This window comes from Apteryx mantelli, chromosome 7, assembly GCF_036417845.1.
Source record: "Apteryx mantelli isolate bAptMan1 chromosome 7, bAptMan1.hap1, whole genome shotgun sequence".
NCBI classification, from domain to species: domain Eukaryota; kingdom Metazoa; phylum Chordata; class Aves; order Apterygiformes; family Apterygidae; genus Apteryx; species Apteryx mantelli.
This window is the reverse complement of record NC_089984.1, coordinates 29,734,183-30,795,742: the sequence shown is the minus strand read 5'-3', so window position 1 is coordinate 30,795,742 and position 1,061,560 is coordinate 29,734,183. Positions and strand designations below refer to the sequence as shown.

Sequence of the window (1,061,560 nt, the reverse complement as noted above, 5' to 3'; positions counted from 1 at the left end):
TTATATAATGCCTGAAAAGTTTAATTGCTATTTTTCCCATGTCTCCCCTTTCAGAAGACTTTCTCATACCAGCAGCAGTAATACATTTTTGTTAGCTGTCCTTCCCTGTTGGAGGAAATTCCTGTTAATCGTCTTAGCTCTTCTGCCTTGCAATGGCTGCGTGTAGTCACATGTGTCAGTCTTTTGCAAGCCAGACTCTTCAAGATAAAAGATAGGATGGGCACGTGCCAGATTATTTAGCTGATGTGTTGACAAGAAGCTTTTAAATCACGGTGTACCATAATAGCAAATACACAGTAATGAAGGATTGAAATTGGCTCATGGTTAAACTCCTATAAATTGAATTTCACATCTGCACTGGTGTAGCTAAAAATGATTTTGGCCCTTGTGGATATGCACCCCAAAGACTCCTTCCATTCTGATGCTATAAAGTATTGACGAAGGCATTATATAATTGTTTTCATCACTTTCAGATCTTAATGAATCGTATTTTATTGTAATATATATCCATTGCTTTCCTCAGTTAAAAAGAAAGTTACTGCTTTTATCTTATATGAAAAACAAGGGAATTTGATAAAGCATTCATTATTTTCATATTACTAGTATTAACAGAATAGAACTAGTACTATTTAATTTTAGATCTTCATAGGTAGCTTGTTAATAATTCATATTTCCCTGTGTTGTATCCTACTAATTTTTTCTGTTTTTCTTCCCAAATACTCTGCATTCTTAAGGGAAAAAAAGAAATCCAATGAGTGGATAAGTGCAATATTCATAGAATAAACAGGCCCCTCATCCAGGACTTGGAGTGGAACATGCAGTGTGAACTGTTTGCAATTTTCTATTCATGCACTCTTAGGGGAAGGGGAAAGGCAGGGGAGAGGGGCAGCTGGAGGAGAACAGGGCCCCTGGGTAGATAGGGACTGCTAGCTGGGATGGTTTGGGGTAGAATGGCTACTTTTCATAAGAAAGCATCACCTGTGAGTAAAAATGTAAAGATTATGCAGCATGTTGCCAGGATTGTGTACAGAATGTGCATTAACATCCTTGTTGATAGAGGCTTTCTGAGCTATGCTTTAAATACTTTTGCCATCCATGCATGATACTGTCTTCTGGTTTGTTGGTTATGTCCTTTGTTTTTCTCTTCTGAAGTTGTCATCAGTTCTGAAACGTGTCACTTCTGGTGCAGCCCCAAGTCTTGATACTCTAGTGTTACTTGTATTTGTTGCAAGAGCTATGGACGTATTTTTACAGTTCCTCATTTCTTTTTCTTCCCTTGGTGTTAACCTAAGGGAAAAAAGCCCCAATTTGGGTTATTTCTCACCTGCAGAATTTCACAGCCGATTTGGTTTTTGCTGTCATATTTTTTTGGCTTGCAAAGGCTGATCTCTCAGGTCTAAAATAAAGTTGGGCAGGAACTCTGCTCTTCAAAAGAGAAGTTTTGTCTTAAATTCTATTTTGAATGCAAGGAGAACTTCCATCTACCTAAAATAATGCTGACTTCTAGGTAGCAGCAAAAGCTACCTTTGCAAAACTGGACTATTTTTGTAAAAATTCAGAAGAAATGTGAAAGTCAGAGCATTTGATACTCTGAGCTCCTAGGAGTACCTTTTCCTCTTGCCCTGGTCCATGTCCCTGGAAGGGAGGTGTACCTCAGCTTTCTACTCCTTAGCTGTTGTCCTGCTGTTCTTAAATTTGTGTCAGAACGCCTTAATATTGTTAGAAGAGACCTTTGCATTAAAATAAAAAAAACTGAATTCTGCAGATATTTTCCAAAATCACCTAACTGTTCCTATTTCAGTGCATCTAGTAGCTTTACAAACAAATCTAGTTTGGAGGAGCCGACCTCATCCTCCTTTCTACACGTTCTCCTCTAAACTGGTGAGCAGCCCGCCGGCATCTGCAGAGTTGCACTGAGAGATAACCCGCAGCAGGGCGGGAGCGTGGCCCCCTAACCTGCCGGCGCTCACGTACCACGATCCGCTTCCCTGCAGGCCACGCAGCTTGTTGAAGCCCATGGGAGCTTTGCTGCTATCTGCCGGTGTCGTTTCGACGCTCACGGCTCAGTCTCTGGCACTTCCAGGTGCCATTTACATTCACCCATGTAGGGAAGTGCTGTGTGTAATTCAGTGTTTGGTAGGTACCAATATGATGGTGTGAGAGCAAATGTTTAAGCTTGCTTGTTTGTTTGCTTGTTTTTTTTCCCCTCCTCCCCTTGCTTTCAGCTACTCGGTAGGAGCGGAGCCCGCCGAGGTGGCGATGCATGGAGAACGCGCCTGCACACTTGAACTGTTTCGTGGCCTCGACTGGCTGTGCCCAGTGCTCGTATTTCTCTCGCGCTCCCTCTGCGCTGCTCAGCGGTCACTTCCGTTGCGTGTGTTCGTAATTCTCAAAGTACTGTACGCAGGGCCAGATCCGGAGTCCCCTGCAGTTTGCCTCGGGGCTGGGACCTGGGTCGCTGGTGCTGCTTCTCCTCCTCAGTCTTAAGCCCGACCTGGAGCAGAGCGCAGGTTCCTGTGAGAAGTCGTCCGTGACTCTCCCGGGAGAGACCTCGTCCCTGCGGGGCATCAGTGTCGCAGGGGTCCCGGGGTCTCTCCTGGCCAGTGTCCCCACGTCCAGGCCGGGCACTGTGGGTCTCCCCAGCGAAACCGCGCTGCAGCTTTCCTCCCGGTGCAGCAGCCTCACCGGCGCAGGCAGAACAAATTAGTTTCTCCCGTTTTATAATGTCAGGGCTGGGCTGGTCCCATTCACAATGTTTTTCATTTGTTCTTGCATCGAGGTAGTGTCAATTCTAGTTGGAGAGTGCAATTTTTTTGTTTTGTGTTTGTTTTTTTAATAAATAAATTTGGTTTAAAGCTTCACACTGGCGTTTTACAGACCTGTTATTGTCAGCATAAGCCACTACTGTCCTGAGTTGAGACTCCTGTTTGTTACTGAATCAAAAGAATGGGAATTATATAAACAATCTGGTAAGAAATAAGAAGTAGCTATATTGGCAGGGGAGGGATAGATAAAGATAAAATATGAGAAAAAGATGTTTCTTTTAAGGCCATAAATTATTGGGTCAAACACTGCAGGTGTTTTCTCTGTATAGATGGTTTTAATACATCACTGCTCTGTGTTAGCATTTTTCATTATTGAGAAATGCCGAGTTTTGTGCTCCATAATGTACTATGACAATCTGTATCCTGAAGCCAATGATCCACCAAAGTACAACAAACATGCGTTATGTGTTGGTGTAATTGAGGCATTTTGTGTGTCTGAGAGTTTGCATGCACTGGGGTTCAGCTAACAGTCAGAGCTGGCAAGGAAGTCTATTCCAGATCTGCCTGTGTTGGCCCTCTGTGAAATAACCATGTGTTAGTGGCATTACAAGGAAAATATTTTGTCTTAGGTTATAGTGATCTTTCCCCGATACTGAGGGTTACTTGGTTACAAAGGCACCTTCCTTTCTTGGTCCTTGCTTGGTGAAGAGAAGCAGAGGGGAGGAGAAGCACTTGGCCCTGCAGGAGAACTTCTTTTTAATTTAACTTTTAAATACTTCAGGCTTCTCCAGATATTCCACTTCAGATCTATGTTACTGACTCTGTATTTGACTGATGTCTGAAATGTAAGCAAAGTGAAAGGCCTTTGCTGTGCAAACAGTTCTGTTCTTGTTTGAGAGCTTGTCTTGAACTGCTTCTGGGTCACTGGGGAAGTAATAAAAGGGGAAAAAAAAAATTGTTTCATCACCCCTGGGGTTTAGATTGGGGGACATCAAATTCTGTTCTGGATCTGGATCCCCCTGAGCATTCAGGTTCAATTTGTTTCTATTCCATAGGAACAGGACTAGAAGCAAATATTGAAATCCCTGGAACTTACCCTGTGACAACTAGTAAACTGGAGCAAATAAAAAGGGAATAAAAAACAAACCTTTTAAAAATGAAATATTTTAGTAATAGCTGACTTAACTATTTCCTGTCTTGGTTTTTCAAGAGAGAAAAAAAGTTATAATTGTTTCCAGTCTCAAGGAGAAATTTTTTTTGCAGTGTGCTGAATAGGCTTGCTGAAAAGACTCGCTCATTACTCATGGTGAGTTCAAACCTGGAGTACTGCAAAAGCTGAGTACCTGTGCCATTACAATGACTGTTTTGTACCGAGGGCCCAAACTGAGTATTGTGGGGTCAATAGTGTACAGAGGAGGTGTGTTTCTGTTGTCTGGTTAACTTCATGTTGCGTCAGGGGCGTTCCTTTATTGCAGCTTTAATTGCAGACAGCAGTGTTCATTACTCTGGTTGCAATGTTTGGGGAGAACCAAACAGATGAACCTTCTCATGTGAAGGCTTGATATCAAATTTCATGTCAGGAGAAGTCTTGCCAGCGGTTTGATCGATTGCTGCTTAGGCTGGAGTTCAGGCTTGGATAGCCTACGGTGGGTGTTGAAAGCAACTCGGTTGGGCATGTGCATCTGTAGCAATTTCCAGAACCATTAGCTAGCCCAAATTTTCTTGGAAACAGGGCAGTCAGTTGTAAGGAGCCTAAACCTCTTGCTGAATTAAGGCTGAAATCTGTTGGAGCAGCTGTGCTCCCTGCAGTTAGGAGAGCACTTGTTTTCTTGTATCTGGACCAGAAGCCGCTATTGGTTTTACTGTCCCAAATGTATATTTAACAGAAGATCAATCTAGGCCTGGTCTAAATGAGGCTTTGCAGTGGGTTTCCTGGATCATAGGTGTTCTTAATGTGACTTTGTGTTTTTGATGCTGTTGTGATTTCTGTGTTGGTGTAGCAGTCCGTTTGCAAGCAGATAGGTGGTGGGAATGTACCTGGTGAGGAGCTTGGGAGAGTATGTCGGTGACCAGAGATAGAGAAATGTGTGGCTGGTCTTAGTGTGTGTGGTCAAGTTGGTGACACGTTTTTTGTCTTTTTTTGATGTGGGTACCATTTTGTCTGCCCTGCTTGGGAAAAGGTCTAGAAGTTGATGCAGTTTCTGTTGCAGCATATTTAGAGATGGAAGGATTGAGGGTTTTTTCCTTTTTAAGAGAGTTTATAGGCGGGAGTCCATTCAGTTTGTTTTAGGATGCGAGTTAAAGCTGTGAAGGTATTTTCTGATCACTGCCAAGAGAGGACGAAAATGAGTTTAGGGAAACTTTTCTTTTTGGTAACAGATTTGGACCATATTTGCTTGTGGCCTCTGATCCAGCTCCATTGAAGGCAGTGGAGAGACTATTCATTGTGCAACCTTTGGCCAAGTGCTGATTCTTTTAGAGCTGACGCATATTTTGCAACTTGCTGGAAGCAACATGGCCCATTAATGTACCTATAACAAATGTGGAGCTAGAGACAGAAATAGTAACTGCAGGGTCATAGTTCGTCTGGTTTTTGTTTAATGAACTGGAGATGGTGACCAGTTGAATAAAACTGTTTGTACAGTGAACAGCTCCTGCAAGGGTCCAAATGTATTTTGGCCTTTAATATGTTTTTCTAGAAAATCACATCAGATGCATGATAGAAAATATTGCCCTTCTCAGCCTCCCAACCTAAACTTAAATCCAGAGAAATGACACTTCTGCACATAACAGTATTTTTTACCATTGGTGGCAAGAGTTACTGTTAATGGGCTAGGGTGAAATGCCCCGGTCTGTTTGAACTGGCACAAAACTGAAGAAAGATATTTTTAGGACCAATCCCCAAGTCTGCTGTGCAAGAATAGCAGATTTGATGCAGATTAGAGTTCTGGTTAGCAGAGGCGAGTAATTTCTTTATGGGCCAACACAAGTGCATCTGCAGTGGGGAAAAAATAACTCTCCTTTTTGCCAAGTAACCCTCTAGAAATGCCCCTTGTGCTTTAGCACAAGTTAGTTGGGGACCTCTGTAATTATATACCTAATATATATGGTGCTGTGGGCCTGATTCTGTGACTGGGGCAACTGAAGTGGATCTCAGTCCTAGTAAGATCTATATCACAATGTCTTTATTGCTCCAGGTTTGCCAGTGGGGGAAATAGAGTTGGGCAAAACACTGCCTTCCTGCTAATCCAGACTTGCAGACTTTACCTGACTTGAGCATTTGGTTCAGAATTGGTTTCAGAGCTGTCGTAGAGGTTAGATTGTAGACCAAGTGCAGTAAATGAGGGTTTAAATATTGCTTAGATACAACCTGCTTCTGCTCATGTCGCAGGCATGGGTGCTGCAGTAGCCGGTTCTGCTGGCATGTGCGAGACAGGCTCCATATGCGGTGCTGCCCTCTTTTCTATGTTGATGATGTTGATGACATGATGACCACATGCCATACCCAAATGCTTGCTCAAAAAGAACTGCGATATGATGTAAAGCAAATTAGGCTGGGTTTTTCCCCCTAGAACTGTGTTCAGAAGCAGTCAAGTAAAGTGAACATTTGTGGGGGTGGGGGGTTAACCATGCCTGTCTCTGCAAAGGTGAAAGTTCTGCATGGGTCACTCAATGGAGAATGAGGAGAAGGAAAAAAGGTGTCTTGAACAATTGTGCATGTGAAAAGCAGAGCCAAAATTTCGGATTGCTGTGGCTAAAAGTAGGTCTTAGCATCTATTTTTAGGCATCTAATAGAGCTGATTGGATCTCAGAGGTGAACAGCATTTAATAATTGTTAAATAGGACTACTCAACAACTTTTGGAGGAAAAGAAAGACCACCTCAAGTTGAGGTCCTGGACATATTTAGGGAAGGGAGTTGCCATAAATGTAAAATATTGCCAGGAACTTTATGGGTTTAAATCTTTTTCCTAGGATTGTCATAGATGTTCATGACTGCATTCTGGCCCATACTAGTGGGTGTTGACATCTTTCTGCAAAAATGCATAACCATACACTTCTGTGATGTGCATGTGTTGTATTGAAAAAGGTTAGCCTAATAAGGGTCTGGGATAAATTATGCTCAATAAAAGGGCTCCTGATTTGCATGTTTCAGACATACTGAAATACCTGGGATGAATCTTGTGTTCAGGTAACCTTAGCTCCTTTCCAGGCATCTGCCATCGTGCACCCTGACAACACGCAGATGCACCAGCCTGAGGTTTTGGAGCGTAGCAGATGCTAGTGGAAAAGGCAGTTCGGGGCACACACTGCCACTCTGCCCTTCCTGTGCTTCAACCTTGCCAAATTCCAGAGCTCTGCTATGGCAAAGCAGAATCAGGCCCTTGGCATAATGTGTCTGTACCGTCCTACAGGGCCATGCACCACTGTGCCAGGCACTTGGAGCTGTTTGCTGGCTGTGCTGGCTCTGGGGTGATGCAGCTCGCCTCTCCAGGTCCCCAGGACCAGCAGAGGGGGCGAGGGATGGCCAGAGTTTGAGGGCTGTTTTCTCAGAGTTATTACAAGTTCTTTGCAATGTGAAACTCTAATGTTTTTAAAGACTCAGGCGGAAAGGACTTGCTAAATAGACTGTACCTGTCATCTCCCAGTTCATTGATCGCTTGGACCAAAGGTGGTGCTAAATCTGATCTTTGTTTGTAATATTTGTTTTGTTGGACTTTTTTTGGAAGTGTTTTATCAAGCAGATGCAGTGTCGTTACATGAGAAACAGTCCTGGCTTGGGACTTGGCAAAACCCACTGGACCTTCAGGGTTCAGGATCGTTGCTTATTAAGATTGGAGCAGGCTTGCAGTGTTCTGGGGGGAGGTGGGAAAAGGGTACTCTATCTTCAAATGCTTGCAGACTGTAAGAATTGACTTGTGATTTTTTTTGTATTTTGTTTACATTGCCTCTTATGCCCTAAGGAAAAATAAATTTTTGACCTTTTTAATTGTGATCCAGTTGGCTTATTTTATTTTTTTCAACTTTCTTAGTGCTGTTTTAATCCCACTTGTGTTCATTTAAAACAAAAAAACCCAACAACAACAACAAAAAAACCCACTGATTTCAGCTTTCCCAGAATTACTTATCACTTATGTGTACATGAAATGGCAAATTCCAGCTCAGGCTTAAATGGAGAAAGGAGCTTCTCTCTTCCCCTGCCTGCCTGCCCTAAATTATTACTTTATACTGTATTTTTCTCTACTTTCTAATCCATGAAGTTTCATGGACTGCTAAGCTCTGCACTCAAAAATGAAGTTGTTTTCTGTATTGAGCAAGATCTTGAAGTTTAAAATACTCTAGATGCTTTTTAGAGAGCAGTGTGGCATCAGATCCAAAATATAAGAGGGAAATGTCTTTTTTTCATGGGTGGCCCTTTGGTTCTGTGATACAAGGCCTGCTGTGCAAGCTCGGATGAGCCCTTAACACCTGCTTGTAGGCTGCAGAGCAGGCTGTGCTCACACATGGGGTGTTAAGGTCTGATTCTGTAAGGGGCAAGGGTGCTGGGCTTCACCACTTCCTTCTCACTGGCTTTGAGGGCTGGAAGCCCCAGGTAAGAAGAAACATTTACTTGTTGGACTATGTGAAGGAGCAGCTGGGCATGTAAAAGTAAGAGTTTCTAATGGCTCCTTGTGGTTGCAGATGCAGGGGGCGGCACTGACTTGGGTGGTAAGTTGGGTTGTTCTCTAGCACTTCAATCTAGCACATCAGCTATGGGAGCTCTCTGTGAAGTGCTGGCTGATTCCTCCTTTCCTGTTGTCTGCTAGCAGTTTGTAAATCTGTAGGAGGAAAAGGGTCATTCCTCGTGCCTTGTTTTCACCCCTTCTAAAGCAGAACTGGAGGTGGGTTAGCCCTCCACAGCTCCAGGTTGCCGCAGCAGAGAATGATGTTGCATGAAGGCATCCCTCACAAGCCATGGAGGAGGCTTGTGCATGAGGAATCCCACAGCCTTTGGGAGGCAGAGGAAAGATGCAGAGAATTAGATCCTAAGTAGCACATAGTCCTGTATGTTTTAAGGCACAGACTTAGTGAAGACTGTGTTTGGGAAATGTACTTTTTTCACATGGTTGTCACAAGCCAATTTAGGGTTGAACTGTTTTTTCTGGAGCTATACCATCACAATATACTAACACAACCCATTCACTGTTAATTCCCCATTTTTGAGATCCACCCCCAGACTAAATTTCCCTGGTCCCACTTGTGTTAAAACGAGTCTTTGTGAAAAGGAGTAAAATCAGCTCTTAAGAGAGGGAGGAAAAAAATCCTGCTAGAGGATGTGTGTGCCATTGCAGGCGCGGATCAGCAGGTGGCGATGTCGGAGCACCTTTGCCGTGCCTGGACCACTTCAGGTGCATCCCTCCTTCCTCCTGCTCCTCCTCCTCTTCCTCCCCCTCCCTGGGAGGCTAGTGGCCTCCAGCCTTGCAGGCTAGCAGTGTTGCGGCTAGTTGCAGACCTGAGCTCTACTGGGGAAGCCCTGGGAAGTGCCTTAAAAGCTGGGAGAGGGCTGTAGGTACTTTCCAGCAGCAGGACCCCTTGTTGTTGGGGAAGGTTTCATCTTGGCAGAGGAACATGCAGCAGAAATAGCCTATGTATGATGGTGAACCTGCAGCCCTGGTTTGGTATTTGGTGAGCTAAGGATGGTGGCCTGGAGAGGAGGCTCAGGGCAGAATGACTCCAGCAAATGTGCTCAAACTGGTGCACAAAGCTTACTGGAGACATTGCACAAGGCAATGCAGGGAGGGGAAAAACCAAGCCCAGGCTGCATTTGGGGGCACTGGGCACACCTGCCCTGTCCCTTTTCTCTCATTGCGGGAGACAGGAGAGTGTGAGCTTGGCCCAACACCTTAGCATTTCGCTTGACCTAGTACACTATGGCACTCAGGCTCAGCATGTCTCCAGGCTGCCTGGCTGTGGGATTGTTTTCGGTTTCTAAAGGCAGTCTGCATTGTGCAGCTCTCCTGCTTGCTCCAGATGGGATGAGGAGGCTTCCTGCACCCAGGAGTGCTCCAGCCAGGCAGCCACACTGCTAGCAGGAGAAGGCTATCCAAACCCACTAGAGGTCCTCCTGGTTCTGGGAAAGCAGGACCTGGGCATGGCTCTGCTCATACAAGCACAAGTATATGCAAGCTTGGCTCGCCCCAACAGCCAAGCACTCTTCAGGCTGCTGTTGGGGAAGGCTGGGGTGCAGAAGTGGCCTAGCTTCACCAAGCTTGGAAAGCATGAAGTGTCTCTTCCTCCTGTTGGGGGGGGAACAGCTTCAGTTGGAAAGGTTGAGGCCACCTCTCATGAGCAGTCCCTATCCCTTAGCAGATGGAGCACCCACATGGAGGGAGAAGATGCCAACTCAAATATGTCCTGTGCCAGGAGCAATTCAGCCAGCATCTCTCATCTGGTGACCTGTTAAACAAAAGGATGGGAGGGAAAACTCATGTAACTAGGATGTAGGTGTGCTCCTGAGCAGAGCCCTGCAGCCAGCTCCCCCCCCTCCCCCCCAAATCCCTCCCATCCTCCAGCACTGGAGAAAAGCCTGAACCCTCTCCACCTGGCTGCCTCCCTCTACCCCTCCAAGGGGCCCGTGTCACTGTTCGTTCTTCAGTCTCTCTAAATTGTGCTGCCCATCATCTTTTGGCTACTCTTGTGCAAGCAGCGAGTACTCATTTGCTCATGCTGTTGCGGGATACCTAAATCAACTTTATTCACAATCACAGTTATCCAATTTTTCACAATGAGTTATTCTTCTCTTTAAACAGAACACAAAACATCTTAAAGTAAAGCAATGAAATGCAAATGACACAAGAACACGGAGGTACTTGGGAAACCTACACGAGTGAAACAAAACATAATGTTAGGATTTTCATCATTGTTGTTACTGCTGTTGCTGTTTTTCTCCCTGGAGAGAGCCTTGCTCCTCTCCTGCCTGCTTGTACCCTGAGGCCAGCTGTGCTTTGGGGGCTGGTGCAGTCAGCTGAGGCCAGGAGCAGGACTTGAATCCCAATTCTTGAGCTTGGATGCTGGGGGAGGTTTCAGCTGCTGCTAACTGCTAGAGTTTGGTCCACAGTAAAACAAACACGGTTATATATTAGAACACTCTGAATTCAAAAGGTGAAAAGGGAATTCACACCACTGCACTGGTACCCATGGACGGAGTTTCTTGAAAAATAAAATGTACCCATTGGCTTGCCCTGCACAGAAGGAAACCGATCCCATTGGCTTGATGGAGGCTCGGGAGGCTGCTTATTGCACATTTTCCCACATCCGCTATTTCATGTTTCTACCCCTTGGGTTTCTCTGCTCCCAAGTCTTTGCACTGGAGTTTTAACAGCTACTGATACAGGCTCCTCGCTGCTACCTGTCCTTGGGCGAGCTGGAGGTTGGGTTTGCGCCCGACCAGCTCGGCCGCGCTCCCGGCACGGGCGCAGAGACTGCTCTGGGCTTGCGCTAAGTTTGGTGGCCAGCCTCCCGAGCGGCGCGCTGAGGAGGCGTCCTGGGTCCGCCGGGAAGGTCCAGGGCTTTCGACAAGCTGCCGCGTGCCAGCCCGGCGTGCTGGGCTTGGGCCCTGGCCGTAAGTGTGTGCTTGAGAGGTAAGCAAAAAAAAAAAAAAAAAAAAAAACACACGCACACACACACACAAAATCCCTGTAACCAGATTATCAGCTTTCAAGTTAAGTATTCCCCATGGCAGGTGGGGAATAACCACAGACCCCTGCTGTAGGACAGAGTGAGAATAGCGCCGCCGGCGAAAGGCTCTGCAGGGCCACCTCCGGCTAGAAGCATCTTTAGCATCTTTTTTTTTTTCTTTTTCCCCCCGTTGCGGGGCTGGGGAGGGTGGTTTCCAGGCGCGGAGGCTGCATCTCCACTGCCGGGAGCACTGCTGCGTGCAAAATGGCGGCAACTGACGCTGCTGCTGCTGCTGCGCCATGGCCCTCGCCGCCCTGGGCCTGTGGCGCCGCCTCTTCCTCCTGCCCGGCCTCTGGAGGCAGCGGGCGGCCGCCCGGGGCTGGAGGGGAGCTGGCTGGGGACACCCCGAAGGCCCAGCAGCCTGGGCCAGGCCCAAGCAGAGCCAGCATGGCGGCCGTTACCACGGCAACGGTGGGGCCACCATTACAGGCCCAAGAGCCCCGCCATGGCGGCAGCGGGGCGCCCAGTTGGGGCTGGAGAGGGGGGGTATTTAAATAAACCAAAGCAAACAAAGCTCCTCAAGCTACATAAATTTTTTTTTTCCCTCCTTTTTTTTCCCTTTGTAACATGTAAGGACAGCCATGTCCTGCCGGCAGGCTGGCTGTGGAGGGCGAAGTACCACCTGGCTATTTTCATTTTTAAAGCACAGTGATAAAGTTACCAATAAATGAGACCCGCAGACATGTGGGTTTATACATTCTTCCCCAGTGGGGCTTTTTTTTTTTTTTTTTTTTCCTCCTTTTCATTTTTTTTGGTCTCCCTCAGAAGCAGACGGTTTGGGGGAGGGAGCTGCGGCTCCCTCTGCCACAGGCCCAGGCGAGCAGAAACGCCGCTGAACTCCTTGTGCCGCGTGGAGACCGCTAGGGACAAGCAATAGGAAATTTGGGGTGGTGGGGTGGGGTGGGGAGAAGGGTTGCTAGTCATGCAATGGGCCGGGCTGGGGGCAGCCCGTGAGACGTCACCGGGGGCTGCTCAGTTCGATTTCTAGGTTTTCATCTGCACCTGCCCCCCTGTCCTTGTCCTTTAGCTTTGAACACCTTCTCTGCGCTTTTCTCCCTGGTTCAAAGCTCGCCTCGCTCTGGCCATTCGGGGGGTTTCCTACGGTCGGGCAAGCTGCACGCAGAAACGTGCTGCTTGTTTCTCCTCTTCTGCTAAGCTGGCCGCTGCACGCTGCGGCTATTCGGCAGCAGACGTGCCGCGTCGGACCGCTTCCCGCTTTGTGTCCCTGCTAGGCACTGAAGCCTCCCTGCCTCTGTGCGTGGTGTAGAAAAGGGACGATTGCTCCAGCTATTTTTTTTTTTTTTTTTTTTGAGATAAAATTTTAAAATCCAAGGGGGAGAGCAGTCCATGATGACTTCCCTGATGCATGGGCATTCAGCCCCAGGGCTTGCTTGGAGGGCAGAAAAGCAGCTGCTAAGCTGGTCTTGTCTGTTGTCCGTGGAAGAGGGGATCGGGGCAGTGGGCGGTAGTGGCTGTTGAATTGCCCAGGTGATGAATAGAGACCAGGACCTGTGTCATTTCACAGCCTTGTCGCCGCCTCCCTGGTCCCACAGCAGCATCTGCTGTTGCTCTAAGTGCTGCGGTACGTTTTGATGATGTCTTTGATGGCCCGTCTGCAAATGGGGCAGCAAGCATTGGCCATCTTCTTGAGCTTCAGCCCACATGAGTAGCAGAGACACATGTGTCCACAGGAGTAAATGACCGTGTCTACCATGTTCTCATAGCAGATGGTGCATTCGTCTCCCCAGGGCCCTGAGACGGACGGGGAGATGGGTGACTCAGGCAAGCTGACTGGAGAGTTGGGCGCCGTGCCTGAAATGCAAGGAACAGGGTCAGTCATGCTGCATAAAAGGTAACTGCTGACCCAGCACCAGCTGCATGGTGCCTTGGCCGATATGGATGCTCCAGGACCAGGGTCCTGCCGCTCACCCACTCAGGTACAAGCCCATGTTCACATGCCAAGGTGCAGGGCAGCAGAGCGGCCGTGTCCGCCAGGATCTGCCGCCCACATAGAGCAAATCAAGACACAGCTGTTCCCGGCAGCAAGGACAAAGAGCAGTTTCGCTTTTTTCATACTGCTGTCTAAACATTAATGAAGGAGGACAAATTAGAAGGGGTGGTGAGAGCTGTCTGCTTTGACAAGGCAGAGGCCGGGCAGCACATGGCAGCAGCAGCTGATGAGATGATCAGTGCTTCATCTCTAGGGCCACCCCAGGGACGTGGGCCCACTGTGCTCTTCTGCAAACCACCCCACGTGGCTCCTTCAGGACGGGAGTGGGGTGGTACCACATGGACAGCACCTAGCACATAGTGGGCACATTGCTACCAGAGCTACAAGGGACTGCAGTAATTAGGCGCGTCCCACACCTATGACTAGGTTTCCCAATGAAGCCAGATGAGGTAGCAAGATAATGAAAGAATTTTTTTTTTTTCCCCCAAAAGCCATTAAAAATCTGAATGTTTGCTTGTCACCAGTTATTAGATCTGACACCGAGAGGTACCTTCAGAGAAAAACAACTTTGGTGTGGACAGCAGTGACAAGGACTTGGTAAGTTATACGTCCCACCGTCAATGCCTTAGGATCACACAGGTCCTTGGGGTTTTAAAAACGCTGCAGTGTACCTTATCATTTTTTATTGCATGTACATTTATTTAGAGCTCACTGGACTTCGTCAGGGTATTAGAAATATCGATACTGACTTTTTCTGAGGGAGGTACTGTAGGTGTGTGGAGAGCAAAAATGGGGGGAGAATTAGGCATATTCCTAGCTCTAGCCTAAGCTAATGTGCATCATGTCACTGCTACACAGCTCTCCAGAGGGAGCTGTGCGTCACAGGGCCATGCACATAACACAAAAACTTTGCTGCTTCCTCTGGGACCTTTCATGAGGAAAGCGGTTGGAGAAATATTGCTGTCTAGGCATCTAAGCAGCTTCCACGTAAAACAGACAGAAAATAGATTTTTGCAGAGGCTCTCTCTTCCTCCCCAGGGGAGCTGACAGGAGCCTCCATCCATCACTGTGCTTTTAGAGCCCTTCTGGGAGATAAGCGTAAGACTGTGAAGTGAGGCAGTGCAAGAGTGGGCAAGGGAAGGCAAATGAAAGGAGCCCGGGGGGGGGGGGGTGTGTGGAAATCCAACCAAACTTACCACTGATGGAGCTGCAGAGTGGGCCAGAGCCACATGTAGATAATATGGGGTCAGAGACGCCACTACAAAGGACGGTGGGTGAATTTGGTGCTGATGTGGGCGAGCTCGGTGTGGACAGCCCCAGCCGCTCAGCTAATATGGTGGAACCTGCATCGCGAGAAAAGAAACCCAGTTATTTTTTTAAATAGAGTTTGCCCAAGGCAGTGGGGGTAAGCCACAGGGTGCAGCTCTCAGTGCTTGTCAGGATTCATGTCTCATGAGCCTTAAATCTAGGGAAGAGAGAAAGAAAAAAAACTCACACACCTTTCCAAATGCTACTAGTTGGCCCAGAAGAGTCATCGGGCTTTCACAGCCCCTGAAATTAGCTGGAGTTTCTTTAGCCCTCATAACCCTTTGCTTCTGCCCTTTGAAGTATCACAAGTCATTAAATGCAGTTACCTCCTTTATGGTTTCATCCTGATGTGCACCCTTAGCACTATAGCCAGCGATGGGCCTGTAGCCAGTGGGAGACACAGCCTGCAGTGGGCTGGGCTGGACTCCAACCCAATTACATATCACCTTGTTGAAGCACTCTCTACTAACCCAGAGCAAAATACATCCCAGGCTCCAACAGATTCACACAAAGGGCTTCCCAGAGATGAACGCGAGGGCATGGCAGTCAGGAAAACCTGAGGTCTACTCACTGCTCTGCCTCTTGTGTATGGTGGCCTCAAAGGAGAGAATAGCAGGTGAGGACAGAAATCTGGGTAGACACCTCTTCAGGCCAAGAGAAAAGTGACCAAAATGCATTTGGCTCTGGGCTGAACAAGGATGCTTCCCTCGCCCCCGAAATCAGCAACATTTCTTCTGCTCCCTGTATGCCTGGATGTGACTGCTCAAGGGTGCAGAACCCCTGAAGCTCTTTTCTAGGAGTTCCCAGCTCCACTGCCTCCTGCTCACAGTGCCCACCATCAGCTCTGTGTTAGTGCACTGTTTGCCAGAGAAATCAGTTCTGCTCCAGAGCCTGCCTTGCATCCTCCCTCCATCTCAACCTGTTTCTTCTACTGCTGTTACAATAACAAGCAACTTAAATCCGCTTCCAGAAGGAAAGCTCAGGGGGGGGTGTTTACAATTCTGGCTGCTGCAAAGGTTTTGCAAAGGGATTTCATTGCTAACCATGCAGTCTGGACTTCAGTAAAAACATAGTGGTGAGGCAGTAGCACACAAGTGCATGAACTAAGGTATAGGTTCTTGGTGGTAAGAACTAGTTTGTCCACAGTTTTAAAGTTTCTCATTCCCCAGCTGGGGAAAAAAAAAGTGGGGTAGCTCCAAATTGGAGCTAAAATGCTTAGACTTCTTCATTGTTACCATATAAGGAACAGAGAGACACAGAGGGTTTGATTCCACAGTGTCCTTGATGAGTCTGAGGCTACTCTCCAGAGGATAAAAGCAGTCGGAGGACAGGAAAAGGTGCATGAACCAGAACAGGTCCTTCAGTTCCTATTTACAGAGAGGCAAATGAGGACCAAATCCAGGAAGCTGGGACTCCAAGTGCCAACTTCAGATGGAGCAAAAACCAAAAGCAGAGCAGCAGCAAATGCCAGAATTTCCTGCCCTTTTTAGCAGAACAAGACTGAGTGGTTAAAGTGCAGCACAGGGACCTGGGGAGACCGTATTTGGGTCTAAATCTGCGCTGAGGACCGCATATGGGACAACAGGCAAATCACTTCAACCTTCAGTCCCTCAGTTTCATTACTGTTCAAACGAGGAGTGCTTTCCTCAGGGGTGCAGTCTGAGGTTGACTTAGCCTCTGTAAAGGGCTTCAGGGCCCTCACACGAGATGCTGTAGAAAGCAGCCTTGTTTATCGCCCAGACGGGAGCAGAGGCTAGAGTTTGGCTCACTAAGTATGCACAGAGAACAGTGCAGCCTCTAATGACAGCCACTAGCAATGGCCCTTCCTTTCCAATCTGACAGATGACCCTAGCAGAAAACTTGCCCTGTGGGTAACACATACTGTAAACAGACCCAGCAGGGGCACAGATTTCAGCTCGGTCACTGCACACATACCAAATGTGTACACTGAACAGCTGAACATGTTTTCAAGCCTTCCCTCTCCTCCCTGCAGCCTGGAGATGTTGCTTCCATTCAGCTTGCACGCAGCATGTTGCATTTCTAATACCAGCCCGGTCACTTTAAATGCAAAATAAAGCCTATTAAGAGCTTTTTTTTTTTTTTTTCCCTAGGCTAATAGGAGAATTTGGAGATGCCCCAAGTGTCATAGAGTATGAACTGATGAACAACACTGGCAGTAGTACAAAGGATCTTTCCACAGTGCAAGGAGAGCTCACTGGTGAAGGAAACACAATCTTCTCTGGCTCAGCGGCTGGTCTGAGTCCCAAAACAGCCTTACTGAAGACCAAGGACCAGCCACCTTCCCAATTCCTTCTCCTAGTGCAGAGCACACTTTTTGACTTTCTCCAGCAGAAGTATGGAGCTTTGTTTAAAACAATCTGAACTCCCTACCAGAGAAGACAAACTTCTCCCTTAGTGACAAAATAATCAGCATATGACACGTTACTCACACTGTTAATATATTGCCGGATGGTGTGCAGATACCATGACAAGGAACGTGGAATGAGATCATGGGCAGGGTGGAATGAGTGTGGCCAGCTTGGCTTAACTAAAACCAGACACATGTGCTGAAGGCCAAACATGCTCATTGTGTGCACAGAGCTCCCACCAAGAACTAGCTTTCAAACCATGATTTTAAAAAGTAAATAATTCTAAATAAATCAATTTAAATACTAATTTAGAAACATTCTTCCTCTCTGTAAAGGCTCCAGATAACTTGTCTCTGCTGCTAGATCTTGATCTCAAACATGCTGAACATACTGGGATCGCCTTTAAATGGATTTTCAATCAATTCTATTTGCTATTTTATCTTTGTAGCACTAACAAAATCCAGCATGGATTGACTGTTTCTCTGCACTTCTGTATCATCACTATTGGAGAGATGCAAACAAATGAACCTATACATCCACGCACAAAAGGAAAGAGAATATTATATTTTCAGTAAAAGAGAGTATGATTATCAAATGTGCTGACAACATCATGCTGGGAAAGACTGTTAGTATGGTGGAGGAAACATTTATAATGCAAAATGATCTTGCCAAACTGGAAATTGGGTCAGAAATAAATGGGAGGCTATTCAATAGGATCAAACGCAAAATATTACTTAGGCAGAGATGATCAGCTACTGAAGTACAGGACAGGGAATTGGACCATTCAATTAGAAATACAGCTGTCTTACAGAGAAAGGTCTGGAGATTCCTGGAGGTCAGTAGATGATCATAAATCAACAGTGCTGTCCTGTTATAAGAAGGCTACACCAATCCAGAGTCATACGAGGGTCTAGAAGCACCAGAACCGGGGCCATGAGACACTGTGGTATCTCTGTCCCTGGAGATACTCAAAGTCTGCCCGGACAGGATCCAGAGCTAACTTGGAAGTTAGCCCTGTTCTGAGCAGGAGGTTGGACAAGGTGACTCCCAGGGGGTCCCTTCCAAACAAAACTGTTGTATGATTATAAGATGATAACAGTTTTCACAGGCTGTTAAAATGAGGGAGGAAACAATCTCTCCTCTGTGAAAGTTTTGGACAGGACAAGAAATCATGGGCTCAGACACCTAGGACATTCACATTAGACATTACGCAGATAGTGAAGCACTGAAAAGCAGTCAGGCTGCTCAAGAGACTGTGGCATCTCTGTGATTAGAGCTCTAGAAGAACAGGAATGTGTTGTAGGTCATCTCTTGGGATCCCATCCAGCATCTATGACTTTTATGAGAGTAGTTCTCTGTATCCATAACCGCCTCTTTACAGAAAGTCCTAATTGTGAGCAAAGCACAGCAGCTGTGGCCCACAGAGATGCTTTTGGCTCTCGTGTCTATTGTGGACAGGCTGGTTTCCCAGAAAACTGCAATCCACTCTCCTTAGGCCATCCCAGCTTTTAAGCAAACATCTTTTCCCTCATCACTCTTACTGGCAGCTGTCTGGGGAGAACTGTGCTGCTGAAGGATCTCAGTTGGGAAACAGGCCAGATAAAATGGCAATGCTCCCTAAAAATACAGGAAATTAGTCAATTAACTCCCCCCCTTAACTCTTTTTCATTTATAAAAATAGTATTTCTACATTTCTTTCTCATAGCAAAGTGATTATGTTGACTTATTTACTACTGCACAGGCCCCAGAGAAAGAATCAGAAAACTACCACAACAAAACCAGGTGGGTAAGAGCAATGTGCAGTTTGCACTCTCCTTCTGAACATGCTCAGAGGCATTTGTTAACATGCAAGTAAATCCCTGGGGGACCTCTGTGGCCTAGAGCAGGGGGCAGTGGAGTAGCTGCCATGAATCTGAAGCAGCTATCCCCAACACATTACTAGCAGTATGTTAGGAGTCCCAGACTCAAGCTACAGCTGGGAAAGAGAGAAAAGTATAGTACTGTCAAAGAGCATGTTGCTTCCTTATTATTGTTTTCTTTGGATCAAAGGAGGTTGGAAGACTGCCAATTTATGGTGTTCATAATGCATTTCTTACTCTGGTATCTATTCCTGAAAGAGGTGATAGAGATGTAGAGCCATTCCTGGGACTGGAATAATGACAACTGGATTAATGGATTTAACCTTATCTACTACAGATCTTTGGTTTTATAATGACCCCTAGTATATGATTACCTTCATAAATAACCAGGTGGAAGAATCTAGTAGTACTGGCACCTGAATTTTGGCTCTTCTTGTTTTTTGCTAGAAAATCTTCTATATACATCCTATTTTTCTACTCATTGATGTAACTGGTATAGAACATTCCCACTTTATTTTTTCCTTATTCATCCTCCCATTACAGAAAAAGGTAGAGATATAATTTTAACTTCAGAGAATGCAGACTTTGGTAGAAGTAGGTCACTTAGGTCTTACCTTTTGAATATATCACACTAAAACAAAGGAACAAAGCACCTGTAGCTGTCTGGGTACATGGTGGTTAAAAGTCAACAATAATGTTAGGGAAGGATGTAATCATATCCATCACTTCTGTATGCTACAAAACATGTGTATTTACACAGCAAGTTGTTACGTTCCCACGGTGATGAGAACAATACTGCATTGACCAGAAAACAGAGCTTCCTTCCCCTTGAGCTCAGCATTTGTGGCCAGCCATGCTGGCAGCCTGGCCTCTGGGCTGCAGCTCATCTCTGCCTCTCAGGTGACTGACATCAGTTGATAATCCATGGGGCTTTTTGCATTCAAATATTTCCTGGGGCTTTTACAACTGTTTTGAACAGAACAATATTACATTTTGTTCTTTACAAGACTGTGAAAACATATAGGATTTTGCATTATGCTACACAAATGTCCAGAAATAAGTCAAAAAGCAGCCTGGAAGATTTTGCATGCAAAACCAAAAGGCCTGTATTTGCAGAAGGGTGTCAGACTTAACCTCTGTTTAGGGAAGTAAAAGTTGGATCCAATTCACGAGATCAACAGTTTACAGTTTCAGGTGGACCAGACAAGGAGTGTGCTTTAGGGCTTCACTGGAGCATTGCTGTCCACTGTGCTAAGAAGGGTAGCATGGCACCAGCAGGTCTATTACTCTGCTGCAGTAATATGCATACTGCAGTTAAGCTGAGGGAATATTAAAGCACCAGCAACTCCAGACACTTGCAGGAGCTCTTGATCTTTCAGCACTCACAGGCCAAGCTCAGTGAGCTGTCTGAAGGCAAAGAGCACAGGACAAATCTGCAAGTGAGTTGGTATCTTTCTTGGCCTGAAAGGTGAAGTTCAGCATTTACTCAGCACTTCATCCTGCAAAATCCTGAGGGCAAAGACACCGTGCAATAAGCATCTAGCTGAACTTAAGTGAAAGAGTGGCCAGCATAGTTATAAAGGTGTGGTAATATCTTCTCGCAGTCCTCATGTCCCTCTCAGCAGAAAAGCTTAACCTTCCTCACCTTCCCAATAGGGCTCCATGTCACAGTTGGAGAAACATTAGACCAACAAAACACCCAGATGGATGCTTAGGTCTACCAATGGTAAAAAAAGAGCCAGGATTAAGTAGCTGAACCACATGAAAAGCAAGAGTCGGAGTTTTCATCTTGTTTAAGAACAACATAACAAAAAGCCCTCTAAAAGATCACAAGTATTAATTACCCTGACCAAAAATGCATCTGTCCAAAAGCAATGACTTTTTCCACCCCATCTCAAAAAGGCTATTTGGCTCAGAGTGGTTGGGAGACCACAGCAAACATGGTTCTGTGAGCAAAAGGAAAACCACTGCCTAACCCAGCACTTCCAAGCTCAGTGCTCCTCCAGCAGGGATATGTATAAATAGGGTGGCAGATGCATACAGGAAACAAACAGTTTATCTTTTTCCTGCCAGCACTGCTCTGAATTTCTATGGGACTTTCTGTTGGATGAAAAGGCATCTGACAAAGGAAAAGAAAGTGTTTAGCCTGTTTTGTTGCTCTCACAGTAGCCAGGATAACTAACTCATGCCAGAGTTAGTTCAAAGAATATGCGGATATTATCTCTCCTGACAGATGAGGTGTAATTCAAAGAGGTTGGTAAATGATCCTGTAACCTGTATATTCACTGTAGCCAGGCAAAGGCGTTATGGGATAAGGCAGATCTATATATCATTTATTATGAACTTCTCACTGCATCCAGGGATTATTAATTATTATTCTCATGGAGGGGAGTGTGCAGAGGGAGAGACATTTGCAGACATCTGCGGAGAGTTAATGTGCAGGCCACATCCCGTGGCTGTCACTTAGAGATCAGTGTGCTTTACCCAGTCATGGTGGAAAGTAGCTTTGCTCCCAAAAACACTCCCGGAGAGGCTGGTGCATTTGCAGACACAAGGACTGTCTACAGTACCTAGGCACAGAAGTTCAGCCACAGGACTGAGGTCTCCAAGAAGGGGGGACTCCTGGTTTGCAGCTTCAGCAAGCAGAGCCTGCCAATCCACACCAAATACTGGAAGAGAGCCATTAATATCTCACCTTGAGGGCTTCACTTTCCAGATGCTGGCTAACACCTCAGTATTCAGGTTAGGCTAAAAATGCTCATTTACTTACCCATGGCAAGAGTGGGTTAATTATGTGTCATGTGTGATGAGATCTTTAGCAGGATGCACACAGGTGCCATGAGCAGGTATTAACTCTGACATTGCTGGCACTTCCCACAAGAAATAACTATTTGACCGCATCCAGCTCACTGCAACTGTGCAGTTTTCCAAGATGTAAATTGTAAAGCACCCTGTCCTCAGAACAGCTTTCTCTTTCAAATTCTCTCTCAAAACACTGAATATAAACCAGGAGGGTGAATAGAGAGCTATATGCAGTGCTAGAATCAAGCCCAGTAAGTTACAGAAGCTGGCATACTCTTGTGTATCTCTTACAACTTAACATCAGTAATGTGTACATTATTTCCAAAGAAAGATAAAACCAAGCATGATCGGAGGGTTTATAAAGAGGGGGTGGCTTAATACAAGTTAATTTCTTTCCAAGAGGCACTAAATATTAACCCCCTTGCCGCCCCCCACCCTCTAAAGCCATAAAACACCAACTCCAGGCAGTTAAGTGCCACATAACACAGGCCTGTTTAATCCCTATCAGTTTAATGAGTCCATTTTCCATACATAAAACAAAAAAAATGGACTATAAAACTCTGGGGCACTTCTAAGTGAACGCCTGTTAAAGGAAGAGACTCATTATATACATTTCTGTGCAAAATGCTATGCATTTATCAGGCTTCTCTTGTGCTGTATTTATTTTAACTCATTGACTACTGGCAATTTCCACATCACTGGAATGAACTAAGACAGAGAAGGATCAAGATCCCAAATGGGGCTGCACCCGGCATCTGAGATGAGGGGTGTGATTCACTACTACAAAGAGCTATCTTGTCTCAAATGGGAGGAGTTTATGACTCTAAAGCTGGAGAACCAAAATCCTGGATTCTCCCTGCATGTGTGAGATATTTTTCCACTGCCTGCTGTCTGCACCATGGGCACCATGTATAATGACGGTACGCACCGATAATCATTTAAGTATTCTGCATGCTCAATGCTGGAGTCCCAGGACAGTCAGGGAGCAATCACAGGACCTGCAGTAGTGCTAAGAAAATTGTTTCCACAGGAACAGGCAAAAGTCTGGGAAGAGAGGGGGGAAGACGGGCTCAGCTTCCAAAAAACCCTGCAGACTCTTAGGAGAATCAGGCCAGACAATTGCCTCAGCAGAGACCCAAGAGGAGAGGAGACAACCCCTCTCTAAGTTAATTTGGAGAGAGCAGCTGCAGGATATACATTAGCAAGGTAAATGAGGGGCTCATGAAACTGTGACTCCTTCCAGCCTGTTCCTCAGGACAAGGGCTGCATCGCAACGTGGGAAACACCTCCGGGGAACAGGCCTTGGCTGCTAAGCTGGGCTGCCAGGAAGAGGCCTAACGGGTACAGCTTCAGTTAAGCTTGCCTGTAATGGGACAAACCCCAGCCAGTCTCTGCACATCGCTGCTGCAGGCAGCTGAGGCCAAATGTCAGTGTTGACTTAAGAGCCCCTTTGCCAGCACCTTTGCCCTGCGGTGCCCTCCTGAACTGCCCTAGCCCCGTGTTGAGCATTTGCCCAGCTGCTGTAGCGGGGGCTCCCAAGAACCAGGGCTTTGTAGCTGTGCTGTCTTGAGTCCCCGGCCAGCTCCTGCACTCCCCTCCCCACCCCCAATAAATTTTGAGCCATTGACCAATTTCAAGAGAATCTGGAAGCTTCAGCAACAATTAATTCCTAAATATCTTGCAATCAGCGGCTGAGTAAGAGCGCCAGCTCACTGCCCATGGTTAAGGAGGCAGGCGAGTTTAGCCTATATGCATTCCGCATTCACCCATTGCGGGTGTGAATCCAGACTACCCACACCAGATGCTGGCTCTCAGCTGTCCAGCAGGCTAAAAAAAAAATTAGGAGACATCCAGGGAGCTGCAACAATGTGCAGCTGCTCTGGGGGGCCTGGAGTTATTCCAGTGGGTGGACAGAAAGGAGACAGACATGGAAGAAACTGAGCTTCATTAGTACAACTGCTGACGGAACAAGTTATTTCATTGCTTAAAAGGAAATATCAATATTAATGGAAAGGCTGTAATTCACAAGGGAAACCACATCAAAAAAAACAAAATAAAAGAGAAGAAGGAAGATGTTTTACATGCTGGTAATTCATTTTGAGATACAAGAAAATGAAAGAATATCTCCAACCATTTGGCTTCCCAAATACTAAATATATAAACTTGTTGCTGTGATAGTTCCTCCAGACATGAGTCATACATTTCAAAACCTTATGGGGTCAATCAATTTAAATTTTATAAATGGATTACAACACCAAAACCAGACCAATATATCCAGACTGGCTCATTTCAATCTTTCAGAGCTGTTAATAAAACCATGTGCAAACTGAAATGCTTACAAGTAAAAGCTGAAAGCAATAAATCAATTTTAACAGTCTGGTCATGTCTACCATACAGGAATGATGCCTGAAAAAACCCACAAGCCTGGAACAATGGAAGTCCTAAAGCACTTGCAAACCCCACTTTTTTCACTTCTATGCAGTCTCCTAACGATTTGGCTTTCTTTTTTGGTTGTCCTATGTGCACAACCCATAGAAGTTCAGAATTAAGAGCAGCACCTTATGTATAAAATATTCAGAAAGGCTTCCAATCTTGACAAGAAGATCTATTGCCTCCCTCAATAGCTGGTTCCCATAGTTAATTACCCTCACTTATGTCTAGTTTGACTCTGTGTACCTTCATTTTCCAGCAGCTTGATATTTTCATGCTAATATCTGCTACAGTGAAGTGCCCTCTACTTTCATTTATCTTCCCTCCATGTGGTCAAGTTGCCTCTCAATCTTTTCCTTGGTAAGTGAAACAAATTGACGTCCTTCCACCTCTCACTACAGATGACTGTAGTCTCTCACTGCACTGTAGAGGCGCTTGGCCTGCAATTATTTTCCCTTTGCTGAGTGACAAAAAGAAATATAAAGTGTTTCCAACCTCACCTTTATTTTCTGCTTTTTTACTTTCCCCTACAGTAAATGTAGTGCCAGTCTACAACACCAGATTGATAAGACTGAAGCAGAAGTCAGAATTCCCTACTGTCATACCAATCCCACACTGTCCCATCTCTTAGAGAGCTCTGTAAGACCATCAGCCCAGGTAAACATGGTCTCCTCTAATATTTAAATTAGGAGATAAAAGTTGCATTTCCAATACTGTGTAACAGCTGCTGTTAGCAAGTGTCAGCTTCCACTGTCAGGCCACTATCCAGGAGAGACCCGAGCTTGGTCCTGCTCTGGGTCAGGACCAAATAACTAATCTCAAGGTCTGAAATGCAGCAGCCAGTGATGAAAACCCTGAGCCATCCAGTTTCCTGAGTCAAAAGTAAAACTTCTCTAGTTGCAAGAGTGGCATTGCTGCTCTCCACCTTCTCCATCCTCCAAAAGAAGCAGAAAAACTGGAGAGAAAGTAGAAACAGCAACTTTCATTTCCTATATTGTATAGTTTGCTGTAGCTTTGACGTTCCTTTAACACTGCATAATAGTGCTTTGATTAATCTAATAATGGCAAAAGAGATGCCCCAGAAATAGAATGACATCTGCTATATAAGATAGGTTTGCTATCATTATGCCTCTTTCAGTATTTGTGTCTCATTTGTTTCAAGGATATGGAACTTCACATTTTCCACTAAAGCTAGAAAAGATGACTATAAACATGTCTTCTCCTGTGATATAAAGCTCAAACTACAAAAGATGGATCATATAAAATTACTCTTGTTTGCATTCTGAAGAAGGAGCTTGTCATTAGATAGAAGACAAACACTTTATACTCTTCTTACATTTTCTAATATTATAATGACAGATATTATGGCAAGTGCCATAAGCTGTTCCACTGCAGTGCAAACAGTGCACATCACTGTTTACACTGTAATTGTATTGCAAAAGCCAGAGATGAGAGTTCATTACGTACGGCTGATCTGTATAATTACTGCAGTTACAGAGTTGTGCTGTGCTGGAGACAGCATCATAGCTGTTTTCTGGGCAGTTGCACTGTACCACAGTACTGCAAACACAGGTCTGAAAAGCCATATTTATATTTCAGCACCTGTTAAAGATCATAGGCAAGCTCTAATCTCATAGCTTTTCACTGGGCAATGGCAGCTTGCGCCCAAGCTGACATTACTAGAGCTGCACCCCCAGCGGGGTCCTCTCCTGTCCTCAAGTGAGGCTACATCAGCATGTTCAGATCTCTTCATTTATATCTCACTTGAGACACAAGAGCCCATTTTCCGCTTGTTCTCCAGTGACTGAGGCCAGGAAAATCTTGTTGCACAAATATAGGTAGCGAGGAGTCTTCCAACTGAGCAGATTTTCAGTGGAAAACATGGATTTATCTAAAATGTCCACTGGGAAGGTACCAGTTTGGGTTGAACTTGTGAACAGGTAGGGAAGACATACGCAGAGACGCAGTAATATCTTGCTCAGCAGGAGGTTTGCCCAGGTTGTGGGAGGCCAATGTTCAGGTCTGTGCTCTCCTGAATTCTGCAAGAGGATGCGAGTGTGATCCTCTGGTGAGAAATATCTTCTCTGCTCCATTTTAGGACCTCTGGCAAAGAGGCTATTTGCTCTGTGCAGAACTGGCAAAATTAGTGATCTCATAGGAAAGGAAGTAATGGTCTGATGACTTAGTCTTACCAGCAGCTAAATGGCCTGAGGATATTTTCCTTCTTACATATACATGAGCATTTAATCTTCCTACTTTGACTGGGATCTGTTTGACTTCATCTACCTTTATCAAAATGATGTGTTGGCTGAGAGCAGCGCTAGCCATGGATTATGTACAATATGCACAAGAAATGTAATCAAGTGGAACTATCGGGATTTGATTCTTGCGTTCCTGGAGATAAATTATAGTATTATATTTGTCATCTATGAGCCTTTAATAGCCACAAAATATTCACAGCATAGACCTATGGTCCACTTTAAGCAAATCGTTTAGGACACTTAAGACTGTGATAAAGGTGGATTGGACCCTGCAGACAGAGGTGTGCGTTCATCACAATTTATCTTCAAAGACTATCTACCCATCCTAAAAAAGGAGCTGTTAGTTGTTGAGATTTTTTTTTTCTGTTGAGTAAAAGGAGCATTTTAATAGTGAGAATTTGAAACAATAAAGGAATATAGATATATTTAAAGATATGTGAATATAACAACATAAGCAATAAAAGAACATTTTCAAATCATCTAAGTGTACCGGTAAGCCCCATTTATTATCATCTGCATGAGTTATGCATGCAAATTGCATACACAAACAAGCTTATTTATAAATGTAAAATCAGGCACCAAAAAAGGGTGATTTCTTTACTCTGAGACTGCCCCATCTGTGGGTCACAGACGTCTCAGTGGGGACATCTCCCTGAGATGTCTCAGTAGGGAAAACAATCCGTCTAACTAGACAGCTCCACTTGAGATACAGAGATGAATCCACTGGGCTGCTAGTGCCTGGTACAACTCATCTGTTATTAAATGTTTTTGGCTTAAATGCACACAGTGAAAAAATATAAAGAGAGGTGGCTTTCACTAGAGGGAACAGGCCCCTGCTGGGTTACAAATTCGCCCCTGAAAGACGGCTGACGCTATACCCAGATTTGGAGGGAGACGGCACAGCTGGAGGAGCAAGAGAAGGGAAAGGCCAGGCTGGTGCCTGATATGAACCAGTGAAAGGCAGGATAGTGAAGCAGTAGCAAACCTGCCATGCTAGAGATACTAGACGAGGCAGAAGCCCTTTTTAACAATTCAGCTTCCAGTATTTGAAGTATTTGGAGAGAGACATTTGACTCAGTTTCACCCAAATTCTGGTGTTTGGCTTCAGCTAAATACTTCCTTAAAGCCAAATCTCTGAGTGGCCTTAATTTAAACTGGTTTGTCTCCACTGCAGCAGTGGTGATGTTAATTAGAAAGGTCTAATTAATTTTTTGTAATTTCCCCTATTAAGAATGTAAATGCTCATAACATTACTACAGATTTTCCCCTGATATGGCAGAACTTTCTTTACCATGAGACATCCTCCCCAAGCCAATAATCAGATTAGTTCTTAGGTAGATACTCTAACTATCTCTTAAACAAATGTGTCGACTCTTATTTGTAAATCAGTTAGAGGAGGATAAGGAATTAGATAGCATTCTCAGAGACCATCATTTAGTTTCTGACGCTGACATGGCCCAGATTCAAGCCCAAATACATCCCACATTTGTGACTATGTGAAGATGACACCTGTCCAATATCCACACACAAAAAAAGTCAGTTTGATCCTGAGCAAATGCCATTTCAGAGTTTTTTCCTCCACACTTTCAAAACATGACTTTCAGCATTTAAAGTCCATTGGTGAACAGAGCTTAAGAACAGAGCAAAACTAGCGAGAGAAAGAGGCCAGCTTTGCAAAGGTTCATCTAACTGCATGAGCTACACTGTCCTGCATAGGGCTGGAGGAGCAGGAGACCTCTCTGGCGTTGTGCTGGTGGGTGCTATACTTTGCGCAGCTCCGCGATCACGAGGCACCAGGTCCTTCCATGCTGTTTGCTAGTCTGCTACTCACACACGAGCCTGGGAGAAGCACGGAGACTGCTCCTTTCGGGAATCAGTGCTGTCAGATAGTTAATACACAGGGAAGCAAATCTCATTTTCCTTCCTAGCCATGCCCTAGGTTAGTTCAGCCCAAAGCACCTCTCCTCTTCCTCTTTGCTTCTCCTAGGTTAAGGGTGACTAATCTGTACTTCAAAGGAGGACTCTGAGGCTTCATCCATTTGAAAAGAGCTTTGAGATCCTCAAATGAAAGATGCTAGAGAAGTGTAAAGAGGTAAGTCTTGTAACTGATACCCATGTGCTATGTACAGGTCTTTGTAAATTAGCATTTTTTCCTCTTTCAAAATAAAGTTTGTAACTGATTCTAGAACAGGGAGGGAACCACTAGCACTTTCATTCCTTCCCTTCCCCTGCAACATAACCCTCCTTGGTGCTTTGTGTGCGAGACTGTGAAAAGGGGGATGAGACATACCTAGCACGCGAATCTGCATGACTGCGCCATGTAAACCAAAGAACATCCAGAGGGGCTGGGAACAGTCCACGCAGACCTGCATGCCAGTGCTGGCACCGTTGTGACTCAAGTGTAGCTCGCCGTCCGAATTCACCATAAATCCCAAGATGTCTCCACTCTGGAGGGGCACCAGGACTCGGCAGACAGCCCAGAACTCCTTCCGGTCAACCAAAGACTCGGGGTTATAGGGAAGGTCGCTGGGCCGCAGGGTGCTGGGATCGCAGGACGTCACCCCGTAGGACAGCGTCCCGGTGCGCGCGGCGTTGGACTTGTTAATTTTGACGAAAATGGTTTCGTTGATCCTAAGGGGTCTGCTGGTGAAAACCAAAGTCCTCTCTTCCCGGGCGTGCTCCAGCCGGGCCACAGTTTGGTCGTCCAGGATTTTAATGTGGGCTCCCCTGAGCTGGTGGAAGCGGAGGTCGCTCTCGAGCTGGGAGGGGAGGAGGTGGGAGTGCTGGGAGTTGAGGGAGTTCTGCGGGATGGGGCACGTGGTGGCCGTCACGTGGAAGGTCTCCTCCTGGAGGTTGAGGTCACAGAGGCTGACGGAGAGGCGCGTGTCCTCCGTCTCCCGCCGCAGTGAGGGCCGGCGGATGGCAGTGAAGGACCGGGGCCGCAGGCAGTCGGGAGGAATGATTTCGCTGTCTGCAAGGAGAGAGGGGGCGAGAGAAAAAAACAAAAAGATCACTTGAGAGAGAATGAAAACGTCCAAGAGTTTATGAATCGCTACGGGTTTGAACTGTATGTTTAAAAGAGAAAATCAGGCTGCCATTAACACATTTTCCCCTTTAAAATACAGAAAATCATAAACTATATTTGCAATCGATTGCTGTTCTTGTGCTTGGCCAACCAGCATCACCATTTTCAGCTTCAGAGTAGGCAGACTCAAAATCGATGGAAAGAATCGACCATGGGGGGAATCTCCTTGGAGAAGGGAAGCAGAGGGTAAGTAACTGAAATACACCCTGAACATACCAATCAATAACTACGCAGGCTCTGAGTTTGTGTGCCCTGTTCATTGTTTACAGTAATTCTCATAGGTCTATGAAATGAATACCTAAGTAGATGTTCTTATTTTAAAAGCAACGTTATGTTCAGTTCTAGTTTATTTATCATCAGATGAAATTCAATTAGTACTCCTGAATATAATTAATTGTGCTCTGGTGCCTACTGCAGACGGGTGCAGATAGGCATTTCACAGTTTGGAATTTGGGAATGTGCGGTTTTCTATAAATAAAGTACAATCATTCATTATCTCCAAGACAAATAATTAAAAATCAAACCCATGCATATATAAAAAAGAACATTCAAATTCACCAGTGGAAACAGTTGCACCTTATCCTCTGTGCTAGTCTCACCTGCTGTTTCAGAAGCTACTCATCAATTTATTTAATTCTTTTTTTTAAAGAACACAAGCACATGCTTTTAATGCCTTTGAATCGACCTGGTCACCTGCCCTCCTGGGGCTTGCACAGAGAAGAGCTTCTCCCCGCTTTGGAGGGACCTGCACCGTCCATGCGCAGCTACCAGCCCCCCCACAGCAAGGCTCCCCTCCACGGCCGCTTGCCCAGCACAGCCGGGCTGCCCGCTCTCTGCCACTGCAAACCCACCAGTTGGCTCCAGTACGGCCCTGCCACAGGTCTCCTGCGGATTTTCTTTTACGAGAACAAAAGAGCAGGAACTCAGGTTATCTGTGATTTTCCCACTGGGGTGCACCCTCTCTTAGCATACCAGAGGAGTGGCTCTGTACTGGTGTGGCAAGGAAAAATGCCAGCTACTGAATAACCACCACCATCTCCTGTGATATATGAGGTCTGACTATAAGCCTCTGCCGCCCTCCTCTTCTGGGATCCCTGACAAGAGCACACCCACACGCAGTTTGGCTTTGGTAAAGCTCTTTGCTTTGCTTAAACTGGATTATTCCAGGCTTCTCTTTAAATAATCTGCTATCACAAGAGAAACACAGTCTCAAAATAAAAATGGGCTACGTTTCTCATATTTGATTTTCCCCATACTGATATTGCAGCTTCTCTTCCCAGAAGTTAATTAAAGAAAAGGAGGCCTAACTAAAACCAGAAATTACCCCAAGTAATTTAGAAGCTGGTTGCATTAATGCTTTGTAATATATGGGCTAGCATTTGCATTGCAAGTGCCCCTGCTGGATAGAATTAGGCTTATTTTACCCTCCTTTGGCTGGAAACCCACACAGGAAAACAAATTAATACTGGCAGCTGACGAGGATCCTTTGGTGTAGGTGAAGGGGTAGAGACCTTTCTGAATAGGAGCAGAAGGTCCTCTCTATTTTATTCCCTGTAACTATACATGTGCAGCCTGGCTGACAACTGTGATGTGTGGGTAGCTTGCAGCCAAGGTTTTGAAACAGCTTGTTTTCCACCAGGATGCTTGCATTTCCCTTTGGCTGCTGGACAAAATATCTTTTTCCAACTGAAAAGAGGTTAAGAGAGCTGGAGTTCTGCTGCAGCCAAGACACATGGCAGTGATAGCAAACCAGGGTTATACTTCCAACTGTTTTACCTAAATCGATCAGTAACTCAGATGCCTGGCCACATAAGGGATAAGTTCCCTATAGCATATGGGATTGACTGTGAGGCTTAGTTCATTAATGTTTGTAAATATCTTTGGAAGAGAGGATTGCAGTTTATTGGTACCTGAGGTGGATTTGTGCAAATTGAGAGAGCTGGGTCTCTAACAGATGTTGGCTCTACTTTTTCATAAATCACAACCTATCCAGCCAAAGAAGAAAAAAACAATCCCACTGAATATAAATTAAAACAATAGCATTTTAATTTCATCTTTTGCGCTGGTTACAAGAGGTGTGGAACGCCATTTATCCCCAGTAACAGCTAATGGCCCAGAGCTATCAAAGAACAATTCAAGACTGTTCTGGAGAAATGTGAAACAAATGAGGTGACTTTGAGCCGTTTCCTTCATCAGAAGAATCCCAGGAACGAGCTGTTTTCTTCCACCAAAGCTTCATTCATCACTTTGCTAATACAGAGCAAGCTGCTCATACCACCCTGGCCCATAATGCAGCCTTGCTCCGGCAGCACATTTACCACGGACCTTTAATGCTTATGAAGGAGGGATGCTGTGTAAGAGTGCTCAGGCACACTTACGTTTGCAGAGACAAACCTGGAGCACACATCAGAAAGACATGACGACTTTAAGTGATGAGACCGTAAAATATGAAAGTGCTACTTTTCCCCCAAGCATGACGCTTCATGTGGTAGAACAGCCCATTCCCGAAGAGATCATCTGGCTTGAGCCTGAAGAATTTAGAAATCCTGCCCTTTCATTAAGTAATCAAAGTTAGAAATTTGCCTATATAAGGACAAAGTAAACACGCATGAGGAATTTAGGGTCTGAACCTACGTTAATGCTCCATCCGCCACTGAAATAGAGCCCCACTGAACTCAGGACGTGCAAACGGAGACTTGTTCCCCTGCCGCCACTACCAAATGCAGAGCACGAAACAGCTTCTGCCCTCCAACGTGATGTCTATAGCCCAGCCACAGCTACGCTGGCACCTCGCAGAGTTTCTTTGGGTTAAGTCAACTGGTGGGAGATCTCCTTGTGTGGGAACAGACAGACTCGTGAGTCAAGACCGCAGCTCATACTGAGTCACCAGAGCGAGTTTTATCCCGGCTAGGTTGGGTCTCGCTCGCGAGCCAGCCGTGGCCACACACAGCTCGGCGCTACCCACGTGCTTTGCAGGAAGGTTTTGCGGAGCTCTGCCTCGCTGCAGTCATGAGGCCAGCAGCCGAATTAGCGACTCCCAGGCCTATGGGAGCAATATAGACACAGCCAATGTGGAAATGATTTCCACCAAACGCAACCTTCCTGCTCCTCAGTTGGAGAATCTGGTACATCATTGAATTTCTGTAAAGGAGGCCCAGCTTCACAAACCCCTCTGCATCTTTTTCTGGTCTTGTTTAAGTAAAAAAAGCGAGTAGGAATAATTCACTTAGCAAAGAAGAGATGGAGGACATTTGAACGGTTCAGTAGTCTTCTGTTTTTCCTCCCTCTTTAGTGGGGTTTATCTGCAAAATTTATGCTCGCAGCAGCTGGCTTCTTATGCACAACATTAACTTGCAATATCTTTCTCAGACCAGAGGCTTCAAAGCTCCCGTTTCCCGCTCAGATGGCCTGGAAAAGCCTCCTTCTTCATGCAGGAGCTAAGTGACTGCAAAAACACTTTAAAACAACTGTTACGAGGAGCTGGTGAGCAGCCAGATGCAGCTGGAAACACTGTATCCAGATCAGAAACAATTTAGTACCACCTTTTTCTGAACTGCTGGCAATTGTTGACTTCTTAAGACCATTTATTTCCGTAAACATGTATAATGTATATAATACATATTTATTATAGATAGCATACAGATGCATATATAATATAGTTACATGCACATTCAAACACAAACACACTTGTAACTACCAGCATGCACAGATAATCTCAGACCTACCCCAAATGCAAGGGGATGAATTAATGTCAGACTGTGAAATCATTATATCCTTCACCTTTTCCTTTTTCAGTATTGTCTATTAGTTGCCTAAAGGCTTGACTATCCAAGGTAATGAGCAGCCAGAATTCACATACCTGTACAAGGTCTGAGAAAGCACAACAAACTCAGCGCACACACACACACACACACACACACACACAAGAAACTTGCAGAATCAAGTATTTAACTGAAAGCTCCAGAGACCTGGACAGCTCTACAGACCCAAAGAAATTATATTTCTCCAGAGCAAGAGGGCTGTCCTGCTCTCAAGAACGAGATAAGGAAGGAAGACCTAATATAAACAGACCAAACTTGAGACTTATGACTGTGAAAAATAGCTTAAGACTTCAGGAATCAAACTCATAACCTAAGAGGAAAGAACCTATCCCATTTTTAATGAGTACTGGTGCTCACTGTATAATTTCCATGACCAAGGAACCTCACAGGTGCTAATCTATCAAAGGATGTCTTGAAGTCAGTGGCACCCACAAGAAATTTCTTTGTAAATGTACATCTGCAAAAGACCTATACTGTATTATTGCCGCCATGCCAGAGGGACACCACTCCTACTCGGGAATGCAGATGAAGGCTCCTATTCCCTCCTCAAGGCTACATGTCACGAGTGGTGACGCACGGATGCTAACTGGGATTGCAACCCTTAAACTGCCGCACTATCGCCTCCACGGTCTATAGCAGAGTTGTGCAGCTAACAGGCCATTTGGCAAGACTCTGACACTGTGGGAAGAAGTGTTTGAAATATGAGGCAGATGTACCAGGGCATAAATAACATTGCACTTAAAGACAACCAGGAAGAGCAACCAGTGCTAAGACAAGAAGTAAACTTGCGTTCCTGGAAATCTGTCACACACAGCCCCATATTCCCCATCGTAAGAGTAAGGGTATTAATCTTAACTGAGCTCCAGCTCTGCTGCCTGCTTTGCTAACTGTGCCCATGTCACGCTGTGGAGGTCTTTGCTCCCTTGCCAACTCAGTTGTGCAGAGCTGATGTGTACTACTGGAAAACCGCCGCACTTCAGAAGTAGCCAGAACTATTTCTGGACACTCAATTTATTACGTGCTTTGAGGTGACTGAGGATAGAAAATTCAGTAAAATGAAATGAGCTATATTCTCATTTATCCCTCCTAAAAGAAGGATGAAGATCATTGTGGCTGGAGGCAAGGTGCAATATCAGCTCCTAAATCCTTTAGACTACCAGCATATGTCTGGCACCAAATCCACAGCACCACCTCCACTGGAAAGAAGAGGAGCCTTGACTGGATCTGGAATGAGGAGGATGGCTGCGTGGCCCTCGATTCAAAATTCACCCAAATTAAAGGGTGATTGGAAGTAGGTCCTCACACAGCTTACTGCACTCACAGTGTTCAAGACATCCTTACAACCATGGGATGCTCTTCTCAAGGCTCTCTCCGGCTCTGCCATGGGTGCCTTGCTGTTTTAGTGTACTGGCAGGAGCTAAGCAAACAGGAAAGTGAAAAGTGCCCTTATTTAAAATAAACACAGGAGAAAAATTGAGACATGGAGAGAGAAATGGAAGGAGGAGAACACCGAGGCCACGCTCGCAGTCAATAACAGACCAAGCTCCACTTGCAAAGAATGTCAGAGTGCTCTTGCCTGCTGGCAACGTGTCAGAGTAGACACTTAAAAAGCTATTTGTTTTTCTGAAAACTTGTGTTCTCCATGGGAGGTCTGGAGAGGAGGTTGAGTCCTGGCGTGGTCAGTGTAAGGCTGCAGAGACCCGCACTCCCAAATGGGTGCTTCTGCTGTGATGTGCACACAGGTTTCCCCCTCCCCTCCCTGCTTGCTACCTTTAAATCTGAGTTTATATGATCTGAAACCACTCCATTGTGTTTACTTCTCATAAATAACCAGGCGCCAGAATACAGCCTCTCAGATCGTACAGCGAAGCCACTTTCAGAGCATTATTTGCATGTGGGAGGCAAATGTTTAAAATCCCTCAAAGGAATGATTCAGACTAAAAACCTCCTTTGCCATATACTTAGGAATTCAGTTCTACAAAGTACATTTCCCTTTATGAGCAGCTGAGAAATAAAACTGCCTGAGTTATTATCTCAGATCAACCATTCCTTCTCCTTGCGAAAATCCCCATCACATCAAGGACATCAGTTAAATAAATATCTACTTACACAACACCTGTATGTGCGCATGTATTTCTTTCATTTAAAGTCACAATATCTCGTTTCAAACAAAGCTGTTGCCCCCTGCTCTCCTTGCTCCAGCTCCTCTCTTTTTGCACACTTACAGGAATACATGCAAAACTACAGCCAACAGACAATTTCACTTGTGAGAGAGCTGTACCTGCTGTAAATGCAAGATGCCCAGGCTGCTCCTTAAAAGACAGTAAAATCTGCTCTGGGGCAAACAGCATGTGAGATCAGGATCCAGCTGCTGCGCACTGCAGCAAAAGACTGTCCCTCACCACATAAGCAGAAAGGATATATGAACAGTGAGTGGGAGGCAGGATGAATTAATGTTCTTATTTTATAGGCTGGAAGCTGTGGGATGGGGTAAGCTGTCCAAGGGGATACACGACTCCTCCGGCAGCGCTCTCAGTTGAAACCACTCGGGGTTCAGCCCAGTGCATACCGAAACCAGCCCGTTCTCCCCGGTCCTCCCTCGCACGTCCCCACTGCCTCTAGCCCAAACGCACGACTAAGCCTCCGCAGCCCTTTCTCAGCAACTTCCTCCATATATCATCCCACGTCAACAAGAGCCTCCCTGCCCCAATTCTTCTATGATCCCATCCTCTCGTCCTTTGAGTCACACATAAAAGCACCCATCCTGTAAGTCACTTCCAAGCAGCACTAACTAATGCTGGCAAGGAAGAGAGGATTTAAAATAGGTAATGGCAGAAAGCAGTCAGCCATACACTACCACAATTCTTATCTCCACTCGGTGCTTTATTCTCTACCTGCTGCTCCCCTACTTACATCTACTTGCTTCTTGCGCCTGAAAACTCAACCTACTCGGGACTCCTCTTCCATTATGGGATCCCAGCCATCAGTAGGGAAACGGCTGTTCAGGAATTCCTCCTTCACAGACATATCAGCTTGGTATCTGCACAGTCAATGGAGGGCAAACAGATTTTTAATGTGCATTCACACAGTTAAAATCAAAGTTACTGGTTACATGTAAATGTTGGCTTCCAGCTCGTTGCAATCTGGAAGCCAAGTTAACTGGTATTTCATAACTCCCATTTTCATTACAGCAATACAGATATTTAAATCAATTTCTTTGCCTATGACCAACACAGTCCAAATTTGCTTTCTGGCAAGATATTCAGATGTCTTTTCAATATTGGTGAAAGCATCCCAAAGAATTTCTGCTATAACCAAGGCTCAGAAGCCAAAGTCCAAGCCAATGGGTAAAAAAGCCCAAAGCTGGAGTTTGTCTGTGGTAGGGCACTGTGAGAAGAAATCATTCATGTTTACTCCAAAAATTCTCACCAGATTTTAAAACTGGGTTACAAAAGAAGTCAGACCATGGGCTCTGTGGTACCAACTGCAAGGCCACAAACATCTTCCAGTTTAACAGAAATGAGTAGAAATCAACAGTGCTTAATTAGCACCTCACTGGACTGGCATTTGCTTTGTGTTTGCATTTGTTTGGATAGAATCAGCATTTCTTTCCATGCATTTTCGCAGAGACTGAATGTAAAAGCTATTTGGTTTGCATGATCCAATTTTGGAGGGATGATAAAAAAAGGGGCTGGAAGAGAAAATGCAGCCATTCAGTTGTTATTGACTGCTAGAAGTTTGTTAAAATTACTGTGCAATTCTGGTGACTTTCTGCGGCCATTTAACACCAAATGCTGCTCTCAAAGGAATGGGGTGTTTGTACCATTAGGCATAAAAGGCACCTGGTGTCCTGCAAGGTGAATTTCAAGAAACCCTGGGGATCTGTTCAGAACACTTTTTTAAGGGTGTATAAGTATCCTTCCTTTGCTTACTAGGATGATCACAGATTTCTTGTCATGGATTGTCAACGTTGTACCAATAGTACAGATAAAATACCACAGCAAAACAAATCAGAAACAAACAAAAAAAACAGAGATTCTAAAAGAGGGGAAGAAATGTGGCCCATGTCCCACTAGCTTCCAAGTTGAAATATTCAGAAAGAAGAAATACAAAACCCCGAGCGTAAAAGAATTGCAAATGTTTTTAAGCCAGACTGAACAATTGCAGTTTCCAGGCCAGCTTAGTAATTGAATTGATTATCTACATATTTTTCAATAAAACCTAAGGAATGAAAGCACACAAATTCATACATAAATAAGAATACACAAACATAAATAAGAATACAGTTTAAGGTAAAAAGGGTGAGTACTGCCTGATATATTGTAGTTTGGGGACAAATGTTATACAATGAAATACTCTAAACCTGTCCAGTTCATAATAAACTTTCATATAATTCTGCTCAATATTTTTAAGCATGTCCAATTGATTTAATTACATGAAATGGCACAAAGAGCACAACTAGCTTCATAAAATAAAAAGAAATCACTGTTTTCCTCACCAAATATGACTGTTTTGGAAGAGCACAACAGTAGATTACACAGAAGAAACTTCCATAGGCCTGTTATAGTTGTGGATTTGTTCACTTTTCCAAAAAAACCTGATGCTTTGCAAGAGTCTGCAGGGTGCTGGCAACCTCTGTGTCACAGACACGTTTTGGTTTTAGTTCAGGAAGGCTTTCCATTCTGCATGAAGTCGTTCTCCGTGGCCAGCAAAGTCACGCAGACTGACGGATGTCCTTCAGGTTAAGAATGTGCCTAACTACGGTCACAGCCACCTTCGGGTGCTGTCACTTCCTTGTCTGATTTCCTTGATCATGTTCACAGGTTTTCCATTTGACATTTCCTAACTCTCCGCAAAGTCAGAGAAACATGGTTTGGTCAAATACACAGAAGCAGAAATCAAATACTTTGGTTTTTATGGAGATCATCTAATCCATTATTCTATTCTTACTCTGTCTCCCAAACAAACACATGAAAGTCTCTGAATTTTACTCTCATCCCTAATGCAGTAATTTACACCTCCCTTCCCTCGTGCTTGCTAGACTCCGTGATGAGTATTACTGCTCCTATTGAAAACTATAGCAAAACGATTGTCACTTTTAGGTTCACAACTACATTACTATTAATCTCAGTCCTTGCCCCTCTCCATTTAGTGTCCCACTTTTCCTTCCATGTCCTCTTTTTCTTTCTATGTCTGGAAAGTCTTTTACTTTTTGTTTTAATTACCTGTGCAAGACCTAACACTCCCTGGAGACTGACAGTTCTAATTTATCTGATGCTTCCTGATCTTTAAGATGTAAATTCCTTTGTAGAAAAACTCATCTTGCTTTCTTTTCTCCATGGGAAATTAAAGCAATTAACGACTGTTCCTTGTAGTCTAATAACTTTATAGATCTCTATCTTCCTACCCAGTCTGACTCTGAGTGACTCCACTGCTTACTCCTGGCACTATCATCCCTTTTATCCTCCTTTCCACCAAGAAATGCTGACTCTCTTTTATCTTACCTATTCAGGTAAGACGCTAGTTCATCACTGCACAGAGTGCTAATCCCCCAACTTTGCCTTCATTTATTGTGTTGCAGATCACTATGGGCCCTCCAGCACCTCTGCTTCTAATGCTCTGTGTATTACTGCGCAGATGTCTCCACAGCATCCCAGTGCTCACAGCCAATTCCCAAGCTACATTAAACATATCCCTTCACTTTATGAGGGTTTTCAAGCCAGCTGCTCAGGGAGAACTCAACACACTAACAACCACCTTGTCCCTGCCATTGCCTGCCCGTGGTCCAGCATCTTACCAGCTTATTGACCACTGCATATTGACCTAATTGCAATTAGGCTGTCCCACCTTCCCCCTTTCCCTTAGGAACAACCAGAAGTTTTGGAGATCACCTGAACCTGCACCGCTGGGAGCCTCTTCCTGGGCTCACCACACTCCTGGCTTGTTTTGACAGAGCTGGGTGAATGCGCTGGTAAATGAGAAATTGGCTGGATATCACTAGGATTTTGCCTCTCCTCAGTTACCTCACTTGATAACTAACCTGAACTAAGAGTATGACATTTTCTAGTGAAGATGCAACCTGTGAAGGGCACTGATAATATAAAATATTTCAGTCCACTTCCTGAAGAAAAAAATAAACTGAAAAGGTAAAGTATTTCAGGCTAACCTGAAACAAACTGCTCAGTGTATCTTACTTCAAGTTGATTTTCTAGAAAAGCAAATGAATACCGAGCTAAGAGCTTCTTCTCCAGTTGATTTTTGGGGCTTATTTGGAAATCACTGTTGCAATTTTGGAGTTTAAAATGTTTTTTCAAGACTCAAAATGGAAATATATCAGTTTGAAAATAGTGAAAGAAAACAGCTGGAGTTTGCCAAAATTGTTTCAATTTTTCAGCCCTGACTAATTAAATTTACAAATCATCTCTCCTCCTCCAAACTAGTTCCCTACCTAAAGCTCCAGCAATTACATTTCTGAAAGAATGCACACAATGTTATTTGTCCAGGATATTTTCTTTGTTTTATTTCCTAATATCCCCTACTTAGAGAATTTCTTCTCCAGAATCCGGCATGAACAAGCTCTCAAAAGCTTTCTGACATATTTTCCACATGTATAAAATGGCAGTGCAACTATTATACCCCATCCACTCTGCTTATATTCTGCAGTTGGTGTGGTCTGCAAGATGCATCTCCGAATTATGGACACAAACAGTAAATCAAGCCTTCTTTTGATGAGCTCGTTTTAAAATAGCACAACTATTGCAGTAGGCACCAATTCAGAAAAGTTCAGCGTGTGTTTAGGTCTGTTCCTTTTCACGACAGCACTTAAACATCCACTTCATCTAAACAAGTATTTATATCTCATTGAAGGCAGTGGGAAATCCATGCGAGCATATCAGTAGCCCCAAATCAGGACACTTTTCTGCACAGGGGCTGTACAGGGTAAGGTTTAAAAACTGCATTCTGTGTCCAAAAAGAAGTTCTCATGCCAAACCACTCTTCACCACTCTCCCGTTGCATCTTGCCAGGGGAGTGAACAGCAAAGGAGATTTCCTAAAATAGTAACCCTACATCAGTCATCCGAGCTGTCGCGGCTGGACAGAATTAGGAGGGAGTCCAAGAGAGAGGCTACATTCATTTCTGCCAAGGTACGCAATTGAAAAGTTCATCTCTTCCATAAATTCTTTACATATTCTGCCCTGGCAAATGCCCATTAGGCTCTGGCGTGATCTCCTCCAGAATTATTTTGAAACCCTGAAATAAAGGAACTAAAGGGCTGACTCTTGTTACCGGCGCCTCGGCTAACTTCTTAACACGCAAAAAGACAAACTCTGCTCTCATTCACCACAGGGAAAGCTCGAACACCTCGGCTATCAGCGAAGCCAATCTAAACGCACAGATCACAGGACGTGGCCTGAGAAGGTTTAGACAGATAGACAGGAGGCTCTTCTGAAGATGCAAATTGGAAGTATAAATAAGAATAAGCCAGAGGGCTGCAGCTCTGCTGTCAGTCAGGGCAGGGCAACCTTACTGAAGTCCATGGGCATCACACAGAGACCATGGTCCGGTGGGCACTGACTGGCACTAAACGTGGCTGCAGCCACGGTGGACAAACCTTCCTCAGCTGCCCCCCGAGGACGGGCAGCCTCGGCTCAGCTCCCGAAGGATCCTGCTCTCCCCACGCGAGGTGGACTATTTACTGCCTCGGCCCCAGGCTCTCCTCCATTTCCGCAGGGTGGTTTTGCCCTTTTTTTTTTGACCTCTTGTTAAACTCCAGTGACAGGTATCTTCCTCTGCCGCTTCTCCTCAGCTTGCTTCTGCTACATGATGCCTGTTCTCTGTCAATGCATTTTCACTAGGATTTAACATTTCAGCTTATGCCAAAAGTCAGTCTCTCTGACACATGCTTTAAACCTCTTCCTCACCTGCTGGTAAGGACAGGTCACCAGTATTTTGTATTGTTTTTACAACTATTTGGCTAGGAATGCGTACAAGTGTTCATTCATCCATCTGTCTGGTTTCAATCTGTTAAACGCCTATGTATTTATTTTGCCCCTCTATTTCTGTTAGCCCATGATGCTACACTTTTCTAATTTTGGAAACAGCTAATCTGTTAGCTAATAGCTAAAAGCTAATAATGCTTTTTGAAGGTCTGGAAAAGGCAAAGCTTAGACCCAGAATGTAATGAACAATCTTATTTTCGGAGATTAGGCTGATCCAGGTACAATCAGCAACAAAAGAGCTGATACAGCAATACTATGGGCAAGAACCTTGCTGAGATCTATATGGGCTAGAGAGATGGTAATCAACATAGCAGTGACTCTCCCAAATGCAAGGATTTCTTGCCTCATTAACAGACTCATTTGTCTTCAATTTCTGCCTCCGCTAGTGTCAAACTTCAAAGAAACATTTGGTGACAATGTTCTTGCGAACTTTTCTACACATACTCTGAACTGTCCTATGGAATTATTAAATCCTTGCTGTATAATAATACAAATTGCTGGGCTTATGTGAATTGAAATGTCATCATGAGCACCAGTGATGTCTTGCTCGATCTAAGGGATCTTGGACTGATCCTAGATGTGTCTGGGATCTCACTGTCAGGGTAAAGCAGTCCCTCCGCTCTGCTCAGTGCAGTCCAACCACTCTTGGTGCTATAACAGCCTTGAATTAAAAAATACATGCTTTTTTCTTTCATTTTCAACTGGGAAAATGTTCTTTGTTTCCTCATTCTTGCCTGCCACAAGATGGTACTGAGAAGTGGCATAGATAAAAAACACACATTTCAAACCCAGCAAAAAGCCAGAAGAGAAGAAAAAGCAGGTGATGTGCCAAAGGCTGACGTTATCCTATTACCTAAAGCAGAGAAGAGCGGGTTACTGCTGGCTGCATTTCTGTTCCGTGGCTCTTTTTCATATCAGAATAACCAAAAAAAATCCCAAACCGGGAGTGCAGATGACTTATTTTCGGGAGGAAGCCGGCAGACGCGTGCAGAAAAGGCGCAGCAAAGCCGCACGCGTCCTGCTCGAGTTCAGAGCGACGCTACGTTAGCAGCCCTTTCAGCTATTTGCCGATAGCAGACAAAAACCACACAGACAGCTGTTGCCATAGCTACCTCTTTACGTCCTCGCGTCAGGTTCCCCTGTGCACAGAATTGTTATTTATAAGGTGGCTTAGGTGTGCCTTGTGCCTGGTAGTTAAAAATGACAGGTCCCAGCCCGGAGGAGCTCAGGGTCCAAATTAGACATAACACAGCAGGAGGGTACAGTAAACAAAGGCCAGAGAAAAGCGGGGCCGGCAGGGATGGCGAGATGCTGCACATACGCCCTGTCAGCTCTTTTATTCCTCCTGTTAAACACTGGAACAGATCTGCACCCCCCTTACGTTTTTACAAGTGTCAGGCCGGCGCGTTAAGCTACGGCCACTTGGCGATCACACAGCCTTGGCCGGGACGGACCCCGCATCCTCCCGAAGAGAAAGCTGAACCCTTCGGCGCACTTGGTCTGAACCGCCCTCCTGAAGAGCTGCCGGCACCATCGGGCCTCGGGAATCCCGCCTGTCCAAGTGCGATTCTCTCCACTAGGTTGCAGTGGTGCACAGACACCATCCTGCTCCGCACACCGGCTTAGCGCCTGCAAGGACAGTGGACATTGGGCACACAGCTGGAGCTCCCGCTTCCAACACGGGCTTTCACTTAGGGGCATATAGGGGCAACATTTAGTCCCTGAACTGGCATAGAGAAATTGTGGTGCTCAGAAGGGCTGCTGCCATCCTGGGGTAGGCAGGAACTCACCCTGAGAGCAACAGGACTTACAGTGAAGAGAAACCTAAGAGCCACACAGCTGCAAGTTACTGCAGCCTTCGCCTCCCCTTCTCCTTACACCCAACATACTGTAAAGACTTTAATAGCAGTGGGACCAGATCAACAGACTAAAGACATTTCTCCATCTATTGGCACGCGGCTGTCAGCATACCTCATCCCAACCGCCTTGTACCCCACCTGGGAGAGAAGAGGTTCATTCAACCTGCTCTGACGGCTCTGCCCCATCGGTGGCGATCACCACTGTGGCGTCAAACTGCAGGAACCACGATAAACGCCAACCTTGCTGTCCGCCGTGTTTCACTGCTTCATGCTGCCAGAAGCGTTTTGCTAAGGAGCGTCACAGCCACTGCCATCACTCATGTTTCCCAGGCACGTGTGATGCAAATTCCCTCCGGAGTGGAGTTTGCAGCACTCTGAAAATTCTTATTTATGGGCAATATAAAGTGAACTGAATTTACCAAGGCAACTAATAACAGGATGGCTGCTGGGTTTGTTTTCATGTCTGCTGCAATCAGTCAATCAGTTGTGTCTGCAGTCTTTTTACTTTGGGTGAAACTGCTGTAGAATTAAGTGTGTCTGGTCGGGAGTCCAGGGGCCTTACTGCAGAGTCCGGCTGGCTGCAAACCATGGGCTGTTATCAGTATGAGCCACCACCGCCACATTGCGCGCGATGCCACTCGGAAGGGGTGGTACGGCTCACGTTCCCGCGCTGTGCCGTCCACTCGTATGTCAGGACTATGAGAAGTCCCCCGTAGGCTGCTGATTAGAAGGCATGATCCCCAAATCTGTCCCAAGGAGGACATGGTAACCCCTAAATTTAAGCCCTCCTGCTGGTTGCTGCTCACTCCCAAGCACCCAGTTTTGCAAGATGAGGCCCAGCTGCAACAGGGCATCCAAGTGGCCCTTCCTGAAGACAAGAGGGCTGCAAAATGCTTCACAGCACATCTGCCATCAGCCATCCCAAGTTACCTTCAGAGTCTATTTCATCCACCCCTGAGCCCTCTGGGAAACTTCTTCTCGCCAGAAATTTGACATTTCTTAACCTCAGCCTGTTTTCTAGGCAGTAGTCTCATTCCCCAGGACTTCCAGTCTCTCGGCACTGGTGTTTCGAGCGCTCTCATGACCTCTGTGTCTTTGCCCCTCCTGCCAAGCGCTTCCGCACAGCAAACAACGGGAGGCAGAGCCTGGCGCAGCCCGCTCCCTCGACGGCGGCTAGAGCTCGCTGGCACCGTACCTGCCAAACCGCGCCAAATCCATCGCCAGCGCCTGTACCGCCAGCCCCACGGATCGGCAGGAGGGGAACGATTCAAGGGAGAGACACAGGTGAGTCGGGATGAGTCACCAAGCCCCGCAGCCTTCCTCCCCTCACCTTCCTCGCAGCCTCGGTGCTGCACCCGCTGCTGCTCAGCCCTTCCTGGCTGTGTGACCGAGCCGTCCCCGCTCCGCTGGCGATTACAGACGTGCCGCTAAGTTCAAGGCCTGGGCAACTCGGCGCGGGCGCAGCCTAGGAAAGAAGTGCGGATGGTGCAAGACAGCCCATGCTGCAAAAAGTGACACAGCTGGAACAAGAGCACCCAAATCCCAGCCGGCCAGATGTGGGGCAGAGGCACGCTGGAACTCACCGCTATCTCAAAACCGCACCGACGAGTTATTTTGCCCTAAACTAACTGTACTGCACTGGCAAGGTAGCACCATCAGCCTGGGCAAACCTCGCTGTGTCAGGGCATCTCATTCTGGCCTGCTGGAGACACGGGGCGGTCTCCTGCCCCCAGAACAACGCGTTTCTTGATGGGCTTCCAGGGTAATAAAAACGGATACTCTTCCCCCACAAAGAGCAATGACTGCCTGCACCTAAACACTCCCTACGTTTCAACTCCAGGCTGGAAGCTTAGCTTACGCTCCAGTTTAAAGCAAGGAACATTTCTGCCTCATAGCAGTTTAGCAGCAGCATCGGATTTCTCGCGTGCACATGGGGTGAAGGCGCTTATAACTATTCAGCTGGTTCTGCGGTTTTACACTGAAAATATGTTGCTATGGAGAGGCCAGTGCGGGAATGTGCCATGACTAGAATGCACTAGGGTGCAGGCAGCCCACAGCTCCTGCTGATATTTGCAGGCCCTCCACTTCCATCCTCACGAACGCTGAAAACAGATCTAAAGCTCAAACGAAGCATCTGTAATACTTCATTTCTTCCCGTCCCTCCCTGAGGCACAGAGACTTTTTGCAAAAATCATACCAAGCATCCCACATATACCCTGACGTCACGCCACTGATTTCTAATTCCCAACTGCGCACATGCCTTGAAAAGGAAATTCCTTATAGCTCCATTTAATTCTATGTCCTATTTTTGTCTGCGAAGCAGGTTTCCCTCCCCACTCATCCTTCTGCTAGTAATCACAGGTGCCGCTCAGTCCGTATTATCTTTTAGCCACAACATAAAGCAAATTTCTTGTGCTGGTCCATCTAATTGCCTTGCTGACTCTGGAGGATCTGATTTCCGTCATTTAAGGCTGACCTTAGCAAAGGTCATTCAGCAGCAGAAAGTGATCTGCAAATTCAGAATTATATCCAGGGTTATATTCAGCACAGGGGCAGGCCTGTCCATACCATTAAGTCCCAGCCTTCGCACTCTCCAAAATGCAGGGGCTGGGTCCCAAACGGTGCTGAGCCCCTTCTGGTCTCCCTGACTTGATGAGACTTGAGCGAGCTCAGCAAAACCAGTACAGACGTGAGCCTGTAGCACTGCGACTGGGGGACGTCTTTGGGTTTTTGCAGTCCTATGAATTTTTAAAATATCTGAAATACTGTTTGTTTTCTTTCTCATATGCTGGAGGAATCGATAAATCCTCAACTGCAGCATAAACATGCAGCCATCAGCCTTTGATTTCTAAAAATGTATTTGTATTAAGCTAAGAAATTATTTACAGTGACCATAAACATCCTCCCAGCATCTGGCGGCTGGGAGAGGGACTTGGAACTCACTAATTTACTTACATTGTAAACCACTTTGTAATAAATAAATAAGCTCTTAATATCTCACCCGCAAAAAGAGGCACATTGCGTACAACGCTATATTTAGGGGTCCTTTTGAGGTCAAGGATTCAGCTGCTGCGCTTCTCGGAGGATGTTTCCTTCGAGAGTGTATGTGTGTGTCCAAATTAATCGCTAGCGAACCTCTTTATTTTGAAACGGGCTTCAAATTCTACGACTGGTTTGAATGCTACAGAAGAGCTGGGGCCAGGCGCTGCTTGGCTCTTGTTTTGCCTGAACTAGGGTCAAATTCTGATCTCAGAGGCAGAAGAGGGCATTTGAACAAACCACGTAAGCGCTCACTGACCCTATACTAGGACTGCAGTGAAATCTGGTCCCCTGTTCCCCTGCAAGGCTCCAAGCAATAGGAGTCACAAGCGAGCCAAAGCACGCCTCTCGAATACAGAACAAGCCATAACACACAACTTTTATGTTACGTTACCTTTCGTTTAGCCTCAGAATAAGGACAGAAGGGACAACAACGACGACAAGGCAAACCCAGCTTGCAGCGCTCCCTGGTGAGGTGCTCCACCAGCGGCTCCCAGGCTCCGGTGCTGCCGGGGCGAGGACGCTCCCAGGCACCGGGCACCTACTGGGCCAGCAGGACAAGAGTGATGGCCGGGGGGCCCTGGCCACGGCTGCTTCACCAAGCGCTACGCAAAGACCCAGATGGTCTCTCCGTGCCTGAATTAGTGATGCACAGCACACTGGACCTGCAGCCCCGCAAGTACAGAGCAGTCCCAGCAGCGCTGGAGCCAGCAGCCGGAGCATCCCACACACCCCGTCTGCTGCTGTGCTAGGGACTACCCATGTAAGAGCCCGCAACGAATGCTGAGGATATTTAAACTGATACAGACACGATTTTAAACTTCTGTGAAATCCAGCACGGTGCCCTTGAGGATAAATGATGATGAGTGGCTGACTCAAAGCAATCTTTGACTAAAACCAACATTGCCAGATCAGACTTGGTCCACAAGGTGCATTTCATAAATAATAGCAATAGCCTTTTACAAAACCTACAGGAAACGCAAACAGTTTCCACATACTGTTTCACTTCAGTGACAACAAAAAATCAAATCCTCTCGCAATTCCAACCAGTGCTGGTCAACTAGCAAACGGGAGAAAAATTTCTCATTCATTCGCCCTGCCCCAGACTTGGAGGAGAGGGAGGAATGAATCAATTTTTAATATCATTTTTGTTTTAATCATGTTAGGTTATATTTGCAGACAGCTAAAGAACTGAATGAAGAACTTCAAAATATGAGCCCCGATGTAACCAGGTCCTACCACATCACCACAGCTCTGTGGACAAGCACTGTATGAGGGTTTCCCCCATTCATCTATAACTGGAAACTGCCTCAGAGACCTCCAACAAATTGCAAAGCTCCCACTCCTATCCCCTGCATCCCCCACATGCTCCATTGGGAAGGATGAAGCTGATGATACACAATTGCACCAAAAATAACCCCCCTGGAAAGCCCCCACCTTGGCTGGCGAGGATGCTGTCGGCAACCCAAGTAACACCAGGTTGCTTCTCCCTTCCCAGTCACAAATGACAAGCAGTGAGGACAACAAAAGGGAAGTTCCTCGGCGCCCAAAGGTTCCCTGGGGTCGGGACAGACATCCTTAGCTGTACTGTGTCACAGACTCGCTGGCAATAAAGACATAGCCAGAATGCAAAATAGCTTTGTGAGACACCCCCTGCTCCTGCGAGTTGTCTCCCGCTGCCATGCTCCCAGTCTGGTCAGCCCAGCAGCTCTGCAAGAACCCTCCTCAGATACAGGGAGCTAGGTCCTGCAATAATTTTTTTGTATAGTTAGTGATTTCCAGCTGGTAGGGGACTATTCCAGTAAAACCAGGCAGAATCTGCTCTGCTCTCTTAAGAAAGATAAACAAAAGGCAAATGCAATGTGCCTGTGGTGTTTTTCAACACAAAATCATGTGATCTTGCATGCAATTACTTCAATATTTGAAGCAGCACAGACTGCTTTCTGTTGATCAAACAGATCTTGGCGGTCTGAATGAAAGACCTGCTCTGTGCTTTCAGGAGCAATGGTCTAAGTTCACTCCTCTTCTAACACTGCTACACTCCGTCCAATTTAGCCCTACAGTTTTGAAACCATGCATGAATGGCATGAATAAATCTCATCACTGAGAGTTTCCTACTATTCCTACTGAATATCCAGTCCTATTAGTCAACGTCAGGCCTTGAGTAGCATGAAAAATTGCAGAAATCCATCCTGGCTGTCACTGGAAATCGAAGGTCAATCTCAAAAACTGAAAGACTTCTTCGAGCTTTGGGAGTCATTCGCGTTTTAAGACTATAAAGTGCAATTGTCAAAGCGCTGCATGTTCATACAAAACAGGAAGGAAAAATAAGACCCTGGCACCACTATGGGACAATGGGATCCAGGAGGAGCGGTGGAGGAATAGGGCTTTTCCCAGGAAGCCATTCACCAAAAGGTTAAAATAGAATCTATTTACACAATAGGTTAGAAAATGTTAACAGCCAAAAACATGTTAGACAACATGACCTCAGTTTAGAAACACTGGGCTGCTTGTCCCATGAGTTCGTTCTGAAGTAATTCATGCATTCTCCAAACTGAGCAAAATGGGCGTTTTCTGTACTGACCCTTTTTGGTGGGGTTTCTACCTCTGCTCCACCATTAAGGTTCCCCTCTCTCCAGTACCTATCCTCTCCTTGCCCACGACGAGGCAGCCTTAGAGATTTTAAATAAATCTCTTGTAGACTGTAGTATCCAGGGATAGTGGTTTGTATTCCACACTGTCCTTGCTGTTACCACTACACCTTTCAGCAGCCTTCTGGTGGCTGAGCATGAAGTGCTTTTAACATAACTGTGAGCCTTCCCAAGGCTGCAAAGGACTATTTTGAAGTGCTCTTCCTTCCTACTTTGGGAGGAAACCAAGCTTTGACATCTCCACAATGCCCAAATTTGTCTTCTTCATCCAGCATCTATGCAACATCATCAAAGGCTTAATGTCAGTTTTCTGACGACTCAAACGTTCAGATACGAGTCTCTGCTTTTAGCAGGCACGGAGCTATCTCCTGGATCTCCCAAGAGAAACACAAGGCACAGGTTGGCCAAAGTACTGGCTTAAATACATTTCAGCTCAGTTAAGATGATGCTGACAGACTAACGGGAGAGACCTGGCATAACCTTAAGTGCTTCCTCACTGAGGGCATCTACCAAACTACAGCACAATGCTGCCGAAGTGCTTCCCAACGTGCAGCTCTGCCCAGGCCCTCCACTGTGCCGCAATACTTGTGTGTTCCCTGGTACATCACTTTGCAATAGGTGACGTACTTCATGCTGCTGGACGGACACAGCTAGACAGATAGGCAGACAGATACAGCTGTGTCCTCTGCCCCTGTGAAAATTAAACAAGCTAGCTACAAAACTCGAGGATGCCTAAAATTCAAACACGTCACTCATTGCTCCGATTTTTATTCCCAATATTGCACATGTTCAACTGAAATGGTTTAGTCCCAAGCCCAAAGACCCCACAAGGGAGCAGGGCGAGGAGAGGACATTCTCTGTAAGGAGACGTTTATCTTTGGAGCTTGCTCCTGCTGTAAGAGCCATCTGGGTGGGAGATCGGAGTATTTTAGCATGGACCCAGCTCTGCCTGCCTGGTCTCCAAGGTGCCTGGGGATGTAGGAGAACAGGATGGAAAGAATGACAAGAACATGCATGCCACGTATGTCCAAGGCCCTGCACCAGACACTATACACCAATACCATGAAATAGAAGTTAAAATTGCTATATCTGGGCTAGTGACAAAATTCGTAAAAAGAAAGGGAGTTAGCGGTTGGACTGTTTAACTCTCCAGCTACCAGTAGCTACCTCTTCTCTTCTTAATCACAAGCACTGTCTTTCTAGCATTGCCTCCTGTTAACGGCTTGCTGACAAATACAGCCTTCAACTGAAAGCAAGACAAAGACACAGCTCTTTCCTGAATAAGCCAGGAACCACATAGATTTTTGACATTTTTAGAAAGAAAAATACTCCTCCAGCCATTTCAGCTGTTCTAACTTGCCTTGGTGAAAAATAAATTCTTGCTCACCAAAAAACCCACAAAACTGCTCTGTAATAAAACCATGATCTTATGTCCCCCATGACATTTTATGTCTACTCATTTGCTCCCAAGACCAGTGGGAAGGAGCTCTATCTTTGGGTTTGCTTTGTACAATGCCATAAGCTGTTTTCAGGCTTAAGACACAGCAAGAGGGGACAGGTTTTTTGTATGCATTTCGTTTACCACGATCCTACTTCACCCCACCCAGAAAAATCTAGAGACATTTCAGTGTACTTGGAGCATTGCTTTCTGAAACACACCTGTCCCGTATCTTAACAAAAGCACGTTTAGGGAAACTGTTCTGGTAACAAGGACAAACAAAGCTCTTTTGTATCTGTCAAGACTATTTGTTAGTGTATAGGGTATAAAGCGAAATTTAGCTTTAAGCTCAGCTCTGCTCCATAAACCAGTCAGTATAACCCCTCCTGGGCTGGAGACCAGATGTAGAGGAGTAGACTGAGCAGTAATAAGCCAATACAAAATATGCCTGCAGAGTAGCTCTGCATTCTGTAATTTAACTAAAATGACTAGAAGAAACAAGAGGAAGTCCGTTTTTCAAGCGAATTGCCACACTTCCCCTACCCCAACGTTGCATCTTGTGCCTGTTGTGCAACGCTGCGACGCAGCGGGCCAGAAGAACAATCCCATGACAACAGAAACAACAGCAAGTTCAATCTTCTCCTTTTTTCAGATCCTTAAAGTATGGTAAATATTTAACCTGTGAGAGCTAAACCCCTTCCTTTGCAGCGCTTCCAACATGCGCAACTCTCTGGTTTTTAGGAGGGTGCAGATGAGACCCATTCCCCTGCGTTATCTGCATTTACTGGATGCGCTGAGGGCTGCGGAGAGGTCTCAGCTGGGCTCCTCCTCGCTCTCCCGGCGCGGGGCCGAGGACGGCACGGGGAAGAGGGCGGCCGACAGCCACTTTTAGCCGAAGCACCTCTTCCTAGAGGCAGCGCCCAGGTGGGCAGAGGGCTTCGCTGCCTGCTGTCGGCGCTCACCCAAACCGCTCAGCGATCTCTCCCTGCCATTCGCGCACGGGCCGCGTCCCGGCCGAACTCCTTTTTCAGCTAGACGCACTGTGTTATTCCAGCACAGCACTGTCTAGACAACTAGAAAAAAGTGTGAACGCTCTAATGAATTACTTTCCCCTCACTTTTCATGAAGCCGTTGAAACTCTGGAAGATTTCTGGTCCCGTGCAGTGTTTGTTTTGGGGGTTTTTTTGTTTGTTTTGCTTTGGTATCCAGACATGTAAATATTTACACAGAGAGCTTCTAACAAACCACTATTATTTTGTTAGTGAGAGGGCTTTGTCCCACCATCGAGATTTCAACAAGATTCGGCAGTTTATCTTTATTCAGGCTGTTCTGCGAATAAAATGGTCGCTGTCCTGCTAGACAGAAAACAGAGACGATCCTGCCTCCCCTTGCAGAGCAACTGGCACTTCTCTGAAGCAAACAGCAGCAGTTATTAAACGCAAGAGAACTGTCCCGTTCACCCTGCTGAACCCAATCCAACCTCAACATTTCCTAAAATTGAAAAAAAGATGACACTGCAAAATGTCTTACATAAATTTTGCTGTCCCAGGAGCCTCCGCAGCCAATCCAAAGGGTCAAAGTACTTAAAGAAACCAGATTCTTACGGGATTTCAAGCTCCCACTCCAGATCGCGGCGATTAAACTGAAGGTAGCCAGCTTCACCCTTGACAGGTCCCCACCTCGCTCCTCTGCCGCGAGCCAAACCTCCACGTCCGTTGGGGTGCCTGAGCCTTTCTTACGAACCCTGCAATTTCTGTATAACAGGAGTTTCTAAAGAAATTTGTCTGGATAGAAAAAAGCCAGTCAACAGTGAGAGCATGACAGCAATTGTAATTTATTCTTCTATTAATTCTCTTTTTTTAAAGAACATAAACAAATTCCTAGCATTTTCCCACTGAAAACTGGGTGGTTTAAGTAAACAAAACTGCTAGATGTCTGTGTGAAGATATGTGGATAAGAGCAGAAATCCATGTGCACCAGCGAGGCTTGAAGCCACTGGCAAACTCGTGTCTTCAGGCCCAATGCAAGACTTGGCTCAGAGCTGGCCAGGGGTTTTCAGTTCAGCATGAACCATTCCAAGAAATATTTAAAGAAGTTTTCCCCCAATACTTGGCAGCGCAGTATATTAGTTATCTACACTTAGACAATAAATATAGAATTAACTTCCCCAGCTGCATTCAAACCCCAAAGGTGCTTTTGAGAGGTCACTGTGCTGCCTTGCGATGCCTGGATACCGGGGGACACCATAAGCAACGGGCAGCACCGCTGCTGCCATGGGGGGGTCATCTGGTAAGCGCCCAAGTATGCGGACGCTTATCTCATCTGCATCGGTGTCAAGTCAGGGATAGAAACTCCAGAAGTGCAGGCTTTCTGCTGATATTTCTGCTTCTCCCCACTTCCATCAGGGCCAGGAACAACACGAGAGCCAACCCTCCTCCAGCCTCTCTGCCAGTACTGGACATGGCCAATGTCACAAAGAGCACGGGGCTGATGAAAGCGCTTGAGTTACCGGAGCAAATGTTTTTTGACACCTCTGGACGTTCCAAGTTAAGCTCGGGAGGGAAAGAGCTGCACTTAGCTTGCGTGTTATCCAAACTAGTCCATCAGTGCCTAATCCTGATGAATAGCTGGGTAGCTATTAAAATTGTTTGCTTTGAATAGCTAAATGGAAATGTGAGGGCTTGACGCTTGAGTTAGCATTTAAAATGGGCTCAGGTAATCAAAACACCAGATTTGCGAGCGTTGGGGGTTTTGGAGGAGCTGAGATTCAGTTCAACTTTGTACCTTCAGTTTGTCACAGCAAACAATTCCCATCACCAATAAATGAAATTAGCCACCACTCCCGACGGGGACTGGATGTACCTCATCACAAAGGTTCACACTAGCTGCTTACTCTCCACGGCACCTTTTTGGCCAGCAGTGCTTTTTGTGCAACCTAACACCATCTGTCATGTCACCTTGTGGTCACAGCTCAGGAAGCAACACGTCACTGGCCATCTCTTGCTGAAGATATCTGAGATGCCAGCATCCTGGATCACAGTCTCCTCTCCATCCAGGCAGCAAACACCCAGAACAAATTTAAAAAAAACAAACAGCATGAAGGCAACTCAGGTACCTGCAAATTATTTTCCTGCTTTCACACCCAAGTTGTTAACCATTATCAGAAAACATCTGGTAAATATGACATTCTCTGTAAGTGATATATGTAGCTTTTAACTGTGTCACACAGAAACAGCAGAGATGCACAGCAAGGGGGTGGACGGCATACCATAACAGATTAGATATAGGAAATTTTCCTACTGTGCTAATGCATACTTGCTCCAGTCCCTCTGGCATGGGTGAAGGTGGAAAAGTCAGCCAAGAGATGGTGACAAGATGCTGAAAAAGTAAATGGTTTAAGAGGCACTGCTACGCACAGCCAGGACTGGTGGAAGGTCCTTGGGTCCGTGTCTGCTGCTCTCCGTTCCCACCCCTTGGGCAGAGTGGGGACAGGCCCATAAAGACGGAGCCCAGTGACCATGAAAAAATGGGGGGATGAGAGGGGAGAAGACAGTCCCAGAGGAAATTATTTGTTCAGCGTGGCAGAGCCACGTGGCTCCCCAAGCAGGCTTTCTGCTGGAATACAACCCCGTTGGACTGCAGCACTGAAGGCAGCAGCGGCGGTAGGAAAGCCAGCTCAAACAAGCAAGTGGGCGTCCAAGCAATACGTCCAGAAATGCTGCCGCCAGAAAAACCAGTCTTATTATATCTGAGCAGATGAATATTTCATGAGGAAGGGAAACATAATTTGGGCATTTCAAGCAAGTAAACTGGACTGTATATTCATATACATGGAGGCAGGCACGCTACGTGAAGAAAGCCATCAGATGGTAAGCCTTACTGATCCAGTTTCCTGAGCAGGCCAACAGCAAACTATTAGGGACCCTTCTCTGAGCCATGTCCCTACACAGAAGCCTACCTTAAAAAAATGTGGTACCAAGTCTGCCTCCTGCTAACAGTCACACTTTTATGGTTTCTATAAAAAATAATACAGTAATAGCAGTTTTAAATGCCCAGAATGTATACATTTCAGATAACCTGCTACTGCAGAATATGAAGGTATCAGTAGCACTGCAGGGGCCCGGACAACAGGTAATGAATGCATAAACTAACTAAGAGCAAAGGGATATCTGCCTTTACGGGGCTGAGCCACGCCAGGAAGAACTGCCAATAATATTTGCATAGACCTGATATCCTTTGGCTTGCTGCATGTGAGCCATGACTCAGACTTCACCTAGGGACCAAAGATGATGCAAAGATGCATTAAATACTTCTTGTTTCCCCTTGTTTTACCCTCGTCAGCTGAATCCAGGCAGTGCAAACCGGCTAAGGGTGTTCAGCGCACCCAGAGGAGGCAAAGTCAAAGCACCGCGCAAGCTCCTGGGGATGCGTTAGGAAAACAGGAGGCTGCGGAGCGTTTCCCACAAGGCTGCGGAGGATCAGGGCAGAGGCCTTGGCTGCTGGATGCCAGCTTTGGGGAAGCAGCTCCTCTCCTGCCAAGTGGTGGGAGGCGAAATGAGACACTCAATGTCTTGGGGAGAGCCCCCAAAAGTCACAGGAGCTCCCCCAGGATGTGCCTGGTCAGGCAAAGAGAGGAGAGCGCTGGAGGAGTTTTCTAGCTCTCCCTGCTCTGATCATTCATAGAGCTGAAATGGAAATTCACAGACCTGGCTCTGAAATGTCATGGGGAGTGGAGGGTCCAGGTAGCTCACGGCACCTCCTGTAACTGCAAAGTCCTCGTGCTTGGCATGATGCCTCTCGGACCTAGCAGGAGAGATGAAAGCCGGGAAGGAGATGGCTCACACGGACAGGAGGGTTGGAGGATGCACCGGGGCTTGCGGGAGGAGGCTCGGGAAGAGCCGCCGTCACTTGGGGGCACATGTCCGGCGCAGCGGCAAAGCCGTGCCGCCGCACGGCGCGCGCTCGACAAGCCGTAGCTGCGGGAGAATGTACGGCGCAAGCCAACCGTGGAGCCTCACGTTCAAGGAGACTTGAGAGGTCCGACCGAGCTCTGCGCTCGCAGAACGCGCCCGGGGCCCCACGGCCGGCGACAGCACCTCAACTCTGCCTGGTCCCGGCACGCTCGGGGCACGTGGGCTTCAGCATTTGGCTCTTCTCACAGCGGGCTGGCCGGGATCCAGCGGCGAGAGCATCATCAGCGCGTTGCTGGCTCGCGGTGCACTTTTACCCTGTGCGGGGGGCGGCAGGGGGGCCGTGCGCCTACAGCCGTCCTTCACTTGTCACCTCCGGGCTTAGGTCGCTTCTTTCTTCACAATCATCTAAAGGTGAGGAGGAGCTGAAAAACACGACACTGACAGCGCTGTAGGAGTCGCGGATATAGGGCCTTCCGCTACGCGCCAAGCAAACCCGCTGGAATGGCTTGGACACGATAGGTAAACAGTGTCGGGCTCGCTCAGCAGGGAGACATTTGTATTTAGATGTTATAGATAAGTGGTGCATATTTGAGACATCTGAAAGTTATTATTCCAGGCAGTTTCTAAACAGAGAATCGCAGTTGTGTAGCCCCTTAACTCCAAGCTGACAGGCAGGATAATGATTTAAATTATTGTTAAATATAGGCTCTGTTTTAAGTGGATGGAATTCAACATCATGGTAGGTTTGGGGGAATAAGGGTGTATTGCAAAACACAACGTTTCCAATTGCTGCAAATCTGATTTGCAGGAGCTTCTCTGCCAACACCAAGCATCACTTTTCACACTATGAAAATGGCAGCTGTAGACATCCTCAAAAGGCAACATCATCCCACTATCTTCTGGATCTTTCTCACTCCATCTAATTGCAATAACTTTGATTAAGAGAACTGATTTTTTGAAAAACAAATCATAAAAGGTTTTCAGAAACTTACAGAGTTCAACGGTGAACCATAATCATTTTTATAATGCTTTAGAATTACAAGTAATCTATGCTTCCTTTAGTTTAATTAGGTTCTGTTTATTATGCTATGTTATCACTTTGTTTTTTAGGAAGAGTATATTTATTCATTCTTCATTTTAAGTCATTTGAAGTACAACTATTGTAATATATTAAATCAGAGTATCACATTTGTTTCATCTGTGAAGTTTGCTTTCCAGCATTTTAATGTGGTGTTGATACCTCCACACTCCACTCCTCCCGGAACCTGTCCACGCTGCAAGCAACTTCAGCAGGTACTACGATCAGAGGAGCCTTTTTGCCCCTACCATAAGCTGGTTTTCAATATGCCAAAGGTGAAGTGTGACCACACACTGGCTCCATGCTGCAGCCTTTACACAGGCAAAACTTCAGCAAAAACAAACAGGTCTCTTATGCGGAAGGGAAAAAGGGGAAGGAAGAATTAACGCCTTGCTTATTCAGCATCTGACTGTCTCTTTGTGCCATGGAGCAAGCTCCCAGGCAGTACCTCCAACCTACAGCATTCTCATTTCCCAAATGGGTAATTTACAATAACGTGAGCTAGAGGTTCTCGTCTCTGCTCAGAGCACGAAGATGTAATTGGGTCTAAAAAAAGCAATCGCGCCTTGTCACTTAAGGGAAATTACATGGATGATTAATAATAGATGAGTCTCGCAAAGGCCACCCATTCCGCTCAGTGTACCAGCCTCTTATCCCAATTATCCTCATCAATAATGCCAAGAATTGCTTTGGAAGTTTTAAGGAAAATTGAGTTCACTTACCTATGTTTTAATAACTTCTGTGTCTAGCAGGATAGGAGCATCACAGCAGAGCCTTTGACATACCTAACATGCTATAATATCAAATCACGAAACGATAACTCAAGTCTCTGCCATAAATACTCACGCTCTAAAGGCGCAAACGTAAGGCACTTTGGTTGGTTCAGTAGCTTGGCTGGCCCACTTTAGCATGTGATGGATCCAATAACCCAGAGGAGACGATGCCCACAGTCCCCTGTGAGGAAGGAAAGCAATATCCCTATCCCACAGAAAGCAGGCACTTAGGTGACTTGTCTCAGGAAGACAAGAAATTTGGGCTTGAATCAGGAGCTGAATCCTAACTTCATGTCTTGTCCTCTGCCTCCCCTCTCTGACCACGAAAATTAACCTTCAAACACTGACTGGCCACAGAGCAGCTCAACGCAGAATCGACAGACTAAAATCACCCCAGGTTCCTTCCCGACCCTTTCAGTGGGCAGCCAACATGGTTCTGGCATCCAGATATAATATTTGAGAGACAAACATATATTGGAGAGAATAAATGAATTGTAAGGGCACCAAGCAGAGTACTTCCCATATATTTCTCATTCTGGTCCGCTTTTAGTAACTCTAACTAAGCTATTCATTTAAGGAGTTGGACCCCAAAGGATTCAAAACCTATCTGAAAGTGTTTCAAAACAGCACATTTCGGCAGATGATCTCAGCACAGCGCAGCTGGTTTGAAAACCCGTCATTACTAAATTCTCACGTCCTGGCATGAGCTGATAAAGGCACCATGTTCCTTCCCCACCTGTGACAAGATTTCTTAGCCTCCAGAGAAATAAATCCTGAGAGTTTTTGTAGCCATCTTCATGCTACAGAGCGTGGACTCAGCTACCTGATAATGGGAAAGTGCAACACTAAAACTGGCCTGAGATATTCTTTTGTGTCATCCCGTTTTTCACTTGTGACACCGAAAGACAGAAGAGTGGACAGGTCTCAAAACAAAACTGCAGCAGCCTCGACTGTTTGGCTCCACCAGAGTCAGAAAAAGGATATTAAATATGGAGACAGGGTTGCAATCAGCCTTTCCGAGAAAATAATAATCTGGGAAATTCTGATTCATGCTGATTTGTGATCAAGGACTGTGACTGAGATACCAAAAAAAGAAACTGAATCAGATTTTCAAGGCTGTGTCAAAATGAATTAATTCTCATCATATAACTGGAAAAGATTTAATATCACAGAAGCATTTTTAGAATGACAGCAGGATATGGAGGCTGTGGTAAAGAAAAAAAAAACATGATTATTGGACTGGGGAGATTGACAGTAAGGAAAGATTAAAGAGAACTAAATATACCATAAAATAATAGCTTGGTCAAATAGCTGCCAAAAGGAACACCCTGAGGAGGCGACAGCAGCCATCAGCATCTGGGACCCGGGGAGGCACGAGAAACAAGTGGTGACCACAAATACGCACCGGAAAACGCTTACGCTAGAATGATCAGTAATGAAAGTTTCCAGTAATGATACTGAAGTTATCTTTATACCTACCCAGAGCACTCTGAGAAGCTGTTATCATTAGCTAGTTCGTTTTCACCCTTCAGCTAAGGACAGGAACGACTTGCTCCCCAGGTTTGTCCCGTGGCTGGACACCCTGCTTACCTTCAGTCACTGCTTATGCTGCAGGAAGGGTGACCTGTGCCAGCCAAGAACAACAGAGACGCAGCAAAGTCTGCCAGAAGCTCTCCTACCAGCAAAGCAGCACCACCTCCCTGGCGGTCATTTACCCGCGTGCCTATCGCAGAGGGGGGCTAAGGCTTTTTTTTTCTCGCTTCTGTTGTTGCCAGCAAAACTTTTAAAGCAGATCAAATATCAGTTGAATTCACTTTGAATCTAGCTGAATCAAAGTCAGGCCATTTGAGTTCTAAATGCTTGGCCATAAAAGTGATCCTGGGAGGCATAGCTAGTTCTTTTTAAAAAATGTTTGTAATTAATTTACATTAATTTTCTAGACTGTCTGTCACATATAAACCCTCTGCTGGAAAATGCTACACTCAGTTCATATTTTAAAGATTTTTTTTTTCTACCAAGCAGGCTAGAAATGCTACTAAGTGGAATATTAGACTCTAAAGGGCAACTCAACAGATGGGAGTTATCTGGCAGCAAATTCCACAGATACAGATTGAGGGGTGTGAAACCCCCATTGCAAACTACTGACAAACAGAAGAGTATCTACTCTCTCCTCACCCTCAACCAAAGCATCCTTTTGATAGATCTGGCAGTGGTATTAGCAGAAGACTTCTATAAGAAATTCACTATATCATAGAAAGTGCCTTTGCTCAAAGAGGGATAGGTGTTATCAAGAGCAGAATGAAAAGCCACCAATCTAATTTGGGATGTAAGAAACACATCTGACTTAGGTATTTCTCCATGGAGTGTTTTTCTCCTGCATATTCATAAACTCTTTGCTAGAGACAGTGTCAGTGGTATGTACTTGACCTGAAAAAAGAGCTGGCTTCTCAGCAAGGAACACACCAGGCGTCCAGAGTGACCCATGCCGTCCTGAGCTACTTGACTCCACTCTCCTCCAAATCCACTACTAAAACAGTCTTTGTTTCTCAGGCCAGAAGAACCACTGAGCATAGAGCCTAATACCTGCACAGCCATCGATTACTGATTAACCACAGACCACAGGTTTTGACCTAGCAAACCCTGCACAGAACCCAGTAACTAGCAGATGGAGAAGAAAACAGTGGAGCAGGGAACTTAAGCACATACCTCTCTTCAGGAATGTGAATTAACAGACTTACTCAAGCATACACCTAGTTTCTGGCACACAGGATACAACCACATATGCATATGAAGTTGGTAAGTATTTAACTGTCTTGTTGAATTCATCTCCTGGAGCCTAAATAGTCTTTTCCAAGCAACTGAAAACGTGACCCCAACCCTGGGTAATCAGTCCAGCTGGGAACTACACACATTTGAAAACCAGTATCTTACTTCCAGTTTGAATTTCTCCTAAATCAGCTTTCATCCATTTGCCTACCAAAATAGACTGCTTTTTGCCTTACCCTTAGTAGTTATTTAGACTGTAGGCTCTTTGAAACTTATTCATTTTTTATAGAGCATTGGTCTTTTAGGTCTCACATCTAGAACTGAAGCACTAGAAATTATAATATGAATAGTCATAATAGTAAGTATGGCCTATGACCAAATTATTTATATACTTGAGTGAGCTAATTAGGTTGAGCTGACATTGCCAGTCCCCGCAGCTCTGCAGTGAAATTCTCCATCAGTTCAGTTTTCTGTTCAGTTGTTTCTTGCACTGACCTTCAATGTAAGGCCAATTTCCTTCCACCTGCCTGAGCAGCATTAGAGTCAAGATCTGGAGACCCTACCAAAGTGGTCTGCTGATGCCTGTGAAAGGTTCGGGAGGGTGATGCGGTTTCCAGACACTGAAGAGGACAAACAAAAATAGCCAGGAAAACAGCACTGCAGAAGGAGGATGAAGAAATGTAATTGCCTTTGGAAACACTTTGATCAAATTGTCATCAGTCTCCTTGGTTCAAGTAGCCATCTACACAGCTCTGCAGTGCTGCAGTCCTCCCCACTCCGGGGCTGCAGAGAAAGGGGGATGTTCTGCATTAAAGATGTTAAAGGCATCCGTTCTTTCCATAAAAGTGACGCAGTGCTTACTGGCACGGTACTGACATGGGAATAGGATTATTGGATTCTAAAGGCTTTTTCCCTGGAACGGTCTTTATCCTCTTAAAGGAAGATAGAGCAATTAAGGATTTTTTTTTTCCCCATAAGAGAATTAATTTTCTGTGAAGGGTCACAGTGGTAGCCAGGTGCATCACAGGAAATTTTCATCCTAGTCAGTGGTACAAGGTTTGAGTCCGTGGTCAGCAATCTCATCTATCAATCTTTTATCCCTAGTTACAGCAGCCAATCTGATGCAGGTAGAAGTATCTCGGAGAACAGAAGTTGCAGCTAAACATGACCAAACATGAAAGGCAAAGGAAAATAACACTCGCACTTACAAAAACTTTTTCCAGGCAAGACCTAGAGGTGCTGGCCATTGTCAGAGACAGGGGATTGGATTCAGTAGACCTTCAGTGCGGCACCATGGCAGTCCTTTCGTGATATGCCAGGCCAAGTATGCATCCAGACACACAAGAACAGAAGTTTGGAAGGACTGACACAGCTAAAAGCAGCAAATGGACTTGAAATGCAACTGGAAGGATGAAAACATCTTACACTGTTCTGTGGAAGCCAACTTTGGGATTCTTGGGGTACACAGCCTGCACCTTAGTAAAGTTAACGGCAAAACTCTCCTGGAGCAGTACTGGGCCCCAAGACGATATCATCAGGCTAAAGCTGTAAAAGGCTGCAGCAAGTTGAGGACAGGAGGAGAGCAGTGTGGCGTGAGACCCAAGGCCCACCTGTCCCCGGGCTCTGCCTTCAGCAGCCGGTAAAGTCAATTCCTGGGGAGGAGCACAGGCATGGGGCAAGCAGAGATACCTCCTCCATGCATGCTCCCAGCTATCCTGACCCAGGTCCAGAGCACTGGTGATGCCTTGCATTTGACTGCCCTTGAAGTATCACTGAAAATTACTTTTAAGAAATTATTTGACTCAGTACATTTTCTATCTAGACAACCCTGAAGCTGCACAGTGTTGTTTGCACAGAGACCCAGTCGTATGGATTGCATACCTTACAGGTCAGAAGAGTCACATACAGCTAATGAACAGAGGGGCTGCTGCTGCCTACGAAATCCTAGCTTGGATTGGCACAGGTTCCCTCAGTCAAAACTGTTTTGTCTCTTTGGGACAGCCAAGCAAAGCCTGGAGCAGGAGCTTCCAGTGCTCGGGGTTTCACCAGAGAAGTAATGAAGGAGTAAAAACCAGGGACAAGATTCTGCTCACATTGCAAAACCAAAGCGACTCCACAGGTGGTTGCAAGTTTAGGCTGGTATAACTGAAAATAGAGCAGGGCTGTAAGTAAGGATTTCTAGACTGAGCAGTTCTGCTTACAATGCTTGGAAAAACAAATGGGGACTTTGGAGTTCAAAGCAATCTCATTTTTAGCTCTGTTGCTGATACGGATGTTAAAGCCAATTTAATTTTGTTAAAGGTGTCTAACTTTTTTAATAACCCAGAGGCCTACAGGGATAACGAAATCATGTCCTCTGTATGGTAAACTGCATATTCAGCAGCTGTGATACCAATTAGATGTTGAAATGACAAAGTGCTATCTCACGCCAGCAGAGACATACTGTACAGAGCCTGTGTTTAGTTTTATCATATGAGCAATGTTTAGCTGTCATCTGTCATATAGGCTTAGGAGAACAGGCCTTCCTCAGCTGGAACAGCTGGAATTGCAAGATTAGAGCAATAAACACTCATTCTTCTACCAGATTAGCTTTTTGCATCCCAAACTCACCTCCAGTTCAACTGTCTTACACTGGGGTAAATCCACTCTTTGTCAAGCTATGTTTATGAATGGAGTTAGCTTTCAGCATTACGACATAAGGTTTTGTAGAGTTTAAATGATTTTGCTGAATATTTTTAAGGAAGGTATGAGGAAAGCTGCAAAGTTTAACTCCCTACTCTAATATATTCTCTCCACTTTTTTTCTGAAGACTTCTGTTACTTACAGATTTATAATAGGAACCCCAATAGACAAACTAAGGAAAATACAACTCTATGCTACATAAGCATCAGTTAGGAGAATATATTTTTCAAAGAACAACGTAGCTATCTTATCCTAATAGTCGTGAAAATCCAATAGTTCTAACCAAAATACCAAATTCTCTTCTAACACAAGTAGTTCTTTGAAAGTTTTCCTCAAAAGAACATACTGCTCCATTAGCAGTGTCTGTTCTTATGCTCTAAGGCCCTGTCTATACCAGAAACTTCTGTAACTAATTATAGCTCTTTAATCAATTCAGTATATATCCAATTATTCCAGTAGTTTTTGCCTTTAGAAGAAGTAAAATTAGGTTCAAAGTATAATACCTTTGAATTGAAATCACTGTTTCCAGACTAAAAGTTCCCTGCTTTTGCTAAAAAATAGTAACACTTAGCAAAAGCAGGGTAAACTTCTTAGTGCAAACCAGCAATACTTACTTCTTCAAAGCAACCACTAAATCAATAATCAGAAGATATTTAACAAGAAATTGTCTTTTTTTTTAAATACAGGGGCCTACCTTTGCATTGTCTGTGTCTAGACTACAGCATTCACATACCAATATATTATACAGCACCTACAATTGTCAGAATTGCCATGTTTCCTTGTGCTTTTATGGGTAACATGGAAAATATTATTTTATAGCTTTTCTTGTCTGTGTTAGGAACAATATTGCAGCTTGCCAGAACTAATGGAACTTTATAAAGCACAGAATTTATTTTTCCATTGATTATCCTGTGTTGTTAAAGTCTTCGTTTTTCTCAGTCTGGACAATACGAGCCAGAATAATCACTGTCGAGTTTCTTTCTACCCAGGTTTGCTTGCGTGTTCTCCTGACGCTGACGGGGACACAGCTTTGGATGATGTACATAGCAACAATAACACATCACGCGCCAGATTTTGTCGCGGCAGTTCACGGTTAGTGATGCCAAGGCTCCAAGGGCAGCCAGCTCAGGTGAGAGCAACGGGTAGACACACCTAAGAGCAACAGTGGTAAAATATATGGAACAACTTTTGGACACAAGGAGCTGCCTCGGGGCTGCAGGCTAACTCTTGGGTCCCTATCACATTTGGAAAAATATGTCCCTCCTATGTGCTAAGGCAAAGCAGGGATTGATTAAAATGGCAACAGATGAGTTATTTATTAAACTGTTTTCACATTTCTAGTTATGTTAGAGAGCTTCCTGCAGCTGCAGAGACAACAGCTACAGACAATAAAACTTCATGAGCATTTGAAATTCTCTCTCCCCTTAGGAGATGCGGAAAAACAATGACAAGTGACCGTTTGCAGGTGGCATATATCTTCCCTTCATTAAGGAGGACTCTGTTTAAACACATACTATTCTTTTGCATCAGCTCGTCACAAACTTTCACAGGGAGCGCAAATAGTTTATAGCTTCCACTTTCACGCAGTATACTATAAATGTGCACTGCAGTCGTGTTTGATTATCCAATTTTAGTTAGCGCGAAGCAGTCTCGGAAGATGAGCGTGCTCATTGGCGTGGGTCAGGGTAGCAACAGAAATGATTTCCTGCGGGCAATGGAAAATGAAGCTTTTGCTCATGAAAACCAAAATAGTAGTAACCACGTGGTAAAACTGAAGATGCATGCAATAAGTTACATTTTTCAGTCTTACACCATTCACATCTGAAATTTGCCCATAAATCCACCTCATTTGGGGCTTATTTAATGTTGCTTCTAAAGGTACCCTTGAGTCAGAGATTCAATTTACCCAAGAACTGACATGGGTAAAGAAAGAAAAACACTTCCTTCCTTCCCTACAAAACGTGCAATTTCCTTGTCAAATTTACACTAGCTTGAATCTCAGGAAGGGTAAATCTCCCTCCATGATCAGTTCATATTTCAACTTTTGATACTTTGCAAACATGAGGTGACAAAAAGCTAGAAAGTGAATCTGGAGAAAGAAGATTCCCCAAATATCTTGTGTAATATACAGCTCTTCCAGTTAATTCTAGTCGAATCTGTATATACCCTTATGCTTGATGTATGTATTCATACAGTTTCTACTTCTGCAAAATTTAATGTACGTACATTTAAAATTTTTCTGCTTTGTAAGGTTTTACTAGCTTTTCACGTATTTTATATTACAAGAAGTTGGTGAAGCTTTGCTTTCAACAGGTGCCCTTTGGTGGGCCAACGTAAATATAATTATACTTGGTTTTCCAATTTTTTACTAGCAAAAGTACCAAGACTACTGTGTAATACTGGCTGAATAAAAATACAGATGGATGGCAGAAGAGTGTGAATAGAATAATTAACAGTAAAGGTGTTTGGATTTTGACCATACTAGTAACGAATGGGACTAAGAGGAAAACCAACAGGCTGTTCCTTATGTGCTCTCTCATTGGAAACAGAGCGGGGGGGATGTGTGCTGAAATCAGAATTTCTTGCAGTCCCATTTTTCCATATTTTTAGAACGCATCTGTTGTAGTTTGGAAGAAAACATACTAGATACTTGGACTAGATGATTGCCAGAGGTCTCTTCCAACTTCAGCTATTCTGTAATTCTGTGATACAATATTTACTACCAATAAAATAGGGCAATTTTCAACAAGGTACCATACAGTGGGAAAACCTGGAATCCCACCCCAAAAGACACAGGAATATGCCCAAAACATGCATTCCTCTGTCTTACACACCCGTAAGAAAAGCTGCCACCCTTGCTGTCCTGCAGGGAATCCACAGAGAGACTATATTAACATTTCTTAGTCGACGCCAGTCTCACTAGCCGAGTGCTTGGCACAAGCCAGTTAATGTGAGACACCACCATTTGGTTCCCTTGCGCTGCCATCCTCACTGCAAGGATCTGACGGCCCCAGGAGTTAAACAGCTGGTCCTCTCCTTTTCTTTTTTTTTTAATGCTTTATTATAGCAGGGAGGCAGCAGACTGCTTATATTCCGTTTTTCTCGGACTCTTTCTGAAGTGTGAATGAGCATGTGTGTATGTTGAAGTGATAACATAAGGCTAAACCACATTTGTAGTAAATATTACTTCAAATTACCCCATGTCATCCTGGAATGTAAAAGTGCACTTGTGCAAAACTAGCTGCCCAAAAAGGGAAGCAGAGCTGTAAACCATTCTGCCTACAAGTTGAGCATGTCAGCAGGAGAGTCACTGTATAAGGGTATGTTTACAGGTCACTTAAGCCTGCATCTATGCTGAAACTCATGCCCTGAATCACCCAACATCCATGCAGTCACTTGCAACAACCTTGCCTAAACGGGGCCTTTACATCGCGGCAGGAAACCAGCTGAGGCCATGCGCTCAGGGCACAAGCTCGTGGTGTGAATTTGAGCTTTTTCATCTATATAGTGTGGGTGGAGGCAAGGAGAGCAAGGAGCATTACTGTTACTGACCACGGGAGCACTGCAGTTCATTTTAGTGTGAACCGGTGCACTTTCAAGGAAGATTTAGACCAAGCTCTTTTGTTCACTCACCAGTGACAGCCGAAAGGTGGTCAAAACTCAGTTCCTGACCTCCCTTTGGCCAAGAGTCAGTGGACTATGCAAGGATTTTTTACCTGTCTCAGTAGCAAATGAAGCAGGCAAAGAAGCTGCATAAAATCCTCTGCTTCTGACCATAGAGCAAGGCCATTCACACCCAGGAACTCCTGCAACAGCCACACGTATGCCTATGTATCAACAGCAGTAATTACACGTGAGTAATTATCAGTAGGGCTGATGCTATGGGTAAAGCCGTAAGCACAAGGAAATGATCTTTGCTTTCATCTGCAGGCACAATTTGGTGATACCAGCGTGCTGCACTCTGCAACCCCAACACATACCCTATGAGTTTCACTGCAGAGATGGGAACTTGCACTGACAGAAGACTTATTGCTGCATGTCTTTGCTTCGGGAAGCGTGAGTTTGGAAGGGAAGTTCCATTCTTGGGAGTCAGAGGGGAATATTTCCAAGAAAGATGGAAGGACAACCACTAGAAATGGCAAAGCTCAGACCTTTGGGTGAAGCACACACAAAATCAAAAAAAGGCAGTGCATTAACCATTAGCAAAATAATGAAGCTCAAGAACAAGGAGCCTCTTTAGGGGGAAAAAAAGAAATAATTGAACTGCCATGTAAAATACTAGGCTCTTCCGTTCAACATACCACGCCAGCATCCCCTCCATCAGATGCCCTGCATGCCATACCAGGCTGAATTTGACCATATGTTTGTAGCTAAGCTATGAAATTCATTTGTCAAGTCCCTGGAGTTTTTGGCAAGATGTCCTGTACTATATGTGTGGTCTGCTATACTAAAACGGGCATGCAGAGCTTTGCAGTGGGTATGGCTATACGATCCAGAGGCAACATAGCTGATGCTTTCAATGCTCAGATTTTTAGTGCTGTGTAATAATGAATGGAGATAGAGAGGACTCGAGTCAAAGATGTTTCGGCACAGTTGCTAGGATTAAAACCTGCTGAAGGCTGTTGGAACATGCTATAAATACGTATCTGAGCTCCACGCCAACTGTGTAAACTCAGAAGCTGCTTGCTTCATTCAGAGAGTTTATACCAACCAGAGCCGCAATTAGAATCTGGAACCTGTTAAATTAGAGGCTAATCAGTGGCTGGTAACAGTCACATTTTCCTTGTGAAAAGGGACGTGGAAGATGCTGGAACAATGCAGGAGCAGATGAGGGATAGGAAATCATTTCTTGAGTGTTTTGAAAGGAAGCACATAAGCCAGAGTTATGGGCCTTCATTAATCAGGCATAGGAATCATGAGGTGCCAAATCTCGCAACAGCCCGGGAGACTCTGAGTCATTTGCAAGCTCTTCCTAACTGAATCCTGAACATGACACATCACCAAACTCAAGATCTCAATTCAAATATCACCTTCTTGGCCTAGGAACAGTTGCCTAGTGGCTCTGACTCAAGTTGATTCACAACGAAAGATAAATCTTTCTACTACTAAAAAAAGGCAAAAAGCTGCTGAGAAATCCTTTAATTCCTTCCTCTGCATTGTGCAATCTTGAGCCAGTAGTTTTTGCAGTGAGGTCAGTGCCATTTCTCTACCCCCTGAACCAAGATTCTTCTTCCCTGCTGTGCAGGTTGCTATAGGCAGTCCCGCCACCATATCTTTTAATACAGCAAACAGTGCAGGAAGGAGGCAGAACTGTCTGAAAGAGGCTTCATTAAAGCTTTCAATACTTAACATGAAAATGAGAAGGTTTGTTGTTTTAACAGAATTAGCTGGCTAAAATACAGGAAAAAGCCAGAATCTCCCTCAATCTAGCAGGATCATCTCATCTCCATTAGGAAGTTCAGTTAACAGGTACCACCTAACTTCCCATGGTGAAAACAAGACCCATGAAACTACTGTTACCTGGAAAAGTGCTATTACTTGTCCCCCAGCAACACTGAGAAGCCAACTCTAGGTCTGCACGCTGACATCTCTGGTTCCCCACTAACCTAGCTGCCCACTGAGCTGGATCCTCAGCAACTCTTTTCAGTTGGTATAAGATCTATAAGCTCAGACACCCCGAACCTTGACAGTGCACATCTGGAGCCAGACTGACTCCTCAGGAGTGCCAAACTACTTCAGTTTCAAGTGGGGATGGCAGAAGACGTGGGCACTCTGCACTCCTCATACTCTAACCCCAACTGCATTTCCGATCTTCAGGCTCCAGAGGATGAATCAAACTCCTCTGCACAAGTCCTGCCCTGTGAAAGCAACATCCCAACAAAACCAGCAGCGGCTTCTCACAGGTTATTTGGAATAGATCCATATTATAAATCTGTCCACTAACCCAGCCAGAAAATCATAACAGTGCCATCTAGGAAGGAATTATCCATAAAATTAAAATGCATTTCCCCACTTTGGCTTGGGGAAAGCAGCAAGTAAGATAAAAAGGAAGTTTTACAAAGTACATTCCATGCTCCAGAATGTGCTCCAATATAGTTTAGTTAGCACACGATCTCTCAGCAGAAATCTATTTATTTATAGATGGCTTCTAGTGATATATCGTAGTGGTTGTTTCCCACCCTCCCACTTGCATGATATTTAAGTGCTAAACTCTAAACACCAGTTAATCTCGGCTCAGACTGTGAGATGCTCTGAGAAGGAATAACATCCTTTTCCCTTCCTCTGTCCCACCTCAGACTCAGCGCAGCGAGTGGAACGGACCGCGTCAGGCTGGTCCATCACAGGGGATGGGACAGCATCATTCCTGCAGCCTAGGACTTGGGCATGATCCCCACATCATGTGACCGTACCCCCTGAAATGCACTCACCTAAGAGCTGCACGCCGCGGGTGAGTCCGTAGACATCAATCAAAGCCCAGAGGGGTTCTGCGGTCCTCACCCCACTGAAGAACAGCATCGCAGCGGAGTCGTTCACCCGATAGAAAACCCGTCCTTTCTTGTCCACCCAGAACGCTATGATGTTTCCTTCGTTCGCAAACTCTTCTGGCAGAGCCTTGGCCCAGAAACCACTTTGGGAAACCAAGTCGGGGCACGCATACTTCGGCAGGGTGTCAGGGTTAATCCTGGACGGATCCTTGGAAGTAAACCCAAGCCGGAGAGCTCCACTCCAGCAGCATTGTTTTTTAGTGATCTGCAAAGATAACAGCAGCAATAACAGCATTTGGCACTCGAGTGTGTATTTACACACTACAGGCTCCATGCCATCGAGCACTGAAGGTCACCGCATAGCTCTGTGAGTGCTTAGCTCCCAAAGGATGAGTCCACTAGATTCAAGAAACATTCTACCCACCACCAAAACACTGTTGCGGCTATTTTAAATGCAAGTAGCAATGCTGCACAGTTAAGAGACAAAGCTCATATTAAAAAAAAAAAAAATCAAATGAAATCTATGGGGAGAGATGAAATGTAATTACAGCTGCATTATGACTCATTTCTATTTCTAGGGTAATTCCTTTTGGCCTAAGAACTGTCCTCTTGCAAAAAGTGCCAAGAAACGGCCACAGGATCTTATATCTCAGCTGAGAGAGCACCTACAGCAGCATAGCCCTCCCCACCATAGTGCTCGCACAGCGGGGTTTCTCATGACCTGAGGGAAAAGCACTGACTCCAGAATCACAGTCACCACCATAGGGTTTTCTAGGTTTCCCAGCCAACTAAAAGACAATCTTGCCCCTGTTTAGCTTGTCAGATTGCATGAAATCACAACTTTGCCATAGATAACTTGTATGCGGAAAAGCACAACTTGAAGTATTTAATTATATTAAATACACAATTAGAAGACAACGGTAGATGTTGTCTTATGTCTGGGAAACACCTACTCACTTCAAGTCTGATTGCTGTTTTTCAGGATATGCTGTGCATGTCTGTGGAAAACCTGTTCACTTCAGCTATAAGTGTTGTTTTTCAGGATATGTTGTACACATCTGTACTCCACCTGTCAGCATACGGTATGTCAGCACAGATCCAGCCAGGATCTGGGTCCAGGATAGCTACTTTGTGTCACTTGACACATAATAGGTGTTTTTGTTCATGCACTGAACCTGCAGCAAACATACGATTGAAATATCCAAAGGTTGAAGAACCAACAGGAGACCACACCACTGCAACAAGAGCTGTCTAAAGAGGGGTTTTTGAAAAGCTAAATTCATCTCTCATCACTGGAGTGACTTTTTTCAACAAATTTGGTGACAACCTCTATTAACTTCAACCTAGAAGCCTCCTTGAACTGAAAAATGAATAACGTACCCAAAAATCAATGGACAAGACCCCATGAGGAAAAAGCCTTATGGCCTAAATTTTTGGCCGTGTTGACCATTTGTCATTACAGTGAGGACCTAGAAGAGCAGGCAGTAAAACCTGCAGAAGCATAACCTCTAGCGGAGAGGCCTCGCTGCCGACCAGCTATGAAAGACAACATGAGATGCTGTCATGCAGAGTAGGACAGCAGTCCAGGATGGCTCACATGTGCCTCTGAAGCCTTGAGAGGGAGGACAACACTTATAAAAGGGACAGAGCATACAATGAAGTGCGGTCAGTACCGAGTGTGGAAAGGTGGGATTTGTCAGGAGTCCAGCCCCAAGGGGAACAGCAGACCTTTGGCCACAGCACGGACACAGGGTTGTCAGCTCTGACACCCACCACAACTGTCGGTCTCAGGCCGCAGTAAGGAGGGTTGCACAGGAGTCTGTCCTCCCAACTGGGATAGAATTGCCCATATGATAATTTTTCAGGCAAATGACATCTTCAGGCACCTCTGTGAGTGCTAGACGACAGCTTCTTGGACTTGGAAACCTCTCTAGATGTGGAAAAAACCAAAGGCACAACTATCTTATAAGAGGATCCAACTAAAGTGGAATGAGGTGTTTTCCGAACATGATCTGGGAGGAATTGCAGGAATGGACTTTGTCCACAAAAGCCTGGTTGCAGCTCATGTCCCAGTCTGGAAGCCGGAAGCACAGGATTTTCTACAACGGATTCTTTGAGACATGCTTCTTTGGACTTCTGAATTCTCTTCTAATAACATTTATAAATATTGCATTATTCTTTCACATGTTCCTCTCCAAGGCAAATCCGGAACGCATGCCCTTGTGGGCATAACAGTCTCACAACAAAGACATTGTTCAAAGCCTAGAGATTTCTGCTTTATAATTAAAGTATCAGAGAAATCACCTCAGGGCTTCAAAAAAAAGAAAAAAAAAGATCAACGGACAGATAGTTCTGCAGTTAAACAAGAGTTGCTCTTTATCCCTATTCAACCTAGTCAAACATCTAAACTATTTACATCAATCAGCATGAAACACTTCAGAACTGACCTCAGTCCCAGGAATCCTGAGAAGCTCCAGCTTGTGGGATGGACACTGGGGTGGCAATAAAGAGGACCGAAGCAGATTTGCTGTTTCACATCTCTGGACAGGATAGGATGGGATCATTCACCTTCCCCCAGTGGAAGGGGGGTGGATGGGGCGTGCATGTGCCAAAATGGGGTATATACACGCACTCCAAGAAGAAGCCTGGATTATTTATTGTAGCAAATATACTGCAAACCCTAAAAGCTCTTGGGACCGAGATTAATACGGCCTCATTGTTATTCGTACAATTTACTCTTTCACAGTCTCTTGCCAATACTTTACAGCAATCACAGGCTGCATGAAGTAAATATTCATATGGTAATCTAGGCTGCACATGTTCCATGTATTAATCAGCACCTATAAACAAACAGTTCTCAACACAGTTTGACCACAGGCAAACTAATATCCAAATTAAAATTGAGTGTAATGCCTGCCAAGAATTAGACACAGCTGGACAAAGGATACACAGCTTTGCTAAAAAAGGCAATGGTTAATGATGGGCCAAATTCTCTATTCAGCAACCACTGCTAGCAGAAAAGCTTGGGAGGTCCACTGGGTACCGGAAGGGGAGGAACAGATGCATTCCACATCCAAACTGGCAAACCATGGCTGATTACAGAGATTCAGACTCCTGCATTCAAAGCCTTGTGTTACCTTTGACAAACTCTCACCCCACCCCGAGCAGTGCCCCAAATCACATGGAAGAAACCACGCTGTTACCAACATCTCTGAGGCAAAGAAAGAAGAGCTCTGGCTGCTTGATGGGATACCCAAAGCAGCAAAGAAATCTCAGAATAAACCCAAAATACAACAAATAATAATCCAAATGAAATCTCATGACTTCTTTCCTCTAGTTTTTGAAGTGAGTTTAGACTTTATAGAACCTGGATGATTGGGTTCATGGTTAGTCTTTAGATGGTGAGAAACACAAAAGATTTAATACGCCATTTTATACAGGCACAAACAATAATAAGGCATTTGGAGGAGGGACTCAGCAGAAAAGCAAAGGCGTTTCCGTCCATCCCTAGAGTACAGGTTCTGCTGAAGCCTGTTGATTATTCGCATGAGAACTCCCCTTTAGATTCAGCAGGAGCTCTGCTTGTAAATCCCTTGTGCACAGATGAAAGATCTGCATGCATATTCTTCACATATGTTATGCAAGTTAAAATCCTAAAATATACAGTGATAAACAAGTGTGAATTTTCCTGAGATAGTTGCATTGTTTCAGCATGAGGAAGAAATAATCCAGAACCTTTGTCTACAACACTAAACCCACGCAAACCTCTGATGGCATTTTCAAAAACAAAATGCTGCTTTCATCACCTCTCAAATCATTTTTCCACAGTTGTTTGTCCAAACTGCTGGCCAATGTGGAAAAAATCCCATTAGACTATGTGAGTCCTGCTGGGTTCCTAGCCTGGAGAGAGGCAGTAAGAACTCTACAGGCAATGTAATTCAACCCATAGGAGGGATTTTCCACTTATGGGTCTGATCCTGAAATCACTGAAATCTCAGTGCATTTCCAAAAGAAGAGACATTAGGGGAGCTGTGCTGGAACAAGTGCTCAGTCTCATACAGCCAGCAGCCATGAGGCAGAGCAGAGGGAGCTGATCTAAAGAGGCTGAGACAAGCCACCAACACCATCACAGGTGAGATGTGCTGAATAAGAGAGCCTGTAGCAAATAAAATAAACCTCAGTGGGTTAATTTCCCCATCTTTTGCTTCAGTTCACTTTTTCTTTTTCTTTTTTTTAATTCATCTTTCTTTCCCTTTTCAGTCTGCACTCTTCCCTTGTACTCTTTGGAGCCCTTTTCCTTACTTCCACTTTCCTGCAGTCCCTCTGCACTGTGTGTTCTTCTTTCCATCTCCTCCGTGTCCTCCATTAATGCCCTGCTATTCCCTGCTACCTCTCCCAGACTTAATTCTTTTTTCAGGAGGCTAAAGCTGTTGGTGGCCTCATCTTCCTCCTTTCTTGCTCTAGTTGCTGGCTACAAGAGAAGAGGCAGAGAAGGCTGGTACGCTGCCCTAGCTCCTAGTGCTCTGGGGTTTTGAGTGATGGGCAACAGGAGGATCAATCAGAGTCAGCTGCTACGTGTGGACAAACCTCCTGGAAAACTCTTGTACATAAATGAAGGATTTGCAGGCAGATCTTTTGTGCGTGCCACAAACTAAAGACTGCTAAAGAAGAATACCCACGTTCTGCCAATGAAAGGAATGGAATCAGCTTAGAGTGTCAAAATGCAGTCCTGCAAACACTGGGGCACAAAGATTAGAAAATATCTCTGGATGAAATGCAAAGGGCTCCAAGCTCCTTTAATGTGCCGAGAGCCTAAAAGGTGGTCCAATTCCTAAGGAGACTGATGAATTTCTTCTTCATCTGGAAGTAGCTCCCAGCACACACCTCCGAGTGTACATCCTGCCTTCAGAGGAGTTGAACTTCCCATGGAAACTGGAGCACAAAGGGGTACCACCTCCATCCTCTTGGTTGTAACACACCCACAAACGAAGTGAAATCAGTTGAGGTCTGCGAGAAAAACACGATGCCTGCAATGTTCTTTCCTTTGACCTGAATGCTATTGGGAGACTGATTCAACAAAGCAGTCAGCAAACTGCTGAAAAGACCCTTTTCTTAGAAGGCAACTGTGACCCCGCTGATTGCTCCTTTCATCCTTTCAGCCTTTTATCTTCCGTGCTTGCACGCGAGCTGCTCACCTTCACCTTCAAGTCATTTTCACCTACTTCTCTCTTATCCATTTGCTGCGGAGAGGCTGACTCCCAGCTCCATGAGTCCAGCCCTCACTGCTGTCTTGTTTACAGGAAGAAAAGTCCTTGTCACGGATTTGAACCCTCCTTCAGCCAGCCCAGACCACTGAAACTCCTTAGCACAATGTATGCAAAGTCTAGAGGACACATGGCTAGTGATAACTGAGGCTGCTGCCTCTCAGGCTGACCAATATGGCTCTTTTTCTTGCTGTTTTCCAATCAACCTCAGCTTAATCTACTGTTCCTTCTCTATTATCTAGGTAAGCTCTTCTGAATTACAGTTCACCCCTTTCTTCCCAGTTTCTACATGGGTTTGTACTGAAGGTTCCAAGCACTATGGTGATGAAAGCAGAAGCACCAAAGATTGCAGATCTTTAAGGCTAAGATCCAACTACTGTGTTTTTCAAGGAAGGGAGAAAGATCTGGTGCAAGCACCAAAGCCTGATACACCCCAACATTCATTCACAGCAGCTACCATTTCAATAGGGGAAAGCATCATTTACTCACCTTAAGCCTGACTTGTTCATAAATAACGATGGGCCTGTTGCTGAAGGTAATGGCATTGCAGAAGCTAGCCTGGCGCTTCACTGCCTTCTGTGTCATGTCCATGATGATCTGGGATCCCTTTGTGTGGGGATGGAAAAGCAGAGGGCTGATGGACAGAGCTCCACACTGTGGGATAGGGAGACAGTGCTTCTGCTTGTGGTGGCATCGGTGAGAGGAAGCTGGAAACGAGCCACCTATAGAATCTGAAAGCAGAATGGGGAAAAAAAGGGACTTAAAATCTGCTGTGAATAATAAGTAAAAAACTCTCAATGCAAAAAAATAGGGATACTTTGGAGGGAAACTGCAGAGCGAAATAAAAGTTTGACAAATCTGTAAATCTGTAAATCACTAAGTGTTTCTAGAGCATCTTAAGCAATAAAAGGCTATCACGACACAGAAGGCTCCCATCTGGACAGCCTGACACTACAGAGCAGTCATGGGGAACACAGCTCAGCACCTGAAATCACAGCCCATTCTGAGGCCACACGGCAAAACAGAAACCAACAATCAGTTCTGAAAAACGGAACAAAGCACGTGTGAAGATGGTGTATCAAAGCTGTCACATTTAGGTGAAATCTTCCATTTCTGGAAGGTTGCACCACCCAAGCCATAGGTACACTGACTTGACCGTTCTCCTTGTTCCTCCTTTGCAACAGCAGCTCCACCAGTGCTTGCCTCTATTTGCCTTTGGATGCTCTGTATCCACCCTCACTAGAGGCCAGCTCAAACACGTGCATTGCTAACTTGTACTCAAGCATGACTCAGTGATAACTCAGGATTCCTCCACCAACCAGTAATCATTCCTCCTCGCTCCTCCAGTGATGGGAACCTCAGCTGAGGTCCCACTTTTCATAAAGTCATTGATCAGCACGCTAGGATTAGGACGGGGAAAGTGGAGAGGGAGAAAAGGACTCGAAGCAGGGAGGAGATTACATCTTTGTCTAACCAAGGCTCTATACAAACAGTCAACACACTATCAACACAGTCACGACAGCAGCTTTGCTCATGAATGACTGGATTCACGGCTTTCTTTTCAACCGGGCACCTGCAGCAACTTAAACAAAAAACAATCATTATTCTGAATGCAAGTCATCTGCTTCCTTTTCCTCAGGTACACATACACACCATATTATCCACATATGTTTGGGAGGAGTTACTCATAGATCTGGAGACAGAGTATCAACAGAATAAAGGATTATTTCGTGATAGACTAAGGGATGCAATAAAAACAAATGCGACCTTAACAATGTGTCAGTTTGCTCTGTAAAGATGCATGACTAAACAGCATGTTTAAAACTCTATTGCTCGAATGCACAAATTATATAGACTAACTTCTGTTAGTTTTTATAACACATACATAAACACGTAGTTTACATATTCTTTATTCAAATTAATTGCTGACAGTTATGTCTTTATATAGCTACTATAGAATAATGCATACACCTCTAATGTAATTCTTGGAGGTAAAAATATAAAGCCTGGACCCTCTTCCTCCCAACCTTTCAGGTAGTTTAAGTCTGTAGCTATACAAGGTTGCACGATCGATCATCAGAGTGAGCTTGAACAAAAACCAACAAAAGCTAAACGCCTGTTTTCTGATGGGAATATTTTAATTCAGCTTCAACACCAGATATCAATGCTTTCTCCTCTCACCCCTTTACTGTTTTATTTTTCATGCTTTCCTGAGTGACAGAGTTCTCCCTTCAGAACAGAGCAGGGAGGCCAGACAAATCGGGCTGCTACCTTTAAGAACATTCATTAATGCTTTAAGGGAGAGATGAACCAACTGAGATGGATCTGATGTTAAAAAATCATGTGGAATATAGGTCACCTTCCTTCTCCTGTTCCTCATGTGAGTGGGTGAGGGAGAAGGTTTCACAGCCATAGGGCACAGGACACCAGGAGAAAAGCAAGGCTGGCTGGAGCGGGCAGGGCCGTGATGGGGACCTTCAGGACTAGCAGATTGCAGGGGAGGGACGGGCTTGACACGGGCAAGGACCGGGTGCAGCGGCCACCACGAGCCTGGCCTTTCCCCCTCCAGCAGGCTACTGCCGCAGGGCAGCTCTCCTGCCCCCTCCCGCAGCCCACACGGGGCGGTTCGGAAGATAACCCAGAAAACTCTGCTGTGGGCTCTTAGGAAGAACTTTCTGAGGTCATCTATGACTTATTTTATTAGAGGCTGCCTAAGGCCCTGAAGAACAGAAGGTCACATCCCTTCCCGTATTGCTGTCTTTTTGCCAAACCAGGATAACCGCAGCTACGTTCACTGTGACAGCCCTGCTGGAACCCTGCTAAGCCCCTGGCGTTAGCGATATCTTGTGCTGACGAGTTCCTCGGGCTTAATGGTGTTTTGCAAAGGAGTTTCTCCTTTATCACTGCAAGCGGGATGCCGCTCATTATCACAGATGGTTACGAGCCAGAGCCGGCACAAGTGCCCGACTTAACTCCCTCCACTGCACCATCCCAGGCGGTTTCCCTCTGGCCTTTCGGGACAAGACAGCTGACAGGGCTCTGTCAGAGCAAACCATCTCAGTCTGCCTTTGGCAGAAATGTCCCAGGTCACTAGCTCTCTCCATGGCTCATTTCTTAGCTGCCTCGCTGTTTTGGCTCCATCCTTTTTTATAGGGAGAATGATTAAATGCAAACGTCCAGGGGAAAAACTTCCATTCCTAACTTTTCCAACTCCTCTAAAATATATATGAAATCAACCACCATTTCTGATATGTCACATATTGATGGGATATAATCAATTATTTTTGACAATTTAAAGTCAAAGAATCCATAGTGAAGTAGGAAAAACTCTTATCTGACAATTTCTAATTTTGTTTTTTCATCTGCCTCTCTCCCATAGTTTTCAAGGGTGCATCTATGTGAAAGAGAAGCTAACAGGGAATATACATTAATTTCATGCTATCTATCCTGTCTGCCAGAAACAGTCTATTTTAATTTCAGTGCCTGACTTCAAAAAATCAGGGCTGCGTGGAGGCAGAGAGATCCAGCTTGGCAGAACCGGTTGTGTGAAAAACAACACACAAAACCAAATAAAACCCCAAATCCAGCGAACGCCACTGCCAGCTCCCACGCAGCCCACTCTCTAATGGGACTCAGCTCGCCTTCAGCTCCACGCTGGGGACAAGGGCTGTTCTCATCTATTGCTAGACCAGGTTCACACCTGGAAATCACCCTCCTTGCTTTGTCCTGGGTTTACCTTTGGTAATTTTGGCAAAGCTACTCTTGCTAAAATTGAGTTTAGTAGCACAGTCACACACAAACTGGTAAAATGGAAATACTCGCCTCTCTAGGAGATGGCAGCACTGGCAGAAACCTAAGACGCACATGCTTAGATTAGCTGAAGTGGCAAAGAAACAGTTATCAGGAGATAAAAGCAACGTAGCGGTGGTAGTGATCCCCAGCGGAGGTGGTGGCAGAGCTGTCACCACCGCTGCTCAGCAGAACGAAGAGCAAGGGAACGGAAAACGTGCCGAATGCAAGGGGCGAGCGCAAGCCAAGCAGCCTTCTTCCAGCTACTTCCAGCTGCTGTCTAACATTGAGTGTCATATTCCAGGGAACGCTACCACCATGTTTAACCGCAAACCTCAAACAGATTCTAATACTTTATGTGAAAAATCTTTAGTTTTCCATAGAAACACTGCAGCTGATAACAGCAGCCAGGCCAAAAGCTTCAGTGTGAACCCTAAGTGATATGTATAAATGGAAAGATTTCAGTTATAAACATGCTGGAACAATCGTATGGCCTAAAAGCCAAAGGAAAATAAAGTGGACTCTCTTTCGGACCTACTTTGAACCTGAGGTTTTAGGCCAAAGCCACAAAAATTCTGAGTTTTCATGATCTCTCCTCCATGTTTGCAAGCTACACCTTTTGATCCAGATCTGACTTTTGCAGCTCAAACCTTTTGCTAGCAGTAATCACCCAGTCAAACTTCTGTGGCATGGAAACGCGCACATTTTAACTTGCCTGCCTACCTCAGTGCTTTAATTTTCCTGAATACCTTGGCTGTGACCATAACAAGTGCCACACCTCTCCACAGGACTACACGACTGTGCACCGCCGAGCGAGACTCAGGACAAACCCGTCCCAGAGCGCTGCCTGCAGGACGGCGCAGCTGAAATGCAGGGTGCTTCCACCATGCGCTCCGTGCGGATGGAAGAAACCGGCTCCGGAAGAGCTTCCCAAGCTGACAGCACAGGCAGGCAAGAGGTGCCCTCCCTGCTCCCCAAATCGTCTTGCTTCGCAGCGACGCCCGTACAATGCACACACTTGGGCAAGGGCTGGAAAAGGTCTTCGTTTGAAAAAAAAAAAAAGTGCAACTAAATATGAAAAAAGGTTATGTGCCTTACAAATACCCCGGAGGAGTTACAAAGCAATGGGACGACCATGAAGGCTGTTACTCAGCTCTTGCAGGGCAGAGCTCTTGCACCCACTCCGGGAGGCGGAAACGCTGCGCAACTCAAGAACGGCGGCACAAATGCCTACGGCTGGACTTCAGCAAGGAGAGGGACACTTCAGAAACACAAGCTCGTGCGCTACATCACTGACCTGGCTTGGCCAGCTAAAAATAAAATAAATCCTCTGCTTACAGACTTTGCACACTGAGGCTTGACCTAGACTCCAGTCCCTTACTCCATTCCCTTATTTAAATTACTGAAAATTTTGACATTCTCAGTCTTTGCCACCCGTAACACTGGTATGATGCATTTGGGGCTCTTGCAGTAGGTTTACAAATATTTTTCTTTATATAAAAGAGTTGAGCAAAACTCACAAACTCAGATTTTCAGTTGGCAAAACAGAAAAGTCCTCTGATTTCAGGGGAACCATGCAAGACTGCATTAACAGGGAGTCTCTCCCAGACACTCTCTCCCACAACCTGACTTATCAGTCACCTGCAAAGGAGAAGGAAAGCAACCGCTCAGAAATAAAATTTGCAAACAAACAAGCATTTGAAAGAAGGCTGAAATCTGAGAGCTTGCTCAAGGGCACTGCAGGTTTCCCACTCCACAACATGGCTGTAAAACCAGCCGGGCAAAAACACTTCCCCCCTGGCAAGCAGGAGTTGCTTCAACCTGCCAGGACCATGCAAACAACCAGTATCTCCCCATGGTCTCTCGCAAAAGTCACAAGAAGACGACAGCCACAGAGATATCCCTCTGTGCCAAATTTGGAGAAATACCACAAACTTCCATATGGCTGGGTTTACGCTATGGTCCCAAAGAACAGCATCTGCTCACTCTCATGGTTTTAAAGATTAAATAGACTTCCATTCTCAATTCACACCCTATAATAGATGCTGTTTGAACCATCTGGTTTGGTACGGGGTTTGAACCTGGAATGCAACCCACCCCCTATTACCACAACCCCCAAGGAGGACAACATTGTCACTGTCCTACCTGCTCCCCCAGTCACAGGCACACGGGCTGGATCCTCTGAAATAGTTAGTAGGCCAAAGAGAAGGGGATGTTACGTGAACCACAACACGGAGCACTCTGAACCTCTCTGTCTTCAGTGTCCCACTCCCAAGCACATCCTTTTTGCAGCCCTGATTGTTCAAGAAAGAAGAATTTTGCCCCCAAAATGGCACACTTCTCCTTTCACCTATGTTATCTGTCCCTGTTCTCCTGGATCTCGAGGCCTGAGCATGATCAGAGTGCTTTATAAAAGACAGCATGGGAGCACTGGACGTTCTCAGCTTAGCAAAATGCATCCCAAAGCCTGTTAGGGGTTTTCATCAGAAGCGTTCATGCTCTGTGAAAATTAGACATAATCTTCAAGGCTTGAGATTTCTTAAATGCTGCAGAAAGTGATTGGATTTCACTTTCAAAAAAAAGACACTTTTTCCAGTTGAAGAAATCTTGATAGGCAACCTGTCAGAATCCAGTCAAAACTCATTTCAGACTGAAAACTAACTGCAAGGTATTGAAGATAAACTTCATAGAGCGTGTGAAACAAGTGGCATTCAGAATTGAATGCAATAGAGAAGACGACTTCAAAATAGAGTCCAGGGACAGTCATGCAGTGAGCAAGTGGGAAGGAGAAACCCACCTCTATCTGGGGCGGAAGAGAGGAGAGCGTCTGGGTGTTGGTGGTAGAGGTGAGTCCTGCAGGCAAATTACAGTGAGAAGAATGGACGGGACAAAGCTTCACACTGTGAAAGGTGAAAGGGCTTTCAAAACACTCTGCTGCGACTGTTAGGACTGTTACGTTATCAAAAGAAGCTGACAAAGAGCACTTTATCTATCAGGTGACCCTACTGTAAATGCATTTAAAAGCACTCTGGGAAGGAAGGAAAAGAAACCATTCCTGCATGTGGAGAACGCAAGGGAAGCCCTGCCCTGGGGATATGCACATGGTGTTTAGAAAAGCTCTAGCCCTGAAAAAGCATATACGCATCTGTTTGAAAACTAGATGGTTACTAGTAGCACAAGGAGAAAAAAAATCAACTGTGAGATGAATCCTCATAAGCTTGCCTGCTTTTTGAGTTGGTCCCATATTTTGGGGAATTACGACAGTGAGATACAGAAAGGATTGGTGTAACTAATTACACTGATCCTTTTAATTTACTAATAAAGTTCAAAAGGAGAAAACTACAACAAATTCTACACAAACAATTCTACCACAACAAACACTAGGCTTTGCAAAGGAATTCTTAAAAGCACATTTCAAGATACAGTTTTCTAAAAATAACTGTTAGCTTAACACCAATGGAAACACTAAAGGGGTTCCAACTCCCACTTTCTCACATGCAGCCTGACCCAGGGCACTGTGCACAGGAGAGAGAGAACTGCAAATCAGTGCAAATGAAAAACAAGGTCTTTTTCATTGTTTTTGCAGACATGTTTGCTGTTCTTGAAGGAATAAGTAATCATGTATCTCCAGTCTATACCCAACCCTCCCTCCATCTATTACTATGATAACGGCACTACTTAGATCACTGCCACCATCAACTACCAATCTTCTCCTTACAAGGTGGCCGGGACACAAAGCTGTGCTCTTCCACAATGAAAGACTATAGCTTTGCAGGTGTAAGGGTGTGCTGCGATAGAAATGTAAGGGGGTAATTCTGGAGCATTAAATCCCCACTACCTGAAATTATGGAGCATCTTGGGTTAAACTTTAGTCAATTAGGGACTTATCTACAAGGTGGAGCTGAGCCAGCAGGTCAGATCTAGCACTCCCATCCAAGACTCCAAAACAAGTCAATGCCAAAATGTAACTTATTTTCATCTGTGCTATTTTAGCACTGAGGAGATGTATCAAGAGAGTAGGTTCGCACATAGTGTAAGATTTTCCACTTAAATTGCAAACTCAGAGACAAGAGACAGGTGCAGACCACATGTACATGAAAGGAGATAATACTAGCCGGGGTGGGGTTGGGATTTTTTTTTTTTAAGATAGAAGTGTTTAAAGGAACAGATTTGAAAAACAACAAGGTGGCTTCAAAGACATCTATGAGAAGGCCTTCCCAATGTAAAAAGTGGGCATCAGAAGCCGAGTTGATTGCAGGATGAGCCAAAATGGATCCATCTTTCAACACTGAATGATGGACAGTAGGGCATGGTTTGGTTGTGAGGAGCCTTGAAAGTGAAGGAGCTTCTTTTTGATTTCACAGAGCAAATAAAACCAATAAAAGAGGTGCAAAAAGTGGCAGTAAGAACAGAGGGCAGGAAAACAAGTACAAGAGGAGAAATTTGGAATAAATGCAAGCAAGGTAAGACTTTGCCAATAGCAGAAGAGATGGAAATTTGAGGTTTGCAGATGGTCGGGAAAGGCTAAGTCCTGTAGACGGGATGCGGGCAGAATCCGCAAGACTGAGGACGCTGATGTTTGCAAGTGGATTTAGCAGGATGGGCTGAAATAGCAAGAGACTCCCATTTCCACCGTTGTCTTTTTGCTGTACTGGGATGCGCATTTGCTCTCCAGCCTGTGCAGCGCAGGAGCTGCGGAGCAGATCTCCATCCTGCTCAGCCACTCCTTGTGCAGACACAATAACCTCTGGAAGAGGGCCAGGCAATTAGCAGGGTGTGGAGGGCCCTTTTTTTTTTTTTTTTTCCAGCAACCTCAGCTGAATCCAGGGAGTTACAAGTCCTTGGTTACAATCTGGATGCAAGACTTTATGAGGACTCACTTGAAGATAATGCTGAAGTTATGAGTAATTATTAGTTATGATTATTATTAGTAAGAGGGCAGGAGGGTGGTGATTTTTATACAAGGCAAAAAAGGAGGTAAAAGAGCATAGGAGAGACAGCAGAATAAGGACTCTGCAGTTATATTAAGCCTGACTTCTTAGTAATGCTCTATCAAAAAAAAAAAAGAAAGAAAGAAACCAGAACAAAAATTTAGTTGGGCCAAAAACAACTAAAGCACTGTAGAGGAGAGCTGAATCCGTGAGTTGTCTGCAGGGAGGTTATGGCTGAATTTGTGTTTCTGGCTGAAATTACCCAGAAACAAGGTGCAGAGAGAAATGAGAAGAGGATGCTGGGCAGAGCCCAGTGGAGCCTCTGCCGGAAGCGAGAAGGAAGGCGAGGAAGACCCTCGAAAGGCTGCAGAGGTAAGAGGAGAGGAGAGCAGGGCAGGGCTGCGCTCGGGAAGCATCCCCTCACGCACACACCAGTGCCAACAAGTGCAGCACAACCTACTGCACCAGAAGCACTTAAAATACCACGCGCAGCGAGGATGGATTATTATGCTCTTTCTCTGTGAAGAAAATACGGTATCAGAAGAGAGAGGTGTGAATACATATATGTTTCTATAGGCATACAAAGATAAAATGAACGCTTAGGAGAAAATCCTTCCCTTTATAAATTAATTTTTAAACTCGACCTCTCTGGTGATGATACCATGTAATCATTGACCATCTCCTGCCCACCGATGAGGCACCGTTCACCCAGGATCTCTCAGGCATTCGCTGCAATTCAGCCAACAACGTGGCACGCTGTGGCCGGCAGCCGCCGTCCTTGGCGGGAGGGGAGGCCGCGAGCGCAGCCCTCCCGCAGCAGGATCCCTCCTTCGCCTCTCCCAAGCGAATCCCCCATCGTCCGCTCCCGGGGCGGGCGCAGATCCCACCCTACCATAAGTGCACTAAGTATATAAGGACAGCAAGCGCATAAGGAAGTGGCCATAGGGTCCCATCCGCTGTGCGAGGAGAGGGGGGACTGGCAGGAGCGGGATGAGCTGCCCGGGAACCGCGGCCCCCAGGGTCCAACCAGGTCCTGGGGCCCATGGAAAAGAGACCGGCAGCGCAGGCTGTGCAGACCCGTCCGGCAGCAGCAGCCGCCTCTCCCCACGCTGCTTTCTGGCAGCTCCCCTGAGCCGTGCAGGCTGCAGGCAGGGGGGACTTGCATGTGCCATGCACTTATTTATTTTTGAGAGCCGCAAGGCACTTATCTCTTCTCTTTAGATCCTGGCGATTCTTTATTATCAGCAGCAAGGCATTGTAAGTTAGGTGCAGGGAGTAGGCAATAAGAAGGTCAAAGGAAAAGAATTGTGCACTGAAAGCATCCAAGATCTCTTTCTTGATCTAGAGCATTTTTGCTTTGCTATGATCAGGTCACGTCTGTCAGCAGTCTAATGAGAGATGTGAAAATGTATTTATGTTTCTAACAAAAAAAAAACAAGATTAAGTCCAGTTCAGTTTAAGATCTATGGATGTTTTAAAAATTCTGTTTATCCTTCTCTTGTGGCTGCATAGCACATTCATACTTTATAGGACTACTGGTGCCTCAGCTCAGGAATCTCATCCTTTGCTAATATCTGATGCTTCAGGAGGAGGAAGAACAATTTGCAAAGGATGAACGGCTAATCTGTCAGTGCTGTGGATGGAGGGAAAGAAGGAAGGAAAAATAAACTTTCCATGCTACCTCCTCAGTCCCCAAAGTCTGAGATTTGATAATCCTTATCTTCTGAAAGGTAAGCAGATACACTACTGGCCATAAGATTACGTATACTTTATAAAATAAGCTCAGAGTTATCTTTGCTTCTCTGACCTGCTCCGTTAATGAATTGCAGAGGCTGATCTGCAATCATCTATATATAACAGTACTTCCCCTTATTTGTCCCAACTTTTCAGATTGAGAGTTTCACAGGGGGTGAGACCTTGTTCGCTTTATCAGTTACCTTCCATAGCTTCTTTTCCGGGAATTGGTCATGTATCATAGTGTACCAGGGACAATCCAGTGAAATGTCCCATCTATCATAATTCCAGTTACTCATTTTCTTTGTATAGATCAGAACTACGCATGGGACACGAATCACTTTTTACACGTGTTATTACCACGTTCCTCCCAACTTATAATAATGTAAATTAAGCCTAATTAGATATCACAGATACTTAACTAAAAACAGGGCTGCCAAGATTAGGGCCAATGGCATCGCTCTCTAGGCTTTCTAAGAGCACCCATCCTCTAACGAACAGGGTAAGAGCAGCTTCTGCTCTCATCCACATCCTCTTTTGCAACTGTCAGCAAAAGACAGGAAGCACAACAACAGCTCCTCATGTGCTGTCCCAAATAGCACGTCCTTCAGCCACTGCCCCACAGGGGCCCGGGCTGGAGGGACCACCGGCCCGACCCAGGGGACATTGCTCACGCTGTTCTGGTTGAAAGAAGGGTATGAGCCACATACCTGATCACCAGCAACGTCTCAGCAATTGCAGAGATGCTGTACAAATTCCCTAGGAGTCATGTTACATGGTTCACGTAGCCAAAAGACACCTTTTTTTCCCAAGTACAAACATCGCATCGGTTTTGGACCAAAGTTTCATCTCCACAAGTCTAGTGTTTTCACTGCAGTGTTAATTGCACATTGTTTTTTCTCTTCCTCTCCTGCAATGCTGGGCACACTTGTGATGAACGGCAAAACTGCTGCCCCAGAGGTAGCTGCATTTCATTACCCAGTCAGCATTCAGCAGAGCAGTCGCTCTCAGAGGGTTAATGACAGTTCACGCTGCAAAAAGTAGCTACATAAAAGCAGAACCCGACTGCAAATATTTTATGGCCACGTAGTATTTCCATGGACTACAAATCAACGTAAAAGATGTTTTCTTCAAGGGGCCTCATATAGACTGTGTTTTTAAAATGCATTCCCTCTGCTAAATATAAATCAGTAAGAGTTTTTGTTCTTCCAAAAGATTAACTAGTCTCAGTATTTTGGGATCTAATTCTGGAATACTTGTAGATGTGCCAGCATTCTCTTCCAATTTAAATACAGTTTAATGGAAAGTCTATCCTGGGCACATTTTCCATGTACGGTGTAATAGTTTGGAAGTCAAAATATTGAGAGTTCACCAAAAACAGGAGTAACCTATCAATAAAGTAACCTATCAAGGATAAACTTTAGATATTTGTCAGGAAGAGAAGGAAGGTGGAAGCAATGGAGACCAGGGGAAAAAAAAGCAAAACAAACATGGCAGACACATGAAAACGGACATGTAGAACCAAATTCCAAGATATGGTAGGGAATGGTGTAATATGCACACTAAGCTGCGGAAAGAAAATGCAAGATAGAAGCTGGTGTTCCAAACTCAGGCCTCTGAGTTAATTCTGAATTATACCTCTGTAAAATCAAAGATTTGCCTCTAGGCTCAAGATGCTGAATTAAGCCTGCAGCAGGCTACTGACACTGCATATTTACAATATAATGAGCTAAATTAGGATGCTATTCCTTAAAACCCCCCTCTACCACCAGTGGAAAGAGAGAGGGTTTTAAGAGGATGCTGAGGAGCACCTTGGAATTATGCTTCTCCTCCGAATCAACTGGAGAACCCTCTCCCACTTGCTGCTCTTCCCAGTGTGTAAGAACATACATTAGGGAAGCAGAATGCGGTGGCCCAAAATCTCCTGTTGTTTCTCACCTCAAAAATCCCAGGTGTCTTGTTCAGCACAGCTCCCTAGTCAGAGACCACTCCTTTCAGGGAAGGACACAAGTCCCAGACCACAGACACCTTCCTGCATTGCTCTCTCTATACGTTTTGGCTCTGCCGAGTGTCTCTCCAGCAAGGAAAGTGAGCAATAACACACTGGAGTAACACAGGCTCCCCAACATGGGAGAGAAAGCAGGAGTATCTCTGCAGACACAAAATTTGCAGGAATGTAGTACGGATACTGAGCTCACGTTTGTAGTCCTAGGGCAGAGAACAGAGGCTGCTGGAGTGATGCCTTTATAAAGAGCCTGAAAAATGCCCCAAGAGAGGAATGGCACCAACTCAACTCAGAGCCCAGCAAATGGTACAGTTGCACTAGCTGCAATATCCCTAAGATTATAGTGATTTAACTGTCAAATACCATCAGTTCCTCAAGGCCACAAAAGGTTTAGAGACCAACCTGCTAGGTGATCTTCAGATGACACCAAACAGCAATTCCTTCCTCAAAGAGCTCACTGGCTCAAACATGTGGGGAATTCACCATTCGAATGGGCTTGGTGCCATCTCACTGTGCTGAGAGGCCTCAGTTATCCGTCTCTGTGCCCGGCACAGATATGCCAGCACAGCCCCGATATGCTCCTGCCTTACAGCAGAAGATGTTAGTAAGACACAATATTCCTCTTTCAATTCAGAAATATCTGTGACAACTTCGGACTGAAGATGTGAAATCTCAGGAGGCTTCATAGCCTTTTTTTGCATTTTGCTGTTTGAATTTATTGCCAGAGTCATGTGCGGATGCCCTCACTGTAATTTAGCAACCTGATGGGCCAGAATAAATATCCCAGAGCCTGTTCTTTTACTTCTCCTCTTACCCACATGTACAGCGTAGATTACGTTTATCATTCAACACCACATACCATGAAGTTTTAAACTGTAATGCCATTTCTGAAGAATCTCAGGAAAGAATTTTTTTTCCTCTGTCATATAAGACAGTTGCACTTGGAGTGCTCCTTTTTCCCTCTTATAAACCATCCATTTAGAGTCACTTTGAGGTGCTGTGAAGATGGGTCCTTTTGTGTGTTAGTCTTGTTTAAAATGTAGCGCTTGGGTCATATTTATTGCATGCTCTTCCTCCTGAAGTTTCTATTTGCAGGGTCTCTTGAGAGCATGCCTACTCGAAGCAGCTCCTTACCCCATCCGTATTTAAAACTTACTGCGCACTTCTAAGATGTTGTGATTATTTTTCCAGGGCCCAAGCAGTGTTTCACATGGAGGTTCCCATTCCACTGCTTTCGGTGGTTTACGCGCTCCTCCTAAGCTGCTGCCTGCCCGCAAGCATTCGAGAAAGCGTTTGCATCCAAAACCAAGAGCCAGAGCTCCTCTTCGTGCAGAGCAGCGCCCGGCGGCGGCAGGGGACACCGCGAGGCGACGGGGCGGCAGAAGGACAGTGCCCAGCCTGCCGAGGCTTCCCGCGACGGAGATCCTCAACCCCTCAGAGGAGACACCAACAATGCCGCGACGCCCGTTCTGCAACTGCATTTCTCTCATCAATCACAGCTCAGGGTCATCCTGCCTTATCCCCCAGAAGCCGCCTGAGCAAGCACTTAATCGTGTCTGCCCAAGAATAATGTTGATTAGCTACGTGAACGGGCCTGAGAGTCTTTTGCAAAAACCTTCCGGTGTTGATGGCTTAATATTCAGATCATTGTCTTTTGCTTTCTACAGCTCGGTGAAAAGACAGACTGTCATGCAGTATGTATTTTATGGCTTTAATGTCTTTTTTGGCCTCAGTTTTCTTTCCTTTCTGATCAACTGAAAACTCCCTTCTTCAGCACAAGAAAATTGCACCATTCATGTGGTTGTTAGTCACTATAGCCTCAAAACTTTACATCCAGACTGGTTCCACAAATATCCAAGAGATTTTCATCCGATATAAAGTTCAAAACAATCCTAAAGGGAGGTCCTTTAAACATATAAGGCTAAGGCTTAGCACACAAAGAAAAAATGCACCTGAATTTTTGAAGTTTTGCTACAGTGTGTAGCACTGACTTCGATTCCAATGGCTTTTTTCCTGACTATGTGGGCAACAAATAAATACTTAAAGTATGGGGTTATTACAGTTAACAACTTAGTGGGTACATGAAAATGTGCCTTTATTATTTGGCCATGTTTAACATCCTCTTAAATGTTTCAGGATTACAGGAACAATGTACTCCCTTAAAGTCCTCATTCACAATTCATAATTCAAATCCTCCTTTCTTCTGTCTCTCACCTCTCCCTCTGTCCATGAGCTCATCCGATTTTCCTTTAAGAAAATGCACAGAATACATGACCTTCCCCTTTGCTTGGTTTGCCATCCCTTTCTCTCCAAACTATCGTTATCATCCTCCCTCGTCACAAGCATTAAAGTTTCTCAGGCACTTCCCTCACCTTATCCCAGCATTAGATCTCTCTCACTTAATTTTACTCCTTTTTTAATTTCTTAAGCTCAAAATAGCCATGCTTCATTTCTTCTCATTTGAAAAAAAAAAGAAGAAAGAAAAACACTCCCTCCTCAAATGTAACAGGTCCTGGTGAATAACCGAGGCTCCTCAGCATCATGAAGTTATAAGCAGATGGTTGTATTTTGGTGGCATCTGCTAGTTAATCTGTAAAGCACTCCCATAAAGTAACTTGTGCTGGGTACTAAGTGACTAAGTGAATTTGATCAAGGTTAGTCACCACAAATGGCATTTTTGAGACGAGTCACTTCAGGTACGTAGCTGAGATTAAAAACACAGGAGCTCCACCTCTGACTCCCCCAGTCTAGCTATTAAACTTCCAGACTGTCTGGTAGAGCTGGAAAGAGAGCAGAGAAATAAAACTGCCAACAGGACGCAAACCCTGCCATCCAGCAACATCCTGCTATACAAACAGAAATGCTAAAAGAGAACTTTTGTCCAGACCAGATAGCTCTCCAATAGCACTAAAAGTGTTAACCCACCACAAATGATTAAAATATTACTTCTTTCAGGCAACTGATTTAAGTACTACTGAGACAAAACCAGGAGAATGGGCAACATTGCTCCCTTTGCACCAACGGATGGCCAAATTCTTGTGTATTCTTTCATTAATCTGTACTAAAATCATAAATGGTATTTAAATTACTAATGTTCCCCTCTCGTCTGCAGCATGTAACTTACCCCAGTTTAGACACCCTCTACCAGTGCTTAGCCCTCTTTACTTTGCAAATCACCATCTAAATCTGGCCCACTCAGTTCAAACATTAAGTTTAAGCAGGGAATTCCCACACAGTGAATAAAATTGCAGGGGGAAAGGAGATTTGTGTGTTTAGCTTAGCTCAAAATCTAAGTGGCACAAACAAATCTTGTAACGAAGACAAACAGCATCCCCGGCAGTTATTCCAAAGAAAAAGCGTCAGTGCTATTCCATCATTCTTCCTAGCAACTCCGATGCCAGACCCACAAAGTTATTACTTAATGTTTTGCTATAAATAGCTGCTGGAGTAGTCCATGCAGGAACTTGTTTTCCTGAGCATTTTCTACAACAGGTCATCCAGTAAACGATCAAGGGTGTTGAAACCTTATTGCCTGAGGACAAAGAGCATGTAAGATGTTTTATTTCTTTAAAAGCGATCCTACCTGCTAGACACCCCCCGTGAGCTAAAGCTCACAAACACAGAAAGAGATGGTTCTTGCCCCAAACTGTTTACAACCTGCATATAAGAAAAGAAACAACAAATAAGGGGAGCAGAAGAGCAGGAAGAGAGGACTTTGGGGAAAGAGGAAGAAAGGTTTATAAGCAAGACTAAGTTTTATCTCAATTTCAGCTGCTTTGAAAGAATCTGTGAGGATATGTGCCGTTCAAGACGCACAGCCCACCCAATTCCTTGCAGCAGAGGGCATTGGGAGGTGACTCCGAATCCATGCACTTCTCCCAGCACATGAAACCGCTCCAGTCCCCTGTGATTTGCACAGGCAAAAACATACTTCAAACTAGAAGCTCAAAATTCTTTCATTAAAAGCCCTCAGAAAACACCCATAAACTTTCATTTTCTTATGACTTGGGTAACAGAGTCAACCTCTCAAGTCTTTGTAGAGAAGGTTACCCCAGTATTTCTTGGGGGAGGGTGTCAGGGAAGCCTTAGCTTGAAAACTGTGTTAACAACAATGTGAGCAAGGTCTGCAGAAGAAAGCTTCCCAGTGCCTAAATCTTCAGCAGTCTCATATTGCTGCTGCAAACTTACTCACATGACTGTTCCTTACTCAGATGACCGATTAGCATTTACTCAGTTGGGTAACTTATAGCAGGTGACTTGGGATGCAAATCATGAAGATAGACAGCCACATTTCTAACTAGCTAAAGAAAGGGAAAAGGAAGCCAGTTTGGAATAGGAGCAACACCCTATTCATGCAAAAATTCATGCAAAAGGACATTTTTACATATTACGGTATTGATAAGAGTGGAAAGAGGAAGAAATGCATTGTCATGCGCTTCAGAGCATTGTTCCAGATATAGCCACATTCGTGACTTGACTGTCTTAAAGGACTCGGGTGAATAGGAAACAAATCTGAAATGCTTAGGGGGGTTAATCTCTTGGTGGTTATCATCTCTTCAGAAGAGAAAGGAGCATTTAGTGTGGAGCCCAAATCATTCATCCATTTTTCCTCGCTCTTTGTAAAGCTAAAAATTGTGGAAAATCCTTTAGTTCCTGTCCAGATAAGATGCATTTCTTCTGACAACAAAGACCACTGATTATTTTTTTAGTACATAGTTGTACCTTTTTTATAAGCCACAACTCTGAACTGAAGTCGCATAAATTCAAAACTGCTCTCAATCTTTATTTTTTCCAAGCGTATGCACTGCATGCTGAAGTTATTCTCAAGGTATTTTGCTCCCATTTACATTCTGTTACAGCTACCCTCATGATACTATACACCCACTCCTGGACCAACTGAACGAGTAGCGCCAGGCATGCACGTGCCAGAAAACTATTTCTGCCACACACAAAAGACCAAGCGGATGAAGTCTGCCCATGAGGGTTCAAACACAGATTTCCAGAAGTGCAGGATTAAGAGAAGATGCAGAGTGTGTAGTGTTATGTACATATAGCTACTGAATCTGAAAAGATTACAGTTATCATATGCTGAATAACTTCTCAGTCTCCTTCAGGTAATTGCCTGAACACTGCAAAGTTTGAAGCCATGATCAGCTCAGGATGGGGCGCGACCTCCGAGTCCCCAGCGAGCAGCAACTGCAGTGCTTTGCTGACGGAGAAGCCAGATCAGGAAAGTCTCAAACTGTGAAATACCTCATAAACGGGTAAAGAGAGCTCCGGGCAGTCGCATTACAGATAATGGTATACATACATCTTCCAGCGAAATGGCTGAGGTTACTTGAGCTCTGGTGAAAAGCATTTTAAGAACTACAGTCATCTCTTGCCGACATGCTGAGTGACTTTAGCACCCTTTCAAATCCATCTGCAGAACATTTGGAGGATATTTCTGTATATCATCCTTTCTACCATGGGAACAGATAGCCTGAATACTTTGTCCTTTGTATGTTAAATGCCAACGCACATCTCTTGTCCCCCAGAGTGGAGGGACACCTCTCTCCCTAGGGAGGATACAGGGAGCTGGCGTTGCTGGATCTCCATAATCACTTCCAGCAGGGAATGGGAGGTGTCCTTTAGATCACTTTATACAGGTAGAAAACCACCTTATGTGGGGGCGTGGTGGTCTGCCATTAGGGCTTTCAGATCTTCTTGCTGAAGTGATAACTACTCAAAGCACCATCTTAATTACTAAATTTAGCAGGAATTGCACCTTTCTCTGTGCCAGGTAGGGAACTCATGAGAGGCACTGAACCTAGATGAAGGTCTCATAGCAGCATCAAAGACAGAAAGGAGACAAAGATTATCCAGGAGCCTTGCCTCAGTCATGCCACTTGATCAAGGTCTCTTTGGCCAATTTTGCAAAACTTCTGAGGAACAGAGGGATTGAAATTAGAAGGACAGCAACTCCTACCATGTAGGATCTTGTACAACGCTACCACGTAGCAACTCCTACCATGCAAGATGGACCAGTGTCCATCAGGACTCCTGCAATTGCACTCCCTTTAAATATATAACTTCACTCAGAACAGGAAAATAAAATGCAGCACGAATGATAGTATGTATAATGATCTCCTTCCCTTGGGAGCTGAACAAGGAGACAGCAGCTTCGAACTTGTTTAGGATAACCAGAAAATAAATTGAGCAAATTTCCTTTTCCAAGTTGCATGAAATTTACAGCATCAATCATGCCTTTGTAAAAGAAATTAGATTCTTAAGGCTCTATTTTATATTTGATAATGTCTTTCTATTTGATGCACAAAAGCAGAAGTCATTTTGATCTTGGATGCTTCAGCATGTTGTGGGCACCTATATATTTCTATTTTCTAGACAGCCTTTTTTTTTTTCTTTCAACTTTTCTTAATTTCAGTCTCTTTGTAAGCTGGCATCTTTTAACCTTTGAAAACGTCAGTTCTTAACAATCTTAATGTCTTCAATCAGTCTCCCAACAGCCCTAAAGAAAAGTAAGGGTTTTTTTTAAAGTACTTTCAGTCGAGTCAGTGAATATTTAAGGTGGACAGATCAGAGCTGAAATAGTGGCTTCCAAAAATAGCCCCCAAAAGCTCTTCCCTTCTGTCTCTTTATCCCCAAAAGCAAAGCTAAAGCCAATAGCATACTTCTGCATTTCCTCTGACCTGAAAGCCTGACCTGTGCCACAGAAACTGAAGTCCAGGGTTCATTTCAATCCATAAGCTGTACCCCCAATGCCCATTCAACCTAGTTGCCATTTGGCCAGTTTTTAAACATTTAGGTTTTCCAAACAAGAAAAAGTAAAATCATGGAGACATTTTTCTTAAGCAAAGGAGTCTTCTTACTTTAAAGCAGCAACCAAGCCACTGCCCGTATCACATGTACGTCAGAGTTGGGATGAATGCCTGTTGAGCTGCAGCACACCAGCCGCTTGCATTTTAAAAAGGAGATTGTCAAGCAATGTTAATTATTTGGGAGGTTTACGCTCCTAGAAACATAAACATTTCTTTTTTATACTGATCACATACTTTTTTTTCCATGTGGTGCTTCCAGCAGAGGCTGAAATTAAAACGGCTTCTTTATGCGTCACAGTGTTGTTTATGGCTTAACTGCCCCTTTACGCTTGCAAGCAGAAGGTAGCATCACGCTGGGGCTCTGCACAGCATTTTTCCCCATCCTGGCTTTGCGGTGCTCTCCCGGAAACCTCCTCTCTCTGGGTGGGGTAGCTCTTTCGGGCTCAACCCCCCTCCTTGAGCCTTGGCTGATAACACAGGTCTAGGACTCATTAAAGCCTGAGGATCACTTGAACTTCGTAAAGCAAGCAAAGAGCTCGGTTGCTAGGAGGCACCGCGGGGAAGAGAAGAAGAATAGGCTCCTGCAGGAGTCCGGGTTGAAGAAAACAACCCCGCTAAGGTGCTCCTCAGACCCGGGGCGCACGCTGCCCTCGGCTGCCCCCAGCCTCCACGGACGCCACTTCTGAGTTTGCAGCCTTGACTTCTTAGCTCTGCCTAAGCTTTACAGTTCCCGGAAAAACCCGTGTCAGGTCTAGTCAGGTATCTCACAACAGGTTCTGTTTTCACTTGCAAGTCTATTGACCAAAAACTTCTAATGTCGCATTGACACGGTGCCACTTGGCTGCGATGTCAAGGTGTATCAGAAAGAAAATATGCAGCCGTCGTGCCTGTTTCTCCAGCGGGAAACCCCCTGGCTGAGGAGATAAGTCGGTTTGCTCAAGAAGACACAGGGCAGCAGGCAGGGGCGTGCCAGCCCACTGGGTCACGTTGCCAACGACCAGCCCCAGAGAGCCAGCAGAAAACAGCAACATCCTCTTTCGGTTCACAGAAACGGCTGCTTCGCAGTGAGAAACAAAACTAAACTGTGCCAAGGGTGATTTCTTTTGAACGGTACCCAGGGACGGTGTCAGCAAGAGAAGGTTTCATGCAACCATAGCAAAGCAACCAAAGGCTTTGTCTGCAGTGACACTAAGGCTGGCGTTTTTAGAAGCCACATTTAGCGCTCTGCACGTTGGCTCTGTGTGCTTTCTCGTCAAGGCTCTGTGCGCTTTGCTCCCTAAGAGTTTCTCTCCAGAGGCAGTCAAAGAAAGGAACAGTCCCTGCTATCCAGGCAATTTTTATAAGGAGCTCACTGCACGTCTGGCTGGGTCAGGTTGGGGGGGGGGGGGGTCCTTTTTTCTGCTCCAGCCTTCGTCTACAAAGTCTACTGTGAGCAACTTCTTGAGCCCCGGGGGCTCAAGCGCACTGAGGAGGCCTCTTCATCAAAGCACACAGAAGCAGTACTTCTAGCACAGCAGCATGTAAAACAGCATGCCTAGGAAGGTCTCGCCTGCCTGGACCAGCCTCACCCAGCCAGGCTATGCGCAACCGCTTTATTATGAACAACGTGACTTGTAAGGTGGGACAGATTCAGGCCTTAGGGACTTAGCATTACTTGACCTCTGACGTTTCCCCTCTGCATGAAGGTCCACTCACTAGTGTAGGCAGAAAAAGATGTAAATTGTCCCACAAAAAGAAGCTGACTTTTATAGCAAGGGACCTTGGTTTATCCTGAAAGACTTCTGTTACAAAAGTGGTTTTAATGTGTAGGAAAGAGGGCCAGAACTCCAGATTTCTGCTGACACAGGCTGTTTGGAGGGAAAGCAAACAGGATCACACAATTTATGAGCTAATGAATATGCTTTGACCTTTTTATTACTTTCCTTTTTTCCTTAAAATAAAAGCACTGTCAACGTTTTCAGGGGGAAAAAGGATGTTCCTGCATCTGATCAATTATGTCCCTCTCTGAGCCCACTCCTCTTTGCTGTGCTACCAGACACATGGTAGACTAGCTCAGATAAACCAAAGAAGCCCCATCAACTGCAGTCATCTTGAATGCTATTTTCAATGACAACGAATTACAGTGTCCCTTCCAGAGGCAATCAAGGGTAGAGTCACAGAACAGAAACACCAGTGAGACTAACTTGACAAGAGCTACAGAGAAGGCGGCTCTGACTCATCTCGGACCAGCTTCTCTCAAATAAATTTTGCTTTCAAAGCCAACGCTGTGATTTGGAGTAGGAGAAAAACAAATGGACAGCGACACTAATGGAGATCAACCCTAGAGCAAAACACAGTTATAGGCAGGACTGCAGCATATGCTCAGATCACAGGTGCACGTATCATGAGGCTCGCGGCTGGCAGGCGCTCCGTTCATTTAGCCGCTATCGGTCAGGACTGAGCCTAGGAGACAAGATCTCTCTTGACCTTCAGCTCCACATCCTGCTGTGCAATCAGCAACACGTGCTGGTTCCCTAGGGCAGTCAACCAAGATCGATTCTTTGCTTTGCTTTCACTTTCCAAGAAACTCCCCTTTCTTTATGACTAATCTTTTTTTAGACTGATCTCAATTCTGCCCTCAGTACGTATGGACTTCATTAATGTAAAATTTTTTACTAAAATGAAAGCAGGCCTATCAATTTTGAGATTATACCTCTAGAGATCTTCTCCCTGAATTCCTGCTACATACCACCAATGGTAAAAGTATTTGTTTCACAGATTTGATTTTATGTCATTAATGACATGAATCTTCTGCTCTGGGAGTAGCTTTGATTAAGCATGCAAATGCCTCCCTAGGATACATCAGGCGACCCTCGAAACCCTCCTGAAGAGACACCTGCTACCCTTAGATTAATGGAATGACAGCAAAATATATCATCAATAATTCTTAACAAAATAGGAATCAAGTAAGAAGCAGGTATCGGAAAGATCACTTTCATGTAGAGGAGAGGAGACCGAGTCGAAGAGGACACAAGTCAGACAATAAAATCTGAACAACAACATTCAGTCCCTAGGTCCCATCAGAACAGAGTATCAAATGGACATGGAAAACATAATTGTGAGAGTGCCATGAAAGCAAAGGACAAAATTAGAAGAGAGATGCTCTTTGCTCTCACCACTTACAGGAAGACCCTTCCAGTCAAATATTGCCACACCTAATGAACCAAACCCGCTTGTTTTTCAAAATAAATACTCAGTTTCAAATATAAATGTCTTACCCATAAGGGCTATATACACATGGAGGTACTACACACATTTTCAAAAGTATTGTCAGCAGCCAACAGTTTACCACCAGCCACCTCAGGACATCTGAATGAGATCCACAGGTCAGAGGCATGAACTGAAATAATCTCTGGGACTTTTAGCAAATGCCAACACTGCTTTGGCACTATGCCCAGGGTCTTCTGCACCAGTTAATCCAACCCTGAGCAGGATTAGGGTCACACACACACTCACTCTTCAGGGCTATTACCAACCCTGCTGAAAGGAGGGAGAGTTTAGAAAGAGCCTTTTCTCCCCAGTCACATACTGGGTCTCAATGAGCAACCGTGTGGCAGAACATGGGAAAAGCTATATTCCTCCCCCAGTGAAGCTGATCTAACTATCAGTCACTCCATCAAATGTGGAAGCCAGGTAAGTTACCCCAAAATCTTGACGATGATTTAGAGATACACAAATACAAAATCATATTAATCCGTAAAGAAATCTCACTAACAATTGGTGTTGTCTTCATTTACTAAATTACTAAACTTGAAGGTGTGTATAATAGTGTGCACTGGAGCATAATTCTGTTAAGTGGTAATAAGTGCAAGGGTGAACTGCAGTAGTCAGAACGGTTACTGTACTATAGGCAATGAATATACAGAGTGGAAAACAAAGCATGGGGCTGGCTGCTGCACTTGCATATAGGCACACCATTCACTATGCCACAAGGAATTAAGAGAAAGATAAAAATAGAGCTCTATTGTGCAAAGCAAGAATAAATGAAGTTGCATACTGTAGCTGTTTTACATTAGGGAAACAGCCCCCGCCCTCTCCTGTTCCCCAAAGCCCAGCAGCAGCAGCAGCTCAGCAGCTCTGGCCGGGGCCGGGACCTTCCCCACAACACCCGAGTATCCTGCACCCCTCGGGCAGCACGGGCGAGCGAGGCCCCCAAACTGCTCCCCGTGAAACCCAAATGCGGACGAAGGACCATGCCCGCCTTTCACGCCTGTTTCGCATAGGCATAAATGACCAGCCAGGTGCAGGCAAAACTATGGAAAAACAAGATCCTGAGGACACGGGAAATGCATCCAGACCGCTACCCGAAACTCTTTACTATCCCGCAGCGTCGATGGGGCGCTGCTACACAAAACCTCTGGCTTCCTGCTCCCTTTACACAGCACAACCACGGCTGTACTGCCCACCGGGACTTACGTACGAGCGGCAAGGGGAAACCTGGCCACGCACCGTGTCTGTGCGCAGCTGTATACCCGAGCCATGGTTGATACTGCACCCACAACTTACAGGGCACCTTTCACCGCAAGAAGCTTAAGATCTCACCCACTCAAACCGAAAATTGTATCTGTCGATCACTACTGCTTCCCAGGCTAAAGAGCCAATGCACGCTCCCTGGGGACTTCTTTGCAATTACATCAACGCCATACAATTACAGTTCGGAAAACGTGCCACAAGGTCCCTTTTTTTCTTGCTCCTTGTAGAAATTATGCCATCGTATAACACTGATAAATGCCTGTGACATGTGAGTAATTAAACAAAAATAAAACAAAGCCCTGCAATGAGGGACCGATTAGTGATTACGACTCGTAAGTGGAAAGGCATTGAGCAAATGCGCAGGCATGCACAGGCACACACATCCCCTGCACATGATTTGATCTACTGTGGACATTCAGAGTGCTTTTGGCTAGCTAGAAGAGATGCGTACACGTTAATCACTAACCTCTGCACGTATGCATACACTGAATTCCTCTCTCAGCACAGCACCGTGTGGTAGCTTCCTTGGCTAAAGCGTGACTTTTTGTTAGTGTTATTGTGAATAACAGAGAGAAAAAAAAATTGACAGAGTTTTGGAGTGTTTTTCCTGGACAAGAACTCCTGGATTTGGCCCCTAAAATTAAGAAATCAGCACATAGCATTTCACTCATAGCCAAAAGGAGGAATTAAAAAGGAAAACAGCAAGTAACAGTTGGACCAAGTACATAACAAGAACATACTTATTATGAGATAGGCATCTATGAAAGATATGTTTCACGCATGATTAGTTAGCAAGTCCTGTTCGATGTGAGTTTTCAGTACGTTCTGCGTGTTACGGGAACACCATAGTTTGCAGTCATTCCTGAAGAAGCTAGCCTCAGTGAGCCACACGCCAAATCTCCCATCATATTAACATTTCCTGTTTAAAATATTGTTAAGATAAACACCACATGTATAGATGTGACTTTTTATGCCACATGTAAACATCCTGTCTATCATCACGGCTGTGCTACCTTTGAACTTCCTACTTCAACTTTCCTTCCCTTCGCCCAGAGGGAACTGGAAAGCACACCAAGGACTTGCGTGCATGGGGGTTGGAGAGGGAAAGGGGAAGAGAAACGGAGACCGCGGGAGCGCGCAGGGCGCCGGACGGAGGCTGCACGCAGACGCCTGGGCAACGCACGACATCATTGCGCAGAGAAGCGCAGTGACCAGCTCGCAGGTCCCCATGTACGAAGCCATCAGGGGTCTCCTGGCAAAATGCAGGCGCCTGCCTTTCGCAGCACAAGCACTTTGGGATTCGTTTGCTAGTGAGGAACCGTGTCAGACGTCTCTTCTGGGGAGCTCGCGCTACTCCTGCTTTGCTGCCTCCAGCTTACAGCCCCTTCTCCTCCAGGTCCCACCGGGCAGGAAGCTTCCCACCAGGAGACCCTGGGCACCGGTCGGCGCCGGTCAGCCCCGGCCAACCAGGTCGCTGGGACACGCTAGCACGGCTCTCCTCCTGCCCTGTCAACACATCAGTGCGAAAGCAGCATTTTCAGCCAAAATCCTCCCTAGCCTCCCAGGAGGAGCCTGCGCACACCAGCATGCATGCATCTTCCCAAGCCACTCAAATACTGTATCCGCAGTATCTCTCTGCCCGGTCTCACAGCAGAAGGACCAGCAGCGCAGTGCCGGGATATTCCTCTTCCCTCGGCTGCAGACAGAGCGCCCTCGAGCGCGACACCCTCCCGGCCTCGGCTTTTCCCAGCGCACAGCGGGACACTACGGCCCCTCTGCCCCGCTGCCGAACGTGCCGGTGCTGCCTTTATGCTTTTTGGAAGGGCTCCTCCATCATCAGCCTGTCCAGAAGCTTTTATCTCAATCTACTTTTTGCACCCGGCCAAGGTCAGCATCGGCTGCATGTCCCCGATCGCGCCCCGTTGCCAGCCCTGGGACAGGACACGGGGACTCAGGCGCCGCGGGGAGACGCGCCCCAGCGTTACCCGGGGTGGCCGATTCCCCGCACCAGCTCAGCAAAAGCAACAAGGGCACAAGCCAATACCGTTCCCCCCCCCACCGCCTTTTAAGATAATTTTCAGTGAGGTTAAATTATTGAGGCGTTTCTGAAAATCCCAGCCCAGCCCTTCAGCACAGAGAGGACGCTGGAAATGCCAGGCTGGAGGAAACTCGTTTGTGCTTTACCTGCGCTTTCCGCAAACAAAGGACGCCGGCGCCCAGGGCTGCCAGCACAGCTCCCTTCATTATCATCGCATCCATTCTCAATTATCCTTCAGTGAAATGGATAAGGTTTCAGTTCTCTTCTCCCAGTTATTTCGGGACACATCCGAAATAGAAGTATGCAACAGAAAGATGGAACTAAAAGAACGGTAGCCACAGAAAAACCACAAGCGCAGATGCAGTCTATTTTTGTTAAGAGTTATTGGTTGCACAACTTTTTATTATTTATTTTTAAATATAATGCTTGCCCATTCTTTTTAAAGCATTGTTGTGCTAAACACAGCAGCGTTATCACCTTTGATTATAGCACCGCCTGTAGCCCTAGCTCTATATGAAGAGGTAAATTTGACAGAGTTAATTACTCACATCTCCTCATTAGTTTCCATCTCCTAACAAAATAGAATTAAGAAGAATTGCGTGCACTGGAGTAGAATCGCAGAAAGGCAGAAGTTGCAGGACTACGGCACAGCGCGGGGCTGGCTGCAGACAGCAGAAATGCACAGCAGGAGTGCCAAGTCCCTGGCACGTACAGGAAACACACACAGCTAATATTTTTTCCCACCCAGGTTTTTCAAATTCATTCAGAGAACGCTCGACCGAAGAAGAAGTTCAAAGGGAAAAGGGCACCTACAAGGACAAGGCAACAGCCAAAACGTCTCTTTCTGATGCTGAACCGAGAGGGTTGTTATTCCGCATATTGCACTTGTATTGTGAGATTAGCAAAGAAATAATAAGGTCAGTCCACGGGTGAAACTTCAGAATATGAATGATGAACAAATAAAGATCTCTGTAGAGACATCCTTGCTACATGCAGTTAGGGAGAAATTCACCTAAATATATCTACTCCTTATGTCCATTTGTCCCTTAAATTGCTGGGTTTGGACTTGGTGAAAAAGATGACAAAAAGCAGGAACACACAAGCGTTTGCAGCCGAAGCGTGTACCTCATACACCTCTATTCAAAGAAAGCATGTGAGATCACATGATGCTTTATCTGCATATTTTATATCCATGTTTACTGTGGCAACAAGGAAGTGTCTCTGAAATTACATTCAAGCTGCACTGAACATGCAGAACATTTACTCCGTCCAAAGCTAAACAGACCATTTCCGAGCAATAGGCAAGTTCAATGAGTGCAATATTCTCACAGAAGTATTTGTGGCTTGAGGTTTAGGCACATGCGGACACGGCTCATTTTATATATTATCTATAGACCCAAATTTTGCTTTAACGTTGATCTGGGCAAGATTTTCCAGTGTCTTTCCAGCTCCCACACACACACCTTTAACATTACCCGGCAAAGACACACAGCACGCTGTACCTAACGGATTTAGCGTAGTCTAAAAATCTGTCAGCTCAAACCAACACTCATTTCAAACCGCATCAATTTAAAACAAAATAAAACAGAATTTACGTTAAGAAAAAAATGATGCTAGAAAGGAAAAAATATACATAATAACAAGGCGATTGTTCTGAAGCCTTAGGAAGTTCCCCCGCACTAAAGCCTTTATCAGCGTTTATCAGCTTTTTCCTGGCAGAAGCTGCCGGCCGTACGCGCGCAGGCAGCTACTTTCTTTTTGCCCGTGACATCCCCGAGCGCGGACTAGCGCTTGTGCCTCGCTCCGGGCGACCCAGCGAGGCGGCAGACGGCGTTTAAGAGCGGAGCAGCGCAGCCGCGACCTTCAGGACCATCTCTCGAAACCAGGTTTTTGCAAGGAATCAAGGAGAAAAAAAACAACAAAAAATAACAAAACGATAAAAAAAAAAAATCATAAAAAAAAGCCAAATGCGAGCGGAGCCTGCAGTGCCCGGCGCTGCGCCCAGCTCAGCTCCCCGCGCCGCCCCGGCCGCCCCCTTACCGTGCCGCGCGCTCCTCGCCACCTGCCCGCCCATGGCGCCCACGCGCGCCGGCGCCCACGCGCGGCCCCGCGCGGCGCGGGCACGCGGCGCCCCCCGGCAAAGCGCAGCGCAGCGCAGCGCGCGCACACGCGTCCACGCGGCGCCCCGCGCGGGAGCCGCTGCCCCGCGGGAGCCGCCGCCGCCCGCTCCGCCCGCTCCGCCGCGGCAGCAGCAGCAGCAGCAGCAGCAGCAGCAGCGGGATCTGTCATGTTTATTTACATAAGAAGGAGGAGACTTCGCGTGGGCCCGAAATAGCTCGCAACGCCTTAGAGATGCCCCCCCCCCCCCCGCATGCACTTCCCGCAACGCCGGGCTGCAGCCTGGAGCAACGCAGCCCCGCAGTGCAAAACGCAGGGCACAAAGAATTTCATTATTAATAATAGTAATTATTATTATTATTTCAGCGGCACGTCTTTTTAGCGCTGGAGCAGCAGTTCTGCCGTAGACAAATCTCCGGGCAGCGCGTGCAGCGCTCCGGTGGCTTTGTGCGGATGGAGGTGGCTGCTTGCCTAGTTGTAAACCCAGCGGTACCCTGCTTCCAGGCAACCTTCAGAACAAAGCACGAGGTATTGCCAACTTCGCTGCAAATTGCACGAACTTATTTAGAAATCAGACGGCTTTGGCCATGGCAAACTTTGGCTGCACAGCGCTTTGGTCTCCTAGGGCAAAGCCCTGGAATAAATGGGAATGGCAAAAAAAAAAAAAAAGTGGAGAAAAAAAAAGGGGGGGGGAGAAAAAAAATTATTACCAGACATTGCTGCACCAGCGTCTTCCAACGGCCTCTGCTGGTTAATTATTAATTATTTAATAGCAAAGAAGTAGTGCTTGAAATGCAGAGTGGTTCGCCCCGGACTGTAATAATAAAAACGTTACCCCCCGTAAACTCTTTTGTGAGCGGCTCGCCTGCGCGGCTCGGCTACAATGTTTCCTGCTCTCCCGCCCATCACCTCGGCTGATGGATGAGGGCGAGCGCGGGGATGCGGAGGGCCCCCCTCGGCCGGCCCGCTCCACTCCGTGCCTCGCCTCGCCCGGGTGCGCTCCCTTCTCGCCGTGCCCACCGCCGCGCGCCCCTGCCCGCGCCGCACCTCCCTGCCCGCTGCTCTAAGGGTGAATTAACTCGCGCCGGGGGCATCCCGCCTGGCTGGCACGCAACTCGTTCGTGCAGCTTTACGCTCCGCCGCAGCCGCTCCGCGGAGGAGCGGGAGTCAAGCTCATCCAGCCTCAAAGCCCAGCTCTGCCGCCCAACTCTTACCATGGCGCTGGGCAATTCCTGCCATCTCACTGCCTCGCTTCTCTCACCTGGAAAGCGGCAAGCAAGGTTTCTCTCACCAGTGGTGTGAGGGTTATTGCTTAGGAGGGCTGGGCGCTGAGGGAGCTCAGCACTTCTGGAGGAGGAGGAAAAAAAAAAAAACACAAAAACCCAAAACACACACAACAGCAAAAAAAGCCCCAAACCAAAAAAGCACGGTCAGTATGTTTGTACTACAGCTGTGAAAATGAGAAACGCTGTGCCCCGAGTGTTTCGCGCTTGCTAGAAGAGCGCCTCCCAAGCCTACGGATTGGTAGCCAGGCGCCACCGCAGATGTTCTCCGTTAGCAGAGGCCCCGCTCGCGCCCGGGCTCCTCTGCCCATCCGAGGCGAGACTCACACCCGGGCCCCGGCGCCAAAAAAGAAGCTTTTCCCTAGATAAGCAGCACGCCGGCAGCGCTGAGCTCCTCCCTGCTCAAAGTCACACTCTGCAGATCTTATGGCAGCTTCTTGGCAGAAGAATCCTTTTTTTCTTCTTCTTTTTTTTCCTCCTTTCCCTCCCAGCCGATGCTGCATTTCTGGCAGCAGCGGGGCCGCGCTGGAGCGGACGGGCGCGAGGGCGCTCGACGCGGGCGCTGCACCGCGCCGGCTCGTCGCGGCACCCAACCCTGCCCCAAACGCTTGGGGGCCTACAACACCCGCAAGGACGTTTCTGGTTCAGCTCCTCACCGCTTGGGCTGACGGCAAAGGCACCACGTTCTCACCCCATGAACACATTCACGCCGAGGAATGAAGCTTTTTGTAGGCATTCAACCTGCAATTTTCTCCCTCACCTTCTCATCTCAATTCTGCTTTCCATCCTTACCTTAATCTTGCTACAGCTCTGTGAATAATTGACTTGTTGATTCACTGCCTCAACCAAGAGATTGCTAGGGAAAGAAATACAGCATTTCGTGTTGCCCAAAATGAACGTTTTTGTGTGCCTCACTGCACAAAATGTTTCTTTAACTTAAAATGAAGCATTTTATTTTCAGAGTTATTTTTACCTCTTTTTTTCAATCCAGCCCTGAAGTGACATCTCCCAAAAAAAAAAAAAATTAAGCACTTTGTTTTGAATATACTGAGAGGAAATTTTTGAATTTTTATTTTTTTAGATTATTTTATTGTTTGTAACTTATTGGCTCTGTTTGTTTGTTTGAGGGGGAGGACGGAGAGGGCAGATTGCCAGAATGAGTCATCCAGCCTGGCAGGAAATCGTAAACAATTTCAGTTCATTTAAAAATTGCGTTTTGGGGGAGAAAAATCTAGCACCCCCGAAACTTCACTCAGTAAAGTGGAATAACTCCCGAGGGACGCACCCCCGAGGAGCCACAGTAGTTAAATCGCCTGTCTGCCCCCTTCTGTGATAATTCCTCAAGGATCGTTTGACATACGGCAAATCTTTCCATACAACCACGTCACGCTGGAGCTTCTTTCTGATTTGCTCTTATCACCTTCAAGTCTCTTTTGGATGTTGCCGTTTTCCAAATTTCTCTTCAGCCTTTGTGTTTCTGATTCTCTAGACACAGAGAAAAACCTATCTCATAACTGTCTATGCCGATACCCTCCAGGTCCCCTTGGATTATTTCTCCATCCTTGCTGATACTGGCAAGGCCCATTTTGGCATCAAGTATAAACGTCAATAATATCACCATTTGCTCTTCCTTCTAAATTATTGATGAAGGTATTAAGGCTGGCCCCAACAGAAACCCAGCCCCTAAATCCATATCCATCCGGCAACAGCATCCAGCAGCCTCTCAGGCCGAGCGGCAACGTTGCTCTCCGAGCAGATATGAATCTGCTGCAGGAGTATTTTGAGACAATGTCCTATCTTGCTAAATATATTTTTTAACCGCAAGATTAGGTTGGTGCGGCTGCAGACAAGCGCTGGAGGAAAAACGGTCCTGGGGCTGCTGTGTTAGACTAAACCCCGGGAGCTCTCGTCTCTTCCAGGCTTTCGGCAGCGTTGCGCGGCCCAGGTCCGTCCCGCCGGCACGGACACGGCTCCGACACCGAGCAGGCTCGGCTGCCCCGCGGGGAGTCCCGCTGCCCGCGGCATTACCTACAGCGAAAGGGAGGCAGCACGGTCCGAGGCAACGTTCCTTGTGCAGGAGCAAAGCAGAAAGGGACACAGAGGCGGGAAAGGAGGGGCGACGAGCAAGCCACCCCAGGCAGATGGCAGATAAGATTATACATAGGCCAGGGCAGGAAAACACAATTCCAGTCCATGCGAGTTGCGCACAACTAAAACTCTTTGGGCGTTGGATTTGGCTCTATGGAAACCAGAAGTTTACTCTTCCCAAACAAGCAATAAAACCTCCCTCGATGGGGGTTTAGCCCAGTTTAATGGTGCTGCACGTGGAGACGTCTCTACAAGAGGTGGCCTAAAAGGTCTCCCTGAACATCAGTACGGGGAGAGGAGGGAATGGCTGAACTTAATCTGATATTTGCCAGGGACAGGGAGTTTTCCCTTAATGATTTTTATGTTTAAAAAGGTGCCAGCAACTTCCCTATTCTCACTTGCATTGACTTCATGGTGAGAAACAGCTTGACTAAAAATTGTCCCTTTTCTCTCAACACAGTAGCTCTGTGCAAGCAGCTGGAGATCATCTAGGAAGCTGGGAGAATTTGGGCAAATATATTCTCAGGTCTTTTTTTTCCCCAACACAACTCTTACTGCGATTAGGGAATAAACCTCACCTGTACAGAAAGCAGGCTTCCTCCAGGAAACGCTGCCACTGTAACCGTAGACGGAAAACCATGTCCTCAACAGGAAAGGATCAAACAGAAAACTTCTCGTTAGCCTGTGCTAGTGCACAGAGTGCAGGGACCAGAGGTGGGAAATCTTATATTCTAAGCACCCTTTTAACATTAATTTCTTGTCGTTAATGGAGGCGGCTTAGACCAAAGATGCCTGTCTGCTTTTGTTTCTTTATGTCACACAAAGATACAGATACTGCCCTAACCTAACAAAAAAAATTCTCTTTTCAATTGATGTTTATGCAGCCACTTGAGAATACAATGAGTTACATAATTATTAAATATTATTATAAAGCTGCAGTTCTGGATGAAAGCCTAGTCTCGATGTGTAAATCAAGTATACTTAAAATCCTGGCTGAAATGCTTAAAAATAAAAAGTTCTCTCTTGTACCTACAAACTACAGCAGCGCAGCTGTCAGCCTAGCTGCTCACGTACCACAGTACGGAGCTCTGCACCCAGCAGGATGGGGACTTCAAGGATGGGGAGATCTTTGCGCCGAGCGTGCTCCTCACCTTGGGACTGGACGTGAGCGAGACATCAGTCTCGCTTGCCTCTGTGGCAGGAGCCGCGGCGGCTCAGCAGTGCACGCCGCCTCTCCGCAGCAGCGCGATGAAGACATCGGCGAGGTATTTTAATGTGCGCCCAGGAGGCGGACTTCACGTAACGGCGAGTTCAGCGGGATCGGAGGGCGGTTTCGACAGCCCGGCGGTACGCAGCACAGTACGCGTTACCGTGTTTAGGCTGTTCTCACCCCTGCTTCTCAGGGCAGCAGCTCCCCACGCGGGGCGGTGGTCGCCCGCACCAGCCCCGTGCCGGGGGGCGCCCGGCTCACGCGAAGCCGGAGCTGCAACGAGCCTCCACCAGCGACTCAAAATACGGAAGGTATCAGAAAAGAAATTAATGCCACAAAAGCGCCCCCTCCTCCTCGAATGGTTTTGCACCATCGGGGCTGATGCGGTTAAGAAAAAAACCCCACGGAACAACACAAGGCAGCAGAGCCCGGAAACGGTAACATTCAACATAACAAACGCCTTGTACTACAGCATTGCGTGGGGCTAACCAGTTCTTCCGAAAAATAATTTTTAAACCGTACAGAAAACCTGTGTATGGTCTGGGGCAAATATCACCCAGAATTTGCCAAAAGCTCACTCCTCAAGCAAAAATACCTTGCTGTACGTGATACCTACTCTGCCTCCAAATGCCTCTAGTTCTCACTTTTTTTTTAATATAAACTAAATGAACATTAATTTGTTAGCCTCTCACTGTCATTTCCAAATACCTTTTCAAGACCAACACTTAAAAAGAAACTTAGACCTATCCAAGTGTAACAAGAAAATGAAGATAAAGGCAAGCAAATCATCAGAAGAAACGCCATAATTTAAAAAACAAAGAAATGGTGATTTATAACATTCACCTAATGAAGCTGACTTTTGCTTTGAGAGCAAACATAAGAAACTTTAGTCTCCTTTGTGGTTCTATATTCAAGCAAAGCTTTTCTTAAATAAGTCGCATTTGAATATCCTCATTTTGGCTCTGATTATGGACATGGCATAATGACAGCATGGCAGGACTGAGAAATCTGCTAATAGCCACAGAACTGGGCCCAAAATAGCTGTTTTGAAACTTAGGACAGTATCATTCCTTGTGATACTGCATATGATAATCTTTAGTGGCACGAACATGTAATATTTTTTCAAGTAGAGCTACAGGGAATATTTGTATAATATATAAATATATTGCATAAAGTAGCTCATTTACAGGAGACATCCAAATCTGCACGGAAAAATTAAATCACCACCTGAAATTATCACCTGAAGTTATCAGCACTTTTATGGTGCTTTCATTTTAATATGTGAATGTTGGGCAAACAGTACATTTGTTTCCACAACATTCCTGTAAAGGGTGGTATCTCCATCTGAGCTAGAGCAGCAGATTTCACTTTTTTTTTTTTTTTTTTTTTTGCAAAGAATTAAACACAGATCTTGCGCACAACAGGTTAATTCACTGTAGCAATCCTAAAGCGATGCCCTGGCTGGCTGGAAAGAGCCCAGGCAGGATCTCCGTGGGAAAAGGTGCAAGGGGTAAATCGGGCCATCGGAAAGCAGCGGCACTCGGGTGCAAATGCAGGTTAGGCAGCCACCTCCGGCTCTGGCAGCTGCCGACTTTCGAGAGCTTGGCATCGGAAGCTCAGTAGTGTTCTCCTGCTGTACATATGTAATTTCTAAAGGATTTTCCCAGCAAACACTGCGACGGGAGAGAATAACCTCTGTGCTTTCTGTTCCACCCTTTCCGAGAAAAGCCTCTTGCTTGCACGCACCGATGTTTGTGACCGAACCAAAGCACCAGCTGTTTGTGGTGTCAATATTAGCCCAGCACAGAAACAGTATTACCTGCAGCCCTCACCCTGCCAAAAGCCCTTCAGCGAGGGAGGCGAAGGGCAGCCGGCTCCCAAAGAAACTTCCCGCGCTGGAGAGACGGGCGAGCAGGGCCACGTTTCCACAGGACATCGTCGTTCCCCCCCTCACCGTGCACATCCCGGCCCAAATTCGCAGTTCGGCCTCGGAAGCGTTCCCGGGGCCGCAGCGGGCAATGAGTTTTGGATCTTCAGCTTAGCAACATAGGATTTAATCAGGACAAAACCAGAGCTTTACCTCCTCTAAATGCCACTTGTTCAGGACCTAATTCAGCAAAGCACTAAGCAGATGAACATGTAAATACTCTGCTGAGCAGAGCAATGGTTGCGTCCCCCCAGCCACTCCTCCATCTGACATCCCAATTTCCAATAGGAGGGATCAGAACTCAGTAGGACAAACTTCACAAAATTACCAGATGCATAAAAATATCTGTCTGCATTCACCACTACAGCATCTAGACTGTCTCTGACCTACCACAGCTTCTTCTGATCTGCAAACTTCTGCAAACCAAAACAGCTCCGACTCTGCCATTACATTCTCTTCCTCCCATGTACCATGCCTTCAATCCAAAGGTCTTTTTCTTTCTCTTTTTTCCCTTCCCCGCAATCTTTGTCTCAGCATCCTCTTCTGTGCCACCCACACACTTGGAGAGAAAAGAGCAGACCAATCTGGCAGGCTCAAATAATAATAAAATATAAGAAAAAAATTCATTTTCTGGCCTAAAAGACTCCTTTGTATTTTTATCTGGAGAGAGCAATCAAATCTCTTTTCCCTTCCCCAAGAACCCAGTGGAAGGGAGATATCTCCCAAGGTCTTGTGCTCTCACAAATCAGCCCAGACAAGAAGGACGGGGAAGGGCAACAGGAGCACTGAACTTGTTTTGAATAGTGCCTTCTTCTAGCACCAAGCGCCAGTTGAAAATACTCATTTTACAAGGTGGGGTTTGAGGAGTCAGTTTTCTTGTTTGCTTTTCTCGGAAAGGGCTGAGGAGAAGCTCTGCTGCCTCGAGGCTCATTAACCAGCCAGGCGGTTGGTGGTGCCCGAGGGCCGGCTGCTCCGGCCAGGCACGCAGCCGCTGCGGGAAACGGCATCGCAAGAAGTGACACAAGAAGGGCGGCCGGATGGGTCTGCACGTCCGCGGGCAACACGCACCTCTGCGACGCCAAAACCACGTTCGTGGCAGCTACCCAGTAGGGTCCCGATCCTGCAAGCTCATTGGCATGCACAAAAATCCGCTCTGACGTAGAGCATCTCGTGACACTGATGGCACACAGCACGGTGATACAGTCCAGGCATGTGGAAATAATCACCGGCCCGGAACCCAGGGTGACTGACTTTTTCCCATTCAACATATGTTTTGCTTAGATGCCTGCTTCTTCCCACTCTTCTTTCTCTCCATCTCCCAAACTATTATTTGTTCTTGGTGGAAAACAGGAAGATATCTTTAATACAGGCACGTTAGAGGTTAAAGCAAACCTACTTGGGCAACTAAAAATGGTTAGCCAGGATATAAACAGATTTTATTAAATTCACATATTCCTAACAAGAGCCAGAATCTGACCCCTCCACAATTAGTAACTAAATAGATAAAATACATCTGAACTCTCTTCAGCCTGGGATGCAAAAAATAACATTTGAGATTCCTACATAAAATTAGAACCGAGGAAGTTGAGTTTCAATTAAGGTATAAACATCGTTTGTTGGGACCAAAGTATGCTCCACAGGATGATTCAGAGCCTCTATAGCTATTTGCCTCCTTAGGTGAGCTGAGAGCCATATCCCAGACTAGTAAAATTAGCAATAACTTCAGCAGAGTTGCAACATCAACCTAACCAGCGTCTCTCCTTCTGTGCCAAGTGACCTTAACTGTGCTGTTCTTGTGATCTGGAGATGTTTCAGGCCTTATCTGCACAAAAGCATTTTACCTGTACAGCTACATCTGTATGGAACTCAAAAACACCACGCTTCATCTGGCACAGCTACACCAGCAAAAAAATCTTTGATAAAAATCACAGCTACAAAATGATGATTTTTGTCACTGTGGCTTTGAAAGCCAAGGTAGCCACACAGACAAAATGGCTATTTTCAAAGGTTTTATTAACACAGTTACAGCAACAGAGACACCATAATGCAAATGAAGTTTTTAGCTAAGCTTAGACCAAGTATCCAACTGACAGCTCTGTTGAAAGCAAATATTCACGTTTCTCTTTAGAAGCAGGAAATCAGCCATGCTCTTTGCCACGTTTCTGACCTATCAGAGACACAAGTGGAAGCTTTCATGACTCCTTTTGCCTCATTACTTCAGGAGCCAGTACAAAATCCTTGGTGGCAGCAGCATGCCCTTACCCTGGGGAGACCGTTGCTCTTCCCCAACGTAATCCCCATTTAGCTCTTACCCAGCCTTCACATCTGAAGAAAAAACCTTTGACACTGACAGCTGACGCTCACTGTTCTCCTTCATCAAATTACGCTGTGACTCACTCCTGATTCACATACAATGTACTGACATTTCCAAGACCTCATGAGAAGTATAATTGTGGTCTCACTCCCACTTTGGAGACTATTTCCCCTGTGGCCAACGGAGTTTGTCTGGAGCACAGGAGAACAGAACATTGTTCATTAATACCTAGCAGCCTAGAAGTATAAATCTTATTCCTTGTTTCTAAATTAAGATAGGAACATTAGACATGGGGCATGAAAAGATTAGTATCCCTGCATGTTTAATGTTAACTGGGTAGGTCTGTACGTTACATGGATGTGATGCTATTTCAGATGATGGCCCTTTTAACAGGTAGAAGTCTACTCAACATCCATATGTTATGCAGTTTATGATCTCCTCAGATAGAAGTTTTTGCTTCCAGTTTGACCCCACTGAAATCTGTCAAGGCAGAGGTTTATTTAACAATATATATGAGATTTGGGCAACCAATATCAAAATGGCCCAAACGATCACCCTCTCAGTCAGCTGTTCTTGTGGTGGGGAGCAGTCTGGCTCCAAGACTACAGGGTTTCTTTCCTGGACCTTCTTTCTCAGTATAGTTGAGGCAAACCCAAAAATCAGTAGCCTGTGCTTCTTTCCATGCAACCCTTACAGCATAATGTTGGTCCCCTTTAGCTATCTGCTGCTTTGCAAGTTTGGGAAATGTATAACTTCCTAACCTCGAAACTCAAGCAACAAGGAAAGGCATCTTCATTTAATACCTCATTTCAGATTCTAGCAAACAGAAGCAATGTCTCTACCACACAGCTGGGATACGGTCTTACACTTACGTGAGTAAGACCATAGTCTGGGCCAATGCTTGTCTGGATTTAGACAACTTGAGTTGAGAAAGGAGACTTGGAAGACATTGAAAAAAAAAAGTGAGTGGGACAGTTGTGCAGAGACGTACTGAAATATTTAAGAGAGATGGGCATAATAAAGAGCAAAAAGACATTTTTGCTGGCTCATGAAAATGAAACATATGTAGGGCTTAATCTGCTATGAGTGAAATCAATGAGAATTTTGCCAGTGAAGCAAAAGCAGAAATGGAAACAACATCTGACAATTGCTACGTTAGACCCATACAAATTGCTTTAGTTAATAGCCTGTGCACTGGGTAGATAATATACCATACGCAGTGGATGATTTTAAGCTTCTGTTTTCACACTATGAGGGTGTCATGATCTGGGGAGTTTTGAAGCTTGTAAAGGCTGCTTATGCAGAGTCATAGTTGGAAAAAGATTTTCCATTTAGATAGTCATGGTAAATCTATAAAGACACCAAATAAAAGAACATGAGAGGAAAAAAGATAAAAATACAACATAGAGATTAAGTTATATGCTCAAGAACAGAAAAGAATTTGGATAAAGTTTTTTGTAAATAATTTATTGTTCAAGTAGCCCTCATAAACTTAAGTTGTTGGAATGTAAATGAAAAGTATTTCTGCAAATTATTAATATTGGGAACTGACTATATAAATCCCAGAGGCCAGTTGCTTAGTTGGTATAAATCAAAGCATCTGGCCTTGTATCTTTGAGATCATAATGAGATGGCTGCAGAGCAGTCAATATGGAAAGCATGGTATTTAGAAACTAATATCTCTCTGGGTACAGAACACAATGAAGATAAGACAGAACAGCAAAACAGGACTTGACTGTCATATCCAAATCCAGGGATACTCAGTGGATTAGTTGTGCAGGCTGCAGACCCACTCTGGGAGACAGCAGCAGAACAGCGTAATGCAGAGAGAAATCTGTGTAGCAGCCCAGAAACAAGAAGGGGAGCAAGAAATAAAACAAGAAGTAAAACAAGAAATAAAGGGGTGGGGGCACATTTCAGAAAGCTCTCAGCTCCCATTTAGCTGGCAACCAAAGAGGTCAGATTTTCTAAAGAGCTCAACAAGTCAGGCACCAACCTTTTTCCCAGGTAGATGTACAGATATTGAACTCCTGGAAGCATGGCAGATCCTTGGAAACATGGCCCTCCATGCCCCACTCCCACCAAGGATACTCTTTAGAAATCAAAGATTTTGCTCAATGGATTTTAAGCACAGATTCCTACTGAGCAAGGCTTTGTGCATCTTTATTTTTAAAGGACCCTCATTCTAATGAATCTGAGTTTGAACTAGTCTGCATCTTGCTATAGGTTTTTCCAGCCTTTCACATTTTACCGTTGGCAGCAATGGTGATTCATCTGGCACATACACAGACCAAGCTCTGGGCCAAAGAGGCTGTCAGACGCACCACCCCAAGGGCTGCAGTTTCGCAGATGCATGGGAAACACCTAACGACCACAGAAGGAAAGAGCCTGTACAAGTCCTCATCTCTCTCACCAGCCGATATTTTAGAAGCCTCCAGTGGCAGGACTGAGAAGATACTCAGCAATGTGTTAGTCCCTAGACATATCTATTTTGTCATTATTCAAAGTTCAATTTAGAAGTTTCAAAACTGAGAATTGCACAACTGTATACTCATTGATATTCTTAAAAATGATGCGCTGTATCTTTCCTGAGTTTTCACTTACCAGGAGATTTAGCTGACTCTGAAGGCCACACAACTACCGCTTACACTAGCGTGAAGGCTGACAGAAACATTTAACAAACAGAGGTAACCTCATGGCAAAAGAAGATGCCGTATTGCTGAGACATGAAGATATCATCATATGCTCAGCACAAACTCAGCATATCTCCAATAATAATGAGCACAGGCAAACAAAGCTTCCGTTTCAGCCAGCAGCGCAGGATCTACTCATGCAGCTTCTCTCCCTGGGGGCTGTGGCAGGGAGGCAACTGCAGACAAGTCTCTACTGATAACAGGGGCAACCCATCAAGTTCAACTCCCCAGCCAGGAGGAGGAAGACAAGCTTCAAAACAAAGAGTATTTTCCAAGATTCACATAGCAAAGACAGGTAATTCAAAAGGAAGCAAAGAACCGGGATAATAGGAAAGGTGTGTCACCTTCCAAGGTCACTCATATGCTGCCACTAAAATGACATCTGATAACCTTTATCCATGTGGCATTTATATCATCACAACGCAATTCCACCACAGTGAAATCTCTACAGAGCTGCAAAGATCAAATGGACCAAGAAAACAAAATTATGTAATTGCTACACCACTACTTTCTCCACAATAAAATTCCAGACTGTTTGGCAGACTGCATTGCTCTCCACTTGCTGTCCTTTCAGATGTCTGCACTGTATAGGTTCACTGAGGTCTTCAAGGCTGGATTATCCTCCACTCACCCTGAACAACTAACCTGTGGGCAAGCAGCAGAGCAATATCAAGCCACAGCAGCTAGATTCAGGTCTAGAAATTCAGGGCAGCCAAATCTGAGGTTAGGTCCTGCTCTGGGAACTGCATGTGTTATAGGTGTTGCCACAGTTTACAACACTTGGATGCAACAGGCTCAGATATCATCATTTTCTAAATCTGCCTAGCAGATGTTGTGTATGTGCACAACCCTCAAGCCTCTGCCATCTGTTTCCTACCTAATAAGTCAGGTGTTCATGTTTTTTTATTCAAAAGAATAAAACATGTGTGGGGGAGGTTATCTTCAGTTAGTTTCTGTACTCTTACTATCTCAGTGCAAAATATTAGAAATTTCCCCCCAAAATTTCTGAAGCAGTAAGTGGAATGATTTCCCCTTACTCATGTCTGAAAAATTACACAGTAGTGATAAGAGGGTGAATTGGCAGCACATACCATGGAGACTGACACCACGTGACTTTTTTCTTCTTAAAAGGAACGTGAAAAGTCACAACTGAGAGGCAGAAAGCTCGACACCAGGAGGGGTGTGGAGGAGGGAGCAGTAATGCTGGGTGAATACTGACATCTGAACAAGGCTTGCAAAGCCGGGCACGTGGCAGACGGGTCTGAGCCTGTGCCTTTGAGGACCTCAGAGAGCCATCCCTGACAGCGCACTGCCAAGAAGCAAACAACATGTTAATGGACCATCGCTGGTGACAGACCAGCTGTGCCTTTTGGCAAGTTCCTCATTGCCAGCCTCAGAGAAAGGACAGTCGCTGCAAATCTCATGTGATCCAGCTCAGCATCTTTCCTGAATACTGTGCATGTCCTGGAAGTTTCCCTGCTGCAGCAGATTCTTTTGCAATTTCTTCACATTAAAATAGTATTTGTAGCATTTAAAGTTTTTTTAAGTATGGTTTTAAAACTATCTTAAAGTTAAGATGCAAAAATCGAACAGCCTGTATTCCTCTCTTCATTGACCAAGCCATACAACACGGCCACGACACTGCAATTCTCCCTCAACCAGACCATAGTAAATAGCTTTGCAGTGCCTTCAAATATTCAGAGAAACATTACTGATAACATAAACCCACCATACTTGGAATTCAGTTTTATTCACCACTGATAGATGCTCAGACAGGCAAAACTGTGCTAATAGGAATGTTTGGAGAAAGTATATTACCCATCCAAAAACAGGCAGCTACAATCATCCAACCAGTAAGTAAAAACAATATCCTGAAGAGATCTGTCACACGCCTGGGGAGGCGAGCAGCAAATGAATACTCATGACTAACAGGTCAGAAGCAGTTAATTGTTTACCAGGAGCATCCAAACAGCTTCAGATAACAAACATGTACATAAACATCTCAGATTGCTCATAGGCAATTACGAAACAGAAAATGGGATAACTCAGACAAATAAACTGTTTACTGCAAACAATTCATCCAGTTAGAGCTGCAGTTGCAAGGCACAGGGAAACCTGTCGTGTTTCCCAAGCTGGGGTAACCTTCTGCAAGGCTGTCAGCATCCCTGGCTTCTCTGCTCATGCTCTTAGTGAAATGACAACTTCAAGGGTGACTTATCTGTGATGTGAAAATGGAACTGGATCAAGAGGACCTCTTTTCCTAGGAGTCACCCACACAGCAACTTTAGCCAACACATGCCATCTCCAGCACCCAGGGGAACTCTGAAGGATGAGCAACTGTCAGCAGCAATGAACTCTTCCAAACACAGCTGTAAGCCCTGGTAAGAGTTACAAGGCTTGCTCCGTGCCCAGCCCACAGAAGATGCACAGTTGCTACAGCACCAACTCGAACAGCACCTCACACTTTTCACTGTGCTCCCACCATCACCTGCTGGCAAATATGACTAACATACTCTCTTGCTTTGAAGCTTAAGAAAAGAGCTCTTTCAGGATAGACCATGCTCTGGTGGATACCAAGCCAGACCAGGGCTGTGGAGGGAGGCTGGGATCTCACAGGTCATTCATCGCTCCTCTCTCCCCATAGAGCAGAGTCCCCCCACATGCCCACATTCCCCAAAGCCAGGAGCCTGCCTTCCTTCTCTGTCTCCAAACCAGCCTTTCTCCACTGCTCTGTTGCTCTGAGGGTTGGACAGAGATGCACAAGGTCATTCCTACCACTAGTCTATCCAAGAAGGAGTCAAAGAAAAGCCCTGGAGAGAAGGGCTTTCTCCTCCTAACGTTAGGAGGGTTGGCAGTGGGACAGCAGCTGCTGTCAGAGCACTTGCAGCTCGTTACATGTTCCCTCCTTCTTCTCTCCTGAGTCAACTGCCTTTTTCCATTTGTGAAGCAGAGCACTGCTTGCTAGGTCATAAAAAAGGGAGACAAGGAAACTATAAACACACCACGAAACTGATGCATCAGCCCAGGTGGGTTTGAGTTGCATGGGTCTGTGCTTCAGTCTGCTCTGCACTTTTATGCAACACTCTGCCAAGGCTCAATAAATAACTAATAGCATAACAGATCCCTCATTCAGCTGCCCATCAGTAGAGGGAGATTGCTGTAAACCACACCAGACCGTCTCTCAAGGGGCCATGCCTGTCATAGACACCTGGGAGGACAACATATAGTCAAAAGTTTTCTTGGCTCAAACTGGTGAGAAGAGCAAGCTATTCCGCTCAAGTCAAGAACAATCAGTTTGCTCTCTGAGCACAACAGCCTTGCAAAGTCCCACTAGATCTGCTTCAAAATGCAAGGAAGCATTCTAGGTGTTACCAAGGAAAATGCTATCAGTTTCAGGGGGAACATCAGGAAAAAGAAAAAAAATCAGAAGGAGAAAATTGAGGACACAGAGCTGTTTGCATCCAATCTGCAGATGCTACACTGCTGCCATTTCTGTAATTGCCTGCAGATCAAAGGAATGGTGGTGGCCATGACAACTCTTCACCTCCCTTCTGTCCACCCTCCCAAGAAAGTTTATGAAAAATCACAAATGGCTTGTCTCACAGAGGGAGGAAAAGGGGCCACACAGAGCATTGACCTGTGGGGAGATGGCACATGGGACACAGAGCCCTGGGCAAGCGGAGAAAAGGGACACACATTCCCTGTGTTAAGCCAAGGGATGCAAGGAGCTTCCGAAACACAGGATGCAAGGGTGGATCTTTGTGGGAGGAATAAAAGGAGAGAGATAACTGCTGTGTATGCAAGGCTCTTTGTCTACGTGTGCACAGCACTCCAGTATAGAAACGTAAAGACCAAACAGGTGTTGGGCTGTTTAACATGCTTCCTTTTGCTGTTAACGTTGCTACAATCGGTTCCAACGACTCTTCAGGCCTTTGGGAGCAGCACCAGGGACAGAAACCTTTCACCGCCCAGTCTGCCAAGCACAGGGTAGCATTTGCAAGCAAAGACCACAAGAAATAGCTAGCTGCTTAAGTGCAAGATACAGGAAGGCCAGCATGAGGGTTGTCTACCCTCAGCACCGCCCAGCCTAGACTTTTTTTCTTTTTTTTTTTCTTTTTTTTTAAATCTATCTTATACACAGCTGGATTCAATGAACATCTTTCAGAGGGTCAAGTTCAGGTTTCCCAAATTCACAGCAGCATAAAACCATATGAGTAATCCTTGTTTCCAACAGCCCCTGGATGACACTGCAAGACAACAGCACACCATGCTGAGCCTACTTCCAGGCACACGTTTCTGACTTGGGCTCTTTCCACTTCCTCCCGCAAACAACAGGGTAGGTGGTTTAGTGATATTATTCATAAGCAGATCTGCCTTGAGGTGATAAAAACAAAAACAAACAAACAAAAAAAATCCCCCAAACCACATATGCAGCACAGCCCTTCCTTTGCTCTAGTGGCTTGTAAGAGGTGGGCACACTACCAGCAGTGGTTATGTGAGGGAACTTAAGTGACAGCAAAAATGGCATGGCAAGACCTGGGGGGGGAGGGCAAGCTGCAGGGTGATGCCCTGGTGTTCCCAAGATGCCACCTCTCCTTGAGCATCAAAACCTGTGGGTGCTGAACACTACAGAGCAGTGACATTTAGATGAAAGGTTTAAAAACCTCACTGCAAGGGAAAAAAACATTTTTTTTTAACCTTGCTTTTCAGGCAAGTGAGTTTAGCGGTTAGTCTCAGCGAGGTTACTTTCTACACCTCTGCAGTGTGTACTTCCATTACAGATAGCCAAAGAACCCCAAGACCTACAGCTTCATTTGGGAAATGAGCAATAAGAAGCAAGAGGGGCAGACCCAAGAGATACAAAACCTATGGAAAATGCCTGCCCTGTTTTCACAGCCAGAATAGACCGGGGCCAACCTCTGAGCTCTGAACTCAGAGATGTTTCTCACACTTTCATACAACTGAAAACACTGTGTGCCAGAGAAAGAACAGCCATATGTTTTGTTAGATCCCACAGGTGCTGAATATTTTACAGCTTAAGAGACGAAGGTACTCAGTACCTTAAAAATACATAAATGCTTCTACAGCTGAAAGTAATCAAGACAAAAATCTGCAGTTATAACACTGAATATACAGCTCATTCTAGCTTCGTCCTAAACTTGCTTGCTGCCTGCCTTGAGACAAACCAGGCTGCAGAATCACAGAAGAAAGAAGCTAAACAGATACATAAAGATGCTACTCGATCCGACTGAAGCAGGATCAGAGAGGGAAGGGACTGTTACTGCTCGACACCTTGTGCCTTGAACACCTTCCTCCTGATCTGCTAAAATCTCTGCCACATCTTTCACCTAGGTGACTTTAGCCTTCCAAAGCCCTCAAGATGCTTGCACATCTATCAGGTGACCTGAGTCCTTGAAAAGGACATAAGCAATAAACTTCTTTGATGAAATTCTGCTGTTAAGCTGCAAAACACTCATTAAAGGTGGGACAGTGAACAGCATCAGTTCTCAATCAACATAAAGGCTTTCAACTGTCCGGATGATATAGAATGACTTTGTTTGGTTTCCAGTTTGTTTATAAGCTTTAAATAGAAGGAGTATGAAACCTGGTCACTGTTGGTTGTGCTCCTGGCACTACCCAGACAATCACCAGGCACATGCATAACAAGGAAAATCAAAGGGAATTCGAGAAGTGTTTAACCTCTAGGTCACGAATCTGACCTGTGCATTTGTCATTGGAGTTAAGCAAAGAAAGTTTCAAAGCATTCTACTTCAATCTGGATGATCCGATGGGATATAGGATTTTTCACTTTGACTCTTACTGTGCTCTGTATTAGTACTTTTCCTGAGTAGGCTGAAAAAAACAGAACCTAAAAAAAACCCACAAACAAACAGAACCTGAAAGTAAGACTTTAAAGATAACTGTGAGTTATCTTTAAACCAACAGCAGTGCTGGGACACCTTGCAGCAGAACACAGTGGACACCTTCACTTTGCTTTAGATTCTAGCAAAGCTTTCAGGAATTGTCATCATCTCGTTTCAGCAGTAGCTTGCACAAAAGGTCTTCAGGATTCAATTAACTTCCTGTTTCAGAATTAGGGAAGATACATTCCCAGTGCTGTCACAGACAAAAAGAAAGGTGAAGTCTCTTTCAGGCTCCCAGCAGTTCTCAGAGTGGCTGGACACATCTTTCCCCTGATGCATGTTCAAAACAAGGATTTTTAAAGTTGCCTGTTATGTCAATGTCACAAGGAAGGTTTTTTTTCATACTATTCCATAAAACCAGAGAGCACAGTCTCCAACCAGATCAGGGCATTCTCCATTTCAGAGCAGAGACGCTCATTTTAACAAAGGGAGCCCATTAACTTGTTGTCCCTACACCTACCAGCCTAAATGCTGGAGCCAACGTGGAAGAGGAGACCATGAACACGTTATTTCTTTGTGCCATGATATCAATGTCCAGTAACAGCAAGGGCTAAAAAAGGCTGAGGATTCAAATGACTTCGGATCTAAGTGAATTCACTGGAAATACTTTCAACTTTTTTCCCTAACAGATAGCCTGGAGATATGATGAGACTGGGAAGTGCATTCAAGACCCTGAATCTGACGTTGCTGTCTTTTTATGTCAGAGCAATTTCCAAATCAAAATACTGAAGCAAATGGTCTTCCCCAGGCAACAGTTATTTGAAATGCAGTGATGGGCATCAGTCTAAGAACATAGATACAACTGAAATATTTTCATTATTTCAAGGCTTCAGTCACCTCTAGCAGAGATGAGCTGTGATTCGCATAAGGCAGATGACTCCCCAAGAGACAAGGATGAAAAATTCCCTTTCCTCCATTAGTGGACTAGTGGAATTTAGGAGTATGTCTTCCCCAGTGAGACTGCCTTGCACAGCAAGCCAGCATCTAGTATTTTTAAAAGAAGTAATAATGTTTTCCAAGCCAGCTGCATACAGAAGACAAAGTCCCTCCAGCTCTTCTGCACAAAGAACTATTTTTCTCATATTTTTTTGGTTCCAAATTAGGCTTGCAAGTGCTTCCCTACTTCCTGACACTGAGTGAGACAGTTTGTGTGAATGACTTGAGAAAGCAAAAAAATATGTAGCAGGTTCACCGGGTGCTGCAACATGTGAGGATTTCCCCTTTGCCTGTTACAAGTTCACTGCCTTTTCCATCTAAAAATACATTCTTTACTATTCACATTTCAACAACATCTTGGTTCAAGGCGGGATGTAGACCCCATGTTGCCAGGCTCTGTATGAAGTCACTGGCAGACGGTCCTCATTTCTGGGGATCCAGCTGTATAGCTGACGCCACACGCCTGGATAAAGGTGGGAACGTAAACCCAGCTCTTGCTATCATATGCCTTGGCATTATTAAATTTCACAAGTGTTTACTGCCACTGTGTGTAAAGCAATGTTTTAGCTTACGTTGTATAAGCAGCTTTTATTTACCCATGCAAGATAACAATATAAAGACCATGGCTGCCTAGCAACTTAACTTCAACAGGAGATAGGTTAAGATTAATAATTGCAGTTTTAAGAACTGTTTTCCTTTCCCCCACACGTGATCTTGTTAACGACAAGATGAGAAACCATGACTCAAGAGAGCTGGGTTCTATTTCCAGCCCTGGCAATGGTTCTCTGACCTTGAGCCTGTTTCTAGTTTCTAAATTTACAAAATAGCAATGATAAATTTCCTCTACTTTGGACAGATTTGGAGATCTTCAAATGACAAGTGCTATATAAAAGAGTACAGGTTTCTGCCAGCATACTACTTAATAGATGGCCTCTTAGATAGCAAAGCAACAGCCAGAGTAAGCAGTGCTTGAGTGTGTCATATGCCTTCTTCAACCAACAGCTAAGGAGAACTTATCTTGTAGATGAAGTCAAGGGTCCTGGGGTCTTAGGGAGCATGTTACCTATTCCAGCTTTTTTCACCTCAAAGTTTTGGCCAGTGGGGGTCCATTAGTAACTATTTTGTTCAGAGGTATTGATCATTACAGTGTTACCCTTGATGCTCTGACTCAGCCCTGCCCTTGTATTTTCTTCACTGTCCTTCTGAAACTAAGATAGCAACCAGTTTGCCAGTAAGTTGTCTCTGCAACCAAATCTTCACCACCTTTTCAGCAATACTGACTTAACTGTTGTGTCTACAGCAGAACCCAGTCTGTACTTATGCCATAAATGAAAGGGGTCTATAAACTGAAACTGGTCTCAAGGCTTTAAGTTACATGTAAATACTCACCAAGGTTATAAAAGGGCCCCGTGAATATGAAACAGAGATAGCGAACAAATCCTGGGATAAGCTTTTAAAAGAGAGGAATCCAGGCCAAATGGAAACACACTAAGTATAATTTATAATGAGCAATGTGTAAAAAGCTATCCAAATCATGTAATGTAGCTCACAATGAGAATAAACAGTGATCTTCCAATAGGGACAAGCTCAGATAAGCTAAGTATCTGCTAAAAGGCTGAACTTTGGGTAACCTTTGTTGAATGAGTTAGTAACACCCAAAGTCACCACTGCATTTCACTAACAGCTGAAAAGGACTGTAGCAAAAATAGTGCTTATTTCAATATGCCTAACCTGGAATGCAGTACCTGTCCTCATGTACAATGGGAAATGGTTGTTGCTGTGTGATAAATGTCAAAAACGCAGACATACGAACCACTTCTTTTGCCCACAGGGAGCACAGACAATCTTGTAAGGTAACCGATTCGGATGACAAGACGAAAGAACACCTGCACCATTGAACTATTGCTATAAAGAACATATAAATGCACGAAAAAGCCAAACTTCATTTTGAGCACAAATCATGCAATTCATCCCCATCTTGAGATCTGCACAGGCATCAGAGGTGGTCAACGTGATTGCTTTGAAATGTGTGTAAATACCTGAGAGAGTGCTGCCTGCAACAGAAAACAATAGAGAATGCCTATTTCTTGTATTTTTATGCTCTTGGAAGTGTTTTGCAATTGTTAGAGATCTTTGACAGGCCACTTTGCCAATAACTGGTGGAAACAAAAATCAAGCGCAGACCCACGCTATTTAGCTATCATGATGAAAAGCGCAGTGAGACTCTCAGAGCGCTGTCAGATGCCAACGGAGAGAGCAGTCTGGGTGGTTTGAGGAACTGCAAACCCTGAGTGCGGTTGGGACCCCCGGGTGCAGTGAACAGCTGGGGGACAAATTCCTCAACCATCATGGTTATCTTCAGAGTAATGACTGCCTTTCAGTAGTTGCTACTCAGTCTCAGAGCATGATTTGCCCAGGACACAGGTTTACTTCTTAACTAGGTAGTCCCCTAAAATATATACATAAAGTGACAATTTTAATATGGAATCCTTTTCTGCACCCCACACATGCCCTTTTCCCCAAAGCTCTGGGAATAAGAAACAGCATCCTGCCTTTTTTTTTTTTTTTTTTTAAAACCTTCAGCGCAGTGAGTCATTCACCAAGTTTATGACAACGTCTGAACAGCGAGCAACCATTACCCTGCTACAGGAACGAGCAAATGCACAAGCAAACTAGAAATACGACCATGTGTCACACTGGCATCGATCGTCTCCCAGCAAAGAGAGCAGTCAGCACTAGAGAATGAACCATCCAGGGCAACAGAGCTCCTTCCTTGGTCTGTTAGTCCATGTTGCTTTTCCCAAGCCTCCTAGCAGAAAACAAAAGGTGAACCCTAGACAGTCAAAGAAACATGAGGTCACACAACTGCCCAGCACTATCACTAAGCACAGCAGCAAAACTTGGCAGGCTTAATGAGTATCTAGAGTGTCTCTTGCCAGGTACTTGAGCTTCCAACAGAGATGCTGCGGTTTCTTCCAAAAATGTTGCCTTCTTAAACAAACTGGACAGATTGTTGTGGAGATGCTAAGAGAATGTCAATCTGCTAAATGTCAGAAAGATTTTTGACTAAACTAGGAAGAAAAATAGCTGAGAATTGCAGCTATATAATTAGTAACAAATCTTTAAATCTACATGTTTGGATAGCAAGACTGATTTAAAAATCAATTGCTGAAGTGAAGCAGCCAAGAGGCCAGATTCAGATCTTCTTTACATCAGTGAAAAGAGAGAGTAGCTCCCCTGAAGCCAAAGGAGTACATAATGCTGTAACCGTCCTAGACCATCCTTTCAAGTTTGTTAAAAGCCAAAAGCTTACAGTAATTTTAATGTTATACTACAAATATGAAGGTGGCATATGGTATTCATACATGGCCTTCAGCGCTCCTCATAACGGTTAATAAGAGGATGGGTTGGGGAGAAATGTTTAAGATGCAGATTTTGGTGGCTGGGTACAGTGCAAGGGGATGGGGGAGGGAAGAGGGTTTCAGACACTGAAAAATAGAAAGCAATGGGACCCAAAGCTTGGGTTTTGGCTTCAGTTGAGGGCACTTTTTATTAAACCATGAAATAACGGGCAAAAATGGTTTCTGAAGTGTCACTACTGGCTTGTACCATAAATATCAACTGAGCCAAATGGGGGAATGTTCCAATTTCCAAACTCTTTTTTCAGGCTGCCTATGAAGTTGGGAAAGCAGCAAGTTTTCTTATGCCTGATGGGCTCCATTCCTGTAGTGTCTGTGCATCTTAGTGGCCTGGATGTATGCATCTTCAGTGCACCTTTCCTAAGGAGGGCAACGCTATTCTGTCCATTTTTATAGACAGGGAACTGAAGCACAGTGGCTGACTATTTGCTAAATCCAGTGGCACTTCCAGGTTCCCAGATCTGAATGTGTCCCAGATGCTCCATTTCCAGGCAACATCCAAAGACACCTAAGCCCCATCCCTTGATTTCCACAGAAGGACCCCAAACAGGGACCAGCCAGGGCAGCCAGGGAGCTCCAGCAGGTTTCCAGCCAGACGAGAGGGACAGCCAGGCCCTGAAGGGTGCTGTGCCAGGCTCCAAGAGACAGCATTAGAAAAGCCGAGATCTTCACAGATTATAAGGCACCTTGCACGCTCCAGGACAAATATTTTGTCCAAGGTCATGTCAAAAGTCTATGACAGGGCAAGGAAGCGATGCCAGGTGTCCACCACCTCCCAGCCTCCCCCCCCGAACACTCTCCTTCACCGTGCTATTCACAATCCATCCATGTGCAAAGACCTTTCTTTGCAACTGTGCAGGCAAGAAGAAATGAAAGGGGTGGATTTCCCCAGAGAAAAGCAAAAGGAGCTGCAAAATATTCCTTGTATCCTGTCAATTCACACCACATTAACCATAAGGTTTCCTATACTATCCCTTTCCCTCCCTCACCACCATCCCCACACCCGTTCCTCTCCCCATTTTACTACCTTTTACTTAGTTAACCGCTAGGAAAGGCGCTTGTTATTTCTGTAACAAACATCCACAGACACCGAGGCCCTAAAAGCACACAAGACTGCTGAGCTGTATTCAGCAAAAGGTCTCACTTTACATTACTGCTGGCTGTTACCAGAGCTCTTCCCCGGGCACCTGGCAGCTCTGTTGTTTTTATGGTGGCTTTTCGTACCAGCCCGGAGAGTTTCCAGGAGCAAAGCAGCTCACGAAGCAGGTGACAGGGGCTGAGGTACCGGCCACCTGTCCCAGAGCCGCGCGTAAGGCCACAAAGGGGATTTAACTTAGGCTGTTTTTAAGAGGATTTGGGAATCATCGACTTGCAGAAAACCACAGTCCCATCTGCTGCTCCAGTGCAAGTCTTTTAGCTGTTCTCATAAAGCTCATTTCTGTTAAAGTCTCACTTATTCTCCTCTTACAGGATCCTGCTGCATAACACAGATGCTCGAAGACATGAGTTTAGGTGCTGGTGGAGGAGAACAACAAACGAGATGTTTTCAGAAGTCAATTAGCTTCATATATCACATGATACTGTAAATAGCATCATTGGAGTAAATAAACAAATAGGCCTGATTTTCAGAGCCAAATAGTCACGAGAGACCAGACATTGTGGAGCAGTCAAGCTCCTGGGGCTTCAGCTAGGATTTAGGAGGGTTGTGGTGTGCTCAGAGTTTTTGGAAGTTTGACCCATTATTCAGCAGTTTAAATATGGAGTTAAGAGCTGAGCTTCAAGGTTTAAGTGATATTCCCACTATACTTCCTAGTTCAGAGACAGAAACTCTCCGTTACGTCATACATACAAAGGTACAAAATGAAACAGAGTCATGCAACAAAGCTACATCTAAAAGGGAGAGAAAGGGAAAACAAATTCACTAGGACAAACCAAAACCTGCTTGTTTTCTTAGCTACTTGAACACTAAGATATATACAGTCCAGCCATCTTCTTCCTCCCCTGTTTTCCATTGGCAAGAGAAGATCAACAAGCTTCCTGTAAATTGCTTTTATAGATTTTATAGATAGCTGTTTTTTGCTTTTTAGATTTTATAGATAGCTGGGTTTTTGCTTTTTAGATTTTATAGACAGATTTACAATTTAGACTTCAGCTGCAGCTTCTTAAAAGAAATCCAGGATTGCCTGTTTGGACCTTAAATAAATCAGTCCTGATCCTATAACATAAGGCTCTTCCACAGGATTGACTGCCCTTTCACCCTCGAGGTGGTTCCCATCAGGTCAGGATTAAATGGCAGTACTCTTGCTGGTACCATCCGTGTCACTGCAATATACGTGCCGTATGGATTAGCAAAGGACTTTCTCTGTCAGGACTCGGTCTGTCCTCTTTCACGGGCCCTGGTCTTGGTGTAAAACGTGTGCAGGAATGGACGAGAGGAAACGGGGACACAGAGCAAGCTGCACCACACACGCAGCACAGGATACAGCGAGGAGCTGAACCTCAAATAACTGCGCTGAATAGCTCATAAAATGGGAGTCTCTGTCCTGTTTGCACTGCGCCAACGTCGCATGGAAGCAAACAGAAGTCGTTACCCAAATAAGAGCTGACAAATCTCAGAAATCACAGCGAGTTAGGGGTGCCAGGGACCCGCGACAGGGAACATCTGTCAAAGCAGTCCTAGCGGATATTGTCTAACTTGATATTAAAACCTCCAGTGAAATAGATTTCTCCTGCAGTAACCACACCTAGTGCTTATCTGTCCTTACCTTTAGGAGATTTTCCTAATATTTAACTAAAACGCTCCACCTAAGCCCATTGCCACTTTCCTGCTTCTGAAGAGAAAACCAGCAGATTGCTCTGCTCTTTCTCATAACCTTCTTAAAGAAAGGCTTTACCTCTCTTCACCTTCCTAAAGGAAATTAATCCATTTTTTTCCCCAACATTTTCTCATTGGAAACAGCTCCCACTGCCTCACTGTTCTTGTTGTTCTTCTCCAGGCGCTATTAAATGCTCCTACATCTTTCTCAAAGCGCACTGGCCAAAACGGGACATGCTATTCCAGCTCAGCTCCCATCGGCGTGAGGGCAACGACTGCACCAGTCTAGTTATGGGGCTTCTGCTACTGCACTTGAGGATAAGATTTCATTCTTTTACAGCAGGATTATACCACCTCTCACTGAGTTTACCTCCCACATCCCAGTCACAATATTTCTCTGCGCCCGTAATGCCTTCTCTCCAAGAACAATATTTTGCTCATGTCTTTACTGAGTTGCATCTGCTCATTCCAAATTATTTCTCTAATTTTATCAAGATGGTCTTGAATTCCTAGTGAGTAAAAGTCATCCGGGCTCGGTCCACTAAATACTGCACTTAGCTTTCTGCCGATTTGGCTCGAATAAAATTACTCCCTTCGAACAACTGTATCAACTTGAATTTGCCTCAGACATTAAGCCACTGAAAGAAAACAGGCAGGCATTTTTCAGAAAAATCTTCTTTCCGTATATGGCTATTAATACAGTTGCTAATTATTGATCTTTAAGGGCATTGAAAAAAATCAGTCTTCTTAAAAATCACCTCACTCAAATCTCCAGTAGTTGTACCTCATATCTTTGTTTTAGAGCACGGCTGTTCAGAGTGAGATTGCTACATCAGGCAAAAGGGTTGCTGCAGGCATCTCTCAATTGATCAGATTTTTCTCTTACCAATTCATTGCTTTTAAAGTGATTTATTGCACCTCAAATAAGAGGAGCAAACATTCCTTCCGTGTCGCTCTTGACACTAATTCTAGGGACTGCTCTTAGCCGCTCTCTTAGATAAACACTAACGAAAAAGAAGCCACCTTTTGGATTGGATTGAATCCAAGATCTGAACAAAGTTTCATAAAGGAATTGGGAATTGCTTTGCTAGGTTAGACCATTGATCCAGTTAATGGATTGAAGACATGGGCACATAACTAATTACCCCCCAGCAAGTGAGCCACACTAACCGATGATGTACAAGCTCTCAGCCTGCTGAAACGTGCAGTCAGACACTGCAGCTTCCATCATCACGAAGGTGAATCTATTCTTAAGGGAGGATTTGTTCGCAATATTTCAGAAACATCACAGCATCAAGATCCTGCCCTAAGTAGCACCTTAATTACCATACAAAGGATAATCAATACAAATAGATCATGACAGGCAGGTTACTTTGCCAAACGACTTGAGCGTTTTAAGACTCTCCAGGACAAAAGGCACAACATAAATGAAGGTTATTTCTTACTAGCTATTTCAGAGCTCCTCTGATGTTGTCAAAAGCAGCACTGCGTTTTTCTTACTTTCTGTACTCCTGGTGCGAGAGTGAGGAAAAGAAGCCGAGTGCTTGGCTCTTCGGATTCACAGTGAGCATCTTTGATGCTATCAGCCTGGAAAGTCATTTGGCGGGGAAGACAGAGAGAACAGGTTTGCAGCAGAGATTGCAGTAAGGAAGACATGGAGGGCCCAGCTGGGGAAGGTGCCCCTGCCGACCGCTGCTCCGCAAACTGAGGAGCCGTAGCAGCAAGTGGGCGATCCAACGTGCCATCAGCAAAAAGTTCCTGTACGTGTCTCAAAAGGTTCAAGTGTTTAATTGAAGCTAAGTTCTCGTTTGAACATTTACTTTCCGAGATCTCCAACAAGGGGAGAAATTAGATCTCTTCTTAACAGAGAAAGAGGAGTTAAAGAATAAAAATAGTAGCAGCCAGGTGCTTCATTTCCTTAACTTGATTACACTCTGCATGTGAAACATAATGAGTTCAAAACAGTAATTACAGAATAATACATGCGATAAGACAGACCACGCTCACAAAAAAAATGAAAGCAATTATGAGTGAAATTAGGTGGGAAAGAAAATTAATGGAAAAATGACTGATGGAGATATTTTACCAGATGTCAGAAAAGCAACAATTAAAAAAAGACTGCTAAAAACAAAAAAAGAAAAAAGCACCTGATTTAGAAAATAAGGAAAATCAGCCAAAACCCAAAGTTATATTGAAAAGTGGGGAAGAGGAATTTAATAGAATTATTAAATAAATTAGAAAGTCAGGAATTATTTTTTAGAAAGCTGATAGATACTAATCCACATCCCATCGGCCAAGTCCATTAATAGACAGAAGCCGTTGCACTGACAGCAAGAAACCAGCCTTAGCAGAGATATCATGATGTTTTGGGGCAATTATACTCTACAGAACAGAGATCTCTACGTTTTGGAGCAAGCAAGCTGAGGTACACATATGATGACTTGATGGACAGACGCGTATCCAGTCACACCACCATGAAAGGGCCACAGCCACTGAGCATGAGTGAAACGGGAGAACATACTAGTTCGGAAATGTTATCACCAGTAAGAATAAATAAATAAGCAAGAGGAGCCTTTGGAGCGCTGGGAAGGCTGGCAGAAAACAGCAGAGGGAGAGCAGACTCCAAGGCTTCAAACTTGGTACACCCTGCCCAGCTAAGGGATCTCCCACCCAAGATGAAGTCCTGTCAGGCCACACATCTGCTGCCAGCTTCCACGGTTCTGGGATTAAAGACAGACATTTTCCAACTTGGTGAATATTTTAGCTTCTCGCTGGTCTTTGCTCTTGAAAAATTACAGAAACGCCTGCTAGAAAACAGTATCGCTGCTATTGGAATTCACGAGCCATTAAGCTGAAGCATCATTTTCTGGCTGCATTTTGATTGCTACGCAGAAAACATTCTGGGTGCAGATTTAAATACTAACAGCCTTTTAAAATGTATTCAGACAGTGAATTATTACAAGCAAGCAATGATTTTAAAAGCGTATTACAAACATTAAAAGACAAAATGCAGAGCCCCATTGCAGACAGATGACTGCCACACAGAAAAAAAAAAGCTCGTCAGTAGGAACTGCACCTTATCTTCTCTTTAACATTTAATTTAATGAACAGTGTGTGAGCAGTGTGCCATGTTAACAGAACAACAGCTACTATTCACAAAACTATTTTAAACACCTTCACCCTGAATACAGATAAGCTCAGATATCCAGAAGAAGCTCCTCTGCACAGTATCTAATGGCAGTACAAACTTCCTACTATTTACCTACTCTGTAGGACCCAACCTTGATAGAAAGGGAAGAGCTCCAAAATGACAGATAACAGATTACCTTCACTGCCTGCTATACTGAATCTACAATACAAATTGAGGTCATCTGGATAAATTCAGGAGATAGATCCCCGAAGAAGCTAGTTGAGAACACAAACTCATTTCATAGACGATCAGTATTCTCCACTTGATCACGCTGAAGCTTAGTTTTAAGCACTAACCGTACCTTAGCATCTTCCATTATTCTGAAAAACAGGCAGCAAATGAGAACAAGTGACTATGGCTACTTGTATGTCTAATTTTCAGTGAAAATGACAGCAATTACTGCGTGTTAGCTCAAAAGAATAAAAATACCTACAAGAATGGAAACCAACTGTAGCTTGTCAAATCACTGTCTGCTGCAGCAATAAGAAAATCATAGAAGTGGGAAATGGGAGAAGAGAGAAGAATATAAAAACTATAGCAAATCCTTATCTGTCACTACAGGGAAAAAAGTGTTACAAAAATATCTGTATTAGATAAGAATCAATAGAAGTAATTCTTATATCACAAAGCCTCCTACCTACAGCAGCATCCCATTTCTGTAGGGAAGCAAACACTCCAGGCTTAAGTTAGAAATACATGATATTTAGGAAAAAGTTTCTTCCCCACTAATTTAAGGTTGAGAAGAATATCCAGAGGAGCTTAGGGGTCAAGCATTCAATAACTAGGTAGGCAAAAAACAAAGCCAGGCAGCACACATCCACATTATCTAAAATTAGTTGGGATAGCACCCATTTTACTTGTAAAAATAAAACACTTTGATGACAAAAAAAGAAAAAAAGGTGCAAAAGAACTAAATCCCTTCTTTCCTGCAAAGGAAGCAACTTTTCCAGCCAAGTCCTGTCCTGGCTGAATTCAGTGACACGACTTCCACTGATTTATATGAGCCCTGGACTGGACCTTCCTATGCTGTGGGTCTGCAGGGAGGAGCCCAACCAGATCATGAACTACTCTTTCAATGTCGCATAGGCAACAACTTTAGCAAAAGCTCCTGGGTACATTTATAGCATTGGCATGAACCATTTTTTCAGAGGGACCCTGGACTTCTGCATTTCTCAAGCAATACAATAGCTATTGGAAGTGTCACTGCTGACGCTGAACGTTGCAAGGCAGCAGCACTGCGCGCTGAACTCGGACGACCAGGGAAAAGATGCCCAAGAGTCTGCACAGGCTGGGAAAGGAGAGATATCTGCAAGTGCGGGCAGCCAGGGCTGGGGAAGGAGGAGAGCTGGCCGGGAAGGGGGACGCAGAACAGCCAGCAGCAGCAGCCAGCAGGCACTGGGGAAGGTGAGGAGCCGGGAGGAAGAGCCAGCAGGGATTTGGGAATGAGCAGAGCCAGCTGCACGCAGCGAGCCAAGAAGAGTGGCCAGCAGGGACCGGGTTACGAGGGCTCGGGGAAGGAGGGCAGCCAGCTTCCTGGCCCGTCCTTCCTCGGAGCATGCTTTTCCTTTGTATTCTTTAGCGTTTCTCCACGTGGCTATCACAGCCTTTAACACCCGTTAGCCTATCCAGAGCTGGCACCGAATTTCCTGGTTGCCCTGTAAGCCTGGGCAAGCCGGTCACAAGCCTGCGATTCCTGCCGCGTCTCCGTGCTGAGCCTCTCCCTGTGGCCGCAGCACTTAGCGAGGGGAAACGGGCTCCGCAGGCTGCTACGGCACGGGAACAACGGCAGAGACGGCACCGCAGCCATTCCTCATGCGGGAGGCAGACCCGGGAGTCGCATCACACGCGACAGATGGGGCGACCGTGCCCAGCTTAACCATGAAATACCGAAAACCGATTCCTAATCCTCTCCCTCGCAGGCTGCATGCTCTGCCTGGGCAGATTAACTCTCTTTGCATGCTCCAGCACAGCAGCAGCACAGACACGTCGTGGATGATGGGCTGGGCAAACTGAAGCTTCCCTCCGCTTACAGTTTCCAGCTAAACACTGGATGCTTTGCACCCATGGCATGATGCTTTCTGCACATCAATGCAACAGTTGTCAAAGATGTCAAAAAGAAAAAGGGCATGTTCTGTCTTCTTTTACCTTCTGCCCTTTCCTTCCCGTGCCTTTGACCTGGTTGTCTCATGGTTAAATGCAAACACTAAAAAAAAATACCTTAGCAGCTGCACAACTATATTAATAAATATCACCGCTGAGCACACACTGTCCATACCGCACCTGACTATGCACCGCTCTCCTGCCATTCAGTGAGCTTGTTAGGTAAATGTAAAACACAGGAGTACACAGGGGTAATTTTTCTTCTGCTTTATGAACTCCAAGCAGTTTGAATACAATTGCAGTGAGTCTGATTATTCTTCTGTTTATACTGTGCTGGCCTGTCCCAGCATAGAAATTAAACAATTACTGATAAAAAATGAAGCCAGTCTTAGCCAGGAAATACATACCTTCTGGGTGCTGGTCAAAGGCACAGCTTTTGTGCACCTAAAATACATGTCCCTGATTGCTGAACGTGCAGGGATTGCGCAGCTCCCATTCCATTTCAGCAGGGACCACGAGTCCTCTCAAAGTCAGGTCTCCAATCACCCCGCCGGCTGCCTAACTTAAGTACCTGCAACATTTAACGCTTCTGGCCACAGCGAACAACATATTTACTTGCCATCTCAAAATCTTTGTGCCGTGGCCCATTTTCAGTCTTGTTTATTCAAAACCAAATCAGGATTACTCCAAAGAAGTCGATGGTATTTTAGGCAGGCATCAAAATCGCATGTGCCAAACAAGCACCTTCCAAAAAAGGCAGAGTCCCCATGAGAAGCTACGGCCCCACCACGCACCGGGGGCAGGCGCCAGCCCAGAGCCGATGGCCGGTGCTTCGGGGCCAGCCTGCTCCGGCCGGGGCGGCTCTGCCCTCCGCGGCTTCCCCAGCGCTCTCCGCTGCTCCAGCGAGCCAACAGTGCTCCTTACGGCAGCTGACCACAAAAATTCATCGTTGCCAATTCCTCAGTTGCTGGAATTCATACACAGAAAATGCTAAGCTGCCCTGCTCTGCACCAGAGGGGAATCTGCCTGTCAGTGACTATGTGGATCTTGTGTAAACAGAGAGTAATACCTCTCCACAAAGCGTGTTTGAAAGCACCAAGCATTTCTGCAGTTGAGGAAGCAGTGGTGCACTTGAACATCCATTCTGTGAATGCAAATACCTCTTCTCTCTCGTGTTTTTTTTCTTTTTTCCTTTTTTTTTTTTTTTATGAATGTGCAGTTTGCTTTCCTGCATGTACTTGGGGAGAAAAGGGATGGAGAGCAACGCAGGCCCGAGGGAGCATGAAACTCTAGCGGAGGGGCAATGACACGTGATTGGGAGGGTAGCTCCTGGGCTGAGAAAAGGAGGCCTGCCTGCAACCTTGATCTGCGCAGGATGGCAATAACGTACGTACTGTGTCTCCTAGCAGACAACAGGAAGCCAAGCGCATAGGTACCCAAGGGTCGTTCCAGGCAGAAGCCATAGGAGCGCACCAGGAGCTCCGCGTACAGCACTGAAAAGCCCTTCTGCACTGTCTCATATGGTATTGCATCGTGGCATTGCAAGAAATCCTCCCTTTTCCGGCAGAAGAGATACAAACCCAAAGATACCCAAGTAGGACGAGTCCCCAGTATTCCTTGGCGCTCCTACAGCGATGCTGAGGACGGCCCGGATGCCTGCGCAGCCCAGCACCCCGCGCTGCCGCTCACCCGGGGACATCGCTGTCCCCTAACTGCGGAGCCGCTGCCGCGCACTGCTCTGCGAGCGGCTGCTACCCCTCAGTGAAATACAAAGCGAAATATTTTCGCGGATATGTGAAGTCTACCGAGATCACCGAGGCTTCTAGTGAAGGAGGATGCGGAAAAATATCTGTTAAACACAATGATAAAAAAAAAGACGAAATATCTCATAATACCTTATTATCTCCTGTGAGAAATTACGGTGTGCTGCTCTACTACGAAAAAAGATTGCATTAGCATTGCAATAGGCAGCGTTACAGATAACGCCACTGCACTCCAGAAGAGTCACCCAGTCGCAGGCTTTACAACGAGTACATGCCCCGAAGGCTGACAGCAACTGCGCTTGCTAGAATCGAAATCTGTCAACCAAAAACATCATATGATAAACTAGAAATAAACACATTATTCAGACAATGCTGGGTTCACTTACCATACTGCATATACAAAATAGCTTCTCATTTGCACTGGATTATTTTAAAAGAGTGGCTGTCCCCCCGCAGCTCTACAACCCATGTGACAGCTAGGCTGACTCCTTCCCACTCACTTAGAGCTGGCCTGCAACATCTGCAGTCACGATGTTTACATGACTTGGCCCATGAAAGTCATGGGGGCAGCTTGCTGCATACATATAATACACCATATAATAAGCTTTACAGAATCTGCCCCTCAAATTTATATACTCATTTCTTGCTAATGACCCAGCTCCCTGAACACCCTGGAAAGCAGCGCCACAGCGAATGCAGCAGCATTCTGGAGGACCAGGAGCATTAAAGGATGGTGACAGAAGAAAGCTGGAAACTAGATTAAGAGCATTTAACTATTCCCACTGCATAATTTTAAGACCTGTGCCACAAAAACCATTTTCTGAGGACTGCTTAGGCTCTTTACACTCTGGCAAAGTCATTTTTAATAGACCCAATGAGCATCCTCAAAAGGTGTTGAATATCTGCCCAGTGACTAACCATCCTGCCTCTTCAGGGTGGAGAGCAAAAGCTGGTGGCCAGACCTGTACCTAGCTGTAAGGGAGCCCAGCGCCAGGTCCCTGGATCGGGCACAGCAGGGGCCATGCAAAGCACAGCTCTGCTGAGTACAAGCCTTCTGCACACGCGATCTTACAAACCAACAAGATGGGGATTGCCGACAGTAACGTGCAAAGCTACAGCCTAACCTGAGCAGCTGCAAAACACTATCTGATGCAGTTTGTATTCACCTCCTGAAGGCCCTGGGGATCCTAGAAGATAACATGTCTCAAAAGGACAACGTTTGAGAGCTTCACAACTCCGCACATCTATGCATTTCTGACTCCCCGAACAATATATATATATATATGGTAGATATCACACACTGTATCATGCTCGGAGAATGTATTCCCACTGCAGCGCTGGCTGCTCTCTAGTCAGAATTGCTTTTCTGAAGTCACTTTTACATACCAAAAACATTTTTTGTGTATGATTCAGAAACATGCTATAGTAATAGAGGGGAGACAGGGAGTCTGCCCAGCTCTGTTCAGTTTTATCTCTACCAGCTGCTGTACAAAGCACAAGCAATTCAGGAATCATGGCAAAAACATTTTTCTGAACGGTCCTATGGTCTACTGAGAGGGACGGAAGTTTATTACCATCAATGACTCACTCCCTGCTGAAGCTTTTTTCCTGGACGAACTGCATTCTGTGCTATTATGTTCCAGTAACAATAAATTAATAGTAGGCAAGGGAATTCATAGCTCCCCTCACAAAAATGTAACCAAAGCAAGGAAATTATGGACTATGCTATAGAGATTAAGTGAAATATTTCATTCCCTTCCCCTTCAACATGTGAGAACTGTAGCCCCTCATAACATATTTGTATTTCTTTGTCACAAGACATGTATGAACATTAAGCACTGGAAAAGAATTGTTTATACTAAATGTAACTTTAAAACATTTTTTTCCCCTCTGTCAGTTCCTGTATAAATGTAGTAAGTGCAAAAAACATGCTTGCCCCAACACAGCCTAAAAGCTAAAAGGGAAGTTAGGATACCTGGGATCGATTCCTGCTGATCTTCCTCTGTAATCCCAAACAAGTCATTACACCTCTTTTTCTGTTCCCCAACCTGTAAGTCAGCAACAACACTTCCACCTCACCAGAAGGCGGTGAGAGTATCCTCTGGTAATGATTTTAGGGCCACATTTAGACATAGGGAGGAAGGAAATGCCAAACGACAAAAAACCCAAACCACCACAGGTTCACTCTCCCTGTCTCTATGTCATTGGCTGTCTTTGAATTTCATGTTATACATCAGAATTTCCTCACTATACTTTTTTTTTTTAAGCAATACTGCAATGTGGGAAACCCTGCAAAGAGCATCTCCCAGTTGCTATAAGTAGAAGCAATTTTAACACCTGGCTCATACTGAGCCAACCTGGAAACTATAGAGTTTCATACTGCGCTAGGAAGGAATTTCTGTTTAGAAATAAAGAAAGGAAAAGAGAAAAGCTTCTAAATCTGGAAAAGAGACTTTGTTTCGTGCCCACCCACAGCTGAGTCTACCAGAAACAACTCTTCCCCCAAAACTGACTTGATCCTCCACTCCAACAGCATTTCGTCTCTCCCATCTACATTGTTTTTCCAGCCTACGGATCCAAACATCAAACCAATATAGCCATGCGTGTGCGCACGCGCTCCCCCTCCTCTGGGGACAGCCCTGCTTCACGGGTTGTGCCGTGGGGGCGTCCGTCCTCCAGCGTGGGGCCACCACCGCATGGGAGAAGGGAAGGTCTCCCTTTCAGCGGGTACGGGAAAGGCTACGTCTGCGTGCTGCCACTGAGGTACGGCACGCACGCAGCCTATTAGCGGCGACGATCAAGATTCAATCAAGAGACTTCAAAATATGCCAGATGTCAGGCTCTGCACTTACAGAGCGAGCAGAGCAGCCCAAAGGCAGCCGTAATTACTGCTCCCGCTGCAAGCGGCAGCATTAAAGGGAAAAGTGGGCGTAAAGGGGGAAACAAGCTCCCGCAGTTCCGACTGTCAATTAAGAGCAAGCATTGGCATGAAAAGATAAAAAAAGGACCCGATTTGCAAGAGCTCATCCCACCCGTCTGGCTGCCACCGGCGGGTGATGCCCCGCGCAGCCCCGATGGGAGCGAGGAGCGCCCCCGAAGCCGCGAGGACCCTGGCGCTGCCCCACGCCACCCGCGCAGGGCATTGGAGAGGCGCAGTCCTGCCAAACCCGCTGATTTAGCGAACGCTACCCCGAACGTCTCGGGTGAGCTCTGCCCCCCAGCCCAGGCCTCTTTTAATTCATTCAAGAAGAATTACTGGGGGTGGAAACGGGGCCGCAGCCCTGGGAGGGCAGCTGCGGCGCTGCCACGAGGTGCTCGGAGATGCCACCGCTGGTTCAGGAGGCTGCAGGTAGGTTCTCCTGGGCTTCCTCCCCGCTTCGGCCGTGTGAACTTGGACGAGCTCTCCCGTCGTGGGTGGAATTTAAGTGTGTACTTAATGCTCTGTTAAACAGGGATGGATTGCTGAACTAGGTCCAAAGTTTATAAAGCACCTTGAGTAGGAATATAAGATATTATAATACCTACTCTAAAAAAAAAAAAAAAAAAGCACTGTGTGGAAAGGCAATATTTCTTCATGGCAATGCAGATTTCCTTTGTCTTAGGATCATCATTAGTTCTTGAAAATGGTCTGTGAAAAATTTTATATGGCATGGAAGTAATTTAGACAGTGCTTAAAGCTCCATTTATGGAAATACAGTTCGATGACTCTGAAATGATAAGCACCTCCCTATCAAAGCAAATATACCTCCCAGATTTATGAGCAAATTCTAAAAAAGACCAGCTGCATTAAGAGTAAGTGTATTGATACTGCAAGAAGTCTTGGGAGGACTGCACAGAACTCATCTTGGATCTGAACGTGCCATTAGCTTTTTTGCAAACAAATGCGTATCTGAGTATTACCATATTTTAATTGTGCTTAGCATCCATCATACAAAATACTGGAGTGCAACGCAGTTCCAACAAACAGAACTACACAATATTTTAACTTTAGAGCCATATATAGAAGTGAACTACACACATCTGAGGTTTTTTCTGCTTCTGTCAAAGGTAATAGTAACTGGACCTCAAAAATAAGAAACATGCCACAGTTCAAACCAAGCCCAGCTCACCAAAAGCTGCTTCCCAGCGGCACACATTATAGCAGCAGCTCTGAGAGCTCACTTCCCCCTTTTGCAGAGGGAAGTCATTTCACATCAAAGAAAGTTGCAAATAGGAAAAGCTTAATGCTTCACACCATTAGCAAGTTACTGAAAATCTTTGGATGCTGATAGAGAGCCCATGAAGGACGATACAACATGCAAAACTTAATCAAAAAAAAAAAAATCAGAAGAAAAAAAATTGAACCACAAAAACCTGGGAATTCTGGGTGGTTAGAAACATGGGGGAAAAAAAAGAAAAAAAACCCACAACTTTGCAACCCACCTAATCACTGCCTTGCACTTCAGCATTGTCCGAGCAGGCGGACGGCAGGGCCGTGCTGTGCTCCCTTTGCACGACCAAGATCCCCACAAGCAGCAGGGCCAGCGGTCGGGGCGAGAGGCAGAGGACGGAAGCACCACAGGCAGCGCGGGGAGGTGCTGGGCAGACCCGCAGCAGCTGAGGCCGCCCAGCCGCTGCTGCACCAGTCTGTCTGCTCAGTGGGGCCACGATGGGACACTCTCAGATCCAAGGCGACACTTGCCCAAAAGTGACCAACCTGCAAGGGGCAGCAGCTCTTCCTGCAAGAGCTTGCGAGAAGCTGTTTTGTCCTAGAGAAGTGGAAAATCACAACCACTTTCTTTCACATTTAGAAGTTTTCCCCACACGTTGAGACCTGACACTACCAGAAAGGCAACGCACGTGTTGGACTGTGCCCAAACAGTACAAAACTTTTCTCCGGACAGAGGCAGAGTCCACGTTCAAAGCCTCCCCCAAGCAAAGAAGACAGATCTAGGTTGGCATAAACACTCCGAGATTGTATCAAAATTTTGGCTCCTCATAAATTTTAGTTTCTTTCGCATTTCTTTTTTCTGGGCTGCATTCACACCACACTCCGCTCCAACAAACCGGGTGCAACCTGCAGGCACAGCGCAGGGCAGAGCCCGTCCCACCGCGTCCCCACAGACGTGTCCATCACCAGGTCAGTCACCCCGATCCAGCCCTCCAGCAAGATCCCCCGAGCCTCGCGCAGGGGAGCCAGAGTCCCACGGCATCCACATTAAAACAATGACTCTTATTCCAAATAAGGGAACTTGTTGCAAACTTCCCTCAAGCTGCCTTGTTCTGGCTGGTTTATGTTACGGAGACAAGACTAAACAGACCTTCATATTTTCAGAATTAACCACTAAAAATGAAAAATTGGTTGTTTGTTTCCAGAGCACAGATGAAGGAAAGTTCTACAGCCAGCGGCCTCTTTTGGAACCAACACCATGACAAACCCAGCACTGGGTTATCTAGTTTTGCTTAAAAGTCTTCGGGACAGATCCAGTGAGGAGTAAACAAATGCAAGTCCCAGGGAAGAGCTAGTCCCAGTCACACTGTGGCAAAGCCACATGAACTCACTTAAGTTTCTCTGGATTTACACCAGGGTTAACATGTGCCCCCATGACAGATTGTTTTTCTGTTTATTTCCCCACTATTTCTGCTGGTGCAGAAGTCAGACTTTTTTTTTTTAAGCACTTAATCCATTAAATGTCAAATCAGGGGAAGTCTCACTACTTTGCAGCAAACTTACACCACCTGCCCTGTATCTAACTGTGGTAATGAGCTGAGAGCAGAGCAGGCCACTTCCCCCCCCACCCCAATCCCCTTTTTTAAACTGCTTAAGTTGTCTTTGCATCTGGCCTGCTACTTAGTGCAACAAGACTTGAATTAGCTATTTTTATGCTGTACTTCATGGGCAAGTGCAGCCTTACTCTGTCTGCTCTAAGCCCCCTGGAAGCTGTATGACTACTTAGTACAGTGCTGAGCTCTACCTAATACATAACCTGCATCTCAGCAGAGCTTATTCACTCAGGTTCAGCCTAGACAAGCTGAACTCGTGCCTGCCTGCCATGTGGACACATGCTCATACCCAAACTAATGGTATTTGGATATCATTTGGTTAACCCTTCTTTTGCTTTTACCATCTCTGCAGTGCCAGAGGCTGTTCACTCAAACCTGGTAAACAAGACCAAGCCTCAGCATAGCAAAAAATCCGGAAAATAGACAGAGCGCCAGGACTGTGACATTTATTTAGCAGGAATTTTAATGCAGTACCTGTAGTTAAACAAAAAGAGGAGGACAGAAAAGAAACAAGAGCTTCCCGATACCCAAAGGGGAAGGTATGATAAAACCAAGCAGTGCACAGACCCATTCATGCATCAACACTTCGAGAAACCCCGGCCCCAGCTACCCCAGCCCAAAGCAAGGCCAAGCCCCATCCGTCCTGTGACGGGGACGTTCCACCATAATTAAACGAAGCCTCGTTCTTCCCAGCGCCTGTCGTAACTAGAAAAGCAAGGAGACATCACAGCTAAAGACAGAATTTCGCTGTTACAGCCGTGCAGGGAGCACCACCACTAGCCTGCGTTATTGCCGGCTCCCTGGAGGTCTACACAGAAATCACCGCATCAGCGTAAAGCGATTAAAAATAGACTGGAGGAGCTGCCGTGCAGCAGAGCCCCGCTGGATGCGGGAAAGGCTGAGGAGAGCCCTGAAAGAACAAAATCGCTTATCAGCCTCCTTCCACGTCTTCACGTTCGATGATGAAATACCCAGTTTTCAAAGTACACAACAGGACGCCTCGTCTCTGAATGTGTTTATTTGAACTGCACACGCAGAAACATTATTAGAGAAACAAATGGCCTGTTTGATCATAACTTGCCATTTTTGCATTCAAAAGCCCCATGTATAAATACACAATTACATTAACGATGCAGGCAGGACTACAAGCACAGCTACTTACCTGGCCGAAAACCAGGCCTCTGCACTGTCAGATTAAAAGCAGAAATGCAGATGGGAAAGATGCCTTTTTCTTGTTAGCCGCACAGCCACCTAGCACAGAAGTGGTCTTACTGATGCATTGGGTGGATACAAAAGAAGAAACCCGTTTTAAACTCAACTGACTTCTTCCCAAGAGACTTTTCATGTAGTTTCTAGCTATATACGGCCACACGTTCCCACAAATTCTTCCCCTTTGTAGTCAGTGCTTCCAATCTGGTCAGGAATTGAGAAAACTATTGGAAAAAAAATCAGTTTGCTATTCTTCACACTTGCTTCATGGAAGACATTACTGACACAAAAACACAGGTTGTTGCTTATAAACAGAAAACAAAGTGCATGAACAAAAAGCAGGGGCTGGGATTATCCATCTGTCTCTTTGCCAGTAGCTCACTTTCTCTTCTGAATTATATTTGTATGAGGCGGGATGTAATCTAAATGGAGAAGTTTGTCGAGGCTGGTGTTTGCTTTTACTGGAATTAAATTTTAGAGGCCAAATTCTGCTCTTCGCTCTAAGTCCAGAGTAGCATCACTGACTGATGGCATGGTTTCCAGTCTGCATTTGCATCTCTCACAGCAGAATCTGATCCAATAGGTAAGGTGACCTTAAGGTCCACCAAAGTCCAAAATTAGGTCACGCTTAAAAGCATTCTTCAGCTGCTGCATAATCTCCACAAAGTAAATTAAGAGTTAATTTAAATAAGTGAGCTGACTCAGTCTACTCAAGTATCAAGTTCTGGGATATTTGGACTCAAGTAAAACGTGCTTACAGTATAGGCATATGGTCTCCTAAAACATGGCGTGAATATGTTGAGCTAGTTCCAGGCTCACCTTGCCTCCAGCTGATCACTACCAATTGAATTTTGTGTTCATCAGCTCAGGCAGGAAGAGTGCAGTCCCTTGAATAGATGGTAACTGCTGCTACAAGTGGTTTTAGAGCCGCTCTTAGCAAGAGCGCAGAGGAATGCCTCCATCTCTGATCTTTTTCCCATTGGGGAGGTCAAACTCTGGCACTTCCAATTTGCAAGCACAAACAATTCTTATTTCTTCATCTAAACCAGGGAAATACATGCAGGATACAAGGTGGAAGAAGTTAGTACATGTATATATTTATAAGAGCATGTGGATATGTGTGTATCCACATATCACACATAGGCACGCATTTTGATTTAAGTGGGTACTTTCTACCATACATTTATGTGGCTTTCAAATCTGGTACGTTACTTGGCTCTCCCTTAAGTACAGCTATTGTTCGGGGTGTACCTGCCCCACATATTACGGGTAGCTGGGGGCTCACTCTCCCAAATTCAGGGGCAATGCAGGAGAAGAGAGAAGGGCTGGAAGGGCACTGTCACTGAGAAAGCCTGCTAGATCCTACTGTGACCCTTCCTAGCTTACTGTTACATTTTTCTCATTTTTACAAATCATTGTTTAATCAGAGAAGCAGTTAGAGGGAATTTGAGACCTGTAACAACCAAAAAAATCTCTAAAAAGGCTAGACCTGAAAGCAGGAAATGTATGTGTATATATTTTTAGCACATACAGTGCTCTTACAGAGTCTTTTAATAGACAATAAAGTTCAGGCGTCAGGACCAGGTTGTTGAGACCAGGCTAAATATTCTCTTACACTGAGAATGAGCCAAACAACCTCAGCTCGTTGGGGTGGCAAGCATCTTCCTATACATTTCCCAGTGCCTAGCCCAAGGGGCCCCAACCCAGCCTGGACGCAAGTCAGTGTTTAAAGGACCAGGATCAGCTGTAAATCACAGCCAGACAAAATGCATCAGCCGCTAGATGTGTGTGCAGCAACAGTGACAGCTGGCGGTCACGGGAAGGAAAATCCCACGTGCCGACTGTCCACTGCCACACACACACCCCACACAAACTCCATTTCTTCCATTTAGTCTAAATTAAAAGCAAAGAGCCTTGGAGCAAGGAGCTATATTACTCCAAATATACCTTGCCTGCACAAATTGCTACTTCCTTTGAACAGAAAGATCTCAGGACAGAGCCTTCCTAGTCTTGCTCCTTCTGCTGGTAAATGCACGAGGGCTAAAGCGCTGCCTGAACCACCAGGGCTATTCACCCTCTCCCTTACGAGATTTTGGACACTTTTCATATGCAGCAGAGAACAGGAGTTCAAAGACGGTATTAGCATATCCACAGCATGATTTACTGCCTTGCAGTTTGCTTGACACCCTCTTCCACTGCATGTAGCACTTGCCTGCATATACAGATTTTGGGAAGGAAAATGGGCTGCTTAAGGCACAAAGTCTGGCTCTGACTAAACTTGAAGTTACTGGCAATGCCCTCCCATTATAGAGGAGAAAGTGAGATGGGGTGAGCCACGTCCAGGTTCATGCCAAGAAAGTCACTGGCAGTGAGGGACACAAGTCCTGGGGCTTGCAAAACCCCACAAAGGCCACGAGCACCTCTGTAAGCGGTCGGCTGAGGGATCAGCACAGCCACAACGCCCGCGTGGGCTGCCATCGTTCACCCCGAGACGCTGAAGTGGAGTCTTAAACCTGCTGCTTCTTCTGGGGAGAAAACAGCTATTTGAAAGTGTCCATTATTTCCTCTCTCACACCAAGCAGGGAACTGACTGTACGTTTTGCTTCCGATTCACAAATATTAAAGCCCCCTCTGCCCACTATTGGTGACTCACAAAAGTGACTCATTCACCTCCAGATAGTTTTATTCCCCCTCCACACACACACGTATCTGAAATAAAAGATTCCCCTACACTGACCCCTTGGAGGGAAAGGAAGGGGAATGGACAACAACAACAAAAACACACCCACAAACCAGACTTTTCTTCTATTCATCAGCCTCTGCTTATAACACAGAGTTCATCCCAGACTCCAGACACTAACTCACCCCTTTGGCTGGTCTAAAATGTCAGCAGCAGCAGGAAGGAAGGAATCGTGCCCCGTTTTAGATGTATTACTCTCCCCGCTAGAGGCTGCTAAAAGAAAAGCAACATGACAGCTCAGCTCCGCGCAGGGCTGGCCCTGGGCTTCCCAGCACACCTGCAAGCAAAGAGTTGTAGAAATAAAATTAGGAAGAAGGGGGAAAGAAGGATTTTTTATTTTTTTTTTGGTACAGGAAGCATTGGAAAGCTATGAAGGCTGTTAACAAGGGGAATTACAAGAGATGCTTTGCAGTGAGTCACAGCTTCGGCGCAGCTCTGTGGCCTAGCAGTAGGATGGCAGAGGGAGGGAGGAGAGGGCACGGACACACTTGCATTCCTACAGTCGTGTGGGAAGAGAGGGGGAAAGATTGGGCCATCCCTCAGGAGGGTAGGGCGTTTTCTCCTGCCCATAGCAGCTTCATCGTCCCATCAACCGAAGGGCAGAGAATGGGGTTTACACCGAAACGAACAGCAGGCACTGAAAGGAGAGAGATGGCTGGGCAGGAATTCAGGGAGAAGGATAACAGCGAACCTCTCCGGAGTCCCAGACGAGTGGTATCCGAGTACCTGGACTTCCTGACTATGTCTGTTCAGGCTGGAAGGACCTTGGGAGGAGGTGGCACACCATTTCCCACGCTAACCACAGCCAAGAAAGCTGGGCTCAGCACGGGTAAGAACAGCATGGTCCCTCTACTCTCAGCAAAAAAATGGGGAAATTTATAGATTGTGACATGATCTCAGGAATATAGAATCACAAATCAAGTGGGGGGAGAGGGGAGAGAAAACAAGCAAAGACAGACAAACAGGAAAACCCCACACACCTCCACCCAACCCAGGAGCCTCTTTGCCAGTGCAATAAACCCATGGCGCACACTGTCAGCGAGGTCCAAAAACAGATGTTTCAGTATTGCACCAAACACCATCATCAGGACTGCAAGCAATAATTGCTCTACAAATCTTGAGCAAACTATATCAGAAACAGAGAAGCAAGAAATACTCTACAACTGCGACCCCAACATGCTTGCCCTTTTTGCTCCAAGAAGTGGAGGCCAATTCTGAGCCTACTCAACTCAGAGAGAGTTTTGCCACTAAATCTGTAGTAAGCAAGGTCAGGTCCTGTAAAACCTGGCTCTGTTCATTGTCAGTGGCTTGTCAGATCCCCAGTACTTCCTGGCTGGGAAAAATGAACCATGAGCTGTTAGAAGGGATTAGTAACGGACCTCAGCAGAAATCGCAGGAGAAAGCAAAGGTGTTTGTAACAGAGCAACAGGGGACATGCTAAAGTACAGCAGCACACACCAACCTCCCTGGATAATTATGCAGTGCTTTTAGGCCACTGATGTCAGGCTTGTTCACCCATCAACCAGGAAAGCCCAACCCCCCAGAGGGCTAGTATCAGTCCCCCCAGCTGTACGACAGGTCCCACCACCACTGAGATCTCAGGGAGGTCAGGGTGGAGAAGACTTATTGCACCATTTAATTCATCCAGACAGAGACCAGAATACACAGAGTAATTCCTTCAGGTCCAAATCTATTAACTTATCTACTAGAGAAGGATTGTTCCTTGACTAAGTTTATTACCTGAGAACTAAATCAATAAGGGTCTGATGTTACAAGGCCTGTGACTTCTATAGCACAGTGCATGTCTTAAAGTTTTCCTGCTGATCACATCAAGTCTTCCTTTTGGCTCATCCTTGTTAAAACCCAGTGAACACTTTAAATAAGTCTTCCTCCCTCATGTTTGCACCATCAAATAGGGTGCAAACATATCTTCTTATTAGTCTTTGCTTGGCAAAATCACCCATATCCAGCTCTTTTAATCTTTGCTCTTAAATCAGTATTTTCAGTTCCACTGATAACTGTATACTCGACTTCTCTGAATTCCTTCTATCTTAGTCAATCTTTCCAGTAAGCAGGTGCCCAGAAGCCAATGCAAAGGACTATGAGCAATCAGTCTCAAAAGAGCATCAAGTCATTGTACAAGAAATAAAGGATGTGCCAAGCCGCTGCATCTGACCCATGTGCCACACGACGAACACAAGGAAGCAGGTGACACTTAACTATAGCACTGTACACACAACCTTGTCAAGTCAGCCTTTGTGTCTAGAGCTTTATCCTCCTCTCCATAACATCACCCACCCAGCTCTCATTAACATTAAACACTCATGCAAGTTGAACAAAGGATCCATTTTTTGGATGTACAGCATGCCCTCAAGGGATGCTTATATTTAACAATTATCATTGCTAGTTAAGATGACAAAGAAAAAACCCACACACATCAGTTATGTGCCTTTAGCAGAGGGAGGAGCAATTTATTTTGCTGGCAGGAGACTTAGGGGAGTCAGAGCAAGCATAGTCTTCAGCTAGCGGGTTTCTAAACTCTCTGAATCTCACAATCTCTGAATGTCTTTAGCAAGGCAATTCTTCAGGTCACACGTCAGAATATCTGAAGATGAACCTGAGCCACAACTCCAGACACAAAGCTCCAGCCACGATTATACAGGGTTTTTTTTTTCATTCAAGGATCTCATTCACTGCTGAACTGAAGAAACATAACACCCTCAGGGCTAACATCAGCTATTTTTATTTCCCAAGCATAGGTTACACTTGGGGTTTTATTATTCCAACCCCCCTTTTATGCTGCAGATCTCCCCTCGAGTTAAGCATCAGAACAAGCCTATGTTTACTAGTACTCTTGCACTGTGGTTAGGTACAAAAAGATGAATTTTCCAGTAACACACACCTGGTTAATAGTGACTCAGAAAAAAAATCCCCACTTAATAACAGGTACCACTTTCTTTGGTATCCTAAATTCAGAAATTGATTTTTATCACCCAAGACCATGTGATTTATTAGCAGAGTTGGTACAGTTCATACTGCACGCCAGGGCACTTGGCACTCCAGGAAAACTCAAGAGCTAAATCCAAACTCAGGGGCTGAGCCTCATTTCTACTTACAAACTTGGATGAAAGCCCAGCCAAAGAGACAATATAGCAGCAGGCATCAACAGACAAGCTCCAAGCAGACTTGTACCAGAGAATTAGCCTTCAGAGAGTCTTAGCGAGGTTCATCCTGTGTTATCACAGCATAAGCCCCATTCCAGGGCTCGGGAAAAGTGAAAGAACAGTTTAATACCAAAATGTCATTAAAATTAAGTGTGACCAACTGCTTCGTTCTCCAGAAGCTTGAGTTTAAGGCTGAGATTTTCATGATTTCAGATTTAATGAGGACATAAGAAGCCTGTGATACAGCATTGGTTACTACCAGGTTCCAAAAAAGCTGCCAGACAGCATTATTTTTAATGCACTCTAGCACAGGGATAGAGTTTCCTAGGAAGCTGCCAAATATAGTGAAGGTTTGCATTTTCCCCTTCCAACACTTTCTTAGAAAGCTGGATATAACATTACCTTACCTATGTGGCTATTCTAATTAAGTTTTGTTTTAAGAAACTGTTCTTAAAACAAAAAGAAAGAAGAGTGAACTTGAACTCCTGGGCACTTAAACTACTTCTTTTGATACAGAGATTTGAAAAAAAGTTTGACAGACAAGTCATACAGACCTCCAGAAGGCCCTTTTAAGAAGGGTAAGTTTTTCTTCTAAGCAAAGCCTGTGCTCTCCTGGGTGTTCCTCACTGTACCAGACCACATGAACCATAATCCTAGACAGGGCCTTTGACTTATTGTTATATAAGTTGTAACAACACAGGTTATTACTACTTTGAAAGCCAGATCCTGTTACCATCCAAGTAACTGACAGCAGAGCTAGTCTCTATGTCCTCTTATTGGTCCTGAGGAAGATTAATTAAAAATATAGCTGACAATTCATCTGAGCTACAGGCCAGAAACTGCACATTTACAATTAAAAGCAGAGCTCCTAGGATCTCCATATTTCTTCATGCAGATCTTCCCTCTGGAGCTACTCAGACAACAGCATCAGTATCTATCTGGGAAAGAAAGATGTAAAGTACCTTGGCTGCAACCAGAAGAGCTGAATGTAAAGCAAACCTTTTAGCAGGAGGCAGCGTTTCCTACCAGGCAACTCTCCCAGCTCTGCCACAGACACTTCCAGCAAGTCCTCTCATCCCTCTGCTTCCAGATGGGAGAAGAAGGGAAAAAGATGTAAGGTGGCATTGATATGCAGATTGGAAGAGATGACTCAGCAGCTCATTCCAATTAGTCCCAATTAATTCCACCCAAAGCAAATAACTTTTAACGCTACAAGGTAGGCCAGGAGAAGAGCAGGAATGCCCAGCGAGGAAGCCACCATACCTGCTCAGATGCAAGTCCTTTCATTCAGCACTCGATGCTTAGCCAAGTTTATCACCTATCTCTGGCTCTTCTCAGTCTTTAAATAAGAAAAACATACAATCCCTATTGCTGCCCAGGGCTGCAGAGGTCTCTTAACACTAATAAATGCTATCAGTGTAGTAAAGGAGAAACAGACTGCTCGGGTTCCTATTTCACTCTTTCCTGGTTGTTAGAAGAAACAATCATCACACTAAATTTGGGAAGGAGGCATCTATCTTCCATAGCACAGAGGTTCAGGACATAGGAACAGTTTTGTGGGTTTTTTTAAGAGGGCTTAAAACAGACCCAAAGTTTTGTGCTGGTCGCTTGCACAGGCCTGAATGTCACCCAGTGACAACATCTGCAAACCTGACAAATGGCAGAAAGGAACTTTCCGTGCTGTCCCATTTTTCTCTTCAAGACAGATACTATCATTACATTAGTCAAGCTAGAGCTGAACTGTCAGAGTTTTTTTATTATTATTTACCAGAAGGTTTATAAGCCAAACTTATACTATTAAATTCCTGTATCACAGAGTTGCTCTAATACCCAGGAAATGCAGTATGATAGGAGCACTGTTATTCCCCAGCTTGCTTTTGCTTATCACTTTTATGAAGCTCCTTCTGTGCTTACTGCATGGCAGGAGACTACAAAATTCAAGTTTTACCCCGGGGTCACATCCTGCAGGCTTCGGGGGGCTGCTGGGTCTCACAGCACTTTACAGGAGTTGAGTCCACTCTGTGCTCTCCTGATCCAGGCCCCATCATTTTAAACCAATGTATTTTCCTGAACCTAATCAATTCAATGCAGAGTATATGGAAAAAAATGTTTAATTTTTCTAGCAGCCAATTTATTTTCTACAATAGCTCACACACTAGTCCTTTGAGCAGCCTCAATGAAGAAAGTGCTTCAATTTTCTTTGCAGAATACTGATATGGTCTTAGGAAGCAAGTTCCTTGACTGAAGCTTACAGAGGCGACACAATCAGGCCTCTGTGGTGAAGCTCAGAGTTGATGAAGAGGCCAGTGTACTGCGTCTTGCAAGGAGCCAGATATTCCAAAAACTGAACCGTGTAGCCTGGCCTCTGTGTACGACCCGCATGGGGATGCAGGTGGATGATGCATGGATGGAAGCAGTACAACAAGACCTCCTTGTTGACTTTATCTGCTGAATTCACAATATACAGTTGGACTTTTGGTTCAGAAAAACACAAAAATCACAGCCCTGGGAAACTGGCCTTCAGGAGATTGCAAGGGACAGCCTTGCGAACCAGTGCAAATCCCTGTGAGTGTGCTACTTGCACAGGGGTGTCACTGAGAGTACAAGAGGTGTCAGCAGGAGGAGGATCTCCCCTAAACTACACAAGAGTTCATCAACTCAAGCCAACAAGCTGGTCAAATGGCAAACCACACTCTGAGTTCAAACATGCCTACAATCTTCAAAATGATCCCTCCAATGAAGTTTGATTTTGAACAAAGTCACGTGAGAGGATCCATGTAGGGATGTGATCTGGCTCCTTCCCCTGGCCAACCCATCCCACCTCATCCCTTGCCTCAGGATACGTCCCATGGCAGAGCAAGCTGGTTCAGGGACCTGGTCGGTCAAAAACTAAACTTTCAGGATAGGAGCTGGGGAGAAGAGTAATTGCTTTTTGGCCAAGAGCATCCTCTTGGCTGGATTCTCTCATGTGGTGGTGGTGGAAATGGGGGGACCGCAGCAGATCCAGCAGAGATCAGCTCAACCTGCCTGTGAACTCACCCTGAGGCAGGAGCTTGGGTCTAAATGATGGCAGCAGGAACCCAGAACGGCCTGCTGTTTCCTGCCACTCTGCTCTGATTAGAATTAGACTGTAATAATAATGCAGCTCTATGTCTCTCCTTCCTTTATTCATTGGCACAGTGAGGCACAGAGAGGTGAAATGCCTTGGTATTTGCATGGGAGAGCTGCGAACATCAAGTAGAGGGATTTATCTCCGCTAAGTCATGCTGTGACTAGTAGACCATGCTGTCTTCCATTAACAAGTAGATTTCTGCAGTGTTTAATTTATATTCTCCTGTAGAGACTGCTGCAAAGGAGACTGTGGGCACAGAAATTGCTTTGCACTCTCTAGGACCTCCCCACCACCACACACACCAGTGGGTCTGGCTTCCTCAGAAAACCAGATCAAAACAGCAAGAAAACTGCCTGAGACCCCACTCCTCCTTTTAGCTGAAGAGATACTGAGGGTGCCGGTGGTAGAGGCATAGCTGTTAGCCAAAATGATTGCTTAATTTAATTTTTATTTCCAGCCGCCAGAGACTTTGTGAAGTTAGATGCTGGTTAATCAAGCCATAGAGCAGTCATTCAGCACCTGCTGCCCCACAAAGTTTAAAAGCTTAGAAAAGAGTGACTTGCACGAAAGTAATACTGCAAACTTTATGCTTCCAAAACCACTTCCCATGTTTTCTTTTTTTCCTTTCTGGTACATCATCACCCCCATAAAAGCCGAAAAGAGCATCTGAGTGTGGTCCCTGGTTAAACAGAGGTAGCCCATCACAGCAGCAGTTCAGAAGCTTGTTCCATAATCCAGCAAAACTTTTAATGCAGAAGTGTCACTATTAATTTGATTTATATATCCACCTATCCCAAAGGCCCCCATATCCACTACAGCAGCACCTGCATGAAGTGCACTAGAAGAGCTTTGCTGCTGGAAGTCCCTGGTGCACCAGCTGGAGTTATTATGCCCAACTGCACAGTGTAAAGGCTGTAGGAAGCAATTTCCTTTGGGTCCCATTAGGCTTTAACAGGTTGGTCTTTTTACATGCAGGAACATCCTAGGGAATATTTGTGGACAACAATTTGAATACATCACTAAAAACATTATCTGAACTATAGATTTGTAGTTACAGGCACAGGCGTTCGTCCACCTTGCCACAGCCCACGGTGTATTTCCATCAGCAGAGCAGCCACGTACACTTTTACGCCTCCGAAAGGTTTCCACTAGGCAAGCCCAAAGCGAACATGTCAGCGCGATCCTGGCTCCACAACACCTCCCCTGCACGTCTGCCACCGCGCGAGTCAGCCAGGCGCTCCCTGCGAGCCTGCGCGCCAGGACCACGGGGACAGGAGTGCCACCTCCAGGAGCGCGTGGCTCGCCAGGGCAGCGGGGGGACGGAAACGCCGCAAAATGAGGGCGCCGCAACAGAGGCTTAGAGGAATAAGCAGATGGCAGGTGGGGGGAGGACGAAAGCACAAGGGGAAGGGAAAGACAGCACCCGGGCAGTCGTGCGAGGGAGCACTGCATTGCTCCAGGTCTGTCCTGAAGGCCGTCTGCAGAGCCGGCAGTGCTCAGCTGCAACCCCGCAGCCACATCCCACTGAAGCAGAAGTCTCCTCACACGTTCGGGGGCATTTTGTTTTTCTGGTGGAACTAAAACGAAGCAAACACATGAAGCCACATATATGAAGCTGGACGTGGCCTGCTGGGTATCGAAAAAGGATGCAACCTGGAAAGCGTCTCGCCCCAGGGCCGCCAAGCAGCAAGCCAACGCGCAGCCCTGCCCGGGAAGGCAAACAGGGCTCACCGTTCACTGCTTTCCGAATAATCCCTGGAAGCTAGCACGAGGCTGGGGAAGGACTCAAAGGCAGAACCTCTTCTGCTGGAAAACCAGCCCTGCTTTGCGTGGTGCTTTGCAGTTTGCCTCCCAGGAAGAGTACTGGCCCGTCCTGACCTAGCAAGAAAGCTTAGAGGCCATAGCGCAAACGGCCCAGCTACAGGGCCTTAATATGTTGATTTAGAGCAACCCTGCACAGAAAATGGCTTAAGTCTAATGATCCACCACAAGAGAGTTTGATTTTTTAAAAGGATAATTCACTGTATCTGTTCTAGTTAAACAGAAAACTCTGTGTCATAATAAAGCTGTCATGATGTTCTGGAAATAATGGTCTCACTGGAGGAACACACTGTAATTTTATATCCAGCTATTTAAGAAGATGAGGCCAAGCCCTGAGTGGCAAACACTTTGATGAAACAACACATGAATTAAACATAATTATAGCAGAAAAACAGTAAAACAGAACTAATCATCAAGGCCTGTGTTGTACCGCGAGCGATGACATTTGCATTGGCACAGGGCATTCCCATCCAGAGAGCTCCAAGTCCTCCATGAATATCAGTAATTAAATAGTCGGCTAGGCAGCCTGAGGGAGGCGAGTTTCGCTCCCCCCCTTTACAGAAAGCGAGGTCAGCAGCCGCAGCGGATCGGCGGCGGAGGCTGCCGGGACCTACGGGGACGCCGGCTCCCTGCCGGACCCCACGCGCGCCCTCCCACCCACCCACGTAGGCGGAGGCGTTCGAGCCTTTCAACACGCAGGTCCCAAAGCTTTTCTCCTCCTTCTCAGGACTGCAAATGAAGCCGGGGGAGAGAAGGAGCCCCAGGCTCCGGGCGGCAAAGCCTAGGAGAGGCAGTAGGCAACCTCCCGGGCTCGCCCAGCGGATAGACCTGCTACCAGGGCCGAGCTCGCCGCGTCGATCCGGGACGCCTCCCGGCAAGGCTGCCTCCTCTCCTGCTCTCTCGCCTCCTCCTCCTGATGATCCCTGCTCAGCCTCGTTCCTCCCCACCTCCCCTTGCCCTTTGCTCTTTAAGACGACTATCCCGCCCTTCATTTTATCAGGCTTTTCCCAGCGGTAAAGACACTACACGTTACAGGCAGGTGATTCATAAAATGTGCCTCTCCCCATGAGTTTTACAAACGTTAACTAACGCTTAAAATACCCCATGGAAGTGATTCCATTTTTGCAGGTGGGAAAACTGAGATAAACCAGCCAAGGCCCGAAGCACGACGACGTTTATTTCTCAAGGCCAGCGAACTTAGCTTTAATACAGCTGGGCAGAGAAATGAGGGCTCCGTGTTTGCCAGGCCGAGGTGGGATTTAGCCGATACATGCTCAAAGAAACCACTCGCACACTCAGAGCTAGGCCCATTCTTATGCATTTTTAATTGTTCCGAACTTAACCCTCTACTCTTAATGAGCAGCAGCAGGAGTCCACCAGGCGCCTGGGTATGTTTATTTTCTATGGAGCACGCTCCAAGGCTAGCAGCGGCATCAACCAAGTCAGTCCCATGTTGTTACTACAGCTTAGTTGCCCAGTCTACCCATCCCACGCTATTAACACAGGGCCTAATTGCCCTCCCATCAGCAGGTTTTTTTCTAATTACAGCAGCGTGAGCTGGACTCAGGCTTACGATACATAGTCTTAGTCTCACTAGGAAGGACTCAATGTATTTCCTCTCTGTAAAATTAAGATGCAGTTTTATATGGGCCTATTTGCTGTAAACCTATCTCTATATGCAGTCTTCTCCCTTTGCATATTTAATCTAGAAAAGAGAATACAACTGGGTTTAGGAAGCCTACTTTTTTCTAGGTTTCCATTCAAGCTGGATCTCAAAACCCTTCTTTATGTCAACAGCAGACAACTGTTTCATAGACTTCATCTAACAGGGTTGGTAACTAACCTAAAAATGGCAGATGGGAGCATTAAATATTTATTGGACTGGAGCATATTGATTTCTGAAATTAACACTTTGCAAATTACTTCTGTGTAAACAGTAATTAAACAGTCAGGCACAGTCCAGTCCAGGTTCTGAGTAAGCCGCAACTCTTTTTGTAAAACATATGTATGCATAAAAAATAATAAAGCGAGATGAACTAACACTTCTCTGCTGATTTCCATCTGCACACTGAATTGCTCTGCAATCATGAATTAAAATTAATTAAAACTTTGGAATGATTTTCCACATAAAATTGGATGTAGGGAGCCCTTGTGACTGGCATTCAGGCATCATGCCAATGAAACTTGCACTGAACAGGATTAGATAATACATTGCTTTAAAATATCAAGGACTCCGGTGACTTAGTGTCACTAACACTGGGTTTGAACTGGTGATAAGAGAAGGACTGAACCGGTGGTTGTGCCGGGGGAAACCACAGCAGAAGCACAACTGATACAGACAGAAGCCTTATAGGCTCCATGTTTTTTCCAGGAGCTGCAATCATAAACAGCAGAAAGCTGCTATTCGCTGTTTACCCCGCCAGTGTATGTGGTAATAATTTGCTCAAGAGATACTGCATTTTTATTCCCTTAAACAGAACATTAATCTTCCACTTGGGCTATTGTACTAATAGTACTGAGAGTCATGCAGCCTTCTCCTGAATACATCTTTTTAAAAAGAAAATTTATTTTAGCTTTGCTTTAAAAATAGCTGACTTTTCCAAAACTACTAGTCTTCCTTTCAAACGCTGTCCAACGTCCTTTCCAGGCCTCTTTTCACATTCACTGTACCTACGCAGGCAGGATCGCGTGAAGGGAAGCTTTCCTATTCAATAAAGCAGCAGCGAAAGCCTCATTGAAGTTAATGGCTGAAGGTATGTTAGTGAATTGGAAGCTCTGAATAACGTCCTGCAACCCTTAATTCTTTTGCGCAGGCTGCTATACACTATATTTCATTGCTTTAGCTGGATTTTTTCCACGTTCTGAGTAAATCACAGCTTTTTCACTTTCTCCCTTCCCCCAAAACATATGCACTTAAAAACCCAACAGAAATGAACAAACCCACCTACACGGGGATGAACAGTGGGCAAATCAGACTCTGAACTGGTCGGGCGACTGTGGTTACGAAAGGGCACAGGACCCCTTCAGACTGCGCTCTGCAACAAGCGGCTTATCCTGATTTTCCAGGTGGCGGCGGGCTTCGGTCCGGGCAGGGGCTCGAGCAGGGCAGGGCGAGGGGGAAGCTCTGTCCCCGGCCCGGAGGAGCTATTCCGACCCCGCCGTGAGGCGATGCCGACGGCACCAGGCGCCCGACCGCTTTGGCCGTGCCTGGCCCGGCTCCATCGCCCAGGCGAGGACACGGCTATTACAGACGCAGGAGAAGGGTGATCTTCTGCGCCGATGCAGTTAGCAGCTCGGATGGGGTGCGGATGCTGCGCTCATCTAGCTGTGTGCGCACGCAGACAGGCGCGTTGGGTCTGGTCTCCCCCTCTTCCTCCCCGTACAAGGCGCAGATTGGTGTCGTGTCCCCGAGAGCTCCGAGGAGGTTGCGAGCGAGTTTACAGAGGAAGATGAAGAGAACAAGGCTGCCAGGGGACGTCAGCGAGAACTACTGTTCTCCTGGTGCAGTTAAGAGTCACATAATGAAACAGGGGCTGGTTTGTTTGTTTTTTAATGAGCTCTATTTATATTTGACTTTAACTATCCTCATTCATTTTCTCTGAATCAAACCTCTACTGCTGAAATCTTGTGCATCAGAGTTAATGAAGGGTGGCTATAATGTGATTTACTGCATACTTCCAAACGCTAACGTACTTGTAGGAGGGGCTAATTTACAGCTGCAGTGTTTAAAGCTGAAGAATTGATAGCAAAATTGAGCACCAGTTCTCAGCTGCATCACAGAAAGCTAAAGTAATCCTGCAGGCTTCTCTGGAGACATTTTTCTTCCATGTTGTTAGAACACCAAGAGGTTAAGGCTGCTGCTAAAGCTAGTTTTATGGTTCGCAAACTGGAAGCTGGTAAAAAACAGGTGTCTCTTACCCTTCCTCTTCTTTCTGGCTGTTAGGGATGCCTGAGCTTCAAGAGGTTAAAGAAAGAGAAAAAACACCATGTGAACCAACCCAAGGAATGCGAGATCCTCAAGATTTTTCCTTCAATAACTCAGAGTACAATAAACCAAAGTGTTTTGCACCTCATCCCCTTAGTAGAGGATGAAAACAAAAATCAGCTATACAATTCTCTTTACTTCTTCCTCTCCTTAAAAAAGAAGAACCGCTGTCTACAACATAGCTAGAAATCAGAAATGGAGGTTTTCTTCTTGGATAAAGAAATTTAGCCCCTAGCTCCACATTTAAGCATTTAAAACAAACACAGCTTCATTCCTAGAGGAGCAGCTGTGTAATTAAGACAATTTTTGGATGAAAGTGTGATTCAAGAGCCAAACACTATCTTAATTATATACATTAATATTCTGCTAAGAAGATGCTCATCAAAAAGATAACTCATGCTATTGCACAAGGAAGATCACTAAAAATATAAAAATAACGGATAGGGGTGTCAGTGGTGCCTGCGTGAGACGCTGCGGATAACTGCATGGGGGTGAAAGCAGCTCCCAGCTGCAGAGGAAGCGGATGGAAAGTGATAATAAACGCATCTGAGCGAAAAGAGAATCGCAGAAAGTAATCCGCCGTCCGAGGGGAATACTGAACGAGAGAGACGTCTGTGTCGAAGCGAGAGTCGCCCCACGGCTGCCCAGGTTGCTTGGGAAGGATTTTTGGCTGCAGTCTCTTCTGTTTGCTTTTCTGCAAACAAAGGAGCGTATTCACAGGCCAGGCGGCAAAATCGGACCTGGAGGTCAGGAGCGGGGTGCAGAGAGAGGAGACGGGAATCTTGCGTGCTGGCTCGGGAGCCAGGATGTCTTCCTACAGAGGGGAGCGCAGGGGGTCACCGCGGTCTCACGTGGAGACTGCCAGACCGCAGGGGAAGGACGGACGGACAGCGTCCGACCCTGGGGGATCCCCCTCCCGCGCGGGCAGGAGAGCGTGGGTGGGAGCCGCATCCCCGCCGGCGCGCAGGGGAGAGGAGCCGTGCCGCAAGGAGCTGGGAAGCGAAGGGCAGCGCCTTGCCCAGGGACCGAGCAGCCCTCGTCAGAGCCTACGGCCAGGGCCACGCTGCTTCCGTTGAAACCCTCGTTTAAGGGGCATTTGGAATTGCGCAAAAGCCGGAGCTCGCTCGTCGCAGGTGCATGAGCTGAAACCTGGGGGATCTTTGGCTTACGGCCTCGCGGCAGGGGCCTGTGCTCCCATTTGCCCTCAGAGCTAGGCTGGCTCCATGTGTGACCAGGAGGTCTCCAAGGAAGACCCAGGTGCTGCAGGAAGTGGAGCTGGTAAGGCGAAAGCGGTTGCTCTTTCTGCTGAACTGGCGCCAAACCAACGTCACACAACGGTGCTCTTCTGGTCGAGCCTCCGCAGCGCAAGTGCCCTCTGGGCAGAAACACTGAGAACCCAAAGCACCGTGAAAGGGCACGCAGAAAAACCTCCCTTATCCCACGTGCCCTTTGACTCTCCCCAAAAGACATGAGCTCCGCTCCATCTCTCTGCAACAGCCACGCGCAAGGATTATATCAGGGAGAAGGATCATTTAGAGCAGCTATCCCAAGCTGCTCTAGAAGATGATGCCCACAAATGTTTAAGAATTCAGCATCCAGATGACAGGCGGCAGAAAGGCAGCAGCTCGGCTGTCCTGGGGACACACGACAGAAATGCTCTACTCTGCATACAGCAGAACGGGAGGGAAGTTTGAGGGCTGAGCTGCCGTTTAGCAAAGTCATGCGTCCAAATTCCCATGTCCCACTAAGCCACAGGGCATGCTGGTGAGGAACAGCTGCTCCGTGACTCTGCTGCCGAACACGTGGCACCGCTGGGACAAACCTCACCTCCAAGCAGTCCCCAGACCCGCTGCATGAAGCCCGTTATGCTGCACAGTGACGGCAGCAGCAGCTTGCCTTAGGGCTGGAACTGCATCCCGGGATCCAGTGACTCCAGTGTCTCCCTTGCAATGCAGAAAACTCGCCAGTGCCTCCCAGCGATACCCCAGGAGCTCAGCACAGGGATGGGATGGAGGCAGTTCAGTAAGGGGACCCCGGACCTTCTATTTTAATCTCTAGAAGCCCTAGGAAACGCTTCTCTCACCCACAGCAGGAGAGCTTCACCTGCATGCGTTTGACATTGCAGAGGTGAAGCCTCTTGCGGCTTGTCACGCGCAAGGCTAACAGTCCCCTGGCTTCCCCGGGGAAGGTGGAGATGTACCGGCTCCCATCGCACAAACAAACGTTTGATTGTAACTCACCTTAAATACACGGAGGGCCAAGGACCCATGTTAATTAGCGCTGACATTTACAGCAGAAGCCATGAGATAAGAGCGATATGAAGATGGATGAAAGCCAAGAGGATCTGGGAGGGAAAAAGGGCTGTGGGGGAGGGTTGGGTTTTTTTGGTGAGTTCTCCTTGAAAAGAGAGACCATTGGCCTTTGAACTCAGTGTTTGAATTAGAACAGGAGAAAACTGCAGTCACTGGGACTGTCTTTTGCCACGTGTCCAAATTGCAGGGTGCTGCACGCTGCTGAGATGACAGAGGGACCACTGGACTGGACAGTCCCAAGTCACTAGCCTTATATGTGGGCCCGAACGTCACATTCAGGCACTGCTGGCTGCAAGGGTCTGGCTTAGCTTTGGTTCAGAGGATTTCTGAAAAAAACACAGAAGTCCACCAACTGCCTCTTTCCGCCGAAGCAGGGTCAAGCTTATGATAAAATAAAACCATCTGCTCTTTCAAACTTTCATCCCAAACCAGAATAAACTTCTTCTGATGCCCTTGGGGACTTGGCTCCTTCCATCACTCTCTTTCATGTGTCCAGTTGACATTATCAGGCATTCAGACTCCATGCATGAGATCCACAGGCATAACCCAGAGGGACTGAAATACAGATCAGTTTAAAACAAAAGCAGTGGTAGTTCTTTTGTTTGCCTTCTGATTTTTGAGCCATTAGGTCATATTCTTTTTATACCTTTTAGCTTTTCTCAGTGACAGAGAAGTGTACAAAACTGAGGAGTTTTTAAACAAAAGCTAGTATGTTTGTGTAACCCCTTCAGTCCAACACCTGAGGCTTTTGGAAAAAATCAGTTTTCCTAAGTGCTGGAAAAGCTGCCTCCATTCATGACTCTCTGTATGACAACGCCAACAGCAGAAACAACTGCCCTGTTTCTGAGCATTAAGTAACCCCACTTCCCACCTTCATCCCTACTGTGCTGCTACCTCAAGGGAAAGAGTCTCCAAAATTCTGCAAATAAGCCCAAATTTCACTCTGGAGAGCAAAGATACAGAGCAGGGGAAATGTCTTGGCAGGAAAGGGAACGGAGCCGGCACTTGACGGCAGCCCAGAGGCAGGTCCGGCACCTCCAGCCCTCGGCACCCTCGAGCGAAGGTGGCGGGGCCGCGCTCGCGCTGGGCTCTCGTTCGTAACCTGTCGACGTAAAGCTCGCCGAGAGGCGGGTATGCCGTTACGGAGGAGGGCAGGGGGCTGCCGTCCGCCTGCCCCGGAGAGGAGGGAGGACAGCTGTGCAGACACGCGGGTCCGCGAGCAGGGACGGTGCCCTCCCTTCGCGTACGCGACCCAAGTCAGACGCCCCGGTCTCCGCAGGTGTGCTCTTCCAAAGCACAAAATGCAAAACGCTAACAAGAGCGACGGTCCTCAAAGCATCTTTTCTCTCTCCTTTCACCATGCTGCTAATCATGATGTCTGGGGCTATAAAAAGACACCGTGCAAGAGCCTGTCTCTCATTCTGATCTGCTTCCATGTTTATAACCATCGCTTATCTAATGACACTTAGGAAGTGTTACCAAGGAGACTATTTGCATCCTGCATGGTGTTGCTAAAGCAACACTGCTAAATCAGATGCAGAGCTCTTAGCCTTTATGTACCGTATTTGCATTGCTATGGAAATGAAATAGTCACAGGCTTAAACTATATTTGGGTCATTCACTCATCTAAACACCTGAAAATAGTCCCATGGCAGCAGCTATGGAGTTCCCCCTGAAAACTAGCGTATCTAGGTCTCTATGTCTTACACGTATTTCTAGTTTGCCTGTCAATGTGACCTACAGATAAAGACAGACAGCTTTTCTTTTATACAATAACCTTCCTATACAGAATATGTTTTTCCTATACATTTGGCTTTTATTTGAATACTTCAGGGCATTTTAACTGTCATGAATAATTACAGCATCTTACTATTTTGTGGAGCACAGAAGGCCATTTATAAGTAGCAGTTACTAACATCAGTTTTGAGCTCAGAGGCACTGGAAGTGAGGTAACTTACCTGAAGCTTATGGATCAACAGTTCAGCCTCATCCTGAGTCTTGGTTTGGCTGTAAGTAATCACCATTCAAGGGCTTCAAGATGGCCCACGGAAATTTTAAAAGGCTAAATTATGTCTAATATGGGTAAAATACTGATTAAGGAGGTGATGAGAAAATAGAATAAAAAAAAAACCTATAAAGAACTATAAATGAGCTATAAACAAAAATAAATGTCAGGGGCTATTTAAGGTGAAGTTACAGAATAAATTAAACAAGAAACACAACAGACTACTGGTAGGAGGAAGAGAGAGCAAAATGAACCAAGAGGTGTGTTTGGGATGGTTTCCAAGGCAAGTAACAGCTTTTCTAGGGGTTTGGCCACTTATCAATATGCTAAAAGACATATTTAAAATTAAACACCCCCTCCATCATGTTAATGTACAATTATGGATAACTTTACAGCAAAAATTGCAATTGCTTGCATAACAATAAATTATATCCAATTGTACATATATAATAAATATAACTTAATTATATTTAATTGTAAAAATACAATGGCAAAAGATGAAAATTGTGGACTGCAGAGACCTTGAATGAAACAGACGTTACTTTGCTTGCAAAGTTTCCCTTTTCCCTGAACATTCCCAGAGCCACGTTGCCATGAACCGGAGGCAATGGAGCAGCTCCGTTTTGTAATCGCTGGCCTCTCTGGTCTAGAGCTGTGGCTCTGCATTTGGCTGGATCCTTCAAGATACCAATGAATGTCACAAGCAAAGACATTAAGCTCTCTGAACTCAGCGCAAGTATTTCCGTGTAAATCTAGAGCAATGTATTATCCCTACAGCTTTCTATTCTGATGGTCTGAGCAGTACACTTTGGACAACCACATACAATAATAAAATACTATCCAATACCTAGCTGGAACTCACCATCACTATTTCATGTGTTTATTCCAAAAATAACTCCTGCTTTTAACCCTTTCTAATTTAACGGATAAACTCATGCAAGAACTTAAATACTTGGCATCCATCACTGAATTCAATCAGCCCCCCGAATCAGAGCAAAAGCACCCTGCTCTGCTTCAGTACATAATACGGTTTGGGAGCCTCTCACTAATAAAACCTTATTTCAGTCCAGAAGCACTACTAAAAAGTATTTCTGGGAGCATTTTACCATATATAAAACCTCTGTTGCAACAGCAAATCTGATTTTGCTGCTGAACCTAATCAAGAGAAAGTAACTCTCCTTTGTGGTGAATAGGTTTGAGCTTGAGAGAGCCAACGTCCAGAGAGCGTTTCAGCTGCCAACACCTCCGACTGCTTATACCTGGGAATTTAACCTGGAAATATCAGAAAGCAGGGGACAGGACTAAAGAATCTCGTAGCCGTATCAGGCCCCGGTTCGGCCAGGCAGAGTCGGGGATGTCCTTTGGCTCTTTTGCTTTTAATAGCATTGAAGGATGTTTTTCAGGGGGCTGGAAGAGGCAGAAGCACCTCACCTTACAGCGAAGTCCTGGCAGCTGGGGACGGTCGCCTGCTCTCAGGCCGGAGCTGTGGATGCTTTCCCGAGCAGGGAGAGGGTGCCGTGGGTGCCCGGAGGTCAGCGCTGGCCCAGCGGCCTCGGCACGCTGGGAACACGGGGGCGGCCTGCAGCCCCAGCCCTTCCCTGGGAGGCAAAATGGGGTCCTGAGCCTGGATCAGGCCAACTCTGCGGGAATTCAGGGATGCAGGACCGCGGTGCGGAACAGATGAACTTTCTGCTGCCGAGTTGTCGTGCAAAAAATAAATAAATCATTTAACCTCCCTAGACATCAGTCTATTTTAGGACAAGGGGATGGCACAAGCTCTCTTCTCTGCCTCCTGGCAACAGCTGCCATAAGAGGTTTCTCAAATTCTCAAATTCAGTTCCTCAAATTTTACCAGTTTCTAAGGTCCTCCACCAGAAGGTGTGCCAGAGACACAGAAGAGGATTTCAGTACTTGACCATTTTCTAGGGTCTTTCTGCTGGTTTTGGATCAGGTCCTAAATCTGGATGGACAGGGTCCGTACTGCATTACGCATCTCAGCTACTCATCAGGCAACCAGTTCTCTCTGCAGGCCAGCATTTAAAGCACCTCATTAAAATATGCCCCGCTCCGTATCCGACACAACACATTCGGCATAAAAAAGTTCTCACCACACCCTGAAAAGCGTTGCTAGACTGTGAATTATCGTGACTTCCCGCATCGCAGTTCCTACATGGCCTTATCTAAACTGTGTCATAAATCTTCAGGGTTCCATCTGAACTCTCCTCCTCCTGGTGACACTCTGTACTTCTGAATAACGTTGTCTCCATATGAATTGCAAGAGGCACAGCAATAACGCTCCAGCAGAAGCACGGGAAGCAGTGGGAAAACAGCTAAAAGCTACGCTGAACTGTTTTCCTACTTGTAATCTTCTGTCATATTCCGAGTTGGAAGATTAGATAGCAAGACCATTCACAGTAGCATTGCAGGCTGTGTATCACAAAACCTTTGTTGTAAGACCACGGCAAGTATAAAATTTTAAATTTTCCTGACGCTTACCTCTGTCACAACTTCATTTGAAGCCTTTTTTTTTTTTTTAATTTTGCATTGGGGTTATTCATAAGGGATGTAGTATTAACATTCCCAATTGGGAGTTTACCCTCAGTCTCTCTTCCCACTCATCCCTTGGCAATTTTTCCTCCTGGGCTTCAGGTTGGACTGACAGCTGGAGACTGACATTAGCTGCTGAGCCACCAAATACACAGAGCATGGGCAAGAGCTACCAGAGCTTGCTCCATTCATTGCTGCACTTCCCACCTGCAGGACCACCTCTTTTCCAGTTGAAACCTCAAGCTGATTTCTAATCTCTCTGCTAAGGCCGCCAATGAATGCCAATACTGGCTGAGAACACCCGTCTAAAGGAAATGCACTCAACACCAGATTATCTATATAGGCCATTAGGCATCCAGCAGGTGGTAAGAACTTTCTGCCACAACTAATGCAGGACAGATTTCAACTGGAGGAATAAGGCTCTCGGCTGTCAGGACTTATCACTTGGCATCCCAGCCCTGAACTTGCGAGAGGTCTTTAAAAAAAGGTATTCATAGATTTAAATAGGGGGAATTTTTTGCATCTTTACAGGTAAATTTTATCCCTGAAAGGCATGTAATTGTTGAAGGGATGAAATGCTAAAGCAGGTATATTAAATGATACACAGAAAGTTGATGGGAATGTAGAAATCCAGCACTGTATGTCAGAGGTTACCCAGATTCTTTATAATGTGTTCACTGCATTTGTATAGACAAATCATCCCCACTACTTCTCCTTTTCCCGTATTTCCATATTGAAATGCTGCAACATAATAGATTAGTGAGGCACAAATTTCTTCTCCTTTTTCTATCACATCTGTTGAAATGACTCACTCAGATTCTGTTGGCAACTTTTAAAGTTATTTGTATCCTGCTTTCTAAAGCTATGCAACATTTCTATATGAAACCACCTCATCCCTTCCTACCAAGTAAATACTTCCTAAGTATAAAAACCAAGTATTTATCACAGACCAAAATGATCCTGCAGGATACATATAAAAATGCAATGGCACTAGGTGCTCAAATAAAAGAAATCCAGATTAATATCAATACAATTAAACACAAAATTAAACAGATATCACTGAAGGAGATTTGAACTGACCTTCTGAGGAAGAGTTGGAATCTGGGTTGCAAATAAGCTCTGGATCTACGGCTGCTCGGCTTATCTGGCAGAAGCCTATCCAGTAGCAAGTTAAGACTCTATTGCTAATTTTTACATTAGATGGTGTTGATGAGCAGCAGAGCACAAAACACAGGCACGTCTCCATCCAAGCAGCAGTTAAAGGGAACTCAAGCAGAGCTTATGCCTAACAGAGGGTAAAAGATGATCAGCAGGGTTTTTAAATCATATGTTGACATATGGGAAGTCAATGTAAATTAGAATGAATCAAGTATAATATGATTACATTTCTTCTGACCAGGTCAGGGTCAGGGTGTGAGCTCCAGCTTTCAAGGATGCTGAAGCCGGAAGGATGTCCAGACAAGCACGCCGGGGCTGCTCGCAAAGGGGGAAATGGGAGATTGAAACTCCAGCAACCTGCATCCCACTGCCACCCATCCTTTGCTCCTCTGCTCCTCCATCTGCGAAGGGGAGCAATGCCCCGTGTGAAAGTCCATCAGATGGAGGCCACGGGGGGCCAGGCTTTCAGACCAGCCCCGTACCATACCCAGGTCAGACTTTCACGCTCCCATTAGGGTCCCTAAGGAAGAAACCGATACCCCAGAAGTGCCCCTCGTTATTTCCACTGGGACAAGAGTCCAGATTTCTGACTCTGCTCAGCATCCTGAGCGCTGTCTCCTTCTTTGGTGCCCCAGTAAGATCTTCTCTTCCCAGTAAGATCTCTTCTCAAAGGGTAACCCTAAAAGCCCGTGCAGGCATATTGGAAAATTCTGGCCCTGCCATGCTTTGACCTATTTGCCTTTTAGCAAATTCTTTGCTCACATACAGTACTTTCAGGGACTATAAATATGTTTTGCAGTTAGGAGTTCTTTTTACTTCCTTGACAAAACATTATAAAACTTGGTGAACGAAAGCACTGAGATCCCTCTTACAAAGAGGGATCCAAAATCAATACCACCACTAAAAATAAAAATGCCATTTCAGGAAAGATATGACTGTTTCTGAGAAGAAACATGTTGGCATCACCCTTCCCTCACTTTTGGGAAAGGCACCTATAATGCCTTCTGAATCCCCTCTATGAAAAGTGTGTGAAAATGCTTAAAACCTGCCAAAGCTGGCCCAGCTGCCACTACCATCCACCAAGCTTTTATTTGAAAGCAAACAGAACTTTTGCTTTGACCCAACATGAATATTTTTTTAACATACCCCAAAAAATAGAAACGTTTCCACTCAGTCAATGGAATTCTTCATCAACTTTATTCCTCTTCAATTATTCATGCCATTGCTTCCCAGAATATTCCCCTCGCCTGGCTAGGAAAGCACTCGGTAGTGGTTTCTGAAGTCACATGTGAAGTTTTCATTACACCTGATGCATTGCACTCAGTCACCCTCCGTGGCACAAGCCAAAGGGAGCATAAAGGGGAAAGTGCGAACAAGTAAGCAGCCCAAGCCAAAGGCAGACCTGCACACATTTACAGAGAGCCCTACGTCTAATCCGCAGGCTTGTTTCACCAGCAGCTGCACTTGTTCACATTAACTAGTCACAGAGCTCCCCAGACATCGCTTCGCTGAAAGGACTGCAATGCAACTGGAAAATAACCTGGAAGCTGCTAATCCTTTCAAGTCCCGATGCTAGACATACTGCGTGTCCTGGCCATATCATAAAAATGGTGAGATCACCTCCGAAAGACAGTCAATAGGGAATCCCTGCATATGTCCATGCACATGCGTGTAAGTCCACACATGCAGGAATGTCTGGAAGTGTCCGTGTTACCAGCATGAAACCACAAATATTGAATATGAAGGAACAAAGAGAGGGAAGAGACGTCACAAGCAATGCCAGTAGCTTTAGAATTTATTCTGTCTAAAAGTCTATTACCAGTTTTCTAAAAAATGTTTACACTTTACGCATTGAATGTCTTTTAATGAAAGAAAACTTGCATGGCATTTTATCTCTGAGGCTGGTCAAGAACTATTAAGATTTGCATTTCAGACTTTTGCATAAAATAGACCTGAGGTTTAACCTGACAGTTTTCTGAGAACTAAGAATCCTTCCCTACACTTCAGCAAAGAGTTTAACTAAGGTGCACTAACAGAGAATTACATAAATATAACATCACCACGGCATCCTCTGCCCTACAATTTTAAAATACTATCCTATTTGACTTCAGTAACTAAAAGGCTAAATAACAAGTAATATATGCATGCTGGTAAAACTGGAATCTTACATGCAACTCACTTGTACCAGCTAGAGAGCCTCAGGAATGAACGGAGAGGAAAATCCACCCCAGCTCAATTTTAACTACACAGTTGCATCAGCACATATCTTAGTATGAGTAATTATCCAAGGGTCTACCCCACTTCCTAGCTACACAGCTAGCAACACCCAAGTTAGCTAGGTTAAAAGCTAGCTCAGGTTTATGTGTACATGCTGCAGTCACAGCAGAAACTTTAGCCATTGCCAGACTAATTTTCAGTTAAAATTCAGCTCTTGCCCTCCAAACTACTTTGGGATTTGCCAGTTTGCCGCACAGAACCGAGCACATGCACAGTGCTGCGACTAAAGTCCGCCTTAGATCAACCACATCCGGAAGGAGACAATCCTGGAACAGATGTGTTGCCAACCCCACTCCTCAGGACAGGTCAGGACCAGATTGCTCAGATGTCTTAAAATTTCAAGGCAGACTAAGCCAGAGCACATGTGGATCCCCAGCTTGAAATGAGTAGCCACCATGAAGTTCTGCACCGTAAGTAAAACAACATGTACTTATGCACTTGCCACGGGCAGCAATCACAGCGATGCAGAAGTAGCTGGTTCCTGCAATTATCCTAGCAGCAGCAGGTAAGAAAAACGGCTGCCAAATCTGAAATCTTCCAAGCCTCTGTACTAAAAACCTTCCCAGGTACAGGGATACCCACAGAAGCTTCTATTTCGGCAGCCTCGGAAACAAAATGAAGCAGTGGCCACTCAGGCCCTTGTCACTCAGGAGTTCAAAGCAAGCAAAGAGAAACTGCCTTCTCTTACTCCGAAAAGCCCATGAATGCAACAGCACCTTTACCAGTCAAAACCACACAGCGCAGGAGACACAGCTGCTCTGTCTTGTCCAAGAAAGATGTGGTGGGAGTTTGCACAGGGACTGCATCACAATCCCTGCTGTCTCCCAGATAAACCCAGGATGTTCTATGGGTGACTCTGAGGCTGCCATGGCAATGAACCACTCTGTGACAACCTGGGCAGGGATGTTCAAGAAAAAGAGGATGGATCCAGCTAGAGACCAGCCAACATCAGAGCAGGCTGGAGGAATGGCCTCCATCCATCACTGCAGTGTCTGAACACCCCAGCTCCATCTGCCACTGGTGTGGAGAAGTTTTGAGTTCTCACCTCAACATTATCCTTACCTGCTGAACAAGAGTGGACTTAGGAAAGATGCCTTTGGGAAGCTCATAAGAGCAGGGCAAGTGTGTGGTCTCTGTGTGTAGTAAGCTTCAAAGGATTCCCCTTTCATGACATTATCCAATCTCCCCTAAAACGGGACCCATTTTAGCATTCATAACGTCCACTGGCAATAAGCTCTACAGAGCTACTAGCCACTGTAGATGGCTACAACCTCCATTTGTTCAAAAGGACCGGGAATCTACTAACTTCATTTGATGTCCTCCTAGTTCTTGTATTGGAAGAGACAGTGAACAGTGGAGCTCTGCCCCTTTCTACGTGCCAGTCAGGATTTTGTAGATCTCTATCATTTCCCACCCTAATAGTCTCTTTGTCCAAAGGTAAAGAGTCCTAGCTGATTCAATCATTCTTTATAAGAAATTATTCCAGACCTTTAATCATCCTTGAGGCCCACCTCTGAACCTTTTCCAGTTCTCCTATATCCTTTTTGGTATGGGGGAAGCGGAAGAATCACAACTACACACAACGTTCACATTCATACAACAATGTAGTCATGGCCTCTATTTTCTTCTGCTTTGCTTTGTTATAATTCTAAACTTCATTTATTTTTTTGACTGCTACTGAGCCTTGGATGAACATTTTCAGCTCAATCCCTCCACTGCTCTTTTGGTTCCTAGTGGTTTTCAACAGCAGCCTTTCTTGCCCCGGGGCAAAATACACAGCATCACCTGTTGACAAAGCAGCAAATGACTTCTGGGAAATTTCTGTCAAACTGCACCAATACCTGCTTCATCAACAGGCTTCAGGGCCTTACAAAAAGCAATATGGGAAATGAGAAGTAAGCTTAGTAAATTACTGTGTTTGGAGTACCGGGCAATTATAGGCAGTTAAGTGCAATAAATCGAAGTTCAGTAGCTTGAGAAAAAAAAGCTAGTGCAAGAGAGAAGGTCATATAAACCTGAAAACCTTAGGAAGAAAAAAGCTTGTACCTACACCCCAGATGCACTGACAGGTCAGAGGGAAACAAGCACAGTCCAGGAGAGAACGAAAGCAGAAGGGTGAATCTGAATGAATATCCTGACACTGTAAGGCCAGAAGAAGATGAAATGAGACTTCAAAGAAGAACCAATTATGACAGCAACACGAGCTGAAGTTATTTATTTTTTTCTGTGAGATGATGACCGATCTCCATGCAGCACTACTGGCACCCCTGTCCAGGGTCACCACTTGCACCCCCACTTCTAAACCCCATGTTCATCAGCCCCTAATGTCCTTTTACTCCCAACACAGTTTTATCTAGCAAGTACACAAAATGGAGCTGGCAGCAGGATATTCTTTCCTGTCAACAGCATACAATTACTGAAATGCCTACACCGGCCAAATTAGCATTTTTGCATTCATTTCAGACACTCGTAAAACACCAGTGGAAGGAGAAAAGAAGTCTGACATATTTGCGTGTCAATGGGACATATAATGCTTGGAATAGCAACTGCTAAAACACAGGTAAAGATCATATAACCGTGACTGGTAATCCTCATGCACAAGGAAAAGAAGCAAAGTCCCTGCCGCCTTGGTAATTTGCTTCACGAGTTGCGTTTTCTGGGGGCTTGGTGCCAGAAGGGCAGAGTCACATCCTTCAGCAAACGATTGCTGACTCTGACTTGAGGTTTCCTAGGCATAAGAAGGGACTAAGAACTGTCCTGCCAAGGTACTATCAGCCTGTTTCACATGGTACTTTGGAGCTATAAGCCCAGACTCATCCCATAGAAATCACCCACCCACATGAGTAAAGGTTATTTGTATAAAAGAGCAGTAAATATCGTACGCTCTTTAGGCATAGACCATGCCAGCACATGACTCAGATGTTGATGGGAGTCCCCAGATGCCACTGTAATATCAATAATAAAAAATAACCCATTAGTAATCAACCACTGCTGAAAAGGGAATCTCCAACTGATTTGGGCTGGCTCTGTAATACAGCACATGCTTTCTTTTGCATAAATATCATAGATGCATTTACCTGTGAGAAAACTTACAAGAAGAAATCCTGCTAGCTACCACTCGCCACGGAAAGCTGTCTTCCAAAGCAAGAGGATGTTCAGGGAAGATCAGGAAAACTGACTAGGAAGCTGGAGGAAAGGATTTAAAACGGGAGACAGTAATACTTCTTAGCTTTTACAATGTACCATTGATCTGCTGTCCACAGAAATGGCTAAGCCTTCTTGCAGCTGAGGACACAGAGACAAGGGAGGATAAAGAGCAACTTGCCTGAAGAGCCCAGGACATGGCATTCAGGTCCCAGGCCCTCATCTCTGACCCAGGGGATGGCAAAAACTGCTTTTCTAACATCCTGGACCAGCAAATCTGGGAACTGAACAGCAGCCCTAAAAGGGCACACAGCCCACAAATCACAGTAGGAAGAGTTAAATATATCTAGCAAGGCTGGGCAATAGCTACGAAAAGAATGCAATAGGTAGAGAGATTTGGAAGTTGTAACCCTAGATGAGGAGGATAGCTCATGGAGCTACACCAGGATTAAAAAGGAGAATTAAGAGAGGAAATTGAATAAATTATCTTGGAAGAACCACAGGACACTGAGATGGGCTGAACTGGGGATATGTGCCTTGGGAAATGCTGGAGGCGCCTTCAACTGGAACAGTTCAGGCCAGGCTGCCCTGGTACTAGTAATTAAACAGTACAGAGCCACTTATGCAAAGGAACTGACTGCTTGGTCTTTTTCATCTCAGAAGCTAGGAGATCAGCTATGGCTGGAGTTTTCCACTCAGTTCCACTTCAAACAGCCACACGCATCTTGTGTGATAGTTATCACGAACCACATTTCAGAGAGGGTGGACAGCCCAAGCCTCCTGGAGTTTATCTGACCATGTCATAAGCAGATTGCTACCAGATAATTGCAATCTTTTGCTCAGCATTAGGGAAGGACACAGTGGATCACCTTCCGCCTTTCCAGAGAAAAAGCCACATCTGGGTTACAGGAAGTGAAAAACTCATAGGAATGCTGAAAATAATCTCACCTCAACCTCCTCGTCATGATATTGCAGCCTCCTCCTGACCACTGGCCATGACTCTAAGATTAACAACCACATCAAGATTGTGGCATCTGGTCTGCTGAGGTCCTATAGGATTGATTTGCACTGACTTTAGCTTCCACTATCTCCAAAATGACCAAAGCCTGCAGGCACAACTGCGACACCAATATCTGTATTAACCATACCATACCCAGGTGTGACATACTGCCCTAGCATATGTAATTTCAAGGTGTAGGTGTCTAGCGGTTTCTAGTGAATAGCAGCATGAAGTCCTTCTATAAAGGGCTGGGCAGATAAGATTTTAAAGGGTTGTCCTACTCGGAAAGCAACTCTGAGGTCAGCCTGGGGTTCCAGATTTATTGCTCCAAGCACCTTCAAAAAAGACCTGCCTTTTCCAGCTACCAGCTTTTCCAGTTTATAAATTGAAGCTGAAATCTGAGAATGAGGGTGGGCACTTTCCTTCTTATGCATGACCACCAGAAGCAAGCAAATATTCTGCCAGTCATGCCAGACATCAGTGATACTTCTGTATTATGCCTTAAACATCACCAAAGTATCTCATGGTCTTCAGAAGGTCTGCTTTAGTAAAGATGATGGGACAACTGGTGTGTTGTTCTGTGGATGGTCTAATAGAAGCTCTGCTGGTTTTTGCAGGACTAATAAGAACAGAAAGGACTAAAAACTTAGTGTCAATGCATGTAGGAAGCAGATCTATTATGTATGGAGATCTTATTTCTTGTGTAGCAGAGATGTAAAGGTTCAGGAACGGACTTCAGAGACCACCATAGAAAATTTAATGCCCTCATGGCTTCTGCTTTAGCAAGAATAAGCCAGAATTATCCCTGGCACCAGGTCAGGAGGAGGTCGTCTGCAGCAGGAGAGTGCTAGATGGTGGCCGAAGGCTTCCAGTGATTACCAAAGCAACCAGTTCTTTTTGTCCCTAACACTGAGTCAGAGACTAAAGGAAGAAGAACAGTGGACCTTCAATTAAAATACACTTCACAAAATGTTAAATGGCAGATATGTAACAAAATTGTGTGACATTCATACTTTTGCTGCTATGCCTCCAGACCATTTTACAGGAACCTGTCAGATTTGATCACACTTGTTTATTCTGCATTTAAATGTAGGACCTGAGGCAGTCTGGTTTCAAAAAAAGACAGAAAAGGCACATATTGTGCCTGGCAGTTGCTTGGTTTTTACAACATTGACAGTGCCTTGTTAACTCTTTACTCAAAATCAAAATGATTTCAGGGTTCTGCTACATGACAATGTGAAAACAATTCTGCTTGTTGCCTCAGCATGGGTAGCAATTTAATTGAAATAGAATTTAAAGGAAGAAAGAAACAAAAGTGCCAAAAGAAAAGACAAAACCAGGTGATTCATAGATGGCATCTTGGAAATCTCACGTAAGTCAGTGATAAGGGATTAAGTGGCACGTCCCTTCTGGCTCCAGTCTATAAATTCTTATCTGCTTACGGTTGCTCCAGCAAGATTTCCAGCTGACAGCATGGTTCTTAAAGATAAATCCTCCCTGGCAGTTTACAATTGCATACCAACTACTACAGCGTCGCGTGTGCCTTCACGTTCGCGTTGACGGAGGGTGATGGTTCGCTGTTTCGGGCGCAGCACCCCCCCTCCCTTGCAAGGCTCACTGTAAACACGACCACTGCGTGGGCTGAGTTTCCGACTGACCCTGTCCACGACGGGGCAGGAGGCGATCTTAAACGTCTTCTTGCACAGCCATTAAAACAGCCATGATATAATCACCTTCAGTTGGTGCAACTGTTCCAAGCCATCCAATGCAGGGGGAACGGGGCAGAGGAGCGGAACGGAAGGATAACGCAAATATCCGAAAATTCCTCGGCACAGCGCTAGCTGTCCTCCCCGTCGTTAATCCCTTCCACTCCCCTGGACCGTGCCAAGGAAGCAGCCGAGAGCTCAGCGAGGATGAGGGCGAACAGCAGCATCCCTGTTTTAACGCGCTGCCCGCAAATTCTGCAGCACGCGGGGGAAGCCGCAACAAGTTTTGCTCACGCGAAACGGCCGTGGAAAGAGCCGCTGCCCTCGCTCCTTGCTTAGGGACGGGGTCTCCCCACCTCGCTCCGCGAGGCGAAGCGCGCTCGGCCAAGAGGTGCCCCGGTACCCCCGAACATCCCCCGCGCCCCCCCAAGCCGGCTGCGAGCGGGGGTGCTGCGGGCGCCGGCGGCGCATCCCCCCGTGGGGGGCCCGTGGGGACCGCGTCCCGCGTGGGGTGCCCGCCCCGCCGCGCCGCGCCGCGCCGTACCTTTGAGGTGGTGGTGGCGGGCGCGGTGCAGGCGGCCCTGGCCGCCGCGGGGCAGCGCGGGGATGCTCGAGAAGCTGCTCCCCATGGCGGCATCCGCGCCGCGCCGCGCCGAGCCGAACGGGGCCGAGCCGCGCTCTCCCCCCGGGGGCTGCGGCGGCGCGGAGCGGAGCGGGGAGCGGGGGGGGGCTCAGCGCTGCCCCCCGCGCTCGCTGGGGCGCCGAGACGCCGCTGCGCCGCGCCGCCGGGCGGCCCCCATGCTCCGCGCTGCCCCGCGCTGCCGCTGCTCCGCTCCGCTCCGCTCCGCTCGGCCCGGCTCGGCTCGGCTCGGCTCGGCTCGGCGCGGCGGGAGGGGCGGGCGCGGCGGCGGCGGCGGCCCCGGTCCCCTCCCCCCCCCGCGCCGCCCGTCGCTATGGAGACCGCTGTCTGCTCACGCGGGGTCGCCCGGGGCGCGCCGAGCCGCGCCGCGCCGCCCAGATGTGCCGCCGCCGCCGCCCAGATGTGCCGCCGCCGCCGCCCCGCCCACGCGCGCGGCAGGTGCCGCGACCGGTGGGTCCCTCTCGCCGGGTGCCGGGAGGCAGCGGGAAGGGCGCAGGGGGAAGGGGGCTGCGGGGCTCCCGCGTGCCGTTGAATCGGAAGAAGGGCGTCCGGCACGGCGGAGCGCGAGGGGCGGCCGTGGGGTCGCCCCCCTCCCCGCCGAGCCCCCCGCGGCGCACGCGGAGCCGTTGGGGCTCCCCGGTGGGCAGCGCACTCCTCCGCGATGCTCCCCGGGCGCTCGGCGCTCTCCCGCTGTGGAAATTCGTAGCTGGCCCCACCAAGGAGCTGCGTCACGCAGGAACAGCCACCCAAGGAGATGTATGTGGCAATAAACCCCGCTCAGCAGCTCTCGTATTTGCATGCTTATACGTGAACTACCCACAATAATCACCATCCGAGTGGATTTCGGGAGCGCAGTGCCTCAAAGCACCAAAGGCCTGCTGAAAGCACGGCGTCCCCGAGGAACAAGCAGGCCAGGCCCTGGGGACGGGGTTACCGTCTTTCCTCTGTTCTCCAGCTGATTTCCACCAAAGCCTTGCTCCTGACCTAGAGCGGGCCACGCCGCCCCAAGAGGTGGCCATCCAACAACACTTAGGACTTTCATGTTGGAGTGGTGCCGTGGTTGCCACCCAAGGGAAGGTGAAGCAGATGGAGAAGCAGCTTCTTCTCCAGTGCTCCTGGCTGGTGGAGAGGAAGGCACAAGCATCTCAGAGGTGGGCAGGCCCTGGAGCTACCCTTGCAAGGCAGGTGCCTGCCCATGCTGCCTTCTTACCCCAAAACAGTGAGGAGCTCCAGATAAGCTCAGGGGAGTGGGATAGGGTGGAAATGGGGCTGCACCTCATGGATTGCTTCACAGGTCTCCTGCGAAAAGCTCGGAAGCTGTTACTGCTTGTATTCGTAAAGCAGCTAGCGCAGGGGCACTGGCTGCATGTCCGGCTTCCGAAAGCTATTGCAATATAAACACATCACACACAAACCGGCTGGACGCCCTTTGCTTTTGGAGCCTGCTGCGTGGTGGGGACGAGCTTCTGCAGGGCTGCCTCTTCACTCGCGCCCGTCCTGCAGGTGTGAAACCTGCTCGCACGTGCCCACCATAAGAGGAGGCCAGGTGTTAACACCACACTTGTCCATCAAGCACAGGGCCCTTCTCTCCCGTGCCTGCTGTGGATCCACCTGGGTCACCAAATTAGCTCCATGAAGGCAGTGGGGACTGACCGAGGTGGCGAGCTTCCCCTTGTCCTTACCCCAACAGCACCAAAGTCATCCAGGGATTTTTGCTGTCATGACCATGGCCTGAGACCTGGAGGAGTTCAGGAGGTACCTCATTAAAATAAATCAGATATACTACATATTTACTTTTTTTTTTTTTAAGAGGAGTTGTAGGTTCTGGAGGTCTCTCTTCCTTGTCAGGGGAATGGCACGCAAGGCCAGCAGGTTGCCACTGTCATTACAGTGACCAAGCTTAGAGCACACGAATCTGGGACTGGAAGGGACCTTTGGGGTCAATGACTATCTCCCCTGCCACTGCAACAACTGTGTCACAGCGTGTTGTTCATTCAAACCTGCAAGCTTCACCTTGAGTTTCAGAAGGCTCAGAACAGTTTCAGTTCGACTACATGGAGGCTGCAAAAGGTCTGATCCCTTCTTCCTATTGAATGAAATTCTTAACGTACAGCTTCTTTTCGAAAGGTAATATTGTCCATCCATCCACTCACCTTCCACTCCCGCCCCTCTCTCTTCCTAGTAAACTTAAGAAAATCCTTTCCTGGTCAGGTAGAACACATACATGAATATTTTCATCATGTTTTTGCCACACTTTTGCCAGCCAGAGGTCTAAAAGGCCCACTGTTCTCTGAAACTGGTCAAGTAAATAGAAGGGGAAGCCCTTCTGAGCTTAAATAATAAGACTTAACAAAAAACTTTCAAAACCTATGACCGAAATCTCATGCTGAAATCAGGATGAGGATTTTTTGGTGGTCCATGTGATGCAGGAGGTTAGGCTGAGGAATCATAATGGTCCTACTCACTCTTGGATATGGATGTGAGCCAGCATGTATAAGAGGTGCATCGCGTTTGTACATGCTTTCTCATTTTCTAACAAGCTAAAAGGGATGGCTAGGCAGGCCAGAGGGCTACCCCGAGAGCTCAGGACTTGAGGTCCTGCTCAGCCATGAGCACCTCGGTGCTGAACGCTGCCCATGTATCGGGTCCTGCCCCGGCCCCATATTGAGTGAGCCAGCTGCCTCTGCAGGCAGGAAGCTCATGGGCAGAGGTGGGACAGAGATTAAGACTGAGTCACATCTTTGTTTATATCCTTTACAAACATTTTATTTCCAGCCAGCTCATTACAGTGAGCTCACAAAGGAACAGAGAACTGGAATGGCCCTTGGGTGGCCTTCAGCTCCTGACTGCTGCAGATACCTCATCATACAATACTTTCCCTCCTGCCGAATCTAATTGTCAGCAACTAACAAGAAAATCCCTGTTTTTTTTCTTGTTTCCTTTTGTCTAATCTCTGTCTGTGTCTGTCCTTGAATTATAAGATGTCTTGAGTAAGGACTGATCCTTTTCCTATTTCTGGGAAGCTTTGTGTTTATGTGGTGGAAGGGGGTGTTATCATAAGGCAAATAGCAGTGGAAAGATGCTCCTTTTCATTGGATAAATGAGGTCATGAAAAAGGAAAGGTGCCAGAATTTTGGACTGGAGGCATGGGGGAAATCCATATAATAGCACAGGGAACATTTCTGTGCAGTTGTCCATTAAATTACAGGCACTCACACATGCATTATGAACGCTGCTAGCTGTGCTTTCTGCATGCTATACCACTGCCTGGTGGGCCCACCCCCAGAAGGTACCGAGGGCCTTCCACTTCAAATTCAATCCAAGTTTAAGATATCAGGCACCAAAAAGTTTAATCTTTGTACCAGCTGATAGTGTGAATATTAAGTTATACCACACGTGACTGATAGATTATGTCCTCAACCAGGTCCCTTTTTGCTTTGGAGATCCAAGGTAAAGCACAGTTATATCAGTAAAAATAGGAAGCTGTATGGATCTGCCTTAGCAACATGTTCAGCTTCTGTGAGAGATGAGCTTCGCTTTGCCCCACACTGCTGTCAGCACTGTGGGGAGGAATGCAAAGAGCATCAGGGTTTTGCTGTGATCGTATCTTGGTTCACTTTATAAAAGAGTCTTTGAAATTGCTCATGGCAGTGGTTGGATAAGGAATGAAGAGGAGGGGTTTTTTGCTGTTCTTGCCAACTTATGTCAGCTCTTTGCACAGAAAATGTTGAGCAAGGTGAGAAATATGCTCTGTGATCACAGAGGCCCTTGATAGACCAAACAGGATCCTACTGATTCTGCTTTACTGCCTTTATCTTGTGCTTGAGCAACAGGGAGTATTGAAACAGCTTGCCAGATCTGCAGGACTTTCATGCCAGTAATTCAGGAAATTCAGTGTTTCTTAGTATAAGTGATACCGTTTGAATTGGCTAATTAGGAACATGCAATTTCTCGGTACCAGTCCTGTCAGGTAGTGGGCATCTGGTGGAGAGAGGCTGCTGCGTGGTAGAGCGAGCTATGCTTATCCTGAATTATAATTCCCCTCCACCTTCCGTATTTGCGTGGGGGCAGCTGGACACCTTTTTGTAACTTGTGCTGAAGAGTCAATCCAGACGACGCAATCAGTCCACTGCACTTTATTCCAAATAAGCATCAGCAGCGGGAAAGGTGCAAACATCCCCATTATCACTATGAACGAGCACGAGGAGAAAGTCGGCACGCAGTCACGGCTGGCTGATGGAACAACGTCTGGTGCCTCAAGCCACGAGGACATCCATGAACTCTCTGCCCAAAAGCTGGACGTATGGATGGGCTCCAGTTTTTCAGCTCAGGCTTGTGTCAAAGAGGAGAGAGACTGGGTGTGGGGGAGGATTTCTGAGACGGCCTGAGGGAAACAGCTACTGTCACATGCAAGAAGATCTCACTAGAGAAGGATGACGGGACAGACTGCCGGATTGGGTACGCTGGGGCATGCTCTCAAACTATGAAGGGGGCCAGATCAGATGAGAGCATTTCTGTCTAAAGACTCTGAATATTTTGCAGAGATCTCTAACTCCCAAGTGTTATGCAGCAATGAAGCAAGCATAGTTTAAAATTCCCTTTGCAAAGCCTATGTTTGTGCCTTCTAGGTACAGCATTCCTCAGTGAATTACACAAGAAACCAAGCGAGCACAAACAAGGCGTAATTATGAGGAATAATAAGAACAAAAGTGCTCGGGAAGCCTGAGCCATCATTGCCAAGGACTTGGGCAGACACGTATCAGAGTTTATGCCCCAAGAGGATGCTCAGGGTAGGAGACCTGACCCAGGGAATGAGCATCACAGAATAAAATTTAGGAGCAGTGAGTGGACTCTGCCCAGGTCCTGTTGGCTTAGAAGTGCATGGGATCCAGGAGCCCAGACCACTCACTAGCACACATGTACCTATACAAGGGAAGTGCTAAAAAGTTGGACCTATAATGGCCTGACCACCTTTCACGCGCACTGGAAATATTGCTCCCAACAACAATCCAAAGGAATGAATGTTTTCCTCATTTTGGAGATAGAGAAGCTGAGGCAACAAGCTGCTCAACTGACTTGGCAGATGTGGCAATGGGGGCCGTGGCTGGAGATAAGCTATACCTCCCTTCCAGACCAGGGCTTGTTCCACTGGGCTCTGCTGATTTCACACACCCCTTAATTAAATTCCTTCCCTTATATACAGAGAAGAATCTACAGAAAAAATCAGCTGCTGCTTAATTGGCCCTAATTAAATGCCTGGAATCAGAATTTCCACAGAAGTGGGAGAAAAAGCCACACACAGCCATGAAATGTACAGATCTGCACGCCACAGGGAGAAAAAGATCATTTGGGAGATATTCAGTGCACCTAATTGCTGAGCTAATCTCCACATTTTTTCTTTTAAATTGCCTGAATGATAACTGGAGACTGACATGCTTGATGTGGTCCAGAATTCATACCATTGCTCCCTTTTTCTCTTTGCCCAAAAAGAGAGTATCATGAATATTGAGGTTTGATACCTAGGTATACTTTGTTCGTCTTTTGACAATGGTTGACTTTACTTGGAAAAAAAGCATTTCACTAGTTTTCCTGGAGTTGTATAACTGTAGACGCTGGGTAAGCCATTCATCATCTTGCTTCATGCAGTAAACATACTTTGATGCTTTTCTTGCTGCATTTACTGCCCTAGGCTGCAAATCTCCCTGCACTGAAACCAGGACTCTGCTCATTGCCAGATCAAGGCACGCATCACCCTAAAACAAAATGCACTGCAGCCTTTATGTCAGGAAAGTTTCCTCCTGTTGCTGTCACCTTTGAAATTTGTGCAGGATTGGATGTCAGAGTAAGATGGGACAGGAGCAATTCCAGCATTATGAATTAAGATAAGACAGAATGACAAGAGGCTGCTCTCAGTCACAGGTGAATACCTTCTTGCCTACAGATTTCCCTGTCAGATACCACATCAGCATCCAGCACTTCTCAGAACTGAGTCTTAGAAGATATGTCTACAAATATCGGCTTAATGTGAAGAGGGGGAACAGATCTGAAGACGAAAGAAATCAACATTTCTAAAATGCTCAGCTTCAGCCAGCAGTCAACAAAAGGTCATCATGACAGGTGATCTTCTAATTCAGTGCTCCTTCCCCAAAAAAGCTAAATCCTAGGTCACCTCTGTTGTAAGAAATGTAGATACTTGTTTTGTATAAGTGGGATAGCAAAGAAGTTTCCATCTTTTATGAGACACTGGCTCCACTGTGCACAGACTTGGAAAACATGCTTTGTACAGCCAGCTTGATGCTTTAGATCAATTCTGTTTATTTTCTGACCTTTACATTAGCAGTTCTCCCATTCATCACCACAGGACCTGCACAAGAGCAGAAGCTGCTGCCCGACCTTGAAGGCAGGATGCAGAACCACACGTACCACTTATATGACACTTTGGTGCCGCATATACACACAGACATCCATCCTGGAGGCTGCGAGAAAAATCGTTCGCCTGGATTGATGCTTCAGCCATGTTTCCACTGCTTTGTGCAGCCCCTCAGGCTCCTTTTCCTGATGGCATCAAGATCTGCTTTTCAAGGCTTTTCAGAGTCCCAGCTTCATCCTCCAGAACCACAAGGCTGACTCCTGCCTTTAGCCGTGGATGCCAGTGTCCATCAACCTTTCACTGTGCGCCCTTCTCCTTTTCTGTAGAAATTAGCCCAAATTTGTATGCATACTCCATCCAGCCCTCTCCTATATCCTCAATCTTGGGCTGTTTCAGACTCTGCACCCCATAGAATGCCATTCGTATGGTTTCTTGCCCTGCAAGCCCTGACGAAGCATGTCCTAGCCCTGCTTGGCTGTCATCCCCACCGGTTCAAAGTCAACATTATATTTCACATGTCTGCTAGAGTGGGAGAACTTGCAGAAGAGGGAGAGAGGCACGAAGAGGTGGAACAACGCTCTGCCTCCTTCTTCACCCCGGGGAATATCTTCTTAAAGCGGCTGCTTACTCATAGCTTTAAGATCTCAATTTAAATCTTATGCCATGGAGGTAAAATACTGTTTAAATGCAAGAGCCTAACAAGTCTGAGCTCTCACCCATTGCACCAGGGATCCTGCACCTTGCCAAGGACAACGAATACTGAATTTGCATGAGACAGGCTGGTCGGTTTTCTAGAGTTTAGCGGCTGTGTTAGCCATATCTAGTAAACAGCTACAAGAGACATCTCAGCTGATCCCTTTCTTTGGGCAAATGAAGTTCCATTTCATGAACAACATCAGTCTGTTGATGGGACAGAAGTAATAGTAACGGTCTGATCGCTGTGCTGACAAGCAGAGGCTGATGATCTTTTACATTTTTTAACAACCATTTTGCAAAGCATTGTTTTTGCATTTGTTATGAACTGCACAGAAAGTTAATAATAACAAGGGAGAACAAGGAGGATAGTTAGAAAACGTGAATTTCTCCCACACACATGGGTTACATTTTTCAGGCTTTGACATGCAAATCTGAGATAAACTCTTTGCTATACTTAAGTAAGGAGTGTTTAAGTCCTTTTTAATTCAAGCTCACTGTGCTCCTCATACTGGGGAACTTTGCAGGGCCTGCTGAGCCCCAGCGTATGTTAGAGCAACCCCAAGGCTGCTTCCTTGTACGTCGGAAAGCTCCAAGAAGCAGCAAATGCTGATACTGCAGCATGCTTGTGCCATATCCCAAAGGCCCAGATCTTACCATGATGCTGGGGCTTACATGAAAAGCCAATACTGAGCAGAGGATATTTCCAGGGGAATCAACTCCTCCCTCTTTAAAAGGTCCTTTGATCTTCAGGAGAAATCTAACAGGATTTTAGCACAGCTAGTAAGCAAGCTTTTGATCTTCCTTTGGGAGTTTCACTGCCTGTTAGCCAGACTGAACCCCTACTTCCAGCAATGCGAACCACAGATTCCTCCCTAGCACCTTAAGGTGCTTTACCAGCTCCATAGATTTATGAGCTTCATGGGGTTTTTTGGTTCCCATTCACTTAACTTTTGGTTAATTTCTTCATCGAAACATTTCCGTGGATAACGGAGCTTCCCTTCAGTGTCACTTTGACATCTGAGTCAAGATGGTGAATATTTCTGCTGAAAAGGCAGACAGATCATTGTGGCAGAACATGACAGTTTGAGTGATATTTCCCTTTTAAAGGGGATTCTACATTCTTTATAAATCTAAATGGGTTTCTATTAAGGCAGGAACAATGAACGAATCAAGACTTCGGTGGCAGATGGTTGGCCAGTGCCAACCACATATCCCATTCCTATTCCTCCATCCAAATATTTGTTTTTAATTAGAGTTGCTGAAATTAACAGTGGAGGTGCCCAGATTTCTAATTGGGTCATCGCAAGCCAACTTTACGTCATGCTGAGAAGCCAGCCTCCTCGGGGAATATTGCACAAAGCAAGCATTTAATAAATGCAGTCAGTCGCAGAAAGAGGAGGTGTGTTAAGGGCTGCTAGTCTGTACCTCTAAACGTGCCTGACACCGTGTTTCTAAAACGGTGGCTTAGATACTCAAAGAAAAGGCACCCAAAAGCTTTGGTACACCCCTCAACAGTCAACTGTCACAGGGCAGCAGTTTCAAAGTATTAAGCGTGTCTTGATCCTACATGTTGTTTTGCCCACAGATGGACTTCTTTTATGGTTGCACTTCCCAAGCATATTGCACTTGAGGGCTAACAATGTTTCAACGACTTTTTGTGTCCAGATCCTCCCCCAGCACGTTCCTCACTCGGGTGGCTGCTGGCACCTCCTCACCTGGCAGCTCCCATCCCAGCTGGCCACCCCTGTGCATTCCTGGCGCTAAGCGCCACCTCCGGAGGTCCCGGAGGGGGCCGACCGGGCTGCTCATTAATTCCCTCCTGGCCTTGGTGGGGATTCCCCGGCAGGTCGCACTGGCCTGGGCTGGAGCAGAAAGGGGTGACCTAGATGTAGCAGCAGTCACCTTCTCGACCCGGTCCACAGCATCGCACGGGTGGCATTGGACGTGCAGCCTGATAGGTGTCTCCAGTGTCACAGTTTCTCTTTCTTGTGCTTTGACTCAAATGGTGGTAGTGAGCCAGAAACACAGAAATGTCAAGTTTGGTAACATAAAGCCCCTTTGATTCCCAAAGACAGTTTGGAGTGCGTTCATGATGGGAAGCACTTTTCACCAGGAGAATATCAGGCACTGCTGAACTGAGCAAAGCAGGTACAACTCCCTCTGTTTGCAGGGGTACGATCCTGTCCCAGTGTTGAAGACTGGCCCCCACAGGCAAATGTCAGCCTTAATTCTGGTTTGACAGCTAGTATGCATTTCAAAACTGTAATCTTGAAATGCACAACTACAGCAGGGAGGAACAGAGGAGAGCACAAGTCCCCAAAAGGGCTTATTTGAATAATCTCGCTGACAGATCTGTTCTTTTTTCAAAATTTCTCGTCCGCACAACGGATCACAATATGAAATCAGATACTGTCACTGGGTTCTGATAAATGTGAACATAAGGACTAAACATTCCCTTTCAGTATGAATAAATACTCAGTTCTAACTGCACAACTCGCATTGTTCATGCTGACACTAAAATCCTGCAGGCGGCATTATAGCCTAGTAACTGAGCATCACCCATCATTACTCATTTCACGAATAGATTTAGATTTTCTGCTCTCATTTACCGATGAACTTATTTCTGACATTATCATCTCTTCCATATGCCTCTGCATCAGTTATGTCTACTGAATTCAAAGGCAATTTTTTTCTCTGCCTAAAAATTATTGCTGAGATTTTCAATGTCTCTAGTACATTTAGAAAACAAATTCCCTTTTACTTTTAAGACTGCAAGTAAAGGAGAAGCTACCACACTATTAGGTTAATTTTTGCAAATTTTAAATGTCTCTCTGTTAAAAACTTGAAACTCACTTCCAGTCTGAATTCTCTGAGTTGCAAGTTCCAGGTCAGTGGAGCTCATTATATATTTTTCTGTTTGAACCAGCAGCCAAAGTAGATATTTATAAGTTGTGGTTCCATCATTCGACCTTCTTTTCCACAGATTGAACAGGTTAAAGCCCTAGGCTCTTACTGCAAAGACAAGGGTCTTGTCTTTATATAATTTTTGCAGTTCTTACCCTCACCTTCTCTATCTTTGCAGTAGTCAAAATCCTTTAGGGTGGAATCCAGCCTGAGTTTGGGAAGCAAATCAAGAGCAATAGCTGGGTTTGAAACGGTTATCTCTGTCCAGAGCGTACTTGCAGCTAAAAGAGGTCACAGGCAATAAAACAACAGTTATGCCAGATGCAGAGATTGGGAGTTTGATAACCTGAAATAATCCAAAATAAAACCAATGCCTTGGACTTATATGGCTAACTGTTCTGCTCAGCTGCGCAGGTCAGTAAGCAGCAGCCCAAAGCCAGCAAACAGCGCGGCGGAGTCAGCTCAGGGCGCTGCCTGCGACTAGCATCAGGGAGGCCAGTTTGTGGTTGCTTTGTGGCCACTGCTTGCTGGCTTGGTTTCCCCCCAGATCAACTTAAGCCGCACAGAGATGATTTACTCCTAATGAGCAAGGGTAGTTCTTGCCAGCGAATGCCGGAGACCAGGCGGAAAGAGCAAGCGAGGAAAGGGGAGGCAAACACCAAGGCAGTATCGCGGCACTGAGCAGCCTACGCTGAAGGTGCTGCTTCGGGGCCCTGAAATTAGCTGCAAGAAATTTGTCCAGCCCTGAGCTGCCCAGCTGCTGTCAAAACCAGTGTCTTGACTTCCCAATCTCTTCCGCTGATCACCCAGTTATACCACTCCAGATACTGGCCCCTCTTGGTAGTGCCACCGTTTGGTTGAGTAAGGGGACAGGAGTATCTCTGCCTACTTTCAAAACCTGTCGGAGTGAGTTTCTGGTGGGAGAAGGACGGCCATGGGGCAGCCAGGCCCCCAAGACGGCTCAGCCTGCGGACACGGTGCTCAGCCTCGGACACGTGTCTAATCTCCGAAACTCAGCCTGGGTAGGCAGGGAGGGAGTCCTCACAGCCCCACCACCTCACCAGGCTCCTCAGCTAAAATTAGAATCTACCCTTTAGGCATCGAAACAGATTTTTTTGACTCAGATGTCAAATAATTTCTGTAGCGGCTCTCACAGTCCCTGTGGTGTGATATTTTGCAGAGGGGGACTGCCATCAGCTAAAGAGAAAGGCAAATTTAATGGAGTTTAAAGACAAGAAGTGTCTCAAAGGGACATATTCCCTCTAAAAAGAAGAGGGGGGAAGGTCCTACCCGTGAAAGGTCTTGATGACAGAACAGGGATTAGTTTCCAACAGCGCATTTAATGCCACATATGGTACTGAAGTCAAGACACCAAGTTCCCCAGGAGGTTTAACACCGACTGAACAATTCGGGTGCATTCAGAGCTCTCAGGAGAGGCCCATACTCAGAGCACTGTTGAGGCAGATGAAACCTGAAGGAGCAGAGAGGCGGCTATTACGAAGCCACAGGATCCTCTCAGCCCACAGGAGGTGATTCTAGCTATTTGCTTAAAAGCAGGAGTGTTTTGTCAGAGACTGGGATGTTACCAAAGGCAGAGGTGATGAGGTTTAACCCCCTGTGGGACACAGGACACAGCAGGTAATTACTGCCTCTGGGACTGCAAGGGTTTAGCTTGGGACAGAGAACATGGGAAATTGCAGTATGCCCTAAAAGGCCGTTTCTCTGCTGAGTCCATGATCGCTAGTGTTCAGTAGAGTTACAAATTGTAGTCCATAATCTTGCCTTGCAAAGCTATTTTGTTGTCTGAGGACCAGGACCAGGAGGGCAGAGTATGCTTTGTGAAGAACCAGCTGTCCCTGATGGTGGCGTGTTTTTGTCCTTAAAGGTCTGTGAGAGCTTGTTGAGGGGGTGGATTTGATTGTTTGGTTTTACCATACAGTTTCCTTCAGATTACCTGATGGTTTGGATGAAGTTTATTACTTTCTTGGGACTGCCTTTTCTAAAAACATGCATAAATTTGTTCTTGTAATTACGTACCTGGGGACAGTGAACAGGAACATGATGGAGGCCAGCAATTCAGCAGCAGACCCACAGCAACCTCACAGTCACTTCTTCTTCCTCCCATCCTCCCTCCGATACGACATCAGAGCTCGGGCTCTGAAGCTTTTAAGTGCAGAGTCAAGCTCCAAGGCTCCAGAAGTGTGAGAGAGAGAAGAAAGAAGTGTTGGGCAGAGTGAGAGAAGCTGTGCCTTCAACTATAAACACCTTGAACTTTCTAGGACTTGTTGATTTCTCAGTTACCATGGCCAAGCACAGATGAAATTTGCCATGATGATCATTCACAAGTCACTTATCACAGAGAATATCTGCTGCTTGTGAACGGAGGAGACTGCCTCGAGATGGTTAAGGCAGGCTGTTATTTTCCTGAGAAAGACAGATTTGCCATAATCAGATAATTGCATTTGTGTTCACAATGTCCTGGAGACACCCAGCACTATATAAATACTGTAAAAATACGCAGAGAAGATTAATGATGTGAGAATGTGCGTTATATACACAGATAAAGTCAAGAACCATATCACAAGACAACCTGGTGAAACAGGACACTAATTTTGCCAGAAGATGAATTGCAGCTACTGTGAAGCCACAGTTCTGAGTGATTCAGAGCTATGGGGTTCAGCTTAGATGACTCTAGCTTCAGTGGGTGAATGAAATGGTATTTATATATAGGAACATGGATTTTACTGAGGATCAGAAGTTTTCTGCTACTACTCTGCAGAGGAACTGATGAGCAGACAGCACTTTGTGTGTGTTTGTGTGCACGCGTACATACCCTGGGTAGCAGATCTCACAAGTCCCATGACATTTAAGCTGTTACCTGAGCCCCAGATACTTGGAAAGGCTCCTTAGTTTCAACAGGTAAGGAGAAGAGCTAGGAGGGAAAATTATGATATTTACTTGGATGACTAAGATGTTCCCTTCAGTTTCTAAACAACCCTGTTTTTTGTACTTCTTAACAAAATGACCAAAAGATAGCTGTTCTTCCATAGAGCTAGTCCTAAACAAAGGCATCTGTTATACAAGACAGATTCTTATTTGGAAGAAAAGGCTTTTTAAAAAAGAAGTAGCAGTTATGGGTAGAAAGGTGTCAGAGGTGCTTAGCCCTTCCGGCGGCGCCCTCCCTCCAGCGACAGCTGCCGGCGCTTCTCCGCAAGCGGAGGAGCTTCCTCCATGCGACAGCTCTGCCGGGGCTTGACGAAGGGCGTTGTCAAAAGCTGTGACGGAGGTTTCTGATGAGAAAGAGCCATTGCTCATCTCCACCGAGAAATGCCCCAAGGAACTGGGTTCCTCTCTCCGACGTGCTCTGAGACAGGGATGCAGTCAGCGCTGGGGCCTGAAGGAAACCTGAGACGTGGGGGGGGATCCCAACCCTGGCCAGATTTACTGCTGCTTTATGTGGTGGTTTGCACCTTTGCAACGCACACATCAAACCTCATTGCATGCAAATCCTCCTCTCGCGAAGGCCGATTTATATAATCATCCCTCCATACAAGAGTGAATAACTGCACAGCGTGCTGGAGGAATAAATCTCCCACTATGCAGGACCAAAGAACATGGAGAAAAGATGAATTTTAACCCCTGTGGAGAAGAATCAGGTTTTCTCATAGCAAGAAAACACCTGTAGTGTTTCGGTCATGATGTCTTAATGCATACCTAGCCATTCTTGGGAAACTCTGCTTCCAGTGTCCCAGTTCCCAACAGAGGAGTGGAGACCACAGCCCTCATAAACCAGCCCTGCCGGTGGTGTTGCTCCAGTTTCAATTACCAGTGCAATGCCACAGCTTGTTTGTGGTGCATAATAAATAGTTGACATCGCCCTATCACACTCCTAGCCCAGAAAATGCCTGATGTCTTTTATAAGCTTAATAAATATTTGTCCTCGAGATACATACATGAGGCAAGCCCCTGGTTTACCAGGCTGCCCTCAAAGATCAAGTATCCTGAATGAGAACCGTGCTTGTGCTTTAGCACCCAATATCTGTAACACCGAACCGCAACGCTACAGGGGCAGCACCTCCTGCCTGGCACCGCTTTGCAGAGGCGCCGAGTGCTGCTCACCTCGAGGGATGCTTTGCACTGCTCAAAAAATCCCCCTCTCGCCCCTGAGGATGGTCCGACAGACCTTGCAGCGCGCGGCGGCCGCGGTGGGAAGCGGCCGACGCACCGGCGGGCGCCTGCAGCACCGCTCCGCTGCTCTGGGCCCTGCACGTTTCCCCGTGCAAGCGGCCGGAGCTCCCCGTTAGCCCCGTTCCCGTTTAAACCCCCTGCTCTTCTGTGCCCGAGTGCACAGCGGTGACACTGGGGTGTATCTTCATAGTGCTATGTCTGACTCGAAAACACAGTAGGTTTTTTTAAAGGCTGCCAACTAAAAAAAAATACTTGCAAAAAAAAAGTCTGTGAAACTTCCTAACAAATTTTTCTTTCTATCTTTACAACCTCCTTCCGTTCCTGACAGGTAAATTATGGAAATCTAAGATTACTCCTTGCAAAAGATCTATGAGATTATTTGGGTTGTCTCTAGGGAACTCACACATTATTGTTTATGGGTCCCAGAAGTAATAAATTCAATCCTAATCCCAGTATAGGTAGATCCATGTTATAGCAACCTGTCTGTAGCCAAGGGAGAATTTTAAGAAATTTGTGCTATGAATTACATGTGGAAAATTTGAGAGCCCTTATCTAGTAACCCAAATGGCTACTACCTGAATTGCTGGTAATAGATGATAAAAAGCAGTAGCTCTTATACGACATGTTATCTTGATTGCCGATGTGGAACTCCTTCTAATGAGATATGGAACATGATCAAGAGTTTATTTTGCAAAGCAGTATTCTCTATGGTTAAACAAAGCAAGCTTCTATTATCTGACGCTCATTTAAACCTGCGCTTTTAACATAACGGCCCAGAGAGGAATGTCGGTAATCCAACACGTGCCTTGTATCTGAGCACTGGCAGCCAAAATCTGCTCATAGAGAGATCTTGCACCTGCCAACCAAGAGTTGCTCTGGCTGGTAGAAGAGAATATAGTGGCAGAATCAGCTTTTAGCTGTGATTTACCTGAGGGTCTTTGGTGAAATAATTACACAGCACAGGCATAAATTCTGGCTTAAATGGCTCCGGCTACAGAAGGACTTCCTGCCTCCCAAAGCAGTGACGCAGGACTAGGACCCTCTGTGCCAGCCCCGAACCCGCCGTGGATGCTCAGGCCTGGGGTCACTGCACGGAGACACGCTCCATCACCAGAGGTCTTCTTCTTTTTAAACACCCAAATAATTTCTATGACATCTCTGCAAACCGAAGACCAACTGATCTTTCAAGAAAAGTTTATCAGTGGTTTTCAGCTTGTAAACTGTGGACTCCCCAGGGATGAAGCCTGATTTTGAGAGAGTGGGAGAAATAATAAGAAAAGCTAGCTAAATGTCAGCAGCTTTAAATCTGCTATCCAGGGCCTGCACCTCCATTGGAAGATGCGTGAGTTTTAGCAAATCAGAAGACTGAAATTCACTGAGCCAGGATATTAGGAGATCAGCCTGATTCCCTAATTCTCTGTCTTATTCCCGAATTCACTCTTGAGATGAGAAGAGACTCCATCTAGGACTATCTCGCTGCAGCATCAGTTCGAAGCCACGCAGATAAATGGCCTTGCAGAAAGCTCTCTCAGTCAGAAATTGCGTGAATTAGGTCAAGGCTGGGATAATGCAGAGATCAGGAAACAGGGCTTTCAGGTAAGCCAAAAAACTAAGCTCTAATGGCCAGGACAATAGTATATAATGAGGTCTTAAGAAGACCAACATACAACTAAGTCATATATTTAGTCGCTGACAGTCAGCCGCACGTTGGTGCTTTAATGAAGTTACGCGGCCGCACACAGGAGTATCTCATCTCCTGGGAGCCCTATTAGTGAAGACAAACAACACCTCACAATGCTGCTATTATTTTCCTAGCATCTCATTAATCATTCAGTGGTCATTACTCATTATTTGCTTAGCCTGGGCAGTGTGCTCAGCTCTGCGAAAACATGCAGATTCAGGTGGTCCCTGCCCCAAGGAGCTAAGGGTGCTCCAGTTTGTCTCTGCTGCCGGTGACCGTTCGGGGTCTGCACAGTATCCGGAGGGAGGAACTGCTGCCCCTGTCCTCCTTCGTGGGCAGTGGGAATGGAAGGTGATTTCCACTGCAATAAATCGAAGATGCTGAAGCTTTCCAGGCACCGAGGGGTAAAATCCTCTGCCAGCTTTGCAGCTGTTTTGTTCCACCAGAGAACGAAGGCAAAGATGCCTGCTCCGTTTTCCTCAGACACCGCTGGGACATCGCTTCCCAAGCGGTCTGGAACAAAGGTAATAAAATCAATGCTCAGTTGCAACCTGCTAATCAAATACAGGCAGGCTCTCCGGGGCGTTTACCTGTGTGCTGCAGGGGCGAGCAGCAGGACCACCCGAATTACAGAGAAACAAGGAGATACTGGTCTGCAGGCGTTTCTGCCAGTAAAGGCGATGTATGCTTTCAACGTCCTTCACTTAAATGCAAGGTGAGAGATTTTCTTTAAGCCTTGCAGGAACGTTTACCCTCGTCCTCTGATAAACATGGGCAGCTTGAAGGAATTTTCCAATTCAACAGGTGAGAGGTGCTGGAAGGACAGAGCAGCCCCTACGCCGGGGACATGCAGCATTTACAAGGGAATTAGTTAATCCCCCCAACATCCTGGCGTGGCAGGTTAAGTGTGGATACACACATATCCCCATATCGTGGAGGGAAACTGAGGCAAGGAACGCAAGTCGCAGGTTGCCCAACGTTCATCTTTAAACCCTTATCCCAGACCCTGCATCCTCTTCCGGACTGAAACCCTCCCGCCTGGGCAGGCTCTCGCTGCCGGACGCGGCACGCTGGAGCGCGCTCAGCTCCCCGCTCTCGCACGGCACACGTTCTAACCCAGCACCGTACGGAGCTGGCATTCCCATTGGGGCTGATGAGGAGCCAAGACATTGGGAAGGAAGAGACATTCGGAGCTGAATTAATTTCACAGCCATCTTCTGCTGGGCCTGGTTGTGAATTCCCAAGCTCTCCTGGGTGACTCCCGGTGAGCAGCGGTATCGCAAGGGGGAGCGAGGCGAGAAGTCACTGCTGTGCTGGTGGGAAGGGACCTCCCGAGGTCTCTGCTCTGGCCGCCCACCAAAGCAGGAGGGTCACCAGCTGCGGGCTGGGCCAGCTGTGGCTTTGGTTGATCGAGCTTTGGGTTATTAAAAGGATATTGCCAGTGGCATGTTCTTATTTGTTGGCCCCCGGTACCAACATAGTTCTCCTGTTCCACTTGTAGTCTCTTCCAGAGCTGACTGTCTCCTAAATTAAATTGCCAGAGCTGATTAAAACTCCTGCTGCCGCCCATGCCAGACACGCGGCACAGTAAGAGACGCGCAGACTTTGCCCAGGCTGGTGCAGAAGCTCCCCATGCAGACGTCCACTTTGCGCTGACTCTGATCATTTGTGTATTTAGTTATTTAACTTCATCCGAAAGGAAGGCAATAGTCTGGGAGAAAAATCTCACACAGGACTTGGGGAAATATTTGAGCTGTAATGGGAGAAATCTGTCTTACCGGGACTCTACATAGGTCATGCAAGCAAATTCTTCATTTCAGTGCATTTCTCCAGGACAGGAAAGGCACAAGCTGACACAACCCCCCGTTTTTAACAGGGGAAGAGAAGCCCCTTTTTTGCCCTTAGATCCTTCTCAAAAGCAGCTGACCAATCTGCGTAGCGGTTTCCTGAAAACATTTAGCCTGAGGCAGATGTTGAGGACAGAAAATTTCAGCCTGGATAATTAATGTGGCGAGGATGCTGCCGGGGATGTAGCACCGGCTCCCCTCGTTGGAGGAGAGGGGATGCACAATTTTAGTCCTTTTTTTTTCCCCTTGCTTTCACTCTAATGAAGAACAAGCTGGATTTTAAAAAAAAGTGCTTATCTTTGCAACTCGTTTTGAACATTTGCCGGCGTCTAGCAATTTGCATACCTCAGGGGTCCTTCCTCTCTCGCCCCATCGAGCTCCCTATGGCTTTTGCCACAAATTAAGGAACGTTTCCTTCTTTCTGTAACTCACCAGCTCCACCGCTCGGCTCTGAGTTACAGTAAGACCTCAGATGATGACAGCCGGCAATAACTACCACGAAGCAACCTTCAAAGACCCCAAATGTCCAGTCCAGGCGACTGTGTTTTGGAGAGCTAAAATTCCCTTGTAGCTTGTCCTGTACAGAGGGTGGTTCCCACTTTTTTTACACCTTATTTTGCTGAGTTGTGAGGAACTATTTAGCCTTTACTACGTTTTTCCCAGGAGAGCTGGAAGGCAAACGATTTGTCTGGAGTGACTGCTCCGCTGAGAGCTCACAAAACTTTCTGAACCCACGTCAGCATAGAAATTCGAGACGTTAAATGAGAAGCCCAGCTAGCGTTACGGCCGTTTGGGAGCTGGCAGGCCTGCAGAGTTTGGCAAGGCGTCCCAGCGCTGCGCGAAACAGCGAGATGGAAAGGGCGGCTGATTAGCTGCGGGCTTTTACTGCTGATGGGCGCGCTTTTAACAGCCATCGCCATTCACCAGCAAAAGACAACACAGATCTCGTGGCTGGTGCAATTGCATTTCATTAAAGCAATCGTGCGTGTTGCTGTATAGATCGGAGGAGATGACTTTGTCAGCACGCGTCACATACCCAGCGTATGTATGTATATGTGCCTGTGAGCAGCGATACAGACCCTTTCCCTCCCTGTCCGTACGATCCTGGCAAACCAGCCAGGCCAGTAAAAGGAGCAGGCGCCTGCCTGTAGCAGGCAGCGTGTGTCTGCTGCGGTGGGGTGAGAAACCTTAGTATTGAAAGTGAGTGGACTTTGGTGGAGACGGTTCCTCTCTTTTTTAACAAAACAGGCAAATGAAACACTTTTTTTTTTCCCCCCGAACACATGTGGAAATCTGAGTTGTGAAGAAGCGTGCAAATGCTTTCGAATGAAAGCAGAGAATGGGAATAGAGGATGGGAATGATGGGGATGGAGGATGGGAATGACGAGAATGAATGATTCAACAGGGATATTGAATACGTCAGAAAAAAACTGAGATCTCTTCTGTGTCAATGAGCTGTATTTATCCGTAAAACAAGCTTTTGAGAGGAAAGGCAAGATTGCCTTTGGGATATTTAAAATGACCATGGGTTATAATGCAGTCCCACAGGAGAGAAACCCACTCACTGAGAGCTTTCTAAGTGTTTTTTCCACGCAAGCGGCTGTGATTGCGCTGTGGTCTCCGACGGGGAGCAAGACGCCTGCCGTGGGGCTCGGGGCGCACGCAGGCTGCGTACCCGAGCGCGACGTCTGCCACGAAGCGATTCTCCCAGCCGGAGGGCTGGGCCTTTCGGCCCGCTTTTATAGGGAAACCTGAGCTGGAGGCGACCAAAGCCGTGTGCGTGTGCTCCTCCCGCCCCTGCCCCGCTCCCGGCCGGGGACCGGTGTCGCCGGAGCCAGCCCTTCGGCAGGGAAGGAGCCGGGAGGCAGCGGGGACACGAATGAGCTCATTTGCCTGGCCCGGCTTCTCGCAGCCGCCGAGCCGCTCGGCAGCCCGCGCTCGGAGAGCGGGAGGCAGCTCCCGGAGCGGCCAGGCTTTCCCTCCGCTGGGAAAGGGGGCAGCCGGCGGCTGGCACCCGGGACCCGGCGGCTGCGTGCATCCGCTTGCCTCGAAAAGCCGCCGAGCGCTGAATCCTCTCCCTGGAAGAGAAGCGTCCGGCTGGAGAGCGACCTGCTTCGCTTGTGCGCCGGTGGCCACGGGAAGGTTTGCACGCAGCCGCCGCAGCCCTGCTTCCCTCTGCTCCTGCCCCAGCCGCCCCAAGGCTGCAGTGAGGGCCGCGAAGCTCGGCAGCTTCCCAGGAAGATCAGCCCTTGCCGAAAACGCCCGATGGACCGTTTCCGGATGATCTTCCAGTACTTCCAGTCCAACCCGGAGTCTGTGATGAACGGGGTCTGCGGGCTGCTAGCCCTGGCTAGCGTAAAGATGTACGCTTGCTTTGACTTCAGCTGCCCCTGCCTGCCGCGCTACAACGAGGCGTACGGCCTGGGGGTCCTGCTCGTGCCCCCCGCCGCCCTGCTGCTCTGCGGCCTCCTGCTCACCCGGCAGCCCGCGGCGGTGCTGGAGGAGTGGAGGAGGCCGCGGGGCCGCAGGAGGAAGGACCCGGCCGTTGTCAGGTGGGTATCGCCCCGCGCCGAGCTGCCTCCCCGGCGGGTCTCGGCTCTCCCTGTTCCTTCGTTTTCCTCTAAACTCGGCTTCCGCGACCTGGCCCCTGCAAGCGGCCGGTCCCCATTCCCGGCGAAGCGGGCAGGAGGGTGCACGTGTGCTGCGATGCTGGGAAACCGCACACACAGGTTTTGCCCAGTGGCTTAAATGCACAAAAGGATGCGACGAGGGGCGTTTTTGTCCCCGTCGTTCCTTACTGGCAGCGCCGTGACTCCCCTGCCATCAGCGGAGCTACTACCCCTTTACACTGGTCAAAGAGAGGAGACTCAGCTCCACTATATTGCATGCAAGCTCCTACCCCCTGCACAGGACAGAAGCCGTTCAAAGTCAGCTCAGACACAGAGCAGCGCTTGCCTGCCTCATCTGGTTTGGGCTCGGCAGGGTCTGCAAGCCTTTGGGGGTTTCCAGCAGCCAGAGGCTGTCTCTGGGAAACTGGTTCCCGGAGAGGTGTCTTGCCTTCCCTGCTTCCCAGGAGGATGCTCACAACATGCTGCTTTTTTCCAGATATAAGCAGGATTAAGCAGATTTAGCATGTTTTCTCTTCCAGCTGAAATGACAGGACCATGCACTGCAGCAGGTTTAGACAGTACGCAAAGTGCTACCGTGCACCGGAGCAGGTTTGCGGTGGGAGGCAGCACCAGCAAAGAGACCCAGAGCAGAAAAGACATTAGCTGGAGCAAGGCTGGGGAAAGTCCTGTGAATCAGTCAGCTCAGGAAGGGGCTGCTGAGCACCAGGGCAGTCCATGTCCGTCCAGCCCCACGGACAAGGAGAAAGCTTGCAGCACGTACCTGCTCACAGGTGTCTCTCCTGCCCCAGGTACATGTGTTCCTCCGTCCTGCAGCGAGCCATGATTGCCCCTGTCGTCTGGATCATAGTCACCCTCCTGGATGGGAAATGCTTTGTCTGTGCTTTCAGCGGCTCTGTGGATCCCGAGAAGTTTGCAGGCTTTGCCAACGCCAGCCCGGCGCAAGTGCAGCAGCTGCTCGCCAAGGTGCCCTGCAAAGATGACGAGCTCATGAGGAACAACACATCCCGAAAGGCAGTGTCGAGGTACCTGCGGTGCTGGTCCCAGGTGAGTCCCTGCTGCGGCTCCCCGGTGCCACCGGAGACGCTCGGGGGAGTCTCAGCTGCTCCTACTCATCCTTGAGTCAGCAAGAGCTTTGCCATGGCCAGGCGAGGAGCAAGACTGCTCTTTGCTTCTTCATGCCCCCAAGGGTGACCCCCTCAGTGATAATCTCCAGGGGAGTCACTCAGATAGGGAAAGGGAAGGAAATAAAACATAGTTTAATTAACAGAACTTTGTTTCTAGAAAAAAGCAGTAACTTCTAAACCCACACAGTAAAAAACAAGTTGCAAGGAAAATCTGGGTCTCCTAAGGCCCTTTCCGTTTAGGATGAGAAGACTTTTCCACCTGCAAACCTCCCAGCTCTCCTGGGAGGTAGGACCTGCTGCTTTAAGGACAGTGAAAGCTGAGAGACCAGAAGTGGCTTGCTCAGGACTGACATGGGAACGGGACCTGGCTGGCAGCGAAACGCTGGCCCTCTGTACCCTGCTCCCAGTCGAGGACCGTGCCAGGTCAGGGATAGGGCTGCTGGGAGGGCACTGAAAATAGGCACTACTTCCTGCTAAGGGGAGTTGCGTACAGTCTAGACAGCCTTCACCTCACTGCTGAAGCCTGTGTAGGTGGCACACAAACGTTCCCAGTGTAGCTGTTTATTTCTTATCATCCAGGCACTTGGCTGGAGCATTTTGTTGATCCTGATCATAGCAGCTTTCCTCGCCCGTTGGCTGACACCTTGCTTCAGCCCAGCCGCCCTCCTGCAGACACGTTACTGGAGCAACTACATTGACATCGAGCAGAAGATTTTTGAAGAAACCTGCTGCGAGCACAGCCGGCACTTTGCTCACCAATGCATCCTCCACTTCTTTGAAAGCATGCGGAAAGAGATCAAATTGCACAGCTTCAACTTGCACAGGGAGGAGGAGGAGGCTGAAGGAGAGGAAGACCTTCTCCGGGGCATCACAGACCAGGATCAGGTGAACAAACTCCTGCAAACGTGGTACTACGAGAAACCGCCCTTGGATGTGAGCCAGGTGACCCAGCGGCATCCTCTGGGGAGAGAGCGATCGCCGGCGCCCTGGGCCGACAGCCCCAGCAGCCAGCCCAAACCCCCCCAGCACACTGATGTCTAGAGGGGACTCTGCACCCAAGGGGCACTGTCGTGTCTCTGCAGAAAGCAATGACCAGTGGGTAGATGATAGCGTCTTCTTTCCAACCTCCTGCTCCAAAGGCAAGGATCACAGGATGTGCTGAGTACCGGCAGCCTGGGGTGCAGGCAGGACTCTTGCAGCAGCAGCGCTGGGTTCAAGCGCTGCCCGTAAAGCAAGCACTGCCTGTCCCGTAAAGCTGTCCTCTCCTGGGGCAGCGAGGGCTGGCTGGGGGGATAAGCTGCTCCAGCCTTGCCAGCAAAATCTCCAAGCTGAACCAGAGAGCTCCTTACGATCCAGGGGACTCAGTTGCCGTTAATGACATTTCTTGTCCAAGCGCTCTGCATAGCTCCTTTGCCATAATAAAGAGTTGGCAGCTCTTAAAGCTGTGATAAAACCCTTCTGGCTCCAGGAGAAATTTAACCAAGGCAGCAACATCTGGCTGTGTGTGCAAACACACTGAAACGGCAGCTTAAAGGAGGTGTGAGTAGCTCCTGCCCGTTTCAGTGAAATCTGATTAGGACAGTTAGCATTGCCGACACTGAAGTGATTTAATTGGCAACTCTTTTAATACCGTGGCAACATGTTTACTCAAAAACGCAAACCCACCTCCTACATCTTCCCATCTGCTGAGAGCTCTGGCTGCCCCCAGCCCAGCTGCCAAACTGTTCAGCTTCCCTCCAAGAACCCATCAATACGTCTATGCATTTTCAAAACAAAATATGGCAACACACTGGAATTTATGGAGGCACAAAACACTAATTGAAGGTACTCTCAGATCAGCACCAGGTGTCCCTGGATTGGGTTGGGTTTGCAGAACGACGGGGAGATGGAGGCTTTTCTTAACATACTCAGAGCCACATGACTGTGCTCAGGTTCAGCTGGCCGCTGTAAGCGTGGGCGTTTGGCCATGGAAAGGACAGCAGACACATGGACTCTGCCAGAAAAGTCTGAATCCAGATTTTAAACACTACCCTGCAAGATTCGAGTTCAAAACCCTCTATCTGGAGGACTGTCCTTGCATTACTTAGTCGGGCATTTCCATCCTTGGTTTCAATACTGTTTAAATATAACCTTACCTCTGAGCTTGTAACACTAGTTACTTTCTTACTTGCCTTTTTCCAGGCCCTGCTGTAGATATCTAGTCTCAGGCACCCTGCCAGCTTGACTAATGTTTCTGTCTGGCATTGCTGCTTGGATATATTAAACTTTTTTACCCCAAGTAATCCAGTGCAGACTGATGTATCGCTCCAGGCTGAGGCTCACATGGACACTCAGCTGGTCCCTGGGAGCGAGGGGCATGAGAAGAGTGGATGGGTGGCAAACAAGAAGTCTCCTCAGCTACGCAAAGCTGGATGAGGGCAAGCCGGGCCTCCAGGAGGAAACCAGAAGGTGGGAGAAAGGACAAAGAAACCTGCCACCGCCTTGTGACCAAATACAAAACAAGGGGGAGAACTGAAAACAGACATTAATGCCCAGAATTAGCTCGAAGGGCTGCTAGGAGGGGGCGGTGGACCACCTCCTCCCTCAGGATGCATGTGCATGAGGGTGGGGAAGGGGGAGACGCTTGGCAAAACTCAGGGAGGCCCAATAACTCTGCCACCCACCTGTGAGCGAATGCACTCCCGCGGCACCCTCCCCGCTCGCCCCGCAGCCCCAAGGAGCCTGGCTGGGCCGGCGTTGCCCCTCGTGCCCTGATCCCCGTCCTCCCCATGGGGGAGGACCGGTGGCAGTGTGAGGCCAGTGGTGGAGAGGGAGCCAGGGCTCGGCAGGGAGGACACTTGTTGCACATGCCCAAGCTTTTGCTCTGCAGAGAGGAAGGCTAGAAATCGATGTTGGAAATAAGTAGATGAATGAAATTGCTGACTGCTCTTCTGACCCACACCCGGGGCTTTAACCATGGCATGCTCTGCGGGCAGCGCTCTCCTTTCTGCACCCATCCCACTTTGCAGGCTGGTCCTGCAGCACTCGCTGTGCACCCAAACGGGAGCTTGCACAGAGGCCGAGGTCCCTCAGGGCTCGGTGCCCCTAGGAGGCATCACATCTCCACATCTCCATCCCACCGTGCACAACGCAGTTGCTCTTGCCTGGCCCTGCTCCACTCCTCATCGCTCCACCTCATTGCAGCTTTTCTTATTTTTATAGCAAAACCACCCGACTGCAGTGCCCTGGCTGAATCCCTGAGTTCCCCCTGGATATGCTCAGAGAGCGCACAGAGCTCTTTTCACAAAATCTGTCATCATTCCCTTTCATCACTGCCTGTTCCAGGCCCCCCAAAATGCATTTTTCTGCATTTGCTCCCTCACATCAGATTGTCACAGGCCCATTTTTCCTGGACCACCTTAGAGATGCACTGAGGTGTGTACAGAGGTCTGCACCTGGCAGCTCATGCTCCTGGCACCAGTTCTGGCCCATGGCAGTTGGGAAAAATACAGCAGTCTTCACACTCTTTTTAGCCAAGCCTCTTTTGAAATAGGCATTGCACTTTGAATTTCAACTCGAAATAGTATCCAAAGTTTCCTGGCCTACTTTCCTGAAAAAATGAGGTAGATGACTTTGCATGGGCTATCTGTCCTTGCTCCTAATCACGTTGAACTCACTGGCTGGTTTCAATCAAATTTAAGTGAAGGTAAAAAAATTCCAAGGTAATTATGTTCCAACACATTCTGTGCAAGTGGGTTAAGAAGAGGAGCAGAAATCTGCACCTGCGCTGGGAGCGATAGGTGCTGGCTGGCAGCAGCCTGCTGGCTAGTGAGCACTTGCCCTCCTAGTGCCTCCTCAAAGCGTGCACAGGATGAACGTGCTGCAGGGAGCAAGGGTCTGTCCTGGTTTGCTTTTTTCAGATGCGACACTGCAAATCTCAGACTGAGACTCTGCTCAGCCTCACCCCTCTGCACTAGCCAAATCAGTTATTTTCCTAACCCAGCTCAGAGCAGAGGTCCGCAGCTCCCTTTTGCATACTGCTTTTCATGTTCTCAGGTTTTAAGTCATTCCAGAGTGGCCACAAAATACAAAATGCAAAAAGAGGGAGAGGAGCTTGGTCATTTGTATTGGAAGGGAGAAAAACAGGGGCATTAAGGGTGTTGCCATAGACCTTTCTGCAGGCCTGCAAAGGCTCGCACACTGATGGGGCAGTCACACCACTGACCTTAGGATTATCAGGTAACTCCAGTTGGAAGGGACCTCGGGAGGTCGCCTGGCCCAACCTCCTGGAGTCCCGCGCCACGATCCCCTTTGACGCCAGGCCTTTCCCCAGGCATTTGCAGCGCAGCACTATGGCACGCTGTGGCCAGCAGCTCCAGAGAGGTTGCTACCGTCCTCCACGCGGTGCTGGGGAGGCTGTGCCCAGAGCCATGTCCAGTCCTGGGCCTCTCACGTCAAGAAAGATCCTGGGCAGCCTGCTCCAGCTGGCCCAGCTTTGAGCAGGCGTGCTGGACTAGAGGCCTCCAGAGGTGCCTTCCCACCAGCTCCACTGGGAGTCTGTGTTCTCCTATGGAAGTGGGAAGGGAGGAGGCTATTCATAAACTTTATCATCTCTTCATCTCACAGGGCTGTTCTGACGCTTAGTTTATAGATGTGTCTGAAGTGCTCAGGGATCCTCATCCACCAAGAGGGAGTGAAACAGCAGGGCTGACTGCAAAGGCAACGTTCCCAGTCTTGGACTGTTGTGGTTATATTGGAACCATGACACGCTGGGATGGACTCGAGCCCGTGCCATGTGTCCCAGGGCCTGTTTCCAAAGCATGAGCAGAAGGGATCCTGGGAGGAAGCACTGGCTCTGCCTTCCCTTGCAAACCGTTTGGAGCTGGCTTTCTGCGGGCAGGATTGCCGAGACAAGGCCCCAGCTAACAAAGCAGCAAGGGAAGAAAGACCAAGGCATTGGCTTTGATGGGCTCTGTTTCGAATCCCACTGACTTATTGCTGACTTCAGTGAGAGCTGCCAGCGCTGTACCCCATACGGGCTCAGGGCCCGCATTCGTGTTTCATGAAAGGCAGGGTTTTCCTGGGGATCAAAAAACCTCTCTGTTTTTCAGGGGTTGATTCCTTCAGGCTTTGATGTGAACTGCCCTTCAAAAAGTCACTTGTCAGGTGAGCAGGGAAGCCAGTTTGAGCTCTTAGCTGGCAATGCAGTAAGCCTCATCTATATTCATGCAGCCAAATCTCCTCCCGTCTGATGAGACAGTGCAATTAACCTCTTCACCGCAGGCAGCACTCAGTCTGCCCAGGTAATACCAATGTGCTTTGGACTCAGCGTTCACCGAAAAGCCCCACAGAGGTGGCATCTCAGGGAGGACGCTGCCCCACTGAGCCCCAGGGTCAGCTGGGGGGTTGACTAGTGGTCAAAAGGCCTGGCCTGGCTTCCTACCTCTGCTACTGGCCTGCTGCAAAATGCTCAAGGCTTGCACAAGCAAGGTGCCTCACGCCTTCACCAGATGCCCAGATGGACCTCGATGCCATGTCAGCAATGCAGGGGGAGCCGGGGCCGGAGCGACTGAACGTCTTGATGGGATTCACACTGAGAGTCTGCACTGACACAGTCTTTTTTACTGCCACTTGTAGCCCAAATATTCCCCCGTCTTTTGGGCGGCTTGAGGGAGCAACCTAGTGCTTCAAAGCTGCTTTGTGACCTGGGAACATAGATGCAGAACAGCAACAGCAAATCCACTTCTTTTTGATTTGTGCTATGGGAGCTAAAAGTTTGGCCCAACCACAACTATCAATCACATATCATTAATGTTTTTGTCTCATTTCTGGGCATCTTGGGAGGGATCTGTCTAGTTGGCTTTGTGTTAACAAATGCATACAGGATCTCTTCATGTGCTCTGCACCAGAAAGCCCCCAGGTCTGAAAAGCTGGCAGTGACGAGACAAATTGAGCCATGTCTGTGCAAAAGGGAAGAGGGATGGAAGTGACAGGGAAGCTTTGCACCCCAGCGGTGACACCAAAGGGACATGGGACGTGTCCACTGGCCGCTGGAGCTGGCTCTGCCCGCGCTGCTCCTGGTACACGAAGAGCAGGGAGAGCAGTGCAGGCATTCAGGTCTGCTGGGTCTGAAGCACTTGACATTGCTACTGAATTAATAAGCCCTGTTAAAACCAAATTGCCAGTAAATCCGTGCCGTAGGGACCTACCAACCCGGAGCCCAGCTAGCTCAGGGTTCCCCGCACCACACACTGTTTGCGTGGGAAATGTGCCCTCGGGGACCCTAACCGCAGGCCAAGGCGTATGGCCAAACCCCGGCCCCAGCCCCTCCTGTTCAATCAATGCACGCGCCTGGCTCAGGTGGTCCTTGCTCTGCCCTTCCCCACAGCAGCACGGGCCCTCAGGGCGCAGCAGCTCCCTGTCAGGCTGGGGAGGACAACGGTAGCATTCACCCATCCTGTCATATTCCAAACCCCCAAACATCCCAAATTTATGGGGAGACCAGGATTACACCCATAAGAGGCAGCTGCAAGAAAATCATTCAACCTCCATCGCTCAGGAGCATCTCGCTCAGAGCAAATTGCGCTCAGACACTTCAGAAATGCTTATTGGAAGCAGGTGAAAGGAACAAATCTCAGGGAAAAAAACCGAATTTCAAAGCTCTGCAGGGTAGGGAGCACCGCTTGAGATAGCGGAGGTGCCCAGGGAGTGAACGCTTTCGGGAGGACCAGCCTGCAGACTGGGGCACGCTGGGGCTGGAGCCCAGGGCGCTCAGCGTTCTCTGCACTTCTGTCCCTGCACTCCTCTTTCCTTTCTCCAGGAAAAGCACGGTGTGTGCCTGTGGGTGTTGCAAGACTGTGTGAGACAGGGTTTGCAGGGTATTTTAGCAAGCCCCGAGGGCGCAGGGCTGTGAAAACCAAGGTGCTGTAAGTGTGTCATGTTGCGAGTCTGGCTGAAATGTGCATCTTGGCCGGATGGCAGGGAGACGATAAGAGACCTCGGCTGCACCAATACAAATAGCCCCGAGCACCAGAACGGCTTTTCTCCTTCCTCCTTCCTTTCCCTGTGCAGAATAAAACAGAAAAAAAGCCATTTCCCAGCGAGGCAGAAGCAGCAGACCAGGGGGCTGGGAGGCCCCCGGGGCGCTCGGAGCAGCCGCGGGAAGCGGTGCCACGGGGCGGCCCTTGCTGCCCGGGGAGGAGCGCCCGTGCCTGCACCCACCACATTTGCAAACGGGCTCCAGGCGGCCGAGCAGCCGGCACCCGGCGTGCCGCGGGAAGCACCGCCGCGGTGGCACCTGCGCCCGCCAGCCGAGGGGGCCGATGGCCAGGACGCTGCAGGAATGGGGACGCGGCTAAGAGCGACAGCGGGTTTAGGAAACGAGCCGAGCCCCGGGGACGCAGGAGAGCAGGAGGGAGAAGCGAATCCTGAAACTTTTGCAAGCAGCCAAATGAGCAGAAAAAAAATGGCCGAGTCCCCTGCTTTAAATATTGGGGTGTGAGACTGCGCAGGCGAAGCAGCCGGCTGCAGAGGGACTTGCTGGCGCCCGTCTTTGCAGAGGGGCCTGAACGAATGAAGTAAACCGAGGTCTCGGCGTGGGTCCCGGCGAGAGCAGGGGGGCGTAAGGGGAAGATGGACAAATTCCGGATGATCTTCCAGTTCCTCCAGTCCAACCAGGAGTCGTTCATGAACGGCATCTGCGGGATCATGGCGCTGGCCAGCGCCCAGATGTACGCAGCCTTCGACTTCAGCTGCCCCTGCCTGCCGCGGTACAACCTGGCCTACGGGCTGGGCGTCCTCCTGGTGCCCCCGCTCGTCCTCTTCCTGCTGGGCTTCGTGATGAACAACAACGTGTCCGTGCTGGCGGAGGAGTGGACGCGGCCGCGGGGCCGGAGGGGCAAGGACCCGGCGGTGCTGCGCTACATGTTCTGCTCCATGGCGCAGCGGGCCCTGGTCGCCCCGGCGGTCTGGGTCTCGGTGACGCTGCTGGACGGCAAGTGCGTCCTGTGCGCCTTCTGCACCGCGCTGCCCGTGGAGGCGCTGGGCAACGGCAGCCGCCCCGGCCTCTCCGACAGGGAGGTCCGGCGCATCCTGGCCCGCATCCCCTGCCGGGAGCTCTACGACGGGCAGGAGCTCGTCGCCGGCGAAGTGGCGGTCAGGTACCTGCGCTGCATCTCGCAGGTGAGGGGCGAGCGGCCCCGCGGCCGCCGCGCGAGGCCGGGCGCTCTCGGCCGTAGCTCTTCCCGCGGGGGGAAATCCTGGCTGCAGTCACGCCGCGGGAAGCGAGACGGGCGGTTTGGCAGGGGCACGAGGCGTTCAAAGGGAGCGTCGCGCCTCCAGCGCGGTGCCGGGACCGAAGCCGCAACTCGTCCCCGCAGTTCGGTCCTCCCTCTTGGCCCCTGACGCTGTGCCCAGGCAGTTGAGTTATACAGGGAGTTACGCAGCCCCGCGACCGCAGCGGCCCGTGGGCCCGGGGTTCGCGTGGGTGCTATCACGCAGCTGGCAGTCTGCCGTCCCCTCTCGTCACCGGTCACCAGTGGTTGCTCCGGCTGCTTATTACAACATGCACAAGTGATGCACTCGCCCCTCGCACGGAAACAGCCGGCGCTCGTTTATTAACCCTAACAGTCAGCCACAAACAAGGCAGCGTCACTGACTGCTTGGCCCCTACTTAGTCCTCCGCATGCCTTCTGCTTTTGGCCACTGTTGGTGACAGGATGGTCTGACCCGGTGCAGTCACTCATGTACATTATTATTTAAATGCACAGCCTAGATATTAAATATCTTAGCATGGAGACGGGATATTCAGCAGTTCAACCCCATCCCGTCCTGCGCTCCTTAAGGCAGGTAAGAATTATTGTCCCCTATTTAAGAGGAGAAGCTGAGGCACAGTGACTTCCCCAAGGGTACCCAGCAGATCCTCCTGTGCAGACAGGAGGAGACCGGAGCGCTGCCTGCTGCCACTGCTCACCAAAGATGTGTGGTACCAACATCTCGGCAAAAAATGTTAGACAGCTGCCTGAACGAGGAGGGTATCCGCAGTGACGTCCACTGGGTAGTTGAAGGCACGGTGCCTCCTGGCTCCCCCGCGAAACGTGTCCGGGCTCAGGTGACCCACGGAGGCAGGGCCGCGGGCCGGGTGCTCCGCGCGGGCCGGCATTATTTATGGTGCAAAACACAGCCCAAAAGCAGTGGGGTGCTGCGGCTGGGCGTGCACCCGGCGAAATTTCACACGCCGCCGCGGTGCTCCTGCGTTTGCAATGCAATGCAATGCATTGCAATGCAAACGCAGCCAGACGTCCCAAGCGGGGTCACGCGCCCCGGCGGGCGTCTTCCTGCACCCCTGCCGCCCGTGACGCCCACCTGGGTCCCCCCTCGCCCCTGCAGGCGCTGGGCTGGTGCTTCGTGCTGCTGGTGACGCTGCTGGCTTTCCTGGTCAGATCGCTGCGGCCCTGCTTCACCCAGGCGGCCTTCCTGAAGAGCAAGTACTGGTCCCACTACAGCGACATCGAGCGGCGGCTCTTCGACGAGACCTGCCGGGAGCACGCCCGCACCTTCGCCCGCGTCTGCATCCAGCAGTTCTTCGCGGGCGTGAGCGAGGAGCTGGCGGCGGGGGCCACGACAGCCCCCGCCGGCGACGCCGAGGCGGCCGAGAAGCTCTTGGGCATCACGGACCGGGGCGCCGTGGACGCCGCCCTGCGGAGCTGGCACGAGCGCAAGCCGCCGCTGCGCCTGCGCCCGGACGCCGAGCCGAGCGCCCGCGGCACGGCCGGGGCCGGGGCGCCCCGGAGGGAGACGGCCGCCTACTGCAGCCACGTGTGACGGACACCCGGAGGGCGCCAGCCGGGCTCCTCTCCCAGCGAAGCCCCTCCGCTCCCGCGCCCGTATTCGAGGCAGCGGGCCAAGTCTCCCCATGTTCATCACGTGCCCGCGCCGGATGGTATTAAAAACCCCCCGGTGGGGAAACAAGCTGGGGGGCGGGGGATGTTCAAGCGCTGCGCTTAGACACACGGGCTCATAAAAGCTGTTTACAAAAGCTGTCGAGGTTTCTGTATCGGATACGGCGGAAGGAGCGGTGGGGCCCCGCGAGCGCCCCGTCCCCCAGCCGCACCAGCTGGACGCTCTTCTCCATAAAATCCACCCGGGATCCAGGTCCTCAAGGCGACCGTGGAAAGCTCGGCCGGGAGCAGCGTTCCCTGACGGCTGCAGCTTCGCTAGAAACACGCGGAAGGGAAAAACCTTCCCGAAACACGAGTTTCGCCCCTGCCGCGTGCTCGGCCTCCCGACATTTTCGCTGCCGCGTACTTTTATAAACCAACCCCTTACGGCTCGCGAGCAGCCGAGGCGACTGTCGCTCACGTAAACCCTCATTAGCGGCGCGTAGCTCCGCAGAGGCGGCGGGAGGGAAGAACAAAGGGCAGAAACGACAGCGAAGTTCTCCGAGCTGCTCGGGGAGGGCCCGGCCGAGCTCCCCGCCCAGGGCGGGATGAAGGCGGCTGACTCCCCGGAGAAAGCGGCGTGACACAGATGTAGCAGTCATCTGCACGCCCCAAACTTTAATTAAGGCACCTGCGCAAAAATTAATAGGCACAAAACTCGATTTACAAAGCGAAGGAGATTAAAAGATAAAGGCAGTTTCCACTGCTATTACTTGCGGCTCAGCAGTGTCGGTGGTTCACCGAGAAAGGTGGCTATTAACGCGCAGGGCTGGCAGGCTCCACGGCAGATCCATCAAGATGCCAGAGAGCCAGCGCGCCTTTGCAAAGAGGCGCTTTCGCGCTTTTTAATTTAGATTTTTTTAGGATCAGAGCTTTGCCCCGGAGCAGCAATTTTAGCAGAAGCGAGGAGGCCGTGCAGAGCTCCCCGCCTCTGCGAGCAGTCGGCCACAGCCCCCGACCCGCTCCTCCAATGCAAAGGTCCCGGCTGAGCTGCGGACGTTGCACTTAGCGTAGTTTTGCCCCGGGGTTAAGGCAACGTGGGTGTTGCCGAAGATTTGCCTGCCGAGAAGACGCCCTCCGGGGAGGGCTGAGTTTCACCCCAGGGTCACGGCGATGGGGAGCCAGGGAAGGGGGACGGGCCGGCTGAGCAGGCGCCGCCAGCCCGCCGCGGCTGCGGGACGGGGGAGAGACGCGGGCGGAAAGGGAGGCCGCCGCCGCCGCCGCTGCCTCGCAGGCGTCCGTCTGCAGAGGAAGCGGAAAGCCGAGTCGGGCAGGAATGTGCTGCTCTCGCCAAAGCGCTCGCTGCACCCCAGCGCCGCGCGCCTGGCTCCCCCCGGCCCCGGGCTCTGCCCGCACACGGCTCCTGTCCCATCCCATCCCATCCCATCCCATCCCATCCCATCCCGTCCCATCGCTCCGGCCCGCCGCAGCGAGGTCCCGTGAAACTCATCCCAAACAACTCCAGAAGCCCCCCTAGAGACTCGCCTCTCCCCCAGCTCCCGCGCACAGCAGCGGGTTTCTCCCGCGCCGCCTCCTCCCGCACGAGCGTCGCAGCCCGGGGCCCCGGCACAGCGCGCGGCGGGAGCTGCAGCTGCGGGCCACGCTGGCCCCCTCGGCCTGCCTTTGCACGGCTGCCTGGCGGATTTGAGAGGGGACGATGTGTTTTTTCCACTGACTCACTCTCAGCCTTCCTTTTTTTTTTTTTCTTCTTTTTTTTTTTTGTTAAAGGCGCAACCGTGGGCAGGCACCCGGCAGAAGCGGGGTGCCTGCTCCCCGCCCCATCCAGGCACCGCTGACGAGAGCAATCTCCTCCCTCCGCCAAAAAAGCTGACAGCCGAGGACGCTCTACAAGCTGAAAAAAGGAAGCTGCCAAACTCCGCCGCTGTTTTTATCAGCTTTCGCTTTGCCCCTCAGCCGGGTCTCGGGGGGATCCCCGCGTCCGGGCGCGCGTCTGCTCCAGGGAAACCCACCGCACCTGGAGCCCCCTCGGAGACCGCACGAGACGCTGAGGAGGCTCCAGCACTGGCTTAAAGCAACCTTTCAAGTGAGTGACTTCATTTTTTCTTGCTTTTAGTTTTGTTTCAGGGAAGGAGTTTAACAGAGGCTGCTAAAAAGCTAAGTGGTGCAAACACCCTTTCCCCGGCCCTCCAACCCCCCTGAACAGGCCCCATAACCCCCAAGCGGAGGAAGAGCAAAACTCCCCCAAATGGCACGCTCCCGTTTGCCAGCGCCTCTGATTTTTGCTTTCGCTGTGGCCAGGCTCTGGGAGGGAGGTCGCGGGGCTGTGTTTTATCGGTAGCATTCGCTGCTCCCTCTAATAACAGGGTTTCGAACCGCAGGCGCTGGAGCAAGCTTGCAGGTTCAGCGTCTGCTGCGAGCGGCGGCAGCCCGGGCTCTGGGCCTGACTCGCCGCCATGCGGCTCCAGTTTGAAGCTGGTCTGTCTCCTTTGCCGAGTGAGTTTTGCATATGGAAAGCTGGGGAGATGCAGGAAGACGCTATGGGCCTTGGTTGCCTGGGTTTGAACTCGGTGCTATGACTCGCTGTTAACTTTAATGCAAGGACCATGGGTTGGAAACGCAGGGAACAGGCTGGTCTCTCTCTGCCCCCCAGCTGCCCCCTAGAGCAGCGGACTAAAACAGGGCTCAGTGGGGCAGAAGATGAGCCAAAGCACAACAGCAATTTAAAGCAGGAAGGTGAGGCCACTTTCCCAAGGGCCGCTTATCCCGTGCAAGGCAGGAGCAAGCCTTTTAGGAGACCACAATAAGGATTAGGGTCCTGTTGTCTCGTTGGCATGAACGCTGACGGCCCCATGAGCTTTTCCCTGGCGCTGGGGTTGGCACGAGGAAACCCTCCTGTGCTGCACGCCAGCGGGGAGACGTAGGCGCCTCGAGATGGGACAGTCCCAGCTGTGGTCGGAGACTCGGGAGAGGTGGGCGGACACTGGGGGCTTGCCGAGTGTCCGGCCCGGCCGCCCAGCCCACCTCCCTGTTGGCAAGAGGCAGCAGAGCAGATGGAGGCACATCGGTGTCATCTTAAACCATGCAAGAGATGTGCCTCCAATGCTGCTGGCCCTGCACAAGCCACCAGAGGCGGTTAGTCAGGTGCCTGGGCCTTCCTGTGTCCAGCAAACCAAGGAAACAGCAGTTCCCCTGAGGCCAGCGGATTTTGTCACATGAGTGGGGGTTCCCAGAGCCTGTGAGGAGTTTGGGGCTTTCTGAGACAAAAACACTGGTGTGTTGCAGGGTCCATACACTGCAAAGGAGGAAATGAATTAAGTGCGTCCCGTGGCTTGTGTGCCCACCTTGCCCAGGAAAGCAGCACTACGCCGAGGCGGGCTTGCTCCACAGCTCCCCTCGCCGGGAGGGCTCCACCGGCCAGGGTGCAACCCAGGCGAGCCCTGCCAGGCAAGGGGTGTCCCTGCATAGCCAGCACTGTCCCGAGGAAGCTGCACGGCCACACGGCAGTGTGCGGCTGGCGCCGAGGCGCACTGCTTGCAGGTCTCAAATGCAGCCGGGCCAGAAGAGGCTGGCCCAGGCCTCTGGACCATGCTGTCAAGTACAGTTATGCCAGTCAATGCAGGAGAGAAAAAGATGGCCCTACCTCCCCCAGTCTTAGCAAAAACTCTGATGTAATTGCTGGCCCAGCTCTCTCGGCACAATCATCATTTTTGGTGTTCATATCTTGTGTCATCAAGGGAAATGGCTTCACTTTTCCAGAAAGTAACTTCTCTTGCTGGTATCAACAGCTTTGTGAGTATCCTCTTGCCTTCTGTTGCATCGTGCATCCTAAGGAGATGGGCACAGGCTGCCAATGGGGATCTGAGGCTGCGCTAGCACAGGGTCCCTAGTAGGTGACCTGTGCCAGCTGGCTGCAGGACAGAGGAAGGCACACACACAGTGTCCAGCTCTGGCCCATCCCATGGCAAGAGTGACCCCTCGGCCAGCCTGGCCTCAGCTTCTCCTGACTCAGTGCTCTGGAGACATGGCCAGCCAGCACCAGCCTTGTGCTCAGCGAGCACAGCTTGGCTGCACAAACCGCATCCCACCAACTGGGAAACATTCCTGCACCCAAACCTCCTGGGCAAACTCAAGCCACCAAGTGGGCCCACCTCTTGCTATTTCCTTCACATACCTGTGCCTATTACTAAATATTAACTCATCAGGTCTAAAGGAGGAGGTAAATCCCACAGCGCCTGCAAGCTGGTCACCAGCGAGCAAGTGCCATTCGTGTCAGGGCTGGAGAGTGAGTCAACAGCAGAGTTGGGGACACATCTCAAACCCCAGTGCTCTGGTCCAGTTGCTCAATAAGGCTGCGTCCTTCTTTGTTGCAGGCTTGGAAGATGGCAACGCTCACGGTAATTGCCCATGTGGTAGGTGACTAAAGGCAAACAGAAGGAAAGAAGAGCGTGCAAATGACAGGGGCAGAAACAACTCCTTCAGCTGTCCTGTTAGCAACCTTCGCTGCAGATACTCTTCTGGAGAGTTCAGTGGGAAACTGAAAAGACAGAGCTTTTCCTTGTTGCTTAGGCCAAATCCCTCTTTGGTCTCTTTTCAAATATCCCAGGCATTGGCAATCAGCACTGTTCATCCTCCGAAGGGACACCTGGGACGCAAGGCAGGAGGTGGCAGAAGAGGTGCTGCGCTCCGAGAGCAGCTCCTTGGACATTAGCAGACCCGAGGATATTTCATCCCCTGGCTGTGTTACCCTAGGTGCTACGAGGTGGGCCAGCACGGCCTCTGACTGCAGTACCTGCCTCCTCTCCCCCCCGCCCCAGGGACGAGATGGCTGCCCTCGTTGCTGAAAACTTCCGCTTCCTTTCCCTGTTCTTCAAGAGCAAAGACGTGATGATTTTTAATGGCCTGGTGGCCCTGGGTACGGTGGGCAGCGAGGAGCTTTTCTCAGTTGTGGCCTTCCACTGCCCCTGCTCCCCAGCCCGCAATTACATCTACGGCCTGGCCGCCATCGGTGTCCCAGCCCTGGCGCTCTTCCTCATCGGCGTCATCTGGAACAACCACACCTGGAACCTGGTGGCCGAGTGCCACAAGCGGGGCACCAAGAACTTCTCCACCGCAGCCACCTTCCTCCTCTTCGGCTCCATCATGGGCCGGGCCACCGTGGCGCCCATCACCTGGTCGGTCATCTCACTGCTCCGCGGGGAGGCCTACATCTGCGCCCTCAGCGAGTTCGTCAAGCCCTCCTCCCTGGATAAGTTTCCGGCTGAGTATGGGGCCGAGACCCTGGCCAAGTTCCCCTGTAAAGACATCCCAGCGAACCTGACCAAGTTTAGGGACGAAGTGACCAGGAGGCTGAGATACGAGTCCCAGGTTGGTACCCTGGGGCAAAGGCTGTAGGCAGTAGGCACTGACGACCGGCAGAGGCTCGTTAGCAGCCGTTGAGGTCCTGGTCCTGGCTCAAGGGGGTGGGTTTGCAGCTGGGGGCAAAAGCACAGAGAGGAGAGGACCAGCGGCCACGAGCCTCTCCCTGCTCTGGAGATGAGGCTGCATTACAGCCTTTCACATCCCCCCCAGCAGGGCTGATGGATGGGGGAGGACACCTGGGGTTTACCCCACAGCCGTGCTGTGTCCTGGGCAGCCCCAGTGCCCGATCACTCTCCTCTCTCCAAAGCAGCTAGTAATTCCCACTGCCGGTGAAGGCGCAAAACCCATGGGGTCCCCCAAGCTGGGAAGGTGTGGGGAAGGGGAAGGCCATCTCACCATGTCGTAATGCAGCCTCTCTCTCTCAGCTCTTCGGCTGGCTGCTCATCGGGATAGTCGCAGTCCTGATTTTCCTCACCAAGTGCCTGAAGCATTGCTGCTCCCCACTGAGCTACCGGCAGGAGGCCTACTGGGACCAGTACCGCTCCAACGAGGACAAGCTCTTCCGCCGCACGGCCGAGGTCCACTCCAGGGTCCTGGCGGCCAACAATGTGAAGCACTTCTTTGGCTTCGTGGCGCTGGACAAGGAGGAGAAGGAGCTGGTGCAGGAGTTCCCCGTGGAGGGCGTCCAGCCAAGCCCCCAGTGGAATGCCATCACTGGAGTCTATATCTACAGGGAAAACAAGGGCTTCCCTCTCTACAGCCGGCTCCATAAATGGGCCAAAGGGGTGGAAGGCAATGGGCCAAGCCCCGAAGCCCATGAAATGCTCTTTTTGGCTTCCTAAGACAGGCGGGTGCTGGGACCAGTTCCCTAGACCACCTGACTGGCCTATCAGTATCGGTGTGTGGCTGACTGTTTCATTAGGAGTATTCCTCCCAGCAGGATTATTTCCCTCTGCAGGTGAAAAGGGATCAACAGCCTCAAGGTGGAGACTGATAAGCAATTCACTAAGCTGGGGAACCCCTCCCTCAGAGACAACCATCTTGCTGCTTCTCTCGGAGAGATGATTGGAGCAAAGAGCAGACGTGCACCTTACCTCCAGGCTGCCGGTGCACCCTGCTGTCTACAGCACCAGCAGAAGCCTCGGGGGAGTGAAAGGTGGGCACGATTTGTTTTTAACTATGACTGCTGCAAGTCCCACTCGTCTCCTCCAAAGCGGACTTAGCACCAGCTCATCCCACACACCTGCTTGTTTACTGACACCAGTATCTTCTTACACAATTTTGCAGTGCCTGTTATGCAGAGCACTTTACAGACTGCATGATGCAGGGAGAGAGGGAGGCAGTGGCAACTGGGATGCAACTGCACCTGGGAAGGAATGGGTCAGTAACACACCAGCACACCGAATATCTGAGAGACTAAGGCAGGAGGAACCACTGAAATTCCCGGTATTTAGAGAGACGCTCTGTAATTACCAAGTTGGAATTTGGGTAGGACACCAAACTCCCTTTGTTCTTGCTGGAAGTGCCTTGGAATTTGAAATGAGTCCAAATGGTCACAACTATGAGTTTATAAACCTGGAAGACAGCACCATCAGCAGAATAGCTCTCAGCTGAGCTAGCTGGTGGAGGCTCAGAGGGAACAGTACTTGGAGTGAGCCACACCGTTGTCTGTAGCTCACTGAATTTCTCATCCAACCATTGACGAGGTCCCAGTTGGGTTGCGAGCTGTAGCAAGATCCCAACCAGATTCAGCTATATACATATAACTATACCATATAAGCATTGGCCATACGAATGAAGCATCTTTTTCCCAAGGAACGAGAACAGAAAGTTGCTAGCCAAAAGACATTACGCACACCTCTGCTATGCAGAGACTGCAACCCTGCAGTGACAAGGATCAGTGGGAAGGGAATGGGATGGGGAGGAGAAGCCCTCTGCCTAGCCCTCCACCGCTGAACTTTTTTAAACTCTTTCCATTGCCTTAAGCGGTCCCTGCAGCAGACAGTCTGTTTTAGGGACTCAGCTGTATTCTGAAAATGAGGCCAGATAGGTGTAAAACTACTACCCCCACTGGGCCACTATGCTGACTAGGCCTCAAGGCTGTTCTTGTGGCACTGCAGTCTCCTGCCCCTAGGGTCGGCCCTGCATTACCAATACACTTTTAAGAGTTAGCAGAACGATGGAGTTTGGTTTCCCTATTTGTACTGGTTCATTATAGATAAAGCTTCCTTTAGTTTTATATTGTGCCTTTTACTGAAAAGCCTTAAATTGTTCAAAAAGCATGACTCAACCCCACTGAACTCAAACAGGCTTAAACACAAGGAGATTTGAAATAAATTATTAAATGAGAAACCTTTTTCATTACCTTTCAGTTTTTTTTCAGGGGGAGCACAGAAGGCATATGTTAATGAACACAAGGACTAGGAACTTACTTTTTCTTTCCATTAAACATTCAGATCCTCTCTTATTCGGATGACTTCAGGACCTGAAGTTTTAAAGCATCACCACATATTACAAGTTAGTAACAATGCTTTTTAGTCATTCTTGCAATAAGGAGTGCAGATTTATATGATAAGTCAAGGTACATGCTTGCAGCAAAGGAAGGAAAATTTTTTATAAACCTGTTTACAAATATGTCCCTTTGCAAGAAAGAGTTGGAGGGTACTCCCTCTCTGTAAAGAGGTGCCTACACTGCTTAACAGGGATCCTGGGGTTTCTTGCCCATTAGGCTTCTTCACAGATTTGCCTCGCATTTGTGGGGAAGCTTGGCTCCCAGCAGCACTATTGACTAATCTGCAGGAATGATCAGATATGAGTTAAACAAAATTGCATTAACTTGAGATGAAAGAGTTGATTTGCATTTCTTCTCGCTGGCCCTCAGGTGTGAACATGCATACCACCCCCGCACGTAGGTCAGCAGATGCAAGGTAACTTGCTGACACACAGTAGCATGAAGATATGCCTGTGCCTCTTACTTCCTTTATTTCTCCTGTCTCCCTTATTGATACTCCTAGCTGTTTCTTTGAACCACCTCCATAGCCAGTTCCTTCTCTTCCCTCCTTTGAAGGAAAGGGGCATGACACGTAATGCTTGGGAAAGAATTTGTTTATCTTAAGAATAAACCATGAGGACAACCCAGCTTTTGCTCTGTTTGGCTTTTTTGCATCCAGACACCAGTTGAATTAAGGAAGCAGACTAGTGGTTTTTATGAACTTGTCCTTAGTGTCAGGGTCACTTACTCTCCTTTCTCTGCTGCAGCCTGCTCTCACCTGGTTGTTCATTTCTCTCTTCTGCATTAACTCCAGCAGCTTTCTCTTTCCTGGGGTGGGCCAGAGTCTTGTCCTGCTCATCCATTTTCCCTCCTCCTTGTTTGTGAGGCATGTTTTGGTGGACAGCTGACAGTGAGGAGTGGAGCAAGCTACTGCAATCAGAAATGTTTGCAACTGTTGGGATTTTTCTCTCCCCTCCTCTGCAGCCCTAGGCTTCTGACTCCCCTAGCCCATCAGCAGGCTCCCAAATACCCCTGTCAACAGTCACTCATCCTTCCCCAGCGAGGGCAGCACAAGGGAGAAAGTACGGAGACAGGAAAGGAGTCAGAGCAAGGGCTACAGAGGTGTGGGAAAGGCTGGAGGCAAAGAGGAAAACAAGGAAGGGAGGGAAGGAGTCCAGATTTGATTAACTTTTGCAAAAATACTGAAAGTAGGATGTTAAGCCACACATGGCTTTTTACCCCAGTGTAAGCAAGTGGACTAGGTCTCCCACTGAAGTGCCAAGAGGGAAGTTCAGCTGCCTGTCTTCCCGGCATGCCACATCATGCATGCTGTGAGCTCGCACACTCTCTGCTCTTCCTATGGAGGCTGAAAGCAGCCCCATCACAGAGTAGTTGACAGCTTGTTCATCAGGGCACTTTTCCCAGCAGCAAGATAGGTTTAAACCAGGCTCCTCCAGCAGAGAGAATTACACACAGCTCTCTCATTTGCCCTGCTGACTATTGTAGAGACTATAATAACCCCAGTAGCTGTAAAGAAATAATACCTCAAAGGGATTTTGTTTTCTATTGCAATGCTTATGTATTCCATCCTGCAACAAATTCACCTAAAAAAAAACAACCACCATCTCTCCAGCTATGTTTTAAAAGAAAGCAGCTGCTACTGGATGTCGCAAGCAACCTCCTCCCATACGAGCGCATTAGGCAAACTCTGACAATACGTACAGTACCCACCTCTCCCTTGGGGTAAGCAGTGAAATGACTTGTTTCTGGATCGCAGCGGATGTGCGAATGAATTAAAGGCTGAATCATTCAGTCCTACTAACACTGGGTATCCACAGAGGCAGAGCAGTTGGTCCTTTGGAGCTCTGGTTTTGAGGTCAGAGTCCCTACAGTAAGACTTTAAAGGTTGGATATTTTGAAGCAGGGCACCCACAAGCTAGACTCCTCACTGGATAATCACGTGTGTTTGCATACCCAGCTTCTCCCCTTTCCTTCAGTTCCTCATCTGTAAAACAGATGATCACATCCCGCATCCTACCAGAAAGTTACAAGAATAAGGATCATAAGGCTCTGACACCAGTGATAAAGCCTACGTAAATGCCCAAGATGCTTAGCTATTTTCAAGTGGAAGGTTAGACTGGAATCAGTTATTTTTCAGCACAGGAAAAAACTTTCTTCTCTGACTTTATTGATCTCTGTCAAGAGACAATTGCTACTGAAAATCACTATTTTTTGTCATCCATCAGTGGCAATTTATCAGAGATGGCTGAGATCATGGGATCCATCATAACTGGATGCTGTTGGCTTTAAGGGCATGAGCCCTTGTGGCTAAAAAGGCCAACAGCATCCTGGGCTGCATTAGGAAGAGCATTGCCAGCAGGCTGAGGAAGGTGATCCTTCCCCTCTAACTCAGCACAGCTGAGGCCACACCTGGACTTCTGGTTCCAGTGCTGGACTCCCCAGTACAAGACAGACATGGACATACTGGGGTAGGTCCGGCAAAGGGCCACACAGATGATTAAAAGATTGGAGCAGCTGACATACAAGGAGAGGGACTGTTTAGCCTCAAGAAGAGAAAGCTCAGGGGGATCCTATCAATGTGTATGTGTATATACACCCCACCAGATGGGAGGGTGTAAAGAAGACAGAGCCAGGCTCTTCTCAGTGGTATCCAGTCAAAGAAAAAGAAGCAACGGGCACAAACTGAAACACAGGAAGTTCTGTTTAAACATAAGAAAAAACTTTACTGTAAGGGTGACTGAACACTGGAACAGGTTGCCCAGAGAGGCTGTGGCATCTCCATCCCTGGAGATATTCAAAACCCAACAGGACATGGTCCTGGGCAACCTGCTCTAGTTGGCCCTGTTTTGAGCAGAGGAATGGGAATAGATCTCTAGAGGTACCTTCCAACCTCGACCATTCTGTGATTCAATGTTGTTCTGCCAACTGCTGGCAGCACAAAGGCACTTGAGACAAATCTTTTGAAATGTTAATTTCAGGCAAAAGGCAAGAATCTTCTCTGCCACTTGACGGAGAGAGAAATGAATTTATAGGATATCACTGTAGTTAAAAATAGGGGGCCATAACTGTACCATTTCCATAGGAAAGCAGAACAGGTAGGGCTGATGCTCGAATTGATTATAAAATAGTCTATATTTAAATAACTGGCTTCAAAGCCATCAACAGACTAGGCTAATTTGTAACAGCTGGACAAAGCTGCAAGCATTTATCGGATCTTTTCTTTAGATGATTTGTTTCTCCAGTTTGGTTTGGTCCTACACCAATACGCTCAGGAAACTTGCTGTCCATGGACACCCACAGTTGAACTTCACACCTCTTGATGAGTCTCTCTGGTTTTACTTGCTCAGTATTTAGCTCTCAGCAAGGGAACTCTTGGCCTCCACGTACTCTAATGCTGCTGTTTTAACAGCCAGGACAGTTTCTGTTGTACCATATTTCTTCTCATAATCCAGGTAGCGTTTAAAGAAGAATTTCATCCTCTTGGGCGCCAAGCTCAGGTGTATGACCCTCTGAAAAATGTCCCTGCAAGAAACCAAAGGCCATTCAGATCATTGTGTTGGTGACAGCACTCAACACAAGCTCTATATCCTGCCTCTGAATAAAGAGCAAATTCAGGGGACACATTCAACCTGCTGCAAAGTGCTGGTGCTTGAAGCAAGATATTACTAAGAACTGGCCAATACCTCAAAGCAGAGGGCTTCTATCTGCTCGCAGAGCTCAAAGGTTGCTGGTCAACTTGTGCAAATATCCAGACACTTTATTTGACCCTCTGTTCATGAAGAGCCACAGCTAGATCCACAGTGTGGGAAGCTGGACTTCCTTTTGTCAAAACTCTCAGCAAAAAGAGAGTGACCAATCTCTCCATTTTTATGTTACGAAATATGCCAGAAAGCAATGCTTAATTCCACTCCTAAGATACAACAGGGTAATGCTGTCCATAGGGACAGCTCAGCCTGGGAGATCAGTATGCTCAGAGACTGTGCAGAGTTAGTACCAGCAGCATTAAACAAACAGCATGACAGCAGCTATGACAGCATTGAAGTTGTCAAGGCACCTGAATTTCAGAGCAGCTTGGCAGAATCACACTACAGATCCTGACAAACTAAGGAGAGACCACTACCAACCTAGCAGTCCCACTAAGTGCAGTATTGACCTCGCTGATGCCCTCAATTCAAGTCACCTTGTTTTTATCATGCAGGTCACCCCTTACGAATCAGCCCCTCTCTGCCCTGTGGATCTCCCTGTAGTCTCCTTTGTCCTGGCAAGGATAAGCCCTTCCACACATGCTAGCTTTCCTTCTCCAGGTGATAAAAGTTCTCCTTTGCTCTAGGAGGCCCTCAACAGCCACACACTGCAGAGTATCTGCTCTTTGCAAGTGTTACTCCAAGTGCTGGACTTGCCCCTCCCCACCTGCTGTGGCAGGACTCACCGTACTTCCTTCTGGCTGCCATGTTTGATCATGATGTCCATGTAGATGGACCAGATGTCCGTACGCTTCGGGTAGCTGCTGAGTGTGCTCTCAAAAAGGGCCTTAGCATGTTCTGGGTCCCCAAAGCGGAACTCGAGCTGTGCAAACTTTGAAATGACATCCACATCTGGAACAAGTAACGACACATTAAGGTATCATAGCAGCGCTCTCCCCTATGAACAAATACAGGTGAGCAGCAATTACACAGAACAGAGGCAGGCACAAGGAGAGCACCATCTCTACCCAGAGACAAAAACCCTGCTGTTAAGAGGTTTGGGACTGAAGTGGGATTGGGAGAGGGGAAGGGGAGGTGTCATGGTTCACTTTCCATCTCAGCTCTCTGCTGGAGAGAGGTTTGTTCTTACACTCAAACGGCACCATGCAGGGGACAGGCCCAGCTCCACAAACCCGGAACCAGAACAACTGAGCTTTTATAGAGTGAAGACCCAAAGTCATCCTCACTTTGGGTGCTTTGCTTTTGCCCATCACAGCAAATTTAATTGCAAGAGGGTTTAAAATTGATACCAGGCTGAAATTTCCCCTTCTCTTATAGACAAGGGCAGTAGGTTCAGCTGGTTGCAATTTGCATCTCCTACAAACACTGTCACAGGAAGATAGAGATATCAGAGAGCAGCTAATTTACCAGACCTGTCAGACAGACTGCATCATGGATGGGGAGGGGAGTGCTTACGTTCTTTGGTGGGCAAAGCCTTGAGAGCACGCTCCAGAAGCCTGTGTGTAGCCTCAGTTTGGCCTTGTTTCAGGAGGAAGGAGGCATACTTCAGCCACACAGATTTCTCCTGACGGAAACGCTTCAGCATGGTGTGGTACAGTTCTTCTGCTTGCTGGAAGGGCAGAGGGAGACTGGATTAGATCACGCAGATTCATGATAAAGCTTTATAGCTCTAAGAAACTCTTTGTCTTGCCCAGGTATCTTCAAACATTTGTGAGAGCAGAAAGTATCAACAGTGCCTCGCCTGCTGTCCATCAAAACTGTTAGTTCCAGCTAGGGATAGGATAGATATAATGTCTGACAAATGGAAGCTTACAAAGCCAGGATTGGTGGTTTACTGGCATGACTGGATGGGATACTTGCCTGCAACCTGCCTGCACTACCTCTAATCACTGCTCCTCATTCCAAACCTTTTCAAGAGCAAACGTACAGAAGGAATCATACCCATTACTGAGAGATTCTCCAAGGGCGCAACTAGTGTAACAAGCTATGGCACGGGGGAGCACAAGCAGACCCAGGCAGAAAACGAGTTCTCCTCCTCCCCTTTCCCCAAGGTATTTCAGGCCTGTCCCAGAGCACTCAAGCCCATGCTGCTTGAAACACAAAACCAGGGGATACCTCACCTTGTACTTCTCAGAATTGGCATAGATGTCACACAGATGCTGGAAGACTTTCTGAGGCTCATTGTATTGAACAGCTCTCTCAAAAACCTTCATCAGTGTCTCCTCAGTGCCATACATGTTCTCCAGGTTCAGCAGAGCTACCCAGACATTTAGTTTCTCCTGCTCTTCCCTTAAAGCAGATGCAAACAAGAATGTTTAGCTTTTTACCAGCCTTCATCAGGTTTTTGCAAAGCACCCTACAAAGACTCACTGATGCACAGCATGTCTCCGAGACATAGGAAGGGGGCATACCCCATCACTGAAACACCACTCCTGGGACAGAGCACAATAGTTGTTTCATGCTGCAAGTTTTAATCACTGTTGTTTGTAATTTAAAACTACAGGGATGATTCAAGAAAACACAACACATTTAATCAGGCTGTGTAGATATTTCAATACCCAAGGCCCTATGGAAGGGGCCACAGGAGTTTCACAGTTTGTTTTGATCTAAGGAGGACATCACTGACAGCACTATGCCCTCCAAACCCTTCTGACTGCTCAGAGGTATGACTGCATGCTCAGTGGTACCTTGGGGAGTCAGCGTGCTCACAGGCTGCAGCAGGCCAAGCGTGGTGACTCAGCTTAGACCTTCACAAGGCCAGCTGGCAACTGCAGCCGCGTAGTCCCTTTGCGCTCACTGAAACAGCCCTTCCCAGTCTACACACGCAAGCACGCACTGATGGCGCTCCCAGTGCTCCTTTCCCATCACCATCCCCCAGCATAACTTACTATTGGGGATAAAGAAAAGGCAAAACCCCGTAATTACCTGAAGGAAATGGTTTTAAGCGCTCTCTCTGCCACTGCTCTGGCCTTCTCAATCTCAGTGGCCTGGAGGTGGAAGGCCATGTACTGCAGCCAGAGGATGGAGCTGTTGGGACTGCTCAGCACAAGGCGGTCAAAATCATCTGCTGTCTGGGGCTGTCGACTGGGGTCCATCAGGGCAGCCTCTAATTTGCAGAGCTCCTTCTCCATCTTCTCTTTCTCCAGCTCCTTCTCCTTCTTTGTTTGTTTCTTCAGCTGAAAGAGCAAAGAGGAGGACTGCTGAAAAGCAGGCGCTTAACATGCAAACAGACAGGTGCAGCTGTAGCAGAGCCAGACCCCAGTATGTTCAAAGTGGGGCAGCTTCCATAAGATGAAATGGGGTCAATTATTTTGGAGAGGAAGCAAACAAACCCCTTGCCTCCCACCCCCCCACCACACACACAAAGAGAGTTCACACCTCTGAGAAGAGCAGAGTTGAAAGAAATATGGTTTCCTTTAACGAAATACATTGATAGACCAAAGTACTTTGCTAGTCCTGCACACCAATTGCATATTCACACTTCTCATTCCTCCCTCTCTACCTTCCAGGCCAGTGCTCACCCCTACCACCCATTCCACAAAAAAAAAAACTCAGGCTATGCGGGGAGAAATGCTGTAAGACTGGGCATGTTGCCGGATCACTAGGGTGACTCAGGACTAAATCAGGAACACAGGGCAGTTTAGTTCTCTGCACCAGGGAGCCATGCATTGGCATCCCGACCATCCAAGGCTCCCTTTACAGAGGTAAGTTATGGGGGCAGGGGAAAGCCCAAAGAACATATATCAAAGTGTTTCATGAGCTTGTTTCTGATTTTGCTGGATTGCTCACACTGGAGAGCTTCTCTAAAAATCTCAGCATAAAAGAATTATTTTATTTTGGTATTTTTCTAAATAAAAGGGCTTTTATGTGAAAAGGCTTTTCATCTCCAGGATTTCCTTTAAATGTACAAAACATTCAGCAGCCAAAACAGGGCTGAAATCAAAGAGAAAATTTTAGTTTCATTAAAAACAAAAAAAGTTTCACCCTAAATAATGTTGCTGGGTTTTTTTGGATGCCAACATGAGCAGCCCCCATTCTTCATGCATCCATGCTAGCATGGGGGCCTTCTCTCCCCTGCTTCAGAGATACCTGCTGATAACCCTAATACTCAAAGTAGTTAAAGAAAGTTCTATATTAGCTGGCAAAGATGGTCTCTTGGGTTAAAAGGCTTTGATATATGGCAAATGTTGCCACACAGACACACATGCAGGTATCAAGACAACACATTAGAGCCCCCATGTGGTGCCTCCTATGCAGACAGTGCTAGTACACAGTACCTTAGACTGCAGATCCTCCTCCTCCTCTTCGCTCTCTGAACTCTCCTTCTGACTCGGCACCGGCACATCCACTGTGTTCATGTCCTCGTCCCAGGTGAAACCAGTGGAAACCTGCAGCCTGGGAACCTCGCTGCGTTTCTTTATCTGCTTGGAGAAAGACAGCGAATGCCACAGGTTTTAATCTGAAAGTTTTGCACTGAGACTGGACACAGCTGCTGCCTGCTTGTGGCTTCTCTCTGGCCAGTGCTATAGACTTCCCATGCTCACAAACAGCCCACCAACCAAAACATCTAACTCAGGTCACCCCTACTGCAATTTAAAGCCAATGCTTCTCACATTATTCATAGCTGACATGAAGACCAGTCTGTGCTGTTGGAAAGTCATTTCTCCTACCAGTTGTCCCTGATCAGCAACCTTGGTAACCCTTGACTAAATATGAACATATTCTCTTCCCACCCCCATGCTCAGGTTCTCCGAACTTCTCACCTTAGATTTCTTTTTAGCTGCCTCCTCTTCTTCCTGGTCATCCTCCTCCTCCTCCCGGCAATACACCTCAATTCCACTATCATTTTCATCTGCTGGGCGGATCTTCCTTTTTTTTGGCTTTGCCTCCTGCAACAAAGGGGAAACAAGTGGATGTTGAAAGGGACCCACTGGGATGAATCTTACCAACAATTCTGACCGCAAAGAAATGATCCTGACTGCGCAAAGAGCGAAGTGCCCCAGCACAGCATCCCCCACTCTTCTCCCATCTAATGGAAACAACAGATCACAAGCCATGCTTACCAACACACTGTCAAGACCAACAGGATGGGCCACTCAAGCAACACAATCAGGCTGTTAATTCAGTTAATTTTTACTCAAATGGAGCAGAGTTTCTGATCTTTGCTTGTCTCCAGCATGGTTTAATTCCCCCCTTCCCTCCCCGTCCCCCACTCTGTATAATTCCTCACTTCTTTCCCAGCCTGATGCCAGTGGATCTTCCTAGTCCCTTGTGGTGTCAGGGCCAGCCAACCCCTGAGCAAGTCCTGTACAATCACATCCATACCTGCTCACTTTCAGAGTTCCCTCTCTTCCGTTTTGTCTTCAGCTTCTTGAGCTCTTCTCTCTTCTCCCTCTCTTCTGCCTCTTTTTTCTCCTCCTCTGCATCATAGCGTGGTAGGCCTAGGGACTCAGGCAAGATGCTTGGCATCCCAGTGTCCTCAGGCAGGAGAGAAAGCTCAACATGGTTTTCTTCTCTATTTACACTGTAGTGCATTGCCACGAGCAGGGAAGGGAGAAGAGGAGAGAAAAAAAATAAAAATAGAAAACAACATTTACAATGCCTGTAGGGACCTGAATTTGTTCCAAAATCTTCCTACCTTTTACTCTCCCTCTTTCCACCCCTTCCCCTATCTCCTTTCTGCTAATTCATGGTTCCTTTTCAAGAACTTGGGACCTACCCAAGGACCTTGGCAGTAAGCAGCTTTCCTTCAGGAAGGTATTTCTCATATAAGGAGTGTTTCTGTACAAAGTAAGGGGAAACATTCTGGAACAGGATTCGACCCAGAAGAGAAGTGGACAGGCTGAGGAGAGGAGAAAAAAGAAAAGTTAGCAATCCATGGCAAAACAAAACAAAACACAATCAGAAAAAATGCTCTGCATTTCTCTGTGGCACAGCAAGTTCTATATAGTGTCACAAACATTCCTTACTTTAATTTCAGAAGCTCAAGAAAACTAGCAACAAAATCTTGAATTCCAGGATGAAATTCATTCTGCAACATCACATTACACCAACAGAGACTCCACCAAACAGAATTCCAGTCACAAATCCCAAACAAGACAGTTCACCAAGACCCATCACATCCCAGTGCAGTCTTCTGATCTTATGCTACTCACCCAAAGAATACACCTGATGGAGTGACTGATTTGACATAGCCCCTCACTAGCTGGCCTTTTTTAACATCCTTAATGCATGTTATTTCAACATCTTCCACTTTGTTGCTGCTCTTTGGATTTAGCCTAGAAGAGGAAGGTTTAAAAAACAAAACAAAACACATTCATCTGAATAATCCATATTCTGCCCTGGATACCAAAAAAGAAATCAGCTAGCACTTTCTGAAAAATATCCTGTATCAGAAACACCCTTCACTTCATTCAACTGTACTAATGGACTATCTGCATCTTTGCCCAGCCATACATACGCACACACCTTTAGAGAACACACATGCTGCCACAAACAAAGCCAAACAAAACAGATTGGTCTGGTTTCCTCTGACACTGAGAAAATGAGAGGTGAATGAAATGTCTGAAATTGAGAAACATTGGCCTGGTTTTTTCCACTTGTTTCTAAGATACCTCATTCCACAGAATTTATATACATTTGTTACACAAAGACAAAGCAAGAGGCTTGGTTTTAACACACATTTAAGACTAGGGCTGCTCTTTACTCTAAACAGTTAAAAATGCAGCTTGAAAATTAAAAGCAACTTGCTTATACTGCAAATGCAACACAGGAACTTTTTCTTTATTCCCAAATTAAAAAGTTAAGTCAGGTCTAGAATGATGATAAATAAAAGTGATGAAATCTGCACCCACTTGTTCAGCTCTACATTAAATGCCAGACATCCCATGTTTGCTGATACACAAGAAAACCTTTATGCAGCAGGAACAAATTTCACGCCTTAAAAAAATCTAGACTTTGTCCTTTGAACACTTTGCATTGATCTGTCCAAACCAACAGGGTATCAGGGCAGACCAGCTGTTAGCTACTGGATTATCACTAATTCTTATCACTGGTAGGAGATCCACGGTCTGGAAGAAAGATGCCTACCTGGACTGCCGGAGAGATAACTGGATTTTGCCATTCTCATTGGAAAGAATGTAACACCTGCATGGCAGAGTAAGGGGAGAGAACAGAAAGCTTTACCTGATTTAAAAAAAGAAAAAAAAAAAAAACTATAGGCAGAAAATAGATAATATTTGCATTAACAGAATGAAGCTCTGGAGGAGACAAACTGCTCTGTCTCTTGGAACACTTAGTGTCTAACACAAACCAGCATGACAGAAGGGTTCATGAAACCAGCTGAAGGGCTGTTTGAAACAAATTTACTTGCTTTACCCAGTCTCTATTACTGGTACAAAGAATTTGAAGATTGTTACAGCTGAATCACTTGGCTTGTTGCAACCTCCAGCATTCCCAACAAGCGTATGTAGCAGGAAAATGCAATTACTCATGTTACAGATGTGGTGTAAAGACACCTGACTTGCCAAATGGCCCTCAAAACCATGGCTAAGTTGGGATAACTGAGCTCCCTCAGTCCTGTTCAGTACCTTAGCTATGAGAGTATCTTCTCCCAAAGCAGAATCCAAAAACGCAGCTAAAGAGAGGCGTCTTGATACATGGAAAGTACAAGACCGTTTCAGGCACATGCATGTATAAGGTTATAATCTTCTCTTCTACACAGGCCTAGCAACCATACATGTTAGTGCTTATAAGCCTCAGTGTCTTTTAAAGTGTTGTCAAAAAAGCTGAGATTGAAACACACCTGACGCAAGAAGTCAGCATCACTTCTTAGTTAAAGACTGAACCCTATGTGTCCGGTGCCATCTTACAGCAGAGAAAAGCCAGTCAAAGGGGGAGATTTCTAAACCTCCCTATTTGAAGGAACAGGAAGAAGAATTACTGACCTGACAATCTTGCCAATTCTGAAGTCACCCAGAGGCTTCTCTGTGTATGTATCACTCAGGTGAAAGATACTGACTTTGCCAGTCTTCCCTCCAGGCAGTGTGATGGTCAAGCCAACATGTGGAGTCACCTTTGCTACCATGCCTACAGTGATGATGCCCTGCTCCAGCGACTGGATTCCTGGGAAGAGCAAAGAAAGAAGGGGGTTTCATAATACTCCAAATGCGCACAGCCAAAATAATAGGGCTAATGAGTTAGCAAGGCTGATATCAGTTCCCTAGTCACATATCAAACCCATCGACTTTTGGTGAGGTGCAGTCTGTACACTCTGTCAGTTCACAGCAACGTGTTTGCCTTGATACCCTAGACACAGTTCCCTAATTGCATAGTTCCAGGGCCCAGAAAAACTAAAAAACGGTTTCTCTGACATCTCATGTCTGAGACCAGAAGGAAACATTTTCATAAGAGGTCAGAGAAAGGCTTCAGTCTGAGATGCATCTGAGAATGATTCTTTAGTCTAAAGGTCTGATCCTTTTTCACCTTACATGCTGCTACAACATCTGGATCAGGGACCCAGGTATTAATTCTTCCCTACAGGGAGGTACAGTTTGCTTGGGAGCATAATATCTTCACCTGGGGGGGATCAGTGCAAGCCCACCTCTGAGAAGAGCATCATAGGCAGTGGGGTCCTGCTGTTAAGGCTCCACTATACCTGTAAGCGACAAGCAGAGGTTGGTTTCAGTGACATCTGTTCCAGTCACTGTAGCACATAATGCCTGGCCATTTTTGAAGTTCTTTTCTGGATGCTTTAAAACCTGAAAAGAAAAACAGACTTCCACTTATTAGCAGAAAAGGACCTTTGCAATTCCAGCTCTGACTGCTGTACTCTCCTATGAAGCTTTACACTTTCAAAATGCGCCTTTGACACATACATTTGATGAAGAGCTCAGTGCTGCTTCAAGGGCTCCGTTACCTTGGGCTAAACTAACAACAGACATAGTACTTGCTTGTCAGTGAGAGGCAGCAATCTGGAATGGGCAGACCACTGGACACCCACATGAGTTCACATGGATAACTGAAAAGTGTCTGTGGCTGTTGCTTGCAGCCTCAGGCACAGAAAGTTTTTGTGTAGCTTATCTGTAATAGTCTCTTACCTTGGTGTTGAGAGACAGCAGTAGATGAGGAACTCTTCCTCGAATGTCAGGTGTGACTTCTACCTCCAGCCAATTTTTGAGGGTGTTATACTGAGAAGACACCAAACAGCCAGAGAAGAGAGCATGAGACCTTGAAAAAAACCCTTCGCTAGTGGATTCCTTGATTTTTAAGGCCAAAAAGGACCACTCCAGCCTGGGCTCTTGCATCACACAAAAATGGTGATTTCACTTCTACTCATATTATAGGCATAACACCGCTGTGATTCACGTATAAGTGTACAGAGGCATTCGGCAGTGTGTGTATTTTGTGCAGGTGGCATAGGCAGTTTCTCAAAGGTATTTTTGCTAGAGTACAGGGTGGAAAACATGAGCTGGCAACAGACAGACACGTCAGTGAGGATCAGTTAGCTCTGCTCTTGGAGGTACAGAAAATGTTCTTTCTCCTCCTGGTCCTATAAGACACTGCACTTTGCATGGGCCACCCTCACGACTAATGAAGAACACAGTAGTGTCAGTCTACAGGTTTGAGCTAAACCCCCCCCCCGAGGTCACCTTACTTGCTGCTTCCCCAGTACATCTCTTAGAAAGCCTCTGACCTTACCTTTTTAACAAAACAGGTCACTGTCTGCCCAACTTTGTAGAGTCCAAGTTTCTTGAGGGCACAATCTCCTTTATGGTTCAGCATTGTTGTGACTTTCCCTTCTATTTCACTGTTTGCACACAAACAGAAAGGACATCAGTTACAGAGTTTTGATCCTAGTGATGAAGATCAGAGTTAGAAATATAAGAGATTATGGTGAGCCAATATTACTGTAACATTCACCCCTATCCTTTCCCTTGCTGCATCCTTCTGCAGGGAATTAGTTCTTGCCAGTGCTTGAGAGGGTATCATTCCAACATGAAGGAATCTTAGAGTCCAAGCTGGCAACACCTGATGCCAAAGGATATTCAAAGGAAATTATATGCTAGAAGAGCACCAGGAGCTTTAACACAGCTCTCAGATCTGAGATGGGGTGAAAGTGGGAGTAATGGGCCTTGCCACACTGCATTCACATAAACTCCTTGTTCATGTCCATATCCTTCACAAATGGGAAGACAAGGGAGGGAAGCCACACGTATACAAGGTTTGTGAATTATCTGCAGAGAGCACAGAAACCAATACTTACCTTGGTCGAATGCTGAGCTCCGGAATGGACCGTGTGAAGTGCGGATGGGTGATGGGTAGGTACCTGAAGAACAGGAAAAGGATCAAACAATTTCTCACAACCTCCCCAGGCTCCAGTCACCTGTATTTCCTCTGCATTGACAAAAAACAGGTGTAAAGTGCTCTTCTAAAACTACCAAAGTCTTCTAGTTCAAGCACTTCCCAGTACTATTTCAGTGGCAACTTAGGTACCCAAAAGTACTTTCACAAATCTAGCCCCTGGAGGCGAACCTGCTTGCAGATTTGCAGAGACGTTGCATTTAAGGCTTCCACTGGACCTTAACAAGAGTTTAGACATCCTTTTTTCTTGCAATCTATACCCAAGATAGATACAGTAACACAGGTAAAAAGTACTAATTCACTGAAACTTTGATCCAGGATGGAATGTGGTGACAGATTCCCTCAGCACCTCAACAAATCCAGCAAGGGTAGCTGTAACAGGGTTTGGTGACAGAGGGAATAGCCCAGATCATCTGAATTAAGTAAATGTCCCATCCATAGCGCTTCCCAAGAAGTGGTATTAAGTGCATATTTTCCTACCTGTGAGTATTCACGTCTCTGCCTCCAATGACCCGGGCAGTCACCTTCTGTCCAGCTTTCAGAGTATATGTTGGAAAAGAGTCTATAGGCACTTCATCCAAGATCCGGGACGCATGGATTGAACCCGTCAGTTTGTCATCAATAGTGACTGTGACATGGGTAGGTTTGACAGACTTAACAGTACCAGTAACAATATCCCCCAGGGAAAGCGAGTGTTTCACAGCAGTAAGTGTCTCTTCTAATGCAGTCTCAGACTCTTTCCGGACCCTTACAAAAACATTCTTCTTTGCTGGGTCTTGTACTGCTAACAAGACTCCATGGTCATTCCCCTTCACCGTTTTTAAGGTCACAGAGACTGTCTGTCCCACCTTCAGTTTTTCTGAGTCAAAACGGAAGGTGTCATTGAAGTGAGAGGCTATGGGGATAGCAGCCAGCTGGCCTGTTTCCAACAAAGAGACGACGGCAAACTCTTCTGCTATGTGCTGCACGATGGCAGAGTGCAGGGAGTTCTCTGTGAGCCGCTAGACAGAAATAGAGATAATGACTTTCCCTGCTGGGATTTGATTCCCTTCACTCTACTTCCCGCAGCTCCAAAGGATTAAACAGCCCTCCCCACCCCCAATTAATTAACCAGCTAGAGTTTGGTAGAAGGACAGAAACACACAAGCCTAAAAATTGAACACATACTTGCTTGGCTCTTTGTTTTAACAGTTCTTCTCGAAGGGAAACATACACCATGGATGTGAGGGCATCCACATGAAGAAGCAATCCTTTTGCTTTCTCACCAGGAACAATACTTTTGTCTACAAATGAGAACAGAGACATTATCTCCTGCCAGAATGAAAAATTTCGACCAACCGAGTCAGTGGCACATGACAGATTGGAAAAGCTGCCTGTGGTTCAGTTGAATTCCTAAAGACTGTAATGCTAAGAAGACTGCTCTAGTGATTAAATAAAGCTGCTTGCTTGGGGAAATTCATAACGATAATACAGTTACAGCTAGTACCAGATGTATAACATGTCTCTTTGACAGAAGGACAGATTCCTCCAACATTAATGGCAAGGAAAAAAAAAATGCACTTCCTTTATCTGGAAAAAGAATCTGATACTTCCATGGAAGAACTAAATTGATTTTATTAGATAGTGCAGACAAGATTGACTAAACACAAATTTAAGGCAATGTAGGTTTTGAATATGATTATGCTAACTTTGTACAAAAAGGTCATCAGTCTATCTATTGCTGATGTAACAAAAACCCTTCTGAATACAGAAGGGCTGGGATATTATTCCTGCTGAAATTAACAGTACATATTCGCTTGATTCATTTACTCATCTCAACATGTACTTTCTTGATTCTGCTTTAACTTTTTAATAGCACTTTTCTGCTTTATTTTTTGAATTGCAAAGTACTGAAATTGCAGTTCTGTTTTACAGTTACATTGATTTAAAAGAAAAATTAACAGCAATTTCAGATAGAGCATGCTCCAAGGAACACATTTCCAGAGGAAGAAGAAAAAGGCAGGTAAGCTGGAGCTTGTATTAATACTTTGTCTATATACAGCATGCTTCATCTGAGGACCTCAAAGTACTAACTAAACCTCACAAGATGCCCGAGAGATGAGGCAGAATTAGGTCTGTTTTACAGATGGGGTAACAGAGGCACAGGTAGGCTTAAGCGGTATGTTCCGAATCATGCAAATGGATCGGCAACACATCAGGAAACTAAACTACTCTCCAAGCTCATCCCTGCTCTGATCAGACTCATACCATGTTGGTTCCTCAGCAGGAGAATTCACTTAAGTATAGAGGTTTGAAAGTATCAGAGCGAAAACCAAAGCAGTCCAGGAAAAGACCCTCACCTCCCAAATGGTAGCGAGTGGCTGTTACAGTCAAGCCTGTGACACCGCTGCTGCTGAACAGTGCTGAGCCATCCTCCTTCACATCCTGCACGACCAGCTGCAGCTCTTTCCCAGGCATCAATTCACAAAGGCTTCGGGCCATGCTGGACTCCCCTAAATAAAGGGAGAAGAAAGTGGGGAGTTAATTTTACCTATGCTGTATCTTTGCAAAAGGAAGACAGTTTTCATGTTTCCTCAACAGAGCATGAACAAGCATTTATGTTCACCTTTATAAAGGAAAACAATCAGCTGTTTAGGCTCCTGACTCTCTAAAAATGCAAAGTAGTAAATTCTAAGATTAATCAAAGTAGAAAATTCTGTAACATTAAGGATCTGACCATTGCTTAATTGCAGAGAACATTCTCCAGTTCCACAGAAACACTGGCACATAGCATTGCATGTAGGAAAAGGTAGAGGGACTAATGGAATGACACAATTACAGGAAACAAAACATTAAAAATTATTGAATATAAAAAGAACCAAAAAAGGCAGAGCCAGAATTTGATAAAAATAAACTGCAAGACCTCCAATATTCCTAACACTAGTAAAACAACATGTGAGAAAAACTTTCCTGGAGGATCCCTTCAGGGAACATGTTATACCAGGAGGCAAATAATTTGCACAAACTCATCCTCATAGGAGTACTAGGTTTGGGTCCTCACAAGCACTGGAGTGCCAGCCTAATTATCCTTGCACTGAAGCTAGGAGAGGCACTGAAATAGATTCTACTAGAGCAGATCCTGGCCAAAGCAGAGCAGTTGAAAGATCCCTCTGTGAAAATCAGGCATCTATAACAAACAACTTGATTACAGCATGCACAAATGTGAATTTCTATACCATAAGAATACTAGAAGCAGTTAAGAACATCTAATAAAAAAAACCTTGCCAAGGCTCTTCACTGTAAAGTCCAGTTAAAAAGCATTGTTAGATGAAGGTAGATATGATACTTTCAGATCAGTTATAAATTACCAGCAAATAAAGTAAGTGTAGAAATGATATATCATTATTGTTGTCAATGATTCCTTCAAATTTTGAGGGACAAAGCTAGCTCTATTTGCTTAATGCAATAAAAGACACTACAGGCAGCAGGCAGAGGCAATAAAGGAAATTATTCTCAAACTGAAGTCTTGCCTTTTATTGTTCTAACTCTCCAAGAGCATCGGTCATTTTAAACAGTTTGTCACTGAAAAAGAATCAGGGCTTTACCACCACAGGTGCTTAACTTGCCCAGCCTTTCTAGAGGCGCAGCACATGATATCAATGCACTCAGGCCACTTCCAGTTATCTCCTATCCTTGCACCACTTGTGACTACAGAGCAGAATTCACATGATGTCTACTCTGATTTTTATGTGCCTATCACCCTAGTATCCAGACACCAGGGCTGCTTTTCCTAAATCAAGCAATTAGCAGTGCCTGTTTCTAATACTTGAGTCTGCATGCAGCAAGAGCCTGACGTATTGCTGTTCACTTCTCAGGCGTTTGAGGAATTCAGGTCTGGGCAGTGGGCAGCCCGTTCTGCTCCACTGGTGCTCTGTGGCAATTCACTCAGGCACACAGAAATAAACTTCTTCCAGGCTTCCAAGAATGACTTTTCCATTGAAAATGAACAATCCAGGTAATCATACCTCTATTTGCACATTAGATACGCCAAGCTGCGAAACCTCATATTTCTTATACACTTCAGCTCTATGGAGTTTAATGCCTGCTTACTGAACAGAGAAATTAGGCCTGCAGACTAAGGCTCTTATAATACTAGAACCATGGAGTATTAAACAAAAAGTTATCCAGTGCCAGACTGAAAATAAACAAAGAGAGGTAATTCTTCACTGGACACATAATTAAACTGTGAAACTACTGTCACAACATGTCTTGGTTGCCTAAATTTTAGATTGGTTCAAAAAGCATGCAGACAAATTCAGACCAAAAAAATAACTCATTGAAGGTTTTAAAATATAAAACCTGCCACCTTTGGCTCAGCCGGTCCCCGAGCTAGAAGTTGTTGGAGGCCAAGCAGGTATAAAAGGGAAGCATCATTAAATGCCTGGCCAATGCTGGAGATGGGCGTTGATCCAAAGAGCATCCAATCTCACACTGGCCTCTCTCATTTTCACCTTAACAGGTACTTCAAGAAATCTATTTTTTTGTCCCATTCTATCTCCCTTCCTCCTTTGATATAATGACCTCACAGCTCATTATCTCTTTGCCTTCTTATTCTTAAGCCCCAAGTTTCAACCTGCTCTCACCAAAATCAGTGCAAGAAGCGTAGCAGACCTCAGTGAGAACAGCAGAATCTTTGGTTTGTTCCAGCAGTAATTCCAAAAAGCTTTCTTGTCAGTGCCAGACACTACACAGACATCTTTCTTCTAATATGCTTCCCTCAACAGCCATGTCTTCGCCTGAAATGAGCTTTCTTTTGTTTAAAAGAAAGTGGTTTTGCTTTACTATTCCTCTACAGCCACTTTTTGTAACCTGATCCCCTTTATGAGAACATGTACAATCTTTACCTCTTCTTCTCAACAAATTCCTGATTTCTTTCATCTCCTTGAAGTACTGGCTCAGTAGAGCAAAGCTCTCCACAGCAGAATTGCCCGAGCTGCACTCTGACACCTTCAGATTGAGGAGCACACGCTGCTTCTCCTCATCAATGCTCATCACCTTCGCGATCACAGTCTGTCCCACCACAAAGTGGTCCTTGGTGTCCGTCACGAACTTGTCACTCATGCTCTGTGCAGATGAAACAAAGGGGCTAAGGGTTACTGAGCTTAACTGTGGGTTACCACAACTGCTAAACCACCAAGCACCTGCAGTGCTGTTCAGGAGAAGGGTTTTAGAGTTAGACTTCATGAAAATGCACAAAAAGCAGCTAGCCAAGATCAAGGAAAAGTTGTCAGTTTAAATGGGTAAATGAAATCACATTAAATCCCCGCTTGAACCTTAAGCTCATCTGAATGAAGTCCTTTATCTCATTTTGGAAGGGAATTAAAACACAAACCTAACAGCAGCTTTTAACCTATTGGGGGAGGCAGTGTGAAAGCAGGATCTACAGCCCTGCTGTTCCTTCCAGCCCTGCTTAAAGCCATGTTTCAAGCTTGCCTGATTACATGCATGCTGTTTTTGAAGTCAAGTGAACGCATGATTTACCATTTTGGGTGCCAATCCTGTCAGGCCAAAAGGGAACTCCACAAACACTCCAAAAGGCATCACATTCCTCACATAACCAGTCAAAAGCATCCCAGGCTGGATTTCAGAGAAGCTTCTCACCACTTGCTCCTCCTGTACAGCAGAAATCACTGCAGACTTTCTGCTCAAGATCTGAACAACCAGTTAGGGAAAATGGGAAAAGAGGAATGAAAGGAGCCAAGCAAATCTCTTGGCGTTGCTAACCACTGGGCTGTAACAGTCTTTGCTGGCAAGGCAGTACAGGAGCCCAAAATCACACTTTTAATTACCATCTTGATTTCTCTACACTAAATTTTAGCAACCAATGTCTCAAAAGCTGTTCAGTGTTAAAGATGCATACTTTACACTAACTGAAATGTAAACTTCCTAATATTACCAAAAAGGCAGAACTGAAAAAACCTGCAGAATTTTTGCTAAAGTTGTGATCTTATCAACACTGATGCCCAGAAGCTGGTTGGAAAGGTCAGTCAATTCACAAACAAGTCCTGGTTCTGATGGGATTCTAGCAGCAGCTGAGCCTTACTTCTAGAATAAGCAGATTATAACAGCTCTTTGAAGCATCACTAGCCTGACAGGCAATTCCACTTCAACAAACTAGCTAGCCTACCTTCTGTTTCTTGCAGATACCCTGGATTTCTTACAGATATCTCCTTTTTCTTTTTAACTCCATTCAACTGGTTGAGATGCCAAAGGATACAATATGCTCTCCCTTGTCACTTAGGCACATAACTCTGGGCAGGACATCTCCCTCTTGAAGGCAATGCCACAGGAGCTTGCAGTTAGCAACAAAGTCCGAGAGGTACACTGTGGGAAGCGAGGCAATCACTTTGCCTTCATCTTCCAAGATGGAAACTTCTAGTCCATTCTCTTTCTTCTTCAAGACTTTCACATCAACCATCTAAAGAAAGAATAAATACAGTGATTAAAAAATTCCAAGTGCCTTTGAAGTCATCTCTTTTGATGCACAGGGTACCAAATGCTGTGCTGGAGGGGCTCTGACATGACCTCCCAGCTATATATGAGAAACAGTCTCACACCAACAGAGCTGAGCTTCAAAAGCATGGCAACACTGATAATAAATCTCAGCTCCCAGAGAAATCAAGGGCTAGAAACATTGTCTTAGTTTTGACTTTCTATTTAAAAGATGACGGGAACCATTTAAAGAAAATTAGAACTGCCCCTTGCCTGCACCAGTAATATCTGCAGAGTGTTGGAAGCATTTTTCAATCCAAAGACAACAGTGAAGCATTTCAAAACAGTTCACTGAAGTTAGTTTTTTTCCAAAAAGGAAAAGCAGCTGCTTCTGGAGTGAGAACATCAGCAGCATCCAGGAGAGGACTTCACCCAGGAGTAGGAGCACTAACTTTTGCACCTCCTGGAAGAGTGCCCCAGGACTTCTTTATCCTGTCCTCTGATACGAGATCAAATCCTTCTTGCCTTTGACCAGGAGGCAAACCACACAATAAGACATACACATTTAATGCCATTTCTTGACCTCTAACAGATTTTCTTGAAGCAAAGTTGTTCAAAGTGATATCAAATTGTTTCCCTGCAATAATGGGTTGGGAAGATAGCAAGAAAGGGAGCAGTCATTGAATTTGATACCTCTCCTATTTCATATTTCACTTGCTGGTTCTTCTTTGGCGTATGTTCCCTTTTACCCTCAGGGACAGGCTTGCTTGTTAACTTGAAGGAGAGCAGCAGTCTTTCCTGCTGGGGTTCACATTTTAAGACCACTACTTTGACAACCTGTGGTAAAAAAAGATAAAACAAGGTTTAACTGGGTTCATTTTCCTCCTCAGTGTACTACCACCTATATATGAGACAGGGAAATAAATACACAATACATTTTTCTGCCACACCTAAGTTAAAATCAGTGGCCTGCTATCCTTAAGATCCACCAGAGACAAATGTTCTCCTGATCTCACAGATGGAAAATATAAGTATATCAAATGACTTTCATTAAGTCATGAAATGACTTTTTGACAGGTCTGTAGCAGAGTTGAGAATAAAATTCAGATCTTCAGACCTGCAGTCATAAATCCTGACCAGAAAATTATTGTTCTCCTTAGCTAACCAACAAACAGCAAGATTAAAGACAAGAGAGAGCACCAGAAAAACAGTGAATAGGGCTGAGCCTGCCCACAACACAGTTCCCAGAGTACCTGGTTAGGGATGCACAAGACTTGGAAAAAAAAAAAAAAAAAACAGGAAAACCAGGACAATACAAAGGCAGGAAACCTCTTTCTCTTGATTCTTTAAAAGCTTTAGTTTCCTTAAAAGAAGCTGCGGTTCAGAACCCCAAACCGCTGCTAAGATCTCCATAGCCCCTATATCACACAGCACAGTACCTGTTGCACTCCAGAAAAGAGTCTAGAAACAAATTAAACAAACAAAAAAAAGCTCTGGGAAGTACTCTAGAAGAAGCTGTCTCCCACACAACGTAATCTGTTTAAACAGACCACTGCTATTACCTGATGTGAAAGGACATGAACATCTCTTGGTGTAGCCAGGTCCTCTGGGGAAAACCCATGCCAGAGCCAACTACGCTGCAGCATTCTCTTTGGCATTCATTCACAAGGCATATAGGGTTAAGTACATGAATTACCTGGCCTTCATGAAAGACTTCCTCTGGACAAGATACAGGCTCTGAGCTCAGCTCATTCTTGGGTACCAGACCTTTGACATCGTTGTAGAACTTCACAATGCAGCCAAACTCCCTTGCGCACACCACAAAGCCGTGTGTGATCAGACCTGGTTTTGCCTCTTCATAATTAGAAAGGACTGGAAGCTTTGACTGGACAAGAGTTTTCTTCAGAGTAAGGATTAGCTTCCTTTCTGCAGGTCTGCACTCTAGCACCTAGAAGAATAGCGTAGAAAAAAGTTCAAAAAGCATGTCTGCCATTGTCTGATCAATCCAGCTGCTATATAACTAAAGTGAAAGAGTCCAGCTTAAAGCAGCTGAAGACCCTGTCTGGCAGCTCTCACCCGACACCTGACTTCATCTCCCATGTTGTACTTCTTCTCAGGCTGCTTCAGGATCATATCAGCAAGATGCATGGAGGGCACAAGCCCTTTAATCCCATCAGTCACTTTCACCTGCATCCCAATGGGTTTCAGAGCTAACACTTTACCCTAGAGCCCAAAAGAGGGAAAAGGGTCTGTAATTTCAGCATGGTAAGCAGAGTATGCACAGGTAGAAAACAGCTGACACATCACACCACCTATTGCCACCAAATCTAACTACCCTCCAAAAAGTACACTCCACTCCACCCAACCAATCTGACCCATTAGCTTTTATGTTAAACAAGGCTGTTACTATCTCATTTTTGAGCATAGGATACTTCTGCAAAATTATTGACTCTGTCAGACTGCAAATGTTTCCAGATATATCCAACAGGCATACGTGGGTCAGACACGTAACTAACTGTTTCTGCCCAACAGTTGATTGTGATGGTCCATATGTGCACTTCTAGTTCACCAAGTACAAGGTGAGTTTTAGAAAGGCTGAGTGAAAGAAGCTAAAAATTTGTTCAGGGACTTAAACACATGACTGGATGTGGCTGAAATGTGATTACCTTAGAGGCACCATGAAAAAAACCTGAACAATATTTTGTGAAAGAAAAGTATCAGATTCCATTAAGCAAGTCCTGCAAGGAGAGGTTTTTCTCCTCACTTTCATATCATTAGTCTGGATCAGAAGTTGAAAACAAGCATTAAGCAAAAGAAATGTGAATTAGCTAGATCACTTCTGCAAGTACAACTGCTCCACAGTACTGTGTCAACCCTTCAGGATCTCACCTTCACCACATCCCCAGTGTGGACATCTTGATATTGCAGAAACTGAGCTTCGATAATTTGACTAGGAAAGAGACACAGCAAGAGATGACCAATCAGTCAACTTGAGGAAATCTGGGATAAGAGAAACAATCCCCTCTTTGTCTTGTCCTAAAATCTTCCAAAATCCCTCCCCCCATTCTCCTGTGCTGCACAGCTCTGGGGTTGTATTTTACTCCAGCTGACCCACCTCCCACTGCGCTTTGGACATCAAGTTCAGACAGGTTCACCAGGCTCCATTCCAGGTGACAACTACAAAGCAATGGCCACCAGCCACGGCCCCACGAAAGGGGAACCCATCACCTGCACTGCTTAAAGCCACACAGACAGAAATAAGGAGGGAGGAGGGAAATGGCCTAGGAGTTGGAAGACCAAGATCCAACTCCCTGTTCAACCACAGGCTTCCAACGTGATCTTGGCAAAAGACATTTAGCCTCCCTGTGGCCCACCAGTTAAACAGATGGTACCCCACCTTCCCATGGTTTTGGGAGGATACATGAGATGCGCAGACACCCTGATTTGAAACAAGACAGATACAAGCCAGAAACTCCAAACAGCAGGTTCCAGTTCAACAAAGCAATGCAGTATCTTCCACTCTCGACCAAACCCTTCTAATCCTTCAACCAATTTTCTGGAAGCCTGTGAAACTTACTACTTCAGGGATAAAATACACATCTCATCCATCAGGCTGTAGTCAATTATCCGGCATTTGTGTTTGCATCCTGTCTTAAATGCTGCAGGTTTAAAGGACTTTCTGGTTTTTGAAAGGTGTTTCAGCTAGAAAAAACAAAGGATGATTTAGTGTTTGGAAAGAGGAAGCACTGACTTGAAGCTTAGGTTAAAGTGGCAGCATCTCACAAAACCCTTCCTCTAATATACTCCCTTTGTGCAACAGGTTGCACCAGTTCTTTCACAATAACCCTCCTCCATTACAAACCTGGACAGTGGGGAGCGTGATTTAGCAAACATCTTCCACTTTGTCCTAATTTTGTTGCATTTTTCCTCACAAAGAACATAAAAAACAAAATAAAACATCCTCCTAAATTTCTTCCTCAAGAAGCCAGGAGAGCTACGGAGGAGTTCTCTCACTGCTCATTCAGTCCCTGGTACTTACCCGTGCAAACGCAAGGCTGCCATCATCAAGCTCAAAAATGGCACCAAACTGCTTGAAGAAGGCCTTCACCGTTGACTCCTCCACCACTGCCCCCATGCGATCACTGGAGAGCTGGTTCGGGGATCCTCCAGGGTGGAGGAAGGCCTGCCGTAGAGTAAGTCGCACCACCTTGGAGGTGGGGTGAATGGAGAGGATGCAAGCTTTCACCTGGGATGAGGAGAAGACAGAATGCTTGTTAAACACCGACTTATAAACAGAAGCAGAGAAAGCCACCTCACCCGTGTTTTTAGACGTTATCTTTGGTACCTGAACTCTTTGCCCATGTACAAGCACTTTCCAATATTGCTACTAAGACATCATTTCAGTTCTAACAGCTTCACAGATCTGGGATTTTTGCTTTTATCCATTGTTCAAGTTGTATGGGCTAATCTGGTACCAGTGTGGCGAGAGGAACATGACTGCTAAAGTCATTTCCCATCCTTCACAAGTCTCATGCCTCCCACACAAGTCTTCCATTACCCCAAGAATGGCTTTGCTCTTTACCGCTCTAAAGCGGCCATCATCAGAATTCAAATACGAGAGGCCATCATCAGTAAGATTTCACAGATGATTCCATTGAAAAAAAAATTCTTCACCAAAATGCTGCTGAAGAAGATAAGAGATGCTCTAAGTAACATTACCAACTCCAGCTGTGCCTCACCCTCTCCTTACCACTTGATTTGGAGAATAGTTCAGGGATTTCTTTGGGTCCATGTGCATGAAATCCACAAGGCCAGTGAAGGAAGACAGAAAGCTCAGAGTGATCCCCAATGGGGCCACCTAGAAAGGGGAAGGAAATTATGCGAGATACCAAATAAAATTTGTGCTCAGTTTCTCAGTTTCAAAGAATAATGGACACATTTCATAAAAAGTCACTCTCGGTGCAAAACAACAAGTACCTCAAAAGAGAGAGACAAACTGCTAACAGTTCTGCTTTTTACATCTTTTTACATTGCTTTGTAAAAATGGTCTTTCAGGTTTTTTTCTAAAACTGTGCTTACTCTGAAGTCTACTGCTAAACTGTTGAATACTTTTCCTAGGCAATGGCCAGAGAAGCATAAACTGGATTCTGTTCTGTTTCAAGGTTCATCACCATCTCCAGCCCGAAACCTTTATACTCACATCATCACAACCAGGGCAGAGATTGGACCTTAGGTGAATGCGATGGGAATATTTTTAATGAAAATTGTATTTGTTTTTCTAAAGTAATGGAGCACAAACACAAAATTTTCCAGGGCATAAATTTCCATCTCCATTTCACCTGCACCCCCACATTCAGGAACACTCAAAAAAACAGTGCTAACCTTCTGCACTCGAGCTTTTACCACCAGTCCTGGCAGTAAGTTAGAGAGCGTCCAGTTCTGTCGTTCTGTTGCAAGGGACGCAGCAACTTCTGACCGATCAATGGACAAACGGACAATTCTTCCCTCGTTCTTCACTTCCTCAATGACACAGTTCAGGTTCTGGCCTATCTTCAAATCAGGCCCTACAAAGGCAAGACACACAGCATAAAACCTCCATCAGGAGCACTCAGGGGTTCCCTTCTGCCTATAGCCCTATCCCAAGCCTTTTCAGAGTTCCCTCTCTTCAAGTTTGAACTTCTTCCCATCAAACTGAAGTCTACTGCAAGCAGGGATGGAAGGTCTTGGAATGAGAACATGGTCTATCAGAAAACAGGGTGAAACCTAGCGGCCTGTTCCACGCCAGCCACAAAGCCACTGCTTTCAGCAACTCACAAAGACCCCACTTTGACTCAATCTCACTGAGGTGTACTAGTACCACAGATACAAAAGGCTCTGATCATTGCCATTTTCCACCTCCATTTCTACCCCAGCGTTTTTCTCTCTGATTACTTCTTACCTTTCTTGACTAATTTGATGTAACTTTGGGCTTTCTGACGAGGCAGGAATGCATTAGTCCCACTGACTCCAATATCAATGAGGTAGCCATGGTCTTCCACACTAGACACTAGGCCGGAGAGCAGCTGTTGGGAGAAAAACACTGCAATTCAGTAATGTGAAGAAATGGCTGAGTCTGCAGAGAGTGCAGTAGTCTGCTGTTTCATGAGAACAGAGTACTGAGTTTGTCAGAGCAGCAGAAAGAACATTATGTTCTTTCCTACTACAGAGCTCATCTGGCAGTGGGGTCTCAACTCTCCCCTTGTCCAGCCATGTATGTATGGAGTCCACAAACCAGTAGGGAAAAAAATTGGGATGCTCAGAAATAGCAGGTGCTCTAATTGCATGTGCCTGCAACCATAAAGCTGGAAACAAAAACTAAACAAAAAAGCACCCCTACAAGGCAGGTTGTGCAAGGGGCACCTCCAAAGCCTAGGGAGGCCACGGCAGACCCAGAATACGTACCATGCCTGATGCTAGTGCTGAAGCGTTCAGACCCTTATTGACCTTTTTGGGATTGATCGACAATTTGATACTCTGACGTCCATCAGCACTTTTCTCAACACTGGTCACGATGCATCTGACCAATGTCCCTGGAGAATACATGTCCGAGAGAGAGTTCAAGTCCTGCCCAGCAAGATGATCAAGAGAGTAAAAAAACAATATTAAATAATTCAAGAGGATCAGAGTTTGTTACTGAAGCAGCTTTTGAAATCAAAACCCCCTAAGAAAGTTCTATTTCCCTGTCAACAGTACAATAAAAGGCAAGAAATACCACAAACATCGGTCTTTCAGTATAGAGGCAAGGATGAAATTACATGACGTTAGCAAGTCTGGCAGGTTTTGCTTAAAAAGGAAAAGCAATACTGTGGGGACCGGGGTCAGGAGCTTGTAGCTGAGGATCAAAGCACAACTACAGAGCCAAGAGTGACCCTCATCTCAGCTTCCTCTTTAGCAGAGGGAAACACCACCAACAAAAGATTACTACCTTGCACAGATCCCACATTCCACATCACCTTTTTTAGCAAAATTTAAGGATCACTGACGCTGGAGAGATGGGCTAACATATTACTCCCTCCTCTTTTTTTCAAGCAATCAACATTGTCATGAAATTATAAAGGCTGCTTGGAAAAGCATGGTCCAAACCAAGGTCAGTCTACAACAGCACTGCCTAACAGCACGTTGCACAGTACATCACACAAGGAAATTTCAAGGACTGTACTACTCCCCAAGCCCCACTGAGAGACCTTTCCATCCTCACATCATCTTCCACGCACTTCCTTAACTTCCTCCCTTCGTTGCACACAGCCAGGGATCAGTATTTAGCTACAGCAGCAAACAGAGAGCACAAATTTCTTCATGTTCAACGGACTGTCTACGAAGTTCATGGACCATTTAGCTAAGGGTGAGCCACTGCAGGCAAACTGAAGTCTGCTGTGAGACACCAGAAGCCAGTTTCCTCAGCAAGACCTTTGGGTTGATCTTATTAATTAATACTCCCCAGCTCCCTGCTACAAATCACAGCCCAGATCCAAGGTCTCACCTCCAGGAGTTCTCCTTTGGCCACCTGTTCACTCAGCATCTTGCTGTAGGCATCGCTGATCTGTGTCACTGGGACAAACCCAGAAAGCCCGTTGGGCAAGCTGATGACTAATTCGAAGTCATTGACCTCTTTTATACAACCAAGAAGCAGCATCCCCTCACAGAGCGCCTGGGAAAGCAGAAAGATCAGCATTTGGTGGATATTTTGGCAAGTGAATGATAACAGTGTGATAGATATGTTTTCCTCTTGAATCACTGCTTTATTTACAGGTTTAATGAGAAAGCATATGCAATGTCTACCATGCCACCCCCCAAAATGGCTGAAATAATACTTGTACCCAGTACTTTATAATGCGTTCTGTACAGATCAGAATTCCTCCCCATTTTGCTAGGGGAAAACAGATAAAGTAACATATCCAGCAGGTCAGTGACAGGGCTAGAACAGACTCATGTCTCCAAAGTTCCAGTCCCATGCTCCATTTTTGATGTCACACCAAAACCAAAAAGGAGCTCACCAGCATTTAGCACCTTAACTCACACCATAATCAAAATGGATCCACCAGTTACATAAGTACTTAATAATCGGAAGTGACAGGAGTCAACAAAAAAGGCCTTATTCTAGAACCTCTATAAATACTGAGAAGAAATCCACAAAACAGCCTGGAAAACAACCTGTCAGTGTATGGGAAGAGACTGGAAAATATCTCTATCTTGTCACGGGGACAGGAATGACTGGTGGGCTCACTATGCTCAAGAGAAACGTCTACAGTTGTAGAAACCATGCATCAGTTCTCAGTCATTTGACCCACAAAATTCATGGTGCACTTCTGAAATAAGATTTTCTTTCCAAAGCAGACATGGAGTTCTCACACTGGCACACATGCCAGGTCTTTCCACACTAGAATCCAACCTGGGATTGACAAGAAGTTTTTGTTCCCTTGAAAGATTTAAGAATCACTAGAAACTCCAACTGATGCATTACAACATGCCCATCACATACATCTCACTCTGGGCTCTAGCGCACACTGACCTAGACCCTAAAAACACAAAGATTAGTACCTCTTCCAAGCTATCATTAACTAACTACCAAGGTTGCTATTATAAAAGAAATATTTCCCCCTTTTTTAAGCCTCATGCAGATCCTGGCTCACCATCTTCTTGTAAACAACAGATGCACACAAAACCAAATACTTATTCACAAACCTCAACCGTGAGTGGTTCAAAATTCATAGCATTGTCTTTAGAAGTGGCTTTTTTGTCCGGCTTGAACTTCTTCCTCTGCTTTCCTTGATCTCCTTGACTCCTTTTTCTTTTCTGTGTTTGTTCTTCATGATGGATCTAAAGGAGATTAAAATCAGTCAAGAAAATAATAAAAGTAAGTAAAGAGGTGACCACTACGCTAAGGAAGAACTCCACTGCTAGAAATAAAATTAGAGGAAAATACTAGGATTGTAGAGAAAAGGGAATGCCCTTGCTAATCACTGTGTGTCTACATGCAAGTCTTTCAAGATATCTCCTTTTGGGCTGAGGCTGACCAGCCCATCTGTAAAACTGTAAAACTTGGAGTGGGAGAAAAAACACAATTCCTGTTCAGAAGTACGTGGCAAAAGTGATCTGCAACATCTACTACTAAACAGAAAGACTAACAAACTTGGTCTACGTCCACTGGCTTTAGCATCACTGTACAAATTGGTCCAATCCAGCCATGCAGAAGCAAGTAACTCAGGATCCGATGCTTGTGGAATGTTAAAATGCTGAAGCCTGATCAGTAATTTTGATTGAACTTTTTGTCATCACATTCACCATGTATCAGATATGCAAGACCTTTAAAAGGTCACAAGACAGGTGGATGTCAGCAGACATCTCTTTCCTGAAGTCCCAATAACACAAACTATATCAGAAAAATCTAGAGAAGTCAGGGATAGGAAGGATTTCAGGCCATATTTTGACAGTGGAAGAGCTCTGAGAAGAGTTAATTGAGAACATGTAAACAACATACATCAAACAAATTGTCCTGCTCTATCTTTGGCTTGGCTGTTTTTCCCTCTGTGTGTTTTTTCTGGGTGCCACCTCGAGGAAAGTTTTCTTCCATGGATGCCATGTTTGCACTTCTATGGGGCAAACAACAAAACAGATTAAATATACAGTTGTTATGACTGCTCCTCACCAACACTGAAAAAAGTCAAAAGAGTGAATTACCCAAAAACTAAACAAGAATTCAGAAGGCTACTTTACAATTCATCAGCGACAAAACCTAAACTCTTACCCAAATGTATCTAACATTTGACTAGACTGAAGTGTTGTGAGGGTCCATCTAAACACATGTATCCCTAACATTTTTTATTATTGTCCAATTCTACTTGACTAAAGTATCAAATTTCTAAGGCAATTAAAGCACTGTACACATATTCAGGAAAGTGTTTTAGCAATATATATTCCCTGAATAGGCCTCTATTGCACTAAATGGACAAGCTGAAATTACCAGCTTTAGTCATTAAGCAGAAAATCTTGATTTAAACAATAAGTAAGCTTGGTCTGCATTTTGACTTTCAAGGTGTTGCCCTTAAAAATTGATATAACTTCACACTTTGTTGTGCAAACTAGAAGTATAGGCTTATAGGTATTTAATTTACCAGTTATACTTAACCTTACTTTGCTTCAAGTACTAAATAAAGCCTTATTTTATTAGGTCATGGTTCACTTTCTATTTATTACTTATGACTACAGCATTTACACGGAAAATTGGTATTAGCATGCTAGTTTGAGAGCCCTTTAAATGGTGTATTAGTCATTTAAAACAGGATTTTAAATAGAAGAGTACATAATAAAATTAAAGTTCATCAGAACATGCTTAATCAAAAGACCCATTCAACAGCAAGACATTTTCCACCGCTGATAACTGAAACGGGTGCATTGGACTATCCAGTCACCGAGGTCTCAAGAGTGAAGCCGGGTTCCACCTTGCCACACCTCACTTCTCACAGCGGGAAGGGACAGAAGCTGCACCCAGCTCCCAAGACAGTCTCAACTTTGGATTAAACACTCTTAAAAAAAAACTAAGTTAACAGCCAGAAGAGATTTCCCGTGTTCTCAGCGCAGACGCCGCTCTTACCAGAGCGCGGTAACCCGGCACCGCCCGGGCCTTCCCGCAGCGACCCGCGGCCGCGCAACCAGCCGCCCCGAGGGGCTCCCTCACCTCCCGGGGGCTCCCGGCGCTCCGGGGCCCGCGGTCCCTCCCTCGCTGCCGCCGGGCCGGGAGCGGGGCCGGAGCCGCCCGCGCCGCCCTCCCTCGGCTGCACGTGCGGCCGCTGCGCCGCCCGGAAACAACGCGCGCGGGGGCAAAGGGCAAGCGGAAGTAGCAGGTGCGCCCCGCGGCCAACCAGAGGGGAAAGGGGCGGGGAGGACCGCCCCCTCGGCGGCGCAGCCAATCCGCGCCTCCCGCGCGCGGCCCAGTGGGCGCCGGCGGCCGCCATTTTGTGGGAGGGCGCTGGCGAAGGGCAGAGCGTAGCGGCGGCGGTTAGAGAGCGGCTGCAGTCCAGGTACCTGGGGGCGCCCCGCGGGCAGCGGTGACCCGTCCCGAGGGGGTGTCGGGGCCACGGCCTCCTGCGCCGGCGAGCCGGGCCCGGCCCTCGGCGCGGGGCTGGGGCGAGCGGGTGGCGGCGGCGCCGGTCAAGGGCACCGGGCCGCCCCGAGGGAGAAGGGCCGCGTTTGGGGGTCCCGGCTCTGCCCCGGGCCCTCCGCGTCGCTGCGGCGATGACCTCGCCTTCCCGCGCCGCCCGGGGCCGCTGTTCAGGGGTTTTACTTACCTGATGTTCTCGGGTGGTGTATGATCGGCCCTGCCGCAGGGCTGTTGGCCCGGTAATGCCCGGGAGCTACGCGGTAGGTCAGGCTGCTGTAGCAGTTGCGTCGATGAGCGAGGAGCCTGCTGAGGAGGGTCCTCGTAGCCCTCTCCTGCAAGCGTGCTGGCGGTGTCGCACCGCTGCCTGCTTCTGGTTCGGTGGATGACCCTACGGCGCCTGTGCCGCTTCTGCGCTGGGTTACCACATAACAAATATTTATCCTAAATATAAGAAAAAAATCCTTAAGCATAAGCAAAATGTATCCTCAAGCATGAGAAAAAACCTCTTTGGCTGTGAGGGTGGTTGAACGCAGGTTGCCCGGGGAGACTGTGAAGCCTCCAACCTTGGGGGTATTCAGAACCCTTCTGGACACGATCCTGGGAATCCTGCTCTAGCTGACCCTGCTGAGAGCAGGGGGTTGGGCTCAGTAATTTCCAGAGGTTCCTTCCAACCCCAGCTGTTGTGTGATTCTAAATGTATATTATTGCCATGCCAGTCTGCATACTTTCATGTTAACTAACTTCTTACAGTAGGTCTAGAACTTTGGTCTAGACACAGACAAAACTCAAAAGTGTGTTCCCAGTACTTGGTGTTTTTGTTGTACCTGTGAAAGCACTTCACAGTGCTGTGTAATGCTGTGAAGCTTAGTCAACTCACTGATCTAGCTGAAAACTAACTAGGAAAACACACACACACACACACACACACTTTTTTTTTTTTTTTTAAAGCCAGATCTATGAGTGCGCAGGGTGGGCACATAAGATGCAGTGGATATGGAATCACAAAATAGAGGAGTGGTCTAGACCCAAGCTTGCTAACCAGTTTTTGATATGGAATTGAGACAATGTCATAGCTGAACTAGTGAAGTTTTATCTTGATTAGGTATTGCAAATTCTTAAACAACTGGTAGAAGGTTGCCTCTTTTGAATGGTTGTAGGCAGGACTGGCAGTTTGCTCTTTTGTAAGTATTTTAAAGAATTTTCCCTTGCATCTTCATCATACTGATTTTTTTTTTTTTCTCATGATTTAACTCAGTCAAATGAATTCTGAAAATCATGAATGTTCTTCCTGTCCAGAACCCCTAATTTCCTTATCTCCATTCATGTCACTTGTGTAGCATTGTATTTTAAGATAAAATGCTCTGAATATGCCTACTCCTTATGTATATTCACTGTCTGTTGAATGTGCTGAGGCAGACTTAATATTTGATGATGGAAGTATTAAGCTCAGTGTAGAGTTTAATATGATTATCTATTCATCCTGTCCCAACTTACTGTAAAACTCATTAACTTTACTGCTTGTTAGGACAAGTGACCATGGCAGGCCATGACTCGGGATCTCAACACCAGTTCACTGGATTTCAGAAATACTTCAATTCCTATACCATCACAGGCAGGAGGAATGTATGTATTATGTAAATTAACTTCTGTGGTATAGCATAATGGTGTTTTGGGGGCTTTAGACTGAAACTAACCTTTTATATTTTTCAGTATGTAATAGCGACATATACAAGCATTGCAATGATCATCTTATACTTCAAGCTTAGGCCTAAAAAGAAAACTCCTGCTGTGGCAGAAAAGTAAATGGTAAGTGGCTGGTGTTCTTCCAGGACCAAAATGATTCCATGCCAGTTCAAGAAGAAAGAGTGACAAAGCATAAGTTGCTAACAAAATATGATTAGAGATAGAAGCGTAGGCATGTGAACTTCATAGTTCAGTTGAGGTTTAAAATGGTAAATACAAAGTCAGTTTGCTTTGGGGTATTTTGAAAGAAGTAGGTTGCTAATGGGGGATGTAGAAACTATGGGTTACCAGGATTGTTACTCTTCTGGAATGGTGAAGAGGATTAGAGACCTTATAGAGGGGAGGAAGAGGAAGCAAGAAAGGGGGAATTGAAGGGTGTTGCAGCTAGGTGTGTCAAGTTTTTGCCTAAAACTGTTAGGTGCCTCTAGCCTGACTTTTTGCTGTAAAATGGGGCTAACCTGTCACTTCATAGGGTATAGAAATAATAAAGTAATATTTGAGGCCCCATTTGTTAGTAGTATTAGAGAATTCCAAGAAGAGATTAATGCATTCTCTTCAAACCTTGCTTTAAACAGTAAAGAAGCACCATACAAAGAAACTATATACCCTGCACACCTGATTATGGAAGGGTCCTATAGAAGAGTGCTTAGACTAATATAGTGAATCTTTGCAAGGGTGAACTAAGCCCGTATGGGTGGCTGGTTTTCTATTTCTTAAGCATTTGACTTGTGAGTTAGAGCACGTTAAAAGGAAGGTCCATGTGGCCAAATCTGATATAGCTTAGTAGCCTTTTATGTTCTGGTATAGCAACAAACAAGTGTTGCAAAATTCTGGCAAATACTCGAGTCTGCTTTCAAATACAAAATTCCCACTGAAATGGCATTTTGAAAAAAAAAATTGTGGACTGTCCTTATCTGCAGTAATAGGAAAACAATAAGCTTAGCATGTTAAAAGAATATCATTTTTTGTCTTGGGTATGGTCAAGTTTGCTCTTAACTAAAATTGTTTGGGCTTAAGGGAGAGGGATACTTGGTTACCAGTATCACTGTGCAAGACTTGCTATGGTTGATCTCTCTTCTGTTGGCAGGTTGCTGGCATGACTGAACCTCCCATCTGTGTCACTGTAACAGAAGCTGATGTCCTGTTATGGCTAGTCTAATAAAATCTATACAATGACTTGTTTTATCTATAATATGAAATGGTGCAACAGAGCAGAATTGTGACACTTAGCTTTTTTTTTCCCCCCTCTGTCAAAAATACTTATCTGTAGTGCAGTAGCTGATTGTTGTCATGACTAGCCTGACTTAACTCTTTTGCTGTTATGACACATCATCCTAAAATGTCCTGAGTACCAGTAGCAACTTGGTTGTGAAAGACCTCAGCAGCATGAATGTCCTACGAAGCACAGAGCTTGCAGCTGATAAAAGCATCTCCACACTTCCAAATGACTTACTGGATGACAGTAAGCTTACATGGTTTGCAGTTAACTAATTGTCCTGGTTGCTCTCGTCTTTTGGATTCTTAGTTTTTTAAAAGCTTAAATAGAAACCATGGCTCTTTCACTCATAGCGGTTTGATGCAGATTAACAGGATTTGCTTCTGCCTCAGTTGTCTGTATTGTGCAACTTATCATTACAGAACCTGTTTGCTTTGGATGGAAAACTTCCCAACATCGACTGATCAAATCTAGTGTGCATGCCCTCTTTTCCCAAGGAGGACAAAAGATTGCTTATATGGAGGTGCTTGTTTTCTTTTGCTTATCACTTAGATAACATTGAGATTAGGAAGCTATTGTCTAGTGCAGTGTCTCCTGAGCATTCAGCTGAGAGTCTTTTGCCTTGGGCTGCTTTAGTCACCTTAGTTGAGAGATTGGGGATGGGGGAGTTAAGAGGACCAAAACAATGAACTGCAGAGCTTGGTGCTGGAGCCCAACTATTAAATATGGTATTTAAGCTTTTTTTCTGTTACGAGCCTCTCTTGCAGAGGTAACTGCCAGAAAGAAAATGGCTTGCTTACTTGCTGATATTAAATCCTTATAATGGATTGTGTGTTACCTGTTCAACCTGGAATGTACTGTGCTGCATCAGGGCTAAGTGTTTTGCACCTTTCTGGAGACTGTGAAGGATAAATACTATTGAAGTTGGATGACTAACACAATTAGAGTGGGGGAAGCTTCCTGGCTAAGATCAAAACAAGTACTAAACAGTCAGCTTGTAGCCAACAGGAGCAAAGCTGAGTCTTCCCCTTCAGCACAAACATGGGCAAACTTATATGAGTGTTCCACATAGTGTTTAAAGGCCCTTATTCCTATTCAGCCCTGACCATCTTATGGGGTGAAGGGATATGGCTCAATTCATCAAAAGATTCATTTCAGCTGGGGGCTATAATGTTGTGCATTGCAGTCAGAGGCTGTGGGATCACAGGAGATGGAAAGTAGGCTACAATCACCTTAGAGATTTAATGGAGCTTAAATTCCTGTAACAAGACTCCTGTAACAAGAGTCCTGAGCACTAACCAGCTTTCTGCAAGACATAGCTGTTATTGCCCACTTAAAACATTGCAGAAAGCCACTATGTGGTAGACTTGTTATATCTCTAGAACTTGCTAGAGAATAGTACAGGGGGAGATCTGTGGCTAGTTACCTGGCCTCACCCTGCATATTCACAGACAGAGACTCTAGTAGATCAGTGATTCTTTTTCCTAGATGAGGTATTCTTACTGCAACTAGATGCATGTAACTGCTCCCTGCCCACCACTGAAGTAAAACTTGTGGTTTGTCTTCCATGTTTTCCACCCACTGCCTTTCTACTTCTCAGTTAAAATCTAGTGTTTTCCTTAGATTTCATGTTAGAGCTGACATGTGAATGTGATTAAACAACACCATGCTTCTTGGAAGGCTGCCAGCAGCAGGGGTTAAACCTGGGACTTTTGATGAAGCATACAAGCATACTTCCTGAGCTGAGGGCAGCAGCAGATGGACATGAGCTGTTACAGGTTAGTGGAGAAAGAGTGCAGTTCAAAGAAATTCTCTCCCCCCTATCAGTTTGTTTGCATAGCAGGCCTCCACTACATACAGTCTTTCAGGTGAATGGTTGCTGCAACAATATAATGCACCTAATTAACTAGAACCCATCACCCACTGTTAGAACTAAATTGCATTAAATAGTTAAACATAAGTTATCAATTACCCATTTCTAAATTACTGTTTCCCTTAGCAGTGCTCACACTTACCAGCAGTGGTCTTGCTTCCATTGCAACTATCAAGGGAAGAAAATGTCTTCCTGTAACATAGTCTATAAACACAAACTAAGTGGTTTTAGTATTTATTATAATATCAAAAGTATAAAACTGTACAAAATACAAAGGCAGAATGTGGCAGGTTTTTTTTAAGCTCTCAAAACTGTACATGTTTGTTTTAGGTAACTTGTTTGATTTACCATAACTGTACTAAAATCCAACTGCTCATATCGAGTGCTAGGAAGTTTTGTTGAGGTACCAGTACTAACAACTCAGCCATAACACACAAAAAAAAAACCCTCCATAATAATTTAATTTTAACCTTTTTTTCCTTAAAGAGAGGATTTCAAGGTGAGCTTCCTAATGGATTTTCCACCCTTTATTTTGACATGCAATGTACCTTTACTCCAAGGGTTAGAGGCAGAGAAAGGGTGAGATGGGAGGTAGTTCTCTGTTCACTTTACCTTAGAAATGTCAAGTCTCACTTTTCTTATTTTCTCTAGAGAGCCAGCAGATTGTACAGGTGTCCAAGCTCTTACTGGAAGTAGTGAGGAATGCAAAACAGATTTCCCCCCGTATAGCTTGTAAAAGATTTGAAAGAAATGGGGCCTGTCCTTTGGTGCTGTTACTTCTATTAAAAGACATAGAAAGAAGTTAAACCTTCCATTGTTTTGCATGTTTTGATTTTCCTTAGAAATCAAGTTCTGAGCTTTACTGATTTTCCAGGAAGACTTACTGGGGTGCTGGAATAACGTGTTTTGGTGGGTGGAAATTGTCACCTCAGCAGACAAGCTGACCTTTGAAAAGCTTCAAAAGCAAACTGATTCTACACTTAGGACTGATTAATCTTTTTGCTCTGCAATGTTTCATTTTCTTGGCTCTTCACTACAGTTTGATACATTAAATCTTATGCAGAAAGGAAGCAGGTTTTTAAAGCTCTTTAGATCTTTTCTAATATACCGCAAAAGGGGGCAAGTCCACTGTTTTTAAGAGTGGGTAAAGTATTTCAGTTGTGGCTCAATCCCTTCTTTTCATACAAGAAAGTGTTCAGGTTTCACTTCTGGTTGCGTATCACACAAAACATTTAGGCTACCTCTGAAAACAGAATGACAAGATCTGCATTTCTGACATCTCAAATGAGCACAGGAGCTTGAAATCTTTTCAGGACTTAATACTTGGATACATAAAAGCTATACCTCTAACTTCCTTGTAGTTCCCCACAAGCCTCTGCCTGCTGGGCCTACTTTTTCAATGCCCTATTTGTTGCAGTGTTACTCTCACCATACCTGTTGCCCAGCCCAGGCTATGGTGAATTCCACTACAGTCATCTTTTCTGAATGTATCTGAACAGTTTTTGACTATGTTTGAGATTGAGTAAACATTTGCCAACCGTAAATTAAGTGCTTTAAAAAACTGTTTGAGAACACATATGGAGGCTGTTAACTTTCCAAAAGTTTCAGTAGAGCTCAAAACCATCTCTGAGGGGAGACAGCCATTTTCATATACATATATATATATATCAAAAGCACCATGAAACAATTCCTTCCCTTAAAGCCACGATGTCTTGTGAATCTCCAGTATTTTCAAATTGTGGATAAATATGAAATGCAGAACTCAGAAGATGCTGCTTGCATTAGCTTACATTGTTTTGTTTTTCCTGGAACAAACTAGTGGGGTCCACCTGTACAAGACATTCCTCCTTGTCTCAAATCCTGAGGTCACTACTGCAATGACTTGGCACAGTCAGTCTTATAGCTTCATAGTTTACTGTGAACTATAGGCTCCTGCAGCTAGCAGCAAGTTTCTGCGTGTAAAATGGAGGTGTACAACCGGGGTTGATTTGGTCATGTATGTACCTAGTAACAAGTCCTGTGAGTTTTCAGGCAAGTTTATATGTCCAGTGGCAGTAGTAAAATCATCAGTTTCTAAATCTTCAAATGCTTTCACAGCATCCCACAGCCGAACTGTGTTATCCATTGAACCTAAGAAGAAAATGAAGAACAACAGTTTAAGGTCTTACACTTTACAAAAAGTTATTGGGGATCAAGTTAGCAAAAAATAAAGCTCACAGAGCTAGGTTTGCTCGTAACAGTGATTACTTATGCCCTCTTCCTGCAAACAAACAGATTTTAACAAGCCTCTAACATAAATGAACACACATTAAAGTCCTCAGGATTGCAGCCCTCAGGTAACCTAAAACGAAAGCTGTGGATAAAGCACAAAGAACTTCCTTCTCCAAGTATATGGGTTTGGATTACATCGATCAGCATCGAGAAGACAGGACTATCCTGGGGGCTAGATGCCGATTTCAGGGCATGTTTATGATCCCATCACAAATGACAGTTTCTTTGTTCCATACAGGGAAGACAGCAGCATATTACAGGCCCAGTGACCTGTTTTCACTAGAGCATTAACAGATAAATTGAAGGAACGAGCCTGTGGGCTGGATCAAACCCATACCCCGTCTTAGCTTTCACTCCTGTGGTCGTGGCTCACTGAGGATTCTCACTGCACTTCAGTTAGGAACATGCTACAAAACCAATCTAGACTATTTTTAGCCCTTCCTAAGGAAGTTATCCTGATGTGATTGCAGTGTCCATGCATTGCTTTTTCTATCAGTACCTTGAATGTGTTGGCTAATTTCAACCAGTTTACAGAACAGAGTAACAGTTTAAAATTAATAAATTCCTACAGATTTTATGAAAACATCTGACTAAAATTGGAGAGACTAAATTTAGTGCTTCCTCCTGGAGAAGGAGCTCTGCTATATTATACAGCAGAGAACTCATGTAGACAAGCTGGAAAAACAAGCAGACCTCAGAAGTACCACTGCTTATAGGGCTGACTATTGTTACATGCATATTTCTATGTGTGTGTGTATATATATATGCAATATTACATGCATATTTCTATATCAAAAATCTAGCATAAAGAAATACTAAGGTACTGGATAACTCATCCCTTCCTCTCTTCTTACAAGTCCTGTTGCTTGTCCCCCTCCCATTCCAATATCCCATCCCTCTCTTACTACAGCCACTTCTCTTCAGCCTGAGAGTTATTTCTAATTTCTGCTTCCACCCCCGCCACTACTGTACACAGATCCTGAACTTCACTGCACGATCTTTTAATGGCGTAACACTTTTCCTTCAGTTCCCAGGGTAGCGAGGGCTCACACTCAGCAGTCCTGTACGCACTCAACTTGTACCAGTTTAATCTGCTACTTTTGCTAGGCAAGTGATTCTAATTTGCCTTCCTCAGTTTAAAGAATCCATTATATTGTTCTGCTTCAGACTGACGGAGCGCAATGGAAACTTCACTGTTTCCAGCGAGTTTTACCTGATGCTAAAATCTCCCCATCTCTACTGAATCTGAGTGCGTAGATAGTGTCAGTGTGCCCTTTCAGTTCTCCCACCATCAAGCCATGTCCAATGTCCCAGAGCAGAACTCTTCCATCTGTTGCTCCAGTAGCCAGAAATCGTCCATTGGGAGAAAATGCCAGTGAATGAATTGGTCCCTGGAACACACATGTGGGCAGAATTAGTTAATGAGGTCTACTCACCTTCAGTCAAGCTGTATTTGTTCTGAACACTGCTCTTCAACATCTCACCCCAGAATTAAGGTCACTTTCATGCTGCGAGTGATATGCCTTTACCTTGTGTCCAGTGAATATTCTTACACAGTTCCCATTCAAAACATCCCAGAGCCGTACAGTCCTGTCTGCTGAGCCCGTAGCAATATAGTTAGAGTTGGGATGAAATCGGGTACACGTCACATCAGCAAGATGGCCAGCAAATATCCGTAAAGGCTGGTAGTGATCTGTTGCCCATAGGCTTGAAAGAAAAACTTTTATTAATAAAGAAAAGCCTAATGAAGTTCAAGGTCTGTTGTACACTGAGGAATACAGGAAGTAATTAGGCAGTGGTTTCTTACTGGTCAGTTTACTAAATTAGCATGGATTGCTTTGGAAAAGTATGTATTTCAGAAGATGGAAAGAAAGAATATCCTGTCATGGTCATTAAACAATAGAAAGAGAATACTTATGATTAGATAGACACATAAGAGCGCACCATCGCATTTGTTTTCAGATAATTTAATGTGTTGAAATGCAAATAAAACTACATCAAAATATATGTTTTTTAATTCATGTGAAATAAAATTCATTCCTAGTAGGAGACTGAGCTAGAAAATATCAGCTAGTCGCTTTCAAGGTGCATCCACCACAAAGTTACAAGTAAAAAAGTCATCCAGTTTCTTACCGAGCCACTCTATCATGTCCCCCTGACACAAAGTAATATCCATAAGGAGAGAACTGCGTATCCCATACTGGATAGTTGTGTCCTTTATATCCCACCAAACATGTGAATGTTTGTAGACTCCATAATCTGACAGTGCCATCCTCAGAACAGGACAACAGATAGTTTCTGTCACAGGAGAAAGTAGAGCATGTTATGTATGGAACTTACACATAGACTGTATATCCACTACACAAATACTATAAGAATTCTATGATAAGAGAAATTGTCCATTGACCAGCAGTTGTTTAGCTTGTCACATATAAATGAACGCTTTCGGCGAGGTAAGCACAAAAACCAATTCAAGAGGAATCATATTTAGGTCCTTATGCAAAAAAAAAGGGACAGTTTGGGATGTTGATGACACTAATTCTGATGACATGGCAATACTGGGGGGTGGGGGGGGAACAGCTCGTCTTTAGTCAGGAATTCCAGTTATATGAAAAGAATGACCAGTAAATTGTTACACTATCACTTAAAACAAGAAGAACATGCTAAACAAAATGTCAAGATTCCATACAAAGTTTGCTTCCCAGCTGTGTTTCTGCTATGGCTGTTTCTCGTGTAGCCATGTGCGTGCGAGCAATACTTTAGCTGTTTAAATGTACTTTCTACTCTCCAGAGTCTCATAATTACAAAATGTTTTTAAATCTCCTATTTTAAAGATACCATGCTATACATTTTGAAAATAAAGGCTTCTAGGACATGAGGGAAACTTGAGCAAGTGCAGAGAGAAGCTATGTTCAATCCATTTTTATGTTTTGCATTATCACAAGTGAAATCAATGCTGCAGCAGTTTCCCTCTCTACAATTCACTTGGTTAAAACCCAGCTTAAACTACAGTTTGCCATTAAGATGGTCTATTTTGCCATTTAAGTCCTGAATCTCAAGAAAAGTGCTGGGCATCCTCAACTTCTCATTGATTTCAGTAAAAGCTGACAACGCCCAACAGCCTGGGCTTAATGAGCACTTACACTCATACACAGCAGTTCCTTAGGACCTGCGTACACAAGAATCGCTTTAACCTTCTGGAAAAAGCTGCATTAACATGTTCACATCCAGTAGCATACGATCAAGACTCGAGACAAGCTATCTAGGGAACTCATAAACTTATTTTACCTATCAGGACTGAAGCTGGTGCCATAGACAGGTCCACTGTGACCATATAAAATCTTCAACTCACTTGCTGTTTTCTCATCCATGATCCTCTCCAAGACATCGTCTGATTCTTTGTCGATGAGACTGAGGTCTGTAACATTTCAAAGTTCATGCATAACAACTGTCAGAAGTTCAACAAAGACAAATGCCATGAACAGCAAAACAGACAGTATTCTTTTTAAGAGGCAAGTATGAAGTGAACAAGACATAGCACCTGGGAATTGGTAATTCTGAAATTCAAAATGGCATTTAGAAGTGTTTTTACCACTGTAAGAGGTGAAAACAATGCTTTACATAAATAACCACTTTTTCTCTAGTCTTCACTAAGAGCTAAAATAAATTAAACCTGGTATATATATATATATTTTTTTTAAGACGTACCATCCAGTCTCTAAACAAACTAAAAGCTTCTTGATAGAGATGCCAGATTTTCATGTCTTTTCCCAGAAAGTTAATACGCCATAAACACATTCTTCAGGCATCAATGTGTTTTGACAGCTACACACTACGCACAACTTAAAATAACTTTTAGTCTGTAGGCTCCTGTTTGCTGAATACCACAACCACATCCCAGTTAAATACAAAGATTAAGAAATGTTGGTTTGGTATTTAGCTTCAAACATAACACGCTGTTTCATAAACAGCGGAATTAAAGAAGCCTGGTTTCCACAAATTTGTGTAGGTGTTGAGATACTTGACATTTTCCTCCATCCTCCTCCTCCTCAAAGTTCCCCCTTTTGATCTACCCCAAGATACTTTTAGTCTCTCCCCTAAATCCCCTATACCCAGCTGTCTCCTACACCCTATAGCTACCATCCGCTCAAGAAGCAAGACGCACTCTGGCTAATTCCAAGCACTGCATGCTGACATGCACAACAGGTAACTACTGAGCTCTCCGGAGCTTTTCCAGCACTGTTTCTGGCTAAAGAGAAGAAAATTACTGTTACTGAATTATTATTTTCAGGAAAGCTGTAGGAATACAGTCATCTCCAAGACTTCCGCTTGTCAAATTTGGCTGAAAATGGTGAATGGGCTCAAAAGTTAATCAGAGGAGGAACAGGCTGATAGAACCAGATGCCTAAGACTTATCTCATTAGGAAGTCAGGCTAAACATACCATCAACCACACAGCCCAGTGTTCTGGGCAATCCAAACTCTGATTTTCCGTAAGTCTAAATATAAGTCTAAATATAACCTATCAGTCGACAAAAGATATATATGCTTATGGATTATGCCCAACTGGGGACCAGAGCAAAGCTACAACACTTCTTTTCAGCGACAAAAAAAGGATTTCCCCTCTATCTGGCACTGAAAGTTCCCTTTAAAAACATTGCTAACTATAATACACAATATGCAATCACACATCTGTGCACGTTGCTTCTTCCAAAATTAATGAAGTGACAACAACCGCTGAAGACAATTCTCCTGACACAGACATCTTTCTCTGTTCACACAAAGCATAGCTGTCATAAGACCATAATATTTAAGATGAGCATGCATTATTTAATTACCTGCTGCTGTTTTCACACTACGTAGCTTTTTCGGAGTCACAGACCACACTCTGACAGTAGAGTCAGCAAAGCCTCCTACAATCATGCTAGAGTCATCTGTAATATCCACTGCAGTTAGACCCTACACACAAAATAGCCATTTATATTAAGTTTGTATCTTTTACGATGCATTTTGAATACTAGAAAATCCTAAATACTAGTAAGAAAATTAACTAGACTGATTTACAAAAAAAAAAAGTAAATTATTCTAAAATAGACTGGATGAAAGTATACATGTACTTGAAATGAACACACACACATCCTTATGCCATGAAGAATAAAGATATATGAACGAAGCCTGGTTAATAACAATACGACAGTACTGTTTTCCAGTATTTCAGGGCAAATTATCTACTGTATTCAAGTGTATTCTACAAAATACACTTAGGGTCCCACATGAAAAGCGAAAGAAAGAATTACAGCAAAACCAGAGTAAAAACATATAAATTAAATAGTTTAAGGAAGTCTTTAAACATTATTTTAAAGAGTTAGGATGCTCATTCCAAATACTCCAGTAAGCCTTGCCAACTCTGTTAAGAAAAGAAAAGAAAAAAGGAAAGTAGTGAGCTAAATGGCACAAAATTTCTCAAAACTGTGGATAAACATCAGATTTTGCTATCCTGAGTATTAGGGGCCAGAGTCTGGCTGCTCCTGGCGCAGGAAGCAGAGGAGCCATTAACTGCACCTTGCTGCTGCTGCTGGGAGAGTGGCCAGGGTGCAGGAAATGAGTGTTTCTGCTCAGAGGGCCCCCTCGCAGCAGTGGCAGCTGCTCTTTCCTGCAGTGGCGGCTGCTCTTTCCTGCAGCGGCGGGAAGAGCTGCCAGTTTGGCTTTCCAATGTTTAACTCTGTAAGGTGAAGGCACTGGGGCCATGGAGATTTTGTCCCTTCAAGCACTCTGCTAATTTAAGTAACTGCCATGCTTGCTTATGCCCAGAGCCAGTTTCACTTCATGTATCAGGTTTGTCCCAGGATTTAAGTGCTTACAAACTTATGACCTCAATATTTACCAAGAAAGTCTTAGACAGAGCAGAATCACTATTTAACAGTCAATCCAGCTATCTCAGTCTACAAACCTAGACAGAATCACACATCAGAGCTTCCTTTTTCTCTATTAAGAGTAGTGTTTGTCACTTTGATTCCCTCTTCCATATTACCCAAGTCCTTCTTTTACTAACCTGATAAGCATTAAGGAAGGTGTAGAAACAGATGGAGGGCAAGCAGTCTGGGCCAAGACGCACACGCCTTGCAGCTTCCTTCACATTCATTATTTTATCCAACTTGTCAGAGTCTTTCAGTTCAGGCAGAGGAATTCTACAAGCAGTACACATTTTATGAACTAAAAGCACTTTCCATATTGTCAATTTAAACACAGATACCTCAACATCTCAATATTAAAATACGAAACAAGAACTGAAGAACTGAAAGAATGAAAGACTATGTAAAAGATTAACTGACCAAAAAAAAAAAAAAAGAAGAAAAGAAAAAAGGAGAGCCAATAGCTCTTCCAGACATTTCATTCCAGACAGGCAGTGGAAGAAGACAACAATCAAGTCTGAAAAGATTAGAGGGTAACTGAATAAAATTTTAATAGGGGAAATATACACCAAGCTTTTTATTACTTCCCTTGAAAGCCTTACGGCTACAGCTGGAACAGCCAAAGAGCCAAAAAAAAAATCATGTGAGCCATGATGCAGATTTGGTATGACTAGACTGGACTTAACAAGCCCTCTCCACACATGATTTCCTTGTTACCTGTTTTGGGGAGGAGCATTAGGGTCTTGTTTTTTACTTTTTGACCCTACGCTATCTTTTTTAGGTTTTTTCTTCTTCGGTTTTCCCTCTTCATTTTCCCCTTCATCATCTTCATCATCCAAAGGCACGTCAAACTCTGGTTCTTTAAGTAAACCAAAGAAAACCTGCAAGCCAATAAGACAGGCATGAGACAAAACAATATTTGCTGTTCCTACGGAAAAGTGTTTTTTGAAATGGAAACTCTTCAACATAATAGTCCAAGACTGTAGAATAACAGAGTTGTCTATTTAAAATTATTATATTTAATATTGCTGCATACATTACTGGTTAACCTATAACGATGTGATAATGTGTACGTTCTGCTGTTTTATCCAACAACCAATCTGGACAACTGCAAATTCTCCCACCATCTCTTAGCACATTCTTAAAGCAGAATCCCTACAGCTTACGTATCTTGTCTATGTAGTACTGCGAGTATATCAAGATCCACACAAACATAATAATTCATATAATTCCCGAATAATTCAGGAGTTAACCTTGTGTTCAGTCTACCAAACTGAACTGTCTCTCACAGGGATTCAAGCGGTTCTTTAGAGACCAGCCAGTGGTACCTCCCTCTACTCCTGCCAGCACCTAATTGCACCCCTTTTTGTTCATGCTGTCTCTTAAGATCTCCAGTAGCAATGGTCAGTCTATACTAAAGCGAAAAATGTCTCCCTGAGATTCTAGAATTGCTCAATAATAAAAGTGCAACAATCATTGCCTCTTACCTTTGCTTTATTAGCCTCTCGCTTTGCCTCCCCGGCCAGGCTTCCAACCATAGCATCTATCTGTTGCTTACTGCGAGGCATGCCATCAAAGATATCAATGTAGAGATGCTCCTGAACAATGTTCCAGATCTGGTTGTTCTGCTTTTCCTGCAGATGTCTCTTCAAGAGCTGATAAGAGTCACGGGAAATACGCAGCACAAACTTGCTTGTTCGGAAATCCAGCATGGTCTCATTACCTTTCATATGTTCTTTCTTGGTTAAGCTAGATAATACACGCAGGTCATCCTGGTAATAACACTCCTGATCCCCATGAAATCTATTGAAACAATTTAAGATAGAATAAAGTGTTTATTATGAAAACATTATTTCCTAAGTGAACACATTAACATGAAACATGTAAAGAGCTTTTGGGAGCTACTAACTATATAAGGAAATATTTTTACTGCCGAAATAAGATTCATCCTGGAGGGGGACACAGCAGTGATTTACAGCACAAAGTAAAAGTATCCAACAGCAGCTAAAAACCAAGATGAGAAGAACAAATGCAAGCTCACAGAATTTCATATGAGCAAAGGGTTACCGCCTGTAGTGAAGTTACACTAACATGCTTACTTACAGAAACCCTAATTTGCAGTATCATAAAATAAGAGCATTTTTGATTATGTAAGACTGTTTGTATTTATAGCTGATTCATTACATGAATATGTGTATTTCACAATGAACTTATATGTTTCCCATTCTCCATTTGCAATATCTAAAAGTTGACATGAGTCTAGAGAAAACAAGTTTTCCATTTTTACTCAAAATTATGTTATAAAATCCTGGTGGGAGGGAACATTTTAACTACATTTACAGAACTAATTTTTCTGACCATATTTAAGGGAGGAGAAGTTTTGGGTTGAAGCATTTCATAATTAGTCTGAACACCACCCCCCAACAAAAACGAAACTTGAATTTCTCCTCAAAGGATTGAGACATAGTGGGAGCACAGAAAATTGAAGGTTAGCCATAAGTAAATTACTTCAAATTTATTTGAAGAATTTCTATACACAAGCCATGACATTAGTAAATATTTATAGAGTACCTTACTTTGGCATTTCAGTGCAATTTTCTAGTGTTAAAAAATGACCCAGTAATCTTTCCCTAACAAAGCAGCATCTCTTCATTAATGATTTGCATCAGCCAATTCAAATTCCCACCAGCCCATCATAAAGATGGTTCAAAGTCTGCACATGTACAGTTCAAAAGCATGCAGTTTGCATATGTTTGTAACATGAAAGATTGAAAAAGGATTTAAGAACCGTTACAGTAATCCATGATACCGTTCATTCAGATTCCAAATCCCTCCACCATTAGAGAAGAAAAATAATGTATTCATATATATACACGAACCTATGCTACTATAGCTCACAGATTTAATCAAAGTAGCAAACCAAAACTAACTGAAATACACAAATGAAAATAAATTACCTTTCAAAGAAGGACTTTGCTTCACTCTCATGTTGATTGTAAACCAATTCCAAATACATGTGCACAAAGAGAGGATAAAACAGCTGGGATAATTCGGCTCGGTGACAGTCCAGGGAACACTCAATGAAGTGTTTTAATCCACTGTAGTATTCCTCGTACAGTGTCGGGTCCCCCTGCTGATTGTAGGCAGATAATACTGCACTCACATCTGGCTGATCTTCCACAACAACACCTCCTCCAACTGCAAAAGTATTACCATATAACAAGAGCTTGTAAGCTAGACGGAAAGAACTAGCAAATGCACAGTGGCTCACACGTCCTCTGCTAAAGTGAAGCGCTCAGAGCAAAACACAAACGCCAGGTCTTGTGCTTGTTCAACACTGCTTCAACATTAAGAGTGGGGGGACGGCAGCACATTAACTACAGCCTGCCAGCCAATTCTTCTTGCACCTTCAGCTATTTTTCATACTTTCTTGCCAACAGCTGCCTGTAAGTTAGTTAACATACAAACATATGGCCTAATTCTGCTAAGATTTTACATGGAAAGGTAGAAACAACTAATGGCACCAGAATAAGTTCTCTTTACTGCTCAGACTAGAAGCAGTCAGATGAGAAACAGAATCTTTCTGAGCCTGTAAAATATGCCCACTGTAATTATTTTGCTTCTACTAACCCAAGAAATTAGCTTCAAGTGAACAATTCACCGAGACCACAACACAACCACTACAGGGCAGTGACGTTTTGTCACTGGCTAACAACTCTTAGAGCTCTCTTCTCCATAGCAGTCAATACTTATTTTCATCACTTCATCTTCTACGTAAAAACAATCACGTTAGGTGATACTGGGAACAAGCTAACTTATGGTATAAAGTTTACTGAATTTCTGACATATTGGTTCCAAAAATTTCACGCTACTTTCAATATTCTGTAAAGCCATTCCATGGAACCTATTGCTTAAAAGCACTCTAACGCAAACTATCCCGAGAGCATATCAAGCAGCTGGCGACCCAGACTAGAAGCAGATAGAGCCTCCTTTCATTTGCATCGCTGCAGCTGCATCTCGGACCATCACCTCTGGCCGCAAAGGAAACCTTCGGCGTCTTGCGCTGCCATTAGTGGAGACGGGGCACAAGTCTGGGGGAAGCACCCTCCGCTTTGACAGCGCTCCCCGCTCTCGGCCCCGGTGGGCTGCCCTGCCCGAGGGCGAGCGGCGCGGGGCCTCCCTCACGCAGGGGGCTCAGGCCGCGGCCCAGCTCCCTCCCCGCCCGGCCCCGGCCCCGGCCCCGCGGCGGGCCCCACCTTTCCCCGGCGGCACGGCGGCCACCGCCGCCACGCCGGGGCTGGAGGAGGCGACGGTGGCGACGCTGCCTGCGACGGCGATGGCGGCGGCGGCGGTGACCCGGCCGAGCAGCGCCTCGCCGCCCCCGGCGGCGTCCGCATCGCCGCCCGCGGCTCCCAGGAGCCCGGCGCCGGCGGGGCTGAGGGCGACGGCGCCGAGGTCGTCGCCGAGCAGGCGGGCTTCGCGGCGCAGGATCTCCTCGGACTCGCGCAGGTTGCTGCGCCGCAGGAACTGCAGCACGGCCACGAGCGTCTGCCGGTCCAGCGCCGCCGGCGAGGCGGCCGGGCCCGGCGCCGCCGGCTTGGGGGGCGCCGCCTCCCCGCCGCTCCCCGCCGCCTCCCCGCCCTCCGCCGCCGCGGCCGGCGGAGCGGCGGGAGCGGCGGCGGCCGGCGGAGCCGCGGGGGGCTGCTGCGGCGGCGTCCCCGCATCGGGGTCCGGCTTCACCGCCACCACCTCCGCCGGCTCCTCAGGTAGCGCCGCCATCTTGCGCCGCCCCCATTCGCCGGGGGCGGACAGCCGCCGCCAGGCGCGGGAGCTCTTGCGACAGTCAGGGCAAAGCGCGGCCGCCTTCCTACGCGCTCGCGGCTTCTTTTTGCGACGCTGCCGGGAGCGGTTTACGGTGGCGCGGGTGGTGAGGACCTGGCAACCTTCTCGGGGCCCGTGCGGGATCTGAAACACAAACGCGAAATACCCGCAGTTTTCGGGGGAGTTCTGCGTGGCTGCGAGCCACGGAGCTCCCCAGGGTGCTGGCAGGGTGCCTAAGCGAGGAAGCTCGCTCAGAAATGGATCGCTTTTGCCCTAGCGAGCCACCTCCGCGTCCCCAGGGCACTCCGCGGAGTGGGTGTGAACTGGCGCTGGGGTCTGCGCGGGCGCGGGGCGTCCTGTGACACCGGTTAAACACCTGAACCGTCTCGGTTACAAACTGCGTTTAAGGGACGTGTCCTGCAGCTGATTCCATAACAGAAGGCACTGACCTCACTAGAGGTAAAAACGTAGCGACGCATTTTCATGATAAATTAAACATTTACCTGCGCTTCTTTAGCCAGTCACTTAATTCTTAGCTGGAGGAGAGTAAAAAAACAAAAAAAAAAAAGCTGTAGGCTATAAAAATTCCAGGCCCATGTTCCCTGGACGCATGCGCCGTGGTGTCATCACGTGACAGTTTAAACTACAGTTCCCAGCACGCCCCGGGCGATTGCTACGCTGCGCCCACCCCCGCCCGAGCTGCCGCCCCGGCGGACTACAGTTCCCATCGGTCGCCGCGGGCGGCCGGCAGCCGGTGCCGCGTTTGCCCCGGTTCCCGCCCCCACCCCAAGCCATGGACACGGAGGTGGACGTTGGCTCTGTGGTCTCAGGGCTGTCGAGCGGTGATGGGGTCGGCGCCGGCCCGGCCGATGAGGACCAGGAGATGGAGGGAGCCCCGAGCTGCTCGGGGTCGCGCTCCCTCCCCTTCGAGTTCGAGCGGAGTCGCTCCGACTCCAGCGGCGACGAGGACGACGACGAAGACGACGAGGAAGAGGAGCTGGAGGAAGAGGAGCTGGAGGGGGGGGCCGGGCCTCCCTTCGGGACGGACGACGGGGAGCTCGACTCGGACGACGACCGGGAGGTAAAGGGAGGGGGGGCGCTGAGGCGAGGGCGCGCAGCGGCCGCCGCGGACCCAACGGCTGCGCCGCGCGCCAGGCCCCGCTCCCGGCGTGCCCCGCGCCGCCGGGGGCGCGTGCGGCTCGAGGCGGGGGCGCGCGCTCCCCGCCGCCGCCATGGCGGGGGCGCTGCGCGGGGGCGCCGCCGGGCCGCGGCTGCGGTCACCCCAGGAGGGCCGGGCGCCGGGGTGCGGCCGCCGCCGGAGGGGCGCCCAGGGCTCCGGGGCCGCGGGGAGGAGGGCGGGGGCGCGAGGGGGCGACGTGCGCTGCCTCGGGGAAGTTGCCCGGCCTGAAACGCAGCGGCTTAAAACCGCCCCTGACGCCTTCAGGAGTCTTCGTTTTGCAGGCTGGTCCTGCAGAGCAGCGGGTTTCCACTTTACGCGCTTTTAGGTACTCCTAAAAACTCTCCAGTGCACACTTAGATCCCCGCTTAGGCAATTTAAGCCTTCTCGTAATAGGCTTTTCATCATTATTTCTGTTGCCCACGTTCATTTTATCAGTCTAATTTAAAATGAAATCTGTGCAAACCGTTGGCATAGCTGGGAAAGTGGTAAGCAGCGGCATGTGGGCAGTATGAATGGCGTGATGAAGCAAAAGCAAGCCCTTCCGTCTGTCTTTGAGACTAGAGAAAACATAACAGAAATTTACTGTGTCACCTTTCTCGGGCAGCAGAGTGAAAGCCATTGCTATAGAAAAAAATCTGTTCTTATTCAAAGTAATAGACTTCTGATGGGAAGGTTCTTGTGAAATTCCTTGTATATTTTGCTGGTAAATGTTAATCAGAACTCAAAGCAGTGAAATTTCAGTCCTTGTTTCAGTATGTATTTCTGTGAATGCTAACTGTGTATTAAAACAAGAAACAGCACTAGTTCTGCTTTTTGATTGAGGGCCCCTACATATTTGCTGAGCACTCTTCAAATAACGATTTTATTTGCTGCTGGTAGCCACTTCAAGCTTGCTGATTGTGTGATATTTGATAGATCTGTTCCCAAGAGAGCTGTTTGTGGTTTGCTTTTCAGATATGATTCATAAATAAATTAGATCACCATTCACAAAAAGGTCAACCCAGCAAAGTAGATGAAAGTTTTTAGAAAATAACTTTTACCTGAGGAATGATTGACCTCTTATGAAAACCCATTTCTGCTGCATGTTGACTCAGATTTTTTTCATCTTTAATAAGGCCCAAGGTTGTGATATTTCAGAGACAAGAATCAGGAAATTTCTTGGCTTATTCGGTGTATTCAAACTCGTATCAACTGTTTTGGTTTGTAGCGCATGATAAACCTCTCCGAGTTGACCCCTTACATCCTGTGTTCCATCTGCAAAGGTTACTTTATTGATGCTACAACCATTACAGAGTGTCTGCACACCTGTAAGTACCAGTATTTTCATTCTAAGAATTCAGATGCAAATTTAAATAAAAGACAGCAGTTCAGTTGTTCTGGCTGAGACCTTTGTGGCTTCACAAAGGTAATTACCTCTTTAAAGTGAGCATGCCTTGTGGTTATATTGTTCCTTGAGAGAATATAGTCATGGATATCTTGAGCATCAGAAAACCTGAAGTAATAACCGTGTCAGCTCAGTTTCTCCAGTTACGAGGGGAAGAAAGAAAGAATATGTAGAGAAAGATGTAGCCCAAGTCAAACAAAAACAGAGCTATTACATACATTCTTAAAATAGGCTCTAAGAATTTGTAATGAGTATGTAACTGAGAAACAAAAGCCGAGTGGCACTGCTCATAAAGGATTGAAGAGTTTCCTAAACCGTTGCTGATATGAACTGATAAGTTCACAAAACTGAAGACATAGCTAAATGGAAATAGCAGTTTCAGATATGGAAACAATTATATGGATCTACAGAACAGTTAATCTGTAACCTGATCTATAGATGGATAATCAAAAATTGATTTCCATGTTTTTATTTTGTTATTTTCCTCTCAGTCCTTGAGTTGTGATAACATTTTTTTCCATTACTAACAGAACTGCTGTTTTCTCCCAAAGCTATTAAATCCTTTTCTGTGAGACTGACTCTTTAAACCATGCTTCCACCTGAGTTCAAGAATCTCTGCTCCTTGGTACTTCCAGTCACTAACAGTTCACAAAGTCTGATTATTTTTTTTTTTCCTGCCTGATTTTTTTATTTTATGAGTTGATATATACCATGTAATCTTTAGTGCGATTTGTAATTTAGGAAAATGAACAGTTATTAGTCAGGACAGCATATTTTTTTTACATACAACTGTTTGATATGTTTGAAGTTTTCTAGTAACTGGTCTGAGAGAGCTTAAAGTGTTCAAGCTAATATGGAGCTGATGTGATAGTAAGTTATTTATTTCAGATATCCCTACTCATTAGCTTTCCTTTCTGATTGTTAAAATAGGCATAAAATACAATGGAAAGGGCAGAATTATAATTTCTTACCTTAATTCTTCTACTGAAACTTTTTGTGTGGTGTTTTTCAGCAAACTTTTGGTCTGCAGCAGACAGTATTCTGTTGACTTAGCTCTACTTGTGTTCTGGACAGCACAGTTATAATATTTAACATCCTCCTTTGCATCAGTCAGTAGGATATTATGACCTATAAATGCTGAAGAATACCATATCCTTTATGGGTAGGACTGTAGTTTGCTTGGGTATTATAGCATTGTTGAAGGTTTGACTTCATTTTGTCTCAAGCAACCTTTATGTGACAAGTGTGTAATTTCTCCTCTTGTATAAACAGATGCTATTATATAAAGGACATGTGACTTTTTTTTTTCTTTACAGTCTGTAAAAGCTGCATAGTGAGACACTTCTACTATAGCAACAGATGTCCGAAATGCAATATCGTTGTACATCAGACACAGCCCCTTTATAATATCAGGTAATAAGTTCACGCCATTTTATAGGTTGTAATTTTTGTCGTGAAGTTCTGCTATTTCCTTTAAATGTGTTCTTTCAGGGTTTTTTGGTTTTGTTTTACAGACTTGTAATGCTTTCCTATTTCAAGTGAAGGATCGGTTACAAGAAACTCATCATGTTCTTTGTTTATATAAGCTTCATACAGTTTCCACAGTGAGAATATAATTACTCAATTTCTTCTTTTCTCTAGTTTCTGATGCTTTCTAGGGTTTGTTTCCTCTGCACCTTGTTGGGTATTTTTATGCATTTGCCCAGTATTACAGGTGAAACTAAATCTTAACTATTTGCTTTGATTGCCTTTTAGCCAAAACTTTGTTTGCATAGTATACTTGTTACTAACTCTGAAAATAGAGTTTTAGTTTCTTGAACCATTTTTGAAGGGTCTTTTTCTTTTTTTTCCCGCTCTATGTGACTTCTTTTATTGGAGCTCTATTGTCAAGACCTGAATCTAGGAAGACAGATCGGCAACTCCATCTGTCACTTGTTTCAGCAGTGTATTTGGCAGCTTTGTTATGATTTAATGTAAAAGATTCTGTATTGCACCAAAAATGTCTGTGTTGCAGCATGTTTCCTGAATTACTCAGCTTTTTAGTAACTTAAGTACTTTAGACTTCCAAAATTGAAGGGCACTCACTTCCATGTTTTTCCTCTTTTATAGACTGGACCGGCAATTGCAAGACATAGTGTATAAATTAGTTGTCAATTTGGAGGAAAGTAAGTCCCTTTCTTTATCTTACTACCATCTAGATACTGGAAAGACTGAACAGAAAAGAGAATAATTCAAAGCCCCGTTTCTACACTGGGCACCTTAAAATAGTTTTGTAACATTTTCTTCATAAAACTAGGAGATATGGTGGAACTTGACTGTGAATCTTAATGAATTAGCCGTACCAACTAGCATCTTTCTGACTGCTAAGATGCTATTATATATGGTTCTATGTACACTAGACATGTAAATGTGTGTATAATATACAATGGTGATCTAGGTTTTTTATTTTTTATCATTACAATGAAATAATAGTGATGCTGAAGTTAAATTTACATTGATGTTTTTAAAAGTCCTGTTCCAGATCTGCTATTGGACAAAGCAGTTGTTGTGTTGGAGGTGTTTTGTTTTACTCTCTTATCTCATGAAATAAACATTTCACTGTTTCCAGAAAAACATCCAGATAATATTCCAGTATCATGTCTTGTGTTTTTGTATGTGTACAGTAAATGTCATTCTGTCTAATTATCATAGGTTTATTTGTCTCCATTGCAAAAAGTTGCTAGGACTGCTCGATTCTCTCAAATGCTTTTATTTTTCTCTCACTGGCACATTTCTTTTTCTGATTTACTAGGTGTATTCACTGTCACATGCCAATTATCTTGAACCTGAGGAGGCAATGAATCTCATAGTGGTACACAGTCCACGAGGATGGACTGAGTGAAAGACACGTGCCTAGTGGACTATATTTAGATCAATGTGTGTGTGTGTGTATATATATATAGAGAGAGAGAGAGAGAGAGAGAGACATAATCTTGACAGTCAGAAGGACAGAAGGATGCTAGTTTTATAACTTGCTCATTATGCTTTATAGCTGGCTTGTCTGATTTTTTTTCCAGTTTTTATTAACAAAAATCTTAGTCTAGGTATCTTAAGCAGCCCAGCGTCATAGGGAATACTAGTGATAGTGAAGGTCTATCAACACTTGCGATGCCTTTACTAATGTTAGCCAGAATTGTTCTGACTATGGGAAACTATATGGCTATTCTCAGCCTCTGTAACATTCCAGTCTGTTCTGTCTTGTGCTTTTCCAGGAGAGAAAAAACAAATGCATGACTTCTATAAAGAAAGAGGATTAGAAGTTCCCAAACCAGGTGAGCTGTAATCGCTTTAGAGGACACTGTTAAGGAGATATTTGCTATACCATTAATTCTTAATGACTTCCCTTGAAATACTAGTTCACAACTGAAGAAATGGGATTATTGGTTGTTGATTACTGTGTTTTATAACAGTACTCAAATTACAAAAATACAGGATAACACTGACAGCACTTGAAACCAGATTGTGTTTGGATTTTGTTATTTTTAGTTACAGATCTTATTCTGCCTAGAATGAGGAAAATGTTTATAAAATGAGCATTATTTTATTTTCTTGCCTTAATAAATAATAGAAGGTATAAGGGAGTAAGAATAAGAACTTTAGAGTCCATTAACAGATGAGGGCTTGTCTTAACTGTTTTTTGTTTTACTGTCAAACAAACAGCTATTTGAAGAGATGCCATGCTGAATGGTAAGAAAATGCTAGTGGCTCAGATACACAGAATGCAATGAATAAAGAGCTGATTTGGTGAAATATTTAGGATGAATTGCATGGGCACTTTTTCCGTATGAGCTCATTTGTTTTGCTTGGTGTATGTTAGCATCTCATGCTGTTTTTATTTCAAGTTGTGTTTGTATTTCAACTATTTGGATATTTTAGCTGTCCCCCAGCCAGTTCCAGTGAGCAGAGGAAGACCTCGAAAAGTTCTGGGCTCCGTGTTCCGGATCCCGCCAGAACTTGATATCTCGGTACTTCTGGAGTTCATTGGGTGAGTTGTGGGCAAATATAAGAGCAGATGCCTGATGCGAGGATGCTGCTTGTGTGTGTTGGACCATTACTGACTCTAAGGTTTCACTGAACGTGTGTTTCCTCCATCTTGAATAGCAGGTAGGGGAGCAGTGTGAACTTGCTGCTGCAATAGTGACAGTCAGCAATGTGTGGCTAGATGTACGGTTAAACATTTAAGGTATCTTCCTGTGAAAATAGCTTCCTAAAAAGTTTAGAATTTTAAAACTTACCTGTATTTTGTTTATTTTTGACAAAGCAGTGTAGTTTCAGTAAACCGAGTGACAGAATCACAGAATCGCTGAGGTTGGAAGGGACCTCTGGAGATCATCTAGTCCAACCCCCCTGCTCAAGCAGGGTCACCTAGAGCACAGTAGGATCTGCCTCTCCTACACTCCGTTAATGCCTGTAGGTGGCAGTACCGCTAATGCTGACTCTGCCAGGACTGTCTCAGGTGACTAGGGGACTGTAACTGTACATTGTTACATGCTTTTATTAGCCAGAAAATACTATATTCTAAAGATAACTCACCAGGAAGGTGAGCTGTAGCACTTCAGAATTAGGGGAAGGAAAGCAAAGAAACGGCACTGAATTCACTGTGATTGAAGTATTTATGTTTTGGATAGTGCAGTTTCTTCAGGATACAGCACATGAAGATGAGTGATTGGAATACATTAGTCAAAATTACAACATATGGTGTCACTCTGATACTGTATGCCTGGGAGAGTCTTATAACTAGTCCTGCTTTGCTGAGCAGTATAGGTCATTTATAATAGTCAGGTATCACGAGTTCAGTGCTTAAAAACAGCGTGTGTGCAGCCCTGGTGCTACTTCAGCAGGAGAAGTACCTTCTTATTACATCAGCTTCCAGTGTTTGGGGCTTAAGAGCTTCTTTGACAATGCATTAGGAACTTGATGCCTAGAAGGAATTTGGCAAACACAATCAGTGGCAGTTTGATAATTTATAGAAAGCAAGGTTTATTCTGAATTTATCTGACCAAAACAAGCTAGAAAACCTGGGCAGCAAGAGCAGAATTCCTCTAAGTATTATAGATGGGGCTAATAATACAGTCTGCTATTAAATTTGTCTGACAGGTTCCCTGAATCAATTAGGCCAAAGCTTTTGTGTCAGGAATCACCCTTAGATATAAATTGCGAGAGGGAAATTCCTGCCCAAATATTTGAGCCGTTTTCAGGAACACGGGAAGGAGAAATTGCATTGTTTTGTCCTGGTGCAGATTTACAGGAGAGTGATTGAGAAAGGGAGGGCATGGGGAAGAGCTATAACCGCTCTGATAGCTGCACACAGTGGAGCTCCTCACTTTGTGGGGGAGGGAGCAGCTTGACTGTTGTGCAACTCTTACCCTTCTACCCGGATTGTGCCTGCTTTTGGCCTGATTTGTCTGAACAAATTGTTCGGAGAACTCGAGTGTATAATCATAGCAAACTATTACACAAATGGTGTACAGTCAAGCACTCAAATATTGGGAAATTGTAGCAGCAAAACGTGCCATCTTGATTGAACCTCACTATTTCTTTAACTGGATGAGACATAGGATTGCAGGAAGAGAAGAGAAGGTCTTATAGCTAAACCAGGAGAAACCTAGATTCAACTGTGCCTGTGCTATAGAGTCTCCATGTGAATCTATACACCTGACTTAATTTCAGTGTTCTTCATTTTCCCTATGCCTGGCATGCAGAAACGCTAAATGCTCACAAGTGCACCTGAAAGCAATGGGACTCATTTTAGAGGCCTTAAATTGGGCGCATGCAATTCTTGGTAGCATTCTGGCACAATCTGTCTTGGGCTCCTCTTTCTAAACAAGGTACGATATTGCCATTCTGCTGAATAGGGAGGTATGCAAATACATTCATTTGTATGAAGAAATGAAACCACTGAGGAAATTAATGCTTTTGCCATAAGAACAGGGTTGTCATAAATAAAGCCAATAGTCAAGTACTGAACAAGGAGACAAAACCAAGACATTATATAGCGGTTCAGTGAGTGACCATTGTCTATTCTGTTTAGTGAACACTTTTTTAATTTGTAGACATGTTTTCTCCCTTAATGAATGCAGTATAAAATTCATGATGTAATTAATGCAGAATCCCAGTGACCTGGTGCTCAGGCTTATGATTGTTACTCATTTGAGTATAATGTGAGTAAGTGGATGTACACAGACATAAGGTAAAACGCTTTGACTGAAACCTCACTGTATATGCAGTTATCTTATTGCCTCAGCTGTGGTGGTATCTCATTAAGTCAGGGCCCAGATGCAGTTTAAGACATGCTGGTTTTGAGACCTGTGATGGTACCAGACAGTGCTGTGCTGGGCCGGTAGATGGCAGAGGGAGCCTAGGGAGCGAAAGGGCATTGGCACACGCTTACACCGAGAGCCTTATGTCTTTGTCAGTGATACATTGCCAGTTACATTGTAAAATCACTGTAAAATCTGAAATTAGATTTTTGTTCCAAGTTTGTCCCTTTCAGGTTAAAACATTGTTTCTTGGTGACTCTATAAAAAGTTTCATGAGACTATCTTGGCTGAAGGAATAGATACAGTTTGAATTCCTTGTAGTGAAGGTACTTTGTTTATGATTTCTCCTGCTAAAGGCTCCTGGTTGCTTTTTCCCCTTGCTGATTCTCAGCAGGTCCATTTTTCTTTTATCAGAGCAAGAGGAAGATGTAAGGAAATTTAGACCTCAAAAGTGATATACATGTACGTGTCCGTGTGTGAAACTAGTTAACTTTTAAATGTGTTTAGATTTGTCTTTCCAGTAGTTCGATTTGAAGCTTCCATTCCCATGTTGGTAGCAAAGCAAGTAATATTGTGCAAATACCACATATACTATGTAAAACTGTCCTGTATGTTTTCATTATTAGATGGAAGGAAGCACAGAAAGTTTCTAACAAGAAAGGGTGATGACTTAACAACAACAAACCCCCAAACTTCCAGTTACGTGTTTTGAATTCATTTTTATTTTTTATTTCTATCTTGCAATTTATTTTAGTGACTTTTTAAATCTTTGTTATGCCTTATATGTTTAAAATTTCATCTATTTTCCTCTTCAAATGTCAAAATCAAAGAACTTATCTTGGCGATGAGAGATTAAGAAAGCTCTGTGGATAAAGAGAAGTAAGAACAGATTGGACCATTCAGCAGAAATTTTTATTCTGAAATTTTATTTTGAAATTTTGTTTTAAATTGTCTGAATTGTCTCTACAGTATGTTAAATGGTTAAATCTTTCTTGTGGCAATGGAATTATAGCAAAGAAAATGACTGCTGAAGTGGAAAAGCTTTTCTGCCTTTGTTTCTTGATAGCTTTAAATTTCATTTCAGCAGCAGAACTTGATAGTTTTACTTAACTCTGTCTCATGGCAGGTACGTATTTTAGAGACGGAAATACCTAAATTTTTAACCTGAAGTGTCACACTAATGTGTGGTGTGCACAAGCTTTAGGGTTTTTTTTGTTGTTTTTTTTGTTTGTTTGTTTGTTTTGCTATACCAAATGGTCAGTAGAATATATTCTATTTATAAAGTGATACTTGATTTTTTTTTTTTTTTTTACCTCCTCCAGTACGGTGAGTTACTGCATTTCTTCTCTCGTACGTACACACTCACTAACGCAATGCAAGAGTAGTGAGATGTTGTGAATTGGGCATAATTCCTTGAGAAGTTTTTTTTTATAAACTCAATGTTCCCCATCTTGTACTGCAGTGTATAATCACTAGTTCACATGCACAGATTGTATGAATCAATGAATTAAAGCCTCCATTAAAGCCAGCTGGGAATTTGATCTTTTGCCACCTTTGTATATGTTTCACCTTCCAGAGAAGCATCTGCTACCTTCCTAAGTTCCTGGATAGCATTAGCATTAATACTGTGATATAAATAGTCCAGAAGGTTGGCATTTGGGCCAGGAAGTCTCTGCAGTGGCTGGGCATGTGTTATCAGCAACTTCTAGGTACTCTCTGTTAAAGTTTCAAATACTGAGGACAGTGAACTATGGATGTCTAAACAGCATTACTATCACAGTCTGTTCCTATGAAAATGAATGTTATAGTATATATAAAATGTGGCATTAGGCTGTGTTTTGTTGTTTTTTTCCATTGCATAAAGGCAGACTTTAAAGTCATAAGTAGCTGAGTTCACAAGAGTGAAAGGGGGCTCCAAATAGAGGGTAGGAGAAAGAGATATATAAACTCGGTCTACTATTATTTCGTTTCTCAGATTTTAATGAAAGGAAGAGCCTGGTTTAAAAAATAAGTTTGATATGCCAGACTCTTTATTATAATAGTGACTTACTGATTTAAGAGTTTGAAAGGTATTAATAACTGTTTACCTTAGCAATATTGATTGTGTTTACTCTTCTCTTGTTTTTCAGAGCTAACGAAGGCACAGGGAATTTTAAGGTGCAGATGTGATTTGAATTTTTTTCTTACATTATTTACTTCAAAAAGACGTATAACTTCAATGTATTTAATTTAATTTATCTTTGTTTTTCTTGTACTGAGCGCAGCCTGAACTTTCACCAGCATAGCAGTAACCAATCCTGGGTTACAGCGTGCTTTTAAATCTATCACTGTGTAACGTCACGGAGTAGGAAGAGACTGCCCTAGAAGCTCGGGAATTAAATTTTTCATGGGAGAATGGGAATGATGCTCATAAAATTTCATCTGGGTGTTTCTAGCTTGTTATTCCTGCATCTCCCTCCAGGAGAGGCAATACTGTGGCTTTTCTTGGAATCCTACGCAAGGGTATAGCCATTGTCTAAAAAACTGGTTTCGAAGAAGATTCTCTAATTGTAGTGAAATGCTTTTGTATGTTATACTGAGGAAGTGTAGCCTCAGGTATAACAATGGTGTAATAAAATTATGTGCGTTTAAAAATGTAACAAAAATAATTATACATATTTTTGCTAGCCCTCACATTAGTCTTCCTTATCCAGCAATAAATTTATTCCTCTCTTGATCTCTTTGCTAACAACGTTCACTGCCTGAATGCAGGCTGTTCAGCTGAACAAAAAATAGTATTCCTCATCCTTGCTAAAGGGTATGGCTGTTCTTCCAGTGTAGGTCTTCTTACTGAGCTGAATCAGTACAAATTCATAGGGAAACTGCACATTGTTTGCTGCCTTCATGATTTCATAGTCTGTAATTAGAGATGTTCAGAGGATGTCATTTCACTGTTTGGCTAAACATTTAGAAAACAGACTCTATTCAGGGACAAGGAGATATAATTTAAAATTACACAGTATATATCACACAATCTTTCATTGTATTGGAATTGTAGGAATAAAAAGATACAGAAAGGCACAGAATAATGGAATGTAAGACACTTAAATTGGTTCAGTTAGCAGAGAAACTCCAATTTTACTATTTAAGAATTTGAGTAAAAAGCATTTTACTGACTTAAGCATGGATTATCTTAATCTTTCCATTTTATTCATTTTCTTTATGTTTTCAGCTGCATTGATTTCTGATCAATATATTTTCAGGCACAAATCTGAACAGTTCAATATGATTGCAATTTCTTACGCTATTTGTAACAGTAATCATGTTTGTTATGGCAGAGTGTAGCATGCAATTTCAAACAAAACTCAAATACAGAAATAAGGCTTCATTTTCCCGAAGAGCTGAATTATGACTACAGTTTTAGAAATTAACCTGTAGAAGGGAAGCAATGTTCCTGAAAATGTACCCATTCAATTTTCTTCTTTATTTGTTATTTTTCTCCTCTGGCATTTTTCTGTTCTATTTCCCCTTATCTTTCACACTTTATTTGGCTTCTTCCCTTTATATTGCCTCACATCCTTCTTGTCTCATTCTTACCTTCTTTATAGTATGGTTTTCATCCTATTTATCCTATTTTCATCCTATTTATTTAGCCCAATAAGAATGACTGTAGGACAGTTCAACCATTGTATTAACTTTTGTTTTCTAATATTAAAGATGTTTGTGCCAGACATTTATTTCCTCAATTTCTTTTAAGGTGTATGCTATTCCAGAGGGAATCATTTTGCTTTTTTTTTTTTTAAAAAAAAAAAAGACAAACTTAGCTCTGACATCACTAAGGAGTGTTTATGATTTAGGAAAGAGGGTTTTTTGGTTTTTTTTTGAACGTGTATCCCTTTTAACTCATAAGTAGTGTCCTGGTTACTTCAGCGTTCTCAGAACACTAGAGTTAAAGGCAAAAGGCTGCCTACCTTTACTCGCAGTGAATACTTTTTTTAGTGCAAATAGTCTTACTAGTATGGTAGGTTTATCCATGGGCTAAAGTGCCATTCAGCATGTATGTATATTTAGATTTGGGAGATTTTTAAGAAATACAACCTTTTAAAATCCTATCTGGTATTTTTCTACACCATTTTAAAATTCTTTGCTGTATCTTAACTCTCTACTTCAGCCTACTGTCACTTCTTACTTCTTTCTATCCTTGTGTTCTTTTTCTTCACTACCTTTGTCTTTCCTTAATGTTCATGCTTTCTCTATGTCCAAGAAGTTCACTCATCAGCCTTCCAAATCCCTCTTTTAATATCCACTTCTCACAAAACTTACCCTGATCTCTTCTTAGCATTGTTCTTTCCTCATTTGTTTGTCCATCTTATTTGTCTGAACTAGACATTGAACTTCATGTATAAGAAGGTTTTCAGCTTTTATGGCAGGGGGTGAGGGTGGGGTTGTAAGGTGTGCAGCAAGCATGCATGTATCATCACCAAACTTGTAGTAGCGTGGGTCCCCAGATCAGGTCTGGCTGGTATTTCTAGCTCTTAAATGTATCAATTAAATTGTTCTTCTAAAACCACAGTTATCATGGATACATATGCGCATTCATGATTTAATTGAAGGGTAGACTGACCCTATTTCAAATAGAAAGAATATGGTGAAGCTGGATAGCAAACCACAGCTATTCAGAATCTATTAACATGGATTGCAGTCATCTGCTCTGCCTTTATGCTTCTTCACTTCATCACCCATATCACCAGTCAGCTTTTAAAATTTTATCCATGGAAGAGAAACCCATTAAAATCTTTGAGATTGTTGTAATAAATCTTTTGTTGTTGCAGTCCTCACTACAAAAATAATCAGAAACGATATGAGAAGATTTCAGACCAGTCTTGCCCTAGCGTTCTACATAGTAGCATATTTTAAATGATTTTGGAATTTAGTGGATTAAGTTGATTCCAGCCCAAGCCATAATACTTTTGGAATGCTAAAGAACTTTAAAGCTCCATGCATTACAGAGTGACATGGTTTTATTTTCTGAATTCATGTTTGACACACAAGCCTGATTTGGGGAAAAGAAGCAGATTTTAGAAAATATCTCTAATGTGCCTCTGAGTAAATGGTTTTATTTTCTGAAATAAAAGTTCTTAAAATTCTGTGTGATACTGATTTTTATGCTGATTTAATAGCAAATCTCACTCTCCAGTACTTCAATAATGAAAAAAGACTGAAGTCAATAGCAGGTTATTTTTGAGCATTACTTTAAACAGCAGGAAGTTTGAACCCAGAGTCTGGTTAATTCATATTTAGTCCCTTTCCTATGGGGTCATTGGGAAATAGATAAGAGAAGGGTCCAAAATTTAAGTTGTCTTCACCTGTTCGGTTGGGCCTTCAGGAGTGTTTTGGGGTTTGTGGGGGATGATGGCTGGAAATGCGCAGTATCTTAAAATCTCATGTTTATTCTTTGCAGCCTTTGGAAAAGAAGTTTGTGCGTGTTTCAGGGGAGGCAACCATTGGACATGTGGAGAAATTTCTCAGAAGAAAAATGGATCTGGATCCTGCTTGTCAGGTATGCCATAAAGCTGATAAGCTTCTCATAGAGTGAAAGCTTTTCTTCTAACATGTTAACTGAATGATGTATTTAGCTCTTACGAGTTCACTGTGATCACTGTAATACATACACTTCAGACAGAACACTTTTGTTGTCCATCAGAAGCTAGAAGTAATATAGTTTAATGCTGTAAGTGTGCTCTTAAATGTTGTGATCCACAAGGAATAACTCTCCCAACTCTCTTGCAATATGTTTAATTTCTCTATATGAATAAAGAAGAATTATAAAGAATTTCTGAAATCCGTGTAAGACTTCAGTAGGTGAAATCCAAAAGCAAAAGATATTGCTATCTCAAAGATCAAACTAAGCATACAGACAGGAAAGCGTGTAAGCATGGGAGTATGTGAAGGCAGAGACTGAGATAGGAGCTGAATAACAGTAAAATTGAATTGAATTTTGAAGGAAGCAAACAATGAGAAGGATAAGAAAGGTTGATATTTTGGGTGGAAATGTTGGAATGAAAGCTATGAATGCAAAATGTAGGCACATGCTTCCAAGCTAGAATTTGGTGGAACAGAATATGAAACAAAAGAACTTAACTTCCCATTTCTCAGCCAAGTTGATAGGAATTGCATGTCAAAATCTTTTCAACTCTTAAATAAGTTCCAGCAAACATTCAGTTATGAAGGTTGCAGGAATTTCATAGTGTATACATGATTCTTGTAACTATTGGTAATTGGAAAATCCAGCTGCTCTTAATGAGAATAGACAAGTGGTAGAAGTTAAGGCTTTGGAGTTAAGACTGTTTCATACAGCGATAATTTTCTGAGGCAATCCTGTGTGCCCCAGTAATGAGTCTTTGTTTGTGCTACTTACCTTTTCTGTGGTGACAGAACAAATTGGATATAAATTATTCATCATCCTGAAGGAGTAATGTATTTTCATTTACTGGTTTCCTCTTGGTAAGAGTCTCTGTAGCTTCCTTGTCACGTGGTGGTGACTTGATATCATGAACAAATAAAAACTTCCTCAAAATGATGTTAGAGAAACCTCTTACATTAATGGAGTTGCGGCTTATTTGAGGCGAAGGGATTGTCTTGTTTGTCTAGGTTTTCTTAAGCATTATACCATAATCTCAAATTTCAGAAACACTGAGCATCCATAATGAAAACCACAGGTACTAACCTCTCAAAATCAAGCTAGGCCTGTGTTTTGGATGTCTTTCAGTTTTTGCAATCTTGAGATTGCCTAATAGAGTTTACTTGAGAAATTGTTTTCCCCTTTGTTGCTTTCTGCTTGGACTTCACCAGACAAGAAGAAATGTTACCATGTCTAAGAAAGCTGATGACTTTATAGACTTCCTTTCTCAAGATGGTATTGCTGACCAAATCACTTATGCTGTTCTGGAGTAAGGTAATAGGCACAATGCTTGGCTAATTCTAATCTCAGGCAGAGCTTCCATAGAAAAAGCCAACCTGGAAGAGGTGTTAAGTCTGCTCTAATTCTTCCACAGTCAGATCCTTTATCCGCCTTCTTTTTTTTTTTCCTCCTAACTGATCCTTTTTTCTGTTCGTTTCCCCCTTGGTCACTAGAAACGTAGTTTTTCAGGCCACAAATTGAATAATTTCTAGAGTATATTCAGGCCTATTTTTGAAAGATTAGGGAATTAAGAAAACGAAGCAGGAAGTATTTTTCCTGTACTGATTCATCATTTCTGTGCCACGTGAGGACTTAAGAGTAAGGGAGTATATGTACCAAACTGTCATCTTCTCATTGTAGTATGCAGAACTGAAGCTGATGGTTTGTTGGTAAAGATGTAGGGAGAGAAAGAGATGTCAGATGTATCACTGAAGATTAAAAAGACTGATGAATCATGTCTTACTCCAGCTTCCAAGGATGGCTAATAAAATGCAGACAGTAAAACTAAATTAAGGAAAAAATGAATATAAATCAGCAGAGACAGAAGCATTTAGGGAAATACGTTGTCAATCATGTGCGCAAAGAATACAAAGAATGTAAATGCGAAGGATACGTAGCTGCTTTTTTTTTTTCAGTTTGCTGCAGAAATTTGGAAGACGGTTGAGGAATTGTAATGGTTCACTTCCTGTAGGCTTCCCCAAGTATGTTAAAGAAGCAATAGATATTAATTTAGGACAATGTGCTTTTTTAATACTGGTTTTGTCTTGATTTCTGACTCTGTAGTTCTTCATCACACTTTCCTAAAATAACTAATCTCTGCATAAAAATGTCATAAGCTTGATGTGTCTGACTTCAGCCTAGAATCCAAGAACAGGATCCTCCTGGGAAGCTAGCAAATGCCTTTTCCTGAAACACCAATTTCAGGAATTCTTCTGCTAAAATGCACTATGCTTGCAGGATTTTTTTCCCCTGTTTTTATCTGCAGAAAACTCTTACTGGTATAGAGTGTAATCATGCTTTACCTGGGACTTGAAAGCATTTGACTGTGAGGAGGAAGGGCTATGTGTCCTTCCTCCTTTCTCTCCTTAGTATATTGATTATATCCTCGGTTTGTTGATGCTTTCAGTAAGGACACCAGTTTTGGTGATTCTATGAATGAAATCAGTTCCTACTGAGTAGCTTATTTTGATAGTCTGCAAAAGTATTATTTGGAGAGTGGTTTAGTTCTTTCTTGTTACAGCTGATTCGATGACTGATTAAAAAGTATGTGTTAGCCATTCTCCCAAACTGCTGACTGTCCTTAGACTTTTTTATTTCATTTGTTTCTGTGGAATACTAGCTAATATTTGCACTTACTTGTTGACCTGCACAGGTGGGGTGGATTGTGGTTAATGAAAATGTGAAATGATAAACCATCTCTGACTCATGTGTGACAGTATATATGAATCTAAAGGCAGTTTTGAAGCTGCTATCTTTTTTTCTAGTCTGGAGCCTGCAAGCCTCAAATTATTTGCTGGCTTCTGCATTTGAGTTTGCAAATGGATTATGATTCAAATGTGCTAGTTTATCTGAAAGGTTAAGGCTTTATTTTTATCTATCATTTTGGCTGACAGACTGTGGTTTACTCTTACTTATGCTTTGTTTTGTTCTCTGTGCTTTGGGCAAGAATTAATTTTCTTTGTGTATACCTGTATTTCTAATTACAAAGTCTTGAATATTCTAGCTGGAATTTGTTTTTTTGAGGAAATGTTGAGATTTTTGAGAGACTAACTTTTGGGGATTGCTAGTCATAGCTAAGGAGGTAACATTCAATTTGAACTAAATACAGGCGATGGTATATGGAACCCATTAGCTTTGACATCTGATGTACATCTGTACAGTTTGTGTTTTGCCTAAGAATAGAGAGAAAATGAGAAATTAATGGGATATATCACTTCATTTGAGGTCATCCTGCAGCAGCATTATCCTTTCTTGCCAGAGGTAGCAGAGCAATCCCTTAATCACAAAGTGGAGACTTGCAGCTCATCTGATCTGAATGCATTGGTGTGGTTTATGGGATAGAAGTGTTCCCTAATCAAATGTGCATTCCTGAAAGTACGTATGGAAACTGGAGCCTATGGGGAAAGACTGGAAGCAAGTCTGTGCTCACACTGTGTAGCTGCTGATGCAGGCTCTTTATGCCAGTCTTAGACTCCAAAATCTGGTACATTGGAAGAGTAAATAGCAGCTAAAGGAAGGGGAAGGTTTTGCCAGCTTTGGGATAATTAGCCCAAATACTCAGGCCGACCTCTAAAACTTTTTGTTTGCCCTTCCCTGGATAATATGAGTTGGCATAGAAACTATGGATGGAGGAGTAATGCTTTCTGGGCCAAATTTACCCTTGGGATGAGCCTTATAGGGGATGTCCCATATATGAGTTTCCCATTTTATCTTCATTTTACTTGATGATTATTAACCTGTAATTGTCTGTTATCATGGCTTTTAGAGAAATAGCTCTTGTGTGCAGCAAACATGCCACCTAATGAAAATAAATGGCATAATGGAAAGGCTACTTTATTTTACTAAGAATTTTGTCAGGTGTGACTGAGTTATTTGGTAGCTGCACCTTCGTGTTTCCTTTCAGCAAAAGGTCAAACTATATTTACTGCCGTCTCACTAGCTGTCAGTACTAGTTGGCTTCAATTTCGCGAGTTAGTTGAGACTATAGTAAATCTATATCGCTTGTGTTGATGGTGCCTCTTTTGTATATAGAATATATTAATTTCTGTATGGCACAAGGATAGCTCTGAGACAGATGTTTTGCAGCTGATTTCCATACTTCGGCTGGCATTTTTTTCATTGTGTATTTTCTTCTCTTGTCCTTACAGAATGAATCCTATCATAACAATTAGCAAGGAGAAATTCAGGCTCTGGTGCTAGAATGAGGAGATTAGGCACTTGTTATTCAGAGCACTCTAAGGAGGTGGATGTGCAAAACCGTTCTCCATAATTTATTTGAAGACGCTGAATCTTTAATGACTATCATTTGAAACTGGAACAGGAGGGTTAACGATGGGGTATTTCCAAACAAGCATTCTGATTCTGTATTGCAAGATTGTCAGCGGTTGCCACTATGTCTTTATATCCTATAGTAGGCAAATAGTTTGGGTTTTTTTATATTTCTGTACAGAATACATGTGTGTGCATGCACACACACGCATGCCCACGCACAAAAGTGGGAGCAGTTTCAGTTTTCAGTACCTTATGGTATAAATAATTAATTATGAGCATATAACCCAGAAGTAATTAATCTCATATGTCACCAGGAAGCATAGGTGGCATGCCCCTCTTCCTAGGTTAATGATTATACAGGCTAGAGTGCAAGGGAACCAGAGGAGAAATAACTGTAGCCAGATTTCAAAAAGAAAAAATATCTGTTTCTTCCAGGTTCTGTGTTTTAAATATCTCAAATATTGATGAATTATTGATCCTAATAATGTGGGGGGGAGGGTTGTTGGGGTTTTTTTTGTGACAGCAATATTTAATGTTAATGTCCAGATGAATTTTTACATACTGGTTTCTTCCTAAAGCTAAAAGCAGAAGTAATACTAAGCAGTTTATATCTCCTGCCCATTTTAGAACCATTATTTAAAATTCAATCTAAAGGGGATGAATATTCCACATAGTTATCATACTACAGATGAAGTGAAGTAACTTAACCGTTTTGAGCCTCTAAGGAGTAGAATTCCTTCTCAGAACAACATGTAGTTAACCAGCTTAAGGCATAATTCTGAATCTTTTCATGGAGAACAAGAGAAAAATAGTGGGTGGGTATGCAGAAGAGCAGAAATCCAGACAAACTGAATAGCTGAAACAGAGAAAAGAGCGTATCCTGTAGTGCAATGCGGCTGCATAACCACATAGGAGCATGTGTAATGATATTGCAGTATGCTTCCTGGCTACTGCAGTGGCAAAGCTCAGACTTGTCCCTTGCAGAAAGCTGTAGGACAGCTCATTGTCAATGCTCCTAACTTTAATTTCGAGTTTGGTCACTGTAATTAATTCACAGATGGGAGCCCTCTCATTTCCCTGCTTAGGAATTGCTTATAAGAAAAATATAACCAAGCTGCAATTGTGGAAGGATGTAACTGCGCTATGTTTGCTGCTCTAATTTGGGATGTTAGAGATTGGATTTACACTATGCACAATTTCTTGGTGACACCTAGTAAATTCATAGTAATTTTATAAAGAAATCTATAGTCCACAATAATCAAGGCAAGGATTTCAGAACCTCTGGTTCTGAATTAACTATCATTTCCCCAAATAACTTTTTGTGGACAGTTGCTTAATGTAAGTGCCTCCTCCAGAATTGCAGGCATCGTCGGCATAGTTTTGCCGCAGTGGAGGACATTACTTAGAATTGCTGAGTGTGCCCTTCACTTGTGTCACGGAAGTACTGATTGCAGCCTGAAGAAGGGCTGTGTGAGGCACCTGCTGACAGTAGCATGCAGTGAGCTGTTCTTTTCTGTTCAAACACTTCTCCCCAACCAGTCTTAGTAAGCAGACATATGTGTTTTCTCTCTCAGGATAAGGATGAGGGTAGCACTGTTTAATCTCCTGCCAGTAGCACAGACAATTTATCGTTTTTCGGAGCTGATGAATAACGCTGGATGTTTGTGAGACAATTTTAACATGTGTGATCTAAGTTCCCATTGAATCCATCACAGCTATTACTAAACAGCTTTTTTCAGCAAAAAGACCAAACTGGGAGTGAAAGAAACTGTCCTCTCTTTTCCAGAAGTGAGCCTCAGTTCTAACTGGGAAGGTGTAGGCAGAGGAAGGCATTAGTGCTGGGCCTCCTGAATACATTTGGAGAACAAAGATAAAGGAGACTTTAGCGTCCAAGATGCTAGAATAGTGCTCATCTGACCAGCGCTGGATTTACTCTATGAAATACCAAATGTAAAGTACTTAGAAACTGTTTTGCTAGTCCGAGGATAGGTTGAACTTTTTGACCACGTTTGTGTTCTTTCACAGGTAGACATAATCTGTGGTGATCACCTGCTGGAACACTACCAGACGCTGAGGGATATTCGTCGAGCCATAGGAGAGAGTGCAATACAGGTAGGTGTAGTAGCTGGGGCTTTGTTCTTGGTTTTGTATTTTAAAATAGAACACTTCTTTGTTAAGCTGTCAGGTAGCACCGACTTGTCTGAAGAAGTCATGTACAAAATCTTTTCAGCTTTGCCCAAAATGTTCTTTATATTGTAAATGGAGTTGAGATGTATAGCACGTGCTAAGAGAGCTCTTGACGGTTTGATGATATTCTGGATATGAGCTTTTTATATTCTGAAACAAGTTGCTATCATGCCAGAAATAGATTATACCAGCCCTTCCTTCCGTTAACATTTCTTGTCATCCTTCCTGGTGATAGTATCACTCCAGGAAATCAAAGGACTGAAGCATCCCAAATAAGACTAGCCTTGTGACTGGGTCGGGGAATGAAACTTGCTCATAAAAGCACAAACCAAAGATGCAGAGTAATGAACGCCATCAGTATGCTTGATGTGCATTATACAGCTCCTGAAAGCAGCCTGACCATATAGCCAGCTATTTCTTGTTGATAACTTAATGACTGCTGCTGGCTCTGCAAATAAGAAAACATTATTTAATTCCTTGGGAATCTTTGCAAGCATTTTCATAGCGGGAGGGATCATGCTGTTTTAGAAATGCAGCAGCAACAACAGTAATCTGTCCAGTGCAGAGCAGGATATAGATGTAAACCATGATGTATGGTAACCTCTGTATTAATCAAAATCTGGAAGTCAAAAATGGCTAATCTAATACTGACCTAAATCTGATTAGGAAAGTGTATTCTTACTGTATCATATTTGAAGAGCAACCTAAAACTTGGCATAAAGGCTAAAGTAGTTGCAAACTCGGTTCACTTGAGTTGCTTGCACACACGCAGGCAAAATACTGTATATTTAAACTTCTCATTAAGACCTTCAATGCTACAAGAGGGATTCTTGGTCGGGGCAAGAAGTGAGTGCCTGTTTCAAGGCATCCTGGACAGTGTAGTTCCTATATCTGATCTGAGGAACCAGGAGGGATCCTATGGTTGGGACAGACAGGATTTGCACATGGCTGATGCTGCAGTGCTGACAGACCTTAAAAATCTTTGAGGCTTGTGAACTTTATTCTCTTTCACTGCAGAAACTGAAGTGAATGTCAAGCTTGCTCTCTTGGCTGCTTACAGAATAATATGAATAAAAACTAAAAATGCAGTCTACAGGGGGCGAGGGGCAGAAATTGGGAGAAGGAAGCCACTGGCAACAAAAACTCACTTCTGACTTAATAAATTGATTGTAAATAAAGGCAGCAACGAACACAGTGATGAAATACCCTCTACTAAAAACTTCAGTAAACAGCAGGGGGATGATTCATAGCCAAATTTAAGTGCTTTTAAACTTCAACCTCATACAAAAGCTTTTCATGTGTGAAAAATGTTCTTGGGAAAGGACTTCAAGGAAAACTGCATTGGCTTAATTTCTTTTCAGAAATGGGTTTGCATGACTGATGTTTAGTGACTAAGTACCAGTCAGCAGCTCCAAGAAGAGAGCAGTCATCTTGGGATACATTCTCCAGGGATGTATCAAATTTTGTTACTACAAAATTAGTATGTTAGTGATGAATTCTAGCAAGCTTGCTATACTGGGCAAACGGAGAAAGGCCTTTGCTATTCTGAAGTCCTGTGTTTTCATAGTCGCTTTTGCCAGTAAATTTGGAAGATGAGGTTCAGCCTTAATTTTTCTTTGTTTTGTTGCAAAACCTGTTAGGATGCCAAAGAGTTACGGTAGGTATGTTACAAATAAACTGCAGTTCCTTCTTTAGTGACATTGAAGTAGTTGTGACACCTCTTCATGTGTTATGTTCTCGCTTTACATTATTTTTCAGAAATAAGAGGATGCATTTCTAATGCAAATATCCTCCAAAATGTTTTTAGGCATGGAAGACCAAGTCCACAAATGATAAGAGTTGGTTGTTCTCCTCTCCCTTCCCCAGACCTGAAATTCAATGAGGGGAATGGTTGTCTTGGCCCAGTGATACAACAACTACACAGGGACACTTGATGGATTTTATAGTAAGCTCCTAGGACATCTTGTGCCATTGTATCCTTCCAGCTCCAAGAGACCAGTGTTGGAGCTTGGAATGCCCCTAACAGCATTCACTAGGATGCAGAATCACTTTTCAAACCTGTCATTATCATTTACCACTTTGAGGTTTACTGTAGATGTTTTGCGCTAAGAGAATAGTTTCAGTAGCTATTTATTCAATACAAAGTCATTTAAAGAAATAAACACTGTGTTTGATTTACATGAGTACTATCATTGATGTCATCTAAGAGAAGGAAAATAACTGCACTTCTGAATTGCATTTTTCACTTACAAGTTCATTCACGTCAGCAGTTAATCTTTCTGCTGTCTGAGAAAACTGATTTCAAAACTGCGGATAAGTTTGTTTGCCAAAGGCTTTACTTTTAACATGTTCTTTGCAACGCTTTCACGGGAAGGATTTCTTTAAGTTTGCTAATCCTAGCAGTGCAACATTATATCTAATTTGTTAATGACTTGATTTTTCTGGGCCTTGATCACTTTAATTCCTTAGGGGTTTTCCATCCTTCTAGATGATTCTTCTAAATTTTCAGGGTGGTGTTTCATGAAGATTTTGGCCTTTTCCACTGAGTAACAAAGTGTAGTGATACCTCAGATCTTCAGTAAATTAAAGCCTCCTACAGGTGCAAGCTAGCAGGCTTATAGCTGTTCTGAGTAACTACTGCCTTTCCAACAGCGTGTGATCTGATGGGAAAATAAATTTACTGGCCACATAATAACATGTTTTGGCTGTTTTAATCAGATAATATATATCAGATATAATTAATTAATATAAAATGAAGTGACTTTGCTTAATTTTTAAAACAATGTGTGTAACTTGTGGAATTTACTGCAAGGAGAGATCAAAGACTGTGATAGAAATTTTTTAAAGGCTCAATAATTTTGCTACCAAACATTTAGATCTGTCTGTAAATATGTATTTGATCAAGTAGCTGAGGAAGGAGGCCGGTTATTAACTATCTGGGAATATCATTTCTTTCCTGCATTACATCCTTCCCTTCTGCTGAACAAATGCAATATGATCCAGGCTGCTAGTTATTATCACCTGTCTGAAATTGGCCTTGTCACAGAGAGCTCTGCATCACTGACGGATACAATGAGTGCAGGCATGGGAAAGGCTAAAAAGGGTAGCTTCCTTGTCCCTGGCAGAGGTCTTGCAGATTTTACTGCTGTCTTTGTAACGCTCGTCTTTTTGTAACCCAATGCCCTTGGGGTTTTTTTGTTTGTTTGTTTGGGTGGCTTTTTTTTTTTTAGCATCTCCTGAGCTAGACAGGAAGATCTGTGATCTAATTTAATTACTCTGACCCTCTAGCACACATCTGTTATGGAAGTGTTATACTCTGCTCTGTGGGGTTATTGCATTTGGAAAGTGGGGCACTTTTTGTTGCTGCTGCTCTTACAACATCAAAGGACACGTATGCTATGATGTTTCTGTTTGCCTGCTCCGTTCTGAAGTTTATCGTTGGGTGTAGCAGGTGGGATCCTTTACAGTTTGTTAGGTCAGGTTCACAAATGTCTAGCAAAGAACACTTGAGGGTTTTGCTGTATGAAAGGATCATATTTCATTTTGCTTTTCTTTTGAGCGCATCTGAGTTATCCTGATTTGAGATCTGTAATAAAAAGCAAGAGCCATTCTCTGTTTGGATTTCCCTAAGAATAGTATCCAGAGAAGGCAGCTGAACATGTATAGAAATGTATAATATTTAAAAAGTGAATAATTACAGAGTAAGCAGTGCCAATACTGGATTAATTCACAGCTTCTCTTAGTACAGAAGTAATTGCGGTGGGTTTGGCTTTTGGTTTAAAAGTGATATTTCCTGTGTAGACAGATCATTTCTTTAAGTGTACTATTGACAAATATTCCATTTGAAAACTCATTCATCAAAGAGTATCTTGTAGCATTTTTTTTCTTGCAAATATATTTTCCTTTAAGAAACTCTTCCATAGAGAAAAACTGTATTATTGACCACAGTTCTCCAAAAAAGGAAGCTTGAATGTGTTTTATTCTCTCAACTGAAATAGCCAACAACTGAAATAGCCAACAAGTTCAAGGAGTAAGTGTACCTTTGTGAAGGTACAACAGGATATTAGATGCCAAGAGGTTGATAAGAATCTTAGAAGTATCTATTCTACTTAGTGAGAAGTGAGGATGAGCAGGATCCTATCTTCACATTGCAACATAGTCATCCTGCTTTGTATTAGGCACTGAGTAAACAGGTAAATAAAGGCTCCTGCCTCTTCATAGCATCCTTTTAGGAGTAGCAATGGGCTCCCAGTCATTAACAGGATGAGAAGAGAAAGGAGAGTTGGTGAGCTGGCACTATTAAAACAGCAATAAAATAACTCTTTTTGCATTCCTGTCCATTGAAGTTAAGATTGGTTGGCACCTACCCTGCACTAAGCCCTCGTTTGTCATTGCAAGCATCCCGTAAGGGAAAGTGAAATGGCTGCTCGAGACTCGTGGGGCCCGTTTGCTGTTGCTCTGAAGTGGTTGTATCACCCATAGCTGTAGAGTTAGAGGGGAAAAAATATATGTATATTGCAGCCTGTACTTAGTCTCCTTCTATGAATATAGTGATGTGCCGCCCACTTTTTGACATGACCTTCTGGTTGTTTTTGAAGGTTCCTATAAAAGAATACTTTGTCCCACTTTTCTCAGTGCTTGCTTGCACTTTAATCCCTTGTTCTGATCATCAGTCTTGAACATGCGACTGACGTCAATTAGGAAGGCATTGGGATTTGATTTGTAGATGCTGAAAGTTTGTGAACTGAAAAGTGATTAAGCAAGTTCATGGAAGAAGATTCACCAGAAGAAACCAAATGCAAAATTACAGCCTCTTACTTGGGATGTTCTGGACACCTAAGGCTTTGGAGGCTGGAAGAGTTTTCTGGGGAGGTAGCACTATGTGTTTGCCCTTTCCATACATTTTTATGTAGGCTTTCACCACTGGGCTAGGTATCCTTTGGGTCTGCCCTGGTATGGCCATTCTTAGGACTTTAAATTTAAATTTTATTTACTATCATTATTGTTTTTGTTGGCTCCTTCTCTGGTGCTCTCTTTTCCTGACTTAGAATATTGATCCCGTCTTTAAGTAAATGACAATATCTATAGCCAGAAGTTGAGTTTTGAGTCTAACTAAATGAACATGCTGGCTAAATTAATCAGTTATTGCTGTTGGCTATCTGATCTCCTTTGTTATGAATCTGTTCATCACCTTTGAAAACTCCAGTAGCTGTTCCATTTTCTTTTTCTCCTCAGATAACATGCTGCAACGTTTTTCTTTCCAAAACAGTAGCTTTGTTTCCCAGAGACACCACTAAGCTGCCAAACAGACCTAAGAAACTGGATGCTAGAAGGGAGGGTTAAATAGTTATACCCAGCAGCAATTAGGTTTTCTTTTTTCTTTTGCTGAAAGAGCATTGTGGCACTGCAGGCAAAACAAAGCTGTCTTTCTAGGAAGAGGTCCTCTTTCAGACAGATAAGGAAGGTGTTGATAGGCACTGTCTGAAAAGAATTGCCAAGGGAAGAAAAAGAGCATGTCAGGGAAGCATGGAAAAGCAAATTCTGTTCTGTTGGTTCTTTTTGAGATCAGTTCCTTAATTTTAGGTTTCCTCCAACACAAAATCATTCAGAAATTTCTGTAAGTAGTTGATGCAACCAACCAAGTAACATTTTTTTACACAGAGAACAAACTGTTGTTTAAAAAAAAAAAAAAAAAAAAAAGGCGTTCTTCCAAAACATATTAAGACTAATGTAGAACTTTCTACCATGGCTTTATTATACCATAGCACTGGCAAATTAAAGATTTTTTTTTTTTAATGTGCTGCTGTATTCCATCACACAGAACTGTGCAACTTATCTGGAACATATGTTATCTTAGCTCCTATATGCAAATAGATCAAAATATCAAAACCAAAATACAGTAGAAATTCTAACTTTTATTAAAGCCTGTCCATATAAACAGATCTAAGACAACAAGTCAGATACCCAGTGGATCAGCAGAGGGAACAGGTTTCAGAGGTGGATGCAGACTGAGTGCTAGACCTTTTACCAGCTGTATGTGAATCAAGTGATACCTGTAAAACAGACTATAATGAGACAGGAAATATCCAGTCTTGCAGATGAAGGTTTTCTATTAACTTAAGTGGAGCAGGCTCAGAAGAAGAGAGCCATGACTTAATAAAATAATTTTTTTTCTGTCCCTTGTATTCATTGCTTAATAAATATGTAGTACTATTCTGGGCTTTTTCAATATAGGGACATTATTTTAGGAAAAGACGTGGGTGGGGAGAACATTCTGTCTCAGGAAAGCAAATAGCATCCCAGAATCCTCACTAGAAAAAGGGAGAGTAAACTCATGAAAGAGGTATGCCTGTGATCTCAGACTCAAGTATGCAACAAGCCTTCAGGTTTATGGAAAAGACAGTGAAATGTGTTTTATCATTACCGGGGAATGGAGAAAGTGATTCCTACCCAGGATCAATATAACTAAATTCCTCAACTTGCTTTCACAGCAGAAACAAAAGCAATAGCAGGAAGAGAGAGAGGGTGGGAAGCAGTCTGAGGAAACATTGCACCTTTTCTCCTCCTCAAACATTACAGGCACAAATCTTGAATCGGCAGCCCCTGAACGTCTACTGCTGGCATGAAATGATATAAGGCACATAGTCAGGGGTATGCCATGAAAGCAGGGAGTATCATTTGCTGTGTGTGGATTGATTTGATTTATAGCACAGGGATTAAAAGAGAAGTTTAGTTATGCATCCAGAATTAGGAAGAAATGGTAAGCTGCTGGCATGAGTTTCTCTAACTTGTTCTATGTAAGGAAATAATCAGCAACAGTGCTGTAAGAGAATTATATTAATTATATATAATTGAGGTGTCCAGGACTCTAGTTAACTTGTAGGCATGTAATTATATAATGATTTCATATTTTAAAAAGTTTTGCTTTTTACATGATCTTTTATGTTGCCTTTCTATCTTTGTTACCCCAGTTGTAAGAAGCAGAAGTGATTTGCTAGAGCCATCCATGAACTTAGTGAAATTAAGGTTAGAAGTTGGGATCCAAATTCTGTGCTCAGGCAACATCATCTTTCTCCCCCCTTTTCCTGCACTACATTTCTGTGTCTTTTTGACTTTTGGCGACTAGAGTTAAAGACCAGATTTTTGACAGCTCCTTCTAAAACTATTAAGTCAGAATTTTTTTTCTGCCTTTCAGTATCTTGCGAAAAAACAGCATGAGTTGTAAATGAAGCCTATTATACGTATAGAAGACAACTTCCTTATAGCTTTAAAATAAAAGCAAAGTACCACTTTTTTGGGGGGGGAGGGGGGGACCCTTCCCCTTCTCAAAGAGGAGAGGGGAATGTATTTCTCTGCCTTGATATTTCAAAATTTGTATTTGCCATATGGAAAGGGAATGGTATAAAATGCTGAACGAGGTTGAAGCTGAGGTTCTGCCACAGAATGACCATCTTCCCTATCAGGTATTTCCTTCGTTGTCTGGTACGACAAAGTGGTATGATGATACAGTTTCTCTCTCTTCTCTCTAGGATGGTTTACTTGTACTGCACTATGGCCTTGTGGTAGCTCCGCTACCAGTAACTTAAAGATTGCTAGAATATCAGATGGTGAAACAATCCAAAGTCATCGAGCTTCATCAGTGCTGTCTCTCGCCAAAGAAGGCCATCTTATTCCCGGTGACAGGAAGCAAGTAAAACAAACGACCACTGACTGCTGTATGCTTGTAATTTAACACCTGACTTTACCACTGTAGAAATTACAGCTTCTGTAAGTACAGCTATAGATGTTGCTATGCTTAGTATTACAAATGACTGTCTCCAAATTTCACTCAGCTCAGGGACCTTAAATGCTCAGACTTGCTGCATTTTTTTTAAATACTTTGTAAAACCCCAAGATCTCACAGCGTTAACTGTCTTTTTCCTCCGAGCTATGAGATACTGCATACTTTTGAAGTGTCTAGCTGGAATGGTGCTCTCAGGGATGATCCTCAGTCAGCAGTATAGTGTATTCTGGGGAGGAGACGGTCATTTCTCAACAGTATAGTGTATTCTGGGGAGCAGACGGTCGTTTCTCTAAAAAGAGTGTTCTGTGATCGTCTGTCTTCGGAAGTGATTTGGAGAGAAGAGGGGAATTTTCCAAATTCATACCAAAATAGGTAGAAAATGACGAATCACAAGCATTGTTTTTTTTCAGAAGCAGCATTAAATTTAATTGTTTTTCTTCAAGAAAGACAATTTTGTTTGCACTGGAAATATGTTTGGTGGTAGTTTGACTTATACCAAATGGTGGATCATGTATCTGTAGTCTTAATGGAGATGAGCCAGCTGGTTAAACTATGCATGTTTAAAATAAAAAAAAAAGTAGCGCTTCTTTGTACCTGCTTGCTCTATGTAAAATAATTGCTATCAGCCTGATTCTGCTGTCGTGTAAAATCCGTCAACTGATTTGACAGGCAAGAGCTCAGATCCTCTTTCATTTCAGCATGTCTTTCTAGCAGCAGTGAAAACAGTAGCTCTTGCAGTCTTTCTAGAGTGTATTAGTGCATTGTAGTGGAGACCATGGTTGAGGTGGTTGAGCAACATAGTACCCACCTGTTACTCCCAGATTCATAAGAAGATATTAGGTAACTTTAGTTTTAACATATTAAAATCCTAAATTTTGTGACAACTGTAATATTTTCAAAATTCTGCTCTGTTCAAGACTTTCATGGTTTCCGGCACAGGATTAAGAACCAGAGCTTTGTATGTTGTGGTCTTGCTGCACGCCAGGTCATAAATGTGGGGATTCATGAAAGCTGCCTTTAGGCATGGGGGACCAGGCTCCCGCTGTAGCTGGCGTAGGGGGCGGGAGAGGGCTCCTCTGAAAGGCCTTGCAGAGCACCTAACCGAACTCACATGCACTTGCTCACTGTCATATTCACTGCTCTGCGGTCAGTGTAGGGGGAGACCGGCAGCCTCTGTCAAAAGAAAGTTTTCATGAATCCTTCCTCAGGTCTTTGCAATAAATATTTGGTCTTGCCTGCAAAGATGACACCATAAGAAAAAGTGGTGTTTGTTTGAAGTGATTTTTGTGATGCTTCTAAAAAAGAAAACAAAACAAAAACATTTGTAACCACAATTTACTATTTTACTTTCAAAGTTTGTATAAAAGTAGTGTTTAAAATGCAGCAGAAAATGAGATTATTTTGTAAACACTTTGTGAGTTGTGTTGATAAGAGATTATATATTGTAACAGTAAAATAAAGTTTATTTTAGCTGATTTCAAATTCAGCTCTCATTTATTTCCATACCACTTTCTGTATGGCAGCATCAAAACTGTAGCAGTTCAGGTTGAAACTGCTGGATGTGCTCTGAGGCTGTTAGAATTATGAATTCCAGTGAAGAAATGAGAAAGTTGAAAGGTGGAGGGTAGTTTAATACCAGAATCTCTGCTGGAGCTTGTTGCAGTAACATTAACTGGAATTACATGGAGTCTCTGGGACTATCAAGTTAATGAGAATTTCAATGAGAAATGGCATGTGTCAAGACTATTTGTCAACACAGATACAAGACACAGGATGCTATAAGGCCCCTTTTTCTCAATACATATATCTTTTTGCTGCTTCTAGATCCTTTTCATGCATGTTTATGGATGTTATTATTAAGTCCCTTGTGAGCCAAGTCTCTCTCTGCAGCTCTGATCTTCTTGGCTTTATACAAGTCATCTAGCTTGACAATATTTCCACCTCCTGTTTCATTATTACTTATGTTATTATTTTTAATGTATAGCAGTACACTTTAAAAAAGAATATTAGCACTATGGTCATGTTTTAGCAAATTCTCCCCTAATCCTGTCTTGAACTTCATGCCTACAGAAGAGATTATTTGCTAAGGTTAATAGCCATATAAAAACTGATAGTTAATTCAAATTAACATCCTTCCAGGATGTCAGTCTTTATAATAGGCCATTTGTGTCTCTACAGCCTTTTTCTGTATAGCCTCAAGATTACGATGCTGCCACTGGCTCCAACATGAAAGTCAGGCTCTATTAAAAAGAAGAAAAAAAAAAGTCACTGCTCACACTCTACTCTGTCTGGAGCAGTAAGTGCATCAGAGGATGCATCACAGATTTCTGCAATATCTTTAAAGAGTTTGTCTGTGGGGTAAACCACATGGCAGCTAAAATGCAGAAGGGCAAGACTTCCTTTTTCGTTCTTTCAATGGCTTAATGAAGAGGAGCGAAACTTTGTATTCTGTTGCCAGTGATGTTTTGGTATGAAAGCCTGGTGGCCTCTTTGATTTCCCATTTGCCTACTTCTTTCTTTATTTTTTTTCTTCCTGAACTACTTCCAAAAAGCATGTTCTTAGCTTAATTTTCCTGTCTAAACATCCTGCTTGCTTCCACCTTAAAGCATGCCCTGGCTGCACTGCTGCTTACCTGCGATGTGGCTCCTGCAGCACCTCGTGGGGCTCTGCTGGCACAAGCCCGTGCAGCGGGGGCCACGTCTGGCTATTGCCAGGCTGCAGCCTGTGGGTCCCGCAGTTTCCTGCTTAAGGACAACGCGTCGGCTTGCTTTAAAACGTGTCAGTCGTCTTTCAACTCTCCTGCTGCTGCTTTCATTCTGTTGGTCTCCTTTTAACCTTGGCTTTCTTCCAGTCACTTTTGGTCCTGGTGACAGGAGAGCTGCTGTGACCAACCAGGCCGTCTCCGGGATGGCATCTCTGCCCTCGTGGGACATGAGCCAGCTTCGTGCTCTGGAAGTGAGAGGAAGCTCTGCTTGAACTCGATCACTATTTCACAGACACTATATTGTTTCCTCACTGGATGAAATAATTCTCTTTTTTTCTGCCTACCTGCTTAGCAATGATATGGCTAAGACTATTGCCATAGCTATGGCTATTTAATCCTAATTAAATATCATTTGTACTGTAGCATAATTCTGAGTTGCTTTACAAACCCACTAATTCCCAGCAAGAGGAGACTGTGAGCCTTAATGTCACAAGCTTTTATAAATACAGAATCAAGCTACAAAACAGTCATGAGCCTTGAGTCATGTTGGTGGTATCCTGACTGCTTTACTTGGTTTAATATAAATTTAGTATAATAAGAAGAAAACATTCAGAGATGAGTAAAATATGCAGCTGAGCTCTCTTTAAATGGAGAAGGTGCTCTCATGGCAATGTATGTATTTCACTGATTCTCTGGACACCAGTGTTGCACCCAGCCTTGATCTGCACCTCCACCAGGCTGTGCCACACCTGAGCCAGTTGAACCTTTAACATTTATTTCCATAGATAGGAAACAATCAATGAAATTTATTGAAAAATTAATCAAGCTTTCTAATATTGGTCTGTGTTGCATTTTTTTTCAGGGAATCATCATGCTTTTCTGTGCAATGATTAATGTATGTTAACAATCGCTAGCAAATTAAAATTACATCCCTGGCATTGCTGTTTTTACCTTTCTTCAGTGTGGAGTAAATAGCATTATTGTGAAATCTGTGCTCAGCCCACACAGAGGGGGGGATTAACTCTGGCAGGTGAGGAGGGAAGGCCTATAAACAGAGGCATGGGAGGCTTTTATGTATTTTATCTTTTTCTAAAGGGAGAAGTTGATCATTTTGGTTTCACTGATCACTGCAGTTGCACAGCACCGGTTTCAAAGCACATGGTGTCATGCAAAATCAGGGTATCAGCAATTCTAAATCGCTCGTCCACATGAATCCCCTAACATGCTGCATGGTCAAAGGATGCGGAGGTGTCTGCCTGAGCAATCCAGGGACTTCAAGATCCACTTGTCCTGTTGTGACAGATCCCTGCTGAGAGACAGAGAAAACGTTGCAAATGACACATTTGCACCATTTTTGCTTTTCTTCTGCTTTTCTACCTCCTTTTTTCTATAACCCTAAATAACCAGTTCAGCACAGTGGAAAGAACCAAGGTGATCCAAAGACCAGTTTTACCCATGTTATCTTTGAGACCCCTTTGCTGAATGAGCTAACAGATACCTATATCTGCGGAGGGTTCAGAAAGTTGCCATAGTTACAAGTTTAATCACTGAGCAGGTCAAGTTTTATTGATTTTCAGAGATGAATGGTAATCCACTCTGAGGTGAAATGCAATATTGATTGGCTGCCTTGCAGCTGCAAAATGGTTGCTGAAGCTGGATAGAACAGTGTCTCATCCTTACTGGGTTTTGATTTAGTTTATCATAATGATATTTATTTTGTAGATCACTGCTGCTTTAACACAAATTATTTTGATAAGTGGAAAAAAGCTTTTTTTTTTTTTCCTCATTGTTTGATTAAACAAGTTACTTGGAAATGAAATCTTAAAATGCCTGTTTTCCTCCAAGGGAAACATTAACAGTAGAAAGGTGGGCGGGGATTTGGCAGGGATTACGAAGAAAACAGCGCATTCCTGGAGAACCCTTTTCATTTGGTGCCGGGAGGCAAACAGTCATTCCACGATACCACAGTGCGCTCAGAGCACGCTGCTTGCGGCATGCTTTTATGTAGGCTGGGATGAGATAAGATGCTATTTCAAGTGGTGGCCCAGTGTGTCCTTGCAGAAACAATGCCACATTCTTGCATATACCGGGGACCAACAGGTAAGAACTCCTTGCGGTGAGAAGCCTGACACCATTTGCAAGAACCTGCAATCTGCTTTTTTTTTTTTCCATGGGACATGGGAAAATATTTCACCTACAAATGGCAATAAAATAACAGATTCTTTGTTTAAACGCCACAGCATAGAGAACAAGGCCAGTGGTGGTTTTTCTCTCTGGGAGGAAGCCCGTGCGAGTGGGTAAGCTGGATGCAAGGACACCTGCATTCCCTTTTCGGCTCTGTCACTGACTTGCTCTGTGACCTTGGACTGAGTCCCCCACCTCTCAGTTGTGTCCATCTCGTGCAACAGTAACGTGTAAAGTACCCGAGTGCTGTGAATGAAACACTCCAAACTGGTGCTGGGTACGTAAGGGCAGGCAATCAGACGAAAAACACTAAGATCTTTTCCATAGCTGAATGAAGGCGTAACAGACAGAAGTGGTACCAATCCCTATTACCAAAGCAACTAAATGCTTTGCTTTTGAAGACCTTACCAACGTACTTTTACGTGTTTAAAATTCTGCTGAGTGATAAACAGCAGGGCTGAATTTGCAGGTTGCTGTTGCAGGTTGTTGCGGCTGCATGTGGTTGATTTGTTTGCCTACGGAGAATTTCAGTCCAAGGGGATCAGCTCTTTTTAAGAAACAAGTAGTCCAGTGAACAGTAAAAAGCAGTAAAGCTTCTTTCATTCTGGCTTCCTTTGCTTTTAGAGCTTTGTCCTTTGTCTGCAAATGAGCTCACAAGAAAGCTCGCCTTGGTGTCATATTCATAATTTCTGCCTTCTGAATGGGTCTCCTGGTGACTAATAAGAGGAGTTCATCCTTGTTATCAATGAGCATGTTTTGCCTGTGCAGCAGCTTGCATGAAACTTGGAGGAGTTTGGTATCTTTGAGACCTTTAGTCCTCTGTCAAATGTGGCTAAAGTTAAGCTGACACGCAGAAAAAATGCCCAGGGAAGGGAGGGCGTTCAGTCACAGTACATTCACGTAATCCTTGGTTCCTTAAGGGTCTAACCTAAGACTATTTCAGCTTGCCAAAACATTTTGGCCTGCTTCAAACACTGATGGATGTTTTTAGTCATACAGCTCCAGGGCCTCTTTGCTAGACTAGGGATTTGCTAATGGGGGGGGGGGGTTAGCTGGGATTTTTTTTTAACATTTCCGTTGAAAATCTGCTTAAGTTTGATGATGTTCTAAGCCTCAGTGCGAACTGCGTTTTTCAAGTCTGACCTCAACTTTTACAAGTGACATCTCCAAACAGCTTGTTCTTACAGCCCATGCTCGGGTCTGTGCACGTCTGCCACCCTGGAGAACGACTGTGAAGGCTGCTCTGGGCTTAGGAGAGCCAGGAGCTTGTGTCTCCTGCGTCTCCCACAATGTCCCCCTCTTGCAGGCAGCCAGCAGAACGTAAAGCATGCGATTTTATTATGTCAGGACTTCAAGCCAGCTCCTTACGCCAGGTGTCATGTGCTTGCATGCCAAGGAAGCAGAAGTGTTATTACTTATAAGTACCACAGGGTTGTAACCCCCCCGCACAGGTCGCAGATGTCTGGTCATTCAGGTACACATTTGGCTGCTCTCATCAGGGGTCTCTGTGTGGGTCGCTCGCTCCAAGAAGAAGCTCTTCTCCCTGCAGAGGTGTCTGTGCTCAGGTGCTGGAAGAGGCTTTGCTCTGAATTGCCTGTAGATTCCTTCTTGCTGAATAACAGGGCTCTTCTCTGGTCTGGAAATGGGGATGTTTGCAGTCCTGCCAAAGGAAAATGTATTTGAGGGGTTTTCTTTGAATGATTTTCCCTTGGCTCAATTCAGTAGCTTGCTCTTTCTTGAATTCCAGCATCCCAACAAGTTTCACTGGCTAAATTTCTCCTCCATGTGTGGGGACTCTCGCTGCCTTTCAGGAGCTGCATGTCTCAGCACAGGCAGTTACTGCAAGGCTCCCCAGAGGAGCCCAAGGTCTCCTGGTTCCAGGATCACAATGGAAAAAAGCATCTTCCATCACTGCAGCAGCAGCAGCAGGTGACCAGGCCTGCCTCAGCCGGCGTCCCAGCCTGGACAGGCTGTCCCATCTCGCCAACGGGGAAATGAAATGAGCAGAGCCAAGCCACCACAAAGCACAGCTGCACGCACGCAGGCCAGCATCTCCAGCCAGCAAGAAAGCAGCCAGCCAGCTACGGGGTGGGAGCTTGCCCCCTGCACGGAGGCGGGAGTCCTTCGTGCTGTAGGGACGAGGGCAAGGTCACACCATGGAGAAATGGCTGCTCTTTGCTTCTTCCCGGTGTGACGGTGCAGTCAGTGTCTGCAGCCGCCTTTTATCTGCGCGGTCGAGGTTCTGCAGCGGTGTAAATCTTGAAGCCTCTGCAGTGCGCTTCAGTCCTTTCCCCTGGCAGCCTTGGTGATTAAACCAGTAGAAAGGATGGGGCCACAAAGGAGGATTTATTGCCCTGCTTGAGCTTAGCGCTCTGCTGCAGAAGCCTTCTGGAGCGCACAAGCTGGCAGGCGGAAGGAGTCACGGTGAAGAAGGCAGCTGTAGAGAAGGAGGCTTGGCTGGAGGCAGCTGGGGGTCGACGCTGGTGACATGCTGAGTGGGTCAGTCCCTGCTTTGTGTTGTCTTCAATCATCTCCTAAAGATGGGGAGCGTGAGGGCAAGGAGCCTCCTGTAGGGTAGGAGCTAAGCAGCTTGCAGCTGCCTTGGCTTGGCCGTCACCCTGGGAAGGCAGAAAAGGCTTCCTGAAACCTCAGAGCCCTTCCCGGCTTTCTCCGAACCCCTTATTTATACCACCCAGGGGCAGCACAGTGCCCGCGCAAGGAGGTGAATAACCAGACTCAGAGACCTCCACAGCCCTGCAAAGTCTGGTTTCACCCTGGGCCTGGCAGTCTGTGCCGTGGCGGCGTTGGAAAGAGACCTGGCACCGCTCCGGACCGAGGGCGAGGGGTGTCTAAAACCCAGGCTGGTCCTTTCTGGTGCATCCTAAATGCTCAAGTCTCCTTCCCCACCAGCGGCCCCTCCGGATCGTTATTGGCAAAGGACGACAAGACGGCTTGGTCGGCTTCACATAACTATTTCTTCCTTTTTAATTATTAACTGGTGCCTTACAACAGAAGAGGGAAGAGCGGGCGCCGGCGGCCTGCCAGGCCCAGGAGCTGCTCCGGCAGCGCCGGACGGGCAGCACCGGCTTTGCCAGGGCGCCGGCACGCGACGCATGCGCACGCGGCCTGCAGCTCTTGCAGACGTGATTGCTGGCAATTTTAAGGCATTGAAGAAAACCTACGGTTGTGAATCCTACATCAAAGTTGGCACAGACGCGTTGCAACAGTTCGGTGGGTGAGGAGGCTAAGAAATTTGGGAAATTTTGGCGGGCGGCCGGCGGGGCTGCTCTGCGGGACGGCAGCCACCAGCTCCTCCCGCAGCCCCGCGGCATCGGCTCGCGGCTGGTTTCCAGCGCCCGAGCCCTCGGCGCTGGCGCTGCCGGGGAGGTGCGGCGACCCGCGGTTTACAGTTTAAAACATATGTGGCTCACAGACCCGGTGCTTCTGGGATTCAAGTGATGGCTGCAGCTCGAGGAGGGGGGATGTTTTAGATACACACAGGTTTAGACACTAGACGAAGGGCTGTAGCCTGGAAACGGGTTGTAGCGAATGTGTTGATTCCCGTTTCCGCCCCGGAAACAGCCGGGCGTGCGGCAGCCCCAGCCGGACGGCTCCTTCTCAGCCGCGCGGCGGGAGGGAGCGCGGGTGCCGCAAGCCGCGGTGCGACCACAGAAACGACCGACATGCATCCAGCTGGCTGCAGCGCTGCCGGCACTGGCTGCCCGCGCCTCCGCCTCATTTAAAAGGGAGCAGTGTGCCCGGTTCAGCCGTCTCCCGGCGGGACCTGGCTCCCGGGGGCAGCAGCCCGCGAGCCCGGCGCGGCCGCGCTCCCGCAGGGGCAGCTCAGAGGCCAAGGGCAGGCTGTTCCCCCTCAAACGCAAAAGGGACGGGACTCCGAGGGTTACATCTTTGCAGCGGTAATACGTCCTTCGCACAGGTCTGATCTCTCCAGCTTCCTGGTAGAGGTTATGGTCTCCTCTATCACTTTGGCCCGACCGGCTGATATTTTAGAGGCCACTTTAATAATTTCTTCTTGCTCCTCTTTCCTGATGGACAGAGGAGGGGATGCTTTTGCACCAGCGGCCACGGAGGAACTAAAGACCCCTGGCTGGAAAGAGTAAGCGGGGTTAGGGAAGGGGTTCAGCGCTGCAAGGCTGACGCTTCCCGTGCTGAAGTACGTCTCCTCTCCCTCCAGCAGCTTCCTGCAAGCACATTGCAAGGGGAGAGGTTAGTCTGGGACGTCTGCGAGACACCTTCACAGCGACAACCAGCGTGGACCAAACCAGACCCCCCGGGGCAGCCGTGAGCCGGATTTTCGGTGTGTGCCTGGTTTGGGGAAGCGGGGGCACGGCCGGCTGGACGTGAGGTTCGGGTTTGAAACGTCTGCAAATTTTGAGGGTGGTGTGGCCAGGAGCGGCTGTGATTTGTGGGTAAATCGGAGCGCTCCACACCATCACCCAAGTCTAGGGTGAAAATTGTCTCAAATGATGCTGCAAATTCCCCCCCCTCCCCATTGCCTTCCTCTTCTCTACATTTCTGCAGCATTAGTGATGATCTTTCCTTAGGCCCTTTCTCCCAGTATTTATCCTTTGATGGGTACAGCACAGAGCTGAGCAGCGTGAAACTGGTTTAAAATAATACACCTTTCTCCGCAATTTTGGGGGCGCTTCCAATATGTGGTACATAAGACCAGCTCCATCCTCCCCCTCCAGAAACCCCAGCAAAAAATCCCTCTGAACCACAGAAGGAATCTGCCTTCTCCATCTATTTAGAGATGCTTGAGACGCCCTGACCCAACGTGCTTTGACTTTGCCAAGGAGGCAAGTTTCCAATCCAAAATGTCCCTACCGCTATGCCAGCCTGGGGGGGCTGGGAGGTTGTGCCTGGGGGGGCGGCCGGGGGTTCGAGCAGCCGTACCTGTAGGCAGCTATCTCGATGTCGAGGGCCATCTTCACATTAAGCAGGTCTTGGTACTCCCTCAGGTGCCGAGCCATCTCGCTCTTGGTGCTTCGCAGGTCGTCCTCCAGCTGCCCGATGGTGTCCTGCAGGGAGGCAAAGGCAGGGGCGGTCACGGCCCTGTTTCGGGGCAGGGGCCTCTCCCGCGGGCTTTCTGCTCCGTCCGCAGCGGAGAAGGGGAAGGTGCGAGGGGCAGTTTGCCCGCCGGCTCTGGAGGTGGGGTTCGACCCTCTTCCAGCCCGTCCCAGCCGCGCTCCCCCCTTGCAGGACACGCGCCGCTCAGCAGCGCCTCCGCCTCCTCCCCTGCAGTGGCTTTGCCCCCCCGTAGCTGCAAAATCCAGTTTTGCCTGCGATGTGGAAGAGTTTGCGGGCAGCTCTGTGCTGCTTGCTGACAGTGGGGACTGACCTTTTATTCCAATTTTTTGTTGGAAAACGCAGCCCTGTCTTTCCCCCACATGCAACCAAGGGGGTATCTAAGCAGGATCAGCATTTTCCACAGGTAAGGACAAGCAGGGACACACGAGCCTGGTTATGGAGCAGAGAAAACTGCGACTCGAGGACGGAGGGAGGCTGGCATGACGGTCAAGCGAGCTGCCGGTGGGCCCGGCACCGCTCCCAGATGGGGTCACCAGGCTGCTCGCCCAAAAGCAGTAAAACCAGCCCCCGCGGAGGCCGTCCCCGAGCCGACGATCCCCCGTCGCCCCACCGAAACTGCGCGACTTGGAGCAAGCAGTCTGCACGTAAGGCACGGCTCAGCCGGTGCCTGCAAAGCCCGCAGCAGCCGGCTGCAGGGAAAGGGGGAAATGCCGAGAAATGGGAGCTGCCGGTGACGGCGCGCGCGGGGCCTGGGGCGCCCGGGGGGGTGACGCGGCGCTGCAGAAGCCGGGAGACGCACGCCGCTGCAAACCTGCTCCCGAGCAAAAAGGGCCTGACGCATTGCTTCAGATCTGGCAGCATAGCCTAAGAATATAAAGAAACCTGTCCTTGCTTTCGTAGCATATAGGAACATTTAAAAGCTGAAAAATAGGAATATTCTCTTTTAACTTCTACCCTTTTCCACCGGTTTCATTCAGGGAAATTTAGCTCCTAAATACGCACCTTGTTCAAAAGAAAAGTATTACCACACTTAAAGCAGGACCTGAGGGTCACACAGAAAAAAAGCTGATGTGCTGTAGCTAGATTATTTTCAATTATGGTAATGCTTAATCCAGTTGCATTATTTTTTCCAACACATATGTCCTGGAATCCCTCTTTTCACATGGCATCAAGACTATTAAGAAGATTACTTACGCATAATCCTTTCATCCACTGCAGGAAATACTGTGTATCACCTAATTATTTGCACAGTATTTGTTGAAGGAGAAGACCCCAACTATTTAGCAAGACCGCAAGCAGCTTGGAGCTATAGTCATGGCCTTCTGGAGAGCCCGGCAGAATTTGGCCTTGCAGATGACAAGGCATTGCTTGGGGGTGATAGAAGGGTGTCCTTCAAGTATGACCTAAGGCAGTTTTTTTCCAGTTTTTAGAAGGAAACAGCTTGATTTAGAATCCACAGATGATTTAACAACCATTTAATGGTATAATCTCCGGACGCAGTGTATTTTAAATAGTGAATGTTTTCTTGAAGTTGGAAAATGCGGTAATACTACGGTGAGTGAAATGGAAACATATATCGCTATGCCAGAGATGCGGAGAGCTCAGCGTCCGCCCCGTCCCGGCTTCCACGGACGGAAGGACCAGGCTGCAAATCCAGCCCGGCCGCTTGCCGAGCTCTGGTGTCCGCAGCGCCCGTGCCCAGGGCCGGGCCGCGGTGAGGGGCTGCGCTTGCGACCCCCCCAAGGACACGGGGCGCGGACGCCGACCCGCTGCCCACCCCGGCAGCCGAGGGGCAGAGCAGGGACGGGGCGATGCCCCCGGGGCAGCACCGCCGGGCGCAGGGAGAGGAGACTGCGCGGGGGGCGGCGCAGGTGCTGGGTGCTGCGCGCTGCCGGGGGGCACCGCGGGAGGGCTCGGGTGCTCTGTGGGGAGGGGTGCTCGGGGGCTGCGTTGGGTGGAGGTGCTCGGTGCTGCACACTGCGGGGGGGGGGGGGGGAGAGTGTGCAGGGCGGGGTGCTCGGCGCTGCACAGTGCCGGGGGCGCCGCACCGGGCGGCGATGCCGGGCCCCGCGCAGGGTGCGTGGGGGAGCCGGGCGGGGTGCTCGGCGCTGCACAGCACCGGGGGCGCTGCACCGGGCGGGGATGTCCGGCCCCGCGCAGGATGTATGCGGGAGCAGGGCGGGGTGCTCGGCGCTGCACAGTGCCGGGGGCGCCGCACCGGGCGGCGATGCCGGGCCCCGCGCAGGGTGCGTGGGGGAGCCGGGCGGGGTGCTCGGCGCTGCACAGTGCCGGGGGCGCTGCACCGGGCGGCGATGTCCAGCCCCGCGCAGGGTGCATGGGGGAGCAGGGCGGGGTGCTCGGCGCTGCAGAGCGCCGGGGCGCCGCACCGGGCGGCGGGGCGCGGTGCTCGGCGCTCACCTGCAGGCCGGCCGCCTCGGCGCTGTGCCGCTCCGCCACGTCGCGCAGCCGCCGCTCGAGGCACTCGTGGGCGCCGCGCAGGCTCTCCATCTCGGCGGCGCGGGCGCGCAGCTGGCGGCGGCACTCGCCGGCCTCGCGGCGGCTGGCGCGGGCCGCCTCCTGGCTGCGCGCCGCCCGCTCGTGCAGGCCGGCGCAGCGGGCGCGGTACCAGCCCTCGGCCGCCTGCAGGTTGCGCGCCGCCAGCGCCTCGTACTGGGCGCGCAGCTCCCGCAGCGCCGCCGCCAGGTCGGGGCGGGCGGGCGGCGGCGCGGCGGGCGGCGCGGGGCGCAGCGCGGGGCGCAGCGCCGCCAGCTCCTCGCGGTGCGCGCGGCGCAGCGCCGCCAGCTCCTCGCGCAGCGCCGCCGCGCGCAGCTCCAGGTCGCGGCGGGCGCGCGCCGCCCCGTCGGCCGCGCGCTGCCGCGCGCGCAGCGCCCGCTCCGCCTCGGCGCGGCCCCGCGCCGCCTCCTCGCAGCGCGCCCGCAGCCGCCGCGTCTCCTCGGCCAGGCGCGCCCGCTCCAGCGCCGCCTGCGCCCGCTCGCCGTGCGCCTCCTCCAGGCGGGCGCGCAGGGCGCGCAGCTCCGCGCCCAGCGGCCCCCCGGCGCGGCGCGGCGCCGGTGGCCGCTGCCGCAGCGCCACCAGCTCGGCCGCCAGCGCCCGGTGCTGCCGCTCCAGCGCCCGCACCCGCTCGATGTAGCCGGCGAAGCGCTCGTTGAGGCCCTGCAGCTGCCGCTGCTCGCTGCCCCGCGCCGCCTCCGCCTCCGCCGCCGCCGCCGCCGCCTCCGCGCCCGCGCCCGCCCGCCGCCCCGCCGCGCCCTCGGGGCGCCTCCGCGGGGCCTCGCCGGGGAGGCGGCGGCGGGAGGCGGCCGGCGCCGCCGGCTCCGCGCGGTAGCTCATGGCGGCGGCGGCGCGGGGGCCGGCGGCGGCGGCGGCGCTTATGTACGGCGGGGCGGGGCGGGGAGGTGCGCGGGGCGGTGCGCGGGGAGGTGCGGTGCGCGGGGGGAGGGGCGCGGTGCAGTGCGCGGGGCGCAGGGCGGTGCGCGGGGCGCGGAGCGGCCCCCGGGGCCGCGGCGGCCGGAGGTGCCGGGAGCTGTCCGCGCCCGCGGTGCTGAAGCGCTGCGGCGGCGGGTGACGCGCGCGGGTGTGCGCGGGTGTCCGTGAGCTGGATGGGTGGGCGGACACGCACACACGCACACACGCGCATGCACATGCACACGTATGCACACACATGCACGCACACACATGCACACACACACATGCACACACATGCACACACACATGTACACACACACGTACACACACATGCACACACACACATACACATGCACACGTACACATGCACACATATGAACACACACAACGCACACACACATGCACACGTACACATGCACACACATGCACACACACACATACACATGCACACGTACACATGCACACACATGCACACACACACGTACACACACATGCACACATACATGCACACACACACACATGCACACACACACGCACACACACATGCACACACGCACGGGCAGAGGGATGGACAAGGTCACACGCGCACAGAGCCAAATGGCTGCAGAGGCAGCACAAAGGGGCAGGCACGTGCGCACAAGGACGTGCAGACACACACAGAGATGGAGGGACAAAAGGATGCGCGGACACGTGGAGAGACGCGTGTGGACACCCGCAGGTGCACAGGCAGAGCGGGGCAGACGTGCAGGCAGAAGCAGGCAGAAACGGGCAGGCGGAGAGGCAGAGCAGAACGGGCACACGCGCGGAGGCTGTCACGCGCACACGGGCACGCGTGCACACACACGCAGACGAGGGACAGGCAGACACACGGACACGGCGCATGTGCACGAGGCACCTATGCTGGGGCGTCCCCCAGGCGTCTGGGGTGAAGGTGTCCTGGATGCTGGTCCCAGCCCTCTCCTCCAGCTTAAAACAACCAAGTGACCCACGTGTGATGAGCGTGGTGAAATGTGCAGCCTGAGCCTGTCTCTCCTGCTGTACATCTCTGCGCCACTCTGCCTGTGGGGAAGGATACCCAGGGGCTGATGCCCTCTTCCCCCCCTCCACCTGCCCCCAAATCTCCTCACAGGTGCCCAGGGGGTGACATGGGAGGCCCAGCAGACACGCAGTGACTTGCAGACAAGCCAGGGCTGACATGGAGAGAGCCGTGACTTTGAAAAGAGCTGCCCCCCGTCAAAGGAACCGGCCAAACGGGGACACGTGGTGCTGGGATTCCCACCTACTTGGGAGCAGAAGGTTTTATCACGCTGTTGATCACAACAGCGGCTCTGGAGGAGGTCCTGCAACAGCAACCGCAGCTGGAGAGTGCAGCACCCAGCATCCCTGCAGGCTGCCACATGTACATCCCACCCCAGTCCTCTTCATCTGTCCCATAGGGCATAGGGGGAATAAGAAGTTTAATTAAGTGGAGCCAAAGGAAGGAGGCAGGACACCAGCTATATACACACTTCGGCAAGAGACCTGGGTTGTGCCCCATTTTTCCAGGACTCAAAGCTGCTCATGGATGGGGTTGCTTTCCTGGGAAGACTCCATTTTCCTGAAGCCCGTTTTAGGTCAGTGATTGCAAGGCTGTAGCGCTTGGATCATCTAGCTAGCTCACATTTCTAGTAGTAGAGCAAGCTGGGCAAACAGCCTCCACCATGAGCCCACGCTGCGGGTCTGCCAGCCCTCCCAGCCTTGGGAGCTTGGTGCCTGGCCCCGGCTGCCTGGCTCGCGCTGCTGCTGCTTGAAATCCTCACCTCGGTCTGGCGTTTTTTCGAGTTTTTCACATACTTCTCACACACAAGTCATACGCGCTTTTGTTTTACCACTTCCTCAACTTCTGTTGCTTAGCATTACAAAACGGATTTATCCACGAGAGCTGCAAGCTGGGCTTCTGCTCCTGCAAATAAAGGATGAATTAACTGAGGAGTTACCAGCTCTGCTTCATTACTGCGTGGCACCGTTTTGGTGCTTTGCTTTGGTGATTATTACTGAGGACATTGGCTGTTTTGGTTCTCTTTCCTCTGGGAAAAGCCAAGCGCAGCCTACCCTGGCCTCCCTGTTCACGCGGATTTAGCTCTGCCGTACGCGTGTAGTCCAAAAGCAGAGCCAGGAGAGTCACAGTCTTCTCCAGCACAAGAAATGCAAGGATCTCTCCAGGCGCTGCTGGCACCAGCAGGTCGAGACCCTTTGCCTCCTACCAGGTGGAGGTTTCTGGAGTCCCTCCACACGGGCCTTATGCACCATGGTCTAGCAGGGGAGGAGACTGGGGTGCAGGCCCGGAAATTTTGGGCAGAGAAACGCAGAGCCCTGAGCGGGGAGGTCTGTGCGCCTCCCCCGAGGGGCGGCACTTTGCCCCCGCTCCCTGGCCGCGGCCCCTCTGCGGCTCCGCGCCGGGTTCGCACATTCTCCCCGGTCCCTGCCGCCGCCGGGGCGGGCGGGCGGGAGGGGCGGGGGGAGCGCGCGCGCGCGCGTGTGTGTGGAAGGGGGCGGGGCGCGGGGCGCGCCTGCGCAGTGCGGCCGCCTCGGCGCTGCGGCAGTCGTGCGGGGTATTTCTTCCGAGCGCGGCGGGAGGTGAGAGCGGCCCGGGCGCGCGGGGGCAGTGCGCGCGTGCGTGCGGCTGCGCGTGCGCCGGGCGCGCGGAGGGGACCGTTGGAGCCGGGGGGGGTGGAGGCGCGCGCGGAGGGGACCGTTGGAGCCGGGGGGCTGGGGGGAGGCGCGCGCGGGGGGGACCGTTGGAGTGTGGGGGGGCGCGCGGAAGGGACCGTTGGAGTGGGGGGGGGGGGAGGCGCGCGGAGGGGACCGTTGGAGCGGGGGGGGTCTGCCTCTGCTGCCCTCAACCCGGCCGTGGCGGGGTCGGCCCCCGGCCCTTCCTCGCCCCTCCGCGGTGCCCGGCAGGGCCCCCGGGCTGCCTCCGTCCCATCCCCAGGCAGGGAGCCAGCTTCCCCCGTCCTAGGGCAGGTGGGTTGCGCCGCGGAGCTGCCCCCCCCCCGGGGCAGGGTGAGCCGCCGAGCGGCCCCCCTCCCTGGTGCGGAGTGGCTGCTCTCCCCCCTCCGCTTTTTGAGCTGCAACGTGAGGACGGGAATGAGCGCTCAGGAAAGTGTTGGTGAGGTTTGGGGCAGGCACCCAGTGTATTCATTTCCTGTCTTCCGTCCCACGTGGACTGGAAGGGTCCCAGCGAACAGCTTCGAGCTCTTAGCTTCCCCCTGGGGTAGCTGGAAACCCTGCTGGGGGTGGAGAGGGGCGATCCTGTTCGCTGAATAAAATATCCTGGCTGTGTGCAAAACACTTCCCGGATAGCCTTGCATCAGGACTAGGGTTCATTGTCACTGCTCTGTTTCATTTGAGTTGCTCTTGGCAGTGGTCTATATCAGGCTTGAACTGATAACCTAAAGGCAGGAGGTAGTCAGCAAATAAAAAAAAAAAAAAAAAAAAAACACTGCGAAACCGCTTTGCTCTCATTTTGCTTAAGTTTTTTTTTTTTTTTAATCCCTCCTTTGTGCCAAAGATAATGTTGCAAAATGTAGAGCGGAAACTATCCTACACTGGTTTCTGATAGACCAGATGACTTAACACAGCAGTACTGTTTCTTGTAGTGCAGACTGTTTTAAAAATTCCTGGAACCACTGAGATTATGAAACCCTGAAGTTTATTCCAGTGCTTGTGTTTCTAAGGGCTGCCAAACTGGATACTAAGGATCCTCTTTGACCTGTTCATTCTGGTCTTCAAAATGTTCTTCCCAAGGCATAATTATTTACTTTTAAAAAGATTTTTATTTAGCTTTGGAAGATTTACCATTTTGATCTCATAGGTTGCAGTATACTATTCTAAGTTACTTGCATAAAAAAGTCTCCTTCTTACCTATCCAAATAGTCCTCTGTGTCAGCTCAAAATAGTATCTTGTCACCAGCTAAAATATATTTTACCAATCCATACACCTGTTAGCTGTGGAAACTAGTGCGTAAATAGTAATTAGTGAATGAATCGGAAGTATGAAAATTTGCAGGTCCAGATTTACATCAGGCTTTTCAGGTGCTATGCGGTTTTATTGAAAAACAGAAACAAAACTCAAAACTACATTTTGATCTTCGGTTCAGGTGCTGAATTTGTAGTTCTAGCAATGAGGAAAAACTATAATGTTTTACTTGCAGGCTAATCAACTTAGTTTTGGAAGTCTGTCACAATCCTTGTGAGCCTGTGTCAACTTTATAATCATATTTTAGGGTAGGACTGCTGTTTTAAAATAATCCATTGTCATTAGTCCTGAGTCCAAAAGATCATTCAGGAACTTGCTAGTTTGATGAACAGCAGTTGGGGTTTGTTCAAGCATAGACGTAGTTTCATTATATAGTACAATACAACCTTTACTCTCTATAGCATCATTCAGACAAACTGTATTGCAAAATGCCTCACTGAATTAACTTTTAAGTGCTCCATAGAATTAAATACAATTGCAGAGATAAATGGGGAGAAAAACTGTAAGAATGGGAGAAATGTTTTCAGCTGAGGTTTGAAATTAAAAGCCTGTTGGTATGTTTGCTTGGTAGCATTACTGCTATACACTGTTTCTGGGATATATGGTAGCAAAAATCAGACACAGGCTCAAATCCCAGGCTGAATTTCCAGCTTATAGGCAATTTTTAATAATTAAAAAAAAAACTTTAAACATTACTCTTTTTTCATGTTTGATTCCTAATATAGCTTTAAATGAAAGTTAATAAACCCTTCATAAAACCACTGGAAGTATTTATCCTAGCCTTTTTTTAACTTCAAGGGGAACATTTGTTTTTAAGCAAACAGAAACCTTAGCTTCATGTTTACTGTTAAACACTACAGTATTTTACTCTTTGGGAAAACACTGAAGGAATGTTACATTTCCTTTCAAAATTTACAAGTATATTGTTTTGGAGACTATCTCAAGGAAAAGGAATGAGCTATTAAAATATGAGGTTTAACTGATGCTTACTGAAAAAGCAGATAGGTTTATGTGCTCATTATACCCATTATTTGCAGTTCAGCCTCTTAATAAAATAGTGCTTCAGTTAAAAGCTGATATGTGGGTTGTTAATATGCAGTATGAGCTGTTATATGGGGCTGGGACGGCTCAGGGGTGGTTGCAGAGTAGGCCTGTAGTGCTCTAGCTGATCTGCAACCTTTGAATCCTACGTAAACTGTAGATACCAGATCACAAGGAGGTGCAGGAAGAAGGGCAGACTGCTTGCAGCTCTGCCCTGAAAATCCTTGTGCAAGAGGCAGAGGTGGGGTTATGCAGTCATGCTCAGCGACCCCATTGGTTTGTTCAAATTTGGAATTAGGGAGTGCTGTGGGACCTGGGAAACCCAGCATGATGCAGCTTGACATTGCCAAAATCCTACCGAGTTTTGTAATGACCCAAAGTAATGTTACCATGTAGAAGCTGCTTGGCCTGTGGAGGGTGGATTCATCTCTGTCCAGGTTGCTGTGGAAACTTTGTGACAGGAACAGGTTCCCTGTTTGGCAAGTTTATGCCTCGTCTTCACTCCTTTAAAAAAACACCGCAGGATAACTGATCACCTCAGGATAAGAAATACTCATAAGCCATCCGTCATTAGCCCACGAAGATGGCAAGGCGCTTTGGCTTTACCCCAAGGGAAACTGAGGTCAGCCCTGTACTTCACCCGAGAACAGCCTCAGTGATGTACCTTGGGATGAGTGTTCAGTGCCTGTACGCTGTGTCCCTTCCGTGGGGTGGCTCACGAACATGGGTGTCCTGACAGAAAACAGCTGTGACTGTTTTAGCAGTGAGAATAATAGGAGAGAAAACTGAACAGAATGTGTCCAGGAATGGAGCCTTGTCTCACTCTTTGGGATATGCTGGAGGTGAGATATGTTGCTAAGTCAGCACATGGGAATTTCTTCACTTATTGTCTGTACTGCATCTACTTTTAAAATTTTATTTATAGTGTTGTCAGCACAAATATCATTTGAAATGATATTTCAAGGGGCCGTGGTCTAGTCTTTAAAAGTTTGCAATTCTGTGCTTAAGCTTATCTAATTCTTTTAGTATCTCCAAAATGCACATTCATATAAATATTTCTTACTGTCAAATGTCTGTTTTATGCTACTAAAGAAATTATTATTATGTATCATGGTTATGATGCGTGTAGCAATGATTTTTATTTTGCTTTTTAATCATGATGACTCTTTAACTGGAATGATTCCTAAAACCTTGGACTGTGTACTCAACAAAGAGAGCATGTATAACATGAGTCTGCTTTCCTAACACCACCACAGAGAGAACCCAGCGTGTACAGTAAATAGAACTCAATGTACAGTAAATAGACCTTAAGCAACATCTGGAAAAAATTGCATAGGTATTTAAGGTAGCCACTGTAAGCAATTGATAATCTAAACCTGGCTACTTAAGGGTAGTCTTTAAGTCCCACGCATGTGTTTGAAGGGCTAAAAAGGTGCTTGGGAGACCTGGCCCAATGAAGCTAACTTAGGAAAAACACACTTTTTAATACAACGTTAGGAGGTCAAGAAGGGAGCCTGAGTAATTCAGCCTAAAAAAGCAGAATAGTCTGTTTCAAATCTTGCTGCTACCTCAATGTGTAATAGAGTGTGTAGCTTACTCTAAGGTCAAAAGCAGATTTGCTCTCACTTCCCTGACAGTCAGGTCCCCATGTGTAGGAGCAGTGAATGGCTGGCTGCGGGCAGCCCACTCAGTCCTATCATTTTTTCAAGTTTGGTACAGGATGGTGGCGGCTAAACTTGTTACTTGCTGGTGACTGTAGCTTATTATCCTCTAGGCGTGAATACCTGCTGCAGGATTTACCAGCACAGCCAGCCCTTTTTTGGAAGTTTTGTTAGAGATCAAGGTCTGAGTAAGCAGGGGAAGTTGAAAAACCCGCTGTGATTATTTGTATGCTACCTACTATTTACATGTAGGCAAAGAAAACTAGTGGATTCTTAGCCTGTGCATCTTATCAGCTAAAACTGCTTTAAATTCTGCAAAGGTGTAAATCATTAAATGTGGAGAGCAAGAGCTGCAGTAATGAAATACCTGTAGGACTGATGCTGGGATGTGGGCAACTTGTTGGTTTCTCTTTCGAAATTAAAGGATGCGTGGGCACAAATTCTGTGGGGGGATGAAGGGGAGGCCCAAGGAGATGTGATTCTTTTGAGTTTTGAACGTTGGAACCGAGGTGAAGTAAGTTAGTAGGAGCAGAGGCTTGGGAACAACATACACTAATACTGCCTGTGTTTTTTACCCATCCTGTAAATAGGAAGACAGTTTCAGTTTCCCGAAGTATCATTCTGTCTCTTTTCACCACTGCGGATTTATTTAAAAAAAAAAAGGTTCCTTAAAGTCGTTGTGTAGCCCAAACTTAGTTAAGTTAGTTATAGAGTATTCACAGCTCCCAGTTGTCTTCCAAATATTTTCAAACAAAAACTTGCTATTCTGCACGTATGCTTATTACAGGATTATCATTTAACCTTGCTTGGCACAATTGGTTCAGAGGAAAGGAGAAAGCAGAGACTTCCTGTAGGGGTTTCTGGAGGAGGCCCTGAAGTAGAGTGAATTTTCACTGTTTACTTAGGAACAGGCCTTTGGATTAACTGACTTTGACCCAGGCCTTGTAGTTCTCCATGCTAACATCTATATAATGCACAAAACGCTTAAGCTGCATTATTTCTAGATTTTCAGGAAGCAAATTGTAGCTGAACTCTCCATGAGGGTATACTTCCAAAAAATACTTTCCAACCAGGGTGGTCCAGCTTTGGCAGTTGCAGTGGGTTGTGGGACAGTCCTTCTGGGTGGGTTGCCCCTTCCTTGTGTGAGCTGCTGCCTTTCCCCTGGCAGCAGCTGCCTCCTGCTCTGCTGTAGTCGCAACAGCTGCATCCCAGCTGTGTATATTAGGTTTGGGAGGAAGCATTTGTCTATTCAGGCAGTGTTTGCTGCTGAATTCGTATTCATTATCGCCTTTGGAGAAAGGTTGATGTGGGTGGGAATCAACTCATAGGTTACTCCTTGGACCGCACTCCTCATGGCATTTGTATCAAAGGTACTGCGTCTGGCTGTAGCTCATTACACGAGAAACTTTCTAATCAGCTCCTAAAATATCTGGAATGGAAGGTAAATACAAAACAGGCTAGGCTTATGCTATGGCATAAAGCGTATCCAAATCTACACCAGCTGAATTCAGCTGGTGTTTGGGTTGGTTCAGTCGGTGATGAGTTGCACAGACGCGTGCACAGCAAATAATAAGGAACAGGGGGTCAGAGAGGAGCATGTGAATGTTCTGCCCTCAGAAACCCTAAGAAGTACCGAGTGAGATTTATGCCAGTGTTTTGTAATCATAACACAGCAGTTAGCAATAATAACATCTAAGGGTAAGTGCTAGTAAGCTGCAGGCTTCTTAGGAAATTTTGGAAGTCAGTGAATGGAACCAATTTGTTTTTCCTAATTTATGATGTTACAATTAAAAATAACTAATCTTTTTACAGGTCAATTTCCTTTGCTTTTCCTGTCTCCCTCTGAGAGGAGCTTTTATTTATTTATTTTTTTAAGGAAGAGCTGTACCTATTGGCAGAGGTATTTCAAATGTTGCTTTCTAATTTTTCCAACTCATCTTTTTTTGATAGTACACAGCAATTCAGTTTCAAGACTATGCAAAGATGTACATATCCTTTGAAGTCACAGGAAAAGGCTGCAAGATTGGATCCTAAATGTTCTAAGTCACATCCTTTCTGTGATCCTATGCGATATTCACTGAGAACTTTTAAGAAAAGATATGCTTGATAGTTGCAGAGTTGTTCTCCTTTTTTATGTTATTCTCTGTGTATGCTTTTAGGTCAGGGTGAGTTTATTCCCTAAAGAAAACTGAGAAGTTGAACATAAAAAATTTCAGGTACACTGAGCACCTGTTAGCTTGAAGCTGATACTGGAAACTGGTCTTCTAGGTCAGTTCCTTTAGCTTTGCCATCATTGTAATACCAGTGGCTGAGTGAAGCTGGAAGGAGGAATTTAACATAGAAGCAAGCCAGACTGGTAAATCATCTGTTAGTTCTGCTGTCTGGAAACTGAGGCAGGAGTCAGATTTCATTTTCCACTTCATGCTGCAAGCATCAGTCAGTTCATGCACCAGTGATGTTTAAGGGCAAGTCACCAAGGCATTGCCTGTTTTGAGTCTTCAGATGTTTGGGGATGCTGAATACTGGATTTCCACATTGCTTTCCTGTGTTAAAGAAAAAAGAAAACATTGCCAAAGGGAAGTACAAACATATGAACAGGCTCTCTCTGGAGGGAGAAGCAGTCGGCAGACCTTTTCCACCTGTAATCAAAACCAAGGCTGCAACTGACAGGGCTGGATAGGACTCTGCTAAGGAAAAAAATGACAAAAAGTGAGCATCTGCTAACTAAATCTGTAAGCGGATCAGGTAAGTAGACATAAAAACTCTTTGCTGTATTCTTCAAAATGTTTGCTCTACCTGCTAAGCAGTGACTAGGATACCAGAAGATCTTTTGCTAACTCTTTTTAGTCAATAATATGAATTTAGCCTTTAGAAGACATTTGTTTGCCTGTCCTATTAACCACCTGGTGTCTGCAAACATCCTGGTCAGAATGTCTCTGACCGTGTGGCTCACACATGTTTTGGTGTGTCTTAGTATCCTTCTTACAGGGCTGTTGAAATGTGATGATTTTAAAGAGAATGAATATGTTAAGAGAAAGTGCCACTGCTGGAGTCATTAGCAGCTGATGTGTGCTGCTTTAAAATGACAAATGAGCAAATTCAATGCAAATTGGAAAGAGCTTTACTTGCTGTGATCTGAGATGAAATATCCATCTATAACTTTTAAGAATTTGAGGACTTTTGTCAGTTCTGATCCAGGGAAACAGCAACATGGCCTTTCTAAGAGTTTGTTGAAAACACATTTGTAATCTAACCTTATCCTATTTTTTTTTTACCTTGATAATAGGTTAGGTAGGTTCTTAACCTCTTCTTTTACATGTATTGTAACTTCTCATGCAATATTGCACTGGCAGTTCTATGATCCAGTGCCAAGAAAAATCTGCTTGCTACACTTGAGCAATCATGAGGGAAAGGATGATGAAAAACTAACAGTATTTTACTCATCTACTGCTCATTTTTCTTCACAGATGTAGTGAGTAGATATTCAAAGACAGCAATTAAAAGCACTTTCAGTGTTCATAAATTGATGTGTGCTGGTGGGGTCAACAACAAATATCAGAAAGGTTAGAACATGTAGAAAAGTGTTTTCCAAAAGACCTGCCTTGTGATTTTCAGAGCCAGGCTGGGATTATTCAACTGCTGTTTAGAAAGCAATTAGAAGGAGGCACTTCTGTGGCTGCATGGGAAACTGAGCTGTCTGGGAGCACAGTCAGCTTGGATCCTTTTTTTTAGCAGCCACAGTAGGTCAGGTAACCTGTTTAAAAAGAAGTTAACAGAATGATGTTCTCAGTTAGTGAATCAGGGCTCTCACACTACTCCGCTTGTGACAAACATTTTTAAAGGCCTCTCAGACCCCAGGGGGTTCAAGCTCTTTGCTTATCTACCACATGAGCACCAGAAAGTGCTGTTGAGTTGAATCTTAAAGTTCACACTGCTGAGATACTTCAGATTTCCTGAAGAGAGAAGTCCAGGCCAAAGTGAAGGTTCCTGTGTTGGGAACACTCGGCTCTGATTTTGGGATAACAAGGACCTGCTGAGGATATCTTCCTGGTTATTTTTTAATGTCCTCTCATCTTTTTAGCTGAGTGGTTTCTCCCAGGTAACAGCTGCAGGAATAGGTCTGTCATTTGATCTGTGGTCTCTCTGAGCACTAACAATATATGTTGAGAAAGGTATAGAGAGAGCATTATATGTACCTTCCTCTATTTATACCAGGGAAAAGTCTTCCATGTCAGCAGGATTAGTTTAAGGTATTAAAAAACTGAACTGAAGGGACCATGGAAAGATGACTTAGTTTTCCTGAAATGAACTTGATGTTTTGTGTCTTACTTGGACGGCATAGTAAAAAGTTTCTGAAGAAAAGAGGTTGATATAGTTGGAAAACAGTATTTTGTGTAGGCCTTTGGTATCAGTTGATAAAGCTGAGACGGTTAGGTTATCAAAGAAAAGCCAGAGACTTAGCAAAAGCTCAAAGTCATCGGAGGTATTCAGTTATTGTACTGATGGATTAAATTACATAGGTTGCATTAAAAATGCCATGTGAACTAACTGTCTGCTGGAGGAGCATGGGAATACTGCAGAGAAAGTGTTCATAAAATTTACTTGTAGAGTTTACTGTGATGGTGCCTCAGTACTACACATCTGTCAAGATTAAATGAGGTTTGGGGGCTGATAACACTCAGGTAGGGACACAGTTGTGCCCTAAGGACAGATTTGTAATTTTGTTTATAATCAGGCAGGCTATAATTACGACGTTTGCCTCTGACTAAAAAACAGGTCAGAAAAGGAATGAATTGTGCCGCCTGTATGCAGGGGATCTTTACATTGTAAGAACACCTTGAAACACCTACAGACTTCACGTTACCATTCTTTCATCTTGGTGCTTGCTCAGTTGATAAGTCCATGTAGCTTTCTTGTCATAGGCAAAGAGTTGCAGGGTCGCTGTGTGGGACTGCTGGCTAGGAACACAGTGCAGGAAAGGTTTTGGGTAATCTCTTTTCTGATCTCCATGATGAGTGATAAATACATGTCTTACCTCCAGTTTGGGGAGAAGGAGGATTTCTCTGTGGGTCAGGTGAGGGATACCTGTGGCTACTAAACTAGGAGGAATGTAGAGAAGAAGAAAGTTGTCTTCTTGCCTATGTGAGCATTTCAGGAGAGTGTTAGGGCCAGTGCAGGAGTGATTTGGATGAGTTCAGCCTAGATGCAGAAGGTTCCTGCCTTTCTCACCTGAAAAACTAGGTCAGCCTCAGGGAAGGCTTCTTGAAAGAGTGATGGGTAGCCATAAATATTAAGGGCAAAGTAGGAACCTCATGAAATCTGTGGTAAGCTAGTATGCTTCTGGAGCCATATATGTTAGGACAACTGAGAAACAAGATCCTCTCTAAATAATGCCTGTATTTCCCTTCACAGCACCCAAGCCAAGGAGTATCATTATTTTGCATTGTTTGTGTTTTATGGACAAAGAGCAGGTTGAAAAACTGGCCCAGTTTTGCATATGAAGTCTGTGGCCACGCTGGGAATTAAGGCTTTCTCTCCTGTGTCCCATTCAATTCCATAGTTCCCAACTCATCCTTCTTCCTTTGCAAAAATGGGTTTATTTGGCAGTGATCCAGAATTGCTCCATCTTTTATTGGTAGGAGAGATGTCAAAATATGCATCTCTGCTGAGATTCCCCTGGCAAAAGGAAGAGAGACTAAATTAGCGTATGGGTATCTGGAAAGTCTCCTTTTTAAAGAAGGTAGAGGAAGAAGGGAATGACACAGGAAAAGAAAACTCGTGGCAGGAAAAAAAGGTCTGTTTTGACAGAACAGCTCTCAGGATTACCAGATCATCTTCAGCTGTTGAGCTCAGTGTTTATTTACAGCAACCTTCTGTATAAAGGAGGAGCCAGTGTTCCTCAGTTAAACTATGCCAGCTTCTTTACTGGGCAGCACGTCTTCTGACTAGTGCTGTGTCCAGATGCCCAAAGGACTCGCACTGAGTAGCCAGCTGGCTATCTGAACCTGGGCTGAGCTGGGACAGCTTTCAACCAAGGCTGGAGGGAGATGTAAACTCATTTTTCTAGGCTGCCGAGTTAGTTCAGCTGCCAATTCTGCTGTCACATCTGTTTATATGGCCCATAAACATGTAGAGAGGGCTCATACAGCATGGAAGAGGGTTCAAGTGTCTTTTAAAAATCATTTTTATTTTTTCCTTTTGCTTTTGAAGATCAGAAAACAGCTAGAATGAACTTTTATTATCTTTGCTTTTTATATAAAATATTAATGAAGCAGGAACCATGTTCTTCAGAGACAAGATTTTTTTTCCAGTAAGCACTGTCAGTAAAAAAAAATCCAATAAAAATGTTGTCCTCCCTCACCTTCAGTGTCTGGAAGATAAAGAGGGCTTTTGACTGTTTGTATTATCCAAGTTGACCCAGTTGCATGCTTTCAGAATGACTGTGCTACAGATCTGAGTTGTGCATCTCAAATAGTTTGTCGGTTACCACCCCACTTCTGGAAAGGCCCGTTAAGTCTTTATTTGCTTCCTGAAACACAGTCGAATCTAATGAAAAGGGTCGTTGTTTGGAAATACCATGATCTGGTGCCAAAAGAACTACTGTTGTGTAACCCTTAATAGCAGGTTAGGCAGTTGTTCCTTGGTTGAAATCGGTATGTGCAATGGGGGCTTTCCAGCTTTCTTTCTCTCTGGGGATGGCACGTCTCATCTTGTTCTCTCTCTTTTGGAACTGCAGCTCCCACGGAGGTGTTTAGCCTTACTGAGCTGGTAACAGATCCTTGCACACATTTGAATACCAAGATTGTACTTAGGGGTAACAAGCTTAAGGGGACAGAAGAAGACAGCAGTGTCCTTTGAGAAGGGTGAGCACTGACTCATGAGTAGCCAAGGGTAATTTTGTCTAGTCTTGTTGGCAAGTTTATTTGTTGTCCTCCCTCTCTCCCCTCCCCCCCCAAAACAAAGACAAAAGAATCAATACGTAAAGATGCTTCAGGACAGATTTGACATGAAAAAACTGAGGTGAAATAGAAAAGTTTGAATTTTGCAAGTCAGAAAAGAAAGGATAATGTGTTTTCTTCCATGCTGACATTTCTGCTTTTTGCGCTATTTATGTTAATCTGCCACTCAGCAGCGCTCTGTTGTGCTACATCTTTGTAGCAGTGATATTAGTATCTGCAGATTCCAGTCAAACATTAAAGTCCCAATATGGTGGACGTTTGCATCAAAGGTTACTTCTCAGTTTTCAGCTAAAGCAAATTCATGGGGATTCTTAAATATTTTCTTTAGGATGGACTATATCATAGCAGAGAGATCAGATTCATCTCTAGTCTGATCTTCATCTCTGAAGATCAGATCTTCATCTCTAATCGTCTAACATCCCTGTGCAGTTAGAGCAATTGCTTACAGGAAAAACAGTATCAGTGAAATAGTTGAATTATCTTTTGGGTTTCACAGCTGGAATTTAACAGCTGGAAACAAAAAGCAGTGAGAACATTATCTTATTATCCAGGTCCAACTTGCTGTTGGCAGGCTCTCAAATGGACCACAATTTGGGAACATCTGCAGCAGAGATTGCTGCAGACTGCCGTGCTCTTTTCCTGTGGAAGACCTTTTCTTAACGAAGTGAGTTTCCTGGGGCCATTAGAGCACACAGTTTGCACTGGGGCTCCCTCAGAAGAGCCTCTGTCCGTTCACCTTCTATTGATGTCTTTAGAGCTTTCTCTCCAATATTGGTTGCTTCAGGCTCTTATTCACAGATATGTTGATTTATAAGGTGAGGAGGAACCAGGATGATACTCAGCTTGACTTATCTTCTGTTTAGCTCAGGCTGTTTGACTTTTCTGTGTTAATTTTTGTCTCTGTGAGAAAAGGCTGATTTAAATACCCCTCCTCCCTTCATTTAGAGGCCTCGGGTGGTGGAGAAACTACTTTATCTCTTGGTAAGTTGTTTCATAATTATCCTTGCTGTTAATATTTTTTGTCTCTGTTTAATTTCCAGTCATGGGCACTTGCTCTGTCATTGCTAGACTGAAGAGCCCTCCACTGTCACGCTTCTTTCTTGTGTGTAAATGCTTCCAGATCACCTGCAGAGCGTCTCTCTGTGAATTGGCAGTCTTCCACTCTAGTCTTACTCCTTGTCATAGCTTTATTCCTTCCTCAGTATAATCAGTACTGTTCTTGAATGGGGACAGCTGGCTGGAGACACTATTCCGGCAGAATTTATAGCAGTGACAGATAGGCACAGAGAGTCCTGCTTGATAGCCTTGTATATCCAAGGATCATATTTGACCTGCAGTCATAGCATTTCTTTGAGAGCTCATGTTAGCTAATTATTCTCTGTGGCATAGCTCGCGCTCTTCTGGATCAAGTCTCACATCCCTTAAGTGCGGTCTGCCGCCTTTGTTTCTAGCAGCGTGACAATACTGGGCACGCAACGCTGAAAGAAGAGGAGAACCAACATTACCTCTAGTCAGCCGTTTGTGTAAGAAGCAGTATGTCGGAAAGGACCTAACAAAAATGATCGTTCTGCAGGAGATCTTGCGAAGCACAAGCTGTATAGAAGCTAGAAAATAAGTTAATTAACCTTTTGGAGAACTTGTGGTTCCTATTTCAAGGTAGCAAAGACAATTACAGATAAATAAGCATAATGCATGGTGTCATGGTACTCAGAGGATCAAATTTGGGGGTTGCTGCATGCTGAGTTGCAGTGTGGCGTTCATAGTTTTTTCCAAACTCCTTTTTATCCATCCATAAAGCTGATGATAATTAAATCATTATATTTAAAATAATTAAAATATTTTAAATAACTAGTGCCCCTTGGAGTTCCTGAATAAACAGCACTCCTTGGACAGAAATAGGTAGTCGCCATAAAGAATTTCTAATTTATTTGTTCTGTGTTTTTTAGCACATCTAATGCATTTGGGTCCCACACTGTTGCTAGAGCTCTAGGCATGGTGGAATACAAGCAGCCACTCTGTGGATATTATTTTCAGTAGAAACAGTCTGAGAAAAATATCCATGTAAAATAAACAGGGTTTTGTTAAATATATTTTATAATGTATCTGTTATACAGCCATTACTTTAGCATCTGGCTGCATGACAGAAATAAAATTCAGCTCGAAATTAAATCAAATCCTATAATAAGCTTCATGAGTGGCATTCTTCCACCTTGTGCCTTATCCTTCCAGAAGCGACTCGTGAAATACTGTTGTCTATCAGTCAGAATATAGTCAAGTAAATGTATGACCGGAAATGCTTTATCTATTCCACTAAAAGCACGCTCTTGAGAAAAGCAGCTTTGCTGATGTCAGCACTGTGGTGGTGTGCGAGGAAAACCGATATCCCCTTCCTGAGACCGGACCCAAACCACAGACTCTGAAGTAAAGCCAGCGTCTGAAATGGCAAGCCAGTGGATGGGAGGCTCAGTACTATCCATGGAGCAAGTACAGTGTTACGAACCTAGTCTGATGTCTTAGTAAAAACTGCAGAAGGCGTATGTTGGGTTTGCAATACATGTATCTCTAGTTAATGTTAACAGGTTCCTAATAGCAGATCTCTACCTATACTGTGTAGTGGTTATGTGGAACTGTCGTGCTTAAAGCCAGCTCCAGTTGTGAATCATCGTGAGCTGAGAGTATACTTGCAATTGGCTCTTGGAAGTAGTTTAGTATTCTAGTAGGAAGAGCTTATTTTGTGCTTGCTGCCATCACGAACCTGAAGCCATGTAGTCAAAGATGCAGCCACCCGGAAAGGGAGTGATTTCAAATAAGGAACTTAACTTTAGGCACCAAGAGCAAAAAATGTCAGTTTTCTGGTTTAGATAATTTACAAACTTCATTGCTGATATTTGGAAACTGTGGGCTTTCCAGTGCTGCCAGAGGACTGGCTATATCCGTGTCAAGTCCTGGACATACTAATTTTCCAAAAGCATCAGTAATTGAAAACAGCTTTTGGAAACAATTTGCCATTGGCTACTAAGCAATAATATTGTCAGTAAAGCACAAAGTGGTTTGAATTGTCACCCCAGAGTTGTGGAGGAAAGGGAAGGAACCATGTGAACTAACAGTTGTGTAAAGATGCAATTTAGAATAAAATTGGAAAGTCATTCTTCATCCAAGCAATCCATACAGCTTGGAACAAGTCAGAAATTTACTGCTTTAGAGCCCTTGTCATGCGTAGGCGCACATAATTTTCAGTCTTCAATATTTTGCAGACATGGACTAGTCACACATAATGTTCCTGATAGAGTGACCAAAATTTATTATATTTCTGTCTTCTAATTTTTCATTAATTAAATCCAGTGTCATCTTTTGCAGTACATTATCTAGCTTTTGCCATCAGGTAAACTTGATGTAGCCTGAAATCTATCCAGCTGATTATTTTAGGGTTCCTGGGGAGACATTATCAGACTGGCTGGTTAAAAATGTTCGTCTCTGATGTGTATTGTTTAGCATTCTCACTGGTTGCAAATTGAATGGGAAGTACTTTGTTATCATCAAGTGATTAACCTGTTATCATCCTCATTTTTAAATACAAACTAGAAATATTTCTTGAAGAATTCTACCCCTGGTGCATTATACTCTCTCTCTGTTCACTAATGTCTCTGCTCCATTGCTGGAATTTCTCTTGTTCTATCATACTTCAGAAATCTCTGTTTATTGTCGTTAGCTCTCCAAAAGTGGGACTGCCACCCAATTTCACAAGCTGGTTTGTCACAACACTTTTTTTCTTTTCCACATTGTTCTAGTAGGAGCTGAAGGAGTAGTTTATCCTGTTCTCTGGTTTGTTTTGATGATCCTCCTGGGTGCTGTGATCAGACTGACTTGTGCGTGCATCTGGGACCGGGCAGTTCTGAGTTATCCGGAACTTCAAAACACTAGAGAGTTCCCCACCCATCTTGTCCGCATTGTTCTTCCTAAGCAGGGTGTGAGTAAAGATTTCAGTGTTCAGCTCACATGAATAGTTCCCCTGGGTGGGTTTCAGTAATGCCACTTACCATTTTTTTGTCTCCGTAGTTGGTATTTTTAGTTCTAGAAATTCCGTGTTACCTTGCCTTCTAGCAGCCCCGAAATGTCTTGTCTTTGTAGTTTGCCACATCCCTTGAGTGTGTTTGTGACACACTTGAGTTTGAATTTGAGGGGTGCTTGAGGGTTATTCTCTCCCAAACGCTGCTAGTTGGGCCTCCGTCTGCTCAGCTAGTCCCTAACTGAGATTAGTCACCTTTTGAATGAAATGTGAATTTGCACAAAAAAGGACTTGCTGCAAGGAGCTAACAATCAAAAGGGAGGCAAATTAGGGGAAGGGGAATAGCAGTTGGTGTTTATGCTGGACAGATTCATTGCAACTAGAACAGCAGAGGCCTCTGAAGGAGAGCTTCCGCGTGGGCAGAGCGGGTGAGTTCAAGCGCAGTGCCTGCGTGGCAGTGTCGGAGAGGAGACTGAAATGATTGCACAGCAAACGAGTGGATAGGCTGGGAATGTGGGTGAAACACAGGAGAGCAAGGGGTCAGTGCAGAGTTTGAAAAGGGAGCACAGTTGGGCATTTCTAAAGATGTGTAGAGATTTGAGCTTGCTAAGGGTGTGTCAGTCTAAATATTATTCCTTCTGTGCAGTTTTAAGCAGGGCATATATATCAAAACATGCTTATATTTATGAAGCTAACAATGTTATGCATAACATTTAATATACTTTTTAGCTGACCTCTGTCTGACAGTCAATGCTCAATGTTGAAATCTGAATACATGTTAAAATACTGCGTAAGGAGTATGTGAAGTATCTTTGCTTTGTTTGTGATCACACTGCGAGTGATAGGAACTCAGACTAGTTATTAGTGCAGGGCTTGGGGAATTAGGACTTCTGCATTTGGTTCCCACTTGGTCTGTGTCATTACCTTCTTTGCGCCCTGCTGTTGTCAGCTGATGAAATGGGGAAAGCACGTCTTGCTGCCGCAAGTGTATTACGGGAATGAGAATTTGTGAAGTGCTTTGGGATCGCAGACGTAAGACCTGTCCTGCTGGATGAGGCCAGTGGTCTGCCAAGCCCTGCGGTCTGTCTCCCACGCTGGCAGTAGGAGATGCTATTTAGGGGGAGTGCACAATCCTGGCCACTTTCTGCAGTCCATCCCAAGATGTCAGATGCTCCAGAAAACTGGAGGATATGATGCTAACCTGAGCAGGGTTCACCTCCTCTGATGTCAGCTGTCTTTAAGTGTCTAGCCTAAACTTGTCTTAGATGCAAGCTCCTTCCACGTTTAGCGGAGAGGGAGAGACGCTCCTAGAAAGTGAGTCACTCACTTTTCTTAGCCACAGTTACACGGACAGGCCTCTCCGCAGCAGCAAGGACTGTTTTTCCTTCCCTCTGCCCTGCCCATTGGAAGCGTTTGTGAGGCCATGCCATGACCTGGACCAGGAAAACGATCTGAGTTTGAACAAGCCAGCTCCAGTCCTGCTCCCCCTTTTTTTCCTTTCTTGGGGTTGTTTTAACTTGGATCAGTCCTCAGTCCCTGAGATCCCACAAAGCCACTTGAGAAGGAGCAGCTTTGCAGTGGGGAGCCAGGGACTGCTCTGGCTTGGCAGGGGCGCCAGGAGACATGGCTGACTGTACATCCACAGGCTCAGACTAGATGCGGAGATTTTAAATGGCTAATGTTAGGTGTGATGATTCCTGGCTCGGTCCGCTTTGCCAATGTGCACGTATGTGTGTGGGTCGTACTGACAAGATATTAAGGATTTTTGAAACAGAATGTGTGAGAAGCAGGCAGATGTAGTGCATGGCAAATTAGCTCGAGTGTTACAACCTTGGGATTGGTTAGCAATGCTTTTGTTTTCTGCTATATAAGCTCTCGGAGAATATCCTGGAAAAAGTGGGATTGTCATTGCTGTTGTTTATCTACGTTTTAGTGTGTGTCTCTCTGATTTGGCATTGCATCATCAAAGTGTTAAAAACAAACTCAGAAAAAAAATGCAGACTGTGCATTTAAACTGAACACATTAAGTATTATCAGGTGCAGAAATTTCTAACTATCTGTTGGCAAAAGGAGATAAGAAAAATAATTAATAAAACTCCATGAACCTTTCTTTTGGAGAAAAGGTTGTGTGCTGAACAGTAGCTCTGATCAAAGCTTCACAGCTGAGCTTTAAAATACTTTTTCAAAATGAACCCTGTGCCATAAATGCTATCAGATGCTTAATTAAGACAGCATTAGCAAGGAGCATGTTTGCAATAAATTACAGGGAGATGTTCTGACATGCTTTATCTATGTAAAGGTTTCTATTTTTATGTGAAGCTATTTACAGATTATTGATTTCAAAAATAGATTTGTAACTAAAGAAAAAGATGCATCATATTTCAGTTGCTTGGAGTTGAGAATCCTGAGTAGCTGGCTGCCGGCTCCGTTAGATGTTTAATCCAGTGGCTTACACATGTTTGGAGTGATTCAGCCCATCTTAGTTTTCTCTGTCTTTGGCACCACTATGAATTGGAACAGTTATATTCAGGGATCAGGTCCCGTGTCTCTTACTCATGCAGGTAGGCTGAATTTTACACCTTTGAGGTATCAGAACAGTTTCATCGAAGTCAGTGAGACTTCTTGTGTGAGCCAGGTTTTTGGGTGGGCAGCATGCATCACAATATCTTTGCAAGTTGTTACTGTTTTATTTCAGGGCAGTAAGCTACTGTCAGAGCGCCAGTAGAGCCTGCTGAACTGAAGGAGTGCCTCTGAGTTCGCAGAATACAAAACTGCATCATTAGAATTTTTTATTTTATGCTATATAAACATTAAGACAAAGAAATTTTAATAAATAAATAAGGGCAAAGCTTGTAGGTAGAGGTAATATCTTTTATTAGAGCAACTGATAGAGTTTGAAAACTTAGACAAGCTTGTGTGCCCAAGAGCTTGTCTGTTTTTTCCAGCCATACCAGTTGGTCTAATAAAAGATATTGCCTCTGTCTACAAACGTCATCCTGCCTGTGAACTCTGTTCATCACAGCTACAACAAAATATGGCTGGAAGATTACAATAATTAAAGCCTTTCTTGTTTAACTATGAAAACTCAGATTTCTGTGATTTCCTCAAATCTCAGCATTTCCAATCCCAGCACACACAGGATGATGCTGTGTAGCTTCTCTTGCAGTAGAGGAGGAGAGCTTCATCACACAGAAGCTCAAACTGCTTCACTCATTCCTCATTTTAGAAAGGATGTTATTAAAGGTAACCCGCTAAAGTTCTTCTGCCATCTGGTTTTTAGGAATCTTTGTTGGAAATATTTGCTGAACTACCAGATGTTTGCGTGGACTAGTGGAACTAGTCCTACCCTAATACCTGTGCCAGCATCTCTGTTTAATGTGGTATGGAGGTGATGCAAACAAGATGAAGTGGGAAGAGGAGGCTAACATAATGAAAAGTCTTGGCTTTGACTGTGGGTGTAGATCTTAAAATCTTAAGATGTATCTGGCTAGATAAACAGAACAGTGTAGCCCTTCAAAATGGTGGCTAGCCTGGATTCAGACTGCTCTCAGCTGGAAGATGTAGATCCAGACCTCTGTGAGTTGGCTTTCCTAGTTTCCTGTGCATGAGATAATACCAGCTGCTCAACAGGTTTTTTCAGTGCTATTTTATTTGCCATTTAGGGGCCTTGAGTGTGTTGTGTCTTTTGGGTCTGAATCCACAGATCAAAGGTAGTAGCTTTAAAATAGCTCCACGTAAGACCGAGGCAGTCATGATCCAAGCTGTCTTGAAAACTTCATGGGCTAGACAGTTTTCTACCCTTTGGGGACACAAGCCCTTTCTGTAGTTTGCAGTGTTGGGGTCGTACTAGACCCTTCACCGTGCTGTGCATCTCTGACTGCTTTCTCTCATCCACTGGCCTGCAGTCTGTCACCCTTCTTTCGCATGGCCGTTCCAGCTCTCCCGATGTTCTTCTCCTCCACCTAGACCCACTGCAGTCCCTGCTGTGTGTAGCTGCCCTGCCTTTGAAGTGGAACAGGTTGATGCTTGCAGGCCATTTAGTTCTGCGCCCTGTGCTGTCATCCACTTGCCTTTGGGCATGGTTTAAATAGCTGGTAATTACTTTTAAACCCTTAGTGGCCTGGGCCTGGGCTATTTTAGAAGCTTCATCTCCCTGCATGCCCTGCTGTGGAAGCCACGCTTGGCTGGCATGCCCCATCTCCCTGTTCCTGCCGGTGACCTCCTGGGTGTGTTGCAGGGAATTCGTGGTAGAGAGCTCTCAGCTCTGGAATGCGTTCCCTTAGGCTGCCTGCCAAAGCCTAAATTTGGTGACCTTTAGGATGTGGCATAAGATGCATTTTGTAAACCTTGCTTATAGTAACTGGGAGACGAGCAGAGAATGCTGGGGGAGGGAGGAACGTATTTTTTACAGCCAATCTATTTGCCTTCTGTTTGATTTTTATGACAGGCAAATAGTAGGTAAATACACTAACAAATGCTGTGACAATCACAACTGTTGCTCTTTAATCAAGATTAAAACTAAAAAATAATACAGATTTCCTCTAGGAGAGTGAGCACAACACACATGACACCCAAAAGTGCAATGATTTCTAACACCGGTTTGAAAATTCAGTCTACTTTTTACTTTGCTGAAACCATCTAGTTTCACTTCTGTAAAATGAGGGTAGTCATATTTTAAAGGTGCCTGAAAGTGATTACTGTATTCATATAGCTTGTGGGGTTTTTTTTTCTTCTTTTAAGGAAGAGCAAACAAGCCAAGTCCTGTGGTCCAGCAGTTATATTGGTTACACGAGAGTGTGGTTTCATGTTACACCTAATTTGGTATAACTGTGGGATGCATTTTCCACCCCATTCCTTGTGCTGGCTCTAACGATAGAGTTATGGCAGGTTGGACTGGGTTCAGCCTGCTGACCAGTGGAGAACGATCACGTTTCTGTTTGGTTTTGGTGGGTTTGTTTTGATGGGTTGGAGCTTGGATTGGCAAGCTGAACTGACTCACTGTGGGGCTACTTAATCATTAGATGCCAATCATCTGATGCCATGGATGCAGCAGGACATGTGTCTGGAAGGACGATGGGGGGAGCAGGACTGCTTGAGTGTGCTGATAAAGCAGTTGGGAAATGTGCCCCTGTTGCCTCACTGCGGGGCCTTTCTGAAGATAAAGACTATCTGCTGGCTTACTTTGGAGAACCAGTACTTGCGAAGGGGTGCAGATTATCTGTGGAGGAAGTTATATGTGTGAAGATCTGGTGGTGGATGTTTGCATTCCTGGTATTACAGTTTTGCAGTGTGTTCTTTGCTCTGCCTCAATGTGGCTGACCTGCAGAGGACACAAGATATCAGAATAATCTTTCTACTTTTCTTCCAATTGTTTCTGCTTATTTAGCATCCGTCTCTTCTGTAGTTTTGTCTTTGCTGCTTAGAGAACAAACAAAAAGCAAAGTCAGAGACAAGACTCTCTATTTTTACCTTGTGGTAGATGGGGCAAGGTCGGTCCCGCTTTGGGTTGTAGAGTTTGCCTTGCCAGTTTATCTCATGTTTAAAGGGTAGTTTTTCTGTCAGCTATAGCTAAGGCATGTTAGTAACTCTAAGGTCAAAAATATGCCTTTTCAGCAATGAAAACAAGGTGTCTGTCTTTAAATAAATTTTCAGCACGAAGGATAGGAATGTCTTTGCAGTTCCAGCGATGTGGAAAAGCTCTCCCATCTGTCTGTTTTACTGACTCTGTCTCACCTAACATCTCAGAGGAAAGCATCTTGCTTGAGCTACAAACACAGATCATTCCACTGGGCACTTTGCAGAACTTCCTGAGTAGCATTGCATCTTTCAGTAACCAGGAAACAGTTAGACAACTTTGGGGTGAAACAGACCTTGAACTTAAGCAAGCTTTTCTCTTCTGCCTTTTCCAGAATTAAATAAGCATTTAAAGATGACAACCTCATGGAGCGACCGACTCCAGAATGCAGCAGATCTCCCTGCAAACATGGATGGGCATGCTCTGAAAAAGTACCGCCGGGAAGCCTATCACCGGTAAGTCGTTCGTGTAACTCTACAAATAAATTGCTGAGAGGGAGGGTATTAAACTAAACATAAAACCCGCATTTCTTGCTGGTTTTTGCTTGCTGGTAGTAACAGAAAGGTCATTCCCACTTTCCTTGTAGAAGTCAATTTTGAAGACAGCACAGTATTTGCCTGCAGGAATTTGCAAACAGTAGAGTTGAGATGCTTGTAATGGAGTGAGGGTATGGTTACGAGGGTTAATGCAGTAGAAAGATTAATCTCAAGTTAGATTTTGGGATAGAAGCTTTGAAGTCAAGAAATACTGAGCGCACAAGTGTTATAATTGCACTGCAGTGCACACTGGGAGAGTTTAGGCTTAGACACTGTAATGCACAAATAAAAATTTGGAGGAAATTGAATAGGAGCAGAAATTAAGTGTTTGAGCATTATATTTAATATGATTCATTGTATACACCATAGTAGCATGTAGAAGCCCTAGATGAGATCTCAGCCCCCTTTCCTCAGGCAGGTGTGCCTAAAACCATCTTTGCTGTAAAGAGTTTGCAGTCTAAATAAACAAGATGTCAAGGTGCAGAATAAAAGCAATATCACACTCATGTTTTGGGAATTGAAGTACAGAGACTAGATTGTTTTCCCAAGATCACGTTAACTGTTTGGTTGAGCCAAGAATTTAGCCCACATCTCCCAAGGTTCCAGGCCTAGAGCATAAGATGGGTACAGTCTGTGTCCTCATCAGATGTCTGGAATATTATTATGGAGTTAAAAACAAGAGTATCTGGTGATTGTCAGTATTCTGTTTGTGGGAGGTGTATTTTCAAAGTTTAGCTTGTTTAATTTGAGAAGTCATGCAGTATGATAATCAGAGTATATTCATATCTTTTACACAGCAGGAGCTGGAGAGATGTAAGTCGGATATAGAAAGAGAAAAAAAAAGTCAAGTTTCCCAACCTCATGCTTAAATGCCATGTTGCATTTGTGATTCATACACAGTGGTATTTCTGAGGAAGTGTTTTGGAAGTGTTGGAGATCTTTGATTCTCTAAATGGAATCTAATTAGAGAAAAATGCCTTAGCATCATATGACAGGCCAGGTTTTGCAAGTTGCAATGTCTAAGGCTAAATAATGGATCCTATGATGCATTTCTGAAGCTTTCCAATTTCCAGTAAATATGTTTGGGCACTTCTTTAGTGTTAGCATTATTTGAGTCTCCCTGTGACAGCTGGTTAATCAAGATACAAAAACTTCTAATGAATGTAACTATATATAACATGTAAATAGAGATGGATTTTATAGCATTGACCTCCCTGGCAAAAATCTTCACCTCACTGAGGTCATTGACAGTTTTGCCTTTGGGTCATGATTTTACTTATGGCTTTAGTTGGGTTACTCTTGATTTAGGCTGATGTAAATGTAATCAGAGTAAGGCTGGTTTGTTTTTTCATGCATATTTGCTCTATATTTATTATGGTTAGGTGCTGACAGTCGAAGTGCCAAGTGTTGTGCAAGGTCCAAACGAAGCGGTACTTGTCCTTAAGAGCTCACGCATTTGAGCCCTGATCATGTTAACCCTCACTCACATAAGAAATCTTGATGTTCACAAAGAATTCTCTCATGGAAGACTATAATACATTCATATAAATGAGGGTTTCCCTGTAGGAGCTGGGACCTGAGAGTCTGAAATCAGTCTGTTTTACAGTTTAAATATGCCTTTATAGAATCTAGAAGTGTCTCACCCGAAACATGTTAAGTAGAAATATTGCTAGCACTAAAGATTTTCATGGAACATGAAACACTTGAAATATATTAAGGGGAGGCACACTTTCATTTTGAAATTAGTATCCTGTTTAAAAAAAAAGACAGAGAGGAAGAATGAGACAGAGACAGAGAGAGAATGAGAGAACCTGATGCCAAGAGTGTAGTATAAATCTGTGCTATTAATGGCTTTGGTGTACCAGTTTCATGGGAGTTATTTTGATAATCCAGTATTGTAAGAATCTGAAACAACCTCATTCCAGAGGCAGTGTTGTCAGACTTCTATTTCTGGTATTTTTTGTGAACTTAGTGTTCACAGGTGTGATGTTACTTAAGAGAGAAATGCAGACTTAACATGATAAAATAGAACTGAAATTATTTACCCTTGTTTTTCAATATTATATCTTTTAGTATTTTAATAATTGGTCAGATATAGAAAATGTATGCTTGTCACAGCCATCGCTTCTAGGATGTAAAATTGTTTCAGTAAGGTACCAGTTTGCTCTGAGTCTTGGATATTGCTGAAGCACTGGAAATTTATGAAAGAGACAGATACGAAATACAAGGTATTGATTGTCAAGATTGACAATCCTTTCTTTAATGTACCACTGATAAATCTTGCAATTTTGTTGTCAGACCTACATTATTTTTTGAATGTTGTAAAATGCCAACTGCTGGAATCGTGTGAATGTTTGGATATTTCCTTTCTCTCTCTCTCTTTCTTTTTCTCTCTCTCTCACCCTTGTGGTTAAAGAAAAAAGCTTGAAAACGTGAATCCAAAATGACTGAGAAAAACAAACAATATAAAAAGAACATAGAATTTAAAACTGCCTTTAAAATCTTGATCTTTAAGCTGGTCCCAGTGATTTTATAGGCCCAATCTGGAAGACTGTGAGAACTTGGCTGCTGTGCCACATTTACAGAGTGGTTGTAACAGGGGTTAACTTTTGAAACCAGTTTTGGAGGCCCATTTGGGCTCAAAGTCATTCACTGGGGTTTTCTAATTGCTACTAGTAATGTTTGATTTTCTGAAATATGAAATAAAAAATAATGTTTCACCATTTGTTTACTTCATGTTTACCGGTGGAGATACTTAGAACACTTGATTTAACTTTCTGGTTCTCATGAACTAGGACAGATTTGAGATACTTGAATTGCAAATATTGCAGCATCATAGAATAAGGGGGGAAAGGCTCCATTCCAGGCAAAATTATTTACCGTAAGAAATAATAACAATGTTTTCATGGATATTAAACTTTTCAAAAACTTAAAAAAAATTAGCTCTGAAAATGCCCCTGTGAGAGTTGTATTTTACCATGGTTGTTGATACCGGGAATCTGGGTTTTCAGGTGTTGCACTTCTTATTGTATCATAGCTGATGGATGGATGGATGGATGCTCAACATGTAATATTGTTGGCAGAGATCTCAGCTGAGACTGGTTTAACTGGTGTAGTGCATACTGACTGAGCTCATGATGACTAGATCCTAATCATGTCTGAATGCCATAGGCAAGAACGTTCACAATCAAATATTTATAGCTGTTTTCCTCCCCAGAGTTTTGCTTAGTGTTTTGATCAGTTCATACAGCTGCTTAAGAAATTACAGTGTTGAGGTTATTGATGAAGTAAGCAAAACTTGAAAACATTAATGTGTATGCTGTAGAGTTCAAGGGCCATATAGGTAACATCAATAATTGGAGAAATCCATAAAAGAGGAGAAATAGTGTTTTTTCTTTTTATCTTCAGACTATTTCTGGTCACTTTAACTAGGACTTTAAGTTAGCTAGTGTTAGTATCAGCCACAAACCTAGTTATACAACATTGTTGGCGCCTGTTGGTGGTGAGCTCTAAAGATGAATTAATATACAAGCTAGCTGTTATTCATTCTCTAGCAGAGGTCACTGGTAAGAGGATACTGCATTACTGTGCTATTGGCAGCATACATTTTAATTCGGAAATAAAATTGATGCGTAGCTGTTAGGTGGCTTTTCCGTAGTGTGTGTGGTTGTGAGGCCACCTCCCTCACGCAGCGCTTGTTGACTTTTCCGGGTAGAGGATAATCACTAGGTCATTTGTTCTGGAGGAGTACTGTCATTTAACGTGATTGTAATTAGGCAAGAACTAGGTTGACTCTGAGCCACCAAATTGCCCTAGTGTCTATTTTTTAACTTGGAGTGAGCACTTCTAGGCACCCTCTGGATTATCTCACATAGCTCTTTAGGGTTTAAATAGCAACCACATCTAGTTAAAGCAAATAATGGAAAAAGTTGGTGTTCCATCCACTCTTGTTACTGACAGTTACCAAGAACCAGGAAACAGGTATTTGCATTTACTTTTATTCTGTGGTTTTGGCTTAACAGGGCAGTAAGGCTGAGATGGCCGTTTTGTTAAACGTATAGACTTTGGGATGTTTTTGCCGTTTTGCATCAGAATAATTTGAGACTTGTCAGCCCGAACATGAAGTTTCTGGAGATGTTTTAGTTTTGTTTTCTTGCAGGGCTGTTTGCTGGCTAGCACAGGGAACGTGGCATCATGACTTCTAATCCTAACTCTCCTGCTGACTGGTCATAGACTCTTGAATAAGTTGCTTCATAGTTATTATGCTTCAGTTTGCTTTTAAAGCATCTTATGGTGGTGATATGAGCTAAGTGGTTTCAGCTGGTAAAGTACTTTGAGATCCTAGGTAAAAAAAAAAAAAAAGATATGTACTATAATAGTGACAAAGCAAAAGGTTTAACAATTGGTTCTTTTGATTTCTAGATTTAAAGATGTATTTAGGGTATGTTTGAGTTTGTTTGAATTTGTAAACTCTGGGTTATTCAGTGTTAATGTTGTTTGTTTACTTTATTGATACTGGATCATCAGCGATTGCAAACAGCTGGAAGTGTTATATAGCCTAGACTATGAGACTTCAAACTGTTTATCTGTTTGGGTAGCTATATATAAAGGCTCTTTATAATTATCAGTTTATTCAGGGGGAAAATCAGAAAAAAATATTGTTAACAGTCTGAAAATACTGTGTACCTGTTCTCATCAGACATCTTCAGATAGGCTTGGTATGGTATTTTCACGTAACTTTAAGTGACATAGCTCTGCAGGCGCTGCCGGCTCCGCTCTTTCCTCTTGTGTCTCTGTGCAGCCTCCCTGGGCTCAGGGGGTGGCATGTGTATAGTGAGGGCAGCATGTAGCCCGGTGTATTTATTTTGCTTTAGGGCTTGGACATTGGAGAGAGCAGGGAGCGGGAGTGATAAGGCGGCAGAATGGGCGAGCTTATGAGAAAGCAGAACACTTGCCAAATTAATAATAAAGAAATTGCATTGAAAATGTCCCATGATCCCCAGCTTTAATAGTTCCACGGAGCAGGCGGGTGTTATTTTGGGATGGAATCCATATGTGAGCTTCTTGGCACTGCGCTGTTGCCTGGGAAGAAAACCCAAACAATGGAAATAGAAATGGCCAAGGCTATCTTCTTCCATCGGATTCCTGCTGAATTTCAGGGGGAAGTGCTCATAGTCGTGTTTCTGGATATGGCTTCATCAGACTTTTTAGTTCCAGTCATAACCTGGTTTTCCAGTTTTACGTCACTATAATTGTGCAAGGACAGTCAATCTTGTGAAATTGCAGAAGGCTGTGTTGGAAATGTTACTAGAAGTGGACGTGTGATTTTGATGCACTTTTTCTCTGTCCCGTATCTGACATCGTTTCGTCTTCCTAAATTCATCTCGGGCCCAAACACTGTCTCTTACAAGAACATGATTACAAACACAGTGGCCTGTCAGAATGGCCTTCTTGGGTTGAAGAAGGAATAAAGTGGAACTCTGAAAACCTAACAATTAAAAAAAAAGTATGGTAAATAATAATGTGCAGAACGGTCAGTAGCTGCCTAAAGAGCCCAGGCTTGGCAAAAGAATGATCCCATTGCTTTCAGTAGTTTAAAGCTTTTCATTTCTTCTCCCCACTAAGACAGGTGTCAAAGCATCCAGCATCCGAAGACAAGACGTTTGGGTATCTCTTAGTATCCTTTTCAAGGTCGCTCACATAATTTGTGCAGGATGTGTAAGGTCAGTGAGGGATTCATCCAAGTTCACTGCTGTAGGCAGAAGTCACCTTTAACCTGAGCTCTAATGTCCTATAGCGGGACATCTGCTCCAAGCCCACATCTGGGGCTAGCTAACAATACTGAGAACATCCAGTTGTCCTAACAATAGTGAGACTTTTTTTTTATTATTAGCCATTTTAAAGAAGCTATGGGGAACTTGGATATGAGAGGCTATTAAAAACTAATCCATTTAGTTCCCTCTTGTTTCTTTTTAACTCTTCTCGCTTATTAAAATACGGAAGTTGTCCATGATGTGAAGATTAACCAAAGTGCCTAAACTCAGAGGAAGCAGGAATCTGAGCCTTCTGGCTAGCGCCTGTTTCATGGCTGGCTCCAGCCCAACTGTCCACCACAATCTTTTTTTTTAAACACGCATGTCAATCAAGCCAGCCAGCCCCCATTGTATTTGCTATTCCGCTAAGCCCTGCTGCAAATTTCTTTATGTTTATTTAATTTCCAGTGAAATGTACTCTCCTTACAAAGCATGGTTTTGCTGCAAGGTATTTCTGGACACATTCTGAAAATCATTATCCAAGAGCTCCGTTCCAGAAACCGCGCCTCACATTGTTAATTTTCGTTTTCCTGCTCTGAGTGGTGAGCCGTGTGCCAAGTCCTTTGTTAGTTGTATAATTCTGGTGTGCTTTGTTTATTTTATTGGTCAGATTACAAAAATATTACACATGCATATTTCATTCAGGGTGCAGAAAGCTTTTGAGATTTCGCATAAACAAAATAAAGACGCTTCTCCCCCTCTGTGTGCGCTTCTCTCCTGTGTTACTTGAGAAGAGTTGGGATTTAGGTTCCTGCCTCAGAATTGATTGACAAGAACAGTAACAAAACCAAGATCAGTTCACTTGTAAAAGGACAGTGAATGGCAGCGTTGATGAAATCAGGGCTTTGTGACTCCCTGTATGCATGTTCAGCAGTTCCCTCTTCCTTGCTATACAATGCATTTTTCTCTTATCCAGCACAATTCTTAGAGCTTAGAAAGAAAACAAATAATGGCACTACTGAGAGCCTTCTGCTGTGACCAAACCGCAGAGTTTAATCTTTGAGGAAGAGCTCATTAGGGAAGAAATTTGCCTGATGTTTTCCTTTAAACAGCTCCCAAAGTCCATTTTTCAGAAGGTCTGGTTCTGTGCTAGTCTAAGCCAACCAAGTCCAGCCTGCTGCCTTCGCACTCCCAGCTTTGTCACGTACTGATTGAGGGAGCTGATCGGGCTGGATACAGCCCCCGAACTGGCTTGTGGCACAAGTACCAGCTCCTCAACCCCCTCCAGCCACGCTGCGTAGGGAACGCAAAACTGCAGGAGATCCATGATGTTACTCGCTTTCCTCAAAACAGAAATATAAAGCTTGCTTTTCCACAGGGCAGTGAAAGGTGAAGGCAAGAGAAAAGCAATGTCCTATTTAAGGAGATGTTCCAGTTGCAGACAGATATGGAGTCGGGGAACTGGTAATCGTACAACCTCTGCCTCTCAGCACAAGGAATTTAGTGCTTTGTTACTTTGGTACAGAAGATGTTTTCATGCTGTGCCTGCAGTTTGATTCATGTTATTGCCTGGTGCTGTTAAATTTTTAGATTGTTTTAACCTCTAGTACACCTAGTAAAAATGATCATTTTCCCAAATGGAAAAGACCAGAATCGGGGGAAGTGAAAGTATGATTACTTCTGATTCCAGCAAGGTATTTCTAGGTTAAAACTTTCTTGCCTAAAAGTGTTTGGTGATTTTAGTTTTCCTCTTAGTCTGACTTTATCCCTAGACCTTTCATTAATATGCAGGCTTTGTCTCTCTGTATTGTGGGAGCTGCTTTGGTTTTTGTTTATCTTTTGCGGTACTTAGGGTTAAAAGTGTAGTCTTTGCTGTACGACTTTTAAAAAAAGGATGCTTTTGTCATTTCTCTCTATACCATATCTTTTGAGGAGACTTTGCATTTTTTTTTAATCAATAACCACATTTGACCAGTATTCTTGAAATCAGGCAGAGCGTGCTTGAACTGTGCCACCTCCAGTTCGGATCTGAGCACGGCTCTGAAACAGTGAGGGGCTGGGCCAAGTCTGTAGCCTCTGAGAGGCACCTGGCCGGGCCCAGAAACCGTAGTGGTGATTTAATTTCAACTTTTATCTTTAGTTTCTAGGACACTGCGGATATTTCCTACTTTGAGTAAACCCATGAATTAAGTTAAGCTGAGAGTTAAGTTAAGCTTCTGGGAGTAAATATTTGTAGTGCTGGACCACAAGGATCTACTAAGCCCCTTGTGTTTGGAGGGGCACCACGTATGAGAGATATCTTCCTTTATCAGGTTTTAAAATTGAGGTCCTGAGCACCTACGAAGTAAGTGAATATCTGGCTGGGCTTTCTCAAGATAAGTGAAATTAGTTCCGGTTTCTTTGCCACTATTTAGTCTGCTGTTTAATCTGTCTTTGCATATGCTAGTTTAAATTGATTGAAGTGTTCCTCGCTTCCTGTCCTGCACATGTTGTGTAACAGCCTTAGGTAGTTTTTTAAACATTTGTCCTCTTTCACTCCAGGACTCTTGGATGAAGTAATTACATATCAGATCAGTTGGTAGGATGCCTTGAAATCTGCCGGGCCCTGTGGACTGTTGGGGCGTGATTAGACCTTGCCACATACAGTTTCTAGGTCGTAGGCAATATTTATGAGTTGGTGGAGAAAGAGAGATCTTCACCAGCTGTTCCCAGGACAGGGCTGGTATAGTAATTGCCGTGCTTTAGTCATAAGACCCATTTTGGAATACACAAATATGCTAGTAGATGTTGTTCGTTTCATTGCCTTTAGAAAACTTTTCCAGATCTTCAGTATCAACATGTGCTGGGTTTTTTTTAGTCCCAGTATTCAGTTTGTTAATACCCTGAAAGAAAGCGATGAAAAAATGTCAGAGGCTTAGAGATCTTTCCATGGTTTTTGGTCAGTTTGGTGTCGTCATCATCTAAACATAGGCACGCTGGGCTGGAAGGGATCTCTTGGGTCACAGCTCCCTTGTTTTCGCCTTGCGCAGGCGCTGTCGTATTACCCCCTTTATAAGCGCATCCAGCTCCCTCTTAAAAGTGCTTGGTTTTTTGTCCTCATTTGGGAAACTTTTCCCAAATGTTGCAATTCTGAAATGTTCCTCAGACTTCTGAGTGGCTTAAAATTTCCCTTCCTATTCGTGTCCTGTTCAGAAGGACAGTCGTTCTGGGCGTTTTTCTTTGATGAAAAACTATGCTCCAGGGGATAAAGCTAAAGGAGAGAACAAAATCAGACTCTGCAGGTTGGACAAAAAATGTTGCGAGCGTCTCCCCAAGGTATATTATTCCTTCTTAAATCTCTCCACTTTTAGAAACAAACTGCACAAACATTAAATCAGAAGTCATTTGCATGCCAGTGTGCTTGAATTAGATAATAAATAGGGTTCCTGGCAGCAGCAGCAAGAGAATGTAATCATCTTCGTTATACAAAGTATGAAACAACATATAATACCAAAAAGCGTTTTGCATTGGCTTCCTCTAAATCAGAACTATCTCAATGTTAAAAGACAAACAAACACCGACTTGAACTGCAGATTCGGATAATTTGCTCCACCTACTCAAAACCAGCTATTTCAGGAGCGAAGTTTTAGTGATTTATGTTGCCATCTCATATTTCCAAGAGGCATTTCTTTACTAGTTTACAGGGAGGGTTTTCCCCATAATTTTGTCTTGTGTAGGTAATGCATAAATCTCCCAGAAAAGATAGTCATCTCTAACCTCTGCAGCCCCATAGTGACAAGCCCCATTGTCGAAGGCAGGCAATTTGCCAGGAAACTGTGACTCCCAGAGAGAGTGTGCAAGGTTAGGGGTAAAGTATACTATTGCCAGAGAAACTGTATTCCGAGTGGATTTGTGTGGAACAACAACGATATCCAGTGACTAGTTAAATTAGCCACAGATGTGTTTTCTATAACACCGTCCAAGAAGATATACAGTACTTTAAGGCTCGGTTCAGACATAATGATCTTCTGAAGTCAAATCAGATCCAAGCAAAATTGCATCTGTACTAGGAAAGCTTTTAAGGAATTGTGTAATATGATTCAGACAAGTAGATGAATCAGACTGCTGCAAACTAAACAAGAAGCACATCGGTAAGAGATGAGGTAAGACTACTTGCATAGAAGTGTGATAGTTTGATGTTAGCGGTTTGCTGTTAAAATTCGAGCTTCAGTAGATTGACACATGCAGTTAAACTGGCACGTTTTGCCGGCCACCTGCCCAGAACATGCATTGGGAGGAGAATCTCAGAGTTTTCTCGGAGCTTTTCAGAATACGAGTGCTTGTTTTTGCACTTGCCGTCTCCATTGCTCCCTATGCCACTCCTCCTGCAAGGAAGCCTTGCTGAGTTCAGTTTCTAAGAGGATAATTATTCCGCTGCGGGCAATAAGGTTGTTTTACTGATGCAGAATTTTCACGTGCCAAGGTGAGAGTACAGGTGAAGGCTCTGAGATTGTTGGCTTTTCTCACACATTTCTCAGCATTTTTTTGTTTCAGCATGACAGCTCGAGCAATACTTGGGATTTCTGTCCGGGACCAGTGCTGTTGAGAAGCTCAGCTTCTGTCCCACAGCTGACTTCTTGGCTTTGCCACTTGTAACTCTCATTCTTGGAGTTCAGATAAGACAAACGGTGGAGTCCGTTGAAAGTCCCGTTGAATTACAGATCTGCTATATGGTTTAAAGTTCTGGGGAAATATAAGCAGATTAGTTACTGTAATGGTTGGCACAGGAAGCAATAAAAGCTTGTATTCTCTGACCTATTTCTTTACCATGTTATTTACTTGAACTAAATTGAATGCAGGGTATTAAAATGTTGTTATCAAAAAAGGCCTGAAGTATTCAGCTTCGATTCTCATTGGAATAGGCATTAATATTAAAACTGAATAAAAAACTAGCATTTTTGTGGAAGAGTTACAGGGGAATTAAAAATAACATTTTTCACAATAGAAATACCATGTTCTTATGGCTGAAAATTTATCTCACTTTCTGTTTCCAGAGCTGTATAAAATGTTTATTAATGATAGTGATGTAAATTTGGTAAATTGTCTTTTTAGATATGCTTTAAGTTTCCAGATATAATTCCAAACAGGATTAAAAAGCTGTTTATTAAAATGTTAAAATTAAATGTTAATGAAAAGTAAATGTTTAAAATGTTTATTCACAGAAATGTCATTTTCTTTTCCTTTCCTCATTACTTCTTTGTAATATTTTGTTTTAATCAAGCAAATTTTATTGCTTTGCATCCTCTGCTTCCAGATTCCTCTCACTTGAGCTCTGAATTCTGCTTCAGGAGATTTTGTACTTCTATTCTTAGGAATTTTACAGGTCACATGCAAAGCCATGTGTTCGTGTGCATGCACACGTGTGTTTCTTTAGACAGCATACCAAAAATTAGAATAACCCCGCAAAGTCATGGCTTCATTACAGGAGAACTCATGGGAAAAAACAAAATACGCATCTTTCAGGTACCATCTGATTTTGACTTAAGATAGCCGCACATCCTGACAGCAAGCAGAATATGTTTATTCAAAAACATGATTATTTGAAAATGCTCATTCTATGACTATTTCTTTTTTCTTCACAGGGTCTTTGTAAACAGAAGTTTAGCCATGGAAAAGATAAAGTGCTTTGGTTTTGATATGGATTATACACTTGCTGGTGAGTATCTTCATGATTTTTTTGTCATTGACTTAGTTCAGTACACTGCCTCTTGTTGAGAGAAAACCAGTAATTGGTTGGGCTGCTCCAGCTTAGCAGGTGCTTCCTCTGTTACCAAATATACCACCTATTCACTGCACTTTCATTTGAGATGTTTCTTTTACATTTGTTATCTGGAAGCTGTATTTGGTCACAAACCACAGTGCTCTAGTGTAGTTTCAGATGATTATGGGTATCAAGGGGACCAAAGCTTAGTAGGTGTAACTGCTTCCTTAGATTCCACTACACTTGGAAATTGCCCCTGATGCAAGCGTAGCTTTGAAAAACCAGGGGATTTCCTTTTATCTTTGGTGCATGGGGTAGACTAGACTTCTGCCCAGCAGGTAAAACCCCTTGTGTTCTGGGAGGCTCCACTATTTTTGAACAGATTTTTCTCTTTCCCACTTCTCAGTTGACCCCATCACTGACTCATTCACAAAAAGAGGCAAAGCAGAGGGAGTGTCTTGTGTCAGCTGAACAAGTTAATTTGGAAAGCTTTGCCAGTTCTTTATGGCAGATAGACTTTAGGAGGTTGCATATGACCTTTTAGTTTCATAAAATTTTTTGCATGACTTTCCATCTTTCAAATACTAGACAGGGAAATTCTTTGAGATTTTTCATGAAGGAAGGGTTAAATTACAGTTTTTGGTACAATCAAACTTACATGATGTCCTGTATTTTAAAGGAGGTAAAGATGAAAAGCCCACTGCCACCCTCCTAGGTTATGTTATCACAGAACGTACCGGCTGTAACCCAGGGTGTCATGTACGTTTCTGCCGCCTTTCTCACTACCACTTCCAAGGCCATGGATAAAAAGTTTCTATCACCCTTGATATTTCAGTTTAGAATTGTGAATATAAACTGAGAAATGTGAGGCAGAATATCAGGGTCACCTAATAACAGGTTAATGTAGTGTGTCAGATATGGTCGTCTTAGTTACTGCGTCTACTAAAAAGAAATGAGAGAAGAGTAACATGGCTAAGGACGGTGAGAGGGGTCCCAGAAGCAGGGGTCAGCGGTTAAGCAAAGGTCAGAAAAGTTTCCATGTGCTCATGGTTCAACAAGCAGTTTTGGAGGCTGCGGCAGGGTGGTTGCAGTTTATATTTACATCACTTGCTTTTGTTCTTTTAAGCAGTTGTCAATGAGGCATTAGTTATATATAAATGCTTCGGTTATTCACCATCTTGTTTATTTATCTGTTTAAAGTTCCCGCCACTTTTTAAATCATAAACTGTATCACTGTTAGTCTGTGCTTGGTCTGCCTGCCGGCACGTGTTTAGGTGTTTGTGTTTCCCAGCTGTGACAGCCTTGTGGCAACGCTTTTAAGGAGTGCAAAAGAGTTGTTCAGGAACAAGTGCTTAAAAAAAAAAAAAAAAAAAAAAAAAGTTGTGGGTTTCACTTCTGTAACAGAAAAACAACTTATGTGACTTTTGCAAACTGGCGGCATTTCTGGGGACTCAGATGATCCCAGTGGGGCTGGCGTGGAACATAAAGCATGTTGCTAACGTTCGCCCTGACAGAAGGAGACTTTCAGTGCTATCCTCACTCCTCCGACTGTTCATTTTATTCAAGTGTTACTTGTTCCTGTAAACACAGAGCAAATGTGTTGTTATCCACAAAATGATGCTTGGCTTGATGAGAGGAAAAAAATGTGAATGTTTCAAGCATCCTGAAAAATTTCTCTGGGACATGGAAACCTGGAGCTCCTGGGGCTAGAAGATCACAGTAATTCAGTAAAACAGGCAAAGTCAGTGCATTCAGGGGGGTTGAGTGACAGGGTATGGTGCAGCAAAAGAAAAGAGACGTGGTCTGAACAGGAGACTGGGAACCTCGTCCACTTTTGGGCAAGCTGCCGTCCTGTTACTTCTGCAATGGTACAACAGAGATAATACTGACAGATCATTTTTCAGGGAGATAGAATGTAAAAAGGTTGTAAAGCCTTTTTCAGATTAAAAACATTTGGCCTTGAAAATAGTATTTTCCTTTTTTTGACTCAGCTAGAAAGCTAACATACAATCACCTGTTTGTCTTGTTATGTTTCAGGGTCATCCTTTGTGCCCCATGTGGATGTTTTTTATTTGGCTATTATTTGCTATATGCAATGAAATCCATAACCTTAACTGTGACACACAAATAAAATTACTTATTTACTGCAAGGACTTTAAAGAGTGCAATGTTAAGATGTGATTCTATTTAACCAATTGGAAATGCTAATGGAGAAGTGGGCAAGTGAAGTATTACATTAATAATGTCATAGTACATTCATTAGACGCTGACATGTTTTCTGTCCGGGCAAATTATTCCTTACACACTCCTTCGCATGGACCTGCTTACTGTCTAGATGAAAAAAAACAATGTAAAAAGCTAGTTTAGCAGTAATTTAACATCTGGAAAGGGCATCTGCATACCAGATGATGTATGATGAGCAGATTCCTTCTGGAGGCTCTTCAAGACTCGTGTAAGGAAATAAGTAGACCAAGGAAGAAGAATGGAAGCACATCTAGTGTCATCAGTTTGTCATCTAGTTTTCTGCATTTGTACTTTCAGCTTTTGCAAAGTTACTTTTATATAATTTAAAGTTGTTTAAAAATATCCTAAGCACCATCCTCATATTATATGAAATGAAGGCAGTCGGAGCCATTAACCTTGCCTAAAACTATGCACAGACTCCTTTCCCCACTCTCTGTCATGAATTTTCACATCAGAAATAAACTGCTGACGTTCATCCCATGGCTGACAGTTGTATACTTTGACTGCTCAGGAGCAGAATGATTATTTGGAACCCCCTGAATTATCCATCTTGCAAAGAGGAGGCAGCGATGTCCGTAAAAGTGTTGTCACTCCTCTCTTCTTCCCAAATCAGTGGCCACTGGTAGCACTGATAATCTTACTTAGGAGGTGATTCAGTACCAGAGAAGCCAGAATCAGTTGACTCGTTTTGAACTTTAGAAACCTGAGGCAGTTTTGGTTTTGTACTTTATGAGTTCAAGGGCATAAACCTGCTCAGTATAACACTGTTTTCTGTCTAGAATAAGCTAATTTTGGTAGGTAAGGATGTGGCATTTCCATTTCAAAGTATATGGTAGCAGCCACTGAGCCCTTGCTGCAGCGATCATGTGTTCTCCTCCTAGCGTGATTGCCTGACTGAGAATGTCAGCTTGCCAACTGACAGCAGTTACGCTATCATCGTGTTACATCGTACATAAAATATGATTCCACCCATTTGTTTTATAGGGTAGTATTTCTTAACCTTATTAAATTAAAAGACCACTTAACTCAAAACTAAAAAGTTCAGGGCCACTTGATACAGCCTTGTCACAATGGTTTTGTTGCTGTCAAGTCAATATAGGCTTCAGCTTCGAATTCCTGTTAATAACTTTCATGTCCTCTCATTGTTTGTCTCTCATTGCACAGAATTGAGAAACAGTGTTACAGGGGTTGGTTGGGCAAAGAAAGCCTTTTTGTCCTTAAAGAAAAGAGCATGAAGGTTTTAGTCTTTGCTTCCGAGGAATTATGGACAGTAAGCCACATGAAACTGTGTATTTGTTGTCCTTATTCTTCCTGGGAATTTGTAGCTACTGTGGTTACAGCTAGAATTAAATTGGCTGCTAGGAGCTCAAAGTAAAATGAAAACAAATTAAAATAACTCTTGCAGGTTTTACATCCTCTCTTTCCCATCCAAGCTTACTGTTGCATCCTCATGGGGTCAATGAGGGCTCCTATGTATATGGAAACTCCCAAGTCTCCCTAGGTTTATGTGCTGGATAAACTAACAGTAGGAGCTAAGAGATCTGTGTTGGATATCAGGCTGTCTGCCCCCTTTTCAATCTGTTTGGTTTTCTTTCTGTTGATGAGTCACACATACATAAAAGGATGTTTCTTTTAAGGTAGATATTATTGGGAGGAAAGTCGATGGTGCAGGAACAACAGGGTTTTACTGTGGCTTGTATACGCAGCGGTAGATAAATAGCTGCTGCCTGAAATCTTGGAGGGCTTGATGCAAGCAAGTGTCATCAGCTATTTCAGCCTTTGCTATTAGCGGAGGTTAAGACACGTTTCTGCGATGTTACGCAGTCGTCGGCCCAGCAGTCGTTCGTTCTCTGCTCCTGACCTTTCTGCCTGGGCACGGGAGCGAGGCCCATGCGTCTGAGCTGCAGGGTTCCCTTTCTCCTTGGAAAGGAGGCAGTGTCATACCAGCATCAGGATCTGCAAGTAGCTGCGAAGGGCTGCCGTTCAGCGTCGGGTGCAGAACTACGAATTTTGGAAAATTTGCTTTTTAAGCCCTTAAATAAGAGAGATTTGAGGGTCCTTTTGTAGAGCATTCTTGTCTGGTAAATTGTAGTTTCTTTTATTATCTGAATGATTCATCTCTGCTTATTTATCCTGGCTGATTAGAAGACCAGTGCTCAGTGATAATTCTGGCCTGCCTTCCTGTTTTACTAGTACTGTCAAAACTACCCATACTTCGTTAAAGGAAAGTGTTGTTGCTAATCTCAAAGATTCACAGCCTTTTCTTTGGTGTGTTTACTAAAATCAAAGGAACAGATAAAAGTACATCAGTAGAGAGACCTTATTGCAGCACTTACCTGAGCCTAGGAGTTGGTGAGGCCTTTTGGAAATGCAGCTGAGAGAGACTGGTTTCAGACAGAATTTTATTTGGCTGCTTCCTTCTCAGGGTGAGCTAAACTTCTGATGAGCAGTATTAATTATTAGGTCTGGGTCCAAGTAATGCAGAAGGCCTTGGCATCACTAGGTCTTAAATGGGACGGGTTGCACAACAAGGTTATGGATATATGTCCCTTGACAGGAACAGGGCTAAAGCAGTGAGGTTTTTAAACTGGCTGTAATTTCACACCAGGCTGCTGGCAGATGGAGAGGGAATTAGTAAGAATTACAAACTCAATTGTGCTTAAAAAGATTCCTCAGTGACTACCCTCCTTCTCCAAAAGTTACAGTCTTGTTGAAAGTTTTATCTTCTCTCTCTGAGGTAGGTGAGACATAATATCAATAGGCAGGATGCTTTCACTTGGAAGGCAGTCCCTGAACTTAAATCACTCTTGTCTCCATGTCATCCAGAAAGCAAAAATAAAACCATCATTAGCTGCTGAAAACTGTTTCAATAAAAAAAGGGGAAATGGGATTTTAAAATTACTATTTTTATTATGTTCAAAAATGATTAATGCAGCATAATCTGATTGGAATGTAGTTTGTATCCTGAAAACACTGCAGACTTAATGCTAAGATTTGGTGCAATGCAAAGATTTTACTGCAAAATTGCTTATGCTGCCAGCTTCAGTGCTTCCCTGCTCATCACATGGGAAAAGACATGGGAAGACTGCTTTAGTCACTGTTTGTGGCTGCCTTTCCCAGCTTACTCCAAAATGCAACATGCATAAACAGGTTTTGCCCCTTCCTCAAGCAGGCGTTAGTGTCTAAGCCATTCATGCAATTTGGGAGAGAGGGAAATTTTACACACCTGCATCTTATTTTTGAAATGTTTTTCTTCCCATGTTGACTGTGGAAAAATCCACTCAAACAAAAGGTGGAATTGGCTTGTTGCTGCATGCGATCTGGGAGAAAAGGTGGCAGCTGAACTGAGAACTGGTTCTTCAATTGATCTAGTAGTTTTATTGTAGTTGAGTTGTATCAGTTTTCCGTGCTTCAATTTCCACAACTGAGAAATGGGACTAATGAATTTGTACCTTGCATAAAATTTTCTGGAATATTCAGAAAAAAAATCCCAAACTATAAACCTGGGAGTTTAATATAGGGAAAATTGAACTGAATACTTAAAAGCTACTGTGCTTGTAATGTGAGCCACTACAAAGCAATATTGTGCTTTTATTTTAAGTACGGTTACTGTATATTTATTGGTAATGGACTCAAATACAAATATTCTAACAAGGCTCTTCTACTTAGGTTGAGGATTTGTCTGTAGTTTCATCATGATGTAAGGACTACAGACTTTGAAGCTCTTTTGAGGTGATACTAAGCAGTCCTGCTTCTTTTACAGTTCTCTGGAAAATAGTTCTTTGTGTCATATAGAAAAAGTATGGATAGAGGAAGAATAGAGAGAGGAACTGATGGATTTGGCAGTGAATGGTAGCCTTCAAAATGTCCTAGCAAAAATTCAGAGAAGCTTTGTGTGTTGCACATCTGCTGTCTGCACTTTCACATTTTTACGTTTCAAGTTCAACAGGTGCAGATTTTGCAGATTTCTGAGCCCGTTTGACCATTGGTGCTTTAAAACTAAAGGCAGATGGGTAAGCTAAGCTGTTCCTAGTATGCTTTGAACTAGATGTTTTTTCAAATGCCAGTGCAGTGCTACGATAGCTATTGTCCCTGCTGTCTTTGTGCTGCTGCTCTGAGGAGTTTGACCATTTAAAGCTGTGTAATGCAGCAAGCCAAGGCCTGGAGCTGCGAGTCTCACGTGCTGGCATTGAGAATGAGGAGTGGAAAAAGCATGTGTTTGCTTGCTCTGTCCCAGTAAATCACCGACTGACAAACTGCTAATCTGCCATCGGCGGATTCTGGGGGAATTGGAGCGTTAGACAGAAGCTGTTGAAAGAACAAGTCTTCACAGAGTCTGAGGAAGGTCTCAAAAGCTGCAATATTCTTCCCTCTTGCTCTCGATAAAGTGAGAATAATGCCTAGCGGGGTCAGCAGGCTGTTAATACACTAACAGCCAGTTATTATATTTGCCAGACTGACAGAAATATGAAGGTATTTTTCGCTCTAGTCGACCCCTTATCTAGTAATCTTAATACCACAATACATGTACTGTCAAGTTACAAGTGCCCCTGTGATGGAGGGGGTAGATCACTCTGTAGGAGGAACCAAAGCCGGGCATTCAGAAGGCTTTAGCTCCTAGATCGCGTGTGTGCTATTGCTTTGTGAATGCCTTATTTTAGCACGTGACCTAACAACTTATGTGTGGGGCTTATTAACAGCACGGGCATTTGTGCTACACATACGCCCAAGCGCACCCTGTTAAACAAATGCAGCTTGCTTTTGAGCATCAGTGTCTATCAGTGAATTGCTTATGGTCTGGCAATGAATCTGGCCGAGCTGGGAGGAGAATGGAGAACTCCTGACTTGGTGCCTTCTGCACTAACCGCTGCACATTTTTTTCCCCTCCTGCTTAAAAGGTCGTGTGTCCGAAGGGAAAGTGAACAATGTTGTCAACAGAGAAATAGAAACAATATGAGGAGAAATAACAAACCAGATCTGTTTGGATGCTAATATACCTGAATAATGCCTTAAGATGCAGGGTATGAATGGCAGCTATATATTAAAGGCATTTGCTTTATTTTTTCTAGATACTACCAAATTATGTTTGAACATGAAGCCCTGTGAAACTATTACTTCCCTGTACTAAACTCTTTATTGAAGAACTAAGCCCATATTTTGGCACAGTCATTTGTTTCCATGGAAATACAGGGATGTTTCCAGTATGGGATTATGACTCCCGGTGGGCTGTATCTGAGAAGGCCACTTGCAAAGCACACAGAAAAATTCTCATGTCTCAGGAAAATCATAAAAAATGCTCATAAAAGAACAGGTGACTGTAGTCATCTTCTTTAAAATATTATTGCAGTGCAAAGGAATGTTATGCCAACTATTAAAACAGACAAACCAAAGTTTCCTTAAAATGCAGAGCACATCTAAATCGCTTCTTTCAACATGCAAAATCTGACCTCAGTGCTGTTGTTGTTACCTCAAGCCAAGCATTTTTATGCAGTAGGAGAAATCTTTCCAACTTTAAGGACTGTTTTGCCAGCCGCTGACTCTGAGGCATATCCAAACAGCGCAAATCTTTGTTACATCGAAGGCAAACAAAATGCAGCAGCAGAAAGCTAAAAATATCTAGAATTTACCAGTGAGAGCACTAATAAGCCTGCTTTGGGAAGAGTTAAAGCCGATGATACTTGACAACACTTTTTTTTGGGGGGGGTGTTAAACAAGTAGAAATGCAGTGCTAAAAACAACCTAGAGTGTAGACATCCAGCAATGCAGGGCCAAACTGAGCATACAATACTGTGTCAGTCCTTGAAGCAACAACAAATCCTGCCTTTGCAGATCCTTTTAGCATGCTGAGTAGGAGAATTAGAGCTGATATGGTTCCAGGTTAGAGGTTTAGAGCTGGAAGCTGTGCTGTGCGCTTGGGGATGTTTGCAGGAGCGTTAGAGGCAAGGAATTTTCCATCGCTCTTAGGCTGCGGAGTGGGTGCATAGCCGCTGTGTGGGCACTGCTGCAGCTGGGGACTGCAGCGTCTTTGTTCTTCTGTGTAGGTATGCGTTGGTCACCACGAGGAAACCTGCTCTTTCCCAGTGTGAAGCACTGGCAGAAAAGGGTGCTGGGGAGCCCCTGAAGCTCAGATATACAGGGTCCAAAAGATTCAACCCTCTGATGATTATTCACTCTTGCCTTGCTTCCTGCTATCCGAGCTACTGTCCAAAACATGTGAGGCTGCAAGAGGCTTAGTGCAAGATGTGGCTGTTCATGCACCGCAGAGCAGCTTGTGTGTTCAGCACATGAAAATGTCCTGGGACACACCAGAAGGTTTTGTCAAGGTCCTGTTCGCTGATGACTACAAACATCTAATGAAATAGGAAAGGTGCAGTGAAGCGTTGAAGTGTGTTTAAAGCTGAACTTTCTCTCACAGCACAGGTAGTTTTGTGTTTGAAAAGGTTTCATTGGATAAAAAAAAACAAACTATGATCAATACCATAGCAGTTTCTTCTCGTTTCAGAACGAAAAAGTGAGTGAATTCAATGGGACAAAACATGCTGTTGTTACCCATTTTGTTTGTTCAGTGTTATAAAATCTCTATTTAAATACAGGCTGAAATATTACAACTCTGCTTTGCATAACACAATACAGTTTTATTTATGGTTTAGTGGTTAAAATCGAGAAGCAAGAGTCAGGAGGACTGGGTTCTATTCCTGGCTATTTTTCAACTTGTTTTGAACTTAGACAAATCCTTTATGGTCACAGTTCAGCAAAGTCCATAAACAATCGGCAATTCAATGATTCACCACACTCCTAATTTTAAACATATGAGTTGTCCCATGGTTTTCATTTGGGCTGTACTTGTGTTACAATTAGGCACATTTACCACTTGGTTAAATTGAAGCCCTACACCCAGCTTCTCAGAATAAGGGCCTGAGTTTGCTCTTAGGCACTGAGGCCCCAGGTGAGTACGGCACAAATATGGGTGACTCCATTGCCTTGAACCCAGTGAGACGCAGAGGTAGGCACGTGCTTACAGGCTGGGCTGAGTAAAGGCTATAGAAACCAGTGCTGTACACAACCAGGGCTTTAAAAAGGAACGTCCTGATTTCCAAAGGTTTGGAACGTCATGTAGCTTCTGTAGGACCTGTGGATGCTTGGCGCTTCTTAAAATTTAGCCTCCATGGGAGCCTAAGTGTGGATTGATGCAAACCTCATTTCTTGCTCTTCTGTGCCTGAGAACTGTGGCTGGCCGGTTCCTCTGGGCATCCGTGTTTCCCTTCTGTACAGCAAGGATGCTGTGAGGTGCCATGGACAGGGGTCAAGGTAACACTGTGGGTCTTTGGCAAGAGAAGTGCATAGGAGGGGGAGCTGGAGGTCTGTGCTTTTCCCTGGTCCTGGGACTGTCAAACCACGTGATTTGCTGAGCGTGTTTTGTGTGGAAGCTGCCTCAATACAGGTACCTCCATGGGGTTTCAAATTCTGATGGAAAAGAATAAAACTATCTCCTCTGTCATGTTTCCACTGCCAACACGGCCGCATCCTGCCAGGCTGCACAACAGGCAGGTGAATCCAGGCTCCTGCTAGAGCTGACTGAAAAGAAAATGAAGGAGAGTAGTCTGGCTCTGCTGTCAAAACTGAAGGGGTGGTTACACCTAAGTGGTGAAAATTAAATGTGACATTTCAGATTACTTCCCATATGAACAATGAGTTATTTTAACATAGAGGGGAATGTAGCTTGAAATGTTATGGTTTCCCTTTCATGACGTTTCTCTAACAGTGCCTGACAGCATCTGCCCTGTTTAGAAAAGACCCCATAACACAGAAACTGAAGTCATTAGCATCCTAGAGCATAAGTCCTAGTTTTATCTAATTATATCTGAAAGCTGGCATTGCTCATTGACAGGGGATATGCTATATAAAGGTAACATAGCATTCTTTGTTTTCTGGTTGCTTCTGAGGAGTCTCAGACCTCTGGGCTCATGGCTGAGCAATCTCCTTGAAAAGCTTTCTTCAGACTATGGCAGTATGTGAAATGCCTGCCCAGAGCTTATTAGTATGTTTAATTGGTATCGTTGCTGCAGTGGGATTTATATTTTAATTAAGTCCCATGTCCCAGATGCCTCTGGGACTGGTCGCTCTCTGTTTTCCTCTGGATCCTCATCTGGAGTTGCAGGTCGGGGTGATCGGAAGTGCCAGGGAATGGACATTTGGTGCTTCCGTGAAATAATCAGAGGTCTGGTTGCTGGTGGAGAGGTGACTGTATCACAGACACCACGGCGGTGGTTGGCACTAACTGCCGAGCTTTGGGACTGCTTGCAGAGAAGATGTTGACAGAATGGAGAGCTGGGAATAGATTTACCCTCATCTGTGACACTGGCCCAAGATCCCTTCTGATAGACATTGGTGGGGCAGGATATATAAATATTTGTACTGTCACAGAGGTTAGGATTGTAGAAGGGGATCTTGATCCTCAAGGCTTTAACTAGGCATTTTTCATCAGCACAACATTGATATAAATGTTTTTCTGCACTGTAAATGTGCTTGCATTATTTATTTGTGGTGCAATTCAGAGTATGGATCAGCATTTAAAATCGGCACTTTGGGCCTTGCTCTTTAAGTGAGGTGTGTGTAATTTCAGAAATGTATTTCTACAAGCTTAATTATGCATGTTGTGCCTGATGAGTATATAAATCTGACTATTAGGTACCAACCTGTCCATATATGTCCCTAGCTGCCTGATTTGCATGCCTAAATCGCTGGGGACTAAGCAGCAACTGAAATAACCTGTTTCTAGTTATTTCACTTTCAGTTCTTCAGGACTTAACACAAGGCAATTGGGCTGCATTTCCTGTGCTTCAGAGAAATGACTAAACCCCTTATATTAGTCCACCTTTTGGCTCATCTGTCTTCATGTGATGTCTGGAGAACCCAGATGGTGGGTGAAATTACTGAAGATTGAGTGTTTCATAAGCTCTTTGTAAATTTTCTGAGGAGCTTCACCTCTAGTTTGAGACATACAATCTTGTCTGAGCACCTGTAAGTCAAAAGACCTAGTGTCTTCTGCCAACCAAAACCATCTGGGTAGACTGAAGCATTTCAATTCCCAAGAGCCTCTCACACGCAAGGGCCAAGGATGGGGAAGGCCACAGTGCTGACAGCGCTCTCAGCACCTGCAAGGGCAAGGAACTGAGCCGGTGTGTGCCCAAGTGATGTGAGCAGGCAGATCGTGCCCCATCTGCAGGAGGCACCTGCTCCTGCAAAGTCCCTTGCCTGTGTGCGGGGCTGTGAGCACCTTTTGCTGGGGCTGCTCTCACTTTCCTTCCCAGGAGCTGTGGAGCAGCTGAAGGGAAGGAAGGTGAGGGGCTGACTGACGGAAGGGGTTAAATGAAGAGCTCCTTCAGGAGATGTTGGGGTATCCTAGGAGAGCAAGCTGGAGAAAGAGGGTGACAGGTGGGGGCAAACTGGAGGCAGGGGTAAATGAGAGTTCAGGTCATCCTTTAGTAATCCTCGCCCTACCTCTTTCCCTGCAGGAGCCGCTCACTCAGCGGGCCTCTGTTGTTGTTATTGCAGCAGTCCCCCAGTTCACCTTTCTCGTCCCAACCCACGGATGTTGGCAGTGAGGATCTGCTCCCTCAGAGCTGTCCCAGTGGTGTGGGAAATCAGTGCGTTGTCACTGTTCTCAGTCCAGTGCTTTCACCAGCACTCAATCCATAGTGGTTGGAAATAAAATGGCTAGACAAAACTGATCTTCAGGTGTGCAGTTTGGGACAGTGACTACCTCTCATGGAGTGGCACAGCTGAAGCAGTGTAAAAGTAGATGGTTATTGTACCTTTAGCTCCTGCTTTTCTCCTGTGATCTATGACCAGCTTGTAAGAAGTGTTGACAAGCCCTGGAAGAAACCATGTTGCCTCTTCAATGAGAAGCTGCCCTACCTGCATTTGAAATCTTTGTGTGTGTGGAAGGGAACAAGGAAAGAAACGTGCAGCCCTTGAAGGGCTTTCTCCTTCCCACTGCTTAAAACAGAGCAATAAAATACGCTACAGCCTTCTCCAGCCATTAATTTTGCAACAAAACAAGGCTGTAAACAGTTATTTTCTGAGAAGTCTCCCAGATATCTTCATGCCTTTTCTGTGGGTCCTTTTTCCAACATCTTTCCAACTCATTCAGCTTTGTATTAGTGCAAATTTGATCTCAAAGTTGTATCTGATTACTCTGTGCGTACCTGTAAGTTGCAGGATAGGTCTTTTCCTCTTACCTTGTGTGCTTGCAGATCAGTGCTGTACAATACGATGTACCACTACTGTGCAGAATTGGTACTGGTTTATCCTGCAATGGTTTTGCGCATAAAGCGTAAAGTGTTAAAGTATACGATTTAGCTCTGATGTGCTTACATCAGGCGGAGTCCGTGTTTCAGGTTCCTGACTGGGGAGCGTGTCCCGGATGTAGGGCAAAATTCTATTCTCAGATTCCCGGAGTTGCTCCTGACTCAGTCTCTTGAGCCTCTGTGCTGACACATGCCGATGTTTCGTGGTGTGAAGGAACTGAATGCCCTGAAAGGAGCAGTCTCTCACCAGCTGAGGAATGGACAATAATGGCAAAACCTCAAACAGAGCAGGAGAATCTTTCTTGAAACAGTTGTCCCACGTCTGATGAAAACTTGAAGGGTTTGTATCACTTTGGCAATGTACTTGTAGCCTCTTCCTCCTAATTATCACTGAACTCGTCTAAGATTGCTTTGTGGATATGAGGACAGAATTTTTCCTGCAGGATGCACGATAACCAGCTGTGCCTCCTCTGTAAATCAGCTGTAAGTATATTTGGAATAGCTGCCAGGCCGGCTTCTGAGCTTACCAGAGGACAGAGCTCCAGCAGATACACAGTCCCACATTGCACAGAGCTGTTGCAGTTTTAAAATCAGTCTGATTTTTTTCTTTAACAGGGGAGCCCAGTGTAACTCCGTCAAGACTGGAGTGACACTCTGAATCTGCATCTGCCTCATGTGAGTTAAAATCCTGGCAGCAGCATTTTGCATAAGCTGGAGCCTCTGTAGAGATCTTTTTTTTTTTCCTTTTCAGGAAGGTTATAAAGTTGTTACTGTATGTGTCTTGGCAGCAAAGGTAAAAACAACCACAAAAATGCATGAGAATTGCATACCTTACTGCACAACCCCTGCTCATTCCAGATCAGCTTCCCTCCTAACACGTACCGTGTAAGGGAAGCCCACACTCATCACAGACTTAAAGGCTTGCAACGTTCACTCCTGTGGTACTGCTTTTTAACTTTCTATAGTATAACTTTATGGCAAGTGATGATGTTAAGGGGAGGCTGAAATGCTGTCAACTGGCTTCTGTTTTTTAAAGCTTTGGTTGTTCTCTTTCTCTTTCAATCCATGGTTACATAATCCATGAACACTGTGTACTGATTGCCTTGAGCCACTGAAGCATTTGTCTGTTTTGGAACACAGATTATTAAAATAACTTGTTCCTTTGGAGCTGGGGACGGTGGCAGAGACATGGCCATCAATTGATAAGAAAGCGAAAAGAAATCAGAATAAGTGGCAACACGTGCTTCTGTTTCACTGTCATCATGTGTGTTGGGCTGAGAGAACATGCAAGGACGCGCTGAAAATGGATCAGTTGTGGTTTTGTGGCTGTGCATATTTCACCTGTCACATTGTCATGGGTGCTTGGAGAGAGGGTCCTTCTCAGCTGGGAGAACGAGCTGAGCACAAGAGCTGCTGCATGGCAAACATCTACATTCACGGCATCATCGTGGCCTACAAATTATCTCCAGTTGTGGTCTCAGCAACTAGGCTTTGGGAGGGGGCTTTCCGGGAAAGTGATTAGTTTTTTCATCATCCAGCTGAGCTGCAGATAAAAAGTATTGATCTGCCCTCTCTGCTCTTTTTCTCCATGGATGCCTGAGCTAAGCAAGATAAGAGAGAGAGACCAGCCCTGAGTACAATATTGAGATAATTTTTTTCATCTGGGAGAAATTATCTAGTAATACATAGAGCAGGGGGCATCTTGCCTGTTTGTGCTGTTGTACTTACTTGCAGCAGCGTTAGCCTGTTCACACTTGATCTCAAGGAGGTGGATCGTTTGCCTGGAAGCTCGTGTTCCTGAAACAGGCTTTTGCACAGCTTACAAGAAATGTTGGTGGGTTGTGGCTTGTACTGATTGATACAGTGTGTGCTGTGGTGGGGAGCGCTGTCAAGATGGGCTCACTGAGCTCTGAATCTCTTCCCAGTTGTGTGTCCAATTAAAAGAAAGTTTATCTTGGACAGTAACTATCACAGTAAACTGGAGAACAAAGTTTATTGTCCCTTTCCAGCCTCCAGGAGTCCCGTTTCCAGTGTCTCTGTTCAATTCATGTGTTAATGGGAAGGTTCTTATTTTCCGGGTATTGTGAAGTGATAGAAAAACAGGGAAGAAACCAGAAGTATGAATGAACTTGTAGCTTAATTTTATTCAAAGAGATGTCAGGGAAGCAAAATCCAGAGGTTGAGAGGTAAAGGGGAAAAATTACCCTACGAAAGGAAAATTCAGATCAACTATGTGGCAGTATTGCCTCAACAGATACTTGTGATGATGAAGGCTGAGACCAACATCTGTTCTTTGGCCTTTCTCTTACTGGCCTTTCAGCTTGTTTCTTTAGGCTCAAAGAGTTAAAAGGAGATCTGTAATGATCAATCTTACATGGGGAGAGAAGTTCAGCAGGGCAGATGTTGAGTGAGAGCATTTTGTGAGCAGTTGGGCACACATCCCACCACAGCATTTCTCTGATGGAGCATTAACAAGATGTACAGGTTATTTGACAGAAAGCCCTATGGTTTCCCTGGAAATGTTTCTGCTGGGGTTGTTCATGAACCGCTTCTGTTTGTCTAGAGGAGATACCAAGATGTTCCTTAAGGTTTTGCATACCTGGGCAGGTCCACCATGGTGGCTGAGTTCAGAAAGAGGAGGGATTTCTGGAAGAAATATTTTGTTGAGGAGTGATGTGTTGTGGATAAATTGGCAACCTGGTCATATTCTCCAGGAGACTAATGAGAAGTAATGCAGCAGCTTCATGGACAGAGTTGGTAACTGGAGGCTGATTCAGATAAGGTGGAGCTTTGCACCTCTCTTGCCATCTAAGAGCACGTGCAGGTGTATTTATTGCTCTTTTCCCTGGGAAGTGCCTTTACTCTCCTGCATCAAAAGAACTCTTTTTTCCAGATGATGGTCTGGTGTCACTCTCACAATGTTGTTCATCACCTAACTGCCTTTGCTCCCTCAGACTCCAGCTCACTCCCCAGGATTGCCTTGTCAGTCACTGCTTTCTTTATTAGCTGTAGTTTTTGGTCACTTATTCCTATCTACAGCTCAGTCAACCCTTCCTTTGCTAAAGGATGGAAAAGGTTATGTGCATCGAATATTGTACGATGTTGTTGATATTTGCCACTGGTATCATAATGCTCAAAGATTTTGGTAACAGCTTTATTGATTTATTGATTATCTATTCAAGAATATTACAGGTTTGCTTATTACATTTTTAATGGTGTTAGCCCTTTGGGGATAAAAATTAACTCTTATAATTCTGGTGCTTTTTAACTTGCAGAGGCCACTTGGGTGCCTGGGAAAAGTGAGCCCTCTGTCATGGTTACTATGATCTGAGTCATCTGACATTCTCGTTTCTTCCAAAGTCCTTACCGTTTTAATATTTTTGCAGTATTTTGATATATTTGTTTTCTCCTCTTAGATTGAACTTCTGTATTCCACAGTATATATATAATGGTAATTACCTAGTTATTATAGAAAATGTGTATTAATCTGTATTGTGAGTCCCACAGATGTGCTAGATATCTCTCAGGAAAAGCAATCTGTCTTTTAAAGAGCTTCCTGTATAAATTACACATTTATGTATTTTACTCAGCTAAGTTGAAATTTTCAAGTGTTTGAGACAGTTGGGCCCACTGAAGTAACTCTCATTACAGTCAAGAGTTATATTTGATCTTGTTACCGCTTCGGACCAAATTTAAGACAGCAACATGCAGCAAATGTAAACACACTCACAGAAATACACTGATTTCCATCTGTCATAGAAACACAGTGATTTCCTTTTAAATGTTCATTATGTTCAAATGATCTCATTAAATAGTTACATTTCCAGTACATGGAAAGGTCATTTGCAGGAAGAAGACAGGCCTGATGATGGAAATGACTCTGTTGAACAAATCCATTTCTTTTGCATTGAGCTAAGGTATATTCACAGTTAAGCAGCTCCTCTGAACAGTGAGAACCGTCAGCTTGCTGAAAAGAGTAGCATTTTGATGCACAAGGGTAACAGCTAACAGATTACAGTACCATATGCTATTATTAACAAACAAATCATATGTTAACTTGACAGCTCTACCTTCAAGCTAACGTAGTCTACAGCAGACATAAATTTCCCTTAGATGAAACCTGGAGACAGTACTAAGCTTTGGGATTGTATCCAGAGCAGTACCAGTAGCACAGCAGTGATGAATTTGAGGCGTTCTAACCATGAATATGTTTGCTCCCAAAGTTTGTTGGTTTCTTTACCAGCTTTGAGAAAACACAGCAAAACAAAAACCAGTATGAGCAGGTGGAGCGTGGAGCATTTGTGCATCTGCGTAACAGGACTGCAGGGAGAAGAGCTGCAGTTTGAAATACATTTTCCCTGATGCAGAGAGCTGTGACAGACCAGCGGATATTTCAAGTGACGCTCTCTGCCGCTGAAATCTGAACTGCGGCTCTGCTCGGCTGCAGTCCTGGAGCGTGAGCTAATTCCACCGCGGCTCCGGGGCTGGGGAACCCAAGGCAGAGAAGGGCAGGAGCGACAAAGGGACTGTGTGATGGGGAGGAGGGAGGAGGGTGAACGGGAGCATTACTTTTAACTGCCTTCTTGTTTAACCCCCTAGTTGTTTTCAAATTTTCTAACTGAAATCTCATCTTGGTACAGTGTATAAATCCCCTGAATACGAATCTCTTGGATTTGACCTGACCGTAGAAAGATTAGTTTCCATTGGATACCCTCATGAGCTGCTCAATTTTGTGTATGATCCTGCATTCCCTACCAGGTAAATGACTAACAGATACCAACCCAGTCTGCTCGAGGCCTTGAATATTTGTTCTGTAAAGTTCATAGGCAACACATGAGGCCAGGTTTTCAGAATTGTGCCTTTGAAGCCTGTGCTTGTCCACAGATCCTGGGGAAGGGAGCAGACTGCTCCAAATGTGGAGGGCTTTTGTGCACACAAGGCCATGCCAGCAAAGAGGGGAAGTGCGGGAAAAGAGGCCTGCTGAAAACATGGTCCAAAAATAATCTTTCAAAGCAAAGACAGCAGAGACACAATCGGATTGGGAACTAAATCAAAATCAAGACTTGGGGATAAGAAGCTGCTACTGTCTATGAGGCTGCTAGAATGTCTCAGAACATATTTCTTTAATGTTTTTAAATAAAATGTTTTCCTCTGATATTGGCAAACCAAACACACCAAGGTCCCCAATGCATAAGAGACATCCTGAAAATTAAGCTGACTGTAAATAACAATAAAAGTGGGACCAGTCCCATTTGCTTGTTCAAATGAAGGAAATGCCAAAAGCAAAGTTAATGGTGCAAAGTTACTGAATTCTTACACTTTGTCTTTTGGTAGCAGAGGTAAAAAGCAGCGTATTGTTTTTTAAACATGGCTTTTAATCTAACTCTGTTCCTTTAAGTTGTTTCCACTTGTGCCTTTGCTGGATTTAGCTTTCTTGGCTCCTTTGGAGCTTCTTTACAAAAGACTGGACTGGAGGGTCTGTTGGCCTGGTGCTCCAGTTTTCAGTCTGGCAGCCTCCTTCCTTCCCTCCTCTCAGTGTGATTTACGCCAAGACTGTTGCCATGTGTTCCCACACCCGTAACAAGAGGGTAGCCCTTCATGAACCTGTGATGAAGACTCCATCAAATCCGCTGCCCTCATCCCAGGGAGGGGAAGGAAGGGATGTTTCTGTGGGAAGGCTGCTTTCTCCACATCCAAGCTACTAGATAAGTGAGAGAGTTTTGCCTAGTTGGAACCAGGACTGTCCAAAGCATTTTGTGCAGTAGTGTCATGCCCTATCTGGCTCTGTATGTGACAGAGATGGAAAGGAAGGGAGAAATTCCCTTATCCCAACTCGCTCTTCCTTGCAGCCTAGCCAGACTGTTAGTGAGCCACAAACACAGGTATCGAATTCTTGACCCCATTTAAGAGGTCCATGTCTGCCCTGGTAAATGCATAGCTAAGCTTCTGCTGAGTTAAGAGGTTCCATTTTCAAGTCTATGGAGAGCAGATCAGTTGTACCTCTTAACCTGGCAATACAGGTCTTTTTCTCTTTACCTGCAGCCAGGTAAAAGGTACAATAAGGACCCTATCAGCATAATATCAGCAACTCTGTTCTGACATCCCCGTGCAAGTAAGCAAGCTGATTTGGAGAGATCTGCTATTAAAATGGTCACTACTTAATAGGCTCATTTCTTCGTATCCTAAATCACCTTTTTAACAGAGGCCTGGTGTTTGATACCCACTATGGAAACCTGTTGAAAGTTGATGCCTATGGGAACCTCCTAGTGTGTGCACATGGCTTTAATTTCCTCAGAGGGTAAGTGCTGACTCTTGGCTGTTCTTTTTGACTTCATAGCTTTTTTGTGTCTCTGATCCTCAGTGATCATTTTATGAGGAGTCATGGAGACTCCACTAACAACAGATGCTGTATTGGCGTTCCTACAGATCTAGTATTTACTGGGGATGCAGTGAGTGTCCCGAACACAGAAATAGCTCAGAGTTTTTATAGAGGAAGAGGTCTGTACCAGCAGAGGCACATCTGTAGAGTGCTGAGAATAAAAGAAAGTGTGGTGTGGGGACAGATTGATGGGATAATACGGGGGCTTTTTGCCTGAGCTGGCGTACTTTAACATCAGCAGCTTGTCAGTTAAAGCAGCACCACTGTGTGAGGGCTCCTTAGAGCAGAGGGGAGTCTCCACCACGCGAGCCCGTTCAGCTCCACCGTCATTGCTAAGAAAGGTCAAGGTCTTGAGCTTGCTTAGGCAAGGAACAAGCTTGCTCTGCCTCTTTGTATTTCTGACCTTAGAGGTTGTCAGAAGTGAGGCATGGTGTGCTGTTTGCTGCGGCCTTCCTTGATTTTGCATCCCTCCTGCCCCAGAGAAAGTGTTTCAGGAAGCATACTGTAGTGCTACATGCAGGATGTGTCCCAGAAAATCCCTATGTAGCCCCGCTGTGAGCGCACACAGGTGGAAAGGAAGCGTAGGCTAGCTCAGGGGCCCCAAGGTGACAGGCTCTTTGCAGGCCTGTCAGTCCTTGCAGCAGAAAGCCAAAATTTAGAAAAAGCCCTTATATAAATGCACTGAGGCTTCTCCCTGAGTCACAGCTGATCTTCAGAAGCTCCAGAAACGAAGGAAACTAGAATAATTGAGTGACTTCAGCCATCACCACCCTGCTGATTAATTGCGGAGAGCCCCAGGCAAGCCTTTCACAGCACAGCCATGCACTCACCTGCTGAAAGCGGCTCAGGGGAGAGTATAAAACAACACATGGAAAGTGGGGGAAAGTTTAAAATAAGCAAACAATGAAAGTGCAGATGATTTAAGGCATACCCCTAGTCAGCAGCACAGGGCTTAAGGTCGAGTTGTGGACTCTCGACCGCTCTGTTTCCCTGAGTTGGCTCTGCTCGTTTTGCTGACTCCGCCATGAGGACTTTGCGCCCGGCTCTTCTGGAGCCCGTGCATTTAAGGGAATGCATGGTGGGTTCAGTTTTGCTCTTGCACCAGTAGCACGTGTTGGAAAGCTGGGTATTGATGAAAGCCCAACAATCTCCCTAGTTAATGGACCCCACTACAACTGTATTCTGCAGCTCAGCACACTGTATCTTTATTATTTTATTTGGATTTATTCTTCTCTATCTTATCTGTTCTCAGGCCAGAAACACGGGATCAATATCCAAATAAATTTATCCAGAGGGATGACACAGACAGATTTTACATTCTGAACACATTGTTCAATTTACCAGGTGAGTCCCATGTGAGCCAACACAGGCCTGTTTCTGCATCTTTGTAGCCAGTAAAGCTTTGCTAATGTCTTACTGGACTTACCGCTCTGATTTATTTTTGTCTGCGGGAACATTCTTCTTCCAGGCCCAGAGCCCCAAGTCAGCTGGCCATATGACGTTATCGTTGTTTTACAGTTCTGCTTTGTTTCTTTGCAGAGACCTACCTGTTGGCTTGCCTAGTAGATTTCTTTACTAACTGTGACAGGTACACTAGGTACGTATTCTCTCCGGTTTGATGTAGCTGATGACACAGTGAGATTGTTATTATAATTCAGAATACAGTGCAGATGCAGCTGCTGTTAATATCGGTGGAGGCCCCTCAAAGTGATTTCAGTGGGGAAAAGCTCAGGCCTCTTCTTTTGATATTAAGTGAATTTAGTCCTGATGAGATGATCTGTGGGTACAGCAGAGACTGGTTATGAGGTTCCCCCTTATAGTTTGTACCAGTGTTACTGCACTGGCTGCCACTGGTATTTGGGGCTAACTTCTAAGACCACACACTTACTAGAGGGTTGTAACAGCCACCAGACAGTGCATTTTCAAGTCATGTCCGTTGGAGCCATGTTTGAACTGGTAACTGAAAGGCTGTATTTCCTCAGCTAGTTACTGTGAGTCCCTCATTTCATGACTGAGAACTTTGTTCAGTCAGAAGTGAAATAGTCAGATACGGATTGGTTCAAAAGGCTGTGCGTGCAGCATAAGTATTTACCTAGCTTTCAAATACATACAAGCTGAAGAACAAGTTATGTTTTGAACTGGTAAATCCGAATGCTCTTGCACTGCTGAGACACATGATGGGTCATCTTCCCATGTTATGTGATTGGAAGGCGAAGGTTTAATGGGGAACAGAGGAACTGTGCTTTAGTTTATACGGATAGTCCATGAGGTCAAGTATCCTTTCTCTAGTAACAGCCAGTAATTGTACTGGGCAATTATGGGATCAGTTGTCTGTTGGAGACATTTCTTCCTTACTCCCTTAGTGGTTAGGGCATAAACCAGTCATTAAGTGTGATGATTGTAGTCATGATAAATACAGCTCTATTTAACCCTCCATGATTCCTTCTAATGCACACTCTCCATGGTATCTTGTAGGGATAATTGCTCAGGTTAACTCTTACTGTTTAACACACCAGCACTTCCTCCTCTCAGCAGTGGGTATTATGTTTGGTTGATTCCCATGGCACCTGCTTTTTAGTGTTGGAAAAGGGATAAATAGCAGCACTCTGCTTACTTTCTCTGTAGCATTCATCTTTTGTAAAACACTGCAAACTGCATGGTCCCGGTATTTCAGTCTCTCTTAAAATGGAAATGGTTCATGCACTTAATTGTTCTTGTAGTACTGTGAGGGAGAAGTAAGAGCTGCAGTAATAGAAAGCTGTAGTACTGCTACAGGCGCACAGGCCAGTAGTTACGAACTCGCATCCTAAAATTCTAAATGAAGAGCGTTTACCTGGGTAACACACAGACCCTGTTAAACTCTGGTTGTAGCCTTCTTTCAAGCCTGAGCTGCAATAAAGGAGTAAATAAGACACTGTTATTGTAAGATGAAAATACAAGCTCCGAACATCATTTTGAATCATCTTTCTCTTTGGCATTACTCCCACAGCACTTGTTTCTTACCTGCTGCAATTGGCTGCAACAAATAATCCCTTTTCTTTCTCCCTGCAGCTGTGAAACAGGGTTCAAAGATGGAGACCTTTTCATGTCCTTCAGGAGTATGTTCCAGGATGTCAGAGATGCTGTTGACTGGGTTCATTACAAGGTGATTACAAAAACTCCTCGGGACTCTTGTACTCGTTGTTCAGTTAGAGGGACTGGCTTGTAAATCTTGGATTAAGATGCATCATTCCACTTTTGGGCAAGAGCCCTGCTTTGCCGCCTAGTGAGCAAATAATAAATTGCAGTTGTATGTGAGTGAGTCAAGACCTCGACTGCCCTCCTGGTACTGGAGGATATAGATCTTGACTTCCTATTCCTTTTTATGGTATCTAGATTACATTACATTTGTATGCTGTCCTAATTTTTAAAACAGTGATTTTATCGTAAATAGATTACACTCGTAATACCTTATATTGTCTAAAAGGTACTTGTTTTAAACAGAGAATTTCATCAGCTCTTCTCTATTTAGAGAGGAGAGGAAGTTCATCTTTCTTGCACACTTGCACACAAACACAGAGTTAAGATTTTGTGAACATTAACATCTGGTTAAAGGCCTGGTTTTCTTGTCCTTCCTCATTCAAGAGGCCCATTAAGGGTGGGATGGAGAACCATCACAGGAGAACTCTGCTCACAGTTATACTTGCAGCGATCCCTTTAGCCTTGCAGAAGTCAGGAATCCTTTTTTCTTTCCTTATTCAGTGTTGTGTGATACATGTTGGAGTTTGGCCTTTGAGTAAAGCATTATGGTCAGTGTTGGAGACAGGTCGTTGACTGTCTTGTTTGGTTTGGCAAATCTATTTTTTGTTTGTTTCTATTGTATTCCCTTCTGAAAGGGTTAAAATGCTGTTGAAGTGGATTATTTACCATGGTGAGGGAATCGATGGATCACAGAGTTTGTGATGGTCCCTGCTACTCAAAGCCTCTCATCTCTAGAGTCACTGGTTCAGATTCGCCCTGGTTTGTACTTTCACAGCATTTTGAAGTGTGAAAGTTGGCATTACTTTGATGTCTCTTACATCATAAGTTTCCATCACCTCACTGGGTTCTGTTGTTTCTATTTCAGGGATCACTCAAGGAAAAGACCCTTGAGAATCTGGAAAAGTATGTGGTGAAAGATGTAAGTGTGAGGTTACTTTGCTTGTGCTACGTGACATTCTGTACTGAGTAAGCAGGCAAGAAATAAACATGCTGATTTGCTTTACTAAATCACAAAACAGATAACGCTGTGATTTCTGTTGTAATAACTGAAGACAAAGTGGAAAGTTCAGACACAGCCTTTATTCTGAGCCAGTGATCCACATGATTTCGTATTCACGCGCACATTTTTTACGTAAAATATAAAAGCCAGAGGAGTTGTTAGCATGGGATGCAGGTGAATGTGTTGCAAGGCTCACGTTGTTTCTTTTGGTGGTGAAAGCAATTGTGATCCCCGTCCATGTTTTCTCTGCCCAAGCAATCCCTCTACCGCAGATCTCTCCTTTAAAAGCGACAAATGAGCGTCTTAGATTGAGTATTCTTTAGCCATCTGGCAAAAGTGCTTCACACATTTAACCATAAGGAGTTGAGGGAGAGATCCCAAATGACCAGTCAATATCCAAGTCTCCTGATAGCCCCAAAATGTGTCTTTGGCACATCCAGCTGAGTAAGCTCCCCACCATTCCCTTACTTTTGCCTTTCTCTGCACTGTGCAGGGCCCCTCTGGACCACAGTTACTTTATAATTATTCTTCAGTTTAAATGAATGCTGCGGACTCCTCCTCTGCTAGTAGAATATCTCTTTAAAGCAGCTAACCTCATTTCTAGTTACATGCCTGCAAAATTCTTAAGAAACCGTGCTGTGGGGTAGTCAGCTCCTCTTGCAATGGACTAAGATTTATGATTCAGTAAAAATAGCTCCAGGAATAAATTCTCCCTAATTTGAGGTTGGAATTATAATACGCTCCAACTTGTAGCTCATGTGAGCTCAAATTTCACCTGCTTCTGGGCCCATTTCAGGAATGGACTTGGAGCTGGAGTCTGCTCCAGTCTGCCTGGTGCAGAGCAGACGGGCACGAGGCAGCACAGGGCGCCTGCTGCGGCAGTTGGCAAAGGCACCGCAGCGCTGCTGAGCTGTTCCCACTTGCCTTCCTCCCCGGGCCATACTTTGGAGGGGTTTTAGATGGATCAGCAACTTCCCTGTCTCCCTGGCCAGTGCAAAATGTGTGGGTTTGTTTGCATATTGATTTGTTTTGTGGCTTCTTTTAGTGAGATCACAGTGGAACAGTGTTTTCCCTGTGATGAGTCTCCATAACTTTTGTGTGTGACTTTCAGGGGAAGCTGCCTCTGCTGCTCAGCCGCATGAATGAAGTCGGCAAGGTGTTCCTCGTCACAAACAGCGACTACAAATACACAGACGTAAGTGCTGCCTAAATTGGTGGATTGGTGTATAATGGAATAAACAAAGCCAGATACTGATCGCTGCAGGTTTTGGTACCACATCTTCTGATGTGGTGTTAGGTGCTTTCTGAGCTAAGCGTAGGATGATTTAATGGCAAATGCAGATTAGGTGTTGAAAGACCTGTTTTATAGTCCTGGTTCTACTACTAGCCTAGCATCAGCCTGGCTTAAGTTCCTCTGTGCCTCAGTTCCTCAGCAGTTGAAAGGCTGAAAGAGAAAATGTTGCTCATTTTAAATTTCAGCATCCTTTAAAATGCAAAACTTCCCTATCAAATGAGGTTGTTCTGAGTAGAGACAGGTGACCAAACCCATGATCCCAGAGGTGTTTAAGATCTAGAAGGGGCTGTCTGGTGTGGTGCTGGCATGAGGGCAGTTCCTTAGTGTCCTGATGAATGTCATGATACTGCTACACGGCTAAGCCAAAGATTTATATGCCATTTTAAAGTGTTGCAAAATATATCTGAAGCAGCCTGCAGATTACTGAGATAAATGTGTTCTTGATTATAAAATTACTGTCTTAACTCCTGTCATTGTAAGTTCTATACATTCATTTTGTCCCCAAGTGTTATGATGAGTTTCTTGTAAATCTTAAAAATAAAGTTCTGTAACCTGAGAAGAAAAAGACAGAAAAGTATGCTCTTACAAATGTCACAAATGTACGTTTAAAAACAAATTTTTAAATACTTTCTTTGTGTCTTTCAGAAAATTATGACTTATTTGTTTGACTTTCCACATGGACCAAAGGTATGTTATTTCTAGACTGCAGTTCTAGTAGGAATTAATGTGCCTAATTATCTGTTTAGCTGGAAAGCATTTTAATTCTGGTTCATCGGCTGTATGGGATTAGTTGCTTTAATCTGGTTAAAATACACTTGCTGTTTAGTGTCCTGTTTGAATAGGATCAGAGCGAATACAATGCAACAAAGAGAAAAGAGGCATCATCTGTTTGAAACAATAATCTGTGTTAATGATAGCATTATTTTAGTGATAACACATTTTAATTCTGGCATTTTGCAGCCAGGTTTCTTCCTAATTTTGCACAGTGTTTTAGATGTTGTTAAAAAAAGTCTTGATGGAAACAAAAGAGTTTCATAAACTGGCACAAATATTTAAGGCCTGATTGTGCTTTGACTATGGTAACTCCTAGAGTTTCAGTCATGCTTTTCCTGGTTTTCTGAGGTCAAAACTTGGCCCTGAAACTTTTGGAGACAAACGTATGAACTGAATTTATACCAGCCTTCCCCAGTCTCCTACTGGCAGACCATCTTGCATTCAAAAGATGTATTTTCACACTGTGTTCTTAAGGTAGAAGAAGGCCGGGGAGCAATTTTCAGAATAAAGAAGACCACAGCAACTGATAATTGGAAAACCTCCTTGCTGTGGCCTTGGTCTCACAAAGATGGGAAGCATGGAGAAAGAAAGGCTCGTGAGCACCCAGTGTCAATGAGGCAGGGCCGTGGTATGGAGCTGTGCTCTATGGCAGAGTCCAGGCATTTTCCTACTCTTGGCACATGTGCCTACGTGGTCTTGTAAGGCTGAAGCTGTGAAGTTGCGTGTGTCTGGATCAGTGTAGGATGTCATCTTCAGAAACAGTGGCAGCGTTGTCATTGACAGCATCTCTTTGGACAGCAGCTGTGCTGTGACATAGATGTGCAGCGTGGTTCCCTCAGCTCACACCACATCCTCAGTTTTTGCAGCTAGGCTGGGTTGGGATGGGCCTGCCTGCAAAGGATGAATGCTTTTGGAGATGGCACTGGCAACCCAGCGCCTCCCCCTTGTGCTAGTTGGGGAAACTGGTCCATTTGATGGACCAGCAATGATGTCACAAGATTGTGCCTATGGGCCAGGTAAATTCTGTGTGGTTGTTTATGTTGTGCCTGACTTGGGTTTGTTTTTGCCTTTGCAGCCTGGGAGTGCCCATCGACCATGGCAGTCTTACTTTGACCTGATCCTGGTGGATGCACGAAAACCCCTCTTCTTTGGGGAAGGCACCGTGTTGCGGCAGGTGGACACAGTGAGTAGCATTTGGAAGGTGCCATTATGGCTGGTAGAGCTCATGCATCGCTAGGAAGAAAACCTCCTGTGTTGTGTCCCTTAGGGGAAACAGGCAATGCAGTGCTTAGATTGGACCTGCCCTAGAGAAGCAGGGCTGGCCTCTCCTCTTAGTGATTCCCAAGCAACCCCATCACCTGGGACACAGGAGGGCTTGAGGCTTCCCTGGTTCCTCTGATGTACTGCAGGTGGCAATAGGAAATGAGTGTGGAAAGCCACATCCAGGTTGTCTGGGGAGGGGGAGAGAGAGACACACACACACATAAACAAAGAGTAAGGAAATAATTGGACATAAAACATCCAGAGCATCAGCTGTCCTTCACCAAAGCAATATCCCTTTCCCCAGGTGACTGGCAAGCTGAAGATTGGTACCTACACTGGCCCGCTGCAGCATGGCATCGTGTACTCAGGAGGTAAGGCAAGAACAGCTCCTGTTGTCCTGTGTAGTGTCTTCGACGTGCCCTGGTGGCCTTCAGTTGCTCTGGCTGTGAGAGGACTTGTGCTAGGTGGCTGCACGCTGCGCCAGGCACTGGGCAAGGGCATTTGCCAAAGCACATTGTGCTGTGCTGTCTGCACACTGCACCAGAGGCTTCTCACCTCCCTTGCTGCCCAGAGCAAAGAAGAAATGGACCTGTCCCTCCTGGAAAGCCCTTTTCTTCCTTGCCAGGGAGAGTTTGGGAAATGCCAGGGCTGGGCTTGGAATGGGGAGAGCTGTGGAAGGCCCAATGCAACATTTCCCTGCTGTCCTCGCTGTGCTGCCAGCAGCGTGACCATGCTCCGATGTCTCCGTGAGCCAGGGAGATGCGCAGGGCTGTCCGAGATGCTTGTGGCTCCATCACTATCACATGAGGTGGGAGGCAGCATCACCCCTCTGCTACTGCTGTTTGTGCCAGGATGTGCGCAGCACAAATAGCTGCAAGGGCAAAGCTGCTCCTAGGTGAACTCCTGGGTGGGTAGGCAGACCCCCCGCGTAGCTGTGGCCAAGCAGGGGTGATTCATTTAGTGGCAAAGGTTTCCTTGAAGAAAATGCAACTTCTGTGTCCCTAACCCTGGTACTCTGAAATAAGTAAGCCAAACATTTTCGCTTGGGTCCCCTTTCTGAGCCACCCTGTTCCTCTTCTCTCAGGCTCCTCGGACACAGTCTGTGACCTGCTGGGGGCCAAAGGCAAAGACATTCTGTACATTGGAGACCACATCTTTGGAGATATCCTCAAATCCAAGAAGCGCCAGGGCTGGAGGACCTTTCTGGTGATCCCCGAGCTGGCCCAGGAACTGCACGTCTGGACTGACAAAAGCGGTCAGCAGTCAGGCAAACACCACACCAGGCTTTGCTCTTGCCTGCCTGGTGCTGCTCCAGCTCCCTGAGAGGCCTGGGCAGTGGGTTTTGGGGAGAGATCACCCTGGCTTGGCACCTGTCTCCCACACCTTTCTCTACCTTTGGCCCTTCTCCCCTGGGGTTGCATGTTGGCAGCTGGAGCTGGGGCAGCTCCCCGTGGTCTGGTGTCAGGGACCCAGGCCTTGCCTTTGCTCTTCCCTGGGCCACATGCCCGTGATCAACTGAGAGCGGGCCAGGGGAAAATTTGCAGCTGGTGCAGATGGTTGAACTGTTCATCATCCAGTAATCCTGCCCAGAAAGCGGTGTGTGTCCTTCTGACCTTACAGAGCTGTGGCTTCTCTGGTAGAAAGTATCTGACTTGGCACCCTGGTTATTGTCCTTGTAATGCCTGAGCCATGACTGCTCTCCCGTCTGCAGGGAGTCCCTGCTCACCAGCCGTTTCCTCCACCTTTCTGCCGCTCTGCCGCCAAAGTGCTGTGTGTTTCCCATCCTTCAGCGCTACTGCTTTTCTCCCAGGTTTGCCCTTTGGTGTGTAAATAGGGGGAGTTATGCAAGTTGCCCTGTGCTGGTTGAAAGGTTTCTGTGAAGGCTAGGAAGGTTCAGCCTCTAAAACAGAAGGGGCAACCAGAAACCAAGTCCAGAGCTCTGCCTGTGGCACGGAGCATGACTGAACCCTCTCCCTCTGTGGTGACTGCGGCACGCCACGTTCCTCAGTGCAGCGCCCCATCGCAGCCATGCAAGGGGAGCGGGCAGGATGGTGGATTTGCTTTCATCCCTCCTCTGTTCAGCAGTTTAAACTTACCTTTTTTTTTCCCTCGCTTTCTTTCCTGTATTATCCAGCCCTTTTTGAAGAGCTGCAGAGTCTGGACATTTTCTTGGCCGAGCTATACAAGTGAGTGTTCAAACACTGACAACTTTCCTGCTGCCTCTCCCAGCCTAGCGACAGCTAACGAGCGGCTCTGACTAACTCTTGGGATTGGGTTAGCAGCGCTGCTGCTGCACCCAGGAGCTTTGACTCAGGCCTGGGCTCTGCCCACGAGACCAACCTTCCCCTCCAGACCAGCCTCCCTCCCCCAAGCCCCTGCGCCACGACATCTGTTTCTGAAAGGCTTTTCACACAATTTTATTTGCCTTCTCGCCTGTAACTAGGCATCTGGACAGTAGCAGCAATGAACGCCCCGACATCAGCTCCATCCAGAGACGCATTAAGGTACCAATCATAAAATCCCTTTTCATCCTATTGGATCTCAAAGAGCTTGAGAGCCTGAGCCACCGCTTAGCCCTGAAATGCTTTGCTCTGCCTTTGGGTGGGCACAGCAGGCTTGGCGAAGCCCGTCTGTCTATGGACGCTAATGGAGGAGCTTCCCAGCTCACTGGTGCCACTGGGCACTCCTGAAAGGCAGCCTGGTCTGGAATGTGGTCTCCTTCGTTATGTAAATAGCAGCGCCGACTGACGGTGCCCACTGGGCGCTGACCCACACGAGCTCGGAGGGGCTGTAGCCTCTGGTTCAGCCAGCCCTGCGTACTGAGGTCCCAGCCTGGGGCAGGTGCCGGCCCTGACCCTGCTGCTGCCCTCCCCTCTGTTAGTGGGGACTGGTCTGTACTCTGGTGCTTTGGGATAAGAGCACAGAAAACCCATGGAAAGCCTTGCTGGAGATCGTGCAGGTCTCGCACAGCCGGGCCCTCAAGGCACTGCACTTGCGGTGCTGCTGTGGCTGGGTCTGCTCCCCAGTGCTGTGCGCTGGCCCAGGCATCCAACCCGCCCTTTCTTGCAGAAAGTGACCCACGACATGGACATGTGCTACGGGATGATGGGGAGCCTCTTCCGCAGTGGCTCGCGACAGACCCTGTTTGCCAGCCAGGTGATGCGCTATGCCGATCTCTATGCAGCCTCCTTCATCAACCTCCTCTACTACCCCTTCAGCTACCTCTTCAGAGCCGCCCACGTCCTGGTGAGTTACAGACCCTGGGGAGACAGGCAGGGAGCCCAAAGGTGCCTCCGCTTGCGTGCGTTAGCGCTTCCACAAGCGAGAGGCAGCAGGCATGGCACCTTGGAGGGTTAGGCAGCAGCTCGGTGTGTTTGTTTGATGCACCGCAGGCCAGAGTCACGCTCTGGGGTTCGCTCTCTGGCTGGCTCAGGGAGATACCCTGGGACAGAGACACCCCCTTCCATCTCCTCTCTCTCTTGTAGATGCCTCATGAGTCCACAGTAGAGCACACACACGTTGACATAAACGAGAAGGAGTCGCCAATGGCCACGCGCAATCGCACCTCCGTGGATTTTAAAGATTCTGACTACAAACGGCATCAACTGACCCGCTCCATCAGCGAGATCAAACCGCCCAACCTCTTCCCCCAGGCGCCTCAGGAAATCACACATTGCCATGATGAAGACGATGATGAGGAGGAGGAGGAAGAAGAGGAAGAAGAGGAGGAGGAGGAGGAGGAGGAAGAGGAATAAGAAGGAAAAAGTAAAGCATCTCTGAAGACAAACCATGACTCTAGCTGTGATCAGGAGTGGATTCCTTTGTTGGGGTCCTTGGGGTGACGGGTTGGGGGGGTGTGATTCTTGCAAAGGCACATTTTGAAAGTGTCCAAAACTTTTAACAAATTAACACTAATCAGGAGGAGACCCATGTTTCAGTTTTGCAGACGGTTCAAAAAGCCAGTGGATTCTGCCCAGGCGGTGCATTCAGCTATGGACTGCACGCCTGTGCTGTAATGCTGCTCCCATCACATTTGGGGACGCTGCATGTTTCTCCTTTCCCATGATGTGTTTCATTTGGGTTCCATTTGAACAGTGTCCTGTGAACGGTTTTTGCCCTTTGTTACATTCACTGTGAAGGAGGAAGGGATGTGCTAGGCCCCGCAGGAGACAAAATGATCCAAATCCTCCTTCTGCCGGTTGGGTTGCTGCCCTTAACCTTCTGTTTCTGGAATACAAATGCTTCCCGTGTTAGCCAGGGAGTTGCTGTGGCTTTTAGCACTGAGTTTACCCCCTGCTTGGCATGAGTAAGAGTCAGTGGTTTGATTCCTCTGGCCAACTTGGATGGCGGTGGGAGTCCAGCTCTTGCATATTTGCAGTTGTACATGTTTTGGCTTGTAGACGCTTGTTGTCCTCTCCCAGTGTGTCAAAGCTTTCTTTCATCACTGGCATGTGATGCATGATTTCCAGAACATTTCTCAAACAGCTGATCCGCACACTGTGTTCTCGACTCCTTCTGTAGTTTCAAGAGTAAATATTAACGCAGGAGCTTGAAGCCACTGCTTTAGTATTATGTTAGTCGATTTGTTTTCCTCGCTGCCTGTTACTGACCTTTCTGTCTGCTCAGCCTTAAGAAAGTGAAGACAACACCAGCCAGCCCCTGGAGCAAGAGGGCCTGTTTTCCAGGGTGCTCTGGGCCACACCTGTAGGCCCTCAACTGGGAAACAGCAGGTGCCACAGGACCAGCCCCACCATGCTGCCTGCAAAACTCCGGTCTGGCTGGCAGCTGCCCTCGTCTCTCACCTGGCGCCGGGGCTGGCAGAGGCTTGCGGAGGGTGATGTCTGCAGGCTGCCGTGCCGGGACCGGTGGTGGCTGAGGAGGTCCCTCTGCATCAGCGGGGCTGGCCTGCCTCATCTGTCCTGCCTGCGGTCCCCGTGTCTGTGTGCGGGTCTCCCCTCGGTGTCAGCCTGGAAGTGCTCTTGCGTGTCGCCATCCAGGGGCAGGCGCAGCTGTGGTGGTTTTCCTCCCTGTTGTGGGTGCAGCGTCCCTTACTCCAACTTGTGCCGTTCGCGTGTGAAGGGGGCCCTGTTGTCCCGAATTTGACAGTAGTTTCAGTTCCATAAATGCATTTAATCTTTTTTTTTTTTTCCTTTCCATTTTTAAAGTACCTTAGAAGAAAAAAACAAAACAAAACAAAAAAAACCACCAACATCTGAGCAGGAAACTGCTGCTGAAGTGGCAGTTGTACAAGTCAATAAATCATGATGTTTCTAAGAAGTGCCTGGCGCTTTGTGGCGCGTCGCTGGGACGATGAGGGTTGTGCTGGAGGCGGTGGGGGCAGCCGGGACCAGGGGGGATGGTGGGCTGGGGAAGAGGGAAAGTAGCTCCAAGATGTGGTTATTTAGCACTGCTGAGAAGTGGAAGTGAATTTGGTTTCACAGGTTTGTGTAGTCTCCAGCGAAGGGGTGGGCAGGAAGCCCTGTGGCGACAGTGGCGAGGGGGCACCTTATGGTCAGGTCCGGGGGGGGGGGTCACAAAACCATTTTGGTGTGACCTGGGAGGGAGGGGAGGTGCTTTAACATGGTGGGGGAGGTAACTGCCCCCAAATCACCCCTTTCCAAGGCTCTTTCGCAGTGGCATTTCCAAGGGGCCGCTCACCACCACGCTGGAACCGTGTCTTGGCCAGGACCAGTGGCAACAATGAGGGCTACAGGGAAGCAGCGGCAGCGGCAGGGCCCAGCTCCCTGTGGGTTCGGCGCCCGCCAGCCCCAGTCCAGATCCCCGGCTGCTTCCCCTGCCCGAGTGGCAGTGGTCCAGCTCTGCCTGAGCGCTCTGCTGACCTGGCAGGAATCGGCTCCCCGCACTCAGCTCTCTCACATGAACATCTCACATCATAAACCAGAAACGGGCCAGAAGAGGCCTGGGCACTGGAGACATCATCAGAGCCACGACAAGGAAATTTGGTGCCAAACACCCCAAGTGCTAAACAGAAAAGCAGACACTAAGAGGACACAGAAGGTGGCCAACCCCCAACAGCCAATGCTTCCGCGGCAACTAAAAGCCCCAAACCCCAGAGCTGGCGCTGAGACCCTTCAGTTTTGGGTCTGGAGCATAGCCAATGCTCATCCGCAGGCACACTGGCTTGGCCAGCCCGGAGCCCCCAGCCACCCCAGCACAGGAGGGAGTAGCAGAGTCGTTCCCGAGCCCTTTCACTAAAGGCCACGCTGAGATTTGCTATGTTTAACATCGTTTCTCCAAGTATAGCCGCTTGAATTTTTTCAGCTTTAGCTCAGCAGCTGGGGCGGGCGGGCAGCTGCGGGAAGGGAGGCCGGGGAAGCTCCTAGCATTCCTCCGGCCTAAACGGTCGCCACAAATAGCTCGCTCTCAGCCCAGGGCTATTTCTGACAGCGATGGGGGGAAAAGACTCAAGGCCGGAGCAATGGAAACTATTTGACCCTCCCTAGGTGGTGGGAAAGCAGCAGGCAGAAGCTGATGGCTACCCAGTCTCTGCTCACCGCCGGGGCTCACACAGCGCTGCCTGTCCTACAGCAGCTCCAAGATGTCCAGAGGACACAGCCGCAGCCCCGTTTTCAAGCACCCACCTCTGGCGGGCGGCTGGCTGCGAGCGCCTCCAGCCTGCCACGACCGACGCCGTGCTCCCACAGCCTCGCTGCACCAACAGCCCGGCTGCCCCCGCACCTCAGACCGGCTCTGCAACGCCCCGAGCAAAAGTCAGCGCGAGCCGGGGCGGCTGCAAGGCTCGTGCCGCCTCCAGCGCCGCCTGCTCCCGCTCCCCGGCCCCGCTGCTCCTGGACGGGCACAGAGACGCCCCCACAGCGAGACGCCCCCACCGCCCTGAGCTGTCTCTAGCCGAGCTGCTTTCTTCCATGTTGTCCCACGCCACGCAACCACCCCGCGCCTTGGTGGAGACGCAGGGGCCGGTTCCTCCCCCAAAGGCTCACAGCGGCTGCGCCAAGCAAATCCCTTCGGGAAAGGCACACGAGGCTCGCTCTGCTCTTAGCCACGGCCCTGCCAAGTTTCCTGCTGGGAATTGCTGGCAACTATTTCTGGGTAGTTCAAGGTAGCCGGTCCTTGGCTCTGTCGCCTTTCACAGGAGGCGAGCGGCACCTGTTCCAGCTCAGCTGAGCGGTGCTTAGCCAACCTCAGGCTACATCCAACTGCTGGATACACGCGGGCTGCCAGCAGGCTCCGGCAGCAGCTACTGCCAGCCCTGGGACCTGGCACACCTGCCAGTACATTGAAAAGGCAATTTTGTATACGCACAGACAACAACCCACACCAGACACGGCCAACGGGGTGCTCACCTCCAGCAGGACCCCACTGGGGACTGCTGGGCTACAGAGATCCCTGGTCTTACAGGCAGAGCTACCTTAGCAGTACACTGGGGTGGGCAATAGGCTCCCAGGGATTAATAAATAACCTGCATTTACAAGAGGTCACCGAGACAGCAATGCGCCCAACACGCGCGAGCTGGCCGTTACGCCCAGGGAGCCCCGTACCTGCAGATCCAGAGGCGCTGGGGTCCGTCCTCGCAGGAGCACCGTGTCTCACGTCCTCGCTGCTGCTGGCGGCTTTGGGAGAGCTGCAGGGAGGAAAAGCCCCACGGCGGAGCGGTGTCGGCTCCGGACGCTGCTCCTGTTCTGCAGCCGCGCTCTCGCAGACGCTGGGCCAGCCGCGTTTGGCCATTTTGACCTCCCCATCCGTGCGGGAGATGCCCCGCAGCATGGCCTCACCGCACAGAGGGTAGAGAGGATTAAAAAACACGTGGCCAGAGAAATGCCGAAGAGAGACAACAGAGAATAAGGTGTAATTCTCTGCTGGCAGCTCAAATCTAATAAAACCCTCTTTCCTCTAATTTTCAGGGCTATTTTGGAAAAGGCTGGTATTAGCAGACGTCGCAATCGAGACCGAAACCTGCCTCCACAAGGGCTCCACCCTGGGGAAAGCCCCCGTCCCACGGAGCCGGTGGCAGGCTGGGACCCTCCGTGGGGTTTGGTGCGTTCGGCAGCACCAAGCGCCCGCCGCGAGGGCAGCGGAGGCGCCGGGAGGGACCGGGCAGCCCGGCGGCTCCCTGCAGGGCGACGCTTTCGGTCCGTGTTTGCGTCAGGAGGCCCCGGGCTGCCGACACCTCTTCCTGCTCAGAGCCGGTGTCTCACACCCACCTCTCCGGTGGCCCCAGGCCCTGCTGCCTCGCTACTCTTTCCAGACGCTCTCCACAGGCCGGAGCCAGCCCCGAAGCCTCCATTCACATTATTTTTACCTATAATACCCTGCTTGCGTACCCCGCCGGCTGGGGATGCAGGGGAACAGGCCAACTCGCTCCCATCGCATGGAGCGGCCGCTGCCACCGGCCACGTCCCTCGCTGGTGACGCCGGAGAGGTTCGTGCACCGCCTGGCAGGACCACGTGCTACGGACAGACAGACAGTGCTTACACTTCCAGACAAACAAACAGGATATATAGAGAGAAGGTTGTAAATAAGGGATTTTTATTAGTGGAAGAAAAAGACCACTGCTGTTGAGGGAACACTTCAGCAAGAGAAAGTCAGCTGCTGTCCATTACCACCAACTTCCCAGCTATCCTCCCTGGCTCCAGGATTCACGGGCCCAGACCCACCAAAGCAAAGAGCAAGACCCGGCTCTAAGGGGAACAGGATCCGGCCCCTCCGCGGCTCTCGACAGCTAAAGCGGAGATAAAAGACTGCTGATGTGCCGACAGCAATTTATGATCTGCAAAGATCTGGGTCCAGGATCACCGACGTCAGCCCCGCCACCCACGTGCCAAAATCCGTCCCTTTGAAATGAGGGGGAAGCATGGAGGAGGGAAAAATGCATAAACTGGAATGTTCAACAGAAAAAAATCATCATTTATCTAAAAAGAATAGAAATAAACAAAATGCTTTTAAACAAAATCACAAAATATACAAATAAATCTGGTACAAAATAAATAGGAAAGATTGGAAATCTACAACAAAATTGGAATAATTATAAAATTCATTTGTATGACAATCAGTATATGAAACGTATACACTTCATTCATGGATTGCAGTTGTGCTTATTCAGGTTTCTGTACACAATTGGAAATACTGTAGTCAGAATACTACAACTCTGAAAACCCGAAGTAATGTACAATATGATACAATTAGCAAAGACCGTATATGATGGAAAATAAGACACAGTGAAGAGACCTAGGATCGGCAGCGCAACCTAAAGAAGCTGGGTGGGTTCACATAGCCACGGAAACACGTTTTAAAGGGTGAACTGCAAAGCTTCTGAACACAGGCGGAAAAAGAAGGTTTCACAAATGGAAGTCGGGAAAAGATTCTATGCAGACTTCGATATAGGTACAGGTTTTCCAGAAAAGGATTAAATACAGGAGAAAGGTTTGGTTTTAGAGACCGCTGGTTGCAGAGAACCAGCCGTTCATGGCTTCCACGTGACACAGGGACGTATTCTCAAGTATTTGGGTTTTCAGATTCAATGTATTTGGCATCTGGACGTCTGCCCCGTGATTCAGTTATCCAGCTTTGATCTTCAGCTGTGTGAGTTGGAAAAGAAAAAAACCCACCCAACGGCCTTGTGGTTCCCCCAGCAGGGCCCCCCCTAACCTGCTTGCGAGCCACCCTCCTGCCTGGCAGCTCGGAGAACACGGATAAAACGTGGTCGGGTCGTCGGTGCTGGGGGTCCTGATGGGTTTCCGCTCCCCAGATTTCACACCGAGTCTGCAGGGAAGGCAGAGGAAAGCGAGTCCTTGAGCAACGTCTCCCACCCTCCTCAGGAGCTTAGTGCGAGGGGTGAGGATAGGCTTGGGGCAGCATCGCCCGTTCCTGCCCGGCAGCCCGCGGGGCGGCTGCATGGTCCCCTCCTGCCTTCCTGCAAGCTCAGCTAAACCTCAGCGAGAACAGGAGAGAAACGGGTATCGCCAAGGCAAGAGCAGCCGTCACAGAGCGCTGCTTCACCAAATCAAAGCCAGCACGACGCAGGACACGTACCCTAGGTCAAAATCCACCGGCCAAAGCTGCTCAGCTCAACCTGCGGGGACCTGAGACTTCAGAACGGGAGCTACGCTAGGGCTGACCGCGGCACAGCCGGTCCATTACTTCTGGGAACAGCGGAGTTGGCCGGGAGTCCCCTCCACGCTCCCATATTCGTCTTTGGATGAATCCGGAAGGCATTCATTCAACATTGGCACCTGCAGCTAGAGGCCGACAAGCCAGGCTACTGGTCTGAGGTCTACAACTTTCTCACTTGAATTTGGAAGGATTTGGTACAACAGTGATGTAAAACCCTCCTTTTTTAAGTTCTGCAGTCTCACAGCTGCCAAAACGTGATGGCAGATAGCTCCACCAAGCACCAAATGTTGGGACAAGTCCTTCCTCCCCGACAAACACTGCAACCAGCTTCCCTTCGGTCCCTACTGCTTTGAGAAGGAGAAATGACCATGGAGCCACTGACCTGAGCCCATCAAACGCTCCTCCTGAGCACCAGAGCTGCCCACAGCGTCTGCACGTTTCAGGCACTTCTTTGGGCCTCTGGCTCACGACAGCCTACGAACCTCAAAGCCAGACTCCACAACAGGCAGTTTCTTTTGAGAACAGCTAAACCTCTCCTTCTGGGGGAAGGATTAAACATCAAGCACTTTGGTAACCAGAAACTGGGTGCTGGCACTGGAAGGGTGGGAGCAGCCAGGGCGCTTTGCTCTGCTGGATTCCAGTTATCGGCTCTGCTCAAAGGAAAACAGGGCCCAAAGGAAAAAATCTTAGGAGAGACCACAAAACCGTTTTTCAGTTGGAGACAGAAAATCAGCAACTTTGAGTACCTTATGGCCAAGGTGCAGAAGCATTATTGAGCCTGACCTGAGGATAACGAGGACACCATGACAAGTCACTTTGACAGAGTTTGGTGCTACCGACCCGTGAAACACCTCCCTCTGCCATCCGTACCGTGCAAGGGGCTGGAGGCAGCTTTCCAGCACCCCCTTCCCTGCGACTTGGTGAAAGGGGCTGGGATAACCTGGCATCTCGTGCTTTTTCCTAGGGAATGCTCTGGCCTCCCCAGGTCCAGCTTCCAGCTCTTGACATAAAAGAACAGCAAACGTGCAAAACCCGACTGAGAAGTTCAACCGTACCGCTTTGGACCTGCAGCGATAGCGTCCCCTCGCTCGGACGCGGCCTCAGGGACACTGCAGTGAAGCTAGAGGAGGAGGAGCACAACCTAGCATGAAGCCAGCCTCCAGGATGAGAGCAAGACACCGAGCAGGATTATGCGGGGGGAGGGGGGTGTCTATGGGAAGCCAGCGGATGTTTCAGGTTCCTCCGTGCCGTGCTCCACTAAGAGCATCTGTGCTGCAGACTCACGGGAACGGGGCCAGCATTGCCACAGAGATCACAGCAACGAGAGATCTGCCACCGACGGACCCAGCGCACAACGGAGCAGGGATGAGGGCAGCTTCCTAGCTAAGCTGGTAGCGCAGTGCTTGTCCTCTCTGCCAGTCAAGTCAGGATGAAGGCTGCTCTCTGCTGCGACAAGATGCCTGGTCTTTGGTCACACGTGTTAAGCTTGTCACTTCACTGTTGGACCAAAGCAACCCTCAGTATCCGAGGACCAGGTACTTCTTTGGGTCTATTTAAAGCCACAGGGTAAAGCCAGGGCAGCGAGATGTGCAGCAAGCCAGGGCCTGCACCACCCGGAGCCTTTCGGCACGTGCTGGTTTTCTGCCGTGAGCCAGCTTTGCACCTCAAAGCTTGCAGCACAAGCGAGCGCAGGAACCCCTCAGCGCTGGGCAGCCACATTTGGGATGAAGTCTCGAGTGAGCATCGCAACAAGAGATACTCTTCATAGCATCGTTCCCCTCCCCGCCCAGCCCCAGTTTTCTACCGGTAATCCAGACACTGGATAACTTGACAACTGGTACACAGGTACTAGTTTTAAAACCACAGATGTGTGTATTAGATATCATATAAAATATGGTACATCTTTCAGGTGGGAATGATTTCTATAGATACTCTATTTCAGCACAAGGAAGATGCATGTCCCAACTGGTCCCGGAGAACACGGCTGTATTCCCCGCTACGTATGGTACTTACACAGGATGCTTGCGAGGAGACAGCGCTGCTCTTCGCCGCCCCCACCCCAGCGCCCCCTCGGCTGAGCTCTGCGGAGATCACAGGAAGCACCACTGCTGCCCGAGCAGCCCTTCGCACGCAGCTACCTCTTTGGTTTTCTTTCCTCTGAGCTGATTTGAGCCCTACGTCGCCGCTGCCAAAGTCGCATCCCCACCTGTGCAGGGCCCTGACAGCTGAGAAGCAGCAACAGCAACTCGCCCTGCTCCCCCCAAGCCTCCTCTGGGTCCGAGGCGAGTGCAAAGGGCCATATCCTGAGACTCCTACTCTTGCCACCTCCAACCGCACAAAAAGGCACTTAAAGAAAAGACGGAAAAAAAAACCCTGCGGTGAGGAGAAAAAGGAATGTAAGTCTAGGAGAACAGGGGAGGAACGGACCATGGAGAACAACGCTGAACGAGCGGCTGACACCTCTTTAAACGGAGCCCAAGACCAGCAAGCCTTGCTCCCAGCCAAGTCCCCAGGCGCAGCCAACTCCCACCGCCACGGGGGCGGCTCTCCTCTCCGACAGCCGAAATACTCCCAAACTGGGCTCGCTTTGCTCCTTAAGGGACGAGTAACGGTAGGATGAGCCTGTGTGGGGAGCACAACCACTGCTGGCCGCAGCTAACCCGGACGCCGGGGCAGGCTTCAGCTTCCCGTGCTGGGTCACGGCATCGCCTGGGTGAGAGGGAGCCGTACGTGAGTAAAGGTTTGGAGCAGGAGGGGAAGACTTGCCCCACGCAGCTCTGTTAGGTGCAAGTGGAGGCCCTCCCTGCCGTGCCAGCTTTCGGGGTCCCCCCGCCTCTTCGGCCAGCCCTGCGCTGCACCACGGCTCACACCCTGCCTCTCTGCCGACATCCCTCGTCCGGACCTTCACCCCGCTCGGGGATACCCCGGTCCTGAGCTCTCCTGGGACAAAGGCCTTCAACTGCACACGGATTTTAGGGAGTAGACAAATAGGGAATAAAACAACAAGCACTTTGTACACTCTGGATGCTCCGAGCTTGGGGTCTACAGAGAAGACGATGTTGGTTTGCTAAGCTCCCCCCGAGCCCCTCTCCACTCAGAGCTAGCGTGCTTCGTATGATCTCCATGTCACCAGAGTCAGTCTTGTTTGGAGAAAGATTCTCATTGGAAAGCAAGAACATTCCTTCACTCTTTACAAAGGTTTGGCAATACACACAATTAAAAAAAAATAAATCATAGTTACAACAGATTCAGGTTCATTTCATTTAAAGGAAATTCAACCAACAGGAGTGTAAAAGTTATAATTCACAGTTATGCATTTAAGATATTAGTGTTGAAAACCTCACTTCAAAGAACTTTTGTGCAAAATTGTATTGACAGTAGAGACCATGGCTAGATGCCCTCCCAGCCCCCCAAGCCAACAGGTCATCATCTGCCCCTCTGCCTGTACCTGGAGGCAGACAGACATGGTGAACAACGAAGGCAATAGGAGTTGACAAATGAAGATGCAGTATCCTTCCTACAAGTCAAAGCCTTGCCAAGGTCTGAGGTCAAGTCCAGCGATTCCCAAAGCCGTCGGCTGGTGCCCTGTACCACAGCAATGACTGACAGCTCTGCCACGTGTGTGCGTGGCACTGCAGCACGAAATCCAGCATCGGAGCCCGCCTGAATGCAGACAGGCAACCTGCAAGCCAGAGAAACCAGACCTGCCCTGGTAGGACACCTCCTGCATCAGTACAGATGCAGAAGCCACGGCATTTCCACTACCGTAGGGAAAGCCAAGACCCTGCATTTGCAAACACTGCCCAGAGTCTCAGAAGTAATCCTGCGCCGGGCACAGGGCTCCTCTATTTATGTAGGTTCCCACCACGAGGGCTGGGAACCCCTTTCGTCTGTTAAACAGTAAAACTGTAAATACCCTGAGAACAGGGAGACTGGATTTTTCCCCTCTGTGGAGAGGACCATGCCCTGCTCTTCAAGCTAATTAGTAGTAGCAGCTCCTAACCCCTCTGGGTCAGGTACATATTTTCCATATGAAACACATCTAGAATCAACTATTTTTATGGAAATTATTTAATTTTCCATTATTGGAACTGTACAAATGACTAAAAACAGTCATGCAAAAATTGCCTGCAAATTTTAGAACAGTGCAGCACGGGCAGAAGCAGGAGGTATTTGCTTTGGGATCACATGGCTTTGGTTGGAAAAATAGGCTTTTTTTTTTTTTTAATGGAAACAGATGCTAAAACAAATCCACAACCTGACATAAGAAGCAGAAGTAAGATTGAGCAAGCGACCTCATCCCAGAGAGCGAGCTGCCTTGACTTGAGCCTTCCCTTCTTTGGCAGGGTTGACAAGATGGATACTGCATCTGAGGTTCACCACCGTGTCAAACACTTTCAATAAACTTTTACATTCAGCAACACTAGATAAAAAGTGGGGAGGCAAGTCACTCGCCCCACCAGGACAAGCGCTGTAACATCTCACCGCTTTGCTCTGTGAGAAAGGTGCAATACTAGCAGCTCTCCAGGAAGGAGCAGGGCTGAGATCAGCTTGGGCTGATGCTGAGCCGCGCGCTCTCAGGCTGTTGCACACAGCCAGGGGCGGACGTGGTGGGCCGGTGCAGCCAGGGGCACGTCAGAGCAAGGCTGGGGACTAAGGAAACCCTTTTAGATGGGAAAAGCCGTGATTCAAAAAAGTGAATAAACGCTGACCATGAGAGCGAAGTTTGGGGGCCCGGTTTCCTTATCACTCCACGCACATATGAGATACCGTGGAATTTCTATGCCCCCTTGTGGGGACTTTACCCTTACAGGCTGCTGCCCCTTCCAAGAAAGAAAGTGCACCTTTCCTGTGCTGGCGCTCTCAGCGAGTGGGTCTGCAGGGTCCATCCGCGGCCGTTTGCAGAGAGGAGAGCAAAAATTAGGGCTGCTTCCTGAAGCCGAGAGAGAGCAAAAGCGAGACACATGCACACAGAATCTGCTCGAAAGCCACACACTCTGATTTCCTGCAGGGAGTTACTGCAGCAAAATATTGCACCTTTCCAGGAAACACTCGCAAAGACAGACCACGGGAACTCGCAGGCAAGGGCCTGCCCTAAACAGAGAGCAGGAGACATGTGGGGCAGGACACAGAGAGCTCTGGCAGTTGCATTTGGGACCGGGGGTTTCTCTGAGGGTCAGATGAGATTATCCGAGTGTAAAGAAAAGAAGGGGAATGCTACATAACCAGGACCATGGAACTGTCTTGAACCAGAAACCGCAATGCCTCGTTTGTTCTTCTCTCCAGAACCTAGTACTCAGGGCAACGTTCACATTTTGTCTGAGGCAGCAATGGAAAGGGAGACAATCGGGAGAGGGGGGACGTGTTTTTCATTTGAGGACCCGGCTGGGACTTAAAGTCCATCTGAGGGAGTGGGGAATGCCAAGGTGTGAGGCACAACTGCCACGGGGCATGTCTCTCTTGCACCCAGTCCACATGCAGGTTTTCAGGGTGGAGGAACTGGTTTCTGCTGCTTGACACTGGCTGTCCTGCACTAACGGCAGCCTGGTGGGAGGCGCTTTGTTCGGCTACCATGGTAATCCCTAAAATGGCTGTTAACAGGAGAGAGAGAAAGAGGGAAATACACTGAATCCTCTCAAAGGAAGGAATGTGGCTGAGGAACAGTCTGGAAGTGAACCTCTCCGAATCCCTGAAGTGCAATACACTCGCGTCTGGAAAGTTGTGTCAGTTCTTGGAGAGGACAGGATGGTCCCGACTCCTCAGCAGAGCCCATCCTTGCACTGGCAGAGGTTTACTGTCACCTGGAGAATGTACTTTGGGCATAATTGTAGCAGCATCTTTTCTGTTAACACTAGAGATTTAAGGGGGGAACAGGGACTGTTGATCTCCCTGCTACTTAACAAAGATTGTGAGTCTGTTGTGGCCAAGGTAGCTGTGCACAGACTATTACGGCATGCGGTCGTTTAAAGTTTGTCATTTTGGGGTGCACAGGGTTAACTTAATGATGCAATTCTCAGGAACATCAAAGGAAAATCACCCAGTTACACCACTGTGGAAAACTACCCCGGCTTTCATTGCACAAGACTGCTGTTTTGCTAATTAATCCCTTCCCCCCCAGTATCATCTTCAACATACACAAAGTTTTTGGAGGTTACAAAACTAAGTGTACCAATGCTTTTGTCTGTTTTACAAAGAAACCTTCTGAAATTTGAGAGATCATTACATACCAAAATAACCACTCCTTCCCTGAAACTTAACTGGAAGAATGCAATGATACTCATCCCTTGACCCTCCAGGTGGCTGAAACCAGAGGTTCCTTGAAGCTTGCTCATTCTTAGGAGACAAACACATACAAGTACCGGTTACTAACTTCTTCAACAGGGCAACAAAAAGAACCAGAGAGAGGTGAAAAGAAGTCTAAGAACATTGGAGCCAATTTACAAAACCACAACAGAGCTTACTTCTGGTTGGGGAGGGACAGAAACAATTTAAAACTCTGCAAAATACTTTTTAAAAACATGATCTCTCTTGAAAAAATAATTGGAGCAGTTTTTAAACTTCTCCATATGTGTTTGAGGAGGAAAAACCCAACAAGGGTGCAAAATACAGATAAAAAATAAACATGATTCTACTTTGCAAGAAGTATTTCATCGTTCTCAAGGGTGGCTCACCATTCCCAAAGTACGCTTGGGGCTTTAGTCTCTCTATCTTGCTCTTTGCTCCTTTCTTCCTGTTTCTTCCTCTTCTGCTCCCAGAATGGACGCAAAAGTCTTTGGTCTCAGAACACTGGATGCAGCACAGTGTTGCAAGCACATACTAACGGTGTTCACACTCAGGGAGGAGGCAGGAAGGAGCGAGGACTGGTCCTGCTGAGGAGATGGGATGGGTGGGTTGTGGGGAGTCAGCTCCTAGATGGCTCCTTCACTGTGCATACTGTGGTTGGGCTTGTTGTGAGTCACGCAGTTCTGTTCATTCAGCAGGTTTGCTGTCTCGTCTGGCAAACCGTCATGCAGCTCCGTAAGAGTCAGTTCGATTTTAGTGTTTTCACTGTCCGAGGACTGAGGTGTTTTGTCCATCCGGGATGCCATCAGGGCATTTTGGTACTGCTGTCTTGAGATCTGCTCCAAGCACAAAAGGAAGGAACAAAACCAGCCAGTCACACTTTTGTCTCCCGCACTGGACACATTAAGAAAATGAAGTCCCCCTCCCCTTCCAGACGGCCATGCTTAAACTCCTGTTTACCTGGGATCAGCTCCACTTCTACAAAACATCCCTGTGCTTTGCAAGCCTAGAACATCCCAACTCAATGACACTGCATGGTGACATTCCCACAGACAGGGTAGAAGTGCAGAGCTATGCAATCACCATGCTGCTCAAAGGCAGGGACCTATTCCTATGCAGAGATTTTTAAATTGAATCTCCATTTCCTTCTAATGATGCACATCTTTAGGGCTGGAACTAGAGTTCAGTGAAGTCTTTCTCCCAACTTCAGCAAGCTCCAGGTGAGGTTCTGAGCACCCCCACAGAGCCGGAGGCGAAGAGCTCTACTGCTCTGGTCTAGACCAGCAAATGCAGCAGCACCTAGATCCTTATTCTTATACATAAGGCATTTGATTCTAGTAAAGACTGGGATCTCCATAGAGACGAGATCAAATTAGCTATCCATAAAGTCTTCAACTGGTCTCTCTGAGAGCCAGCTGCGCTCAGCAGAAGAGTCGTAACAGGAGCTTGTCAATACTGCCCGCGATACCTCAGAGGCAAGGAAGCCCATAGTCCCCTATTGCTGAATATGGTGGGAGAGGGGGGAATTCCTCCTGAACCAGCAGTGTACACTCCTCTGGGTTAGCCTTTGCGGCCAGGACAGGCAGCAGGACGTACATGCACCACATGCACCAGCAGCCCCACATGCTGGAAGAGCAGTGGGTCACCTCAGCGGGAAGGAAGATGGAAGAGGTTAAGCGAGTCTTTTAGAAAACCATAAACTTCAGTAGCAACACAGGAGGAGGACTGGAAATGGAGATATTCAGATGGACCAAGTCACAGCTTCCAAAGCAAAATCCAAACATGCACAAGCAGGTCACAGCCCCGGCTTACAAGGCATTAATTGAACAAATGCCCGTGGGGCACAATGAAAAAACTCATGTTGAATACTCTATCCTATGTATGAAGCAGAGTGATACAAAAAGAGGTGTTCAAGCCTGATTGCAAAGAGACCAGACCACAGTATAGCATTCATCAGCCTCCGTATGAACACAGTGAGAGCTGGAAGGACTCCACGTAAACCAGCACAAGACGAGCAGCTGCTCTGTACAGCAGACTGGCCATTCAAATCTGTAGCAAGACTTGGTAATAGTAGTTCAGCTCTAGATCAGCTTGCCCAGTAATAAATATGCACTGGTCTAAACCGCGAAGACTTGAATCATCAACCACTACACTTGCATTTGTCAAATTTTGAATGCAAGACTACTCTCTTTTTAAAATTTGGCTCCCTGTAGATATGGAACAATCCATTTAGTATTCCAGGACTTCCATTCTATTCCACATATTTTTAATATTGAATTAACTTTGACAGAAGTTGAGTTCACAAATTATTTGAATTGCACACAAAGACATGCACTTTCCTTAAGAAAGGCATCAAGGTCAATCTCTGGCCATGGGACATCAGCTTCCCTGGACTCCCAGCTGGGCTGGAATTGCTGCCAAAATTAGCTGTTCCTCAGCTCAGCTAGCTTTCCTCATCCCACAGGACTCGCACACATTTCAGCGTGGGATGCACCATGCTGGGGGACAGAGCTGTATTCATGCAGCAACTCACTGGTATTATGAGACATGAGCCTAACATGTGAAGTTAAAATAAAGATAAATGTCCAAGACTTCTTCAAGCAGAAGAAGGATGACAAGTCGGAAAGTAAGATCAAGAACCCCAAACTGAAACCAAAATCAAAAGTGAATAAAAACTGCATCCAACATAAAATATCCCATCCTTTAGGAAATGACACTGTCAGCTAATGAAAGGTTTCCATTTTGGATGGCTCCAAGGACTTCACAAGGACATGTCTCTCATGACTAAAAGCACAGAAAGGATGTTTTCTATAAATTTTCTTTGGAGGACCTGGAATCCAGGAGCTTATGTGATCAATCTACTTTCAGTCCTAAAGGAGAGGAACAGGGAAGACAGAAACCAATCGACAGCAGATATTTGGAAAAACTAATTTAAAGTGATTTTAAAATGGGCTGCTGCCTTCATAATGCTATCTACTCATAGTGCTATAGAGCAGTCTACAGAAATCTCCCTTCCCCAGGCTCTCCCTCCTGATGTTTAAGCCCAGCTTTTCAGCAGGGCCTTACCAGCTCTTTTCCTACCTTGACAAACTGAATGTCTGTGAGTGCTTTCACTGAGTAGTCCGGGACATACACTTGGAGGAAAGACGCATTCAGTTGGTTGTTGCTGCTCCCTAACGTTGGCGTCACTGCATCAATGCGATCACTTCGGTTTAAAGAGTCTGAGTGATTCAAGCCACAGGGCCGAGGTGGAGACTTGTTTTCAGCTGAGAAACGGGCAAGAGGGAGAGAATTCTTAAATTAAGCAGAAAACATTTAAAGTCATCAGTTTCAAAGGGATAAAATAAATCATGATGTAACACAGAAGATCTGTAAATACTTAATCTACTTATAACAAGACATGCAGCTCAACAACCAAATTACCCTGAGAAAAGCACATTTTGAATCCAGAGCCGGGAGCTGACATCACTGAGTATAGTTTAAAGACACCTGTTTTTATTTGTACTGCAACGGACGAAGCACTGCGCACAGTGCACAGTTGGTCGCAGCGTTTCAGCTGCTGCATGGTAATTGCCAGAGAAAGGTAACTTCCCAAGGCTTTCTAACAGGAGCTCTTGACTGTCAGACCATGCTTAAGAGATTTCTTCTTCTTAATGATTTATAATCGTACCACCAGTACCAGACCTTCCATCCACACAGTCAGTCCCAGCTAACCTTTATCCTCATTATACATTTTATTCCATCTGGTACCTATATCTACTACCTTGCCTTCTGGATTAGACCAGACACATTTACAAAAGCATAAGAATGGTGAGTGACAGAGTCCTCAATGGACCAACGTGTCCCTTGCGCAGTCCACATGATAATTATTTCAATAATGTTTCCTCTAGTACCTGTCAGCGCTTGCAACTTGAAGGATGGAAAGCTCAAGGGAGGTGAGCAAGCACCACTTGGTACATGCCAGCCAGCGAAACAGAGAAAACAGCCCATGCTACAGAGAAAAATGTGTGTCCAGGAGAGATATGGACAATAAAGGAATAAAACTAGAGACACCATTTTCCATCACTGGCCTGCTAGCACTGCAGAGTTTCACTTACCAACTGCAATCCTGCAGCTATCCAGAGGAGTGACTGGCCACAGTTCTTCTAACGTAAACGTGCTTTCAGCAAGCCACAAACATTTTGCATCCCTAGCTTCTGCCCACACAGTGACCCAGAAGGACAGGAGGGCAGGCAGAAATGCATCCTAAAAGAGACCCCAAGCCTTTCTACAGATGGGCTTCTCTTGGATGCACATAAAGCACATACCAGTCAAAGAACTGTCTTTGGGGCTGGTGAATTTTTGGACGTTGCTGCAGTTAAATTTCGTTCGTCCAGCTCATACTGAAACTCAATGTAAGCTGTACTACTCACTGTGTGATACACATTCTCAACTGCAAGATCATTTTCATATAATCTTTAGATACGAAGCCTCTTTGTGCAAGTCAGCAACATTATCCTTGTAAGCTTTTCAACTTCTTTTTTGGTGACTTTTTGATATAGAAACTTAGGTCAAAAAAAACCCAACCTCCCAAAATTCAACCCTACCCTTGTCACTTAATCACTATAAACATAACTGTTCCTTGCCAAAGGGATACAGCCGGATCTACATCCAGCCTTTTGTTATCTTAACATTTAGATGCTTCCAGATGCATGACAGAATTGCCCTACTTTTTATTTCCCACTTAAAACACATCTGATGTCTTCTTTCCTTCAATTTCTAAAAAAAAAAAAAAAAAAAAAAAAAAAAAAAAAAAGAGGCGCAAGTGGAAAGATACAGGTTCTGACAACCTGGCAAATTTTCTGGCATTTCTACACTGTGAGGAATTAGTGCAAGTCCCTCTGGTAACACCAAGTACGGGCTTAGACGCAAGCACTCGGAGCTCTGCAACGTTCCCCCTCGATACCAACTAGCCATCTGGAAAGCCACAGCAGGCTGCAAGAGCTGCTGCCAGGAACCAAACCTCTACCTGCCCACGGGGCTTGAAACAGGCTCACAAGCAGAGATGCTGGAGAACAAATAAGTGTGAAGACTGAATGAATTTGCACTGTCTTTCCCACCTGCATACACAAAATACAGCTCTGCGAGACAAGCATTGCTGCTGTTTGGGATAAAGATTTCCATCTGAAACAGCTTTACATTCTCCTGACTCGGATCTGCCCTCTCTCTTCACCAGGGGTCCTACAGTACATTACTAATAAAAACAAAGAAGGACAGAGAGCAACATGGCAAAGCCTGCTAAAGAAAGCAAGGGACAGATGGAATGAAAAGACAGAACAAAAGAATATGACAACAGAAAACCAGAGGGAAAGGACATCACTTCTTGACCTATGTACAAGTCAGGGAGGGAGAAGAAAGTTACTGAAGGAGGGAGGATGCAGAAAGAGCAGAAGGCAGAAAGAAAACCAGGCAGGTCCATGTTGGCAGAACAGTGCCCTGCCAGTCCCCTAGCAGGTCTGCTCAGATCTGGACAGATCTTTTCTACCCGCATCTTCCCAACCCAGTCTTCAACTTCCTATACAGGGGATAAAGAGCACAAACCACAAGGCAAACATCAATACAACCAAGTTATGTATTTCAGGTTAAACAGCAGGGTCCTTTTTAGAAGGACCCAGCAGAAGGTCCAAGTTTCATCAAACCTGGTACCACATGCAAGCTGATGTTCACCTACTGCAGCCACTGCCATGGTGACCAGGGTTACTATATCAGTTTCTTTCAAATAAGATATTCTCCCCATTATTACTTTCCATACTTGATTTTTGGGGGGTTGAGGGAAAAAAAAAAAAAGCTAGGAAAATATGCTTGGCATTTATGTTGGAAACAATTTGCATGTGCAAGGTGTACACTTCCTCTGTAGAAAGGAAAGGGAAAAAAAAAGGACCTGGCAAAATGAAAGAATCAGGCTAAAAAAGATAATCAAAGCTGCTGAGTTTAAAAGAAAGCCATCAGATACTTTAATTAAAGAAAGATTAAATTTCTCCCCCTTCTTTCAAGTTTAGCAGCAGGAAACTTTAACAGGGCATGAAAAAAATCCCCTGCAGGGCAACAACCTGTAGTTTGGTTGGAATGTGCATGAGACCAGTTTAAGGACTGATGGTGAAATACATTTTCAAAATTGAAAAAGGAAGAGAGGGAAAAATACAGGCAGCAGATGGTGAAAGGTTTTGAAATGTACAATATGTACTAATGTTTAGGCGTTGTTTCACTTAAATATGCATCTAATTATCTTATTTGTTTTTAGGTCCGGGAAGACACGTTCATCTGAAAACGATAACTTCAAAAGGAAGAAATATGTTCAGTGTGGCCCAAACTATTTTAGGCTTCTGCTGTTCCTGTTCCTGTATACTTTCTTGAGTGGTTTCCATTTTTCTCAACCACACTGTGCATGCACAGTGTCTGCAAAGCTCAGTTCTTGACCCTTCCCAATTTCTAACCGTTCAGCCACATCTTGGAGCTCATTTTGGCCCAATTTGTTCTCTCCTTGGCGTTATCCCTCTAAAGCGACTTTTTATGTCAATCAACTCAATTGTTCAGCAGAAAATGTCTTAAGCAAAACATGGAGCCAAAACCCCCCCAGGAGCTCCCACATCTTCTTGCATATTCCATTGCAGATCTGTCCCCTCTGTAAATCACTGTGCAGGTCCATGGCATTAACCTCATTGAAAAAAAATTCAAAGCTTTCGAGCATTTGAAATGATCAGACTTCATATAAGTGGTAGAATTTAACACCTTTTTAAATATAAGTCTTTTATGAAACAAGTTCTTCTTTCATGGCAGTTTAGCAGCAGACATTCACTTCTGCTAAATGCATTTTCTTCAGAAAATTTTAAGAACTTTTTGACCTCAGCTTGGGGGAGGATATCTTCCTTTAAAATCTCCCCTCCTACTATTTCACCAGCATACATATGCGAACCAAGAACAAGTGCACATTACCATATACATTCTCTTAAACATGTTTTTAGTTCTTTCCATTTTGACGACTCTCACGTTGCTACCAGTTAGTCATAAATAAAAGTTCAGGATACCTACCTGTGAGGCAAAATGCTGTGCTGGACTTCTCCCTAACGAGCAAAGGGGTCAGATAAATACAGACTGCGACTGACTTTTTATGGCATCAGGGCAGTCACAAGAATGGTGAAAATAGAAGCATGCGGATTTACCTGGAGAACCTGCTGCTAACAACTCTGTTCTGCTGACAACAAAGGTACGAGACAGGGACAAGGGAACTAGAAGAGGGAGAGAAAAAGGATGAGATCACGACCAGAAAGGCGGCAGCTATCCACACTTGACAGGGGAAGGAGCCAGTTCACACACTGAAGAACTAAAACCAAAAGTGCAAATCAACTGTGGAAAAGTAAAGGGTTAAAAAACAAACAAACAAAAAGACAATTGAACAGTTTTAGGAATAAATCAAAAAAAAAAAAAAAAAAACAAGCCTGCAGAATTACCCAGTGAAGTGAACAATTTTCACTTGCTAATTTGAGTGGTCATCCAGCACAGAACGGTCTATCAAGCTCTACACGTTTTTAAAATAGTTTGAAAGGAGCAGTGGTGCCCATTCCAGCCTGGAAGGCAAACAGTTAAAACAAGCCAGAAAGCTTTTATAGGTGCAATTCCTAATAGGAGTAAAATAAAAGTAGAAACAAAACCAAAGGAGACTTCATAGTTCATCAGGTTTTCAGTACGCCATCAAGTGAGGTTGTGATTTTCAAAGCTCATCCCTGTCAGAATGGTTACAGGACTGCTAATTATTACTGTAAATCCCTCCCTAGCTGTAGTTAAAGAAAAAAGCTTTACTGATTTCTTTTTCTTATTTTTTCCTCCAAATTATGCTTTAATCTCCTGTTACTGACTTCAGTGGGGAGAGGAGGCACATAAAGTCTAATTAGGAGCCAGGGAAGAACAGGAGTTTTCCCGTGTTCTGCGAAGGTTTATACTTTAACTGAGCTTTCATGTCTACCCAGAGCAAAAAGAATTACTTCATTTTTATGAGCTCATCCTAACAGAAATTTCAGGATGCTGTAAGACATCATAGAACAAACCCTCCGAAATCTGGGGGAAAAGCAAGCAAAATGAAGGGCTAGCTACTGGTAAAAACCAACCAACTGCAGGGAGACAAATCCAGGGTTAGCAGAAATTAATTTAAAATAGTGCCTATGCTTAAGTTTGACTTGACAAAATCCAAGATGGGTTTCAGGGCAGACACAGGCGAAGGGGCGATCACTTGATCTCACAGGGCTGGGGGCAACCGGCAGGGTTGCAGGGATGGTTCGCAACACAAGGAAAAAAAAAAAAAAAGGGAACACTAAAACATTCAAAATGAACAGTGCTGGCAAAAAGAGAAGCCACAAATGATTTCCAAGAGGAGGTCACGTAGGAGTGAAGTGATCGTGCTCCACCCAGCTCTGCGACTGGCCCGTGCTGCAAAAGCTGAGCTTCGAAGCCAGGAGAACAGCCAGGGTATGATACACTGGTACGCACACGCGTGTTACATATGGTTCATCACAGGTACCACGGCTACTGCACAGGTAAAATCCTCCCAGCAGTCTGCACACTTCCAAATCTGCCAAACTTCCAAAGGTGCAACCAAGACGAACCTCACTGAAGCGCAGACTCATGGAATAACTAGGCTCGTCTTTAGGCAGGAGCTCCTAACAGAGATCCAGCAGAGGCTCAGGAAAAGGGCAGCACTGAACCGACCAGCTGTACCTCTGGCAGCCAGGAGAACTGCTTCTGTTTGCAGAGTTTACTCTAACAAAGCTGTGTTCATAACTCATTTACAAAATAATTCTCATTCCAAAGGTACCACAAGCCATTCACAAATGTACATATAAATATGTACACACACATAAAGGAGCACTCATTAACCTCCTGGTAAAACAAGCTGCCTCCCAAGTGAAACCTAAGAGCTGCTGTGCCTCTGCCACAGGAGAAGTGGATTTTGGCATGACAAACTCCTCTCCTGGGAGCTGAATAGGCGACTTCAGGTGAGCAGACTGCCACTGCCAGCGCTGACGCCCCAGCTCTCCTGACCGGGACTGCGGGTTCCCAGTTAACATCAAGATCTTGGCGATCGAAAAGGCAACACTACCAGCACGAAAATACATCAGCCAGCACCACAGGGAGGGCAGGCGGACGCACCACGCTGGCCGCCCGTGTCACCCACCGGCTCACTAGTGCCGCTGCCTGCAGCACACGGAGCTTTCTCAGAGGAAGCTTGTTAAAGCACCGCTAGCCCAGCACCGCTTGGCGTGTGGGACAGGACAAAACCACAGCTTGAGGTGACACAGCTACGAAGGACCAGAGCAGCTAAGGAGCCTACTGAAGCGTATGCTTGGCCGATTCTCAAGTATCCTCCAGCGCGTATCTGCGAGGCGGTGGCTTGGGACACTACTGCTCGTGCACGGGGAATTTGCTGCCCTCTCGGGCTTGGCCACAAGCTCTGCTCCGTGCCGATTTCTCGGTTACGTCTCTGCGCAGCCTGGCAGGAGCGCTCTTTTTTCTTTGCGCTGCTGCTCTCGTTCGCTCAAGATGGCTTTAGAAACAATGGCAAAATAAACCGTATCCAAACTAACAGGTTGTTTGTGTTTTACACCACTAGATGTCCCCCTGCTACTAATTACTTATTTCCCTTAATTCAATCCCTAGTGCGCTGCTGTCATCCCATACCAAATGCATCACTCGCTAAGGCCAGTGTTTGCATCCGCCTGGAGCTTGCGAGCTGGCGAACCTGTGCGAGCTGCTCAGGTTTCAGCGTTAGCACCGCCACCGGCCTCGGCCCCTGCCGGGGACGTGACGCCGGGCTGGCCATTTCCCTGGCGAGGAGGAATCGTTTACATTGGCCCCGCAGGGCCTACCTCCGCCGCGCTCGCCCCGGCAGGCGGGCTGGTGCGCGAGGGCGATCCGGAGGCAGACGGTCAGAGAACATACCTGGCGATGCTGTCAGGGCCATCACCCCATAGTAGGAAAAAGCACCAGCTTCAAACTTCATCCCCTCTTTCCCAGCCTCCACTTCCACTTTCCCCTGTCAAGGAAAAGGAGAGAGAGCGGCAATTAAACGGGACCATAGGTCTAGAGGCACGAGACCTGACTTGAGCCCTGAAAGCTAGTTTCACCTGATGTTACTGAGGTGGCGTCACGGTCCCTGCAGCTTGTAACAGTGCCTGAAAAGGGAGAGTGCAAAACTCCTGTTCCCTGAGCTATTCTAGCCTTGGGATTACCCCGGCCGGTGCAAGTCCCTGCAGAGGAGCGGGGCTGCCACAGCAGCTCTGCACGGCACTACTGCCCCGCTCCGTGTGCTGCCAGGCTGCTTCCCCTCAAGCCAGGGAACAAATACTGCCCCCAATATCACAGCAAGCTTCTATGTACCACAGTCGCCTGGGGTCTGGAGACACCTATGCGCTCTGAGCCGCGGCTCATGTTCACACGAAGGCCCCTTTAGCACAAACACCGGAAACGGCGATGGGAGACAACGCGCAAGGAGCTTGTCTGCTTTCACCGATGAGATTCCCCTGGAAACAAAGTCTTTATTCCTGAAGGAGCAGTCTCAGGACTACTTTGGTTTTTCTGGTTTCTAGCAGTTTTCCGGATGCCACAGCCTGGAGCCCATCCTGCTCCTGTGCAGAGTCTTGTCTAGAAGGACCTTCCAGTGCTTCCCAAGCTGTACAAAACCACGCTACCATGCAAATGCAGCCATTTCGGATGTGGGCTGAGGCAAATATTTAACATCATGTAATAATATCATACAAAGGAATCTAGAAGATAAACTACTTTATCAAACGTAGCTGTAAACATCCCAGTTGCTTTGGTATACAAGTAGACAAAAATAATTGGCTTCTCAGTGGGACCTGGCTTTCATTTCCGTCCTTACTGGTACTGCACTGAGCGTTGCAGTACACTACCGCAGAAAGAAATTGCATGCAACATTCAGGTTGAAGGACAGAAAGGTTGGGATTTTAGCCAAACCACATAATTACCTGCAATGCTTTCTCTCTGGCTAGGCTGGAAAGCAGAGACAGGCTGCCGGTCCCGTGTGTACTGATTAGACTGACCATCAAATGGACAGAGTCAGGTCAAAATGAGTACAAAAGGTAGATTTTCTTTCTATGCGTTTGTGGTAGTAAAAGCTATTTAAAATGACTAACCATGCCTTTAACTTTACAGTACTGTACTCAGGCAGAAAAACATGAAAATTAAATCAACCTGGAAGAGACTTGAAACCAAGCCAGTTCGTCTGACTGTCCCAGATGAGGAAAAGCTCACAAAAGCTACCTAACAGGAACAGAGTGTCTAGCTCACAAATCCACTTTCCTGCTATCGCAGGCAATCACTTCATATAATCCCTTTTAAAACCAATTTCACTCCACAACACAAATAAGTAGCTTATTTGTTCATTATAAGCCTTCCAAAAGGTACTATTTTGGTCACCAAAGACTGGTTGTAGACAGGGCTCTCAACCTACTTATCGTTAGTGTTCGCCAGTTGAGATCAGGTCTTCAAAATACATACACACGTGAAGCTTTGATTTTCATGTACAGTCACTCTGAAGTTAGTAGCTAAAAACCTACAAACTAGTAATTAGCCATAAGAATAGAGCCTCGATTCCAAAGATTAAATTGGTAAATTTAATGCGTAGAAAACCTATTTACTTGTGTTCTGGTATGCTCTTACTGTGAAGATATTCTGGTGTCGCCAGGTGACAGAATAAATCCCCAAACCAGGTTGTTTAAGTAACAAAAGCGGAGTTTTTATCCCCTTTGGATCTTGCAGAACCAAATTTGTTACCATTTTTACAGTATGTACCTACTGCAAGACTCACTTTTCCAAATGCAAATGCACTAGCACATTGTTTTTGCTAATCACAAATTTATTCATTACTGACTGTTCTTTTGCATCATACATGTCCTTCATTTATATCTTTGCAGCATTACTTCATTCAGGAGTATTATCTTGCCTCTGGAGTATTCCAGGCTGCAAAAATTCAGCATGTAAGGAAGGGCAGTTAAAGAGCTACCAGTGGCTCCCAGAACACTTCAAAAAACAATCCTTTTTAAAAAAGCAGTAAGTTGAATCCACAATGTCATATTTTGGTGCTTGCTATATTATTTATCACTGATGGCATTTAAAAACAAAAAGCTTCCTTCCATTTTTCTTTTTTAATTTTTAAGGTCATGTTAAGGAAGATTTCAAGTACTGTGTTATAACTTCAGCTATTTTTTTTTCCAGTCTATCCAGGCTAGAAACATAAAATATGTCCAGCAAAATTTCCCTTAAAGGACTACTCCTGCACAAAAGCACTGAAAGCATTCCTGTAGCAAACAAATAGAAAACAGTCCTTCCACACCACCTAGGGCTGCACTCTAAAAATCACTCAAATGCAATGAGCTCAGGCCGGGGCCAGTGCGTGGATGGCAGGGCGCCCGGGGAACGGCAGGGGCTGCCGAGGGAGGTGGCAGCGGTTCAGTAGATGGCGCAGTGCCCTCACCGAAACCTGCACTTCCCACAATACCAAAGGTACAGACTGCACAACTGCACAGAAAAATAAGATCTTGCCAAACTGTCAAACTCCCCATGCCTCCTTTCGCAAAAGGAAAAAATGCATTAGCGAAAGTATCCCGGCCAAACTCCTGTGAGGACCATTACGTTCTGTGCACGTGCGATTTCCGAGCAACGCCAGCTGTGCACAGAGATTCCTTTGCATTGCCTATCCTAGTAATACCTAGAGCATAAGTGACTTTCAAGAGATGATCGGAAGTGGGAAGTGTTGTCTACCCTTCACAGCAGATTAAACTGAAAGCAGTTGAATGAGCTGTTCAAGGTTAGCAAGATCATGAAGGAGGCAGGAATGGCTCCCAGGAGCCATAGCTCCATTCCCATGTTTGAAAGAAGACAAAACTCAACAGCTAGAATACATATAGAGAGGGAGATGTCAGGAGATGATGTTGCACATATCTACATAACCACATGTCTGACCTGTAAAATGAGAACAAAGTAGTCAACAGGCTTGTTTCGCTGGTAGAGGTAGTATTCTGGGGCTTTCTTGTTCTTCTCATCGTATTTCAGCTCCTGGATGACGTTGGGATGTTTTAGCAGCCTGAGAAGGATCTTCTCTGACATCTGGGATGGACCAAAGGCTTCTACTTCTACAACACAAGATACAACTTGGCATTACACTTCAGATGCCTGGCAAGAAGTTAGTCATACTCATTAATAAGCATTTGCTTATAAAAGAAACACAGATGCAGATAGATCCATTATGGAATTGCAGGCTTCCTGTCTTTCGAGACTCTTAGATTTGTATGGGGGGAAAAAAAACAGGAACACCCCAACCTTAATTACAGAAGTACTTTTGAAAACAACCAAGAATCATTTCTTCCTCTGAAAGGGGAAAAAAAAAAGGCAGTCTTGCCCACTTGAGAGTTCAGAGTCACAGTTGTATAGGCTCACTGGAGAGTTGTAAATGGAACAGTATTACAGGTGGGGCACAGAGAACCTTTGAATATTTTTTTTCTTCCCCAAAGAGTATTAATGGTAACTTATGCATAGCACTCGTTTCAAAAAAAAAATCACTGTTTGGGGCCTAAAAAGTTGCTCTAGATAGACACTCTACATAAATCAAAGACCTCATTCAGGCTGCCATCGCTCATATGGGAAGAGTTACTCAAAGTGAGAGACAGTGCAGGTCAGTCCAAACCATGTGGGATTAATACCTGCCACACACAACACATCCCCTATTCTCTTGCTCTGCAGTAATCAGTGTTCCCAATAGGAGCTGTCTGAAGTGAAAAAGCTCATCTTTGTGTGGGAGAGTTAGGCCAGAGATGTCGAGATTTAAACATGCAAATTGATAAGGTTTCCTAATACCTCATTTCGGAACTGGACCTTTAATGAACCTGGACCTTTCATCTGCTAGAGATACTATTCTTAATTTAGAATGGAGAAAACAAAATTGTAGCATTCAACTTATTTAGTAGCGGCTTCATAGCCAGACCCGGATTTAAACTACACAGTTCTTTCATTCACAAAACAAGTAGAACGGCAGTACTATAAGACTATGTCTGTTGAGAAGGTGTTTAGGGAACTCCACGAAGTCTTGTACAACAACATGAACAAAGTTTTGCTTGCTGTTATATCCGAGTCTTCCTGTTGAACTGCTTCCTTTCACCAAGGACATGCTCACATGCACATAAGCAGCAGGAGTCCGAGCCTTTTAAGGAATTACTGCCCCTCAGCTGAGATATGACAAGCCATCAGGTACATGTGTCTCTTAAGTCACAGAGGCAAAACAAAGCATGAAGACAGACTAGGTGCATCTAGGCTGACAGTTACTGCATCTTAGAGGAGGGGAAGTACTAATTTCCAACTTGAGCTGGCAAGCTCGAGAAAACAGCTTTATCATTTGCAACCCATGAGTGTATGTTGAACACAGCAGTGAAGATGCCCATCTGAAAGGCCTGCATGTGAAAAGTCTTTATGTATCAAAGAGAGACAGCGTAAGCAATAGGAAGGTATGTTTTCCACAAGCTCTCCCATTAACAGGTCTTATCTCTGAGGTGAAGGGACCAATTCTACGACGAAAGGCAATGTCAGCTGCAAGAAACCATTCAGGCCCTGGCCTCTCTGCCAGACTGTCCACCCAAGGGCTAAGCATCAAGGTGATCTGGGATGGAGACAACTGTCCTCCGAAACCTGAAGCCATCAATGGAGGTCATACAAGCCAGCAAGAAATCCATTTTTTAAATTACAGTCCAACCACCTGTGTAGTCTGTATTAAATGTGTCAGCAGAGTTTTTCATTTCAAGTCAAAAAAGTCTCACGGAACAAGTTTATGCTTTCCTGCAAAAAGTCCAGCATCTCTTTCTGGATGAGGCGCCTGAGTGGAATTAAAGTCAGCTGGCCAGTGGTACCGAGTCCTCTTTGGTTTGTTCCCTGATCTCTTCCTAATGGGGTGTACTTGCTAGTCGTTAATCTGACGGACTCTAGACATGCAGTGCGGCACTTGGCATTCATCCTTACCTTTCAGACCAATTTAAAGTTACTGGTCCACCCCTGGTAAATGTCTCAGAGGGTTCATGCCGACACTGAACACAGGAGAGGAGAGAATTTAAAAAGAAAAACACAAAAGTGGCATTATTTGTCACCCCACAACCCAGCCTCCCTTCCCGCCTACACTGTCCCAACCCACCTCGCCGGCCTTTGCTGACAAACTGCCTTCGAGGCTCTGGCACGATCACAAAACAGATAAGTCACACTTGCCTGTTGCCAGGAAACGGTGCATTGCCAGGAGGAGCTGCGGTGATATTTTAACCTTCATCTCGCTGTCTGTCTGTTTGAAGGCAGAGAAGTCCTGCTTCCTGTCCCGATGGGCTACTTTCTTTTTCGTCTTGTTATCAGCTGGGGAAGGGAGGGTGGGAAAAGAAAGGAAGGAAGCGAGTTCTGTTAGAATAGGGTCCATGTGAACGGCGCTGGATGTAGACAGCCAGGACAAACTGTGCAGACAGACCCCTCTGCAGCACATGCAAAACCTGCTCACTGATGCACATTATAAAAGAGAAATAACCAGTGACCTGTACCGCGGGCTCATCTCGCCGTGAGCCCCTGTTTTGCAGATCCTGGCACCCATAGTCCCTATCACTTCAATGGGAGGAAATATCTGCTTGCAAACATCTAACGGCAGTCCGGGCTCTGCATATCAGACATAATGTGTGCACATATGTGGAGGAAGGGGGAAGAGTCCTGCTCAGCGCTACTAAAATAGAGAGATACTGTCCCACAAGAGTATCTGTGAAAACTACCATTTTCACATGCACTCCTTATTCCCAGGTAGCTGCTGTTACTAAATTTTGGGCTGTGTATGCAGAGATGACAAGCCTCCCCTCCAGGATCACCACAGACTTGACAGCAGGACTGTAGCGGTAGCAATATACCTATTCTAGATTTTTGAAGGTCATTCTGTGAGCAGCACAAGTCCAGCAAAGAGACAGACCTGCCCCCAAGCACACAGAGAAGAAAAATGACAACCCATGCCCTTTTTCTTATTTGGAACCAGAAGCCTCTTACCCTAGCAGTACTTCATCCAGGGTCTGGGCTGCATCAGGGACTTGAGTTTCTCTTCCAACAGATGGATGAGAAACTACCCAAAGGGATAGTTAAGATGGAAAAGGATGACTTAGTGATAGGTAAGACTGAGACAGCCCTTACCTATACTTGCAGGAAAAGATAATAATAAGAAAAATAATAGAAGGGTGAAGGGAAGAAAAGTCTCCCAGAAGCTCTTGTTAGGTCCTACCTCTTATATCAAGTTAGTGGGGAGTAAGAAGAAAAGAATGTGTGCTTTTTCTAAAAAACTCAGAGAATGCTGTTTTTTATGCATACTGTGGCAGAGATGCCAGCTCTCGGGAAGCTCTGTCATTGCTCTCTTCAGGGATGCAGAATCACCAGACGTACAAGTTTTGTCCCTGGGGTGGGAAACAGTCTCTTCAGTGGGACAGTAAAGGAGTTTGCTATTTCTCCCGTGAATGAGTTGTACCACTGCAGGCTTCACACTGCACTTCTGGTACCTGAACACAGGATTAGCACCAGACCTTGGAGGAACACCTTAAATCTTTTTGCCTGCAGCAGAGTCATCAAGGTAGGACACACAGGTTCTTAAACAAATGATCGAGGATTTCAGTTCCTCCTACTGTTCCCTCAGCAACTTATCCAAAAACCCTCTCCCAAGAAGAATGTTACGCAGTGCAAGCAGAGCCATATGGCGTAAAGCCTGTACCTTGGCTTAGTTTTGTAAGGAATGGTCTTAATTGTTCTTTGCTATTCAGGCAACTTCCTAGCTTCTTATAAGATGCAGGAACCAAGGATGGTGATAAAAGAAATTGAATCTGTACCAGTTATTTTCTGTCTATTCTTTCTAAGGTAAGTGAGATGGAGACCTCGGCATTTAAGTCATCCTGGCATGCTTAAGAAATCTCTGCTTGTGAGCAGAGCACTGTGATGCTGTTTGGTTCTGCAACATGAACAACGGGCAGCATGAAGGATGCCCTCAGTGTAACTTTTGGTGAGATGTCAACAAGTACTGTAGTTCTCTTCAGTAGGTTCTGGAAATATTTAGACTTTTCCTACAAATCAAAGGCAGCAAGGCTGACTGTCTGCTCATGGGCAGAGGAGAGATCTCAAGAGGAGGGGGTCCAAGAGAAGAGTTCAGACCTCAGAGCACCCTTCAGTTGGGCTGGAAGACAGGCTGAGGTACATACGCACGTGTGCCTGGACAACACTCTGGGAAGGTCCTTGTTTTATTTCTGTCCTCTTCTCTTTACAACCTGTATTAACCAGGGTAGACACCCTCAGTGCACTCCAGATGAGAACAAGGACAAAAATATCTCATCCAACAGAACTGTAGCTTGCTCTGACACATCAGGACCATACAACAATGAAACAGCAAGGACAGAGACAAGCTACTGCTTGGGATTGCTTCCATCAGATGCTCCAAGAAAAGAAAGTACAGTCCCCAGTGGACTAGATTCACTGACCCTGTACCCATACTCACTACCTCACTGTCTGGTTTAGGCAGTCAGAGGTGGACGTGAGGGGCTTGCTCTCTACCTCTGCTCAGAACGCACTCCATGGCTCCTTCGCCCTCTTTCCCCAAATGATGCAGGCCCCCAGGATGACAATCTATGCCCCATACACTGCACAGTTCTTCTAAAGCCTGTGGGTTTTTTTCATGTTAAAAGAAAAGTTTAACAACTAACTAAGCTAGTTATGCTAGTTTTCTTTTTGTCTCTAGCTGGAAAAAACAGGTTGCCCTGTGCATCACATGTGTTTTGGCAACTGACAGAAAGTCAGCACGACTAAACTTTAAGCTCTAAAGCAGCCTAAAATAGCTTTCTGGAAGGATGCAGATCCTGCAGCCTACCAGTGCTAGAACGCAGAACTTTAGCCAAGTCCACAGTTGCAACCGCCAACGGGGTAAAGATATCACTTTCTAAAGGGTGGTGGCAATCTTAGTATGTCTAAAGATTAGACTCTAACTACAGAAAGCTCTGCTCCCCTGCTGTACACGCTCTGCCAGTACCTGTAGGTCTTGCCAGACAAATCAGTGCTGCACAGCCTTTTCTATGTTCTTACTCTTTCACTGGATGACCAGTGAAAATACTTACTAGGGCAAACACTGTTTATTTCTGTAGCTCTGTAGTTTAAATGGGAGAAGTTGCATAGCGTTTAATAGCACATATATTTTTAACATACCTGTTTTGACAGCTGTTTGGAGATAGGGAATGCTAGGGTAAGATGTGGTCTTCCCCTGGGGGAAGCAAATGGCCAAGGCTAAAAAATGATTAGTCCAAAGCTATCGCAGCTGCAGCACTGCAGCTCTTAACAACTCGTGCGCCCCACGGACTGGCACAGCACGATCCTACAACATCTGCTTGCCAAGGCTTGTATTAGCTGCGACAAACTACCGAACACAGTGCAGGTAAGGATGTAAAAATGCAGTGAGAGGTATATAGCGGCACTCAGCACCAGGCTGTTTACCTGAAACGTATGGACCATGTGCACAGGGGGAGCGTTTAGATATTTCGTTTGTAGATAAGGCCAGGATTTATGTGGGGCGAAAGCTCCCTGAAGCTGTGTGTGTGTGTGCATGACAGCAGCATTCCAGTCGCACTAAGAGAGGGAACAATTAAACTCACCTTCAATTAGAAAGTGCTAAATAAGACGGGCTGCCAATCAAACCTGGGTCAGGATGGTGACTCCATGTCTGTGAAATGGAGTCCATGGTCTCCACCAAGACCAATACAAGACATGCAGCTTCCACTCTTGGGCCTCCGAGAAGGTTGAGAAACGTCCTCCCACCACTGCTAGGGACCTGGGAGTGCAGGGACAGACTCCTGCAGTGCCTCAACCCTGCCACGAAAAAATGCTCCAACTTTCCAATACCCAGACCCAAACACAGTGACAGATCTTCTTCCTGACACTGACTGAAATGTTGTCAGAGCCTGCCTGTGTCACGACAGAAACCTTTTTTCTCCACGCCATCCGCTTCCCCAACATGGAACCACGTGCTCAGAAGTACTTTGCCCAACCACATGCTCACATGTCAGAGATATTAACCAGCTTCTCTTGCCCTCAACTTCTCAGCAACATCTCTACAAGCCATAAGGCATAGCAGACTAGAGCAGTCAAAATAATACTGCCTGCCTGTCAGCTACACAACCCTTGAGGAACTTAGCTGCAGAGCTTCAGCAAGCCCCTTCTTGTTACAATCGCTTCCACCATAAGCATTCAAATGGATTTTCATGGTAATGGCAGAAAGGCACATCTCCAATAGCAAGGTAGCCATTTCAGCTAATTTCACGTTTCCATCAAACCACAATAAAAGATTTTTAAAACTTCAGAACAAAAGCATAATAACGCTGCCAAAATTTGTCCCAAGCTCTACTTTTAAGTGAACATCTAGCGCAGAGCAAATCAGCCCCAAACTTTCCAATTCGGCAAAGTTGTCAGCAAGCTAGCATGGTCTTACAACGGACAGTATCGGAGAACTCAAATTCTAGGTGGGGTTACTAGCACTGACACATATCAACAACAAAAAGTAGCAGCTTAACATACTGTGGACAAGAAGCTACTTTCAGTAAAGCGAAAGCGTGTTCCTATCACTATACCAATCCGAAATGGTTACAGCATCCCAAGCTGCTCAAATACAAAACATGCCACATTTTCTGTGAACCTCTCAGCTTCTTTGTGCATTTCTCCTCTCTCCCCTACCTCCATAGTTTCCTTCAATTTGAACAGTGGGATGAATTCTAGTGCTTCATAAGGAGACCAGAAGATCATCTTAATGATACACAACAGGAGCCACCCGTCAAAATTTCCTGCATCATCCAGGAAGCATAGGAAGTTAAATTTCCCTCCTATTCTGACCCATGAATTTTCAATAATAAAGCCTTCCAAGGAAGGACAGTTTCAAATGAACTCATGTTCACCAGCTCTATTTTGTTAATCTAGGAAGTCTTCAGATAGTAAAATTAAGTTCTCATTTCCTTGCCCTCTAACATGCTATTAATAGTCTAACCTCTTTTTCCTGCAGTACCAACTATAGCATGACCCATGCGGTTTCTTTTAGTAAACAAACAAAGAAAAACAGCAGTGAAAAGCATATACAATTATTTTCAGTTGTAGGAACATGGATATCTCTCAGAAGAGACAAGACAAAGACAGGATCTTTTCAGATTATAAAAGAAAGCGCGAATTCACCCTGCAAAAGCATTATGTCATAACTGATTAGCCTAACAATTCATTTGTGAAAGTATGAACAAATAGAAACACTGATAGCAACTGCAGTTCTGTGATTTGGATAGTAATTAGACTATTTAGTGTAGCATAAAACTGGGTTTTACATGAAACTTTGGGCACATAAATGCCAGTAAAATACTGATCAGCTACTGAAAGTAGTTCAGAGAATAACACTCTATTAAGAAAAGTGGTGGAAGTATGTCTGCCCCATGGTAGAAAGAGTTCATTTGGCTTGGAGGGCAGATAGATGCTCATGTTGGTATGGAAAAGATCTTGTAGAAGTGTTCAGATCCCTTCCACAGGAAAACAAAGAGAGAGCAAAGAACATCTAAACAGCATTAAAGATATTTTAAATGATTATCTGTATGATGATAAAACCTGGAGACATCCTTGTGCTATGTACTACACAAACATATAGTAAGAAATAGCATCTGCTTGCAAGAGAACAAAGTATAGATAAGACGCATGGGGAATGATGGAAAGGAAGTCCAACATGCACATGCCAGATTGTGCCGATGGAAACAGTAGCAAAGACACCTTAGGTAACTGGTCAAAGATCAGAGAAACTCTAAAGTGGCAAAGAAAAGAGTCTGGATCTCTCAAGTCCCAAGTAATGTTCTACCGGTAACATCATCTTCCTCAACACATATTAACACTAAGGAAGAAAGGAGCTGTACAGAGTGGTAAAAGGAGGAGTCATTCAGGACACTGATTTGCAGCCTTGAAGAAGCCTTTCCCTTCTCATGCTTCGAGTAAGAGACAGAGACAGGCTCTAAATAGACTCCATTCCCCTTCCCGGAGGCATGATAATCTGCCTGTCTTCTTACTAAAGTACAGTACACACACTACAGGCCTCGAGGTGGAAAGAGGATAGGCGAAAATGTGGGAGGTCCTGAACACTAATAAAACACTGTGGTGGAGAACAGCTAGCAGAAAAGATCAGAATGTTGCAAATGTAAATCTTCTAGATGGAAGAGTCAAATAAAGCTGCCCTGTTTCTATATTAACATCGCATAAAGGGGTGAGGCGCCCATGCTGTAAAAACAGAAGTTACTGTGACCATCTGAGGGATTTGTAGGTCATTCGACCCTTTAGATTTTAAATCAGCATCTTGCATCTCTCAAAACAAAGCTGTTAGACACAGATGCTGCTAGATGGAATCTTCCCTCTCAAATATATAAATAAAGTGCAAATATTTCTACTCACTGTATAGATCTGTTTCATCCAGAATTTCTGATTTGATGATCTCTTCAATCACATCTTCTAAAGTGACAATTCCCAGGACTTCATAAAAAGGATCCCCTTCTCCTTCATTGTTTACTCTTTGTACTATAGCCAGGTGAGACTTGCCTGCAAGGAGACAGATTAGCAATTCAGACATTTTAGAAATTCCTAAAAGATCAGAAGTTATAGCAGAATTATGGACACGCAGGTATAAATCAAAAGACAGAGAAGTTGGTTTCAGGCCTCATACAACAGAAGAGGCAAAGTTTTACAGTGCTTAAAATTGTAATCTGATTTCTATCAGAAAACCTCATTCCTGGATCACATAAATCCACCTAACACACTAAAAGAGAATAGTCAAAAACGCTGATGGTCTCTTCGTAATTTCTTTCTCCAGTGAAACTGTCACCCTAGCATCAAATTCATTATATTATTTCGTTGATGTTTGTTTCTCTTCTTGTCTCATGCATCAGCATGAGAAGGTCAGGTTGGAGTCCTCCTTTGCAGGGAGCTCCCGTGCATTTTCTTCTCAAACTTGGAAACAACAGCATCAACAGATGCTGCCAAACCTCAGAAGCATGCGGACAGGATAGAGCTAGGGGAGAAGAGGTCAACCTGATCCATGAGTTGCTCTTTTCCTCCTCCCTGCTGCAAAAACAATTTATTTAGACACACTCTATATAGAAGGGGGCTTACTTAGGAATTAATCAATTAAAATATTCAAAGAGACAGTGTCTGTTTAACAAAGAGAAAAGCTATGATGAGATGTACTAGTGGCTCTAAAGATCCCTAAGCTGCACATCGTTCACAGTGTATTTTATAACTCCTGAAGTCCTTTCTACTACAGGAATAACGAGAATATCATGACCCTTTGAATCCACTTTGACATCCGTGGTAGCCAGTTTCCATAGCTGCCATTGAAAGTCAGTTTTTTGTAAAGCTGTGTAAAGAGACACATTGATCTCTGCATCCATAGAGTTCACCAAATGCAAGTGGCATTTTGAGGCATAAATATGGCAGATTTCAACATGCTTTGTGAGACATTAGGAGTTAAGCAATATTCTCTCACGTTCTTCTGTGTTAGTTTCAAAAACTGATACTTGTCCCCATCTGTGGAAGATAACCAAAATAGCTCAACTTTGCTTAAGCCCCTTTATAGGCAATAATGTCTGCATGCTTTAAGATTCAGATTATTAGACCAGCAAGCATTCAAAGTATTCCAACCCAGACTTGCTCATGCTCAAAGAATGAAAATATCCTGAACAAATTAGACTAGGGAGGAAAACTTATCAACTACTGATATAAACATTGCATCAGGTCAAGTCAATTCACTTTGGTAAGATTTTCACATCTGCTTTCCCAGGGACCCAACATAAGCAGTTAAAAACAAATTCTTGGTGAATGCTGTCTGTCGAAAGTTAAATTCTTTTGCTATTCCCAGCTTGTGATCATTTAAAAGGAATTTTCCAAAGCAGGGTCTAATATTAGACTCAAAATGAAGTTTCCATTCCACTTAGGCGATATTCTCACCAAAGTAACTACTGCATAATCTGATTGTCTTGGAGCTACTCGTTTAGATGCAGATGGACATACTTTAAATACCAACTCCACAGCACTGCTGAGTCTTATCTTGAAGAGACCTTATTCTACAGTGAATTATTAGAAAGATGATTTGTGATTTTAAAGGATCGACACTCATATTGTACTGAAAGTCTCTCACTGTACCAGTTTTTATTTCCTTACATTCCTTGAGAGACTTCCAGCTCTTTTTACTGCTCAGTGGACAGCATTAAAAAAACAAAGAAAGGTGAGTTGGTAGAAAGACGGAAGATCGAGGTGTTATTATCATTGCAGTTCCCCTATAATACCTTAGTCCAATTACATCCATTCAATGTAATGATGTTCAAGAACAAACTGTGGCACAAAAAAGGTCACATGGACAAAACAAAATACTGTAATTGACTCCTGGTGTTTGCTCTGATATTAGTGTATTTGCTTTCAAGTCAAAAGGCATAACTCCCTCAGGAACTATTTCTATAATGGAGCAGAGTAGCTCATTTTCATTCAGATGCTGGTTCCTGAGGATCACCATACTCATTCATTAGTACATGGTAAGAGTACTCAGATCCATACAAGCAGGTAAAATAAAAAAAGCGGCCTTCCTCAAACAACAAACAACAGTACTATATTAACTCAGCATTACAGCTTTGATCAAAATGACCAATTTCCAGTCTTTTCCTCCACTTCTGAATTTCCCACCATAAGGCTGAACTACTTGATGTAATTTTACGTTTTGCACAAAAAGAACAGCCCTTTACTAGCAACAGAGTCCTAGGAGGTAGCAGGCACATCTGCAAGCAATGGGATAGATTTATGGAAAAGAGTCTGGGAAGGAGCTGAAGGGCTGTAATACCACAGAAAGCGTGCGTGACTCTCATCCACCAAACCATTTACACAGCCTTCCCATTGGGGTCCAGCCCTGACCAAGACTTTAGGATCATTAAAAATTTTTGGACTGTAGAACACTCTCCCCACTTTAGCATCTGCAAGACTCTGTTCTACTCAACAGCACTTAACTATACTGTTAAGACTGTTAAGTCTAATGAAAGGTATTTAATGTGGTGAGACCAGCTTCAGAAAGTTCGTACCAACTGTTGCTCTTTTATGCAACTTTTTGTCTTAAACATGAACTGATAAGGAATTAGTTAAGGATGGGTTTGGACATTTTGCACTTTCTACAGTGGAAAAGAAGGCTAGAAAAGTTTGTCTGGTTTTGTCAAAATCTCTGATTTTTATTGTCTTCGCTTATCATCCAATGTCTTAAGAGTATTGAAACTTGTCTCCTCTAGTGTCAAATGTCAATGAATGTCTTGGTGGGTAGCATCAATTTTCAGATCTATCTTCATTATTAAAATAATACTTTGCAGAGTGTTTATCTGCCACAAATACATACTATCCAAATCCAGGCTAACACTACCCTCTTTCCCTCTTGATTGTCAAGTTTTCATATTCCTGACTTTCATGAACTCATCACTTTGCTGGACTGAAAACCAAGGCTGTGGGGTCAGATGACTTTGAGCCAATCTAATCAGGCTGCCTCTACGAGGCTGCCTTTTGCTCCCCAAGCCTTGTCCTCCAATGCTCATGACATCACACGATCAGCCAGACCAGAGAGCTGATCCATCTGAAAACTACATTTATTGGGTCTTTGTAAGTTAATTTTCATCCAGATCCAGAGGTTTGACAAAAGTCACCATAGAGCGGGACAAGCACCAGTGCTGGTGACAGAGGTGAGAGGAACACACACTCACGGGCTGGCTGCCCTCTCAGGACAGCCTGGTTTTAACTGCTCTATAAATGACTGCAAAAATATACCCTGCAAGCATGGAAGCAATCAAGGAGGAAAAGGCTAAAGGAAAATCCAGAGGAGCGTAAAGACTTCTTTATACATCATAAAAGAGCACAACACAGCATGTGCCCAACTTTAAAAGCGGCCTGAGAGTAAATAACAATTCCTCCAAGTATTTTAAATAGAAATTAGCTACAGCTTTATACAAAGATTTTACCAGGCCACTGGTATTTGCTATTCGTTTTTATCCAGAGACAAGTTTCAACTGCATCTGCTGCCGCTAAGGGCATAAGATACATATTCCAAAAGGATCTGAACAGGATAAATGTCCAGGTAAGGAAATCTGGACTGTCTATATTACCACCAGGGCTTTGAGGGCAGAACACAAATTAAATGAAGAGAACAAGTATGCATGGAAAATATATAAATAATTTCTATACTTCACTGGTTTTCTGGCAACGGTCTGTAACCACAATACATCTCTGACATTAATCTTTATTTTATCACCCATTTTAAGTGTCAGTAGAGTGAGATTTAGCAAGCCCGCAGCTCTGCAGCACTAACATATCTGATGATAAAGGCAGAAAAGACCTAAGTGATCTGTAATACACAATACAAGGAGAGAACTGCAGGCAATGCTCTTACGCAGAGCTCCTCTGTGGCCACACGCAGGTAGCTTTTGCTTTTTGCCTCAGCTTCCCCCAGCTAGAGCAGCAGTTGGTAACAACTTCAGCAAGAACCTACAAAGCTCATATGTGTGCACAGCTCCAGATCCAAAATGTGATAAATGTTAATTTCTCAGTTACCGTCACAGGCAACTAAAGGACCAGGGAGTTTTGTTAAAAGCAAATCCACTATCACCTTATTGCTCAAAATCTTGCAGCACAGCTTGGATTTTACTCTGTACCACAACTTCTGATTTCAGTTTATTAAGCTAATTAAAAAGCATGAAGATGCTTAATGAAATCCACCCTGAATGAGCTCAAGAGAGAATCCATGTGCTGGGACTCACCAGGCAGAACAACACTGTAAGAAACACTTGAAATACTGATTCTCTCGCAATAGCTTGACCATTCTTTGAAGGAGAGATCGAAACATTTTCCTGACCCTTTGATCCTTACACTGAGGCATTTATACATTTGCAGCAAGGACCTAAAAATATTAACATGCTGTTCAAACTAGAGATGTAAATACCTGGTCATCAAGTTCAACATCTGTTCTGGTCAGCACTGAGGCCCTTGTCTGCACAAGGAGCTTTACCATATGACGAGAGCCGCATCAAACCCTACTCCCGCATACCACTTCCCCAGAGATGCACTTAGGAACACCCCTATAAGGATAGCTGTCAGTTTAGATTAAACTTCCCCAATCAATAAACGTTATAACTTTTTAACCAGTGATCAGCCACACTCATACAGTAATAAATAAATACATGGGAGTTTATACTGAAAAAGGCAGAGCAGCTTGAATTTTTCTCTGGCTGGTATAGCTTGTCAACGTAGGAAAGTACTAAGAAAAGGGTGCTAATGGTGATTTTGGGAAGTGACGCACAGTGCTGAATAGATTGAAGAAACACCAACTAATGATTAAAGTACAAGAGCCTTAATTTCTGTTCTCCTGCATCAAGGGTGAGTTACCTCACCATTCTGTGCTACAAAACTGGGGATAACGCTTTTCCCAAAGCAGCTGGTGCAAAAAAGGCTCAAGCGTCATTCTTAGCACTTTGCTCTATGCCAACGGTGCCATTCCACAGAGAGACGGCCAGCTCGGTGGCTGCGGGGAGAGCTGAGGTTGCCATTTACCTTGACTTTAGCAAGGCACTCAGCACGGTCCCCCGAGTGTCCTTGTAGCCAAGCTGAGACTGCAGTCAAGAGATACGAACTACATGAGCGGAACTACAGGGAGTGGAAAAAGGACAGGACCGCTGGGCTAGAGTCTGGTGGTGAGTGGTTCAGTTCTTAGTGGCATTCCTCAGGGTCTGAAAACAAGGATGCTAAGCAGTAATGACCTGGATGATTGGACAGATTGCACCTTCAGTGAGTTTGCAGTCAACACCAAATTGGAGGGTAGGGCTGCCTTTCAGAGGGATCTTAACAGGCTGAAGAAATGTGCTGACAGGAGCCTTCTGAAGTTCAGCAAATGCAAATGCAAAGTCATTTACCTGGGGCAAAATAACCCCATGCTTTAGTACAGGCTGGGAGGTAACTGGCAGGGTCTGCAGAAAAGGACTCAGTGGTCAGTTACTGCTGTCTTTAACTACCTAATAGTAGGGTATAGACAAGACAGAGCCAGACTCTTCTTGGAGCTAGAGACTGATGGGACAAGAGGCAATGGACACAAGCTGCAAAAACAGAAACTATCATTAGATGAGGAGAACATTCTTCCCCATGAGAGTGGCCAAACGCTGGGACAGGGGCCCAGAGCGGGTGTGAAATCGCTATCTTTGGAGGTATCCAAAACTCAGTAACCTGATCTCACTTCAAAGTTAACATGCTTTGCATAGGGGATTGGACCAGATGATCTCCAGAGGTCTCCTCCCAAATTATCCTGTGATTCTAAGAGACACTGACGGGAGGCATGACTGAAATCCAGGCCTAAGCTTCATTTCTGACTTGCAATTTTCCATTTTTCTGCTTAGGAACCTAAACACATCCAAAATTTCCAGTCCTCAAGGATGATGCATAGAGAGAGCAAGTGGTGTGTTTTACTGATCTGGAATGGCACAATATGCCCTTGTATGTGACCAAACGTAATAGCAAAATGACACTACTAACCAGACCATGCAGCAGACATTTATAATACTGCTGCCATAGCTTTAAAACAGAAGACACGTCTCAGAAGTGGTCCAACCATGGAGCTATACCTCTGGGGCTCTAAGCAGTGAGCAACAACCTGTGCACAGTATGTTTAAGCTTATGTCATGGCTAAGCAACTAGACATGCCTCTGTCTCTGCAGATCAGGTTTATGAACTTTGTACCTGGGAAGCCTCACATGTTTGTTTGCCCCATGCAAGCATCAGATCTCATTAAAGGCTTTCAGTTCACATTTATTAAAAAATAAGGCATATATCAAACCTATGGTAGGCAATTAGCAGATTCCTCCCAGTCCTTCTGTAGTAAAGCTAGGATCAGGCTAGACTGTTTTTGTTAAAACCAGTAATCCAAGTCCACTTGATGTTGTTGAGTGCCCTTGAATGTTAAGCTATAACCTGTTTAATATACCTACAATTAAATGGAGAAAAATCTCAGGAGATGTTTAGTTGCCCTTGAATTTGCTAACTAACAGTCTGCGTCTCTGAAAAGTCTTCTAGGTTGCCCTTACTGACTGTTTTGGTTTTGACTGAATTCTACTAGGGTAAACAATTTGGTTTGTCAGTGAGATTCAGAGGTTCAGCAATGCATTATGCAAAACATAATCAATTTTAAAATGTGTTGTATAATTTAACCATTAGAAACAACTCCCTCTAGAATAGCGCTGGCTTGCAAGCAATTATAGCTAAGTAACAAGTGTTTTACTAAATTTCTTTTCTGCAGCACAGTTCAAGGACATTAAATCTCTTTTCTATTAGCTGAAATTTGCATTCATGCCATTTGCTTTTGCACTTTGACCATTTCCAACAGGGAAATTGGACTGTTCCTTTTTTCCCCCACCCTCATTTCACTAACTGGTGTACATGTGCAAGCAACATTGTGTTTAGGTGCGTAACACAAGACTGTTCACATATTTAAGTGAAAATCTTTAAATTCAAAACGTCTGCATGAACATAACGTTAATGGCGAATAGGCTTCTTAGATCAAGCTTTTTTCTGCAACAAAACACCTGCTTTTTTGAAGTATGCTTGGGAAGGGAACCCAATAACCAATATTCATGTAATGCAGCCACAGGAAACTCATCGAGCCCCACAACAAAGTGAGTGAAAATATTAGCGTCACCATGGGGCATATGGTGATTTTTTGCCTTTAAACTGGAAACCTCACAGTCTCGCATAAACATTAACTAGACAAGCACATCAGCCCTCACAGAAAAATAGAGCAGCACTTTGAATAAATTCTTCCCGTTAAAACCCTGAATCCTGTCTTCCCGTTTTGGTGGGAGGACACCAAAAAAAGGAAAAAACTAAGCAGAGTTTCAGAATGACTTCCTGACAGTGAATTGTATTTGTAAGGAATACTTTCCCAAGGGAAACGGCATAAGCTCAATTACTTGCAACTTTGAAACTAGACTGGACAAAGCTCCTAGAAAGGACTCAATAATTCTCCACTGCCCTGTGGCAGATGGAAGAGAAGGGATGATCTAACATTTTCCATCTCTGGCAGCCCATCATTCGGCGTATACGCTCCGACTCGACTGCTGTCGCCTACCCTTCAATTTGTTCCTCCCAGACCCTCCTGAGAAGCACTTTGCGGCTGCTTCTAAAAGTAGAAGCACAGCTCTAGAAAGCTGCTACCTGTTGCAGCTTTGAACGCAACTGAACTGTACCTGGCAACAAACCTGGATCAGAAGCTGAGAAGTCGCTGTGGGTCCAAGAGTAAAAGAAATTAATAGGCAACCAGAACTAACTTGAGAGTAAGGAAAAAGGTCATTTAAACACAGAGCTCTGTTATCGGAGTGGAAATCTTAAGGAAGAATCTGGAGACGCAAGAACATTTAGGGGAAACTATTACCAAGTGTAGACCGGCAACAAGAGTGAAATGAAAGAACAGAGAAAAGTTTCAGACCCTCCTTGAACATTAGTAACGATCCCCTTTGCCACGGCCAGTATGCCAGTGCTCCCCAGCACACAGTCCTTATCCTCTAAGGAATTTGGGCTGTTCGCAAAAATATAGTTGGGATTGGCAATAACCAGGGTCCACGGGGACGTAAAACTCGCACCTCTAGCTGGGGTGCTGTCAGTATTGGCCAGAACAGATGACATCTGTCTGGTAAATGGACAAATATAAGCTGCTTCCAAAAACTGGAGGCTAATGCCCTAGAGAAAGTATCCACTGGATCTTACAGCAGGAGAGGAAGAGTTTGAAACCTTTACGAGGCTTGAGAGAAAGCCCTCTTGAAAGCAAAGCAGTCTTTGACACCCTTCTGAGGCTCTAAGCTCAGTAAGAAGGTCATGATATCTGGATACTGATGGTCGGAGACGAGAAACAGGCTAGAAGTTTAAAAAATAAATCAAGCAGTTCAAGGGAGTGCCGGAAACTAAAGTTGAGAGAAGAGATGGCAACACTGAGAAGAGAAAATATTGAGTCTGGAGAGAGACCTATCAATATTTGGGCTAACACAGAAGAAAAAATTCAGATAAAATTTAAGGCAAGCAAACAGAATATTGGAGTCATTCTTGGTCACAGTTCAAACCTTGAACACCAGATTCAAAAGATACTTAAAAGGGTGACTTATGCTGATGTGATTTCACCAGTGCCTCAGCTTCCCAGAGCAAGGAATGATCTTTTGAAAAGAAACGTAAGAAATGCAACTCTGCTGATTTGCACATTCATGGCATGGTCAACGCGGCTTTTTTTCGTAGTGTTCAAAGAGCCTAAAAAGGAGTCAAGCTAATTTTATTACTTCCCTGTTTGTTCAAGATTGTCCCCATTGATTCCAGCATTCCTTCGGGGATGAAGAGCAGGCACCAGCCAGCAAAATGCAGCCAGCAGAGGGAGCGCAAAACCTTGGGTTTGCTCAACGCAGAGCTCAAGGACCTCCAGGGCACCCGCTCCAGCAGAGAGCGGGAGCAGAGGAGAGGCCCCGGGCTCCGGCATCAGGGCCGCTGGGTGCTGGGCTGCTGCTGCGCCCGGGGAAATCTCCCTTCAGAGACGGACACTTCAGCCCGGGATCCCACCGCGGTGACGGACACCCGCTGTGGCCCCTTCGGTGCCTCCCAGGGCTGTGCCGCTGCCGTGACCTGCGCCCACCCCACCTGTCCCTGTTAGCCCAGCGCTCCGGGGCACTGTTCGTTGAGCCCTGGGATCAGCCCTCACAAGGACGCAGGAGAGACGCCATCCGTCACCCTGTCAGGCTGCCCCCACCTCGCCGCCTGTCCAACAGGCTGCTGCCCCCACCCAGCGCTAAATCCACCAAATAAAAACAAGCACGCCAAGAGATGTTTGTGAGGAGCAAAAATAGAAGTTGTCCCAGAACAGCGATGAACTCCGACGGCTTCGGTACTCAGGTAACCAATACACGACACCAACAAAAACATTGTTCTGTGTTATCGCAGCCAAAGCCCCTGGTAATCTTACCCTCCCTTTAATCCTACCTGCCTCACTTCCTAGAACAAACACGGTTTCATTTGGGGACCTTCTGGATTTTGGCATTGACCCCACTGAGTTTTAAATCCTACAAAGGTAAAGTACTGGAAGCCGCAACAGAAGCACGCCTGGACGTTGGGACGAGGTTAGCCGAGGGCAGCGTGCTTACGTAAGGACCTCGGCAGCGCTGAGAGCAAAGCGTCGGAGCTGGAAAGGAAGAGCAGCATCTTGGGACTGCGGCTGGTGAGAGGAATTGGGGGCTGCATGTATTTTCCTTTCATTACCATCATCGGTTCCTGCAATTTACTTTTAGCTCATTATTTAGGACATAAATTAAAAAGGATCCTGGCGTTACCAACATCTTAGATCATTAATATTCCATTTTAATGACCTATTTTACTCTGGGCCATTTACACCGCGTGCAGCTTGCAGTCCCAGCAGCTCAAAACCCCGCCTGGTCGACTGCACTGTCAGATTTTCAAGCACAACACAAGGCTTTTATCATTTACATTGCGGCGCGAGCCAGGGGAAGCGTCACAAAAAGCTACCCTCTTACTTTCTAAACTGGTGACAACCTCTGTCGGGCAGGATTAATGCAACCTCAGAAGCACTTAAGTGCATGTGCTTTAATAGTGAGGGCAGCAGCCGAACAGCCGTGCCTGTAAGCACAACCAGCGCCGGTGACCTTGACTTTGCGCGAGTGCCGAATCAGGGCCACGTGAGCGCGGGCTCTCTGACGCTGCACATTTCTCCAAAATGTAAAACAGCGCTTGCTGATTCACGTACCAAGCTGGGGCAGCCGCCATTAACGACAGACTTCAAATCGCATTGCCAGAAAATGAAGGCTGCCTCCGCGGTTCAAAGACACAAGAAATGCAACCTTCTTCTCCCGCAGGCTTTTTCTTTGGGTCAGGTTTTGGCTCAGATACCATGAGACATAAGGTCCAAGAAAGGCTGTCTCACAAGTACGTCTCACACCGCAAACAAATTCAGTGAGAGACATGGGAATATCTTCTGGCTGTTTTATATATTACAGGTGCAGGGCATCTAAACAGAGCAAAGCGTCAAGGCAGCCATGGATCAGAAAACCCCACCAGGAAGGAACATTTCCAACTTTCTGAACCCACCAAGAGCATCTTTAATTTGCCTGGGTGCAATTTTAGCTAACAGCACAGGGCAGAGCACTGCTAGCCCCATGCCCGTGTATCGAGAACATGTGCAGAACAACAGTTAGGGGCACGAGGGAAAAAAAATCATTTAAACCACCCAAAGACATGCCAAAACTGTCTGACACTACAGGCAACAAGCAGACTAAGAGAGATGTGGTCCCAGAGCTGAACATGGCCCTGAAAACTGCATTTTTCATTCAAAATATGAAGACAATAAGGTATGCAGGGGGAAAAAATGATTTTGCATAACATTCTAAGGATTTAAATACATTTTATCTTGATGATTTACAGTTCAACTGCTAACTTGGCAGCTCCAGGAAAAGGAAAGATTACGGCAGATTGCCTTGTTTGAAAGAAGAGTGACAATACTGATGATATATTTGAATGCATTATTAACATTACTGAAGAACAAATGTAGAATGACTGGCTTTGTTCCTAGGTGTTTTCAAGTACTCATATACGTGGGAGTTTCAAATAAAAAGTAATACAACACCATCTTTCCATCCAGAGAAGGCAATATTAATTTTCTCAAAAATGGTATTACTGGGTCAGATTTTGGAATGGGGTAAAAGAGACTTAAGAGATCAACCTCCGTAGCAATTATACAATGAATATTTTTAATTACTGAGTTTATAAAGTGAATTTTTCAAGCTTGCATTTGTGAACAGTCGTGTAATTAGCATTTCAGTGGACCACCCTCCATAGCTCTCTGGTAGGCTGAGTTTGCTCAGAGCTCTTGAAGGAGGAAGGAAACTCACAGATAAGACTCACAGGTGAGACTGCAAAGCCTTGCCCCTTGAGACAAGCCCCCCACTGGAGATAAGGCAAAAAGGGGGAAAAAAAAAAAAAAAAGAGTCTAAAGTTGTGAATTTGTGAATTTGCCACCACTTGTTTTGCCGTGACAGAGTTCCTCTACTCCAGAAGATTAAGGTTAAACAGGATATACCTAAATCACCACGGGAATCAGTTTGGAACAGAGATCACAGTCTAGAATGAGTAGCCAGCGGTAACTGCCTTTCACATGTCTATTTTACTATTCTTTTGAGCAACTTATTTGATTTATTTAAGGTGAATCTGTTCCCAGATTTTACCACAATATTTTGCTCCAGCAGTTTATCACCGTTTTCCTAACCCAATGACAGAGACACGAAGCACGACACTTGAGGAAGCAAGAAGACAATACAAAGAATTAGTGGAATGGCCACTTATTGTTTTAGTTCAAAATTCAGGCCAAAAGGATTTCAAAGAGGGCACATAAATCAGGGCAGCTCAACAGCTTTCCAGCCACTGGGTGTGGATGACATGGGACTTGCACCTACATTACAATGTCATTCAAATTTTGTCAGTTGTTTACCATACAGTGAAGAGGTGTGACAGTCCAGTTGTTTTTTTTTCTAGCAGGGTGATATTTTAGTGCTGTAATAGGCATTCTGACAGTATTTTTTTCATGATTTGCCTCAAGAGCTCAGGGAAGATGTAGTGAAGCCAATCCCATGTCATCTTTAGCATTCTGCACAAATCCTTATCATTATTTTATTCCCATCCAAAATGAATCTGAACATATTTGCCCCCAAATGACCTAAATACTTAGCTTTAACACCACTGACTTCTGGGATTTCATTTACTTTGACAATTTTACTGCAGAACAAGCTTTCTGGCACAGCTTCTATTAAGGGGACAGGGCTTCTGATCTAAGCAAAATGCTTTTTCATTCAGTCTGCTCTGGCAAGGGACAGAACTCTGTTTTTTAAGATTGTTCACCTTGTTTGTACAAGCGTCGTGTCACAGAGGAGCTCTGTGATTTTATCAAAGCCTAGGCTCTCATACATTTCTACTACCACCACATACTAGCACCTCATCACAAGCATCTCAGACTAGGAAGAGCCCACAAGGGTCCATTTGAATAATCCACTATCTGCAGGTGCTAGGTCCATGGTCTAATGGACTCAGTTGGGAAACGCTGACCAAACTACCCAACTCCTTTCACAGTACTCTGATGAGAGCTATGGTAAAGCACAATCTCCCTTATCATGGCTATGGCAGTTGAAGCTGCTGGCACAGCTCAATTAGTTCGATAAACCCATGTTTTACAGTTCTCTCTTGCTTCTTTGTGAGGGCAGAGGGGGGATTAAAACACAAGTGCTCCACAGAGGGTTGCCCACAAATCTGTGCCCACTCTGAGAGCACCAGGACAATACCAGCATCCCTGCAGCCATAAAACACCCTTACCATGGAAATGGCCTCAGAGGAATGGTGTCCTGCTGTCGTGACTTCTGCCTTGCATTTGTTTATTTTTAGCTCGGATTAGGCTGAATTCTTCTACATCCCAATAAACACTAAAGTAAAACAGCTCCAACTTCTGCTAGAAGAGACATGGGCAATTAGGTCACGCAACACACATATGCACGTTTTACTGCTATTTTCCATGACCGCTTGTAAATCCAAACATTCTGGGTATGCCCATACAAAAACATCAACATACAGACCCCAAGCAGAAAACCAGTCTACTGTACTCGGAGGACTTGCCCTTAAATCTATAGCATAAACAACTGTATTTATTTGCTATATTAACAATAGCAGAAAGGACGTGTGTTGCTGTATGTGATTCACAGAGTACCCAAGGACTGGGGCATGAGAAAGAGATGGAAGAGCTAAAAATTTAGAGCCAAAATCTTTTTTTTTTTTAAACAGACAGGTCTTACATTTCATTCTCTCCCCACTGCAATACCCGCCCCGCAGACTGCTGGGCAGGAATGGGCAATGCTGCCCCAAGCCTATCCTCACCCCTCGCACTAAGCTCCTGAGGAGGGTAGGAGACGTTGCTCAAGGACTCGCTTTCCTCTGCCTTCCCTGCAGACTTGGTGTGAAATCTGGAGAGCGGAAACTCCCCCCCAGCACCACTCCCCCTCCACTGTGAAGACCCTTTGCCAGCTCCCCAAGCAACGGGAGAAAAACAAACTCCAAAATCTTGCTATCATTCCCACTCACAGGAAAGAGGTTGGCAAATCTTTGTGACAAAGTAAAGACAAAACCAACTTTTCTAGTAAGCTATGAATAAAAGTAGTTACATAAAACCCTACTTTAGACTGTGCAAATTTTATTTACTTGAAAAACCAGCCATTTCAAATTAGAGACCAAGCGCAAATTTAGTCTAAAAACGAGGGAATACGCATCAGCTACCGCGCTCATCTTTACGTGCGCCAAGTCAAGGCCTCGACGTACAACAATAGCTGGAGGAACTTCCGCAGAGCGCTGCGAACACCGCAAAGGTCCCGTTCCAGGCCTTGCAGAAGTTCGGAGAGCGGCCACGCACACGGCGTCACTGTCCTTACAAGGGTTAGACAAACAGAGCAGCAAATCCTAGCAAAAAGGAAATGCACTCGGAGTTCACGGGAGGGCTATCGCGTGGCTATTTCTGTAGCGCCTGCATCTAAAAAAAGATCCAGTTCACACAAGTAGCTATTTTACCTTACTGTCCCACAAGAACTAAATGCATTTTTTCCGATTACAGTTTCCCACCATAAAATACACAACAAAATGTGACAAATATTTTGAAATATTCCTATGAAAGCATTTTGATTATATATAGAAACATGAATATATATGGAAACATACAAAATTATGTGTTTATATATAGATGTGTCCTCATTGTATAACTAATATTAGTACATCAAATTGAAGATACACTCAAAAGAAAAGTTAAAGAACCACTGAGCTTTGCCATAAAGTAGACAAAGCGGCAGTAGACAAAACCCCCTTTGTTTTATGTTAATCTTTGCATGAAATGCTGAATTCCCGTTAGAATTTCTCTGACACAAGAAACGCACTCAAAAATAAACAAAGTAGGAGATGAGTCCAAGAGGCTCACTAAAGAGACATTTGTTTGCATCTTTTTTTCTCCTCAAATCCACCAAAATCTCTGTAATGAAACATAAGTGAGAGGCAAAGAGATCTCATTAGGCCCTAAAGCTTATTTGATGGCTAACAAAAGACCATCCGCTTCGCTAAGGTCCTCAGCATTTAACACTGGAAGAAACATTTCCAATGAGTGGATTCCCCCTGCTACCCTTGTGAGAGTACTCCACAAGATAGTGCCCCCCTTTTACAAAAGAAATATACTTCAGTAATCGCATTGGCATCAGAAAAATTATTCATGTGACTTATTTGCATATGGCCAAGGAGTTCTAATTTTACTTCTTAATTTCTTCTCTGTTGTTTGGTGTCCCAAACACTGCGTTCTTGCACTAGACCAGAAGATAAAATTGTCTGATCTGTCTCAGTGTTTCAGCTGAGGGCAATAAACATTTCCCTCATAATAAAACAACCAGAAAGCATCAGAGAAGTATTTTTTAAAGGACAAAATTGAAATACTTCTTCCCTTCTCTAATCCAAGAAGATTAATAAAATGGATGCAGAATACCTTTTTTTTAAGCAAACATCTCTTCAACGCCATCTCATCTTATCCATTCAAGCACTATTCAAAGCCATAAGTCTCCAATCACAGTATTTATACTATAGTACTTACGACTGTCATAGGAGCCTGTTTTAACATTTAGCCAAATTGTTCTGCTTGAATGTGTTCTTTGATGAGTGCAGAATTCTGGTTTCGATGAAAAGGACAGTTTTCAGTGATAAAGGTCAGGTACTTTTGTAGCAGTTTCACAGCAATTAGCATCATTGAAAATAACCCTTGGATGACCTGGATGATAAATACCTCAAGGTTTCTTCTGAAATATAATAAAACTATAGAAATACCAGCATTCCCAGTTCTGCATCTCGGGATTACAACTTTGTGTAGCGTGCTACAACCAGCCAGGTAAAGCCAACAGGGGTAACGTTCAGCAAGGGATCTGAGTGGGGCAATGTTAGAGAGGGCGCTGCCTGTAGAGCTTAGCTGGGATCCTCACTTGATAACTGTATAGCAGAAGCGGCAGGTGGACTTCAGAAATCAAGATGAATTACTCTCAATAACAGAATTTGCCTCCTTTCAGTCTTTAAAGGCTGGTGATGTCTCACCTGCTTACTTCCAAGGCCACTAGATTCCCTCTTATCAAAAAGCTATTGATATTAAGCTCTGTCTTCTCTCCTGCACTGCACTAGGTACCTCCTGCTGCACCAAACATCCAGAAATGCAGACAGGACAAGGGATGAACACATTCAACTGTGGTAAGACTGCACAACTGAAGTAGTGAAATCTTAAAGGCTTCTCACAAAAATACAAAGTTGTCTTACTTCACTACACCACAACCTTCTCGCTGGCTGAAAAGCAGCGACTATTTCATAGGTTCAGCCACAGGGTCCAAGGGAAGGGAACCATACTGTGACGGCAAGACTAGACTGAGCTCTAGACCCTGGGACCACGAACCCCAAATCTACACAACCCCGTAGGAACCCCTAGTCCTTTCATGACCACGAGTGATCAGGAGCTCAGATCTATTATTCATTTAGATGATGACATGTCTGGCAGAACAACAGCTCTTGGCACGACAGCAAAATACTTATGCAGTGTAACAGCTCAAAGGAAATGATTTGCCAAATTGACTGCAACAACAGTCTTCAATGTTTTTCAATTTGTAGACTGCTAAAAACACTCAGTGGGAATGTAGAACTCTTTATAGCAAATAAGTCTACTGACAACAGGCTTATTGTTTTTAAGATACCTTTTACTGAGTTGTCAGAAATAGTCCTTGGCCACAAGCTAAAAAAATTACCTGACCACATTGTTTTCTGGAACTCTTTCATCCAAACACTAAGCAACCTTGCTCACCATAGTCAATACCAAAACTTAAAAGCCTGAAATCAAATTGTTACAGCTCCCTACAAAAAAAAAAAAAAGAAGAAGATGATCTTACTAGTGACGTTAGCAAAAGCAATCTGTTCACATAAGATATATGGAGACCAGTGACCAAGTAATGTGGTCAAATGACAAAGCTCAAAGCACCAGTGACTCCATTCTCTTCTTAAGCCTAATGGGGCACTGCTGCTGACAGCACCTCTCTGGTTTGCTGTTCAGAAATGTTTCTGTGTGATAAAACAGGCTTCAGCAAAAATTGTTGCATTGCCTACAGATTTATGGTATAGTTAATGTTATAAGACAGCCAGTCAGAGCAAGCTAAAAATGTTCCCAAATAGAGGTTCAGAGTGCATGTAAACCCAGCTACCCTACAGTCAGCACAGCTACTGATTTAAACATCAAAATGATTTGGGTTGTTTTTGCTGTCAGAGTCTTTTACTCCCTTTGCACAAGAGTCCTCAAGCCAGGGACTGCCACGTGACTGGTGTATCACAAAGCAGAGAGCCCCGGGGTTCCTCGGAGCAGAAAAGGAGAGCAGATACAACCCTCGGATGGTCTCTGAATGCTGAATCCCACATGGGTGTATTTCTAAGGAGGAACTGAAGCCGAAATTAGTGGTTTGGCAACAGTGGTTTTTTTAAAGGTAGCATTTAGAGAGTTATCAACAAAGACAAAATACAGGGAAGGGGGAAGAGAAGGAAAGGGAAGAACTCTGGGAACTGCAAATAAAATTCATGTTATTTCTACTGTGGTAGCAGTTAAATCAGTGCTCAAAAAAGCAGTGCACTGGATTCTCTACTAATCTGCCTGTTCCTGTAAGGTAAAGCACAGCAAGAGCCACAGCAATGCAGGGATGAGGGAGGCCAGCGTACCCCAGCCTGCCTGGCTGCTGACCAGCAGCAAGAGAGAGACTGCAGCTCCACGAGGGGAGGAGGTGGAAGGACTGGGGAGATGATGGCAGGATCTGCCTGGGACAGCATGACTGCCCCACGTGCTGAAGCGCTTCAGCAGATTTACTGTTCTAGTAAATATAAATATCAGCAAGTTGGCCTGGTCTTCTAGCCATTATGAAATGGCTGTTTCCTGTAGGTGTCACAACAGAGGTGATCTGAGGGGAACGGTTTGCAGATAAAGCTTGGAAAGATTTTACGTGCAAAAGGAGCAGTGCAAGAGGGTTCATGGCAATGTGCGTTTGAGGTCGACACTGCTCTAGATCTGCAGGGACAACACATTTAACAGGATACACAAACCAAAAGGAAGCCCTTGCCCACCCTGCACCTCTCTGCAATGGTAAAGGAGACCTCAGTTCCCACTTCTCAGTCTACTGCCTTTAATTCCCCATTGAATTTCAAAGTAGCACCGCTCTCTAGCCTCACTTCCTGCTCTTACACTACATTATGAAACATGCTTTCAAAAATAAAAATTGAAAACCGCTCCTTGTCCTTGGGTTTGAGCCAACCTCTGAGGTGAGAATAGGAGCTAGAGCACAAAGAAAGTTCAAATCTTTAACCAAGAACAATGACTGATCTACCATCAAGTATTATAGCACTTCCTTTGTCAAAGACAGGCAAAGCAGACATGTTTCCCAAACACTGGGACAAGTGAAAGTTGATTAGCAGAGGAGGTTAGAGAGAAGATGGTGTTGTTTCTAGAACTAGGCTAAAAACAGCAAGGAAAGCACAGACAGCAAGAAAGTAACTGGAGAAAGTGATTTCCCTGATCTGACAGGAAGAAAAGACACCTTAGAGCAGCCTACCGTTCTCCAGGGAGCTAGGGAATATCTTGAAACCTTTAAAGGCTTACAAGATGGTGACTAGAAAGTGTTCAAACCTTAGGTAGAGAGAAGAGCAGAATGGCGTGAAGACAAGTGAAATGACCAGAAGTGCTGATATCAGCGTGCGAGATACCCCAGAGGACAAGCACAGAAAGCACCAGAAAGAAAGGCTTTGGGAGGGGACAGTGTTTGGGTCTGTTATGCAGCATATAACAGCCTGGTCCTTCTCTCTCTCAGCTTGCCTCAAGAAGCACAGTCCCTCCAGAAACAAGGGGGGGTTTTGGTGCCCAGAAATGCCCCCAGCCATGCAAGCGAGTCACCCGGCGGGTGCCGCCAAGCTGCTCGTGAGAAAGTCTCCTGAACCCTGTGAACAATGAGAGCAGCCCTTTTTCCATCTCTCCCAGAGTATTTAAAGATTCGAATTTTCCCATATCATTTTTGGTTCGTCTCTCTCTTCCTATAAATAGAGGAGCAGCAGTGCATCCACCTCCTCTTCATCTTTTTTGGTGGTCTAGCCTTGCACACATGCTGGAATGTTTTTCTAGTAAATGATAAGCGATGGGAAACAAGTCAAAGACAAAGGATAAGAGACCTTGAGCTCAGACAAATAGGAGAGATGGGAGTCTTCTCATCTTTCCCAAGAGGCAGGTATCTTTTCTCTGAACTAAAGGGTTTTGTTTTGGAAACAAATGTATCTATTTCGGTCACTTCCTTTAGACATGCAGGCTTCATGGGGCTGATAGTAAGACTGACTACAGCGTCTGAGAATGAAATTTGGCCCCCAAAAGAAAGCATTTCTAATCCAAATATGAAACTTGAAGGAAACACACCCCTGCTGCTAAGCACCCGTCTCAGTGGACTAACGCTGTGATCTATGCTTTGCTCCCAGAACCTTTACTTTAATCCAAGGTCTAATAATCGAGTTAGCACTTTGCAAGGAGAGTTAAAGTCCCCAGGGTTTCTGCTGAGCGGCCTGCTGGTGGAGAGACTGGACTGCATGCCAGCAGGTGGTCTGGCTGCCATGGGAAAACAGGGTGGTTTGGGCACTCACACAGCTGAGCAAGGAGCTGCAGAAATGCCTGTAGCTTTACCCCGACCCACAGGAGATGCTGAGGCCAACCACACCACTGGATGTTCCCAAGAAAAACAAAAACATGAACAGAAGTGAAAAAGGGTGAGCCATGGCCAAGGGAGAAAAAATGAGACCAGGCAGACTGGGCTTCGAATTTGTTTCTTCAGTCAACGAGACCCACTCTTGTACTGAGATGGTACAGCACAACATGAATGCAGCGTAGGTATTTCAAGCTATGGCTATGAATGTACCACCGCAGCGTTGAACAGGACTAGCCAGCAACACCCAGCAACATCCCTGTTAAATGGGGAAGGAGCTGGGGAGAGCAGCAGGGAGGGGAAGCTAGAGAATTCCAGAAGATCGTGGTCTTCAATGTCTGCTTAAAATAGGAACTGCGGTCAAGGGTTTTAGACAGAGATAGAGTCAAACCTCCGCATGTGGATCCAGATTTCAAAACCGCAAAAGGTCAGAGTTAATTGACTCTTGGTCATTCAGAGGTCCTGGGACAACTTAAAAATCAACAGTGTGCCGTGAGGTCTTATTCAACCTCAGCCCCTATCTCCCCATCCTAAAGACATAACAATATCCTTGCAAATAGCAGCCCAGACCAGCTTCATACCTAGGCTCACCTGTCCAGCACTCCCTGAGGGGAAAACGAGCAAATCGCAAGCAATTGAAACAGGGTCACGCAGAGCCTGGGCGCAAGGGGTGCAAGAGGAAACAACATTCAAAACAGGCAGCAGTGGGCAGGTTCTTGCAGAGCTGGAAGAGCTGCTGACGCTGGGATAGCCTAATCCACTAACAGGTAAATCTCCTCCACAAAACATTCTTTCCTGCCTCAAAAGACTTATTTGGCAACCAAAGCCCCCTGCTTTAGAGTAAGAGCTGGAGAGGAATGTGACCTGTGGCTCCTATAGGGAAAGGCGCCAGCACACGGAGTGCCAAGACCAAAAGGACCCCAGACTCAGCACGTGGGGCTCTTCAGTCAACTGTTCCAACTAAGAGCACAGCCTGGCACGTGGGCACCAGGCACGGGAACTTGGTGCCTGCCACGCTCTTTAGGTTTATAAAGGACTGTTTCTCCAGACAGCTAGCTCTGCAGGAAGGAGGAAGTTTGCCTGGTGGTTTTGGCAAACACTATCCCAAGCATAAGGGTTTGGGCTGCAAACGCTGATTAGGACAAAGCAGAAGAGAACTCAATGGCCTGAAGAGAAAGGCAAGTCAGAGACTTCTGCTTTGGACCCTACTTCGAGATGCTCCTAGACTTTGCTCAAAGAGGGAGAGCTAGCTTGCACCAGGGTCTTTAGGGAAAGAAAGAGTGGGCATTACAGCTATGTTGCTGTGAGTTGGCCAAGGAAGGGATCTGGATCCTCCCGGCTTATCAATCCCTTCTATTCAGCATTTGCTGTATGAAATGCAAGTCCCAGTTATCATCACGAGGTTAGCAAATCAAACAACTCAATTGCATTAACCGAGATTTACTGAACAAGGGGAACAGGTCCTCTCTCTTCATCCACATTAAAGCAGCCAAAACTTGACATGCACACTAAAAACAGGCAAAGCAGAAAATGCTAGAAAATCCCACCGGAACAAGACATTTTTACCAGACAGTTTATCCCAAATGATGCATAAAGATGCCTTACTTTAAGTTTTCCAACATTTTTCTTTGCAACTTCCTAACAGGCAAAGATGCTGAATGTGGGAATATGACATGCTGTACTGTAGCCATGCTGCTATGATGATGTCCTTGAATGTAGATGCCTTACTCCCTGCCCAGATATGGATTCACAGTGGTAAAGAGGCTGCAGCCTGGTGTGGCATGTGCTCTGCGTGGCCGTTCATTCATCATCCCCACTTGTACCCGCACGGGTATCAACTCAAAAGGCAGGGCCACGTGCATCTATCTTGTAAGAGGTGTTGGTCAGCCACGGTGGTTTGGTTTACATGGAGTCACAGAACAGCCAATGCAAATACATGGTAAAAGCAGTCACTGGACCTCCTGCAGCTTCTCGAATGTGCAGAGATAAGCTTCATTATCAGACCTAAGTCAGTATAAGATTCAACTATTTCCTTAAAAGAATCTTCATTCACCCAATACCACATCTCATTTGCTAGTAGGTGTGGCAATACGTTTCTCCCCACCCCAGTGAATGACACTTCTCAAGTGCTTAAAACCAAAAACAGAAGAAGTTTTAGATACTACATCATCTAGAAAAAAAGATCACTGCTTTGACCCACCACCAAAATAGGTAAAGAAATGTAGTACTGGCGAAATGAACAAAAAAAGGAAACTGATAGTTAAACCATAAAAATATGAGGTGGACCCAGAGGTAGCAGTACACCTATAAATACTTTTAACCAGCCATATTTCAAATCGATGACTTTCCTTTGCATGCAACAAAATTAGATGCTATTTTTGCATTACTGTTCCTCCAAAGAAGAACATGTGGCAGGCATGCAGTTAACCATTACCAATAACTTATTATATTATTTTTAGTATCTGGGAGCACCAGACATGGGCCAGTAACGCAAGCTACCAGATGCTTGGGCACTACTCCAAAGAGTTTATAATCTAACACTAGTGATACATGCAGACACATATAGAAATACCAAGGGACAACACTGTCAGCAAGGCAGGTGGGGGCTCAACATAACTGCTGCAGTCCTGTAGCGAAAGGGAGATTTCTGAAAGGATCTGAAGGAAAGCAACGAAACACATTTGTGTATTGAAGGAATGATTAAAAGAGAACAAGATTTCAAGAAGATTAATGTGATTCTCAAAGGTGGATGATGATAAGCACTGGCTCTGAGAACCCATTTATCTTTTTTTCACCTACAAATTCCTTTCATCACAGAGTTCCATTGAAGGATGAAGAGGACAAAACTGGCTACTCTCAACACTTAACCACTGGTGTGTCACTCACTGAACAGAGCTGCGGTGCTCACCCATCCCTGCGGCTGGCAGGGTGAGCAGCACAGTGCAGTCTGCAGACTGTTTTTGGTTTGTTTTTTCTGCTAAAATTTCAGGGAGAAGCAATCCCCACTTCGGACTCAAGCACATTCAACAGCTCATGAAAAATCTACTGTGGCTCACTCGCCTCTAACAGGATTGCACATGCAGCTCCTGTCTTTTCTTCCTCCCCTCCTCTGGGGAATTGGGGCTGCATATGAGTTTCCCCTCCTGATAGTCCCTCATTGGAAATGATCAGTACTGCTTGTCACAAGCCTATCATGTGCCAAAAACAAGGCACAGGGGAGGTGCAAACTCCCCCCCAAACAACAGTACTCACTGAAGAGGTGGGGGGGAGACAAGTCAAAACAGGGCTCTACTTGAGCAATCATGGAACTGCTCATGGCTAAGAATGCACCTAAAGTGACAAAGAGAGTCATGCTGGATTAAAGGGGAAGGAGGAGAGACAGACATAAAACAAAGGAGAAAGAGTTCAAATGAGCGGAAACAGGAACTCTTTCAACTAGCTCCTCTTCTCCAGAAGTCTTGCAACACCCAGTTAAACTGAGAAGGCAAGAGAAAGCCTCTATTCTGTGCGAGACGCACAGTGCAGCAGATCAAGCAACACAAATGCTTACACATTCCCTTTAGGAGAATTAGAGAGTAACAGATTTTAAGCAAGAATACGTGTGCTTTCCAAATCCAGTTTCCCAACCAATCCTCTCATAGCTTCTCATCAGCAATTTTCTCTTTCTCCTTTGAACAGCTCTAGTCTAATTATGCTCAGTTACGGAAAGCCTCTTTACCCTAATCCTCTTCTCAGCCTCAGAAAGTAACAGCATCAACTGATACCTGTGAGCTTAGCCTCCTCCATGGGAAACCCACTAGAGTTTACGGCAGAGCAGCACGCCCTCACCGTGTACCCATCTACTCTAATTCCCTCTGTTTGCCTTACCAGCATTAAGTACTGCATGTTGTAGCTCTGAGCCAGACAAAATTTTCAAGGTCAAAACTTGCAATTTGGTTATTTTAAAGAAGCAAACTTTAAGCAGAGAATGGATGGAAAATCTCTACATATCATGAGAATGTATATTGCTCCATCTTTTTTTGCCGTTTTAGAAAGCCAAATGAAACGATTTGCCATGAAGCTGGCGGGAAGAGGGTGTTGAAGAGGGGGGCAATGTGCTGTTTGTTACTTTTGGCAGAGACATTGAAACCAGGCCCCAATGTGCATAATTAGGGGGTAGACTTAACTCTTCCCTGATGAGTTTTCATCAGCCATGGAGCTTAAAGACAAACTTCAAGAGAAGCAATGAAATAAAGAGACGAGCAAAAGTTATAAGCATCTTAGAAGTAATTTTGAGAGGTATTAGACCTAATGAATCACTGCACTTTTCCCTTTAATTCAGAGAGGGCTGCAAGTTTTTAAGTCCAGCTGTTTAACCCCTGCAATGCACAATGACCTTTTTATTTTCCATTGCTCTTGCAATTTTCCAGCAGTTTGAGCTCATTGGGGCTAATTACCTCAACATGGAGCTGCAAACGGAAAATGTTGCTGGTAAGTTGTTCCATTCACAGCCATTTAGGCTTGCACTGCTTGCGTCAGGGCGCTACCTGTTTTCTCCGTCTCCTTAGGCGGCGAGGCTTCAGCCCTCTGGGCCAGTCTGCTCCCAGCGGTCGCGCAAGCTCCGAGGAGAAGTCGGCGACCTTTCAGCCAGAGGACTCCACCCCGCGCCGTGTCCAAGTGTGCTCCTTCCCTTTGCAGTCCATCCCGTGCTGATACTCAAGCGAGACATGCCTTGCCCCAGGAGCACAGCCTGTAGCCAGCACAGGAGAGCACACTCCCTGACCCACTGGGGACTCCACGCTCCTCAAGTCTAATTATGGAGAAACAGCAGTCGCTCCAGAGCTAAGGCTGACATTGAGTTTCCATTATAAACCTAAGCTGACCCCTTCCTGACCCTGTCTTCAAAAAAGCCTTAATCTATAAAATGTCCCATCAACGGGGAAATGGGTAGGTCAGACTCAGTAGAGGAGAAGGGAAAAAAACACTTTCCCATGCAAATCCAAAGTTAACTTGAAAGCGGGCTTTTAAGAAATGGAATCTGTACACTCAAGTATCTAATTGTGGATTTGGACCCAACTTTGTGAGATCTGTCATTAAAAAGCAGAATCACTGACATTTCAAACTGGTATTTCTAACCCCTTTTGTAGCTAAGACAGAAAACAAAACACCATGGCAAGGCTTGCCTACTACCGACTGCTCAATACAAAGATTTCACTAACAAGCAGTTTTGAATTAAGTGTTACAGGTACCCTTGCCAGAGCAGTAACTTTGGAGTAATCTCAAGTGTCAAGAAAACTACTGGAAAATTACTGGAAAAAGCTTAGAGTTTTCACCTTTCTACTGAAGAAACCCACTCAAAGCATAAGCAGAGTTTTGTTAACAGAAAGAGCCCTCTATTCCCACTCAAAGAGCTCTCACCTAATGCTTAGTGACCTTTATTTAGGGAGTAGAGGATTACCCCCTGTTGCCTCTGCTTCTTCTTCCAGGAGGTTTTTCTAACGTCCATATGAACTCAGCCCTTCAGACCACAACTTTGCACAAGGATCAACGCTGCTACAGAAGGAACAAAATTTCTCCCCTGGAAGCATGCATTATCAGAGACCTTAGGAGAGATGAAAGGGAAGAACAGGGAGTTCAGAGCTATCACCTTCAACTGATCCTGCAGAGGTCTGGAAAAGTGAGTTCTCAACTATCTCATAGCCTCCAGGGTAAAGTCCTTAAGAGCTATGAAAGAAATTTGTCTGAAGCCATCTTCGACACTCTAAGAACTTCAGGCACAAGAACATCTTATTTCATGAAGACAAAATGTGCCAGCTCAGTGTAGGTCTAGGCGTGGAAAGGATTGCCTTCGTGAACACATCAAACACTAAAGAGCCAGGAAATGTGGAATTCAGACAGCATCTGTCCAGGTACTTAAACTCCACCCTCAACATGAGGTCATTTCATCAGAGCAGTCGCATGTTATCAGCAGCCACACAACCTGGAATGCCTTGGTCCTAATCACAGAGCACCAGGGCTACTCTCCAACCTTCTTTAAGGTCACACACTGTACACAAATTAATTTGACAAATTCCCTGTAAGATAAAGACTACAAATAAAGCAGACATTATCCAGGCCTTCTAAGAGTCCGATCCCTCAATGTGCTGAGGGAATTTAACACACTGCTTAGCACCCTGACACCAACAGGACAAATAACTCTCCAGACAGCATGAGACGGAAGCTAGTCTGCCTCTACACCAACACTTCACATGCCCAGATCAGGAGTTTGGAGGGCTTGCATTAAAAGCAGCATATTTCTTGCTAAAGACAAATACACGAAATACAGGTGATATGAGACGTGTATTTTCAGAATCTCATGTGCAAAGATGGGAAACTGGAAAAGACAGTCAGCTAGTATTTGGGCAAATGCAAAATCTTTTCTGGGAAGTACTGTCTTAACTGTCCTAGATTTCTAAATTTGAGGGGAAAGGGACAGAGAAGTCATCTTGTTAAGATGGTTGACGTTCTTGAAAGAGAAACTCAGTATCTTATCTGTTGCAAAGTAATTTTCATTTCCTGTGTTGCTGACAATCTCAGCTTACATTCTTCTTTATTTAGCATCTCCTATATTTGTCCCAGCAGCACCAGGTTGAAACCTTCTTCCGTGGGCTATTACACTCCTCAAATACTTACAAACAGCCATCAGATACCCACTCAGAGTGGATCTGCATTGTGAATCAAAGCAACAAGTGGATCATGGTCAGACGCAGATATAGTAGCAATAACGCAGCCAGTACCAACAGCACCGCATGGCCACTTGGGGACATTAAGTATATAACCTAGTTTGCTAGTTTATGCCTAGTAATATACAGGGTTTCCCAGAGGAGTTGCATTCTTTCACTAGTTCACATCAAAACTGGGGAAGCATAGTTGTATCTTTGCTACAACAGCATTTCACTTAAACCATCCGGGCAAATCCATTTGTTAGTGAAGTCATAAATATTTAGGACTTTCAGTCTCATTTGTCAGCCCTTCAGCTCCTGACCTGTTTTGTCTTCCTTCAGGTTGGCTGTTGGACTTTCATGTACATAGTAACCTGGGACCATGAGCAGCACTCTGAGTCTAAAGAGAGCAGCTGGAAGCTACAAGTGTGATTTTCTTCCCCTCTAAAATCCAAGTACAGATATAGTACAATGGCTGATTGAGGAGCAGTGGAACATACTCTTTACCATACAACTTACATAGTCACTCCGGTTTATGCCTTTCTGTGCTTCTTTAACTAGTTCCCTACAGATGGCACTGTACCACCATCCAAAATAGCCCTCCTGGAAAAACCAAGCCTAAAACAACTCCCAGTTCATGCTGAGGCACCAGAGGGAAGCTAGGTGATCAGCGAGAATCCTGCTTTCTCATCCAGAAGTCTTTCTGCATGAGGACAGAAGCATCAAATAGCAAGAGTGCAGAAGGCTTTGTACAAACTTCTCTACTGCAGACCCCAAGATGGGATCTAGAGAGAAGATGGGTCCTACTACATACAAATCCTTGCTCCATGTTTCCCTGAAGCATTTGGTCCGTATTGCTGTTGCAGACAGAACATTGAGTTGAACAGCCCTTGGGTATGACCTTGTCTGGCAATTCCTATGGGAGGCAACTGCGAAACCTCACAAGAAGCCAATGCATGTCCAAAGATTTACACACAGGGCTGAGATGTCAGTAACTGGATGAATGCAGTAAAATCTGCAGATTCCTTTTCCTCAGTCATGTGTGGTATTTCTATTACTTTCTCTATGACTGTTTTACATCCAATAAAAACACACTGAACAGAAAATACAGTAGTAGAAGTTACCCTTTGCTCTTGGTATGAAGAGTAATTCATTGGTTTGGCACTTCCCAAGGCATGCATGAAGGGGAAAAGTGCTTGGCTCAAAGAGGCTCGTAATTATTAGCAGCAAATTCAATCTATGGTGTGTTTCACCAGCTGCTTCTTAATTTCATTGCCTCTCAGCTGCACAGATTTATGTGATAAGCATTTCATCACACCATCCCATGACTCCTGAGACCTTTATGCTTTCGATTCACTATTCTTATTAGTCAAGGGTGAAACTTTGTCCTTAGATACATGTTCAGAGTTTCTGCAACTTCCCAAGCAGAATAATTACGACCAAGGTGATAGTGCTGAACTTCAGAAAGTACTAGTCCCTCTGCACTTAAGAGGGACTCTTCAAGGTATCTCTAACTGGTCGAATATTAGAGCATCACAGGCACATAAGTGCTGCTGAAAAGCTTAGATTACATCCAACTATTCATACTGCTCTTACTATCTGCATGAAAGGTAGCGGTTTTCTGTACAGTGCCTGGCCAGACTGTGCAACAGATTATTACAAAGTAGAAATAAGAATAGTATCTACTGAAGCTGCAGAAGAAAATGAGGATCAAAATGAGATTAGCATGTGGTGAAGATTAATGGAAGTGCCTAAAAATTACAATCAGGACTTCACTTTCAAGCACCAAGACAGAACACATTTATCAGCATTGTGTCTGCAATGTCAGCACTGTCTAAACTTTTGATCCTGAACTCTGAGCAAAATGAAGGAAAAAAATGCCTACTCTCCCCCCACAGCTCTGTGATTATCCTTGATCAAAAACAACCCTGCTCACAGTTTCAAAAATCTAAAGACATCATAATCCGATATGGTATAAAACTAGATTTATATCCACTGGTATTCTGGTAATAACACAACAAGCTTTCAAGAGTTTTTAAACAACTCAAGTCAGGGGAGAAGGAAGCAAGGGCAGATGCTGAACAATTCTAAACTTGCTGGATTTAAGATTTGATATTCACATGAAGGTAATCTCTCACTTCATTCACCAGCAAGAACTACATGACTACAGCATGGCTTTCTCAGCATCCCAAGCAGCCTGTTTCAAACAGATAAAATACAAAAAAACAAATAGAGAAATTAAAGAACCCCCTTTCCAGTGAGCCACACTTATTACACAAGCGTAGTATTGCTTAGACAAAACACAAAAATCCACTTAAATCAAATTCCAAAAATGCATTGTAATAGAATATACTTTACAGCACCCTGCTTCTCCACCCAGTTTTGTCACATCACCTTCAGTTAGTCCAAATTCCATCCCAGTTCTTACTGACCAACAGAGCTGGGCTATGATGCAGTTTAATACTTAGACAGTAATCTACTTCACCTCTTAAAAAAAAAAATAAAAAAAATTGCACCGATGACAATTACACATCCTTTTCATAAAAAAGAACATATTTAATAGCCAAAAGGGAATTTAGCCCCTTTTTCTGAGTACTACGTAGATATTACTACTTCCCTGTCTCCATATGAGCTGTTCCAGGAGCTAATGAAAGATGACTCCATGGAAAACCAGGCATGTGTCCATATACCCCCTTCCCAAACTGTTTGCCTCTAGTATTTTCTATTTCATTCTCCCTTCACCCCCTTACAGTTTCTTTCTGTTTTACACTCCCAATCAGTACTCTCAGGTTCTTCCTAAATTCCCCAAAGGTGGACAAGGAACAGCACGTATTATGGCTGGCTTAGAAACATGCGTGCACTGATCTGACAATGAGTAAGATGAGCTACTAGGCCAGGGAGCAGAACAAATTGAACAAATACATAAGATGATGGTGCCACCTTCACTCCAGGAGAACTGGAAGTTGGGTCTTTTTTCTCACCTTCCAAATTTTTCAGAACTTGTAGGAATTTTATGTTTTGGAGACCCTTTTTCACCTGTCAAATCTGATAAAACAAAGAATTTCAAAAGTTAATGGTCAGAAGGGGATAGAGGAAGGGAAAAAAAGGGGTGAAATATGCTCAGTGCAAGCAGAAACTTCCTTTCTGCAGGAACTCAGACTAAACAAGAAGCTAATAATCTGAGAAATCAGGTAAATTCAAAACCAATGACAACAAAAAAGCTGCTTTTTTCAGACAATGCACAATTATATGGAAACCAATACCACGTGGATCTCCAAGAGCAAAGCTTTAGGGCAAGAGTCAAAAATAGGATGGATGCTCATATGCCCAGGCAAAATATCCATTAACGTTAGATGGAGGTAAACAAGAACTCAAGAGCCACCCACTTCAGAGTTATATTTATCACTTATTATTAGGATAAACGCAGTGAAAGGGGCAGGTGATCATACCTCTGCCTCTTGCTAGGTCCTTCTCAGAAGCATTTTGGTGGTAGCTACAGACAACAAGAGGGTATTCATCTGGACAGGACCCTGAGCCTCACCTAAAAATGAGAGGTTGCCCCTACATATCTTACGAATTTATGAGCAGGCTATAAAGCAGTAGTAAGTGAGAGTATTTCCCAGATCCTCCTTGGTAGGAGTGATAGGCCCTTCCCCTCTTCCTTCAGTCTACTGTTGACCACTGCCTGTGATCAGCTCTTCCTTTTCCAATATAGTTAAATTCAATATTGGCCAGCAGCTGCTTTGCAATCAAAACCAGTAATACCTGAACCAAATGGCCACCAGGGAATACTAAATGAGTCTTGTCTTCCTAAGCATTTAATCACAACTGTCATAAGTGAATAAGCAGCCAAGCGTAGTCCTAATCAGGCTGTGTTTGTCTGGGAGGTTTAACTGGGTATGCAGCTCACTCCTTAAATAATCAGAACTATTTTTCCACTCCCTATTTTCTAAGGTGATAACACTGCTGCAAAGACTGATTTGTTCATGATTTGTATCTTACCCTACTTACATAGTAGCAGGACTGAAAGGGACATTCTGTGCCATTCGCTACAGGCAAAATGCTTTATAATCCTTTTTATAGGCACCATCAAGCAGTATCTTGCTGTGTTTTTGCTGCTGTGACTGACTGCAATGCCATTCCAGACCTGATTGCTGTAATGGTGAAGTTCGGAGCCTTCCTCCCACCTCCACTGTAACTATATTCATAGCCAGTTTACACCAACTTGCTCTTGTACTATTACTGTCCTTTATCTGACACAGCTCTTCTCCCTTTCTGATGTTTAGCCTTCTTATTCATTACAGAGAACAAATGTTAGCTCTCAGCCTTTGTTTTGCTGGTCTAAACAAGGCAAGATTTTAAGTTCCTCTAGATCTGATCATGTCTTCATCCATGCCATATACCAGTAATCCAGCCGAGACAGGTAGGATCAGCAGCTACTACTGTCTGCAAGAGGCACAGTGCACAGAGGCTTTGGGTAACAGATCCCCCGGCGTGACAGAGCTGGGCAGCACTCTAGAGTCCTTCTCCAGATCCTGAACTTTGCTGCTCAGGAGTTATCAAATCCTAAATCTAAAATATATCAGTTTATGACAAGAAACATGTGGCTCTTGAACAGAAAGCACATTCTCTTGGCAGTGCTTGACTAGAGGACAACCTCTGCGCAATCAACAAAGTGCAAAGCCGTAGAAAGTTCATTTCTTGAATAAACTCTTGGGAAGACAGAAAACCTGCAGAGACTAGTTTATTCAATGGGAACAGGTCCACTTTCCCCTATGTTCTTATCAGTGTCTATACACTGAGCGCAGTCTAAGTAGGCGCCCTCCTGCACACAGTTGCAGCTGGCGTTGGGATTTGCTGAACAGCAACACCATCACAGGTTTAAGCCCAACTCTCCTTTGAAGCTGGGCTGTTTCCCACATTTCGCCGTGTTCTGCGTTGCAACACTAATTCCTCTGACCAGAGACCATACCTACTTTTCTAGTAACTTTGGAGAGTTCACAACTCAACTCCGTTATATCAGTGCACTTAGAGCTCGCATTCATTTGCTTTCTGTCTGTTCTACGGGGGCCTTAAGAAATGGGAAGCACGCACACAGTGAAGGGTACTGGTATCCCCCCATCCCGTTCCTGGGTGGAAGCAGCTAGGCCAAAGCCCATCACTGCAGGCTACTCTACATCTATCTACGTTGAAATTTATCTGGCAATTTATCACCCAGCATCATAAAATCCTTCTGCATCTCTGTGTCAAATTCTGGTTTTGGCTGCTTCAAGTAATATTGACAGCTCAGACCTACAGGGAACTTCACTAGTAACTTCCCCTCACTGAGAAAACTGAGCATTTAATCTTAACCGCTGCTTCTTGTATTTTAAGCAGCTATATATCCATATGAGAATTCCCTTTCATCCCACTGCAGTTTACTACTAATAATTTGTTTTTTTGAGATGTGACTTCCCTTTCCAAAACCGCTGTGAAATCTCCCTGATAGGCCCTGTTCATCCGTGGGTCTAGCTGGTGCCTTCCTTAGTTCCCGATCTGCCGGGGGGACCTTGGGCGTCACAAAAGGTGACGCACTTGCCACCTTTCAATCTTCTGGTACCAAGAAAACTTTCAGTGAGAGATTATACGCTGACGTGAGTAGTTCAGCTATTTTGGCCATGAACCTTCCCAGAATTCCTCAGTGAATACCGTACGGCCCCGGCCAGTCACTACTGCTCACACGGTCATTTGTGCTAGGGCCTCTGCCATTAGCGTCGGCTCCTCCGGGTGCCTGTGAAGGAGGACGGCGGTGCGGGACACTCCCCAGTCTCTTTCACAGAGGCCAAATCTCAGTTAGTTCTTCTGCCATGACCGTCTTACTCTCTCCGACTGCTTCTCTTCAGCCCTGACCACCTCTCAGCCCTGGAGATTCTCTGCCATTTTCGGGCTCCTGCTGTACTTATTAGTTTTGACACCGTTTGCAAGTTGTTCCTCTGACTCTCTTTGGCCTGACTTCATAAGTTTTAAATTTAACTTGCCAAAATTCTTTTCAGCTTTCTGCATTTAGGCATGATTGCAACTTTTGAAGGGAGGGTGTTTTTTTTTTTCTTTGTTTCACTTTGCTCAGATTATCTCCAATTAAATGTAAGCTGAAGGAAGCTAAATGGGGGGGGGGGGAGGGGGAGAAGAGGAAGAGTTTTTCTGAACTGTTGCTTGAAATGAAAGGTAGGCATCTCCACCCTGTCTCTAATATAGTGTCTTTAAACAATCTTCCAGTCACCTGAAACCATTTTACTAATTTAGCTTCCATAGTAAGAAGCTCCCTAATTATTAGTTTCTCTTGTTGCTTTTTAACAGCCCTGTAGTTGTTTGGGACTGTGTTGCCCCTGAAGGAAAGCACATTTTGGCAACCTTCAGCGAGCGGTGGCAGTAGGAACAGTGAGAACAGCGTAGGGGTGATGCTGCTCCTGCTGGGTGTTCCCTGACACGCTGCTCTCTGGGGAAGCTGTTCAGGGCGTCCCAGAGCGCAGCTTTTGGCATCATGGCCCAGTCTGGCATCTTCCCCCTGCCCATGCAGTTACCCCAGGGTATCAAATCTGCTGTTATACATCCCGTCCTTGCAGCCTCCTTCATCTTCCTCAGCATGGCACAGACACCACCACAATCCTCTGGGTACTTCTTACACTAGTTTCCCCAGTTAGACCTGGAATTTCAACATACAGGGATTCAAGGTTACACGCTTATGCTGTCAGTGAGTCCAGTTTTTCCTTAATAAGAGACAATTCAGTTTTAGGGGAAAGTTATCTAAGGAAAAGAATCCATGAGAGGAAGAAATCATTTCCAGAGACTTGGACCAGTGAACAACGCATGTGCGTGAAACACTGATAGCTAATACACCAACTTAGCTCTCCAAGATGTCCATGAAGACACAGGGCAACGCGTACTGACAGTTTCATTGTCTCCGGTGGAGCTGCATCCTTTTGAAGCTGTAAGAGTTTGCTCCTGTCTTTGATCCAACAGCCCTCATCCTCTAGCTCTGACCACAGGGGCTTGTGCTTTAAAATTCAAAACTGAAGGATAATGCAGTGACAGGTGTCAATAGAGGCTACGTCATTCAACGAGAAGCGAGTGCTCTGCACACTGACCTCCGTTCCTCTTGCCCTAAAAGACAGAGTAATACAAACATTTCTCCAAGGTGGCTGCCAGCCGGCCAGCCCCTTGCCTCACATTCCTGCCTGTGCACTGCCCCCTCTGCTGTACCGGTACAGCCGGCCATCGGGTAGCAGGGGGTACTGATTACAACTAAAAAATAACCCTCGCAGGAGACTTTTAATCCAATTCCATTCCCTGGTTCTGTTCACACACAGCCCCCAGGCAACGGCATCGGCACAACAGAGCAGACAGAGGTTCAAGCCACTGGTGGGGGCTTCTTATGCCATTCTTGCCCTCGAGAGGGGTGTCCCCGGAACAGAGGACAGGAGCACTGGAGTCCAAGCACGAGACTTGGGTCATGGGCTCTTAGCCAAAAAGCAGCTGAAGCAGGCTCAAAACAGCATCTTTATTTCCCGATAGGGTCTAGAGATGGTGGGGTTATAACTGCATTCTCCCAAGTCCATTACTGATGCCATTTTCTGCAAGTTGACTATAAACGTCAAGCACTAGCCCTAGCCTTCTGTGCCAAATAACTGACAGCACCATTACAGGATATAACCTTATAAGGATATTCAAAATGTGATTGTTTGCACCTATTATAAAATCACACTGCAACTATCAGCACACCTTCCCTATGCCCCATAGAAAAGAAACCCATGCAAACCCATGCAATTTCATACCTAGAACATAAAGCACTAAATGTTTTAAAGGGAGGCTGAGAAGCATCATGAAAACATTTCAGCAAGACATTTCCTGAAATAATTCTAACTCACATTACGCTTTTCCCTTCCAATATGCCTTAAAAATTCAAGCAGCTCATAAAGTCCAGTAATGCATTTGGCATTGATCCTCTTACTCAAAAGAACTTTCTGCTCTGCTAAAGCTGCATGAAGACCTCCATTTTAGCAGTAGGGGCTCTACTACAGCTCTGAAAGATAATTATACATGACTGAGGGGGGGGGGGTTCTTTTTTTTTTTTTTAAAGCCAAATGAAAAACTTTATCACTACTAACCTTGGTCTTTTTTTTTTTCTTGTAAGAACTCTTGAAATAATATTAAAAGGAGGAATAGATTAATGACACTGTCTGCTAAAAGGATTTATGGGTGAGTACATTCCAATTTCAGCTGCAGTAGGTTTATGAAAATAGATTTGTTGAAGGATGCTCTTTTGACTCTGATTTTCTTTTCCCTTTGACGTCCTTTCAACTCTCCCTAGAGAAAGAAACTGAACAACAGCTTTGTCGGATCCAAATGAGCACTCAAATACAAAAATGCTGCCCTTCACCTTCCATCTCCAGAGGGGAAGAAGTTTCAAACAGGGCTCATGCAACAGGTGGTCAAGAAAACAGTGCCAGGCAGAACAAGAACAGGCACCGATGGTCCAGACCATTTATCTTTAGACACTGCCTTTTATAGATGTAACTTGTTGAGCTGTCAGAAAAAACAAGTGTTTTAGTGAAGCTTAACAACTTCAGATTCTGTCCCAGCACAGCTGTCAAGCTGTGCATGTAGCCTGAAGATGTTATGATGACAAGTTCACGCAACTTTGCAGGGATTTCCTAATTACAGGATCCTGTTTTAAATTAACTTTAATCCCATTTTATTAGCTGGTGTTTTCATTCCACTGATGGACTCTGTTATTTTCATACATCTGCGGAATGTTAAAGATTTTTAGGGAACCTATGCAAGTAAGTTGCTTTCCACTTCCCTCTCCCTCCTGCCCCCCTTAATTTTATTCTAGATAAATATATGATTTAAAAGGAATGGTTGGATGTGAGGATGCAGATTTTTGTGAAATTCAAAAAAGGGGTTTTGTCACTGAATTGCATCAAAGTTATTAGCTCTGCAGTACTTTCAAAACACCTGAACAAGGACATCAGTGAGAAATTTATCCAGTGCTACAATCCAGGCTACCAGTGTTTGTGAACATATACAACTATAAGCACTAAGCAGTCTTGTCAGCATAGCCTTCTGTGCTGTCTTCAATCAAGGAAGATGTTCCCAAGTCTTCAGTTACCAATCTTTGATGCACTAAAAATAAGATACGCACATGGGACCATTTCTGCGCAAAGGCCATACTGACTCTACCGTACAGGTATGCACTTGAAACATAAGCACACCCACCACCCCATCAGATAGTGCTTCCAATGTAGCCATTTCAGGGAAAAAAAAAATCCATCACGTGATCAGTAAAGCAATTTCTTTAAGTCATAATGGAGAGGAAGACCTGACATTGTTCCAAAGCTCTTTTGCGCTACTGTGATTCTGAAATAAAACTTTTCCTGCTAACAAAATATACTTTGCCTAGTTACATATATGCAGGACAGCGACTACAGCAACGGGTCCTTACTTGTCATTTTTGTTGCAACATCAGTTTTAAGTGCCAAAAATCCCACCATTTACTTACTCTTACTGTGAGTTTAATTAGATGATTAGAAAGGACTATGGTTCAGGAAGCTATTTTCCCATGGCTGGAAGTCCCCAGCTCCTCAGCTAGTACAGAGTAACTGACCCCTACGCATTCCTAGTCCATTACAAAGCCCAGCAGAACGGGTCTGACAAGCCATAGAAAAAGGAATAGGAAAAGAACTTGAACTCGCCAAGATGTTGCTTTGGGTCACACCAGGAAAGAAAATCAAATACAAGCACTTCTGCCTTTGCCTCTGGGTAATTCATTACGTTTTGTGGACAGAACAACAATTTTGAGCGGAGAGGCAGCAGATAAAGAACAAGGAAAAGAGCTTACAGGATTCTTAAAGGCAAGCAGGGAGAAACATATATGTTAAAAGCCTGAAGTCCTTACGGGCCTCCTACTGAGCAGTGTTATATTTACTCAATGCCTAGTGAGGAGAAATAGGGTTCTACTTAAACATCAACTTTTGTGAATAACCATGATACCACGGACTTTTGTTATGACACATTATTCAAACCCCAAACACCCCAAATTTACAAGCCAGGACTCCCAAAAGAGATAAAAAGGATGGAAGGGATCCTTAGGAGTATTAGCATGGCTTTTTGGTTAGGGGTGTTCTAGGTATCATATCAATGTCAAATGTGGATGTCACAACCAGAGAAGTCAGTTCTCTCTGCAAGATGCAAATGTGCAATAATAGAGCAAAAATATTCCTGAAAGTCCCACACATTACAATCACATGCTGCACAATCACTATCCAGCATTCCTCTAGTTAGCCAAAAATCAAAACACAGAAGACGGGCACACCACAGTTTGAAACAGCAGTTTCCATGCATACCCTCCCACAGGAGCTGTTGGGACAGCAACGAGATATAAGCTAACAGAAAAAGTTCTCGAGAGAGGGCTCCTCGTAGATCTAGGACAAAAACTTAGAAAAGTAGCAGAATGCTTCCAGGATTATTTAAAGCGTTTCAGGTCATGGCAAAAAGACATAGACCTTAAAATGCACAAAATGCAAAGCATCTTGTTCCCGTTATGCTGCACAGTTCAGGCAGAACAGGATTTTAGCAGATACCTTGTGAACTGTTAGAATTTGAGATTAATACTTCATACTATTTGAAAGCTGGGATTTCAGAGCTACTTTCAGAGACTATAAAGCATGGGTTTCTGGCTTCAGCAGTTCACAAGGCATCAGCCACTATAATCAGGTTGGAGTTCAGATGCGGAAATAAAGAGATACAACTTAGAATTAAAATTCCTATTAAGAATTCTGGGAATTGAAACTCCACTTTCCTCAAGCTAAAGAAATACAGATAAAACTTTTCAGTAGAAAACTAGATTCTCTCTGCCATAGATGCATAATGTTTGCTTCCAACCCAGGTGGCGTAAAACCCCTTGATCTTCAAAGCAACTGGCGGACCCTCCGGCTGCAGTTTCACAGTTAGGAGCCGGGAGAGCCATGCTAAGCAGCCCTCCTCCTGCCCCTACCTCCAGCGTTGGTTCCTGTCCCCACGCTGCCACCCGAGCTGTGCTGGTTCAGTGATAATACAACCCACATGTGTTTAAGGAACAATATAACCATACTTCACTCCTCCTGATTTTTTTCTTGTGTTATGAATTTTTTTTAAAATATACCTACAGTGTCAAAGTATTAAAAGAGAAACTGGAATAGAATTTACATGCAAAGTAAGTCGGCATTTAAAACATGAATTATTAAAATATCCTTGACTATATTGGATACAGAGTTTTTAAATGGTTAAGTTCAGCTGAACATGATTTGCATTTTAAAACTGTTCCATTAAGGAGGAAATATTGTCTGCAGCGAAGGAAGTGAACCTGTCTGAAGTATATGATAATCAGCTCTTGGAACTAGCAGATGTCATCATCTCATCCCAGCTCTTTTATTCATGGATGGACTCAGTTTACTTTTTTACCCTGTTTTTTCAATTCCCAGTTGATTTCATTCAGTCATTAAAATTCAGAAATTGAAATAAATAGCCTCTTAGTCTTCCTTTATGTACCCGCCTACGACATTATTGCCATCGGAAGTTGCTTTACCACTTCAAACAAATTCTGTTTCTGAGCTCTCAAGCAGTGACCTCTACAAATTCAGGGGATGACTTTAAAACTTCAGCAGGAGACGTGGACTACTTAATGAGCGTAGGTCTCATTAAGACAGCTACCACCATTTGAATATTCTGGATTACAAACAAAAATCCTACTTTAGTACAACATGAAATATTTGACTTTGGATTTTTTTTTTTATTATAATAGATACTTATGCAGCCTGCTCTGAATGCAACACAAATATTCTTTAATGAAAAAGTACTTTATATAGAAAAATCCACCAGAACAATACTATGGGCAGTGAGCCAGCCACAGACCTGGCATGTATCTTGGCAGGGGTCAGCAACCCTGACACTGCTGTGTGTTGGTAAAGCTCCTTAGTTTGATCCCTCTACTCTAGAAAATCTGCCAGGTTTTTGCATAATTCCCTCCTCTCTCAGGTACGTTGCCCTCATTCTCACTCCCTGGGTTAATTTTACGTCAGCCTCTGGGAGAAACAATGGTGACACACCAGTGGACCACAGCTCACTGCAAACACCGTTCCAAAGTGCCCAGCAATTAGCAATTAGCAAAAAGTTCAGTTTTGGCACCAAATCCTTTGATTAATACAAACTTCTAAAATACAAGGGAAAAAAGTAAAGTTGCCCAGGATGTTCCCATTAGGCTTGGAACAAAAAATCCCTGTCTTATACAGGTGTGTCTCCTTGGAACTGGGAAACCCAAGTTCAAACAGAGCCTCCTCTTTGTCATAAGGAAAGGCTCATATTGGTACCTATCATAACTCCAGTTGAGGTGCCCTCAAGTGTGTTCACCAGAAGCTTCTCCACAGCACTACCACTGCACAGAGCAAGTCACAGCATTTTTTAGTTAGTTCAGTTACTAACAGCAGGGAACTCACTGGACGACTGATTCTTCATCCCAGCCAGAAGAAAATTGCTTGCTCCATACTGTTCCTCAAGGCCTAGATGGTTTAGGCTACGCAAGGTGGGAGAGCGCAACAATTCTTGTATTGAGTTCATTTTTTTAACATGCTAAAGAAACCTTTAGCCTTCATGTGAACATATTTGGTGTACATGTAAGGGTCATGTATTGTGTGCACACACATGCTGATGGATTCAACTGTTGGCTACACACAGTGATTAACATGATTCGATGTCTATCTGGATTGAAACAGAGATAAATTAAAAGTTAAAAAGACAAAACAAAACATGCCTCCAGTTCTGCTGCAGAGGGAATCCTAGGCATGACTACCTACAGTCCAACTTACAGACATCTACAACCCACTTCCAAAAGAGAACAAAGACAAGGAGTAGAGGTGTGAGGAAGAATGTAGTGATTTATCATGCAGCTGAAAATATTTGACTTAGAGAAAAGGAGACAGCATTTATTACTCAGTCTCTTACTCAGAGGTTTCAGGGGACAGAATCACAGAAAAGACAGAGCAGACATTTACCTGTCTGACCTCTCCAAAAAGGCTATGCTCCTTCAGGTGAAAAGGAAGGACAGAAAAGGCTCAATTTTAGCCTTGACCACCTTGAAAATATGTTTAATACACATTCTTTTAGCATCTCCTTTTAAGACTGAAATGACAAGTCTTGATGGGGCCAAAAGGTGGCAGAACATTCCAGGAAGATGATAGAAATGGGGCAATACCTAATGCTGATCTACGGAACTGCTTCTTCGGAGATTTTTCCAAGTCTTTTTGTTAAAAAGTAGGACTCTTCTGCATCAACAGGGATGGTCATTACAAAAGGGAGAGTCAACTTTTCCACACTCCCAAAGAAGCACAGACTCAAGGGAGAATTCTTTGCCTCTCCTGGTGGGACCGGGCAGCAAGCGGAGCAGCGTTCCCAGCAGTGAGGCAGCTCACAGGAAGTACGGTTCTGGCTACGGAGACTGGAATGTCTAATTCCATGAGCTTTTTTGGAAATGAAGTGTGGGGAGTGGATATCAGTCATAGTTAAAATTCCCGAACAGATGAGCTCTAAAATATTAGAGTGACTCAAAGCTGGGTTCATACTTGCAACCACCATAAAAATGAAGAGGGGATGGATGGTCCGGCAAGCAGAACACAGGGCAAGAGTCAGAGGATCTTAGCTCCGTTCCCACTTCAGAACCGCTTTGGCGTCATCCTGGGCAAGTCTTTTTCTCCAGAACCATGTTTTTGTGTCTATTCAATGCACCAATATCAGCCTATCTTAGTGAAGAACTTTGCTGAACAGCGCTCTTCAAAGCTTGAAAGAAGAGTGCCAGAAAACAAAAGACTTTGGTGTATCCTAAGTCTATACAGGTGCTTGCAAGCTTATAGCCCATTCAAGTGATATTTGTACTTGGTTAAAGCAGTCACAACCAGCATTAACGAGTCGTTGCCTCTAGGCTGGGGTACCTCAGTTTAGTGCTACACAGCAACAGCATAAAACAGCTTAACTGAGGAGATGATAAAAGTCCCACATCTAAGTGACATCCAAGGGTGGCCAGAAAGTTAGAATGACCCAATAAGAAAACCCTCCTAGAGCACATCACTGGCTCTAACAGTCCTGGCACTGACCTACTCCTCAGTGTCGCATCCTCATTCACCAACAACACTTAGGCACTACCTAACCAGAGAAAAGCACACCTCCTACTACTCAGATGTCACCTTATGTGGAACAACACACCACGCAGCACTGCCGGGCATTCAGCAAAGGCTGCGCTGTGCTAAGTCAGCAATCCGGAGCCAGTAGAACTTCCAAAACTCAAACTCAAGAAGAGAAAGGAGGGGGGAAAAAAGATTATATATATATATTTTAAATATAGTGTGTGATTCTCATGTGATTGATATATATATAAATATATATTTTATATTTAAATATAAATAAATATACACACACATATATATAAAAATATAAAATCACATGAGGAAGACTTAATGTTAACACCTAAACCAAAAATCCAGGCACCTGCACTAATGAGGACTTGCCAAAAGTACAGTGTGCAGGAGCTATAGATACCTAGGCTGATAGGGCTCAGGCAATACAATACTGCCACTGCAATATTTAGCATTAGACCTCTCTCCCAAGATAAAAGATTGATGGGGCATGGAGACCAGTCAGAAAGGTTAGGACTGAGGTTCATTAGCAACAGAAGAGAAGAGCATGCACTGGCATTATTTCTAATGCTATTTAACTATCTTCATCTTCCAGATATATTGATTTCAGGCAAGCCAACAGGTTTCTCCAAGACAAATGCACTCACTTCTTTCCCTTTTAAAGGATTTTAAAATATACAAAATAGACCATAGGAACACATTCCAATTAACAAGGATTTTATTACAGAAAAGTAGGAAGATTAAATCCAAGCACTCTTCCAGTTGATTAAATACTATTATTAGTGATGTTCATACACAAAGTCCTTGAAGGGTTCAATTGTGTAAGGTGCAGAGCAAAGGAGTGAATTACTCAGCACCTCACACGAGCATAGGGCAGGTTACAAAATTGCACCCAAGAGGAGCTGCAAATAGGTTAGGGAAAGCTGCATCTCGACCAGAATCACCATCTATTTTAATCAGCTGAGCACAGTAATAAGATTAGAACTGATTGGGTTGAGTAGTGGGATTAAACCCATCCACTAATCCCCAGAATTTACTATTCACAACTCAAATGCATTAGCCCTTCGGAGCAGGATAGGCTTCATCCTCTTCCTAAAAGATGCCCAGTCAACGTAGGTATGTGATGTTTAGTAAAGGAAAGTGATGATTTATGCCTTTAAAAGAACATCACCGATTCCTGCCTTCAGAACACGAGTCCCAGCTTAATGGCACGGCCGGGCTGCTTATTAGCAAACAGCCTCATCCTACTGGGATACTGCACAGAACAGTAGTGTTTTTGCCTCAGACCTGTTAAAACTAACCCAAACAGGCTGTTATCAAGTTGAGAGAGGGGAAGCTGTCCATACAAGAAAGTTGCACACACTGTCAGAAACAGGTCATGGATATTTGTTCTTGTGCAATTTTTTTGGACTATGTGTTTTAAGATTCCTTGAAGAATGAGGGTAGAAAGAAGAAAAAAACAGGCTGAGCATTCAGGAAAACTTGTTGCAGTCTCTGAAGAAAGAGGTGGCAAGGTACCATCCAAGGTAGCAAGCTATCCAAAATAACTCTGTGCAACAACATGGATAAGACAAATGCCATAACTCAAAGAAACAGTAGGAAACTGTCTATGTAGGGATGTAGAAATATTTTACAAAAAGCTGTTTGTGAGAGGGGAGTAACAGTGAATGGTTACATGACAAGTGAAGCAGCAACAGATGTGATGAGCCCAAATAGCGACCAAGAACACCTTTGGGCTGTTCCTCTCCCGCCATATCAAAATCCCTTCCAGTTACTTCACTAACCTATTTATGCCAACATGCATTGCTTCCCCTTTCCTGAATAACTGCTGAAGGTTTACCACGGTTTTGGGATGCCATCCAAGCACACAGTTCCAGTAGGCAACAGCCTACTCTTTTCCCTCTCTCCCTTTCTCCTCTCTCTAATAAGCCACCAGTTACCAGACCATAGACTCATTTCCCTAATAAACTGAATTTGTTCAATTCTGCAATTATAAAAATTCATTGTCTTTTTAAAATACCAGAGAGGCTGAGACTACCTGGAGCTGAAGAATCATGCAGGATTCCTCAAGATAGCTGTTTTAATTTTTTTCCTCTGTTAGACTATTAGAAACTAAGTCATCTGAAGGTTTACAGATGAATAAAGTTGATTAAAAAAAATCCTACCTCTTTAACAAGATCAAAAAGATCTCCAAAGAGACAATTCTATATACCAGAATGCCCACTTTCCTTAATTTTCCTGGAGCACTTCACTACTTTGTAGACATGAAATGAAGAGTCCTGAGAAGGCCAAGAAGAGAGCTACTAACACAGCAGGTACGACACACATTTCCAAGAAGCCCGCTTGGTCTGCTGCTGACCTTTTAATAACAGAATCTTTTCTTAATGCAATCAGTGTTTCCTTAGCTGATGCACTGAGTGGGTGACCATTGACCCTAGGGCCTTTCGAAGGACATCCACAGAGCTTGGAATTTCAGGACCTGGCAGAGCTCCGACCTCCGCATGAGTCACCGAGGCTGAAACGGGGCAGTTTGGGGCCACTTTGTGTTCCAGAGGCTAAGACAGCAGGGCCGCTAATGCAATTACTGTTCAATGAGACATATCAGGAAATGCGATTAGCATGCAGGCTTTTTCCCTTAAGTCAGGGCTTTCTTAAAGGCCCCTCCAACACTGCAGTTTCTGAAAGCTCAGAGAAAGAAATAAGAGCAGCACAAATAGACTTGCTCTCCAAGCTGGGTCTATTCTTCAGACTGCGACAGTAAAATGCTAGTGAGCACAAAACTTATTGTATATCAACTCTGTTAACATCCTTTTCAGAGATATTTTATCTAGAACACTTTGAGCCCTATAAAACATCCCATAAGAATTCTGCCTCTCTGTTTATTTTCCCTCATTTGACACATTGGGTATAAGCAGCTTCCCCAAAGCCACATAAAATTGGGATCAGAACGCATCTACAGAGATTGCTTCCTGTTTTCTGGACACGTTTCCATTGTATCAGTGCTTTAACTTCAGTCTATAGGGCACAGACCCTGAATAAATTAACTGGATTACATAGCCATTTCACATTAGTTTTCAGGGCATAATTAGGGGCAAAGTTGACTGAGCAAGACGACTATAGGAGTGAAGCAGCTCATGCCTCTGCATCGCCATCTCCTATGGCATGCACCCCTGTTCCCATAACAGGGCAGAGACCACATGGTTGCATTATCCCTCCAGAGGGCAGCTAAATCCAGCCCTGGACATAATCAGAGCCCATCATGTCCAGAGAAGGACACAAACATACTCAAATATACACTCTTCCACACAGCAAGCCTGAACATCTCTAATGAGGGAGGAATTCAAAACATGACACTATCGCATTGTATGGTTACAGAGACTGTCACAGGACAGCTACTCAATACCAGAGAGAAGTGGAAACTGTTAAAGTATAAGGTGCTGTTCACATCAATTATGTATTCCAGGGAGGTTGACAATGGCAGTGTCATTTGGATCATCACCAGATCAATCCTCAGGCATAATGTTCTCCACCTGAGATCTCATGCAGTTGCCTTTTTTTTTTTTTATATATGGTCCCTCCATGCCTGTTCAAGACAATTCTAAACTCAGATTCCAGCACATATTTATGAAGGTAAGATGCCAGTAATACACACCTACCCTGGCCTATCTTTCCAGGCTGTATTTTCCTGCACACAAAATCTCAACACCAGGAATTTGGCTCACTAAAGAGAGCAACATCTCCCCTACTGGAGAAGGGGTCCCAGATTTTGCACCCAACTGCCTTAGCATAAGAGAATCATAAACTGGCAAGCCTGGACCTCACAACTTCAGTAACTCCTTCAGAGTTCCCTGTATTTTCACTCTGATCAAGAGTGTTTGGTCAGAAACACTAGGCCAGTTGGGCACTGCTCCAGTTTGTGACCTCCAGGACACTGTATCGCAACCAAGACACAGGTAACAGTTTGCCATGGGAAAAAGCTGACTTCTGGCTCTCTTAGTCCCCTCCAGAAGGGATTCAGCAAATTCAGAACATTTCAGGTGTTTACAGGTCCAGGACAGCCACAAAACCTAAGGCAACAGGAAGCTTAGGGATTGCTTTCCATCACTTGTCTTCTGTAGGCTCTCCTCCCCTGAAAGTTGTACATTGATCAACCTGGAGAAGGGGCTCTGCCTTGTAGCCGATTAATACAGGAGCAAGGAAAAGAACTTTTTGGCCACTAGAGCTGTCAGCACACTCCCGATGGCTCACGGCAAAGCATCACCAAGGGAGCAGGGAAGGAAAGCAAGCAGCCTTCCAAGAGAGCACTGCTGCTCTCCTCCTCTGCTGAAGTACAGACCATTTGCAGGAAGGAAGGGGAGATAGACTTACACCGCTCTTCTCCCCAGGGAAAAACTATTGGGTGAAGGAGAACAAGTAGAACAGTAACTACCAGATTTCTTCAGCAATAAGAGTTTAATACTGATGAACTGGAACTCTTGAGATGAGACAATCAGCAATTGTCTCGTTTCAGTGTTTCTCTCCAACACTGGAGGGGTCCAGCTGCCAATAGCACGGGGTCCAAACAGCTCTCAAAAAGGAGCTTCTGCTCTTTGAAAGAAGTTAGAAATCTACAGCTACAACTGAGTGACAGTACAGCTCTGTTAGCCTCATGCTGTTCAGCTGTACAAGAGAGGAACAACCTACTTATACAAAGGCATTTTACAGAAGCAGCAGAGATGGGGTTCTGCTGCCTGAGACAAGGATCCTACAGCCAGGACACATTCCTACTAGTATCCAACTGCACAGGAGCAAGAAGTCACTGTTAGAATAAACTGCTTTTTCTCCCACCTCCCAAGGTATTCTGCTCCTGTAACAGAAGTAAAATCACTTGCATTTGAGAAGCTCTTTTGGTGATTTTGTACACTGGAATCCTGGATGGCTCGGATGACCCAGAACACAACACCCAGGTAGCAGTCAAAGCTTGCCAGGCACGTAGATGGCGTCAGTTGTTGTGGACAGCTTCAGATTCATTCACTATGAAGCAAAAGCAAGTGAGGTCTCAACTATTGCTAGTTACTAGTTGTAATTCACCACAGCTGCAACTTCAGAGCACGTGTGTTTCTGTCAGTCCCACTATTATCAACATTGTACAGCACAAAGGCAGAGGGAGACTGGCAAGATTCAACAAGGAATAAGTTAACCAGACAGAAAAGCAAGAAGAGGGGAAACTAGAACACTGAACGCATTAAAGGGGTGGTTAGAGAATAGAAAATGCAAGGAAAAAAGCAGAAGGTCTTTAAGGAGTTAGGCAGGAACAAGACAACCAGAAGGGAAAGACTGCAAAAAGCAGTCTGATAGTAGAAGCAAGATTTAAGAAGTGCTGCTGCATTGCCTGCATGCAGGTTTTTACTCAGGAGTTCACTCTTTATCCTGAGCTTACTTGGTGGAGGAGAGGCAGAGCCACAACCCCAGCACAGTTCTGGACAGTAAAACAAGTCCCAACTTCTTCCCAAGGGCAGCTAACTCTGCTAGAAAGATTTTTTTCCAAGATGAACCAGCCACAAGGCCAGATCCTCCCTCCCAAAAGTTAACAAGCTCCAGCAATTCCACGTCCTCCTCCTTAAACAAAGTTCCTCTCTGCAGAGGAGGGGAAGACTGGACAAGGCACGCATTCATCCCAGCCTACTCCTAACCTACTTCTCCAGAAAATGGAATGACCAGAATGAACAGTTTGGTCACAGTCCAACCTATATTTTTTGCAAAGCCAGCCACTAAAACCAATTTGCTTCGGACATCTTTTAAGCTTGGTATTCTCACTAAAAAATCAGGCACCCAAGATTTGAGGCCGACTGATGCCAAGCTAGACGCTGCCTCAGATTCAAAGGCTAGTTTGGTTATAGGTGCACCACCCGGCATGCAGACTGAGGATAGCACAGACACAGTTGCTGACATTGAAAGGTGTCCCTTGTACTGCACGTTTATCACCGCAAGGCCACGTGCATGGGCATCACTGTGTTGTTGTGCAGGAGGGAAGGAAGTTTGCAATGCCTCTCACTCTGGCTATATTTGGACTTCAAACTGGGCAAGTGAGAACACCTGATGGCTCCATACAGGACACCATGGCAGAGCCAGAGGGCAGCAGGAGGCAGAAAGCAGCAGCAATTCAGGCAGCCTCACAGTTTTGCTTTTATTTTAACTGCACCCAGCATCCTCACCCTTGCTCACCTGCTTCTCTTCTCACATGATTTGTCTTCCTGGCCCTCCCCCATCTCCAGCTTTGAGAAAGCTCTCCAAAAAAGCCTCCTCACAGCTGTGGGGTCAAATGTTGCTGCCCCCTCAGAGAGGGCTCACATATGAGCCCTTTCCTCTGCCTGTTGAGACTAAACTGCAGGGAGCCGAGGCAGGTCACTGCTCTGAATGCCATAACTTTACACCAAGGGACCTTGGCTCTAGGGCAACCAACCCACACAGCTGTAATAAATATGGCAATGGTGCCCTCACAGGCAACCTGGGCTCTTGACTTCAGCCATCTGTCCAGTATGGCTCTCAGATGCCAGGTAACGAGCCCAGCAACAGCAGAACAAGTACATATATCTAACGAAGTGAGCTGTCAGTAGCCTCAGAAGATCATGCACCTGAAAATGGTATTGTGGTCCAGTGTTGCCTCAGGAAAAGTACAAGAGAAAACAGAACTTATTTGGTCCAAAGCAAGTTTTCTTACTGAAACAATCTAGCTTGTGCAGTGGCCAAGTATCTTCCTCCACTTGCAAACTTGTGAGATCTCTCAGTTCTGCTTTCAGTGCCCATGTTTCCCCCAACACTAGAAGTTTGCATACATAATGCTTGCCGTAGCTGCCAGAGGATGAAATAACATCCCGACAGCAGAATTACTTATAAAGAGCATGTTAAAAATCCATGGACAAGGCAAAATCTGCTTACAAATTCAGAGGTCAAAGCACCCTGGGTCATCCATATGATTCAGGGACAATGCTAGGAGAGGTGAACTAAAGCAGCGAGCACAGTAAAACAACCAACTAACGAAAAACCCACCACATACAGACATCCAAAACAGACCAGAATAGGCTACTGTCTATTCAGAAAACGCAGATAAAACAACCAGCATCTCAGATTTTACCAGAACGATATTTCCAGATGCAAAGAGGAGACATCATTTGGGTTTACCTAACTATAAGGTAATCCCAGGTAAAAGAATATGCAGCAGAAAAGAACAGTGCAAGTTGTATTTCATTTTAAAGCTACCAGTCACCAGCCTCCCCACAGCATGAAAAAAATATAGAATGGTGCCAGACAAAGCAAGAGACACAAATACACCTGATACCACCCATAGAGAGTTTATTACCTAGCTTTTCAAGACGGCAATAGAGATGGGTCCTTCTGTGACTGAAAACAGTAGAATATTAAACCTGTCAGAACTTAACCCTCACTTTCTGTTGGTCCATCAGAAAACCATGTATGGACACAGAGTCTTGGGGGAAAAAGGCAGAAATCCTAAGAGACTAAGAAATCACCATAATCTCTTACCTCCAGCCAAGAGACAATCCGCACAACACAGTACTTCCAGTCACAGATCCTACATGCAGACAGGGAGTAGGATCAGGCACATGCAAGGAGCATGTCTAAGGCAGAAAACAGGCAATAACGCAGAGACAACTCAACCTAGGACAGACCTGCAGCTTATTAGCCTGAGTACAGCAGTACATTAACACAAGTAGGTTGCCTTGGGACTGAAGCTAGCACATCTGGTCATGAAAACCTCTGCACTGGACTCTCCTGTATTTTGGGTTTTTAAGATTAGCCCAAGGAAAGTCAGCTCAGCTCTCTCTGTACCTGCTGGTATAAAATTATCCCAGCTTCTATTGAACAATATAGAGCTAAACACTGTTGGGTTGTGTCATGCTGCCCTCAGCTACGGTCTTACTTCCATGGTTTGTGTTTTGAGACATGTAAAGTCTTCCTGGAAAACTCTGAAAAGAGGTCATGACTAAGCAGGAAGAAGGGATTCTTAAATTATGACACACAATTAACTAACACTCATATTAAACACCCTGGAAAAAGAGAAAGGGAAGGAAATGAGTGAAAAGGGAGATAATTAACATTTAATTCTTTTTAAAAGAAGATAATTTAGGAAGTGGGGGAGGAGGAATTCTGCCAGACATGCCTGAGTAGTCATGTCACAGGTGGACTATATCAATGCAACAATGGGCACTGTTTACCTAAGATACTGATATTACTTGGCTTGGCTATTTGTGATAGCACAGCTTTAAATTGTTCCCAAAATAATAATTTTTTCACATTCAGGGGTAACAGCATAGGTTAAAAATGGAATCAAGCTGTCCAGGACATAAGCATAAGGAAACAGACACTATACAAACTGCAGGCTGAACCTACCTTGAGCTAAGATAGCTCTGTCACTTTAGATTACATCTGAATCCTGCATTCCTAAGTGTTTTTCTAAAGTAGTCCCATTTCTCTGGTGTTTTAAACAAGCTATGTTGTAATTATGGTTACAGAAAATACATCTGTAATGTAAAGAATTAAGCTGATCTAACCAGATCATCGTCAGGTAAACTGTATTTTCACTCATTAAGCTATATGACAGCCTTCCTATCTTCTGAGTATATTCTCAGAGAGACCATAAACAAGGTTTGCTAACTTTTAAACAAAAATATATTGTTTTGAGGGGAAATTCTACACAGGGGAGAAATATGCACTGCTAGCAAGTAGAAGGGAATAGCTTACTCTAAAAGAAACAAAAACAACCCCCACCCCAAACACCTTTAATATATACCTCTACCTGAGGCTGACAGTGATGGAGGAAAATGATCTAAATCAGGCAGATATGATGTTATTTCCACCTTCTCACTGATCTCATCTCTGAGTGTCCTCACCTCCCAGTGCTGGCCAAAACTTCCAAGTAACCTATTCCATTGCTCTGTCATTACTTTTTCGTAATATGTAACCTTAGTATTTATGGATGGCATTTAAGCCTTTTACTGCTTGCCTTGGGAAGAGAGATACATTGACATCCCATTGCTCTGGTGCAGTTTCAGGGAGCAGTCTACCATTTAAAACTCCTTCTGCAGCTTCAGGCCTCCATTATACTCTATTCCTTTATCAATCCTGGGACACAGTGTTATTCTGCACTATTGAACAGGCTTCACAGTCCAGCCCAATTCAAAGAAAACATATTAAAAATAGAAAAAGAAAAAACACACTACTGAGTAAAACCAGGGAACAAGAACCTGACACAAGCAGCCAATTCCTATGGTCAGCTGGTGACTCACAGTTTTGCTGGTTCAATTTTTCACTGATCATATGCTTGCATTGTACCGTCAGGATGAGCAATTCAAGTGAATAAGCACTTCCAAATTCATGGTGGCTTCTGCAGGTCTATAAAAGTCACAGTGACATGGAAAGGGTAAAAAAAGCATTGCTCATGCTCTTTTCCAGTAGAAATAAGGCACATGAACCGATGGCAAGGTCAAAACACTCAAGGAGGTAAGTTGCCACGTGCACTCAAGCTGTGGATGAGAATGTCTTGACGCAGGATACTGTGGATGATAAAAATAAACACAAGTTAAAAGAATAAATTGGAAGGATTCAAGGAAGAGAAATCCATTGAAGGCTATTAAATACAAGGATGCTGCATCTGCTTTAAGAAGGTCTAGAACCACAGGTGCCAGGAAGCAGAGAAGGTGTACTGGGGATGGACCATTATATCCTTGCCCTGCTCTCCTTTTATTCCTGAGACTTCTGTTCTCTGCTACTACTGGAAACATGATCCTGAGCTGGACGGGCTCTTGGTCTCACTCGGGATGACTGTTCTACACACAGAGACCTGGGAATATTGTGGCAGGGCAAAAACACTAGGATGCATCTTTGACTAGATCCAGCTTCATCCACCACCCAGATTTATTAACTTAAGTGTTAGAAGAGCTGATCCCAGAGAGGTTTGCACAACTCTGGGTATGTTTCAGGGGGCAACACCCCCACCCCCAACCCCAAGCTCAATGGCAGTTAATGTAGAGTCAATGTAGAGTTAGTTACAGTCAGACCTAACCAGGCTTAAGAAACAGTCTGTGTCTCCATGTGAAAATGATGAGCACGTTTTCTTAAATCATGCTGGTATAAGTCATGCGGGTATTAGAGACATGTTGCAACAAGCACCCTTCCTAGAAACAAGCATGTAGAATTCTAGACACAGAACAGTGCTGCTTAAAAGGGGAAAAAAATTCCTTTGAATTAGCTATTTGAGGATTCGCTGCTCTTTAAATAGGAACAGGATATAATCTTGTCAGCTGACAAAAGACAAATGTAGACTTCCACCTTAAAAACAACTGCTTTTAACAAAATCTGTCACAGTTGCAGCAGAATGCTGCTCTCCCGGAGGTTACACAATTAAAGCCGTCAGAAGTTCAGGAAGATGAACGAGTGACAGGAACAGTTCAACACCAGCAGAGGGTTTGTCTCAGTCATCACTAAGACAGAGCTCTTCATGCTCAGAGCCTGTCAGACACAAACCAACAGCTCCCGATGCCAGGTACAGCCATTCTGGCTAAAGCAACAGCAGCAAAACTACCTGGGCCCATCCCACCACATTTTCTACTGGCTACATCGAATTAACATGTTGAAAATTACCAATGAGCAAAGAACACAATTACTTCCTTCTCTCTCTTTCTCTCTCCCCACTTCTGTCATCTACCATTGGAAGTAAAAGCTGCATTTGGTGAAGAACGGGGATCAATGACTACACCCAGCATGAGACACATCATGTCAGTGTGCTCCAAAGCAGAGCAACAACAGGTCCCCTGAGACCTCCTGCAGCTCACCACTTTGGGGTCAGAAGCTGTGGCAGCTTCCTCCTGTGAAACAGGAGCAACAGCACTCATGTTAACCCACAACACTTTGAAATTCCCAACAATAAGGCACACCCAGAGGTGTGAACCCAGCTGCAGATGTGCAGCACAACTGTCTGGAGCAAAGTAAAGGAAATATTGGCTAACATAACACTGAGCAGGGTCTGAAGAGGTTCATAGGAAAATACTATTGTGGCGGCTCAGACCGTGGACTGCTTTTGCAGTCTATGGCTTCCTCTTCAACCTCGTTTCCCATGCAGCATTCATGATGAAAAGTGTCAAGCAGTTTAAATGCCAAAGCACCAAAAGTCCTCCATGACCAAATATCAAGCAGACTGGCCAGCAGAACTAAGAGCAAGTTCTTCCACCACGGCACTGGGGCTCCTGTAGGGATACTGGGAACTTGCAGGGATACTGGTAGCAGTTCAGATTGATATAAGCTAGTTACACTGTAACTGCATAAGAGCATCAAAAGGGCCGATGTACACAACGACAGAATGGCTATGGGCTATTGCACAAAGAAACAGCACAGAGTTGGCCTTTGCCATGCTTATCAGACACTGCTGACAATAAATCACTTACATCTTTGTCCTTAAATAACTCCCAGTACTTTCACATTTAACCTGGATGTTCTACTGTTAAGCATCCATCTCAGTGACTGGAACAACCACTAGCTGAAAGTGAGGATTAAAATACTGTCAACCTAGACGGGCAGCTCCGGTCCGCACAGAGTCTTCCTTCTCTTTATGAAAAAAATAAGAGTAAATTAGTGGAGCTCTTTTCCTTTGCCTTTCTTCAGGAAAGAAAATTTCCTGGGCAGTACACTGGGCAAAAGGAAGGAAGCCCTCACAGTCCTTGAATTTGGGATGGGGGAGGAGAGAAAGACAGAGGGAGAAAAGAGACAAGGTTTGTGGTACTTGCATTCCTCCTTTTCCATGGAAAAGGCTGCAGAAGCACAGCAGGCTAGATAAAAGAAACAGCCTTTTTTACTCCTTCCCACTCCCTTCCTTTAGCTGAGTGCACACACACACATACTATAACACACACCTAAGTACTAATGGATTTCCTGAAAGTTTTTTGGATCAAAAAAATAAAAATAAAAAAGCAGAAGTTGTTCTCTACATAAAGGCCAAAAAAGGTTTCCCAACATTTTAGAACTTATCACCTACAGGTTTTGAAAATGATCACACCACTCATTTTGATGTCATTTCTGCCTAGATAACAACGGCCTCATTTTGGTCAGCCAATAAAACTACTATCATCACATTCACGCCCAGGCAGCAGCAGCCGCCTTCCTTACAAGAGCACTCTGCTGGAAACATTACATACAAACTCCATGTAATGACAACTTGCCTTCCATAACCTCCAGTTACTCTACTACCTAGAAGAGCAGAGATGCCCATAGCTATCTTTAACATACTGACATTAATATCATCAGTGACAAATACCACTCCTGACAGGCAAAGTATCTGAGCAACTTCTCTTCTTCGTAAATGCAACTGAAACTATTGTTCCAGGACACCAAGCCAACCCATGAGGGTGCTGGTATGGTCCTACTCTCCTCTTTGCAAAGTTCCACTCCTGACTACACAGCTTTGTCCCATCCTTTCTAGCTCCAGCACTCGTTCTCTTCTTGCCCCTCTCCTGGCTCAGGGCACTAGATTTGCAGAAAGCTAACCCAGAAAAAGTGAATAGCTTACTCTGGGTTTAGTATCTTGAATTTGCTCAGAGAGGGATCACCTGCACAGAAAGGACAAAGTAGGATCTGCAGGGGGAAGGTGGGACTCTTGGCAGGACCATCTCACTTTGCTTACAATTTTGATCCATCTGGGAACTGTGGTCTGAGAGTCACAGGGCTGGCTCTGCACTCCATTAGGAGCTCCCAAAAAGAACAACCACAAAGTCAAACCAAAAAAGGTACATTTATAGCCCAACATACTCTTCACAGAAACAGTCAAAAGCAAACATCTAGCGAAGCGTTTGTCTTGTGTCTTACTGATATTCCCAGATTCCCAGTCCCAGTCCCCCAAAGTTTAGGGACTTCCCTAGGCAAAGGTGGCATCCTCATGAAGTGGGTGCCAGGCAGGAACTCTGCTCCTTCAGAAGCAGCTCACTAGACCTTCTGTAACTGAAGATCTTGTCCCAGCCTCCTTTCCGTCAGCACTTAAGGAACTGATTCTTTAGCCCACCCCTCATCACAGCTTGCCATCTTGGCTTAGTACACCTGGAATAGCTTTCCCTGAGGCAGTGGGCCTCAACTTTTTGTACACTTGGTCAGCATCTTGAACACTATGTCCAGATTGAAGTATTTCATAGAAGAGTCAACACGTTTTTGCCTTTCAAAACTGAGTAGAGTAGGCTATGCATATGAGGTAAGCAGATCTAGTAAATCAAATTTGCCTACAGGTTCAAAGATTTAGTAAAATCCATATATATTTTTACAGATGATCCCAGTTCCCAGGTTGATCCACTCTGCCCTGTGATACTTGTGGTGATGGCACAAACTCTCAAGCATCATGTTATCCAGAAGGAGCATGCGCTGCTTATTTTGCTCTTAGTTTTAAGCAGATTCTGAATAGATTTCAAGAAAGCATTAGTCACTTCCCTTGACTCCGCACAAAATACCAGCTTCTTGACAGACAGATTGGAAAAGCAACAAGTTCTGCTGAAAGAGACTACTCAAATTTGAAGGTACCATTAGATCAACAAGCAGGTACTGCCATGGGAACCCTGGCACTTGAATAGTTCTGAAAAGTAAGGAGGAAAAAGAATGGCATACTCTTAAGATGAGAAAATTACCCTAAAATTGAAAAAGGAAAAAACTGTTTCTTAGAATGGTTGTGACTCATATAAGCTCCATTTTTGCATCAGATTACACTAACCAATTAGAAATGCCCATTTATTTTTAATAAATTTGGTCATCCTTAAATCTTACCTCGTTATTCAGCGTTTTCCATTATCTGTCCTCAGCATCTGGGCCACATTAACTAGTACATGTGTAAGTACGTAACAGTATTTTAAATATCTCACTCACCTGTCCTGGGATTCTGATTAGTTTTGCAAAATAAACTTCTCTGCTGTGCAAGAGAAACCTAAAGTCTGAACTAAGTAACAGTCACCTCACCTCAAACAAAATTACTGTGTTCATATGAGGGTTGTTGCAATATATAGACATGAATATTCAAATCATCTACACTAGGGGACACTTAAACTGGTAGTTTAATGGAGTACCTGCATAGCATTGTTGCCATTCACACTGTGCACTTGGCTTGATTCAGGACAGGCTTGTTTTAAATGCTGAAACCGCAATTTTTAATCTGAGATATCCAAAAAGGGGAAGGTGCGCTTAAATGCATTTGGTATTCTATTTCTCATAACAGGTGACAACAAGAATTACAACATGCCTTGTGGGATGAGCAAGTTACTTTTATTAGGAAGGAATAACGAAGCATATCCTAGGAAACGGCATCCTGAACAGCAGTCCACATGCCCCCATTCATCCTATTACATTCTCTTCTGCTTTGCAAGCCTGATTTCTCATTAGCCTGATGGATAAAGGCCTCTCAAAAGACAAGCAGATTTTCAAATCTGCGAAGAGCAATTGCAGTACTGTAAGAAGTTGCTTTGTGCAAACATGCGCTGTGACTCGTACCAAATTCTAGAAGTTACAACATAGCAGCTAACACAGCTAACACATTAGCTATTTTAGCTATAGTGTAAATACGGCACCTCTTTGCCAGCAACTGCATTCTTACAATAAACCTCAAAGGAACAGTAAGTTCTGAGATGTGGTAGAACTGCCTTTTTGTTTCTTAAATAGGAGACTAAATGAAAATAATAATTCCCCTTCTTTCTTCTTCAGAAGACCTTAAGGAGCTACAGTGATAGTGTGAACTGAGCAGTTCTAGGACAAAACTGCATGTTTTAGTTAAAATTCATGTATCAGCAATTAAATCTCATTCTAATGCTGTTTATGCTTCTAGAGCATGTAATAAATAAGTGGTTGTGCTAGGCATTCAGCTTCTTTTCTTCTTAGATATTTTATGTTCTAAAATTCTCTACTCTTCAATGAAATAAAATAGAACCAGTGTTCAAAAAAAATCAGATCCCAACAAAACTTGACTTGTTGTTAGTCTTAAAAAAAGGCGGTGCTCTTCCGCATTCAAATAGGCAGTTTGGAGATTCTTTTAGAGGAATACCACCAGAACCATGTCAAATTTAGGCAACTATGACAGTAAGTCTAGAAAAAAATAAATTTTAAAAGTCAATTATTCCAAACTTACTTAGGGACAACTGATTTCAATATGTCTGGATTGTATTTCCAGTTTCTAACATACTAATGGGTATGTTCTGTTTAATGATGTAGGAACAGAAGGTTCCTAAAGTTCTGCAGTTCACCTAAGTACATGCTACATTTCACATAACAAGATTGAAAGCTTTTAGTTTTGAACTTTGGGAAAGAAAACTCATTCATTAGTTTAATGATGTTCTGTAGCCAAATTTACTGTCAGCTGTTATGTAATCCTCCCTTTTGATTTCCCAAGGCAAGATGACATGCATGGCCTGCCAAACTTTCATATTACTTAACAGCTGGAATAATGCATATGACAGGAATTGAAGGTGAAGGAGTAAATTAGCTTTTAAATGAAAAATAATAATGGAATAAAAGCTAACAATGGTCTCCGCCCAGCAGGCAAGTGTTGAGTTCCCCACGCTGAGTCGCCACAGAGAAGGTCAGCAAACGGAGCCCCCTCTCAACTGACCGAGCACCAAGGAATTCTTGCCTTAATTACATGTGAACTGACTCAAACCGAACAGAAATCTTTAACCTCAATTCTTCTACAAGAAAGGAAACGGAACATGGTGCAGAACCAGACTCTAGCAAGAGGGCTCCTGACACATTCATATCGGAAAATATTAAGGTTGCCTCCAGGCATCAAATCAGATATGCCCTAATTTGTTTTATGATAAATCTGGAACTACAGGCTGCAAAGCTCTGTCAGCACACAAGAGTTTGACTTTGAATTTCATTAGAACCTGGCAGGTTCACTTGCCCAAGCTCGACAATACTAAGAAAGATTATGAATGCTAACAAGAGGTATATTTCTAGGGATTTCAATTTTTAACTACAAAAATACTCTGCTGTTCATAACAAAGTCAGCCTAATAGAATGGTAATAGAATAGCGGACCTTTAAACTGATGAAGATTTAGGTCCAGAGTGATCAAGAAAGATCTGTGCATTCACAGTGACAGCGATGTACCAAATACTCCAAGTTTTTCTGGTTACTCTATCATTATTGCACTTGGGTACCACTCCTAACTGGAAACATTTTACAGATTGGTCTTTTAGATTGCGGGTGACTTAAGATTAAAGCGAATAAACCCACTTAATTCTGGCTGTAATTTTTTCAGAACACTAGAGACTCATTAACCAGAAATGCAGTAATGAACACTTGTGCAGTAACTTGTTGCCTAGGCAACAAGGGACTGTATTTATCAAGCGTGAAATTAGCATTAGAAAGTAGCCTCCTGTGGAAATAAAGCAGAAGCTATTGCAACACTGTAGCTTCTCACCAAAATTTGAGCAGTTGTTATGATCCCCTCCTAAAAGAAAATGAGTATTAGTTAAAAGGGGGGGGAAAAACTTGAATTTTCCTCCCTTGCAGAGGTGAGAGTAAGCAGTAGCTCCTATTAAAGTCATTACAGTCACAGTGATGCAAATTCAGAAAGAGAAATTGATAATTGGTGATTCTGTAAGAACTTACCATAATTTAAGTAGCAAGGGTCAAACTATAGGTCTGGAGGGGAAGAGCAGAAAAAGACCGAGTTTCTATATATTTGGATGATCTATCATACTTGCTGTATCTTCTTAACTTCTTCAAACCACTACTCCCACTACTCCTAGCTGAAGTTCAACACATACCTTGCTTGAAGCTGTATCTGCAGTTAGTCTAGCAAGAGGAATAAGTCTTTTGGTTGATCAGATAGCAACACTCATAGTTCTTTTTAAAGAGAGAAGTTTTGTGCATTTGAAAGAGACTCCACAGAAGAAGCTTAGCACAGAAGAGCCATTTCTCCACCATGACAGAAGAAACAGCCGAGCCTGCCCTGCTCAGGAATTGCATGGTCTGCCCTTGGCCCATCTCCAAGGGGCTCAACCAAAGTCCTAACCTCTTCAACTGTAAAACAGCAGGCACCAGGTGCCCCCAGTTTCTTCTCATGATTTTCACTGTCCATTCAAAGCTTAGGTCAGTTGCTCAGTTCAAGACACAGATAGAAAAAGCTCCATCTTCTCGTGATTAGCTGCTTCTAAACCCATCAACTTTTCCTAGGCATTCTTGGTTTCAGCAAACATTTGGTGCCTTCCATGATCCTAGACGACTCGAGTACTGTTCTTCAGGGGCCAAATTACTTTTCTGTTCAATTTTGTACTCAAAAATACTGGCGGTTTCTAAACCTGATTGGCAGAAGAGTTGAATATTGCTAAGCCATGCCTGGTAGTTAGGCCTCATGAGATGCAAAAACACCCCAAGAACAAGATTCATTAGAACATACTAGTTGCAGTGGGAAAGCCATTCCCTAGCCCTTGATTTTTTTCTCATTATTTCCCTGCTTGCAAAAAAAAAAAAAAAAAAAAAAAAATCACACAAAAGCCGCATACCCCAAAGACACAAATCCCCCAACAAAACAACACACAGAAACAGCCTACACAGTTGGGCAAGTATAGATCTGCCACTGATTTGACAGCCTTCACACATGCAACCAGACATCTTTCTGAATGAATGTCACATGCCTTAACAGTCCTAAATACTTCTAGATGGAGACACATCATTTTAAATAATATTTTCCTTCTTTATTTCAAAGTTGTATTACGGTTGCGGATGTCTCTGCAGCTAGAAGCCAGAATCATATGATCAGGTTGGGAACAGGAACCTCACTTTTCTCTACTAGGTCTGAACTGGAATAGCAGATAAACATCTGCATTAAAGTGGACTGGAAGGTTATTCTAGGTTTCAGTATGACTTACTGTCCTAAGATGGAGGTGAACAGAACAAAACACACAATCTGATTGAAGTTCAGGTAAAAGGGCTTGCTTGTTTTGAAAAGCAGGGTTAAGAGGGACTCCTCACATACAAACCAAAAATAAGTTAGATTGTCTTTAAATCCCACCAAATATTTGTGGTTCTTGCAAAAAAAGTATAAGCATATAGATTAAGGGGAATATTGGCGCAGATGTGACCACAAAGGCCACAGAGAAGTTTATGAAATTCTCACCAATGGTGACAGAAGCCATAAACTACAAGCAAGGCAGGTGTGCCTTCACAGTTCATTAACCACTCAGTGCTAACTGCCTATATGGAAACTCTTACCTCGTAGTAAACACATGGCAACTAGCTCCAGTTGCACTGAAGGGTCAAGCTATGTTGCAATTAGCATGCTATTTATCCCGCTAGGTTAGCTGCCTGTGTAGGCCTGCCACACAGAAACAAAAGCCAATGTTACTCTTTGCATTACAGCTCAGGGCAGCAAATATTGTAACACAAGCAAGATCAAACAGTTTTCAGCCTGTTCAACAAGCACTTGGCTTCACTTAGAGATGTGCCAGATACTACTTTTTAAAGGAGGCAACAGCAAAATGAACACTATTCCATAGACTTTCTTGTTTAAGGAAATGCCAACAGACAAAGCAGCTGCAGACAAGATAATTGTCCACACATGGCACGCATATAGAAGGACACAAGGTGTGACAGGATACACCTAACTCAGAAAGGAGCCAGATGATTATGATAGGTTGTTTCAGCTGCATCTTTATAGTAGTTATTCTTGCTCCAGTTGATAGATTGATTCAGTTCCCCATATTACCCTCTAGAAATGCAGCAGTAGATAAGCAAACCACCCCTCTTCTCCACCTGCACTGCCACCATAGCCTTATTTAACTACCACATAGATAGTTTTTAAACCATAATAGCAGAGCAGAGTTATGCCTACAGCTTCAGCTTAAAGAGAGCTGAGTGGCTGATCTAAAGGAATAAAGAAAATCTGTAGAAATCTGTAGCTTCAACAGGTGAAAGATCCCTATAGCCCAGAGCCCCTTCTCTCTCTCAGGGGCCAATAGCAGACACCTAGGAAACAAGATGACAGAACGAGGATGCAGCAGCCTTCCCAAGGACACTCTTCTAGCCTCATGGTTCCTGGGCCAAGGCGATGTCTTGCTATTAATAGAATAATCCAGGCCATAAAATTTTTCCTGTTCCTTTTTGCAGCATACTGTGGATGGCAAAAACAACTACAGGTTCAAAAGATAAGTATGTTGTGCGCTAGCCACTGGTTTGAGGATGAAGCAAAGCATTGCTTTTGACTTCCAGACCTACATGGCTTTAAGCCATCCTCCTGGAGAGCAGTTCTCTCTGCACACTAACATCATGAGGGAGATGAGCAGAGCCAGCCAAGCTGAAGATTGCCAATGAAGTCACCCTTCAGCACCACTGCATCCTTTTCATTCCAAGCCTGTGACCTTGCAGAGGCTTGCTGCCTGGTCCGTCTTTCAGTCAGCCCTTAGAGAAAGGTTCCTTCGGGTAGTCAGTGCACGGGAGGAGGGCTGGATTTGTATTATACTTTGCTGCCTAGCAGCTATAGTTGTGTATGTGCTTGTGCTTTCTTAGGGGGACAAAAAAGGAGGAAAAGCATCACTTTGTTCTTAAATGGCAACGTAGATCAGTTTAGAACGTATGTCAAGGACTCTAGTGATGACAAGTACTGCAGGGATCTACAGAGCCTAGGAAAGCACACATGGGAAATGCCACCATATGATTGCCCTGTTCCCATGCCCTTCCACAGCCATCCATCACTGGCCCCATCAGGCAGGGCATGTGGTAGGTGAATCCTCAGCTCTTCATACATTCTTATATGAATGCAGGAGAACAGTTCTCACAAATAAAGATCTAGATTCCCAGATTCACTCCAGCAAATGTTGGACATGTCATTTATTGCTCATGATGGCAAACTGTCTGGGGGTTGGGGAAAAGTGGTGGTGATGGGAGGGAAATAAGTTAGGATGTACTCCATGGAAAAAAATTCTTAAGAGTTTACATGTAGCTAGCCACCAGGATGAGTTTTCCCTAGGCACAAGTAAAGCTAAACATTAATGCCCAGCTACTAAGGATAGTTCTAAGACAGTGAATGGGACACTGCCACAGCATTAATACTGAACTGATGATGAAAATCTTTTCCAACCAAAGCAATCCCCTAACATCCACACTCCATCACATATGCAATACAGAAATTGTGGACTTAGAGCCACATGCGTCAAAGCTCAAATCTGTTCACCTTATGGAGGGAGAATAGCAGCTTACATGCTTTAAAAGGCAAACTTTATTTTCCTTATAAGTAGATTATCCTAATGGTTTACTGAAAGTACGTGTGCAACCTTCCTAGCTCAAGGAGGATCAGCCCTACATTGGACATAGCAGTTGTACAAACATTCATATTAACCAGTCTGGCCAATGGTTTACAAGTCAAGAAAGGAAGGAGACAAGATGCATGGGACTAGATGGTCTCCTTAGTACAATGCTTGCCAGTTCTAAACATCCAGGTCTAAGCTTTGTTCATCCATATTACGAAGGCCTGTGCTCATTTCTAGTCTTTTGATAGACAGAACTACTATCAGGTCAGCAGCCTCCTACTCAAGGAAACAAAACTGTATAAACAAGAACTTGGGTACTTTCTACAAGAATAAGAGATACTGCTCAAAAACAGGACAGCTGATGCTATACATAACCTTTATACTAACTAAAAGGTTGAGGTTGTCCATGATTGTAATATGGTTTCACTTCACTGAGCAAATTCTCTATCTGAAAAGAAACAGATTAGTCTCAAGAGGTACCAGAGAGGCAAACAGATGGACAACACACAGGATTAATTTGACTAACTGCCTCTTCTCTCTATTATAAGGAACTTTCAAAGCTCTGCAATTCAGAATCTCTTCTCTAAATGTCGTATATAACGTGTGGTTTAAACAGACACATACATACACACTTCTGCAACTTAATTAGTTAAATAATTTTTGAGCAAGTAACACACACCGTTGTGCAGAAGGCTACTGGGAAGGCAGCCACTAGCCAACACAAGTTGGACGTCTTCTCCATGCTGAAAGCAATGATTAAACAAGATTACATGAGTTCAGCAGAAATTAGCAGTGGGACCTCTATAATTTCATTCAGTTAAAGAAATGACCACATCCATGAGGATTACCAAGAAGTATAATGCAAGCAAGGACCACTCCAAAGATACTCTACCAGGATTCACTCAGCAGGGCTCACATCTTAATTTTTTTTAATGCAAGTACATTGTTTAATCTTACTTTTACATGACTCTTGCTTTTCTGAGCCACAGTGGTTATATACAGGCTTTACAGAATACCTCTTAGCTGTGCTGTACTGGATCCTGAGATCCAAAACAGAACCTTATTAACTGGCGGGGGGAACCACACTCACAAGAGTTAAACAGATTTCAGTTTTGAAGCATTTCTTCCTCATCAACAATATCACCCTTGGAAATCAATATACTCATTATAAGAAACAATAAAAATCTATTCGCTGTGGAGCTTGGGCTCCAACGCTGTTAATCTGACTGCCTGCAAACAAGAATACCAATAAGCTTATCTTTATTTTCAGGAAATGTTAACTTAAAAAGGAAACAAATTTAGACTCGAAATCATGGTTTACTATCTATACCTAGATTAGATGGGGGGTAGATACATTCCATCATCAACAGTATCAACAGTTTCCTCCTGGTGCATGCACAGTGTCATAGTATTTACCAGAACAGTCCTATTCCAACTATCCACCTTGCAAGCTGCCGTTCAAGTAATAGCCAGGACTTAAACGTGCTTAGATTATGAGATACTCGAAGCTGCAACACTGGTGAGAATATTAGGGAAAGTGTGTGCAGGCAAGCAGGGGAAGGGGAGGCAGGTATTTCCTCCTGCAGTCAAGAGGTACTCGTGACAGAAGCAAAGCTACGTTCCAAATACCAGGTAATCGCTTTCCTTATTTAGGTCAGAAGAATCATCTCAGATGCATATTGTGAGCCTGCTATTTTTGTACAGACCAGCTTTCACACTGAGCAAAGACACTATGCTTCCTGGGTTTTGTTTTTTTAAATAATCCTTAAAAAGACACTGATGCCAATTCCAACACTTAAAACCTTATACAGGTCAGACCATCTGTTTCTTAACTTGGAGGGGGAGAGGAGAAGACAACAGATAAAACCACCTTCCCCCATCCTTTTGCGTAAATCTAGAAGAGAGGAGGACTCTGCTGAAGCCTTAACCTTGCAGTAGAAAGCAAATTATATTTCAAACAGCTTCCATGTTTCCTCCTACAAAGATGAGAAAATATCTGAGAAAACTTTTTCAAAAGCCAGTTCACAATTTAGCTTTTAGTTTCTCTACAAAGAGTCTGTCAAGGCTTTCTGAGGTCAGACAGGTACTGGGAGAGTTCTTAATAAAATCAAAAGAGCAAGTTGGGGAAGGAGGGAACCTGCTGGGGAAAAAAGCAAACCTGGCAACTTAGATGGGTTTTGAGGAACACAGGCTAGAGGCTAGCACAAACTGAGTTTTTCATAGACCGCACACAAAGCGGGATCCAACAGAGGGGAAGATACAGCTTCTCTCATTACCAAGGGACTCAGCTAGCAAAGGGTAGCACTATTCTTCCCAAAATAGCAGCTCCTTTTGTCGTGGGTATCAACAATCCACCACACGCATTGATACAGCTCTTGCTTTGTCACAATTCGTGACCACAGAGCTACAGAGAGTAGTAGTTTTTGTTGATGAATCCAGCAGTCAAGAGCTATTCATCCCACAAGGTCAGAGGCTACTTTCACAGCAGAAATCTAAATATCATCTCTAATAGGTCTCCAACTCGAGGCCCTACTGTTCGCTTCACCTTGCTTGTTTTGAACAGCCGCAGGAGCCTGTTAGGAGCCCTCCACAATTCCTGCTGTATAATAAGGATCCCGTTTCTTTGAGTGGTAAGCAAACCTTTCCCACATAAGAGAGTAAAAACTAAGCTCCACTGAATTAAAAGGGGGATCTGTGATCAACTTTGATGGGAAGCGGATTTCATTTGATCTGTTAGTCAGGTACCACTGCTTTCAGAAAACCAGGAAAACATTGGAAATAAAGCCAGCAAAAGTGACACTGAGCTGGTAAGACTGTACTGTGTAAACAAGTCTTTTTTTCTTTTTTCTTTCCCCCTCCAGAAAATGCAAGTCAAATTAATTCAGAGTGTATTTATAAGACGAACTTAAAAGCACGGCCTTCTGAAGAGTGGGCTCCGAGTCCTCACCTCTACTTGTTCAAACCATTGTATTTAAAATAGACTGCTTAGGAAGCAAAGGGGAGGACAGTTTTTCCCACAGTTTTACAGACTGCTAAACAGGAACTCAATAGCATCTAGGAGGTTAAAAACATGTTTTCCCTACACTTCTCTGCAACAACAATGAGGGCAGTGTAGAGCTAACCCAGAGCTGAACAGCAAAACAGTCATATCTGCAAACGTGCACATTCTTGGCTATAGCTGTTTACGGGTTTGTGATTCATAATTAATACCCCCAATGAAAACAACTACTCGTGTCTGAAAGCCCTAAAGCCACAACGAGCTAATTACTAATACAAGCTCCACAGTCTCAGTTAAGCTGTGGGAATGCAACCAGCCACAGCAAACAGTGCAACGCTGAGCAAAGTTTAAACACTCTGGGGACTTTTTGCTAAACTGTCTACAGTTTGGCCTCTTCCCCCAAATCCTGAGGCCAGTGAGACCAGAGACACCCCCCCCCCCCAAGAATAAAATACCTTAAGCCTCAACAGAACACATGAAAAGGAAGATGAAGCGACACTCAAAGCAAAGCAATCTATCAGCTGAAGACAGATCTCAAAGGAAAACTGGGGAGCTTCAGTGCAACTATCACCTGTATCCAGGCTCACCCCAGCTAGCGGAGCAAACACAGCCACGACACAAAGCACAGACATGCTTCTCTCCCAGCGGATCCTCCGTGGGGCACAAAATGCGTTGTACGGAGTATATAGTTGAACCACATGTTGCTTTTTCCAGTAAGAACTGACAAGAGGGTTCACAAGAGCAAAAGATTTACCGCCTCCTGTTTTCTTTTTTATGTTTTTTTCCTCTAAAAAATAAAGTCCTTTTTTCTGTGACAGAGATGCCTTCATGGAAGCAACAGAAGTCTAACAGAGAGCTCTAGACCATTTTCCTCAGTCTCTCTCATGCACTGCAAGTTTCTCACAGTGCAAGCAGGCACTGTAGGCAGTAGAATAAGTTTCCTGCAAAAGTCTTGCTGAACTGGCCTCTAAGGTCAGATGGTGGGAGGGGAAATACCAGCATGGCTCTTAAATCAGTAACCAGCTAGACCTCAGTTTAATTACCTGAGACTTCTCCTTAAGGAATCTCAAAGTCAGAAATCATTTTTACCAGGTATGTGGAGCAGGTCCAGCTGCTGTCTGCACACCAGGGAAATCTAGTCCTCTCAGGCTTTGATTGGGACTGAATAATCAGCCATCCCGCCCTATGGTGTACATTGTTGGAAGCTCAATATGTATAACAAGAAATATAACTTGGCTTATAAAGATCAGTATGAATAAGAGTCCCAGATAAATTTTTCCAGAGATTATCAGCTGTCTTTATGTTACTGGACAGTCAATCTACACAGAGAAAAATACAACAGCATCAGGATTATCTCCACATGGACTCACCTTTTAAGCAACTCTGGTACTGAGAAAAGACGATGGAAACATGCATGCAGGCATAGGGAGAGCAGAGTAGTTTTATCAACCAAAAACTGCTGCCAGTGTCGGGACACATTTGACTTGGCGCACATCCAAGCAGCAGAGTGCTTAACCACGTTACCAGGTAGCAGGTATATTAGCAGAGATATTCGAACCCCTCATGAGATGATGATAATTATTGCTAGATTATACCAACAGCAACCGTGCCAATTAACAACGAGGCTAGATGTATTTTGTTACGAAATGTGAAATTTTCACACCAGGATAACGTTCTATTAGTGTTATAACTCAGAGGCAGCCTTCCCCCCGCCAAGTGGCTTGTGTACTACCAGTGCCAAGCAGTGACCGCCGCGAAGGAAAGCGGCAATGCTCCTGAGGGGTCAGCTCTGCAGTTCAGTGCCGCTGCCGAGTGTTTGGTGAGTGAAGAAAAGGAGTCAGGAAATAAAGTCAGAAACTGTAATTCTTCGCAAAGTTCAAGTGATTCACAAGAACGTGCTACTGAGTTTGGAGGTACAACAGTGACAACAGACCAGATGTTATTAGTGAATATTCAGGGTGCTATTTCTGTTTAAAAACAGCTCCTTAAGCACAAGGGCAGGTTGAGCGACTTTCAGAAATTCCCGTTTGGGAAAATAACCATTTTTGATATTTAAGAAGTGAATCTTGGCCCACTGAGATCCAGAAAACCACAAAGGCATTAGGGTTTCTTCTCTTTCTGTTTTCTTTAGATTAACAACCCGTGCTTCCTGAAGACAAGCCACTTGAAGTGTTTCAGGACACACTTGTAAGAGTGATTTTGTGAGTTAGGTTGTCAAAGTCGCATAAGCTTGGATGGCCACTACAGAAATGGTCACTGCAGCAGCATCATGGTTATGAAGCAAAGGCCTCCCAGCAGTCCAGGCTGTGACTGTGACCAGACCCGATTCTCCAGCAAAGGAAGAATTCCCGAGAATGAAGGGAAAAAGAAGGTGGGGCCCCTCTTGCATAAGACGTGAAAGCACTCAATGTACTGCTACATTCTCCCCTAAACATGACTAAATTTTTACAAATCCTCACAAGCCCATTGCACATTCTCCAATGAAAAAGCACTGTTATTTCTCAGGAGCCCAAGAACATCCAGCTTCAAAAGCGTAAAATCAACAACCCCTTTTCAGCAAGCAAGGATGTCCACAGCAGAAGGAAACACAGCGTTTTCACGTGGTTTCACACCACTTGGGTTTAGAAACCACACATGTGAGGTGAAATTGGTCCAGAAGCATCAAGAGGGAAATCAATCACATCCTCCCTCTTGTGCACAATCTTATCTTAAAATAAGATCAGTCTTGATTTTGCCTTCTCAAGTCAGAGAAATAATTCAGATAATCTCCAGGCTCCTAAACAAGAGTGGTCAAAACAGCCAGTCTTCCAGCTGCTAGAAACACAAGCTACTTTGCTATAGGACAGGATTTTGTCACAGCATCTTTTCACTCCTGTTGGAAAAGGAGGTGAGAAGATTTATTGTACTTATGCCCTGAAAGGCACAAGAGGTGATCTTATTTAATATGCAGTATCAAAGCATGATTAATTTGCAAGTTACCCTGATAGAAGATGATCAAGATCTTGACGCCAGCCCACTCCAACACACACACACAACACATGAACTCGCTCCAACTGGTTTGAAAGAACAGAAAACTGGAAGTGGAAAGAGAGAATCTTCCCTTGTTTCAAAGCACTCCAAGCAGATTCAAGTCTTTTAATACCTTCTCCAGCACTTCCCTCCCCCTCAGCACTGACCTTCCCACTGAAGCACCATAGCAATTTTGAAGAACTGCTGAAGACAAGCTGTTAAATTATTTGGAGAACATCCTAAAAAGTGAGGTACACAAGGTATTTCTCTTCCCCACCTCCCTGCCCAATACAAGTTTGGGGGCAGGGTTTCACTGTGCAGCAAGGTCAGGGAGAAGCCACACCGAAACCTTACAGGGTAAAGAAAAGGAATAAATATTTAAATAGGGTCAAGCTGCAAGTTAAGAAGATGCATCCTTTAACTGCAAGACCCCTTCCAAGCTAAACTCTAGTGTAATTATTACATGAACTTATTGCTTAGCACCACAGATACCATGCAGCAGTCATCACTCAGAAATGAAGATTGCTTTGCTTTTTAGTGGCCAGAGTACCTTCCTGCTCTACTTGCAGGAAATAATGTAGAGTAGACAAGAGTCTGACAAATCGGCAATATTGCTAAGGATATGATACTGCTTTTATATAAAAAGTTCAAAGGAGACAAACAAACAACCCCCCTATAATTTTAAGTAAATTGAGTTCCAGATACAGTTCTTTATCTCTCCTATACTGAGCTTCACTAGTCAGCACATTTTACAATAGGAAGAGTTAGTGCTTGATGAGCTGTTTGAGTATGGAAGAGCTGCCTACTGACTCCAGAATATCTGGCAGATAAAGGAGCATGGACAACACTCAGCAGAGGCCTGGTTTTAAAGAGTGCCCACCAAAAATTAAGTCATAAGTTACAGTCTGTCCATTATTCTCGACAAAAGAGGAAAAGTAGGAGCTACTTCTCTATATTATTTGGGGGATGAAAGAGAGACTTGAATGACTACAAAACCTGGAGCATGGAGAGGCTGCAGGCACCCGATGGGTCTTTGGTAGAAGAGAACAAGCAACTCTGCACAGCGAGTGCCCCTTCTTTATTTCTTCCGAGCCAACTGGCTTTGCAAGTATGGGGCAAAACGTCATTTCCACGGGCGGTTGACTATTTGCACATGCAGTTCCTTGGGCACACAGTGGCCCGATGGCCCCATCCCAGAAACTTCAATGCCAGCCACGGAAATGTGTGCAGTTTTACTGGACAGAGGCTGTATGTTCGCAGAGGTGCTTTCTGCCTCCCCAATAAACAAGTGTCTCCCAAATAATCACCAAGCCCTTGCAACTCACATTGTCACTCAGTATATTTCATTCTGCACCCAGGATTAAAGGTGAATGCAATTTTTATTAATGTTTCTCTTTAGGCTTTCTGGTACATTGGCAAATTTCCAAGATAAGTAATTGGATTCAATCTCTGAATTCCTCTGTTAAGTGGAATATATTATTTAATTATAGCCACTGTATCATTTTTATCTAATGATTTATAGAAATGATATGCGAGTTATCTCAGTGGAACTTAGAATCAGCATCTATGTAATCAGCTTGGAACTTGCAAAGTACAGAGAGTGGAGTCAGCAGGGTCAGTATCTGCAAGAGAGGCTTTCGCCACACTGGAACCAAGCATCTTGGCAATTTAGCAGGTGCACTCTTTCCAAATTTGAGCCAAGGCCTCTCTATGTTATAGTGTTGTATAGCCAAAGCATTTCTAGCAATGACCATTCAAAGAGAGGTTGCCCCAAAGGAAGAGGATTCCAAGTATTTGCCATTATAGAAGGACACGTTTTTTTTCCCCCCCACATTCGCAGCTTTTCTCTCAAGTTCTAAGTAATTTCAAAACATTTCTCACACACATCAACTGCTGTGAAAGAGGCAAGTTGTAGTCAAAGCCTTCCCTTTGCCACTCAGTCATATCAGAAACTCCTTCCACTGCACAGGATGCAGACATGCAAAACGCACTTTCACCCTCGCTTAGACCTTGCGGAGGTCAGTTTCTAAGGAAACAGTGTCAACTTGCATCATTATCACATAATTATACCCTGAATACAATAACCTGAAGCACTGGAAAAATTCCAAATACCACAAAATAGACAATCTTGCAAATAGGAGGAAGAAACAAAACCAGATTCCCCGCACAGCAATGGTTGCTACAATATCACACCCATTTCAGTGGGTAGCTGCATATAGCTCAAACAAAACATGCTCGCCTTTGTGCCAGTATTTTGGCATCTCAGGCAGCCAGACCTTGAGGTTTGACCTCCTACCATTTTGACCAGCCTCCCAAGCTGAGCTACAAGGAATTTGTAATGAAAATCAAATATATTTGCCTCATACTACTTAAGATTGTAACATACAAAAACACAGCTTTTTTTAACTAAAGGAAGGCTCAAGTACAAATGCCAAGAAGTACAAAAGTGTCTTAAAAGCCCTCTGAAAAAAAGGCTGGTTGGTTTTGCCTTTGAGTTTATCCCATGTTTAGGCTTTCATTTCCCTCGATCAGAAGCCTACGCTGCTTAACAACAACTTGAGCACTGTGGAGTCTTCTCAGGCGGAAGGAATCCACAGCAGCGAATACCATGTGCACCGAGTCCGAAGGCCCACGTCCCGTCCCCAGCAGCAGCATCCCTGCGCTGCACGGATCTCCAGATCCAACTATGCTACACTCATTGCTCAGAGAAAGATAAAACGGTCATCCCAGACAACAGGTTTTAAGCCAACTCTCTCACCTCCCTTTCTACATACTCACTTGTTTGTTCTGTTTCCAGATAAGACACATTCCGATATAAGACAGCAGAAGCACATTCGACAGGGTAATTTCAGCTAAGGATCCCTAGATGGCCAGCTAGCCAAGTAAACCAAAGAGTACATTACATTTAACACAGAAGAAGGCTTTAAAAGAGCTCAAGAGGAACAAATTTGAGCACACCTGTTTGAATAGAGGAGAGGGAGCATTCACTGAGAGGTCCAGTTTAAGCACTGCTTTCAGTTTCAGCTCCGGCAGAGGCGTCAGGCAGTCTCAGGCACGACCATCTCGGGGCAGAACAGCTACTTAACACTGACCTCTGGGGATCACAAAAGAAAAGAATGAAGCCACGCAAGGCCAGAGCAGCTCAGATCTCTCCATAGCAGAGAGGAAAGGTGTGTCAACACAACCTGACAGCTACAGCAGAGACAGCTGACAAGGACAAACAATACAAGTACGGACTCCGGATCTCCCGGACTGTCAGGAGAGGGTTCCTGCATTTAGACTAAGACTCCAGACTACACCCAGGTCAGCACTATCCAGCAGGAGCCAAGGAAGGTTGAGACATCAAGATAATCTCGCCACTGCCTTAAAAGGAATGAAATTAATGACCACCAGCATCAAGACCATAGCTTTGCGAAAGGTCAGACACATGCTTCCTGCCAAACAACAGACCCTGCCCTCTAAGTGACACCAACAGCATCAAATAAAGCTTCCCACTCGTCTTTCTCCGCTGTAACAAGCCCCAGTTCCCACAGGGTTCTCAACTCAAGGACACAAGGTTACACATAAGGTCACGTCTCCCATCTACCCTGGAAGGTCAGTTAGACTCATGCAGGCCATCAGTATGAAATGAGAAGAGGACACCCTCCTCACAATGTCACTATCTGGCCCAGCAACTCTAGAAGGATTTAGTTACTTCTCAGCAACACAACCAGACTTTGTGTGCCATTTCTGTAATCCTTGATAGTCCTCTGCACTACTGATATTACACAAATAAAATAATGTTACTTACTAAAATAAGGGAGAGGAAAAGGCAGCTTTCCCATTTCCCCTTAAATCACACTGCTCTTCTACATTAACAACAAAGAAGCACAAAACAAACAACACCTTATTTTTCCTGCTACATTCTGGTAACCATCTGAACTCACTGCAGCCCCTAAAACTGCAGGCTCAGAGTTGAGCGTGGCCTCCTGAAGGGCATCCTTGACCCTCCAGGACTGCTTGCCACAGCACAGTTTCCTTTGCATTGTGCCTTTGGATACTTATTTGACATCTGCCTATTCAGAAAAAAGTGTTTTGCTTAACCAGTAAAAGCACCTTTACAAAGTATCTTGAAGGACACACAAGTAAGTGGATTCTGTTTGAACCAGCATACACTTCTGTAGTCCTGGTCTCTGTAGATTACATCCCTGTTCTAAAAGGAACATGGGAGAAAGAGCACACGAATGTGTCCGTAAGCACCTGATACTATACTGTGCACTGGCAGCCTTTAGGACGGACACCTTGGATGGCCATCAGAAGTTCAATTCATGCTTTTAAAAGTATCAGCACAGCAAGTTACATGAAGGTGGAGATATTGTGCCAGCTTCTGTGCTCCCTTCTATTCTATTCTTAGAAACAGGCAGGAAAGTGAATTAGATGAGAACCTTGTGCTTAGAGCCCTTTAAGGCTGCTTAAATAAACATTAGAGGATGCACAAGCAGAGACTCTTTCAGACACCCTGAGGAACCACATCTGACTCAAGCCTTTCTAGTATCAATTACTAAACTGGACTGATTAAACTCAACTTTTGACAAGACTGGGCAGAACTGAGAGACAATGGATTTGATCACCTAGGTTAAATGCTGTATTGAATATGGCATTACCATCCATAACAGCATTTCCAGCCACTTAAAATTACTTAGCAAAGAACAGCCCAGCACACATAAGCCTTCCCAATGTACTTAAATTGACCTTTTCAGAACTGCGACATTTGCAACCTGAAAAGTCACAGCAAGCCACAAACGCAAACGTTCCTGGGGCAATCCCAGGAAGCTGCATGGACCTTTGCACAACTGGACATCCAGCTCACTCAAAAGATATCTGAACACTTTAAAACACTTTTCCCATTTGATAATCCATGTATCACCTGGCAGATGAAGGTCACACAGTCCTATTGAAGCAGGCATTGCACAAGGGCATACCAAGAGTTCAGACTTGCTGGGCATTGGGCAGGTGTGGTGCTATATTAACACAGATGAATACTTGCTTCTAGTTTGATCAGGAAGAGGCAGTAAGATCACAGTTGCTCAGAGTAATGGTTTTACTGTTGGGGACTATCCTCAACTTAAAGAAACCAGATAATTGCTGGCTTTGCTTTTATTTTTCCACAGACAATAAAAACTGAGTCAGAAATTGCTATAAAATACCCATGTATACCACAACAGGAAGAAGCACTGGGTTGAGAGCATCTCTGTGAAGGAACTGAAATAGTATCTAGTTTGATAAATCTTTATCCAGAATAGAGCCTATTGTCCTGGGAATTCTACTTTTACAGGTCAGAGAATGGGTGCAGCTACTGAAAATGTGGTTTTAAAGATAAATACCTAGGCTTGATACTTGCATGGGTTATATGTTGATTCTGTCTGCATCCTCATACCACCTCCCCTGTCCTCTCCCAATCTAACTTCAAGAGGAGCTTTGCTTCCTGCTGGTTGAACTCGGGAGTGCAGCGGCCCCACACTGATAAGTACTCGAAGAAACAGAGAACTGCCTTGGCATCCCAGAGAGACTGCAGTAAGAGAACACAGCTCAAGTTCAGTGGCAGCAATGAGGTGGAAGAGGGTAATGTCACCCCTCCACCTCATTCCACTTCAAATTCTTTTCATCAAATAAATCCAGAGGGGAAAAAGGAGAGAGGACAGAAGGTGAGAGAGAAGTCAGAGTTGAAAAAAGGAGATGCACCACACAGGAACATCATGCCATGTCAGACTACAGGCTTACACAAAGCCTCAATCGCTGTGTGAACAAACCCCACTATCTTACTGTTTCAGTTGTATGCTTTACTTGGCTGTAAACTGCCAGTGTTTCTGCATGGGCTGCCTGAATTGAGAAGAAATCCATCAGCCTTGAACCAAAGTCAGTTTCTTTCATCAGCTTCTAATTAATGACTACAGATAAAACAGATGGAGAACAGCTTTTATCTACATGCTGTGTTGGTTCCCCTCTGGTGAGGGCAACATAAGAAAATTACTTGGACAAGTTAACTGAACAGACAGGATAGGTCAAGGGCAACTTGCAGTTCCTACTAGGGGCCTTCCAACCGGAGGGGAAGGACCATGTACCACCAAAGCAGGCCAGAACACCCCTGCTTACACACAGCCTAACACACACAATGTGCAGGCACACACACGTCGTCTTCTGCTTATGGAGTAAAAAGTCCACAGCCCTTTTCAGCAGCTCTGCTGCTTGAGATGCCTCAAAGCAGACATTCAGCAAGACTCTGGGAAAGCAGAAGTCTTTTAAGCAGATTTCATGCTGGCCAAAGTCACTTGACTGACATGCCAGTTTTCAGTTCAGTGGAGGTAGCTCAACTTGTCCTTTGCTGCACTGCTGGGTGTTGATCTTTTGACCGCAAAGGGATCACTGAATAGATGTTAGTCTTTAACATCTTTCCATCTCACTGTAGGCATATTTTCATTTTCAGCTGACAAAAAAGTCTATACAAACTCTTGATGCACTAAGAAAAACCAAATGGTAGTGTCTCCCCCCAAGTGCTCTACAAAGTCTACGATGATTGTCCCCGAGAGATGCCAATCAGAGAGGATGAGCCCTGCTACCCAGTGGTGCCGCACTACCACATTAGTTTCAAAACAAGGCAATAGGCTCCAGGAGGGAGCGTTTTGTAGGTCAGGGAAGTTCTGTTCAAACCAGAAAAGACATCCCTAAATCAATAGCCTGAACAGTCCACAGAGGGGCTCTTTTTAAACTACATATTGTGCAGTTCACTTTATCTCTGCATGCTGAGAGGACTCTATTCTTCCAAGAATTTTAAAAGCAGTCTATAGGGCACTCAAACCAGAGGACAACGGGGCCGCTGAGTTGGTTAGCAACAAATGGAGATTAGGCAAACTCATTCAGTGACATCAAATGGCAAAACAGAACAAAAACACCCAACTGTCTCTTCTCGATGTTAATTAACTGAATAAAAGTCTAACAAGGAGAAAGTTGTGCGACTGTCAGAGGAAATGCTACTACTTTAACACATGTAGCAAGCCTACTGCCTAAAGACCAGCAAGACAGTCTTGAAGGGATGGATTATTTCCAAGACAATTCAAAGCCTGACTCTTGCATGACTCAGTTTGCCCCTTTCCAGTTGGTCTGCTTAAGTCAAAGGATCATAAACACCCAGCAGATGCTAGCCCTAAAGTCCAATTTGTTTTAACTCCTTTATAAAGCATGTATCATTAAGGCTGAAGCCTTAAGGTATATATATCCAAGTTAAGAGCGATTGTCCAACACATCAAAAGAGAAGCCACCTTTGTCCATTATTTCCTCTACATCATTGTCAGTTCCAAAATCCACCCTCTGTGCTGTGCAAAACATCTTCTGGGGGGACCCAATGCAATACTTCATGGGTATTACTTAAAGTCACCAACATTTTTGTGACATACTCAGTTATAATTTAAGTACTACAAATTAAATAGCTGTGAGCATAATCAATGGCATTCTGACTACCTAGCCAAGTTTCTTCTAGTTAGGAGTTTTGATGAGTTGCTTTGAAGACAGCTGGTCAAACTCTTTGCTTTTAGCTTCCCTCTTCTTGTAACCCCAAGTTTTATGTAATAGTATTTTAGACCATGCCTTTCTTCAAGAACTTAGGGCATTTCAGTAATTAGGTCCTGCAGTTAAATTGTTGTCTACTACAAGTAAAGCAAGAAGTTTGAGAGGAGCATTTCTACTTTTTTTTCCCTCCTTTTTAAATAAAAGCAGCAGGGCTATTTTAAGCAAACAGAATTAAGTTGGCAGGCAGCAATACCAATGGCCAAGTTGGTTTCTCAGATTTCAGAACAGTCTCATGTACTGTGGCTGATATCCTTCAGATGCTCTCCTGGTGTTCAAACTCACTCCTCAGTGACCCATTCTTCCAAACACTAAGCATTCAACACTCCCTAAAAACCAGGTGCCTTTATTGGTATGTTAGACTACTAGGCAGAGAAGCAACCAAATGAAAAAAGTCACTTGTCAAAATCCTTACATATCCACAACACTCAGTAAGTTTGTTGGTTTCTAGAACATGTAGTAATTGCCTCTATTCATTATTATCTCTGTTCAAAATTCACATTGAGTTTTGTTAGGCTGCCTTACTCCTTTAATCTAATGAATTTTGGGTTGTAATAATCTTTATCTCAGTTTCCTCTCCTTTAGGAATGGTATGCTTACGAGCTTCAAACAACAGTTAATAATTTATCTAATGGTATAATGCTGTACTGTTAAAGTTAGAAAATGACAGAAATGTTTGTGTTTGGGGGGGGGGGGGCATTTCTAGAAAAGATGCTCCATAACAGAATAAGTCTTTTTGTCTTTGGCCCTGGAACATACATACCTGAGCCAAATCTGTTGCACAAGCACTGTAAACCCTTTAAAAACAGCTGCATTTCTTATCTGCATGCCAAATTAAAGAATTTTTAAAAAGTATCTGGGATGACAGAAGAGGGAAGGAAAACAGCAACTAGAAATCTTCTATTGAAGCATTAAACTCTCACCATATTTTAAGACATCTGAAATCATGTGCTAGGACTTTCAAAGGGAAAATTATTCGAGCTGTTAGGGGAAAAAAACCTACCAACCTCATTGTACTGTTTGTCTAACCTTGAACCTTCATGGTACAAGGTAGGTGACTATTTTGGCACGTTATCTTCCAAGAGGAAAAGCGATGGGAGGAAAACTGATTTGCTCTGGCACGCACAGTGAAGCGACTGCTCATCTCAAGCAGTCACATCCTATTATTTTCTTTCTGTAAAAATGTGATGCTGCCTGCTCAGGATGAAGATGACCCTTATGCTCTATTATACAGAGCCCAAATAAACATACTCAAGACTAAGTGTTCAATTTGAGCCACAAAAGGACAATATAGAAGACAATGTATTACTGAAATCAGAAAGCACCTTTCTTCTCTGCTCTAAGGCAGATTAATGTGATCTTTCAAGGTCAAAGTATAATGTCTTTTTCTAACAGTGTTTCCATTTGAAGAGGACAAAGTAAGGACAATCCAGTGCTCAGAGGGAATTCTCTTATGTGGCCATGTACAAATCAGGACCCAGGGTAACACCAACTCCACAAAAATACCTTAGCAGCAGCAGCAAACCCACTTTAGGATGCACAGCTCACTTTGAAGCCAATGGGAATTAGGCATCTCAGGATTCTGCAGATTTGGAGCCAAGTAGCTTTTCAGAGAGCCTCCTCCTTCCCCATCTTCATTTGCTCTGCCAGAGCCTGTCCGTTTTATATTCTTCATGTGCTAAAGTAACAGCTCTATGAAAGGCAGCAGATAGCGTGGCAAGGCCTCCCGCTAGGCAATACGGAGCTGCGGCTCAATAAGATCCAGCAAAGTACATTTCAGAGCATAATTTTAGCCATTTTAAAGCAGAGCAGGCACAATATCAAATATCACTTCCCGCATGAGGAAAAGATCAGGGAATTGCTCTCGTGCCTTCCTCATATGCTACCAACATGCTCAAAGTCAAGAAAAAATATTACTGGTGCGGAATTAAGTTCATTGAGAAACTGATCTTCAGAATGACTGAAACTAAGGTTACAGACGTTCACTCATAAGCATTTGGAGGATGCAGAGAATCGAGCCTACACTGGGAGGCAAGGACATCCCCATCCCACCCCTCCCATGCATCCACAGGCCTACTCTCAGGACATGCTCTGGCCACACTGGGAGGAAACCGGGCCTCGACCCCACCTTCCACACAGCCAAGCTTCATCCCGAGGAAGTCATCCGCTGCAGGAAGACTCAAGGGTGGGATGACTGGGAGCCAGGACCACAAGATGGCTTAGAGAACGCCAGTTGAGATGCAGAACTGAACCACAGATCCTGAAGACACTGGGTGCTCCTGCGCCCACAAAGAGGGAGCCTACACTGAAAGCTATTCACAAGTCAGAAGTCTGCTGCCCCGATCCCAGGTTTTATATGAATTTAGGCAATTTTTACCAGAAGTGAATCAACTGCGGGGGGAAAAAACAAACTGTGCTTAAAGTGCAGACTTTTATAGATGCCACCTTTACGAGCCTAAAGTATTCCTGACCGTTTGCTGATTTCAACCATGGAGGAAGACCGACTTTTAATATCTGGTTAACTTAATTTTCCAGACTATTTGCCTGTTCAAAGAAGAAGAAACAGCATTCATCCATGAACAGTTAATTTATGTTAACAGAATATAGGAGAGAATGATCTCAAGGATTGCTTTGCATGACTTTAGAATTCATCCTTTCAAGGTGAAACTGGTCCAGTGGAGAGGGGGAGCTGGAGGCACAAAAGCATGTAGGCTCTCTTTGGACTTAAGCATGCTGAAGGACAGATTTTTGTATTATCTTTTGCAACTTAAACACATTTAAAATTTGTCCTGCTACATTAAAATATACATCTGCTTGGCATCTAAAAAAAAAAGAAAAAAACACAAAACCCCAAACCAACAAGATATTAAGGGACTATTTATTAAGTGGGGAATTTTGCTATTCTTTTTATAGGAGGACTTTTCACTACGGACAACTCTCCAGTGTCCCCTCTGAGTTTCCAAATATATTTCCCCCTGAAGAAAACACAAACAATGTTAGTATGACAGATGCTGTGTGGCTGAAGGCAAGAGGAAAAGCATACAAGACTGAGGCAGGAAAAAACAAGTAAATTATCCAAGTTGTTGTGAAATACAAATAAGTCTATCAGGTCACAAAAAAAAAATCATTTTAAAGTTTTTCCTGTACTATGGAGGTTTATGTTTAAAAGTCAAAAGAATGGCAATAATATGATGAAAAAATACTGAACTCCTTTTTTAAAATAGGACTTTACAGACATCTAAGCAATAACCTTACTTCATTTTTCTGGCTTAGTCATCTAACAGGGAGAAGTGGCTCCTATTTTAAGAGGTCTCTGTATTCCTCACATCCCCCTGCCTTGATTCCAAACGAGAACGGACTACGCTCTTCCCGCCTCCCTTCCACATCCTAGCAAGCCACCGTCATCTTAAGACGACCCTGGGAGGTGCAAACATTTTGCTAAACGCATTCCTTGTCAATTCAGCCTGCAGTTTCCCGGCCCCTTCTGGGCAATATCTACGAACCAGTTAAACAGAATTTGATGCTTTGCCCTGAAACTGCAGGAACAGGGCCCATGCTTTAGTGCCTAAAGCCTTCACTTCCGCTGAAATGCCGCACAAAGATAATCTCCATAACCCACAAACTAACGTAAATTGCAGCACACTGATGGCCAGATTAGATGTGTGCTTCCATCAGGGCCACGCACATGCAGCAGCCCTGCTTCCAGCAAGCCCCTGACCAGCACAGTAACATAGCCTTTAACATCAGGCAAAGTGAACAAAGCAAATGCACACAAATTTTTTTTTTTTTTTTAATACCTCTTTCTTTCAGCAAAGTCAGGGAAAAAGTATTTAGGTTCCTGCCTGCACAAATACAGTATGCACAGCCCTGTTCGGGGCATACGTGGTCCCCTGAGAACATGAGAGCACCGCAATGCAAAGGAATACGTGGAAGTCTTTCCTCACAAATTCAGTCACTGTGAATGGCTTGCTGGCACAGACACATGCTGCTCTACTCTACAACCTCAATTCAGCAACAGGCCTCCTGAAGCACCCTTGAGATGCCCAAGCATGTGTGGATGAAGAGTCCAGTGCTTTGCTGACAGCCGGAAAGAGTTCAGGGGAAGGAGGGAAGACACAAGAGGATGGTGAGCTGGTGCTGGTCTCCAATACCCTCAGGGAACTGCAAATAAAATGCCAGCTCCCCTGCAGTTTGGGGCACCCTTAAAAATTCAGGGCCTTGAAATGATCGAAAGTCCAACCCCACCAAATTATCCAGCAGTCTGCAAAGAGCAACTTGTGCTGAGAACTGCCCTGGAGAGCAGCGGGGTCTGGCCAAGGCAAGCCACTGCTGTGGCAGCCTGGAAGAGGGACCTGGGGCCCCAGGCACGGGGTCCAAACACCCTCAGCTGGGGAAACTGGGGGGAAGCAGCTCTAACCCGTTTCAGCTGAATGCCCAGACCAGTAGGGATTTGTACAAGTAGAGTGACAGCTCAAAACAACACTGACCTGGCCATGCTGCTGATGTGTGTGGGACAGAAGAGGAGAGCTAGTATGGGGAGCACTCTGCCACGCTCACCTGATTTTAGCCTTTCCTCTAGGGCCTTAGCCAGGGGTCTGCTCTAAACCCTTTATCCACAAGCTCTCATATCCTAAATCGAAGGAGCCAGTTTGGAGTTAACGACGCTTCTGACCAGCACAGAGACAGTCTTGGCTGTTACTTCTCCTCATTCCAGAATATTTCCATGACATTATTCACAGTTATTTCTGCTCCTAGCCATGAAAATAAATATGGGGCTGAACTCATTAAAGTCTCCCAAAGCCTTTGATGTAATTTTAATACATTACCACACTTATACAGCTCTCTTGGGCCAAAGTGACACAGTTTTCCGATTGCTCTACCCGAAGCAGCCTGTAATGCAGGTTGGAATGAATCAGCCTCTCCCTCCGCACAGCTTGGCTAACAGTGGAAGCAAAGCAGGGCAATCTTTTTTAATGCTACGATTCTCGATATAGTTAACCTTCCCTGCTTAATATTCAATACTATTTCATCTATTGGGGAATAAGAACTGCAGATGCTTTCTGCAGTAGGTGGTGAACTGGTTATGCAAGAGCTTAAACCCTGCTGCTGAACTGCTCTTTGCTAACTTCTTAGTGGCCTTCTTCTGTCAGCCTTCTCGCACTCCTCTGTGATGCTTAATAGCATCGGTCACCCTCTTCCCTTAGAGGGGAAGCACAGGACCGCAGCAAGGTATGAATATTAGCCATTTAAAGACAACACTGTGGGGCCTTGCCATCTCCACTTATTTCAGTTGAAGTCAAATAGGACCCTGAATGACCACCATTGCTCCTAGACATTTATACTCAGTCAGCTTTTGCATTCTGCTTTGAAGCTCTAAAATGCAACACGGCAACACTACGCAGATGATTTTCAAAGAACTCCCATCAGAAGCAAACTACCAACACTACTGGAATTTAATTCTGCACTGCTTCAAAGATGCAGTTTTCTCACCTGGCTCTTGTAAAACTTCTAACTTAAAATTAGCATCTTTCTTAAAAATAAAGATGTCCCACAGATGATGCCCAGGATATTCTATATTCCAGTAAGAAGTTAAGGTGAAAACCACACCCAAGGCTATCCCCAAACTAAATTTTGTATGTTAAAGATTAATAAAAATGACAGGAAAACATGATTGGGGAAATCAACAATTTAGGAAGTTGGAAAACATTGATTTGCATGGTAGCTAGCAAAATAATTCAGTGCAATGTTACCCAGAAAGTGGGAGTTTTGGCAAAAAGCATGTTTGCAAAACTAGTTTAACAGACCAAACAGCATCACAACACACATTTTCTTCTCCAGTTACAAGTATACAAGTGAGAAATGTTACAGTTGTTCAGTTTACCTTAATGTCAAAGTTTCAGAAAGTTATAATCTCTGTGCTTGATGCTGAATCTTGCCACAGTCAGCTTATGGTTGTCACTGCGGGACATTACATTCCACTAATTCCTTTTTGTGGCTTGATAATGGCTTGTTCTTTGGTTAAACTGCAGCAAGGAGACTCTGCAGTAACAAGATGTTACCTCCGTTTGTTTTTCCACAAGGAAAATTATCAAAATAAGATCAAAATTCCTAGCTCCCAGTCCTATAGCTTTGCACTGTTACTCAACCTTAGCAGCAGTTCAGTACTGATTCTGTTTCTGATCCCCAGTCCATGTAAAGGGCAGCTAAGCACATCTATCCCACATATTTTTCAAAGAATTTGGGACTATTTACTTGGGTTTCCATTCTGTCACAGGAAGCAGTAAAGCCTCCAAATTTTCAAGATGGAAAAAGATTCTAGCCTTGAGGAGCAGTAACCACATCTTTTTTGGTCTCTATGAATAAATACTCAGACGAAAGTTGAGCTTAGGCAGAACAGTTTTACAGAAGCAATTGCTGCATTAAGCTCCAAGCAAAGCCCAAACTGCACAGCAAGTATTACAGGACACCGAGAAAAACAGTGGGCAGCCAACTTTCTGGGACAGACTGCAGGTTCCCAGCATGAAGTGGGTCACAAGTATAATCCCCAACACTCAAAGAAGAACAGCTCTAGAGCTGAAGATTTCAGGCGCTGGTCTGAAGTCCTAGAAGTGATCTAGCTTCAAAGCAGTTAATCAGCCTTGCTCTACAGAAGTGACTGACCATCACAGCTACATTAGCTGCAGGTGGGGAGGGGAAAAGGAGCTGACTACATGCATATGTGGAAGAAGAACCATTTACCTGACAGATATATATTGCTGAGCCTTTTTGCATTGAGACAGTCACATCCATATTGCGGAGGATTTGCCAGTATAGTATTGTGCGCGCCATATTCTGAGCTTAGGCAAGGATGTTTCAATCCATGAGTGTCTCAGGGCTAATGCTTTCCTAATGCTTTTTTAGAGTATCACTTTGGGCTAAGAAACCCGTATCTTCTCCAAACATCACTGCTATAGCTAGAGCTGACAAACTCTGAGGAGACATTCAATTCATACCGGTAAGACCACTCTTTTGCTGGCCAAGCCCAAGCCAGATCTGTAAATAGAGAAAGCCGAACCATTAAGAAAAGTTTGGCCCTCTAATTGCATTTATACCAGCACAGACAAATATCATCCCTAATTAATTTCCCATCCCTTCAGCATGCACATGAAGTGTTAGCAAATGGCCAATGTCAACCAAGCTTAAAAGGTCACCAGTCATTTGCTCTGCGTTTAAATGGACCTCAGATATTTCACAGACTACTGCCATGCCTTCTCTACACAGCCTGGTAACACATCTAATTTTAGTCCTGACACAAGATTTCAGAAGGGTTTTTTTTTTTTTTTTTGGTTGGGTGCCCCCCCTCTTTTTTTTTTTTTTTTTTAAAAAAACGATTCTTCAAGCACAGATTGCAACCTGGAGAAGGTTATTAGCCAATATTTACCATACCAATAATTTGAACAGAGGGTCTTCAGACTCAAAACACTGTTCACTATCACTTCCGAGCTAAGTGCTTTGGCTAAACATTCAGGCCCCTACAAATTTATTCTTTTACTTGGAACAGTTTTGACAGAGTGATTTCCTCACAACTGTTTTTTTTTTTTTTTTAATAGAAAAGTATGGAAAAGCAATTTCTACAAACAGAGCAAAAATCAGAACAAAGATAGCATCCACTTGGAGTTCCCACCCTTTCAGTCAGCACTCAGCTCAAAAAGCTTCTTTAGGCCTTCCCCAAGGTCGCACTCCCAAAGCTTCTTCAGGCTTTAGACTTTTATCTTTCCTCCTGCCCACAAGGCCGTGCCCTCCCCCTTACCCCTCCACTGGCTTTCTGCTCCGATTCAGAGAAAAAACATTCACAAAATAACCAAGGACATCCCTACGCTCTGCTATGAGTGGGGACATGAAGTTGTGGAGAGGAGTCTGCCTACTGCCAGGCACTTATTTCCGGAAAAAGATATACTGGATTCTTGTAACAATTTTGAATTAAAGAGGGATTATGACCCATCTGTCTTTATCATCGCCCCTGAAAATGCTCCTACAGGCTGGTCAGGCAAGACTGCATACAAGACTTTGTGAGCAAGTATTCTTCAGCTGTACCAACGCGGAAGAGCTGTGAGCAAGCCATGCTGCAAACCCAGGCTCCCTGCTCTCAGCAGCCGGAGAAGCAGGCAATGAGTATCTTCAACAGATCAACAAAACCGGGCCACAGAAGCTAAAGTGAGGAGAAACAGTTGAGCGGTGTTAGGCAAAACCCTAGGACTGGAGGGCACAAGCTCATTAGCAACTCCTTATAACAGTCCTCGGAGGCACAAAATGGGAACAACTAGTTACTTCCTACCTGCCTTACTCTGGATCTCCCACACCCAAGGAACTGATTAACTCTCCCTTGGAAAGGTAAAAATCCCCGCGAGGCAGGGAACGAGCTGGGGGAGGCACGAACGAAACAACCAGATGGCTGGAGCCAAGTGGCCTACATGCGGTTCAGATGAAGGTAGAAGTTTTAATTTTGATTCCATGGATTTTAGCAGCAGCAAGAGCCAGGGCTTACTCAATCGGGATTCCTAAAAATAGCACTTGCCTAAGTAACCACACAGGACCACATGGGGCTCTATTTTCCTTAACTAGCTTTTGATCTAATGGAATTCTTCAGTTAAGTAAAAGAAGAAACAGGGTCTTTGTGGTGAAAGCACATGACTAGGAGTTAGGAGAACTGGCTTCTACTCCAAACTGCTACAGATTTGTTGTTTAGCCTTTCATGCAAAACAGCATAGCTCTTAAAGTATGCTTCCACCTCAGTCTAAAACCTGTGACTGCATTTAAAAGCAGACATACCCATGCCAGCTTTGCTCCCTGCAGCAGGCAAACCAGCCGTATAGTCAGAGCTCAACGCAAGCTGCAATCTCTATCCACAAGCCAGATAAACACACACACAATTAGCCTGCTTGCACCCCACACTGTCACAGCTACACAGGTTGCAGCATCAGAGCCGAGTTTAAAAAAAGCTTTTGTACACCTATGCATGTTGTATTTACCACTCTGCACTACGCTGTAGCACTGACCTTCAGACTTCCCTTGCCTCACTGTGAAAGCAAAATAATCCTCCTTATAGATGTACAGCAAAGTTAGTTCATTAAGCACAGGTAAGATTTTCCAAAATCATCTAAAGATGCTCAAATACCACAGTGAATTAATGAAGTTAATACACCCACTGCAAGAAAGCGGAGCAGCAGTTAGTAAGGCTGGAAATTGCAAGAGCAGAGCGGACGTCACACATACCGGTATTTCAAACACTCCGCGAGCAAGTAACCCGGCAAGACCTCCGAGACCTTGACCAGGATAGACAAGCTCTGCCCTGTCAGAACCGGCTGCTTTCCTGGGTTTACAGAATCCTGCCAGTTTCCCACACCAGGAAAAAGGGCTATGAAAAGGCTCTAAGTTGAGCTTCTTCTTGCCCGTTCTGCAACCTGCTGGTTGATCTTATCACATTCCCAGAAAAGCTCCCTTTTGCCATCGTGGCCTTAGCATTGCAGCAAACACGATCTGTTAAAGCACGGATACAGGAGCTGGTATTCCCCACAAAAGCAGCTTTAAGTAGAAGGGCCTGGACAGCAAGAGACAAGCTGGAGGAGACTAGCAGCAAGCCTGTGGCCAGCAGGAAAGTGAGCCAAGGCTAGCACGAAAGGAGGAGACATTTCAGCTACCACTTTGCAAAGAAAGGGCACAACACACCTGACAACACATTTAAACAATGCAAAACATCCTTTCCAACGCCTGCAGCAAATCAGCTCGTATCCTAAAGATCTAACACACACATGGGCCCACAAGCGCTTGCCAAGTTGTCAACATGGCCTTTGATATCAAAAAGCTTTGAAACCCCTGCCTTAAAGGCCAACACTTGTTGCTCCACCCGTACTTGAAATGCAAGATGCCTGAAAGCTATAGAACTATTTTAACATTGAGCATGCAGGAGACTGCACCGCAGAGCAGACACAGTCACTGGGAACTGCAGTTGGAAAACTAACAACTCCCCCACTGCTACAATAACCGTAAGGACATAACAGAAGATGTGCCAGGGATTGCAAGCAACTCAAGTGTTCTAGCGCTTTCTGTGATCTCCACGAAACGGCCGAGCCGAGCAGCACCTTCTTTAAACCCGCATTAAATGCCAAGATGGCAAGAGGTGCGGGGCAGGAAGGACAAACCCACCACCTTCTTTAAAATCCCTTTTATTAAGTTGCACACTAAACTGAGGCCTGATGAGGGTGTATTTTTTCCCCACTTTGTGGGAGGGAGGAAAGTAGTAGAAAATATTATTTCCACACTCTTCAACAGAAAACCCAAGCATCCCGCTTTGCGACTCTCACATCACAGCTAGGGGAAGGAAACCTCACACATTTTTCACCTAGATGTGGTCCATTCTCTTTATTTTTACTTCTTTATATTTCTTTTTCAGGGGGGTTATGTTGACATAACCGTGATTTTCAAAGCTAGGACATCATCTCTGACCCTATCTTTTTCAAGTCCTTCCCTCCCCCTCCCGACTTCCCAGCTGGTCACACTTCTTCCCTGGCTCCTCCTCAGCGCAACCCAAAACAACTCCACAATATCCGAGACGGAGACTCCATAATGTGCAACAACCCACTGGCTCCTACCAGGACAGCCCGGAGGCGCCAGCCCTCAAGTTTATGGCCACTGACCAAAATCACGATTACACTCCAGACACAACAGACCTATTCACCAACTGCTTAAAATACCCTTCCCCACAGACACGTACCAAGCAGGCTTAGCACGTGTTTCAGTAGGAGTTTAGTCTTGCCCCTTCGGCACAGTAATTTAGAAGTTGTAAGACATGCAATAAGCCTGGTCTGATCCAGACTTTTACAAGCTTTACATTTCACACGGATGTTATCAGCTAGTAAATCATACTCATCGTAAGCAAAATAATTTTTTTATATGCTCTTCCTACTTGTGTTCTTCAGAACTAAGTGTTCTGGATACACTAATTGTTTTCTGTCAGTCATCTTTTCAATTAAGATTTGTTCCTTCCTTCCTAATTTTTCCCAGCATGTTACACAAAATTCAGTTCCCGACATGTTCCAACAGGGACAAGAGGAATGAATGATCAGTAGAGATTAAAGCATGCCGCGTATCAGCCAACTTCTCAAATAACCAACAAAGGAAGAGCAAAGTATCTTAAAAGGAAAGGTTTAACAGAGACAGCAGCTCCATTATGGCAGCTGGTCCCAAGGTCGTCACCACTTTTGTCAGTTGTCAAAAGTGTTTTACTGCTGTATTTAAAAGAAAGGTGACTACAATCCCCAAACACTAAGAAATGAGTTATCCCCAAACACACTATCTCTATATTTTGTTAATTCAAATTCAAGCAAGAGCAATTGTTTCTTAGAGGGTCATCCTTAATATCGATTAAATGGCACTAAATGAGCTCTATTCTAGGTTAAGCAGGAGCAGGCTCATCAACAAAACCAGTAAGACAAAAGAAGAGATCAGTCTCTTCCAAATTCAAATCTGTGTCTTCCCTTACGGATTACCTTCCAAGGAATATCAGCTAACATGAGCATCCTGGCTGTTTCGCAGTCCTAAGGCACCAGAATTTGTCAAGGGCTCCAGATCAAGAGCCTGTCTAGTCATATACATCTATAAAAAGTGTGCTATTTTAAGAGGCAGGCACCTATCACACCACTCCAGAAGAACAATAAATGGACCATCCACTTGATCCACAAACAGAGTTGCTGGTGGTAGGTTTTGTTTTTAAATAAAGATGCTACTGATTATACATCAGCAAGAAGTCAAGTTGCAAGGCATTAACTAGTACGCTCTCATCTCGTTTTCCCACCAACAACAGGATTCACAGATCCAAGTTTTGTTGCTCAATAGCCACTGCTTCTGCCAAAAATCACAAGGGAGCCAGGGGGAGGGGATGGCAAATATGAAATGGGACAACAGCTGTCAAGGTAATTTGATAGCAGCGATGGCTTCTTGAACCAGTGGACACTCTTGAGAATGTGAGCCAAGGCCTCCAGGCATCCACAGAAAAGCCAAGTAAGATAAAGAGCTCGGTGAGAGAGCCGATACAGATGTCTGAGACAGGAGAAGGAACAAAGAAAGCCAAGGCCATCTAACTTCTAAGAACTTCAGTTTTCCAAACAAAAAAATTTCAGAGCAAGAGTCCAAATCAGCCCTCCCAGCCATGAAGACAAACCATCTTTTGTTTGAAAAACGTTTGCAAGTTTTCCCAGCGCCTTTTCCAAAGATGTCTCAAAATTACAACAACATCCAAATAGAAAACAGGAGTGAAAAATGAGCTGATATATTAAAAGATCAAATTAATATTCTTTTATAGGTTCAAATCTCGCTCAACTTCCATTACGAAGTAGCTACCTCTGTTATGAGGCTCACATAAATTAAACATACGGCTGCAAGTTAATTCCTAATAGACCAGTGCCCACAGTCAAAAATTTCCTTGCTGTGTCTGTAACAGAAAAAAATATCCTAAGAAAACAGTTATCACTGGAAACCCTGACAGTTTCCATCCTTTTAGCTTAACTGCTCTAAGTGAACCATCACTTCAGCTATGAGTCATATCCTTTGGTGGAACAGTGAGAAGAAAGCTCATTTGCCTGTGCCTATGTGGCACCTGTTTTAGTGGCAGAGACATTAAATGGATCACTCAGACATGCCAAAAATACAGAGACAAGCACAAGCAGCACATCAGGAGCATGCTAGCTAGGACGGGGGCAACAGAGTGAAGTCAAATACTTCAGTGATTATTCTAATTAGTAGGTTTTACTCTTTTCTACATTGTTTTCCTATTTTTATTATACATTTTATTTTCTGTATTTTATGCTTTATCCTTCTCCCAGGCATGGAAGTAAACAGGGAAACAACAGCAGTTCTCTCATGTTCTCCTCCTTTCCAGAGTTTCTGGATGCTTACCCCCACCAGGATTCAAGCTTATCTCAGCAATCTGATGGAAGTTCGCAATAGTTGGAGGAAATAAAAATAGAAGCAGACAGATAAGATCATTGCTTTGTTCCATAATTATTGTCATCTGCTACAGAAATGCTATATACCAAGAAACATGATCACTGCCAAGATGCACTGATGTGTACACGATACAAATAAACCACTTCATGCTGAACTCCGCACTTTGCTGGGCATTAATGCAGTTACTTACGTTAGAAACAGTTTATTATGAGGGAAAAACAAATGACTACCAGCTTTAAGAATTGCAAAGCACTTTCCACGCATCTAGCAGCAGTATCAATTTTTAAATCATGAGCTGCAAAGGTAGTTGAATATTCAATTTTTTTCTCTTCTAATAAGATCTTCAAACACCATAGTCAAGCATGCTTTCCACTGTGAGAAGTCACTGTCTTGTTAAATTGTGGCTGCAGATTTCCCCCACAAGCAATGCAGCTTCCTTATCTGACCCCGGAGGGACTGTCTACTACTATTTCTGTAAGCACTTACTAAACCCCCCTCACCCAACACAGAGCTTTGGCATTAAGTGCTGGTCCTCCAGAGAGACAGTCAGACACAGGGACCAGAGGGTGGCTTCTCAAGGCCTCCTGACCCTCACATAAGCAGACAAAGAGAATTCCCAGAATGACTGACTCGAAGTCAAACAGGTCTAACAACCCTTTACCACCTCTGATGCAGAAGGCAATTTGCCTGGTGTGTCACAGGTAAAAATGTGCCTAAGTTGGGACCAGGGCTGTAAGCCACCTACTCCATGCAACTTTAAAAGTTTACCATCTCAAAGGTTGTGACACTCCCACCTCTTCCTTGCGCAGCCTTAAAAGGCTGCCATAGCTAGTGTACCATCACTGCCTTCATCTCCCTGCTCCAAGGCAAAGGAATTAAAAAAATTGCTCTGAAACAAATTTGTCACTTCTGGTAGCAATTCTTCCAATGAAATGTCTGCATTTACACTTCACCAGGGGACACCATTCACTCAGTCAAGGGAAGGATGAACTAGTCTCTGTCCACACCTTTACTGAATAAACCTAACCCCTGGGAGAAAGAAGAGAAAATGAACCATGTCTTCACTGTCCCAGTCACATCCATTTTCTGAATGGAACAAGCAGCAAAATTCACAGTTCCTCCATCCTGTTCCTACCTCTTGCAACAAAGACAATAGTAAAGAACCAGGATGGAGCTCAGCAGACCAACATGATCACAACAGCATCAAAACTCTACAAGCTAGCACAACACACAGGTGCCCTCGATTACAGGTCCAAGACTAAGCTTCTGCACTAACAGACACTTTGATCAGATGTCAAAGCCACTAACGGAAGCATAAAGAGACATAGCGATAATGATATCAGCAAGATGCAGATTTTTTTCAGTTCTGTGTCATGGATGCGAGCACAGCCTGGACCCTGATGTGAAAAGACCTGGGCAAGTCTCTTCCCACAGTGCGCCGGTGTGCCCAGCACAACCAGAGAAGCAGCAGACCCCGTCTGTCAGCATACTTGGAAAAAGCAGGACAATGTGGCATTAGCCCCAAAGCTTAACTTGCACAACCCTGCAGCAGGGCTGAGTTATCAGAAAGGACAGAGGTTTCGCACACCACCTTCTCTGTTGACAAACAGCAGGTCGGTGGGCAGCTATTTACCCCTATCATACATGGAACAGGGGAAAGGCCTAATCCCTATCCAATCCCAAACTTCACCAGCAGTGAGAACAGACTTGGATCTCTGTCACTGCTCCCCTCTTACCCAGATTGCTGTTGTATTAGCCTCATTAAGTGACCTGTCCATGGTGCAAAAACAACTTTCCAACCGAAACAGGAATAGAGCTTGAGACTTCCTGGCTCATGACGGAGCCAAGGTTTTTAGTTTTACTTTGGTTGTCACCTTGTTGCCTACAACAGAAAAAGGAAAACTACTCATATATTCCTTAAGACTGGAAATCCAAGCAAGAGTAACAGGCTTGTCACTTAAATGTTTGCCTACAGTTTTTTCAGCCAGGCAAAACAGAAAAATATTTAGTACATAATCAGTCATAAATTGAATATTACTTTAAAGCTGTCTGAAAACTAAAACCAAGACATGTAGGATAAAAGGATTACGGTACTTCTGACACAGTTAAAAAACAGATTTAAAGCTCCTGTGTTAGTAAAGGGTTAAAAAGCATGAGATACTGGACTTTATGGCAGTAATTTTAGTACCCATAAAGCTACCCAGAGCAAGCCACTAGCCCCTAGGACATTCACCTTAACTGTGTCTCCCCACCCTTGTCTAACAGATGGCCTCACATCTCAACTGCAGCTACTTTCTCCCATCTGATTTTCCTCACCTTCTGCCAACAAACAGTGCCAGGCTGAAGTACATGTTGATCTGCAGAAAGGAAAGTGAAGGTGCTAAGTAAGATGCTGACAGGCAAGTGCCTCGGGGCAAGAGAAACAAAAAATCCGAGTCATTAGAGGGACTGTCAGTCTAAAGAAAATTACAGTCATCATACAAGGAAGCTATTACCTGTAGACTAAGGCCTAACTTCCTATTATATACCTTAAAATTACAGGAGAAAAAGAAACATACTGGTTCCCACTAAAATGCTCAATAGATGCGAGGGAAGAGGACAAAAATGTTAGTCCTTATTCTAGAGCAAAGTAACTGAAGCACAAACAGAAAGCACCACAGTCTGTACGCAACTGTAGGCGGCACTAGGAAATCCAGAAGCTCAAATGCTTAACTCTCCAGCCTGGCTATGAGACAACACAATCTCTCTTGCCCTCAGATCACCCTCAAATGTACTTTGCTCACTCTTGCAATTTACATGGGATCCATATTATCTAGGATGCTTTATTTTTACTTGCCATCCCAAAGACTTTCCTTCTACAAGAACAGAAGAAGCTAATCCCTCTAGAAATGAATCAAAGAAGGTTGACTACAACCAGAGGGACAGACATTTTGCAAGTCACTTGAACTCTGGTGCTGCTACTGTCACTTCTGTCAACAATTTGAGCTAGAAACTCCCAGGTCACAGAGGCAAACTTAAGGCAAAGTCCTAGGGAGAAAACAGATGGCAATTTCTACCACACCAGAGTGTTTTGCAGTGGGAAGGATCTTGCTGTGTCTTGAAGAGTCTCAAGATACAATGTCTAAATTGGCATTGCCACAGCTCACCCTTCCTCATGCTCCACCTCCAGCACCACATCTGCTGCTCGCTTAACTCCACAGTGACCCTGGCAAAAAGCCTTTTCAGAGTTAGCAGTTTTAGCTCACTGCAGCATCACTCATACAAGGACAAAGGAGGAATTGGGAACACGTTTGGGGAAAGGGGACAATAGCAGCACCAATTTGATCAGTTTAAGGACAGTTTTGGAACTTGTGCTCTCTGGTTTCACATCCTTTTCCTCCACTGCCTCAGCTTTGATGCTGGCCTGACCCAGCACAAATACCTTTCAGTCAGCTAGCGAGCTGAACAAGTGCACTGAGGAATCAGGTAGGCACCAGGGCTGGAGGAGAGAGGAGGAGTGGTGGAATCGTAACCAGAACCACTGCCTTCAACGGCAACACACCACGGGCTGCTCTCCTCTAATGCACTAGCAAAGGGGGTCACATTAAAGCAAGACATGTTAAGATGAGCCAGAATTCAGCTTCCTCGGGTGAAGATGTCAAACACCATGAATCTTGGCAAGCTGGAGAGGTTTGGTTGTTATCTCATATGAAGCCAGTACAAACTCTGACTCCGTAAGTGGACTCTTCCCCATCAGCTTCACCACCAGCTCCCTCATGCATCAAACACTGTCTGATAAACTTGCTTAGCCATTATCCACTAAAGTAGCTCTTTAAAGTGTTCAAGGCCCCTGCACATGCTCCTTGTCCAACACTCTTTCAACTCACTTCAAGCAGAGTTATGTCCTTGGTTTCCTTGGGTCGTCTTTTTTGTTGTGGAAGAACTGAACAAACAGGAACAGGAAAATCAGATCTCCTGTGTGCGTTAAGCTAAGTTATTATGAGGTAAAAATTTGCTACAATTACCAGATTTGGTAAATGAATCTCTTGAGTTTAGAGTACTTCACTCCCTCCTGAAATAACGTCCACATTGAGGCTTTCCCTGGAAACCAACAGGAGATTGCTTATTTAGCACTTCTTGGAGGAAGCAGATGTAGGCCCACACTCAACATAAATGCCACCCAAGACCCCATGCCTGCCAGCTGCCTCAGAGCGGCTCTCTGCTCAGCACCCTCCTTTAAGCCTCTGAAGTACTCCTCAAGGCACCCAGCTTTCCATTAATCAGAAGGAAGACACAGGTAAAAAGAAGGGTGCCTGGATGCAGCCCCCAATATTTCCACATGTATTTTCAGCTAGAGATTATTTGGACCGGGGGGGGGGAAATGGCAAAATTACTAGAGAGTATCACCAATATAAACTTGGAAAAATAAGAGACATTTTATTAACTTCTCTATTCTGAGCTATTCAGAGTATACCAACATCTCTTCAAAGACCAACAGCTTAAAGCCAAAGTGGTCAGGGATACAGCTAGAGAAGTTCCCCCTTTCTGAATACTTTCCTTGAAACTCTTGGGTCGGAGCTTGTGCATTGCATGGGGCTGAGAGGGCCATTACTCTTGGAAGCTATACTCCAAAATTCTTTCCTTTACTGGAAGATGTGAGGTTGATGATTTACAAAGCAGAAATGTAGTAAAGCCTCTTACCACTGGACCATGTTCAAACAGCAGGCAAGCAACAAGTTCAAACCTGGCTTTCAGGCCAGGAGTCAGAAATGAAAGTGCCCTGAACACTAAAATATGTGTGTGTGTATATCTTTTCCCCCCTGCCTCCCTGCCTAGTCTCTCACAGAAGAAAAAGCTTGTTTCAAAGACTACAGCAAAAACTGGAAAATTCAGAACAGCTGTTCTGGAAAGAAAAAAAAAGAAAAAAACACACACACACACACACTAAGGAGAGGAGAGAGACACTGACACCAGAGCTCTCCTCTCCTGGTAGGCCTCTCATCCTACACACAGCAGGTGTGTCCCTGTCGAGAGGAGGAAAAAAACAGGATTTCCACCTGTGATGCATCACGCAGTACAGGGAATCCTTCAGCTCCACCTATAACTCCAGGGGCGCTGGAGAAAGGAGGAAAAGCAAGCTCCCACATTTGCTTGCACAGTGGCTGCACACACAATGGCACTCAGGGATTCAACCCTACGACTGGCATCAAGCAACAGATTGCTGTATTTCTTGGAAACTGCATTGATTATGTAGGTAAATTAAGTTTGTTTGTTTTTTGTTTTTTTACTTCACCACCTCAGCTGCCTTCTTTAAACTCTAACCTCAGGGCATTCCCACATTTGGGAGCTTCAGCCTACTTTCACCCCCCACAGAGACTGCCTACAGGGTGAACTGTGCAACTTCTTGGTTTCCAGGTTCTCCTTGGGAGCCTTCAGTCAATGCAACACAAGTGGGATTAAATCAGTAAGCTACTGCCAAAAGAGTCCCACATTAGTGATCATAATCCCCCTTGTGCCTTTATGACACAAACAGAAAGACCCCAAGGAACTGTCAGTTCTGATTATGAAAAAGATGCAGGTTCTACTGTATGGAAAAGGAATAAAACTTTAACCTTGCTGTGACCTCTGTAAGGGTCATATGAAAACACAAATACATGAGTATTGAAGGAACAAAAGTAGCTTTTCCTCTACATTTGATATGCGAAAATGTAAGCCTCTCATTTCTCTTGCAAGTGAGCACTCAAGCTTTAGTAGCTGATATAGAGTCTGCACAGGATTTTCAACAAGAGAGAAAAAACAGTAATTTTGATAGGGTGGGATTTTTGCCAGAGAAATCCCATTCACATAGTGCAAGCAATTCTTCCACGCTTAGAGAAGAAAGAAAAAGACTCCCACCAAGCAGTGTGAAGTCCTTGAATCTAGATGGGGAGTTATCGGTGTTTTCAAACCTAACCACCCCAAAAGACTCCGGGCAAACTAGAATACCAAGGAGAAGATAAGTTATTCCCCATGAGGGCAGGGAACCAGCATGCAACAAAGATGAAGTCACACCTGCTAGAGCAGTATAAATCCCATACAGCTACAGCAATGTAACCCATGTACCGAGTCACTCACATGAGCACTACCCCGGGCCTCCTCTGAAGCTTCTCTTACTCCTCTGCTCGGCAGGACCTAACCAAGCAGCCTTTATATAACCACTATCTTAAGGGATGCATTGCTCCCCCCCACAAACCCCCCAACCTCCCTCTAATATTTAGCACACACCGATTTATCCATCTTCAAGCAAAAGCAATTTAATGATGTCCCTTGGAGTTCAAGTTAGAGCTACTGAATAATTTTAAGTCACAATTTAGGCCTATTTTAACTAATAAAGTTTAACCAAAGCCTCTTACTAGATACCCTGTAATATTAAATTCAGGCCCCTGTCTGCACTTGCTGTGCACAGGAATTGTAACTGGTAAGAGTTCTATTCCTTGCTTCAAATGGAAAGACGTCCCAAGCTAGATAGCAAGAACTAAGCCTGCAGCTTGCCTAAAACTCACAGCCACACCTACTCTCCATGCCAAATTACGAATTTTATCAAGAACATGTTCACACTGGCAAGAGATTTTCTTCTTTTTTTTTTTTTTTTTAAATAGAAGACTAGAAATTACTGACAAGCAATTCACAAGCAATAAAAATGGGCAACCGATCATCTTTGTCCTCACATAACTGTTGCATGGGAAGGGGGCCTGCAGGCTCATTTTCAGCCAAGGAGGGCTGCACTTTGAACTCCCCGGTACAGAGGGCTGGCAGGATAATCTTCTGAGAGCAGGAGGTAGAAAACTGGAAGGAAACCAGAAATGGCAAGATCATTGTTAAGATTGTTGAATGGCAGCAGAGTATCCAACTAAGAGGCAGAGTCAGCATTTCATTGCCCTGATTACTCATGGAAAAGGGGGTAAAATAAAGCTTTGTTCACCTTCATGAAGATCAACAGTCGTGGCCTCCTCTGCCATATCATTGTAAGAGATTATACCACCATAAAAACGCACTGTAAAAAAACCTTTCATTCACTCTTGTTGCTGGAGAGAACCTCAGACAAGTAAGAGCCCATTCCTGATGGCACGGTTCACGCGGCAGAGAGCAAAGTTACAACATCACTCTCGCCTGAAGAGCGGATTCCTTCAGGATTGCCAGAGGAAGGAATAGTGCAATCCCAACGGAAGGCACTACAGAAAACAAAACTGTAGGTCTTTTGTACCAACGCATGCATTCATCTTCTGGCCCAGCTCCTCCGGCTGGAGCCCAGCTCTTGCTTGGTTAATTAGTAACTACAGCAGAATCTCCTTAACTTGTTACCCTGGAGGCCTCACTAATCACCAGGTTTCAGTTCCCAGATTGACAGGCATCACACTAACTCTGTCCTTTAAATTACAGTCCCTCAAAAAGAAGGGCTGCTGCTTCATATTCACATACTGAAATTAATGCACCTAACTAGACTTACAGACAAAATGCTTCAATACAAAGAGACAACAAATAAGTCCCATTCACACTTACACACTTTCTTAGCTTTGAGGTTTCTGTTCAATCTAGGGCTTGGGTGTTTTAAGACAACTTGTTACAAGACAACTTGCTTTTATAGTATTAGTTTCCTAGGCCTCTCAAGAGGATATCATCATTAGTAGGTAAAGAACAAGACTGAATTGTATCTTTAAACCACAAAAATAACCACAGCAAACACTTCCTGTAAGAATTCCATTTTCCAACATTCCTGCTAGCCCAGCCAAAGAAATATATTTTACATTTACAGGCTGTGCTCCTAAAACAGAACAGTTAGTCACCTAAGACAGACAGCCTATGTGATGTCCCATAGACAACATGGAAGTGTGGCAAATACATCTATGAAATCACTCTTCTGTTCAGTGAAAACTGGCTGCCTACCAAAATTCTGCAAGTCTCCTAAGCAATTTTAACACAAAACACAAAAGCAATGGCTCAAAGTTCTCCAAGGTCTGCTACTCATGACTCTCCAGAGTGGAAAGTTAGTACAGAAGACTCAAGAACAGGGGTGAGAGCAATCTGAGTAAAGGAAGACAAAAAAGGGAAGAGTCAGTGGAGACAAATTTGGAAAGAATCGAAGCCTCTAAGCTGTCGAGAGCCACAAAAGGAAAGATAAGCCGATCTGGCCACTGCGTTAAGCAGATCAGGTACATGCAACTCTAGTGGCAAGACAAAAGAATGTCCGGTTCCACTCCAAGCACGACAGACTTCGCTGCAGGAGAGGGATCTCCACCATCTCTCCATCTGATATGGCAACCTAATGTTTCAAGCAGGACTGCCAAACAGGGACCTACTTCTTCAAAGTCAACTTTGTGAAAGACAGTATGGTTGCATGTTCTAGAGTCATCCTATTAGTGGTTTTTTTTAGAAGCCATGGGAAAACTTTTAGTAGATTTTAGTTTCTCTACCTGTCCAATCTGTCCATGATATACAAAAAGTCATTTTGAACACCATGGGGCTTTCTAGACTTACCTGCTCCAGGCCGTTCCTTCCTCTTTCCTATACCCACCTCTCTAAGACGTACACTAAGGTGACCAGGTCATCTCTACCCCTTATAGTCCTTTAACCAGGCTTACCTTTCACGCCCTTCTCCACAGATGCTTTGTATACCACCACACTTAGCCCCAGCTTATTTCCAGCATAGCTTCTTCTGCCAACAACTGTTGAATTTATCGATTCCTAGGCCAAGGGAAAAGGTGGATTCCACCACAAGGAAGTTACTGAAGGGCTAATACATCTCACTTCAGCAGTACATAATCATAGAAAAAGTGAAACAAAAACCCCTCACTAGATGGGCCTTGAAATGATTCAGTGACCTTGGGTAGGAGTCAGCTTGAGACCAACCAGCTGATCTGGGGCTGTTAGCCATGTGCTGTTGGCTGGAGCTCATTAGCACCAAGTATTTACTCTCCCATTTGTAGCTGGCAGGCTGCATTTTAGGACCTTGTCAAAACAACAAGAGTGCCAGGTCACGCTCACCAGGCACAATATGGTCTGGAGTACTGCAGTCCTCTGTGCTGAGGGCCAGTTTTACAATCTCCATTAGTGAATTAGAAGGGACTCAATATTAGAAGTCTACCCAGACTGACAATTGCACCACAGCTCTGGAGAGGCACATAACAGCTCTCTTTTTCATTAGTTCAAGTATTAATGGAAAAAGCAATGCCAAGACCAGACAGATTCATTCAACACACTGCTCGGCAGCTCCTTTCATTCTAGGCTTACTTTGTGATGCCTAAGTAGCTGTAAAACTGACTTAGGATTTCTAATACTAAGCATACATTGTAAAGTGTTTAGAAGAAATAACGTAGTGGGATTTCAAATTCTTCACCTAATTCCTCTGCACTAGAATGTCTGCTCTCAAAATGAAGCAAGACAAAATTTGACGCTACTGTTCAACACCAGAGAGATGAGTAGATCTTCTCTACAGTTTAATGGCACTGATGCTCCAAGCTAATTGACCTAATAACCCTGCTTGTACTCCTGCTCACCGTATGGTTTGATTCCTCTAGTAAAGAAGGGAGAGGGCTAGGGCTTTTAAATATGTGTAAAGCAGTTAACTTCCTCCTTTCCTCGATTACCAGCTAGAGTGATATCACAGCCTGCCAAGAGGAAATTTATCTTTGGATGGCTTTGCTGCTGAGCTCTCCTGCAACTGTACGTGCTAATGGCCCAATATGTAAGCGTCAGAATGGATTTGCTGTATTAAATAAAAATGGATGATCTAATATATTAGGTTAACAGAAGGATGATATTTGTCCCAAATATCTGCTTTGGCACAGAGCACTGAGGAGGCTGATAAGAGTATCTCAAACTCATTTCTTTCATCACATGGCTACCCAGAGGTCTTGAAAAGACAGTTTGTGATAATGTAATTAGAAGCTGCATTATAATGCTTACACACTATAAGGTCAAATAATAGTTGTACAGATGACTTCCATTTTAGTATTTCCTAATATTGACTAACTAAACAGCAACATTGTGACAGTGTTTCACAGTTTCCCATTTAGCATTTTCTGGAGTTAAGAATAGAAGAAGAACCACTTCAAGCACCCCAAAACAGGAGATTCCCCACTATTGCTGTTTACCTGTATGCAAGGGCTGACAAAGTTCAATGTTTATTAGACACACTCACAGAAGGGAAAAACACCTAGGGCTATTTATTAAAGGCAATATCTTTAACTCCAGAAGTTCTTGAATTGCAGCTTGATGGGATCAATAAGCTTCCACGGGGAAATACTTTTGCTCTTTTCTAAAGCTCTTCCTCTAAGCACTCAGAGAGTCAGACATACCAGAGGATTCACCATCACTGTTTTTACATCTTTGCGATTAACTGAAGCTCACTGGTAAAGCGCCCTGCTCCTAAGAACCTTACACTGGCAGAGAAATACTCAAATCTCACGGATCAATCTCAGCTCTGGAGGAAGAATACTGCAATAGCTACTTTACCTGATCATTTTGCTGCACCACTGAATTAAATCAGAAGTCCACATCCCATCTCTTCTCCTTATTCTACTTCAAAAAAATGCCAGTGAAATGCTGCTGGCTACACAGACTGACTTGAAGTTTACATCTGGGCCTGTTACAGATATCCTTAACAGACAGAGAAGGCAGATGGAAACCTGCTTCACGCATGGTGGGTTTCGCTCTGATCAGCTTCAGTGAAGGAAAGAGTTTGCTAACACTGCAAACAAGTTGAGGGGCAGGGGACAGAGAGGAAAGCAATGTCTGGTCTTTGTTGACTGTAAAGAGTTCCTGGCAATCAGTTGAAGAGCAATCAAAAATAAAAAAGAAAAATCATACCCAGCATGGGTGTCAAATGCAAATCTCTGTTGCTCAGAACATTTATGAAGCCATTTAATTCACTTACTCCTCTCCCCGTCAGCCATGTAAACAACATGTTTTCATTCTACTTTCAACAACAAAACTGCCAGGATCCTCCAGTCAGGATCTTCACCACGACTGGGTGAAAAAGCAGTGCTGCTCTCCAGCAGCATCTCTTATTCTCATAGGCCCTAAAAAAGCTTCCCAGCAGGGAACCTAGAAGAACTGGAGCTGTTCTCCAATGCCTTCCCCTTGACACCTCCCCCTCAGCATACTAGCACGAGGGCTATCTGCAATAACCCACATCCTCTCCTCTCCTCTCCAGTGGAATGAGCACGCATCCCCAAGGAGCTCTGCAAGGCCAGCAAAGCTCTTGGCAGCACAGTACCTGCAGGTGCTATGCTGCCAGACAGCCCAGAAACAGTTTGTCACGTGGCATCCCCTCACACCATGCGATGCTTGTTCAGGGAACAAATCTGCAGGCGTATCATGATAAGCCTTCTGCATCTTGGTGGCAAACTCCCTCCCATCTACCATTCCCCTGCTCTCTTCTTCCAAAAAGACTGTCTGTGCTAGACCTCAACACATTTCCCTTTATGTGAATTTTCCCAAAAGGGACCAGAGGAGACCCCTTTTATTAGCCAAGCAGCCTTGAAAATAATACCGTCTTCCAAGAAGGAGTTCTTTGACAGTCCAGAAGGGATTTATGTAGTTTCTTCCAGTTTCTTGCAATGCTGCAATCACAAGCCTAAACAGAAAAGTGGCTCAGGAGACTGTAGATGAACTAGAAAAAAATGAGCATTCAAAGGTCACTCGTGGAAAGTTTGGATGCAGACTCAGCAGGATGGGAACTTACATAACCTTCAAAGGACCAGGAAAGAAACCACTTACAACTTTGGGTTTGAGTTGTATCAGAGAGATGCAGGACCTAATAACAGAGAGAAAACTCTGACCAGAGCAATGATAACGCAGAGCTTTGGATTGCCAGGCTACCAGTCACTCACTACCCTACTCACTTTCAAGAAGGGGATCTGTGTGCTCAGAGGAGTAAATAGATCTAGGTATTCTTCTTTGCTCCCCTCAAATATAAGGCTTTTTGGTTTAAGGTTGTTGGGCCTTGGTTTTCTTTGTAGGGAGAGGAGGAACTGGAAAGAGAAAGCTTTCCTAAAGGCCTATATCTAAACCAAATATAGCCAAACACACACTATTAAAAACAGACAATGCAAACAGACAATACAAGATCAACAGAACACAGAGAAGTTCATCATGTGAACTCTGACAAGGTTTTCAGGGAAGAAAAGTCTTTAAGGTCCAATTGACAGTGATTTTAGTAAGGAATCTAGTAATTTTCTCAAGGCTGCCATGTGATTCAGAAAATAAGATCCCAGAACTGCTGAACACAGTTACCATGACTTCTTTGTAACCCATTATTAACTCTGATCTTTAGTATAACATAATAGTGGGGACAGATAAAAATAAGATCAAAACATATGACTCAAAGTCCCCAGATCTGCAACTGCAACAGATAAGGAGGACTCCGATTGAGAAATTCCTGCATTCCAAGGCTGTCCAGGCCACCAGGAAAGCAGCCATACAATGGCTCATAGTACGTGGGCCAATCTTAAAATATTAGTATTACAACACAATGCTTTTCAAGCTGAATTCTTGTAGCTCTGGCATGCAGGGAGCTAGAAATAGAACACTTTGGATTTAGGATCACACATGTGGAGATCAGCCAGTGAAAAACACCAAGAGCAAGTGCCAGAGAGCATTTGAGCAGAGACCTAGGAAAACCATCATAAAAAAAAGCCCACACACTTGTCAACAGGGGAAAGTAGACAAGGGGAAACAGTACACCAGCTTCTTTCCAAAAAGAAGACTTTGCCACTCATTCACTCCCTGCTGCAGCTTAGGAGCCAGGACTCTCTCAGATCCAGGAAGAGATAATACCTTACTCCTCTTTACAGCAACAGCCAACGTCAGATTACCTGGGAATGGGCTTACGTCAGATGAGATCTACCTTTGTGCTGAGCAAAGTCAGGCAGGTCATTTCTCAGACTAAAATAAGGAGTACCTTATACCTCTCTGCATTATTAAACATGGGTTGAATTCAAGAAAGCTAAAACCTACCCTGCACAATTTGTAGGCAAAGAGATTTGACAGTACTGGTAGAAATTCATGGTCTGTTGACAGGACTAGAAAACTGCTTCACTTCCAGAAGCTTTTAATTAATTTATATTTAAATAAGCAATGCTTTTTATAAGCCAAGCTTTTTTTCAGACTCCTCAGGAATCATGTTTATTCATATTTTAAGAGATTTAAGCAACAAGGGAGGGGGAATACGCTGCAGTGCGCTCTCTAATTTTAAATTTCTTGCCTGGCAGCATAGAAGCGAAACAGATTTTTATTTTGTTAATTGTGGGCAAAGAATATTAATGAACAGGCTCACAAACAAATCCTCCAACTGTTCAGCCTAAACACCGGAAAAAGTACAGAACTACCAGTTTCATCTTCCACAACAGTCCAAGTACTTATATCCTACAATACTTGGCTTTTAATCATCTCCTTGTAAGCAGCGATTCTAAGCTTGGGCTAAGAATATTTTGTTCCTGCCCAAAAAGTGAGCTTCAAACCCCTGCACCCAGCTAATTACTAAACTTCTCAGAGAGCAGGCCTCTTCCTTTGTGGAAATTAAACTCTTCAATTGACAGCAGCACTGTGACACTAGCTGCCCATTGCACTGAACTGCGGTGGTAGGGACCCGGGTGGGGGAAGAACCATGCACAAGGCTTGTCAAGCTAGTCCGCTGTGGTGGAAGACCAACGTGGTGGTAAGGGAACGACTAAAAACAGTGAGCTTATTCATTTTCAACACTGCACTGGAGAGCAACATGCAGTTCAATTCTCCCCCTTAATTTATACATTCTCACGGGAATTTGGCAAGGTTGCTCTGAAGAAGAAGGTTTAAAGAACTCTTGCAAGAGACACTGTGCTATGCCAGATCAAGCAAGCTATCACTTATTTACATTCGTTTCAAAAGACACAAAGGAAGGCATTTATTTCTGCCATATCTGTGCTTTTAAAGAGAAACTGGTTAGGACAAAGCTGGTCCTACCATCGGTGCTTGCCAACTATCCAGCACAGCTATTCTGGAGTAAACTCGGAAAAAATCAAACTATCCTGAATTAATTCACTACCAGAGACTATTCCTGAAAAAAAAACAAAAGTGATTTCAGGAAGGCACATGCACACACATGAGGAAGTCATCCTAGACTTGTGCTAATGGGAAGCTTCCTTGCGCAGGCAAGGGAAGTCCTCCGGCTACCAGGGAAAGTGCTCTCTTGTTTGTACCTTCCAAGCGACCCAGAGGAATTTTTAAGAAACCTATTATAAGCACAAATTTCAAAAATTGTAAGAAGCAATAGTTGGCTCTGCCACACATGCAGGATTAAAATGAATACCTACTTCTCCCTGCAACAAAATAAAAGCACTCCTGTGTTAACAGCCAGGACTGTGTTTCATCTCCTTCAGACAGGGAAAATAAAGCATCCAACATAATTTTTCACTCCTTCAGACACATTGATACAAACAAAACAAGAAAGATACAAACTTAGCTAGAGGTAAAGCACACCGTCATGCTATCTTCTTGAGTCTGAATAACTGCGGGGAGGCAGGGGAAAGAAAAATGCTACGCTCACACATGCGGCAAAATTTACCTTAACCAGCCAACAGTTAAATGACGTAATTTAGTTTCAGATCTGAGCTGCAGACTCTGTAGCATAGAGACCGCAGATTAGGTGCTGTCTCATCTCTTGTTCAACAGCTCTGAACCCGAGTAAGAATTCCCCATTTCCACGTAGAGGTAGAAATAGTTAAACAAAACACTTGCTGTTCTAGCCTAGCCAGTAAAAGGCAGCAGCATGTTTGCGTTTATCTGTGAAGATGAAATAGGAATCACGAAACCAATGGAATAATCCCCTAAATCACAGAAATTGTGTTAAACAAGAAGAAACAGATCAAGTGCCATGCTGTCAAAGCTCAGTGTGCGGATCAAATAGTACATGGAAATTTAAATGGTAGTTTATTACCTAGAAAGGCCATAAGTGCAATTTACAAAGTTCTACTCGAGATAACTTTTGCAGCTGATAAAAGGTTAACTCAAATATTCCCTATTAGCCTCACTGTGGTGTCAATGCAGCTGTAAAGATCTCCTCTTTCAGTCAGGTTATCTCCCAGGGAACTGAACTGTTCAGTAGTACTTTGATCAGAGCTCCCAGGATACGATCAGCTCCATGGCACTCACATTACCTTCAATTTTCCAGCACGGCAGTACAAAAATATCCCATCCATCTGAAATTTCATTTGCTATTTCTTTGATAGTACTTTCCTGCACAGGATATACAGCCTGCACAATTACTTGGCTTGAAAGGAAGAACAGATTTAAAACAAAACAAAAAAACCCACATTTTTTTTCCTTTCTCAAACAAAGGCTTATAACAGGAATTAAGATGCACTTGTCAGGTCAATATCTCCTACAATTAAGATGAGGCTGGAAAGCTTCAGTCCTGTTCCGAGGCAACTAATACGCCTGCTATGCCAGCAAGAGGTAAAAAAGGATCATGTCTTCACACAGCTCAGCCTCTGATCATCACGGTAGAGGGAAGCCTGGGTAAAGAAGTCTGCAACCCTGAAGTGCAGCACTAACAAGCATGCTCAATTACATTTTAAGACTCAGGCATAAAAAGTACCCTGAAACTATTTACGAGTTACAAGACCGAAGCGTCAGTCAAAATAGTTGGAACGCAGGCAGGGAATGGAAATCGCCCAGCTGAGCCTATGAATGGAGTTAAAAAGCCTTGTTTATCTCAGCACGTGTGTGCACACTAAGCCTGAAAGATATGAGTGACCTACACGAGCAGCCCACCCGCTCCTTACTGTCAGGCTAGATGAGAAAGCAGAGAAGGCACCACCAAGTAACGGGTGCAGATTCACATCAGCAGTTCCCACCACAACGGGCAGACGGGGCAGGGGGGAAGCTTGCTTGGCACTGTGCCCACAGACACACACAGACCCCCAAAACAGCGGAGAAAAGAGGAAGGCAGCACATACCATCCACACACCAGCCTTCTGAGTCAGGGAACTGGCAGATGTGACAGGCTCCTAAACAGAGGCCACTCTCTGTGCCAAGTGCACCTTCCCAAATGCCTCTGGGAACAGGAAATGGGGAGGCACACCTGGGGAGCTCCCCCGCCCCCCAGGCCAGCTCACAGTGGGAAGGCAGATGCTCACACTCACTGACCCGGACCTCCCCCCCAACGCCCCTGCCACAGGCATGTCCCACCTTTCTTGAACTCCTCCAGCATGGCATCGAGCTTGGTGTCATTGAAGACAAAGTGCAGTGGATGGTTGTAGAAGCGGGTGATGGTCTTGAGCGGAGTGCAGTCATCAGGGTCCACGAAAGCCAGGTCCTTAACGAAGAGCAGGTCCACAATGTTGGAGCGGTCACCCTCAAAAACGGGGATGCGGGTATAACCGCTCTCCATGATCTCAGACATAGTGTTGAAGTCGAGCACAGCCTCAGCAGCTATCATGAAGCAGTCTCGGAGCGGAGTCATCACATCCTCCACTGTCTTGGTGCGCAGCTCCAGGGCTCCTTGGATAATGTTGAGCTCCTCTTTGACTAGGTCATTATAAGGGTCGGTGACCCGCAGCATCTCCAACAACTTCTCACGGTTGTAGACCGTGCCGATCTCCTGGCCCAGGACACAGTCCAGCAGCTTGCTGACTGGGTAGGAGGCCGGGAAGGTCATCATCATGAAAAACTTGGTGAGGAAGATGGTGTTGGCGCCCACGGCCAGGCCGTGCCGAGAGCAAATGGCCTGCGGCACGATCTCGCCGAAGATGACGATACCGATGGTGGAGACCACCACGGCCACCAGCCCGGAGCCGGCGATGTCATCCAGCAGGATGGTAAGCGTGGTGTTGACCAGGACGTTGCCCAGCAAGAGGGAGCAGAGCAGGTAGTTGCCCTGGCGGCGCACGGGCTCGATGCGCTTGGCGTAGTTCTTCTCTTTGTCGGTGCCGCAGTTCTGCACGATGCGCAGCTCCATGGGGTCGAGGGCCATGAGGCCCAGGTTGAGGCCGCTGAACATGCCCGAGAGGCAGAGCAGGAGGGAGATGAAGATCACCTGCAGCCAGAAGGGCAGCAGGAACTTCTTCTCCTCGCCCACGATCATCTTGGTGTCCTCGCCGTCGTGGTAGATCCAGGTGGTCTCGCCCCAGGGCGGGGGCCCCGCCGGGCCCTCGGCGCCCGCCAGCCCGCCGGCGGCCCCGGGCCCCAGGGCGGCGGCGGCGGGGGCCGACACCGAGGTGCACAGGTAGTAGGACTTGCTCTTCTCCGTCTTGCGCAGCGGCTTGATCTCGATCTCGATGATGCCCGAGGTGCGGCGGTTGAGCACGATGTGCGGCAGGATGATGATGTCCGAGGTGCGGATGCCGCAGCGCTGCGGGGCGCCGCCGCCGCCCGCCCCGCCGCCGCCGCCGCCGCGCCCCGCCGCCGCCGCCCCCGCCGCCGCCCGCCCGCCGCGCCGCCGCTCGTGCTCCGTGAAGGCGATGCGCGACCACGTCTCGTTGTTGATGTTCTGCCCGTAGACCCGCAGCTTCACGCGCGTCCGCTCGCTCACCCGCAGCGCGCCCCCCTCCATGAAGGAGACGTCGTCCGTGTCCTCCAGCCGCAGGCCGATGATCACCGTCTCCTCCGCCGCCGGGGCGGCGGGCGGCGCGGCGGCGGCGGAGGCCGGGGGCCGCCGGCCCAGGCAGCCGCCGAGCAGCAGCAGCAGCACCACCCGCGCCCCCCGGCCGCCCCCCGCCATGTTCCCCCCGGGCAGCGCGGCCATCTTTAGTCAGGGCTCGGCGCCGCCGCGGCCCCGCATCGCCGCGCGGCGCCTGCGGCGTGCCCCGGCTCCCCCGGCGGTGGCGGCGGCGGCGGGCGCGGCGGCGGGCGAGGCGGCGGGCACGGCCTGCCCGCGGGACCCGACAGGCGGCGACTGCCGGGCCGGGCCGAGCCGAGCGCCGCCTCAAGCCCCTGCCCTCGCCGCCCCTCCCCCGCCCGCCTCGCGGGGGCGGCGCCCGCGCCGCGCGCCGCCAATCGGCGCCCTCGCCGCGCCGCGGGGGCGGGGCCCGGCGCCCGGCCCTCCGCCAATGCCGGCCCGGCCCCGCCCCGCCCGCCGCGGCGGAGTCCCCAGCCCGGGGGGCGCGTGACTCCGGTGTGTACGCCAGGCGGGCGGGGGCGGAGCCGGCCGCGCGCCGCCGGCCAATGGCGGCCCGCCTGGCACCCGGCGGGGCGGAGACTCGGAGGGGCGCGACCAATGGGGGCGCGGCGCGGCCGGCGGGCCGGGGTCGGCGCGTGCCGCGCGCGGCGGGGCGGAGCGGGGCGGCCCGGTGCGCTGCGCAGCTGCCGGCCGGGCCGCGCCGGGGCCGCCGCCTCCGTCCAGGCCTCGCCGCCGCCGCCTCCCCCCCCCCCCCCGCGCGGCCCGGTCGGCGGTGGCGCAGCGCCCCCTGGCGGCCCGGCGCGGCCCCTCGGCGCCTCCTCGGTGGCGTTACCGAAAAGCGACCGGAGTCGGGGCGTTTGGACCCCGCTCCGAAAACGGCCCCGGGTGCCTATAGCTCCCGCCGGGGAGGTTCGGAGCCTCCCCCCGCTCCCCGCTCGGCTCGGTAACCGGGCGTACGCAGGGCCCGCAGGCCCCGGTGCGGGGCGGAGACCTGCCCGTGCGGCGCGGCGGTCCTGGGCCGCGGCGGCCCGGCTCTCGGAGCCGCGGGCAGGTCGCGGCCTGGGCACGGGGGCCCGAAAAGCCGGGGCGACAAGGCACCCGCGCGTCGGCGTCCGGGCGAGGACCTCCAAAGCCCCAAATTAAAGCCGAGAGCTAGGGGAACTTCTCTCGGCTGCTGCCTTCCTCCCCAAAACGCTGAGAACTTGCAGAAAGCAGCGCCGTGCAAATACACTGGCATTTGGCTGTGGCCTTTTCACGTATGCACGTCGGAGAGGGGGGTCTCGCTGCTGGAGCGGCAGTGGGTGCTGCTTTCCCCGGCAAAGCTGAAAAGCTCCGCCGGGGCCCCATGCCTTTTTAATGAGGGATTTTGCAGGCAGGAGCCCCCCTGACCCATCTGCTCTTCCGTTCGCGCTGGGAAGACTCTCTTTGATGACGAGAGTTAATTGCCGCCAGCCTCCCAGGACGGGCTGGTTTTTGACTTTATGAAAGACTTGGTAAGCAACAGCGAAAGAGGGATGTGCTCAAGGCAAATTAAACAGTGCCTTGGCTGCCTCATCAGCACATAAATCAGCGCGTGTAGAATAGGACTAACTAGTGTCTTGTCCCCAAAACCCCGTGTCTCCCTACCCAGGAACGTCTTATGGTGCTCTAAATCCAAAACACCTTGGAAATTTTTTGTAAACCGAATTGGTCAGACTCGTAGTCTCATCCAAAACCAGAAGGATAGGTTGGCAAGGTGACTTTCCAGGAAACTATGTTTATGGGCATTATTTATACGTTTAATCCCCAAATAGTGAATTAATCATTCCCCTATTTTGCTCATGGCAGAGGTCAGGTTAAGCAGCCCGGGGCGCTGAGGCAATCCTTTCTAAAGCTTGGAATTATTTTTACAATCCTCATATTTTGTAGTGGTCCAAGTTTTGTCAAGAGTTAATACAGAAGGCCCAGCAAGCACCTTGTTCTGGTGCGGCTGTTGCCTGGGAGTCTCGTTTACCCATCACCTAAAAGCTTCTCTGGGTAGAAAAGGTCTTGGGATAGATGGTAAACTTTCTTTTCTATCCACGTTATCTGAGACGATGGATGCTCCAGCTTGGTTTCCAACACAGAACAAGAGCATTTTGAGCATTTCAGCCTGTTGTGCCGGTGTCGGAGTTTCCCATCCCTGTGCAGCAGTCGGTCTTTACCTGACCACCTACACTTTCCCTTTCAGGTGTTCTGGAAATGCCTCCTCACCTCTGGGACCCCCCTCTGCCAAGCTGCTTCCAGAGCATCCTTGGCAGTTGCCCATGTTTCTTTTTGAATATGAATCTTTCATCTTTTGCTCTTTATCTTTTCCCATGCCATGATTCTCTATAAATTGATTTTGTTTTACTTTGTACTGTTTCTTTAGCATCTTCTTTGATGGCCTTTTTTGGCCAGGTGCAAAATTATGCGTGTGTTGAACTGTGTTTTGGGGATATATTGTAGGAAGTCCTCAAACAATTCCCTGTCTTTGTTAACACATCCAAATTTTGGCTTCTGCTCCCGTTTGGTTGTGCAGACAGTGGCCCGCAGGTTGGGGAAGCTGGCCCCTGTGAAGGTTTCAGTATACATATCGCTGATTGGCACCGTAAGCTGTTTATGCAAAGCAAACGTAATCAGATCATGACCCCCAGTACCTAGGCAACCGTTAATTTTTAGGTCAGCGATTAACTCTCCCTTTGTACGAGGAGGAGGCCCTCAGGGACCGCACGGAGCGAGCATTGTGCCTCGGTGCCGCTCGCTCGGGCCCCTTCGTAGGGAGGGCGATGGGATGGGTTTGACGGCCACCGCGGTGCCTGGGGGCTGCTGACGCTGCTGGCCGGACCTGCCTGAGCCGGCCGCTGCACGAGGAGGGGTGGAAACGCCATCGCAGGGGGCTGGAGAGCGGGTTGGGGAAGCGGCTGTCCGGGACGGCGCAGCAAGACCCCGACCATGGCAGGTGGATGGGATGGCCCCATCTGGCCCCACCGTCTGCAATTCGAAGGGGTCTCCAAATCCTTGTTTCTAATCTCAGCCGCTAACCTGAGGGCTCAGACAGCCCTGCCGGTTGTCTTTACCGACACTGCAGACCTGTTGGCCTCGGAGCTGGTTCAGGTCTCCAGGGTTGGGAGATGCCCCCTTCTCACCTTCTCCTTCACTGGACAGGGGCAAAAGGGCTTCGCCCGGTCTTTCTCCTCAACCGCTGCTCCTCACACAGTGTCTTCATGTAGGAACCATGTCCTGAAAGCCGCTTTGTGCCTGCGGCAGTCCGGGCGCCCCCGGCACACCGTGCCCGCTGCTCGGCAGCTGGATGCAAGGTGCTGAGCTGCACCGTGGCAGCAAGGCCGGGCAGCAGCCGGGTACCTCCTGCACCGACAGCCTCTGGGACAACCCACTTTTCCCTTCCCACACACCTAGCATCTCGCGAGCCTCCCACCGGGGCTGGCAGGAGCGCAAGCCCATCTCCTCCGATGGCAGCCTCGATGCCCTCCGCTCCTCAGCCTCTCCAGGACCCGGCCAGCCAGGCGCTCCAGATTTCCCTGCAAAATCTGCTCTGGGCTTTTCCACTAGATGGAGTCCGGGGGAAAACATAAACTGCAGCAGCGCTGCACAAGGAAAGAGAGAGAAATTCCCACCTCCTAGAGCACGATTACCCTCTGGCTGAGAAGTTCAGCTTTAGAAAATGCAGCCGAGACGGGGCCTGCATGAGGACATGTCGAGCTCAGCCAAACCCTAGCTGCAGCAGGCACTAACTGGGGTATCTCCTGCCCTGAGCACAAATCACAGCGACAGCCCTGGGGGCCTCATGCACTGCTTCGAGTTCTCCATGGAAAAGCAGGCCTGGCTGGGCTCCCGGGAAGGGCCTGGCCCTTCTCTCCCACAGCCATGGGGAGAGGCTCATTTGCAGCCTTATAAATGAGATGCTAATTGCACCTCCTGGTGCTGCGCGCGTGAGGACCGCTGCACCTTGCACGGGCTTTGCCCTGCAGATGCTTGGGGCTCCCTGGGTGCGGAGGGTGAGCACAGCAAGATCGAAACAAGGAAGGGCCGATGCGGCTGCTTAATGCTATTATGCCTTTTGCTTCTCCGAAACATTCGTCTCTTGGCTGTGGGCTCCCAAAGACGGCAAGTTGCAGCCAGACCAGGCACAGCGGGTGCGTGCCACAGGAGCTCAGCCATTTATTTGCTCTCCGGTGAAAGCCATGCGCTGCTGGCACCACGTCCCCCGGGCTCGCTGGCAGGCGCCGGCGCGGGGGCATCACTTGGCCGCTCAGCAGCACCCGCGGGGGCCGCAGGCGCTGGCGGGGCAGCAGGCAGGTCCCGGGGCTCCCGGCTGCTCCAGCAGCTGGAAGGGATCGCAGATCCTCTCCTGGGGGCAGAGAACAACCCGAGACGGGATGCAGCCGGAGGGAAGCGGGAGGGCGAGCGCCCCGGGAGAGCAGCATTGCCCCGCTCCTTGCCCCCCGCCAGTGGGGCAGCCCAAGCCGACCCCATAGCTAATGCGAGGAGCATGTGGGGGATCAGCCCAGCTGCTTTCCGCTGCCGCCAGGAGGATGCCGAGAGTTCCTCTGGGACCTTCGCTCTGCTTTTATCTCAGAAATGCCTCCTGCTTGGACCGGGACCCAAGAACATCCCCCCCGCTCCAAGTACAAGGTTGCATTTCAGGGACGCGCAGCTGTGGGGCTTCGCCTCCCGACGACCCTCAGGAGCAGGCGGAGAGGACGGCCGTGGGGAGGAGGAGAGAGGTTTCCAGCAGATAAAGGTGCCCCGGGCTGCGGGGCCAGGGACGCGTGCGGGGTGCGAAGGGCTCTCACTCCTCGTGGTGGGAGCCGCCCCGCTTTGGGGACCACAAGCTGGACCCTGTGGGTGTCTGGTTGTGCCACGTGGAGCAGCTCTGGTGTGGCCACGGCACAAGAGCCGGGCAGCTGCCCAAACTCAGGCGTCGGGCACCCTCCACGATGCCCCGGGGGGTCCTGCCCAGCCCAGGGCACAAGTCTCCCGGTGCCAGCCCCGCGCCCCCGGGGACACACGTGTCCCAGCCCCCGAACTGAGCCATGGAGCTGCCGGCTACCAACCTTCACCCTCCCGCGGCAGCAGCCTGGCGGTGCAGTGTCGGCATTGGCGTCCGCCCCGCTGGCTTGGATCAAGAAGTCCTCCGCGAACCTGGAGCTCCGCAAGATAGCGGCCGTGTCGGCGTCCACATCCACAGCCTCCCCTGCCTGGGGGCAGAGGGACAGTGATGGGACCAGGCAGCCCGGAGAACCCCCGCTGGCTGCCGTGACCACACGGGGCGCAAAAGCAGGGATGCAGCCTGGCCCAAAACCCTCCGAAACCCCCGCAGTGGCTGAGCACGTGGCTCCAACCACCCTGCATTTCCCCATGGATGTCCTTCTCCCGTCTTCACCCCAACAAGACGCACAGGTCGGGCTCCCTTTCCCTCCCCCCATTTCTGCTCCCTTGGCTTGTGTGGCCCCTCCACCGCTGCTCACCCCCCAAAATCACGCAGGACACCCCCCCGGCAGCCCTGCCCCAGCCCAGCCTTGCAGCCCCTGGCCTGCCCAGCATCCTCAGGAGCCCCAAGGCGCCTCCCCGGACCTTGAAGGTGAAGCTGGCGTCCAACACCAGCTCCTGCTCGTGCCCCGCGATGCCGCCCTTGTAGATAACCCGGCCTGGCCCGGCCCGGCTCTCCGCCAGCACCTTGAAGAGGCGGAAAGTCGCGGAGACGAAGCGGCAGTCGCCTGGAAGGGAAAAGCCGGTGAGCCGGGATGCCGGCACATCCCGCCACGGCGGCCGGCCGGCCAGCTCCCCGCTCGGACCCTCACCGACGATGCTCTCCAGCTCCTCGTGGCCAACGGTGATGGGGCTGGCGGCGACCAGGCGCGGGGGGCTGAACCCCACATCCTGGGCGATGCTGTACAGCTCCCTCCAGCACAGGGCTCCCGCCAGGCACTCCCCTGGCACGACAGGCCACGGACACGGCTCGCACCCCGTGTGCCGGTGCCTCGTCCTCGGAGATCCCGGCGAGGAGCCCTACGCACCCCACAGCACCCTGTGCGCCCGGGCGGCCTCGCTCAGGCGCCGGCTGGCGTAGACGTCGCTGAAGTACATCTCTCCTCCGGGCTGCAAGGGAGCAAAGGGCGAAGGGAGACGCCAGCCCCACCGAGTGACGGGGATTCGGGGTCAAAACGGGCCAAGAAAGGGGCAGGCTGGAGCGCTGGCCCCGGCAATACCTTCAGCACACGATAGGCCTCCCGCAGGACGGCTCCCTTGTCCGGGGAGAGGTTGATCACGCAGTTGGAGCTGGGGAGAGGAGACCACGTTGGCATGGCCACCAATGAGCATCCAAAAGCCTGCACCGTCTTTTACGCCCAGCACCACTGGTTGCTGCACGTCCCACCGCTTAATGGAGGAGCTGGAGAGGCCGATTTGGCCATGGAAAGGGCAGCCTCCATATTCCCAAGCTCCGGCCCAGACTCTGGCTTGGGATTTTCCCTTTCCTAACGCATGGCTGGAGCAAGCAGCCCGGTGGGACGCGGGTCTGGGCCCCTGCCGCGGTCCCAGGCATGCGGGGCCGGCGCGTCCCTGTGGTACCTACATGACAATATCGTAGCTCTCGTCGGCCAGGCCAGCGTCTCCCAGCTTCTCCATGTAGCCCTGGATAAAGTCTACGTTAGGCGCTCGGAAGCCAAACTTGTCCATGTGGTAGGCGATGTGCTTCCTCGCCACCTCGACCTGGGAAGGCGAAGGGAACGGCTGAGGGGGGAGACGGGAGCCGGCGGCCAGGCCAGGCCAGGCCAGGCTGCTCAGCATCTCCGAGCGCGGACGCCCGAGCCGCGCGCCCCACCTGCCCTTGGGTCATGTCTATCCCGGTGACGTGGCCCTCCTCCCCGACGAGCTGACTGAGCAGGTAGCAGTCCCTGCCGCTGCCGCTGCCCAGGTCCAGGACGCGGCAGGACGCCAGGCGCTCGGGGAGCACCAGCCCGCAGCCATAATACCTGGGTGACGGACGCTCAGCGGGGCCCGGCGCTCGGGAACGCCGTGGCATCGGAGCACCAGTCCCGGCGGTTACCTCGCCACCACCTCTCCGTGGACCCGCTCCAGCGCCTCCCTTGCAGCCCTGGGCAGAGGCCCGGCCGGCGTGACGCAAGCGTTGGTTTTCAGGTCCTCCGACCTCTGCAGCTCTTGGCCATAGTAATCCTGAGACGGGGAGGGTGGAAGCCACCGAGCTGCACCCCGCTCTCACCCGGGCCCCCGAAGGAGCTGCGTCCGTGAGCCGGGCAGGCGGCTCAGCCCTTGCTCCCTGGCCACCCCGGGTCCCCCGTCCCATTGCTGCCTCACCGCTTGGCTCCCGTGTGCCCCGCACGGCCCCTCACCTGCACCGCTCGGTGGATCTGCTCTCCGGCCAGGGCTGCCACTGCAAGCAGAGCACCAGGGACATGGCGCTGGTACCTGACGCCACAGTGACAGGCACCACGCCGGGGCCTTCCCAAGGGCCCTGACACCCCCCCCCCAACACGAGGAACACTGTTTGTGGGCTCTGCCCCTTGGCAAATCCCAGGGACACCCCAAACTCACATTCGAGCGAGAATCCCACCTCCAGGTCCTGGGGGAGCCTGACACTCCCCCAAAATGAGCCTCCCAAACCCAGCTCCCACTGCCCTAAAGAGACGAGCCCCCCCCCAAACCAGTCACGACTTTCCTGCAAGGCAAATCACCCCCCCGAGACCCCCAAGCCCCAGTGGGGTCCCCCCAGGGACAGCCCCCAGCATGGCTGCCCCGGGCCCCCTTACTGCCTCCGGCTGCAGGGGATCGGCTGGACTCTGCCCAGGCTGGGCCACGCTCCGCCCCGGCATCCTGCGCCTGCGTCCGCCCCAGCCTCGGCTTCCGGCACCGAAACCAGCCCCAGGCGGGGGACACGCTGGTGGCAGAGACCTGTCATCCCAAACGGGCTCCCCCGGGCTGCTGGAGGGGGCACAGTGACGGCCAGCACCGGCGACCCAGCACGGATGCTGCTGCAGCTTGGTGGCCGTCGGGGCAGCTCTTCCGCTGCCACCAAGCAGGCGGCAGCTTCTGCGGGAGCTCAGAGGAAAATCCCTTTCCCAAAGCGCCGCTGCCACCCAGCACAGCGAGGCCAGGCTTCGGGAGCCCCGTGGGTGCAAACACCACCCCATACCCCCCCTTTCAGGGCTCCACTGTGCTACCCTGGGGAAGCCCACGCCACGCACGGGGTGCAGACCCTGCTCTCTGCCACAGCGTAACCAGGCACAGGAGAGAAAAGGATCAGGGGCTCGAAAAAAAAAAAAAAGAAAAGGAAGTAGAAACCCAAGCCTTTTACCACAATAAAGCAAATCATTTTAGCCTTTTTACACCCTCCTCTGCTGTGTCCGCGTTAGAGCAGAGGCACAGCACACAAAATAAGCTAACAGCACTGCTGGGCTGATTAGATTAGCCTGGGCTAACAGCGGTACCTTCGTGGGGACGCAGGAGATGGGCTGCCACAAGGTGAGGCCCAAACAGGCAGCAGCAGCAGAAAGGATGGCAACCAGAGCAACACCAGCCCAAAGAAAGGCTCTGCCAGGCGGGAACCGAAGCCCTGCAGCACTTTGCTGCAGATCTACAGCAGGAACGTGGCAGGCTGATCTCCGCTATCCATCTGCCTTGTCATATCAGCTGATGAAAAGCACACTCAGGCAATGAAGTGCTTCCAGTGTGCTCCAAGTGCTCCAGATAAGTGACTTACAAAAACCAGACACAATATTTATAGCCTGGACCCAATCTTGCTCCCTGGGAAGCAAACAGGAGCCCAGCCGCTAATCCTCATACACACAACAGTACAGAAGTGAATATACAGGCTTGCAGGTTTGTTTTTTTTTGTTTTTTTTTTTTTTGCCTTTTTTCCCCCCACTACCCGCTTCCCAGCTGTGCCTTTGGATACCTTCCCGATCCCATACAAACACACAACACATCCAAGGCTGTTTAATTGAGAGCTGGAGCAGCAGCCCAGGAATAGGAATGCAGTTGAAGGCCAAACGCAGCGCAGATGGGCTGGCAAGGGGAGGACGTTCCAAACCCTGGCTTTGTGGAAAATAAGATAACCTCAGAGCAGGATGCTTATCAAATAGTATCCAGCTGGACCACTGACAGAGAGTGTGCGCCCAGATTCCTGCTTTTAACAATTCTGCCTTGGGACTGGCACCCCAGTCTGCACCAAAGCACCTCTCGCCCACCAGAGCACTTACAGCTCCCATTGATTAACATGTCCTAAATAAATCGCGCTGATCATCTCTGTGCCTAAGGACCACTGTCAAACTGCAGACACCTGTATTTAAAACCCACAGCTCTATTTTCTGCATTTCTTGTGAGGGGAGGGACAGGGGGAAACAAATGCATCTGAAAAAACTGGCTCTATGATTCCTGGTCCTGGGCAGACATAACGACGCCCCCTCCACCAGCTCACAGGAGATGGTTCCTAACTGAGCAGAGCTTAGACACAGGAAGGAAAATCATCCTGCTATGGCCATGAAAGACATAAGACCTTGGACAGAAGGAGTATCACACGCTGGATGCCAGGCTGGCCAACCATTTCAGACGTATGCCCAGCGATCCGTTAGCTGAACGGCTGGGATGCCTGAGGCGCTGGTGTGGGCCGAGCACTTCACACCGCACACGGAAAGTAAACGAGCACAGGAGTTGTTGGGGGAAGGAAAGTTTCTGCCGAGTTCGTTTCGATTAGATGCAGGCAAGCAGGCAGGCGTTCTACAGATGGAGACGTGGATGGGAACGCGTGAGAGGGGCCGTATGCTCAGGAACACACACTCTGCGCATATCCCAGCTGACACCCAGCCCCAGGCAGCCAGAGGACCGAACAGCTGACTCGGGAGGGGAGAGGACTGCTGGCTGCCCTCGGCACCAGTCGAGACATCCTCGTGACTTCGAGTATGCTTCACTTCAGCAAGTGATTCAGCTGGTCCTGTAGGTTTGATGATTGCTCAACACTGGGGACCAAAGAAGAGGTTCACAGTGAGATTTGCTCCCCAGATCCGCACTGTGCTGCCTGCACCTGAGGGACCAGAACAGCTCTAGCACAGATACGACAGAAAAGGGAAACCCTGGGGTCCCCCAACCGACCTCCATATCCCCACAAACACGAGGCAAACCTTACTTTGTACACCCACAAGCAGACAGCTCTGCTCTACTCCACTCTCATCACCTATCAAGCTCACAGGCTCTATCGCATTAATGAAACAAATAGAAGTCTTAGTATAAGTCGTTTCTTCACCCAACCTCTCCTCTCTTCAAAGTACTGATCTTTGCAGTAGCAAAGCGCTATCCTGCTGTGCCAGCATCTTCAAACGCAGCTGCAAAAACCTTTTAGCTGCATTCTCCTCCACCCCACTCCACCACTCTTCCCTTTCCCATCGGCCCCTGTACACTGTCTCCCAGGTTTTCCTGGCAGTTCCTCAGCTGGGTACTCACTTCTTCTGAATCGCTTCCTGCCTAAATGAGAAAAGGAGAGAAAGGAGCATAAGAAAAAACAGAAAACATCAAAGTCTCCACTACACAAGGTCTTAAAGAAGGGGAAAAAGGGGTCAAGGGACCAGCTCAACACCCCACAGAGTACATCATGTCCCCTACTTACTGGTATTGTAGATGAGTGGTTATTATGGCCATTTTCCTTAAACTCTGTGGAGAACAAGACAAAGAAAGAATGTCTCTGACAAGAGATCTCAGCAGAATAACAGGGCAAGCTGTCTCAAAATGATGGAAGCTTCCAGAGCTTCTGCTGCCCTGACAGTCCCAAAGTGGTTTATAGTAACAGCTCCCTGCTATAATCTCAGCGGGCTGCCATGTACCCCTTCAAAAAAACTCCTCTGCGCTTGGGAGCTCCTACTGCACGCTCACTACTGTATCGCTGCAGTGCCACAGGAACACCACCACCAGTAGTTGTCATGGGTGGCATGCTCACCTCTCCCTTCCCACTGAGGGGCACACATAGCAAGTACTTTTTTCAGCCTACAACCTCTCTTGCTTTCTGTTAAGAGCAGGCACAGCTTACGGGCTGACCTATGCTGCAGAGAGGCCAGAGGTATACATGTGTTTGAAGAAGCAGTAAATTATTCTGACCATCAGCCCTGCTACCTGAATCCATGTATTTCGTTTCAGGGCTCCACTCACATGTCTGTGTCCCAGTTCCTATAACCCTCCTCTTACCCTTCCCACTAGAAGCACTATTGCTCTAGCAGACGGACAGAGCTTACATCTTCCGAGTGCAGGATGGCATCTTCTTGCATCACCATGTTTCGAGCAGCTTGACCCAGGAGCTGAAAGACAAGCGCACAAACCACACTGAGAGGCAGCAGCTCTGCGTTTCCCCAGCCGCTCGCGATCGCTGCTGAGCGGACCCGCATGCAGGGCTGACATCCCCGGGCGACATGGCGAGAGCAGCAGCACACCAGCACCACGGAGGCAGCAGCGACTTCCGCCCTGCACTTGGCCAGCGCTGGGGGACACCTCGAGCTGGGGCTGCTGGGGACCTTCTGTGGGGCAGCCGGGCCCCACGGACCGCCCGCGGGGCTCGGGGCAGAGCCCGGGCCTCCTCCGCCCCCGGAGACGCTCCCACAGGCCCCGGACTACAACTCCCAGCAAGCGCCGCTCCCTGGCCGGGGAAGGACTACAACTCCCAGCATGCCCTGCGCTCGCCTACATCTCCCAGCGTGCCCTGCTCCTCAGGGCCACGGCCAGCACTGCACCGCGGAGGCGCCTGACCCCAGCCGGACTACCGCTCCCGGCGTGCACCGCGCCGCCACCGCCCCCGGGGCCCGCTGGCCGCACCTCCCTGCAGGCCTTGCGGCCGCGCGCTGCATGCTGGGCCCCGTAGTCCCCCGCCGGCCGCCCCCGCTCACCTCGGCGCTCCGGGAGCCTTTCAGCACCTGCTTGGTGAGAGCGATCACGTCGGTGCCGCAGCTCGTCACCTTCTCGGTCAGAAGCCCCTTCACCGAGTGGCCGAAGCGGGCCTGGGCGTCCGCCGCGCCTCCCGCCGCTGCCGCCGCCGCCATCTTGGCCGAGCTCCGCCTCGGCGCTGCGGGGTAGAGCTACGGCGAGCGCCTGGGCTCAACAGTGGTCGGAAAGCGCAGGGGCCCCGCCCCGGTAGGGCGGGCCGCCAGGGTGGGCCGGGCCGGGCCGGGGCCGAGGTGCCGCCTGCGCCTCGTCCGGGGACGGGCCCGGCCCGGGGCTTCTGGCCCGCACCGTCCCCCAGGGAGGAGGAGGAGGGGAGCAGGTGCCATGCCCTGGCTCTCAGACATCACCCCAGCAGGGAGACCCCGGCCCTGCCTTCCCCAGGGGATCGGGCACTGCCCAGACCTGCCCAGTGCCCCCAGACCTGCCCCATGCTCCTCAGTGCCACCAGACCCACCCAGTGCTCCCCAGTGCCCCCCCAGACCAGACCAGTGCTCCCCAGACCTGCCCAGTGCCCCCAGACCTGCCCCATGCTCGTCAGTGCCACCAGACCCACCCAGTGCTCCCCAGTGCCCCCCCAGACCAGACCAGTGCTCCCCAGACCTGCCCAGTGCCCCCAGACCTGCCCCATGCTCCTCAGTGCCACCAGACCCACCCAGTGCTCCCCAGTGCCCCCCCAGACCAGACCAGTGCTCCCCAGACCTGCCCAGTGCCCCCAGACCTGCCCCATGCTCGTCAGTGCCACCAGACCCACCCAGTGCTCCCCAGTGCCCCCCCAGACCAGACCAGTGCTCCCCAGACCTGCCCAGTGCCCCCAGACCTGCCCCATGCTCCTCAGTGCCACCAGACCCACCCAGTGCTCCCCAGTGCCCCCCCAGACCAGACCAGTGCCCCCAGACCTGCCCCATGCTCCTCAGTGCCACCAGACCCGCCCAGTGCTCCCCAGTGCCCCCCCAGACCAGACCAGTGCCCCCAGACCTGCCCCATGCTCTTCAGTGCCACCAGACCCGCCCAGTGCTCCCCAGTGCTCCCCCAGACCTGCCCAGTGCACCCAGACCTGCCCAGTGCCTCCCAGGCCTGCCCAGTGCACCCCAGTGCTCCCCCAGACCTGCCCAGTGCCTCCCAGACCTGCACAGTGCTCCCCAGTACTCCCCAGACCTGCCCAGTGCTTCTCAATGCCGCCAGACCGGCCCAGTGCCCCCCAGACTGGCCCAGTGCCCCCCAGACCTGCCCAGTGCTCCCAGACCTGCCCAGTGCACCCCAACGCTGCCCCAGACCTGCTCAGTGCATCCAGACCTGCCCAGTGCCCCCCAGAACTGCCTGGAGGGGAGACGTCGGGGTTCAGCCGCCTCGCACCCCCGCGCCCCCAACATGGGTCCCTCCGTTCCCCTCCCCACGCCGTGCAGCGCCCCGCAGATGTGCCGTGCTGAGCGCCGTGGGGCCGTGGCGTGGGCCCCCAGGGCGGCTCGGGGATCCGGCATCCCGTGGCCTCTGGCGGCGCCCGGCTTTCAGCGCCGAGCCCCCAGCCGCCCTCGGCGGGGTCGCCAGCTGCCGGCGCTGGCCGCGGGCCTGGCGGGTGGTTTCCTCCCCGGCCGCAGGTCAAGGGGACGCGGCGGCGGCGGCGGCTATAAAAGGCTCCTCCGGCGCCGGGCCCCGCGCAGCCGCCCCACCATGCTGCTCCTGGGTGCGCTGCTGCTGGCGCTGGCCCTGCTGTCCGCACGGAGGCTGGCGCGCCGGCGTGCCGCCCCGGGGCTGAAGCGGCCCCGCAGCCTGCCGGCCCTGCCGCTCCTGGGCAGCCTGCTGCAGCTGGCCGGCCACCGCCAGCTCCACCTGCACCTCTGGCGCCTGCAGGGCCGCTACGGCAGCCTCTTCGCCCTCTGGATGGGCTCCCACTACGTCGTCGTGGTCAACAGCTACCGCCACGCCAAGGAGGTGCTGCTGAAGAAGGGCAAGGCCTTCGCCGGACGGCCCCGCACCGTGAGTCGGCCGCGTGCCCCAGCTGGGACAAGGTCACGGGGAGAGGACTCCTTTGCCCGTCTTTCCCAGGAGCAAGGCGATCGAGGGGAGACGACCCCTCTCCCTGCCCGCCACGGGGGACCCTGCCCAGCCTGCGCATCCTCCATCCCAAGGGTGCCTGTTCCTCCCCAGGCCTGGCTGCGTCTCGGCGCACTGGGGACATGGGGTCACCGCTGTCCCTGGGTCTTTGTACCGCCAGGTTGCAAGGGCGTCAGCCTCGCTGCACCCCTAAATGCCACGGCCAGCCACCCTGAGCCCCAAACTCCAGCTCTGCCCAGCACTGATCCCGCAAATCCTGCGGCACCACTCCCCGAAGCACCTGGGCTTTGCCTCCCAAACTAACCACTACCCCCAGGCCGTCCCTGGGAGGGGGGCAGCAGGGGTTGAAGCACCGAGCCATCCCCCCCCCCCCGCCTAGTGTCACCCCTATCCGACGTATTGACGCCGCACTTTTGCTTGCACAGGTGACCACGGACCTGCTGTCACGGGGGGGCAAGGACATCGCCTTCGCCAGCTACGGCCCCCTGTGGAAGCTGCAGCGCAAGCTGGTGCACGCGGCCCTCTCCATGTTCGGGGAGGGCTCGCTCGCCCTCGAGAAGATCAGTAAGTGCCTCCCCAGCCTGCCCGGTGGCCCCCGGGACCCGCCGGCAGCAGCCGGCTCCACAGAGGGGCCGGGCATCGGCACAGGGGCTGGTTGGTGCCGTGGCCCCCGGGGACACCCCCACCCATGCAGGGGCTTGCGGGAGCTCCATCCTTCTTGTGTCTCCCTCCTGCACGTGGCCATAGCTGGAGTTTTGCTTTCTCCCTGATCCTCCGGGAACCAACGGGTGACTAATTTTGGATGTGTGAGCGGGTTCAGGGCACCCCCGTGACAGCCAGGGGCTCATTCCCCCTCTCCCTGCCCCATGGCCCGAGACTCAGCCCAAAACCCTCGGTGTCCCCCAAGTTTGCCTAGCTGGGGGCTCTGTTTCTCTCTCCCCTCCCGCATGTTTTACTGACACCTCTCCGCACGCATTTTTGTCCTGCATGTTACCAGAGCTTTGGCTTCCCTCATTGACAGCTGGGGAAACTGAGGCACGGAGCCAGGCAGGGGCTAGGCCAAGCCTGGCAATGAGCTTGGCCACACGTCCATGCCCTGTGCGTGTCCTGGCGTGCCAGGCACGAGGAGGCTCGCTGCCTCCCTGGCATGCGCAGAGCTATTCCCTAACAGCTGGGAAACGCAACGTCCCGGACTCCTGGGTTCCTGGCTGCAGCCAGGAGGGAGTGTTGTGCCTCACATAAAGACCTTGCCTGGCTCTGGTCCTCTCCGCTCCTTCCTTCTGCCCCTTCGCAGCCCTGCTGGGCTCAGCCTCAGCCGGAGGGTGCTCTCTGCAGGCTGCTTGAGCTCGGCAGGGTGGGGAGCACAGGGGCACCCCAGGAGCCCCGGGTTCCGGCTGCTCTCCCCACTGAGCTTTCCCAGAGGGACACAAGCACGAGCACCATCACCTGAGGTCAGCATGAGGCCAGACATCCCCAGCCCCCTCCAAAGTGCTCTGAGAACTGGATAGTTTGGGAAGGAGGTTGTTCTGGGGGAGCAAAACAGCGCAGCCCCAGCCCCGGCCTGAGCTGGGCTGCTGGATGGGGAGGGACTGGAGCAGCAGGAGAGATTTCAGCCCGAAGCAAGGAAGCGTTTGGCAAGAGGGAAGAGTTATCAGCTTCGGGTATGGGTGGAGGGGCGCAATAAGCTGTAGCCCCTTTTAGCATCCCGGGGGTAACTTGCTTATGGGATCTCATAGCACCTATGAGCACTGGCCCTGAGCTGCCCCAGGAGCCCCAAACTGCCCCCTCTTGCTCCTTTGGTGATGCCTTGGGCCTCACCACCCCCACATCCGTCCCTTGCCTGCCCCACAGTCTGCCGGGAGGCTGCATCGCTGTGTGAGACGCTCAGCACTGCACAGGATATGGCCCTGGATGTGGCCCCAGAGCTCACACGGGCTGTCACCAACGTGGTCTGCTCGCTCTGCTTCAACTCCTCATACCGGCGCGGGGACCCCGAGTTCGAGGCCATGCTGGAGTACAGCCAGGGCATCGTGGACACAGTGGCCAAGGAGAGTTTGGTGGACATCTTCCCCTGGCTCCAGGTGAGTAGGGAAGGGCTCACCTAAAAGGGTGCCCAGAGGGCAAGGAGCTGGGATGTGTCCTGCAGGTGGGGCTACCTGAGCCCTTCGGGTTAGGAGGGTCCTGGCACAGGTGTCCCGCAAGAGCCGATACTGTGGTGGGTGCAGAGCAGCTGTCCATGGGCCTGTGGACACCTGGCTGAGCTGGAGGCCGTTGCGTGACAGCGGTTTTCTCCCCTAGATCTTCCCCAACAAGGACTTGGCCTTGCTGAAGAGATGCCTCAAGGTCAGGGACCAGCTGCTCCAGCAGAAGTTTGCCGAACACAAGGTGCTGGTGGGACCAGGAGGGGGTGACACTGGGGAGCCGTGGGGTGCTGAGCCTGGGGTGGGGGCAGGTGCCCTGCACAGCCCGGCTCACGCGTGGCCCACGGCAGGAAGCCTTCTGCAACGACACCGTGAGGGACCTCATGGACGCCCTCCTGCAAGTGAGGCTCAGCGCTGAGAACGGCAGCCCCTCAGCGCCGGGGCTGTTGCTGACAGATGACCACCTGCTCATGACGGTGGGGGACATCTTCGGGGCTGGCGTGGAGACCACTACAACTGTACTCAAGTGGGCTGTGCTCTACTTGCTCCACTACCCTGAGGTAGGGCCTGTGCCCCAGCTGCCCAGATTGCCACCTGGGATGTGCTGGTGGTACTGGGTGGACCCCATTGCCATGGGGAGCCCCCATGCACATGGGAACCCCTTCTCCAGGCTCAAGCCCTGCCCTTGTCCCCCTCTCAGGTCCAGAGGAAGATCCAGGAGGAGATGGACCAGAAAATCGGCCTGGCACGCCACCCCCACCTCAGCGACCGCCCACTGCTGCCCTACCTGGAGGCCACTATCAGTGAAGTGCTGCGCATCCGGCCCGTGTCTCCCCTGCTCATCCCGCACGTGTCCCTTGCCGACACCAGGTGAGACCGCCCGGGGCGCACCCAGGATGTGGGCAGAGCCGTGGGAGGCACTGACCCTCTCGCTCTGTCTTTGCCCCGCAGCATCGGGGAATACTCCATCCCCAAGGGCGCCAGGGTCGTCATCAACCTCTGGTCCGTGCACCACGACGAGAAGGAGTGGGACAAGCCCGAGGAGTTCAACCCCGGTGGGTTGTGTGCTCCCTGCCCGTTATGGGTTGTGAGGGGGAAACAGCAGGAGAGGAGCCAGGCTAATCCTGGGAAATGCCCAGTGGTGGGAGGTCGGACCCCGCTTTCCCCTGGCTGGGGAATTTGTGCCGCCACTGCTCCAGCATGGCCATTCTTGCAGCTCGTGGGAGGGACATGTGAGATGAGTTTGGGCAGGTCTCAGGTGGAGGGAGCAGATCCCTGCTAACTCCAGCGGTGCCTCCTCCCTCGCAGGCCGCTTCCTGGACGAGCAGGGCCAGCACATCCATTCGCCCTCGCCCAGCTACCTGCCCTTTGGGGCCGGGATCCGCGTGTGCCTGGGCGAAGTGCTGGCCAAGATGGAGCTCTTCCTTTTCCTGGCGTGGGTGCTGCAGAGGTTCACGCTGGAGTGCCCCCGGGACCAGCCCCTGCCCTCGCTGGAGGGCAAGTTTGGCGTGGTGCTGCAGGTGCAGAAGTTTCGGGTGAAGGCCAGGCTGCGGGAGGCCTGGCGGGCGGCCTCGTGACCAGGCCGAGCCCCGGACGCGGGGTGGCAGGTGGGACGGGACGGGACGGGCGTAGCGTGGGCGGCCGGGAGCCCTGGGTGGGCACCGTGGGACCGCAGAAGCCGCGTGCTGCCTGCGCCGCGGGTGCGGCTTGTCTGGATAAATCCATTTCCAACCCAGCGGCTCTGGCTGTTTTTTGGGCAGGCGATGGAGGGCGGGGGGAGGTGGGAGGGTATCCGAGGCATCCGGTAGCCCCAAAACCTCCTGTGAGCGCAGGGCTGTGCGGAGAGGACGTCACCCCTGCCCGGCCCCTCTGTGGGGGCTGCTAACGCGAACAGCCCCTCGCCCTCCCCGGGGACGTGGGGTGGGGGGGCCCGTCCAGTGACACCCCTGAGCCACAGGGACAGGCGCCTCCGTGCAGCCGGTGGGAGAACGGAGGGGAAAAGCCTCCCCTTGGGCAGCCTGGGGGGTGATGAAGCCCCCGGCGTTGCTCAGAGGTTGTGACCGAGCGTGGGACTCGGGTGGCCCCTGCCTCAGTTTCCCCAGCTGGGAGCAAGGAGAATGAACGTGAGCCACGAGCGGCGGCAGCCACGGCACAGCGAGACGCCCCGGGTGCCAGCGAGTCCCCCCGGCACTGCCCTTCCAGGCCGCTCCGTCCTGGGTGCACGGAGAGCCGGGGGCTGCATGGTCCCCTCCGGGGGGGGGGAGCACCCGGAGGCCCCCAAGCCCCATGGTCTGAGCCCAGCAGCCCCCCAGCGCGGGGCCAAGCGCTGGGGCTCAGCGCCGAGCTCCAGGGGCTGCTGCCGTTCGCCCTGCGCCGCTGTGGCCTCTCTCTCCCCGAGCCGCCGCCGCCGCTCAGCGCCCAGCTGGATCACGGCTGCCCGCCCGGAGCAGCGCAGCCTCGCTGCAGCGCAAGGGGCCGCGTTTGCTCTCGCCGTAAAACGTGGTGCCGTTGGGGGCACTGTGCAATTAGGTTTCTGGTTCTCTGTTACTCGACCTCTTAATATTTAACTAAATAGCGACGCAGCTGTGGCTCCGAGCACCCAAAGGAAAAGCAGCTGGAGCTGCTGGAGCCCAAAGGGAAAACCCAGCTCCCTCCACTCACCGGTGCCCATGGTCCGACCCTGGCGCTGTAGGAAACCTCTCCAGCCCAGCACAACATCTCCGCGTTCCCCTCCCCTTCCTATTTCCCCCCTGCACATTATCTCTTGCTAGCAGGCAGGAAAGCCAACAACAACAACAAAAAAAACCAAAAAAACCCAGTCTCTCCTCACTGCTAACTTTCTGCTCCGTGTTTCATAGTTTATATTTTCTCTCGAATTGCCACCAAACAGCTCTTGCTCAGCCTCCTCATTGCTGGTATCTGATGCCAAGTGAGTCCCTGCAGCCTGCCCAGGACGCAGCAAAGGACGAGGGCAGGACGAAGGAAGGGCCGTTTGCAGCCCAGTGCAATGCCAGCCGTGTCTGCCCCCTCCAGCTCTGTTTTGGGGGGGGTTCAGGATTTTATGGAAGCGCTACAGGAAGAATCGCAACGCACGCAGGGCTGAGCGCCTCTAAGGGCACACGGGCTTATCCAGAACGACCGCCCGGCCGACACAGACTGTCACAAACCGTCAGTGGAGACCGCAAACAAAAGGATGTTTTTGCTTTAAAACGGGAGGTTGAGTTTTTAATTAACTCTCAATTTTGAACCCTTGACCCGTGGCCACAACTTCACTTTTATCATGTAACAAGCCTGGTTTAGAGTTAAAAAAAAAAAACAGATATATATATATATATATATATATATATCTCCTTAAGAGTCTCATGATTTCTAGAGCGGGGATTGAAAACCAAAGCGACCCCCAGGTACAGCACGATTTGCCATGGGAAGCCCCCAGAAGGAGTCACCCCGCATTAGTTACATTTTAAACAGGTTCAAAGTTCTGCTGAATCGCGGCTTGACACAGGGGCAGAGGCCCCCCCAGGGCAGGGGTTTTTGCCTGGTCCCCTGGGATGGAGCCGTCCCCCTCCCTCGTCTCCCTGGGGCTTGGCCGTGCTCACCACGGCGGCGAACAGCTGGGGGTCTCAGCATGGCACTGACCCACGGCAGAGGTGCACCAGCTCCGGCACGGGCAGGAGCTTTCTCCCCTCTCCATGCTCCCAACCCTGCATCCAAATCCGTCCCTGTCCTGAAATAAATCAGCATCCAAGAAAAAGCTGCATGGGCTGCGCAAGTCCCGGCACCCGTGGGATGGGGAAACCGTTCGAGGTCGCCGCATGCGACGGGCTCCAGAGCTAGCAGGAGGCTCCCCGCGGTCCCCAGGAGCTCTGTGCCGCCCCGTGCGGCATCCCGGCGTCCCTGAGCAGGGTCAGACCCGGTGTCCCCGGCACCTCCGTGCCGCTCTGCCAAGGGGTCGAAGGGGAGGAGTAAGGAAAGGGATTTTCTCACTGCTGGAGCCGGCACGGAGCCGGCACGTTGCACACGCAGTGCGAGAGCCGACCGGCTCCGGCAATGGCCTGGCCCCAGGCTGGGGGTGGAGACGCTTGGCACCGGCCTTTTTAACGCAGCCCTTGCAGCAGCCAGGACTCGGCACGTTCCCTCCGCCGGCGCCGAACGGCAGCGGCTCTTTTGCCACCGCGCAACTCGAGAAGGAAACAGGGGCTTTGGGACCGCGGCCGTTTCTAAACCCGAGAACACGTCCGGCCGACGCTTCCGCGCAAAGCTCGCGCTCCGGCTGGGCTCCCTGTCTGCCAGGGCCGTGGCAGCGACCGGCACGTTGCAAACCCGCCACGCTGCACGCGGGGCTGCCGGCCGGGGCAGCGGGCGAGATGGGGACGGCCGGGCTCGGTCGAAGCGGAGACGCCGGGTGCAGCCCGAGCACCGGGGCTGCCCAGCCGCCAAGCGCCCGCGGCTGATTGCGCCAGGCCTCTGCAGTTTTCTTCTCCGTCCCAACCTCTCGCGGCTCCTTGCAGCCGGCCGGCTGGGGCCGATGCCTCGGCTGCTGCTGGGGAGAAAATGCCACGGCGGGAGGTTTAACGCCCAGCGGCTTTCGGGCATCCCGGGGGCCGGCAAACAGCTGGAGCCCTGACGCCGCTGGGGACCTTCACGCCGTTCGGCCACGGGATATCGGCAGCGCCAGCGTTTTCCCTAACGCGCCAGCAGCCCCGTCCCAGGCCCCGTCCCCCAGCCGTGCCCGAGAAGTAAATCCTCCGTCTGTAACCACCCCCCCGACACGGAGACTTCAGCCCTGCGGGGCAGCCTCCCTCCTCCCGGCCAGGCTTCTGCTACATATAGGAAACGAAAGGGGGAAAATAATAATAATAATAATAATAATAATAATAATAATAATAATAATAAAAAAGACGTGTTCCATGCTGCGGGTGGGTGAGCACTGGGCAAAGGCCGTTTAACACACGCAGCCTCTCCTCCAGCGATGCACCACAACGCAGCCGGCACTGCTGCGGGGATCTGATAAACTCTGTCCTCAGAGACGATCCGAGTAGTAGCGACAGCAAACCTGTACAAGAAGCACTGCAACATCCTAGGAAAGGGATTTTTTTTTTTTTTTAAACATTACTGCCCTCAACAGCTAAAGCACGCTGCAAAAAAATACTGAACAGTGTATTGACACCAATTTGCAATCAATTATATTGTACTGTATTGTTTGCAGCTCTGTTTTGAAACAAATTGTTCGCGACTCTTATAAAACACTCGCACGCTATATATAGCGGGAAACGGGCTTTTTTTGTGCCCCAGTATTATAGACGGCCACATGGAAACACTCTGCACCTGCGCCCGTCCTCGCACTTCCCGCACGTTACGCCCACGGCTTTTGTTCAGAGAGGAGCTATCTTTGGGCAATGCCGGCTTTCCACATGGGCACACGCTCGAGGATCTCGTTCTGCAGTGAGAGAACAACAGCGCTTGGCGAATTAAGAGCCAAAGCTGGAGCTTTTGGAGTCTTTGGCCTGCCCGAATTTTTCCCCCTGGAGACATGGAGCGGGGCTGCAGAGGGCATCAGCCCCATCCCTTGCCCTGCCCCACTCCTCCTTGCCAGGCCAGGTGGCCCCGGCCCAGGAGGTCCACCAGCCTGCAAGGCTGAGCTAGGCTCCTCAGCACACATGAGCTTCCCCCCGCGAGAGCAGGAGGAGCATAGCGAAAAAATGAGATGTGGTTTGTGCTCTTTTTTGTCTCTTTATGGTATCTAAAAAACCTGAAAAACCTTGAGGAGTAAACAGCCCCACCACTGCTCGTTCCTGACATGTTATGATTGGAAACATCAACTCACCTTACTTTCCTGCTGGTAGTACCTCAACGTCCAGGGGGAAGTGGGGAAGTTCCTCTGCCCTTAACTGGAAAGGCAGGGAAGGTAACAGGGAGGTTTTTGTCTTTTAATCACTGCAATGTTGGCAGAAGGTCTCACACTGGCACGAGGCGAGGCCGTCCCCAGGATTTACAGCAGTAAAACCCTCCTCCCTAAGGACCGCTGGCCTTTTTTAGCTTCCTCTGTCATGCGAGAAACAAAAAGGAATGACAATACGTACAGAATTTTTCGGGGTGGCACCGAAGATCTTTAATTCTCTTCTCAAAAGAAAAAGTGATCAGTGAACACAGCAGCTGATAATTCTCATGGTGGAAAACATGAAACAAGTTTTGTTTTTTTGTTTTTTTTGTTTTTTTTTTTAAACAGCAGTAAACGACCAGTCCCTGCTTCCAGTCACTTAGCAGTGGGGCCGCACCACACACAAATCCAGCCCATCTCTTGGAGTAAGCAGCGCCGTACAGGCTATTCTACCATCACTCGCACGTAACACGTCTAGGAATGACATCTCCTGAATCCAAATCAAAGCCTTAAATCATTAAGGGCATCCTAATATACAAAGTGAAGTTCTGTTTCTAAAGAGCACATCTTGACCCGCTGCTTTGACGGGAGGGAAAGGCTCTGAAGGGCAAAGAAGCGAGATTCTCCTTCCAGTTGCCCTGTTAAGATTTGCGAGTTAGAAGTGCTCTCTTCAAACATGTGGCTGAAGTACTGAAATAAACACCACTTATTTCGTTCTATCATCTGTATCCAGGACAGTGCTACATACCTCCAGTTAAAACAAACAGAAAAACCAAAAGACAAACAAACCAGAAGAAACCAACCAAGGACAGATCATGTTCTTAGCTCACAAAATGACACACACGCACACAGGCAAGTTATCAGAAAAGGCATTATATTTTGGTTTCCAACTTATTTAAAACTGATTTTGGTTTTCAATCAATCAAATCTGAGTACGTCTGAGTTCAGTTTTCAATTTTTTTTCCCCATGACAGTAATGATCTGGACGACCATAATTATAAAAGGGACAGGGGAGAAAACCCAAGAACAAGATATATAGTCTGAATCATGCTCTCTTCCACACGAGCACTTCAGGGAATGTTAGTTTCAGCTCTTCATATTTTGTTGTGTTTTTTTCCTTCGTGTTATTACTAACAAAATCTCTACCGTTTATTAAAGCAAAGCTACAGTAAATTTTCTTGCAGTCTTACAGCAGGTTTTCATATTACCAGTAGGACTCGCATGCATGGATTGCAGTCACACACACACACGCTCACAGACATTATACAGTAGCCAGTTGCCACCATAAAAAAAAAAGAAAAAAAGAAAAAGAAAACAGACATTCATTTCTTCTAAGTGGTCAACATTTAACCGCACCAAACTTTTGGATCAAAAGAAAAAAAAAAAATACTGCACAGGTCTTCCACATCTACACGGTAAGTCATCCCTTCGCAACGGACGGAGCTCTCGTCTCCATTTGTTCAACATGCATCGCTGAAGCTTGAAGGCACGCTGGCCAGAGAGAGCCCTGTTCTTTTTTTTGTCATCGTAACTCGAGTGTGCTGCTCTCGGGGTGCAAAAAAAGGAAAAAAATAAAGCCAAGCCCTTTTGCAGCACACCGGGAAAAGGTCATTCGGAGACCACAGTACTTGGAAGGCAGCCCAGCTGCCCGGATTCTACCTCTAACTGTGCTCTTGGAGGCATTGAAGAAATACACTTGTCTTTAAAAATTACACGTAAAGGCAAATTTCTGCAAACCCTCTCCTTGCAAACTGCTCGAAACAGACTAACGCTCCTTCTGGAAGAAACTGGTCCTTCAGTTACCAGCTTCAAGTGGGAAACTTCCTACCTGCTGTCTTAAACACTGAAGCACCAGAGATTATAGGGCTGATGTGTTCAGTTATTCATCAGCTTTGGGAAAATTTAACAACAACAAAAGTTAAAATAAAAAGAAACCCACAATGCCTCAAGAGCACTAAATCAAACCAGAACTCTTGGGCTACTGACTGCCGGCACTGTCAAGAAGCTGCTTGCTTCTGGGAAGACACCTGGAGGTTGAAGCCTTATGGTGACTTCCATCTGAACATGAAAAACTTCTTCCCTGTGAGGGTGACAGAGCACTGGCACAGGTTGCCCAGAGAGGTTGTGGAGTCTCCTTCTCTGGGGATATTCAAAACCCGCCTGGACGCGATCCTGTGCAATGTGCTCTAGGTAACCCTGCTTGAGCAGGGGGGTTGGACTAGATCTCCAGAGGTCCCTTCCAACCTCAACCATTCTGTGATTCTGTGATTTCGTATCCTCCCAGGGTGAGATTTGCTGAGCTTTATTGATTGTGAGATAAAGCAGTGTTTTGGAAAACTAAAACCAACAAACTGATAATAACCATCACCAAAATCACCATTGGGGAAGTCCCATTTGTCGGAAGGTCTCATTGAGAAACATTAGTCCCTGCCTTGTGGAGCAGGAGGGACACAATTAACAAAACCTAAAGCGACCCGTCTCCCGCAAGCCGGGCCTTCGGGGGTCAGTCCCCGATTTATATTGGAGGGGGAGGAAAGAAAGAAAGCAAAAAAAAAAAAAAGAAGTTGCATCACCTTTTCCTCCTCTTAAAGTTTTAATCCTCTCATTTCACTTTTATTTATTTGTTTGCTTTTCCACAGATTTTCACTTCCACTCTGCCGCCTTAGCTGGGGGAGTTATTGGTACGAGAGTTTGGAGAGTCCTGCTCATTTATTGTGTTCAAGAGTACACACACCGGCTGCCGGGGCAGGTGGTGGTGGCTGTGTTCGCAGTGCTGCTCTTCTGGGGCGCTAAAAAGCCCTTCCTCCTCGTCCCCGTGAGGGCGGCCGCTGCAGCTGTCGCAGAAGTCCAGGGGCCCATCCAAAGCGTCATCGATGAGCCCATCGAACTCCTTGAGGTCGTCGTCGTGATGGCCCCGGTTGCAAACGCAGACTTCGATGCCCGAGTCGCCGGTGAAACGGCGCTGCCTGCCCGGCGTCTTGTCCTTGGCGTCGGGAATGGCGCTGCTCTGCTCTAAGCTCTCAGAGCTGTAATCTTTCAGCAGTTCCTCCTTGCACTCCGCATCCTTCTCGGGACCGGCCCTCTCCTCTAATTCGGCTCCTGTGCTGGTACCGCCGGGCTCGACGCTTTGCATTTTGGCAACCGCTCGTTCGACCAGCGCGGCGGAGGGCTCGGGGTCGCCGAGGCTGGGGGAGCCGGCGCTCTCAACGCTGCCGTTATTGCTGCCGGGTGCCGACGAGCTGCTCTGTGCTGGCTGCAGGTTTCGTGGTGTATCCGGGACCGTGCTGCTGCTGCCGGCCGGGACGCACTGCTGATGTAAGGCACTATATGGTGGCGGAGGGGTTGGTGGGCGGTTCACCACTTCCTCGTAGGGAGGTAGTAAATAATTTGGCAAAAATCCTACAAAACGTGAGGTAGGGAGGAGAAGTTATTGCACAAACAGCTTATCTCAGGAAACTTGTCATTAACATAGGTCAATATATCATTTGTCACCCACAGCACCTTCCCGCTGAACAGCTCAACGCACTTTACAAGTGCTGCCAAAATTCAGCCCAAACAAGATAGTTCATGTTTCAGGGAAGCAAGAATCGAGGCACAGAAGGGCACAGTCACAGGAGACGGACACGGCTGGCAACAGCAGCCGGATCCGGCTCCCAGGGCTACGCTTAGGGCTGCCAGGCGATCCTCCCCACCTCCCCGAACCCCATCGCGGCCCTACAAAACACACCACGGGACAGCCGGCACTGGCTGCAGGGAACCGCCTGGAGCCCCCGACAAAACTTGCCAGCCGCTCAGAGGAGTTTCCGCTTCCAAGAGCAAAGGTTTCCTCTCACAAAGCTTTGTGTAAATACAAAAAGACACAAGAAACTTAAGATCCTGGCTCTTTGGTAGTTGTTTTAGTGCTGGATTCAGTTGTTCTGGTGTGGTCAGAATAAACTGGCAGTAGCGGCAGGAGAATTTGGTTTATTGTGGTTAGAGCCCCTCAGTCTACGAAAGATTTTATTTATTTCTTAAGAGGCAGCAAAATATTCTATATAGGCAAAATGGACTTAATCAGCAAATAACGGAAACGTTTAGAGATAGCACTGCAGTTTTCCAGGTGTAGTCGTGCATCTCTGGGGCTGGAGAGGAAAGAGCGGCTGGGTGTTATCTCCGGGGCAGCTGCAAGACTTTAATGAGAGAAGCAAGTTCATACATGCAGCTCAACAGCCTGTTGCAGGAAACTTAATTGTGGCACCTCCAGTCGAAAGGCTGCAATTCACTGCTGCAGCACAGCGCAGCAGGGCACTGAAGGAGAGCACAAGTCAGCTGTGCTTCCCCTAAGCGACGGAGAACAGCTCCTTCGTGCGATGTCCTAAGGCTGCTCACCAGAACCACTGTGGCCTGGGAGCTGCAGCACAGGGTGGGAGCCAGCCTGGTCCAGCTGGGCCACCACTCCCACCCAGCCTGTGCGACCAAATTTCGTGAAACCACTTCCCCACATCTCAGTCCCGCCAGCTGCGAGTGCAGGCTGGAAAGGAGGAGTGTCCATGAAGTCCTGAACGAGGCGTTTTAAAAACATTCCCAGATAATCACTGCACACACACAGCCATGTAACGGTGGCTGCGAAGATGCTGTGAAGGTGTTGTAGCTGGTGCAGTTCAATTTTGGAGTCAAGAGGGCCCAAACGTTTCCAGCAGCTGGGATTTACCAGCTCCTCTCCATGAGCCACAGGCTAGGCAGCTGAACCGCCCCTGCCTCTTGCTGAGCCCAACCACTGCTTCCCACCTCCACCCAGCATGGGAAACTCGCTGCTCTGTGAGAGGCTGCCCTGCACCCCATGTCCTCCGGGAGAAGCTGTGCGAGGTACGTACGGAAATAAAATGGCAGGGCTGAATAGTTATGGGCTTCCCGGTAAGCGATCAGGTTGATCTCATGCTGCCGCTGCTGGGCCTGGAGACGATGCTTGGTGCGCCGGTGATGGCAGACGCAGCAGCAGCTCAGAATGATGATGATGGTCCACACCAGCCAGAACCCTGCGGACACGCCGGGGAGAGCAATGTTAGCTGCAGCGCAAGAGCCGCGTCCTCCCCCAGGAAACCCCACGGACGCGCCGGGGGCGATCTGCAGAAAGCCCGGCTCCAAACCCCGCGCTGCTCCAGAGGTGCGTGCCGCGCCAGGCGTCAACAGAGACAAATCTGCATGGGGCACCGCTACGTGGGGAGCCTAGGTGGGACCAGGACATTTTATACGTTCTTTGGTACAACATGGAGGACACTTGATAGCGATCACTCTAGAGGAGAACAAAATAATATGGCGACAGGACTAAGCTCTCCCAGCACCATCCATCCCATCCCTCGGTTACAGCATTTTCTAGCCAAAAATCAGAGCAGAACTGTGAAGGGCACTGAACTTGACTCCCCCAGCCATTTCGATTGGGCACAAAAGGCGCTCTGCAGTTTGACCACAGAAGAAGAGAAAAACCCCAAGCACTACGTTCTGCTTTTGTTTGCACTGCTCTTTAATTTCTAGCCCAATTCCTTCATTGTTACATTTAACAAAAGCATACTCCTTTTACATAAATGTCTCAAAATATTTTTTAAACTTATTTTTGTATCCAATGTCTTAAATTATCCAAAATTACATTAACCCATCCCCCCCACTCCAAAATTCTCAAGAAACCCAACTTCTGCTGTTTGTGGTCATCACGGCTGGTTTCTGTGCCCTGTTGCAGTAGGTACAATGCTCCTTAGAAGGGAATTTAAAATGATTGCTTCCTCAATTTTATCCACTCCCTCTGACACGTCAAACAACGCCTCTTTTCCTTAAATCTCTCCTCACACTTGCATGCATTAGAAAAACACTTCAGAGAGATATTTTGAAGAGCCATGGCATTCACTCCAGAGTAGGATTTTATCTCATGCAATTACAGCCCACAGCTCTATCGGGCTCAGATGCATTTAAAATGCCAATCTTTTTAAAACTTAATTTTTGCAGCTAAAAAATAACAGGATAGTTCCCCCTTTATAAACACGTATGGCTTAGCAACTATTCCTCAGCAGAGATCACAACACAGCTTTTCTTTTAGTCAGGCCTATGCCATCCTTTGTTACTCCCAAATGTCCAAAATAAAAAACTCCTACTATGTCTCAGTGCTAAAGCTCATTTTCAACATGGTCATTCTACACTGTGATATAAAACTGCTCTTTTTTTCCTAGTAAAAACCTCAAGTTCCAACTTTCCAATACCTTGACATCTCCTGAGTTGGAGCATTTTTCTCTGCTGAGAGCTGGGTGGGGAAAGGTGAATAGTTTAGGAATTTCAAGAATGAGAGGAATATGCTCTGATTTAGGACAAAGTGCAATCGACCCATATCACTAACCGCTGAGCCCTGCACTGCGCTGTTTGTAGGTGAACCGGATACGCTGTGTTGGGCCGAGTGTTTTGAACAGCCACTTGCACCTCCCCATGTCGTAACCCAAATTCTCCGTGTATTTTGGCAGAGCAAACTGAAGCACCAGCTCTCCCTCGTGTTGTGCAACCAACTTCCCTAATGGCCTGGATTTCGCCTTACGCTCAAATTTATCAGAACCTGCTATCAAATGAAGGAGTTGCAGGCTCCATTTTTTGCTTGGCATTTCAGGTTCCTGTGGTTACACTGGAATCGGGGGTCCTGCGCAGTTTTCCTGGCTAGCCTGCTTGGCTAGCTGCGAAGGGCAGAAGAAAGCACTTGATCTTTGCTCCAGGGAAGCAAAGGAAGAAGCTCTTGAGATGCTCTTGGGAAGTGAAGGAAGAAGTGCTTGAGATGCTCTCTTCACCTCCTTCAAACTGAGCCAAGAACCTACCAAAGCACCTACCTCCCTCCAAACACCGCCTGTTCCTAGAAGAGACTATTTATCTAAACTGTAGGGATCAATCCAGTCAGCTCTTCCCTCTAAAGCCATATATTTGCAATCACTGTCTCACTGTTTGGAGACTCCCACTGATAGATTTTATTCCTTGCTAAGAGAAGGTTCCTCAGCTCTTGCAAGCTGCGGAAGCAAGAACAAACTTCTCAAAACCCAGCACTCGACCGTGCACTGAAGCAGGCCTGCAGTTCATCTTTCAGTACTTCTTATTGCCAAAGAGCAATCCATGACCATGAACTAAAAAACAATGGAAAATTACACCCAGCTATTCCAGGGTTTTTAACTACAGTTATGAAAACAGATGCTTTTTAACATATTTTATCATGTCCTTTCCCAAAGGCCCTAGATGTAATGGTAGCAAGCAGAACTTAGTTAGTTAAGACGTCCTGGAGAACTGCCACTGTTAAGCAATCTCAGCTGCAGCAGCCGAATTTTTCTGCAGGGAACAACTGCTCCCACCCAAGCCTGCGTACAGAAGACTTAAAAAGTATTTCTTTATAAATCTTCCCTGCTCATTGCAAAGCAATCCCAAAGTGCTTTGCAGACAAAACGATACACAAGCTCAGAGCAGGGGTCACAGCAAGCTCAGCCATTCCTGGGAAAATGTGCGGCAACTCTGTAAACAACAGGCAGTAACAACATACAACATTTGAGGATAATAAATTAATGCTGGATCCTACCAAAACCACAGGTGGCATTTTAAGTAAACAGACCATAATTTGCTGGCTCGCTCTGCGGCCGCGGTGCCAGGAACAACGCCTCCGTTCTCATGCAAAGGGGCTGTGCACGCTCGCAGCCGCAAGCGGACGAGACCTGGTGTTTTTCATGAGAATTTCCAGAACGAGAACCCACCAGCACCACGTTACTGCCCGCTTTCTTTACCCACCACCCGCTCCTAGAGCTTCTAGGAATTACCCAGCTCCCGACGCGGCACAAGCCCCAGGAGCTGCCCAGACGGTCGCAGCAGTCAGCAGCGTGGAGCCCACAGCCTGCCAGAGCCATATCGCAGCCTTTGGCCCCTCCTTGTCGCGCCACCCCCACGCAGGGTGCCGAGGAAGCCGCGGGATGGGGCACCCACGTGCGCTGGGGCGGGCGAAGGGCTGCCGGCCCAACGCGTGCCGGCCCTGCCAGACAGAGCGGGCGCAGGGCTGGCTGCGAGGCCGGAGCGAGGGCCACGCCGCCGCGTGTCGAGGGCCTCCATAAAAGGCTCAGTAACGTGCCCCAGCCAGGAGTCTGGGCACGGCTGCAGTTCTGGCTGCAGAACAGAAAAACTGTAAAAGCTTAGCGCGTATATAGTACAGTCATTTATTTGGAATAAAGCTATGGACACAAGGCCAAGTGCAACTGTAATTATTATGTCTAAAAGTATGGGGGGAAGAGCGAAGATGCCCGGGGCTGAGCCGTGCGTTTGCACACCTGGCCAGGCCTGGCTTCGAGCTAGCGGCAGGGCAGTAAGCGGAGCAGAGCCCTGGCCCCGGCACAGAGCAGCTCTTTTGGCAGGAGGGGAAGGAGGGGAATTTCAGACTCATCCAGAAACAACACCACGTGGCGGACAGGAAACGCAGAGGCCGAACGCACTGGCGGTAAAAGCTAACACCTGGTTCGGGGCAAAAGCAGGTACCAGCTCTGCCTCGCGCTGGAAATGGATGAGACGTTCAAAGGCAACAGAAGCTTGGCATGAAGGGGCCTCTCGAAGCCAAGTAAAACGAGGCTTTTCTTTGCCTTTGCTGTTCCTAAAAACCTTCCCAGAGCTCTTCAGCACGTGCCTCCTTCCCATATGGACACAGGCTGGTTTTCTGTTGCACTTTGCTGAGCTACCGCTGCAGCCAACGGAAGCGGGAGAGAAGGCTGGGAGGCACGGGGCTCCCTGAGCCACGTCTGCCGTTAATTATGTTGGATTTGAGAGAAATGCCCCATCGGACATTTCCCACCGCCAACCTGGCACTGACCACTGGGAACGAAAGCTGGCTGTAATTCGAGGGGCAGCATGACAGGCGGAGAGCAAACACAATCTTTGGAAAAAGAACCACTGATGGACAGCACCAAGAGAAGCAACACGCCAGTTCACAGAGTTAAACATGCACCAGGAGACTGTCAGATTTAAAGGCGGTTTCAGGCTCTTTCTTGGTTTATGGAAGAGTCAGAAGTTGAAACACTCCCCAGGCCAAAAAAGGCCGAGTTCTGAGAAACACTGCTACATTTTATGTCAAATTCACTGGTGATGCCAATGGGTTGATAATGATGCAACCAAGGAATGTTTACTGTATCAGACACAGTCAAAGAGCCGAGTTTTGCCAAGAGATTTCCCTGCCAGACTATCAAAAGCTCTCGCAAAAAGAAAAAAAAAAGAAAAAAAAAACAACAAAAACCACCACTAACCTGCTGCCCAGCAGCAGGCAGGCTCAGACGTAAGCAGTAACCTCTGCACGAACGCCAAGTTGCAAGAGACCTGGGAACAGAATTGCCTCCCACAAGAGCCATCTCCTCTCGCTCATAAAGAAAGCATCTGCGAACGGGAAGGCTGCAAAGTTCACAGCTTCCTGGGGAAGAGGAGCCCTGTCCAAGGGTCACTCACTGGAGACATTTCTACCAGCTACGAAAGAATATGCCAGGCTAACTTTAAGCTTCAAGAAAAGCTTTCTGGGGCACCAACCATAGTTTTGCACAGACTTCAGAATAACCAAAAAACCCCAGAGCATTCCCTAGTTGAAGGACATGCCCCCATGAAAAGGGGAGCGGGGGCAATTTTGTGTCTGATGATGAGAAGGCCAAAGTGCAATGTTTGCTGCCTGGGATGTTGCCATCAGCAGTCCCATTGAGGGAAGCTCCTTTTATCCTGTGCAAAATGGAAAACATGTTTTCTGCAGCGTTCCAAGGGTAGGAACAGAGAAATCTGCCCTCAAGTTCACGGTAAACTTGGGCAAATGCCATTGCTCTACTGGCAGGAAGTCCCCTCAAAGCAAGCCAAGATATACTGCAAAGTGTTTTTGTGTCTGCCTGACAAGCATCTGGGTAATAGCTTTGGCTTCACGAGAGCTGGTTCTAAACAGAAGGAGAAGTGGGACAATTTCATTGACTAAAAAGCTGTCTCCCAAATGGTGGCATCGTAGTCAGTGATGGCTGGGAAAAACTGTCTTTTGCAGGGCCAACACTATCATCAAAACCAGGAGGTAGCTTTCATCGGCACCACAGCCTGGATGCTCTTGGGTTTTATAAAGCGTCCTTGGGCACAGACTGCATCGTATCCTGCCATTTCAGCCATGAGCCTGCACGAGTCGATGCTACTGCTCAAGAAAGTGAGATGAAGGATCCAGGCCATGGGCCTATGAATGCTTTAAGAAAGAAATGCTGTCAAATTATGTGGTCCTCTCCTGCTCCTGCCTCTTCCAAACCCCATGTGGCCTCCTCCATCTCTCCTTGTGCCAGTACCAAACCATGCATCACTGTGCTTTGAACTGGTTTTAGGGAGCTGAACCAGGTTGAAACAGAATAGCAGGAAGAGTAAGACTGGGACTTTCAGAGACAGTTTATGTCACTTTAAGAGTCAGTGAAACTGCAGCCCCAGCCTGACTACACTGCAGGAAAAGGTTACTAAATATTTGTAGAGTAAAATGGTGAGAAAAGGCTGAAGATGACATCTCCAGCTCTTTCTCACTTGCTCCTGGATTGCTGACTCTGACAAGTGGAGACAGACAACTGCAGCTGGTTTCCAGTTTTCACGATAGCGGTCAGTACAGATGGTACACATGCTGTCTGGAGATAAGATGGAAAAAGATACATTTCAGAAAAATTCTTTGCTCATCTTGCAGCAAGAGTCAACTTGAGGCAGTAGATCAGCAGACACTGTTTTTAATGCCTCTCCTGGGGAGAGCACCTCTAAAAGTAATTGTTCTTGTGCTCCAGAAGAGACTTGAGAGAGCCCTGTCAACTCCAACTGAAGAGACCTACCCCCCTCAAGGTATCTATGTTGGTAAAATGCACATTGAATATTGGCCTAGCACAGGTTGGAGGGGGGCATCCAGCTTGAGGACACCTCCAGGACATTTGGGAACACAATCTGGAGAACAGCCTACATTGATAGGCCTGGATATTAAGCGAGGAGCTGGGTCGGAGGTACAGAAGGCAGGGGATGAGATGGCAAGAGTAAGCTCTCTTGCCTTTCCTGCATGTTTAACACACAGCAGATGGAAGTAGGCCAGACTGGGCAAGAGTCAGGATCTGCACAGTAAGACTAGGTGCCAAGAGAGCTGGCCTTCTCCTTCTTTGGATTTATGAATTTTACCAAGCCACATTAAAAATGGGCTAAGATGATTCTGCCATCTAGATTAGGCTACAAAAAGTACATGAAAATAAGGAAGTAACTTCTCCTCTGGTCCTATTTATCATGGTTTTCTGCATATTTGTGACATTTGTTTCATCTGCCATACTTTTTCAGCTAGACTTTGCAGTGGCAGCATCTCTCTGAAGCACCAGCTGAGGGATAACAGAGTAGCCAAAGGTGAAGAGCCTGAGACACCCGAGAAAGAGAAAGTGAATATAACCAGGTAGGAGGCTGCAAGAGAGGCAAGGAACAGGGCAAATCGCTCTCAGAAAAAGGACATGGTTGCACTGAAGGATAAGATAACACGGGGTGAGGAAGAAAAGATGGGACTAATGTGTTGACTGGGAGCTTTGGAGACTGCAGCAAAGTCTTGGAAACGAATTCCTATTATAAAGCTGACCTGGAACATGTACGTGTTACAGCAGTTGCTGGAGAGTTTTAGCAACTAAGCTGATCCCTGCCAAAATTTTCTGGCAGCAGGCTTTTTGGGGAAAAGAGCTGTCTAGAGATTCCAAGGGGAAGCGTGCAGAAGATTAGCAAAATGCACAAAATCAGCAAGAACATCATCTGCGCTGCCTGCAAACAGAACATTTTTTTCCTGTACAACCCTTCTCCTGGGCCCAAGTACTCAAGATCTTTTTTTTCTCTCAGAGACAGAAGGGCTCAATATCACTGCTAAGGAGTAAACCAGAAAAAAAAACAACAGAAGCTGCCAGAATGAAGCAAAACTGAGGGTACGACTAGAAGCAAGTCTTCCTGAGCGGTTGCTCATCACCAACTCTGCGTTGTTGCACAGGACCGTAAATACCCTGCAAGGCTTCCACTGAGATCGTCCATGCACCATGACAGCTGTCTGTTTCCACGCTCGGCGATTCCCCAAGCGCGGCACACTACTCTTCCAGCCACACCATACAAAATATTTTCTGCCTCCTTGCTTGCTGTTTTAAAAGCCTTGGGAATTGTCTAATTTCATGCTCATCCTCAACAGGCACGGGAGACAAGGATGGATGTCAGAAGATGGGGATTTGATTCTCAGCTCACGTTAAAGGCTTAAACTTGGCAAAAGCCAGAACTTCTGAGCGTCAATTCTTAACCTGCAAAAAGCAATAACTGCATTCCTCGATTACCTTCTCTCCTCTATTTTGAAATGTGATATTTTGGAACATTTAAGCCATAGAACACCTGTCAGGCCTGGACAAAGGCCAACATTAGAAAACTCCAGCAAATCACAAGCACATCATAATGGACCTGAGCAGAAACCATTAGTAAGCTAAATCCAGTGGCTGCTGCCATTCTCCCAAGACCACGGTTTCCCCCTTGGGCACTGTGAGCTCTCTGAGGAGCCCAAAGAACTTGTTAGTCTAAAAAACACAACCAGCTCAACCACCATCCAAATATGTGTCCTCCCATCCCCATATGGGGAAATTCAACAGTAAAGCCTCCCCCCAACACACACTTTTGCTTTTTAAAATCCCCTTCCAAGAAAATAAAAAGACTGCTTCATTCATACTGGATTTTTTTTTCCATGTTTTCATATGAGCTACTACACCCAACTACAGCTTGAGCTAAGAACTAATTAGACCTTTATACAGCTATATTATTAAACCATTATATAGTTTTATTATTTGGCAACACTGCACTAATTTTTTTTTTGTTGTTTTTTAATAAGAGATGGAGAATCTGAACCAAGCTGTTATCTAATTTTAAACACAGGCTGTCCACCTGCTTGGCATATCATGTTCTCCATTCCTCCACTCCACCCCTTAGCAAAATACCACCTTGATTTTGCATCCTATTCTCTCCTACCCTCAAGGACTGGTTTATAATTACTGCACACCATTTACTTGCTGTCTAGAAATTTTGAGATCAGCCATTTTCTAAAAACAAACTTCCCTCCAACTCTTAAAAGTGCAACAAGATCCTTTTGACGGGAAATCCTCCCAGTGGCCACAAGACAGGATCAGATTTCAGAAGGCACGTCTAGGGAAGACGGACTAGTTGTCCTTTCCATTTCAAATGCCACCCTTCTCTGCCGCTCCTCCCCACTAAGCTGCAGCGGTAAATAAAGGATTTAATTCAGCAGGACTAGCAAGAAGGCTTGTTTTCAGGCACACAATAGTACAGATGGTCTGAGAAGGTCAAGAGGAGCAGCAGCTTCTCAAAAGCTGCTTTAGTACATGTATACACTGGTTAAAATCAAAATGTAGAACAAGCATGAAGCCATACTTAAAAGGTGTTGCTAATATAACTGCTCATTAACCAAAAGTTATTATTAACTTTTAAAGAACTAATCTATTCCTAAACGTGTAAGGCTGTTGCTCTCCACACAGTCACTTCACTGCTCTTATGAAGCCTATTTACATATATTATATCACTGCTGTTCACCTTGAAGATATTAAGAGTGCTTCACCACATGTACATACCAAAGATATTCAACAATTCCTGGGACAAGAGATGAATTCTGCCACCGTGGTCTCATGCACTAGAATATGACCTTTCATTTAAAAGGCTTCCCTGCCCCCTTCCAAAAAAATGCCAGGAATCCTAGTTTCTAACACTCACAGTGGCAAAGCAAGCTTTGGAAACATTAACAGGTTGTAAATCAATGATGGGCATTTGCCTGAATTTGCAGAAAGCCTAGAAGACCAGAATTCATGTTTGCATTACTCTCCTCATCTCAGTGTGGTACACGATGCCCTCTGAAATGCAGAAGGAATGTGAATCTCAGAGCAACCCATTCCCCCCAAGGACCCACTCAGCAGTGTGTGCCATCAATACATTTATTCCATGATCTCAAAGTGACTTGTGTCCTTGCCCTAGAAAGAAGCCTGAAATACTCTCTTTCCCTGTAATAAAGCCTGAGGGTTTTTTTCCTTCCAAGAAGTTTTATGATGCAGCCAGGCACTGTCAAACACAAAAGTCTGTAATTTACAAAGGATGCAAAGACAATTAAATCATTTCAGTAAAGTGGCAGGGAGCTATTGTTCTGACTGCATTGTTTATATGCAATTCAATTAAGCCTCTCAAGATGTACATGGGAGAGATATGGCGACCATGCAACAGCTTCAGTGCGCAGCTGTACTCAACGCTGTTGCTGAATTTAGCTCCTGCTTGCCATAGAGTATATAAGCCCTTGGATACATGCCTCTTCCTGTACATTCCCACCCACACAAATCCAAAACAGGACTTGACCTTCCCCACTCTGCTTTGTCCATGCATCCCATACAGCCTGAACAAACTCCAGCCATCTGTCCGGCCAGCGTAGCTGACTGCTACAATCTGAACCAGACAGTCCAAGGAGGCAATGTGCTCGCGCCTGCTTCTCAGCCTGCTGAGGTCCCTAGAGTTACCCTGCCGGTCCTGAATCATTTCTTGAACTGCCTGAAGACATCTGAAAACAAAGCTGCTGTAAAAGGTTCACAGAACATCATCAACGTTCAAATCCTGCCATGAGGATCTACACAGCCAGGCACTACACTCTGACTCATGGTGCATCTTGAAGAAGCCTATTAAAGTCTTGTTTAATTTACAGTCACAATCTCCAAGCTTCACTGGTTGCATTGAAAAGTAAAAGCAAGTCTCTAGACTAAAGGATGAAGCCTGCCGTTGGATCCAGGTTAACTGGGCACTCTTTCTGTATGTACAATACATTTCCATGCCCGCATTACTTTGAGAAAGCAAAACTGTTGGCACAGCAGTGGGATTAACTTGGTGGTACAGTTACGTAAAAGCTACAAGATGCCACAGGTGGTAAGAAATTAAACCCTCACATTAGAGACTGGTGATATTGTGCAGAATACCATATTTCCAAGTGTCTGGAGCACAGATGTCTTCTCAGCCTAGGTTCCTGGCAGTATAACAGCATATCAGCATCAATATTCAAAATCTTTTACGTTCCTCCATGGGAAAGGAAGACACCTTCAGGTTAGACACTACTCGAAGTCTGCCTTTCAGATTCAGCATTTCTTACTTTGCTATCCTTTCAGCTTTCCCTTTTTCCCTATACCTTTGACAGAGTCTCGCTGACCTGCTTTGACTGGCCTGCTGACCTCTAAAAAGACTTAGCAGGTATAGTCACTTAACCACTCACTAAAAACAAGGGAGGTTTTAAATCCCAGGTGATGAGGAAATTCCCAGAAGACAGTAAGGGTTACAACAGGTGACGTACATTCCTCACAGTATTCAGCTACTCTCAAACAAAACAAAATTCACCCAAGGAACTGTGCTCCAAGTAGAGTGCTTCCTGTAAGAGAATAAAAGTTCTTCCCCCCTTGCTTGAGAGGACAGCTTTAAAAATATTAATCACATGTAAACTGTTGTTCTTGCAAATAAATAAAACAATAAGATGAAACTAATAGAATTAATTCTCTGGCTGAGTATCAAACTCAGAGTTGTCCTTGTTGGTATCTTTTTTTCCAAGTGTCTTCCCCACTCATATACAATGCTATTTTGAGTTATCACAGCAATATTGCCCAAACAAATGAGAAGGCTGAACACCAGGTAGGTCTCCAGTCCTGTATGTGGTAGGAAGATCCATTACTCCCCCAAATGGCAGAAAATGCCAGTTCCAACAACCCTACATCCCTTGTCATATCAGGTCAACGCCGGTTTGCGTTGCAGTTAAATGCAATGGCAACACGTAACAAGGGCTGAATACAATATCCCATGGGACACAAGCCAGACTTGTAGTATGACAGCCATGCAGTTTAGGAAAGGAAGCCATGCAGAAAGGAAGGACTTACACCAGAGTTCATAGTAGTAGTTGCAACACTGGGACTGTCCACAACAGTGGCCCGTTTCACATATGTAACTTTGATTGTTGACACCCATGCAGGTTTCCTTGTCCTAAAATTAAACAGACACACTTTTAAAATGTTTTGTCAGCATCTTCTGTAAATGTATTGTACCTTTTGCCCAAGCATCTTCAAGCATTTTTAAAAACACAAATTATGGTCCTGGGAGATTCTAAAATACATAGAGAGATTAACATACAGCTCAGGATCACCAAAGAGTATCCACCACCATTCAGAAGAAACTCCCACATCTCCAAACTCAAGAGTTAAATTGCTTTAGCAGCTAGACATGCTGCTTTCTTATCATCCCTTTCCTTTTCCATTAAGGTTATAATGCTTTGGGAGCCAGGCATTCTCTTAAAGAGGAGATGTCGTTTGTTCCACATTTTACACAATATTGCTGCATTACTGGGGCTGAATGCCAAGTGGAGGAAATGCATTCACAAACAGAACATTATAACTTGGGAAAAGGCTGCTTGGATTCATTTAGATCTAAATGATAATTACAGTATGTTCCTGCAAGATTCCAATCTAAAATGATTCCTTCATAATTAGCCATGTGTTTTCTATAAGATCAGCATTCCTGTAAGAATTCTTCCTGGAATAGTGAAGTATTCTAGGAGCAGAGCCAAATCAGCTGTACTTTGTCACCCAGCAGTCCCCAGGACACTTAAGAGATGGAAAGAAACTATGGTGTGAATTCCCAATGCCCCGCACAACGCAGAACTGCTTCACAAGTGGCCGTATTTTCCTGCTTTGACTAGTCTGAAAACATGGGTTGCAAAAAGTACCAAATAGGAGAAGAAAACAGAAACACTTTTATAGGTCATGGTATATACTTCCTTCTAATATGTGTTGGAGCAACCTGGAAGTTAGAAGACAGCACAAGATCTCTTAAAAAAAAAAAAAAAAAAAGGAAAAAAAAAAAGAAAAAGCAGATCTTAAGAAAACACATTGGTGTTGCAAGCAAACCTGTAATAAAGCCTAAAGTTTTCACATAATTTCACTTAACTTTTCTCATCAATAAGGCAAAGCAGATTTGGAGAAGTTTATACTGAAAGATGTATTGAAAGCACTCATTTTATAAGTACCACCTTTAAAAAACAAAGACAGGAAGAGAAGCAAACCCAGCCAGCAGGCTCTAGGTTATGCTCTCTCTGCCTTAAATAAGAAGGCAACATTTCACCTTTCCGTAACACCCTCCGGGGTGAATCTCAACACTTGCTGAACTGCTCTGTTTCTGTATTTTACATTAAGTGCACCACTGCCACACTTCTTGAATGCCCCTGAGTAATCATTATAGGTGCAAAATACAACATCTACTTAAAGTTATGAACCTTTCACCAGACCACCTCACCAAACAAATGATGCAAGATGATAGTTTCAATGGAGAAGAGCCCTGCACTAAGTGCAGGAAAAAAATCTACAAAGGTAAATCAAAAGCATAGACTGAGACAGTCTTAAAACAGCATTCGTTCAAACTTCATAGCCAAAATGACTGCAGCTTTAGAGGCTAAGTTTCCAAGAAAGGAATTGCCGTTGTTCTTGATATTCAACACAGCTCATCGGTTATCAACATCTCTGTGTATTTTATTGCCTTTTATTTTTTTCTCCTTTAAACAAGTGTTCTTTCACCACTTCAGTAAATACACAAACTATAATTGGCTGTAATGATGCAAGTGAAGCCCAGCTGCCTGCTTTTCTTAAGGAGACTCCTATTTTGGGATATGTGTAAGTGCCAGCATTCCCCCACCACGCAGCACCCTGACTCTGGAGTCATACCTCCAGGGGTGTTGGTCTTCTGGGACCCACACCTGAGCACCCAAACTAGAGCAGTAATATAATTCCAGAGGAAGAAAATCCTCCTATCACCTACTGTACAACAGAAAGGATCCCACGTTGCATTTTTCCCATAGGAAGTCACACCAACTTTTGAAAGGGTTTTGACTGTGCAGGGTGAGGGCACAGCTCTACATGAGACATCCTGCAGGTATCACTGAGTGCACAGAATACTCTGAGAGGTGCCCACAAGTCATCTCCTTAAAACTCACCAGCAACAGCACCAAGCCTCCTATTTCCAGGGAGGGAAGAACATTTTGCTGGACAGACCAGTCAAACTGCTTCACTGCACATACCTCAAGCCAACATTTTATATTCTTTTCTTGAAATGCCACATGTCAGTAACAGACAACATCTTCCCATAGGGTAAGGAGGTGTTCTCCATCTCTAATTACAATGCCTGATAGTGACTTTCAGCGGAGACTGTTGAGCTAGCATAGCATTTTCTGCTTCAGGCACAGAATTCATTCCAAAAAAAAAAAATGTAATTATAGTCAGCAAAAGAACTAGAAACAGGACACGCATACCTACTCTCTTATCTGTTCTTATTAGTTTATTTACACTTTTCCTCACTTTTGTTGGCCTTGCAGAGTTAATGCAACTGAAGAACAAGATAGATTTTGGCTCTCACATCAACAGAATTGAGAAATTAAGATCCAGTTGCAAAACCGCGATCCTGTTGATAATCCATAAGGCAGAAAGTCCCCAGCTGAGGTCTGCAGTTGTGACACATGAAGATCAATGTGGCCTGTTGAACAAGCAAATGAATCATCTGAAGTTGGTGAAAGAACAGAGTCCCACAGTGTCATTTCAGGCACTTTCTTGCATCACAGCGCCCACTTGTCCTTGTCCACCTATGCTTATTCTAAAAATTTTGTTCCATTCAATGTTGCCTACTTCAAAAAGCAGAAGTGTTCAGAAACACACTCCTGTCTGTTGGCAGCAGCAACTTATAACAATATCAACATCACTAGATTTTCCCCACTTAAGACCTTGCAGCAATCTTATCTTCAGAGGATTTCACCACACCATCCTTTAATTTGAACTTCCTGACTCCCTCTTGCCATGCTTATTAGATTTAAGTTGACCTTTCTACCATGCCATATGGTTATGCACAGGGTTGCTTCTTGTTAGCCCAGCTGGCAAACAGGTCTATGAGGGGATGGCCCAGTCTGTTGACAAGAAAATCCCCAACAGAGGCTAGTATGCTGTAGGCTGTTCCTGTTTGCTTTTGGAGATCTAGTTTCAAAAGACATCCTGCTTTCCTATTTAAAAGTAGAACTGGCTGCATTCAAGACTGTGGTATAAGCTTAGTGTTTGTAGCTTCTTTACATATTGGCCAAGAGAAAGCATCTTCCTTAACACATAAGTGCTTGCACCTAGAGGCAGCCCAGGGTTTGAAAGCCCTTGGGCTGCCAGCCACCAGAAGTGCTCCTCAAATGCCAAGTAGGATGCAAGACTGGGTGTCCTGTGCCGACTGTACCAGGAGCAGGTGGGATGGGCAGTTCCTCCTGGAGCTTTTCTGCAGCTCTCTGCCAGCTTCGCCACGGATGGATTTCTGGGAATATGGGAGCTGCCAGACTACATTCCCGGTGCCAGATCCAGAACTGCCACGCTTATTTCCAAACAGTTTCATGGAATAATTTAATTTGGAAAGGCTCCCAGCAGGTCATGTGGTCTAATCCCCTGCTCAGAGCATGGCTACCTTCAACGTTGGGTTACTCAGCTCAGCATGGAGGAAGAGTTAATGGTAAAGGCACTAAATCTTAAGTCTATTAGACAAAGATTCTAGTACAAGGTCAGCAGCGCTTTGGACAACGTTACAGATGTCTCCTTTGGATCAAGTGTTTCAGTCTCCTATCCTCTTCCCCCTCAAGTCAAAAATCATTTCTGTGAAGAATTGAGCCTAGTGTACATTTTCTTCCACTGTTGCGCAAGCAAAGGGAGAGGTTATGTACTGCCTTCAGTACAGGCCATGACACAACCCATGCCATTTTTTGTCAGGAATCAATCTACTGCCAAGCACTTCGATTAGGCTTTGATTTGATAATTAAATCCCCTTCGGCACCTTTCAAACCATCATTGTTGTACGATTTTTACTTACTTCTCCCATTCATTCTTCATGTGATATGCTACCAAATTATAACTACCTAAGACATATCAGCAATGTAGTTATCTATACTCTAAACATTGTCCCAGGACATAATATCACAAGCACTTGTACTGTTAAAGTACACAGTCTCCTCTTTCACTCCAACAGGCATGGACAAGGCATAGGATGGACAGAGTAGTTTTATAGATAAGAAATGTGGAAATATGGAAAAAATCCTCATAGAAGCAAAGCTGGAAGGTTCATATTTTACTGACCTGCCTTTGTTCCTAGTTTCCATTTCTAATAGCACTTGTAACAATCATTTTAATCATTCTTAGCAGCAGGGAGATTTTATTGAACTACTAGAAAGGGGTTTTGTTGTTGTTGTTTTTTGTTTTTGTTTTTTTTTTTTTAACTAGTCTTAAGAAGAAAAGGAAGGAGGAGGGTTTCTTCCCATAGCACTTTCTTCTAGCCACTGGCTATTGCATTCCAGTGCAGGCTTCCCCGCTGAAGGACAGTCTTGTTTTCTGGTTGTCCAGACAAGCACATCCCTCCCCACCAGCTCACTGCAGACGCCTCCAGACAGGATTACTAAGCAGTGTCTACCTGGGTCTGTTCTCAAAGAATGTTCAACTCAATTAAAGCAGAATATTCCCGTTTGGCAACTAAGAAGCCTGAACATGCCATCCGTTATCTCCCTCCTGCAAGCCTAAGAGATTTCCAGCTCATTTCAAGGAGTTGGCTTTGTCCTGTAAAGCAGCATGTATTCTGGGCTGTAGGTACATCACTGCCTCTCTGGCATTATCCTAAGAGCTGACACAAATCTGGGAAACTGCAGTCACTAGACCCCAAAACTATATGGACTTTCAAGAGAAGGCTCTCCAGTCTTGGAGTCTGTTTTCTCGCCCCATGCAGTCTAACAGAGGCTATTTGATGAACCTGGTGCAGGCCTTTTCTTGAGAAACTGGGTGAGTTGGCAAGACCTCATCATAGTGGGTTTGGAGAATCTCTTTGTAGTTTAGTTATGGTGATCTGGATTAATTTTTCCTTTTTGTGATGAACAGACTTTATAAGACAACTTTGTTTGAATAAAATGATTTTTTTACTTATTTCCCTGCTGATACATTGGCATTTGACCAATAACCATGCTGGCAACTCTGCCAGTAGCACACTTTCCCTGTCAAGTGCTTTACAAATAAACCTTAAAATATCCAGTCGAGGCTGATATAGGGAGAACTCAAGGCAGTGCCATATGCTGTCATGCCTGAAGCTACAGCAAACATTAACATCAGTGCCAGGGATAAAAGCCAGTTATTTTCTCCACCTTCCAGTCTAGTATTGGACCTTTGCTGGAGGCCTACGTGACAAATTAAAGGTCAAAATTTGGGGCATGACCAACACAGGAGGTACTCATGCAGATCTGTAGGGTGCCTGAACTGCCATTCATTGCAAGGAAGGATGGAATCAGAGCTCCTTATACTACTTTTGTAAAGTTCTTCAGTATTAAATGGTTGGGTTTAATATCCATAACATATCTCCGTTAGAATTCTGGATCCAGTGTAGGAAACGGAAGGAAATGACAACTGATTGACAAGGAAGTAGCATTATAGCAAAAAGGATCAAGGAACTTCAAAACATACTTCTACTACTTAAAAGAAAAAAAAAAAAAAAAAAGGCAGTTAACCTGGTAACATTATTATGTCAAAAAGGAGAAGATGAAGATGAGCAAACTCCAGACCAGCGTGACTATTTTCCAGGCTGAAAATTAGTATGTGCAACTGCAGCAACAAACATTGCAAGACCACACTCAGAAGTGCATAGCTGGCAGTGAACCGCCTGCAAAAGATGACTCCTCAGCTGGCATTAACCAAGTAACTAAACCCAGCAGTGGCTGATACCGCCAAGATCTAATGACCATTTGAGTTTTCTGTTCCATCTCCCGTTTCCACAGAAGTCTTGCCTCCATTACCCTAAATACAAGCACCTTATATGACCCGTGTGCCATTCAGCCTGCCGAGGTACCTATTCATCCTCACCTTGGTAGTATGCAGATACCGTCAGCGGGAAGTGGTGAGAAGACCAGCAGGCTGATGGGAGACTGCCAAGCTGGCATGGGCCTGAGGGCAAGGTGCTACTGGTTTTAACAGGACTGAGGCCCAAACCCACGACTGCTCTAGACCTTCTGGTTTCAGGGCTCTCATAGGGGACTTGGTAATAAACATCCATTAAAAAAATATATATATACATATAATGTACACACCCTGACCTAGTTATTTTACTAATCGCATTACTTGCGGGCAGCAGTCCTTTGTTTTTGGCACCTAGCCGCACTCATGACAACATAGCAGGATGGATTTAAGCAAGTGACCAAAAATATTTTATGCTGCCAGTCTAATTTAGACTGTGCTTACTCTGTTTCTAGACCAGCCAAAACCTGGTTTTATTTCGCAAGTTCACATCATATTATAAATGCTTTCAAACTACAGCCCTTAGCTATGACACAACCTAAATGATAAACACTGTTTTTCTTAGTAATAGCAAAGAATGAAGCCTGAGGTGACACAATCTTCAGAAAAACGTATAAAACTATGTACTATCAGAGTTCGAACCATACCTATTCTTTAAATACCCAGAGTAAGAGAATGGAAGTGATTATCCTTATCTTAATATACGCTAGAAATAACAAGCGGAAAAACCTGTATTTGATGCTGCTATTTACAAGTTACCTCTTGGCTTTTACTCAAGTTCGCATATCAGGCTATCACTGGTGTTTGTCAGCCCTGTCCATCATCGACAGCCCCCGACTGGGCAAACACAACACAAAAGATGGGCAAAAAAAAGACGATGAGCACCCCCGGGCAGATGAGGGATTTGAGTGACTGATGGTCAAAGAGCTACGGAGAATATTAGACCATGATGCCAAACCACAGAAAGAACGTAAAACGTTAGCCCTTTGCAACGTAAAAACAAAAATCACCCCCCTCTGCAAGTGCTGTGCCCTTGGTAAGGTGACTTTAACAGAAGCACCTAAGTTTGGTAAAGGCGAGAGCTGCTTTAGTTGCTGCAAGCTCCTGGAACCGCAGGTACCGGTGTCTGCCAGCACCACAGGGGACAAATTCCTGCGGGGCTGCCTTACGCCAGACAGCCGAGGCCAGGGAATAAATTTCAACATTTCTTCAGGATACGCCCTGAACAAATTTCAGTTTCCTGAATGTGAAAGAGAAACCTGTGTTAAACGCAAACATCAAGATACTCAAAGTATAATGAAGAGGGAAGGAATTATGCCTCTGAACTGTCCTGGGCACAATAAGGCACTCCAGACTGGGAAGTCTAATCCACAGTGTTTATGGCTTTGCTAATGCCAGCATCAGGAGAATCATATTTAAAACACCAAGATTAACCAGCTGCAGCAAACATGTCTTTACCCCGAAAAGATGCAGAACCTCCAAGGTTTTATTAACCTTTATCCAAGGAACAAATTGGTTTATTGCAGCCATTTACCTTGGAGAAACACTCGCGCTATCTTTAAAGGGACACTGTCCTTTCAAAGATCATGGACACTTTGATATGCTTTAATAAGAGCTGTTTTCATTTTTGTTTATTGCAGGTTTCACTTTCAGATTCCGAGAACGCTGCGCCCAGCACGTGAAAGTGTTTACTTCTTTAATGCCTTGCTAGAAGCTTCCTAGCTGCCGTCTGGGCCCTTTCGCACCAAAGATACGCTTCCAGGAAACGACAGCGGAGTCGGGAAAGCTGCACTCCATTTTGCCTTTTTAAACCACCAACCAGCTGACAACACTGAAAACCTCAAGCAGTTAAAGTAAGAACTAAAAAAAAAAAAAAGTTAAGAAACCAACATGTTAACTTTTTTTTTTTTTGGGGGGGGGGGTTGTCTTTTTTGTATATATGCAATGACCTGCATAAACACGTTCAAGCTTCCACCTGCAACCATGAGAGGAAATGCTCACTTAAAAATGAAAGCCAACATCCTCCACAATCCTGTTTCCTGGGACCGGGAGCTTTAAAAATACACCCACGTTGCGCTGACGTCAGATAAGAGCTGACCTAGCTTTTCAGGCATTTAAGCATCATCCCCTTTGCAACATGCACTTCTGAAAACAAAAAAGAAAAAAAATTTTTTTTTTTTTAAATAGTAAGGAACTATGAAGATCAACATTTCTTCCTCCTCAACGCACCAAATCAAACACTGCTGATCATTCCCGAGGAGAGGGTCTGACACGCAATCACAACCTATCAACCAAACCAGGCACATAAGACAGCTTAAAAGCCGGTCTTCGGTTTGGCCCCAAAAATGCCCTGGAGCAGCCGCCCGTCTGCCAAGGGGGAACAGCAAAAAAAGAAGCCATCCCAGAGACCCAAAAGCTCGTAGCACGAGTGCAAGCACAAGAAGAGACAAGAGAGGCAGGTGCGCGACGAGACGTTCCTGAATTCCTCCCACGGTTTTAATTCAGTAGCGCTGTCCCCTCACAACCCCTCCTTCCTCCCAGCAGTGGGCAAAGTAATTTCTAATACTACAGGACACCATCCTCAATACTTAAAAAACTAAGTTGAAAAGTGATTAAAACCGCAGTTCAAGCACCTCCCCAAGCAGCTCTTTCCCACCGTGGGGGATAAAAACAGCCAAGGGTTTTGCTCAGCTGGTCTTGAGGCAACACCTTTTTCTACTTCCTCTGTCTGCCTCTGTATCTATGCTAAAGAAAAGTTGCAAGCAGAGAAAAGAGTAGCATCTAGCTCCCCCCCCCTCCCCCCGGAGATAAACGCGTGCTCGCGGTCGGAGCAAATAAAGCTGAAGCGCACCTAACTTTGGGGTTTGCACCGTGCAATCCCCGAAGCCTTTTTAAAAACGAGAAGATTCACCTACAAAAACACAGCCGTGATACCAGAGCCAACGCGAACGTTTAAGCGAGCTGCATTTCGCTGCAAGCTGAGGGCTGCCCAAAGCTGCTCTTTGTGCCTGAATCTCCTTCCTCGGTTCAGCTCCCAGATTTTTAGGGAAAGCCTTTGCCCTGCGTGCGGACAAGCGAACTACTATCACAGCTATTGCGTTCCCATCCGGGAGGTCATTGTGCGAGAGGTAGTTCCTTATGTAAAACCGTTCTCGGATCAGCAGGGTGGGAGGGAAGGGGGAGCTGCGTTTCACCAAAAACTGAACTGATAAGGGAAAAGAGACAGCGGTGTTTACTCGGCAGCGTGTGGCAAGTCCTTCTGCCTTCGTTTCAAAGCAATGGAAAGTAGGTAGTTTAAAATACACTTCAGCCCCATCTTGAAATTTTAATTCTAAACAAGAAACGCTGAACAGCGCTCTCCTGTCACGTAATATCTATTTATTGTGGATTACAGATCCCGGCAGCACTGGGAAGAGGTTACAGTCAGACTCCCCCCCAGACATGCCTCCCAGACCAAAAAAAGGTTTTGCTCTCCCCGAAGCCCAGGAACAAATAGTTGGCAGCCTCCTCCAGGCCAGCAGCAGCTGGGCACTCGCTACCGTTTCTCATTCCCCTCTATATTACCAGCTATTAAATTATCCCCACTTTCTTGGCCAAGCAGAAACTCCCCAGAACTTTTAATAACCAGGGGTCGCAGCACATTGCTGTCTTCTGTCTGGCGACCTTTGTAAAAGGTGAGCTATAGATATCGCTATATATATTAAAAACATATAAACACTCAAAATAATCACCCACACAAGAAAACTGTTCTGAAGTTTGGCACAAGTTTTCGAGCAATGTAAACGCATTCCCGTATTAAGGACTGTGGAAAACACCCTTAAAAACCAACCAAGCAGAAACTCTCCAGGAGAGCTCCAGAAGGAGCCACCCCGCTGCTAATCCTGCAACAACAACAACATGAGAGAGTTTCCTTCTCTGACTACTTTGCTCCTTCCTCGCAAGTCAAAAAGCAGCTCTCAGGCTAGCCCGCTGCCTGAGCGAACACCGCTGCTGGGGAAGTGCCGTTTGCACCGTCCTCTTCTGGGAAAGCCAGAAGTCATTTCCTTATTCCAAAAAAAAAAAAAAAAAAAAAAGTAAAAAAAAAGCAAGTAAATTGCATCGTCCAGCCGAAGGAGTGGCGACCGCGGTGCTGAAGCCGGTTACCTGTCTGAGACCCAACAGGAAAGGCATGCTGCAGGCTCATCGTCCACGCCAGCGCCCGGGAACAACGGCATTTAAAGCCCCACGGGAACCATTTCCGCGGCCGCCGCGGGCAGCGGGCGCCCGCGATCCTATTTAACCCGGGGCTTCCTCGGCTGCGAACGCAAAGTAAACAGGGTCCGGGGCCACGGCCCGCACTCGCTGGCTCCCCCTCCTCCTCCTCCTCCTCCTCCTGCTCCCACCCCCCGTGACATATCTCAGATGCAGACGAGCCGGGCTGTTTGCAAGAGGGAAATGACATCAGGTCGGGCAGTTCTGAAAAAAGAAAGAAAGAAAAAAAAGAAAAGCCACCCAACCCCAGGCGACCCAGGACCTTAAGACAGCTGCTGGTCGCCGCCGAGCAGCTGGCTGCGAGCGGAGGGCGCGCGTTCGGCGGCGCTGCCCGCCCGGGACCCCGCGAGGGCGAGCGGGGCAGGCGCTCGCCGGGTGCCACGCGCGGAGGAAAATCTGTTAAAAAACGCCGGCAAGGAGCGACAGAGCCTCAACGGCAATTCGGCGTCACTAGGGAAAAGGCGCTTTGGCCTCAAGGATGGACGTAACGCCTCGGCTTGGCGCAGCCGAGGGGAGACGTTTCAGTCCATGCGCACAAACCACGAACGGCCCCAAGGGGCACTTTCCAGCTCCCCTCTAGCTCACACGCTCCCATGCCAGCAGGCGTTTAAGCCTTATAAACCAATTTATCATGGGGGACGCAGGCTGGCGCTTCTTGTCCGTCCTCCCCGGCGCAAGGAGCGCAGCAAGTTCCACGGCAGCGCAGGAGGTGACACTGCAGAAGGGAAGCTAAATTTAACTCCCTGTTATACCTCTAAAGTTCAGCGACTTTTTTTTTTTTTTTTTTTTGGTGCTTCTCGTTACCGGGCAGCTGCTCTCGTCTGTCCTGCGGGGCCGGGACCCGGCTGCACCTCGGCCTTTAACACAAGTTAACACCGCCGGAGACTACTCCGCTGGGAGACTATTCGAAGCAGCCTGTATTTTAAACGGCTTTAAAGCCACCGTATAAACTTGTCGTTTAAAGTAAGCACAGCCCTGTTCTTCCCCAAGAAAACAGGCTCACAAGTAATTTCCTGAAGGACACAAAACGTCAGTGTTAACTGGCATGAGCCAGGCAACAGGATTTTCCAGCTTTGGGATCAAAAACTCTCAACCTTTGCTTTTCCAATTACATGGATAAACACCCATGATATAAAAGGGCAGCTTTCTGTTTTAGTCATCTCTTCCGTGGCCTCATGCTGACCTTTGAAATACCCGATTTTGGTGGCTGCTAGCACAGTCCTGGCTCTCAGGGCTGAGCCCAAGCAGCACTCGCTAGATCCCGGCTGCCCGGGACCGAAGGGACTGAGCTGCTGCTCCCCCAAACGTGCTCCGGGGGCAAAGCCTCATTCCAGATCTAAGTCAACACACAAAGGAATATACAAGGCGGTAACTCAGCGGAAAAGCAAAAGCATCCCAGTTTACGTGTGAATTTAGCAATCCTGAAAAGACTGACAAGAAGAAGATGGGTTTGCAGGCAGATGTTACCAGGCTCCGCGAGAGCGGCAGTCGCCCTCTCTTGCAGCCAAGCAACAGCAGCCAGTAACGCGGGGGAAATACTCCACAAACCTGCTATAGGTGACTATGGAGAAACTTCTGCAGAGGTAGAAAGTTATCCTCCCTAGCCCCAGCAGTTGGAGTAGTTAGCTCATACCTTATAAATCAATATACTTACAGCCTTTTCGAAACATTTCGGTTCTCCCAGTCTTTGCAATTGCTTAGATACTCTGATTTATATCATTTTGCCCCCTCCTCTTTTTTAAAATTCAGAAGTCCTAGCCCCAGTGATTTATCCTGTGGCAGTGAGTCTCAGACAGTGGCTGTGAACAAAAAGTTCCTTTCATGAGCAGTGAATTCACCATCTTCTAATTTGACTTGCATATTATTAACAAGTGGGAACAGAAGTCCCCATCTGTCTTCTCACCCATTCATTACTCTGTACCTGTTTGATATCTTTTACAAGAAGATAGTTATCTTCACAGTTCTCTTAATGCAAGATCTTTCCCAAAGCCTTCAACCGTCCGTGCCCATTTCTGAAACCCTTCTTATTTTCTGTTGCCCTCTGCTTGGAAACACCCAGACCTGAAACAATAATTATTTTAAGGAAAGTAACAGCAGCTCTCAGGCAGGCTCAGCATGGATTTCACTTCCCTTATGTGAACCTGGAGCTTAGCATCTGCAAAAGCCACTTATTCCTCTAAGACTTGTTGTGCCTCTATCTGAGATACAACAGACAGAGCAAACAAGTTTTTGCAGTTTCTTTTCAGGGCTCTGAAAAGTCAGGACAGATCATGAAATCTGCATTATTTTGAAAACCTGCTGGTTTAGGGCAAACAACCATTCTTTTTTCTTTGCGGACATCTCAGTGTGAATCCCACTGCAGGTTAGTGGTGAGCAAGCTTCTTTTTTAACAGCGGGAATGAAGACCTCCAGTTTTATCAGCCTGTAGTACTGCCCTCCTGAACACACCATCCACTCCAAACAGTGTGTGTGCAGGACGCCGCTTGGCAATTTCACAAGTCCAACACACGCTGTGCCTTGTAATCTCAGGTATTAGCGTGTTACTGAAGTAGATGAAGCAAGTTGTTTGGGCCATTGTAGGGTCACCTTCAATGTTTGGTGGGAGATGCATGTGAGCTGGTTTACTAACCAGCAAGACACACTATCCATTTTGATGTGCCCTGAAGAGAGAGCTTGACATTTAGAAGATCCAGTTACGACAATACAACTGGAATAAAAGTGAAGTTGTGCAGTTTATATCTGCCAGGCTTGGAGCACAAGGCTAATCTCAGTAGCACCATAATTAGAGTATTAGGCAGAAACAGGTTTTGAACAGTAGATGTGGGTGGTGTGCAATATCCCCTCCATTAAACTTCAGTACCGTGGTTCTGAAGAAAAGACAGTGCAACTATGTAGGCTGACCATAAAGTTGGAGCAATTGTACCTAAGGCTCTTCCATTTACCCCAGTACACACACTGTTATTTTCATGTTGGTAACAGGAGCATCAGCTGTCCACTGTCATTTGTCAGCCTTGGGTGCTGGAACTGCGACAACACAGACCTGTCAGGCACTCAAAACTGCATGGGCAAAAGATGCAACCTGAACGAGGGTGACTATCTCCCTCAATCCTGGAGAGGACTCTGGGAATAAAGTGAAAAGGGAAAGACAAGCATAAAGGCAAAAAAGCAGACCTCTGTTCCCCTGAAATAAAACAACATACAGGAGTAACCAACTCCTGTCTGCCTTGACGGCAAAAGCTCCAAAGGGGCTCATTTGCCTGCAAAAACAGCACAAGCTGTTGGGAGATCCCTGGTGCAATGCTAGATCTGCCTGGAAACCACTGCTGGCCGGGCACCTGTTACCTGCGTGTAGAGTCTGCATGCTTGTTGCTAATTCCCGAAAAGTGAAGGGCCACTTTCCCACTCTAACAGCATCAATGCAAGAAGAGGACAACTTTCTGATACAAGAAGCAGGTGCCCCTGGTTCATGTAATGTATAGCTTTGGCACCACCTACAGAGAACATCATTAATGAATTGCAGAGGACAAACAGGAGCATAAGACAGGCAAGTCTGATACTTTATAAATTATAATTTCCCAGTACTTACAGCTACACCTACCTACTGCTTACTGGATATGTGGTCCAGGCAAACCTTGCAGGCAGTCCCCTTCACACCTAGTATCACTGTATTGTTTAGGAGTGGGGTAAAGAAGGTCTCCTATTTGTGTGCAGTTCAACTACAAAGCAAGCAATGACACTGAAGTCACTTGTATTTAACATTTGTTAGGCTAAACTGACTTTGTTGTTAGAGAGAAGAAAGAATAATTCCAGCAAAAGCCATCATACATGCTGGAATGGACACGTGAGCCAGTGCTGCATCCAATCTGTCAGAACAGCCAGTTTTCGCATGCGATGAAGCACAAGAGCTTGCAGAGGTTAGAGTCTGTCCTTGGGCAGATACCTCTTTTCTGCAGTCTGTTTCTGCTTCTGTCAACTCAGTGGTTTAGATCTGCAAGACTTTTGTAGCTTACTAAAAAGTTTAGATAAGCAAATAGGGGCGGTGCATTTCAACCTCATTGCTCTCGCCTGCGTGTTGTCTCTGAGGAACTGGTTACCCACGGAGGAACAGACCTCAAAACAAGCAGTGTTGCAGAGAGCCCAAATGGCAACAGTTCATGCTCGATTCTAATTGAATCTTGAACAGCAATTGCAGACCACGAGGACAAGTGCAAGGACGCACCACGTCCTGCACCTATAAGCCAGCAGTGAGCCTTGAACCGAAGGACAGGGCATTGCAGAGGAAAGCACTGCCCACTCCATCACCTGGTACCCCAGATGGAGCCTGTCCTCTTCACATTCATATTTGGGTGAAGAAATACCAACAGTAAAGCACTTTCCTTCACATTTTTTTAAAGAAAGCAATCCCTCCTCTGAAGGCACTTTCTGTATTAGCTCTTGTAAGAAGGGTGCCCAAGAAAGGGCAGGGAGCAGAGAAAGGGTGGAAGTGGAAGAGATAGCCGAGGGGAATCCTCTCCAACGCCCATCCGATGGGGAAAAAAAAAAACAGGCCACATCCAAGCTGCTCCAGACACTCTGCTGTTTAACTGATGGGAGAGTGCTGGCAATGAAAAGCCCAGACTCCTCTGAGATCCCAAAATAGGTTTTGCTAAGGGTAGCCTGATGTTTTGAGCCCTCGGTAACATTATTTCTTGCTGCTTTTTCTCTAAAGAGGAGGAACAAATGATAACCACAGGTCCAGCATGCTTTTCTTCACAGAGGCGCAGTTTTGGCCAAGCCAATGTAGTTGCAATGCCAAAGACTGTTTGCATGATTTATTTTGTATGACCACTGTTTCAATATCCAGACCTGCTTGGCAAGCCCAGAGGTCCTAAAAAACTTTAAAGTCCTTAGTCACTGAGGAAGCAGGGGACTAAAGAGTGGAAATTGCCCTATTCAGAGATGATACTAACTGCTTCAGTGGGGACAGTCAGCTCTGTCCCACTAGCGTTCTCAGGTCTGGGGCACTGATATCAGGCTCCAGTTTTAGTCTGGCATGGATAATGAAGTCACTGGAAAGCTTCCTCTCTTTCTCAGAGCCTGCTAGGAGAGGGAAGAGGAGGAGGGAGGGAAGATCAGCTGTTCAACATTTGAAGAGACTGTCTCCAGGAGGGCTAGCATGTCTCGGGTGGTACAGGGACACCAAGATAGCTCCTTGCTTTTTGGCACTACAACTCTTGTTTTCCTTATGCCTGCGTGTGCAAACAAGACCTTTGGTAATGGCTCAAGAGGAGACAATCTGCTCCAGACGGGGAAGAAGGCAGAGTCTGTAAACAGTAACAAGATCCCCCAAACGTGGAATTAAGACGGTAAGCGTCTGTTCTAGTTTTAGAGTCTTGTACCATGTGGGTACCAAAAATACAGCATGTGTGTGTCCCTTGGTCACATCATCACAGTAGACAGTCTCGTCCCCAAGCTGCCAGTGCTAGTTTGCTTACCACCACAACCTTGATGGAGATCTTAGATGCCCTACTCTTAGAAGTGCCATTTGTTTTCTCTCCAAATGACAGCAACTCGCTATTTTTAGTATTCATCTCATGTCTGCTCGGCATTTCCCTTGGGCCTTACCCTTGTTTCACAGCGTTGGTGCCAGCTCTCACGAAGCAGTTTTTTAGTGCCAGAGGGGTTTATGCCAAGTCTGCCTGTCTTGGAGCCAAAATGGCAGCTGGCTTTATTGTTGAGATAGAAGTTGCCAAAGCTAACGGCACTACTACTGGGGTGACTAGCACTGATTTCAAGGTTGTTTTCTTCTTTACTCCTCTATTGCTTCTAGACTTCAGAGGGCAACATTGCTCCAAATGACCCTCTGGGGTCCTAGGAAGTGGATTTTTCATCAGGGTCTAATGCAACAGGCAATTATGCCAGCAGACGTCATTTTAACTTACAGTCCTCAATGAGGAGGATTCGTACTTGGAGCAATTATCTGGGATGCAGCCCTGCCACTGCTGGGCCCCACTATGACAGAAACAAGTCCACTGCAGATGAAGCAGGACTCGATTTCTTTTTACCTACAAATGCATGCAAAAAGAACCTATCCAAAAAACAGGGAACCCACTAAAGATAAGGAGGGTCACGTGGCATTTCATCACCAAGATATACCTGAGACAGAAGTCTGAAGCAGAAGAGGGTCAGGGAGCAGCCAAATTCCATCGCTTCGAGCGGGAAGACAAAACCAAGAAAGGTCATGGCCTTCTGCTCCTTTTGCACTCTCAGAAGTGACACATGCCACTCTGCAAAACACTACTCTTCAGATAAAATCTGACATCGTACGCACAAGACACAGATGTTGATAACGGGATACACCCACACAGATGCGAATATAGAGAAGAGCAAGTAATCTGAAGTGATGGTAACCCTGCAACTTAGAAAATATTTTAACATTATCCTCTACTACTTTCTACTTTTCTTATGAAGAAAAAACAAAAAAGAAAACAAAAACACAAACCCACACTAGTCAGAAGGTCAGAAACAGCAGCCCAGGTCTTCCTTCAACAATGATGTAGTTAATTAACCTAACGAGATATGCAGTTAGTTAAAAAGGCTGTCTCATCAGGTAGGACTTTGCTGTGATATCTGTTACTCATATAGCCTGGTCAGACCTCAAGTTCCTTGGTCTTTTTTGAGCTTAAGTTTACATCTTGAGCAAATTTAGAAAAGCCCCGATAAACCGAGAAGTCTTGTTTTCCTCAGCTGTTTTTTTTTTTTTTTTTTTTTTTTTTTTTTTTACAAGAAAGAGGTTCTTTTATTGAGTTCTGAGAATTAAGTTTCTGTTTCCAGCAGACCACCCTTCTATACAGTCTGTACCCTTCTGTGAAAGGATCAGATTTTCTGGGAAATAATTTAGGAAAAAGAGACATCAGCAGCTGTATCCTTCCCAGCACCCTGCCAGATATCATAGCTTGATAATGTTGCACCGCAAAGTAATATCCCACACGTTCTACGGAGGCAAAGACAGAGCTCCTCGAACTGCCCTGAAGAGGTACAGCTTGGAGCACCTTCCTACTATCATCCCTGGACTTTGTGCTTGAAGCCGTGCCTTGGCACCATCCCCATCGGTACACGGGTTTTGGGCTGCAAAGATGACTGGCTTTGTGATACACAAATCACAAATGACTGGTTTAACCAGGTCTCTTTTTCCTCCTAGAAAATCCGCATGGATTGGAATATAGTACTCCAGAAGTTAAAAGCCTGTCAATTAATCTGATGGGCTAGGCAGTACCTAGAGTTTTACATGATTTCTAGCAGAAAATTAAACCACTAGAGGAAGGCAGAGGCTCAGAGTTTGTGGTTAAACCCTGGCACAAATAGTAAGGGAAGTCTTCCTGCTCAGCATATTCTGACTAGCAAAAATACAGGAAGAATAGTTCTCCTTTTTCAAAACGAAGAGCACTAAGGATTCTATACATGTATCTTCAAAGAACCAAAGCAAAGAATAAAAGGAAACCACAAGTTTAACTATTAAGAAAGTTCAATACCACAAGCATTTAAAAGATCGCAGCACAACAGTATTAAAGACTTCACTTTTAAATCACTAGACAAAACACTAAGAGAGCGATCAGATCTTAACTTCCACTTTTAGAAACTTTTTAAAGCATGCATCTTCAGGGAAAAACCACTTCAGAAAGCCTCATCTTAAAGGCACTCTCATATTTTCAAACTTGAGTAAGTGCGATGTTCAGGAGCTCTCTGAATACTTGGATGATTGAAACGAACTCATCTCTTTTTGAAAGAGTAGACTATCAGCTAAAAATGAGGAAGAAAAACTGACACAGGATATATTTAAGTGCAGATGCAAGCTTGAATTTACTCATGTCTATGAAACAGCAAGAAACATCAAGATCTTGAAGCCTAATCTCTCCTCTGTTACAACACTGGTTCTGCTTGGGCTCGCATCTTTACAGGGAAGACAAGACAAGCTCCCCCAAAGCCCACGCGCTTTGTTGCTCCACCAACCATCACAAAGCGGTTTTGGGACTGCCTCAAACAAGAAAGGCCTCGGAAAACGTGGCCTGCCTAAAGCAGAGAGCTCCCAGATCTAGGTTTCCAGGTAAAAATAAAGTCGGTTCGATTCAAGTGTACAAGGCAAGAATTCAAGGCCTCCAACTACCAGCTCCTCCACTCACCTGCAGTTCTCCTTTCTGCAGCGATTTTCCCCAAATGTAAAAGAGTGACAGAAAGTCGTTTGAGATATCACAACAATGGGACTCTAAATGCAACTAATCATTACTCTCCGCGTGCCCAGCAGTATTGACACCGGTTACCCAAATATTTCCTGTGCACTTCAGCTCATCTACAGGCAGCTCCTTGGACAGCTAGCAGTTATGTAAGAAGTAACAGGCGGCTAAGAGGAAGCTATGTCCGAGTGTCGCATTTCAGCATCAGCCCTGGTATTACGCACTTTGCACTTTGCTCAAGCATTAAAAGCACTGGTGGCACCTCGAATCACAGCCAGTTTCTAAATTTCGGCAACGCACCCGCGGGCCAGGCAGTTTTGCCATTCCAAGGGCAGATGCCTTCAGCACCCTGCTCTCCTACCTTCATGGTATCTGTAGGGTTTCCCCTTAGGTATACAGGTAACACATGCTCCACTTGTGTGCACAGGCATGCTTTATTTAATATAGTTAAGTGTCCAATAATTAAAAACTCATTTCAGCTTTATCTCAGCAAGAAATGCTGATCAGTATAACCTGCCTTTATAGGTATTATCTTATCCCAACTGCTATAACTTCCATTAGTGCTTGTTATTCTGCTGGCAGATAAAGGGAACACTCCCACAGCCGTAGCGGCGCTGAAGGAGGACAGGGTGACCCACACTGCCTTAGCCGTTTCACGCATTTCTCTGCAGCATGGAGGGAAGGCTGGGGAAAAGAGAAGGCTTTGTGCTTGGATTTTCCTGGCTTAATGTCTGGCTTTCAGACATGCATTTGCTCTAGATTAAAATACCAGCAGCCTCTTACTTTTGCAACCATTCTTTTCTTTTACATTCTCCCATAGCATAAACCAAATAGTCCAGATGCATCAGCATAAGGCAAATAGGTATTGAGATCACACTTCTTCAGACCCCAAAACAAAACCACCAAACCGTAACCAAACCAAAACTTGACAAACATCCCTCCATTTTCCAAGGAAGGTAATTGTAGCTAATTGTGCAGTAAAACAGCAAATCTTTTTAAAACACTGTCATAAAGCAGTTATTTTTTTCTTCAAAGGTGAACGATATGCATATCCTCAGCACTCAGAAAACACGAAGACCTGTGGATGAATGCTGAATGAACAAACAAACTCTAAGGCAAGGAAGTCTTCTCAATTTTTAGAAATATCCACTTCTGACACATCATAGGCTCTTAAACAGTATTTTTCCCCTGAAGTGGGTAACTTGGGGAATAGGAATTCTGAACATCTACTTTAGAAACCCAAGCCCAGCCTTCCTTTGTTGAAAACAAATGACAAAATTCCCCATCGATTTCATTGCAAAGACCAGACTAGTAATTTGCAAAATCATCAGGCCACTGAAAGAGACTTCTTCCAGGTGACAAAGCCTCCAAAGGGACATAAAGAACTTGGGGAGGGACAACAACTTTTGTGAGCAGGATTTAATTACAGCCTGGCTATTGAAGTGTACTCCTTTCAGCACTTGTTCCTTAACAGAGGCTTGAAACAGTCAGGACTGTTCAGAAATGAGATGCAATCCCAGAGGCACCAGGCTGGAAAGGCTTCTCAAGAAGTCACCCAGTCAATCGAATTACTGAGAAGGACTCGCTGTACCTAAAGCATCAACATTCGTCTAACTCCTTCTTAAAAAGCCTGCACTCGGCAGTGATCCCGCTGCCTCGGCAGGCAAGCAGTTCCAGGGCACCGTGTTCTTTCGAAACAAGAAAGTTCTTTCCTGTTAACATTAATTCAGGACCGTATTGCAAGATAAGGCAGTAGTTTTTGTTCTTCGCCATTAAAAACAGGACAATTGATCACTGCCATCTTCTTAACAACCTAGCTCACCTGGAAAACTTATCCATTCCCCTATAAGCTGTTTTGAGAAGGCGGAAGAAGGTCTTTTTCAAAGACCACAGGGGTTAAATCTCTTGATTTTACTGCTCTTTTCAGTCTACAACTCTAACACATCTTAAAATGTGCTATTCGGAACTGTGCGCGTCACTTACCAGTATGCAGCATTGCAAAGTGTCTATATTTGACACTTCTATTACTACATCCTTAAAAGATTTGGTTTTGCAACAGCTGCACTCAATTGCTGATACATCCCAACTCCTAGACCCCCTCTGTTTAACTTTCTTCATCTAATGGTACTCCATGATTTTCCTTACTGACTTTGGTTCGAGGCTTCAGACTATTCCTCCAAGTTCTTCTCCTGTCTTCAAAAATACATACAACCCTCCAGCTGCATGTTAAGTGCACTCTCTGTCTCCCATGCTGTTAGCACAGCGGCAGAGCAGACCCCTCCAAGACCCCACAGTAACCACCACAGACGTTTCTGAGCGTATATGCCAAACCCACTATCTTACCATTTCAGCCAGAACACAGATCCTTACTGCGCATCCCATAAGCAATGCGCTCCCGCACTCGGGTCAAGCTGAGTCAATCCACTGAATGAGCCACATGAGGTCTTCTCATGAGGCTGTTCCTGATAGAGTCACACTGGTTGTTTCTTATTGTCTCATAGATGCTTATAAATTAGAACAAATATAAATTTGTTCCAGTACTTTACTGGAGAATGAGGTTGGGCTGAGCATAACACAGAGATCCTTCCCCCCACACACACCTTCTTTCAAAAAAGAGGTTATACAGCAGCCTGTTCTCTGCAAACCTCAATGAAAACTACTAAATTTAGAAACTGCTATGTCTATGTCTCCAAGTACTCTAGGGTAAATTTCAACAGGCCCTAATGACTTCACCATTTTTTAACCTTTCCCTCCTTATTCTCTTCCTTTACTTTGACCCCTTTATATTTAGTATTCATTTTAATCAGCGTTGGATTACAACTAGGAGTTTGTGTGTTTTCAGGTTCCCCCCCCCCCGAGGCACAGAAGAAAAAGCAGACCCCAGACCCTTTCAGTCTCTGTATTAGTTACTGAGTTACTGCTTTTTCACTTCCCCTGTTAAATTACAGATTAATATTGTCCTTCATTTTTTACCTTTAATGCCATATTTGCAGAACCTTTTCTTATGCCGTTGAGTGTTCCTTGCTAGCTGCAATACAATTATTACACCAAAAGGTGGACTATACAAACAGTAAAGCCTTTACTGTCCTTCAGTTTTGGTAGACTGAATTTAATAAGTGATTCCAAACCTCAGCAAATAATAACATAAAAAAAATTACAAGATCCCTATAAAATGCAGATCTGGTATGAGAAAGGAAAATGGTAGACTGCTTAAAATGTATTCACCATTTGTGGAAGGAATTCAGCATAAAGGGACAGCATGACTTTATCTTTTAAGGTGTCAGCACACGCTGAACTATTTGTTGAAGTCCAAGCTCCTGCTGAGTTGAAATTACTGGGGTGGGGGGGGAAGTGACCCTCAAAACATCCCCCAAACTCTCAGGAAATTCAAAGGAAAGTTTCACTGAAGAAAGCTAAAGCAATTTCTTGTAAATGTAGAAACTCATTAGTGAAATGGAAGCAGTGTCTGCCAAAGCAAGGCAGCCTAGCAGCATTCAGCTGGTCCCCTGCACACCAAAAGAGACTCCGTGAAACGCTTTGGGGACTCGGTTAGGAACCCAGGTCAATAACGGAGGTGAATCAAAGAGCTTCCCTGTTATCGAGCACCTTGGAGCAGGTTTAGTTCTCTAATACACAGCCGCTACACAGCTCACGTGTACGCTAACAGAAGAGTCTCTGGGCTTTAAAAGCCATTATGGTGCTTTAATAGCGGTACAGCACCGAGCAGCTGAGCCTTGGCACAGCTCTCCTGTGAAGTGAAGGCAGGAGGAGCGCAGCCCTGCTGCTTCCTCATTAATGTGAAGCACGGCTGTCAGATCACCTGCAACAGGCTTTAAAACTACCCGGAGGGATAACCAGATTTCTGAAAACTTAGCGAACACACGGGAAAATGCTCTTTCCCGAACTCCCCAGGAGCGGAAGGATGCACCAGTGGCTCCTGTAGTCTACAAACCGCAACTCACCTCCAAATCTCTGCTGGCTACAGCAGCTCTCACCAGGTTTTCATTCAGGCTCTCCACTTTTTGTCTCTCTCACCTAGACGAGCGGCAAGAAATCTGGATGCACGCAGACACCAAGGCTGTCACTTGTGAGTTATATCTTCAGGTATGAGAAATGCCACTTAGGTCAGGCATTCGACAGAGAGCCAAGATCTTGCTGAAACCTGATGACTGCCAGACCCACCCAGCCAGGTCTATAAATCCTGGTATTCTGCAAAGTAACAGCGCAATCTGAAATAAAATTTGCTTCCGAAGGACAAGCTGGTGGCCTGGAGGTTTTGATTTATTTCAGAGCGTTGCCCCAGCCTGGCTGACTGCACAAGCAAGGCGCACAGGCACCCTGCTGCTGATATGCAGCTACAGACACCAAAACTTCAGTAAAGGCAGGAAATGCTAATGCCAGCCCAAAAGACAAGTTATAACTAGTACAAGGCAGCCCCCTCAGAGCCAGTTTTACCTGGATTATGCCTAGCACCAAGCAGTACTTTTGCACAAGAGAGATTCATTCTTGGCAAGGAATTAAATGGGAGGCGAGATCTCTCAGAAACCCTGGCATCTTCAGGAAGGATGAAGATTTTTTTTTGAGGAGGGGTTTCTTAGTGAACAATAGAAATAAAAGGACTCCTTTTTCTTCTCAAAAGCACAGATTCAGACATTCTGTCAAGAATTTAATGCTTTTGCCATGTTTATTCCCAACACAGTGCAGGACCCAAAAGCATTCTTGAACACTGAGGTTCACATAATTTACCAAATTTGAGTCAGAAAGAATGTCGAAAATAGTGACCTACATCTCAGAAAAGTGATCAACAGCCAGCAAAAATATGAGAATCTGACATCTAGAAGGAAGGACACTACCCAATATATTCCCCCGACGCATACACATTTTGAGAATTGCATCAAAAATTCATTTTGTAATAATTTCTTCATGAGACAATTGAGCTTTAGGGATCTAGAAAATTGTGGATAAACCTCCAGAACTGAAAATATTCTCTGCTGCATATTCTCATATCTTTCCAGGGAATCTTGATGTTCAAGAGAACATTACCATGAAGTATGTAAAATATTTTGTGGACTGTTTATAACCTAATGGCCCCGAGTGTAACCTTAAATGCCATTCTACCAGGAGTTTGCCAGGTTCAGCAATTCCAGCAGGATGCCAGAGCCTTCCAGGCAGACCTCTGCTATCACTCTCCCTTTAGTTCTGTTCAAGCAAGTTCACGTAATACGCTTAGGCTATACTGACATCAGCAAAACGCTGCTCAGAATCCAGCCCGTGTAAAACTCAAGGTTGCACTATTAAGTAGTAACATTATTCCATGGACTTGTAGTTGGAAATGTCCACAGGCAAAATCAAGACTGAAAATCCAGCCTCAGTTCTTACTTAAACATTACTTAACGCTTAAAACTAGTTTTCTTCTGGAAAAGAGATTTTAAAGAAATACTTTTATCCTTCATTAGGAGGCAAAGGTGAAAGGCATATGGTTCCCACTGGGTACCACTTACCATACATCAAGTTAACTTTCTGGAAGCTCACTACCGCATATACTAAATGAAAACAAAACATCTCTTAAGACTTCACAATTAGAATTTAAAAAGCAAGAAACTGCAGGATTTAAGGTTTTCATAGCAATGTTAGTTTAGCCATGTTATACATCCTGAAAGCTAAAAAAATATATATATATATATATATTTAAGAAGGAAAGAACATTAAAATCTGTGAAGTTAATACTTGTGTTAAAAATACTCATGGAAAAAATCTAGCTGTTTGCTTTCCAGAAGCCGCTGTTTAGTCTTTTCTACTTTTTCAAATTAGAAGAGGACTTTGCAGAATTATAAATAAAACACAAAGCTCCATGTGACTTTCCCATATGTATTTTTTTTAACAGCCAAGTGATTTCCTCTATCCCATCCCAAATGTTTGCATACAAAGACAGTGTTTGCCAAGTTTCTACTAGAGTATATTCTAAGCCAAATTTATAAAACCAAGAAAATAAGGATTTTGTTAATATCCTTTGATCAGAGATAAACCTCGTAAGAAACATTAAACTGTGGGGGGAAGCAAGACTAAAAAACAAAAACAAACAAACAAAAAAAAACAACCCCCCCCCCAATTTGGCCTTCAACTTGCAAGGGATGTCAGCGTAGCAGTACAGAAGATGTAGGGAACAATGAGAATGCCAAAATTAGCTTGTCTGAGGTTTTAAGAGCAGTATATTTAGCCTTCCTGCTTCTGCATGCATTCCGAGACAGAAAATATTCTTCACTCATTGAGCTAACAAGCAAACCTCACCCAAAAAGTGAGAAGAGAAGGGTTAGGAGGGCATCTCACTCATTCCTTTGGGTCCAACTGGCAGATGTGGTGTACGGGAGGATCGCCTAGTCTGCTGCTGTCCCTGCTGCCTCTGTTCCCACCACAGCAGCAGCTCCTGAGAAAGCCCAATATCCGAATGGCTCCTGCTCTGTCTCATCCAGAAAGCTTAGGGTGGTGACCCAAAACCAGGCCTCCAGCTTTCTGAAGGCTGGGACATCCTGCCCCATCTACAAGGAACAACTTGGAAGGGAAATCTGAGCAGCCCTTCCTGGCCGGAGGAGGCAGCAGGCAAGGCTGAAGCACACATATTGGGATGAGAGAAGGGCGCCTCTGTCAGAGGAAGAGGCAGAGGACGAGGTACAAGCTGGCCTTCACCTGAAGGTGTAGGGCAGCCCCGCAAGGGAGAAAAGAATGTCACCTGCCACATAACATTAAGATTGCCGTGTTAGACTGCATACCCCGAAGCAGAAATCAGAGACATTCTTCCCAGGACTCCAAAAGATACCTTTTCCAGTCTGAGCTGCAGCACAGCATTCATTCCCGCTGACCTCACTTTTCCCCTTGGATGAGAAACACACCCACTCTATCTTGATCAACGCAATCTCAAAAGGTCTTTCATTGCATGGAACAGCTCAGTAAAGCAAGTCTGGCAGCCTGACAGAAACCCACACTGGGACACCTTGAAACGCGCACATTCTGTTTGACCGACACCAATCTTACTAATATCTAAATACTTCTTTGACACCAGGGGTGGGAAAGCAGCAGCCATGGACCAGCAACAACTTGCAGCTTCACATCACATGGCCAACAGACTGCGCCATGAACACGTAGCACCAAAACTTCTATTAACACACAGCATGCACACCAAAGGTGTTTAAAAAGCCTATTCAACCCTAACCAGAGATAGTGCTCTCTGGTCCTACTTAAAGCCGGAAAGGTGAAGAGGAAGAGGTCTGTCTTTATTAACTGCAGTCTAGTTCAGTCATGCTTGATGCCTGCACACCTCCTAAATTTATGGTTACTGTTGACAATTATGTTCTTCTGCAATCTATTTCATCTATTTTCAAAAGACAGATAACACTTTTTTTTTTTTTGGTAAGACAAATTCTGGTCTTTATATAAGCACAGAATCAGGACTCAAAATGACTTGTGGTCCATTCTCAAATTGCACTGGACTTCACATTTGGCAAAGTCACAATTTCCTGTTCTTTGATTTTCTATCAGTGGAATAAGAATAGAATTTACCATATCAGAGGGAGAGTTATTAACTCTTGTAGATAACTTCTATTATTTTACCCTATGCAAAAGGCTTTACATATTTTTAATGCTAGTTCAGTATATTAATGTTTGTATATGTATTAAAACTAGCAAAATTCAGATCTAAGAAAGATATGACAAGTTCCAGAATTGGACACCTCAAGACATTTTGATTTCTCCATAATGAGGGAAAATTAATACAGATCAAGTCATCCTATTTGTGCAAACAATTGTTGATGACAACCATGTTTTTAGGGCAAATCTCCAGTCTCCAGTGAATTATCAGAGAAGAGCTGAAAAATTATCAGAGTGGCAACTCACCCCTGTACTAGACCAAAGATTGAACACATTAAGATTACTATGTTCTTTTTCACTCCTGCAGGACAGCAAGACTGAAAGCATACCTCAACCTAAACATGGAGGATTTCATTGTTAACTACAGTAAACAAACACCAGATTTCAATTTTCCCTTCTAACTTCTCAGTCTTGCCATGACTCAGTTTTTCAAAAAATGAGGTTTCCTTTGCATTTCAGTAACTCTACCCTTTTAGTCTCCAGCACAAAGACAGATGATAATTTATGAATGTTTCCAGCCACAGAGAGTTTTGGGCTGAAATCACAGCTACAAGCCAAAAAACAATCAGAGATCAGACAGAAGGTGTTTAGCAATATTCCTTTGTCAAGCCAGAACCTTAATGCTGCCCTTATAAAACAAATCAGCATTAAAAAAGGCAAAAATAAGCTCAATGCTTCTGTCATATTCAATTATAACAGAATATTCTAAATAGGAAGTAATAAATATAATGCCAACAGTCTCTGAGATAACCAGGGAAGTGGTAGCAGCAAGTGGCATCAGGAATGAAAATTAATGCTCTCATAAATTTCTCCCAAAGTGCCAGGAAATCAGAACTCCATATGACTAAAGACGGACAGCTTCCTCCCCACTCCTTGCAGTAATACACACATATTTGTAAGACATACAACATTGGAATCCCAGTCACAAAATGCCACAGTGATAACTCAAGTTCTACAAGCAGTATTTTTTTATACCATAAAACATCTTTTTTTCCTGTCTCCATACCCCACAAATACTTTTTGTACTTGAAAATACAGACAAAACTCACCAATGATTTTCCCATGGCCCTAGATGCATGGGAAACTATGCAACAACTTTGGGGGTTGGGAAGCCAGCTCAGATCCTAATTTTTCAAGTCGGGAACACAAAGAAAGAACACTTGTACCAGCTTCAACATCTCTCTTCTTCATATCTTGAGGTCTCTGCTAACAGATTCTAACAATCAGGACACCCGAATTCATACTCCAGCATCTTCAGCTTCCTTCCTGAAGGACTCCAGCTATTGATTCCTGATAAGCTGCCAATCTGGTCCCTGAAACAAGCCAGAGAGCGTTCAGGAAACATTCAGGAAAAAGGTGGGAAACAAGAGGCGGTTGCAGACAGATCCCAGCACACAAGGGGTCAAGCCAAATTCACAAAACTTTCCATATCCCAACATACCTCAAAGAGATTGCAAGAACTTCCCAGCTTCAGAATAACGAACCAACAAGGACCTTCACTGCAAAAAGTGTGAAAGCCTGTATATCCAAACAGAACTATTTCAAGCTCTCTACAGACTGGGGAATATACAGTCCAATGAGTTAAACTACTGACTTTGTAGTCAAAAGTACTAGATTTTGCTCTAAACTGAAGTCCACGCTTCTTGACCACAAACCTAAAATCAGAGGCGAGATCAAGACGTGAAGCTTTAAACAAAAGATTTTGACATGAATGCTGGAATAAACAGGAAAAAAAAAAAACTAACCAGGAACATTCTACAGAAGAGCTGCTACCTGTAAGAGTTTTAAAAGTACTTTTTCCAGAAGTGTTTCTGTTACCACCTGAAATGTTCTCCCTGCCTTTGCAATATCAAAATCTCACTCTTTTTCTCTTCAAAGTCTATCTCTTCCCATACTTGCTCTAAAGGCTCCTGAAATTTAAAAGTCACAGAAAAGCACACCAAAAAACCCCAGACTCAACTAATGCATGCATTTCTCCACTCAGTGGGGTCACCTTTCTGCATTACATCATATGTAGCAGCTCACACAGTCCTTGGAGAAGATGCTACTTTTACTGCTTCTAAAGCACCGCAGACACTGACAACCATATACAGATATTAAAAGAAGTCACACAGGCATTTTTTTCTACAGAAAAATCTGCTTCTAGGCTTTATTTTCCACATGAATTCATAATTCTCTGAATAGCAAACACTCTGGCTGTAGTTAAAACAACTAACTGTAAATCTTGATGAAAGCCATTAGGAATATAAAATATCCATTACCCCTTTGGACTAGATTTGAACTGGTGACCTAATGATGTGACACTTGATAGTTCTTTAACAATCCTTTGATCCCAGAGATTTGTATTAGCAAATACTTAAATCCCAAGAGATGATACTTTCTGGGGAGAAAATATTAGACAAATGAAATCTTCAGAAATAAAAGATTCTAGATTTGTGCAATTTTAACAAGCAGCAAAGTATAAAGAATGGTCACCAGATGTTTCCTACTAATTTTTGGAAGATCCTTATATTACAAGCTTCGTACTAGAAGTCACAGCTCACAAAACTCAACATTTGCTACTAAACTTGGGTAAATACAGCAAGTCCAAAACCTTTAGACACCTTACACCTTTAGAAACGTGCTAAAAATTAAGACACATTTTGAATTCAAATGCACAAATTACTCCACCTTGAGTCAATGCATTAAAAACTAAGATTTTCATAATCTATGCATCAACTGCATCATACCAAATCTGCAAAGCCTGGCATCTAACATGTCCCCTACTAGAATTATTGAGACTTTTTGTAATCCATGGACCTTGCATCAATACCCTGGTGCTACGCCATTGGAGGTAGGTGTAAGTCCTGATGAGGCAAGCACAAGTTCTCACCTGGTTTCAAAGAGGCATGAGCTAAAAGCAGCAATGAAGTCTCCTCTTGAAGTGTAATATTTTATTAGGTTGTAAAAATTTCACAATGGTACATCTGCCAGAGAGGCAGACAGAGCCAAAAGCACAATTAAAAATTTCTATCAGAGGGTTGAGGCTGTTTAACATTTTAAAAGAAGTACTACATATGCGCAGGTGCTCCATTTCGTCTGAGAGTCTTCACACAAAGAAATTTCCTGACCAGCAGCAATGCCTTTAATATCCCTGGTGAAAAATATTTCTGCCGTGAATAGCCATCAGTCCCTTTCACTGCACACATAAGTAAACTCAACCGCAACTGTGACTGCTACTACAAAAAGGCTCTCCAGAACAAGCATCTGTATGAACACCTATCTGCCTGCCTGGGGGTGTTAGTCCTTTTGTTAGATTTGCTTTTAAGCTACAAATGTACTTCAGATGCCCTGTGCTTGTTCCCCAAACATACCAGCCGAAAATCTTAAGTCATCTGCGTGAAGGCAGTCACTTTCTCCAGTTTGTGTCCAAGAAACACACAATATTCAACTTGCTGAGAAGAGTTACCTATCAAAGTTCATATTAAAACAGTTTCAAGAAAGGAAAGAAAAATGCAGTGTAAATTACAAAAACAGGTGACCAGTCTTCCAAAAGCATCAGAGACCACAGTAAAAGCTTTTAAGGGTCTAGGAAGCAACCTGGTTTCGTAAACACCCTTCTGATTAACCCTTTTGCAGCTTTCGAGAAAGATAGGATCTCTGTTGTTGCTAAGCGTGTCTGCCAGAGCTCGCCAAGGAAAGCATGAGCAAGCAGCTTCAAAGGCAGAATGACGTACCTACAGCAGTAAACCCTAATCCACGCAACCGAACTTAGTCATAGAAAATGGAATTAGAAGTTCTGAAACAAAACATGGATCTGAAGGAATTAGCAGTCATCCCAAGATCACGTTGCACATCTTGAGCAACATTTAAATAACAACTGTTGTCAGGGATGATAAACAGGAGAGTAACATTAACATCTCTCACAGGAAATCTTTGGCAGATGGGGATTGGGAACTCGGCATCCAGGTCAGTCTATAACCTGACACACTGGCCCTGGATGGTGGCTTGGCAAGGACGAGAGGTGCCAGCAAGCACCCCAACTGTAGCCCCCTGAAATTCAAGTATATGGACCATTAGCAAAAGATGTAGGTGACTTGACCGTATGAAACACAGCAGGGAGCAAAGCAAATAGCGCTTTGTAGATGAGAGCAGCACCACGCACACACAGGGGCAGAGGACGAGTCTCTGGGCAGTCTTCTGGGAAGTACAGCATTATTCTTGCTGCAGGTCATAGCGCTGTGCTAATGTATGTAACCTAGAGAATCTGGCAATTGCCCAAGTGACCTCCTTTGCTAGTCTCCTATAAAGCACATGGCAGTAATGCAGAGGTCAGGATTGCTGAGGCAATTCTCCAAGGGGACACAGTTAACGTGACTTTCAGAAGTTCCCCATGTTTCTTGCACTGTAACTTCCTGGACAACAGTGCTGCATATTTTCCAAAGACCAGACCTAACACAAACTACAAGTTTACATAGCCCATGTGAAATTCACATTTTGTAGAATGTATGTTTTCATTTTAGGACCGATTTTCTAACTCTATAGTTCAAGACAACCTTTCAAAAATAAACTGTGTCTGCACATAGGGTCAGGATGCCTGGAGACATCCTAAAACACCACTTTGTTTAAATGAGCTTCCCTGGTGCTCTCACTGCCAAAGAAGCTTCATTAGCAAGTACCAAGCATGCAATCCCTGATCATTGCAATAGATAAAATAAAGCGAACACAAAGACTTGCAGCAGGAAGAGGAATGTAGCAGGAAGAACAAAGACAACCAGCAAGGAGAGGGAAGAATACCATGAGAAAAAGAGGCAGACGGTCATCATCTAAGCGCTGATGAAATCTGCTCCTGATCAATACGGAATGCAACCCAAGGTACTAACTGATAGTCTGATGACAAAGAGCATATTTTCCCTTTGATCATTCTCCAGCATCAGTAGAAATCCACAGTGGCTTGAAGAGATATCAAGTCTTTGAGAGATGAATATCTAGCTTAGCACACAGACATGAATGGAAGTAAAATGAGTTTCTACCCCTCCTCCCCAGGCCCATGACTATCACTTCCATTTAATGAAGTCTGAGTGGTCAGATTTCACTGAGCTCCCTCCACTTTCTCTCTGCCAGAAACCAAGCTCTTCTTTCCTTTAGAAAGACCTCCACACCTGTCCCTCACCAAAAAGAAAAGGAAGAAAGGCAGTGAGACAAGATGCTAGGTGCTGCAGCTTACACGCGGTTCATCATGCCAAGCAGAAGAGCACAGGGCTGTCCAAACTCATCAAAAGACTAGAATGGCTGCGTTGTCTTTCATTTACCATTGACATTGCCGTACAAGTCTTTCCTCCCTTGCAGCCTCACAGCTTCCGCAGCAGAGCCCTGCAAAACAACGACCTTGCAGCAATAAGCAGCTGTACGATAATACCAGGAGGTTCCCAAACCCAAGGTCGTGGCAGTTTCAAGTCAGGCCTATGAGTGGAGAAGATGGGAACCGCTTATCTAGTATCTCTGCAGGGAAAGGACAAAGAGACTCGATGGTCACCTGGTACAGCTCCTCCAAAACCTGAAAAGTAACTAGACTTGCTCATAGACCTAAAGAAACAACACGAAGACTCAGCTCTCAGCAGGACCATGACCAGCTAGTACAGCCCCGTTGCTGTACTTGGTCAAAAAAGAAAAATAATCAGGGAAGTCAAGAGTATTTCACACACTGCTCAGTCTTTTGAAAGATGAAAGCAAAAGAGGGGATTTTCTGCTTAAGTACTTGCTTAGAAGTTCAGGAAAAAAAAAAAATCCTGTAAGCTTTTCTTCTGTGTTTAGGCAGAGACTTTTTTCTGTATTTCCAGTGTTGCAAAACAGAACACAGAAGCAAACAAATCTACTTTGCCTACGCAGCAGTGCCAACCAGAAAAGCCACAAAAGCTTGTATAAATACATGCACGTCCCTAAAAACAGATGCACCTATCAAAGCATTGTTTAAAGTTTAGTCAAGCTGAGGGCCTAACTGAACTCTCTGTACTTGCTGTTAAGAATGATTTTACTCAGAGTGGTAAGCAGGATTCAAACCAAGTAGGAAATAACAAACTTGGCTTTAAGTGGTTTGCGAGAAACCCAATTTGCAAATGCTAGTCGTGGCCAGCTATTGAATATACAAGCTGATAGAGCCCAGAAGGCACTGTGATGAGTGACTTAAGTGGAGGCACCCTACACCCACTGACATTCCTGCTGAATGAATGCGAAATCGGCAAGAATTGCTTTTATTTATCTTACTAGAAGCATTTCTTGGAAGGGCTGGAAAAATTTATTTCAGATGAATTTTTCAGCTGAGAACAAAGTTGTATTTATTATAATTATGAGCTCTCCAGTGTGGCCTGCCTTGCCGAGAAAGAACATTAAATTCAGCTGCTCACAAACTCACGGAAGTGACCTTTTGAATGAGAATGCTGGAGCAAGAGGCTTGTGGTGCATTCTCACTAAATAATAGCCTACTGTTTGTGACTTGCAGATTAGTGCTCAGACCACTTGATTTCATCTGCTACTTCCATGGGCACAAGTGCACACAAGGTCAATCAGCTGAGAGTAAATCATGTTTGCTGCAGACTACAACATGGAGAACTGTGCTTGGGAAACTGTTCATAGTCTACAGACTAAAGCTTGGTTTTATAAACTTGTATTAACCATCATGTGGCAGCATAACCTTGCAAGGCACTTCACACCTATTACAGAGATCACTTCTGCAGGACACCCACTATCTAATTTAAGTAAGTGGATCAAAGGTGTTATTGACACAAACAGCATAAGCTCTCACATTAATGAGAGCGATGACCGCAAGTATGAACACCCATCACCCAGGCAGAAGTGCTCTGTTCAGTCTCTTTTCTGAAGGACAGCAGGGTTACCTGAAAGGCTTCTGCTCTACAGAAAGCCCAAGCACCCAGGACTGAGATCAGTTAGCACTAAAAACCTCGGAAGTCCAGCTGGCTGGTTCAGTCCATCACCTGAATGAAAGGTACAACATAAAATAGCAAAAGAAGCAAGACACGCTTGTTTGGAAATGGAGGATGTGTCTTCAGTGTGCAAACATAAAACAACCTTTTTCAACATATCAGAGCTTCTTCTTACCCTTTGCAGAAGGTTGGGTATTACAAAAGGCATCCCATCATCTAACGAACTGAAACAAATCAGACATCTGAGCCTTCCCAGCAGCTGGGTTGCTGGGTAGTCCAACTCCCCACTGCCAAAGAAAGCAAGGCAAGCTTGGGTGCTGACGTCTGCATCTCGGGGGCACTTGGAAACCACTCTGCCTGCCCAGCACAGCACCATCCTGCTGTGGGCAGACCTGCTGGCAAGCTGCTCCAGGCTCCTGCTCCCCTTCACTCTCCATATATATATATATATATGGATATAAAAATAAAAAGGTAGGGTTTTGTGGTTCCCAGCCATCTGAAGATTTCGGTATGTGCTATGAAGGTCTAGAAAACAGACTACCCTGTTCTACACGTTTGAGGCTTTTTCAAGCTAAAACGCAGCTAACAAAACAGTTTGCGCTGCCAGTTCAAGTTCTGTACTCCCTTTTCAGATATTATGTTTGGATTTCAGCAAGCTCGCTCTCGTTTCACAGCTCTGCTCACTCAACCTGCTGGTTTAGTCCCAAGTCTGCATCTCCGCATTCTGTTGCCTCCAAGGGAGAATACGATACAAGAAATTCAACTTTCTGACTTCACTACAGAACCAGTTAACCAAGAGTTGAGAAGAAGGAAAAGCTTCACTTGGAATATTCGTTTTCTGTGCAGTCAACAGCACATGCAATTCATGAGGTGCCCAAAAGCTTGATTCTCATGTGTCTTCGCAAGTTGATAATTGACAGTAACGCTTTCCAGACCAATAGAAGAATAGTCCCCACTCAAGCACAGCAGGAGCCAAGAACAATAAAACTATCTCAATAATTAGATACAGTTTGACCATAGCACTCGTGGCCATTGAAAACCTTTGGACCGAAACCTTACAGAAGAAAAACAGAAGTCTCTCAGTTAACAATTAATAATTCAGACCTGAAGACTCTTGTTTAGGCCTCCAACCGAGGAGAGAAATTATGTAATACTTATACACAAGGTATCACACAACTACCAGTATTGTGATACAAAGAAAACAGCTCGTAGCACGCTCATCATCTAAAATGATGGCATTAAGATGAGAAATCTAAAGTTACTTGTTCAGTGACATGTGGTATAAGCCAGGATCAGAACTGAAAAGTTCGTGCAAAAAGCACCAGCATGCCAAATGAAGGACTCAAGAGCACACTGCGACTTTTTAAAAACAAACAAACAAATCACTCTATTTTTGATAATATTTTTAAGTTCACCCTCAAAAACACCCACCAACAACTAAAAACAAAAAACTTCCTTTAAGTCTGTTTTTCCATCTTCCACCTTCCCACTCCTCTTTAGGGCTAGGTATACTATCAAGACACTTCACTCTCAAGAGATCTCAACAGTCTACAACATACAAGATGCCTGCTGTCAAGGAGGGGAAAAAGCTGACAAATACAAAAGCAGCTTGAGAGCTGTAAATGAAAAAGTTAATGGATTGAGCATGATAAGAGCAGTATTTTTAAAGCCTGTTTCTTTAATTAAAGACATTATTTGAAAACATAAACAAGTTTTACCTTGCACCCTGTCCTGAAGGAACGTGCCTGCAGAAGAACTGTTGGCAGGCAGGGCCTGTGCAAGAGGAGAGCTAGCGATAAAAAGAGCTCTTGTAGCAAGAATGCAGATAAATGAGTTTAAGAGTCTATCCCAACTTGTAAATTGCCACTAAAACTTAAAGTTTCAGGATCTGTAAAATTAACTTTCTGTGTACTACCTGCATAGTAATGGCTACATCAGCCCCAACAGCTCACCCAGCCTTCAGATCACCCTAAGGCAGGCAGGCAATTTCACAGATGCATTTTGAACATCTCATCTAGTGCTCTTTTCCTTCCTTTGCAGATCATTACATTCTCAAGCCAAAGCCAAAATATTCATTGCTTACATAAACAAATATAGTCCTGTTTTATCAGGACACACTTGGAGGTATTTAATCCCTTGGGACCTGCCTCTAAAATCTTTAGGAGCAGGATTATAGCGAGAATTTTGGTTATATGCTACTATATAATACGACACATACAAGGAATCATCAGTGCCACTCTTTCTGTCCTCAGAAGTTTATCTGCTCTGCAATAGGTTGTGAATACAGGAGTTTTGTCTGAGCTCTGTCCACGCAGGGAATTCAGCAAGCCCTTACACTTCATATCAGCCTGGAATTATGTGCCAGCAAAGGTGAAACAAGGCAACAACAGATTTGTCTGGTCCCATAATCCAAAGTTTTCCTGGCACAGTACTTCTCAATAAATATGCAGCATGCTGAAAATAAAGAAGGACCTCCTGTTCAGTTAGTCCTTCCAGAGAAAGCAGCCTACGGTTTTCAGAAGGAAAAACAATCATATGAAGAGCAAAATCATTCCAGACTTTTGGGGTTATTTGAATTCATCATTTAAGGCAAAGATGACCCTCAGACTTTGCAGTCAGGGGACAGGCCTGCGGGCACTGGGTGGGCCAAAGGAGAATAAACCTCACGACTCTTGCTCCCACAGCCTAACCACTCTGGTGATTTAGTGTGATCACATACTCTGGCAAGCCCCAGGAAGGACGCGGATACAAGGACAGAGCAGAAAAGCAAGAAACTTGATAAAATAACGAGCAGCAAACACGAGGGTAATATTTAATAATCAAGTACGAGATGCAAAAAATTCCTAATGAGATGGGTAGGAGAAAGAAACAGAACAATCAGACAAAAAAACAATACTGCTAAAAAGAGGAGAGAGAGAAATTAAGAGCTAACTTATTTTTGATGCTGCAAGTTAAGATTGGCTTTGTCTGAGTCAAAGTGCTAAGTGTCAGCAAACGGAGACAGTCAGCAGTGACAGATGTCTGCAAGCCTGTTTTATCTAAACTTCAGATCACCCGAGACTGAAGAGTCAATGAAAGCTGTTTGCGAAGTTAGCTTCTTTTTAAAAGACAGAAGTCAAAATGACAGGGTAATTTGAAGACAACACAATACACACTCAACCCTCCTCCTCTTCAGCATTTGCTGTTTGAAAAGCGGTCTGCAAACTAACAGATGAGACAACCGGTAACAAAAGCAGGAATTCATCACACAAGAGACCCAGACATGAGTCATGACCTTCACTCACATTCAGGTAGCTGTATTAAATGCTTTCCAAGCACACAGTAAAGGTCTTTCAGACTCTATCTGAATAAAAGACTTTCCTCTCCCCAAGAATGGGGGGAAGGAACATTTTTGGTAATTTTGGTGATATGATTACAGAAATTGATATTTAGGATGAGATCAGCCAGTCTAAATCCTGGCCTTGAAGATACGTTGTATTCTTCCAAGGTTTTGCCCCACCTTTACTACCATTGCTGGCAGGAAGCCCACCACCACTTCCAGCCCTTCCCCTGGGTCCTGGCTGAGACTGATCCCAGCCAGCATTTAACCCTTTCATTCTATACCAGTATACTAAAACTCCTGTTTAGTCCAGCCAGACAGCTTTAAAAGATGCTTTTGCAGCACGCTGCCAGCTCCGCAGGATGGTTTTTTTAGCCCACAACCAGTACAACTACTGTCAGAGGGAGCACTTGGTGCAATGGAACGGCTTGAGCTCCTGTTGGAGGCAGGAGACATGCAGTTTCTGTGGCTTCTTGTTGGCCACCATCCACCACTTGAGATTTAAAAGAGGATGCGGGGAAGAAATTTTAAACGTGCAACTACTGACACAGTATTAACAAATAAAAACTTATTACAAACCATCAGGAATATAAAGCTTGGCAAGGATGAGTATTTCTGCATGTTTGGACTCTTTCAATGTCACGCTTCTGGCGTGGCTGTCACAATTATTGTTTGAATGACAGCATTGTTACCAAAAGGTGATTTCGGTGACAGCATTATCCTAAACTGTCTTGATTATAAGCTCCAGTTCCATATTAAGTTAAAAAAAAAAAAGTCTCATATGGACAACAGTGCTTGACCTTCTGATCATATCTGTCTGCAACACTGTCTTTGCTAGGACATGAGAGAAAAGTGTGACTCAGTTCTCCTCATTAAAAAGCCTCTGCAACGTCTGCTGGCATGCCATTAATGTTTGATTTTCCTCCCAGCTTCCAACAGGCAATGCTCGACACCTTTTGTACAAGGAAAGCTCAAGATGGCTGGTGAGATTCCCGGCAAAACACACTCTTCATGGCTGTCTCTACAGCTTATCAGCCTTTTCCCCTTCAATTTGCTGTTCAGCCAGCAGGACACAAAAAAAGAAAAATAAAAGTAGTTCTGTAACCACTGGAGCTCCGTAAAGCTGACCTCCTCTCAATTTGTTCCACAAGGTTGATTGACTTTGCAGCCTAGGAAACTGTGAGCTCCAACTGAAGCTTGCACAGAAGCTAGGGCATATATCAAGCCAGTCAACGACTGTCTCACAAATTTCCCAGTGCTTAATAAGCTCCCAATTGTAGCTTTTTAGTCAGTGATGCTTTTTCTGGTTTTTTAGGATCTCTCTGTGTCTACCTGCTTTCAGGAATTGTTGAAATCTTACACATCTTTGAGGCCTCTCTCTCTTTGTCAAATTTGGTTCAAAGTGGCCAGCAGGTTCAAAAATTATTAATGGGGACACACGCACACACGCACCCCCTGACCGATAACTGCATAAAGCTCGCCTCCTTCTGCAAACTGTCTTCTTGGTATCAACAGAATTCACTGTTTTCCTGGGTAAAAATCACTCTGTCCCACTCCAGGACTTTTGGCAAATCAGTATCTTGACAGGCTCCCTTAGCCTGAAATAGAGCTAAGATACAATTAGTTTCTGCTTTGATCATGATACCTCACAGATCCCTCCTCCTAAAAAGACCTCTGCTCTTGAGTTGCCTCGTTGCCTCACTAATTTCTATCACTGCCTTGTGCAGACCAGAACTTGAGATGAAATAAAAACATATCACTGCCAGAAGCAGCAAACTTTTGCCTCATAGTAATGCAGAAGAGGAAAAAGAGGGATTTTTTTTTTTATATACTACTAGTGGATCTTTCATTTCTTCATGTAAATGCTTTCCTCTGCTAGCCCTCAGGATTCCACTCAGGGTCCTTATGCCTTAAACCCCCATGAGGAAAGGAAAGGGCTCAGATAAACTGCTGCAGGACATCAGGTGCCAACCAAAACCTGCGAGCGAGATGGAGGAGAGGACTTGGAACAGGACAAGGACAAGTCTGAGAAACTGGTCATGCCGTTCATGGAGCCCAACTGAAGGGAAAGGGAGCAGAACCAAGATCTGGAGGAAGATGTCTGAAAAATTGCTCCTCATTTTGGCCCCCAACTTACAGCCTCCCCCTTAGGTAACAAACGCCTGTGAACTCTCCTCTGCACCGTAACAACCGAAGCCTACAACACACTGCAATTCAGGAGCCATGACCACTTCACGAACTTAGGTGGACAGATGTTCCTGTTCTCCCATATCCCTATACCCAAGACCATACGGCTGGTGAGAACTGTAAGAACATGCCCATGTACACCTCTGCAACCCATTATCAGCAAGAGGGCAACACTATTTTAAATGGCAAAGAAGCTTTGTCTCCCAACACACTGGTGATTTCTCGTATGCTCAAGTTGTCACTTGCTAGCAAGCCGTCAGCGTGCTGTCAATAATTGGGTTTGCTGTACAATGTGCTGACGTAAAAGTGCTTGCGAAGAAGTAAGAGTCAGGAAACTGCATTTAAATTTTCTGCAGATTTCTCTTACAAACCCAGGACACAAGGAGGAAGTTAAGTGACAGGAAACAGCAGTACATATTTGCGCACATCACCATCATTGAAAGGATATGGGCACAAAAGATATCCTTTTTTCTCTTGCTGGTTTGGTCTCAGCTCAGGTGACGACAGATGAAGTTACTGGCTCTGTGGAGGAGGCCTGCAAACCAGCAGCAACACGAGTTGTCTCTGAACAAAATAAAGTCCCTCCTTTCTCTTTGCAGGTGTTGTTCAGGACACAGCATGCCAGGTGGCACTGGCCACACTGGCATCCAGTGGTTTGGTCAGCTGCACGTGTTACCTCATTTTGCACCCAGGAAGCCCTCTCCAGCCAGGTGCTCCATGGCAGTTTCACAAGCCATTGCAGAGACTACAGGGGTCATCTAAAAATAATAGTAGGGGCAGTGATCCCACCAATAATCATGTCATTAGAAAAAAATGCAGTTCCTCCTTGTGTAAGCAGATAAGCGGCAGGTCTCTACAGCACCTTGTGCCTTCATTTACAGTCAAACAGTATCTGCAAAAATCATGAAAAAAAAGCATGAAAGATGCAACTGCACCAACACGCTCCTTGTCAAGGTATAGCCAGGCAATTCCTGCTTGGCAAGCCTGCTCTCTCCATGCCAGCTGTTATTTCGGGCGTGCTTGTTATATGCACTGCTCACAGGCTCAGCCGCGCTAGGTTTTGACTCAGAGAGCTCCATTGCTACAGCACCAGCTGTTGGCATCTCAAAACCAAGCTTGTTATCCATGGGTTTTGTAACCACACAGGGGAGCAGGAGGAGCCTGTACTCCATCAGCATCTCTCCATGAAGCCATACTGGGGTACTCTCCCAAACTGTGGGCTCACTTTCTTCTGATTCAGAAGCCCAGATCAAAACCTGGTAATCAGGTTGTCCTGCAGCACGCAACAAGCATCTCTGCTCTGCTGTGATTAATAGCCCTTCTGAGATTGTCACCTTCCCCAACTCAAAGACTGCCTTTGAGATGTCTCTGACGTGCTGTGTACTTTCCTCCATGTTGCAAAGACTGCAGTGCAACTCTGGCAGGAGCAGTTCACCTATTTGGCCTGGATTCATGCCCAGGAACTCATGCAAATGTATGCAAGATAGGAGCACGTACAGCCATAAAGTCACCAGTTAAATGCATTACTAAGTGAAGAAGATTCTTATGTAACCGACCAGAAAGGGCAAATTCTTACCTTGTACCCTGTAAAACAGTTATCAGAGTGGCGCAGATTAGAGGTACATCGCAAACCCCAGTACCAAACATGCATATTGGCATGAGACAGAACAAGAGGCCACACGCAGCTCTGCGTTACTAAACCTCCAGAACATGCTCGACAAGGACAGATTTGCACAGGCATGGCCACAACCAAAGGGCACAGCACAGACAACACTGGAGGGAGAGCTAGGCCAGAAGATCAGCCCATTACTAGCTTTTTGCCTTTGGCTAATGACTATTCAATCTCCCAGCCTTCCCAAAATGACTTAAAGAAACAAAATAAAAAACAAAATGAGTGGGCAACTCATTACCACAGAGGATGTCCATGTATTTTCAGAATACAAAGAAAGACAACATATTACCTACGTTAATGCCTTTCAAATACCACTGAAAGACAAAGGTCAACCTCAACATAACGTTGGTTTAATACAGGCCCACAGAGCTATCTAAAAGAGCACAGTTCCCACTTTTACCAGCAGAACAAAAGTAACTACCTGAAGATGCTCAGGAGAGCAGCACTCCTAAGAATCAGAGCTAAGGGTCGATGGGTGTTTTAGCCAGGGCCAAATAGCTGTCTGTTGTTGAAACGTGGCTGAACATTGACCACATCCATCCCTCTGTCTCACTAAAAGGGCCAATAGGGAAATCACCGCCTTGGGCATGATCTCTGCTACCCAGCAGCAGCATCCAACAGAGCTGCAGCTTTGGGACAGCTGCAGGGGGAATGCCACCTGCTGGATGCTGCTGCTAACCAGGCCAGGCTGACCTGGACTGACCCGGCTTGGCTTGTGAGGTCGAGAGGATGGAAAAAATCCCCAACCATATCTAAATAACTCTGGCAGACGAAGCTTTGCAAGCTCTCCCCTCCACCAGACTACAAACTACAAAAGCTGACCAAATTTATTCTTAAGGTAATGTTAGGTTTTTGGTCAATTAATATTTGGAGGGTGAGGGCAAATCCTCAGAAGGGCATTTACAGGTCCTAGTTACAGAGTTGCTTCTACTACGCTGAAGAGAATTGCCATGCTCCTACCCAGGATGCATTCAACCCTTTCAACCAGGCTTTACATCTGCTGCACAGCTGCAGTGATGCAAGCAGAAAGCCTCACAGCACTGTATGCTATTGTGAGGGCAAGTCACAAATGCAAGAACTTTAATCAGTGGGAAAGTGTGCTATACAGATGAGACACTGGACTTCACGGTGGTAAAATTGTCACAGTACGAGTCGTCCTTAATCCAATCCGCAGAGTTATTTAGAGGTTCCTGTTCTGAGCAAGTACAGGACGTACTTTGATCTCTGCTGCCTCCTGCCAAAACTGTAGAAATCAGCAAGCCAAAAACCAAGAGTCACAGACAAAGATATCATGGCAGACAAAATATATCTTACAGTTATATAAGCAGCTCTCCTCTTGAAGGACCCAGGAGACATGGGAGTGCAGTTGCAACCAACTAACTAAAGCTTAATCAACAAACATTGTCTTAAATTTACAGATGAGGAGATAACCCTCTCTCATACTGGGTAATTAAGGCCTTGCTGTTCACAAACAGGCCACCACCTGAAGTGATGTTCTCAAAAGGCCCAAATGCAGCCAAACTCTTGGCAATTGGAGCTGTGGCCAGAGCTAGACTGCAGCCTTGACCAGAAACACGGTCTTACGGGGGTGTTAGCCGCAGCGACAGTCATGCTGAGCTCTTCCTTAAAGCAAGGATTTGTCCTCTTTGTCACACACGATGAATCATCCCTCAAGTCCCAGTACTTCAAGCAAAGTCTTTAATTTGGGATGAAATGGGTTTTTAAGAAGAGAATGCTTCTGTCAGATTTTGGCTCAAAACCACCTTATTAGGGAAACACGGATTCCTCAAACTTGTTGCATTGTTAGCGTTCACTTAAATCTCTTGTTTTTAAAGAAAACAACTGTTGAGAAAATTATGTGATAATTAAGCTACATGCCATGGGAAGCAGACAGAGAGTTAACATAGTCAAATAACCTTTACTCTGCCCTGTAGAGACATACTACAGTAGAATTATGATTTATGTACAAAATTTGTGGTTAAAAACCTTGATCAAGCTAATTTTTTAATATATTTATTTCTTATTCCCCCATTTCTCTTGCCCTCAAACTGATAGAAGAGAGTACAGTTAAGGTACACAGTTAAGGTCATATGAGCACAGTCATAACTGAACACAGCTAGATTTCTTTTTCCTGTGGTGTTTACCCTGATTTTAATTTTTTACATAATCGCAACATTTCTGCCCTTAAATTGCTGATAAATGCTTCATCTCCTGTTAACAGAGCTTTGTGCTCTGATTACAAGTGAAATTGCAAAGAACAGTCAGGGAGACAGTTAAGCAACATGGACTCTGGATGGTGCTGAGCTAATTATCTTCCTTCTCCTCCCCCCGCCCCCCTAAAAAAAAAAAAAACCTTAATTAAAAGAAAGACCTTTTAAGACCCTAGGCAGCCTGGACTTATTTTAACCTGAAAAATCAGACCCTCCTGCCCAGTACAGCATGTTCTCGGGAATGTTTGTTCAGTGCGGCTAGGCAGTACAGCTCCACCTCCTGAATTATTTAGAGGACGCATTTCCTGCGGCACCTCCCAGCCTTAGACCACCTGGTCTACGGGCCAATTTTGAGAGGTGAGGCACGGACCCTGAACTATAAGCTCTCCCTGACAGCCAGAGCAAGCAGGGCAGAGCAAATGCCTGAAGCATAGATGGAAGTAGGCAGCAGGCATGAGAGGCAGTGAGGGCAGCAAGGATCTAGAGAGCACAAGAGCCAAATGCTGTCAGGGATTCAGCTAAAAATGTAGGAACCACTGCTGTAGAGATCTTCCAAGTCCAGCACTGCCCCATCGCAGCTCTTCTCTATGAGCCCATCAGATCTGACAGAAACACAGTCTAAGGCAACACAAGAGCAGACAAAGTTTTGTTACATGCTCATTTTCCAGATCCTACATTACCACTATCATTTTTGAGTGGGTAGCTGTCAATCTGTAGTACACAGCGAGATAATACCAGCCTTTTGACAGACAGAGTCTACATTAAAAGCTAAAATAAGCAGCCTGAGCTTTATATAGATAAACTATGAAAAGAAAATGAGTAAAAGATGCAACCATATCTAGGTGCTCTAAAGAAAACATATGCCACCAAAGCTCCTCTTCTCCACCCTCATATATCATACCCCTCCAGACTTATTTTTTTAAGACTATTTCTGGTACACTGACTGAAGAGGAGATCCGCAAGTCATGTACACAACTATCCCACAAGCAATCTAGTTCTATTATTGCTTACATGTCCTCCTTCCTTCTCCTTTCCTCTTTTTCCACTTCCTATTCCTCTCCTCTACCTGCTCCATGCCTAAGGTATAAGCTGTATGGGACAAGGAGGATCTTTCAGTCTTCAAAGCAGGTATGGTATTTTTATTAGCATGTACATGGTTGAAGACTTTCACAGCTTTTGTACAGATTATCCTACCACCTGACCACTGCTCGCAGCTGGAGTACCACAACAACCAGAGAGCAGCACGGACCTGAGACAGGCTTATATACGTTTAGTTTACAAACCTCATCTCCCAGATGAAATAGAGCAAATTTCCATCAGTCAAAGTCAGTTGAGACAGCATGGAAAACATACAGTTTGGCACTATCCTGCACCTGGCTCCCTGGGGCAGCAATGACGAACACCTAGCCTCTGTGCAATTGAAGGGGATTTGGGGTCTCTTCTGGAAGAAGTCCCTTGAGATACCTCACAGACACAGCCAGACTCCCCATCTCTTTGCACTCCAGAAGCACTGGGAGGTATCTCAAGGGACCTCTTCCAGAAGAGACACTCCAAACACACACCCCTGTGACATTAAGCACCGTGGAGCCCACAGCACCTATGGCCTACAGTCACAGATCCACATCTCACTGGCTTAGACCTTCAAAAAATTCATATGATTTCTACCTCCCATGTGATGCACTGCATCAAATCACAAGTCATCGTATTTGATTTATGTTCTACACAAGGTGAAAAAGATATCATGACTCCATGAACAATAAGTTCCAGTTCGTGTCCAGGTTACTTGGCCTAGTACAGTCCTCTCCGGATGATACTGAGCACAGTGGGAAAGGTTTATGGGCTTCTACGTACGGGGCACCTAAGAACAATGCTGAAGATCTGAATGGTGCACATGGTGGCATAGCCAGAAAACGCAGTAAAGAGATGAAGGAGAGAGAATTAACCTTGTTAAAACCCTTTCCAGGCATGAAGGAGGCAGTAAAGGGGTGGTCAGAGTCTACAAAGACAGGCCTAGTTTCCCTCACCCCAACAGAAACATACTCCCCCTTCCTTCCCCCAGCCCAGAGGCCTGCAATGGACCTCCCCACCATAGTTCATGCCACAAAAAGGCCAGCTTACCTTCCTTCTGGCCTGCGCACCTCAAGTGTCCACCAAGGGCATGACCAGCTGCCCCAACACTGGGCAAATCCCATTTCCCTACCAACAGAAGTCCCTTGGCCAGCTGCCCCGTGACCACTCTTCAGCCCATCCCAAACCTCCCCCAGCCCCTCACAAGCCACCTTCTTCTCTGTTGCCACCCCTGAAGGACACATGCACTTTCACCCGCAGGTCCCTGCACACCTGCCAACTCTCAAATCTTGTGCCCTGTCTGTAGCCATCTTTCCCCTATCTCTAGTCACCCTGCATGAAACACCCCTCTTCCGTGTCCTGCAACAGCCACCTTCACCCTTAGCCCAAAGCACCCCCCAAGACACACAGACACCCATACCGGGTCTCTGCACCCCATCCAGCTTCATTAAAAACCCTGGGTAACCCCCCCAAAAGCCCCTTCCCCCAACCACAAGAGACAACAGCACCCCATGCTCAGCTCCTTATGTGCTCCAACCCCTGCCATGCTCTTCCATGACCCCCCCCAACTACATCCCTGCCACAGGAGGCACAGGTACCCCATGCCCAGCCCCCAACACCACTAACACTCCCCCTAAAGGGCACAGGAACCCCATGCCCAGACCCCTGCCCCCAAAACCCTCCCAGAGAGCACATACACATGTCTAGCCCCCAGCCCCACAAACACCCTCCCAGAGAGCACATACACCCCATGCCCAGCCCCCAACCCCACAAACACCCCCCAGGGGCACAGGCACCCTATGCCCAGCCCCCAGCCCCACAAACACCCCTCCAGGGGGCACAGGTACCCAATACCCAGCCCCCAGCCCCACAAACACCCCCCAGGGGCACAGACACGCCATGCCCAGCCCCCAGCCCCACAAACAGCCCCCCAGCACCCCACAAAGGCACAGGCACCCCACGACCAGCCCCCCACCTGCCCCCAGGGGTACAGACACGCCATGCCCAGCCCCCAGCCCCACAAACACCCCCCAGGGGGCAGACACCCCATGCCCAGCCCCCAGACCCACAAACACCCCCCAGCACCCCACAAAGGCACAGGCACCCCATGACCAGCCCCTCAGCACCCCACAGAGGCACAGGCACCCCACGACCAGCCCCCCACCTGCCCCCAGAGGCACAGGCACCCCACGACCAGCCCCCCAACTGCCCCCCCAGAGGGCGCAGGCACCCCTCGTCCACCCCCCCGGCCTGTGCGCCCCACACAGGCCGCCTGCCCACCGCAGGGGCGCCAGCCCCCCAGCCCGGCGCCCCCCAGCCGGCCCCCCCGGGGCAGCCCCTACCTGGGCGGGCTCCACGCTGGCGGGCAGCCCCTCGGGCAGGGCCTGGAAGAGCAGCAGGGCCATGGCGGCGCGGAGCCTCCTCGCCATCCCCCCCACCCCCCGCTCCCCGCCTCCCCAGCCCGACTGCGGCCCGGGACGGGAGCCGAGGGGGCACCCCGCGCCCCGCCCCGCCCACGCCGCCTACCCATTGGGCGGACGGCGCGCCTCTCGGCGGGCTATTGGCTCGCCTCGCTATCGCTCAGGGCAGCCCCGAGAGGGGCGGGGGCAGTGCGCTGGGAGCTGCCATGTTGAGTGTGGAGCGCCGGGGAGGGAGGCCAGGGAAGGTGCTGCCATCTTGTGTGTGGCGGAAGTGGTGGGAAGGAGGTGTTGGTGGAGGTGCTGGGGTGCCCCTTGGCCCTGCAGCCCCCAGCGCGAAGCGCCCCGGGGACAAGCCGGGACCCTCCATCGCTGCAGAGCAGGAGGGAGCGGGAGCACCCGCCAAAGCCTCTCTGACACCCCAGTGGCCGAAGGGCCCGTCTTTGGCCCCGAGGCTCCCCTGGGGCAGCCGGCCCGGGCCTGTCCCGGTGGCACCCCAGGCTGTCCCCACCAGGCGCCCGGGCCGTGCCGGCGCTGTCCGATTTCCCAGCTGTGGTGCTGCTCTGCCCCGACGCCCAGAAACCACAACCTCTAGGCTTGTCCTGTTCTTGGTCTTCTCTACACGGGTGCTGCCCTGGATGCACGATCCCATGCTCGGTGGTCTCTGAGCTGGGACAGTCGTTCCCGTGTTCACATGCAAACTGCAGCTTGGGTATAACCAGGTTCCCAAATATCCTCTGCCCCAGTGTGCGCGCCTGCCGTCCTGCTCGGCCCCTGCCATCCCCCGGTGGGAACTGGGCAAGGTTTTATGGGCAGTGCATCAAAGCTCCCAGTTTGCCTTAATCCTTGCTTGGCCCCTTCTGCGATGCCACAAAGAGCCCCAAATCCAAGCGCCCCATCCGGATCTGGGGCACACCAGGAGACCTTTGTGGAGAGGGGGTTAAAACGGCTGCAGAAGCATCAGGCTGGGCTCAAAACATCCTGCAGTGAAGGCATTTGTTTGTGCCAGGCCCGTCACATCCTTCTGCTAGCACCTGCCAAGGCAAAGGCTCGAGAGCAAACAGCAACCGCGTTGTGGGACTGGCCACGGGACCAGCAGTCCTTCCGGGCGCGCTGCCGCTCCCGCCGGGCTGGACAGTTCCTACCTGCAGTTTTGCATGGGTGCTCCCGTTTTGGTTTTGCTTTGGGTACTTTGTCTGTGTGGGACGGTCTCCAGTCAAATTTCCACACTTGAGCAGTTTGGGGTTTTTGTATGTTTGTTGCTTTGTTGAGGCAAAACTCCAAAGACTCAGTGTTTCTGGCTGCTGATTCACCCAGGTCTTGAACACACTCTTGTTTGGGTAAAAATACAAAAGAGCATGTCATTCCCTGCGGCAGGAGTGTTTGTTCAGCTCGCTGATAACAGGGAAGCAAAACACAAAGTCTGTGCATCTTTATCGTAGTACCGTGCCAGGACGTTGCGCCAGGACTCGCCACGTCAGGACTTGTTGTGAACTGGCACTGCTGGGAGAGGGGAAGCAGCACTGGTGGCACCCGCCTAAGAGACTTTGTCCTCCTCTCCGTCGCTCTCCTTGGTTCTCCTGAGCTGAGCTAGAGCCCGCTGGGATGGAGCGGATGTCAGCGGCCGTATCTCGGACTATGGGTCTGGATGAAGCCTTCCCCAATGAGATGGGGAAACGCAGCATCCTCCTGGCCCTGGCCAGCCTGGGGCTCCCCGGGCTCATGCTCTGCCGGCTGTGTTGGAGGAGCTTCGTTCATGGTCAAGGCTTAATATCAGCCAGGCTAGTGCAACCGCGGAGCAGCACCGACTGGCACAGCCTGGGCATCGTCTGGGCTGAACACCCTGGCCAAAGCAGACCAATACAGGAGGGCTATGCACAGTCTTCCTCCGCTTCTTTTTTCCTTGAAGAGTGAGAGCATACGTTCAGCCTTGGGAAGAAATGCTGTGCTGTGGTGGAGTTCGGGTCTGCATCAAAGGGCTGGTTCAGAAAGTGCCGCACAAGCCCTAAAACCAGCTACTTTCACTCAGGTTTATTAATAAAGTGCTCTCTCTGTGCACTGAGCAAACACACAGCCTGCTTGGGGAGGAAAATGTTACAAACAGGTACTAAAAGGTGCTTTTAGCAAGAAGAGCAGCAGCAAATGTCTCCTGGTCCTGCAAGGCAGCTTCCAGCAGGGTGCTCCAGAAGCTGCATCGTGCTTAGGTCTGAACCCAGCTGTGGCTCAGTTAATATTCCCTTATCCTCACAAATCTGTGTGTGCTGGACACAACAGACAGCAGGGGTGAGGGCTGCTGGAAAATAACCCTGGAAGAAACTGCAACAGAGAGCAGTGGCTGCTCCAGGGGGGCATCTGGGGAGAAGTGCAAGACGTTGAGAAGAAGTTCTGCCACCACCCCAAAGATCTTGGCACAGCATGTCCCAGCCACAGCAGTCCACCGCCTGGGCTTGTTTCTGGGCAGTGAGAGGAAGTGGGGGTGCAGGAGACTCAATTTTAATTCACAGCTTGGAGGAAATGTCTCATGTTTCTTGGGCAGTAATACAGGCTTTCTGCACCGCTGTTCCTTGCATGTCAGACAGGCTCCGCAGGGGACTGGCCCAATGAGGTTTATCAGATGCTCAGATAACATGTTAAGAAAAGCCAAAAAAAAAACCCCACAGCTTAGCGGCTTATCTCCTACCACTGGGATTTTTCAAGCAGGGCAATGCTTGGGACGCACCTTACCCTGCTGAAGCAGCTTGCCCAAGTGTCAGCAGTGGGGGCCTGCAGGAGTTAACCCATTACGCAGGCACACTGCTTGCTCTTCTTTCCATGGGGAGCCAGGTCAATGAACCTCCCCAGCATTTGGAGAAGGAGGGATGGACCAGGTCTACCTGCCGGGGCTGCTGATTCATCAAAGGAGACTCACAGGCTCACAGGTTCCCACAGCCCGTCTCTGGGCCCCGCTGCAGCCCCACGAGACATCTTTGGTCTCATCATTATTGTAAAGGAGGCTGTAAATATGCTGGAGCACTGACATTTCAGCCACGCACAGTTATTAAAGGAGCTTTATTCCTGTTCCCAGCTAGCCCTGAAATTAAAGGCACAGCAGGGAGAAGGAGGCAAACGCGTGGGACCATGGGACGAGCCCAGATCAGGCGTGACTCATCGCTGGAGAGTAATTAACACTTGCAGCCCTTTACAAACAGGGATGAGTCCGGCTTTGATCCCTGGCGCTGAAGTTTCCTTCCTGTTGCAGTGCTGAGAAATGGAGGCAGAGCTGGCCAAAATGATGTGGGTGAGGGCAGAGATGTGACAGCAGAGCTGGGCTGAAGACAGAGCCATGGCTGATTTTGGTGCAGCGCAGGGACTTGCTGACTGCGGCCTGGCTTGCAACACCTCCGCTCCTGGCAGGGCCACGGCAGGCTGGGGAACGATAAAGCATTAGGGAGCGCAAGCAGACACCCACCGCAGCAGCCATCTCCTGACACCAGAACATCATGAGCTGATGCAATGACTTGAATTCTCCAGGGGAGATCCCAGATCTACAACCTAGAAACCCCACTGAACTGAAATGTCAGCTGGCATAAATCCACATAGATCTGGGGAGGGAATCCACTGCTACAAGCTCTGGGGGGTTTTTCTGTCTCTAGGATGGCGCTGGTTAACTTCCTGATCTTCTGAGCCCAGCGCAACCCTCTTCCTTTGGCCAAGAGCGATGAGCAATACCCACATCCCTTGAAGAACTAGGCCGGGAGAGCTGGGAGTACTTCGTGGGCATGAGATGGCAGCAGCTCTTCAGAGAGTCTCCCTGCTCCATCGCCCCTCCAGTACGGCCAGGGGCTGTGGTTTGCCAGCAGAGCCCATGCCGGCTGTATCAGGGAGGATTCAATACCTGGTCTCCCTGGGGCAGAGCTCAGCCACCCCGGCACCTCCCAGAGCTCCTGCTGGAAGCGTGGCCATGTGCTGCTGGCTGGGAGAGGGACATCCAGCTGTGCTGAGAGGTCTGGGTGCGTCTCCCAAACAGGCACAGAGCCCTCGGCCAAAAACCTGGAGACCTTGTCGCCAGTGCAGGGCACATCTAACAACCCCCTGAGGCTGCCGCCCCAGGAACTGCAAAGCAACAGGAGGAAGAGGAGGAGAAAGCAAAAATGCTGGTATTTCTGCTATAACCCACCCTGCAGCAGAGGATGCCTGTTCATCTCTTGCTCAAAGGGCCTGGATCCCCCATTTCCAGATGCCCAATCCAGGCAGGGGGGAGTCCAGGGAAAGCTGGCCATGATGCAGCCAGGAAGTGTCGATCCAGTCTAACACAGACTGGGGCACAGCCGTCACCTGCACTGGCTGCCAGGACGGTTGCTGGAGCTCCCCAGGAAACGCAGAGCTGATCTGGGAGCAGGACACCGTCTCCAGTTGCCTCCCACTGCGCTGTCCCTCGGGAGCAGGCTCCCGGGGAGCTCACGCAAGCTGCAGCTTTCTGCAAGCTGAGTTGGTGCTGTAAAACCACTGCCAGGTAGCACCTGGCACCACTTTCTTTTCTGAGCCCTGCATTTGCCCCTCCGGCCTCACTTTCTGGTGGAGCAAAACACTGGCAGGACAGGAACGAAGGAGTGGCAAAACCAGGGAGGCTTTTCCACCGTGCTCCCAGCCTGTGCTTCGGGTGGGTGCTGCCCTGGCATCTGTGGCATGCACCTCTCCGGGCAGGGGCCGGACCTCCCGGCACGCACTGCAGACATGGGCCAGCGGCAAGGGCACCACTGGGGTGCACATGGGAGGAGCAGCTTTACAGAGCTGTGGCACATCACATTACGGGAATCGCCTCGTTCCCAAGCACGTCAGAGGCTCCTTGGACCCCAATACAGCCCAGGCTGCTCCAGGTACCTTCCTGAAAGTGCTCAACATGATTTTAGCTGCAGAGAAAGACAAACTTGAATTAAGGAGCCAAAGAAAGGCAGACAGCAGAGATCTCTCTTTGTGGCCTCTTCCCACTCCCGGTAGGAATGACATCTGTTTCATTTCAGGGGCTTATCTATTTCTTTTTTAATTGTGCATTAACAAGAGATCTAATAAAGCCCAGGGAACAGATGCACAAATTTGAACCTGTTTTTCCACTTTTCGTTAACCTATTAATTATTTCAGCGCTTCTGTGCAGTTTTGCAGCTGTAGCTACATGAGCCTAGAGACATCATCCTCTGCCTGTTGCTGCTCAGGCAGAATTGAACCTGCTGCAGATACAGCCTGGCCCTTCAAGAAGTACATTTTGGGTTCAGCTGCTGTCTTTGTGGAGGTGGAGCAGTTAATACCAGAAAACCCTTTGCAGATACTGTGCCTCCACGAGGGCATCCTGCTGAAGCTGGCACGCTGCCGCTTTCTGCGATCGGACACATACTCCCGGCTGGAGGGATGAGTGCGACCATCCGCTGGGCTGCAGGGCTCTCTGGGCAGCCGCGTGCATGCGGCTGGTTGCAAACGTGCTTGTCCCACCGGGGGACATGCACCAGCAAGCAGAGTCTGGATGCTGCTGGCTGAGAGTGGGGTGGCCAGCCAGGGCTGGGGCCAAGCGCCGGGGACCCCTTCCTCCTCCAAAAATAGGCTGCAGCCAACTCAAGCCTCTCTCCTTCGGGGATGGGAGAGGGCAGGTGGGCAGAGCCAGGTTAGCATCACGCAGACACCGATGCTCCCAGTTCGGCTCCTGTGTGCCTGGCCAAGACAAGCGGCTCCCATGGGACAAGGAGCCCCCCCCCCCCCCCCCCCGAGCCCGGCACTGTCACCTCCCCTTGTCCCCTGCTGGATGACCATTTGCAGCACAGCAAGCCTCTCCAGGAAGGCTGCACGGGATGCCCGAGGGTTTCAGGGCTGATGCCAGCCCTTGCAGAGCTGCATGGCTCTTCCTCCTCTCTCCTGGCCCCCGGGCTGCCTCTCCCCCCAGTGCCTGGTCAAGCACAGTGTCCACACCTATCCCTGGGCTCCCCTTCCCAGGGAGCCAGGAGACCCATCTGCCAGCCCTGGCTAAGGACCGGACCCCTAAGACCAGCCAAAGGCAGAGCTGGCAACTGATTTAAAAAACCACTGCGTTTTATTTTTCATCCCTCCCCTCCAGCGTCTGCAGAGCTGCCCATTCAGAGCCTGAGTTAACACCCCGACTGCTTCGTGCCCCCCCCCCCCCGGTGTCTCCTGCCCTCCTTGCAAGGGGGCCTAGAGGCCATGTTCCCCCAAGGCTGCAGGTCCCTGCTGCCACCCTGGGGACAGTGAGACGCAGGACAGCAGGGGTGATGCCTGGCTCTGGTGCTCGGAGGAAAGGGTAGATTACAAAAAAGAGAGCTTAAAAACAGCTGGGTATTTCTCTCCTTGATTGTGGCAATTGCAAAGTGAATGAAATCTGAAGGTGACAGCACGGGAGAAATGGTCCAGGCATCGCTCCCAGGACATTGGTGTGCTCCCTCGGCAGAGGGGACAGGTCCCTTCCCTCCTGCCAGGAAGGGAGGCAGCTTCTGGAGAAAGGCCACGGAAGTGACTTGAGGCAGCGTTGTGGTTTGGTTCCCGGTGCTGGGCGCAGGCGACGGAGGGACGCCTGCTTTCGGAGGTAGGACTGCGCTCCAAGCATGGAAGCAGAGGAGCTGGCGCCTGCGACGGCGCGAGGCTCAAACAGGCTGGGCAGACCCCTCCTGCGCAAGGCAGCGGGGCCAGGAGGGAGGCACGGGAGGGCAGCCAAGGCCGGGCTGAGCGGGACGCAGGGAGGCAGGGACACGACCAGCATCACAGCAGGGGAAGCTTGGGAGAAGTCAACGCACCAGCTGCGACCTGGCCATGCAGGGCCACGGTCCTGCCTCCTCCAGACCCTCCTGGACATCCCCGGAGGATGGAGAAGACCCGCAAGGAGAGGGGGGTCAGTCGGAGCCAGGCGCAGCGCCCTGCGCTACCTTCCCTGCCCAAAAGCAGACAGGGTCTCTCCGGGGCAGGGAGCAGAGACGGCGCTGACCCCGAGGCTGGTCCCGACCCGATCCCCCCGGCCTGGCCGTGGGGGGGATCCGGCCGGACCGGCCGCTGTGCCCTGCGCGGGGCACGCAGGGCTGGCGGGGGCCGGAGGGGCGCGATGGCTCCCGGGGTAGCCTCCGTTCACAGTCCCTTGTTAAAACAGACGTACGGCACTTTGTCCCCGTGCTTGGCCACGATGCTGGCGCGCAGCTCCGGCTCGAGGTCAGCCAGCGCGAGGGAGCTGTGGGGAGAGGGGCAGGCGCTGAGACCCCCCACTCCAGCCCGCGCTCCTCTCCCCCGACCGCAGGCCCCCATGCCGGCTGGGCCGCCCTCCCTCCCTCCCCGTGGCCGTTCGAGGTCCCCCCGCGGTCCCCGGGCATCTTGCGGGCTCGCTTCAAAGACCCACCGGCCGGCCCTGCCGTACCCCGGTGCCAGTGCCGGGGGAAGAGCCCTGCCCACGGCGCTGGGGGTCCCGTTGCTCCCAGCGCAGCGCGTGCAGAGCGGGGGGACGCGCGCCCTCCTGCTGCCCTGGTGGGACGGCAGGCAGCGCCTCGGGCTGAAGGGCGGCTGCCCACCACGTCTCTCCCAGGACGGGCTAGGGGAGGAGGAAGGCTCCCGACTTTCCGCGTAGGAGGGGGAAGCAGCGGGACGGGTACCATCTCTGCGGGAAGAGGGCGCAGGCTGCCGGCACCATGAACAGGAGGCTGCGGGACAGAGAAGAGCAGCTTTCAAATCCCCTGCCGGGAAAGAGGTCTCTTTTCTCGGAGCCAGAGCCTCGCTCCGGGGACCGGCAGGACGTCGAGCAGCGAAATACTCACAAGCCCCCACACAGCAGCACTTGCAACGGCCCGTGGAGAACCCGGATCCTCTGCAAGGGAAGAGCAGGGAGCGAGCGCTGAGCCAGCGGCCGCGGCCGTGCGGCTCGCAGGGGCGGACAGGGAGGGCGACGCTCCTGCGGCAGAGCCGAACACCCAACGCCTCCAGGGTTCCCGCGGCCTCCCCTCGTCCGTCACCTACGAGTCCTTCGGGGCAACGCGAACCCAATGGGAGGCGGATGGAGCCGGGAGGGCCCCGGGCTCAGCAAACCCTCCTGCTTCATCCTCGGCATCCTGGCTGCCAAGGGGCTGGGGGAGCGGGGCCGGCTGGAAAACCGCGGCTGGAGCAGGAACTCACCTTCATGAAGGGGAATTTCTCCAGCCGCTCCATGATGATTGGCAGGATAACTAGGCACGGAGGGAAGAGGTCAGGGCCACCCCAGCAGGACCTGCCTGCCCCTGCCCGCGGTGCCCGGGGGCCGTGGCAGCGGCTGCTTGTGCCGGGGGTCTCCGGGCGACGGCTCGCCGCGGGGATCCGGCACGGGCCTTCCCACCCATCCATCACCAGGGGCCACGCGGTCCCTGCCGCGTGCCGGGCCGTGCTCCCGTCCCTCCTGGCTTGCTCCCCTGCGGCACGCCGAGGGCCCCGCGAAGGGCGAAGGGATGCTGGACCGCGGGATGAGGATCCAGGGCCAGAGAGAGCAAGACGCGGCCTCGTGGGGCCCCACCGCCACGCAACGCCCCACGTGCCCCACGGCTGCGGGATGGGGCAGGGAGGGCCGAGGCCAGGGGCTCTGGTGGAAACGGCAGGGTGGCGAGATCACTGTGGCCAGCTCCACCGGTGAGAGGAGCCCGAACGACCCCAGCGGTGCGGTGGCCACCTCCCCTCTCCCGCGCAGAGGGGAAACTGAGGCAGAGGAGGGCAAGCTGGAGGGTCCCACTTCTCCCCCCAAGGCAGGGGAGAGGACAGACGTGCCCGGGGCTGGCTGCACTCACTCATGCCCGGCGCCGCCATGGTGATCCTGGAGATGACGACCTGCGCGATGCCCTTCACCGCGGCCCTCTGAAGGCGAGAGCAGCCGGTGAGCCCGTGCCGTGCCGTGCCCGCCCCAGCCCCTCGCCCCGGCAGGCGGGCGGCGCGGGAGCTTGCAATCCCGCGGGGACTCACCCTGGAGCAGCCGAGCTCGTTGTTGTCCCCGTCCGTCACCGTGATCCCGTTGATGATCTCCCTGGAGGGGACAGAGGGCCGTGAGCCCTACGGCCCCTCTCCCCCCGGCCCCGTATTGCCCAGCGCCCCGAAGCGCCGGCGCAGGGTGAGGGGCTGCCGGGGCTCAAAGGACCCCAGCTGCCAACGCCGCCCTGGGCCACCAGCCCCGGCCGCCCCAGGGAGAGGTGGCCAGGGCGGAGGGGACCCGGCTCGGTTGCCCCGGGGCGCCGCGGTCCCTCGCCCGGGCAATGCTGCCATCTTCAGGGCACGGCTGCGAACAGAGTCCGTCCGTCCGTCCCCGCGGGACAGACGCCCGCCGGGGACCCCGGAGCCAGTCCCCAAACGTTCGGGCTGGGGATTGGGAGGCAACAAGGTTTGCTCGGTGTCGGGAGCAGCCGGGAGCTTCCCCCCCTGTCGGAGCAGGGCTCCCAGCCCCCAGCCCCCCTCCATCCCACCGGGAATGGCAGCCAGGGGTGACAGGTGCCAGGAAGGTCCCCAAAACCCTGCGGGTGCTTTCAGCGCCCATCCAGCGCCACGACACCAGGCTGGGGCTCCCCCGTGGCCGCATGCCGAAGAGCTCTGAAGCTGCCAGGACCTTAGGGATCTTCCGGACCAGCCCCAAGAATGGCTATTCTTACCCCAAAATTACCCCCCGTCCCTCTCGGGGCACCCGGCCGCGCACGGACACTTACTGCTGCCTCATCATCGGGATGTTGACGCAGTTGGCAGCGGCCACGGCGGCGAAGGGGACCCAGCGGGCAACCAAGGGGGGGGCTCGCTGCGGGAGAGGGGCCGGCGTCGGCACCGGAGGGCAGCATGGGGCCAGGTGCCGACGCCGGTGCTCCCGACAGGGACAACCCCAGCTCGGGGAGGGGGGTTTCGCGGCGCTGGTGGACGAGCGCGGGGACGCCCGCCTCGGAGGGCGCCAGCACCCTGGCGTCTCCCCCTGCCCCGTCCCCGTCCCCGTCCCGGCGTACCTTGGTGTAGAGGTTGAGTCCCACGGCGGTGGCCAGCGCCGTACCGGTGGCGGTGACGTAAGCCACCGCGATTTGCCTAGGCAGCGGTTCACGGAGGGAGGGAGGGAGGGGAGGTAAAAACCCCAGCGGCGGCTCGGCGACGCCAGCTCCCCGGGGAAGCGGTACCCCGAGAGGTCCCCGGGGCGCGACGGCCGTGCAGGGACGCGAGAGGCAAGAGCCGCCGCGCGGGGGCCCGGACCGCGGCTCGCCCGGGGGTCCGCGGGTCTCGCAGGGCGCCGGGAGGTCGCGACGCCCCGCGGGGGCACGCTCACCTCAGCGAGATGGGGGAGGCGGCGTTGCGGTTGGTGTAGTTGACGATGGCGTTGAAGGACTGGTTCACCCACTGCCAGAAAACCACGGCGGGCACCGTCCTGCGGAGGCAAGGGACCGGGAGAGCGTCCCGGCGGAGTCAGGGACCCGCGGCCCGTGCCCACGGCGGTGGAGGGGACGGCCAACAAAACGCCCCCGACTCCCTCCGTCCCGGCGTCTCCCAAGGGAAACCAAGGCACCGCCGGAGAGAGCCGCCCGCCCGAGGCCGAGCAGCGAGTCGGCGGCAGAGCCGGGACGTGAGCCCAGGAGCCCTGGCCGCGGTGGGGCGCGGGCGGAAGGCAGGGCAGCCCCGGGGGGCGTGAGCGAGCTTCGGGATGCGGGGAACGGGGTGACCCATCGGCGCCGGGAGATGCCCCCTTGCTGGCAAACCGGCCCAGCGAACGGGGGCGGGATGGGGAGGGGATCCCCCGGGAAGGGCAGCGGCGCCCCGGGCTCACCGGTAAAACTGCAGCATGCAGCCGGTGAGGGCCATGCCGCCCGGCACCTGGAAGGACATGCGCCCCAGCAGGTTCATCCTCTCGCCGCTGTCGGGGTGGAAGGCCGAGTCGTAGAGCGTCTTGGCGTAGCGCAGCTGCTCCCGGCTGCTCCCCGGCGGCACCAGCCCGGCCCTGCGAGCACGAGGCGTTGCGCCGGGGCGGCGCGGGACCTCAGCGAGCGGGAGGAGCGGCACGGGGCTCCCGCCGCGCTCCCGCCCCGGCGCCGGCCCCGCACCTGCAGCCGTCCACGAGGGCCTTGGCCCGGTCCAGCTCGGCCTCGGGCACCAGCGCCAGCCGCGGGTCGGTGATGGCGAGGAAATGCCGCAGGCGCCCCGCAAACGTGCCCTGGTCCCAGCGCGGGGCGTCGATGTCGAAGCCGGCCGTCATCTTCCTGCGGGTCTGGGCAAGGGAGATAGCGGCAGCGTGGGAGGGAGCTGCGGCTGAAACGCCGCGGGAACGGCGCGGGCTCCCAGTCACCGTGGCTGCGCTCGCGGGAGCGTTAAAGCGGGCAGGCGCCGTTGGTGGGTTGATATCTAACGGAGCAGCCGGCACTTTGCAGCCTGGCCTGGCAGCTGCACCCGCGCTGCCGCCTTTCGCAACGCGGCCCCCGGCCGGCCCCTGCGAGCGCCCAGCACTGCACCCCGCCGGGCATCTCGCTCCACAGCTCCTGTGGCACCGCAGTGCACCCTCCCATGGCACTGCATTGCACGACCCCCCAACGCAGCACTACACCACAATGCCCCCTGTAGCACTGCACTGCACTAGACTACACTGCATGTCCCCCGTAACACTACACTGCACTACACCGCACGCCCCCCGGCAGCACATGCACCCTGCAACACTACACTGCACTGCACCCCCCCCAGCAGCACAGCCCCCCTGTAACACAACACTACATTGCATTGCATTGCATTGCATTGCATTGCATTGCACTGCACCGCACGCCCCCGGCCCCGCGCCCCGACACCGCCTGGCCCCGCCCCCGCGGCGCGGCCCCGCCCCCGCGGCGCGGCCCCACGTGGCCCTACCTGTAGCGCCCCCAGACCCCTCGCGCGCCTTCCCCAGACCACGTGGGAACCACCTTCCCCCGGGCCCTGACGCGTGGCCGCCCTCAGCCAATCACAGCGAACCGGACCGCCGTGCCCGTCTCCCGCAGGGGCTCGCTGTGGAGGGGGTGGGGCGGTTTTGCGCGCATGCGCCGAGCTGGGGGGTGTGGCTAGATGGGGCCGTGGGCCGGGCTCCGCTCTCCTTCCCGCCTGCCGTCGGCACGTTCCGTACGCACCGCGGGAAGCGCTGACGTAGTGCGTAGCGGCGGCGTGTGCGTGACGCAGTTGCCCATGGTAACCCCGGAGCCGCGCAGAGGATGGTGAGTGGGGCGGGGGCGGCGGGGGGCCGCCCGCGACGGCGACGGCGGCGGCGCTGCGAGGGCCCCGGCTGCCTGGGGAGGCCCCGCCGGGGGGGCCGCGGGGCCGGGCCAGGCCAGGCCAGGCCAGGCCGGGGGGGGCCGCCGGGCCGCGAGCGACGAGGCCGCGGCCACGGCCACGGCCACGGCCATCCGACCGGGAGGCCTGGCAGGCCTGCAGCCGGGGGCGCCCAGCAGGGGCGGCGGGCCTGTCAGCAGCGGGCCGTGGGGGCTCAAGGGGAGCGGGGGGCCGAGGGGCCGGGAGCCCCCAGGCGGAGGGTGATGGGGCTGGGGGTCAAGGGAGAAGAGGCACCCGGCTGTGCCTCATGGGGGCTGTGACACTCAGCCAAGGGGTACTCGTAGGCCTGGGGACCATGTGAACTGAGGGCACTGAGCCAGGAGAGACCCTGACTGGGGTCCTGGAGGGAGCTGGAGGCCATGGGGGATCCAGAAGAGAGTGGATGAGGTACCGGCAGGGCCTGGGGGGCTTGAGGATGCTATGGGGAGCCTTGTTGGGTTGGGGGCCAGACTGAATACACTCTAGCTGGGCAAGGCAAGGAGGGCATGGGGGGGGGCTGGGTGCTCAGGAGGTCTGGGGGTAGCATACTCTAGTGGAGGGGCAAGTCATTGACAAACAGCCTTGCGGTGGGTGTTCAGTCAAGGCAGAGAAAACCTAGATGAAAGGTTGGCTGTTCAGGGGTGGGAGGACTGAGACATAGAGTGCTCAGGATCTGGAAGAGGCCTGGGAATTGGAGGGGATGAACAGCTTAGTCTGGTGAGTCCCTTGGGGAACCCAGTCAGTGTTGGCTGCCTAGGATATGTTGTTGGCATGCTGGGTGATCTGGGGGTTTCTGCTGGGAGGTGGGAATGTGAGGGAAAGTCTGAGCTGGAAAGAAGAGATAAGAGCACGCTGCGGGAAGGAGTGGGTGGGGTTTTGATACTGGTGAGAGAAAGAGAGGGTCCTGTGAGGAAAGGAGTGTTCAGGGGGAGAGAGGAATTGTTTGATAGGGAGCCATCTGGACTGGAGGGAGGAATGGGGGTCTTGGGTGCTGCAGAGGATCTAGTCATGAGGAATCAAGGTTGGGGTGAAGTTGGATCATGGAATGGGATGCTGGAAACAATTTGGGTGTAGATGTTGGAGTAGTTAGGGTTGGGACAAGTGAGATGCTGGCAGAGTCCAGCCAGGATCGGTAGGAAAGGATGGGGTTGTCAGGTAAGTGAGGGTCAGCAGATGGGTGGGTAAGAGAGCGCTGTGGTAGGAGGGCGGGCTGCATGCTAAGGATGCAGCGTGTGCAGACAGCACACGCAGAAGGAAGGAGCTGAACAGTCTCTGCCCAAGACGGGAGCTGTGTTTTGTCTAAGAGCCCCCTGGACACGGGCTTGATTAATGCTAGTGGGCAGCCTGGGAGGAGGCATAAATGAAAGCAGCAAAGGCAGCTCCTCATCTTCACCGGGTTAGTTCTGGCTGTGTCCCCACCTGTTTCATCCTGCTGGGCCACAGTGAAAGAGGCTGAGACAAGGTCTGTGGGCTCTGCTTTATTTTAGATCGGGTGATGATGGAGCATGTCACACTAGAGGCTGAAGCCATCACAGGATGGACATCTGCTGTAAAGATGAGGGCAGCTGCCTCCAGCAGTGCAGTGCTTTGTGGGACACATTTGGCCTGCAGCTGCTACTAGCCAAATCTGCTCTTCTGCCTTGTGATGTCCCAATAAGCTGGTGTGGTCTGGGATCTGGCTGCTGCTATCTGAGTGCTCTGTGTTTAGAGAGAGTGGACTGGGTGTTTTCCAGTGCCTGTGTTATATGATACAAGTTTTTATGCCTCTGTGTCTATTTTCCATTTCTGGGAGTTGTTTTTTGCATTGCAGCCTCTCAGAGAGGGTGGATCGCACTTTGGGGTGCCTGATGGACTGGCTGGGCTGGGCAGAGAGCTGGAGAGCTCTGTATTGTCTCTCAGGATTCTCAGCTTTCACTAAAACCGAATACGTCCTTAGCAGTAGAAACTCTCTGAAACACCAGTGAATATCCAAAGCAGATATGGCAGCCTTGGGCTCTGGGTCGGCAATCAGAAATGATCGAGGCAGCTTGACTTAACAATTTACTGCATGTCATCTGAGCCATGGTAGCTGACCATGATCGCGTTTCTGGCATGTCATGATTGCATTGGTAAGCGGTTAAACCCCTTTCCATGCCTGCCTGCTCTGACTCCAGTTATAGGAGGGTTAATGCTGAGGTTTAAATTATTGCAGTGTTCATCCAAGCGAGTGAGTACAGAAGGGAAGTGTCTTGTTCTGCAAACCACACCAGCATTTCTCACAGCTGTGGGACAGGGGTGGCAGCGGGTCATAGGTGGAGCACAGAGGGAAAGATGAGCCATGGAAATGCATAGCACAAGGGAAGCATAGGGCTGAAGTCTGTAGCTCTGCTACGCAGCATGTGTGGTGGTCTCACAGCAAGAGTGAAGTGAGCCTGAATTGCATGAAAGGGAATTCAGCTTTCAAAAGTTCTGGAAATGCTGTATGAAGCAGAGCTTGTGCCTTGTCACTGTAATAACAATCTTAGCTAGTGAGTTATTAATAGATATCAGGGCCAAAGGATCACCTGTGTTTTTCTGAAACCATTGATTGAAGATGACATCGTTGTGTCAAAAATAGGGTTGTCAAAGCCTGACCCCATTTTACAGATGAGGAAACTGAGTCATGGAGTGTCTAGATGACATTAGGCAGATTTTGTGGGGAGAGTGAAATATCAGCATATCTAAATGTGTAGTCAGACATCTTTCTTCTGGTCTTGAGCTCACGTTTCTAGAGAAAATGGCATGTATTTGTTGTCTCATGTAGGTGTACCTGATACCCTGAATTTGTTCCCTTTGTCTTTCATTGTTTGGAAATAAGGCTGTATTTAAAATGGCTCCATTTAAAAACACTTTCAAAAGCTCTAATAATGCCTTGTTGCTTCAGTTTGCCAGTATAGTTGCATGTCATGAGGTTTTTTTGTTTGCTTGTTTTTAATGGTTGCTGCAAGGTTAGTATGAGAAACTGCACGCAGCTAAGGCAGTATACCAACAACTGGACAAGACTTTGAAGCTCTGAAACCACCGGAGGGGAGACAAAGACTGTCGACACTGTCTGGTGTTGGGCATTAACTCTTCTCTGCACAGGACACAACACCTCCTTGAAATCTGCTAAAACCAGAGGAGTTTGATTTTAATTATGATGGAGGATTCATGCTGGTATTGGTTAGTATATAAAAACAGTGCTGTGCTGTGTGACCTCTTTGACAGAAAACTGTGTCAGTAGGTTTGAGCTGGAAAAACTCTTTAGGTGACTTGACTCCATTATATGTTAGATTTCAATGTAGAAAAGAAAGTCTGCATTGAATGACACCATATGGTGGAGACATGCAGCAAGCAAATGATTTTGTTGGGAGTTTTGCCAGAGTAAGAAGTATTGAATAAACTGTGCTCAATAGATTAATTTACTTTGGTTGTATTTTGAAAAGACTGGGTGATTTTATGACCATTAGTGACATTTGCAGTTCTGCAGCCGAAGATAAAGGTAATCAAACGTCATTCTTCAGGGCACCAGCTAATCAGTGCGGTTGTCAGGAAGGACTCCCCTCCTCCATCTCCGTGTGCCTAGAATTGTATACTGGACTAAGAATGTAGCCTCAAATATTATCTGCTGCTGAAGGCTGGATATTAGGCCCAAATAAACCACTTGTCCTTCCCCACTTCAGCTCCTCCTGCATGACTGTGAAACCATCGCTTACACCTCTTCCTCCACGCACTGGCTGTATCTTAACTCACTGTTTAAAAATGATGAACTACCATATTGCTTAAAGTAATTCCTGAGCCAGAGCTGCACTGTGCTAGGTGCTCTGCAAACAGAACAAGGAGATGTGCCCCACTCCGTGGAAATACAGGCTGCTTGAGGTGAGCGATAACTGAGTGATATGAGTGAGGAGAAGCCAAGACAGGTTCGAACTCGGCATGTTGGCTGCCTAACCTCATCAAGGACTGTAGGTGTGGCAGAGAAGGAATGAGCAGGAGATTCACGGGATGACTTTATGGATATTGTGTGAAGCTTCTCCCACAGTTGTAGGAAAGGCACAAAGAGGCTAGTTTGAGACTAGAGCTAGGCAGAGATGAGGCTGGCATCATGAGCCACTAGGAAACAGGAGCCGTCATCTCCACGGCAGATGAGCTTGGCTGGGAAGGGCCTTGAGGGTGAAGACAGGCCGCTTGCGGTTGAAGAAGCGGAAATGAGGGAGACCGTGCAGGGGTGTAAGGATGGGGGAAATGTGGTTGCAGTGCCAGGCTGAGATGCTGAGCTTTGTGGCTATATTGCATCTCAGTGAATTGATTTGATTTTAGCTAAATATCCACAGCTACTAGATAAGCAATAGCTAGTGACTGAGGGCGGTTTTATTCTAAATTCATTATCTGAGCTTTGTGGCTAATAAAGTTAAACAGAATACATTTACTTCTCTTTCCTAATAGGAATCCACTGTGCTCTTCAGTGGCTTGCAGGCCCTGCTTTATCCATGCCCTGGGTATCCAGCCCTCAGTACAAGGGGAAATTGTTCTTTCCATTATGGCCTTATATTGCCAATCTGATACAATATTTAAACAGATTATCTCAATGCTCTGTTTGTCCCAAACCAATTTTTGCTTTGGCCTATAAAGTGAATCTTCCTTTCAGCGGCTTCTGTGGTACAGGATGTAGTTACATGCATCAACTAGTTCAAAAGACCCATATACAGCATGGATTTAAAGCTGAATAAACCCACAAAACTGTTAGCTAGGACTATAAATGTCACTGTATTTTTATGTATGTGTATTTTTTTGAGAGAATGAGATTACTGCATACAGCTATAACTGAAAGCTCTTTGATAATTCAGTGGGTATTTTAAACCTAGCAATGATATACTTTCATAAAACCACACATCCTTGTTTTCTGAAGGATGTTAGTAAGACGGTTAGCTTTTCTTTCATGCTCAATGTGTTTATAAGTGCTCTTTCCCATTTAGTTGCATCTTGGACTTTAATGTCCATTCTGATTTCTTAGTAATTGTCAGGAATCTTTTTTTTTTTTTTCTTTTTGTATGTCCCCACTCACTGTCTGGAAAAGGCAGTCTTCTTGTTGCTGACCCCATCAGTCTGTCTCCTCATGGTGCTCATAAAGAAAACCCTCTCCACCAAGAACAAAGATGTTTTTAAATAAGCCAGTATGATATAAAACATACAGTTTGCTTAACTCAGAGGTGACTAAGAAGCGGTTGCTGGCTGACTGTCCCCAGCCTTGAGCTGCTCCGTATCACTGCCCTTCTCCAAAGGCTGCACACACGCTACCACGCTGTGCTGTTCATTATCTGAACAGCATCTGCAGTTCCCTCCTCTGTTACAGATGCCGCAGTCTGCTTAGTTTTGTGCAAATGACGTGCTGCCCGGATACGCTCCCGTGAGTCTTCTCAGCAGCTCCTCAGCCAGGTGACGTCTCCACCATCCTGCTCGAGACTTGTCCTGCTCCTCGCCCTGGGCACCCCAATGGGTGCGTACCACTGGCCTGGCTGCCAAACAGGCTTCTCACCTGGGCATCCCCTCTCCTCCACCTCAGCCTAGGTCCCTGCGGCTAGACATCTGCCTGTTTGCTGTACCACTGCAAAGGCCTGCTCCTCTCCTGTTGCTTTTAAGCATGCTCTTTGCACCAAATCTTCCCATTTTGTGGCTTCTCTGCTAGGCGTCTCCCATCAGCATCAAGAGGTCACTTCCTGACTCTCATCAGCCCAAGCTGGTTTCAGGGTTGGGTCTGCAAGCAGAGAAGTGCTAGTCCATCAGCATGTGTGCAGTAAAGGCTGCTTGTCCCACCCGGTGGTGGCACACAACAAAACTCATTTGAGTTATTTTTTCCAGTCTGCTAAGCTGTCAGGAAATGCTGTCTATCTTCTTGGCTACTGTGCTCCTAAGACCAATAAAAAAAATAAGTATGTTAGAAACCGTAATGATATATCTATGCATAGCTTTCCTTATTCTTAAATATTCACTAACTGGAGGGAGAATGCTGAGTAATAAGTTTTAAATAGTAATATCTACAGAATAGCAACAATTATAGTAGCCAAAACTGTTTGATTCTTGATTTAAGTTGTGTGTCCAGACCGTATAACCTATGCTGGCAGCTACTGAAATAAAGTCCACTTCTCTCTGTTGGCTTGCTTGTCTTCCACCTTTTAAATCAGCTTACTTTATACCTTAGAGAATACTTTTATTTCTAAATATATCCTCTCTTCTATTGGTTACCCCAGATAATCCTGTGATCAGCCATGCAGCAGTGTCACTTGAGCAGAATATGGAACGATGCTGATCGTTTTCTCGTAGGCTGTCATACTAGCCCAGAAATAGCATCCGTCTACAATGGGAGAAGCTCTATTAACATTTACAACTGTTCCTCTTCCCGACCCCTGAGAATTGCTCTGTGGTAGATAAGCAATACTCTGTAATACGTTTCTTTGCGCTCAGTATTTTGGAGTTGAATTCTGAAATATAAAGGCTCCTAATCCTGATCTGCTCTGGGATGCACTGCTCTGCTCTTAGCAAGTGGTACTGTGAATAGGATTAGCATTTCAACAACTTCTTTTTTTAACTGTGAGCAATAAACTAAAATAATAGGGCCTGATTCAGAGCTCTCTGAAGTCGGCAGTACTTCTGTGAAAGACTGCTGTTGCTGTTGGGTCAGGCCCATAAGAATACAAGAATAGGGAATTACTCAGCCTTTCCCTGGAAAGGTTGGAGATTGTGTGAATTTTAGAGAGTTCCTGCTCATGTGGGGTCTGTCCATACTGAATTTAAATCCATGTATTTACAAGCTAACTAAACACAATTGTAAATTTGACTGCAGGTGAAAAGAAAATGTTTGTTGTTAATCATGTAGTTAAAATTTGTGGGTTTTGGTGATGTCAAGGGCACTTAGGACATGCATATAAATAGGTAAACATTAGAGGTATTTCTGTCCCTGTTCCTTTTCCCTGCCATCAGACCTGTGGATGTACAAACTGTCATCGGGGCTGGGTATGAGATGAGCACTGTGGCTGGGGAAATGAGCCGTTGGGTGGGAGGGAGTTGCAGCAGTTGGCTGTACTGAACCCGGTGCTTCAAATTCATTAACTATGGGTCCATCAGCGAGAGCCAGCTGTAAGCATCTGGCCCTCAGGGCTCAGCGTGAGATGTTACAGGCCTGTACTCTTTGACTAAAAGCAGTTTGGGGATTTGCTGTGCCCGCACTGTGTGGGCATGGCATCTTCTACCACGCAGAGCCCATTCCTGATTAACATCTTGAGCTGGGCCTGGTTTTCCAGTTTTTGTACCAGCCTGTTTATGGTGTAGCGAATATAAAGGCAGAAGCCCAAGAAGCAGGGTAAGGGTAAGATTTCAATTCTGTTGTGGTTCCTTGCATGAGCTGTGAGTGTCTGAACCTCAGCTTTCGATGGTGCTTTTTAAAAGCACAGTCACAATTGCGATCATAACTTTCTACAAACATCCTTCCACCCTTTTTTAATAAGTTTCTCCTCTTCTCCCCCCCATCTCACACACGTCAGGCACACATTTTGAGCTGTGCCTGGTAATTAAATGGATAACTGATAAATTATTTCCAAAGCAGAGGGGTGGACCAAATCTAACTTGCATTTGAATCTCTGTGTATTTTCATACTGTGTTATTGAAAGCTTTGGCATCACGATCCATAGTGTGGTGTCCTTTCCAAAAACTCCACGCCACCTTTGTGCAGAGCTCTCTCATAAGCAGTCAAGAGCAGTTTTCCAAATGGCTGAGGTGGAGCTCTCCAGGAGCCGGCAGGAGGGCAGTGCTGCAAACTGAAGGCCTGTTGCAGCTGTGACAGTTGTACTGCGTCCTGCAGTTCTTTATCTTCAGGACAGGTTTCTGATTGCCATGATCTGGAGGGGATCAGGAGCAACCTTCACGGCTCAAATAGTCCTTGGCTCCCAGTAGGAATATTTAGAGTGTGTAGTTGCTTTTAGCAACAAAGCACTTTGTGACATTAACTAATTCACCCTTGCAGGTCGACAAGAATCATTGTCCCCATTTTGCAAATGGGAGAACAAAAAGCTTGAGAGATGGGCCCCCGTGGGCCCAGGTTTGTGCTGATATCTGAGCTCTGTTCCTGGCTCTGGGTCTTAGTGGGCTGAAGAGAAACTCTATGATTGCCCTGCAGGACTCGTAGTCATGGGAATTGCCTGTTAAAGACTGAACTGAAATCCTGAGGGCTCCGAAAAGCTGTAGGCATATTTCTCCCTTGGATTTGCCCAGGCTGTTATTAGTTGCAAGAGCACCTGTGTACCCGGGCTGGGTCTCCAGTGTGGTACGTGCTCTACCGAAGCTCTAAGAAACCACATCTGCGGAGTGGGGGGAGAAGGGTGCAGAGCAGTGCAGCAACGTGCCCAAGGACACCCAGGCTGTCACAGACTCGCAGCCTGGTCCTGTGTCCTCAGCTTGTGGGGCTGGGCCGGGCAGCAAGATTCAGATCAAAGTGGGGCGATTTATATTTCTCAGTTATGTGCTAGGATCCAGAACATTTTCCAGCCATTTTAGAGAGGTGCAGGTCTCTGAGTGGTGGCGTTGACAAAGGCTGCTGTAACGTGCACGGTTGTAAATGAGCTGACCTGCATATTCTGTTTCCTAATCCTGAGTGATACTGTCAGCTCGGAGAGCTGAGCCTGGCTAATGACTGAAATCCACTGCGCTTTTCTTAGCGAGGACGTGTGGTGATCTGAGATAGTTAAGTGCTACATCCTGAGAAGCTGAACTGCACGTGCCCCATGGGTCCGGCATGTTTTAGACAGATAAACGGGGTTTGAGATGATCAGGGAGTTACTGTGAAAAGGACTGATGTCAGGTACACAGTAACCTACAGTTAACTAGGAGGGAGATTAAATTAATGGGGTTTTCCCACTGATAAAGATAATGAAGAGCTTGCAAGGACTTGGGTTGCAGTTTCTACACACATGATATCCTTAGGCGCTGTCTTCCTGGCACAGGAAATGCTGAACAGCTGTGTCATGAGCGATACAGCCAGTAGTGTGCCCCACTGAGTGACATTTGTGCTTTCTGAGACCTGGTTGATACTGCTTGAGGTGAAGGAAAATTAGGGGGAGGGAGTAGAAGATGAAATGGGAAGAGGGACTGCAGGAAAGGGTTTAGGGTGTCCTGGCATCAACCGCCATACAGAACCCCTATGGAGGGAAGAAGGCTTGGTGTGGTAGGGGAGAGAGAGCGGGAAGTAACAGTTATGATCTCTCTGGCTGATTTAGGGTTTACTGTCAATCCTGCGTAAACTGAAAAGCACCCCAGACCAGGAGGTGAGAATCCTCCTCTTGGGACTGGATAATGCTGGCAAGACCACGCTCCTGAAACAGTTGGCATCTGAGGACATCAGCCACATCACGCCAACACAGGTGAGGAGGGCCTCTCCCTGCCCAAGGCAGTTCTCACGGTCCCGCTTGCCTTATAAATTTATATGAAGCACTAATGATTCAGCACAGGATTTCAGTAAAGGGGGGAAAACTGGAGCCTGGTGCACCATTAAGTCTTTGTGTTATCTGCACAAAGGGAGGCTCTCCGAAGGAGCCGGAGGGCGTCAGGCCAGATCTGGCAGGTAGTGCGAATGTGGATGTGCACCGTGGAGTTCTGCAGGAGGCTTTTGAGTCAGGCTGGGGTTACATGGATGAGACTTTGCTCCTGTTTGTCCTTGCCGAAAGGGGGACGTGTACGGGGGATGCTGCAGCATCGGGCACATCCCTGTCTCCTTGCATCTTTCACCCAGCCAGCTCCAAGGGTCCTGCGTATTCCAGCACTCCCTCTGATGCTTCCGGCCCCCTTTCTTTGGGCCGCGGCGTTGGGGAGCGGGATGCCTCCCGTCAGAAGCACTGCAGCACCGCTCCTGTGTTGACCAGAGGAGGTTGCTAGAGAGCTGTGGGAGATGCTTCCCCCCACGCCGGAGCTGCCTCGCAGAGCTCCCAGCCCCGACACCCTGCTTCCAAGGCCCTGTCCCCTGGGTGGTGTGGCAGCACGTTGCCAGCCCACACCACACCCTGTTTTTCTACTTGAATGCCCTTTCGATTGCTGCTCTAATTGATGAAATGGACCCTTCAGATGTGCAGCTGTTGCTCTTTTAAACCCGGCACTAGTTGTGTCGTGTCGAATCAAGCTGAGACCTCTGGCTTCATGTTAGCTGGGACTCTCTACTCAGCTTTCACAAGCTCAAGCCTGCTTCTCACAGCGCCCTTGTTTTTTCCTTATCTGCAGCTCTCCCACCTCTTCCTGCACCCACCCTGCTGAGCCCTCCCAAAGCACTAACTGCATCATATGTCTCTGTAGCCATGACGGCGTCAACCCTTGACCCAGCAACACAGGCAAACTGATGGGCTGGCGGCTCTGCTCACTTTTGCCAGCTCCTCGTCCACAGCCTATCCATCTTTGTGGCTGCCCAGCCCATCTCGCTGCACATTGCAGGCATGGGATATATAAGGTGTTAATGCCTGCCTGTGAATGTGATCCAGCCATTCAGGTTTATGCTCTGTGTGGCTTTGTTTCTGCTCTTTCTAGGGCTTTAACATCAAAAGTGTACAGTCTCAAGGCTTCAAGCTGAACGTATGGGACATAGGTGGACAGAGGAAGATCAGGCCATACTGGAGGAACTATTTTGAAAACACTGATATTCTTGTGAGTATTGGCTGCAGCTGAATGCTGTGTTCATGCGATGGCTTTCCAAGGTCTCAGCCAGAAATTCAAGAACAAGTAATGTAATGTCCCAGTCCTCAGCAACACCATTGCCATTGTAACAGAAGTTATTGAGTGAAACTGCAAGATTGGTTGGGTGCAGTAGGAAAAATAGAGTGATGTTTGGAGAAATCATTCAGCTGTATGTTTTTAGTTTCACAGTATGGTGCTGGTTACAGCCAGTTCCTTCCCTCTCTTCTCAGTCTCTTCAAATGAAAGAACGTGAATAACATGTAGTTTGCCCGTCTGTAGCTCCTTTCACTGGAGACACTAAAGGCCTGTCATGTATATTAGTGACTTAAACCTCATGTATGGAGGTAGTGCCTTTGTTTTATAGTTAGGGAAACTGAGGCACAGAAGAATTAAATGCCATGCTTGGCATCAGATAGAAAAGCTTCTGGCTGAGGGACACAGAGAGACCCCTTGTCTCTTCCCTTGGTCCTTTAATCACAAAACTGTCCTTTAATGTTTTTAGCATCTTAGCTGCAATTACCTTACAACTAGCTACAGTTAACTACAATTATAATTACAGTGCAGGACCTCTATGTTTCCATGCCAGAGCATGTTAATCCTGGGACCCTCTGAGTGCTGCCCAGACTAGTTTCAAAGAGCACCTCTAATATGCAGCCACGTGTGCCAGGATGGAGACAGACTGGGGGCTCCAGGAATCTCTCCCAAGCAATATTGCCAGCGGAAGCAGAGAAAAGGCCGTTCTAAGCAAGGTTTGCAGGGCTCCCTATGGGGAAGTGGGAAGCTCTCTCTCAGAGATGCCCATCCTCCCTCCTATCACAGACATGTACTTGCTAACATGTTAGGAACTTCAGTGCATTTCCACAGAAGGATCAGTGCAGCTAGAAATATGACTCTTTGCTCTAAGGCTGTACCTGGAAGCTTAGAAAACGTTGTCCAAACTGAAGCTGTTATTTAAATGGGGCTAAGAAGTCCTCAGCAGTCTTCTGTGCAAATGCCTCTTATTCAGCCTTAAGTTAATTTGGAGTCTGGTGCTTAAGGACAACCCCTGTTACAAAAACATGATTGGCTGATTTTGCAAAGAGTAATGATGAGCCCTTCCTAGGAGGAGAAGGGAGAGAGGATTTTTCTTTGTCCTGGCTTTGAAAAACTAACAGAGCAGACTTAACGTGGTCCTCTGGGGCAATCAGGAAGGGGAGCGTGGCATGGCCGTGAGGAGGTTGTGCCCATTGAGTCTGAGCTCTGCAGCTCTGTGTGGTGGGGAGGCAGTAGGTAAGCAGATCAAAGTCAACACTGCAAAGCAGCAGCTCGGGGATCTTTGCCTGCTGCATCAGGTGCTCAGACTGCAGAGACTGTGCATCACGCAACTGTAGGTGGGAGACTCTGCTGGCAAAGACAATGAGCTACACCAGTCTGTGGGTCTCCCTTAGCAAGCTTGAAACCACCCTCCTCCCAGTATGTGCTTTGTAGGAGGTGGAGAAATAAAGGTGAATTTGAAAACTGAAGGAGATTAAGGCAGTTGTGTTCCCTGCCTTTCCCCCGCCCCAGCTAAAGCGGTGTACAGAGAAAACCTTCTTTTCATATGAGTAAGAAAATGAGTAGATAGAAGAGGAATCAGTCTGGGGGAAGCAGCGGTCTGAATTCAGGGAGGGAGCAACTGGTGTGCACATGGACTTGAGCTCCCTGGCCTGCATTCCCTGCTGGCCAGATGGCAGCCAGTCTCAGACTGGGAGCTGTCTGCATGTTAGTGCAGTGCTTTGCCACGACTGGTATGTCCGTGCACACCAAAATAGGGTAGCAGCTAAAATGATGAGATCATGTACATGCTGATGACTCCCTTTCTCTCTTCTGCCAGTCCTCACCCTGTTTTGGCCAGTAATTTATCCATCTCACAAGCCTGGTGCAGGTCATGCCTCTGTAAATTGAGCCAGCTTATTCCTCATATTATTTCTTCATCCAGCCCCACCACTCGCAACCCACTTAATTCCAGGCTTTGTTTTGGCCTGTTGCTCTAAGGAGGCACCCAGCTCCAGGGGAACTGCTTTCTCAAGCCCTGTTCCTCCAACACCGTGTACTCAATGGCTGTTCAAACCAGAGAACAACCAAACCCTACTGCCAGGAGTGGGTTCTTGTGTGGGCCTGGCAGTAGAGGGAAGATGGAGATAAGATATGCTACAGTTCCCAGGACCCCCTGCTTCTGTCTTCTTCTAAACTATATTGCACAAAGCAGAGAGGACCCTCTAAAGGGTTTTAAAAATCAGGAAGTGATTGCAAATTCAAATCCATGCAGGTGCCTTTGAATGAGAGGCATGTCTTGCATCACACACCTGTGATATTTGGAAGCTTAACCCAGGCAAATAAGGTGTGGATATTTGGCTGATTGCATATTCAGGCAGGCACCTGCAGCTATTTGGCACAGTGCTTTCTGGTTTGGAAGCAGGCACTCCATACATACTTTACCTTCTCTGCGCTGTGCTTTTGTGGCTTTTGCCCCGAGCACTGTTGTCTCCAATTCTATCTTGCAAGATAGCTCCCTAGCAAGAAACCGAGTGGTGCAGGAGAAAGTATGGCTGACTGGGACTCAGAGCTCCTCCTTGTCAGTTAGAGTAGCACCATAATATGGGAGGTGCTGCTTTTCATTTGAGAAGCAGCACTCGGCTGTTGCATTCATGCGTTGCTAAGCTTCCCCTGAGATGTCCGGCAAGAGGACAGTTTTACCCTGGAGCACAGCTGCCAGCCCTGCAACTTATTCCTTTCTTTTGGTCTGTGCTTCCTACCCCAAACGGGATGCACAGGGAGGGGCAGAGAGAGGACAGGTCTAGCCGATACATTAGAGGTGCACATGCTTGAGATCACGTGGTGGGGAGAGGCTGCATGCCATGCGATGCCTGTGGGCCTTTCCCCATCATGTGACACCAGGCATGTGCTCCACTAACGCATCCCCACGCAGCTGTGTCGAGCCCTGCTGCGTATCCTCCAGCCTCAGTCAACGAGCACCCACTGGCCTAGGAAGGACCACAGACCCCAAGCGATCAGCAGCAAGGCCCACAGGGTTGCTGGGTTGCCTCCTTCTCAGGCCTAGCAAACAGGTTCTGGTGCTGCGTGTTTGGTCCAATTTTAAACCACTCTAGCACTGTTCATTAAGAGAGTGCCTACAGTTTAATAGATATTGCTGCTACAGATCTTCCCTCCCCCTACTCTTTGGTCAAAATTACCTTGGAAGCGTGGAGTCTTTTGCAGAGACTGCCTGCAAGGTTGCCATTTATCTTGATGGTGGGGTGCTGTGCTCATCTATTCCCTGAAAACCAGGCTGACACTTGCTCCCTGTAAGCCACCAAAGAGCATGCAGGTGACATGCTAGCAGCTTCAGTGACTGCTGATGGGGAATGGCAGGGACTGGAAGGAAAAGGCTCAGGGTTTGTCACCAGTCCTGTCTCTGTCCACTGCCCCAGCATCCTTCTCCTTTAAAAACCTTCTCCTACCCAAGCAATGAAAATGAGGCCTCAGGTGATGCGTGTCTGTGAGTGTTATACTGAGGTTCCCCATTTCTTTAGACATAGCTTGATGCCTGTGTGCTCTGAACTGCAATAGCATTACTGGGGGAAGGGGAGACAGCTGGAACTACTAATCACATATCTAGGGAGATCTTTCAGGAGCCTTTCAGCCTGTGCAGGCCTAAAACTGCCTCCACTGGAAAGGCTCGTTTGCATTTGCCCCAAAGGGGAGTTCATTACAGAAAGAAATTAGCACATACCACGCTGTTTAGAGGGGTGGCAACCTCCTCCCGAGGCAGGGAGCCTGCAGGCCAGGGTCCACTCTTCTCTGTACCAGGGGACAGGTGTCCGGTTGGGACCCCCTCCCGGGCCATGGGATGTGGTGCCCAGCCCCGAGGGGGTGGCACTGCTCTGCCGTCATGCTTTGTGAGGCAGCTGCTCCCTGTCTCCTCTAAGGTCCTGGTGGAGAAGCTGGTAGCTAAAGACAGTCTTACAGGCCAGATTCAGCCCCCTCCCTTCACCACTCAATCCAGGAGGTAGTGGTAGGATCACCTGGTGGAGAGGAGCTCAGTGTCTCCAATATATTCCTGCCTCAGCTGACCCCTGAGTGCCATCATGCATCTTGGTGGCTTATCAGGAGGTGATTTGTCCTGCTAGAGGGCAGCATGGCCTAGACGCATCAGTGCAGCACCTGGATACCACATCTGTGGGGATGAATGGCCGCGTTTGGCTCCCGGGTTTTGTCTTCCAGAGGTCAGCTGCAGCCTGAAAGCTGGTCCAGCTATAAAGATGACAGGAGGTCTCCTGCTCTCTCCAAGTGACAGACACTTTGGAGGTGGTGAGAGCATCCCTGGTACTGCCACCAGCTCCTTTCTGATCGTGGCCATCCACTCTCCCTACCTGTAAAAGAGGTGGTTCCTCTCTTTTCAGGACATCATGAAGTTTTGTTGACACTCGCTATAAATAATACCTGAGTCTTTGTCCCCAAAGCATTATTATTAGGCTCCATCCATGTAAGCACATGCTGCTGTGGAAGAATGTCTTCTGGGTAGATTAACTTTTCCCCTTGCTTCCTTTTCAGATCTATGTCATTGACAGTGCAGATAGGAAGAGGTTTGAAGAAACGGGTCAGGTAAGCTACTTAGGCCCACCTTCCTTTGAAGTCACTGAGTGCTTCTGAGTGCCCCTTGCACACAAAAGTCAGGAAGATGCTTTTGTTGTTTATGAGGGAAATTTGCATTTCAAGAGAGACTTGCTTTTCAACATCAATGCAGATTATTTTGGTAGATGTGAAACAAGGAAAATAGGTAGCCTAATTCCGCTTAAATAGAACGGTTTTCATTAAAACTATACAATAATAGCAGATGGAGCCTAATACAGAAAGCAAAAACTTTTGCAAGTCCTTTAAACCTTGCCAAACCAAGACCCTAAGGAATCCTATTTTCTTATTTACAAAGTTGAAATGGAAATCATATTGACTTGATTGTCTTTTGGATGTAATTGGAAAAAAAAAATAAGAACTTTGTAACTAGAACTGGCCAGAAAATAAGATTTCCATTTTGCAAAGTTTTGATGTTTGTAACATTTTGTATTTTAGGATGGAACAAAAATAGGACTTCTGACTTTTCTGTTGTAAAATTCAGAAAGTGACAGTGTCCCTAAATAGCCAGCAGCAGATTTACCCCCCAGAAATGGGAGACTTAGGTTGAAGGCCTCTATTCTGCCTCTTTTGAAGGAGGCACTTGCTCTTTTGTCTCAGGTTTCATGGGAACACCCTAACAGCAGGACTGCGGGTTGTTCTTGGGGTGTGGGGCGGGAATCTCTCTCCTGTTGGATCTGTTTCACTTCACAGCAGTAATTAAATATACATTGGGCAAAAGAGAGGGAGAGGAAGCAGAAGCTTAGAGCACTTGCCTGAGTCAGGCGGAGTCAGCCTGGACCCCTCACATTTCCGCAAACAGTTTTGGTTTCAATAAATCAGCCGTGTCAGATGAAAGACCTATTTTGCTGAAAAATTCCCAGCCAACTCTGTTTATAACTCCATTCTCTCATTCTGGTTTCCAAACCAAACATTGCTTTTGGGGGGGATGGAGTCAGATTTCCGCTGCAGTTTAGCATCTCTCCGACTGCATTCATTTAATCCAAGTTTCTAGTCAGTGCTTGAAAGATGTTAGGATAGTATAGAGAGTGTGAAATCCTAAACAAAGAGCCCACAAAAATCTCATTTACTCATCTGTCCTCAATGCCAGCAGTCCCTACAGGTTCAAATTCTGCTGGGTTTGCCATATGTTCACATAGGGAAGTGACTTGAGACCATGTGCTTGTTTCACATGAGGCCATTGCACAACCCTAGACATGAAGTATTTCAGCCATCATTGATCTACTGCAGATTCAGAGTTGAGCTATTAAAAGACTCTGTTTGAGTCACCCACTTTTGAATGAACAAACCCATTTCTTAAGATGCCACCCAATGTGTGCTGTGCATAAGGAGCCCAAATCCATCCAGTAAAACTGATTTAGTTTGTCTTAAGCTAGCCAATGCCTTCAAAAGAATCACCGCCCTCTTGTGGGAGGGAGATTTCCATTTCTGGGGAAAAAAAAAAATCCTCTCCTGCTCAAATTGCAGTTTATAAAACTTGGAACAAAACCCCGAAACTCATTATTAGCAAAGATATCAGAGCTGGTTGTCAATGGCAGCTCAGGTACAAATGCCAGTCAGGCAATAACTCAAGACAGACTCCTCATTCTTGCCAGTTTACATGGTTTTTGCTGTTTCATCAATTTTGGTCTCCAGGGAGCAGGGACTGGTAAAATACAGAGTTGTAGCCTTTAAGGCAACTGCTAATTTCAGACTAAGATGAAGATTTTTGTAACCTGTAATTGGAAGAAATCTCTTTTGAACCTTGGGCACAGATGATTGTATACATTTTTTTGTTCTCTTATAATAAGATCTAGATTTCACTGGAAACAGTCTTCCAGCATTTGCCCTAAATATATTTCTAATTAGAGACAACCACTGGTGGTTGAAGGTTTTCTTCCCTTCCGTCTCTCCCTCTTCTCCCCACCCCCTCCCTCGTAAACGATATAGGAGCTGGCTGAGCTTTTGGATGAAGAAAAGCTTAGTGGAGTCCCCGTGCTCATATTTGCTAACAAGCAGGATTTGCTGACGGCTGCCCCTGCTTCAGAGATTGCCGAGGGACTGAACCTACACACAATCCGTGACAGAGTCTGGCAGATCCAGTCTTGTTCAGCCCTTTCAGGAGAGGGAGTACAGGTGAGGCTCTGGAGGAGGCTTGCTGTGCCAGCAGGCCATCTGCGAGAGATTGTTGTCTCTTGATCTGCAGGGTGGGGCTGGACTGGCGGCGTCGCAAAAGAGGGTCGGCGCAGCCAAGCACGCGAGGCGCGTGTCTCTTCGCCGGTGCTAAGGGGAGGGGGAGCGGCAGGCCCTTGGGATCTCTGCTTCCCCGGGAAAGGGGAGAGCGATCACAGATTCACCTCCCCGCCCGGAACCCCTTGGTCAGGCCAGATGAAGACATTGATTTATTTTAAAGAGACTGCTGTCAGGTTAATCATTTTCACAAAACAAATCGCCTTTTACTATTAACCCCTTTGACTGTTACAAGTGTGCACTTTAGAAATCTGATTTACCTTCACTACTAATGTCGTTTGGCATTTTGCGCAGCTCAGGCGCCAGAGAGAAACCGATCAATTTTTCTGACCCAGAGAAACACAAGAGCCGCACATGTCGCACAAGACCACTTCTAATGGCAGCATTTGGGTCTGCAAAAACCCGCAGAGGGGGCTGAGCTGTGTTCCTGTGCCGAACTGTAATAGCTGTGTCTTGTGCTCCCATGCTGTAGCCAGTTCCTGCAGTATAGTAGCTCTTTGTAATGTAAATGGGACCTAGGTTTGTTTATTTCACTTTTAGGCTTTCCTGAATTAATGAAATATTTGCAGCGCTTGCAGTCCCAGCAGTCAGAACTCCCTGCACTGATATTTAAAGAAACAGGATCATGAAGGCATTTATCCTCACTGCAGATTCTCTCAAACCTTGTTTGCAGATGCTACAGAGCTGTTCAGGGTAGTCAGATCTCAAGCTGAGTATGAAGAATTGCAGAAGCAGCTCGCAATACTGAGTGGGTAGTAAAATGGTAGCTGGAATTCAATGTTGACAAGTGCAAAATAATGCACATGAAGAACAACAACCCTAACTAAACACATACGGTGATGGACTCAAAATCAGCTGCCATTATTCAGAGAGCAGATCATTAGGAACCAAAGTTTAGTGCTCAGCAGAGGCCAGAAAAGAAAATCGGTGTTAGAGAATTATTAGGAAGGGAGTGAGCAACATCCCAGAAAACACTTCTTATCTCACAGGACAAAGGCATGGTGGGCCCACACCTTGAACATGACATTCATTTTTTGCCCCTGCCCTCATCTAAAAAGATTCTAGTAGAAGTAGAATCATAGAGTCCGACAATAAATTAGGTTGAAGGGTGCTCTGGAGATCTCTGATCTAACCTCCTGCTTAAAGCAGGGCTAACTACAAGTCTAGAGGGTCTTGTCCAGTCAGGTTATAAATATCTCCAAGGATGGAGATTCCACAGCCTCTTTAGGTAACCTGTTCCAATGCTTAACCACCCTCATCATGAAGAACATTGTCCTTATATCTATTCAGAAGTAGGAGAGATTTCAGGATCTTCTGTCAAGAATGATCAGCAGTACAGAGTGGCATCTGTACACAGGGAGAATAAATAGAATAAGACTTGCAGCTTGGAAGAGAGAGGACAGAAAGTGGGAACATCTTCAGGGTTTATAAAATAATGTACAAAAAAGGCAAATAAAACTATCTGCTATTTTTCGCATTGCTAGAGGAAGGGGGTTCCTAATGAAATAATTAGGCAACGGCTTTAAAAGAGATAAAAAGACATGCTGCTTTGCCAATTGCATAGTCAAATTGTGGCTTTCTTTGACACGTGGTGTTGTGGAGACCAAAGGTATCAATGGGTTCAGAAAAGGATTAGGCAAATTTCTGAAGAAGACATCCTCAGGCAGTTACTAACCACCAAGACGTGGAGGCAGCCTTTGAGCAGGGCATAGCCAGGGCCATGGACTGGGAGGGAAAAACGGAGAAGGGGAGGCCCTTTCTCATACCTGGTCTCTTGCACTCTTTCCTTTGGCATCCAGAAAAGGGTTGCTGGCCTGGATGGACTGTTGGTCTGACCCAGTACAGCAGTTCTTGTGTTTTAAAATTATTAACCTAACGTTTAGACCTACACGTAGCAGATGGTGTCCTTCAAAGGGCCTTTATTTAGTTAGCTAAGATACAAATTCAGCTATGTTGCAACCAACTTCATGAAAAGCTTCCACTCTGTGTTCTTTATTTTGAAGTGGTGCTGTTAGAGGGAAATACATTCCACAATTGTAGTGTATATTCAAGTGCAAAATCCTCCCAAAGAAATGTGATAGAGATCAAGAATGCGACATTACAGTTCACATGGATGCAGGCAGGCTTGGGTCACCTTCTTCCCTCCTGCAGGCCCTCCCCTACTTTATGTAAGTCCAAATTAGCTCTCCAGTTGTGAAGGGGCAGTAAAATAGCAGATGAAATTGAGGGAGATGCGTTGGATGTGGAAGAATTAAATGATAGAAAATGGCACTTTCTGTTGATGAGCTTTGAAAAATGCTTCCTTCTGAAGCTGATCTATAGCCTCTCTAGAGTGGCCTATCCCACTTCCTTGCTGTTAGCTCCTTCTTTGTGCCGTCTCCTTGATGAACAGTGTGTCTGTATATATTCAAGAGAGTAAAATATACAGCCTAATACCTTCTACCAGGAAAATGAAATCCACTTCTGCACTTATTTCCCAGAAAATAGAAGGCAAGAGCTAAACTATTAAAGTATTTGTAGGCCTATGTATTTTGTTTATCATGCTAATCTAGACAAATTAATTTAGATGCAGGCCAGATAAAGTCCCACTTTGTTGTCCCCAGTCCCATTGCCCTAAATATTGCAGCTTATTCCATAAATGATTATTGCAGAAAGGTCAGGGAAGTCACAAACTCTTTGCAGCTTGTAGAAAAAGATGAGCTACATTTCTTTTCTCTCATAACTCCTGCACGGTCAAATCAGATGGCAAGAATGTCAAGCCTCTCCCTTTGCTTGGAAATTCATTGAACAAAATATTTTGGGAGCTGACTTTTAAACTAAACACTATCAAGGATTTTAGTTGCAACTGGATCAGCACAGGAAGAAATGGCGTCTTCATCCCTAGGAATCTAAGGAGAGGTCAACATGCTCAAAATTTAGGGGAATCAAAGAAGAACTCATTTAAAGAGTGAGATTAAGAAAGATGTTTTTGAGGATCGTGGCACACTGTCTGTACACCAGTGGCTCAGAAAGGGAGCTCTCTCTGTGTAGTTAAATCTCAGGTCACTGCTTTAAGGACTTCTTTGAGAAATGACACTGAGTGACAGAAAAATAAATGAAGATGTGGAAGCATCAGGTATTCAGAATGAAAGCCAAGGAGCGAGCAAGCTAACCATCACTGCTGATGGAATATATTAGCTAGAGTAAAATTGCAGATATCGCTGATGGATTTTGCAAGGAGAAGTGGTGGCATATCTAGAACTGAGAACATGCAGGAACAGAGTTCGCAGGGGAAGATTTTTGTGATAGCTCAAAGGAAGAGCAATGAGCAAAGATAAATAATGCCAATAAATGAAGGAGAAATAGTTTGAAGGTCATTTAATTAGTTTAGCTGCTAGCACCATGGTGTATAGAATTGGGTAGTTAAGACTGGGGATTTCAAGGTTAATGAGATTAGATTATGGATAATAGAATGATATAAATTTAGAGAATTTAACTATTATTTGAAATGGGTTATTTAATAAAACTGTTAATTAAGGAGGGAATCCATATTATTATCTTGTCTTTTAAAATTAACTGTTGGGGCTCTGGAGAAGGATCCCAGCAAAGTCCTGGGCAGGCTCAGAAGAGAGGTGACTGGGTTAACTGGAAACCCCACATAGCATCCTCTGGAACCCAGCTGGTATCCCACATAATGCCACCTGAAGACTTCATTACCTCCCAGCTGAAACCATGGGCAGCACTTGTTTTGTTAATCAGACTTCATGGTGCCGTTGAGAGAGGAGTGACATCCCTCATGCTTAGAGGCTATTAGAAGCAAACCGTTTGCTTGGGCCTGATTTTATCCTTTAGACCTAGTTTGCAAAGCAGGAAAGCCTTTTCTCCCCCCTACGCAGCCATTTGGACTCTGCCTCTGGAACGGAGAGTCCTGCTCCAGCGTATGCTGAGACCCTTGCACGTGGTGTAGCAAACAAGGGAGGTGATTGCCAACTCCAGCAACGACAGTAAGAGAAACGCAAGGGAACTGTTGCCTCACAACAGCTTTTGGTTGCCGCATAAGCTCTCTTGAGGTTATGTTTTGTGACCCGATTGCCAGTTGTAGTACCTGGGCATGCAAAAGCTATATATGCTCTGCCCTGGCCGGCCAGGGTGGGGTGAAAGCAGGCAGGACTCCTCTGCTTTGCTGCCTGCCCTCTTGCTGGAGGTGATTTTTAGGGGCTAGGGTGTGCATTAAACATGACTCAAGGCTTTGGACCGAGCCATGCTCTGCAGCTCATTACTTGTTTGAAGCAAGAGCTTCAGATCAAGGCAGCAGGAGCTCAGCCTGCCCCGAGGAATCGCCCTCCAGAACGATGCTGCAGCATATTGTGTCCAGAGTCTCCCAAGCATAACAGTCCCCTGGAGACCACTAAAAGCCAGTGGAAATGAGAGTAGCCACTAAACTTCTCTAATTTATGCCAGGGCTAGTCAGGCCCAAAGGACTGTTTGAAGGGCTGAGACACTTTCTCCTCCTCAGCTGTTTCAGCCCAGCTGAGAGCAGAGCCAAAGACCTAGCTGCGCTGATGCTGCAATTCCAAATCTTCATAAGGGCAAGATTCAGTCCCCCAGCAATCTTATGTGCTGTATCCCCGGGGCTCAGCTTTGTCTTAAAGATGTCTTAGCCAAGGCAGGCTAGATGGGAATCTTCCACATTTTAACAAGGTTTTGTGTCTACTTGTAAATGTGATTTAAAACCGGTTTTGATGACTGCGGCTCTCCTGGGGCAGGCAGAGCTAGTGCTTGCTGGGGAAAAGCAACTGTGTTTCCAAATCGTAAGGCAAAATCTTGTGATTTTTGAGCAGGTAAGAAGGGAGTCTACAGCAGCATCAGGGATACAAGGTCTCAGAGGACATAAGAAAAACTTGCACCCAGGCAAAAAACAGTGGATACTGTACCTGCAGGAGCCTGAAAAAGCCTGTGTGTACAATGACTGGATGTGCAAATAAATGAAAGATAATGAAGGCAAAGTCCTAGGTTTGCAGAGGGAAAATAAAGTGACAGTTAAAATAACATGCACTAAAAATGCTAGAGATAGAGAATTTTGCACTTGCCTGACCCAGTTTGTTATGTTAGACAGAGGATTACATGAAAGGATTAAGCTTTGCTGTCCTTAAGGTCACATTAGGGGTCACAAGTCTGTGGCCTTGCCTGATCCCTGGCTTGCAGGGAGCAGAAATTGGGAGGCTTTTTATGGGGCGAAAGGGACTTGTTCACTGGCGTTTGAAGTCAGACTACTTTGCTCCCGTAGCCGCAGAGCTGCTAATGCAGGCCGTAAGCAAGCAGAGCAGTGTAATCTCAGGAAGGGCTTCAGGATTCTCCCGGGGGAGGCTCTGGCAGCCCTTTCCCAAAGGGTGTTAGGGTACCGCTCGCCCGGTGCAACAGCCGATGCGACTGCAGTGAGGCAGGGCTGTGCCAAGTGGCGTTGCTCTGCGGTGCATTACCCTCTTCCCTGGAGTTTTCTCCCTTTGCTTTGGTAAAGTTTACTAGCTGCTTGTCAAGGAGCTAAGAGAGCCGAATCTGAAAGATCTGAAATTTTTCCCTGGCTAAGTTTTCCCATGGTTGACTTGAGGCTGGAATACTAATATTGTATCCGTCTCCATCTGCAGAATACCTGCCGATGTCTCTGTGTCTCAACAAAGCAGCACAAGGACATCTATCAAGATCTGAATGTCACTGTAGGGACTGTGCTTTCTGCACAGAGCCATCTTTTAAACATGCAGATATAGGGGCAGAGTGTGTAGGGACAAAGGATGACAACAGCTGACTCCTTGTGGACTTGATTCTTTCAAGCATCATTTCTCCTCCTTCCCGTGCGCCTCCTCTGTAGCAGCTCTTTCTGTTTGTAGTAGCTTCCCTGGATTTCTCTGTCTTGCCAACCCTCTGTCCCATTTCAAATCTTAGGTGGAGAAACTTCAAGCATACCTTTTAGTTCCTTTTGCTTGCCATTGCATTTGCCCTTCTGCAAAATGTTTGGGGACACTGTAGAACACATGTCCCCCCCCTCCCCCCAACAAAGTTGCACTGGAAGCTATAGATGTGGCTGAAAATGAGGAAGACGTCTCACACATACCTCTTCGATGCATCAAAAACACAGCTGGGAATGTTCGTTTTCTCTTTATCATTGTCAGGGAGGTGGATACTTACAATTAAATATGATTTTCCTGTCAATTACCTCATGCCACTAAAATCTATTCCTTCTTTAAAAGTTCGGTGACCTACTTATGTATTTCAAGCCTGTTTGGGTTCACCTTTCCTCTTGCATTTTGCTATGTCATTCTTTTGCCCTCATTATATGCTTGATGCAGCCAGGCTCCCAGCCATGGTAAATCTCATCATAAACTCTGCTTTATGACCCTCGCCGCACTGGTGCTAAAATGGTCCATCTTTCCCCTTCCCGAGCTCCCTAATGGCAGCAGGCAGAGTTTTAATCACTGTGAATTCAGGTTGTGGTCGGATTAGGTAGAAGATAGGATGCATGTTTGTTGTTTTGCAGTGATGTATTGTTTCTGGGATTACTGTGCTGAATAGCAGAGGGTGTCAGCTGATATTTATTACTTTAAGCTGTCTCAGCTGTTCTGGTTCAGCAAATAAACCTACATTCAAAATGAATGAGGAGCTCTGCTTGCCTTGTATGCCATGATGTGTGCAAATGTGATTATTGCTTCCGAGGCAGGGGAAGCTGAAATCATTGTGGGAGCATTTTTAGTTATTTATTTATTTTTACTCTTTTGCGAGCAATCATGCAGATTTCTAAAGCACACAATCAAGCCAAAAGCTCGACACCTCTCCTCCTAGCCCTGTTGTTGAGCCCTGGCATTCCACACTCTGGGAATCAGCTCGCTCCCTCTCTCTCTAAAGTGATAAGCTTTAAACCACGCTATTGATTGCTTAAGGCATTACATGTTTTACACCTAGGTTATCAGTGTTATTGAAAGGGGAAGACACAAAGCTACTGGGCCTTAAAATGAATCTACCTCTCGTCTTTTCCCATTTGCTCTGAGGATTTCAGACAATTTGTTTTACACTGATCTCTGCCGTGGAGATAAATAAATGAAACTGGAGACATCAGCCCTCCCCAAGGTTAGATTTAGAAGTGTTATTAGTAGAGGGCCTCATGTGCGCCCCGGTAGAAACTGGGCTTGTTTATTCTTTATTTAACACAGCAGCAAGGGCCGATTTCAAAAGTTGCTGCTCCCCTTCAGATAAGAAGTGTCACATAGCGCAGCTATCAAGGTAAATTGGTATTTTCAAGTGAGAACCTCTCTGTTTCTGATTAAGCCCTGAGGACTCCCTCTCTCCTCTCTTAACTCTTTACCTCCCCTCTGCCATGACCACCGTGGTCGGTGGTGAGAGGCACCCCAGCTGCGTGGTCGTGGCTCACCGGATGGGCCTGCTGTGTTGTGCCTTTGGCCGTGCGTCCTTGGGGAAGCTGAGCTCCTTGGCAGCCTTTTGGTAGTTTGGGATCAAGGGCACAGGAAGGCAGCACCAATGCTCCCCGGGGCCAGTAGCAATGGTGGCCCAAAGACTCCGGTCTTTTCTAGGGTTTCGCTGTCATTCTAATAATCAAAAAATGATCGTTAAACATAACGCAGTGGGATTCCCCCCTCCAAAGCTCCAAGGAACTTTTGCCCAGTTTACAAGCACGAAGGTGTGTTGCTCCCCTCTCCTTCGCAAAAGCCTCCCTGCCTTCCCTCTGCCCTGAGCATCCCCGTCAGCACAGATATGTTGTGTTTAGGGTAGCGGATTTGACAGGACTCAAATATGAGAAGACTGTATATCTTGCACTCTGCTCTGTGTGTCCCACAACAGATAAGTGAAAGGAGCAGATAAAGTGCTGCTTTGCCCTTCAGTAGCGTATCCCATTCTGGGATCCCAGCAATAAACTCACGGCTCGGTTATCCACAGCGGAAGTGTTACCATACTGCTTGCAGAAGTCAGAGATGTAGCTCACGTGTTTTTGCAGAAATACCCCAAAGAGTGTCTCAGCCTCTTAAAACTTGACCACATCTGTCCTCACTGAACCCTTGTGAAATAGGGCCATTACAAGGCCCATTTTCTGGGATTGCCCAAGGCACAGGGAACACAGAGTCCGGATCCGGTTATTTCAGTGTTTTTTGTGGATCAGAGCTGAAGTGATTTGACCAGGGTCACACAGGAACTGGCAGCAGAGCAGAGAATTAGAGCCATATTCCCAATAGGGAGCTGACTCTAAAACCAACAGTTCCCTAAATCCACAGTCTCAAAGATAAGATGACTTGCCCAAGATTGCACAGATCATCTGTAGCTGAAGGACCTAGGCGCTGTGACGTGATGGGACAATGATACTTTCTATGGTCAGAAGAAGGATTTAATAACCTCCCTGTGATAACGTCCACTGAGCGACGAAGCACTTGTTTTTTACACAAAGTTTTGGGGGCTCCAAGGACAGGTGTGGGGCAGATGGGGAGGCAGAGTACTGCGCTTGCAGAATGGCAGTCCTGTGGGATTGGGGGATTCCTGTTCCCTTTGCTGGACTAACGTTACCTTTTTCTGTCTGAAGGACGGCATGAATTGGGTGTGCAAAAATGTCAATGCAAAGAAGAAATAAAGCGTTCTGAGCTGCATGGAAATGGAGGAGCGGTGGGAGCAGAATTCTAGCCTGAAAACGCTAATTTGCTGCTTTCTGACCAAATGTTTTTCCATCTGTGCACAGCTACAGCTGTTAAAAGAAAAAAAAAGAGAGAGAAAAAGAAAGGGAACAACATCAGTTAAAACCTACTGCTGGATTTGGAACTTGACCTGCTCTTTAGTATCATTTTTTTATCCCAATAAAGGAATTATATATTTCCTCCCTATGCATAAATAGTATTAAATGTCTGATTAGCAAGCAAGTTTGTAAGCAGAAGCAAGACTGTGATTGAGTGTGGAGCAGAGGGAGCGGTGAGTTACTGTAATTGCTTAGATGTTCATAGAACCTGCCCTATACATGTGGGTTTGCGGTTGCTGAGGACACTCTCAGGTGTCAGTCACAGGTTTCCCTCAGTGACAGATAAAATGCGATTTTGTTACCAATCGTGAGTAGTTTCTTAAAAAAGGCTGCTAAGAAGTCATTTGTGTAATGAGGGTAGAAGGCTTCCACATATTCCTGTAGCCATAAAAGAGGAGTTTGATCCTAACGAGACACTGTTGCATTGCGACACCGCTGTGGAAGGAAGAGAAGGGTTATGCGTGTATAATTGAGGCTCTTTACAACTGGAGTAATGCAGGATGAGTGTGCCTAGGGCTTTTCTCGCAGCTGAAGGAGAATTTAGCCCAGCATTTCACCTTGAGCCGGCAAAAACGTGGTTCCTCTGTTCAGTAAGTTCCATATGTGAGATTAGCCTTGATGTTGAACAATCCCTGTTGATTTTCCCTTGATGTTAAGGCAACTCTGCAGCAAAATGCAATTAAGTTCATGATTACTTTCTAGAATGAGATACCAGGTCCCAGGTTTCCTTTTCGAAATGTGCAAAATAAACTCTCCTACCCCCCTCGCTATCCGGGCGTTGCTTAGCCCTTCGGGGTGCTCGGGAGATTGCCCTGGTGCGGGCTGACTGCGCAGGGACTGCGATCGCCCTCGCCCCGTGCCGGTTGCACATCGCCCAGCAGAGGGTTAGGAGACTGAACAGCAGATGGGAAGCGCTCTGTAAAACGAGGATTCATTCTTCCCTGAGCTGTCTTTCCTCTAAAAGGATGAAGCCAATGAAACGGGAAAGAATGTTTTTTCCACCTCCTCGTCCCCGCTTCAAACCCAGCCCCAGCTGACAGCGAGCGCGAGTCATTAGCACGCCAGCGCTGCCATGTCCTGTGCGAAGCGAGCTTGGTGACTCCTGGGCCAGTTTTGAATGCACAGATGGTAAAATAATCCCGCTGCCCTGCTTGCCAGCTTTGTTTGCTGCCTGCCTGCGAAAGGCCAAAGAACGACTAGGGAGTGCATTAGCCCCTTCAACCTCTTGGAGACGGACCGGCGGGCAGGATGGGGAAAGCTGCGTCTACTGGAGCATGTGGCTTTACCACGCGTCAGCGAGTTGACTCATGGACCCAGGCAGACGGCTGACACCCCTGGAGCTCCCAGCTCTTTGCTCCTCCCTTCCCCTGGCCGTCGCCACCTCATGGCAGAAACATCTGCACTGTGCACGAAGCAGCTCCTGGCCGCCTGTGTGCTACAGCCCAGCAGATTAAAATCATCTGGGGCCGATTCCAGGTTCCCCCATACATCAGGTTGTACCGTGGTGCTCCGGGGGTTGTTCTGCACGTAGTTCAGCTGTCTTTGCCGTGGCTGGGGGCAGAGGGACAGCTGGGACAGCAACTGCTTTAGCAATGCGACTTGAATCTGCCTGTGTCCGTGAGTCAGCACCCTCTGAGTGCATCTGTCTCCAGCGCTGAAGCAGGATGTGCATACTGGAGTAATACAGCCCTACTTTAAAAACCGGAAGACTGGGAGGGGAAGAAAAAAAAAAAAAGCAGGCTCAAGTGATCTGTTAAGCAATAGCTAATGACACAAAGTGACACGGTTCTAGCTTTGCATGGAATGAGTAAGGAGTCATACGATGCAGAGAAAGATTCATTTAAATGTAGCTCGTTCAGTAACTCTCCAGCTGCATTAGCTTATCAGGACCCCTAGGAATCTGAGCAGCGTACGTTCCCGGCGGCTAGTCAGCCGAAGGAGGAGAAAGGCGTCCCAGCACGTGTGTGGAAGGTCCCCTTTCCTTGTTAGCGATGCATCCGCCTGATGCAAGCGCCGTAAACCATTGCAGCCCTTTCTCAGAGGTACGCTTGGTGCTAGCCAGGTGGCTAAGTGCCGAACTCTGCGGTAGGGACTCCCAGACCTTGGATTTACCCTCGCTGCATGTTCAGTGCAGGGTGAGATGCTGTAGTACCTCTCCTCTGCCCCAGTTACCACACAGCGAAATCCCCCTGGGGACTCTGGAGTTGCTCCTTACCGCTTGCAAGGGGGTTGAGTTGGGAGCTTCTCTGCTCTCTGTCTGCTTTGCTAACCAGTGGCAAACTTACCCTGTGATAGCCAACCTGTGTCACAGTTTTAGCTTTTTGCATCCCAGAAGCATCTGGGGGAGTAATTGGGTTTTTTAGGCTCACATTATTTAAACTTGGAAATGTGTGTAAAAGACGTAAAATAAATTTCCTATAGCTCCAGTTTGGAAAGAAAAGTTGCCTTACTGAACTCAGGATCCAGAAGTGTTTGCTGGCTCATTCTGCATGCTTGTGTGCAGCTCCACATATTGGTTGCTCGTATCTGTACCCCCCCCCGAGCTGTGCCTAAAATCCAGCCCGGGAATGTGGTCCACCTGCGCCCGGCAGTGCGAGAGAGGACGCGGCGCAGAGAGCCGCGCTGGGAGGCTGGAGGTGGAGGGTGGGAATGACCGTGACTGAAGTAAATCGTCCTGCGGTGATGGCCGTAAATGCTCTCTGTGTTGTAAACATATTTCTGTGCATTGACCTGGTGGAAATGTAAATGGTTTGGAGGCTCTGTTCGCCTGCGACTCCTTATCTGGATGTACGTACAGCCTGCTATACCCCGTGCAGCGCCTGGCCGAATATCACCTGTAAAACCGGTTGCAGCAAGCCAAAACGTCTGCCATCACGGAGAGAAATCCGTACTCCTCTCTCAGCCCTTCCGATGCTGTCTGGTTTGTGCTAATCGTGCGAGCGAGGCTTTGTCCTTCTAACTCTGTCGGCTTTGCCCTCTTCTCGGCGAGGCGGGAGGGACGCAAACCATCTCATTGGTACGGGGGGAGCTCTGCCACGCGTTGCATCGATTCATAGATTTTTAAAGCCGGAAGGGACCATTACGTTCCTCTCTGCTGACCTCCCGCATAGCACAGGCCGTTAAACCCCCGCAGCGAGCCTTGCAGCCAGCTCGGGGACTTGCGGGTGAATCGGAGCAACCTCCGGTAGGACGGTGCCCGGCCTCGATTTAAAGGCTCTCGGTGACAGGCAAATCCACCCCAGGCCTTGAGAAGTTTGTCGCAGGGGTTAATTCCCTTCCCAAGGGGAGGTTGTCTTGCTTCGCTTTCACGCCGTTAAATCTGGTTTTACCTTTGTGCTAGATTAAAGACGCCTCTCCTGCCCGCTTGTGCTCTCCGGAAGGGAAAGATGACGGAGAAGCGAAATTCTCCAAGGGCACAGCAGGAAGCGTGGCTTCAAGTCCCTGCTCCAGCAGCGAGGGTCTGGTGTGGGGACTCGTGTCCTCGTCTGCCTGCCGCGGGATTTTTCACCCCTCGCGCAGGTTTGATGGAGAGGTTTCTTCCCTTGCCCTTGGAGAACGCTGACCAAAGCCGCACGCAATGCTGTCTCCTTTCCCCTGCGCTCCCAGCGCTGCTTCTCGCACGTTAATGAGTTTTTTCTCCTTTGAAAATGCAACTGATCACTAGACTTGTCTTCTTAGCGCTGCTGGGACGGGAGCAGCCCACCAAGCTCGCACCCCCCCCCCCCCCGCAAGGCACGCTGCAAACTGCGCCCCAAAGGGCTCCCTCTTCCGCGAAAGCAAAAGCTCGCGGCTGTCTCCTTCGGTTGCATCCCCTGGTCCGGCTGGGTCCCCGCAAGCTCCCTCTTTTATGGGCCCTTTTTGAATTTCACCAGAAAGGGGTATTTGCGATATCTGGTCATGTTGTTACTCGATGTGTAATTTAGATGTCTTTGTCAAAAAATAAATAAATAAAAATTTAGTAGAAAGACAGATCTGTGTTTTGGGGTGGTGCTTTACTTCGACGGGCTCGTGTTTCCAACGGGCAGTCGAAGACTGCGTCTTCTCAAGGAGCTGCTGCTCGGTCGGTGAAATGACTCTCCCGCTTTTCCCCTCTGTCGTCCCCAGAAAAAGGAGACGGTTGATGGTAGCAGAACTAGTCCAAAATTATCTTTAAAGCAAGAAGGCAAGAAAGACAGACTTTGGGAGCCTCTAATAGTTTCAAAATTTATTTTGTGTATTAAAAAGAAGCGTATCTCATGAAACCCGTTCCCCACTGATCTGGCAGGAAGGTTAAGTGGGAAAAAGAAAAGCAGCGAATAATTTGGTTTTGGTTCAGTGAAACTGAGTTTGTGGGCGTATCGGAGGGGGAGCAAATTCTGGTTTTGTTTCTTTCCAACTAATTTGACCCATTACTGTTCCTGCAACACCAGGACAGGCCAAAAAAAGAGAGAAACTGTTAGAGCTCTTTGAAACATCGGCTCCTTCCCCGCACAGCCAAGATGCCTGGAAGGCTGTCAGAGCCATTGGAAAAAACATTATAGATGGTCACACTTAATTTCTTTTCTCTTTTTTTAAGGCATGCTTTATGCCGATTCCTGCTTTTTTTTTTTTCAGCAAAGTAGGAAATACTTTTTCATCTTGTTTGCCTAATGGATTGGATGTGAAGAATATTTCTCTGGCAAGTGAACGCCCTGAGAGTTGTTTGACTTGTCACGGCGTTATGCATCGGCCCCCGCGGCCCCCTGCCCCGGCGGCTCCGCGTTTCCCCTCTCCTGGTGCCGTTTACAGCGGGACACGCTGTAATTTATGGCAAGGCTGTGTGTGACCTTGCATGCGCCTGCTAGAGCGAACCGCAGCCACCTTCGCTGCACAAGCCCGGCTTTACATTTACATGATGAATTTAGTGCTCCCGAAAGGACAAGGAGCCGAGTGGATTGGATGCAAAAAAAAAAAAAAAAAAGGAATAATAATCCACAGCCTGAAGGAGAAATAAACAGTGAGATTTTTCTTCCTCTTTGACCACTGTTTCCCTGCTGTTTACGGCCTCGCGCACCCTAGACTACCGCCTTTAACACGATGCAGAAATCTCCCGGGACCGTAGAGCTGGAGATTTCGGTCTTCGTCTTTCTTACCTCCTAACCGAGGCACCGGGCTGCTGCACCAACCATGGTGCTGCAACTAAGAGCTTCTCTTTCAAAGTTTTATTATTATTTTATTTTGTTTAAGTGGAAACAAGCTCATGCTGCAGGTTTGTGATTGGCTCCCGGCTAAATTGCCGCTTCGGGCTCAGTTGGCCGAATTTGGGGGGGGGTGTCGTATTTTTTATTGCAATCTGTTCCCTTAGTTCCCTTTCCCGTGCTGCTTGGACGCGAAACTCCCGTAAATCCGCAGTCGGGCTGGGCTGGCGCCGAGGGCCGCCGGGAAAGGCTTTCTGGGAATGGCACAAGCGTGCGCATGTGTGCGCCTCCCTACACCGTTCCCGTTTAGCCGGCTGACTGAGATGAGTATCGGCATCCTTTTTAATGGAGGAGGGGGGGAAAAAATCCCGGTCTGAAGCGGGATGGCTGCAGTGTCCGTACAAGAGGGCGGCAAAACGCAGCCCCCTTTGGCTAATCCGGGGAGGAAGGGGCGCTCTCAGGTGGGTTAGGCCCCTGCCGGATCCGCTTCAGGAGCAGGCGGGACCGTCCTGCAAGCAAATTGGCCGGGTGAGAGGTGTTTTTAAGTAGAAGTCGCCCTTGCTGCAGAGCCGCCGGGGGGGGGGGGGCGGCTGCCGGGGTTGGGGCGGCCGCCGGGGTGGCCCGGGCCAGCCGTCCTGCCCCCAGCTCCTCCGTCCCCGCGGCACGATTTATAGAGGTTTTTTTTTTTTGGAGCTCGTTTTTATAGCCGGCACCTGTGAGGCCGGAGCCAGGCTGGGGACACGTGAGGGGCCGGGACGCTGCGCTCGGGCGTGGGAAACCAAGGTGCCACGGGGGGATTCGCGGGGCGGCTCGGAGGGGCTGGGGCCGGGATGGGGACGGGGATGGGGATGGGGACGGGCAGCTTTGGCAGCCCCGCCGGAGCCGGGCGGGAGCTGCTGAATCAGGCGCATTGAGCGCGGCACAGCTGGTGCGGGCTGGGGGGGGGGGGGGGGGCTGCAGTTGCTCCTGACACTTTTGCCTCTGAATGTGATGATAAACTCCCTTTCCCGATTAGCGCTGATCCCTCTGCCTCCAAAACAGTTGGCCCTAATGAACATACGGCCCAACAGCTGTAAGCGGTTATACATATGCATGGATATATATATTTATCCCCCCCCCCATATATACTGGGGCTCACAGCTGTTGCTATTCTTCCTTGCAATGCAGATCAGACGCTCTCTCTCTTTGGAGTCTTACTTGACCTATTTTGCAGGCGCAAGATTTTTTGTGATGATGATTTCCCCAGTTGGTGCTTTTGATTCTGCCTGAAACATCTTGATTGAAGGCAAACAATGGCAGCTCCGGCTGCCGGCAGCTCCCCGCACCCACGCGCCGCCGCCGCCACCGCCACCGCCGCCACCGGCAGCTCCGGGCGCCCGGGTCTCGGGGCACCCGGAGCCCCCGATGCCTCTCCGCCACGCGCCTCTTTGGGGCGCCCCAAAGAGAGACGCCCGAGTCGCCACATCCCGGGCCAGGAGGACACAAAGCCATTTTTTTTGTTTGCCTTTATTTCCCCCCCTCCCTTTGGAAGTGTGTCCTTCATCGCGGTTTCTACGGCAACGGGGAAGTTCACCTCCTGGCCGGGATGGAGGGAGCGGAGGATGCGGGGAGCAGAGCAAGCTGGGGATAAGTTTTTAAAGCAACGGGGCGGCACTTTGCACCGCGAAACGGCCCCATGAGCAGCAGCCGCCCCCCCCCCCCCCCTTTCCGTGCCAGCTGCCGGCACCGGCCGCTGGCGGCATTTCCCAGCCCCGCTCCCGCCACCTTTTCCCCACCGGCCCTAAGTATTTCGGGGGCGAACGATGAAAAAATCCATGCAAACTGTCCCGCAAATCGGGCCGTTGGCAAAAAGCACGGAAAGGGCAGCGGGCGCCTCGCGTCGCCTCCGCCGGGCCCGGGCGCCGCAGCCCCGCGGCAGGGCCTGCCTGGGAGGGGGCCGGCGGAGACACGTACTTCTTAAAAAAACTAAAAAGCCGACAGTGATTCATCTTCTGCGGCGGAGGATCTTCATTTATTCATTATGCGATAATACCCAAATCTCGCTAATTAATATTCCCGCATGTTTTCCAAGGGCTGATGAGGTGTCTTCAACAGCGCTCCGAGATGGGCTTTCATATTTATAAGGTTGATGTGCAAACTTAAATTGACGGCATCTAAATATACTGCTCATGTTTAAGCATGGGGCGTAATTCCCGGCGCGCGGGGGCGTTTCGCTCCGGCTCTAGGCCGGACCGGGGGGCTCCTCTGGAGGCAGCGCCGGTGCCCGGCCGGGCGGCCTGGGGGCTGGGAGTCCCCTGGGAAGAGCAGCCGAAAAAGGCTCCCGCGAGTTGGCGTGCGACATTGCGGCGTCTGCCTTTCCGCAAGGACGAGATTTCCTTTTTATTGGCTAACGCGAGCGGAGATCTGCAAGCAATAACCCAGTTCTGGCCATCGGAGCATGCGGGAAAACAGCATTTTGGGCGGGGGGAGGAATCAGCCTGAAAGACCGTAAAACTGAGAGCGGTGACAGGCAGTGGCGTGGGGACGGGAGATTCACGCAAACATCCTTTTCCAAGGTGAAAAATAGGACTTTTGGTCACAAACGGAAGCCCCGGCTCATGTCCGCCCTCCGTTAGGCAGCGGTGGGTACCAGGGCCGGCGCTGCTCTCCGCTCCTCCAGATGTGCGTGTCCAGCTCCAGCTGTTCCCCATCAGCGCCCCCCCCCCCCCCCCGGCAGCGCCGCCCGGCCCCCGGGATCCTTTTCCCACCAGGCCCCACGTCCTGCATCAGGCACCGAGCCGGGCGGCCCAGCTGCTCCTTCCCCTTCCCGCCGCGTGACATGTTTTCCCCCGGCTCCTGATCCGTCTCTCCCCGTTCACAACTCCAGCTGTTTATTGACAGGCCGATCCGACCCCCCCGGCTCTGCCGGCTGCTCGCCCTGCTCCCGCCTAAGGCGCCGGGGGGGGACGTGTGTGTCCCCCCCCCCCCCGGCTGTGGGCAACAGGTGCTTTAATGTCTGACGCCGGGGCCGGCAGCTGCCGGCTCCGACGGCAGGAGGCAGCTGTGGAGGAGGAGGAGGAGGAGGAAGGACAGCTGTGAGCCCAAACCGGGGGCGCCCAGCCCACGTCCCGCCGGGTCTGGGGGCTGCCAACGGGCCTGTGCCCCTGCCTCAGTTTCCCCCCCAGCAAGGACCGGCGGGCGCGGTGGGGCTGGCCAGCCTCATCCGAGCCTGGAGAAAGGCAGGAAGCGGCTCAGTGGGAAAAAGCAGCTTGGATTCGCTCCGGCCTTTCTGCCCTCCCGAATGATTTACGACTTTGTTCGGGATGCGCGGGAGGAAGCGGGTCCAGCGCGGTACGCTTCGGGAAGCCGCGGGGTAGGTCTTATCCGGAGAGCCACGGCATTGCTCAGCTCCGGCTTTGCAGGGATTGGCGGCCGGGGGGCGGGGGGGGGGGGGGGGGATTTGCTCCGGCAGCCCCAGCCCACGCACCCAAACCCACGGGGAAGCACCCGCTCTGCGTTCCCGGGGAGCGGGGAAGCAAATCCCCAAATATCCCGAGGGTCTGGACGTTTCCTGAGGTGTCCGAGCACGGCGGCGCTCTCCCCAGGGCTGGATACGGCACCTTATTTGGGAGGTGCCCGCTGCCGCCCCCCCGGGATCGGACCTGGGCCTGGGCGCCAGGGTCCCTCCTCCCCATGAATTTCTTCCAGAGATCGTTTCTCCTTCCCATTTTCCACAAAGGAAAGCCAAGGGGAGGCGGCGCGGAGAGAAGCCAAGCCAGAGGGAAACCGATGATCCTTTACCACTGGAAAAACCCCCCCGAAGGAACCCCTCCCGGAAAAGAAGGGCAGAAACCCCCCCCCCCCCCACGGCCCCCGAAAGCTGCTCTGCTTCACCACGGCGCCAGGCCGGGCAGCAGGAGGGGCCGCGGCTCCCGGCGGGTCCCTCGCCGCCCGCGTCCCTTTTCGCACCTCCTTTGCTCCTGGCTGGCGGCAGCAGCCCCGGAGAAAGGGGGCGAGTTCAAGCCCCTCCGCTAATCCGGCCTGGGGGTCCCCAGCCGGACGGGCCGGATGCGGGGGGCCGGGTCCCCGGGGAGGCAGGAAAGCCGCCGGCCCCGGCCGCCACAATGGGGATTGTTCTGGAGCCAGAGCAGGATGCGGCTCCGGCGGGGAGCGGGCCGAGCCCCGACGCCGCTTTTCCCATAGCGGGAGCTGCGGCCCCTCGGCACGGTGCGGGACCGGGCTGCCCGGGCGGCTCCGGCGGCGGCAGAAACCGCAGATGTTCCTGGCGGCTCCCGCTCCCCTCCCACGCGTCCGCCGGCGCCGGCCAAAGCCGGGGCCTCGGCCGAGCGCGATGGAGACGCTCCGGCAGGAAGGAGCCCGCCGGGATGGGGCCCTTCTCCCGGGGACGGAGGGTTCGGGGTCCCCTCCGCGGCGGCCCCACGAAAGGGGCGAGCGGGCTGTTTCCGAAAGGAGGCCGGCGCCTCCCGCCGGAGTTGCCGTTCCCGGGGGAAGAGCTGCAGCAGAGCGAAGCGTTTGCACTAAGTGATCACATTTATTTGAATATTTTCTTTTTTTTGTGTGTGTGTTCTAAAATCGGTTACAGAATAAATACCTGTGCCTCGTAGCAGGAAGTCCACTTTTTTTTTTATACAAAGTGCTTGTTACAGGAAGTTGCATCAGCGATACGCAGAAGGGGGGGGGGTGCATTTCGGCAACGCTTCCCCTCCTGAAAACTAGAACAGATTTTTTTTTTATTATTTATTCTTTTTTTTTTTTAAAGTTTCTTTTCCCTTTTTTTGTGCATTAAATTTCCTGCCATTGTGTATTTACAAATCTCTGAAAGAAGAAGGAAAAAAAAAATGCCAATATGCATGAGAAGTGGCCTTTTAACGCAAAAAAAAAAATCAGCCGTTAAAAAAAAAAAGTAACAAACCCAAAATCTACAAGTATCGTTTCATACTGAATCAATGATAGATTTTTTTTTTTTTCTTTTTAAAAAGGGAAAGAGCAGAGGGAGGGGAAGGGAAAAACTGAACCAAACCAGAAAAATGAACTCAGAGAAACTGAAACGGAGAAGGAGCCATTGCCCCTTCGGAAGTTTTCCAAAGCCAGAGAGTAGCGAGTAAAAGTGTGACACACAGAACCAGGCGCCCGACCGAAATCCCTGTCGATTTCTTCTCGGTAATTTCTCCCTCGTCTTTTCCCAGCGAGGGGCAGGAAGGACTTTCCAAAATTAAATTAAAAAAAAGAATTAAAAGGAAAAAAACATTATTATTTCATTTTAAAAGGAGAGGAAAAAAAAAAAAGAGAGATGAGAGAACAACCCTCCCCAAAATCCTGGAGGGGCGTGAGGTGGGAAGGAAATTGGGTTTGATTTAAAAGAAAAAAAAAGCCAAAACAAACCAGACTTTTATCTCCGAACGCGTCATTAACCAGGACTCTCCGGAGGGTTTGACGGTTAACTGGTGACGTAGTGTTTAGCGGAAGGTTGGCCGTAGACCCTATAGAAATCCTGCCGTCCGTGCTGCTGGGATGCGTCAATCCATTCCCTCACGGCAAGTCCCGGGAGCGACTGGGGGACGGTGGGCGCAGGCGGGAGCGGGTGCGAATACTCCTGCGAGGAGACTGTCCAGGGGAAGTGCCCCGACCTGGGGTAGGGCTGGTGCCCGCTGTGGTTGGACACCGAGGAACAGTAACAGTTGTCCACTGAGCAGACGAGGATTTTGCGCCCGCCGTACTGGGAGAGCACGGACTGCTGAGATGACGTGGTGTTGGGATAGTGAGATGGGTTGAAGACGGAGCCCGAGTGCACCGGCTGCGGGCCGCTGGGAAGTCCAACAATGTGCTGCGTGGAGCTACAAGGCACCATGGCTTGTGCGGACTGCCCCTCGCCAGCAGAAGCGCCCTGGCTCATGTACTGGCTCGCCACAGTCCCGGACGATGGCTCTAGGAAGCTGCCCTCGGGGAAGGCGGTGGAGTGCTTGCGCTTCTCCGCTCCGGAGTTGCTGACAGTGCAGGGGTACATGGGGATGCTCTGCAGGAACGGGACCGGGGTACTCAGAGGACCTGCGGAAGGGCAACAGAAGCGCGTCCACATCAGATGCCCCCCGACGGCCCTTCCCCGGGGGGAAGCTGCGCTGCCAAACCCGTCCCTGAGCGCAAAGGCTCTGCGGCGGCGTACGGAGGCGAGCGGCCCGGCTTGCCTTCTGCACGGCGCAGGGCAGACCCGGGGCGCTCTGGCTGGGTGACCCAAACGGCATCAAAGCCAGCCCTGAGACCCGCGCTCTGGCCCTACATGCGCTGAGGATGGCCCAGGCTGCCCTGCTGGCAGCAAAGAGAGGGGTCACCTATCTGCAGGGCCCCCTGGCGACCCTGCCTGCAGGCTTGGACGGGTCCCAAGCGCCGCTCCCCCAACGTGCACGGGCTGAGCCTGCGCACAGCTCACTCCCAAAGCGCTTGTGACCAGGATCTGCCGCAGAGCATCGCAGCAGGGCAGCCTGGCTGACACAACCCAAATCCCCTACGAGAGGACTGGAAAGCTTCTGCAGGACCTGGTCTGCTCCCAGGCGTGGGCTGTAAGCAAGGGACCACCTCGGTACCCAGCCATCCCTGCCCACAGGCTGAGCCCCCGTCTTCCCGCGGACTTTTCCTGCTGACGGCCAGCCCCTCCGTGGCACCACCCCAAAGCACAGCCTCTGCACAAGTGCTCGGAGAGGCACGGCACGAGGTGGCTTGACACAGGCCTGCAGGCGTCACCCACCTTCCAGCAACTTCCTGAGCTGCTTCTCCTTCTTGGCGATCTCGTTCAGGAAGAGCTTGGAGTTGAGGTGGCCAATTTTGGGTGGGGGCAGGCTGCCACCTGTACAGTTCTGGGTCCTGTTGGGGACCGCGGGCAGAGAGGAGAAGGGTGAGGGACAACACACACTCGGGTGAGGGTCACACTGCCCCCAGTCGCTCCCGCTTCAGTTCCTTCCCCTGCACCCTTCCGGGGCCCGAACACCTGCTGAAGGCCCTCCATACGGAGGCAGTGCTGACGGCAGCGGAGAACCGGCTCTCTTCTCCTGGCTGGTGCCTTTCCCGGCAGCTCAGGGCAGGATGTGGCTCTGTCCAGCCTTGCTTTGAACATCCCGCGTCTGCCGCGCACCTCCGGCAGCCCCGGCCCTGGCCCCGCACCCAGCACCCCCACAAGCTCCCACATCGCCACCCCAGCTCCCCGCATGCACCCGGCGGTTAACTTATAACAAAGCTGAGTATTTCCTCTAGGCCAAGGGGAGAACTTGATTCAAAGCCCCTGGGAGAGGATTTCTTATCCTCCCTGGACAAAGAGGGAAACCGAGGCACGGAGCATGCTTCTCCCAGGCCCTGCAGCATCCCTGGCCCTGCTCCTCATCCGTCTGTCATGCCGCCGCCTCCCGCCACAGCCCCCTTCCCCTCCGAACACACCTGCCTGTCGCGCTTACCTGTCCATTAAGATTTTCACAGACTTGGTGTTCTAGGAGGGGAAGGAGAAGCCCTGGTCAGTAAGGAGAGTCCCTGCACCCACCAGCGTCTCCCGTCCTGTCCCCAGGACATGTGCCAGCCCAGAGGCCACCCCCAGGCTGGGTCACCCCCAGCAGCTCTCCAGCTGCCCCAAATCCCCCCGTGCTCCTTGCCTTGGCCCTCCTGCGGATGCCCCGGATCACAGCCCCGTGCGATCCCAAAGGGTGTCACCCCGCCTGGCCGCCGAGGCGCCCGGTTCCCAGGAAAGCCTCTTTGCTAAGGCCCCAGGCGCCCCCGGAGCTCGGCGGGAGGAGGGGGAGGGCTCTGTCATCTCTACAGCCCAGAGCGGAGCTGTTCAGGGCATGTGAGGAGGGGATTAGGCCTGGAGGGGATCAGGAGATGGGAGAGCTCATCCAGTCCCTCCCGCAGGCAGAGACGGTGCATCTCCTTCAGCTTTGGGAAATCCTGCTGCCCTCCCCGTCTCGGAGAGCAAAGGGGTCACCCCTGTCTGGGCACCGGCTCCAGGACCTGTGGCTAGGACAGCCTTGAGTCCAGCAGGGCTCAGGAGGGCTCTAAGCCCCAAAAGCTCCTCTCCCCCAGCACAGGCTGCCCCGACCCATTTCTAGCTGCAGCATGTCCTTGGTCACTCCCTCCTTGCACTGATCCCTGCTGGGCTTGAGGAGGCTGAATGTCCCCTGCTCCTCCTCACCTTCCTGCCACCACCGAGCCCCCTGGAGAAATCAGCTAATCCGTGTTACACCAACTGGCTGCTGGAGCCGACGGTGGCCCCAGCCTGCTCCTTGCTGTGCCCCATCCCTCCCTGACCTCCTGGCTCCCGTACAGCCAACCCCCCCCTTCTCATCCCCAGCAGGGACTGCTCTTCTCACCTTCATGAAGTTGATGTCCTCGGTTTTGTCGAACATGACCTGGACGGAGCTGAGGAGCTTCTTGGCCTCCTGCATGCGCTCGTTGAGGTGAAGGACCTGGGCCGCATTCTCGTTGCAAAACTTGGCCTGGGCCTTGTCCAGGATCTCCATGGTTTTCCGCAAGTCCTCGTCCAAGATCTGGTGCATCTTCTCGTACTGCAGACGCACCTCGTCCTTCAGCTGGCTCACCTTCTCCTGGGGGCATAGGAGCAGGGTCAGCCTCCTCCACACCCCCCGACCTTCTCCGTGATGTCCCAGAACACCTGGTTCCCTCCCCCAGCGGGGCAGGTATGGACCGAGAGCTGCACTTGCACCTCTGCTCTCCTGCAGGGATGCTCACACAGAGCAAACCCTGTGGCCAGCTGCCATATAGGATTCCTGTGTGCCAGGAAGCCCATCGGAGCTAGTGCGGAGGCTCTGCTGATCCAGTAGATCCCCTGGATCTATGTCATGGGGGCTGGGGGGGGGATCACCTCCCAGGGTCTAAAGCCAAGCAGCTCCCCGCACCACCAAGGCAGGTGCGTGTGCAGACCGGCTGGCGCAGCTGCAGTCTGGGTCCCGGTGTGCTCCCTCGAGAAAACTCTGCCTATCCCCAACCCCATCCCTAACCCCATCCCCACCACTGAGCCCTCCAAACCCCAAGCTGGGGACACACCATGCTCCATAGCCCTCCCCTCCATGCCTTGAGAGGCCGAGGGGCTTCAAGGACCAAGAGCAAATCTCATTTTATCTGTGTCCCAGCAAAGCACCCACCTTCCACGCCCAGGGGATTTCAGCAGCTCCCCACCACATCCCTGTTTTGTGATCTCCCACCTCCAGACCTTTTCCTGGCCTCACTACTCACCCCAAGACCCATGAGGCTGTGGGGCAGCCCCCAACATGTCCCCCAAAAGGAGGACTGCCAGGACCAAAATGGAGACACCACGTACCAGCTGGGCTGGCTGGCAGTTCCTCCCCTGCACTGTCCTCCCTCCTCCTCCTTGTCCACGTGGCTCTGGGGTCACTGCTAACCACCCCCCCGGCAGAAGCCAGGCCCCACAGTGCCAGAGAGTGATGGTCCGCAGGGTCAGCCACAGCATGGCCAAAAGCATCAGCTACCTCGACCAGCCGCTTGTCCGATTCCAGCTTGTAGAGCTGCTCTTCGATGTCTTGCTCCCGCTCCTCCAGGCGGTCCTGCTGCTTCATCAGCATCTTCTGCAGGGACAAGAGAGGGGAGCGGCTGTCAGAGACAGGAGAGCCGTCCGTGGCAGCAACATGCACAGCCACGCGCGCTGGGAAGCTTCGGTGCTGCTGGCACCAGCTCTACCTATGCTCCCCAGGAGGAACAACCTGGCTTTTCCTCCTGGGTCTCCAAGCATGCCGGGATGTCCCTGCTAAGCCAAAATCCTGCACATGGCTGGGATCAGTCCCAGCGCAACTGGTTGAGACGGAAAACTCACTCTTTCAATGGTCTTGCACGATGGTTGTGCATGCTGGGCCTCTTTACGGGCTGGAGACCTTGCGTTTAGGTGCCCTGGATGGAGCGCACACTTCAGCCACACGCGCACCCAGCTCGTGGACCCCAAGCAGCACTCCTCGCCGTACCCAGCACCACCGCCAGCTCCTGCTCGGCTCATGTTTGACCTCCAATCCCCAGCCAGGATGGAGGCTGCCAGTGCCAGCATCTCCCCACAGAGACACCCAGCATGGGGCAGCATCCCCATGGCCTAGCAGCTCATCTCGGGCTACGGCAGGGCTGCTTGGAGGCCCATCACCCATCCCCAGCAGGCTCCCGCGAGACATCCGCCTTCCCCCTCGCAGACCCGTACGCCGTGCCAAATCCTTTCGCCCTTCCGTGACAAGCCCCAGAGCCAGCGTCAGTGTAATCGGGAGGGACAGAGCGAGGGGGCACGCAGCCCGCTTTCGCCCTCCCCGCCACGCTGCCAGCCCCCGACTCGCTCCTCGGGGCTGGGCCTCAGCAATCGGCCTAATAACCAGGACAAAACCTTATCCCCAGCAAGCAGCTCGACAACCTGGCTTGTGCATGGTGCCCTCACCAGCAGCTGGGCAGGATTAAACCCATCCCCACTGCCGGCAGCCCCTTGGGGCCAAAGGGACGCGGTCAGACCCCGGCCGTGACCTGCTGCAAGGGGAAGGACCTGGTCGACGCTGATCTGACACGACCGGCCCTTGGCACAGCACGAAGCTGGATGAGCCCTTGGTGGGGGCCGGCAGCGATATCTAGGGAGCAGGGAGAGGAGCGGGGAGAAACACTCGAGGTTGCACGGTAGGTTGGTGGCAGAGAGAAGACAAATTCCCGACAGTGCAGCTCGGAGTCCAGAGTGCCCGGGCTCATTTCCGACAAACACGGGCTCACCGGGGAGGGAAGAGGCCACCGGAGCATCGTCGCCCCGGCCCTTGTGCCCCACGCAGGGCTGCAGGGAGGAAGGGCACCACCATCCGGGCGACTTTGCTCTGCTGGCATCTGCCCAGGTCTGCTCGTGCCGTAGGGGCAAGCGGCTGGAGCAGGGCATGTCTGAAGGCATCTATCTCCCCGCCCGATCCGCGTGATACATTGTCACGGCTCTTTTGTAAGCGAGGTTAAAGAAGAGGTTTGGTTGCACTGGACCGAACAGGGACGTGTTTTCAGTTCTGCTCCCGTGGCAGCAGAGAGCTCTGTCCCGGTGGGCAGGAGGAGACGGGCTTTCCAAAACACCCCTGAAATCAACTTCATTTAAAAAAAAAAAAAAAAAAAAGCAGAGCTCTCCTTCTGGGAAGAGCAGCCCATACATTTTCCAGCAGGAGACAGACAAAAAACACAGGCTCACGTCAACCCCCTCCCCCCACCGCCACCCCCTACAAAACATAAGGCGTGAAAAACCCCAAAATGGCTACAAGTGTCTGAGTCATCTGCTCCCCGGCTTGGCACCGCCGCCCGGCTTTCCCGCCAGGAGGCACGCGCAGGGCCCCGGGCACCGGCTCGGCCGGCGGGAAAAGCCGCCGGTGGCGACCGCGGGAGGAGAAAGGGGTTCGGCTCGCCCGCGATGGCCCCACAGCGTTAGCGAGACGGAGAGCGGCCGGCAGCGAGGCCGAATTGCGAGGGGATTCTCGCTACGACAAACCGCCACGCGGGGATTTATAATCAAGTAATTAATTCCTGGACGAGGCGGGAGGGGGAGGGCGGCAGAAGCGCTGCCGGGATTAATTGCATTGCAGGGAAAGGCTGTCACCTCCGACTCGACGCACGAGCAGGAATTTGAAGCCTCCTCCCGCCTCTTGTTTTTCGGAAGGTCTCCAGCACCTCCAGCCTCGGCACGGCCGGGATCAGCCAGGAGCGTCGGAGGGGCACGGTGGGCTGCCAGCGCGATTCGCTTCCGTTCCCGAAGGAAAGCCGCGCGGCGGAGCGCGGCTGCCACTTCATCACCCCGCTCGCTGGAATTTCCCCGCCGAAATCGCGGTCGACTGACGGGAGAGCCGCCCGCGCCAGCCCCGCGCGCCGAGCTCCCAGCGCTGCCTGTCGCCTTACGTGGGGCAGAGCCTGCTCGCTGCCTGCTGCTGGGACTTCCGCACCCTCCGATCTCCGGACACCGGGCAAATCCCACCAGCCCGTCAGCGCGCCCAGCTCCAGGCAGCCCTGGGATTTCCAGGAACCCGCAGTGGTGAGAGTCGCAAACGGCAGCCAGGGAGAGCCAGGGTAAACGCTTCCGAAAAGCTTTCCCGCTGCAGAAAATGCAGCAGGTGCTGAGCAGAGACTCCGTCCCCGGCCACATCCGCGGGGAGGGCTGAGGTGCCCACCTACACCCCACGCTGCGGCGCAGGTGAGCAAAAGCCACCCCACGACCCTGCTCTTGCGATTCATTAGCACATCTCCAGTCCTGGCAAGGAACGAAGCTCCAAGGGATCCTGGACGTTTTGGTGGCTCCAGTGAAAGCAGTGAGCGTTTCCAGCACTGGCAGCGCTGAAGACAGGTGGCGAGGCACTGGAGCCCACCGTGGTGAGGCCATGTGGCACGCCATGGCCCACCAAAGGCACGACCACAAGGACACACTGAGCACTGGCCAGCCAGCAGCTCCCAATGCAAGAGCCACCTCCAGGAGTCTGCTGGTCCCAGTGGGACCCTCCCTCTGGAGGCCCAGTGGCTGGTTATTGCAAGTGGTTGGGCTTGGCCAGGCCCCAGGAGACCTCCTCATCCTCCCAGGGGTTCCCCAACCCTCCCTGCCCATCTCGGACAGGTCTGGCCTCATCTCGGCTGGGAAACGATTGCCCGGTCACAGACTTGGTGACCGCCTGCCCCCTGCACGCACAGCGCTCCTGCCGCTCAGCGAAATGCGTCCGCACCCTTAGGGACCAGGCAAAGCGAGCCGGACACGGAGGTGCTGTAGCAATGTCCATCTCTAGAGACGAACAGGGAAGATGAAATGCTGTCCTCCCTGCGCCCTGCCAGGAGACTGGCCACTGATGCCCAGAAAGCCTGGCTTGCTAAGGACGGTGGTGGGGTTAACCCCGGCCCAATCTGCCGAACGGCTGACAACTACTCAGCGTGCCGAAGGCTGACCGAGCCCGGGAGCCGGGCAGATCTCGCAGCACAGACTGAATTTCTCCCTCTCCAAGCCGCAGAGCCAAAAAACATACCGAGCCTTCACACCAAGCCCTTCTCTATGCCTCCCTCCCTGCCGGGAGAGACTCGCCGTCTCCACCGCGCGCAGCCAGACCCACCCCGCGTCGGTCCGTCGGGCCCGGCTCTCTCCCCGACGCTGCAGGGCCGCCCTCGCAGGGGCACCCACCGTTTCTCATCACTCGCACGTTCGGGGCCCGACTGCAGCCCAGCCAGCCCTGCTGACGTGAGGGAGGGAGCCACGGGGTTGACCAGGCAGTCCTGGACACGCCGGTACCTTCTTCTGCCTTTCCACTGTCCTGCAGTTGCCACGGCCCAGTTGCCAACTTTTGCAATTTTTAACAAATCTCACAGTATGCCACATGTTTTTAAGGTTCCAACTCCTGGACTTGTATGATTACATGAAATTATAAACATATACATAACTTTATATATATATTTTTATATATATATATATATATATATAAAGCTAATTTAATAGTCCCTCACAGCTGGGAAAAGTGGCTGAAATACAACCCAAAGGCTTAGAAATCTGAGAGAATAGAGGACACAGCATTTTCTTTTTTTTAATTTCACATTTGAGTCACTCTCTTGATTTTAGAGTGATTTAAAAACCATACGTATCTGAGGTTGCAGTGGGATGGGAGGGTTTTTCACCCACAGCAACCGAAGCCTTAACAAGACACATGGGTATAAACTACCCCTTCTGGCACTGAGGAGAGAAATTTCATTGTCTCTATAGCACAGATCGAATTCCTTAGGTATTTTGAAAAGGAAAATATATCCCTTTCCCTTCCATCCCCTCCCAAATCTGGTATTTCTGAAGTCATGAACTCCTCCTCCTCCTCCTCCAGGATCAGAATTTCTCAGGGTAATTTCTCATATTTCATGCATGACCTTGATGTTGGGATAACCGGAGCTCTCTCCATGTATATTCCTCTTACGTGAGTCCTTCTTGGACTCTAAGCAAGTCAATGATGATCTTAGTTTGCCTTCTGAGACATGAGGAGGTCCTGTGAGCTTGCAGAATGGCCACCAAAAATAATCTGCCTGAAAGACTAGGAGTAAAACCACAGCAGGTGCAAGCACAGGAAGGTGGTCAGAGACCCTCCAGCTGCAGGTTTTGGAGGAGGAAGGTAGTGCAAAACATATACAGAAGGCAATGACTGTGCCTTTCATCTGCAAGCTGAACACACGAGGAGGGTCCTCAGCTCCTGGAAGGATTAGGCCCCTCCAATCCCAAATCTGTTGTTATCTCCCACCACAGTTGTCAGAGCAATAAACGGACTCCCTGAGCAAGGAGGGATATCATATGCCAAAGCCAGCAGAGAGCTGATGTGAATTAATCTGACAAATTAATTAATAAATTAATCTGCGGCTGGGGTAAGTGGATGCTCTATCTAGCTCCAACAGGCCCCAGCGAGACAGTGGTACTTGCTGGACACTGGCTTATTCCGCTGGAATTAAATGTAATCTCCCTCTTCTCTCAGGGGGAAAAAGGCAAGCTGCAACCTCGGAGGAGGTGAGACAGGCACCACGCTGCAAGCACGCGATGGGCATTAACCCCAAGGAGGCCACAGGCCTGCTGAAGGGGGAAGGAGAAGTTAAGTGAGATTATCCTTTGCTCAATTATCCGTAGGCCGAGCGGGGTGAATCCCTGGGTGCGTTTATTAGAAGTTGGGCTGGTTTGGGGTACTGCGAATACCCGTAATCACACGTCGGGAGTGAAACACTATTTGGGGGAACGTCTCTGCACAAAGAAAAGAAAGCACTGCAAAATCTCCCTCTGGCGAGGACGTGCGCAATGGGTCCTGGCGGGATCGCGCACAGAGAAACGGCTTGCTGACTTGCTCGCCAAGTCAAAAGGCACCCGTCAGATCAAAGCCCGGCCACGGAGGATGCCCGAGCAGGAAGGACGGGCTGTGCTTGTGGAGCAAACCATTTGCCATAATTATCTGCCCGGCGCTAATTGTGAGGAAACTGCCACCGGGGAGGAAGCTTGGTGCTCCCTCAAAACCAACCCACTTTCCAACGGGCAACGCCAGCGCTGGGGTTAAAGCTAAGCCCCGACAGACCCGTCACTCAGTTGGGGCACCCTCTCCCCGCTGCAGGCATCTAGTGAGGTGACAGCACCGAGGCCGTGACTCTGGAGCAGGAAGAGCCCTGGGGGCTTGATGCTAAATTTCATGGTAACTTGGGCTGGAGGAACTCCAACCATACGTCTACGTGAGGGGGGGGGGAATGTCTGGTGGGGGACAGGGCTGGCATTATAGACCAGAACATCTGTAAGATTAAACGTCTGAAGCCACAAGACACAAAGATGACAGTAAAGAGTTTAATAGCTTCGAAGACCCAGGGCATCCGGGCTCCTCATCTGAGAGCCATTATGTGACTCCAGTACCACAAGCCTCAGTCCTGCGACGCACACCGGTCCCCGCTCTCCTGGCCCGCAATTACCCGGCTGCAAAAGGGGATGCTGGGGCAGAGGATGGTGCTCAGAGCCACCCGAGACCTCGCAGGCAGACCACAGCCGGAGAAACCTGCGGGCAAGACATCTCCCTGGCTTGTTTTGTGCTGGGCTCACCGCTGTCCTCTCCTGAAGGACAGGGCTAAGCCCGCGGTCGGCGCTGAGCGCACGGTAGCTGCGGATTATATCCCTGCCCAATCTGGAGCCCTCTCAGGCTCAACAGCAAGAGCCCAGCGCTCCCCCTTCCCTGCTTCAAAACCCCAAACGAAATCTGGCCCAGCCGAATGTGACCTTGGAGTTGCCACCGGCGCAGCAGGAGCAAGTCACGGCTTGGTCCGGCCATGCTGGGCAGCAAAGCCCTGTGACAGGGTCGGAGGAGAGCCGAAAGTCGGGAGTCCTGTGTGCCGGGGACGGCCAGCGGCCAGGTGGAGGAGGAAGTGTCCTGCGCCTCCAGGGCTATGCAGACCTTCTCCTGGCTATTCCACCACAGCGGGAAGATCTTCCCAGGGGAAAGCTGGTGGCAAGACCCCAGTCTGCATGAGCGTTTGGTGCGCCGCAAACTTTGTCTAAGCTGCGCTTTCTCCTGCAGCACCTCTTCCCTGGAGGTGCTAAGCTTCACGTCAGCCCCAGCCTGACTCCGACTGGGATTAGGAAGGAGCCTGGCGGTTTCTTGTGTTTCGTGACAGCCAGAAAGGTGCCCCGAGCCCTGTGAAGCAGCTTTGGTTTTAAACAAGAGTGGGAGCAGTGAAAACCTGGAGGAGCTTACAGCTGCGGTGTTTGCGAGGAAAGTGAGGCCTGTGTGGACTCTTGGATGTCTGATAAAGGTTGTGCTCCCCTCAGGGCCATTCTCCCAGCAAGAGAGACAACCGAATCTCTGCGCACTGGCTTTCAGGATGCTACTTCACACCCTCCATCAAACTGGGCAGCAATTAGCCAGGGGTTCAGACGTTATTACAGGAGGGCAGATGGACAAACAGCATGATTACACAGCCCTCGTTCCCTTAAGAAACCAGGATGAAAAAATTTAGACTAGACAGTGTGCGCGTGCTCTGCTACCATGTACCGCACCTCCCTCCTTGCTCGCGCCTGCCCCATCACTCAGGCAAGTCCCCACTTCTGTCCCAGTCTGCAAGGCGAGGATTGCCACACAATTCACGTACTGGATGACACCATGCAACCAAATTCCACTGGGATTTTAATAAAGAATTTTAAGACACCCCAAATTTGGAGGGGGGGGTGCTGGGTGTGGGAGGGAGCAGAAATCCAGACTGCTCGACACAGTCCCTTTAAATCCAACTGGATAGCTGGCCGAGGGCAGGAGAGCTTGGATCTCTACCTCTCTCCTTCCTTCTCCTTTGCACTCGCTCTTTCCCCTTGCAGCCAAATCACAGCCACCGAGTGAATAAGGACATTGTTTGCAACAACCGGAAAGACAGAACTGAGGGAGCAGCACAGAGTGTGAGGGGGAGGAAGGGCGAGGAGGAGGAAGGTGGAACTGGAGCAAAGAAGCCATGAAGGGCAGATGCCTTTCTTGGGAATGGCTCCAGACACCTGCAGCTGAGCCCAGGGACTAGGATCAAGGACCCTTATTGAGAGACGAGCATCCTGACACAGAGCTTGCTTGGGGAAAAGAGGTTGCTGGCTCCCCTTGTGAAGCAGCACAGAGCTGGAAATGGGATTGAAGTCGCTGCAACTGAATTTTAATGCACCACAACCACGGACCTAGGAGGCAAGTGCACACTTTCACCTCCCCTTGCCTCCCACTTGCAAACTTCCTGCTTTTCAGCCCTGCTCTACAATAAACTAGCCAATTTTCTGAGAAAAACCTACGCTACAAGCTATTCTGATCCCTTCTGAGAGCATCCCCCACCTGCAAACAAAAGTCGATGCTTTGCAAAATGCTCCGTCACTTCTTGTCACGGTGCGGCTGACTCGGGGGCAGAGCACGTGAGCCGCCCCCCCGTCCCCCCCGTCCCCCAAATACAAGAAATTGCTCAAACGTGGAAGGTTTTGACCTTCTGCACCGCACCTGACTGCAGTCACAGGGGAGTTTTGAAAGGGGCAGGCTGCCAAATGTAGCACGGGAGTTTGGCCCCAGCCTGAACCATCCTGGGAAGAACAAGAGGAGCTGGAACAAGGTGCCTTTAAGGCCTGGATTTCGGCGCCAGTAAGGGATGCTGTGGCTCAGCATCCCCTTGGACAGCCTGGGGGAGCTCTCCAGCCTCGGGGGGCGGAGGATACCTGCGCCCCCGGTACGGCACTGAGCCAGGCGGGTTTCCCCCGGGGCTGCCCATCGAACGCGGCGCACGCCTCTGCGGGCGAGTGCCACCGACGCCACCGCCCTGCAGCCTGGCGGCAGGGGCGACGCCGACGTCCCTGCAGGCCCCGTGCGCCTGCAGGCGAGGAGCGAACCTGTCACCAAGGCCTTCCGGCCCGTCCATCCTACCCCACTGCAGACAGGGCGCCCGGCCCCGAGCCGGGGAGAACCAGTACGTTAAAACTCCTTCCAGCCCCCGCGCTACTTGCAGGAGGCCGATCCGTTTGCAGAGACAGGAAGGAAATGTTTTCTGGTTGGGGTTTCATCTTGCACAAATTTACAGTAACCACCAGGCAGGAGGGGAGGTCTCAGGGCCGAGGAGGACGGCTTCACCTCCCCCGGCTAGCCAGGAGCACACACACGTTATTTCGGGGGTTCGCTTTTCTCACGGTGCTCTCTGAGCAGGATCAGGCAGTTTTATCCCCGGCAGGGGAAGGGAGCAGCCTCCAGCACATTAATAGCTGCTCTTGCTAGGGATGGGGGCAGCAGCTGCCCAGCACACGGGCATCAGAGACACCCCCTTGCTAGATGCCAGGGGACTCCCCAAATGCTGGCTGGAGGTTGAACGTCCAGCGCTGACTTGCAGGGAGAGGACACAGGACACCTTTTGCAACAGTGACTTTCCACCCACTTCTCATGCCAGGCTGGGTGGAGAAACTTTCCACCTGTCCCATCGCCCTGTGAAACACTGCCTGGTCTGGCCCAAGCAGGTGACATCTCCGAGCCTTCCCTAGGAAGCATGAAGGAGAAATCATGAGGTTAAGCCCCATGTCCCAACTCCAGTGTCTACTCAGTATGGGGCATCACTACAGCTTGGCTGGTACACAGCGGCCAGATGCTTCTTCCGAGTCATGACTCACGTCTGCCCGGAGGTATTTAGGTCAGCCCTTGTCCCTGAAGCACCCCAGGACAGCGAGAGCAGAGCGAGCCACGCTCTTCTGCCTGCATCTAACACGTCGCCAGCGCTGCCCAAGCCATGTCCCAGCGCGCAGCCCCTGCCACTTCCCAGCCCCCCGCCAGCCCAGCAGGAGGAGGTGCCCGGGCTGAAGCTGAACATCTGGTAGCCTGGGGTGGCCTGGCTCCTTCCAGCTGTTCCCAAACCGCCGTGGGGCAGCACGCACTTTGCAGCGGTGCGCACTGGCTGCGGCAGATGGGGGACGAGCGGGGCAGGGGAGGGGGGGCCGCTGCATCCACTCCCCACTGCTCGGCTCTGCTTTCGTAACGGCAGGGACTCAGATCCGCAGTGTCACTGCCGTGCAGGGGCCCCTTCTGCCTGCCCCTTCCCCGCGTCGCCCCCCCGCCCTTCCCCAGGGACTGGCCTCCCCCGGGTCCTGCATCCAGCCGGCAGCTATGCCCGGAAAGGAAATGATATGCAGTAGCAGTGCCCTATTCCTGCCAGCCAGGCCAGATCCTAGGAAGATCCTCGGAAACGGCCTGTGCAGGGCCAAAGGTGAGGGCAAGGGGATCAGCCCTCCCTTTTTCTCAGCCCCTAACCGTCTCGGAGGGGGGGAGCTGCTCCGTGGCTCAGCTTGGGGTGGTGGTGGGGGGCTCCGATTCGTACTGGCATCTGCAGGGTGGAGGCGAGTCTCGAGTGGGGAGAGAGCAGCGCCGGTTCTGGAGGGGGAAGAGCACCCGGACAGAGGGGTCAGGGCTCTTGAATGTGGCGCCCGCTTGCTTGACAGCCTGCAGGACCCAAGTCGCACGTAGCAAGAGCAGCACAACTGAACATCGCAGCTGGGGAGACCCGATCAGAAAGCAACCACTTCCCTTCCCCAGCAGGTCCGGCCGCGGGGCCGAGACGGACAGCACCAGGCAGAGAGATGTGGCACAGGTTACAGAGCGAGACTGCAACTCTGCCTTGGGCTCCCCAAAACAGCTCTGCTCAGAGCTGCGTTCCCCTGACCGCCGGGGGACAAACTGGTGGCCTCAGCTGGCTCCTCCTGAGCCTTCAAAGCAGCAGATCCTGGGCTGCAGCTCGTGCTAAGGGACCGCAGCGATCCCAGCAGCCAAGGACTGCTTTTCCCCTTGTTTACATCGAGCAGAGAGGAAGAACTTGTTAGCAAAGGGAAAATAAGGAGTATTGTGTTGCATGGGGCCAGCAGTGGGATTTCGGGAGTCCAGGAAATCAGGATCTATTCTCTGCCTGAAAGTGACCTTCAGAATGACCTTGAGGAAGTTAATTCACTTCTCTGGGCCTCTGTTTCCCCTCCTGCTCTTTGCCTGTTGCTGAGCTGCCACGGGCTCTATCACAGGGATTACTTGTGGCGATGCATTTTATACGGCCCACAGCATGAACGGGAACACAAGGCCATGCCTGAGATGGAGTTTGCTGGAGAAGGAAGGGGTTATGTGAGAAGCAGGTGATATCTTCATTTGTTTCAGCAGAGAATGGATTTGCAAATCAACCTACCAGAAATCAATTTACATTCAGCCCGGCAGGATTTCAACCTGGAGCACAAGGCAGCCGCTCTGCCCAGCAGCGCTGCCACACAGGAGGAAAGGGAAGAGCTCAGATCCGGTAGCAAGCACGGCTTGTGACAGCTGCAGAGCTGTTGGAGAAAGCACGAACCCACCAAACGCCAGGGAACGAGGAACCGCGCTCCCTCCTCCAACCTCCATCGACGCTCATGGAAATCGGCCCTTGCCCTTCCAGCGAGAGTCAGTAAATCCCAGCTGCTCACAGCGAAGATGCCCTCTCCCATCAGGCAATGGGGAAGCTGCAGAGCGTGACCCACATTTACCAGTGAAGGTCGCGTCCTCCTGCCCCTAATCCCCCTGCAATCCCACCCTCCCCACCAGCCCACCCGCAATGACGTCCCCAGCTGCCAACGCCCAAAAAGGAGGCCCCGCGTCAGGCCCTGGGACAGCACTCGCTCACCCTGGTGACCAGCCAGAGCCACTGTGGGACCTAATGGGGCTTTGGGAGAAGGAGGTCAGGGGCTCTCACAGCAGCTTTCGGACACCAATTTTAAGCAGGGCCAGACAGCCACTTCAAGGGGCAAAGGGGGATAAGGGAGATTAAGGAGCAGGGAGATGAGGCCGCTGGCTCTGGACGTGGCCTGGAGCAGGTCCAGGAGGGCAGCACCATGGGGCTGAACAGCCTTCCTGATACGGGGTGCCTGCTATGGGCGATGCTGCAGGCTGTGAACCCCTCCAAAAACTGAGGTGCCCAGCCAGCCTCCTGCCCCGGGAGGACCCAGCAGAGACGGTGCTTGGCTGGAGAAGGGCTCCCGCAGTCCCGTCCCTTGCTGTCAACCCACTCCCCAATGCCTCAGCAAGGTGGCACCAGCTGTGGCATTAAGCTGGGCCCTTGGCCCCACAGAGTTGGGGACAAGCCCAGCTTCACCACTGACTCGCAGCTCCTGCTCCATCACCTTTAGACCTCAATTTTCTCACAAAATGATACCCAGGAAGGTTGTTTTCCCTCAGTAGCACCCTTTCAGCAGCCTGCAGGACTCACGCACGTGAAAAATCCTGTCCAGCCCTCCCCCAAGCACACCCGAGGCTGAGGGGACAGCAGATGCTTTTGGGTGTTGCATGAGCAAGACCCAGAGACCAGCTCCAAGAGCCCCTGGCCTCGCTCCCAGCCCTCCCTCTCCCACCGGCACGCTGAGGCCCACAGCCAAGGCCGTCGCGTGGCTGCATGGGGCTCACGCGGCTGCTGCCATGCTTCCTGCACCTGGGCCCCGTCCCCTCCCAAACTGCAAACCTGCCTTCCCCTCGTCCCTGCAGATGTGGAGATATGCAAAACCACATTGCTCTGCTGTCCCTGCTCAGCACATGCACAAACCTCCCCCCTGCTTGATGGCCCAGACCCTGGGACAAAGCAGCTGGAGCAAGCCGGGTGCACAGAGATCACAGCGGGGACAGGGGGATGCAGGGAACGGGGCGGATTGGCCCAACAGGGCTGTGGCTGCGAGCACAACCAGGCCCTCAGGCAGAGAGGAGCTCAAGAAACCTTTTTTTCCCTCTGCTGTGAAGGGAGCGCGAGGAGATCCCCACCCAGGCCTGGGCGCGGACTCCGGCCAGCAGCCGTTCCCAGCCCGCAGGACTCCCGGCCAGATTGCAGGAGGGAGGACAGTCCAGGCTGCCTTCGCCTGGGAGCAGAGAGAGCCAGAAAGAGTCACAGGGCTTGGCTTCGTGTTTATGAAGGACAAGGTCCGTGTCTTCTCTGCCACTAGGGATGCAAGGGAGGAGCTCTTTTCCCCCTATTTTGGTTTTAGGGAAAAACCGTCCTGGTTTGGGACTGCCTTCTGCTTATAAATCAATGCCAGGATTCACCCCGCTGCTGAGCTGTCTGCCCAACACAGGGCTCCTACTCCAGGCTAAGGCACAACCCACCATGAAACGCCCCCCGCGCAGGCAGGTTGCCTTCCCGGAGACAGGGCTGGGAGCTCACAGGACCTCAACTTGGCGTCCGGAGCATTGGCACCTAGCCAGCGCCATGACGGGGAAGGCACAGGACTTTCTGACATTGTAGAAAGTTTCGGGACTCAGATCTGAACCCAAGCACTCTGAGCAACTGTTTCCAGCCACTTGAGGCCTTGGACTGACACCAACACGTGGAGCACATCTGGCCCTTGCTGACAAACACTGCCATCAAATCCTTGTACCTCCTCCCTGCCATTCCAGAAAATAAAAGCCAGGCCCTGCAGTGACACTGCCTGCCTGAAAAAGCCCAGGCTAAGGTGCTCCAGAGTGCAGGGACCCTGGGGGAGAGAGAAATGAGTTTGCTCCTCAAACCTCTGGAAGGCGACGTAGGAAGGTGCCCAACTTGCTGTATTGTCCCAGGCAAATCAGTTCCTCATGGTAGGCCCCAGTTTCCCAGCTCGGAGAAGGGCAGCACTGACCAGTGTGGGGAGCAGGGAAGGAACAGGATTAACCAGGTTTCACAGTGTGCTCTGAGAGTGTAAGAAATCATGCAAGAAGTCCTGCCCTTTCCGCCTGCAGCACACTCTGTGCTTGTGGTTTCTTGAAAGCTTCAACCAATTTACACTAAAGCTACTGTGGCCCCAAACTCCCTTTTTTCCCCTCTTCTGTCTCCAGTTTCACGGACCTGCCCCTTCTCAACCGTGGACCCAAACGAGAAATTAACCCAGTAAAACAAAGCAGTCTACTTTGAGCTGGATCATCCTCCTGAACTGGCTCTCACAAGCAGTCTGCTGACTCCAGGAGGACCGGGTGGTAACAAAAATGGGTGGCTGTTTAGTGTTTTAACTTGGTTCATTGAATCACAAAATACTGCTTCTCACCCAAGCCCCCTTCATCACTGCTCTGATATATCAGCTATGAGTCTTTCCTTCCATAACCCCCACAAAAAACAAACAAACTTTGGCAGCACCCCCAATCCTGCCTTGGTCTGCTGCCGTCCCAGTCTTTTCTAACTGTCGTATCCCAAGATCTTCCAAATGTGCCGCAAGTTGAGGGTCCCGGCCAGCAGTCCCCAAACTGTGGCTGGCGGGATGCCTTGCCTTCAAAAGCAGTCATCCCATAAAGACCCACTCCCATCACTTGGCAGCAAATCTACCCCCATCTGCAGCCCCTGCAATATTGAGACACACTCTTTCAAACATCTTGGATTCAAAATCCAGCTGGCCTATGTGATCTCAGAGCTTTCTCCCTGCAGGGGAGAAACACAGCCAGCCCCTTCCACCCATCCTCCTATTGAAGACTGAGCTGACTCCCTTCCCTGCCCAGAGACCTCTGCTTTGCACCGACCCTGGCTCAGCCCTGGCACGGCAAGACCTGAGCAGCAGCTCTGAACAACAGCCCCTTCCGCTTCCCACCCCTCTGCCTGGCTGGCAGGGAGGGCAAGGGTCTATATTTGAGCAGCAGCTTCCTCTCTGGAGGGTGCCAGTTTGAGGACTCGGACACGCAAGGAGGTTATTGAGGAAACCAAAGACAGCACCTACGAGCTGAGTACCTGCTGCGATACCTGCGTGCACCCCCTTCCCCTGCTTCTCACGCATCCGAGCCCTGAGACCATCAGAAAGTGCCAGAGCAACAACCTGCAGCCTCTCGCATGGTGACCTAGAGCCGAGGAGCCTGGCGGCGCCCGCGGCACAAGCCCCTCGCCGGGCTCAGCGCAGCTCGAGAAAGGAGACTCTGCTTGGATTTAAAGGCCGTGATTTTTTTTTTCCTCACAACTGATCTAGTTAAACTTCCAACTGCTCAAGGCTATTTTAATTTGTACTGGTAAGTTAAATCAACACAAACAAGGGCAGAACGGGTTTATATGCACCCCTATTACTGGCTTGCACCAACTGGAGCACAGCTAGATTTCTCTAGGCAGCCGTTTTTCTAATAAAGATGGGGGGGGCTTTTTTTTGTGCACTTCCAACTGACAAATGGAGCCTGAAAGTGACTTGGGAGTCAAAGTCTTACGGAAAGTCAAGGTGACTTATGCACCTATATGCTGGATTCAAAGAGCTCTGCAAAAATGCAGATCAACTAACAAGATTTATAAAACCTGTTAGGGGCTTAGAGGCTGCTTAACTCTAAAAGGTGTCAATGAAAGTGCCTAACTTGCAGAGGAATGGATAGGACTTACAAATGCGGCTATCTCAACCTTTTGGTTCCTTGAAGAAAAGGGGATTCAAGCTCTCTTGAAAACGAGGTTTTGACACATCAAAATCTTTATTCAAAGCCTTGGCTGCTCCACCACTGATTTCTAAAGTGAAGGAAACATAGTCCTGCTGCTGCATATAACCGTTGCAAACATTGACTCCAAAGTCGCAGCAGAATCTGCTGCTTCAGCTAACCAGCAAGAGAAACCACCCAGAAGAACATGAGATTCAATTGGATTCGGCACTCAAACTGGAAAAAAAGAGAGAGCGAAAAAGAGAACTTTGCGCTTCTACAGCTCCCCCAACGCCAGGCTCTCCGCGGCGTTTTACGGGCCTGAAGCGGCCCTTCGACACCTGCACGCACTAAAGCCCGCGTACGGCAAGTCCGTTTGCGGCTCAGAACCGCACAGCGGCCTGAGCCGCTCGCACGAGCAGGGGCACAACCCCGGACCTCGGGGCGAGAGCTCTGCTGCTGTGGAAGGTTTGTATTTCGACCGCGATGTGTCACTGCTAAGCACCAAGGACCCCCTCAACTGTCTCCGTACGTGAAAGACCCTGGGTTTTCGCTTTCCCCCATTTTTTGAGAGGCGGCTGTTCAGAATCTGAAAGCCTGGATTATAATCTTTATGAATCCCATAGTTAGAACGTGCTGAACAGCAGCCCAGCAATACCAGATGTTCAAACAAAGCTGCCAACCGACAGCTGTCTGCAGCTTGCAGCGTGTTTTTACTTTAAAATGCAAAATGATACCAATCTATATTAAAAGAGATACATTCGGAGCCTTGCGATAGCAGCTGAAGCCGCGGATATTGCTCTTTCATGTTGGGTGTGGCAGCAGAAGGAAATATCTCAGAAACTACTGCTTAAACCGCCCTCCCAGCCCCCCCCAAATCCTGGCCCCTTTCCTAATGGGAAAGAGACTCACGTTACTGTTTGAGTGCCGTGAATGTACCAGTGCGTGTCCAAACAAGCCAGTAAAAAGAAAAATGCAGCATGAACAAACACCGTCTAACGAAGGATGCCAGAACGAATCTGGGCGCTGCAGAGCCTGCACCTGGCTTTAAGCAGCGCGAGGACGACGTAGCTTCGTCAGCCAAACGCGATGGAGACACGCAAGGGGATGAAGAGAGCCAGCTCCCCTCCCGCCCTCCCCACCTAGGGGTCGTGGGTGCAAGGGGACAAGGCAGCAGCCTTGGGATGAAGGGTTCAGTGATGCCTCTCCTCCCTTGCCGGCGATTGCCCAACCCCATCCCAAATCAGAGGGAGCAACGCTAGAAGATCTACCTAGCTTCTGACCAGCGGAGAACCAGCAGCGAAAGCAAGTGTTGGAGAAACACCTGCCACTGCTTGGCACTCATGAGAGGCTGGACACCAACCTCCCTCTATAACCCTGGGGTAAACCTGCCCCTGTAGAGGGATTCAAGGCAACAATGATGCTGGCTAACACCACAAGCCCCAGCTCTGACAGCTCCTGACACTGCAATCCTTTAGCTGGAACAGGCCCATCCATTCAGCATCCCATCTCGGGTTGTCCCATTTCCATCTAAAACACACCCAGACTCTTGTGTAACATTGATCCCACTGGGGAAACCCTGCAGGGGCCTCATCTGAGGCTCAATGTACAGCAGGTTTTGAGCATGCATCACTTTGCATCTGTATTTTTTAGGCTAGCTGGGACCGGGCATGAGGCGTTGCACCTTGTGACCTTGATGGAGGCAGGATTTCTGCACTCAAGTGGCCAGGGAATGCAAGAGTCTGCGTTCAGGCTCGCTTCCTGTTCTTCCTCCCTCCTCCTTTCTTCCTTCCTCTTCATGGAAACAGAAGTCACTTGCACCCATCAGACTTTGGAGGTGGCGAGTCCTTAACTACACTGGCAGAGCACTTCTTGCTTGCAGGAATCAAGCAAACTGTGATTTAGTCAAACGTGATGTCCCATGTTCCCCGCCAGCCCAGCCGCTCACAGGCACGATCACAGGAAAGCTCTGGGATGGGTCCCAACACTGCCTCACTGTGCTCCATGCAGCAACAACATGAATGAATCACAGCTCCTGAACGTGACGCCCGGTTCCCAGCAACATACTTGGGATCAAAATATTTACGTTGCAAATGTGCAAGAAGAGGACCCAATTCACTCCCCAGCCTGGTCAGATAAAAAGGCCAACCTGGTCTTGCATCAGGCAAGTGGGTGGTGGGAGGACAAGAAAGCCGAAGGCAGAGACCAAGCCTGTGTTTCGCAGCCAGGCTCTGCCCAGCAAGGCTAAACTAAAGTCCTCTTCCACGGCAGTAAAACCCCCGCAGCTGTGAGCGCAGAGACTACGAGTCCCACAGTACAATGCTCCCGCCGGCGCTCAGCAGCCAGGTGACATGCAAGGGAGCATGCTGGGACCTGTAGTTTCCAGCCAGCTGCAAAACACCATCCGTCTGTAAACACATCTTAAATTAAATAGATGCAAAGCCCCCAGCTCCTGGCAAGACGCCAGCGGTGGCGTCTTGTTGGAAGGCATTTGGCCAATTCTCATGTGTTGCATTAGCCCCTTTCTAAGAGGAGGCCAAGAGCCCACACCCTGCAAACCTCTCTGCAGCCGAACTGCGCTCTGCCCTTGCTAAAGTAACGTGTCTATGCAGACAGCAAGATCCTCCCAGAGCCCAGTTTTAGGCCTGGGTCCCCGGAGATGTAGGCTCTGTTCCTACCTCCGGTACCAACCCTCCTGCTTCTGCTTAGCGTCACCAAGCTGCTCTCTCTGGGAGCGAGACCCAGGACCCTCCACTGGCCCAGGCTTCAGATAAAGACGGCTCAATCCTGCGCTCCTGGAGGGGTAAAGGCCCTACTGAAGCAGTGGATTTGCAGGCAGCAAGAGGCAAGACAAGCCCTGTACCGGGGGTGCTTTCAGACAGAAAGCTGAGCAGCAACAGTGGGTAAAGCACCGCTGCGCTCCCACGCTCCCGGGGCAGGGGGTGACTATCCCCCCCTCGGCATCCAGCTGGGGGCAGATGCCGAAGAGGCAGCGCAGAGCCCCCACGCTCTTCCCCCACCGAAGCACCGCAGCCGTCCTCCCTGCCGTGCCGCTGCCGGCCGGGTGAGGAACTCCTCCTGCCCCGGCGGAGCGCGACCCCCCTTCCCCTTGCCTTCCCGCTCGCACCCCTCGCGCCAGGAAATCGCGGCGCCCGGCTGATGTCAGGAGGCATTACTTCACACAAAGGCCAGGCTTCCTGGCGGGGAAGGGGTGGGCGCAGCGCAGAGGAAGGGGAAGAGGAGCCCGGGGCAAAGGCAACCAGCACCTCCAGCTCCCGGCGTGCGGGAGGGACGGTGTCAGGAGAACAGCACGGCCCCTTCTCCTTTAACCGCCCTTGCGCTTGGGAAAGAGAGGAAACACCCTATTTCCTCGGGCCTTTCGCACAACCCCCAGCGACCGCGTGTGGCCCTGCCTCGCAGGGCTGGGGCAGAGCGTGTACCCCTTTAAGGATCCGCAGAAAAAAGGGACCGGAGTTTATTTTAACTTGCTCTTGAAAATAAATCAATGCCACCTTCTCCATCTCGGCTGGACTGCGGCTGCTGTCGATCGTGGGAAAGCACGCTCCACCAGAGCACACGGACACGCGGCTTCACTCCACGCTTCGTGCGGCTCAACGCCCAGCACGTGCCTGGGAGAAAAGCTGCTGCTGTGAAAGGCTCAAATGCCGGCAGCCCTCCGAGATGGGCACAGCCCCGCGCCCCCCACCTGCACCTCTCCAGCAAAACCAGCAAAGAAAACTGGGCTAACCCCTCAAGGCCACAAGCAGCAACAGGGGAGGGAGGAAGAGCAGGACTCGAAAGCCGCCTTACCGTATTTTAAGCCAGCAAATTGAGCAACGCGCACCTCTCTCCGTGCATGCTGCCTTCGGATCCTGGGGCTCAGCAGCAGCTTGACAAGGGCAGGGAAAGCCGGGCCCCAGCTTTGGCACCCAACTGCTGCCCACGTGCAGCTGCACCCATGCAAAGGGGGTCCCTGACTTCGCCCTCCTGAACCCCGGCAGAGCGCCTGTCTCAACTGCTTTCTTGCTGGAGCAACAGCAAGCCTCCCTGAACCCTAGCAGTGTTACCTGGCTAAACGCTCATCACACTCAGATAGATATAGGTAAAAACAACGTATTTAAGACAAAGTCAATACAATCAGCAGCAGCTCTGACTTCCCATATTTCTCTCTCCAATCCCCTCCTCAAAACCAAGTATCCTTACGGTACATATCGCTTTGCCGTACCCACAGCCAGAACTTTGAAACAGCTCCCTGCTTCGCTGTGGCCCACTGCAATCTTTCCATCCCCTCCTCTACCTCCTGCATCCCCCTGTTCACCCCCCAACAGCAGAAGTCTCTTGCACACCAGTCCTGGGCTGGATTTCTCCTGTCTCCAGCTCATGGGCTCCTCCAGAGGCAAGAGCACTCAGGATCAGACAGACCAGCTGCGTGGGGCCCAGTGAAGAGTGGTGGGTGTAGGAGAGCTGCAGCATTTGGCTGATGTTGAGGAGGGGGAATCAATGACGGGGGAGCCTGGGAGGGTGCGATTGGGGTGAGTGTTTTGGATGCAGCCACCGCCAAGAAATAACAGCAAAGGACCAACCCCTGCTGTTGCTCTTTAACACGCTGACTTCTGCGCCTAGGAGGAGGCCTGTCATTGGTTTTTAATCTCGTCTGATTACAGACCAGCCTTTGACATTATTGATCTCGGGCCCCTGAAGTGTCATTTATCTTTCAGGTTTGACTGAGATTGGTGCCTGACAGCTCAGACCCCAGCCTGCTCCACCCTCTCAAGGAGCAAGAGGGGGGAGCCGCAGTGCTTGAGGACAGTTCTGCTGATCTGCGCAATCCATATTTGAGCCTCAGTTTCCAGCCCTGCATGGAAACGATTTCCATGCATGGCCTCTTCCCACGCGTGCCCTGCAGAGGCAGACAGGAGCCCAGCAGAGACCTCGGTGCTGGAGCCCGCAGAGCAGCTCTCTCCGGGCCCCACCGCTGCCATGGTGCCTCGCTGTTCAGGTCCCCAAGCAGGGCTGAGCATAAGCTGCAGCAGCCCTGAGGAAGCGTGATGGCAGCCGGAGCTGGCATTTGATCTCCTGACTCAAAAATGCAGCTCCTCACATCTCCAGCAGATCAGCAGGGCTTTGTCAGGCAGCCCAAGGTGCCTCCAGTGCCTGCTGCTTCCCTCTTCCAGTTTCATTACCCTCTTTTAAAGAGGATGCAGCAGAGACACAAAGGTTAAGGGAGGTGCCGAGGGCCACGCGGGGACCAGGGGGCCGCATCAGAGAGCAGGGTGTAGCAGAGAAGCCATTTCTAGCTGTGACCATACTGCCATTTTCTAGAGCAGAATGACCAGCAGTGGCTGCTCCTCGCTCCCCCCGTGCGTTTGCACCCACAAAGCTGCCTCGCTGCTAGTTCGGCTCTGCGGTAGCTTCTCCGCTACCTGCCTGCTAGCATGGCAGCACCTCCGAGTCAGCTCTCGATTTCTGCTTGACCTTCAAAATGTTAATGCCTGCTCCCTCCGCTGGGCAGAACAAGAGACAGGTTCCCTGGATACAAAGCAGCTGCCAGCCAGCAGAGCTGGGATTCGGGACGCCTGGGTCTGCCGCCCAACGGGTTTCTGTTCCCCTATTTCCTCCATCTTCCACCCCAGCCGACAGAAATTCTCAGCCTCCATCTTTTGGGAAACACAATGTTTTCCTCAAATTTCTGTGCTATGATTACCTAGCACAGGGGGGAGGGGGGAGCTCTCAGATGCTTCCTGTCTTTCTCTCTCCTACAAAGCTAGGCCTTGCATTTTGGGAAGGAGGAACATTCCCGAGGAATACTCCAGTGGGCATTTTTAACATGTAGATGAAGGTTTTGCCTGTTGCCGCGGTGCTGTTTATTAGATTACTGCAAAAGCACTTTGATAAATGGAGATTAGCCCTGTATGCATTCATAGGTGGGAACAGGAGCCAGCAGCCAACCTCGGGGAGAATCGAGGGCAGAAAGGCCTGGGTGGGGGCACCCGGCAGGGTCCCTGCTCAGCGAGGCACTGCAGCCGGCAGGGGCTACTCACGCGCTGAGACTCGGGGATGAGTATGCAAAACTTCAGACCTAGGGCTTGACGCTGCTGCACCCCTGGTGAGATCAAGCCTGGGTTCCCAGGCTCGCTTCCCGCGTGGCCACAGACTTTCTGAACGGCCTGGGGAAAGTCCTCCCACCTCAGTTTATCCTGGCTTTGGGGTAACACCTCGACTCCTCTGTGCTGATCGTAGGGTGCTGCAGAGACGAAGCTGCCCTGTTTCTTCCCCTGTTGTAAGGAAAACGCTACAAAATCCTTGGCTCGCGGACAGGCCCCGGTTCTAGCTGCTGTGCTCCCATCCCTGGGAGAGGTGTGCGTGGAGGGGGTGCTCTCTGCGGGGCCTGCAGACTCATTGCCAGCCCCCCCCCGCATGCCCTGTAGTACAGTTTGCCAGCAAAGCAGAAGCAGGAGAAAATCGACCCAGAAGATGCTCCCACTCCCCTGGGGAGGGTGGGCAGATCCTGCTCCCTGATTCCCCTACAACCAAACCACCTCCGATCCAAACGGGGCTCAGCCACCCAGCTACGACCGTGCAGCTGGCCGGAGAACGGCAGGAATTCTCTCCCGGATCCGGCCGCCCCCAGCACCGAGGGGGCCTAACGCAAGACCCGAGGGAAGCGAGGGAAGGGGGAGAGCGGCCCCCCTCCGCGGTGGGTCAGGGCCGGGGAGCCCGGCGGCGTATTTGCTGCGCTCCAGGCATTTGCGCGCGGCGCTGCGAGGGGCTTTCGCCAGCAGCGCCGGGCGCACCAGGACGGAGAACAAAGAGAGGCGCCCGCACCCCCAGCCCTTTGTCTGAGCGCCGAGGAGCTTCACCTGCGAGGAAAAGCAGCTCCCACCGAGGAGCCGGCAGCTTTGTGCGGAGCCCGACGGCGAGAGGGATGCGCCCCCCCCCCCCCCACTTCCCACACTGGGAAGGGGATAATGAGCGCAAGGATGCGATCGCATTACCCTCTCTCCTTTTGCTACACACACAAACCCATTACAGCGTGCATCGCCCCCCCCCCCCTTTCCAGCAACAACCGCAACCAGGAGTAAAAACCATCACCACAAAAATATCAACCGACCCCCAGCGCGATCGATATTTGCCTGTGTGTGGCCGAGCACCAAACCCTGGAGCTCAGCTCCACTGACGGCAAAGCACCAGGACCGACTGCGAGGGAAGGGGGTGGGAGACTGGTTTCCAGGGGACAGGGTTTTAAAGCCGCACAATAACTGGCTCGAACGAGGATTTGGATTAGGCTGTTGTACAGCAAGGGAAACTGCCGACTCCATTAGGATACAGGGGATTTTCCTTCCCTTTTTTCTAAGTCTCCAGCTCTGGAATGAAGCTTCCAGGTCACCAAGACAGGAAAAGAGAATCAGGTGATGCCAAGCAAAGAGGGGATCATGCACACAGAGAGGTGGGTGGAGGGAGGAAAGGACAGAGCAGCCTTCCCTGAACCTCCAGCTCGTACAGTCAGCTGGTCTGACAACGTTTACTCATATTTCAGAGAGACACAGCCATCCGGAACGTCACTCCCTGCCAACTGCCTCATCTGGAGCCATCCACAGCTCGGTTGTTTCCAGTTCGCTCCAGAGATGGGCCCCCAAAACATCCACAAAACCAGGACTTGAGAAAGAAAAGGTAGGGGGGAAAAAAAACCCAAAGAACAGTGAAAGAGGTGGAAAAGAGATGGGGAGGAGGCAGAGAAATGACATTAATTCATGCTCAATTTTTTTTGCAATTCTGGTACAGCAAACAGATCACTCTGAATGTGAGGCCCTGCTCCGAGCTGGGAACTTTGCTCACATTACTGTCACAAGTGAATCACAAGACAGAAAAGGGACAAGCAGGATCCTCTAGCAAGAGTGGGCCAAAGCTGTCCTTATCAGAAAGGATGCAGGACCGTGAACCTCCTCCCCGCGTTCATCTGGGAGACATATGTAAAAACTGTCGTGTGCATCCCGGGTCTCACGCTTATAAATAACCATCTATCCCTCCATATCTGTGACCAGGCGTCTCTTTCTCCAGTTCCCAACGGTGCTGGCTTTTGCCCTCCTGAGTAAAGGAGAGTTGCCTGAACGAGCTCAGGGCTTACGACATGCCAAACTGCTCCTTCTGCCGAGGGCTGAGAAGGGCAGGACACCCCTCACCTGGTCCCGGGCATCCACACCTCCATGCTGGCTCTCACAGCAGCCACCCCATCTTCTCTACCCGCAAGCGGAGGCTCGATGCAGCAAACTGGGGACCTCAGCAAGGCGGCTCGGCAGCTCCGACTCCTCCGAGCCACCCCCCTTGCTCCAACCAAACCAGCATCTCCTGAGCCTACAGGCTGCTGATAAACGCAGACAGTTGACAAAGTCACCAGAGACCAGTCCAGATCTACAGTCTTTTATTTTTTTTTTGAAAAGGGAAAAGCAAGGCCAGACCAGATTCTGCCCCGGAGCCTGCGTGGCAAAGCAGAATCTGGCTCCAAGTGTTTATTTATAAATCTCTACATACATGTACATTTGAATTCTGACAGAATTAATTCTGGCATCCAGCTAATTCAAAGCATTCCTCCCCCATCACACTACTGTTGCAGGCCAGCCCAGCACAGAAGCTGATTATAAAATGCTGCACTAGCCAGGCATTTCTGCAAAGGCTTGTGCTATTGAGCATTCAGCCTTTCCTTGCTTGGCTATTTCATTGTTTCGGTGTCGATCCCTCCTCTCTTGCCCTGTGTCTCCTGGTTACTTTTGTCCCTGCTCTGGAAGCACTGCTGCTCTCAGCCCTATTTCAGCTTCAGATTAAAAAAAAAAAAATTACATGAAATTAAAGAGAAGAAAAATTACCACCATGCACCAAGACTTCCAAGGGCTGTTTAAAAATAAACAGATAGGTAACATGCAAAAACCAGGCCAATATAGGCCCAGATCTGAGGACAGAAAACCTGCTGCCTCCCTCAGAAGCGCAACTAAGAAATCCCTGTGTGGTCACACGCTGTCCTCTCGAACAGAGAGGAGAGAGGTCAGGGCAGCCAGCAATGTAAGAGCCTCTTTATTCTTGGGCAGTTGCACGAATCTGATCACTTGGGCCCTTTGTGAGACATGGAAATGTGCCTTCTCCTCCCACCCCCTCCAACAGCCTCCGTTCTTCTCTCCCCTGCTCAGAAAGGGGCAGAGGCTCATCTGCATGACTCCTCGCAGCACAGCTCCAGAGGTGAAGAACAGAGCAGCAGAAAGGATGTGGCCCCCCTTCCGGCAAGACCTGGCTTGGGCCAGGCGCATGGGAGAGCTCGAGGACGGGGCTTTGCTGGAGCAACGGAGGGGAGGAGAAGGGAAGAACATTCCCGGGACTCACATATTCCTCAATGGACTCACCTGGGCTCCCACGTGTGAAGCAAAAGGCTGAGGAGTGGAGGGAAGCCAGGGGGTGTCACACTGCAAGTCAAGTCTTTCCTACTTTTTTCCTCTCCACCATGACCATAGGCTCCAGGAGAGCTGCACAAACCACACCTGCATGCCAGCATCTATATGACACTTACATAAATATCACGGGTTAGATTTAGACTAAACAAGGGTCTGGGCAAAGTTTATTACATTCTCATCACCAGCCAAAGCTGGGTTTATACCTGCTGGTTCAGAGACCAGACCAGAACACCCCTGTGCTAGTGGTGAATTAGAAGACACCACCACAGGGAGGGGTTCAAGGCAGAAAGTTCTCTGGCCAGGGCTGTCCGGTGCAGGTGTGCAAGGCTGGGCCTAGACATCCTCACCTGCAAAATACAGCTAACTGCTATATACTACAGTGGTGTTGCTGGGCTTTAACTTGTTGCCACTCCTTGCAAACAGCTGAAGGTCCTTGGATGAACCTCTCTCTTTCTCTTCCTTCCATCTCGCTCTTCTGCAGCGCTCTTCCATGCAGCATCTCCCATCGTGGGAAGAGAGCATTCCCCGCTGCAGCCCCTGCCCTCCCTGGCTGCTGACTCCTACCTCCGCTTTATCAGCTCCATCTCTTCCATCCAAGCCTCTTCCCTCCCAAAGGCATTAAGTTGCCTCCCTGTGCCCCCCATCTCTGTTGTCATCTCTCAGATGACTCTGTATAGAAGAATTGTGGCTGCGGGTTTAGAACAAGCAACCACAGGCAACCCGATGAGTTAAGGGCAAGGAAAATGCCCAGGCTTAGCAGAAAAGCAGCAGGAAAAGCCCTTAATCCAAACCCCAGGGAGGCAGGAGACTGTTCCAGTTCAGCCGAAGATCTGGGAGCACTAAGACACCCACAGCTGTTTTTCTAGCAAACCCGGATGGGTTTGTACCAGTGTGGCTTGGCCCCCCGAGATCTCTCAAGGGCAGCACAGGTTGCTATCGGTTGAACGTAAATTCTCTGCTGTCCCTGACAACAAAGCACAGCAAAGCTTGACAGATCGATGGCGGCGAACAGCATGGAGCTAGAAAGCAAGGCTAGGTGGGTGCTGGGATTTCTGCGACTGCCCAAGGCCTGAGAAGTCATTATTCATCAAGGCAGTTTGACCAACTGACAGCGTCCCAGGGCACAATAATCAGTCACATTTAGCAGCCTGGCGCTGGAGCTGCAAGGCCCCTGGGCAGGAACAAGGGGCATCGGCAAAGCTGGGGGAGGAAGAGACCAGGTCTAAACTGATGGGGGAGGAGAAAAGGGCTGGAGGTTCACTTCCAGGGGTGCTGGAAGATGGAGGGAGCAGGGGGAATTTGACTGCACCAGCCCAGCTTCATAGGACCTAGTGCCAAAATTAGTGGGGAGGGCTGGGTATGTTCAAAGAGCACCGTGGGGAACACCTGCCAGGTGCCAGCCCACACTACCTACAGTCACGAGAGCTAAATTACACCAGAAAACTTCAGCATACACACTCACACTGCCGCCAACGAACTGCATGCCGCGCTTCTCATAAACAAGTCATCTGGAAAATAAGCAAGCCCGTAAAAATCCAGCCCATCGCAAGTTACCAAACCTGTTTCAGAGTAAAACAACGTACAGCAGCTCAAGCCAGGAGCCTGGCAGCGGAGCAGACCCCAGTCTCCCCAGCACTGCGGCTCCCTAGCTCTCTGCTTAACATCTTTAGCATAGATGCCAGTGGGAAGATGTGACATGGGACTTTTTCAAACAAGAAGGTGTCTCTGGTGTCAGAGCCATCTATCAAAGAAAAACTAGTGGCATTTTCCCTCTAGAGACCTAGACTTTCTGAACTCAACAGCAATCAGCTGGGCAGCTAGGAAAAGCCAGTGGCCATCTCTGCACTGGGACTGGTAGCCAGTGCTGGCAAAGGGCCAGAGTTCCAGGTCCAGGCCTGGGATTCATCTCTCTGTGCTTCTACCAAGTGCTCGCCTCTCCTTTCTCCCATACTTTAGGAAGCACCTGATCTGAGCTTATTTGGGGGACTGCAAAGAAAGCCCAAACCCACTGCAGGCCAGATGCACCCAGAAACCCAATCCCTGTCCCCCCGGATTTGCCAAACAGGTGCTGCTCCATGGATGGAGCCGCACTCTGCTCCTGCACGATGGCAGAAGGCCCCCAAATGTTTTCCCACAGGACTCACCCCCACAGCATGCTTTGCACATTTGCTCCCTCTTCTTAACACTCAGAAATATTGGAGATGCTCAGAGCACAGAGGAATTTTCTCTCGGCTTTATACAAAGGTGCAGTAAACAAGGGGAAAGCTATCTCCATCCCTTGGAGCAACAGCGAAGGGGAAGCAGAGCCCCTAGCACCCTCTCCACTAGTGGCATCCTCAGCTCCGTAAGCAACCGTGTCCAATACAAAGAGGGGGTTAACACAGTGGTAACATCCAGCAAATGTTTGGGTGAGCCCCTTTTGCATATCTTTGCTGCTTTCTGACCTGCCCGCTAATCCCAGCAATGTATTCCTTCCCCCCATCTTTGGATGAAGCGGGGTGGGGGGGGGGGGGAAGTAGTAACATATCAACCTTAAGTCGGAATAACTTTCTTTTTCAACCTTGGAAGCAGATTCCCCCATGCCTGGGAATACCAGGCAGGAGGCACATGTCTCTGGCAGGAAAGGCAAAGATGGAAGAAAAAACATTTCATTTTGAGACCTTGACACAAATAAAACCTCCAGAAGCAGAAAAAGAGGGTGGGTTGTTGGCTTTTTTTTTCCTCTCTCTCTCTCTCTCTCTCTCCCCTCTAAGCGCTACAAAAACAGGAAACAAAGGAGAAAACATCTCACAAGGGGGAAGGGGAGGTAAGCGTTTTATACGCCCACGAAAGAAAGATTAACCACATACTTTATTTACTGTTTGTACTATGGTTGCACCTTTGAGTTCATCCAATCCTGAGTCAAGGCTGTGTGGGTTTGTGCAGCACCTACCACTGAAAGGTCTCTCTCCCCCGAAACAACCCAAGCACAAGCCTCCACTTTGGGTAACTACTCCATGGACACCCTGCCGCCTCCTACGCCAACCTGCTTCCAGCATCTTTGGGCCGGCAAGAGATCTCCTGCCCAAATTGCTAGCTTACAGCTGACAAAGCAATAGGTCTGTCCCCAAACTGTTTCGAGTCCCTTTGCCCCCTCAAATCGGTCTGCAAGTAGCAGGTGAGATGCCCTCCAAGGTGGACTGGCAGCAGGGCTGCTGTAATAAGCACTAGAAAGGGGCAGTTTGCAGACTCCCACCCCTCCTCTGGGCTCCGGGGGTCACCTCCGTCGCTGGGCTGGTCTCGCCCACCGTAACGCCCACAAATCCCCCACGCCACATACCAGGCGGAGGATCAGGCTCCTAGCCTCCAAACTTTGACTCATTTCTCAATTAAGAGCTTCCCGAACAGGAGCTCCAGAGACACGCACGGAACAAATCTCTCATGACCATTTGCTCCCGGGGCCTCCTCCAGATCTCACAAGCCCAACGTTACTCATTCGCCCCCGTCACACTAATCTCCCCAGCCCGGCATTTCTCGCCAGCCCCAGCCTTCTGGCAATGTGGGGGCTTGCCGCATGCGGCGGTCCTTCCCCAGGACGCTCAATGAGCATATTCACCCGCGTCGGATGAGCAAGCAGCCAGGAATCCCGGGCCTGACTCCTGCGCGCAGGGAGCCGCCGCTGGCTGAGCGCGCGCAGGACGGTACATGCACGCAGCCTAATTGGGGAGCCGACACGGCCGCATTCCTCTCCGGGACCGGCTCACGCGGCTCGGCAAGGGGTGGATTTTAACCAGAGCCCTGCCCAAGGCCACACAGCGAGCGAAGGGGAGAGCTGGCAACTCGTCGGTGGTTTTTCTTTCCCTATTCCAGCCGGTTTGCAGAGAAACTGCTTGAATTGCAGGGGAATCCTGCAGGTATACCGTCCCCCAGCTTCGAGCTGTCCTCCGTTATCCCAGCACCTAACCTAACCGCGAGCACCGACCTTAACCGCGAGCCCAGTGAGAAGAGACAAGCTTATTACTGCACAGAAGAGAAACTAAGATAACAGCCATGGAGGTGCTAAGGGATTTGGCCAAGGTCACGCAGTAAGTCTGCAGCTCTACTATACGGCCTGACACCTTTGGTGCCCGGCCACGTCTCCTACGATTTCACACCAGGGCCAAAATTCAGCCTAGCCGGTAGTAGTTACGTGCCAGGCCATTAGTGGCGCGTATCCACAAGGAGCAGCGAACATCCAGCCATAACAACGGCAACAACAACAAAAAAAATGCAGGGAGAGCGGGAATAGATGAGATCAAAGTGTCCTGGAAAAGGACCTGGAAAAATACTTTAGGTCCCTGGCTAACGCTCCCGGGAAATACACACACAGGCAAGCCTGTCCCAGCCCCACAGAGTCCTCCCGGGGTGGCTCTCCACCCTGGCAGAGAGAGACAAAAATGACTTCCTATAAATAGAAGCAGAAAAGTGCTTCTCAAAAAGCCTGGCTGGGTCTTTCCCCTTCCAGGGTGTGTGGTGGAGCTGCTGGCACCTCCGCGGAGGTCTCTGGTTTTCCCCCAAAAAACCTGGAGAGGAAAATAACCTTCCTGTTAGCTCACACTGGCTCCTCGCTGCACAGAGCCACCTCCCCCCCTCCCAGGCCTGGCCATCCAATTGGAAAGTAATTATACTGCAATTTTTATTTATGACTCTTTTTTTTATTGCTAAATGGTGACTCATTTTGGCAACATTAAAATACACAGGAAATCATCCCCATTTTACAGTAATCACCATTCAATTCATTGTTAAATATTTATTCGGCAGACTAGCGCTGGGCCTCTTCCTAAGGGTCTAACCAAGAGCCTTGGGGCAGCCGGGAGGGGACGCGATGGCTGGAGGAGGCCAGCGGGTTACAACAGGGCTGCCTGCGGGGCGGTTAAATGCCCGCCAATAATTTCAGGGTCTAAAGCCAGGGGTGAAAGCTCCTGCCAGATGGTCCAGCCACAAGCAAAATACAGGCTTACTTTCCCCCCACACCAGCGCCATGCCCCACACTGCTTTTGGGATGGCGCAGGCCTGCACACCCTCTCCTTAGAAAACCCCATTATTTGGCCAAAACCCAATCCTGAGTCCCCACGAGCAAGAGGTCCTGCTTCCCCCCCCCGCGCAGGGGGGAGGCTGGGAATACGCTGTCTAACGCCAAGCTCTCCCAGGCTCAGACCTCACTGGGAGGAATGGGAAGGCTCACGCCAGGCTTCGGCAGAGGCGAGGAAGGCAGTGGGAAGAGGCAGCAGGCTGACATTCCCCAGCCTTACAATGGCTGGGGTCCATGTCCTCACGGCATGGCTTTGTCGCCCCCGGGAGCGAGCTGCCTGAAACCAGATTTCAGGGCGATTCAACCTCCAAAGCAGGCAGCTCTTCCATCTTGCCCCCCCGTCCGGCACCCCCCAGCCTGCCCTTGCTCAGCACCCAGAAGAGGACAAGGCCCTGGGAAGGAAAGGCTCCGGAGCAGAGGACACAGTCAAGCTGCTCTCTCTGCCACTGGTTTTTAGCATGTTTCTCTTAAAGCCATCAGCTGACCCTGCTTTGAATCACAGTGGGGCTGTACCCAGGCAGGAACCGGGGGAAACTGCTCCTCAAAATCCCCTCCGCTCTGCAGACTTTACCTACATTGCGCTCGGACCTCTACCCTTCCCCGCTTAGCCGCATCAGCGAGACACTGCAAACGAACCGAGCGGATGCAGGTCCTACGGCTGAACGACTTCAGACGGCTCCCAACCCCGACCCCCCTTCCCTGCGGGAACCCTTCCCCCACAGGGCAGGGAGGGCCGGGAGAACAAAACCCCCCGCCGCCGCCTCCGTCACCGTTTAGCAAACGCTGGTTTTCCCCATCTCTCCCTGACAGAGCTGTAATCTAACATGTCTGCTGCTGCTTACTTCCTCCTTTCTACCCCAGCGCCGCCGAGGGCATTGGCAAGGCACGGGGAGCAGGTCGTTACGTCAAAGGGTTAGCTGCAGGAGCAGCGAGGAGGAGCAGCACCAGGGTGCATGTTGTGTAGGCCCTACACAAACGCAGGCCTCTCAAAAAGAGCCAATGAAACCCGCACGGCACGATACCGAGCGGTGGATCCAGGCGAAGGAGGGAGAAAACACCTAGGCGAGCTCAGGCTGCCACTATCAGACACCGCATCGCGCTCCCTAGCAGGGACCCGCCACGCTCTGTTGAGGCTCCTTCCCAACCTGACCGCTCTGGCGGTGGGGAACCTCTTGAACCCCTTTCCGGCCGAGTCTGACAGCAGGCTGTGCTTGGCAGCAGTCTCAGCTTTGGGGGGGGGGGGGAGGCAGGCAGGGAGATGGGCTGCAGCGCCGGATGGGATTTTAACCCATCACAGAAGCCTGGAAATTTCCCGAGAGGCAGCTCTCGAGCGCTATCGCCAGCAGCCCCCCACCCGCCCCGGGGCGCTGCCCGGGGCCCAGCAGGCGTGCCCCGCTCCCGTCCCGCAGCGGGCGCGAGACTGCAGAACCACTTGGCAGGGCCCCGCCGACCCGCGACGGCGCAGATGCGCTGGCTGCTCTGACGGCTCCTCGGGGCAGAGACCCTCTGCGCTGCAACCTCGCGTGGCGGCCGCAACGCCGACCCGCCGCGGCGAGCCCAGAGCGGAGGGAAAAGGGAGGACGAGCAAGACCAAAGGGGATCGACTTACCCTGATCTCATTGCGGCGGATCTCCACGTCACAAACCGAGTGTCCCTGGTGGGCCCCGCTGTAGTAGCAGCAGAACTGGCACACGGCCACTTGCTCGGCTTCGCAGTGGTACAGGCGGTAGGCATTGTGCTGGGGGCAGCTCCAGGCCCGCACGTCGTCCGCCTCCACCAGGAGGTGCCCACGGGCCGTGGAGGGCTGCTGCAGGTGGGTCTGGACATGGGACTGGCAGCACGGGGCCTCACACCTCAAGCAGATCTTCTGGGCCGGCAGCGGGGGGCCGCGGCGGCAAAAGACGCAATGCAAGACGGAGGGGGGCTTCTCCAGGTTGAGGGAGTTGAACTTTTCCACGATGTTGGTCAGCTTCAAGTTCTTCTCCAGGTTGGGTTTCTGGTTGTACGCCTGGTTGCACTCGGGACACCGCACCAAGCCCGACTCCTTGGCCCAAGCCTCCCCGATGCAGCCCCGGCAGAAGTTGTGCTTACAAGGAAGCTGAACGGGCTCCACAAAGACATGCAGGCAAATGGGGCAGATGAGCTCCTCTTCGAAACAGTTCTTCCAATTCTCGGCCATTTCTGCTGGCAGGATCTGGCGACTTTCCCCCCTTCTAATCTTTCAGTTTGGTCTACAGATGGACACCGGGGTCTTTTCTCCCTGCAACAGGAAGTCTCGGGGTGAATCGCTGTTCCCCACCCCCGCCCTTTAGCGCAAATAATAAATAAAAACCACAACAGATTTTAAAATTAAGAATAAAATAAACCACAGAGCAGCAGTCTAGGAATCCCAGAAAAGAAAACACACCATCCATGTCATTTCATTAAAAAGAAAAACAACGCAGTCAAAAAAAAAGACGTAATAGCCTAGGATTTACAACCCGAAGTCTTAACAACCCTTAAAAACAATTTGTTTCTTTTGATCCCAGAAGGTGAATCGAAACTTACCAAAGGTTGAAGAAAATCCATACAAAATCCAGTAGCGGAGTCCAAGTTCCATATAAACCTCCTAAATTTAGCGCTCCGGATTTGATTTTTCTTTTCGTAGGTTTGCAACTGACATTCAATATTTTAAAGGGACTTTTGTCCCCCACCAACCCGGCTAACAGCTGAGAGAACAGACTCGCTCAGATTTTTTTTTTTTAATTATTTCTCCTCCCTTTCTCCCTGACGGGAGTTCAGAATTAAGAGTCTTTTAAAGGAAACAGATCAAAGGGTTAAGATCCAAAACGGGAAAAGGAGGAAGATTAAAAAAAATAATAATAATAGCAACGATGACGGTGATGAAAAACTGAATTCTCTCAACGGCCCCGAAGATTTGCTTCTAACCCGGCAGAGCGGAGGGAAAAAAGAAAAAAAGGGGAAAAAAAGACAAGACAGAAGAAAAAAAAATGGGAAGAATAAAACCTCTCGCCTGCTTCAAAATTGCGAGGTCTTGAATGGGAGAGCTCCGAGGGAAGACAGGCCAATCATTCAGATGAAATTCCAGCCCCGAGCCCAAAGCAACCCTCCCAATCTCTCCCTCCGTTCATAAATAGGAATGAAAAAGAAAATGGGTTTCGCAGAGGGAGGGAGGGAGGGAGGGAGAAGGGGGGGGGAGGAAGAGAATTTAAATCCTATGAACCAAAAATCAACCTGCTCTAAATTCTCACGAGGGGTTGGGTCCTCTTCAGGAAAAAAAAAGGGGGGGGGTGTTTAAAAAAAGAAAAAAGCCGATCTAGTCTAGTTTCATTCCCGCTCCGGAGGGATCCCGAGCGCAGGGAACGAGGAAGGAGCCCCCGAGGGGAACAATGCGGGGGGCGCCGCGGCCCGGGCTGGCGGCGGGCGAGCCGGCCCCCAGCGCAGCGCGCAGCGATCTCGGAGCGGCCCCTTCCCCCGCGGCTCCGGCCCCTCGCCGTCCGCCCTCGGACATGAACGCGGCTCCTCCTGCCGGATCCGGCCGGGGAAGGGGGTAGAAGGAAGGAAGGAAGGGAGCGAGCGAGCGGGCGGCGGGCGGGCGACTCCCGCAGAGCCGAGTCAGCCCTCAGCCATTTTGAGCCGTGCCCGACTCGAAAGCGGAGGTCTGAGGTGCGGGGAGAAAGGCCAAAAAAAAAAAAAAAAAAGGGAAAAAAAAAGGAAGGTGGCGCCGGGGGGGGGGTGTCACAAGGCGGCAGTCGGCGCCGCGGGGCCAGGCCGGGCGCGGGGGCTGCGCTGGCCGCTGCCGCCGCCGCCTCAGCGCCGCGCCGGGCACCCCGCGCCCGCCGCGCCGCCGCCCGCCATCTCGGGCTCGCCGCGGGCGCCCCCCGCGCCGGCCGCCCCCGCGGGAGGGGGGAGGGAAGGGGGCGGGACCGCCCCAACGGTCGCCTCGGAGCGCGCGCGGGGGGGGGGGGGGCGGAAGCGGCGCCTCGGGAGCGGCCCGGCCGCGGGAGGGGGGGGGGAGGGGGGGAGCGGCGGGGCTCAGCGGCGCCGCGGGGGGGCGAGCCGGGGCGGGCGGGGGCGCGGCGCGGCCATGGAGGCGGCCGGAGCGGCGGGTGGGTGGGGGCGTGTTGGGGGGGGGGGGAACCAGCGGGGCCGCCACGCGGCGGGCGAGGGGGCGCGGGGGGGCCGGTCCGCGGCGCTGGGTCCCGCCGGGCGCTGCCGCCGCCGCCGCCGCCTCGAGCCGCCCGGAGCTGCGCTGCGCTGCGGCCGCCGCCGGCCCCGCCCCCGCGCGCCGCGTCACGCGCGCCGCGCCCCGACATGAAACGGCGCCGCCTTAAAGCGGCCGCGCCGCCATGGTGGGGCCCACCGCGGTGCTCGGCGCTGCACGGGCCTCGTGCTGTCGCCTAGAGCCTCGCCGAGGGGCGTTCGCCGTGCGTTTTTCCCCCAGGGTCTTTTAAAAACCAGCCCCCTCCCCCCCCCGGGTTGGGAAGAGCCCCCATCCCTGGGAAAAGCCCCCATCCCTGAGAAGAGCCCCATCCCTGCGCCCGCCTGGCGTGATGCTCTCCTGCTCCGGGATCCAGCCCCGTACCCAGGCCCTGGCCCTGCCTCAAGGGCTGCCCGGCTCATGCATGCGTGTGCGTGTGTGTGTGTGTGCATGTGTGTGCAGGGCTCCTCTTCGGGAAAACCACTGAGCCTTGTCCCTTGTCCCTTCCCCATGCGAAACCAGGGGGAAACGAGGGGTCGAGACAGGCAGGCGGCCCGGCCAAGGGGGATTGGGGGGGGGGGGACGCAACGGGGGGAGCTCGGCTTTGTCCTGGGACAAATCTGGGGCTGAGCGGCCGCATCTGGGGTTGAGCGCTGCATCTGGGATTGAGTGGCCACATCTGGGGCTGAGTGACCAAATCTGGGGTTGAGTGGCCACACCTGTAGTTGGGTAACCAAATCTGGTGTTGAGCAGCCGAATCTGGGGTTGAGCGGCCACATCTGGCGTTGGGTGACCACATCTGGGTTTGCGAGGCCACACCTGGGACTGGGCGGCCACACCTGGGGTCGGGCGGCCACACCTGGGGGGGGGCGGCCAGGCGGGGGGCGGCCTCGGTGCCACCGCCGGCGGGGCGGGCGCTGGCGGGCTGGCAGCCCCGGCCCGCGGGGTTTCTCGCTGCGCAAACGCGGCGAGCAGCTGCCCTGCCGGCGTGACTCATTTCCTGCTCTGGTGTCACGCTCTGGTCGGGCCAGTTTGGCGAAGGCTTTTTGCACCCGCGCGCTGCCGCCGCCGCCGCCGCGCTCCCTTTTCCTCCCTCTCCCCCCTGCCGCCGAGGGCCGGGATGTGCATGCGCTCAGCGCCTGGCAGGATGAGGCAGGATTTTCAGGAAACGGCATCAAAACCACAAACCCTTAAAAGAAAAGAAAAGAAAAAAGAAAAGAAAAGAGAAGAAAAGAAAAGAGAAGAAAAGAAAAGAGAAGAAAAGAAAAGAGAAGAAAAGAAAAAAGAAAAGAAAAGAAAAGAGAGAAAAGGGTAGTGGGGCAGGGATGGAAACCCTGGAAACTCGCTGCAACGCGGCAGGATGGCTCCGTGCCGGCCAGTCCCACCACACCGGGAAGGGCGAGAGGCTGCAGAGGGAGCGACTTCCTCCAGCCCCAGGAGGAGGAAGGAGCTGGCGGTGCCCAGCCGGCTGCAGCCCCGCAGCCGCACTCAGCCTTTAAACCACCCAAAACGCCGCGGGGAGGAGGGAAATTCTCGAGGCCTCCGTTAAACGTGGAAAAAGAGTCGCGCTTTACGTTCGGTCCCACTTACGGCTTATAAATGATTACTGCGTGTTTTAATAAACGGTTAATCAAGTGTTGGAGGCCAAACAAGCTGATGGGCTGCTTATTACCGTGGTTTATAACCTTTTACGAACGCCTTCTGTCGAGGTACTTATAAACACCCATACCACGTACTTCTCGTGCCTTGACACGTTGGTCACATCTGCTCGAAATTTATTAACTCTTGAGCTGCTCGCTAATGGGCGCCTAATAGGAGCCCCGGTGTTTATTTTCATTAATACGCCGAGAGCTCGGCAAACACACGTGGCCGGGCGGCAAATTCGGCCCCGGCCCCGCTCACCCTTGGCGCGCCGAGCCCGGCGGCACCGTGGTGCCTTTTGCCTTCAGAGCGAGCCAGAAACATCCAAATTGGAAATAAATCAGCGGTGGGGGTTTTTGTTTTTTTCCTTGTGTGTGTCTGTGTGTGCATGTGATTTTTTTTTTTTACCACCAGGACAAACAAGGGAAGTAAGTGGGAGATTCTCCATCTCTCGAAGTCATCGCGTCAAGGCGGGATGTCTCTCTGGAACGCGTGCCCGAATCAGGCGAGGGGTGCAGGCGAGGTATCGGGCTCAGCGCAAGAGTAATTGGGTGAAACTCGCTGGCCTGCAAACGCAGGAGGTCAAACGAGACGATTTAATGGCCTGAAAATCCGCAAAAACATCCTTGGCCGTAGCTTTCGACACGCCCCCCTGAAGCCCCCCTCGCGTCACGCCGCCGATAACGCACCAAAACTCTCAATAAGCTGGATATCAAGAAAACAATTTCAAATAAAAGCCTCCCCGAAATCTCCTTTTAAGGCAAAGCCTGGGATCCCCACCGCTGGTTGCGGTGGCTGCAAGCCCGCGTGGGGGGAGCTCCTGGTCCCCCCCCCACACCTTCTCTTTTTTATTATTTTTTATTTTCTTCCCTTCATTCCCCTTTTGCCGGAGGCTTCGGCTATCCCACCCCGTGCAGCCTGGCCTCAGAGGCTCCCGGCGCATTTTAACAGCCCCTTCGGGTTATTTCCCCCCAGGCTGCTGGGTGAATTTTGGTGACGCCTGGCAAGCGCTCGCCCCCGCAGGAGCAACGCGCTGCCTGGGCGAATCGCCCCCCCTGCGCACCGCAGCGCCCCATTTCCCCCCCCCAGCGGCCTGTTTGGGGCCGGAGCGCCAGAAAATCCGAGGAAACGCGAGCGGCGGGAAAGCGCCTTCAAAATACTTCTCTCGTCGGGGGGGGGGAAAAAAAGCACGGGCGAAACCTAACCGCGTTTTTGGGGGGAAAATCGCTGCAAAGCTGCAAAATTGCGGCAAAGCAGCCGCAAAACCTCCCCAAAACACGAGGGAAGCGCCCCTGTCTCCCGCCGGCGCCTGGGGCGCATCCTCCTGCCCGTCGAGGCTCCCGGCCGCCGCTAGCCGCGTTTCGGCTGGGAAGCGAGCCCCAGCCCTCCCCTTCCCTCCCCACGCACCGCTAAAAAGGAAAAAAAAGAGAGAGAAAAAAAAAGGAGGAAAATAAATAAACAAATCCGCTCCCTCTCCTGGCTTGGCAGCTGCTCGCAGCCCTTCCGGTATTAATTAGGGAAGCTGCCGGCGTTATTAGCAACAAACCGCTCCTAATGAAGCTCCGAGCCGCAGCTCCAGGAGGGGCTCCCAGCCGCCGCTCGCTCCTCGGAAACCTTGATTAAATCCGCCGCCCGAAGGCGCTTTCGGGCCGGGGCCGAGGCAGGACGCCCCGGGGGGGATTTCTGCCCCCGGGGGACCCGATCCCACCCGCGTCCGGGACGCGGCAGCCGTGTCCTTCGTCCCCGGGGTCTTCCTCTCCCGGCTGACTTCGGGAAGCGGCCGCCGAGCCGCAGGGCCCGAGGGGTCTCGCCCCGAGTGCAAGCAGCTCCCGGGTCCGCTTTGCGCCACTAACTCCGCAACGAAGCCTCGGGGCAAGCCTTCCCACGGATTGCTCCCGCTAAATCCGGGCAGAGCCCTCAGGGACGAGCGGTGCTCCGGATCGGTGCCGGATTTCAGCTCCTCGCCCCTCTTTCCCCCCCTCCCGCCCTTCCCCTGCGCGCAGCGAGCTCCCTTCCCCCAGCTCCCTATTCCACCCTTCCTCTCCCTGACCTTAAAGGAATTTATTACTGAGGAGTGTAAAAAGATTACTGCAAAATCGTTCTGCGTTACTGGGAAATCATTGCAACATTAGCTCGGTAATATTTTTTCATAAGTGTTTGCCGTGTCTCTCCCCCGACGCGCTCGGTCTCGGCGCGCGCTCGCGCACGCCCCCGCAATTCCCGCTGAAGCCAAGAGGTGCTTGGCGGAGGACGGGAGCTCCCAGCCTGACCCTGCCGTCACCCCGCGCCCGCCGCAGCCGCCCGCGTCCTCCCCGCCGCTCCGGCTCCTCCGCGCGACGCGGAGAACGGCGCGCTCCATCCCGCCGAGGAGGCCGGCAGGGCCGGGATGAGGAAACGCCGGCGCGACGCCGCTGCGGGGACGGGGCCCCTCGCTGCAGCCGGTGTCGCCCCGGCCGGCGCTCGCCCCCCAAAAGGCCGCACACGAGGACGCCGACAGTTATGCAAATACGTTTAATGCACTTGGGATACACGGGAGGGAAAAAACGTTTAGTGATTCACAAAAATATTACAAAAGTCATGTGCAGGCGAAACACACCCAGCACCGCAATAACAATGTAAGAATTTACATTAGAAACTAATATAAAATATTTAAAAACCTCTGCTAGTTTAGCTTTCCATTTGTTTTTTTTTTTTGTCTTTTATTAAAAAAAAAGGAGGTGGGGGGGGAAGAAAGGCCATCTACAAGGTACCGACACGCCGGCTGCAGAAGCGCCGGCTCCTTCCAGACCAGTTCGGTAGCGTCCTCGGAGTGCCGGTAGGAAACGGCCACGCGCACGCAGACCGCACACACTCGCACACGCACACGGATGAACGCCGCAAACGCTCCCCTCCGAGCCGCCAGCCGCCGGCGCCCCGAGAAAACTCTCCTTTGCTCTAGGTTACGCAGGAGTCTTCCAAAAGACAGAACAACCGGTGTCCGCCACGACCAGCAAAATTGCCGTCCCGTCAAAAATAAGGGAGAATATCCGCCTGACAGAAGGAATAAGAATTCCTTCCGTAAGGAAGAGCCTTCGCGCCCGGCCCGCGCCGGCTGATGGGGAAGGGTTTTGAAGGGCCAAGATCCCCTCTTCGGCTCGGAGCGCGACCGTGGCCAAGCGTCCCTTGGCGCCACCTCCGATGGGACCCGGACCACGGGCTCGGCAGGGGCTGGTCGAGCCCTGCAAAGTCCTTCCGCGCGGCTCCCGCCCCGCCGCCACGCTGCCCGCAGACGCCGTGTTTCCGTAGGACCCGCCGCGCCGCTGCCTCCCAGCCTCGCTGCCCGCGCGGCCGCGGGTTTCCGGAGCCGCTCGCACCACCACCGCCGGCCCCCGGCGGAGGAACAAAGGGGCCATTTTGATCTCCAGCCTCGGCACGAGAGAGGAGAGAGGAGAGAGGGCGAGAGAAAAGAGCAGCGCTCGCAAAACAGAGCAATCGGCAGGAAATTTTCCTCCAGCTTTTAAAGGGCTTTTTCTCTCCCCCCCCACCCCCCCAATCTCTCTTCCTCTTTGCAAAGAGGGGAGACACAGCGTTAAAACAGTTTAAAAATAACAACGTGCCGGAGAGCTCGCCGGCAACGTCCGCCACGCGCGGCCGCTCCTGGGCCGACGCAACCCTCGCCGCGATCTTTTGGCCCGGGAAAGGGACCTGGCTACCTTCACGGCACACTCGAAACGGCGTTTCCGTTTGCCACTTGCTACGATTTTATGGCCCGTAAGCAATTTCAGGGCCAGCAGCGTGGCAGTGGCAACGGGGAGGCGGAGAAGTTCATCGCACGACAGGTTCACTGCCCGCGAGAGGCAGGTCAACGCAAGGCTGAGTTTAAAACACACTTGCAGCCTCGGGCTCATTCGCCATTTGCAATTTTGGAATTGTGTCGAATAGAAGGGTTTTTTTCTTTTCTTTTAAAAAGAGAACAAGCAGGCAGTGGACAACAGAAAAACGCTACAAAAATAGTTAAGTTGCTACAGAGCTCAGTTAAAAACTGCAACAGTCCCAGAGACCTAAATTCGGCTTTCTACAACCTTGGGACGCAAGCCTCACTGGCAAACGTGCATTTAGAGATTGCTTCTGATGCAGGGTGGCCTCCGCGCAAGCTCGCTTTTATCGGCGGGGGCAGACGCCCAGAAAGGGATTCGCAGTTGCTTGACGATTCATCTGCCCTTGCAGCTTCCCTCGAAGGAGAAATAAGGCACAATATATACTCTGAAGGGAGGGCAGTTAAGCACAGGAACGAGCCGCCGGGATGTGGTGGAAGGGGAAGCCGCTCGCTGCTGGCGGGGGGACCCCCGTCTCGCCGGAGGCAACGCCGCAGGGAGCTCGGCTCCAAGGACTTGGCGCAGCCAAGCTGCCGGGTGCAAGGCCGTGCCCGGTGCGATGGGGACATGGGACTCATGGGTCTCCTCTGGCCTGAAGGCCCGTGGGTCTCCTCTCCCCACCTGACGTGAGGTTGCCTCGCCCCCGCCAGATACAAGGCTGCAAAGTGGGTCGCGGACCCTAGACGCCTACCTAGGAGGAGGCGATAATCATCAGGGCAGATGAACAGATGAGCAGCTGAGACCCCTCTTCCCTCGCAGACCTTCCTTCCAGCGAGCAGTCCCGAGAAACACGCCATCGGGCAGACGTGTTTTTCAGCATGGCATCGGAGAAGGGTTTTTGTGAGGGGCTGGGGGCCGTTCGACGGAGCGGCCCAGGAGCGAGAGCAGCAGTAAGTCCCCTTGCAGTGCCGGAGATGCCGTAAGGTACGCGCTGCCCTGAACGAACCTGAGCTGCCGATGCAGCAGGGAGCCGGCTCCCCGCTCCCCCACCAAAAGAGTCTGGCCCCTCCAAACCAAGCACTGCTTTCAGCTGTTTGGTTCTTTTTAAGTTACACCCCCTAAACATTTCTACTTCTTCACTTCCCCACTTCTTCAAAGAGCATCTGATGACCCGACGGTGTCATCTGAAAAGCCACGCGAGAGCAACAGAACATTTGAAGTGAAGGGCTTCACAACATCATTTCAAATCACTGCTGGCAAACCTGTGTACAGCAAAACCAATATACCGCCGTCCTCAAAGACACTATACACAGCAGGCACCACCTATCTAAGCCACTGAAAACATCACCATAGGTCACACCAGCTGCAACGCTGACTGCTCTGCTCAGATACATATGCTGCATACTTTAATACTGAAACTGCACATTCTTTCTCCCCCTTTTTTAACCAGGTGTTGAGAGGGAAAGTAGTCCTGGCTTTGGGGATTTCTCTTGTTTCAGAGTTGTAGTCCCATGCTGGATTTTCAAGGCATCGCTGTAAATGCTCTTCGTCTTTGGAAACATCCCTACCTATCTGCATCATGAGACTTCTGTGGGAGGGAGAAAACCTGTACCCACTTCTTTGAAACTGTCACTTATATCCAGAGCACTACCTTTAGCCAATGGGTTTTGGTTTCATATAATCCTGCTTCAGACCTTCTACACAATCTAGAAAAAATCAGCACCCGTGGAGCTACCATCTCAGCAGGTTTGGGCTAGAAAACTACTGTGGAATTTGCAGCCACTGATACATTTCCCTTTTTTAAACTTATTTGCCCACTACAATACATAGGTTTCTTTTCTATTATTTCCTTCGCACGCAGGCATGCCCCCTTGCCCCAAGAGGAAAATATCCAAAGGCAAGATCTCACTCACTTGCCAGTAAGCCAGCCTTTGGCATGATGGCAAACTTGAACTGAATCGGGGAGGGGAGGCCCTGATGGTGCAGAGTTCTTTACAATACTGAATAACATGCAACTTTCTTATTCTTTGAAAACTGTTGAGAAGCAGCAATATGACCTTGGAGCTTAAGGGTTGACTTTCACCAGTTTATGTCGTATAGTTGGTCTAACAATAAGACAGCGTTTTCTATTTTAGCAGGTTTTTGTCTAGACTTTTCCCCCTTAACTGAATAGGAAGATTTCCTTTCCTTCCCCTCAAACCAATTGTTATCGGGCTACTATCTGTGAGAAAGTGTCTCAGAAATAGAGATTTCTGGCATGCCACCTGTTCATAACTCAAATACACAGAACTATATATAAATACATGACATGGAACAAAAATACACGCACGCACACAAGGATTCTGGGTGGATTTTCAAATGCGTTCAGTGTGCTCCCTCCGAAGTCAATGAAAACCCAACCCAGAGCGTCTGATGAGAGTAAATACGGTGAGGAAAACATACACATAAGAGAGGCAGAACTGGAGCACAAGCCAGCGTGGAGGAGGTGCTTTCTCTGCGCAGAGCACTGCCTCCCTGCTGCGAAGGCTCAGCGAGTCTGAGGTTCACAGGGCAGGAGGTCCTAAGCTTTCCAGATGTGTGTCAGGGCTCAGAGAGGCTCTGATAGACTTCTCTCTGCCCCGTGCTGATCTCTGCAGGAACAGCAACAATTGACCTTCCAAACGTCCCTTCTCCACCAAGATGTGGATTTTGAGCTTCTTTTAATGAGAGCTAGCATCTGGAAACAAGGAAGAGCAGCCAGCGTTGTGGCACCAGGCCAGCTCTGTTGCAGGCACCCCCAGCAAGCTCGTGTGAGAGTAGTCCACGGGCTACTGTTTGCAGATGGCTTTGGGTAAAAATCCTAGTCGTTGCCCTTTTCCTGACTGACACAACTGGCCGTGTGTTCATTATCTTGCGATGGGGCACTTGGGCACGTCGTTTTTGAAGCTGGACTGGTAAATTTTCCTGCCGTTTCCTAGCCCATACTGGCCCTTGGACATGCATCTACAGTGCAGAAGAGACAGTACACGCTTAGTGCTAACCAGGACAGTGGAAACTAGCCAAGAGATCCGATGGATGAATACTGTCTGCCACAGCACAGAAATCACTCTGGCTGCCACATTGCAGATATCTGAAAGTTTGCTCTTTCGCAGCAGGATTTTAAGATGATCCTCTGAGTTCAGACAAAATGACAAACTCATTTACATGTAAATTGCTTCCGTAGCTTTGCAGAAAGGAAGGTTCTGCCGAGCAGTGTTGGACCCTGCATTTGGCCTGCCTTAAATTATAATATAACAACAATTATAATAATACAAATACTACTTTGTACACAAAGCACGCCCTCCCCTGCAAACCCTGGCATGCTTCGGTAGGTCCTACAGCCCTCTAGTCAATAATCACCCTCTCTGTACAGAGAGACATTGAGTGACTTGCCTGAGGCCACAGAGGAATTCTGTAGCAAGTCCAAGGAAAGCTTTGTGGCTCCTAGCTCTGCTTCTTGACCAACACTAACCAGCCCCAAATATATGCAAAAAACATCAAAGCCGACCGTGCCAGGAAGAAATTAAATCAGAAAACAAACAGAAAACTGACCCTGGGGTACTGTGAGGCCTCTTGGACTTTGCTGTTTGATCAGGGGAGCTAAGTGTTAAAAGCTTTTGTTATATCTGTATTAAGATCACACGGCTATTGCGCATAAACCGGGAAGAAAAAACGGCCCAGTTAGCTCGTACGTAGAAAGGGGAGGAAGAGAAGCTGCACCTCCCCGACAAGGAGTGAAGAGCTGCCACCAAAAGGCAACAAGCAGGGAAAGGCTCGGGGAACATGCATCAGAAACAAGCCTGCAACAGCAGCGGGGGCAACGCCTGCGGCAGCTTGCTTCAGCACATCCACAGGGGCCAGCGTCTCAGGACAGAGCCGCAGCCTGCAGGGGACACAGTCCTCTGCACACCACGTTTTGCTCCAAGGAGGAGGCCACAGGGATCCAGAAGGAGAGGGACATCTCAAACAAATCTTGATGCTTTACAGTCCAAACCCCCCTGAAAAGGGATGCCAGCCACAAAAGAGCCAACGCAGCAAGACTGAGGGGGAAAAGGGAGTTGTGCTAGGGCACAACCCTGCTGGAACAGGGAGGAGAGTTGGCTTTACCGCGGCTGAGTCTCCTCTGTGCTATGCCGGGGCAGTGGAGATCTCCCTTTCACATGCTTTTAAGCAGCCCGCTGGATCCTGCCGAGCTGCTGAGGTTGTCCCTGTGAACAAATGGTCCTTTCTAGCTTCTCAAATTCTGTACAATAGCAAGGAAAAAATACTTGACAGTATCTCTTTAAAGATAAACACACTGTAAACAGGAGATCTCCCCCGCCCCGGTAGCTTTCTTCCTCCTGCTTGTGCAAAACCAGAGGTTGCGACCTTCCCTGGGGTTCAGGCACAAGGACAGGATGCGCGAGAATAAAGTTGCCTCTGTTTGCAGCGATACCATAGCTAATAGCACCAAGACCGACACTTAAAACATGCCTAATTTGAGGGCAGGGAGGATCTGGGTTTGTTTTTCTTGACTGAACTAGAAAGTTCATCTTTAAATCTGTTCAGCTTCAAGCATGTGAGCTTTTGGCCTCCTTTAAACAGGGGAAATACCATTCCGTTTCTGAAAAGCAAAAAAAATAGCACATGGAAGAACAGTTCTGCAGTGAGTAAAAGTTTGGCTAACAAAAGGACTCCAGAGTCACGTAAAGAACATTTAATCCATGGATTATAGGCTCGCACCTGGCAGAATGCATGTGTAAATACAGGCGTGCAGAGCGTCTACACCCTGGGCTAAGGCAGAGGGGAGTTCTGTCGCTAGGAGAGAGAAAGGATTCTTACTACTAATTTTCATAGTTAAATATTTCTCACTCGCACTCACACATACGCAGGCTGTTCCCAGAGAGCTCAGCCCTGGGAAGGATAAAGGAAAGGGCTCAGTTCGGTCTGGGCTGGTGCTGAGTAGCTCCTCTTCTGTTTGCAGTGGTTGTGCAGCAAACTCTTTCATTTGCAGGCAGAGTTTTTACTGCATTAATTATCCTGTGAGTCACTGGGTAATGGACAGTAACTTGGCTCTCCCAGTTGTTCGAAGGGTGTAATTCAGCTCTAATGCAGCGGGTTGTCGAACACAGCATCTGGCAAGATGGAGACTTTCAGTTTCTTTTCAGGCCAGCTGTACTCCTTTGGAAGTTTAAACTGCAAGACAATAAAGAGAACCAGTTAATGTATATCACCGCAACCTAGCCCACAGAAAACCAAAGTCATTGCAAAGGCAGGCAGCCCTCTGTTACTATTATTTTTTAAAACAAGAGGCCACTAAGAAAACATTTCCCCATCAGTATGTTTTGGACAGCAGTGGACATTAGATAATGTGGCCTGTGCCTCAGCTGCCAAAGTAAAGCTCCGAGATTTCAGCCCCAGCATTGTTTATTCCATCAGACGGATTCTGGAGGGCGACTGCTCCCCTCACCGCTTCCCCTCCCCGAGCTCATTGAAAATTTGCAACACACAAGTATCTCCCCTCCCACTTGACCATGTCCGTTTCCCTTCAGCTACCCCCTGGCCCCAAGATCCCTCCGTTTGCTTTAGAGAGGGGATTACGGCGGCTTTAAAATTCTCCCCCTGCACGGCGGGGTGCACGCGAGACAGCGTGCTTCTGCGAGGTGAAAGAATCGCAATGGTTTGCAAACGGCCATCAGCTCCAGGAGGGCGAACGGCGCTGCCCGGGCTGGGGGAGCCAGCGTGCCCGAACAGCGCTGCGCTCGAGCCCTACCCACCTCCGCTACAAAGGTTCGCCGAGCAAGCGCCTCTACAAAGCCCTGTATTCACACAGGCGCTCAGCTGCTCAGGCTGTTTTGCAAACATTGACTGAAGCACATGGAGCGGAGATTTTTGCCCCAGTCTGGTTTACACAGCACTGTCTCTGGCAAACGTTTCTCGAACAGTGCAAGTACGCTGCTTCCACTAGCCCTGACGCTGCTGCAGGACACACTGCCGTCGGCTGGGAAGTCACCCCAACATCTCTGACCCCCAACAGGGCTGCCTGGGGACAGAGGTCCGAGAAGCCCTTACCATCCCCTGTCACAGCCATGTTTGAGCAGGGCCCGTGCATCCATGCAGACCTCTCAGAAACAGCTTTGTCGGGGGGAGGGGGAAAAAAGGGGGAGCTGAACCATTGCAGAGAGGAACAACACGGGCCATTCCCAGGCAGCAGCATCCCTGCAAGGGTTAACGTGGACCAGGTCCTCCCAGGCCCTTCTCGTGCAAAGGGCAGGCAAAGAGAGAGGTGCCATGTAGCAGGGGGGACTTGGGGCTTCTGCAGGGTTGACAAGTGCATCCCAGAGCAGGAAAAGTCCCCTCTCCATGACATTTCAGTTTTGTTCTCACTGCTGAGCTGGCAAAGACGTGCCTAAGAGTGGAAAAAGTCCAAAGAATGCAAACACCCTAGATGCAGAGCTAGTAAAGGCTTCAAATCCTCACGTGGCAGAATGGCAGCCTGGATATTTAAAGCTGCTGTTTGCGTTTGAGGCTTTTATAGACTCTGGATGTGCCCCATCCAGAGCTGGATGACAGAGAGACCTGGAGCAGCATTTCAGGCAATCCCACTGCCAGGCCTGAGGGTCCACAGCACGTGGGGGACAGGTCTGGAAACCAGGCGGCAGGGTGACTTTGTTTTTAAAACTCTGCTGCACTCACAGCGTAGTACCGTCTGACGCCACGATAGTACCTGATACCCCACAGGGATGCGAGGGGTATCCAGGTAGGATCCTGCGCCGTCAACGACACTCCAACACAGAGGCAGCTAATTCAAGATGATTATAGCGGGATCCTCTCCTGCGAGAGTCCTCAGACCAAGGTCAACATTGCTGCAAGCTACACAGGGGCTATGAAAATTAGAGAGTTGGTGTAAGGGGACAGTGACGGGTGAATCATTCGTCTTTATCCAATTAGTTGTCCTTCCTGTAAGCAGCCTGTTTCTGGAGGACATTACCATACACTCAGTGGCAGATTCCTGCTAAAGGAGCTCCCCCTCCAGCTGTCTGCTCCACTCTAACAGGTTATGAATTTGCTGCCGAACTCATGCCATTTGCAGCTCGGGTATGAGGGTAACTGGCAATTGGTACCCGTCGACCTCAGTATGCTGGGCTGGTGGTTCGGGGTCTGAGCCCTGCTCTGGCAGCAAGGCAGGAGGATCATTCAGGGTAACAGCCACCATAAACTCCCACTCCTTAGCCTCTAGGAAACATAAACAGTCCAAGCCCCACTTAGGGCTGTTTTTTTAACTCAAGTCCTGTGTATAGCCTGTACCATATAATCTAGTGGTCCTATAGGCCCAGGGGATCCTTCTGAGTTTAGCGTCTAGGGTATGCAGAAAACATGCTACAGCTACTCAGACAGATAATTTGGCGTGAATTTCAGTTTCCGCTGGTGGCTCACTACACAGCGAAGGAAAGACTCTCTGCAGCACTGACTGGGCTTCCTTCTATCACAGGAACATCATCAGCAACCAGCCAGGGCTGCTGAGGAACGCATTAAGTTGGCCCAAACTGGGATCCTGTAACTTACAAATCCTTGGAGGAATCTGGACGCTGAGGGATCACATTTCATGCAAAGCATTTCCTTTTTATAAACAGGAGTGGTTCCAAAGCAGCCCTCTTGGAGAAGTCATCCTTTGCATTCGTTTATTTTTTACTTTTTAATTCAGCAAAGTCACAGTAACTCAGAACCAAGCGCCTGTTCGCTTTGCCAGGAGCTGCCGTACCACTGCCCTGCGTCTCAGCAGAGAGCGATAGCACATGAGCTGCCCAAAACCTTAACTACAGGGCCTTCAAATCGAGTGTTCCTGGGCATCCATGGCACTGGCAAAAATGAGCTTTGGATTAGGTTTAACCAGACAAAAGCTGGCCTGAAAGTCCCTGCACAGCCAGCAGCGTGCTCCTTCACTCACACAGTGAAGAACACCCTGGCATTACATCAACTCAGGATTAAACAATTAGAGCCCTGAGATTTTCCTGGGGGGAAGGGAGCGGGGGGAGGGACGGGAGGGCTGCTCGACAAGCCAAGGAAAGTTTCTTTAGAGTCTGCAGGGAGCTGTAAAAAATGGGATTAAAAATATTACATGTCATTTCTGCCACTGCTCTTTGAAGTCAGGCAGAATATTTATATGGCATGCATGGGAGACAGGGTGTTAAATGTTCCCCAGGAAGAGATCACATGGCAGGGGGAAGTTTAGCACCACACAGCAAAGCTTTATAAAGCTCCCTCTGCTGCCGCAGCTCAGGGCTTCCAGGCTGGTGACAGCTTCGGGGTATTTGGATACCGGCTGGGGAATGCTGCCGGTGGAAAGGATCCCTGGGGCATAGCGTACCTGTCTCGCTGCCCGCGCCCCTCTCCCCTCACAGGGAGGTTACGCAGCATCCCCCTCAGTACCCGTTGCTGCCCTGTATCTCCTGCCGTCAGTTCTCCTCTCAGTGCCTTAGTTCACATCAGCAGAAGCGGAGGCCTAACAAGGCCTCGAGTCTACGAGGCAGGACGGCAGCCGGCCCGCGGAGGGCAGGGGCAAAGCAAAGCTGCAGAACAGGGCGAGCTGTGCCATTGCTCGCGGGGACGGTACGAGGGAGACATGGGAACCACGCGGCCTTACTTCCTCCGGAGAATTCAGATCTTCTAAATCTTCCAGCATTCTCTCTACAAACTCTTCGGTCAATAGGATCTGCAAAGGAAATACAGTTGTTTATGCTTTTATATTCCCAGTTTTAGCTAATTGCCAAGTAACAGAACTACTTCTGTACAGAGCAGACTGTATCAGCTCACTTCTCCTTCCCCCGTGTCCTTCTTTCCCGCAACACAAAGGTTTTGAGGGCAAGCAGCTCATAACTTTGCCTCCCACCCCAACCGCTGCAAAAAAATGTTAAAATTATATGGCAATCATTTTCGACCCTCAGTTATCTTCCTCAATCTAAAATTAGAGGCTTGGCTTCAGACAGAGAGAGTGGGAAAGGAGGAAAAGGGGTCAAGATAACAACGGCCAGAAAGACAGTGGGAGACAGAGCCACTTTCATCCAATTCATGGAAGTTAAGCTTACAGTTTAATCAGGGCAGACCAGTGCAGGGAAAGCCTGAAACCCGTACGGAGCTGGTACTCTGGGCACATGGAGGGCTCTCGCCTGGAGTGCAGCTTGTCATTTAGACAAATGAAAGGTTCGGTGAGGGAGGTGCTCCCCGAGGTGCCCACAGTAGGAGCTGGAGGCCTTGGGACCCCTGGCCTAGGCTCTCAGAAAACCCATTCGGCTCTTTCCCAAACTTGCAGATTTTCCCCGCTCTGAGTTGTATCTCTCACTTGCTGATCCCGTGTGCCTATACCGGGAAAGCTTTTGGCCCATCTCAAGGCCAGGCTGGCAAGCACAAAGTGGCCCAGAGAAGTGGCTTCTGACAGGTCAAAGTCCCCAGCTGAGGGCCATAGCCCCAGCTGGTCCTGGCCCCCAAGGACGCCTAGCCACACAAACCAGAGACGCCAGAGAGGAAACCAGCCCCAGGAATTCAAGGGGAAAAATTCCCATCTTCTTTAAATAAACGTGTGATAGCTAAAAACAAACACGTTCTGCCTCTCTTCACAACAGCCATGAAGGCCAGAGCTGCACGCAGGGCAGCTGGTTTGGCACAGGAGTCGAGGCGGCAGTTGCAGGACGAGGCAAACATCCCCACGCAGTGAGGGGGCGTCGGAGCCACATTCCTGGGAGTTAGGTTGCAGCAGTATCCAGCAGATTATTCCCATTTCAACCTACAGGTTTGTTTCTTCCCCACTGCTCCTCCTTTCCTTCCTTCGCTCCACCCTTTCCTCTATCTCTGGCACTGCTTTCCACCCCAAAGCAGCCATCAACCCCCGTTCTCTTTTCTCACCTCTCCCTTTCCCTGTCCCCTGAGGCATGAGCTCCGTGCTCCCTCCCAGAGAAGAGACCTCTCCAGCATCAAACACTGTGGGAGCCTGTTGCCCCCAGCCCCTTTTCCTTCTGCCGTCTCCTCTAGCTCCAAGTTGGAAGAGGAGCAGCCAGGCTGTCCCATCTCAGTGCAGGAAGCCATGTCCCGTGCCCATGAGCCCCTTGGTGCCAGTAACATCAGTGGGGAGTGCGTGACCGCTGGGATACTGTGGGCTGTTCTGGGAACACATGAACTAGGCAACTGGACAGATGAAGAAAGGGAAGACTGATCTCCCTTTTCTTCTGATTGGCAAGAGACGTGACCCAGAAAAACCAAATCCAGACCTGAGAGCTCCGAGGTGTCCCAAGTTCTCTTCCCTTCAGCCTTGCCACCCTGCTGCTACCACACACTGATTTCCTGGGGGCTGAGGGAACTATGACCTTCCCTCTCCACCACATTTCCCTCTTAGCTTAGCTCAACCAGCAGCAGGCTCCAGGCCAGGGTTTATGACTGAGCTGCTCCGCACAGATGCAGGCAGCTCCACCAGGCCTCTCTGATCAGACCTCGAGCCTGGAAAAACCTTGCTTTAGCTATGAGCCAGGATCTTGCTGCTTTGGACAGGACTCTGCAACCTGGCACCAATCTGCAGACTGGCAAGCTGAGAAACATTGCACTGAAACACGTAGTATCACTGCAAACTACTGCAGTCTCCTTGCAGGAGACTGTAGCTAGTCTGCCTGGTGGACTGGAGACACTCGTTTGTTGACTGTTTGCAGAAGCGAGGAAGCAGGCCGTCCTTAGTCGGAGGCAGAAGGGCAACCTGATCGCTTAGCTCAGAAGGAAGAGCTGGGTGGGGAGCTGGGGCTCTGCGTGGAGCAGATCAGATTCTGCGGAGGTGCAGCCTGCCATGGGGTGAGGGAATGAAAACAATTTGGCAGACATCAAAATCTACAGAGCAGCCGGAAAAAGGAGGAGGAATTGGTATTCACAGCAATCAGGCAAGAAGGAAATGAATATTCAGCCATCCACGGATGAGCAAAAATGCCAGAGGTTGGGATGGGTGAGAGAGCAGGAATGAGGAGCCACGGTTTTGGCAGGGGGACTAAAAGCCAAGCTGAGAAGGAAGACCCTTGGGCGTTCCCAAGGTGCCAGAGGCAGGGGAGAAATGGGAACCACGTGTGCAAGGCAGCCAGCTGCTCTTAGGCTGCTGGAAGATGAGACAGAGTGTGCATGGGTAAATAGCACAGGCTGGAGAGAGTGAAGGGGGGGGACAGGTCAGGTCTTGGCTGAAGCACAAACTCTCAGACTAGGGAGAAATGTGGAGCACTGTAGCTAGCACTGACCTGGGGTGCAATCCCACAAGGTAGCTGAGCTCACCTGCAGCTTGCTGCTACCCTGTCAGTGGATTTTGTTAATCCAGCTAAAAAACACCCGAATTCTGCTGATTTAGTGAGATGAACTGGCTCCCTGAAGAGTGTGACAAGTGGAGAGGGAACAAGAGTCCGCAGCTCAGCTGTCTCATGAACCGTGTTCACGAGATCTAACCGACAGCAGTGTGCGCTAGTGCAGCGGGCTACGGAGCGGGCTGAGGAAAGACCGCGGCGCTGCTCTGCAAGCCCTGCATAGACAGTTAACTTTGGTGGAGGGCAGGCGTCTCAGGCTGCAGTGACAAACTGCTGCAGTGACATTCATACAGTGTGCCACTCAGAGCCTGTCCTCAACCAGCCTCCGTCCTCAACCGTCCTCGACAACCTGAGCCAGAAAAAAAACACCCCAAACCCTACTACTCCACGCAGCCTCACTGCTGGGGAAGCTGCCCTCCTCCCTCGAGGAGAAGGAAGTCTCCGAAGCGCAGGTGTAACCAAATGTACGAGTGACCCGGTCTCTCAGCACAGGAAACCGGCACTCTCGAACTCTCTTGAGGATGCAGGGGGGAGGCATGTGTTCCCAGCGCGGGAACTGCTGAAGAGGGCTTTGAAGTACTGTGATCCTGGCTTCGCATCCAGATGAGATTTCTCTGCTTAGAACCAGCCTGATCAAAACAGCCCAAGAGCATGAAGACCCGCGCTCATAGATCAGGCTGACGTCCACACCTGCAAGCAGCAGAACCAGCTTCATGCTGGTGAGCGAGTCTTTGCTCCCACAGAGGAGGGTGACAACAAATCCAAGCCACTCTCAGCTTCCCTCACTCACAATATTTCAGGTTTCCAGCTCTTGCAGCACGCCTGCTCCTGCACAGTATGATACCCCATTACATTAACACACACACGTTATATATGCATGATATTAAAGGTGACATTCCCAGCAAATAAACATGACAGACTGCCATTGCTCTAGGCACCTAATTTAATTTCCTTTGGGATTTAAACCTTAGAAGCTCAAATTAAACAAATAGGCCCTGTTCACTTTATATTTCAGACCTGAATCTAGAGTTTTCCTCTGATGCTGTTAACTGATCTTATCAACAGGACACTGCACAGAGATCATCAGGATGAAGCAGCTTTTTCACTCCCCAAAGAATAACAGAGGCCTGTTGTGCTGCAACCATGGGAAGAGTCTTTGCAATCCAGAGGGCAAATGAAGCCGTCCTGTGCACAGGCAGAGCTGGCTGTGCCTCTGCTCCAAGCAGGACTTTTCTCCCATGAAATCTCTCGGCCAGTGCTGAGGAAGCATAGGAGCTCTCCCAAGTCGCTGCTGGCGTCGCCGCCGGTGCTGGAGCAGCCGGGCGCTCGCAGCGCTGTGTTTTCACAGTTCTGTGCAAACATTCCCGCCTGCCCGGCCTGCCGAAGCCGGTTACAGGGTGCAGCTCGGCCTTTGTGAGCGCTGTTTGCAATACGCACAGGGAACAGCCTCGCCGACCAGCTGGGGATAGTTGAACTGTTTCCTTCGGGGCTGCGCAGTACTGCTCACACCAGGATCTCCGTGACCTGACCCAGAGAGGCCCACACACATGCAATCCCATTGCTAGCAGATTTAGACTCCATTTTATATGTGCTTTGCAGCTCTGCTCATGCTGCAGGTGCTTTGAAAAGACATTGACTAGCCAAGGGATAAGTCCCTGTTTTCTCTCTCTCACAGGTAACCTACTGCACAACCTGGGGTCCAGAGTCTGGGCTCTTACTGCCTCACTAATAGCTGTACGTGTCCAGACACGTTACAAAATACCATGCTATGCAGTCTTATCCAGGTAGATGTGTTCAGGGAACACACCGGCTGCATGCATGATGTCTCCCTCTCGTGGCAAGTCCCACCCGTGCTTGCTGAAACCTACTCCCTACCTACAGGACTTGCCTAAAGGTCAAGTGAAGGAGCTTGTGTTGAAGCTTTTGTACTCACAGAGAGTTGAGAAACCTGTATCGTGACTTGTTGCAGGTACACAGCTGTGAGTGCACAAAAACAGGCAAGATCTAAAAATGCCCACAAGGTCACAGGGCTCTAGACTAGTTCATCTGCCTTTGAAAGCAACTGATGCTTAGTGAAATATTAAAAACTTTATAATCAGCCTGTAGGTATCATTTCACACCTAGTACATGTCCCACTTTGGTGTTCAATCCTACCACCAAGGCTTGAAGTTCTCAGCTCAGGACAGGTTAGCTAGGGCTGCAGGTCACCCAGATGTTGATAGCCTGGCAGAGCTGGCAAGTCTTTGATCAAGGAAGACCATCAGAAGCTGAGCTAAGAAGTTGGCTGCAGCTCTACCCACCTTCAGAAAACATTTTGTCCACGACAAGACACAAGTGATTAGCCCAGGGATGATTAAGCATGGCTGCTTATACTAATAATACCCATTTTTCTTGCCTACCTAGGAACAAACCAGACAATCCTACACTTTGCCCCAGTGCTTTGTTTGCATTAAACATTGCCACTTACTTTTCTAACAGGTTTGTCACAGAAAAAAAAGCATGTTTTATTAGTTCTGGACTTAGTACAGAGATGGCCGGCACAGCTCAGCCAGAGAAGGTGGGGACACATTGCAATAAACTCCTAGGTAAATTATACCACCCTACCTAAGAAAATGTTCATCCATAAAGTGGATAGCACTGCCTGGGTTGGGTGGAGCAGTTGTACCTTCAGCCGCATGTCATCTGTTACATCTGCAAATGCCCAACAACTTTTAGGAGCCCTTTGCGCTGAAAATGTTCCAGCTTAATTCCTGCAAAAATGAAGTTAAACTGTGCCTGGGTTCCCCACTGAAATTAAACATAACCAATAAAACCCCTCATAAATCATGCTTCGGGCCATGAACACCCCCCAGGCCATCTCTCTGCTCTCCCCTTGCCTTGGCCTTCTATGGACAGCCTTGCTGTGATTGCAAGTAGCTCAGGGCAGAGGCCTTTTCACTGCATTTATGTCATGCCCAGCCTGTACACTGTATGAAGAGGCCACCTTGCTGTCTGCATTCACCACAGCTCTCATTACAGCCTCAAAGGTAGCAGTATTGCAACAAACACCTTTAATGGGAAATTTCAGTGTTACTCTTCCAGGAGACTCATAACCTGTCTTGTAAAGGGAAAACATCCACTCACAGATGCCTAAGAGACCCTATTGCTTCATACAGTGATGTTATGATCCTAGCAGAGGAAACATATGATGATGCTGAATGAATTTTGACCACACCAGATCTCTCCATGACATCCCCAACTACAGGGCTAGTCACAAGAACCTGGATGCCTCAGAGCTCAGCCTGATGAGATCCACCTTGCAGACAGGACTGCTTCCAGTGAACACAGAGTTTGGCTCAGTCGGGGAAGGCTGAGCCAAGATATCAGGCAATACCAATTTTTTCAGAGTGAAAACACTAAGGAAGAACAGGCATTTCGGGGAATGCTCCAAGTGGGAGGAAGAAAAGCTACAGAAAGTACCCAAAATGTATCTTGAGTAGCAAGGAAGGGGAATTAGGCTGTGGGATAATCAGTCTGCTTAAACAGGATGGAAGAACTTGAATCATCCAAAACTAGCCTGGACAAAGTGCTAGAGAACATGCTGCAGATGAGTTGATGCATCATTCCCTGGGGACCATCAAGATGACCTAACGGGACTTTTTTTTTTTTTTTTTAACCTTTAGTGCAAGTTTCTCCCAGTGTCTCATTCAACAATGAGAAAGAAGAACACATAATGCAGCGAGGTTTGAAGAGTGTTGAAAGAAGGTGATAAGCTTCCCAGAAAGTGTGAGTTTAGATAGCCCTAGATCTACTGAAGAATTTGGAGGAAGTCACCAAAAACATTCTGAAAAAGTTTCTGTTGGGTTAGATTCCTAAAACTGCTTTGGGGAAGAGCAGGTTGCAGTTGTATGTGACTTAAACTGAACAGTTTGTAGGGGGTGTCCTTAAACCCACCGGGCTAGGTGTAGCACATCTGTTCAAGGTTGGGGAGACCAAAATTCAGTCGCCTATCTTCAGGAGAAGACTCGACCCACACCTGCCACTTACAGGAGAGCATTTCGAGCATCAGAGTGGCTCTTACAAAGGTTGCTTTGAACTTCCGCTGCTGCCATTATGCCAATATGCATAAATGATTTAACATGTGCTATAGCTGAGAGAAGAACCAGATGTGCTAATTTCCAGGGGAATGTCCCAACTCTACCGGAATAGAGTCATTCTCTTGTGCTCTCCATCTCTGTGACTAATTCAGTGTTTTATATGATGTGGAAAAACTCCAATTGGATGAGCTGACGAAAAACCAAAATACCATGTAGCTGTGGTGCCCATAAAGCCAAGAAGCAGAAATAGGGGTTCAAATAAAAGGGAGAGAAAAAACATGAGTTTCCCACATCCTGGCTGAGTGTTGTATCCCTCAAACATGGATTAGAGAAGGCAAAACTGCTAACAACTCCAGATCCCTTCTGCAAAACTAGTTTTTTTTTCTTTGCTGTTTTTATTAAAGAAAAACTTCTATTTCTGGTTTCATTCAACACAAAAGGATTTTTTTTTCCAGCTTTTGGTTTAAGGCTTTTGTTTCAGCAAGAAAAACTGAAAATATTTAAAGATCGGGCTCAGTCTGAGTTTCTTCCCCAGATTTTTCACTTAGGTTGCCAAACCAAAAGAATGGATCATCCCCCATGACCCTGCTCACAGTAATCTCCCCCAGACTGCCAGCATAGATAGAGCATGTTGATAGCTTCTGAATACTGGATGCTTCATACAGGCTCCACGTATCTACCCTGTCTACAGGCAGGTTTGTTTAACATTTTCTATGAAAAGTTTGACCTTGTTGTCCTAAGCCTCAACTTATTTTTCCATGCAGGATATCTTGGTTCTGATTTTTTTAAAGGTTTTAGGGGAAAAGAAATCAAGTTATCACAGAGAGGTATTTTGGAAAAAGTACTTTTCAACAGTGCTAACAAACGTATATGATCATTTTGTTGCAAAGTCTTGAAACTACCCCTTAGGAGAAGAGCTATGAAGATTAGCAAAAAATGCTCTGGAGGTCAAGGGAAAGTCTTTCTCCCGACCATGAGAACGCTTTGCCAAGTCAGAAGCCTCTGAAAGTCACTGTTTGTCCATAGCCTTTCAGGGAAAGGCAGAAAAATGTACTGAAGACTCCTTTTCATTGAGCATGTCCCAGCTCAACACAGCTCTCCCCTAACACAGGGCGGAGGTAGCTAAGTAGTACTTTTCCCTCCAATCATTCCTCTGAGCGACGAGGGATTGCTATGGCACCAGGCACATCAGGACTAAAAGCAGGGAACTTCTCCAGCGCTCTCAGCATTTCTGCTGGAAGTCAGGCAATGTGGAGGAGGAGGAGAAGGAATTTGCCAACTTGAATGAAGGGGAGGAGAGAAAAGCAGAGACGGGCCAGGATGAGGGGAAGACAAAGACACAGAAAAACAGGATGGAGGGCAGATTAGAGGCCAAAGCAGGAGGCGACAAAAAGGGTAGGGAGACAGGATTAAAACCCCATTTCCACACGGTGTCTGCTGGACGTTGCACCCCACTGGCATGGGAGCTGAGCACAGTGTCCCCCACCAGCGGCAGGTGCCAGAGGATAAAGTCCTGCCGCCGCTGTGAGCTTCACAGCTCGTGTGGAGACACAGACCTTGTGCTGAAAATCGGAGGGCGCCAACTGCAAATGAACCATAGCCTCCATCTGCCTAACAGGATTTGTTTTGAAACTGAGTAAATTACCTGGAAAAAACCCTCCCCATTCAGAGACCAGCAATATCAGGCATACCAAACTTGGGAAATGCCTGAATTGAGATTGCCTGCACAACGCTAATTTGGCCCCAGTGTACGTCTGCACCATGAAACAAATCTGTAATCACAGGAACGCCTGCAGTTCCTCTCCCACAAGACCTCTGCCCTGCTCAGTCCTCAGGATGATTCTGCTCACTGAATGCAGCATTAGTCATCATTTCTTTTCATTATCATTCAAGTTGTTTCCTCGTTCCCTCCTGCTCTCTTCCCCTTTATTTAGTATGCTCCAGCCGACTACTGCCAGCACGGATTACATTGGAAGTACCTAATCTTACTGTCCTGACCACTCTCTCAGTCTCTGGCACGCAGAGCCTCACATCTCTGCGAGGAAGGGATGGCTCCTCTCCCTGGCGCAGATGGGGGAGGGAGGCTACAAGAAGCTTAGAGACTTGACATGGTCACAGGAAAAATGCAAGGGAGCAGGGAGCTGACATTGGTCTTCAACTCCCAGGCTGACCGCCTACCCCAGAGCAAGCCTTTCTCTCTCCCTGTCCATAAGAATGAACTTGTCGCTGGTGTTCAGCTGTGGTGCTGGAATGCTTGGCAAACACTGAATTAATCTTCACAGGATGACTGGCAGAAGGTTTCCTTAACAAACAGGGGAAAACAAGTGAAGAGGAAATTGAGTCCAAATGTCCACTTCTCTTGGGTACCCAGCTCAAGACTTGCAGGGCCCCATTTTCCAGCATACTCAGCACTAGCGTGCACAGGGCTTTCTGCAGCAGAATTCCTCGTGGCCTCAGGTGCTGCTGGGAACAGGGATCAGACCTTGGGTCTCAAGTCAGCCATCCAGAAGATGTGAAACACAAACTCAGTGGCCACCTATGAACATTCTGGCTTGAGAATGTGCAACAGCTTTGAGAAAGAACACTGCAGTAGAGGCAGGGACAGGATCCAGTTCTCCAGGGCAACATTTAACAGGCTTCACTATGAGACTATTGTGATTTTTCTGCAATTACCTGCCTCATTCACTACACACCTTCTAATTTTGACAAACAAATGAAGTGGAAGTCCTATAGGCAAGAGTCTACTCCACAGTCCTGATTCACCCCCAAACCATATTCCATCTCTGTGTACTGAATGAGGCAGGCATCCTTTGGAAAAAATACATATCATCATTCAGTTAGATAATGTATTGAAATACACATGTGTAACAGGGTCAAGTCTAAACTGCAGAGACTGTTGTTCAGCTATTTCTTAAATTCTGGCTGCTTGATTTTGCATTTAACGAGAATTCTTTAACTATAGGTTTGTTTTTAGTGCAGCGTATTGGCTTGTATGTCAGAGTTTGCAGCAATATCTGAAGTGCAACACGAATGTTGCACATGATCAAAGACTTGAATGTCATCTTCCCTAGAACAATGACTGCCTAAAGCAGCAGGAGCAGAAATTATCTGAAGGTAGTGTTAAACAAACCTCCTTCTCCCCTCTGGGGAGAGTAAGCAGTCCAGGTGAGCAAGGTAGGAGGGGAGAACAATCTGCTTTGTGCTAGATGAGCAGAGAGCTCCACATAAAAGCAGAAGAGCTTTGCAGAAGCATGTCCTGACTCCCATCACTGGAGACTTAATGATGGTAATTCCCAAAGGATGATGCATGCTGACAGGCTTTGACACAAACTACCCCAGGATAATATTAATATGTATTAAAGGCTCAGGCAACTTTATTGGGAAGGGCTTGATCAGTAACACATTTCAACAGAGCGTCTCTATCATCTGCCTGAACATAAGAAAGACGGGAAAGGAGAACACATGCACGCTCTCACCTTGCTTTGGGTAAGTTTAGGGACAAACAAGGTTGATCTGTGATGAATTGCATGCTTGGCACAGCTCAGCTTTTGGGCCAAGAACCTTGGACGCTTCACCACGAATACGAATGTCACCGTGGGGCAGCTAATGTCAGAGCTTGTCTGCATGGTCAGCATCCTTAACCCTCCAAACACAGGGCCAGACACCTCCTGCACAGCCTTTCACTGTGCATCTGGAACATGTGCGGTGCAGAGAGGAGAGGAGTTGAGGAGGCAGTGTCAGGGCACTGCTGTCACTGCGCTGGGGGAAGGGGAAATGGAAGAAAGAACTGCAGAAGCCTTTGAACATGTATAATGTTAATGCAAGTGTTACACATCAGAGACTTTGCCAAGGTAACTAGCATATAAACAGGAGTCTAGTGTTAACAAGGAGGACTTCTTGAATATGTTTGTACTTTCCTGAGTCAAAGCAATTTCCCTGTTCAACAACACATGACACAGTGGAAGAAGTTCAGAAATAAACCAGGCTGACATGCTTATACCTTTAATAGAATTTAGCTTCTTAGAACTAATTAAATATTACTTAAATGAAAAAAAAATCCAAGTACTTGGGAAAGGTGCCAATTTGACAGCTCTGAAAAATGAAATAATCTAATCATCCCCAGAGCATGGGCAGCAGCAGGACAGGCTTCCCCTACTAACATGCCTCAAACGTGACCTGGAAAGGCTGTTGATAGAAATGGGGCGTATAATCTCTGCGGTCTAATGACTCCTTGCCTTTTCTGCTGAGACTGCTAAAATGGCTCCTGCCGAGTACCAGTTGCAGCGGTGACAGGGACACCTGTCTGGTAGGAATGGCACTGGGACTTGCCAAACTCCTGTCATCTGCTAACCGTCCCTTGGAGCCTAGTGACTCTCAGCTCACTGCTCAGCCAGGGTGGCCCGAGCTGAGCGACTGTGCGGCACCTCTCCGGCCTGTCCCACCTTGGACATGCTCCACTCCAGCCCACGAGATGTAAACAGGAGGTGCTGTGTTTAGTCTGCAGGTTTGGGCTTTCACTGCACCAAAGCTCAGGCCCAAGAGGAGTCAGTCTCTGGCTGCTGCACAGTCGTGGCCAGGATTTTTGAGGCTCATTGTTCCTCCACCAAGATAGGGAAAAAGTCCACAGGAGGAGAGGCCTCCTGTTTTTCTTGCCTCTACACAGCCCCTCCATTTACATGCCTTTGCAACAAGCCCCTGCATTGCAGTGATCTGCTTTCAGCCGCCAACTCTCCTTGGAGCTCATCACTGTGCCTGGGGTCCCAAGTGAGGGAGGAGATGAACCCTCTCCGGGCCTCGCTTGGAAAGCTTTGCAGGGCTTGCCAACTCGGCCAGCCCAGACTGTTAAGGGACTAAACCAAACAGAATTTGCCTCCTTGGAAATGTTGTGCACCACAATTTCTTTTACTTCTGAAGTAAAGCCACATTAACCTCCCTCCTCCACTCCCAACACCACAAGGGACTGCTGAGCACAGAGGAAGCCTCCCATTGCATATTAAGCCAAGAGCCTCAGACACTCCCACATGTATCTCTGCACAACCGGGTGCTCCTCCTCTTGTCCCAGGCTGCTTTTAGCCTCCCTTCCTCCCCCACCCAGGCTGTCCTCCTTCACTCTCATCACAGGGACAGGGCCTAAGCCAGCAGCAGAGCCAGTCACGTAAGAAGAGAAGATCCAATACATTAACCTTGTGTAGGAGACAGGACAGGGAACTTGCTTCTCCCTACCTCTCAGAGGCCAGAAATCCCCCACCTTTCCCTCCTACTTACTAGAAAAATTTAACTAATTCTCAGTGCGTGAGTAATAGGCATGGAAGCAACCAGGATCAAAAGGGTTTACGTTAGTTACATGTCTGAATGGTGACCTAATTATTGCCATTCTCCACTGTTTAGAGGTTACCTGACTACTCCACGCATCAATACATTTCAAGATGTGATGCAAATGCAAACAAACACTCTCATGTTTGGAGTTAACACAGTCACGAGATCCTGTGTATCATGTGTTGGCAAGCAAAGGAGCCAACAGCAGATGACCCACCCTTAAACCTGACCGTTTGCTGTTAATCATTACAGGAGTGTTGCACTTTCCAGTCTGTACAATCAAAGCACACAAGTTCTTTGAAAATCCCTACACACGAGATGATTCTAGCCAAGATCAGCTCCTTTACAAGTCATACAGACTTCCAGGTATGATCTCCTCCAGGCTTATGAACACAGGCAGTGGAATACCTTGAAAACAAGTCACTGGAAGGTTAATTGCTGCACTGTAACTCTAGAAGTCTGGGACAGACCTTTGCCTTAAAAACAGAAGGAGAGGCAGGAAGGCTACAGTAACAGTGAAGGCAGAAATGTACTGCATGTATATAGACCCTCAGAGATGGGGTTTTCCACATATGTTTGCAACCATGAAGAAATTAAAGGTTGGAACAGTGCGAAGACATCATACCATTAGTGCATCACTGGGGCTCAGTAGAGATGACCCTCAACACCAAGCAGCCAGGGAGCTTCCAGGGAAAAAACATTGTACAGAAAAAATCTGAATGCAGAAACTGTGTGGGTGCTTCAAGTAACTACTGCATTTGTCAAGGAATCAATAGGAAAGAGACAGAAGCAAAGGTGGTGGCACTCTATGTGCCGCTCTCCTTTAAAGGATGATGTAAACCTGAGATCCTGACTCTGTAGGATCAAAGTCCCACAGCTTTCTCTTGAGATCAGCTTGCTAGCTCTTCCGCCCTGGCTCCATTCTGGGTTAGGTCATTCCACTCTGCCTCCCCAAATTCCTTTCTGGAATAAATCAGAGTAAATACAGCCTGCAAAGTGTTCTGTGACTCCAGGAAACGGACACTATTGCTTTCACAGATCATTTTAGAACTTTCCGGCCGCTGCTTGTCATTTTGAGCTCCATTAATATAAATAGTAACAGTTCAACATTATTTTTTGAGTATATAACTACTGAAAATATTATGCAAGAAGTATCAGAGATGCTGCAGCAGAATATACAGGCTTGTTACACTTTTAGGCCACACAGGCCCTTTGCAGGATCATTTTCAGGACACTGTAAAGGAGGATGGGGGAGAAAAAGAAAGAAAGGGAGACGCTCTCACTTGTAACCAAGGTCCATGTGCTGCATAGGGGTGCTCTTCTGTAGCAAAGGCTCCTTCTACTCCTGTTGATACAAACGTGATTGCTGTATCCCCTGTAATGCTTTTATATGTAAAGTGCCGTCCATGTAACAGCCTTCCCCTGTGGAATAAAACACGGGTGTGTGAACCGAGGGGCTGTGAGCTGCATTCAACAGAATGATGAAGATGTATTGCTGTAACTTCTACCATCGATGCAGGGAACTATTTTGACAGCAGCAACCGTTAATTTTTTAGGAATATGTGAACCACTTGTTCCACAAAGCAGGTCATAAGTCTCTTTCTGAGACGGGGATTTCCCCCCTTAATTGTAGGGCCTAGTATCAGAACTAGAATACATCTAGATCCCACTGCACACCTGTCCCCATGATGAGGCACTGATGTGTATAAGGCCAGGAACTGCCAAACCTTTCAATGAGATGAAGACGGCAGGAGAGAATCCAGACTCCACATCATATGGCAATGTAAAAACAGATTTCCAAGCAGGCTCATCAGTGAGGCCAAACTTATATACAGCGACAGCACCCGGAAGTCCATTGCCCTGGCACTTGATAAATGTAATCTGTACCACTTAAGCATTTCAGTAAAATGCCTAGAAGATGTACGTGCATGACCATCACAGTATCACTTACCTTTTTTTCATTCAGTGCTTTTCACAAGGCAAATCATGACTCTGGTATTTATGCTCAGAGTCTCTGTGAGACATGCATGCATTGCTTCCAGTACGTACCTGGAAAAACTTCAGGTAGGATATATGGTGCCTAACAACTGAGTCACAGTTGCTTGATGAGTTATTGCTGGTCAGCTGAGCTGTGGTAAGTGACCAGGGCAGACTGCTCACACATTTGTAATGCAAAATAAAGTATGTTCATGTTAACTATTGCACTGGATTTCTCAACAGGCCAGTGTGCACTTGCTGTTGATAACTCTGGCTCCACAGGCGTGTAACTCATTAAGCCAAAGTAACTCAGTTGCCTGCAATCATTTTTCTCTACCCCGCAGTTCGTCTTTGTGTTAAGGACTACAACATTTGTCACAGGTATTTTTAAAAATAGGGCTGACTGAAACTGTGGAAACCTAGAAAAGTTACTCATAGTGGTATGAGCAGCCTGAACCTTCAAAAGATAACGTGTAGAGCATGCACACAATGTTTTGTTCCTTCAAACATAACTGACAGAGTTTGTCTACAAAACACACTTGCTTGCAGAAACTGACTGCAAACAGGCTTTGTACAAACACTTGTATTAAAGTCCACAAGCCAGAGTTAACAACTTAAGGGATTTCTGTGACAGAATATGGTAACGCATCCCTTGTTTATCACAGAGTTGCCAGCGTTAGACTAATAAAAAAAAATCCCATACAAACTCTGTCTTGTTTCAGCACTCAAAATACACTAGAGGAAATAAAAAGAATGAGAAACAATCTTACCATGATGAACACACATGCAAAGCATCATCTGTTTCTAATGTGTTTTGGCAAAATATCTCAGCTCTGGCCTTTAAAGATCCTTTGCATGCACGTCTGTATGGCGAAACACTGCCACAAGGCAAAGCGCCATGTTAGCACAGAGCGGAGGAGGAGGACAGCTTCACTCACCTTAGACAGAGTGGAATCAGCGCTCCGGACTCCTGGTTGAATTTCAGGTGTACGCTCTCCAGCTGCCTTGTGCGGATTAGCTCATGAGGAATGATAGCTGCTGAGCTCTCACTTTCTAAACTGTCCTTACGGCTTCTAAGAGAAGAGACAGAGGATCCATGTTTAGGATTCCAGTGCTGTGAAAAAACACATGCCTATTTCTGCTGTGATTCAGAGTGGTTGTGCAAAAATTGAAGGACACAGGAGCAAACTGCTATCAAGGCATATCTGAGTTGTCACCAACCGCTACAGAGATGCAGGTCCCCTCAGACTACAGGTCCCAGCATGCAGTTCTTTACCTCAATTTGATGACCTAGGACCTGAATTGGTGAATACTCACGATGCTTGCCTTCCCAGAATAAAAGAAATATATTTCTGTGAAAAACTGGAGAAAAATTACACTCTCTCAGAGTCTGAAGCACTATAAAATGGCTTGGAAGACTTAGCAGATGTGTCTTCACTCTTGTGCTTAATCTTCAGGATTTTTAGGCAACGGTCTGCTTAGAAGAGTTGTCCAGTCTCTTTTGCCCTTGCTTGAATACTTTTGAGGTCATGAGGCATCCCTAGAATTCCTCCCAAATCATTTCTTTCCACAGCCAAAAGCTTTTGAGTACCCTTTGCTTCCACCAGCATCAAGTGAAACTGCCACAATACAAAATCTACATGGGATGAGCAGGACATCTGCAGATTGCTCTCCCTTTGTGGAGGAAGTGGGGCTGCTTTAAGACAATGTAGGCCTTCTTTCTTATTCATTTATTCATTTCTACAAGGCCAGCATGTTGTGAAGCTATGACTAAAGGTTACATTGTTATATGATTAGGAACTTTGCCAGACAGAATCCTCCAGATAAACAGGTGTATCTCAAAATACTTCATCATAAACATTTTATGTGTTCAAAGAGCAGCAGTGTGACCCCTTGTTTGATGGTACAGAATAAAGAAGGAAGGACACGGTTCCTTTTGCTCAGCAAATCTACGATTTTGGGGGATGCCATGAATGTGACGTGTCTGACACATGGTTTATATTTATCTGACCTGGTCATCCATGTGAATTTAACAGAGGCAAGACTTTGTTAAGATAGTTTCTATAGTACAGAATCACCAGAGGAGGTGGACAGTGAAAGGAGGAAGGAGTTGAGAAAAAAATGCCATATTATAACATGGTTTTATCTTGTCAGACAAACCAAAATGAAACAAGGCTACCAGGCCATGGCTCCATTTGTGAACATGGCTGCAACATGCCTGGCTCCTTCCTGCACCCAAGATGGGATCCATCTCTAACATATATCTGGAAAAAATCGTAAAGAATCAGCATGACCCTCAGAAGACTTTTTTGATTTGTTACCTTATCGCCACTTGACTTTATGCATGGGTATTGTCCCAAAATTACTCCCATCCACCACATGCAGACATATGAACAGAGTTCAGCATGGCTTCCAAACCAGAACAGCCTCTGCCAAGTCACTAAGTCCCAGGTGGGCCTTTCACCTGGACTTGTAAACTGCCCACTCTGAAACGAGAATACCAACTAAACCCTTTTCATGCTGTTATCCTACAATGCCTTCCTGCAAATATCGAGCATGCACAGGACAGATACATGCACAAAAAAAAAAAAAAAAAAAAAGAAAGAAAATCAGAGCAGCTCAGCTCCCTGCAAAATAAACTGCAGAGCATGTCCCAGGTTCTGCCTTAAGAAGGCACAAAAGCAGTAACGGACCCAGCAAAGGCACAGTAGATCAGGATACTGCTTGTGTGGGGGGTGGGCTGATGGGATGACAGTCAGCACAGTGTCAGTCTGGTGGGTTAACTCCGAAGCAAAGACACATCATGCTTTGTAGTCTATAGGTGGCACTTAAAGCTGTGTTTAATCTAGTTCAGCAAACATTTTACAGCTCTTTGTAGGTGGGGCCTTGAAAGAGTACATTGGGCCAGCATTTTGCAGGCTGATTACCTGAGAAGTGCACAGTTGATTAATGATCAGTTGACCTTAAGCTAAGCTTTGCTTGAACTTCCTTATCAGATCTTATATACACAGTGAGCTGTGGGAAAGTCAGCCTGTGGTCTACCGCTTCCAATCATTCATTATCAATCCCCACCAAAAGGGTCAGCCATTAGCAACGCATGATTTTCATGCAGGCCATAAGCTTGCACTCATTAAATGCAGTTCCAGAGTTTACGTACCCCGGAGCAGATCAAGAGTTATACAGCAATGTTATTGCTACAGACAAGAGACCGTGTCCTTCTCACCTCGATTGGCTAAGCGTGCTGGGCACGTCCCCTAACACTGCTTCCCAGGCGATGAGTGCTGTAGTTTCACGTTTCAGAGGACAGTTCCCTAAAATCCTGGGCTCCAAACTCTGAGCAGAAGGTGGGTTTCCAGATTTCCCCCGTGCTCGCCAGTACAGCTGCTAGCACAATGGGGCCGCAGTCCTGAGGGGAAACAGCCTCCGGTTGCTAATGCAATAATAGGAATGACGACAATATTCTGGAGGCAAGGGGCAAAGCTTTCTAAGTCTTATTAAAAACAGCAAATTCTGTTTGTCATTACATGCTCAAGAGATGATGTTGACTAATGTATAACTATCAAATGGAACTGTCATGACTTTAAGGCTGTCAATAATTATGACTTCACATTAATAAGTAACCAGCCCTGCTGTCAAAAAGGTGAAGGAGTGAAGCAAAATGGTAGTTAATACTTTGAATGACATGAAATTATTAAACCTTTCCACAAAACTTTTCCAAAATAGTCACGGTCTCTGTGTTTCTTGTTTCACTTTGGTGGAGCTCATACAATTTCAGCTACATGAAGTTAAGGGTGAAACTGTGACAGCAGAAACCAAATAACCTTCTATCTCAGCTACACCTTTCTAAACAAGAGTTTTGTGTGTTGGGCCCTTCTGGACATGTTGTGGATTGGACACAACATATCAAGAGGTCACAGTGCTCTCTACTTAGAGTCAGGCTGTAGCATCCACTTTGCTGCCTTGATGGAAATTGCAATCTCAGCCTTGGAGCCGAGGTGACTAGTCCCACCTCCCCAGCAAGGGACCCTACAGCACTTTGTTCTGTGGTTTTGCAAGAGCCCTGCTGCAGTTTTGCAAGCGTCCCTCAGGCATGCTCTCTGTGGTGCAAAGGTAGAGAGCGGGAGATGAGCATCCCATTGCCCAAATCCAGTTTGTGGGCTACTGGTTGGATCCATGTGGTGGCTGAGGCAAAGAAGGTGGCCCACACTATCCACAGAGAGGACTGCTTTCTCCACTACTTTTATATCCCGAGGCATGTAAATTGATGAAAATAAAACAGAGCAAAACACCTAAGCTGTTTTCAGAGTGAAGGATGTTAACAGGCTTAAAGTTGGTAAAGTGCTCAGAGATGCTCAGTTGGAAGGTGCACGAGGAAGGTCACAAAGTGGCCCTGACTTTCAGGCTCTGGAACACGTATCATGACACAGGGACTCTGTAAGACCCATTAAAATTCTTTCACCGGAAATGGAAATCCTTCTACACAGACACTTCCAAAGGGTGATGGCCCAGATGAAGGGTCGGTGGGACTTCTAGAGTGTTACTAATAAAAAGCTCCTGTCATAACACATTCTGCCATCCACAGCTTGTAGTTTTCAGCTTTAGAAGGAAATTTAGAAAAAGCTTGCTTTCTAAGACTAACATCTCTGATTTTACGACTGTCAGTTACCCCTAAGCCTTTGCTTCCTCCACCCCATCACCAAATAAATCAGCAGCAAAAACTGGTGGAGTTTTATTTGTTATGACTAAGATCTAGCTGACTACCATGTAAAATGTTGCAAACTTTGTCTATTCCAGATTTAATGCTTCATCCAACCCACACAAAAAATTCATGTTTCTCAGTGTCCAGAAAAAACAAGTCTGCAAAAGCCAGGGCTGCTGCATTAGGAAAGGCTGTAGATTTAAATGGAAGCAGCATGCCGGAAATGCCCCAGTTTAAGGACTGCACATCTAGTGTTTTGTGAAACTGGAGGGGAGTTGGAGGAGATTAAAGCGCATTTCCCTCTGATTGGGAGCTTGTGGGAGGTGTAAACGTGGGCAGTTGTCAGATTAATTCTTTAGATGATTACATTCTTTTTGTTTCTTTAAAGCTGTTTGTAGTTGGGTTTGATGTCTCCTGTTCTGGGCAAGTGTATTGCTGCAGTTACCAAGGTGACTTTAGCTGACTTTCAACTATTTTTTCCAGCTTCAGTTTCTACCAGTAGTCTGCTGCTGGGTGGAGGGGAGAGGGAGGAAATGATGTTTGTTAGTTTTGTTTTAAATCTTGTGAATGAAGACTAACAGCCCCTGAACTTAACCAAAATCATATTTGACTTTTTAAGCAAGATTTCTGTGAGAGGGGTGGTCAAACGTGGACTGCAGCCTCCCCAGACCTCTGGTCAACAGGGAGGAAGGGCCTGAGGAGACTACACGTCCCGGTGCGCTGTGCTCCTTCTTGATGGGTGCAGCCACACGCTGGAACCTGTAGCCTCTCCTCAGGGCCCTCTCTTTGCATTAAGGATGAGGGTGGCTGCAACCTGCTTAATTTTATGCCAATTAGCAGCAGCCCTTGGGGATCCTGGAAAATCGCCAATGCAATCACCGGGTTGCGCAAAATTTGTATGTCCCCTCCTTATAAGTCATGTTTATGGCAGCCTCTTTTCAAGCAGTCCCGATGGCAGTTATTTTGTGGGATTCAAGAATAACCAGGTTGATCGGATTAAGAAATCTGGTCTTATTTATTCTTGCATTTGCATTTTGCTTTATGATCAAGAGTGCTTGATAACATGGATCTGTTACTGAACCAGACTTCAATTCCCTTCCAAGCTCTGTCACCGACACGGAGAACGATTTCTCTGCATTTCCAAATTACCTCCCAGGTACCGAAATCACAGAGGAGAAGCTGTTGGAAGCTGTTCACAAGAGGGACTCTGTAGGAGTGGGTGCCCACTGCCCCTCTGTCCTGAGTTACAGTCACTGCTTGCTTCCCAGGAACAAAACCCTGTGCCAGGAGCTGGCAAATGCAAATAATTAGTGCCAGCTTACACAGCAGAGAGAGAGATGTTGGCCCACTTGTCTTCCCCCCCTGCAACTCTGGCTATTTCAAACTTCCTTATTCCTTAGTGAAGATACAGTCAAAGATCACTTAAGTGCCAGCAATCTTCCTGTATCTTTCCCACAGCTTCCCCTGAAGGGCAAACCAGCAGTTGTGGGAAAGAGCCCTGCAGCACCTTGGCACACAGACTTATAGGGCACATCAGAGACACACAGAGGCAAGTGCAGAAATGGGGCAGACACTGTTACACAGATCCTGCTGTGATCACGCTCAGGCAAAGCTAGCTCGAGTGCTCAGATCTGGGTGCTCATCGTCCTGGTTAAACCGGACAGCAAAAATGTACTGTGTGTACTTCCTGGCACAGAGGAGCTCCAAGGACAATGCCAGCAGCAACAATCTTCTTGCCACTCACATATCCCTTTGACAGTAGTTATTATGCAGCTTTCCAGTGTTTGCAGGGGCCAGACTGTTCCAGACCTACAGCTGAACTGGGATCGAGGGATTTAAGCTGTGCCACTGGCACCCTGCAGACTCATGGGCAAAGTCAAACAACTCCTTTATGCATCAGGTTCCCTGTCTGTCCAGCTGAGACATTTTTCCACGCAGGGGTGCTGCAAGGATTAAGTCAATGTTTGCAAAGCACTTTTGGATTCTCAGATGGGGAAAGCTATGCAGAAGTGCAGCTTAGCATGGTGACCACTCTGCACTTCTACCGACACTGGTTTTCCAGACATTTGCTTTCCTAGTTCGCTGGCTTGTCACCCGGCACTCAGCCTCATGCCGAGAGACACTCCCTGAAGTATATTGCCTCCCCCCGTACAGCATTCCTCACTCAAGCAAGACACCACTGAATGGCGTCTCGATGAGAGAGTATGCCTAAATAAGCAGGACTGGATTGGAAACTTACTGCTTAGTGGTTGCAGAATCGGAAAGTCTAGCCAGAACTAGACAATTTCAGAGAACACTGAAACGCTCCCCTTTATGTAAAAGTTTGCCTCCAAGAACTGAAGACAGGAAACCAGCTACACAGACAACAGTTTCCCTCCACCCAAGTAAAGCAGCAATCAAAACCTAGTGCAACTGGAAGAAGCAAAGTGCAGACTCGCCTGCACTATTACCATAAGAGCTTCCTCAAAAATGTTCCTCAGATGGAGCTTGTTAATTTGCATTAACCTAATGCTACGCAAAGCATTTACTGAAAGAAAAAAAATCAGCATGCCCTATTTATCAAGTAAAAGGAACTACACAGAGTGGACTCCAGTCCTGCAAGCGGTAGTGCTGTTATTCATCCACTACTAACTTGGCACTAGAGCAGACTAGATGCCAGTCTGGGGTTATCCCAGGAGGACTTCTGGAGTGACACAACTTCTCTCTTTTCCCACACAGGAAGGGCAACAACCTGAGATGCTCAGTGTGCAGTGCACCAAAAGGCCACATCCAGGACAGTCCTGCCAGCCCCACCTGCCGGAGGGTTGTTCCCTGGCCTATTTGCCAGGAACCTGCTTATATTTCCCTACACAGCTGGAAATTGTTCAGGGCTGGATAGAATTAAGCACACGGGCACAGAGCTACCATATGTTCAGGGTTCTCTAGACTTAACCTGTTCTTCTGCCTGGAAATTGAATGCAGATGAGATCTTAGATATTTGGGCATGTCCTGGGTTCCTGCACAAATGACCACTGTGCGTGAGCGGCTCACCACTGATCCTGGGGGACCTTCATGCGCACTGTCATCTGGGAAATCCCAGACAGAAATATGGGAACTGTGTGTGAGCTGCCTGTTGAACCACACTGCTTCATCCTTTTTAAGAAGAGGGAGAGATATAAACGATAAAGAGAAGCTGGATAAGCATTGTGTTTTGTCAAAGTAACACAGGCTTGGGAGACCTTTCTTTACTACTCAAACGTCACCTGAGACACTGGGGATGTGGGTGGGCATTACTTGAATCCTGGCTCAATGAAGTGTAGCAATTACTGATAATTCTACCTTCAACTCATGCAGTAATGCAGTTTGCTAGCTCTAGGTTTCTATTCTGTGGCTCAGCAGACAGGAGCAGTAGAGCTGCCCGAGTCAGCCAAGGGGCAGAAAAACATCACTTTCAGCAACGCTGTGTGATCAAGGGGACCTTTGAGGGGTGGAAAAGGTCTAGAATTCTTCCCCTATCCCAATTCTGGCTCTCACTGCAACTGTGGCAAATTAACTCCTCTGTCCTCATCTCAGAAGTGGAGATACTGCTTACCTACCTCACAGGAGAGCAGAGAACTAATTGCTGGGGACAATTAAAGACTCAGCCCCAGAATTTATTACATCAAGAAATTAAACAGGGAACTAAGCAAGACTCCACAAGTGTCACTGATCTTTGACATCTGGAGTCCCCGGCCCACTGAGATCTTAGCAGCAGCAGTGTTTAGTCTGACATCTAGACTTTCCCTATTGATAACAGCTAACAGTATCCAACAGGGGCAGAATCTGCACAGTTCAGGAGACTGGGAGCCTTCTGTTTTTGTCTGACTGAATAGCACCTACCAAGCTGATGGGTCCTAAAAAATAAATAATGTGCTGCTATAAAGTACATTTCTATTCATACACACCTCATTTTTCCAAGTAGTAATCAAGAGTATTATGCTACCTATGGTCAAAATGATTAGTCATGTTTCCAAAGATTAATTTACATGTTCTTTTGTTTAATGCATACGAACTGGTTTAAGGCTGCTTATGAACTGAGCTAACAGTCATTTTGAGAAACAGATGTCCAATGCAGTTTCAAGCATTAAGAGTGCTTTTATTCATATCCTTAGGAGAAAAAGGGCTACACAGTCTACAGTAATAACACTAATGAATCAAAGTGCTCAGCTGCCCAACAGAGTTTTGACAGAAACCAGCTTTTTCTCAAAGGAACTTTTTTAGGACTCTGGGACAGCGAACAACTGGTAATATGCATGCTTAACATGCAAGTATGTGCTTTGCTGGAGCCAAAATACTGAATTAAGCCCTATCTGCAACCAACCAAACAAACAGAGGCTTTTGTATAAGTGCTGAAATGGTAACTGCATAAAAACAGGGAAGTCTATATGGATCCCCACAATTTTATACAAATAAATATTAGAAAGTTTGAGTGTTTCTGGTGTTACTTTGTGACACTGAATGCAGAACAGGTTGTCTACTCTAAACCCTGACAGATTACTGTGGGTGGGTGGCAGCGCTAGGATAAAAGAAAGGGAAGAGAGCTACTAGGAAAGCAGTCAGTGGCTGCAAATCTATGGTAAATAAACAGCACATTCCTCTTCTGCATGAAGCCATTAGAGCCTGTGTCAGACCTGAACGTCCTAACGTCAGCTGGGTGCAAACTTGATGGCCTGGGGTTCTGCAGTGCTTCCTATGCAAAGCAGATTTGGAGCAACTTGCCATGGCCCGACAGAACACTTCTGTGAAGTTCCTGAGAAGCCCCTAATGCATCAGTTACTCACAGGGCCCTTGCAATGAACCACGGGTTTGATATTTTATGGTCTGATGTGTACAGTGCAGGATATGATTACACACAAGCCTGGCTCCCATCAGCCAGCACCTCGTAATCGTTAACATATTTATCCTTGTGGTGCCTCAAGAAGATGACATTGTTATTAGTCCCATTTTTATAGATTCAGAACTGAGGCTCAATAGCTAAATGACTTGCCTTAGATTACACAAGATTTACACTGAAGGCCAGAACAGAGTCCCAGCTCTACCAGGCCCAAGCAAAGACAGTACCCAAAAGACAAGACCTATGTGCAGAGTTGTCCTCCATCTCAGGCACCCACCTACAAGTCCTACAAAAATCACTATATCCATACTAGGTTTTGTGCCTTTCATATCTTAGCCTTTGCCTCTACAGGTACCTGTAGGCACTGTGGATGTAGATACACTACTACATTCAAAAGCTGAACTTCTAAGTTACTTCCCTCTACAGCAGTGGGAGATGAGAAACACCAAACCATGCTCATGTACCAAGCAGCAGGCTGTCCAACTTTGCTCATCATTCTCTTTTGCTCTGTGTATACCACACTGGGCTGGAAAAAACATGGACTGGTAAGTGTTAGCCACAGCAAGGGTAACAATCAGGCCGGATTTAACTACAAGTTAGTTAGAGGTTGCAAGTAAACACCGCTTCCCAGCACAAGCCACTCCTCCCAGTAAGGACATGCTGTTGAACAAATTCCATTATATCTGCTGTGTGAATCAGGGGAAAAAAAAGCAACTGTACAAAGAAGAAAAAGACCTTTTCCAAACTCTGACTAGTTAGTAAGTACGGAGGAAGGAGGTGTCAGGAAACACTGCTGTTTAAGTTGAGACCTCTTCTATTGCTCAGATGCTATCACCAGACTTACTGCAGGCAAGACACAGCAGTCTGGTAACTCCCTTTCCTTAACTGAATTGCTATTATGGAGAAACAGGCTAACTATCAGTTTCCACAGTGGTAACCATAGACCTCAGAGCAATGTATTGATCTTCTAGGAGACAAACACTGGGAACCTGCCATTCCTACTATTAAAGCTTCAGGGAAGGTGGGTGCCCAGCTGCTACAGGTAGGACAGATTTGCTACAAAGGGCACTACACAGATACGAAGCTCCAAATTTGACCTACCTTCCTCTCTGTCTCAGAACCGTTAAAAACACAGGTAAATATTTGTGTGTTCCATCTCTGACCTCTGCTAACATTTCAGCACTCCATCTCGAGCATATCTCTGTTTACCTTACCCTGGATAATATAAAGCTTTCTTATCTGAGCAAAGACTGCCTCCCAGCAGTAAAGCTTACCCAGCAGCTGCCTCCCTGCCCTGATGAGCACCCCAAATATTTCTGGTTGCCCCAAACCACTGTGAACACAGGGCTTTTAATGGGTATGCAGATTCATGCAGGAGCCCAGCATCCCTGAGAAACCCTGTTCAATACTCCTCAGCCTTCTAAGGCTGGGTGTGATTCTTGCACACCACACAGTACCATTTTATTTTTCCAGTGGGACCAACCTTTAGGCGGAGAAATACCACTTAGAATCTGAGTCAGGTCAGAATCCAGCTCCATACAATTATTACATAGCAAAAATAAGATTATTCTTAAAGCAGTAATAAGGCCATTTGAGATGTTTTTGAAAAATACCACTACCTCACATTATTTACTAGTACATTGCATCAGCAATTGACATAATACTTCCCCAAAGGACTTGGTAACTCAAAAATATTCATAAGTCAGCCAAATCAGAAGTTACACAAAAAAAGGAACAAGAACAAACATCAGGGTCCTAACCAAGCACCAGGAATATTTTTCTCATAGAATGCTTGAATCAAGAATGAAACAGAGGAACTGAAACCGAGCAGGATGCTGGGCCTGCCTGGCACTCCAGGAAGGAGCCTGATGATCTTTACTCTTTGAACAAGAAAGCTCAAGTGTTCATGGGAGACTAGGAAACCAAAAGAAACACCAAGATGAAAGAATGCAGCAGAGACACATGCATTTTCTTTAGGTTTAGATTTCTTCAGATTTAGATGAAAACATTATAATTGATGGGAATAGATTTTACTAGTAACTGAAACATAGCCTAAGATGGGAAGGGGGAAAAACCCACAGAACTGAAGTGCAGACACAGCAAATGGCTGAGAACGCAAGTGATTGCCTATAGATTCACCAAAGACAAAAATTACAAATGAGGCAAGATCTACAGGGCCACCTAGTCCCACTTTACTCCATTTATAGTCTGTAGACAAAAAGATACCAGGGTGGTATTGGCATATGATTAGTGCCAGTACTTGCCTACTTGAGCTAGACAAGATCAAAGTCACCTTTTCTTAAAAAAGTAAAACAAAAAAAAACACTCCACAATATTTTAACCAAAAGGTTTGTAATTATGAGTTTGAAAACAAAATACTCGGGCAAAAATATCAAACACTGCTCTATTCCACCTAGCTCTCTGGATAGTACGGCACTGTTTGACCCAGTACATTTTACAGGGCTCGGTCCAGTCTGACCTCAAACACCGCACTGTGAGCAGCAAGTCCCCTAGGACACAGTCAGAGCCACTCTGCATTAGCAAGGTTTGCCCAACATCAGTCTCAACATCTGCCCTCCTAAGTATTAGCCTATTAACCCAGCCTGAGCAACTCTTTTCCCTCTATTCTTACACTTTGCAAGTATTTGCTGTTATCTTTCCTCTCCCCTGTCAAGTCTTTTTCCCACCCAGCTTTAACTTTGTTTTTCACTCTGAGGTCTTTAGTCTTCCTTCTCCTGTCATCTGAGAGTGCAGAATTAAACTTACGGTGCTCGGTCATGGTTCAACCCATTCTGTCTTTGTGCATTTATTGGAGGTAGAACAGGTTTGCTGTTAATCTCAAGCCCTCTCCGCAAAGTCTCCCTGATTTGCTCCGTATCTGCAAAGAGAATTTGTTTAATGTGATTTATTGTCCCCAGAAGCATCACACAGGAAGGTGTCAGCTTTTCCTAAACGGCCTGTTTCTATCGTGTGCTTCATCCAAACTCTTCCCCTTCAGAAAGAAATCAAGGGATAAAACAAGGCTGAATTCCTAATGACTCTTCTTGCAGCTTAGAAGTTATTTCACTGTTGTTTTGGGCTGCTATGTTATGTCAGGCAAGGACAGCTGGAACTTTTGCACTACACCCTCCTGATGAGAAAATTCTGAGTAGTTTTGTATTCCTTTCATAAATGAGGTGTTTGCTGCTTCTGCAGCTCTCGCAGAACCTCCTGACACTTTCAGCTTTCGTGATGGGAGTAGGCATAACAGGAGTTTGTTCCTTTACCAAATTAGTGCAAGAGGGTCCCTGAGTTTCTGCACTTGGCTTTGCAAATCTGTCAATTAATTTACAAAAATATCCACAAGAGAAAGGAATTTTATGCAGGGTAAGCTTCATCCTCAAGCTGACATTTGAAAATAAACTGCAAATTATGCAGTTCGAATGCAGTCTTTCTACTTCTTCGTTTTCCTGTAATGCCTAGTGGCCAAATACTTTAAAAGGATGTTCATACCCCAGCTTTCTTAGACATTTTCTCGTCTTTTTTGAGAAATGTGAGAATCAGGTGCAGAACAAAATATCCAAGCTATTTCAGAATCATCTGAAGGACGGGCAAATATCACTGTGTAGATCTGTCTCAGGCTTTTCATTTGTGGGGCTTGGGGAGAACAGTGTGTAGTCTTTTTAGATCCATTGCAGTTCAAAATATTTGTGCAGAAGCCAGATGGACTGTTACATGCATTTATTTATTTATTTTTTAACTATGGAATCAAAAAACAAGCAAGATATCATTCCTATGGAAACCATCATTAATTTCTGGAAATCTCAAACCCTTAAATTTTACATTACTTGACCAGTTTGAAAGCTAACATGCGTAATTTCAAGTGTGCTTAATGGCTGTGACATCTGCAGCCTGAGATGGCACCTCACTGTAAAGGGGAACTCCACTGTACTCAATTTCTTCTTTCCAGAGTTACGTATTTGCAAGTATCACTTGAGTTCAGCTACAGCAACATGCAGTGTCAGTCCAACTTGACACCAGGGAAGTGACAATGTTAAAAAGGAAACATGGCCTGGAAAAATGCAGTTGCTCCACCTTGCAGGTACTTAAGGTCCTGGTTTCAACCAGAGCTCTCTAACTTTGGAGATTTAGATTAGGAATAGCCTAAAAACTGGAAGATAAATTCAGACAAAACAATGCAAAGATTTCTCTCTCTCTCCCCCTACCCCTCCCATCTGCCTTGAAGAGGCCATACCAAAATTCATTCCACCCCCCTGAGACACACTGAGCCTTCCCGTAAATGGGGTGGTTGTTATGCATCCCACGGTGATGCATGACTCTCAGCCCGCTGCCCAGACCCACCAGAGAGCGGGCCCAAAGGCCAGCGCAGGACTTCTCACCTTTCCCGGACAGCCGCCGTGGCTGGCTTCCAATGCAAATGCTCCTGCTGTCTTCATCATCCTCTGGGGGCCGGCTGAGATCATCCCAGGCACACTTGGCACTCACGCCGCTCAGGTTTGAGCCATCTGTCTCAATTCCTTTGTCGACTCTCTCCTGCTTGAAAAGATCCAAAACCCCAAGACTTTTTTGGGTGTGGCTTGGATGTGAGCTGGAAGCCCTCCGGCTCTAGGGCAGCATCAGCTCAGCTGCCTTCAGCAGCCCTTACGTGTCCCTCCTCTGCCGCCCGTTTCCACTCTCTGCACCGCCATCCTGATCAGCCCGCTACGGGTGGTTGCACATTGAGCTAAGTTAGGGAGCTGATCTGAACTGGACCAAACCATTTTTTGGTAGCAGGTTGGTTTGAATTCCTATCCCATCTCCACTGTTTCATTGCATGGTCATTGCTGGCACAAAGCAGGGAAAGACAGAGGTGGAAATGAGTGGCCTGGCGCATGCAGGGCTGCTTTGTTCAGTGTCAGCTCCAGCTTACACCAACTTGAAGCATTTATGACACTACAGCGTATGCTCCTCTATGAAGCACAGCTTGGCAGTCTACCTGTTTTATGTCAGTGATAGACTCTTGAATAACTAAATGTAAGATCCCTTTCCAAGCTTACCAAGGAGTCCCAGAATAAAAATAGCTCACAGAGTGGCTCACTCTTCACAAGAGTTCATTATTTGCAAACCGACCAGACAACTACTGCTTTTCAATATGTTGGTGTGTTCAGTCAAGTACAAATGTGCAAGGGAGACATAAGATCTGTGTGCAGATGTCAAAGCTTTTGCACAGCTTTCTCTATTGGCCAAATACACAAACTCCATCCCTTGCAAGTTGGGATTTCCAAGCATGTAACCACTGTTTGGATCTAGGAAGGTGTTGCACACAAACAGCATGCAGCTGGATAGTCTTAGACACCAGGCATTTTTTTCAAGGACACATGCATTTGCTGCCAGCAAGCCTCTGCCTTAAGCTGCAGCCAAAACTTCCAAAGGACTCCTCCCTGCTAATGGGAACAGGCATTAGTCTGAATTTCCACCTATTTCCCACAAGGGGGTAATGTTGAGCTGGACAAACTTAGAGCTGAGTTACAGAGGGGAAGGGCTGCTCTTAACGCTGTTACCTCTCAGCTGGCACTGAATAAATCAGGCTCATTTTCCCCTCTTCAGAAGGAGTGTCACTTCTAGTACCAATCAGTGGCACTAGCAAGATCTCCATCTCACTACATACATCTGGGTCACCTCAAAATATGTGATAACTTCCGCAGGACGCAAGGCAGACTTTGAAGATTTGAGGGAAGAGCAGAGCAGTTCTCTGCGTGTTACACACAACAGGAGCCGATCTCGCTCATTATTCCTACCCTCCGGTTTGACCTTGCCACTGAAGTCAAGAGACCGTGGGAGCATTCAGTGCTCTGCTCCCTAAGAAGCAGTTTCCATACTAAAACCCTCATGCACTCCTCCCCCTGCCCAGCTAAATACGCTGTACCCTATACAGAGCATTGCCTGTTCTTGCGACCATTCAAGAGAGGATTTGAGCAGCTCAGAGATAAGCACAAGGACTTGGGGTGTGGTTGCGCTGCAGTTTAAGCTGATCTAATTCACAGTGGCTGCAGTCCCACCCTCCCCCATGTGCTCCTACTCCTTCCCCCAAGCCAAATGTTTTTTTTTTCAGCTGGATCACCTCCCTGAACTGTCTCCCTGGCCCACGGCATCATGCAGAAGCCTGCAGCTAAGGGTAGGACCACAGCAATCCTGGCTTAGATAGACTGAAGCACTCAAGAAACTGCCTTCCTGCTGCTTCTCTCCCTGGAAGGCAGCTACCACATGCCGGCATCTTCCTCCAGTGTCATGGAAAACTGGCTTCTGGGAAAAAGTAATGGAAGAATCTGAGAAATAAATCCGCAGTAATTTTCTTTTGTTATATCCTAAATATAAAATGAGCTGTTCCGCCCAGAAATAGAAGTTGTGAAAAAAAATACATCCGATCCTACATACGCAAATGATGCTCTACCACGTGGCCCCTTAGGGAGCTCCCACAGTGCTCTGTGAGGACCGAAATTAGCTGGTGCGAGGATAGGGAGCTTTGGCTTGCCAGCATGCTTATTTTTCATTCCAGTGACTAGGGAAGCACGGGAGAGCCAAACTTGCCCTTGAGGAGGTAGAAGAAGAGCCCAGAGGGCCCCGCGGCCTCCAGCTGGACAAAGGCTGTCATGGGAAGCGCTTCTCCATGAGCACAGCCAGGGGCCCCGCTCAGACACAGTTAGTGCCCCCAGACGGGACACAGAAGCTAAGGGAAGGGGAAAGGCTCTGTAGCTCATCATCTGCATCTCAGCTGGTTTGCAGAGCACTTCCTTAGGGGAAGAAGTGCTACTCTGTTGGCATCTCTTGGAGATCAAGGGGGAACTGATGGAAATGAGCTGGCCTAAGGCAGCCTAATTTGCATGCCTGTTTTATAACATTTGCAAGTGTTGATGCTAAAAGGAGGGGGGGAAAAAAACAGAAAAACCCCACAGGCTCTCAGTTAGGGTGATGCACAGTGTTACCCCATCTTTGGCCAGTAAAGATGTGCCTGGTCCAAGGGGCCGTTCTTCCTCCCCGAAAGGGCCGCCTGAGCAGGAGGCTGGAGGAGCCCAGGGCAAAGGAGGTTCAGCTTTTTCCTTCCTCAAAGAAAGGATGTTTCTGTCCCATTTTCCTCTCAGCATGTGGGAGGGATGCTCTGAGGCTCTTCTAAGTCATTGATCCCTTTCTAAATGAGCCAGAGCACTGCAGCGTGACCCGCAGAGCAGCAACCACAACTCAGGAAATTCAAATCGGCTTTATTCTCTTCTATCTGCTAAGACAGAAGCAAAGCACTGAGAATCAGTGCAGAGCTAGGGCCCAAGGGGGACTGTTTGACAGTCCTGCCAGGGAAATCTGAATAGCCTACAGGGAAGCCTGGCCGAACAGAAACCAGCCAGCGTTGCCACAGCGTTAATTGCTGACATCCTGGGATGACGTCTTAGTTGGGAGCCGTTCTCAGCGACTTCGAACAGAAAGTACAGCTGCTGCTGCCAGGGCTGGGCTTAGGCCTCGACCAATTCCCACAAGAAACAATGCAGTCTCAAAACAAGCTCTGCCCGCTTCCCAGGCAGGCAACGTGCGCGCCGGCTCCCTGGAAAGTTATCCGTTTTCTCTCCCTTCTCCCTCCCTCGCCTCCACCTATCCTCCAGTGGTGCCTTTCAGCTCACGGGCACCCAGTAACACCACTAAGAAAAAACTGCGTGAAAGCCACTTTATCCTTTGCCCCCTAATTCAGGGCGGAAGGCCCGCAACGAGGGCTGAACCCGGGCTGGCACAGCCTTGCTCCTGGCACTTCACAGAGCCTCTTCCCGGGACTCGGCACCGCAGAAGAAGCTTCTGCCCTGGGTCTGCCTCACAGTCTGCCTTCGGTGGCCGCGCAGCAGAAAGGAGGCACACACAAACCTGCACATACTCACTGCGAGAAGGGCAAGAGAGAACAGAAACAGGAATGTTTTCGACGTGAGGAAGTCCGGAAAGACCACAGACATAACAGCCTTCAGTGGCAGGACACACTAGTGAGGGAGAAGTACTTTTCTACTTGCCTTAACTTGCCTTGGCTGACTCAGATTCCAGTAAGCTGAGCTACTTTTCATTTACAGTAAATTGAAGAAAACCCTGTTATCATTAGGAATCACCAGTGCGTAGAGAACAGACAAACACCCTCCAGGAGGGGAGAGGGCACACGGGCAAAATTTGCAAGAGCCTGAAAATTAAAAAAAACTTAGATGTATTAGCACCCACACTGTGGGACATTTGTGGAACATTTTTTTCTCTCTCAGATTGGGGTTGTTATTTTAGATGAATGAATCCCTAAAAACAGTAAAAGTAGAATTTGGCTTTATTATTAAGCTTTCAAAACAAAAAATCTTGTGAGGCAACTAAGGCTAATCAGATACAGACACACAGGCCATAAGCAAATGCAATAGCTTGTATAAAACGTGCACATATGCACATGCCCTACCAGGCTAAGCTGTAAATTCTCTGTTAAAGGAAAATTCTCAGTGATTCACTGAAACAAGGTCAGCATGACACTGGATTTGCTTGGGACCCATCTACTTCAGTATCGTGTCTCTGCTGCAGGGATGCAGAACTGTCTGTCAAACATGTAAATCAGCCGTAGGCCATGGGACGGTAACCTCCCCCTGCTCCCATACAGGTCCTATTCTTATCTTTTAACTTTAGAAATTAATTTGAACTCTGAAGCAGAAAGTTTAATATATCTTCCTGAATGCATTATTAATGATAACTGTATGAGATACTCTTGGCTTCCCATTCTTTTTCAGATTAAACTACTTGGCCTCAAGTGACTTCCTAGAGGAATAAGTTACACTGTCATATCTGTGAAAAAATATTACTTTAGTAGGTTTTGAATTTTCTGCATGTCATATCTCCTTATATTTGCATATAAAATGAAGAAGCAAGTTCCTGATCTATCTTCTCTCAATCATGTACGATTCTATATGCTTATATCTTCTTTTTTCCCCCCTCCTTTCCAAAACAAGCAAGCCAAGTCTTACTAATTTGTCTCATGTATGAGACTGCTCTCCTGGTCCCCCTTCTCTAAATTTTTTTCCTAGAGCTGCCATGCACCTGGGCCTAGACATGTGCAAGCCTGAACATCAGAACCACCTCTGAGAGGGCAAAAGGAGTCTTAAGACAGCTCTGGGATAATTGCAAACACGTTGGGAAGATCACAGTATGTTTACAGAAAGTAATAGAACTGCGTTAATACCATTAAACCAATTTCTCCTGGCTACTACAGAAGACATGACATTTTATTAACTAAAGACATACTTGCAGATGTGGGTCAATCTCAAATATTGTCTCTCCTCTTCGCATATCTGTTATTAACCACGGGCCGCCAGCTCTACAAAGAAAGAAAGGTAATGAACCAAACAAGGACTTTATCTAGTACTCTCCAGATGGAGTCCCCAGGGTGGACCTGTACTTGGAGGAGGAACAAGACAGTTTTAAAAAAGCCTAGAAGCCCCTCCACGCCACATATATATCCCATAGCACCCATTTAGCCTTTACATTTTTACATAACGAAAGCCATCCATGCCCTGACTGTTATCTGCCTAGTGCCTGGCACCACCAAGTCTTGCAACACAGTCAAGATCGGCTCAGGCTATCCCCTGGGTGGACCCTCTCACTCCTACAAGACTGAACTGCATTTTATTCTTAGTAGGCAACTCTGAATTGGGACAGAGAAGTCCAGCACAACCTGGGCCTAGGAAAGGCAAGCAAGGCCTGGGGCCGAGATTTACTACCTCCATTACACATCTAAAGATGCAGCAGGGTCCCAATGGGGCTTTGCTTTCTGCTGATATCAGCAGTCATGTTCAGTACCATGAAAAGCTTATTGCTTTGATTAATATCCTCACAACAGACGTTTTGCCTGGTTGGTACTTAATGGCTGCGTGCTCAGATGGTTCAGAAAAATCTGTTTTCATTAGCAGTAAAAGTTGGAAGGGTCAAGATGTTTCCTAACAAAGGTGATAGAAAACATTACTAAGAAGACAAACTCAGGACTTTAATTTAGGTTACAATGCACACAAACTGCAGAAATCAGTTTTAGAGGGTGCTTTTCATTTGAAATAAAATCTGATTGAAGTCTTCTGGAATTGCCATAAAAATTTCACTTTTACGTTAAATACTTCGTTATTGCAGTCAAAAGCCCCCTCCTCTGGCCTTATCTGTGTTACAGTCTCTTAAAGCACTTGCAGTCAGAGCATTTAAAGTTAATATTTTATAACTCCTCAGATGCATTGATAGCCACTCTTTTTTCACATCACTTTGGAAGCTGTTAATTGTTAACTGCAGAGGTGCCACCTGCTTCAGTTCCTCGCCTGGGATGCAAGAGACTTTCACCCTGACACCACATCAGCAGCTCAGTAGTTTGCAGCATATTTGGGTTTCATTTTACCCTTGGAAAGGTGCTTGTACCACAGCACAAAAGCAGTACTTTCCCCAAAACAGAACAGGAGAACACAGTGAGGAGGGTAGCAAATCTGCATAGACTTAAGAGGAACCAGAGAGGCTGCAGGCAGTGTTTATTGCCTTGAGGTCCCAGAAACAAAGTTTGCAGCTGCACAGCTTCTCTCTTCTCTAGGGCATCCTCATGAACTATCTGCACTTGTGCCTTAGAGGAGAAAGATTCAGAAGAAATTTGAGAAGTTCAAGAAAACCAGAAGCAAAGGCTGGACTCTCTCTCAACAACAACAACAACAACAACAACAACAACAACAACAACAACAACAACAAAAAAAAAAAACAAGGCTGAAATAAAAGTCCACTGTGGGACCAGAGAGTGGGCTATGGTGCTGAGGAGCACATGCTCAAAACCATTTTATTTAAAATTTTTCGAGCTACTATCATACTGCAATAACCTCCTCTAAATAGGAGAGGAAAACATTCAAACAAAACACCTGCAAGCAAAAAAAGGTTTAGCTGCAACCCTGGCAGCAAATAAGGCATCAACATATCATGTAACATTTGAAGTCTTTCTCCTCCTTGATCCAACATTACAATGGAGAAATAACAGAACGAACTTCACTAGCATGAACACTCCTCCTCCTCGAGTTTGCCATGATTTTCTCACTTTCAGACAATATCCAAGCTTTACTAGGCTTTTTAAGTCAGACCTTCCACCTTCTTTATTATGGACTACATAGAGAGGACAACCAGTAACAGTTACCCTGCTTCTCCCAGGAAGAACCAATGAGAAAATGCTGCATGCACAACAGGAAGGAAATTAAGCTTTCAAGAGGTCATTCTGTTCCACCCAGAACATGTTGACTTTCACATGCATTCATTTGCCATCTAAGTGTCTGCACATGAGAAAAGAATTGCAATGAATTCCCATCTCCTGCTAAAGCACAAGATTAAATAAGTTTCATCAACAAGTTAAATACTGTTAATAAAAAAACCCACACAACTTAATTGTTCTCTCTCAGAATGCACTACTATACGGGGCTGTACAAGCTTTCAGACAGTTTTCTCTATTCTATATGGGGCTGTACAAACTAAGCAACACTTACACAGGCACAGTCCGAAGCAGTTCCAAGATCCCTTGCCCATTCCACTGCTGAGCAGCATGCAGTTCCTCAGTGCAAACCCCAACGATCTGGAATAAATAAAACCAGAGATACTAAATAGCATGGAAACAGTGCAAGAACCATAGAGAAAATGTGCCATGTGCTCCTAGATCAAACTGGAGATACAGGGAAGCACCATTCTTTTAAACTAACTATATCAGAATGGAGCTTGAGACAACAGAGAGATTCTTCAGCTCCTTATACCCTCTGCCCACATCACGTAAGGTGGCCCAGGCATGTAACATTCAGATCTTGCATGGAGCATGTGGATTTAACTATGAGAAGGGCCCGGTGAAAAATCAGAGTTTACCAAAGATCCACTAGGCCATTCCTGCACTTCAGTCAACACAAGACAGACCAAGGCAGCGCACGTTAGGGTCTGAGCACACGCTCTGTTAGCCAATTGCTAGGAGCAAATGCGACACTACGTCAGCAACTTCAATTAGGCAAAGGACCTACTGCCACAAAGGAATGCTTTGGTGCTTATAAATCCTTGACCAATTCAGTTTGCTGACTGGTTAAATCTTATCCAGCACTACAGAGTTGCTTACACATCACATAACCCACTCTTCACTGCAGGCAACTGCAGACATCTACCTTCCTGTCCAAGGCAGGATGTGTTTGCCTTTCAGGGTGGGAACTGCCACACTGAGCAATACCAGATGTCCCTCTCACAGCAGCTGAGATAGCCACCTCAAACGAAGGGGCAAAACACTCTTTAGTTGATAGAGAAAGGCAGTTTCTTCCTGATCCACCAACTGCTGGCTTGTGCCTTGGAGAACAATGATTCACCCCTTGGGATGAGAAATTATTTTTTATTTTCTCTCTCAAGAGCCTAAGCCTTTTGCAACAACATTGAATTTTTGGTCAAAATTTGTGCAGCTAGTGCTTTATCAGAAAAGAAAACTGGAAACTAAATTCTGAAGAGCAGTAAGCAGAAGTGCTTGATGTGCCTTTGCTACAAGCGTATATCTGCACTGATAGAGATCTGTGTGGAAAACCATCAACATTAGCATGCACCTAGTCCTGCACACCCTGCCGCCTGTCCCTTGCAGAGAGCTCTTTCTCAGGACCCAGCCCTTGGAACCGACACTTCACCCCACCCATCCACGAGGCTTCCTCAGCAAACAGCCTGAATCACCCTCACTTCAGCACATCCCTCCCTGGGCCTTTACTCACTAATTACATACAAACAGCAAGACTCTAAACAGGAAATTATTTTGTGTTCGCTCCTTTCTTTTTGCAATCATTTATCCTCATGGGTCAAAATAAATCCATAACAACGAGCAAACAAACAAACAAAGCGGAAAAATAAGTCAACCGTATGCGCTGTGAAGATGATGAGAGGCCAAGAGCCTCAGGATGCAACAAGTTGACTGTCCTTCAATCCGGAACAGCTGGGCACTAAAGAAGAGATGGGGACTAACGCAGCACTCACTGGGGGCCAGCCAGGAATTGCCCTGCTTAGCTTTGCTTTCTCTCTCTGCTTCCAGACCCCACAACTCACCTTTTACTGATTAACCCACATCTCTCTCTTTCCTGTTGATAAAGCACAGGCTTTCGGGCACGCCAGAAGATTCAGAAAAGCCTCTTCCCCTGCATGGCAGTTGCCTTGTGCAGGTCTGTGATAACGGAGCTTCCCCTCACTCCTGCTCATAATCACTTGTTGCAACCAGAGCCAGGGACAAATGGGAGCAACCTGAAGCTTAAATTGTAAAATACAGATACTTGCATCTTCCCACATCAAAGAAGCTTTTTCATGGGGCAGGGAGAAATCAGCAGTTGGCCTAAACAGCTCCAGATGTGGGGTTAACAGGCAAGGGATTTTTTTAATGTTTCTTCTGCAAAGCAAACCTGAACCTTTCTTAAACAGTAGATCAATACAGGTGAATTCACTCAGACTCTAAAGAATCCTTGTGCCAATGCTACAGGCTATAGTTCAGCCATTAAATGATGCGAAAGCAAGTCTGAGTCCTACTCCAAGCACCTCTCTGCCTGGACCTCAAACCACTGGATCACTTATTAATACTGCCCTAGCATGAATTTGAATTTAGCTCTGAATAATCTTTTAAAAACTGTTTCTCTGAGTCTTTTTCCCTATGTTGGTTTTTGAAATTTCAGAGCAGTAATATGCAACATTCAACTCTGGGTCTGTTTCAGGGTGTCAAACTTCTCTCCATCAGACAGGCCTCTACCACGAAAACTGTGCGTGCCATGGCTCATTACCAGTAACATCCTTACTGAACACCACCAAAGGAATGACTCAAGGATGAGATCCATTGTAATCAAAGCAGGAAGAAAAGTGGAAAACAGGGGAATAAGCATTTGACAGCAAGTCCTGAAAGACCATGTTATTTATCAAAACTAAATAAAATGTAATGTCAGCTCCACTCCATAACCAAGAGGTGACCATCAGAGCCCCCGCTACTGTGCCGTACCTGTAGGAAAGTAACAACCCCAAAAGGAGTTTGCACTGGCTGCATCTGCGGGTCTTCTGTCAACAACATATGCTGGATTCTAGATTCACTGTTGTCCAAAGGGCTGTGCCACGATACATGGTCACCGCTACAGAAGGTGTTTTCTGCAAGGAGGAAAATAAAAAATATTTAGTGATTACAATCTGCCAGAAGCTGGAAGAATAAACCAGGGACTTGTTCAGGTCTCATATTCCTTCTGTAAGCATCTACTCTTGGCCACTGTCAGACAGGGACCTCTGGTCAGGCCCCGGACAGTCCCTTGCTGCTATTCAAAGTGACTGCCTCTAGCCAGCTCTGCTGAGTGTCAGACAGCTGGAGCACCCAATCCTGAGGAAGGAAAAGCATCTGGTTGAGGCATCTGAATTCAAGCACCAAATTTAAAACTGCCTGATCTTGAGTCACAGTCCTGTAGCAAAAAAATAGTGCGCTGGTTTTGATATTAATCCCAACACAGGAATACAAACAAATAAAATTAGTCTCTCATTTATTATTATTCTCATTTTGTGCGAGGGCATAGATAGTCAGCTGGCCATACTGGATGCTTATGGAACAGCAGTTCATACTTAATTTGCAACTCTGATTTGCCACAGAGAAAACATTCTGAAATGCGAATTAAACACAAATAATACTCTGTTATATCTAATAAAAATCCACAGTTTGCTGCCCAACTTGTGACAGTCTAAGTCAAAGTCACTTTCTCTTCCAATTGTCTGGCAGCTCTGGTACAGAATTATAATTAATATATTCCTTCTTTCCCAAACAATGAGAAAACCAGTAGGCTATATAAATTTCACTCTATGTCAGAATGGACTGCATCAAAACAAACGGCCAGAAATTATTATTCTTTCTTCATGACCATAAGAATTTTTCTTCTCCTCCTCTCCTGCTTAGAAAGAGAAAGAAAACAGAGAGTCCCATGCTCAGTAGCTGGTGCCTGCCAGAAGGCACACCAGAACCCATTCATATGTTGCTGCCTTGTCACAAGGAAGGGTAATGCTTGTTTTCTGAACAACTAGAAGTGAAACAATCAACCATGAGCATTTTCTCTCCAGTTAAAGCAGGGGCCACTTGTACACAGTTCCAAGAGCACATGTACAAAAATGCTGCCCATTTGATTGCCTCGCACTTGGTCTTGTGCTTGTCCCATTCTGAATAGAGTTTTTATAGTACATACAAATAAACAGCCTAGAAACCAAATTCTGCCCTCTAATGTAGGTGTGGTGCCCCAGGGATGAACTGGGCACTTGAGACTGGGGTATCTCATGTGACATAGAGCAGGAACCATTCAAAGACAGGGTGCTGTCTGGTCTGGCTTCTCCTCTGCCTCTCAGCTATGAGCAGACATCTTCCTGGCTTTTCACCTAACCTTCCCAGCTACCTTCCAAATACATCTGTGAACAGGACATCTCTTAAGCAAGTATCCATAGTGCTTATCTGAGAATTCTTGAATTGGGCATGGGCAGCTTCTGCAGCAGCAAAAGAGAATTAGCATTTGTCAGCAATTGCAGCTTTGTCCCCAGTCACATTAAGTAACAACAGAAACTGGGAAGCGGGTGCTTACGCACCAGTCATTGTTCACCAGCACTGTGACAACTCCGTGCACGTACTCTTGGCCAGCAGCAAGTGCAGGATGCTTCAAATGAGCCATCAGTGGCAGAGTGCTAAGCTAACCAGAGTTATCTTGCAATTGCTGTGGTTAAAAATGCTTAAAGATCATCACACTGATAGCTAATTCATGGTTACATGTTCATGACTTTAATTCAGGGTGTTGTGGGCAACTCGTAGTGTCTCCACCAGGTGTCCCCATTGGTGTTTATTTGAACATTCATACATATTTCTGCAGATGTATTTCTTGGAGAGCTCATTAGACAAAGTAAGAATTAAAATAAACTCCCAACACTGTAAGCAACTTGGCCTGAAGAACAAGGCATGGAGTAGAAGTGTTGTGATAAGGAAGGGAATGTTTTCCTTAGTTAGAACTAGGAAAGAGAGAAATCAGCAAGTGCAAGCTGCTTAGAAAAAAGAGGTTACCATTATGTACAATAAATTACACGCTTTCAAGCTCTGTGACTGGAAGGAGTGGTTCAGCACATAGCTCTTGCACTCTCTACTTTCAAAGTTGGACATATAGGCAGACATAAATGAAAAACTTGATTTAAAAGTTTTCTTACATCAGAATTTGATTAAAGAAATAAACAACACTTACAATTTTGCAAGAGATCTTGCTGATATTTTCCAGGTTAACCAAAATGTGGCCGATTAATTTTTTTTTAAATGATAAAAGCTTCTCAGTCACAGTTTTCAAGAATGAAACAAAGCCACAAAGAGCTTATTCTTGGGTCCTGTCTTTCTACCACAACATTTTGCCCATCAAATGCTCACACAATTCTATGCTGATCGATCGCTGCATTTCACTGCTGGTGCTGCTTCTCCTGGGAAATCCCAGCCCGTTTAGAGCAGGTTTTCAAATGCAAATATCTCTGCTGGAAACCCACCTGTTTATGTCTATGTGAACACTGAACACTTAGAAAATCTCCCTCTCTCTCACATGCACATGAACACCACAAAATTCACACTGACTGCTCAATTAAATCACAAAAAAACATTGTGCAAGTAACATGAAGCCCAATTAAAATCCATAAGACTGCAGGAAATTCAGAAGGCCTAAAACTCAGCTTGCTGCATGGTAACCCATATGGAATATAAGATTAGCTTTTGTATAGAGATAGTTGCAGTACTGAGGACAACTTGAATTACAGGAGTTGCAGTCACAGAAACTAAGAAATTACAGGAACAGAGAAGGACTAGATAATGACTTATACCAGCCTCACGCTGAAAACAGTGGTGAGTATCCTCCCTTCCTACCTTTCACACTCATATTTTCAAAATAAGACAATCAAAATCTTTCTAGGCTTTTAAACTTAAAACAATATTCTTACCTAAGAATCACAAAGTTTTCATAAATTATTCCCACAAAGAAAATCAATAACTAAATTTGGGGCTTTCATGAATGTTGAATCGGAACATACAACATCCAGATAAATCCTCAGTCATCACCTTTCTCATAGATGGGAAAAGTCTCTTGTGGTTTTTGCCCCTTCTCTACCATTTGCAATGCTCTCAATAACACTTAGTAAACCTTCCTTTCATCCACAAACACTTACTGTGCGCTAGCATTTTCATATATATTCCCATAAAAACAAGAGAAAAGCAGGCACAGGACGCATGCACTTATTCCAGGTACGCTAGAAGCTCAAATGCCTTACAAGTGACCCGCTTCAGTCAACTGTGCCTCTGAGAGCTGGCCTGAAGACGGCTACTTTGGTTCCCCAAAACACATTCCCATTCCTCCGACAGAGTGTGAACAAACTGGAGCAAGTAGTGCGCCATCTCCAATTCACTTCTGGATCTCTGTTTTGCATCGCTATAAACCAAGGATGGAACCTAGACCTTCAGTGATACGGATGACAATCTTGGTCTCTAAACAAGGTTCATCATTTTATAGCCATACCTTTCAGCATACATTTTGATCCCTAGTGCCATGAGAAATGTATGCAAGCAGCTGGAAGCTACTTACATATGGAAACTTGCAAATACAGACATTCAAATAAGTATTAATATACACATACAAGAAATGTTTTATGCAAAAATAAAAAGATTACACATAGAGGTCTATGTCCATCGGTTGCTGACAGAGTCTGACAGGTCTCACCTCTACAAGGTCACCAGCATTCCAAAGCAATTTCCAACTTTAGGCCACAACAACTCTCTTTCAGGTAAGCGCAGAACATTCCTTGGCAAGTTATCTTGGTTACTAAAACTGGAATTTTATGGCCTCAGCAACAAAGCTGGTTCCACAAGGATCCCATCACAATGTTGATGCTGTTTCAAGTCCCTGTAGATTTGGGGACAGTCTCTGCTCTATCCCAGCCCATTTATAGCAACCATTGACCCAATACCTTTCACTCTTACGAGCTCTGCCAAAACAACCCTTTTAACCTGTTGAAATGTTGGGAGGATTAGAACTATGGCAAATTTGCTTTCCTGGATTAGGGGAGGGATTTAAGGTCCTCTGTACAAAGACCAAGCACAATAGACTAAAAAAGTCCTTTTGTGCCTTATCTCCTAATAAGAGAAAATACATTTGGGTCCAGAATCTTGTCAAAGGTGAGGAGGCTCTCAGTGATAGCTGTGAAAAATCATGAGCTGTTACTGAACAAACACCTTCGCTACCAGTACAAGAGGGCAACTACTATGAGCACAAAACAACAGGACTAAGGTGAACTCACTCTTGCCTCTTTGAACTTCCGTGTTAACTATGACTGCACAGCAAAGATGACAAGAGCTGCGACATGTCCAAGGAAATCATGTTATGCAGGGGGATGAGTCTGATATATTCTTGTAGTAATAGCAAGTCTCATAACTGATGGCCAGTTGGTGTGTTTCCATTCTCAGGTGTAAGTTTGGAGGGGACTTCTGGGCTAGGGGAGAGGAGGGAGCAGCTTATGGAAAGGGAGCAGGAGAGACTAGTTAGACTTCTTGAGGCCTCTCAAACCAGCAAAGAGTTGCTTGATCAGCTTAGGGGCAAAAAGGACACTTGAAGCCTGTTCTGTTTTGAAGAGAGACATCTTTACTCTAGAACTTCAGAAAATGTATGACACACCAGACATTCAAATAAAGAGGAACGCAAGGAGACAAGGTGGGCTGTCCCAAAAGCAGATTGCATATTGTCACATCAAAAGTACCCTTGAACCTTGAGATCACTGGACTTGCTGAAAAAGCCCTTCTCTGAACAAGGGAAAGTACCAAAGCTGTTTATTCTACGGTTCTGCACATTGTGGTTGGATTCCTCACTGTCTATTGAAGGAACTCTGACTGAAGCTTTACCACAGTTACGGCAAGTACAGGAGGATGCTCCCACGCAGATTCACTTCCGTCTAACATGGAGCGTATGCATCTCTACTCTTCCACGTCGCAGGGGCACAGCTAGCATTTTTACTAACCTGCTCATTTTTGTGATCCTTTAAAGAACAGAACCTCTCTGAAAGCCCTACCACTCTATCAGATCTGTTTGACATTGGACAACAGGTTCAAGTACCATTAGTGCAGTACAGTCTTCTAGACAGAAGAATATGATGACTGCATAAGCCTTGTTTCCTTAGGTGACCACAGCAAAAACAATACTCAGTCACAAGAAAAAGCTACCAGGGCATCACTGGGGAATTGTCAAATCCCTAGGACAGAGGACACAAAGCATAGAAATGATCTGGCGATCCACAGGCAGAATTAAATAGCAAAGTAACTAAAAGAAAATATATTAAAAAAAGAAATCCAACTGATCTTAGTGAATGAATAAATTGGCAAGTCATCAGGAGCAAATTAGTGCTCAGATTTACAGCATACAAACCGAGTCACAGCTGCACACTTTTGCCCCTTGGTAAACCCGAGGTAGGTACATGTTCCCTCCATGAAAGGAAGAGTTAAGCTGCCCCACCTGCCTCACGATTAGTGCATACCCTTCAGCAGTTACCACAGGAGCCGTGGATGTGTTGTAATTGTACAAGGTTTTTTTTACAGCAACCTCTTGGACGTTCACACCCTTCCTGCATTGCAGGTGCATTAACAGGACTTAAGCCTAGCGCAACAAGGAGTTCCATCTTCAGGAATTTGAAACTGGTTCTTTTTCTGCAAGTTTGTGTTTTAACAAAAGCTACCACAAAAAAATTTTTTTTTTCAGTTGGGGAATGCTGATTCCATAAAATCAAACTACCTTATAGAGAGATATTGATTTCATAAAAATTCAACAGGGACATCATTAAAACATTTCATTTCAAACTTATTATTTGATTTCATAATTTACAACAGCAAACCTGAACCTTCTCTCTAGCTCTACAGAAAAGTTTAAATTTCCCATAGACCAGCTCTTGTACCATCCTATTATGCAAAAGCAGCATCTATAAGACAGTTATATCAGGCTGCTCTGTTAAGCTTCCCATATTTTGAGATCTTTAAAATGTCATTATCCATTTTCTTTTACAGCCCACATAAAGCAGGTGAGGTTCCTTCATGCAGCAATGGTCATAACTCAGCTGTGCAATCTCTCCTAACTTTACTATCCAATTGCTCTATAATGAGAACTGGGGAAATAACTCAGAGGGAAATATTGCACTGTGGACTAATAAATTTTACTTGTGTAGTGCTGTTCACGTATTTTCTTAGAGTGCATTCCCCCCAGCTTTAAGTTGACTAAATACAACTAATGCCTCAAGAAACAAACCCAAGCTATATCCTTGGCCTCAAGATGTTTTATAAATAGTTTAATGCATGCAACCCATGTTCTAAAGGTGTTGGCTAGCTCTAGAGATAAACAGAGATCACCTCAGGTTTATTTCTCATAGTATTTTCAATGTCTTTTTTAAACCTGATGTTTCCACGATGTTAGGATCTTGCTAGGAACCCTTCCTCCCTTGAATAACACCACAGTGAGCAGTACTGGGAACTAACTGAGATCCATCCAAAGGGTGGCCTCCAGGTTGAATCCGGCCCTAGGAACATTTCCCATTAGTTCGCTATTCTTCACCCAGAGGAGATGGGAAATAACAGTTTGGGCATCAGAGTCAAATATCTATGCATATGGGAAAGTGCAGAGGGAAAAAGAGGAGTTGATGCTGTTCTACCAGGAAGAAGGCAGCAAGGGGACTTGCAGCATAATCTCCTGCCCATGCATGGCCTGGCACAAAGTCCCCAAATTGAGTCTGGCTCCTGAGACAGTTGAGATCTGTCCAATCAATGCATCACCCTGGTTCAACCAAAGGTCAGAAACTTTCCCCTTCCGACTTGGTCACACCATGCAGTTCTTTAGAGTGATTTTAAATTAAAAAAAAAAATAGAATTGTAGCATGGTCATTCCTCTGTATCGCTTCTGAGATGCCTCCTCTTTCAAAATGCCAGTTAGAAGCTGCAAAGAAAGGGTTAAATTGTTCTCAATAGTTAATCTGTTTGTATTTGCACTGCAAAGTCAGTTTGATAACCCATCTGGATACTGTATTATGGGTTCTGAGGTAATACTGCAGAGAGTGGGAGAAGTCCTAAGTACATTAACTACCAAGCGTGCCTGATCTTGGGAAAACAGCTGCTCTGCTACACCCATATCCTTCAAAGGCAAATGTCTGTGTTCCTCTTTTGTTTCTGTGGCAAGTCAGGCTGTCACTACACGGTCACTTTATTCCAGGAAATGTGCAAGATGCTGCCGAGAGAGACAATCCTGCTTGTGCCTCTGCGACAACAGCCACGACCTGGATCACTGCCCTGCAACCAGTAAAGTTGCTCAGCTACGCTGGCGCAATGCTTGGCGCTTCTCTCCTGACTTGGACTAAAAAACCATATCTAATAAACCCGCAAGAGTGTGTGGCACTGGGGATGCTGGCAGGCAAACAAGATGACCACATCCCTCACAGCAGCCAGGCCTGTGTTAGTCACATCACTCGGCGGCCTGAAACCTCGCTGCTCGAAGGAGCACAAACCTGTATTCTGGATCCGGCTGTGAAAGCTCAGCTAAACTGTAGGCGGCAAGTCACTATCTTCAGCCAGCATAGCTCAGGAGAAATTCTGCATTTAAGAGCAAAGTAATGAAGGATTTTGGCTCCAAGACTTAGGGGTGAAGGAATGTTAAAAAGGTCCCCAATGAGTCCCACAGTGATGCAGCCAGACATTGAAATTGAATGCAGCTTATCATATAGTTGCAGAAATAATGTAATTGATCGCATTGCTATTACCCATGCACAGTGTGCATGATTTATTATATAAATGCATCTTCTCCAACACATTTTTAATATTCAGTCTGCCTTTGTTGTTGTTTTTTTTTTTTTTAAGGTAATCTGGCAGTCTGTCACAAATTAGATTTGTTGCTGTGTTTCAGTAGCATTTTGCAGTCTGAACAGCTAGAATTAATTGAGATACACTAAGGGCAGATGCAGAGTCCACTACTGAAAAGTATTAGCTATATTTTTCCACCAGAATTACTTAATATATTTCTAACTAGCTTAATAATGGATATAACAGTGCTTGCAATGATGTAGCTTTAACAAACTGATACAGAAGCTAAACATGAAAATTGTGTCCAAATATCTCAAATTAATAGTTACTGCAAGTCATTAGGCAGATGTGAATTTAAAAAAAACATGCTACAAAGAATAAGATCTCATTCAGACTCTTTGCCAGTCATTTTGAATTAAGATAATCTAGGGATAATCAAATTAACACTAAATTCAGTATGTCTGCCTAGCTGCCTAACCTACAAAGAACTGCACACATGCCCTGGAAGGGGGGAAAACAATTGTGATATAATCTGTGGGGCCTGCTGGCAGCGTTAATTTATAATTTCATTCTCAGCTTGAGCTGAATGTGTTTTAAGAACAACGTGTACCAGGAATTAGAAGCCAAGGCATGATATATTTGCATGACTTAAAAAATGCATTTCCTTCATGTTTTTCTTACGCAGTTCATTTTTGCAGCCCCTTATCTCCTGTCTGGGAAACAGGAACTGACCTAGCCCAGGCTCTCCAAAGAGGTGCAAATTTCCAGAGGGCATCCCATGGTGCTGCTGCCTGCTGCAGACATGCAGCATAGACAAGATGCCTTAGAAGAATTAAATCCCTAGCGTACAATTAAACAATAGCTCCACTGCAGGGATTCAATTGGGCTTTTAGAAACAAGGGGCCCAGACAAAATGTTCTTAAAAAAGTGAAAAAACAGATTATCAGTACTGTAAGGGCTGCTGAACCTCTGTGTTTTGAGGACTGAGTTCCTGAAAACAGAAGCGTGATGCAGACTGTATTTTCAACCTGCTGATCACCTTCAAAAAAAGTTCATTGCTGCACAGCTCCAGGTTGTAAGTCTGGAATTTTAACGATTTGCCCTAAAGAGTCCCATCAGTTTATGCAAGTATATATAATCTTATTTGATCATTTAAGTCCACTGGACTGAAAGCCAGATGAAGGGGCCAAAACCAGAACCTACTGTACTTCCCCAGGGTACCTTCACCAGCAGAACAAGCAGGATTCCTCGCTTCTCCGTGTACTGTTCAAAACTGTCATTCAATCCTACTGACAGTGGGATGGTGGAAAAAGTGTCTCACTGTACTGCAGCTTCCACTGATGGAGTTACGAATACTGGCTTTCATATTATAAAGTAGATCCCAGGCACCTGGGTGCCTTATGTGATATTGGAGACGGTCAGTCTTGTAATATTTTAGTAGAAAACCGAATGCTAAAATGCTATCATACAAGAACCAGTTTGGTTTGGGGTCTCCTTTACCTCTTCTGTTTTCCAGGACATTTCTTTCTATCCCTTACACATATGGGTTTTCGAGCTTGCTCCTTCTCCCTGCCCATCTCTATGCGCGCATACAATTTCCATTACCGCAGCCTCCGAGAATTTCGCAAGCAGACTCCCAGCGAGTGACTCCTGTGCCCAGGGCACGCTCCCACCCTCTTGGAGCTGTGGGCCCCCTGTCCTCTCCCTGACTCCTCACAGCCTCCTCCACCAAACACCTCCTCCCCCGCTTCCCCTCCTCTTCACAACTTCATTCAGCTCTGTGCCTGCCCACCCCTGCTCCTTACAGCCTTCCTCAGCCTCTGACCGTCCTCAGCCTCCTGCTCGGCAGAGAGGGAAGCTGGCGCACTCGGCAGGCTTGGCACATCCTCCGCAAAAGCTCTGCCCGGGGCAGGCTGCAGCTCTTACGTTGCTTTTGCAACAACACTCTTTTCACCTATCTACTGATTTATCTGTATAAGCACCCACCTCCAGGGAGGGAAACCTGGAGGAAGGCAAGAAAGGAAACGGCTTACCTGACACATCTGAGTATGGAGGGAAAGAAGCTGAACACGGATGCGAGTTGCTGCTCTGCCCCTTCGCGGTGCCACAAAAGCCTCTCACTCCAAGCCCTTGCTCTTCCACACCCTGTCACCCAGGCTCATCTCCCCTAGGTGCTGCAGGGCTGCTCTGCTTACACTTTCCTCCAACAGGCGAGCGGGATGATCTCTACCCTACCCCCTTCATCCCCCAGCCAAGCAACCACAAAAGCACGGGAGAGACGCACTTGCCAAATTTGGAGCTTTGGGCCAGTGTCAGAGCCCAAGCCCCACTGATAACGTCTCCCCCTGGGCCATATTATTTCGATTTCTCTGAACAGATATCTGGAGGCATTACCGCAGAGCCACGGCACTTCCCACCTGCGAGGCAGCGAGAGCAGCCAAGTGGCACCAGGGCAATAGCCTCCCAGAGCAGAGCCTCTTATGCACCTACCACCACTGTCCAGCCGTGCTGCCACCAGCTCTCTGCATCTGCCACCTTTCAGAGAGAGAAAAAGAAGTGTTTTACGGCTCTCTTTCAAAGCAGGGTATTTATGCCTCAAGGTTTCAGTAACTGAATAGTCTCAGGATGGGGTGGAGGACGGGGAGCAAGAAAGGATGTTACACAGAAGGATCTCCTGTCAGATAAGGACTCAACTCAGAATGGCCCCACGCGGCCAAATTGAAGCAATACTTGCCTTTTATTTAAAAATACTAGCCTGTGTTCTGACACATGAAAGCCAGAGTGTTTTATAGCTATTTGAACGTTTCACAGCTTGCTGCAGCTAGAACAAAGACTTGTACCAGCAGCATTAAATAACCTTGTAGGTGCCCTTAATGAGGGAAGAGAAATGCGACAGGAGAGAGAAACTTTTTTGAACCTCCTGCATCCTTGTGCATGAGCAAATCACTGAACAAGGGTATGTACCTACAGATGGGCACAGGAGCAGTGTGTGTACTCACTTGTGATCATCCTTAAATACCTAGCTTTGAGATGTTTCTGCTGAAGAGATTTCAAGGAGCTTGAAAGGGAAACTAAGGCACTATCCTCCCATGAAGGATCCACAGAAGATGCATGCACTTTACTGCTGAGCCTCCACACCACAGAAGTCTTACAAGTTTGACAGAAAGACTGCAAGAAGGTGCATGCACTAGAACATCACTGGCAGCGTAAGTTACTCAACAGAAAGGGCAAAAAGGGGAAGACAGCCTTGGTGAGAAAACATCTATGAGTTATCACATCATGACCTCTTAAGAGAAGTTATCAGGTTACCTTGATGCCAATTCTGGAGTTTATAATGGAAAGGGAATGGAGGGGTCTTTGAGAAAACAGAGTACTGCAGCATTTTTTCCCCTCAGTGGTTGATTATTTTCTCTTAAATTTTCAGGAATTTAAAGCTTGCATGGGCCAAACTTTTGTTTTGCTTTTGGCAAAGCAGGAGGCTGAAGGGCAGGAAACAGAGGAACTTTATATTCACACATATTTGTGTAAAAAATTATTTAGTTACACATTGAATCCTACCAACCCATTATAGTAGTGCAAGAGAAACACACAATGTTAGTCCAAGAACTATATTTGTGGTTTGAATGCAAAATGATCAGCCTGTTTTTGAATATCTTTTGAAAGTAGTTTGAGATGATTCCTTTATGGCCCTCGTTTAAAAAGAAAAAGCAGGAGAGCCCACTTTTTCCACAGGCTCTCTGCTGCCTGCAGCCTCTGAACACACTCTCCCAGTTTCTCTTCCCCACCAAGAACAAAACGCTTCCCCTGCTGTGCCCATTTGCTGCCTCCTGGCTGAGCAGGCTGCTGCAAAGGATCTTTGCATGAGGCTGTCAGAAGATGGTCCATAATGAGCTCCGCGTACTGCCATACTCCCAGGCAGAGAGCAGAGCGGCTTAGTCAGAAAGCACAGTCTGAGCACCACTTGCTGTGCACATCTTCAGTAGAAAGTGTAAGAAGGTGGCTATGAAACTCTGAACCCAACTTCCAGCTCAGTCCACTCTTCTCTGTGGTTTCATCTAACAGGCTGGCAGCTCTCAAGAGAGAGACTGGCCCTTTTCACAAGGTTACTCAGTACATGCAGCCTTCATACTCTCCCCCGTGCATCCAAAACAATTGCACGCAGGCAGAAAGAGAGGATGCTCCTGGGACTGCAAAACAATCCCTCCGCTTTGTGGCTTTCAACCCCTTGATAGGAGGCGGCAATACTATTCTGTGCAGAAGCCTTTAACTATTAGAGTGGCTGCTTCCGTTTCCCAGAAAAAGCCGGTGGGACAAAGACCCTGTATATAAGATGCCAAAGGACCTCACACCAGCAGGAGGGGGAGTTTTCTGCCTTCCCCCCAGTCGCTGCCTTTGTCTTGCATTCCTCCTTCAGCACAGGGGACAGAGCCTTTGTCCCAGGCTGCGCGCACCATGTGAGGCTTCTCCCCCACTTCCTTAGCCCAGCAGCCAGAGATGCTATTCTTACCAGGGCCTGCTGGCCCCCGCTCGCGGGCTCCCGACCCTCCTGCAGCCGGTGGAGAAGTGGGATGGACAAAAGGCTGCCTGCGGGGAGCTCAGCTGCTCCCTGCTTTGGGCAGGAAACATTAGCAAGATCAGGCCTGATCTTGAACTGTGGCCACTCACGACAAACACCTGCTAGGAGACAGCATCCAAGTGTCCCCAGGGCACAGAGCCCAATGGCCGTCCTTGTACTGCTTGTGCTGTTCCAGCAGCCTTGCACGGAGGTGCAGCACAGAGCTTTCTCTGGGTTTTTCCTCCCTCCTCCAGCAGCAGCCCATGTGCAGCATGAAGGCTGAAATGGTTTGTGCATTTGTAAATGCAACCGTATCATTGCAAGTGTTGCTGCTCTGTCCTCCCCTGACATTTGGGAGCAGCCCCAAGGCACACGGACTGATGCAGAGCACAAAGAGAAGGCAGGGGTCTTGTTTTTCTTAAATAAACCAACTGAACGAACTGTTTTGAACAGCAGAAAAGCAACAAGCTAAGTTCAGGTCCCAGGCAGCAACAGGACGTGGGTTGACAGAGTTAAAAGGGGCAACATCAGCTGAAATCTACCCAATTCAAACTGGGCATCTAACTACCTGGCTAAAAACAAGCCTCCTCTTTTAAGCAGTACTCAGATCCCTTGCTTACTGCCTGGTAATACTATGCAATTAGTAGAGCAGTTCAGGAAAGGCAGCTTCCCTTCTCTATTTAAACAGTCCTTTACAAGGAACAAGGACTTTCTGTGCCTCTGCTCCTGGCACAAAGTCTCTCAATATTTTAATGTCAGCCTAGCCTTTGGGGATGGGGAAGGTCAGAGATCTTTTCTCAGCTGAGAGCTAGAAGTCAGGGACAATGGTGACTTCCATGAGGAGGCACAGGAACTACCCAGCTTGATCTGCGAGTCTGGACAAACTGCAGGAGACAAAAATGCCCAAACTCCATGAGGTTGGGGAGGTAGAGGAGGAAAAGCTCCTGTTACTCGTGTTACACAGCTTGCCAAATGCCAACATAAACCATAGATTTTTTTTTTTCCTCCCCCAAGTTGAATGAGAGTAAGGGTATCCCTGGGTTCCTGGCCATGCTTCCTACAGCTGAACCGCAGCTTGGGATGAAGCTGGGAAAGTGCAATGCTCGGTTCAGGTTCTTGCCACCAGTGCTGACAAAGTAAGAGGTAATGTCACAAGGCAGTGGGTGTTGCGTCCCTCCGCCCAAGTTTCTGAGAAAGGGGCCAGCACCTTTTAAAGCTGGCTAGAGGGTTGCAGGGCTTTTCTATCTCTGCAGCAGGAGGAGTTTGGCAGAGAAGAGATTCTAGCTCTCTGGTACAGCACAATATCCTAGCGGCTTCCAAGCAAAGAACAGGGAGATGCTACCCACCCAAAGCAGTAAGAGTTAAACTGAACTGTTATTTTCTCCCACTAGCAGCTGAAGAAATGACACTGCTCTGAGACAATGGGCAGGACAGACGCTGGCACTAGGCTGCCGCCAGGTTTTGCAAAGGGGCAGTGCAGCATCTGTCTGTTCTGAACAGAAATAAAATCCAAGTTAATTCAATCAGCCACAATCTAAGGTTATACAATTCCATTCGTACTGCCAGGAAGAATGGGAACAGGCATATTGCATGGCTGCACCATCTGTATGGTGACTTAACAGTGTTAGGCAGCATTCACATCTGTATTTCTCTCTTATGATTCCCTCAGCTAGTTTACCACCAAGATCTGAGCTCCTCTGACCTAGATAGGATTCACACAGATGAGGGATGGACCACCAGGTGCGTGCTAGCTTACAGCCTGGGAAGCCTCAGCTGAGGGCCTGACCTACCACAAAGCTCCTCTCCAATGATGGGCAAGTCTCTTAACTCCCTCTGTGCCTCGATTCCCAGCTACAAAAATGGAGCCGGTTGTATTTGCCTGCCTCACAGGCGAGGCTAAAAGCATTAGACTGTGAGGTTCCCAGAAATTATGGCCAAACAAATGATATTAATCTCTGTCTCCTTGCGGAGAAGGAATTGCATTAAGTTTATCTTGAGAATTCAAAAGCACTTTTACATGCTGATTCATGTGCCAGTCTCACTATTACCAGTATCATGCCAAGGTCTGTCCTCTTCCTCCTTTCCAAGTAAAAGGGTCCCTGCACTGAAGAAAATGGATGTTGCATGCAGTCGGCGTTGCTACACTTTCTCCACAGACTCCTCTTAAGGGTTGGCAAGAACACCTTAATATTAAAAAAAGGCACTAGAAGTTTAAAGTTGCTTTGAGAGGAGGAAAAGAGCTATAAATGAGCTCTGCTGGACCAAGCCCAGGTCAGTCACAGAAAAAAACATAACAGATTAGAGAAAATATTTGATGCCAAGGATTAAATAGCAAGAAGGCTTCTTGAGACTTGTGCGAGAGTTGCTATGTTGGGAAAGCAGATAGGTGTTCAGCTGCCCCATGCTTTGAGTGCACTCAAAGAAAAACATGTAAAGCAAAAGCAGAACACTAACTTTTTCCCTCTGAGAGCTCAGATACACAATCAAATTATTGTAGCTTAAAATACCATCTGTTAGCTAGGCTGCAACAACTGCACACAGAGTCTCAGGCTGAGGCTAATGCAATACAAGCTGATGAGTCTTAAACTGCAAAAGTAAAGGTTTACTGTACCGGGCACTGTCTTGTGTGTTAGCTAACGGGCATACACACACACACCTCCCAAGTGTCAGCGGAGCTGCTACAGCAGGACAAGCCCCATCTAGAAGGGCCTGTAACATGAGAGAACGACTACCCTGGAGGCAGCCTTGGGCAGGGCAGGGCAATCAGTCAGTGCCAGGGGGCATGTTTCAATCCTTGAGCATCCTGAGGAATAACAGCAATCAGAAGGTAAGAATGAATGTGGTTACAGCTTCAGCGTTTACTCTGTGCAACTCCGGGACAGCATTTCAAGAGAATGTGCTTTCATACTCCTACAAAATGTCTCTCTCAGAGTCATCCTTTCTGTAGATAGAAACATTTTTCCTGAGATCTCTTCAGCATCATCTAGCTGCTCAACAGCTCTGGAGACAGATGCTCCTTTTTGGGTTGCTGGCAGTGCTGCATAAGCTCTACTTGTGACCCACAGGGGGGAAAAAGGGCCAGGTCCATCTGCAACCAGTATTTTGCTGCAAACTCCAACCGTGATCACTGGGACATTTTGCAATAGTCTCCCTCACCAGTAACTTCTGAGCCTTCAGCCAGCGCTGTGAAAAACCAGCGACAGGTTAGAGCCCCAAAGCCGCACCGCGCAGAGCACGGCCACACCACGAGTTCGGTAGCTGTCTGCTGTGCCTGGCACGTCAGCTGACCGCTCCGCACACAAGGAACCAGCTTGTTTCATCAGCGAGCACGTAGTTTGGTACCAGCCGCAGCACGTACTTCCCAGCTGGAAGCTAGGGGATGTGACACGGCTGGCTTAGGAGATGCGGGGGGCGGGAAAGCAGGAAATATTGGGGAGGTGAGCTCATAAGCAGCAGGATGGGGAGAAGTGGATTTATTACAGGGGTTTGGGACATACAGGGGCTAGGAGACAAATACATAAAGGACCAGGCTTCATCTGTTCTGCTGCTCACAGATCAGCCTGTTTTATGCGAAACGTTCTAAGAGGAATTAGGCTAAACCAAACCAATTTCTCACGGACCACTGAATAACTATCAGATGATAGCAGCTTTTGGCCACGACAAACTTGGGTTAAATTGGAACCAGTGACTTAATTTTTCCATACCCCCTTTACAGAATTAAGGCATGCAGTCCACTCACTTGGTTGAATCCTATTCACCCAAGGCAAACAACAGGCCAGGAGTTTCTTTTATAAACTTCACTGAACTACAGCTCCAATGTTTGTGCAGCAGAGTTCACTACGTAACAGGTTCTGTTGAAATGAAATTTCAACAGAAATATTGATTTATTCTTCTTTGTGGAGCTAAAAACACAGCTAATCCCCCCATTTTTAATCTAAAACCCTGGAATACTACAGAGGAGCCAGGGCCAGCTCTACATTGGAAACTGGTCAATATTACAAACAGATGATAGAAAAATACATATATATATATATATTTTTTTTTTTTACAGAGACATAGCAACCATAACAGAACAATAAATCAACCTGGGATTAAAAAAAATAAAGGCACAGTCAAGAAAAAAAAAATGAATTACTGGGAGAGTCTATTTGGCTTTAGTCATCCTATTGGGAAGAAATAAGCACCATTTTACAAACAAGCTAGACAAGTCTAATTTGTACTCAAGAAAGCATAGAGTGTTGTTTTTTTTCCCTCTCCTTTTTGCAAATAGAAATATGCCTGTGTCAAGAACGTTTGAAAACATGTCAGCAAGGAAAGAGTCATTGAGGCTACCACACTGAGGCTTTCTAGACACCGGAAGGTCTGAAGATGAGGTCTAGTGGTTAAGCGAGGGCAACAGGTGTCAAGATATTCACTCATTTAATGGCCTTGGGTATGTGACCTTAGCCAAATCACTTAATCCCACTGCATCTCATTTTCAGAGTAAAAGTTATATTGCTTGTCAAACGCAAAGTGCCTCTGCGGCCCAAGATTAAACTAACTTTGAACCAGACGAAAATCGCCAAATGAGAGTGCTTCTTCACCAGCAGACCTTGGGACTCTCGCAATCCTCCTCATTTATCAAAGGGGAATCAGAGGCATGCAGAGGTGGCACGACACGCTCTCACCAATCCAGTGGGCCAGGGACATAGGCAGGAACGGTATATGCCTTTCCTCAAACTACAGACTAGCCATTAGACAGCAATTTCTCCCTGAGGAAAGTAGCACACGTCAGAAATAACTAAGGGAAGCTAGACATACCTCATTTGGGGCTTGCTTTTTAGGCTGGCTTCTGAAGGCACATGCTGCTGCGCTGCCTTGGGCACTTGCACATCAGTCACGACCACCCTTCCTTCCAGGGAAATTGGCCTTCGGGAAGTTGGCCAACGGATTTGAATCACGACAGAGAGGGACAGGGGTTCAGGGGTACTAAATTTCTACGGGTTTCACAAAAGGAGCAAGACCCTCTTAGTGCTATCCAAAAGAGAAAGGCGGAGAACAGCAACTCCCATATTATTAAACGTTGGTGAATACTTCAGGAAGCTCAGTCCTGAGAGAAACCTACAGGAAAATGGATTCTACTGCCTGCACTGCTCATAAACCTCTTCTTTATATGAGGAGGGCAGCCGCTGCCACCTCCCCTAGAAGTTGTGGGCACTTAACACACACCCATTCGACCCCCCAGACCTTTGCATGATACCCGCACACCCTCCAGAGCCTGAACCACCGACCAAAGGCCTGTGCACAGAAGTAAAGTTCTCCACTATGCCAGGATGGAGCCCGTTCTGGCAAGCACAGTAATGTCTTGCCAAACATCTTATCGAAGCCAAACGGCCCCCTCCCAGTCCCAGGAATTTTTTAATCTATCATCTAGAGTCACTCAGGGTTCACAAAATATTCCCTACCTAAGCTCAGGGAGAGAGAAGAGAATAAGCCAAGACATTTCTTATCTCCTTTTGAGAAAAGGGAAACCCCCACAACTATAGTACAGAGGTGGCAGATGGGCCAAGAGAAAAGGTATTTGTGGGCAGAAACTCAGCTCTTACTATTTTGGTCACTGTGTTGACACACTGCTGTCAGCTTGCATAACTCATTGCGCACCTGCTGAAATTAGTTCTGTCCGATACAGAGGTGTATTAAATTTTGCTAAGGAATAACTTAGTCAAAGTTATCCAAAATCTAACAATTGTCTCTGCTATACATAAGCAACTTTCTCCTCCAATTTTCTCTTGAAGTAATCATGTGAAATGTATGTTAAAGCACTACACAGAAACTGCATCTTGCAGGCTCGCTTCCTTTGCTTGGAGGTTTTTACTATTGTTTCAGTCCCCCAACACACAAACACACCTTAGCCTACAACTTCCTACTATTGACTTGTTAAAGGTTAAATATTAAAATTCAACTTTTAAATTAGCTGAGATTTCAAAACTCACATTTACATATCTTTCAGCACACTAGCAACCCAAAAACTAGAGAAGAAGTTGATAAATTATGTATTCATGGAACCAGAGAAAAGATTGGAAGGCAACATCTAAGCACTCACAAGAGAAGTTATAAAGGGGACTCAAGGGGTTCCTATTCCATCCCCACCCAACGGGAGGATCAGCTCTTCCTGACAAATATCTAAGAGGAATAGTTTACCCTGTTCTCAAAGGTCTCCAGCACTGGGAATTCCAAAACTATTCCAGTGCTTCACTATATTTACCATCAAAAAGTTTTTTTAAAATGACAAACCTAAACCTACCTTACAGAATTTGAATAGTAATGGGCCTCTCATATCCCCAGCAGGCATGCAGAAAAATTTGTTATTTTATTCCTTACAACAACCTTCTGCATATTTGAAGACTGTTCTCACATCTTCCCTCTATCTTCTCTTCCCTAGACTAAACAAACATAATCCCCTGATCTTTCCTCCAAAGGTCATATTTTCTAAACCTTCGGGTCATTCTTATTGCTCTCCTTGGGACTTTCTCCCACTGGGATAAATCTGACTTGAAGTCTTGGGCCCCACACTAGACACAATGCTCTCCTTTGACCTTCGCGGTGTTGCCAGAATAATTGAGGACTGTATCACATTTAACATAGAGAACACTTTCATTTGTGCATCAGAATGCATTTGCTTTTTTCTGCCAGAATGAAGTAAATGTTGGCTTATGTATAGCTCATTATCAATAGTAACTCCCAATCTTTTTCTTTTCCTTTCAGGACTTCTGCCTTTGCCAGTTGTTCCCCAACTAGTAATTGCGGATTGGATTTTTCCTGCATAAGCACAGAAACTTGCACTTGTTGCACCTTACTGAATGACACAGTTATTTCAGACTATTTCCTCAATTAGCAAAGGCTGTTCTGAACTCTAGCCCTATCTGCCATAGTGCTTGTAGACAATCCGCAACTCTGCTGCGTCTGGAAGTTTCATCAGGAAACTCTGTGTTTCATCATGCTGGTCAGAACCTATTGCATCAGCCCTAGGACAGCTTCCAGTGGAATCCCAGCTCTGCACATCGTTCGTGGTTGATAACAGCACACTGACAAGTACTCAGAGGCTAGAAACCCAACCAGCATTGCACCCCTCTTAGTTTTATTAAAACCATATTTCTTTCGCTTGCTCACGGACCTGTTATATGAGATAATGTCAAAAGTCTCAGTAGTGTCAAAGTAACCAATATTCACCACTTCCTACAGTGCCTGTTACTTTGTCACAGAATTAAATTGATTTTACCAAGAATAAATCAGAGCAAACTAATGCTGGAACTTCCATTATTTCCTTGATGTCATCTAGATGGCTTATTTTTCCTAGAAGTTTCTTAGGAGCTGAAGTATGGTCGACTGACTACAAATCTCTGATTTTTTATTATTTTTTAAATCAAAGACAGCAGTACTGGCCATTTTCCAGCCTCCAGGAATTCCACCTGTGCCCAGAAGTTCCCAGCTGTAACCACAGGGGCTCAGGGGGACTGCTTAGGCTGAAGGAATTGTCATCAGGCTCAGCCAACTTGGAAACCTCTAACTTATCCATGGAGATCCTCTCAATATTTCTGAAGCTAGTTTCACTAGCCAGTTCCCCACTACAATCTTCCATTGTGAAGAAAACAGTCACAGCATGTACTATACCTTTACCTTTAGGCTGTAATGTAACATGTTTTTCCCGACTATTCTCCAGATCGGTACCTGAAAGCTGTAACTGTTCTCTTTCAGGCCAAGAAAGATGGAAGCTGCAAGAACTCAGATACACAACACATTTATTTCCATGCTACATTAATACATTGCCTTCATTATGTAAATCAGACAGGCCCTTGAAAACAACCTGACTTGAAATAAGAAAAAATTGCAAATTCCAATTTCAGGCAAACACAACCCATGGCCTTTCTATACTCATCAAGTGTCCTAACAACACAGTTCCTAAAGAGTTAACCATTGTAACAAGCCCTGAATACGCTTTCCATAGGAAGAGGATTTCTTTCTCTTAGTTTGAGTTGAAGTATAAATTTGTTCTACCATGAGATATTCCCAGTACACCCATGAACCATGGCAAGTTAAGGTCACTGAATTTCATTTTCAAGGTTCACAGTGTTGTTTTTTTGTTTTTTTTTTTTAAACCTAAAAATAACAGAGTTGGAATTTGTGGTCATGGTCAAACAGTGATAAAATTCAGAACAGATAAAGCCACAAATAGAACTTTTTGAGACTTGCAAACTTCATTTTGTTGAAGGAGGAGAAATAGTGCCATTTAATCAAAAGCACAAAGCATCAAGTGTTTGTTACAGTGAACAGGGAGGCCAAGGCTCAGAGAGGTCTGAAATTCAATGCAGAAGACTGCTGCTTTCCTAAACTACAGCCACACTGCAGGAGAGATGGAAACAAAAGAACACAACATTCATTTGCCTAAAAATGTTTGCTATGAAAATACATCACCTGCAATGAGATATGCTTTACAATTGCAATACACAGTAATAATATTTAGGACAGCAGTAGCTGTTAGATGAATTTTCAACCTAATCATCACCATCTGAAAATGCTCAGACACAGCAGAGGCATAACTACATCTTACTCTCCCACCGCTTCAGTCGGACCCAGCAAAGCACATCCACGATAACCAAGAAGTTGGCTTATTATTTAAAAGATATGAATTTAGCTCTTAGCATAGTTTTTAAAGTAAATAATCCTTTGACATGCCAAACTGCTTGGAACCTATCCACAAAGTCTCCGCCAGTTTTATTTTTTTTCTTGCTTCTTGTTCAGAGTGGATTAATAAGCATTACTCAAGTTGTTTTGATTCAAATGTTTTAAAGGCTATTTTGGAGTATTAGGGACTCAACAGACATTTAAACAACTGAGCAGCACAAGAGTAAGGTACATATACTACAGTCCTTAAAGTACATTTATCACTGTTGCATTTGACAAATGCCCCAAACAGCACAGTCAGAAAAACTTGAGTAAAAAAGAAATATTTCATCATGTAAAACACAGCTATAGTGCCACAGTGCCGTATGCAGAATGGGTTTCAAGAGAAACACCCCTTCAAATACTCATCTGTTTTAATGTGTTAGCATCTACCAAGAGAAGTTCTGTAAAAGACCAGGGAAAGAAGCAGCCAGCAAAAACCTTACTCAGCTTTGCAAAATGGTCACATTAGACTGGGGAAAATCCAGTTTTGCTGAACAAATCATACTGCCCAATCACCCAGAAGCAATGCAAGGGAGAATATGGGAATTGCTCTGGAGACTCCCAGTCTGAGAGGAGGCAGGGAGCAGGAGTCGAGTGAAGCAAAGTGCACCATATCAGATATAGCAGGAGTACTGGGGACTTGTTAGAGCAATGGAGTGAGCTTACACTGAAGTGGAAGATGACCGCATCTGGCTACGGTCTGCCAGTATTGCCCTGGGAAACCAAGGAGAAATGTGCCGCTGAGTTTACCCCCATGCCAAGTCTTACTTTTGAATGCCTCATCTTGTCTGGATTAACCTGAAGTCTACAATTAGCAAAGACAGGGCCAGAAGATTTTAGCCTAAGCAAGAAAGTTATTATCCGAAAGAGGCAAGTGATAACGGAGTTCGTACTAAAATAAAACTACGCTCGCTGCAACACCATACAATTTCCTTTCACGCAAGGGGAGGAACGGTTTGTAATACTTGTTCACAGCACGCAGCTGCTTGCTGCAGGGCAGGAAACTATGAAAAAAGTCACAGAAGAGTTGGTTTAAGAGGACCTCTGGGGCTCTCTTGTCCAGCCTCCTATTTGAAGGAGAACTATCAGCAATGCTAGATCAGGGCAGCTCTAGGTTTGTTTAGCTAAGCGTTGAACCCTGTCAGGGATGGAAATCCCTGATCTCTCTGATGAGATGTTCCTGATCTTTGCCACCCTCCTTGTGAGCCAGTTTTCCCTAAAATCCTTTCAGACCCTCCCTTACTGTAATTCATAGCTGTAGCCCCTTGTTGTACCATCTACAATGAGTCTGCAATCCTGTATCTATCCTTCAAATACCTGCAGGCTGCTATTAGATCATCCCTCACCTTCTCCTTACAGACTAAACCAGCCGTTTCCTCCACCCTGTCTCCTAGCACACATGCTCCAGGCCCCCAACCACTTTGGCAGCCTCCACTGGACTCTCTCCAGTTTCTCAGCATCTCTTAAACTGTGAGGTCCAAAACTGGACACAGTATTTTAAGCAAGGCCTCATCTAGTGCCAAGTAGAAGAGGTAATAACTGCTCTCAATCTGCTGGTCATGCTCTTCCTAATGTAACCCAGTATGTGGTTTGCCTATTGCATGATGAGCACACTGTTGGCTCATATTTAATTTCATATTCAAAGAAATCAATTTATGATTCACACACTGGGTTTTTTTAATAACACAGATTGAGAGCTAAACACCCAGAGGCTAGAATCTATTAAAGTGTATTTGAGCAATGTCTTAAGCCATGAAAGTCAAAATCAGCATGGACAAGCAGAGGATAATACTGAAGGCCCTTGGAAGTTCATGTCATAGGGACTATGATATGTGTAGGCAAAAATGTTATTTCAGTGTAGGCTGAAAAGCAGTTCATTTGCTTTGAGGTCAGAAAGATGACACTTTGCTAGTGGCAGGAAACTTAAGAAACCTTCCAGTAGAACAATCCTTCCATTAGCAAAACTTCTCTAACAGGCTTATTGACACTTACATGCAAACATGGCCGGCTAATATTATGAAGGAGAAAGTGCCACCTCATCTACCAGGAAGAGCTGTTCCTAGGCTGCTTTATGAACAGGGAAGTTCTCTGCCCTGACTACCAGAGCTTAGCTTAGTCACTGGGAAGTTTTTCCCTCAAAAACCCTACAAAATCCCATTTCCCTCTGCAGACTTTTCCCATGGAAAGGGCAAGACAAACAAGCTGCTGCAATAGACAGGTTGTTTAACGTGCAGCTAGAAGGCACTAAAGTTACTGTGGTACAGAGAATGTTATGAGAGCCTATGCAAGGCTAGAAATTTGAAAGGCCCCAAAAGAAACCTTGTATGTAGTATGTTATACCAAATATGTCATATGTTGTATTGTACCTAAGAGGGAGGCTATAAAATCAGATGCTTTCTTCACACCCTGCAGTCAATACATATAAAATATAAGTATGAATCTATCACTGGGTGGTCAGTATTGAACTACTGTAGAGTACAATTTAGGCAGGATGGGACTCTTGAACAACAGCAAAAAACTACAAGAGTCATGTAGATTCAGATGCTTCAGAGTAGCAAAAAAATCAAGACAGAGAAGAACAGAGGAGTCTAAATTTGGATGGCAAAAGAGAAAGACTGCTGCACAGCAAAGGTTAGAAGAGATGCCTGTGTCATTTTAAACTGCATCAAGAGACATTCGAAAGATGAAAACAAGCAATAATTCATGCTTGCATTGGTCTCCATCAGTCAACGTTTAGAAGAAATGCCCCATATGAGAGTTGCTGCTGCCTCAGTGATTGGTGACAGAAATTACCAGAGCAATCCTGGTTTTATTTGGACCTTTCCATTTGAGAGTTGGCCAACTGACTGAAAACCAGCAACAGAACCAGAAGTTACTGAGCAATTTATTAACCAGTAGAGCAAGTGCCACATGTTACAAATTCAATAATCATTGTTTTAGAAAGGTACTTTACCTGCAAAGGACCCCAAACTAGGTTAAAAAGTTTCTTCAAATATTTTCATTCAGATCTTGTGACACTGAAGGGCACCTTTCAAGTACACTACGCACTCGGCCATTCCACAGAACTTCATGTGCTCACAATACAAACTAGTAATCAACCTACTGCTATAAATAAAATGCAGGAAGAGTAGTGCAAAGAGTTGGATACTTTCCAGGGACTCTGGTCCCCCATTTTCTGATAAGTCTTCACCAGCAGTGAAAATCCCCAGTTGTCATTTCTTTAGCACCCCCAGCCTTAGCATCCCTTATATGAGACATTTGTTTCCTCATCTCAGCAACTCCTTGTTTATGAGAATATGTTCCTGCTGCTCAACTGCACAGACCATAGGAAGAGATTCACTTGTGAAGGAGCTGCAACTGTTTAGAAAGTTACAGCCTCTCTGTGGAGAAGAGTGACCTTATCAGATGAGTGCTCCTCAGCCCTGTCAGGAAAAGCAAATGACATTTTCTTGAATCATCTTCCCCTCTCACCTAGGGAGGGTGAAACCAACAGTGAGACAAAGCAACAAACAGCCCCTGGGCAGGCTTCCTGCAGTTACTAACCGTTCTGGTATCTTCAGCTTCTCAATAACTAGGCATTTGGAGTTACCTTAACAGCAGCTGAATTTTGTCCTGTGGCAAGCCAGGTTGATGGAAGGAAACCACTCCTTTTGGTCAAACATTTGTTCTCACACAAAGGAAACTCAAAATTTGATTGAACACCTATGCGAATCAAGTATAGCGCCCTGTGACAGATGGGGCCTTTCAGATTGAAGGCAGCAAAGAATAAGGCAGCGTACTTAACACTGCAGTACCTGACTGGAAGACATATCTGGCTAAGCCTTGCATTAACTCTGCTGGCCAGGTAGGTGGTGCCGACTCTCCCGTTTCTCTCTTTAGTCGAAACGTCAATTCAAATCCGAAACCACTTGGTCCATCTGTTCCCGTAAACCTGGAGGAAATGAAAAATGAAAAGTCACACATAAAACAATTTGGAGCATCAGTTTCCTTTCCGCTACTGTTGTCACATCCCACACTTGTTTGTTGTGGCCGTTCCATGAGGCAGATGTAAAAAAGAAGGATTTATGCAGAGCAAAAGACATCTCAGAAGCCTTCATAAGCCAGTATCATTCTGCAAGTTTAAATCTCCAGCAATTCCCACAGTCACTGGCAAATTCTCTGGAGAAGCTTTGCGAATGTCTTGGATGCAGACACCTTGCTGACATCCATGATGTATATAATGCACGAAGCATTAACATTGCGCTTCTATTAAAAGCGGTCAAATAGAGCAGTCAGAAAAGTGATGAGAGCTGAAAAACACAGAGCACTAGCAATGCGGTGAGTAGTTCCAAGTGTTGCATAGTCTGCTGTGGTAAGAAAGAGTTTGGTCTGAAGCAGAAATGCTTTATAGCAATCCTGCCTAATGGCAGCGCTAAAGCTGACCAGACTTAAGCACTAAGGCAACTGCTTCATGATGCAATGTAACTTTTTTTTTTTTTTAAAGGTTTCTTCAAGGAAAGTTTGATTGTGATAGATTCATAGATGTAACAAAAGTAGTAAGAAATACACTCAAGACAGGGTTAAACTATGGGACAGCTGTAAAAGGGGAGTAAAAAAAAGAAATTAAGTTTTTATTTTATTAGTATAAAAACATGCAAGTGAATTCCCCCCCCCCATATAGTTTTCAAATTCTTTGTTGCAGATAACGTACCACAGAAGCAAGTTTTCTACGAACAGAACAGATACTGCATTCAATAGTGCCAATTGGTGCACATAATACTTCTTTTCAGGAAACAAATGTACCTTGTACAACAAGGTACTTGTAGCAACAAGCCAAATAATTATATTTCGTCCTTAAACAAAGCAAGGGCTTAGCAATTAACCAGACTGCCAGGGATCGGGAGGGAACTTGGATGCGAGTGAAACCTGTACTCTGCAACCACGCACGCAGCTCTACCAAAAAGATTGGTACATGATGGCGATAGCCTCAAATATGAAAACGTACTTTGTACGTTCGGCAATTCTTTAGCACTTTATGTTTCAATGTTTTCACATATCACTTAGCAAAGGAAAAACAGAAGTATTTCATAAAGGCAGAAACAGAAATGATTCAAAGTTGGCAGTTTTCAAGGACTGATTTCAGGAAAAAGCACGCACCAGCGGCTGAAGCGCTTTATGAACAGGTCAATTTTAAAAAGGATCAAAGTTAACACAAAGCCTTCAAGCTGATTTTATACAGTTATAATTTTTGGAAAGCAAGATGGCTCCCTATTGAATTACCTCCTTTCAAGGCCAGTTCTGAAACAACACGTTTTTACTTTTAATATGCATTCAGCTAGAGAATTATTTATTTTTTTTAAAAGAACTCCACAGATCGCTCTGGTACCCAGAAATAACTGTTTAACAAATAGCACATGTGGTTTACATTGATCCATGAGCAAGTTAATCCAGGAACAGCAGAAGTGCTCAGGTAAGTATCCACCAAATTTAAAGCAAGATGAGCATTTAAGAGAACATTGCTGGCCAGCAACACACCAGTGGTCTCAAAGTGGTCAAACTGGCAGGCAATGTTACTGCTTGATTATTTTTGGTAAGGTAACTAACAAGCCTCTAAAACAGAGAATTACTACGAAGCATCTTATTCCTTTATCCATCTTTTATTCTGTAAATTACCTCCCTTCTAACGCTAAGGAAAAAAAGAAACTTTTAGAAGTAGATGCATCTTTTGATTCTTCAAAACACTTAAAAATGCAGCAGCATACATTTATAATTCTTAATACCCTAAGTTTACAATCAATTCCTAGAAAAATCCCTATTTGCATATAAGAAATTTGTATTTAAAAGACCAGGTCAAAAAAGTTTGTTTTAGAACAGTTAATGACCACAGGTTGCTGAAAAGACATTGCTTGACCACAATGAAATTTTAAATACATGCAATTCACCTGTATTCCACCTCTCTTCAAAGGTCTATAAAGCAAGTCATTGATCTGAGCCTGCTTAATTCTAGATTGGTAACTGATTTTTAAAGTAATTGTGACACATGCAACTTGAAAAACCCTGTTGTTTATGTACAATTCAACAGACATAAGTCTGTCACAGAAAGAAGCAAATATTAACCTTTAAAGTGTGATTAGGAAAAATAGTCATATTCAGTTACCATTTTTGCCAAAGCTTGTGTTCTTCCCCCAAAACCCTTTAGACTTGCATTTGAAAGCAAGTCTAATGTAGTTTCAGTAGCTACCATAAAAGCTCTTAATGAACAACAGACCATAAATCCTTCAACCCTGGGATCCAGCTACACAATGGATGAAGCGAATTTTATGCTCAGCCACCAACACTCGTGTTGCCTTTTCTAACAGGCATCCAGTTCAATCAGAAGGTAGCCAGGAGCAAATCCTGCCATCACGAGAAGCCGGGACAAGGCTGGAGCAGGAATTCAGCAGTGTTGATTTGCTAGCTGCCTCGATTCTCAGCACCAGTTTCAAACCTTTCCTCCTCTCTGCAAATCTGTCCTGACAGGTAAAAAGTGGTCTGCTTTTCTATTTAGTTAGATCAACATGACAGAGAAGCACCACTTCCTCCTCCTCAAGCAACAAACTACTCCTGTAACAGCAGTTCAGGTCATAGAGAAGCTTTTGAGCAGCGCTAACCTAATTTGACTTGAGCCTGTAGGACAGAAAAAAGCACTTTTCACTCATCAGGATAACCTCCCCCAGCACGACAGCGCAGCAAGCGGGATGACACACTACAGCTTTGCATCGCTGTTCTCTCCAACATCAGTCCCCAAGCAGAGCTCCCACTTGTTTAGGTTTAAGGGGTATAACGAGAGTGGAGGCAGACTTGGGCTTCAGAAGTTAAATCTACAGTCTGGCCACATGCCGCAGACTCTTGGTCTCACAAAATCACAGAGGAGAATCCCGTAGCTGTGTTACGCAGACTGGCTGGCTCCTTACAGAAGAGTTTTTCACCGGGGAATAAGCACTTACCCTGGCACTGACACCAAAATTGCTGGGGATAAGGATGTGTTGGTCAGCTGGCTGAAGAGGTAAGTAGTACCCATAGTCAACAGAACAAATGCATTGGAAATGAGTTTGTACAGCAATGATGAGAAGTTCAAGACTGCTAGACATATGAGCCATAGGAGTAGAAGACCACATCTTTTTTTTTTTTTTTAATCCCTCCTGCCAGTGAGCCACACTAAGGTAAAACAACTCCTCCCTTACATAACACCTGGGCAGTAGCAGCCACTTATTCTCCCAAATATTTGTGTTCATATTTCCTCAAGGCCTTACCAACAAGAAAAAAGATGCACCTCTCAAACAAGAAGCCCCTTCCACAATCAGAGGAGCTACTGAAGTGAGATTCCCCATTAACAAGTTAACCTACACTAAGACATTCCATGACCTCCATGTGGCCACATGGAAATCCCAGGGCAGCCTCCTCCCTGTAGGGCATCTTACAGTGGCATGCAGGCTGCTGTGAACGGGCCAAAGGGATCACAACTCACAGGCTTGTAGACATTCAAACTCAAGATCCTTCCCCCAGGTTCCCAATTTTCACAAAAATTCCAGGAAACTGAATCATGGAGTCCCTTCAGACTGGCTGGGGCCAACCAAGAGCCCCCCCCCCAAAATTATTCAAAAAGAGACAGACTGCATAAGCCTTGTTTCCATGGGGTAGAGGGGTGAGGATAACCCAAAGTGAAAGTTCCTACTCTAGCTATCTGTTGTCCGCAGCAACTTGAGAAGATCCTGCAAAACAAGTGCTCTCCAGGACCTCTGCTAAAGCACATGGAAGTCACCTATACAGTGTCTCATGGTCTTCTCCAGTTATTCCAACAGTTCAGGGCTACTCACACCCTGTACTAACTTGTTCCCTTCCAAGCGAGCAGTAAAGCGTCCGTATTGTTAGCAGGTTAACCTGACCCAGTCTCCCAGGTAAACTGTGAAGGTAATACATTTCTATTACATGCTTTTCTCTTCTAGAAGAAAGTTAAGGAGGGGTTGGTTGGGTTTGGTTTTTTTTGGCTGACCAATTCAGAATACAGCTGATTTAGAACAGATGCTTTGGAGCTCAGTTCACCACCTCAGCACATGAAGTGCTTTACATGTCATTTCTTCAGCAAACAATTACAGTACAATAGCCTGAAAGTTCCTCAGATTTACAGTGAAACAGCAGTGCCAAGATGACCAACATTCAGAGTCTGAACATACGTGAGAGGAAAACCTCAGAAAGAAAGTTTTGCATCTATGCATGGCCCCAGGTATGTAAGCTGTAAGCTTCAAAACAGCATTAAGTTTCTCTACTAACAGATCTGAATATTTCACATAGTTTGGTTTATGCCTTGTTTCTGCTGAACCCTGCACTTTTGAGTGAAAGTTTTTTTCAAAACAGAAGAAAAAAATGTTAAAAAGGAGGGGAAAAAAAATCCATATTTTACCCAAACGCTAAAGATACTTGCTAGTAAGAAAGACCATGGGTTGTATTATACCTGTCATTACTTCGCCCCTCCAACAGGAAGGCACATCACCTTTACACCACTCCAGCTCCAAAGCAGCCAGCTAAGGTTTCACAAAACAAACATCAACCGAGAAATTCTTGGCTTGCTACATGCCCACTGGCACACATCAGATAGTTTTATATTATGACTACAGCAGTAATGGAAGGCTCTGCTATCTGCCAAGTCAAATCCAACCCCATATTTAATATTAAAACCTTATTTTGTCACACGAACAAAAATAAACCTTTTGAAAGCCAAGGTCATGTGTTACACATGCCATTCTCTGGTTTAAAATTCTCTTTATCTGTTCAGCAAATCGGATCAGCAGGACAGACCACATTGTAATGCTGCACATGCACTGCAGAAGTCTGGCTCGTTCCTTTAACGAGGTAAGAGTTTCACTGATCATGATATTTAGTTCCAGTAAAGTAATCCAAAGAAATAGAGGCCTCTTTATTTACAGAGCAGTGTAGCCAGCTTCCTCGAGCCCCCCGCCACTCTGCTCTGCACCAGGCCCTCTCCCGAAGCCACACACGGAGAACTGAAAAGCTGCTCCCCTCTGCAGCCGCGGACCCGGGGCATTTTTTCACATCAAATAACCCAGCTTAAGAGGCTCAAAAGCCAAACTGGCCCTTTGCTTTAAAAGCGGCTCTGAAAATCGGAGGCTTTTCAGTTTAAAATCAAAGCTATTTGCCAAAGCCCTTCCATTCTCACTTCTGCAAGAAACGAGAAGAGCTCTGCTTCATTTCAGTGCAAGATGGCAGTATTTCTAAATTCTACTTTTAAATGCTACACAGAGCTGGACAAGGAGCAGAGTGTACTAGGTGTTTATTTTTGAGAGTTTAAGAGTATGTGTACATAAATATATTAGGTGTACCAATCCCTGAAAATGGGAGTTTATGTAGGGAAAGGTTGGCCCTTCACTACATTTATTTCAGCCAAGGAACAAGAAAAGCTCTTTTAGAATAGTTGAAACTTGACTTTCAGGCATCACAACTCCAACTCGTCCAGCAACTACAATATGATAAAATGGGTCTTCCCTGAGAAATAAGGGCAGTCTTACAGTACACTGGACTGACCTGTCTCAGCTTCAAATTACAGCTCTGTTACTACTACTTTTGTGAAGCCACTTAAGCTACCTTTTGTTTCAACTCCTTCGTTGCATTTCCCCACATCTTCTACAGAGACAAAGTTTTCCTGCTGTTTTGAGCCACTCCGACATTGTTTCGAAGGCCACAAAAATACAGCATCACTGCACTAAGTTTATTTTAAGTAATAATATTTATTATAACTTATAAGTTATTTCAGCCAAAAAGCACCTGCTTACTCACATATTCTCACAGATTGGCTCCTGGTATTGAAAAAAACATCAATTTTAAAGAAAAACACATAGAAACAACAGACAAAACCACAGGATGGTTATCTGGACATCAGATGGTTCCCGCATCAGAACACTTGACAGGAAATTCCATGAGCTCTCACAACTCTGAACCTGTGCACAGAAAGGAAGCTTTACCAGACTTGTTTCTATCTTGATTTAAGGAAAAGTTTTACACATAAGTAGGAAAAATAAGAGTGCAAAAAAATACATGCTCAAAGATTTCTGTTAATGTAAAATCAGTGTCAGAAAGCAAGTGGCAAACAACGCTTTAGTCATCCGTCTATGGCTATGCTTAAAACTTGCTTAAAGATTTCTCTTGCAGTACGTCGTATCAAATGTGTTTGCAATCAGCCAAATGGAAAAACCTTTCAAGAAACAGCAACTTAAGTTATTTTAGAGAATTATTCCAACATCTGAACCCAAACAGATGCAGAGGTACTTGCTCCACAGTGTTTTGGAGGCAAGGTTCTCGGAGTTCTTAAATCCTCCATAGGATGCACTTAGAAAACTTAGATTCATGTAGATCTGAGTAAAATTTGTGAATCATTTTGCTGCTGGACAATACGAGAACAGACCTTTACTTCACTGAGCTACCATTTCGGAAATGAAGTGGTATACAGGGAAGATGAGGTAGAAAAGACTTCAGGTTAAGTTTCACTCTATCACATATGCAACATTGATTTCACACCTTTTACTACTCAGCTCCTCCCAAAACTCAGCTGGTAACAACCTTTCCTCTGAAGCCTGAAGATTCATGGATTGGGTGGTTGTTGTTTTAAACCAGCTACCATGACTAATGAATGTTGCTACATCAGATGAAACAATTTTTCCCCTAAACCTAACATTGGAAAAGGATTCAGAGAGACTGTGGAAGTTGGCCCTGACCTGAGCTGGGGCTGAACTGGAGACTTTCAGAGGTCCCTTCCAACTGAAGTGAATCTATGAAGCATTATGTCCAAGAGCACACGTATAAGCTTTTACTACTTCCCCACAACTTCTGGTGCCCTGGGTCGAAAACAGAGCTGACAGGAGCCACAAATGATAATTCATGAACACACCAGTTAAACTCATCTGACAGAAGTGTTTTCTGAACCCAGGTTCCTGCCCACTCACATGTGAAACAGCTCCCAAACCTTGCTGCTTCCAGCCCAGAACATTAAAGTAAACCACTAGTTTCAGGTCACTTTAATGTGCTGGCCTAGAAATGAAGCAACCCCTGAACTGCCTTAATTTGAGGCTCAGCTGTCCATGCCATGAAAGCAATAACATCTGGGAGAAGGACAGGACCCTGCTTAGCTGCCAGAGGTTAATCCCTCTGAGCTCTAGAGGCTTGGAAGCATTACCATCTCCTTCTGGAGCACTGCAACAGATAGTCATATATACATACATAGATAGATATATTTATATACATATACACACATATATACATATATAAGAACAGTATGCATGGAGATTAAGGGAGAAAGGCTGTAATGGCCCTGCTGGTGCCAAGGGAATCTAGATGCTTCATTAACAACATTGAATCAGGAAACAGTAGGATATTCTTGAAGTCCTGGAACAGTACCTGAGCGATCTAAGTTTGACTCCCTTGTCTGCTACGTTGTCCTACATCCTATTATCTCTGGCCAGTTACTTAAGAATTTGATTCTCAGACGTAAAATAATGATATTTCCCTACTCCACAAGGTAACGGGACAAACTCATCATATAGGAAATGCTTGAATGCTCATGCTATAAAGGCCACAGAAAGGCTGGGAAATTAATTCCACATTCTGCACAGCATGGACAAGTACTGAACACGGGAAATGACTAAAACACCAAAACATGAAACAGGAGGCTGCATGGTATGTGTCACCCTTTACCCTAGCAAAAACATGCCCCCATGAGGGTGATTTTCCTTTTATTTTCTATTTTATGCTGCATGGATGTAGCTACCTCAGTAGGCAATGGTTTCACCCCCCATTACAAACAGTCATAATCAAACTGACAAAAGGAAAATGCTTCATCCGGACGTTTCCCAAAACGCATACTCAAGATGACATCTATATGAAATAAGCAGTCAGAGGACGGGCTGTGTTTTTGGTTTGAGGGCTCATACCTTTCTCTTTGGAGCCACTCAGGCTCCCATGTCCTGGCCAGCAGAAGCCATCCCAGCCCAGCTGAGTGGCTGGATGCTCTAGCTGGGGTGTCCCCTAGAGCAGGCTCTCAACCACTACCTGCCAGCACACTGCAAACACAGTTAGCACCCTGAGCAAGGCTGCTTCCTCTGAGCACACTTGGTAAAGTGCAAACAGCCGCACTGCAATGGCCTGGGGAAGCTGCAGCAAAGGGTTGCATCATCTTTACACCCACTATAAGGACCTGTAAAGATCAGCTAGGACTAAAGTACGGATGCACACCTGCATTCAGAGGATGAGGGGCAAAAAGAAAGCTCCTGTACTTTATCATTTTGCTTAAGCTATTTATGCTACACTTGAGAGCTATTTATACTTCATTTCTACAAGGTCCAGCAGAACAGGGCTTTCACTTGGCCTGAGCTGCAGGCGATCCTGCAACACAGTCTGTATTAATTACGCTATGCAGTGCACTAGGGAAGACAACTTTTCATCTCCATGTGGATCCCTTTTCACATCAGGACTGCATCCTTAGCTCTGATATAGTGGGGTCTTTGCGTAGCCTACAAGGAATGGTAAAACTCAAAAACTTTATCTGTAACATCTAAAGGGCTTGGCTGCAATCTCACCAAATCACTGCATGAGAGAAGTAAAGCAAAAGGCCTGTGTGACTGAGAACGACCGTACTACTGTGTTCGGTGAGGCTGGAGAAAGCCCACCAACTTTCCTTGCAGTGTCTGCTGGCTCCTTCCTAGCTCATATTGTGGAAAGTTCTGCAGCTGCTGGGAGGAATCCATTCACAGAACAAAAGAGGCTTTCAAAAATCAGTATGGGAGGGTGGAAAGAACAAGAAAAAAACCCAAAGTGAGAAGCTACACTGACAGCTAGTTAGTTTTTTTTCAGTATCGCCTAAAAGTCTCAGGCGAGGATCAGGACTCCAACATGCTATGTAGTATATCAAGAACGGTGTCTTCTACTACTTTCCTGTTAACTAAAGAACGTAGGTAAAAAATCACACAGGAAACAACTCTAAAACACACTGAGGACTCTGATACAATTAAGCTCTTAGCAGTGCTGTGCCATAAATAAGCTCGAGAAACAAAAGGTATTTAGGAGCCTGAACTCCAGCAGATTTCAACTGGAGTTTGGGCACCTAGGTACCTACATGATCTGGACATTAATCCCTGATCTTTCACTTCATTAGCTGTGGAAATCAAGACAATACTTCTTTACTTGCTGAGCTATTGGCAAGTCTCATTTCATTATAAAGGGTGCACTCAAAAACATACTGATGAGCACCACAAGAAATCTTAACCGATTAAACAGGGAGGTAAAGGCCTTGAAGTCCTAGCCATAATCCCAGTAAGGGAAAAGAAAGCCTTAGACCTCTGGTGAAAGATTCCCAAATGGGAAACAACACAGCTGCATGGAAAAGTTAACTGTATTTTTATCTGCCTTTAAATGATAAGCTTCTCCTGAAAGATTATCCTTCCTTTGAAGGGTTAGAAACTTTCAGAGGCAGGAATCACAGGCTGATTTTTTGATCTTTAGAAATAAACACCTGGCCTGTGAACATTACATGTACTCCACCCTATTGGAGTGGATAGATTGGAAGATAAAAAACAGAAGGACAAAAAAACCATCTTGGCCTCTTGAAATCAAACAAAGAAGGAGTGAAAACACCATTTTTTTCTCTCTATTTCAGTGGGTCCAGGATTACCCCTGAAGGTTTTAATAAAGTCAAAATAGTTTTGCCTCTCAGCCAAGCCACTTCAGCTAGGGAGACCACAATCTGGGTCAGTTTCTCCTACAAAGAGCAGCAATGCTTGGAGAGATGTCAGCTTATGGCATGTTTCAGGACCTCTTGCTTTTTAATGCAGTTAAGCACTAACACACTCCTCTCATGCTCATGATCACTGAAGGAGGAATAACCTACTCAGTAAAACAGAATTCAGCGTACAACTCATCACAACCACTCTGTTGCAGAAAATTCCCCATACATCTTTGAACACTAAATTCTTTGCTTTCCTGCTTAACGTTACTCTTCTGGGTAAAAAAGAATTCAAGGCCTAGAGACATATTATTTTTGCGTAATAAAGTTATACATATGGATTCAACTCAGCTAGGAAATGTCAACTTAGGGCTTGTCTTCATGAGGAAATTTACTGTAACTAGTCTACCAGTATAATTATATTGCTATAGCTCTACTGGTAAAATTCCCCTGTTGAGCCTTATTCATAACAGCAGCAGCCTTTATGGTTTATTTTTGTCGACTATGCCAAAAAAGGCCCCTGCTCCAGAAAGGCCACAACAATTCACAGGGGAGGAGGGGGAAGGAGCTGTACCAGGGCAACTGAAGCAGTAAGAACAGTATAGAAATGGCAGAATATTTCTCTGTATTAATGTAGTTTTTGCTACAAAAAAAAATTAAGGACTGTAAGAAAGCTATAGAGTACATCGGATTTGTTTGCAGGCAAGGTATATGCCAGCTTTATGCCACATTCTTCGGTTTGTGGAAGTTCCCCCAGCAGGACACTACTCTGCAGCTGGCTCAGCTTCAGCCCCTCCATGCGCATCCTTTTGTTCTCGCATTCTCCCCAGCTCCGCGGCACATTTCCTAGGCGCTCGCTCTTGCCGTCATTCCCTCACAGCCCGACTGCCCTGGCTCCCCTGGATAGAGCACTGACCCTCCAAAACAAACCGGTGTTAAAGAACAGTCCCTCTGGTTTACAGCTTGCATCTTCTGGGACGAGCCATAGCTGAAAAGCAAATAGCTCCCTTTGCAAAAAGGGATTTTAAAACAATCGCCCTTCACTTCAGCGGGGGAAGAATGCGGAGACAAAACAATGAGCCATCTGTGCACCCTTCCCTCCTTCCCTTGTCCCTACCCTCTGGGCTTAAATCAGAAGTCCCCAAGAGCGGCAGCATCCCCCTCCACCTCCTCCCACTCTGTTTACCTCCTGCAAAAAACAGGGGGGTTTTTTTTGTTTGTTTGCTTGGCTTTCTTGTTTTTTGGGGGGAGGGTGTAGGGGGAGGAATTGTGGGTTTATTTCTTTCTTTACTTTTTGTTCTCAAGAGCTCTAAGAGAATCTTTCACTAAACCTCAGCCCCCGTTGTCAGGTGGTACCCCATCCACCCCAAATCAGCTTTGTCAGCTCAGCAAAAAACGCCTCCCACCAGACAATCCGGTCCCTGTTTACCATCCCTGGAGGCAGAGAGGCGCTGAGGAGCACCGGCCACCCCTTTGTCCAAGGAGGGGAATACCATGTGAATGGGAGACCACCAAAGATTTACAGCCGCCTTTTGTTAGCCTGGTGCCACTGCCTCTTGGGCCTTGCTTCAAAACGGAGATGACAGTAGAGGTGCAGGCTAGGCTTAGTCATTACTATCAGGTTTGCTGCTTAGGAGAGGGACACACTGACAGTCTATATTTTCAAATAAAATCTGTAATTGGTAACCACTGTCCCATCAAGACAGAAGCAGACTTTCCTAGCACCGTATTAGGTAGCAAGGCATGTTCCCAACTCTAAGTCTGCACCGAGGAAAAAAGGGGATTAGGTCTGAATAAGAGCATTCAGATGCATCTCTTCAAACATTCGTTTTGTTAGTATCATTATTCCAACAACCAAAAGGATAAAAAAAATTGACACCCCCCCCCTCTTTGATCTCACAGCTGGAGTGGCCACAGAGCTCCAAAAGAAAAAGAAAAAAAAAGAAGCAGCTTTTACCTTCATGTCCTACTGGAAAAAAAAAATTATCTTTTAATTACTGCTTTTTTTGCTTTTGGAGCATCCTAAACGGATCTTTATCAAATAGCACAGTCTTTCACTAGAAGACCCAAGTCTGATCCCCAGTCTCCCCTCTTCCCAGCAGGCTGAGCTCACGGGGAGAGCAGAACGCGCGAGCTCTCCCACGTCATTCAGCACTAACCCAGACGAGAGCGAGGAAGCCCTAGCTCAGGCCAGCTCCCCTCCCGTGTGCCAAGATCATATACACACGAGATCTGCTGACAGAAAGAGATCATCCAGTTTGAACATTGTGTCCCTTGCCCTGCATGGCAGGAAGGGGCTCATCTTACCAGGATGTACGTACAGATGCGCTACTGAACAGGAAGCTGGTGTTGCCTTTGGTAATGTTCAGCTATAAACTTCCAATCTTTTTCTTTTTTATTGAAAACAGTCCTTCTTGTAAATTCAACTACTGTGCTGTAAACACTAAATGAATTTCCTTCAATGCTCCAACAAATCCCAAATCTAACACAGTTTGAGCGTGCATTGGTCCTGCAGCCTGTGCACACGAACACACAGATAAACCACAGCACAAAGCAGACCTCTCTCTGTAGGTGGCCCACGTCTTCCATATTATTAACGGTGCTAACTACCTCCAACAAATGACATTTGGAAGCCAAGTGCACTCTGTACTGAGGGGAGGGGGGGAAGATTTCCCCATGGTGACCATAGCTTCAAGGGAGGTCTGCCTCCAGCAGAGAAACACAAGTCTTAGACAGTCCTGGTGCATTACCTCGGTGATCTGAGGGACACTGTCAAAGGGGCACGTAAACAGGCATGACACTTGCTTTAACTGTTTTTTTGCCTGGTCTCATGGAAGTGAAGCATACAGAATCACACCTGTGCATGTGCTTCTTTAAAGCGTCCCCACAATTTTTGAACCCACTGGTCAAATGCGACCAAATCCTTCAAAAAGGAGAGCAGTCCCCAAACCACCACAGTTCTAAAAACTAGGCAGAGACAAGCAGCCAGATAGAAGAGATGGAACTACAAGTGCTCCCAGTAAGCAAGTTTCTGTAGAAGCACAACTATATTTCTAGACACCTGAGAATCCACACAGGAGAGAGCCGTTAAGAGTACTCTAATTGTGGAAAAAACTCAGTCCAACTCGCATCTTTGGACACCAAAACATCCAGCCACAAGACAAATTTGTAAGAAACCAGACCTTATTAGCTCCCTGCAGCTGAAACCACCCATTTCAATTCTGAGGGATTCTTAAATAAGCTATCATTGAAAGGAAATACCTTTTTTTTTTTTTTTTGGGGGGGGGGGTGTCACAGAACACCCTAGTTCTGTGGCCTCTCCCTTCCCACTCTGCCATGAGCTCTCCTCTCCCCTCTGTCTCAGAAAAAAAGACTAACTGGAAAAATAAGCATTACATTTGGAGTTGATCTCTGATGGACAGACAGGAGAACTATGAAGAAAAAGGAAGTTTAGAGTTCAGTGCCCACCTTGGGCCCTCACCCCTGCAGCCTTAGCTCTTGTATCTCCTTTCCAAACTCATGTTTACCCACGTCCCTTTTCACATCATTTCCTTCTGCTGGGGCAGATGCTACATCTCTAGCAACAAAGCCCAGAAGAAATATTTCCTTCAGTGTACTGGCTAAAGTACAATTCCTACAGACGAAGTCATGGCAACACGAAGCAGGAAGCCACAGAGGACGGGGAGAAGCTTGTCGGAGCGATGCCAAGTCTCCAGAATTTCTCTGCTCTCACAGCTGCTCCCCACAACCAACCCCTCACAGTCACAGCTCATGAAAGCCTGACCTGAGAACAGAACCACTGTTTCTACCCTCCTGTTCCTCAACTTGAAGATCTGTCCCCAAAACTCAACCTCCCTTCCCTATTCCATGTGCTAAAGTGGCTTCCCAGTAGCCAACCCTTACACGGCAGGTGCCATTTGACTTCAGAGCTAATATAGCCCGGTGAAACAAACTGAGAATGAGGAGGGGAGGGTTTGCACCTCTAAGCTTTTATTTAAGAAGGTCCTTGGTCTCCTCCGCATGGAGTATTCTTAAATCTCACATTTGGAAGAAATGTGGAAGCCATGAAAGCTGGAAAAAAACCTTGGGATTTTAATAATTTTCCTGGAATTGCAGACTCAATTCCCAAACTAAACTGAGTGGATCTTTCCTCCCTTCAAGGCAGACACACTGAACTCTGTAAAAACTGCTTCAAGATCTCCTCTGAAATATCAACCCAGAACAACCATTACCCTTCCCTGATTTACTCTCTTTTTAAAGATCCTTTATTTTATTGCATTTTCGTGAAGACAAAGAGAGGTAGAGTCCATCTCCAGCTTTTTAGAAGCGTTCACTGTCACCTTGGAGTCAATGTAATATTTCAGTGGTGCTTTAAGCATGTAGTTTATGAAACACTTAAGGGACCCATTAAATATCGAAATTTAAGCCTAAAGTCTGGCAAGCTGAGGGCAGTGAGCTTTTGAATTTATGAAAAGCTACAGAACTAAGAGGCCACTAAAGTGACAGCTGTCAGCACCACTCCATCCTACATTCATGCAGGCTTAAAAGAGAAGCCAGCAGGCACTCAAAAGAAAGAGAGCACTCGTTCCAACTTTCAGGCTATTTTCTAAATACTCTTTTCAAACTCCTTTCATGCTCGGAAAAAGCCTTCCAGAAAACATCCACCCCTCCGCAAGCCTTGCATTTGTTACCTGATCCAGTTTTGCGCTCCTTTTTCTTCCTCCCAGCTCTAACAAGCATCCTTGCCCTTTTACAAGTTAAGGTCATTCAGAGGATCTATACAAGCAAGCAGAACACAAGCTGGACCGGAGATCGTGAAAGGCTCATGCTTACCCTCACCTTTAATAGGGAGGCACCACCCACCGAGACAACACGTTATCCCGGCGTGCACTGCGCCCGCTCGATCCAAATGGTAAGTAGCCCAAATCAAAAGGACCACAGCAAGTTGGAACCTGTCGTCTCCGCGGGTGGCACCACGCATCTGTACTGGAGACGGAGGCAGCTGTAATCTGTTCGGTTTTATGCAAATGTGATGCTGCACTTAGGCTCCCGGCAAGCTGCCAGAAAAGCCCTCGTCAATATGACGCTTGTGTGGACCAGGAAACCCAATTATTGAAATTTACGTTAAAAGCTGGACATCAAAACACACTTGGAGTGTTTCTTCTCAGGATGCAGGAAGGCCTCAAATGCACAACTTATCTTAAGCTAGCGATAATTTAAATTTTGCTTTCTATTATGGCTCTGGATTACAGCCTTGCAATTGTAATACAAATAAGACTATTCAAGGTTTTCAGGGATTTGAGTTTCATGGGTCTCATTTTCCACGCACTTTTAAAATTGTTGACAAAAAGGGCGAGCACTTGTTGAACTACAAGAATAATTAACTGGAGATCCGGCCTTGGCCTTACTGTGAACCGGAGCTAGGAGCCAATTTGGCAAAAAACATATCACTTTAGCTCCCTGGACAGCCCTTCGGACCCATGGGCCAGCACAATCCAGGGGCCAAAGCACGCCGTGACACAGCAAGAGCTGAAGTTGCCACTGACCGAGTCTCCTGAGTCCAGCTACAATTGCTAAAGCCGTTTCCCTCGGATGCCTGCTCTCCGCATAGTCAGAAGTCACCACCGCGCTTGGAAACCGCAGGAAGGATCAGGTGTCTGTGCCTTGACCCTGCCAAAAGACAGTCTGGCATCTGAGCATGAATCCGCAGTTGCCAGCTGAGATGCTGCACTTTGCACTGAAGCACGGGGCTACGTTCCCTACTGCTGACTTTGCCGTGGGGCCGGAGCTGCCAGCGAGGGGGGAAGAGGGAGCAGGACCTGCCACATCTCCTGCAGCCAGAGCGGCCAGAGGCTCCCTGCCAGCACGCACACGTTACCTCTACCCATCCCTGCCATGCAGGATCTTTCTTTCAGAGAGCAGTAACAGTCGAGAAAAAGAAAAAAGAAAAAAGAAAAAAAGTTCTATTCTAAGCCTGCCACATGGATTCAAAGAGTTACACATCAGCTTTGATTTTAAAGCAGAAAGGAAAGTTAAAAATGGAGGAAAAACTTGCAGAAGTGTCACAGAAGGATTTCTGCTGCCACTCCGGTTGTGCAGCATGCTCGACTGGAGAGACTTACTGCCATGCAAGCGACTTGGCGTGAAATCCCGCTGAAAGGCCTGCGGTTCCGTAACGCTGTCATGACGTCATGATTCAGGATTTTTACAGCGATCAGCCCAGCACAGCTGGTGTCACGGTTGCCATTATACCATGAAACACTGAGTGTTTTTAAATGAAAAAGGTTTCCCCATTTGAAATTCTTAGATTTCTTCTATGTTATTCTGTAGACTCTTAAAAACAGACCTGTTTTGTAAGCAGAGCATAGCTGATATTTAAGCAGAGCAGGAAACAGTGCTGTTTTAACTGAAAATAAATCTGTCAGCAAGGAGGCACAGGGAGAGCTCCACTTCAGACTTTTCAGGTTCTTATTAAAAATATAAATTAAAATAAACTTTTTCACATTACTTGCTACATCTGTTTGCTATTCCATTATAAACAAAAATATAGAGGCCTCCTATTCAGCTTTGGTTCACTCAAAAACCCTCAAGAAGTCCTTTTCATTTCATACTGCATTATAATCGGTCTAAATTGTACTGCAACACCAGAAGAGGCCTACGAGAGAGAAGTTATGCATTACCCAAAGTCAACGAGGGAGATTTCAAAGGCCTCTGGCAATATACTACCTTTCCCTTTCTAAAGGATGAAAGCTGGCAGGGTTACGGAAACACATCCCTGTTGTAGGAACCCTGCCGACTGTCACAAGCAGGTCCAGCTCTACACTCTTGCAATGTTTTTTTGAGGAAGAAAAGAAAAAATATATCTCCAGAGGCCAGGTCAGTGTGACACCAGCTTTAAAGGAAACCTTCCAAAGATTTAGACAACTCCACCGTCACCCTATGCTCCTGCCAACCGTCCCGTGGCATGTGTTATCTGTGACAGCACAATTCCAAAGTCCTTCAAGAGACAAATATGAGATTGATACCTAATTCTCTTAAACAAGGGCTTTATTAAATTGCCTCCCAGAGAACAAGAGCTTCTTGAATGCACAGAATAATCACTACATTCATGCAGGGCGCGTGCAGTGCCAATCTGCTGATATGCAGTTCAGGCAGACAGTCATGTTTCAAGAGTATTTAGCAAACAGTGACTGCCACTGGGAACAAGCAGCGTTGGTGGGTGCTGAGCTCATTTTAAATCTCTCCTGTGCCTGTCTCCAGTGCTCGCATACCAGATGATAATTTCAGGTTCAACGTTTAGGAGATGTGTAGGCTTTGACAGCCTTACCACATGCATAAATGTATATTAAGACTATTCACAATTAAGACAGAGCCAGCTCCAGCCTTCTCGGCAGCATATGTAATATTGTATTTTGTAGCCCCAAGGATAAAGCTAAAATAAAGACAATGCAGGGTGCAGACAGCTGAGCTTTGCGGGGCAAGTGACACAGGGACTCCCCGCTCCGGAGCCCAGGAACAATGTTCCAGCCCACACAGAGAGAACGGACAAACATACATACACATGGGGCACAGAAATCACTTTGACAGCTCTGAACAGCCCTGTCCTCAACAGGTTTCTGCCAAAGCCTGCAAAGCAGCACAGCACCTCGGGCTCGCTGCTCACACGCAGCGCCCAGCTGCAGGCTCCTGCTGCAGCGCGGCACTCCCAGCAGCCAAGGCGGACTCGCTCACCGAGCCCCGGTGCTCCCCTCCCAGGCCAAGGTGTGGGCACGGTGCTCAGGCCACGCAGACCTCCCGGAATCTGGAGAGGACTTTGCCACTCCTTCCTTCTGCAGGCCTAGGAAACTGCCTGCTGCCTATGTCTAGAGCATTCTTTCTGTTTTGTTTTTTTAATTCCTGTGAACTGTAACCAGCGAAAGGTTTCTGAGTATGAATTTCCAGAGCGAAGCATTTAACAGTATGAAGACACAGAAGGTCTCATCCCAGGCAGATTTTTGAAATTGTGATATTCCATCCATGTGATATTTTCACCCCTTCTCCTCCAGCTTTCCACTATAGAATAAGAGCAGTATTTGGTGAGAGCAGCATTTGGTGAGAGCAGCCCGCGTTTGAGAGGCCAGAGTGTGTGCTACAATCAGCGGCAAGAAGGCTATGTCCTTACATATTTGCTTCTTCATTCATAAAAATGCATTAAGCCACCCCTCACCCTTGATGTCCTCAGGGGAGACCCCCATGTCCACTCTCTACTCTCTCCCCAAACGATCAGGCAAGAGTCTGAGCAAAAAGGATAGCCTCACCCCGAGTCAGTCAGTCTCAGGCTGATAAGCCACCGAAAAGGGGAAGTCAGCAGAATGCTTTCTCCCCACAGAATTCACTTCCAACAAAATGAAGCAGCCAAACACAGATGACCTAATCTTGGCAACCTCATATTCTTAGTGGCAAAGATGAAATTTGAGAAGAAAAGGCATCATGTGTGAAGACCTGCACATCCAGGACTGGGTCTCTTGTGGAAATGAGGGAAGGAAGCCTTTATTTCCCATTATTTTCTTTCACCTTTCTCTTGCCCTGCCTTGTCTCTGCCCCAGCGATTAGTGAATGGGGTTTGTTGGTCAAACCCTCCACGCAGATCTCAGCAACACCACGGTTCTGTATAGACTTCCCTCTTAGAAGAGGTTTGTCTTCTGAAAAATGGTGCTGTACCCACAAACAGGAGCGGCTGCCTTGAGGACATGGATAAGGTTAAAGAAGCTGCTTGACTGCTGCTGTTGCAAGAAAAGCACCTGGATGAAAAACTGCTGGCTGAAACTTAACCAAGACAAACAAAAGAGCTCGAATGAACGAATCGGGGCCTTTGCTGCAGCATTCATCACGGATATTTATCCTACAGCTATGAAACAGCACAAGACAGTTTCACTAAACTAAGAGCTAAGGAACAGCAACCCTGGAAACCTTTTTCAATTTCTAGTTAAAAGGCTGTGATCACAGCCCCAAGATCATGACAGCTTGGCTGCTGCAGCTCACTTTATATAAAGTTAAGCAGCAAGGCCAGTAAAAGACATACAAGAATAAGATCAGGCCAGATTGCTTGCCCAATGCGATACAAAACACCTGCTAAGGACTAACAAGCTAAGATAATCACTCAATTATTGGAGAGAATAAAGGCAAATAACTACCATTTTATGCTTCTGTACTATAGATTGGCATCTTATACAGCAGCCACTGGGATGGCAGTCCACTCGCTGACACTAACATTGCTGTGCCAGCAGCAGAAAAAATGCCCTTACAGCAGTTTTCCAGAGAAAGGCATTAACACGCACAGGGAGGGGTCAGGATTTAAGCATATAACCATAACATACCAACAAGAGTGGAGGAAAAAAAGAAAAAGAAAAAAAAGACATTCAGGAAGAAAAGAAAAAACAATCCTCCCCGCCAACATTTATACTAACAAGGAAGTACACTGCATTCAAAGTGGGCCCTAATTCTGAAGCGGGGAACACAGTACATCTTCTATATGCAAGCAGCAGCACACGCCATCCCTTAGCAAGACCAGGACTACAGTATTCACAGCAGAAGAAACAGCTGATCAAATAAGCGCAACAGCAGGACAGGGTTTTACCTAGCCCCCCCAAATGCAATACAAAAAAGAACACACCCCAGCAGAACTCATAAGAGACTTACTCATGTACTCTGTTGTCTCCGTATAAGTCGCTTAACCCAAAGCTGACATAGTGCCAGTGCTCAGGAACATTCAGCGCGGGGTTTCCCAGGTTCCTGTACATGCTAACGTAGTCCAGAGGATCAGGTCCCCCCAGCCTGCATTAAAAGAAAAAAAGTTTTAGGTAAATTAGTTTATTTGAGACAAATTATAAGTGTCCACAGATGCTACAGTGGGCTGTACAAAGACCTGCTTTAAATCATAGCCAGTGACAAAAATGAAATTAGCATGTTCAAGTTACCTTTAAAAAAACCTGAAGAGAAAGGCTGGGTTAAGTCCAGAGAGCTTCAAGGACAGGAAGGCAAAGTACATATGTGCAACATACTAAAATGTTTTTAACGTTAAAGCATGAAAACCTCTGGAAAATCACATTAAAGTTTCCACAAAACAAAGAAAATTGGAAAATTATACTAGTAAAGAGTGATAGCTGTATCTGCACTGCAAACTTAATTCAGGCCAGAAGCATATACCTCAACTTAATGAAAAAAACCCTGCTACTCCTTAAAGCAAAATTTGAAGTGGTTAAGTTTTGAGAAGAGTAATCCATACTTCTGAACATAAGCACAGACATTAAAATAGTGGAGGAGAAAGTACCAATTCAGAAAAACTTAGTACCAGAACTTGTAAAATACACTAGCTGTATCAATCAAGAATGACTAAGAAGCATAATTGCCACCTCTGCTTCAACATTAGAATTGGCTACACAAGAATATTACTTAAAAGTCAACGCAGCACAGTCAGCAGACTGCATTAAATCACCCAAACTGTCAGAAATGCTTCTCATTACAAGAGAAGAGGAAACTTGGTTGTCGTGCTAACAGAGTTAGTGCGAGTACGCTCGTTCTGCAGCTTCTTGCAGTCACATCTGGCTGTGCAGAGGCAGGTAAACTCCCCACTGAACGAAGGAACATGCTAGTCTGTTTTGCTTGCTGTTTGCCCTGTCAGTCATAAAACAAACAGGATAGAAAAAAGCAAGAAGAGACAAGACATCAAACCATGTACCACAAGCGTTTATGGAATAGCATGAGCAGCTCTTTAACTGTTTCCTGTCTCCAACTCATTTTTTCAATCAAGTAAAATACTTCCAACTGCTCAGAACAGGAGAATCCAAACTAGTATGACTCCCTTCATTCAAACCACTTATTATACATTAACTCCCCTCATCCACATCATCTGTTTAGACCCTGGTCCTCTCATGTGCAGGTTCTGGGGCGTGCCTATGCTTCCCACACTAGCCCTGTGGCTTTGCCCATCACCATTACGCGCTCCACAACCGCTGCATGAGAAGCATTCCAGTGCCTCATTTTTGTTCCACGATTAAAGTACCATTGCCTTTTATCAAACAGCGGCAGGTTTGGGAAGACACTTTTTAAGCATTCAGCCTGCTAGTCAGGCTGCCCATAGCACGCTCAGCTCCTGCTCTGCTCCATGCCTCCTCCCGGGAGCGCTTGTGCTCCGTGTTTGGATTCACATCTTGCCTTAGCAAGGAAGTTCTGGGGTGATCATACAGCGAAACCTAGCTACTATCCCTCTCCAAGCCAGCACCCTTCTCAAAGTCCCTTCCGGCAACTCAGAGGAAACTCTGACAAGCATTCTAGTCCTCAGTCTGTAACCAGGCTGCTGGTAGGACAGCTAGGGTTCACCTAGCAGCTTCAGAAAACAGGCAATCAATGCAGAAGAGATTTAATCCTCACCTTGCACAGCTATTCCTAGATCAGATTCACTGAGCACAGCAATTCTTCGAGGCTCATTTAGTAGAGACCCTCGAGACAGAGTGCTTCAGAGCTGGGGCAGTTAGCTTGGCAGAACAGAGGCATTAAAGCTGCTCTTCCAGTTCTGCACAGGCCTCATCGGAGCTGCAGCGTCTGAACTTCTCCATCATCAAGTTTCCTGTTGTTTCCAGAAGGACCCCAAAAACTCTTAAGCAGTTTCCTAGTGATAGTGTTACACTATCTAAAACCTTATGCCTACCCTCCACTGCCCAACTCCGAAGTCTCTTACTGAGTGAAAGAAAGTGCTCATCTGTCTCATGAATAGCTGCAGAACCACCATGGACTTTGTATTTGGGAAGCTGAAAAAGGAAGGAGATCCTGATAAGGATTTTCTTACAATTAGGGTGGCTATCTTCTGTGCAGCATCTCTAGAGGGGCAAGAAGAAAAAGAGCACGAGCTGAGCACAGTGCATTCCCACCTGAAGCCTAAGGAGACCAACAGAGCAAGGAGCATGTTTAGGGTACATACCAGCAGGAAGAAACACAATAGAATTGGACAAGTATTTAATCTAGAAGGCTCTAAAGTTGCCCATACGGTGCAAGATGGACAGCTTCCAATGACACAATCAATATATTGCTTTTATGACACCACCAAGCTCCTCAGATATCAAGAGGGGTACTTCGCAAAAGAAAGGAAGACAAAACCACAGAGCAACAAGCACAAAAATTCCCAACTGCTTTTAAAGATATACAAAATAATATACCAGCTTGTTGTATTAAAAGGCTTTTATGAAAAAATAACAGTGGATCAGCTGGAAGGGCCTGTGGGCTCTCTCAGTGAGTGCACTGCCTCTCTCATTACTGCAGGGGAAAAAAACAAAACAGAGTAGGATTATTTAAGATGAGTGACCTTCCTTAAAGCAGTTTCCCTCCTCTTAGTCACCTAAGGCCATTGCAAGGGCTCCATGCCAGCTTTAGCTTCACAGCTGGTCAGTCAAGGATGCAGCCGAGGATACCACAGCAGGAGAGGACATGAGCATCCCACCACGAGCAATGGGACAGAGTTCAACTAGGCAAGGGCTAAGTCGTAACTATGCAACCTTTAGGTTCTCATACAACAGAAGTGCTTTTATGGTGTAAAAGGTAAATTGGAAAGTAAACACGGGGTATGCATGTTAGGCCCTGGGATGGAGTAGAGTTCGATCCTTAAAGGCAGCCTGTAAAAACCCATTCTTGTAACTCTAGTGGTATCTTGAAACACTTAGGAAAAAAACTAGTTCCACCTGACATTCCCCATCTCCACCTGCATTTCAGTTCCCTCCCCCCCATCACCAGGTTGCACCAGACACTGTCTGAGATCTCTGCAGCAAACGTTCGGCCAGGTGGTTATGTTCAGAGTAGTGGCACTGACCTGCTGGCCAACTCTCAAACTCCACATGGCAATAACTTCTAGCACAGTAATGGGGACGTAGCCAGCTGGAAGTGATTCTAGCCAGGATACAGCCGCACTCCTCCTAGGAGCAGCCAAGCACAGGGTCTGTGTATAACTGCCCTATACTTTGCAGGCATGCAGAGCTCCTTTGCCCCAAAAGCACTGAGGGCGGCCAGGCCATCTCCGTAGCCCAGTATTTGCTAAGAAACCCACGTGGAAAGCTGTAACAGTTTATTTTCCCCTGTCTCCGGCTTTAGAGCTCCTTTTTGTGCAGGATAGAAGAGGAGTGAGTGACACAAACACCTGAATTCCTCATGAGCAGCAACAGTCACACACAAATTTTCAGTTACCTGACTGGGAAGACTCCAGAGCAAGAGAGGTCAATACAATGATCAGCAAAACTGTGTGGGAGGTCAGCAAGTGGTTGGAGCAGATGAATAAGATTTGCAATGAGGGGAAAACACCTCCACGTGCTATGCAACAAGTTTCTCCTGCATGCATAAAACCTGCTTCCAAACTGGGTTTAATAACACCCTAGATGCCAGATGATTCACACTGGAACACTGTTTGCTGACACAAGGCATTTTGACACTCTGACAACGCACAAAACAAACAAACCCTTAACTGTCCCCTTTTCAGGGCAGGGACTTCTCTGCAAGCACGCTCGTCCCCAGGGCTACTCAAACGGCATTCTTCGGATCAGATGCAACAGGGAGCAAATTCCGCCTAGACTTCGCTAGGCAAGCCAGACATCCCTCCCTCATTCCTGCAATCAACTCTGTACTTCCCCCAAAACACCAAGCCTCCCACAGGATCAGCAGCATCAAACTACCCAAGAGCCAGGTGCAAAGACACTGTGCCAACCAGCTCAGGAGAGCTGAGCTCTGCTTTGTGTAGAGCAGACCTGGTCAGAGTTAGCTACACACCAGTTTACACGCTACACAGTAATCCAGATGGACCACGTTTATTCCCCAAGAAATCCGGCAGGCTTGAAAGTGATTCAGATAAAGTAAAAAGCCTGTAGCAGTAACTAATTTTGAAAAATACACAACCATGCCATACAGCTATGCTGAAACCACTACAACTGCAGGAGCATCTAGCACTAGCTTTAAGCCGGCTACCTGGAGGACAGCTAGTAACGTGCTCATGGCAACAGAGCTCAACCAAGGCTAGTCAGCACAGATATTCATCCAGTTTCAGGGTCAGGTTTGACTGCTACACTACCTAGTCAAGCACTGCTAACGCCTGCTCTGGGACGTCCTCCCACCCACAGTCACTACCGCACTGTTCGACCTCGTATCACAATCTACATATCAGTACAAGGGTTCACACAAAGAGCTGGAAGCGTTGGAGGATTTTATTAGGAAGAGCCAAACTTCAAAGCTACAGGTACAGTACAAATTTGTTACATTCTCTATTCATGGAGCTCCTTTAGGAGCAAGAAGGGCAGCCTCAGGGGAAGAACGGTATTTGCATCCGCATGAAGAATCATCTTTTGACTGATGTTAAGAGTGCTCTGAAGTTTCTGTTGAAGGAGAAACCCAAAGTGGGCAGAAGGGAAACAGCTCCACAATGAGAAAAACATTGGGAAATCCCCAGTCTGTTTACACCCTGAAAAGTCTCCAGGGGGTCCTTTATAATCATTTCCAGCAGCTGACAACAGGTCTGCTTTTCTTAGCTACCTTTTGCCAACCCTTCAGGAGTGGTCCATGATCCCCAAGTAGCCTCAGCCCACAGGTCAGAGCACTGGTTCTCAAGAACACGGCATAAGTTCAAGACGGAGGATGAAAAAACCAACAGTCCAGCCTGAATTCTACATATTCCAAAACCTAGCACAAAGCAATGGAAGTATAAACTTGCTTTTTCACTTGCAGTTCTGTGCATCAAGATATTCCACTTCAGAGGTATTCAACCACATTTTTTAAATAAAAGCAGGTATTGGATGGCAATGGAGACTAAGTCCTTCTCAGGGCACAGCCTTTCACAAATATAGCCAGAAGCTTTGCCAAGAAGCTCCGATTGCAATCAAGAACACTCTCCCAAGATATGCAAATAGTGTTAAAAAAAAAGAGAGAAAAGAAAAAAGAGCTGCTAGTTTCATGAAATAATTTGCACAGCCAAATCCCTTCATTTCACAGGTATGTGATTCTGTGGATCCTCCAACTTGGAGAATATGCTCTGCCGTGCGAGCTCAAGAATGTAATTTCAACTCCCCGAACAAAAACTTGTTGCTAACTGTAGAGAAACTGATACATATTATTAAAAGCTGATTAGCTTTAGAATATTTCTCCTAAGGCAAGAAACTTGGTTCAGCAATTTCTCCTTTTAGTCTAAACCACCTAATAGCTCACAGCTTGGGCAAAGGAGGACAGACTAGTTGAGAGCGAGTGGTGGCATAAGTCACCAGACTTCAACAAAATCAACCCCCAAGTTTTGTCAGCTTTGCCAACAAAACGAGAAAAATACCTCAGCAAAGTACATGTATGCTAGACCTCGCACGAGAGCTTCCTGCGTGTGACAGCAGCAGTAAGGGCACCTCTGAAGTTCTGCTACAGAAGCTCTCAGTTCTCACAGCCAACTGAGATGACAGTAGGAAGAACCGTTAAGCAGAAAACACTAGTATAAACAGGCCTTCATATTACTTCTTGCATGCAATCCATCATCACTGCCAATAGCAGTTTTTCTAGTGTTTGAGCTCCAACTGCAGTGAGGTCCTAATCAAATCCTTAAGCAAACAGGAAGCAAGGATTCTTCCCAAAAAAGGGTCTCTGCCATTCCTCATTATAGACCCAAATCTCCCTCCATCCCACACACATCATCATCACTCTTGCCAGTAGCATTTTAAGCTGTTGACTCCTAAACCAAGATGACTGGAAACTCATGAAGCCTGAATATCTAAGATTAGATATTACAGGTACCTAAACAAACCGAGCAGACCACCACTGAAGTACCAAAGTACTGGTATGTACAGGTTACTAAGAAATTTTTTTTATTCCAAAGTCACAGATCTGCAAGATCTTTGTCTCAGTCCATTATGCCAGTTTAAGTAATTAACCAAAAAAACCCTGAGCAATGAGGACTAACAGCTATATTTCTCGTCTGGAACCTCAAAGAGCATCACTTATTTGGAAGACACCAGCAACAGCTTGCCTTTCAGAGTAAAACACAGGGAGGATGTTATTCTGTTGCTGCTCAGGACCCAACTGGGTAGGGACACACAGGTTAAAACTTACTGTAAATGAAGAAGTTAAGCTTTTGCTAAACTTTTTCAAAGTGCTGGAAGAGAGACTGGTCAACGTCAGGGCCAGCAAACAGTCAGTGGTGACCTGATCACGTTCCTTAGGTCCAGAAGAGGGGGCTGAACAGCAGAGCTTTAATAAAAAGCATGAGGGACTCCTCTTCCCACAGGGCTAGACACTAGACACTTATCTCGATAGCTAAACATCCAAGTACTTCCTTCATGCCACTCTCCCACATAAACAACTGCCGTTATTGGTGTCAGACACTGTGTCAGCAGAGATGGGAAGCAGCAGATCCTCAGCCTACAACAACACGTGGCTCTGCGAGGGCAGAAGAAGCTGCTTCTCTCCTGGGGGTTTTATGGGCACGTGCCACATGCATTCAGTTTGGAGGCCAGAGCACAGGTTCATTCTGGTTAACTCCATATTTGTACCCCAAGCTCCAGGGCAGAAGAGGAGCTCGTGCCCCCTGTCCAGCAGGAGAAACTCCAGGGCCACCCAATCCTCCGCGGCAACCTCTCTGCTGAGTAAAACTTCTCCCATGGCCTGCCCCAGCCAAGACCCTCTTTGGCCCCCATCCCTCACTCTGGGAAGCTCCATGTTCCCCTAAAACCCCCCAATAAAGTCACCTATTCTCAGTTCAGCCCCTCAGATCCCTGTTCTCCAGGGCCTCCCTCCCCAGCCCCCTGCACCTCGCCGCCTCCCTCCCCCCACCCCACTGCTGCCATCCCCAATCCCACCCCCAGCCCCACTGCTTCCCCCAAATGCCCACCAACCCCCATGCGATGCCCTCCAGCCCGAATGCACCCTCTCCAACCCCACGCAAGGCCCCCAGCCCCACACCAGGCCCTCCAGCCCCACACTAGACCCCAGCCCTACACCAGGTCCTGCAGCTCCACACTAGACCCCAGCCCCGCTGCTCCCCCCAGCCCCACACCAGGTCCTCCAGCCCCACTGCTCTCCCCAGGCCCTCCAGCTCCACAGTAGACCCCAGCCCCACTGCTCTCCCCAGCCCCACATCAGGCCCTCCAGCCCCACACTAGACCCCAGCCCCACACCAGGCTCCCAAGCTCCCCCCCCAGGCTCCCCAGCCCCACACGAAGGCCCCCCAGCCCCGCTGCTCCCCCCAGCCCCACATCAGATCCTCCAGCCCCACACCAGCCCCCCCCAGGCTCCCCAGCCCCACAGGAAGGCCCCCCAGCCCCGCTGCTCCCCCCAGCCCCACATCAGATCCTCCAGCCCCACATCAGATCCTCCAGCCCCACACCAGACCCCCCCCCCAGGCTCCCAAGCTCCCCCCCCCAGGCTCCCCAGCCCCACACGAAGCCCCCCAGCCCCGCTGCTCCCCCCAGCCCCACACCAGCCCCCCCCGGGGCCCCCAGCCCCGCTGGCCTCACCAGTACTTGAGGATGGCGGTGACCTGGAGCGGGTTGGGCTGGTCGGGGTACAGGCGGCGGCACTCGCCGTAGATGCCGTGCAGCCCCGGCGGGAAGAGCGACGGGACGGAGCCCGAGCCCGGCCCGCCGGCGGCGGCGGGGGGCGCCCCGCCAGGCCGCACGCCCTCCATGCGGGACGGCGCGGCGGAGGCGGCTGCTCCCGGCGCGGCCCTCGCTCGGTCTCGGTCCCGCTCCCGGTCCCGCTCCCGGCCCAAGCGGCCCGGCCCAAGCGGCGCGGCGCGGCGCGGCGCTGCGGGAGGAGGGGCGGGGCGGGCCCCCGCTGCCCGGGAGACCGCGAGTGGCAGGTGGCTCCGCCAATGGCGGCGCGCCGAGGGGCGGGGAAGCCCCGCCTCTTCCCCCTCCGCGCCCCGCCCCTCCCCGTCGCGGCGGAGGGGAGACGCGCGCGCGCCCTCTAGCGGCGGCGGCGGGGGAGGGCGCTGTGGGGCGGGGGGGGGTACAGAGCTGCTTGTGGGGCGCTGTGGGGCCCTGTGGGGAGGGGGTGAGGTACAAAGCTGCTGTGTGGGGAGCTGTGGGTCAGGGCGAGGCAGGGCAGCCGCGCCAGGCAGCGGAGGCTGCGGGCTCCCCCGAGGGAAGGGGGCCCTGTGGGGCAGGCCGTGGGGGCAGCCCCATAGCGGGGAGGGGTGGGGGGCCGGGCCTCCACTTTGACCAATTCTTACAGCACCTTCCCCCCCCACCACCACCTTTTTTTTTTATTTGCAGGTGCCTCAGAGGCTGTTGTTGAGCAATGCGAGCGTAAGGGATGCCCGATCAAGGGCTTCACCCCGCGGGCTGAGCGCGCTGAGGCCTGGCTCGCTCCTGGGTCACCGCCGCGTCTGTGGTCCTGCAGAGCCTTCCTTGTACGTATATGTGAGCCTGCGTACGTTCAATAACCCTATATGCCTTTGCTAGAGCAGCGTGCTGCTTTTTAATCAGTACAGGGAAGACTGAGCTATGGAGCGCTGAGAGGTTAGAATGAGGCTCCTGCTTGTGTTTCTCGGTTAATTAGTTGAAGAGACTTTACTCTAAAATCAATATTCACAACGTACCTTTTAGGAGATCACATGTAGTCAAGAAGCAGGCGAAGAGACAAACAGATGATTATACCAGGAAAGGAGGTGAGCAGTTGGTATTTTCATGAATCATTGCTTCCCGCAAAAAACAGTATTTCACTTGTCCTGTTATTGTGATCCCACTTTTTGTGACATCCATCCGAGAAGACAGTTATAGTCAACTGAGAAGATAAATATGATAAACAGAATCACGTATGAAATACTTCGTTGGCTTAATATACGTAATTAGTCTCTCTTGGCATTTATTGAGGTGATATAATACGGTCCTTGAAATAATTTAAAACCCTCCATCCTGTCATACCAAATAAAGCTCTTTTGCACTAGATGAAGGATAAATGTCACTAAAACAAAACAGATACCTGAGATGAGAGTATCTGCTTGGGTTTAAGGCAAAAATCACAGAAGAAAAGTCTTAGCATCTGCATGAGAGATATGGGGCAAGGTGGTCTAGTTCTGAATTAGCTTTTATGTACATTTACTGGTTTTGAAGTGCATTTTAACTTACTTCAAGACCCAGCATTTTTGCTCAGAGTTCAATGTAAACATTGTAAACTTGTCATTTTAGTGTCATGATCGGTCATATCAATTATTCAAAATGCTTTTAGAACATGTGAAAAATGAGTGGAAAACAACAGTGAACATATTATTTAATAGCAGAATGCCTATTATTTTTATTCTTGGTACCAACACTCCTTTTCTGCTTGCTACATCTCAAAAATACAGAGAAACTAGTTAATGTTCAGAGAGAACTGATGCACGGTGACCAGCAGTTTGTTGCAATGGTCCCATGAAATGACAAACAGCTTTTATTATAGTGATATTCTTTCTATAGAGGGTCATCTTTTGTTTGTTTTTCTCCTAGTACAGAATTGGAAAAAAAATCATCTGAAAAGGGGTTAATTAAAATTTGATAATTTTTATAGAGAAGAACATAGTTAACCCCTAGAATGCGCAACCGAAGACATCAGTAAGTAGAGAGTACCAAAAGACTGCAGAAACAGCGGCAAAATGGTATGGGTAATATTAGAGAGGAAAATTTATACTTTTTTTTTCCTCCCGTTGGGCTTTGGGTTTGTCATCTTTGAAGCAAGTGAATGCTCCCGCGGGCATGGCCTGCCGCGGCACTACATCTCCCAGCAGCCCCCTCTCCTGACGGGGCTTCCCGTGAGCCCTTGGGGTCTTCCGCTGCACGGAGACTACGATTCCCAGCACGCACCGCTCCTTCAGGAATACATCTCCCAGGCGGCTGCGCGCCGCCCTTCTGCGCATGCGCCGCCACGGCCCGGGCTGTTGCTCCCTGGCTGGTGGCTGCGGCGCGTCCTCGCCATGGAGTCCTACGATGTGATAGCGAACCAGCCCGTCGTGATAGACAACGTGAGTGCGGGGCCCCGCGCGCCTCGGGGGCAGGGCGGGCGGACGGGAAGGACCCGCGGGCGGCAATCCCTTTGTCACCGGGGCCCCGCCCCGCCGGCCCCGCTCCCCCGCGGCACCCCCCCCGGCCCGGCCTCCGCCTCGGGCCCTCGCCCGGCGCCGGGCCCAGCGGGTGCGCTGCGCCGGTGGGCGGGGCCGCCGGCCTTCCCCGCCCCGCGATTGGTTGAGGGGCCTGCCCGTCACCCGCCAGAGGGCCGCTCACCCTCGCCTGCAGGGAGCGGTCCCTGCCGCCGCCGAGGTGCCCGCTCCCCGGCATGGCGGGGCGGCCCGATTGGCTGGCGCGGCTGTCAGTCACGGGGGGCAGCCCGCTATACCTGCTTCAGCGGGGCGCGTCCCGCCCCGCCCTTGCAGAGGGCACCTGTGCCCATTGGCTGGCCGGGCTGCCCATCAGCAGTGGCTGGGCTTTCCCCCCGCCCCGTCCCTCTTTGTGCCTGGGGGACAATGGGGCCGGCGGGCCCGGCGCGCCGCTGCACCCGTGCGCGCTGCCGCGCGTCCTGCCCGGCGGTGGCTCCGAGGGGTTGCCGGCACCCGGCGAGCGCAGCCCTCCGTCAGAGCGTGCAGGACGCAGGGCCCCTGGGCGGGCTGCTCCTTGCGTGGGTTGCATCAGCTCCAGTTTGACAGTGGGGCGTGGTGCCGCAGATGACTGATCCTAGCGGACGATGCTTCTCACTAGCCCAAAGAAGAGCTTCCCCCTGTCCGGGTGGCAGCTCGGAGGAGATGCGTGAGAGTGACTGCATGCACTGGCGAGATAGGTCTGGGTCCAGTTCTGATTAGTCCCCGTCCAGGCTGCCTTCCTAGGAGAAGGGACTGTCGAGGAAGGGGCGGGCGGAGGGAAGGCGTGGAATAGTTCAGAGGGAGCCTCATTCAGTGCAGTGAGTCACACATTCACGCTCCTCCCTTCTGACCTCTGCTGCCAGCAATTCAGATTTTGCTGTTTCAGAGGGTCAGTGCTTGTGCTCCCTTCTTTCTCCATCATCTTATTTACTCCTGAATCTTTTTGCCATGTGACATGGGGACTTGCTAGCCTAGCACTTCTCAAGCTATTCCTTTTTTTTTTTTCATGAGCTGATTGAATGTAGGTCTAGGATCAAGCCGATTATTCTTTTGACTTTTCTTTATTGTTGATCCCAATTTCCTCTCTACAACTTGAGCTCTCTGATATAGTTTTGTTGTTGTGTCTTCCTCTGGAATTGTGGCAGAGAGATTTAGGTTAGACACCAAAGAAAACTGTCTAATGGAAAAGATTAAGCAGTAGAACAGACTGCGACGAGAAAAATATGGCATCTTCTTTATTGGAGACTAAAGAGTAAGTTAGGTTGATGCTCTTGGAAATAGCTGGACTAATATCGACCCAGCTGTGGTGCTGAGCGGCTAGCTAACTGTTTTAAGTTCTCTGCAGGCATAATGGTATTGTGAGGATGAGTTTGCTGTGAGAAGTCATGTAATAACAGCCCACATCTAATTTCAGTCTGTCCTTGCATTACTTAGGGCAATGATTGCTGCCCCTGCTTCAGCCCGAAGACAGGCTCATGTGGCTGAAATCTAGTCTTTCTTTTCTCATTTTATCAGCTGGTCTTATAAAAGCTAATAATCCTTCTTGCCCCTCTGATAAATGAATTCCCCCCTTCCCTTCCCTGTGCAAGAGGTATAACGAAGCAGTTGTTGTGAGGTCTGCCTTTAATGCTGGCAGGCTGTCAGCTGCGGAGCTTTGTGGTGACGTTGCATTTTTGGTACTCTCATGAGTTAAGGCGAGACGGGAAGTGGAAGCTGCACAGAGAAAGTACTGCTGTTCTTGCTGTCTCATGAGTGCTCTTCCTCAGAGAGCTGCAGACAGCTTTTTCAAGGCTGAATGTCATCCTGTCTCATGTGTGTATGTGTATGGGAGGCTGGGAAGGGAAAAATGAGGTCCGAGCTCATAAACAAGCCAAGCCCTCCCAGTCCCAGCCCTGCTATAGCATCTCAGTGTGCTCCAAAGGGACGTTAAGGAATGTGGCTAAAAACTGAATCAGATTTTCTCATACCGAACAGCATGCTCAGCTTCATGTTTCCAGCAGGAAGAGCTTTGAAATGTACGGTAAGAGCTTGGAGCTTCCCTGCAATACAACCTTCATGTTCTTTCCTTTTCAGTAAGTCATTTTTTTAAAGATTTGTGTTTCAATCTTGCACTCCAAGAAGCTCTCACTACAACAAATGGCCTGAGAGCCCTGATGGGTGTAAAGCACATGTTAAGAGACAGCGTGGTTCAGCTCTGGCCTAAGCAAGCACAAATTCCTTGGCCTCCATGGAATTGTCTCCATTTACATGAAAGTGGATAAAATTTGGCTTTGTCATCTAGGTGGTATCATTTTAAACAGCTGAGCCGTCACTGTGGGCTGTTGTGTCTCTCATTTGTTCTTACTCCTATGAAATGAGCATCTAGTAAAATAGTGTTGTAAGAATATGAAATGTACTTGTCCCATCAAAAGTGCTACACAGCGGATTGACTCTCTTGGTGATTTCCATTTAAGTTTGTGCCCTAAACACATCAAGATGAGCAAATCAATAACTGAGTCAGCTACAGAGCTAGCGGAAGGGGCATGTTCAGGTACTTTAAGATGCTCCTGAGAATTTTCCGTGAGATTATCTTTCTTCACCTTAAAGTTTGATATGTAATTTCTTTCTTCTTCTTTTATTCTTTTGCTCAGATACAAAAACAACAACAAAAAATCCCACAGGATGAAAGGCCAACCAGGATGTGTTCTGGTGGAAGGATGTTAATTTTGGAATTCTTTTAAGTTTTAATAAATCAGAACTTCAGCAGAAGGGAGGATGCATGGTATTTGGTTACTTGAAACAAAGGGAAAAAAAACGGATCTTTATTTTAAACTTTTTCAATCAGCCAGGGTCATTTCAACACTTAAACCTTTTCCTCTCATTGTATAGGAATCTCAAACTGGGCAATAATAAATAGGCTTACTCAATACACATACATCTTCAAAGAAGTAAAATGTTTTCAAGGAAAACTGAATAGGTCAGAAAGCACTGTCAGATCTTTGTAGTGCGGAGATAGCAAACAGCTGTGCTTGGGTTATTCCCAGGCACTTGGAAGTGCAACTGTGTTTGAGTTCTGTCCTACCGGCATATTCAAAAAAGTCTTTCCTCTTCAACTCCAGCTAAGAGTTCTGAACTACTGACACATTTGGTTAACTTTGAACTTCAGTATGTAAATCGAAGAATGCATAACTTGCTGGGAATCTCACCAGGACGCTGTGGGTAACTTTTGGCCTGGCATAAGGAAGTTTCGGTTGCCCTGTTAAAATAGGAGCATCATTGTTCTCCTGAAACCGCTTCCCAGCAGCAGCCTGTGCTGGCAGCAAGATCAGTCATTATCTGGAATGAGATATTCAATAAGCACAGTATTCTGATGTGGTTACGATGCTGCGTTTGATTCAACTTTTTGCTGCGAGGCTTAACAAAGGATGATTTTTTTTCCCCCCAGGTATAAGGATTGTTTACAGACTATGGCAAGGAAACTCAGAATAGTATTTTTGTATTCTTGAATCGTTACTTTGCTTTGAAGTGAATAGCCAGAAGACAGTTTATCTAAAAGGATGTCTTTTAACGCTTCACAGACCGCTTTGCCACATCTGTGCCTGTTAGTTTAGAGCTTCGGAGAGGAAGCTGGAGCTGCCTCCTTCTTGCCCAGAGGGAGCAGTCCTGCCCCATGCCGGCTTGGGTGTGCCCCTGGAGCCAGCATGGCTGCAGGCACTTACGGGGACAAGGATTCAACCTATTTACTTTTTATACCTTTTATAACTAGCTGTGTCTGGCTTCCAGAGTGTTCCTGATGCTCGTGTCTCACAGATGAGTCCTGGCAAATCTCACGGGCAGTTTTAAGGCAGGACTGCCCAGCCGTGGTGGCAGAGCATGCCCGGTCTGTGCGAAGCCTGGCACCTCGGCTGAAGCTCCTGACAGAAGCGACTGGGGAATAAGGTGCAGGGCTGTGACCTGCCGAGGCTGGTGCCGGCTGCATTCCTTTCTGCGGAGCCTGCGCCGCCTGGTGACCTCTGGCACTGGAGCAGGGCCGGCAGCTGGGATGGCACCATCAGAAACCATTGCGGCGAGAGGTGCCAGAGCTCGTCTGGCAGAGCCCTGAGCAGGTCGTTTGACCTGTGAGTGAAAGCAGTGACGCTGACCCCCGCAGGGGTGGTGACGAGGGGAGAGCAGTGGAGGAGCTGTGACGCTGGTCCTTCTAAAATTCTGTGGGGCAGCCAAAATGTCTTTCTGGTTTTGTAAACAGAGCAGTCTTGCTGCTGAATCCTGGAGAGTGAGCAGGTGCTTCATTAGTCACTGGCTTCAGTGCAAACTCACACGCCTCACTCCTGGTACAGGATAAAAGTGAACTGCTCCCCTTTCTGCAGAAGACCTCGCTCCTGTGGTAGTTTGGGATTATCAGTGAAATGACTTATCTGAGGAGATCCCATGAAAGTCCACTCCTTAGGGAAACTTGGGTGTTCCTGCACGCTGCTCGTTGTTTCAAGATGTCGTTCGTCTGCACAAGGAGAGGAAGCAGAGGAGAGGAAGGATTCCGCACAGATACCCATCGATTATTGGGTTTCGTGGATGCCTCCGGATGACACCGACAGGCACAGAAGCTGTGGGGCCAGATGCTTGGCACTTAGGCCCTGCCAGGGTCTCTCTGTGGCTGGTTTTACTCGCTTCGTGTTTGGTGCTTGCGCTGCTTTGAAAGTTACAGAAGGCTTCTGCGAGTCGCTCCTGCCTGACTGCAGTACCACGCAACTTGCCTCCTAATCTCTTCTTCCTTGTCCCTTTTAAACAAACAAGCCATATCCTGTCAGCGGCTTTTCCTGCCTCCAGCCCTTCCTCTCGCTGTCTGACTGGGACCTTTGTTGCTTCCAGACCCCATTCAGGTCTGGTTTCTAGTGTCTTCTTTTGATCAGGTTTCCATGACCTGCCTCCTTAGCTGTATCTAGCTTGTCCACTGCCTGAACTTCTTTTCCTTAGTCTCAACTCCAATCCACTTCACATGGTTCTTTCCCACTCCCTTCTCTGACTTTATCCGCCCTCCCTCCATCCTCTCCAAGGCCACTTCTTCTGAGAAGCCTACAACCTTCATCCTCCCTTCTTAGAAGTAGGCCCTGGAGCCATCCAGATGGGCGAGGTTTGGCTGCTGTTGCTAGACTTTATGAAATAATCTCCTCTACCCAGAGAGCATTTAAGATAAATCAGAAAACTGCAGAGCTAGTGGGCCTCCTGGATCCCTAACACTCCATATAAGCAACAGCTTTGGGTGCTAAAATGTTTGTTGTCCGTTGGGAGCAGCACTCGGGTGTGCACACAGAGCAGTACTGGGCACCTTGGGGTGATCATGCTGGTGGTGATGTGCTGCTGGCAGGGAAGGTGCTGGTTACTCCCCTCTAGTGGCCAAGCTGGCATACTGGCACCTTCCCATCCCCAAACCTGCTTGGAGATCCACGGGACGCTTTATTCCTGGTAAAAAGGAGGGGATCTGGCAATTCTGATGTACTTTGCTACTCTTTTAAAATTTGCGAAGGTGACTGAATGGGCGATAAGCTCAAACATTATCTGTTCTTTCCACAGGGCTCGGGCGTGATTAAAGCAGGTTTTGCAGGTGATCAAATACCAAAATACTGCTTTCCAAACTAGTAAGTACTCCACTGGCCTTGGTGAGTTCTCACTAATACTGTGTACCAATTCTTTGACGCTTAGTGGGAAAGAATGGTCCCATGGTTGTAACTGGAGACATGAGTTAAACTAGTTCTTCCTGCTGCACAGAGGTGTCAGGGAGAAGAGATCACTGTTGTTAAGCACAGTGGGATTTTCTGAAAAAGAAGTTATGAAAGATTATGTATCACTTTGTCAGGCTCAGTACACAACCAGAGCTTTAGGATCCTTTAGCCTTGAGACATTAGATGGTCAAGAAAAAAGAGCAAGACAAAGTTGGGATGGGGGTTTTGGGATGGGAGGTGTAAAGCCCTTTATAGTTCTTCAGTGTGTGGTCTGGTGTCTTGATCCCTGCCAAGCTCTCTTGAAAGTTTTCTGGGAGTTTTACTGGAAGAAGGATTGCTGGATCAGGAACTCTGAGTAGTCACTGGCTTTTATTTCAATAGGGTGGGGTTTTTGAGTGTATTTGTGGTCTGAGCAATGCAGACTCATCTGCATGGTGAGGTGGAGCATGGGGCTATAAATGTCTAATCTGAGAAGCCTATCTGAGGTCAAACAACACCATGTGGATCTACCAGCTCAGGCCTTTTCTCGGTTTAGCCATGTTCACCCCAGGCACTGCTGGAACAAATAAACCCTGAATCATCAGGGCTAGCGTGGCTGGCCTGAGCAGGCTTCTGTCCTGCTGATTCAGGGATTAATTCAGGCAGAGCAAACCTGGATCTGTCTGCATCTAGTAGTGACCCCAGAGCCTCCCATCACTGCTGAAAGTACTGGTCAGTGCACGGAACAACATCAGGTCGTTAATCCTTGGGTACATCTGGCCTCTCGCTCCAGAAGCATTAATACTCTTGTCTCTGTTCTAGTGTGGGCAGACCAAAGCATGTTCGTGTTATGGCTGGTGCTTTAGAAGGGGACATTTTCATTGGTCCAAAAGCAGAGGTAAGAAAACCTGTTTATTGCACTTACCCATGTTATCTCACTATGCTGCTCTAAGTAAGGAGTTGTAGCAGCTACACTTAAAAGGGATGTGGTTCTTTGGCATCACTGTAGATAAGAAGAGCAGAACAGATCTCACTTTTAAGTGTGTTCAAGCTGAAGCAAGAAGCTTCATGAAATTCCTGTCCCAAGCTGTTGATCAGAGACTTTTTCCCTCAGTCCCATTTCATTTTAAGTCCATCCATCTCTCTCCTTTTCAAGGCTACTTCACAGTCTCTGTGGTTACATCCCCATCTTTTCAACTGTGGACTTGAGAATTGGATCCTAGTTGCCTTTTATCTCCCCGGGCTGGGCAAGAAGCTTGCTTTCCACAGTCCTGTTCTTCTCCGCACATAGTCATAGTCTCGCATTTTCCCTGAGCCCTCTGCACTGCATTCCCCAATGCCACTCTGTTACAACTGAGCTGGTAGAACAAAGATGCCATTTGATGGGTGTCTGTGTAATGACTTGAAAACTATTGGGATGGAATGTGCTCTGCAAACACCAGACCTTCCTACTCGGTATAAAAAGGCCTTGTTTAACCTCTGCCAATACTTCCCTGGGAAAGGTGTTTGTGATTAAAGTTCAGTCTTTGCCCTGTACACTACAGACACGTTGTCTTTTAGTGGAATTGAAAATAAGTGAGTCTGTCAGATTAAATCATAGTTGTAACACTCAGAAATGAGATTGTCTGAGTGTCTCTGACAAGTGTGCTGTGTTGATATTTCTGTTTGGTCAGGAGCACAGAGGTCTCCTCTCAATCCGATACCCGATGGAACATGGCATAGTGAAGGACTGGAATGACATGGAGCGCATTTGGCAGTATGTCTATTCGAAAGACCAGCTTCAGACATTCTCGGAGGAGGTGAGATATCTCATTGGGTAATGGCCACAGGCTTCATTCATCTGTTTGTATAACACCAGGAGCCTGTGAACTCCAGGAAGGACTTGTGACTTTCCCTGTGCTCTTCTGCAGAATCTCTAAATGTATCTGTTGATAAATTAGGCTTTTTCATCTTCTAGAAGATACTGTACAAAAAGTATCCAAGCAGAATTCCTCTCCAGATCTAATGTTCTGGTCTAACTAAAAATCTGACTTTCAAGATTTATTATTCACACTCTTTTTAATGATTCTGCTCTAAGCCAAGCACTCCTAACCTTTCCTGTTCTGCCTGTGTATCAGGTGTATCCTCTCAACAGTGATGTGATTTGAAGTGAGGAAAGAGAAAACCACAGTCATGTGGTCTGGAGAGAAATAACCAAAAATAAAATAATCAAGAGATTATTAAATAACTGAGAATGATGGGTCCTGTAGTGGAATAGGAATATTTCTGCCTCCTCTTGCTAAGAGCATATGCCATCACCCATTCTTAGAGTCTGTTTTTTGGGCAGTCTGGCTGGACTCTTGGTATTGAGAGTCATCTTGTTCATCCTCCTGAATTGCTCACAGACTAGATTTCCTAGGACTTCTTTATAACTAGACCAGAGCCCTGCTGGTCCTCCAACTTACTAGAAATTATTCACGGTCTAATGCAGCTCACTAGCTGAAATTACTCCCTTCTATCTGTTGTCTTGCACCGGTGGTTCCTGAAGTGAACAAGCAGAAATTTTTCAGGAACACACACCTAGGTGCCTCCTGGTTGTTTTACAGCATGGCTCCTTCCTTTTTTTTTTTTTTTTAACCAGCATCCTGTGCTGCTGACAGAAGCACCCCTAAACCCACGCAAGAACAGAGAACGTGCTGCTGAAGTGTTTTTTGAGACCTTCAATGTGCCAGCACTCTTCATCTCCATGCAAGCTGTGCTCAGCCTGTAAGTGCCTTTCCTCTTCAATTTGCCCTTGTGAAATGTTGCTTTGAAATCCATTTTCTCATGAACCAAAGATCCCAGGGAAGTCCACGCTGATGTTTAACTCATCCCCCTTTCAAGCAGGAACTGAACTTCAATTTTAATTTCTGTAATAGTTTACAGGGATTTGCTGAATTGTGATGAGAACTAGGGGTGTTTAGCCCCTTTTTGCGTGAATTCTCTGCTTCCTGAGCTGTGCCTGGGTGTGCCGCTTGCTTGGGGCTCACTTTGAATTGCTTGTTCTGACTTGATTGTTTTCTTCTTTGCTAGCTATGCTACTGGGAGGACTACAGGAGTGGTTCTGGACTCCGGGGATGGCGTTACCCATGCAGTCCCTATCTATGAAGGCTTTGCCATGCCCCACTCCATCATGCGGATTGACATTGCTGGCCGTGATGTCTCCCGCTTCCTGCGTCTCTATCTCCGGAAGGAAGGCTATGACTTCCACACATCCTCAGAGTTTGAGATTGTCAAGACCATCAAGGAGGTGACATACCTGCCTGTTTCTGTTCTTTACTGAGGAGGGATTTCTACGCCAGGGAAGCCACGACTCTGAGACGCTGTGGGAAGTGCCAGCCTCCCTAGCTCTACAGCTCACCCTTCTGTCTTCCCTGACCTGAGGGAGACTTGCAGTCAGGGTCACATCTAATCCATACTGAAGGGCTGTTCGCACTTGGGCGCAGACAAGGCTGGTGGTTCAGTGTCTGTTGTTTTGCATTTATCTATGCTGCGGTTTCTCTGGGTCTGATGATACCTAGCAAGGCTGTTACCTTGGCTTCTGTTATATGCCGTGAGAGGGGGACACAGGTGGGACAGTGAATGGTAGCCCTGAGATGGTGACCGCTCACAGTGGCTTTGCTGCATCGCAGTCCTCAGACAGGCAGGTTGCTGTCTGGTTTCGGCAAGGCCTTGCGTGACCGAGTGCTGCTTATGCATCTGTGCCCCCAGTACATGGGATCAGTCCTCAGGTCAGTCCCGACTGTGACTGCTGCGTGCTGTCAGCCCCATCACATGCTGTAACTGCTGCAGATAACTCTGGGCTGAGTCAGCAGCCTGGGCCAGGCTTGGGAGCGCTAGCAAGCTGTCCGTCAGCCTGTGACCTGCCCGCAAGGGACCATAATGGAAATACTTGGCTTGTTCTGCAAGGCTGCAGTTCGGTGTGGCTGTGCTGGGGGAGCAGTGCCTGTGCTTCACGTTGTGGTACAGCTGAACGGCTTCTGCCTGGTGCCTGGAGCAGGAGAGTTCATAGGGTTGTAGCAGGGAACCTGGCAGTTGCTCTCTGTTCTACAAATGCTGATTGCTGAATGAGAGAAAAAGCTGATGTGGCAGATATGGCAACATCTGTAGACCAGAAGATCTAGTGCTTAGAGGCTTGCTAGAGAACTCTCTGCTTCAGAAGAAGCCTGTTTCGGACAAGCAGCAATTGCCATGTAAAAGGCCTTACAGGACAAAGCAAGAGGCTTGTACTCTTTGGAAATACGTTTATAAATGGCCAGGGCTCCCTCTACATCTTGGGGGATGAAACCATTAAAAGAGCTTGTGTTGATGGTTGAGCACAACATATTGCACAAGTGTGATCTTTTCTGTGAACTTTACACTTAGGGAAACAAGGAGCAGGGGAAAGGGAGCCAAGTCCTGCTTTGCGTACTGCCTACGCACACCAGGGAGAGTGTTGAAGGAGAGAGCAAACAACTTGATGTTCACTCTCCAACTTGCACCTTTTGCTTTGTGTTAACATTAATTTTAGCTGGGGAAAGTGGCGTAAATGTCTAGGTTATCAGAGCCTGGAGCTTGCAGTGAGATTTCTGTTGATGCTGGTGCCTGCTTGTGACTTTATTGCGAATCTGAGGGGATGAACATCACTTTTTGTGTTGGCAATTTTCCTGCTTCTGAAAAGCTTATAAACGTGGTGTGAATGCACTCTAGCAAGCACGAATCCAGGACCCTGGACATTGGGATTTCTGAGTCCTAAAAGCCGTTTGTGATCTGTAGGGATCTGTCTGACTCCAGATTTTTTAAAAAGGGAAAAAAGTCATGAAAGAAATCAGGTGATGTTGAAAAGTCTAAAGTAGAAATTACTGTACAAAGGGGAACACTTAATACCTACTTCAGTGCAAGCATTTTTATTTTATTTTTAATCCACAAATGATAGCAATTTGGAATAGCAAAACTTACTGTTGAAGAAACAATACTGGATGCTAAAGGAATTTGAAAAGTCACAACATGTTTCTTGTTAACTTAGCATATAGCTGGACAATGGGAAGTGATCAGCTTAGATCACGTTAGGAGATTTTTGCTGTTGGCTATTAATTATCATTCCTCTGTTGAAATGCAACAATAGATTTGGTTCATGCTGTTAATCCATTGCAAAGTTACCTAAAACCATGTCTCTACATGGTTAATGCCATTAAAGGTGTTTAAAGTGATTGTTCTACTCTGTGCTAGAGCAGGTTAGAAGTGTTCACAGGATAGTTACCCCATCTGTGCTAGAGAAAAAGCTGGAGACAAGAGGAGAGCAGCTGCGAGAGGGAATGTGAACAGTCTGGTGTCTGTAGTCCTCGCGTGGGGCTGTAGTGTGATGGGCAGATAAAGGTGTTTTTCCTGACGTGGACCCTAAATAAGAGGTTTTTTTCCCCAGCACGAAAGGCTGTTGAAATTAGTCTCCCCAGAAGGACGCTTAGATTTAGCTTTTAAATAACTTTTTATAGTGAGAAAAGTATTTTATCAGAAGCATTTGGGTTTGCCTTTCTCATTTCCCTTTCCCTGACTCTTTCCTCTCTAGCGTGCCTGTTACCTGTCAATAAACCCCCAGAAGGATGAGACTCTGGAGACCGAGAAGGCTCAGTACTACCTGCCAGATGGCAGCACCATTGAGGTTTGTAAGGACACATGTCAGAAGATTCCTAATGTGAAGCACAGGTTTTCCAGGATAGCCCTCTGCCTAGTGGTGGGAAACTTAATGCAGTACTAGGTGGAGACGATTATCTTAAGGCCAGAACTCATCCCAAACTGCTGACTGGGGCACTAGAATTTTTAGGGGGATGCAAATATTATTAGAAATCTCACTGCTTCTACTGGGTCCTGAGTAAAGATAGAGAAGACCATGGGGACTCTGAGCTGTTTGAGTGCAGGCTCTGATCTAGCAAATCTTCATGCAGATCAGGTACGGAGTGTGAGTAGGTATCAGCTCACTGCAAATCCAGCGGCAGTTTTATATGTGGCTTTTATCTTGTGTAGAGGTCCAGAAAGAGTTGCCTTGAAGAGTGGCATAGGAATACTCCTTCTTACCTCCAGCACCAGGTGTGGATCTGCTCCCTCCTCTGACATTGACCTGCTATATGGAGCTGAGCAAGTTTCTCTCTTTCAACTGCAAAATGGAAATGGTGCCTTAGTTATTTGGGCAGTAGGCCAAACTGGTGGTCACTTGGGAGCTAGTGATATAGTATGAATGTCTGAGAAACTTTGTTACTTGGAAGTTTCACCTAAGAAAGAAAGGCCCAAACTTGAGGCTATAGACAGTGAACTGAACCATGCTTATTTCTCTTTCCCACTGTGGTAATTTCTCTCCTTGCAGATTGGCCCTGCCCGTTTCCGAGCCCCGGAGCTCCTGTTCCGGCCAGACCTGATAGGGGAGGAATGTGAAGGGCTCCATGAGGTGCTGGTTTTTGCCATTCAGAAGTCGGACATGGACCTGAGGCGAACGCTGTTCTCCAACATCGTGCTGTCTGGAGGCTCTACGCTTTTCAAAGGTTCCTGCCTCTCTTCTTTCAGTAGGGTGTGACGTACCATGCCGCTTTTTCATGCAAAACTGGGAAGATGTCCTGGATCACACAATTTGTCCTGTGTGGTGAGGGCTGTGGGGACTCTGCTTTCAGGGGTGTCACTGTGAGCAGCAGCAGACTTTGCTTCTCACTCCCTAATTTTCTTATTCCTAGTGATACTCTTCTGGGCATCCAAGACACTTCTGCCCTTGTACATCACATCACTCCTTGGGTTTGGGGGGCTTTTATCTTTTCCTTTCTGTCACTCTGCCCCTGTCAGGACTGAATAGGCATGTTCATTTCTGCTAGTCCTGTTCAGCACTAGTTACCTAAAGGCTTTTGCAGCTCCTGAGGTTCCCTTACGTCCCTAGTGCCTGAGAGAGTCCAGCAGTCCTGCTGCTGTGATATGTCAGCAACACATATGCAGAAAGCCAGCTTCCCACTTGTCCCCCTCATGATGGGAGAGCTGAGGAGTGTGAGGAAAGAGGACAAATTCTTAGGGCCGGAGTTCTCCATGCTAAGAAATCAGACTCCAAATGTCTAATTGCCACCAGCGATGGGGATCCCAAGCTTTCGTAGAGCACAGCAATAGGGATGTCTTCCCCTGTTGTGCTTCCCAGGGTACCCCTTAGTGGCTGCTTTCTTGCATTGCTTGAGAAGAAGAGGTTGAGTGATGACAATCATGGACGCATCCTGCTTGCTATCAGGTTCTGCCAGGGCACTAACAGCCAGGTATACCTGTCCCTAGCTGGCCCCCACTGGCTTAAGGATATCCTCTGCCAGGACTTGTCAGCCTTTTATCCACAGGTGGATATCTCCAGATAGCTATGGGTCTCCCCACTCAATCTGTAGGCTGGTATGTGGGAGGAATGTGGAGGGAAGGAAGAGGGAACTGGCATACCTGTGATCCTAGCTAAAAATCTTGTTTGCTCATCTCAAAATGCTGCTGAGAGATAGAGCCTGTTTTGCTAGTGTTTAGAGGGCTGAGTGAGACAAAATCATGTTGTCCCTCTTGTCTCTCTGGCTGTGACTCCCCAGACTGTGCTGTGTGTGAGACCTGGAGAGGGATAGTCGAATAGGGCTGCATGGGACATTGTCACATTGTTGGTAGATGTAACTTGGGACTTTGCTGAGGGGCTCAGACTGCACGTTTCCTGTCTTACATAGGTTTTGGTGACAGGCTCTTGAGCGAAGTGAAGAAACTAGCCCCCAAGGACGTCAAAATAAGGGTAGGAGCAATCTCTTGGTTGTTTATCGCAGATAATGCATGTAGTTTTGTGGCCCTGGCCCTCCTGAAAGAACCATGCTGAGAGTGCAGCTGCCCTGTGCTTCAAACCAGTCATGGCTTTCCTGGGACAGCCCAACAGTATCTGCTGTCACGGTCATGCTGTCAGAGGAGCCGGGATCCTGGCCCACAGAGGTTGTTCTGGAGGTGACCTGCTGGGTATCTGTCTGGTGGAACAGCTCACACCCATTTTGTCAGCTGTCAGCCAGGGTGAAGTGGGGTGGCATCTCAGGAGGAGCTGGCTAGATTTTGGGAAAGTACTAACTGAACCTCTCTTTCCCCCAGATATCAGCTCCTCAGGAGAGATTATATTCCACGTGGATTGGGTACGTACCACACAGTGATGTGTCTTGCTGTGGGATGACAGCCAGGGAGTTGCAGCCTGTTGGCTCACGCTGTGTTGTCCCTTCTGGTGCTGCATGTCTGGAGAGTTCATCACTCAGCCAGGCGCAGCGGTGCTCAGTCCGGCCTGGTTAATGAGCCTGTCTCCATCTGCACCATGAACCCCTTTGCCTTTTACCTCCTTAAGGCTCTTGCTGGACCTGTTAATTTTTCTTGTTGTGTTGCTAGTCTTAATATCCAGCTTGAGGTAGAACAAACTCATAGGTAGTAAATTTGTTAGGGCAGAGGCTCTAGGCATGTTTCCCCTTGTGTGTACATCTTTGCTGCTGACTGGGAGAACTAAGCTCAGTTCCAGAAGGCCAGGAGTTGTCCAGAGAGCATTTCTGCTGTAGGGAACCAAGGGCCTAGACACTTCACTGAAGCCTGGAAGCATTACGCTGTAGAAACAACTCGCTGCAGAGTTGTAGTGAGAGCAGGCCCAACATTTTCCTTTAACCTCTAACATATTGCCCATCTCTCCCCAGTGGCTCCATCCTGGCCTCACTGGACACCTTTAAGAAAATGTGGGTTTCGAAAAAGGAGTATGAAGAAGACGGAGCTCGTGCCATCCACCGAAAAACCTTCTAGCCCTGGGACCCGTCCTCAGTCTCCTCTGGAGACTCACTTCAGTTCTAAACTCGCTTTTCTGAGTCCGAGTGTCTGAGAGCTGCCTGTGTGTGTGTGTGTGCGCGCCAGCATGCCCCGATGTCACTGAGCAAAGACAACAGCAGCAGGAGGGTTATATTAGTACTACTACCTTTTTTTATTTTATTTTTTGTTGTTTTTTTTAATGGAAAGGAGAAAATACCAGTCTGAATTTCTCCAAGAACAGTCCTTTCCTTTTTCATTTCACTCCTTGAATTTCTGTGTTATGATCATAATTGTCACAGTTAAAAAAAAAAAAAAGAAGAAGAAAAAAACAACAAAAGGGAACAGCTTAGAAACTGCCTAGCACACAGGAAGGGAGCCAACCACTGCAAACTGCTCACCCAGGCTTTAGTTAGCCTGAATCCAGTGGGTGGATTGTCTGGAAATATGTTGCTGAGGCCCTGTAGCTACTTACTTCTTCATCAGTGTCTTCACCGTCATTGGATTTTTTTAAGTTGTTTTTAATGTATTTTTTTTATTAAGAGAAAGCACATTCTGAGCAGTTAAGCCCCTTTGCCCACTGTTTTTGGTGTGTAAGTATGAGTGCGTGCGCGCGTGTGTGTAACTTCTTAGCCTGATGCGTGGGTCTGGACCACGGCTGGAGAAGTTGGTGATAGGACTTAGTTTGTATTGCATGGAGTAGAACAAAGCAATCTCTCATCAGCTCTCATTGTACTAGACGGTTATTTTCTCGTACCTTGTTTTAAATAACTTTTCTCCTCTGGAAGCAAGCCCCAGAGTGGGGACAGAGGCACTCGTGTGCTTCCCCTCAATCTGCCAAGGTTTACAGCACTGAGTTCTCGCCCTCTTTCTCTGTCAGAGTTGAGGCTGTGTTTCCCTCCTTCCTGCCATGTCAGGGCAAAAGGACCATCCATTTTCAGCTAGGCATGACTCTTGTATTTTATCCATTCTGGGGCAAAATAATAATTGGAAAGGTGCATTGTAATGTTAGAATTGTTTTATTTATTTAAATGTCTGGGGATATCTCAAATACTGACCACAGCACCTGGGAACCCTGCTTCAGGTCTTCTCTGCACACCTACTACCAAGCTGTCCATTGTTTGATGCTAACACTAATATTTATAGCACACATGCTTAGCATAATAACCAGTCAGCTCTGCAACACTTCTTGGTACCTGTTCTTTAGGGATTCTCGCTGTTCTCTATGAATGCACTAAATGAGAGGACAATAAATTGTATTAGTATGTTGGTATTACCAGCAGCTTTGTGAGCAGCAAGTGGTGTTGTGGTGGCTGTGTTCTGCTGTACTGTTGTGCTGCTCACACCTTTCCACTCGCCTGTTAGCTGCTCCTCTGCTACTGCAGAGATTGTGAGGCCTACAGACCTGCTTGCGTTGGGGTGTGTCACTGTTTTCATTCTGTTTTTCTTATGTTTATGCATTACTTGGTGCTCTTTATTTTTTTCAGTGTTGGTTTGTTTTCTTTTTTTTATGACTGCTGCTGAAAACCAAATATCCTACCTTTTAGGCCCTTGACTATTAGACATCGAGGCAGCAGCACATGGGGTCAGTCCAGTAGGTTTTATACCTATGTACAGCCAAACTGGTGTAACGGGAACTCCAACTGGGGAGAGTTATTTAAGCAGAAGAGGGGGACCCAGAGCATTTTCCACGCCTGTGACCATTGTAACCAGAGGGGCACAGGTGTGTTTGTGATTTGGAGCTGTTTAAGGTTTTGTTTTGTTTGGGGGGGTTAGGGTTTTTTTTTTTCCAGCCACCTGCTTTTAGTTTAGATCCTTCATGGATATTCTGAGACTTCCCCCTCCAGAGTTAGAATATGTTAGTGGTTTTCATTCTTCAATATAAAAGCCATCTGCCTCCCTCAAAGACACAAATGTGGACCTTGTGCTTATTATTAAAAAGTGGGTGTGGGAGGAGGGAGAGAATATTAAAAAGTCTGCACTTGTGGAAAACAGAGCCTGATAGTAAAATGCAGTGATCTTACACATATGTGACATGCCTGTGGTATAGCCCCACTCAGTATGTTTAAGAGGGGCTGTAAACCTCTGTACTTCACCATTATGCTATTGCAACATTTACTGCATGTATTAGTGTGTCCCTGTTAACATCTGGGCGCTGTCATGCCTGCACCTGGAAAAAGCTGCAAGATGTCCTGAAAGGCTCTGGGGTGTGGTGATGCTGAGTGGGGCGGCTGCCCCAGGCCCAGGCCCGCAGCCGGTGTGGAGCCGTGTCTGATTGCTGCAGCTGCACTAGAAATGCAAGTGGGAGATTTGCACTGGCACCTCCCCGCCGGGGAAGTGTCTCCACGGGAGCAGGCTGCAGGAAGGAGCTGCCCTCAGCTCGCGCAAGCCCTCCATAGCCGGCCCTCGCAGCAGGGTATTTCCAGGGGCGCTGAGGCTGTTCAGCCAGATTTTAAGGCGGCTGCTGTCATCGGTATTCCCCTGTCTGATTGCGAGACTTGGGCACAGCTGAAGGCAGCTGCAGTACGAGTGTTGTGTGCTGGTCTGTGCAGTTGGCACACAACTGCGACAGCGGCTCAGGAGAGTGCGGATCTAGTGTCTATGAAGCAGTCCTGCACAGGAGATGTAGCTGACTGTTCAGAGGGCTCGTCTACGTGTAGAGTTGTTCAGCGATGGCCCTGTGTGAAGGTGCTCACTGTGCAGTGGACGTGAACAAATGAGTGCATCCCAGAGGGAGGTAGAAAAGAGGCAATGAGTCGATCCTCAGTCAGTGCTGAAAGGTGACTTACTTCAGAACAGTTGTTTTAAATGCATGCTGGTTTTCATCTCACTAACCTTTGCATGCCGCTGTAGACCAGCTTTTAGCTTCCATCTCAAATAGAAGAGCAGCCGTGTTGCCATGGAGAAGAGTTAATGTTGCTGGTGGTTACCAGAAGATGAGCTTGCAGAGTCTTTTTCCTATTTCAGACAGGCCTCAGCTGTTCAAAGCCCACACAGACGCAGTGGCTTTTCTTCCAGAGTTAATCCTGCATGTTGGAAAAGGAGGAGGCTGAGAACTGGGGAGAGCCGCTCAGGCCGCTGGTGCAGCTAGTCTTCCTCAGTGGGGCGGCTCTACAGTCGTGCCAGGATGTCTTGCTGGGGACAGGAGATGCTTCCCCTTGGAGCAGCACATGAATTCGTCTAGCTCCAAAACCTGCTGTTTGTGCTTCCTAAGGGAGTTCTCTGGCCATGTCTTGCTTCACAGGCAGGCAGTGTCTGCTGAAGCAAGGGGAAGGTGGTGGGATTGTGTATCAAGTGTCCTTGCCAGCTGTAGAGCTGTGTTTCTGCTAGGCAGAGAGGCCAGGTAGCTCCTAGCAGGCAGAACAGGAAGAGTGCACTAGAAAGGCAAGACACTGGTGTTGGTTATGATGGTTGTCTGTCTCCCCATGCAGAGCATAAACTGACTTAAAGGTAAACATGGAGCTTTCATATTATCTGCCTGGATTCACAGCTATGTAAATCCATTGCTTGTTAAGTATTCTCTAGCCATAACCCAGATATTCTTCTGGGGCAGAACATACATAAATGAATTCTTCCTCTATTTGACCATGAATGTCAATAGTCTCCCTTGTGAGTGTGGTTAGTTGGTGCAGCTGTTTATGCAGCATCTGCCTGATAAATTGGTCTTGCCATCCCAGCAAGGCAGAGCATTGGAAACCAGCCCCGTCTGATGGCACGCTTTGTTTCCAGTCTGCTTTGTAAGCTACCGTGATCCTCCAAATGACTCTGCTGTCTTCCAGAGCCACAAGAAGAGGTTGGGGGGCAGAAACCCCCAACCCAGCAGAAAGCTGTACCTACCACAGCCTTTAGTGTAAATGGTGTAGTTATATGTTGCAGTACCTGGCATCAGCAGTGGACTCAGTTGCTTGGTGGAAGTTCTTCCTTGTTCCCTTCCTTTCTGTTCATTTCCACGTCACATTGGGGTCACTCTCAAGAGCCAAGATGGGGTAAGAGCTGCAGGGCTGCAGCAGCTTTGGCAAATGGGCTTCTCTGGCTTGCAGGGAGCATTGCAGACGCGCTTGTGGCAGAGCAGCCTGGGGTCACCCATTTAGTGCCATATTGGTGGTGCGTGCTCGCTTGGGCCGACAGACGCAGCAATGGGAAGCTTTACCTGATGCCGTTAGTGTGCTGCGTCAGTTGGCATGAATGTAGGTAAGCAGTGCGCTGCCCCTGCGGGAAGCGTGCTCTCAGGGCTCACTGCTGGCCTTGAGGAGGCTCCAGGTAGGCAGGTTTGGTGGTTTGCTCCCCGATGAGGCCAGGTTGCTTGTTCACCTACTCCCATCAGGTCAGATTGTGTTTTTAAGCAAGAACCCATCATGTAAAGAAGAGCTGCCGATGCTCAGCCTTGTTCTGTTGGAAGAAAATCAGTTGCGTTCTTGCTGGTTCGTTGCAATGTGCAAAGAGGAGGAAGCAAACCCACCTCCGTTCACTTACCGCATGCCCCAGGCAGCGCAGGCAGTGCCAGTGATCTTTGTCCCTTTCCCCAGCCCCTCCGTTGCCCTTGCAGAAGCAGCAGTGCTCCATTTTGTAAACTACCGTGACAGGACAGAAAGGTGCCGTCTCCAATCTTGCATTTGTTTGATCTGCCTGACTGTACCCTCGCACACTGTCCAAACCATGTTGCCTGGTGGTGCCCAGCATACTTAAATAAAGTTGTTCATATACAAACTTAAGTGTCCTGGCCTGATCTCCTCCTGCATTTGCATTGTGAAGGAGAAACATGTTCTTGTCCTGCCTGTGCAGGGTTGTTGCTGGCTGGTCTGTGCTGGGAGACAGAGCATCTTTGGCCTGGGATTGCTCTCCTGATCTGGCTGTTGAGCGGGGGTAGGAAGTTCCTGGGACGTAGCTGTGGTCTCTGCTGCTGGTGCCCAAAGCTGCTGTCCTCCTTACCAAGGCTGTGAAGGTGCCAACCTATTTGGACCCTCGGCAGAGGCTGCTGGGTGCTGCTGGGCCTGGCTGAGCCTGCCTCCTCCCCACTCTCATGGAGAGGTGGGGAGGCTGTGCAGCCAGATGTGACGGGGCTGGGGCGTGAGTCCGAGAGCTCTCTTCCCTCTGGCTCCTCTGGGATCTGTGCATCTCCCTGCAGTCTTCGAGGGGCTCCGTCCTGTTGGGCTGCCCAGTCCCACAAAATGTGGAGTATTATGTTACCCCAAGACCTCTATTTCTTCCTGCACAGAGGTTGAGGGCAGTTGAGGGGTGGAGAAGCTGTAAGGGCAAGTGAGCGTGGTTGGTACAGGCAGCGAGGGCAGCCCTGGCTGAGTGAGGAGCTGGGAGCCCTGCAGCCACTGTTGTGGGAAGAGCTGGTGCCAGCCCAGATGCTTGCTGAGAACTAACGTGGTGAGCTTGGCTCCAAGGAGCAGGACGGGAAGAGGAAGGTGGTTCAGTGCCCAGGCAGGCCTGTTCCAGTGCAGTCCAGGAGAGGGCTGAGCGTGTACATGAGCAAGTCAGCCAGCCTTTCTGCTTCGGGTACCTCAACCGCCCCGACCACCGACAGCCAAAGCGTGTGCGAGCAGCAGCCAGGCTGGGTGCAACCGCAACTCTGTGGGGCAGAGCAATGCAGCCGAGGCCTGGGAGGAGATGAGTGGGGCAAGAACGCTGCAGCACTGGGGGTATGGTGGGCAGCAACTAGCCCAAGCCCCAGGGACCAAGAAAGCAGCTTCAACCAAACAGGATGAAGGTATTTCCCCCTCCCTCCCCCCTGCACCCTTCCCATCCAATTCTGACTCCTTAAGCAGGGTCCTCTCAGGCATGTTCAGGCCTCTGCCCACCTTAGCTGCAGACCATTGAGCGGGATGAGACCAGAGAGCACCGTGGCCAGCTCAGCGTGCAGCTGCCCCCAGCCTTTGTGCCCCCTCCTGCGCAAGTTGGTGAAGGGAGGGGGCAGCCTAGTGCCTGGGGCCTTGCAGAGCAGCAGGGACAAGTGATTTACTTCCATCCAGGAGGCAGCAACCTGCCAGCCTGTTGTTGCCTCTGACCCTCTGTCCCTGCAGAAACTGGCCCAAATCCCAGCACACAGTTTTGCTGGAAAGGGAAGGTCCTACTTCAACCCACCATCCTTGGAGCAGTCCCATTTTCTCCAGTACAACCCTGGTTGTGCCCCTGCTGCAGACCACAAACCCAGCCAGGTTAGATCCACCTGTTCTGCTAGAAAATCACTGAGCAGGCACGTCAGACCCAGCCCTAGTTCACTTATCTTGCAGTTGCTCCAGTTTGTCTCAAACCCTTATGTATTGGAAAGGTTATAGTAAGACTGTTGCATCTGTAGCCACCCAATACTACCGTGAGACTTTTTACAAGTCTTCATTAATGGACAGCATGTTTCTGGGACTCTACCAACGGGCAAGTGGGTCAAACAACAACCCAAAATAACTCCATGTGTTCAGCCTGACCCCTGACCCCCTCTCCCTTCCCCTCACTACAGTAAGGTGTGAAAGTGGGAGCTTCGCAGGCAGAATGCAAGGGGTGGAGAGGGTGTGAGAGCTGAGTTTCCCCAGGAATCACCAGAGATCAGTCTCAGTAGGGCTGCATGAAGGTACACCAGAAGCAGGGATGAGAAGCACATCCAAGACAAACATGGCCCAGGGTTACAGAAGAGGCAGCCTTTTTGTGCCAGCCAGCAGCCTACATCTGGGACACAACCAGGACCGGGACAGCTCTGCTGGAATGCTAGAGGTCAAGCAAGCTCAAGCTCCTGCTCCCCTGTTGTTGAGGAGCTGCAGGATCCTGCTGGGCTCAGGAGAGCTTCAAGAAAGACCCAGATCAGGTCACTCGATAGAGACAACTTTCTGCCCTAAGTGTCCAGTGGAAAAGCAGCTACTAGGTGAGCCTATGCAGGGCCAGATGGGGGGGCTGTGAATTCAAATAGGACCACAGCAATACAGAAAAGATAGTCTTTAATTTATGAAATGAAGAATCAGTGTCAAACTTTGTTGTTAAAAGTCACACAAATAACTTATGACTGAACCATAATGAGCTACAGAAGCCTTGCAGCAGGAACCATGACAGCTTTGCTGCATCTTGGTCCAAGAGAGAAGGCAGCTGGGTCCTGAGGCAAGATGGCAGGTTTGTTGGCTGTGACCCCCAAGAGAACCTGGTGGAGAAGCTGGGGAGGTGACTGAGCAGAGAACTGCATGTCCACAACCACACACTGTCCTTCAAGCACTGCCTAGACATCCCTTCCACCTGCAGGAGGGCACAGGGCAGATATCTGCTGGCCTAGACCCAGCCTGCTTTAGCACATCTCTTCTGATCTGGTTTTGGCCACTGACATGTTGAGGATTGTGGTGATACTGGCCCTCACCTCAGGGATCCCTTTGGTGACTACCTGTCCATTCTGCTCCCGGCCAGAGCCAGGGAGACCAAATCTCCTGATGTCTTCCGTCAGCCCCTTGCTCAGCAGCCAGATAAGAAAAGCAGCCTCTGGGGCATCGCTTCAAACAGGGAGGAGCTGAGGTGTCTGTCCATCTGTCTCTCTCCACACAGAGGTAAAGTGTCAAGTGTTCAACTGCTCTGGGTTGTCTCAAACAAGCTCCTAAGAGGAATCAGAGGCACAAGAGCAAGACCAGCATCTCCTCCAGGCCGTGCTCCCTCCACAAGAAGGGAAGGCACTAGGCTGCCTTTGCTCAGGTACCTGGGATGGCTCTGCTACCCTCCCTCTGGGGCAGGGAGGCACTTCCATCCACTCAGTTAAAGGTTGGTTTGCTGATCTCGACCCTACAAGCCCCAGCCACTGTGGGAGGGTGCTCATGGCACAGATATGTGACAGTGCTGACTGGAAGGGGCTGTGGAGGGGACATCGGGGCTAAATGCAGGCAAGAGGACGCCAGGCAAGGTGTTCCAGCTCCAGGCTCTGAGCCCAGGTCAAGTGCACCGCATTTTCCCAGCCCAGTGACAACTCTCTCTGCGAGGCCACTTAAGAGGAAGCCTCAGCACAGAACAAGAACAGCCAGAGGACCCTGGCTGTACAGGATGTTGTCCCGGGAACAAGAAAAGTCTCAGAATAAATTTGGTCCAAGAACTGCAGCACTCTGTGTGGGAGGGGTTGTACCAGCTACTGGGAAAGGCCTTCAGGGTGCTCCCATCCCTGTCCTGAAATCACCCCTTGGTCACCTGGTTCCTCAGGAGCCTCCTACTCCACTCCCTGAAGCTGCAGGGCTCTAGCAAGGAAGGACTCCCTGCGCAGCCCCCCTCCTGCTCAGCCAGAGAGGCTGCAGCTCTCCAGGGCCATGCCCAGGGCAGGGCACTGGATGTGGCTCTCCATCACACACTGCAACCTGGTGCCTCCTGCTCCAGGATTAACAGCTCTCTCTCTGCTCCTTGGGACCGGAGACTGGCTAGGATAAAACGCTCTTGCTCCTGTGGGCACAGCCACCCCTCCCTGCCCCACTGCATGCTGAACGCTTCTCGGCCTTCCCCAGCAGCCACCTCCTGGAATGAGTAAACATTGGCATTACGGCATTTCACAGTTGAATCGTAAACACGGGGGTTTCTCAGCCAGTGATCCCTTTTCCTAGTCTGCAGTCCTGCGTCAGCCTGGAGCCAGAGAACGGGAACTCCCCCACGGGCTCACACATCCCTAGATCATTTTGACCTCTGGAGCTCGGCCTTGCGTCAGGCTTTGGCGCTGAGCCTTCACCATCTGCAGACGTTTCCCGTGCAAGCTGAACTGAGACCAGCTGAGGAGTTGCAGCAACGCACACGTGATGGGTACAAAAACGAGGAGGTAAAAACAGCCCTGGCGAAGAGTTGGCTCCCAGGCTGCATCAGACTCCAGCTTCGGCTGGGCGCTCACCACGTTGCTCAAGGGGTCACGCTGGAAAATGTCGTAGCCTGGTGCCAAGGGAGAATTTGTGAGAGTGGGGACAGTAGGACCCTTGTCCCTTCCCTCTGAGTGACTGGGCTTGGAGAAGCAGAGACCCGTCACAACTTGGCAACTGAAGGAACTCCGTTTCCCCCCACCAGACAAAAAGTACTGCGGAGGACACTGAGCTCACAGGTCTTAGAAAGGGACAGGGCAACCAAAACCAATCTTAACAGCGTGGATTCAAATCTTTAACTTGCAAGCTGTGGGCAGTGTTGGCCTTGTCCTCAGCTGAGAGATGACCAAGCCCAGCACAGGGACAGGGAGCAGAGCCAGACCCCAGTGAAGCACTAAGTCACCTGCCAACTGGGCCAGGCTCCACACAAGCCTGAGCTCACTGGAACGTCTGTGCCAAGTGGGCAAGGCTGTATTACTGCGGCACTAAGGCATCCTGCAGGCGATCCTGCCGATGGGTCCTGTCCAAATGCCAATGCGCAGGGCTACCCTCGCCTGCCCTGCTGCCGTCCCCAGCAGCGCTCTTACCTGTGTACGCACAGAGCAGCCAGGTGCCGATCAGAGGGGCAAAGGTCTGGCCCGGTTTGGTGACCAGAGCAACCATCCCAAACAGCAGCGCTGAGGCCGCCTGCTTCCTACGGTTCAGGACTAGATCCTCATCCACCAAGTCAGTGACCACCAGGTTCAGCAACTTACAGGTCCCTTCTGTGAACACCCGGTTGCTGCAGGACAACAGGCAAAGCACTGAATAGGGGCACCGAGAAATGACAGGAGTAGGTGAGGGATCAGAGAAAACAGAGAGAGAGAGAGAAAGAGAGAAAGAGAAGAGAAAGGTTCCCCAGCATCTTAAATGAAGATTTCAGAAGCCCGTGGTACCAGAGGGGAGCACTGCTAACAATAAGCCATGTGTATCCTGCAGTGATGCCCTGAGTTAGTCCCAAACTGCAGCACAGATGGCCTTGGGGACAGGAGGAAGCCCACAGTATCTCCCCAACCAGCTTAGCTCCTGCCTGTAAGATGTGTGCAAGATGCATGCGCATGCCTGGCAGGACACAGCTCTGCAGGGAAGAATCCCCAGCCAAGTTCAGGCCAACAGGAGCTAGAGCGGCTGGGCAAGTGGCTAAAGGGCAGCTGCTGCACTTACTGAGAGCGATTTCGCCAGGCAGGCTGCAGAGGAGGAGGGGAGCTTGGCTCGGCAGCTGGGAGAGGCTGCTGCAGGCCGCCACCTGCCCTGCCAGATCTCTGCCCTCCCACATGACAGGGCCAGACCACTGCTGCCTCCCTCGCTCTGCTGTGGGTGCAGCCAGCAGATTCTGCAGTCACCCATCCCAAGCTCAGGTGGCTGTTAGAACTGGGAAACACCAAACCTGGGAGCCACTTGGGTTCTGTGCAACCCTAGCTTCTCCTCCCTGTCCCCAATTCCTCTCTGTAAAATGGGCACAAGCCACTTCCCTTCCCAGCTGGCAGAGAGCAGGAAAAGCAAGTGCTGCTTGCGTACCTGGCAATGAAGATGCAGAGCAGATACACCTGATCAGGTCCTGCAAGGAGCATGGCAACACTGAGAGCCAACTTCAGGAAGAAGAGTCCTCGCACCACAGCATAAACCCCACAACGGCGGCAGAGGGACAGGAAGTAGAGGTTGTTGAGGTGAGGGGCAATATAGGAAACACCTGAGCAGAGACAGATACACAAATAACTTGAAGGAGTTTCAGTATCCACCTCCTCTGAGGACTGATACTGAGAGACCCTGTAGCCAGCAGGGGTGCAGGACAGGAAGTACAGAGTAACCCCCCCACACACATGGGAAGAGATGACAGTGGGTTACTTAGTGGGTTTGCAGCAGATCACACACTCTTCCTGCAGAGGGAGGTCTTCTTCCACCAGCCTCATGGGCAGGAAGGAAGAGCAGACTTGCCTAGTGTCACGCAGAGGCTGTGAGTTAGCCCTGGAGCAGAAATGAGAGGGATCGGACAGCATGACCAGACCCGGCCTGCACAAACCCTCCCAGGTAACTCTAGTCTTCTAGGAGCAGTGCCCACAGACCTGGAGCCTGGAAATGGTCCACATGCTACAGAAAGAGATTAAATTAAGGGCTGCTTCTCCTGTTGCACCCAATTCCTGTCCTGGAGCTGTATCTGCAGACACTACTATTACACTTGGAGCAAAACCTGTATGGAGCTGTGGAGCCTAGGCCAGAGCCCAACACTTCGTGCTTTTCACCATCAGAAAAGGCTCCAAGTTATTTCTCTTGTGCTCAGGAAGGAAGCAAGGTTGGAGACTCGGGAGGTCCCAGGGAAGCATGTGGGGTGTGTGTGTGGGAATCTTACAGCCCAGAGACCTGCAAGCACACCTCCCCAGCTGGACTATGTGAGGGGAAAATAAAGAGTCAGGCCAGATCCTAACCTGGCTGCTCCCTCCAGCCCCATCCAAGACTCACCTAGCAGGAAAGATCCAGTAGAGACAGAGATCTGGTCTGACAGCAGGTGCTCCAGAAATAGGGGGAAGAAGTTGCTGTTAAAGTGGCAGTGAAAAACCTGTGAAAGCAGCATGCAGACGACCTGATCAGCATGAACAGCAGTAAGAAGAAAACAGAAAAAGCCAATGGCCCCCTGTTCTCCGTTACCTTAGGTGCCCTGTGCCAAGGGATCATGCAGGATGGGCCTAGAGTACTTTAGCAGAGTGGGCGCTTGGCTGTGGAGGTTACGACACTGTAGGCTTTGAGACTGCAAAGCTGCAACACCACCAGCTGTGCCCACTCTGTGCCCAGGGTCAGTACTGCTTCCCAGCTGTCAAAGTGTTCCTCACTAGTGCGCTTACTCTGCTAGAGCGATGAGGGGCACCTGCACAGCACACAGAGCTGCTGGGGCACAGCAGGGCAAGAAGGTGACAGCAGTGGCCACAAGGGTTTGTGGGAGGCAGTGGCATGGCAGGACAGAGAAGGCAGCGAGGCCCTCAAATGCAAAGATGCAGATCAGCATCCAGAGCTGGCCGGAGGGGAGCGTAGGGATCCCTGGGGAGACAGGAGCTGTGACTGCAGCACACAAAGCTTTGGAAGGTTGGGCAGGCTGCCGGCATTTGGTAGTAATCGCTGAAGAGGATGTAGAACAGAAACGGCAAAGGTCAGCTGGGAGGTGGATCCAGCTGGACAGCGAGAGTGGTGATGTGAGTCTCAGGAACACAAAAGGGGAAGGAGACGGTGCTGACAGCTAGGCCAGCAAACTTGCACTCCTGAACTCTTTCCCGCTGGTTTCTACACCCCACGTGGGCTGTGCAGAGCTCAGTCAGCCCTCTGTCATCTGGCCTGTGCTGCGGACAGAGGAGGGAGCTCCCCACAGCCCGCTGAGGAAGTATCCTCAGGTCACAGGCAGGGAGAGCAGCTACCAGCTGCTGAATCAGCCAAGTGTGTGCAGAAGGTTTCGAGAGCAAGTGGGTGCTGGAAACACCTCTGCCCTTCCTGGGGAACTGGCATCCTGTTGAATCACCATCTCAGACAGTTGCAGCTCATCCTCTGAATCACAGCGTGTCACTGCTGCACCTACCTGGACTAGGTTCATGCAGACAAACCAGAGGAAGTTGCGATGTCGGGAGAGCTGCTGGAGATACTCTGCCAGGGTGATCCTCTTCTCCTGGGGGACAGAGAGTTTCTCAATGTACAGCCTAAAGGGAGAAAAAAAGCTACCTGTGAGTCCTTCACGCAAACAGGGGAGAGCCCCCAGCCCCTCGTGTCCAGATGCAGACCTCTCTCTACTCAGCTCCCATCCTGACCTTCCCTTTTCCTGGACCAAACCAAAACAGCAGAGCTTGCAACAATGTTTGCTTATTGCTAGCAAGAACAACAGGCCACAGGTCTCCCAAAGAACGTTTATTCTCTGAATCTGAAATTCAGACCTTTGTTCACAAAAACATTCTTCTCTTACCAGCCATTCTACTACACATGCTCCTACTCCAGATCCCTACGGTTAGCTCACCTGGCAGATCTCAGCGGGATCTGCTGTGTTAGTATAGCATAATGCTGGCAGCTTATAACAGACAACAAATGAGGCAGCCCAAGGGAAGAGCCAGGGAGCTGAACAGAGAAACCAGCTGCATCATGGCCCACCAACAGCCCAGCCGCTATCAGGTAGCTAAAGCGAGCAGAGGGGTAAGAGACATTCACTTGTCCTGTTCAACAGGAAATGGGCAGCAAGGTGGTCTCATGCTCAAGCAGGAATATTTTCATAAGGTTCTTCTGACATTTTGCCACTCACAGGCCTGGGTGCTCTAGTTATTAACATTTCTTGTTCCAAACACTGGATGGGCCATACAGCAGGTCAGGGCTCTGCCTCCAGTTTGGGCCAGAAGTGTCACGAGATAGTTTTGTCCTATTTTCAGAGGGCCTTAGGAGCCAGTGTGGCAGAAGTGTTTCTGAAAACTGTATCAACAGACAAGAACCATAGATGATTAAAATTTGCCTTGTCCTGGATCTTACCACACATTTAGTCTGCTGTAAAGCAAAATAGGACTCTACAGATCTATGCCAGGACTTTGTTCCAACTGCAGAACTGGTGACACTTACTCCTTCAGTGTTGATTCCTGGTCCCATTTTGCTTTTCCATCAGCCTCAAACCGCTGGCGGAGCAGCTGTGTTGACAGGGTAAAACCAATGATGGAGCAGAGGGCCAGCACCACGCAAAATATGCGAAAGGAAAAGAAGTCTTCTTTGTTCCACACTGCATAGGACATGAAGACGGAGAGCGAGCCTATGGCACTGAAGAGGGCGCAGTAGAAGTTGAGGCTAGTCCTGTCCTTTGCTGAAACAGCCAGGTCTGCGAGCAAGGCGTTGTGATGGAGGTCCACCATGGTGAGAAAGCTGTCGTAGAGGCAAAGGCAGAGAAGGAACTGCAAACCAGGATGAGTCCAGGCAACCCAGAATGCCAGGAAAGAGATGGCAAAGAGGGGCCCATTGTGGCTTAGCGCCCTGAGTCTCTTCAGAACTACTTCTGGGGAGGAAATCTCTGTTCCTGGCCTGCAAGAAAAGGAAAAAACAACAAAAAAAACCCACTCTTAGACACTTGGACAAAACCCATGTGACCAAACAGGAATCCCAGCCACATGCATCTCCCTCTTCATGCAAGTTGCATAAGCAGTCTAGACACAAACACAGCATTTGCTAATAAGCACCCATGTCAGATACCTTCTCAGCTAATATGCAGACAAATTGGGTTTAAGAAGGAAAAAAAAAAAAAAAAAAGGAATGCGATCTTCTCTCCAGAACAAAGCTCTTCGTGACAGTTTTGCATTGTCTGCCTCAATCAGCACTTAAAAAGTGATCCCTACGCTTCAGTAAATAGCGTAAGGAGCCTTGCCATGAATTTCATTATAAGCTTGAAGGTAGTACACAAGAAACGCTAAGGGCCAACAGTGATCCACGATCCAGGGAGTTTGGGAACAAGTGATTTGAGGCATTCCAGATGGAATCATCGTCCTTTCTCCCCACTTCGTCTCCCAAATCACACACAGATACTTTCCAATGCCCCACTAAGAGGCTTGCTCATGTAGCAGAGGCTTCAGATTTTAGATGCCTATATTTTAGGTTCAGTACCACTTGCGTAATTGTAAAGAATCAGAGTCACATCCACCCATGCAGATATGCTACTTCCTCTATAAGGACAGGTACTGAAATAAAATGCGAAGAGCTCTGAAGTCCAAAGGTACCAAGAAAAGGTGGTATTTATGAGTTCCATGCTCCAGCAAACATTCCTACACCACTTCAAAGCTGTCACTTGCACATTATCTCCCCCAGAGAGTGAACAGTTTCACAGCCTCTGCTGAAAATGGAACGTAACTTACTGCTGTGTGCTAAGGAAGACCCGGTCACTCAGCCAGCCAAACAGAGGGTCATTGAGGCTGTTCCAGATCAGAAACACAGTCTAGGAAAGAAGACAGAACAGTGAAACAAACCGCAGTGAGCTCCTGCAGAGACCCAATCTTGTTTTTGAAGCAACTGGTGCTCAGCTGGCACAGTGAACGACCAGCAGGAATCCTTTCAACACACCTTCCCAGCCCCATCACTGCTGTACAATTCTCCTGGCTATAACAGCTGACAGACTAAAATAGTGAGGCCAGTGGTTTTCCAGGTCTGTGAAATGCCCTGCCTCCCCACCCCCCAAGGAAAGGCTGTCTTAAGAACAAAGTCTCTGGGATTTCTATCTCAGCTTGTTCTCTGTTTATGTAAGTGTGGAAAAATAAAGAGCCCAAGTTAGCACTTGGAGGCCTCCCTCACTCCTTTCCCAAAGGGGAAATGCAGCTAATTACAACAAACAGTCTTTCCACTTTTAGCACAGAGCAGTCTTAGCTTCAGAATTTTTTATGTAAGAGGGCAGAAATCCATGGAAAAGACTAACCTCTCCTATCCAAAAGGACAGTTTATCAATCTTGTAAACTGAGACAAAGGTGTCCACGTAGTACAGGAGGAATACGTTGTGCAAAATGGAAACAAACAGCGACAGGGACCCATAGATCACTGCAGTGGGCAAATGAAAAAGACAAGCCAACAGCCGCAAGCCCATGGTGGTATATTCAGTGTTCGGCTCCCTAGATCACCTCCATTTCAGATGGGACGTCTTCTCCCAACACCTGCTAGATCTTTGTTGGGGCCAATCCATTGTTGCTCCTGCAGGAAGGAAAAAAAGATACCAGATTCATTTTCTTAAATAAACTAAAAGTTGAACCAAATTAATTGATAAGTTTTTGCCAGCAGAGATCAGAATTCATACTGCTTTAGGAGTTGTTCAAACGCAAATTGGATGGGATTTAAGAGGCTAAAAGCTGTCTGCTGCACTAAAGCTGTTTCCTTAAGCAGAGGCCAAGCTGTGGGCTCTCAGGAGTACAACGGTCTCCTCACGAGCAGGCTGCCCAGTCCTTTATACTGTAATGTTCTCTGTTACCTGGCAAATAGCCGATTAGCTCCTTCCATCTCTTTAAAGGCAAGGTCACAAGAGGAAACAAGCTAGACAGGTGCAAACAAAAAAGCAGTCTTTAGAAAACAGAACTAGTCACTGACATTTTTAGGTATCAGTGTAAATTTTTAGCCAAATAGAAATGACAACTCTGATGTAATCTCACATGTGCACACTGCTTTCCCCAAGCAGTCACAGCAGACTGCACTGGGTTCGCTCAGACAGGAGTTATTTACGGCAAGCAACATCGCTGCTTTGTGGCATGGGCAGACACAACCAAAACTCGATGGCATGCAGCAGACACAGTGCCTTCATGTGACAAAGGTGGCCAAAAGTCATTTAGCAGCTGTCCAGCTTCTCTTTGAATGGCCTGAATTTTAGGATTGCTGTCTGAAATAAAGATGCTTTTGCTGGAGAGCAATATATATGGAAAAAAAAACAACAAGTGGAAACAGCAGCCTTACACTGAAACAAGTCACTGCATGTTCAGGAGGTGCCAAGGTGCGAGTGGAAGGGAAGGGAGGACTCCTTACACCAGCACTGACATGGAGCACCAGGTCAGGAAGTCCAGTTGTCTTCCTCCCATGATATGCACTCAATGCTTTTCAGACTGAAGCCTGTCTCATGGTCAGGATGCTACAGACCAGAGGCAAAACACAAGGCACCTCCGTGCATGCAACTTCTGTATCTGGTGAGACTGGAAGGGTTCTTGCATCAGTGCAGGTCGGGCTGACATGGGCTGAAGATGTTAAGAAGCCACAATGTGCACATGGCACGTAACAGCAGAATCACTACAGCAACGGTGTCAAAAGCAAGATAAAGGACTGAAAGACACTCCAGTTTCAGCCCTCCAGAGTCCACGTTCACCCAATTCAGACACGGTCTGAATTGGACCAGCTTCACAGTGCAGGGTAAGAGCAAGCATATCAGGAACAGGAAACAGCCCAGCAAGTCAGCCTCCTAGGGCTTGCAACATCAGCTGCCTCAAGTCCAAGCAGAGGAAACAGATCAAGGGGAAGAATAAATGGCCAGCTATGAAATTTGATGAAATTCCAGTCCCATTCAGCATTTCCCAGAAGTCATGAGTCTGACCACTTCTAGGCAAGATGAGAAAAGCAAAAATAACCGTCTCTTCTGCCCAGCCCAAGGAATTCCTCGTAACTAGCTCAGCAAGAGCAGGAACAGCATTTGTTCCAATCAATTACATCACTAGATTGAAACTGCACATCGACTCCACTCCCAGCCCAAGCTCTAGACCTCAATGAGATCCAACTGCAGAGCCCTCATGGAGCTGAGCCACCATTCTGTATCCCTGCCATGCCAAAACCCATGGGCAGATGAAAGGAAGACAGTGCTTGGAGGGGAATTCAGCCAGACAATGAACATTTATAGGTGTAATTAAAGACAGACGTGCTGACGAGCTTCAAGGGGAAATTGCATTTACTATGGTCATAAACTGAAAAGGAATCAAAGATTTGTAATGTGTAAAGATAAAGGTTTGGAAAAAATGGAGAGCCAAGCCATCTGACCTACTGACGAGTCCCGCGTCTCTCACCAAGAGCCTTCGGCGGAAGACTGGTTCGAGGGCAGATTAAACCATCAAAGTGTTGGGTGCCCTCATGAATGGGGTGCAGAAGAAAGCAAACGCTGTCATTTTGCACCATATGAAGCCTCAGTGTACCCCGATTTTCACCACTATGTGTGCGCCTAGCCCCAAAACAAACTTCTTGAGACGCAGAGATGAGGGAGGATCAAAGAAGGGCAACTAAAATGATCAAGGAGCTGAGGCAGCTGCCTGCTGAGGAAAGACTAAACAGCTGGGACTCTTCAGGCAGAGAGGAAAGGCTGAAAGGGATGTGATCAAGGTTTACAGAATCCCATGCACAGTAGACAGTGAATTCACAGTAGGTGAATGTGGAACTGTTATTCACCAAGCACCAAGACACAAGAACTAGGGGCACTCAGCGTAACTTGCAGGAAATCAGTTTAACATAGACAAAAAGCAAATACTTCTTTACCCGGCAGGTAGTAAACATCTGAAATTTGCTGCTGAAGGAGATTGCAAAGGTGGGTGGCGGGTTCAAAGGATTAGACAAATTCATGGACAAGAGGTCCATAGAGAGCTACTAAAGGGGATCAGGCAGGGAATCCCCTCTAACATCCCAAATCCAAGGACTATGGATGCTGGGGATGGATGAGTGCAAAGGCCCACAGACAGTGGCCAGGTTCATGCGCTCTCCCCCTAAACAGCATCTCCTACTGCCGTTGTGGGACAGAATATGCGGTGAGATGGACCAACGGGATGACCCGTTACAGCAATTCTTACACTTCAATCTACATCACTGCTGCCACTCACCAGTCTTTGGCAAGTTGTTGAGAGCAGCAAAACAGCAGATAACAAACCCTAGGAGAAAAAAAAAAAAACAAAAATACAGAACAGTGTAATTTTCTGTCATTTTATCCCCCGTGAACAGGCTTGTTGTTGTGGGATCAGACAGCCACAAGTGCCAGCATGAAGGAAGTGCTGGGAACTTAGCTTAAACTTCCACAGAACGCTGTCTCTGCAGCGTAAGGCCAAAGGAGAAGTAGGCCCCACCAGTTGCACCAAAAGGACCTGTGCACAACAGGAGAAACACGGAAAGCAATAGTAGAGTGTCTGCTTTTCATTCATATAGGAATTAAAGGGAAAAATATGCCCCAAGTTGATTCTGAGCCAACAGGTGCTCCATCCTAGGCAGTTCTCTTAATGGGACAGTAATTTTTGTGATACACACAACCACAACCAGAGGATTAGAGCAGTTCGCTGCATGCCTGCCAGGAACCTGGAGAAGGGGTGTCCTGACTAGTATTTTCAGCTGTATAACCACCACATTGAACAACCCACACCAAGTGAGAGGAAGGATAGGATAGAAGCGGCAGTTTTAAGGAGAAGAGAGGGTGCTGGGGGTGAGCTTCTCTAGTGTTACCAGCACATGCACATAAATCCATCCTGCTGGTGAATTAGAGTGGTTTGGCAGGTGGAGGTTATTTTAGACAGATAACATGTGGCTGTACATGGGAAGATCCGGGGGAGTTTCAGGCCCACATCCCCAGCCCACGTGGCAGCCCTCCTACTCTGACTCACTCTGAGGCAGCAGTTAATTGCTGTGTTACTACTGGGAAGGGACGAGGATAATGGGTAGGTGACAAACAGTTTAAAAACCTCAAGCGTTGCTAGTAACAGCTAGTTGTACATCAGTTCAGTACAACGTCCCTCAGAGGGGGCATTGCACAGCCATTACCCCCACGCTAGCATGGGCTCGAGGCAAGCGGATGTACCCCCAAACCTAGCGCTAGCGAAGCCCTGCGTTGTGCCAGGGGTTGCGTATCCCAGAGCCTGTCTGAAAGCAAAGCCCGCTCAAGGCTTGGTACGCAGCACTGCACTTCACATAAGTATCCATCCAAATGATGCTTCGCTAAGCACACGTTGCACAAACCACAGCTGCTGAAGTTTCCAGAGACACCTCATTTTGTCATTTATATGCTACGGCGCTGTTTAAGAAAGGTGAAGTTCCACTTCCTCTCCTTCTTTTCCCTTGTCACTGCCTCACAGATGCGCAGCCCCCCAAAGCCAGCGGGCATGTGTAAATGATTTCACTTTGCTGGGATAGTTGTTAGGTCGTTCCCCACCCCCCCATCTGCAAGTGTGCAGATGAAAAGAATCAAATTATAGCTGTCCGTAAAAAGTAGATTCTGCTTCTATATCCAAAGCACTGTGTTATTTAAGTTTGCCATACTGGTATTTTCATAACCTTTTCCTTTGGATAGAGCATTACTCATAGTGTATGTCAGAACTTTTCAACATAAGGCTTTAAGAAATAAGGGAGAAAGAGCTCCAAGAGGGAATAGCTATCATTCGTTACACTGAACTTCTAAAGCACAGTCATAAAGAAACAAGCTCGTAAATTAGAAAGCAGCTAGCCTTAGCTTCAGAAAACTCCCACCTCTGCATTCGACATCTGGCTTTGCTCCTGCCGGTGACGTTTGCAGATCTTATCGTTTTGATAAGGCTGTTCGAACACTGGCTACAGGAAAGCATTGCCTTTGTTCGAGAGCGCTGGCACACAGCAGCTGGAAATACACCACGGTTAAGGGCTCTTACATCTGTTCCAACTTCCTAGCCAATTCACAGCTGGATTCACAAGTCACCGAGTCCCGTGAGGATTTGGCAACCCCTCGGCCTTAGAACGAGACCCAGCTGCCAGCGCCTGAGCTCCGGCCTTCCACGGCTGAAGCCTGTTGTACCAACTTGCCAACAGAGCCATATGTGCGAATCCTGGCCCAACTCAGTCTTTTAAGGAGGGCCAGATAATTCCTATATGGTGAAGTTGCCCCTCAGGGACCTGAAAAAGTCATCTGCAGACCTGAGCACTGTAACAGGATGACTCTCCAGTTCATTCTTCACTAAGCGGGTAATGCAGCCTGGAATATCCCAAATAATATTTCAGGATACGTCTAGCAGTCACTAGAGGGCCTCTGCTGCATATTCTGCATTCTGGGAGGCTTATTGGCTCAAGGAGAGGACCAGACAAATACACTAACTCCATGTTGCTGTGTTCACAACACAATAAATCCATCAGCAGGACAAGCTGCCCGAGAGGGGACGATATTTCTAGACATTCCTAGTGTCCAGACAGAATGGGGCTGCTGGCTGTCCAGCCCCATTCCCGGGAAACCTGGCTAGAGCTGCTCCCATGAACAAGCTGCTGCTCCGAGGACTGTTCCAGCGTAGTGCCTGGTGGGAATGCCAGTTTAAATAAAAGTGACTTCATTCCAGGATGAACCAGCCCACATGGAACAAGGTCACTTTTGTTCCTGAATAGCTGCCACAAAAAGAAGTTACCCTGGAACAGTTACAGCTCAGTTGTTCCTTCTCTGCAGCTACACCAGCCAATCAGTGTTTAACAACCTATAAAAATCTCTAAATTCACTCTTTGCAGGTGAACATCTCTCTAAAAACCAGATGCACCCGCAAATCCACTGTATCAGTGCTGGGGACGGAGATCCTTATTTCAATCTCAGATACAGCTGTTGTCCTTCCAGATCCTACAAGTGACATCCTCAGCCAGAGGACACACAACCATGAATGTGTTCACCTGGTCAGGCATATCAGTCAGTGACAAGTCCATTTGGTGAGCATGGAACAGGCTCTGCACACTCCTTCTCCCCCTGCACAAGGTACCCTAGGAGGCCACCACAGCGCAGGTCCTCACCCCATGAAGCTACTCAGATTCTGACAGGTTCTGTTCAGTAAGAATGGAAATCCCTGCATAAAACTTTTCCCACTAACTCTGACTCAAACTTAAAAGACCTTCACTTCAACCAAAAAAGAGAGTCTCAAAATCCTAGTCCCATCCCACGAATACAACTCAACATTTCCTTAAAGAATCCACTTGCCAACAGAGAAGCTTGATGAAACATCAAACACAATCCCAAGTGAAACATTAATGAATTCACTGACGGCAGATTCCCAGCAGCCTGGTGTCTGAAAAGTAAAGCAATAAAGCCCTCAATAACCTGATACCAGCTGGGTCAGGCAAGCAAACGTGCTACTTTGAAGAGACTAGGAGGGTGTTTCTCAGTTATGCTTACAATTCAACAATCATAGATACCTTGGTATCATGAGAAATTTGGCAACACCCTTCCCATTACCAGCAATCATGTGTTTCCATCAGATGCTCCTGTCACTCCCTCCCAGTACACCGGAACAAGCATGTAAATAGAAATGCTCCACAGACAATAATTAACATTTTGAATTAGCTGGCATTTTCTGTGGAGCTGTGTGCTGCGTTCAAGGAGAGCAATCTTGTGAAATCAGATCTCGTTCTTTGATGAGATTACAAGGCTCGTTAATAATGGTAACTAGGTAGATCTCATAGTCCTGGAATCTGGCAAGACACTGAACTTAGCAACACGTGGCATCCCTTTTCTAAGCAATTCATTGTTTTACAATGCACAGGAAATGTGTTAGATGGATTAAGAACCGGATCTCCGAGAAGTTGCCATCAGCGTAGGTGCTAATCCTGTAGTGGACTTCCACCATTACCAGGTAACACTGGCATCAAATTGCACATTTGGCAGTATATATGTAACCATTTTTGAAACCAACCCACAAGAGTGGAATCACAGAAGCTAAAAAAAGGGATTACTGCACCAATAGATGCTGTTCTTCTTTAGTCTTATTACGAAGCACACCACAAGGTGGGAAGCACTTAGTAAGGTTGTGCCCAAGTGGGAGCAACTGGGAGTTTCCACTATAGCATCTTGGTTTTTCTCTCTCCAGGGGACTCATTTCAGCGTAGACTGTCAGGGAGACTTTTCACCTGCACAAACCTTCAAAGCTGCAGTTGCTCCCCTAACACCCCTGCTTTAGCTACCAGACCGTAAGCTATTAACCGAAGGGCTAAGCACAGTCCAGCCACTGAGGCCACCGGAGATCTCTATCGTGTTGAGGCCTGAAAAATACAACACTAGATCACCAAGTAAATTAGCCCACATCCACACGAGCATTTTTGTCTGCAGGAAATGAAGGTGCGAAGCTGGGCGACACCTCCGAAGCGAGGCTCGGGGACAGGGACGCCATTTCTTCTGTCACCCAAAAGAGCAGTGGTGCCACCGCCACCCCCTCAGAGCCAGCCGGCACCCACAGCAGGGCCCCTCGAAAGCAGGGAGAGGCCTAGCAATGCCGGGAGCCAACGGAGAGCCCAGGCAGGGGCGATGCTGACATCCCCCAGCGTGAGAAAGAGGTTTTCCCTCAGCCTCGTGGTCGGCCGATTTGGGACTTTGCCATGTGGTTGGCGAAGGTGCGATGGGGACAGGGGAGGCAGGGCTCCCCACGCCACCTGGCAGAGGGAAGGCCAGGGCCACCTCTCCTTCCCCGTCTCGGCAAGGGAATGGGAATGGGTCCCCTGCCCCCAGACACTGACAGGAGTCTGCTGCCATGGCAGGGAGGGACGCCCCCCCGGGACCAAATGGGACAGCCCAGATTAACGGGGGGAGGCACAGCCCAGGGCTGTACCACCGCGGGAGGGTGGGGGGATACCCATCACCTCCATTGTAGGGGGGGTACCCCACAGGGGCTGTACCACTGCGGGGGGGGTCACCCACTTGCCCCACTGCAGGGAGAGGGTTACCCCCAATGGGGATGTACCACTGCGGGGGGGGGGTTACCACCACTGCAGCCGCCCCACTGCATGGGGGCGCAATACACTTCCCACCGCCCACGGGAAGGAGCGTCCCCACCCAAACACACCAGACAGAACCTGGTCGGCACCGGGGCGGGGGGAAGCGACACCCCACCCCGCACCGGGGCGCCGAGACCAACCCCCGCCGCAGCCGCCCCCTCGGCACCTCCTACCTGCGTCCGTTACCGGCGCTGCCGTCGCCGAGCTGCCGTCGCCGAGCTGCCGTCGCCGAGCCGCGCATGCGCCCCGGCGACCCCAACTCCGCCCCACAACGAGCTCCGGGCAGAGGCCATCTTGGGTCGTGGCAAGGGAAGCCGCTCCTCCCGGCAGCCATCTTGTGTGAGGGCAGCTCGCTGGGAAGCAGCGGAAGGTCACGGCGGCGCTCCCTCGCCGCTTCACGGAGCGGGGCGGGGCGGGCTCCCCTAGGCCCTTCTAGCCAGAGGAGGCCTGCTACTCTATGGCCCGCGCGGCTCGTGAGGTGCCTGGCCTCCTGTCGCCATGGCAACGGCAGCGGGCCTGGCCCCCTCGGGCCTCAAAGGGCGCTTCGCTTTCCTCGTAATCCGTAAAATACACCACTAGTCGTAGTCACCAGTTACTTAGGCTTCTCTCTGGAGATTCATTTTACGTTACGTTGTGCCAAATATTTAGCAGGACAGAAGCTGTAGTTGTCCTTTGTTATTTAAGCTCTCTTTTGGGCTCTTTCTCTTAAAGAAGCAGCTACAGGCACAATTCTGCTTTCTGCGTACAAACTGCCTTTAACTGTGAGAGCACCACGGTTGACCTGACCCAGCTACTGACAGAAATTTCACCTGAGAAAACAAAGAAGCCTAACTGCTACCTTTGAAAAAGTGTCATGGTATCCTATCGCTTCCTAGCAATTTTAGGCATTAGAATTGCTAGAAGCTGCTTAAACAGGTCGCTTCTATAAATTCAGAGAAGCCCAGTAATTAATTGTGGTCAACAGGTTTTGCAATTAAAGAGTGATCTGCAGGCATGTGGTGCTTGAGATCACCTGAAAAAATAGCAGGGCATTAGGTGTCCAGCCACACTTAGCAGTCACGCAGGGACTTCGCAGACTGGGACTCATGTCTGTAAAAGCCTGTGGCAGCGCAGGTGCTTGCAATAGCACTTGATGGGAGCGTTTCCGCGGCTCCTTGCTTCATTGCAACCCGTCGAGTGAGCAGCAAGTACAAATGCTAGCTGAGCTCTGGGGCTGAGTGTGGCCAGGAAGCTGGGGCAGGAGTAGGTGTCTTCAAGACAGTAAGTGGTGGGTTATGCCTTCTCCTCCATGCTACTGGCTCTGTTACTTCAAACATTGTAGTTCTCTTTTGGCATCTGCTGGCAGTGTTTTGCTGCTTTGGGGGAGACCCTGAAGTTTTGGTGAGTGCATTTGTGTGTGTTTTTGCTTCTGTAGGGGTTGATAACTTCAGTTCCCTTTACCCATGCCCTGTACCCTTGTTGTGCCTAAGTTCTTGTGTTCAAGTTCTATTTTTTGGTAAGGCTTCTCACTAGTTAAAGCACCTGTATCTTGTGTAAGCTTAGTGGGTTTGTCTATGGTCAAGTAGGGCTGTTTAAAGTTCACTGAATGGCAAGTGCCAAAGGAATGAACTTCCTGATCTGCCTTCCTTAGTTACCAGGGCATGTTTGGGCGAGCTTTAAAGCCCTGGTTATTAATGAAATACTCCTGTAAGAAGTGATGCGTTATCTCAGTTCATCTCTTCTTTTTTTTTTTTCTTATATATGTGTTGTTACGGTACATCAGTGAAAAGAGGTTGTAGCAAGCCAGCTGCCTTCTGAAGACTGGACTGTGTATCCTAGTCCTTCCTGATCTAAGCAGAGGCATCACCTTGGCTGTTTTTATTCCCGAAGTGAGTACCTACATACCATGCAAATGTCTGTTTCTGTCTCTTGTACTTATGACTGAAGACTTGTCTATGTTGTAATGTTTTACTGGTTATAATGGCAAAATAATACTAATGCTAGCTTAAACTTTTGCGGTAGTAGTATACAGCTGGGATGTGCTAAACTTAGTGTGGCTTCTTAAAAACAGGGATGCTTAAATCCCTCTGGAAGCAAAGCCTATTGTACCCCCCACACCTGCTGTTACTGCATGTGGACATTTATCTACTAGAGTAATGTAACTTGGGGCATTGGTTAGTGCTAGCACTCCAGCCTGTAATTTTCCCAGGATTTCCTGGTTGTGAAGGATGCTAAGGTACAATGCTATTGCCGTGTGATGATAGGCCTTTAATACTTTAGTTTAGAAAATACGATGTAGAAAGATTTCTCTGGCTCTTGAAAACATAAAATAGCATTTTGAATCATGTAAAAATCAATGGTGTTATTTTTGTTATAGTCTTTAGAGAATACAAAAGATTATTTAAAGTGTTTTTTTAGTGGCTTGTTTGTTTTTAAGATTTTGCTGATCTAGGACTCTGCAGTAGCTATAACCCTTTACTTTGGGGGATTTAATAAGAGCAGTATTCCATGGTCAATTTGAACTCGGAAGCTTGAACTTAAGCTAAAAGCATAGTATGTGTTTAAAAACATGTTGCTGTTGTAATAGAAAGTGCCTTTTATATGCTAAAGGGATGCTATGTAATACAAACTCAAAATCTGGATAATCTATTTCCTGTCCTGTTCCATGCTTTGATTGTTGATCCCATGGGAAGATCTCGTGCAAATGTGCAACAGGTTACTTTCTCTTTTTCTAAACAATGCATCCTCAAGGCAGTATGGACAGGAATGGGGTTGTCAAGAGGATTTAAAATACAACTAGTTAAAATACAAATGGTCTTGGTTGGACATGGGATGCTAGTGTGCATCAACAGTTGGAAGAAACCCACTGCAAGTGTGAAGTCCCTCTGGAGAATCAGGGTGCATAACCAGTTAAGGCCTTTGCCTGGGACAATCTCCTAGCTTCCTGCACACTTCAAGGGCAAAGACTTGTAATCAAACAGCTGAGAGAGCAGGGTGCTGTGAAAGTGCAAAAAAGATGTCCAAAACATGCTGCTCTGGCATGCAAGCTACCCACATGTAAGATAAGAAAGTGCTGGCGGTTAATTGGAACCAGCAGAAGAGTCAAGGCTAAAGGAGGATGATTTGTCTTGGTGTGTGTAAAGTAAACAATATATAACCAATAGGAACCGGATAACTATAAGGGAGTTTGAAGGATTTTTCTGAAGGGCAGAAACTTGCAAGGCCACCCATACCTTATCAGTAATGCCGTATAAGGTTGAGGCTGCCTAGGTAATGATCGGAAAACACTAAACTTGGGTATGGATGTAGCAAAACTGAGACCAATGGGGGAAATAATTAGGGATGGGTAGCTCATCTGGGAGGAGCCTGGATGGAGGAAGGGAGGTGCAAGCCCAGCAAAAAAGTGGGTCGGGAAATGGAGAATAAGGTGAGGAACAAAGGAGGGCAGAACTGGCTGGTGGTAGCATTGTGGATGCCTGTGGGTGGCAGCGAAGCTGACCTGTGGACCCAAACCCACTGGGATGCTGGAGCAATGCTCCCTGGACAACCTGGATTCTTCATCAGGTCTAGGTCTGCAAGACTTAGTGTGGGATGGTAAAGCAAAGAGAGATGGACTTGCACCCTAATGTTGAGTGGTGTGGGAGGGAGGGGTGATACATCTGTAATTCAATAGTGGTAGTGTGTGATTCATAAGATTTAATTAGTTTTACAGTTGTATGAAAAATGATTGTAATTGTAAATTAATAGTGGTGTTAATTAGATTATTGATCACTTAATTGACTTAGTTTCTTAGTAGTGTGTTCAATTAATCAATAAAAGTTAGTCTCTTGAATCAGTTATGTCTCAAGGATGCAATTTGAAGGGGAAGAGCTGGGCCCTGAAGTAGCAACCAGGGGCTTTTCCAGGCTCCCCCAGTCTGGAAGCTTGAGCTAAGTGATATTGAGATGTTTTGGCTGAAGAAGGTGGAGGTGTGGGTGAAGGAGAACAGTATCAGATTACTACTTGAGTGAGGAGGCGAGGAGCTGGTTAGAGCAGGCTGTGTTGAAATATTTAGGGGATCCTTGGGACTGCGAGCAAGAAATGCTCGGCACTGCAGGGACTTTTGTTTGATCTAGCCAAAGGCTTATGAAGTAAAGAGCAGGGCATAAAAAGCTTGTGGAATAACTTTCAAGTATCCCATAATGAGATGCTAGTACTGTACAGCGATAAGTCTGCTAAATGGACAGGCTGAGCAATTATGGGAGTTGAAGGAAGAACTGAGTGCAGGCAAGAAATGATAATGCCTGATTAAAGAAAGTACAGTGTTTCTGGGAAAGGGTTTAGATCAGAGAAGGTGGCAACTCTTGGCAGGGCAGATTGGGGATCCTGAGATGTGGGGCAGAGATACTTGGACCTTGCAGGAGGAAGCCTGCCCTTAAGCAAAGGGTGGCTGTGCTAGTTACTAGGAAGGTATGACCAGTTGTTGTGGTGGTGAGGGGAGAGCTTAGTAACCCAGAAATTATGGGAGAGGAGGATATATCAAGAAAAAAGAAATCTGGGAAGAAATGGGAGGGGTGACCTGTGTGTGTGGACAAAGTGTAGACTTTGGAGCAGGTGGGGCAGCTACCAGGGCCTTGCCTGCTGATGCAGGGACCCTGTGGTAGCACCCGTGTTGTTTTATTCTCAGCAGCGCAGCTGCTTTAGACCCGCTGCATTATCCAGCAGCTGCTGTGAGAGTGGGAGCAGTGGCAACTCCCAATGTCTCTTGGTCAAAATGCAGCTTGCTGCTGACTGCTGTTTGAGTGGAGCTATGCAAGGGGGTGTGTTATCAAAGACAAATAAAGACTTGATCTGTGGTGATGAAGGCTTTTCCTGGCTTCCTCACACAGTCTGGGCTTTCCCCAGGATTCAAATAAGTGCCTGACCCATACTAGTTCTCAATGCTTTCTGGGAATGCTGCTTTGAATAGCTGAATAAATCTACTCTCTCTTCAAAGGGCCTGTGTGAGGTGTGACTAACATGTCTTAACCATCACTTCTGTAGCTACCAATGTGCCAGTTGGAGCTCTTTCCTTGATGGTGTATCACTAGCAACACCAAAGTTTAGAGGGAGCTGGGTGAGGTTTGGGATCTTCTGGCTTCAGAAGCAAAGTCCCCTTCCTTTTTTTCATAGGGGATTGTTTACGGCAGAAGGCCTGAGAGGAGAGCTGGGAGTGGTTGTAGCTTGCCTATTAGAGGGAAGCATTGATTACTTGAAAATAGTAGGTTTTGTGTGAGTGTCTTCTGGGCAGGGTGGCTGCTCACTCCCACCTGTAGAGGGAGGTGGTGTGTCTAAGATCCTCTACTCTGTCATCCTAAAATAGCTCTGTCAGCTCTGTTGATATTTTTTTTCAGTTGCCTCCAGAAGCTGTAATAACTTGGACAGTGTGAAACTATTCCTGCTGGAAAGGTCCCCCCTGTGGTGTTGGGGGAGAGAGTGGAAGTAGGGGGAGGTAGAGTTGGATTGTGGGCATCTCTGGGGGAGTTCCTTGCCATGTGCAAGTGAAGTGGGGAGGGAAGGGGACAAGGATGCTTCACAAACCTTCCTCCAGTGGCTCTTGTACCAGGTTAGAAATGGCCCCCATTCAGTGGACCCGTGGAGCAAACAGGGTTTGTTTTGTTTTCCCCCCTGGCTGAAAAGCCCTGTAGACTAGCTTTCTGTGTGCATCCATGTACACACCCCTGTGCCCTGCTGTTCTGGGGTGCTGCAGGCTCCTCAGCTGTGTGCGCAAAGCTAAATTTTGCTGATGGCTTCAGAGACAAGCTGGTGAAAGAACAGGCCAGTCCAGAAACCTGGGCTTGCTGCTCCTCCTGCCAACAAGGTGAAGGTGCCACTCCTCAGCTGCTGCTGTGGTCCAGCTCTGCGGCCTGGAGTGGGCTGGAGGCCACCTTGCTGTCTCCCTCTGTCTGCTGTGCTGCTGCTTTCTTTGGTCCTGCTGAGGTATTCTTAATAGCTCCTTTTAGCCTAAATCTATCAAAGTGATTCTGGACTGCATCTCTCCTGTTTCTAATAACAATGTATAGCATTCTAATCTCTCTCAAACCCTTTCCTCCTTCTAGCTTCACCAACATTCCTCTGAGAATTGCTAAGCTTGCTTTCAAAGTACCTGCATTTCTGTGCAAAGCCCTCTTGTAGGCTGTTTTCAGGCCACTTTCAATATCAAGTCTTTTAGTCTGGATGTTACTATTAGGTGCTACAAAGGAGTAGATCAAATATCCTCGCTCTTCTGAGAAGTAAAGGCTATGTGTTCTCCTGCCTAACCAAAATTTCCATCTAAAAATATCTAATGGACAATCAGTGCAAGGAGATACTGGTGTATAATGGCTGTCCTGCTCCCAGTGTTCAGTGCCAGCTCTGCCTGAAGTAAGCTAATCATTGCTGTGCACAGTGGCTATATAGAAAATGAATTACATGCAGAAATCTGACTATTGAAATATTTGGGGTACAAATCTCGAGCAAAGAGCTTCTCTCGAGCTGGCCTGCTTGGTTTCAGTCCTGCTATGCCACAGAAGTGTCTAAGCTAGCATGTTGCTGCATTAATTCAGGCTGTGGTTTGTACTTTTAGTGAAGTACAGGGGTGCCACACAGGTACAAAGAGCATGCAGGACTGAGGCAGGGGCCATGATGGCCTTCACCTCTTTCCACCACATAGCACTTTTGTCTTTCTAGAGACTACAAGAACTCACCTCTTCCAAGAAGTTGACCCTCCCCTCAGACTGTGCTGGGCTTTTTTGGGCAAATGGGAGTCATAATTTGTACTTCTGTTAATCAGTTGCCTCCCTGTGGCACCTTGTTGTACTAGGCATGATGTAATACCCTGTTGTGGAAGTATTTACTGCTCCTTGGACTCCTTTGCCGGGGTAGTGTGGGTTTACTTTTGATTTGGAGAGTGCAGTAAAATCCTGTGGTGCTGTTTCCTCCTTCTGGGAAAAGGAGGCAAAACCAGAAAGTGCTTCCATGGTTAAACACTGCTGGTGTGGGCATCTGCTCACCTGGATAAGCTGGGTCCTTTCAGGCCTTAAGTTTTATCTGCTCTGTAACAAGCTCTTGTGTTGTACTCGCATCCCTATGTTGCTGCCAGGCCTGTGAGGCTGAGCAAGAGCATCCCCTTTAGGAAAGCAGGCAAATGCCTCTGTCCTATAAATCAATACTGGTGGTGGAAGAGCAAAGCTATAATGTTCTGCTGCGTGTGGGGTTTGGGGTGCGTGCAAGGTGCATGTGTGGGTTTTTGGGGTTTTGGATTATTTTTTATTATTATTATTTTTTTGCTACTCCTTTCCCTACTACCAGCTTGCAGCTTGTGCTACTCCTAGCTAGACTAGCCCACTGTGTAAGGGAGAGTCACTCCAGTTGTGACTGCTCTGGAGTGGAAAATGCCCCATGTGCTTGTGGGAGTTTGAAAGTTGAGGTAAGCGCATGCACCTCGGCAGGTGCAGGGTAGACCTGCCTCTTGGGATGTGCAAGGGAGATGTGGGCTTGTTCTATCGACTAGAGTCTCAGCTGCCCAAGAGCCATTTCAGGCCAAAAGGAAAGTGGCTGCTTTAAGTGCATGAACTGATATGACTCAATCTCTCAGCAGGCCTTAATGTGCAATAACATGGCGTTGCTGGCTGGGAGTGCACGGGAACGTGTAGACAGACCTTGCTTGTCTGATTGAAGTGAATGAGTAGTTCTGGTTTTAACCTCTTGCTTCCAGTCTTTGAAGTTTTTCTTTTCTTTTCTTTTTTTTTCCTCCCTTCCTCCAAGGGAGGCCTTGGCAAAGGCTTTGCCAGATGGTAACCATTCTGCAGAGCCTGCTCAAAAAGGGAGATTAACTGGAAATAGCTCATGACTTCTTAATCATCTTGGTCAGGGAAAATGTTGATCTTAAAATGTTCAACTATCCCAGTACCCTTGGGAGTTGCTACGGAGCAGTGGCAACTGGCCTGTGGTTTTTGTGGGGCAGCAGAAAGAACAGGAAAGGAAGAAAGCCAGAAACAGTCTAAAAGTTTGGGTGCTGCAACAATGGAGAGGGAAAAGTATCTAAGTAGAATCTACTTATTCTCCCCTTCTGGGAGCTGATCACAGGGCAGTGGCATGAGCAGAGAATAGTCTTGGTCAATCCTTGGAGTAAAATAGATGGCTGTGTCACTTCCTGTGGGCCAAATATCTCTGCAGCTGTATTGGCTTACAGTATGCTCTCTGAGGAAGTTGCTGAGATCTGAATAGCCTACTCAAACTGCCAGCATGATCTGAGGACATGGAACCCACCACAGTTTGGTTGCTGCTCCAGACAGACAAAAGACTTATCCTTGGTGGCACTCATTGACTGTCCAGATATCCACATTTTCCTTTCCAAGTCTGACAGGACAATGTGGAACTGATCTCTCCAGATATTACAGACTTTTCTTATAAAGCTCCACACCTTGTATATATCTGTGTCCACATTAGAGTTGTTTTAATTTCTCTCCTAGGGACTGGGCAGAGTCTGACATGGGTGTGAATATTTACCTGTGATCCTAGGTGTTCTTCAGCTCAAACTGGTCCTCCTGCTCCACAACTGCCAGAAAATTTCCCCAAACTTAAAGCTTCCTTTAGCTGACAGTGGAACCTCCCTGCCTTGAGAGATGTCTAGCAAAACCACACTCCTCTATAATGCTGGGAAGTACATTCTGCTGTAGATATAGAAGTGCCAAAGGCTAGTATGACTGATTAAATGTTAATTAGCAGTGGATTCACCTGTAGTAAATAACCACAGGACAGAGTGGTGAAACAGAATCCTCTGTATAGCTGAACTATCAAGTGTACTCTCTGGCTTTGTATGGCAAACATCACTTGATTGCACCATAGCAACTCGGTCAGCTGGTGCTGAAGCATGCCTTGCTCTGCAGATCAAGTATTTGGTGCAGTGCAAGGAGACTGACACCACAGCTTTCAAAAAGTGTGAGGTGGGAAAGCCTCTGCCAAATGGCTGAGGGAATTGCTGGAGTCAGCTCTGGCAAGTCCAGGAAGAGTCTGAAGTATCATGTTCTCTCCTAGCAGAGATGACGATCACGTTTCAGCTGGCTGTGACCTTGTTGGGAGTTTTCCCCCTCCACTTCTGTGCCTGGCTTCTCATTTGGCTCCAGCCAGGTGGGGCTTTCCCAGCAAGGCCAAAATTGCTGGAAAGGCTTGAAGGGAGAAGCTGCTTTGTCTGTCACTGTGGCCTTCCTTGCTGGCTTGGTTTCTTGTTGCTCCCTGCCTGGCAACCGCAGCTACTGTGTGCCCTGACTGGGGAACCTTGGCTCCCAGACGCAGCAGCGCCTGCCTGTCCATGGCCTGTGCCACCAAGGAGCTGGTGGATACTGACAACTGCCACTGGCTCTCAGCACCGAGGAGGCACTGAGCAGAGCACATCTTGAGCTTTAAGGACTGCTTTGCCCCTTCCTGCTCAGGGCATCCAGGTGCCAGGCAATGGATCTGGTGACTTCCCCCCCACCCCTTCCCCAAGGCACAGCAGAGCTTGAAAGTGGAGCAAAGGAAGGGAGTGGGCAGTAGCTTGAAAAGACAGGTCAGCCAGGTTCCCTTCCATCCTTTGGTCATACAGTTGCTCCTGAAGGTGGTTTGCCTCTCTGAAATTCCTCTCCCACAACAGATTTCTGTAGTTTCTCTCCTACGCTTGACGGTGAAGTAAGGTAGAGCATAAATTACATTCTCCACAAATAAGAAAGTGGGAGGCTGTTGAAAAGTTTGACTATTTCCCACTTGTAACACTTTTATGACAGTCCTTGGGGTGATGTGGCTGGAAGTGCCAAGAAAAATATTAGTGCTGTTCTGCCACTGACCAATTTCTTCAGCAAAGAGCCCTTGGCCTTCTTAGAGCCCCTTGGGTGGACTGTCTACTCCTAATGCACCACTGCCCTGCCTGCTACCCCTGCTTTGCAGTGGTGGTGGTGACCCAGGCTTTCTCCTCGGCTGGTGAGTGCCTGGCTTGGACCAGATGGTGAAAGCAGAGAACTGCTTTCCAAGCAGGGAGCAGCTCAGGGTGGGAAGAGGAAGCTGAAGGAGTGACTTGCTGGTGCCAGGAGGAGTTTGCTGGCCAAGGGGTGCAAGTGCAACCTAGCCCAGCTGCAGGCAGGGCTTGCAAAGCTAGGGCAGCCTCTGGCTGCTGACACTGGAGAGATGAAGTAGAAGCAGGTGAAGAGGAAGGGAAGAAGGAGAGAGGGGCTGGACCCCTTTCCTCAAAGGGTACTACTAGTTAATGTTCTTGGCGGGGGGGGAATTGACTTTGACTTCTAGCCATCAGATGGCCTAACAAAAGATCACCTTCCTGACAAACCCAGTTTCCCTGAAGTACTACTTGCTCTCCTGTTGCAGTGAGCATGGGACTGGGTCAGGCGAGCTGGTACTAGCCCTCTTGGAGCCCATCCACACGCTGGATTTGTCGCACCCTACCTTAGCTCTGAAGTCCAGCAGGGCTTTGCTCCGGCCATGGTCTCCCAAAGGCAGCCTCTGGAAGTTAGAGCAGCCTGAGGGTCAACATGAACGATAGATATTGGTGTAACGATGGGGTAAATCATGCTGGCAGCCTGCAGTTAGCAGCCCTTTGGAGCAAATGGCTCCAGCTCTGGAGGGGCAGGGCAGGAGCCTTGTGCCTTCTGGGTACCAAAACCTTATTGCAACACAACTAATAATTAGGAACAGTGCCTGTTCTCTGCAAGTCAGGACTTGGGGCTTGGGTCCTCGTGCTTGTGAAGATAAGCCTCTGTTAGGGCAATCTGGAGAGCGCTGGTGTTCAGGAGCAGGGGGAGAGCTCTGCTTTGGGGAGTAAATGGGGAGCAGGGCAGCACCAGGCAGCTGTGGAGTAGAGACCACAAAAGCAAAGCTGGCAAGAGCCTCAGTCAGTGAACCAGGCTTGTCCTGATGGGTGTGCAAACTTCCTCTGGGGCTGTGAAGTATAGTCTACATTGTGTCAGCTGTCAACACCCGCCAGGGTGATCTGCTTCCAGGGAAATGTCTTCACTTCTGTGGTTGGGCGTGTGGCAATGCTGCCCTGGAGCTCTCCCTACTGTGCTTACTCCTCAAGTGATTCCCCTCATTATCTGTTCAGTTTGCTTCCTCTTGCCAGTCATCCTGGCTGAGCCACCAGCATAACCCAGTCAAAGCACCTAACAAAGGTGCTCAGGGCACTGAAATTGGAGTGATTTAGATGGCCTGTTACACAGGTCTGGCTCCTGCCAGCTGCTGGAGAGAGGTAGGTGTGCTCCTTGCATCTAAACAGTCAGTGCACAGACTCCTTTCTCTCCGCTGGCTGCAGAGAAGGCCCTGGAGCATTGATGCTGACAGTCAAAATGCAGGATGCCCCAGTGGACAGTACGTAGGCCATCTGCAGCTTTTGAGCGGGGCTAAATCCAGGAAACATCCTGCTACTGAGCTGAGTGGACAACAGTCAAAGCTGTTAGAGCTTTCTTTGTTTGAAGCTGTTTAAATCTTTCTTTGTAAAGGGCTTCAGCAGAGCAGTTCAAACCTTTTATATTTCTTGCCCCCTATCTGGGGAGATGGCACTTACAGTGTGCTTTGGCTTCTACGCTGTGCCTCTGTTGTTTAAAGGTACAGCCTGGTCTTGACTAAATTAAAAATCTAGTACTGTTCCCCTGTGCAGGGGAGCTCTGCACCTAGCTCTGCACCTGTGACAAAATCGGGCTTGAACTAGGGCTGTTTACTAACTTCAAGTGACAGGAACAACTTGTACTGTTTTCTTTTTTTAAAAAAAACCTCATTGTGTAGTACCCAGCATTGCTGGTGGCAGGCTGTTTCTCAACTTCTTAGGGGACTGCCAAATTTCCTGTTAGGCTGGAGGAACGCACTAAACTCAGGGATGAGTCTCATCTTCCCTTTTTGGTCAACACTTTTGTGACAGGCAACTCTGGGGTGATATTAAAAAGAAAGCACCTGCAGGATCTGTGCACTATGGGAAAACCTCACCACCTTTAGCTCTGTGCCTGGCCTTTTCCTGCCTCTGGTAAGAGACTTTTTAATAGAAAAAGAAAAAGCTCACGCTATGTACAGCTTCCCTTCCTGCCCTTGGGGAGAGGATAATGAGTCATAAGAGGACATTGCTTTATCCTCTGAAGGGTGCTTGGACTGTCCAGCAGTGACAAGCTAGGAACAGGGTTCAGCTGTGGGTCAGAGTTCCGCAGAGTATTTGCACCCTTAAATGTGAGGGCTAACTGGTGAGACCAAAATCAGATGCCTCTGCAAGCTTTCATGTAAAGGAAGTGCTGATGGACCTTGGGTTGTTCTCCCCCACCCCTTAAGGCAGAGATGTCAAATGCTTCTCTTGTTTCCCAGTTGGAGCAGAAAGCAGGATTGAGATGTGTGACTGTCTCTACAGACTCCAAGTTGGGTATGGCTGGAGGAAGAAGGGCCTGAGGATAGCTTAAAAAAAAATCAGAGCTGCTTGTCCAGGCAGGGTGGCAACTGAAACGAATGTGTGGTGCAGCAACAGGGCCAGGCTGTGTCCCCTCTTCCTCCTCTTTGTTTCCTTGCTTTATTTTCAGGATGCTTCCTTTTGTGCTCACCTTCCCCATTTTTATGCCTGCTCAAGGATGCCTTAGCTTCTTGCAGTCTATCTTGCTACCTCCCAACTGTGCAAAGCCATGTCATGAAAACGAGGCCATCTCTTCTGCCCTCTGTGGTTTTATGACAGTTTATTCCCATTCTTGTAACTCTCAGAGCTGGATGGGTTAAAGAATGAGTCTTGCTGAGCAGCTAACAGGCAATTTCTGGCAATGCAGGTCTCTTTGCTTGCTACAGCCCCTGCAAGCTGCAGATGTGGGGAGCTCCTTTGTTTAATTAGCTGGTATGTTTACAGTGGTAGGGATACTCTTTTTTAAATCTAGTTTGGTTCTGGAACACAAACCAATACAAATCATTTCTCCTCTTTCTTCTCCTCTCCTCACAGCTTGTGAGACTCAGCAGCTGTTCTGGAGAAATGTCCCCTGTGTAACCCTAGCTCCTGTACCATGTACCAGTCTGGGTTTGTGCCACGGGAGTATTACCCAACTGTGATCCCACCTTCTGCCTGTGCCTACATACCGCTGCGAACCGGGAGAGTGGATGACACAACCGGCTCCGTGATGTTCCCTCCCATCCACATGCACAACCTCTACAGCCGTCCCATCACCTTTGTGGTGGACAGGAACAGCTACCCTGACTATGCAGGAAATCAGGTGGAGTATCATCATCTCTACAGTGCCTCCAATCCCTACTTCCATCCATACTACACCTGGCACTTTCCCCCTGTGGTTCCCATCCCTCTGTACAATCCCTATGCAAACTATAATCCTTACACCACCTACCAGAGGCCAGATCAGTATCGAGACACTTGGCCAGAAGGCTTCACGATGAGAGGGGAGCTTCAATGGGGGAAGCTTGGGAAGGTGTTTGGACCGAGGAAAGAACTCCCAGAATTTGTGAAGGATGATCTCCGGAGGGTTTATGGCACCTACCCGCGGACCAGTGTCTCCATAACTTACAGGAATGGGGAGTTCTTGGTCAAAGGAGACCCCAAGGTAGGAGAGCAGGAATATACAGTGGAAAAAAAAGTCATCCAGCGAGCTCTGACCCCCAGTGCCAGCGAGGCAGATGACAGCAGTGAGGACCGGAACCGGAAGAAGAAAAAAAAATTGAGACGTTGATGTAGTCAGTCACCTCCTGGGCAGATCCTCCAGAGCCCTTGTGGGAGCCAATTGGCAGCTATTCTTGGTGCAGCTGGGAAGTAGTACAAGCAATGGATGCCACCACTCCTGTTGGCTTTTAATTGCTCCCCATCCTCCACAAGCTTATGGCAGCTTTACCTGGTGTAATGTGTGGTGCACAATGCCCATCCTGTGAAGAAACTGCGCGGCACTTGACTCTCTCTGGGATCAGCCCTTTGGTCCTGGCTTTGAAATGAATGTTTGTTTTCCACTGCTTTGACTGATCAGTCTGATGGGGGGGATTTCCAGACAGCAGCCCTTGATCGAAGATGGGCCTCTTCCTTCACTGCCCAAGGGAAGTTCCTGGAAGCTGGCTCCCTTCCTGACAGTCTCATAAGGAGACCAAAACTGAATTTCCTCCAAGTTGGAAGCAGTGCAGGTTCCAGAAGGGAAAGTTCTTAAACACTGTAAAGAGGGTGATTGCCTGCATACCTTGTCACTGCTGTTTTATGACCATACTGTTGTGCTTAATCACCATGTGATGCCTGTACGCACTTCCCTACACGCTGGCAGAAGATCGTGGTGTCCCTGTCCCTTTACACTTGGTAATCTGGTGCTTAGTTCTCCTGGCAATGTGTCCTTGTTCAAATCACTGCTCAAGGCCCTACTTTGGGTGTGACTTGGCTCTGGCTGGAGGTGCTGATTCTCCAGTGAAGTTACTGGAGTTGTGTGAACCACAGTGCTTCTACAGGTTGGTCTCTTGGAAGGATGGACTTCAGAGAGCTGTGGAAACCTGGAGGGGTGTGAGGGACTTGCTTACAAACTTCTGTACCTTTTAAATCATTATTAATAAACAATAAAAAACCCAAATGCAAATAGCTGTCCTTGTTGTTTTTAGCTACCAGACAGCAAGCTTTTCTGTGAACAGCTTTGAAAAAGTTGCCAATACAAGTTGGAAACTTGAAATGTGTGGCTCTCTCCCTTCCTCTAGTTAGGTGTCTCCTCCTCTGCTGTGGTTTGTAACTGAGCACTGTACCTAATGGTGGGATGCTGTGGAAACTTCATCCCTGACTCATGTGTCCCCTAAGGTACTTGCTTTATTCAATGTGCAGCTTAAATTTTAGCCTTTGAGTTGCAGGAATTCAGTGTTTTGCGCTTGCCATCTGTTTTGAAGTGGAGATGAGCACAAGGCCTTGGTTGTCATGAATAGCAGGGAAGGACTTTGAGTGTTGCAGGCTGATTTGAAGCAAGCCCCTGGCTGTGGCACAGGTCACTTGGAGCCTGCTAGCTTTCTAGCTTTGCCTGGTTTGAAAGCTCTGGGCCCTCAGATCACCACACCCAGTGCACTGACATAATGGTTGTGGTGGTGGGGGGAACCCATTACAGGTATCAAAGACCATATGTGGTCCCTGAGACCAGCCGAGAGAATATAGCAACTTTGTGCAATGGTTAGGTTTGCTTTCCCCCCCCTTTTTTATTTTTCCTTGGGGGGGGGGGTGTCCTGAAGAGGAGGAGGTCTTTAACTTATTAAAAACAGCTTGTGTGAAAAGTTACTGCAGAAGAATTCAGCTTCCTCAGAGCTGCCCTTAGCAGACCTTGCTGGGCCATCAGTTTTTTTTCCTTTGCCTCTTCCCCCTCCTGATATCTGCTGGATGGAGCAGAGCTCTCATCACTGTCTTGCATTCCACAGCCCTGGGGATTTCCCAGAAGGGTCCAGCATGTGCCCGGGGGAGGCAGAGGCCCTGCGGAGGGCGAAGCAGGGCTGGTAAGGAGGATATCTGCAGCACACAAACTTGCTCGTGGCCAGATGAAGATAATGGGCAGTTTGGCCTCCCCCACTTCAGTCTGCTGCCTTCCTGCTCTCTGCAGCTTTTAACCTGACACTTCATTTGCTCCAGAACTTTTTAGGTTGCTCTTGAGCTTTAAGTTTCTTTTGGTGCTGTGACCTCCAGCACACTTGGGACCCCCAAAGCTGATGCTGTAACCACAGGTGGGGTGCCCTGGCTAATGGAGCCGTAGAAGCCCTTTTTCCCTGGTGGGACACTAGCTTGGGAGGGGGATTTTGTTGCAAGGCATGATTGTGAGTCCTCTGACCTTTCTGGACAAGGGTATGATGCTAAAACAGTCTCTGTCACAGTCTCTGTGCAAGTTCAATTTCATTTGATATGTTTTGTCCTCACCACAGGTAGTTTCCCCAGCAAGTCCTGGTCGCCGCTTCAGGCATAACTTCTGATTTGTTCCTCTTGCACAGCCTTGATGGGCTGTTCTGCATCACCTTGTCTTGCCTCAGTTTGGCTATTGCCTGGCAGCTTCCTCTTTATGGACTAGCAAGGACTTTCTGAATATACAGGGGAAATAGAAGGCCTGCTCTGTCCCCCTGTAGCCTTCCCCAGACTGGCCATGGGAGAGAAAAGCTTTTTAATGTAGGAGGGAACTGGACTCCTGGTCTGTATGGCAATGGAGATAGTCTGTGAGGATGGACTTGGGGGCCCTTGGGGACTCTGAATTTCTATAAAGGCTAAGTAAGTGGATTTTTTTTTTTTTAGTCTATGCAGCAATTCTTCTGTGTTTGTTCATTTAAGCAACTGCCAGAACGTCTCAGCAATGATCTGTATTTCCCGTTCCCCAAACGGCTTCTTGGAAATGTCTAAATGCAGCGCCCAGATAAAGCAGTGATAGGCCCGAAGCAGACAGACTGCTGCAGAAACCTGAGGCTGAGCCGATATTTCTTGGCTGCGTTACAAACAGCAGCAAAGGCACTTACTGAACAGACCTCCACTAATGGCTGGCAGCGAATCAGTTCTGCCCTCGGTTGCCAGTATGGGAAAAAAAGCAGCAATTCCTGTCATAATTTCTCACTCTTCCCTGGCTAAGTGGAGCATCCTATGCTAGCAGGGGACCTGTGGCTGGGTGTCTGCTATCCCAGTCCACGGTCAGGCTTGCTGCAGAACCAGTGTTGTGCTCCCGGGGCAGTGGCTAAAACAGCAAACCCAAAGATTTTGCATCAAATCCCTGTGTGGCCAATGCAGCCCTCTCTTGGGGGGCTGGAAGTGTGTTTTCCCGCATCCCTTATAGATGTGGCTGGGCTGTCGGAGCTGGAAACAACCCTGGGAGGGCTGCATGGCTACAGGTTAAAGAAATACGCTGGCTGCCGTGGGCCCGAGATGCAGTGGGGCTGAGGGAGGGGTGCTAAGAAGAGGCTGTTTCAGAGGAGACCTTCTAGGAAAGGTAAGGGGGAGCATGGGGTTAGTCTGCTGCTGCTGATCAGATGCTACACATATCACGCAGACCTGCATGATAGTTTATCCTGAATGTCACCCTTCCGGCCAATAAATGCCTGGTGATGGCTTTGCACTGCGCTGTAATGGAAAATGCTGAAACTCGAGGCAGCTGGCCAAAGTCTCCCAGAGGTGTAAGAAGGATTGGTGGAAAAAGAGCCAGTTGCCTCCACTAAAGCTTTCCATGCAGGAATGCTGCTCAGCTGCCCAAATACCTGCCATGGGCTCTTCCTCGCTTTCTGTGCCCGCAGCCTTCCTGCTGGGGACGTCTCCAGGGACGAAGAGGAGGGAGCGGGTGCAGCTCTTAACTTTGCTGGGCCTGTTCTGTTTATCTTCTCCAAAGTTGTTTGGTTTTGCTGCCCGGACTCTGTACGGGAGATTGCTGGGCACACCCAGGCTGTTGTTCTGACAATGTGTATTTTTAGCATAGGTTTACAATCACATGCAATAAATCAGCAGACAGCAAGATATTTATTTTCTAAAGTGCCACTCTGCTTCCGGAGAGAAGAAACATTTGCAGTTGGACTTTTTCCCCACCGCTTTCTCCAGCCATGGGTACTTGAGGGAAAGCCTGTTACGAACAGCCTTTGAACACAAGGTTTCCTGTGGTGGCCATAACTCACCTCCATCCCTACTTTCCCGTGCGGGAGCAGAGAGTTGTACTTTCCCCACAGGAACAGCCCACAGCTGCTCTCTCGTCTTGAAGGGTTGAAGCTTATTTGCTGCCCAGCTGCAGAACTGAATCCATAGGGCATTTTTGGATGCTTTAACGCCTATGGAATTCAGTTCTCAAAGCCAAGCGGCCAGCGCAAGTTGGCTTCCCATGGCCCCAGCCGGCTGCGTCTCCATCTGCAAGAGGGAAAAAATAGAAAGAGCTAATTATGTTGATGACACAATGCAGGCAGAGAGCTGACACAGATTTTGCAACTGGGAACTGCTGCGAGGAGAGGGCTTTGGCACCTCTCGCTCTGCCCCAGATGTAGCACATGCAGCCGTGGCTTTATTTGGAAACTTTGCTCAAGTTGGCTGCTATTTTTTTTCCACGTGTCGTCCTGTCATTTGGAGCCACTGTGAAGTTTCAGATCAGCCCTGAGCTGCATAAAGCTGCTGGAGCTGTAAGAAAAACACCATTTCTTATTCACAGGTGCCTGAGGAACCCTGCCTGGGTGCACGGGGTGGTAACGCGTGCCTCGGCCAAACCTGCTCTTCCTCGGGCACGTCCAGAGGAGGGAAAGCCGTGGGCGGCGGGAGGAGGCACAGCTGGCACAGCTCAGCGCTCGTGGTGAGCGCAGGGCCCCCAGCAGCACCTCTCTGCCCTGCTTCCCTTGGACTGAAACCTGCGCTGGGGGAAACACCTGGCACAGGGAGGCACCAACTACTGGACGGAAATATTTTGTGCAGCAGCTGGTAACGCAGGTGGACTACGAGCTGCAGGAGAGCCTGTCAGTTTAGGATTCGGAAAGGACAGAGGGTAATTCTGCCGTTTAAACTGAACAAGCAAAAGGCCTTTCCCAAGCCCCCCCATAGCCAGGTCCTTGCCAGCTGCCTGAAGCTTTTGCCAGCGGGGAACTGATCCAGCAGACGTGAGGGATTGAGTCTCTGCCTGGAGCAAGCTGGGCTCTTCGGGGGCATCCAACACCTTAACACATTAACCTCCTTGCTCCCCACTGCCCCCAGCCTTCTGGTTTGAGCTGGAAACCTCATGTGGTGGGGCCAGGTCAGCAGCTGAGCCTGGTGCCCACCTCCCACAAGGACAGCCTCCTTCCAGCATCCAAAGTCCTGGATGCCCAAAAGATACCGTGGTCTTCTGCTGAGACATGAGAGGTGCTAGCACTTCTGGGCAGAGAGGTAACGTCCCTCGGTCCTTCCCTTCCCTCTCTCTATAAATTCGTGCCTGGGAGTCCAGAAGGACGTCGGTGCAGTGGGGCACGGTGGCAGGGGCAAGAGTTCCCGAAGCTGGACCAGACCCTGGTGCTCCTGTGGCACAACGCAGTGTCCTGGCCAGGAGCAGGGGCTCCTGTGTGCTGCGTTGTTGTGAGCAGATCCTGAGGCGCGGACACTGCGGGCAGACTTGGGCAGCCTGGGTCCTTGGCAGGACCAAGGTAGGTTGATCCCTGGTTGGTTCATTTTCAGCCAAACCAAGAGACTAAGTTGGTAACTAAAATGCACGGAAAGACTTTTTTTTTTTTTTGGTTCAGCAATAGTTTGACAGAGTTGTGGCAACAGGGTGGCTCAGGAAGGACTAACAGCTGGCGGGGGGTTACGGCCCTTTGCCTATGAGCCAACGCTCGGGTCTGATGGATCAGCAGAAGCGAGAAGGGACGGGAAATGACACACGCGCTTTGGGGCATGGGCAAGCACCTCGAGGGGGGAAGCACCAAGCGACGGGTGGTGCGAGGCGCTGCTTCTGTGATTGCTCAACAGGTTTGATTCACCAGGGAGGAAGGCGAAGTCAGCTGGAGCAGCGCGACCCCACTCTCCTGCTCCCAGGTGCCTCCTTCTGATGTGGCACTACTGTCCCCGCGGACGCGGGGCAGGACTGCGGCCGGGCTGCGGCGGCATGAAACCGATGCTCAGCGGCTTCCCGCGTCCTGGGATGGCAGGAGGCAAGTGTCCCAGGGATCCAAGCTGTGTTGCAAAAATCCCAGGCTGCTGGCTGCGGGTCCTGGCCCCTGGCACATCTCGGGGACCCCCTCCTCCTGCGGCGGGTTGTCGGGCGCATCCGTGCGGCAGCGCCGGGGTGGGAGAGGCGGCTCAGGGACCCGGCTGCCCACCAGGCTGCTTTGCAGATCGCCGTGGCGGAGAGCTTCCATAGCCGGGAGCCTGCTCCGAGCTCAGAAAAGTGGGGCGAGCGCCCCTCCTCTTCCTCTCTCTCCTCCTCTTCCTCCCTCCTCCACACGCAGGCTGCTGCGCTGAGGAAGCGGCGCTAACGAGGCAGCTCGTTAGGAAGCGGGGCAGGAAGGGAGCTTTCCGGAGATGCTATGGCCCGGCCTGGCCGTGTGGGGTCCCGCTGCGGTGGTGGGGTGGGAGCGACCGCTGATGGAGACCGGGCGCTTTGGGGCGCACCTGCTGCCCGGCCCGCTGGCACCGCGGGGTGCGCCCCAGCTGTTCCCGAGGTTTTGGGGGCATCTGCAGCACCTCCTGGGGAAAAGGAGCCCTCAGAGTTAACCAGAGCCAAACCGAGATGGAGGAGAACCAGCGTCACGTCAAGGACCTTCGTGCCGGGGCCGCGCGGGGTGGCTCGCCGGGGCAGGTGTCCCCTGTCCCCTGCCCTCCCCAGCTCCACACCAGCTGTTTTTGGCGTCCGGCCAGGTGGTGCTGGGGCCGGGGCGGCCCATCTCCAAAACGCCCAGCGGGTGGTTTGACCGGGAAGCCCACGGGGGCCGGGCCGGGAAAGTAGAGGTGGAAACGCAGGGCTCCCACAAGCGCCGACTGTTTGCTGTCGCTCGCGGCTGTTCCTCCAAGCCGTGTCCCTGCTACGTGGCATCGTCCCCGGGGCCCGGGTGCGGGAGCCTGTGATCCCTCTTCGTCCCTTCGCTCCGGCGGCGCCGGGCTCCCGGTCCTGCGCGGCTCGTGGGGGCGAAGGGAGGGTGTTACCCAGCCTCCTGCTCTCAGGCCTGTCCTCTTCTTGCGCGAGCCGGCGCTTACGTGGCGTTTTCCTCCGCGGGCGCCAAAGCCGCTCGTGCTGCTCCCCACGTGCTCTGTGCCAGCTGCGCTTCCTCTCCCCGGCTCCGCGTTCGCCCCCTGCTCTCCCCCCTCCGGCCTCGGCCCTTGCTCCCGCGGCCGGGCAGCGCATCCCGTCGGCAGCGTCTCGGTGCACGCCTTGCGCAGCCACTGCCACCACCGTCGCTGCCTTCCCGGCTGGGACTGAGCCTGGGGGTGAGAGGGGGGCAAATCCCCCCCTTGCACACAGTCCTGGTCCTGGGTAGATGGAGCAAGGCTCCGGGCTGGATGTGTCCCCCCATCTTTGGGGGGATCCCCAGGCCTGCCCCAGAGCGGAGTGACGCCAGGGAGGGCAGAGCCGGACAGGGCAGCAGCGCGACGCGCGCAGCGAGGTTTGCGCCAGCCTCCTGCCCGGGTTAAACGGTGTTAAGCACACGCTCGAATAGCGCCCAGCGCGGGCTCAGCCTGCGCCAGCCTGGCTCTGAGCCCTGGGGAGCGAAGCAGGACCCGCCGCGCTCCCTGGCCTTGGCACCGCTGCTGCTACAAAAGCAAACGGGCTCCTGCCGAGCCCGGGGGTGCAGTGACCCGTTCACGTCCTGCGACCTGATTTCCAAAGCACGACCGGTGACGTCCCGTTTAACTGTGAAAGGCCGGGCGTATTGCAGTTGTCACCCCAGGACAAGCCGCTCCGCGTCTCAGCAGGCAAAAGGCTGGGAACAAGGAGATGCAGGATCCCTCCGGGCGCGGGCCACTCGCGAGAGAGTTATTGCATTATTTGGCCAAAAAAAAAAAAAAAAAATCAGCGCCCTCATTCAGGTGTCGCCGCTAATTAGCAGAGGAGTTGCTGATTAGACAGCACGTGCCCGGGGGCCACGCCGCAGAATCGCATGGGTGGTGCGCAGCCACCAGCAGAGCAGTAATATGGGGGCTGGGGCGTCAATCCAAATTGCTTCACTTTTTTTTCCCAAGGAAGCCTGCAGAAGTAGTTATGCACCCCCCACCCCCACCCCGTTAAAATATAAGAGCTTGGCAGAACGGGTCTGGTCTTGCAAAAAAGGTACCCGCAAACGTGAAGACACCCTGGAGATGCTCGCGCCCTGCGGGTCGCCTCCTCCTCCCCTTCCCGCTGCCCCTGCCGGGCGCCAGCGCGGGTTGAAGGTCGCCGCATCCCCGCCGCTCAGCGGAGAGGAGATCCGCGCTCCGCGGGAACGGGCTCCGGGTCCTTGGGGAGAACGGCAGCGGCGCGGAAAGCGGCCCCGCGCGCAGCCCCGGCCCCGCCGAGCCGCCGCTCCCCGCCGGGCGCAGCCCCTCCGGCGCCGCTGGCGGCCCCCGACCCCGGCACTTACCCGGCGGCTCCTCGGCCCGGCTCCGGCTGTGGTCGAAGCGCCGCTGCGAGCCGCGCGGCCCCCGGCGCTGTTAAATATTGCAGCCGACTTACTCACTTCTCTTCCTGGACGGCGACGCGCGCAGTTTCCACCCACTTCTTTCACCTTTGGTTTCCAGGCTTTCTGAGAAAGGAGGAAGCCGTGGGAGGGAGAGACCGGCATCCCCGTGCCAGGGGCACCGTCACTACCAGGACGCGGCTCCCCGGCACGAGGGGGAGCAGCCTCCGCTCCCGCGGCAGGGAACGGGGGCGCAGGGGGGCCGCTTTCCCGGGAAGCCGGGGCACGCAGCGGGGCGCCGCCGGAGCCGGGCCGCCGGGCGCGAGAAGGGGCTCCCCGGGCTCCGGGGGCTTTGCCGGCCGAGCGGAGAGGGGGGACCCGCGGGGCAGCTGCCGGACAGACTCTCAGCAGCATGGAGGGGGAGCGGGATTTGAGCCCCGGGTGCGAGCTGCCGCTGCTGGCGGCCGCTCTGGGAACCAAGGACGCGCTGGCCTTCGATCCCCGCGGGCAGGCCAGCCCGTTACCGCGCTCGCTGCCGAAGCGCTGCTGCCGCGGTGCTCCTTTGCATGCTGAACTGTTTGCTTTTCACCAAACTTTTTATATATATATTTTTTTTAATTAAAAAAAAAAACAAAACAAAAGAACAACGAAAGGGCACAAGGAAAGGCACAAGCCCTTTGCTTCGGCCAGGCAGAGCGAGCTGGACCGCCGTGAGCAGCCCCTCGCCGGCGTCCTGGCCCTGTCCGGCCCGGCCTTCGCTTGCCGCCGGGCCGTGCCAGCAGGCATCCCGCTGCCGGCTGCCGGGGCAGGAAGCGCTGGGAAGGCTGCGCCGCTGGGATTAGCCCCGGTGGCCGGCCCCAGCACACTTATCCAAACCCTGCGGCCGGCCCTGAGATTTGCAGTGCGCCCGGTGCCGATGGTCACGCCAGCTGGAGCCAGTGGATTTATCCGCGTCGGCCCTTAGAAATAGGCGCCGTTCCCGATTCGGGGACCTAGGGGCACGTTTGGGGCCGAGCAAGCTCCGGGTCAGCATCGGCTTGGCTCGAACGGGGCAGCTGAAGCCTCCGTTGCAGCGGGGAAGGGACCAGCTGGGAGCTCGGCTTGTGAATCAGCGAATTAAAATTTCTCCTATTTCCCAACGCTGCGCCGCCCCGCGGCTTCCAGCCGGTCACGGGCAGGGGGTTGCACAAGAGGCCGCACGCGCTGCCCTCTCCTTCCAGTCACCCCGGGCAGCTCCAGCCGGGTGTTTCTCCTCGTGTCACCGGAGCCGGGCCGTTAACCCCTCGCAGCGCTGCGGGGAGGAAGGAGCGGGGCGCACGCCGGTGCTGCGGCCGAGACCCGGCTCCTTCTCCTGGGCTGCGTTTCTGCAGATTCCCCCTCCTTCCCCCCCCCCCCGCCGAGGGCGGCCGGAGCAAGGAGAGGTCTGGCTGGGCTCCCTCCGGAAGCGCGGCGGCTCGGCGTTTATCGGGGGGAAGCGAGAGCTTCCTGGAACCGCGCTGCAGTGGAAACGCAGACAGTGAGCGGGGGGGATTTCACCCTGCCGGGCGGCTCGGCCTTGCGGGAGGGGAGGCTGCGGGGCAGCCCGCCGCGGCCCCCGCTGCGGGGGGGGGGGGCCACTGCTCGGAAGGAGGAAAACCTGCTTCCGACTCCCGCGAGAGGACAGAAAAAAAGATCGCACGTGGATTTTGAGGCTCGCTCTTGCCCGTCCGCAGAAAGCCAGTTAAAGCTGCTGCCAGTAATAAGCCGTGTGGCCAGCCCCCTCCCCTTGCACCTTGAGCTCTCGCATTTCGGGAATTTTCCACCCATGTTGTTACAAGTGAATTACTTATTTTTACTTAAAAAAGACGGAGAAGTGACACAAAAGCCCTTTCCAGCCCCTGTGGCTGTAGAGAAAGCTGGAGAGCAGGACCGAGGTGAATTTAAAGGCTCGGGGACAGGATGGCAATGGAAAGACCTTGCAGCGCTATCGCAAGAAGCAGCAAGTGGCTTTAAGGGCAGGGCTGGTGTGCGGGTTTTGGACACCTGAGCTCAGCGATACTGCGGGGTTTTGGCCAGGAGCTGATGCAGCTCCCCGCTGCCCACGGCAGGACGCTCGGAAAGGCAACCGGTGAAAGGGCTGCAGCCTGCAGCGATGCAGCGGGACGTTCCCGAACGCCGCGGCAGGACGGGGGCGAGGGCTTCCCCAGCCCCGCCACAGGGCTCGGATGCAGCCCTTTGCCGGGAGGCAGGTCGCCGTGCGGCTGTGGGATGCAGCCCCCAGGCTCCGTCTGCTCCGGCGTAGGCAGCAGCAGCAGTATTCCTGCCGCAGGGATCGCTCTGCCTCTCTCCCTCGCGGAGGCTTCCCTGCAGGGCAGGGGCTTCGCTCGCGCTGCAGCCCCTCGGAGCGTGCGCCCCCCCCGCCACACCTGCCCAGCTATTTGTATCCCCTGTCGCCTTTTCCCATCCTTTGGGACCTTCTGGCAACGTGGATAGAAACTGGGGGAACTTCCCGAAATTGCCAGGAGGTGGGAAGCGGGGGCATCCCCCCGCCGCGGCCCAGCCGGGGGGGGCTTGTCATGGCTCGTGGCGCCGAGTGCCGCCGGCCCCAGCGGGCTCCAGCCCTCTCTGGCGCCCGGAGCAGAAGCGAGAGGGGAAGGAGCGCGGCCAGCGGGGCCAGGGCGGCCGGCGGTGACTCGCGAACCCTCTCGCCACCGCCATCGCCGCTGCCGCCGCTGCCGGGAAACCGCAGCTTTTACGAGAAACGGCGAAGCGGCTCGCTGGCGAGAGGGACCGGTCCCAGTGGCGCCGCTTCCCCAGGGGCTCAGGCCAGCCGGTGCGGAGGGTTACGAGGAGGCTGCTGGTGTCCGACGGGCTGAGACGGCCCCAGGGAAAGCCCGTGTTTTTGGGCAGGGCTATAGAGGAAGGACAGGGACGCGGCTGCTGCCGGGGCCGACAGCGGGAGGCCTCTCCGGGCAAGCACGAGGTGCATTTTGGGCTTCCCTGCTGGAAAAGGCTGGTGAACCCCCCGCTGGGGACCGGGCAATGTCATGCTACCTCTTCCCTGTGCTCCGCACCCAGGGCTGATGTTTCTCCAAGGTTTAAATCCCCCCTGGTGGGTAAAACGCTGTTCCTACTTAAAAAGAGCCTTGCAAGCAGCCGGCAGGGTCAGGTGCTCCGCATGGCTGGAGAAGGATGGGTGCCAGCATCGCCCTGCGGGGTGGGAGAGCAGCGCCTGCGTCCGCTTCTGGCACCCGTTGGACGGTGCCGGAGCCCCGCACACCGTCTGGCGGCGTCCGAGCTCCCGCACCTCCCTCTAGCGGCTAAACCCCCGGCGAGGCCTGGGGGATCCCGGCGCCCGCTGCACCTCCCGGGGCTGGGGCAGGTGTGCGGGGACCACAGCTTTGCTCCCACGCCGGTGCCGTGCTGCAGCAGGGGCTGCGCGGATGCAGCGCGCGGAGAACGGAGCTGGCAGCGTGCAGAGCCACGGCTCCGCAGGCAGAGAGCGGGCACCATGTCGCTCCCGGAAATCCAGCCGGGACCCACCCACTGTTTACAGAGGAAAGTGCAGTGAATCATCTGCGCCTGGAAGGAAAAACAGGCAAACTCGAGCCTTTTAACCTCTCCGGGCAAGTCTGCTCCGGGCGGAGAGCGCCCGGCTCGGGGCAGACCCGGCTCAGCAGTCTGGGAGCCCGGAGGAGCGGGGTGCAACGGCCAGTACTGCTTGGAGGGGTCCGTGGCCTTGGACACAGCACCTGTTTCTACCCAGGCCCAATAAACACAGATGGCTAAACCCATCTCAGATGGCTAAACCGGTGGCAGCCGCGCTCTGCTCCCCGCAGGCCAGCCTGGGGCAGTTCCCGAGGTGCCGCAGAAGTGACTCCTTCCCCTGTTTGCCAGGCAGATGTCCTGGCTGGCAGGAAAGTGGTGTCGCTCAGAAACAAATGCTTTCCCCCAGGCACAGGAGCTGGAGAAGATCAGTCTGGGCATGGGTTTGCTATAGCAAGGGCTGGGCAGCTACAGCAATGAGCAGCAGGACACTTGGGGCTTGACCCAGCTGCCCAAGCACAGGGGTCTAGAGCCCTTGGAGATGCCCTGTGCTGCTCCACCCGGCCTCCAGAAGGACTTGAGTCTCCTAGAGGTCCTCTGATGTCTCTGCCATCCCTCATAGGGTGTCTCAGGTACCCTCACGTGCCAGACAGAGACTCAGGCAGCTGTACTGAGCCCTCAGTGTCTCAGCACAGCATGCTATAAACATTACTGCCGTCTGCAACAAATGATGGTTGAGAAAAGGTTTATGTGTCCACAGATGCCCCTGTTATTTTCCAGCTGCATCATTGGGCTAATGAATGTGTCCTTGAAACAAGCTGTGCAGAGTGGAGACCTTTGTGCTGTGCCCCAAGGGCTGTAGCAGAGGGGGGAAGATGATGCCGGATCCAATCAGCAGCTGGAGAGCATCAGGGATCAAGACTGGGCCTCGTTAGGATCTGCCAATGGAAGATGGGAAGGAAAGACTGCAGGCGCCTGTTGTCAGCAAATAAAGGTCGCTGCAGGCCAAGCCAGTAGCTTGCTGCAGGAGCCCTGATGTGATTCTGGGGGTAGCTGGCTCCCTCCTGGAGGTGTGCTCCAGGCTCTTCAGAAAGTCTCCAGGAGCAAAAGCTGAAGGTAAGAGGGGATGCAAATGATGCAGGGGGAAAGATCTCCTTCCAAAAGCCAGCCGAGGTGCCAGGCAGAGGTGGGAACAGCCACCCTGTGCTCTGAGTGGGTGGCAAAGGGCTGACCTTGCATGGAACTGTAGTTGTGTGGTGGCAGGGTGTCTCCAGCTGCAGCCATGCTTGATGGTCCCCTTTGGGGCTGATAAAGCTATACCTGCTGATGGGAGCAGTTGGAGCCTGAGGGATCACAGGGGAGCTTTAGAGTGCAGCAGCAGTGAAGCTGAAGCAGGCACCCCAAGGAGACCTGGGGCTTCCTTGTGTCCAAAGCTGGAGCTGGTGGACCAGGTGAAGGGGGAAATGTTTAGTATTTATGGCCAAGTTGGAGGACCTGGAAAGGATGGTAGGCTGATGGGGATATTACCCTTTGATAAGCAAACACAAGCATATTGGCCCTGCATGCTGAAGAAGGGTCTGTGGCTGGAAGGACCCAGGTCTCCTGAAGCAGTGGGAGGTGCCAGAGCAGAGTCTGTGGGCAGACTGTAGACTGAAAGCCACAAAACTAGGAAAAAGGTGCCATGGACCTCAGGGGGTTTGCTTGCTCACAGCTGAAGAGCATGGGATAGCAGCAACTCTGGAGGCTGTGAACAGAGGGCTTAACTGCAGAGAAGAAATCCTAGAAGCTGATTTGGAGGCTGGTTTGACCTGGAGACTGGCCTCCAGCTGTACCTCACACTTGGGGACCCAGGGTCCTTCCTGCCTCTGGGGGTTTTAACTTTGATTTCCTGAGCCATCAGGGTGTAAACATCCAGCGGTGGCTGCTGTGTGTCTAGGAGCAAGGCAGCAGGCTCCAGCAAAACCCATCACTTGCTGTCTGTCCTGTGAGAGCAGTTCTAGGAGTGACATGCCCTGTCCAGGGCAAAGGGGCAGAAAGCTGTGACAGTCCTGCAGGGACAAGGCCACCGATGATGACATGGCCCCACTGAGACATGGCTGCGAGTGGGCACTAGAGGGCTGCACACTCACATTAATGCTGTCAGTGGTGTCTCAGCTTGCACACCATGCGAGGAGCTGATCTGGAAATGCTGGTTAGCCTCTGCTAGACTCAGTGACCTGATAGGGAGCTGAGTAACTCTGAGAAACTAGCACTTACCCACTACATGGTCAAGACAGTGATTTTTTTCTTGATTTAATCGCATTTCTTTCCCAAGGTTGGGGAGCTGCATGCATGTGACAGCTCTCAGAAAATCAAGGCACCTCAAGGCATGCAAGATGGCTTTGCTTTTAACCAGGTGAGCACTCTCTCTGGGCCCTTCCTCCTGCTCCTTCCTGATGTGCCCTGCTGTCAGTGGAGGATGAAAATGCTCCCTGTGGTGCCTGCTCTTGCCCTCATCAGTGTGGCAAGCACTAAAAATGCATCTCAGCCTTTCCTCCTTTAAGCAGGCTGCTCAGTCTTGCTCCAAACCCAGCTGCTCCTGCCCACTGTCTCCCAGCCATGCTGTTAATGGGCACTGTGTGGGTATGCAGCACAGCCAGCAGGTTATTCATTATTCATCATATTCACTTGTGTGATGAGCTGGTGCAAACTTTGCTACAGCTGTTTGCAAAAGGATGAACCTATGAGTCTTTTATAGAAAATCCAAACTCAACTTTTTAAATTAAAGTTCAAAGTGTTTTCAAAGCCTATGTGGGTGATAATACCATTGCTGAGATGGGGACTGCTCAGGGCTTTAAGGTGATAAAGGCAGGGATGTTTTTCCTTAGTGCCCTTCCTGTTGCCTTGAGCAGGGTGTGGGGTCTGGGTGGGTATTGCAGCCTGTGTACTGCTGTCATCTGGTCAGAGCAGCAGTGGATTTAGCCTGTTCACATTTCCTTGGTTTGTCTTGCCTTAATAACCCAGCTCCTTTTGAAGGTGCCTGCATTGTAAATACAGTTCTGAGACCTGCTAGAGGCACCATGCTGATGGCAATCAGCCTCTCCAGCCAGGCTTGCCTTTGCACATAATTCTGTGTGTATAGATGTTTTTTTCACATGGCACATGAGTAAACCCTCTGGTTTGTCATGAGATATAGACTATGCTCAAGTATACAGAGCAGCTCAGCCAAAAGGCAGTGATAGCCTGGGCTGAGGTACTCTGCAACATGTTTGTATCCTGGAGGGAGAAAAATGATGCAAAATCAGTCCTAAAAGGTTTTAGCAGCATGGGAGAAAAGCATTTGTCAAAGACGGTCTCTATGATCCCACCATGCCAGAAGGCAGTGCATTGATCTCATCCTACCTTTTAATAACCTGGTAGGCTGGAATGAAAAGATGATGATCAATGGCTTCATCCCCAGAAGCCTGATGTAAATGGAGAGGAGTGTGGGAAAACTGCAGGAATGCCTTAGGAGGAGGGAACTTCAGCAGATATTGCTCAGGGAATTGATACAACATAAAGGTAAGGGAAGAAAAAGCCAATGCTCTTTGGTGATAAGGTAAACATCAACCCACTCGTGCTGGATACATGATGCATCTCCCAGGAAGGTTCCTTAGTACTTTTGCAAGTCAAACCTTATGGATTTCACAGCATTAGCAGGTGGCTTTCTTCCTGTGATAAGAGAAGACTTCATTTTCCTTGTATTGTCAGCACAGGTTTATAGATGAGTGCAAAAGAAACCCTAATTAGACTTCAATATCATGTAGGAGACCAGGCAGCATTAAGAATAGACAGGAGAATCATGTTTATCACCTCTGTGGAAACAGGTTTTCAATTCCAGTCCAGACTAAGGAATTGCAATCTCTGATCTGCACTTCAGTAAACAATAATTGGGAGAAGGAGGCCAATCACTTTAGAAATCACTTGTTGTACTATGAATCCTTAGGATTAAGTTAATATTTCCTCTCAGGTTATGAAAACAAACAAATCTTGAGAGCTCCTATCCTTGTAAAGTCTCTTCCAAGTTTAATTGCTTTCTCCTAGCAGTGTTTAGCTTGCCTGTCTTCTGAGTGGGAAAAATCTATCTGTCTCCAAGGTGTGGTTTTTGAAGGGTTTTCTTTTTAGTTGTTAAAGAGCCTTAATGAAAGTGGAATGGTAGGGGAAGTGTAAGAGATGGTGCATTGAACCCCATGCAAATGAGCTGTGTTGAGTTTGCTGTTGGCAATTTTCCACTTAGGATCCCCTTTCTCCCCCTTTGAGCCTATATACAAATAGGAATTGGCTGGCACTTGAGGAAAACCTTCCTGATTGTGGCCTCTGTAGAAAGGGCTGCCCTGTGTTTGTGGAGTCGGCGGGGCCACCAGAGTGGGTGCCGCTGGGACCAGCGTGGCCTTCTCTGGCTGATCCAGCTCTCGCTCTGCTGGGTGTTGTGTCCAGTCCCTTCGATGTTGCAATGTCTGGCTTTGCTCAGCTTATGGCATCAAGGGAAGAGTAGCATCAAACAGTGTCTGTGGGTTACCAAAGTGCTGCTCCAACCCACTGTCTGCTGTGCCATTTGGGTTGCTAGTGCTGTGGAAGCTAAAGGCAGAGTGTGGTTTGGTGTCAGGTGGGAACACATGCTCAAGGATGGCCTTTTTTTCTGCTTTGTAGATGTGAAGTGGCTTCATAGGACAAAACCAGAAATCAAGTACTTCTAACAGCAGAGGAACCAGATTGGGGGGAAGAAGAAATTGCTAATGAAGTCTTGCTTTTTAAGAGTTGCTTATTGATATTAGTAACAGAGTATTAGCTTTGCCTCTTATTTTCTGCCAAGGGAAATGTTCTTTTAGTGTGGCTGGTCTAAGCAGAACCCCAGAAAATGTGGCAAATGCTGAAGGGGCCCTGGTCTAATCTGTTGACTGTTAAACTACAGAAAACTACAACTGTGAAGCTTGTGTTGCAGCAAAAAGGATAACTGTGGACACCAGGATAAATTCTGTCTGGGATTGATTGCTCATATGGAGCTAGAAGGAGAACTGGAAACTTCTTCCTGGAATGAGAAAAGCAGAAGGGCTGGGAATTGGATGTGGCACTAGCTGGCATGTGTTTTGAACATGCAGCAAGCTGCTGTATGGATGAGGTGGTCAGAAGTGGAAGGCCCCCATGGGCCCAAACACCTGCTGCTCTGTGGGTGCAGTAGGCATGTGCATGCACAAATGCAAAGGAAACCTCTTTATTTCTTTATCCTAGAGCTCACAGAGCTACCAAACAGGCAGACCTTTTTTTTGTTGTTGTTGTTCCTTATAATATTAGCTGATTATGTTAAACTAAAGCACTTTTTCTCTGAAAAGACAAGTCTGAAGATATCAGGAAATGGGAAAGCCACCACTTCTGCTGATTTGCTCTACTGGTTAACCACTAGCACTGTTTTTTCCTCTGACTTTCAGTAGTGTCTTCTCATTTCAATCTGTCTAGTTTCTGATCCTAATCATTAGTTCCCATTATAGATATCAGCACTAAATTAAGATGCTTTTTTAGTAGCTGGTTTCTTTTCAGGCTGTGCTGTATGGTAATCAAGTCCCCCCTTCAGTCTGGCTTCTTGCAAAAGGCTGGGCTTTAGTGCTTGTTGCTGCTGGGGAGAAAGCAAGTCCCTGCTCTTCTGCAGGCAGCTGGTTTGAGGTCTCCCTCATGCACACACATGTTTGCAGTTCCCTGATGCCTTAAATCAAGGAGCTGGGGAAAAAAGCCCTTTCTTCTTGTTGCCTCTGGGTTATTCTCAGTTCCAGGCCTGCTCCCTGCAGGGCTGTGTGGTGCTGAGCACAGTGTGGTTGGGCTTGGGAGGTCTGAGAGGCTGGGGTGGGGTTGCTTTTACAGCAGTGCCCCCCTTCAATGCATTTCAAACTGCCACTGAAGCCTTTTGCTGAGGGGTCCTTTTCCAGTCCTCAAACTAAAGGAAAAGCAGGAGGCTACTGTGTTTGCCCAGTGTCAGCATGATCAGCCCTGTCTGTAATTGATCTCGGGTGCTCTATAAGAAACATAAACCAGGAGTGAAACAATCAAGCTTTCTTGAGTGTATGGGAGTGAGCAACCGCATTCCTTGGCTGACAAGGAAGTGGTTTAGGTTCCTGTCCTTTGGAGGACCACAGCTGCTCATGGTGAGGGCAGAAATATGGGAAGAAAAGCACACTGCAAATGTACAGCCTGTCCCTCTGGAAGGGGCTGGGTGCTGGGGAGAGGGAGCATACGCAGCCTGCTTGAGGCAAGTCATTCCTGCCAGTCTCAACAGAGCCTCAGGGAGGATGAATTAACTTCTGGAAACTTGGTCAGTGTAAACCACACATGAGGCAGAGCTGCACTTGTCACCACCCTCTGCCTGCCAGCTGGGCTGCCCATGATCTCCCCCCTGCTTCCAGTGCATGCTCATTACAGTCAAAACCATCTGGGTTAGCAAAAAGTCTGTGTAATAAACTCTGTGAACTCCATTTGATGGAAACGGGTGAAGGAGCACTGCACAGTGCTAGCACAGGAGATCTGAAGCAGTAGTAACCTTTAGCAGAAGGAAAAGAGGGGAGAGCAGGGAGTGATTGAACTCCTGCCTTGCACAGCTGTGGCTGGTAGCAGATGTGGATGGAGCTTTTAATTGATTGCATTGATTTGAGTCTTTGAGTTAACTTTGCTTCTGCAAGAAGGAATTAAAGTGAATTCCTTTGACCTAGCTGAGTGAAGTGTAAGAATACCTACTGTTATAACCATTGTATCTTTTATTTGTGGTCAATGCAATGAACATGCAAATGTTTCATGTCTTTGACTTGACTCTTCCATCTTACATATTTTTAACATGGCAAATTCTTTCTGGGTATGTTTATGTAGTATCATACTTCATTAATAAACTTCTCAAGCCTGTACCTGAAAACAAGCTTTTTAAAGAGTAAGAGCTTTTAGAGTTAAAAAAAAAATATCTGACTTAAAGCTTTTTCTGCAAACAAGATAATTCCTTTTAAACATAAAACTGTTTATAACCTGGGGTTGTCATGCAATATAAAATTAAAAGCATAGCTGAGCTCTAAACCATTTCATTATCAGAGATGATATTCAGATAAATTGGCCTGTTAAAAATACTAACCTTGTACCTAGAGATGGAGTTCCCAAGGTTAAAATCTCAATGCTTATTTTAGAGGGTCACTCACACATCCCAAGGTTCACTTTGAAACTGCACCAGTTTGTCTTAGCTCAGGGTTTGACCTGTGGATCAGGACAGACTGCTGCCTATGTAGACAGCAGGATCAACAGTTCATCATTAAGTTGTAGATAAGCTTCTGAGAAATGCACCAGTGAGTGTCCCAGGGTAGCTCTTCAATGCAGCTCTGAAATCAAAGAGCCAGATTTGGTTGGAAGCATAAGGCCAAAGGGGAGGGGATCTGTTTTAGTAATGCTCAGAGTGATGAAAACAAAATAGAGTACAGGGGGCCCTGGTTATATCCTCTTTAGCAAAACTGAGGATACTGAAATTGGGAATTGAATAGGAAAGAAGCAAGTGAGGAAAAACTAAAGACTTTTTTTTATTTACCTCCCTGAGATGCTATCCTTGAAGGTCCTTGTGGAGAAGTGACTTCTTGCATGACTGACAGTTCTTCCAGGTGTAAGTGGCAGAGGAGGGTGACTGGCACCCAGCCAGCTGGTGCAGTAGCTGAAGTGGAGACCTGCTGCAAGCATGCTAAACTTCAGTACTGGTCTGGTTTGAACCCAGACATGTGCACACTAATATGCTGTGACTGTATAAGTATACTTGTACTCAGCAGCTGAGTAAAAGCAGTATTGCAATTGCCAGGCCCAGCCCCCAGTCCTGGCTTGTTTGGCTGGTTATCAGCTTGTTATGAGAACTGCCTGTGTGAACCCAAGCTTGGGGCCAGGTGTCCCTTGTTGGGATGAGCTGTTTAAGTGTGGGATACCAGCAAAGGCTTTGAAAATATGGTCACAGGCTGAAAGCAGTGAGAAAGAGCCACAGATAACTTATTGATGGTTGATTACTGATTATTGATGAAGTGTAGCCTTGAGAGCTGGGAAAAGGCTGCTTTTGCTTTAAGCAAGGAAGAAGCTGGTTAGCAAAGGGGAGGAAAAATGTGAGCAACAGGATAAAGCACCTTCCAGATCCTGGGAAAGTAACCTCCCTCCCCCAAATATCTTGCAGACACAGTCCAGAGGCAGAGACCAAGTGCTGGGCACTATCTAGAAACTCAACTCTGTTATAAAAGAATGAAGCTTCCAGTTTAGGCTGGGGGAGAAAAGTCTGCTTTGGTTTTGGCTTTTGAAGAGCTCTTGGGCCTGAACACCTCAGTGACTAAGACTGTCAAGGACCACAGCCATCAGCACTAACTATATAGCATCAGTTCCATGGTATTGTATGCTCTCATTTAATTCAGGATAAAGCTGTTAATGACTGTTTTGAGTAGCTAGTGATGATCAATAATGCTTAAGAACTACTATATTGTGGTAATATTTAATAATGGGTAAGAATTATTAGCATGAACAGTGGTGTTAATGAATGCCAGTAGAGTAAAGTTTTGTTTTGAAGTTTAAAACCAGCACGATTTGTCAGTCTTCTAAGCACTCCTGTCGGTGATCTGTAGTTCCCTGATATATGCATATACATATATACACACAATTGCAACAGCATGTCTGCACTAGCCCATCAGCATGTGCTCCAGCACATGTTGCCTCCTGCCTAATGAGAGGGCAAAGCACAAGAGAGGGAATGGAACAAGAGTTGTCATGAAGGAATTAGGGATGATAACTACAGTGATAAAGGAAATGAGGCTTTATTGCTTCAGCTGCTTAGGGCACACTTTGTTTTTTTTAAGTGCTTCCTGTATCAGAGCATTGTTTTGCTAACAACTATTTAGTTTTGTACTAAGCCTGCCAATAGCTAACACTTGCAGAAGCAGATTGATTTCTTTCCGTGCAGTTTTGCATTTAGCTACCAGATTGCTAAGTGACTTGCTCTAAGAGTATGTTTACACATAATGAGGTGTGACTCCAGCTAGTATAAGTGTCCCTGAAATCACTTCCAAACTACCAGCCTCAGGAATACATAATAATGTAGCCCTGCAGAACAGAATTTGAGGTATGTTTGCCTATTTTAGCAGGTATTTACACATTTAGATAGCTGCCTGCCTTGACATGCAGCCTGCAAAACTGGAACAAGGATTTTTTTTTTTGCTGAAATTGCACTAATTCCTGGCTATCTGAGTCTGTTGTGCTCACTTGAACTCAGACTAGGTATTAAAGGCTTGTTGCCAGAAAAGGATGCATTGCCAAGAGTTTTGTAGGAGTCTGTCCATGGCCATTCGATGTTTTCATCAGCAGCCTATATAATGGTATAAAGAGTATATGTATTAGGTTTGCTGAGTATGTTTAAGTTGCTGTGAATTTGGGAGGGATAAGACAGTAGAGAAACAGGCTTGGAGTTAAATAAAAAAAAAAAACAAACCTTGACAAAGTGGAGAAAGTCTGGGGGATTGCAATAAGGAGCAGTGCAAAGGATTGTTTGCAATCAACTGTGGTGACTATCAGATAGAGATGAGTTGTTCAGGCAACAGTTCTGCAAGAAATGGTCTGCAGGTTATAGTGAATCACACCTGTATGTAAAGAGTTTAAAAAAAGTATGAGCAGCAGTTTATCCTGCAGGTATGGAAGTAGATGCTGCTGCTCTGTGCAGCACTGATAAGGCCACTGCAGGAGTGCTGCATGCAGGTTTGGGCTCTGCTTCAGGAAAGCTGTGAATCAGTTGGAGGGAATTCAGAGGAGAGCAATTAGTGGTGCCCTGAAGCACTGCCTGATCTTTCTCAGATAGAAATTGCTCTAGCCAGCCCTGTGCGCTGCCCATTTTTCTGCATTTCTAGCAGTGATTTGGCCATAGATCCAAGACAAGCTTATGACTCATCTCACTATCTATGATGTGGGCCAGCAGTTTGGGGGAGCTTGCTAGAGTGCTAAACTGGAAAGGTGTGGGAAAAACATAAGGCATTAGGAATACAAGATACATGCTGAGCATGTAACAGAACTCAGTGTGAAACTGTATGGAAGGTGATGTTTATTTTGAAGAAAAATGATTTCACTCACATTCATTCTGTCACAGATTTCAATCACACTCTCACCCCCATGTATTCATGGGCACCAAAACACATGTCCAAGTTGTCTGGCCAGGATCACTTGTGTATGAAACAAATGATAAGAGACATTGGCTGTCAAGTCCTTGCTACATCTTTTATGTTCCTCTTGATAATCTTGAGTCTTTTTTGAACTGATTTTTTTGCACAGATCTCTTAACTTTCTGACTTAAGGGCATTAGTGAAATGTTTTCACCAAGAATCTTGCTTCTTCCTCCATAAATTTGAGGAGAGGTTGTCCATTAGGCCTGCTGCCTCATTTTCAGTATCCTTATGGCCACAGTCTGCCTTCCCAAGGAAGATAGCAGAAAGAGGAATGGTGCATACAATGTGACACAGCCTTATTACCATCCTCCTGTTAACAGAGCAGTCTTCTGCTGATGAGTTGCTTGTCCTGTGACTTACTGGAGCACAGGCCTCATGATGCAAGCATCGTATTTGTCAGTGTTTACATCTTGATCACTGTTGAGCATGTTCTTGGTAATCAATACAGGCCATGCTTGTAGCCCTTGCTTTATTTCTGCTGATGCTTTCACAGATATTTCCATTCTTACTTAGTTCATACCAAGCTTACTATTTCTGCTGCAAGCCTTTGCATTCCTATCTGAACACCTGCCTTTCTGGAACAGGTGGACAGGCATGGTGTATTGTGATTGTAGTTTTGCAGGTGTGAGGTGACTCTTCTCTCTTTTGTAAGAGGAAGCTGTCCCTTTGTAGACCTTTCCACAAAGCTTGCTACAGCCCTGGGATCAGCCATATAATGGAGACTCCAGATTACACTGAAGCAAGCTGTAATCGCTAATTAGGTGTTGGCTTCACCAGTTTGCTGAATGTCCTTGACTAATCTGTTAGAGTAATTAAGTCTGTTTTCTGAAAGCCAGCTAGTATTTTAGGCATGTTCCTGATATCGGCAATAATGGAGATAAAACAACTTCCTTGGTAGCAGCATAGATCTTGGCGTATCAGTCCAGCTGTTCAGTTGCTGGCCTAATTCTAATGGCCTCATTCTAATAGCATCTAACACTTTTCTGCTCTGTCACTTCTGTATGAGCAGAAACTTGCTGAAGTTGGTTCTCCTCTCCTGTGAGGAAGAAGGGAATGACATGAATCTGGCAGAAGGGGTGACTTTGTCCCAGGATCCTGGATGAGATGGTTAGTCCTGCAGATTTAGCTAATTTCCACAGGGGAAAAAAGTCCTTTAAAAAGGTTTGCCAGTACTTGCCATTTTTGACATAGCAGGCTTCTATTTGTTAACTTGGGGATCTGGAATTTACAGATGAAAAAAGTGTCAGGACAACAACAGGGATTTTATTGATTGATTGTGTGTTTTGTGTTTTAAATAAACTAAAATGTTCACACACTTTAACTAGACATTAAATGAACTGTCTGTATGTCCTGTCTCTATTTGTGATGGCAACTGATTCATATTTTCCTATTCCAGCCAGCATTTCCTAATTCAGGGTTTTTTGTTTTGTTTTGTTTTTTTTCAGGCTGTGCAGCCCCTGAATTCATTAGGAGATCTGGTTGCAAGGGAAAGGTGACATTCTTAGCTGGTGCAGGGATTCCCTCAATCTGTGCAAAAGAGATTTTTAAGAGCTTGGTGACAGCCCAACATATAAGTGGAAGAAGGGGAGTGAGGACTGCCAATGTTTGTCTGATTAGCTAATCTAATTTACTGACTAAAATTCCTGCTGCATGTCATGCTGTAAGCACCATGCTCAAGATGCAAGTGAAAAAGCCACAGAAACATTGATAAGCTGCTGAAGGAAAGCTCTTTTCATTGACTGATAGGGGTGGATTGCCCTTCTTCCCTATTTTGAGATTGTGTTTGAACTTTGCATCAAAAGTGATTAATCTCTGCAGAAACTGTCAGCAGTGAACAGCACGTTTACCAAGAATATAGTACTGCTCTCCTCCAGGAGACCTCCTCTGCAGAAATGGATCTGCAAGGACTTTGACAAATGTTAACATGACAGATGCCTGCTGAAGAAGCCACAGGTGAAGTCACTTTTCATCTTCTACTTTAATTTGCTTAAGCTGTAAACCAGGATATTTTTAGAGCTCATGATAGGTGAAGTTTGTGTACATGGTTATATTGACCTTCTCTGAAGTTAAATATCCAGAGTCCTGGAACTGACAGCTTTGAAAGGCTTGAACAATTAAAGGTAGGGAATTGGGGGAAAAAATACAGATTAGATGGAACTTTAACTGGCATAGGCAGACTTGAAGTTTTCAGTGAAAATGATTGTGGGAAGGGGCACATATGTCAGGAAGATGGTGAATATGTTAAAGGTATGAGCAAACTATGTAGTGCTTAGTAAATGTAATATGGTGTAGTAGAATTATTATGGTACACAAAGCTAGGATACATGGTTATGAACTTTTTTCTGTCCTGATGTGTCCCCTTGGCAGATGCGTGCAATGTTGCCAGCTTTTTGTGCCAGTTCTCATCTAGGGATGAGTTCCTGGCCAGACATGTCGGAGTTCCCTGGGAGGAGGCAGCTCTGGAAGAGGCAACACTTCACAATCTTCGGACAGCTTGATCAGTGGAGAATTCTCCTATTATTGCAGCTGGAATTGTAGTACCAGAAATCTCTCCAGTTGTTCACTGAAATGAAAATGCAGTTTTTTGGTCAGTGAGCTGCATGCCAGAAGAACCAGGTCTGTTTGGTAAAGCTGGTGTAAACTGGCATCCTGGAGTACTCATTAAGGATTGTGCAGAGAATCTGAGCTTCTAATAGGATAATAGCTGAGAATTAAAGTGTGTGTGGGGTGAAGGTTCCTCCAGAAAGATGGAAGAGAAGGAAACTCTGGGAATACCAGAAAATGCCTGTATCTGAGCCCTATAATTTGTGGCAACCACACAGCAAATTGGTGAAGAGAGAACAAAGAGCAGCTGAGGTGGGCAGAGCCTGCAAGCTAGGACTATGTGTTGGTAAAGTGTAGTGACTTGATGAGTTTATGCAGGTCTAGCTCAGGCATGTTTGTGTGAGCTGCAGCCACACTTCTGGCTACATGCTCAGGTACATGCTTTTGCCAGAGGAAACTGGTCCAAGTCTAAAGAAAACATCTTTCCTCAGTTTTCATGGATGTTCATGGAATATTTCTGTTCTCACAGGAAAAAAGGGAAAGCTTCCAAACACTTCCTCTGGTGCTCTACCTGTTCCATGCTAGATAGACATTCAAATCTATCACCTGTTTTCCATTACTCCCTATCTCTTCTAATATGTGCCACACTATGATATGTAAATGAGTGCTAATACACAGCTAGTCTCTGCCTTCCTGCCCTCCCCCTCTGCTGTTGTAGCTGTAGTGCAAAGCAATGCTATGCAGGCTTGAAAGATAGGAAATAGCATTACTACAGCTGTTTAGCTGAAATACTGGGAAGCTTGAAGAGCACTTGTCACTTCTGAGTGAGTTTGTGTGAATGGGCTCTGCAAGGCAGGTACATGTGCATGGATGGAGAAATAGTTACCAGAAAAAAGCAGGCTGAAGAGGAAAACTACACGCTGAGGAGTAGTGTGTGAAAGTCTCCCAAGAACTGATAAGCTCCAGAGACTAGAGGTCCTGTTGAATCCACAAAAACTGATAAACTCAGGACACCAAGAATAAGCTGAACTTATACAAGGCCACCAGCATGCCCTGCTGTCAACAATGGGTTGTATAACTTGGACCATATCCAAGAAGGCAGTGGCTGCTATATGCAGACAAAGATTACAGGATTATAGTTACACCTGCAGAAACAGAGGGACTTTCTGAAAATCTACCTAGAGGTCACTGGCATGCCCAAATAAACTGTGGTTGGCCTCCCCACTGGGTAACAATGAGTAACTGTGCATGTGTGTCTATAGGAAATAACTGAATATACTGTGTGAATAGTTATGTTAATATTCTGAGTATTAACAGCTTAATAAAAGGTTTTCTACTAAATATTGGTTGCAATCTGCTTATCTTCCTGACCTGATGCCCTGTCAGGGAAAAGGTAATTTCCAACACTTAAACTCCAATAGAGTTATGAGGATAGTTGCTGTTGCCTTTACTTGTCATTCCTCAGTTCCTTAGAGAAATCTTCCTCTTGCAGCCTTACTTCTTTGCTTCAGTCTGCTTCCTGTTCTGGTACCTTAATGTTCTGGGAGAGTTTCATCACTCCAGAAAACTATCACCTTCTGATTCCCTTGAGGCAGCATGTGGTCAGTGATTCTGAATGACTTGCCCTTTGCTTAGCTATTGGAGTCAGGCATATTAAAACAAGGTGGAAAAGAGCAGAAGGGAGGTCCCTAGACCTTCCAAGAAGGTGATTAGGATGAACATTTCCTACTGAGCTTTGAAACTGAAGTTATGAAGTGGATGCAGGCTGATGGCCCAAGATGGCCATCCACATGCAATGGCCCCCATGTCATGCTACTGTTAGGACTTTGCAGCCTGCAGGACATCCCCCTCCCTTTAGATAAGGGCTGCAAATGGCCCACTGGAAAACAGCATTCTCCGATGTGAACTATGTTCAAAGAGGAAGTTGGAGTTAATGGTTGAATATCGGTTATAGCATCTGCTGATGGTTGAGGGTGGCTCCATGACTATGAAAGCATGAAGGCCCACATACCTAAACACACCTGTCTGATCTGCAGGCTCTTTGGTAGCCATGTGTGACCAGTCTGGTGATTGCTCCTTTAAAACAATGTAGAGCAGCGTAATACAGGCAGCGCAGGCTGTCGGAAGGATTGGTAGTTGCAGTGTGTGTGTCTAAAAGTCTTATGCAAGAGAAGCAGGTGTTTCAGCACTGTCCCTTGGGTGAGGGTTCTGTAGGGAGAAAGGAAGATGTTCTTCCTTTTCTACAGGTGCATTTGAAGTATATGCCCCCTTTGTGGCTTCAGAAATTGAAAGCAAACTGAAACTGAGTTTTTTTCTTACTGCATGATTTTTAAGACTTTAGAAATATTTAGAACTTCCAAGGTTAGAAAGTGCTGCAATTTTGCAGTGATGGATGTTTTTCTAGATGGCTTGGTACAGGCTAAAAATATTAATGTAGTTAAATGAAAATTGAATAACTCAGAAGTTCAGCTGTGTTTTCTAAAGCCTAACAACAATTTCTTCCTAGACTAGAAATGAAATGTTTATTTCTCTTCTCCTTTGTCTCTGGCAAAAGCATATTTCTCCTTTTATATTCAGGGATTTTATTTAGCTCTATTTAGAAAGTTTACATTAAAATATTCTAATAAAGATTTTGATGCATTTCAGATGCTAAAGGCCTATGCCATCTCACAGTTCATCACGATATGGCTGTACTGTGAGCAACCCATTCCCCTGTAGTTACTGCTTAGAAAACTGGCATTCTGGGATGCTTCCTGTTTTTGCTTGAAAAAAGGCGTGAGTCATTCTGGAAGGCAATTAAGAACCAGATGTAATCCAACAGCAAAGAATGACTTGCATAACACCGCTAGTATAGTTCCGGATCTACTTGTAAAACCTCAAGTTTTTCAGATTTGTACTTTTTCATGATTTCTGATTACTTAGGTTTGCGGGTAAAGTGCAGAAACAGAGATATTGAGACTACATTATGGGAAGAACTAATAGAAATGAATAGCAATAGAAAGGAATTGGACAAGAGGTAAATGATTTTCTAACTTTGAAGCAAGACACTATGAGGTAAGCTTCTTGTGACTTTTTTGTAATTTGGAGGAAGGAAAGTATAAGCATTGAAGTGCTCACAAAGTGCCAGGGAAAGTAAGGTACCCTTTTTTCTTGGGAATATTTAGCATTTATGGTGATTAAAACTTACTCCAATTAGTTTAAAAAGCAGTTTGAATGTTATGATTCTTTACTGATACCTATATTTGTGTCTAATTATTGCTATTGCCTGTCAGTTTGAAATTAAGGCCTGTCGTAGGACATGTATTCATTTAAACTGTGTATACATGTATGTATTTTTATAAATACTTATATATGAGGTGGCTTTATTCTGTACAGCTTTCCTGATGGAAAAAACCAAGCTGATGCAATTACAGTTGCTGCACTATTGTTTTCTACTACCCTCAATGCTGCAATATTCTATTTCTTGCAGGTACTATATTCAGATACTTGCCGTAAGCTACGATGTAATTAATTGCTGGGTTTTGTATCCTTCTCTGCTCCCTGATAAATGGCTTCATGTTTCCATCACTTTTGTTGGACTCTGTCTTTCTGGAAAAGTCCATTGGTGTCTCTGCGTTTTCTGTAAAGTATTACTAAATTCTGTGTTATGGAAAATTAGGCTTGCCGGCCACCATAACAGGGTCCGACCCTAGGTTCCTGCTGAGGCAGAAAATCAAAGTCAAATCAGAGCAAAATTTTAATGACACATGTGGTAATTACAGCTTGAGCTGGCTGTCACTAAAGAGGGACACCGAACAAAGAAATCCCTGGGCAGATTATACCCTTACAATCTAAATTCCCACCCTCATGTGATAGTTAAGACCAGTAATATTTAGACCTGGGGTCTTTCCCCTTCTTCACTGGGTCTCTTCACTGTTTCTTAGGCAGGTTGCCTCTTATCTTATTTTCAAGGTTGTAGCTTCTGCTGTTGGTCATAACTTCTCTATCTTTCTGGCTTGAACCAGCTCTGGGGCCCTCCTTTACTTAACTAGGTAAAAGTTCATCATATTATCTAAGCGTGGCCTAAGGCTTCAGCAAATTTAGCTATTCATGCTAAGCAAGTTTATATAGGTAGTGTTAACTCATGCTTACATCAGCTTATGTTTGCATAAGTAAGAAGGATTCATCGCTAATACACTTCTACAGCCTAATGCTAGCAATTAACCCTAGACAACTCCAGTCCAATATTCTCTAACTGTATGTGACTCTTTTGTCTGCTTCTGTAACAGTTCATGTTCAAAATGCATCCAGGTCTGCTACAAATTTGCCAGGTTCAAGTACTAAACTGAAAGGTAAAGCAAATATTTATATTTAATTTTATCTACTCCTTCAATGTGACATCAAAAATTTCTGGAATTCTTGGCTGGTAGCACTGAGCATGAAACTTTGTTTTAACTCTTTATCAGACAGTAATTCATACACATTATTGTATATTCAAGCAGATCCATATGATAGCAAGCCTAATCATTCTTCACATACTGCTCAAGAAAATTGCACCAAGTGTAACATGGGTTGATGGCATTGTGTGTGGTGGTTCTCAAAGTGTGCCAAAGAACGGGATCCCTTTGTGGTAGCTTTATACAGATATATGGTCAGAGATGGTCCCTGTGACAGAGCTTGCAATTAAACTTAAGACAAAATGTGCATTGGATGTGGTAAGGCAAGAGAAGAGCAAAATGTTACATGATGAACAGCAAATTTTGTTTCTGCTCTTTCTCTCTTGGGCTTAAGACGCAATAAATTACATGGGTGAAAGCTTTTTGAAAAACACTGAGGTGTTATCTGAATTATTAACTGAACTTGTGAATCTGTGAATCCACACTTGATTCTGTGTGGATTGACTTGTTGCACACCAGGTAATGAACCCCCAATTTGGGACAACAGAGGGATGGGGCAGGATGAAGGGAGGACTGAAACAAATAGTATAAGGTGGAAAGGTAAGCTTAACCTGTCTGTGCCTGAAGTTTACTATTTTATGACTTTACTGTTGCTTCTGTTTTGCAAACTTTCCCTTAGCCAGCATGCCTAAGGTGGGGTGCAGAAGGGGACATCAACTGGGTCTGCTCTTTTCCATTGAGTGGATTGTCTCTGCATTTCTGAGTCCAAGAAAAACATTAGAAAAGGAGTGGCCTTGGTTGGTCACCTCTACCTTCAGGTGAAGTGTTGTGCAAAAAAAACAACAAAAAACCCACACACCCCCTACACGCATAATTTCAACAAAATGCCTCAACCTTCTGTGCCATTGCTAGGAAGAAGGAAGCTTCATTCATGTTGCCTGATACTTCTGCAGACCAAGGGCAGAAACCAGCTCATGAGATGCCTAGTTTTAATGGTTAAAAGCAATAGTGTCAAGATTTTTGGGGGACTACTTTTACTGCTATTTTTTTATAGAGACTAATTTTGTAGCACATAGGCCAAGTGTTAAATGTGCATGGGACCAAGCAGCAGTAGGCTTTCTCTAAGCTTGATTGTCTAGACCTGCCTTGCATACCTGGCTCTTCAGCTTGCCTGGTCCAGCTCTCCCACCCTGGGCTGAGTAGTTTGAAACCTGCTAGGGTGAAACCTATGGTAATTCACACAGGATGCCTTTTAAAGAAAAGAGCTGAAAGTGCAGCCCAGAGCTTGGACACCAGGCTGGGATGAAGAAGGCACAGGCCTGAGTGGTTTTGGTGATGTTATGGCTGGTTTCAGCCACCTTTCAGCTAGTTTCCCACCTTTTTAAGCTTCAAAACCTGCCCTCCTCAAGAGGGCAAGGGGCGGTTAATGGTGTCTGCCACTCGTGATGGTGGTCTGGGGGGGGAGGGGGAAGCAGGCCGCCCCTGAGGGGGCAACCGCGGGCGGGAAGAGGGGGGCGAGTGCGGGGGCCGGGGCGGCTCAGCGAGGCGGAGACGTCCCTGAGAGCGGCCAGGGCGGTGCGACCCCTGACGGGAGGCCGCGGAGGCGGCGACGCCACCGGGGAGGGGAGGGGCGGGGCCGGCCTGCGCGCCTGCCGCGCGCGCACCAATCAGCGAGCCGGAAGCGGGGCGGGAGGGGCGCGCGAGACCAAGGCGCCAAGCCGCCCTTTCTCGGCTGGGAGGGGAAGGGTGCTCCGCCACCCGCAGCCAATCGCGACAGCGCGCCGTCTCTCCGTCCCGCCCCCGAGGGGAGTGGGCCAATAGGAGGCGCTACCTCTTCGACCGCTCAGCCAATTGGCGACGGAGGTGGAAGCGCTTCCCCCCGCTTGCTGCCCGCAGCCCCCGGAGGCGAGGGTCGCGGTGCCGTCGCCCCTTGCCATGGGGGCGGGAGCGGGCGGCCTCCTCGTTTTCTTCCGCCTCGTGGGGCCTGCTGGGCGCTGCCAGTCATGACCCGGCCGCTGGGCGCGGGCTCGCCGTCGCCGTGCCCGCCCGTCACCACGTCCCGACGCCATTTTAGGCCGGCGGCCGCGGGCAGAGAGACCGCCCGGGACTGCAGGTACCGGTGGGGGGGCGGGCGGGGAGACGGAGACGCGGGTGTCGGCGGCGGCCGCGGGGCTGTATGGCGCCCGGCCAGCAGGGGCGCACTTCCGCGGCGATGGCGGCTCCCGGCATGCAGTGCGCGGCGGGCGGGCGCGGCTCCCGGCATGCTCTGCTTTCCCCCCCCCGCCTGCAGGGGGCGCCCGCGCTGGCGGCGGCAGCTCCCAGCATGCACCGCTCCCGGGGGCCATGGCCGCCGTCCCGGGGGGCCGCTCCGCCTGTCGCCGGCGGCTGCGGTCCTCTCGCCTCGCGGCGCGGGGCTTGGGGCGCTTTTCTGGGCGCTGTCCTTCCACCGCGGCAGATGGGGGCTCCCTCGGCACCCCGGCAGGGGTTGCCGGTGGCCCAGGGCAGCTGGTGCCCACCGGTTGCCCGTAGGCCCCTTCTCTTGCCCTTGTGTTTATTCGGTGCTGGTAGTTCAGAGGCCAGGGTGAAAGGTGTCTGATAGCCAGGGAACCTGATAGGTGTACCGAGAAAATGATACCCGGCCAAAGACCGGCCAGCATCTTCAGCACGTCGTTCAAATTATGAGTCCTCCCCTGTGTGTTGAAGTCTTAAATTTCCGTGTTTGTTAGCAAGTCTATCTTTAGAGCTGGGCTTCAGCAGCTCAGATGTAAAGAGAGAACTTCAGTCTCGAGGCAACTTCAGTTGCGAGTCAATGGGCACAAACTGAAACACAGACAATTCCATCTGAACATGAGGAAAAACTTCTTCACTGTGAGGGTGACAGAGCACTGGAACAGGTAGCCCAGAGAGGTTGTGGAGTCTCCTTCTCTGGAGATATTCAAAACCCGCCTGGACATGATCCTGTGCAACGTGCTGTAGGTGACCCTGCTTGAGCAGGGGTGTTGGACTAGATGATCTCCAGAGATCCCTTCCAACCTCAACCATTCTGTGATTCTGTTTTTAATTCTGCTCTTGATCCTGTTCCAGCTGTGGACTGTTAATGATGCTGTAGGAGAAGGTCTCTAATGAAGGCAGTAGTGGTTGGTGACAGTTTTTAGATGTGATAAATCTGTCCAGCTGTTACACATCTGAGTTCTGCTAAAGACTTGATAAGTTTTTCATAGGCTGCTGAGTTAAATAAGTTTTGTTCCTTGCAGTACAAAGGAAGCCTTAAGTTCTTATGCTATAAGCAGCACCTTATTTTGTTCTGTGTCCGGTTTTGATAGCGCTAACCTTTGGAGGAAAGGGAGGAGATAAAACTTCAGTTTTTTTTCTGTGTTACTTCCTGCATGGGAAACTGAAACTACTACGGAGACTTTGATTTGTTGCCTATGAGTTTTTCAAGACATCTTTCCTCTAAGAAAAAATTTGCATTCTGTTATATTGTGGTCATGTAGAAGACCATTAAGAGGTTTTAGGTATGACTTTCTCTTTTGTTTTTTTGTTGCTTCTGTAGTGGTTTCAAAGTGGCTTCATTTTGTCAAACATGGAGTTATATTGTGTAGTGTATTCCTACTTTGTATGACTCTACTTTTTCTGAGCTATCGATGGTGGTGTTTCCAGCACAGATTTTAAAAAATGTGCACTGTTTTTATCCAATCACAGATAGCTGTTGATATGGCTATAAACAACAATTATTTTTAAAGAGTTCTTTGGATTTAATCTGCTTAACAAGTGAAAGAACTTTCTCTTTCCTTCCTTAAAGGTGTTGTGCACTTAATTTTGAAAGGCTTGCTAGCTGCATCTTCTATCTGTGGCTTTTTTTGTGTCAAGTGATATCATGTGTTTGTGGTTTCTTGCCTTTTCTCATCCAGAGGTTTTTTTAGTGGTCTCTCTGGAGTCTCACTTAAGATGAGACTTCACAAAAAATGGTTGAATAATTTTTAGTGCTGATAAATATGTTTTGCTGAATTTATATATTTTGCTGAAAAGCATAAACCAAAGCTATGTTTTGTTGACAAAGGTACATTAAACAACTGCAAATTATTTCCTTTCATATCATGTAGAAGAATGAAAAATAGTATTGTTTTATCAGTTCTTCAGTCTTAAGGACTGATTTGACTTCTTATTAAAATAATAACGGAAATCTTCCTGTGAACAGCCTGTGAACAGGTATGTCCTGTTCACATGGAAAAATCACATGTTCTTTTCATGTTTTCATACCTATGAAAAGCAAGTTGGAGAGCGCAGTATTTTCTCACATTCCTTCTTGTAGTCACGTGCTTCCTTTTTTTCATCTTTTGCTTTTATTTGAGGTTTCTAGTACACTTCCTTGTCTGAGGTGCAGTACAGCACTTGAGAAACTATCATCCGGTTTTCGTTGGACAGCTCCTATCCCTTGTGCTTCCAAAAAGCAGAATAGCAAATACAAAATAGAAAACGTTGATGGTTAAGCCCTGTAAAACAAAAAGCCTAAGACAGATCACTTTGTACTCAAGTTAAACTTCTAATGTGGGGAAAAAAAAACTTTTTCTAAAGATAATGCCTCTGGGCTCTCAGTTGTGTTATACAAGGCTGTATACAAATATGAAACCAATCTGAATTTTGTTACAAAGCTCTTGCATTTAGAATAAAAAACAATACAACAGTGAGATAGTGGATGTGGGAGAAAGATAAGCAGTCATTTGACATCAGTGGCTGGAGAAAGAAGGAAGAGGACAGAAGAAGGCTTTTGTTTTGTTTTTCAGTGCGGAGAAAGGATCTACAAGGTAACTGAAGATAAGGTTTGGACTGCAGATAAGGTTTTAATCTGGAAGGAGAAGCACAATTGCTTCTTAGGAAAACAAGAGTTCTGGAAAGATTTGTAGTGCAGAAAGCCGCTGCCACTGGATGACTTCCCATCTACGAGAGCAGCCACAAGCAAGTGTTGGGAATGTCCTGGGAAGGGCAAGGGCCAGAGAGCCCTGCTGTGAGAAGGGAAGGCAGGAGCGCCGGAGCAGAGCACAGTGTAGAACGGAAAGGCAGATCAGTCAGCAACAGCAACGACGGTGAATAAACGCTTTGAAATTTTGCCTTTTGACTCTTCTGTTGAACTGAAGTTTGTGAACCCTTTTGCTTCGGCATGGTGGAAAAAGGGAGATGTTCTGACCTGCATCAAATTAAGTTGCGGATGGGTTGGAGAGTAAATCTCTGACCAGTAGTTTTTCTGCCCTCTTCAGAAAGCCAAAAAGACTGTTTTACGTGGTCACATGCTCTGATTACCCGTGGCTTTCTTGAGTTACAGTACACTAAAATGCAGTGCTTGACAGTTGTCTGCTTTCTGTATTTGTGTGTGCGAAAAATGCAGAAATTGTGTTATGAAATGTGACAGTTAAAGTAATATGCTTACAGAAAGATTCAAAATGCAAGCTGAGTTTGAATAAGTGAGCTTTGGGATCTTCTGGCTCAAACTTCAAAGCTAGTTTTTGGGGCTGTGAAAGCACAGTCATATAGATGCTTTAAAATATTAGCTTAGAATCTGCAATAAATAGTTTTAGCCTTTGTAATCACTGTTATGCAGACAGTAACCATATAGCTATGTGTTTTGGAAAGCAGAGAATGATTATAAAATACATAGAAAGGTCTTAAAGAAATCTGTATTATTCTTGCTGTTCTCGCACCAATATCTTGTTTGAAACTTGAAGAGAGAAATTTACAGAACAAGCAAAAGTATAACCTTGAAATTAGCAGTAAACTTCCTTACTATGTGGAAGAAGATGAAGATAGTGAGTTCATAGTTCTTAAGTGTAGACTGGTATTTTAATGCTCAAACTGTGCATCATTCAGACATTCTGTCCATTTTCAGAAATAAAGTTCACAGAGAAATGCCTTGATGTTCTCACATCCCAGGTGTTTTTTGATAGGAAACCACCCCTGGTTTAAAGTTCTTAATTATCTTGCTGGGTATATGTAAAATAAGGTGGCTGTAGAACGCTGTTTGTGCGTTGGAAGCCAGAAGAGACCCTTAACGTGTATCAAAAGATGCTGCTGGCATGTGTGTTCTGTTTTGCATGGGGCAGGGCCAGCAGGAGCTCTTGCTGGGAAGGCTGATAAGGTAGGAATGTGCATCCCAGTCTGTCACCAGCTGTATGAAAAAAGCAAGGAACAGTGATGCACAAGTTGTTTTGGGCCTTTAGAGGAAAGTTACAGGATTAGTTGAACTTTACAACTTGTAGAGCTGTGTAACCATATTTGATTGCAACTGATAATGTATTGAAGAGGGTTTGGTCCTTGATGGTTATTGTTATGGCCACCTCCTTCCACTGTAACACTTTCTCAGTTTGTAACTCTTAAAAAGTTTTTTTTCCTGCCAAAGTTTGTATCGGAGTGAAATTTTAATAAAATTTTGATAGAAGTGGCATAACTGGCATTTTTAGAAGATTTATTTTCTCTGTGCTTTGGAATGAGAGCTTGAATTTAAGTGGATGACTTTGACATGTAATTTGCTATTCCCTAGAAAAAAATCCTCTGTTTATTCAAGGTAAGGCTGTTGAGGGAAAAAAATCCTCTGTTTATTCAAGGTAAGGCTGTTGAGGGAAAAAAACCTCTCAGCTGATACTATGCTCTTTATAGACTTACTAGAAATGAACAGGTAAGTTCTTTAAAGAGGGTCAGCATTAAATATGCACGTTGCTAGGTGTAAGGAGGGTCGTGTTTTTGTCATTCAAGTTACTAAGGGTATGGAGTCAGTTGCTATGGTGAGCTGATTTACTAGATCACAGGTGCTAAAAGAGAGGAGAATCCAGTTCCCACCACCTTCCTTCTTGCCCTCCACTGTGCTGGCGCTGGCCTTTCCATGAACAAATAAAATTTGTTAATCTAACGGAAAACACAAGTTTTGGGGGCAGGGTGTTGAACTGGCGATTAATTTGTTGCTCATAGAATAGCAGATCAGGCAGTGTGATCGTAGCCTTAAAAAATAAAAATAAAAAACAGTTACTGGCTAAAAATGTTGACAGTGGGGATGCAGAGACTGTAAACAAGGTATTGGCGAGTTCTCCTCTGGGATGCTGAGTACAGCTGAGGTCAATCCTATTTAAGAAAGATGAGCTTAAGCTAGAAGGGTTGTGAAGATTTACTGGGATGATGAAAGAAACTGGTTAAGAAAGGAAACAGACAGTTTGGCTTTGTTGGCCTTGCAGAATGAAGCGTGGAAGGCAATGATGATGCTTTCTCCACTATGTCAGAAAAATAAACTCCAAAATGGAATGAGAGGTTCCGGCATAAAAATGTTTCTGTAGGAATTGCAAAATTACATCACTGTAGTTTTACTGATATTTTCTGCATGGGCATTTATGTATTACTATCTTAAGAGATAATACTTATATTTTTTTCTTCAGAAACCAGTCCATTACAGAATTCTTCAAACCAGTTTTAAAACAAGGTAAATGTCTGTCTTTTTTTAATAGATGTTTATATATGAGTTTTAATTATACAAGAATGCTGAAGTTTAGTCCAATCTCATTCCAAACTGAAACAGCGATATATCAGCTTACCAAATACATCAAAATGAACAATATAAAAAAATTAATATAAATGTAACTTAATTTTATACTAAAATGAATCTCCTTAAATGGGGATGGTTATTAGTTTAAAATTGTTCTCTCACATGTTTGGGCTAGGTGGTTTATAATAACTGAAGCTGTAGCATAGATCATGCAAGTCTTATCTGATGTGAAATAAGTTGTGTAGTGCTGGTGTATATCAAGTGTGATTAAGTAAATTCATTTTTGGATTGTGTGTATGAGAGAGAGAAAGAGGTAAAATATCAAGTAATACAGTCCAATAGGGAAATTATTCTCTTCAATATTGTGATTGTGAATAATTCATCTTTTCCTCTCTTAGACCTTGGCCATAAAGACAGAACTGCGTTGTGTTCACCAGACAGAGGAAATGTAAAAGATGGAGGAATCGGACTGTCGGCTTTATGTGCTGAACGATTTGAAAAGAAAGTGTCCTCTCCACAGCAAGTTAGAAGAAAAAAGATGCCAGTCCAAACACCAAACACAAGTCCTGGGCTAGATGCCTTTCGAAGAGGCGTTAAGGGAAAAAAGGACAATGTAAACCCGTTGGAGAACAGCAGAGCGTGCAGGGCATTGAGTTCAGTGTATCCTAAGGTTGTGATTCAAAAACTCCTCGTGACTGCAGGGTCTCCCAGCTGTTTGTTGGCCAAAAAGGATAAAATTGTCAAGCAAGAACAGGGAAGAAATGAGAAGTGTCCGGGTGTAACAAGGACACCGTTGTCTTGTGGAAATAGTTGGGAACAGAAGGCTGACTGTATGGATCCAGAAGAGACCAGTTCAGATTCTGACAAATGGGTTTCATCATTAGAAGCTGATACGCGCAAAACTTGTGCTAGAAATAATGGCAACGTGAGCAACGCATCTCTGTGCCAAAACCCAGGGCATTCCGTGAAATTGCCGTGTGCTCCAAGTGACCCTCCATTTAGGCTGTCACTGGAAGCTCTCTGCAGAGAAAGAAAGCGGAAGAAACATAGAATGAAACATTCTAAGCTACATCCAGTAAAGCCATTCTCAGGAACAAGTTTACCACATCAGGTATGCTTAAAAGGGTCATTAAGGCTTCAAATCTGTGACACCTTTTTTAAGGTAGGGTAAGATTCTTGGTGCTGCCTCTTTCAGATGTAACAGAAGTTTATGTTCTTTTCTCTCTGTAACTTTTAAGTCATGCTTGGGTAAGCTGATTAACTATTTTAAACTGAATGAGAAAACCTGGCTTGAAAGCAGTCAATTCAAAATGGGAAAATACTTAGGCTGGGTTAGGTTTACACTAAAGCATCCACTGTTTTACTACAGTTTGCTTTGTGCCTGGCCTTTTTTTCTGGGAAAAATTTTTTTTTTTTTTATATCTATTTATGTAGCTCTTGTAACAACACTTAAATGCTTACACTAGCTAATCTGTAAGTTAGCTGGAAGGATAATAGATTTAAACAGCTGGAAATCTCTAATCTAATACCTATCTATTCCTGTTAAAGAGTCAAACTTTTTAAAAATAAAATATACCAAAATGTCCTTGCACAGACAGCAGCTGTGTAAAGCTTACCAGTCAGCTCTTTTCAAGAGCTGCTGCTGCCTTTGACGCTCTGTTCTGTGCGTAGGGCCTGATGGCAGGTTAATCCCAACTAAGTTAGGCCTGCTTCTCTATCCCACTCTCCCTGTCTTGCCCTACCCAGATGCCTGTGACCAGGCCCCTCTCTTTGCAAGCCCTGCTGCTTGTGCAACTGAACAGTGAGCCAGCACGTGGTTTAGTATATATAAAAGATGTCATTCAATTAAAATACAAACCCCCCCCCCACACACACGATTTAGAATGGTTGCATTTAACAAACTGCCATGCGTGTGTTGGATGCTGTGTGTGTTTTGACAGACTAAGTTTGATGGTTAATACTTCCTTTGCTTAACGGAAAGTTTTAGCTATAGTTAGAAAATCATATCGACGGTTTTTGGTCACTCTGGGATGAACGAAGTTCCTCCTGTTCACTGTATAAGCTTTCCCGCATCCTCAGCTGGTTCCGCTCTGAATTAATTGTTTCACATACTGAGATAAAAAAGCTCTCTTTCAACTTACAGTTGATTTAGCCCTTCAACCAACTCTGGTTTTATCTGCTAACTTGCGGACTACACCAAATTTGTTGGTTTGTCATTTTTTAAATTTTTTTACCAAATAGAAAAACATTTGAAAATCTTTTTGTTAAATCTGTTTTTATAGATTGTAATGGATTGTGGTCTTTATAAATTGGCTATTTCAAATTAAAAGCTTTTTTTAAATTTAAAATAAACCATTTAAAGAAATGGTTAACTTCTATTTGTCTTAGATAAGGTCTTTTTCTTCAGTGGAACAACATAAACTCCCTGTGTAGCTGTCTCAGGAAGAGTTTTCTTTGGGAGGGACTGGGTAAAATGCTTTGATAATTCCCCTCTCTTGATGATGAGCTTGAGTGCCATGACAGTTCTAGTGATGGAAATCAATGCAAGCTTGAAAATGCAATGAAATTTAAATTGTAACTGTTGCAGAGATAATGTTTTATTGCAAATAATCATGTTTCCTCACAGTGCAGTTTAGGGAACACCAGTGATACAGTTTTCCTGCCTGACAATTTTCCACTAGTTGCAGTTAGTAGCAGTTCAAGTTTGTTCACTTAAGCCACAATACTTGAACAGAGATGGCGGTGGTCCTATTAAGTACGTTGTATTTCATTCTAGGTTGAATTATTTATACTTTCTTTACCAATCATGCAAGTGCTTTAACGGGTGGTTGGTTACCTGCAAGGAAGATGACTGTGTGTCTCTTAAAAATGTGTTATGAATGGAACGTAAAAGGTGTGTTAGCTTGTGTCTACTTAGCGCCACCCCACCCCCGTTTCCTTGTGTGTGGTTACCATCTTTTTGTTATCCAAGTTCCTCAGGCCTCCTGAGGAAAGCCACCTGGGCTGTGTCTCTCAGATAGCTCAGGGAGGCAAGAACCTAATTGCATTAATTATCACTGAAGGTAGAGAGATTTAGAGCCAGAGGCAGATCTGAAGAAAAGGTATAAAAACTGTTTTTGGAGCAGTCCTTTTGGTGAGATCTTTGTAGCTGTGTTTTAAGTGTGTCCTGGAATAAAGTATGTTATCATGTTTTTTGGGGGGGACGGGACAGTCTGTGCTGGACTCGACACTTGACACAGGACAGCATCCTGCTTTTAATGTTTAAATTATGCCACTAACTTTTTATCTCCTCCATCTTTATTTTTAGGGAAATGGATGTCCCTTGAGAAAAAGATCACATTCTGCTTCATGGGAGACTGCCTCAGGTAGAAGCAGTGCCAATAATATGGAATTAATTATTTAATCACGTTCATCACTTAATGTCTCTTTTTTTAAAGTCTTTTCTCTTGAAGTTACATTTTGCTGCTATGTGTATGTAGCTGAACTAGTTGAACTCTTTACTTTTGACGTGTATTATGACAGTCATGAGCAAGGAAAATAAAGTTGAAAGTGACCTCATAAAGAGGATTATTTTGGTAATATGATTCAGGTGACTAGAACAGTTTCCATATGATTTCAGGGATTCAAACTGTAGTGACAGCAGTTAAAAGTAGTTTGTAATTAATTAGCAGAAATATGTAGAATTTAATGTACTTTTCAGAAATGATCTGATGCAAGTCTGTTGTAAAGAATAAATCCAGTTAAACTCTCTCAAAAAAATCTACTGCTGTCTAGTCAGGGTTATTTCTACTATATGGGCAAGTCTAAAAGTAATTTGGGATTTTAATGAAAAACAAGTGTTAAGTAACTTAATGAGAAGTGGGTTTTTTTTCTTTTTTTTTTTTTTTGTCTCAAGCCTGTTATAGTTTTGACTTATTTTATAAAAATTGAAGTGGTTTACTGTTTTTAAACACTTTTTATAGATGACCCATCTCAGTCAAAGCACGTTTCAAAACCTGAGGCATCTTCTCCAAATCTGAGACCGTCGCCTGAAAAAGCCACCGTTATGTGGAAAAGCCAGTCTTTTCCATCACTCTGCCTTAGTTCTAAGATGTCTTCTAGGCCATCCAAACAAAAGGACTTTCCTGGAAAAAGAAAATGCACTGCCATGAATTTGGATGCAAACAGTTCAAATCAATCTGTGGTAGCAAGTTTGAATGACCCTCTTTTTAGTAGGTCATCTGAACAGTGCAGAAATAGGAAGTCTGACTTTGTGAAAAACAGGCTCTTAAAGTCTCCACGTAATGGCGTTGTGCAGCTAATGGAGGCTGCTGCTCTACCCAGACATGATTCTACTCTTTCAGAGGAATATCTTGACACAAGCCATGAAAACGAGAAAAATAATTCCTCCTCTGTAGGTTTGTCATCTTCATATTCTGCACACAGTCCTAATAAAAATAACCATGTTTCTGTTGTGGATACCAAAGAGAATCAATTGCAGGTGACCCACTCACGCTTTTTCTTGGAAAAGTCCCTTTCTCTTTCTCAGGAAAAAACTACTGTGTTGCCTTCTCTCCACCACTTAACTCAAACAAACACTGTATTCACAAAAGACGTGAAATCTCGTCTTCAAAATGCTAACTTATCTCAGGTATTGGATGCTACGAAGCAGCAAGATGGAGAAAGACCAGAAGGACCTGTGCTTCATGAAGCTGATAGTACTGAACTTGGCAACAGTTTACCAAAACCAAAAGGGAAAACATTAGAAAATACTTCCAGTTTGCGTTCAGTGGAAGGTCCTGGGAAACTTGCACTCTCAGAAGAGATTGGTAAAATTGCTCCCTGTTCATTACCTTTTAAAGAAGGGTGTGTGGAAAGTGGCCAGATGTCTTCACAGCTCTCAGGAGAGTTGAAAGTTGAAAACACCTGTATAGAGACATCTAAGCTGAATAGCAAATCAAAGAGCAGCATTGATAGTGAAGATGAGAGTTTGGAATGTGATCTAGATGATGATGATGATGATGAAGAAATATTCTTGCCATTAGAAGAAATTCTGTCTTCAAGTCCCCAGCCACAGATGGGAGCCCTGGAAGGAGACTGTCTTGAGAATCTTTCGCAGGACACCATGAGTCCATCACTGAAGCTTCCTGTAAGTGGCAAAAAAAAAAACCCAAATGCATCACGTCAGCTTCGTTACATTGTGGTTTGGTGGCTTGCTTTTTTCACTTTTTGGTATGACTTTTTTTGTGTATTTTAAATGCGTGAAAACTCGGGAATATTTGCCTTCAAAACTGATTACTCAGCTTACTTAATGGTCCTATAGTGTACAGTGCGATATAGTCAGAAAAAAGTGCTTGTTATTACACTTGTGCTTGGAATGGCTGAATGATGATTCATACAATGAGGTTACAGTAGCTGTATTCTTTTGGTGGTTTTCAGGAGTTTCATTTTTGTGTTTTCCCTCTAAAGGAAAAGGGGAAAAATTATGTTTAGATGTATGGGATTTAATGTTTTCATCTTTCTGATCAGGCAAGATTTTTGAGTTATTTATCCTTGTTAATGATTTGTGCTTCTCAAAAAGCTTGAGTTCTTGACCTATAAATGTAGTATTTTCTTTGAGGCCCAACTACTGGAGTTTGAATTTCCTGGTATTTCAAACAGTTAAATGCCTTCTCCTGCTCACAAGTGATGGATGGAAGAAGTATTTGAATCCCAGTTTACAGGATATTGTGGTGATGAATTCATCTGCATTTTTAAAAGTTAGCTATTTGTTCAATAACAAATTGGTTGCTATTTTAAAGTTTTATGGTAAATTAATGGTTTGCTTAATGGCTTAATTTGGAAAGTGCTGCACTAGAACTTAATGTAGCACTCCTAACAAAGTCGATACAGTTTGGAAGTGAATGCATTTGAATAAAATCTTTCAAAGTGAGAAATAAAGCTGCAGTTAGCAGAATAACTGTATAAATACTCTTTCCCTTCCCTTCTCCCATTTTTAAATCCCTGAAGTAGTTTATTATGTTGCCTGGATTTCTTTTAAAAGCTTCTCCATAGGCAGATGTTGAGCAGCCATAATTATTTTATCTGTCCTCACTGTTAATTATGCAAGCACATTATAAATGAGAATTTTGCGGTCATGTGCATATTTCCCAATCTGAACTAGCGTGGCTACGTAATTAGTGGTTAAGAGTGATAAACGGACACAGCCTAGATGTAGCTTAGGGGCATATATGTGACCACAAATGTCTGACTTACCCTATTTCTGTGTAATTATGGCCAAGAAAGGCAGAGAGTTTAAAAACTGTCCCAAAATTTCCATGAGCATGGCTTTTGCCTGTACTATCATTCACCCTTTCTTTTGTAAGAAAGGGCGTATGTGTAAATTGGAGCAAACTCTGACTCTTCAGTTGTTCAAAAGTCATTTTGGGCATATTAACCAGGTTAAAAAAAATTAAGAGGGCTTCAACTTTCTCCACAAAAAAATTGGTCTTTCAACATATGAAGTTGAGCGTGGGGCTTGTCGTCTTGCAAAAAGACTGAAGGATGTGTTTGCATCTTGTGAGTATTGTCCCTTGTTAAGTCAGAGGATAATACTTTTCGGCATTTTCTGGCATTTGAAAAATGTCTCTGTATACCAAAAATTAATGCTTTATCAACTGTTTTTTTTTTTTTTTTGTTAGCAGGGGGACACTAACTTCCTAAACTAATTTGTATTTCTTCTGGGTAATAGAAAATCCCCAGTAGGAGCGTGTGCTCATTTAATTGTATTCCCCTTCAGTAAGGGAGCTCATAAGAAGAAACTTTATCCCTAGTAAGAGTTTCCAGTTAAAGAAGATGGTATTGGAAGGTCACTGTTTGTCCAGGGAATTGAAACCTGGCTATAAAAGGTTGCAAGTCTGTTTTGTTTGCTATTGGGTGAATAAAACACTGGCTACTGAAAATCAAGCTAATTGTGCTAACAGTTAAGACTTTTTAAACTATATTTACTGGCTTTCTAACTTGGTGCTGTATTAGGATTTTGATGAAAAACCTTATCTGATTTTTGAGGTGATTTGATAAACGTTGTGGTGCTTTGCTCCCTAGGGAACAGTGAAAGTACCAAAAATGTGATGAATTATTTTGGGAGTTTCTTGTCCCATGCGCGAGAATGAGGATTTCTAGGGGCTCAGTGGATTAAAAATAGCAAAGCTGTGATGTAAAAAAACTTCTGATGCTAATGCTATTTATGAGGGTAGGCTGGAGATCTGCAGTAGGGAGAGAAGCTGTGGTTTGCTTTGCTATTCAGATCCAATCTGAAGCCCAGTGGAGCCCTGATCTTTGGGTGATGTTTACAGTGTTATAAAGCTAGAAATAGCAAATACTCTCCAAAGGTCCAAGTACAACTTTCAAAAGTGGCCTTCCAGCTTATGGTGAGGCTTTGAAAGGTTTTAGGCAGTTGATTTCTAAAAGTAATTGCTGAGAGAGGTTTGACCCTTAAATAATTGTCAAGGGACTGAGAAACCTAATCTGTGAATCATCCTGTTTTTCAGGGTCTCCTTTGCATTTTTACTGCAGGCAAAATATCATTAAAATAGAAAGGGGTTAATATATTAACCGTGTTTATTATCTAGTAGTGAATCAATTGATAGCTTTTCATGTGTGTTATTTTTTAATTTCTTATTATTTCATTTACAGCTTTATAAGCCTCCTGTTGTTAGCCAAGTGTCATATGTGAACAGCTTAGAGCATCTCTTGAAGGAGAAAGAAGAATCTAAAAGGTCAGTTTTTTAAAGAAGCTTTAAAAAAATAGATGGAGTTGTGGAAGCTTTGGTGTACCTTGTCTTCCCCAAACTGGCTGTTGATTGAATGTGCTGTTGGAAGTTCTTTGGGCAGTGGGAAACATCCACTTAGTATCTTGGAATAGCAAAATACTTGGTTTTTTGCATGGTTGCAATGCCTCGCATGGTTTTGCCGTGTGTAGTTGGCTACTGACTCCTGGATTCACATTCAGAACCTTGAGTTTTATTTTCTTGTGTTGTAGATACTGAATGGTAATGATATGTTCTGCTGTTACTCTTACTGCAGGGTAGATGAACTAGAAAAGCAGTTACAGGAAGACATACAGGGAACAGAAACAAATTTTTCAGATGGAGATGATGAGGAGGATGCCAATGCTGATGGAGATCTCTCAGAAGAACACAGGTCCTTCCTGCTCTGAAACCACTTAAATCTAGTTCTTTGCTTTCTTTTTAGCCTTTTTTCCTAATCTTTTTCTTGTTCTATCTGTTGTTGTTAATATGTCTAATGTGAACCATTTTTATCATTGTCTTTTTTATCATGATCCAGTGTATTTTCTTGGCAGTTAATTGTGTTTTAATCTAATTCAACTTTCACGTGTCTGACATGTTCATCATTGAAAATAACTGTCTCAAACAGCAAATAAGCCTCTCGTTATTTAAATTCATAAAAGCAATTTTGAATATTACAGGGCATTTATACAGAGATTTTCAATAACAGCTCATGCCATACCTGACTACCACCCTGGAGAAGATATATTTGATTTAGCAACGTCTGGAAAAATCTTCAATCAGCACAACCTTGACTTGAGGAATTTTTATTTCATACCTCAAAATCCTATAGAAAAACTCCTCCTCAGGTAAGAATATCCTTCTTCACCCTGTTGTTGTGTTTATTCACTGTCAGTGTCAGCAGTTTTTAAGATGAAATCATGACTTTGCATGGAAATGAGCTTTGTCTTGCTATGTAGGCAAAATGGAATCACTTTTCCAGGAATTCTCCTCTCCAGGTTAGGTTTACAGAACAGTGAATTGTTACTTGAAACTTCCTTCTTTTCTACTCAAGAATTCTTGGAAAAAACACCTTTGGTCTTAAATGAGACATGAGGAAGAAAACAGGTGTTGTGGCCTCTTCCGTATTTCTCCTGTGCTGAGGTATCATTGGTAGCCTGATCAGCTGTAGAAGATGCAGAACTGAAATATTACAATGAACAAAAGCTCAGCTATCCCAAGTTGGGAAGAAAACCTCTGTGGTGGGTTGATTTGTGACTTGACTACTGTTGCATTATGTCTGAAAGCTGAAAGACTTCTGCATGTCTCTGTCCTGTAGAGGCCTGGGACACTTGGAGTCCACCTAACGAGGACTGCAGAAAGTCACAATTTCTAACGTTTGTTAGATTCAGTCACTGAGTTAAAAACTGTGCATGTGGATATACACAACTGTTATGTAACTGGTAGGGATTTGTACTGCTTATTTATGAGGCTATCAGGCTACAAATAGTTGGACAGATTCTTGCCTAATATCACAAGTGTAAACCTGAAAAACTCTATTGACTTTAGTGGAGTTTTATTCCAAACTTGCATCAGTGGAACTGAGAGAATTGATGTAATCTTAAAGGATTCTGTATGCGCGTGTGTACGTGCTGTTGTGGGTGCGAAGGGGAAGAGTGGTTCCTCCTTGTCTCTAGAGGAAATGATGTTCGTGATTTACTCCTTTACCCTCGGGCCTCTTTATTGGTGTGGCTGGACGATCGCAAGGATGCAAGCTTCAGCAAGTATCTTGTAAATCAGTGGCTGGAGGAAGGAGTACTGAATGAGTTGTCTCTTGCAAAAGGCAATTATGATTTAATTGCTTATGCATTCTGAAGCCAGCCAGCTGCCCAGCCTAGAAGCCACTGTATCAAGTGCCGCTTGCTCAGTCAAGCAGATGGATGATATATGGAGAAGTTAGGAGGTGTCTGTTTTAACAGATACTGAGGACAGAGGAGGCTAAAGCGGGGTATGTGGGAAATTGTGTTTCATTAGTTCAGCTGCTTATGGCATAACTTTCTAACAGAGACTGAAGCTAACAGAATTTAGTATAAAAAATGCAGATATTGCTTTTTTCACCTCACAAAATTACACAGCAAAATTAGACTGAACCTTTTCAATTGTTTTGTTTTGCCTCCAGATTCCTTATTTAAGAGATTATTTAAAAATTTCCCACAATGTTTTTTCTCTTTTTCTAAATGAGTTGATAAAGGTCACTGGATAGCAAATAAGCTTATTCACTGGTCTGAGCAGAGTAATCTGTGTATAGGCAGGCAAAATGATTCATACTACAGTAGTGTAAATCAATGTTTTTTGAAGCCGTTATTCTCTAATAGTACAAATATTTCCAAATGATATGGTATGTCTTTCTAGAGAAAGATATAGTTGTTCTAAATTTACAGTCTTTTAAAGATGTTGCCATGAATAAGGTATAATTACTACAGTGTTTTATATGAGTCAAGAGCTTAAGAATAACGTCTGTTACGGATGTTCAGATCTCTTTTGCTGTTGGTGATAATCTGGGGTTGCGGAAGTTCGTATGCTTTTGTAAAAGTGCTGATTGAACCACTAATAGATTCTCTCCTCTCCCCCCTCCTTCTGTCTTTGTCTTACAGTTCTGGTGCAACACAGCAGCTTTCTTTAGCTATTCACGGCTTTCTAAGTTCTGCCTACAGTTGTATCTTGTGTCCCGTACCAATTCTAAAGTGGCTTTTCCAGGTAAGACCTATGCTATTCCTGCAGTTCTCCTCTATTTAGATATGATAGTCTTCTTGGAAGCCGGTTGTAGCAGAACTAATCAGGACAAATTTATGATTCTCTTGCACTACATTAATAACAATTTAATCAATAAATCTTTCTTTCTGGTTCTTATTTGTTCTCCAATCTGAAATACTTGGATTGTTCCTCTTTTGATAAAACACTAGGGATAGTTTTTCTTCCTCCCTGTCTGAGTGATTCGAAAGTTGTATGTCCCTGTCCATCATCATACACGATACTTCATCTGGAAAGGACACAGTGCTTGCTAGGTGAGAAGAGATTTCAGGATGTTAATAGCATGGGCCAAATCACAGGAATGTTGCTTTTTTTAGGGTGGAAGGAAATTAAATTATGTACTGGAGTACATAAAAGTGTCATCGCTACATATATCACCTTCTAAATCATCGAAGATATCTGCAGTACCAGATAATTTTTGTCGAAAAAAGGTCGTTGTGCATCATGGCTCAGGAGAAGTTCAGAGTCACTCTTGGAGGAAGTGCTGTGGCTGTCTGCCTTCTAGATGTCTGTGGCAGTATAAAACCCCAGGGAATTTAGATCGTTCTGTCATTTCTTTATGAGAATGTCTCCCTCCTATCTCTGTTCCATTATTACTTACCAAATTCTAACTGTGCCTGAAATGAAAAATAAAGCTGGGCTGCCTGTGAGATTGCAGCCTAAGTCTGCTGACTGGCTTTCTGCTTTTGCCAAAAGAAAAATGTTTTGCTCCTCCATCTCCTTCCCTCCCACTAGGACCAGATCGCCTTCTTGTGTGAGTCCTGATGTTCCTCAAATAAGGAGGAACTGTGAGCTGGTTCAGTTCGCTCACAGAGCAGAGAACTCTCCAATGCCTGTTGGATAGAAAAAGAAGCGTTTCTGCTGGGCTAGTGAAGTGCCTCTGGAAACCTGAAGTGAATTTCAGGGTCATATTTTTGTAGTTCTGTGTACAAATAAGAATTCATTATTTCAGTTTAGTATTGCGTATGTTCATCTTGCCCATGAATAGAAAGTCAACTCTCAATTGCCCCCGCTCCTGGTTAAAGGGGAGGTTATGTTCAATTTGGTCATGGATGAAAATGGGTTCCGGAAGGATATATGATATTCTCCATTCTCTTATTCCTCTGTATCTTCTCATGAACAGCCAAATTCAACATGGGGTTGCAACGTTCTGATCTTGCAAGTAATTACTTCTTAAGTATTCCTACAATTTGTGTGCTGCTTGGAGTAATCCATATTCTCTTCTCCATGGCGTATCTTGCTTATAGAGGCTTTGGTATTTATTTTCTGTTAGTGTTGTTTTCTGTTGTACCAAAGAGTTGGTGTATTTTATTAATTAAAAAAAAATGCTATCATGTAACTCAGTGTTTGACATGTGGCTTCTTTTCTCTCAACAGCTGATGTCTGTTCATCCTGACTATTGTGTTTCCACACAGATATTAGACAAATTGATGGAAATAACACTAAAAAATGGTGAGTGTTTGAAGAACAGAAAACTGACTGACTAAACAAAGGCATTTTCCTTCTCTTAAGTATGGAAAGGTGATGGGGAGCAGGGAAAAGGCACTGGCTTGCTCGGTTCTGTGAATCTGGAATGATTTTAGGTTCTTCTGTTACTTAGTGCGCATATACTAGGAGTCGGTCTTCACCGAGTATATACAAGCTGTACCTCAGGATGTGGTCTTGGCATGTATTTGCAAAGCAGTGCGCCAGATAAACACACTTTGTTCTTGCACAGATAGAATTAACCTTAAGAGGAGCCCAGTCTGGTTGCGCAAAAGTTTACCCTCCTCTCCTCCCTGTCTTCTACTTTGGAAGTTACAGACATTCATTTCATAGCTTAAGGACTACAGGATGGTTTTCACATAGTCATGTGTAGTTCTGCATAATTTTCTTTCTGGGTGTATGGCAAAAGTGAAGAGAATCATATGCCTACACAGAAACACTTTCAAGGGTCTACTTCAGCCCACACTACTGTTCTTTGTTTCTTGTGTTTTGCCTTCCTTCATCTGTATTCTCAAAGACTTCTCCAGTGCCAGTTCCTTTATTTGTTCTCCATGTCTTCCCTTCATTCAGATTCATCAAAAGTCACTACTTCATTTAAGCCTGCCAGTTAACTTTGTTAAAGTAATGCAGTTCACTTGAAGTACTTGATCAGGTCTATCCAAATTATTCCATGTATTTGAATCTTGTTGTGCAGTAGGACCATGAGCTGATACGAGAGGGAATGTAGCCTCCTTTATTTTGTACTTTGCTGGCAGCAGGCTTGTTTCCGAGTGAACAGTTCAAGTTGATCAATGAGCGCTCTAAGAATTAAGGCTGGGAGAGACCTCAGCAGATCCTCTGACCTTTCTATCTCCCTCACAGCAGGATCAAATAGGCTACAGTTGCTCCTGAAAAGTTTGTCTGACCACTTTAAAACTGCCAACTATGGAGTCTCCAAACCATTCTTAGACACTCTGTTCCCATGCCTGAGGATGCATCTGTGTTTTGTTTTTTTTCCCCCTGAATTGAACATTGAGATCTGAACCTACAGGGTCTTGAGTGTTACATTCCATTACATTTCTTTTTTCTTACAGACTTAAGACACCAAAATTGACCCAATTCAGAATTCTATTGACTTCTGTCATTGTTTGGAAAACACTGCATCTAGTGTCATGTCACCTTGCTAGTTTAGCATCCTCTAAGAGTATCCTTTATATAGTTTGCAGACACGCTCAGATGCGAATCATGATATAAACAAGCACTTTTTGCAGTGAGCACTGTTGCTTATTTCTATCAAATGAGTGAATTCTGTCTATTTAGCACTTCTGTTTTAGAAGCTCTGCCTGTTTCCAAATCTTATTTAGCACTACTTCCAGTCCTATTATGATAACGCCTTCTTACCTGTGCCAGTGCAGAACGGTAATTTGTGTTCTGTTAAAAGTAAATCTTGCCTCTTCGCTTATGATACTGTCTGTGATGAAAGAGAGCTATGAGGGGAAATAGGTGGAACTTAAAATAATTCACCTATTACATAAGCAAGAGGTTCCTTTAGTTTGAAGTGCTGTGTTAAACCACTTTTTCCCCTATGGTTCTGAAAATAATGTATCATCCAGTGCTCCAACAAATCTTCTGAGATTAGCACTAGTACAATCGATGCAGACTGAGCATATTTGTTTCCCTTAAAAGGAACTGATGCTGAAAACTAAATTTAAAACTAATCCATTCCATGTCTTTTACTTGTAGCTTCCATCAGTGATGAACAGTCTAAACCATGGATTCCTTCACTAGCTGATGTGTCAGCTGTTTTTGTCAATATGGGTGTTGCGTTTAGATCTCTCTTTCCATTGCAGCATCTTCAGCCCAACTTTAACGAGTGTGATATTTTGTAAGTGTTTTCCTTTTGATATTTATTGCTTAGATCCAGTGAAATCTTGTGCTTAGAATGTAGAATCAGAAAGGTCTCCTTTTTTTTCCCCCCCTTCCATCAAGCAGTGCTGCTCTTTAAATTCTAAACTCAGTCTTCATAAGAGTAAATAAGCCAAAACTTAAACAATTTCTGCCAAGTAAGGATTCAGCAAATCAGAGGGTTGTTCTTTGTCCTAAAGCTTCCTAGTGGAGATGTACAAGAGTTGTTGCCTAGAAGACTGGGCGGAATTATAAGCAGTTGATTGCAAGTTTTACATAGATGTCTGTGCTCTGTAACTGAGGCTGTTTTTGATTTGAAGGCATTTTAAAACATGCAGGTTTTTTTCTTCAGTTTAATGCAATTAAGCTTTTGTGGGCTTTCTAATTGTTAATTTACTGATTGGATTAGCATCTCTTTTATTAGAAGTTACATGCAAGAAACAATGGGTAAAAAACAGCTAAGAGGAGATCTCATCACTGCCAGTCCAGCCTTCTCCACTCTGCCAGAAACCAATCTAATTAACGTGATCAAGGTGAGATATCTCAAACTCCAGTTATTGTGCAAGCTTTTTTGTTTTGTTTTTTTGACAGTAACCCTAATGCCTTATTCTAGTCCTGGGCATGTTTTGTGAGTAGATGCTGTGCTGGGATTTCAGCTTTGCATACAGCAGAGCTTACTGCTTCAAACTTGAAGAGTTTGCTGTCTCCGTGACTTTGGCTGGCTTCTCTCCCAGCTGCGCTGTTCTGTTCTTTCCCTTTTCCTGCTGTGGCACTCTGTCAAACTCCCCGGAGTTGCTTTACTCCCTAATGTAGAAGAAACCAGTCATCTGTGTGTTCCAGCAGAAGCGGGAAGGGGAATTGATCTTGGCTGGTATGTTTTGTGCTGCCTCAGTGAGTTAGTGGAGCTCTCAGAGGTGCGATCTGTGCCTGTGCAGTGCAAGGTGAATGAGGTGGGAGCTCATGGAGGGCAGGTGGAGCCCTTTTGAGGACGTGAGCTGTTAGATCCGTGCCCTGTTCTGTGAGACCATAGGCTGAGTGAGTTCTGGGCACACTTCACAAGCTAGTTCTCCTTGATTAAAGGTCTTGTGGTGAAAATACTGACTGTATAACCAATTTCAAACTTACTTGTGGAAGTATTTGAATCCTCCTAACATTTATTTGGAGAGATTTGTAACTATGAAATCACTAGGTTCAGGAGGAAACGCTTTTGAGCATCTCTGCTAGAGACAATACAAATCTACCTTAGTTAATTTGTGATCTCATTTACACACACATCCCCTATACTATGTTGTAGTTAACCCTTATGATAATACTTGAGTGGGGAGAGAATTTTTGATGGCTGTTTTCGGTATTGCTTGTGTAGCTAGGAAGTCTGTCAGCAGTCTTTCATCCAGTTAGAATAAGATTATCTGTGCAGTGGAGAAAGATCTTTCGTATTCGTGTAATTCCCAGGGAATGTTGCAATCGTTCAAAAGTATTTCTCTAAACGGTTGCAAGATGAGCCTCCTGGAGGTGGTTAAAAGAAAGTGTGTGTGTGGGGGGGGGTGTCTGCAAACTGTTACTGAGAGATGGGAGGGATGTTTGTTACATAAGAGCATTAAAAAAAAAATTTATCATTTGAAATGCATCTTAATGTGAGGGTGGAAAACTTAAGTTCTCATCCTATTTTAATAGGGGCTAAACCAATTTCAGATTTTAATGCTTTTTATTTCTTTCAAAGTTTCTAGGCTTTTGTACAACAGTATATCAAGGCGGATATACTGATCAAGAAATATTGCTGTTGCTTCTATCACTACTTAAAATAAGCTTGGAGAAACAATTAAAGCAAATTCCTTTGATAGATTTTCAGTGCCTTTTCGTAAAGCTTCTGAAAAGTATAAAAGACTGGGATACAAAGGTAACTTCATAATTAATTTTGTAGTACTAGAGATATAAAATTGTAACTTAAATTTTGAGACATTACTGTTTTGAAGTTTTCATTCATAATGATGAACATTTTGGGGTAAGTGGGGAGAGGTCTGAGGGATTTTTTGGTGTGTGTTTGGTTTTGATGTATCAAAAATACTGCTGGAAAACGTTGTATGAGCAAATTGGGAGCTCTGAACGTATGTGATTTGGGATGTGGGTGGGCTCACTGAGAAGGGGTTTGCCCCATGCCATTGTGCTTCCCTCCCCTGTTCTGCAAGGGAACTGTTGTATTGAACTAACCAATAATCTTATATTTAGCAAAATTGCTGTATGTTTGAAATGGCTCTTTGAAAGAGTGAAGCAGGTGATTGTGCTTGTTGCGTGTCAGGAAAAAACAACCTGATCTCAACTACCCTACTGTAAAATAATATTTGGCAGGCTTAACTACAGGTGCAATGCAGAAATATCTTTATGCACATCATGTCTTATTAGCCCAATTCCTTTTAATATTTATGCTGTGTATGTTTCTAGGGAGTAGATGTGTACTCCTTTGCAAATAAAGCAACTGCCTGCTATACCCTTTTTTTCAGTAGTTTTGGGTTTTCTTGCATTTGTTCTCTTAAAGATGCCTGAGCTCTGCCTAGCAGTGAGTGAACTCTCTAGTCAGCACCATAATCTCCTGTGGCTGGTTCAGCTGGTCCCTAGCTGGATAATACGTGGAAGGTAATGGCACTGTAACATCAGAAATCTGTAGTATCGTTAGCAGTTTATTTGTATAAACCCAAAGTCTGATAAATGCAATAGGTATTATGTGGTGCTTTAAAAAAATATTTGTGTTTTCTTGTATCTTGCAGACATGTGCAATTTTTTTTCATTGCGTATGTACCATCTTAATCAGCTCTACTGGATTATTTTATCTACAGAGTTATTTTACATTTTAGCCTATATACCATGTAGGTTTTGGGCTGCAAACATCCTGGAATTCTATAGTAAAGGGTTTTACTCACACTTTTGCCTGAATGATCCATAAATTAAATGTTGGGTGATTCATGTCTGTTGTTAAGTGTTACTGATCTGGATCCTCAGCTCCAGGCTTGGAGGCAAGCATCTAACAGTGTTTGCCTGTGCACAAGAAAAGCTGCAATGAGATAATGATACCTATATCTTGCTAGCCTTTCTACTGGTTCTATAGCACCAGTATTCAGAAAATACAACTAATTTGTTCTAGGCAAGTGTATGTCTTGGGAAGCCATGTATAGCCTCATAATGCTTTCTAGAAATGATGTGGATTTGAGACATTCTCTGAGGGGAAAAAAAACTTAAAGAAGTTTATTTTTCAGGCAAGTAAGAAGACGACTTAGCCTAGTGATTATTTCAAAGCTTCTTAATAAAAAGCATATAAGAATACCCGATACCAGTGACGAGCAGGTACTGCATATATGTTGTGTGTGTGTGCATGTAATTTGCTCCAGAGTTTGAAGTGTGTCAGAAGGGGAAGGCTGCTTTAAAGTTTAGAAAGCATATACATAATTTTTTGTGTTTGAATGCGTTTTATGTCTTAATACTGTAAGCCTCTTTTCCCCTTAAGAAGCCTGAAAAATGTCAGATTAGTAACTTTTAGTTCTGATTAGTATCAGAAGTATGTTTACACATATGTATAACCTGCAAATTCTGCAGTTTTTAAGAGCGGTGTTATGGATGTGCCTAAACATTCATTTTGGACATTGGAAATAGTTCTGTGCTTCTTTCTGTCTTCCTTTTGGTCTTCTGTAAAATCACTCTTTGTTTCCTTAGGGTTGATGTTTTAATAAGGCAACACACAAACACTTGAATTTGTGAATAGTCAAAAACTACCTGGAGCATGAAAACCTCCATTTTAATTGGAAATCTCTTTTATAGATGTTCTTGTCTTAGTGAATAAATAATATTGCAATGGCACTGTGTATCAAATTTTCCAGTGTCAGTAGACCAGTCCAATTTCTTGAGGTATTTGTTTTATCCGTAGATGTCTCTTCTGCGTCAGTATCTGGTGTACATGAAACCTTCTAGTCTACTAAAGAGGACAAGAGAAAGATTAGAGCAGCAGAATGATGTCAGTGGAGAGCACCTTCATACAGAACTAGAACAGCAGGTATGTCGTTAATAGCAGATTTTTGCATTTGTCTTTTTATGCATTTTCCAAAAATTTGAGAACATTTCTTTTAACTTCTGTTAATTGTTTGAAGGCAGTTCTGTACGTATAATGGCTTACAGTATTTTGTAGTTATTTTGCTCTTCATTTGTATAGGTTAAAAATATTACCCATATTCCATTTTGCTTATAGTTACGGAGGAAGGAAAGAAACAGTATATGACAAAGGAAGCTGTGTTAGGTTATGTTACAGTCAGAGACAGTCATATTTTCGATGTGGCTAAGTCACCTGGATGTTTTTAGTCCTGTCTTCCAACCACGTTATAATCACAGGACCATCTTTCCTCCCTTCTGGTGTGATCAGTGGGAACTGATAGATGTGGGGCCGGACCTTCCACCTACAGGCTTCAGAATAAGATATTTTCATGAACCTTTTCTTATAAACCCATACTAGAAAGGTAACCTGGTAAAGGTTTAGTATTTCCAGCCAGCTGAAAATTAGGTATTGGTTTGTTTATTTGAGTCTACCAAGAAATCTCTTAGCAAATATTTTGATCTGAATGTAGATGGCAGGAAAACAAAGCCAACTGGTAAATTTAATTTTCAATAATTAAAACTACAGAAAGCCTTGTAGCTAACTTAGGTAACTTTAAACAGTGTAATACTGTTTTAAAATGTTACTTACAAACATTTAAATATACTGTTTCAAATTAGTTTTTTGGGCAAATGTGTAGATGTACATGTCCATTGAATTGGCCATTGGAGGATTCCAGTAGGGACATAACATTGAATCATTCCAGAAAGCAAGGATCATGCTGTATTTAAATGTGAACAGTTATGTTTGTGCTTTGAATGCTAAAGTTTTGTTGATTTCTCTTTAGACATACTACCTAATCTACATCCTCCTTCATCTAGTCAGCGAAGCTAGTTTCTTTGACGTTGTAAATTCTAACCAAAGGGTAAGTAACTTTGGTGGCTAGATCTTTAGATTTTAAAAGACTAATTATCATGTGTTTTTGGTCTATCTTGATAAGAGCTATCATGTGATAAAAGATCACCAGAGGATACCTGCACTGGGGGAAACTTGTTCTGAGGCTAAATGAATACAGAGACCTCTTTTGCATTTGACTTTGGATCAGAAGACACATATTTTGTTATCTTTCTCTGAAAGTTACTGCAGATTAACTCGACACAGAAATTCTAAGAGCTCCAAAGATCCTATGGACTTTCTAAATTGAGTTGAAATTTTGCATTCTAGAAGAAAAACATTTTGAAAATATCTAGTAAAATACTGTTTGCTCAAACGCACCAACAGTTTTAAGTACATAGTGAAGTATTGTTAAGTGGTGGAGTGCAGCCGTGCATCAGGTGAAGACTAAGACCTTATGTCTTCTGTTCTCTGTAGTGATAGCTCCCTTGCACCATCTGATGTGAACATTAACTAATATCACCTGTTTAACCTTTCAGTAATCCTATTCAGATTTCTGTGATCTTCTACAGTGAGTTGCTTGTTGCAAGGCGTTTGTGTACATCTTCTGCCCTGTGGAACTGCCCTTGGCTACTAAGAAATATGTCTGTACTATGAACTCTTTAAGACAGAGGCAAAGTAGTGATGTTTGCTTACGTCTTGGGGCTTAAGCGTCTCTGTTTCCTACTCAAGTGCAAAAAGATTATTATAGAGTGTAATCTGAAGCAAAATTGTCTTTGGTAAAGGAAATGATTCTATTGTGATGGTGGTCTGAGGTTTGTTTTTTCCAACTGTCTTTCTGAAGTTTGTGGAGAACTTGGTTAGAAAAAGAGAAAGTGATGTCCTAGAATTTCTTATTGAAGAAAGAGCCTCTTAGTCATTGACTTGGTAACCAAATGAAAGAGGTGCGTGGCTGAACTGGACAGTACATGAATATCACGCAGGCTAGGCTTTGTGTAAAAATCTATATTACTGTTTCAGTGCTGGTCCTCTGCCAATTGGATGGGTAAATTGTCATGTTCTTGAGACACTCACAGAAGCTCAAAAGTAGAATTTTGGCGTGTTTCACTTGTTCTACAGAATGGAGCCTCTTTACAGCAGTTCAGTGAGGGATTGAAAACAGGAATTTTATGAAGAAACTCACAGAAAGTCAGAGATCTTGGGATCTGTTGTTAAGAGATTATGAAGTTGCAAAAAAGCTTTATAAAAGTCATCAGAAAATTAGAGAAATGAAAGGCCAGTGCATAAACCCTGAGTATGTTTTACCTGCTACTCCAATTCCTGTGGACTGCAAAAGAAAATGAACTGTGTTGTTATTGCTGAAAATGTTATTTTTAGCTGTTGTAAATTCAGAACGTTTTTTATTGAAAAAATATTTGAATGGTACCGTTCTTGCTACTTTGGGGGCACGAGGGTCTTATAACTTAGCTAGCAGGAACTCTAAAATTTGTGACACGATTCTGCTCTGATACAACTGTGAACTATTATTTTAAGTTCTTAGACATGGTTTACCAGGTGCATATCAGCAACTGACAGAAGATCTTCTGATCAGTTTTTTTTATTTCCTTTCCCTGTTCCTTAATGTATACTTTGGGGGAAATTTTGAACAGAAGCATATCGTTTTTAAATTGAAATAATATTTGAGAAATTTTTTAGCTTCAATGTGAAGGATTTAAAAGGTGTATATTTTTGTTTTTATTTAGCAACACTTACTGAAGCTTTGTGGTGCCTTAGATAAGCACATAAAATGTGATATTAGGGAAGATGCAAGGCTGTTTTATCGATCTAAGGTAAGTTTTTGTTGTTGCTGGGATTTTCTTTTAAGTGTTCCTGATTTGTGTTGTTCCCTCATCCCAGTGCTGGAAGTTCTAAGAATTCCCCACAGGTTTCTTTTTCCTAGTTTCTCTATCTGCATTATGCCTGTATACCTACATATTTATGCACCCATTTTAATGTACTGAAAATACTCTTATTGCTAACGAGACACTGACAACTGTAATGTGCTTATTTTCCTTTTAGCCCAGGCGTCTTGACTTTTAGGACCCACACAACTGCTCTTTTCTTTTCCTGGTAGCTGATGATCATTGAAGGAAGCAATCTTCTGCTTTTAAGAGCAGAGGCTATATGCGGGGCAGGATAAACAGGACTGAGAAACTAGCCTGATTCTCTTGCATGTCTGTCTTTATTTTTAGAACAGTGAGTTAAAGTTGTGGATTTAAGCCAATACTATATAATGTAGCATCAGGCTTGGATGATTGCCTTTCCTTTGCTTTGTGGTGTGTGGCTGACTAATAATAGTCCTAATTCTAAGACTTCCATGCTTTACATGCTGCTGTAGCAAGCCACATCAGATCACTGATAAAGTGACAGAGCTAGACTTTGAAAAGCCTTGGCTTTTTCAGCTTTAAATCAAACATTTGCACTTATGTGCATTCTTACCACTCAAGAAGGACCTCTTTTATTCAGCCTAATTAATAGAGCATGGGTCCCCCTCACAAGTTAATGAATCTTGCCTTGAATTTTTGTATTGCGGTTCCCTGCCTCTTTTCTTTCTATTGCCCTTGTGCAGGAAGGGAAAAATCCACTCTCTGCTTTTCCCCATCACTTCTTTTATTTGTATGATAGTACAGTAACTTCCAGAGGGCACCACTGTGCTGGTTTTTATACAGCATATGAAACAAATCTTAGTTCTGAATGGCTTGTATTAAACACCTGCTTGTAATTGGTTATGAAAAGTGAGATTTTATGTATCAGGAATTCCTCTCAGAGGCAGACTGCACAGCACTGCGTAGCTGGCCTCCACGACTGCTGTTGCAGACATCTTTTCCAGTTGTGACCTGTCAGATTTCTGTTACAAACCCAACTTACCCGAGGGATGAGATGGGTGTTTAGAGATCGGAGGCTTGCATGCTGATTCTGAACACTTACATAGGAAATCATCTGCCTATAATGTGTTTGTGTGGAAGTACATGACTTTTAAAAGTCCAAAATTCCCTGGTTCTGGTAGGAATTGAGGTGGTGGTATTCTGTGTGCCAGTTCTAAAACTGCTCCCTCCCTGTAAATGTTGTTGTCTGTGTGGGGAGGGGTTGGGTTTGGGTTTTTTTTTTTTCTTTCTTTCTTTCTTAAGTGGCTAAACTAATCAATCTGCATTTGCAGGTGAAAGACTTGGTTGCTAGGATATATGGCAAATGGCAAGATATGATACAAAACACTCGGCCTACTCAGGTACTGTAATGAAACCTTTTTTCTTTTCATATTGCAGGGTGCATCTGACTCATTCCTTAGCATTAGAAAATAGTACAGTCTTAAAATTTTTTTTTTTTTTTGCTTCATAGTGTGGCTGTGGAATACACTCAGATATCGTAGCATAGTCTTCTGTTAAAGTTCTTTAACTTAAGTGAAAAACAAGATTTCATCTATATCCTTAAAAGTGCTGTTTTTTGAAAATAGCTACCTAACCCCTTAAAAATGCTAGTACTGAGTCAAATCAAAGCGCCTGTCTCTCATTATAGTCATTAGCAGATGCTTTGGAAAGGAGTTTGTGTGTGGCAGGAATGCAGCGATGCACTTCCTGCTATTGTCTAGCAGTGTGTGACCTGGAGACTACCTGAGTCCAAGGTTTTGGCTACCTTTGTATTTAACAGCCTTTGATAATCCTTTTTCCTCTTTGAATATGTCTAATTTCTTGCACTGAAAACTTTCATACTCTGTAAAGGTATGCAATAATAAATAGTTACATGAGTAGTCTTTCATAATTATTTGCCTTCATGATATCTAGCTGGCCTTGGGTGGAATAGATGGATAATCCTTACTGATATCAAGAGCTCAGAGCTGTTTCTACCAGTCTAGGGTTGACAGGCGTGATCAGATTCCATCCGTTTAAGTCCTGTCCTGGAATGTAAAGCTACTTGTCTTAAAATTTTTGCTTAGCTTTCTAGTAATCTAGCATATCTCTTACATAAAGTTTAAAAAATGCATATATGCTTAGTATTAATTTCAGTTAAAATTTGTATAATTAAACATTCATCTGTAAAGCATATTAGTCATTCTCAGCAGTGAGCAAAAAGATATAATTTGTAATGTGGGTAAGGTTTCTTGTTACGTAGCAGGAAGGGAATTGGATAGTAGTAGCACATCGTTGCAGAAGCTACTTACTGGTTGATGAAAATGGTTAATGATACAATTGTTTTAAAGTTGTTTTTTCAAAGATATTTGGGTTTGATTCACACATGGGGAAACTGGCTGTTCACTGACAAGTGTTTCCAAATGGAGTTCTAGGGACTTGTAGCACAACAGGGTGATCTCAAGCTAAACAGTTGCCTGCTTTACTCTCAAGGTATCTTTGATTTTTCTGAGTTGTTTTCTATTTTGTTTTTACTCTTTAGGGAAAACTGCATGATTTCTGGGAGCCAGATTTGTGAAACCTTGCCTAGTTCAGGGAAAATAGCAGAAAAATTGAACAAGGATCTTTTCTGAAGCCAAGGAAGATGTAGAGTGAATGGAGCTACACCTTGGTTGGAACAGAGGAAATCAGATACCTGAATTAAGGCTTGACTTTGGTTCAGGCAAATACTGAAAACACAACTATACAATTTGATTGGAATTGCATTTATTACCAATATGCTACTTCTGAAAAAATGAATGGAGTAAAGTGGAAAAAAAAAATCAGTCCTTTCTATAGCCATGACTGAATTAGCCAGTAATTTTTTATCGTATTGAAAGCTGAGGGAAGCTTTCTCATTTGGTTTCTATTGTTAATCACCAATACATAAGGTCTTTGAAAATGTCTAGTTTTCTTGCCTGTATGCACCTGTAAGTATTGGTTCAACATGACTAGGAAAGAGAACTGCCCTATGAAATGAAATGTGAGTTCTGAAACAGCATTAGGTCTCTGCTGTTGCGAGCAGGTGAGGAAATAGTTCAGAATTGGGCTGTGTAATGGAGTTGCCTGCACATGTTTATCTGCAAAGCAGAATCGGCGTGACCATCCAGTGTCTCTGAATAGTGCAAAACACAGCAGTTGTGTGTGAGCAAGTGACTGCCCTCTTCTTTGCTTGAGGGTGGAAGCAGAGCTGAGCAGTGCCTGTGCCCCAACAGGTAGTTAACTGGATGATGCTTTGCTTCATGGCTGTGGGTTATCGGATAACGGAACAGAATCTTTCATTACAGCAATGCATTCATTTTAACTTCCTCATCTTTATACAGTGAATGTGACTGTGCAGGAAGTGATTCTCTAAGACCATATTATGAAGGGGATCTTGTTACGTGGGTGGTATCGTTGTACTGCTCTTTAAGATACAAGTTTACCTGTATTTGTTATCTGGCTTCAGCACCTTTCTTTAAATGGAGAAAATACTATTCCTAGGATATCAACACAATGGAGATTTGAGAAGATAGCAAGCGTTTGGCCCGTATATGTAAGAATAACTGTGAAAGCCATATGAAGTCTGAAATCCTGTGTGCCAGGTGTTGTCACATATACAATGTGTGCTCAAAGCTCCAAGAGCTGTTTGTGGAATAACCGAAGGAAAATGCTGTCTCCTTTTATGCTTTCTGTGCAAATGCCATCATTTAAATCTTACACTGTGTTTTGTCTGTAGGATGTGTGTATATATGAACAATAAATTAAGGTATTGGATAGAAGCACCAACTGGGATTCCCCTAAAAAGTGAGATTTTTAATAATAGCTACATGTGCATTTTATAATACTGTTTCCTTTTAATTTTTGTAGATTACCCTGTCTTGTTTTGTATGATAGACTCACTACAACTTTTCAAAATGAGAAGGTAAAATAAGTCTCAAAGTTTAAAAAAAATAAAAACAAACAACCCCCCCCTCCAAATTTAAATATGTACATTATATATAAAGGAACTGCTATAGAATAGACACATGACTTATAGGGAAGTTATTTTATTTGCAAGTTCATATTAAATGTTTTGTCTTTCATTTCAAGCGTTAGTGAATTAGCCTAAAACTGCAGCATCTCTGTACCCTTCACAGGATAATCAGCTTATCTTTGTTAGAACAAGACTTACGCTGATGGCAATATTCAGGAAGAGAAACAAAACCCCTTTTTTATCTCAACATGTCATTTAAGAATTGGAAGAATCTACCTCAAAGGGTATCTTTGTTTGGCAATAGAACTGCTTTAGGCTAAAAAATTACTTGGTGTTGTATAGGGATGGCAATGCCATCCTGTGCTCTGTCTGTCTTTGATAGTGTATCAGCCTCCTCCCTGGTAGCAGTTGGTTACTGTGTGAATATATTTTATGTAATTTTATTAATGTTTATATTTTTCTCACTAACGTTGTATAAAGTTTCAAAAGTACAGAATGTTTACTGTATCTAATGTGTATATATTTTCTTACTATGTAAAGCTGAAGTTACTGTCCTGTACATTTTGGGGAAGGAAAGGGGTGGGGTTTAGATGAACAGCTTTTGTATTGCAGTTCAAAGCACACTGAAACTGCTGGGTTTTTTTTCCAAACTAAATAACCACTTTGAAATTTCTTTTATTTAACAGACCAATGAAAAATAAAAATAGACATACTTTTCTAATTAAATGTCTCTGCATAAAATGGGCACGCATCAACTTCTAGTTCACAAAAAATGGCTGCAGGTCCTATTTCAGGCACACTGCGGTCATTGTAGTTCTTAGGTTCACAGCTGATTAGCTTACTATAAATGGAGAAAGTCTTGAAGTAATTCCTAGCTCAGCCAGTTCTGTGTTTTCCTCCTTGATGCCTCTGTATATATTCTGGCATTTTCCCTCTCTCTCTGGCTCCCAGTTGCTCCAGACTCTCTTCCATCCATTTTGTAGCTGACTAATAATTTCCCAGCTGCTTAAGTCTGGATCCTGATTCCACTGGAGCCCATCAGTATCTTTACAGAGATGATCCCAAAGCGTTGCTGCAGAGTCTTGCAAGGGACTGCTGAGCTGAGTGCTGCTTCAGGACTCCTGGAAATGAAATAGCAAACCTGTTGCTGTTGCGTTTTGCTGGCTCATTTACTGGCTCCCAGCCAGAAGTTACATATATTGAAAAAGGCTGATTGCACAGTAAATGTCTTAACTACTTTGGTTGTCTTCAGATAAGCATTTTGCACTGAGGTTTATCTTTTGATATTATGCTAGCTGTATTAAGAGCCATGTTATCTCATTTCATTTGCAATTAGGTGCACTTTATTGCAGTAATCACAGTCCAGAAATTAAAGGCTAACTTTAAAATACACATTTATGGTCTTTGTAATTTTTTTTTTCTGACAAGCTTCTGTGTGACTTTTTAAGTTGAAGAAACCTGCCAGCAAAGTTGTTTGCACGTCTCTTATTCTCACTGTTCCCGTTGTGCAGCAGAGTGATGGATGGGGTTTTCAGAAGTGATTAATGACTTGCAGGTAGGTCTGGCTGCAGATCAGCAGGACATGTATGCTTCATTGATGTAGTGGTTGCAGGGCCTCTCTGAAATCCCTAAAGCTGGTAGGTGAGCTGAGAATCCCATTGGGAAGTTCAGATGACTCAAAATGTGCCGTTCTTTCTGACAGAGTAGCTGGTAAAATTGCTACAGGATAGGATTTTAGAGGTAGTGGGAAAAGACCCTCTTTAATAATGATGGATGGATGGTGCAGGGTTAATCTGACACAGGCAAGCCAACTCTGACTTCATCAAGGGTGCCTGTGCTCAGCGTTGTCTAGCTGCCACCTCTGGGTCTTCAGAGATGCCCTGGCCCAGGGATGGACACCAGCCGCGTGGACTGAGAGGGAGACTACACTGTCCTTGGAGATTCAAGCGAATGCCTGCAGGTGGCTGCGTTCCACAGGGGATTCTTCGGCTGGCCCCATCACTGGCAGGAGCGCTTCAAACCACAGTATTAACACTGGTGGTGTATGTTTGTTTTTCTTCTCCTTTCCCAGGGAGGGGAACTGTATATGTAGTACAGTATCCCTGGCTTGGTAGTTTTTCTCTTCAACTGGCTTTTAGTGTCTGAGTAACTTTATTTTCCACTGGAAGAAGCAGATCTGAAAGGGTGCTGCTGGAGATGCCCCTCCTATTTTTTCTGGGAGCTCTTTCCATGGTCTTACGAGCTCTTGAGAAACTTATTTTTGCCTGAATATTCCCAGTGGAAAAAAACCCATTGTGCCTGAGGAACAGCTGTTGGCACTGGAATATTAGTGTTTGTTTCGGTGTCATGAAAAAGAGAAGAGAAGCCAGCCTGGAGAGCAGAGAACAGGTCTGATGAGCTTGTGGGAGTCTGCAGAGCTGAGGAAAGCCACTGTGGGATCCTGACTTAATTAAAGCTTCCAGAGGGCTGTGCAGTGCATACCTTGCCCTTGGTGAACACAGCATGGACAAAGGAGCTGCCCAGAGAGGTCAGACCATCATTAGTGGATTTAGCACGTTCCCTGTGGTTTGTGTTATCTGAACACTCTTCGTGAGGCTCAAAATATCTTTTTTTTTTTTTCCTTCATCTTCCCCTGGGGTGTAAAATACCTTGGTGTTTTGCCTTGTGGATGCTTTGCCAGCTTAACTGATGGGACCCAATTTTATCTTGGTATTGAGAAGGACTTTCAGTGCTGTGGGGTAATGTGGGCTGCTGATGGGAGGGTTGCTAGAGAAGGTAAATTCCTAGAAGGGCTTCTCCTTACAGATTTACTCTTTAGTTTTGCCTGAGTTCTGCTTCTTTCAGACAATATTTCTTCATCTTTGCACTAAGGAAGTTGAGAGGGAATACTTAATCCTGTATCAAAGGTAGTGCTGGGTGGTGAGAGAGGCAAAACACTCCTATCTTCCTCTCTTGGTGTTTTGGCCTGGGTGCTGACAGCTGTTCCCCATACTTTGTGTTTGCAAGCTGTGTGCTGGAGCTGCCTTTCAGAATTTATTTTCATGTGGTCTTTAAGCAGGATTTGGATGTGTTGTACCTTTTTGAATGTCTCCCCTACCACTGCATGGTAAGCTGTTAGTGGCGTTTCTTCTTTGGCTTTCCTGTTCCCCCCTTCCCCCAATTTCATGTAGGTGCTAAGTAATAGGGGAGGGGACGGTAACTCAGAGTGTTCCCTTGATGGTCATCAAAGCTGCTTAATCTTTGCTGTCAGCTTGGGGGGGAGGCCTGGAGCTTTCTAAAGCAGGTGTGACCCATATGGTATGGAGAGGGGAGAGCTGCTGGCCACAGGATGAGAGGCCAGTTTCACACACCCTTTTCCCAGTGTTTTCCTTTGCGTTTTCCTTCACTTGAGTCTGGGTGAGCAATGTTACTTCTGTGCTTCAGAGAAAAGCAGTGTAAATGGATGTTTGCCGCTTTTGTGTTACTGGGTGAGAGTCCTTCACTAGAGTAGCAAGTGCTGTGAACTGTGGCTTGGCTTAAAGGCTTGATGGCATTGCAGCTTGGTGTCTGGCTCTCTCTTCTTAAATCCTACTCGGAGATTAAAGGCCTGGCTCTTACAGCCTAAGCAGTAGCGGGAGGTCCATTTCCTTTCCGGCCTGACCATCAGGCAGTGGTTAGAATAAAAATAATAGCATAAAGTCATCAGGCTTGGTGGTGGGGAGGGGATGGCTAGGCACTAAGTTTCCTGTTTTATTCACGCTGCAGGCTTTTGTAAAGGCACTGTAAATCGTGCAGGGCAGCTGTGGGCTCTTCAGACAGCATCATTCAGGCTCTTGCATAGATGCATTCATTTGCATGCTTGGAAACCGTGAATCTGGATACTCTGCCTTAACCCAAGCTGTGGGGAAAGGCCTGGCAGATGAGAGTCGCTTAGCTGCTGCTGCACTGTCTCTCACTCCTCTTACACGTTTGCTGAACGTTTCCTGCCTCCCCTGTGTACTAACCTGTTTTTTCAGTATTTGGGCCCCAGCGTTGTTGTGATGAAGTTTGCACCGCACAACGTGCTTTTCATTCCAGTTGATGATTTTCTCCTATAGCCTATTTTTCTCTTGCCCTCATTCCGTTTTCCCCTGCAGTACGTGAGTGCTGTTTGCTGAGAAACTGTGTCAGCTGTCCTCATAATTAAGAGTTTGGCAGGAGTGAGCATGGCAGTCATCTTGGAGATGACACTTCTGCTTTTGAACTGACAGTAACCTCGGGTGCTGCAGCACATACTCGCTGCTGGTGGTATGGGGCTCTTCTCTCCTGCCGAGCGGGGAGGACCTGCAAGGCGCCCGTAAGTCTCCTGGGTAAAACTCCAGCCGGGGTATTTCAACCTTCCTGCTGAAAAGTAGTTTGAGGCATGGCTGAAGTGTAGACTATATTGCAGATGCAGGTTTATTCCTTTGGGAGGGAACCTCTGCGTGTGTGTGTGTGTGTGTGTGTAGGATGTGAGTAAAGCAAATTGCAGTTGCCTAAGTAGGCTAGAGCTCTTCAGCCCGGAAATAGATAATAAGTGTAATGTGAGGGAGTAAGATAGAGAGCTGTAAAATCAAATGGCCTAAAAAAAGCTAAATAGAGAGTAGTTACTCAGTGCCACTCTGTAATTTGACTTCAGACTCTCTAGTTCTTTTATTTGCAGGAAGGATCAAAGCAAACAAAAGGAGACAGTGGAGCTGTGGACCTTGCCTCAGGAAGCTGTGGATGCTAAAAGCTTGAAGGGTGAGAAAGTATTTGATGGCAGAAAAATCCATCAAGGTCTACAAAATAGTGTGTTGTAAACAGAAGGTTTCAAACTGCAGATCCCTGAGGGATGAGAAAACGTGCTGGGGAGGTGTCCCCATACATTTGTCCTGTTATTGTACTCCTCCAAGATGCTGGGCTTTTGGTCTGACGTGGTGAGCTGCCTTTATATTTTAAATTGGCGGTCGAGGCTTTTCGTGTCATGCAATCCCTCACAGTTCCCAAACTCACCATCATGTTCATGATTGTCTCCCTCCTTCCATTCCTGAGACAGAAATTACTCTTGAAGGTGTTGCACGCAAGCCCTTGGTCAGAGGAAGCTAGTGAGGTGTGTGGGATCAAATGCTATGTGTCACTGAGGAAAACCCAGGGACCTTTTTGATCTTTGTAATAACACTGCAAGACTGAAAAACAAGAATAAGTCTTATGGTTCAGGTTTTCCAGTAGAACTCAATAAAACCCAATGAAACACCAGAAAACAACTTCTTCCTCTCCCCTTCCCCCCCCCATCGGTTAGATGTTTTCACCTGTTGGAGAAGTGAAAATAAGAGCATACGAGTGTGGTTTTTTTTTTTTTAATTCTTCTTATGTTGTACCTTAAGATCACAACTCAGTGTTTTCTCTCTGTAGTTGCTGTGTCTGATTTGCCTCTTGGGGGCAACCTCACCCTGCTCCAGCTAAGAGTGTGACTTTTGTCATTGCAAAGACAAAAGGGAGTTAAATATGCTTGGGAGATGATGACTCACTCTATCTCTCACTGGCTTTGCATTATCAGATAATTTTTGGCAATCAATGTCATTATTTGCTGAAAGGATTCAAGGAACGCTATCAAGGTTGGCTGTTCGCTAGTTTTCAGAGATGATCCAATTGGTTCTTGAAGGTCGCTTTCCAATCTTTGAGTCCTATGATGTTTTCCCGCCCTGCTGTCCTTCACAGAGAGGAGGATGGCAGGAAAGGACTTGTGTTTCGCAGCTGCAGTTTAATGGATAGTGCATAAATCTGTGAGTGTAAGATTTACAATGATTTCCCTGCTGTTCTTTTGCCCAGGATCCCTTGGACATGTCACTAAGCCTATCAGTGCTGTGGTTATTCTGGCTTGTTTATAGGGGAGATAACAAACTTACTGCTCTTGCTCCATTTTAGTCCTGTGTTCCTAAGTAGACGTGTCGTACAAGCCCTGTCCACAAATAGCTGTTTACGTTTATTTAAATGGTGTTGAAGTATATGGCGGAATAAAGGGAGTATTATTGCTGCTTCGTGCTGTGGTTCCTAATGGTACTTTGCACACTGATATGACCTACAAAGCTTGTTGTTTCGTGCCTGCAGTGCTGCAATGTTCTTCTTACCTTGGGGGTCAGAAACGACAGGAATAAATAAATGATCATGACGGGTGTCTTGCAAATGCCTGCTCCCTCGCCTCGGAAGTGTCCTTGCAAAGGAGCAGCTTAGTGACATTGCTGGAGCAGGCATGGGAGGACGCAGTGTACTTGTCCAGTCATGAGATGAGAATTGAACAGCCTTCACGTGAGATCAATTTATCAGTATTCATATTGCACGTTTTCCCTGAAGCATGTAAATGCAGCTGTGGCTGGTTAGGAGGGTTGGCCTGGCCCCAACCACACACCGTGCGCCGCATGCACACAGCGAAACGGCCCGGGAAAACGCAGCAGGGGCGGCTGGAACGAGCCCGCTTCCAGGGTGCGAACCAAGACAGGTTAACTCCTGTGTGGGGCTGTCGACAGACCCTTCATCTTAAGGGCTGTCCAAAAGAGGCGTGCGGGAGTCTGCACAGAGCTGCATTTTTCTGACTGATGAAGACCTGAGTCAGCCCGATTGGGGTAGCAGCGGCCGGCTCCAGACAGCCTGGGTGTTTGGGAGGTAATGCATAGGTTATTAACCCGGCCCTGGCATTTGGTGTGCTGGCTTTGCACTGTCCTCCTTAATAGCTCCCTTTTCTTTTTTTTAATAAAGGTGAAATAGCTGTATGGATATGTAGAAACATGAATCAAAGAAATTCAGCTGACTCTTAAAAGTACCATTTATAAAGTCTCCTAATAGGAGAAGTGCTAAAATACCAGGATGTGGATGCAGCTTGGTGTAAAAACACATAAGGACCAAAACTGGTTGCAAGGCATCTTACCACAGCTTCCCCAAATCTGATTACGTAGGGGGCAGAAAAATCAAACTTTGGATACATTAACTGCTTTGAAAGGTGCTAGGAGAAGGTACCAGCAAGAAGCAAGTCAATTGCTGAAGGCTGGAGAGAAACTTTGTTGACTTCTAACTTCAGAGCAAGATTGGGTACACACAGAAACGAGCAGAGGAGTTGCACATTTCACCTAAAACACTGGGCACTCAAAAAGGCTATGTGTAACTGGAGATCCCACCAATAATTCCTTATGGAGGAGACCTGGGAGGAACCCTGGGCACATGTGACGCTTTTGGTGGGTTAACCCAGAAGTTAAGGAAAAAGGATCTGAAGGCTGACTCCAGTCTCTGTCACGCGGAAGCACAAATTACCGTTTAATGAATGCTGGGCTGCTTTTGGGACGTGAGCCGGTAGATCTGTTGTTAGGAGGGAGATGTTTCCATGGCAAAAACATCCTCCTAAATGGCACTGCAACTCAGCAGAGGTGTGGTGGTGGCCCTGGGGACCATCTTCCTCGTCCATTCGGATCCTTGCGGAGCAGGCTGGGAGCACGATGCCCGGGTGTGCGAGGGAAGCTCGCGGTGCTGCTCCCTGGGCAATGCCCGTGCTGCAGCGTGAGGGCTGTGTTGTGAATGCTCTCGGCTCAGCGTTTTCCAATCCGTGCAACTTTAAAGAAAACTAAAACAAAAGACGAGATTGGAACAGCTCATTTTGTCTCCGCAGGCAAATACTTGCTTTGAGCATCCTTGTCACTCAGGCTAAATTACTTTTAAATGTTTTTAATGATTGGTGCATTTTTCAGCTGCTTTTTCTGCCGCACCCTGCTGGGGGACAGTCCATCTGCAAAGACCAAGGACTCTGATACCGTGGTAGTTCTTCCTGACGTTCATTTGGCTTTGTTGTTTGATATGTAATTCCCTGCAGTAGAGATGTTTCGGCGGAATTACACATAGAAGCTCTTTTCTCTGCATAAAGGAGTCTGTTTCCAAATGTGGCTGGGGGACTCCGACTGCACGGATCAGGAGGAGGTTAGGGATGGGGGGGGGGGAGAAGCCGTGAGATTGAGGCGACAGTCCAAATTCTGTCTCTGTTAAGGCTGACATTACCCTAGGGCTGGAGGGATTTTAACGCTTAATTTGTTAGCCCTACCTTTTATTTCACAGGAGACTTGTAATGCACGGCACGGATACCGGAGACTTGCAAAATGATCCCGGTGGGCACACCGCTTGCAACATCAACCACGCAGGTCTCCCAAACTCCTCTTTTCGGAGGCAGACGTGGAGTTTGCAGTCATTTCTGAAGGCAGCTTTTAAGCCGCTCTCCTTCACCATCTCCAGGTTTTGAAGGATGCGGATGTATTTTTAAAACCTCGCTCATAAATTTTGGAAGCTCCCCCTCTTCCCCCACCCCCTCGCCCCTATCAAAGTGTCAGAGCCGCAGAAATACCGTTAAGAGTGATGCGCGTGTGCTCGGCTTTGGCTGCCAACAGCCTGCCAGCGCTCGGAGGGTTATTTACTGTGCTGCTGATGTTGTTTCTTCTTAAATAGTGTCGATGGCAGCGTTTTGGTGTCGGTGCCTGGGAACGAGCGCTTCCGAAGGCTGCGCATGCTGAGTCCTGCTTTCGGCTGGAAGGGCTGGAGAGAGGCCGCTCGGGTCTGGGGAGGCAGGAATTTCCTGCTCCGTCACAGCCGCCCGGTGGCCCCGGGCCGTGCTGAGACGGAGGAACGAGTTCCCCGTGTCTCTCACATCTCCCGCTCCCCGCGTCCTTCCGTCCCTCCTGCTTCCCCCCACGCCTCTCGCCTTTCCCTGCCTACGAGCTTTTGATGTTCCCCAAACGCTCGTTTGTCCCGTCCGCGCGCTCCCTCCCACGTCGCGGCCCGCCGCGGGCCGGCTGACTCAGGGCCGCGCGCGGTCTGTCTGTCCAGCTGGTCCGAGGAGCCCGGGAAGGGCTGCGCTTCCCCTGCCCTTCCCTCCAGCGGTAGCGCTCGTTCGGCCGCCTTTCCTCTGCCCGCTTCCTCGGTGAAGGACATGGACCCGCCTGGGCGCGAGGCCGGCGGCTGCGGCCGGCTCCCGGGCAAAGCCCTGTCCCCTCTGGACTCCCGGGTGTCTCCTGCAGCAACTGCAGTTCCCGCAGTTCCTGCGGGAACAAATCGGAGGCTGCTGCTTTCCTGGAAAACCCACGCTGGCACCACGCTCCATGGCTCAGGTCCTTGTCACCTGGCAGCCTTCCTCGACAAATTGCCCTGGGCAAAACATCCCCATTTCCACTGCCAGGCAGAGTAGGGACATAGTAACTCTACGGAGCGGGGGAAGAAGTCCCGTCTCCAAAGGAAACCAAGCCCCGAGCGCCCGCGGCAGCGAGGCCTCGCTCCGCCGCGGGCTTCTGGCCTGCCCTTGCCTTTTGCAGCTCGGTATAACTTTCTCAGACCAATTCTGCAATCGTGATTTTCCTTGCTGGCTCCCGGCCCGAAGGAGCAGTGGCTTGGAGAGTTTGCTCAACAGCTCGAAGGGAAGAGGATCCCAAGCCTTTAATGCTCTGTGCCCGCCAGAATATTTTTCCCGAGGCTAATTCGAGGAGCATCACGCTCGGCTTGATTTGTCCGCGGCGCTCTCGGGAAGCGAGCCGAGTTTGCCGAGCTGGTGTTCGGCTGCTGGGAAGCTGTGCGCGCTGCCGCCGGGCTCGAGGCATCTCCCGTGGGCTTGGCCGCTCCTCTGCCGCGTGCGACGCTGCCGAGGCTGAAGCCCGGCTGAAGCAGGCCGGTCCTTGCGGGAGCCCGTCCGCTCCGGCAGAGGTGACTGCCGAGACCCCGGCGTGCTGCCGCCGGGCTGCTTTCTGCTTTCTTTTCCGGTTACCGCTGTCTCGTGTCGGAAGGAAAAGCCCGAAACCATCGGCTTTCCCTCCCGTCTAACCCCAGGGCGGGCAGAACAGATCCCAGAGATTAGGCTTGTATCTCCCTTTTCTCACTTGGAGCGAGCGAGAGGGAGGCTGGCCCTGGAGGCTGCCACGGAAGAGCCGGACCTTCCCAACGAACCGTTTCTCCACCAAAGGACGCAGGTGCTGGTCAGGCCCGGGAGCCTCGTGTGTCCCGTCGGTACGGACACCTCGTGCACCCTGCCGGGGTTGCAGCCGCCTTGGACAAAATCCACTTTCCTCCCCGCGTCCAAGGCGAAAGGAAGGAGAGAGGAGCCGCTGGGGGCCCGTGAGCTTTGTGCAAGGGGCCGGTGCCGGCTCGGGGGGGGGGAATGGCACCCAGGGGTGGCTGGGGCCGTTAGGGCCAGCAGGGCCATGAGCACGAGTGGGGGCTGGCCCCGGTGTGGTCCTGCTGCCCCGCGTCCCCGGAGGGGCACGGAGCGGTTGCGCACCCAGCCCTGCGTCCGGGAGGGATGCGGCTCATCGCCTCTTTCCCGGTTGGATCCTCCTCCTTCCCCCGGCGCCGCAGCTCCGAAGCTCGCGGCTTCGTGCCCCCCGCCAGCCACACGTGGTGCCGGTTGAGGGACTCCCTAATTACACAGCCAGCTTATTTCCAATTTAACGCTGGCGGTTATTCGATCCCGCTAAGCCGCTTATTTGTTTGTATTTATACCGCTGCGATCCATAATTAAAACCTCTTCCCGGGCAAAGCTGTTTCCCAGCGGCGGGAGCAGGGCCGCGCGGGAGGGCTGGGGTCCCCTGCCCGGCCCGTGGCCGCTCTCCGAGGCTCTTGAGAAAGCCGTAGGAATAAAAGCAAAGGCCTGGCCTTCCAGCTGGCGGGGCCCTAAACTCCTTCTTCGCCTTATCTCACGGGGGCAGCAGAGCCAGCGGAGGCCCTGAAAATAGACGCGTTTCCAGCTGCCGCTGACTTGCGTTAGCTAATTAAAGCCTCGCAAGTTCGGGCCTGTGAATATGCAGCGTCGAACGCACCAGGCTCCGACAGCTCCTTGCCGGGAGCCAGCGCAGCTCCGGCCTGCGCGGGGTTCGGCTCCCAGCCGCGCGGCAGGGCAGCAGGAGGCCTTGGCTCCCCGACCCTGGCAGGGAGCGTCGCTGGAGAGGCTCGGAGCCGGGGCGTCTCGGCGTGCCCTCGGCACCTCGGGGGGTGCTCCTGCGCGTGCCGGCTCCTTTTGGAGCAGAGCCTGTCCGGGAGGGCTCCAGCGCCCACCCGCATCGAGCCCCAGCTAGTGAAGCCGCCTGCACCCAATTCCCATGGGATGGGATGGCTGAGGCGAGCACAGCACATCTGCAACCCAATAATCGCTCGCTCCGATGCATTTTAGCCCCTAAAAGATTTGCAAGCCCCTGGCAAAGAACTGGAGAGAGCGAAGCTAACGGCAGGGAATGGACCCGGGGGGCTGGCGCCCAAATCCTGCATCCCTGGGTAGGACAGGCTGGCCAAGCCTCTCCGAAAGCATCTCCGCCTTGCAGCCAGTGCCGGCAGCTTCGGTCCGCCCTCCTGCTCCGGGCAGGCGGGTGCTTCCCCGTGCGGCGCTCCAGCCCCAGCCAGGTCCGGCCGGGCTGCAGCACCGGGTGGGTCCCTCGCGCCGCGGAGGAGCACCCGGCACCTGGCGCGTGGGTGTCCGACCTCCTGGCACTCAGCAGCGGGGTGGAGAGGCGAGGAGGAGGAGGAGGAAGAGGAGGAGGAGGAGGAGGAGACGCTCTGGTTTTGCCCAGGGACAAGAGGAAATGATAACTAGCCGCCGAAGCGCACGAGGACTTAAGGAGGGAGGACAGAGCGCGCTGGATGAGGTGGGTAGCGTCTCGCTCCGCTCTGCCCTGGGTGCCCGGGAGCGGGGGCAGGACCCTGACGCTTCGAGGCCCTAAAAGCGGTGTTCCAGGCAGGCTCCTCCTGGGACCACCAGCTTCCGCGACCCCCGGCGGGTCTGGGTGCCGGGGAGGGCAGCCAACCCGCGTTGCCTTGCAGGGCTGGAAAAGGCCCTCGCCTCCGAACGCTGCTGAGTAGTTTTAACGCGACCCAGCCAGCCGGGAGCCCTGCTCCGACTCCAGCGCAGGGTTCGCGGGAGCTGGGTGCCAGCCGGGAAGGGCTGTGCCGCGGCGGGGCCCTCCTCCCCAGCGCAGGGATCAGCCGGCGTCCGGAGGGGACAGCACGGCTTCGTAAACACCGGCTAGCAACGCAGCGCCGGACCACCGGCATGGAAGGGCCTGCCGAGGCGAAGCGGGAGCGGCAATCCGGCATCCGCAGGCACAGCAGCCCTCCGCCTCCCGCGCCGGCTGATTTCCAATTGCCCTAGATACGACCTGCTGATTAAAGGTAGCGCTTTGGGTTGGCGCTTTTGGGATTGCTGCTGCCGTGACGGAAGAGAAGAGGAGGGGTTGGCTGGCCGGCCGGCGTGCTGCTGGTGGCCGTGCCAGGCTGGGGCGGCTGGAAAGCTTGGAAGAGGAAGCAAGCGCAGGCCTGAACCTGGCAGCTCCTGCCCCACGGGGAGGAGCCGCAGGAGCCTCCGAGGACGAAAGGGCTCTGGCTGCGCGGGGGCCCTAGAGAAATGATTACCTGCCCGTGTTTCCAAACCAGCTTCCACCTAGGGTAAAGGCCGACTAAAGGGAAAGGCATGCACTAATAGGAGGGTAAAGGGGAAGCCCGGTGAGCCAGGCCGGTTTGCCACGCGGGGAGCGAAGGGCCGCGGCGCGTTGGGGGAGAAAGGAGACGCAGAGCAGCATCGCAGAACCAGCTCGGTGACCCTGCTGCAACGCCGCCGCGTACGGCGTTACCTCGCAGAGCGGGGGGGCGCTTATCAGCCGTTGGGAGCAGCTTTTCCTAGTCACGGGCTGGTTACCGGCCCTCTGCCTCCCTGTCCTCGCGAGGGGCTCGAACGCAGGGCCCCTGTTAGCGTCCTCGCAGCTCCCTCCTCTCTCCCCCCTGGAAGTGTTTTCTGCCCTTTCTCCCTGCCAAGATTTGCCGGGGAGGCGGCAGGGCCCCGTGTCGAGAGCTCGGCATGCAGAGCCAGTTAAATCGGCCCCCGGCTCGGATCGGCTCGGATCGAGCTGGCCCGCTTTGCCCGACTCGTGCAGACGATCCGGCAGTGCTGTCGGTGGGACTCAGGGCTGCAGGATGGGGCCGCCCAAGCCGGTGATGCCGGCTTCGCGTGCGTGGGGAGCCCGGGCCCGCGAGTGGGAAGCGGGATTACGGCGCGCCTGGGCCTCGCTCCTCCCCGCCGACGGGTCTGTGGTTTTGCTCGGCTCCAGACGCTTTTTGCTCTTGAGTAACTCGAGAAGCAGCAGCAATTTTGCAGGAAAATGAGGCGAGCTGGGGACTGCCCCTGGTCCCCAGGGAAGCGCTGCTCCGGGCTCCTGCGAGACGCGGCCCCCCGCCCCCCTCCGGCGCCTCCTTCCCAGGCTCCTGCTCCGCCGGGACCCACGGCCCCGTCTGCCCCCTGCCCACAGCCCCACTGCCCCCTGTCCCCCGCACCCAGCCCCCCGGGCCCCGCTCCCCGGCGCGGCGCTGTGCTGCGCGGTGCTGCGCTGCGCTGCGCGCGGCCGCCAGGTGTCGCCGCGGTGCGGTGCGGCGCTGCGTTGCGCGGCGCTGAGCAGGGCGGCGCGGGCCGGCGGCGGCGGCGGGGCCGCGCACAGCCGAGCTGCGCCGGGCGCCTCAGCCCGCGCCGCCCCGTGCAGCGCCGAGCCGCGCCGAGCCGAGCCGAGCCGCGCCGAGCCGCGCCAGGCCGAGCCGCGCCGCGCAGCGCCGAGCCAGGCCGAGCCGAGCCGCGCCGAGCCGCCCCACGCCGCACCGAGCCGCGCCGCACCGCCCGCACCTGCCGGGCCGCCGCGCCGAGCCGCGTCGCAGGCGAGTGGTGGGAGCAGCGAGCGGGGAGGGCGGCTGCGGCGTGCGGGGCTGGGGCTGGGGCTGCAGGCAGCGCTTGGGGGGCTGGGGCTGCGGTGCGGGGTCTCGGTGCGGGTCCAGGTGCGGTCCAGGGGCAGCGTCTGCGTGCTGGGTCTCGGTGTGGGTCCAGAAGCGGGGTCTGGGTGCTGGGTCTGGTTGTGGGTCCAGGGGCAGGGTTTGGTTGTTGGATCTGGGTGCTGGGTCCAGGGACAGGGTCTGGGTGCTGGGTTCAGGGGCAGGATCTGGGTGCTGGGTCCAGAGGTAGGGTTTGGGTGTTGGATCTGGGTGCTGGGTTCAGGGGCAGGATCTGGGTGCTGGGTTCAGGGGCAGGATCTGGGTGCTGGGTTCAGGGGCAGGGTCTGGGTGCTGGGTTCAGGGGCAGGATCTGGGTGCTGGGTCCAGAGGTAGGGTTTGGGTGTTGGATCTGGGTGCTGGGTTCAGGGGCAGGGTCTGGGTGCTGGGTTCAGGGGCAGGATCTGGGTGCTGGGTCCAGAGGTAGGGTTTGGGTGTTGGATCTGGGTGCTGGGTTCAGGGGCAGGATCTGGGTGCTGGGTTCAGGGAAGGAGGAGCAGGATCTGACCCACTGTGGTCCAAGTCCAGGAGAGCTTGGCCTGGGGCTCTCCCACGGGTCCAGTGCGTGGGGAGCAGGTCGTCGGGTGCCACTGCGCCGTGGGGGGCTGGCGTGCCGGGGACGGGGTTTGGGGATCGGGGTGTAGCCAGGGCGGTGTGGCACCTGGAGAGGACTTGGGGAGCAGGGCTGTGGGGCAGGGGCTGGGATGCCGGGGGCTGGTGGGTTGGGGGAAACTGGGGGGCAGAGCTTTTGGAGGCAGCTTGGAGAGGGGGCCTGGGGGGGTTGCTGGTGGTGAGGATTTGGGGATACAGGCTGGAGCGGAGGTAGTGGCATGCAGGGTCTGGGTGGCATGGTGGGGTAGTGGCCGTACTGAGCAACAGCTCTTGGGGTGGGGGCTGGAGACAAGCCCCCCCGTTGCCTGTAGCAGGTCCGGGGGATCGTGGGTCCAAGGGGACGGGCAGTGCAGGCGGTGTGCGGGGAGGGCTACCTGGGGGGCGCCTGGGCTCTCAGCCGGCTCGGACAAAATCCTGACCCGCTGCAGATGATGCCGTGCGATTCCCTGCCTCCCACCCCTTCCCCTCGGGACGCTGGGGGCCGTGCGGACGGGGAGCCGAGGCTCGTCCGAGCTGCCGCTCCGGGGGGCTCAGCTCCTCGGGGGGGCTGGGGGGCCCCTGAACGGAGGTGAGCTGGGGGCTTGGCTATTTTAGGGTAGAGCCGCATCTATCCGTCAGTGTGAGGGACCTGTGGTGCCACCAGGCAGGACGGAGGTTTGGGGCTCCCCTCGCCCTCCCCACCGGTACCTGCGACAGGCACGGCCTTCAAAACCATGAGCTCGATGGGGGGGGGGGGAGGAACCACGAAAAAGGATGTTCTGGTGCCAAAAACATAGTCTCGGAAGACAAAAGAGGCCGCCCAAAATGGATGAGGAGTGCAGATTCCCCCAGAGGCAGGGAAATTATTAATAACAGCGAGGCCGTCTTCCGTGCCGGCTGGTCTGCCGCCACGAGCGGCGTTCGCTGCTCTTCCCCCCCGGCCCCGGCTGCCAGGGAAGGCTCCTGGACGGGGGCTAACCGCGCGTCCCCGTGCGCGGGCGCCTGCCTAAAACCGGGGCGCGCTTGGGTCCGGGCTGGACGAGCGGGCCGGCGTTGCGCGTCTCGGCTTCGCGCGGTCGCCCTCGGCTTGGCACGGGACAAGGGGCAGCGTGCCGCGATCCGTATCTGGACTCCAGAGTTGTTTTTGTGTTGCAACCAGCTGGCAGCGGGGGGGGGTGTGGGGGGAAAACCAACCTTTTTGGCTTCGGCGCATGAGGGCTTTGTGCCGCACGCCTCTCCTTCGCTTCCCCCTCCCTCTCCAGCACCCGCTCGGACCTTTCACCGCTTTCCCGGCAGGAAGGCGGCGAGCTCTCGGAGCTGGGAGGTGGTTTCAGTGCATTCGGCAGGTTGGAGGCTGGGCAGAGCCGGCCAGGTGCGCTCGGCGGAGGGGGGCCGCTGCCACCGCGGGAGCGAACCGAAAACCGGCCCGGCTCCGGGTCCGATGTCTTCCCGGGAAGCCGCTCGTGCGACCCGGCAGTTCGCAGGGAGCCGGCTGGGATGGCGAAAGCACCCGCCGGGGCACCTGCTGCCTCTCGGCGTGACCATCCCTGTGGTTTATTTATTTATTATTATTTTTATTTTTTTTTAACTTTCCCCTGCTGTAAAAGCCCCCCCGCGTGCCCAAACGTTTTGCATGACCGCCCCGCACGTTTTACGAGGGCCTGGGCCCTGCCGCGACACGGGCGCTGCAAAACTCGCCCGCGTGCGAATCTGCAGCCCCAGCCGCCGCCGCCTCCCCTCTGCCCGGGGCCTCCGCAGCCGGGCCGGGCCGCTGGGAGCAGCGTAAAGCCGAGGCTTTCAGGCACTTTTATTACCGACCGGTGCACGGGCTGGAAAGCAGCAGGTTTTGTTCTGGCTTGCGCTTTTCTTTTTTAATTTTTGTTAATTCAAAGCTCCCTACCAGATACCGCCCCGTTTCTCCGTCCCTAATGGAGTTAAGGAGAGCTCTGATTTTCCTGTTGCAAAGCCAAGCCTATGCAAATAAAGTTGGGGTCTGATTTTTCATGCAGCCAAGCCGTGTTTATACAGATAATTTTGGGAAAGGCAGAATGCTCTGCCAGGGCTCGGGTTTCGGGGTTTCACGGCGGGTGCAAATCTTGTACTGCGCAGTTTTGAATGCTAAGTGGAAAAGAACATCAAATTAGATTTGACCCCAAAGTTGAAGTTTAGTTGGAGGGAAACAGAAGAAAACAAGATCGTTAAAGCTGGAACCAATAAAAATGTTCCCATCATCTGTTTTTGCTGGACTTTTGAAAAGAAAACAGTTTATCTTTCGAATAAATAAAATGGAGAGGGACAGGCTGGTGGTTCAAAGCCCCGAGTTCAAAGAAGGCGAGCTTGGTTTAACTCCCGGGATTGCCACAGCTTCCGATGTGACCCGAAGCCGTTCAGGCTTCCCGGGACTCAGTTTCCCTTCGGTAACGGCGCTTCTCTGCCAGGCCATGGCGGAGAAACCCTTCCCGCGGGCAGGAGCCCGGTGCGCCGCTGGTGGGAACCACGGGCACTGCCAGGAAACGGCTTTGAAACTCAAACCTGGCGTCAGAAGGAAACTGGAAGAGAAACCCGCTCCGAGCAAACCCCGAGGTTAATTCCATGTCGCGCATTGTGGAGGCCCAGTGAAATGGGACAAAGTGCAGCGGCGGGGGCGAGCGAGCCGCTCGGAACTGGCCAGAGCTCCCCGAAATCCGCGCGAGGATGTGCCGGCGACGGGGCTCGCAGAGGTCCCTTTAAACTTAGGGTTGGGGTGGTTTTGTTTTTTTCTCCCCCCCCCTTTTCTTTTTTTCTTTTTAATTGTTCCTGGGAGTTTAATTCCAAAATTATTCTCCCGCTTCTGCTGCAGGAAGCTGCACTTAACCACAAGCCCTTTTAAGGCTGCAGAGGGAAAGCGAGGGGCGGCGAGCGGCTCCGTGGTGGCGGTGAGGACGCGGGTGCAGGGACACGGCTTAAACTCCCTGTTACCCCTCGCCTGGGGCTGGGGGGCACGGGGAGGTTTTCCGGGAGCAGGGTAGGACGGGAACAGCTCTGGCCCGGCCAGGAGAGAGCAGAGGGCAGGAGGAGGGTCACCACTAATTTAGCCCCAATTCCCCTCCGCTTGCCTTCAGGAGGCTTTCCAAACTCTTGGGATGGGCTTCGAAACCTGCTGGTTTCCCCCGGGAAGCCGGGGATGGAGGCTTGGTGTTGGGGGAGCAGAGGGGCGAATCTGTAGGAAATTGGGTGTTGTTGGTTTTGTTGCTCGCGGGGCGGCTCGTCTTTGGGGGGACGTTTAGGCGCCGGGCCCTGGGGGGCGCACGTAGGCCCGGGTCGCCCCGTGGAAAGGCCCGCGTCCCAAACTGCCCCTCGTTCCCCCCTCGCCCGTCGCTCTGCTCCTTCTGCGCCTCGGCGCCGCCTCCCGCTGCCTCTTCCCCCCCTCGTGACGTTCGCAGGATCCCGGCTCGGCACGCTCCTCTGCCGGATGCGCTGGGCTCTGCCAGCAGCCGGATGAAGGGCCGTGCCGTGCCGTGCCGTGCCAGGGAAGCGCCGAGCCTGTTCCCACGGTCTGCCGGGCCCCGGCAGCCGGCGGCTCTGCAGCCCGAGCCCCGGGGTGGGCGCCCTCGCCGCCCTCCCCAAACCAGCCGGCTCGCGCCTCGCCCGGGGCGCCGATGGTTTCGGAGACCCCGGAGGGTGGCTGTCCCCTCCCCGCCTCCCCTCCTCGGCGCCCCGCATCCAAAATCTGGGCGAAGCGGGGATGTCTGAGCTGCCTGCATCGCCAAAGCCTCCGGGCAGCTCAGCTGAAGTGCCTCAGCGTTGAGCTGGATTTTTGTTTAAAAAAAGCTGCTAGAAATAAACCGCGCTCGCTCGGAGAGGAGCATCCAGGTCACTCTGTTCGTCCTCAGCCCCTCCCTCCCCTTTCGCCATCGCCCAGGCTGATCGCAAGTCCCCTTCACCCGAAGGAGTTTTTGGCAAGTTAGCATTTTTCCTGCCGTTGTTGACAAAAATCCAGGTTTGTTGAGAAACTTCCATCCGGCGAAGTGCACCAGCGCCAGCCCGGTCCCGCGACAGTCCCCCTCCCGGGAGCGAATTCCTGGCCAAGGTCACAGCGTGTTCCCTTGGCCGGGAAACGCGGCTCGTCCCGGGCTCTCCCGCCTCGCGGGGCGCCGGCACCCTCGGGTCCCCGGCCCTGCTGCAGCCCGGGCCTCGCTCGGGCGGCCGTCCGGCAGCGCCGCCTCCGCGGCCAGGCACAAATCTGGTCGACGGCTCGTCTTTTCCCGTATTGCGCTCGCTCCTTCCCGCACCTGCAGCCAGGCGGCTAAAATGCATCCGTTGCTTTTCTTGCTTTTCTTTTTTTTTTGCACCGTGGTTGCTCTGCAGATGAGCGATTTGTGCAGGACTCGGTGCAATTGCAAGAGCAGCCCGCAGGAAATCACTAGTTGCAGAGGCAGCGCCGGGCCGGGGGGAACCTCGGCTCAGCCGGTGGGGAAGTTGCGGCAGCGGGAGCCGGAGGGCGTCGCGTGCCTCCGTTCGCCCGTGTGGGTAAAGCGAAGGAGGTCGCACGCGGTTTTGAATGCCTGGGTTGTGCCGCCTGGAAAAAGGAAAGAATTAAAGACGTCGTCTGCTGTTGCCTCCTGCTGCCCTCGTCTGAATTTTGTTAAAGCTGTTGTGCAACCCCCGATCCAGCGAAGACCGCGCGTAAGGCCGGCGCGTTGCCGTGCCTCTGCCGGGGGGCCGGCACCGCTCCTTTGCGGGAATGCAAGGTGTAAAGCGGGAGCGTCAGGCCCCGCTCTGCAAACCTCTCTCCGGCCGTGCGCGGCAATTATAATTCCTTGAAACGCCGTGGCGATTCTCGTTTCGCATACGGCGCCCGCCGCAGACGCCGCGTCTGGTGCGCGCTGGCTTTGTTAAGGAGCCCTCGAGTGGCATTTCATTAGCCTGCCCTGGCGTGAGTTTGTTTTTATTTCTGAAGTGTTTCGCCCGTGCGGCGGACGGGGCCGTCACGCGAGCAGGGACGGACGCTCGGCGCCGTCCGGAGAAGAGATGATTTCGCCCGGCGTCTTGTTTCGTTCTACCGCGTTCCCTTAAAATTGCAAAGCGAAGATCGCTTTCCGAAACGGCGGCCGAGGAAGCAGCCGCGCCGCGTGCGAGAAGACGTCTCCCCCCCACACACACACACCGCCCTGCCCTGTGCCTCAGTTTCCCCGCTCGGCTTGCGGGAAGAGCGGGTCCGCGGGGCGGGAGCCGAGGCCGGGGCCATCCCGCAGGGCGCTGGGGGCCGCACGGGAGCCGCGGGCGTCCGCAGGGGCCTTGCCAGCCCGCTGGTGGGAACGGCTCCAAGCCCGCACGAGCCGTAAACTACTCGCGGCTCCTCTCCAGGTCGCTGACACGGGAGGGGTATCTTTTATTTTCTTTTTTTGGCCTGATCTCTTATCTTTCGGCTTAGAGGAAAGGTGAAGGATTCAATAGCAATTAGAGCATCTCGTAGCGCCTGTGGCAGGCCGGCGTTAACCCTTGCCATCCCGGGCACTCGCTTGCTTTCTCCTGCGCCGGCGGGTTTGCTAGGAGCAGAGATTGCCATCAACGTCGCGAGATACCTGCCGACGACGTGTCCGGGCGCTGGCAGCCCCGCGGGAGCGCTGGCCGCGGCGGCGCGGAGGGGACGGGTGTTCGGGTGGCGATTTTGAGCTAGGCCAAAGATGGTTTCAACACCCTGCTGCTCTTTCTCTGCCTCCCAGGGTTAAAAAAATAAAAAAAATAATAAAAAAAATACACCGGCGAGGAGCAGCCCTTCCCTTCGAGTAAAACATTAACTGGCTCTTGCAGCTAACTGATTAGTTGTCCTTTAGGACAAAGTTGCATCTGATCTCGGGCAAAGGAGCCTTTGGAAACGGCTGTCGTTGCTCCTCTGGAAGCAGGAGGAAGGCGCAGCCCCGGCGGCAGCGGGGGCTGATCCCGAAGGCGGCTCCCGCGGCCCCTGCCCTGCCCGCCCGCCCCGCGCAGCCCTTACGCTTTATTTATTTTATTTTTACTTATTTATTTTTTTTTCGGCGCTGGCTCCGTGCTCGCGCTGGTTAAATTTTAGACCGAGGGCGGCTCGCCGCACGGCGTTTGCTTTGCGATAAAGGCCGGCGCTGCCCGGCGGGCCCGTTCGCCTCCTTGCCCTGGCCGTGGGCGGCAAGCAAAGTTCAGGGATCGTTTGCCCCCGCCGGAGGTGAACCGAGCGTGCGCGCCCGCCCGCGGGAACGTGCTGCCGCGGGGCAAACCCGCCGTGCCCCCCCCAGGACAGGCTGCCCGCCGGGGCCGGAGACCCCCTGGGGAAAAAGGGGGGGGTTTCGCTGCAGCGAGACGCAGCCTCTCGTTTCGCCTCCCGCTCGCCCTGAAAGCCCTTCTGCCTTTCGCTTGGTTTGGTTCTGAGCTCCCCTCTGCCGAGGCCTGGCGAGGTATTTGCTTTAGGGAAACCGGCTGCAGCCAGCGTGTTTGAACAGCTTTTCCGAAGGGCTGGGTGTTTGGTTTATATAGATATATAAAAAAAAAAAAAAACCCTAAGCAAACACGTCAGTGCTAGCTGCTTCACGGGGAGGTCTCCTGGTCAGAGTTACCCGACCGTCTCGTTCCTCGTTAGCGCCTTCAAAATTAACTGGCTGCTTTTCCTGCAGCGGCTATCGCTGTGCCGGGCGTCAGGCGATGCGGCCGAGAGGAGACGGGGGGGTTATTCCCGCGGCAGACGCCGAGAAGCGAAAGCGGGCACTGAGAAGAAACAGGCGGGATTTACGGCGCGGCGATGGCCACTAACGGCCCCCTTCTCCGGGCTGGGCTCCCTTTCGGCAAGCGGGAGCTGGGGGCAGGATGGCGGTGGCTTCTTGGGCTGGCTCCGTGGTGCGGATGCCCCTGCCCCTGCCCTGGCCGCGCTTTTCCCCGCGGCCATCCGGAGGGATGCTGCGCGGTACCCGCGGCCCGGAGCCCCCGCGGCGGCGATGCTCATCCCGTCTCCCGCCGCGTGTGCATGAGCGAGGAGCCGTGATTCACCGGCGGCCCCTTCTCTCCCAGCGACTCTCCCCGCGGAGCTTTGATCTCGCTGGGACGTGCCGCTGCCTGCCTCGCTCCGCCACGGCTGAGCTGGCGGCTCCCCTCGGGCGCCGGGCCGCCGCTAAAAATCGTGCACAAGCGGCGGGCGATGGGGACCGGCGATAGCCGGCCGCGCCGGCAGGCCGCCTTGCTTAATGGGCTCCGGGCACGGTGGTTTTACGCCTCCCGCTGAAGCGGGGGGGTCGTCGGCGTGCTTGGATTAGGCGGGATTTGCAGGGGTAGATCGGATCGCCGGCTGTTTAGGTGGTTTTGGCCGGGGTTTGCTTCCTGGCTGGAACCGGATCCGAGGTGGATGCTAAACTTCAAGGCAGCTTTGATGAAAGAGAAACTGAAATCTAGTGGAAAAACACTGGGGGTGGGGGAAAAAAACCCACCATTCTCCCTGGAAAGGACTTGATGAAGATGCCAAACGGCTCCTGTATCGGTTTTCCGTTGTGCCGTGTTGCTGCCTGCTTTCCGCTTGGGCTCGCGGTCCGAAACGTCCTGCCCCCGCGCCTCCGTCCTCAAGGGGCTCCTGGTTTTGGGGGAGGAGGGGGGGAGCTCTGGGGACAAGTGTCTCAAAGCTATGTGCCCTCCCCAAAAAAACGTGGGGCGCTTGCAGCGCGCGGGCTCCGCGGCAGGGCTCAAGGCGTGAGTCGCGCCGGGGACGGGAGGCCGCGGCATGCGGCTCCTTGCGGATGCTCTGCCGAGGAAGGAGCCTGTTTCGCCGGGGCCTGCGGGAGGCGAACGGGAAACAGAAAACACCTGGGCTCTTGCAGCGGCGGCGAGGCGAGGAGAGCTGTTCTCCACATGTTTGGGGTTTCCCTTTCTTTCCTGCCTGGCTTCTCGCTTCCTGAAGGGGCTGCAGGGCTTTTGGCTTGGCTGGACGTGTATCAGTCCCAGCTGGGTGCTTTCAGGGAAGGAGCGGAGCCCTTCGGCTCATCCCGTCCTGCAGCAGGCACCCCTGGGGAGCGGGATTCGGGTTACCGAAATGCTGGTTCCCCAGCCCCGCTCAGCCCGGCAGACTCGGGCGCTCTTTCCCATCCACGCTTCTCGGGTGGGATGCAATGGAAAGCCTCTCAGCAGCCCGGGAAGAATAGCTCCTTTCTTCTCCCTTTCCTTCCCCCGACCGCGCGGCGCTTTTGGGGGACCGTGACCGATTGTCTCTGCTAAAGCGTGTCCGTGGGACAGGAGGAGCCGGGCGAGGCAATGGCCCGGAGCAAAGGAAGGAGCAGGCAGGGGGCTGGGTTTGGCAGCACGGGGCGGGGGGCCGCCGCGGCAGGCAGGCGAGCGGCGACCTGCGCCCCCAAAGGAGCAGCACCCCGGGGTGGGTCCTGCCTGCACCTCTCCTCCCGGCGCCGGGGAGGACGATGCTCCGCTCCGCTCCGCTCTGGCCGAGCTGTGCGGCACCAGGGTCGGCGCCGAGATGCAGGCAGCAGCGGCGCGTGCCGGGGCGCACCTCCTGCACGCCCGGGGGGGTGTCGGCCCCCGGCGCCGCGGGGACGGGATTTCGGCCCCGGGGCATCTCTGTTCCTCTGCCGAGCAGCCGCAGGGGTTACGCAGGCGGCCGAGGCGGGAGCGCTTGCGCGGCGCAGAGCAATTAACCGCGAGCGCTCCCAGCGCGGCGCTAACCGCGGCGCCTTTACGTGTTTCAGCGTCACGCGTAGAAACCCTGGGAGAAGGGGGCTAAATCGAGGTGTTATTCGTGTCGCCTCTTCTGGAAACGTCTCTGCCCGGACGCCGCTCGCGTGACATTTAGGGAGGCGGATGGAGAGGGCAGAACGAACGCGGGGTCGCTCTTCCCTGAAGAGCAACCGAAGCCCGTCGCCTTGCGGTGCGTGGGGGGAGCGGGGCGTCCGACCTGGTGCTCTGCGTTTCAGGGGCGCTCGGCGGCCGGACCGGTCCCGGGGAGCTGGTGAGCCCGTCCCCAGGACCCGCTTCCCCAGCCCGGCGGCCGCCCTCGCCAGGGGCCGGGGAAGATGAGCAGCGGCACCGCCCAGCTCCTGGCGGCCCTCTTCGTGGCAGCGGTGATGGGCTACCCGTCACGGCGCTCGGCCACCGATCTGGACGCCACCCCCAGGACGACGGTCACCTTTGACGGTAAGAGCATGTGCCGGGTGTCCTCTCTTTTTCCCCATGAGGGTGGGAATGGGAGAGGTGGTGGCATCTCCATCCTTGAAGGTTTTCAAGACCTGACTGGCTCGGTGCTGCCCCTGCTTCAAGCAGGACTGGGTGTCCGCGAGCCGGGGTAGCCCTGCGGCGGGGACGTCCCCAGCGGGCAGGCACGGGGCACAGCCCGGCGTCTGCGGGACAGTTGAGCCCAGGCGTCCGGGAAGTGCCCGGAGGGGCTGCTTTGCAATGGGGGAAGCTCACCTGCCAGCGCCAGGTGCTCTTGGCCGGTCCCTTGGGGCAGAGCCGGTCCACCAGGGATGGTGGGGTGCTGGCCCAAGAGAAGGGCTGCTGGGAATCTCCAAGCAAGTCAGGAGGAAAAACCCACCTTGAATGTCGTCTTTCCCTCTTTTTGGACTTATCTGAAAAAGATGGGACAGTTTTAAAGAGTTAGGTCTTTAAAAGTTAGGTCTTAACTGGCCACTGCTTCTCCTCCATGGCAGAGGAGGAGGGTGGACTGCTCCAAAGGGATGGTTGTGACTCCGTACGGATGTGCCAGGTGGTGATAGCATGGAGGCAGGAGGAAACACAGCGTAAAAGATGCCGGTGCCTGCAGCTGAGGTGCCCATGGGCTTTGCTTTCTGGCCAGGCATCCAAGTGCCAGTGCAGTTGGGACGCATGGGGCAGCGCCACAGGCTTGATGGGGGTGCATGGGCCTTAGTGGTGGCAAGTGAGACTTGGGGTCTTTCCTGCAAGGTATTTGGTGCATCGTGACTGTGTTTAGCCTTCATCAGCCTAAGCATTGCCTGGAGCACAGGATGGGGGACTGACCATGGTGGGGAGGCTATGGGGTGGCCTCCAGTCACTTGAGCTCCAGAAATTGGAGCCTGTCTGGCTGTCTTGTGTTGGGTGCCCAGAGCTGATGTGCCCTGAGCCCCCTGAGTGGGATGGATGGGTGGGGAATGGCCCTGCTGGGCCTGCCCAGCCTGGTGGCATCTCTCTGACAGCAAGAGGGGGACAAGGGCACAAGGACAAGTGCATGCACGGGGTGCACCTTGGCTAGTCCCCAGCACCTCACCGTCAGCCTGGGCATTGGGCCTGGGCATCCATCCATCATGGTTTTAATAGTCTTCAGTAAGTTTCCTTCCGTGATTTTGCCTAACTGTCTTTGGTTGAGTTCTTGGTCTCCAGCATCTCCTGTGGCAGCAAGCCCTACAGTGTGGTTGTGCCTCAGGCGGCCGAGCGGCTTCTCCAGCCTTGCTATTTAAGCCCAACAGCCCGGTCTGGCTGTGCCGTTGCCTCAGCAGAGCTGGGCAGTACCATCCCCTCGCCGTCCCCTCTGTGCTGCCCCGTTGCAGAGGTGCTGCATCCCCTGCGAGCTGCGGAGGCTGCATCCGGGCACATGCTTGGGGCCGAGGGTTGTTCGGGAGGGAGCAGTCAGCTTGGTTGGTGCAGATGGGTTGAGAGAGGGGATGGAAGATCTGGCAGGGGATTCCCAGCTTCGCCCCTCGTGTTTTCCCTTCCGCTTCCCTTTCCCTTCCCATGGTTTGAAGCTGGAGGAGCAGCCCGTGGGGGCTGGGAGCCAAGCGGATCTTGCAGCCCGTCCGCGGGCAGGCGGCTCTACGGGAAGCCACGCGGCCTTTCCGGCCTCAGCGGTTGATGGGAGATGGTCACCACTTGCAGGAGGAGGAGGAGGAGGAGGATCCTTCTCCCCCCAGGCGATGCCGCCTTTGGCTCCAGCTCTCCCTCCCCCGGAGCCGAGGAGGAGTAATTCCCTCCTGAGGAGGGACAGGTCTGCAAGGAGGCTCACGTGCTCCGAGGCGGAAATTTGGGGTGACTTTGGCCCTGAGAGAAGGCGCAGCGTGACGGCAGGTCCAGGCAGCCCCCGCTCCCTCTCCTTGTGGCGGGGTCTGGGGTCAGGCAGAGGGAGAGGTTTTGCTGCTGGTGAGTTTTGCTGTTGATTTCTAAGGCAGGGAGCAGGTGGGGACGGAGGACACGGTGACCGCGGGGCGTTAAGCTGGGTGGGGGTGTTGCTGGGCAGAGCTTTCAGGTGAGCCGCGACGAGCCGCCCCCTTTCACTGCAGTTTTGGTTCAGGTTTTTGCATCCTTCCCTTTGGGCTGGCTGGGTTCGTTCGAGACCTCGCTCTGCCCAGAGGGTCCCTGCGGGCTTGTTTTCGCTTCCTCTAGCAGTTTGCTAAGCAGCCTGGTGGGTCCTTACTGGACATGGATGCTCGCAGCTCCGGAGTCTGGGCTGCGGCTTTAATTAACGGGGAGAGTTTTCCACTGTGAGCCCGAAAGCAATTAGTGTCTTCTGCCTCCTACCAAACCTTCCCTGCTTGCTTCGCTCCTGCCGTAGCTGCTGGCACCCAGCGCCGTCTGGCCGATGACGCTTGGCGCGTACCTCCTCAGCGCCCTGCAAACATTTGTTGGTCTTCCTGGCTCGGGCTGGGGTCTGGGGTGAGACCTCCTAGACCCCGGTAAAAGCCGTCTTATTTCCGGCGGGGGAAAACCAAACCCGAGCAAACAGTCTTTGGCGTATTTTACAGGAGAAGCAGCTCGGTTTCTCACCGTGCTGCTGTTTTCTCTCTTACCCAGACCTCCGCTATGGAGCGTGAAGTGTTTGCTAACACCCCAGCGAGCACTTTCAGTAGAGGTTCAGGGAGGAGAACAGATGTGTTTGGAGAGAAAACAGGAAGGAAAGCGAGCCTGCTGCTGCACGCTTTGCAGAGAAAACCGCTTTGAGCCTTTCCCCCCAGAAGAGGTTTTCATTTTCAGGCCCGCTCCCCGCCTGGGGAGCACGGTCCTCTCTGCCCAAGGACGGATGCTCCATCCGGACGCTGGCGTCCTGCCGCCCCAGCCGGGCTGAGCCCTCGCGTGCCGCAGCGAGGGCCGGCCTCAGCCCTGCCCTCTCCTTCCCCGCGCAGAGCTCTCCGGCGTGCGGCGCTTCAGCACCCGCACCCTCAACTACACCACGCTGCTGCTGGAGGACGAGCGCAGCGTCCTCTACGTGGGCGCCCGGGGGGCCATCTTCGCCCTCAACTCCAGCGACGTGGCGGACGGCTCCCACCGGATGGTGAGCGGGGGCCTTGCCCGTCCCCCAGCCCGTCCCCGTGTCTCCTTGCACCTGCCTTGCTCTTCTCCCCCGGCCTCTGCCCCTTTCCCCGGTGCTGGTGGCCCCGGGCTGCCGCTGCGCCATCTCCTCCCAGTCCTCGAGCTGGGAGCCGGCGTGGGATGAGCCGCCCCCCGCCACCCCCACGGCAAGAGGGCCCGAAGGCGTTCGACCCTGCGGCCTGGCATTCCCGGAGCCGCCGGCGACGCGCGGATCGTGCAGGCTTGGGGCCGCCCAGGAGGCTGATTGCGATGCAGGGAAAGGGCTGATGCTTTGGGTTAATTAAGCCTCTCCAAATCCCGTTGCCCCGAGCTCGTGGTCTCCCACCACGAAACTCAGTCCCCCTCGTGGAGGGGGGCCGGCGGCATTCGGGGAGCGACAGCCCCTCTTCCCGCTGCAGATCCACTGGGAAGCGTCTCCGGAGAAGCAGCTGGACTGTCTGCAGAAGGGCAAAAACAACAAGGTAGAGCCGGCCGCGGGGCGCCGGGCGAGGAGGGGCCGCGGCGCTCGGCCCCGGCGGTAACGCTCGTGTCCCCCCCCCCCAACCCCGCAGACCGAGTGCTTCAACCACGTGCGGTTTCTGCAGCGGCTGAACAGCACCCACCTGTACGCCTGCGGGACGTACGCCTTCCACCCGCTCTGCACCTCCATCGTGAGTGCGCGGGGCCCCGCGGTCGCCGAGCCCTCCGCCTCTCCTGCCGCCCCCAAACCGCCCCCCCGCGCCGCGTCCGCCCTCGCGCTGCGCGGAAAAGCTCGGCGAAGCACCCGCGGAGCGTCGGACCCGCTGCTCGGGGCGTCCCGGCCGCTCGGGCAGCGCTGGGGCTTCGGTGCCGTTTCGCCGCCGCGCGCCCCACGGGGAGGACGAGCGACCCCGGGCGCCGGGAGAGGCAGGGCTGGGGCAGCGGGCGCCCGGGGTGCAGCCGCCGTGACGCGGGCGGACGTCTGGGCGTCCCCACCCCGGCCCTGGGAGCGTGTCGGACTCTGACCCCGGAGCAGGGGATCGGGGCCGTGCCGGGAGGAGCGCAGGATCGCCAGGGCTGGGACGTGCCGGCGCGGAGGTGCGCCAGCCGCGCCGCCTCCTCCGTGTCCCCGAGGGCGTCAGTGACCCAGCGTGTCCCCGGGCTGGTGGGTCACAAGACCCCTTCCCAAAGCAGTCCTTGGCCCCATCTCCATCAAGTCCCCTTGGGGACTGGCTGGTGGCCGTGGCGAGCGTGCTGGTGATGGCGACGGGTGCTGGGGCTGACGCAGCCGTCCCTCCCCGGGGACTTCCTGGGCCAGCCCAAGGGTCCCCCCGCGGGGCCGTGACTCACGGCAGGACACCGTGTCCCTCGGCAGCGAGACTTTAACCCCCGCGTGGCGGCTGCCCTTCGCCCACATCCCTCCTGGGGCCGGGGAGGTGACGGGGCCCAGGAGAGCTGTGCGCCCTCGCGGGGGTCCTGCGGCCGGCCGTGCCCGTGCTCCCTGCCCGTTCCCGCTGCCGTGCAGCCCGCCTGGTTTTGCTCCCGCTGCCCGGGGCCGTCGCGCGCCCTGGGAGTCGCGCTCAGGAGCATCATTATTCGGGGCACTTTGAACTGCAAACCCCAAAGAAAACAGTTCCCGCGGTGACACGGACGTCACCTGGGACCCGGGGAGCCAGGCATGGACTTGCTGGGGAGTTGCACGGGGAGAGCAAAGCCGGGGCAGGTGATGGGGCCTCCTGGCTCACCGGGTCCCCTCCTGGCTCACCGGGTCCCCTCCTGGCTAACCGTCCCCTCCTGGCTCACTGGGTCCCCTCCTGGCTCACCGGGTCCCCTCCTGGCTCACCGTGTCCCCTGCCCCCCCAGGACGCCGACAGGTTCACGTTACCATCCCACTTCGAGGAAGGCAAGGAGAAATGCCCGTACGACCCCTCCCGCGGCTACACCGGTCTCATCGTGGGTAAGCGGCACCTTCTCCAAGCCTGGTGGTGACATCTGGGATGCCACCGGCCCTGTCCCTGTCCCCCCGTGCTCCCTCGGGGGCACCCCAGCTTGCGGGGGGCTGCAGCCCCGTAGCAAACCGGGGCCTGCTCTTTCCTCCTCCTCCCCCCGGGGCACGTGGACGCCGGCTGCTTTCGGGTGGTCCGTGCTGTCCCCGTGGCACGCGGGCCAGGGCCGCGCTCACGGGTCTCTGCCCTGCCCAGACGGCGGCTTGTACACGGCCACGCGCTACGAGTTTCGGAGCCTCCCCGACATCAGGAGGAACCTGCACCAGCGGCCGCTGAAGACCGAGGAGTCCCCGTTGCACTGGCTGAACGGTGAGCCATCCCCGTCCCCCCTGGGACTGGCGTCGTGGGCCCTGGGGCGGGTGGTGGGGCGCAGCCCATTGCCCGGGGCAGAGGCGGTCGGAGCGTCCCGGGGTGTCCTGGGCTTGTCCCGCCTGGTCCACCGCGAGGGGAAACTGAGGCAGGAGGGACCTGGGCACAGGCCCCCGCTGCAGGTCTCCAACCTTTGTCTCGGCGTCCCCCAGACGCCGAGTTCGTGGCCTCCGTGCTGGTCCGCGAGAGCCGGGACAGCCCCGTGGGTGACGACGACAAAATCTACTACTTCTTCACGGAGCGGGCCGGCGAGGAGACCACGTCCTTCTTCGACAAGAGCCAGGCGGCCCGGGTGGCCAGGGTGGCCCGCGTGTGCAAGGTAGGGATGCTCCTGGCCGCGGGGAGCGAAGCACCGGCACCGGGCACTGTGTTGCACCTCGGGGGAAACTGAGGCACTGAGGCACGGGCAGAACAGGATGCATGTCCCAAGGGAAAACTACAGCTTGGCTCATTTCATCCCTCCTGCTCCGGCTTAACTCGGTCTCCAGCTCTCAGCCCTGGTCCTTTCCTGCTCCTGTGGGGTTGCGGGAGCTCGCTCTCCGGGGAAGCCCCCGGCGCGGGCATCCTCCTGCGTGACGTGGGGCTGGCAAACAGCCCTGGGGGGCGAAGCACTGTGAGCCCTCCCTGCTGGACCCCGGCCCCGGGGATGGGTGCTCCCCCTCCGTCAGCCGCTCGCCAGGTGCTGTGGGAAGAGCTGCGCGCAGCACGGTGGTGGGACACAGAGGGGGGACCGGCTCCGGCCACCAGCGAACGGCCCCTCTCTGCCCTTGCAGAGCGACCTGGGCGGGAAGAAGATCCTGCAGCGCAAGTGGACGTCCTTCATGAAAGCCCGCCTGGTCTGCTACATGCCCTACTACGAGGTGCTGCGCAGCGTGTGCAGCCTGGACGGGGGCGGCTGGCCCAGCACCGTCTTCTACGCCGCCTTCACCCTCTCGGCCCAGTGGTGAGCGGGGCTGGGGTGGCCGCGGGGCTGGTGTCCTGGCGAGGGGTGGCCTTTCCCGGTGCGACTGGTGTCTGCGCCAACGCTGATGACGCTCTCCCTGGCTAATGAGGAGCCGTCTCTCCGCAGACCCCGACACCTCGTGGGTATTTATAGCACTGGCCTACGTGGGAGCAGAGACTGGGGGTGAGGGATGGTTTCTAAGCTCAGCTGTCGTCCCTGCGGCGGTGCAGGCGGCGCAAGGACTTGACTAAAGCCCTCGCTGCAGCTCTGGAGCGGGGTGTTGCTGGGATGGGGTGGAGAAGAGCAGGTGATGGAGGGAAATGCTGGATCCTCCGGACTTCGCCCCCGCCAGTCCACGGGACTCCCCACTGCAGGATGCGTCCCCACTGCAAGTTTGCACAGGGACACTGGAGAAGTTTGTGGAGATGCGTGGGATACTGGATGCGCAGACGGGGACTGTGGCGGTGCATTAAGGGTAGATATGGTTTGTGTCTCATGCCGCGCTCTGTCCCCCAGGAGGACCATGGAGGCCTCGGCCGTGTGCCGCTACAGCATCTCCGAGGTGCAGCGAGCCTTCGAGGGCCCCTACATGGAGTACCAGGACTCGGCTCGCAAGTGGTCCCGCTACGACGGCACGGTGCCCGAGCCCCGGCCCGGCTCCGTGAGTGCCCGGGGACGCAGGGCGGGAGGGCGAGGGCGCGCGGCAGCCCTGTCCCACCTGATCCGTGTCTCCCCCGGGCAGTGCATCACGGACCACTCCCGCAGGAAGGGCTACAACTCCTCGCAGGACCTGCCCAACAGCGTGCTGGACTTCGTGAAGCTGCACCCCCTCATGTTCGAGGAGGTGAAGCCGGCCGGCGGGGAGCCGCTGCTGGTGAAGAAGAACGTGGCCTACAGCCGGCTGGCGGTGGACAGGGTGCGGGCCCTCGACGGGCGCTCCTACGACGTGCTCTTCATGGGGACGGGTGAGCATGGGCCGAGTTTGCAGGGTCTCTGCTCAGCGCGGTGCCGGGGCGAGGCTGCGCTCCTTCCTCACCCCGTTCTGCCCTCCAGGAGACGGCTGGATCCACAAAGCCGTGGTGCTGGGCTCCGGCGTTCACATCATTGAGGAGGTGCAAGTGTTCAGGGACCCCCAGCCCGTGGAGACCCTGGTGATCTCCCGCACCCAGGTGAGGGGCAGCTGAAGCGGGGGGGGGGGGGGGATGGGGACACGTCCGGGGCCCGTGTGTTGCCCAGATGCATGGGGCAAAGAGCCCAACGGAGCGGCGGTGGGAGCAGCTGCCCCACTGGAGACGCCAGCACCGGTCTGAATTGGGGCCCCTGCCCTGCGCTCCCCCACTGTGGGAGGGCTGCGCCGTGGGGCAGGGCTCAGCGCTGGGCTAGAAGGCGTCCGGGTGCCCCACGGCCCGGCCACTCTCGCGCTGGGGCGGAGGGCGATGCCATGAGCCGGCCCTTTGCCCCCCCCAGAGGAGCCTGTACGTGGGGGCGGCCAGCGGGATCCTGCAGGTGCCCCTGGCCACCTGCGCCCGCTACGCCTCGTGCTACGACTGCGTCCTGGCCCGCGACCCCTACTGCGCCTGGGACGGCCGGGCCTGCCGGGAGACGGCCTCGGCGGACAGGTAGGGCCCCGGGGACCCTGCGCAGCGCCCGGGGCAGCTGGAGGCTGGGGCTGGCCGCGGGGCGCGCGTCCGGCGCGCCGCTGACGCCCCCCCGTCCCGCAGCACGGTGCTGGTGCAGGACATGCAGCACGGCAACGAGGGATGCCGGAACAGCACCGCGCGGGGTGAGTCTGCGCCTCCCTGGGGTGAGTCCGCACCTCCCCGGGGCCGCGGGGTGCTGCGCCGGCCTCCGACCCTCGGGGTCGATGGCCTCCTTTCGGGGCGGCGCTGCCCCCCGCCCCGGCGCGCGGTGCGATGCCGTCTCTTCCTGCAGTCTTCCCGCCGCGGAAGAACCGGATGGTGCTGCGGGGCGACGACGTGCTGCTGCCCTGCGACCAGCGCTCCAACCTGGCGCGGGCCGTGTGGCTGCTGAACGGCACGGAGGCGCCGGGCGCGGGGCAGGACCGCCTGCGCGTCGGGGTGGACGGGCTGCTGGTGATGGACACGCTGCCCGAGCACAGCGGCGAGTACCGCTGCTATGGCGAGGAGCGCGGGCTCCGGACGCTGCTGGCCGCCTACAACCTCACCGTGCTGCCCGAGCTGCCCCGTGCCAGCGCCACGCCGCCACCTCGGCCCCCCGCCGCCAGCCAGGCGGCCGGCGACATGAAGGTCGTCTACGTCTCTGCCATCACCATCCTGGTGGGGCTGTGCGTGGTGCTCAGCGCCGTCCTGCTCTATGTGTCCTGCCTGCAGAAGCGCAAGGGCAAGTACATCCTGGGGGAGCCCCGGCCCTCCAGCGTGGAGCTCCAGACCGTCTCGGCCAACTGCCTCCGCAAAGGCCGCGGCAGCAAGGAGGAGGAGGAGGACGACGAAGACGAGGACGGGCTCGCCTACCCCGACGGCTGCTTGCAGATCATCCCCGGCGAGGCCCCCACGGCGGCGGTGTCCCCGGCCAAGGAGCCGCCGGCCGCGGCGCCCCCGCCGCCCCCGCCGCTGCCCTCCGAGCTCACCAACGGCGTGGGCGCCCTGCCCAACATGCTGCGCAAGATGAACGGCAACAGCTACATGCTGCTGCAGCAGCAGGAGGAGCCGCTGGCCTCGCCGCTGTACAGCGCCTCCTTCACCGAGGAGCTCAGCAAAATCCTGGAGAAGCGGAAACACACGCAGCTGGTGGAGAAGCTGGACGAGAGCTCCGTGTAGGGGCTGGGGGGGCCCCGGCATCTCCGGGCCCCCGGGACCCTCCTGCCCTCCGGCCCCTTCTCCCACCCCTTGCCAGCAGTGTTACAAGACTCAGGCGAAACTACCTCCTGAAGCGAAGCGCCGGGCCGGGCCTAAGCTCGGGCTCAGGCTCGGCGGTTCCTTTGGCTTTTCACTCACTTTTTGAGACTTGCTGTACAAAAGAAAAAAAAAAAAAGAATCTATTTAAATTTGGGAGCTCTATTTATGTATAAAAACCCACCGATGGTGGCCACGAGCTGCAGGCAGGAGCCAGAGCCGGGCTGAAGGTGGATATGGGGAGGGGGGTTTCTGTCTGTCTGTCTGTCCAGGTGAGAGAGACCCTGTCCCGCGTGCGTGGACTCAGCCTGCCCCTTCGGGCATCCCCCAGCCCTCGGAGTGCGAGTGCTGGAGCCGGACAGCTGGTGAGAGGTGGGTGAGGAGCAGGGATGGGAGCTTTGGGGTGGCCACGTGGTGCCTGCCCGGCTCGCTGCGGGCCGAGGCGCCTTCTGGGCACCGGTGGCGTTCGGGGAGGAGCACAATCCAGGCTGCTTTTTGGCAGCTGCCCCTCTCCAGGGCTCAGCCCCGCAGCACGGGGCCGGCGGGATGGGGACAACCAGTGCTGGCCCTGGCGCTGTGGGCAGGGAGGGGGCCGTGCCAGCCTGCGCCCGCTCTCCGCCATCTCCCCCTCCAGGGTTTGCTCTCCCAGAGGACGGTTCAGCGAGGGACAAAGCCAGGGCGAGGAGGAGGTGCTGCTGTCCCCGCGCACCCAGGAGGGGCGCAGGCAACGCGTGCGGGGAGGTTGCGAGCGCCTGCTCCAAGGAGGGCGCAGCAGCCCCAGGTGAGACGTGGGGCAGGGCCCCGCGGGAAGCCGGCGCAGCCCCGGGGGCACCACGCGCCAGGGAGCCGCTGCGTGGCACCGCTCCACGCCCGGGGGCCGGGGCACCCGCCGCCACGGGGCTCTGCCCGTGCCCCTTCTGGTGCCAGGCTCTGCCCTGTGTCTGCAGGGTGCCGCCGGCCAGAGGGGAGCGACTGGGACCCGGCAGCTGGCAGCGAGACGCCGTCGCCGGAGCTGGACTGGCTGCCACCGTGCCGGGGCCGTGGATGTGGGAGCCAGGGCGAGCGGCACGGCGGGTGCATCCCCTGCTGCGGGTCCCTCCTCCCACCCACAGCGCGGAGAGGGGCCAGCGCCTGCGTCCCCCCACCGCCGTCCTGGCCAGGCCGTGCTGCGCCCCTCCCACACGGTGCCGGTGAAGATTTGGGGCTGGAGGGAACGGTCCCCGCACGCCCCCAAGAGCCCTGGAGAAGGGCCTGGCTCGCCCGAGGCCTCTTGCTCTCTGTGGCACTGCCCAGGGGAGCCGCTGTCCCCAGATCCCCCCACCCAGCTCCGCTCCTGCCTCCCCCAGCCCGGGATGGGGGGCCTGGGGGCCAGGCGGGGGCAAGCACATGCCGTATCCCAGGGACAGGCAGGGGATGACATGGGATAGCCCATGTCCCCCACGCGTTCCTCGCCCAGAGCCCAGCCCCATGGTGGGCCGGGACTGGGGAAGGAGCCATCGGGGCCGGCAGCGGGCCGGACCCCCGGCCCTCGTGCCCCGGAGGAGCGAGGCCTCACGGGTAACGGGCCGAGCCGGGCTCCTGCATCCCCCCGTTTTGCTGGCAGGGAGGTGCCGGCTCAGCCACCCCTGCGCAGCTCTGTGCCTCGGTTTCCCGACTGCCCGGGGCAGCAGGGTGCCCCCACCTGAGCTGTGGAGAGGGAGAAGTGTCCCCCAAGCCCTGTGCCCTAGACAGCAGCATCACCCCCCCCCCATGTCCAGCCCCCTTGGCCTGGCACCCCCCTCGCCCAGCCCCAGAGGTGCCAGGGCGCCCCCAGGGCAATAAACACGGCTCTGTCTGGATGCGCGGCGTGGCGTCATCTGTCCGCACCCGGGGAGAAGGGAGAGAGGCGGAGGCGCGTGGCGGCAGGGCGACGCTTTATTGGGGCGGCAGGCGGGGGCCGCGCACGGTGAGGGCGGAGGGTTTGTTGGTGAAGGGGTGCCACTGGCCCTGGACGCTGGGGTTGGCGGTGTGGAAGGGCTTGCGGATGCGGATGATGTCCAGGCCCGACTGGTCGGCCAGCTTGGCGGCGAGCCGGGCGATCTCCTCGCCGTTCTTGCTGGCGACGAGCTCCTCCCGCACCGTGCCGTTCACTGCGGGGCAGAGCAGGGCCTGCGTGAGCCCGCCGCCGCCCCTTGGAAGCGCTCCCGGGTGCGAGCACCCGCACCCCACCCCCCCCCAATCGACACGGTTTAGCCGCAATCCCCCGCAGCGGTGGGAGCCGCTTCTGCCTCCCACAAACCGCTGCGGCGAGGCTGCCCCGGCCTCGCTCTTGCGGAGCCGCCTTGGGGGGCTCCAAGCTCACCAGCCCCCGGCCGAAACGGCTGCTGGGAGACGCGGCAGCAGCAGAGCTGAGACCTTCCCAGCTCATCACGCCCTGGGAGCCGCAGTGAGCTGCAGCCCGCAGGTGCCTTCGTGCTCCGGCCCAGCGTCTCCTGCACCTGGGGCACCACCTGCCGCTGGGAAGAGGTGGCGCTGGCCTGGCCCAGGGCCCGGCCGGTGCCCCCGCCTGCCCCCCCCCTGCACTCACGGTACTCGGCGAGCAGCAGCGGGGCCGGGCAGGGGCGGGGGCTGACGTAGAGCACAACGCCGGGGTGCCGCCGGGCGAAGTCCAGCGCCGCCTCCTCCACGAACTGCCTGCAGGGAGGTGGGGAGGGGGGCCGAGGTCACTGGCGGCCTGTGCCCCACAGCGGGGCTCCGGGGTCACCTCTGCCCCGGGGTCCCGACCTCGTGAGAGGTCATAGTGCGGAGGGCAGGGTGCCCCCCCCTTCTCCCCTCCTCCCCCTGTGGGTCAGAGGTCACAGATGCCTTCTCCCATCCCCAAGCCCCTGGGACGGAGGTCAAGGTCACCAACACCTTTCCTACACTCATCGGTCAGGTGTCACTAGCACTGTTCTCTGCCCCCCCAAACCTGTGGGTCGGAGGTCAGGGTCACCAGCGACACCCGTGGGTCAGAGGTCAGGGATCACCAGTGTCCTCTCTACACATGTGGATCAGAGGTCAGGGGTCACCAGCGCCTTCCCCCATCCCCATACGCGTGGGTCAGAGGTCAGGGGTCACCAGCGCCTTCCCTACACGCGTGGGTCAGAGGTCAGGGGTCACCACCACCCCCATCCCCACACCCGTGGGTCAGGGGTCACCAGCACCTTCCCCCATCCCCGTGGATCAGAGGTCAGGAGTCACCAGACCCTTCCCTACACCGTTGATCAGAGGTCAGGGGTCACCAACGCCCTCCCCACACGCGTGGGTCAGAGGTCAGGAGCGCCCTCCCCCGCGGGCCACAGTCGCGGGTCACCGACGCCCGCTCCTCCCCGCGGCGGTGGCGGCCGCCGGTACCTGGCGCCGCGGGCGTCGGGCGCGGTGGGGCTGAAGACGAGCTGGAGGCGCTGGAGCTGCCGCACGTAGCGCCCCACGCCGTTGTGCAGGACGGCGGTCAGGAACCGGCTCGGCGTCCCGCGGCCCGTCATGGCCGCCCTCACCCGGAACCGGAACTGCGCCGCGCCGCGTGGGGCGGGGCGGGAGGGCCTGCTTCCGCCTCCTGCCGGAAGTGACGCGCTGCAGGTCCGCGGGGTCAAGGCAATGGCGGCGTCCGTGGAGCTCCACGTGGGGGGGGCGGTGTGAGCGGGACTGGGGCAGGAGGGGGCCTGGGGGCCGGAGCGAGGCAACTGGGGGTGCCCGGGGGCAGGAGGGGGCTCTCTTGGGGCAGAAGGGGGGCAGTAAGGGATGCCTGGGGGCTGGAGGGGTGAATAGGCGCAGGAGGGGGGCAGGTAGGGGCGCCGGGAGGCAGGAGGGGGACCGCAGGGGGAGCCTGGGGGCTGCAGGGGGGCAGATAGGAGTGTCTGGGGGCAGGAGGGGGACCGGAGGGGAGCAGGTAGGGGTGCCTGGGGGCAAGAAGAGGTGAATAGACTCAGGAGGGGGGCAGGAGAGGGGGTCTGGGGGCAGGAGGGGGGGCTAGGGGGCATGAAGGGGTGCCTGGGGGCAGGAGGGGTGGCCTAGGGCAAGGGGACCTGGGGAGGTGGCTGTGGTGGGTGCAAAGGAGCTGAGGGCCCCTGGGGACTGGGTTGGGGTGTGGGGCGGTGCTGGCAGGGGCAATGGGGCAGGGTGCGGGGCTGGGAGCGGGTCCCCCCATCGGCACCCGGGGGTAGTGGGGGGCTGCAGCAGATGCAAGGGGGGAGCAGCTGAGGCTGGGGGCTGGGCCGGGCTGGCGTGCAGGGCAACCAGAGGCGCTGGGGCAGTTTGGGATGGAGCCAAGCAGGCGCTGAGGGCGGTGAGTGGAGCCTGGGGGACGGGGCGCGGGCAGGATGGTGCTGGTGCCCCTCCGGCCCTGCAGAGCCTCTGTGCGCCTCCTGCCCCTGCTCTGTGGCGGGGTGAGGAGCAAAGGGGCCTCCCTGAGCCCAGGGGTGCCGGGCCGCCTCACCCAGAGGCGCTACAAGAAGGATGTGCTGCCGTCTCCGGAGGGGCCCATTCCCTCCGTGTCCGTCACTGAGATCCGCCAGTACCTGCGGGCCCAGGGGATCCCTTTCCATGATGGCTACAGCTGCCTGCACACCCCCAGCCTCTTCACGGGCGAGCAGGAGGCTCAGCAGCAGCCGCCGTCAGCCACCAGCGCCCCTTACACCCTCTTCATTGACAAGACCACGGGCAGCTTCTTGTGCACGGCCACCCTGGCCGAGGGCACGTGGCAGGACTTCCAGGCCAACGTGGAGCTGCGGCACCACGGCATCCCCACTCCCAGCCCGGGGGAGTCAGAGGAGGACACGAGACGGGCTCGTGAGGACGCCCGCTGCATCTGGGACCGGGCGCTGCCGCTCTGGGAGCTTCTGGACGAGGATGAGACCCACGTGACCAAGGCCATGTTTGGTATCTCCACGGTGACAGACGCCACCCTGAAACGCTTTGGGGTGCGTTACCTGAGGACTGCCAAGTCCCTGGTCTTCCCCTGGTTCAGTCCCCGCGACGCTTCTCTGAAGGGCGTGAAGCTTGTGGGGGTGGAGAGCCAGGAAGACACGATAACTTACGTGGAACAGACTCTCCCCCGGCCAGGGTCCTACCGCAACCTCTTTGGGCTGCCCCTCATCAGCCGCCGAGACACAGAAGTGGTCTTAACTGGGCGGGAGCTGGACGCCATGGCTCTGTACCAAGCTACGGGGGTGCCCAGCCTGTCCCTGCCGCGGGGGCCCACCTCCCTGCCCCCAGCCCTGCTCCCCTACCTGGAGCAGTTCAAGCGCATCACGCTGTGGCTGGGCGAGGACCTGCGCTCCTGGGAAGCCGCCAAGCTCTTCGCCCGCAAGCTGAACCTCAGGCGCTGCTCCCTGGTGCGTCCCGGTGACCAGCAGCCCCGGCCCCTGGAAGCCCTCAACCGGGGCCTGAACCTCACCAAGATCCTGCGGGCCGCCCTGCCCGCCGGCCACAAGTCCATCATCTCCTTCCGCCAGCTGCGGGAGGAGGTTTTCGGGGAGCTGGTCAACGTGGACCAGGTGGCTGGCATCAAGTGGGCCCGGTTCCCTGAGCTCAACAAACTCCTCAAAGGCCACCGCAGAGGGGAGCTCACCATCTTCACAGGTGAGGGGCGAACGGCTCCCGGGCAGGCAGGGCGGGGGGCTCTCTCTGGTGGCTTCACCTTCGCAGAAGCCACAGACCTGCCAGCTCCCGAGGGAGGGAGGCTCCTTACAAGCCCGTTGGGGAGAGTTTGGGCCCACATCTGGTGCGGTGAGGCTGGGCGGTGTCCTGGAGGGCAAGCTGGCTACCGGAGGTGCTGTGTGTGTGCCTGGGTGCCCAGCCTGATGCAAGACACTGCTCATTTATGGCGGCGGTGTTGAGGACGGGTTGTTCTCAGCCTGTTCCCTGGTGCTCTCTCCTCCAAGCAGTGCCCCCAGTGCGTTCAGGATGGGTCAGATCTTCTCCCCCAGCTAATTCCTCCCCCTGTGTCGCCTTTGTGCCAGGCCCGACAGGCAGTGGGAAGACGACCTTTATCAGCGAGTACGCGCTGGACCTGTGCATGCAGGGAGTGTGCACGCTGTGGGGTAGCTTCGAGATCAGCAACGTCCGCCTGGCCAAGATCATGCTGACGCAGTTCGCGGCCCGGCGCCTGGAGGAGCAGCTGGAGCAGTACGATGAGTGGGCCGACCGCTTCGAGGACCTCCCGCTCTACTTCATGACCTTCCACGGCCAGCAGAACATCAAGTACGGCCCCACACCTTCTCCCCTTCACGCTGCCCACACTGGCCCCTGGTGATGTTTGCCCCTTGTGGCACGTGCTGCAGGGCCCTGGGGAGCCGGGGCTCTTCCCCACATCGCCCCCATCCCTGCTGCTGCACGCGGCTGATTCTGGTGTTCCCCCACCCAGGACTGTGATCGACACGATGCAGCATGCCGTGTACATGTACGACATCACCCACGTGGTCATCGATAACCTCCAGTTCATGATGGGGCATGAGCATCTCTCTGTGGACAGGTAACTTTCTTCCAGCCACCGCTGCCTCCCTCACCAGCCGCCCTTGTCTCCGGATCTGGCTGTGTTGGGTGTCGTGGCAGGGTCTAGGAGTCCACACGCAGACCAGGGGCCCTGTCCTCCTTGTTTTCGGTCCTGTCCAACACAGCAGCCCTATTTTGTTGAAGGGCAATTGCTGCCCTGCGGAGGAAGAGCTGGAAAGGGACGAGCTGGTTGTGATCCTTGTTGTTCCCCATCCTTTTGCCTGCTCCACAGAGTATGAACCACTGAGACTCCTGGGTCCTTCTGGCAGTGGGAGAGGGAGTGAGGGAATATCTTTCCGGCCTCTTAACGGTGCCTGCCCCTGATGCCCTTCTCACTGCTGTTGCAGGCTCGCTGTCCAGGACTACATTGTTGGTGCCTTCCGCAAGTTTGCCACGGACAACACCTGCCACATCACATTGGTCATCCACCCCCGCAAGGAGGACGACGAGAAGGAACTGCAGACGGCCTCCATCTTTGGCTCTGCCAAGGTGAGCTGGGCTGGGGGCGGCTCTTCACGTCCCTCAGGCACAGTGAGTTCCTGAGATGGGGTGGGGTGTGTTTTGTGGGTGTTTTGCATCAGCCAGTAATGGCCAACTCCTGCCAGCACCCCACCCCCTCGCTCCACTGGGGACCTGAAAGGTGCTGTGATGAGCAGGGTGTCTCCGGGACCCCTGTCACCTGCAGGAGGGAAATGTTTGGAGTCCTGATTTGGCCAGGCCTTGGTGGAGAGATCTCCAGACAGGTAGCAAACCCTGGGCCAGGTAAAGCTCTGTTGGGTCTTTAAGCACAGTTAATTGATGCTGATGGACCGTGACTGGGATGTGGTGTGAGTTAATGAAGTAGCCAGGGAGGGGCCAGGATTTGCTCCCTGAACACTCAAGTCTCTGCTATGATGCTGAGCAGCCTTGTGGTGGTGGGCAGGAGGGGCTTTGTGAGCGTGCCCGGCCCTCCCCGTGCTGCTCTGGGATCTCAGCGTCTCTGGGGAGCGGGGTGGCAAGCCCCAGGGCCCCAGAGAGGTGTGTGTGCCCATGCCTGGGTAGGGAGGGCTGGGGGCGCTGCTGTGCTCTGTGGTGTGATCCTGGGCTGGGTTCACCCTTACCTTGTTTCCTTGGGGGGTGTAGTAGCTTCAGTTCAAATCTGTCTGTCCCTGGCAGAGTGCTCTGATGTCCCAAGGGAAGACAGACTGAGGGAGGGGGTTGGTGCTGGGAAAGAGCTGGAGATGCTGTGGCCTGAGGCACCCTGTAATGGGGCTCAAAGGAGTCAAACAGACATCCCATGAACATTTCTGAGCCCTACAACTGTGGCTGCATCCGCGGGATCCTTCTGGAGACTTTTATCCTTCTCCCAGGCCAGCCAGGAAGCAGACAATGTCCTCATCCTGCAGGACCGGAAGCTGCTGACAGGACCTGGGAAGCGGTACCTGCAGGTGTCCAAGAACCGTTTTGATGGGGACGTAGGCGTCTTCCCCCTGGACTTCAGCAAGGCCTCGCTCACCTTCTCCTCCTCTGGCAAAAGCAAGGTCAGGCTGAAGAAGATGAAGGAGGAGAAGGCGCCTGTATCCAAGAAAGCTCCAGCTGGAGGCACGGGGGCTTCCAAGAAGCCTTGAGTCCGGCTGATTCCTTCTTTGGTCTGTCGGGAGGAACCGGGGCTGGTGCTAGGAGCACGGGGCTGGGGTATGCCAGCCCGTCTCCACCAGGAACAGCAATAACATGCTGCTGTTTGTCCTTTTTCCTCCTGCACAAAGAAACCTCTTGGCTGCAAAAGCAGTCTCTCTGGAGGAGATGTGGGGGCTGTGGTGGGAGGATGAATGAGCTCCTGCTGGAGAAGAGGAGCCTCTGTCCTGCTGTGCTGCCTCCCCAGCTGCTCCGGGATGGAGAGCTGGGGGGTCCTGGCTCCCTGCATGCTGCTGCTGGCAGAGCTGCTCCTGTTGCAGGGCAGACACTTTTTTGTGTCCTGGGAGGGATGTTTTTGCACATTTTGGTCACTTGATCTTGGTTCTGAGTGCTGGGAGCATGTGGGGAGTGGAGTGGGCCATGGTCTAGGCAATAGGCTGGGGGCAGTAACCTGCAGCCCTGGGGCTCTGGGTTGGAGCAGCTTATTAATGTGCTGCTAAACTTGTGGGGCCGAAATCCTGGGCCATCATCGTGGGCCCCAGGAGGGGCTGTATGGAGGGGCTGCAGAGACCTCCTTCTGTCTTGTGCTCAGTCCTGACCAGGATGGGGACAGCAAGTGGGAGGTGGTAGAAGGATGCAGAGGGATGCTGGGGATGGCCCTTGCCCTGGGGTGTGCGGAGCTGAATAGTCTCCACTGGGAGTCTTGTGAAACCCTGGTGAAGGTGGGAGCTGCCGCCCCTGGGGTGGTGGTGCCGCAACAGCGAGGATGGAAGTGTGGCAGGTTGAAGGCAGAGTTTGCTTCCTCTTGTGCTGGCCAGCGGGTGGGATGTGCAGCTTGCTAGCTCTGCCTACTGCCCTTTGCCCCAGGACTCTCTGGTCTACCCTGTCCCATCTCCACTGTGGGCATCACCAGCAGTAAAACCCCAGGGGAGCAGCCTTGCTTGGCTGGAGAGGGGCACCGCCACTCTGGACTAGCGGCTTTGGACAGCCCTGGAGCCAGGCGCACGGTGTGGTCCACCCTCCTCTTGGCCTTGCTTCCATCCAGGGCTTTGAATGTGCAGCGATGGTCCAGAGACTTTCAAGTCCTTCCCCAAGGACCGTCTTTCAAGGTGTTTATTGGTGAATACTGTGACCTGGCTGGTCCTTGCCATGGCAGGGAGAGTCCATGGTTGGATCTCGGTCCAATCCTTTTTTTTCCCCTTATAGTTTTAATAAAGCAGAAATCTGAGTACTGTTTCCATGCTGCTGTCCTTTGCTGCTTGGGACCATGTCACCCTTTGGCTAGGGGGACTCTGGCCAGGGAGGCAGTGTCCTTGAGGGGCCCTTGCCAGGCTGTGCATGTCTGCCCCACGGGGAGCTCCCAGGGCTCAGACCCGTCTGAAATCTCCTGCCTGTGGGCCCCAACAGCACTTTTCTTCCCCAATGAAATGGGGACTGTTTGTGTTTCCTAGGTACCAGGTGGGTGCCATGAACTCCTGGGTGGAGGGGGACAAACAGAGAGACAGGGTTATGTGGACGTCTTGCCAAGAGATGTTCCTGCCTGGGATGTGTGCCCTGGGCTGATGTACAGAACATCCCACCCCAAAGATAACTAGGGGAGGGAGAGAGGTGGTCGATGGGGCTGGGACATCCCTTGGGTCGGTTCTGGCCGAGGACCTTCACCAGCCCCTTGCTCTCCTGTTCTTGGAGGTGGTGCGAAGGGCTCTGGCACAGAGGCCTGGCCGTGCCTGTCCCCTGGGCTTTGGCCAGGAGAAGTCTCTGCTTTTTCCTCTCTGCCCCGTCCCTCACCCTGTGCAGCCAAGGGGACAGCGGCTGGCCTGGGTGCCCAGGGAGGTTAGCGTAGGTGGGGAGGAGGGTGCTGGCTGGGGCCTGCCCACGACTCTCCCCGTCATCACAGCCCGTCACCGCTGTGTGTTTAGCTCGGCACGTGAGCGTTATTACCTGCCTCCGCACAGGGCATAGTTTTAACCTGAGCCATAATGAGGGGCTGGGGCGGGCAGGCAGGACACACCCAGCCGCTGTTTTCTGGGGTGCACCGGCTCCCCGGGGCTGTGAGAGCACCCTTGGGTGCTGTTGGCGCAGGCATTGGGAGCCTGAGGAGGGAGCTTGGCTGGGCCCCCGGGACAGGCCGGGGACGCGAGAAGTGATGGAAGAGGATCTTTGTAGCAGAGCAGGTCCTGGCCAAGTGGAGGTAAGGTGTGGGGGCAGTGGACCATCGGGGAGGGAGCCAGGACCAAGCTCGGAGGTGTTATGGTGTCTCCTGTGTGCAAGGCGCTGTACAAGTGCCACAGCCAGGCCCTGGGCAGGTCTGGTGGGATTGCTCCTCTGGTGGCATTTCTCCTCGCTGCCGGGGCAACTTGGGCAAGGATTTGTGTGGAGACAGGCAGGTGCTGGGCTGAGGTTTGGGGTGTCTGCGCTCAGCCCAGGTGCCCCCATCCAGCTCCCTGGCCTCAGTTTCTCCTTGATCCTAGCCCAAGGAAGATGCTGCAAGGTTAAAGGACTAGGAGTGGGGCGGCCCTCGAAGGACTACGTCCTGCGCAAGGTGCATCCTTACGGCCTCTGAGCTGGGGCAGCAGGGCACCCCCAGGACCACCGCCTCCCTCTTTATTTACCCCTCGGGACTGGGAAGGGGGCGGCGAGGTCCCGGGCAGCGGGACCGCTGGCCCGGGGAGGTCCCAGCCCCCCTCCGTCCCCGGGCGGGCGGTGTGTCCGTGGGATGCCCGCCGACGAATCCAGCTCCGTGGCTTTCCAGGCTGCTGGTCTTATGTTTTTTTCCTCCGTCGTCTCCGGGTTGGGAGGTCCCAAGGAGCGGGGGCTGCGGTGGGAACAGCTGCAAAGCCCCGTGGGGCAGCGCCCCCCCCTTCCCCGCGACAAGGTGCCGGGGCACCCCAAAAAGCTCGGGGGGGGGGGGCGAATCCTTCGGGGCGGCTCGCCCGGACGGGGGGGCTTCGCCGGCCGAGCAAGGGGGCGACCCCGTGGGGCAGCTCCCGCGGCGCCCCGACGCCCCTGCCCCACCGTCCCCGGCCCGGCCGCCCCCCCGGCGCGTCGCTGCCCCGCGGCCCGTCCGTAGGGCGCCCCCCTGCCGGGCTCCCCCCGCCGGGCTGCGGCGCGGGCCGGGCCGGGCCTGGGGGCCGGGGGCGGCGGGCGGGGCCTGGCGCGGCCCGGCCCGGCCCGGGGCGGCGGGGAGCGGCGGCGGCGGCGCGGGGCGCGTGAGTGCGGGGCCGGGGGGGGCGGGGGCGTCGCGGGGCGGCGGAGGCCCCAGGGCCCCGGGGGGCGCTGCGGGGCGGGTGTGGGGCGCTCCGGGAGTGGTGTGGGGCGGCGGAGGCCCAGCAGCGCTGTGGGGCGCTTTGGGGCTGTTGTGGGGCGCTTTGGGGGGGGCTGCGGGGCAGCGGAGGCCCAGGATCTCTGCAGGACACTTTGGGGTGCTCTGGGGGCACTTTGGGGTTGTTGTGGGGCACTTTGGGGTTGTTGTGGGGCAGCGGAGGCCCAGGATCTCTGCAGGACACTTTGGGGTTGTTGTGGGGCACTTTGGGGTTGTTGTGGGGCACTTTGGGGTTGTTGTGGGGCAGCGGAGGTCCAGGATCTCTGCAGGACGCTTTGGGGTGTTGTGGAGGCACTTTGGGGGCACTGTGAGGGACTTGGGGGCTGTTGTGGGGCACTTTGGGGTTGTTGTGGGGCAGCGGAGGCCCAGGATCTCTGCAGGACGCTTTGGGGTGTTGTGGGGGCACTTTGGGGGCCCTGTGAGGGACTTGGGGGCTGTTGTGGGGCACTTTGGGGTTGTTGTGGGGCAGCAGAAGCCCAGGATCTCTGCAGGACACTTTGGGGTGTTGTGGGGGCACTTTGGGGTTGTTGTGGGGCACTTTGGGGTTGTTTTGGGGTGCTTCGTGGTTGTTGGGGGGCAGCAGAGGCCCAGGAGCTCTGTGGGGCACTTTAGGGGTCTTTTGGGGCACTTTGGGGAAGCTGTGGGGCAGCAGAGGCCTAGGAGTCCTCTGGGGGCTCTTTGGGGATGTTGTGGGGCACTTTGGAGGAGCTGTGGGGCAGCGGAGGCCTAGAGGCCCTGTGAGGGCACTTGGGGAGCCCTGTGAGGGCAGTTGGTGGCTGTTTTGGGGCACTTTGTGGTTGTTGTGGGGCAGCAGAGGCCCAGGAACTCTGTGGGACACTTTGGAGGGGCCGTAGGGCACTTTGGAGGGGCTGTGGGGCGGCAGAGGCCCAGCAGCCCTGTGGGAGCACTTTGGGGCTGTTGTGGGGCACTTTGCAGGTCCTCTGGGCCACTTGGGGGGGAGCTGTGGGGCGGCAGAGGCCTGGGAGCTCTGTGGGGCACTCTGGGGTTGTTGTGGGGGCACTTTGGGGCTGTTTTGGGGTGCTTTGTGGTTGTTGGGGGGCAGCAGAGGCCCAGGAGCTCTGTGGGGCACTTTGGGGGAGCTGTGGGGCAGCAGAGGCCTAGGAGTCCTGTGGGAGCTGTTTGGGGGCGTTGTGGGGCACTTTGGAGGAGCTGTGGGGTGGCGGAGGCCTAGAGGCCCTGTGAGGGCAGTTGGTGGCTGTTTTGGGGCACTTTGGGGTTGTTGCGGGGGCACTTTGGGATTCCTGTGGGGCAGTTGCAGGCAGCTATGGGGCAGCAGAGAACTAGGAGTCCTGTGGGGGCACTTTGGGGGTGTTGCAGGGTGGCAGAGGCCTAGAGGCTCTGTGGGGCACTTTAGGGTGTTGTGGGGGCACTTTAGGGTGTTGTGGGGGCACTTTGGGGCTGTTGTGGGGCACTTTGGTGGGGAGTGTGGGGCATCAGAGGCCCAGGAGCTCCGTGGGGCACTTTGGGGGTGTTGTGGGGTAGGGGAGGAGTGGGGGGTGCTATGGGGCAGCTGGGCCCTGTGGGGGTTGGTTCAGCCCCCTTGGAAAGGCGCCGGGGTCCTGGTGGCCCGAAAGCTCCGGTGGCCAGAGGGGGGGATCTGGTGGCCCTCGGCAAGGCTGGGGGGCCGTGGGGGTGAGCTTCCCCTTGCCGTTTTGGAGCCGGAGCGGTGGCATCCTGCTTCCGTGTGCTCCCACCTGAGCGTGCGGGCAGCGATGCCGGCCCAGTTACTGACTGGTTTTACTGGGACGCTCAGAGCCGCCTGCTGGGCACCGCGAGGGCGTTTTGCAGGCCGCGCTCGCTGCCGGCAGGGCTGGCGAGTCCCTCCCTCGCCGAAAGTTTTCCACGCCGGCCCCCGGGGACCCTCCTGAGTGCCAGGAGCAGAGCCTGAGGGGCTGGCGAGGCCCCAGTGTCCGGGCATTTCCCAAGCTGGATGTTGCCTGCAGATCGCCGCGTCTGCTGACGCCGTCCTTGGGGACCGGCATGCCAGGCCCTGGCGCCCTCCCCGCTCTCCCAGCCCCGTGGCGGGGACCCGGCACCGCCGGTTTGGGCGGAGGTGTCGGGTAGGGTGCAGGGCCATGCCCGGCGCCCCTGCAGCGCTTGGTAGCAGCCATGTCGATTTGGGGCCGCGGGCGCAGGGCTGGTCCTTGGAAGCTGCAACGGGTGCAGTGAGCCCCTGTCTCCCTGCAGGCCCCGATGCAGGGCGATTTGGGGCAGGGGGGGTGCCTTTTGCCCCCTGACCCCCTCCTCTTTCTCCTTCCTGCTGCAGGGGGCGGCTGAGCTGTGTTCGCGGTGCAGGGAGCCGAGCGGGCCAGACGAATGGGCAGCGCCTGGCGAGGTGAGCAGAGGGCCGTCGCCCGCACCCCCGGGGGGGGCGGCAGCGCGGGGGCACCGGGCTGCGTGTGGCGGAAAGCCGCAGTGCAGGGGTGGGCACGTGCCCGTGGTGCTGGGGGGGGGGGGCAGGCTGCCAGCACGACCCCCTCTGCTCTCCCCTCCCTGCCTGCTCGCCCCCTCGGGCCCTGGCAGGCGGATTGATTTCGGGTGACAGCTCAGCGGGCGAGACCGTGCGGGCAGCGACCCCCCCCCCCCCGCCCTGTGCCAGCTGCAGCCGTGCGCGAGATGCGATGAGGCAGCGGGGGACGGATCCGGCCCGTCGGCTGGCTCCCGTCACGCGGGCGTACGGCGTGGGCCGAGCGGGGGGCGCTCGCCGAACGCGTGCGCCCGGGGCATGGGCGGCGATGGGGGCGCTCGCGGAGCCCCCCAGGCTGGAGAGGGGCGGGCAGCGTGCTGCGGGGCTCTCGCCCAGCTGTGCCAGGCGCTGTACCGCACACGCTGCGCGCACCCCGGGACGCCGCGGCTGGCGCTGGGCGCCCGGCGAGCCCTGGCTCGAGGCCTGGGGCTGCATGCGAGCTCCGCGCCTCCAGGCCCTGCCGTTTCGGCCCTGTGGCTGTGCTGTGGAGCTGGCTTCCTCCGGCGGGCTCGCTGCCCCCTCCGGCGCCTCACGGGGTGGGGAAACCACGGAGCGAGGAGGCCTTGTCTATCTGGGAGCGGCAAGGGGTGAACGGGGGGTGCCCGGGGCTGGCGGGCAGGGTCCCCCCACCCCGTGCCGCGCGGGGAGGAGAGCGGCTGCCCCTCTGGGAGGAGATGCCCCCCTGCCTGCCTAAGCGTGGGGCCAGGGACTCCTGCAGCACACAGGGGGCTGCAGTGGGGCACAGCAGGCCCCGCGCGGGTCGGGGTAGAGACCCCCTGCCCGGCCCCCCCCGCGCAGCGCGGGGGCTTGACGTAGCAGATGGGCAGGAGGAGGCGGGCAGCTCTCCAGGCCTTTGCAAAGGCGGCGTTTGACCCTGTGCCCCTCTGCAGATGGCTGGGGAGGGGGGGCGCCCGGGGGCACCCTCTGTGGGGAAGGGGGCGGGGGGCTGTCCCGGCTCAGGGTCCCCACCTGGTGGCAAGGCGCGGGGTGTCTCGCTGGGTGGCGAGAGGGGGGTGCAAAGAGCCCCGTCCAGCCGCCCCAGTCCGGCCCAGTCCTCCTGTGGGGCAAGACCTGGCCCAGCTGAGGTGGTCCCTGCCCCAGTGGGACTTTCTGGCCTTGTTGCCCCAAGCGTGGGGCAGAGGATGCGGGGCCTCCTTTGCTCCTGTGGGTGCCCATAGGGTGGGAGGTGGGTCCTGCCCGCGCCGGGCCCCGGGGAACCGAGGCGTCCCGGCTCCCGGTCCGTAACCTTGCGGGTGGTCCCGCGCGGTGGCTGTCGCATGGATCCGGCTGGGGCTCGGGGAGGACGCGCGGGGCCGGGCGGCTGTCGCCCCATAGGGAGCCGGTGTGGGGCGGGCTGGGCAGTGCTGGGGGGGGCCTGCTCCGGCCGGCCGCGGAGGGTGGTGCTGGGGGGCCCGGCCGGGGCCGGTGCAGGGTGCTGGGGGGGGGGTGCAGCGCCGGGGGCGGTGCCGGGGCGGTACCGGGGCGGTGCCGGGGGCGGCCCGGCGGGACCGGGGCGGTCCGAGCCCGGCGGGCGGAGCGGAGCGGAGCGGCGCGGAGCGGAGCGGACGAGGCGGCCGAGCGAGCCCGGGCGCATCATGGGGCGCCCCGGCCCAGGTGGGTCGCGGGGGGGCCCGGTTCGGCCCGCTCCCCTCCCCGCAGCCCCCTCCCGGCCCGGCCGCCAGTGGCCCGGCTCAGTGCGGGGGCGCGGGCCGCCCCACTGCCGGCCCTGCCGGGCGCGGGGGGCGTGGAGGTATCGGGGGAGTGTGGGGGTCGTGGGGGGGCGCTGGGTGCTGTGGGGTAGCGGGTGCTGTGGGGCAGGGGGTGTGCAGTATAGGGATGTGAGGTAGTGGGTGCTGTGGGGCAGGGGGTGTGCAGTATAGGGGTGTGGGGTAGTGGGTGCTGTGGGGCAGGGGGTGTGCAATATAGGGGTGTGAGGTAGTGGGTGCTGTGGGGCAGGGGGTGTGCAGTATAGGGGTGTGAGGTAGTGGGTGCTGTGGGGCAGGGGGTGTGCAGTATAGGGGTGTGAGGTAGTGGGTGCTGTGGGGCAGGGGGTGTGCAATATAGGGGTGTGAGGTAGTGGGTGCTGTGGGGCAGGGGGTGTGCAGTATAGGGGTGTGAGGTAGTGGGTGCTGTGGGGCAGGGGGTGTGCAGTATAGGGGTGTGAGGTAGTGGGTGCTGTGGGGCAGGGGGTGTGCAATATAGGGGTGTGAGGTAGTGGGTGCTGTGGGGCAGGGGTTTGGGGTATAGGGCTGTGGGGTAGTGAGTGCTGTGGGGCAGCAGGTATAGGGTTATAGGTGTGTGGGGTAGTGAGTGCTGTGGGGCAGGGGGCTGGGGTATAGAGCTGTGAGGTAGTGGGTGCTGTGGGGCAGGGGCTGTGCAGTATAGGGGTGTGGGGTAGTGGGTGCTGTGGGGCAGGGGTTTGGGATGGAGATGTGTGGGGTAGTGGGTGCTATAGGGCGGGGGTGTGGAGTAGTGAGTACTGTGGGGCAGGGGCTGTGCAGTATAGGGGTGTGGGGTAGTGGGTGCTGTGGGGTGGGGGTTGGGCTATAGGGGTGTGGGGTAGCGAGTGCTATGGGGCAGGGAGTGGGGAGTACTGGATGTTGTGGGGCAGGGAGCTGGGACATGGCGGTGTGGACGATGGTGTGGGGCAGTATGGGGGGCACCAGGTGCTGTGGGGCAGGGTGTGGGGACAGGGAGTGTGGTGGGGGCCTGGAGGTGTGTAGGGTTTGGTGGGGCAGGGTGCTGTGGAGGGGCTATGGGGCAGGGCAAGCTGCTGTGCCTGGTGTGTGGGGCTGCCCCCCGCTACCTGTGGGGGCCGTGCTGGCGGGCGCTGTGGGGCGGGCGGGCAGGCTGCCCGGGAGCCGGCTCTCCGGGGCCTCATGGGATTTGCCTCCAGCCCTGGCAGGTTTCCCGTCGCGGGGTCACGCCGGGGCACAGCGAGGGGCAGGACCGCGTTGCCGCTGCCCCACGGTGCCACCCGGGGCCCCGGGGCCCCTCTGGGTACCCGGGTGCTGCTCCGTTGGGGGGCACAGCCCGGTGCTGGGGGGTTCGGGTGGCGTCTGCCGTGGCGGGAGGGATGGGGCTACGGGGGGTGCTGTATCCTCCTTTCTGTCCCAGCTAGTGCAGGTTGTGGAGCTGGTGCCCAGGTGGGCACGGGGCGTATGTGGGGCAGGGAGCGTGGACCCCAAGGCCAGTGGGGCTGGAGTGCTGAAGTTGCAAGTGCGATGAGTTTGTTGGATCTCTGACCAGCGTCCCTCACCTGCTGGCTGGTGGCCCACGCTGCCAGCGAAGGGTGGGAGGTGCTGGGAAGGGGTGGGGAGCAGCGTGGGGCTGGATTTGGGGGGCACTGGGGGCAGGCTGCTGGAGGACCAGCCCGTTGCTGGCAGCAGCCTGGAGAAGGTGTTTCATGGGGGTGACGGGGAAACTGAGGCACGGAGCAGGCTGGGGTCTCGCCTCTGCACGGGGGGAAGTGGGGCTGGGGGCTCCGCAGTATCCCTGTTAGCCCCGTGCTGCCCCTCTTCTCCCTGCGGGGGGGACAGGCCTGGCTTAACGGGGGCTGTGGGGTGGAGGTGGGGGACCCTTAGGCTGTGCGAGGGGCCGTTTGTGGAAACCGAGGCACCATCTGTGTCGGTGCCTTGTGATGTGGAGGGGGGAGATGGACTTTGAACCTCCTCTGGGCCCGGGGGGGCTTTGCCCCCTCAAAGGAGCGGGGCTCTGGGGTGCAGGCCTGGTTTGAGGGACCTTCTCCTGCCCCATGGCTGACCTGGGGGGCCCCTCCGCGGCTGGGACCCTCCATCCTCTCCCCTCTGCCGCCCCGGGGTGCCGCATCCAGGCCTGGGAAGCATCGCTGGTGTGGGAGGCCCCAGCACGTCCTGTGCCGCCCCCCCGGCTAATCCCTGTTTTATTCCGGTTCGCTTGACGTCTCCTTCTGCCTGACGCTTCCCTTTCAGGCCGTCCCGCGCCCGCCTTTGATGCCGTGCTGATGAGATTAGAGACGGCGGCCGGGCGGCTGAGGCAGGCCGGGGGTGTCCCCGCGCCCACCCGTGGCAGGGTCCTTGGCCTGCCCGCCCTTGTGGGATCCCTTTTTCGGGGCTGGGGGCTCTGCGGGGGGCTCCCGGCTGCCCCCGGGCTCCCAGCAGACGAAGGGCCTGTGCCGTTCCCCCCCTGCCTCCCACCCCGTGTGGGCAGCCTCTGCAGCTGGCCGGGCACCGGCTGCTCCCCAGCCTCCCTGCCTGTCCGTGCCCGGCTCTGCAGCTGCCGTGGGCGCTGCCGCAGGGTCCGAGGGGGCGGCTGAGGGGCGCCCTGCGCTCCGAACTGGGTGCTGGCAGCCGGCTGGGCACGGGCGACGGGGCCTCGTGGTCTCACGGTGCTGCGTCTCTTCCCCGCAGGTTGCTCGCGCGCCCCTGCCCGCCTGGGGCCCCCCCGCCATGGCCATTGTGCAGACGCTGCCCGTGTCCATCGAAGCTGCTCCTGAGGGGGCCGCGCAGCTCCGCGCCGGTGCCCGCTCGCCCCCCGCCTCCCGGGGCGCCATGGGCAGCGTCGGCAGCCTCATCTCGGGCCGGCCCTGCCACGACCGCTCCTGCAAACCCTCCGAGGGGGGGCCCCCTGGCCCCTTCCGCAAGCAGGACGGGCTGCTCCAAGCCACCCCCCAGGACCCCCTGCTCCATGCCCTGCCCCCCAAGAAGCCCTGCTCGGCTGTGCCCGGTGTCGCCCACGCTTACGCCAACGAAGGCTTTCACGGCGACTGGCTGGAAGCTGCCTCTCCCGTCAGCCCCTGCAGCGACTCGGATGAGGCCCGGGATGACCAAGCCCAGAGCGGCAACATCCGTGGACCTCCTCCCAAGCTTGTCCCCATCTCTGGAAAGCTGGAGGAGGTAAGGTGGGGTGGCAGTGGGGTGGGCAAACATTGGGGTCTCAACCTTGCCCCTGTACCGCGCTGGGGCTGTCATCCTGAGAGAGATGTGTCTGGCGCACATCCGTACCTGGGGTAGGGAGAGGGGGGTGGGGTGGGGGCTACATGGCCATATTTTTCCTTGTTGCTGTCCTTGGGGGAAATGATGGTCTTTACGCTCTTGACATCCCCTTCCTTGTGCCGGGGATGCACTGTGAGAGCTGTTGGGGACCCCACCATGGGGGGGGGGGGGCTGGAGCAGAGAGCAGCTGGCAGGGCGTTGGGGTTGTCCTTCCTTGGGGTGTGGAAGTGTCTGGATTGGGGATGCCCCCAAGTTACTGTGTGGGGGGGCAGGCCGGGGGGGGATTACCCAGCCCTTCCTCAGTTTCCCCAGTGTGCTGGCAAAGGGAGGTGCTTTGGCAGCATCCTTAGCCTTGCAGCTAGGGAAGCTGAGGCGTGGGGCAGCCCTGGGAGCTGGGCTGTGCTGCCAGGCAGCCTCTCCGGAGGGTGGCATCTCCCCTGAGCCCCGCGCTCTCGCCTCTGTCCCTTGCAGAACGTGGAGAAGACCCTGATCCGCCCCATGGCCTTCAAGCCGGTGGTGCCCAAAGTAAGGACTGCTCCGGGGCCGGCCAACCTGGGCACGCGCCCGGGGGCCCCAGTGCTCTCGGAGAGCCAGGTGAGCCTCACCCACTTGCTGGGGGCCACCGGGACCGACAAGCCTGGCTCGCTGAGCTGCCGCACCAGCAGCCACTCGGGCACCCTCTCGGACTCGGGGCGCAACTCCCTGTCCAGCCTGCCCACCTACAGCACGGGCTGCAGCCAGCACACGGAGGCGGGCGCCCTCCCGGCCACCCCGCACGGCCACCCCGACGCGCAGGGCGGCTACCGGCCACTGGCCGGCCCCTCCAACTCGGACAGTGGGCGCTCATCCTCCAGCAAGAGCACGGGCTCGCTGAGCGGCCGAGGCCGGCCCTCCTCGGACAGCGGGTCGTGCGGGCGCTCGCCCCTGCCCGGAGACGAGGCGCTGCTGGTGCGTGAGCTGGAGGACAAGCTGCGGGAGAGGGAGGCCGAGCTGCAGCAGCTGCGTGACAGCCTGGACGAGAACGAGGTGGCCATCTGCCAGGTATGTCGTGTCACCCCCCTCGGCCTTGCCTGGCCCGTGGGGACCCTCGTTTGTACCAGGGTGCCGCCTTGTATAGACCTGCGGGATTGTACGGGCCTGGAAAGTGGGGTTCTCCCCCCTGGCAGTGGGGCTGGGGAGCCCTACGCAGCTCCTTTGGGACTCTCGTGCAGACTGGGGATCCTTGTATGGAACTGGGGGATCCTTCTTTTGTATGGGCCTGGGAATGGGGGTTCTCCCCACTGGTGGTGGGGCTGGGGAAGCTCTATACAGTCCCTGGGGGATCTTCATATGGACTATGGGGACCTTCCTACAGATTGGGGGGGGTCCCTTTTAGGGACCTTGAGGTATCCCTTCTTATGCGGGCCTGGGAATGACGTGTTCTCCCCACTGCTGGTGGGGTGGAGAGGGGAAGCCCTATAGGGTCCTATGAGGGACTCTGGGGATGCTGCCTGGGGGGGACCTGGCATGCTGGGGAGAGGGGCGCTGGGGGGGGGGGGGCTCCCCCTGGACCCTCTTTACGGGAGGGACAGGTGCTGCACCGCATGCAGGGACTGTGGTTCCCCCTCCCTGGGGTGGCAGCAAGGGGAGCCCCTGCGCCGGGGCGGGCTGTGGGCGCGTGTGGGGTGCTGTGCCACGTGCCCAGCGTCTGCGCCGTGCCCAGGTGTACGAGGAGAAGCAGCGGCGCTGCGAGCAGGAGCTGGAGGGGCTCCGGCAGCGCTGCGCAGCCCAGGTGCGCCAGGCGGCCCAGCAGGCCCAGCGTGGGCAGCAGGTCCTTCAGCTCCAGGTCCTGCAGCTCCAGCAGGAGAAGAAGCAGCTACAGGAGGACTTCGCCCAGCTGCTGCAGGAGCGGGAGCTGCTGGAGAGGCGCTGCGCCTCCTTCCAGCGGGAGCACACCGAGCTGGGACCCCGGCTGGAGGAGACCAAGTGGGAGGTGAGCTGCCCTAGGGCCCCTCATCCGCCTTGGCACTGGCGGGGGTGGTTTGGATGGCATTTGGGGTATTGCTGTCCTGGTGGTGGGGGAAACGTGGCTCCAGATGGAGGCAGAGAGGGGGGCACAGCCAGCGGCTGACCCATCGCTCCCCTCCAGGTATGCCAGAAGTCGGGGGAGATCTCCCTGCTGAAGCAGCAGCTGAAGGAGTCGCAGGCGGAGCTGGCGCAGCGGGGCACGGAGCTGCTGGTGCTGCGGGCCCAGCTGCGGGAGGCGCGCGCCGAGCTGCAGGCGGGCGAGCAGCAGGCCCTGGGGCTGCAGGAGGCCACCCGGCTCAAGGCGCTGGAGCTGGAGGTGTGCGCCAACGAACTGCAGCGGCGCAAGAGCGAGGCCGACCTCTTCCGCGCCAAGGCAGGCCGGCTCGAGCAGGAGGTGGCGGGGCTGCGGGAAGCGGCCCGCGGACGCTGCCCCGAGCCGGGCGAGGGCTGCCCCGAGCCCGGCGAGGAGGCCTGGGGCAGCATGGGGCTGCGCCGGCAGCTGGAGCGGCTGCGGGCTGAGGTGGCGCTGGAGCGGAAGCACGGGCAGGAGCAGCGGGACGCCTTCGAGCAGGAGCGGAGCACGTGGCAGGGCGAGAAGGAGCGGGTCATCCGCTACCAGAAGCAGCTGCAGTACAACTACATCCAGATGTACCGCCGCAACCGGCGGCTCGAGCAGCGGCTCCAGCATCTCCGGCTCCAGGGCGAAGACCCCCCGCCCGAGCCCTGCGACCCCCCCAGCCCCGACCCGCCCTTCGAGGAGATCACGGCCACCGAGATCTGAGACGCTGCCTGCCCCGGCCCCGCTCTTGGATGGTAGGGGGGGCCTCCAGCCCCTCGGATTTTGGGAGTCTTGGGGCTGGGATGGGGGAGCCCTGTCTCCCCCTGCTATGCAGAGACTGTTGGGACAGGAGGGACCTCAGGTGCTGCCCCCTCCTCAGCATCGGGGTGTTGGGGTGAGGCTGTGCTGGCACCCACTGTGGCAAGGGGATGCCCGTGAGATGTTGGGCCAGGTGGGTGCTGTGTGCCCGGTCCTGAGGCTGCCCGGAGCCAGTTCCTGCTGGATCCTCTTAGCATCCGGGGGATTAGCAGTGCTGGCTGCAGCCAGGGTCACCTTGCATAGCAGGAGGGCTGGGTTGTCCCCCTCCCTTCCCTCCTGGCACTGTCACCCAGCCACTTCCAGAAGGGACAGTGTGCCCTGTCCCTGCCTGTGCCAGCCTTCCCCCCACCCCCAGTGTGTTCGTCAGGGGATCCGTTTCTGTGCCATTTTAAATAACTCTATTTTTATAGGACCTACCAAAACCTACTGCCCGCCCCCAGCTCACACCCTGCCTGTGTGTGGCCCCGTCCCCCCTGCCGTGGGGCACGTTGCCCTCAGTGCCTTTCCCATGCCCTCGCCCCCCGGCATCCCTCCCTCCCGCCCCCGGCCAAAAGCCTGGCCCATGCCCCTGTGATGCCCAGCCTGCTTGGCCAAGGGGTGAGGGGCACGGTGCCCGGGGGGGGCAGCAGTACTCAGCAGCTGGGGACACCCTGGGGACCTCTCCGTGCCTGGGTGTGTGTGTGGGGGGGTGTCTGCCCCCCTTGGGGGGGGCTGAGCTGGGCGGCAGGCTCTGCCCCCAGCTGTGCCCATGGATTCAAACCAAAGGAAAAGCCTGGCTGTGCCCAGCTCTGGCTTGGTCGCCCCCGGCTCCAGGGGGGGATTTTTATACTTTATTTCAGTTGTGTCCCATTTCCAGAGCCTGGCGCGCCCTTGTACCACCCGGAAATGCCAATTAAAAACAAGCTCCTGGCTGTGTTTTTTCAGGGCAGTGTCACATCTGTGTGTCCGGAGCGGGGTTGGGTGCCGCCTGCCCCCCTGTCATGTCTCTAACCTGCCTCTGGGTGCTCCCGTGTGGGTCCTGCTGCGGGCAGCTCCTCTGTGCCCAGGCCGTGGGGTGCTCCATCGCTTGCGCCCCTTTTCCTGCCGCACTGAGACTGGCCACTGCTCAGTGCAGGAATGAGCCGGCTCCTGTGGGGTGTGGGAAAGCTTCCCGGAGGGGCGGGGGTGCAGCATCACTCTGGGGGGGCCACGGGCACCCGCACCACCAGCTCCATGGGCTCCTTGGCTTTGTTGCGGTAGGCCTGGCGGATGATGTCCACGGCCCGCTGGTGCGTGACGTGCTCCAGGCTCTCCCCGTCCACCGACACCAGCTCGTGCCCAGCCTGGCCCCGGGGGAGAATACAGCAGGGTGAAACACGGCCGCTTCTGGGGTGCCACGGGGCTGCCAGCACCGCGTGTCACCGGGGGGGGGGGAGAGTATGCCCAGATGCCTGGTCCCTCCTGGACCACCCCCCCCCCCACAAACACCCTCTACGCTGCCCCGTGTCTGTGCACTATAGGGAGAAAGGGGTGAGCACAAGGGGCCAAGTCTGCCCCCCTCCGCAGGGCGGGCGTGTGGGCGAGGGGGCCTGGCTGCCTGGCCCCCCCCAAGGGCAGGTGCCCCGTACCTTGAGGACGCCGCTGAGGAAGGCGGCTCCCCCGGGAAAGATCTTCTCGATCTTCACCATGGGCTGCGCCCGCGACTCGATGCCGCCGGAGATGCTGATCCCTGCAAGAGAGCCGCAATGCCCCAGCCCCAGGCGGGCCCGGGCCCCCCACCTCTCCCTGGCACGGCCTCCCCCCGACCCCCTGGGCTGCAGCACCTGTGCCCGGTCCTTGGTGGGACCTACACAACTGCGGGGTGAGGGCATGGGGCAGGGGCACCTCCTCTCCCCCCCCCCCCCCCCCAGTCGCTCAGGGGAGCGGGACCTGGCAGTGCCCAGCTTGTGCCAACATCCGTGTCCCCCCCCCCAAGTGCGTACCCCTTGCCAGGCTGTGCCAGGATGGCGGGCACAGGGATTTTTTTTGGGGGGGGGGGGTGTCCCAAGCCATGTCCCCACCCCCCTTACTGGGAGCCACCCCTCGGGCCCCGGTGGGTGCTGACCGCCCGGCGCGTGCCACGCACCCAGTGAGCGCTTCAGCTTGGAGAGGGTGACGGTAAGCAGCCGGTACTCGTCCTCCCCGGCGTCCCCGGGGGGGCCGTTGGCGGCCGGCTCGGCCCCCGCCTCGCCTCCCGGCCCCCCGAAGAGCTGCACGAGGGGCGGCCGGGCCCGCCGGGGCTTCCCCGCTGCGGAGCCTCCGTGGGGCGCGGGGGGCTCCTGGCGCCAGGTGGGCCGGGGGCTGCGCGAGCGCCCTCGCCCCTCGCCCGGGGGCTCCGCCAGCAGCCAGTTGGGGGGCCCGGGGCCCGCGGCGGGCGGGGGGGCCGCTGGCGCAGGCGTAGGCATCCACTGGCACGTCGGGGAGGGGGGTGTAGGTGCGGGGGTGAGACCGGCGGGGGCTGGCGGAGGCCCGCGGCCGGGCTGGGCCTGCCGGCAGCCCCCCGGCTTCCTCCGGCTCCGGGGCTCCCGCCGGCTTCAGCAGGAATCCGCCCCGATAGTCTGCAAGGAGAGGGGCTCAGCCGGGCTCGGGACCCCCCGGCCCCACGCGTCTCCCCTGGGACTCCAGCTCCCCCTCCCCAGACCCCCATCGCCCTCTTTCCCTGGGACCCCAGGGAGTCCTGACACCCAGGAACACGCGACCCCCCTTCCCTAAGGACCCACGGCACCCAGGAACATCCCCGGCACCCAGGAACATCCCCTGCTCCCAGGCACCCCCAGCTCTGCCTTCCTTGGAGCCCAGCTCCCTCCATCCCCAAACTGCCCCCGCACCCCACCACCCTGAGCCTTCCCACCCTTTCCTGGTGCCCCCCACGGTGGCACAGCCCTTGGGCAGGGCAGACGCCGTTTGCCGTGGGGCTGGCCGTGGGGGGCACTCACCAGGCACTGGTGTGATGAGGTGTCTCTTGGGGGGGACGTCGTGGTGGGCCGGGCGGAGGGCAGGCGAGCGCACTGCGGGCAGGGAGAGCAGCGGGTCAGCCGGGCGGCTGGGTGCCCCCCAGCCCCGTGCCCCCCCCCCCGGCCAGCACGGGGGCCCCCAGCGCCCCACTGCAGCTCTGCGGTACCCGGGGCCGGGCTCTACCTGAGCGGCTCTTCAGGGCGTCGTAAGCTTCCAGCTCCAGGGGCATCACCATGCTGTCGAAACGGCCCAGGTCCGTGGGGGCCACCAGGCTCCTGCAAGGGCAGACGGGGCCCGCTCGCGGCTGCCTCCGGGGTGCTGCACGGCCAGGGCCAAGGAGCGCACGCGAAGCCTTGGCTCCTTCCCCGCCGGCCGGGCTAGGCGGCCCCGGACCCAAGGGTCCCCCCACCCCGTGCTCACCCACCTCACATCACGCAGCAGCAGCACCTTCTCGGGCCGGTCCAGGATGGCTAGCAGCGGCCTCACCAAATCTTCCACGCTGCCCTCGTGCAGGTACTGCAGGACAGGATGAGGGGTCAGCAGGGGTGTCGTCCCCCCCCCGCCCCGTGCCTCAGTTTACCTCCAAGCAGGGCTGGAGAGCTAGAGCGTGATGCCGGCCCGAGGGGGTTAACGTGGGCACGGCTCCGCTTGGGGCTGAGCTGGCGCTGCCCCTGCCCACCGGCCCCGCGGGCGCCGCGCTGTACCCGGGTGCAGTGGCGAAGCACGGCCGTCACCTCGTCGGGGCTGAGGAGCCGGGCAGCGGTGTCCTGGATGAGCGGCAGCCGGGCGTCGGGGTCGCTGCCGTTGGGCTGCAGCGCGGCGATGCCGCCGGGGCCCAGGATGCTGGCACGGCGGCTCTTCTCTGCGGGGGGGCAGAGCAAAGCGGGGTGGCCAGCGGGGCAGGGACACCCCCTGCCCACCGCCACGCGGCGCGGGGTGGCACAAACCCCCACGCCGGTGCCCGCGGGCTCAGTCCATGCTGAGGTCAAGCACACACACGCATGCACAGCTCCGGGGACGGCAGAGCGGGGGCACCCCCGTGGCCCCGGCCCCCGGCGTGCAAGGACCCACGCATGCAGGCTCGGCCCGCCAGCCCCCCCGCGGGCACACGGGCACCCCCGTTACCCCGCTTCAGGCTCCGGATGACAAACTTCTGCACAGCGCCTACTGCAAGGGAGACGGAGACGGGTGAACACCCGCGGGCATCGCAAGCCGTGGGGTCCCACGCGCCCCGTCCTGCCCAGGGACCCCCAGCCCACGCTGCCCCCGGGGGCTGGAGGGGCGGCAGTGCCCCACGATGGTGACCATGGTGGGAGGGGGAACCTGTCCCAAATCAGCATCCCTCTCCGCCCTGTCCCCCAGCCTGGTACCTCTGTCCCCGTCGGGGCGCCCCAGGGACTTGGCGCGTGCCCGGCGGTCGGGCGCGGGGGGCTCCTGGCCGGGGGGGGCCCAGCTCTGGCTGGTGGCACGGCCGCCCTTGAAGAAGAGGTTGACGAGGGTCTTGGAGCGGTGCAGGCCGGGGGGGGCCCCCCGTACCCCCAGCCCCTCCGGCTTCTCCTTCTTCCGCTTCTCCTCTGGGCAGAGAGGGGGGTGTTGGGATGGGGGGAATGGGGGGCACAGCAGGGTACCCACCACCCACCCCAAATGGCATGCAGGGAACTGGGGGCACAGGCGTGGGGCATGACTGGGGGGCACTGGCCGGAGGGGAGCCCCAGCGCCCGGGCTATGGGGGGCCCTGCGAGCCATGGGGACGGGGCTGGGCTTCGGGGCGCTCCGGCTGGAGGCAATGGGGTGCCCCCGTGGGGCAAGGGCTATAGGGTGCCGGGGGGGGCCCAGGACCCATGTGGGAGCTAAGGGAAGCCCAGGGCTGGGGGCGCGGGGCAGGGGGCCGGGCGCCGGTGCCTACCGGCGATGGTGAGATCGCTCTGGGAGCGCGTGATGGGCTGCCGGGGCCGGCTCAGCGCCAGCAGCAGCGCCGTCTTGGGCGAGTGGGCGAAGGGCCGGCGCGGGAGGGGGCCGGGGGGCTCCCGGGCGCCCTGGCCCCCCCGGATGGCCGTGTCCCGCAGCAGCTCGGGGGGCCGCACCGTGCGCCGCATCTCCGGCAGCCCCTCGGCGGCCGGCTCCGTCTGCATGGCCCGCTCGGCGCGCTCCCGGCCCCAGCCCCGCCGTGGCCCGTCCTCCGTGGAGATGGCCACGTCCACGGTGCGGGCTGGGGACCCCGGGGCCGCCGTGCCCAGGCCGTTCACCGCCCCCGGCGCCGGCCCCGACGAGTACGAGGAGATGGAGGAGCTGGTCTCCGAGGCCTGCGACAGCTGCTGCAGCTGCCCGTTGGTCACTGCAAAGGCACGAGGGGGATGAGGGGTGACACCCCGCAGGGCGCCGGGAGCCCCTCCAGGGATACGGACACGCGGGCTCCCCTAGGGCATGGGGACCGCCGCGTCCCCTCAAAGGGCCAGGGGACACGCGGGAGCCCACGGGGACTACGAGGCCACGGGACGGGGAGCTTCACGTGGCCCTCGGACCCTCCCCCCTGGGACCCTCTGGGCACCCCTGCGACGGGCTCCCAGCCCCCAGCCCGGGGGGGCCGGTGCCCGCGTGGCGCTGCCCTTACAGCGACTGAGCCAGCAGTATTCGGCCACCATTTCCTTGTAGGCAGGGAACCGGCCGGTCTCCTAGGCACAGAGGGAGAAGATGCGGGGGTCAGCGCGCGCCGGCCGGCCGCCCCGGGCGAACCCGATCCGGGTGCCGGCCATGAATAATGCATCTCCCCCTCCCACCGGCCTGAAACCCAACCAGCCCCGCGGCGCCGCCAACCCGCCCACGGGCGCCGGGCCCAGCTGGGGCAGCGCCAGGCGCGGGGGCACCCGGACCCCCTGCGTCACCCGGGGGTACCTTGATGGTTAGCATGATGTGGGTCTGCCCCTTCAGCACCTCCACTGCCTTGCTATGGCTTATGTCTTCGAACTTGACTCCGTTGGCTGCAAGGACTTGGTCTCCTACCCGAATGCCGTTCTGCTCCGCCAGCCCCCCAGGGTCCACCCTAGGGCAGCACGGGGGCAGGATGGGGCCCAGCCCTCGCCAGACCCCTCCTCCTGCCCCACACCTCCACCTGGCAGCCCCGGCACCCGAGGCACGGGGTCGGTCCCCATCTCCGCACTCAGGGAGCTGGGAGGGCACGCGGGGCGGCCGTACTTGGAGACGTAGATGCCGAGGCCGAACTCCCTGCCGCCGCGGATGTTGAAGCCCAGGCAGTAGTCGTCGGAGGTGGTGTAGAGGTGGACGATGCGCCGCAGGCCGTCCTCGGAGCCGCTCTCCGATGGCGTCGAGCCGCTCTTCTCCACCACCAGGCGCCTGTTCACCACGTCCACCCTGCGGCACAGCATGGTGTTGGGGGGAGCCGGGGAGGCTGCGGGATCTGGCTCTCGTCCTCCAGTGGGATGAGGACATTGGGACCACCCAGCCGAGGACAGCAACAGGAAAGGGGGGCTTTGGAGGTAGGGACGGGGCCAGCCCCCCATGCAGGCTCGCACCCATCCTGCCTGCTCCAGTCCTTCCTACCCCACAGACCATTGCGCCCCATCCTGGGCTCTCCCCTGCCACCCAGCCCTGATGCTCAGCTCCCTCAGAGCATCCCTGCTGTGCCCTCTCCATGGGGCTGGGCTTTGGGGGTCCTGGCGTGGGGGATGCCCTACTCACCAGGCCGTCTTCTCCTTGGAGAACTTGATGCCTGGCACACGGCCCATCCGCCGGACCACCATGCGGAGGCGGTTGTTCCCGGTGAGGACCTTGACGGCGCTGCTCATGGTGATGTTCTCCAGGCTCACGCTGTTCACCTCCGTGATCTTGTCACCCACGCACAGCCCGGCCTGCTCTGCGAGGGACATGTGGCTCAGCCGGGTGCCCGATCTGCACGGGCATGGCACCGGCCCCAGGGCACGCAAAGCCCGGCGTGGTGGTGATGCCGGGGGCACCTGGGAGGCCTCAGCTCATGGAGCACCCGGGCTGGGGGAGTGACCCCCATGGTGGGGATGGAGATGTAGGACCCCAGCAATCGCACCGAGGCCGTAGCAGGGATGGGAGACTTGTCACCTCCTTGAGGCCTAGGGATGGCCTGGCTGGAGCTCAGGGCCATCAGCATGGGGCTGCCCGTGCCTGTGCCCTGGCCCTTTGCCGCGGGCAGCCTGAAACTGCCGCAGCCGGAGAAGGTAGAGGACCAAACGGTGGGTGCAGACAGTGCCATGATGGGGGCACTGGGGTGCTGGGCTTGGGGACCTGCAGCACTGGGACCCGGTCCCTCCCACAGGCAGCAGGACGGTGCCCCACATGGTGCCCATGTCCCTGGTAGCTCCCTGTGGGGCTCTCGGTGGTGCACGTCTGTCCCCACCGGTGTCCCTTGCCCCGTCCCGCTTACCGGCGGCGCTGCCCTCCTCCACTTTGCTCACGAAGATGCCCAGCCCGTGCTCGGAGCCGCCGCGGATGCTGAAGCCCAGCTTGCCGTCCACGCTCTTCTCCACCGTGATGGCATTGATGATGTCGCTCTCGTTGCTGCTGGCTGTGGGGACAGGGGCCGGGACGCGTCACCCGGGCCGCTCCCGGGCAGGGGGCGAGGAGCGGGATGTGCGGCCAATCACATGGGGAGAGAGCGTTCGGCCTCCACATAGGGAAACTGAGGCACAGCGTGAGGCGACCGCTCTTTGAGCGCCTCGCAGCCCACTCAGGACCGAGGTGTCCGGGGCGGGTTCGGAGCTGCGGGAAGAGGAGGATGGGGGTCTCCCCCGCCGGGCCGCCCTCCCCCAGACCCCGGGAGCCCGGCGCGCGGCGGGAGGGCCGAGGCCCGCCCGGGCGCCCCACGCACCTTCGATGGGGGAGTTGATGAGGATGACGCGGCCCATGGGGGAGGCGGCGCGGGCGCTGGCGCGGGCGGCCCCGTTGAGCAGGCGGCTCTGCTTGCTCAGCAGGCAGTGGGCGGCCAGGCTGGCCTCGCTGCTGGAGCTCCGCGACCGGCTGGCCGCCGTCATCTCCGACAGCCCCGCGTCCGAGCCGCGCGACATGGCGCCGCCGGGGACCCCGGTGTCCGGGCGTCCGTGTCTTCAGGGGGCCGGGGGTGCCCGCCGGCCGGGGGGGCGCATGGCACAGCCCAGCAGCACATGCCGGGCCGGGGCCCCGCTCCCGCTCAGCAGCGCGGGGCCGCGGCCGCCGGGTGCTCGGCGCTGCCGGTGCTCGGCGCTGCCGGTGCCCGGCTCCGGGGCGCCGCGGCACGACCTGCGGCGACAAGCAACGAAGGCTCCGTGAACCCCCCGCCCGGTGTGTCCCCCCCCCCAGCCCCGGCCCATCGCACCCCGAGGGCTCCCACGCGGGGGGGGGGGGCCGGGGCACCGCGTCCCCCCCGCGCCCTCCTCACCTGCGCCCACGGTGTCGCCCGCGGAGCCGCGGCGGCGGCGGCGCGGGGGGGGGGAGAGGCAGCGCGGGGGGGGCGCCGCCCCCCGCCCCTCCGCGAACCGCCGCTATTGGCTGGCCCCGCGCGGCCGGCGCTGCCATAGGGCGCTGCGGCTGTCAATCAGGTCTGGCCGAGGCTGGCCTTGGAGCGGGGGGGGTGGCACTGCCCTATCCCCCCCCCAGCGCTGATGCCATGGGGGGGCCCGGGGGGGGAGTCCCCCATCCTGCAGGGGTGTATGGGGCAAAGCCTGCCGCGCCCCCCCCAGCATGGGGGCTGCCCCTCAGCCCCCCCCCCCCGAGCCCTTCGCACAGGGGAAACTGAGGCACAGGGGAAACCGAGGCACAGGGGAAACCGAGGCACAGGGGCAGCGAGGGGGTGTGTCCCCCCCCCGCCCCGGTGACTCGAGCCGGTGTCCCCCCTCCCGAGGGCGGCGTTGCCCCCCGGCCGCGGGCTTGCCGTGACCCCGCAAGCGGTGCCTGGCGGGGCCGCGGCGCCAGCAGCGCGAACCCGACACCGCGGCGGTTTCAGGTGATGCGCACCTGGCCGGTATTGGATACCCGCGGGGGGGGGGGGGGGAGACCTGGCAGCAGCCTGGCCCCCCGCGCCCCACGCCACCACGCCGCCTGCCTCGCGTGGGCGCCGCCGGGCCGCGGGGAGCGTCGCAGGCACGGCCGGGGAAACTGAGGCACGGGGGTGCCGGCGGCGCGGGCACGGACTCGCGTGCACCCGTTGCATGCATATTTATAGCCCCCGCACACTCGCTCGGCGGCACGCTCGTGGGTGCAGGGCCGCCCCCCCCCCCCCCCCGGCACCCGCGGGCGCACGGCCCAGCTGCTTGTGCACTTCCGCGCGTGCACGCAGCCCCACGGCGGGGCGGGGGGGGGGGGGTGCCGCAGGCCCGGCTGAGCCCCCGCGGCCGCCCGGCGCTGTGCCCAGCGCTGTGGCCGCCTGGGCCGGCCCCGGTGACGAGGCGGGGACGTCAGCGGGGCGGCGGGGGGGAGGCGGGCGCGGCCGGCGCCATCCCTGCCCGCGCCCCGCGCCCCGCGCCGGCAGCCCTGGAAGCCGTGAGTGCCCGCGGGGTCGGGGGGCGGCGGCGCCCCCGCGGCCCCGGCCCCGCTCCCAGCCCGGAGCCGGGCACGGCGCTGTGGGTCGGTCGGGGAGGGGGGGCCATGGGGGGGTGACTCACCCCGCGGGAATGTCGCGGGGCCGTGGGTGGGGGCACCCCCTTCCGCCCATCCGGGGCGTTTTCGGGAGAAAGGGGGGGTCGGACACGCTGGGGGCACGGGTGGGGGGTGGCCTCGACCCCCCCCCCCAGGTCTGCACCCCAGCCTGGCCTGCCCCCCCCAGGGGGGCAAAGAAAGGGGTTCCCACCCCCCCAACCTGCTGGGCCCCACGGCGGCGTCAGGGGCACCCGGGGGTGCTGGGCTGGCGGGGGGGGCACAGCTGGGCGGATTTCCTCCCCCCCCCCCGCTGCCAGGGCTGAAGGCACCAGCGGCAGCACGGGAAATGCTGGCGAGGAAACGGGGGCTGCGGAGGGGGCCGTGCCGTTTCGGCGCCCTGGGGCCGGATCCCTCCTTTCGGTGCCCTTCCTCCGCCCTGCAGCCCCTCCTGGGGCCCCCCCGCACCGGGCTTCACTTATGAACCCCCCCCCCCCCCCATCCTCACCGGGAACCCAGGCGTCCGGGCTGGGCTGCTGGGGGGGGGGTCGGGGGGGCCCTAGCCCTGATGGCTGGGGCCAGCTGGGTTTGCAGGGCTCCTAGCTGATATATCGGGGGGATTTACCCCCCCCCCAGCTCCCCTGTGCCCCCCTGGGGTGGGGTAAATCCAGAGCTGCCCCCAGAAGCGGGGTGGGGGGGGGGTAACGGGTGCCGCCTCCTACTTTCCTCCGGCGACGTGTCCCCAGACAATGCCACCGGCCCTGCCCGCCACCATCAACATCCGGGAGCCCCGCTGGGACCAGAGCACCTTCCAGGGCCGGGCCAAGCACTTCTTCATGGTGACGGACCCCCGAAACCTGCTGCTCTCCGGGGCCACGCTGGAGGAGGCCCGCCGCGTCGTGGAGGACTACAGGTGCGCGGGGCGCTGCGGCCCGGCTCCCGGGCAGGACGGGGCCGTGGGGCCGAGGTGCTGGCCCCAAGGGTGGGAAGGGGCCGGGAGGAGAGGAGCGATGATGGGGAGGAGGAACCCAGGCGCCCTGGCTTCCCAGGGCAGGAGCGGGGTGGTTTCGGGGAGCCGGGAGAGCGGGCATCTTGGGACTGTCCCCTGTGTCCTTGCTGGTGGCACTGGATCCAGGTGATTTGTCCCATGCCCAAGGACCGAGCACCAGCTCTTTGCCCCCCTAGCCAAAGCCAGCTGCTGGCTCGGGGCGAAGGGACACTGCCCCATGTGTGCCCCATGGCGTTGCCTGGCACCTCTGGGCTGCCGAGCTGCCCCATGTGGGGTGGGCAGCGGTGGGGAGGATAGCGGCAGGGGTCTGACCGGTTCTGCCCCTCGCCTCGCAGGGCGGGCACGGTGCCCCCGGGGCTGACGGAGGACCAGCTCTGGCGGGCCAAGTACGTCTACGACTCGGCTTTCCACCCCGACACGGGCGAGAAGATGCTCCTCATTGGGCGCATGTCGGCCCAGGTGCCCATGAACATGACCATCACCGGGTGCATGCTGACCTTCTACAGGTACCATGGCCCTCCCTGCCCATCCTGGCCCCCCTCGATGCCCCTGAGGTGCAGGAGGGGCAGTGTGCCCCATACCTGGGGGGGAACCCATACTATATGGACCCTGGGGTGGTGGCAGCTCCTGGTGATGCCAGCACCCTGCTGTCCCTGGCAGGACCACGCCGGCTGTGCTCTTCTGGCAGTGGGTGAACCAGTCCTTCAATGCCATCGTCAACTACACCAACCGCAGCGGGGACGCACCCATCCCCCCCAGGTAGGTGTCCCTCTGCATTGCCCCCCAGGACCCCCCAAATGCTGGGGGTTTTGGCAGCGCCCTTGTGCCTTGCAAGCAGCTTCTTGAATGGCAGGGGGCCATGAGCTGCGGCAACGGGGACCTGGCACACCCAGAGGTGAAGGGACAAGAGCAGGGCTGTCTGGTGGGTCGGTGGCAGAGCTGGGAGAGGAACCCAGGCATCCTGCCTCCCGAGGGGTGGTAGGATGGTGGGGACCTGAGCTCACCGGTGTCACCTCCTGCCTTTGCAGCCAGCTGGGAACCGCCTACGTGAGCGCGACCACGGGGGCAGTTGTCACAGCGCTGGGGCTCAAATCTCTCACCAAGGTAAGGTAGCCAGACCTTTGGCCATCGCTGGCCAGGGCTCGTGGCCCTGCTAAGACCCTCCCCGTGGGGGGTCCCCACTGCCTAACCCCCCTGAGCTGAGCTGGGAATTCACCCCATCACCTGGGGCAGGGGAGAAAAGGGAGGAAAGGGACCACGTGGCGGGGGACACAAGGTAGCCCCTCTCCAAGCAGTGTCTCCAGAAGTGGCATGTCCCCTCTGGCCCTGCCAGCCTGGCTCCAGCCCTGGCTGGGTCTTTCACCCCTGGGGCTGGGAAGGGACATGGGCCACCCGATGGGGCTCAGCCACCCTCTGGGCTGGGAGTTGAGGGGAAGGAGGGAACGGCTTTGCCCCGGCGGGGCTGGGACACCCCAGGGTCCTACAGGACCTGGTGGCAAACCTGGGGACAGCCAGCTGTGCCCCCAAAGCCTCTCCATGACGTGCCCCCCCTTCTCCCCCAGCACTTGCCAGCCATCATCGGCCGCTACGTGCCCTTTGCAGCTGTGGCTGCCGCCAACTGCATCAACATCCCGCTGATGAGGCAGAGGTGAGTCCCCGGCCGGGCAGGCGCGTTCGGGGCGCTGCCCCGGGCTACGCCAGGCCCTGGCGTGGGGTGTGGGGGCCGCAGTGCCCCCGGCTTTGCAGGGGGGCTCCTTCCTGACCTGGCTGGCATCCCCCACCCCGAGGCCTGGGGGTGGCTTGGTTTGGAGGGTGCAAATGCCCGATTGCGTCCCCAGGGATTACCGCTTAATGCCAGCTATGAGCCAGCCCTGAGAACCCCACCAAAGTGGGAATTTGGTCTCCGGCTGAGACCCCCCCCCACTTATTGCACAGCGCAGGGGGGGGAATATGAGCAGAGACCAGCCTGCCCTGCGCCATCCCTCGGTGCCCCCCCTCACCCCCGCGCTCCCTGCAGGGAGCTGAAGCTGGGGATCCCCATCACGGACGAGAACGGCAACCGCCTGGGCGAGTCCACGGCCGCGGCCCGGAAGGCCATTTTCCAAGTGGTGGTGTCGCGCATCGGCATGGCGGCTCCGGCCATGGGTGAGCGCCCCGAGCCGCGGCGTGCCGCAAGGGCTCCCGCGGCCGCCGGGGGCCCGGGGGCGCTGGGAGCTGATTGCCTTCTCCTCTGCCCCAGCCATCCCGCCGGTGATCATGAATGCCCTGGAGAAGAGAGCTTTCCTGAAGGTAAGGCTGGGGGGCCGGGGGGCCGGGGGGCCGGCGCCGGCGCCCCGTTAACACGAAGCCTCTCCCTGTCGCCGGCAGCGCTACCCGTACCTCAACGCACCCCTGCAGGTCGGCCTGGTGGGACTCTGGTAAGCCGCCCGCGCGGGGTCCTGCGCGGGGGCCGCTCCGTGCCGCGGGGACGCCGCTCACGGCTTCTCCTCGCCTTTCCTTCGCAGCCTGGTGTTTGCGACCCCGCTGTGCTGCGCGCTCTTCCCGCAGAAAAGGTAAGGACGGGCCGGGCGCCGGGCGCGCGCGCGCCTCCGCGGGACAGGGCACGGCGGGCAGCCGGCCGGCTCCCGGCCCTGACCTCGCTCCGCCTCGCCTCGGCAGCTCGATGCGCGTGAGCCGTCTGGAGCCCCAAGTCCAAGCTCGGATCCGGGAGAAAGAGCCGGCCGTGGAGGTCGTCTACTTCAACAAGGGGCTCTGAAGGGGGTCCCCGCGGGCTGCCGAGCCGCCGGGCCGGCACGCCGCCGCGCTTGGCCCCGGAGCAGCCTTCCGGGGACGCTGCTGCTTTCCCTTGGCTCTCGTGTGTCCGTAGGTCCCGGGCGTCCGGGCCATAGGTAGTGACGCAGACCCCTGTGCCGTCGTGCCGGTCTTTCCTGAACAAACCCGGGCAGGTCCTCGGAGCGGGATGCTTGGGGCCCCCCTTCCTCTGCCCCCCCCCCCCCCCGGAGCCCTTTGGCTGCTCTCGGCCCGCGGAGCAGGCTGGCGCGGGGCTGGTGGAGCCGGGGCCCTCGTCTCATCGCGAGCGGCGGGGCGAGAGGAAAACCGTGCTCCCAAGCTTTGGGAGGCCGAAGACAATCACGGCGCTCGAGGTTTGAACCCGGGGCGCCGGGCGGGAAGGAGCGAGGTGCCCCCCGAGCTGAGCCCGGCGCTCCCCCCGCCGCAGGGCCGGGCTTGCCGGCGCCCCGGGAGTCTGGCTGCTGCTCCATGGGGATGGCAGAGCAACCCACGAGAAGAAAACCTCCTCCAAAAAAAAGAAAAGAGCCAGGGTGAGTGATTTTGGATGCACGCAGCGGCTTGGACCCGGCGGTCTCTCTCCTCCCCCCGGGTGCGCGCTCACAGCTCACCCTGTGCTCTCCTCTCTGGGCTATTCCAGGGCAGCGATTTAATCTGGCTTTCCGGCCCTTCTGTCACCAGAGCAAATTGCACATTTTAATCCCCGCAAACAGCCCCTTTTTATTCTCTTTTTAATGTCATCTTTGTTCGAGGCTTGGCTCCCCGCGTGGGGTTACTCTACACCTTCTCGGAGCGCTTGCTTGCAGCGGGACCTTCTCACATGGCTTTAAGCACACCGTGGTTTCCTCCAGTGATTTTTGATATATGTATTATATACAACATATATATACCAAATAATAAAGGCAGGTTGTTTATACAAAACCAAAAATGGGGAGAAGTGTGTGGATTACCAGTGCCTAAGTGAGCGGAAGCTGCCTGGCGATGGGCGATTTCCCCGGTTCCTGCCCCGGCACCCTGGCCCCGAAGTGGGTGGGGATGGGAAGAGGACTGGGCCGTCAGGCTGGGTGCTGGGGCGCCGTGTTTGCTCCTGCTTTCAAGCCTTTGCAGCTGCCTCCGACGGCTCAGCGTGCCTTTAAGCCCATCCAGCTGTCAGGAGGGTTTTTTTTTAGCACAGGCAGCTTTGCACCTCGACGCTGCCTGTTTGGGGAGGCGGGAGGCATTTCCCTGGGCCGCGCCGCGCTCCCACCCCCTCGTGCTGTGGGCTCGCAGGGTGCTCGGGCGAAATCCGCATCCAGCACGGCCCTCCGGCCTGCGCCTGCTTCTCCAGCTGGGCTATTTTTATCCCGCTCTCCGGCCGTGCACGGCGATGGGAAAGCACGTCGCTGCCGTAGCAGGGCCCCGGGCAGCCGGCGGGCAGTGGGTTTCCCCTCGCTGCTCTCCCGTAGCCCTGCTTTTCCGGAGAGCTCGGCTCCCGCAGTGCTCGCCTCCAGAGTCAAATCGCTGCTCCTCTCTCCCGGCCCCGGCCCGGGCTCTGTCCTCCCTCCCAGCCCGGCTGCTGGCGGTGCCTCGCGAGGGGTGTACGGAGCCCCCCCCAAAGCTCTCCCACTCCACAAGCCCCCCGTCCTGGTAGCCCAACCGACCCAGCTGCTGGCCCTCTCTGTCCCCAGATGTCCCCGTCTCTGTGCCGGGGGTCTGTGCCTGCCGTCCGCCAGATCCAGAGCCTTGTCCCTTGGGTGTTGGCGATGCGCTGGGAAAGCCACAGCCGTGCCGCCCTGGGGCCAGCCCCCTGCACCAAGTGCCTTTAACCCCGTCCCGGGTGGCGGTGGCCACCATGCCTCAGTTTCCCCTCCTGCGCACCGTGCCGGCAGTGGAGCAGGCGGCTGGTGGTGGCACAGGGCAGGGACGGCTCGGCCTGCTCGTGCTCTGCCGGTGCCCGGCCCTTCCCTTCGGCCCGCGCCAGGGCACCGGCGACCTGCGGGGGCTCCGCTCCGCTCGGGCCCGGCGCGCTGGTTCCCGGCAGAGGGCACTCGGCACCCGGAGAAACCCTGGGCCAGCGCCGGCTGGGGCAGGGGTCTGGGGCCCTGCGTGCCCACCGGGCGGCTGGGGGTGGCACCCGGCGGCAGGGGGGCAGGCTGGGGGGGGACAACCAGCCCCTTCCTTCTGCCAGCCCCGGCATATTGCAAATATCTCCCCTGAGCCAGCCATTGGCGGCTTATAAATAATGCAGCCCCTCGCCGCGCAATAAGGGCCTGTCAATTGCTATTCTGCTCTCATAAATTAAAGATGAAAAGGTACAAGGCTCTTGCCAGAAAAATGAAGACAAATTTTTAATAGCTTGCCAAGACGCGGGGAGATGGAGCGCTCGGGAAAAATGAATTACGTTTTTATTATGTGTTTTATTGTGCTGTAATTGAACGGGATTAGCTGAGAATACAATATATTTCCAGGGCAGTGCAAGGAAAACAAAAATAATGATGACACCCCTCCACTTCTCCCCCTCCCCAGCCTGCACGCGCCATCCGCTGGGCGCGGGGACGCCCTGCTTGCACGCACGGGCTGGGAGCTGGCCCGGCGCCGCGGGCAGCTGGGAGAGGTGGAGATGGGGACGGCATGGAGGCGGGGGGGGATGCGGGGATGGGGGCACAGGGGCTCTGTGCGGCTGCGTCCGACCTGATGCCCAGAGCCCCCACGAGCCGTGGGGCTGGGGCTCCTCCACGTAGGAGGGCTCTGCTGCAGAGCCCCTGGCTGTCTGTCCATCTGTCCCCGCATCCCCACCTGTTTTCATCCCATCCCTGATCCCCCTCCTTTGCCCTTCCACCCCTCAATGCAAGCTGGTACCCCTGGGCTGAGACCTGACAAACTTGTCTCTGCTTGGGGAGCAGTCCCAGGCTGGATTTGCCCCACAAACCAAGCTGGACTGTGCTGGCTACCCAGTCCCAGAGCTGGTAGCTCTGCTGTGAGCCTGTGGACCGGGTGACTTCGCTGGGTGAGGGGGGAACCTGTCCCCGTGGGTCCCCTGCCGCCGAGCAGGAGTTATACGGTGGGGGGAAAGGGAGAGCAGCCCCTGAATGGCAAATTTTGGCGGGGGGTTCACAAGGCCTGAAGGTGATGCTGCCGCCTCTGCGGGGGAGCCCTGGCAGTCGCCCAGGACGCCGGGGCCCCTTGCTGCGCTCATGCCGGAGGTCACAGGCCAGGCCCGAACGGCAGGGGCTGCGTGTCCCCAGGAGCGCTGGGGAGGCGCTGGGAGGCGCTGGGCTGGGGGCATCGATTGGTCCCTGGCATTTTTAATGAGCTGCCCGACCACAAGCTTTAACCTTGCCCATAATGAGGGCGAGCGGCAGTAATTCCTGCCACCACAGCCGGCTCCCCCAGCCTTAATGAGCTAATCAATACTTGTTCTCAGCTTAATTTCCAGCTAATTGCTCTTTAATGACGCCTGGAAATGGGCAGCCTCTTGCAGGGAGGGCGGGCAGGATCCCCCTCCCCATTTAGCATCCCCGGTGGCGGGGGGTGCCGGGGCCCTGGCCTGGCACAGGCGCTGGGTGACCTTCCCCGGCTCCGGCATCCCACGCGAGGGAACGGCGGGCACAGGAGAGCTGGCAGCACCCTCCTGAGCGCCCGTCCTGGTGCCAGGCAGCCTGTGCACCCGGCGCAGGCTGAGCAGAGGGTCCCTGCAGCCCGGCAGGGTCCCCAAGCCCGTTTCCTGCTCGGGGCAGGGACGCTATGTTGGGGGGGGGGGGTTGCATGGGGGGGTGTTTTGGGGCGCAGGGAGCCGAGCGGGCTGGTGTGGCCATGCATTGCTCAGCTGAGCCGCAGGGCCGAGCCTCGGGGTACAGGGACGGGGTGTCGTAGCAAGAGCCGGGGACGAGGCCAGCAGCGCCCTGGAGGTGGCAGCAAAGACCCCGGAGCCTGCTGCCTGCACCTTGCCTGCACCCGTCTGCCTCTCCAGGGCTCCTGGGCCACCTAAGCCCCTTAGGGCCCTGTGCGAGGGGCAGCAGGGTGCAGGGGCTGAGCACAGGCTGAAACCTCTGGGCCACTGAGCCCCCCCCCCAGTATGGCCAGACCCAGCATCCCATAACCAAGAAGGGGCAGGGGGTGGTGGGTGAGCTCTAGGCAGGGTCTGGCTCAGCCTGGTTCCCAGCCCAGCTCCCCCAATTCCCCGGCTGTGAGTCCCCTCCCCAGCGCAGTGGCTCCCCGGGGCCCGTTCTGGCTCAGGCCCCCCCTTTAGCCCGTCCCCAGGGGCTCTGGCACCCGTCTGGCTGCTAAAGGCATTAGCAAGGGGGAGGCCGGTGGGGAAAGGGGCTTGGGTGCTGCTGTGGGAACCTGCCCCCTTCTCCTTGCTCCTAATGGTCCTTTGGACCCATAACCAGGAGGCACAGACAGCTCAGCCAGGCTGAGCCCGTAACTAGATTAATCCCTGGTGCATGGAGCCCGCAGCAGCTTCCAGCGTGGGCACCCGGGGAATGGCAGCACCGGGGCGTCCGGCCTCAGTTTCCCCATCCTGAGCCTCCTCCCACCTCCTGTGGTCCCAGCCTGCTCTCGCACCTTCTCCCTGGATGAGGTTTCCGAGACTCTTGGAGCCCAGATTGCTGCCCCAAGGGTTGGCCTGCCTCTCCGATGGCCCATGGCTGCATGCCAAGCCAGCTCAGGGTGCTCACCTGGACAGGACCTTTTCTCTTAGCTGGGCTCATCTGCAGCTGGAGCAAGTCCCTGTGCTGACTTTCTGCACGGAGATACTGTGGTGCGGGATGTGCTGTGGCACAAACGTCCGTGGAAAGGTTGGGAGGGAGACGCAGGGGTCCTGGGCTCCCCAGGGTGACTTTAGGGGCCCGATGTCTTCTGTGCCTCAGTTTCCCCCTGTGTTATAAGGGGTCTCGTGCCTTTGGGGAGGTCTCTGACGTGCTCCAAGTGCGTGAACTGGGCTGCTTTGCTTTCTCTTTGTGCGCCCCTTGTCCAACACAGGGAAGAGGAGGAGAGGCACGTGTCCCCTTCTAAATAGCTTCACCCCCTTCTCCCGCCCTGTCGACCTCGGGGCAGCAGCCGGGCTGGGTGCCCCCGTCCCACAGAGCCCAGAATAGCTCCTGTTTGCTCCGGGGTCGGGCTGCCGGGGAGCGCCTGGCATGTAGCGGGGCGGTGGGAAGAGCGCTAACCTGGCCCCCACGTGTCAAAGTTGGCAGGGCGACGTCAGCTGGAGGGTGCAGAAAGAGGGGGGCTTGTCCCGACAGCCCCGGGAGCGACCCAGGAATGCGGCCCCCGCTGCCGGGTCTTGGTTCCTGGCCCCGGTTTATACGACCTGCTCTTGGACGGGGCTGGTGGAAAAACCGCAGCGAAAGCCGAGGGACTCCTCCGTGGAAGGAGCTGAGCCGCATCCAGCCCCCGCCGAGCCATGGCGCCGGCCTCTGCTGGGAAAGGGGCCTTGCAGCTTGGCGGCTCCGGCCGGGCAGGACGGCGAGGCAACCAGGGTGGATGTGAAGAGGACAGGACCGATCCCAGGCAGGGACACCAGCAGCGGCCCAGGAAAACGGCCCCTCGGTCCCCGCAGCACCAGGCTGGGTGCTAAGCACTAGGGCTGGCTGCCCAGGTGGGCATGGCCAGAGGGGCTTGCGGTGGCTCAGAAAACGCATGGTACAAGGTGAGGGCCACCGTGTCTTTGGGGGCTGGTCCTTGTGGGGTGACAATACTGCTCCGTGCAGAAGGGTCTGGTCCCTGCGGTCCGAGGACAGGGGGAAGCAGTGAAAACTGAGCCCTTGTGAGGATGGAGATGCAGAGCTAGGAGCTCAGGAAAGATGGTGTGAGCCCCTCGTCCTTCAGCAGCACCAAGGAGCCTCTTCATCCTGGGCAGGAGGTGTGGACAGGGATAGGAGACAGGTCCCCACAGTCACCTGGGGAGGGGAACAGGAGCTGGGTGCTGAGCTGGGAGGGTGCTGAGTGGAATGGCACATCCCAGCTGGAAACCAGCTAACGGAGCCAGCCCTGCAAGGGAAAACATGTTACTGGGGCACACGTGGGGCTGCTCTGCACCGTCTCCCCGGCCTCCTCTGCAGGAACGAGCACTGGTAGGGATGGAATGATCCCCGCGGGGGCTGCTCGCTGGACCTGGGAGATGCTCCAGAGACCGCGTGGAGGTGATGGAGAGGGGCTGCAGTGTCCCTCGCCACCCAGCCAGTGCTCCTTGGGGCCGGCCTGAGAAACCCACTTCCCTCCTGCACACAGCTGCAACCGTTTCCCAAAGAATTTGCTGACGGGCTTGTTCCTGGGAAGAATTTGCTCTGGAAAAGCCTGGAGAAACCTGAGCCCAGCTGCTTCCCAGAGCAGGTCCTGCCTGGCATGCAGGGCTGGAGGGACCTGTCTGCTGCCCAGTGGCCACGATGGCTTGTGCCTGTGGTTGACCCATGGCACGTGGCTGGGACAAGCCAAAAACCATACGACCTTGGGGTGGGCTGGCTGGATCCAGTCTGTCTCGGGCTGCTGTGACGGGCAGGAAATGGAGACGAGCAGCAGCGGTTTTGAGCTGGAACAAGGGAAATTTGGTTTATTATTAGAATCAGACCTTTACGGCCCCAGGCAGCACAGTGGGAACAAACTCTGTGCCATGAGCCCAGCATCTCCCCATAACGCTTGCTTCTGCTCTCGCCGTGACATAACTCGCATTCCCGTCTTCCCGCCAGCCTCCGAACACAGCCAGGCCTGACGCCGGCTTGCGAATCCTCCCTGACATAACATGCCTTGAGTCGTTTGGCTCAGGGCTTATTTTCCAGGACGGCTTTTTCCTGGACCTCGCCTGCCGTCAGCCTCTGGCCTGGGCAGGACCCTGCAGCCGGGAGGACGGGGACACCCCATGCTGGCCGTGAGCGAGACGGGCGCATCCCGACGGCAGAGCCCTGGAGGGATGCCAGGGCCCTCCGGGAGCATCCGCAGCCGCGTGGCTTTCGGCAGGGGAAGAACGACGCCTCGCGGGGGACGCGCCGGCTGAACGGAGGTGTGATTGAATGCAGCTCCTTGTTAAGCACAGGTTAGCTCTTACACCCCTAATTCATAGCTGTTACTGTTTATTAGCACGTTCAACAGTCTCATTAAGCTGGAGGTTTAATTACCTGCCAGGCTTGAGCTCCATCTTGCTTTCCAGGACGGAGCTGAGCTGCCTGCAGCTTCCAGCCGCTGGGCCATGTGGTGCCAGGGCTGGAGCTCTCCCGGCTCAGACCAGAGGTCCTGAACCTCAGCAGCACGTGCCACCGAACCTGGGGGATGCCAGGAGCGGGGACAGCAGCCCCCCAGGGCCAACGCCACCCTCTGCTGTCAGCCTGGAGGTGGTTTGGGCCCCACTTATTGAATGCATGGGGCCAGCTCGTGACTTGCCTGTCGCCTCGGCTCAAAGCGCAGGGCTGGGTGTGGGCAGGGGGACGTGTCTGCGGCCCCCTTGGTGTCTCCAGAGGAAGGGAAGCTGGATGGGGCCATGGGTTGCTCCAGCCCTCCAGGCTGCCTGGCCCAGATGGGATCATCTTTGGTGCCCCTCACCGTGGTGTCTGGTCTTTGGCCGGGCCCCACAGCCACCAGCTTTCCAGCGTCACCGCCGGAGGACTAAAGGAGAAGAAGTCAGTGCTAGCATCACTTGGCTCTGGTTAGTGCTCTTTCAGGGTGGGCAAAGCCCTGTGGGGACACGCCGGGCACCCATTCCCAGGAGACGGCACGTGGGAGAAAGAGTCAGGGTCGGGGCTGCCGTGCTGGGGAAGGGAGGCAGCATCGGGGCCCGGGCGAGGGAGCGCTTGGCTCAGGGGTGCAGACGCCCCGGGCAAGGTAGCAGGTCCTGGTCCTGGGAGGAGAGGCCGAAGGCAGAGCCGGCAGGATCCCCCCCCTTTGCGTGGGGCAGCTGGAGGGGGAATTTGGCTGGCAAAGGTGGATTTAGGGGGCTGAAGCCTCGTGCGTTTTCCATCATTAGCCACGGCTGGATTTGCAACGTGACTGAGCAAAAGCCCTGGAGCCCGGAAGGAATTTGCAGGAGGGTTTTGGAAAGCAAAAGCAGATTTTGCAGCGCAATAAAGGAAACCAGATCCTCCGAGGGGTCCCGGAACGGCTTTGCTTTGCCTGCGATTCGCCATGGAAGCAAATCCCACAAATTCCTCGCCTGGAGGAGGGGAGCAGGCTCTGGATCCCCCGGCGGGATGCGGACGCGCAGCTCTTCATGCTCAGCCCTTTCCACCCCTCCGTGGGCGCTGGCTGGGGAGGCGCGCTCTCCGCCACTCTCCGAGGAGCCGGGGAAACTGAGGCTCTGGTGGCTTCTTCTCTCCCACTCGTTTGTCCCCGTGGCCAAAGCGTTCCTGGGGGTGACGCCCTACAGCAGGGAGTCCCGCAGATTAACGGGGGCGAAGACGGGAGGGTCCGGCAGCGGGTTCCCTCGCTGCCCCGGACCCCGCGCTGGGAAAAGGCCGTGAGCAGCCAGAGACCCCGCGGGGACGGTCCTGCCCCCAGGTGCCCCCGGCCGCCCCTTCGCAGGGCAGAGGGGCCCCAGCCGGCTCCGTCCCCGCCGCTTCAGCCCCTCTGCGGAGCGGGGGCCGCGGGGACCCCGGCGGGGAAGGGGTGCCCGGCAGCTGGGCCGGGGGGGCCGGGACGCGGGCCCGGAGGAGGGCGGGGGGACTCGCGTTTCGCTCTGACATCACGGCCCGTGTCGGCGGAGCCCCGGCGCCAGCAGCCCCGCTGCCGCCGAAGCCATTGCGCGCCGGCGCCTGCACCGGGGCGGCCGAGAGCCCCCGCGCCGGCCCCCCCCCCCCCCGTCGCCGGCAGCCCCCGGTAAGTGACGGCGCGCGGGTGGGCAGCTCGCGCCCGTGGCGCTTGGGGGACCCTGGGCTGCCCCTTCCCCTGGGCTCAGCCGGCACCCCCAAAGCACCCCAAAGCCGGCCCTCGGCTGGCTCCGGAGCTCCCCAGGCACGGGGAGCCGGCGACCAACTCTGTGCGTGTTTTCCCCTTTTCTGGCCCCCCGTCCCCATCCCCTTCCCCGTTCGGGGCTGGAGCCTTTCCAAGGGCTCGTCCTGAACGCCCGGGGTAGGGAGGGCTGGAGGGGGGCTCGGCTCAGCACCCCCTGCCCCCTCCTGCCCGCCGTGCCCCGGGGGCCCTGGTAAACAGGGCGAAGCTTTGCAGTCCCCAGGAGCTTTTGTCCCCCCCGGGGGTCTGGGTAACCTTGCCAACCCGCCGGCCCCGCTGCCCCCCATCGCCCCCCACCCCAGCTGTGGGCTGCGTTGGGCGGCCGCGGGCCGGGGAAGCACCGGGATCTGGGGGTTAGAGCCGGCTGGGGCTGCGGGGGGGGCCGGAGCTGGCGGCTTGCTGCTTGCAGCTGGGCAGCCCGGACGCCTGGGCTCCCTCCCCAGCCCTGACTCGTGTGTGCTGGGTGGCCGCGCAGGTGACGGTAGGTTCACAGGGGAAGGCAGCAGGGGCGTAATTCGGGGGCTGAGGGATGCTTGCGAAGGGGCTCGGTTCATCACCAGCCCCTCCAGGGACAGGGACGGGGTCTGAGGTCCCCTGGCAGAAGCGGGAAGCAGGGCGCTCTGCTTGCCCGGGGGGGGGGGGGGTGTGACACAGGGACCCCGGTGTGCCAGCGCAGTCTGACCACGCTGGGTCTGCTGCCCTGCCACTGACTGTCCACTTGTGCACTGAGTTCCCCCATGCTCAGCTGCAGCTGTCTGTGAGATAACTGGGGGTTTCACAAAGTTTCCTAGGGGGAAGTGAACGTTTCAGCCCCCCGCTCAGCATCCCATGGCAGGAGCCTGGTTTAAGAGCTTGGTGGGAGGTGGGAACGGCAGGATGGGAAGGATGTAGCTGTGGGACTAGGTGCCAGGGGAGGCTGGGCCCAAGTCTCCCTCGTACGCTTGCACATCACGCAGCATTGCCAAGCCGGCCGGGAGCCAGAGGGATGGGAAATGCTCTCCGCATGGGTAACGCGCCCTCCCTCCTTGCAGGCCAGGATGGCTCCTCAGCCCTAGCCAGGGAGGCCAGCACAGTGCCGAAGGTCCGTGTCCAAGTGATGGTGGGACCGCATTTGGGGACCTGCAGCGAGGATGTCCGAAGCCAAGACCCTGAGCTGCTCTTGCCTCGTGCTTTCCTTGCTCTTTTTGCACTGGGCTTTGCTCCAGCCGGGCCGGGCTTTTCCCAGCACCTCCGACTACCTGCAGCGGGGCTGGCAACGGCTGCTGGAGGAAGGGGAGGGCTGCGCTGAGTGCCGGCCGGAGGAGTGCCCTGTGCCGCGTGGGTGCCTGGCTGGCACGGTGCGGGACGCCTGCGACTGCTGCTGGGAGTGTGCCAACCTGGAGGGACAGATCTGTGACCTGGACAACACCAACCACTTCTACGGCAAGTGCGGGGAGCACCTGGAGTGCCGGCTGGACGCCGGGGACCTGCGGCGTGGAGAAGTGCCCGAGCCCCAGTGCGCCTGCCTCTCCCACTTGGCCTTGTGCGGCTCCGACGGGAAAACCTACGCCCAGATCTGCAGGTTCCTGGAGGTCGCCCATGCCCACCCCGACGCCAACCTCACCGTGGCTCACGAGGGCCCCTGCGAGTCAGGTAGCGAGCGGAGCTGGTGGGGCAGGGGGAGGGAGGCTTGTGTCCCAGGGAAGCATCCTCTTCCCGCTGCAATGCAGGATCAGGCATCTCCAGATGTGGGGGGATCTGGAATCTCCAGATGCGTGAGGGTGCATGGGCTGCTTCCACTGGGGCTGCTCCCGGCTCTCAGGAAGGGACGAGCAGGGGGACCTAATCGAAATATTTCGCCTGTGTGTCCACATGGACCCAGCAGCCCTGCACCATTGCCATCTGCTCACATGGCTCAGCGGATGGGGAATGGACACACGGATCCCAACAGCGGCAGGTCCCCACCTCGCGGGGCCCCTGTGGCTCTTCCCACTCCGCTGCTCCGGGGCAGCCCGTGAGGATCTGGCCGGTAAAGGTCTGGAAGCAGCTTTGCCAAGACAGTGCAGAATTTATGGGAAGCAGAAAATCCTGCTGAAACGCATGGGAAAGTTCCAGGGAATTGTTAGCGAATTCTTGGCTTCGGCACAGCATTGTTGGAAATAGGGCTGACTTGGTGCACGCTTGTCTTGTCGCTCCCAAGAAATACGGCTTCCCTGCTCCCTCCCCGAGATCTTCCTCCTGCAAATGGAAACCTGGGTCAGTTTAACTTGGTGGTGTGCTTTCCATCCCCCATTTAAAACTCTGCTTGGGTTTGGGGGCCAGGGCCGGGGGGGAGAGTCTGTTTTGGGGAGGCCCCGCACCAGTGTCGCACAGCGCAATCCCCACAGTCCAAGGGCGGCCAAGGTTGCCTATATTTTCTGTAGCTCCTTGTCTCCTCGGGTTTTTCCCCCAGGTGTATTTGGAGGTGTCATCCTCTCCTGCCTGCCGAGACAGGATCCTCTCGTGCCGTGGGTTGGGATCCCTGTTCGGGCCGGGGTAGGAATTGCTCTCCTTGCTGGCAGCAGCTCTGTTCCTCCCAGGAAGGGGCCTGAAACATGGAGATATTGGCTATGTATGTCAGCCGGGGAACTGCTAACTCCCTCTAATTGCCGTCATGATCCCAGGGCCAGAGCAGAGGTCCGATTCGGCTGAAAGTCAATTGATCTTCTTCTCCCCCCGACTAGTTTCAAGCTGGGTGAGAGCCCTGAGCTGCTCACTCCGCGTTTAGCTTGGTCATGGACTCCTCCAAAGCAGCTGTAACTGTTGGCTGCAAGCCTTTGCCACCACCCAGATGACTGCGCTCTGCCTTTCGTCGCCGGCAGCAGCCGGGGTCCCCGGCTGGCTATCTGTCCCAGGGGGGGCTGCTAGCGTCAGCTCCCCCCATGAGGACCCGGCTGCTGCTCACTCGTGGTGCTGCTCCAGGACAGGCGAGAAAAAAGGGGGGGTCGTGCATCCAGAAAGGAGGAGAAGCATCGTGTTAGGGGATCAGGCTGTGCCGGCCACGCAGGACCCTCTTCCCTTTCCTCAGCTGTCCAGTTCCCTTCTGCCTTTCCTCTGCAGGAGAAACGCGCTCCCATTCCACACAAAAGCTTTGATTTGTAGCATTGCTGTTATTATTCAACCATTTCCACTATTGCCTGCTGAGTTTTAAAAAGCAGGAGACAGTCCAAGCCTTTTTCCAGTGCTTTTTCCATGCCAGGTAGCCCCATCGACTCTGGCCTGCTCCCTGGCGCGTGCCTGAGTCTGCAGGCAGCCGCCGGAAGCCCTGCGCAGCTCTCGCTTGGACATGCACCCGGCATCACTGACAGACCCCAAAAGCCGGGGCATGGGCATCCCTGGGGCCGCAGGGCTGCCGAGTGCAGGGTGCTGGGACCGAGGAGAGGTCAAACAAGAAAGCAGGAGAGCCGTCCACCCCGGGCCGACCGCAGCCTCGCTGCCCCACCACCGGGGGGGTGCGCTGGAGCTGACGGGGGATGCGGGACTTGTCCGTGGCTGCCCCTTCTCCCCCGCTGTGGGCCGATGGGCTTATTTTGCGGCATCAGCAACAAAAGCCCTCGCCACATGCTTCTCCCATCGGGACACGAGCCGCCTGTTGCTCTTGGACACGTTTCAGAGCTGGGACCGTTCTTGGGAGACCCAGGCAAGGGAGAGGGGCTGGTTTTGTGGCAAGGACCAGGGCCAGGGCAGGAAATTCCAGCAGCCCTTGGCTCCTCTTGCAAGCGAGGGGCTGCGTGCTCGCCGGGGGCCCAGCACCCGGCCTGAGCACCCTGCCCGCAGCAGCACAGCCCTGGTGGGTGCAAGCCGGCAGGCCCAGGGATGTAGGCAGCGGGTGCAGAGGTGGCCCTGGCTCTCCCACCCCAGGCCTGTCCTGTGCTGAATGTGGGATGTCCACTGCCTCCTGCCCTGCATCCCTGCAAATGGCCCCGGTGGGATGGGCTCCATCCTCTCTCCCGTGCTGGGAGCTCTGTGCCAGGCCCTGCTGTGTCCCCCTCGCCAGCACTGCCAGGCATCAGGGGACCCGCAAGGTCCTGAGAGACCGGCTGAGTGGTGGGACCTCTCCCCCTGCGGCTCTGGTGTCTTGGCTGAGCCCACGCTGACCTCCTATCTCACCCCCTTCCACTCTCCATCACCCAGAGCCTCAGATCACATCTCCTCCCTACGACACGTGGAACATCACCGGGCAGGACGTCATCTTTGGCTGCGAGGTCTTTGCGTACCCCATGGCGTCCATCGAATGGAGGAAGGATGGCACAGAGATGCTGCTGCCAGGAGATGACCCCCACATCTCTGTCCAGGTAAGGGGTTTGCTTGGAGCCCTGCACCCAGACCCAGGGTGGCCAAGCCCTTCCCAGAGCTCCTGGGCGACCAGCACCTCCAGGTGGTCACCCTTTGCACGTGGCCGAACCTGGATGCCTGGGATGAAAAGAGGTGACCACAGAGCTGAGCCAGAGCTGGTGTCTTGGGGGTAGGAGATATCAACATAACTTTCTTCTGCAAATTTCTCCAGCTGTTTTTGAACTCATACACCTTATCTAGCATCCGGAGTGTCCTGCAGCAAGGAGTTCCCTAGCTTCACTCCCTGTGGGAGGAAGTCTTTTGTTTGCTTTGCCTGCTGGCTTCATTCAATGGACTAGAAGACCTCCTGAGGCCCCTTCCAACCTGAATTATCCTACAATCCTGCAAGGAGGCTCAGAGAGTCCCTGTGCTTTTCTGTGCCCTTCACTCCGAGCAGGGCTCCCTCCTATGCCGGCACACCCAGAGGGTCAGCAACCTGCCCACGGCTGGCCCCAAATATAGTGCAGAGGAAGTGCCGGTGGCAGCCAGCCGGGCCGTACCCAGCTATTAGCGGGTGCGGGCAGAGGTGCAGGAGGCCGTGCACCACTGTTAGCAACCAGCGAGGAGGAAACTACGGTCGGGTGGATGGGGGAGCCAGGGAAGCAGGCAGGACCCAGCACCGTTGCGGGGGGATGTGGCAGTCCCCTTCCATCGGGTCTGACCTTCATGCTACCCCGTACCCCATCACAGCGTCCAGTCAAGGACCTTCTCTCCAGGCAAGGCTAGCCGGCTGGTGTCAAGTGCTGGAGGAAACTCAGCTGTCCTCCACCCTCGGCCATAATAGCAGCCTGCAACCCAGCTGCAGCCCAGCTGGGTCAGGAAAAGGTTATTTCTTGCTGGAGACAAACAGAAGATTACATGCTTGGAGTTGCAGCAGCCCTGGGACCTTGCTGGCTCCCGAATCGGGGAACTCCGGTCTCCTCCAGGGCTGGCCATGCCTCATGTGAAACCCCAGCAGAGTTTGTGGGGGGACCTCACCTCTCTCCTGCAGGTCCTTCTGCCAGTTTGCCAGTGGTGGCTGGCCACCTCCCCACCTCCATCTCACCGCCCTGTACGCCCTGTCCCACTCACCCAAACACAGCCTTTTCTGACCCGCTGACGTGGCTTTTCCACATTGCCGGCAGCGCCTGGCTTGTAGCCCAGCGGAAGGGAGAGCCCAGCACCCCGTCGGCAGAATAGCTCGACCCTTTAGATGTAACCTAGCTCTGGCTGGACGTCCTGCCCTTGCCTGAGCCGTGTCCAAGTGACGGAGCTGTGTCCGAGGACGAGAGCCAGAAGGACCTATTAGATCGTTGACTCGCTGTTAGAGCCCTGGCGAGGGGATGTTGCTCTGCTGCTCTGCTTGGCCCCTGGAGCAGGGCTGGTGGGGACCGGCCCTGCTGGGACCCTGGCCTCAGCCCCCAGGATGGACGTGGGCATGAAACTCACTTGTGGGGCAGGAGCAACATGATGGAGACCTATTTGTCCAACGTTTTAGTGATGTTTCTTTCAAGTTAAACTGTCCACACTGGACTCCACACCCATCTCTGCATCCTCCCTCCGCAGGGTGCTGCTGCCCCTGGGGATCATGGTGACCTGGGGCACATCCAGGCATCTGGGGCATGTCCCCAGGGACCTCACGACAGGGGTCCTGCTCAAAGAAAGCGATCCCGGGCCCTCCCGCAGGCTGCACCCGCCTGCAATGAGGTGTCCCCTCACCTGGCCCTCCTTGGGCAGTGGGAAAGGGGAAGGTCTGCATCCAGGGGTCCGTGCCTGCCCCTGGAGTGGTGCTTAGGGGGGAACAGAGAGTTTCCCTGGGCCTGCGTCACCTTTCCCATCCCTCCCAGTGCAGCCTGGTGGGAAATCCCGCGCGGGACTCTCCTAGCCCCTGGGCTAACGGAAAGCCCCCTCCTCTTGCAGTTCAGGGGCGGCCCCCAGAAATATGAAGTGACCGGCTGGCTCCAGATCCAGGGCGTACGTGTGACAGACGAAGGCACCTACCGCTGCTTCGCCAGGAACAAGGTCGGCGAGGTGGTGGCGTTAGCCAGCCTGACCGTCCTCACGCCAGGTGAGCACAGGGACACCGTGCCCTTGTCCCCATCCCCTGCCACCGCTCGCTGAGGGCTTCCCGAGGCGATGGGGCTACTCGGGGTCTGCAGCGGGCTCTCCTGCATGGGTTTTCCCTGGATGAAGGGCTTGGAGGGCTCTGCTAAGGGAGAAGGAAAACTGAGGCATCCCCCAGCCTCACCAGTATAGCCCGTTCTTGCAGGGATGAGGAGGGGATCCATGGGCAGGTTGCACTGGTGTAGTGGGCGCTGTGGGGCTGGCAGTCCTGGGCCAAGGAGCCGTGGGGCCATGCGTGACGGTGCCCCAGCAAGCAGCCTGGCCCCGGCTCGCCTTTGGTCCCTGGGAATCGGGGCGTATCGGGGACCCCCTGCCCCTGGGAGAAGGGGGCTGAGCGTGCACCCGGGGGGGGGCAATGACACTTCGTCCCTGCGCTGCCGTTTCAGACCAGCTCAACCTGACGGGCTTTTCCCTGCCGAAGCCCCGCACGACGCCTGAGGACTATGGGGAGAGCGAGGAGGACTATTACTAGCCTGGAGACGGGACAGGCGGCTGCGGAGATCACCGTTTGGGAGAGAGTCCGGCCTTGCCCCGCGGTGGCCGTTCCCGGGGCACGGGGACGTCTCCGGAGAGGACATCCCCCAGCCCAAAACTCCTTCTCTGACCAGTCCTGGCCCAGGAGCCTCTTCCTCGGGGTGGGGGACAGCGTGACACGCGCCTTTGCCGGGGATGCTGTGGGGCCTCGGGGGGCTGGCTATCCCCGGGGACAGTGCGCGTGGCCACCGTGGGTACCGCTCTTGGCTGCTCTGCTGGGAAATCCCACCGAGCTGCCGCTGGCCTCCGGGGGCCCTGCGCGAAGGGTCCCGGGGAAGCCGGTGCGGAGGGCTGGACACCGGCGGCGGCGCTCGGTGCGTCACCCCCGGGGCCGATCTGCGCCCGCCGAGGGCAGGAGACAGCCCTGCTCCCTCCCCAGGGCCAAGGGACCTTGTTGCCCAAACATCCCTCTTTCCCACTGAGTTTTTAACCACCGAAGGAGTGATTTGAGAAACCGGATGTTTGCGGTTTTCGCCGCTGTCTTTGCTCCCCCGGACGACGCTGGCCCAAACACCGGCGTGGTCAGAACCGCTTTGGCCTTTCCAGACCGACTTCGTGCTTCCCCTCCCAAGCAGCTCTCTGTTCTGACGTGCCAGTTAATGCTAGTAAAATACTCGTGTAGGTCAAAGCTGACGCAGGCTGACCCTGACCGTCCCGTATCTGCCAGGATTATTCTAGGGGTGAGAGAGGGTGCGAAAACATCGGGTTTTGCCTTGCTTTGCGGGCAAAGGAGTTCTGTGCCTGCCCCAGCGCTCACGGGGGGGGTCCTGCCATGGGTCGGGCCCCCTCCCCTGCAGGCCCCCCCGGTCCGTCTCGCATCAGGATGCTGCTCCGTGCCCCGCGCAGGCTGGGGAGGGCCCTTCCCCGCGGGCGTCCCGGGGCAGAGCTCACATTCAAGGGGCGCTTTGCCCCCCCAAACCAGCAGCGATCGCGGGACCCGCAGGGCTGTGAGCGCAGGGCTCCCTGTGGGCCAAACTGCTCCTGGTTACCCAGGCCCGGCTCAGGGAGGTCTTGAGCTGAGGCGCAAAGCCAGACCCCAAAGGGAAGGGCTTGGCCCGTCCCCAGCGGGAGCGGGCAGGCTGCGACCGGGCAGCTTTCCTCTTTTCTTCCTCTTTCTCTCGAGAGCTGGCTCAGACGGGGCAATTACGGCGTCAAAACCTGAGCTACCAAATAAAAGGGATTTGTCTGGAGTTGGCAGCGGACCGAAATTCCTGCAGCCGGTGCGGCTGGAGGCGCAGCCCCTGCTCCGCAGCCTGCCGGGGACGCCGCCAGCAGCGCCTGCCGTCGCGCGTGTCCGCGGGGGCCGGCATCCTGCGCCCCTTCCCCTCCGTTAGCAAGCTCTTCTTCCCTCCTGGCAGAAGTGAGGGAGCTGGGGCTGCTCCTCTCCGCGAAAGAGGGTGAAGCCCACTCTGTGCAGCGCTGCGAAGAGCCCAAGGGTCGGCGGATGCTCCTGACTGGTGGCAGCTTGGGGACAAGCCCGCGGTGGGTCTGCCGTGGCGCAGAGGGGCTGGGACCCTCCTGCGTGCCCTGCCATGGCATCCAACCTGTGTCCGTGGGCGGTGGGGATTGTCCCTTCTTTGCTGTTATTTCCTATTTTTTGGGTGGAGAACCTGTTTTTGGAGAACCTGGGCCATTTTCACCGGTCCTCGCCCCCCCTTGCCCTCGCTCGCGCACGACGCGCTTGGTGGAATTGGGCCACGTTCAGGCCGAGGCCGTGGCCGGGAAACCCGAGAGCGTCCCGGCGTTTCGGCAGGCGAGACGAGGCGCCCGGCCGGACCCGCTCGCCGGGCCGCCTGGCCTGGCCGCCCGCCAGGGCTGCCATGCCAACCCTCCCCGGGGCCAGCTCTCCCCTTGCCAGCCCTGCCCGCGCCGGCACGAATCCAGGTCGCGGCGCCTGCGGTCGGAGCCTGCCCGGGGCTGGGGGTGCGAGACTGGCTCTCCGTGTGCCGAGGCTCTGCGCGGCGATCCCTGGGCAGGGGCGATCATTCGCCTTTTGGCATCGGTCCTCAGCTCCGCACCCGGCAGCTATGGCCGGGGGATGCTGTCACCTCCTGAGGCCAAGGGGCCTCGAAGGACGGTGGGGACGTGGCGGGTGCAGGCGGAGCAGAGCAGCCCCAGGGGCACGGAGGGGGCTGGCGGGGTCTCCAGGGCCCCTGCGCTGGCTCCTGACCTCGCCGCTTGCAGCCACTGAAAAATTAAAGGAGCCAATATCCCTGCACAGCTGGAATCGGTCACTGCCACAGAGCTTAATTGAGGTTATTTGTTGCCTCTCAAAACGTTTGGGCAGCTCTGCCGCGAGCTGCTCGGCTGCTTCCCGCAGCCCCAGCCCTGCTGGGAGCTCCTCGCCCCTCTCCCGCCAGCACCGGGGCTGCCCTGGGGTGTCCCCAAATCCCAGAGAGCGCATGGAGGGAGGGAGGGAGGGAGGGCACCTCTCCCGGTGTCTGCAGGCCGAGCATCGCCTGGTGTCCATATGGGGACGGGGGGAGCCTGTCCCTGGGGACCGGTGCCCAGCCCTGGAGCACCTCCACCCTCTGGCAGCATCCGGGGCCGAATCCCTCCCCTGCCGCCCCGCTGTCTGCGGCGGGATCCCGGCCCGCGGCGGCGCGGCCGTGGGTGGGGGCCCGAGCAGCGCCTGCCAGCCCAGCTGCCTGCGCTCGCCGCAGCAGCGCGGCCCAGATGTCGCGCTGACGTCAGGGCTGGGGTCGGCCCGCTGGACCGGGAAACGCTAACGTGGCTGCCGGCCCCGGGCAGGCGCCGACCCCCGGCACCTCCCGGCCGCCGGGTGCACACGCATCCCCAGGCACCGAAGGTCACGGCAAGGCGGAGGGCAAAAAAAGAGGGGCTCACCCTACCGGCACCTGAAAGAGCCCCAAAACACAAGCTAACGGCAGCCAAAAATATGGTGTTAAAAGGCATCAGACCCCAAACCATTGCGGGGGCAGGCACAGAAGTGGCCTTGCTCTGCCGGAGCAAACATTTTGGCCACCGCTGTTGGGTACTTGCAGATTTTGGTGCTATGGGGGAAATTCAGCTAAAACAGCTCCTCTAAAGGCTCCAGATCAGGTGTTTTCAGCCCCACACCGGTGCTTCTTGCGTTCAGTCCATGCTACAGGCTGCCAGCGGGACTTTGGCTCATCCCATCACTCCTGCCTCCAGGGTGGGATACATCCATCACTGCTGTGTGCCCCAGACTGCTCCAGGGACCGCTGTGGGCCAGGAGGCCACAAAGATGGTCAGTGGCTGATCCAGGGGTCACACCAGGGTGCCACGGTCCCCTACCAGCCAGCCCGACACCCCCGGTGCCTGCCCCATCCCTTGCCAGCTCCCCAGTGCTGCCCAGAGCATGCCTGGAGGCATGCACCAGGAGCAGCCATCAAACCACTGCGTTTTGTGGTCTGCTGTCAAAATCCCACCAGATCTGGAAGACAAAGATGGTCCACTGGTGAGAACAGGCTGCTGCTGTCCTTCACCCTTCCCAAGGGATGGGACGGAGCCTCGAGGCCAGATCCTGGGGCAGGGTCCCAGCCTGGCTGGGACATTCACCAAAGGGGTTGGCGTGGAGGGAAGTGGGTGGGCTGGGGGTACCCAGCGAAGTCGGTCCTATCGCTCATCTCTAGCACAGAGCGAAGGATGGGACCGGTGAGAGGAAGAGCTGGAAGGATGCCCATGGGCGGGCCGTGACGCCTGGGGGTGCGCAGCCTCCCCAGCAGTGCCCAGCCCTGGCAGCCCGAGGGGAAGGGGAGCAGGGCCGGGAGGCTGGGGTTAAGCCTTGCGGGCACCACGGCTTCGCCCTGACTCCTGGCCGCTGCTGCCAGCCAGGCGTACAGGGGAATATGGCTCCAGCCTCCCGGCAGGGCAGCCTGGCTTCCCCTCTGATGCAGAGGCTGCCGTGGGCAGAGGGTGTCCCGAGAGAGCTGGGATGCTGCGACCTGCCCCTGTCCCTGGACCAAAGCAGGAGAAACATCTGGGACTCCATCCCGGAGTCCAGATTTGGGCCACCGGAGTGATTAGCCGCTAAACAGTGCCATCTCCTGGCAAAGCCCCCAGCCACGCTGTGACCTGCAGGCGGCTGGACAGACAGTGAAGGTGCCTGAATTCAGCCTTATGCACCCTTTGGGCTTGCAGGCACTGCCAGTCCCACACCGTCCCCTCCTTGCTGTCCCCCGAGGCCCCGGGGAGCAGCTGTGCCTCGCTGCAGGGCGACGCAGGCCCTAGGGATGTGGGGCATTTAACCACCCCGGGGAGGCTTGCGGGAAGCAGAACATCTCCTTCGCACCGACTTTGGGCGGCTGCGGTGGAAGAAACAGACAGCTCGGACGGGGCATAGCCTGGAGATGCTCAGCTGTTGCCCTCGCTGTGCACTTCAAATCGGGGCTGCAAAATGGTCAAAACCCCTCGTGGGCAGCCTGCCCATCCCCCAGTGCTGTTGGCATCTCCCACTGGGAATTCGATGGTTTCTGATGGGGATCTCAGCACTCCTGAGCCAAATGCTGGTCACTCCGGAAGGAAACTTGCACCACTGCAACCTCGCTTTGCTCATGGGTAAACTGAGGCTCAAAGTGACCAGGTGTTAGGGACTAAATCAGCATCAGGGAGGCATGTGGGGCAGAGCGCCAGCTACACCCATGACTTCTGTCCCGAACTGGTCCCCATCCTGGAGCCATTCCCTTGTGGCCTCCACATAGCACCATTTCACCCTGCTGTGCGGGTTCAGACAGAGAGAAAAGAGCAAGGGCACTTCCCCGCCTCCACCCAGCACTTATGCCATCTGATAAATAAAATGGAAATAAATCCTCCTGCGTTTGCAGCAAATAGGTCTCCACGGGGGGTTGCTTTCAATAATTCAAATGCTGTTGCAGAGCAGAGCCCACGCCAATGGGTTTTAATAAACACAGCCATAATGTGACATGCAATTTATTATTAAGCTTAAAACAGGAAGCAAAGAGTTTAATAAAAGCACCGGGCTCCCCATATCAGTCACTGAAAGCAGGCAGGGGTGCTGGCTCTGGGTTTTGCGGAGCCAAGGCTGGCTGAGCCGGCTGCGAAGGCGCGCGGACCCAGGGCTCGCTTTGCCTCGTGCCCTCCAAGCTGAGACTACAGGGGCATTAGGCAGAGGCACAGCCTTGAAGCAGCCTCCCAGGACAAGGCCATCACAGTATGCTTGCAAGGACAGGTTAAAGCTCCTTCCTTGCTCACAGTCCCAAAGCTCACACCCCAAACTGCCTCACCGGCAAAGCATATTAGAGCCAAACACATCTTCACCTGGGATTTGGTTTCCCTGATGGCTCCAATCTCAACTTCAGCCTTTTTGTTTCCTAGTCAGTGACTTTCTGGGAGAGTGAGACAGAAAAAAACAACAACAGAAACCCCCAAGAGACCTTCCCACCCACAGCCCTTCCTAAATCAGCTTCACCTGGGCAGCCCTGCCCTGCTCTACCCTCACCGCCCCGGGGTTGCCTTTAAAAGCAAGCACAGGAGGGCTGGCTGTCCTTTTTGCTGTCCCTGCTCTGCTCTGGGCTTGCTCCTACAGAGATCAGTCCAGCATCTGGAAGAAAGGTCAGAGGTGGTGTGGGGGCTGCCCACGTTCTTCCTTGTGGAAATGGGGCTCATGTAACTGTCCCAAGCCCTGGTTATGGGGGGAATGGTCTCAAGGAAAGGAAGCTCCCTAAACACAACCTTTGTTTTTGATGTATTAGACAGCAGAGCTTCCCCTTCCCTGCAAGGCTATGGAAACATGAGCATCATCCCAATAGAGCCAAACACCAGCCCTGGGTGGGCCAGGGAAGCCAGGCTGGGTAGAGCAGGCACTTGCAGCTCCTTCCAGCAGAGCAAGCAGCATCCTATCTTAAAAAGGGTTTTCCAGCTAGGGTTCCAGCTTAGGTTGCCACAGGCTGTAATGCCCACCAGCTTCTGCTAGCATCAGTGCCTTGCTCAAGCCCATTGTAAAAAGGCTTTAATTTGATATGGCTTTTCTTGTGCTGTTTTTGTTAAAATCCCCATTGCCTCATGGGGCTTTAAAAGCCCAAGGACTGTTGACATGATACTGCGTGTCTGCTTCAAAGGTTGTGAGTGGGACATTGAACCTAGATCTGGTGATGCTAGTGGAGGGACATGCTGTCTAGCCTGTCCCTTTGACCTGACTATCCAGGAGTGGCTGGTGGGCATCAGCTTGAGGAGGGCTGAAAGGCCAGCACAGTCCTTGACATGAAGGAGCAGGGATAACCTTGCAGTGCAGGTGGTTCTTGGCTTTCACCGTGCTCAGCTGGGGAAAGGACCTGGCCTAGTGGTCCGTGGAGATGCTCTGGTTACATCTCAGCTTGCGTGTTTGTCTGTTGGCTTGGATGGTGAGGATGGAGCTCTACAGTGTCTGAACTGGGTGTCAACGAGATGAGACTGCGGGGCTGGAGGGTGCCAGGATGGTGTCTCATGGGTTTAAGGTAGGGCTAAGAAGGAAGGACTGTTTTGCTGTGCACAGTAAATGCCCTTCCCCTGATTTGGCTGCTAAAGCCAGGGCTGTGAGTGCTGGAGGTGGCTCAGGCATCCTTCACTTGGTTTTGACCTTGGAGGTCCCTCCCCTGGCATTGTGGTGAGCTTATGTCCTGGGTCTAGTTCCTGCATCCAGCACAGCTCCTCTCAGACCTGGCATTTCCCTCCGCGCTGGGGGCTGGAGATAGGTGTGGGGCTGGGGTCCTTCCCTCCTGGGAAGCGCTGGGGGGACAGGAAGAGGAAGGCTGAGCTGGAGCAGGAAAATAACCTGTGTCTGAGCATGACCCTGCTCCTTGAGGCTGTGGAGAGCACAGGTAGCCCTCTGGAGAGTGCTGGCTTCAGTCACTCCTGACACCTGGGGTGGGTTATCTCTGAAGAAAGGAGGTGCTCAGCAGGGACCTGTCTTATCAGTGAGCCGGGGAGCTGGTTGCTGTCTCTCCTCGCAGTGTTCTCTGCCCTGGGGCTGCTCTCTGTCACTTCTCTGCTCTGTAACAGCCGGAGGCAGGCGGAAATGGGAACCTCTGTGCCTGGTCCCTGCCGGAGCGCACTGTTTCGGAAGTGGGGGGTATCTGGCTTGCAATTACTGCGCCTTTGGCTTGGCAGGCCTCAAAGTGTGAGTGATGGGGCCTCTGCAGAGCAGATCCTGAGCCTCCGTGGGTTAGAGAGTGCTCACACCAGTCAGCAGCTGCCCCAGCTGCAGAGCCAGACCCTCTGCCTGGGCTCTGCTGGTTTGGGAGCATGGGATGCAGGGGGCAAGGGACATGGGGCAGCCCTTTAGGCACAGCAATATTTGGATGCTAGTGACCATCCTGAAATATAATCTGGCTGGGCGTCCACCTCCAAAACATGGACTGAGCTCTCCTCTGGTTACAACCTTCCTCTTCCAGCCACAGCTGGGAGGAGATGGGGGAAGCAGTGCCAGACCCAAGTCTCCTATTCCCATCCATCCTTTCTTCTTTGCAGCTGCCTGTTGCTGTACGTGGTGGGAGGACAGGGCAGCTGTCCAGCCTCTGGCCAAGGCCATGTGCCAGTCCTCTTCCAGGAGAGCTCAGGTAGGATGGAAAAATGCATAAAAAGCTGCTGCTGCATCTTGGCAAGGGCGAGTGGGACCACAGGGGACTTGGATCCCTCGTCTGGGGTGTCCTATGGGTACAGCCACAGGTTTGATTGAACCCTCTGTGTTTGTACATAGAAAACCACCAGCTTCAGCCCTTTATCCTTCCCTGGCATGAAACAAGGCCACAAGAGCTGCTGTTGCAAGCTGGAGCTGATAGCAAAAGAGCATGAGAAGATGGTTTGTGAAGTTGCGGGCCCATGCTCACCCATTGTCGTTCAGTCCTGTTCCTCTCTAGCAGCCACCTCTGGGTCTGTCCTGCTTGGTCCATGCCATGATCCTCACCCTTCATCTGGTCAGGCTGAGAAAGCTCTTAGATGATCATCTGGTGGTCTCACTCATTTTGGGTGGGTCTGTGTGCCAGGGGTGGCAGGGAGCCACTGGGCTGCTGTGCTTGTCAGATGGGAGCAGCAGTTTCATGACCAGCGTTTTCAGGAGGGAGGACAGGCAGCTCTGGTGGATGGAGAGGCCAGAAGTGTATTGCTAAATCCAGCTCAACAGGGCTCACTTTAAACGTGAGGAGAGGGCCTTAAAGCACTGAGTATGTTAGGATGGTGTCCTCTGGCCTCAGAATGAGTCCCAAGCTCAACTCTCCCACAGCCAGCTTGCCCTGGCCTTGGGGAAGGAAGGGTTAAATGCTGCAGGTCTTGGCAAAGCAAGTACTCCTCCAAAAAGCTACCCAAGTGCAGGACCTCCCCTCTGCCCCCACCCTTATCCATCTTTCTTATCTGCCATGGGCAAGAGCAGGGCATTTCCCCTCTTCGCCCTGACAAGGACCAGAGCTGGCGACAGGCGGAAGCCAGTGCTGGCTGCGTGTGGGGCTCGGGAGCTGCTCTGGGCGGAAGAGCGCTGGGCTGTGGTGGGGTGGCAAGGGGGCCTGGCTGCAGGTTGGCCTTGGTGCTTTTGCAGACTCAGGTCAGGGATGTGAAGGGATGGCCATCTGCCACCATGGTCTCTGACAAAGTTGTCCCTCTCTGGACAGAGGGACGGGGTGAGAGATATGGGGGAAAGCATGAAACAGGCTGTGCCATGCAGGCTGTCTCATATCCCTGAGATCTCCAGAGGAACCTGATTTCTGCAGTCTGCATGCAATGAGCTGCTGGGTCTCAGTTCCTCTCTAGAGAAGTGGACCCGCGCTGCAAGGGAAAGCAGCTCAGCAAGGCCTAAGCACCCTCTGGGCCATGACATTTCAGAGCCTGGTCACCCAGGGGGAGGACTGCCATCCATCAGCCCCGGCATGGGGGTTGGAGATGGGGATGGGGGGACCGAAGGGCATGAGACGTTTCACCCACATGGGCTACAGTGCCAGCAGTATGCTGCAGTTGAGCTAGGGTGTCTCTGGCAGCACCATTAGCTCAGCATCTTCTGCTGAGGCGAGGCAGGTTTGGATGCGCTGTTTAATTAAATGTGAAGGGCTCTCGTGCTTCACAAGCAGCAGCTCTCCATACAGCCTGAGCGACTTTGGGAAAGAGGCCTTTTATTAAAAGAGAGAGAGAGACTCCAGCTCTGCCAGGCAGCCATCAAATGGCACATTTAATTGTCTCGGCTCGTTTAGCCGCTGCGCGGGGAGGGATGCGCTCCGAGCTCTTCAGTGAGCAGCCTGCACATGCTAGTCTGCAGCCTGCATGCTGCCTGTGACCAGGGCTGGGGAGGGGAGGCCAGAGATGACTCCCTGTCCAAGGACACTGCTTTGGGCTTGCCAGGGACAGGGCAGAGCCCTGCCTTGCTTGGTGTGCTAATGGCCCAGTCTGCCCAATACTGGGGTTTCTCTGCTTGGAAACCAGCCTGGGAAATGGGAGCCTACTGGAGTCGCAAGAGCTATTTGGAGGGCAGGGTGGTAACTCAGTGGCAGTTTTAAAGTATCTTCTCTTTTCTGCCTCACTTCTACCATGGGAATAGACACTTCTGGCCCTAAAGAGGCCATCCTACCCTGGTTGCCATGTGGCAATCTCCGTGAATAAGACATGGGGCAGGTACAGACTGGTCCTTCCCTGGGCAGTGGGTTGGGATAGTTGCGCTGCTGATGTCCTCCAGGAACTTGTCTTATGTCTTTTGAAATATTTTCTGGGCTCTGCACTCTTCCCACAGCAGGGAGGTGACCTGTTAAGGATGTGCAGGGAGAAGACATGGGGATGATTTTGCTTTAAACCTGCTGTCTTGCTGCTGGGCTCTAAGAAGGGGTTGAACCTGGGTTCAGCTGCTTGCACCAAAACCATGGCTTCATCCTTGGGGAGGGACTGTTTGGCTAAGTGAGGGAAGCCGCCCCTAGGTGGGAGTCACAGCCCTTTCCTTGACTGTGTGGGAGCAGCCATGCCAAAACTCACTATTTGGAGAGATGGGAGGAAAAAAAATCAAGTGGGGGAGGAAATATAGGCTTTTATCAAAAAACTCCTACTTCAAAGTTGTCCAGCTAAAATGCTCCCCTTTGGTTTAATTTGAAGTGATGTTTCCTTCAGCAACTGCAGCTAAATGGCATCAAACAAGGCGGAAATGGCCGGAAAGCCTGGAAAGGAAATGCGGTTTGGGAACGGCTCAAGTCAGACCTTTCCATTGGGTTTATCCATGAAAGGCTTTCCATGGAGAGGAAAACCTTAAGTACTGGCATTCCTCCTGCATTGGCCCTGCAGGCCCCTTTCCCCCGTAGAGTGGACTTTAAGGAGGGCTGACACCAGCCCCCACTTGCTGCAGAGCTCTCCGAGCCCATTTTTCCCTTGGGAGTGTGTGTCGGGTGGTGTTCTTGGGGGACAGTCTGGTTTTGGGGACGACGTGGGTGCTGCTGTGCCCCTGAGGAGCTGGCACATCCCCCAGGGCCACTGTTCCCAGCCCGCGGCCCCTGTGAAGATGGATGCCGAGCGGTGTCTCGGCAGCCCCTCCGCACAGGCGAGAGCTAAACCAGATTGCGGCCAGCTCCTCTGCAAGCTCCAGGGGAAGAGGCGCAAATCCATCTTCCTGACGAACTGCTCCAGACTGTCCTGGAGCGGAAAAGGCCGGCCCCTGCTCCCGTGGCCCGGGGAATTCCTGCGCAGGGGGGAGAGGGGGCGGTGGTGGCAAAAACCAGCAGCACTGCGGCAACAGCAGGGCACACGTTGCCCTGTCAGAGCATCCCTTAACTACGGAAAACAGCCTTGGAGGCAAAGCAGCTGGTTTTTCATAGGAGAACCATGTCTGCTGCACAGGAACTGATTTTTTTGGTGTGTGCTCCAGTAGTTTTTCCCATCTGGATGGAAAATGGAGAGAAGTCACTTCCAGGGCAGCTGTCTTCTCTCCCTGTTGGGAACAGCAGGGCTGAGCATCTCCTGGGCAATGGATCTGGTCCTCTACTCACTGGAAGGACAAAGTTGCGGAGGCCTCTGTCAAAGATGATTGAAACAGGCCAATGAATCTGATAATCTCTGGAATAAGGGACTGGTCATGGGAAACCAAGTAAAAGATCACTGTCATCTCCTGTCCTTCCAGCTCCAGCAGTCAAAGCAAGGTTATAATGGCAATAATGAGGTTATGAAAGCCACTGTTCAGTGAGGAAAGTTGAGGACAAATTATCCTGTGCATGCAAGAGGGCTGCTCAGAGCTGTCTGTCTGCTGGGAACTGCTCATAACCGTGCCTCAAACTCCTTCTGCTTGAAGGACTCGAGTACTGTTCAACCTGGAAACTGCTCTACAAAGCAGGACGTGAGACCTGTGAGGGTTGCAGGGCTGGGACCCTGATCCCAGGTTTTATTGCATTAAATCTCAAGGGGGAGATGCCCGAATACATGTCTATGCTTGCAGTGATGACACCTCCATGGAGAAGACTACTTCTATAACCATGTGCTCCCTTTCTCCTGTTCAACCTAAATCCTTGATGTTTTGGCAAAAGACCTCTACCAAGATCACAAAGTCATGAGACTTCATCCTACCAGGGACGGTCCCTTCCACCATTTAGAAACAAGGGAAAAAAAAAAATCCATCTCCCATAGCAAAATCCAGCTCCCATAGCAAAAGGAGCTGTAATTTTGCTTCTCCTAGTTCAGCGACCAGAAGTCCCCACACAGCAGATCTATTCCAGCGCTATGCTTTCTCAGCTCACCGCCCCCCCTTTACCTCCCCCCAGCTCCACTCCACATGCTCCCAGCTGCTCTAGGATGATACAGGCGGGCGCAGAGTTCATGGGAGCCGTACCTGTGCTTTGTCTTCATCTGTCACCCCTCCTGACAGTCAGATCCATCTTAAACTGGGAGCGAGAGGGGAAGAGAGGGAAGCAATAATTAACCTCTGCGCAGGCCGCTCCTGAAACGCTGCAGTCTGGTGATGCACGAGGAGATGTCCCTGACACTTTTATTGCTACTCCAGTGCTGCGCTGCGTGTGTAGGAGGTGATTTGGCTGGGCTGGGATACCTGAGACTTTCATTACGGTTGAAGAGCCGTTGGCACACACAGCCCTTCCCTGCTGGGTGCATTAGCAAGGGCTCCCCGCCACCCTCGCTCTGGGGGACTGCGCGAAGCTGGCAGGCAAAGCATGTTGGGGAGTGTCTGCGAGCAGGCTGGGTCGGGGTTTTCACAGCGCAGTCCTCAAGGGGATTTAGATTTTAGAGGTTTAAACTGGCACAGTGGCAAGGCTCATGGATAGAATGGACCAGGGGCTTTGCAACCTTTGCATGAGCCAGTCTCTAAGGGGAGGGCTTATGTGGTGTTTGCTTCCCGTGGGGGGGCTCTGGCTATAACACTGTCTCCATCTTTCGGCAAGGTCCCTGAGAGACATGGGCTAGCTGGGGACATCCAAGAAGAGCACCTAGGAAATGTGGCCTGTGAGGAACAGCTGAAGTTGCTTGGCCTTGGATGGGGGGAGAGGGGGAAGGGTGGGCCTCACCTTCAGGGTCCTGAGCCTGGAGAGGGCCAGGTGAGATGCTAAGACAGGTTTTCCATCGTCCAGAAAAGCTTGGTGCCCTGCCACGCCATCCCAGGTGAGCATGGGGCCTCCATCACTTGGAGACCCATAGGAGCAGGGTAGATGCATGTGAGTAAGGGGTGACATGGGCCATTGGCTGTGCTGGGGGATGTGGGATGGACCAGGCAGATCTGTAACAATCTTTCTAGCTCATTTGCTGAAAAAGGATGGATCCTCACTGGGCAAGCAAAGTTGGTCCTGTGTCAGGGCAGGAGCCTGCACAAAGTCCCTTCCAGTCCACTGTTGGGGTCAGGTCTGGCTGGTGTGTTCAATCCACCGGCAAATGGATTTCCATTCTCTGGAATAGTTTTCTGGATAATTTGTGTTGGTCCTATTGCTTAGAAAGTCTCACGTAGTTCATGCAGGGGGGACATATGGGATGGGGGCTTGGAGACCGTCTCCCAGCCCCAGGTTGTCATCTCAATTCTAGCACAGCTGCTCATTGGACTGGAGACCAAGGGAGCAAACAACCAGTGCATCACTGAGAAATGAGCTGTGAGTTACCAGTTCATTTGCAGATGAGATCAGCTGGCTAGGAATAATTTGGGAAGGCTACTCATCTTGGTGCAATTTCGGTGTGGTGGCTGGAGGAAATGCTCTTGTGTTACTGCTGCTTTGGGCAGTCAGCCCCTCAGAAAGGTGCATTTAGGTGTCTCTCTTTGCAGGTCCCATGGCTAGAGCTTGTTTGTGTATTACCAAACACGGCCTGTGCCCCAATGGTAGTGAGCAGAGAGGGCACCAGAGCTTTGCAAGCTCCTCTTTCTTCCCAGGATGTTATCAGCCTCCCTCTACTGCTGGAAGTCATCTCTGGTGTAGGTGAAATACAGATGTTTTGCAGGAGTGCAGCTGGCATTGTGGTCTGAGATGGATAGTCCCAGCTCCAGGGTGAGCCTGCTGGGGAGCAGAGACCCCAGCTGGAATGTGACTTAGGTCTAGGGCAGCACCCTGAGTGTTTGGACAGATCCTGAGTGTTACAGAGCCTGAGCTCCCCTTACCTGTGAGGGATCTTCAGTGGCAGTCTTGTCTTGAACTGGAAAGCTTTTTTGCTAGGGATGTAAACTGAGCAGCGTGGGGGCTTTCAAGCTGCTGTCTAACTGCTGTGCTGGACCACAATGTCAGCTTGTCTAGGGGCAGTGGTGACTATCCCCCTGTCCTGGGGTGCCTGCCTGTCCCATGCTGGCACTCTGGGGATGTGGTGACCCCCCAGTGCCACAGGGCAGCTCTTGGTCACCTCCCATGGTGCTGGCCTTGGCCTTGACTTGCGGATGACAGCCATGCTGAAAAACTGACAACGTCGGCTCCACACCTGCCTGCTCAGGACCCTGCAGCAAACAAGCCAGGCAATTAAATCGGCATTAGTGGCTAAACTCCAATGAGATGCAAAGACAATAGTTCTTTTCTCCAACCTGATGGAGCCCGGGGCAAACGTGGACCGACCATACCATCTCTGGGTATGGCACCAACTCATTTCTATGCAGAGAAACCAGGAAAAGCAGTCCAGGGGTGGTGGTTGGGTTTCTCTTTTGCTCCTCAGCCTTTCCAAGAAGTCTGTGAAGCAGGATTGCTGGACTGTCAATCAGAGCAACAACTATGTTTCATTACATACCAATGCCTGTTCAGCAGATGTTGCAGCCTCGTCTTGTATGAGTGTGAGAGAAAATGAATGCCAAAGCAGTACGGGAGCCAAACCCTGGGTAGTGCTGATCCGAAGTGGCTCTTGGCAAGGCTGCTGATGCACCAAACCCTTGTGCCCGTGTGTGTGGTGGCTAGGGAAGATGGGGTGGCACTGGCTGGAGCCAAGGACCTGTCTGTCCTGGGGTGCTGGGTCATGGTGTGAAGAGCCACAGGTGGGATTTCAAGGCCAAATAAAATGACTTTTGGAGTTCATGAATCCAGACACTGTATTTAAAACCAAAGAAAAACAACTTAAAAATAGGTCCTAATTGTTTTCCAATTGTTTTAACAGTGAAGGGAGGCTGGAATAAGCCTGTCCACCAAGAGAAGAGGTGGCTTAGCCTGCTCTTGTTGCCTGCAGAGCAAAATGAGGTCCTCTTCCATGTGTTTTTTCTCATAGAGATGCTTTAAGCAAACACAAATTCTTGGTCTCAGGGTTTGGAGTTTTGCAGAAATTACATAGCCTGAGTTATTTCAGAGGCTAGAGCAGAAGATCCCAGGTTCTCTCCTAGCCTTAAAATCACTAGTTGCTGCCTTGGTCTTGGCAGGTTTTCTTGCCCCTGATCTGTGATCCATCAGCCCCGTTGGTGCCCCCAGGCTGCTTAAGGAGTCTATGAGAAGTCCCCAAGAAAGGCAGAGGTGGCTTCTGTCCAGACCAGAAGGATCCACCCCGTTGAGGGGAGAACTCTCAGCGGGTGATGTTTTGGACCATGAACCATCCAGTAGGGAGCCCAGATAAACTCTCTGCTGTCTGCAGAAGCACTGAGCTTATGTTGTAGCTTCCTTGGGAGGAGGAAGAGGAGAGGCTCTAACAGGGTCCTCTTTCCTCCAGCTAGTTGCCTGTTTTCATTAAAGAGATCAGAACTTAATATATTTGTTTACCCGCTGTCAAATGGTGTTGGAATTGGCCAATGGGCTCAAAAACAAGAGTGAAAACTAGACAGACAGCGTTATCATATAAACCTCATGTCTTCAGGAAATCAGACCAAAACATCTAGAAGAATTTTCCTGCTGAGGACGCGCTCTGAACAGTGGATGATCTCTCCTTACTGTCTGTTCAATTGTCTTGCCCCATTTTCCTGTTCTCCAGGTCTCTCCAGAAAAGACATTATTAATAATATGCCTAGTGGAGAACAGTGGAGAATAGAAACATGTTGCCAAAGAGCTTTTCCTGTTGCTGGGCAAATTCCTAGCAGGAGACAGTCTCTGTTTTACAGAAAATACAGTCTTAACATTTAAGAAGCTGTTGCTCATATCAGTCAGATGGGGAAACTGAGGCACGGAGGATGGGCTTGATTTTTCCCAGTTGAGGCAGGGACCCAGTGGCAGAGCCCAAGGATGATGTTAAGTCTCTTGCAACTTGTTTCCCTCTTTCAGCTGCAAAATTATCCACTGGGAACAGGTCAGCAGACTGAGGGATGCCTGATGCAAGAGAAAGCCAGCACCAGACTTTCCAGTTCAGCCTTCAGGGGGTTCTTTGCTGGGGAAGAGGGGGAAAACACACCTAAGCACTTGAAATGTCCTAACAGGCTGCAGGTGAGGTTGTGCACAAGTGTTGCCAGCTCCCTTGCTTTGGAGTGCTGGGGAGGCTTGGTCTTCCCCTGCACAGATGGGGGTTTAATCAGGCACAGTTTAAGCACATGGGAGTTCAGTGCTAATCCAATTTCCCTCCATTCATTAGGATTGTTATTCATCACTCAGGAATGATGAAAGGCTGCGAGCCCAGGTGGATGCAGAAGAGTGGTGGTGCTGGCAGGGCAGGGGCCCGTGCCTGTCCAGCGGCTGGGTGGGAATCTACCTGGACCACCAGGTAATGCACACTGGTGGTGGGATGAAGGGGATCAGCCCCAGACCTATGGTCCGGGAGGTTGGGGAGGACACAGGGAGCACTCCCTCCCCATGACCTGTGCAACCCTGGGACCAGCCCCGGGGAGGTGGGGAATCCCATCCAGGGCTGGGGACAGTCCTGCCGCGAGGTGAGGCTGGACAGGGACTCCACGTCCCCATCTCTCCTGCCCATCTGTGCCTCAGGGGAAAACGGCTGGAGAAGGACTGAGAGCGAGTCCCCTGCATCGCTCCTGTGTATTAACTGTAAGGTCAAGGTTGTGCAGTAAAGCAAATCTCCCACTGCTCAGTGGGCCCCCAGGCCACAGTGTTCAACAAGCTGCCCCCAGCCGTACACAGAAAGGTCATGGTTCGTGATAACAGAGTTATGGGAAGCAGGAGAAGAGCCCATTTCCCTGCAGCCGATGCTGTGCAGCAGCAGGCTGGGGCAGAGCTGGGGTCCCGAGGCTGGAGCTCCCTGGTGAGGTGAGAGTAGCCGGGAACCCCGCAGGTGAGGCTATAGGGAAAGCAGCCACCTGGGATGCCACATTTGCTTCTTCCAAGGATTTTGGCAAATGCATTTTCACCTCTGCTGCCCTGGCCTTGTGGGCCCCTGCCCCACTAATGCCTGGGCGGACAGGGTGCGATGCTGCCGGGGCAGGTCCCAGCTGCACCCCGGGACCCTGGCAGCCAAGGAAAGGCAAGAGATGTGTCTCCTTTTGTCTCTTCTTTCCCCCATACGTGGAGCTTACCAGATCTTGGCTTCTCAGTCAAATAGCAAAGTTTGCACAAGCGTCCAAGATGCTCTCTCCTGTTTCCTGACTCCTCTCCCCACGTTGAATATTTTGGTCATTAAAAGCAAAAGGCAAAAAAAAAATCCTCTCATGGTTGGTGTAAACTTTTGGTGGGAGGCAAATGTGAGAGGCTGCAAACACAGTACAGGAGGAATTAAAGGCAGTTGTGTGGATATAAGTGTTTCCCTGCTGCATTTATTCCCTTGGCCCTAGTAAATGGCATTCGGTAGCCTGGCTTGCGGTGGATAAGAATTACTACCCTGCCCCAGGGATTTAAAGGGTAACTACCAATTAGCGGCTGGAGAGTTATTGGATAATTCTGATTATCATGAGGTGCCTAGGGACCGCTGGGTCATCGCCACAGGGCACCCGGGGTTTGAGCAGGTATTTAACAGTGTTCTGGTGTGAACTGAAGTGATTTCTACCTCCTGGTCCACGCCCAGTCCTGAAGTCCTCACTTGCGGGCAGCTTGGAGCAGAGCCGGGATGGCGCGGGGGGTGGGTGAGAGCTGCAGGGTGCTGGGGGCATTGGGAGCCCGCGAAGCTCCCAACACCCAGTGCCTCATGGCCACCACCTTCCTGCCGCTCCACGCTGGCCGCTGGTGGATCCCGCAGGCACGCTGGGCACATAGGATTGGGCCCCTCTGGGAAGGATCTCAGCTGCTTCTTGGGGCCAGCAAGGGCAGACGGTGTGGACAGAGGCTGCCGAGCTGGGTGCTGAGCCTGTGTCCATGGTGGGGTCGGGAGCCCTTTTTCCCCAGGAGAACCAGCCTGGTTCGGGTGAGTTGTGTGGCCAGCGGCAAGCCTGGCCTTATCCCATCACTTACCACCTGGGGAGCAGACCCCGAGCTCCCAGTCGGTACATTTGTCTGTACTGTCCCCTCCTGGGCTGCAACCTGGATGTAACATGCCCAACATGCTCTCCCTCTGGACCTGGAAGCCAAATGCGTCTTTGGGACCCAAGGTTGCCTCCAGGCTGCCTTGACACCTGCTGACAAGGGGTTTGCTTTCTTGCCTGCTTCCCTCCTTTCCTTCCTATTTGGAAGCTGGGATCTCTCTGCAGGACCCCTCTCTGAAGCACTGACCCCTCATTCCCCACCCTGGAGCCCCCATTCACTCAGTCTCCAGCTCCTGGCATCCTTCGAAAACCCACCCACACCCTCACAGACCTCCCTGAGCCCCTCGTCCTCCCGGCCCAGGCCCAGCCAAGCAGACAGATCTTCCACGGAGCTCGTGCCGGGCACCCCTCTACCTTCCAAAAGGAGATGGTGGTTGTGTTTGATGGGAGCAATCCATCTCCATCATTGTAATGACCGTTCCCATTAATCGGCCATAAACTAATAAAGTAAGCACTTTCCCCTCCATCCCCACCACTCCGCCCCCCCCCCCCCCAAACTTCATTAAGTCTTTAGTACATTAATATGTCTTACTTAGTGTCTGCTTTGGCCTCCTGCTTTTTTTTTTTTTTTCCCTGCGTGTAGCATGGATTTACCTGATGATGTTATTCCCTGCAGCCCCAGCAAAGCTTTGACAGCCCAGGTCATCCCTCCGGCAGCAGGAGTCTCGCGTCCGCGCGTGCTTGCAAGCGGAGAAGAAAAGGAAAGGGACGGGGATGGGGCTGGCGGAGGGAGGGAGGAATAAAAGATCCCGTACACCTCCAAATTAAATTTGTGATGCCTGGCATCAGATGGGCCCGCAGCCAGAGATTAATTCGACTGATCAAGTTATAAAGAGCGCTGAGGCGGGTAATCAATCTTGGAGCTGTCAGGCGAATAGGCAGCAGTATTAACCTGGCAGGACTCACACACACCCGCACACACACAAGCCTTTTTAATTCCTTTCACATTGACTATTATTTCCCAGGCCTGTTTATTTTGGAAGGGTGGGGGCTGGGGCAGGGGGGAGGAGGGAGGCAGCATCGGTTTGCTCTCTCCTCCTCCGTCCCGAGAAGCAATAACCCCATTCAAGTGGAGCAGTGCTCGCCATCTCCAAGCGTGAAGGGCTGTTTGTGTGAGAGGCCACTGGTGGAAGGAGCTCGGCTAGTCACAGGCACTGGGCATCTGCAGAGCCAGGATCCTTGCCGGTGAGGTTGGTTGGCCCAAGGTGACTTGAGCATGAGTTGCAGGGCTGGGAAGGGAAGCGCTATGGGGTGCAAGGTGAAGGCTCTGGGGTAAGGGGCCGGATACCACTTGACCATGAATTTGGAAGTCTTTAGGGTCAGTTTTCCAAGGGACAACACTTGATTTTTCTGGCCTGAGGATGGGAAGATGCTAAGTGGGTTTCCTCCTGTTCCCAAACCCATGGTGGTGGCTGTGCTCTGCCCAACAGAACAAGCTGTCACGCTCTGGCCACAACTGTGACATGGTCAAACCAAAAGCAGCCACCTCCCCCCGCTCTTCCAAGTCACTGTGTCCTGCCTCCCCACCAGGCCGTAGGCTGGGACTGGCCTCTGGTGTGTGGTGCCCAGCCCAGGCACCTTTCCCGGGGAGGTCCACTTCCCATGTGTCTCTGGAGGACCACAGAGCCTCTGAGCTGCAGGCAGGGAGCTGAGCCACTCCAGGTAGGAACTGGAGCTTGCTGGAGCTGAGTTTGCTCAGCAAAGACTGGATGAAGGCCAGGAGTTCTCTTTGAAGGTCTTTCTTGGGAATGGGCTGCAAACAAAAGAGCTTAGAAATGATGACAGGTGGGTAGATCCTAGGTAGATCCCAGTTTGCTCTAACCCTTGGGAGCAACAGCCACACAGATAGCAGAGTAAGGATCCTGCCTGCCTGGGCCAGGGACCCCCACACTGGTAGGACTCTGCAGAGATGTTTTGCCAGTTCAGTCTTGAAGGTGGATGGGGCAGGTCCTACTGACTCTAGGTCAGGAGTCTAAAATGTCTCAGAGCAACTCCATAGAGAGGAGGAAACTGCAGATGAGGGCAGGGGAAAACCTGACCTGGGACCCAAGGAATGGGATCTTTCAGAAAGGAGCTAAAGTTGGGCCACTTAAAAATGACAGAAAGAACAAGAGTTTGGGGTGCTCAGCCAGCTCTCTGTGCTGCAGTGTGTCTAGGAGACCCCCCCCCCCCGATGCTTTGTGGGACTGTTGATTATAAATGTTCATCCAGTCACTGGACGTTCATAGCAAACAACCTGCAACATTGGGAACCAGTGAGACCTCCTTAGGCAAGGAGGATGGGACATCATTCCCTGTTAACTCTTCTCTGGCTGGGGACATTTCTGCAGAGAATGTAGTCAAGGAGCAGTGTCTCTGTACGGAGGTCACTGTCTGACCAGGCTTTATGAGCAACCACCCAAAGCCATCAGGACAAGCTGGGATCTTGGCCAAGCTGATGAGTGATGGCCCACCCGACATCCTCTGGGAGCTGGGAGGGGACCAGGTTCACGAACAACTTGCTGCCCTGTACTGATCCTAGCTTCAAACCCAAGGGCTGAGCAAGGCTGAAATGCCTGGGGGCCGAGAATTATCCATGGGTCTTGGTCCCTGCCTGCTTTGGCTCAGCAAATTCTTGTATGCCTGCGAAGTGGCTCTGCAAAGTCCTTGCTCCTGTGGGCTCCTGGCCACTCAAACCCAGCGAAGCCCAAGTGCCGCTTTTAATGAAGAGGCTCTGGGTGGTTTCATGGGCATGAGTTCTTCTCACACCAAGGTCCTTGTGATTTTCCCGGTTGCTGAGGGGCTGCAAGCCCAACTTGAGCCCACACTGAGCCCCTGGGCTTGCAGCCCTCTGACCTGTATGGCTGGGCTGCTACCTGGCCCAGGCGGGCCTGTGATTTTGTGGTAGCCCTGGAGTCCTTTCTGCTGCCAAAGCTGCAAGCTGTCAGCATGACACAAACAGGACACATGGCTCAGGCTTCTGGGAAAGCTGTGGCCTTTCCAGGACATTCAAGTGGGTCCTTCCAGTCGGGAACAAACTGCGTGGGAGGCCATGAGATCTCCTGGGAAACGCTTTGGTGTAGGAGCTGGTGTCCCTGTGAGAGGAGCTGCTTTCCAAGCAAGGTCCCCTGGTCAAACATTTTAAAATCCTTTCACTCCCACAGTTTCCCTTAACGTCCCTCTCAAGGGCTGTCAATCAGCCCGTGGTGGCCCTCCTGCAACCTGGGGCGTTCAGTGCAGTTACAGCTTGCAGGGCGCAGCTAGCTATCGAATCTGCACACGCAGCACTGGCACGCGTGCAAGGGCTGTGCCGAGGGCTGAGGGGGGGGCAGACTCTTTCAGGGCGTTTGGGCTGGGTCCCCAAACTGTCCCTTGGGGTAGGGGCTGGGGAAGGGTTGCAAGATGATGTGTTCATCACCAGCACTCCTCCTCTGTGTTCCTCCATCTCCGAAGGGGATGTGGAGGTCTCCGGAGGCTCCTCGTGATGACTGGTGTGTGCCCCAGGAAGGTCCTGATCCTCCTTCGTGTCCTCAGCAGAGTGCAGCAGGGGAGGTGCTGGGACAGTGCCAATGAGGCCTGGGGCATGTGGCGCTGGCTCTCAGCTCCAGGTGGGTGGGTGTCCTCTCCGCCCCGGCCGCGTGACTGCCCGAGCCTCGCTGACTCCTGCGTCGGCACCCAGAGCCCATCCTCACAGTCTCATCCCTGCCACATCCTGCGCCCACAGCAGCCTGCCCCTGCGCCGGGGTGGGTTTTGCTGCCGAACACCAAGAAGAACAGATCCCATCGCCTCTTCCTCCTCTTCCAACACCAAGTGCCTCTGCTTGCAGCCGAGAGCAGCTCTGATTGATGCTTCAGCTCCTTCCTCCAGACCCAGCCAACAAACACCTGTATCCTCCGCCGGCTGTGCCGACCCCGCCAGCGAGCAGGGCTCCAGGCAAGAGGGCCGTATCCCATTGCCAAGCCACTCCTGCTCAGCTCACGCCGGCGGATTCTGGAGCCGTTCGGTGCCAAAGTCTTCTCCAATTAATCTTCCCCCTCTCTGGCTCCCTCCCCTCCTCGCTGGGCCGTGCCTTGGAAGGATCCATCGATCTTGGAAGTGTCCAACAGAGCATCTGGAGCTCAGACGAGAGCGAATTTCCCTGCACCTTCTCCAGGCTGCTGGGCACCGGAGCGGATGCTGTCTTCATATTTGATGGGATTATTAGCATGGGGGGAGGAAGGGGGAGAAGAGAGCACTAATTGATCTGGTAATAAAGTTAATAGAAGCTCTTATGAGCTTGCCCATTAAGAATAATTAAGGAAGAGTGGGTGAGGGGAGCAGAGTGAAGGGAAATCCCCTGAGGTTTGGGTGAGTTGGCTTGCTGTGGAGTTAGTGGAAACCCTCCCACCTCCCACTCTCCACCCTTGGCATTTACCCCCAAACCTGCTCCTGTCCATGTCCCCGCGGTCCCAGACAGGTCTGCCTCCTCGGAGCCGGATCGGAGGAAGCAAGGCCACAAGCCACCCCGAAGCCTGGGAGGGGATGAAGCTGGGTGTCGCAGGGTCCCGGCTCTGCCGTGGATACCCAGGGAAGGCTGGAGGGCATGGAGGGGATGGGGGACGATGGGCGCGTGGGGAACCGTGAAGCTCCTGCTGCTCTGCTGGGTGTTCCCTGCGTCTTTGGGAAACCAGGGAAAACCAGCGCCTCCTTATTCCATAGATCTTCCAGCTAAGGGTGAGTACAAGGTTTTATCAGGCTGTGCCAGGAAGCTGGGGCTGATCCGGCTCCTGCTGGGCTGCCCCAAGGAGCAGTCGCAAGCCAGCAGGGAGCAGCACCTTTGTGCTGGGCTGCAAGCTGGCGTGCAGACCCTCCAAGCTGGGAGCAGGCCTGGCTGGAGACAGGATGGCTAATCTCTGGCATGGAGAAAAAAAGCCAACCTCCAAGCGCAAGGTAAACACAATTGTCGAAAGAAGAAAAGAGCGGCTCGGCGGGGTCAGGGGTTAACACGGACAGGGCTACTTGTACAAACCACGAGGAGAACAGGTGGGATTTCAGCAGCTGATAACACAAGGCAGCGGGGACCTGCGCGCGGCAGGGCTGCGAGCCGGCAGAGCGGCCGGGAGAGCAGCACAGCCAGCCCGGCCGTGGGGCTGGGAGCTGCCGGTGCCACCTGCGCATGGGGGACAGGGGCTGTGAAGGGCCCCGAGCTGCAGGGCCAGGCGAGGACACGCATACACGCACGCTGGCCAGCGTGGTCCCAGCTTGGCAGCGATGCGTTTGCCATAGCAGGCATGTTGCATTTGCCATTGGATTAGGACCTAAAATAACCTGTGGGGCACAATCCATACCCTTGCCAGGTGTTAGCACCCTCCAAATCAACTTTGTATCTTGGATTAAACCCCTCTTTTAGCGACTGGAGGAACTGAGGCACAGAAAGCAGTGCTGGCTGTCCCGTGCCACGGCACTGCGCTCGGAGCAGGGCTGTGCAGACATGCCTGAGCTGGCCTTAGAGCAAGGGGGTCGGATAACCGGGGGCAAGAGGGAGCTAATCCCCCTGCCCCTTCCCTCTTGTGCCCCTGGGACTGGAGCTGGCAGGGTCCCGGCTGCCTGGAGCACGTCCTCACCCAGATCCCGAGACGACAGCTGCTCCCCTCCAGCTCTCAAATCTTGCGGGAGGCCAAGGGATGCTTTTGGCAGGCTGCTTCGGAGCCCAGTCTGTCTGCAGGAGCCTGGTGGGTGCTGAAGGCATCTCCTCTAAGCCAGGGTCCTGGGGGAACTGCTTTCGGGAGGTCAGCCCCACGACCCCCTTTCGTGGAGTCGCACACAGCCCTCAAACCTCTGGTCAGCTCCTGCCAGGGATTTTTTTGCTCAAAAACAAGTAGCCTTTCCCAGCTCCTGGGTTTGGGTTTGGGGGTGAGGAGCAAATGTACCCGGGGACCCTAGACAGTGCTGGCCCCCGCAACGCCTGCCCCAAAGAGGGGGCAGCGGCCTCTCGGCCTGCCCGCTCCTCTGCCGGCTGCTGGCCAGCCCCGGCAGCTCCGTCTGCGACGAGCCGGGACACGCAGCCGAGCGGGGCTGCGGGGCCGGCGGCTGCACGCAGGCCCTCAGCCGGGGTGGGGGCGGCTTTGAGTGGCAGGTGGATTTTGCCAGAGGCGCTGAAATGCAGACACCAGGCAGCGAGGCCGGGACCGGCCCCGCGCCACCGTGGCTTGGCTGCACGTCGGCTCTCCCTGGCGCTTTCGCTCCCGCTGGACCCCTCCACGTCGCCCCGCTCTCTGCCTGGACGTTCGACTCTGGACCCCCTTTCCCCGTCTCTCGAGGATCCTGCGGATGCAGCACCGTGGCCCTGGGTCTCCACACAGTCCTGCTAGCCAAGCCCCACGCGTGCTAGCCCCGTGCATCGAGCCCGTGTCACTCGCATGGTGGCTTCATCGTCATGCGAGCAGCAAGGTCACCCCGAGCCACGCAGACGCGGTGAGAGACGGGCTGGCTTCTCCCACCAGCGGGATGCAAGGAGGAGCTGATGCCTTGGCTGATCAGCGGGGATGTGGTGGGGCGCAGTCCGGCTATCGGCCTCCGGAGCATCAAGCCTTGCCTGTGGTCGGCGACATGCAGCATCCGCAGGAGGACGAAGTGCCCCCGCCTGCCCCCCGGACAGATGCAGCGGGCGAGGATGTCTGTGTTTGTTTGCTTTGAGGAAGGGAGTGAAACCAGATCCGTGTGTGCTGCTGTTTGCAGCTGAGGCTGGACGCGAATGCAGGGGACACGGGCAACAGAGGTGGGAGGCCGGCACAGGAGGAACCGTGTCCCTCCTGCAGGCGCCTTGGCCATGGGGAAGCATCCCCGCGCCGCTTCCCAGAGCATCCATCACTGCCTCTCCTATCCCCCCTCACAGCTCTTCGGTGTCCCATCGGGAGCAGAAAATCCTGTTTGCTGGCGGTTTCGTGGTGCTGCCGAAGGGGAACGAGTTGGCATCTCCGCACCCAGACGTGGGTGCGCCGAGAGCAGGACGCGAGGGCCGGGCTGACGGTGCGAGGCTGGAGAGGGCCGAACCGTGCTCGACCCGGGCGGCGGGACTCACCCACCGCTCTGGCCTACGTGACCGGCAGAGGGGCCCGCGAGGAGGTCGGTGACATCTTAATAGCTCCTGCAACACTAGCCGGTGGCTTGGGAACACCCATATGCTCTGCCGGTCCCTGGGGAGGGCAGCCCGGGCCAGCAGGCTCCAAATATTGATCACGGCCGGGACGCCCGCGGGAGCCTCCTCCAAGCTCTTCCGTCGTGGAGAGCAGCCGGCCAGATGTCACCGCTTTCAGCACCCCATGGGCTGAAAGCAGTGACCTCCCGGTGCCGGCACGGGCAATGCACAGGGACGTGGGGCAGATGCTGCTGGGCTTCCCTGCCTGGCGACCGCTGCTCGGAGCCCAGATAAAGCCCCTGCGTTTGTCATCACCCGTGGGTGACAGATCTGTTAATTGCCGCAGCAGGTCGGGCATGTTGTGCGCGACACGGTGGGGCCATGAATTACCCCTCTGCGCAAGGGGTGACACCCTCTCTCCCCTATGAATACACGCTAACTAATGGGGCTTGGGCTCCTTCGTGGTAATCCTGAGCAATGACTTACATTTAATTAGGCAAATGAATATGAAAATAGACTCTGCCCAAGAGCCTACTAATAATTTTCTGTGTTAATGGCTTGGGCTAATATAACTCCTTTCTGGCAGATTGCTATCCGGTGCGGCGGGTAATGAGAGCCTGCTGATGTTGCCGGGCTGGAGCCGAAGCCACGTCCTGCTGCGGACCAGGAGAGCAGGTCCCAGGGCGCTGGCTCTGCACGAGGCAGTGGAGTCACCCCGCAGAGTTGTGGGGCACCTGGGAGCTCCCCATTTCTGGGCAACGAAAGAGCAATTTCACCCCCTTTGCTCCGCCGGTCGCAAAGCTGAAGGATTTGGGAATGTCCAAGAGTCTTGAAAACTTCTGTTCTCTCTTTTAGCACAGCCAGCTGCTAAAAGTTCCCGCTGCCTGCGTCCAAGGGAGGGCTGGTCCCTGCTGCTCATTGCATCCAGTCTCAGCTCTTGCAGGTGAACCTCTCGCCCCATGTGTTGCAGCTGCCCTCCGCCTGCCGCGCTCCCCCGGTGCGGCCACAGGAATAAACGCGAGGAGCGGCCAGTCGTGCCGGTGCCACGCCGCAGCGGGACACGCAGGGGCCTTCCCCGGGCAGGAGCAGCGGGCCACGCATTTTGCAAGCCGAGCAGCTGCCGCTGCGAGGGAACAGAGCTCCTGGCTACAGCAAAACCGGCGCTGATGTGTCCGACCAGGGGCTGAATGCAGGCACCAGCGAAGGACAGGGCACAGGGACAGCAGGGACAGGGACACCGCAGGGCTGGCCCCGCAGCGCAGCTATTTTGGCTCGCTCGCCTGGCACCTTCCTTTCCTGCTGCGTGGCGAGTGCTCCCTTGGGGTGGCGTTGGCTCCCCTCCCCAGGGCAGCAAGGCTCCCAGCGAGAGGCCGAAACGCCTGCTTGGGAGGCTGCCTGCAGGCTCAGGCAGATGTTATTGAAGCAGGTCGTATTTTCCGGCTTTTCTCTGCAGCTGAGAGGTCTGTAGCCCTTTCTTTTCAAGGGGTGCTGGGCAGCTGATGCAATCAAGTCTCTAGACTGCGTAGTTACAGTGTAACCTAAATCCACACATACCTCACTCTAAAATTGCTTGTGCTTGATGGTGTCTGCCACTTCTCGGGGCCAGAACCCCAAAGGGCAAAGGTCCCCTCACCCCAAAGAGGGGACGGGGGCAGTGGGAAGACAAACCCTAGTGTCCTGGAGCAGCACTGAGATGAAGTTCTGCAAAGAAGTTCGGTCCAGGAAAGGAGCTGGGAGCAGCAGGCTCAGTCAAACAGCAAAATCATCAACCTCATAGTTACTGTGAGGAGCCAGATCAGTAGGAACGAGATTAAACTGCACCGTGTCGTATCTGAAGCCTGTGAACTTGGGAAGTGTTCAGCTGCAAACACACTGAGCTTTCCCTCTTTGGGCCTTACAGCAAATGCAGAAGCATTTCTGTAAGACAGAAATATATATGTATCAGAAATAAATGAATTGGTGCCCATGGGGCGTAGGAGGAATCCTGCCCCGAAAGAGCAGGCCTCCCAAACCAGCCAGGAAACAAGCCCATTGCAGGAGACCGCCCTGGACTGGGGAAAAACAGGAGTTTGGAGAGAGCTGTGACCACGGACTTAAAATAACTTTCAGTTTATCAATTAATTAATGTTAATGATTTTTAGTTAATTAATTAATCAAGCCAGTGTGTTGCGTTTTTTTATTTTTTAGATCGCCTCTACACTCCAGGTTTCTTTGCTCTCAGGGTATCGGAGAGCTGTCCTGATAATCCTGGAGACTCGCGTGATGGACGTGACCTAAGAAGCGGCTTTGATGGCTTTGCGCTAAATCGAAAATGCAAGGGGATTTCAGAGCACGCCTGGTTTTTGTGCGCGCTTGGTTTCTTAACCTGTGTGAACCGCATTAAACCTGATTGAGGCTAATATAGGGGTGGATCCAGCTGAAATCTCTCACGGTGGCCCGGGGTCTCCCCCAGTCAGTCTCTTCTCTCTTTGATTTCTTGCTGCCCGGGAGCCCACCAGTGTTTGTAATTGAATATAAGGGCTTCTGTGCAGGGGAGCGGAGTTGCATTAATCACTGCAGCCTGGCGGAGCTGGACCGATAGATCTTCCTAGCGCGTAAAATAACTCATGTTAATCATTGCTTGTGATTTATCCTCTTCTCTGTCTCGTACATGAATTATTCAAGGCGGCGCTGGGGGAGGCGGGGTGTGAGGAAAGCCCCACGGCTGCCGCGCAGCGCCCGTGGCCCCGCTCGCCGGCCGAGGGGCAGAGCGGGACGCGGCGGGGCCGTGCGGAGCTGGGGCGGGCGTGGGGGGCTGGCCTGCCCCGCAGACACCCCGTCTTGCTGCGCGGTCTGGAGGGCCGTGCTTAAAGCTGGCATGGGGAGCTGGTGTTTCCCAGCCCCCGGACGAGGGCTCGGGTGCCCGCAGGGGTGCCGGAAGGCTGCCCCTCCATCTCTCCCTCTGGCTGTGGGCACAGGCGGGAAGCGCGGGAAGCGCTTGGTCTGGGTCTGCACCCTCAGAGGGGCCGCTGGAAATTAATTGTGCATTTGACAGCAGTGTGTTGAACTCTCCAAGCATCTCCACCTGGGCTTCTCCGGACAGGCTCCGCTCCCATCTGTCTTTGTGCTGGCTGCAGGGCTGTGTCCATCATTGGCGCCGCATTTGTTTTGCTGTGGGTATTTTTCTTCAGCCCCAATTACGCTCAGGCTTACACCAAAACAAACAAGCCCTGGGACTCGGAGGTACCTGGCCGGCTCAGACAGGCTGGTGCCGCGGCTGGCCCCGGGGCTGATAAAGGACCCGCGGTGTCGCTGCGCCGGAGTCTGGGCTTGCACAACGTGACACGGTTTCTCTCGACAATTAATCACTGGGGAGCGGGCGTCATCAATTAATGGGTAATTGGCCTCGTTTTAGGTCGGGTTTTCCGGGCCGGGCTCCTTTCAGCCCTCTCCCCGCGGCAGGAAGGGGCATCCCCACGGCTGCGCCGGGAGCACAAACCCGGAGCGAGCCGGAGAAGGGAGATGCGGGTCGATCCCCCCGGGACGGTGGCCAAGGCCAGGCAGGGGGTGATCACGGGGTTATTGCTCCATGCAAGTGGGAATATTGACGGAAAACCCCGGGACAGGGAAAACGGGCCCGGGTGGGTGCCAGGACGTCTGCTCGCCGCCTGCGCGGGCAGTAGGCTCAGCGCCCTGAGCCGGGACCCGGCCATGCCCATGGGTGTTTTGGGGCCGGGTCCCTTCAGTGGTCCTGTTCCCCGTGTGGCCCCAGGCGGGGGCAGAAGCAAGGGCTCGGCGTTTAGAGGCAAATCAGGATCCGTCGCCAAATGCCTCTCAGTTTAGAAACGCCAGCGTCCCCGGTCCGCGCTGGCTTTGGGAAAGCCATCGGTGAGGTGACTGTTCACAGCCTCTGCGCTGGGGAAACCGAGGCACCGAAGCGGCTTTCCCAAAGCTGAGACGCTTGGTGAGACGGGGCCGGGCAGCGTGCCTCACCTCGGTGAGGATGCCCCACGTTTTTCGTGAATGCGGCTCCGCGAGCTCTGAAACAGTTTAGCGGAGGAGTACGGCACGGGGAGTAATTCGATGCTCTGAGTGTCCAAAGAGATCCTGCTAGAAATGCCCATCTGACACGCTACTTGAGATAAAGCAGGGGAGCCGGCTTTACTTTAGCTTATCGGACACATTTCCTCCAGAGAGATCTCCATCAGCTCGGGGAGGAAACTGCTGAATTTTTTTGTGTTTTGGTGGGTTTTTCCTTTTGAAATTTTTCAAGAGCCACAAAGATTTTAGACGTTGCTGGGAACAAAATGCTTCACTTGGTGCTTAGTTTGTTAGTAAGAAGGTTTTAAATTGGAAAGTTTTTTGTCTCCATTTTCTTCCAGAACTAGAAATAGAACATTTATTATTATTATTTTTTTTTTCACAACTGAGATATAGATAAAGTAGAAAATGCTGCCTGGAGAACAAGGTGGAAGAGAAATTTTTAAGTTGAAGAAGAACAAATGACACGCTTGGAAAGCTGTATTTTTCATAATTACCCAATGGAGACAAAGCGAAGCGCAAACAACAACATGGGAATTTTCCCCGCTACTTCAAAGCTCTTTTAATGCAATTCCATTTTTCAGTGAAAGAAGCAGCTTGTTAGAAAGCATTTCCAGACAACCCTCTTCTGATCCTGGCGAAGCGACCCTCTGCCTCCTGCCCTCATTGCGCATGGTTAGGATGGGTTGGGAAGTTAAAAAAAAAAAAAAAAAATTAATACCTTCATTCCATTAAGACCAGCCGGGGTTTTTGGCTGTGGGGCTTTGCTTGGCCTTGCCTAAGGCTGGCTGCCTGGGAACTGTGGAGCAAATTGTGTCGCTGCCGGGATTTGCTGTTACCAGTCCTCCTTCTTCTGGAGGTTTTGGCATCTCGGTGCCCCCCAGCTCTCCCAGATGCTGCAGTGGGAAACATGTGGATAGCAGTCACCAGGGACCATGTCCAGGCGCCAGGGCTTTCAGCAAGGCTGGGATGTCCCCTCCAAAGTGTCCCCCTGAGGAGGTGGGGACCCTTGTGCCCGCCCCAACCTCCTGCACCGAGGGCAATATCCACCCGGCCCCTCCGCCTGCGGCCAGCCCTGGCGTGACACATTGCCACCTGACCCCGCAGCCACTCGCCACCCGTGCTGGGCTCTCCTGGCTGGGCCAGCCGTGTGGGGCGGCACGGTGTGGCTACCAGTGTGCCAGTGGGACATCACGGTGCCAGGAGGGACGGCTGCTTGCCTGGCACCAGCCCAGAGAGCTGTCGTCTCTCCTCCACCGCCCTGCTAAGCATTGGAGGCAGCATTCATGGGCACTAGGTGAAGGTTTCCACAGGGCTGGGGTTGGAGGAGAAGCAAAGGGGAGAAGGAGACACTTCTCCAACCTCCCAGATTTTCTGCTTCTGTTTTCTGCTCGGTTTTAACCTGCCCCAGCCATCACTGAACATTAGGTTTGAGTTTTCTGCCAGTCACGGGACATATTCCCATGGTCCCAGCACTCGGGACTGTGCTGACCTTGGAGGCTCCTGGCATTGTCCTGACAGCTGGGCAACAGGCGGTGAAAACATAGGCGCTGGTTAGAGAAAACTGCCAGGAAGGAAGTGTCAGCAGGAGAAACAAGTCAAAAAGGAGGTTTAACAAATGCATGGCTGGCTCTTTAGTAAGCTTTAGCTGGGTGATGCCAGCCACGTCTGGAGGCAGCTCTGCACTGGCTGGACCCCCACTGCCTGCAGAGGTGATGCTCACACTGAGCTTGGCCGCGGTGTGGCAACAGGTGGGGGGATATGTGGGCCCTGGATGGCGAACTGAGCTCCATGCCTGCCTGGCAGCAGCGTTAAGCCCTTAGAAAGCAAAGCGAAGTTTTCAGGTTCTTCTTGACCTTCAATGCGTTGGCAGCATTGGCTGTATGGCCAAGGTGGCTAGTGCGTTATGTAGCTGGTTGGGGTGGTGATGGATGGGCAAGGTATTTGGAGCTCTTTAATTTGCTGGGACATATCAGCATATCACATCCCATAATGCAATCAGAGAGGGAGCAAATCTCACTTGGGGAGCATGGCTTGCACACAACCAGGAGGCAGAGCACTGCTTTGCGAAATCCCTCTGACAGCTGTGAGACTTTCAACCTGATAAATACCGAGCACCTGGGGAATGGCTCAGCCTTGGCTCAGTAGTCCTCAGGGTGTGTGTTGCTCTCCATCTAGGCTGATTTCTCCAGGCTCTGAGGTGCCCAAGGAAAGGTGGCCTTGCAGGGGACACTGGAGCTCTATTCAGTGCTTCCCTGAAACCCTGCTGGCCCTGGGGTGCAAGTCTCCCAGGAGTCCTTGGCCTTAAGTTATGCAGTCGTGGGTGAAGAGGTGGGATGCGGAGCATGAGGGCTAGACCACAGATAATAGCACAGGCTGTGGTCACCCTTAGCTCGGCTACAGCCAGATTTGGGCTCCCCAGTGAAGCTGACCAGTCTTGCCTAGATCCCTGGAGCAAGAGAAGAGGCCAGGGCATTGTGCTGGGACTGAGGAAGATCTAGGTCTGGTTGCAGGGCTGGGAGGCAGGAGGGGATGGGCAAATCTCAGGTGATGCAAGCCTTTTTCCCGGACTGAGCCTGTGGCAGGGCTGGTTGGGTTTTCCCTGGTGTGTGCATGCTCTGAGGGCAGGCAGGACATCTGAAGCCTCACTGAACTTGGCAGCAGGTGCATGTTGCTGGTAGTTTGCCAATGGGAAGGCTCAAGCCTAGATAGATTGAAGGAGGTGGCAGGGCTGGGATCAGATCCCAAGATCCCGGTGCTCTTGCTCCAGTAATGGTTTTACTGGAGCCAGTTCAGGCTACTGGAAGGGAATCTCTAGCTGAGATCCTCCCTGTTTTGCAGGGGCAGAGTGGCTCAGCGCTGGGAGCTTCCTGGGGAAGACAGGATGTGCATGGCCCCACTCTCCCCTCCGGCCTCAGCTTTTGGAGGAGCCTTGGCACGGGGAAGTCACAGGGGCCGGCTGCCAGCCAAGGCTGCAGTTTGGTGTTAATTGGAGCTGGCTGCTCACTGATGTTGGAAGGTGTTTCTGGAGGGGCAGACCTGTGAGCCCACCCCACCAGGACTGGTGGGGGGAGGCAGCCAGTGATAGGCACGCACGAAGGCCTTGGGGAGGGTTGGCTTTGTGGCGTTTGGTACTTATCCTCTCCATGGTGAGTGGCTGGGGGTCTTTCCGCAGCCTTTCTGGGCTGCAGCGGAGGTGAGATGGAGTGGAAATGCTGAGAGCTTTAAGGACCAGTCCAGGCTGGAGGGCACTAGGAAATATCCCTGCCCTTTCTGGACATTGGGCAGTTTGGGTAGCCAGGCAGCTCTTCCCTGGGCTCCTGGCTGGAGTTCAGGGGTGGCTTTGCAGCATCTCTGATATTGCAGGCGCTATTACAGCTCCAGCCCCGTCCTGGCCAGGGTGTCCCACGCTGTTGCTTGGGCTCATTCAGCTGGGAGCAAGTGAATGAGGTGTAGTGACTTCCCTGGGCCAGATCTGCAGCCGAACTCAGTCTGGCTCCCTGGGAGTCTGTGCTGGGTTGTAGTTGGTGCTTCTGTGGCTGGTGGATCTGGCCATCCGCTCCAGGCGAGGTGGGGGGGTGAGGACGGATGAGCATATGGTCCCTCCTGGCCTTAAACTCCCCAAATCCCTGATGTCTCTGTGAGAAGCTGCTGCTTCCCGTCCCCCAAAGAAATGGGAGAGCAAGAAAACAAGAAGATAAAAAAAGATCCCGTGGTGACAAACACGAGCAGCATGGCTCTGAGCCAAGTCACCAGCTCGCCTTGGGGAAGGGCTTGGGGAGACGCGGCGGCCCCCAGCCGGGGCTGCGGCAGGAGGGAGGCCGGTTTTTCCGGCCGGCCCCATTGTTCTGCGGGACCTTCCCGCGACCAGAGGCCTGAATAAACACCCCCGGCCCCGGGTACCCCGGCAAAGGGCAGGTTTCCCTCCCCGTGGCTGGAGCATTCAAGGAAGGCCTGTTCTTTCTTCCCGTGACCCCCGGAAACCACCTCCGCTTTGTCCAATCCTTGCAGAGAGTCCGTGCCTGCAGCTAGAAAAATGGGTTACTTGCTATTAAGAGGTGATGCCGACAAGAGGACCGAGACGGGTAGCTCGTAAGCAGAGATCTGGTGGTGCGGGGATAGTCTGAAAGGGTCAGGATCTCTCGTCTGCTTCTTCAGGACCTAAATCCTGCCCAAGTGTGGGTGTTCTTGGAAAGTGCTTTAATTTGCCTTTTCAATATTATTTAATTTAAAATTATTCAATAGTAAGGATTTGATAATTTAATTTTTACTACTATTTGATTGCTAAAATTGATTGACTCATTTTGATGTTACTTGATTGTTACCTAAAAATCCTACTGAATGTGAGAATTCTGCATGAGTAAGGGTCGAGGGTGGGTTTTTCAGGGAAAGCCGAGATCAAGGTGAAGATCATTTTGGAAGCTGCTGCCCTGGTTTCTGATGCGAGTGCCCATGGCTATCCCCGGCTCTCTGTAAGTAAAGCGGTGATTGTGCGACTGCTCCTGGTCTGTGCCAATGCAAAGGCAGCCAGACGCCCTGTGGGGGTGGCTTGGGTTAATCCTGCTGATTTTGTATCCGTGCAGGCTGTTTTGGAGGAGGTCTGATGATAATAAGATGGGAAAAGGGTCCTGTGTGTCCCGTTACTGCATTTCTTACTGTGCAGCACCCTGCTCTTTCGGGAGAGTGCTGGCCCTCTCCCAGCGTTGCGTCTCGGACAGCACCAGGCTGCTTGCCCGGAGCCGCCGTGTTGCCCCAAGTGTCTGATCAGCTCTTTGCCCCTTTGCAGCTAAAGGGGACGGTGGCAACCAGCAGTGGTGGTTGGCCGAGCGAGGGGCAGAGCTCGTGGGGACCTGCAGATGTGCTGCGCTGCTGCACAGGGCTGGGCTGGCCCAGCTCCGGGTCACGATGTTGCTGCCGAGCGCTGTCAGAGCCAGATTTACCCTCTAGGAAACGGAGATTGAGCTGTGTTCCCCAGCGGTGCTCGCTGCATGGGTCTGCTGCTGAGCATGTTTCCCCGCGGTCAGTGCCCTCCCAGCCCTGCGGTGAGCGGTGCCGAGCCGCCCTGCCTGCGGGTGACACTAGGCGCCCTGTGGGCTGAGGACCCCAGCCAGATGGGCTCTCGCAGCCCTACAAACCCACACCTCAGTGCTTTGGGGAGCCACCTGCTTTCTCTGAGCCCAGACATCAACTACCCCAGTGGAGTCCAGGGCTGAGCTCAGACCCACTGGGCTCTCATCCGGGGGACTGGTCTCACCGACAAGAGAAGAGAGCCTGCCCTGAGGACAGAGCCTGCAGCAGACGAGGTTCCCCCTGCTCAGTGCAGGGCTCTAACTTCCTCTGGTGAGGTGGTCACAGATGCAGCATCATCTGGTGGGACCAGGGGAGGTGCTGGGTCCCTCGTGGAAGGCAGCGGCACAAGGAAGCTGCACTTCCACAGGGCAATGAAGGACTCGGTACAGCCAGCTCCACAGGTACTTGCCAGGCTGTAGGTGATGTCAGGGGTGTAATCTTTTTTACCACTCATGATTTTTAACCTGAGCATATTTCTCTCTGAGCTTGGAAGTGTCTGTGCCCCTGGTTCAATTCTGGGGCAAATCTGACCTTGCTGTAGGAGGCTTGGCAGGGAGGAGCTGATGCCTGCCCAGCCTGCTTTGCTGTGCTGCTCTGGCATTGCCTGGAGAAGGTGCTGATCTTCTCTCCTCCTCCCAGGCAGAGGAGAGTTGGGCAGCGTAGGCGGCGAGCTGGGGAGCAGGTTAGCAGCCCGCTTTGTTTCTGTTATCAAAACCACTAAAAGGGATGCAGATGAACTAAGTGAGGAACTAAGTAAATAAAGGATTGACCTTCCACCCTTGGGGCCAGAGGGCAGCTACAAACTAGTGCTAATGTGAAATGGAGAGGCAAACTTTTCAGGCTCTGGAGGAATTTGCCCTAGAAGCATCAAAGAAAGCAAGGGACTCGTGTGTCACTGTTTGCATCAACATGGGGATGGTGGCCCTGCCACCCTGAGGGCCAAGCTCAGGACATCGCCTCTGGAAGGGCCCTCATCTGTCGGCTCAAGGGCAGAGGCAGGTCTACGGGAAATGGCTACCGGGGAACCACCGACTCGGGGGCTGCAGCCGTCTCATATTTTCAGCGTGGTGCCCCACGAGTGGCTCAGCACAAGCATGTTGCTGTGTTTCCCACAATATCTTGCAAAGACATCTTGGGGCTGCTGTCTGCCAGGCAGATGGGCCATGGCCTGTTCCTAGGTGTGGTAGGGTGAGCAGGAGGCTTCAGGGCTGCCTGGGCAGCAGTCGTGGCACCTACCTGCGTTGGCTTTTCCTTTCTTCCTCCTGGCTACAGAGATGGACTCTGCCAGGATGTACCTGGGAGCTGGCACTTCTATGTTAAACCTGCGGGTACTGGGAGCTGGGACTGCTGAAACAGCTTGGGCATTGCCCAAGTCTTTCAAAAGACTTTCTGAACATGAAGCCACATCAAAATGCTTCAGGTTGGGCAACCAAAATGCCAGTTATTTGGGCCATACAGAAATAGGTATGTGGGTGATAATCATACGATAGAGACAGAAGACCACAAGGGATGAATGTGTCAATAGGAGGTGGCAGATGGACATGGCCACAGGAAAGAAGGAGAGACAAGGGGGTGAAGGTCATAGCCGGGGGAGCTGGAAGGGAGATCAGCAGAAGCAAGCTAAGATCCAAGGTGGGTTGTTTTGTTCTGACTAAGGAAGGTTGAACTGAGGGACGTTTTTTGTTGTTGCTTTTCTGAGTCTCGCATTGGCTGGGAGAGAGGGGCAGCTCTGCCCGGTGTTATTAATAGCTGGGGACACACGCGCTGGCACAGAGTGCTTCTGAGGAGCCCACAGGGCCCACAAATGCTGGATAATGCATGGCTGATAGCCAGGCAGTAATTCAGTCACAAGATCATGATAATGCGCAGAAACCTCTCTAGGCCTGTTGCATTATGAAGTGCTGTGAGTGATTTACACCCTGTTAACGGCTAACTGATCTATGTGTTACGTACAGCACAACTGGACCCTCCGGGCTACTTACGGCTCCACTTGCCATTTCATTTGATCCCTGGGAATTGGCCTGCTTCTCAGGTAGATGCATTTTGTTGTCTATCTTTATTTAAAACCTAGACTCTTTGGAGTAGCCACATGATATACAGATATCACTCCTGCGATGCTCCCACTGCTGGGCTGGTCTTGCTTATGTAGCTCGTCGGGTTGGTACTGTGTTGGCTCTCCTGAGAGAGACCCCAAGAGCAGACCAACGGCAATGGGCACATCGTGGTTCCCTTGGAGCGCATCCCTCTTGCAGATGAGAGCTGATCACAAAGATGGCGAGGCTGAATTTGTTAGACCCAACAGCAATGTCTCCACGAAAGAGCTAATCTGAGCCTTTAATGTGGGCATTGCCCCATCTTTCTTCCCATCTGCTTCTGTGTCTGCCAGAGACCTGCTAAAGTGGCCCTTGGTAGATGGCTGTGACTCAGTTTCCCTCTCTGCCACACTGAGATCTGCTCCTGGGGCACCAGCTGGGCATCAGCAAATATCCACTGACAGCAGGGGACTTTGGAGACTGCAGCTCCTCACACAAGTGAGCAGTTGGCTTTTCAGCCTGCCCTCCAGACAGGTGTGCGCAGGGGCTGGAGCATGCCTGGATGCATGGGCTTTCCTGGACTCGCATCCGACCACGACACAGCTAACTCACACTGGCACGGCTCCTCCCCCCCTTGCAACTGAGGCCGTGGCACTGAGCAAGACACTTCCTCGTGGTGCAAAAAATTCCCAGTCCCCCAAAACCCCTGTTAAGAATTTCCACATCTCATTGAGCTGTTATTAATAGGGGGATTGTCTGGTGTCACAGCAGAGACATAAAATACATTAACATTATCACATAATCTTATTTAGCAAACACTTGTGTCGCTTCGCCCTTGGTAATTGCATTTGGGAGATGCAATATTTATGAAAGGGGAGAAGGAAATGTCTTGGCTCATCTCCTCTGAGCAGTAAAAGTCCTGGGGAAAAAAAATGACACTGGGGGGATTGCGTGAGCCTGGGAAGGTGGTGTCAGGGCTGCCGCTTCTGTCGTAGCAAGTTCAGTGTTTAATGGGACTCTTCGTCTAAGCTTGAGCTTTGCCAGTGGTTCACTCCTGAAACGTAGTGGGGCTGGGGATGTGGATCTGGATTTTGCAAGCAGCTCTTCTTTCTGCACTAGGCTGTGCTCGAGCCCAGCTCTCTCCCAGTATCTCTGCCAATACCGCTGCAAGCTCGCTCGCTGCCTTAGGTTAGCTCTTGCTTTTAATTGCACCTGTAAGGTTCCCTGGTGAGGCTGCAGTCAGGGTTAAGCTCCAAGGATGCTGCCTGCTAAGCGCGATGATTGATTAGGATTTCTCCTAGGACTGAAATCCACCTAACCAGCTCTGCCTTTCTCTGCAGGATCTCACAGACTGACAGCAGGGTCTGAAGGGCAGACAGTTGGTTTCTCCTGGATACAAACACCGCCGACCCTGGGAGTTCAGATCTAGAGCTGGAATGTGCAGCCCTTTTCTCTGCCTCTGGAGCCCCGGATTTTGCCACTTCCAATTTTGGGGGAAGTTTGAGTCGGGGTTTGAACTTCTAGGAGTTGGCTGTGTTTCTCGGAGCCTGCTGTACTTTGCAAACTGAGTCCAGCTGCAGGAGTGACACGGAAAGGAGAGAGGCAACTTGGAAAATGACCTTAGTACATCAGACATCTTCGTTTTTTTCCTAGCCTTCAAAAATTTGTCCCCAGAAATGGAAGTCCGTTTCCTTACCTCTAACCACCCATGTCCCTTCATGTCCCCGGTCTCCATCGCTGACCCTCGGCTGGTCAGCGTGGCATTTGGGCTCAGTCCTCTCTCAGGTCGTGCAAGCTCCAGCTCCAGAAAGTGGCAGGGGGAGCAGTTACATGAAACAGCAAGTTTGCACAAAAACCTTACCCTACTTGTCCTGTATTTGTATTAGAACTGGCAATTATAAGCTGTAAGTGATATGCACGGAACTAAAATACCTGTGTAACCTACTCCGACTTGCATCTGCACACCCGTTTTTATTTGTTTGTTTTCTGTTCTGCTGTCTCTAAGTTGGCTTTCAGGACACCCCTCCCCCCCCCACCCCGGCCTGGCAGAATCAGAAACTGCAAATCCTTCGGGATAGAGACGGGTCCGTCTTTTCACTGGGTTTGCACCGCGAATCCTGACTGAAGTCCGGCAAGCTGCAGTAGTGGGAATTACAACTAATTGCAGGGGCAAAATACAATTAATACAATAGTGGAAAATACAATTATTTGATTAATTTAATTTACAAGTGTGGAGAATGCTGTTTGCGTAGATGTTCGATCTTGTTTCAAATCCGGATAATCTCTTGCACTGCACATCCTTGGAGCAGTAAATTCCCCAGGCTGAATTCAATTTGTGTTTTGCTCTTGCAGGTAACGGGACGAGCTGGGTGCAGAAACACAGCCCGATGCGTGCTTGCAGGCACTTTGTGCCACGGGGAGGGGAAATACGTTATAGAAACACCAACTATTTTCAAATTCTAGATCTCCATTTTCGGCTACAGTAAATCCAAAACACCCTCTAGTTCTTACGGATGGTGCTTCTGAGCTGGAAATGATGCGCGGTGAGTTTTATAAATGCCGTGGCAGAAGCTGGTTTAGTTTCTGCAAGTGGAGAAGCAGGATCTGAACTCTCCGGCGTCTCCTGTGTCTTGGCAAACGAAGGCGACGGCTCAGAAGTTTTGGGGATGATAGCGGTGGCTCAAAGGACTGTCACTGTCCCCCGGCTCTGCCGGCCGCCAGAGCTGAGGCTGCCCCCTCCTCCCTTCAGCCCCAACCTGTCGTTTTTATCTTCATTTTCTTCTACTTTTGAGCAAGCAGTATTTTTTAAGGGAAACCGAGCTTTGAACCCCCTCCCCGGTGCCCGGAGCGGGGCAGGGGTGCGCGGCGCAGTTCGGGCGGGGGGACGAGCCGCGGGGACCCCGGGCAGGGCAAGGGGCTTGTGCCGGTGCCACCGCGGCCGGCGGCAGCGCCCGCCCCGCGTGTCCCGTGGGCCGCAGCACCCCGCCGCTGCAGGGACGAGGGCGAAGGCGTGTGCTGCGCACCCTTCCCAGCCCTCCCCCGCCAAAGGCTAATGCCAACAGCAGCAAATTAGATTTAAGTTTACCCATTGGCTCTGCCATAATTTTTATTTGCTTTCGCGTGCTAATTAACCTCGGGGAGAAAAATAAAGAAAGAAACGCGAAGATTTACCGAGGAGGGTTTTGAGGTTTTATAGCTAAACCAGTAACAGCGTTTGCAATAATTAAGACCATTATTGCCGGATCTTATCGTTCATTAGCGAAAGCTACTTTGTTAGCGGAGTCCCGTCCCCCCCACCCGGCGTTTGCGGAGATGTCTGTGCCCCTGCTCCCCGAGGGCTGCTTTTAAGCTCGGCGGGGGCGGGGGGAAGGCAAAAATCTGTTGGCAAAGCAAGACTTGGTCTGATGGGGAAAAGGCCTTGGGGTGGGAGCAGGCAGGGGAGACAAAAGCAGCCCGCCGCTCCCCCGGCAGGCAAACAACCCCGGCAGCTGCCGGCAGCGGGCGCGGGGCCCCGCGGCCGCCCCCCGCTCTGTCGCGACAGGCCCTCTGCGTCGCAGAGCTGCGAGGGCCGGGGCTCCGGGGAGCAGGGGCGGGGAGGCGGCGGGGGGACCCCCCACCCACCCCGCCCGCACGTGCCCCCGCACTTTCTCCCCTGTACGGCGAGAGGGGGAAGCCGCAATTAGCCGGCGCGGGGGAGGGTGATTAAACGGGGAGTTAATGAGGGAGCGGCGGAGCGGGGCGGGGCGGGGAGGTGCCCCGCTCCCGGCGGAGCCCCGCGGCGGGCCGGGCCGGGCCCGGTGCCCCCGGGGGGGAGCGGCCAGACGTCGTTCATTAGCGGGCAGGGCTGGTGCGGGCGGGTGGGCAGGGGGAAGGGGCTAATGGGATTACACGCGTTTCTGCACGGTGGCGAGAGGGGCCGGTGCCAGCGGACCAATAACTTATTGGCAGATGCTCCTCCGGCGAAAGGGAACATGAATATTCATAGGGCGCCGCCGGGCGTTTCGCTTCCCCCCCGCCCCCCCAAACATCACCCCCGCCGGGTTCAGCCCCCTCCCCCTTCTAGGTGCCCCCACCCAGGGGGCTCTGACACCCCTGGGCTCGCCGGCCTGTTGCACGGAGCTGGAAAGTCCCTGTGTAAGGTGCTGCACAGGGCAGGGGCAGAGAGGCAGCAAGGAGAGTTTGCTGGGTGCAGGGCCGACCTGCCCTTCAGAGCTCTGTGGCGACTGAATCGCTTGCACCCATAGGTGATCTGAATTGTGACAGTTCTCTTGCTAGTGGCTTTTAGCCCCGGGAGTCGCCAGATCCCTCGCCTGAACAACCCATTTTATAGCTTGGCCGAAGGGGGCTGCAAAAGGATCATTTTCTCTGCGCAGTCAGCGGCCACAGGGAGGGGAGGCGGGAGTTTGTAAACTGTCCCTAACACTGTTTTTGGTGGGATTCGAACTGCCTCTGCGGGAGGGTTTGAAACCTCGATCTAAACGGCTTTTCCCGGATAGTCCCACCCCGGTGCCGAGGAGAAGGGGACGAGCTCCAGCTCTGATGTGGCGACCAGCTCCCAAACCAGCCGTGCACTGGTTTGTCCTGGGGAGCAGAGGTGCCTCCCAGCCAGGCGAGGCGAGAACTCGTTAGCAAACGGCGGAGCCGGGCGCGCTCCTTGCAGGGGCTCCCCAAGGCCCGTGCACAGCGCCGAGCACAGCCCGGCCTCGGCTCTCCGCAGACCCACGGTCCCAGCCGGCCCGATCCCCCGCGGCGACTGAGGCTCTTTCCTCTCCGTATTAAATCGTAGCCGCTCGGTCATTTGTAACCATAAAGAGGAGAAATATTGTTGCGGACGAAGTTGGTGCGATGCTGCGGCTCCTGCCCGCTCCCGCTGCGCCGGGCACTTTATACTCATTAAGTGCAGCGGAGCTAAGTCATTACTGTAATAAGGAGTTATGCTGAATACAAGGGGCCACGTTTCCAAAGCCATAAATTACAACTGTCAGTGCATATTCGAGGGATCAACAGAGCTGGGAATAATTATTTACAGCGTGCTTTATAGAGCAATTAAAAATTCCCCAAATGGTGTTAATTGCTTTTAATGCGCAGGAAGCGCGGCCCGCCCTTCCCGTGGACGTTTAGCCGGAGAAAAAGCGCTCTTGGTAGAGGGGTCAGCTCGCCCCGGCGGCTGCCGGCCCGCTCCCCGGGCTGGCTTGACCCCCGACGGCGAGGCCCTAACGAACGGGGACCTTGTGCCGGGAGGGGGACCAGGATCCACCTTCACGGGATATTATTCTCTGGGAATATGTGGGGAAACGAGATTTCACGAAGCAAAGCGCTCTCCGCCGGGGGAGCCGGCCCGGGGGGGGGCCAGTGTGCCCACGGAGCCGGGGCTGCGGCTGTGCAGCGCCGAGCACGGGCCGAGCGGAGCGCGGCGGCAGCGCGGCCGGGCACGGGGACGGCGGCCGCCGCTCTGCCTCGATAGCCGAGAGGTATCGCGACAGCTGCGACACCCCCCGAGGGGAGCCACAGCTCCGTGGGAACGGCGGCCGTAATTAAAGCCGCCGGTTGGAAACGGCGCTGACAAACGCGAGGGAGGGGGAAGACGGGCACGGCCGGGCCCCGGCGGGTCCTGCTGCTCCCTCCCGGTGCCCCGGTGCAGCCCGGGCCCCGGCAGCCCCCGGGCCCCGCCGGCAGCCCCGCGCCCCCCGGGGCCGGGGCGGATTCGTTGGCGCCGCAAGCGGCGAGGGCCGTCGGGGCTGCGCCGCCCCGGGGCCGCGCGTCCCGGCTCCCAGACGGGCCCCTCTTGTGCGCGGCCCCGTCCCGCATGGGCGCGGGCGGCTCCACCGTAATTGATTTCACAGGGGAAGGGGCAGGAGAGAAAGAGCTCCGGAAAGTGATGGATGTGCGGCAGGGTGAATAAGCGCCCGGTGCTGGGGAAGCCCCCCGCCAAACGAAATAAATTAATTGGGAGGCGGGAAAGGGAAGGAGTCTGGGCTCGTCCTTCCGCTGGTGGGGTGCCGGTGTCAAGGTAATACCTGGCTGCAGCCAAATTGCCTCCTGGAGCCGCTCGCTCTTACTTAAGGTAATCGGGAGTGTTTTACGAGTTCCAGAAAGCGCTGCTCGAAGCGCAGGGTTCAGAGCAAGCCCTGTGCGTTTTGCTGGGACCTTGCCAAGGTCTCAGACATGCCACTTTTGTCCCTGGTCCCTGCAGGAGAGGGGGGGCTTGTGTTTCGCAGCAGTCTCCCGGCCAGCAGCTGCTGGGCTCCGCTTGCGCAGCGCCTGGGCTAGGAGGCAGCTTGTGCCGTGGTGCCAAATGTACGGAGACACAGCTCCGGGGGGTGGGGGGGGTGAGATCTGGAGGAGTTCAGTGCTTAAGGGGAGCCCGGGAAATCCAGCAAAACGAAGCAGAAGAGGATGGGGAGGGAGGGTGGAGCTCGGGCCCTGGCCGGGCTGCCCCGCTCCCTCTCCGCTAGCTGGAGGCAGATGCTCCGGATCAATGAGAAAACCTGAGAAAGGATCCCCAGACCTTCGTGGCCAGAGCCCTCGGTGGGGAGGGCAGAGGGGGAGCCTCATCTCCGTTGCTGCCCCTAGCATGGATGCAGCTACCCCCTCATCGGTGGCAGGACTGACCCACGGCTCTGTAAGCCAGCCTGTTCCCACGCACCGGGGCAGGGATTTCCTGCGTGCTCGCAGCGTGTCCGGGCAGCTAGGACAAACTCCGTGGGGAAACGGCAGCCCCGCACCAGCAGCCCAGGCAACGGGAGCTGGTATCTGGCAGCTGCTCTGGGGCAGGTGAAGGGGGACAAAAGTTTCAAAGCTGTCGGGAATACGTAAGCGGCCCTGGGTGCTTAAAGGGGGTGAGAGATTCTGGAGAACTAGAAATCAAGGGAATCAGGCTCCTCAACCCAGTGATTTTGCAGTGACTTGAAGTTTGTGCTTTAGAGACTTTTCTGCCTCCAAGGAGGGCTGATCTGGCTTTTTCTTGTGATGCTTCCTGCAAAAAATGTATTTCTCTGACCAGAAGTCCCACCTTCTCTAAGTAGATATTTGAATGTGTGAATTATTTTCTTTGGGGTACTAACATTCTAAGCCCTGACAAACCGGGACAAATCCAGCCCACAGCAGATGGGGGGGTGGATGGCTCAGGATCTGCCTCTAAGCAACAGCTTGGAGCACCTCTGCCACACAGCCCTGGGTGAGACATTTGTAGGATCATTAGATGCACCTTGGAGTGTTGAACCTTGTAAACTCTCCTGTACACACCTAAAAGCACCAAGACTGGTCCCGACCTGTCCTGGTGGGTGAACTGCCAGCACTGCACACAAGGCAAAGCAGAGGTGGGTGAAAGCCCTTCCTGATGTGGTGAAGCTGATAGAATCTGCATGAAACTTCTGCTGGGCCTGAGCTCCTATTGTTGCATTCTTCCAGCTTTGAAGATCCTCAGCAGCTTTGGGGGTGAAGGATATTGTCCTCTGGCTCGGACTATACCACAGGAACTCAGGGTGTAATGTCCCTGTGTACGGATCTGCAAAAGCCATGGGGCATAAGATCTCTCTGCAAAGCCCCAGGCAGATCATGGAGAGAGAGAGATGCAGAGTGGTCCCTGAGTGGCTGTGTCCCATCCTCCCTGCTCTTGGGCAGAGAACTTGGTAGGGAAGTGGGGGAATGGAGCTCACACATGTCTGCAGATCCCTCCGTCTCAGTGCCTACTTTCCTTTGGAGCTTGCAGGATGAGTGAGGAGGTGGAGAAGGTCCCTTCTTGCCCTGGAGTTAGGGAGATGGATGCAAAGGTTATAAATGAGCTGGCAGCTCTCATGAGAGAGAACATTTCTACAGCCTCATGCAGGAATGACCCTACAGCATTGCTCAAGCCCCAGTCAAAGAGAGACCATGGGAAAACTTGAGGCTGGGAGCAATTTGAACTGGAGCAGCTGAGCTGGGTGTTGCCCTGGTGTTTAGACATGCAGTGCCCAAACTTTCAGTGCCAGGAGCTGTGTGACTTTCTCAAGGCTGTGGGCGAGGTCTGTGGCTCATGCAGGCATTGAATCTCGGGGCTATGCATCATCCCAAAAACCATCAATAATTCCCATCAACTTCCAGGAGTTTCGAATCCCAGCTAGGATCATAGCCTTGCCTGCCATTCTTCTTTGTCCTCACTGGCACTTGGCAAAGAAGGACTCTGCCTGAGCTTACCTGTAGTTTCTGTTCTGGCAGGTTTTATTGCCCCTACCTTGGGCTTAGCAGCTGGTGGTTTGTGACCCTCATTATCCACCCTGGCTCAGTGGTGGTGACCTTGTGATTTCTCAGGGCTGGTCCCTCTGGGGCCCTCAGCATCTGCTCGGACTGTGGGGTCTCTGGCGCAGGGAAGGCCAAAGGCTTTGCCTGCCACGCAGAAGCCCGTGCATTGACTGGGGCCTTCGGTCAATGCACTCAATATCGCAAGCAGCGTGTGATGGCTGCGTTATTTACTGCAGAAGGGGCATCACCCAGGTCCTGGCCCCAGAACTAGGTCCCCCCTGGACATTGGAGCTCACTGAGAGCAAGGGACCCCATGTCCCTGTGGCACCATGCAGGGCTGGCACAGCATGCTCAGCTGCTTCCCTGCAAAGGCAACCTGAAGGCATTTTGGGTTGGCAAACAAGTTCTGCCCCACACTCCCTGTGTGGGAAGGGGCTGGAGAAGAGGCCCGGCCTGGTCTCCGGAGAGGGGTGAAGGCAGCCGTGGCCCTGGGGGTTGAGAAGGCCCCCTGCCCGAGGGCAGCCTCCCCGAACCTGGCTGGCCCCAGCCCTCGCTCCCTCCCTCCCTCCCCTCTCAGCTCCTCCTAACCACAAGGACTTTGGTTGATGGAGCTGGCGCCAGCGAGTTCCCTGAAGAGTTCAGAAGTCAAGAACTGAAGCAGGTACGGGGAGGGGGGAAACCCGACCCCGGCGGGCGGGCAGGGCTGGGCGGTGGGGGGAGAGCAGGCTGGCCGGGCACTGGGCACTGCACTGGGCTGAGGGGTGGTCGTGAGCTGCTGCCAGCCTGCTGAGCCCCCCCGAGCATCCCCGCGCGGGGCTGTGCTGATGGGTGCGGGTGCGGCAGGAAAGGCAGGTCCCTGGCAGGGCTGTGGGGTGGCAGGGTGGGGATATGCAGGCAGCGCTGTGTGAGCGTGTGTGTTTGGGGGTGTATGAAGGCATGTGTGTGCGTTAATGTGTGTTTCTGCGTTTGAGTCTGTGAATGCGTGCTTGTGTGAAGGTGTGAGTGTGAACGTGTGCTTGTGTGAAGGTGTGAGTGAGAGTGCATGTGTGTGTGTGTGAACGCATCATGTGCAAGGGTGAGCGTGTCCGTGAACGTGCGTGCAGGGAGGTTTGTGTGTGTGAGAACTGTGTGCATGCAGGAACAAGTGTGTATAAATGTGAGTGTGGGACTGTGCGGGACTGTGTGCCGGCATGTGTGTCAGTGAGCGTGTGCGGGTGTTTGTGAACATGTGCGTCTTTGTGAGAGCGTTTGAGCCTGTAGGAGTGGGTGCGTTTGCGTGTGTGTGTGTTTGCATCTTATGCTAAACCACCGGCGCTTTGCAGACCCCGGTCCGGGAGGAGGGGGTCTGCCCGGCCGGCCCCAGCCAGCCCCGGGGAAGGAAGGGGCGCCGGGGCCGCGGTGGCGAGCTCGGCACCCCGGTGCTGGCGGAGGACGAGCCCAGAGGGGCAAATGCTTGAGCAGCGCCGGGAGCCGCCGCCGGTGGCGGCGCGGGGGCCGCTCCCGGAGCACCGGCAGCACCGCGGCCCCGGCAGGAGCCGGCCCTTCCCTCCGGCTCTGCTGCCCTCCGCCCGGGCTGCGCGGAGCGGGTGCATCGGCGGGGCCAGGGCCAAACGAAGTTTTGCAGGAAAATCATCATGACAGTCAGCTTTTTATTTGTTGTAATTTTTTTGTAACGAAAAAAAGAAAAAAAAAAAAATCTCTCCGCGAGTACGTGCGCAAGGAGGCGGCCGCGGAGGTTAGGTGGCCCCGGTCCCAGCAGAGCCCCGGGCAGGGACACAGCGCCCGGGGGGGAGCAGCTGGGGCCGGCCGCCTGCCCGGGCCCCCGGTGCTGTCCCCCCCTTGTACCCCCGCAGCGGTTCTCCGGGGCAAGACGTGTCCCGGGACCTCGCCCCCTCTGCCCGTGCTCCGCTGCGCTGTCCTCGCCCCTCCATGGGGCAGCTCCCCCCAGGCCTGGGCAGCCGTGGGGTCCCTCCAGAGCCCCCTCCCTGTCTTGGGGGTTCTGGCGATGGGGGAGCCCGCTCCTCCTCCTCCGCGGCTTTAGACTTGCTGAATTTTGAAAGGAGAGAAAATCCAGCTGGAAAAAAAACCCGGGCATTTGGCGGGGGGGGGGGGCGCGCCCGCCCCAAGATGGGGGCAGCCTGGGGAGGCGACCCCCAGGCCGGGGGCTCCCCGTCCGCTCCCGGCGCCTCCTCCGCTGCGGAGCGGCCGCCTTGGCCTGCGGGAAGGAGCGGGCAGGTACCGGGGGGCGGCGGCGCCTCTCGGGCCAGTATTGTCAGGGCTCCTCACCAGGAGGCCCGGGGCTGCCAGGCGCGGCCCGGGGTGGGGGGGACCCGGGCCGGAGCGGGGCTGGGGCCGGGCAGCACAGCCCGGGGCCGGGCAGAGCTCGGCCATGCGGGCCGCGGCCGCCGCCGCGCACCGGAGCCGCCGCCGTTGGGGCGCAGCCCCGCGGCTCCCGGCCGAGCTGCCGGGGGACCCGCCGGCCTTTCCCTCCCCTCCGAGCCCGGGCGGATCCCCCCCGCTTCAGCCAGCGCTGCTGCCAGCCGCGGGGCTGATAAAAGGCGGCCCCGGGGGATCGCGGCCCTGCGCCCTCCCGAGGGCCCGAAAGCCGCGGCGGAGAATTAGGGTCTCCCCTTCCCCGGCCGCCCCGTCCTCCCCCGGCCACAAACTTTAGGACAAAACGCCCCCCCTCCCCCCATCCCGCCCCCTGCGACGGCGGCGGCGCCCCGCGCCCTTTGTCTGGGTCCCCTCCGCCGCCCGGTACCTGCCGCTCCGCTCGCTCGTGGCTTTGCGTGGGCACCGGGGCGCACCGTGTCCCCCACGCCACGCCACGCCACGCCACACCGAGCACCGGGAGGCGCCTGGTGACAGCGACTCCTTTACCCAAACAAATGGCCCGGCGCTGCCCTGCGCACAGCGAGCGCAGCCGCGCTGACTTTATAAGGTGGCGTTTTTTGGGGGGGCTGGGGCAGAAACTCCTTTTTTTTTTTTTTTTTCCGCGTGTGCCTCTCCGCTGTCATTCACTCGGCTCCTTTCAGCATCCAGCCAATGGAGAGTGAGGGCCTGGGAGAAGCAGGCCTTGGCTAGCGTGATTGATGGGCAAACAGGCCGGCGGGGCGCTCGCACTCACACACGGCCGCGGCCGCGCTCCGCTCCGCGCCGCGGGGCTCCCGGCTCGCCTGCGCCCGCCGCTGCGGTGTCGCGGGTGAGCGTGTCGCGGCTGTGCGTGCTGCGGTGGTGCCCGGGGGCGGGTGGCTGTGTTATGACTCGGGGGCTGAGTGTTTTGGCTCGCGTGCCTCGGTGGCGCGTGGCTCTGCTGGCTCTCGGGGTGCGACACCGCTGTGCCTCGGCGCTGAGCGAGTAGATGGTGCACCGCGGTCGTGCGTGGCTCTGCCGTGCCTCGGCGCTGAGCGTGTAGCTGGTGCGCCTGGGTCGCGCGTGTGTCCCGGTGCCTTGCGGCGGCCGTGCGCGGCTCGGTGCCGTCTCGCTTGAGCGCGGCCCGGCGGCCGGGGCTCGGCGGTGTCGCCTCGGCGGGGCGGGGTGCCCGGGAGCAGCATGGATCACATAGGGGCTCACCACCTGCACCAAGGGCAGGCCGAGCCCATCAGCTTCGGCATCGACCAGATCCTCAACACGTCGGAGCCGGGCAGCTGCATGGTGTCGCACCCGCGGCTGCAGGACTCGGCGGAGTACGGCCTGGGCTGCATCGTGGGCAGCGCCTACAACACCGTGACCGGCAGCTACGGGGCGAGCGGCGGCGCGGCCGGCGCCTATAACGGCACCTCCTGCAGCATGGGCGCCCTGCCCGGCTCCTACAACGTGAACATGGCGGTGAGCATGAACGGCAACACCTTGAGCTCGGCCGGCGGGGTGATCCGCGTCCCGGCCCACCGCCCCGTGGCCGGCGGCGTGCACCAGCCCTTCTCCGCCGCCGCCGTGCCGGCGGTGAACGGCATGAACAGTCTCACGGGGCTCACCTTCCCCTGGATGGAGAGCAACAGGCGGTACACGAAAGACAGGTTCACAGGTGAGTCAGGGCGCCGAGACCCCCCGTCCCTCCCCGCTCCCCTTCTCCCCGCCCGGCCCCGGCGCGGCAGAGCTGGGCGCGACCCGCCGCGGCCCCCGACGGGGAGAGCCGGACCCCGCCGGCGCCTGCCCCCCGCGCCGCTCTCCGCAAGCGCGGCCCGGAGGAGGCCAGAGGCAAGAAAAGGAAGCAAATCGGGCGCATCCAGTCGCCGCTGGATGCGGGTTTTGTTTTTTGTTTTTTTTGGTGGTGGTATTTTCTTTCCCCGCGGCGGCAGCTGGATGAGGCCCGGGAAAGGCGGGCAACGGAGAAAACGGGACGGAAAACTCCCACCGCTCCGGCCCGCTCCCGGGCACGGCTCGCCCGCTCTCCGCCCGAGCAAAACCCGCGGCAAAGTTTGCCCCTAAATATAGGGATATTTTTAGGCACAGTCTAGTCCGGCAGCCTTCGGCTGCCCCGGGAGCGGCCGGCCCGTCTCCGGGCGCTTTTGCGGCCGTTTTTCCCGTTCATGCTGTTATCCCCCGCTGCCCGTTTCAGCTTCGTTTTTCCCCCGCCAAAACGGACTTTTTGCAGCCGCAGTGCCTTTAAGGCAGCCCCGAGCCGGGCTCAGCCTGGAGCTGCTTGCCGGACCCGCCGCCTTTTCCAGGTGAATCTTGGTTTGTCTTTCGGCGCTAACAAAGCGAAAGCTCAAACGGGGAGGTTAAAAATGCAACGAAATCGTAATAGGGAGAAATCAGCCCCCCGGTCCGGCAGCGCCCGGATCGGCTCCTCTTCTCGGCGGCGGAAAGCCGAGGCCGATTTTTGTAAGTTCACGTTTAATTTCGATTCGATCGCACTTGGCTCAGCGACCGAGGGCATAAAAATGGGCCGTTTCCCAGGAAGTCATCGGGCTTATTTTTTCGGAGTCGGCCCAGCAGCGCAAAGAAATACAGCGACTTTTACCTATTTTTTTTCCCTGGGAAAAGCAAAAAAAAAAAAAAAAAAAAAAAGCAAACCAAAAACCAAGTCTCGTTTCCAGCCCGGGAAGTTATTTCCCGGGCTGGAAGCATTTGGGCTGAGAACGCTGGCGACTATCGCCGCTCCAAAAGGAGAATTAAAACGATTCTCGCTTGCAAAAAGCACGCAGGCGTTTCAGCTCGAGCGCTGCGAGCCAGCAGGCCCGGGAGGCGCCGGGACCGGCCCCGCGTTGCCGGTCGGGGCGAGAGCGGGCGGCGGCGGCGGTCCCGGCCGCGGCGGGGCAGAGCCGGGCCCGGCCCGCTGCGGCGCGGCGCCCGCAACGATATTTTAGCGGTGTCCCGGGAAGACACCGAGGTGGCTGCGGATTTGCAATGGGCACCGTCCCCGCCGCGCCCGCCGCGAAGCTCCCCGCTCTGCCGCGCTTCCTCTTTGCTTTTCCGTTTCTTCACAAAAGCGCCTTGCAATCTCTCTTGCTTAGGGCCTCTTATTTTTCCGGGCCTTGGGGCTGCGCCGCCGGGCCCAGCTGCGGGTGCGGCCCTCCCCAGCCCCCTTCTCCCGGTGCAAAGCCGGGGAGCGAGCTGCCTCCCGGCCGCCGGGCGCGGCCAAGCGCAGCGGTGCCCGGCGGCTTTCCGCGGGACGCCGGCCTGCTCGGGGCGCCCGTCGCCGGGGCCCGGCGGGATCGCGGGGCCGCAGCCCGGGAAGGGGCAGGGGAAGGCCGCCGGGACCCCCGCGCCGGGGCCGCCGCCGCACTTGGCGGCCCGCGGCCCCTCGCGGGGGTCGCGCGGGTTTCCGCGGGGGGAAAGCGGCGGCTTTGCAGCGGGAGGCGTCCCCAGCCCAGCGCCCCGGGAGCCGGACCCCTCTGCTGATGTGTTGCTGCTTGCTTCTTTGCCTCTCATCCCCCCTCCCGTGTCCCCCCCAGTGGCCCTCTCACCCTTCACTGTAACACGCCGTATAGGTCACCCCTACCAGAACCGCACGCCCCCCAAGAAGAAGAAGCCGCGCACGTCCTTCACCCGCCTGCAGATCTGCGAGCTGGAGAAGCGCTTCCACCGGCAGAAGTACCTGGCCTCGGCCGAGCGCGCCGCCCTGGCCAAGGCCCTCAAGATGACGGACGCCCAGGTGAAGACCTGGTTCCAGAACCGGCGCACCAAGTGGAGGTGAGGGGTGGGGGCCGGGGGAGCGGGCTTGGGGTGTTTGTGTGAATATGTGCTTGCATGTGTGTGCCTGCACGTGTGTGCATGGGTGCAGGGAGCTGGGCATGAATATGTGTGCGGTGCGTTTGTCTGTAGGCCGGGTGTGCGTGCCTCTGGGTGTGCATAGCTTGCATGTGCCCACCTTCCGGGTGCATGCACGCACATAGGGAAATGTGCGTGTGAATGTGCACAGGGTGCCGGAGTGTGTTTGTGTGCAGGCCGTGTGTTTGTGCGTGTGGGTGTGCACACATGCAGTGTGTGTGTGAGCATGCAACGTCTGTGCATGCATGTGGGTGTGCCTGCACGCTGGCCGTGTGCAGTGTGCGTGCATGCAGTGTGCAGTGTGTGTGTGAATGCAGCGTGAGTGCACGGTGTGCATGCATGTGGGTGTGCACGGGTGCAATGTGAATGTGTGTGTGCATATGCATGTGTGTGTGCATATGTGTAGGAGTGTGTGCAGCAGGCCTGCAGTGTGTGTGCAGTGAGTGTGTGGGGTTCACGTGTGTGCATGCAGTGTGCTGTGCAAGAGGTATGGGAGGCGTGTGTGGTCAGGGGCCCCAGGTGCCCAGGGGTGCGGCGGCCCCCCCGTGCCTCCCCCGTGGGGGCAGCGGGCGGTGGGGGCTGTGCCTGGCGGGGGCTGCTGTAAGTGCACGGCCCCAGCCTGGAGCGGTGCGGGGGGCACCACAACGACTGCCCGGTAGAGTCGTGCTGTGGGGCCGGTGCTCTGTGAGCTTGGAGGCGGCAGGACCGGCCGGAGCTGTCCCAGGGTGGGGGCTGTCCTGGGCAGCAGTGTGACCATGGGACTTGCCGGTGCTGGAGGGACCAGGGAGCATGGGAAGAGGTGGCCTGGGCCAGATCCTGCACCATACTGGTGCACTAGGCCCTGCGTAACACACTGCTTTTCACCCCTGTGGGGTTTATTTCTCCTTGCAAAAATGCTTTTTTCTCCTACCGGACTTGAGAATAAAGGCAGGCAGGAGGGGAAGAGGAGGCCAGGCTCCCGTGGATGTTCCCGGGCTCTGTTGCTGTGCCTGCCTCCCCCCGCCGAGTGCGGCTCCATGGGGTGTCCCCAAAGGGGCACCCCTGGCAGAGGGAGCATCCCTAGCCCTGCCCCAGGGACAGGCACGCTGCGGAGGGACACCAGGGCAAGGGGCAGCTTCCTTAGCGGGTCAGAGAAGGGTGCTGAGTGCTGGGTGCCTCGGCACAGGCTGGCAGACGTGAGAGGAACCTTCTGCTTTTCCTTGGTGGGAGCTCGCTGGATGGGGCGCGCACGGCCAAACCAAGGGCTTCCAGTCAGGCAGGAAAAGGGGGTCTAGAAGTGTGGCCATGGCCCCTCCCTGCTGGTCGCCCAGTGGACGAAGGGTTGAATCCTTCAGCAGGAAATACAAACCGAGCCTGGGTGTTTTGCAGGTTTACCTGGAGGTTAAGGCCTCACTCCTGGCTGTTTCTACAGCTTCTTCAAGGAGGGGGGAAAGGGCTTCCCCAGGGTCTCCCCACAAGGGCTGCATGGGACTGTGATTGCCTGGGGATGCTGGAGTTGGAAAGAAGTGGGGGAAGAGGACAAGGAGCTCTGAAAGCAAGGGAGGGGGTGAGTCCCTCCCAGTGGGCCCTTTCCCAGGGACCCCATTGAACAGCAGCTCCCCCAATGCCAGGAATTCTCTGGCTGGAGTGATTTCTGCTAGCCAGGAGCAAAGTCCTGGAGGAGAAGGAGGAGGAACAGTCCTGCTATGTCCTGCAAAGTGGGGTCAGCTATGTCTTCTAACCTGGTTTCCTAAGGAAGTGAGGCAAATGCAGCTTGGCTGGATCTCCCTCTGTCTGTCAATAGTCTTTGAGTCTGTTGGCCAAGTTCAGCCCCTTGGCAGAGAAGCAGAGGATGCAAACTTATTTAGACATTTCACAAAAATAGCTGGGTAAAGAGAAGTAAGTGACTGGTTGTCTGTAAGGGAAAGGCTGCAGCATGACCTCAGCCATAGTATTAGACATGGGAGAATCCACACAGGCATGAGCCAGAGGGTCACAAACTTGTAAGTTCTGCCGTTGGCGGTGTTTGCATCCCTGGACATTGCAGTGGTGAGCACGGGCGCTCCTGGCTGCTAATGCTCCCTGCTCAGCCGGGTCTGGACCCTTGATTTGGGGTAACTGGCCTCCACGCAGTGCTTGGAGAGTCGGGCGCTGGAAAGAGCGGCCCACAGAAGTGCAGAGTGTGTGTGTGGGAGTCGGAGCTGGGCAACAAGGAATAACTAAGAAAAGAGAGTTGCTTTAAGCCCTTAGATGGATTTAAATGCTTAAATAAATGCAGGCTTGGAGGGGGGGAGAGTCTTCCCTCTGCCTGGAGTGCCCTTGCCCAGGCCTCTCTGTCGGAGCGGGGTAGCTGTGCAGGCCTCCCACCAGCACCCAGCTGATCCCTGCTCCCTTCTCCCAGTGAGCTGGGCACTCGCTTGAGACATGGGCATCATGGTTTAACTCCTTCCTCTGCCCGAGCAGGCTTGAACCTGCAAATCCCAGGCTGAAGTGAACGCGTGAAGGAGCCCGCTGCTTGGAGCAGGGCTGCAGGGACACATCTGGGAGCCAGGTGCCTTGCCCCAGCCTGGTGCTCGGCTTCCCTTCTCCCTGCGGGCGCCAGGGGGTCTGGCACCGGGGCCACGGAGGCAGGGGCAACAGGGACCGACGGCCGCCGGGCCGGGCAGCGGGCCCAGCTTCAGCCCTCGGGGCTGTTGTCAGCCCCCTGTGGCCACCGGGTCCCCTGCAGCCACCGTGCCCCCGACTGCCCCAGCTGCGGGGCTCCCCCCTTCCTCCCGGGAGCATCCCGCCATTGTGCCGGGAGCCATTAAATATTCATGGCGGCAGAGCCGGAGCCGCTCCGGGGCTGCTCGGAGCCCCCTCTCCCCGGGATGCCTGACGTGAGATGTTGACACGGTGATTAGAGCAGGGACTGAGCCCAGAGCTACCTGCTTGCCAACTGGAGCCCCGGCCGCGCGCCGGGAGACCCCCGCTCCCCGGAGGCCCCCGCCTGACAGCCGCCCGCAGGCCTCGGCTGCTCCCCGGCGGGGAGCGAGGGACCCCCTGCCCCAGCCCCGCGCTCGGAGATGTCACCGCTGAGCTCGGAGCTGCCACTTCAAATCCCTGCAGCCAAAGAAGACGAGACGGCTCACGTCCCCCTGAGTTACTAAATTAAAAACCTGCTGTTTTCCCCTGTCACTGATCCACCGAGCCGCCTGGAGAGCGTCTGCCAGGCCTGGGGGTGTGAGCGAAGGAAGGCGCGGGGGGGTCGTCCCGGGACCAGCACTGTGAGCTGCCCCTGGGCTTTCCCAGCAGCGTCACTGAAGGCACCTGGCGACGTTCTCCAGTAAAAGCAGAGGTGACCGTAGCCTCCCGAATGAGCCACCAGCCCAGCAGCGGCAGGGTCAGGATTTCCACTGTGGGTTTAACTTGTTCAGCTCATTTCTATCCTGTCCTCTCTTCCCAGAAAATCCAGAACTTGGACTGCAGCAGAGCTGGAAGGGACTTTTGGAGGCCCCCTAATCCCCCCCTCGGCAGGATCAGCTCTGCCCGTGTCATTCCAGCCAGACGCGTGTCCAGCCTGTTCTTAAAAATTTCCTCCCCTGCTCTGCCCAGTTTCTTCTGCTCCTTGATTTACTCGCTGCTAAAAATTAGTTTCTAGTGTCTAGCCTACGTTTTGCTTGCGGTTTAAGCGTGTGATTTTTGTCCTGCCTGCTGTGGGCATCTTGTTGTCTTCATGTCTGCTGTAGTCCAGGAGAAGAGATCGCTGTCCTGAGTGCAGGGCAAGGGGACCCCACGGCAAGGCCTCCGCTCGTACGGCCGGGGTGACGCTGCGCGTCTCCCAGCAGCGCGGCGCTGCCGGTGCGTGGTGTCTAACCTTGCCTCGCGCCTGCAGACCTGCCCCGGTCCCGCGTCGCTCGGCGGGGTCTGGCGCCCTCAGGTCTTGCTGCTGGCTGCCAAACGCGCTTGCAGGGAGTTGAATCCTTTCGCGCCCTCGCGTGTTCTGGGTTCTGCTTGAGTTTTTCCCGCGGGCGGAAAAATAACCGGAGCTGTGGGTCTGTTCCCAGCTTTGCCACCGGCTTGGGTTGTGACCCCTAGCAAGGTGCTTCTGCCTCTGTTCCCCTTGCTTGTTAAGGTCGGAGCCGTTTTCGCGGGGGCCGGGAAGAGGGCCGCAGCTCCCCGTTTACAGGACTTGCTGCGGTCTGTGCCGCCCGTCACACGGAGATGTGGGGCCGTGTCGTGGCTCGGCCCCTGCTTTCCTCTCCCAGCAGCCTCCAGCCCTGAGCACCCAGCACGCGGAGATGCCCCTCCTCTGCTCCCCCGGCCCAGGCCCTCCTAAAATCTCCCTTTTCCTCCTAGGAGGCAGACGGCGGAGGAGAGGGAGGCAGAGCGGCAGCAAGCGAACCGCATCCTCATGCAGCTGCAGCAGGAGGCCTTCCAAAAAACCATCAACCAGCCCATCCAAGCGGACCCCATCTGCGTCCACAACTCCTCCCTCTTCGCCCTCCAGAACCTCCAGCCCTGGTCCGACGACTCCACCAAGATCACCAGCGTCACCACCGTCGCCTCCGCCTGCGAATGAGGCTCGCCCCGACCTGGCGGCGCGCGCCCACCTCCCGCCGTGGGACTGTCCCCCGTGGGCAGCGCGGCGGCCTCCGTCCCCCCCCTGGGGAAGGCTGGCGCCCCGCAGCCCCCCCGGCCGCCCGTGCGTCCCACGCGGCGGCCGGGGAGCTCCTCCGCTGGGAAGGAAGGGAAGGGAGAAACACCCAGCAAACTCTCCCGGTGCGCGGGATTATCCGCGTGGCGGCGGCGGCGGCGTCTCACCGCCCCCCCCGGCCCCTTTGTTCTTTCGAAAGTCTCCGGTGCCGACCGTGAACTTCCGTACGTGCTGCCGGACAAAGCTGAGCCCCGACGGCCGCGGCCGCGGGACGCTCGCCCCGGAGAAAACTTCCTTTGGGTCCTGCTGGCGGCGGCGCACAGCCTGGCTTCATCCGCATCCGTGTATATATATAAAAGAATTACCCACACGTATATATACATATATATATATACACACACACACATACGTATATGTATATATATAAACACTTTGATGGCTGGAAACAAAAGAACGCGGCTTCCTGGAAAGCACGTTTCTGCAACGAGACTCCTCGGCATCACCCCGGGTCGCTCGCGCCGGAGACGTTCGGGGATGCAACAAATGGAGGAAACAAGCCGGCTTTTTTTTTTTTCCTCCCGGCAGCAATTTCTGCTTGCGACAGATGTGGACCCGTCGGATCTCACCTAGCAATGTCTCCTCCCCTTTTTCATTAATTTTTTCTTGCGAGGGGGGATTAGGAGAAGGAAGTGACAGACTCCTGAGGACGGTAAATATGATATCTCAATTGTATGAAGAGCCCAAACTGTCCCTGGCCGCCACAGACTCCATGCCGATCAGCTTATATTTTAATAATGAGAAGACCTTGGTGGCAGTTTGCAGGGGTAATGCAGTTTCTTTCAATGGATTATTTCCATATCATTTGCAAAACGTTGTCCAATATTTTATTTTACTCGTTTTCCTTTACAAGGCAGTTTGTGATGGTGAAAATCTATTTCACTTTCAACCGTTTTAACTTAGTCGTTTCTTTAATTGTACCGAGGGAATGAGACACAATTAAACAAAGCACTTCTTATAGCAAATGACAGGAATATATAGATATATATATATATACAGTATATATTTTTCAGTTACTTATAATCTAAAACAGCACTGCCAATTTAAGCAGCTGGTACAAACAAGCAATCAGAAAACCTATTTTCAGTGAGATTTTTAAAGGCATTCTTTTGTTTGTTTTTTAAGTTATGCACTTATAAGGTGTTTTATGTGTATTCATTTTATAAAGTGCTTGTGTAATTTATGTGGAAACGAAAAAGAAAATAAAAAAAAATCTCCAGGGTACTGAATAAATCATTTAATTCCTTGCTCTTCCTGTCTATTAGCTCCCGGAGAGGAGACAGCATATCAGAACTCTTAATGCTGAAGCTTTCACTATGTGCTTAAAATGAAAATAGAGTTAGCATTTCCATTTGATCTTGCTGGAGTCCACTCTGGCTTTGGAAGCTCTAGAGATAATTTGATATATTTTAATCTCTGATCCTGTGAACATTTTCGGGCTTCAGCCCAGCAGTGCATTTAGCACCTGCTTTAATCTAGGCACTTCTGCGGGGCTTGCTAGGTGTGGAAGGAATTGCTCAGGGCCTTAGCGTTAAACACATGTTGAATAATTTCCTGAACGAGGCCCTGTGCGCTTGCCTGGGCTGGGGGGGTCTAGAGGTGTTGGTGTCCGAAACTTTGTAGAGAAAGCTTTTATACAAAGACATGGGCAATCGTACATTTTAGAGACAGCCTTGTAGGGAATTATTCCAGGGACTTGGTCTGTGCTCAGCCTTATTCTGGATCATCTTCTCCAGATGGAGAAGCCTTTGGCAGGGGAAAATCAAATCGGGGGAAGACGCCCATCAGCTTCCTTGGGGGAGACTCCAGGTTTATTACCAGGGAAGCCGTGCTGCTTTCAGGCCAGGATTTCCTTCCAGCGCTGAGAATTGTTGGCTAAAGGATGCTCGAGGAGGACTGGTGCTTGCAGGGAGCCGCTGGGCCCAGGCCGCGGTGTGGGGCGAACCCCATACAACAGCCCCGTTCGTCGGGGCAGCTCACCCTCGCTCCTCTGGGTGGGCTATGCAGCGCTGCTGGAGAGTTTTCCAAGTGCAAGTATGGATAGCATATTTTTTTTCTGACGTGATTAATGCAGGCATGGGCTGAAAATTTGTGGTAGTCTGGGATTTTCCCATCTTGCAGTACAACATACAGACAAATGCAGACATCTGCAGAGAAGGAGAGACAAGAAACCAAAAAAGAAAAAGCACAGGAAAATAAGTAAATTGCAGAGAACATAGGTTAGGAGATATTCTTAAAAGATACCTGATTACTCAGAAAAAAACCCAGCTAGAATAAAATTGCTTGCGTTTTTTTCCAAGATAAATTTGATGAATGTCTTTTGTTTGAATTTTGTTTCATACCACAGACAGGTTTTTAGGAGCTGATTCAGCTAATTATTTAGTATGTGTCCAACTTTGGCTACAAAGATAATGCTGTGCTTAGGGCTTAATCCTTCAGGAGGCATTGCTGTGTACAAATCTTTAATGGCTTACGGTTTGTTGGAGTGTACATTTTTCCTTTGCAAGGTTTCCGCATAGGAAAAGCGCCAGCCACAAAATAAGAAAAATGATCATGGTGCTCACTGTTGATATTACAAGTGTTTTCTATTTTATTATTATGACACATCAATATCTTAAAATTTAATTCCAAGACAGCCATTTTATAATATCTGCGTTATTCATTTCATATTCTGAAATGTTTCCCAGCAAAGTTGAATGTATGATAATGCACATTCAAGGGTATGTGTTTAGATACAATATTCAGCTATACCTTGTTCTAGAAACTGTCGACTTCCTCCTTTTCATATCAATCTTTCCTGTTTAAAAAAAAAGACAAAAGAAAGAAGTCTTGATAAGAAATGACAATATATGTAATATTGGAACCAGAAAAATAGTTGTCCGGTCTTTCTTCTTCCTGCAACAATTGCTTTCGGAAGGGACTTCTGCTAAAACATTTCTCCTGAATTCATTCTTAAAATTGGTTTGGTAACAGGAGCTTTTTTGATATCTGCATACATGCTTCCAGTTATTAATATGATGATCTGTACCTAGAAAATAAAAATTGTCTGAAATAGGCTGGAATTAAATCAATAAGCAATGACATGAAATGATGCGATATAATTATATGTTTTGTAGACTGACATCACCTCAGACATATCCTGGGGCCATCCATACCATGTTGAAGGCTGATTTAATTTTTCATATTATACCTATTTGGGAACAGGAATAAAATTGCATTAAGAAGCTTTGAGAGTCATTTCCCCCTTCCATTCATCCCAAAACACAGCAAATCCCCAGTGTGACTTAGCGCAAACTGTTTTTCCACTGTTTGTCTGCCCGTATCTAGGAAATACAAAACGAGGCAGAGCGCACTTTGGCAGCGGGGGAAAGCCTGCCGTGATACATGCAGCCGAGCGTACAGGCGCCTCGTAGGAGAGCACGGAAGGGTCGCACACACGGATCTTGCCGGCGATGCCGTGGGTGACCGAGAGCAACGGATTATGGCGGTTTGGCTGTAGACGTGCTGAGCTTTCGAAGGCAAAAATCTTGGGGGGGGGGGGGGGGAACAGCCTTTGCATGAGGAAAGGGAGTATGAAACATCTGTGTGGAGCTGGAGAAGACGAAGCCCAGCTGGACATACTGCGGTTGTCTGCGTTCGGTCCCGGCTCGGTGAGGTATGCGGGCACGAGAGGCTGCGAGGTCTGGCCCCCATTTAACCAATTAGCTAAGCCCAGGAGTCGTCCTAACGAGTATCAGTCGTTGTTTTATCCGCGCAGCAGCGCGGCCGACTCTCTGGGCTTTACGGTTTTAAGGTTTTGTGCCTTTTCCCCCGGTAGGGTTGGGAAATTTGGCCCCTTGCAGGGCTGAGCCCGCAGGCATGCAAGTACGTGCGTGCCCCCGCTTAGGCGTTCCCGCGAGCGCTCTGCAGAGGCTGCACGTAGCTTTTCGGGAGCTGCGTTACCCCACGCACGGGGCACTCGCGGTATTCAAAACGCGGCTCCCGCGGCAGCGTCTGTGCCTCGCCTGCGCGCGTGGTCCGATCCCCCTAACAGCTACATATAGGCTGGCGTTCGCTACCTCGCTAGCGCTGCCGATGCGTATTTTTTGCAGCACCCCCAAGTCAGCAATCAGATCCCGCTGCCTGTTTTGCTAATGCTCGGACACACTCGTAATTAACTGACAGGCTGAAAAGCTTTAAATCAGAGCTCCCGACTCAGCGTGGCGTCGACGGGCGCAGGCCTTCGTAAAGCCAAACCCCTCCTCGCGGCCCAGGCCGGCTCGCATCCCGCGCAGCTGTATATACGCTAGACCCTAACGAAAACGCAGGCTGGTTTACCAACCGAATTGAAAATTGTTCTCTTGAAAACTGTTTGGGTTTCCTTACACAAGCAAAGCCCTGACCGTGTCTGGGTTTCTGGGACAGCTGGAACTTTTTAAATTAATTATTTTTGTTTTCTTCCAGAAAAATACTGGTTGAGTGATGCTGATTTCTTTGTGCAACAATGAGCTTTTACTGTCACGTATTTGAAAAATACAAAAGAAGTCAAAATTGGAGTTATCAAAACGTCCCACTTTGACTTTTTTTAAAATAAAAAGATTTCAATTTGTGAAGAAAAACTAGTTTTAATTTTTTTTAACAAATGTTGTGCAGAGAACAAAATTACACAAAACTACCAATTATCACAACCAACTTTTGATGGAATCAAACCATGCAGATTTTCTCCATTTTTTTTGCAGACCTTTTGTTTGTGAAACTGTCCGGGACTCAGATTTTTTATTTGGCCTTTGTTGCAGTAGGAAATTTGTGTGTGATATCTCCATGCTTGCCCAAGATTAGGGCATAAAGTTCTTTGTCCCTGTTCACCTCCACTGATGAGCAACCCTCTGTTATTTTGGTAGTTTTAAATGGATATTATAGATTTTTCTAATAGTCAAACTCAAAACTGTACTTCAATAGAATTTTTTTTTCCCAAAGACACAAAAAATCTATATTTTCCAAGTGTGGAAATTCATTTCCTGGCTTTCTGCTTTTCCTTGCAAGTAGTTGTGAGGCTGGGGCAAGCGTGGGGCGAGACTCGCAGCAGTGTTTAGATGTGTGACTGCTCATTACGTGCTGAGCTCCAGCGGAAACGCTGAGAACTGAAGGTGCCCAAATCCCTCGTGCGTCTGGCTTTGAACTCTTCAGAGAGTTGAAAAATATTTCCAGTCAAGTAATGCTGAGTGAAATCAATCTGTCCATTTGTGCTGGAAAGTCATTAGTTACTGCCGTGCCTCCCTTTGCATTTGGGCTTTTGGGGCAAAAATAAAACGACCAGGAAGAGATGGAGTGCCTCTGATCTAATTTTTGAGCAGGAGCGAGTAAGGCTTGAGACAACTCGTCTTCCCACTTCCTCCGAGGAACATAAGTCCCAGCTGTCACGGAGAAGACTGCAGTTCACCGTCTGTCTCTCATAGATGGTAGCAGCCTAAAAATAACAAACCAGCCACTAAAAAAAAAAAAATCAATCAATACTTTTTTTTTTCCCCACTACAGCTGGAAAACAGCACAAAGGGACTGGGATACACAAAAACATGGAGAGAAGCTCCGTTTCCCAGGGACTTCTGTGTCTCCGCAAGAGGAAGTTTTGAGATACTTTAAGAAAGTTGCTTTGTTCAGCGATACCTGCTGTCCCCTGGCCGCTGCTGATGTGTGGCGGTGCCCGTCAGACTCCTCTTCTCCCAGTTTTAGGTTAAAATTGGACTGCGATGCTGCTGGCCAGCAGGTGCACGGCTGGGCCTGGGATGCTGGGTACGTTGGACGTGAGCGTTGCGAGAGGCAGGCCTTGACCCCGAGATCTCCCCTTGCAAAGCGCTGAAGGGGAAAAAGAGGCCTGGACAGGGAAGTATCTTGTTCAGGGTCTTTGTCAGGAAGAGAGCCCTGCAGTGCACTGAGTTGTGCCAGGCCTCTGCACAGTTTCCCCCCTTTTCAGGGATAAGTGTCTTTGCCGCTTGATTTGGGTATTTTTCCAGGCCAGCTCCAAGAGTCGTGCCGCGGCGTGGCCCCATGACCAGGCAGCCGGCCCTCGCGGGTTCCCCAGGATTGGGGAGAAGAGTGCAAACGCCAACAGGTCCCCAGGAGCCCTGAGGGATGGGAGAGCAGGCGGTAGAAGATGCTCCTTCAAAAGCGGTGGGCAAAAAAAATGCCATTAAGGTCTCTCCAGGTCAGGAAGCATTTGTTGCGGAGCAAGCCGGAGAAGGGCTGCTCCCTGGCAGGGTTTGCACCCCGGGGCCCGGCTGCAGGATCTGGAGACGTCGCATCACGAGGCTGCTAGTGAAATAGAGGTCATGCCTACGTCATTCCTCGCCGACGTGGGCTTGGAGCGGGGCCGGAGCTCCTGGGGCGTATCTAGAGCGCTGCCTCCGGATTAGGCGCGGGGAAGTTTGTTGTCCGCTGCTGCGTTTCCGCCACTGCCGGCTCTGCTCCCCTCCAGCTGGAGGGACACCTGCACCTGCGGAGGGACGCGTCCCCGGCGTCCTGCCCACCGACGCAGCCACTCGCTGAGGCAAGCAAGGGGATGCTCCCCGCCGTCCCAATCCTGGTGGAAACGCTGGGGGAAGAGCTGGCTTTCATTTCGGCATAGAGTGAAAACAAATGTTGAAACCTTATCGGTTGTTATGACAGGTCTAAAACCCGCCTCGGCCATGGCTAGTCCAGCCGCTTCCAACGGCGGGAGGTGATACACGCAGAGCGGAGCGTGCTCTCGGGGGACCGGCACGAGACGGCCAGGTTTGGGGGTCCGCAGACCCTTCCCACACTGTTTCTCCTTCGCAGATCTGGGATATTTATCCCCTGGAGCGGGGCCTGCACGGAGGCAAACTCCTCCTCAGCTCCTCACGTGCTTATAGCAGCCAGGCGAGGCAGCACAGAGCTCATCCCGGAAAAATACGCTGCAGGACTGCTTCGGTGTTCCGGTGGACTGCGGTGCAAAGCCGGCTCTCTCGTCGGGCGCGCATGTGCGAAATCCCCAGGGAAGCAAACCAGAAACGCGGCAGAGCAAATCCGCAGGCAGGCAGAGACACACCTGTAACGTTATCCGGAGGAAACGGTTTCCCGAGAGAACTTGTGGCCGGAGACGCTGCCAGAAGAGGCGAGGAGCGAAGAGACGGCGTCGTGTTGCTTAACGGCTCCTCGCGTTCGGGGAGCCGGTTCCTACCCCTGTGCTGCTGCCGAGCAGGGCGGCAGGAGGGCGAGGGGAGCGGAGACCCCTTCGCACGCGAGCCGGGGTGGCCGGGGCAGGCGGTCGTCGCCCGCGAGCGCTGCAGGCGCTGCCTTGCCCAGGTCTGATCCCTCACGCGTGCCGCTCGGGGTCCTTCACCCCAGTGTCCCCCTCCCAGGGGCGTCCCCCATTAAGCCCCCCTCATTTGCCCTTATTTTAAGGGCTGTTTTCTGGATAGCAGACACCGTAGCAGGAGGATAGAGGGGCTTTTGGGTTCCCCCAAGGGAGACGGTTTAGGGCAGGACGACCCCCCCCGCACAGGCACCTCAGAGAGGGATTTGAAGTGCCATGAGACAAATAGGGGTCAAAGCTGCTGGCGTTCCCCCCAAAATGTGTGGCCACCACCCCTTCAGGGCCAAAACCGGCCAAAGCCAGAGGACAGTGCACGCCATCCTCCCGTGGCCAGGCCATACCAGTGGCTCCATGGCCTCCTTGTTGGCCGGGTGCGTGCACCCATGGGTGGGCTGGAGAGGCAGAGTTGGGGACACCCCAGGCCCCTGCTCGCCCCCATGCCGGGGTGGGGGTGGGGGGGCACTGCCCTCGAGCATCCCTGCCTGCCCCGTCCAGCCCCCCTCGCTGCTCCCAGCCCTCCGGGCCATCCTAGAGCAAATCGTAGGCACCGAGCTCCATCTAGGGGTAAGACACAGCGCGTTTCGCAGCTCCTTCAACAGCTTCCCCCCGTGGCAGCAGTGACACATCGTCCCCGCCTGTCCCAGGCCCCTGCTCCCATCCATAGGCGCGTCCGCCCCAGGCCCTTGGCGTGGAGATGCCCTTGAGCAGCCGAGACCCTGTGGGGTTTCTCTCAAGCAGAAGAAGGGGGCGGCTGCTAAAATCAGTGCCCCAACTGGGAGCAGGGGGGGAGGCTGCGCTGGTGACAGCTCAGGAATAAGTGTGGTGTGGTCCAGGCGGGGACGTGTCCTTCGGGGCACAGCATGCTCACAAAGTGATCTTAAGTAATGCACAGGGAGAGCCCATCAGAGAGCAATCGCATCGCTCTGGCTGCAAAGATGTGCCCCAGGAGCAGCACTCTTGCCCACCCCAAGTCACTGGGTCTGCCCATCTGCTCACCCGCCTGGTATGCGTTTCATCAGGTATTGCAAAGATTTAGTATAAAGCCAGCACTGAGAAACTCAGGGGATTGGGAAAAAGTTCATTTCACCACAGAGATTTAGAAGTGAGAGCCTGAAAGACTTTCCATGGGATGTCCCATCACCGGATGCTTCATATAGTGGGTAGGTTGGAAGGATGCTTAGATGGGCCAGGCAGTGTCGGGGAGGTGTGTGCAACGCATGCAGCAAGAACATGCTGCTCGAGGATTGCAGCAACGCCAAGGACATAAAGTGGAGACTTTTCTGCAAGTCTCTGAGCTCTGGCAGGGCACCCAGGGAAGAGGGTGTCTCCATCCCAGCTCTGCCCACACGCACCCACCTCCCAGCTAGCATGGCTTACCAAGTCCTGGGGCAGAGCAGCTGGGTTTTCCTAAGCATGGAGGGATGAGCTTGGTCAAAGGAGGAGGCTGTGGCAGCATCAGGCTGAGAAACAGCCCTCAAGGACTGCCAAGAAGCTGCTTGCATTAATCAACTCTCTTTTATTTCAGGAGAGAAAAATTTAAAACCAAAAAAATGCTAAAACAGACAGACAAGGAAGCAATGATTTTCTCTTCATGGCATAGGAAGCCAATAAAGCTCAAGGAAATCACCTTTATTTTATTAGCACATATGAATGTCTTTAGTGCAATCAAAATAAAAGTCTGGCAATCCTCTGGCTGCAATCTGGGGTGAGCTGCAAGAACACAAAGCATTTAATGGTGCAGACACAAACCCTCTCTCCTCCTTCCCCAAAGGTGATTTGAACCAGTTTAGACAAATGTGCCTTTGTCTCCAAAATAATTATGTGATTTAGAGACACTTCTCCCTGGCTTACATCAAACAACTTTAATGGGGTTTGCTTGTGTGTGTATGTTTAACAAGTTATTGCTTTTAAAAGCCGCATTTATTCCCCAGTATCCGTCAGAAAAGTAATTCTCTCTGAGAAGGGATTATTCATGTTCCACCATCACTTGTTATTTATTCCATGGTGCATTTAGTAGGGAAACTGTGCCCAGAGGGCAGCGGCCAAAACGTGATCTAAAATGATATGCTGAAATTTGGGATAAACATCCTCTGGATGGCCTACGAGCTGTGAAGTTTCACTTCTTTGGTGCCTCTTTTTAGCCTGGTTTCCAAAAAAGCAAGGCTTTTGAGAGTGCATGCTTGTGTGTGCACATGTGGATGAGTGTCTGTGTGTGTCCATTGTCTTCATCTGATAATTTTTATCCTCTCTGACCCAATTTCGGCTGAATTTGGCAATCTTAATGATACCACTGTCCTTTCCACCATCCTGCTGAAAATGGGCTTCCCCTCCCCAGGCAGAGGAGACGTGGCAGCAGTCCCCACCAACCTGGGATGGGGGCTCTCAGGGAGACCCGCTGTCCTTGGCCCAGAAAGTCCTTTGCTCAGTTTGGGGGGAAAGGGGCTGTTTGAGGGGCTAGGTCCCATCTGGTTTGGAGCCAGATGCCCGTGAGCCCAGAGTGGGGGCAGGAGCCAGGCTGCATTTCTGTCTTCCCAGGCCGACAGCTGGGCCAGCCCAAGGAGTGGTTTCTCCAGATCTTCAGGATGATGTTGAGGCTGCTCACTAATGTGTGAAGCGGGAGGAAAAGCTGGGAAAAGTCGGAAGCTGTTTGCTCTTAGTAGGAAGGAGAGCAGGGCAATGCAAAGCAAACCTGATGGAGTGCATCATTTCCCACACCACTGGAAAGCATTAGCACTGCAGGATAAAGCCCAGGTGAGTCCCATTTGACACAGTCTTCAGTACTGGTGGGATGGTTGGGAAAGCGGAGGGCTGAGCTACAGGCACCTGCCTCTGGGAAGATGCTCACTGGGTGAGCTGCTCCATTTACCTGCTGTGCTGGAGGCACTGGGAATCTCCCGAGCAGCTGAGCTGTGTCAGTGGAGCAGCTAATTTCTCCTCCCAGGTGTATTTGGCTGATAGAGATTCAGGTGAAGTGTCACATTCAAGTCAGCAGAGCAGTCTGGAGGGCAGTGAGGACTAAGGGGGACAGGGATGGCTCAGCCACAGTCAATCTGTATTTCTTGGAGAAAAATATTACCAGCACAAGGAATGAAAAGTGCAAGAGAAAGGGCTCAGAAGTTAAAGGATCAGGGCGTTCATGGTATAAATCTTGTACTAATAGGCCACAGAGATGGTCTCAGCAGGACATCTCCAACTTCAGTTTCTGGTGAGAGGGAAGAAAGAGATGAGTAGCCCCAAGTGGAGAACCATGAGAGTGAGCAAGACGGTAGAACAGGTAGAAAGTGTTTCTGAGATGAGCAGAAGAGCACAGCCCCAAGGTCCCCTCCTCTCTGCTGTCAGAGTGCCTCCATCGAGCCCTAGTCTTCTTCACACCTCGTGTCACTGTGCTGAATATGCTTCCCATGGTCTGGCGCCCTGTCTGCGACTCTGGTCTGCAGATTTCCTCTCCCAGACTGCATGGCTTGGGGTCTGGCATTGCTGCTTCTCCCCAAAGGGGAAAATAATCCAGAAATGGTTTTGGGAATATGAGATGTTTCAAGTCACAATGACTCATTCAGGCGAGGGATTAATGAGTTTCATGACCAGAAAGGATCCTTCTTGCATTTCATCTGACTACTGGATCTCACAGGCACAGCATTTTGCCCTTCATTTGTGCTCCAGTCCACTCTATCCTTCTGAATTATTGCAAATCTCCTAGAGGGACATCAGAGTTTGATTAAAGGGCTCTGCTGACAGAGAACCTGCCCTTCCACTGCAGCACTACAAGGCTTCTCCCATGTTAAGAATTGCAACTTTAAACCCAAATTGTTTTGTGTCACATCCTGATCTCCCTGTGCCTTTTGTGTCCTTTCAAGATTAAAGCAGCAGCTTCCAGTGGAAATCATTTTTATTCCTCTGAATCTTTGCCGGAGGAAGAGACCAGATCAATTCTTGCATCCCTTGTGCCTGCAATAGCTGCAATAGCAAATAGCTGCAATCCCTGTCCTGACATAATGTCACAGCGAAGCTCTATTTCTCTCTGCTGACCTTCCATCTCTGCACAAAATTGGAGCAAATAACCCAGCTCCTTTTAAATGGTCTCGCCTGCCCTTGACCTGTTGCCTGCATCGCTGGTGCTCAGCCCGGGTTGTGTCCTCGTGTGGCGCATTTGGGCTGTCGTGAGGGACCTTTTCCCCACCTTGTAATCACGGTCCTTGCATAGTCGTTCACTCCCAATTAAAGATTAATTACAGGCCTCAGATCTCTCACCAAAGGACACGGCGCTGATTCACTCAGCCACCCCTGTTACCCGCCACGGTGAGACGCATGGCCAAAAAACAGGCCCCTTCCGCGGGAGCACTGAGAGCTCACGCCAGGGTGGAAATGAATCATTTTAGTGGTCTAAGTCCCCGTGTCCCCAAACCTGAGCAGTGACCTGCTTGTCATGACAGGTTCCTGGGGCAATTCTGCCACAGCTTTCCCAGGGATGGGCTGGGGAGATAGTAAAGGTAAAAGGCTGGATTCACACCAGGGATTGCTCTAATGACACACAACATGGAGATTCCCATGGTAGAGGAGGGTCTGAGCCTGTTTTCTGAGTGTCAGTCTCATCTTCTGCTCCTTTCCTGCCCTATTCTGGCACCTTCTCTCCTCTGCCTTTAAAATCTGGAGCAGGGGAGGGCTCGGTGACATCTGTTTGTTTTGCAGGCACACAGGGATAAGGTAACTAATTCGGGAAATGACTCCGGCCATCAATTTCTGGAATGATTTGGTGGGAAAAGCTTTGAATGATAAGCCAAATCTCACGCACGCTCCCTGCTGTTCACTTGGTCTTGAATTACCCTTTTATTTTACTTCCTCCTTGTTCTCATTGCCACACCACTCAAACTAAAATTATTCGCCTACAACTGCAAACGCAGGGATATATCACCCGGAGTGCTGTAGGGCTGTCGCCATATATAATGCTCCAAGCTCAATATTTATAGAGCTACACAGGGCACAAATCATATCCAGAAAGCCCGTCGAGCTGGAGAGCTAGGTATAAACTCCAGAAATATCGCAAGCCATCGCTCACAAGAGACTGCCCGGCAGACCCGCTGGCCATACATCACGCTGTAATGCCATCTGAGTCCACGCTCGGTGCTGGAGCGGATCAGAGGTCACTGCCAAGCTTTTATGCCATAAATCCTAGGCTGTGGCTCTGAGCAAGGTTAGGGGCTGGGAGAGCCCTGTTTTGAGTGCTTCCTTCTCCAGCTCGCTGCTGCCGACACTGAGCTGTCCCGGCACCGTGTGCATGCATTTGTCTTTGGGGTCTTGTCCTCTCTTCTCCATCTCCGCTGCTGGAACAAGAGGGGGAAGGGAGGAGGCACACGATGGATCTTGCAGTCCAACTGCACAAGCTATGGGGAACCTCAGACTCATGGAAAACGTACTTTTGCCCTTACTCTGAGCTTGGGGGGGATCTGAGACCCCTTTGTCTTACTCCTCTGGGTCATGGTCTCTCGCACCCTCCTGCTACTGTGAATTTCAAGGACATGCATCTCCTCCAAAAGCCCCAGCAAATGCCATATGTTTATGGGCGCCCGGTAGCCTGCCTGCCCACAGGGCAAAGGCCCAGGCGGCTGTCCCAGGAAAGTCTGGGTCCCTCTCCTCCTCCCTCCTTTTGTCTCCTCCTTTCCCTCCTCACAAAGTCTCTCCCTGGCCTGGGTGGGGGCAATGCCTGCTCATGTGATGGGGAACGGTTCCTGATCAGAGCCTGCTCGGGGTGACCCTGACGCTCCCCAGGGCTTCACTCTTGCTTTTAAGGACAATCCAAAGGGAGAGCAAAATGCAGGTGGGGTGAGCACTCGGCAGGGGGACAGGTGACACAGTGCTGGGGCAGGGTCACAGCTATTCCCCATCTCCATGTGCAACCGTGTGGTCAGGAGCTACAGCAACTGCACCTCCTGAGCAGGGTCTCCAGGACAGCACCATGACTGCTGCATGGCAGCGGATGGGGAAGATGCAGGCCGGGGTGCCAAGCAGGAGATGAGACCTGGTGCTACAAGCTGGTAAAGCTCTGAGCCTCTCTGAAGCAGGGGGACAGTGAGGTGGTGCTTTCTGGACAAATGAGCACTCGGATTTTGCCTAAGAAATCACCAGCCCAACAGTCACTTGCGTTTCTATGCAGAGTATGACGGACTTGAGCTAGTCAGTCTCTGGCTCTCCCCTCTCCCCCAGCAGTGTGGCAGGCAGACTCTGACATTAAGCAAAACAAAATCCAACCCTTAGCATTAAGTAAAACTCCCAGCGTGATGGGTTTGTGGCTTGCAGCAACAACTCAGCAGGGGCGTGTTAAAGCTGGTCTCCAGCGAGTGGAAGAATGAAGCTTTGCAAAACCCTGACGAGGCAAAGCTCCTAAAATAACAACTGAATTAAACTTAATTCATTTTCACTTAATATCCTAATAGTGCCTTTAGCGAATGAGGCTACTATTATTTTGAGGAGGAAAATGGGGAGGTGCAGACTGGATGCAACTCGTATCTCCTTAGAGGAAGAAAGAAACCCTTGCTGGAAGTAAAAAAAAGTCATGGGAGGAAACGCAGATGATTCAGAGTTTCCATTTGGGAAGAACCCCCCCCCAAATCCAGGCTCCTCATTTTCACATCCTCACATGCGCTCCAAACTCTGGAACGTGCAAAACTGGCTCTTTTTTGCCAGATCCTGGGGATTTCCTAGCTCTGCTAGGGTTAGACACATGATTGAATCCAGCTTGAATCTCCGGCCTATCCTGCCCTCTTCTTGTCATGAAACTATTTGTGCCTTTCCAATGTATTTAAATCCCTAGATGCCCCCTGCTCACTATCCCCTGAGACAGGCCCAATTTGCAGGATTTTAAGCACCAAGGTCTTTTTTTTTCCATGCACGAGATGCATCCATGTGAGACATTCGCTGGGAAAGCTGAGCTAAAACAACAGGCTGGGTGCTTGGGCCCTGACTCAGGCGGGCACGCAAGCACAAGCTCGGGGCGGCCTGGGACTCGCGTCCTGATTGGGACGGCCTCTAACCACGCGTTTGCAATTACGCACGTCTGGGTCCTGGTTGCTGGCAGCACCTCCCGTTCGCTTGCGCCCGCCCTCATTTCTCCTGGGGGTGGGATTCAGTAAGTCAAGGGCTCTCAGTGTTTTCTTCCTCCATTACCACTGTCTCTTCTTCAGCTTCTCGCAAGCTTTCTTCTGCCCTTCGCCTTTCCCAGCCCTCTTCTCCCCGAGGCCAGACACGTCCCCATCTGCTGGTACCCAGGCATCCGTCGGTGCCTCCTCTTGGCGTTGTGGGGTCCAAGCAGATTGCCCCAGTGGCACCGACCCCCCCTGTTCCCCATCCTGCTCTGTGCTTGGTCTCACCCCTGCTTGGCCCATGCTCTCCTGGGGCCACGGACCAGCCTGCTGGAAAGAGCATCCCGCGGCTCGTCCCCTCAGCCCTCCGAGGGGAAAGAGGGATATCTCCTGGTTCCCCGCTCCAGAGGTGCAAGGTTAATGACACAAGCAGCAAATGTGCCCAAAGCCTCACCCCAGCCCTGCTCCCCAAACTTTCCTGCATACTCTGCAAAGCAGAGGGAGCAAAGCCAGCTCCGAAATGGCCATGCAGGCACTGAACTACATTTCCCAGTAGGCCACAGGGAAAGGGCTGAGCTCCCATCAGGGTATAAAAAGCCTCAGTTTGGCTTGTTCATGCTTAATGGGTAATTGGGGATGGCTAGGGGATTTGGGGGCTGGAGGGAGCAGCTGATTGCAGGCAGCATTGCTGCAGGAGCAAAGGCAGGCATTAGAGCAAAATTAATTTCCTCTTAGCGCAGCTCTCCTCTATCACTACTGGCTTTATAATCTTCCTCTTAAATTCCTCTTTTCCTCTAGTAAATAGCACAGGAGGGCTTTGCAAGGTCACCTTGCCCTCTGTCTTGCTCTGAGGCAGGATCTCCTTGAGCTAATTCTCTCCTGACCGACGTTTTTGTCTATCTATCTTGCTCTTAGAAACCTTTCTCCACCTGCCCTGTCTAGGGCAGGCTGCTGCTTAGCTTTAAGAAAAAAGGAGAAGAAACATTTTCATTAAGACACAGAGCTTTTCAAAACTCTTTGCTCTTACTGTCAAAGAGAACTGTCTGACTTTAGGGCTTTTATACCAAAACCAGAGGAACCTCACTGGGATAGCAAGCATCCATCCATCCTTCCTGCCAGCAGCTGCCTCCTCCTCCTTGGCTCTTCTCTCTCCCTGCCAAGTGGAGAGAAGTGGTATTTAGAGGCAGTATCGGCAGTGCAGGTGAGAAGCTGCTCCTGCATCTCTCAGAAATAACTTCCCAGGGAGGGGGAGCTGAGTGGCCAGGAGAGGGGATGGCTGCCTGGTAGGTTCCTGTGTCTGATGGCTTCTTTTCTGGGGCTAGATTCATGGAATATGGGGCAGATTGGGGTCTCTTCTGTGGGAGGAGCCTGGTTTCTTGGGAAGGCACTTGAATATTCAATAACTCTGATCCTTGATGCAGGCAGAGGCAGGGAGGTTAGTTTGAGGTGGTTCCCACACTGGTCTTGAAGTGATGGCCAGGTGCTTCCATTTAACCCCATAATGAGAACCAGCAACAGGTTGGTGACCAGCTGTGCTGGGGACAAGAGGGTGAAACGCTTCTCCTGTGGGCTCTGCTATCTCCAGCCCTGGTCCTGGGTGCTCAGCAAACCCTCTGCAGCTCTGCCTGTGCCCCCTTCATGGGTAAAGGGACCCACTGTGGGGCAGCAGTGTGGGTGCTGCAGTTCTGCACAGACAAATCTCTCCTCTTGTGAGCCACTTGGTCCTTACCCACTGCCCAGCGTGAAGGGGGATTTCCGGGTGAGCTCCCCTGTTCTCTCTGCACCTCGGAGCATGGCCCTAGGTGGTATTTACTGCACATTGTTCTTGCCAATGCTGTGACAGAGGATTTTTTGGGGGGGCCTTTCCATGGCAGATGCCTCTCAACTCACTTCCCAACCACACACAAATGCAGAACTCGCCTGTTCGGTGAAGCACAGGATGGCGAAGTCCCTGCTTTCCTATGGGGAAACTGAGGCAGGGAGCAAATATCAAAAACATCCTCTTTTTTGTGGCGCTCAGTTGGAGGCACCAAGGACCTGACTGTATCACAACTGCTGTCCAAAGTGCAGCATCCAGAGCCTTTCAGCTACGGCAGAAATTGCTCAGCATGTCTGCAGTTTTGACCCCAGGATACTGGTTTGGGCACGCAGGCAATGAGGGACACGTTTAGCAGCCGATGGACCCGCTTGTCTGCTCCTCTGCCCTCCATCAGCTTCTAACCCAAACTCTACTCTCCTATTTGAACTGCTCCAGCCATCTGTGTCCAGACCTGCATGTCCCCGTCCAGGAAGGATGGTCCTTGCCCCACTGCCTCAACGTGAGCTGGGACCTTGGGCAACCTCCCTGCAGGGCCTGGGGGGGAAAAGGCTGTGCCTAGTGTGTGCTCCTCCCTGCCAGAGCCTCCCCTCTTCCCGCAGTCCTTGCCAGGCACTAGCAAGGGGAGATTTTGTGTTTTCTAACTATCCTGGATCTGGGCACGTTGCCCCTGGAGCAGCGAGCAGGGGGCTATTCGTGATGCTAACGCAGCCCCCCTGCCCTCTCCTCCTTTGTAAGTCCCAGTTCTCTCGCATAAAGCATCTCTGTGCTCCAGAGCCTCTCGGGTGATCAATACGATGTAGTTTTCTTTATCCTCGGATCATGGTTTCACGATGCAATACATTCAGTTTAAGGGCTTCTAGTACTGGATTTGAAATATAAGTGTCAACAGCGCAACGGCCCAGTAGAGATTCACTCTCCCAGTTCCCATTTCCTCCAAGATGTGATGGGTGAACTTTTGTATTAGCTGGGTTTGTGTTGGATCTGGCACTGTCTGTTTTTTGCAGCCAGCACAAGCTTCGTGTTGTCTCAGATAGGCTCATTGGAAGCGTGCTGGTGTGCCTGCGGCTCCCCCAGAGCGAACCTGCAGCGTGAGGGTCTAGCACAAATGGTCACAGAGCACAGGGGCAGTGTTAAAACCACTGAATGATTTTTATCTGACCCTTTGCAAAGGAAAGGGACATGAGGCAGACCCCCAGAAGTTAGCTGTTGTTCCGCAAAGAAATAAATAACTCACAAAAAATAGGTTCTTACAAGGGAAGCGCTGGGCAGTCTTAGCTGCAGCTGACCCCTAGCTACAGTACTATCTAGGGGACTTCTTCGCAATGCGGTAGCAAATCTCAGATTTCCCAGGCTTGTGGAAGAAGGAGCAAAGTTGGCGTATTTGCTTAATGCAACTTCGTTCATGAGTGCTGTCCATGAGCCCCTGAGCAGAGATGTCAAGCTATGGTCTCTTCTATATAGACATCTCTGCCTAACATCTCTCTCTGAGACATAAGCAGAGCTCCCATGGAAAATTGCAACCTATTGGCAAAAATGATGATAACTGAAATTCCAAAAATCCCGCAGAAAAGAGAAGAGGTGGTTTTGGGGATGTCCAAGCAGCCTCCCAGGAGCTCTAGCCTGACTTTCTGCTGCCTCCTCCCCTACTGCTGGCCTCCTTAGCCTGCTGGCCGCAGCCATAGATGTGCCAGAGGAGCTGCCAGGGATGCTCTGTGTCCCGGCACTGGTGAGGAGGGCTCACCCCGCGGTGTAGCGCGGGGAGGCAAGACTGGGGTTTCGCTGCTGCACAGTGCCAGAGCTCTGGGGCCAGAAGGTCCCTGGCTCTACTGAGCTGCTGAGGAGAGCATGTGCATGAGCAAACCAACCGCTTTCCCTGAAATGTTAGCAAACACCCATCTAGCTATTTCTCTGCATCTGTCTGCTTCTAGCAAGCCCCACCTCTCAACCCTAACAGACTTTCATAACTATTCCAACTCAAATCTAGCTCTGCTTTCAAAAGCAAGGATTAATGGGAAAACAATTAGCAGACCTTTGGAGTACTCCATCAAAATCAGACCATCAGAGGGTTTTCTTTTTTTATTCAGTGCAGACAGAGAAGAATATCAGATGCAGGGAGGGAACTCCACCTCCTCCAGGGCTGCCATAAGCTATTCACCTTCTGGATCACTGTCTAAGAAATGGATTTTCTTGGGCATTTTTCCTTTGAAGCCAGCATTTCTGGCTTTGGATGAGAGCCAAGGCTCGAGGAAACAAAGAATGAGGTATCTATTTGCCAGAGCTGCTTGCAGATGGATTCCCACACCCAGCACGTGCTAGACCCACCCAGTAGGAAACCACATGGAAACCCCCTGTGTCCCCAGTGTATCAGTCCCCAGCCATCAGCTGCATAGAGAGCATAGTCCTGGTGGAAGACCAAAGTTATCTGTTAATTATTTTTTCTTCTCACTTTGGGATGATTCTGTCCCTGTTTTTGCATCCAGCAGTAGCCAAACTAACTTTTTTACCCTTCTACTTTCCATTAAAATATTAATTGACCAGATGGGGCAAATTGCCTCCCCCCTTGGCCATGGTTTCTGCACACTGGGCCGGGCAGGGCAGAAGGAATGAAGGCAGAAGTTGTTTTGCAACCTTGCTCACAAATATTTTGGCAGATTCCTCCTGCAGGGCAAAGAAAAGAGAAGTGAAAGAAATGAAAGCTATTAGTACCAAACAGTTAAGGGCTGTGGTTGAATTAGGTGAGAAATAAATGGGATTATTTGGGAAAAGCATTACTGGATCATAAAATATGTTTTTAAGAAGTGAGGAATAGCAGCTGATTACAGGCTGCCTGATGCTTGTTTGTGCTGATGGGCTTGGAAGTAGCTTGGCTGCTGCAGTTTATACTGGTATCTGGAAAACACTGATGAGTGGAGGGGGTGGGGTGCATGGGCAGCCAGGAGTTTAGTTACATCATCATTGAATCAGAGAATAATTCGGGTTGGAAGCGACCTCAGGAAGCATCTGGTCCTGCCCTTCCTCAGAGCGAGGCTAACTGGTGCTAGATCAGGTTGTTCAGGGCCTTGTGCAGTCAAGCTCTGAGTATCTCCATAGATGGGGACACCAAAGTCTGGTCCCCATTCCACTGTTAGACTACTCTTATTGCAGATACTTTTCTTTTTTTTTTTCTCCAATATCAGAATTTTCCTTGATGCAACTTGTCTTATAGTTGTGCCTTGGCCTTTCTCTGTGCTCCAAGAAGTCTGGCTCCATTTTCTCTACTTCTCTATACTCCCCCAAAAAATCAGCCCTGGTGTGGATGAGGATGCCTGTGCCAGGTGATGTGCAAGCATGTGATGCAGAGGAAGGTGCTGCCTTGGGGAGCTGCCAGCGCGAGTGTAAAGGAGCGCGTGGATGCCGGCAGGGACACGAGGGTCCTGGTGTGGATGCTGGCTCCCAGCACACCAGCACCCAGGTGGGGTGGGCTGTGTAGGTGTGACAGAGCCGAGAAGCTCAGGGAGGGATGTGAGAGAGGAGAGGCTTTGCAGTGTAAATGCTGAGCTCTTTAAAGGGCTGCAGGAAGGAGGCATGGGGTAGCAGGGTGGCCCCTTTTCGAGGAGCAGAAGCAATCAGAGATTGCAGGAGATGCCTGCTGGTGTTTGCTTGCGTCCAGCGAAAGCAGACCCCTCCTTTGCTTGTAATAAATAGCTTTATGGGAAGACTAGGCCTGATAAAACCGCTTGTAATACCCAATGAACTGGCAGGTTTGGGACAAGCCATACCCTGGGGGTGTCAGGGCTCGTTGCAAGGTGTGACGCCTGTGGCCGGCACAGAGTGACACAGGGACCCTGCTGGGCTGTGTGCGCACAAGGTGGAGACCTGCCGCAGCGTGGGAGGGCAGCTGTGAAGAAGCAGCCCGCTTTGTGGGGCAATCACTGGCACTTTCCATAAGCTTTACGTTTCGCAGCCGTGTACGTCGCTAAGCTGAGAGGGCCAGGCTGCGCTGGGGGTTCTTACTCTGCTGTCTCAGCAGGGCTGTTGTTCAGGGTCACTTGAGATACCTGCACAATAGAAGTCTTCAAGTTGCAAGTAAAGTACCAGCCACCTCTTTCCAGGAGAAAACACCTTGCTGGGGATGAGGGGCTATATGCTAGCAGTCCTTAAAGCTTCCCCTGCCTTCCAGCTCCTAGGGCAGTGACCCAGAAACTCATACGAATGCAGCCCTCTGGGCTCTGGAGGTGAAGTGGGAGGCAGGAAAGCGTTTCTGCTGGAGATGACCGTGCCGTGAAGGAGCTGGGTGCCTTCATCAGGGAGCTCTCAGACATTTGGTTTTGCAATGCAGCAGGATTTAAAACATCTAGGAACTTAATTTACTGGAGTTGTCTTCAATTTGGTCACGTTTTGGCTGAAATAAGACAAGAGATTTAAATTTGGGGGGGCTGACATGGACAGAGGCGCATGCACATGTGTATAGAGAACACATAGGAGAAGCTGCCTGCTCCTTCCCCCCTGCCCTGCTGTTTCTCTGAGTGGTCGTGTCACATCTGGCCCCGCTGTGCCTGGGTTTGACCTTCCCTCCTGCCCCCCAGATCTCCCCAAAGCTGACTGTGGCACTGGTGCCCCTTAGTTTTGAGCAGAAATCCTCTCTGAAATCACTATGGACCAGTGGGTGGGTTTTACCTTTCAGGTCAGGTTACTGTGGCAGCATCCTGCTTCTTCGAGTCCTGGTAGAGGAGGCAGCAATATGCTCCTTCAGATGGTCTGTCTGCTATTACTGTAACAAGCCTGGGAAATGGGACTTTATTTTACTCTAGGACACCAAGTGACTGCTCACCCAGTCAAGGAATGGGTGCTATGCAGTATTTTACTAAAAAAAACACTCTGATTTTTAGCTTTAGAAAGTAGCTTTCCCTAAAAGTGCCTGTCAGAAGAATCCGCTTCCTGCTATATCCCCAAATCTTCGGTACCGAGTGGTTTTTCAGGGCGCAGAAGGCTTGGCGGCGGCGGGCGGGCGGGCAGCGTGCGGGGCTGCGCGGGAGGCCGCCGGGCGCAGGCGTGCGTGGCGTGGCGTGGCGGCACGGCGGAGGGAAAGCCTGCAGAGGTCCCCCTTGCCTAAGGTTTGAGCGAGAAGGGGACGGCAGGACAGCCGGAGAGCGAGCGCAGAAATGAAGTCAGCTTTGCAAGGAAAGGCAAAACCCGCACCTCGGGGCCGGTGCTCTCCCCCCCCCCCTCCCCCCCCCGCGCTGGGCTGAGGCTCGCTCCTGGGCGGTTTGCGTGTGCGGGTGTCGAAGCAGGGCTGCTCGTGGGTGACAGCACCGCTCGGACGCCCTCAGCCCGCGCTCTGTTCGTTTTCGGGGTGTTGCGATGTGATGCTTGGACGGACAGTGACCTTGAAGCAGGGTCCCAGGGAGGCGGGGAAGTTAGCAGCCTGGGGTGATCAGTGCTATAAAGTCCCGCAACTCTGGGGACACCCTGGGAACCAGCTGTGAGCCTGGATTTGAGGTCATGACGTTTTGTCCTGCCCTTCCAAAGAGACACCGGAACCAGGATGTGGCTATGGGTAGCCAAATTCTGGTTAGAGACGGCAGTGCTTTGGGTTGTGCCAAGAGCAGAGGGAGGCCAGCACTTGAAGAAAACTCAGGGAAAGGAGTGGGATGCGAGAGGCCATTTCACCTCCCTGGTTGCTCATGGCTTCAGTCTTTGCCCTGGTCTCTTGGTGGTGAGTTTGGAGCTCCCTGGCTCTGGCTCATGTCAGTATTGTGGTCACTATATCTTTGGCAGTGCACAAAAATTAAGGAAGCAATGATGGGGCCCAGCTGGGTTAAGAGGTAGTATCCGCAGGAAACGCTGTCATTGCTCTAGAGAAAAACGGGGTAATCTTATCCCTTCCCCATGGTAGCTAAAAGTGGTGGTAGTGCAAACAGCTGGGAAAGGCCAGCCCATACGCAGCTAAGCCTGCACCTCCATGAAGTGCAGACTGCTTCCTGCAGCCACCTCGCAAAGCCTAGGCAAAGCAGAGGTGTGCAGGGAAGGCGATCCATCCGCCCACGTGTCCGTGTCTGTGATTTTTACCCTGTGAGCTTGTGCAATGGCCAGGACAGGCAGCAATGCTCCACTGCTCCCGTTCCCATGTCCTCCCCGCTGCTCGCGGAGAGGCAACCTCTGCTGGGATGTGCCAGGTCTGCTTGCAGAGCATCGGGAGCACAAACCGCACAGGCGCTCTGCCCCACGCAGGACACTTCATTAGGGCAGCCACCAAACCCTGCGAGCTCCCAGCTCCTCCAGGATGTCAGCTGCCAACAGTGACAAACACCTGAGCGTGGGCTGACAGTGGAGCAGCTTGTGCAGGCAGGGCTGAGTGGCCTCCCAAAAGAAAACTAGTCCTGTGCGCACAATTTCACCATTTTTCCACCAAATATCATGTTTCTGTTCCTTAGGAAAGGGCCAAAAAATAAATGGGAAGGGAAAACAGAGGCCTGCTGATAATGTCGAGAGAGGGAAATTTCTGTAAATGGGTCCTCTGGGGTCATCAGCATTGGCTCTAAGTTTCTGCAGTCACTTGCACTGTGCTGCCCTGTTCTCGCTGCTCTGTCCTTTGAGAGCAGTGTAAGTTCCTTCCAAGGGGAAAGTTATTTCCATAATAAATGAGGTGGCGGAGCTGGGAGGATTTTTTATTTTATTTTATTTTTGTCAAGGAAGGACAGATCAGAAGTTATCTGGGTGGATTCCATGTCTTGTAAAACTTCAGCATGGTTGTAGTAACAACGTTGCTTTGGTAAGATAGCATTTGCGCAACAAGAAGATCCTACGTTGCTTTCTGCTACAAGCTCATCACAGACCTGCTTCAACACCCTGAACGTGTTTCCAGCAGCGGGTTGGTGGATATATGGACAGACCCCGCTCTCTCACGGGGCGATTTGCTTGGTGTGTTTGGGCAGGCTGAGGCCAGGGCTGTTGTGGAGCAGCAGTCAATCTCCCCGACGGTCAGGAGACCTCTAAAGAGAGTATTTTTGCCTCAGCCTTCGAAGTTGCCTGCATCCCTCCGAGGGAGCCTGGCTAAGTCGGTGGCAACTCCAGGAAGCCCCCCTTCCCGGGGGCTGTAAATCCGGCCTTCCTGGGGCTGCAGGGGGTGGCCAGGCTGCACAGCACTGGGCGGCCTCACAAGTCCTGCCCGGTGCGCAGCTCCCATGAACAGGAGGGTGGTGAGGAGGAAGCGATTTGTGAGCTAGAAATTACACGCAGGCAGCAGGTGCTGCTGAAACGCACCGTGGGACTGCTGTGCCACCGGCCGGTGCGGAGGGGTGCAGGGGGTGGGATACCCGCCTGGGTGCCTGGGCTCTTGGGGACACCCTGTGCCCCCCCGCCAAGACCTGTGGGAATAGGGGGAGCCTGGAGGAAGCTCCCCGAGGGTCCTCGGCAGCCCCTTGCCCACCCTCCCAGCGCCTGCAGCCAGATGTGCAGTGCGTTGCATGCTGCTTCACATCTGTAACAGCACTGCTTAATGCAGGGAAGGGTTTTTGGGGGGCTGCAGAGGGATCCTGGCCACTGGTCTGCCATGGGTCAAGCTGGAGCCACCTCCTCGCTTCCTTCTTGGGGGGCCGCTTTGCCTCTCCTGGCCCCGTGGGCTGCTGGCGTGTTTCCTCCTCAGGAGATGGCCCTGGGTGGGGAGTGACGGCTTGTTCGGGAAATGGGAGACAGAGGTTTGGGAGGAGGTTTGCCAGAGGAAATCGATATCCAGTGAAAAGTAATTATTGAAGCATAAATTTATCATAAGGGTGATCACCAATAAAACATCTCTTGGCGACATTTTAATTTAAAATCAAATTCGAAAAGTCCCCCCTCCCCCTTCAAAAAAAAATCCTTAACAAGCAGAAAAATAACTGCAGCCCTTGGAACACTTCATTATACGTTCAAAGAGAGCTCCATCATCTTCGCACCGACGCCGGGCTCTGCTCTTCTGATGGATCCAATGCAGCTGATTTATGGAAATGACTTGCAAATCCATAAATGTAGTTTGCAGTGACAGCCGTGCATATCACTAGTAATTCCTTTAAAGTATGCAAAGAAAAATGATTCATATCTGGTTGGACCCTGGCTTTTCCAGGGGTCGCCACTCTTGAGTCTGATGTGTTTGTCTGTATTGGTTTCCCTGTTGATTTTTTTTTTTTTAAACTCGGTGATGGATGAGGCTGAGATCTGAGAGCTGAAACCCGAAACCCGGGACCCCGAGCCGGTGGTGAGGAAAGGGTTAAGCCCGTGGGAAGGTGGTTTTGCCCCAGTCCCCGGGGATACGCGTGGGTCCGACACGACACACACTGCAGCACTCGCTCCCCTCCGGCTGTCTCCGCTTCTCAGCCCCTGGTCCCGAAAGCCTAAATCTGATAATTAATTAATCCTTCATGTGTGATTGCTGGGGGACTGCAGGGCGGGTAAAGGGGAAAGCGATGCGGGGGGAGCCAGGGAGGTCCCGGCTGCCGGGGGTGCGGGCTGCTCATGCGGCGCAGCCCGGAGGGAAGCGGGTCCGTGCCTCAGTTTCCCCACCTGCAAGCGGGGCCGCTCCCCAGGCAGGTGGCGTAACCCCGCAGCCCGGAGGCCCCCCCGGCCCCGAGCCGGCTCTGCTCCCCCAGCCGGGCTCCCTGCCCTTTGGCAGCTTTGGGCCTGAAAATTAGCGGATCTCGGAATTTTTTAGCGCCCGTGCGCTGTTATCCCAGGTACCATCGCCCCCCCACGACCCCCCCCCCGGCTTTGTCTCCCCGAAGATCATCCTCCAGCGGCATCTCGGCTAATGCATTTATTAGGCTTCATGATGCAATAATCAGAAGCAGCCAGAAAATGTAGCATATTTCCACATTCTCATCCAATTTCCCTTCCTGGGTATTTAGTTCAACTCTTTAACACCAGCCACATAATTAGAATTTGGATTTCCATTAATTTTCCTTGGGCCTGCAACCATTTTAAGATCACACTGGTAATTAACGTGATACATCACTAATTTCACCACGCACGATCTAAGGAGGCGC

General features: G+C 49.0%; 29 protein-coding genes and 2 long non-coding RNA genes across 54 annotated transcripts; 17 read left to right on the top strand and 14 right to left on the bottom strand.

Moving 5' to 3' along the window:
- Nucleotides 1–10,473: 10,473 nt before the first annotated feature.
- On the bottom strand, nt 10,474–134,383 carry NEURL1 (neuralized E3 ubiquitin protein ligase 1). Of its 2 annotated transcripts, none has more exons than XM_067300207.1 (6): nt 134,309–134,383; nt 74,805–75,046; nt 68,995–69,316; nt 28,752–29,432; nt 14,629–14,775; nt 10,474–13,293 (listed from the first exon to the last, which is right to left on the bottom strand). In XM_067300207.1, the coding sequence occupies exons 1-6, from the start codon at nt 134,316–134,318 to the stop codon at nt 13,052–13,054; spliced, it is 1,644 nt and encodes a 547-aa protein (XP_067156308.1). In that variant the 5' UTR covers nt 134,319–134,383; the 3' UTR covers nt 10,474–13,051. The 2 variants fall into 2 exon arrangements, with proteins under 2 accessions (XP_067156308.1, XP_067156307.1); XM_067300206.1 differs by lacking the exon at nt 134,309–134,383 and adding an exon at nt 102,183–102,230.
- A 58,073-nt stretch (nt 134,384–192,456) lies between these two features.
- CALHM3 (calcium homeostasis modulator 3) lies at nt 192,457–194,986 on the top strand. Its single transcript, XM_067299611.1, has 3 exons — nt 192,457–192,743; nt 193,610–193,865; nt 194,525–194,986. Exons 1-3 carry the CDS (start codon nt 192,457–192,459, stop codon nt 194,984–194,986), a joined length of 1,005 nt encoding a protein of 334 aa, XP_067155712.1.
- A 6,570-nt stretch (nt 194,987–201,556) lies between these two features.
- On the top strand, nt 201,557–203,798 carry CALHM1 (calcium homeostasis modulator 1). The gene is made up of 2 exons (XM_067299553.1): nt 201,557–202,105; nt 203,312–203,798. The coding sequence occupies exons 1-2, from the start codon at nt 201,557–201,559 to the stop codon at nt 203,744–203,746; spliced, it is 984 nt and encodes a 327-aa protein (XP_067155654.1). The 3' UTR covers nt 203,747–203,798.
- Nucleotides 203,799–208,258: 4,460 nt separating this feature from the next.
- Nucleotides 208,259–227,029, top strand: CALHM2 (calcium homeostasis modulator family member 2). Of its 2 annotated transcripts, XR_010884745.1 has the most exons (5): nt 208,259–209,187; nt 209,607–210,337; nt 211,638–211,698; nt 218,907–219,101; nt 226,951–227,029. XR_010884745.1 is itself a non-coding variant. In XM_067300205.1 (2 exons), the coding sequence occupies exons 1-2, from the start codon at nt 208,645–208,647 to the stop codon at nt 210,021–210,023; spliced, it is 960 nt and encodes a 319-aa protein (XP_067156306.1). In that variant the 5' UTR covers nt 208,259–208,644; the 3' UTR covers nt 210,024–211,533. The 2 variants fall into 2 exon arrangements, 1 of the variants encoding a protein (XP_067156306.1); XM_067300205.1 differs by lacking the exons at nt 211,638–211,698; nt 218,907–219,101; nt 226,951–227,029 and having other exon boundaries at nt 209,607–211,533.
- PDCD11 (programmed cell death 11) lies at nt 214,807–242,970 on the bottom strand. Of its 2 annotated transcripts, none has more exons than XM_067300203.1 (36): nt 242,945–242,970; nt 241,748–241,859; nt 240,952–241,086; nt 239,750–239,917; nt 238,672–238,833; nt 238,169–238,292; nt 237,613–237,794; nt 236,981–237,088; nt 236,270–236,476; nt 235,808–235,932; nt 235,120–235,180; nt 234,307–234,453; nt 233,927–234,178; nt 232,924–233,067; nt 232,016–232,216; nt 231,280–231,450; nt 230,643–230,862; nt 228,099–228,251; nt 226,927–227,042; nt 226,240–226,760; nt 225,662–225,724; nt 225,097–225,205; nt 224,496–224,585; nt 224,054–224,156; nt 223,344–223,521; nt 222,487–222,543; nt 221,553–221,675; nt 221,117–221,239; nt 220,723–220,921; nt 220,161–220,286; nt 219,675–219,821; nt 218,323–218,573; nt 217,518–217,686; nt 216,853–217,006; nt 216,123–216,288; nt 214,807–215,215 (listed from the first exon to the last, which is right to left on the bottom strand). In XM_067300203.1, the coding sequence occupies exons 2-36, from the start codon at nt 241,847–241,849 to the stop codon at nt 215,044–215,046; spliced, it is 5,529 nt and encodes a 1,842-aa protein (XP_067156304.1). In that variant the 5' UTR covers nt 241,850–241,859; nt 242,945–242,970; the 3' UTR covers nt 214,807–215,043. The 2 variants fall into 2 exon arrangements, with proteins under 2 accessions (XP_067156304.1, XP_067156305.1); XM_067300204.1 differs by having other exon boundaries at nt 219,675–219,818; nt 242,861–242,968.
- A 3,232-nt stretch (nt 242,971–246,202) lies between these two features.
- Nucleotides 246,203–249,011, top strand: LOC136992474 (uncharacterized). Its single transcript, XR_010884744.1, has 2 exons — nt 246,203–248,104; nt 248,851–249,011. It is a non-coding gene; the product is annotated as an uncharacterized lncRNA (long non-coding RNA).
- On the bottom strand, nt 248,421–261,160 carry TAF5 (TATA-box binding protein associated factor 5). Its single transcript, XM_067300202.1, has 11 exons — nt 260,638–261,160; nt 259,339–259,579; nt 257,869–258,184; nt 257,099–257,262; nt 256,522–256,657; nt 255,308–255,428; nt 253,759–253,888; nt 252,604–252,768; nt 252,000–252,177; nt 251,684–251,861; nt 248,421–250,329 (listed from the first exon to the last, which is right to left on the bottom strand). Exons 1-11 carry the CDS (start codon nt 261,158–261,160, stop codon nt 250,112–250,114), a joined length of 2,370 nt encoding a protein of 789 aa, XP_067156303.1. The 3' UTR covers nt 248,421–250,111.
- Nucleotides 261,161–261,944: 784 nt separating this feature from the next.
- On the top strand, nt 261,945–291,448 carry PCGF6 (polycomb group ring finger 6). 4 transcript variants are annotated; one of them, XR_010884743.1, is made up of 11 exons: nt 261,945–262,283; nt 263,590–263,689; nt 265,083–265,179; nt 265,876–265,931; nt 267,018–267,077; nt 267,682–267,790; nt 272,195–272,222; nt 275,506–275,604; nt 282,022–282,108; nt 283,991–284,128; nt 289,713–289,745. XR_010884743.1 is itself a non-coding variant. In XM_067300199.1 (10 exons), exons 1-10 carry the CDS (start codon nt 261,996–261,998, stop codon nt 289,767–289,769), a joined length of 981 nt encoding a protein of 326 aa, XP_067156300.1. In that variant the 5' UTR covers nt 261,945–261,995; the 3' UTR covers nt 289,770–291,448. The 4 variants fall into 4 exon arrangements, 3 of the variants coding, with proteins under 3 accessions (XP_067156300.1, XP_067156302.1, XP_067156301.1); XM_067300199.1 differs by lacking the exon at nt 283,991–284,128 and having other exon boundaries at nt 289,713–291,448; XM_067300201.1 differs by lacking the exons at nt 272,195–272,222; nt 283,991–284,128; nt 289,713–289,745 and having other exon boundaries at nt 282,022–282,099.
- A 6,363-nt stretch (nt 291,449–297,811) lies between these two features.
- INA (internexin neuronal intermediate filament protein alpha) lies at nt 297,812–303,144 on the bottom strand (the record flags this gene model as incomplete). The annotated part of the gene is made up of 3 exons (XM_067299610.1): nt 297,812–299,057; nt 299,773–299,897; nt 302,326–303,144. Coding segments are annotated over 3 exons (1,245 nt in total), but the record flags the coding sequence as incomplete, so codon positions are not given.
- Nucleotides 303,145–305,871: 2,727 nt separating this feature from the next.
- Nucleotides 305,872–370,403, top strand: NT5C2 (5'-nucleotidase, cytosolic II). Its single transcript, XM_067300198.1, has 18 exons — nt 305,872–305,949; nt 326,928–327,048; nt 338,504–338,577; nt 355,817–355,934; nt 357,379–357,474; nt 358,808–358,899; nt 359,095–359,152; nt 360,607–360,700; nt 361,661–361,714; nt 362,907–362,990; nt 363,735–363,776; nt 364,939–365,046; nt 365,431–365,497; nt 366,211–366,381; nt 367,261–367,312; nt 367,570–367,630; nt 368,196–368,372; nt 368,612–370,403. The coding sequence occupies exons 2-18, from the start codon at nt 326,948–326,950 to the stop codon at nt 368,879–368,881; spliced, it is 1,719 nt and encodes a 572-aa protein (XP_067156299.1). The 5' UTR covers nt 305,872–305,949; nt 326,928–326,947; the 3' UTR covers nt 368,882–370,403.
- An 8,063-nt stretch (nt 370,404–378,466) lies between these two features.
- On the bottom strand, nt 378,467–507,954 carry CNNM2 (cyclin and CBS domain divalent metal cation transport mediator 2). The gene is made up of 8 exons (XM_013954983.2): nt 506,400–507,954; nt 403,036–403,179; nt 396,796–396,933; nt 394,513–394,682; nt 391,471–391,564; nt 388,701–388,766; nt 384,583–384,767; nt 378,467–382,337 (listed from the first exon to the last, which is right to left on the bottom strand). Exons 1-8 carry the CDS (start codon nt 507,952–507,954, stop codon nt 382,128–382,130), a joined length of 2,562 nt encoding a protein of 853 aa, XP_013810437.2. The 3' UTR covers nt 378,467–382,127.
- Nucleotides 507,955–509,621: 1,667 nt separating this feature from the next.
- Nucleotides 509,622–517,086, bottom strand: AS3MT (arsenite methyltransferase). Its single transcript, XM_067299609.1, has 11 exons — nt 517,068–517,086; nt 515,202–515,398; nt 514,898–515,025; nt 514,673–514,823; nt 514,424–514,560; nt 514,059–514,128; nt 513,867–513,948; nt 513,651–513,782; nt 513,424–513,566; nt 512,904–513,047; nt 509,622–512,197 (listed from the first exon to the last, which is right to left on the bottom strand). Exons 1-11 carry the CDS (start codon nt 517,084–517,086, stop codon nt 512,099–512,101), a joined length of 1,302 nt encoding a protein of 433 aa, XP_067155710.1. The 3' UTR covers nt 509,622–512,098.
- Nucleotides 517,087–517,116: 30 nt separating this feature from the next.
- Nucleotides 517,117–526,756, bottom strand: BORCS7 (BLOC-1 related complex subunit 7). Of its 2 annotated transcripts, XM_067300196.1 has the most exons (6): nt 526,641–526,748; nt 519,732–519,920; nt 519,087–519,149; nt 518,468–518,511; nt 518,305–518,325; nt 517,117–517,823 (listed from the first exon to the last, which is right to left on the bottom strand). In XM_067300196.1, the coding sequence occupies exons 1-6, from the start codon at nt 526,695–526,697 to the stop codon at nt 517,772–517,774; spliced, it is 426 nt and encodes a 141-aa protein (XP_067156297.1). In that variant the 5' UTR covers nt 526,698–526,748; the 3' UTR covers nt 517,117–517,771. The 2 variants fall into 2 exon arrangements, with proteins under 2 accessions (XP_067156297.1, XP_067156298.1); XM_067300197.1 differs by lacking the exon at nt 518,305–518,325 and having other exon boundaries at nt 526,641–526,756.
- CYP17A1 (cytochrome P450 family 17 subfamily A member 1) lies at nt 521,455–525,690 on the top strand. The gene is made up of 8 exons (XM_067300195.1): nt 521,455–521,760; nt 522,264–522,402; nt 523,690–523,919; nt 524,137–524,223; nt 524,330–524,539; nt 524,680–524,849; nt 524,931–525,034; nt 525,288–525,690. Exons 1-8 carry the CDS (start codon nt 521,455–521,457, stop codon nt 525,554–525,556), a joined length of 1,515 nt encoding a protein of 504 aa, XP_067156296.1. The 3' UTR covers nt 525,557–525,690.
- A 3,310-nt stretch (nt 526,757–530,066) lies between the features above and the next one.
- On the bottom strand, nt 530,067–591,667 carry WBP1L (WW domain binding protein 1 like). Of its 5 annotated transcripts, none has more exons than XM_067300192.1 (5): nt 591,580–591,650; nt 572,911–573,174; nt 545,811–545,913; nt 534,714–534,875; nt 530,067–533,259 (listed from the first exon to the last, which is right to left on the bottom strand). In XM_067300192.1, exons 2-5 carry the CDS (start codon nt 572,923–572,925, stop codon nt 532,523–532,525), a joined length of 1,017 nt encoding a protein of 338 aa, XP_067156293.1. In that variant the 5' UTR covers nt 572,926–573,174; nt 591,580–591,650; the 3' UTR covers nt 530,067–532,522. The 5 variants fall into 5 exon arrangements, with proteins under 5 accessions (XP_067156293.1, XP_067156294.1, XP_067156292.1 ...); XM_067300193.1 differs by lacking the exons at nt 572,911–573,174; nt 591,580–591,650 and adding exons at nt 553,761–553,904; nt 554,675–554,710; XM_067300191.1 differs by lacking the exon at nt 572,911–573,174 and having other exon boundaries at nt 591,580–591,667.
- A 6,041-nt stretch (nt 591,668–597,708) lies between these two features.
- SFXN2 (sideroflexin 2) lies at nt 597,709–603,614 on the bottom strand. The gene is made up of 12 exons (XM_067300189.1): nt 603,481–603,614; nt 602,688–602,851; nt 602,414–602,584; nt 601,919–602,017; nt 601,608–601,683; nt 601,323–601,408; nt 600,592–600,652; nt 600,420–600,486; nt 599,782–599,831; nt 599,427–599,476; nt 599,265–599,312; nt 597,709–598,849 (listed from the first exon to the last, which is right to left on the bottom strand). Exons 2-12 carry the CDS (start codon nt 602,837–602,839, stop codon nt 598,750–598,752), a joined length of 960 nt encoding a protein of 319 aa, XP_067156290.1. The 5' UTR covers nt 602,840–602,851; nt 603,481–603,614; the 3' UTR covers nt 597,709–598,749.
- Nucleotides 603,615–603,680: 66 nt separating this feature from the next.
- ARL3 (ADP ribosylation factor like GTPase 3) lies at nt 603,681–634,215 on the top strand. 3 transcript variants are annotated; one of them, XM_067300186.1, is made up of 6 exons: nt 603,681–603,818; nt 613,176–613,319; nt 614,470–614,586; nt 619,189–619,239; nt 621,196–621,381; nt 633,600–634,215. In XM_067300186.1, exons 1-6 carry the CDS (start codon nt 603,816–603,818, stop codon nt 633,819–633,821), a joined length of 723 nt encoding a protein of 240 aa, XP_067156287.1. In that variant the 5' UTR covers nt 603,681–603,815; the 3' UTR covers nt 633,822–634,215. The 3 variants fall into 3 exon arrangements, with proteins under 3 accessions (XP_067156287.1, XP_067156288.1, XP_067156289.1); XM_067300187.1 differs by lacking the exon at nt 633,600–634,215 and adding an exon at nt 627,120–630,046; XM_067300188.1 differs by lacking the exon at nt 633,600–634,215 and adding an exon at nt 630,053–630,347 and having other exon boundaries at nt 603,684–603,818.
- A 5,711-nt stretch (nt 634,216–639,926) lies between these two features.
- TRIM8 (tripartite motif containing 8) lies at nt 639,927–677,330 on the bottom strand. The gene is made up of 7 exons (XM_067300185.1): nt 676,791–677,330; nt 675,853–676,503; nt 644,898–644,993; nt 643,761–643,994; nt 642,855–642,886; nt 642,155–642,270; nt 639,927–641,460 (listed from the first exon to the last, which is right to left on the bottom strand). The coding sequence occupies exons 2-7, from the start codon at nt 676,420–676,422 to the stop codon at nt 640,853–640,855; spliced, it is 1,656 nt and encodes a 551-aa protein (XP_067156286.1). The 5' UTR covers nt 676,423–676,503; nt 676,791–677,330; the 3' UTR covers nt 639,927–640,852.
- Nucleotides 677,331–682,581: 5,251 nt separating this feature from the next.
- On the bottom strand, nt 682,582–782,720 carry SUFU (SUFU negative regulator of hedgehog signaling). Of its 2 annotated transcripts, none has more exons than XM_067300183.1 (12): nt 782,483–782,720; nt 774,666–774,800; nt 755,038–755,174; nt 730,132–730,274; nt 727,637–727,722; nt 725,391–725,463; nt 720,497–720,653; nt 718,884–718,995; nt 707,505–707,639; nt 705,873–706,011; nt 692,521–692,589; nt 682,582–689,072 (listed from the first exon to the last, which is right to left on the bottom strand). In XM_067300183.1, the coding sequence occupies exons 1-12, from the start codon at nt 782,650–782,652 to the stop codon at nt 688,983–688,985; spliced, it is 1,446 nt and encodes a 481-aa protein (XP_067156284.1). In that variant the 5' UTR covers nt 782,653–782,720; the 3' UTR covers nt 682,582–688,982. The 2 variants fall into 2 exon arrangements, with proteins under 2 accessions (XP_067156284.1, XP_067156285.1); XM_067300184.1 differs by having other exon boundaries at nt 720,497–720,650.
- Nucleotides 782,721–784,870: 2,150 nt separating this feature from the next.
- On the top strand, nt 784,871–799,865 carry ACTR1A (actin related protein 1A). Of its 2 annotated transcripts, XM_067300182.1 has the most exons (12): nt 784,871–784,965; nt 787,051–787,096; nt 790,624–790,688; nt 791,574–791,649; nt 792,425–792,550; nt 793,372–793,496; nt 793,803–794,019; nt 796,315–796,407; nt 797,107–797,281; nt 798,461–798,522; nt 798,864–798,904; nt 799,445–799,865. In XM_067300182.1, exons 2-12 carry the CDS (start codon nt 787,052–787,054, stop codon nt 799,545–799,547), a joined length of 1,128 nt encoding a protein of 375 aa, XP_067156283.1. In that variant the 5' UTR covers nt 784,871–784,965; nt 787,051; the 3' UTR covers nt 799,548–799,865. The 2 variants fall into 2 exon arrangements, with proteins under 2 accessions (XP_067156283.1, XP_067156282.1); XM_067300181.1 differs by lacking the exon at nt 787,051–787,096.
- Nucleotides 799,866–806,462: 6,597 nt separating this feature from the next.
- On the bottom strand, nt 806,463–822,772 carry MFSD13A (major facilitator superfamily domain containing 13A). Of its 2 annotated transcripts, XM_013954974.2 has the most exons (10): nt 819,323–819,398; nt 817,696–817,743; nt 814,785–815,053; nt 814,231–814,310; nt 812,957–813,406; nt 811,941–812,058; nt 810,839–810,935; nt 809,900–810,071; nt 808,930–809,123; nt 806,463–808,415 (listed from the first exon to the last, which is right to left on the bottom strand). In XM_013954974.2, exons 3-10 carry the CDS (start codon nt 814,947–814,949, stop codon nt 808,162–808,164), a joined length of 1,530 nt encoding a protein of 509 aa, XP_013810428.1. In that variant the 5' UTR covers nt 814,950–815,053; nt 817,696–817,743; nt 819,323–819,398; the 3' UTR covers nt 806,463–808,161. The 2 variants fall into 2 exon arrangements, with proteins under 2 accessions (XP_013810428.1, XP_067156281.1); XM_067300180.1 differs by lacking the exons at nt 817,696–817,743; nt 819,323–819,398 and adding an exon at nt 822,736–822,772.
- Nucleotides 822,773–867,097: 44,325 nt separating this feature from the next.
- Nucleotides 867,098–898,875, top strand: SLF2 (SMC5-SMC6 complex localization factor 2). 2 transcript variants are annotated; one of them, XM_067300178.1, is made up of 20 exons: nt 867,098–867,306; nt 872,609–872,652; nt 873,114–873,826; nt 876,023–876,080; nt 876,678–877,843; nt 880,369–880,451; nt 880,759–880,875; nt 881,162–881,329; nt 883,115–883,217; nt 884,648–884,723; nt 886,479–886,620; nt 887,065–887,173; nt 888,361–888,537; nt 889,174–889,271; nt 889,889–889,976; nt 890,554–890,679; nt 891,560–891,637; nt 893,349–893,435; nt 894,803–894,871; nt 896,032–898,875. In XM_067300178.1, exons 1-20 carry the CDS (start codon nt 867,197–867,199, stop codon nt 896,065–896,067), a joined length of 3,648 nt encoding a protein of 1,215 aa, XP_067156279.1. In that variant the 5' UTR covers nt 867,098–867,196; the 3' UTR covers nt 896,068–898,875. The 2 variants fall into 2 exon arrangements, with proteins under 2 accessions (XP_067156279.1, XP_067156278.1); XM_067300177.1 differs by having other exon boundaries at nt 887,050–887,173.
- Nucleotides 898,876–911,106: 12,231 nt separating this feature from the next.
- Nucleotides 911,107–930,241, top strand: SEMA4G (semaphorin 4G). 2 transcript variants are annotated; one of them, XM_067300169.1, is made up of 15 exons: nt 911,107–911,163; nt 920,778–920,997; nt 923,931–924,079; nt 924,516–924,578; nt 924,669–924,767; nt 925,939–926,032; nt 926,277–926,390; nt 926,603–926,769; nt 927,224–927,393; nt 927,910–928,054; nt 928,136–928,358; nt 928,447–928,562; nt 928,861–929,012; nt 929,115–929,176; nt 929,326–930,241. In XM_067300169.1, exons 2-15 carry the CDS (start codon nt 920,877–920,879, stop codon nt 930,189–930,191), a joined length of 2,541 nt encoding a protein of 846 aa, XP_067156270.1. In that variant the 5' UTR covers nt 911,107–911,163; nt 920,778–920,876; the 3' UTR covers nt 930,192–930,241. The 2 variants fall into 2 exon arrangements, with proteins under 2 accessions (XP_067156270.1, XP_067156269.1); XM_067300168.1 differs by having other exon boundaries at nt 929,115–929,197.
- A 5-nt stretch (nt 930,242–930,246) lies between these two features.
- Nucleotides 930,247–932,104, top strand: LOC136992471 (uncharacterized). Its single transcript, XR_010884742.1, has 3 exons — nt 930,247–930,638; nt 930,901–931,047; nt 931,214–932,104. It is a non-coding gene; the product is annotated as an uncharacterized lncRNA (long non-coding RNA).
- Nucleotides 932,105–932,164: 60 nt separating this feature from the next.
- On the bottom strand, nt 932,165–933,782 carry MRPL43 (mitochondrial ribosomal protein L43). Its single transcript, XM_067300176.1, has 3 exons — nt 933,639–933,782; nt 932,833–932,939; nt 932,165–932,395 (listed from the first exon to the last, which is right to left on the bottom strand). Exons 1-3 carry the CDS (start codon nt 933,767–933,769, stop codon nt 932,181–932,183), a joined length of 453 nt encoding a protein of 150 aa, XP_067156277.1. The 5' UTR covers nt 933,770–933,782; the 3' UTR covers nt 932,165–932,180.
- Nucleotides 933,783–934,550: 768 nt separating this feature from the next.
- Nucleotides 934,551–939,618, top strand: TWNK (twinkle mtDNA helicase). Of its 3 annotated transcripts, none has more exons than XM_013954986.2 (5): nt 934,551–935,864; nt 936,245–936,485; nt 936,649–936,756; nt 937,124–937,265; nt 938,162–939,618. In XM_013954986.2, exons 1-5 carry the CDS (start codon nt 934,604–934,606, stop codon nt 938,381–938,383), a joined length of 1,974 nt encoding a protein of 657 aa, XP_013810440.2. In that variant the 5' UTR covers nt 934,551–934,603; the 3' UTR covers nt 938,384–939,618. The 3 variants fall into 3 exon arrangements, with proteins under 3 accessions (XP_013810440.2, XP_013810439.2, XP_013810441.2); XM_013954985.2 differs by having other exon boundaries at nt 938,126–939,618; XM_013954987.2 differs by lacking the exon at nt 936,649–936,756 and having other exon boundaries at nt 938,126–939,618.
- A 1,619-nt stretch (nt 939,619–941,237) lies between these two features.
- LZTS2 (leucine zipper tumor suppressor 2) lies at nt 941,238–952,980 on the top strand. Of its 3 annotated transcripts, none has more exons than XM_067300172.1 (6): nt 941,238–941,265; nt 944,000–944,068; nt 948,589–949,074; nt 949,645–950,214; nt 950,876–951,145; nt 951,302–952,980. In XM_067300172.1, the coding sequence occupies exons 3-6, from the start codon at nt 948,628–948,630 to the stop codon at nt 951,959–951,961; spliced, it is 1,947 nt and encodes a 648-aa protein (XP_067156273.1). In that variant the 5' UTR covers nt 941,238–941,265; nt 944,000–944,068; nt 948,589–948,627; the 3' UTR covers nt 951,962–952,980. The 3 variants fall into 3 exon arrangements, with proteins under 3 accessions (XP_067156273.1, XP_067156274.1, XP_067156272.1); XM_067300173.1 differs by lacking the exon at nt 941,238–941,265 and adding an exon at nt 941,584–941,599; XM_067300171.1 differs by lacking the exon at nt 941,238–941,265 and having other exon boundaries at nt 944,006–944,068; nt 951,008–951,145.
- Nucleotides 945,399–965,490, top strand: SFXN3 (sideroflexin 3). Of its 2 annotated transcripts, XM_067300175.1 has the most exons (12): nt 945,399–945,404; nt 961,495–961,531; nt 962,371–962,537; nt 962,969–963,139; nt 963,294–963,392; nt 963,662–963,737; nt 964,196–964,281; nt 964,651–964,778; nt 964,873–964,922; nt 965,001–965,050; nt 965,138–965,185; nt 965,292–965,490. In XM_067300175.1, the coding sequence occupies exons 3-12, from the start codon at nt 962,374–962,376 to the stop codon at nt 965,386–965,388; spliced, it is 969 nt and encodes a 322-aa protein (XP_067156276.1). In that variant the 5' UTR covers nt 945,399–945,404; nt 961,495–961,531; nt 962,371–962,373; the 3' UTR covers nt 965,389–965,490. The 2 variants fall into 2 exon arrangements, with proteins under 2 accessions (XP_067156276.1, XP_067156275.1); XM_067300174.1 differs by lacking the exon at nt 945,399–945,404 and having other exon boundaries at nt 961,438–961,531.
- PDZD7 (PDZ domain containing 7) lies at nt 952,847–960,264 on the bottom strand. The gene is given in 16 exon segments (XM_067300167.1): nt 952,847–953,379; nt 953,665–954,456; nt 954,458–954,633; nt 955,012–955,083; nt 955,214–955,305; nt 955,455–955,546; nt 955,735–955,892; nt 956,156–956,197; nt 956,401–956,604; nt 956,937–957,365; nt 957,642–957,702; nt 957,923–958,070; nt 958,223–958,399; nt 958,727–958,901; nt 959,442–959,582; nt 959,886–960,264. Coding segments are annotated over 16 exon segments (3,105 nt in total). The 5' UTR covers nt 960,082–960,264; the 3' UTR covers nt 952,847–953,229.
- Nucleotides 965,491–974,177: 8,687 nt separating the features above from the next.
- Nucleotides 974,178–981,959, top strand: KAZALD1 (Kazal type serine peptidase inhibitor domain 1). The gene is made up of 5 exons (XM_067299552.1): nt 974,178–974,204; nt 975,368–975,968; nt 978,489–978,649; nt 980,589–980,736; nt 981,179–981,959. The coding sequence occupies exons 2-5, from the start codon at nt 975,467–975,469 to the stop codon at nt 981,262–981,264; spliced, it is 897 nt and encodes a 298-aa protein (XP_067155653.1). The 5' UTR covers nt 974,178–974,204; nt 975,368–975,466; the 3' UTR covers nt 981,265–981,959.
- A 47,071-nt stretch (nt 981,960–1,029,030) lies between these two features.
- TLX1 (T cell leukemia homeobox 1) lies at nt 1,029,031–1,036,231 on the top strand. Its single transcript, XM_067299551.1, has 3 exons — nt 1,029,031–1,029,502; nt 1,031,376–1,031,613; nt 1,036,009–1,036,231. The coding sequence occupies exons 1-3, from the start codon at nt 1,029,031–1,029,033 to the stop codon at nt 1,036,229–1,036,231; spliced, it is 933 nt and encodes a 310-aa protein (XP_067155652.1).
- Nucleotides 1,036,232–1,061,560: the final 25,329 nt, after the last annotated feature.

What these genes read in the sequence shown, in the direction of transcription:
- NEURL1 (XM_067300206.1), bottom strand. Translation starts at nt 102,216, where the DNA reads ATGGGCGGGCAGGTGGCGAGGAGCGCGCGGCACG. An exon ending in GGCGAGGAGCGCGCGGCACG is followed by an intron (nt 75,047 to 102,182) that starts GTAAGGGGGCGG and finishes TTCTGCTTTCAG; the next exon opens with ATTCTATAGGTGGCTCGTTT. An exon ending in CCGCGGCGTGCAGCTCTTAG is followed by an intron (nt 29,433 to 68,994) that starts GTGAGTGCATTT and finishes CTCTCCTTGCAG; the next exon opens with ACAGCGAAATCATTCCTCCC.
- CALHM3 (XM_067299611.1), top strand. Translation starts at nt 192,457, where the DNA reads ATGGACCGTTTCCGGATGATCTTCCAGTACTTCCAGTCCAACCCGGAG. An exon ending in AAGGACCCGGCCGTTGTCAG is followed by an intron (nt 192,744 to 193,609) that starts GTGGGTATCGCC and finishes CTCCTGCCCCAG; the next exon opens with GTACATGTGTTCCTCCGTCC. An exon ending in ACCTGCGGTGCTGGTCCCAG is followed by an intron (nt 193,866 to 194,524) that starts GTGAGTCCCTGC and finishes CTTATCATCCAG; the next exon opens with GCACTTGGCTGGAGCATTTT.
- CALHM1 (XM_067299553.1), top strand. Translation starts at nt 201,557, where the DNA reads ATGGACAAATTCCGGATGATCTTCCAGTTCCTCCAGTCCAACCAGGAG. An exon ending in ACCTGCGCTGCATCTCGCAG is followed by an intron (nt 202,106 to 203,311) that starts GTGAGGGGCGAG and finishes TCGCCCCTGCAG; the next exon opens with GCGCTGGGCTGGTGCTTCGT.
- CALHM2 (XM_067300205.1), top strand. Translation starts at nt 208,645, where the DNA reads ATGGCTGCCCTCGTTGCTGAAAACTTCCGCTTCCTTTCCCTGTTCTTC. An exon ending in GGCTGAGATACGAGTCCCAG is followed by an intron (nt 209,188 to 209,606) that starts GTTGGTACCCTG and finishes TCTCTCTCTCAG; the next exon opens with CTCTTCGGCTGGCTGCTCAT.
- PDCD11 (XM_067300203.1), bottom strand. Translation starts at nt 241,849, where the DNA reads ATGGCATCCATGGAAGAAAACTTTCCTCGAGGTGGCACCCAGAAAAAA. An exon ending in CATCAAATTAGTCAAGAAAG is followed by an intron (nt 237,795 to 238,168) that starts GTAAGAAGTAAT and finishes TTGCCTTTGTAG; the next exon opens with GGCCTGATTTGAAGATAGGC. An exon ending in TTATCTCTCCGGCAGTCCAG is followed by an intron (nt 221,676 to 222,486) that starts GTAGGCATCTTT and finishes TTCCTCTTCTAG; the next exon opens with GCTAAATCCAAAGAGCAGCA.
- TAF5 (XM_067300202.1), bottom strand. Translation starts at nt 261,160, where the DNA reads ATGGCGGCGCTACCTGAGGAGCCGGCGGAGGTGGTGGCGGTGAAGCCG. An exon ending in GAATATTCACTGGACACAAG is followed by an intron (nt 251,862 to 251,999) that starts GTAAAGGCATAT and finishes TGTGTGTTCCAG; the next exon opens with GGACCAATTCATTCACTGGC. An exon ending in TGGGGAGATTTTAGCATCAG is followed by an intron (nt 250,330 to 251,683) that starts GTAAAACTCGCT and finishes TTTTCTTCTTAG; the next exon opens with GTTCAATGGATAACACAGTT.
- PCGF6 (XM_067300199.1), top strand. Translation starts at nt 261,996, where the DNA reads ATGGACACGGAGGTGGACGTTGGCTCTGTGGTCTCAGGGCTGTCGAGC. An exon ending in AGTTGTCAATTTGGAGGAAA is followed by an intron (nt 265,932 to 267,017) that starts GTAAGTCCCTTT and finishes GTGCTTTTCCAG; the next exon opens with GAGAGAAAAAACAAATGCAT. An exon ending in ATCTGGATCCTGCTTGTCAG is followed by an intron (nt 275,605 to 282,021) that starts GTATGCCATAAA and finishes GTTCTTTCACAG; the next exon opens with GTAGACATAATCTGTGGTGA.
- NT5C2 (XM_067300198.1), top strand. Translation starts at nt 326,948, where the DNA reads ATGACAACCTCATGGAGCGACCGACTCCAGAATGCAGCAGATCTCCCT. An exon ending in AAAAGTATGTGGTGAAAGAT is followed by an intron (nt 361,715 to 362,906) that starts GTAAGTGTGAGG and finishes TGTGACTTTCAG; the next exon opens with GGGAAGCTGCCTCTGCTGCT. An exon ending in TCAGAGCCGCCCACGTCCTG is followed by an intron (nt 368,373 to 368,611) that starts GTGAGTTACAGA and finishes TCTCTCTTGTAG; the next exon opens with ATGCCTCATGAGTCCACAGT.
- CNNM2 (XM_013954983.2), bottom strand. Translation starts at nt 507,954, where the DNA reads ATGGCCGCGCTGCCCGGGGGGAACATGGCGGGGGGCGGCCGGGGGGCG. An exon ending in GCACCGTTTCCTGGCAACAG is followed by an intron (nt 394,683 to 396,795) that starts GCAAGTGTGACT and finishes CTTGTGTTGTAG; the next exon opens with AAGTAGAAGCCTTTGGTCCA. An exon ending in GGCCCTGACAGCATCGCCAG is followed by an intron (nt 388,767 to 391,470) that starts GTATGTTCTCTG and finishes TCCCTCTTCTAG; the next exon opens with TTCCCTTGTCCCTGTCTCGT.
- AS3MT (XM_067299609.1), bottom strand. An exon ending in CACGGAGAGGTGGTGGCGAG is followed by an intron (nt 514,824 to 514,897) that starts GTAACCGCCGGG and finishes TCCGTCACCCAG; the next exon opens with GTATTATGGCTGCGGGCTGG. An exon ending in AGGCCTATCGTGTGCTGAAG is followed by an intron (nt 513,949 to 514,058) that starts GTATTGCCGGGG and finishes GCTCCCTTGCAG; the next exon opens with CCCGGAGGAGAGATGTACTT.
- CYP17A1 (XM_067300195.1), top strand. Translation starts at nt 521,455, where the DNA reads ATGCTGCTCCTGGGTGCGCTGCTGCTGGCGCTGGCCCTGCTGTCCGCA. An exon ending in AGAAGTTTGCCGAACACAAG is followed by an intron (nt 524,224 to 524,329) that starts GTGCTGGTGGGA and finishes GGCCCACGGCAG; the next exon opens with GAAGCCTTCTGCAACGACAC. An exon ending in GTGTCCCTTGCCGACACCAG is followed by an intron (nt 524,850 to 524,930) that starts GTGAGACCGCCC and finishes TTTGCCCCGCAG; the next exon opens with CATCGGGGAATACTCCATCC.
- BORCS7 (XM_067300196.1), bottom strand. Translation starts at nt 526,697, where the DNA reads ATGTTGTGCTGGGCTGGAGAGGTTTCCTACAGCGCCAGGGTCGGACCA. An exon ending in GGGTCGGACCATGGGCACCG is followed by an intron (nt 519,921 to 526,640) that starts GTGAGTGGAGGG and finishes CGCTCGCCGTAG; the next exon opens with CTCTACCCCGCAGCGCCGAG. An exon ending in CCATCCTGCACTCGGAAGAT is followed by an intron (nt 518,512 to 519,086) that starts GTAAGCTCTGTC and finishes TGTTCTCCACAG; the next exon opens with AGTTTAAGGAAAATGGCCAT.
- WBP1L (XM_067300191.1), bottom strand. Translation starts at nt 591,666, where the DNA reads ATGGCGAGGAGGCTCCGCGCCGCCATGGCCCTGCTGCTCTTCCAGGCC. An exon ending in CTACTACTATGAACTCTGGT is followed by an intron (nt 534,876 to 545,810) that starts GTAAGTCCTTCC and finishes GCGTGTCCGCAG; the next exon opens with GGTTCTGGCTGGTGTGGACC. An exon ending in AGCCCTGCCATTTTATTTCC is followed by an intron (nt 533,260 to 534,713) that starts GTACGTACCTCG and finishes CACGTTTTGTAG; the next exon opens with GATTTTTGCCAAATTATTTA.
- SFXN2 (XM_067300189.1), bottom strand. Translation starts at nt 602,839, where the DNA reads ATGACGGCCGGCTTCGACATCGACGCCCCGCGCTGGGACCAGGGCACG. An exon ending in CATGGCGGCGCCGGGCATGA is followed by an intron (nt 599,832 to 600,419) that starts GTGAGTGCAGCC and finishes CTCCGTGCCTAG; the next exon opens with TTATCCTGCCAATCATCATG. An exon ending in GTGCTGCTGTGTGGGGGCTT is followed by an intron (nt 599,313 to 599,426) that starts GTGAGTATTTCG and finishes TCTGTCCCGCAG; the next exon opens with CCTCCTGTTCATGGTGCCGG.
- ARL3 (XM_067300186.1), top strand. An exon ending in TTGAAAACACTGATATTCTT is followed by an intron (nt 614,587 to 619,188) that starts GTGAGTATTGGC and finishes CTTCCTTTTCAG; the next exon opens with ATCTATGTCATTGACAGTGC. An exon ending in GGTTTGAAGAAACGGGTCAG is followed by an intron (nt 619,240 to 621,195) that starts GTAAGCTACTTA and finishes TAAACGATATAG; the next exon opens with GAGCTGGCTGAGCTTTTGGA.
- TRIM8 (XM_067300185.1), bottom strand. Translation starts at nt 676,422, where the DNA reads ATGGCCGAGAATTGGAAGAACTGTTTCGAAGAGGAGCTCATCTGCCCC. An exon ending in CGGACAAGCGGCTGGTCGAG is followed by an intron (nt 643,995 to 644,897) that starts GTAGCTGATGCT and finishes CTATGCCCCCAG; the next exon opens with GAGAAGGTGAGCCAGCTGAA. An exon ending in AGGACATCAACTTCATGAAG is followed by an intron (nt 642,887 to 643,760) that starts GTGAGAAGAGCA and finishes TTCCCCTCCTAG; the next exon opens with AACACCAAGTCTGTGAAAAT.
- SUFU (XM_067300183.1), bottom strand. Translation starts at nt 782,652, where the DNA reads ATGGAGGGCGTGCGGCCTGGCGGGGCGCCCCCCGCCGCCGCCGGCGGG. An exon ending in CAGATATGTCTTCCAGTCAG is followed by an intron (nt 730,275 to 755,037) that starts GTACTGCAGTGT and finishes TCCTCCTTGCAG; the next exon opens with AAAACACCTTCTGTAGCGGT. An exon ending in CTGCTTCGGACTGTGCCTGT is followed by an intron (nt 725,464 to 727,636) that starts GTAAGTGTTGCT and finishes CTTTCTTTGTAG; the next exon opens with AGCTGGCGGCCCGTGGTTAA.
- ACTR1A (XM_067300181.1), top strand. Translation starts at nt 784,918, where the DNA reads ATGGAGTCCTACGATGTGATAGCGAACCAGCCCGTCGTGATAGACAAC. An exon ending in AAATACTGCTTTCCAAACTA is followed by an intron (nt 790,689 to 791,573) that starts GTAAGTACTCCA and finishes TCTCTGTTCTAG; the next exon opens with TGTGGGCAGACCAAAGCATG. An exon ending in AGGCTCTACGCTTTTCAAAG is followed by an intron (nt 797,282 to 798,460) that starts GTTCCTGCCTCT and finishes TGTCTTACATAG; the next exon opens with GTTTTGGTGACAGGCTCTTG.
- MFSD13A (XM_067300180.1), bottom strand. Translation starts at nt 814,949, where the DNA reads ATGGGCTTGCGGCTGTTGGCTTGTCTTTTTCATTTGCCCACTGCAGTG. An exon ending in TGTCCTTTTGGATAGGAGAG is followed by an intron (nt 814,311 to 814,784) that starts GTTAGTCTTTTC and finishes CTTCTTTCCTAG; the next exon opens with ACTGTGTTTCTGATCTGGAA. An exon ending in CTCTGCATCTTCATTGCCAG is followed by an intron (nt 809,124 to 809,899) that starts GTACGCAAGCAG and finishes GTTGTCCTGCAG; the next exon opens with CAACCGGGTGTTCACAGAAG.
- SLF2 (XM_067300177.1), top strand. Translation starts at nt 867,197, where the DNA reads ATGACCCGGCCGCTGGGCGCGGGCTCGCCGTCGCCGTGCCCGCCCGTC. An exon ending in TAAAAGACTGGGATACAAAG is followed by an intron (nt 888,538 to 889,173) that starts GTAACTTCATAA and finishes GTTCTCTTAAAG; the next exon opens with ATGCCTGAGCTCTGCCTAGC. An exon ending in AAAACACTCGGCCTACTCAG is followed by an intron (nt 894,872 to 896,031) that starts GTACTGTAATGA and finishes TTTACTCTTTAG; the next exon opens with GGAAAACTGCATGATTTCTG.
- SEMA4G (XM_067300168.1), top strand. Translation starts at nt 920,877, where the DNA reads ATGAGCAGCGGCACCGCCCAGCTCCTGGCGGCCCTCTTCGTGGCAGCG. An exon ending in CCCGTTGCACTGGCTGAACG is followed by an intron (nt 926,391 to 926,602) that starts GTGAGCCATCCC and finishes GGCGTCCCCCAG; the next exon opens with ACGCCGAGTTCGTGGCCTCC. An exon ending in TTCACCCTCTCGGCCCAGTG is followed by an intron (nt 927,394 to 927,909) that starts GTGAGCGGGGCT and finishes TCTGTCCCCCAG; the next exon opens with GAGGACCATGGAGGCCTCGG.
- MRPL43 (XM_067300176.1), bottom strand. Translation starts at nt 933,769, where the DNA reads ATGACGGGCCGCGGGACGCCGAGCCGGTTCCTGACCGCCGTCCTGCAC. An exon ending in CCCGACGCCCGCGGCGCCAG is followed by an intron (nt 932,940 to 933,638) that starts GTACCGGCGGCC and finishes ACCTCCCTGCAG; the next exon opens with GCAGTTCGTGGAGGAGGCGG. An exon ending in GCTGCTGCTCGCCGAGTACC is followed by an intron (nt 932,396 to 932,832) that starts GTGAGTGCAGGG and finishes TCTGCCCCGCAG; the next exon opens with TGAACGGCACGGTGCGGGAG.
- TWNK (XM_013954985.2), top strand. Translation starts at nt 934,604, where the DNA reads ATGGTGCTGGTGCCCCTCCGGCCCTGCAGAGCCTCTGTGCGCCTCCTG. An exon ending in GGAGCTCACCATCTTCACAG is followed by an intron (nt 935,865 to 936,244) that starts GTGAGGGGCGAA and finishes CCTTTGTGCCAG; the next exon opens with GCCCGACAGGCAGTGGGAAG. An exon ending in CCATCTTTGGCTCTGCCAAG is followed by an intron (nt 937,266 to 938,125) that starts GTGAGCTGGGCT and finishes TCCTTCTCCCAG; the next exon opens with GCCAGCCAGGAAGCAGACAA.
- LZTS2 (XM_067300172.1), top strand. Translation starts at nt 948,628, where the DNA reads ATGGCCATTGTGCAGACGCTGCCCGTGTCCATCGAAGCTGCTCCTGAG. An exon ending in ACGAGGTGGCCATCTGCCAG is followed by an intron (nt 950,215 to 950,875) that starts GTATGTCGTGTC and finishes CGCCGTGCCCAG; the next exon opens with GTGTACGAGGAGAAGCAGCG. An exon ending in TGGAGGAGACCAAGTGGGAG is followed by an intron (nt 951,146 to 951,301) that starts GTGAGCTGCCCT and finishes GCTCCCCTCCAG; the next exon opens with GTATGCCAGAAGTCGGGGGA.
- SFXN3 (XM_067300175.1), top strand. Translation starts at nt 962,374, where the DNA reads ATGCCACCGGCCCTGCCCGCCACCATCAACATCCGGGAGCCCCGCTGG. An exon ending in GGCTCAAATCTCTCACCAAG is followed by an intron (nt 963,738 to 964,195) that starts GTAAGGTAGCCA and finishes CTTCTCCCCCAG; the next exon opens with CACTTGCCAGCCATCATCGG. An exon ending in GCGCTCTTCCCGCAGAAAAG is followed by an intron (nt 965,186 to 965,291) that starts GTAAGGACGGGC and finishes TCGCCTCGGCAG; the next exon opens with CTCGATGCGCGTGAGCCGTC.
- KAZALD1 (XM_067299552.1), top strand. Translation starts at nt 975,467, where the DNA reads ATGTCCGAAGCCAAGACCCTGAGCTGCTCTTGCCTCGTGCTTTCCTTG. An exon ending in CGAGGGCCCCTGCGAGTCAG is followed by an intron (nt 975,969 to 978,488) that starts GTAGCGAGCGGA and finishes TCCATCACCCAG; the next exon opens with AGCCTCAGATCACATCTCCT. An exon ending in ACCCCCACATCTCTGTCCAG is followed by an intron (nt 978,650 to 980,588) that starts GTAAGGGGTTTG and finishes CTCCTCTTGCAG; the next exon opens with TTCAGGGGCGGCCCCCAGAA.
- TLX1 (XM_067299551.1), top strand. Translation starts at nt 1,029,031, where the DNA reads ATGGATCACATAGGGGCTCACCACCTGCACCAAGGGCAGGCCGAGCCC. An exon ending in CACGAAAGACAGGTTCACAG is followed by an intron (nt 1,029,503 to 1,031,375) that starts GTGAGTCAGGGC and finishes TGTCCCCCCCAG; the next exon opens with TGGCCCTCTCACCCTTCACT. An exon ending in AACCGGCGCACCAAGTGGAG is followed by an intron (nt 1,031,614 to 1,036,008) that starts GTGAGGGGTGGG and finishes TTTTCCTCCTAG; the next exon opens with GAGGCAGACGGCGGAGGAGA.